The 1,153,433-nt window shown below is 39.8% G+C and overlaps 16 protein-coding genes and 2 long non-coding RNA genes across 45 annotated transcripts; 10 read left to right on the top strand and 8 right to left on the bottom strand.

The window, feature by feature from the left end:
* Nucleotides 1-33,332: 33,332 nt before the first annotated feature.
* LOC106090959 (scavenger receptor class B member 1) lies at nt 33,333-235,017 on the top strand. 5 transcript variants are annotated; one of them, XR_009396899.1, is made up of 10 exons: nt 33,333-34,190; nt 135,311-135,608; nt 190,174-190,265; nt 190,415-190,572; nt 211,642-211,780; nt 217,337-217,540; nt 217,618-217,873; nt 220,764-221,017; nt 221,090-221,883; nt 234,297-235,017. XR_009396899.1 is itself a non-coding variant. In XM_059361883.1 (10 exons), exons 3-10 carry the CDS (start codon nt 135,320-135,322, stop codon nt 221,588-221,590), a joined length of 1,893 nt encoding a protein of 630 aa, XP_059217866.1. In that variant the 5' UTR covers nt 33,333-33,497; nt 33,932-34,190; nt 135,311-135,319; the 3' UTR covers nt 221,591-230,883. The 5 variants fall into 5 exon arrangements, 4 of the variants coding, with proteins under 4 accessions (XP_059217866.1, XP_059217860.1, XP_059217871.1 ...); XM_059361883.1 differs by lacking the exon at nt 234,297-235,017 and having other exon boundaries at nt 33,333-33,497; nt 33,932-34,190; nt 221,090-230,883; XM_059361877.1 differs by lacking the exon at nt 234,297-235,017 and having other exon boundaries at nt 33,333-33,852; nt 33,932-34,190; nt 221,090-230,883.
* Nucleotides 235,018-281,030: 46,013 nt separating this feature from the next.
* LOC106090960 (uncharacterized) lies at nt 281,031-281,616 on the top strand. Its single transcript, XR_001221924.2, has 2 exons — nt 281,031-281,220; nt 281,270-281,616. It is a non-coding gene; the product is annotated as an uncharacterized LOC106090960 (long non-coding RNA).
* A 7,883-nt stretch (nt 281,617-289,499) lies between these two features.
* LOC106090956 (uncharacterized) lies at nt 289,500-296,545 on the bottom strand. 2 transcript variants are annotated; one of them, XR_009396544.1, is made up of 4 exons: nt 296,438-296,545; nt 296,039-296,378; nt 289,826-289,916; nt 289,500-289,754 (listed from the first exon to the last, which is right to left on the bottom strand). It is a non-coding gene; the product is annotated as an uncharacterized LOC106090956 (long non-coding RNA). The 2 variants fall into 2 exon arrangements; XR_009396545.1 differs by having other exon boundaries at nt 296,051-296,378.
* A 7,064-nt stretch (nt 296,546-303,609) lies between these two features.
* LOC106090955 (LHFPL tetraspan subfamily member 3 protein) lies at nt 303,610-363,844 on the bottom strand. 7 transcript variants are annotated; one of them, XM_059360765.1, is made up of 8 exons: nt 363,632-363,817; nt 362,253-362,470; nt 361,712-362,148; nt 322,704-322,871; nt 314,051-314,184; nt 313,823-313,949; nt 304,175-304,417; nt 303,610-304,113 (listed from the first exon to the last, which is right to left on the bottom strand). In XM_059360765.1, exons 4-8 carry the CDS (start codon nt 322,843-322,845, stop codon nt 303,929-303,931), a joined length of 831 nt encoding a protein of 276 aa, XP_059216748.1. In that variant the 5' UTR covers nt 322,846-322,871; nt 361,712-362,148; nt 362,253-362,470; nt 363,632-363,817; the 3' UTR covers nt 303,610-303,928. The 7 variants fall into 7 exon arrangements, with proteins under 7 accessions (XP_059216748.1, XP_059216746.1, XP_059216750.1 ...); XM_059360763.1 differs by having other exon boundaries at nt 361,712-362,470; nt 363,756-363,844; XM_059360767.1 differs by lacking the exon at nt 362,253-362,470 and having other exon boundaries at nt 363,756-363,844.
* A 10,801-nt stretch (nt 363,845-374,645) lies between these two features.
* LOC131997313 (uncharacterized) lies at nt 374,646-377,179 on the bottom strand. Its single transcript, XM_059368074.1, has 2 exons — nt 376,577-377,179; nt 374,646-376,481 (listed from the first exon to the last, which is right to left on the bottom strand). The coding sequence occupies exons 1-2, from the start codon at nt 377,177-377,179 to the stop codon at nt 374,646-374,648; spliced, it is 2,439 nt and encodes an 812-aa protein (XP_059224057.1).
* A 9,409-nt stretch (nt 377,180-386,588) lies between these two features.
* LOC106095379 (adenine phosphoribosyltransferase) lies at nt 386,589-387,904 on the top strand. 2 transcript variants are annotated; one of them, XM_013262612.2, is made up of 4 exons: nt 386,589-386,717; nt 386,785-387,074; nt 387,139-387,376; nt 387,432-387,904. In XM_013262612.2, the coding sequence occupies exons 2-4, from the start codon at nt 386,992-386,994 to the stop codon at nt 387,645-387,647; spliced, it is 537 nt and encodes a 178-aa protein (XP_013118066.1). In that variant the 5' UTR covers nt 386,589-386,717; nt 386,785-386,991; the 3' UTR covers nt 387,648-387,904. The 2 variants fall into 2 exon arrangements, with proteins under 2 accessions (XP_013118066.1, XP_059216753.1); XM_059360770.1 differs by having other exon boundaries at nt 386,589-387,074.
* A 9,434-nt stretch (nt 387,905-397,338) lies between these two features.
* Nucleotides 397,339-477,628, top strand: LOC106090825 (carbohydrate sulfotransferase 11). Of its 5 annotated transcripts, none has more exons than XM_013257157.2 (9): nt 397,340-397,910; nt 413,748-414,295; nt 449,809-449,937; nt 460,184-460,331; nt 469,777-469,843; nt 469,943-470,087; nt 470,394-470,549; nt 470,644-470,972; nt 474,450-477,628. In XM_013257157.2, exons 2-9 carry the CDS (start codon nt 414,164-414,166, stop codon nt 474,568-474,570), a joined length of 1,227 nt encoding a protein of 408 aa, XP_013112611.1. In that variant the 5' UTR covers nt 397,340-397,910; nt 413,748-414,163; the 3' UTR covers nt 474,571-477,628. The 5 variants fall into 5 exon arrangements, with proteins under 5 accessions (XP_013112613.1, XP_013112611.1, XP_013112610.1 ...); XM_013257156.2 differs by having other exon boundaries at nt 413,391-414,295; XM_059360762.1 differs by having other exon boundaries at nt 397,340-398,034.
* On the bottom strand, nt 419,742-420,417 carry LOC106090820 (large ribosomal subunit protein eL21-like). The gene has a single exon (XM_013257139.2). It carries the CDS (start codon nt 420,346-420,348, stop codon nt 419,869-419,871), a length of 480 nt encoding a protein of 159 aa, XP_013112593.2. The 5' UTR covers nt 420,349-420,417; the 3' UTR covers nt 419,742-419,868.
* Nucleotides 477,629-507,784: 30,156 nt separating the features above from the next.
* LOC106090822 (transcription initiation factor TFIID subunit 4) lies at nt 507,785-546,615 on the bottom strand. 7 transcript variants are annotated; one of them, XM_013257142.2, is made up of 12 exons: nt 542,787-542,870; nt 542,021-542,727; nt 536,345-537,234; nt 525,633-525,794; nt 525,088-525,258; nt 516,380-517,012; nt 513,474-513,587; nt 513,153-513,401; nt 512,103-513,080; nt 511,837-512,010; nt 508,865-508,990; nt 507,788-508,786 (listed from the first exon to the last, which is right to left on the bottom strand). In XM_013257142.2, exons 3-12 carry the CDS (start codon nt 536,762-536,764, stop codon nt 508,628-508,630), a joined length of 3,186 nt encoding a protein of 1,061 aa, XP_013112596.2. In that variant the 5' UTR covers nt 536,765-537,234; nt 542,021-542,727; nt 542,787-542,870; the 3' UTR covers nt 507,788-508,627. The 7 variants fall into 7 exon arrangements, with proteins under 7 accessions (XP_059220142.1, XP_013112596.2, XP_013112597.2 ...); XM_013257143.2 differs by having other exon boundaries at nt 542,021-542,310; nt 542,384-542,853; XM_013257144.2 differs by lacking the exons at nt 542,021-542,727; nt 542,787-542,870 and adding an exon at nt 546,121-546,615.
* Nucleotides 546,616-549,030: 2,415 nt separating this feature from the next.
* LOC106090821 (small ribosomal subunit protein uS5m) lies at nt 549,031-550,460 on the top strand. Its single transcript, XM_013257140.2, has one exon. It carries the CDS (start codon nt 549,078-549,080, stop codon nt 550,335-550,337), a length of 1,260 nt encoding a protein of 419 aa, XP_013112594.1. The 5' UTR covers nt 549,031-549,077; the 3' UTR covers nt 550,338-550,460.
* A 10,575-nt stretch (nt 550,461-561,035) lies between these two features.
* Nucleotides 561,036-1,133,491, bottom strand: LOC106090824 (sensory neuron membrane protein 2). 5 transcript variants are annotated; one of them, XM_059360182.1, is made up of 12 exons: nt 1,133,407-1,133,491; nt 1,057,741-1,057,769; nt 940,777-940,812; nt 668,407-668,564; nt 668,160-668,307; nt 659,206-659,338; nt 649,984-650,036; nt 649,272-649,532; nt 648,771-649,203; nt 569,298-569,416; nt 564,199-564,324; nt 561,036-561,619 (listed from the first exon to the last, which is right to left on the bottom strand). In XM_059360182.1, the coding sequence occupies exons 4-12, from the start codon at nt 668,463-668,465 to the stop codon at nt 561,431-561,433; spliced, it is 1,521 nt and encodes a 506-aa protein (XP_059216165.1). In that variant the 5' UTR covers nt 668,466-668,564; nt 940,777-940,812; nt 1,057,741-1,057,769; nt 1,133,407-1,133,491; the 3' UTR covers nt 561,036-561,430. The 5 variants fall into 5 exon arrangements, with proteins under 5 accessions (XP_059216165.1, XP_059216166.1, XP_013112605.2 ...); XM_059360183.1 differs by lacking the exon at nt 1,133,407-1,133,491 and adding an exon at nt 1,128,817-1,129,031; XM_013257151.2 differs by lacking the exons at nt 940,777-940,812; nt 1,057,741-1,057,769; nt 1,133,407-1,133,491 and adding an exon at nt 705,530-705,841.
* Nucleotides 608,511-614,641, bottom strand: LOC106090823 (uncharacterized). 2 transcript variants are annotated; one of them, XM_013257150.2, is made up of 2 exons: nt 613,531-613,650; nt 608,512-613,465 (listed from the first exon to the last, which is right to left on the bottom strand). In XM_013257150.2, the coding sequence occupies exons 1-2, from the start codon at nt 613,549-613,551 to the stop codon at nt 608,621-608,623; spliced, it is 4,866 nt and encodes a 1,621-aa protein (XP_013112604.2). In that variant the 5' UTR covers nt 613,552-613,650; the 3' UTR covers nt 608,512-608,620. The 2 variants fall into 2 exon arrangements, with proteins under 2 accessions (XP_013112603.2, XP_013112604.2); XM_013257149.2 differs by having other exon boundaries at nt 608,511-614,641.
* LOC131994048 (uncharacterized) lies at nt 757,231-765,429 on the top strand. Its single transcript, XM_059360185.1, has 3 exons — nt 757,231-757,253; nt 757,420-757,581; nt 764,258-765,429. Exon 3 carries the CDS (start codon nt 764,266-764,268, stop codon nt 765,211-765,213), a length of 948 nt encoding a protein of 315 aa, XP_059216168.1. The 5' UTR covers nt 757,231-757,253; nt 757,420-757,581; nt 764,258-764,265; the 3' UTR covers nt 765,214-765,429.
* Nucleotides 806,061-807,562, top strand: LOC106093926 (uncharacterized). Its single transcript, XM_013261091.2, has one exon. It carries the CDS (start codon nt 806,489-806,491, stop codon nt 807,251-807,253), a length of 765 nt encoding a protein of 254 aa, XP_013116545.1. The 5' UTR covers nt 806,061-806,488; the 3' UTR covers nt 807,254-807,562.
* Nucleotides 922,059-924,408, bottom strand: LOC106093645 (heat shock protein 27). Its single transcript, XM_059360186.1, has one exon. The coding sequence runs from the start codon at nt 924,404-924,406 to the stop codon at nt 923,942-923,944; it is 465 nt and encodes a 154-aa protein (XP_059216169.1). The 5' UTR covers nt 924,407-924,408; the 3' UTR covers nt 922,059-923,941.
* LOC106093646 (fibrillin-1) lies at nt 961,005-991,290 on the top strand. Its single transcript, XM_059368063.1, has 9 exons — nt 961,005-961,090; nt 961,562-961,694; nt 977,418-977,966; nt 978,038-978,511; nt 986,277-989,432; nt 989,502-990,337; nt 990,399-990,501; nt 990,561-990,808; nt 991,005-991,290. Exons 2-9 carry the CDS (start codon nt 961,649-961,651, stop codon nt 991,113-991,115), a joined length of 5,523 nt encoding a protein of 1,840 aa, XP_059224046.1. The 5' UTR covers nt 961,005-961,090; nt 961,562-961,648; the 3' UTR covers nt 991,116-991,290.
* On the top strand, nt 1,043,350-1,071,128 carry LOC106093644 (aquaporin AQPcic-like). Its single transcript, XM_013260752.2, has 3 exons — nt 1,043,350-1,044,120; nt 1,059,593-1,060,139; nt 1,070,321-1,071,128. Exons 1-3 carry the CDS (start codon nt 1,044,095-1,044,097, stop codon nt 1,070,528-1,070,530), a joined length of 783 nt encoding a protein of 260 aa, XP_013116206.2. The 5' UTR covers nt 1,043,350-1,044,094; the 3' UTR covers nt 1,070,531-1,071,128.
* Nucleotides 1,103,454-1,115,225, top strand: LOC106094857 (protein henna). The gene is made up of 6 exons (XM_013262095.2): nt 1,103,454-1,103,696; nt 1,107,795-1,108,228; nt 1,108,293-1,108,525; nt 1,114,141-1,114,403; nt 1,114,480-1,114,709; nt 1,114,777-1,115,225. The coding sequence occupies exons 1-6, from the start codon at nt 1,103,667-1,103,669 to the stop codon at nt 1,114,937-1,114,939; spliced, it is 1,353 nt and encodes a 450-aa protein (XP_013117549.1). The 5' UTR covers nt 1,103,454-1,103,666; the 3' UTR covers nt 1,114,940-1,115,225.
* Nucleotides 1,133,492-1,153,433: the final 19,942 nt, after the last annotated feature.

The following is a 1,153,433-nucleotide window of genomic DNA, read 5'->3' as shown; positions in this document are numbered from 1 at the left end:
TTCACAGCAGCAGGTTCTGGCTGAATAGTTTTTTTTTTATAATAATTCTCTTATTCACACTTGACAAATTTTTGGCTTTTTGTGCATTAATGCAAATGAGGCTATTAAATTTGTTTCATAAGGCGTGAGTAGCACGAGTCGGGGTCTTGTTTTTGTTTATGGCAAAACAAAAAATAATAAAAAATATCGGATGTTTCTAGAGATCAGCGAGCGATATCATCGCCAGTTAGCCAGTCATTCCGGGAACCTGTTCATGCACATAAGACATATCCACTGGATGCAAACACACAACCCCGATTCAAATCATCAGAAATTAGCATATGACAATCAGAAATTTACCAAATTTTTAACATTTCCTCACCACCACCAACGAAAATGAAACGATCTAGGCTTCCTTGTGCTTTATGTACTTTAAACTGAAATTTGGAATTTTTTCAAGATGACGGCCTGTTTTGGCAATTTCTTCGTTTTTTTTTTTTGTGTGTTGCAGCCTAGACCAGAGAAATTGCCAAGTCATTGTCAAAATAATACAGGTATTTGGACAAACAACTTTGATTTATCGTTACCAATAACAGCTTAGTATTCCTTCATTTGTTTGTGATGAAATTGGCTAACAGCACCGTTTAATTATATAATCGGGAATAAAAAGCTCGTTCCCATATTTACCCCTATGATATATGTAGTGGAAGGTTTTTTAATTGTTTCTCTGTTTTTTTTTGGGATTTTTTAGACAAAACAAGAAAATAGAATTTATAATTAATTTTTGCATGTGTGTTTTTTTTATATATATATATTCAATAAGCCATTATTGCCAATTTTAGTCAGCAGACATAAAATTATTAATAAAAATAAAAACAGACTATTTAACCACATTTTTGTTTTTAAATATCTCAACGAATAACAATGTCTTCTGATGCCTTCTTCAATGTTTTTGAGCAGCTAATGGTAAATGATAACACAAATATCAAGGACGTTTTGATGATTGTTTTTTGCTTAAAATCGGTAAGCTGTTTGAAAGTTTTTGTAGAGAAATGTTTGCCTTCTGTTGTCAGAAAAGCTAATTTAAAGCTTTAATTGCTCGACCATCTGGCAGGGAGTTTCATGCAATACCTGAAGTTAGTTTTTGCAAATTTGGTTTTTTCAGTTTCGAATACCTGTCTTGCTTGCCTGTATATCTGTATGTTCTAATCTTACTTTACTTTTGATTGGCTACGACAGAATATTTGCTCCACTAGCCGAACGTAGAATAGCGTTCCAAGCGCCTCAATCTTCTGCGCTCATTCTAAAATCTCTGACACCAAGTTTCGAGGTGTCTCCCACAACTTGATCTTTCCATCGGGCTTTTGGTCTTCCGTGTTTGCCTTCAAAAGACTTCTTTGCTGGATCTTCTTCTTCCATTCTGACAACATGACCTAGCCAGCGCAGCCGTAGTATTTTGATGCGTGTAACTATGCAATCGTCGTTATACAACTCGTGGTTCAAACGTCGCCTATATTCTCCATTAACGCGAACTGGTCCATATATTTTACGAAGAATCTTTCTCTCAAATACTCCAAGCACTGTCTCATCTGCTTTCACAAGTACCCATGTCTCAGAACCATATAACAGCACGGGTAGTATCAGTGTCTTGTATAGTGTAATCTTCGTCTGTCGAGAGGTGGCCATGTTTCTAAACTGCTTACTTAGTCCAAAGTAGCATCTGTTTGCCAGTATTATTCTTCGCTTTATCTCAAAACTGGTATCATTCGTTTCGGTTTCGGCGGTGCCGAGATAGATAAAGTTACTGACTATCTCAAAGTTGTGGTTCCCAGCTTTCTCCATTTTCTTTATCTGCTCGGTTGTGCAAGGCTTTCTGGGAGTTGAAACCATCCATTTCGTCTTATCTCCATTTACTGCCAGACCCATTTTTACTGACTCTCTTTCGATTCTTTCAAAGGCTGCAGTTACTACATCCGGTGATCGACCTATGATATCGATTTCGTCGGCATATACGAGTAGCATGTACTCTCTTGTGATTAGTGTGCCATATCTATTCACTTCTGCATCTCGTATAATATTCTCCAACAGGAGAAATCTCGGAAATCTCGTTTTGTGTTAAATGGTTCGGAGAGCTTCTGAGGAACGCGTAACGCAGTAAGTGTCATCCTGCAAAGTCTTATTAATTTTGCAGGGATACCAAACTCAGACATGGCTTGAAATACCTTTGAACGTAAAGGAGTATCGAAGGCGGCTTTGTAGTCAACAAAGAGGTGGTAGGTGTTGATTTGTCGTTCTCGGATCTTTTCCAGGATTTGGCGCAGTGTGAATATCTGGTCTAGGGTGGATTTACTAGGTCTAAATTTTAATCTTTCACACAGTATGCTCGAGAGTATCTTGTATGGGATGTAGTTGGCACATTCCGTCTTGTCTCCTTTCTTGTGTACATGACATAGTATGCTGAGGTTTCAATCATTGGGTAAGCGTTATTCTAGCCAGATTGCACAGAAAAGCTGATGCATTCGCCTTATCGGCTTGTCGCCTCCGGTCTTAAATATTTCAACGGGTAACCCGTCGGCTCCTGTTGCCTTGTTGTTCTTTAGTCGGGTCACTGCTACTTGGACCTCATTCTGACTAGGAGGTAAACATTCTATACCATCATCAGGGATTGGTTCTGCGGTATCCTCTTCGCCGCCAACATCGGACACTAGCAGTTGGGCAAAATGTTCTTTGCATATCCTCAGCATGTTATCTGTGTCAGTTACCAGATTTCCTGCTTTGTCTCTGCAGGCAGATGAGCCATCGGTTTGATGTTTAATTCTTTGGTAGAATTTCCGGACTTCATTCTGACTCCTGTACATCTCAATTCGCTCACACTCACGTCTTTCTATTTCCTTTTTCTTTCTGCGGAATAGACGTTTCTCCTCTCTCCTTTTCTCCCGATACCTCTCCTTCATCTGGCGCGTTGCTACTGATTGCAGGGTTGCTCTATGTGCCGCATTGTTGGCTTCAATAGCATCTCGACACTCTTGGTCGTACCATGGGTTTCTTGGAGGAGGCTTCCCGTATCCAAGTACGGATTTCGCGGGATTTTCCATAAAGTGGGCAATAGTTTGCCACAGTGCCATTATACCATCGGAACAAAGAGTGTTTTTATCAAGCAGTTGGGTCAGTCGAGTGGCCACTTGTTGTGTTTGCAGCTTTTCAATGTCCAGCTTCCGTGCAGTGTCGTATAGTACTTTTTGCGCCTTGCTCAGACGATAGTGATTCGAATCTATATTTGTTCCACAGAACGATCGTACATCTAACACGCTGGATGAATGCCTTCCATCTATCACAATGTGTGATCAATTTGGTTTCTCGTGTTTTCATCGGGTGACAGCCATGTGGCTTTGTGAATATTTTTATGTTGAAATCTGGTGCTACTAACTACCATGTTTTTTGCCGCGGCGAAATCTGTCAGCCTCAACCCTTTACTGGACGTTGTCTTGTGGAGGCTAAACTTTCCGACTGTTGGACCAAAAATGTCTTCATTCCCTATCTTCGCATTAAAATCTCCCAGAACGATTTTAATATCATGGGCGGGGCAGCGGTCATATTGATATGGTAGAAAATATCCTTGGTCTGCTTGGGCACAAAGGTCCGTTTTTACTATTCCTTTATTTCTCATAGTAGTTCCCAATTTTCCGGGGCGGGTTACTGGCCCAGCGCCCCAACCGCATGGGTTTTGTGGGATTGCACACGTATCCCTCGTTGTGGCGAGCCGCTTGCTCAAAGATCCGACGCTCGCCGCCAGCCGCCCCTAACCTAGGAACAGCCCCTGATGTTGGCCATTGGTTATTTGAAGGCGCCAATAACTCGCCTTGTCACCTCGAGTATCATTGGTACTCAGTATTTAATTAAGAGCCAGTGGCACCTGACTCCTCACTGAGACTCTTCTCTCGAAAATCCCTGACTGCCCGCATTTGTAGCTTCTCCGCATAAAACGGAGCTTTCCACCATCCGCAACCTGTGGACGCGGCCGGTAGCTTTCAGCTAAGCCTCCCGTGATAACGGTGGGCACCACACAGGTCGGAGCTCAAAGTTTCAGCCTGTGTGGTGCTGATAGTCATCCCGTATCGGCTGTCATCCCGGTATCTTGAGCCCTGACAAGCCGCAATTTTTGTCCCATTTGGCTAAAATTTTGCATATGGTACTCCATTATGATTTCCAACAAATGTGCCCAGAACGGTCCATATCGAGTTATGACCTCATTCAGCTCCCATATAAACCGATCTCCAGATTTGACTTCTTAAGCTCCTGTAAGCCGCAATTTTTTCCGATTTGATTGAAATTTTGCATGTGGTGTTTTGTTATGACTTTCAACAACTGTGCAAAATACGGTTCAAATCGGTCTATAACCAGATGTAGCTCCCATTTTAACCGATCTCTCGATCACCCTTGTTCGGTTCCTAAAATCTTTAATTTTTGCTGGTTTGACAGAAGTTTTTTGTATAAATTTTTAGCAGAATCCACGGTGGTGGGTTCGCAAGATTAGGCCCGGCCGAACTTAGCACGCTTTTACTTGTTACAGACTGTAGCGTTCTTACAACTGACGGACACACGGATGGACGGACAGACATACGGTTGGAAAGACAGATGGACGAACGGACATCGTTAAATCGTCTTAGAATTTTACGACGATCAGAAATATACATACTTTGTAGTGTCGGAAATGGATATTTTGATGTGTTTTGCAAACGGAATGACCAAATTAATATAACCCCTATCCTATGGTGGTGGGTTTGAAAATGTATATGTCAAATTTAAAGACGATCGGATGAAATTTGCGACCTGTAGTTTGTACACAAATTAACATGGACAGATGAACAGACAGACAGACGGACATATTTAAAACACATCATAAAGTGAGTCAGAGTCGATCGGTATGCTTATCAATGGGTCTACCCGTCTTCCTTCTGGGTGTTACAAACAAATGCACTAAGCTATAATACCCTGTACCGCAGTGATGGTGTATGGTATAAAAATTTATAGTCGAAAATCGCTGAAACCAGTGCTTCGACATGTGTTTCCTTCGCCGTATCTTGTCAGCACAATCTCTCTGAGTCCAAATGTCCTTTATTCCAATATTTGCATTTCGTATAACATCAACCTGATTCTCTATGTAAAACATATTTGGCTGCCAGCCACCTTTGTGCTATAGTTTGTTGAAAAGGCTTCACATTTACAATTCGTGTTTGGGAAAACCCCTAAGAAAACAATGCATAATAATCTTGGCCTTAATTAAACACTTTCTCTTTGATAATTGAAAAACTTGCACAGACAACACCAACTGAGAACATTTTTGAGCTCATTGAAGAGAATTTGTCGTCTCAAAGTTTTCAACTTCATTTCCATATAAATGAAATGTGTTAAGACATTGAAGACAACAGAGAAAAATAAGTAAAAGCGTGCTAAGTTCGGCCGGGCCGAATCTTATATACCCTCCACTATGGAGCGCATTTGTCAGTTCTTTTCCCGGCATCTCTTCTTAGGCAAAAAATGATATAACAAAAGATTAGCTCTGCTATTAGAGCGATATCAAGATATGATCCGGTTTAGACCACAATTAAATTATATGTTGGGGCCTCAAAAAGTAAAATAGAGAGATGGATTTATATGGGAGCTGTATCGGGCTATAGACCGATTCTGACCCTAATAAACACGTATGTTGAAGGTCATGAGAGGATCCGTCGTACACAATTTCAGGCAAATCGGATAAGAATTGCGCTCTCTAGAGGCCCAAGAAGTCAAGACCCAAGATCGGTTTTTATGGCAGCTACATCAGGTTATGAATCGATGTGAACCATACTTGGCACAGTTATTGGATATCATAGCAAAACACGTCGTGCAAAATTTCATCCCAATCGGATAAGAATTGCGCACTCTAGAGGCTCAAGAAGTCAAGACCCAAGATCTGTTTTTATGGCAGCTACATCAGGTTATGGACCGATGTGAACCATACTTGGCACAGTTATTGGATATCATAGCAAAACACGTCGTGCAAAATTTCATCCCAATCGGATAAGAATTGCGCACTCTAGAGGCTCAAGAAGTCAAGACCCAAGATCGGTTTATATGGTAGCTATATCAAAACATGGACCGATATGGCCCATTTACAATACCAACCGACCTACACTAATAAGAAGTATTTGTGCAAAATTTCAAGCGGCTAGCTGTACTCCTTCGGAAGTTAGCGTGCTTTCGACAGACAGACGGACGGACGGGCGGGCAGACGGACGGACATGGCTAGATCGACATAAGGTGTCGCGACGATCAAGAATATATACTTTATGGGGTCTCAGACGAATATTTCGAGTAGTTACAAACATAATGACGAAATTAGTATACCCCCCATCCTATGGTGGAGGGTATAAAAAAAAAACAACCCCAGCCAGATGTTGTGGTGTGATGGCAATGCAGCTGTTCCCAATTATTTCCACTGGAATGAAGTCAATGGAGTCCATAAAAATGTGTGGCTCTGTTGTTTCTTAATTTCACACTTCACAAGTCCAACAGATTTCCTAATTCTTAAAACAAGACCTTGGCTTGGTTTTGGCCTCGCATTGGGTTTATATGCAAGATGTCCTTGTAAACTCTAATGTTACAGAGACCACTTGGATAAGTGACCTATAATACTGCATGTGTACTTCATATTAGCTCGTATGTATAGAAATAACATATGTTCCATAGCTGACCATTGACCATTTTGCTTTTAGTTGTTTTGTTTTTTTTTTTACTATTCTCTGAATGGGTTATGAATTATGGGCTGTTATGTCGAATTTGTTTTGCGGGTTTCTCATTCATATTCGGGCCACAAATTTTATATGGCATTTATGCATTAGGGTTGATAGCACCATTATAGGGAGGTACAGCTTTAAGTGCCCACTAAAATGCTTTAAGTATCTATTTTGTACTTTTTTTGCTTGATTTTTTTGTTGTTAGCTTGGAACTTTGTACTAACTGCTGAATGAATTGTTGAAATAAATTTTTCAAATTTTTAAATAGTTTTCAATGATTATGCCTTCGTTGAAAAGTTAATCGAGTTTGTGTGAAATGCAAGAGTGAACCTCGATGAGGCAATTGCTTCAAATCTTCTGTTGGCATACGTATGCTGCTTAGTCGTAGCCAGTAGCATTGAAAGTAATAACTCTCGTTACTATTGGGTTGCCCAAAAAGTAATTCCGGATTTTTCATATAGGCGGCGTTGACAAATTTTTTCACAGCTTGTGACTCTGTAATTGCATTCTTTCTTCTGTCAGTTATCAGCTGTTACTTTTAGCTTGCTTTAGAAAAGTGTAAAAAAGTATATTTGATTAAAGTTCATTCTAAGTTTTATTAAAAATGCATTTACTTTCTTTTTTTTAAATCCGCAATTACTTTTTGGGCAACCCAATAGTTGGCTTCCCTATATATGGCACACGATTCAGAGATGCCGCCTTCAAGCCTTAAGTTGCTGATTGACGCCGCTTTTGCAGGGAAAAAAGCCTTTTTGTGGGAAGTGATTCCAATTCATATCACCAGATATGATGAAGTTAGGATATCAACGAAAGGTGTGAGCTGCTTATCGAATATATTATAAGTTGCAATCTGGCGATTTGTAAAAAAGAGAATAAACCCTACATTTATTGCCAGAAATAGGCAGGAGGCACTTCATATTACCTTTGTATGAGAAAATATCAGTGAAAGTATATGCGACTGGGAAGTGTTGGATGAACACAGCTTATCTGATCATCGTTATATTAGTTTAAGCCTTGGACAAAAGAAACTGCTGGAGGGGTCCCTCGGCTATAATGAATAAATACGGATTGGGATAAATTTCGGCACACATGCTTCACGACTTTCCCCTCTTAACCTGAAACAAGTAAAAGAGTGCTATGTTTAGGCGGGCCGAATCTTGGGGACCCACCACCATGTACCCTTATTAACCCAGTTTGAATTTGAATTAATTTGGTCTCATGAAGTCATAACGGGATATCGGTACTGAGGGGGCCTATATCAATATATTGAGCGATTCTGATAAAACTTGGCATGAATGTTGGAAGTCATAACTCAAGCCTTTGTATCAAACTTCAGCCAAATCTAATGAAAATTCAGGCTTTTAGGGGTTAAAAAAGTCAAATCACGAGATCCTTTTATGTGGGGGTTACATATGCTTATAGACCGATTCGGATCATACTTTGCAAGGATGTTGGATGTCATAACTCAAATCTTTGTTCCAAATTTCGCCTTTATCGGATGAAAATTGAGGCTTCTAAAGGCTCAACAAATCCGGGGATCAGTTTATATGGGGGCTATATTTGTTTATATATCGATTCGGATAATACTTGGCATGAATGTTGGAAGTCATGACTAGAGCCTTTGTTCCAAACTTCAGCCAAATCCAATGAAAATTCAGGCTTTAAGGGGCTCAAAAAGTTAAATCTCGAGATCGGTTTATATGGGCGCTAACGATTCGGATAATACTTGGCATGAATGTTGGAAGTCATAACTCAAGCCTTTGTTCCAAACTTCAGCCAAATCCAATGAAAATTCAGGCTTTTAGGGACTCAAGAAGTCAAATCACGAGATCCTTTTATGTGGGGGTTACATATGCTTATAGACCGATTCGGATCATACTTTGCAAGGATGTTGGATGTCATAACTCAAGTCTTTGTTCCAAATTTCGCCTTTATTGGATGAAAATTGGGACTTCTAAAGGCTCAAGAAGTCAAATCGGGAGATCGGCTTATATGGAAGCTATACCAGGTTAAAGATCGATTTGGACCGTATTAGGCAAAGTTGTTGGAAGTCATAACAGACCACTACATGCAAAATTTCTATCATATCGGTCAAAAGCGGCTTCCAGGGGCTCAAGAAGTCAAACCGGGAGATCGGTTATATGAAAGCAATACCAGGTTACAGACCGATTTTTACCGTACTAAGCACAGTTGTTGGAAGTCATAACAGAACACTACATGCAAAATTGCAGCCAAATCGATCAAAACTTTTCGACTTCCACGGGCTCAAGAAGTTAAAAAGGACGGGCTCGTTTTATATGGGAGCTACATCAAAATCTCAACCGATATGACCCTTTTCCAATCCCCAACGACCTATATCAAAAAGAAGCATCTCTGCAAAGCGGCTAGCTTTATGCGTTCAACCGCAGTCGTGATTTTGAAGGACGTACGGACGGACATGGATAGATCGACTCAGAATGTCGGGACATCCCAGAATATACATACTCTATGGAGTCGCAGATCAATAGTTCGAGGTGTTACATACATAATGACTGGATTAGTATACCCCCATCCTATGGTGGAGGATATAACAAATCTTTGTAGCGCTATTATTGAAAAACTCGATACTTCAGAAAACCCTACATACGACAGCGAAGTACGTTGCCCAAAGTGATCTATCCAAAAATTGGTCTAAGCCAAAAGTTTTTCTTCTCACAGGGGAGACACGGGAACCACGTTGGCCCCTGCCTCCTTGGAGGGAGGGATTGTTCCACTTTCTGAAAGCGCAAAATACCTGGGTGTTTTGCTGGACAGAAAACTAAAAATGAAACAAAAACCCAAACTAGGGCTTTATTGAATGAAGAAATAAGTCCCAAAAGCATTAATGAAATAAGGCCGCAACGAAATGAAAAAACACCCCAAACAAAAATAAAATAAGTCCCCAAAATTTCATATGAAAATAAACTCAAACTTTTAAAATAAAATAAAGCTCGATCAAACTAAATAAGCCCCAAATAAATTTGTTTAATGTATAAAAAATTGGGACCTTAATTCATTTTCCAACCACTCATTGTCTCCTCTACTTTGGAATACAGTCATAAACAATATATTTTTGGCTCTAGAAGAAAAGATTGTAAAAAGTGTGTATGCTGAGGACATGGCTGTGAAAGTTTCTCGCCACTTTTAGAGAAATACTTCAGAAAAACCCACGTAAGACAGGAAAGTGGCTTACCGTAAATCCGTGGTAAGCGTAAATCCCTGTAGGTTAGGTTAGGTTAAAAGGAGGTGTGGATATTAATCCGCCCCATGCCACTATGGCCACACAACAAAAACTAAAAACTTCCCTTGAAAAAGAAAATTTAAGTCAGTAATTCCCTGTTATTTACAAAATGCCTTATTGTTTTCCATACCAGGCCCCTAAGTTGATTCATGTCTGGTATTGTGTCCCCACGTAAGTGCCTATATCTGTTTGCCGCGAAAGCGGGGTAATGATATGGAAAATGCTCCAACGTCTCATCATCCTCCCCGCATGCCCTACGCATTCTATTACTTGCCGCACCGATTTTCCATAAGTGAGCCTTTAGTCGTAAATGTCCTGTTAGGACACCGAAAGCTATACAGGCAGTCCAAAAAGGAATCTCAGCCCCTGGGTTCTCAATGTAGTCCCCCAGGCCCATTTTATCTTCTAGCTTCATCCATATGTGTAGCATGAACTTCCAGATGGCTATACCAGAGTTCCGCCAATCCAAGACTGTGCTGCTGGCAACAGTGCCTCTCGCTCGACTTAAAGTTTCGTCTCAGATATCCGATCGGAAACCTCTTCCATTTCTTCTAGCTTCCTCTTGACGTCTCGGTTATATCGCGATGGTATGACCTGCTCCTATCCTCAATTTATTCTCCCTTTGCCTTAAGTGTCACAGCCGCAGTGTTCTTTGAACCTGTTGTCCACTTAAGGGTGGGTGTGTACTAATTTCTTCATTTCGTTTGTAACACATCCAAATATTGATCTGAGACCCAACAAAATATATATATTCTTGATCGTGTTGACATTCTTAGCCGATTAAGCCACGTCCGTTCAACTGTCCGTCCGTCCGTCTGTCTGCAGAAAGCACGCACGTAAAGCTAGGTGCTTGAAATTTTGCATAAATACTTCCTATCAGTGTGGGTCGGTTGGGATTGTAAATGGCCTAAATCGGTTCGTATTTTGGTAGAGCTTCCATATAAACCGGATCTTGACTTCTTGAGCCTCTAGAGAGCGCTGTTCTTATCCGATTTGGCTGAAATTTTGCATGAAGTGGTTTGATTTGACCATCAACAACTCTGCTAAGTATGTTCAAAATCGGTTCATCTTGACTTCTTGAGCCTCTAGAGAGCGCAGTTCTTATCCGATTTGGCTGAAATTTTGCATGAAGTGGTTTGATTTGACCATCAACAACTCTGCTAAGTATGTTCAAAATCGGTTCATAACCTGATACAGCTCCTATATAAACCGATCGCGGACTTCTTGAGCCTCTAGAGGGCACAATTATTATCTGATTTGGCTGAAATTTTGCACAATGAACTGCGCCGCCGGGGTAGCGCTTAGGCCGAGAGAACTCGGCATGCTGAAGGAGGATGGTTGCGGACACAGTTCGATTGTGGGTGTTGTGGATACAGAGGATAGACTGGAGAGGATCTCCGACTACCTGGCACCAGTGCCGACTGGAGTGAGGATATTTGCGATTCAATTTCCTGAGAGGGACGAATGGACAATAACAGTATGTCTCTGAGACTGCCAGACGAGTGTACGGTCTTTCAGCCAGAGGTCTGTACCATTGCAGTGGCCGCAAGAGAAATTCTGGTAAGGGGCTTACCGCGCTCGAAACTCAGAATTTATGCGGACAGTATGGCAGCGCTCAAGGCTTTGGGTCGAGCATCGTGAGTTCGAGATGCATGGCGGATTGTTTCGAATCCCTGGATAGGCTCCGGGCTCTCGATGTGACGTTAACATGGGTTCCTGGGCATGAGGGGATTTCAGGAAATGAGAGGGCGGACGAGTGCGCCAGGAGGGGTTCTTCTGCGCCGGGCGGACCAGTCATCGGTCTTGCTTACATGCCATTTGTAAAGCTACTGAACACAGTAAATGTGATGGCCTGGGCGGCGTCGGTGACGTGGTGGGACTCGGTAAATGGTTGCCGGACTGCGAAGGCGCTTTGGCCAGTCGTCAAACAGAGGAGGACGAGAGAGTTGCTGGCGTTCGATAAGAGGTCGATGAGTACCTTCACAGGGGTCATAAACGGACACTGTGCCATAGGCCGCATGGTGGCGCGCATGGGTATACAACACTTCTATAGGAGGTGCCTCGATGAGGATGAGAAGGATACTATTGAGCACTTGCCATGTTCCTGTCTGGGTCTGCTCTCCTTTCTGGGGAGCCGTTTCTTCTGTGATCTAAGTGAACTTGCGAACGTACCTCTGGTATGTCTCCTGAGGTTTGTTGAGGGAACAGGATGATTCCGACGGGGGGTGCCACAAGCTCCGGCGTAGGTAGATCCGTGCTTCCTTAGGGACGGGTTCTCCACTCCTACTGTCTTTCCTTTTATTCGTGTATAGCCTCTAGTCCGAGGTCTCACTTTTTCTTTCTCCTCCCTTTCTCTCTCTTGGATACCATAATGGGCCAAACTGACCTCCGAGTGAACTCACCTTTGGTGGGCAACCCATTCAACCTAGCCTAACCGTGCACAACGAATTCCATTTTGGTCACCTATAGCCAAACCAAGTACGGTCCCAATCGGTTCATAATGTGGTATAACTGAAATAACATAGACATTCTTATCCATTATCCTTTGTTTGTCTATAAAGATATATCAGCCAAAGAACTTGACAAATGTGACCCATGGTGGAGGGTATATAATATTCGGCCCGGACGAACTTAGAACGTTTTTAACTGTTTTATCCTTATATTGCACTTTTTTCTATGACATTCCATGAAACTTCTGGGGCTTAAGAAAGTATTGGTCTAATGACGTTCTACAGGAGCGTGGACTATCCTCGGATTCAGGCCTCATTTCGAACCTAACGCCCGTCTACATAGTGCTCATCATCTGTTAGCCTTCTCAAAAGGCTCCTGAATGTGAGACTTCCAATTCAGTTGCCTTAGCGCAGAGGCCACCGTAGCGCAGAGGTTAGCATGTCCGCCTATGACGCTTAACGCCTGGATTCCTTGCGAGAGCATCAGAAAAAATTTTCAACGGTGGTTTTCCCCTTCTGATGCTGGCAACATTTGTGAGGTACTGTGCCAAGAAAAATTTCTCTCCAAAGAGGTGTCGCACTGCGTCATGCCGTTCGGACTCGCCTATAAAAAAAATGTGCACCTGTTCTTTAGTGGAATGTTCATGAACAAAAAACATAGACAGATTTCAGTCTTGAGACCCCTTGATCTAGCCAAGTCGAATGCCATCTCCACGACACGTTCGGCTAATTTGCATAGCTAATTCGGATCCTTACTGCAAAGAAGTATTATAAAATCATCTAAAACGAATTAACATAGAAGAAGGTGAACAGTGGGGAGACTTCTACTAATTTATTCAAGTTTAAACTCATTGATAAAAAGCCTACTTTTTATTGACGAATCGAAAAAGCGTGCCGCAGAGCTACAGCAAAATTGAAAATCCAAACCTAATAGCCTTATTGAAATTTAAACCATAAAATTCACATCAACGCCACTGGATGTTAAATTTGGTTTAAAACCTCACAAAGGCAATTAAATTTTTTATTCAGGGTTAATACATCGCTTGTGTTGTAGCATTTTGGCTGTCATATGTGCTAATCGACATTACATTTTATGAAGTGTTAACTAAATCAAGTATGGTGATACCTTTTCACTTTATAAATGAGTTAACAAATTTAATTATATGGCAGGCACGCGATCGAAACAATCTAGTCAAGATCGCATCACGGTGAGAGATTTGCTCATACTTTTTGTTATTTTCTTACTCATCATAACATTGGTTTAATACGCTACAATCCGTTGATTAGCAATTAAATTGGCAAATTTTGTGGAAAACAATGACATTTTTAAAATTTTGGGGGTTTAACCCCCGCCCAGAGGTCTTTCTACGCTTATGGATACAGCCCCATATAGACCGATCTCCTGATTTATGGTTTTAAGCCAAAAAAAAAAAAAAAAAAATATATATACCCGATTTGACTGAAATATAGGGCAGTGAGGCATTATAAGAACCCAAAATAGAAAAAAAACTGTGTCTTCATTTTAAATAATGGAGTCAACGATATCGAACTAAGAGCACGTTTGCATTGAAGTTCTTATGATCTGCATTTTACTAAATCCAAATACAAATCCTGCCCGTTTACACTGCGTTTTTGCGGATTTAAGTGACATACACAAGCAAAAAACGTGTACATGAAGGTGTACATCACACACATCCATACGCAATTCTTGACAACAGTTGCATATGTTGGTACTTTTATCGATTATTCAGCCATGAAATCGGGTTTATTTGCGATTTAGAAATAAATCCAGCAAAAATGGGATTTATGGTTATTGTATGCCAAAACCTGCAAAAAACACAGGATTTAGTACTTAAATCTCGAAAAGGCCACAAATCCGGATTTAGTGGCCAATGCAAACGTACTTTAAGTTTATCGATATCCAATTTTCTAACTTATACAGGAAACATGATCTTTTGTGAAAAATATTTTACTTAGGATAAAATATTTTTTTCCCTAAATAAAAGTCTAAAAAGTCCACTTCTCGTCTTACCTTTAAAGACAAAAATCTTATAATGTAGGTCAAAATATGTTTGGAAATTGACCTTGGGACAAGAACGACAGTGCAGCTTAGTTAAAGATGCAGAAAAGCCTAACAACCAAGAGCAGCTTTAAATGTTAACATTTTAAAAGTCAAGAAGCCAGGTTCAAATATGTAAAAAGGCATTAAGTTCGGCCGCGCCAAACTTTGGTTACCCACCACCTCGGGTATATATGTAAACTCCATTTCATCAAAATCCGGTGAAAATTGGAATTGAAAATTCAGCACAGACATTGAGTGGTCTAATATATATGTCACAATTCAATTTTGTAGAACAAAATGTTGGTCTTTTTGGCAGATATATCCAATTATGAACCGATCTGAACCATATTATGGTCAGATATCGTGAGGCTCAGAAAAACTTACTGTTTCAAATTTCAGCGAAATCGGGTAATAAATAAAGCTTTTACTGGTTTCGGACCCCCTATCGGCAGATCGGTCTATATGGCAGCTATATCTAAATATAGTCCGATCGGAACCATCATTGGGCCAAATGTCGGGAGGCTTAAGATAACCCACTGTTTAAAATTTCAGCGAAATCGAGTAATAAATTAAGCTTTTATTGGCTTCAGACCCCTTTTTTACAGATCGGTGTATATGGCAACTATATCTAAATATAGTCCGATCAGAACCATATTTAGGTCAGATGTAGGGAGGTTTTAACCTACTCACTGTTTCAAATTGTAGCGAAATCGGTTGAAAAATAAAGCTTTTATGGGATTCAAACACTTTATCGGCAGATCGGTCTGTATGACGGTCTGTATAGTCAGATTAGAACTGTAATTAGGTCGGAGGTTGGGAAGTCTTAACCTACTCACTGTTTCAAATTTCGGCGATATCGGGTAATAAAAAAAGCTTTTATGGCCTTCAGATCCTTTATCGGTAGATCGGTCTATATAACAGCTATATCTTAATATAGTCCGTTCTGAACCATATTTTCGTCAGATGTCGGGAGGTTTAAAATAACCCATTCTTCTAAATATCAGCAAAATCGGGTAATAAATAAAGCTTTTATGGTCTTCAAACACTTTATCGGGAGATCGGTCTATATGGTAGCTATATCTAAATAAAATCCGATCTGAACCATATATGGGTCAGTTGTCGGGAAGCCTTAAACTACTCACTGTTTAAAATTTCATCAAAATCGGATGAAAAATAAAGTTTTTATGGGCATTAGACCCTCTATCGGAAAATCGGTCTTGTAGCAGCTATATCCAAATATGGTCCGATTGGGCCCGTTCAAGAACTTAACCAGCGTACATCCAAAAGACGTATCTGTGCCAAATTTCAGCTCAATATCTCAATATTTGAAGGCTCTCGAGTAATTACAACAGACGGATAGACGGACAGACCCACGGACATCGTTAAATCATCTTAAAATTTTACGACGATCCGAAATATATATACTTTGTAGGGTCGGAAATTGGTATTTCGATGTGTTGCAAACGGAATGAATATATGAATATACCCTCTATCCTACGGTGGTGGGTATAAAAATGGGCTTTTCAACAAAAGTGTATATATTAGGCCGGGTGTTCTGTTAAGACTTCCAAAAACTGTGCCAAGTACGGTCTAAATCGGTCTATAACCTTATATAGCTCCCATATAAACCGATCTCCCAATTTGAGTTCATGAGCCCCTGGAGTGCGCAATTTTTGTCCGTTTTGGGTAAAATTTTTCATATGATATTCCGTTATAACTTTCAACAATTGTGCCTAGTATGGTCTAAATTGAGTTATGACCTAATATAGCTCCCATATAAACCGATCTGGCGATTTGACTCTTGCTCCCTTACAAACAGCAATTTTTGTCCGATTTGGCTGAAATTTTGCATGTAGTGTTCTGTAAAATACTTTCAACAAGTATGGTCTAAGTCGGTGTATAAGTTAATATAGCTGCCATATAAACCGATCTCCCGATTTGACTTCTTGAGCCTCTGTTCCAAATACGGTTCAAATCGGTCAATAACCTGATATAGCTGCCATATAAACCGATCTTGGGTTTTGACTTCTTGAGCCACTAGAGAGCCCAATTCTTATCCGATTTGAATGAAATTTTGCACAAAGTACTTTGTTATAATATCCAATAACTGTGCCAAGTACGGTTTAAATCGGTTCATAACATAATATAGCTGTCAAAAAAATCGATCTGGGTACTTCACTTCTTGAGCTTCTAGAGGGTGCATTCTTATCCGATTGGAATGAAATTTTGCACGACGTGTTTCGCTATGACTTCCAACAACTGTGCTGAGTAAGGTTCAAATCGGTTCATAACCTGGTATAGCTGCCATATAAACCGATCTTGGATCTTGACTTCTTGAGCCTCTAGGGGTCGCAATTATTACCCGATTTGCCTGAAATTTTGTACGACGGATCCTCTCATGGCCATCAACATACGTGTTTATTATGGTCTGAATAGGTCTATAGCCTGATACAGCTCCCATATAAATCGATCTCTCTATTTTACTTCTTGAGCCCCCAAAGGGCGCAATTCTTATTCAAATTGGCTGACATTTTACACACGTCTCCAACGTATAATTGAATTGTGGTCCGTACCGGATCATATCATGATATCGCTCTAATAGCAGAGCAATTGTTTTACATTCCTTTTTTTGCCTAAGAAGAGATGCTGGGAAAAGAACTCAACAAATGCGCTCCATGCTGGAGGGTATGTAAGTTTCGGCCCGGCCGAACTTAGCACGCTCTTACTTGTTTATGTTTGTTTTCATCATTCACTTTGAATAAAATTCGAATTTTCTTTTGTTATTATTTACAGATATCCTGCAATGTTAAAAATAGGTAAGTCAAGTTTTATTCATCGTTAGTTTCGACATTGTGATGTTCACAATAATGTTTAACGTTGCACACTAGAGCTAGCAAAATATCTATGGCTTTCGATACCAACGATTTTTATACCCACCACCGTAATATAGGGGGTATATTCTTTTAGTCATCCCGTTTGCAACACATCGAAATATCAGTTTTCGACTCTACAAAGTATATATATTTCGAATCGTCGTAAAATTCTAAGACGATTTAACGATGTCCTTGTGTCTATCCGTCAGTTCGTTGAAATCACTCTACAGCCTTCAAAAATTGAGATATTGAGCTGAAATTTGGCACAGATACTTCTTTTTGATGCACGCTGGTTAAGTTCTTGAACGGGCCCAATCGGATCATATTTGGAATCTCACAATCCGGATCTCCCCATAGGATTTTTGCCGTCCGGCCGACCGTATCGCTGTTCCAAAGAGTTACATGCGTAAGCGTTCGTAGCCCACGCTCTTAACTCGGACTGCGTCGACCCCAAAGGCTTCGTATTAACCAAGTTCATTGACGGCAGTCCTCTGGCCTTCACTGCCAAATCATCTGTTTTTTCATTCGCCCTTACTCCGCTATGGCCCCGGCACCCAAACGATGCGGATCGTGCATTTTCAGAGAAAGCGTTTATCTACTTCTTACACTCCAAACCGTTCGTGACTTTAACGTCCTAGGTATTTGCATAAATAACACAAATGATGGTCGTACGTCAAAACGTTCCGAGTACGATTATGCTAGAAAATGTCAAACATTCCAATGTAAATGTTAGATTGCAACTGGCAACACTTGGTGTTGCATGGGCCTGAAACTTATGCGGCAGCCCTCGTAATGCTATGCAACCGTTCAGTAGTGTGTACAGTGTACGCTGTACACAAAGGTGTTGATACGATACCAGATTTGAAGCGACTAAAGGTCATTCATTGCAAAACGATAAAGAATTATCTGAGTATTACGGAGGTTCTGAAAAATTTTTTTCGATATTACTTTTCAACGTTTAGAAAGCACAACAAGCCTGATACTGGCGATGGCTCTGTTTAAATTCGTAACAACCACGCCATTTTCGGCCCATATAAACCCGCGACCCAATGTGACTTTCTAAAATAGATACAGTCCAGGGCTAAAATTATCCACTATTTACTATCCAATTGGTAAAAAATCAACATGTTTCGGTCTAACTGACCTTAAGCGTTTTTTTCTGGTTCTTTTAGAGGAAAACGTGTTGTGTTTAAAAATATATTTTGTAAACATTTAATAAACCAAAAAATAAGAAAATAAATAAAAAGGCGTTAAGTTCGGCCGGGCCGAACTTTGGATACCCACCACCTCGGGTATATATATAAACCACCTTTCATCAAAAACCGGTGAAAATTGCATACCTTATGTCCCATAGCAGTTATATAGAAATATGATCCGATTTGGACCAAATACTAATAAGTACAAGTCATTGTTCAAAATTGTATAACAAAATATTGGTCTTTGCGGAAAAAGTAATTGCGGATTTTTCATATAGTCGGCGTTGACAAATTTTTTCACAGCTTGTAACTCTGTTGTTGCATTCTTTCTTCTGTCAGTTATCAGCTGTTACTTTTAGCTTGCTTTAGAAAAAAAGTGTAAAAAAGCATATTTGATTAAAGTTCATTCTAAGTTTTATTAAAAATGCATTTACTTTTTTTTAAAAAATTCGCAATTACTTTTTGGGCAACCCAATATATCTAAAAATAAACCGATCTGTTCCATGTACAACATGTGTCAAATTTCAGTTAAATCGGATTATAAATGTGTCTTTTTTGGGGCCAAGACTTTAAATCGAGGTATCGGTCTATATGGCAGCTATATTCAAATCTTGATCGATCTGAGTGAAATTGAAGAAGGATGTCGAAGGGCCCAACACAACTCACTGTCCCAAATTGCGGCGACATCGGACAATAAATGCGCTTTTTCTGGCCCCAAAACCTAAAACCGAGAGATCGGTCTATATGGCAGCTATATCCAAATCTTGACCGATCTGTGCCATAATGCAGAACTATGTCATGGGGTTTAACTTAACACAATGTCCCAAATTTCGGCGACATCGGACAATAAATGCGCCTTTTATGGGCAAAAAACCTTAAATCGAGAGATCGGTCCATATGGCAGCTATATCCAAATCTGGACCGATCAGGACCAAATTGACGAAGGATGTCGAGGGGCCTTGCACAACTAACTGTCTTAAATTTCAGGTAAATCGGATAATAAATGTAGCTTTTATGGGCCTAAGACCTTAAATCGGAGGATCGGTCTATATGGCAGCTATATCCAAATCTGAACCGATCCGGGCCAAATTAGCGAAGGATGTCGAAGGGCCTAACACAACTCTCTGTCCCAAATTTCAGCAAAATCGGATAATAAATGTGGCTTTTATTGGCCTAAGACCCTAAATCGGCGGATCGGTCTATATGGGGGCTATATCAAGATATAGTCCGATGTAGCCCATCTTCGAACTTAAACTGCTTATGGACAAAAAAAGACTCTGTGCAAAATTTCAGCTCAATATCTTTATTTTTGAAGACTGTAGCGTGATTTCAACAGTCAGACGGACAGATGAAAGGACATGTCTAGATCGTTTTAGATTTTTACGCTGATCAAGAATATATATACTTTACAGCGTCGGAAATGGATATTTCGATGTGTTGCAAACGGAATGACAAAATGAATATACCCCCATCTTTCGGTGGTGGGTATAAAAACGCATCTACTAAAATGTATGTCTGACTCATTTACCCATAGACATCTTTTATTGTTTGATTTTTAACATAGGCACTTTAAAAACTGACCGCTGTTTTTCCTTCTCTCTGCCTTATCCATGTGTTCCAAACATAATTTGTTTTTTTTTTTGCCATATTTGGTTTGTGTGACTTTAAATTGTCTTAGAGTCATGGGCTACGCCCACGTTCTAAGTTCTAAATAATATGTGCGTCCTTGTACCTTCGCTTTAGCGCTACTTATGTGACATATTCAAGAATTTAAACTGCAAATATGGTAAAAGTTCATTGCACTTCCAATCAGAATTCACATTTTCATTCAAAATGAACTTCTACGGCATGCGTATGTGTGAACCGTTCTAGAGGAGAGAGAGAGAGACAAATTAAAATATGAACTTGGTAAAATTATGCACATATCTGGATTTTTCATAATCTAAAAAAAATAATGCTGTGACATTGGCATTGAGATTTGAGTAGTTTAACCTGTATTACTCTTGTGATTCAATGCCTGTTTGGCTATTCAACTTTGCAACTAGGCAGGCGCAAACAAATTAACGAAGAAAAAAAGTATCGATTATAGCTAAACGATTTCTGGATTGTCTCACCAATTTCCCCTCGCTGAACTAGTACGACACTAGCATTTCTGTATTCCCAATGTGTGATTAACTTAAATTAGATAAAGGCTTGAATGTTTTTAATAATCCTCTTTTTTTAAGCTATCCCTAATGCCAAAAAAAAGCTATGCATGCATTTGGCATAGAAACCACCAGACTTGTGCCATTAGAAATTGCATGTTAGGGGCTATTCATTTAATCAAAAATCGAAAGTCATTGCTGATACTTATGACTATCAGAAAAAAACCAGTAAGGAAAGGCAAAAGTCGGGCCGACTTTATAATACCCTACACCTACCCTATAAACGCGAAAGGCGGGGCTACATCTAATTCTGAACCAATATGAGAGCCTATATCTATATCCGAACCGATTTCTACGAAACTCAGTAATATCGAGAGTTATAAGAAAATCCTTCCTGCCAAATTTCGAGAGAATCGGTTAACAAATGACCATTTTATTGCATTATTACTGCAAATCAGACGAACAAATATATGGAAGCTATCCAAATCTGAACCGATTTTTTCCAATTTCAATAGGTTTCGTTTCTATGCCGATAAACATACCAAATTTGAAGACAATCGGATGAAAATTGCGACCTATAGTTTGTACACAAATTAACATGGACAGACGAACAGACAGACATACAGACGGACAGACAGACGGACAGACAGGCGGACACAGCTAAATCGAATCAAAAAGTAATTCTGAGTCGATCGGTATACTTATCAATGGGTCTATCTCTCTTCCTTTTGGGTGTTACAAATAAATGCACTAAGTCATAATACCCTGTACCACAGCAGTGGTGTAGAGTATAAAAAACATGGAGGGCACAGTGGGGTTGGTTTTACCAATTTTTGATAGTACAAAAATTCGATTAAGATCTCTTAGTTCAACCGACATAAATATTGAGTCCGACGCTAAATCTGTGAAGAACAATTGGCTGAACTTGAAAAACGTCTTCATCTTCGAAACAAATATAACTCTTAATTCACCGTTTCTGTGAGTCGGGCCACAGAAATATACCAGGAAGTGATATATCTTATATACAAAATTCAATTTGTGTTTGTTTGTATGTTTGTTTGTTTGTTCCGTATGTATAGACTCAAAAACGGCTGAGCCGATTACCTTGACATTTTCACAGATTGTGTAGGTTGGTCTAGAAGGAAACACAGGGTATATAATTTTTTGATATCGGAAGGGGGGCGGACCCTCCCCCTTACCCAAAAAGTACTACTCAAAAATAAAAGTGGACCGATCCGGACAATATTGTATTCAAATGAAAGGTATTCAAGAGTAGATTACGAATTTCATAACAAAAGTTGGGTCCAAGTAACTGTAGGGCCGCCCCAGCCCCAGAACTCCTTAAAATAGGTTATTTGACGATTATAACAGTTTTGGATTCAAATGAAAGGTATTTGGGAGTAGATTACGAATATTGTCACGAAGTTGGAATAGGCGTTATACTTTGTTGATAACGAAAGGTACGGACCCTCCCCCGTTACCAAAAAACACCACCCAAAATCAAGAGGGGACCGATAAGGACAATATGGGTACCAAATGAAAAGTATGCGGGAGTGGATAACGAATCTGGCATACAAATTCATGTCGAAGTGTAAGGGACCACCCCACCCAAAAAAAAAAAAATGGGCACATTACCCAATCACGGATATATGGCACTCGGTTTGTTTGTTCCGTATAGACTGAAAAACGGCAGCACCGATTTTCTCCATATTTTCGCATGTTTTGTAGGTTGGTCTGGAAGGAAACACAGGCTATATTATTTGTTGATTTCGGACGGGGGATGGACCCTCCTCCTTGTGCCAAAAACACAATCCAAAATCAAAAGTGGACCGATCGAGACAATATATGCATCAAATGAAAGGTATTAGAGAGTAAAATACGAATATGGTATTAACATTTGAGTCTAAGTACCCATCGGGCCGCCCCAACCCCAAAACTCCCCCAAACAGACGTATTGGACGTTCGTTTCAATATGGGGCTCAGATGAAAGCTATTCGGGAGTAGATTTCGAATCATTAGACCCATTATGACTATGTGATACTTGGCTGACCCAATTTTCATAGATTGTGTACGTTTGTCTGGAAGTAAACATAGGCTATTTAATTTTTAGATATCGTGTGGAGGAGGACCCTCCCCTTTACAACCAAAAACGCCACCCATATCCGAAAGTGGTCCGATGGGCACAACAAGGGTATAAAATGGTAAAGATATTGGAGACCAGAAAACCAAAATGATATTCAAATTTGGGTCCAAGTATCCAGCAGGCTCCCCCCAACCCCAAAACTCTTCTAAACAGATATATTCGAAGTTCATGTCAATATGGAACCCAAATGAAAAGTATTAGGCAGTAGATTACAATTATGGCATAAAATATTAGGTCCAAATACCCTCAAATATGCATATTAGCCGACCATGGCTATATGGGACTCAAATGAAAAGTATTTGGAATTATGTACGAATATGAGAGCGAATATGACATTAAAATCTAGGTGGCGCTTTTCCTCCTCAAGCTACGGCAAATGGATTATTTGACCCATTATGACAATATGGGACTCAAATGAAAGGTATTTGAGAGAAGAAAACGAATTTGATATCCAATATTGGAGTCAAGTCTTTTGGGGTACGCTCTAAAGCACCCCCTAAACTGAACTGGGAATACAAAACGAATTTGATATCTATTTTCGGTGCAAAGTGTCGTTGACCGCCCAAGCCCCAAAACACCCTTCAAACGTTTCATATTAACCGGCCAAGGCAATATGAGGCTCAAATTAAAGGGATTTGGAAGTGCAGCACGAATTTTATATGCATATTTGAGTCGAAATGTCTGAGGTGCCTACCCTCCCCTAAAAAGCGCTTCTCATTACCCTAGTTTTTAAAAACACCAGGAACCGAGCAGCGGTAAACTTCTCACACATCAATGAGTGCTTCCCGATTCAAGTATAAATGATAAGAGATCTTTTTTAATAGCCGAGTCCGAACGGCGTCCCGCAGTAAGTTAATGAGCGCTGTCCGTTTCACGTTTAGGCTGAATGATAGGGGGTCTTCATTTTATAGCCAAGTCCGAACGGCGTGCTGCAATGCGACACCACTTTTACATGGCTGCCATACCAAATGGTTAGAGATAGGTTTCTATCGCGTAAATACCTAATGCTTGGGTATTTATCGGGTAAATACCCAATCAATACCTTTTTGGGTATTTATTGGTTGCCCAAAAAGTAATTGCTGATTTTTCATATAGTCGACGTTGACAAATTTTAAGCAAATTTTAAGCATTAATCGAATTGGATCGTCATGTAACTGAGCGTGAGATAGGAGAGAAGTTAAATATACCAAAATCAACCGTTCATTATTACATAAAAAGTCTTGGACTGGTGAAAAAGCATGATAACATGTATTGAAAGAAATTCAGAAACCGAATCAACGCTTGTGATATGCACCTTAAACGCAATGAATTCGATCCGTTTTTAAAACGAATCATAACTGGAGATGAAAAATGGATTGTTTACAATAACGTTAGTCGAAAACGATCATGGTCCAAGCATGGTGAACCAGCTCAAACCACTTCAAAGGCTGATATCCACCAAAAGAAGGTTATGCTGTCTGTTTGGTGGGATTGGAAGGGTGTGGTATATTTTGAGCTGCTTTCAAGGAACCAAACGATTAATTCGGATGTTTACTGTCAACAATTGGACAAATTGAATACAGCCATCAAGGAGAAGCGACCAGAATTGGTCAATCGTAAAGGTGTCATATTCCACCAGGGCAACGCTAGACTACACACATCTTTGGTCACTCGCCAAAAACTGAGTGAGCTTGGCTGGGAACTTTTGATGCATCCACCCTGACCTTGCACCATCAGATTACCATTTATTTAGATCTTTGCAGAACTCCTTAAATGGTAAAACTTTCGGCAATGTTGAGGCTATAAAATCGCACTTGGTTCAGTTTTTTGCAGATAAAGGCCAGAAGTTCTATGAGCGTGGAATACTAAATTTGCCAGGAAGATGGCAAAAAGTTATCGAACAAAATAGCAATTATATATTTGATTAAAGTTCATTCAAAGTTTTATTAAAAATGCATTTACTTTCTTTTAAAAAATCCGCAATTACTTTTTAGGCAACCCATATTTGGGTTTTTATATTTTTCATATATATTGGGTATAAAAACATTTTCAAAACAATTTTTAATGCTTTCGAATTCTTCGTATATAAACCTAACCTTCTGATCTGAACCCTTGGATTTTAGTTATATATAGCAGCTATACCCTTTGGGGTATTTACTCATATCCCATCTCTACAAATAGAGGAGTACCTCACAAATATCGCCAGCAATAGGAGGGGATAACCACCGCTGAAAAATTTTTGTAGATGTTTTCGCTAGGATTTGAACCCACGCTATCTGTGTCTAGGCAGACATGCTCATCTCTGCGCCACGATGGCCTCCTGGTTAAGGGAACGGTTGCCGGGTCACTATCAATGCCGTTACGGTTGCTACCGATGATGGCACAAGCCCTACTTCAGTTGGGATTACAAACCGGTATCGATCCAGTATTATTTCTGGCCAATGACTGCTCCCCACCGCATATCATCGGTTACAACAAAAACAACCGACTATGGAATGTCTGCGCTACGGTAGCCTTTAGTGACACAAATACTCTCAATTTTGTTAGAATGTCAATAGGTTAGTACTTTTTTCCACCCTCCAATATGCAGCTGAATTAAATGCTAAATATTTTATGTGATAATATGTCACTGTGCGAGTCGACATCATTTTTGTATAGTCAAAGAGTCTAAAGTGTTCGTTTAAAAGAAATTAATTAATTAATATGCAAAAAAATTTCGATGATTTTGTTTTAAAATTTGCAAATCATTCACCAATGGGAATAATTCAATAAAGCTGTACTAACCAAAAATTTTATAGCTTCTTCAATCCGCTCTATAATTTGATACAAAGCATTTGTTTTTAAATACTTAAAGTACGAAAGAATTGTGAAATTAATTGGCCAACTAAAGATCAAAGTTAATGAAATGAAGCGAAGATATTTTGCAAGTAGAGTGCAGAATCCCAAGCAGCTAAGTGGACACAAGGGAATGTGTGTATGTGTGTGTGTGTGTGTAATGTACGTGTAACAACTCGAAATACTCGTCTCTCGTATGTGTGTGTGTAATGTAGGTGTAACAACTCCAAATACTCGTCTAAAACCCCATAAATAAAACCCAGATTAGTTTGTATGGCAGCTATATCAAGTTATGGACCGACATGGCCCATTTACAATCCCAATCGATCTACACTAAGTGGAAGTATTTGAGCTAATTTTCAAGCATCTAGCTTTACTCCTTCGAAAGTTGGCTTGTTTTGACAATCAGATAGATGGAAAGACGGACGGACATTGTTAAATCGACTTGGAATGTCAAGAAGATCAGGAATATAATTTCTTTTTTGGATCTCAGGTCAATATTTCGATGTATTACTAACAGAATGAAGAAATTAGTATACCCCCATTCAATGATGGAGGTTATAAAAAGTCATCATGTCGGTGAACCTACTATGTTTGACAACAGGTAAGGTTTTGTGCCATAGTGATTAAAATCAACTTTGAAAATCGATGGTCAGGCATTAATGGGTTAAAACTTAATCTGATCCAAAATTGTTGTGACCACTGTCGCACAGTGGGATGGGGAAAAATATGTGGAAATAAGTCTTCCATTTTGGAACGGATAGAGATATCTTCATGAAATTGTAGATGCTTATAGCTGAGATGTTATCCGGCCCCATCCAGTCCCAGTGGCCCATTCGTGGACCTTCAGAGTTGGTCACCTCGGTCCTACAAAATTTTGTTCGGCCTGTCAAAAGCGCATTTATGGTCCGATTTTCAATTTTCTATACCCAGCACCGTAGGATAGGGGGTATATTCACTTAGTCATTCCGTTTGCAACACATCGAAATATCAATTTACGACCCTACAAAGCATATATATTTTGGAACGTCGTAAAATTCTAACGATGTCCGTGGGTCTGTCCGTCCGTCCGTCTGTTGTAATCACTCTACAGGCTTCCAAAAATTGATATATTGAGCTGAAATTTGGCGCAGATACGTCTTTTTAATGCACACTGGTTAAGCTCTGGAACGGGCCAAATCGGAAATATTTGGATATAGCTGCTTTATATACCGATTTTTCGATAAAGGGTCTAATGAAATTTGAAACAGTGAGTAGTTTAAAGCTTCCCGACAACTGTCCCATATATGCTTCAGATCGGATTTTATTTAGATATAGCTACCATATAGACCGATCTCCCGATAAAGGGTCAGGAGACCATAAAAGCTTTATTTATTACCCGATTTCGCTGATATATAGAACAGTGGGTTATTTTAAGCCTCCCGACATCTAACCCAATTATGGCTCAGATCGGACTATATTTAGATATAGCTGCCATATAAAACGATCTCCCGATAAAGGGTCTGAAGGCTATAAAAGCTTTATTTATTACCCGATTTTGCTGATATTTAGAAGAGTGGGTTATTTTAAGCCTCCCGACATCTGACGTAAATATGGTTCAGATCGGACTTTATTAAGATATAGCTGTTATATAGACCGATCTACCGATAAAGGGTCTGAAGCCTATAAAAGCTTTATTTATTACCCGATATCGCTGAAATTTGAAACAGTGGGTTATCTGAAGCCTCCCGACATCTGACCCAAATATGGTTCAGATCGAACTATATTTAGATATAGCTGCCATATAGACCGATCTGCCGATAAAGGGTCTGAAGGCTATAAAAGCTTTATTTATTACCCGATTTTGCTGAAATTTAGAACAGTGAGTAATTTTTAGCCTCCTGACACTCGACCTTAATATGATTCAGATGAGACTTTATTTAGATATAGCTGCCATATAGACCGATCTGCCAAAAAGGGGTCTGAAGCCAATAAAAGCTTAATTTATTACTCGATTTCGCTGAAATTTTAAACAGTGGGTTATCTTAAGCCTCCCGACATTTGACCCAATGATGGTTCCGATCGGACTATATTTAGATATAGCTGCCATATAGACCGATCTGCCGATAAGGGGACTGAAGCCCTTAAAAGCTTTATTTATTACACGATTTCGCTGAAATTTGAAACAGTAAGTTTTTTTGAACCTCACGATATCCGACCTTAATATGGTTCAGGTCTGCCATTTCTGAACTAATAAAGATACCCAAACGATAAACTAAATGATTGTAGCTGAGGCGTTAGATTAGGTTAGGTTTAAGTGGCAGTCTGCCATCAGACTCACTTAGACGTTTTCGTCCATTGTGATACCACAGGAACAGAAGAAGGAAGATGCCTTCTACTTTCTACCGTTGAACCATCCAGATCGCTTTAAAAAGCCCAATAACTTGCGAATGTTTACATCCGCTAATCAGACAGGTTCTCAAAGAAATAAGAACCTAAAGTGGAACTCCTTCTAACTACTAGTGCGGGACACACACACTCAAAAGGTGTTCTATAGTATCTTCTTCCTCGATGTCCTCACAGCTTCTGCAAAAGTCTTTGCTGGCAACCTTCAGTCTGTCAGCACGTTTTCCGATTAGACATTGACCTGTAATGACGGACACAAGGACTGAGACGTCTGTTCTAGCCAATGACAGCAAAGCAGTAGACCTCTTCAAGTCTAGATGACACCACACAGTTTTGGAATGCTCACAGCAACCTCTTTGTGACCATCTATCATTCAATGTTCTTCGGGGCTGGTCCTAAAAACATAGCTTACATGTCGCTAGAGACATACCCACAGATTCCAGTATCCCTGGAGTGTGTAAGGTAGTTCCTAGTTTCGCAAGCTCGTCCGCTTTAAAATTCCCTGCAATATCTCTGAGGCCCGGTACCCAGAACAGATGAATTTTGAACTGTTCAGTCACCTCGTTGAGAGATCTACGACAGTCGAGAGCTGTTTTTGTTTTCAGGGATTTAATGGCTGCCTGGCTATCTGAGAAGATATTTATGCCCATCGTGCCCATCGATATAATGACATTATATCTTAGCCATTCCACCAACTGAAGCGTTAACCAGATTGGGAAATGGCAGGTCCAAGGATGATCCGGGGAACAATTGTTGTGGTTTTAAAATTGGTTACATCGATTCTACAAACTTTCGTTCGGGTCGCATAATGGTGCGATTTAAAAAAAAAGGTTTTGTGTGAGGCTATTGGGCGGTATACCAATCTAGTCATTCTGTTTTTAACACCTCGAAATATTGATCGGAGACCCTGTAAAGTATACAGATTATTGATGCATTAAGTTTCTGAGTCGATCAAGTCATTTTCGTCCGTCCGTCTTTCCGTCAGTCGAAATCACGATAGCGCATTTTTTATTTTGAGCCACTACAAGCCTCTACTTTCATCTGATTTGGCCGAAACATGATAAAATGATTTATATAATGAATTCCAACATCTGGACCAAGTCTATTCCGAATCGTTCTATAAACTCATATAGCCCCCATATAAACCGATCCATGGATTTGACTTCTTTAGCTCCTATAGGCCTCAATTTATAACCCATTTATCTGAAATTTTACACAATGATTTGTGACTCCCAACATATAAACCAAGTATGATCCGAATCGGTCTATAAACTTATATAGCCACTATACAAACCTATCTCTGCATTTGACAGCCTCAATTGTCATCCAATCATGCCTTTCAACACTCAAGCCAAATCCAAACTAGACAGCTCCATAAATATACCACCGTATCGATCGTGCGAGTGAATTGAAGCCATCAACTTGGTGAAACAGGCTGTTAAATATACACTGAAAAAAAGTTGACCCAAGATTTAAGATTTTTCCTTATTCGTAGGATTTTAGCAACGAAAACAAGCAAAAAAACTAACATTTTAAAATAAAGATGCTGTCTTTAAATTTAATTTCCTATTTGCTAACGGACATGACCATCCTTTTCAAATTTGGATCGCTGATTGATTCTTATTTTACTTCATAGATAACTGTCCAAGTATTTTTTTTTGAAAATTTCTTTTTTATACCCTCCACCATAGGATGGGGGTACACTAATCTCGTCATTCTATTTGTAACACCTCGAAATATGCATCTACGACCGCATAAGGTATATATATTCTTGATCATCATGACATTTTGTGTTGAACTAGCCTTGTCCGTCCGACCGTCTGTCTGTCGAAAGCACGCTAACTTTCGAAGCAGTAAAGCTAGCCACTTGAAATTTATTAGTGTAGGTCGGTTGGGATTGTAAATGGGCCAAATCGCTCCATGTTTTGATATAGCTGCCATATAAAACGACCTTGGGTATTGACTTCTTGAGCCGCTAGAGGGCGCACTTCTTATCCGATTTGGCTGTAATTTTGCTAGTGTTGTTTTGGTATCACTTCCAATAACTGTGCTCAGTATGGTTCAAATCGGTCTAAAACCTGGTATAGCTGTCACATAAACCGACCTTGGGTCTTGACTTCTTGAGCCGCTAGAGGGCGCTCTTCTTATCCGATTTGGCTGTAATTTTGCTCGTGGTGTTTTGGTATCACTTCCAATAACTGTGTTAAGTATGTTTCAAATCGGTCTAATACCTGGTATAGCTGTCACATAAACCGACCTTGGGTCTTGACTTCTTGAGCCTCTAGAGGGCGCAATTCTAGTCCGATGTGACTGAAATTAATATTTTGCTAAGCAGAGTTCAAATCGGTTCATAACCTGATATAGCTGCCATATAAACCGATCTTGGGTCTTGACCTCTTCAGCTTTTAGAGGGCGCAATTCTTATCTGATTTGTCTGTAATTTTGCTCGTGGTTTTTTGTTATGACTTCCAACAACTGTGGTAATATGGTGCAAATCGTTGCGTAACCTGATATAGTAGCTGCCATATAAAGGGATCTGGGATCTTGACTTCTGGAGCCTCTAGAGGGCGGAATTCTCATCCGATTTGTCTGAAATTTTGTAGAACGGCTTCTCCCATGACCTTCAACATACGTGTTCAATATGGTCTGAATCGATCTATAGCGTGATACAGCTCCCATGTAAACCGCTCTCCCGATTTTGCTTCTTGAGCCCCTACAGGGCGCAATTCTTATTCGAATGGACTCAAATATAACACCATAACTTCTACAATGTTCAGCATTCAATTATTTGCCTAAAGCATTTGTAACCTAAAAAGAGATACCGCGCAAAGAACTCGACAAATGCGATCCATGGTGGAGGGTGTATAAGTTTAGGCCGGGCCCAACTCAGCACGCTTTTACTTGTTTATACTTAGCATATTAACCAAGTAAGAAGACCACCTTGGGTATATGTGTAAACCACCTTTCGTGATGATTCGGTGAAAAGTGCATAATTTATGCCCCCATATGGCGCAGATATTGAGTGGCTTAAAAAGTACAACTTATTGTTCAATTTTGTAGAGTCTTTTTTGTAGCCATATCCAAATATAGACCGATCTGAACCATATACGACACGGATGTCGAAAAGCCTAACATAAGTCTCGGTGTCAAATTTCAGCGAAATCAGATTATAAATGTGTCTTTTATGGGACCAAGACTTTAAATCGAGAGATCGGTCTATATGGCAGCTATATCCAAATCTAAACCGATCTGGGCCGAATTGCAGAAATATGTTGAAGAACATAACCCCATTGTCCCAAATTTCGGCGAAATCGGACAATAAATTCGTCTTTTATGGGACAAAAACCTTAAATCGAAATTAGTCTATATGACAGCTATATCCAAATCTGGACCGATCTGGGCCAAATTGACGAAAAATGTCTAGTGGCCTAACGCAACTCACTGTCAAAAATTTTAGCAAAATCGGATAATAAATGTGACTTAGACCCTAAATCGGCGAATCGGTCCATATGACAGCTATTTCTAAATCTGGACCGATCTGGGTTCAATTCAAAAGGGATGTCGAAGGGCCTAACACAATCAGGTTTGGACCATACTTGTCGCACTTGTTAAAAATCATAACAGTATAACACATCCAAAATTTCAGTCAAATCCGTATAAACCGATTTTCCGATTTGATTTATTGAGCCCTTAAGCCGCAATTCTTGTCCGATTTTGCTGAAACATTTCTGTTATGATTTCCAATAACTGTGCCAAGTGCGGTTCATATCAGTCTATAACCTGATTAAGCTCCCATATAATGCACCCTCCGGAGGCTCAAGATGTTGATTCGGAAGTGAGGTTTATGTGGGAGCTATATCAGGTTTTAGACCGTTTTGGGCCACACTCTATTTTTTTTTTTTCTATATTGCACTCAAAAATACCTCTGTGCAAAATTGTAGAGCTCTATGCTAACTCTTACTATTTTTGTCCAACGAAAACATGAAAGCACTGCGCAACATCTGTCAGGTACTATGCCATGTTAAAACTTCTTTCCAAAGAGGTGTCGCAATGCGACACATCGTTCGGACTCGGCTTTCAAAAGGAGGCCCCTTATCACTGAGCTTTTTAAGTTTTAAGAGCGCACAACAAGCCGATTACTGGCTTAGGTGTCTATAGTGGCATGGGGCCGTTTAATATCTGCATCCTCTTCTCAACCTAACCTATCGCTAAGTTTAAATTTTGAATATATGAGAAGTTTGCGTCAGTTCCTTAGGGGCAAATTTGCATTTGCAGTCATGTAGTACTAGGACTGCCTACATAGTCGTCACCGTCTGCCTTGCCTCACTGCAGTGATTCAAAAGGAATCACTACATTGGGTCATATGTCTTGTAGCCTCTTTTTTGTGTATGAAAATTTGGTATGACATTGCCAATGACTTTACATTGTATTGCTTAAGCTTTTATTTCCCTACGCATAAGTCTATAGTTCACGGGAAATTTTTTCAGAATCGTCAACTATAACGTCAAAGCGCGCGCCATTGATAACTAGCATGGGAAAAATCCACATTACACATCTATCAAATGCAGGAAACTAGCATGTCACGATATACGTAGGTATTAGACGAGATCACTATCGTCATTAACATTAACATGGCATGTAGTCTGTCGGTGCGGTTACTGCTAGCCAGTGTACATCCCCTGTTTTCTACCGGAAAGCAACAGAAATTCACCACATTTGCCGGTGAGCGCTGAGAATGTTTTGTATGCCTCCATCGTTGCTGATATTCGACACTTGAATACAAGTTCGTGTCCTAAGTCTTTTGTTTGCCTACAAAACGAAGGCAAAACTTTTGAATAATCAATGAAATGTCAGTTTTTCTTTAGCTTGCGTTCACTTTCTTTGATACTGGGGCATTTTTATTTTACATTTTTGCTGCTTTGCAGTCTTTATGATGAGGGAATGTTTTGTTGGCCATTTGCTTGCTTGCTTGTTCATTGACAGTGTGGTGAATAAGCTCTAGTGTATGTGTGTGTGTGTGTGTGTTTGTGTGTACGATTGCTTGGCTGTTAGTTAACATGACTGAATGTAGTGGCCATGTTAAACCACTTGTTGTTGCCGACTGCTCGTTGTATCTTTCTTTGACGATTTTTAGTTCGGCTAACTTGGCTCAAAATCTAAAGCGCACACTGGGATTTGTAACAAAAACGTTGGGCATCTGTTGCGTTTTAAGCAAGCAAGCTTTTCATTTCGTTGTGATAACTCCGGGAAATAAGACACGTTAGTGCGCGCGCGCTCTCCCTAAGATTTAAAACCTATGTGCATACGATAAGAATTTTAGCAGAAACAATAAGAAAAAGAAAAAATAAATAAATGCAGCATATAAATACGAAAAAAGTCGTTGCTTGACACAGATCAAATTGAAGTTTTAAAAAATGTAAATAAAATGACAAATTTTACAGTTACTCACTTTGCAATTGAAGGGTGTTTTCAGAGGCAATAATAAAATGAAAAAGGCAAACCTTAAAATTGATGCTGTTTAAAAAAAAAACAGAAATTAAGATTTAATATAAACAAAAAAAAAAAAAAAACCAAATACCAAACAAAAAAAGTTTTTCGAATTGGGAATTTTTGAGAATTTAAAACAAAATTCGCAACAAGTTGTTGGTGTTTGTTGTCTGCAAAACAAAAAATCGAAAAATTCAGCTACAAATATTCTCTATGCCCATATCGTCCCGTCCGTTTATCAGTTTAAGGCACTCATAGACATCTTACAACTGTGTGTCCGGCCGGTTGGTTATGCGTGTGCTCTTTTCAGTTGATTTGTGTTTTGTTTTTCGTTTTGCAAAAATTTACCATTTTCAATTTTAGTGTATCTGCAACGAGATGTATTTAAAGCATATGTGTTAATCGAACAGTTTAAACGAAAAAAAAAATAAGTAATCAACACAGAGCTAAAATAAAGGCAACAACTAGAGCTGGTTGTTGAAACAAAACAAGTGCAAAACGATAATTAAAGCCTCACAAAATTTCTGTAGCATTTTTCTTTAAGAGCTGTTTCACCCTGTCACATTAACATTGTCATCAGTTGGATTACTTTTGATTGTTTGGGACACTTAATTGCCAAAAGGTAAGACTAAGGTGTTTAAAACCAAAAGAAAGGAAAATTTATAACTTAATTAAATTGAAACGAAACATTTTGAAAAATTGCTCATTAAAATTTTCTTTAGGTCTTAAACATAAGTGCCCCATGAACTTTAATAGTACAAAAGGTTCCCATCTAAATATGGTTATGCGCTCGGTGGCTGGCAGAAAAATAAAACTCAAATTTATAACTTGAGCTCATTATACCAAAGACAAATGCATTTCAATTGCATTTTAAGATAATCAAAAAAAAAAAAAAAAACTTTCCAATCGTAAAACTAAGAAATATTTTTATATGACAGTTAAAAAGCAAAAAAAAAAAAAAAAATTCTGCCAATATTGTTAAACATATCAACGTATGAAATTTTCACTAAATTTTCCATAAAAGCCAAAAATCAACTAAAATTGTGCACCAACCCAGTAATGAAAGGTAAAAGTCGGGCGGTGCCGACTGTATAATACCCTACATCTACCCCATAAGTACAATGTGGGAGCTATATACAATCCTGAGCCAATTTTGATTGGCCTCGGGATGGGTTATCAAACAATCCCTATCAAATTTCGAGCAAATATATTCAAACTATCATAAATACGGTTGACAAATCACAACATTATTCAGTTACCCAAAATCTGACGAACATGTATATGGGAGCTGCATCTAAAACTCAACCGATTTCGAACAAACTTCTTTGATATTGTGTTGGGTATCGAGGAAAGCGTTGTGCACACTAAATGCTCTTGCAGTAACCCTAGAAGTGAAAATCGGGCGATATACATATATGATTGCTATATAAATCTGAACCGATTTTTATGAAATTTACCAGTATTACTAAGAGTCAGAAGCAAATCCTTCCTGCCAAATTTCGAGCGAATCGGTTAACAAATGAACACTTTATTGCAATACTTCTCAAAATCAGACGAATATATATATAGGGGGCTATCTCTAAATCTGAACCGACTTTGACCAAACTTCTTAGATATTGTGGTAGTCGTCAAGCATAGCGTTGTGCAAAATGTTGGCAAGATTGGTTTATAAATGCGCTTGCATTGGCTCTTGGAGTGAAAATCGGGCGATATACATATATGGCAGCTATATCTAAATCTGAACCGATTTCCATGAAATTGACCAGTAATGTCGGGAGTCAAGAGAAAATCCTTCCTGCCAAATTTCGAGAGAATCGGTTAACAAATGAGCACTTTATTGTAATATTTCTCAAAATCGGACGAACATATATATGGGAGCTATATCTAAATTTTGTGGTAGTTGGTAGTTGTCAAGGAAAGCGTTGTGCAAAATTTTGGTAAGATTGGTCAATAAATGAGCTTGCAGTGGCTCTAGAATTGAAAATCGGGCGATATATATATATACTTTGTATATATATACTTTGTATATATGTACTTTGTATATATATATATATATATATATATATATATATATATATGACAGCTATATCTAAATCTGCACCGATTTCCATGAAATTCACCAGTAATGTCGAGAGTCAAGAGAAAATCCTTCTTGAAAAATTTCGAGAGTGTCGGTGAACAAATGACCATTTTATTACATTATTACTGCAAATCGGACGAACATATATATGGAAGCTATATCCAAATCTGACCCTATATCCAAGATTTGTCAATGAATGCCCTTGCAGTGGCTCTAGAAGTTAAAATCGGGCGATATATATATATGAGAGCTATATCTAAATCTGAACCGATTTCTCTTAAATTCACGAATAATGTCGACATTCATAAGAGAATCCTTTCTGCTAAATTTTAATAGAATCGGTCAACAAATGACCATTTTATGGAAGCTATTTCCAAATCTGAACTGATTTTTTCAAATTTCAATAGGCTTCGTCTCTAGGCCGAAAAACATGCCTTTGCCAAATTTTAAGACGATCGCATGAAAACTGCGACCTGTACTTTGTACACAAATTAACATGGACAGGCACACAGACGGACATAGCTAAATCGAAACAGAAAGTGATTCCGAGTCGATAGGTATACTTTTCAATGGGTCTATCCCACTTGCCTCTGGGTGTTACAAACAAAAAAATTTTTAGAAAATCCTATTTAAAAAAAAAGACAGTTAAAATTATATTTTCTATTAACTCAAACTTTCAATCAAAATTAAATTAGGCAAATCAAGTTTTGACAAGATTTCTTGAAAATTATAATTCTTTGACTAATCTTGACAAAATTTGCCAATGAAAAAGTTTCAAAAATATGCACCAGAGTTTTAATTTGTAAACCCTACACCACCACTGTGGTACAAGGTACTATAAGTTTGTGCATTTGTTTGCAACGCTAAGAAGGAGAAGATCTAGACCCATTGATAAGTATACCGATCGGCTTAGAATCACTTCCTGATTCGATTGAGCTGTGTCCGTCTGTTTGTCCATGTATTCTCGTGATCAAGGCACAGGTCGCATTTATTGTCTGATTGTCTTGAAATTTTGCACATGTCACTTCTTTGGCTCAAGGACGAACGCTATTGATTTTGAAAAATATCGGTTCAGATTTAGATATAGCTCCCATATATATCTTTCATCCGATATGGACTTTTAAGGCTGTAAAAGTCACATTTTTTTCCGATCTTAACAAAATTTGCATGTGGTGTTATATTCGTAATATATCATGTCTTATATATAAAAATCAATTTGTGTTTGTTTGTTTGTGTGTTCCTTATAGACTCAAAAACGGCTGAACCCATTTTCTTGAAATTTTCACAGATGGTGCATAATGATGATGATGGTACTAGATTTTTTGATATCTGAAGGGGGAGCGGACCCTCCCCCTTACCCTAATTTTTAGAAACGCCAGATTTCGGAGATGGGTTGTGCGATTGTAACGAAATTTTGTGTGCTCTCTTATAGTAGCCTAAAAACAAAAATTTGGTATCCAAATTTCGGATGGGGCACCTGGGGGGCCCCATCCCCAAAACCTACAAAATGTATATATAGACCAATCACGACAATATGGGACTCAAATGAATGGTATTTAAGATTAGAAAACGTATCTGATATCCAATTGGCGGACCAAGTGTTTGGTGGACCACCCCACCCCACCCAAAACAAATCTTATTAACATTCCATTGCAGGATGTTGGCCCTCTATAGACTATTTGGTCTATTCCTTTAAATTCAAAGAATAGCACAGCAAATAACTTTCAAAAGTAAGGCAAAATGTGTGATATTGCTAAAAACCATTTAGCCGGCCATGCGTATCGCGATTTCTGATTCGCCCAGAATCTCGACCAGAGGGATTTAATGAAAATTGTAGTTTTAAGCCGGCAACTATAAGAAAATATCCACAATTTGGCTTTTCCTATCTATGCTTTTTGGGAAACGGTATTTTCGTGTAAAATTATTTTATATGTTTTTGGTATAAGACAAATTTTAGCTGAACAAACTTTTAGTACGTAAAACCATTTTAAGTTCTTCCGGGCCGTATCTTATACACCCTCCACCAGGGATCGAATGGCATAAGTTATTTAAATGACTTTTTCAAATATATAGGAGCTCTATCAAGTAATGGACCGATATAGACCGTATGTGTTATGGCTATTAGAAGTCATAAACAAGTAAAAGTTCGGCCGGGGCGAAACTTGTATACCCTCCAACATGTATCGCATTTGTCAAGTTCTTTGCCCGGTATCTCTTTATGGGCAAACAAAGGATAACGGATAAAATGCGTCATGCTATTAAAGCTATATCAGGTTATGGACCCATTCAGGCCATACTTGTTTTGGATGTTGGAGACCATAGTGGAAGTCATTGAGCAAAATATCAGCTAAATCGGATAAGAATCGGGAGATCGCTGTATATGGGAGACCCAGAGGTCTCCATGTTAACCCAGAGAAGACGGAAATATGCCTGTTTGCGAGGAAGACGAAGGTGGTCCAATTTAAGGAACCATGTTTCCTCAATAAGACGATTTCGATATCTGACAAGGTCAAATATTTAGGTGTGATCTTGGACAGGAAACTGAATTGGAAGTGCCACATTTCAGGAACGTACTGAGAATGCTAACAGATGTTGGGCACTATATAGACGGGCCGTAGGCTCGAAATGGGGCCTGAATCCTTGAATAGCCCGCTAGCTCTACAGAAGCGTGATTAGGCCAATACTTACTTACGCCTCAGTAGTTTGGTGGACTGCTATGGAGAAAAAGTACAACATAAGGAACATACAACAGGTTCAGAGAACACCTTGTCTTGGCATAGGCGGAGCGATGAGGACCACGCCCACTAGAGCACTGGAGACTATTCTAGATATCCGACCCATTGATATACAGATTAAGTGTGAGGCAGCCACTGTGGTTATGAGACTTAGGGCGATGGGAGAATGGGTTGAGAATGGGAGCAGCTTATATCATCGCGGTATACTCGAGGCGACGATATGAAACGTGGAAGGAAGGGAAGAGATTTCCGATCGGATACCTGAGATGAACCTTGAAGTCGAGTGCGACGCACTGCTACCATCGGCACAGTCTTGGATTGACGGAACCCTAGTATTGCCATCTGGAAGATCATGTTACACTGATGGATCAAAGCTCGAGGACAGAGTGGGCCTGGGGGTCGACATTGAGAATCCAGGGACTGAGTTCTGTTTTAGGCTGCCTGACCATAAACGGTCCTGCAGGCGGAAATCCGGGCGATCATGGAATGTGTGAATTGGTATGTTGCTAACGCGCGAGAACGTCGAGTGTGAACATCTTTACCGACAGTAAAATTGCCATAAGGGCAATAATAACCAGGACGGTAAGGCAGCTATATCAGAACATGGACCAATATGGCTCTTTTACAATGCCAATCGTCTTACACTAGAAGGAAGTGTTTGTACAAAATTTCAAGTAGCTAGCTTTATTCCTCCGAAAGTTAATGTACAAGCAACATACGGATGGACCGAGGAATTTTCACTCCTAGAGCCACTGCAAGCTCATGTATTGACCATTTTTCTTAAAATTTGTACAACGCTTTACTGAACGACTACCACAATATCTGAGAAGTTTGTTCTAAATCGGTTCAGATTTAAATATAGCTCCCATATATATGTTCGTCCGATTTTAAGAAATATTACAATAAAGTGCTCATTTGTTAACCAATTCTCTCGAAATTTGGCAGGAATGATTTTCTCTTGACTCCCGAATTATTGGCAATTTCATGGAAATCGGGTCAGATTTAGATATAGCTACCATATATGTATATCGCCCGATTTTCACTCCAAGAGCCAATGCAAGCGCATTTATTGACCAATTTTCCAAAAATTTTGTATAACGCTTTCCTCGACGACTTTAAGAATGTTTATAAAGTTGGCTCGAAATCGGTTCAGATTTGGATATAGCTTCCATATATATGTTCGTCCGATTTGCAGTAATAATGCAATAAAATGGTCATTTGTTCGCCAATATTCTCGAAATTTGTCAGGAAGGATTTTCTCTTGACTCTCGACGTTACTGGTGATCGTTGATTCATGGAAATCGGTGCATATTTAGATATAGCTGTCATTTATATATATCGCCCGATTTTCACTTCTAGAGCCACTGCGAGCGCATTTATTGACCAATCTTACCAAAACTTTGTACAACGCTTTTCTCGACATCTTTCACAATATCTGAAAAGTTTGTTCTAAATCGGTTCAGATTTAGATATAGCTCCCGTATATATATTCGTCCGATTTGAGAAATATTGCAATAAAGTGCTCATTCGATTCTCTCGAAATTTGGCAGGAAGGATTTTCTTATGACTCTTAACATTACTGGTGAATTTCATAGAAATTGTTTCTGATTTAGATATAGCTCTCATTTTTATATATATCGCCGGATTTTCATTTCGAGAGCTTCTGCAAGCGCATTTTTTGACTAATCTTCCTAAAATTTTATACCATGCTTTCCTCGACGACTACCACAATATCTAAGAGTTTGCTCGAAATCGTTTCAGATTTATATATAGCTCCCACATATGTGTTCGTCAGATTTTGAGTAATTTGCAATAATTTTGTCATTTGTACGCCGTAGTTATTACAATTTGCACATATTTAGTTGACCGCCTCAGAAATTATTATTATTAACGTATAGAAACCAACAAAATCTGTTGGTATTACCTCTAAAAAAACCAAGAGTGGTCTGACCAACCTTTTTTTTATGATATCATGATGGGTGTCATTTAGCTTTTAATAGATGACGGGATAAAAAAAAAAACTATATTCATAACTATAGTGTGGGAATTGGACATATCATTTCTGTTTTTATTGGATTTTTATAAAATATTTCGATACAAAAAAAAAAGGTTTGCACAATTTTTCCGCAAATCATCTGCAACAGTGTGGTATTTATGCCAATGCAAGTTGCTAAAATATTACCATTCTCCTCAAGCGTCTAACCTTAAGCGGCAAGCGGTGAAATAGCAAGTGCTTGCTCTTACTTTTCAAAAATATCTTTCACGTTAACATTTGAACTTTAACGACAGGTTATGATAGGGGACCGCCATAAAGCAGAAACAGAGAAAAAGAAGCACACACACACACACACACACACACCACAATGAGATTGTTTTGGTTTCTTGAGTGCGGTTCATGCAGAGGGCATTTTGCAAGCCACCGCTATTTGTAATTAAATTGTTCATAATTTTTCGAATAAACAAAAATCCAACCAATGTGTTACTAATTTTGAAGTTTTTTTTTTCGTTTGGGGTTTCGTTTGCTGGTTTTGCCAAATATATTGGGCTATTTTGGATTTTTGTCGAACATTTTGTAGTGAACAGATGTAATGAAGCATCACCTTCGCCAATATAACCCCTAAGGGCATGAATCATGTTATTTGTATATCGGCACATAGTCGTTGTTCCGTCTGTGTTGAAAGGCATTTTTGGCAATTTTTTGCAATGTGTTTGGGGCTTTTGTTGCTATGTGATGAATGTTCAAGGAAGATGTTTCTTCCATATATTTCTGGTCTTTAGGCCTTTTAGTAAAGTCCCATTTATATGCATTGCCTTAGTGAGGGGTCTGCTAGACAAAACTCCAAAATACATTTATAATAATCAGCAAGTAAAGAAAGAAAAACAAACACGGAATGGGCCGTCTGTATAATGCCCTAGTAATACTACCATGTCTAGCTACTAGTTTTAAAACAAGTAAAAAGAGGTTAAGTTCGGCTGGGCCGAACTTTGGATTCCCCCCACCTCGGGTATATATGTAAACCACCTTTCATCATAATCCAGTGAAAAATGCATTAATTATGCGCTCATAGGAGCTATATCGAAATATGGTCTGATTTGGACCGAATTCGGCACGGACATCTAATAAGTAAAATACATTGTTCAATTTTGTAGAACAAAATATTGGTCTTTGTGGTAGCTATATCCAAATATAGACCTATCTGAACCATAGAAGGCACGGATGTCGAAAAGACTAACATACGTCACTGTGTCAAATTTCAGCGAAATCGGACAATAAATGCGACCTTTATGGGGCCAAGGCTTTAAATCGAGAGATCGGTCTATATGGCAGCTATATTCAAATCTGAACCGATCTAGGTCAAATTGCAAAAAGATGTCGAAGGACCTAACACAACTCACTGTCCCAAATTTCGGCGAAATCGGACAATAAATGCGTATTTTGAGGGGTCCAAGACCTTAAATCGAGAGATCGATCTGTATGGCAGCTGTATTCAAATCTGGACCGTTATGGACCAAATTGAATGAAAGATGTCGGGGGCCCAACACAGCTCATTGTCCCAAATTTCCGAGACATCGGACAATAAATGCACTTTTTATGGCCCGAAAACCTTAAATGGATAGATCGGTCTATATTGCAGCTATATCATGTTCTTGACCAATTTAGACCGTACTTTGTATAGTTGTTGGAAGCCATAACAGAACACCGCACTCAAAATGTCAGCCATATCGGATGAAAATTGAGGCTTCTAGGGACTCAAGAAGTCAAATCGGGAGATTGGTCTATATGGGAGCTGTATCAGATTCTTGACCGTTTCAAACCATACTTGGCACAGTTGTTGAAAGCCATAACGAAACACCACATGCAAATTTCAGCCAAATCGGATGATAATTGAGGCTTACAGGGGCTTAGGAACTCAAATCGGGAGGTCGGTTTATATGGGAGCTATATCAGGTTATAGACCGATTCGGACCGTACTTGGTTTAATTGTTGAAACTCATAGCAGAACACTATGTGCAAATTTTCAGCCATATCGGATGAAAATAGAGGGGGCTAGGGGCTTAAGAACTCATATCGGGAGGTCGGTTTATATGGGAGCTATATCAGGTTGTAGACCAATTCGGACCGTACTTGGCACAATTGTTGAAAGTCATAGCAGAACACTATGTGCAAAATTTCAGCCAAATCGGATGAAAATTGGGCCTTGTAGGGGCTCTAGAAGGCAAATCGGGAGATCGGTTTATATGGGAGCTGCATCAGGTTATTCACAACGTCTTTGGCAAAGTTGTTGGAAGTCATACCAGAACACTATGTGCACCATTTCGGTCAAATCGAACAAAAATTGCGGCTTCCAGGGGCTAAAAAGGTCAAATCGGGAGATCGGTTTATATGGGAGCTGTATCAGGTTCTTGACCGATTTTGGCCGTACTTGGCACAGTGTTTGGAAGTCACAACAGAACACTATGTTCAAAATTCCAATCAAATCGGATGAAAATTGGGTCTTTCAGGGGCTTAAGAACTCATATCGGGAGATCGGTTTATATGGGTGCTATACATGGCAGGTTATAGACTGATTCGGACTGTACTTGGCAAAATTGTTGGTTAACTGAACACTATGTACACCATTTCGGTCAAATCGGACAACAATTGCGGCTTCCAGGGGCTCAATAAGTCAAATCGGGAGATCGGTGTACATGGGAGCTATGTACAAATCTTAACCGATGTGACCCGTTTGCAATCTTCAACGACCCTACATCAATATTGAGAATCTGTGCAAAATTTTAGGCGGCTGGCCTTACGCGTTCGACCGCTATCGTGATTTCGACAGACACACGGACAGACATGGCTAGTTCGACTCAGAATGTTGAGACGATCAAGAATATATATACTTTATGGGGTCCTAGATCAATGTTTCGAGGTGTTACAAAGGGAAGTGTCTAGATTAGTATACCCCCATCCCATGGTGCGGGGTATACAAATATACAAATCTTAATTGTAACAGATTTTGACTTTTCATAAAAGCGCTTATCGGATGATATATGGGATCTACGGGTATATATTCATCTCATCCGATTTTTATGAAATTTGTCAGTTACGAGTTTTGTTGAGATGATGAACCAAACAGCTGTTTCATAATTTTAAAAAGGTGGGATTAAACCTGTAGCGTAGCTGGAAATGACATAAAAGCTTATATCGGATGAAAGATGGATGGATGGATGGGTGGAAGCATCTACACCTGAGTCCACTATTTTCAAACAGCGATTTCAAGAGGAGAGTCTCAATGGGGGTCAGGTGCCAACGACTCTTACTTGATGAATACTGAGTGGCAATAATACTCGAAATTACACGGCGAGTTTTTGGCGCCTTTAAATAACCAATAACCTGTTGCCAGGGTAGGAGTGTCTAAGAGCGGGTGTCGGATCTTGAAGCAAGCGTCTCGCGGCATCGAGAGATACATATGCGGCTCCAAATAAAGCATGCGGTTGGAGCGCTGAACCAATAACACGCACCCGGAAGAAAAAAAGATTGCTTTGAGAAACAAAAGCATAGTAAATAAGGAACCCCCTAACATTGATAACTAACTCAAACAAAACAAGTAGAAACCTGTTAAGTTCGGCCGTGCCTCAGGGGCTCGTCTCAATCATATTTTATTCAGGTCCCGAGAACTCTTGTACAAGTCACAGTTTCATCGAAATCGGGGAAGAAATCCGCTTTTTATGGGATTCAGATCCTTAATTAATAGATCGGTCTATATGGCAGCTATATCTAAATATAGTCCGATCTGAACCATATTTGGATCGGATGTCTGGAGGCTTAAAACACCTCACTATTTAAAATTTCAACGAAATTGGGTAATAAAGCTTTTATGGACTTCAGACCCTTAATCGGTCTATATGACAGATATATCTAAACATCGTGCGATCTATACAATATGTGGGTCAGATGGCGGGAGGCTTAAATCAACTCACAGATTCCCATTTTAAAGAAATCGGGCAATAAGCTTTTATGGACGTCAGATTCTTAATCGGCATATCGGTCTATATGACAGCTTTTACACCCTTTACCGACAGATCGGTCTATATGAATATTATATCGAAATAAAGTCCGATCTGAACCATAGATAGCATGTGTAGATCATGTGGGGAAGATGATGAGACGTTGGATCATTTCCTATGTCATTGCCCGGCTTTCGCGGCTAACAGTCACCGGTACTTAGGTGGGGACACGAAACCAAACATAAACCAACATAGGGGAGTGCTATGGAGAACAATTAAGGATTTTGTAATCAACACGGAATTCCTAACTTAAAATTTTCTTTTTCGAGGTTACTTTGTAGTTTTTTGGAGCACACAAAAGAGACCGCAAACACTTGTTGATGTGGCGAAGCACACCTGACCAGCTAGTTTCTTTATAAGCAAACAAGGGATAATGGATAAGAATTGCTGTGGTATTGGAGCTATATCAGGATATAGACCGATTCGGGCCTTACTTCATTTGGATGATGGAGACGAAATTTTGCAAAAAAATTCAGCCAAATCGGATGGGAATTGTGCTCCATAGGGGCTCAAATAGGCAGATCGGTTAAAAAGGGAGCAATTTTTTATTATGGATAGACTTAGACTGTATTTGGCACGTATGTTGTAGGTCATAAGGGAAATGGTTGTGCAAAATTTGAGCCAAGAACTGCTAGGGTAGTTTTGGTAAGAGTGGCAACCCTTTACAGACTCACTTAGACAATTTTAAGTCCATTGTGATACCACAGTAGCGACAGACCAAGGCTTCTGGCGGAAATGGAAACCACGAGCCCTGCACTGGTAATCCAAGCACACGCTGCCAACTCGGCTAACGGGGCGCCCAGAACTGCTAAGTTAGATTCAAATGCAGCTTTGTCCAAATATAGTCCAATCTTAACCATACTCGTTACGGCAGCTACAAGTACTAGGTCGCCTCCTATACAAACTCCATGTCTCCCATTGCCTATTCCATAAGGTAGTATAAGTCTTGGAAGTCTTAGTCCGGGAACTACGGCTCCCTTTAATCATGACTCATGAATAAGATCGACGTCATATGCTTCAGTCATCAGAAGAACCTCTACTGACTAAGCGGCTTTACTGCGATAAAGATTTATCTGTAGAAGCCCGACCGTATTTGGGTTCAGATTTTCCACCACGGTTGCGTTAGCCTCATCTCCTGTATCCGACACTAGTTCATGCCCAAGGACTCGCTCATACAAAACAAGTTGAGTTCAGTCTTGGTGCCTTTGCTTCTTCATTTGAACGATATAGAGGGATGACAGTTCCTCAAATAATTCATCACTATGTCGCCTCCTGAGACCACAGTTTTCAGTTTTTCAGTTTTCTATAGTTTTTGCGAAGGTTTCATAGCATTCAGATAAACGTTATTAGAACGGATTACCATAATGGCTTGAGTTAATGAAAGCAAAATGTGTTCCCATTTTTAGACCATAAAATGCCTTAAAACGTTTGCTTTAACCCAGAAAAATCAAAACAAAACTTTTGCTTTTGTAGCTGCCTACATATCCAACCATATTTGCCATTAAATCAAACATCTAACTAAAAGTTCAATCACCTACTGGATGACACCTTGTCTCGTTCGCCAACATCTGATTTGAATGGGAACACATCCTATATGGTATAAGCCATTAATATTTGGCATTTAATCACAGCTAGTGTATCTAGTGATTGTCTTGGACAGAGGCCTCGATTAGGCCTTGACCTATCTCAAGCTTTGTCCATAAACAGTTTTGAAAAATGAAAAAACCACAACTCATGCCAAATAAGAATTGATGAAGAAATTTACATGATTTTGCATACAAATTTGGTAACAGCTACTGGAGTCAAGGCCTAGAGTCATTGATCAATATCTTATGATATAGTTTCCTCACATCACATCAATTATCAGAGAGAAAGACTAAGGGACCCCTTAAAACGTTGTTTCAAAATGGTTTTAGGGCCTTTAATTAACACATTATTGATAACAAGCACTTAAATCGATCGTAATAAGCAAGTGGAAATTATTAAATGGGATGTCATTAAGGTGGAAATACGTCGACATATTGACGTCGCAAATGTTTTAATCTCATTTTGCTTTTCTAAGAATTTCTATTACAGAATATGCTGTTGTTTTGTTACGTTTCTATCTAATGGTTCATTAAGAACAAAGTGTGTTCTTAATTCTTTATTGGTACAATTAGCTGGCTTTACATGAGCTTAGTACATTCTGCCAAGGAAATAAACACAGTTCACTAGGGTCAAGTAAAATTCCCCTGATACATTTTTTTTATAATTGTTATTTACATCAGTGACGTAAATTATTCTAAGCAAAAACTCCATTCTATAAACGGGGAAACTTTGGTCATCAGCCTAATTGATCAACTCTTGTTCAATAAAAAAAATCTGCGCAGAGTGTTAGCTCCAGTATTGTTAAACTTCACTTAAACCAACTGTAAAAAGAAGATCATTAGTTATTGACCTAAACATAAATTGGCTATCTCACATAGATGTGATTGAAGTCTCACCTTTTATTCCCTTTTAATTGAATCTGAGTGAAAACAAGCCGAAATATAATAAAACAAGTAAAAATCGACGGGCTGAATGTTTCGGTTCTTAAAGCCATGAACGCCACATTTTCTATCCGATTTTGCTGTAATTTATAAAAGTGAGTTGAACCAGACCCCCTGATATCCGAACCGAATTTGATCTGGACTGGACCATGCTTGAATTTAGCTACCATATAGGCCGTTGGGCCTTAAGCACATAAAAGTCTTTTTCCAATTTCCCAGGAACGTGAGACAGACTGTGACTTGAATATGGTTTTTTGAACCTTAGTTTTGAACCTCAACAATAGTTAAAACAAACTAATTTTGAGCAGTATGGAACTTCAGATAGCGCTAAAGAATTGTATGGTCGTTATGAGTTAACAGCTACGCTATTTTTAACAGCTACGAATTTGTTTATACATAGAACAAGTTCACTTTAAACTCCTCACAAGTAAAATAGGAATTTACAAGCATTGAAACTGTAATGGAAGCAATTGAAACATAACGATTTTTCCGAACTCTTTGAAGAACCCAATCGGAGATTGGCAGACACGTCATTATTACGCAGCACATTTAATTCCGCATGTCTGCCACCCCATGCTTTCGATCGCCTAGCTACATTGAAGAAGAAGAACGATTTTTTATGAACATTGCCATTATATATTGAAACAACACTTTACCTTTTGCCGCAGTTGAGAGTTGAACCATCACACACTATTTTCTCCATTCAATATTCGCTAACAAAACAAAAAGCAAAACATTTTCTAACTCTTTTTCATCAAAGATGTTCATTTAATTTTTGTTTACGTTTGACATGTTCTATTTTTAGACTCAATGGCTCACCACTAGTTTATACATGCTTTAGTTTTGAAGCATGTTTTTGCTTCAAAACTAAAGCAGAAATGGATATTAAAATAACCATTTTAGTTATACTAAATACAATAAAAATACAAATTTCTTTACGTAGTTCATTTAGTAGATTTTAGTAAAGGTATCGTCAGCGAAGAAATGCTTTTACCCATGGTTAGTAAAATTCTCGCTTATTTCAAAAATAATTGTTTAAGGAAAATTACTAACTCTACTTGAGTTGTCAAATATTTTATCGATACTCATGAGTAGTTAATTTTATTTTTAAAAAGTTAATTTTCTAACGGTTTAGACATTTTTACTAACCTTCTTATATATAACAAGCAAAAACCTGTTAAGTGCGGCCGTGCCGAACTTTGGATATTCACCACCATGGATAAATTAACAATCCTTTTTTATAACAACTCCACTACCATGTCCATTGTGATATGCAACTCCGGGCAGGTCTGGATCATATTTAATCGAGGTCCTGAGAACTCTTATACAAGTTACAGTTTCAGCGAAGTGGGGCAACAGTTCCGCTTATATGGGATTAAGAACCTTAATTGGAAGATCAGTCTATATGAAAGCTATATCATAATATAATCTGATCTAGACCATATGCTGGCTGGATGACGGAACGCTTAATACAAGTCACTGCGTCCAATTCCAGCGAAATCGGGTTATAAATGCGGCTTTTATGGGCTTCAGACCCCTTATCGGCAGATCGGTCTATATGGCAGCTATAACTGAATATAGTCCGATCTCAAACATATTTAAGTCGGATGTCGGGAAGCCTAAAACTACTCACAGCTTAAAATTTCAGCGAAATCGGATAAAAAAATAAGCTCTTATGGGCTTTAGACCCGTTATCAGCAGATCGGTCTATATGGCAACTATATCTTAATATAATCCGATCTGAACCACATTTAGGCCGGATAATGGGAGACCTAAAACTACTCACTGCTTAAAATTTTAGCGAAATCGGATAAAAAAATAAGCTTTTATGAGCTTCAGACGTATGAGCAAATACGTATCTGTGCCTAATTTCAGCTCAATATCTCAATTTTTGTAAGCTCTAGTATGATTACAACAGAAGGACGGACAGAGTTACCCACGGACATCTTTAATTCGTCTTAAAATTTTACGACGATCCGAAATTGATATTTCGATGTATTGTAAACGGAATGACTAAACGAATTTACCCACTATCCTATGATGATGGGTATAAAAATCAATTTGTGTTTGTCGCTTAGTTCCATATTGACTCGAAAACGGCTGAGCTGATTATCGTAAAATTTTCACAGATTGTGCAGGTTTGTCTGGAAGAAAACATAGGCTATATAATTTTTTGATATCGGAAGGGGGAGGACCCTCCCCCTTACCCCAAATGTACTACCCAAAAATAAAAGTGTACCGATCGGGACAATATGCCACATTTATAATCTGATTTTGCTGAAATTTGGAACAGTGAGTTGTGTTAGGCCCTTCGACATCCCTTTCCAATTTAGCCCAGATCGGCGAAGATATGTATTGGGTTGCCCAAAAAGTAATTGCGGATTTTTTTTAAAAGAAAGTAAATGCATTTTTAATGAAACTTAGAATGAACTTTAATCAAATATACTTTTTTTACACTTTTTTTCTAAAGCAAGCTAAAAGTAACAGCTGATAACTGACAGAGGAAAGAATGCAATTACAGAGTCACAAGCTGTGAAAAAATTTGTCAATGCCGACTATATGCAAAATTCGCAATTACTTTTTGGGCAACCCAATATATAGCTGTCATATAGAGCGATCTCTGGATTTAAGGTCTGGAGCCCATAAAAGGGCATTTATTGTCCCACTTTGCTGAAATTTGGGACAGTGAGTTGTATAAGGCCCTACGACATATTTCTGCAATATGGCCCAGATCGTTTCTGAATTCGTTATTGCTGTCATATCGACCGATCTCTCGATTTAAGGTTTTACGCTCATAAAAGGCGCATTCATCGTTCGATTTTGCTAAAATTTGGGACAGTGAGTTGTGTTAGGCTTTTCGACATCCTTCAGATCGGTCCAGATTTGGATATAGCTGTCATATAGACCGATCTCTCGATTTAAGGTTTTGGGGCCATAAAAGGCGCATTTATTGTCAAATTTCTCTGAAATTTGGACAATGAGTTGTGTAAGGCCCTTGGACATCCTTCATCAATTTGGTCCAGATCGGTTAAGATATGGATATAGCTGCGATATGAACCGATCTCTCGATTTCGATGAAATTTGACACTGCGACTTATGTTAGGCTTTTCCACATCCGTGTGGTATATGGTTTAGAACGGTCAATATTTCGATATAGCTACTAAATAAACAATATTTTGCTTTACAAAATTGAACAATGACTTTTACTTATTAGACCGAACAATGTCCGTATCGAATTGGTCCAAATCGGACCATATTTCTATATAGCTGTTATGGTGGCATAAGTTATGCATTTTTCACCGGATTATGAGGAAAGGTAGTTTTACATATATATCCGAGATTCATATAATATACCCAAAGTTCGCCCTGACCGATCTTAACACCTTTTTACTTGTTTTCAATGTTCTAGCCAGAATTCGAACGCAGGCGATCAGCGTCATAGGCGGGCATGGGCTACAGTAACACAAATTCGAAATTCACGTTCAGTGCGAAGTGTCCCTACACTAAAAAGACATTAGAGGATTAAATAAGGCGCAGCAGAGCGGGCCCAGTTCGGCTAGTAGTGGATTAATACAATGAACTAAATTATATTATGTTATTAACTCATTATTAAGATAAGAATTTTTCTGACTGTATCATCCATATCCATACGTATTGTAAATAAAGTAGGGTTATAATAAAATAGGGTTAAAAATATGTATCCAAAGTTAAGCACGGCCGAAATTTATGCGTTCTTACTAGATTTTTTTTTTTGTGCTAAACATTTTTTTATTGCAATATTTTTAATTAAACAATTTAAAATGATGCTCGTATCTATAAAAAAAAGCATTCTAAACTATCTCCCCCTCATATGTAGATTTTTTAAGTGATTTTATTTTTAGCGCAAAAAATCGAAACAAAAAAACTTCCGTCCATCCATTGTAATCTTTTAAACTAAACTCATTTCAGCCTAAGAATTCTTAAGTTCTTAACAATTCAGCTACCCAGGCTTATGATATTTTAAAACAACATCACGTGCGCTACTTATTTCTTCAAGATATTTGGATAATGGCGTATCTGTTGAGTAGCAACCGATAGCTGGGCAATGTTGTATTGCGCGCTTTTATTGGCTTTGGCTTCTTTGCAATTTTCCAACAACAAGTTTCAGGTTTGTTGCAATGCGAAACGTGCATTATGTGTCGACTCGTCATTTCTTTGACGTTTCTCGCATTTTGTTTGCTGTTGTTTTTTCTTCTCTTCTCTTTTTTTTTTGTTTGGGTTTTGTTTTTGCTTTTCGCTTGACATTGACTTACATATTTTTGCTTTTGTATCCAGATTCACTTTCTTGAACTGCTTGATTAGCAACTTTTTCACTTGTCTGTTTTTGATTTTTTACTTTTGCGAAAAAAAACCCAAACAAAATGAAATTTTAACGAGCCAAATAAAGCCTTAAAGAAAGAAAATTAAAATAAAGAAAATACAAAACAAGACTCTTTCTTGTTTTGTGTGGCTGCGGCGGCTTTGCCAATGATAAAATAAAAGCCAGCCAAAGGAAAAGAGTTTGCAAAAGCCATAGCCGTCATCATGGCAAAAATTATGTAAATCAGCTGATAAATTGATGCTCATATCATATGAGGTAATCTGCAAAAAGCCAAAACCAAAACAAAACAATAACCCATAAAAGCTATGACCACATGGTTGGGACTAGTAGAAAAACAAAAACAAAAACAAAAATTTCGCTTATGGGCTGATGATTTGATGAGATAGATAGATGGCTACTTAAAGCTAAGTAGTTATAATTAATTTATTGATACTGAAATCTAAATGTGCATAATAAACACTTTGGCTATAATTAATTCTCCTTTTTTTTGTTGGTTTTATTTCTTCGTTATCATATACTTTTTCCTCCAATGCTGCGTCTGGCCAAGTGTTTGTTAAAACAAAAGACTTAAGACACAAACTTTGTATCTCAATAAATGTGCAAAATGATTTTTGGTCACTGCCAGCTACCCCATCATCGTAGTCGCCATTGTCGCTGTCAACGTCTAACATAGATTTGGTAATATTTCATTTTGTTGTTGTTGTTATTTATAAGTTTTTCTCCATGTCGTTAGCATATCTGTTTTGTTGTATGATTTGTTTAAAGTTTAACAAGAAGCCAATAATCATAGTTCTGTTTCGTTATGTTGTTGTTGTTATTGTTGTGCTTACTATTATTATTGTAAATTATGCTTAGTTGAGCCATAAAAACGTCGTCGTCGTACTCAACGACTTGCAGTGATGCGTAGACAACTTTAAAGTTTTGTTATTTTATTTTGAGTGTGTGTGTGTGTGTGTATGCACTCTGGTTGTTGTTGTCTTGCCATTTTAAATACTTATTACACTTTAGTTGCCTATATATCATTCGTTTAATACTTTGTTTTGTTTTTAATTTTTCTTCTGCTTTATTTTTACTCGTTATCGTGTAATCAGATATTTCATTACATTTTTGCTATGGCCCAATTTCTTTATTTTTTTTTTCAAAGGCCTTTGTGGTTGAAGTACACCAAATTTTAAATGGTTTTGAACCCAAATTAAGCGAAGTAGAAAAACAAATTAAAATCACCGTTTGATTGACCCCTCTGTGGAAGTACTTCAAATGACTTGGCTTGTTTCCTATAATTAAGTCATAACAACAAAGAAAATTAATCGCCATTCATATAGACTTTTAATCTGTTTATAGAAATACAATCGGAACTTTTTTTTTATTGCTTTCGTAATATGCGCTAAGAACATAGCACGTAACACTATTTGTTATATAGTGCTATGAAATGTAGTCATTAAGTCATAGGCTTGTAATTAGAAAATTTCTTAGTGGAGACTTCCCCTAGTTTCCGCGCAATATGCTCACAAAGGACATGAATAGTCTTAGTGAGACAATGAAAGTTGGATCAAGTCCAGAGGGAGCTTTTATTGGGAGAGAAATTGCCATGTTTAGTAATTCCGGTGAAGGCCAGAGGACTGCCGCTAATAAACTTGGTTCACCCCAAACCTTTCGCTTCGACGCAGTCCAAGGAAGTGGGCGACGAATGCTCATGTAACATTGTGGAACAGCGAAACAGTCGGTAGGACAGCGAAAATCCCATGGGTGTTCTGGATGGTGAGAGGACGAGGCTATTACTGAAAGGAAGTAAGAAGGAGGTCAGTATAGCTATTGGTTTTATAACTTGAGACATAGGACTACGAGCTCACTTGTGTAAAATCGGTGCGGCAAGTGATAGCATGTGTAGGGCATGCGGGTAAGATGATGAGACGTTGGAGCATTACCTTTGCCATTGCCCGGCTTTCACGACTAACAGATACCGGCACTTAGGTGGGGACACAATACTAGACATGAACCAACTTAGCTGAGTGGTATTGAAAACAATTAAGGATTTTGCTTCACAGATTGAGATATTGAGCTGAAATTTGGCACAGATACGTCTTTTTGATACACGCTGGTTAAGTTCTTGAACGGGCCAAATCGGACCATATTTGGATATAGCTGCTAGATAGACCGATTTTCCGATAAAAGGTCTACTGCAAATAAATGCTTTAATTTTTGTCCGATTTCGCTGAAATTTGAAGCAGTGAGTAGCCTAATGCTTCTCGACATTGTACTTAAATATGGTTTAGATCGGACTTTATTTAGATATAACTGTCATATAGACCGAACTCCCGATAAAAGGTTTGAAGCCCATAAAAGCTTTATTTTTCAACCGATTTGGCTGAAATTTAAAACGGTGAGTAGTTTTAGGCCTCCCAATATAGGACCACATTATGGTTCAGATCGGTCTATATTTAGATATAGCCGTCATATAGACCGATCTGCCGATAAAGGGTCTGAAGCCTAGCACGGAATTCCTTAAACTTAAAATTTTCTTTTTAGAGGTTATTTTATAGATTTTACAGCGCACAACAAACTGATTTAGGTGTATGTCCATAGTGTCATGGGGCGCATTAATATCTGCACCCTCCTTTCAACCTTACCTAGTAATTCCGAAATACATAAACCTCTATTCCCAATTTCCGGGTAAGAGACAGTTGCTGATCAGATGAAATAGAAACTAACGAAATCATGGGCAGACTACGAGGAGATGGTTTAATAGAGCCCATCGAACCTGTGAAAAGGGACCCCGATTAAATAAGAAACAAGTAAAAAGGCATCAAGTTCGGCCGAGTTGAACTTTGGATACCCACCACCTCGCGTATATGTGAAAACCCCCTTGCGTCACAATCCAGTGAAAATTGGATAACTTATGCACCCAAATTCGGCACGGACGTTGAGTGGTGTAATAAATATAAGTCACTGTTGAATGAAATGTATATCAAATTTCAACAAAATCGGGTAATAAATAAAACTTTTGTAAGGTTCAAACCTTTAATAGGCATATCGGTCTATATGGCAGCTATGTTTAAATACAGACCGACATCAACCATATTAAGGTCGGATATCAGGAGGCTCAAAACAACGCAATGTTTCAAATTTCAGCGAAATCGGGTAATAAATAAAGCTTTTATAGGCTTCAGACCCTTTATCGGCAGATCGGTCTACATGGCAGCTATATCTAAATATAGTCCGATCTGAACCATATTAAGGTCAGATATCGGGAGGCTTAAAATAACCCACTGTTTAAAATTTCAACAAAATCGAATAATAAACAAAGCTTTTATAAGCTTCAGACCCTTTATCGGCAGATCGGTTCATATGACGGCTATATCTAAATATAGTCCGACCTGAACCATATTGTGCTCCTATATTGGGAGGCCTAAAACTACTCGCCGTTTTAAATTTCAGCCAAATCGGTTGAAAAATAAAGCTTTTATAGGTTTCAGACCCTTTATCGGCAGATCTGTCTATATGGTAGCTATATCTAAATATAGTCCGATCTGAACCATATTAAGGTCAGATGTCGGAAGGCTTAGAATAACCCACTGTTTTAAATTTCAGCGAAATCGCGTAATAAATAAAGCTTTTATGGGCGTCAGACCCTTTATCGTCAGATCGGTCTATATGGTAGCTATATCTAAATATAGTCCGATCTGAACCATATTAAGGTCGGATATCAGGGGGCTCAAAACAACTCAATGTTTTAAATTTCAGCGAAATCGGGTAATAAATAAAGCTCTTATATCGGTCTATATGGCAGCTATATCTAAATATAGTCCGATCTGAACCATATTTGGGTCAGATGTCGGGAAACCTTAAGCTACTCATTGTTTCAAATTTCAGCGAAATCGGACAAAAATAAAGCATTTATTTGCATTAGACCCTTTATCGGGAGATCCGATTTGGCCCGTTCAAGAACTTAACCAGCGTGCATCAGAAAGTTTCTGTGCCAAATTTCAATATCTCAATCTGTGAAGGCTGTAGAGTGACTACAACAGACGGACGGACAGACACACGGACACCTTTAAATCGTCTTAGAATTTTACGACGATCCGAAATATACATACTTTGTAGGGTCGGAAATTGATAATTCGATGTGTTGCAAACGGAATGACTAAACGAATATTCCCATTATCCTTGGGAGATGGGTATAAAAATTTTGTTGAAGGGTATAAGTTTTGTAAGGACTCAAGTAGTCAAAGCTGTATAACGGTTTATATGGGAGCTATATTAGGTTATAGACCGATTTGGACCGTACTTGACAAAGTTGTTGGAAGTCATAGCAGAACACTATGTGCAAAGTTTAAGCCAAATCGGACAAAAAAGGTGGCTTGTAAGGGCTGAAGAAGTCAACTCGAGAGATCGGTTTATATGACTTAACGTACTTAGCATAGTTGTTGGAAGTCGTTACAGAATACTGCATATGAAATTTAAGCCAAATCGGACAACAATTTGTGCTTCCAGGGGCTCAAGAAGTCAAATCGGTTTATATGAGAGCTATATCAGGTTATAGACCGATTTAGATTGTACTGGGCACAGTTGTTGTAAGTCATACCAGAGCATCATGTGCAAGATTTAAGCCAAATCGGATAAACATTGTGGTTTCCAGGGGCTCAAGAAGTCAAATCGGGAGATCGGTTTATATGGGAGCTATATCAGTTTATAGACCGATTTAGACTGTACTTGGCACAATTGTTGGAAGTCATAACAAAACACTATATGCAAAATTTAAGCCAAATTGGATGGAAATTGTGGCTTCCATATGCTCAAGAAGTCAAATCGTGGGATCGGTTTATATGGGAGCTATGTAGAAATCTGAACCGATATGGCCCATTTGTAATCATCAATGACCTACATCAATGGTATGTATTTTTGCAAAATTTCAAGCGGCTCTCTTTACGAGTTCGACCGCTATCGTGATTTCGAATAAAAACTGCGCCCTCTAGAGGCTCAAGAAATCCAGATCCTCGAATAAGAACTGCGCCCTCTAGAGGCTCATGAAATCCAGATCCGAGATCGGTTCACGTTATTTACCGATTCTGACCATACTTAGCACAGTTGTTGGAAGTCATAACAGAAGACAATGTGCTAAGTTAGTCTTAGAAGTGCAGATCCGAGATCGCTTTATATGGGAGCTATATAAGGTTTGGAATTGATTTTGACCATACTTTGCACAGATGTTGAAAGTCACAACGAAACACATCATGCAAAGTTTTAGACAAATCGAATAAGAATTGCGCCTTCTAGCAGCTCTAGAAGTCAGGATCCGAGATCGGTTTATTTGGTAGCTATATCAGGTAATGAATGGATTTGAACCATACTTAGCACAGATTTTGAAAGTCAAAACAAACTTTCAACGGAATCCGGTAATACTTGCGCCCTCTAGTGGCTCAAGAAATCATTTATTATCTGTTTTCGAAATTTGGTACAGCGTTTGCATACGTTTAGTGAGTAGTTTTAAGCCCTTCGACATCCGTTTTCAATATGGCCTAGATCTATTTATATATGGATATAGTTTCCATATACACCGATCTCCCGATATATTTATGTTCTTGGGCCCACAAAAGGCTATTTCTCTGAAATTTGGCACAGTGAGATATGTTAAGTTTTTCGACATCCGTGCCCTACATATGGTTCAGATCGTTCTATATTTTGATATAGCTGCCGTGCAAAGCAATGTCCCAACTTTAGTTCTTGGGACCATAAAGGATGGGCGCATTTATTAACCCAATGCGCTGAAATTTGGTTCAATCAGGTGCATTAAACCCTTACAATCTCGTTTCGTACCCTAATATGGCTGAGATCTTATTATATTTAGATATAGCTGCCATATAGACCCATATTATATTTTGGCGTCTTGAACATTGAACTGTATTAGACCCCTAGACGTCCCTGGCGGGTTTGCTCCAGTTCAGGCAATATTTCGATATAGCAGCTTAGGTCTCGTAAATGGTGTATATGTCACCGGATTATGATGAAATTTGCTTAATATGTGTATCCGAGGTGGTGGGTATTCTAAGTTCGCCCGGCCGAATGCCTTTTTATAGCCTCCACCATAGGATGGGGGTATACTAATTTCGTCATTCCGTTTGTAACACCTCAAAATATGCATCTAGATCGTCATGACATCTAGCCATGTCCGTCCGTCTGTCAGTCCGTCTGTCCGTCCGTCCGTCCGTCTGTCGAAAGCACCCTAACTTTAGAAGGAGTAAAGCTAGCCGCTTGAAATTTTGCACAAATACTTTTTATTGGTGTAGATCGGTTGGGATTGTAAATGGGCCAAATCGGTTCATGTTTTGATATCGTTGCCATCTTGGGTCTTAACTTCTTGAGGTTCTAAAGGGCACAATTCTTATCCAATTTGGCTGAGATTATGCACGTCGTGTTTTGGTATCACTTCCAACAATTGCGCTATGTATTGTTCATATGACTGCCACATAAACCGATCTTGGGTCTTGACTTCTTGAGCCACTAGAGTTCGCAATTCTAATCCGATTTGGCTGAAATTTTGCACGAAGTGTTTTGTTGTGACTTTCAACAACTATGTTAAATATGGTTTAAATCGGTCTATTGCCTGATATAGCTGCCATATAAACCGATCTGGGATCTTGACTTCTTGAACCACTGGAGGTCGCAGTTCTTGTCCGATTTGGCTGAAATTTAGCTTGAAGTTATTAGTTATGACTTCGAACAACTGTGCCAAATATGGATCCAGTATATATGGATCCTATATAAACCGATCTTAGATCTTTACTTCTTGTACCACTAGAGGGCGCAGTTCTTATCCGATTTGTCTGAAATTTTGCATGAAGTATTTTGTTATGACTTCCATCAACTGCGATAAATATCGATTCAAATCGATACAAAACCTGATGTAGCTGCCATATAAACCGATCTGCGATCTTGACTTCTAAAGCCTCTAGAGGGCGCAATTCTTATCCAGTTTGGCTGAAGTTTTGTACAACGGCCTTCAACATACGTGTCCCATATGGCCTTAATCGATCTATAGCCTGATAAAGCTAAACCGATCTCCCGAATATGCTTCTTGTGCCCCTACAAGGCGCAATTCTTATCCGAATGGACTGAATTAATACTCAATGACCTCTACTATGGTCTTTAACATTCAATTTACTTATGGCCCGAATCGGACTATAACTTGTTAGTTGTTTGTTTGAACTCACCACCACTACTGTGGTGCAGGGCCTTATAACTTTGTGCATTTGTTTGCAGCGGTAAGAAAGAGAAGAGCAAGAGCTTAGTTCCAGATTCGATTTAGCTATATCCATCTGTCCGTCCGTCTGTCCATGTATTCTTGTAAACAAGGCACATGTCGCATTTATTGTTTGATTGTTTTCAAATTTTGAAATTTTGCAAAAGTCACTTTTTTTTTGGTTCAAGCGCGAACGCAAATAGGAATGGTGTCTGTTTGTCTTAAATCTCTGAATGTCATACCATTAACCAGAAGTCGATTCCATATACAAACGGTTCGGGCGAAAAAGAATTCTCTTTTTAATGCAGAGTCCCATCTGCTGGCCAATCAAATATGAACTGTTGCGAGTTTCTGGAAAGTCGAGAATTTCTGGCCAACATCGTTACATCAAGAATAAGAAGAGGCATATCAGATGAACACACACCATGAAAGTAGCGATAGAGTAGCGCCAGGCAACCCATATTATGCCAACGTTCAAGGGAGGCAGTCAAAGTTGGATACCCTGCTATCTCTTATCAACGGCATTGTTCTCTTCTGGACAGTTTTGAAGTCCCAGCCCATAAGTTCGAGTTGTATTACTTTTTCTGCCATATGAAAGTGGTTTAGATGTTAAAAAAGCACCGCTTAAGGAAACCTAAACACTTGAATGCTTCTTTTGATATTTCGAAGATGTGTTTAGCTCAACGGACATTACACTGAATCCTCATGGCCGGAACATCAAGACACTTTCGACACATCGAATACATGTTAAGCTCAACGGACATTTAACTGTATCCTCCTGGCCGGAACGTAAACAGCTTTTGATTGTTTGACCTATATATGGTTGATAGATAGAGATGATCGTGATCGTGTTAGAGAGAGATGATCGGGGGATCGGTTTATGTGGGAGCTATATCAGATTATAAATCGATTCGGAACGCACAGACGGAGGGACAGACGGAGGGACAGACGGACGGACAGACGGAGGGACAGACGGAGGGGCAGACGGAGGGAAAGACGGAGGGAAGGACAGACGTGCATGGCTAGTTTGACTTAGAATGTCAGATCGATCAGGAATATATATACTTTATGGAGTCCCAGATCAATTTTTCGAGGTGTTACATACGTAATGACTAGATCCTATGGTGGTGGGTAGAAAAATATTGGGTTGCCCAAAAAGTAATTGCGTTTTTTTTAAAAGAAAGTAAATGCATTTTTAATAAAACTTAGAATGAACTTTAATCAAATGTACTTTTTTTACACTTTTTTTCTAAAGCAAGCTAAAAGTAACAGCAGATAACTGACAGAAGAAAGAATGCAATTACAGAGTCACAAGCTGTGAAAAAATTTGTCAACGCCGACTATATGAAAAATTCGCAATTACTTTTTGGGCAACCATACCTTGCCATTTTACAAGGGAATTAAGCAAATTTTACCCAATTATGATAATTTTCGAATGGACACTATCATGAGTCAACACTTATTCAAGTAAGAAAGTGCTTCTAAGCTTAACTGTTTCCAGGTGCTATAAATAAATGCACTATGCAAATATAACAATACCATGTACCATAAATAATGTTGGTGTAGGTTATAAAAATTAAAAAAAAAAAATTTTCTTCCCTTACCTTTGTTTATAACAACCTTTTTTTCCTATAGACCTTTTTTTCAAAAGCAACCTATCTAACTCTTTGCAAACAATTACAGTCGACTGTAGTTATAAGTAAATAGTCACCAACGCTAGACCAATATCTTGACATCCACCGGATTGTTTTTCTTTTAACAATTATAGTTGCACACAGATACGCAAGAATAAATATAAATATTAAATGCTAAATATGCGAACTATACTAAATGACAAGCATTTAAAGTATTTTTCCACAATCAATTCTTCTATGAGAGCGCGACAATTAAGTGACAAGTGGGAATATCCAAGTGACGCTTAACGTAATTAATGTACAATTCATAAACAATTCAATTCGATTTGTATTTCATGAATAAACATGAGGTGAATTTCCTTACAACCCGTTTTAAATATAGTTTTTCAAGACTATTTATACCCTTCACCACTACTGTGGTACAGGGTATTATAACTTAGTGAATTAGTTTGTAACACCCAAAAGGAAGAGAGATAGGCTCATTGATAAGTATACCGATCGACTCAGAATCACTTTCTGATTCGATTTAGCTATGTCCGTCTGTCTGTCTGTCCGTCTGTCTGTCCGTCTGTCCTTGTTAATTTGTAAACAAACTATAGGTCGCACTTTTCATCTGATCGTCTTCAAATTTGGTATGGGCTTGTTTTTCGGCCTAGAGACAAAGCCGATTGAAATTGGAAAAATTCTGTTCAGATTTGGATATAGCTTCCATATATATGTTCGTCCAATTTGCTGTAATACTACAATAAAATGGTCATTTGTTAACCGATTTTCTCGAAATTTGGCAGGAAGGATTTTCTTATGACTCCCGACAAGTGAATTTCATAGAAATCGGTTCAGATTTTGATATAGCTCCCATATATATGTTCGTCCGATTTGCAGTAATAATACAATTAAATGGTCATTTGTTACCTGACTCTCTCGAAATTCTCTGGCAGGAGGGATTTTCTAATGACTCTCGACCTTACTGGTGAATTTCATGGAAATCGGTTGAGTATTAGTTATAGCTCCCATATATATGTTCGTCAGCTTTTGGTTAATTTGCAATAATGTTGTCATTTGTCAACCGTAGTTAAAACTGTAATTTGACATATTTTTGCTCACCGAGGTCCATCATAAATGGTTTAGAAATTGATATGGCTCCCACATTGTACTTAGAGGGTAGGTATAGGGTATTATACAGTCGGCACCCCCCGACTTTTGTCTTTGCTTACTATTTTTTATACCCACCACCGAAGGATGGGTGGGTATGGGTCCGTTTGCAACATATCGAAATATCCATTTCCGACCCTACAAAGTATATATATTCTTGATCAGCGTAAAAATCTAAGACGATCTAGACATGTCCGTCCGTCTGTCCGTCTGTCTGTTGAAATCACGCTACAGTCTTAAAAAATAGAGATATTGAGCTGGAATTTTGCTCAGATTCTTTTTTTGTCCATAAGCAGGTTAAGTTCGATGATGGGCTATATGGGACTATATCTTGATACAGCCCCCATATAGACCGATCCGCCGATTTAAGGTCTTAGGCCCATAAAAGCCACATTTATTATCCGATTTTGCTGAAATTTAGGACAGTGAGTTGTGCTAGGCCCTCCGACATCCTTCGTCAATTTGGCTCAGATCGGTCTACATTTGGATATAGCTGCCATATAGACCGATCCTCCGATTTAGGGTCTAAGGCCCATAAAAGCCACATTTATTATCCGATTTCACTGAAATTTAGGACAGTGAGTTGTGTTAGGCCCTTCGACTTCGTTCGTTAATTTGGCCAAGATCGGTTCAGATTTGGATAAAGCTGCCATATAGACCGATCCTCCGATTTAGGGTCTTAGGCCCACAAAAGCCACATTTATTATCCGATTTTGATGAAATTGGGGACAGTGAAATGTGTAAGGCCCATCGACATCCTTTGTTAATTTGGCTCAGATCGATCAAGTTTTGGATATAGCTGGCATATAGACCGGTCCTACGATTTATGGTGATAGGCCCATAAAAGCCATATTTATTATCCGATTTTGCTGAAATTTGGGACAGTGAGTTGTGTTAGTCCCTTCGACATCTTTCTTCTATTTGGTCCAGATCGGTTCAGATTTGGATATAGTTGCCATATAGACTGATTTTTTGATTTATGGTTTTGGGTCCATAAAATGCTCATTTATTGTCCGATGTCGTCGAAATTTGGGACAGTGAGTTAAGTTAAGCCCCTTGACATACTTTTGCAATATCGCACAGATCGGTCCGGATTTGGATATAACTGCCATATAGTCCGATATCTTGGTTTTAGGTTTTTGGGCCATAAAAGACGCATTTATTGTCCGATATCGCCGAAATTTGAGACAGTGGGTTTGGTTAGGTATTTCGACGTCCTTCTTCAATTTTGCCCAGATCGGTCCAGATTTGAATATAGCTGTCATATAGACCGATCTTTCGATTTAAGGTTTTGGTCCCATAAAAGAGGCGTTTATTGTCCGATTTCGCAATTTGGGACGAAATTTGGGACAGTGCTTTGTGTTATGCTCTTCGACATTTTTATGCAACTTGGCTCAAATCGGTCCAGATTTGGATATAACTGCCATGTAGACCGATATCTCGATTTAAAGTCTTGGTCTCATAAAAGCGCACTTACAATATAATCCGATTTCGCTGAAATTTGACACAGTGACTTATGTTACGCTTTTCGACATCCGTGTCGTATATAGTTCAGATCGGTATATTTTTAGATATAGCTAGTGTACTTATTAGTATTTGGTCCAAATCGGAACCTATTTTGATATAACTGATATGGGACATAAGGTATGCAATTTTCACCCAATTTTGATGAAAGGTGGTTTACATATATACCCGAGGTGGTGGGTATCCAAAGTTCGGCCCCGCCGAACTTAACGCCTTTTTACTTGTTTTTTTTTTTTATTTCATTAGAAGTTTTATTGAACTAGTAAAAGCTTGGTAAGTTCGGCCAGCCGAACCTTATATACTCTCCACCGTGGACCGCATTTGTTAAGTACTTTGCACGGCATCTCTTTTTAGTCAAGAATTTTGCTCTCTTGAGGCTCACGCACTTAGATCTGAGATCGGTTTATATGACAGCTATATAGGGTAAGAGTGAGAGAGAGAGAGAGATCTGTATTTTATGTGCAAGGCGACTAAGAATGTCCTTATATTGTGAAAAACAGGAACATGGCGAACCTTTTATTTCGGGCACTCGTCGTGTTTTCTATTGGTTACGAATACATCGCAGGTTCGGCGTTTAGGCACGTCAAGGCCCAAATCCGGTCGTTCTACGTTGTATACATTGAGAGGCCCAATTTTTATAGCCGAGTTCGAATAGTGCACAGTGGGATAGAACCAAAAAGACTAGTAACAAGTAAAAGTGTGCTAAGTTCGGCCGGGCCGAAACTTGGGAACCCACCACCATGGATTCTGCTTAAACATGGGAGCTATATCTAGTTATAGACCAAATTGAACCGTATTTGGCGCAGTTGTTGAGAGTCATAACAGAACACTATATGAAACCAGTAAGGAAAGGCAAAAGTCGGGCGGTGCCGACTATATAATACCCTACACCACCTATTGCATGTAGTACTTTTTATATGAAGAACTTATCTGGAAATCTAGTCAGACTTTAATTTAGATACCAATTATTGCTATTTTAATTGGTATCTAAATTTAGAATAAATTTAGAACCTTATAAGATTTTCCTACCATAGGACAAAAGATTTCGATTTCCAAATCTTTAAAAGGCCATATCGGATAAAAGATTATATGGGAGTTATATCGAAACCTGTGCCAATTTTAATGACACATAGTGGGACGTCAAATAGAGCATCTCACGCCCTAGATTGTAGAGATGTGACCAAAATTGTGGATTTTACTGCCTTAAAAGTCCATATCGGATGAAATATACACACTGGAGCTATATCTAAATTAGGACCGATTTTAATGAAATTTTGTGCACGTACTGGAACGTCAATTTAAACGTCTCATATGAATTCGGGCGATGAATCGGATGAAAGATAAAAATGGTGTCTACATCTAAATCTAAACCGATTTTTATGAAATTTTGTACACATATGTACCTCATGCAAATAAAGTACCTCATGCAAAATTTTGTAAAGATCAGACCAAAATTGTGGCTTCTACAGTCTTAAAAAGCCAAATCGGATGAAAGATATATATGGGAGCTATATCTAAATCTGAACCGATTTTTATGAAATATTCTAGATATATTAAGTGCAGTAACAAATTAGTCCGTGCACAATTTTGTGCAGATCGGTTGAAAATTGAAGCTACTACGGCCATTTAAGTGCAAATTGGGTGATACATATATATGGGAGCTATATCTAAATCTGAACCGATTTTTATGAAATTTTGCAAACATATGGAGACGTCAAATAAAACACCCCATGCCAAATTTTGTAACGATCGGTAAAAAATTGTGGCTTCTACAGCTTTGAAAGTCCATATCGGATGAAAGATATATATGGGAGCTATATCTAAATATGGACCGATTTTCATGAAATTTTCCAACCATATTAGGACGTCAAATAAAACACCTCGTGCAAAATATTTTAAAAATCGAACTAAAACTGTGGCTTCTACAGCCATAGAAGTCCATGTCGGATGAAAGATATATATGGGAGCTATATATAAATCTGAACCGATTTTTATGAAATTTTGCACTTATATGTAGACCTCAAATAAAATACCCAACGCCAAATTTTGTGAAGATCGGACGAAAATTATGGCTTCTATAGCCTTAAAAAGCCATATCGAATGAAAGATATATATGGGAGCTATATCTAAAACTGAACCGATTTTTTTTTCAAAATCAATAGTGTTTGTCCTTGGGGCAAAAACGTGATATGTGCAAAATTTTGTGACAATCGAGCAACAAATACGACCTGCATTTTGATTACAAGAATACATGGACTCACAGATGGACAGACGGACATGGCTAAATCGAATCAGAAAGTGATTCTGAGTCGATCGGTATACTTATTAGTGGGTCTAGCTCTTCTCTTTCTTAGCGTTGCAAACAAATGCCCAAATTTATAATACCCTGTACCACAGTGGTGGTACAACCAGGAAGGTAAGGTCACGAACAGTCTTGCAGTGTAAGAAGGAGATTAACGCCTTTTCTGGGGATGGCGCAATCTGCAACGTTTGGGTGCCAGGTGATAACGGAGTAAGGGAGAATGAAGAGCAGGCGATTTGGCAGTGAAGGCCATAGGACTGACGTCGATAAATTTGGTTATCGACGGCAATTAAGGATTATGAAAGTAATACGGAATTCCTAACTTAAAATTTTCTGTTTTGAGGTTAGGTTAGGTTTAAGTGGCAGTCTGCCATCAGACTCACTTAGACGTTTTCATCCAATGCGATTCAGAACCGAAGAAGGAAGATGCCTTCTAGTTCCTACCGTTGAACCATCCAGATCACTTTAAAAATCCCAATCACGAGCGAATGTTCACATCTGCTAAATCAGACAGGAAAGAAATGAGAACCTAAGGTGGAATTAATTCTAACACAGAAGGTGTTCTATAGCCTTTTCTTCTTCGATGTCCTCACAGCTTCTGCTAAAGTCGTTGCTGACAACCTGCAGTCTGTCAGCATGCTTTCCGATTAGACAGTAACCTGTCATGATGTACCCAATGACTGAGATATCAGTTCTAGCCAATGACAGCAAAGCAGTAGACTTCTTCAAGTCTAGAAGAGGCCACATAGTTTTGCAATGCTCACAGCCCCCTCTTTGTGACCATCTATTATTCTTTCTCCTTCGGGCCTGCTTCTGAAAACTTAGCTTACATGTCGCTAGAGGCATACCCATAGATTACAGGATCGCTGGAATGTGTAGAGTAGTTCTTAGTCTCGCAAGCTTATCCGCTTTACAATTCCCTGGGATATCTCTGCGGCCTGGCACCCAGAACAGGTGAATTGTGAACTGTTCAGTCATCCCGTTGAGAGATCTGCGAGATTCGAGGGCGGTTTTTGTGTTCAGAAATATGTTCTCCTGGGATTTTGTGGCTGCCTGGCTGTCTGAGAAGATATGGCAATCTTCGAAATGACTTTATATTTTAGCCATTCCACCACTTTCTTAATTGCAAGGATCTCTGTTTGATACCAACTGCAGTGGTCGGGTAACCTTTTCAATATGACCAGTTCTAGGTCTTAAGAGTACACGCCAAAGCCCATCTGGCCGTTTTGTTTGGAACTATCCGAATAGAAGTCTATTTAACTTCTATAACCAGGGATATCGTAGTTCCAATCGGTTCTATCAGAAATAGTGGTACAGTAATTTTCATCAAAAAGCGGCTCAAGTAGGGTGTAAGCCACACTGCCTGGAACATCGGATATTGTATCAAGGATAACACAGTGTCCGTAGTTGCCACATGATCAAAGAGAAAGCTCCCTTAACCTGACGGCAGTCACAATATCCAGAGGCATAAGATGTAGCATTAAATTCAGTGCATCAAATGGTGGCGTCCTCAGTGCGGCTGTGATGCACAAACAAGCCATGTTTTGGTTACGGTTAAGTATTGAGCAGTAGGTGGACTTTTGAAGCGCCGTCCACCCTAACACAACACCATATAGCATTATAGGTCTGACAACTACAGTTTATACCCGTATATGCACAAACAAGCCATGTTTTGGTTACGGCTAAGTATTGAGCAGTAGGTGGACTTTTAAAGCGCCGTCCACCCGACTACAACACCATATAGTATGATAGGTCTGACAACTGCAGCAATGCATGATCCTCGGTCTAAACCCCCAACTATTTTCCAATGGCTCGCGCAGATGTATAGGACAAGAGTGACCTTCCTTGCCCTTTCAGTTTTCTGTCCAGCAAAACACCCAGGTATTTTGCGCATTCTGCAAATGGAACATTCTCTCTTCCCATGGAGACATGTTCCACTGTAGGCAACTTGTAGCTCCTGCTGAAAAGAACAACTTCTGTCTAGCACGGATTTATGCCAAGACCACTTTCGGTAGCCCACTTTGCAGATGCACGTAGAGCTTCCTGAAGTATATCTCTTAGAGTGCTGGGAAACTTTCCCCTAACCACAATTGCCACATCAGCATACGCGATCACTTTTTCCCCATTTTCTTCCACAGACAAAAATATATTGTTAATGGTTATATGCCCAAGTAAAGAAGACAGTACACCTCCTTGAGGAGTTCCTCTGCTGAGCCATCTCTTTAGATCCACAGATCCCATGCCAAAGGTTAGTGCTTAATTTTTCGCACAACAAGCCGATTACTGGCTTAGGTGTACGTCCATAGTGGCATGGGGCGGAAGAATATCTGCACCCTCTTTTCAACCTTACCAAACCTACTCGTTTTTCTTAAAAGAGAAATATTACTTTTCATGTGTTTTCTGTCATTTTTATTTAGTTTATATTCAATTTTTTTTTTTAATTAAAATTAAAATTTTTAATCTCTTTTAATTTATTTCAAAAAAATTTTAGTTACCGATGGCTTTGGTACAAGATTGTTCAACTGTTGATTGTCTGTTTCGCAATGCAGCTGATTGATTTCTTCACTTTGCTGTCGGTTAGCCAATTTTAACCTTCATTTGCCGTTATATTTAACCCAAATACCAAAAAACACATTCTTTGCGGGAATACCACCAAAACATTTTTGTTAATAATAAAAACAAAAACCGAAACACAAAAGATTATCAAAGTACAAAAACTAAACAAAAAATCAATTTGCCAAAATCTAATATTTTTTTATGAAAATAAACAAGTGTTGTAATACCGTTTTGGGTTCAAAACAAAGACTGCAAAATCAAAGACCACAATATTGATTAGGTGTCTAAGATACATGACCAGATGATCCAAGACTTTGGATCAAACACATAAAGCGTTAGCTTACCCTAACAAGCCCATAAGACTATGAGCTCATTGCTCACACCGCAATTGTAATTACCTGCAAACCTTTGCAAAACAAAAACGTTTTTTTTCATTGGATTTCTTTGACATGAACATTGTTGCTTGTCTTTCCTAAAGGACCATTGGGGCCGTAAATTAAATGAACCATAAAAAAAACACCTGATTAAAACTCTTTTATCAAAAGTGATAAGGTTAATTATTGAAATGTTCGAAAAGCAACAAACGGCAAAAACAATCGCACCTAAAGCCATCACTCTTTTAATTGTTGCTGTCTGCTGCTAGCCAAAGCTTAGCTGGTTGATATGTATGAATAAAAAACAAAAAACCTTTAAGACTTGCGGCGACATTCTGTCTGCATTGTGAACGCTATGATTTCTGTGTCTAAATCCACAACACCCTACAACCGGTTAAAACTATGCTCCTCAATGGCACTTGAGCAAATGGTCTACACAATCTGTTAATAACTCAATAAAGACCCTCGGTTAGCGCCGTTGCCTGCTCACAATTATGATCATGAGAGAAAAAAACTATTGCGAATTTAAAAAAAAAAAAAAAATAAACAACCTCACACTTAACTCTTTCAGAAAATTTTATCTATGCAGCTATGAGTGCTAAGCCATCATGCCTTGATTAAGAACTTAGGTTCGCTCATATCTCAATCAATCCACGAGCTAGTTATTACTTTTTGATAGATGCAGCGTCATTGCGGGCATGTGTAGGCAAACGCTGCGTCAAGTACACTGAGAACATTTTCCACATTAATCCTCAGTCACCATAATCCTTAAGTGTAGGGTTTAATTACACCCTACCACTGTGGTACAGGGTATTACAACTTAGTACATTTGTTCGTAACACCCAGAAGGAAGAGAGATTGACCCTTTAGTAAGTATGCCGATTGACTCAGAATCAATTTCTGATATGATTTAGCTGTGTACGTCAGCCTTGTATTTCTCTAATACATCCGCCAGCGCGTATACTGCACCTTGTCTATAAAGAGTGCGGACATTCCAGATGCAGATCCGCAAATCATGGTCCTTTTTTCGTTTGCATGGGTTGTTAAAGTTTAGGGGGTCCGTTTTTACTATTGCTTTGTTTCTCATAGTAGTTCGCATAGTTTTCCGGGGGCGGGTTACTCGCCCAGCGCCCCAACAGCATGGGTTTTGTGGAATTGCACATGTATCTCTCGTTGTGGCGAGCCGCTTGCTCCAAGATCCGACGCTCTCCGCCAGCCGCCCCTAACCTGGGAACGGACGCTGATGTTGGCCATTGGTTATATGAAGGCGCCAATAACTCGCCTTGTCATCTCGAATATCATTGGCTCTCAGTATTGAATTAAGAGCCAATGCCACTTGACTCCTCACTGAGGCCCTCCTCTCGAAAATCGCCGACTGCCCGCGGCCGCATTTGCAGCTACTCCGCATAAAAACGGAGCTTTCCACAATCCGCAACCTGTGGACGAGCTTTCAGCTAAGCTTCCCCTGGTAAAAATGAACCCAACATAAGTCGGAGCTCAAATTTTCAGCCCGTGTGGTGGTCATAGTTATCTCGTGTCGGCCGTGAGATAATTGGGTCCTATCAATGCGGCTTTAGACCTGGTAAATCCACCCTGGACCAGATATTCACACTGCGCCAAATCCTGGAAAAGACCCGAGAAGGACAAATCAACACCTACCATCTCTTTGTTGACTACACAGCTGCCTTCGATACCTCTTTACGTTCAAAGGTATTTCAAACCATGTCTGAGTTTGGTATCCCTGCAAAATTAAGAAGAATCTGCAGGATGACAGTTGCTGATACGCGTTCCTCAGTAAGAATAGGAAAGAATCTCTACGAAACCATTTAATACCAAACGATGTTTCAGACAAGGAGGCAGCCTATCGGGTGATCTCTTCAATATCCTGCTGGAGAAGCTTATACGAGATGCAAATGTGAAGAGATATGGCACACTATTCACAAGAGAACACATGCTACTCTCCTATGCCGACGACATCGACATAATAGGTCGATTACCATAAGTAATAACTGCAGCATATGAAAGAGTCGAAAGAGGGTGAGTAAAAATGGGTCTGGCAGTAAATGGAGATAAGACGAAATGTATGGTTTCAACTCCCAAAACGCCTTGTACAACCGAGCAGATAAAGAAAATTGAGTAAGTTGGGAATCACAACTTTGAGATAGTCAGCAACTTTATCTACCTCGGCACCGTCGTAACCGCAACGAATGACACCAGTTTTGAGATTAAGTGAAGAATAATACTGGCAAACAGATGTCACTTTAGACTAAGTAAGCAGTTTAAAAACAAGTAAGGGTGTGCTAAGTTCGGCCGGGCCCTATCGTATATACCCTCCACCATGGATCGCATTTGTTGAGTTCAATGCACGGTATCTCCTTTTAGGCAAACAAAGAATATTGAATAAGAACTGTTATTGGAGCTATATCCAGTTATAGTCCGATTCGGATCATAAATGAATGCTGAGCATTGCAGAAGTCATTGTGTAATATTTCAGTTCATTCGGATAAGAATTGCGCCTTGTAAGGGCGCAAGATGCAAAATCGGAAGAAAGATTTATATGGGAGCTGTATCAAGCTATTGATCGATTCAGACCATATTAGACACGCATGTTGAAGGTCATGAGAGATGCCGTTGCCAGACCCATTTTCACTCTGCCAAATCGGATGAGAATGGCGCCCTCTAGAGGCTTAAGATGTCAAGATCCCAGATCGGTTTATGTGGCAGCTATATCAGGTTATGTACCGATTTGTGCCATACTTAGCACAGTTATTAGAAGTCATAACAAAACACCTCATGCAAAATTTCAGTCAAATCGGATGAAAATTGCGCCCTATAGAGGCTCAAGATGTCAAGACCCACGACCGGTTTATATGATAGCTATACCAGATTATGAACAGATTTGATCCATACTTAGCGCAGTTGTCGAAAGTCATACCGAATCACCACGCGCACAATTTCAGCCAAATCGGACGAGAATTGCGCCCTCTAGAGGCTTAAGAAGTCAAGATCCCAGATCGGTTTATGTGGCAGCTATATCAGGTTATGTACCGATTTGTGCCATACTTAGCACAGTTATTGGAAGTCATAACAAAACACCTCATGCAAAATTTCAGTCAAATCGGATGAAAATTGCGCCCTCTAGAGGCTCAAGATATCAAGACCCAAGATCGGTTTATATGACAGCTATTCCAGATTATGAACCGATTTGAATCATACTTAACACAGTTGTTAGAAGTGATACCAGAACACTACGTGCAAAATTTCAGTCAAATCGGAGAGAAGCCGTTGCCAGACCTATTTTCACTCTGCCAAATCGGATGAGAATTGCGCCCTTTAGAGGCTCAAGACGTCAAGACCCAACATCGGTTTATATGACTGCTATTCCAGATTATGAACCGATTTGAATCATACTTAGCGCAGTTGTCGAAAGTCATACCGAATCACCACGCGCACAATTTCAGCCAAATCAGACGAGAATTGCGCCCTCTAGAGGCTCAAGAAGTCAAGATCCCAGATCGGTTTATGTGGCAGCTATATCAGGTTATGTACCGATTTGTGCCATACTTAGCACAGTTATTGGAAGTCATAACAAAACACCTCATGCAAAATTTCAGTCAAATTGGATGAAAATTGCGCACTCTAGAGGCTCAAGATGTCAAGACCCAAGATCGGTTTATACGACGGCTGTACCAGATTATGAACCGATTTGAATCATACTTAACACAGTTGTTGGAAGTGATACCAGAACACTACGTGCAAAATTTCAGTCATATCGGAGAGAAGCTGTTGCCAGACCCATTTTCACTCTGCCAAATCGGATGAGAATTGCGCCCTTTAGAGGCTCAAGAAGTCAAGACCCAAGATCGGTTTAAATGGCAGCTATGTCAAAACATGAACCGATTTAAACCATACTTAGCGCATTTATTGGAAGTGATACCAAAACACTACGTGCAAAATTGCAATCAAATTGGACGAGAATTGCGCCCTCTAGAGGCTCAAGAAGTCAAGACCCAAGATCGGTTCGTATGGCAGCTATATCAAAACATGGACGGATTGGGCCCATTTGCAATCCCAACCGACCTTCATTAATAAGATATATTTGTGCAAAATTTCAAGCGGCTAGCTTTACTCCTTCGAAATTTAGCGTGCTTTCGACAGACATACGGACGGGCGGACGGACGGAAATGGCTAGATCGACTTAAAATGACATGACGATCAAGAATATATACTTTATGGGGTCTCTGACGCATATTTCGAGGTGTTACAAATAGAATGACGAAATTATGGTGGAGGGGGGTATACTAAGAGGAAGATTACACCAAACAAGACACTGATACTACTCGTGTTGTTATATGGTTTTGAGGCATGTACACTTGTGAAAGCAGATGAGGCAGCGCTTGGAGTATTTGAGAGAAAGACTCTTCGTTAGTGGAGAATATAGGCGACGTATGAACCACGAGCTAAATGAGCTGTATGACGACGATAGCATAGCTACTCGCATCAAATTACAACGGCTGCGTTTGCTAGATCATGTTGTCAGAACGGATGAAGAAGTTCCATCAAAGAAGTATTTTGAGGTCAAACACGGTGGTACACGCAAACCGGGAAGACCAAAAGCCCGATGGAAAGATCAAGTGGTGGGTGACACCTCGAAACTTGGTGTCAGAGATTTAAGAATGAGCGCAGAAGATCGAGGCGCTTGGAACGCTATTCTACGTTCGGCTAGTGGAACAAATGTTCTGGCATAGCCAATTAAAAGGAAAAATGGAATGTACGTCTGTCTGCTTGGCCGCTACTGGATATCGCCCGTAGCACAGCGTTGCATAAACGTTTCCAGTGTTTTATTTCCTCTATAGTTTCGATACTTATCCATGGTTTGAGATCGTCGAGCAATGCCTATGATAGAGGTGACCGTCTGCGTACATGCTACTGTTATATGGGTCCATGTATGCGTTTTATAGTGCAGCTGCTCCTTTAATGTTGCCTTGTATTCGCGCGCTGTTTCGGGGTATTTTAGGTTTAAAAGGTTGAATTTTGTGCTTTTTTTTGAGTCCTTTTCACGACGTCTGGGCGTAGACCATGATAAGTAGACCTCGACTGTTGGAGCGGCTGCTCCAGGCTCCACTAGCCGACAGACGACTGTTCGGTTCAAGTCTCAATGACAAGGCCGAACCTATTCTTTCTTCGCACGCCTATAATTTGCCAAGCCATCGGCCTTCCCCGGCAAACCAACACGCTCTTTAAGAGATTGGAACAATACAAGACGCATCGCCCTCAGGTTTATTGAGAGGCTTAGTGCGATCCTAAGACTCTCACTAATAGGGAGAGAGACCCCTTAATTGGTCTCGTGAATTTGCTGCACTGGCTTTCTCAAAGACTACATGTCTAGATTCAGAAACTGCACCGCAGACAGCCAAAAGGCTGCGGTCACCTGGAGGGCATCCCATGCCTAAAAGAACTAGGGCGAACAATTGTAAGATGGGTCCAAAAACCTTTGCTAATGTCGCTAGGGACATTTTGGTGACGGCAGTTGTCGACAAGGAAGATGAACAGGGCTGCATACCTAGGAGTGGAATTAGAGTGGAATAGTCAATGAACTGTCATCAGTATACTCCGATGGCCTTGCGGAATTTCCTGGGTCTCCTCCAATTTGTGAGGATGCAAGCTGATATCGAGGCCAATGCAGACTGATTGCCTTCGGGGGTCAACGCTCAATTGAAATGTATCGTTGTGCTCTAAAAAAGATTGGTGAGATCTGGCCAGGTGCAGCACTAGATTTAGTCAAGAAGGAAGATATTCCTTCTCGGCCAATGGTGCATGCTTGGATACCAAGGACTCCCTCAGATCCCGAATCGATACTTGGAAGACTAAGGAAATTGAATCCCAATCTTTCAACCACCGACTGGAGGATTGGTAGATAGGATGACGCTGATGGTGACTGGAGACATGCAGTATTCGTACTAAACTCCGGGTGTCTCTCAGACCTCAATAATTCTAAAGAGGTTGTATGCTACAGATTCAACAAGTTGAAACTGAAGGTCTATAAAAGCGGTGTGCTTGAGGAATCAGGAGACGACTTAGCAGTTGTTTCTGAATCCTTGCCTGAGGAACTATCGACCACATCGCTTAAGTTTGGCGGATTGCATGAGACTGAAAATCCCCCTGCCACGGTCGAGACAGGAGGGGATGGCATCGAAACGGGACCCGACAAGCCCTATGAGGGTGGGTCACAAAGTTGGACTGGGCTCAAGGTGTGCGCAAGCGGGGAAGCACGGAACTCAGAAGGTGCTTCGACAGCAGCAGCTGGAGAAGAAACTAAGGAGAATCGTCCACACCGCAAGGGTCTAGTGTCCTAAGGTAGAGTCGTTCCACAGCTTTCTCACCTGCCCCTGGATGCGTACTGAAGCTCATCATGACAAGTTCTAACGAATCTTGTGAATATTCTTAAAAGACCTAGAACTGGTCATATCGAAAAGGTTACACGACCACTGCAGTGCGTATCAAGTAGAGATCCTTGCAATTAAGGAAGTTGTGGAATGGCTAAGATATAATGTCATTACGACGATTGGCATAAATATCTTTTCAGTCAGCCAGCCAGGCATTAAATCCCTAGAGAACGTATTTCTGAACACAAAAACTGCCCTCGACTGTCGCAGATCTCTCAACGAGATGGCTGAACAGTTCAAAATTCACCAGTTCTGGGTGCCGGGCCGCAGAGATATTGCAGGGAACTCTAAAGCAGACGAGCTTGCGAGACTAGTACACATTCCAGCGATACTGGAATCTGTGGGTATGCCTCTAACGACATGTAAGCTAAGTTTTCAAGACCAGGCCCCAAGGATAACGAATGATAGATGGTCACAAAGAGGGGGCATTCCAAAACTATTTGACCTAATCTAGACTTGTAGAGATCTACCGCTATGCTGTCACTGGCTTGAACAGACATTTTAGTCATTGTATCCGTCATGACAGGCCACTGTCTAATCGGAAAACGTGCTGACAGACTGAAGGCTGCCACCAACGACTTTTGCAGAAGCTGAGGGCATCGAAGAAGAAGAGACTATAGAACATCTTCTGTGTTTGTGTCCCGCACTAGCAGTCAGAAGGAGTTACACTTTAGGTTATCATTTCTTTGAGAACCTGTCTGATTTAGCAGATGTGAACATTCGCAAGTTATTGGGCTTTTTAAAGCGATCTGGATGGTTCAACGGTAGGAACTAGAACAAATCTTACTTCTTCTGTTCCTGTGGTATCACAATGGTCTAATGGCAGACTGCCACTTAAACCTAACCTTACATAGAGAGGGATTTTATGAATCCAATAAAGAGCCGGTTTCTTGTACAGAAATCAACCAATCTCTCGCCATTGTCATTCCTGATATCGCCTAGTCCTTGCCTCCCTATGATTGATTGTAGATTATTGTTGTTATTATTGCCCACCGTGGCATTAAAATCTCCCATAACAAGTTTAATGCCTTTTTTTTAGTAGAGAGCGTTTCACTGAGTCGAGTTGGGAATAGAATTGATCCTTTGTTTCATCATCATCGGGTTCAGTTGGGGCGTAACATTGTACAATGGATATTTTGCGGCATTTTGAGTTTAATCTTCGCCGTCATAATGCATTCAGATATAACATTGTATGATAGAAGAGTTCCCTTTGCTTTCGGCGACAGTTAAAGACCGACCCCATTTATTTGGTGGATTAAATTGCCTAAAAAAATGAAGTGGTAGCCACCTTGAAGATCCATAGTTCTGGATTTCGGCCATTGTACTTCACTTAAACCGAGGATGTCTAGTTTGACATTTCGTTCTGGACTTGTCAAAGTCTCGATGCCTCTCAGAGAGTTCTGAAGTTCCAAATTGCAATCATAAGCCGTGTTCTGAATCCATAGGTCGTCATCGGGGTGTTGTCAGTTCCATTATTTCTTGTTGATGTGTCTGCAATCGTGACTTTTTATACAGATGACGGATTGATGACGGGTTTTTTTGATAGTGAATGTTCTGAAGACCTGCGGGGTTTGCCCCGCATATTTTATTTCTGCGGTACCCGGATGAGATTTCCCCAATCCACCACCCAAGAAGGCGACCGATTGGAGAAGTAGATGGAACTTCAAACGGAACGAAATTAGATAGGGATTTTTTAACAACCCATCTGAAAACATCCGCCAAGGTCCATCAAAATTGGTTCAGAACTAAAAAAGGCTCCCACTTTGTTCTTAAAGGGTAGGTGTAGGGTGTTATACAGTTGGCACCGCCCGACTTTTACCCTTCCTTACTGGGGTTTCTCTAATAGAAAATTGACTATTTTACAGTACACATTGCCCCCCGTTGAAGTTGACATCTCTTGTTAAATTATGTTTTAGTTTTGGCTTTTCTTTAAGTGCAGCTAGCAAACTAAGTCGTCCAGCCCGTCAAACCGACACGTTGCGGTTGTCAATCATTTTGATTGTTTCATTAGTGATTAGACAAATTTATGTGGCATTGTTGAGCAGATTGTTTTTTTTTTTTTGCAATTTGTCTGTATGTCTTTCTGTGTTGGATTTGTATTTGGCTTTCATTCATTATGGCTCATATTGACTGAGTAATTGATTTTTGTCTAGCCTACCTGTATCACATTTAGAGCTCATAATAAAGCCCTTAATGTCTTGTAATTAGTTAAATTACCATGTGAAATATGTACAAATTACTAGCTACTGGAAGTGAAAAGAGCATTGTTATATACTTAACAGAGCGGTTGAAGTCAATGAAACATGGACCATTTTGCATACTTAAATATGAAAATTATTCTAATTAATATTCCTATTAATTGATTTGCTAACGTAAAGCTGTGCGATGGAAGCTAACAAGAGAGTCTAGCCACCTTTCGAAACGGAAGTAGCTTCCTGCTGGAATTTTTTTTTAAATATTGGGTTTACGGTTATTTGTTTCCGTTTTAGGTGTATAGTGTACTCGGCAATATTACTGAAAAGACTGCGAGCAATATTACTGTTGAACATTTTAACCCTCAACCAACTAACTAAAGGGAACTTTTTGGTCCCTTTCCTAAAAAAGCGTTAAAAACTTTTTGAAAATAAATTTGTGGCTGATCAAAATATTCCACAAAAATGTCGGCCTGGATTTTCTAGTATAGGTCTCTGAATACACCTAAACCCAAAACTTTACCTGAATGCCAGAAATCATCAAAAATGTAAAGTACATTTAAGGGTTAAAGTATTACTTTTTTTCAACTTAGTGTCAAATTCGCCTATAAGAACTCATTTTAGAAGGATGCCATCAAAGAAAAAAATATTTCCCACCATATTTGACTATAAGTCAAGGAACAACAAAAATGCGTATATATGATAGATATTGTAAAAAAACTCGATATCAAATACAAAATTATTTACAATTTTTTTTGCTCGAATTTTTTTGGCACCTTTTTTGAGTTCGTGTAGGAAAGTATCATAAAACTTGACTTTAGGAGGATGGTGTTAAAAGAAGAAATGTTCTCCATAAAAGTTCACTGGAAGTTTCAAAATGAACCATATATGAAGTTGTTAAAAATTTAAGGAAAATTACAATATAAATTAATACATTTCAAACGAAAATTATTTGCTGACAACTTTAACAGTTATTTTAGCATGTTTTCAAATTCAGCCAAAATCTTCCACGAAATTCCTTTTTAAGCGCATAGTATTCCAGAAAGAAATATTCCACATCAAATTTGACTGTCACATGACTGTTGAGGATCCCTTGCAAGGCAGGGATACTGGATATGATGTTGAATTTGTGATATGAGTATGAATAATGCTATGTTAGTGAACAAGGAAATTTAGCCACCTTGCTGAAGACAACTATATTAAGAATCTGTTGATAAGGCAATTTATTGTCAGTAACTTTTCAATAATCAAATCTTTTTTTCTTTCTTTAATTGGCTATGACAGAACATTTGTTCCACTAGCCAAACGTAGAATAGCGCTCATTCTTAAATCTCTGACACCAAGTTTCGAGATGTCTCCCACCTCTTGATCTATCCATCGGGCGTTTGGTCTTCCCGGTTTGCGTGTACCACCGTGTTTGCCTTCAAAAGACTTCTTTGCTGGAGCTTCTTCATTCATTCTGACAACATGACCAAGCCAACGCAGCCGTTGTATTTTGATGTCAGTAGTATTCTTCGCTTTATCTCAAAACTGATGACATTCTTTTCAGTAACGGCGGTGCCGAGGAAGATGAAGTCAAATCAAATCTTTCCACTTAACATCATTTTCGTGGTAAATGAGCTCAATCTGCTAAAATATATCCGAAATCTATTTCAATGAGGTGAATTTTGGACTGGTCAGCCATCTCGTTGAGAGAGTTGGGTTCTTGCTTCCCTACAGGGTGCAATTATTATCCGATTTGGCTACATTTTTTATACACTCCACCATAGGATGGGGGTATACTAATTTCATCATTACGTTAGTAACTCCCCTAAGTATTCGTCTAAGACCCAGTTAAATATATATATTCTTGATCGTCATGACATTTTAAGTCGATCTGGCCATGTCCTTCCGTCTGTCTGTCGAAAGCAACTTCTGAAGAAGCAAAGCTAGCCGCTTGAAATCTTACAAAAATACTTTTTATAAGCGTAGGTCGTTTGGGATTGTAAATGGAGCCTATCGGTCCATGTTTTGATATAGCTGTCATATAAACCGATCTGGGATCTTGACTTCTTTAGCCTCTAGAGGGCGCAATTCTTATCCGATTTAGCTGAAATTTTGCATGACTTGTTTTGTTATGACCTCTAACAACTGTGCTAAGTATGTTTCAAATCGGTCCATAGCCTGATATAGATGTCATATAAACCGATATGGGGTCTTGATTTTTAAGCCTCTAGAGGGCGTAATTCTTATCCGATTTGGCAGAAATTTTGCTTGACGACCATATAAACCGATCTGGGATCTTGACTTCTTGGGCCTCTAGAGGGCGTAATTCTTATCCGATTTGGCAGAAATTTTGCTTGACGAGTTTTTTTATGACTTCCAACAACTGTGCTAAATATGTTTCAAATCGTTTCATAACCAGATATAGCTGCCATATAAACCGATCTGGGATCTTGACTTCTTGGTCCTCTAGATGGCGTAATTCTTATCCGATTTGGCAGAAATTTTGCGTGACGTGTTTTTTATGACTTCCAACAACTGTGCTTAGTATGGTTGAAATCGGTCCATAGCCTGTTATAACTGTCATTTAAACTGATCTGTCTTGTCTAAAAAGAATTACCGGGAAAAAAACTCGACATATGCGATCCAAGGTTTATTGTTGCTTTATTTTTGTATACCCACCACCGAAGGATGGGGGTATAGTCATTTTGTCATTACGTTTATAACACATCTAAATATCCATTTCCGACCATATAAAGTTTACTCTAGATCCTCGAAAAAATCTAAGACCATCTAGCCATATCCGTCCGTCTGTCTGTTCGTGTGTCTGTTGAAATCACGTTTCAGTCTTTAAAAATAGAGATTTTGAGCTGAAACTTTGCAGAGATTTTTTTTACATAGGCAGGTTAAGTTCGACGATGGGCTATATCAGACTATATCTTGATATAGCCCCCAAATAGATCGATCCGCCGATTTAGGATCTTAGGCCCATAAAAGCCACATTTATTATCCGATTTTGTTGAAATTTGGGACAGTGAGTAGTGTTAGGTCCTTCAATGTCCTTCTTCACTTTGGGTGAAGATTTGAATATAGCTGCCATATAGAACGATCTCTCGATTTAGGGTCTTAGGCCCATAAAAGGCGTATTTATTGTCCGATGTCGCCGAAATTTGGGTCAGTGAGTGGGGTTAGGCCCTTCGATGTCCTTCTTCAATTCGACCTAGGTCGGGCTAGATAGACCGATCTCTCGATTTAAGGTTTTGGGCCCATAAAAGGCGCATTTATTGTCCAATTTTGCTGAAATTTGGCCCAGATTAGTCAAGATTTTGATATAGCTGGCATATAGACCGATCTTTTGATTAAAGTTCTTGGGCCCATAAAAGCCGCATTTATTGTCCGATTATGCCAAAATTTAGGACAGTGCGTTCTGTAAGGCTCTTCGACATCCTCCTTCATTTAGATATAGCTGACATATAGACGGATCTATCGGTTTAAAGTTTTGGACCAATAAAGGCGTTTTCATTTCATTCATTTGTTGTTCAATATCGCCGAAATTTGGGACAGTGAGTTAAGTGAGGCCCCTCGACATCTTCCTGGAATTTGGCCCAGATCGGTTCAGATTTGGATGGAGCTGCTACATAGACCGATCTCTCGATTTAAAGTCTTGGCCCTATAAAAGGCACATTTATAAGCCGATTTCGCTAAAATTTGACACAGTGCCTTATGTTAGGCTTTTCGGCATCCCTGTCGTATAGGGTTCAGGTCGGTCCAATATTTTGTTCTACAAAATTGAACAATGACTTGTACTTATTTTACTTTTTAATTATATTTCAAACTGATTGCCACTACCTTCCCCATTATTATAAAAATTTTCCGCAATTTGTAGATAATTTTATAAATTATTTCACCGTTCTACTTGGTGCAAAAAAAAACCTGGGTAATTTCCAAACCCACACTTTGATTTTTTGTCTTGCTCTACTGGATGCTATGATAATCAGTTGAATACAAAATAAATTGTTTATTTAAAAAAAAGTGAGCCTCTTACAATGAAGCGTATCAACAAACATTGATAAATCTTCGCTTAAGTCTTTTGTTTCCTGCTGAAAGAAAACACATAAATGTCAATCCATCCATATCTATAAAATCGTAAAATAACACATCCATTCCGTTTCTGCACAGTTTTTTTTTGGAATTTTTTTAACCGGCTTCTAATTACACCACAAATTAAGATAATTTAGAACAGATCAGTTCAAACATGCATTTCAGTCTGGGGCGTCAAGTTGTTTTTTAATGACCATAAAGTGATGCAATAGTATCTATTAAATAGGACAAGTACAACTTGAATTCAAAATATTCCACAAACTTCTAAGTGTACTGGAAAGTTTTTGATTGTTTTGTTTGGTATTAGAACTCTAGAGTAATTTCCAGAAAATTCTGTAGCTCATTAACATTACACGCCATACCATACTTATTGATATTGAGGTTTGTTGCTTAAGTCTTTTGTTTTCCGAAAATGGAAAATGGAAAAAATCCATAAAATCGTACTTTTTTCAGTCTGGAAATCTTTTAAACGATTTTGAATTTTTTATTTAAACAATTAAAACATAATATCAAGACGTATTTATATTACTGGGTTGCCCAAAACGTAATTTTTTAAAAGAAAGTAAATGCATTTTTAATAAAACTTAGAATGAACTTTAATCAAATATACTTTTTTTACACTTTTTTTCTAAAGCAAGCTAAAAGTAACAGCTGATAACTGACAGAAGAAAGAAAGCAATTACAGAGTCACAAGCTTTGAAAAAATTTGTCAACGCCGACTATATGAAATTACGCAATTACCTTTTGGGCAACCAATATAACGATGATAACCTTCTTGAAGGTTTTGATATTGTTGGTCAATCTAGCCATACCCGTTAGCCCGTCCATTTACTGAAATCAGAATTGGTTGTAGTTGTAGCCACATTTTCATGTGGAGGTGGCAATCGTCGACAAGCGGGCTCGTTCCGCTCCAAAGACTCGTTCGCCTTGGAAACAAGTTGACCATTGGTTACTAAAAGGCGCCAATAACTCGCCTTGTTATATCGAGCATCATTGGCATTCAGTATTTGTGCAAGATCCGGTGCCGCCCGGCCTTTCACTGAGACACTCCGCTCGATACCGCTGATTGTCTGCATAGCATTCCACTATACGCAATCTGTAGCTAAGCTCCTCGTGACAGCAATGAATACCACACAGATCGGACCTCAATGTTCCAGCCTGTGTGTTGCTCACAGCTATCCCGTGCCGGGTTCATGATTGGTTTCTTGTGGTATTAGTTTAGTAAGGTTTGTTTCTTAAGTCTTTTGTTTTTCATTAAACAAATAGAAGCCATGTAAAAACTTCTTCGCTTAGAGGTATCGCCCTGTGGTACCTTGTTCGGACTCGCCTATAAAAAGGAGTTCCCTTAACGTGAGGTTAGGTTAGATTGAAAAGAGGGTGTACATATCAATCCGCCCATGCCATTATAGACGCACACCTAAGCCAGTAATCGGCTTGTTGTTAAACTTGAATCGGACAGCACTCATTGATATGTGAAAAGTTTGCCCCCATTTCTTAAGGGCATGTTCATAGGCAAATTTGCATTTGCAAACTCCAAAGAGTTTATTTATTTAGTTTTATGATGATAATTTCAACAAAATTCCAACAAGATATTTATTTTTATTTAATTATATATTTATTTATTATTTTTATTTTATTTATTTATTTTTTTTTTTTTTTTTTGAAACCATAGGAAAATTTTTAATGATTAAAAGATAAAATTTCCTGTTCAATATATTGCCATAATAAATTAATTTTTGTCTGTGGAGGATATTACCAAACTCTTTAAATGCCGGATCAGCCTTAATGCTATTATTATTGGTTTTTGCTCATTATGAAAATCATGTAAGTAGCAGTTATCATAATGTGCCATCGTAAGACATTGAGGCAAGTGAACCCATATCACGCGGCAATGTTAAGACAAATGTAAACACTTAAGGCACATCACACGAAGGTGGATGGTAGTGGACACCACCAACAAGTAAGCATCGAAGCAAATCGCCAACCGCCAATCACCAGCCGCTTCAGCAACGATGTCTACAAAACACAATATCCACGGACGATCGCAACAAAAGTGCTTTTAACTTTTTTTTTTGTTTTGCTTTGTTTGGGTTTGGTTTCGGGTTTTTCTTCTTCACTTATTAGTCGACAACTGCAACTGCATTTGCGGCAAAAGTTGCATCACACAATACAAACAAGATGCAGTGACCTTCGCACTACTTTTGTTTTCTTCCAAGTCATTTTTTTTCAGTTTTTTGCGTCAATGTGAGCGTTGCAGGAATTGTACCAGCCATGATGACGATGATTATACACCATGGTGGTAATCGTTTGATGTTGGATGGGTTCTGTTGCATTGAGGAGATGTTTTTTTTTTAATGGCAGGTTTACATTTTTAGTCCACCAAAAATCGATAATGCGTCAACAAAAATTAAGGGGAAATGAGATTTCAGAACCAATGAGTTTTTGAGATGTCATGACTGTTGGTGATATAGACATCAAATATAGATATTAAATAATTAAAATTCAACAAAAAAGAATAATAAATTCCTTTGTTGCCAAGGGCTTTCAAGTTGTGGTAGTGAAAAATACTCACCGGAAGTCGAGCGAAACCTTAAATACCAAATCCGGGACACAACGAAGTAGACAGAGGAGTATGCACCGGCAGCGCAATCGGGCGAAAGTGCAGGATGCTGAAAGGGATAGAACTGACATTCCAGGCACTTCTGCGGAAGCTGAAAAAAGAATTCTAGCTCCAGAAGAGCATAAAACTACTAACTCGCTGAAGAAGAACAAGTAAAAGGGTGCTAAGTTCGGCCGCGCCGAATCTTATATGCCCTCCACCATGGATCGCATTTGTCGAACTATTTTGCCGGCATCTCTTTTTAGGCATATAAAGAATAAAAGAAAACAAGTAAAAGCGTGCTAAGTTCGGCCGGGCCGAATCTTATATACCCTCCACCATGGATCGCATTTGTCGAGTTCTTTTCCCGGCATCTCTTCTTAGGCAAAAAAGGATATAAGAAAAGAGTTGCTCTGCTATTAAAACGATATCAAGATATGGTCCGGTTCGGACCACAATTAAATTATATGTTGGAGACCTGTGTAAAATTTCAGCCGATTCGTATAAGAATTGCGCCCATTGCTCACGAAGTAAAATAGAGAGAACGATTTATATGGGATCTGTATCGGGCTATAGACCGATTCAGACCATAATAAACACGTTTGTTGATGGTCATGAGAGGATCCGTCGTACAAAATTTCAGGCATATCGAATAATAATTGCGACTTCTAGGGGTCAAGAAGTCAAGATCCCAGATCGGTTTATATGGCAGCTATATCAGGTTATGAACCGATTTGAACCTCATTTGACACAGTTGTTGAAAGTAAAAATAAAATACGTCATGTAAAATTTCAGCCAAATCGGATAGGAATTGCGGCTTCTAGAAGCTCAAGAAGTCAAATCCCCAGATCTGTTTATATGACAGCTATATTGGGTTATGGACCGATTTAAACCATACATGGCACAGTTGTTGCGTATCATAACAAAACACGTCGTGCGAAATTCCATTCCATTCGGATAAGAATTGTGCCCTCTAGAGGCTCAAGAAGTCAAGACCCAAGATTGGTTTATATGGCAGCTATATCAGGTTAATAACCGATTTGAACCATACTTGGCACAGTTGTTGCATATCATAACAAAACACGTCGTGCAAAATTTCATTCTGATCGGATAAGAATTGCGCACGCTAGAGGCTCAAGAAGTCAAGACCCAAGATCGGTTTATATGGCAGCTATATCAGGTTATTGACCGATTTAAACCATACTTGGTACAGTTGTTGGATATCATAACAAAACATGTCGTGCAAAATTTCATTCCAATCGGATAAGAATTGCGCACTCTAGAGGCTCAAGAAGTCAAGACCCAAGATCGGTTTATATGGCAGCTATATCAGGTTATTGACCGATTTGAACCATACTTGGTACAGTTGTTGGATATCATAACAAAACATGTCGTGCAAAATTTCATTCCAATCGGATAAGAATTGCGCACTCTAGAGGCTCAAGAAGTCAAGACCCAAGATCGGTTTATATGGCAGCTATATCAAAACATGGACCGATATGGCCAATTTACAATACCAACCGACCTACACTAATAAAAAGTATTTGTGCAAAATTTCAAGCGGCTAGCTTTACTCCTTCGGAAGTTAGCGTGCTTTCGACAGACAGACGGACGGACGGACAGACGGACGGACATGGCTAGATCGACACAAAATTTCACGATCAAGAATATATATACTTTATAGGGTCTCAGACGAATATTTCGAGTAGTTACAAACAGAATGACGAAATTAGTATACCCCCCATCTTATGGTGGAGGGTATAAAAATTGCTATGCTATTGGAACTATATCAAGTCCGATTCGCACCATAATCGAATTGAGTGTTAGAGACCATAGAAGAAGTTATTGTGTAAAATTTCAGCCAAATCGAATAGGAATTTGCGCCCTAAGGGGCTCAACAAGTAAAATGGGAGAATGGTTTAAATGGGAGGTGTATCAGGCTATAACCGATTCAGACCATATTTGACACGTATGTTGAAGGTCATGGGTGAAGCCGTTGTACACAACTTCAGCCAAATCGAAAAATAATTGCGCCCTCTAGAGGCTGAAGAAGTCAAAATCCCAGTTTGGTTTATATGGCAGCTATATTAGGTTATAAGCCAATTAAAACCATATTTGGCACAACTCTTGGAAGTCGTAACAAAACTTTTCTTGCAAAATTTCAGCCAAATCGGATAAGATTTGCGCCCTCTAGTAGATCAAGATGTCAAGACCTCAGATAAGTTTATAGGGCAGTTCTATCAGTTTATGAACCGATTTCAACTATACTAAGCACAGTTGTTGGAAATCATAACAAAGCACGTCATGAAAAATTTCAGCAAAATCGGATAAGAATTGCGCCCTCTAGTGGCTCAAGAAGTCAATATTCCAGATCGGTTTATAGGGCAGCTCTATCAGGTTATGTATCGATTTGAACCTTATTCGGCACAGTTGTTGAAAGTCATAATAAAATACTTCGCGCAAAATTTCAGCCAAATCGAATAAGAATTGCGCCCTCTAGAAACTCAAGAGATCAAGTCCCAGATCGGTTTATATGACAGCTATATCAGGTTATGGACCGATTTGAACCATACTTGGCACAGTTGTTGGAAGTCATATCGAAACACGCCGTGCAAAATTTCATTCCAATCGGATAAGAATTGCGCCCTCTAATGGCTCAAGAAGTCAAGACCCAAGATCGGTTTATATGGCAGCTATATCAAAACATAGACCGATATGGCCCGTTTACAATCCCAACCGACCTACACTAATGAGAAGTATTTGTTCATAATTTCAAACAGCTAGCTTTACTCCTTCGAAAGTTAACGTGCTTTAAACAGACAGACGGAAAATTATTGCGCCCTCTAGAGGCTGAAGAAGTCAATATCCCAGTTTGGTTTATATGGCGGCTATATTAGGTTACGGACCGATTTGAACCGTATTTGGCACAGTTGTTAGAAGCCATAACAAAACAAGTTTTGCAAAATTTCAGCCAAACCGTATAAGATTTGCGCCCTCTAGTGACTCAAGAAGGCAAGATCCCAGATCAGTTGTTAGGGCAGCTCTATCAGGTTAAGGACCGATTTCAACTATACTAAGCACAGTTGTTGGAAATCAAAACAGAACACGTCATGCAAAACTTCAGGCAATTCAGATAAGAATTGCACCCTCTAGTGGCTCAAGAAGTCAAGATCCCAGATCAGTTTAAAGGGCAGCTCTATCAGGTTATGGACCGATTTGAACCATACTTAGCACAGTTATTGGAAGTCATAACGAAACAAGTTATACAAAATTTACACTAAATCAGATGGAATTGCGCCCTCTAGAGGCTCCAGAAGTTAAGCCCCCAGATCAGTGTCCAGGTTATGGACCGAACTTAGCACAGTATTTGGATGTCATACTGAAACGAAACGTGCAAAATTTCATCACAATCGGATAGAAATTGAGACCTCTAGAAGCTTAGGAAGTCAAGACCCAAGATCGGTTTATATGGCAGCTATATCAAAACATAGACCGATATGGCCCATTTACTATCCCAACCGACCTACACTAATGAGAAGTATTTGTTCATAATTTCAAACAGCTAGTTTTACTCCTTCGGAAGCTAGCGTGCTTTAAACAGACAGACGGAAAATTATTGCGCCCTCTAGAGGCTGAAGAAGTCAAAATCCCAGTTTGGTTTATATGGTGGATATATTAGGTTATGGACCGATTTGAACCGTATTTGGCACAGTTGTTAGAAGCCATAACAGAACAAGTTTTGCAAAATTTCAGCCAAACCGGATAAGATTTGGGCCCTCTAGTGGCTCAAGAAGACAAGATCCCAGATCAGTTAATAGGGCAGCTCTATCAGGTTATGGACCGATTTGAACCATACTTAGCACAGCTTTTTCGTCCATGTATACAAATAATGAGCTGCGAGTATAGAGTGGACAACGGAAGGCTGGCCTTTGCGTCAGCAGAATGTTTTGATAAAGTCAGAAAGCTCGTTGGAAGTATTCATACCACCTGGAAGACCTTGTGAGAAAGATGGACATCCCCCAGCTTAAAGAGTCGACGGTCTTCTTCTAGGGTGAGGGCGGTAAATTCGCAACGGAACGGTTGATGGCAATCTTAAACAAGCAAAACTAAGATTCGGTCGTATAGAAATGAGAGGTCTTCCACACGGAGGAGAAGGAGGAAAGAACTCTCTTTATGGTGGGCATTGATCAAGTTTCCGTGACATGTTTGGCTACGACCAAAGGCATGGCGCACTACGAGTCCAAGCCTGTCTTTTTGAAGATTGTCAAAACTAGGATAGTCAAAGATCCCCATATCAAGCCAACTGATGGTGCAGTGATAGGACACTCAATACCGTCTAACGAACTGGGGTTTGCGACGAGACACAAAGAGTCAGAAACGCGAAGGTCTCATTAAGGTTTTTTTTTTTGCTTCCATACTAATTGCCTCTTACCTTAGACCAATACTTCGAGGTGCTACAAAAGGAATGACGAATTTAATATACCCCCAACCCTGGGACGTAGCTAGAGGGTTGGCTTTCGGGCCCGAGTTACCCCCTCCCATATTCCTAGTTTTCCAATGTTAGCGCGTATACCTAGTTATTATTGTTTTGTAATTCTAATAACTTTTTGTCATTATTTGCATTGGAACAACAATTCGTTGTTGTCCATCCATGCCTTAGTATCTTTTGAAGGCAGCTGAAGCCAATAAAGATCACCATTGCTCGTTTAGCCCATGAGGCTGAGACTGAGGTTATTGATATGACAATTATCATCATCACTCATTGTAGACAACTTGACAACAAGAAAACAACAACAACAACGGCGTTTGCAAAGTTATTTGACTACATCTTCACATAAACACGACACGTTGAAGTGCAGCAACCAAGGCAAAAACAACAATCAAAACTTTGAGATGCACATAACACTAACCTACCGAAAAAGATAAATAAACGCTGCAAACGAAAGAAACAAAAACACAGTGCTACACTATAAGGCATATCATTGTGTACTGCATGATCTGACTGCCCAATTGTAGTCCCTCAATTGTATTTGCCATAATGTGAATGCACTTTTTGCAGTCATGCACAGTGGGAAGAAAAATTAGTTACACCAAAGGGGTTTTGGATCATATATTTGTTAAAAACAAATAAAATATGTTAACACATTTTTTTCAAAAACTTGCATTTTTTCTGAATATACCATTTTTATTTGTTAATTAAACCAAGTTTTATCTTTTTTTTTATTTTAGGTAAGTGGCACAACGGTGCGGAAACTTCTCTTTACTGATGGTAAGATTTTGGTGCTCTTTTTTATCTTAAAAGTAATTTTGACGAAATTTTTGATATCAAATTTTCAACCTTCATTAAATTTTTCTTTAGAAATTGCTACCAGTACTTTGCAGACAAGTTAACATGGACTATTTGAACCGTTGACTGGAGCGGACGTTTTGTTATTTCGCTCCGCAAGAATTTTCCTGTAACTCGTAGTAGGTCATTATTTTTGATGCTTGTGAGGCTTGTGAGTACTCAAGAAGTCAAATCGGGAGATTGGTTTATATGGCAGCTATATCAGGTTATAGACCTATTTGGACCGTATCTGGCACAGTTGTTGGAAGTCATAACAGAACACTACGCGCAAAATTTCAGCTGATTTGGACAAAAATTGCGGCTTGTTAGGCTTACTTAAATCTAACCTAACTTTTTATCATATTCCCCACATGCCCTACATATGCTATCACTTGCCGCACCGATTTTGCATAAGTGAGCTCGCAGTCCTATGTGTCTTGTTATGATACCGAAAGCTATACTGACCTCCTCTTTACTTTCTTTCAGCAATAGCCTTGTCTTCTCACAATCTGTATTTCCCCATAGGATTTTCGTCGCCCTACCGACCATTTCAATGTTCCACAGTGTTACATACCCACGCCCTTATCTCGGACTACGTCGACTCGTAAGGTTTTGGGTTAACCCAGTTTATTGACGCCTGTCCTCCGATCTAAACTGCCAATTTGCTTGCTTTTTCATGCCCGCTAGGGCCCGGTACCTAAACGTGCGGATCGTGCCTTCCTTAGATAAGGCATAATCCGCTTCTTACACTCCAAGACTGTTCGTGACCTTGCCGTCCTAGTTGTTATTGCCCCGAAGGCCAGTTTATTGACGCCGGTCCTACGATCTACACTGCCAATTTGCTTGCTTTCTCATGCCCCCTTACTCCGCTAGGGCCCGGCACCCAAACGATGCGGATCGTGCCTTCCTTAGAGAAGGCATAAATCCCCTTCTTACACTCCAAGACTGTTCGTGACCTTGCCGTCCTAGTTCTTATTGCCCCGAAGGCCAGTTTACTGTCCTTAAAGATGTTCACACTCGACGTCCTCGCGTAAGCACCACACCACCTCATGCATTCCAAGATCGTGCGGATCTTCGCCTGCAGGACCGTATTATGGTCAGCCAGTCTAAAATAGATCTCAGTGCCTGAGTTCCTAATGTAGACCCCCATGCTCACTCTGTCCTGAAGCTTTGATCCATATGTGTAGCACAATCTTCCAGATGATCCAAGACTGTGCCGCTGGCAACAGTGCCTCGCACTCTGCCACTCCTTCCAGGAGTCCTATCTTTGCCTCGATTAACTTGTTAAATCTCAGTGCACTGTGCTGCATCTCCTGGCATGCTAATATTAAGTTAAGCTACTACAAAAAAAAAAAAAACAGGTGCAGCAGTAGCATGCAAACATTTAAGTCTTTGCTTCGACAATATTCGCTGTGATAAGAAATAAAAGCAAAAACCGAAAAAAATCTCAGCAAACTAAACAAACCGATGTGAAATACCAGTTGCAAGTTTGTTTGTTTGTCGTTTTGTGTGAGCAAAGTTGTTGTTCTTTTCATTTTCCTTTGGCAACATCATTGAGACGAGTGAGACTTCTTGAGGCAGTTTCGTGTACAACAACTATGGTGGGTCTGGTGGCCACGTCAACCAACATCTTTCTTAGTAATGGTTACCATGTCCACATGGACATGGATTTGGTTGTTGGCTTCTAGTGGTTTACCTACCAACCTACTTTAATAGTTGGTTGTTTGTTTATTCGGCTAGTAGTAGCTAGACTCACATAACCACCATTTACCAACTACCAGTAACTATTCGTTCAAGCCGAAATGCATCCATTCAAAAGAGGAATGCACTCTAAGCTGCGCATAGGCTTGACGTCCAGGCGATATTAGCGCCGTGTTGGTGTCTTTGCTGATTTTTCTTTTTATTTTGTTATGATCGGTCAGCTGCTTTGCCATTTGGCTAGTCAACCGGCTGATTGGCGGTGGTTGTTTTTAGGCGTCTGGTATAGCAGCTTTCAGGTTTTTCAATTTTTCTCTCTGACCCAATTTACCTTTTACAGGCTCATACATACATTGGCTTACCATTTGCTTTTCGTAATTTCCCAAAAATAAAAATTGAAAGTGTTACCAATTTGCCGCATCAGCTGTTGTCTGGCATGGTAGTTTGGTTGGATTCATAGTGTGGTTATAACAAGATGATTGATATTAGGGTGGTTCAATGGTGTTCTAGCAAGGGTAGTTATCATTAGGCGGAATTGGAATTTTTTGCAATCGGAAGATCGTTGCGTATGATAACTATACCATTGCAGCCGATTTTGTCTACTGAATTGAACCCATGGAACCCTTCATCGGCCCCATGGAACCCTTCATGCCGCCTCAGTGTACGTGTTCGTCCTTTTTTCTTCATGGGAGAGGCCCATCCTGGAGTGCCTTCTCTGCACGCTTTAGGTCCGTACCAGGATAGAAGAGAACCCCGGACCCTGGTTCTGTTCGGTTTGCCAGAACCGCCTCCTTCATTGGTCGGTGTCGGTGGGGTGTAACCGGTGCTAGGAGTGAGTACATTTCCGATCTTGCTATTGCCTTAGATCACTACGGGTGTAAAGTCGCACTGAATATGAATATGCATGGTGTTGGGCATACATAGACGGGCCGTCGTTGCCTACGGCGTCCTCGTCGTCGGACTATGTGACCCGTCCGAATTTTCTTGTGCGGCAATAACCGCAACAGCAGCAACACAACCCCAAAATTGCTGGGCCAGTGAAGGGCAGTGTATCATTCTTGCAATTTAATGGCAATGGCCACCGAGGCAAGATCGACGAGATAGTATATTGGACATATTGGTTGCAGCAATCCAGGAGACAAAGCTGACCAACAGCTGCACCTTGCACAGTTGTCACATTTACAATGTGCTATGTAAGGATCGCTTAAGGAATGGAGGTGGGGATTGGCTTTCTTGATACACCACTCCGTGCAATATAGACCCATCTCGTCTACGCCTGGCGCTAGTGACCCCAACACAGAGTGCATGGGGATAGCAGTCAAGTCTGGTACAGCCGAGATCGAGTTATACGACGTGTTCATACAGCCGGTTGGTAGTTGTGTCCCAGATAATGGCCAAGCTTACAGACCTGACTTAAGTGGGCTACTGTCTGGCCATAATCGCCCGGTCCTAGTCCTTAATGCCCATCATGTTTTATGGCATTTTCCCCTAAGTAACGACCAGCGTGGCATAGATTTGGCAGAGCAGTTTGAAGGCTTCACGTTTTGCACGGTGTGTGAGGTTGCCCCCACTACGATTACGAGGAAATGCAACAGCTCGTCTCACATTTTCATGGCATCCCCTAATCACCTGAGTGACGTATTTTGGCAAGCCTTCATTCCTTTGGGATCAGACCACCTCCCCATTATTGTCACCATCGACCGACTACCCGACTTCATAACCTCTGAGCTCCGGACGTTTATCAATCAGAAGAAGGCCGATTGGGTCGGCTTCAGGGAGTAAACCAAACGCCGCTTCAGTGAGAAGACACCCTCTTAAATGTGCTAGTTGCCGAGAGGAAATTCCGAGATATCATTAACGCAGCAGCTGCTCGCTTTATACCAGTCGGTCCAGCACCCCATGTGCGGCGCAATTTCCCAGCGCAGGCAGTGGTCTTCGCAGACGAGCGTGATGGGATTCATTGCACGGAATCAGCGAGCTGAATCTGGAAATGAACAGAGAAGTCTGGAACACTTGGAGCAATGTACCTTAGGTACCTGTGTAGACAAGCTGTGGTCCCACTCGAACTCGGAAAGAAGGGATGGGGCAGGAGCTCAGTCACTTTTGGCGACGTAACTGGGACTGGCCCAAGGAGATGCGGCAGGATGTTCAACCGTCAATTTATTGAGAATCCCGAGAGTGACAAGGCAAAAAGAAAAGCCATTCGTCGTTTCCGTGGTCTCCGAACGGATGGACAACTACCAATTTACCGTGATTGAAGTTACAAATGTCATCCGTGGCGCCAAATCATTCAAGGCGTTGGGCCGCCACGGTGCTGCAGAGTCTGCACCTGCTTATTGTTGAGTACCATACAACTGTCCTCAACCTGTTTCTAAATACTCTTATAGTACCCGATGTCTAGAAGATGTGAAGAGTGATCCCTCACAGACCGATCTCCCTTCTTTCATCAGTAGCCAAGACGCTTGAGAGACTCGTTGGAGAATTTCCATTCGCCGACCATCAGCATGGATTTTGAAGACTGCACAGCACAACAATAGCCTTGTGTGCCATCAACGCACACAATTGTCGTGGTCGTGGCGGTCAGCCATGCCAATCTATTTGAGGACATAGCTAACACGTCCCACCAGCCAGGCCTGAAATGCTGGGTCACAAAATATCTGTTTGGTCAAGAAGTAAAATCGGGATGTCGGTTTATATGGAAGCTATATCAGGTTATAGACCAATTTAGACCATACTTGGCATATTTGTTGGAAGTCACAACAGAACAGTCACACAACTGTGTGTGACTGTTCTGGGCTCAAGAAATGAAATCGGGAGATCGGTTTATATGGGAGCTATATCAGGTTATTGACCGATTTGGTACAGTTGTTGGAAGTCATAACAATACTGTGTGCAAAATTTCACCCAAATCTGATGAATATTGTGCCTTCCAGGAAGTCAAATCGGCAGATCGGAAATCGGAGAAGTCAAATCGGGAGATTGGTTTATATGGGAGCTATATCAGGTTAAAGATTGATTTGGGCGGTACTTGGCATAGTTGTTGGAAAATTTCAGCCAGGGACTCAAAAAGTCAAATCCGGAGATCGGATTATATGGCAGCTACATCCAAATCTGAACCGATATGGCGCATTTGCAGCTCATACCGCGATGGTATGAGCTGCTCCCATCCTCAAGCCATCCTTATTCTCCCATCGCCTTGAGTCTCATAGCCGCAGTGGCTGGCTCACACTTAATCTGTATGTCAATGGGTCGGCTATCAAGAATAGTCTCCAGGTGCCCTAGTGGACGTGGTCCTCATCGCTCCGCCTATGCCAAGAAAACATATTGTCTGAACCCGTTGTATGGTCCTAATGTTGCACTTTTTCTCCATAGCAGTCCACCAAACTACTGAGGCGTAAGTAAGTAATGTTCTAATCACGCTCCTGTAGAGTCAGTGGACTATCCTAGGATTCAGGCCCCATTTCAAATCAATAGTGCCCAACATTTGTGAGCCTTCTCTGTACGCTCCTGAATGTGGCACTTCCAAAACAGTTTCCTGTCCAAAATCGCACCTATATGTCGCAGTCATATGCCATATGCATGACCCTTTCGGCCTTTCTCCATAGCTCGTTCGAATCTTTAACGCTTAGAAATATTATAACATCATCTGCGTAGCAGATGGGTTCCAATGCGTCCTCAGTCAGCATCCGTAATATGTCACTTATGGTGGTCATTCATAGGAGTGGCGATAAAATGCCCCCCTGTGGCGTGCCCTGTGCCACTTTCTCCCCTATATTTATGCTATGGGACACACAATTTATCCACCTGTGCCTTAGCATATGGTTTATTCAGTCTCTAAGGACTTTTTTTTTCAGATTTTTATGAAATTTTACTCACATATAAAGACGTGGACCAAAAAAGAGACTTGTGCGAAATTTCATGACAATCAATGCGGCCTGTAACTTGATTACAAGAATACATGGACAGACAGACGGACATAGCTAAAGCGAATCAAAAAGTGATTCTAAGCCGATCTGTATACTTATCAATGGGTCTAGCTCTTCTCCTTCTAAGCATTGCAAACAAATGCACAAAGTTATAATACCCTGTACCACAGTGGTGGTGTAGCTAAAACCCCCCCAGCAGGACAAATTTACCGATTGGGACAATATGGATATCAAATGAAAGCTATTTAAAGGTACAGTGCAATGCTGATATAAAAATTTATTACTTGGTATCTGAGGCGCCTCCCCACCCCCCCAAAACCCCTCAACAGGACATATTTACCGATTGAGACAATATGGGTATCAAACGAAAGATATTTGGAATTTGTTGTAAGAATTTGATCTAAGGTGTCTACGGGGCCTCCCCAACCCCAAAAACCCTCAAAACGGGCATTAATGTCCAACGTCATTAAATGGGTTTTGAGTGAAAGGTCTTTGGGAGCTGACTACGAATCGGGTATGAACAATTAAGACAGAGTCTGGGACCAGCCCACCCACTAAATACCCTTCATTAGGACGTGTAGTTTCATCGGGATAATATGTCAATTAAAAGAAAGGGTATGACAGTCTATTTCGAATCTAAGATCGGTATAAAGATTCAAGTATCTAGGTCACGTCCAACCGATCCGTAGGACAGTACATCGCGACATTAAAACACTCAAATTAATTGTCGTTTGGTTCTTAGTGTCGGGAGGACCGACCTTCTCCTCCTAATACATGCAACACCAAACTGTCATGTAGGATGATCGAGAATATATTGTACCTAAATGAAAGGAAGGAGAGCAATCCCTCTCCCCCTATCCTACCCCCCCAAAAAAAAGAATTAACAAGTAAGAGCGTGCTAAGTTCGGCCGGGCCGATCTTATAATCCCTCCACCATTGATCGCATTTGTCGAGTTCGATGCGCGGTATCTCTTTTTAGACAAACATAGAATATTGAATAAGAACTGTTATGCTATTGTAGCTATATCTAGTTATAGTCCGATACGGACCATAAATGAATGCTGAACATTGTGGAAGTCATTGTGTAATAATTCAGTTCATTCGGATAAGAATTGCGCCTTGTAGAAGCAAAATCGGAAGATAGGTTTATATGGAAGCTGTATCAAGCTATTGATCGATTCAGACTATATTAGAACCTATGAGAGAAGCCGTTGTACCAAATTTCAGCCAAATCGGATGAGAATTTCGCCCTCTAGAAGCTCAAGAAGTCAAGACCCAAAATCGGTTTATATGGCAGCTATATCAAAACATGGACCGATTAAAACCATACTACGCGTAGTTTGTTGGAAGTGATACCAAAACACTACGTGCAAAATTTCAATAAAATCGGATGAGAATTGCGCCCTCTAGAGGCTCAGGAAGTCAAGACCCAAGACCGCTTTATAGGCAGCTATTGTATATCAAAACATGGACTGATTTGGCCCGTTTACAATACCAACCAACCTACACTAATTAAAAGTATTTGTGCAAAATTTTGAGCGCCCAGTTTTACTCCTTCGAAAGTTTGCGTGCTTTCGACAGACAGACGGACATGGCTAGATCGACTTAAAATGACATCACGATCAGGAATATATATACTTTATGGGGTCTTAAACGCATATTTCGAGGTGTTACAAACAGAATGACGAAATTATTACACCCCCATCCTATGGTGGAGGGTATAAAAATAATTTATGAAGGCCGATCAGTATAGAAATAATAAAAAGTCTTTTGTAGTAGAGTACAATGTTTACCCTCAAATTGGAATGGACTCAGGAGAACCTGCGGATCTTTAAGAATGTGGTATCCCAAGTGGTCGCTTTGAAATATGATTTTGAGTGTAGATAACCAATACAAAAAAAAAAATGTAGCTCCAACGTGGTTCTTGGGAGTGGAGCATGAATCTGTTATCCACTTTTGGGGCAAAGAGTTTGGCTACTCGAATTCGTAAATCTAACATCCAAATTTTAATGGGCGGACGCCTTACCCTATTTTCAAAATGCCAGATCTCGGAGATGGGTGGGGCAATGTAAGCGAAATTTAGTTTGTTTATAATAACTTAAATACACAAATTTGAATCCCTATTTAGAGTGGGATACCTAAGAGGCCGTCCCACCTCCAAAGCCAGCCAAATGGGATATAAATCAAAAATGACAATATGGGGCTCAAATGAAAGGTATTTGAGACCAGAGCGCGAATCTGATATATGGGGATCCGCCTCACACCCAAAAACACTCCCATACCGGACATATTTACCGACCATAGCAATATAAGGCTCCAATGAAAGGTATTAGGGCGAAGAGCACCAATATAATATCCACATTGGCGAGAAATATCTGAAAGGCCGTACCAGCACCCCCAAACAGGAATTATTTCCTGACGTGACCGTATAGGGCACAAATTAAGAGAGTGAAAGAAGGCGCAGCGGAGCGGGCCCGGGTCAGCTAGTCTTATATATAAAAATGCTGAATTCTCCTAGACGTAACTTCAAGTCCTTTTTGTTGCAATAACAAAATATTGCATGCACAATTTCAGCAAACTAGGATATGGGTTTTGGAATTATATACAACAACATGCAATATGTCAACCAAGGCCTCTGAGGATCACACACTTCGAATGAACTCATTTGACCTCTTAACATTCCCAACCGACCTACATCGATTAAGAGTGGAAATCGTTATTATGGTTGCAAATCTAATGACGAGATTAATAAAACCTCCATTCTATGATGCAGAGTATACAAATAGACCGTAATAATACAACTTTTGTTTAGGTGAAATTTGGATTTTTCTGTTTTTACCAAACCCCCCTAATAAACAGGCTGGCACAGCAGTTGCGACAAAGAGGGTAGATATCATAGTGTACTTTGGTCACTTGTTTATTTATAATGAAGTTGCGGCAGAGAGTTTATTTCTATTTTTTCCCTGTGAGCATTAAAATCAAAGCCGCCGAGCGCACTCCATAGAAATTTACACTTTTATGCCGATTATTAAAAACAAACGTTGTTGATATCATGCAGCAATCTTGGAATTTTGCGTTTCTTTGCAACTTGATGCTATTAGTAGAGGCAGTTGTGGGGCCGATATCAAGTATCCAGACGATATTACCTGTTGCTCTTGCAGGTTGCTTCATTAGACATTTGGCATATATACACATGTATGGATGAATTGGAGACTTCAAGTCCCGTCTGTCCAGCTTTAGCTATGGTTGCGCAGCGAATTAAGTGAAATGTTTGGATATTTTGCAATTCGGCAGTTGCTGCAATATTTATTGGTTCTCTCTTTAGGTGTGGGGCGAGGCGGAGGGCGCTTCATGTGTCTGCAGATTGCTATGATTGGCGTGCTATTTCTAGCTGTGGTTCCAGTATTATTCCTGCTCTCCTGTGTTTCTTGTTTCTTTTTTTTTTTTTTTTTGTATCCCATGTAGTCTCTATACAAAGTGGTTGGACCACTCAGTTTAGCATTTTGCAATATCTGTTAGATGTTGTGTTTGTTTTCTTTTTTGTCTTCTTGATTTGCTACTATTTTTCAAATTTCATACTTTTGTTTATTTAAGATTTTCAGTTTGATGGTAGGTAGGTGTTTGCAAGAAAGAAAAACGTGAAAATTTAATATTCATTACAAAGCGTTTTAAAAATTAGCAGTTATTAGCTGGTTTAGCTATTGCCTCAGGTTTTGCCAAGAGGGGGCATAGCAAGGTGACAGAGTGAATATCTTTTAATATTAGCCACAGCGAAGATGGTTTTTTTTTGATTTTTTTGCCCATCACCTTAGGATGTGAGGTATACTAATCTAGTCATTCCGTTTGTAATCCCTCGAAATATTGATCTGAGACCCTATAAAGGGTGATTTTTTAAGAGCTATAGGAAAGTTCTCAAAAAAAAAAAAAAAACAAGTAAAAAAGCATTAAGTTCGGTCGGGCCGAACTTTGGACACCTACCACCTCGGGAATATATATAAACCACCTTTCTTCACAATCCGATGAAAATTAGATGACTTATGCGCCCAAATTCGGCACGAACATTGAGTGGTCAAATAAATATCATTGTTGAATTTTGTATTTCAACAAAATCGGGTAATAAATAAAGCTTTTATGACCTTCAGCCCCTTAACCGGCATATCGGTCTATATGACAGCTATATCTAAATACAGTCTGACCTTTACCATATTTGGGTCGGATAGCGTGTGGCCTAAAACTACTGTTTCAAATTTCAGCGAAATCGAATAAAAAATAAAACTTTTATGGGCTTTAGACCCTTTATCGCGAGATTGGTCTGTATGACAGCTATATCGAAATACATTCAGATCCGAACCATATTTGGGACGGATATTGGGAGACCTAATACCACCTACTGTTTCAAATTTCAGCGAAATCGAGTAATAAATAGAGCTTTTATGGGCTTCAGACCCCTTATCGGCAGTTCGGTCTAAATGACGGCTATAATTAAATATAGTCCGATCTGAACTATATTTGGGTCCTATATTGGGTTAAAAAATAAAGCTTTTATGGGCTTCAGAACCTTAATCGGGAGATTGGTCTGTATGGCAGCTATATCTAAATATATTCAGATCCGAACCATATTTGGGACGGATATTGGGAGACCTAATACCACCTACTGTTTCAAATTTCAGCGAAATCGGTTAAAAAATAAAGCTTTTATGGGCTTCAGACCCTAAATCGGGAGATCGTTCTATATGGCAGCTATATCTAAATATAGTCCGATCTGAACCATATTTGGGTCAGACGTCGGGAAGCCTTAAGCTACTCATTGTTTCAAATTTGTGCGAAATTGAATAAAAAAATAAAGAATTTATGGACATTAGACCCTTCATGGGCAGATCGGTCTATATAGCAGCTATAGCCAAATATGGTCCGACTTGACGTATCTGTGCCAAATTTCAGATCAACATCTCAAGTTTTGAAGGCTGTAGAGTGATTACAACGGACGGACGGACAGTCATACGGACATCGTTAAAGCGTCTTAGAATTTTAAGACGATCCGAAATATATATACTTTGTAGGGTCGGAAATTGATATTTTGATGTGTTGCAAACGGAATGATTAAATGAATATACCCCCTATCCTACGGTGGTGGGTATAAAAAAACACATGAAATTCAGAAAAATGCATGAAATCTTTATTTGTTTATAATTTTTATGCTTGAAGATTTTTTCACGCAAGTTTTGACCGTAATTGCGCCTCAAATGGTCCATCCGCTTAGTCCAATTTTGGCACATTCTTTCCAACATTTCGGCTGGTATCACACGAGCTTCTAAAGCTTTAATTGAAGCGGGCTTGTCTGTATAGACATGAGATTTAACATAGCCCCACAAAAAATAGTCTAAAGGTGATAAATCGCACAACCTAGGAGTTCAATTGATCGGTCGCAAACGTGAAATGTAATGTTCACCGAACTCGCCTCTCAATAAATTCATTGTTAAGCGTGCTTTGTAGCATCCGACACCATCAAGTGGAAACCACATGTCATGCAAATCAAGCTCCTGTCACACGCAAAAATAAAACGTTTGGGAAATGTTTACAACAAACAAAATACTTTTATCTCGAAGTTTTGCTTTTAGTGTAACCGAATAACGCTTCGTTTCAACATATCAAACGGTAGCCATAAACGTAGTATTATTAAACGTATCGAACTTTGTTTATTGTAAACCCTTTAGGAGCTTCGTCTACGGTAAAAGGACCTTTCCTATGTTGTAAAACCAAAAATTTTGTAATTGCGAAAGTGTTGCGACAGCCGGAGGCGATTTTCGTGCACCGTTCTAATAATTATTCTCTTGTTTCTCTCCTACCAGAGAAAAAGAGTGAGAATTTGAGCGTATAGACCAGTGGTTGGCAAAAATAATATTTGTACGTACAAAAGAAAATATTCCAAGCAGAACCATAAGCTTGCAAATAATTACACTTGTGTGCTCATAACTGGTATAGACAATTTCTCACACACAACATTTTTTCCTTTTTTGTTTTGACTGAGCAAAGAGCAGTCAGTATATAAAGCAGCTCGGACGAGTGCGGATTGTAAATTCGGGAAGTGTAAATTTTTAAAGTTTCGGTACAAAAATGCTGGTACGTCCAATGACAAAAATCGTTAGAGCAACACACAAATTACTGCCAGGTAAAAACATTTCTAAGGCACATACATTGTTGGGTAACGTTTACGCGATAAAAAAATATTCATCACAAAGTAGGTATTTAAATGTGCATAAAACAACAACAACATTTAGTTTGTTTTATTTATAGCATAACTGAGATCTGCTTATAATTCGTAAAAATTTGTGTTTGAAATATGTTACAACATTAAGTTTAACTTGGCATCCTTTTCGTTATGCGCAATCCATTTTAAACTTTTGACCTTAAATGTATTTATAAATAAAGAAAAACTAGTTGAAACTTCGACTAACGTGTTCAATATATCAAGAATAAAAGATATTGTCGAGGTAAAAAAATATTTTATTTGTCACAAATTCGTGGAAGAATTTATCACATACAACATGTACTTTTATCGTAAATAAAGTTCAATGTTTTTCAGAAAAGAAGTTTATTTGTCGAAAATTTCCATTTTGTCAAACGAATTATTTTTTTACGTGCATATGCGTGATCTACTTCCAAAACCCTTTAATTTGAAACCCATTTAACCATGATCGGCTACTAGTTTCATTTCAGGGGATTGGGTGATTTTTTGTGGTGGTAAGATCTCTAATTATAAGGCCCTAATTTTTAATTCCATATTCGTAATCTACTCACATTACATTATCGTTCAATATGCCTATTTGGGTAGTTTTGGAGTCGGGGTGGCCCCTAGGTAAATGCAAATTGGCCTATGAACATTCCATTAAGGATCTGGGACAAACTTCTCGCAAATCAATGAGTGCAATTTTAAGCTTAATGATAAGGGACTTCCTTTGTATAGCCGAGTCTGAACGGCGTGCCCCAGAGCGACACCTGGTTGTTGAGAATTGATTGAATGAAATACACCTTATGCTAAACACTTTGCTTTATTATATTACAAAGAATACACTGGGAACAATATCTCTACATTTTTGCAAGAAAATGGAACAAAATGTAGTAGCCAAACGAATAAATAGGACAATTATAGAGAGAGTAAGATGCATGTTAATTCATAGTGGTCTTGATCAACGTTTGTGGGCAGAAGCTGCTGCGACTGATTCGTACTTAATAAATAGAATACCTTGTCGTGGAGTCGAAAGATGTCCTGAGTAAATACGGTCTGGCCGAAAACTAAGTTTAAACTTTGGAAAGTTTTCGGATGTCCAGCACTAGTTCACGTACCGAAACCGAAAGAAGATCTTAGCTACATTCGAAGTCGTCAGAGTGTATCATGGTAGGATACAGCTTTGAAAGTAAAGCCTACCGTTTATTTGATCCAAGTGACAAAAACAAATAATAATAAGTCGTGACGTAGTATTTCTTGAGCATTCCAGAGTTACAATAATATGGAAAAAATCGTCGTCTACTTTGTACAATCTTGAATTATTTCAAATTCTAAATGAAATTGTGCCAGAGCAAAATTCGAATTCTGCGTCAACCACAGATGCACAACCAGATGAGACGACCATTAACGATGAGATGCAAACTGATTCGACCGAAGAATTTTTGGATGCAGACTGGCCATCGGGCTGTGATACTGTCGACGGAAGTGAGTTTTTTTTTTTGGAGCCTAGGCAATTTCAAATAAATCAAGTGCCAACATCTGATAATCTTAGACGGTCAGAAAGAATTGCAAACAGAAATCATTCATCAACTGTATTTTCTGCGATGGAATATGTTTCGTCAGACCCTCAAAACATGAAAGAAGCGATGTCGTCTGATTATGTTGAAAATTGGAAGGCTGCCATGCGCGAAGAAATGAATTCTCTGGTAGTTAATAATATGTGGGATTTGGTTGATCTTCCAATAGGATCTAAAGCAGTCGAATCAAAATGGGTTTTTAAGACGAAGAATGACTCAGATGGAAATCCGTTGCGATAAACGGCTAGATTAGTCGCGAAAGGTTTTACGCAGACTGAAGGAATAGACTATATGGAAACATTCTCTCCTGTTGTACAGTCAAGTTTGTTTGGCAGTCAAGCATGTTATGATGATTCACCAGATGGATGCAGTGAGCGCTTACTCAAACAGTTATGGAACGGAAGCCATATACAGGGTGGCTGATGAAAGCCGCTACCAAAAAAAAATGTAATAACTTTTTTTCTATTTAATAATAATAATTTAATAATTAATTTAATTAATTAATTAATTAATTTAATTAATAATAATTTAATAATTAATTTAATAATTTAATTTAACATGAATAAAAGAAAAATGTATTCCATACACCGAAAAAAAAATGTAGCAATATTCATCATTGTAGCAATATTCATCAGCCACCCTGTATGTACATGGAACAACCAGAAGGTTTAAGTGATGGTTCTAAGAAAGTTTGCAAACTCTACAAGGCAATCTACGGTTTAAAACAATCTGGGAGAGTATGGAATGAAACCATAATTTCAGTTCTAATTGATATGGGTTTTGTGCGAGGAGATGTTGATCAATGCGTTTACTCGAAGGCATCAGAAGACAAGAAAATTTATATTGCGATATTCGTAGATGACGTTCTCATATTTTCCAATGACGTAAACGAGATTAAGTCAGTCACAAACGTTCTTTCAAATATATTTCAAATGAAAGATATGGTAGAAATTTCAAATGTGCTTGGCATGAGAATATCTGGGAGCGAAGATGGAATCAAAATTGATCAATCGAAATATTTGGCCGGCATACTAATACGTTTTGGAATGAATGATTGTAATCCTTCATCAACACCCATGGACTACAATAAGAAATTAACGGAAACTATGTCCCCAAAAACAGAAGCTGAGAAGGAGAAAATGTCGAAAATTCCATACATGGAAGCAATTGGTTGCTTATTGTTTGCCGCGCAGGTAACACGTCATGACATATACTACACTGTGAATGTTCTGAGCCGCTACAGTACAAATACAGGTAGAGCACACTGGGAAGCAGTAAAGCGGATAATGAGATAATCTGAAAGGAATCATGAAAAAAGTGTTGATATAAAACAAACGAAGATGAAGATATAACCGGAAACTGTGATGCAGATTGGGCAGGAAATCTAGATTACCGTCATTCTACAACGGGCTACCTTTTTATACCCACCACCGAAGGATGGGGGTATATTCATTTTGTCATTCCGTTTGCAACACATCGAATTATCCATTTCCGACCCTATAAAGTATATATATTCTTGATCAGCGTAAAAATCTAAGACGATCTAGACATGTCCGTCCGTCTGTCTGTTGAAATCACGCTACAGCCTTTAAAAATAGAGATATTGAGCTGAAACTTTGCACAGATTCTTTTTTTGTCCATAAGCAGGTTAAGTTCGAAGATGGGCTATATCGGACTATATCTTGATATAGCCCCCATATAGACCGATCGGCCGATTTAGGGTCTTAGGCCCATAAAAGCCACATTTATTATCCGATTTTGCTGAAATTTTGGGACAGTGAGTTGTGTTAGGCCCTTCGACATCCTCCGTCAATTTGGCTAAGATCGGTCTAGATTTGGATATAGCTGCCATATAGACCGATCGGCCGATTTAGGGTCTAAGTCCCATAAAAGCCACATTTATTATCCGATTTCGCTGAAATTTGGGACAGTGAGTTGTGTTAGGCCCTTCGACATCCTCCGTGAATTTGGCTCAGATCGGTCCAGATTTGGATATAGCTGCCATATAGACCGATCATCCGATTTAGGGTCTAAGTCCCATAAAAGCCACATTTATTATCCGATTTCGCTGAAATTTGGGACAGTGAGTTGCGTTAGGCCCTTCGACATCCTCCGCCAATTTGGCTCAGATCGGTCAAGATTTGGATATAGCTGCCATATAGACCGATATGCCAATTTAGGGTCTTAGGCCCATAAAAGCCACATTTATTATCCGATTTTGCTGAAATTTGGGACAGTGAGTTATGTTAGGCCCTTCGACATCCCCCGTGAATTTGGCTCAGATCGGTCTAGATTTGGATATAGCTGACATATAGACCGATCATCCGATTTAGGGTCTAAGCCCCATAAAAGCCACATTTATTATCCGATCTTGCTGAAATTTGGGACAGTGAGTTGTGTTATGCCTTTCGACATCTTTCTTCAATTTGGCCCAGATCGGTTCAGATTTGGATATAGCTGCCATATAGACCGATTTCTTGATTTATGGTTTTGGGCCCATAAAATGCTTATATATTATCCGATGTCGCCAAAATTTGGGACAGTGAGTTAAGTTAAACCCCTTGACATACTTCTGCAATATCGCACAGATCGGTTCAGATTTGGATATAGCTGCCATATTGACCGATATCTACGTTTTAGGTTTTTGGGCCATAAAAGACGCATTTATTGTCCGATGTCGCTGAAATTTGAGACAGTGAGTTTGGTTAGGCTCTTCAAACTCCTTCTTCAATTTTGCCCAGATCGGTCGAGATTTGAATATAGCTGCCATATAGACCGATATCGCGATTTAAGGTCTTGGCCCCATAAAAGACGCTTTTAGAATCCGATTTCACTGAAATTTGGCACAGTGACTTATGTTAGGCTTTTCGACATCCATGTCGTATATGGTTCAGATCGGTTTATTTTTAGATATAGCTAGTGTACTTTTAGTATTTGGTCCAAATCGGAACATATTTTGATATAACTGATATGGGACATAAGGTATGAAATTTCCACCGAATTTTGATGAAAGGTGGTTTACATATATTCCCGAGGTGGTGGGTATCCAAAGTTCGGCCCGGCCGAACTTAACGCCTTTTTACTTGTTATTTTTCAATCTGCAGCAATTTCTTGGACCGCAAAAAGGCATAAAAAACAGTGGCACTATCTTCTGCCAACTGAAGCAGAGTTTATGGCTATCACACAAGCAATACAAGAGTTAGTTTGGCAAAAACGTCTCGAACGAGAACTTAATCCAAATTGTAATGTCAACATGATTTAGTACTGCGATAATAAAGTGGCTTCAAACTATAAGTATTCATTAAGGACAAAGCATGTGGTCATCAAAGTCAAATTCATCAAAGAGAAAATGGACAATCGCGAAATTTCCTTGAAGTATATTTCAACAAAAGAACAGATTGGTATTAAAACCAATACCATTTCGGTAATAAGGCTAGTACCAAACGGTACTTATCATTTTACATTTTATTGCTCTGCTAACATACGGTGTCGCTTAACTATCAATACCGTATAGCACAGAAATGAGCATGTTTGGTACTAAGTTTTCTCTGGGTGTTGGGAATGTAAACTGATCGCCCGATTTGACTTGTAGAGGGCGCCTCTCTGATCTGATTTGACTTAAATTTTGCACAAGGTGTTAAGTTTTGACTTTCAACAACTTTGCCAAGCGGCCCGGTCGAACTTATCGCTCATTGACTTGTTTTTATTTCTCATCATTAAAATAAACATCAAATAATTTTCCGCCGTTCAGTTGACGATTTTCTATTCATAAACCAAAGCAGCTGATTTTAACGATGTCAATTATCGTTAAAAATGGCCACAAAATACAAAAATCGTTAACTATGCCGTTATCGTTTTTTTAACTAAACAAGTTTTGTTGGACATAGTTGGTGAATCGCAAAATATAGAATGAGTTATATATATTTTTTTAACTTAAATACACTGAAACCAAAGATATGCAAGCTTAATTTAAAGATGATAAATTTTCTAACTTTTTGAGGAACATATCCCTGATGAAAGATCTTTTTCTTATTATTAGGGATTTTTTTATTTGCAATGGTTGGTTATAAATCCATAACTTTGCGTCTTGTAATAATTGGAACCCTAACTGTGAAGTAAAATAAGAATCAATCATCGATCGAAATTTGAGACTGATGGTCATGTCCGTTAGTAAATAGGAAACTGAATTCAAAGCTAGCATATTTATTTGAAAGTTTTGTTTCTTTGGCTCGTTTTCATTGCTAAAATCCGCTCCATGATATACACCCAAGCCAGTCATCGTCTTGTTGTGCACTCTTAATACTAAAAAAGTAACCTCAAAAACAGGCTGAACAGTTTACAATTCACCTGTTTTGGGTGCCGGGCCACAGGGATATCCCAAGGAATTGTAAAACGGACGAGCTTGCGAGGCTAGGATCTACCTCACACATTCCAGGGAAACTGGAATCTGTGCAACAGACATGTAAGCTAAGTTTTCAGGAGCAGGCCCGATGGACAACGAATCATAGATGGTCACAAAGAGGGGGCTGTGAGCATTCCTAAACTTTGTGGCCTAATCTAGACTTGTAGAGGTCTACCGCTTTGCTGTCACTGGCTAGAACAGACGTCTCAGTCATTGTGTCCGTTATGACAGGAAATTGTCTTTTCGGAAAAAAATGCCGGCAGACTGAAGGTTGTCAGCAACGACTTTTGCAGAAGCTGTGAGGACATCGACGAAGAAGAGACTATAGAACAACTTCTGTGTGCGTGTCCCGCACTAGCAGTCAGAAGGAGTTCCACTTTTGTTTATCAGTTCTTTGCGAATCTGTCTGATTTAACAGATATGAACATTCGCAAGTTGCTGGTTTTTTAAAGCGATCTGGATGGTTCAACGTCAGGAACTAGAAGGCATCCTCCTTCTTCTGTTCATGTGGTATCACAATGGACGAAAACGTCTGAGTGAGTCTGAATGCCACTTAAACCTAAACTAAAACTCAAAAAATAAAATCCAAGTAAGGACTTCCGTGGTTCTTAAAAAATCCTTAATTGTTTTCCATGCCACTCCCCTAAGATGGTTCGTTATGTCTGGTATTGTGTCCCCACCTAAGTGCGTGCCGGTATCTGTTAGACACGAAAGCCGAGCGATGACACAGGAAATGCTCCAACGTCTTATCATCTTCCCTGTATGCCTTACACATGCTACCACTTGCCGCACCAATTTTACATAAGTGAGTTCGTAGTCCTGTGGGTCCCGTTATGATACCGAAACCTATACTGACCTGCTTTTTACTTTTTTTTAAGTAAAAGCTTCGTCTTTTCACGATTTGTATCTTCCCATAGGATTTTTACCGTCCTATCGACCGTTATTCTGTTCCACAGGATTACATGCGCATTTGTCGACCACTCTCCGAAAGGCTTCGGGTCAACTCAGTTTATTGATGGCAGTCTTTTGACCTTCACTGCCAATTCATCTGCTCTTTCATTCCCAGTTACTCCGCCACCCAAACGATGCTGATAGTGCCATCCTCAGAGAAGGCGTTAATTTTCTTCTTACATACCAAGACTGTTTGTGATCTTACCGTCCTGGTTATTATTTTCCTGTTTACTGTCCGTAAAGATGTTCATAGTCAACGTATTTACGTTAACATCACACCACCTCACGCATTCTCTTATCGCCCGGATCACAGAATCCGCCTGCAGAACCGTATTTTATTTTTGTTGTATTTTTTACTGACTAAATCATATATACATTTTTATACCCACCACCGAATGATGGGGGTATATTCATGTTGTCATTCCGTTTGCAACACATCGAAATATCCATTTCCGACTCTATAAAGTATATGTATTCTTGATCAGCGTAAAAATCTAAGACGATCTAGCCATGTCCGTCCGCCTGTCCGTCTGTCTGTTGAAGTCATGCTACAGTCTTTAAAAATTAAGATATTGAGCTGAAACTTTGCACAGGTTCTTTTTTTTTTGTCCATAAGCACATAAAGTTCGAAGATGGGCCATATCAGACTATATCTTGGTATAGCCCCCATATAGACCGAACCGCCGATTTAAGGTCTTAGGCCCATAAAAGCCACACTTATTATCCAATTTTGCTGAAATTTAAGACAGTGATTTCTGTTAGGTCACTCGACATCCTTCATCAACTTTGCCCCGATCGGTCCAGATTTGGATATAGCTGCCTTAAAGACCGATCTCGCGATTTGGGGTCTTGGGCCCATAAAAGGCGTCTTTTTGTCCGCTGTTGCCGAAATTTGGGACAGTGAGTTGTGTTAGGCCCTTCAACATTCGACTTCAATTTGGCTCTGATCGGTCCAGATTTGGATATAGCTGCCATATAGACCGATCTCTCGGATTAAGGTCCCAAAAAAATGCGCCTTTTATGGGCCCAAGCATAAAAGGCGCATTTTTTTGGGACAGTGAGTTATGTGAGGCCCCTTGACAACTTTCTGCAATTTGGCCAAGATCGGTCAAGATTTGGATATAGCCGCCATATAGACCAAACTCTCGATTTATGGTTTTGGACCCATAAAAGGCGCTTTTACTGTCTGAAATTAAAATTTCAGACAGTGAGTTGTGTTTGGTTCTTCGACATATTTCTGCAATTGACCCAGATCAGTTCAGATTTGGATATAGTTGGTTGTGTTAGGTCAGTCGACATCCTTCTTTAATTTGACCCAGATCGGTTCAGATTTGGATATAGCTGCCATATAGACCATATCCTCGATTTAAGTTATTGCGCCCATAAAAGGTGCATTTATTGTCCGATGTCCCTGAACTTTTGGACAGTGAGTTGTGTTAGGCCTTTCGACATATTTCTTTAATTTGGCCTAGATCGGTCCAGATTTGGATAAAGCTGCCATGTAGACCGATCTCTCGGTTTAAGGTTTTGGGCCCATAAAAGACGCATTTCTAGACCGATGTCGACGGAATTTGGGACAGTGAGTTGTGTTAGGCTCTTCGACATTTTTCTGAAACTTGGCCCAAATCGGCCAAGATTTGGATATAGCTGCCATATAGACCGATCTCTCGATTTAAGGTTTTGAGCTCATAAAAGACGCATTTATTGTCCGATTTCGCCGAAATTTGGAACAGTGAGTTGTATTAGGCTCTTCGACATTTTCCTGCAACTATTCCCAAATCGGCCCAGATTTGAATGTAGCTGTCATATAGACCGATATCTCGATTTAAGGTCTTGGCCCCATAGAAGGCGCATTTATAATCCGATTTCACTGAAATTTGACACAGTGACATATGTTAGGCTTTTCGTCATCCGTGTCGTATATGGTTGTGATTGGTTTACTTTTGGATATAGCTACGGAAATGATCAATATTTTGTTATACACAATTGAACAATGACTTGTACAATACTTATTAGTATTTGGTCCAAATCGGAACATATTTCGATATAGCTGCTATCAGGACATAAATTATGAATACTTCATAGGAATATGACGAAAGGTGGTTTACATATATACCTATATATCCAAAGTTCAGCCCGGCCGAACTTAACGCCTTTTTACTTGTTTCAAAATGCATTATCAAACATTAAACCGATGTAGTTCCTCATTGCATATAAAAAAGTGTGCAAACGTTTTAAATGCGATAAATTCGATTATTAACAATAAACTAGGTTTTTTGTGTTTATCGATTAAACTTAAACTTTATTTTTACTGCCGCAAAACATGTTTCTAATCTTCTTAGCCGTCCCCCACTGAGAAATGCTGAGAAAACAATGACTAAGCTATGCAGTTTTTTCACCTCAACAAATATCACATCAAAACAAACCCCAGTTTCATTTTTAAAGGCCATGAAAAGAATCATTCAACTTTCAGTCACCTCCCTTTATTCTAATTGGCTAATCTACTTGAACTTATTTCATTCATTCTAAACCATTTACTAATAACCTACTCTTTTTTTCGACACATTCTTACCAGTTTTCTTTTTAAGGAAACTGAATAAAAAAAAAGATAGTAACATATGCAAATGTGGGCATGGGAATTCCCAAACACTTTAAAGCAATCGAAGAAGTTATGGTTGTTGAAGATACGCTGTGTATTTATCAAAGATTTTGATTTCCGTGTGGGCGTTGTGGCAAGCACATCGCACAAAGTTCAATATTCTATAGCAACTAGTATTCCCAGTTGCATTGACACATTGAGAATGGTTACTGTGAAAAATGTGATTTGCATAAGCTATTGACCTAGCGGGTCAAAAGCATAATTAAAAGTGATGATTACTAATGGATGAAGAGTAGGCTTGATGGCATTGGTGGAAATAGTAGCATCCTGAGTAGATAAAGAAGGGTGCTTTAATGCAGCTGTAGCTATTACAACTACATAACAAGTAAAAAGGCCGGGCCGAACTTTGGATACCCACCACCTTGGTTGTATATGTAAACCCCCTTTCGTCACAATCCGGTGAAAATTAGAAAAGTCGGGCGGTGCCGACTTTATAATACCCTACACCTACCCAATAGGTACAAAGTGGAAGCTATATCTAATTCTGAACCAATTTTGATGAACCCCCCGAATGTTTTCAGATGGGTTATTAAACAATCCGTATTACATTTCGAGCAACTATGTTCAGACTGTAATAACTACGGTCGACAAATGACAACACTATTGCAAATTACCCAAAATCTGACGAACATATATATGGGAGCTATATCTTATTCTGAACCAATTTCGAGCAAACTTCTTAGATAATGTGGTAGTCGTCGAGAGAGGCGTTGTGCAAAATTTTGGCTAGACTGGTAAAAAAGATCGGGCGATATACATATATGACAGCTATATCTAAATCTGGGATGATTTCTATGAAATCCACCAGCAATGTTGACAGTCATAAGAAAATCCTTCTTGCCAAATTTTAAGAGAATCGGTTAACAAATGAGCGCTTCATTGCAACATTTCTCAAAATTGGACGCTATATCTAAATCTAAACGGATTTTGACCAAACTTGTCTGATATTGTTGTAGTTGTCGAGGGAAGCGTTATACAAAGTTTTGGCAAGATTGGTCAATAAATGCGTTGGCAGTGGCTCTAGAAATGAAAATCGGGCGATATACATATATGGAAGCTATATCTAAATCTGGGCTGATTTCTATGAAATTCACCAGCAATGTTGACAGTCATAAGAAAATCCTTCTTGCCAAATTTCAAGAGAATCGGTTAACAAATGAGCACTTTATTGCAATATATAAAAAAATTGGACGAACATATCAATGGAAGCTATATCCAAATCTGAACCGATTGGGGCCAAATTGAAGAGACATGTCGAAGGGCCTAATACAACTCACTGTCTCAACTTTCGGCGAAATCGGACAATTAATGCGCCTTTAATGGGACCAAAACCTTAAATTGAGAGATCGTTCTATATGGCAGTTATATTCAAATCTGAACCGACCTAAGGAAAAATGCAGAAATATGTCGAAAGGCCTAACGCAACTCACTGTCCCAAATATCGGCGAAATCGGATAATAAATGCGTCTTTTATGGGCCTAAAACCTTAAATCGAAAGATCGGTCTATATAGCAGCTATATCCAAATCTGAACCGATCTAATGCAAAATGCAGAAGGTTGTCGAAGGCCCTAACGCAAAGCACTGTCCCAAATTTCGACGAAATCGGACTATTAATGCACCTTTTATGGGCCCAAAATCTTAAATCGAGAGATCGGTCTATATAACGGTTATATCCAAATCTAGACCGATCTGAGCCAAATTAAAGAAGAATGTCGAAGGGCCCAGCACAACTCACTGTCCCAAATTTTGGCGAAATCGGACAGTAAGTGCGCCTTTTATGGGCCCAAAACCTTAAATCGAGAGATCGGTCTGTATGGTAGCTATATCGAAATCTTAACCGATCTGAGCCAAATTGCAGAAAGTTGTTGAAGAACCTAACGCAACTCACTGTCCCAAATTTCGGAGAAATCGGACAATTAATTGCCCTTTTATGGGACCAAAACCTTAAATCGAGAGATCATTCTATATGGCAGTTATAACCAAATCTCGACCGATCTGAGCCAAATTATAGAAGAATATCGAAGGGATCAACAAAACCCACTGTCCCGAATTTCACCAAAATCGGATAATAAATGTGGCTTTTATGGCCAAAGTGTGGTCTATATGGCAGCTGTATCCAAATCTGGACCGATCTGGGAGAAGGATGTCGATTGGCCTAACACTACTGACTATCCCAAATTTCTGCGAAATCGGACAATAAATGTGTATTTTATGGGCCCAAAACCTTAAATCGAGAGATCGGTCTATATGACAGCTATATCGAAATCTCAACCAAATTGAGGAAGAATGTCGAAGGGCCTAACACAATTTACTGTCCCAAATTTCAGCAAATTCGGATAATAAATGAGGCTTTTATGGGCCTAAGGCCCTAAATCGGCGGATCGAAATTTTTGCCAAATCGAATGAGAATTGCGCCGTCTAGAGGCTCAAGAAGTTAAGATCCAAGATCGGTTTATATGGCAGCTATATCAGGTTATGTACCATATTGCGCCATACTTATCACAGTTATTGGAAGTCATAACAGAACACCTCATGCAAAATTTCAGCAAAATCGGATGAGAATTGCGTACTCTATTGGCTCAAGAAGTCAAGACCCATGATTGGTTTATATGGCAGCTATATCAAAACATGGACCGATTTTAACTACACTTAGCGCAATTGTTGGAAGTGATACCAAAACACAACGTGCAAAATTTCAATAAAATCGGACAAGATTTGCGCCCCCTAGAGTCTCAAGAACTCAAGACCCAAGATCGGGTTATATGACAGCTATATCAAAACATAGACCGATTCAAACCATACTTAGCTTAGTTGTTGGAAGTGCTACCAGAACACTACGTGCAAAATTTCGGTCAAATCGGACGAGAATTGCGCCCTCTAGAGGCTTAAGAAGTCAAGACTCAAGATAGGTTTATATGGCAGCTATATCAAAACATGGACCGATTTGGTCCATTTACAATCCCAATCGACCTACATTAATAAAAAGTTTTTGTGCAAAATTTCAAGCGCCTAGCTTTACTTTTTCGAAAGTTAGTGTGCTTTCGACAGACAGGCGGACGGACATGGCTAGATCGACATAAAATGTTACCTCGATCAAGAATATATATACTTTATGGGGTGTCATTCGAATATTTCGAGTAGTTACAAACAGAATGACGAAACTAGTATACCCCCTTCCTATGGTGGAGGGTAAAAAAGAAAATTTTAAGTTAGGAATTTTTTATTTAATTTAATTTTAATTTAATTTTAATTAGGAATATGGTGGAGGGTATAACAACACAAAATAGGTACAAAACTTTGGGGTCAAAAAACGATGGGGGACGCCCTACCCCAAAAATCACGCCAACGGACATTGGGACGGATTGGGACAATATGGGTATCAAATGAAAGTTATTTAAGGGTAGAGTATGAATTTGATTTAACAATTTGACTCCAAGTATAGGTGAACCTGTCCCACCCCTAAAATCCACCCCAAAAATCACATATTTACCGATTGGGACAATATGGGTATCAAAGAAAAGCTAATTGCAAGTTGAATTCGAAACTTATATACAAATTTTGGGGTTAAGTCCCAAAGGTGCCGCCTCATCCTCAAAAATCACCTCCAAACGGACATATAGGGTGATCGGGACAGTTAGGGATCTATTCCCAGGTGGGTCCCCCACCCAAAATTATGTACCAAATGTACATATGCACGGAACGGGACAAAATGCGACTCAAACGAAAGGTTTTTGAGAGTAAAATACGAAAATTATATACAAATTTGGGTCAATTCCCGAGAAATTGCCGTACCCCAAAATTATATGGCAAATGGACATGAATACCGAACGGGTCAAGGGGATTCCAATGAAAATTATTTAAGAGCTAAATAGAAATATGTGTTAGGTTAGGTTGAAAAGAGGATGCAGATATTAATTCGCCCCAAGCTACTATGGGCAAACACCCAAGCCAGTAATCGGCTGGTTGTGCGCTTTGCTGAGTGTGTTAAGGATTTCAATTGTATCATTTGTATGCTCTTCAAAAATTCATATATTATTTGGTTTACTAACATAATCTTTATGTCCAGTCTAAGGCCAAAACTTTTAGGAAGCCACATAGGCATAAGCTATAAAAGTTATTTGTCTTTAAGATAAACCTTCGAGGGATTCAGTTAATCAGGCTATGAGGTAACTACTGTTCAGCTAACACCATTTAATCAACATGCCATTAAATGTGACCTTAATATAAAATAGTTAATTGTTCTTTTGCTGTAAGTTTAAACAAAACAAGCACTCTGTAGTAGTTGCTTAGATTAAATATTAAAATATATTCAAACAACCTTTGATATAGACATATGCATACTCATACTCGTTTTAATGACTTATTACCTACCTACCTACCTGCCTGCTTGTACTAACGCATGCGACATTCGCTTACTAAGGCATTCATAATTTTATGGGCAAATACTTTGCCTTCGGAAGGCTTACTTACACACAGAGGGTATGAGTATGTAGCTTTTGTTATACAATACAGAAGATACAACGTAAATACATATTGTTTTATATTATACGACTACTAAAATATGTAAATCTTTTATGTTGTCAGTTTTTTTTCCATCACTTGCAGAAAACTTCATTGAGATATAAAGATGTAAAGATCAAAATGCAATCGTCTTAGATATAAGTCACGTGTACTGTCAACAACCAGAGTCAGTGTATGATTGTTGAATCGATAGCAAGCAGAGCGTTTAAATTCAGTAGGCAACAAAGTCAACGCAATGATATGATACGTAACAACCTTGTTCTGCATCATCTCTAATTAGTTGAAAATGGTTTAAACATTGTATAAGCCATACTGGGGTACATAACTACAAATATTGCAATTATAAATTCATTCATTTAAGACATTTTAAAACTACCAAAGAAAACCTAAACCTTGCCTAAGTTAAACTTTGCAGTCTGCTGTCAGTCACAAAAACATTTTAGTTGAGATTCCAAAGGAACGGGAGAACGAACTGGTTTCTAGTTCCTAGCGTAGAACCAGACAGATCGGTTTATAAAGCCTAATACCTTGCGAATGTTTACATCCACCAATTCTGACAAGCAAAGTCAAAGCAGATAGCAGTTGTTGCTTTGTTTCGTCTCACATGACATTGACACATCTTCTGAATAAATCGGTTCTTGCAACCTTTAACTTGTCAGCATGTTACGATTCGTACGATGAGAGAGTTTTGACGACATGCAAATCTGCAGAGTAGATCACAAGTTATAGTCCCTTGAACCTTGAAGGTTGGGAAAATGGAAAGTGGTCAAATTTGACACCTTATATCACACCCTCAAGACATAGACGCAATTTTTCTGAAAGCCAATGGGGCTGGGGCGGCCACCGGCAAGATATCAAATTCGGCTAGTATGTCTATTTAGGGGTATTTGAGGGTGGGGAGACCTCCCTTACTTGGACTTAATTTTTGATGCCATATTTGTAAGCTACTGCCAAATACTTTTCATTTGAGTCCCATATTGAAATGAACTTCGAATATATCTATTTAGAAGAGTTTTGGGTTTGAGGCGGCCCGATGGTTTCTTGGACCCAAATTTTAATACCATATTCGTTTTCTAGTCTCCCACACAACTTTTACCTTCGTACCCCTTTTGGTTAAGGGTAGCGTTTTTGGGGTAAGAGGCAGGGTCTGCCCTAATGCGATAAATAAAAATTATATACCCTATGTTTCCTTCCATACAAACCTACACAATCTCTGAAAATTTTAAGAAATTCGATTCAGCCGAGTCCCATATAGTCATCATGGATCTTATGCCCATTTGGAGCGTTTTTTGGATGTGGGGTGACCCCTTATACTTCGATCGGATTTTGTATGCCAGATTTATCTAATCTAATCCCGAAATCTAAATCCCGAATACCTTTCATTTGAGCCCCATATTGACATGAACGTCCAATATGTCTGTTTGGGGGAGTTTTGGTGTTGGGGCGGCACGATGGGTACTTAGACTCAAATACCATATTCGTATTCTACTCTCTCCAATACCTTTAATTTGATACCTTTACTGACGCGATGGGTCCACTTTTGATTTTGGGTGGTGTCTTTGGCGTAAGGGGGAAGGTCCGTCCCCCTTCCGATATCAAAAAATTGTATAGCCTGTTGTTTCCATCCAGACCATCATACACAACATGTGAACATTTCGAGAAAATCGGTTTGAGTCTATACGGAACAAACAAACCGAGTCCCATATAGCCGTGATTGGCTAAAGTGCCCATTTTAGCGTTTTTGGGAGGGTGCCCTATACTTCGACATGAATTTGTATGCCAGATTCGTTATCTACTCCCACATACTTTTCATTTAATATCCATATTGTCCTTATCGGTCTACTTTTGATTTTGGGCGGTGTTTTTTGGGGTAACGGGGGATAGTCCGCCCCCTTTTGATATCAATAAATTATAAAGCGTAACCTTCTTCCCGGCCATTTTCGTAATCTACTCCCCAATAACTTTTATTTGAGTCCCATATTTTCATGATCGTCAAATATACCTATTTTAAGGGGTATTAGGTCTGGGGCGGCCCCCAGGTATTTAGACCCAACTTTTATTATGAAATTTGTAGTCTACTCTTGAATACCTTTCATTTGAATCCCATCTTGTCGCGATCGGTCCACTTTTATTTTTGGGTAGTACTTTTGGGGTAAAGGGGAGGGTCCGTCCCCTCCCGATATCAAAAAATTATATAGCATATGTTTCCTTCCAGACCTACCTACACAATCTGTGAAAATTTCAAGGTAATCGGTTCAGCCGTTTTTGAGTCTATACGGAACAAACAAATACAAATTCATTCAGCTGTTGGAAGCCATAACGGAAGACCACATGCAAACTTTCAGCCAAATCGGACAAAAAATGCGGCTTACATTGACTCAAGAAGTCAATTCGGAAGATCGGTTTATATGTGAGCCATATCAGTCTATAGACCGTACTTGGCACGGTTGTTGGAAGTCATAACAGAACACCACATGCAACATTTTAGCCAAATCGGAGAAAAATTGTGGCTTCCATGGGCTCAAGAAGTCAAAACGGGAGATAGGTTTCCATGGGAGCTATATTGGGTTTTAGACCGATTTAGACCATACTTGGCACAGTTTTGGAAGTTATAACGGAATACCACGTGCGAAATTTCAGGCATATTGGAAAAAAATTGCGGCTTGTAAGGGCTCAAGAAGTCAAATCCGGAGATCGGTTTATATGGGAGCTATATATTAAAAACCGATCGTACTTGGCACAGTTGTTGGAAGTCAAAACAGATCACGTTGTGCAAATTTCAGCCTAATCGGACAAAAATCGCGGCTTGTAAGGGCTCGGTTATGGATTGATTTGAATCGTAATAGGTACAGTTGTTGAAAGTCTTAACAGAAAATTACGCGCAAAATTTCAGCCAAATCGGACAATAATTGCGGCTTGTAAGCGCTCAAGAAGTCATATCGGGAGATCAGTTTATATCGGACCTATATCAGGTTATAGACCGATTTGTGCCGTACTAGGCACTGATTTTAAATTTCAAGTGGCTAGCTATACGCGTTTGGCCGTTCTAGTGATTTCGACAGGCGGACGGATATGGCTAGATCGACTCAGAACATCGAGACGATCAAGAATATATACACTTTATGGGGTCTTAGACGATTATTTGGAGGTGTTACAAACGGAGTGACTAGATTAGTATATCCCCATTCTATGGTGGTGGCTATAAAAAATTAAATTGCAGTATTTACTTTGTTTTTCTGAAACATTTCCTTTGTCATTGCCCGGCTTTCGCGTCCAACAGATACCGGAACTTAGGTGGAAACACAATATCAGACATGAACCAACTTAGGGGAGTGGTATTGAACAAAATTAAAGATTTTGTAAGTAGCACGAAATTCCTAACTTAAAATTTTCTTTTTTACCCTCCACCATAGGAAGGGGGTATACTAATTTCGTCATTCTGTTTGTAACTACTCGAAATATTCGACTGACACCCCATAAAGTATATATATTCTTGATCGCCGTGACATTTTATGTCGATCTAGCCAAGTCCGTCCGTCTGTCTGTCGAAAGCACGCTAACTTTCGATGGAGTAAAGCTAGCCGCTTGAAATTTTGCTCAAATATTTCTTATTAGTGTAGGTCGGTTGGGATTGTAAATGGGCCATATCGGTCGATGTTTTGATATAGCTGCCATATAAACCGATCTTGGGTTTTCACTTCTTGAGCCTCTAGAGGGCGCAATTCTTAGGCGATTGGAATGGAATTTTTCACGACGTGTTTCGTTATGATATCCGACAACTGTGCCAAGTATGGTTCAAATGGGTCCATAGCCTGATATAGCTGTCATATAAATCGATGTTGGGTCTTGACTTCTTGAGCCTCTAGAGGGCGCAATTCTTAGGCGATTGAAATGAAATTTTGTACGACATGTTTCGTTATGATATCCAACAACTGTGCCAAGTATGGTTTAAATCAGTCCACAACCTGATATAGCTGTCATATAAACCGATCTTGGGTCTTGACTTCTTGAGCCTCTAGAGGGCGCAATTCTTATCCGATTGGTATAAAATTTTGCACGAGGTGTTTGGCTATGACTTCCAACAACTGTGCTAAGTGTGGTATAAATCGGTTCATAACTTGATATAGCTGCCATATAAACCGATCTGGGATCTTGACTTCTTGAGCCTCTAGAGGTCGTAATTATTATCCGATTTTAATGAAATTTTGTGCGACGGTTCCTCTCATAAACATCAACACATGTGTTTATTATGGTCTGAATCGGTCTATAGCCCGATACAGCTCCCATATAAATCGATCTCTCTATTTTACTTCTTGAGCCCCCAAGGGGCGCAATTCTTATTTGAATTGGCTGACATTTTACACAGGTCGTCAACATATAATTTAATTGTGGCCCGAACCGGACCATATCCTGATATCGCTCTAATAGCAGAGCAAATCTTTCTTTTATCCTTTTTTGCTCAAGAAGGATGCCGGGAAAAGAACTCGACAAATGCGATCCATGGTGGAGGGTATATAAGATGCGGCCCGGCCGAACTGAGCATGCTTTTACTTGTTAGAGATTACTTTATAGTTTTTAGAGCGCACAACAAGCCGATTACTGGCCTAGGTGTATGTTCATAGTGGCATGGGGCGGATTAATATCTGCACCCCCTTTTCAACCTAACCTATGTTGTTTTTGGCACACACTCATCATACCACCGCTTATACGAGAGGCTCATGAGAATAAGTATTTGCGGTGGTAGTTTTAACTCTGGCATTGCACGTTTGCTTCATAGCGCTACAAACACATACTCATCAATAAAAAAATATTTGTGTTTTTGTACATGCGGTTTGCGTTGATTAGAATTTAGTGTTTGCATTGCTTCATAAAGACAAGTGTTTATGCAGTGCACCGCAAATGCGATACACCGCTGCATATCGCAAGCGTTTTCTAACCAGCTTATGAGAGCCTTATGAGAAGAGTTTCTCTTTCGGTCTATAGTGGTTTATCGAACCTACGATTGGAAGGTCCAGTGGATAGAGAGCCCACAATACCAAAGCGATTGGAGTGATGTTTTAAGATCATTATTTAGAGCTGCTACAGAGTTGAGCTTGGCCGCCCCTGACCCTCCTAATGCTTGTGCCACCTGTGAGGTATTTACTTTAGACAATCAGGCTTGTTACCTTATCTACTTAATGGTTTCGCTTTGCGGCACGCTGTTCAAATTTGCAAATTTTACAGATGATATGGCAAAGTTAGTGTATCCCATATCCACTAATGGCGGTTATAAAATTATCATTTAAGTTTATCAATAAAATTTTGTTTCTTCATAAAGTTCGAGTTGAAATATAACAAACACTTTTTGAAAATAACTTTTCGTAAAACAAAAAACTTTTATAAGCCTTTTATATTTTGCTATGCAATCTAAATTTTTATCTTTCTTATCTTTCCAGGTAAGCTCATGCAAATATCCCGAGGACTGGTTTGTATAGATTTAAATAAATTGATTTTCTTTGTATTACAATAACAGCACGTTAGGGATAATTCGTTGCATGGCGAATTTCTAATTAAAAGATTGAATGCAATTCTGTAAATTTATTCACTTTTGTTCAATAATTTGTGCAAAGATTAGTATTTGGTCATTTTTATTTGGGTTTTTTTGTTTGCTTTGATATAAAGTTAAGTAGAGATGTATGAATGAATGAATCACCTGATGTGATTCGCCTAATTATTCTAAACATTCTAATTTTGGCATGGGAAGCAAAAATTTTATTTTTGTTTTTGTGAAACAAAATTAGACTTTATTCAACAATTGAATTAATAATGAATCCCATTAATTTATTTCGAAAGTTGGCAATAAAAATAATATATTTGCCACTTTTGGCTTATGTCCCATTGGTTACGATGACAAATAGATGACTGGTAATTTGGGAACCAGGGAGGCTATCAAACTGAATTGAGATGAAAGTGAGTTATTTCTATCAATTGCAGAAACAAGAAGCACAACTAATACCAAACTGACAATATAAAGTGGAATTCTTTGCCAGTGGGGGACAAGTACACAACAGATATTCTATATTGAGTTTCCGCAGCCTTAATGTCTTCGTAGAACAATCGTTAAATGACATTTTTAATCTATCAGCATGTTTTCCAATCGGCCAGTGAACTGTCATGACGAACATGCCACACGAATCTTCGTTTCTAGCAACAGCAAAGTGATAGACCTCTACATTGTGTCATAAAGGGTGATTTTTTTGAGGTTAGGATTTTCATGCATTAGTATTTGACAGATCACGTGGGATTTCAGACATGGTGTCAAAGAGAAAGATGCTCAGTATGCTTTGACATTTCATCATGAATAGACTTACTAACGAGCAACGCTTGCAAATCATTGAATTTTATTACCAAAATCAGTGTTCGGTTCGAAATGTGTTCAAATTTTGACAAATTTTGTTCAGCGATGAGGCTCATTTCTGGTTGAATGGCTACGTAAATAAGCAAAATTGCCGCATTTGGAGTGAAGAGCAACCAGAAGCCGTTCAAGAACTGCCCATGCATCCCGAAAAATGCACTGTTTGGTGTGGTTTGTACGCTGGTGGAATCATTGGACCGTATTTTTTCAAAGATGCTGTTGGACGCAACGTTACGGTGAATGAACACATTTCGAACCGAACACTGATTTTGGTAATAAAATTCAATGATTTGCAAGCGTTGCTCGTTAGTAAGTCTATTCATTATGAAATGTCAAAGCATACTGAGCATCTTTCTCTTTGACACCATGTCTGAAATCCCACGTGATCTGTCAAATACTAATGCATGAAAATCCTAACCTCAAAAAAATCACCCTTTATAACGTTTAGAGCGCACAATAAGCCGGTTATTGGCTTAGGTATATGTCCATAGTGGCATGGGGCCACCCACCAACTATCCTACGGTGGTGGGTATACAAAAGGGAATGGTAAAGAACGGAACCTTGTGGCACACCTGTGGTCAATGTATACTCATCGGATGAGAACCCATCTAAAACAACTCGCATAGTGCGATCTCTGAGAAAGGTCGATATAAATCGAAGGAAGCTATTACCGACTTCAAAAGCGTTTAGCTTTGATATAAGTGCACCGTACCAAATACTATCAAATGCCTTGGATATAGCCAAAGATACGACCTTACTCTCACCAAAATGGTGGATAGAGCGACATACAGGCAGAAATGTCATTATAGCGATTTCCCATAGAGCGATTTCTGCGCTAGCTGTCAGGAAGAGAAAAAGAGAGAAAGATGTTTGTGTAAAGTGCTTGCTCTCCAAGATGCGACACTCGCTTCCAGCAGCCCCTAACCTGAGGACAGACGCTGATGCTGGCCATTGGTTATTTTAAGGGGCCAATAACTCGCCTTGTCACTTCAACTATCATTGGCACTCAGTATTTGGATGAGAGTCAGTGCCACCTGAACCCTCATTGAGACGCTGCTCTTGAAATAACTGGACTTGTCAGTTCAATATCTGTCCTATGTCTATGAATTTGCAATTCATAAGGCAATGCATCCATAAGCTCAGATGCTACTTTTGGGTGTTGTTGCTTAAGTCTTTTGTTTAATTTTTTGTTATAGCTAAATATAGATGCAGTATCTCAATGTTACCGACTGCCTCCTACAATATATTGAAATATAATTTCAAACTTTTGATTGTTACATACGTTCCCATAGGTAACAAATTGACATCAATTGCATATTTGCGTTTATCATTTTCACATTTTATCAAAGGGCTTATCAAACAACAAAGCTGTAGTTTTTTTCTTGGAAAAAACTTTAGAAAAATTTGCCTTTGGAAACAAATCATTTTCAACTTTTGTTTAGTTATTTTTAAGCTCGATTTTTTTTATTTACTCTTCGTTAAAGTGTGATTTATGACCACTTTGTTTAAATAATTTCCAACTTACATTCAAATAGAATGCTTTTGATTGGAAATGTGAAATGTTGCACCTTTATTTTCTCTCGTCTCTCAAAGGTAATAAAAAACTGTCTGGTGTAATAGTTTTGTAAATATTACACTGAAAGTTTTCACAATTTTGCTGTATTTAAAAGAAAAAAAAAAGTAAAAAAACCACCTTTCGTCAAAATCCGGGGCAAAATGCATACCTTATGCCCCATAGCAGCTATATCGAAATATCGATTTGGACCAAGTTGCTGATAAATGTCAAAGGCAAAATCGGGCAATAAATAGGCCTTTTATGTCCCCAAAACCTTAAATCGAGAGATAGGTCTATATAGCAGCTATAACCAAATCTGGACCGATTTGGGCCAAATTGAACAAGTAAGAGCGTGCTAAGTTCGGCCAGGCCGAATCTTATATACCCTCCACCATGGATCGCATCTGTCGAGTTCTTTGCGCAGTATCTCTTTTTAGGTAAACAAAGAATAATGAATATGGACGGAGGATGCGAAGGAGCTATATCAAGTTATAGTCCGATTCGGGGCTCAAGAAGCAAAATCGGGAGATCGGTTTATATGGGAGCTGTATCAAGCTATAGATCGATTCAGACCATACTGGATACGTATGTTGAAGGCCATAGGAGAAGCCGTTGTACAAAATCTGTGCCAAATCGGATGAGAATTGGGCTCTCTAGAGGCTCAAGAATGCAAGATCCCAGATCGGTTTATATGGCAGCTATATCAGGGTATGGACCGATTTGGACCACACTTCGCATAAATGTTGAAAGTGATACCAAAACACCACGTGCAAAATTATAGTCCAATTGGATAGGAATTGCGCCTTCTAAAAGCTCAAGAAATCAAGACCCAAGATCGGTTTATATAGCAGCTATATCAGGTTATGAACCGATTTGCGCCGTACTTAGCACAGTTGTTAGAAGTGATATCAAAACACGTCGTGCAAAATTTCATTCCAATCGGATAAGAGTTGCGCACTCTAGAGGCTCAAGAATTCAAGACCCATGATCGGTTTATATGGCAGCTGTATCAGGTTATGAACCGATTTAAACCATACTTGGCACAGTTGTTCGATATCAACACGTCGTACAAAATTTCATTCCAATCAGATAAGAATTGCGCACTCTAGAGGCTCACGATTTCAAGACCCAAGATCGGTTTATATGGCAGCTATATCAGGTTATGAACCGATTTAAACCATACTTGGCACAGTTGTTGGATATCATAACAAAACACGTCGTGCAAAATTTCATTCATTCCAATCGAATAAGAATCGCGCACTCTAGAGGCCCAAGAAGTCAAGATCCAATACGGTTTATATGGCAGCTTTATCAAAACATCGACCGATATGGCACATTTACAGTACCAACTGACCTACACTAATAAGAAGTATTTGTGCAAACTTTTAAGCGGCTAGCTTTACTCCTTCGGAAGTTAGCGTGCTTTCGACAGATGGACGGACGGACATGGCTAGATCGACATAAAATGTCGCGACGATCAAGAATATATATATTGGGTTGCCCAAAAAGTAATTGCGGATTTTTCATATAGTCGGCGTTGACAAATTTTTTCACAGCTTGTGACTCTATAATTGCATTCTTTCTTCTGTCAGTTATCAGCTGTTACTTTTAGCTTGCTTTAGAAAAAAAAGTGTAAAAAAAGTATATTTGATTAAAGTTCATTCTAAGTTTTATTAAAAATGCATTTACTTTCTTTTGAAAAATCCGCAATTACTTTTTGGGCAACCTAATACTTTATGGGGTCTCAGACGCATATTTCGAGTAGTTACAAACAGAATGACGAAATTAGTATACCCCCCATCCTATGGTGGAGGGTATAAAAATCATATCGAAAATCAAATTTCGGCGACATCCGATAATAAATGTGGTTTTTTTGGACCCAAGACCCTAAATCGGCAGATGGGTCTATATGGCAGCTATATCCAAATCTGGACCGATCCGGGCCAAATTTCAGCAATATCGGATAAGAAATGTGGCTTTTATGGGCCTAAGACCCTAAATCGGCAGATCGGTCTATATGGCAGCTATATCCAAAACTGAACCGATCTGGACCAAATTGACGAAGGATGTCGAAGGGTCTAACATAACTTACAGTCCTAAATTTCAACAAAATCGGATAATAGATGTGGCTTTTATGGGCCTAAGACCCTAAATCGTCGGATCGGTCTATATGGGGGCTATATCAAGATATAGTCCGATTTAGCCCATCTTCGAACTTAACCTGGTTATGGACAAAAAAAGGGCTTGTCTGTATAGACATGAGCTTTAACATTGCCCCACAAAAATAGTCTAAAGGCGCTACATCGCACGATCTAGGCGGCCAATTACCGGTCCCCAAATGTGAAATAAAATGTTCACCAAACTCGTCTCTCAACAAGACCATTGTTACGCGTGATGTGTGGCATGTGGCACCGTCTTGATGAAACCATATGTCATGCAAGTCAGGCTCTTGCATTTTGGGCAAAAAGAATGGATATCATCTCACAGGAGCGCTCACCATTCACAGTTACGTTACGATTCACATCATTTTTTAAGAAGTACGGTCCAATGATGTCACCAGCCCATAAACCACACCAAACTGTGACTTTTTCTGCATGCATTGGTAGCTTTTGCAATGCTTCTGGCTGATCTACACACCAAAATCAACAATTCTCCTTATTTACGTACCCATTGAGCCAAAAATGGGCTTCGTCGCTAAACAGAAATTTTCGATGAAAAATTGGATCTGTGGCCAACTTTCCAAGAGCCCATTCACCAAAAATTCTGTGTTCGGCTTCAATTCTTGCGCCAGCTGTATTTTAAAAGGCTTCACACACAAATCCTTCCGCAAAATTTTCCACTTTGTTGAATAACAGAGGCCCAATTGCTGCAAACACTGGCCGATACAGCTGCGATATTTTCTTCAGTTCGAGCGTGTTTGTGGTTTAACATGTAACATTGTAAATTGGTGCGAAATTTAGTCACAATAGCCCAAATAGCCGCTTTAGTGGGTGGGTCGATTCACTGACCATAAATTGGAAGAAGCGCTCGTTGAACTTTCTTAACAGAGCACCCATAATGACGTCCAAAAAATGGCAAGCGTTGTTCGTTTGTTAGACGATTCATGGTCAAATTATAGACCAAACTGAAGATGTTTGACAGTGAAACAAAACAAGAAACGTGCGTGAGCGGTTTAAACCAGTGTTGCTAAAAAGGTAATAGCTTAAAAATCACCCTTTTCAAAGGATGACATTACAAACTTATATCTATGGCATTTCCACCATATTAACCAATGATCACTTTTCGCACCTTGTTCAGAAAATCTATAAAAATTATTTGTCTAACAATTTAAACAACAGTCTTAATATAGGATGGATTAACTATTTTGCTCCCAGCTGAGAAATGTTTATGCACATAGACGTGACGTAGATGAAGCTGTTAATCTTAATTTGTCACCATAGATATATGATAAATTTCGCAACTAGCAAAATGGGGATTTTTAACAAGAAATTTGGCGCACCTCCTATTTCTACAGAGACGGCACGTAGCAAATTCTACCTCAAAAAAAATTGACATTTATACACAGCCTAACGCTAGCTGTAGTTATGGCAAATAATCGCGAATCTTACAGGTCAATTAAAATATTTGCCACAGTGATATGGAAGATTTCTTATTTTCTTCATTTGGAATAAAGACTGTTCCAACAGTTCCCAACCATTGTGGGAATGTATCATTTAGATCTTTATTTCCCTGGCAAACGTTTTGATTGATTCACAGTGAAGTGTGAATTTCCATAAATTATCTGCAAATCAATGAATACAAATTGGCGGAATAAATTTAGATATTGCTGCCAGGTGTATGCTCGATGTCAGTCCGTCAACATGGAACATGTCCAAGTGATTTAATTTAATATAATTAGGTGTCAACTAGTATAATTAAAAGAAAATGAATGCATGCTAATATAGTCACTCAATATACTATAATGCAGTCAGATTATACTTGGTAATGGATTTATAAAGGAAACTGGGAAATTTCTCAGTTGAGGTAGGTTCTTCTTAATACTATTTAAGAGCCAGCCATAAATGTTACAACGTTCTAAAGAATTATTAATTATTTTTAGACAACGAATATTGAACCATTGCTGCTAGACCCCACAATATTCGGACACTTTTAACAAGTAACAAGGCATTAACTCTCCGACAGCTGAGCTCATCTTATACGAAGTACAAGGTCCTCAAAGACTTGTACATTGTACATTTCTTTTTTTGTGTATATATAATACCAGCTGGAACGGGCCTGCTCCGCTGCGCCTTCTTTCACTTTCTAATTTTTTCTGAGACCTATACTGGCACGGTTAGGAAATAAGCCCTGGTTGAGCGTGCTGGTATGGCCTTTCAGATCTTACGCCCCAATGTGGATATCATATTGGTGCTCTACTCCCAAATACCTTTCATTTGAGCCTTATATTGCTATGGTCGGTAAATATGTTCGGTATGGTGATATTTTTGGGGGTCAGGCGGACACTTATCAATCAGATTCGTTCTCTAGTCTCAAATACCTTTCATTTGAGACCCATATTGTCATTATTGGTCTATATTTCCATTTGGCGGGCTTTAGAGGTGAGACGGCGCCCTAGATATCCCACCCTTAATAAGGATACCAAATTTCGATTCTTAAAACATTATAAACAAACCAAATTCCCCTAAATCGCCTCACTCCGAGATCTGGCGTTTTTGAAAATAGGCTAAGGGGAGGGTCCGCCGATTAAAGTTTGGATGTTAGATCTACTTGATTCTATTGGTTTTGGTGGTGGATTGGAGTAGCCAAACTCTTTGCCCCGAATGTGGATATCAGATTCATACTCTACTCCCAATAACCACAATTGGAGTACACATTGATTTATACGGTATAAGAGTATATGTGTGGTTTAGGGGGAGTTTATGAGGTGAGGCGTCCCTGAAACACTTGGCCATAAAACAGATATCAGATTTGAGCCCCTATTTATCATAGTGCACAAATATGTCCAGTTTGAGGGGTATGTAGGGTGGGGAGGCACTGAAAAAATATCATCGTCGTGCTCTACTCTCAAATTTCTTTTTTTTTTGAGCCCCCATTGCCATTGGATTAGGAGTTGTTTATGGGGTGAGACGACCCCCAAACACTTGGCCTCAAAATTTAATATCAAATTCGCTCATTACTACCGATTACCCATGGCCGGTTTGAAGGGCACTTAGGGGGCGGATCCTGAAATAATACGAGGGTTGCCTTTTATATTACGGGATTGGACAACCTTTGTGTAGCAATGTGCCCACTGACAGCTTTATCGTACTCAGAACGTTTTGACATACGAGCGCTATTTGTGTTGTTTACAGTAAATTAAAAGACTCATATCGCCCAAAAAATGGAATTAAATCGTGGACATTTTTGTGTGATTTTGTTTTGTTGATCTAATCGGCGTGGATTAACTCAATAACAGTGCATCGATGAAGCTCCATCAAGTACCAGTGTTTATCGAAGGTATGGTTAAATCAACCGAGGTCGTAGTTCATTCCAAGGTCGTCAAACATCAGTTGTTGTTCCAAAAACCATTAATGCTGAGTGCCAACTGATATCGCAAGATTGTCATGTGACCTATCGTGAGATTGAGACAACTTTAGGCATTAGTGGGACCAGAATACATTCAATATTGCATGAACATTCGGCCGTCAAAAAAATTTGTTCGCGTTGGATCCCACACAATTTGTCAATCGCTCAAAAAAAAGGTTCATGTCGATTGGTCGAAAGAAATGCTCCAAAAAACGTTTTCGGTGCTTCGAATCACGTCTATGACATCGTGACAGGTGATGAATCGTGGATTTACGCGTATGAGCCCGAAAGTAAACAACAGTCGACTGTAGATGAGCCAAATCCAATAAAAGTTGCTCGCTCACGAAGCATTTCCAAGCAAATAATCGTCTTTTTTTCGAAAAAAAAACTGGACATGTCGCAATCGTACCACTAGAACAACGCAGAACAGTCAATTCAGTGTGGTACACAACCATTTGTTTGGCAGTTGTCTTTCAAGAAATCAGAAAACCAACCGCCGAAGACGGATCGCTCTTCACCACGACAATGCGAGCTCTCACACATCGGCTCAAACAACTGCATTTTTTAGCACTCAAAACATCGATTTGATGAGTAATCCCGAATTATAAAAGGCAACCCTCTTACTATCCGTGTTGTTATATAGTTCCGAGGTATGTGTACTTGTGAAAGCAGACGAGGTAGTTCTTGGAGTGTTTGAGAGAAAGATTCTTTGTAAAATGTATTGACCAGTTTGCATCGATGGAGAGTATCGGCATCGTATGAACCAAGAAATGCATGAGCTGTTCGACAACGTTTGCGTAGTAAAACGTATCAAAATGCAACGATTGCGCTGACTAGGTCATGTTGTCAGAATGAGTAAAGAAGCAACAGCGAAAAAGTCTTTTAAAGGCAACCAGGCAATTTGGTACACGCTAACCGGGGCAACCATAAGTCCGTTGGTTAGATCAAGTGGTGAAAGACATCTCGAATATTTATGACGTCGCAGGTCAATATTTCGAGATGTTACAAATGGAATGACTTGATTAGTATACCCTCATCTTAAGTGGGTGGGTATACAAAGTTGTAGGAGTTAATTGATATTCGCGTATTCGTTTTACAATGCTCATGCATTATAAAACATGTAAAAAAGGTGTTAAGTACGGCTGTGCTGAATAATGGATACCACCCCTTTGGGTAAATTAACCATCCTCTCCTATAACAACTCAACTACCATATCCATTGTGATATACTAATCCAGGCTGGTCTGGATCATATTTGTTTCAGGTCCTCAGAACTCTTATACAAGTCACAGTTTCAGCAAAATCAGGCAACAAATCCGCTTTTTATAGGATTAAGACCCTAAATTGGAAGATCGGTCTATATGGCAGCTATGTCATAATAAGCCTGATCTGGGCCGTGTGCTGGTCGGATGACGGGAGGCTTAAAACAAGCCACTGTGTCAAAATGCAGCGAAATCGGGCCTTTATGGTTTCAAGATCCTTAATCGACAGATCCGTCTATATGGCATCTATATCGAAATAAAGTCCGATCTGAACCATATTTGACTCGGATATCGGGAGGCTTAGAACAACTCACCATTTAAAATTTCAGTAAAATCGGATAATAAATGCGCCTGTTACGGGCTTAAGACCCCAAACCGGCATATAAGTCTATATGGCAACTATATGTAAATATGGTCTGATATGGGCCATATTCGGTTATAATATCGGGGCCCTTAGTACAACTTCCTTTTTCAAATTTCAGCGAAATAGGACTATATCTGCGGCTTTTAAGGACTTAAGATCCTAAATCGCCAGGTTGGTCTATATGGGAGCTATATCCAAATATATTCCTATTTGGCCCATTCAAGAACTTTACCTGCGTATGGAAGAAATACGAATATGTGAACATTTTCAGCTCAATGTCTAAATTTTTAAAGACTTGAGTGTGATTACAACTGACGGACACACGTACATCGTAAAATCGCCTTAGAATATTACAACGACCCGAAATATATATACTTTGTAGGATCGGAAATGGATATTTCGATGTGTTGCTAACGGAATGACTAAATGAATATTCCCCCTATCCTTTGGTGGAGGGTATAAAAATAGATCCCAGATCGGTTTATATGCCAGCTATATCAGGTAATGAATCGATTTCAACCATATTTAGCACAGTTATTGGAAGTGATAAAAAACGTGTAAAATTTCAGTCAAATCGAACGAGAATTGCGCCCTCTAGCGGTTCAACAAGTCAAAATCCAAGATCGGTTGACATGGCAGCTATACCAGGTTATGAACCGATTTTGACCATTTACAATCCCAACCGACCTACATTTGTAAGAAGTAGTTGTACAAGAATTCAAGAGCCTAGCTTTATTCCTTCAAATGTTAGCATGCTTTCAACAGACAGACAGACGGACGGACAGATGGGCGGGCTGGATTGTCTTAAAATGTCATGACGATCAAGAATATATATTCCTTATGGGGTCTTAGATGCATATTTCGAGGTGTTACAAACTAAGTGAAGAAATTGGTATACCCCCATCCTATGGTGGAGGGTATACAAATATCTTATTCTTATATATTAAAATTACTTCGTGTTTGTTTGTTGGTTTGTTTGTTCCGTATAGAGTCAAAAACGACTTTACCGATTTTCTGACAGGGCCAGATCTCGGAGATGGGTGATGCGATTTAAGCGAAATTTTGTTTGCCTTCTTATAGTAACCTAACAAATTTGGGATCCAAATTTCGGGTAGGATGCATAGGGGAGCCGCCCACCTCCAAAACCCACCAAATATATATATATATATTTAGACCAATCACGACAATATGGGACTCGATTAGAAAACTTATCTGATTTCTAATTGTCGGACAAGGTGTTTGGGGGACCACCCATTCCCCAAACAGGACTTATTTACTGACCATGACAATATGGGGCTCAAATGAAAGGCATTTGAGTATAGAATACGAATCTGATATCCAAATGTGGGACCAAGTGTTTGGGGGCCGCCCCTCCCCAAAAACACCTCCCAAAGAGTACAAATTTATGACCATAGCAGTGTGGGGCTCAAATGAAAGATCTTTGGGAGAAAAGCGTGAATAGGACGTATTTCCTGATCATTGCATTATGGAGCTCAAATAAGAGCTGTTTGAGAGTAGAACACGAATCTGATGTATGTTTTTAGAACTAAGACACTCCGCCACCCAAAACACCCGCCAAACCGGACATGTTTTCCGACTATGAAAAATATGGGGCTCAAATGAAAGGTATTTAAGTGTGGACCACTAATTTGATATCAACATTCGGTACCAACTGGCAAGGGATCGTCCCACCCCCATAACAACACCCAAATAGGACGTATTTGCTCACCATGACGGTTTGGGTCTTAAAGAGAGTGGAGCTCGATATTGAGAGTTTTTAGGGCCCATACACCAAACCGGACATATTTGCCGACATTTGCAATAAGAGGTTTGAATAAAAGGTATTTGAGATTAGAAAACGAATTTGATATCCAATTTTGAGGCTAATGGCAATATGGGGTTCAAATAAATGATATTTGAGAGTAGAGCACGATGTTGATTTATTTCAGGGCTTAGTGTTTGGGGGACCACCCCACTATCTAGAATATCCCTAAATCGAACATATTTACAGACCATGCCAATGTGGGGCTTAAATAAAAGGTATTGGGGGATAGAGCACGAAATTGATACCCACTTTCAGGACCAATTTCCCCAAGGCACCACACAAACTGCAATTATTTACTGACCATCACAATACGGGGCTTAAATAAAAGTATTTGAGAGTTGAGCACAAAATTCATACGCACTTTCGGGAGTCCACACTCGGGGATCACAATAACCCCTCAACCCACCAACCACCATCTTGGGGATCTTCCCGGGCTCAAAAAAAGTGTTTTTAGAATGGAGTACATCTAACATCCATTAGAATGGAGTACATCTAACATTAAATGACCTTAAACCCTTCGGCCGAATTCATAGACCAATGAAGATCATATGGGATACATATACTGTTTTCGTAGCATGGCATTTCACTCAAAGCTCTTTAATTCTAGAAAATAAATATTCAAAGGGTAATTTTGTTCGATATTAAGTAAAGTAAATTAAGTCGCAGTAGAGCCGGCCGGGTTCTGCTAGTTCTTGTTTTATTTTTTTATGAATTATCCTACAGACTTTTCAGTCTTTGTGTTACCAAACACCCTGACGGGTCAGTAAAAGGATATTGCCATCATATAAACCTTTGCTTCTATGAATCTTCTTGATACCCTAATTAATTAATTATGGCCTATTTTGATTTTTTTTTAAAATATTTCAAATGTAAACTGAGTTCATAAGCTTACATTTTTATAACCTCCACCATAGGATGGGGGTATACTAATTTCGTCATTCTGCTTGTAACTACTCGAAATATTCGTCTGAGACCCCATAAAGTATATATATTCTTGATCGTCGCGACATTTTATGTCGATCTATCCATGTCCGTCCGTCTGTCCGTCCGTCCGTCCGTCCGTCTGTCTGTCGAAAGCACGCTAACTTCCGAAGGAGTAAAGCTAGCCGCTTGAAATTTTGCACAAATACATCTTATTAGTGTAGGTCGGTTGGTATTGTAAATGGGCCATATCGGTCCATGTTTTGATATAGCTGCCATATAAACCGATCTAGGGTCTTGACTTCTTGAGCCTCTAAAATGCGCAATTCTTATCCGATTGAAACGAAATTTTGCACGACTTGTTTTGTTATGATGTCCAACATTTGTGCGAAGTATGGTTCAAATCGGTCCATAACCTGATATAGCTGCCATATAAACCGATCTTGGGTCTTGACTTCTTGAGCCTCTAGAGTGCGCAATTCTTATCCGATTTGGCTGAAATTTTGCATGAGGTGTTTTGTTATGATATCCATAACCTGATATAGCTGTCATATAAACAGATCTGGTGACTTGGCTTCTTGAGCTTATAGAGGGCGCAATTCCTATCCGATTTGGCTGAAATTTTGCAAGACGTATTTTATTCTTACTTTCAACAACTGTATCAAATAAGGTTCAAATCAGTTCATAACCTGATGTAGCTGCCATATAAACCGATCTCGGATCTTGACTTCTTGAGCCTCTAGAGGTCGCAATTATTATCCGATGTACCTGAAATTTTGTACGACGGATTCTCTCATGACCATCAACATACGCGTTTATTATGGTCTGAATCTGTCTATAGCCCGATACAGCTCCCATATAAATCGATCTCTCTATTTTACTTCTTGAGCCCCCAAAGGGCGCAATTCTTATTCGATTTGGCTGACATTTTACACAGGTCTCCAACACATAATTTAATTGTGGTCCAAACCGGACCATATCTTGATATTGCTCTAATAGCAGAGCAAATCTTTTCTTAAATCCTTTTTTTTGCCTAAGAAGAGATGCCGGGAAAAGTTCTCGACAAATGCGATCCATGGTGGAGGGTATATAAGATTCGGCCCGGCCGAACTTAGCACGCTTTTACTTGTTTTACATAATTTCTAGTAGTAGGTATCCAAGATTCGGTCCTACCGAATTCATCCCATTTTTACCATTTTTAATGGGTTAATATAATGTTTCGTTATGGAACTGAGGTTTCTTTTTATGTCTCCAATCACAAAGTAAGGCACATTTTTAATTTCCTTGTTTTGCTGTAATTACAAACGTTCTGAAAGTTTTGTTAACTTTTTGCCATAACATTTCCATCTATATTAGAATCTATCATTTCTGTTAACATTTTCTTAAAGTCATATCACTTAGTTTTGAGCACACTTATTGAAAAGTGCTACCTAAAAATTTTATAATAATTTAATTGTCTGCAAATGCGCACAATTAGTTTGCCCCTGTTCTATTAAGGAACAGGGGCAAACTTCTCTAATTGTTTTAATTTACTTTACTTTACTTTAATTGCCTATGACAGAATATTTGTTCCACTAGCCGAACTTAGAATAGCGTTCCATGCGCCTTGATCTTCTGCGCTCATTCCAAAATCTCTGACACCAAGCTTCGAGGTGTCTCCCACCACTTGATCTTTCCATCGGGCTTTTGGTCTTCCCGGTTTGCGTGTACCACCGTGTTTGCCTTCAAAAGACTTCTTTGCTGGAGCTTCTTCATCCATTCTGACAACATGACCTAGCCAACGCAGCCGTTGTATTTTGATGCGTGTAACTATGCTATCGTCGTCATACAGCTCGTGGTTCATACGTCGCTTATATTCTCCACTAATGCAAACTGGTCCATATATTTTACTAAGAATCTTTCTCTCAAAGCACTGCCTCATTTGCTTTCACAAGTACCCATGCTTCAGAACCACATAACAGCACGGGTGGTATCAGTGTCTTGTATAGTGTAATCTTCGTCTGTCGATAGGTTTTAATCTTTCACACAGTACGCTCGAGAGTATCTTGTATGCGATGGGGAGGAGACTTATTCCTCTGTAGTTGGCACATTCCGTCTTGTCTCCTTTCTTATGTACGGGACACAGTATGCTGAGGTTCCAATCATCGGGTATGCGTTCTTCTTGCCAGATTGCGCAGATAAGCTAGTCGTAATCCGACTAAAGAACAAGAAGGCAGCAGGAGCCGACGGGATTGCGCAGATAAGCTGATGCAAACGCCTTATCAGCATGTCGCCTCCAGTCTTAAATAGTTCAGCGGGTAACCCGTCGGCTCCTGCTGCCTTCTTGTTCTTTAGTCGGGTCACGACTATCATCTTATCTGCGCAATCTGGCAAGAAGAACGCATACCCAATGATTGGAACCTCAGCACACTGTGTCCCGTACACAAGAAAGGAGACAAGAAGGAATGTGCCAACGACTACTTTGACCTTATTCTGACTAGGAGGTAAACATTCTAATTGTCTTATCTTATTAATTATCAGTTAAACGCAACAACCTTTATTCGGAGTAATCCCTATGAAGTGTGAAAATCTAATAACTTTTAATAAGCTACGAGTATTAGAAATAATTTTTTTTAAATCCACAATTATAACATCATAGCTGTAAGGAGATTAACTAAGAGATATTAATTGGCTTCCATATTATAATTATTATTCCTGTGGTTCCGCTTTACTTACAGATTTAAATAATGGGCTTAAAAAAATACTATCTACGATATGGACGCTCGGCAAGAGATCGCATATTTCATTGTCTGGGCATTCCACCGCCTATGGCAAATGGCCACAATCGTGGTGTCATAACAGAATCCTTATATCCTGCCGAAATAACACCCACAATTGCAACATCCACAACGAGGACAACAAGCGAATCGGCGACACAACGCCGTCATTCAGAAACAACAAGCAGAGAGGTATTCACACGAAATCGTCCCACACCGTGGTCGATGCTTATATCTAAAGGAATCAAACTTAGCAATAGTAAGTACAGTTTTTATGGTGAAGTCATGAGATATTACAAATAACTAGAAAGCCTTGTGAACATTTTTTGTGAATTTATTGCGAAAAAAATGTTTCTTTCAATGCCAGAGGCTTCAAGAAGTCAAATTGAAAGATTGGTTTATATGGGAAAGATTGGTATATAAAGATATCAGAGGCCTACATAAATAAGAATTATTTGCTTTATTCGTTCGAAAGTTCGTTCATTGCTGGAACGACTTCAAGTGCAGAATAATGTACTACAAACGGAATGACTATATTGAAATGCAAATGGTGGTATAAGAAGAAGAATTTGGAAAGAATCGGCATCTCTTCAATAGTTACGGAATGTTTCAAAATATTGCACAGTCCATACAGTAAATTTTCAAGTTGCTGCTATGAAAGTAATTGGCAAGTTTATTAGCTTATAGCAGATGTCATTATATAGTGTTTGTTCGTCCATATTTTGTCACATTTTTTTATTAGCGGTTGTCAATATTAGTTCTACGTTGCTTAACTGTATTTAATTAGACATTATTATATTGCACATTTTATTATCTAGTATTTCTTAATCCCTTTCGGAATCCTCTACAGAAAGCTGGTTCTTTTTAAATATTTTAATTGCATATAATAAAACAATAAAATCATTCGAAGCTATTATTCACTTACAGCGCATCAAATTCAGCCGGAATGAATAGTTAAAAAGAAACATTTACGCAAGTTAGCTTAGTTGTTGTATTGTCTCTATATATCTTCAACATCTTTTGTGTAGGTATTGAAGGTCAAATGAATATTGAACCCAATGGAATAATACAATACTTGGGGTTTTCATAACCCCAGAAAGACAAATCGGAGTATCAGCTTGAATGAAAGAACTTCCTAAATATAAAGTCATATGATCCAGTTGAAATCCTCAGCCAATTGCCAAATCTTAGACTATCCGCTTTAAATTTTGCAGAGATATCACAGGTAGTAGAGTATTGGAACTGGTCCCTATCATTTCAAAGGGAACAACGGTCGCAAGTCGTTAACTTGAAGTTTCATTGACAAAATGACTAGATTTGTATGTCTTCATCCTCATACTAAACTCGACAGAAAATAGTATCTTCAAATTTTAAAGATGGTAGTTTTGCACCAGCTCCGAAATTACGTACGAGCAAAGATGACTAGATAATGAACATATGTAGATTATGGGATCGCATATCGATAGTTTTTGTTTTTTTTTTGTAAACTTAAACCTAAAAATCATGTAAAATATCGACTTATTTTAAGCATCAAAACATCGACTTAGTGTGGCGTTCGAGATTTGGATTTGAGATCAATATTTTGAATAAAAAAATTCCTTCCAGTGCAAAAGCGTTTAACAAATACAGCTATACCATAAAATATTTGTTTAATAATACAATATTGCCCTGTAATAGAATATCGCTGCACAACACTAGCTCGTTGATATTGTAGTTGGTTGCATGCCATACGTTAACAACAACATACTCACTCGTACAGCAAGAGAACAGCCGCAACAATATTGGCCCCTGTAACAGTAGCAAATGAATGGTGACTAGAAACAAATGTGATGGGGGCACAAAAAAAGAGTTAATATTATATTTGAGCATTGACGTAGGAGTGGCATTAAAGTGCCGTACACTTAAAATGTATTTCTTTAGAATCCTTTGAAAGGAGGAACAAATCGGCTAATATCCTATGGTATCTTAGCCGATAAATGTGGACTTGATTCTCACCACCATCTTTGAGATCTAGAGTTTTTGAAAATAAGAGTAATTAGGAGTGCTGTTTGGGGGTGAAATGACCCCTCACACATTTCGCCTTAAATATGGATATCGGATTCGTGTTCTACTCCCAATACTTTTCATTTAAGCCCTATATCGTCAGTAAATATGTATGGTTTTGGGATTGAGGCGGCCATCGCCACCATATTGCCCTGATTACTTGGACACAATTTTTAATATCAATATCGTACTCTACTCTCCGATTCCTTTCATTTGAATTTCACAATGTCCCGATCGGTCCACTTTATCTTTGAGTAATGCTTTGGGGTTAGAGGCAGGATTCGCTTCCCTTTCGATATCAACAAATTATATAGCATATTGCGCCATCCAGACCATTTTCGTAATATACTCCCGAATATTTTTAATTTGAATCCCAAATTGTGTTCTTCATCCAATATGCCTATTTAAGGCGGTTTTGGCGGTGGGATGGCTCACTATGGGCGGAAAAGGAAAACAGATTTTTGATGTTTCATATGTCAAAATTTTGTTTATGAAATTGCATTAAACGTATACTAAACTCTCGTATTCCAAAACATGTACCATATACAGTTAGGTGAAAAAAAATAATGACAGCGTACAGACATTTAAAAGGATTCCAAATCACTTAGAATGTGAGCTAGATTAATGGTTTACAGCATTTTTTTTTTAAATAATATATTCTGCAAAACAACTCGCGTTACGAATATATCAAATTAGTACTGATATTTCACAAGAAAGCACCTTTGCTACAAAAAGTCCAATCTAGGTTGTGCAAAGTACTAGGAACAGTAAAGTGCAAATGCAAATTTTGCCCAATGAACATTCCACTAGGGAACAGGGGCAAACTTCTCACATATCAATGAGTGCAGTCCGATTTAAGTTTTTTTAAGCTCAATGATAAGGGGTCTTCTTTTTATAGCCGAGTCCGAACGGCGTGCCGCAGTGCGATAGCTCTGTGAAGAGAAGTTTTACATGGCACAGTACCTCACAAATGTTGCCAGCATTAGGAGGGGAAAACCACCGGTGAACATTTTTTCTGGTGGTCTCGCCAGGATTCGAACCCAGGCGTTCAACCTCATAGGTGGACATGCTAACGTCTGGCCTTCAACAGTAAAGTAATTCGTATGAAAAATTTAGAAAATTCATTAAAAGCGTTTACTTAAAGTGAATAAAAAGCTGTTCTTCGTTCTTCGTAGAAATGTAAAAACAAGGTTTTAGGTCAAATATATTTTAGTAATTGAAGTTTTCCACTTACTAACCTAGGCTACTACTAGCTACTCAGCATGGTAAATTATTATCGGAAAGTGGCTTAATTGCTTACAGTTTCTAAAATGCTGTAAAATGCATACCCAGAAACCGATCCGAAAAAATTAATTTTTTCCTCGTCTAAACAAAAAAACTTTGGTAAATATCACAGCTTTAACTTCAATACTTCGAAGAACTTTAATATTTGAAAATTTATGAATAAATGTCTATCTGATCAAAACAGATTTTCATATTTCAAATTTCATTTAAAAATATGAATGAATATATGTATTTCATATTTTCATTTGGCTAAAAGAAAAATGGAGAAAAAAAAGCATTATTAATAGCCCAAATAGGGATGAGATCATCATAAAATTTCTACATAATTGTATTCTTACTGGACAATAGCATTAAGCACACGTCTTAATACAGACAATCTTGGTATAGCAGCAATACAATATCTGTTCTGGGGTGGACCCCAAAGTTTCCGAATCTATATTCGATTCAACATTTTTGAAACATCATTAAAACTCAAATAAGGGGAATACGTCAGTCCAGTACAGATGAATTTTTGTTACTCATTTAAGCTTCATAGGTAATTATTCCAGTTTCGGCTCGCCAGAACTGAATCGACACAATGCCTAGGGTGATCCAAGTCCCTATTAAGAACAAGAGATCATTAAGTTACTAAAAAGCTGTTAGAACACAATTTAACTGCAATTGTAACTCAAAACTTGTTTTCCTTTTTCTAATTTGGTAGTTTTTCGTTTAAAAACCAGAAGTGTCCCTATTACGTTAAATGTTGATAGTATGCTTAAAATACCAAACAAATTGAACAAACATCACATGCTTAACATTTTCGTAACGGAAGCTGTTTTGCAGTCTACATGCATTACAAATTGGTATAAACCACTGATCAACAATAGCTCTGCGCTTTAGAATCCTTTATTTGTACGTCTTTCCGATGTCCCTATTTTTTTTTTTTTTTTCATATAACCGTATATAGACGGTAAGTTTGGTTTATGCCTGTCCAAAACTCAACTTGAAAATTATCAAATTTGTATACCCACCACCATCCGATGGCGGTATACTAATCTAGTCATTCCGTTTGTAAAACCTCGAAATATTGATCTGCGACCCCATAATGTATATATATTCGTGGTCGTCTCGACCATCTGAGTCGATCTAGCCATGTTCGTCTGCCGAAATCACGATAGCGGTCGAAAGCGTAGAGCTAGCCGCTACAAATTATGCACAGATATTAAATATCAATGTTGGACGTTGGGGATAGCAAATGGGCCATATCGGATCAGATTTGGATACAGCTCCCATATAAACCGATCTCCCGATTTCCCTTTTTGAGCCCCTGGAAGACGCAATTTTTGTCCGATTTTGCTGAAATTTAGCATGTTGTGTTCTGTTATAACTTTCAAGAAATATGCCAAATACGATCCAAATCGGTCTATAACCTGATATAGCTTCCATATAAACCCACTCCCGATTTGACTTCTTTAGCCCTTACAAGCCACAATTTTTGACCGATTTGGCTGAAATTAAGCATGTAGTGTTTTGTTATGACTTCTAACAACTATGCTAAGTACGGCCCAAATCGGGTTTTAACGTGATATAGCTTCCATATAAACCCATCTCCCGATTTGACTTCTTTAGCCCTTACAAGCTGCAATTTTTGACTGATTTGGCATACCAACGCACGGCCCTCGAAGCCATCACACCTAATATGGTTGAAAAGTCTTCCAACCAAAGACGAAACGCATCCCATAGTGGTTGGTGTGTGTTGCTATCTTTGGCTTTTCTTTTGCATTTGCATCTCCGATCATTAAGCTCGTCTCGAAAGAGAAACAAATTAAAATTGTAGAATTTAATGATCTTCGCCCTAACAGGCAAAAAACTTGAAAAATTATACATTTATTTTGCATAAATTTTTTAGAAGAATCCATGGTGGTGTGTTTCTAAGATTCGGCCCGGCCGAACTTAGCACGCTTTTACCTGCTTTTATACCCTGCACCATAGGATGGGGGTATACCAATTTCGTCATTCTGTTTGTAACGCCTCGACATATGCGTCTAAGACCTAATAAAGTATATATATACTTGATCGTCATGACATTTTAAGTCGATTTAGCCATGTCCGTCTGTCCGTCCGTTTGTCGAAATCACGCTACTTTTTATTAGTGTAGGTTGATTATAAATGGGCCAAATCGGTCCATATTTTGATGTAGCTGCCTTATAAACCTATCATAGATCTTGACTTCTTAAACCTCTAGAGGGCGCAATTCTCTTCGATTTTGCACGTGGTGTTTTGGTATCACTTCCAACAACTGTGCTAAGTATTGTCAAAATCGGTGCATAACCTGATCTAGCTGCCATATGAACCCGATCATGGATCTTGACTTCTTCAGCTTTTAGAGTGCGCAATTCTTATCCGATTTGGCTGTAATGTTACACGAGGTGTTTTGGTATCACTTCCAAGAAATTGTGCTAAGTATGGTTTAAATCGGTTCATAAACTGATATAGAGTGCGCAATTCTTATCCGATTTGGCTGTAATGTTACACGAGGTGTTTTGGTATCACTTCCAAGAAATTGTGCTAAGTATGGTTTAAATCGGTTCATAAACTGATATAGCGGCCATATATAAAGCGATCTTCGATCTTGACTTCTTAAGCCTCTAGAGGGCGCAATTCTCATCAGATTTGGCAGAAACTTTGTACAACGACTTCTCTCATGACCTTTAACATACGTATCCAGTATGGTCTGAATCGATCTGTAGCTTGATACAGCTCCCATATAAACCGATCTCCCGATTTTGCTTCTTGAGCCCCTACAAGGCACAACGTTTATCCGAATGGACTGAAATATTACACAATGACTTCTACTATGGTCTTCAACATTCAATACATTTATGGTCCGAATCGGACTATAACTTGATAAAGCTAAAATAGCACAACAGTTCTTATTCATTGTCCTTTGTTTGCCTATAAAGAGATACCGCGCAAAGAACTCGACAAATGCTATCTATGGTGGAGGGTATATAAGTTTCGGCCCGGCCGAACTTAGCACGCTCTAACTTGTTTGTTCATAGGTAGAAAGAGTTCATAGATGGGCTATATGGGAATATATCTTGATATATACTCCCCTATAGACCGATCTGCCAATTTAAGTTCTTAGCCCCTTTAAAGCCACATTTATTATCTGATTTCGCTGCCGCAGTGACCTATGTCAGGCTTCTCGATCTTGTGTGGAGGGATTCCCATTTGCCACATTTCAACTACGCCTATGCATCGATTGCAATGTAACATAACCAGCAGGCTGCCTTCATAAGGCCGTTTTTAAGTATATGTCTCTCACTCTAACAGTCAGATTGCTTGTCTGTCTGTCCATACGTCCGCCCGAAAACTTCTTTTAGTATTTGTATTTAGCACTAATCACACACATTTAGACACGATATAAGCGAAATCGAGCCATAATATGGCCGAGGCAAGGGGGTGCTTTGTTTAGCTTGGCTAAAACAAAATACTAGTTAAACAGCATTTTCATGAAAATGCAGAATTTTAAAACAACTTAAAATATGGCCAATTGCGGTTGGAAAACATGTTTCCATAGATTTCTTGATGAGCAGCATTACAGTCAGGCAGGGTAAGAGATGTCTACTGGTGGTGTCATTCAGGCTATTGCCTAAATGCTTAAAACAACAACATGTTTATTTCGAGTATTTTTCTGAGGGGAGTGGGGAGTGTTTTGGCCAATATTCTGCCAAACCACCAAGCAATGCCAAAAAATTCCACCAATTCCGGTAGATGTCTTTAGAAGTCAAAATCAAATCAATTATTCGTTTAACCACCACACATGTCTGAAAGTGTGTTGTCTGTTTCCAAGCTAGGGGCCAGCGAAGAGGACGGATATGCAGAGGAGGGTTCTGGGGGCCCAGACTAATGGTGATGGCAACTATCCTCGTATTCGCACATACGTCGTGTGCCTAGTTGGTTGAACTTAAACTTCTTGTTTATTTTTCCGTTGACTGGTTAATGACCGACCACCGAGATTTCGACTATTGGCCAATCTATACGATGGGGTATATTTTAGCAAGTGGTTACAGAACAAGACTTTACTTAGTGCAGCTACCAGTTTCAATGGTTGTTGGTCATGTTGCGTAACTAATTTTTTGATTTTTGTTTTTCCTTGCAACATTTTATAAAAGTCTTGTAAGTTGATATTGACTTTCCGTTTTAATAATGCCTGTATCTTTGTTACATGGAAATGAAACTGTTGCAATGCTCTGAATGATAGACTTAATTAGATGTTTATTTGATTTGATCGCGAGAAACAATCATGCACAAAGTAGGTCAGCCATATAAGTCATGCTTCTTGAGAATCAGAATAGAAAAAAATAATAATAAATACTACGTATTTTTGTACCAAGCAAAATAGAATGTTCTATGTTTCTATACACCAGTAAATATAAGACATTCTAAATCTGTGTTTTAAATATTGCAACATAAATCTGTGGCTAGTGGGTAATTTTACACATACTAGCAAATTTTTCCTTCAAGAAAGTAAATTTATAGGCAACACTTTGTGTTATGTGAACTTAAACAGCTGCAATGCCATTTAAAAATTAAGTTTAAGGTAGTCTTGTTTTTAAATTTTTTAAGGCAAAATATCCTTAGAAGAAAGAATTTTTCGTTTGTTTCTCTTTCGAGACGAGCTCAATGATCGGAGAATGAAAAGGAAAGCCAGAGATTGCAACACACACCAACCACTATGAGACGCGATTCGTCTTTGGTTAGAAGACTTTTCAACCAAATAAGGTGTGATGGCTTCAAGGGCCGTGCGTTGGTATGTTGCATTTGAATCGAATTTATTGCGAAAACGCCTCTTTGATACAATTACCACGCTCGACAACCCTGTCTATTAGCTGTACTTTTTCCCAATGCATGTCTTTTTTGTGAATTGACAGACTTTTTTCTGCGACAATAACACTACTTCCGTGGTACACATGATTCTGTGCATCTGTTGGAAGTTGTATTGATGGCTTCGAACGCTAGCAACTGCTCTCGCTGTTGCTCAGTGTGTCCAGGTTTTTTGTATTTTATACCAAACAAACAATAAGGCATAAGGTTCGAACTTGAATTCCCACCACCTTGGGTATATATCAACAACATTTCATTAAAATCCGATCGAAGAATTCACATTTCTTAAGCTATAGTAGCTATAACGAAATGTGGTACGAACTGAAACAAACTCTTCACAAATCACTGTTCCGAATTTTAGCAAAATCTGATAATAGGTTAGGTTGAATGGGTTGCTTACCAAAGGTGAGTTCACTCGGAGGCCAGTTTGGCCCACTGTGGTACCCTAGAGCGAAAAAAGGGAAGAGAAAGAAAATGTGAGACCTCGTACTAGAGGTTATACACGAATAAAAGAAAAATACAGGAGCAGTGGAGAATCCGAGCGGGGGGTGAAGAACCGCCTGTCCCTACGCAAGCACGGATCTACCTACTCCGGAGCTTGTGGTATCCCCCCGTCGGAACCATCCTGTTCCCTCAGGAGACATACCAGAGGTACGTTTGCAAGTTCAGCCAGATAACAGAAGAAGAAACTTCTCCCCAGAAAGGAGAGCCTATTTTTCTGCAGACCCGGACAGGAACACAACAAGTGCTCAATAGTCTCCTCCTAATCCTCGTCGGGGCAACTCCTAAAGAAGTCATTGTGCGGTATCCTCATGCGCGGCGCCATGCGGCCTATGGCACAGTGTCCGGTTATGACCCCTGTCAACCTCTTATCAAAAGCCAGCAACTCCCTCGTCTTCCTCCGGTCGATGACCGGCCTTAGCGCCCTTGCAGTCCGGCAACCATCTACCGAGTCCCACCTCGCCACCGACGCCGCTCTGGCCATCCCATCTACTGTGTTGAGTAGCTCGACAAATGGCACGTAGGCAAGACCGATGACTGGTCCGCCCGGCGCAGACGAACCCCTCCCGGCGCACTCGTCGCCCTCTCATTTTCTGGAATCCCCACATGTCCAGGAACCCATGTCAGCGTCACATCGTGAGCCCGGAGCCTATCCAGGGATTCCAAACAATCCGCCACGCATCTCGACTTCACCATTCTCGACCCCAAAGCTCTGGGCGGTAAGATTCTTACCAGAATTTCTCTTGCGGCCACTGCAATGGCACAGACCTCTGCCTGAAAGACCGTACACTCGTCCGGCAGTCTCAGAGACATACTGATATCGAGTGCATCACAGTAGACCCCCAATCCAGTCCCTGACTCCATCTTGGAGCCATCTGTGTAGATCGAGGTCTCATTTTCCTTATGTAAACCATTTGCCCTCCATTCGTCCCTCGCGGAAAATCAAATAGCGAATGACCTGACTCCAGTCGGCACCGATGCCAGATAGTCGGAGATCCTCCTCAGTCTTCCCTCCGTATCCATAACACCCCGAATCGAACTGTGGCCGCAACCATCCTCCCTCAACATGCCGCGCTCCCTCAGTCTAAGCGCGACCCCGGTGGCGCAGTTCAAATATAGGGCCCAATGGGCTGCATAACCAGCATCGCCTCCAGATCAGCCTGCGGTACTGCTCTCAGTGCCCCTGTGATACCGACGCAGGCCAGTCTCTGGACCTTCTCGAACCCCTCACACGCGTCCTCTTTCCTACGGCATTCCACCATGCCAGTGCTCCATAGGCCAGTACTGGTTTCACGACGGCCGTATACGTCCAATAAATCATTCTGGGAGTCACCCCCCATTTCCTACCGAACATCCTCCTGCGGGAGTAAAAAGCCCGCAGTGCCTTACGGCTTCTTTCCTCGTTGTTCCTCTTCCAGGACAGTTTCGTATCGTGGACTATGCCTGGGTACTTCGCCTCCTTCGACAGCCGCAGTGTGACCCCTTCCAAGGACGGGTATCTGAACTCCGGTTTCTTATATCTACGCGTAAAGAGCACCAGCTCCGTCTTCCCTGGGTTGGTCCTCAACCCATTTCTGGTAGCCCATCGCGATAACTACGTAAGTGACCCTTCTATGATCGCGCTGATCGTCGACAGAAACTTACCTCGGATCAGCAACACGACGTCGTCCGCATAAGCGATAATCCTCGTGCCGTCCCCACTGATATCCATCCGGATTTCATTTATCACGAGGTTCCATAGAAGGAGGAGTGTTTCCTTGAGACATTCCTCTTGTCATCCGTTTTCTGACCACACTATCTCCCAGGTTCGCATTAATAATACTGCATATTATTAATGCATTGTCCATTGGGAGATTTAGGGGTGAATCCCCGTGCGGTCCAGTGTGGCGACTATCGCCCCAATCGCCATATCATTGAAAGCCTGAAAGCCTCCTCAATTTTCAAGACAGCCGCCAAAATGCAATCCATCTAATAATAAATGAGTCTTATATCGCACGAGGTCAAGTTCTAAATCGGGAGATCGCTATATATATATATATAGCAGCTTTATTCAAATATGATCCAATCTGCACAATATTCGAAAAGGATATGTAGGTGTTTAAGATCTCTCTTTACTTTATTTCAACAAATCGTCTAAAAAACACTATTTTTGGATGAAAGACCGTCAATCGGTAGATCGGTCTATATGGAGGCTATACCCAACAAAAAGACCTTTATAAACTATACTAAACACGGATATCAAAGTGACGAAAACAGCTGACTGCGAAAAATTTAAGCTAAAACGGGCAATAAATGCGGTTTTTATAGGTCTGAGACCTTACATCGGGAATCGGTCAATATGGAGGCTATATTGCGATATAGACCGATTTAAACTATGTGCGACACGAATTTCGATAATAGTCCCGGTAATGAGTCCAAACTCTTAAGATATAGACCGACCTGGACCATATTCAGCACGGATGTCGGGGATGTTAACACAAATCATTGCGCCCAATTCACTGAATTTGTGTTTGTTTGTTTGTCTGTCGGTTTGTTTGTTTTTTCCATATAGACTCAGCAACGGCCGAACCGATTACTTTGAAATTTTCACAGATTGTGTAGGTTTTTCTGGAAGGAAACAATGGCTATATAATTTTTTGATATCGGGAGGGGGCGGACGCTCCCCCTTACCACGAAAGTACAGCCCCAAAACACCTTTCAAACATTTCTTATTTACTGACCATGGCAATATGGGGATCGCATTAATTGGATTTGGGAGTGCATCACGAATTTGATATCCAAAATCACCAGATCTCGGAGATTGGTAATGCGATTCGTTCGAAATTTTTTTGCACTCTCAGTCGAAACAATACATGGATTCTATTGTTGGGGCCGGGTGCCTCAGGCGCCGTTCAAAACCCGCCAAATGGGTATATAGACCAATCACGACAATATAGAGCTCAAACGAAAGGTACTTGAGAGAAAAAAAACGAATTTGATATCCAATTGAAGAGCCAAGATATAGTCCGATATAGCCCATCTTCGAACTGAAACTGCTTAAGGACAATACAAGTAAAAATGTGTTAAGTTCGACCGTGGTGGATACCCACCAACTTGGATATATTAATCAATTTTTTTATACCAACCACCATAGGATGGGGGTATCCTAATCTAATCATTCCGTTTGTAACACCTCGAGATATTCGCCTTGCCCAAAAAGTAATTGCGGATTTTTTAAAAGAAAGTAAAGTAAAGCAAGCTAAAAGTAACAGCTGATAACTGACAGAAGAAAGAATGCAATTACAGAGTCACAAGCTGTGAAAAAATTTGTCAACGCCGACTATATGAAAAATTCGCAATTACTTTTTGGGCAACCCAATATATTCTTGATCGTCTGGACGTTCTGAGTCGATCTAGTCCGCCCGTCCGTCCGTCTTTCGAAATCATGTTAGCGATCGAACGCAGCCAGCCGCTTGAAATTTTGCACAGATACTAAGTATTGATATATTGTAGGTCCTTGAGGATTGCAAATGTACCATATCGGTTCAGATTTAGATATACCTCCCATAAAAACCGATCTCCCAAATTGACTACTTGAGCCCCTGAAAGCCGCAATTTTTGTCCGATTTGGCTGAACATTTTCCACATAGTGTTCTGTTATGACTTTCAACAACTCTGCCTAGTACGGTCCAAATTGGTCATTCACCTGATATAGCCATATAAACTGATCTCCCGATTTGACTTCATGAGGCCTTACAAGCCGCAATTTTTGTCCGATTTGGCCGATAAAGCTCCCATATAAACCGATGTCCCGGTTTGATTTCCCGAGCCCTTATAAGCCGCTATTTTTATCCGATTTGGTTGAAATTAAGCATGCAGTGTTTTTTTATGACTTTCAACAACTCTGTTTAGTACGGCCCAAGTCGGTCTATAACCTGATATAGCTCCCATATAAACCGATGTCCCGGTTTGGTTTCGTGAGCCCTTTTACTTCTTTTCTTGATTGTTTCGTTGATATTTAATTTTTTTTTTCGGATGTAATGTTGGTCAACGTTAAATTACAATGCATTTAGCGGAAGGTGCGTTTTGTTTATTTAAATCCGCCAGCTTGTCAAATAACACAGACCATTAGTAATTTTATACCAACAAAGCCAAATCAGGCAAAGTAATATGATCACCATTAAGGTGATATCCTCCCAGGCGTGCCGCATTTTGCACCACTGCATATTTATTTAAATTTATAATTCGCACTCTGAGAATGGGCGACTGGTTTAAACATTGTTTAAACTCTACTCACATCTACACTTAAGTGCAAGTGGAACAAATTTACAAGTTAATCTAAGCCAAGCCTATCTAATACCCCCATCAATAAAATAAAATAAAATGCAAAGAAAAAAAGTCAACAGTCTTCTAGTATACACTTGGCGTTAATGTAAACCGCACGACAACGGCATTGATGATCAACTGTAGCTTGAGGTTGCGCTAGTAATTGGCTGAACACAGTAGCCATTGCAGGATAAAGTCAACACTCAATATTAATTCAGTGATGTGTACGCTACCAGATGAGCAACACATATGTAAACTAGTTTATAAGGGTGTACCGCAAAAGTTGAGATTTTAAGAAATATTTGGTATTTGACAGAAAAAAAAGTAAAAGCGTGCTAAATTCGGCCGGGCCGAATCTTGACCCGAAAATTTATACGAAATAAATTTAGTTGAAGGGCATAATTTTATTCCACATTATGGGGGCTCGGGAGAAGTTTGTATGGGAGCTATATTAGGTTATAGAGCGATTTGAACCGTACTGAGCACAAGTGTTGAAAGTCAAAACATAACACATAACATGTTCATGTTCACATAACAAGTTCAGCCAAATCGGACCAAAATTGTGGCTTGTAAGAGTAAAATAATTCAAATCGGTGGATCGGTTAATATTTGAGCAATAACGATTTAGACCGTACTTCACACAGCAGTTGATAGTCATAACAGAACACAACGTGCAAAATTTCAGCCAAATCGGACGTAAATTGCGGCTTCCAGGGGCTCAAGAAATCAAATCGGAAGGTCGGTTTATATGGGAGCTATATCAGGTTATAGACTGATTCGGAACATACTTGACAATGTTGTTGGAATTCAAAATAGAGCACGACTTGCAAATATTCAGCCAAATCCGAGATCAATTTATATGGGAGCTATATCAGGTTATAGATCGATCCAGGCCATACTTAGCAATGTTGTTCAAAGTCATAACGGAACACAACGTGCAAAATTTCAGCCAAATCGGACGAAAACTGCGTCGACCAGGAGCTCAAGAAGTCAAATCGGGAGATCGGTTTATATGGGAGTTATATATCAGGTTAAACTGCGTCGACCAAGGGCTCAAGAAGTCAAATCGGGAGATCGGTTTATATGGGTGTTATATCAGGTAATAGACCCATTCTGACCATACTCAGCAATGTAGTTTGAAGTCATAACAGAACACAGCGTGAAAAATTTCAGGCAAATCGGATGAAACCTGCGGCTTATAGGGGCTCCAGAAGAAAAATCGGGAGATCGGTTTATATGAGAGCTATATTAGGTTTGAGACCGATTCGGACCATACTTGACAATGTTGTTGGAAGTCATAACAGAGCACGACATGCAAATATTCAGCCAAATCGGACCAAAATTTCTGCTTCCAGAGGCTCAAGAAGCCAAATCGGGGGATCGCTTTATATGGGAGCTATATCCAAATCTGAACCGATATGCCCCATTTGCAATCCCCAACGACCTACATCAATATTAAGTATCAGTGCAAAATTTTAAGCGACTAGCTTTACGCGTTCGACAGACGGACGGACGGACATGGCTAGGTCTACTCAGAATGTCGTGACGATCAAGAATATATACACTTTATAGGGTCCTAGATCAATCTTTCAAGGTGTTACAAGCGGAATGACTAGGTTAGTATAGCCCATCCTATGATGGTGGGTATAAAAATCGTTTTTTATACCCCCCCCACCGAAGAATGGGGGTATATTCATTTTGTCATTCCGTTTGCAACACATCGAAATATCCATTTTTGACTCTATAAAGTATATTTATTCTTGATTAGCGTGGAAATCTAAAATGATCCATGTCCGTCCGTCTGTCTGTTGAAATCACGCTACAGTCTTTAAAAATTGAGATATTTAGCTGAAATTTTGCACAGATTCTGTTTTTGTCCTAAAGGGTCATAGGCAAGTAAATGCCACTTTTATTATCCGATTTTGCTGGGACAGTAAGTTGTGTTAGGTTCCTTGAAATACTCCTTCAATTTGGCCCAGATCGGTTCAGATTTGGATATAGCTGCCATATAGGCCGATCTCTCGATTTAAGGTTTTGGGCCAATAAAAGGCGCATTTATTGTCCGATTTTGCTGAAATTTGGGACAGTGAGTTATGTTAAGACCTTCGACATCTTCTTCAATTTGGCTCAGATCGGTTCAGATTTGGATATAGCTGCCATATAGGCCGATCTCTCGATTTAGGGTCTTAGGCCCCATAAAAGCCACATTTAGTATCCTATTTTGCTGAAATTTGGGACAGTGAGTTGTCTTAGGCCCTTCGACATCTTTCTTCAATTTCGCCCAGATCGGTTCAAATTTAGATATAGCTGCCATATAGGCCGATCTCTCGATTTAGGATCTTAGGCCCATAAAAGCCACATTTAGTATCCTATTTTGCTGAAAATTGGGACAGTGGATTGTATTAGGCCCTTCGACGTCTTTCTTCAATTTTTTAGATCGGTTCAGATTTGGATATAGCTGTCATATAGGCCGATCTCTCGATTTAGGGTTTTGGGCCATAAAAGGCACATTTATTGTCTGAATTCGCCGAAATTTGGGACAGTGAGTTGTGTTAGGCCGTTCGACATTCCTCTTCAATTTGGCATAGATCGGTCCAGATTTGGATATAGCTGCCATAGGGGCCGATCTCTCATTTTAAGGTTTTGGGGCCATAAAAGGCGCATTTATTGTCCGATGTCGCCGAAATGTGGGACAGTGAGTTAGGTTAAGCATTTCGACATTCTTCTGCAATTTGGCTCAGATCGGTTCAGATTTGGATGTAGCTGCCATATAGACCGATCTCTCGATTTAAGGTTTTGGGGCCATAAAAGGCGCATTTATAGTCCGATTTCGCCGAAATTTTGGAACAGTGAGTTGTGTTAGGCTCTTCGACATTTTTCTGATACTTGGCCCTAATCGGTCCAGATTTGGATATAGCTGTCATATAAACCGATCTATCGATATAAGGTTTTGGGGCCATAAAAAGCGCATTCATAATCCGATTTTACTGAAATTTGACATTATGACTTATGTTAGGCTTTTCGACATCCGTGTCGTTTATGGTTCAGATCGGTCTATATTTGGATAAGGCTGCCACAAAGACCAATATTTTCTTCTACAGAATTGAACAGTGACTTGTACTTATTAGACCTCTCAATATCCGTGTCGAATTTGGTCCAAATCGTACCATATTTCGATAAAGCTGCTATAGGGGCATAAATTATGTATTTTGCAACGGATTATGACAAAAGTATACCCGAGGTGGTCGGTGTCCAAAGTTCAGCCCGGCCGAAATTAACGCCTTTTTACTTGTTTTTTAGTTGCTTAGTTCTCGTTGTATCCCAATGTATTTTGTCACATTTAAATCTCCGATAACTCGACTATACTATTAAGATAAATTCATTTTCACGATTGCCTTCATTTCACAAAGTGTTTTGACAGTGGGCTTTCATTAAATCACTTAATAATGAACTGAACAAAAATGTGGTCCAATTAAACAGTTTTTTATGTTGTAAATGGCAAACATGGGCGGATATCTCAAAAAAATCATCTCACATATCACGTTGGAATAAAAGTAAAATATTTTAATGAAAATTACAATGTTTTTATTTTTTGTTAAAATTTACATTGTTCTGAATTGAAAATTGAAGATATTGTCATGGCCAACTAATTAAGTCAGTAAATTATTTTTGAAATGTGGTACCTAAGTAGTAGATAACAATTGCGAACTTACACATGAACATTCCCATGAGGTGCAGCGGTTAGGTAAAATTCTCCCATATCAATGGGTACAATCCGATACAAGTGTAATCTCAACGATAAGGACCTTCGAGTCAGAATGGCTTACGGCAGAGCGACACCACTTAGTAGAGCATTTTACACGGCTGATTACCTAAAGTAATTATCTCACAAGTACTGGGAGGGAATAACCACCGCTGAAAAATTTTTCTCATGTCTTCGACAGCATACGAACCCAGGCGTTCACCGTCAAAGACAGACATGCAAAATTTTCCGCCACAGTGTAGTAGGTTAGGGTCTAAAATATTCCTCTGCTTACATTTTACATCTCAGTTTATCGATTTTATTACTGCCAATCAATAACAGAATTAAGAAATTTGTCTTCCAATATGGACATTTTCTTGCTGTTGTATACATGATTTTAATTTGCATTTTAACAATACCATTTACATAAATTGCTACTGCTTTTGCGGCGTTAAATTTAAATGTAACAAGTCGATCGTTAAAATGTTTAGATATAGCTTTCTTATGGAAATTAGATTGAGAGGCGTCATGTGTGAACACAGCATCCCAACTGCTTACAATGCCATGCGGATATTTCTTAACAATTTCCGATCGTATTTTGTTTGTCAGACCATTGTGTGAACAATAGCTCTAATGTGCCAGTGCCTTGTAAGTCATGCGACGTTGCTAGAATTCTCCCTTAGCCAGTTCACACCTTTAAAATCGGATTGTGGTGACACCAAACACAGCCATTCGTAAACGAGATGCTTGGAAATCATTTTTATACCCACCGCCATAGGCTAGAGGGTATATTCATTTAGTCATTCCGTTTGTAACACTCAAAATATTCGTCTAAGACCCCATAAAGTATATATATTTCTGATCGTGATCACGCTACAGTCTTTAAACAAATAAAAGCGGGCTAAGTTCGGCCGGGCCGAATCTTATATACCCTCCACCATGGATCGCATTTGTCGAGTTCTTTTCCCGGCATCTCTTCTTAGGCAAAATAGGATAAAACAAAATATTTGCTCTGCTATAAGGGCGATATCAAGATATTGTCCGGTTTGGACCACTTTTAAATTATATGTTGGCGACCTGCGTAAAATGACACCCAGTTCGAAGAAGAATAGCTCTCTTTGGGGGCTCAGGAAGTAAAATAGAGACATCGATTTATATGGGAGCTGTATCAGGCTATAGACCGATTCAAACCATAATAAACACGTATGTTTATGGTCGTAAAAGGATCAGTCGTACAAAATTTCAGGCAAATCGGATAATAATTGCGACCTCTAGAGGCTCAAGAAGTCAAGATCCAAGATCGGTTTATATGGCAGCTATAACAGGTTATGAACAGATTTGAACCTTATTTGGCACAGTTGTTGAAAGTCATAATAAAATACGTCATGCAAATTTTCAGCCAAACCGGATAGGAATTGCGCCCTCTAGAAGCTCAAGAAGTCAAGTCCACAGATCGGTTCATATGGCAGCTATATCAGGTTATGCACCGATTTGCGCCATACTTGGCACAGTTATTGGATATCATAACAAAACACGTGCCAAATTTCATTCCAATCGGATAAGTATTGCGCCCTCTAGAGGCTCAAGAAGTCAAGACCCAAGACCGGTTTATATGGCAACTATATCAAAACAACCGACCTACTCTAATAATAAGTATTTGTGCGAAATTTCAGGTGGCTAGCTTTACTCCTTCGAAAGTTAGCGTGCTTTCGACAGACTGACGGACGGACGGACATGGCTAGATGGACATTAAATGTAACGACGATCAAGAATATATATACTTTATGGGGTCTCAGACGAATATTTCGAGTAGCTACAAACAGAATGACGAAATTTGTATACCCCCATCCTATGGTGTAGGGTATAAAAATGAAATATTGAACTGAAATTTTGCACAGACACGCCTCTTTGCTGCACGCAGTTAAGGTTCCACAATGGGCCAAGTCGGACTATATTAGGATATAGCTCCCATATAGACCTATCTGGCGATTTAGGGTCTCAAGCCCGTAAAAGCCGCAATTTTTGTCCGATTCAGCTCAATTTTGAAACAGGAAATTGTACTAGAGGCCCTGGTATTCTAACCGAATATGGTCCACATCGGACCATATTTACAAATATCTGCCGTATAGACCAATATGCCGGTTTAGTGTCTTAAGCCCATAACAGGCGCCTTTAGTATTCGATTTCGCTGAAATTGGAAGCAGTTTGTTTTTTTTAAGCCTCCCAACATCCGACTTAAATATAGTTCAGATCGGACTATATTTAGATATAATTGCCATATAGACCAATATGCCGATTTAGGGTCTTAAGTCCATAAAAGCCGCAATTATTACCCGATTTCGCTGAAATTTGAAACAGTTAGTTGTTTTAAACCTCCCGATGGTGCAGCCTGGACTATATTTAGATATAGGTGCCATATAGAGCGAGCGATCAGCCGATTAAGGGTCTTAAGCCCATAGGTTAGGTTAGGTTATAAGAGTGTGCAGATATTAATCTGCCCCATGCCACTATAGACATACACCTAAACCAGTAATCGGCTTGTTGCAAGCTCTAAAAACTTAAAGTAACCTCGAAAAAGAAGATCTATGTTAGGAATTCGTGCTACTTACAAAATCCTTAATTGTTTTCCATGCCACTCCCCTAAGTTGGTTCATGTCTGATAATGTGTCTCTACCTGAATGCCGGTAGCTGTTAGACGCGAAAGCCGAGCAATGACAAAGGAAATGCTCCAACGTCCAATTATCTTCACCGCATGCCATACACACTTGCCGCATCGATTTTATATAAGTGAGCTCGTAGTCCTATGTGTCCCGTTATGATACCAATAACTATACTGACCACCTTCTTACTTCCTTTCAGTAATAGCCTCGTCTTCTCACGATCTGGATCCCCCCATTGGATTTTCGCCGTCCTACCGACCGTTTCGCTGTTCCACAGGGTTGCATACACATTTATCGCCCACGCTCTTAATTTGGACTGCAACGATCCGAAAGGCTTCGGGTTAACCAAGTTTATTGACTGCAGTCCTTGGGTCTTCATCGCCAAATCATCTGCCCTTTCATTCCTCCGTACTCTGTTATGGCCCGGCAAAAAAACGATACAGATTTTGCCATCCTCAGAGAATGCGTTAATCTCTTTCTTACACTCCAAGACTGTTCGTGAACTTACAGTAAAATTGCCATAAGGGCAAAATTGCCAAACTACTGAGCGTAAGAAAGTAGTGGTCTAATCACGCTCCTGTAGAACCGGTAAACTATCCTTGGTTTAAGGCCCCCTACAGCCCGTCTTCAAAGTGTCCAACATCTGTGAGCCTTATCAGTACGCTCCTGAATATGACACTTCCAATTCTGTACCCTGTCGAAGATCACGCCTAAGTATTTGACCTTGTCGGATATTGAAATCGTCTTATTGAGGAAACGTGGTGCGTTAAATTGGCCAACCTTCGGTGTGTTAACATTGATCCACCTGTTCCTTAGCATATGGTTTGTCCAGTCTCTAAGGACCGGTTCCACCCGGTACTGGTGTAAGGATTGGATCAGTGTGTCGGTCCGCACATGGTTCAAATCCCCCTCGACGTCAATGCATACCGCCTGGGTGTACGTTTTGGCATCGAAGGATTCTTCTCTTTTATTCACAACCTCGTGCGGGACAGTCTCCACTGACCTTCCCTTGACATAGGCATGGTGATTGTATTTGAGCAGTTCGCTGGATGTAATTCTCTTTATCATGGTGTCAACAATACGTTCCATGGTTTTGAGTAGAAAAGACCTAAGGCTTATGGGTCTGTAGGTCTTTGGTGTCGCATAACTTGCCTTGCCGGGCTTGGGTATAAACACCACCCTTGCCTCCTGCCAGGCTTTCGGAGGATATGCAAGTCCTAGGCACGCTGTGAAAATGTTGGCCAGATGAAGCGCCAGATAGTCTGCCTCTTTCTGTAGTAACGCCGGAAATATTTAATTAGGTCCGGGTGACTTAAATGGTTTGAAGCTCCACAAGGATTCCTTCACCATAAATTCCGTAATTATAAACCTTCGATCAACATCATTATTCCAAGATTCCGGCGTCTCGGTGAGTCCTTTCGTATCCTATGGAAATAGGTTTTTATCAAAAGCCTCAACATGTCCTCCATTGTTTCTGCTCTCCCTTCCATTTCCTCTACGAAAGTTTTATTTTGGACATGGGTTTTTGAGAGAAACTTTCTCATCTTGGCTGCGTCGTTAACGCTATCGACCTGTACGCAGAAAAGCTTCCAGGAGGCACGTTTTGCCGCTCTGGTTATTTTATTGTATTCCTTGAGCCGTGTGTAATAGACTTCCCAATAAACATCCGCTTTTTTACGTCTGCGGACCTCTTTTACAATATTGCGAATCTCCCCCTTCCCGAAGAGGACAACTTTCTTCGAAAGACCTCATTAGTGCAGTGGTAATTCTGTTGACATTTTCGTCAATACCTTCTATGCTTGAACAATCTAAATTATCTGCCATATAGACCGATCTTCCTATTTAGGGTCTTAATCCCATTCAAAGCGGATTTGTTGCCCGATTTCGCTGAAACTATGACTTGTATAAGAGTTCTGGGGACCTGAAACAAATATGATCCAGAGCAGCCCCGAACTGCATATCACAATGGATATGGTAGTGGAGTTTTTAAAAAAGAGAGTGTTTAGTTTATCCATGGTGGTGGGTATCCAAAGTTCGGCACGGCCGATTTAACGATGTCGGTGTGTCTCTCTGTCAGTGGTAATCACGCTACAGTCTTAAAAAATTGAGGTATTGAGTTGAAATTTTGCACAGACTCGTATTTTTTCTTTACAAAGGTTAAATTCTTTAATGAACCACATCGGAAATAAGGAGAAGTGAGTTGTATCAATAATCCCAGATTTCGCAGAATCAGTGAGTTTCCGTCGATATCAGAACCAAAAATAGTCTTATTCGGAACATATTTGGATATAGCCGCCATATAGACCGATCTGCCCATTTTGGGTCTTAGGCCTTTAACAGGCATATTTATTACTTGGAACAGTGAATTGTATTAAGAATCCCAACATCTGTACCGAAAATGGTCCAGACAAGGCTATATTTAGGATATAGCTGCCATAGAGACCAATCTTCAGCTTTAGGGCCTAAAGACCATAAAAAGCGCATTTATTCTCCGATTTTGCTGAAATTAGAAACAGTGTGCTGCTTTAAGGCTCCCGTCATCCAACCCAAATATGGTCCAGATCGGTCCATATTTAAATGTAGCTGTCATATAGATCGATCATGCGAATGAGGGCTTAATCACATGAAAGGCGCACTTATTACCCGATTTCGCTGAAACTTCACTTGTATAGAGCTTCTCGGCACCTGAACCAAATATGATTAAGATCTGACTTTATGGGGATATTTATATGATATTTATAAAATATTTTGGCAATAAATATGTCCATGGTGGTGGGTATTAAAAGTTCGTCATGGCCGAACTTAATGCATTTTTACTTGTTTACTACTATTTGGTATAGTCGGCGAGGAACAGTAGATTTGGTTGGAAAAATTTCTTTAGCAAATCTTTGGTGGAAAACAGTTTTTAGTAAATTTTTACTAGTAAATTTTCTTTGAAAAATTTTCTATTGGAAAAGTGTTTTTAAGTTTATATTTACCTGAAAATATTATTTAGTAAATTGGTAATGCAAAAATTTAGTAAATTTTTACTAAAAAAATATTCTTTAGTAAATTTATAATGAGAAAATTTCTTAAGTAAAGTTTTATTGTAACAAGTTTTATACCCTCCACCATAGGATGGGGGTATACTAATTGCGTCATTCTATTTGTGACTACTCGAAATATTTGTCTGAGACACCATAAAATATATATATTCTTGATCGGCGTGACATTTTATGTCGATCTAGCCATGTCCATCCGTCTGTCTGTCGAAAGCACGCTAACTTTCGAGAGAGTGAGAATAACTTCTTATTAGTGTAGGTTGCTTGGGATTGTAAATGGGCCATATCGCTCCATATTTTGATATAGCTGCCATATAAACTATCTTGGGTCTTGATTTCTTAAGCCTCTAGAGGGCGCAATTCTTATCCGATTGGAATGAAATTTTGCACGACGTGTTTTGTTATGATATCCAACCACTGTGCCAAGTATGGTTCAAACCTGATATATCTGCCATATAAACCGATCTTGGGTCTTGACGTCTTGAGCCTCTAGAGGGCGCAATTCTAATCCGATAGGAATTGAAATTTAGGTTGGTTGGGATTGTAAATGGGCCATATCGCTCCATGTTTTGATATAGCTGCCATATAAACCGATCTTGGTTCTTGACTTCTTGAGCCTCTAGAGGGCGCAATTCTTATCCGATTGGAATGAAATTTTGCACGACGTGTTTTGTTATGATATTCAACCACTGTGCCAAGTATGGTTCAAATCGGTCTATAACCTGATATAGCTGCTATATTAACCGTTCTTTGGTCTTGACTTCTAGAGCCTCTAGAGGGCGCAATTCTTATCCAGTTGGAATGAAATTTTGAACGACATATTTTGTTATGATATCCAATAACTGTGCAAAGTATGGTTTAAATCGGATGATAACCTGATATAGCTGCTATATAAACCGATCTTGAATCTTGACTTCTTGAGCCTCTAGAGGGCGCAATTCTTAGCCGATTTGAATGGAATTTTGCACGACGTGTTTCGCTATGACTTCCAACAACTGTGCTAAGTTAGGTTCAAATTGGTTCATAACCTGTTATAGCTACCATATAAACCGATCTTGAATCTTGACTTCTTGAGCCACTAGAGGGCGCAATTCTTAGCCGATTTGAATTAAATTTTGCACGAAGTATTTTATTATGATATCCAACAACTGTGCCAAATAGGGTTCAAATCGATTAATAACCTGATATAGCTACCATATAAACCGATCTGGGATCTTGACTTCTTGAGCCTCTAGAGGTCGCAATTATTATCCGATTTGCCTGAAATTGTGTGAAATGTGTGTGGAGGCCACCGTAGCGCAGAGGTTAGCATGTCTGCCTATGTCAGAAAAAATTTTCACCGGTGGTTTTCCCCTCCTAATGCTGGCGACATTTGTGAGGTACTATGCCATGTAAAACTTCTCTATAAAGAGGTGTCGCACTGCGGCTCGCCGTTCGGACTCGGCTATAAAAAGGAGGCCCCTTATCATTGAGCTTAAACTTGAATCGGACTGCACTCATTGATATGTGAGAAGTTTGCCCCTGTTCCTTAGTGGAATGTTCATGGGCAAAATTTGCAATTTTGTCTGAAATTGTGTACGATGGATCCTCTCATGACAATCAACATACGTGTTTATTATGGTCTGAACCGGTCTATAGGCTGATACAGCTCCTATTTAAATCGATCTCTCTATTTTACTTCTTTAGCCACCAATGGGCACAATTCTTATTCGAATTGGCTAACATTTTGCATAGGTCTCCAACATATAATTTAATTGTGGTCCGAACCGGACCATATCTTGATATCTAATGGCAGAGCTAATCTTTTTTTTTATCCCTTTTTTGCCTAAGAAGAGAATTGCTGCAAACAACTTCTTTAGTAAATTTTTGCTGCAAACAATTTCTTTAGTAAATTTTTGCTGCAAACAATTTCTTAAGTAAATTTTTGGTGCAAACAATTTCTTTAGTAAATTTTTGCTGCAAACAATTTCTTTAGTAAATTTTTGCTGCAAACAATTTCTTTAGTAAATTTTTGCTGCAAACAATTTCTTTAGTAAATTTTTGCTGCAAACAATTTCTTTAGTAAATTTTTGCTGCAAACAATTTCTTTAGTAAATTTTTGCTGCAAACAATTTCTTTAGTAAATTTTTGCCGCAAACAATTTCTTTAGTAAATTTTTGCTGCAAACAATTTCTTTAGTAAATTTTTGCTGCAAACAATTTCTTTAGTAAATTTTTGCTGCAAACAATTTCTTTAGTAAATTTTTGCTGCGAATAATTTTTTTTTGTAATTTTTTGCTGCAAAAAATTTCTTTAACAAATTCTTTAATTTAATTAATGATTTCCTTAATTTAATTTATTTAATAAATTCTTAAGTAATTTTTTTGGGAAAATTTTTTAGTATTTTTTTTTTTCGAAAATTTTTTTACTAAATTTTTATTTTTGGAAAAATTTCTTTACTAAATTTTTTTTGGAAACACTGTGCATTTACAATTGTCATTGCCGTGGCGTAGTAATTGTTATTGTGTTACCTACTCTGACATATGTGACAGACGCAGAACGTGCACAATGCAGAACAATACAAATTATAAATGCATGGACCACGTGCAACACGGTTTGAAGCGACATTTGGTTGCTTTCAACACCGGCAGTCCAGCGCAACTCTATGTAAAAAGTTTGTAAAAACGACATTAATAAACAAAAAGGCCATAATCGCATCACAATTCATCACGCGGCTTTTTAAATGACCTGCCATTGTGAGAAATACTATGCGGCAACTCTGAACTGAGAAAAATAAAAACCCACCATTGCTCAAAATACTTAAGTTTTCAAAATGTAATTGTTGTAATGAATGTCGTTTATATTCAATTAAAGCAAATTTCTATGAATATGCAAAATATGTATAAGAGTTTATAGCAGATCGGGAGCATGCGCATAGCTCAACCCGGAATTTAAGGAATATTGTTGCCTAATTCTCATATTCCGGGTTGAGGTTTGGTTGAAACACCGATAAGGGGTAATTATCAAAGGCACCTCTATATGTTTGTTCTAGTAAATATGCCGATCGTTAAGATGTCAATTATGGAGATTTTGGTGTATTGTGAAGCTTTTCACTAAGTTTGTTCTATTGGAAATAAGAAATTTTTCAATTACCTCAGCAACAAGATCCCAATTTGCGTTCTTATACTCTCTACAATGAAATGGGGGATACACTTTTTTGTCATTTTGTTTATAATATCTCAAAGTATCCTTTGCAACTCCATCTGGCATTCATGACAACAAACAAGTATATTAATTCATCACTAATGAATGAAATTCAATATTGATGTTGTCTGTAAATTAATCAATAACAATTACCTAAAAGGTTTTCAACAACTCCTTGAAGACCTTTGGCAGTCACCAACTGCAACAGTACAAAAAATATTTTAAACAAAAGTTCATGAATTACCACACGGTGTAAAAAAACAAAAAGGAAGAAGAGGTTGCTCTGAAAACTTGTTCACAAGGTTGTTAACTTGTTTTTCCTTTTCGACTTCATCGTGGCTATCGTCATAGTCCCAGAGCCTGTTTGTTCATTTCTCAGCTGACAGCGTGGAAAAGTCCCAAAAAAGAGCCCCGAAAAAAACCCACAGATATCACAACTGACATTTACACCGGTATTAACATCATCATAAAAATCAGCCTTAGCATCAATGCACTATTCGCAATGAATGTTCAGCAAATTTCCAATGGGATTACAGGTTCCAATATATTCACCGTGTTAACAATTTTGGGCATTTTTTTCAGAAAATTTTTATTTTCTTACTCATGGGTAATTACAGATTATTTATATACAAAAAAATTCTGTGGAATGTTTCCTGGGATTTTTGTTTTATGTACCAATTACATTCATTTCATTTTAGGTATTTCACAAAAATATGATAAAGATATTACATCCTGCATTGTTAAGATCATAGGCGCATGTATTATGACATTACTCATAGTACGGTCTTAGCTAGATACATATTCCACCTATCTGGCAATTTGTAGATTCCTTCCCAAAGGCAGAGGTTAATTTTCGAAACTATCAATGTTCTATAAAATTGTTATACCCTACACCACCACTGTGGTACAGGGTATTATATTTACCTTAATGCATTTGTTTTCAACACCCAAACGGAAGAGGGACCCATTGAAAAGTATACTGATCGACTCAGAATCACTTTCTGGTTCCGTCTGTCTGTCCATGTTAATTTGTGTACAAAGTACAGGTTGCAGTGTTTGTCCAAACTTCTTAAAATTTGATACAGGCTTATTTTTCGGCCTAGAAATTGGAAAAAATCGGTTCTGATTTGGATATTGATCCTATATATATGTTCGTTCGATTTGCAGTAATAATGCAATAAAATGTTCATTTGTGAACCGATTCTCTTGAAATATGTTAAGAAAAATTCTCTCTTGACTCTCGACATTAATTGTGAATTTCAAAGTAATTGATTCAGATTTAGATATAGCTGCTATATATGTATATCGCCCGATTTTCACCTATAGAGCCACTGCAAGCGCATTTTTTTGACGGATCTTGAAAAAATTTTGCACAACGCTTTCCTCGATGACTATCACAATATCTTATATATAAGATGTTTGCTCGAAATCGTTTCAGATTTCGATATATCTCCCATGATTGATTTTGGGTAATTTGCAATAATGTTGTCATTTGTCGAACGTAGTTATTACAGTTTGAACATATTAGCTCGAAATTTGACGCTGACTGTCAAATAACCCATCTGAAAACCTCCGCCTAGGTCCATCAAAATTGGTTCAGAATTAGATATAGCTCCCACTTCTAGATGTAGGGTATTATACATTCAGCCCCGCCCTACTTTTGCCTTTCCTTATTGGTTAATATTATATTCTGTAATGAAACTTACTCCTTGGTATGGTAAAACATAATGAACTGTTTTCAAATAGCATTTTTGAACATTTTTGGTTTCTAACGGTTTCTCGATTTAACCTTTCTGATCCATACAAAGTAGTGACCGAAGTTGATATTCTAGAGTTCTATACCCAACGAGTTGTTCTATTCAAAATAGGAAAAAAAAATTCCCGAAACAGCTGTTTTTTCTGCTGAAAATTGGAAAGCTGTAGTTTTAGCAAACTTCTAACTCTGCTAGTTTAACTGTCAAAGTCTGCGGTTCCGACAAAAGCGTTTTCCAATAGGGCCTGGTTAGTTAAGGTTAAGTGGGTTTCCCACCATAGGTTAGTTCACTCGGAGGCCAGTGAAAGAAAGAAAAGAAAGGGAAGAGCAAGGGGATGTGAGATCTCGGACTAGAGGTTAAACACGAATAAAAGAATAACAGAAGAAATAGAGTCCCGAGTGGGGGGTGAAGAACGCCCATACCCACGCAAGCACGGTTATAACTACACCAGAGTTTATGGCACCCGCCGTCGGAACTATCCTGTTCCGTCAACAAATCACAGGCGAACTACCAGGGTACGTTAGCAAGTTCACTCAGATCGCAGAAGAAACGGCTCCCCAGAAAGGAGAGCCTACGTCCCTGCTGCCCCTGACATGAACACAGCAAGTGCTCAGTAGTCTCCTCCTCATCCATATCGAGGCAACTCCTGCAGAAGTCATTGTGCGGTATTCCCATGCGCGCCGCCTATGGCACAGTGACCGGTTATGACCTCAGTTAAGGTACTCATCGACCTCTTATCAAACGCAAACAACTCCCTCCTTCTCCTTTGGTCTATGACAGGCCAGAGCGCCTTTGCAATCCGGCAACCATCTCGCCACCGATGTCGCTCTTGCTATCTCTTTTACCGTGCTCAGTAGCTCGACAAATGGTATGTAGTATGCGCAAATGAACCCCTCCGCCCTCTCATTTCCTGGAATCCCCACTGTCCAAGAACCCATGTCAGCGTCACATCGTGGACCCGGAGATTATTCAGGGATTTCAAATAATCCGCCACGCATCTCGACCTCACCATTCTCGACCCCAAGGCCTTGAGCGCCGCCATACTGTCCACATAAATTCTGAGTTTTGAAAACAGTAAATCCCTTACCAGAATTTATCTAGCGCACAGACCTCTGCCTGAAAGACCGTACACTCATCCGGCAGAGTAGGCCCCAATCCAGTTCTTGACTCCATCTTGGAGCCATCGATGTAGATCAAGGTTTCATCCTTTTCAAGTACAGCATTCGTTCTCCATTCATCCCTCCCAGGAAAACGAATCGCAAATGCCCACACCCCAGTAGTGCCAAATAGTCGAAGATCCTCCTCAGTCTGCCCTCCGCATCCATTGCATCCACAATAGAACTGTGACCGCAACCGTCCACCTTTAGCATGCCGAGCTCTCTCAGCTTAAAAGCGACCTTGGCGGCGCATTTCTGAATATAGGCCTCAATGAACTACATATCCAGCATCGCATCCAAGCCTGCCTGCGGTGTGGATCTCAGTGCCCCTGTGACCCCGACTCAGGCCGGTCTCTGGACTTTCTCGAACTCCCTCGTACGTGTCCACTTCTCCACGGCCATCCAATAAACTATCTTGGGGGTTACCTCCCACTTCCTACCGAACATCCTGCTGCAGGAGTAAAAAGCACACAATGCCTCACTGCTTCTTTCCTCGGTATTCCTCTACCAGGACAGTTTCGAATCGAGGACTATGCGAAAGTACTTCGCCTCCTTCGACAGCCGCAATGTGATCCCGCCCAAGGACGGAAGTCTGAACTCCGCTATCTTGTATCTACGCGTGAAGAGCACCACCTCCGTCTTCCTTGGATTGGTCCTCAACCCATATCTGGTAGCCCATCGCGACAATCTCCTCAGTGACCCTTCCATGATCTCGCTGATCGTCGACAGAAACCTGCTTCGGACAGAAACTAGCAGCACGATGTCCGCATAAGCGATTTTCTTTGTGCCATCTTCACTGAGATCCAATAGGATGTAATTAATCACAAGGTTCCATAAAATCGGCGAGAACACTTCTGTTGGGGAGACGTCTCAACCGACCTGCCTTGATGTATGCGTATGAAGTTTTCCAGTCCAGTCCTCCTCTCACCTTCAGGTCAATCAGTCTTTTCATTGTTTTCAGCAAAAACGATGACACACCAATAGGCCTACAATCATTCGTAGTACTGTGGTTTATTCTTCCCGCCTTTAGGATAAGAACTACCTTGACCTCCTTCCATACCCTTGGTATGTAGGACCATGCCAGACTCGCTCGGAAAATCCGATCAAGCCAGGGCAGGGTAACTCCAAGGGCCTCCTTCTTTAGTGCCAGGATAATTCCGTCAGTTCCGGCCGACTTAAATGGCTGGAAAGTGCGGACTGCCCACACTACCTTCTCCTCGTCAACGATGTCCCTGATGAGGTCATTCGTTAGGGTTGCATATGTAAGTATAGCCACATCTTCATCGCCGACCTCTTCCTGGGCAAACGAGAAATGCCCCTACATCAAAAGTTCCACCGTCTCCTGGCCACTCTCGGTGTAAGTCCCGTCCTCCCTCCTCAGTGAGCTAGGCATGATGGGATCCTACGAGAGCACTTTGCGCAACCAAGTTGCCCCACTATTGTCCCCACAGAACTTCGCCCAGGATCTTCTCTTCGCTTTCCTGGTCTTATTTTTGAACTTGCAAAGGGCGTCACGTTACTCGTCCCAGCCCTCTGGCGTGTTCTTCCACTTGGCCTTATTAAAAAGTCTTCTGCTCTCCCTCCTGGGCACCTTCAGCTAGGGTGACCACCAGGACTGACTGGTTTTACGTGGCGAAACTCGTTCGAGGCATGCCTTCAAAAAGTCCTCGTTCAGGCATCCCGTGACAAGATCTACTGCGGCCTCTAGTTCCTTTGCGTCTTCCAGAGGCCCCCTAGAGGGCCCCAGTTTCTGCATCTTCTCCCTGAACTTCTCCCAGTCGGTCCTCCTCGGGTTTCTGTATGGTATCCTCTTCCCCCTCTTGTGCTCGACCCGAAAACATATCCTGTAGTGATCCGAAAAGGGGCACTGGATGGAAACGTTCCAGTCCAAAACCTTCACCGAGTCATTATTCGTCATAAGCGATCCGATCCGATTGTAGAAAACAGGGGCGTTGCCCCTATTGCATGCAACCAGACCCGTGGACAAAATGTAATCAAAAAGTGGCTCACCTTTTACGTTGGTGTCCGTGCATTCCCCTAGACTTTGGTGTGCATTGGCTTCGCCCCCAGTACCCAACACAAGTTCATGCCCCTTTCTCCACGCACCAACTGACCACGACCCGGACTGTATCTTTAGGGGACTTGTCCACATCGAATGGTAGGTACATGGTGGCCAGGACCAATAATGGTTTGCGGGGTCCCTCCAAGTACACTAGCTTTAGGTCTTCATCGCTGAAACGAGAAATCAGAGTCAGGTTAAATCACTACTGGCTACGAAACAGCTTCTAATCTTACCGTCCGCTAGTGGGAAGATGAGATTCAGATTTCGTGATCTGAGTCCACGAACCTTGTTACCTCGTAATCACGGTTCCTGAACGAGGGCCACATAAGTGCCATCTCTCCCCTGACAACTTTGAATTTGATTTGTAAACGCACTCTTGCACTAATCATCGAGCTGTCACTGTCAATTTATTCAGTATAATCAACATTTTCATCATTGTAAAGTCCACAAACGAACTTCTGAAAACCATAAAAATTTACTTACGAAATTCAGAGTCTAACCGACTCTATTTTAGGAGCCAAAATCATCTTCATTGACGAAACTCATTTTTGGCTTAACGAGCTTTGTCGATAAGAAAACTTTGTGTATCCGAATCATCGAAAGTAGGGCTCAATATATTGACAGATCCAAACGTGCCTGCGGTGGCATGTTTTGATTATACTTCAAGCCGATAGTAAAGTTGTTGAAATATCTCAAATGGCGTTCGTTTTAGAAAATAGTTGTCAAACCCGACGCATAATCTGCTTAAAAAAACACTGAGCGCGAATTGCATTACAATTCCATAAGGAACAGGGTCAAACTTCTCACATATCAATGAGTGCTGTCCGATTCAAGTTTAAGCACAATGAAGCCTTTTTATGGCCAAGTCCGAACGGTGTGCCGCAGAGCGACACCTCTTTGGGGAGAAGCTTTTACATGGCAAAGTACCACACAAATGTCGCGAGTATTATGAGGGGATAACCAGCTGAAAATTTATTTTGATGTTCTCACCAGGCGTTCAGCGTCAAAGGCGGACATGCTAAATTCTGCGCTACGGTGGCATAGGTGATATAGGTTCCATATAAACATATAAATAAACTAAATAAATATATAAATGTACAAATTTCAAAAAAATCTTCTAGTCATCCGTTACATACCAAGATGTACCTGTATCCCAGATTTCAAAGCTGTTGCTCAGTCTGTAAATATAATACCATTATGTACGTTTTAGCACCAAAATGAAGGAATGTCAATAAGATCTACTAGTCGCCCGAGATGTACCTGTATCCCAAATTTCAGAGCTGTAGCGCAATCTTTAAAGAAAGTACCAATTACATCACTTAAGTACGTTATCTTCTACACCTGACTACGATCATTTTTACCAATTTACTTATTATTGGACGTTTCGGTTCACTGCAAAAGTAAATAAGGTATTTCGTACTATTTAGTACTTTTTGGTACCAAAATATACGATTTGTGAAAAAATCACTTAGTCAACATGTACTTCCTAGTTGAACCTACGTGCTTAATTTAAGTGCTCTATTCCAATCCGTAAAGATAGTACGAAATGGTACCAAAAACGGCACTAAACTTTCGTTTATCCCGTTTCCTGTACTAATTTTCATATATTTTCTATTTATCCCTTTTATTTCGCAACCAAAATCATTTAAGCCAAATTTCGAAATGCTCTACCCGTTCGTCCCATGCAAAGTTCACCTTTTTCGTAACTTTTTTGGCACTTTTATTACCTAAATGTACAAAAGTCCATAAACTCATTTGGCCTTCCAATTTAGGTGGTCGCACCAATTAGTACCAATTGCGGTACTAAACGTAAAAATTCTTCCACTTCCGGTACGATTTTGGGAAATTTTTGTCAACAAACGCTCTTTACGCTCTTTAATTTGAGCCCAAGAACATTCTCCTAGCCCCATCTGTTCGCCCTGGGCAAATAGTACCCGTTTTCGTACTATTTGGTACTATTTAGTACCTTAACGTACGAATATCACAAAACACGGCCTTCTTTCATGCTTACCACCCAAGAACAACATTCTTGCAAAATTTCATAATACCAGCTTTAGCCGTTTGGGCAGAGCAGTGATCAGACAGCCTGTCAGTCAATTACGCGACTCTTTCATACATAGAGAAGAAGAACTAGTTGAAAGCCCGAATTACATGTTCCATATATCAAGAATGAAAGGTATTGTCAGGGTAAAAAAAAACTTTAAATTTTTCAGTTTGTCAAGAATTTATCGCAAAAAATATGTATTTTTATAGTAAACAATGGCCAACGTTTTTGAGAAAAGAAGTTTACTTGGCAAAAATTTCCTTTATATCAAACGAATTATTTTTTAGGCACTCAGTATTGAAGCAAGAGCCGGTGCCGCCCGGCCTCTAACTGAGACATTCCATTCGCTACCGCTGATTGTCCGCGACTGTAGTTGCAGCTACCCTGTATACTAAGCATACCACAATCCGCAACCTGGGGACGCGCCCGGTAGCTCTCAACTGAGCTCTCAGCTGATAATTGCATATGACTACCAAACATATGTGTGGTGTTCATAGTTATGCCGCGCCGGGTGTAGAATTTCTCTCGATGTTGGGTAGTTTGCAACCTTTCTCTGTCGACCATTCGCTTCTTTAATATCCAGAATGGTATTGTGGCCGTATATAGGCCTCAATAGGTTGCATATACAGCAAGCTTTCAAACCTGTCTTGCATGTGGATCTGATCTCATTGCTCACGTGATTGCGACCCAGGTCAGTTTTGCTCCTCTGTGCGAGAGAAATGGTTAATTGGAAGTGCATTGCGGTATGTAAGCAGTGGAGATAAATAGGAAAGAACTGGCATTCCATGGGGCCTTTATTTTAAAGATATGCGGACTGCTTTGTTTTTCAATACTAAGATTTTTTGATATCAATGGAGGCAAATGGACATTGATTTTTAAACCCTCTAACAAAAATTGGGGCTAATCTTATCATTCCGTTTGTAATACCTCGAAATGTTGATCCATTTTTAGTGGATATAGTCATGTTATTTCATCTATCATAGAATCATAATACCGTCCGAGCGAATAAAGCTTTTGAAATATGGCGCCAAGTCGGTTCATACATTAGTCAATATAGATCTCGTTTTCATCCGATTTGGCTGTAATTTCCTACATAAAAAATAAACTTTGAACCTAAAACGGTCCAGATAAATCTACCATATAGAAAGGTAGTATACGTTAGAGGTAAAGAAAAAGTGTGAGTCGCCAAATCGAGTTTCCCCATTCACGGTCTTACACCTTACCAGTCTCCCATATGTCAGCACATATCTCACAATTGTCGTGTGCATATAGTAATATGGCATATGACTGGGCTAGACCTAGAGGTCTCAATGTCAACTCAAAATAAGACTGAAATATGCCTGTTCACGGTGGTCCAATTTAACGCACCACGTTTCGTCAATAAGACGATTTCGATATCTGAACTGGTCAAATACTTAGGTGTGATCTTGGACAGGAAACTGAATTGGAAGTGTCATATTCAGGAGCGTTCTGAGAAGGCTCACATATGTTGGGCATTATATAGACGCGCTGTAGGCTCTAAATGGGCCCTGATCCGATTATAGTCCACTAGCTCTACAGAAGTGTGATTGGACCAATACTTACATACGACTCAGTAGTTTGGTGGACTGCTATGGGTGGCCTCCACCACCCATAGAGGTTAGCATGTCCGCCTATGACGCTGAACGCCAGGGTTCGAATCCTAGCGAGACCATCAGAAAAAATTTTCAGCGGTGGTTTTCCCCTCCTAATGCTGACAACATTTGTGAGGTACTATGCCATGTAAAACTTCTCTCCAAAGAGGTGTCGCACTGCGGCTCGCCGTTCGGACTCGGCTATAAAAAGGAGGTCCCTTAAACTTGAATCGGACTGCACTCATTGATATGTGAGAAGTTTGCCCCTGTTCCTTAGTGGAATGTGCATGGGCAAAATTTGCATTTTTGATATGGAGAAAAAGTGCAACATAAGGAGCATACAACTGGTTCAGAGAACATATTGTCTTGGCTTAGAGGAGCGATGAAGACCACACCAACTAGGGCACTGAAGACTATTCTAAATATCCGACCCACTGACATACAGATTAAGTGTGAGGCAGTCACTGCTGCTAAGAGACTTAAGGCGATGGGAGAATGGATTGGGGATGGGAGCAGCTCATACCATCGCGGTATAATCGAGGCGACGATAGGAAACCTGAAAGAAAGGGAAGAGGTTTCCGATTGAATATCTGAGATGAAACTTGAGGTCGAGTGCGAGGCACTGCTGCCATCGGCACAGTCTTGAATTGACGGAACCCTAGCATTGCCATTTGGAAGAACATGTTACACGGATGGTTCAAAGCAAGAGGACAGAGTGGGCCTGGGGGTCTACATTGAGAACCCAGGAACTGCGATCTATTTTCGACTGCCTGACCATAATACGGTCCTGCAGGCAGAGATCCAGGCGCTCACGGAATGCGTGAGGTGGTGTGGTGCTAACGCGAGAACGTCGAGTGTGAACATCTTTACGGACAATAAAATGGTCGCAAGGGCAATAACAACAAGGACGGTAAGGTTACGAACAGTCTTGGAGTGTAAGAAAGAGATTAACACCTTCTCTGACGATGGCAAAATCCGTATCGTTTGGGGGCCGGGCCATAACGGAGTAAGTGGGGAATGAAAAGGCAGGCGATTTGGCGGTGAAGACCAGAGGACTGCCGTCAATAAACTTGGTTAACCCGAAGCCTTTCGAGTCGACGCAATCCGAGTTAAGGGCGTGCGCGACGAATGCTCATGAAACCCTGTGGAACAGTGAAACGGTCGATATCTAATGTAGAAGCGGTCGATATATAAGTTGCTGCCATTTTCAACTGGTGTTTGGATATTTACCAAAAATGTTTACACATTCCAAGGTGATACCCATTCCTAAACAGGGTAAAGATCTTAAATTAACGAATAGTTATCGGCCTATTAGTATGCTGAATTCATTAGATAAAATATTTGAAAAGAACTATTTTGAATAAAATTATTATTTACTCGTGTCCGTAAATTGGATATGTCGTGAGCTCGGATCTCAAGGGATTGCGAACATTCAGTCACGCACTTCGATTTAAATTTCCTCGAGTGCAATGCCTTAAGCGTCACTAAACTTTGCATATAAATACTAAAATTCAAATGCGGTATATCCCTTACCAAAATTTCACTTGCGGCTGTCGTAACGGCAAAGATATCCGTCTGAAAGATCTTAAACTCAACTTGCAATCTCAGGGCCATACCGATATCGAGGGCGTTGGAGAAATACCCCAATTCCGCTCACGACTCGATTTAGAAGTCTTTGTTTAAGAACCAGGCGTCACTGACAACAAAAGCAGCATCTACGTCCCAATTCTCTCTTTATGGGAAACGAATTTTGCAAATTTTATCTAGAATTTTTCTTGATGTTAAGTAGTCTGGGACTGAGAAAGGCCCAAATACTACTTAATTTCCCATGAAAATCTCATCAGGAAACAGGGGATACTTCTTTCATATTAATGTATGCAGTCCGATTAAGGTTTTATGTTGAGTCAAAACGGCGTGCCGCATAGCGACACCACTTGATAGAGAAGTTTTAACATGGCTGAATATCTCACAGATGTAGCCTGTATTAGTATGGGTGGTTATCCCCTCTGGCAATTTTTCTTTAGTCGACCCTCAGCTTCCTTAATATCCAAAATTATATTGTGGCCGTACCTTCAGCATGTCCAAATCCCTCAACCTGAGTGCAACTTTGGCGGAATAGTTCTGCAAAAGTAGTGCCTCAATAGGTTTCATATACGAGCACAACAACGCTTTCAAATCTATCTGGTGTGTGGATCTCAACGCTCACGTGATTCCAACCCAGCCAGGTTTTTGGCCTACTCACATTCTCTTGTACGAGTCTCCCAACTCATGTCCTTCCACCTTACCTGTCTTCCATATGTCAGTCCTAATCTCACAATTGTCGTGTGCATTTAGTAAATTATCTTATCTCACCACTTCCTACGGGAGTTGAAGGTGCACAATGCGTTTCGGGGTTTTCCTTCGTATTCCTTTTCGAATATCCAGTTTCGAATGGAGGGTTAATCCTGGAAACTTTGCCTTCTTCGACAATTTCAGAGTGATAACGTCCAAAGACGGGAGTTTAAAATATGTTATCTTACCAGTTCCCATCTCTTACTCATAACCCACTATGACAATCTCCTCAAAGTCCATAACTCCATGATCCCGCTGTTCGTTGACAGAAACGTGCCTCGGATAAGTAACACGACATCGCCTGCTTAATTACACGTCATATTATTGAGATCACGAGGTTGTAGAAAATATCGCTCGTATGGGCATCAGTGCTCTGATTACAATTTTAACCAAGTTTGCATTAATAATTCTGCCGCATAGCATATTTGGGAAATTTTCGAGTGGAGTAGACCCATCCGTCCATATGGGACACTATGAACTCTATGCCCACGTTGATATGTCGCCATGAAGTACTCCTAGTTTCGCAGGGACGTCGTGTAGAACTGTTGTCAGCCCCTGAAACTCTGTGATATCAGTCAATCCCTCATCTAAGGATCTAACAGTCTTTCCAGCCATCCGGCTGTATTATCCTTTGTGGCTCTGTAGTTTATTTTTCCGCCATTAGGCTTTGGTTTCTTCAAGCAAGTCGACACCAAACTTCTTATAAACCAAAAATTTGAAAACCAACAGGCAACTACTAATTCCGTTACTATGTACCAGTTCATTCAACCATTGTCAAATGAATTGTTGTGGTAATACGATATCGTCATTATTGCTCAAACCGGCTACGTGAACATACATCGAATAAACGGCAAAGAATATCATTTCATAATTTTGCAACAAATCCATCAAAAACTTCAAGTGTGTCATTTAATCAGCCCACTTTACTCATATATTACATTAAGTTTAGATGTGTGTGTGTGTGTGTTCGCGCGAGTTTGAGAGTGTGCTTATATTTTGACCTTGACCTGTATGTTTGCCAAAATCGATAATAATTTCACAGAGTCGATAACACATGGTCGACCACTGACATCTTCCTCAAAATGAAGAGAAAGTTGTTTTTTGTCTTTCAGAGATCAGAAAAAAAGTCTCAGTTGAACCCAAAAGCTTTATGGGCTATATTCAAGGTCAAGGGAAATAATACTCGTAGCAATGCAAACACAAAACAAAACCTAAACAATCACACGAATGCAGCAGCTACATATGTGTTGGTAACTACAACAACCCGTCTTCTGCGCTGGGCTGTGACTCACTCTTACAGAGCGCAACATATTTCCGCCCGTCTGAATGTTGGCTGATGTTGGCGCAACGCAGCACTGTGTCAATGCATCCAAGGGTAGAAAACAATGAGTCTCACTGTTCGCCTGCCTGCCTTCTCTCTCTCAACCACTTTGTATTATATTGCATGTTAGCTTAAAATCGTATATTTGGTATGAATACCATGAAATTTTCCAACAAATAAGAGAGAAAGAGTTTATTGCAAGCCAATTACATGTGCAGTGCGATATGTCAGCAGTAGAGATAAGTAGGAAAGAGCTGGCATTTCAAGGGGCCGTTATGTGAAGCCATAAGGCCTGCTTTGTTTTGGGATCATAGAGAAGACAAAGGGAATCTACCATTCTGTCCGTCCGTCCGTCTGTCTGTTGAGAGCACGCTAACTTCCGAAGGAGTGAAGCTAGCCGCTTGAAATTTTGCACATATACTTCTTATTAGTGTAGGTCGGTTGGTATTGTAAATGGGCCATATCGATCCATGTTTTGATATAGCTGCCATCTAAACCGATCTTGGGTCTTGACTTCTTGAGCCTCTAGAGTGCGCAATTCTTATCCGATTGGAATCAAATTTTGCACGACGTGTTTTATATTGATATCCAACCACTGTGCTAAGTATGATTCAAATCCGTACATAACCTGATATAGCTGTCATATAAACCGATCTTGGGTCTTGACTTCTTGAGCTTCTAGAGGGCGCAATTCTTATCCGATTTGATTGAAATTTTTTACGTAGTGTTTTGTTATGATATCCAATAACTGCGCCAAGTATGGTTCAAATCGGTCGACAACCAGATATAGCTGCCATATCAACCGATCTTGGGTCTAGACTTCTTGAGCCTCTAGAGTGCGCAATTCTTATCCGATTGGAATGAAATTTTGCACGAAGTGTTGTGTTATAAAATACAACAACTGTCCATAACCTGATATAGCTGTCATATAAACCGATCTTGGGTCTTGATTTCTTGAGCCTCTAGAGGCCGCAATTCTTATCCGATTAGAATGAATTTTTGCACGTAGTATTTTGTTACGATATCCAACAACTGTGCCAAGTATGGTTCATATCGGTTCATAACCTGATATAGCTGCCATATAAACCGATCTGAGATCTTGACTTCTCGAGGTCGCAATTATTATCCGATTTGGCTGAAATTTTGTAAGACGGATCCACTCATGAACATTAACATACATGTTTCTTATGGTCTGAATCGGTCTATAGCCCGATACAGCTCCCATATAAAACGATCGCTCTATTTTACTTATTGAGCCCCCAAAGGGCGCAATTCTTATTCGAATTGGCTGACATTTTACACAGGTTTCCAACATAAAATTTAATTGTGGTCCAAACCGGACCATATATTGATATCGCTCTAATAGCAGAGCAAATCTTTTCTCATATCCTTTCTTGCCTAAGAAGAGACGCCGGAAAAAGAACTCGACAAATGCGATCCATGGTGGAGGGTATATAAGATCCGGCCCGGCCGAACTTTTTTTTTTTTGTTTTTTTGAAACCCAACACCACTTCGGTTGTACAGGTTATTATAAGTTTGTGAGCTAGTTAGTGAATATATTCATTTTCTTTCTTCTATCATAGAATCATAAAGCGGATAAAGCTATACGCATGAAGTATGGGGCCATACCACTTCATACTTGAGGCAACATAGGTCTTGATGTCATCCGACTTTTTATATGGGAGCTATATCAGGTTATGAACCGATTCAGAACACATTTAACACGTATATTAAAGATCATACAAAAAGTCGTTGTACAAAATATCAGGCAAATCGGATAAGAACTGCTTCCTCTAGAAACTCAAGAAGTATAATCGGGTGATCGGTCTATATTGGATCGGTCTTAATTGTATTTAAACCATACATGGCGCATTTGTTGAAGTTAGAACAAAACACTGCATGCAAAATTTCAGCCAAATTGGATAATAATTGCGCACTCTATCGGTTCAAGAAGTCATGATCGGAGATCGGTTTCTATGGGAGCTATATCATGTTATGAACCGATTTGGACCATGCTTAGCACACTCGTTAGAAGTAATAACAACTCACCACATGCAAAATTTCAGCCAAACCGGATTATAATTGCTCCCTCTATCGGCTCAAAAAGTCAAGATCCGAAATCAGTTTATAGGGGAGCTATGTCAGGCTATGATCCGATTTTAGCCATACTTGGCACAATTTTTGGGGGTCAAACCAAAGCACTTCGTGCTAACTTTCAGACCAATCGGATAATAGCTGCACCCTCTAGCGGCTCAGGAAGTCAAGATCCGAGCTCGGTTTATATGGGAGCTATATCAGATTATAAACCAGTTTCGACCATACTTGCAAGTCACAATAAAACACTTGGTGCACAATTTCAGCCCAATCAGATAAGAATTGCGCTCTCCAAAGACTCAAGAAGTTAAGATGAGATATCGGTTTATATGGCAGCTATATCAAAACATGGACCGATTTGGCCCATGTACCATCCCAAGTGTTGATGCAAAATTTCAAGCACTTAGCTTTACTCCTTCGAAATTTAGCTTGGTTTCGACAGGCAGACAGACGGATGGACAACACGATCAGGAATATATATATATTGTTAGGTATCAGATCAATATTTCGATGTGTTGCAAACGGAATGACGAAATTAGTATACCCCCATCCTATGGTGGAGTATGTAAAAATATGCCCGATAGACGTAACTGTTTGAAGCGGATAAAGCTGAGGTGTTATCAGAATCGTATGCAAAATTTCAAGTCCCTAGGTCGCCTGGTGTCTCTTGGCGGGGCCATAAAGTTGGTCAACTCGGAAAGATTGTTCGGTCGAAAGATTGTTCGGTCTGCCAAATCTTCATTTGTGGTCCGATTTGCAAAATCCCTACAAAAAAGTATCAGAAAAAATGGGAATGGGCTCTTCGGCATTCCTCTTCAATTTGGCCTTGATGGGTTCAGACATAGCTGCCATGTAGACCGATCTCTCGATTTATGGTCTTGGGCCCATAAAAAGCGCATTTATTGTCCGATTTTGCCTAAATTTGGGACAGAGTGTTAAGTTAGGACCTTCAATACCCTTCTTCTATTTGACTCAGATCGGTCCGGATTTGGATATAGCTGCCATATAGACCGTTCTCTCGATTTAAGGCTTTGGGTCCATAAAAGGGGCATTTATTGTCCGATTTTGCTAAAATTTGTGTTAGGCCACTTGACATTCTTCTTTAATTTGGCTCCGATCTGTCCAGATTTGAATGCAGCTGCCGTATAGACCGATCTCTCGATTTAAATTAAAAAAAAAATTACTTGTACCTATTAGACCGCTCAATTTCCGTGCCGAATTTGATTCAAATTGGACCATATTTCGATATAGCTGCTATATGGACAAAAATTATGCATATTTCACCGGATTATGACGAAAGGTGGTTTACATATACACCCGAAGTGGTCGGTATCCAAAGTTCGGCCCGGCCGAGCTTAACGCCTTTTTACTTGAGGCCACCGTAGCGCAGAGATTAGCATGTCCGCCAATGACGCTGAACGCCTGGGTTCGAATCCTGGCAAGACCATGAGAAAAAAAATTTCAGCGGTGGATTTCCTCTCCTAATGCTGGCAACATTTGTGAGGTACTATGCCATGTAAAACTTCTCTCCAAAGAGGTATCGCTCTGCGGCACTCCGTCCGGACTCGGCAATAAAAAGGAGGCCCCTCATTATTGAGCTTAAACTTGAATCGGACTGGACTCATTGATATGTGAGAAGTTTGCCCCTGTTCCTTTGTGGATTGTTCATGGGGAAAAAAATATGGTGTCGTTTGCTCTCCCTATCGGTCTATTTTTGTACCGTCCCGTGAAAAATCCCTGTATAGGACCCTGGAGGCCATCGTAGCGCAGAGATTAGCATGTCCGTCTATGGCGCAGAACGCCTGGGTTCGTATCCTGGCGAGACCATCAGGAAAATTTTTCAGCGGTGTTGCTGGCAACATTTGTGAGGTATTGTGCCATGTAAAAACATTTCTCCAAAGCGGTGTCTTACTGCGGCACGACGTTCGGACTCTGCTATAAAGGAGAGGTCCCTTATCATTGAGCTTAAAATTGAATCGGACTGCACTCATTAATATGTGAGAAGTTTGCCCCTGTTCCATAGTAGAATGTTCATGGGCAAAATTTGCATAGGGCTCACAGGGCATTTCGGCTTGTTTCCTCCGTATTCCAATATTAAGATTAGGCCTAATTTTTTCGCCTCCTTCGACAAATACAGAGTGGTCCCGTCCAAACACGGTAGTAGACTACCGTGTTTTATAACTCTGAGTGAAGAGCAACAGTTCCATCTTACTTGGATTAGCCCTCAATCCGTTATCTTAATAGTCTCCTCAATGACCTTTCCATAATCTCGCTGATCCTCGGCAAAAACTTGCCTGGCATTTAAAGCACGACGTCTTCCTTATATGCAATTAGTTTTGCAAAATCCCTATTGATTTTCAATAGAACTTCGTTTACACTAGGTTCCGAATCGGCGGAACCACCCCTTCCTTCCTCTTATGAACCGCCGTCTCCACCGACCTACCCTCGAGGAATACGTTTTGGGCCCCACTGAAGTTTACCGGTGTCAGTCCATCACCTTCAGGTGGTACACGCAAACCGGGAAGACTAAAAGCCCGATGGAAAGATCAAGTGGTGGGAGACACCTCGAAACTTGGTGTCAGAGATTTTAGAATGAGCGCAGAAGATCGAGACGCTTGGAACGCTTTTCAACGTTCGGCTAGTGAACCAAATGTTCTGTCATAGCCAATTAAAGTAAGTATGTAAAGTAAAGGAGGCCACCGTAGCGCAGAGGTTAGCATGTCCGCCTATGACGCTGAACGCCTGGCTTCGAATCCTGGCGAGACCATCAGAAAAAAGTAAAGTAAAGGAGGCCACCGTAGCGCAGAGGTTAGCATGTCCGCCTATGACGCTAAACGCCTGGGTTCGAATCCTGGCGAGACCATCAGAAAAAATTTTCAGCGGTGGTTTTCCCTTCTAATGCTGGCAACATTTGCGAGGTACTATGCCATGTAGAACTTCTCTCCAAAAAGGTGTCGCACTGCGGCACGCCGTTCGGACTCGGCTATAAAAAGGAGGCCCCTTATCATTGAGCTTAAAACTTGAATCGGATTGCACTCATTGATATGTGAGAAGTTTTCCCCTGTTCCTTAGTGGAATGTTCATGGGCAAAATTTGCATTTGCAAGTAAAATAAGGCCTTTTCAATGCCGCTGCTGTTAATAAGTGATCAAACGCAATCTTGTTCATTAATTGCCGTTGCTGTTGCAAGTTAACAAACAAGTTGCAACATTTCTGTTGGTATTTTTGTGTTTTTTCATACTACTTACCTACAGACTTAGTTTTGGGCTCACACAAGTTTGTGCACCCATATATTTAAGCTTGTGAATCTGATCGTAAACACACTCCTGTATATGACGTGCTCCATTACAAATCGTATGATTCGTATAAATTCAATTAGGGCAATTATTTTTAATGTATGGATTCATATCCATATTGGGGAAGGTAATCACATTAAAATTGGGATGCACTTGTCTTTAAGGGAGTAGTCTTTTCATTAAGCCCTGTTTAATCAATCTAAATAGTAAGATGTAAACCGTCTTCGTGCTTTAGAAAATGCTGTTTAAATAAGTATATGGAAGTGAAGACCTTGACGCAACAAAATTTTTATTCGTTATATATTTAATTTTTTTTCTCTTGGTAAGCCAAGATATAATTTTGGTTTTTCTTTTAGTTTTAAGAAGCGTAGTGGCAGTTATTATTTTTACTTTTATATTTATATCTTTGCTTTAAAACTTCTAGAATTTGGGTTTGAAATAATCTAAATTCTGCAAATTTGAAAGCATAATAAAATGATTCGCATTATTGAAGTCACTTCAATACTAGCACATCTTGAAAATTGGACATTACTACGGCAATTTCCGGACATTCGTTTAAGTTGTGCTTAAATTCTACAACTAAAAGTTTTTGAAACTTATGGTCTAAAAATTTCATTTTCTCCTAGTGTATTAAGAAGTCTTCTTTATATTGGAAAACACAAAAGTTGACAAGTGTTTAAGCCTAATTTTTGTTTCTTTTTAATGCAAACCAATCAAGAAACCCAAAATATATCATTGCACAACGTTAATTCCAATGGTTTAAAGCCTATTTTAACCAATAAACGTTAAACTTTGTAGGAGGGGTGATTTTCACCTGCTCGCAAAGGTTTTTGAAGCATTACAATCGAAACAAGATTAATTTATAAAATTTATGAAAAGCCACACATAATTTACAATAAGCGAAAAAGTGGTGGCATTGCATTTTACAATTGTGAAGAAAATCCAAAGATTCAGCAATAAACGTTAAATAAATAAATAGCAATAAATTGTTAAAGTAGAAATTCAGCATTGCTAAAAGCTGAAAATGACACCCTACAGGTTTAGCTAACTTTTAATAAGAGCTACAGCTATTGAAAAAAATTTTGAAGTTTTCCAATAGTTGGAGCTTTTATAAATAAAGTGGACACAAATAAAACGTTTATAGGATAGGTAGAGTTGAAGAGAGGACATACACCTTAGCCAATAATCGGCTTGTTGTGCGCTCGTCCGGGCCGAATCTTGGGAATCCACCACCGTGGATTCTGATAAAATATGACAGCTATATCTGGTTATAGACCGATTTGGACCGTACTTAGCACAATTGAAAGCCAAAACAGAACACCAAATGCAAAATTTCAACCAAGTCGGATAAAAGTTGAGGCTTGCAGGAGCTCAAGAAGTCAAAGTTATTGAGAGTCATAACAGAACACTTACACTACTTTAATTGGCTACGACAGAATATTTGTTCCACTAGCCGAACGTAGAATAGCGTTCCAAGCGTCTCGCTCTTCTGCGCTCATTCTAAAATCTCCGACACCAAGCTTAGATGTGTTTGGTCTTCCATCGGGCTTTTGGTCTTCCTGGTTTGCGTTTACCATCGTGTTTGCCTTCAAAAGGCTTCATTGCTGGAGCTTCTTCATCCATTTTGACAAAATGAGCAAACTAAAGCAGCCGTTGTATTTTGATGCGTGTAACTATGCTATCGTCGTCATACAGCTTATACAGCTCGTGGTTCATACGTCGCCTATATTCTCCATTATCGCAAACTGATCCATATATTTTACTATGAATCCTTCTCTCAAATACTCCAAGCAATAACAGAACACTACGTGCAAAATTTCAGCCAAATCGGATGAGAATTGAGGCTTCCAGGGGCTCAAGAAGCCAAATCGGGAGTTCTGTTTATATGGGAGCTATTGTAAATCAGGTTCTTGACCGCTTTGAACCGTACTTTGCACAATTCTTAAAAGTCATAACAGAACACTATACGCAAAATTTTAGCCAAATCGGATAAAAATTGAGGCTTCCAAGGGCTCATGAAGTCAAATCGGGAGATCGGTTTATATGGGAGCTATATCCAAATCCGAACCGATATGTCGAGCCGATCAAGAATATATATACATTATTGGGTCCTAGATCAATATTTCGAGGTATTACAGACGGAATGGCTAGATTATTATACCCCCATCCTATGGTGGTGGGTATAAAACGTAACCTCGAAAATTGGCTTTTTGGACAGGAATTCTGTGGAAATAGCAAAATCCCATAATTGTTTTTCATACCATGTCTGGTATTGTGCCCCGCCTAAGTGTCAATGTCCGGTAGCCGCGAAAGACGGACAATGATATAGGATATGCTCCAACATCTCATCATCTTTTCCACATGCCCTTAACATGTTATCACTTGCCGCAGCGATTTTGCATAATTGAGCTTGTTATGATACCCAGAGCTATACTGACATCCTTCTTACTTCCTTTCAGTTATAGCCTAGTCTTCTAAATGTGGGCCAACCACAGTGAGGTTTTGCATGTAGTGGTCTGTTATGACTTCCAACAATCTTGCCAAGTACGGTCCAAATCGATCTATAACCTGATATAGCTCCCATATAAACCGATCTCCCGATTTGACCTCTTGAGCCCTTACAAGCCCCAATTTGTGGCTGATTTGGCTAAAATGTTGCGTGTGGTAATCCGTTATGACTTCCAACAACTGTGCCATGTACGATTCAAATCGGTCTATAATCTGTTATAGCTCCCATATAAACCAATCTCCTGATGTGACTTCTTGAGCCCCTGGAAGTCACAATTTTCGACCGCTTTGGCTGAAATTTTGCATGTGGTGTTCTGTTAAGATTTCTGTTAAGAACAACTATGTTCAGTACGGTATGAATCGGTCTATAACCGGATATAGGTCCCATATAAACCGATCTCGCGATGTGACTTCTGGAGTGCTTACAAGCCGCTACTGAAATTTTGCATATAGTTTTCTGTTATGGCTTTCAACAACTGTGCCAAGTAAGGTCCAAATCGGTGTATAACCAGATATAGCTCCCATATTTCAGAGGAATCCATGGTGGTGGGTTTCCAAGATTCGACCCGACCGAGCTTAGCACGCTTTTATCATAAGAAAATCTTACAAGGCTCTATTCAATATTTCAATAGTTATGCAAAATTAAAGTCTGACTAGACTTCAACATAGGTTCCATGTAGACGCGGTGGTGAAGGGTATTATATAGCCGGCCCCGTCCGACTTTTGCTTTTCCTTACTGGTTATATTATAGACTAGCCAAACCGGGCCCGCTCCGCTGCGCCTTCTTAAACTCTCTTATATTTTTTTAGGGTGGGGACACTTCGCCCTGATTGCGGATATCGGATTCGTGCCATTATAGCCTATGACGCCGAACGCGTTCGAATCCTGGCAAGAACATCGGATAAAGCGGTGTTTATCCCCTCTTAATGTTGGCGACATTTGCGAGGTAAAGGGTGATTTTTTTGAGGTTAGGATTTTCATGCATTAGTATTTGACAGATCACGTGGGATTTCAGACATGGTGTCAAAGAGAAAGATGCTCAGTATGCTTTGACATTTCATCATGAATAGACTTACTAACGAGCAACGCTTGCAAATCATTGAATTTTATTACCAAAATCAGTGTTCGGTTCGAAATGTGTTCATTCACCGTTCAGCGATGAGGCTCATTTCTGGTTGAATGGCTACGTAAATAAGCAAAATTGCCGCATTTGGAGTGAAGAGCAACCAGAAGCCGTTCAAGAACTGCCCATGCATCCCGAAAAATGCACTGTTTGGTGTGGTTTGTACGCTGGTGGAATCATTGGACCGTATTTTTTCAAAGATGCTGTTGGACGCAACGTTACGGTGAATGAACACATTTCGAACCGAACACTGATTTTGGTAATAAAATCCAATGATTTGCAAGCGTTGCTCGTTAGTAAGTCTATTCATGATGAAATGTCAAAGCATACTGAGCATCTTTCTCTTTGACACCATGTCTGAAATCCTACGTGATCTGTCAAATACTAATGCATGAAAATCCTAACCTCAAAAAAATCACCCTTTACAATGCCATGCATGGTCATTTAAAACATTTTCCGCACAGAGGTGCCGCACTGCGGGACGCCGTTCGGACTCGGCTATAAAAAACGGTTGAGTTTAAACTTGAATCGGAAAGCACTCATTGATGTGTGAGAATTTGCCCATTCTCGGTTTCTGGTGGTAATTTTCTTCCTTAGGGTAAGGTGCCATCCCTCCCCTAATGAGTCATTCGACTCAAATATGGATACCAAATTCCAAATCCCTTTAATTTGAGCCCCATATTGCCATGGTCGGTAAATATGAACCGTTTGGAGGGTGTTTTGGGGATGGGGCGGCCATCGGCATTTTGCACTGAAAATAGATATCAAATTCGTTCATTATTCCCAACGGAAATGAGGTTCAGTTTAGGAGATGCTTTAGGGCGTACCCCAAAACACGTGGCTCCAAAATTGGATATCAAATTCGTTTTCTACTCTCAAATACCTTTCATTTGAGTCCCATATTGTCATAATGGGTCAAAGAACCCATTTGACCTATCTTTAGGAGGAAAAGCGCCACCTAGACTTGAACGCAAATTTTAATGTCATATTCGTAATCTACTCCCTAATACCATTCATTCGAGTCCCATATAGCTATGGTCGACTAATATGCCCATTTGGGGGTATTTGGGGGTGGTCGACCTCCCATTACTTGGACCTAATGTTTTATGCCATATTTATAATCTACTGCCTAATACTTTTCATTAGAGTCTCATTTGGACATGAACTTCGAATATATCTGTTAAGGGGAGTTTTGGGGTTGGGGGCCCCGCTGGGTACTTGGACCCAAATTTTGATACCATATTCGTTTTCTGGTCTCCAATACCTTTCATTTGATACCCTTATTGTGCCCATCGGAACACTTTCGGATATGGGTGGCGTTTTTGGGGTAAGGGGGAGGGTCCGCCTCCGCCCGTTATCTAAAAATTATATAGCCTATGTTTCCTTCTAGACAAACGTACACAATCTATGAGAATTTTAAGAAAATCGGTTCAGCCAAGTATCATATAGTCATAATGGGTCTAATGGCGTTTTTTGAGGGGTGGCATGACCCCTATACTTCGATCTGATTTTGTATGCTAGATTCGAAGATTACTCCCTAATACATTTCATTTGAGCCCCATATTGAAATGAACGTCCAATATGTCTGTTTGGGGGAGTTTTGGGGTTGGGGCGACCCGATGGGTACATAGACTCAAATTTTAATACCATATTCATATTCTACTCTCCAAAACCTTTCATTTGATACCTGTATTGTCCCGATCGGTCCACTTTTGATTTTGGGTTGTGTTTTTGGAATAAGGGGGAGGGTCCGTCCCCCTTCCGATACCAAAAAATTATATAGTCTATGTTTCCTTCCGGTTTACTTGGACCCAACTTTTATTATGGAATTCGAACTCTACTCTTGAATACCCTTCATTTGAACCCCAAATTGTCCCGATCGGTCCCCTTTTATTTTTGGGTAGTACTTTTAAGGTAAGGGGGAGGGTCCGCCCCCTCCAGATGTAAAAAAGATTATAATAAAATAGCGCTATCTTTGTTTAAATTAAACGTCTCTAGTGAAATATTTTATGACTATCACATTTACTTCTCAACATAGGGCATTCGTTTGTTCACTATTACCTAGCACAAGACTAAAGTTCTTCGAATGCTTGCAAAGCAAACGTTGCTCCACTCAATTAAATGGTCTAAAGGCCAGTGTCGGTTTGGAAGTGTTTTGCAAATGGACGCTTTTAAAATAATTACACGGAAATTACATGTTTGAAGAAAATTCCGGCAAAATAATATCATAATCGCATATCGAATAGCATGTCGCCTTGTATAACGTGAATGTCAATATGTCAAGCAAGTGATAAATGTGATCTACGTGATTCAAATCGCCCATATGAATATCTCTGAAAAGTGTGTGCAAAATGTGTTAAATTGAAAATGTAAATGACAACTCGGTATTCTTTTGAAGAGAATGTATTTTTGTACTGCCACATCATCATATGAGCACTTAAAGGGAAATTTAAGTGTTCCCACAATGCGCTCATTTTTCAAATATCTTCTATGTGCCCCTATGAGACGGAAAGTTCGCAATGATTATACCGATCTATATTTGAGACAAATAATTTGCCCGGATATTTTCAATTGTCAGTTATGTGAAAAATCCCTTGGGCTATTGACAAACATTTCTGCAAAACGCCAAACCGTGACTATATGTTCCGATGGTAGGTTAATGACCAGCAAAGGCTTGTGTAATGTACTCAAGTTAAGCAAAAAAACACAACAATAAGTGATACAACCCTGTGACATGCGAAGTACACCTCTGCAAATATGGAAAAAGTATCTGAACAAGAAATTCCACGTTTCTAAAGCGAAAAAATGCTTAATGTGCTTTTTAAATGAGAAAATGCTTGGTGTGGTGTTTCTGTGTTAAAAAATTAGTGCAATGAACTCTAAGATGGATATGGAAACGGTAATGTTGGCTGAGTCGAATCTGATATACCCCCCACCCTTTGTCAAGTTCTTTGCTGCAAAATTCAAATCGATAGATAGGTTAATATGGAAGCCAATTTGGGCCAATTTTAACCATCCATAAATGTTAAGTATCCGTATCCAAAATGCCAACCAAATCTGATAAAATAAATAAAAAGGGATTAAGTTCGCCTTAGTCCACCTCGTTGGGTATATAATGGGTGATTTTTTGAGAAACAAACGGTCCATTCGCTTAGCCCATACATATGGCATACTCTTTCCTACATTTCGGCCGATATCTCACGAATAAATGTTGTCTCCCAATGCGTCAATTGGAACTGGCTTGTCTGTATAGACATGAGCTTTAACATAGCTTCACAAAAATAGTCCAAAGGCGTTAAATCGCACGATCTAGGCGGCCAATTGACCGGTCCCGAAGGTGAAATAAAATGTTCATCGAACTCGCCTCTCAATAAGTCAATTGTAACGCGCGCTGTGTAGCATGTGACACCGTCTTGTTGAAACCACATGTCATGCAAGTCAAACTCTTACATTTTGGGCAAAAAAAAAGATGGATATCATCTCACGGGAGCTCTTACCAATCATACAGTTGAGTTACGAGCTTGCATTTTGGGCAAAATAAAATTGAATATCATCTCACGGGAGCTCTCACCATTAACAGTTACGTTATGATTCGCATCATCTTTGAAGAAGTACGGTCCAATGATGCCACCAGCCCATGAATCGCACCAAACTGCGACTTTTTCTGGTTGCATTTGTAGCTCTTGCAATGCTTCTGGCTGATCTTCACTCCAAAATCGAAAATTCTGGTTATTTTCGTACCCATTGAGACAAAAATGGGCTTCATCGATGGATGGAAGAGGCGCGCGATGAACTTTCTTATGAGAGCACGCACTTTGATAATAAAATTCGATAATTTGCTAGCGTTGTTCGTTTGTAAGACGATTCATGCTTGAATTATAGACCAAACTGAAGATGTTTGACAGTGAAACAAAACACGAAACGTGCTTGAGCTGTTTAAACCAGTGTTGCCAAAAGGACAATTGCTAAAAATCACCCCATATTATAAACACTATTTTGTTAAAATATGGTGAACAAGTAAAAGCATGTTGAGTTCGGCTGGGCCGAATCTTATGGATCGCATTTGTCATTTTATTCGCCCGCTATCTCCTTATAGGCAAACAAAGGATAATGAACAATAATTGCTATACTATTGGACCTATATCAGTTTTTGTACCGATTCGGGCCATACTTGAATTGGATGTTGAAGAGTATGGTAAAAGTCAGTGTACCAAATTTCAGCCAAATCTGGTAGGAATTGCGCCTTCTAGAGGCTCAAGAAGTCTTATCGAGGGATGGGTTTATTTAAATGTTTATACCCACCACCGAAGGATGGGGGTATATTCATTTTGTCATTCCGTTTGCAACACATCGAAAAATCCATTTCTGACCTTATAAAGTATATATATTCTTGATCAACGCAAAAATCAAAGACGACCTAGAGATGTCCGTCCGTCTGTCTGTTGAAATCACTCTACAGCGTTTAAAAATGGAGATATTGAGCTGAAACTTTGCACAGATTCTTTTTTTTTTTTGAAATCACTCTACAGCGTTTAAAAATGGAGATATTGAGCTGAAACTTTGCACAGATTCTTTTTTTGTTAATAAGCACGTTAAGTTCGAAGATGGACTATATCGGACTATATCTTGATATAGCCCCCATATAGACCGATCCGCCGATTTAGGGTCTTAGGCCCATAAAAGCCACTTTTATAATCCGTTGTGCTAGGCAGTGAGTTGCGTTAGGCCCTTCGACATCCTTCTTCAATTTTGTCCAGATCGGTCCAGATTTGGATATAGCTGCCATACAGACTGATCTCTCGATTTAAGGTCTTGGGCCAATAAAAAGCACATTTGTTGTCTGATTTAGCCAAATTTTGGGACAGTGACATTTTCTCTAAAGATGAAGAAAAAAAATTTTTTTTCTAAGACAAAATTTCACAAATAATTACGACAGGCAAAATTTAAAAAAAAATAAAACGAACTTTCAATAAAATTTGTAATTAAAACAATATTCCAATAATTTTTTTTAAGAAAAACTTTCAATAAATTTTTTTGCTTAAGACACGATTTTTGTACAGCGCTTCTAATATAAAATTTGACAAAAATTAGCTAAAAATAAAATTTCGATCAAATTTTTCCAAGTCAAAATTTCCAAAAACAAAATCTCTGAAAACAAAATTTCAATGAATGTGTTTTTAAAGACAAAATTTCGTTTCGTCTTTGGTTAGAAGATTTTTCAACCATATTAGGTGTGATGGCTTCAAGGGCTGTGCATTGGTATGTTGTATTTGAATCGTAGTAATTGCAAAAAACGCATCTATGATACAATTACCACATTAACCACGCTCGACAACCCTGTCTATTAGCTGTACTTTTCCCAATGCATGTATTTTTGTGTAATGACAGACATTCTTTCTGTGACAAATTACACTTCTTCCGTACTACACATGATTTTTGTGCGTCTGTTGGAAGTTGCATTGATGGCTTCGATCGCTAGACAACGGCAACGGCTCTCGCTGTTGCTCCATGTGCCCAGGTTCGAATCCCGGCATGCTCTGCCGATTTTTTAATTTTTTTAGTTGTCTGCCTGTTAGGTCGAAGATCATTAAATTTTTACAATTCTTTGTTTGTTTCTCTTTCGAGACGAGCCCAACTTCCATTAAACTTTTTCTAGAGACAAACCTGTAATGACATTTATTCTTAATTTGTCATTTTTTATAGGCATAATTTTGATTAAAATATCTCGAAAGTATACATAACAGTGAAAAATTCTCTAAAGATAAAATTTGTCCCGGTCCACCCAATTTTTTTTTAAGACAAAACTTCAGTAATTTTTTCTTAATGTAAATGAAATGTTTTCTAAGTACAAAATTTTGCTCACGCTTGAGCCCCTTCAAAATTATTTTCCAACGACAACATTTTATACCAAAAGCAGACAATTAAGAAAAAAAAAAAACAAGTAAAAGTGTGCTAAGTTAAGTAATCTAGGGAACCCACCACCATGGATTCTGGTAAAAATGTATACAAAATAAATTAGGATGAAGGTCATAATTGTATTCTACTTACATTTTATTTTGTCAAACCAGCTAAAATTAAAGTTTGTAGGAACCGAACAAGGATGATCGAGAGACCGGTTAACATGGGAACTATAACATGGAAGTTATAGAACGATTTGGACCGCACTTAGAACAGTTGTTGAAAGTCATAAAGAAACACCGCATGCAAAATTTCAGCCATATCGGACAAAAAATGTGTCTTCCAGGGGCTTAAGAAGTCAAATCGGGAGATCGGTTTATATGGGAGCTATTTCAGGCTACAGACCGATTTGGACCGTACTTAGCACAGTTGTTGGAAGTCGTAACAAAACACATCGCGCTAAATTTCAGCCAAACCGGACAAAAATTGTGACTACCAGGGGATCAAGAAGTCAAATCGGGAGATCGGTTTATATAGGAGCTATATCAGATTATGGACCGATTTTGGCTGTACCTGACACAGTTGTTGGAAGTCGTAACAGAACACTTTTTACAAAATTTTAGTCAAATCAAACAAAAATTGTGTCTTCTAGGGGCTGAAGAAGTCAAATCGGGAGATCGGTTTATATGGGGGCTATATCTTTTTATTGACTGATTCAGATCATACTTGGCAAGGATATTGCAAGTTATAAAACAAGTCTTAATTCTAAATTTTAGCCAAATCGGATGAAAATTGAGGCTTATCAAGGCTCAAGAAGTCAAATACGAGGATCGGTTTATACAAGCGCTATATCTGTTTATTTTTCGATTCGGATCATACTTGGCACAGATTTTGGAAGTCATAACTCAAGCCTTTGTTCCAAATTTTAGCCAAATGGTATGAAAATTGAGGCTCTTAGGGGATCAAGAAGAAGCGCGGACCCTCCCACTTACCCTAATTGTCAAAAACGTCAGATCTCGAAGATGGGTGGTGCGATTCAAGCGAAATTTTGTGTGCTCTCATATAGTACCCTATAAATAAAAATTTGGTATCCAAATTTCGGATGGGGCATCTAGGAGGGCCGCCACCACCATCTAGGGTGGCCGCCCACCATACCAAACATATATTTAGACTAATCACGACAATATGAGATTCAAATGAAAGGTATTTAGGATAAGAAAACGTATCTGATATCCAATTGTTTCACCAAGTGTTAGCGGTACCACCTCAAAACATCCCTAAATGGGACATATTTACCGACAATGGCAATGTGGGACTCAAATGAAAGGTATTTGCGAAATTAGGCACGTATACTTAATATTGATGAAGGTCGTTGGGGATTGTAAATGGGCCATATCCGATTCCGATTCAGCTCCCCCGAATCCATGGTGATGGGTTCCCAAGGTTCGGCCCGGCCGAACTTGGCACGATTTTACTTGTTACATATGAGAAAGGAATTTGTGCATTCTATGTTCGCAATTTCGCTGTTTGTTGATTTGATGTATATATCAAAAATTTGTATATACAGGGTGGCTGATGAAAGCCGCTACCAAAAAAAAATGTAATAACTTTTTTTCTATTTAATAATAATAATTTAATAATTAATTTAATTAATTAATTAATTAATTTAATTAATAATAATTTAATAATTAATTTAATAATTTAATTTAACATGAATAAAAGAAAAATGTATTCCATACACCGAAAAAAAAATGTAGCAATATTCATCATTGTAGCAATATTCATCAGCCACCCTGTATGTATGTAAATGTTCAGTTTCATTGTTAAATTTTTAAAAAACTAAACAGTGATCTTCAATTAGTTTCAAATTGTTATTCATTATTTTAGATTTACTCCCTTTTATTTTGAAATTGTCAGACCCCCTCCAAAAATGGAGTTAATTTTTAAATTTACCGAATTTTTGCTAATTTCAGTTTTTACTTTTATTCTCTTTTCAGATAGACTAGCTGTGATAATTATCGGTATAATTACATTAATTTTAGGCATTTTATTAACCACAATACCGTGGCTGGACTACTTCATATTAAAGGTAAATGACCGTTTCAAATTATAAAAAAAAAACAAAATAAATAAAGATCAGCCAAGCATATAAACGAAATGTCATCATTTCATGAGCATTTTCCACTCGCTCTCTCTCACTCCACTAATGTGTTTTTGATTCTGTTTCTTTGTTCTTAGAATTTAAGGCTGTGGAATGATACGCTGAGCTATCATTATTGGCAGAGACCTGGCGTCATACGATTAACAAAGGTCTACATCTATAATGTCACGAATCCCGATGGTTTTCTGACTGGGGAAAAACCAAAGTTGCAAGAGGTTGGACCTTTTGTTTACAGGTAAGATTGTAGATACTTTTCGCTTGAATATTATTTTTGTTTTTTTGTGTTTTTTTGGTGGAGCGATAAGAATCGAACTTTTCCACTTTTTAAATTACGAAATAAATGTTTCTAGAAACATTTTTTCGTTATAATTACACTTTCGTACTATGTCGTTAAGTTTGTTTTTAGCAAATACCTAAGCTTTGAACATTCGGCTTGTTTGAGTAGCAATAAAATGTAATTTTGGGAACAAAATACTGTGTGTTCAAAGGCTAGCAGCCACAAAATACTTGGGAATCGCAAACATTTTTTATACCCTCCACCATGGGATGGGGGTATACTAATTTGGTCATTCTGTTCGTAACACCTCGAAATGTGCGTCTGAGACCCCATAAAGTATATAAATTCTTGATCGTTATGTCATTTTAAGTCGATCTAGCCATGTCCGTCCGTCTGTCTCTCGAAAGCACGCTAACTTTCGAAGGAGTAAAGGTAGCCGCTTGAAATTTTGCTCAAATACCTTTTTTTAGTGTAGGTCAATTGGGATTGTAAATGGCCCCATGTTTTGATATAGCTGCCGATCTTGGGTCTTGACTTCTTAAGCCTCTAGAGGGCGCAATTCTTATTCGATTTGAATGAAATTTTGCACGTGGTGTTTTGGTATCACTTCCAACAACTGCGCAAATGGCTAAAATTTTGCATTACGTGTTTTGTTATGACTTCCTAAAACTGTGTTAAGTATGGTTGAAATCGGTTCAAAACCTGATACAGCTCCCATATAAACCAATCTTGCCTCAAATATAAACCGATATGGCCCAAATTTTGTACAACGTCTCCTCCCATGGCTTTCAACATACGTGTGCAATATGGTCAGAATCGATCTATAGCTTGATACAGCTCCCATATAAACCGATCTCCCGATTTCGCTTCTTGATCCCCGAATCGGACTATAACTTGATATAGCTGCTCCTTCGTCCTTATTCATTATACTTTGTTCGCCTAAAAACAGATACTGCGCAAAGAACTCGACAGATGCGACCATGGTGGAGGGTATATAAGATTCGGCCCGGCCGAACTTAGCACGCTCTTACTTGCTTTAGGTCGGTTGGGATTGTAAATGGGCCAAATCGGTCCATGTTTTGATATAGCTGCCATATAAACCGAGCCTCTAGAGGGCGCAATTTTTTTCCGATTTGGCTGAAATTTTGCACGACGTGTTTTGTTATGACTTCCAACAACTGTGTTAAGTGTGGTTGAAATCGGTTCATAACCTGATATAGATGCCATATAAACCGATCTTGGATATTGAGTTCTTGAGCGTCTAGAAGGCGCAATTTTTTTTGCATGACGTGTTTTGTTATGACTTCCAACAACTGTGTTAAGTATGGTTGAAATCGGTTCATAACCTGATACAGCTGACATATAAACCGATCTGGGATCATGACTTTTTGAGCCTCTACAGGGCACAATTATTATCCGATTTGGCTGAAATATTGTACAATGGTTTCTTCTATGACCTTCAATATATGTGTAAAATATGGTCCGAATCGTTTTATAGCCTGATACAGCTCCCATATAAACCGATCTTCCTATTTTACTTCTTGAACCCCTATATAGCGCAATTCTTATTCGAATTGTAAATTGAAATTTTACACTACGACTTCTAGTATGGTCTCCCACATGCAATTCCTATCCGATTTGGCTAAAATTTCGCATGAATGTTCTGTTATGACTTCCAACCAATGTGCCAAGTATGGTTCAAATCGGTCTATGTTTTGATATAGCTTTCATATAAACCGATCTTGGATCTTGACTTCTTAGGCTCTAGAGGTAGCAATTTTTTTCCAATTTGGCTGAAATTTTGCCCGACGTGTTTTGTTATGACTTCCATCAACTGTGTTTAGTATGGTTGAAATCGGTTCATAACCTGATACAGTTGACATATAAACCGATCTGGGATCTTGACTTTTTGAGCCTCTAGAGGGCACAATTATTACCCGATTTGGCTGAAATATTGTACAATGGTTTCTTCTATGACCTTCAATATACGTGTAAAATATGGTCCGAATCGCCTTATAGCCTGATACAGCTCCCATATAAACCGATCTCCCTAATTTACTTCTTGAACCCCTATAAAGCGCAATTCTTATTCGAATTGTAAATTGAAATTTTACGCTATGACTTCTATTATGGTCCCCAACATTCAGTTCAATTATGGTCCGAATCGGCACATAACTTGATATAACTCCAATAGCATAGCAATTTGTTTCTGTTCAAAAGAATGGTGGAGGGTATATAAGAATCGGCCCGATCGAACTTAGCACGCTTTTACTTGTTTCCATTTGGTCCAGATCGGTAGAGATTTGGATATAGCTGCCACATAGCCCGGTCTTTCGATATCAGGTCTTGGGCTCATAAAAGTCCCATTTTTTTCGAATTCGCCGAAATTTGGGACATTGAGTTGAGTTAGGCCCTTTGACATCTTTCTTCAATTTGGCTCCAATCGGTGCAGATTTGGATATACCTGCCTTATAGTCCGATCTCTCGACATAAGGTCTTGGGCCCATAAAAGGCGCATTTAGGATAGTGAGTTGTATTAGGCCCCTCGATATTCTACTTGAAGATGCCTCAGATCGGTCCAGGTTTGGCCGGATGCATTTTTTCTTGTTTACTTTCTGCTTATAAAGAGTAACCATGCAAAGCTCTTTACAAATGCTACCCGAACGAACTTGACATGTTTTTACTTGTTTTAGCTTAAAGACAAAACTTTTTCAAATTGATAAAAATCAGTTCTCTAGTATGTCTTTCGATAACTATTTAACGGAAGCTTACTTTAAAGTTATCTCATATTAACTTAAATAGGAGGCCATCGTACCGCAGAGGTTAGCATGTCCGCCTATGACGCTGAACGCCTGGGTTCGAATCCTGGCGAGATCATCAGATCATCATTGATATGTGAGAAGTTTGGCCCCGTTCCTTAGTGGAATGTTCATGTGCAAAATATACAATTTTGCATATTTGCTCGATAATCTTAAATTTTAGTTCCAATATTCCAAAATAACTAGTTCGTATATTTACATACTTCTTATACCCTCCACCATAGGATGGGGGGTATACTAATTTTGTCATTCTGTTTGTAACTACTCGAAATATTCGTCTGAGACCCCATAAAGTATATATATTCTTGATCGTCGCGACATTTTATGTCGATCTAGCCATGTCCGTCCGTCCGTCTGTCCGTCCCTCCGTCCGTCTGTCTGTCTGTCTGTCCATCCGTCCGTCTGTCGCACGCTAACTTCCGAAAGAGTAAAGCTAGCCGCTTGAAATTTTGTACAAATACTTTTTATAAGTCGGTTGGTATTGTAAATGGACCATATCGGTCCATGTTTTGATATAGCTGCCATATAACCCGATCTTGGGTCTTGACTTCTTGAGCCTCGAGAGGGCGCAATTCTCATCCGATTGGAATGAAATTTTGCAGGACGTGTTTTGTTATGATATCCATCAACTGTGCCAAGTATTATTCAAATGGGTTCATAACTTATATAGCTGCCATATAAAACGATCTTGGGTCTTGACTTCTTGAGCCTCTAGAGAACGCAATTCTTATCCGATTGGAATGAAATTTTGCAGGACGTGTTTTGTTATGATATCCATCAACTGTGCCAAGTATTATTCAAATGGGTTCATAACTTATATAGCTGTCAAATAAACCGATCTGGGATCTTGACTTCTTGAGCCTCTAGAGGTCGCAATTATTATGCGATTTGCCTGAAATTTTGTACGACGGACCTCTCATGACCATCAACATACGTGTTTATTATGGTCTGAGTCGGTCTATAGCCCGATACAGCTCCCATATAAATCGATCTCTCTATTTTACTTCTTGAGCCCCCAAAGGGCGCTATTCTTATTCGAATTGGCTGACATTTTACACAGATCTCCAACATATAATTTAATAGTGGTCTAAACCGGATCATATCTTGATATCGCTCTAATAGCAGAGCAAATCTTTTCTTAAGAGAAGAGAAGAAGAGATGCCGGTAAAAGAACTCGACAAATGCGCTCCATGGTGGAGGATATATAAGATTCGGCCCGGCCGAACTTTGCACGCTTTTACTTGTTTTTATTGGAGCGGTTTAGAGGATGGAAAGCGCTCCGGCAGAAATAGGCCTGTTCCGCTCCACTCCGCTCTGAATCCCCGATTTTCTCTATCAGAGCCTGTGTTGCTGTTTTTGGTAGGTTCTTACCAAAATAGGTATGCTTGTAGAACATTTGGTAGGTTGGTCGGTTTTGGTAGGATTTTTCTTAAAATTTGGTAGGAAATATTTTTCTTGAGTGGCAACACTGATCAGAGCATGTGTAGCCATCTTGCTCCGGTGGAGGTTCATTTGGATGACCTCAATTATTTGTTATCCAGTAAATGGGCTTCTTGGGAGTGGGTGATGGTCTCATTTTCAGCCCCCTATTCGTTGGGCTGCTTTCTTAGTTACCACTTGTTAATGTTCAACTGTAGGTATATCTTCACAATGTTGTTTAGATTTTTGATCACTTCAGCCCATCTGATATTTCTGTACCAAAGGTGTGTAATAGTTATGCTATGGAGGTGAATTTTTTTAAGGTGTTCTCATTTAAATATTTAGCAAACATTACATCAGATTTGATTGTTGTTGTTATTTAATAACAATTGCACAATGGAAAAAGTAATTACTTTTCTATTTATATCAATAGGCAAACATGTGTTTGTTTTGTTTAATTAATAATAACGTTCACCAGACCCGAGAACAGTAGCTGTCTGTTTTTGTATCTTACTAAACGAATGTCCGTCCGCCCAACGTACATTTGTTTGTTTTAAAGGTGTAACGATGATTTCTACAAGCGTCCGTCCGTCCGTTCGTCCGTCCATCCTTTGACATTGGCACATGCCACAAAATTGATTTCTATTTACTGACGGATCAAACTAAATTGAAGTGGAGTTTTGTATATAGTTTTTTATACCCTCCACCATAAGATGGGGGGTATACTAATTTCGTCATTCTGTTTGTAACTACTCGAAATATTCGTCTGAGACCCCATAAAGTATATATATTCTTGATCGTCGTGAAATTTTATGTCGATCTAGCCATGTCCGTCCGTCTGTCCGTCCGTCCGTCCGTCCGTCCGTCCGTCTGTCTGTCGAAAGCACGCTAACTTCCGAAGGAGTAAAGCTAGCCGCTTGAAATTTTGCACAAATACTTCTTATTAGTGTAGGTCGGTTGGTATTGTAAATGGGCCATATCGGTCCATGTTTTGATATAGCTGCCATACAAACCGATCTTGGGTCTTGACTTCTTGAGCTTCTAGAGTGCGCAATTCTTATCCGATTGGGATGAAATTTTGCACGACGTGTTCTGTTATGATATCCAACAACTGTGCCAAGTATGGTTCAAATCGGTCCATAACCTGATATAGCTGCCATATAAACCGATCTAGGGTCTTGACTTCTTGAGCCTCTAGCGTGCGCAATTCTTATCCGATCAGAATGAAATTTTGCACGACGTGTTTTGTTGTGATATCCAACAACTGTGCCAAGTATGGTTCAAATCGGTCCATAACCTGATATAGCTGCCATATAAACCGATCTTGGGTCTTGACTTCTTGAGCCTCTAGAGTGCGCAATTCTTATCCGATTGAAATGAAATTTTGCACGACGTGTTTTGTTATGATATCCAACAACTGTGCCAAGTATGGCTTAAATCGGTCCATAACCTGATATAGCTGTCATATAAACCGATCTTGGGTCTTGAATTCTTGAGCCTCTAGAGGGCGCAATTCTTATCCGAATGGAATGGAATTTCGCACGACGTGTTTTGTTATGATACCCAACAACTGTGCCAAATATGGTTTAAATCGGTCCATAACCTGATATAGCTGCCATATAAACCGATCTGGGGATTTGACTTCTTGAGCTTCTAGAGGGCGCAATTCCTATCCGATTTGGCTGAAATTTTGCATGACGTATTTTATTTTTACTTTCAACTACATAGTGTCAAATAAGGTTCAAATCGGTTCATAACCTGATATAGCTGCCATATAAACCGATCTGGGATCTTGACTTCTTGACCCCTAGAGGTCGCAATTATTATCCGATATGCCTGAAATTTTGTGCGACGGATCCTCTCATGACCATCAACAAACGTGTTTATTATGGTCTGAATCGGTTTATAGCCCGATACAGATCCCATATAAATCGTTCTCTCTATTTTATTTCGTGAGCCCCAATGGGCGCAATTCTTATACGAATTGGCTGAAATTTTACACAGGTCTACAACATATAATTTAATTGTGGTCCGATCCGGACCATATCTTGATATCGTTTTAATAACAGAGAAACTCTTTTCTTACATCCTTTTTTGCATAAGAAGAGATGCCAGGAAAAGAACTCGACAAATGCGATCCATGGTGGAGGGTATATAAGATTCGGCCCGGCCGAACTTAGCACGCTTTTACTTGTTTTTATACCCTCCACCATAAGATGGGGGGTATACTAATTTCGTCATTCTGTTTGTAACTACTCGAAATATTCGTCTGAGACCCCATAAAGTATATATATTCTTGATCGTCGTGACATTTTATGTCGATCTAGCCATGTCCGTCCGTCTGTCCGTCCGTCCGTCCGTCCGTCCGTCCGTCCGTCCGTCCGTCCGTCCGTCCGTCCGTCCGTCTGTCTGTCGAGTAAAGCTAGCCGCTTGAAATTTTGCACAAATACTTCTTATTAGTGTAGGTCGGTTGGTATTGTAAATGGGCCATATCGGTCCATGTTTTGATATAGCTGCCATATAAACCGATCTTGGGTCTTGACTTCTTGAGCCTCTAGAGGGCACAATTCTTATCCGATTGGGATGAAATTTTGCATGACGTGTTTTGCTATGATATCCAACAACTGTGCCAAGTATGGTTCAAATCGGTCCATAACCTGATATAGCTGCCATATAAACCGATCGTGGGTCTTGACTTCTTGAGCCTCTAGCGTGCGCAATTCTTATCCGATCAGAATGAAATTTTGCACGACGTGTTTTGTTACGATATCCAACAACTGTGCCAAGTATGGTTCAAATCGGTTCATAACCTGATATAGTTGCCATATAAACCGATCTGGGGTCTTGAATTCTTGAGCCTCTAGAGTGCTCAATTCTTATCCGATTGAAATGAAATTTTACACGACGTGTTTTGTTATTATATCCAACAACAGTGCCAAGTATGGTTCAAATCGGTCCATAACCTGATATAGCTGCCATATAAACCGATCTTGGGTCTTGACTTCTTGACCCTCTGGAGGGCGCAATTCTTATCCGATTGGAATGGAATTTCGCACGACGTGTTTTGTTATGATACCCAACAACTGTGCCAAGTATGATTTAAATCGGTCCATAACGTGATATAGCTGCCATATAAACCGATCTTGGGTTTTGACTTCTTGAGCCTCTAGAGGGCACAATTCTTATCCGATTTGAATGAATTTTTGCACGAAGTATATTATGATATCCAACAACTGTGCCAAGTATGGTTGAAATCGGTTCATAACCTGATATAGCTGTCATATAAACAGATCTGGGGATTTGACTTCTTGAGCTTCTAGAGGGCGCAATTCCTATCCGATTTGGCTGAAATTTTGTACGACGGATCTTCTCATGACCATCAACAAACGTGTTTATTATGTTCTGAATCGGTCTATAGCCCGATACAGATCCCATATAAATCGTTCGCTCTATTTTACTTCGTGAGCCCCAATGGGCGCAATTCTTAAACGAATTGGCTGAAATTTTACACAGGTCTCCAACATATAATTTAATTGTGGTCCGAACCGGACCATATCTTGATATCGTTTTAATAGCAGAGCAACTCTTTTCTTATATCCTTTTTTGCCTAAGAAGAGATGCCGGGAAAAGAACTCGACAAATGCGATCCATGGTGGAGGGTATATAAGATTCGGCCCGGCCGAACTTAGCACGCTTTTACTTGTTTTCTATATTTTGTATTGTGTTTTTAACACTTATTAAAACGCCCAATTAGCCAATGCAGCATTTAGGCCAAATTACCTGTTGTTGTACTCGTATGTACTACAACTGCAATGAATTAGCAACAGCACAAAATTTTGTGCAAGCTCATCCGTTCATTGGCTACAACAATAGAAACCACTTGAACACTTGAAGGAGTGCACGCCTAAAACTCGAAATACCACAATGTCCAACCCCATTGGCACAGCAACTACATTTAATTTTGTTTTTTTCTTTCATAAAAAAAAAACTCTTCGGTTGTGCTAGTTTATGTCTTTGTTTTGAAACAAGCATTTAATTGGGCGTTTATCCATACAATTCTTGTGAATAAAAATTAGATCACTTTCAAATCCGGTATACCTTAATAGGCTCTGCACATGCCTAAAATTGTCCATAGTATGATCCCGTTGGATATTTTCGTATGATTGAGTCATTTGTTTGTTGACAAAAAGAAAGAGACAAGTTTTTGAATAATCAAATGGATTGGCCAAAACAAATTCTACTTGTGTTTAATTTGGTCTAAGTCTAATTGTAAGTCAATAATCAATCTTACTCTTGGTGGGGTCGCGACCCCAGGATATAACTCAGCAGTTGTTGCTGACTACATGTCTGCTGACTTCATGGCAAAGGTCTGTCAGATTGCTAGAATCGGGCAATCCCTTCAACTCGAACTCGTTAAGAAAAAAGGCTTTGAAGCAGGAACCCACAAGCTGTGAGTGAGTGGTTCAGTTGGTTGGATTAGGTTCAACATAGGCGCCGGCGGCTGTTTAGACAACAGCAACGTGGCTAGCACCTAAGGAGGAATCGATTGCCCCACTAGAGTCTGGCGCCCAAAAAAGGAATGGTAACAACTTTCTCAGCAGCTCCTGAAACAAAACTTGCCTTGACAAGTTCAAACACAGACAATGAGAATACAGCAATAGTGATGGAATATATAAACCTTGGATATATGTCACTAAGGAGTGTAGGATGACCTCAGTTTCTCTGATCATCATAACATAAGCTTTGCCTTTCTGAAAATACTGTAGAAGGAATCTCTCTGCAAAAAAGAAGAACGGCCCGAAATGGAAGTCAAATCTGTGGAGAACATTGACAACCAAAAGGTCCCTAAGCCTGCATGTCTTTGAATCGAACCAGGGCGAAAACTTCGATCGCCGTGGTGGTCCATAGGACTGTTTGGTCTAAGGAAAGGCTGCCGAAATCTCTTCAATAAGATAGAAACAACAAAAGAACCTCAGAATTTGGACATTTTTAAGGATACTTTAACAAAATTCGAGGGTGAGTTGACAAAATCCATGAACAAATTATGGAAGCAATATTGCAGATAAAAACCCGTAAGGTAAGGCCAAAGTCGGGCTGTGCCCACTTAATAATACCCTACACCTACCCTATAGATACAAAGTGGGAGTTGTATCTAATTCTGAACCATGGATTCTGATGGGTTATTAAACAATCCGTATCAAATTTCGAGCAAATATGTTTGCACTGTAATGAATACAGTTGACAAATGACAACATTATCGCAAATTACCCAAAATCTGACGAACGTGTATATGGGAGCTATATCTAGACGTAGACGTTCAACCTATCGCAGATGTCATCAATGGGTGGGGGGCCTGATGCCATGATCGTACAATCGTCCGCATATGATACGATCTCTATGCCGTCTGGAGGGGGTGGGATGGAGGATAGGTAGAGGTTAAACAGAGCCGGAGATATCACCCCACCTTGGGGAATATGGTGATTGGTTTATATGGGAGCTGTATCAAGCTATAGACCGCTTCAGACCATATTAACCACGTATGTTGAAGGTCATGGGAGAAGCTGTTGTACAAAATTTCAGATTTCAGAATTTGGTCCAAATAATAAATACAAGTCATTGTTTTTGTAAAACAAAATATTGATCTTTTTGGCAAATATATCCAAGTATAGACCGATCTGAACCAAACACAGATGTCGAAAAGCCTATCATTAGTCACTGTGTCAAATTTCAGCAAAATCAAAGAATTAATGCGTCTTTTATGGGTCCAAGACCTTAAATCGAGAGATCGGACTATATGACAGCTATATCCAAATCTGGACCGATCTATGCCAAATTGAAAATAGATGTCGAATTTTCTAACCCAATTCACTAGCCCAAATTTCGGCGAAATAGGACAAAAAAATGCACCTTTTATGGGCCCAAGACCTTAAATCGAGAGATCGGACGATATGGCAGCTATATCTAAAACTAGACCGATCTGAGCCAAATAAAAAACAAGTAAAAGCGTGCTAAGTTCGGCCGGGCCGAATCTTATATACCCTCCACCATGGATCGCATTTGTCGAGTTCTTTTCCTGGCATCTCTTCTTATGCAAAAAAGGATGTAAGAAAAGAATTTCTCTGTTATTAAAACGATATCAAGATATGGTCCGGATCGGACCACAATTAAATTATATGTTGTAGACCTGTGTAAAATTTCAGCCAATTCGTATAAGAATTGCGCCCATTGGGGCTCACGAAATAAAATAGAGAGAACGATTTATATGGGATCTGTATCGGGCTATAAACCGATTCAGACCATAATAAACACGTTTGTTGATGGTCATGAGAGGATCCGTCGCACAAAATTTCAGGCATATCGGATAATAATTGCGACCTCTAGGGGTCAAGAAGTCAAGATCCCAGATCGGTTTATATGGCAGCTATATCAGGTTATGAACCGATTTGAACCTTATTTGACACTATGTAGTTGAAAGTAAAAATAAAATACGTCATGCAAAATTTCAGCCAAATCGGATAGGAATTGCGCCCTCTAGAAGCTCAAGAAGTCAAATCCCCAGATCGGTTTATATGGCAGCTATATCAGGTTATGGACCGATTTAAACCATATTTGGCACAGTTGTTGGGTATCATAACAAAACACGTCGTGCGAAATTTCATTTCAATCGGATAAGAATTGCGCACTCTAGAGGCTCAAGAAGTCAAGACCCAAGATCGGTTTATATGGCAGCTATATCAGGTTATGGACCGATTTGAACCATACTTGGCACAGTTGTTGGATATCACAACAAAACACGTCGTGCAAAATTTCATTCTGATCGGATAAGAATTGCGCACGCTAGAGGCTCAAGAAGTCAAGACCCAAGATCGGTTTATATGGCAGCTATATCAGGTTATGGACCGATTTGAACCATACTTGGCACAGTTGTTGGATATCATAACAAAACACGTCGTGGTAAATTTCATCCCAATCGGATAAGAATTGCGCACTCTAGTGGCTCAAGAAGTCAAGACCCAAGATCGGTTTGTATGGCAGCTATATCAAAACATGGACCGATATGGCCCATTTACAATACCAACCGACCTACACTAATAAGAAGTATTTGTGCAAAATTTCAAGCTGCTAGCTTTACTCCTTCGGAAGTTAGCGTGCTTTCGACAGACAGACGGACAGACGGACGGACGGACGGACGGACGGACGGACAGACGGACGGACATGGCTAGATCGACATAAAATTTCACGACGATCAAGAATATATATACTTTATGGGGTCTCAGACGAATATTTCGAGTAGTTACAAACAGAATGACGAAATTAGTATACCCCCCATCTTATGGTGGAGGGTATAAAAATATATGTCGAAGGGCCTAACACAACTCACTATCCTAGATTTTATCGAAATCGGACAAAAATGCGCCCTTTGTGGCCCAAAACCTTAAATCGAGAGATCGTAGTATATGGCCACCATAGCGCAGAGGTTAGCATGTCCGCCTGTGACGCTGAACGCCTGGGTTCGAATCCTGGCGAGACCATCAGAAACAATTTTCAGCGGTGGTTTTCCCCTCCTAATTCTGGCAACATTTGTGAGGTACTATGCCATGTAAAACTTTTCTCCAAAGAGGTGTCGCACTGCGGTCCGCCGTTCGGACTCGGCTTTAAAAAGGAGACCCCTTATCATTGAGCTTAAACTTGAATCGGACTGCACTCATTGATATGTGAGAAGTTGCCCCTGTTCCTTAATGGGCAAAATTTGCAATTTTGAGTTGTGTTAGGCCCTGTGGCATTCTCCTTCAATTTGGCCCAGATCGGTCCAGATTTGGATATAGCTGCCATATAGACCGATCTCTCGTTTTAAGGATTTGGGTCCATAAAAGGGGGATTGATTGTCCGATTTCGCCGTAATTTGGGACAGTGATTTGTGTTAGGCCCTTCGACATTTTTCTTCAATTTGGCCCAGATCGTTCCAGATTATGATATAGCCGCCATATAGACCGATCTCTCGATTTAAGTTTTTGAGTCCATAAAAGGCGCATTTGTTGTCCGATTTCGCCGAAATTTGGGACAATGAGTTTTGTTGGGCCCTTAGACATTTTTCTTCAATTTGGCTCAGATCGATCCAGATTTGGTATAGCTGCCATATAGACCGATCCGCCGATTTAAGGTTTTGAGCCCATAAAAGTCGCATTTATTTTCCAATTTCGCCGAAATTTGGGACAGTGAGTAAGGCTAGGCTTTTCGAAAACTTTCTGCAATTTGCCCCAGATCGGTCCAGATTTGGATATAGCTGCCATATAGACCGAGCTGCTATGGGGGCATAAATTACGCATTTTTTACCGGATAATGACGAAAGGTGGTTAACATAAATACCCGAGGTAGTTCGGCCCAGCCGAACTTAGCACGTTTCTACTTGTTAATGTTAAAATCTGTTGCTGCTGCTAACATATATTTTGCGGCAGCGAAGTCTGTTAGCCTCAGTCCATTAGCGGACGAGATGTATAGGCAAAATTTTCCATCTTTCTATCTTGGCATTAAAGTCTCCTACAACGATTTTAATGTCATGCAGCATTTTCTGTAATTATCTACAATATTTATAACACAAAAATAAGTATTGAGTGATTCTACAAAAGAAAAACCAAAGATTTCTAAGTCTCCGTTGTATGTATTAAAAATTTATTACAGTTTCAATATGACATAGCAACACCTCACGATTAATTTCAAAACACTTTTAAGTACTTAATTAGCATTAAGATGAATTAATAGAATATATTTTTCCCATAACATTTAACTATCGTCAATTTCAATTGCAAACATTCTTTGTTCAATAAAAATTTTTTTATAGTTCGTCTTGTTCATAAATCGCTCATTTTTAATAGAGAAATTTCCCATTTCAATGGATAAGTTACATTCAATTTTGATATTAGTGTCCGCCTTGGTCGTATATAAAGATTCTAATTTAAGACTGCAAAATCTGAAAGGCAATTTTATGGCGTCAAATACTTGTATAATATATAGTTATACAGAGAGAAACTTTGAGTAAATTCCAAAGTCTATTATTATTAGACTCATCACTTAGGAAATGCAGGTTATGCCTCGAAATGTCAAACTGCTACCCTTTTTAGTAAAACGATCACTCGACTGCACTTATCCTACATCCTTGAAGACTTGTTGATTTTGCTTCAACATATTTTTAAACTTTGCAAAATTGCTTGTTTTTAGCTCCCCTACCATTACCACCTGGGCCAGATTTTAGATTTTGTTTCTTTTGTTACAAAACAATTATTTCCCAGGCCCACAGACATCCAAAAGCCAACATAGTTATTAACAAAAACGTAATAAATAATAAATAGGTAATAGAGTAAATTTCATGAATAGCCGCTGTTTGGGGTTGCGTCGATAAGATTAATGTGACATGTTGGCCATTAAATGTTTAAAACAATATTTACTTCAAGACAAAGGGTGTTAAATGCCCATAAACAAATGGCTAAGATGTGAGCTTACAAATATTATTGCATGGCTGTTTTTCTTTATTTTTCTTATAATGTTTGTTTTGCTTTTTTGTTGGTTAACATAAATTAGCCGCAAAAACCAGAGTACCAACAGCTTCAACTAAAAGCCCCCTTATGAAAAAAAAACCAAGTAATAACATACAAATGACACATAATAGTATGGTGGTTGGGCGGACAGACAAGTGTCTTAACTGGCTGGGCGTACCGCTGCCAATAACAGACAACATAAAATTGAATTATAAGCCACAAACGCTTAAAAGCCGCCCTGAGATAAACGGAATGAAAAACTTCAAAAACCAAAAATAAAGCGGTGCCAAAAGTCATAAAAATGTGAACAAACCTTCCGCCGTCGGGGCACTGACGACCAAAGTACTTCAGTGATTAACTACATCTCTATTAAGATATTCAGATTTTTTTATTTTTTTTCATTTATTAAGATGAGCATTTGCACAGGCGCATGTGAGTCAGAGACCCGGTATCACATAAAGCAACATTAAAACCACTAGCATAGTGACAGATATGTATATTGTTGGAATATGGTTGTTGACAAGGGGAGTGATTATGGTGACACATAAAACATTATACGGAATTAGATGGAATTTCTGTTTCAAGCTCTGAGAGATATTATTTTGCTGGGCGGGCCGATTTTTTTATCGTATAGCAAAAACGTAAACTACATGTAATTCTAAGAAACTTCTCCGAAGAACTCATTTACTAAAACAACAAGTAAAAGCGTGCTAAGTTCGGCCGGGCCGAATCTTATATACCCTCCACCATGGATTGCATTTGTCGAGTCCTTTTTCCGGCATCTCTTCTTAGGCAAAAAAGGATATAAGAAAAGAGTTACTCTGCTATTAAAACGATATCAAGATATGGTCCGGTTCGGACCACAATTAAATTATATGTTGGAGACCTGTGTAAAATTTCAGCCAATTCGTATAAGAATTGCGCCCATTGGGGCACACGAAGTAAAATAGAGAGAACGATTTATATGGGATCTGTATCGGGCTATAGACCGATTCAGACCATAAAAAACACGTTTGTTGATGGTCATGAGAGGATCCGTCGTACAAAATTTCAGGCATATCGGATAATAATTGCGACCTCTAGGGGTCAAGAAGTCAAGATCCCAGATCGGTTTATATGGCAGCTATATCAGGTTATGAGTTGTTGAAAGTAAAAATAAAATACGTCATGCAAAATTTCAGCCAAATCGGATAAGAATTGCGCCCTCTAGAAGCTCAAGAAGTCAAATCCCCAGATCTGTTTATATGACAGCTATATCAGGTTATGGACCGATTTCAACCATACTTGGCACATTCGTTGGATATCATAACCAAATACTTCGTGCAAAAATTCATTCAAATTGGATAAGAACTGTGCCCTCTAGAGGCTCAAGAAGTCAAGACCCAAGATCGGTTTATATGGCAGCTATATCAGGTTATGGACCGATTTGGACCATACTTGGCACACATGTTGGATATCATAACAAAACACGTCGTGCAAAATTTCATTCTGATCGGGTAAGAATTGCGCACTCTAGAGGCTCAAGAAGTCAAGACCCAAGATCGGTTTATATGGCAGCTATATCAGGTTATGGACGGATTTAAACCATACTTGGCACAGTTGTTGGCTATCATAACAAAACACGTCGTGCGAAATTCCATTCCAATCGGATAAGAATTGCGTCCTCTAGAGGCTCAAGAAGTCAAGACCCAAGATCGGTTTATATGGCAGCTATATCAGGTTATGGACCGATTAAAACCATACTTGGCACAGTTGTTGGATATCATAACAAAACACGTCGTGCAAAATTTCATTCTGATCGGGTAAGAATTGCGCACTCTAGAGGCTCAAGAAGTCAAGACCCAAGATCGGTTTATATGGCAGCTATATCAGGTTATGGACCGATTTGAACCATACTTAGCACAGTTGTTGGATATCATAACAAAACACGTCGTGCAAAATTTCATTCTGATCGGGTAAGAATTGCGCACTATAGAGGCTCAAGAAGTCAAGACCCAAGATCGGTTTATATGGCAGCTATATCAGGTTATGGACCGATTTGAACTATACTTGGCACAGTTGTTGGACATCATAGCAAAACACGTCGTGCAAAATTTCATTCCAATCGGATAAGAATTGCGCACTCTAGAGGCTCAAGAAGTCAAGACCCAAGATCGGTTTATATGGCAGCTATATCAAAACATGGACCGATATGGCCCATTTACAATACCAACCGACCTACACTAATAAGAAGTATTTGTGCAAAATTTCAAGCGGCTAGCTTTACTCCTTCGGAAGTTAGCGTGCTTTCGACAGACAGACGGACGGACGGACGGACGGACAGACGGACGGATCGCGACGATCAAGAATATATATACTTTATGGGGTCTCAGACGAATATTTCGAGTAGTTACAAACAGAATGACGAAATTAGTATACCCCCCATCTTATGGTGGAGGGTATAAAAATCCTAATCCGCGCCTCTCGGTTTAAAAATGTGTATGCCCGCCTTAGCCAAAAAAAAAATAAATAAATAAATGGTAGAAATAATTATTAGGATTTTTATAACCACCACCATAAGATGGGGGTATACTACTCTAGTCTCTCCGTTTGTAACATCTCGAAATAATGACCCAGGACCCCATAGAGTATATATATTCTTGATCGTCTCTAAATCCTGATTCGAACTAGTCATGTCCGTCCATCTGTCGAAATCACGATAGAGAGCAACCCAACTGAAATTTTGCAAATATACTTTATATTGATGTAGGTCATTGGGAATTGCAAATGGGCCATATCGGTTCAGATTTGGATATAGCTCTCATATAAACCCATCTCCCGATGTGACTTTTTGAGCCAATGGCGGAAATTTTGCACATAGTATTCTGTTATGACTTCCAACAACTGTTCCAAATACGTTCCAAATTTGTCAAGAACCTAATATAGCTCCTATATAATCCGATCTCCCGATTTGACTTCTTGAGCCAATGGAAGCCACAATTTGTATCTGATTTGGCTGAAATTTGGCACATAGTGTTCTGTAATAACTTCCAACAACTGTGCTAAGTACGATCGAAATCGGTCAAAAACCTTATATAGCTCTCATATAAACCAATCTCCCGATTTGACTTCATCCGATTTGGCTGAAATTTTGCACATAATATTCTGTTATGACTCTCGACAACTACGCCAAGTACGGTCCAATTGGGTCTACAACCAGATATAGCTCCCATATTTTAGCAGAATCCAGGTGGGATCCCAAGATTCGGCCCGGCCGAAATTAGCACGCTTTTACTGGTTTTTCTTAGAATTTCGTGTAGATTACGTTTTTGCTATAAGCTTTTTATACCCTCCACCATAGGATAGGGGTATACTAATTTCGTCATTCTGTTTGTAACTACTCGAAATATTCGTCTAAGACCCCATAAAGTATATATATTCTTGATCGTCGTGACAATTTATGTCGATCTAGCCATGTCCGTCCGTTTTTCTTTCCGTCTGTCTGTCGAAAGCACGCAAACTTTCGAAGGAGTAAAGTTAACCGCTTGAAAATTTTCACAAATACTTCTTACTAGTGTATGTCGGTTGGGATTGTAAATGGGACATATCGGTCCATGTTTTGATATAGCTGCAATATAAACCGATCTTGGGTCTTGACTTCTTGAGCCTCTAGAGGACGCAATTCTTATCCGATTGGAATGAAATTTTGTACGACGTGTTTTGCTATGACTTCCAACAACTGTGCCAAGTATGGTTCAAATCGGTCAATAACCTGATATAGCTGCCATATAAACCGATATTGGCTTTTGACTTCTTGAGCCTCTAGAGGGCGCAATTCTTATCCGATTGGAATAAAATTTTGCACGACGTGTTTTGTTATGATATCTAACAACTGTGCCAAATATGGTTCAAATCGATCCATAACCTGATATAGCGGCTATATAAACCGATATTGGGTCTTGACTTCGATACGACGGATCCCCTCATAACATCAACATACGTGTTTATTATGGTCTGCATCGGTCTATAGACTGATACAGCTCACATACAAATCGATCTCTTTTTTACTTCTTGAGCCCCCAAAAGGCGCAATTCTTATTCGAATTGGCTGACATTTTACACAGGTCTCCAACACATGATTAAATTGTGGCCGGAACCAGACTATATCTTGATATCGCTCTTATAACAGAGCAAATCTTTCTTTTAACCTTTTTTTTTTGCCTAAGAAGAGAAGCCGGGAAAAGAACTCGGCAAATGCGATCCATGGTAGAGGGTATATAAGATTCGGCCGGATTCCAGCCGCACTTAGCATGCTTTTACTTGTTATTTTATCCCTACAAATCAATCCGCCCTAGCATACAAAAATGTCTATTATGTGCCCTATTATGAAGAAATCAAATCGGGGAGCGAATGAATGTTATATTGTGAACATATGTAGAGTGTATTTGGTATGTGTACGAGTATTGAAGCGTGCAAGTGTACTCATGTTGACAAAAATTAGCCAACTTACATGGTAATTAAGGCTTTAAGGAGTTTAAGAAATTCAATCTGAGGAACTAAATTTTTATAAGATCCTGTATCGGACAATATTATAGCTTCAAACAAGCTATAGATCGATTCAGACCATATTGGACACGTATGTTGAAGGTCATGGAAGAAGCCGTTGTACAAAATGCCTGCCAAATCGGATAAGAATTGCGCCCTCTAAAAGCTGAAGAAGTCAAGACCTAAAATTGGTTTATGTGGCAGCTATATCACAACATGGACCGATTTGGCCCATTTAAAATTTCAACTGACCTAGACTTATAAAAAATATTTATGCAAAATTTCAAGAGCATAGCGGTCGGTTCGGAGGAGGTCGGTTTATTTGGGTGCTATATTAGGTTATAGACAGATTTGGACCGTACTTGACAGAGTTTTTGGAAGTCGTAACATAACATCGCATGCAAAATTTCAGCCAAATCAGACAAAAATTGCGGCTTGTAAGAGCTCAAGAAGTTAAATTAGGAGGTCAGCTTATATGGGAGCTTAATCAGGTTATTGACTGATTTGGAACGTACTTGGCTCAGATTTTGGATTCATAACGAAACACTATGTGTAAAATTTCACAAAAATCAGAGGAAAATTGATGTCAAGATCCCATATTTAGTTAATATGGCACCTATATCAGGCTATGTACGTATTTGGACCATATACTTAATATAGTTGTTGGAAGTTTACATAAACATCTCATGCAAAATTTCAGCCAAATCGAATAAGCATTGCGCCCTCTAGAGGCCTAAGAAGTCAAGATCTAGGATCGGTTTATATGGCAGCTATATCAGGTTATGAACCGATTTAAACCATACATAGCAAAGTTTTTAAAAGTAATAACGAAACTCTTTATGCAATTTTAGCCGAATTGGATGAGAATTGCGTCCTCTAGTGGCTCAAGAAGTCTAGATCCAAGATTGGTTTATATGGCAGCTATATCAGCTTATATACCGATTTGAACCGTCGTTGGCACAGTTGTTGGAAGTCATAACAAAACATCTCATGAAAGTTGTAACAAAACCTCTCATGTGAAATTTCAACCGAATCGGATGAGAATTGCGCCCTCTAGAAGCCTATGAATTCAAGATCCAGGATCGGTTTATATGGCATCAGGTTATGTACCGATTTGCGCCATACTTAGCACAGTAGTTGAAAGTCATAACAAAACACCTCATGTAAAATTTCAGCCTAACCGGATGAGAATTGCGCCCTCTATTGGCTCAAGAAGCCGAGATCCAAGATCGGTTTATATGGCAATTATATCAGTTCATACTACATTTCAAGCAAATCGGATAAGAATTGCGCTTAAGAAATCAAGATCCCAAATCTGTTTATATAGTAGCTATATCAGGTTATTGACCGATTTGAACCGTTGTTGGCTCTGTTATATTTCGATTTGAACCGTTGTTGGCAAAGTTGTTGAAAGTCATAACAAAACACTTCATGTAAAATTTCAGCCAAATCGGATGAGAATTGCGCCCTCTAGTGGCTCAAGAAGCAAATCGGATAAGAATTGCGCCCTCTATAGGCTAAAGAAGTCAAAATCCCAGATCGGTTTTATAGTAGCTATATCAGGTTATTTACCGATTCGAACCGTTGTTGGCCCAGTTGTTGGAAGTCATAAGGAAACACCTAGTACAAATTTTCATCCAAATCGCATGAAAATTGCCCATCTAGTGGCTTTAGAACTAAAGATCCAAGATCGGTTTATGTGGCAGCTATATCAGGTTAAGTACCGATTCAGACCATACTTAGCACAGTTGTTGGAAGTGATAACAGAACATGTCATATAAAATTTCAGCCGAAGCAGACGATAATTGTGCCCTCTAGTGGCTCAAGAAGTCAAGATTCATGATCGGTTTATATAGTAGCTATATCAGGTTATTTACCGATTTGAACCGTTCTTGGCCCAATTGTTGGAAGTCATAACAAAACACCTAATGCAAATGTTCAGCCAAATCGCATAAGAATTGCGATTCCAAGAGGCTTAAGAACTCAAGATCGAAGATCGGTTTATATGGCATTTATATCAAGACATGGCGCTTGAAATTTTTGCAAAATGGCGAAGTGATTATACCCTCATTCTTTGCTGGAGGGTATACAAATATTTGATTTCCTAGAAAAATGCTGTCAACATCTTGTTCTACAAATATTTTAGCACAATTTTGAGTTAAAAAAAAAAAAACAATCCTGAACAGCATGCGATTTTGCAGTTGAAACTCCTCTCTGTCATCATAGTGTGGCACCTAGTTTAAATGAAAACGAAAGTGTTAAAAATTCAAACATTGTTTAATCAGTTAACCGAGAGGCGGCTAAAATCAAGACGTTAAAACTCGACAGCGTAATGGGATTAAAGTGAACTTGACATTCGCACATGAACATCACACATAGCAATTCCAACCTGTGTCATTGTAACTTACACTGGCAGGTGACAATGATGGGTGATTTTGATTCGAAAAGGTCATGCTTAAATACATGCGCGTCGCAAAAGTCAAAATCAAGTCCAATTATGGAATTTGCGTATCTCTAGAGTTATTAAGAGGCATTAAATGGGTTCTCGGTGGGTTATCATTCAACACCGACAATGATGGGCTCGACGCTGTGCTTGGCTTTTTAGATTTTGATGGATAACATCTGAGTGGTTTCAGCTTACCTGCCTCCTTCCATATGAACAAAAACAAACTGAAACAAGTTTATAATTTTATTAATTGCTTTTTTATCTGTTTTTTTTTTTCTACTTACAGAGAAGATATGCAGAAGGTGAACGTTAAGTTTCATGACAATTTTACGGTGTCATATCAACACAAAAAAATCTTAGAATTTGTTCCTGAATTGAGTATAGACAAAAATACGCCAATTGTCACACCCAACATACCTCTGCTGGTAAGTAAACCTGCCTTCCCATCTATTTCGTTTCACTGGCCCGAAAGGCAATCAATTTTCGCTCCTGCCTTCGCTTATGATAGACGGGGGATTTTGCCATTTAGAAAAATAGGCGTATTTATTTAAATAAAAATAGTAAACCGCAATAAGAGTCATCACATTACGCATTGACAACTGCTGACAGCCGCAAGGTTATGATGAATAAATTTATTTTGTAAATTTTGCAAAATTTTACGCATGTAGTAACACATTTTCTGAGAATCACATAAATCTTCAATGACCTAGAGATCTTTAAAACCGACTGACTGACAGCTTCATCATCATCATGACAATTGTAGCCGACTTAAAGCTGGAATTCCCTGCTATAAGGCATTGAGGATATACAGATATTTGAGATTTTGTGGGAGATTTGCTAAGTATTTCAATGATTAACAAAGATAATGAAAAACAAGTAATAGTTCTATTAGGCAAACTTGGTTATGTCAAAATTCTTCTAACAGTAGTGGTAAATACTATAGCATTCAAATTACCAACATCCCAATATAAGATTTCATAATATTTATACAGCAAATTTTAACAGAAATCAACTTTTGGCAATCATTTTGCCTGGTGGTGGGATTATCGGTTTGGAAGATGAGAAGATCGGTGTCTAAGCTTCAGCGTAAGCCATCGTATGAGACATTGGAGTTCCTCATGTCCTCTCCTTGTTTTCTCCACACTAATGCAAGGCTAGAAAGACGATTGTCAGCATACATAGGTTAGGTTAGAGTTTTTTTTCCAACAGTCTCACTTTGACAATTTTAGTCCATTGTAATACCATAATAGCCACACACCTGACCCGGGTGAAAATCGAACTCCGAACACATTACAACTCGGCTATCGGACGCCCAATTCGGCATATTTTATCATGTCACTTTGGCAATTTAATTAAAACCTTTTAGTTGACTGGTGGAACGTCTTCAAGTTCTTCTAGATCCTAAAAGAGAAGAAAACCCAGTCTCATATATCTTCTACTACAAGTCATAGGCATAGAAAATCAAAAGTGTTCTCCCTAGAGTGTAAGTCATGACACCAGCGACAGGTGTCATGTGCGAGACATGTGTTTACTTAACAAATCATAGGCATAGAAAATCAAAAGTGTCCTCCCTAGAGTCTAAGTCATGACACCAGCGACAGGTGTCATCATGTGCGAGACATGTGTTTACTTAACTTATTGTGCCCTTTTATGATCACAATTTTCCATTTAAATGCATATTTCCCATTGACAATAACGTTCGGCCCACATAAACTTAGCTCGCATTCCACGAAAGTTTTGCGAAAAGTGAGGTTATACGACTATAGCTGTCACATATGAAAGGTTTGTTCCGGACTTTGCAAGAACATTGGCCTTCTAGTTCTCCTCGATATCCTCGATATGTTCTAGTTGATGCACCAGTAACTCCCGACAGCGTCGATATATCTGTTAATCCTAACACAGAAGGATGGGGATATATTCATTTCGTCATTCCGTTTGCAACACATCGAAATATCCATTTCCATCCCTCTAAAGTATATATATTCTTGATCAGCGTAAAAATCTAAGACGATCCAGACATGTCCGTCCGTCTGTCTGTTGAAATCACGCTACAGTCTTTAAAAATAAGGATATTGAGCTGAAACTTTTCACAGATTCTTTATTTGTCCATAAGCAAGTTCGAAGATGAGCTATATCGGACTATATCTTGATATAGCCCCCATATAGACCGATCCGCCGATTTAGGGTCTTAGGCCCACATTTATTATCCGATTTTGTTGAAATTTGAGACAGTGAGTTGTGTTAGGCCAGTCGACATCCTTCTTCAGTTTGGCTCAGATCGGTCCAGATTTGGATATAGCTGCCATATAGGCCGATCTTTCGATTTAAGGTTTTGGGCCCATAAAAGGCGCATATATTATCCGATGTCGCCGAAATAAGGGACTGTGGGTTAAGTTAAGCCCCTCGACATACTTATGCAATATGGCACAGATCGGTCCAGATTTGGATATAGCTGCCATATAGACCGATCGCTCGATTTAAGGTTTTGGGCCCATTAACGGCGCATTTATTGTCCAACGTCGCCGAAATTTGGGACAGTGAGTTAAGTTAGGCCCTTCGATATTTTTTTTTAATTTGGCCCCGATCGGTCCAGATTTGGATATAACTGCCATATAGACCGATCTCTCGATGTAAGGCCTTGGGCTCATAAAAGGCGTATTTATAAGCCGATTTTGCTGAAATTTGGGACAGAGAGTTGTGTTAGGCAACTCGACATCCTTCTTTTATTTGGCTTCGATCGGTCTAGATTTGGATTTAAGGTCTTGGGCCCATAAAAGGTGAATTTATCGTCCGATGTCGCCGAAATTTGGAACAGTGAGTTGTGTAAAGCTTTTTGACATCTCTCTGCAATTTGGTCCAGATTGGAATATAGCTGCCATATAGACCAATCTCTAGATTTAAAGTCTTGGCCTCATAAAATTTATAATCCGATTTCGCTGCAATTTCACTCAGTTAGCCTGAAGAGGCTAACTGCTGAAAAGTCTGTTGTTCGTTAAAAATGACTGCTGCTTAATTGATGATGGGTTTGTTAAGAGAAGATTTTTGGGGAGGAAAGTTAGGAAAAGGAAAGATTGCGTTCACACACTCACTCTGCGCATAAAAGGACGACCTTTTGTTGTTGTTTATTGCACACGCTCTTTGTAAAAGAGTTTTGAGCGCAGACATCACACATACGTTTAATGACATAGTAAAAATTTGTCATCATTATCGTAAACACTACACTGCATATATGCGTCATAATCATCAACAAGGTATGAAACACTTCTGCGGCATTTCCCAGTTTAAAATACCTCTGCACTGTTGTTCTACTTTTCTACCCACGAGAAATGGATAAAAGGCAAACCAAAGAAATGGGTTTCCACGCAGAAGCGGAAAATAAGAAGGGACAATACTTTATCATGCATAGCACACATACATAGGTAGACCAAACGCACAAAAAAATGTTGGCACAGCCAGATTTAAGGAAGATTTTGAATGAGATAGATATTGTCCATTAAGAAAATGTAGATGTGTGTCTCAGTGGCTGTTAACATTCCGTACGGCTTATTTTCATAAAATAACGATATAAGCAAAAATATTAGCATTAAACAAGAAGCTTGGACCAGAAACTGAACAGGTCGGACCGTAGGCTCGAAATGGATCCTGAATCCGAAGAAACTGGCTGGCTCTATAGGAGGATAATTGGCCCAATACTGGCTTACGCCTCAGTAAGCTACAATGGAGAAAAGGGCCAATATTAGCACAATTCGACAGGCTTAGAGAACATATTGTTTTGGCATAGGCGGGGCGATGAGAACCACGCCCGCTAAAGCACTGGAAACTATTCCAGATGCCCGACCCATAGACATACAGATTAAGCATGAGGCAGCCGCGGCTACGAGTCTTAAGACAATAGGAAACATGGAACGAATGGAAAAAGTTTCGGATCGGATATCTGAGACTACACTTGAGAGACATTTGTGCTAGCGCCGCAGTCTTGGATTGACGGATGTCTGGTATTAACATCGGGCAGTTCATGCTTTCTGGATAGTTCCAAGCTAGAGGACAGAGTAGGTCTTGAAGTCTACATTGAGGTCCCAGGTACTGTAATCTTTTTCGTCTGCCTGACCATAACACGGTTCTGCAGGTGGATATCTGGGCGATCTCAGAAGGTGTGAAGTGGTATGGCATTAAAGTAATGCTGTCAACCTTGTGAGAAGCCATGTAAAAACTTCTCGCCGAAGAGATGGCGCACTTCGGCACGTCTTTCGAACTCGGCTATAAAAGAAAGTCCTTTATCATTCAGCTTAAATTTGAGCCTGTTCCTTCATGGAATGGTCATGGGGAAACTTGCATTTTTTATGATATTGAAGCGAGGTTGTCGAACTTCGTAAACATCATTTCGGCAACAACAATCGGGACGGTGATATCACGGACAGTCTTGGAATGTAAGCAGATAAACGCCTTCTCTAAGGAAGATGCGATTCGCATCGTTTGAATGCACGGCCATAATGGGGAAGTAATGGGAAATGCTGCAGAAAATTCTATGGGCAGATTTGACAGCGAAGATCACAGTACAAGTTATGGGCGCAGGCAATAAACGCGCATGCAGCACTTTCGAACATTGAGACGATCAGTAAGACGACCAAGAAAATCCTTTTGGGAGATATGGATCGAAAGAAGAGGTTAACACTGGTAGTAGGAAGAAGGTCAGTATGGCTTTCGGTATCATTACGGGACATATAGGTCTACGGCCCCACATATGCAGAAAAGGTGCGGCAAGTGACAGCGTGTGTATGGCATTTGGGAAGGATAATAAGACGTTTGAAAAATGTCTGCGTCAATACACAGGCAATTCGGCCGTGCCGAATCTTGGGAGCCCACCACCATGGATTCTGCTAAAATATAGGAGATATATCTGGTTATAGTCCGATTTGGACCGTACTTGCCACATTTGTTAAGAGTAAGAAAAATTGCTCATGAAGTCAAATCGGGAGATCGGTTTACATGGGAGTTACGTCAGGTTACAGACCAATTTAGACTTGGCACAGTTGTTAGAAGTCCCAAAAGAACATTATGTGCAAAATTCCAGACAAATCGGATGAAAATTGAGGCCTTCAGGGGCTCAAGAAGTTAAATGGGGAGATCTGTTTATATGGAATCTATATCAGGTTATTGACTGATTTGAACCGAACTTGGCACAGTTGTTGGAACTCATAACCAAACACTATATACTAAATTTCAGCCAAATCGGACAGTGGGCTCTAGAAGTCAAATCGGGAGATTGGTTTATATGGTAGCTATATCAGGTTTGGACCGCACTTGACACAGTTGTTGGAAGTCACTATGTGCAAAATTTCAGCCAAATCGGAAAAAATTGCGGCTTCCAGGGGCTGAAGAAGTCAAATCGGGATATCAGTTCATATGGGAACTGTATCAGGTTATGGAACGATTTGGCCCGTACTTGGCACGGCTATTGGAATTCGTAAAAAAACACATCGCGTAACATTTCAACTAAATTGGTTGATGATTGCCGCTTCCAGGTGTGGAAGAATTAAAACCCGGGGATCGGTTTAAATGGGGGCTATATCTGTTTATCGATCTGTATGGGCGGTATTTGATTTGGCCAGTCAAGTCGGACTAAGATTTAGACTTCTGGGGTCTTAAGATGTGAATTCCCGGGATCGGTTTATATGGGTGATATTTCAGTTTATAGAACAATAGGATCGTACATAACACGGATGTTGAGAGTCAAAACAGGAGTCTATGTGCCAAATTTTAGACAAATCTGATGACAGTTGAGGCCTCTGGGACTCAAGAAATCAACACCGGAGTCAGTTGAGACGGGGGCTATATCCAAATGTGAACCGATATAACCCCCGACCTACATCAATAAGATGCAAAAATTCGTCCGTCTGTGAAAATCACAATGGCGAAAGATTTATAATCCACCATCTCATATTCCTATGTATTTTTAATATTTGAAAACATTTTTTTTACAGACCCTTACCAGCTTAAGCCCCAAATTGGGCTATGTTCTATCGAAAACAATATCCGTCATATTGACGGCAGCTCAATTTAAACCGTTCATAAATGTAACAGCCGAGCAGTTAGTATTTGGCTATGACGATCCACTGGTAACGTTGGCACATAAATTCTATCCAAAGCATCTGAGACCGGGCGAACGAATGGGTTTGCTAATTGCTGTAAGTATTATATATGCTGTTGCTAACCATAACAAATACCGTCAAATATTTTCTTTGTTTTTTTGTTTTTTTAATAGCGCAATGGAACATTGTCTGAGGTGCATTCCATCAAAACTGGCTATCAGGGTATGCATGATTTCGGTTACATTGATCGTTTGAATGGCATCGATCATTTTCCTCAATGGGATGAACAACCCTGTACCAGTATAACTGGTTCAGAAGGTTCATTCTTTCCACCGAGGGATATAACAAAATCTGATATGGTTTATGTCTACGATAAGGATTTGTGCCGCGTGATACCGTTGAAATATCACGAAAGTGTGGTCAAAGATGGTAGGTATAATGGAAAACATTATCATACAATAAATCAACCGATAGACATAGAAAGTTATGCCATAGCGATGTAGTAAAACATAGTGGTTGACTTTTTTTTTAATAGTAGTGTTTTTTAATGCAATATACCACCCAAATTTGTACCATACATTGAAAAATTTTATTGGAATCGATAAATTGGTCTTTCTCATTTACTTTTTAAAAAGTAACTTCATGTAAATATTGCCCGCAACTCCGGTTCAAAAGGGGCAGATGATGTCACCAGCCCATAAACAATACCAAACTGTCGTTTTTATACCCTTCACCATAGAATGGGGGTATACTAATTTCGTCATTCCGCTTGTAACACATCAAAATATTGATCTGAGACGGAACAAAGAGCTATAAGAAAGTTAAAAAAAAAAAACAAATAATTCCGAAAAATGCAGGAAATCCCTGTTTGAATCGATAGTACGGTCCATATGATTGAATGTTTGAAGATTGTTTCATGCAAATGTTGACCGTGACTGCGCCTCAAATTCTCCAGTCCAATTTTGGCATACTCTTTCCAACTTTTCGGCCGGTATCTCTCGAATATATGCTTTAATGTTGTCTTCCAATGCCTCAATTAAAGCGGGCTTGTCTGTATAGACATGAGCTTTAACATAGCCCCACAAAAAAATTTTCTAAAGGCGTTAAATCGCACGATCTGGGTGGCCAATTGACCGATCCCGAACGTGAAATCAAATGCTCACCGAACTCGGCTCTCAGTAAGTCCATTGTTACGCGTGGTGTGTTGCATGTGGCACCGTCTTGTTGAAACCACATGTCATGCAAGTCAAGATATTGCATTCTGGGTCAAAAAAATAGTTGGATAGCATTTCACGGTAGCGCTCACCATTCACAGTTACGTTACGATTCGCATCATCTTTGAAGAAGTACGGTCCAATGACGCAACCAGCCCATAAACCGCACCACACAGTGACTTTTTCTGGATGCATTAATAGCTCTTGCGATGCTTCTGGCTGATCTTCAATCCCAAATCGACAATTCTGCTTACCCATTAAGCCAAAAATGAGCTTCGTTGTTAAAATGGGAGCAGCGCGCGATGAACTTCTTTGACAGAGCACGCATTTTGATAATACAATTCAATAATTTGCAAGCGTTGTTTGTTTGAAAGACGATTCATGGTTAAATTATAAACAAAACGGAAGATGTTTGACACTGAAACAAAACACGAAATATACGTGAGCTGTTCAGATTAGTGTAGCCAAAAAGATAATAGCTAAAAAATCACCCTTTATATTCTTGATCTGTTTTGACATTATTAATCGGTGAAGCCATATGCCCCTGTCCGTCCGTCTGTCTGTCGAAAGCACGCTTACTTTCGAAGGAGTAAAGCTAGCCTCTTGAAATTTTGTGCAGGTCGGTTGGGATTGTAAATGGGCCAAATCGGTACATGTTTTGGTACAGCTGCCATATAAACCGATATCGGATTTTGACTTCTTGAGCTACTAGAGGACGCAATTCTTATCTGATCTGGCTGAATTTTTTGCGAGAAGTGTTTAGTTATGACTTTCAATAATTGTGCCAAGTATGGTCCAAATCGGTTCATAACCAGATATAGCTCCCATATAAACCGATCTCGGATCTTGATTCTTGAGCCGCTAGAGGGCGCAATTATTATCCTATTAGGCTGAAATTTTGGCATGAAGTGTTTTGGTTTAACCATCAACAACTGTACCATGTATGGCTCAAATCGGATCATAACCTGATATAACTCCCATATAACACGATATAGGACTTTGCTTTTTGAGCCTCTAGAGGGCGCAATTCGTATGCGATATATCTGAAATTTTGCCCGTAGTGTTCTGTTACGACTTCCAACAACTGTGCCGAGTACGGTCCAAATGGGTCTATAACCTGATATAGCTCGCATATAAACCCATCTCCCGATTTGACTTCTTGAGCACTTGGAAGCCACAATTTTCATTCAATATGGCTGAAATTTAGCACGTGGTGTTGCGTTATGACTTCTGTTGTGACTTCCAATAACTGTGCCAACTACGGTCCGAATCGGTCTATAAACTGATATAGCTCGCATATAAACCGATCTCTAGATTTGAATTCTTGAGCCCCTGAAAGCTGCAATTTTTGTCCGGTTTGGCTGAAATTTTGCCTGCGGTGTTCTGTTACGACTTCCAACAACTGTGTTAAGTACGATTCGAATCGGTCTATAAACTGATATAGCTCCCATATAAACGGATCTCCCGATTTGATTTCTGAAGCCCATGGAAGACACAATTTTTTCCGATTTCTCTGAAACTACGCATGTAGTATTTTCTAATGACTTTCAACAGCTGTGCCAAATTCGGTCCAAATCAGTCTCTAACCTGATATAGCTCCCATGTAAACCGGTCGCTCGATCATCCTTATTAGGTTCCTAGAAGCTTTAATTTTTTGCTGGTTTGACAGAAGTTTGGTATGTAGAAATAAATTAAAATCAACTAAATTTACTTTGTATACATTTTAAGCAGAATCCATGGTGGTGGGCTCCCAAGTTTCGGCCCGGCCGAATTTAGCACACTTTTTCTTATATACATTCATTTTGCTAGAAATGTGCCTCATCGGAAAATTTTTCCATAAATTGGTGGATTTCCATCAAGCAAAATAAATTTCAACGATATATACTCGATGCTCGTTAGTGAGTTTTACCATGATGAAATGGCAGAGTATACTGAACACTTTTCACGTTTACAAATGATATTTGGGTACCATTACAACCAGTAATGTCACCATAAAAAATCTCACTTTCGAAAATATAACCCTTTTTAATTGCAAGCAGAAGGGAATTGTGTTGAGTAAATTTTGCCATTATTCATGTCATTAATTTTCTATTTATCTCTTGCAGGAATCAATGCAGACCTTTTCAAACTAACGGAAAACTCCTATGGTGATGCTGTTAATAATCCAGAGAATAAATGCTATGACACCAAAGATTACCGCGCTGTAAAGGGTTTGCAAAATATCAGCCCCTGCCAGTATGGTGCTCCTGTATATCTTTCAAATCCCCATTTCTATCAAGCTGACCCCGAGCTATTGGACACAGTCGAAGGCTTAACACCCAATTCTGATAAACATGAGACCTACTTTAAAATTCAGCCGGTATAGAATAGGAAGTTTTCTATTGCTTAGAACGAGATTAATGTAATTTTCTTTTGTAAACATTTTGTGCAGAAACTTGGCGTACCCATGGAAGGCAAAGTTCGTATTCAATTGAATTTGCGTGTTACCCAGGCCAAACATATTTTCCCCGTTAAGGACTTTCGCAGTTTTGTCTTTCCCGTCATGTGGCTGGAGGAGGGCATATCCGATTTGACTCCCGCCATCAGACGTTGGATATATTTGGCCACCGTCTTTGCCCCCACCGTTGTACCCATTGGTTCATATCTTATGATAGCTGGTGGAGCCATTGCCATAATCTATGTCTTCTTGCGTGCCTATCAAAACTATGTCTTTGCCCATGATCCCACATTGGAAATACTGGAAATGGGCAGACGTTCACTGAGGCGCAGTAGCACCTTTATTGCCCATCATCAGCACAGGTTTATGCATCGTGATTCATATACCCTGCTTAAAAGTCCCAGTACCACAGAGGTGCAATCGGAGTTAACCACAACGGTGACGGAGATGGAGGATGTAATACCAATCATAAATAATAATGATCTAAGTTCATAGTAGAAAAATTGAAAAAATTCTGGTAAAAACTTGGCGTATATACTAGAAGCAGAGGGACCCCCTATGTGCGTTTGGTTTCTTTTCTAGGGTTTTAAGAGAGAAGCCTATAATTGTATGTAAAGTCTTACCAATTTTGTTTCAAGCAAACAAAAGACAACAACAACCATAAATTGTGATGTTATTGATATTTAAATGTATGTACATATGAATCCCTGCAGCACTATCACATCGAAATCAACAAAATAGTCCTATAATAGAACGGGGCCACCACAAAATCAACACTCAAAGACAAGGTTATTGTAAGTTATGAACAAATGCTTTTAATTTATTTTAAGTAGTTTAGCATGTCCAGGGGACAAGTTTTAGGTGAACATACACATTTTACAACGGCAAACATAGCTCTGCAATATTGAACTTTATAAAGATAGATTCTGGGGTTTCCTTATACTATAGAATGATTTTAAGGAAACCCTTTAACAAGTTTCAAAGTTGAAAGTCAGCGCAGCCGTGCCAAATGGTATTACTTTTATGAGAAAAAAAAATGTTTTTATTACAGCTAACTACAAAACTTAAAGACCAACAAATTTTAGACTTCCCTTGCAGAAACCTCCAACAATAATCACCGAATTCCGTATTTATAGACACAATAAGAGGTTTGTCATTTTTTATTATTAGTCATGTAAATTGAAACCCCGTTCACTAGCTTCCCACTAGGTGCCTAACAAGTTTGTAAGGAGTGGACTACTCCTATGACTAGTACAACCCATGACAGACCCAAGATATCAGTACATCTGTCAAATGAGAATAAAATACGGAACAAAAACCTCTCAAAGTAAATGACCGATTCTAAAACTAATCTTTTTCATTTGTCAATCGTTTCCCCAGATATGGAAAAATATTCCGAAAATTTAAACTTTGACGGAAAAATTCAAATATTTACTAAAAACAACTTAAAATTTCTGTATCTCCTCTTTTACAAAAAAAAAAAAAAATATAATTGTAATGTGTTTTTATGTCCATCATGCTGAAACATCATACTACCGATAAACTGCGGAATTTGAGTATTTATTTAGAGTCGGGGTTCTGGAGCCACAGCAAGCTTGCCCAACTCAAAACCGGTCCCTGACATCAGCTGAAAACCACCGCAGCCCTGATGCTAACTCAACAAATTATTACACCAACTTTTCGTATAGAAACACTGAGATTTGCAAATTTAAGCTATAAACATCCTTTACTTTAATTATCTATGACTGAACATTTGTCCCAGTAGTCGAACGTAGTCGAACGTAGCATAGCATTTCAAGCGGCTCGATCTTCTGTGCTCATTCTAAAATCCCTGACAAGTATCGAGGTGTCTCTCACTACTTGATCTTTCCATCAGGCTTCTGGTCGTCCCGGTTTGCGGTGGTACACGCGTGTTTGCCTTCAAAAGACTTCTTTGCTGGAGCTTCATCATCCACTCTGACAACATGACCTAGCCAACGCAGCCGTTATATTTTAATACGTGTAACTAGGCTATCGGCGTCATACAGCTCGTGGTTCATACGACGCTTATATTCTTCATTAACGCAAACTTGTTCATACATTTTACAAAAAAACTTTCTCTCAAACACTCCAAACACTGCCTCGTCTGCTTTCACAAGTACCCACGTCTCAGAACCAAATAACAACACGGGTAGTATCAGTGTCTTGTTTAGTGTAATCTTCGTCTGTCGAGAGTTGGCCTTGTTTCTAAACTGCTTGCTTTAATCTATAAGCACCCTGCTCAATGAGAAAATAGAAATTTCAGCTTTCGTTTATTTATCTTTCGTGACGAGCTTAGGTATGGTTAGGTTTGAGTGGCAGTCTGCCATCAGACTCACCTAGACATTTTCGTCCATTGTGATACCAGGAACATCAGAAGGAAGATGCTTTCTAGTTCCTACCGTTGAACCATCAAGATCACCTTAAAAAGCCCAACAACTCGTGAATGTTCACATCCTCTAAATCAGACAAGTTCTCAGAAATAAGAACCCTAAGTGGAACTCCTTCTGGCTGCCAGTGTGGAGCACGCACACAACAGATGTTCCATAGTTTCTCTGATTCTGCAAAAGTCGTTACTTGCAACTTTCAGTCTGTCGGCTTGTTCCGATCAGACAGTGACCTGTCATTATGGACACAATGGCTAAAACGTCTGTTCTAGCCGGAGACAGCAAAACGGTAGACCTCTTCAAGTCTAGATTGGGCCACATAATTTTGGAGTGTTCACAACCCCCCCTTTATGAACATCAGTCATTCGTTGACCTTCGGACCTGATCCTGAAGACTTAGCTTACATGTCGTTAGAGGCATATCGACAGATTCCAGTTCCCCTGTTATGTGTAGGTAGTCACGCAAGCTTGTCATCTCTACAATACCCGGGGATATCTCAGCACCCAAAACAGGTAAATTTTTAACTGTTCAGCCACCTCGTTGAGAGATCTGCGACGGTCAAGGGCGATTTTTGAATTCATAAATACATCCCCCAGGGGTTTAATGACTGAGAAGATATATGTGCCAATCGTCGTTGTGATGTTATATAGCCCTTCCACAACTTCTTTAATTGCAAGGATCTCCACTAGATATACACTGCAGTGGTCGGATAACCTTCTCTATATGACCAGTTCTAGTTCTTCAGGATACAGCCCATAGCACACCTGCTCGTCTAGTTCGAAACCATCCGCATAGAAGTCTATGTATCTTCCAATACCAGATATATTGTTGTTGTTGTAGCCACATTTTTATGTAGAGGAGGCGATCCTCGTCAAGCTCTTGAAGGTGAGCAAGCTCGTTCCGGTCCAAAGGAACGATCGACGCGGGAACAGCGTGGCCATTGGTTATTTAAAGCCAATAACTCTTCTTGTCATATCGAGCATCAGAGGCACTCAGTATTTGTGCAAGAGCCTGTGCCACTTGATTTCTCACTAAAACTCTCCGCTCGATAGCGCTGATTGTCCGCGACTGACGTTACAACTACTCGGTATGGAGCATTCCACTATTCGCTACTTGTGGACGCGCCCGGTAGCTCACAGCTAAGCTTCTCGGGACTGCAAAGAACACCACACAGTTCGGACCTCAAAGTTTCAGTTTGTGTGGCGCACACAGCCACACACAGCCTGTTTTGGAATAAAAAAAATACCTTTGTGTCCCTCCATCCCACAGGTATAGTACTCTGTTAAGCTTGCGATTCAACCTGTGATAAGTCATCAGGTCCTGGCTACTTAAAGTAGTCGAAACTGGCGACTTAAATTAGTCAAAACTTTTTATTGCGAATGTATACGCCACGGAGCTGCAGAATTCAACTTAGGATTTGTTGTGAACCTTTCTCAGCTCACCCTTGTAGTTTTTAAGCTCAACCTTATAGACGTCCCATGCATGTGATGCTATTGCGGCGTTCACCCAGTTGAAGAGTTTTCTCCAGTCCTTCCTTAGATCAACCAATTCTGGGGTCCACCAAGGCGGTCGCTGTTTGCCCCTTGCCTTGGCACTAGGACATGCTGAACCAAGCGAGTCATTCAGGGCCGTCGTGATCCGCTTGACCACTATTTCTATATTCTCCGTAGTTTACACTTTCTTTTCTGGTCTAGAAGGGATAGACGTGCAGAATTTGTGCCGAAATTTATCACAATTCATATTTCTTCTGTTTAGCCGTATTTTTTCCAAGGTTGAAACTAATAAAACGATTATCAGAGAAGCTGTGGTTATCCAACATTTCCCAGTAGTATATTTTTCCGTTTATATCTTCCAATACAAAGGCAAACCTGAGTACCTCCTTCCTGTCACAGGTAATAAAGCTCGGTTTATTCCCTTCATTACAAATAGCCAGATTGCCACTTATGATATCTTCGATGAGCAGTTTGCCCACATCTGATGATGTGCATTAGGCTCTCAGCCTCTGAGTCTCTTATTCCCCGTAGCCTTGACTAGTTTAAAATTCAGCAATTCTTAGTCCACAAACCCTTTTTCCAAACTTCCATGGTTCCTGGATAAGAAACACGTCAAATTCTTCTGCCATCAGAAGGAGCTTTAGTGCCGCCAAAGCGACCTTACATTGATGGAGATGTATCTGCAGCCGCCACTGCTAAGTCGTCTCCTGATTCCCCAACCCCATCGCTTCTATAGACCTTCAGTTTGTTGTTGAATACGTAGGAGGTGTGCAAGGCAGCCGTAGTTTAGTACCGGCCGCCATCAGCCTCATTCAATCTTCCAGTCATTGGTTAAAAGATTGGGATCAAAGTTCTTTAATCTCCTAAGTATGGATTCAGGATCTTAGGGCATCCTTGGCATCCAAGCCTCTGCTATTGGTCGAGAAGGAATATCTTCCTCCTTGACTAAATCCAGTGCTGCGCCTGGCCAGATCTCACCAATATTTGGTTATAGATGCCCTTAGACCGACCGCCCCATTTCCCGATATTTGATATTAGGGCATGAAAGTTAAATTGTTTACCCGAATTCGATGAAATTTGGCACAGTGTGTTCTGGTACACCCCTACCTATTCCTGTCAAATGTGGTCCAGATAGGACCACATTTGGATATAGCTGCCATATAGACCGATCTCCCAATATAGTGTCATGAGCCTATAAAAGGAGCATTTTTCATCCGATTTTGATGAAATTTGAAATAGAGCGTTTTGGTACCCTTCTAAACCTTTTGGTTGAATATGCAAATATGGTCCGATCTGGATGATATTCAAAAAGTTTAAGAGGGGTACCAAAACGCACTGTTTCAAATTTCATCAAAATCGGATGAAAAATGCTCCTTTTATGGGCTCAATACTCTATAGCGAGAGATCGGTCTATATGGCAGCTATATCCAAATATGGTCCGGTCTGGACCACATTTGACAGAAATGGGTAGTGGTCTACCAGAACACACTGTGCCAAATTTCATCGAATCGGGCGGTCGGTCAAAGGGCAACTATTGTATATCCAAATACAGTCCGATCTGAACCGCACTTCACAGAAATGGGTAGGAGTCTAACAGAACTCACTGTGCCAATTTTCATGGAATTCGGATGAAAAATAGCCTCAAGACTTTAAGTCTGGAGATCGGTCTATATAACGGCTATATATAACTAAAACCCGATTTTATGAGATCAGAAAATCAGTTTTATATTCAAAGAATACGAAATCATCAAAAATCGATTGGAAAATATTTTTATACCCAAGATATCTGCAAAATTATAAATACCCAGCATTTGGGTATAAATAAATACCTTTTAGGTATTTACCCATCGCCCATCTCTAACGATGAGACGATCAGCAATCCAATTCTCTGCACGTTCCCTGCATGAAGACATATCGACAGTCAATCTTCAACAAGTATTCATAAAATAATTCAATTGTTAGAACTTTGGTCAGTGGTGTAATAATAACTTTATTCTTTCTGATCTTTCGAAGTCTCATAAAAGAAACGATCACAGTTGATCTTGCTAACTTTAACCTCGGGTTCAACTCTAAGCGAAAAATGATCCACATAGCCAGTCAAATACCCTTACATCAACACACACGTGCCTAACTATTTTTTAAAGATCTTTACTATGTTCATCTTTAAATGAAAGCAATTAACTTGATGGTGTAATATCTTGATATCAAATTCCGTTAAGCGAAAGAGATGATGAAAAGTGTTTGGAAGCTCTAACTTTATGGTCTTGTTTAAGCATTGCCTAAGTGCTAACTAATATATTTCTAATTTCCCAAATAAATATTGTAAGTTTGTGAGAAGGTCTAAACAACATTCATGCACACACGGTAGCATATGCGGTAAATGGCTACCGGGTGAATGTAGTCCTTGGAGAACGATCGCCTCCCATTGCACCAGAAGAAATCGACCTCCCCCGTTTCGGCAGATGCAGCCGCCTCAATTCCTACAGAGCAAGGATTGATGCGGACGTGCAAAATGGATGGATTATGAGATGAGACGTCCCTGAAGCACTTGGCCATGAAACATTATTTTCAGAAACGCCAGATCTCGAAGATGGGCGGTGCGATTTAAGCGAAATTTTGTGTGCTCTCTTATAGTACCCTAAAAATAATAATTTGGTATCCAAATTTCGGATAGGGTACCGAGGTGGGACGCCCCAACCCTAAAACCTACCAAATAGTATATAGACCAATCACGACAATAGGGGAATCAAATGAAAGGTATTTAAGATTAGAAAACATAACTGATTGTCGAACCAAGTGTTTGGGGGACTACCCCAACCTGCAAAACACCCCTAAATCGGACATATATACCGACCATGGCAATATGGGACTCAAATGAAAGGTATTTGCGAGTAAAATTCGAATCTGATATCTAAATTTGGGAAAATGTTTCTGGGGGTCCACCCCTTCCCCAAAACACCCCCCAAACAGGTCTTATATACTTACCATGGCAATATGGGTCTTAAATAAAAGGTATTTGAGTGTAGAATATGAATCTGTTATCCAGATGCGGGACCAAGTGTTTGGGGGGCCGTCCATCTCCGAGAACATGCTCCAAAGAAGACAAATTTACGACCATATGGGACTCAAATGAAAGGTCTTTGGAAGTAAAGCACGAATCTGATATCAATATTCGGGAAAGGCGTCTATGGGGCTACCCCACCCCCATAACTGACCATTGCAATATAGGGCTCAAATAAGAAGTATTTTAGAGTGGAACACGAATCTGATATATATTTTCAAAGCCAAGTCACTAAATGGGCGCACCATCCCCCAAAAAACACCTAAATTGGGCATATTTAACGACCATGTCAATGTGGTGCTTAAATGAAAGCAATTTGAGGGGTAGAGCAAGAATTGATACCCACTTTCGGGACCAATTTCTGGGAGTCTACCATTTTCCCAAAATACAAACAGCAATTTTTTACTGTCCATCGAGAATATCGGCCTGAAATAAAGTATTTTAAGAATGGAGTACACCCTAAAAACACAAACTTAAATTCGTACACCAATAAAGATCACATGGGATCCAGATTACTTTACTTTAATTGGCTATTACAGAATATTTGTTCCACTAGCCGAACGTAGAATAGCGTTCGAAACGCCTCGATCTTCTCATTCTAAAATCTCTGACATCAAGTTTCAAGGTGTCTCCCACATCTTGATATTTCCATCGGGCTTTTGGTCTTCCCGGTTTGCGTGTACCACCGTGTTTGCCTTCAAAAGACTTCTTTGCTGGAGTTTCTTCATTCATTCTGACAACATGACCTAGCCAACGCAGCCGTTGTATTTTGATGCGTGTAACTGTGCTATCGTCGTCATACAGCTCGTGGTTCATACGCCTATATTCTCCATTAACGCAAACTGGCTCATATATATTTTACGAAGAATCTTTCTCTCAAATACTCCAAGCACTGCCTCATCTGCTTTCACAAGTACCCATGCTTCAGAACCATATAACAGCATGGGTAGTATTAGTGTCTTGTATAGTGGCCTTGTTTCTAAACTACTTACATAGTCCAACGTAGCATCTGCTTGCCAGTATTATTCTTCACTTAATCTCTAAACTGGTGTCATTCGTTTCGGTTACGGCGGTGCCGAGGTAGATAAAGTTGTTGACTATCTCATAGTTGTGGTTCGCAACTTTCTCCATTTTCTTTATCTGCGCGCTTGTGCAAGACTTTTTGGGAGTTGAAACCATCCATTTCGTCTTATCTCCATTTACTGCCAGACCCATTTTCACTGACTCTCTTTCGATTCTTTCAAAGGCTGTAGTTGCCGTTTGCGGTGATCGACCTATGATATCGATGTCGTCGGCATAGACGAGTAGCATGTGTTCTCTTGTGATTAGTGTATCATATCTATTCACATCTGCATCTCGTAGAATCTTCTCCAGCAGGATATTAAAGAGATCACGCGACAGGCTGTCTCCATGACTGGAAAACTCGTTTGGTATTTAATGGTTCGGAGAGATTCTTTCCTATTCTTACTGAGGAACGCGTAATGCAGCAAGTGTCATCCTGCAGAGTCTTACTAATTTTGCAGGGATACCAAACTCAGACATGGCTTGAAATACCTTTGAACGTAAAGGAGTATCGAAGACGGCTTTGTAGTCAACAAAGAGAGATGGTAGGTGTTGATTTGTCCTTCTCGGGTCTTTTCCAGGATTTGGCGCAGTGAGAATATCTGGTCTAGGGTGGATTTACCAAGTCTAAAGCCGCATTGATAGGGCTCAATTATCTCATTGACTTTAGGTTTTAATCATTCACACAGTATGTTCGAGAGTATCTTGTATGCGATGGGGAGGAGACTTATTCCTCTGTAGTTGGCACATTCCGTCTTGTGTTCTTTGTTGTGTACGGGACATAGTATGCTGAGGTTCCAATCATCGGGTATGCGTTCTTCTAGCCAGATGGCGCAGATAAGCTGATGCATACGCCTTATCAGCGTGTAGCCTCCGAACTTAAATAGTTACGGGGGTAACCCGTCGGCTCCTGCTGCCTTGTTGTTCTTTAGTCGGGACCTCATTCTGACTAGGAGGTAAACATTCTATACCATCATCAGGGATTGATTCTGCGGTATCCTCTTCGCCGCCAACGTCGGACACTGGCAGTTGGGTGAAATGTTCTCTCCATATCCTCAGCATGTTATCTGTGTCAGTTACCAGATTTCCTACTTTGTCTCTGCAGGTGGATGTGCCTGCACCAAAGCCATCGGTTTGATGTTTAATTCTTTGTTAGAATTTCCGAATCCAGATAAAATCACTTATATTGTTAAACTGTTTGTCAAGCGATATAACATTTTCGTAGCATGGTATTTCACTAAAAGCTCTTTAATTGTCGAAAACATGTATTCCAAGGAAACTGTTGCTCCATATAAAGTAAAAGAAGGCGCGGCGGAGCGGGCCTGGTTCAGCTAGTTGTAAATATTTGTCAGAGTATGAAACATCTTCAACTTGTTGATATTGTCTTTCAACTTTGAAACTTGATGAAAATCTCAAAATTGAAGTTCCTTCCTTTCTAATCATCATGTAGATATTGTTTGCCGTCATCTCTGCTGCTACTCGAATATTATTTATAATTAACAAGAAAACACTATATGATTGTGTTTGTTTTTAGTTTTTAGTTTTAACCATTCTTCTACCACACTTCCAAATGATTGTTAAGTTTTATCTGTTTTTTTTTTTTATTTTGTTTTTAAACTCATTAAAAATGTATTTAATGTTATTAAATAAGATCATATCATTTCATTTTCATGCCAAAAACCAAACAGCACTCAAAACAAAAGAAGTCAACAAAATCAAAACAACGAAAAACAAAGTGGAAAATAGCTTAGAATTGATTGAACATGGGTATGTTTCGTAGAATTAGTTTTTTTTTTTTTTTTGTTTAACTCAGGTCACCTTACCTTTTCCCATAACATCGAGCATTGAGCAAACAATTGAACATTCTCATCATTCCACTTAACTGTTGTCTCATTTGAAAGATCATCAGAACAGTTCAAAACAGTTTCTGGAAAACGGGTTTTTCTTATTTTATAAGCCTTAGGGTGTAGCATAAGTTGAATTCTACAAAGGAGTTTTGTTTTTGTAATGGGTTTTGAAGACATAGTTCCATTAAGTGGAAATTACTGTTCTAGTTTCGTTTTACTATAAAGAATATTATCTTAGGTTTATGATCCAAGTATACTTACAATTATTCCACAAATTACTTGCATTGTCTTTCTGAAGTATATCGAACCAACTTTTTGGTTTTTTTTCCTAAACTTAGAGGTTGGGTCCATTTTCAGGGAAATATAATAGTACAAGTATGTTGTTGGATTCTCTACAAAGCTTTAAAATATTGCCGTAGTATATCGAAAACCAATAGTAGCAAGCGCATCATTGAAATAAGAAAATCAATACTTAAGGCTAGTGAAATGAATTTTGAAGTGTATATACATATATCCAATACTTTTTACGCATGCAGTACTCGTACAGTTGTTTTCCACACTTACACCGGTATTCACAAAACTCAATGTAGATTTGAAATAGGTTTATATAACAGATTTCCTTAATGGAACTGTTAACTAAATCTATTGTAAGGCATTCATTAAGTTTTGTGAATATGGCCATAAAACTCTAATCAGCTCAATATAATAATAAACAAAAATCAGTACACTGAAAAAATGACTTCCAACATTCAGAAAATTTCATAAAACTTTAAAGATAATTTAAAATGTTGTTGTAAAACACAAATGACAATTCTAAAACGACAAACTGTTCTTAACTATAGAAATATGCTATCAAAAAGTTTAGTAGAGGCTTGCCTTTCTGAGAAGATATATCTGGCACTATACCTATACCCTAAAACAGCCATGCCCATAATGAAAATGTGACTGTATGTGTGAAATACTCTATATAAGTATTTTACTACCCACTACCATAGAATGGGACTATAATAATCTAGTCATTCCGTTTGTTACACCTCGAAATATTCATCTAAGACCGCATAAAGTATATAAATTCTTGATTGTCTCGACGTTCGGAGTCGATCTAGCCATGTCCGTCCGTCCGTCTGTCGATATCACGATAGCGTTCGAACGCTTAAAGCTAGCCGCTTGAGATTTTGCACATATTCATATTACTATTCTTGTAGATCATTAGGGATTGCAAATGGGTCATAACGGTTCAGATTTACGCATAGCTCCCATAGAAACCGATCTCCCGATTTGATTTCTTGAGGCCTTACAAGCCGCAATTTTTGGCCCGTTTCTTGTTTCTTTCAACATATAAAAAATCTGTTTTTGGACTGAATGTTTGGTGTTTTGAAAAAGTGAACATAAAACAAGTAAAAGGGTGCTAAGTTCGGCCGGGCCGAATCTTACATACCCTTCACCATGGATCGCAATTGCCGAGTTCTTCTCCCGGCTTCTCTTCTTAGGCAAAAAAGGATATAAGAAAAGATTTGCTCTGCTATTATTATATTATTACATGTTGGAGACCTGTGTAAAATGTCAGCCAATTCGAATAAGAATTGCACCCTTTGGGGGCTCAAGAAGTAAAATAGAGAGATCGATTTATATGGGAGCTGTATCGGGCTATAGACCGATTCAGATCATACGTATGTTGATGGTCATGAGAGAATCCGTAGTACATAATTTCAGGCAAATCGGATAATAATTGCGACCTCTAGAGGCTCAAGAAGTCAAGATCCCAGATCGGTTTATATGGCAGCTATATCAGGTTATGGACCGATACTATATATAGCTGCTATATAAACCGATACGATTGGCAATAGCTATGCTAAGTATGGTTTAAATCGGTTCATAACCTCATATAGCTGTCATATAAGGCGAGAGGGCGCAATTCTTATCAGATTTGGCTGATATTTAACATGACGTGTTTCGTTACAACTTCCAACAGCTGTGCCAAATATGGTTCAAATCGGTTCCTAAGCTGATATAGCTGTCATATAAACCGATCAGGGGTCTTGACTTCTTGAGCCTCTAGAGGGCGCAATTGTTTTTCGATTTGGCTAAAAATTTGCATAATGTGTTTCGTTATGTCTTTCAACAACTATGCTAAATATGGTTTAAATCGGTTCCTAAGCTGGTATAGCTGTCATATAAACCGATCTGGGATCTTAATTTCTTGAGCCTCTAGAGGGCGCATTTATTATCCGATTTGGCTAAAATTTTACATGACGTGTTTCGTTATGACTTCCAGCAACTGGTTTCCATGACTTCCATATTTGGTTTAAATCGGTTCATAACCTCATGTAGCTGTCATATAAACCGATATGGGGTCTTGATTTCTTGAGCCTCTAGAGGTCGCATTTATTATCCGATTTGGCTAAAATTTTACAAGACGTGTTTTTATATGACTTTCAACAACTATGCCAAATATGGTTCAAATTGGTTCATAACCTGATATAGCTGCCTATAGGGGTCTTGACTTCTTGAGCCTATAGAGGGCGCAATTGTTATCCGATTTGGCTAAAATTTTGCATGACGTGTTTCGTTATGAACAACAACTGTGCCAAATATGGTTCAAATCGGTTCATAAGCTGATATAGCTGTCATATAAACCGATCAGGGGTCTTGACTTCTTGAGCCTTTAGAGGGCGCAATTGTTATCGGATTTGGCTATAATTTTACATGACGTGTTTTTTTATGACTTCCAACAACTATGTCAAATATGGTTCAAACTGATTCATAACCTGATATAGCTGTCATATAAACCAATATAAGATTTGGACCGGCCGGCACTTGTGATTTTACTTGTTTACGCTTTTTACAATTTCGGTTACTCTTTTTGTTGGTAAATTGTTGCCATGACTGGGTATGATATACCATACCATAACTCCTAACCAAAGCAATCAGTTCGTTGCTTTAGCTTTATTTGGTTACATAGTTGAAGTACTTTATACTTACCACCTGCTAAAACAATCAATATGTTAAAAGATTTCCATGAATTGCTATAAGAGAAGAACATTAATTCGCGTATATGGTTCAAAAAAAAAATCAATTCTATAACCTTTTTCTTGGCAGCTTTTCAAAAAAAAAGTTTTGCAGCTATGAATTTTTGCACAATGAATTTTGGAAGTATATTTTTCAGTTTGTCTAACTTTTATGGTAAGCTCAAGATTTGTTAGAATTCATAACTTAAAAATTTATCTTTTTTTTTTTTCTTTGCTTTGCTCAAAATTTACACACAAAACCTATTTTTTATAAAAAAAATGTGTCCAAACTCCTAATGTTATAGATATTTTTCTTTTATTCTAGAAAAACAACATACACCAAATTTGAAAAATCACCTCAATTATGCACCGCATCATTCACAAAATAATAAACAAAAAAAAAATGATATAGTTTTATTTAATATTTATATGTTGAAAAATGTAGTTTAGACGAGACAAAAATAAAACCAAACATACTTTTATATAATCTTTGGGGATTTTTTGTAGGTTCATATCCCACTCTAGATTTATCTATGCCCTCTTTCCTGAATTTAATTTTTAAGAATTAAATATTGTTGGAAATTTATTTACGCTAGTCGTTTTTATACATAAAAATGAGAGTACATTGTATTATTTGAATAATATTAAACTACTATACATATATAAAAATTATTTTAAATTATTATTAATGCTAATTTAGACCAAACACGATGCATACGAAACAAAAAGTAAACAACGACAATGTTGCAATGCTGCTATAAGTAAAACAAAACCACAAAATCTCTTCCAGTTTATGTTTTGGGTAAATGGTTTACTTTACTGTTTATATTTTAGGAGAAAAAATTTAATATATATCAAAATTTTTGTAAATATGTATTTCGTTGTGGAAGAAAATTGTTTTTGTCACATGTCATTGTTTTTTTTTTTAATAAAATCATTTTATTATTTAGTCAATTTTAATTATTTGTAAAAGTTTAGCTATGTTTTTATACTTGTTTTAGTCACTAAGATATCCAATTGTATTTTAATGATATATTTTTTATACATACATAGGCATTTAGTTAGATATGAATTAAATAAATAAATAAACAAATTTCGAATACAGAAATGTTTGCAATATTTATTGGGATTTTTGGAATTTGAAAACAAAACAATGGAGCTTCTATTTTGTCTAATCGTAGAAGATTTTTGATAAATAAATAAAGTAAAAAAAATAGAAATTTAAATCTAGGAGCACAAAAAGGCATTTCAAGGAATCATTTAATATGGAGGCTATAGCTATATATGTAACCATCTGATGGTACATACTCTTTGAAAAAAACCCATTGCTCTATGAAGCTAAACATCTAGACTCCCAAAAACATTCCATTTCAATTACAGAAACCATTTATTTTGTATTATAAAGAAGCCTAATATCCATGATGATGAACAAAAACTCCATACTCACCTCAGTTGTACACATATAAGAAAATTGATTTTAATCAGAGCAAACTACATGTTTATACCTTTCAAATGACACCTTATTTGAAGCAATAGCTCTTATAGTTCAAAAGTTATAAGCGTTTTAAATGATTTTTAGATATTTTTGAAAATGGGAAATTTTGATTTTCAAAAATTAATTTTATCACTAGATGGCGTTGCCTTACCGCACATGGTAGGGCTACCAAGTCTGCTTGAAAACGCATACGATTTTAATGAAATGCAAATAACTGCTTGAGGAAATATTCAATTTCCAAGATTTAAAATAAAACTAATAGAGCTTAAACTGCCGTTTTTGAAACAGTTAGGAATTTTTCAAAAAATTTTTAATAAACTAAATTTATCAATAAGGGTTGCCCATAGACAAAAAGCAACTTGTTTACACTCATAGCCCCTAAATTAAAATGTTTAGCATACTTTTAGGAGGAACTCAGAATTGCTAAATCTGTACATATAAAAAGGAATTGTGTCTGTATGTATGTTGGTAAATTTGTTTGTTTCCTATAGACTCAAAAACGGCTGAACCTATTTTCTTGAAATTTTCACAGATTGTGTGGGTTGATTTGAAAGGAGCAATATGATATATAATTTGTATAGCCTACACCACCAATCGGTTCAGATTTGGATATAGCTCTCATATGTATGTACCGCCCGATTTTCACTCCTACAGCCACTGAAAGCGCATTTATTGACCAATCTCCCCAAAATTTTGTACAACGCTTTTCTCGACCACTACCACAATATCTAAGAAGTTTTGCTCGAAATCTGTTCATATTTAGATATAGCTCCTATATATATGTTCGCCCGATTTTGAGAAATATTGCAATAGAGTGCTCATTTGTTAACCGATTATATCAAAATTTAGCAGGAAGGATTTTCTTCTAGCTCTTAATATTTCTGGTGAATTTCATTGAAATCGGTCTAGTTCTAGATATAGCTGCCATGTAGGTATATATGTATTTTAATCAGAGCAAACTACATGCTTATACCTTTCAAATGACACCTTAGTTGAAGCATATAGTTGAAGCTTATAGTCCAAAAGTTATAAGCGTTTTAAATGATTTTTAGTTATTTTTGAAAATAGGAAAAACTGATTTTGAAAAAATTTATTTTATCACTAGATGGCGTTGCCTTACCGCACATGGTTGCCAAGGCTGCTTAAAAACACATACGATTTTAATTAGATGCAAATAATTGCTTTAGGAAATATTCAATTTTCAAGATTTAAAATGCATTAAATAGAGCTTAAATTGTAGTTTTTGAAACAATTTCATTATATTTCAAAAAAAATGTAATTGGCAAAATGTTTCAACAAGGATTGCCCGTAAACTAAAAGCATCTTTTTTACACTCAAAGCCTCTAAATACAAAATTATTAGCATACTTTTAGGAGGAACTCACAGAATTGATAAATCTGTACATAAAAAAATTGTGTATGTTGTATGTATGTTTATTTGTTTGTATGTTTGTAAATTTGTTTGTTCCCTATAGACTCAAAAACGGTTGAACCTATTTTCTTGAAATTTTCACAGATTGTGTGGGTTGGTTTGTAAGGAGCAATATGCTATATAATTTGTATACCCTACACCACCAATCGGTTCAGATTTGAATATAGCTCTCATACATATGTATATATCGCCCCATTTTCACTCCTACAGCCACTGCAAGCCCATTTTTTGACCAATCTTGCCAAAATTTAGCACAATGCTCCCCTCGACGACTACCACAATATCTAAAAAGTTGGGTCGCAATCGGTTCAGATTTAGATATAGCTCCTATATATATGTTCGTCCTACCGTGCTACATACGATCTAAAAAAAAATCTCGCAATTCTCTGTAGCTAAACATCTAGACTTCCAAAATCATTCCATTTCGATTTTATTTTGTTTGATAAAGAAGCTCTATATCTATGATATTGAACAAAAATTTCATATACACCTCAGTTGTAAACGTATAAGAAAATTTATTTTAATCAGAGCAAACTACATGTTCATACCTTTTAAATGACACCTTATTTGAAACAATAGCTCTTATAGTTCAAAAGTTATAAGCGTTTTGAATGATTTTAGGTTATTTTTGAAAATGGGAAAAAATGGATTTCCAAAAATAAATTTTATCATTAGATGGCGTTGCCTTTCCGCACATGGTAGGGTCGCCAAGTCTGCTTGAAACCCCAGACGATTTTAATAAAGTCTAAATAATTTTTAAAGGAAATATTCAATTTTCAAGATTTAAAATGCATCAAATAGAGCTTAAACTGAAGTTTTTAAAACAGTTAATAATTTCCAAAAAAATTGTTATTAGTAAAATTTATCAAGAAGGGTTGCCCATACACAAAAAGCGACTTATTAACACTCGTAGTTCCTAAATACTAAATCGTTAGCACACTTTTAGGAGGAACTCACATACTTGCAAAATCTATAAACATAAAAAAGATTTCATGTCAATTTTCATAACCACCACCGAAGGATGGGGGTATATTCGTTTTGTCATTTCATTTGCAACACATCGAAATATCCATTGCCGACCCTATGACGTATATATTCTTTATCGTCGTAAAAATTTAAGACTATCTAGCCTTGTCCGTCCGTCTGTATGTTAAAATCAAGCTACAGCCTTTAAAAATAAAGATAGTGAGATGAAACTTTGCACAGATGCTTGCTCTTTTTGTCCATATAGACCGATCCGCCAATTTAAGGTTAAAAGCTTTACTAAAAGCTTTATTTTTTATTCGATTTTGCTGAAATTTGGGACAATGAGTTGTGTTAGGCCACTCGAAATCTTTCTGCAATTTGGCCCAGATCGGTCCAGATTTGAATGTAGCTGCAATATAGACCTATCTCTCGATTTAAGGTCTTGGGCTCATTAGAGACGCATTTGTTGTCCGAATTTGGTGAAATTTGGGACAGTCAGTTGTGTAAGGTCCTTCGATATCCTTATTCAGTTTACTTCAGATGGGTCCAGATTTGAATATAGCTGCCATAGGACCGATATCTCGGCCCATAAAAGGCGCATTTATTTTCCGATTTCCACGAAATTTGGGACAGTGACACCCCTCTTCATTTTGGTCCAGATCGGATTAGATTTGGATATAGCTGCCATATAGACCGATCTTTCGATTGAAAGTCTTGGCCACATAAAAGGTACATTTATAATTCGATTTCGCTGAAATTTGACGCAGTGATTTATGTTGGGCTTTTCGACATACGTGTCGTATATGGTTTATATCGACCTATATTTAGATATAGTTTGCTAAAAGATCAATATTTTGTTCTACAAATTGAACAATGACTTGTACTTATTAGACCATTCAATGTCCGCTTCGACATCCTTCTTCAATTTGGCCCAGATCAGTCCAGATTTGGATATAGCTGCCATATAGACCGATCATCCAATTTAGGTTCTTAGGCCCATAAAAGCCACATTAATTGTCCGATTTTGCTAAAATTCGGGACAGTGAGTTAGGCGCTTCGACATCCTTCTTCAATTTGGCTAAGATCGGTCAAGATTTGGATATAGCCGTTATAAATACCGATCTCTCGATTTAAGGTTTTGGGCCCACAAAAGGCGCATTTATTGTCCGATGTCGCCGAAATTTGGGACAGTGAGTTGCATGAGACCCTTCGCCATTCTTCTGCAATTTGGCTTAGATTGGTGCTGATATGGATATAGCTATCATATAGACCGATCCGCCGATTTAGGATCTTAGGCCCATAAAAGCCACATTTATCATCCGATTTTGCTGAAATTTGGGAAAGCGAGTTATGTAAGGCCCTTCGTCATCATTCTGCAATTTGGCTTAGATCGGTCATGATTTGGATATAGCTGTCATATAGACTGTTCAGCCGATTTAGGTTCTTGTGCCCATAAAAGCCACATTTATTATCCGATTTTGCTGAAATTTGGGAAAGCTAGTTGTGTTTGGTCCTTCATCATTTTTCTGCAATTTGGCTTAGATCGGTTCAGATTTGGATATAGCTGCCATATAGACCGATCCGCCGATTTAGGGTCTTAGGCCCATAAAAGGCACATTTATTGTACGATGCCGCCGAAATTCGGGACAGTGAGTTACGTTAAGCCCTTCGACTTACTTCTGCAATATGGCACAGATCGGTCCAGATTTGAGTATAGCTGCCATATAGACCGATCTCACAATTTAAGGTTTTGAGCCCATAAAATGGGCATTTATTGTCCGATATCGCCGAAATTTGGCACAGTGAGGTGTGTTAGGCCCTTTGATATTCCTCTTCAATTTGGCCCAGATCGGTTCAGATTTGGATATAGCTGCCATATAGACCGATCTCTCGTTCTAAAGTTTTGGCCCTCTAAAAGCTCATTTATATTGTAATTAGATTTCGCTGAAATTTGACACAGTGACTTATGTTAGGCTTTTCGACATCCGCGTCGTATATGGTTCTGATCGGTCTATATTTGGACATGGCTACCAAAAAGACCAATATTTTGTTCTACAAAATTTGTTATACAAATTGAAATTGTCCATGCCGAATTTGTGCCAAATCGTACCATATTTCGATATAGCTGCTATGTGGGCATAAATTATGCAGTTTTCAGTGGATTATGACGAAAGGTGGCTTACATATATACCCGAGGTGGTGGGTATACAAAGTTCGGCCCGGCCGAACTTTCTATTCTGAACTATTTCCACATGATCATACGCTTACTAGGAAATACGAATACTCTCTTGCATATCAAAACTCAAGGTTGGGTACTTCAATGAATTTTTCCCGTATTTTAAAGAATGTGCCGCATAGTAAACTCGTTTTAAAACAAACTATGTGCGAATTTTAGTAAAACCAAATTGCTGAGTTTAGAGGACACATTGTTCATTTATTTTGCAAAATTATTAAAAAGTGTAACACATTGGTAATGGTATACAATATTCACTTGAAGACATATCATATCTCAACATTTGGTAAAACCGTCTTAACTTGCCAAACCCAATGCGATAAGCAACTCCGTAACAGTTCTTAATAAGGATCCAACTAAGACTACTATTCTGTTTACCAATTCGCCAACATTTGATCCCAATTGTCCATTAAGAAGGTTCTGGGGATTACTCAGAATTGTGCCTAGGCCGCCAAGGACTTTGGCTAAATCAGCTACTGCACCATTGAGATTTTGTACTAAATTATTCTGCTGTGCTTGAACGCCCCAAATACCCATAGCGGCAACTGCAGGAAAAAATATTGAAAAGTTCAGTTAAACTGTTTCCACACAAGTTTATAGGACAACGTTTGCAACAACCTGCTACGAAGACAACTGCAAAGATCTTCTTCGAAGCCATTTTAGTTGCTCTTCCGAATTGCTAATCTGAAAACTAATGTCGAGTGAAAATTCGAATTGAGCTTTTATAGCAGTCGATAAAGTCCAAATGGCACAAAATCTAACAACAACATCAAGCATTTCTATAAAGAAAATGATGCGGATATTAGGAGAATTTTTAGCTGCGTGTTATGCTAGATTACAAAACTGTGTGCATGCTGAATTAATTTCATACCCTTATATTTACAAAACACTTAAAAATATGCACCTTAGCACAGTGGTTTGGAATAGAAATCCATTGGCCTAAAGTCATTATGGAATGATTTATTATGAGCATTATTATGGTCCTTCGAAGCGGTATGTGTTTTCGTTTGTTAGCACTTCAGTTTGTTCAATTTCAGTTAAATCTGATTATAAATGCGCCTTTTTTGCGGTCAATACTTAAAATCGAGTTGTCGGTTTATATGACAGCTATATGCAAATCTTGATCGATCTAGACCAAATTGCAGAAACATGTGGAGGGGCTTAACTTAACTCTCTGCCCCAAATTTCGGCAACATCGGACAATAAATGAGTTGTTTATGGGCCCAAAACATTAAATCGAGAGATCGGTCTATATGGCACCTATATCCAAATCTGATCCGTTCACGGCCAAATTGAAGAAAGATGGCGAAGAGCCTAAGAGAACACACCGTCTTAAATTTCAGCAAAATCGGATAATATAAGTGGCTTTTATGGGCCTCAGACCCTAAATCGGAGGATCGGTCTATATGGCAGCTATATCCAAATCTGGACCGATTAGGGCGAAATTAACGAAGGATATCGAAAGGCCTAACACAACTCACTGTCCCAAATGTCAGTAAAATCGGATAATAAAAGTGGCTTTAGGGCCTAAGACTCTAAATCGGAGGATGGGTCTATATGGCAGCTATATCCAAATCTAGACCGATCTGATGCAAATTGACGAAGGATATCGAAGGGCCTAACACAACTCACCGTACTTAATTTCACCAAAATCCGATAATATATGTGGCTTTTATGGGCCTCAGACCCTAAATCAGAGGATAGGTCTATTTGGGGGCTATATCAAGATATAGTGCGATAGAGCCCATCTTCGAACTTAACCTGCTTATGGACAAAAAACTGTGCAAATTTTCAGCTCAATATCTATATTTTTAAAGACAGTAGCGTGATTTCAACAGACAGACGGACGGACATGTCTAGATCGTCTTAGATTTTTACGCGGATCAAGAATATATATACTTTATAGGGTCGGAAATGGATATTTCGATGTGTTGCAAACGGAATCACAAAATGAATATACCCCCATCCTTCGGTGGTGGGTATAAAAAGAATATTTTAAGTTAGGAATTTTGTGCTACATACAAAATCCTTAATTGTTTTCCATACCACTCCCCTAAGTTGGTTCATATCTGGTATTGTGTCACCACCTAAGTACCGGTGTCTTTTAGCCGCGAAAGTCGGGCAATGACATACGAAATGCTCCAACGTCTCATCATCTTCCCCACATTTCCTACACATGCTATCACTTGCCGCTTCGATGTTGCATAAGTGAGCTCGTAGTCCTAAGTGTCCTGTTATGATACCAAAAGCTATACTGACCTTCCTTTTGCTTCCTTTCATTAAAAGCCTCGTCCTCTCACGATCCGGATCACCTCATAGGATTTTCGCCGTCCTATCGACTGTTTCACAGTTCCACAGTGTAACATGCGCGTATGTCGCCCACGCTCTTAAGTTGGACTACGCCGGCCCAAAATGCTTCAGGTTAACCAAGTTTATTGGGCGTTAATCTCCTTCTTACATTCTAAGACTGTTCATGACCTTTCCGTCCTGGTTGTTATTGCCCTTATGGCCAGTTTACTTTCGTAAAGATGTTTACACTCAACGTCAACGTTCCATGATCGCCCGGATCTCCGCCTGCAGGACCGTATTATGGTCAGACAGTCTAAAACAGATCCTGCGTTCTCAATGTAGACCCCAGGCCCACTTTGTCCTCTAGCTTTTATCCATCCGTGTAACATAATCTTGCATATGGCAATACTAGGGTTCCGTCAGTCCTGTAAGACTGTACCGCTGGCAGCAGTGTCTCGCACTCGACCTCAAGTGTCATCTCAGGTATCCAATCGGAAACCTCTTCCCTTTTCCTCAATCCATTCTCCCATAGCCTCATAGCCGCAGTGGCAGCATAGCTGGTTCGGATCCTTTATCCAAATTTCCTTAGGAATTTTTTGTCGACAAATTTCGTGGGAGAGAAAAGAAAACTACGTAATGAGTTTCAACAATTTTTTAACACACTGTATTCAATGATATAGTTGATAAACTATTGGGTTGCCTAAAAAGTAATTGCGAATTTTTTAAAAGAAAGTAAATGCATTTTTAATAACACTTAGAATGAACTTTAATCAAATATATAATTGCCATTTTGTTCGATAACCTTTCGCCATCTTCCTGGCAAATTTAGTATTCCACGCTCATAGAACTTCTGGCCTTTATTTGTAAAAAACTGAACCAAGTGCGATTTTATAGCCTCATCATTGCCGAAAGTTTTACCATTTAAGGAGTTTTGCAAAGATCGAAATAAATGATAGTCTGATGGTGCAAGGTCAGGGCTATATGGTGGATGCATCAAAAGTTCCCAGCCAAGCTCACTCAGTTTTTGGCGAGTGACCAAAGATGTGTGCGGTCTAGCGTTGTCCTGGTGGAATATGACACCTTTACGATTGACCCAATTCTGGTCGCTTCTCCTTGATGGCTGTATTCAATTTGTCCAATTGTTGACAATAAACATCCGAATTAATCGTTTGGTTCCTTGGAAGCAGCTCAAAATATACCACACCCTTCCAATCCCACCAAACAGACAGCATAACCTTCTTTAGGTGGATATCAGCCTTTGAAGTGGTTTGAGCTGGTTCACCATGCTTGGACCATGATCGTTTTCGACTAGCGTTGTTGTAAACAATCCATTTTTCATCTCCAGTTATGATTCGTTTTAAAAACGGATCGAATTCATTGCGTTTAAGGTGCATATCACAAGCGTTGATTCAGTTTGTTAAATGAATTTCTTTCAATACATGTGGTACCCATATTAAAATTGACGCCAAACACACAAATGTAAACAAAATTCCGCGAACTTTTTTTCTAAAGCAAGCTAAAAGTAACAACTGATAACTGACAGAAGAAAGAATGCAATTACAGAGTCACAAGATGTTGAAAAATTTGCCAACGCCGACTATATAACTACTATATTACCGACAATTACTTTTTGGGCAACCCAATATATGGTTTTCAATGGCGTTAAGTCGTTCAAATTATATTTTCTCAAAGTGGCTTAGAATCAAACGAATTCGCAACACTTCTCACTAAAATCTAAGCTTGACTAGACTCGTGTCAACTATCATCGATAAAAATTATAAGAAAGTTCCCCTGCACTCTTAGAGATATACTTCAGGAAGCCCTATGCACGACAGCGAAGGGGCCTACGGAAAGTGGTCTAGGCGCAAATCCGGAAGTTGTTATTTTCAGTAGGAGATACAAGTTACCCACAGTGGCACCTGTCTGCTTGGGAGGAAAGAATGTTCCATTAACTGAAAGCGCAAACTACTTGGGTGTTTTGCTGAATAGGAAATCGAAGTTCGAATCAAACATCTTGGAAAGGTCAAGAAAGGCAGCTATTGTCCTATACACCTTTAAGAGAGCCAATGGCAATAGTTGGTGGGTTTAAGCCGCGTGTCATGCACAGGATGTATACTGCAGTTGTCAGACTCATAATGCAGTATGGTGTTCTGGTCTGGTGGAGGGCGCTTCAAAAGTCCACCAACTGAATGGCTTGCTTGTATTAGTATGATCTAGAACCAAACCAAAGAGCAAACAACAACCGCCATGGTGCACTGGTTGGTCTTAGGAAGACCTGCAGAAATCTCTTCAACAGGGCGAAAACATCATCAAGAGCATCACAACGATTGGAACTCCATAAGGCTGAGCCAAGAAATTATAAAGGCGAGCTGAGAAAGGCTCAGAACAAATCCTGGATGGAATTCTGCAACTCCGAGGAGGATACAACTTAGGCCTCCAGGCTTAGGAAGATCTTATCTTCGAGGCTATGGAAGATCCTATCCTCGAAACCTATTGCGGTGGGATTTATTCAGAGACGGAGAATCTCTGGACAATGTCTAGTGAGGAAACACTAGAACTAGTCGTTGATACATATTTCACGGCAAACTCTCCAACAGACAACGTGGTGTCAGAATAGATTGTGACTGATATGCATTTGTCGGAGATTATTGGAGAAATTATGTCTGAGGCGAAAATATTTTGGCAAAAAAAGGTTCGACTCCTTTAAGTCACCAGGTCGCTGCCTGTGACCGCATAGATTTAGTTTGTTTGTACATATATCGATTTAGGTTTAGAGTTAAGATGTAATTAGAAATAAAATGAGTTCTTCCCAAACCATAAACCACAGAGGTTGATCTTCAATTTGTTTCTTGACACACGCGTCGATGTGCAGCAGTAGCCGGCACATATTGAGTATGGTTAAGATCGGGCTATATTTAGATAAAGCTGCCCTATAAACCGATCTCCCGGTTTAAAAACTTGGAACAATAAAAGCACTTTTATTTCTCGATTTCGCTGAAATTTTGCACAGTGGGCTGAATTAGTTTCTTCAACATTCGTTCAGATCGGTCTACCCTTGGATATATCTGTCTACACTTGGCTAACGTGTACCGATCTCCCGTTTTGAGTTCTTAGGCCCTTTAAATGTGGATTTTTTAACCAATTAACTTGATACAATGAGTTGCGTTAGACCCTTACAGATCCTTGAGTTGCGTTAGACCCTTACAAGTCAGTTGGGATTGTTAATGGGCCATATCGCTCCATGTTGTGATATAGCTGCCATATAAACCGATGTCTTATCTTGACTTCTTGAGCCTCCCGGCCGGACTTAGCACACCTTTATTGTTTTTTTTTTTTTTTGTAATTTAATACGTGGAGTACATTCATGGCTTCTCAACACCAGGTAATATATTGGCCTATCAAAAGATAACACCCCCACCTAGAAATCGATCCCCCGTTTCGACTTTTTGACTAGTCCAGCTATAAACTGAATCAATATGTGTACATTTTAATTCAGCACGATTTTACCACAATATTTTGTATATTGGAAACACCATCGCCCCCATCATAATCATTGTTAATGTAATCCAATTTGCTGATTGGAAGCTTCGCCCTCTGCACACAATGTTTCTCTGTACTTCCGAGGAAAAAGCTTTGCCATGCAGTGTAATAACTCCTCACGTTTTTGTATCCACTTAGGCTAATGGCCTAAACTTCAGAAGTAAACGGGTAATTATAATTTAATTATAACTAATTTTCTATAATAAAGTTGGTAATATTCAATATTCGGCACCAAGTACAATTTCTAACATTCCAAACTATTGTTGTGTTTTTTTCGCATTTCAATTCTTATAAAACTTCTACATAAGCCAATATTTCCACATCAGTTTCTTGCGCCATCTATCAAAAGCATAACTGTAATGAGTTCGAAAAAGACCTTTGCATTTTTCTTTGTTGTAGGTAAATATATTATATGTGCATTTATATTTATAGATAATATGTTATATATAGAACGACAATTTTTATAAAAATAAAATTTTTGTTTTTTAAATTTAATCCTTTCGTAGCATGTTTTGTTGGAATACATGCACAGCAGAATAATTTTATCGAAAATCTTCGAACCGCAGTGGCTGATCTATCAAAAATTCAAAATGGTCTAAGAACCATTTTAAGCAATCCCCAGGCCCTCCTTAATGAACATTTAGCAGCAAAAACTGGCGAGTTCTTTGTTCTGGTTGGTGATTTGTTGATAACTATTAACGAATTACTGTCTTCACTGGGAGTAGCCAACTAAAACTAAATATCAACGAAATATAGTTTTAATAAATTGGTTATAATAACGATTATATTTAATTATATTTAAATCTGATCCGATCAGGGCCAATTAAAAGAAAGATGTGGAAGGGCCTAAGACAACTCACTGTCCCAAATTTCAGCAAAATCGAATAATAAATGTGGCTTTTATGTGCCTAAGACCCTAAATCGAGAGATCGGTCTATATGGTAGGTATATCTAAATCTGGACCGATCTGAGCCAAATTAACGAAGGATGTCGATGGGACTAACACATCTCATCATCATAAATTTCAGCAAAATCGGAAAAAAATGTGGCTTTTATGGGCCTAAGACCCTAAATCGGCCGATCGGTCTATATGGGGGCTATATCAAGATATAGTCCGATACAGCCCATCTTCAAACTTAACCTGCTTATGGACAAAAACGGAATCTGTGCAAAGTTTCAGCTCAATATCCCTATTTTTAAGGACTGTAGGGTGAATTCAACAGACAGACGGACGGACATGTCTAGATCGTCTTAGATTTTTACGCTGATCAAAAATATATATATCTCATAGGGTCGGAAATGGATATTTCGATGTGTTACAAACGGAATGACAAAATGAATATACCCCCATATGGTCCGAATATATCCAAATATGGTCCGATTTGGCCCGTTAAAGAACTTAACCTGCGTGCTGCTTTCGGAAGTCATAACGGAACGCTACGAGCATAATTTCAACCAAATCAAAAAAAATTGTGGCTCAAGAAGCCAAATCGGGAGATTGGTTTATACGGGAGCTACATCTGGTTCTTGACCGATTTGGACGGGATCTGGTACAGTTTTTGGAAGTCATAACGGAACGCTACGAGCAAAATTTCTGCCAAATCAGACAAAAATTGTGGCGTGCATGGGCTCAAGAAGTCAAATCGGGAGATCGGTTTATATGGGTGCTATATCAGGTTTTTGTTTATGGATTTAGACCGTACTTGACACAGTTGTTGGAATTCACAACAGAACACTATGTGCAAATCGCCACGGCCAAATCGGACAATAATTGTGGCTTGCATGGGCTCAAGAAATCAAATCGGTTGATCGGATTATATGGGTGCTATATCCGAATCTGACCCGTTATAGCCCATTTATAATCCCCAATGACCTACATTAATGTAAGGTATCTGTGCAAAATTTCAAGCGGCTAGCTTTACGCATTCGACCCCGATCGTGATTTTGACAGACGGACGGACGGACATGGCTAGTTCGAATCAGAATTTCGAGACGATCAAGAATATATATACTTTATGGGGTCCTAGTTCAATATTTCGAGGTATTACAAACGGAATAGCTAGATAAGTAGAACCTTCACCCTATGGTGGTGGGTATAAAAGGGAGGGGATATAGATATTCAACCCAAGCGGATCGCGAACAGCGACACTCATGGTGCACCACAGAACTAGTCGGTCTAAGGAGGGGTTGCAAAAAACTCTTCAACAGAGGGAAAGCCACAAGGGCACAACACGATTGGCATGTCTATAAGGCTGAGGTAAGAAAATTTAAGGTGAGCTGAGAAAGGCTCAAAACAAGTAATCTTAGGGCAGAGATCCCTGTAGATCGCCTTGATCTTCTGCCCTTAATTTGCAATCTCTGACACCAAGTTTCGAGGTGTCTCTCACCACTTGATCTTTCCAGCGGACTTTTAGCCGTCCCGGTTTGCGTGTACCACCGTGTTTGCCTTCAAAAGACTTATTTGCTGGAGCTTTTCCATCCATTCTGACAACATGACCTAGCCAACGCTAGGTTATACCTTAGACACGTTTTCACGTTATATTTGCCAAAAGTACGACCTACCAATGTATGGCCCTTGAAGCCTCCACAACTACATTGGCCGATGAGTTATTCTAACCGAATAACTTTCGTCGCCCACGAGCTAAACTCGGACTACGTCGTCTTTCCCATATTTGTCATGTGTTTAGCTTTGTAACAGCCGGTCATGGAAGTACATTTTTGTTTCATTGTTTTTTAAGTCGAGCTTAACGACCTAGCGAACACAACACCCAAAGGAGAGATTGTTAAGTGAGTCTTGAAGAAAAGAAATTACCAGTTCCTCAGATAAGGCAGGACCCATGTCACCCCACTAGTGGACGCGTTTCGATAATTGGGTTACTTTATCTCATCGGCAACATCGTGAACTATGTCCGTCCGTCTGACCGGCCTACTGTTCACAGCCTGTTGTTCGTAAAACTTATAGATTTCACAATCAGTGAAGGTAGAAGAATGCAATAAAAAACAAGTAAAAGCGTGCTGAGTTCGGCCGGGCCGAATCTTATATACCCTCCACCATGGATCGCATTTGTCGAGTTCTTTTCCCGGCATCTCTTCTTAGGCAAAAAAGGATATAAGAAAAGATTTGCTCTGCTATGAGAGCGATATGAAGAAAGGGTCCGGTTTGGACTACAATTAAATTATATGCTGGAGACCTGTGCAAAATGTCAGCCAATTAGAATAAGAATTGCCCCCTTTGGGGGCTCAAGAAGTAAAATAGAGAGATCGATTTATATGGGAGCTGTATCGGGCTATAGACCGATTCAGACCATAATAAACACGCATGTTGATGGTCAAGAGAGGATCCGTCGTACAAAATTTCATTCCAATCGGATAAGAATTGCGCACTCTAGAGACTCAAGAAGTCAAGACCCAAGATCGGTTTATATGACAGCTATATCAGGTTATGAATCGATTTAAACCTTATTTGACACAGTTGTTGAAAGAAAAAATAAAAAAAGTCATGCAAAATTTCAGCCAAATCAGATAGAAATTGCGCCCTCTAGAAGCTCAAGAAGTCAAGTCCCCAGATCTGCTTATAAAGGGTGATTTTTTTGGGGTTAGGATTTTCATGCATTAGTATTTGACAGATCACGTGGGATTTCAGACATGGTGTCAAAGAGAAAGATGCTCAGTATGCTTTGACATTTCATCATGAATAGACTTACTAACGAGCAACGCTTGCAAATCATTGAATTTTATTACCAAAATCAGTGTTCGGTTCGAAATGTGTTCATTCACCGTTCAGCGATGAGGCTAATTTCTGGTTGAATGGCTACGTAAATAAGCAAACTTGCCGCATTTGGAGTGAAGAGCAACCAGAAGCCGTTCAAGAACTGCCCATGCATCCCGAAAAATGCACTGTTTGGTGTGGTTTGTACGCTGGTGGAATCATTGGACAGTATTTTTTCAAAGATGCTGTTGGACGCAACGTTACGGCGAATGAACACATTTCGAACCGAACACTGATTTTGGTAATAAAATTCAATGATTTGCAAGCGTTGCTCGTTAGTAAGTCTATTCATGATGAAATGTCAAAGCATACTGAGCATCTTTCTCTTTGACACCATGTCTGAAATCCCACGTGATCTGTCAAATACTAATGCATGAAAATCCTAACCTCAAAAAAATCACCCTTTATATGACAGCTATATCAGGTTATAAACCGATTTGAACCATACTTGGCACACTTGTTGGATATCATAACAAAACACGCCGTGCAAAATTTCATTCCAATCGGATAAGAATTGCGCACTCTAGAGGCTCAAGAAGTCAAGACCCAAGATCGGTTTATATATGACAGCTATTTCAGGTTATAAACCGATTTGAACCATACTTGGCACACTTGTTGGAGATCATAACAAAGCACGTCGTGCAAAATTTCATCCCAATCGGATAGAATTGCCCACTCTAGAGGCTCAAGAAGTCAAGACCCAAGATCCGGTCTTGATCGGGTCTCAACCGAGCTACACTAATAAGAAGTATTTGTGCAAAATTTCAAGCGGCTAGCTTTACTCCTTCGGAAGTTGGCGTGCTTTCGACAGACAGACGGACGGAGATGGCTATATCGACATAAAATGTCACGACGATCAAGAATATATATACTTTATGGGGTCTTAGACGAATATTTCGAGTAGTTACAAACAGAATGACGAAATTAGTATACCCCCCATCCTATACTGGAGTATATAAAAACTTTCTATTAATTGCAAAACACCAAAGGTCTTCAAGTTGAACAACTTCACCAAAGTCAAGGTCTTGTAGGTCCGAGGACAACCAGATTTTATGGACTATTTCAAGTGATATGCCCACCCAAGTGAGTAAAAAATTACATTTCCAAATTGATGTTGTCCTTAAGGCGAATGCTGAAGAATAAGTTTTTGAAAAAAAATTTTATTGACTTAACAATGGGATGCAAAAGAGACCACATGCTGTCTAAAATCTGTTCAGCTTTTACCAACATAAGAGCTCTAGTGCCTATTCATCATAGTGATAAATGAAGAAATGTTGGAAAATAGAGAACAATTTACTCAGCCTTGGTGTACGTGGTCCAAGTCATGAGGTAGCACAAACCACAAACATGAAGTGTTTTTTTTTTTTTCATCATTTACAACACATTGTCGGTAGAATCATTCTAGCACTTCTATATGTTGTTAGAAGTACTAGAATGTGGTATGGTGTCGAAAAAAAAACCATTTACATAATTCGTCTGGTCCAGGAAATACATGTCTCTGGTCCAGATCTGCAAAAAGGGAATCTTAAAGTTTGATCATTTACTCGGTTTCCAACCATGCTTTGATATGCCTGCCATATAAACCGATCCTGGAATTTGACTTCTTGAGCCTCTAGAGGGCACAATTCTTATCCGATTTGGCTGCATATTTTCACCATTTATTTTTATTTTGGCTCCCAACAACTGTGCCAAGTATTATTCACAATCTATTTTGACTTCCAACAACTGTACCAAGTATGGTCTAAATTAGTTCATATCCTGATATAGCTCCCGTATAAACCGATCTCGGATCTTGAGTTTATGAGCCTCTAGAGGGCGCAATTATTATCCGATTTGACTGAAATTTTGGACACATCATGTTTTAGTTTGTTTCGCAACAACTATCATAGGTATGGCCGTCATTATGTTTGTTACACCTCGAAATATGCGTCTGAGACCCCATAAAGTATATATATTCTTGATCGTGATATCATTTTAAGTCGATCTATCCATGCCCGTCCGTCTGTCTGTCGAAAACACGCTAACTTTCGAAAGAGTAAAGCTAGCCGCTTGAAATTTTGCATAAATACTTTTTATTAGTGTAGGCCGGTTGGGATTGTATATGGGCCAAATCGGTCCATGTTTTGATATAGCTGCCATATAAACCGATCTTGGGTCTTGACTACTTGAGCTTCTAAAGGGCACAATTTTCTACCGATTTGACTGAAATTTTGCACGTAATGTTTTGGTATCACTTCCAACAACTGTTCTAAGCATGGTTTAAATCGGTCCATGTTTTGATATAGCTGCCATATAAACCGATCTGGGATCTTGACTTCTTGAGCCTCCAGAGCGCGCAATTTTCATCCGATTTGGCAGAAATTTGTACAACAGATCGGAAAACATGCTGATCGGAAAACATGCTGACAGACTGAAAGTTGCCAGTAACGATTTGCGACGATGCTGTGTGCGTGTCCCGCACTGGCTGTCAGAAGGTGTTCCACTTTAGGTTCTTATTTCTTTGAGATTTTGTCGGATTTAGCGGATGTGACATTTGCTAGTTGTTGAGCATTTTAAAGCTATCTGCATGGTTCAACGGAAGGAACCAGAAGGCATCAAATTTCAGCAAAATCGGTTAATAAAAGTGCCTCAGGGTCTTTAATCGGCGGATCGATCTAGATGGCGGGTACATCAATATATAGTCCAATATAGCCCATTTTCGAAAAAAAAGAATATGTGCAAAGTTTCAGCTCAATTTCTCTATTTTTAAAAACTGAAGCGTGATTTCATCAGACAGACGGACGGACATGGCTAGATCGTCTTAGATTTTTACGACGATCAAAAGTATATATATACTTTATAGGGTCGATAATGAATATTTTGATGTATTGCAAACGGAACGACAAAATAAATATACCCCCATCCTTCGGTGGTGAGTATAAAAATGTTTAAAAAAAGTAATAATTGATCACTGGGTTTTGTACCTGACCAAGGTCCTTAACTAATCTTTGAACTGTCTTATAGTCCTGTTGCGGACCAAAAAAAAATGCTCTTGCATTTTGGCAAAAAAAAAGTTGGATATCATCTCACGATAGTGCTCGCCATTCACAGTTACGTTACGATTCGCATCATCTTTGAAGAAGTACGGTCCAATGATGCCACCTGCCTGCAAACCGCACCAAACTGTAACTTTTTCTGGATGCATTGGTAGCACTTGCAATGCTTCTGACTGATCTTTATTCCACAACCGACAATTCTGATTATTTACGTACCCAATGCGTCAAAAATGAGCTTCGTCGCTCATGAACTTTTGTCGCGCGATGAACTTTCTGAACAGAGCACGCATTTTGATAATAAAATTCAATAATTTGCAGGAATTGTTCGCTTATAAGACAATTCATGGTGAAATTATAGACCAAACTGAAGATGTTTGACAGTGAAACAAAACATGAAACGTGCGTGAGCTGTTTAAACCAGTTTTGCCAAAAAGATAATAGTTAAAAAGTCCCCCTTTATATACATCAAAGAACTTAGATCGTTCCCGTGCCAAGACACAATTATATACTGCAAATCAAAATCTACTGGGCTGTTATTGCAGCAGCAGGAGAATGTGTTACAAAAGGCGCCCTCTAGAACAACCAACTTATGAGGCGGCTCTAAATAGCATTCACAAGTATATGGTAGCATAAGCGGTGAACAGTTACCGAATGAATTCTGTTCTTGGGAACCATCTGCCTCCCATTGTACCTGAAGATACTAACCTTCCCCAGCAGTTGAGCCAGAACCGTCATAGTTGTGGCCAGTGTTGCCACCCAAGAAAATTATTTCCTACCAAAATTTAAGAAAAATTCTACCAAACCCAACCAAAACCTACCAAATGTAATACAAGCCAAAAATGACGATATGTCCGACCGTCTGTTTGTTGAAATCACTCTATAGCCTTACATTCGAAGATGGCCTTTATCTTGATAAAGCACCGATCTATACCGATCTCCTGATTAGAAATCTTGAGTGAGATAGCTTTGGACGCACCCCACCCAACTTGTAGACTTCCTAGCTCTCCTCTCACACATTGAAGATTTTTAGGCCAACTTACGTAGAGAAATGTTAAATCATCTTGATTGACATTCTTTTTTTTTCTCCACGTACGAGTAGTTTGTTCCATGCAGTAGAGAGCATATTTCTTTGGTCTTTTAACAAAAAAGTGGTCAATATATTACTTCCAACAAAACGCAGTGAAATGTTCATAGCTTATGGGATTTAAAAAAATCAAAAGCTGACCTCTCTCTACAATCCACATAACAACATTTGGTCGACATATGCATGCATGCTCAGCCATCTATTACTTCTGGGCTTACATTCAAACAAATGCTTGTAAATTATGGAATTTCTTTTTGAGAAGAACAAATGTGATTGCTAAATTCATTTTCCTTTTTTTTTGTTTGGCTCACATTGCGATGCCTGCTTGCATTTGTTTTTCTCCATTAAACTTCAGCTTATTTTTTAACATTTATAAAATTTCAATTTCTGTTTCTGACATTCACTAAATGTGAAACCTTTAAGGCGTCTGTTGTTTGTTTTGTTGGCAATTCCGGCAATTCAAACAAAAGAACTGAAACCAAAAAAATACAATCTAAATCGTTGGATTGCTTGGTAGGTTGGAGCGTATGAGGGAAAGGAAATATTTTCCTTAATCTTCTTCTTCTATTATATAAACATGAAATTGTTGCGCTTTGTTTGTTAGTTTGTTTGTCTGATCCGTATAGACTTAACAACGGCTGAACCGATTTTCACAGAAATAGGGTACTAAATTTTTTGTTATCCGAAGGGGGGGCGGACCCTCCCCCTTACCAAAATTTTCAAAAATGCCAAATCTCGGAGATGGTTGCACCGATTTAAGTGAAAGTTTGTTTGCCACCTTATGGTACCCCAGAAACACGAAATTGGTATAAAATTTTAGGGTCATATAACCTGGGGGACGCCCTATTCCAAAACCCATCCGAACGGACATGTTTACCGATTGGGACAATATGGGTATCAAACGAAAGGTATTTAAAAGTAGAGTACGAACATGGTATACAAATTTCACCCTAAGGGGTCAGGAGGGTCCCTACCCCCAAAAATCTCACCAACTGGACACTTTTGGGCAATGTGGGTATCAAATGAAAGGTATTTAAAAGTAGAATACAAATCTGACATAAAAGTTTATTTTTTGGTGTCTAAGGCGTCCACCCCTCCCCACCCCCCAAACTCCCCATCTGGACATATTTACAGATGGGCACAATATGGGTATCAAATGAAAGGTATTTATGAGTAGAGTACGAACTTTGCATAAACATGGTATCCTATGTGTCGGGGGGTACCCCACCCCCCAAAAAACCACATAACAGGACCCTTTTACCGCAATATAGGTATCGAATGAAAGGTACGAACTTGACATAAAAATGGCACCCTATGTGTCGGGGGCGTACTCCATACCCAAAAACACCACCCAACGGCATACTTTTACCTTATTGGGCAATATGGGCATCAAGTGAGAGGCATTTAAGAGTAGAGTACGTACTTGGCAAAAATATTTCACCATAAGTGTCGGGGTCGTACCCCATACCCAAAAACACCACCCAACAGCACACTTTTATCTTATTGGGCAATATGGGCATCAAGTGAGAGGCATTTAAGAGTAGAGTACGTACTTGGCATAAAAATTTCACCATAAGTGTCGGGGTCGTACCCCATACCCAAAAACACCACCCAACAGCACACTTTTACTTTATTGGGCAATATGGGTATCAAGTGAGAGACATTTACGAGTAGAGTACGTACTTGACATAAAAATTTCACCATAAGTGTCGGGGTCGTAACCCATCCAAAAAACACCACCCAACAGGACACTTTCACCGCTTTGGGCAATATAGATATCAAATGAAATGTATTTAGAAGTAGAGTACAAACCATATGACATAAAAATGTATTCCTTGGTGTCTGAGGGGCCTCCGCATCCCCCAAAACTCCAGCAGAACATCTGAACCGATTGGGACAATATGGATATCAAAAAGAAGGTATTTAAAAGTATAGCAAAAGGCTAATATACAAATTTATTCCGTGGTTGTTTATGAGGCGCCCCCACCCCCCAAAAAAACCCTCAACCGGGCATACATACCGGTTGGTACAATATGGGAATTAAATGAATGGTGTTTGGAAGTTGAGTACACATCTGTTATAAGAATTTTGTCCAAGGTGTCTAAGGGGCCCTTTTTAACCCCAAAAACACCCAAAACGGGCATGAATGTCCAACGTCACACAATGGGTATAAAATGAAAATTCTTTGAGAGTTGACTACAAATCTGATATGCACATTTGGGATCGAGTCTGGGACCAGTCCACTTACTAAATAAACTTCAACAGGACGTGATGTTCCATCGGGATAATATAGGGAATTAACGAAATGTCTAAGACATTAGAGTTCAAATCTTATGTTGATATAATGATTCAAGAATCCAAATAACGTCCTGCCGTTCTGCCGGACATGTCGGCATTAAAGGACTCAAATAAAGCTATGGCCATGTTTATCTACTATGGCAATAAGGGGCTCCAATAATAGGTATTAGACAGTAGAAAACGAATTTGATATGCAATTTTGAGATCATGTGTTTAGGGGTAGTGTCACCCCATAAATTCCCCTAAACCAATAACAATTGCGGCCCAAATGAAAGGAATTTAATAGTAGGTTCCCATGCTGATATTTTTTCTAGTCTAAGTGCATTGGTGGCCTTCCAACCCTACATACCCATCAAACTGGACATATTTGTGGATTATGGCAAAAAGGGGCTCAAATCTGATATCTATTTTATGGCCAAGTGTTTCAGGACGACATATATACCGACTATAGTAATATGTAGCTCAAATGTGTTTCTTGGGAGTAGAGTATGAATCTGATATTCACTTTCGGGGCAAAGGATTTGGCTACTCTAATGCACCACCAAAACCAAAAGAATGAAGTAGATCTAACATCCAAACTTTAATGGGCGGACCTGATGGGTGGGACGATTTAAGCGAAATTTAGTATGTTTATATTGTAATATCTCGAAAATAGAAATTTGGTTTACAAATGGAAATATAGACTAATAACGATAATATTAGTCTCAAATGAAATGTATTTGAGACTAGAACACGAATCAGATACAGGCGGGGTCCACCTCCCCCCCAAAAAAACACCCTTATACCGTACATATTTACCGACCATAGCAATTTAAGACTCAAATGTAAGAAATTTGGGAGTAGAGCACCAATATGATATCCACATTGGGGCGAAATATCTGAAAAGCCGTACCAACACCACCAAATATGACTATTTTCCTGACCGTGCCAATATAAGGCTCAGATAAAATAAGAGAGTGAAAGAAGGCGCAGCGGAGCGGGCCTTGTCCAACTAGTCTTATATATAAAACGGAATTTGTGTTTGTCGGTTTGATTGTTTGTTCCGTATTGACTCAAAAACGGTTGTTCTGGAAGGAAACATAGGCTATATAATTTTTTGATATCGGAAGAGGGCGGATGCTCCCTCTTACCATGAATGTACTGTCCAAAAATAAAAGTGTACCGATCGGGACAATACGGGACCCGAATGAAAGGTATTCAGGAGTAGAGTACGAATTTCATATTCAAAATTGGGTCCAAGTACCCAGGAAGTCGCCCTATCCCCAAAACTCCTCCAAGCAGACAAATTGAAGTTTCATATCAATATGGGGCTCAAATGAGAGGTAATCGGGTGTAGATTACGAATCTGCTCTACAAAATCAGATTGAAGTATAGGGGATCACACCAATCCCCCAAAAACGCTCCAAATGGACATATTAACCAATTATGAGTATATGGGCTACACCAATTTTGTTCAAATTTTCACAGATTGTGTAGATTTTTGTGGAAGGAAACATTGGTTATACAATTTTTATACCCTTCACCATAGGATGGGAGTATACTAATTTCGTCATTCTGTTTGCAACACCTCGAAATATGCGTTTGAGACCCCATCAAGTATATATATTCTGGATCATCATGTCATTTAAGTCGATCTAGCTATGTCCGTTCGTCTGTCCTTCTGTCCGGCCGTCCGTCTGTTGAAAGCTCGCTAACTTTAGAAGGAGTAAAGCTAGCTGCTTGAAATTTTGCACATATACTTTTTTTTAGTGTACGTCAGTTGGGATTGTAAATGGACCAAATCGATCCATGTTTTGATATAGCTGCCATATAAACCGATCTGGGGTCTTAACTTCTTGAGTCACGTGGTGTTTTGGTATCACTTCCAACTACTGCACTATGTATGGGTCTTGACTTCTTGAGCCTCTAGAGGGCGCAATTCTGGTCCGATTTGACTGAAAGTTTCCACGTAGTGTTTGGCATAACATCCAACAACTGTGCTAAGAATGATTCAAATCAGTTCATAATCTGGTATAGCTGTCATTTAAACAAAATTTCTGCCAAATCGGATGAGAATTGCGCCCTTTAGAGGCTCAAGAAGTTAAGATCTCCGATCGGTTTATATGACAGCTATATAAGGTTATGTACCGATTTGCGCCATACTTAGCACAGTTATTGGAAGTCATAACAAAACACCACTGCTACAACAACAACAACAAAGCTTTTTCAATTCCCCTAGATTGCTTCTGGGACACGCAAGTCTTGGCAAATCATGTTGGTTCAACCTTTTTTTGTAGATAATCAACAAACACGCCATGATTAATCACCACAAAATTAAAATTTTAAATAAACGTTTTTAATTCTTTGCATAATTTTTCTGTAATAGGTATTGTAAATATTAGCTTCTCTTAAAAAAAAAGCCCTGAGAAACTCTCTTTATACACCTTTTGTTTACCTTTCATTCCTCTCCGACAATTAGCAAAACTACACACGGCGGTAACTCTGTTTCTTTTATTTCTTTAGTTTCCGTGTTTCTTTAACTTGTGTCGGTCGGTTTGCAAATCGCTGCAGTCTTCTCTTTAAATTTAATCTTTTAAAGTGCTCAATTTGTTTCAAATTTTGTGTTAAAATCTTGTTTATTTGTTAATTAAGTGGATAATATAAAAATATTTACAAAAACCAATCGGTAATATCATAAAAAATGTGTTGCAAGTTATTGCAAATTCCTTCAAGAAAACTATGTGTGTGCATCGTAATAACAGATCGTGGTGAACTTGTCAACCAACAAACACAAGTGTATGAGAATGCATGAGTGCGAATGAAAAGGAAAAAAACTAAAAGCACTAACAAATGCTTTGGTGAGCATAAATCCATATGCATGTGGAATTGAAAGGAAGAACTTAAAGCACTAACAATCGCTTTAGTGAGCATAAATCCATATGCATGTTGAATTGAAAGGAAAATTTGAGAACATTGAAATGACAGTTATTTGTGGCGTGAATTATAATAAAATGTTCAACTAATGTCAATGTTAAGTGATTTGGTAACAATGCAAATGATAAAGTGCACATTCAATTCTTTGAACGAATATGACATTAAAAAATAACAGCAATGAAGAAACTGTTGCGGTTGGAAAGGACTTACTTTTGTAATTAATTTGTTTCCCATAATTATTCCCATGGCACGGGACCAAATAATTAATGGTAAGTGAAAGTTTTACTAAATGTATGTCTTTGAGAGTTTCAAAATGAAAGCGCTTATAAGTTTAAGCCATTTGCGACGAATGGGAAGTAAAGTATCAACGAATAGAGTCATTTTAGAAAAATTGATAGCCGAGTTAGGTGAGAAGTTTGTCATATCGGGTTTCTTATAAAAGTAATGGATGAATGAAAGTAGTTCGTTAAAGTTATGCGAGAAAGGAAATCAGCCCAAGAAAAACCCTGGAAGACCGGGGAGATTCGCAACACCGCACTATGTTCTCAAATTCAAAATTTGCGGCAAAAATTATGTACAATCAAGTTAGCGTTTCCAAACTTTCTAAATTAGTGTGTCTTATCAAAATAAGTGTGTCTTATCAAGGGCAGTGTAATTTGTTACAGAAAGAATGTCTGTCATAACACAAAAATTCCTGCATTAGGAAAGTACAGCTAATAGACAGGGTTGTCGAGTATGGTTAATGTGGTAATTGTATCATAGATGCATTTTCGCTATTAATACGATTCAAATACAATATACCAACGCTCGGCCATCACACCTAATATGGTTGAAAAGTCTTCTAACCAAAGACGAAACGCGTGCCATAGTGGTTGGTGTGTGTTGCTATCTTTGGCTTTCCTTTTCCACTAGCATCACCGATCATTGAGCTCGTCTCGAAAGAGAATCAAACAAAAATTGTAAAATTTAATAATATCGCCCTTACAGGCAAAAAACTTGAAAAATGAAGAATGTTTAAAATCTTTTTATTAGCTTAGCTGTCCTAAACAACATTTTCCTAAAAGACAAAATTATACCCCATTACGCCTGATTCTGTTGTCCCATTTTGTGAAATTTTATCTCTATATATTAAATAGATGCGTGATTGACTGATTGGCTGACTGACTGATTAACGTCCAGCCCAAACGGCTAAAGCTATAGTCATGAATTTTGGCACGAATATGGGTCTTGGGTCAAAGGCGCGCGATAAGGCGGGGTTTTGTGAAATTCGTACGTTTAGGTACTAAGTAGTACGAGATGGTGACTTTTTACCCAGCGCAAACGGATGGGGCTAGAATTATGAATTGAAGAGCGTCTCAAAATTAAGATTTGGCGACAAAAATTTCCCAAAATGGTTCCGGAAGTGGGAAAAATGGTACATTAAGTACCGCAATTGGTACTTTTTGGTACCTTGTTTGATAATTGAGCTAGAGCTTTGAATTTTGGAATTTAAGTACACTATGCCAGCCTACTTTGAACGCCAAAAGAGTTTTTGGACATTTAGAAACAAAAAAGTATCAAAAATGGTTCGAAATAGGTGAACTTTGCATAGGACAAACGGGTAGAGCTAGAACTTCGAAGAAGAAGGCTAGAAGTTTTGTTAGGTATTCGCTCATTTTGGTACTTAAATCTACAAAGTGGTACTTTATTTACAGACTGAGCTACATCTGTGACATTAGAGATATAGGTACATCTTGGCAGTATGCAAGGGATGACTAGAAGATTGATTTGAATTTTCTACATTTAGGTACTAAAACGTACAAAATGGTACTTTTTTTACCGATTGAGCTAAAGATCTCAAAATTGCGATACAGTTACACCGACAGTTTTAATCGGCCGACTAGAGGTTTTTTTTTAATTCGTAAATTTAGGCACTAAAACTTTCGAAATGTTCTTTCTTTTCGGATAAGGCTAGAACTATTAAAATTGCGATACAGTTACATCTTGATATTGGGTATACCATCGGGGGCAGCGCAGCGACCGGGCATATGCTAGTATATTCAAAATTTAGAGAATCTAAATTGACGTAGCAATTTTTTCAAATATTTTGAATTTTACAAATTTTTGAGACAACAAGTAAGAGCGTGCTGTGTTCGGCCGGCCCGAATCTTATATACGCATACGTCGAGTTCTTTGCGCAGTATCTCTTTTTAGGCAAACAAAGAATAATGAATAAGGACGGAGGAGGAGCTATATCAAGTTATAGTCCGATTAAGGGCTCAAGAAGCAAAATCGGGAGATCGTTTTATATGGCAGCTATATCAAGCTAAAGATCGATTCAGACCATATTGCACACGTATATTGAAGGCCATGGGAGAAGCCGTTGTACAAAATTTGTGTCAAATCGGATAATAATTGCGACCTCTAATTGAACCGACTTGTACTTTATTTGACATAGTTGTTGAAAGTAACAATAACAAAACGTCTTGCGAAATTTCAGCCAAATCGGATAGGAATTGCGCCTTCTAGAAGCTCAAGAAGTCAAGTCCCCACATCTGTTTATATGACAGCTATATCAGGTAATGAACGGATTTGAACCATATTTGGCACAGTTGTTGGATATCATAACAAAATACTACGTGCCAAAATTCATTCAAATTGGATATTATTTGCCTGAAATTTTGTACGACAGATCCTCTCATGACTATCAACATACGTGTTTATTATGGTCTGAATCTGTCTATAGCCCGATACAGCTCCCATATAAATCGATCTCTCTATTTTACTTTTTGAGCCCACAAAGGGCGCAATTCTTATTCGAATTGGCTGACATTTTACACAGGTCTCCAACATATAATTTAATTGTGGTCCAAACCGGACCATATCTTGATATCGCTCTAATAGCAGAGCAAATCTTTTCTTATATCCTTTTTTTTTGCCTAAGAAGAGATGCCGGGAAAAGAACTCGACAAATGCGATCCATGGTGGAGGGTATATAAGATTCGGCCCGGCCGAACTTAGCACGCTTTTACTTGTTCTTAATAGTTTATGACCATTTAGCGAAGACAGCACGATTTAATGATTTTGGCATAAAATAGAACCTGCTACCAAAAGAAGTAGGATTATTCCCATAAATTTTTTTTTTATAGAAGCCATCAAATGCAATCAATTAAAACGGTTTCCAAAAATCTCACTTCTAAGAATTTTGAGAAATTTTTTCGTTTGATTTTTAGTATATGATCAATTGCTGACTTTTGACAAGCCAATTTTCGCCCAAAACAGTCGTCTAATTTCCCCAATTCAGTCGTCTAATTTACGCCAATCCAAATCTCATTACGATATCTCTTTCCTAACGCAAGCTAGAATGTTTCTAAGGCAGATCTATTCTTTGGTTATTTTTCGTCCGTAATGCGAACCTGGACATGCGGGCCAGCAGCAAGAACCATTGCCGTTGTATAATTTTCGAAGCCATTATACAACTTCCAAAAGATATTTGTACTGTGTTGGAAAGCAGTGTAAAATTCAGCTCTGACTTTAATATATTTTGACAATATTTGATTTTGAACAAATTTGGTGGCTCCCATATGCATCTTTCCTCCAATATGCCCTTTTTTGACCATTAAATAAACGTCACAGTATAAGCCCCAAACACAACTATAAAAACAAAAATGTATTGAGAATGTATACCACATTTTTAAAGTTCTCACCTCTACTATTAGAATCCATATAAAAAAGTTATTGAAATTCAAACTCCTTAACAGAAAATATAACCAACGAAATACTTGACATTTCAGCTCTGGTTGCTGCTGACCGTCTGTTTAAATTTTTGTAAACATTATCAGATGTTTGCTATCATCAGGGTTGCCAAATTTTATAATTACTTGTAATTCCTACTCTCCAGGGTTTTCTAAAGCAAATTCAATTATAACAATTAAAAAATCTCATTTTGAAGAATTGACTTTTGCCGCATTGTGCATTGTGAAAGTGGTCCGCAGACATTGTAACAGAGCACATCGTAAAAAAACGGAAGTATATTAGGTTGTGTATTACATACGGCTCTAGGAAAACAATATGATTACCAGAGCAGCAAAACGTACCTCCTGGAAGTTTTTTTGTGACCAGGTCGATAGCGTTAATGAGCCCGCAAAGATGGAAAAGTTTCTTTCAAAAACCCATGTCCAAACTGAAACGTTAGTAGACAACATGGGAGTGAGAGCAGAAACAAGGGAGGGCATTTTGGGGCTTTTGATGACAACGCATTTTCCACATGATACGAAGGTACTCACGGAGACACCGGAATCTTGGAATAATAAGCTTGATCGAAGGCTTATCAATATGGAAATTTTGGTAAAGGAAGCCTTGAGAAAATTCAAGTCATCCGACCTGCTGAATACATCCGGCGATACCGCAGAAGGATGCAGACTATCTGGCGCCCCATTTGGCCAATAATTTCACAGCTTCCCTAGGACTTGCATATATTTCGAAACATGGCGGCAGTCAAGGGTGGTATTATATCCAAGCCTGCAAAACAATTTATGCGACAACAAAGACCTACAGACTTATAAGACTTACGTTTAAGGTGGATACCATGATAAAGAGTAGGACATACATCGAACTAGTCAAATACAAACAGCATGCCTATGTCAAGGAAAGGTTGGTGGAGAATGCCCTGCACTAAAAGCGTTCAGTAGATCGACGAAAATCCTATGGGAAATCGTGAATAGACGAGGCTATTACTAAAAGGAAGTAAGAAGGAGGTCAGTATAGTTTTCGGTATCATAACGGGACACGTAGGACTACGAACTGACGCAAATATCGGTGCGGCAAGTGATAGTATGGGTAGGGCATGCGGGAAGATGATGAAACTTAAAGCATTTCCTATGTCATTGCCCGGCTTTTTGGTAAGTAGCACAGATTTCCTAACTTAGATTTTCTTTTTCGAGGTTAATTTTTTAGAGCGCACAACCAGCCGATTACTGGCTCTAGTATCTACCGTTACAGGTTTCGTGGATAGAATCTTCCTTAGCCTAGAGGCCTCAGATGCATCCTCCACGTAGAATTTCACCAAGGATTTGTTCTCAGCTTTTTTCTCAGCTCGCCTTGTTTTTTCTTAGCTCAGTCTTGTAGACGCTAGGACATGCTGCCATAAGCGAGTCATTCAGGGCCTTCGTCATCCACTTGACCATTATGTCTATGTCCTCTGCAGTTTCCACTTTCTTTTGCGGTCTAAGGGAACAGCAACAACACAGCGAAAAGCAATGTGTGCCGAAATGCATTATAATCCGCGTTCCTTCTGTTTACCAGAGGGACTAAAAAAAAATGCAAATTTTGCCCATGAACATTTCACTATGGAACAGGGCAAACTTTTCACACATCAATGAGTGCAGTCCGATTCAAATTTTAAGCTCAATGATAAGGGCCTCATTTTAAAGCCGAGTCCGAACAGCGTGCCGCAGTGCAACACCTCTTTTGGAGAGAAGTTTTACATGGCATAGTACCTCACAAATGTTGCCAGCATTAGGAGGAGAAAACCACCGCTGAAAATTTTTTCTGATGGTCTCGCCAGGATCGTACCCAGGCGTTCAGCGTCATAGGCGGACATGCTAACCTCTGCGCTACGGCGGCCCCGAGGGACCTATTCTTTAATATTTTCTCCAAAGCTTAAGATACTCAGAGGGATAGGAAAACATGAAAACATGTGAGGGATAGAAAACATGTTAGGAAAACAGCGCTTCAAAAGTGCATGATTCTACCATGGCACAGCTCCCTAATTAGTAAGTTTTATTTTTAGCATTTAATATTTTTTAGGGCTTATCGGACTGATGATGAAGCTTTGGTCAATTTTGAAATCACGATTTCCGTAGTATGCCTTAATGCCTTAACTTTTTTTAAAAAGTTTTTATTTTGCTATCTATTCTAAATAGAAGCAAAATCAAAACCAAATGGTTTCAGCTGGATAAATGTGGCACAAAAACAGTTCCTTCATAAACTTTAAGATACCGAATTGCTATACATCATACTGTCCCTCTTCCAATAACATTTCAATAACATAATGTCCATATTAACGATACCAATGAAAAGCCATTAGAACAATTTAATAAGAATAAAATAACCATCAATTCAATGCTTTTGCCAAACTTACCACCAGACGGTTTCTCGCTCAAACGCCATACACAAAATGTCCCCTACTCCACTCCCCCAACTCACTCCATGGACTTTGATTTCAAAAAGTCGTACAATATTCGAAAATGTTCATTGGCAACATATCAAATAACCATCGACAGCAAATGTACTTCATATAAAATAGCTACAACTACGGCAATAATTCTGTTGGACCACTGAAGTAACATCAAGAACAACAACAACAACACGACGAAAAGTAATAACAAACAAATTTCGAAGCAGTTTAGCGCCCAATTCCAAAGATGGCAATACTAATCGATAAGGACTACATGGATGATGGCAATGAGCATCAACCACCAAATTCAAATCAATAAAACGCAGCAATTTACAGATGCCAATAACAATTTAGACAATATTTAGCCAACGCCATGCCCAGCCACCCTAGTAAAACGCCTTGGTGGTATGAGGTGGGAGGTGAGGAGCAGTCGCAGCATTAGAAATATCCTTGCTTAAGATGTGAATCTTATGGCATGAACCACCATCACAGACAAAAGATAGCAAAAATGCAAAAGAAAAAGGAAACAAAGTTCGTTGGCAGAGGTATTCTTCTTATTCTCCTAGAGGGAAGCGCCACATGCTGCCGCAACATCAACAGACATCTCAATTCACTATAAAATGGGGAAAGAAATGTATGAAAATATTATTACCCCGTATTTGACAGTGTTGAACGGCTTAGGTTTTCAAAATGCCTTTATTTGGGGCCTTTGACATATGGTTTTGGCAAAACCTTATATTGCCTTATTCATATTGAAGTATTTATACCCTCCACCAACGAATGTGGATAATTTCGTCATTCCGTTTGTAACACCTCGAAATATGCGTCTAAGACCCCATGAAGTATATATATATTCTTGATTTTCATAACATTTTAAGTCAATCTAGCCATGTCCATCCGCCTGTCCGTCCGTCCGCCCTTCTGTCTGTCGAAAGCACGCATACTTTCGAAGGAGTACGGCTAGGCGCTTGCAATTTTTGCACAAATACTTCTTGAAAGTGTAGGTCGGTTGGGATTGTAAATGAGCCAAATCGGTCCATGTTTTTATATAGCTGCTATATAAACCGATCTTGGGTCTTGACTTCTTCAGCATTTAGAAGGCGCAGTTCTTATCCGATTTAGCCGAAATTTTCCATGAAGTGTTTAGTTTTAACCTTCAACAACTGTGCCAAGTATGGTTGAAATCGGTTCATTACCTGATACAGCTCCCATATAAACCGATCTCGGATCTTGATTTCTTGAGCCCTAACAAGCCGCAGTTTTTGTCCGATTTGGCTTAAATTTGGCATATAGTGTTTTGTTGTGACTTCCAACAAGTGTACCAAGCATGGTCTAAATCGGTTCATAACCTGATATAGCCCGATATAAACCGATCTTCCGATTAAACTTCTTGAGCCTATAAAATTAGCAATTCTTATTCGATTTTGCTGAAATTTTGCACAATGATTTCCACTTTGGTCTCCCATAGCCAAACCAAATCTGGTCCTAATCGGTTTATAACCTGGTATAGCTCCAATAGCATAGCATTTCTTATCCATTATCATATGTTTCCCTTTAAAGAGATATCGGGCAAAGAACTTGACAAATGCGATCTATGGCAGAGGGTATATAATATTCGGCCCGGCCGAACTTAGCACGCTTTTATTTTATTATACCCACCACCATAGGATGGGGGTATACTAATCTAATCATTCCGCTTGTAACACCTCGCCATATTGATCTAGGACCCCATAAAGTATATATTCTTGATCGTTTTTACATTCTGATTCGAACTAGCCATGTCCGTCCGTCCGTCTGTCGAAATCACGATAGCGGTCGAACGCGTAGAGCTAGCTGCTTGAAATTTTGCACAAATGCTTTATATTAAAGTAGGTCGTTGGGGATTTCAAATTGGCCATATCGGTAAAGATTTGGATATAGCTCCCATGTAAACCGATCTCCCGATTTCACTTCTTGAGCCCATGGAAGCCACAATTTTCATCCGATTTTACTGAAATTTTGCATGTGGTATTTTGTTATGACTTTCACCAACTCTGTTAAGTACCGTCCAAATTGGTATATAACCTCATATAGCTTCCATATAAACCGATTTCCGGAAAAGACTCATTGAGCTCTTGCAAGCCCCAATTGTCACCCGATTTTGCTGAAATTTTGTACATAGTGTTCTGTTATGACTTCCAAAAGCTGTGCCGAGTACGGTCCAAATCGGTCTATAATCTGATATAGCTCCCATACAATCCTATCTCCCGATTTAACTCCTTGAGCCTTTACAAGCCGCAATCTTTGTCCGATTGATCTGAAATTTTGCATGTAGTTTTCTATTATGACTTCCAACAACTGTGCTTCGTGTGGTCCAAATAGGTTTATAATCTGTTGTAGCTCCCATGTAAACCAATCTCCCGATTTGATTTGTTGAGCCCCTGGAAGCCGAAATTTTTTCCGATTTGGCTGAAATTGAGCCTGTAGTGGTCTGTTATGACTTTCAACACCTGTGCCAAGATATAGCTCCCATATAAACTGATCTTCCGTTTTTACATAGTGTACATAGTGTTCTGTTATGACTTCCAACAGCTGTGCCGAGTACGGTCCAAATCGGTCTATAATCTGATATAGCTCCCATACAATCCGATCTCCCGATTTAACTCCTTGAGCCTTTACAAGCCGCAATCTTTGTCCGATTGATCTGAAATTTTGCATGTAGTTTTCTATTATGACTTCCAACAACTGTGCTTCGTGTGGTCCAAATAGGTTTATAATCTGTTGTAGCTCCCATATAAACCAATCTCCCGATTTGATTTCTTGAGCCCCTGGAAGCCGAATTTTTTTCCGATTTGGCTGAAATTGAGCCTGTAGTGGTCTGTTATGACTTTCAACACCTGTGCCAAGATATAGCTCCCATATAAACTGATCTTCCGTTTTTACATCTTGAAGTCTTGCAAGCCGCAATTTTTGTCCGATTTGGCTGAAATTTAGCACTTAGTGTTCTGTTATGACTTGCAACAACTGCTTTAAGTACGGTCAAAAGCGGTTTATAACCTGGAATAGATCCCATATAAACCGGTATCTCGATTATCTTTATTCGATTCCTAGAAGCTTTAAATTTTGTTGTTTTGACAGAAGTTTGGTATGTAGGATAAAATTATGCCCTTCAACTAAATTTGTTTTGTATACATTTTTAACAGAATCCGTGTGGAGGGTTCCCAAGATTCGGCCCGGCCGAACGCTTTTACTTTTTTACTAGTTTTTTTTCGATTTTCTCTCGCTGTGCGTTACATTCTGTTTGTAAATTGCAAATTTTGCCAATGAACATTCCACTAAGGAACAGAGGCGAACTTCTCTCCTATCAATGAGTGCAGTCCGATTCAAGTTTTAAGCTCAATGATATGGGGCCACCTTTTTATAGCCGAGTCCGAACTGCGCGCCGCAATGCGACACCTCTTTGGAGCGATGTTTTACATGGCATATTACCTCATAAAGGTTGTCAGCATTAGGAGGGGAAAACCTCCCTTGAAATTTTTTCTGATGGTCTTGGCAGGATTCGAACTGTTCTGTTTGTGGAAACCAAGCAAACTTTCTATATGTTATTAATGTAGGTCGGCTGGGATTGAAAGTGGGCCAAATAGGTTAATTTTTCGATAAAACATCCATAAAAACCGATTTTCTGATTTCACTTTATAAGCCTCAAGAGGGAGAAGTTAGTATCCCGTCTGGCTGAATTTTTAACATAAATTTTTGTTTCTACTTCAACATCCAAGCTAAGTATGAACAAAATGGTTTAAAACTTGATGTAGCTTCCATATAAAAAGAACTCACAATATGAAATCTTGAGCCTCTAGAAGATGCAATTCTGATTTGGTTGGAATTTTTGCACATGGTGTATTGTTATAACTTCTAAAAATTGTGCCGAGTATTGTTCAAATCGATCTAGCTTCAATGTACACCGATTCGCCGATTTGACTTCTTGAGATCTAAAAAACTCACGTACTGTTGTTTTTTTGTTGTTTTTTTTGACAATTTCCAAGATCCAAGCTAAGTATTATCTAAATCAGTACATAACATAACATAAATCTCCCATAGAAACCGATCTCCCGATTTGACTGCTTAATCCTAAAGAAGGTAAATTTTTTATCCGATTTTGATTTATAATTTCTAGAAATGTTTGGTTACGTCTCTCTACAGAGATATCAAGAATGGTACAAATTGGCCCTTAGCTTGATATAGCTCCATGTACGCCGATTTGGCTTCTTCTTTGGTCTCTAGAGGGCGCAATGCAACTAGTTATTTGGTTGGAGAGCAACTTTTGAAAATGCCAAGGGCCTATATGATATAGTAAGTACGTCAATGCCATGTAGTCCTTGAAGCATCTTTACTTTTCTGCTAATGGTATACGGAACACAGGAATATATACAAATTTCTTTGAATGGTTTGTAACATTTCTGTACCCAACAACAAGGAATGGAGCGTGGTTAACATATTTTGCCATTACTTTTGGAACCCTTCGATTTGTATTTCTTTTGTAACTGCATTATTATTTAAAATAGAACTTCAAAGTTTTGGAGATGTTTTTTTTATTCATAAGACTATTAAATTAAAAGATTGAACTATATCGGACTAATTGAAGGCAGTTCAACAAAAGAATATTGAATTCAAAAACAAACTATCCTTTTCATTCCATTAATAACCAAAGGATCATTTGGTAATATAAATGTAACCATTTCCCGATGCTACCTTTCCAAGTATGTGTCATCGGATTGCATATGACAGTCTTTGAGAGCTCCTCTTTTAATCTGCTAGTATTTTCATTTTAATATTTCACCCATCTATTGAATGTAGGGTGTTTGGCAAAACTGTTTTTCCTTCCTTATCATCTTACCATCCATAATTGTTCCTCATGGCCAGGCCTTATTCCCCCTTCCCAGATATCGAATAATTCATAAGTTATTCTATCAACGCATTTATAATGCGTTAACATAATCTAAGTGGCCAACAAGCTGACGCCCAAATATTGGCATTTTTATATTGAATTGTCTCAAGGCAGCCAACAGCAGCTGAATGAACTAAGAAATCATCCCCCGCAGCAAAAATGCCAACACCACCACCATTAATTGTGGCAACCAAATCGACTTCAATGGCAGTCAACCAAAACTGAAAAAGGAAAAAAAAGTCGACACCATTACCAACAGCTGAGTTAAATATGCTGGAAAAGCTAACACTCTATTAGCTGAGAAAAAGAACAGGAGCCGAGGAAATAGCTTCAGGATGCTTGGTAGCTGTTTTACACTTCAGCTCCACAAAGTCATAGGAGTTCAATTGAGTTTCGTGGCAAAATTCATATTTGTAGAGTCAATAAAGAAAATGAATTGAGAATGAAAACCAGTAAGGAAAGGCTAGAGTCGGGCGGAGCCGACTATATAATACCCTACACCAACCCTACAATTATAAATTTTGTAAATTATGATAATAGATACATGTATATGAGAGCTAGATCTAAACATAAACCGACTTGTTTCGAACAGATCGTTAGAAAATTGTAGTTACTACGACCATATAAGTGCAAATCGGGCGACACATATATATGGGAGCTATATCTAAATCTGAACCGATTATGATGAAATCTTGCAAATGTGTTAAGACCAGTAACAAAACAATCCGTGTCAAATTTTGTGCAGATCAATTAAAAATTGTAGTTACTGCGACCACTATATATGAGAGCTATATCTAAATCTGAACCGATTTTGATTAAATCTTGCAGATATGTTTAGATTAGTAAACAATCCGTGCCAAATTTTGTGGAGATCGGTTGAAGATTGTAGTTATTATAGCCATATAAGTGAAAATCGGGCGTTACATATATAGGGAGCTATGTCTAAATCTGAACCGATTGAAATAAATGGTGTTTTCCTGTGCAAAATTTCGTGACGATTGCACAACAATTAAGGCTTGTACCTTGATAACAAGAATACATGGATTCACCGACGGACATGGCTAAATCGAATCAGAAAGTGATTCTGAGTCGATCGGTTTACTTATCAATGGGTCTAGCTTTTCTTTTCTTAGCGTTGCAAACAAACACACAAACTTATAATACCCTGTACCACAGTGGTGGTGTAGAGTATAATAATGGAGGAATTATAAAGATGTGCATTGATTTTTTTTTTTTTTTGAGTAGCACTCAAAAAGGTGATAGATACCCTCAATGTTGGGTACACCGATCTATTCAAATCATTTCCTGATTCGATTTAGTTGATAATCAAGCTGCGTGGTAAAAAGTTGGGCGCACGATCGATATGGCGATTTTGCTATATGAGTAGAAAGCTGAGTTTCATTGACGTGTTTGCCTTCAATGTACATTCGACAACACACACACAACACAACAACAAACTCGCACAACACGCACAACTCTTAAATTTTACATTTTTATACCCTCCACCATAGGATGGGGGTATACTAATTTCGTCATTCTGTTTGTAACTCCTCGAAATATTCGTCTAAGACCTCATAAATTATGTTTTCGTGATCGTCACGACATTTAAATCGATCTAGCCATGTTCGTCCGTCCGTCTGTCTGTCGAAACAAGCAAACTTTCGAAACAGTAGAGTTAGTCCTTTGAAATTTTGCACAAATACTTCTTCTTAATGTAGGTCGATTGGAATTGTAAATGGGCCTTATCAGTCCATGTTTTGATATAGCTGCGACATCTCGGTTCCGTTCTGAAACTTGACTTCTTAGGCGTCTAGAGGGCGCAATTCTTGTCCGATTTGGTGTTTCATTATGAGTTCCAACAACTGTGCCAAATGTGGTTTAAATCGGTCCATAACCTGCTATAGCTGTCATATAAACCGACTTTGAATCTTGACTTCTTGAGCCACTATAGGGCGCAATTCTTATTCGATTTGGCTGAAATTTTACGTGACGTGTTTTGTTGGACTTTCAACAACTGTGCTAAATATGGTTCAAATCGGACCATAACCTGAAAAAGCTGCCACATAAACCGATCTGGGGTCTTGACTTCTTGAGCATTTAGAGGGCGCAATCCTTATTGGATTAGGCTGAAATTTTGTACAACGGCTTCTCCCATGACCTTCAACATACGTTCTGAAGCCGACTTTAGCCTGATACAGCTCCTATATAAACCGATCTCCCTATCTTACTTCTTGAAACCCTAATGTGCGCAATTCTTATTCGAATTGGCTGAAATTTTACACAATGACTTATAAAGGGTGATTTTTTAAGAGCTATAGGGAAGTTCTTCAAAAAAAACACATCCAATTCAGAAAAATTCATGAAATCTTTATTTGAATCGATAGAATATAATTAAATGTTTGAAGATTATTTCATGCAAATATTGACCGTGACTGCGCCTCAAATGGTTCTAAGCGGATGGACCATTGTGGCATACTGTTTCCAACATTTCGACCGGTATCTCACGAATAAATGTTTCAATGTTGTTTTCCAATGCGTCAATTGCAGCGCATAACCCGACAAAAAATAGCCTAAAGGCGTTAAATCGCACGAACTAGGCGGCCAATTGACCGGTCCCGAACGTGAAAAAAAAACGATGATCTTATTCGCCTCTTAATAAGTTCATTGTTACGCGTGATGTGTGGCATGTGGCACCGTCTTATTGAAACCACATGTCATGCAATTCAAGCTCTTGTATCTTTGGCAAAAAAAAGTTGGATACCAACTCACGGTAGTGCTCACCATTCAAAGTTACGTTACGATTCGCAACATCTTTGAAGAAGTACGGTCCAATGATGCCACCGACCCACAAACCGCACCAAACTGTGACTTTTTCTGGATGCATTGGGAGCTCTTGCAATGCTTCTGGCGGATCTTCACTTCAAAATCAACAATTCTACTTATTTACGTACCCATTAAGCCAAAAACGAGCTTTTTCGCTAAACACCATGAAGTGCGCGAAAAGCTTTCTTAACAGAGCACGCATTTTGATAATAAAATTTTATAATTTGCGTTGCGTTGTTCGTTTGTAAGATTCATGGTTAAATTATAGACCAAACTGAAGATGTTTGACAGTGAAACAAAACATGAAACGTGCGTCAGCTGATTAAACCAGTGTTGCCAAAAAGATAATATCTAGAATAACCCTTTACTATGGTCTGCAACGTCCAATTCAATTATGGTCTGTATCGGACTATAACTTGATATAGCTCCAATAGCACAGCAATCCTTTTCTTTTATGCTTTGTTTGCCTAAAAAGAGATATCGGGAAAAGAATTCGACAAATGCGATCCATGGTGGAGGGTATATAAGATTCGGTCCGGCCGAACTTAGTACGCTTTTACTTGCTTGAATTTTAACCCTCTTAACTTTTGATTGAGAAATCGGATTTTAAAACATTATGCACAGTCGTGTCATGTACGGTCGCAAAGCTCCCTTATAAAACGATCTACCGATTTGAGATCATGAGCCCCTAGAAACCGCAATTGTTGTCGGTTTTGGCTGATGGATTTGGCGCATGGTGTTCTGTTACGACTTCCAATTACCGTGGCATGTACGGTCCAAATCTCTAGTTTCCATATAAACTGTGCAAAATTTCAGCCAAATCGGGCAAAAATTGCGGCTATCAGGTGCTCAAGAAGTCAAATCTGAAGATCGGTTTATATGGGAGCTATATCGAAATCTGAAGCGATATGGTTCATTTGCAATTCCCATCAATCTACATTTTAAGTATCTGTGCAAAATTTCAAGCAGCTAGCTTTACGTGTTCGACCTCTATTGTGATTTCGACAGACGGTCGGACGGACATGGCTAGATCGATTCAGAGCGACGAGTCGATCAGAAGAATATAAATACTTGGGGGCCTTAGATGAATATTTCGAGGTGTTACAAGCGGAATGGCTAGTACGATTATACCCACATCCTATGGTGCTGAGTATAAAAATATGGTTTTCAACTGTGAACATAGTACTAGCCATTTGAATATCGGATGTTGGATGGATTTACCAGGTCAATAGCCGCATTGATGGAGGCCGCCGTATCGCAGAGGTTAGCATGTCTACCTGTAACGCTGAACGCATAGGTTCGAATCCTAGCGATAAGATCAGAAAATTTTTCAGCAATGGTTATCCCCTCCTAATGCTGCCGACATTAGTGGGGTACTATGCCATATATAGAAGCCATGTAAAAGCTTCTCCCCAAGGAGATGTCGCATCTCCTTTTTTTAACCGTTCGGACTCGACTTTTAAAAGAAGTTCCCCTATATTTGAACTCAGACTTGAATCGGACGGCACTCATTGATGTGTGAGCAGTTTCCTTAATGGAAAGTTCCAAGGCAAATTTGCATTTGCGTAGCCGCATCAATAAGTCCCAATTTTTTCGTTGACTTTCGATTGAAATCTCTCACACAGTACGCTTGAAAGGGTTGTGTGTCCGACGGAAAGAGACGTATTTCTCTTTATAGTTGGCACATACCGTCTGGTCTTCTTTCAGCCTGCAACCCATTGGCTCTTGCTACTTTGACCTCACTGCGATTAAATGTTCTGCATTCTTTACCATCATCGGATATCAATTCTGTGCAGCAGTTGGGAAAAATTCCCTTCCATATCCTAAACCCATGATCTGTATCTGTTACCTGATTCTCTACTTTGTCTCTGGGGGAGCATGTGCCGGATTATGCAATCCACCGGTTTCACCGTTAATTATTTGGGAGATTTTCCACACTTAATGCCCACATCTCAATTCGTTTGCACTCACGTATTTTAATTTCTCTTTCTTCGGTATAGACTCATATCGACAATTCGCCATTCTTGGTCGTACCGTAGGTTCTCCTTTTGCATTTAAAACTCTGTTTCAAAAAAAAAAAATTGTTGATTTAAATTTCCAATTGTTTTAAAATAACTTAATGCCAAAATAATTTCTAGAAATACAAAAATGATAAAAATGTGTCAAAATTTGACAAGGGCGTTTATGAATCCAGAAAAAGATTGTCATATGATAAGTTGCAACCCTGGAGCTAAACACTTGAGCATCAATTCACAATATACAATAGGTGTATGGCAAAGAGAACAACTCAAAACACTATTATCGACTACATGTAAACAAACACTGCGTTATCGTATGGTTTGTTCGCAAAGAAGCAGTTTAAGCATTTCATTCCAAAATGTGGTTAAGGGTATTTGTGCAAAATTACATTACATTTTCAAAATTACAGTACGAGAGACATTAACAAGTTAGAGTGTGCAAAGTTCGGCAGGGCCGATTTTTATATGCCCTCCATCATGGATCTCATTTGTCGCATGAATTGAATATTGAAGACCATAGCAGAAGTCATTGGGTAATATTTCAGTCCAAATCGGATAACAATCGCGCCCTCTAGTGGCTCAAGAAGTCAGGATCCAAGATCGGTTTATATGACAGCTATATCAGGCTATGGACCAATTTGAATCATACTTAGAACAGTTGTTGGTAGTCGTGAAAAAACTCCTTATGCCAAATTTCAACCAAATCGGATGCGAATTGCGCCCTCTAGGGGCTCAAGAAGTTAAGATCCAAGATCGATTTATATGACAGCTGACCGATATGGCCCATTTACAAACCCAACCGACTTACACTGACAAAAAATATTTGTGCAATATTTCAAGCGATTAGCTTTACTCCTTCGGAAGTTAGCGTGCTTTCGACAGACGGACGGACGGACGGGCATGGCTAGATCGACTTAAACTGTCGTGATGACCATATATGTACTTTAAGTGGTTTTAGACGAATATTTCGAAGTGTTACAAACGGAATGACGAAATTTGTGTACCCCCTACCTATGGTGGAGGGTATATTAATCCATTTGAGAACGGATAGAGATATGCAAATTTGCCCATGAACATTCCATTAACAACAAAATCTTCTTACATTTCAATGCAGTCCGAGCCTAAAGCCGAGTCAGAACGGTGGGCCGCAGCGCGACAATTCATTGGAGAGAAGTTTTTACATGGCATAGTATCTCAATGTTGCCAGGGAAAACCACCTCTGAAAATTTTTTCTGATGGTCTCGCCAGTATTCGAACCCAGGCGGACATACAAACTCCGTACACAGATACGGAAACTTGAAATGGTTAGAGCTGATAAAAATTGTAGAAAAAATATTTAATTTTCTGCAAATGAAAATTGAGATTAGAAAAATGAGACAACTAAAAGCGTGCTAAGTTCAGCCGGGCTGAATCTTATTTACCTTCTAGCATGGATCGCATTTGTCAAGTTCATTGCCCGATATATCTTTATAGGCAAACAAAGGATAATGGATAAGAATGTCCATGCTATTGGAGCTAAACCAAGTTATGCACCGATTGGGGCCATAGTTGGTTTGGTTGTTGGAGACCAAAGACATTATGCAAAAATTCAACCAAATCGGATAAGAATTGCGGCCTCCAAAGGCAAAAAAAGTATATTCCGTAGATCGGTTTATATTGGAGGTGTATCAGGTTATGAACCGATTTGAGCCATACTTAGCATAGTTGTTGGAAATTAAAACATACCACCTCATGCTAAATTTCAGCCAAATCGGGTAATAATTGCAACCTCTAGCGGCTGAAGAACTTAAGATACAGGATCGGTTTATATGAAAGCTATATCAAAACATGAACCGATATAGTCCATTTACAATCCCAACCAACCTACACTAATAAGAAGTATTCGTTCAAAATTTCAAGCGCCTATCCTTACTCCTTCGGAAGTTAGCGTGCTTTCGAGAGACGGACGGACAGAGCTAAATCGACTTAGAATGTCAAGACGATCATGAATATGGGTCTCAGATCAATATCTCGATGTGTTACAAACGGAATGACGAAATTAGTATACCCCAAATCCTATGGTTGGTATAAATACATTTTCCGAATGGTGGATCTGGTCTTTGCGTTTTGAGATCTCAAGGGTTTTTCCAATTTTTTAATGAACAAGTAAAGGCGTTCTTAGTTCGACTGGGCCGAATCTTGGAAACCCACCACCATGGATTCTGCTAAAAATGTATAGAAAATAAATTTAGTTGAAGGTCGAAATTGTATTCTACATACCAAACTCCTGTCAAACCAGCAAAAATTAAAGCTTCTAGGAACCGAACAAGGATGATCGAGAGACTACATGGGAGCTATATCAGGTAAAAGACTGATTTGGACCGTACACAGTTGTTGTAAGCCATAACAAAACAAAAAAACAAAAAAACAAAAATTGCGGCTTGTAAGGGCTCAAGAAGTCAAATCGGGAGATCGGTTTATGGGGGGCTATACCGATTTGGACCATACTTGGCACAGTTGTTGAAAGTAGTGACAAAATACTACATGCTAAATTTCAGCCAAATCGGATAAAAATTGCGACTACCAGGGGCTCAAAAAGTCAAATTGGGAGACCATTTTATAGGGAGCTATATCGGGTTATGGACCGATTTGGACCGTACTTGGCACGGTTATTGGAAGATATAACAGAACACTTCATGCTAAATTTCACCCAAATCGGACAAAAATTGCGGCTTGTAAGGGCTCAAAAAGTCAAATCGGGAGATCGGTTTATGTGGGGCCCATAACAGGTTATAAATCGATTTGGACCGTACTCAACAATGTCATCCAAATCGGACAAAAATTGCGGCTTGAAGAAGTCAAATCGGGTAATCGGTATATATGGGAGCTATATCAGGTTAAAGACCGATATGGCTCGTACTTGGCACAGTTGTTGGAAGTCACAACGGAACATCAATTTGTAAGATCGGTTTATATGGGAGTTATATCTAAATCTCAACCGATATGGCCAATTTGCAATCCCCAACTACCTACGTCAATATTAAGTATCTGTGCAAAATTTTAAGATGCTGGCTTTTCGCTTTCGACCGCTATTGTGGTTTCGATAGACGGATGGACGGACGGACATGGCATGGACAAGAATATATACACTTTATGGGATCTTAGACGAATATTTCGAGGTTTTACAAACGGAATGACTAGATTAGTATACCCCCATCCTATGGTTGTGGGTATAAAAAACTGCCTATTTTGAAGTACATATAGCATCAAAACCAAAAATTTTCACTTTTTTGATTTCCAAACTGTATAACGTTTAATTAATTATCGGATGTTAACGCATACTGCATCAAAGCCATCGTCAAGTTGTTTTGTCACCAATGCTAATCATGCATCAGCATGAGTATCGAACCACAAATGCCTTCGTAAATCGCATAATACGATGCTTAGCTCGGCCCCAATTTCAATTAAATAAAAACAAGTAAAAGTGTGCTAAGTTGGGCCGCGCCAAATCTGATATACCCTCCACTATTGATAGCATTAGCATTAGTTCTTTAAATGGCTTTTTCAATACATAAGGGGTGATTTTTTAGCTATTATCTTTTTGGCAACACCGGTTTAAATAGCTCACTCACGTTTCGTGTTTTGTTTCACTGTCAAACATCTTCAGTTTGGCCTATTATTTAACCATGAATCGTCTTACAAATGAACAACGCTTGCAAATTATTGAATTTTATTATCAAAATAAAAGAAAGATCAAAAAGTTCATCATGTGTACAGCGACGAAGCTCATTTTTGGCTCAATGGGTATGTACATAAGCAGAATTGTGGATTTTGGAGTGAAGCATTGCAAGAGTTACCAATGCATCCAGAAAAACTCACAGTTTGGGTGGTTGATGGGTTGGTGGCATCATTGGACCGTACTTCTTCAAAGATGATGCGAATTGTATCGTAACTTTGAATGGTGAACGCTTTCGTGAGATGATATACAACTTTTTTTACCCAAACTGCAAGAGTTGGACTTGCATGACATGTGGTTTAAACAAGACGGTGCTACATGTCACACAGCACGCGTAACAATGGACTTATTGAGAGGCGAGTTCGGTGAACATTTTATTTCAGGTTCGGGACCGGTCAATTGGCCGCCTAGATCGTGCGATTTTTAAGCCGTTAGACTATTTTTTGTAAGGCTTTGTTAAAGCTCATGTCTATACAGAATCCCACTTCAATGGACGCATTGGAAGACAACATTGTAGCATTTATTCGTGAGATACCGGCCGAAATGTTGGAAAGAGTATGCCAAAATTTGACTAAGCAGATAGATCATTTGAGGCGCACTCAGGATCAATATTTGCATGAAATAATCTTCAAATATTAAACTATATGGACCGTACCATCGATTCAAATAAAGATTTCATGCATTTTTCTGAATTTTATGTGTTTTTTAAACTTTACTATAGCTCTAAAAAAATCACCCTCTATTTAGTTATCAATAAAACAAATATCATGTAGCTGTCATTTATTAACCAGTGATAACACAGATATACTAATGTTAACAATTCGTGTCAACTACCCTGTAATATGGGAAAGCTGGACATTGTTGCATTAAGTGTCCCAGTGTTTTGTTCCTCTCCCCGCAAGACCTACATTTTCTGTTAGAAGCCGCTCCTGTTTTTGTAAAGATAAAGTTGTGGCCCAACGTATGCCATAATAATGCTGAAGGTTGTTCTCGTCTAACTTTCCTCTGAGCATTAAATTCATTGTGGTGCATCAAAAAATCCAATATATGTTGCAATACCTGTAAAATATTGGTCAAAAAGCTGTAATTGTTTACAATTTTTTTACACCCTCCACCATAGTATGGGGGTATACTAATTTCGTCATTCTGTTTGTAACACATCGAAATATGTGTCTTAGACCCCATAAAGTATATATATTCATGATCGTCATATCATTTTAAGTCGATCTAGCTGTCCGTCCGTCCGTATGTCTGTCGAAAGCACGCTAAATTTCGAAGGAGTAAAGCTAGCCGCTTGAAATTTTGCACAAACACTTTTTATTAGTGTAGGTCTGTTGGGATTGTAAATGTGCTAAATCGGTCCATGTTTTGATACAGCGGCCATATAAACTGATCTTGGGTCTTGACTTCTTGAGCCATTAGAGGGCACAGTTCACGTCCGATTTTACTGAAATTTTACACATGGTGTTTTGGTATCACTTCCAACAACTGCGCTATGTTTGGTTCAAATCGGTCCATGTTTTGATATAGCTGCCATATAAACCGATCTTGGGTCTTGACTACTTGAGCCTCTAGAGGGCGCTATTCTCGTCCGATTTGACTGAAATTTTGCACGTGGTGTTTTTGTTCCAATCGGTTTATAATCTGGTAAAGCTGCCATATAAACCGATCTTGGGTCTTGACTTCTTCAGCCAATAGATCGCGCAATTCTCATCCGATTTGGCTGAAATTTTGCATGAAATGTTTTGTTATGACTTCCAATAACTGTGCAAATCGGTACATAATCTGATATAGCTGCCATATAAACCAATCTAGGATCTTGACTTCTTGAACCTCTAGAGGGCGCATTTCTCCTCCGATGTGGCAGACATTTTGTACGACGGCTTGTCCCATGACCTTCAACATACGTGTCGAATATAGTCTGAATCGATCAATAGATTGATACAGCACCCATATAAAACTATCTCCCGATTTTGCTTCTTGAGGCCCTACAAGGTGCAATTCTTATCCGAATGAACTGAAATATTACACAAAGACTTCTACAATATTCAGCATTCATTTATGGTCCGAATCGGACTATAACTTAATATAGCTCCAATCGCATTACAGTTCTTGTTCAATATTCTTTGTTTGCCTGAAAAGAGATACCGCGCATAGAATTCGACTAATGCGATCCATGGTGGAGGGTATATAAGATTCGGCCCGGCCGAACTTAGCACGGTCTAACTTGTTGGTTTTAACTTGGATATCGCCTTAAGTTTTACCCAGCACTATTGCACTCTTTAGTTAAGGGCGTAACAAATTCGCCGAGGTCTTTAGCATCCAATGAAAATTAAAATATCACAATTAGAAAATACAAATGTACTTGAAAAAGGGCCGCACAAATAGTGGAAAATTGCATTTGCACATCGGATTATCAGATTAATTACCCAAGCTTACACAATTAAGACGTTACCTATAAATGCTCACTTGGTCTTGAAGATTTTTATTTAGCGGCCAAATTTAAAAGCAACAAGACCATGTTTTCGAAAAAAATACTTGCAGTTTTCCTCATAACAGGTAATACAAATGGACACTACAGCCAAATCTAATTTCTATTGTCCCCCAGCTCTTATCGTGACTTTTGTTGAGGTCGAGGCCCAATTGGGGGGTTTGAAGGATGCAGTCGATCTTGCGTCGGACTCCGCCGGTTTAGCTGGCAAATTTGGGGAATTATTCTTGAATCCTGCTACTATTTTCTCCGAGGGGATACCTGAAACAACCAACGATCTGATGAATAGAACTGAAAATGTTCTTGGTGATATGCAAAGCGTGGCAAATGATGGTTTCAAAACTGTTGGGCTGGAGGATGAGTAGGACTACAACTAAACGAAATTTTTGGTTTTAAAGAAACATGTTGGACTGTAGGTCTATTAAATACAATGTAATTGGAATAAAACTTAAGCTTGTATGAAATTCAATGGATTTTAATACCTAACACCATATGATGGGGGTATACTAAGTTCGTCATTCCGTTTGTAACACCTCGAAATATTCATCTAAGAACCCATTATGTATATATATTCTTGATCGTCATGACATTTTAAGTCGATCTCGCCATGTCCATCCGTCTGTCGAAAAAGGAAAGCTGAGCCCTTGAAATTTTGCAATGTAGATCGTTTGGGATTGTAAATGGGCCATATCGGTCCATGCTTTAATATAGCTGCCATATAAACCGATCTTAGATCTTGGTTTCTTGAGCCACTTGGGGGCGTAATTCTCATCCGCTTTGGCTGCAATTTTGCAGGAAGTGTTTTCTTTTTACTTCCAAAAACTGTGCTAAGTATGGTTCAAATCGGTACATAACCAGATATAGCTGCCGTATAAACCGATCTGGGATCTTGACTTCTTAAGCCTCTAGAGGGCGCAATTCTTATCCGATTTGGCTGAAATTTTGTACAACGGCTTTTCCTAAGATCATCAACATACGTGGGCAATATGGTCTGAATCGATATATAGCATGATACAGCTCCCATTTAAACCGATCTCCCGATTACGCTTCTTGAGCCCCTACAAGACGCAATTCTTTTCCGAATGGACTGAAATATAACCCAATGACTGTTACTATGGTCTTCAACATTCAATTCATTTCTGGTCCGAATCGGACTATAACTTTATATAGCTCCAATAGCATAACAATTTTTGTCCATTATCCATCGACAAATGCGATTCGTGGTGGAAGGTATATAAGATTCGGCCTGGCCGAATGTAGCACGCCTTACTTGTTTCTTTTACTATTGATATAAGACCAAATGTCTCTTAACAAAAACAAAAACAAGTAAAAAGACGTTAAGTGCGGCCAGGCCGATCTTTGGTTACCCGAGAATATATGTAAACAACCTTTCGCCATAATCCGGTAAAAAATGCTTAATTTATGCCCCCATAGCAGCTATATCGGAATATGGTCCGATTTGGACCGAATTCGAGAAGGATATTGGGTTGCCTAATAAGTACATGTCATTGTTCAATTTTGTAGAACCAAATACTGGTCTTTTTGGTAGCCATATCCAAATATAGACCGACATCCGAGTCGTATATGGTTCAGATATGCGACACGGATGTCGAAAAGTCTAACATAAGTCACTGTGTCAAATTTGAATAAAATCGCATTAAGAATAGACTTTAAATCGAGAGATCGGTCTATATGGCAGCTTTATCCAAATCTGAACCGACCTGGGCTAAGAGCAAAATACAACTCACTGTCCCAAATCTCGGTGGAATCGGACAATAAATGCGCCTTTTATGGGCCCAAAACCTAAAATCGAGAGATCGGTCTATATGGCAGCTATATCCATACCTGGACCGGTCTGGGCCAAATTGCAGAAAGTTGTTAAAGGGCCTAACACAACTCACTGTCCCAAATCTCGGCGAAATCGGACAATAAATACGCTGTTTATTAGCCCAAAACCTTAAATCGAGAGATTAGTCTACATGGCAGTTATATGCAAATCTGGACCGATCTGAGTCAAATCGAAGATGAATGTCGAAGGGCCTAAAACAACACACTGTCCCAAATTTCGGCGAAATCGAACAATAAATGCGCCTTCTATGGGTCCAAGGCCTTAAATCGAAAGATCGGCCCATATGGCAGCTATATCCAAATCTGGACCGATCTGGACCAAATTGCAGAAAGTTGTTGAAGGGCCTAACGCACCTCACTGTCCCAAATCTCGCCGAAATCCGACAATAAATACGCTGTTTATCGGCCCAAAACCTTAAATCGAGAGATCAGTCTATATCGCAGCTATATTCAAATCTGGACCGATCTGAGCCAAATCGAAAAAGAATTTCGAGGGGCCTAAAACAACACACTGTCCTTAATTTCAACGAAATCCCACAATGAGTGCGCCTTTTATGGGCCCATGACCTTAAATCGAGAGATGGGTCTATATGGCAGCTATATACAAATCTGAACCGATCTGGGCCAAATTGAAGAAGTATGTCGACCGGCCTTACACAACTCACTGTCATAAATTTCAGCAAAATCGGATAGTAATTGTGGCTTTTATGGGCCTAAGACCCTAAATCGGCGGATCGGTCTATATGGGGGCTATATCAATATATAGTCCGATATAGCCCATCTTCGAACTTAACTTGCTTATGGACAAAAAAAGAATCTGTGCAAAGTTTCAGCAAAATTTTTCTAAAGTTGGATATGATCTCACGGTAGCGCTCACCATTAACAATTACATTACGATTCGCATCATCTTTAAAGAAGTACGGTCCAATGATGCCACCAGCCCATTAACAGCTATGCTAGCCACAATCCGCATAAAGGTCAAATTCTTCAACATCAGCCTTATTTTCGCCCTTGCCCCAACGGAATACAAAGACAAACACCCCAAGTATATTTTCTACGAGCTCCTATATAGAGAATAGGACCGCTCTGGGAGATTTTAGTGCGTAAATAGACAAGGAAAGTATCTTTGGCCCAAAACTTAGCTTACACGTAGAAACTTCTGATAAAGGATTGAGACTAATAACTTCGCTGCGGCAAAGAACAAGGCCGTTAGCAACATCAGATTCCAACACCGAAGAATACACTGCCACATGGCTGTCACCCGAACAAAACACGAGAAACCAAATAGACCATGTGTGATCAAATTCAACCAGCGTGTCGCCCCCAGGCTCGACGATCGAGCCGAGGGGCAAAAATCGATTCGGATATTACCTTGTTGCATCAAAGTTTCGCACCAGTTTAAGTGTGGCGAGTAAAGTACGATTTGACACTGCAAGAAAACTGGATATCGGAAAGTTCAAAACACAACAGCTGGCAACAACATATTCCACACCATAGCACAATTGCTCAATTTACTAGAAGAAAGCACTGCCTGTCCCGATAGTATAGCAGCACAATGGCAAACCATTGTCCACTGTATGGAAAGAGCCGCAACATCCATACTTGGTTACCAAAAGCCTCTCTCAAGGAACCCATTGATATGACCAGACGTTTCAAAAGGCTACTGAAGCCAAGAATGCGGCATACAGGGTAACTTTACAGTCAGTAGGAATGCGTTAGGCGAAGGAGAGGTTTTGGGAGAAAAGGAGAGAGGGGAAACGTCTCTAACACAAGATGAAGAAGGATATGGAAAGACGTGAGTGTGAGCGAATCGAGATGTAAAGGAGTCAGAATGAAGTCCGGAAATTTTATCAAAGAATCGATAAAAGGAATTCAAATAGTGTGCTTGGGAAATGGAAAGAACATTTTTCCCAGCTGCAAGTGGCGGCGAAGATGCTGCCACAAACCAATCCCTGATATTGGTATAGAAGGTTTACCTCCTAGTGAGAATGAGGTCTAAGTAACAGTGACCCAAATGAAGAGCAACAAGGCAGCAAGGGTCAATGGTTTGCCCGCTGAATTTTTTAAGAACAGAGACTACACGTTGATTAGGCCTTTGCATCAGTTCGTCTGCGCGATATGGCTTGAAGAACGCATACCCGATGATTGGAACCTCAGGATACTATGTTCCATACACAATAAAGGAGACAAGACGTAATATGTCAAATACAGGAGAATAAGTCTCCTGGCCATCGCATAAAAGAGACTTTCGAGCGTACTGTGTGGAAGGTTAAAAACTAATGTCAATTCGATTTTCGGGCTCTAACAATGGTGGTAAATCCACCATTGGACCAGTTATTCACACTACTCTAACTCCTGTAAAACACCTGAGAAGTACAGATCAACTCTTACCATCTCTTCGTTGACTACAAAGCCGCTTTTGACATCCCTTTGACGTTCAAAGGCTTTTCAAGCCATGTGTGAGTTTGGCATCCCTGCAAAATTTATCAGTAAGAATAGGAAAGAATGATGGAGAAGATAATACGAGATGCAGATGTGAATAGGTATGACACACCACTCTGAAGAAAACATATGCTACTCGCCTATACCGACGACATCAACATCATAGCTCGGTCACCGGAAGTAGTAACTGGAGCCTTTGAAAGAATCGAAAGAGAGTCAGTAAAAATGGGTCTGCCAGGAAATGGAGATAAAACGCAATGGATGGTTTCAACACCCAAAACGCTTTGTACAACTCAGCAGATAAAGGAAATGAAGAAAGTTGGGAACCACAACTTTGAGATAGTCAGCAAATTTATCCACCTCGACACTGTCGTGACCGAAACGAATGACGCTAGATTTGAAATAAAGCTAAGAACAGTACAGGCAAACAGATGCTACTTTGGATTAAGTAAGCAGTTTAGGAACAAGGCCACCTCTAGGCAGATGAAGATCACACTATACAAGGCACTGATACTACCTGTGTTGTTATATGGTTCCGAGGCATGAGTACTTGTGAAAGCAGACGAGGTAGTGCTTGAAGTGTTTGAGAGAAAGATTCTTCAAAAAATGTATGGTTTGCTTAGATGGAGAGTATCGGCATTGTAAGATCCACGAACTGTTGGCGACGTTAGCAAGTTATACGTATCATATTATGTTGGCTAGGCCATGTTGTCGGAATGAATGAAGAAGCTCCGGCGAAAAAATCTCTTGAAGGCGAGAATTGTGGTACATGCAAACCGGTACGACGAAAACTCCGATGGTGCCCCTATTTAGATAAAACTATTGACATGGAAGTGGATTTCTAATAAAATTGGATTATTAATATATTCATGGTGGTGGGTGTCCAAAGTTCGATTACAGGAAAGACAAATGAGAATAGAAATGGCACACTATTCAACAAATAAAACGCGCTACTGCCTGCATGGGCTATATAAACTTTGTAGTTCAACCTCACAGAGCAGTTACTGCCGCCTTTTTAAAAAAATTAGGAAACTATGACCTTATCTGCCCTTGTACCGAGAAATTTTCTATAAATTGCTTTGGAATCCTAGTTTCTAGCCTGGTTACTCATGTAAAAAGATAAGAACATGAACATTTAATTTTTTAAGGTTGGAGGTGGGGTGCTGACCTTCGTGATACACCCTAACATACCCCAATATGACCCTAACATGGAGCGCACGATGATAGCAGTCAAGTATGGTGTTGTCGAGATAGAGCTATACGACATGTACATACCGCCGGTTGGTAGTTGTGACCCAATCAATGGCCAAGCTTACAAGTCCGACATAAGTGGGCTACTGTCGGGCCATAATCGACTGTTTCTAGGAGATTTTAATGCGCATCACGTTTCATGGCATTCTCTCTTAGGTAACGACCAGCGGGGCATAGCTTTGGCTGAGCAGATTGAAAGCTTCGCGTTTTGCATGGTGAATAAGAATGGCCCCACTGGGATTACGATTGAGATTGTGTCCCCTGACCTCCTGAGTGACGTATCCTGGCAAGTCGTCACCTCCCCATAATTCTCACAAACGACCGACCACCCGACTTCTTAACCTCTGAGCGCCGGACGTTTATTAATCAGAAGAAGGTCGATTGGGCCAGCTTCAGAAAGTACACCAATCGCCGCTTCAGTGAACTGTCACTCCCCTCCATGGTAGTAATTGCCGAAAGGAAACTCGGAGCCATTAACGCAGCATCCGCTCGCTTTATACCAGCCGGCCGAGTACCCCAATTGCCTCAAAATTTCCCGGCGCAGGCAGTGGTACTCGCAGACGGGCGTAATGGGATTCGTTGTACGGACACCACTAACCTCAGAATCAGCGAGCCGAATCTGGGAATAAACAGGCTAGTCGACGAACTTCGAGCAATGTAACTTAGGTACAGGTTTAAGCCAGCTGGGGTCTACCGTTAAGTCACTCTCGAACCCCGGTAGACGGGATGACAGGACTTCAGTCACTTTTGGTGAAGTAACTGTGACTGATCCGAATAGATGCGCCTGGTTGTTCAACCTTCAATTTATTGTGCATCCCGAGAGTAAAAGGGCAAGAAGGAGAGCGATTCGTCGTATTCTCAATTACAATTTACCATGGTAGAAGTTACGAATGCCATCCGTGGCGCCAAATCTTGCAAGGCGTTGGGCCCCGGCGGAATCTCTACACTGATCCTGAAGAATCTGGATTTACCTGGAGTTGAGTTCCTTACTACTGTCCTCAACCTGTGTTCAGACACGCTTTCAGTTCCCGATGTCGGGAAGAGACCCAGAGTGATCCCTCTACTGTAGCCTGGAAAGGACCCGAGTTTGAGGGAGTCGTCTGTAGACCGATCTTCTCTCCTCTCTTCTCTCACCTGTAGCCAAGACGCTCGAGGCTCTACTCCTCCCCAGCCTCGTAGGAGAATTTCTATTTGTCGAGCATCAACATGGATTCCGCAGACTGCATAGCACAACAACTGTTTTGCATGCCATCAGCGCACACATTTGCCGTGGCCTCAATCAGCCCAGGACATGTGATAGGACGGTCATCGTGGCACTGGACCTATCGAAGGCATTCGACGTGGTCGTCAGCCAAGCCAAATTATTTGAGGACATCGCCAACACATCCCTCCAGCCAGGCTTGAAACGCTGGATCGCGAATTATCTGTGTGGTCGCCAGTCGTTTGTGGAATTTAGGGATAAGAAGTCGAAACACCGTAGAGTGAAATAGGGAGTTCCCCAAGGTGGGGTCGTCGTGTCGTGGTGTCCTCAACCTGTCTTCAAACACTCTTTCAGTTCCCGATGTCGGGAAGAGGGCCAGAGTGATCCCTCAACTGAAGCCCGATCATCAACATGGATTCCGCAGACTGCATAGCACAACAACAGCTTTGCATGCACACATTTGCCGTGACCTCAATCAGCCCAGGCCATGTGATGAGACGGCCCTCGTGGCACTGGACCTATCGAAGTCGGAACATAGAGTGAAACAGGAAGTTTCCAAGGCGGGGTGATATCTCCGCCACTGTTCAACCTCTGCTTATCCTTCATTCCACCCCCTCCTGACGACATAGAAATCGTATTATATGCGGACGATTATAAGATCATGGAATCAGGCCGCTGACGCTCTACCTCTACGAACTTGCCTCATATTTCGCTGCAAGAGATCTGAAGATATCTGCCACCAACCATCAGTTCACTACATATATGCGTAAGGTGAATGCCGAGCTGAAAGTGATGGTCGATGGTGAAATGATTCCGACCATCAAGTGTCCCAAAATACTTGGTGTCACATTTGACAACTCTTGCACATTCTCCCCACATGCCATTGCAATTTGCGATAAAGTCAAAAGTAGAAACAAGGTCCTTAAGTCACTTGCCGGCAGCACTTGGGGTGCTGACAAGAATGCCGCCCTTCGAACTGCGACGGGCTGTCTCCTAAGTTCTTAGGTGGACAACCTCCATCAGGAGACAAAGATCCTACCCTTGCAAAGACATAACTACATGCTGTCTGAGCAATAGCTTTTGGGCTGTTATCGCAGAGACCATCCAAATCATCATCTTGTGGATAGGTATCCACCGCCCAGAAGCCTTAAGGTAGATCTACATGATCTAGAGCATGAGGCTCAACTCTACAAGAGAGAACCTCTAGATCAAGCGGCATAGCAAGCGGGTCTAGACCGCTGCAGACACGGTAGCAGATGCGGTAAATAGCTACCGGGTGAATGTAGTCCTTGGAGAACGTCCGCCTCCCATTGTAACTGAAGAAATTGATCTCCCCCTGCAAACCAGAGTAGTTCTGGCTCAAGTACGATTCAGTAGATGCAGCCGCCTCAACTCCTATAGAGCAAGGATTGTGACTAGGGACCACACTACACACGTCACCTGTTTAACTACCCAGCCAGAGCCACTCGACTCAGACCCATATCCCTCTGGACGCATCCCAACTTAGTCGCAGAGTTCCTGGATCTGGATACTCAACAGAATCAGGCAGACGAAAGATAGAGCACAACAAACTGCTGCAACAACAGAGAGCAAACACTTGTCTGATTTTCATTATAAGACACTGATCGTTTATTTATTGTGTAAGCTTTTAAATAGTTAGGGTAATTTTTTCAGCAAAAAGTTCACATGTGAAACGTAGAGGATATACTATTTATCCCATAGCCGATGTAGGGTATACCTACTTTACTATTTATCCCATAGCCGATGTAATAGAACTGGCTACTCCTTCTAGACCACCAAAGAAATCCTTCGCTATACCTTGAGGCTTTGCTTCTACCCCAACATAAGCCATAATTAGGACTGGAAATGAATGGTATTTCGATAAGATTAGAATAAAGTTTTGTTAATCAGTATGGCAGTATCCAAATTACCTGCTATGAAAATAACTGTAAATATTGCCTTTAAACTCATGACCTCTTTCGCTCAAGCTCCTGCTGTCGAATGAATTTAAATATTTTCAATCTATGAAATATTTATAGAAATATATTAACAACTCTTTTGAAAGCTAAGAAATTGAGTTTTTCGCTTAACAAGTCGCGGTGATTAGCAAAATGTTTCACTTTGTCGGAACCCCTTGAAGTGCTTGATTTTCCTACTATAAAAAAATCGTAATTTTTGCATGACTTTAAAAATTTGTGTCGTTTTTCTTATAGCCCTAAATAATTAGAAAATATGTTAACAAGATTGTTTTAAATATCTGGTACACAGAAAGCAAAATTTATCCTGTTATTTCCGTCTTGTGGCTGGTACTAGGGCAAACTTCTCATATATTAATGAGTGCTGTACGACTCAAGTTTTTAGCTCAGTGATAAGGGGCTTCCTTTTTATAACCGAGTTCAAATGGCGTGTCACAGTGTGACACCTGTTCGGGGGAAGTTTTAATATGGCATAGTACCCCACAAATGTTGTTCTGCTGTTATTGCTGGGATTCGATCTTAGGCATTCAGAGTCATAGGCGGACATGCTAACCCCTGCTCTACGGTGGCCCCCAATATTTCTATATGGCAGCTTTATCCAAATATACATCGATCGGGGCCATATTGAACACGGATGTTGAAAAGCCTAGCATGGCTCAAACAAAAAACAAATTCTGTCCATGAACATTCCACTAAGGAACTGGGGCAAACTTCTCACATATCAATGAGTGCTGTCCGATTCAAGTTTAACCTCAATGATAAGGGGCCTCCTTTTTATAGCCGAGTCCGAACGGCGTGCCGCAGTGCGACACCTCTTTGGAGAGAAGTTTTACATGGCATAGTACCTCACAAATGTTGCCAGCATTAGGAGAGGAAACCACCGCTGAAAATTTTTTCTGATGGTCTCGCCAGGATTCGAACCCAGGCGTTCAGCGTCATAGGCGGACATGGTAACCTTTGCGCTACGGTGGCCTAGCCTAGCATGGCTCACTGTGTCAAATTCAGCGACATATCTTATGTCGCGACATTGGATAAAAATTGAAGGACTCAAAAAGTCGAAGAAACAATATATATGGGAGCTGTATCCAAATCTGAACCGATATGTCCTATTTGTAATCCACAACGACCTACATCAATAAGAATTATGTATGCAAAATTTTAATCGAATATCTTCATTCGTCCGACTGCTATGGTGATTTCCACACTATGCGCCTTAGTTTACGCACGTGGTGTTCTGTTGCAACTTCCAACGGTCGTATCAAGTATAGGTCAAATCGGTGTGTAACCTGATATAGCTCCCATATTAACCAATTCCCAGATTTTACTTCTTGTTTCCCTAGAAGCCGTAATTGTTGGCTGATTTGACTGAAATTTTGAATGTAGTGTTTCGTTATGGCTTCCAACATCCATGGTAAGTATTGTCCAAATTAGTCTTTCATCTCATATCCGATTAGCCTTCTACTGCTCCCAGAAGCTTCAATTTTCCCTAGTTTGGCAGGTCAGATCAAATCCCAGCGGATGTAGGTAATGTACGTACAGCGGAAGTTTATTGGGACGTGTAATACTCACGGATCAAGGAATACAATGTTGTTGTTGTAGCTGTAGCCAAATTTTCATGTGGAGATGACGATCCCCCTCAAGCTCCTGTAGATGAGCAAGCTCGTTTCGGTCCAGAGGTCCGATTGCTGCAGGAACATGGTGGCCATTGGTTATTTAAAGGCGCCAATAACTCGCCTTGTCATATCGAGCATCATAGGCACTCAGTATTTGTGCGAGAGCTGGTGCAGCCCGACCTCTCACTGAGACTCTCCGCTCGATGCCGCTGATTGTCCGCGGCTGCCATTGCAGCTACTCCGTATAGAGCATTCCACTATCCGCAACTTGTGGACGCGCCCGGTTGCTCGCAGCTAAGCCTCTCGTGACCTCAGGGAACACCACACAGATTGGACCTCAATATTCCAGCCTGTGTGGTGCTCACAGCTGGCCAGTGTCGGGAGAAATACAATAAGATTACCAAAGCAGAAGAAGGGGCCCTTCTGGAAGCAGGTCGATAGCGTTGACGACGCCGCCAAGATGAACAAGTAAAAAGGCGTTAAGTTCGGTCGGGCCGATCTTTGGATACCCACCACCTCGGGTATATATGTAAACCACCTTTCGTCATAATCCGGTGAAAAATGCATAATTTATGCCCCCATAGGAGCTATATCGAAATAGGGTCCGATATGGCACGGACATTGGGTGGTCTAATAAGTACAAGTCATTATTCAATTTTGTAGAACAAAATATTGGTATTTTTGGTAGCTATATCCAAATATATACCGATCTGGACCATATATATACAATACGGATGTCGAAAAGCCTAACATAACCCACTGTGTAAAATTTCAGCAAAATCGCACAATAAATGCGCTTTTTATGGGCCCAAGGCTTTAAATCGAGAGATCGGCCTATATAGCAGCTACATTCGAATCTGAACCGATCTGGGCCAAATTGAAGAAGGATGTCGAAAGTCCTAACACAACTCACTGTTCCAAATCTCCAGCGACATCGGACAATAAATGCGCTTTTTATTGGTCCCAAAACATTAAATCAAGAGGTCGGTCTATATGACAGCTATATCAAAATCTGAATTGATCTAGACCAAATTGCAGAAATATGTCGAGGCGTCTAACACAACTCACTGCCCCGAATTTCAGCGAAATCGGACAAACAAATGGGCCTTTTATGAGCCTAAGACCTTACATCGACAAATCGTTTTATATGGCGGCTATATCTAATTCTGGACCGATCTGGGCCAAATTGAAGAAGGATGTCGAAAGGCCTATCATAACTTACTGTCCCAAATTTTAGCAAAATCGGATAATAAATGTGGCTTTTATGGGACCAAGACCTTAAATCGGCGGATCGGTCTATATGGCAGCTATATCTTAATGTAGACCAATCTGATTTAAGAAGGATATCGAAGGGCCTAACACAACTCACTTTCCCAAATTTCAGCAAAATCGGATAATAAATGTGTCTTTTATGGGTTCAAGACTTTAAATTGGCGGGTCGGTCTATATGGGGGCTATATCAAGATATAGTTCGATGTATCCCATTCTCGTACTTAACCTGCTTATGGACAAAAAAGGGATCTGTGCCAAGTTTCAGATCAATATTTCTGTAGCGAGTAAAGACTGTAGCGTCATTTCAACAGACAGACGATCAGACGGACGGACATGGCTAGGTCGTCTTAGATTTTTACGACGATCAAGAATATATATACTTTATAGGATCGGAAATGGATATTTCGATGAGTTGCAAATGGAACGGCTAAATGTATATACCCCCATTCTTGGGTGGTGGATATAAGAAGTCTCTATAAAAAAACCCATGTCCAAACTGACGACATGGGAATGAGAGCAGAGCCAACGGAGCTTTTGATAAAAACGTATTTTCCACAGGAAACTACGGGAATCATGGAGACACCGGAATCTTGGAATAATCAGGTTGATCGAAGGCTTAAAATCACGGAATATATGGCATAGGAAGCCTTGAGCAGCTTCAAACTACGAGTATTTAAGTCACCCGGACCTGGAATATTTCTTACTAAGGAGGCCCACTATCTGGCGAGGCGCCAGATGGGACGTCTGGCTACTACTTTTACAACGTGCCTAGAAGTTGACGAAAGGCGAAAGCCTGGCAGGAGTCAAGGGTGGTATTCATACCTAAGCCTGGCAAGGCAAGTTGTGCGACACCAAATGCCTGCAGACCTATATGCCTTACATCCTTTCTACTCAAAACCAAGGAACGTATTGTGGATACCATGATAAAGAGTAGCAGCATATCCAGCGAACAGCTCAAATACAAACAGCATGCCTATGTCAAGGGAAGGTCGGTGGAGATTGCCCTGTACGAGGTTGTGCATAAAATAGAAGAATCCTTCGATGCCAAAACGAATACACTGGCGGTATGCAATGACTTCGAGGGGGCTTTTAATAGTGTGCGGACTGACACAATGATCCAATCCTTAGGCCAATACCGGGTGGACCAGGTCCTTAAATACTGGATAAACCATGTGCTAAGGAACAGGTGGATAAGTTGTGGGTCCCATGACATAAATATAAGAGAGAAAGTGTCACATGGCATGCCACAGGGGGGCATTTTATCGCTACTGCTATGCGTGACCACCATAAATAACCTATTACGGATGCTGACTGAGGAGGAATTTTAACCCGTCTGCTACGCAGACGATGTTATAATACTTTTAAGGGGTAAGGATCCGAACCAGATATGCAGAAGGACCGATAGGGTCCTGCAGATGGCATTTGACTGGGCTAGAATTAGGGGTCTCAATGTTTACCCAGAGAAAACAGAAATATGCCTGTTCACGAGGAAGACAAAGGTGGGCCAATTTGAAGCTGCATGTTTCCTCAATAGAATGACTTCGACATCTGACAAGGTCAAATATTTAGGAGTGATCTTGGACAAGAAACTTAATTGAAAGTACTATGTAGACGGGCCGATGACACAAAATGAGGCATGAATTCAAGGATAGTCCACTGGCTCTAAGGGAGCGTGATTAGACCAAAACTTACTTACTCCTCAGTAGTTTGGTGGACTGCGGTGAATAAGCAATGTATGGATAGTTCTCGTACAACTGGTTTAGAGTTCATGTTGTCTTGGCATAGACATAGGGCACTGGAGACTATTATAGATATCCGACCCCTTGACATACAGATTAAGTGTGAGGCAGACACTGTGGTTGTGAGACTTAAGGCGATGGGAGAATGGAGAATGGAATGGAGGCGAAAAAAGCAAACCTGGATGGAATAGATGAGGTTTCCGATCGAATATCTAAAATGACACTTGAGGTGGAGTGCGAAACACTGCTGCCATAGGCACAGCCATGGATTGACGGAACTCTGGTATTCCCTTTTGGGCGACCATGCCATACAGATGGATCAAGCTAGAGGACAGAGTGGGCCTGGGGGTCTACATTGAGAACCCAGGGACTGAGATCAGTTTTCGACAGCCTGAACATAAAACGATCCACTAGGCAGAGATCCGGGCGGTTACCGAATGCGTGGGGTGCTGTGGCATTCACGCGAGGACGTCGAGTAAGAATACCTTTGCAGACAGTAAACTGGCCATCAAAGCGATAACAACCAGGTCGATAAGATCACAAACACCCTTGAAGTGTAAAAAGAAGATAAGTGCATAAGAATTTTCTTAGTAGTACGGAATTCTTAACTTAGATTTTCTTTTTATAGGTTACATTTTAATATTAAGAGTACCCAACAAGCCGATGAAAAGAGTTTCAACGTGACCTAACCTAAGCTGGTATGTAAAGTAAAATTATGTCCTTATCTCAGTAAAGTTTGTGTTAATTTTTATCAAAATCCATGGTGATGGGATCCCAACATCCGGACACGACGAACTTAACACGTTGTCCTTCTCCTTGAATTTTTAATTAAAATTAAATAGTCCTTGAATTTTACTTCTTGTGGTACAGAAGCCCTAATTTTTATCCGTCTATGCAGGTCAACACCAAATTACTTAGTATAAGATAGACTGCCACTTTATAGTCTACCATCATACTCACATAGACGGTTTCGTCCTTTATGACACTACAGGAACAGGAAAAGGAAGATATCTTCTACCAGATCGCTTCATAAAGCTCAACAACATGCGAATGTTCACATCCGCTAAATCAGACAAGTTGTCATAGAAATGAGAACCTAAAGTGGAACTTCTTTTTGACTGCCAGTACGGGACACACGCACAGATGATGTTATATAGTCTCATCATCCTCAACGTCCTCACAGCTTCGGCAGAAGCAGTTACTGACAACCATCAGTCTGTCAGTATGTTTTCCGATCAGACAGTGACCTGTCATGACGGACACAACGACTGCAAATTCACGACAAACGTTCAACGGTGGATGGAAATGGTGCACAGTTACTATAGTATTTCAACAATAGTACAGATTTGTTTGTCGCAAAGATATTCCAAACTTTTTATTTTTTTGCGTCCAAGGAGACAGTTGCCACTTTGGACAACTTGAATCTCCTGAAGAACAACCACTTTCGGATTTACGCCTAGACCGAATTCGCTAGCACACTTTGCTGTCGCACGTTGAGCTTCCTGAACTATATCTCTAAGAGTGCTGGGAAACTTAGCCCTTACCACAATAGTCACCTCTTATACACCTTTTTCTTCCAGATACAATAACATATTGTTAAGAGAAAGAGGAGACTGTACACCTCCAAGAGGAGATCCTCTGCTGACCCATAGTTGAAGATTTACAGATCTCAAGCCTGCTGCAAATATTTTGTGTTTATATGTATATAAAATTTTAATGGAAAAGGCTTTACAAAAGAGTTTTATGAATTTTGTTTCAATTCAAATCGCCATCTTTAACCCAAAGCTGATGAAATGGAACTGGAGACATTTCTCAAGCCACCAAACAAATCACTCGCCATTCCTTGCGGCTTAGCATCGACACCAGCAAAAGCCAAGATAAGAGCTGTAAAAAAGTGTAAAAAATTGACTCAGTTTATTGCAGGACAAGTGTGTCCATATTACCTGCTACAAGGAAAGCTGCTATGATTGTCTTTGAAACCATGATTTATGTTGCGTTTGTCGTGCCTAACAAGTCAAACCGTAGAAGGGAGTCTGAGTATTTATATGAAAATATAAACATAAAAATTTTGAAAAATAACTAAACAAATTTGATAGGGTCATTTAATATTTAAGCTCGAAAAACTGTGGCTGCAATCAGAAGGCTCTGGGCATGGGCGTGCTTCAAGTTTTTAAATTTTCTGCTTTAATTTACCATGAATTCATACAATTTGATCGGTGATTTGGTCGGTTGTCTCATTTTCTTTGAAGTGAATTAAATTCAACAAAACGTGCGTATAGAATCTTGTAAATGAGGCATTCCAAGTTCTTGCATTAGAATACCTATTTTGAAATATGAAAAAAAAAAATACTTGAACAAGTAAAAAATATGCTTAGCCGTGCACAATTTTATGTTACTATCCACCTTCAATCGCATTTTCAAAGATAGAAACTGAGAGTGCATAATTGGAAGGTAAACAACGTTACAAAAAACAATTTTTATACCCACCCCCGAAGGATGGGGGTATATTGACTTTGTCATTCCGTTTGAAACACATCGAAATATCCATTTCCGACCCTATAAAGTACATATATTCTTGATCAGCGTAAAAATCTAAGATGATCTAGCCATGTCCGTCCGTCTGTCTGTTGAAATCACGCTACTGTCTTTAGAAATAGATATATTCAGCTGAAACTTTGCACAGATTCTTTTTTGTCCATAAGCAGGTTAATTTCGGAGATGGGCTATATCGGACTATATTTTGATATAGCCCCCATATAGACCGATCCTCCGATTTAGGGTCTTAGGCCAATAAAAGCCACACTTATTATCCGATTTTGCTGAAATTTAGGACAGTGAGTTGTGTCAGGCCCTTCGACATCCTTCATCAATTTAGCCCAGATCGGTCCAGATTTGCATATAGTTGCCATATAGACCGATCCTCCGACCGGCCAATTAAAGCCACACTTATTATCCTATTTTGCTGAAATTTGGGACAGTGAGTTGTGTTGGGCCCTTCGACATCCTTCGTCAATTTGGCCCAGATCGGTCCAGATTTGCATATAGCTGCCATATAGACCGATCCTCCGATTTAGGGCCGGTGAAAAACCGGATTTGGATGAAAGGTGTTTTACATATATACCCGAGGTTGTGGGTATCCAAAGTTCAGCCCGGCCGAACTTAACGCCTTTTTACTTGTTTGTTAAGTCGGATAAGAGTTACGGTGACCCACAATTAAAATTTGGAAAACTTTGTATACCCACCACCGTAGGAGGTATATTCAATTAGTCATTCCGTTTGCAACACATCTAGATCGCTCTGGGCCAAATTGAAGAAGGATACTGAGTGGCCTAACACAATTCACTGTTTTAAATTTTAGCAAAATCTGATAATAAATGTGGCTTTACTGGGACCTAGACTTTTAATCGGCGGGGGTTATATGGGGGCTATATCGAGATATAGTCCGATAAAGCCCATCGGCGAGCTTAACCTGCATATGGACAAAAAAAGAAACTGTGCAAAGTATATACTAATTTCGGGTATATTAATTTCGTCATTCTGTTTGTAACTACTCGAAATATTCGTCTGAAACCCCATAAAGTATATATATTCTTGATCGTCGCGACATTTTATGTCGATCTAGCCATGTCCGTCCGTCTGTCCGTTCGTACGTCCATCCGTCCGTCCGTCTGTCCGTCCGTCCGTCTGTCTGTCGAAAGCACGCTAACTTCCGAAGGAGTAAAGCTAGCCGCTTGAAATTTTGCACAAATACTTCTTATTAGTGTAGGTCGGTTGGTATTGTAAATGGGTCATATCGGTCCATGTTTTGATATAGCTGCCATATAAACCGATCTTGGGTCTTGACTTCTTGAGCCTCTAGAGTGCGCAATTCTTATCCGATTGGAATGAATTTTTCCACGAAGTATTTTGTTATGATATCCAATAAATGTGCCAAGTATGAAATTTTGCACGACGTGTTTTGTTATGATATCCAACAACTGTGCCAAATATGGTTCAAATCGGTCCATAACCTGATATAGCTGCCATATAAACCGATCTGGGATCTTGACTTCTTGAGCCTCTAGAGGTCGCAATTATTATCCGATTTGCCTGAAATTTTGTACGACCATCAACATACGTGTTTATTATGGTCTGAATCGGTCTACAGCCCGATACAGCTCCCATATAAATCGATCTCTCTATTTTACTTCTTGAACCCCCAAAGGGCGCAATTCTTATTCGAATTGGCTGACATTTTGCACAGGTCTCCAACATATAATTTAATTGTAGTCCAAACTGGACCCTATCTTCATATCGCACTCATAGCAGAGCAAATCTTTTCTTGTATCCTTTTTTGCCTAAGAAGAGATGCCGGGAAAAGAACTCGACAAATGTGATCCATGGTGGAGGGTATATAAGATTCGGCCCATCCGAACTTAGCACGCTTTTACTTGTTTTGTTTAAGATTGTAGAGTGATTTCAACAGACAGATGGACGGACATGGCTAGATCGTCTTAGATTTTTACGACGATCAAGAATATATATACTCTATAGGGTCGGAAATGGATATTTCAATGTATTGCAAACGGATTGACAAAATAAATATACCCCTATCCTTCGGTGGTGGGTATAATAAGCTATCCGACATCCTTTTACATACATTGCACCTATAGAGGGCGCAATTTCCATCGGGGGCAAAATTTTGTGCAATGATTTCTCTCACGACTTCCAACTCACTTTATTAAACTTGCTTTTATTCCGTCTGTGCATTGATTTTGTTTCCATATAAATCGATTTCCTGGTTTTTATACCCACCACAATAGGATGGGGGTATACTAATCTAGTCATTTCGTTTGTAACACCTCGAAACGACCTTGACCGTCTCGACATTCTGAGTCGATCTAGCCATGCCCATCCGTCCGTTCATCTGTCGAAATCACGATAGCGATCGAACGCTTAAAGCTAACCGCTTAAAATATTGCACAGAAACTAAATTTTGATGTAAGTCATTGGGGATTGCAAATAGGCCATATCGGATCAAATTTGGATATGGCTCCCATATAAACCAATCTCCCGATTTGACTTCTAGAGCACCTGGAAGCCATCATTTTTGTCCGATCTAGACAAAATTTTGCAGATAGTGTTCTGTTATGACGTCCAACAACTGTGCCAGATACGGTCCAAATCAGTCTATAACCTCAATCGTCTTGGCTAGTGGTGAGAGAAAGGAGATTGGTCTGCAAAACCCCTCTCTAGGTCTTTTCTAGGCTTCAGTAGCGAGATCACTCTGGCCCATCTTTCATATACGATACACATGTATAAGATTGCTCATAGACAGTTTGAGGACATTTGAAAGTTGAGGTAGAGATTCCGTCGGGGCCCAACGCCTTGGATGTCTTGGCGTCCCGGATGACATTCACAACTTCGCCCACGTGAAATTGAGATGGCTGTCTATCAGCTCGGAAATTAGGGATATGAGGAATGCACCCCTTCCTCTCCTTCTCTCTCTCTCTCTTCCTCTCTCTCTCGGAATGCTCAATAATTTGACCGTTGAACAATCTGGCGCATCTCTTCGGGTCAATCACAGTTATGGTACCAAAAGCGACTGTCATCCCTTCTACTGATCACATCTTGTCTACACCGGCAGCTAAGTAACATTCCTCTAAGTGTTCCAGCCCCAATTCCGCTTATGTTCGGCGACTACCCTGTTTATTTCCAGATTCAGTACGCTGATTCTGGGGTTAGTGGGGTCCGCGCAACCAATCCCATCACACTACTCTGCGAGTACCACTGCCTGTGCCGCGAAATTGGGCCGCACTTGGGGTATTCGAAAGGCTTGTATAAAGTGAGCGGCTACTGCGTAAATGATGTATTGGCGTTTCCTCTCAGTAACTAGCACACCGAGGCCACCGTAGCGCAGCCTATGACGCTGAACGCCTGGATTCGAATTCTGGCGAGACCATCAGAAAAAATTTTCAATTTCCTAATACCGGCAACATTTGTGAGGTAATATGCCATGTGAAACTTCTCTCCAAAGAGGTGTCGCACTGCGGCACGCCGTTCGGACTCGGCTATGAAAAGGAAGCCCCTTATCTTAAGCTTAAACTTGAATCGTACTGCAATCATTGATATGTGAAGTTGTGAAGTTTGCCCCTGTTCCTTAGTGGAATATTCATGGGCAAAATTTGCATTTACTAGCACATTTGAGGGGGGGTGTCATGTCAGCTCACTGAAGCGGTGATTGGAGTACTCTCTGAAGCCGACCCAATCATCTTTCTTGGAGAAGAGAAAAAAGTCGAGGAAAGGGTCAAAAGGGAACTGAATGCGCTCTTCTTCCATAGAAACTCGTTAGGAAGGAGGGGTCGGTGCACTGGATTTTTGTGACGGTCGTTAGGCCAATTCTCACCTATGGTTATCTGGTGTGGCATAAAGCTCTGGACAATTGTGCTCTTCGCAAGATGATCGAGAAGGTATTGGGTACAGTGGCAAAGTTAATGTCTGGGGTAAGAAAAAATGCCCCGAGAGAGGCGCTGAATGCCATTCTCGATCTTATGCCTTTGCGCCTATATGTTGGGTATGTGGCAACAAACATTGCAATCAGACTGCAGGAGTCAGGTACATGGCGCTCCTCTTATTTGTGCCATTCTTTTGTTCTGCGGGGGAATGGTGTTACCGCGTGGCGCCATGCTATATGCAATGCGACTGATTATGTACCAGGTGAGATCTTTCTTTTTGATGGCTTGGAAGTCGTTCTCCCGAAAAGGAATTTCTGGATTGAGGAGAACCCGCCCTTTGCGGAACCCTCTGTATACAAGGATGGGCACTGGAGCAGAGTGACTAAGAACATGAAGGCATGACTAAGAACTACTAATAGGAGTCCTGACTAATCATTGCAACGTCAGGTCTTTGACTTTGCACTGGGTGCAGGGAGAGGCAGACTTCCGCAGGGTGTGTGATGACGAGGAGGAGTTGGAAACGGTCGATCACCTGTTGTGTGCACTGGGTGCAGGGAGAGACAGAATTCTGCATCGTGTGTGATAACGAGAAGGAGTTAAAAACGATCGAGCACCTGTTGTGTCACTGTCCCGCAATTGCGAGAAGAAGACACAGAATAATGGATGAACACCTCTTTCCGAGCCTGGATTCCCCACAGGCTCTCAGCGCTCTTGTCATTCTTGAGTTCTGTAGAAAACTGAATTGGCTGAATGGATCATACTCTCGAAGGTGAGTATGATCAAAAACAAATAAAAGTGTGCATGGATCGCATGTGTCTTTGCCTGGTATCTCTTAATAAGAAAACAAAGGATAATGGATAAAAATTCGAAAGTTAGCATGCCTTCCACAGACAGACATACAGAAGGACGGAGCTGGCTAGATCGAAAAAAAAGCGATCAGGAATATATATACTTTGTGGTGTCTATGGCCAATATTTCGATGAGTTGCAAACTGAATGTCCATATTAGTGTACCCCATCCTATGGTGGAGGTAATGAAAACAAAAACAAGTAAAAGCGTACAAAGTTCGGCCGGGCTGAATCTTATGTACCCTCCACCATGGATCGCATTTGTCAAGTTCTTTGGCTGATATCTTTTTATAGGCAAACAAAGGATAATGGATAAGAATTGCTATGCTATTTCAGCTATACCATACTTGAATAGGCTGTTGGTGATCAAAATGGAATTTATTGTGCAATACAAAATCCAAATCGGATAAGAATTGCTCGGTTTATATTGGATCTATGTATATGTGAACCAATTTGAACCATACTTGGCGCAGTTGTTGATAATCAAACCAAAACACCTCATGCAAAATTCTGCGAAATCGGATAATAATTCTGCCCTCTAGAGACTCAAGAAATCGAATTCCGAGATCGGTTAATATGGGAGAAGAGTTGTTGAAGGTAAGGTATGGTCCAAACCGGTCCATAACCTGATATAGCTCCCATATAAACTGATCTTTGATCATGATTTCTTAAGTCTCTTGAGGGCACAATTTTTATCAGATTTGACTGCAATTTTTGTGCAACGGCTTCTTCCATGAACTTTAACATACGTGTCCAAAATGGTCTGCATCGATCTATAGCCTGATGGATATAAACCGATCTCTCGATTTTGCTTCTTGATCTCCTACAAGGTACAACATTTATCCGAATGGACTGAAATATTGCCCAATAACTTCTACTATGGTCTTCAACATTCAATTCATTTGTGGTCCGAATCGGACTATAACTTGATAAAGCTCCAACAGCATAACAATTCTTATCCATTATTCCTTTTTTGCCTAAAAAGAGATACCGCGCGAAGAACTCGACGAATGCGATCCATGGTGGAGGATTTATAAGATTCGGCCTGACTGAACTTAGCACGCTCTTACATGTTTTTTCTCCATATTGTTCTTTTATACTTTCTTCTGGAGTGAACACAATGGCCCTGAGGTCTCCGAGTGAAGCGGCTTGTTACAGTGATTGCTAGTCTCGTGTCCTCCAACCTAACTTAACCTAATAGACTTTCCTCTAGTTGATAAACGTACGGCTCTCAGAGGTTATAAAGTCGATGGTGAGTATAATGGGAAGGTGGTCTTATACCAAAGAAATGACGGCCTGCCAGGATATTTCAATCAGAATATCAGGAACTGCAATGGATATGTCTGAGGAGCTGCTGCCCTCTTCGTTATAGTAGTGGGGGCATCCTCATTGACTGTGCTGAACGTGGAGCCTTCAATCTGCTTTGCGAAAGCCATTAATGCCACCAAATGTGATACGCATTGAAGTCTCCTAGAACCAGGCGATTATGGCCAGACAGTAGGCCACTAATATAGACCCTGTAAATTTGCCCATTAACTGGGACACAACTACCAACTGGCGGTATATACACGTTGTATAGCTCTATCTGGCGTCAGGCGCAGGCGAGATGGGTCTATAGTGCACGGAACGGCATATCACGAAGGCCAATCCCCCACCTCCACTCCGTAGGCGATCCTTCTAACAATTCTGCTGTAATTGTACCTGAATACATAACATTACTTTATTCAAATCTGATTATTTTTTTTATATATATTTCTAAAATTGGTTCACATTTCAAAAAGAAAAAAAAAAATTAAATACAACTCATAAAATTTTAAATATTTTACAAACGAAAAAAAATCATACAGCTTTACTACAACTACTAGACATGTTTCATCCATAATAATAGTTTATAAATTAATAACAGTCAAGAGAATACATAAACACACAGAAAATTGTATATTCTATTACATAAGTACTTTACATACAAACATCTCTGTCAAATCACACATCAATGTAGGGGATTTACAATAGCTTTTTTTTTTTGTTTGTTTTGAATTAGCAAGATAGCGGCAGTTACACAAAATAAGGCTTAATTCTAGTTTGTCTCAAATATTACACACAAGTCGTCAGACAATGAATCTGAATCTGCTAACACTTTTACTGCTGTACACTAGAATTGATGCATTGAGTTGTGGTATTCCGGTCGATTGTATCGATGATTGGGTGTTCGACTTGAAAATTGCGAAATGGTATCATCTCCTGGTGGAGCAACCAGCAGGATGGGCTGCAGGTTGAGGTTTTTTCTGGAACCTGCTAAACTTACACCGTCTGTGATGTAGCTGTTGTTGATTTCACCTGTAATGGAATTTTCGTGAATTCTGTTAAGTCCCAAAATAAGTGACCGATATGGCCTTACCTTTAAACAAAGAATTTTGATACATTGGATCTGGTTGCAGCCGCACATGTCTGGTGGCCAATATAAAGGCCAGTGTTGACAGCACAACACCATCTATGCAACCGATAATGGCCAAAGGATATGCCCATCGAATGCCGCAAAGACCCAATTCAAAGCGATTGGCATCAGGACCACAGACCTTGCGAAAATCATCCGAATTCCAGCCGAATGGAAAGGCACCACAGGCCACAATCATACACAAGGCTGAATAAAAAGAAATAAGGAAAAAAAGACTTAATAAAAAGAATTAATAAAAAGAATTAAAACAAATAAAAACGCATTAAGTTTGGCCGGGTCGAACTGTGGGTACCCTCTACCTAGGATATTGTACATGTACATATTAACCTCATTACGAAGCGAAGAATAATACTGGCAAACAGATGCTAGAAGCATCTGTTTAGAAACAAGGACACCTCTCGACAGACGAAGACACCTCTCTATACAAGACACTGATACTACCCGTGCTGTTATATGGTTCTGAAGTATGGGTACTTGTGAAAGCAGATGAGGCAGAGCTTGGAGTATTTGAGAGAAAGATTCTTCGTAAAATATATGGACCAGTTTGCGTTAATGGAGAATATAGGCGACGTATGAACCACGAGCTGTATGAGCTGTATGACGACGACAGCATAGTTACACGCATCAAAATACAACGGCTGCGTTGGCTAGGTCATGTTGTTAGAATGGATGAAGAAGCTTCAGCAAAGAAGTCTTTTGAAGGCAAACACGGTGGTACACGCAAACCGGGAAGACCAATAGCCCGATGGAAAGATCAAGTGGTGGGAGACACCTCGAAACTTGGTGTCAGAGATTTTAGAATAAGCGCAGAAGATCGAGGCTCTTGGAACGCTATTCTATATTCGGCTTGTGGAGCAAATATTCTGTCATAGCCAATTAAAGTAAGTATTAATCTCATTACGTCAAGTCCGGTGAAAACTACACCATTTATGAAACTGTAGTAGCTCTATCGAAATATGGTCCGGATTGGACCTAACTCGCCAGTGATATCGAGGTATCTAACACAATTCATTATCATAAACAATAAAACGGAGATTAGACCGAAATAGGGAGATCGGTATATATGACAGTCATATCCATATAAAGGGTGATTTTTAGCCATTATCTTTTAGGCAACACTGGTTTAAACAGCTCATGCAAACTGAAGATGTTGGACAGTGACCAACATCATCTTCAGTTTGGTCTATAATTTTACCCATGAATCGTTTTACAAACGAACAACGCTTGCAAATTATAGAATTTTGTCATCAAAATGCGTGCTTTGTTAAGTAAGTTTAGCGCGCGCTTCCTTCATTGAGCGACGAAGCTCATTTTTAACTCAATGGGTATGTTAATAAGCAGAATTGTTAATTTTGGAGTGAGTTCTGCCAGAAGCATTGCAAGAGCTACCAATGCATCCAGAAAAAGTCACAGTTTGGTTCGGTCTATGGGCTGGTGGCATCATTGGACCGTACTTCTTCAAAGATGATGCGAATCGTAACGTAACAGTGAATGGTGAGGGCTATCGTGACATGATATCCAACTTTTTTTTTGCCCAAAATGCAAGAGCTTGACTTGCATGACATGTGGTTTCAACAAAACAGTGACACATGCCACACAGCAGGCGTAACAAATGACTTGTTGAGAGGTGAGTTTGGCGAACATTTTATTTTACGTTCGGGACCGATCAATTGGCCATCTAGATCGTGCGATTTAACGCCTTTAGACAACTTTTTGTGGGGCTATGTTAAAGCTCATATCTATACAGACAAGCCCGCTTCAATTGACGCGTTGAAGCATTTATTCGTGAGATATCGGCCGAAATGTTGGAAAGAGTATGCCAAAATTGAACGGATAGACCATTTGAGGCACAATCACGGTCAAAGATTTCATGGATTTCTTTTTTTAACTTCCCTACAGCTCTATAAACCGATTTGGATCATATAAGGCACACATATTGAATAGCATAACACAGTTCACCGTGTCAAAGGTCATATTAAACAGTAATGTTAAAGAGCCTAATACAGCTCATTGTGCCAAGTATCAGCGAAATCAGTTAACAAATGCGCCTTTTATGGGCCCAAAAACCTAATTCGGGAGATCGCTGAAAATGGTTACTATATCAAGATATAGTCCGATGTAGGCCATTTTTGCACTAATCCTGCCTATTACAAATAAGTAAAAGCGTGCTAAGTTCTGCCGGGCCGAATCTTATATACCTTCCACCATGGATCGCATTTGTTAAGTTCTTTGGCTGACTTTTTCAAAAATATATGAGCTATATCAAGTTATTAGAAAGTAGATATAAGATACCGGAGTTCAGAATGTCGTCCTTGGACGGGGTCACCCTGCGGCTGTCGAAGGAGTATAGGCATAGTCCTCGATTCGAAACTCTCCTACAAGAGGAACACCGATTAAAGAAGCAGTAAGGCAGTGTGCGCTGTTAACTCCTGCAGAAGGATTTATTGGATGTATACGGCCATCGGGAGACCAGTACTGGCCTATGGGGTACTGGTATGGTGGAATGCCGTAGGGAAGAGGGTGCGTGCTAGGGAGTTCGAAAAGGTCCAGACACTGGCCTGCGTCGGGATCACAGGGGTACTGAGATCGGCACCGCAGGCAGGCCTGGTGGCGATGCTGGATATGCAGCCCATTGGGGCCTATATTTGGAACAGCGCCGTTAAGGTTGCGCTTAGGCTGAGGGAGTTCGGCATGCTGAAGGAGGATGATTACGGCCACAGTTCGATTCTGGGTGTTATGGATACGGAGAATGAACTGAGGAGGATTTCCGACTACCTGGCACCAGTGCCGACTGGAGTAAGGGCATAAGCGATTCGATTTCCTGAGAAGGACGAATGGTGTACTTGAGGAGGGTGAGACTTCGATCTACACAGATGGCTCCAAGACGGAGTCAGGGACTGGATTGGGTCTCCACTCTGATGCACTCAATATCAGTATGTCTTTGAGACTGCCGGACGAGCGTGCGGTCTTCGGGCAGAGGTCTGTGCCATTGCAGTGGCCACAAGACAAATTCTGGTAATCCCTGTATAGACATTCCAATGCCCCTTATGCCCATGGGTTCCTGGGCTTAAGGGGGTTACCAGGAAATGAGAGGGCGGGCGAGTGCGCCAGGAAAGTCTTGCCTATGTGCCATTTGTCGAGCTACTGAACACAGTAGATGGGATGGCCAGGGCGGCGTAGTTGGCGAGATGGGACTCGGTGGATGGTTGCCGGACTGCGAAGGCGATATGGCCGGTCATCGACCAGAGGAGGACTAGGGAGTTGCTGGCGTTCGATAAGAGGTCGATGAGTACCTTGACAGGGCTGACAACCGGACACTGTGTCATTGGTCGCATAGCGGTGCGCATGGGGATACCGCACAATGGCTTTTGTAGGAGTTGCCTCGATGAGGATGGGGAGGAGACTATTGAGCACTTGTTTTCTTTTATTCTTGTATAATCTGTAGTCCGAGGTCTCACACTTTCTTTCTCTTCCCTTTCTCTCTAGCGTACCACAATGGGCCAAACTGGCCACCGAGTGAATTATCCTTTGGTCGGCCACCCAATAAACCTAACCTATATCAAGTTATCGATCGATGTGGACCGAACTTGTCATGCAGTACAAGTCTTAGAAAAATATCACCTCCAAAATTTCAGGCAAATCGAGTAATAGTTGCGCTCTTAAGAGGCTCAGAAAGTCTAATTGGGAGATCGGTTTATATCGCAGCTGTATCAGGTTATAAACCGATTTGGACCATATTTGGAACATTAGTTAACAGTCATACCAAAACGATTCAACCAAATTGGATAACAATTGCGCCCTCTAGAGGCTCAAGAAGTCAAGACCCAAGATCGGTTTATATGGCAGCTATATCAGATTATGGACTGATTTGCCCCATTTACAATCCCAACTAACCTAACACCTTGAAATATTCGTCTAAGACCTCATAAAATATATATATTCTTGATCGTCTCGACATTCTGAGTCGATCTAGCCATGTCCGTCCGTCTATCGAAATCTCGATACCGGTCGAAATCTTGCACAGATACTTATTATCGATGTAGGTCGTTGCAAATGGACCATATCGGTTCAAATTTAGATATAGCTCCCACATAAATCGATCCTCCGATTTGACTTCTTGAAACCCTGGAAACCACTGTTTTTGTCCGATTTGATTGAAATATAGCTCCCATATAAACCGATGTCCCGATTTAATTTCTTGAGCCCTTAAAAGCCGATTTTGCTGAAATTTTGCATGTAGTGTTCTGTTATGACTTCCAACGACTGTACCAAGTACGGTCTAAATTGGTATATACTGATATAGCTCCCATGTAAACCGGTCTCTCGATCATCCTTGTTCGGTTCGGTGCTGGTTTGACAGTCGAATAAAATTATGTTGAAGGGCATAAATATATTTGTATAAATTTTTAGCAGAATCCATGGTGGTGGGTCCCCAAGATTCGGTCCGGCCGAACATAGCACGCTTTTACTCGTTAATAATGATTTTTTTTTTTTTGGTAGGATGGGGGGAGGGTGATTGCCCTCTGACACACCTTTCGTTTTAGTACAATATATTCTTGGTCGTCCTACATGATAGTTTCGTGTTGTTTTAATGGGGAGGAGAGGATCGGTCCACCGACGCTAAGAACCAAAAGACAATTTATTTGAGTCCTTTATTGTCGGGCTCTTTATGTCCTGCTGAACGGCAGGACGTGATTCAGGTACTTGAACCCTTGTATCAACATTAGATTCGATCTCTACTGTTAAAGACCTTTCGTTTAATTCGCGTATTATCCCGATAGAGCTACACGTTCTGTTGAAGGGTATTAAGTGGGTGGGCCGGTCCTAGACTCTATCGTAAATGCGTCAAAAGACCTTTCATTTGATACCCATTTTGTGACTTAGGACAGTCATGCCTGTTTTGATGGTTTTTGGGTTGGGGGGGACCCGTAGAGGCACCACCTTGGAACAAATTCGTATAACGGATGTGTACTCAGCTTCCAAACACTTTTTTTTTTTGACACCCATATTGTCCCAATCGGTAAATTTGTTCTGTTGTGGATTTTTGGGGGTTGGAGGGAAGGCGAACGCCTCAGATACCAAGGAATGAATTTTTATATCAGCTTTTTACTCTAATCTTAAATACCTTTCATTTGATATCCATATTGTCCCAATCGGTAAATATGTCCTTCTGGTCGGTTTTGGGGGGTGGAGAGGCCCCTCAGACACCAAGGAACACATTTTTATGTCAAATTTGTACTCTGCTTTGAAATACCGTTCATTTGATACCCATATTGCTCAAACCGATAAAAGTGTCATGTTGGGTGGTGTTTTTGGGGGTGAGGGACCCCCCGACCCGTAGTGTGACATTTGTATGCCAAGTTCTTACTCTACTCTAAAAACTTTTCATTTAATACCCATATTGGCCCAATCGGTAAACAGGGCCGTTCGGGTGGGTCTTGGAATGGGGCACCCCCCTCCCCCCCCAGTTTATTTGACCCCAAAATTTTTATGCCAATTTCGTGTTCTTGGGGTACCATAAGGTGGAATACAAAATTTCGCTTAAATCGATGCACACCTCTCCGATATCTGGCTTTTTTTGTAATGGGGGTATGTCCACCTTCGGATATCAAAAAACTGTAGTACCCATATTCAACGGGGCCTGAAACTCTACCATCTGTGACAATTTCATGAAAATCGGTTCAGCCGTTTTTGAGTCTATACGGAATAGAGAAACAATCTAACAAAACAAAGCGCAACAATTTAATTTGTATAACCTTCACCATAGAATGGGGGCATACTAATTTCGTCATCCCGTTTGTAACATCTCGAAATATTCTCTGAGACCAGATAATGTATGTATATTCTTGATCTTCATGATATCTAAGTCGATCTAGCCATGTCCGTCCATCCGTCCGTTCGTCTATCGAAAGCACGCTAACTTTCGAAGGAGTAAATCTAGGCGCTTGAAATTTTCCACAAATACTTCTTATTGGTGTAGGTCGATTGGGATTGGTAATGTGCCATATAGGTCCATGTGTAATATAGCTGATCTTGGATCTTGACTTCTTCAGCCGCTAGAGGGCGCAATTATTATCTGATTTGGCTGAAATTTTGCATGAAATGTTTTGTTATGTTTTTCAACTATTGTGTCTGGTATGGTCCAAATCAGTTCATAACCTGATATAGCTCCCATATAAACCGATCTCGGGTCCTGACTTCTTCAGCCGCTAGAGGGCGCAATTATTATCTGACTTGGCTGAAATTTTGCATGAAGTGTTTTAGTTTGACCATCAACAACTATGACTAAAATGTTCAAATTGGTGCATTACCAATACATTATATACTTTATTGGTGCTCCACTATATAAACCCATCTCAGATCTTAAATTCTTGAACCGCTAGAGAGTGCAATTATTATCCGTTTTAGCTGAAAATTTGCGTAAAGTGTCTTGTTATGTTTCGGGTTCATTAACTGATATTGCTCTCATATAAACCGATCTTCCGAATATACTTCGTGAGCGTATAGAGGGAGCAATTCTTATCTGATTTTGGTGAAATTTTGCACAACGACTTCCACTTGTGACTCCCACATCCAAAACCAAGTATGTGCCCCAATCGATATATACAATAACTTGGTATAGCTCCAATAGCATAGCAATTCTTATCCATTATCCTTTGTTTGCCTATAAAGAGACATCGGCAAAGAACTTGACAAATGCGATCCATGGTGGAGGGTATATAGGATTAGACCTGGCCGAACTTAGCACGATTTTACTTGTTATATAATAGATTTTCATATACGTTTTCTGCAATGAAATGAAACCTGAAATTATTGTCATTTCTTTAAACCATCAATTCCACTGTGCGACCTCTATTTCCGCACTTCAGTGAAACGATCAAGTGAAGAACCTTCATTTGATGACAAACAGACAACCAACACAAAATGATTCAATCATCAAAAAGTTACAAACTATGTATGTTGGTAAGTATCTACAAATTGCATATGGACATGTCTATAGTTTATCATTTTGCTACGTGTCCAGAAATATAACACTAGCCAAACGTTACGACACTTCTTAAAAATATATTTATTTTTTTTTTCGACTATTGGTATTAAACGGATTTTGCTTTTACTGTCAAAATCAATTTTCTCTTCCGCAATGTTAAGGCGATAGCAGCACACATGTGAAAAAAACTTCGTATATATTAAGAAGAAAAGCAAATAATCAGAAAACCAAACAAATGAAATATCATCACAAAACAAGCGATGGCGAGGTATTATTGCCAATCAGGTATATTTCGATAATGGATAAAAGCAAAACGACCCAACTCATTTGGAAGCTGCAATAAATAATTGGTAAATTGTTTGCTGATTTTTTATACCCATCTCCATAGGATGGGGGTATACTAATTAAGTAATTTCGTTTGTAACACCTCGAAATATGCATTTAAGACCCCATAAAGTATATATTTTCTTGATCGTCTCGATGTTCTGAGTCGCTCTAGCCATGTCCATCCGTCCGTCAGTCGAAATCATGATAGCGGTCGAACGCGTAAATCTAGCCGCTTGAAATTTTGCACAGATACCTTATATTGATGCAGGTCGTTGGGGATTGCAAATGGGCCGTATCGGTTCAGATTTAGATATAGCCCTGGATGCCACAATTTGTGTCGCATTTGGAAGGCAGTATTCGGTTATGACTTTCAAAAGCTGTGCAAAGTACGGTTCAAAACGATCTATAACCTGAGAGCGCTGCCATATAAACTGATCTCCCGATTTGACTTCTTGAGCCCTTACAAGCACGTAGTGTTGTGTTTTCTATAACCTGATATAGCTGTCATATAAACCGATCTGGGGTCTTGACTTCTTCAGCCTTTATAGGGCGCAATTTTTATCCTAATTGGCTTAAATTTTGCACGAAGCGCTTTGTTATGGCTTCCAACAACTACGCTAAGTATGGTTCAAATCGGCCCATATCCTGATATAGCTGTCATATAAACCGATCTGTGGTCTTGACTTCTTCCACCTCTATAGGGCGCAATACTTATACAATTCGGCAGAAATTGTGCACAAAGTGTTTTGTTATGACTTCCAACAACTATTCTTAGTATGGTTCAAATCGGTCCATAACCTAATATAGTTGTCATATAAACCGATCTGGGGTCTTGACTTCTTCAGCCTCTATAGGGCGCAATTCTTATCCGATTCGGCTGAAATTTTGCAAGAAGTGTTTTGTTACGACTTTCAACTACTGTGTCAAATATGGTTTTAGTTGGTCCATAACCTAATATAGCTGCCATATAAACCGATCTGGGATCTTTACATCTTGAGACACTAGAGATTGCAATTCTTATCCGATTTGCCTAAAATTTTGTACAACGACGTTTCTCATGAACTTCAACATACGTGTCAATTCTAAATCGGTCTATAGCCTGATACAGCTCCCATATAAACCGATCTCCTTATTTCACTTCTTGATCTCCTTAAGGGCGCCATTTTTATTCGATTTGGGTGAAATTTTACACGACGACTTCTACTATGGTCTCCAACATTCAGTGGACGATAACTTGATATTACAGCTCGAATATCATAGCAATTCTTTTCTTTTGTCATATTATCAAAAGAGATACCGGGAAAATAACTCGACAAATGCGATCCATGGTGGAGGGTATATAAGGTTCGGCCAGGCCGAACTTTTACTTGTTTTGAATTTACGTTGCCAATTCGTGTGAAGCAATGTTAACTACAATGATGATAAAACGCCTCTATGATATAAATACCATATTAACCACGCTCGACAACCCAGTCTATTAGCTGTACTTTTCCCAATGCATACACTTGATCGCCATGACATTAGAAGTCTATCTAGTCATGCCCGTCTGTCTGTAGAAAGCACGCCAACTTTCGAAAGAATAAAGCTACTAAATTTCCCATGAACATTCCCTTAAGAAACAGGGGATACTTCTCTCATATCAATGAGTGCAGCCCGACTAATGTTTAAGCACAATGACGACTCCGAACGGCGTGCCGCATAGCGACACCACTTGGTAGAGAAGTTTAAACATGGCAGGATACCTCACAAATGTAGCCAGCATTAATAAAAAGGGAGGCAACAACCGCTGAAAAATTTTTTGATGTGCACGCCGGTATTTAAACCCAGGCTATCGGCGTCATATGCGGACATGTTAACCTATGCGCCACGGTGGCCTCAAGTACTTGTGAGGTACTATGCCTTATAAAACCCTCACTCCCCTCGTCCTGCGGCAAGCCATTCGGATTCGTCTATAGAAAGGAGGTTTTGTATCATTGCGGTTAAAACTGGAATCGGACAGCACTCATTGATATGTGAGAAATTTGGGATATTCCTAGGAAAGTTTGCATTACGAGTACATGTAGTTTCTAATTGCTCTCTATTAAAAACTTGAAATGTTAAAAACATAACGCATATCTTAGAAAAAAAAAAAGTTTAAAGGTCTAAATGCTTCCCCTGAACTCACTTTGGACATAAGATATTCTTCCATATACAACTTTATTAATACTTTGTTTGTATGTTAATAGCGGTATTCGTTCGATATTTCATCATCCATGAATAGCTGTCTCTCTACATACCTGATATGATTTGCAACCAACCGCAAATGTGAAAGACTCGTGTGGATTTCATAAATATTACAAATATTAAGAAACATATCGTCAATAAGGCCAAAGCGACTGCTGCTGCCATGAACAATGTTGCCAGCTGTTGAGAAATATATGAACAACAACGTCAGATTTATTGAATTTAAATTGCGCTAAGTAAATAAAATATTCCTAGAAGTGTGGCATTGGGAATCTTCTTACTTGAAATGAAAACGTTGGCACTTGTAGTATGTTCTCCCACTTGCGTTTACAATTATCAAAGATTTCATCCTTTTGGCACATTTGCCATAGACCCAAGCGACCAGCACTTTCGTTGTCGGGATCACCGATCCATTCTGAAAAGAGAAATTTAAAAAATAAACATTTGAAACAAATAAAACAAGACTAAAAAGTTCGGCTGGACCGAACCTTACATATCCTCCATCTTGGATCGCATTTGTCAAGTCAATAGATGAGGTTATAGGCGGATTTGGACCATAATTGGCTTGAATGTAAGAAGTCTAAACAGAAGTCAATATGCAAAATTTTCAACCTAATGGGGTAACAGTTGCGCACTCTTGAGGCTTAAGGTTTGGTACAGCCTTAGCCATTTGTTGCGATGAAAGTGCTAATATGATATCATATGGAAAGAATGAATTAAGTATATGTAAAGAACATATTTCAAAACTATTGCTATACGTTTGTGGCGGTGGGGAATATACCACCAAACAAATCCCACACAACGAAGGGTGTATACTGCACAGCCAAAGTGAGGTGGGAATGGCACTAACCCGGTCCAAGAATAATGAGACAGCAGAAGCTGGTGGATTGCCATGTAAGCTACTTAGGTTAGGTTGAAAAGAGGGTGCGGATATTAATCCACCCATGGCACTTTGGACATACACCTAAGCTAGTAATCGGCTTGCAGTGCGTTCAAAATACTAAACAAGTCCCATACAGTGGCACCTGTATCCTTGAGAGGAGAGAATGTTCCATTAACTGAAAGCGTTAAACACCTGGGTACTTTGCTAGACAGGATATTGAACTTTAACTCTACCATTTTGGAAAGGGCAAGAACGCTACCTTTGCCTTATATAACGCGTGTCTGTACTGCGTATATACTGCAGTTGTCACACCTATAAAAGTCTTCAAAAGTCCACCTACTACTCAATACTCAGCAGGATTAAAAGAATGGCTTGTTTGTGCATCAAAGCCATACTATACACGACGCCATCGGATGCACTGAATTTAATGCTACATATAATGTCTCTTGACATTGTGGCTAGACAAATTGCTGCGACCACTGCTGTCAAGCTCCGAGAGCTTTTCTTCGAGTAAAGTGTTATCTTTGAAACAATGCCCGATATTCCAGGCAATTTACATTGCACATGTCTGAGCAATTTTTGATAAAAACCAGGCCGAATCTTATATACCCTCCACCATGGATCGCATTTGTCGAGTTCTTTTCCCGGCATCTTTTCTTAGTCAAAATAAGTAAGAGCGTGCTAAGTTCGGCCGGGCCGAATCTTATCTACCCTCCACCATGGATCGCATTTGTCGAGTTCTTTGCGCGGTATCTCTTTTTAGGCAAACAAAGAATATTGAATATGAACTGTTATGCTATTGGAGCTATATCAGGTTATAGTCTGATTCGGACCATAAATGAATTGAATGCTGAACATGGTAGTAGTCATTGTGTAATATTTCAGTCAATTCGGATAAGAATTGCGCCTTGTAGGGGCTCAAAAAGCAAAATCGGGAGATCGGTTTATATGGGAGCTGTATCAAGCTATAGATCGATTCAGACCATATAAGACACGAATGTTGAAGGTCATGAGAGAAGCCGTTGCACAAAATGTCTGCCAAATCGGATAAGCATTGAGCCCTCTAGAGGTTCAAGAAGTCAAGATCCCAGATCAGTTTATATGGCAGCTATGTCAGGTTATGTACCGATTTGCGCCATACTTAGCACAGTTATTGGAAGTCATAACAAAACACTTCATGGAAAATTTCAGTCAAATCGGATGATAATTGCGCCCTCTAAAAGCTGAATATGTCAAGATCCCAGATCGGTTTATATGGCAGCTATATCAGGTTATGTATCGATTTGCGTCATACTTAGCACAGTTGTTGGAAATGATACCAAAACACCACGTGCAAAATTGCAGTCAAATCGAACATGAATGGCGCCCTCTAGATGCTCAAGAATTCAAGACCCAAAATCGTTCAGCTATATCAAGACATGGACCGATTTGGCCCATTAACAATCCCAACCGACCTACACCAATAAAAAGTATTTGTGCAAAATTTCAAGCGACTAACTTTACTCCTTCGAAAGTTAGCGTGCTGCAAACAGACGGACGGACGGACATGGCTAGATCGACATAAAATGACATGACGATCAAGAATATATATACTTTATGGGGTCTCAGACGCATATTTCGAGGTGTTACAAACAGAATGACGAAATTAATATACCCCCATCCTATGGTGAAGGGTATAAAAGTAACCTCGAAAAAGAAAATTTTAGGTTAGGAACTCGGTGCTACTTACAAAATAATTAATTGTTTTCCATACCACTCTCCTAACTTCGTTCATGTCTGGTATTGTGTCCCCACCTAAGTATCGGTGTCTTTTAGCCGCGAAAGCTGGGTAATGATATAGGAAATGCTCCAACGCCTCATCATCTTCCCCACATGCGCTGCACATGCTATCACTTGCCGCATTGTTTGGGTTAGATTAGGTTTAAGTGGCAGTCTGCCATCAGACTCACTTAGACGGTTTCGTCCATTGTGATACCACAGGAACAGAAGAAGGAAGATGCCTTCTAGTTCCCAACGTTGAACAATTCAGATCGCTTTAAAAAGCCCAATGACTTGCGAATGTTCACATTCACTAAATCAGACGGGTACTCAAAGAAATGAGAACCTAAAGTGGAACTTCTTCTGACTGCTAGTGCGGAAGGTGTTCTATAGTCTCTTCTTCTTCGATATCCTCACAGCTTCTGCAAAAGTCGTTGCTGGTAACCTTCAGTTTGTCAGCATGTTTTCCGACTAGACAGTGACCTGTCATGACGGACACAATGACTGAGACGTCTGTTCTAACCAATGACAGCAGAGCAATAGACCTCTTCAAGTCAAGATTAGACCACATAGTTTTGGAATGCTCACAGCCCCTCTTTGTGACCATCTATCATTCGTTGTTCTTCGGTCCTAGTCCTGAAAACTTAGCTTACATGTCGCTAGAAGCACATTCTGAATTAAGGCAATATGAATCTTGCCCTGCCCTTGCTGATTTTTTCCATCAGCCCGTGTGCAGCTATCTCGATCCGGTGGAGGTTTATCCGGATGACCTCAATCATTGATCCTCCTTTAAATGGGCTTCTTGGGAGTGGGTGATGGTCTCATCGCCTGCTCCCTGTTTAGTTTCCAGTCACTAAACTGCATGATGTTTTAATATAAGGATTTTTGCCTATTCTAGTCTTTCAAAACTTTGGAAAGTCGGGAATGGTTCCATCATCGGGTCTCTGTTCGTTAGGCTGTGTTGGGTCTCTCCCCTACACTGCCTGATGTTTTAGTACTAGGATCTTTGCTTATCCTAGTCTTTTCAATATCGACTTAATCCGTTAGGCGTTATTAAGGATATTTGCCTCTGTCTTCCCAATCTTGAAAAACACGGCCATGGCTCCGTAGTACACCAGGCCTTTAGTCTTAGCCGAACTTGTCAAGGAGACTTGATCAATGCCCACCACAATGAGAGTTCCCTCCTCCTTCTCCTCCCTGTGGAAAACCTCTCATTCTCCATGACCAAATCTTGGTTTTGCCTTTTTAAGACTTCCATCATGCGTTCCGTCGCGACTTCGCCCCCCACATCCTTGATGAAGACAGTCGCCTTTGTGAGGTGTGGGATGTCCATCTTTCTCACAAGGTCGAGTTTGCGCCCCAGGGAGTGTGGATACATGCAAGGAGCTTTTTGGCGGTATCCATGCATTCCGCTGACGCAAAGCGCAGCGTTAATAATTCGTGTTGGTGGACCCCCTCCATAGTTCAACACATATTCGATAGCCCGTTCGTTTACCAAATGCCTCACCTAGGACCGGCGATCTGGTGGAATCCTACCGGATGCACAGCAGATATCGATGACTACTTAAGTCATCTCATCTCTGTTGTGCTTCCTTGCCTTCCTTAGCGACCATCCTTTTGGAGACTCTGGCGCCGTGCGCACTTCCTTCGTTGCTGTGCTGACTTTATTTCCCTCCGCAGGGCACTGTCTGGAGTCTCTGTTGCTCTTTTTCTGAGCTCTTTTTCATCTTCAGCGTTTTGGCAGTGTTTTGCTCTTCGGGAGATCTGATTCTCTTTCCAGCTTCCAAAGAAGTGTGTGGAATGTCAGTTCTATCCCTTCCAGCATCCTGCGCTTTCGCCCGATTGCGCCGCCGGTACACACTTCTCGGTCTTCCTCGTCACCGGGTTGCCTTCACGGTCTGCCTGTGAGCTTACCAAAGCCATCGCTTCTACCGTCCTTCCGCTATCCTCATCTCTCGATTCGGCTGCGATGACTGTTTCATTGACACTGTCGCTGTCTGAATCTAAATCAGAAACACCACCTTTACTTAAAGGCTGGGGACGAACTGTGCATCTCTCTGGTTTATTCGTCTCTTCCTCATTTGTTTGTCCGACAACTAGGTACCTATTCCTTCAAGAGCGAAATAAAAACACGTCCCCTTAGAAGACTGAATTGTAAGAGGACGGTATCCCGAATTATGTGATGAGGAGGATGGACCATAGAATGTGGGACAACTTGGCTGTTCAATCAGTGCCCGAATATTGGCCACTTCCCTGCGGCATGGAAGGGGTCTAAAGAGACCGCAATAATAAAGCCAGGAAGGATCTAAATAGTTTATCGTCCTATAGGCCCATATCCCTGCTCTCAAGTCTGTGAAAGTTATTTGAGATTTTTATTTTGGAACGTATCAATGACACAATCAAGGAGAGGTATGTCCACGGAGGAAAACAGTTCGGTTTCCGTGGGCGCCCTTCCACGCCACATGCATTGATGGTATTGACGACGAAGGTATCCAATGGTTTTAGAAGTCGCCAGCCTAGATTTTGAGAGTGCGTTTGACACGGTGTGGCATAGGGGTCTTCGTATGAATTTGGAAGATTATGGCTTTGATCCTAATTTGAAGAGGATGGTTACAGGTTATATTCATGGTAGGAACTTTAGGATAGCGGTGGAAAGTTCTCTCTCTAGCCAAAGAGACGTTACGACAGGGGTCCCACAGGGCTCGGTATTGAGACCCGTGATCTACAACCTGTACTTGGCGAATATGCTTCTGCCACAGGAGGGGATTTGGTAATGGTTTACGGCGACGACATACTGATTGCGGTCACTTACCCTAGATCGGCGGTTGCTCAACGAAGACTTGAGGTGTACTTCGAGGTTTTGGTCCCATATTTTGGACGTTGGAGGCTCAGGCTCAACAAAAAAAAAAATGCAGATCCATCATATTTAAGGAAATGGAAATCTTTAGAAATATATGGCGATTCTCTCCATCAGTGAAGATCGGAGGTGCGGTCCTCACGAATTCTGAGAGCATCAGGTACCTGGGGGATATTTTTTTATAAAACGTGTTCGTTGTGAAGCGTGTTAGTGAGGCAATTAGGAAGAGCATGAGAATGAGAGGAGAATTGAGTGAGAAGGTCAGGTTGCTCCTGTACTCCCAGATAGTTAGACCGACGATTTCATATGCATTTCCGATTTCGTGCTTGGTGTCTTCTTGGCAGATTAAGCGTATTCGCAGATGGAAGAGGAGACTGTTTGTCCATTGCATGGGGCTTAAGAGAAGAGTCAATGGGTGAGGTCTTCGAACAGGACAGTTCGCTGCTATGCTGCTTGCGATGTTGATCGCATAGATACATATATGGCAAGGCAGGCGATTAGGTTTCTCCAGAAATGTAGGGATCATCCCAATGAGAAGGTAAGGGCATGCTGCATTTCTAGGGAGCAATATTCTAGGATAAGAGAGACTGATGATCATATGATGACCTGCCCCCTATACCTTTAGGAGGAGGTCCTGTGTTTTGATAGAGATAGGCATGTTATTTTCTACCATAGAAGGTTCCGGACTTACGATATGGATCACCCGGTTTACAGTATGGTTCAGTGATTTGTCATTAGGGATTATGGATTTTTGGTTTTATTCTGTAGTATGTGTATACCTTTTAATTTTTGGATTTGGATTTTGTTTTGTATGTTGAAAATATTGTAAATATTAGATGTAAGGAGAATAGCCTTAGATTAGGTAAAGGAATGATCTCGGTTTTGCTTGATTTTTCTGAGAAATTGATGAGATGTATCAGATGAATTTTATGAAATGAGACGAAAGGTAGGCTTTCGAAGAAACCTAATTTTAAGTATTCTAGAGATATATACTTAGAAAACATGTAGAAATGTTTGTTAAAAGTAGTATTATATAAATGAGATATGAAATGTAAAATTGACTATGAAGGAAATTGAATAAAGAGGAAATGACTCATAATACTATATGGTGTTTTTCAAAAGACGAACCAGGTATAAGGATTGCCTAGTCTATGCATCACAGACGCGATGAGGGCGACAGGATCTGATGAACTGAATAAAATCTTAATTGACCCTGGACAGCCATCCTTCGTCGAAACGACGACGTGCGAAATCTATTATTATTGCAAACAACAAAAGGATGACTTTTCAGGGTCAATGCCTCCGGACATTGTGGCATTGTGCTCTCTAGTCAATCACTGACACGGACACTGTTATTCTTGATATAATGCCTGATATTCCATGCAGCGAGAATTACTGATTATCTGACTCAAATAATCTGAGCCGCTATTTAACAAAAAGTTCCTAACCACTTTTCCACGTTGGTTTTATACGGATGGTTTCAATGGTCATTTTGACCATTGTCTGCTTTGTGATATACTCTTATCATCTAAGACAGGACATAATGGGAAAGTTACCTGATCACTGTAGTGTGTATCAAGCATAGATCGCTGCAATTAAAGAATTGGTAGAGGGTTTAAGATATAATGTCTTAACACATATATGTCAAGACATTAAATCTTTAGGGAATGCATTTCTGAAGTGAAAAACCATCCACAAATGTCGCAGATTTCTGAACATCATGGCTAAGCATTTGTGTGAACCACAAATATACCCGGGAAATTGCAAAACAGAGGAGCTTACAAGATTTGGAACTACATTAAACATTTCATTCGAACTGGAATCTGTGGGAAAACCTCTAGGCTAATTCTTTAAAATGGTTATAAATTATGGGGCCCAATTTAAACTATAAGAGGATATTGAAGAAGAGAAGAGTACAGTCCATCTGATATGTGCAAGTCCCACAGTGACAAGCAGTAAAAGTGGACTTTACTTTCTCATTTCATAAAAGATTCTTTTTAGGTTTGTAAAGCGATCTGGCTGGCTACAGGGAAGAAACTATTGGGTTGCCCAAAAAGTAATTGTCGGTAATATAGTAGTAATATAGTCGGCGTTGACAAATTTTTTCAACGGCTTTCGACTCTGTAATTGCATTCTTTCTTCTGTCAGTTATCAGCTGTTACTTTTAGCTTGCTTTAGAAAAAAAGTGCCCGAAATTTTGTTTACATTTGTTTGTTTGGCGTCAATTTTAATATGGGTACCGCATGTATTGAAAGAAATTCATTTAACAAACCGAATCAACGCTTGTGACATGCTCCATAAACGCAATGAATTCGATCCGTTTTTAAAACGAATCATAACTGGAGATGAAAAATGGATTGTATACAACAACGTTAGTCGAAAACGATCATGGTCCAAGCATGGTGATCCAGCTCAAACCACTTCAAAGGCTGATATCCACCAAAAGAAGGCTATGCTGTCTGTTTGGTGGGATTGGAAGGGGTGAGCTGCTTCCAAGGAACCAAACGATTAATTCGGATGTTTACTGTCAACAATTGGACAAATTGAATACAGCCATCAAGGAGAAGCGACCAGAATTGGTCAATCGTAAAGGTGTCATATTCCACCAGGACAACGCTAGACCGCACACATTTTTGATCACTCGCCAAAAACTGAGTGAGCTTGGCTGGGAACTTTTGATGCATCCACCATATAGCCCTGACCTTGCACCATCAGACTACCATTTATTTCGATCTTTGCAGAACTCCTTAAATGGTAAAACTTTCGGCAATGATGAGGCTATAAAATCGCACTTGGTTCAGTTTTTTGCAGATAAAGGCCAGAAGTTCTATGAGCGTGGAATACTAAATTTGCCAGGAAGATGGGAAAAGGTTATCGAACAAAATGGCAATTATATATTTGATTAAAGTTCATTCTAAGCTTTATTAAAAATGCATTTACTTTCTTTTAAAACATCCGCAATTACTTTTTAGGCAACCCAATAGTAAACATCTTCTTCTTCTTCTTCGGTTCCTATGGTTTCAGTATAGAATATGTCCAAGTGAGTCTAAAGCTGGCAACCACTATAACACGACCTAACCCCTTCTAAGATGCATTTGTTAACTTTTTCTTCTTCGCGAATATGAATTTTACATATCTTAAAACCTTGAATTTTTTTTTTTTAATTTTAATCTCTTTTGAGTTGACATCTTTAAAGCTTTCACTTAAACACTTCAAACTATAACACTGAAATTCTTAACCAAAACCATGCTAGAAATCAAACACAAAACGTGACAACGTGATAGTCATTTTCAAAGGCTAACTTTGAACTCAGATTAACAACATAGGAAAAAAAACTAAACTCAATTTTGCCAAATTCTCCACAGACAATTAGAAAGACTGCGGCAAAATTTGCTATCTAAGCCATAACTAAAATAACCGCACACTTCATTCTTACCTGGTGTCACAAATGCCACAATACCAATGATGGCATAACATATTGTGAATATGGCCCACAGAACAGCAATCGCTTTTGAATTCCGGATGTATTTGGTCGCATACAGATGCGTTGTGTCCACGTATTCGATCTTTGTGCCCATTTTGGTAGTGCTCCACTATGGCCGATCTAGAATGAAAACAAAACAAAAAAGAAAATAAGCTTATTTTAAAAGAAATGAAAAAAAAATACAACAACAAAGAGGTGGTTAAACAATTATTAAAAGAAAGATTCAGCTTTTTTTTTTGATAGCGGCAATTTTCCCACAGAAAAACATTTTTGAGTTGTAGTAAAAATCGTAGTGATCTGCTAAAGTTAGTGACCTTTAAGTAGTTTATTTTGCCGTTTTTTTTTTTTTTTTTTTTTTTTTTTTTAAATCACCTTAAGTGTTCAAAGTCAGCACAAACTGGTGATGAAATTCTTTATAGCACAAGTCTTTGACGTTTTTATATATTTTTACTTTATTCTGGAACAGGGTATTATATAACAATCCACTCGTTGGTAAATAATAGCAGGAAAAATAAAGGTTAAATTCAACCTGACTTCAGATATTGGGCATATAGCTGCTCCTAGACCCATTATCCACACGGCATTCGTCGCAGCAATTTGTCCAACCACAATGTCCAGAAACATTAGGTGTAGCATTAAATTCAAATGTGGATGTCTTCAATGCGGCTGTGATATATAGAAACAGCTATCCTACAGACCCGGCTGCAAATAGCTGTATTTGCCATCCACCAGACTACCTATTAGCCTTATAGATCTAACAACTTCAATATACAGGTGGTGGATCACGCGCATATTAAACCACCTACATTAGCCAATGGCCCTCTTGCAAAATGCTGCATTTGAAGTTCATTTACTATCCGCCAAGACACCGAGGTATTTTGCCTTCTTAGTTTAGGAGAATTCTCTTCTTCCAAGCAGACAAATCCCACTACGAGAACCTTCTATCAAGAACATCTTTTGTTTTAGGTTTAAGTGTCAGTCTACCATTAGACTCACTTAGACGTTTTCGTCCATTGTGATACCACAGGAACAGAAGAAGGAAGAGGCCTAATAGTTCCTACCGTTGAACCATCCAGATCGCTTTGAAATGCCCAATAACTTGCGAATATTCACATGTGCTAAATCAGACAAGTTCTCACAGAAATGAGAACCTAAAGTGGAACTCCTTCTGACTGCTAATGCGGGTCACACACACAGAAAATGTTCTATAGTCTCTTCTTCTTCGATGTCCTCACAGCTTCTGCAAAGTTCGTTGCTGGCAACCTTCAGTCTGTCAGCATGTTTTCCGATTAGACAGTGATCTGTCATGACGAACACAATGACTGAAACGTCTGCTCTAACCAATGACAAAGCAAAGCAAAGCGGTAGACCTCCTCAAGTCTTAATTAGCCCACAGCCCCCTATTTGTAACCATCTATCATTCGTAGTCCTTCGGGCCTGGTCCTGAAAACTTTGCTTACATGTCGCTAGAGGCATACGACACATTCCAGTATCCCTGGAAAGTGTAGTGTAGAACCTAGTCTCTCAAGCTTGTCCGCTTTACAATTCCCTGGGAATATCTATGTGACCCGGCACCCAGAACAGGTGAATATTGAACTGTTTAGCCATCTCGTTGAGAGATCTGCGACAGTCGAGGATGGTTTTTGAATTCAGAAATACGTTCTCCAGGAATTTAATGGCTGCCTGGCGAGAAGATATTTGTGCTGTTCGTCGTTATGCCATTATATCTTAGCCATTCCACCATTTCTTTAATTACAAGGATCTCCGCTTGATGCACACTAGAGTTGTCGTGTAGCTTTCTTAATTCTGACCAGTCTTACTTCATCTGAGTATACACCAAAGCCAACTGGCCGTCTTGTTAAAACCATCCAAAAAGAAGTGAACGTAACTTCTTTTGTCAGGGATGTCGTATTCCCAATCGGTTCGATCAAGAATAGAGGTACAGTACTTTCTATCAAAAAGCGGCTCAGGCAATGTGTAACCCACACTGCTGGAAACATCTTACACTTTATCAATCAACAAGCAATATGTCTAGCCACAATGTCCAGATGTATAAGGTGTAAAATTAAAATCAATGCATCAAATGGTGGCATCCTCAGTGCCGCTATGACGCACAAACAAGCCATCCTTTGGAGCCGTCTGAGTATTGAACAGTAGCAGGATTTTTGAAGGGCCGTCCACCATATCACAACACCATATGGCATTATAGGTCTAACAACTGCATTATATATCCAATACGTGAGACGCGGTTTAAACTCCCAACTTTTGCCAATGGCTCTCTTGCAGGTGTAAAGGGTAAAACTTACATTTCTTGCCCTTTCCAAAATGTTGGATTACCTGCCCAGCAAAACACCTAGGTATTTTGCGCTTTCAGTAAGTGGAACATTCTCTCCTCCCACGTTGACAGGTGCCATTGTGGGTAAATAGTATCTCCTGCTGAAAAGAACAACTTCTGTCTTCGACAAATTTACTCTCATACAACTTTCGGTAGCCCATTTCTTTGTCGCACTAAGAGGTTGCTGAAGTATATATCTAAGAGTGCTGGAAAACTGCCCTTACCAACAATAGCCACGTCATCTGCATACGCGACCACTTTTAAACCTTTTTCTACCACAGACAATTATATATTGTTAATGCCTATATTCTAAAGTAGAGGAGACAGTATACTTCCTTGAGGTGTTCCTCTGCTGATCCATCTTTTTAGAAACACAGATCCCAAGTCAGCCTTAATGCATCTCGGTTTTACATTAATGAAAGCACCTTCGATGTCAAGAAAAACCTACCATTGTATATTTCTAGACAGCGAGAGAACCCTCTTTGTAGCTGACTAGGATGTGAAGGGCTGTTTCAGTGAACTTGCCCTGAATCCTGATAGAGACAGACGGTCTTCAGGAATCTTTGCCCAAAGTTATGTTTCTATTCACCTCTCAAGAGTTTTCAGCATAAAGGATGACAAATTAATAGGTCGAAAATCGTTCGCCTTCGTGTGGTACGGTTTTTATGCTTTTGCAGTTAAAATGACCTTTGTGTCCCTCGAATCCAATAGGGAAGCCAGCTAGTGATAAGACTTATTAATTTCAAGGCTGGCTACTACTGAATATTCAGTGCTTAGCGACGGTAGAAGAAAATCCTCCTGTCATCAGAAAAACATTTATTGTCGTCGAATCTGCCTTAGAATGGTGGAGATTTATCTCTAAAAACCAGGCCATAGTCAGAATTCAGACTTTTCACCACTGTTTCGTTAGCCTCGTCATCTGAGTTTGCCAAGAGTTCATCCTCACGAGATTCCTTCGATCGTTTCGACGAGTTTCCTTACGCATCCACGGGCAGTTGAGAAAGCAGTGGAACCACTCTTCCTCAGGACATTAGACACTTGCGGTGTGGACGATTCCCCTTTAGGTGCTGCTGTCGAAGTACCTTTTGAGTTTCGTCTTTCCTCGGTGACTCACCTATAGAGGGCTTGTCAGGTCCCGTTTCTATTTTGATCGTGGCAGAGGGATTTTCAGTCTTCTGCAATCCACATGATTTTAGAGAAGTAGTTGATAGTTCACCAGACAAGTGTTCAGCAACAACTGTTGAGATATCTTCTGATTCCCGAACCCCATCGCTTCTATAGACCTTCAGCTTCAAATTGTTGAATCCGTATGATACAGCTCCTTCAGACCTGTTGAGGTCTGCAAGATAGCCAGAATTTTGTACGAATACTGCATGTCTCCGGTCACTAATCTTCCAGTCGATGGTTGAAAGATTGGGCTTACATTCCCTTAGTCCTCCAAGTATCAATTCAGGATGTGAGGGAATCCTTGGTATCCAAGCATGCGCCATAAGTCGAGAATGAATATCATCCTTCTTGACTAAATCTAGTGCAGCACCTGGCCATATCCGACCAATCGTTTTTAGCGCACAACATTTCAATTGAGCGTTGATCCCTGAAGGCAATTAGTTTGTATTGGCCCCGAAACCAGCCTGCATCGTCACAAACTGGAGGAGACTAAAGAAATTTCGCAAGAACATCGGAGTATACTGATGACAGTCCATTGACTATCCCACTCCAATTATTCCTAGGTATGCAGCCCTGTTCTTATCCCTTGTCGACAACTGCCATCACCAAACTGTCCCTAGCGACATTAGCAAAGGTTCTTGGATCCATTTTACTATTATTCGCTCCAGTTTTTTTAGGCATGGTATGCCCTCCAAGTGACCGCAACTTTGTGGCTGACTGCGGTGCAGTTTCCGAATCTAAACGTCTAATCTTTGGGGAAGCCTGTGCAGCAAATCCCCGAGCCCAATTTAGGGAATCTCTCTCCCTATTAGTGAGAGTCATTCGTATTCATATTCGCACCTAGCCTCTCAATAAACCTGAAAGCGATGCGCCTTCTATTATTCCCACCTCTTAAAGAGCGTGTTGGTTTGCCGGGAAAGGCCGGTGGCCTAGGCAAATTCTAGGCATGCGAAGAGAAAACAGGTTCAGTCTTGCCCTTATGACTCGACCAAGGTGCCTTCCTCAAAAAGCCCCTGCAAACCAGACTTTTGTCGGCTAGTGGAACCTGGTGCAGCTGCACCATCAATCGAGCTTTCAGTAGCAGACAATTTGCTATGGCCTGATACCACTACCGCAGCGGTTTGATCTTGAAGTCTAAGCCTACTCCCGGCCTCCATATCTGCCGCCTCAATGGAAAAAGACGCAACCACCTAATGAATAACACTATCGTAGCTATCCTTGAGTGACTATAAAGTTTTCCGAATATAAGTACCTATTACGAGATGTAAACAAAATCTTGCGGTGCGAAATAACGAAACGTCCACTCCACACAACGGCCTAAACTGGGAAATCATCTAGGACCTAAAAAAGTAATCATATTCTTAATTGTCTCGACATTTTAAGTTTATCAAACCATGTTCATTCGTTCGTCTGACCGTTTGCCGAAATCTCGAAAGCGTTTGAACCCATGAAGATAGCCGCTTGAGTTTTTGCACAGAGACTTCTTGTTCATGAAGGTCGTTGGGGATAACAAGTGGCCCATATTGGATCAGATTTACATATAGCTGCCATATAAGCCGATCTCCTGATATGACTTCTTGAACCCCAGAAGACGCAATTGTTGGCTGAATATTGCTCGGTGAGTTTTGGTATGGCTTCCAACAATCATGCCGAGTACGGCCTATATCGGTCTATAACCTGATATAGCTCCTATATAGTCCCATCTCCCGATTTGAAATCTTGAGCTCCTGGAAGATGCAATTCTTTCCCATTTTAACATTTTGCACGTGGCGTTTTATAATAACCTTATATAGTTTGCATATAAACGGATCTTTATATTATGGATCACTGTCAAAATCTAAGACGATCTAGCCATGTCCGTCCGTCTGTCTGTTGAAATCAGTCTACAGTCTTTAAAAATAGAGATATTGAGCTGAAACTTTGCACAGATTCTTTTTCTGTCCATAAGCAGATTAAATTCGAAGATGGGCTATATCGGACTATATCTTAAAATACCTACCATATAGACCGATCCGCCGATTTAGGGTCTTAGGCCCATAATAACCACATTTTTTATCCGATTTTGCCGAAATTTGGGACAGTGGGTTGTGTTGGGCCCTCCGACATTTTTCTTCAATTTGGCCCAGATCGGTTCGGATTTGATTTATAGACCGATCTCTCGATTTAAGGTTTTGGACCCATAAAAGGCATATTTATTGTCCGATGTCGCCGAAATTTGGGACAGTGAGTTAAGTTAAGCCCCTCGACATGTTTCTGCAATATGGCACAGATCGGTTCAGATTTCGATATAGCTGCCATATAGACCGATCTCTCGATTTAAAGTTTTGGACCCATAAAAGACGCATTTATTGTACGATTTCGCCGAAATTTGGGACAGTGAGTTGTGTTATGCCCTTCGCCATCCTTCTGCAATTTGGCCTCGATCGATCAAGATTTGGATATAGCTGCCATATAGACCGATCTCTCGATTTAAGGTCTTGGACTCATAAAAGGCGCATTAATTGCCCGATTTTGCCAAAATTTGGCACAGTGTGTTCTGTTAGGCCCTTCGACATCTTTCTTCAAATTGGCTCCGATCGGTCTAGATTTGGATATAGCTGCCATATGACCGATCTCTAGATTCAAGGTTTTGGGCCCATAAAAGGCGCATTTATTGTCCGATTTCGCCGATATTTGGGACAGTGAGTTGTGTTGGGCCCTTCGACATCCTTCTTCAATTTGGTTAAGATCGGTCCAGATTTTGATATAGCTGTCTTATAGACCGATCTCTCGGTTTAAGGTTTCGGGCCCATAAAAGGCGCATTTATTGTACGATTTCGCCGAAATTTGGGACAGTGAGTTGTGTTATGCCCTTCGCCATCCTTCTGCAATTTGGCCTCGATCGATCAAGATTTGGATATAGCTGCCATATAGACCGATCTCTCGATTTAAGGTCTTGGACTCATAAAAGGCGTATTAATTGCCCGATTTTGCCAAAATTTGGCACAGTGTGTTCTGTTAGGCCCTTCGACATCTTTCTTCAAATTGGCTCCGATCGGTCCAGATTTGGATATAGCTGCCATATGACCGATCTCTAGATTCAAGGTTTTGGGCCCATAAAAGGCGCATTTATTGTCCGATTTCGCCGATATTTGGGACAGTGAGTTGTGTTGGGCCCTTCGACATCCTTCTTCAATTTGGTTAAGATCGGTCCAGATTTTGATATAGCTGTCTTATAGACCGATCTCTCGGTTTAAGGTTTCGGGCCCATAAAAGGCGCATTTATTGTCCGATGTCGCCGAAATTTGGGATAGTGAGTTGTGTTAGGCTCTTCGACATCCTTCTTCAATTTGGCTCAAATCGGTCCAGATTTAGATATAGCTGCCATATAAACCGATATCTCGATTTAAAGTCCAATATTTTGTTATACACAATTGAACGATGACTTGTACTTATTAGTATTTGGCCCAAATCGGAACATATTTCAATATAGCTGCTATTTATGCATTTTTCACCAGATTTTGACGAAAGGTTGTAGGTACCCAAAGTTCGGTCCGGCCGAACTTAACGCCTTTTTACTTGTTCTTTTTACTTTCAGCATTCTATAGATGTTTTTGCTTGTATGTTTACCTTAAGAACCTGTTGAATTGGCTACATCACAAAGAATCCATCCATGTATCTATCATCCATCATCGATCGTCTTAGGATAGTTAATGATTCACACTCATTTTTGAATATATTGAATTTTTTTTATAACAATAAAACAAAACCAAAATCAAACTGGTTTGAGTGGTTATTGTTTATATCAATTGCCAAATACAATGGTGTCCATAGATGGAGAGATTAATGATAAATAAAATTACGCATAGAAGCAAATATTCTCGTTTTATCCAACGCAGCCGTCTATGAAGATGAACCATCAAGATGAAAATGATGACACCAATAATGATAAAGCCTACAATCAGAATTTGCAATTCCTACATAAATTTTATTATTATTTTTTTTTTTTAATTTTTTAAATTCTTTTGATCAATTATTAACATTTGTTTGACAGACTTCTAAAGAGTATTGAAAAATAACTTCCAAAAATATGTATAAACTATTACACTGTGGAACATTATAGGAGTCATGGTCTGGGGTGAAGTTGAACAAACCCTTCGCATAGAAATTTAACAGGAAATGTTTTTTAACTTGTACGCCTTTCTAGATTTGCAGAAAGGAATAAGAACAAGTAAAACAGTATTATGTTCGGCCGGTCTAAACTTTGGACTCCCACCTCCTCAGATATATGTATCTATTAACTACCGTTGCGTGGAGCGGACGAATTGTTATTTCACTCCGCAAGAATTTCTCTGTAACTCGTAATAGGTCATTATTTTTGGAAGAAAAATTTAAGTCACTCAAGGATAGCTAATCGATAGAGGTATCGATTAGGCGGTTGATGATCTGCGCCTGTTTCCAGTGGAGCGGCTCTTAAGAGATTGGTATAATAGAAGACGCATCGTTCTCAGGTTTATTGAGAGGTTTGGTGTGAATGATCCTGAGACTCTCACTGAAAGGGAGAGAGATTCCTTAAATTGGGCTCGGGAATTCGATGCACATGCTACCCCAAAGACTACACGTCTAGATTCGGAAACTGCACCGCAGTCAGCCAAAAGGCTGCGGTCACCTGGAGGGCATCCCATGCTTAAAAGAACTAGGGCGAACAACAGTAAGATGGGTCCAAGAACCTTTGTTAATGTCGCTAGGGATGGCAGTTGTCGATAAGGGAGAAGAACAGGGCTGCATCAATCCCATGGCAGCCGTTGTATGTACCGGATTGACCCGATGAATTCCTTCATCGGCAAGGGCTGCCGCCTCAGTGTACCACACACTGCTACTACTACAACAACAGGGCTGCATACCTAGGAATAATTGGAGTGAGATAGTCAATGGACTGTCATCAGTGTACTCCGATGTCCTTGCAGAATATCCTGGGTCTCATCCAGTTTGTGACGATGCAGGCTGGTATCGAGGCCGATACAAACTACAATAATTGCCTTTGGCTATCAACGCTCAACTGAAATGTATCGTTGTGCTCTAAAAAATATTGGTGAGATCTGGGCAGGTGCAGCACTAGATTTAATCAAGAAGGAAGATATTCCTTCTCGACCATGCTTGGATACCAACGATTCCCTCAGATCCTGAAGCGATGCCTGGAAGACTAAGGGAAAGTAATCCCAATCTTTCAACCACCGACTAGAAGATTGGATGAGGCTGATGGTGACCGGAGACATTCAGTATTCGTACTAAACTCCGGCAGTCCCCCATACCTCAACAGGTCTGAAGGGGTTGTATCACACGGATTCAACAATTTGTGTAAGGTTTTGGGCCCATAAACGGCGCATTTATTATCCGATTTCGCCAAAATTTTGGACAGCGAGTTGCACTAGGCTCTTCGACACCTTTTTGCAATTTGGCCTAGATTGGATCAGATTTGGATATAACTGCCATATAGACCAATCTCTAGATTTTAGGTTTTGGTCCCATAAAAAGCGCATTTATTGTCCAATTCCGCCGAAATTTGCGACAGTGAGTATGAGAAAGGCATCATCATGCATTTTTCACCGTATTGGAACGAAAGGTAGTTTACATATATACCCGTGGTGGTGGTTATCCAAAGTTCGCCCCTGCCGCCTTTTTACTTTTTTTTAAAATTAAAGTTAAGTTTATTTTTAAAGCCTGTAGCGTGACGGAAAGACAGTCGGATGGACATGGCTAGATCGTCTTAGATTTTTACGACGGTGAAAAATATCTACAGAGTCGGAAATGTATATTTGGATGTGATACAATTGGAATGACAAAATTAATATGTACCCTCCCTTTGGTGGTGGCTACACAGAAGTCGGGGGTTTATGGCTATATCATCGAAACCAAGTTATTATATGGGATGTTGAGTACGAGGGATGCTTTATAAGTTTCTGTCTTATGCAACATCAAGTGTTGCCAGGCTCAATCTAACATATTTATTGGAAAATTTGACAATTTCTACCATAATCGTAATCAGAACGTTTTGATGTGTGAAGGATCATTTGCAAAATCGCTTCGATGATATTGAATATTAAGCAGTTGAAAATTTCTCGTTGGTCTTGAGGGAACGTTAACATTAAGCCGGCTCAACAAAAATTCGGACTTCATATTCCCGTGTAAAACATTTGAGATGAAAGTAATGTTCAACATTTTCCTGCGGCTACTGAGAGTAGGGAGCTTTATTACATTTAACCTAACCGTATAGGAAGGAAGTTTTTTTTAATTCCAACCACGATTACGAAAGTAAAATAGCAGAAATTGTTGCTGTACTGACTTAATTTTATTTCTGTGAATGTGTAAACCGGATCCCAAATAACGAATCCATATTCAAGTATACTTCGGTCAAGAGAAATATATAAGTTCTTAGTAACTGAAGGATCTTCAAATTCTTTACTCCTAGAGAGCTAAAAATTTATTCACCATCATAGAAATATGTTGTCTAAAATTTAATTGACGATCTAAGAGAATGCCTAGATCCAGAAAAGTTTCTTCTATGTCAATTTCACGACCGTTAAGGTGATAACTTTTTGACAAGTGTTGCGTTCTATAGATAGACATTAATTTATATTTCGAGATATTTAGTTCGAGTTGTAACAAATCCTGCTCAGAAGGAACACAGAGCGATTGGAAAACTTTGACGTCATCAGCATACATTAAGATTGAAGAATTTTTAATAACAAAAAGCAAATTATTTTTAAGCAGATTAAAAAAAATTGGACCTAGATGACTGCCCTGTGAAACACCGGATTTTACAATAATTGACTTAGAACAAGTAAAAGCGTGCTAAGTTCGGCCGCGCCGAATCTTATATACCCTCTACCATGGATCGCATTTGTCGAGTTCTTTTCCCGGCATCTCTTCTTAGGCAAAAAAAGGATATAAGAAAAGATTTGCTCTGCTATTAGAGCGATATCAAGATATGGTCCGGTTCGGGCCACAATTAAATTATATGTTGGAGACCTGTGTAAAATGTCAGCCAATTCGAATAAGAATTGCGCTCTTTGTGGGCTCAAGAAGTAAAATAGAGAGATCGATTTATATGGGAGCTGTATCGGGCTATAGACCGATTCAGACCATAATAAACACGTATGTTAATGGTCATGAGAGAATCCGTCGTACAAAATTTCAGGCAAATCGGATAATAATTGCGACCTCTAGGGGCTCAAGAAGTCAAGATCCCAGATCGGTTTATATGGCAGCTAAATCAGGTTATGAACCGACTTGTACTTTATTTGACATAGTTGTTGGAAGTAACAATAAAAAAGGTCTTGCGAAATTTCAGCCAAATCGGATAGGAATTGCGCCCTTTAGAAGCTCAAGAAGTCAAGTCCCCAGATCTGTTTATATGACAGCTATATCAGTTTATGAAACGATTTGAACCATATTTGGCACAGTTGTTGGATATCATAACAAAATACTACGTGCCAAAATTCATTCAAATTGGATAAGAACTGCGCCCTCTAGAGGCTCAAGAAGTCAAGACCCAAGATCGGTTTATATGGCAGCTATATAAGGTTATGAACCGATTTGAACCATACTTCGCACAGTTATTGGATATCATAACAAAACACGTCGTGCAAAATTTCATCCCAATCGGATAAGAATTGCGCCCTCTAGAGGCTCAAGAAGTCAAGACCCAAGATCGGTTTATATGGCAGCTATATCAAAACATGGACCGATATGGCCCATTTACAATACCAACCGACCTACACTAATAAGAAGTATTTGTGCAATATTTCAAGCGGCTAGCTTTACTCCTTCGGAAGTTAGCGTACTTTCGACAGACAGAGACGGACACGGCTAGATCGACATAAAATTTCACGACGATCAAGAATATATATACTTTATAGGGTCTCAGACGCATATTTCGAGTAGTTACAATCAGAATGACGAAATTAGTATACCCCCCATCTTATGGTGGAGGGTATAAAAAGAATCGCCGAAGTGTACATTCTGAACACGTCCAGATAGGTAAGAACTAACCCAATTTAACAATTCAGGAGAAAACCCGATTTTACCGAACATACCCGATTTTGGCGATAAAGTCAATCATGGCCTACATTTGTAGTACTTTATCGAACGCCTTACTAAAGTCGGTATATATAGCATTAGTCTGTTTCCTCTGCCTATATCCATCATTGACAAGAGTAACTAACTGTTAAAATTTGTAACGGTTGAACGAGCTTTTTACGAAATCCGTGTTGCGCATCTGAATTGAAGAAAGTTAATGGGAGATGTTATCAGTCATAATCTTTTCAAGAAGTTTTGGTATAGTACTTAACTTTGCAATGCCTCTGCAATTTGATACATCGAACCTACTTCCAGATTTAAAAAGGGGAATAATACTGGATTTCTTCCATAGTTCAGGTATAAGGCCAAATTTACAGATCTATTGAAAATCACGGTTAAAGGAAATTTAAGATGATCAGGGCAAAATTTAAATACACTAGCGGATACCCTATCAGGGGCCTGGTTTAAAAGAGCATTTTAGAGATTTCAAGTTCTTAGAAACGGTATCAATAGTTATTCGAGGCATACTTATTAAAGAGGATTGAAGAATCTCGTACGGATATTTAGAGTTGATATCATACATTTTGCTAGAATATGTCGAGGCAAAAAAGTTTGCAAACATGTTACAACTTTCTTTATTGGCAATTAGTGAACTATGTATAAGGGTGTTAGGAAGAGTGCAACATCTTCGCTTCGAATTAAGAAATTTATAAAATTTTTTTGTATCTGATTTAACTCGTTGCTTCATGGAGCATAAATATTTACGGTATTATTTTCGGTATAATATTCCAACCTAGAAATTGAATACATGGAAAAATCCATAGAAGAACCAGACATTTGATATTTCTTAAGTTTGACAAGTTTAGGAGTATTCCAAGGAGGTCTAGTCAATGTCCGTTTTGAGATTTTGAGAACAGAACTAGAAAAACATGTAAATAGTGTATTATAAAAATTACGCAACACCTCAGTAAGATTATTAGATTTTAATACATCCTTCCAAGCGATATTGGATAAAAGACTATTCAATTTTACATAATCTGTTTAAGGAAAAAAATAGGCTCTATCGGCCTTGACCACTTGCCTCTTAGGTTTATGAAGAGATGCAATAAATATTTTTGTATAAATAGTTGGGTGAAAATTGTCTTTTGGTAACACTAGAGGATTACAAGAATTTATGCAAACATCAGGAGGCTGATTAACGAAAATGAGATCCAATAAATTGTTCTGAGTATTGAATATACGATTTACTTGAAACATACCATAATTAAGCAAAGGTTCAATTTTATCACTACTAACAACATTGGCTACAAAACCGCGTTCGAAACTCCTATACGTTCAAAGGTATTTCTAGCCATTTCTGAGTTTGGTATCCCTGCAAAATAAATAAGACTCTGCAGGATGACACTTGCTGATACGCGTTCCTCAGTAAGAATAGAAAAGAATCTCTCCGAACCATTTAATACCAAACGAGGTTTCAGACAGGGAGACAGCCTATCGTGTGATCTCTTTAATATCCTGTTGGAGAAGATTATACGAGATGCAGATGTGAATAGATATCACTAATCACAAGAGAACATATGCTACTCACCTATGCCAACGATATCGACATCATAGGTCGGCCACCGGAGGTAGTAACTGCTGCATTTGAAAGAATCGAAAGAGAGTCCGTGAAAATAGGTCTGGCAGTAAATGGACATAAGACGAAATGGATGGTTTCAACTCCCATAAAGCCTTGCACAACCGAGCAGATAAAGAAAATGGAGAAAGTTGGGAACCACAACTTTGATCACGGTGGTACACGCAAACCGGGAAGACCAAAAGCCCGATGGAAAATCAAGTGAAAGATCGGAACTTGGTGTCAGAGATTTAAGAGTGAGCGCAGAAGATCGAGGCGCTTGGAACGCTATTCTGCGTTCGGCTAGTGGAACAAATATTCTGTCATAGCCCATTAAAGTAAGTAAAGTTACAACATTAGCAAAAACAGGTGTGTGAACATTGCTGTCAATCTGTTGATACCACAAAGTTGATGGTAAATTGAAGTCGCCAAATGCAATTAAGAAATCAGAAGGTTTACATAACTTGAAAACAGATGTCATAGCAGATACATGACTATCATAAATAGTAGAAGAAGAATTTGGTGGGATGTAGGAGCATGTAGCAAATAAAAAGGAATTCTTTATACGTATTTTCACTGCTAAAAATTTAATATTATCAATATTAGAATTATTTCAGAAGTAAATTCTAAAGAAATTGCAAACAAAACTCCTTCCCAGTTTTTTTTTTTTGATTTACTATTACGGTCACATTGAAAAATTTGGTATTTTGAACATAAAATTTCAGAGTTGTTAACAATACATTTGAGCCAAGTTTCAGTAAAAATTATAATATCATAACAAAAACAAAAACTGTTAGTTTGCAAGGAAGATAATTTGGTGTTAAGCCCTCTAACATTCTGGTAAAGTACAGATAAAAAGTCTTTAGATGGAGTAATTAGTTTTTTGGAGCTTCAATTGAGGATGAAGGTAAAACTACAATATTAGATCTTGGGTTGACTGCACGAATCAAATGAAATTTTGATTACTTATTTTGAATTAGTCCACACACATAAAGTTACAAAATATACGATACGTTTCGGGCCAGGACGAATTCAATGCGATTTTACTTCTTAATTTTTTGGCCACTGTTTAGGGATTATTAACTTCTTTCGTAATTAGGATAAGTCTTCGATAATGAATAGGCAAATATTTTGTTCCGTTCAGTTTTGTCAGCCAATTAATAATATTTTTTCCTTATCTTAATACCACGACAATAACAAAATCAAAAGCTTATTAAGTAATTGTCATTCAGTTGTCACCACCACTGGGTCACAAGTCATAGCCAACCGCAAATAAAATTTATTTATTGAATTTATGCTTCGTGATCTCTATAGATGTGAAAGTGAGCTAAAAATGATTTCATGATCTTGTGTCATTCCATTCATTCATGAAGTTCGTATTTGTCATTGATTTATAAGACAATTGAAGTTGGATTTCATTGCTGTTTTAAAAGTCTTTTGTTTGGCCTTGTCGCTACCTCATTTTTTTACTATTATTAATTTTTAATTATATACATACATACATACGTCATTTTTAAAATGTTTGAAGAAATTAGTCTTAATTATAATAATCATAGAAGCAATGAAAGTGGTCTGAGCATAAATGCCTTTCTATTGCCTTAATTACAGGATATGATTGATTGCTTTGATTCGAATGACATACCACTGTGTCGTCGACTATCAGAGAAATGATTGCGCTTTTGGTTTTATTCATGACAAAACTTTCACATTCAATTCATTCAGATCAGAGTTGAGTCTCAAAAGTTTCGTTGACAATAACAATTATGCTGTTTCTGTTGTAGGCGACAAGAGATTGTCGAAAGGGGTATAAATATGTACCGCTGTCACAATTATGTCAGGTCAAAATTAGCATCAAGTATGGGTTAACAACCTTTGGCTTAGGGTTTCATGCGAGTTTTTAGGTCATATCAATGGTCTAGGCTAGATTTGATCATCATAATCAGTGAAATCATTTACAAAAAATGTGAACAAAAGCTGGAGATATGGTATTTCCTATTTCATCGACTTATGCTTCCGTAAGTTTAATGAAAGGAAGGTCTGACAAACCATGTTTTTCAAAAACATAAAAGCACTCGTCTTCTAAACGTTTTCAGCGTTTCAGTCTGTGTTTATGGTTAAAATAGACTCAAACAAAAGAATAAAGAACCTTCGAAAGAAATTCTAATCTTTTAAAGTATGCATTAACAACAAAAGTTATTTCCTATGCATTTAAAAACAAAACATCAACCGGGCGAAATACCCGTTAAACTGACATCAATCGCGAATGAAAACAGTTAACTCAAATAAATTAATTTCGTGATTTTTTTTTTGATTTTTTTAAAGAACAAAATAAAAGAGCGCAAACTGACTAATCAAATAAATTATAAAAAAATTTGCAATTAACATATTCTGCGAAACCGCATTCCTTGCCGGACACACCCACCCTGAGCAATTCAAAGCTAACCTTGAGATATGCATATCTTAATTAGAGAACAAGTAACAGCGTGCTAAGTTTGACCGGGCCGAATCTTGGGAACCCACCACCATTGAGTCTACTAAAAATGTATGCAAAATAATTTTAGTTGAAGAGCATAATTTTATTCTACATACCAAACTTCTGTCAAACCAGTAAAAATTAAAGCTTCTAGGAACCCAACAAGGATGATCGAGAGACCGGTTTACACGGAAGCTATATCAAATTGAAGACCGATTTGAACCGTATTTAGCACAGTTGTTGAAAGTCATAACAGAACACTACTAAAATTTCAGACAAATCAGACAAAAATTGTGACATGTAAGGGCTCAAGAAGGAAAATCGGGAGATCGGTTTACATAGGAGCTATATTGAGTCATAAACCGATTTAGACCGTATTTGTCACAGTTGTTGCAAGTCATAATAGAACACTATATGCAAAATTTCAACCAAATCGGATAAAAATTGCAGCTTGTAAGGGCTCAATAAGTCAAATCGGGAGATCGGTTTATATGGGAGCTATATCTAAATCTGAACCGATATAGCCCATTTGCAATCCCCAATGACCTACATCGATATTAAGTATCTGTGCAAAATTTCAAGCGCTTAGCTTTACGTGTTCAACCTCTATCGTGATTTCGACAGACGGCGGACGGACATGGCTAGATCGATTGAGAACGACGAAACGATCAAGAATATATATACTTTATGGGGTCTTAGATGAATATTTCGAGGTGTTACAAACGGAATGACTAGATTAGTATACCCTTATCCTATGGTGGTGGGTATAAAAAACAATAAAAAAAAGTGCCGGGTCGAATCTTGGGAAGCCACCATCATGGGTTCTAATAAAAATGTACACAAATTTAAGACATAAATATACTTAACGTACCAAATATCTGTTTCAGCCAAATCGGATAACAATTGCGGCTTCCAGGGACTCATGATTTCAAATCGGCAGATAGGTTTAAATGGGATCTTGAACCGTATTTGGCATGGTTGTTGAAAGTTGTAACAGAATGCAATGCAAATTTGGCCATGAACATCCCATTAAGGAACAGGGGGCAAACTCCTCATAACTGCTACCCGATTCAAATTTACTCAATGATAAGGACCTCCCTTTTTCACCGAGTCCGAATGTTGTGCCGTAGTACCACACTTCTTTGGGAAGAAGTTTTTGCATGTCATAGTACCTCACAAATTAGGAGGGCATAACCACCGCTGATAATTTTTTCTGATGTTCTCGCAAGGATTCGAACCCAAGCGTTTAATGTGTAGTTGGAGGCCTCTAAAGAATACTACTAAATACAACATTTCCCATAAACATTCCATTAAGGAACGGGGTATACATCTCTTATATCAAGTTTTAGCTCAATGATGAGAATCCTCTTTTTTATACCGAGTCCGAAAGGTATGCTGCATATCACTTTTTAGAGAAGTATTATCGCTCTGTAGAGAAGTTTTATCCCCAAAGTAGCCAGCATTAGTAAAGGGATTGGTAAGGTTATGTTAGGTTAAGTTGAATAGAGGGTGCAGATATTAATCCGCTCCATGCCACTATGGACATACACCTAAACCAGCTTGTTGTGCGCTCTAAAAACTATTAAGTAAAGATGTCCCCTCTATACTCTCAGCTCATCATTTGTATAGGTGGACCCTCTACAGAGTTCCACACATGTTCGAAAATCCAATCGTTAACCAGATCCTCCACTTGGGACCGATGATCTGGTGGAATCCTACCGGATGCACAGCCGATATTGATGACTACATTAGTCAGTTCATCTCTGTTATACTTCCTTGCCACGCTGGCGTAAGAGGGCGGCTCCTTACCATTCTCAGCGACCATCATCCCCCTCCGTGATGGCTGTGACCTCAGTTTGGAAGTCACAGTCCTTTATAAAGACTCAGGGGCCGTGCGCGCTTCCTTCGTTCCTGTTCCAACTTTGTCTACCTCCGCAGGACACTCTCTGGATCCTCCATTGCGGATAGGCTGGCTTGGTTTTCCCAGAGTACTTGAAAGCGGGGAGCTCTTTTTTTTCTTCGGCATTTTAGCAGTGTTATGCCCTTTGGGAGATCTAATTCTTTTTCCAGCTTCCGTAGAAGTGCTTGGAATGTCAGTCCTATCCCTTCCTGCATCTTTCACTTACACCCGATTGCGCTGCCTGTAAGGCTGCGATGACTGTTTCATTGGCACCGTCTGTCTGAATCCGAGTCAGAAACACCATTTTTACTTAAAGGCTGGGGACGAATTGTGCATTTCTCTGGTTTATCCATTCTTCAATCGCCTTAAGTCTCATAGCCACAATGGCTGCCTCACACTTATCTAGAATGGTCTCCAGTGCCCTAGTGGGCGTGGTCCTCATCCATAATTTGATAGAACTCTTATATATTTGAATACGTCATTCAAAGAACCTATCCAATGCGATCGATGGTATAAAAGATTCGACACGGCCAAACTTAATGCCCTTTTACTTGTTTTTTTGTTTCATTCGATCACTCAAAAATTATCGACCTCAGATTCACAATCACGATGGCAAATATCTATGAATTAAAGCTCGAATTGTTTTTCCACGTACCTTATTCACCAGATTTAGCTCCCGCAGCTTATAATTTGTTTCCAAACTTAAAAAAAAAACAGTCAGGAAAGGCAAAGGTAGGGCGGTGCCGATTGTATTCTACCCTACACCTACCCTTTAAGCACAAAATGGGAGCTATATCGAATTCTGAACCAATTTTGATGGAACTCGGCAGATGTTTTTAGAACGGTTATTAAAAAATCCGTATAAGATTTCGAGCAACTATGTTCAAACTGTAATAACTACAGTTAACAAATGACAACATTTTTGCAAATTATCGAAAATCTGACGAACATATATATGGGAGCTATATTTACATCTGAACCGATTTCGAGTTGTTAGATATTTGGTAGTCGTCGAGAAAAGCGTAGTGCAAAATTTTGGCAAGATTAGTCAATAAATACGCTTGCAGTGGCTCCAGAAGTAAAAATCGGGTAAAATACATATACGGCAGCTGTATCTAAATTTGAACCGATATCTATGAAATTCATCAGTAATATCAAGAGTTATAAGAAAATCCGTCCTGCAAAATTTCGAGATAATCGGGCACTTTATTGCAATATTAGTCCAAATCGAACGAACATTTATATATGGGAGTTATATCCAAATCCGAACCGATTTTTTTATAACCTCCACCATAGAATGGGGGTATACTAATTTCGTCATTCTGTTTGTAACACCTCGAAATATGCGTCGTGACATTTTAAGTCGAACTAGCCATGTCTGTCCGTCTGTCCGTCCGTCCGTCTGTCTGTCGAAAGCACGCTAACTTTGAAGGAGTAGAGTTAGCCGTTTGAAATTTTGCACAAATACTTCTTATTAGTTTAGGTCGGTTGGGATTGTAAATGGGCCAAATCAGTCCATGTTTTGATATAGCTGCCATATAAACCGATCTTGGGTCTTGACTTCTTGAGCCTCTAGAGGGCGCAGTTCTCGTCCGATTTGACTGAAATTTTGCACGTGGTATCATGTTTTGGTATCACTTCCAACAACTGTGCTAAGTATGGTTCAAATCGGTTCATAACCTGATATAGCTGCCATATAAACCCATCTTGGGTCTTGATTTCTTGAGCCTCTAGAGGGCGTAATTCTCATCCAATTTGACTGAAATTTTGCACATAGTGTTTCGATATCACTTCCAACAACTGTGCTAAGTATGGTTCAAATCGGTCCATAACCTGATATAGCTGCCATATAAACCGATCTTGGCTCTTGGCTTCTTGAGCTTTTAGAAGGCGTAATTCTTATCCGATTTAAGTGAAATTTTGCACATAGTGTTTTGATATCACTTCCAACAACTGTGCGAAGTATAATTCAAATCGGTCCATAACCTTATATAGCTGCGATAGAAACCGATCTTGGGTCTTGATTTCTTGAGCCTCTAGAGAACGCAATTCTCATCCAATTTGGCACAAATTTTGTACAACTGCTTCTCCCATGGCCTTCAACATACGTGTGCAAGACGATCGGATAAAAATTGCGACCTCAAGTTTGTATACAAATTAACATGGAAAAACGGACGCCCATAGCAAAATCCAATCAGAAAGTGATTCTTAGTTAATCGGTATAGATAGAGCGCACAACATGCCGATTACTGGCTTAGGTGTATGTCCATAATGGCATGGGGCGTATTAATATCTGCACCATCTTTTCAACCTAACCTAACCTAACATAGTCTATCGGTATACTTGTCAATGAGTCTATCTGTCCTGGGTTTTACAAACAAATGTATTAAGTTACAATACCCTGTACCACAGTGATGGTGTGGGGTATAATTAGACAAGATTTTACAACCACAATTGTTCTTTATATTCGTGTGTCTTGTTATGTCCGCCTCAAAGTATTATTTTTTTCCACACCTTGCAAAACATGATTTTTCAATAACGCAAAAACCGGAAAAGCATAGCTAAAATCAATTCATAAAACTCCAAAAATTATAACAACATGTTTTGGCAATTCAACAGCCAATTGCAAGTAAGCCTTCGGCAACATAAGGCCACAGAAGCCTTATGAGTCATGGTGGTTAATTTTCTGAGAAATTTCTGAGAAATCCACTAAAGAAAAATCATCAATGCAATAACAATTGTGCAAAATAATGGAAAATCCATCCGCATTTGTCTGTCCGTCCTTCTGTCTGGCTGACTCCACATGGAGATACAATATCTGGGCTCTATCTGATGATGTTAAATATGAATATAAAGAAAAATTGAGTTTCTTTTACAGCGAATAAAGTCAATATCGCAACTACAGAAACAATCGCACTCAAAGTGTTAGCCCAAAGAAACAGACTGCTAAACTGGCAGCCTTATATGGTGAGTTTTCTTTAAGCCTTGCATTAGCCCAAGCCTTGTTTGTAACTTCATATGAAGTTGTGGTTGAATTTTATTTATTTTTTGCTTCGTCGTCTTGGCAATTTGTGCCACATTTACAGATCGTCGCATACAAGTTGCCCCGCCGCAATGTGATCGATTATGGTGAAAGAAAACTGGACACACAACTTTAAATGGGCCTGGATATTTTTGTACTCACTTGAGAGCCAAAAATAAAATTTGAATGGGTAGACCCATTACAATCATAATTCCCAACGGCTTGTTGCTGTGGTGCTACACACATCTCATCAATTTTATGGCCGTTGTGGAATGGAAAGGCGACTTTCAGATTTACATTCATAACACATTGTTAGCGTGTTGGGAAGGCATGTGCCACGCCGTCTGTGTCGCAAAGACTAAAATATCCTGGGTTACACTTATACGCATTCTCATTACCATGGGAGGCAAGGGAGAAGGAACATACTACCTACTACTTTAGCTTATGAAGAAAATATTTCAATAAAAATTACATTTCGACATTTTACTTGAAAAAGCTATGCTATGACGCTTAACGCCTGGGTTTGAATACTGGCGAGAACTTCAGAAAAAAATTGTAGCCATCCCCTCCCAATACCGTCTACAGTTGTGGGGTACTATGCCATGTAAAAACTTCTATCCAAAGAGGTGTCGCACGCCATTTGGACTATAACAGGAGGCTCCTTATCATTGATCTAAAACTTGAATAAGACAGCACTCATTGATATGTAAGAAGTTTGACCAGTTCTTCAATGGAATCTTTATGGGCAAATTTACATTTATTTGAAAATGGGACCGGACTTCCCCCCATGCAATGCCAAACTATCTACAACATTACGAGCCTTTTGTGTAAAACTACTATAAATTGGCCTAATACATAGTCAGATGAGCAGACATTGCTTAATGAACTTAGAATGATGTTGCGGTAGACGTTTCCAGCGACCATTGCGTCACCATAGGACCAAGAGATAAAAGGAAAGCTTTACTTAAACAACCAAACTTTTTATACTTGAAATAACACGATAGCGGTCGAACGCGTGAAACTAGCCGCTTGAAGGTTTGCACAGAAACTTCTTATTGAGGTAGGTCATTGGGGAGTGCAAAGGTGTCATATCTATACAGATTTAGATATAGCCCCCATACAAAATGATCCCCTGATTAGACTCTTTGAGCCCCTAGAACCCTCAATTTTCATCCGATTTAGCTGAACAAAGACTTGAGTTACGACTTCCAACATCCATGCCAAGTATGATCAGAATCCTTCTATAAACAGATATAACCCCCATATAAACCGACCCCCGGATTTGATTTCTTGAGCCCTAAGAAGCCTCAACTTCATCCGATTTGGCTGAAATTTAAAACAAAGACTTCCAACACCCATGCCAAGTATGATCAGAATCGGTCCATTAACAGATATAGCCCCGATATAAACCGATCCCCGGATTTGACTTCTTGAGCCCCTAAGAAACCTCAATTTTCTGCCGATTTAGCTGAAATTTAGAACATGGACTTGAATTGCAACCTCCATCATCCATGCCATGTATGATCCGATTCGGTCTATAAACAGATATTGCCCCTATATAAACCGATCCACTCATTTGACTTACTGAGCCCCTAGAAGCCTCAATTTTCATCCGATTTGGCTGAAATTTGGAACAAAGACTTGTGTTATGATTTTCAATATCATTGTCAAGTATGATTCGAATCGATCCATAAACAGATATAGCCCCCATATAAACCGATCCCCGGATTTGACTTCTTGAGCCTTTGGATGCCTCAAATTCATCGGATTTTCCTGAATTTTCGAACAAAGAATTGAGTTACGACTTCCACATCCATGCCATTTATAATCCGCATTGGTCTATAATCAGATATAGTCCCCATATAAACCGATCCCCAGATTTGACTTCTTCTGCCCTTAGAAGCCGTATTTTTTACCTGGTTTGGCTCAAATTTGGCTCAACAACCTATCTTATGACTTACAACATCAGTGCCAAGTTTTATCCGAATCGGTCAATATGGTGATATAGGTCCCCCTATGTACCGATATCCCGATAGGACTTCTTGAGACTAATATAATTCAAATACGAGCTCAGTAAATAAGGGTAATTTTTTAGCGGAATACGGTCCATATTATTTAATGTTTGAAGATTATTTCATGCAAATGATGACCGTGACTGCGACTTAAATGGTCCATCCACTTAGTCCAATTTTGGCATACTCTATCCAATATTTTGGCCGGTATCTCACGAAAAAATGATTCAATGTTGTCTTCCAATGCGTCAATTACAGCGGGCTTTCCTGAGCTTTAACATAGCCGCCCAAAAAAATAGTCCAAAGGCGTGAAGTCGCATGATCTAGGCGGCCAAATTGACCTGTCCCGAACGTGAAATAAAATGTTCACCGAACTCGCCTCTCAATAAGTCCATTGTAACCATTCCCAGCTACGTTACGATTCGCATAATCTTTGAAGAAGTACGGTTCAATGACGCCACCAGCTCATAAACCGCACCAAACTGTGACTTTGTCTGGATGCATTGAGTGGAGCTCGATATTGATAGTTTTTAGGGCCCATACCCCAAACCGGGGTATGGGCATTTGCAATAAGCGTTTTAAATTAAAGGTATTTGAGATTAGAAAACGAATTTGATATCCAAATTTGAGGCCAATGGCAATATGGGGTTCAAATAAATGATATTTGAGAGTAGAGCACGATGTTAATATATTTTCAAGGGTCAGGGGGACCATCTAACTCCTTAAAATACCTTTAAATCGAACATATTTACCGACCATGTCAATGTAGGCCTCAAATAAAAAGTATTTGGGGAGTAGAGCACGAAATTGATACCCAATTTCGGGACCAATTCGCCCTAAAACACCCCACAAACAGCAATTCGTTACTGGCTATCACAATATGGGGCTTTAATAAAAGTACTTGGGAGTACAGCACGAAATGCATACCCACTTTCGAGAGTCCTCACTGGCGGTACACAACACCCCCTAAGCCCACCAACCCCCATCCAGGGGGCCTTCCTACTCCCAAAATCCCCATATCGGAATATCGGGCTCAAAAAAAAAAACTTTTTAGCATGGAATACATCTAACATCCAAACCTAAGTGACCCTAAACCTTCCAACCGGATTCATAGACCAATAAAGATAATATGGGATATCAGATAAAGGCATTTATATTGTTATACTGTTAGTCAGGAGCTTGACAAAAAGCTCTTTTATTGTCGAAAATAAATATTAATAGTATAACTTTTTTCGATATAATGTAAAAGAAGGCGCAGCGCAGCGGGCCTGGTTCAGCTAGTCCTTTCATAAAAAAGAGTTACATCTCTTCATGAAAAAGTTTTACATGGCTGAAGTTCTCACAAATGTGCTGGTATTATATAGCAAGTTATAGTCCGATTCGCGGAAATAAAATCGGGAGATCGGTTTATATGGGAGCTGTATCAAGCTATAGATCGATTCGGACCATATTGCACACGTATGTTGAAGGCCATGAGAGAAGCCGTTGTACAAAGTTTCAGCCAAATCGGATTATAATTGCTCTCTCTAGAGGCTCAAGAATTAAAGATCCCAGATCGGTTTATATGGCAGCTATATCAGGTTATGTACCGATTTGCGCCATACTCATCACAGTTTTTGAAAGTCATATCAAAGCACCTCATGCACAATTTTAGCCAATTCGGGTGCGAATTGCGCCCTCAAAAAGTCAAGATCCAAGATCGGTTTATATGGCACCTATACCAGGTTATGGATCGATTTGGACCATACTTCACACAAATGTTGGAAGTGATACCAAAACACTCTTTCAGTTAAATCGGATAAGAATTGCGCCTTATAAAAGCTCATGAAGTCAACACCCAAGATCGGTTTATATGGCAGCTATATCAGGTTATGAACCGATTTAAACCATACTTAGCACAGTTGTTGGAAGTGATTTCAAAACACAACGTGCAAAATTTCAGTGAAATCGGACCAGAATTGGACACTCTAGAGGCTCAAGAAATCAAGACCCAAGATCGGTTTATATGGCAGCTATATGAAAACATGGACCGATATGGCCTATTTTCAATCCCAACCGACCTATACTAATAACATGTATTTGTGCAAAATTTCAAGCGGCTAGCTTTACTCCTTCAAAAGTTAGCGTGCTTTCGACAGACAGACGGACATGGCTAGTTCGAATTAAAATGTCACGGCGATCAAGAATATATCTACTTTATGGGGTCTTATACGCACATTTCGAGGTGTTACAAACTGAATGACGAAATTAGTATACCCCCATCCTATGGTGGAGGGTATAAAAACATAACCACCGCTTGTTAAATCAAGGTGTTGATCAAAAGCCATGGTAAAACATGCCAACCTATTCCCACATTGATATTTATTACTGATAGTAAAACATTTCTCGTTGATTACCAGTAAGTAGCTTTTATGAGTTTCCAGTAAATATTCAAAAATTCCCCATAATCCCATTGCCTCCTTATGGAAATCCCTAAGTCTTGCATGAAACTAAATCTCAATAGTAAATACATCGATATTTTCAATATTTTTCATAATACACACAGCAATTATATGAAGACGATTGCGGTATGTAAGCCAGTTTTGTCAGTAGAAAGTAAAGTAAATCCCAAGATGGCCACAATCGCGCATACCTGGGCATAGCCGCATCAACTGCAAAGAATTATCGACATGACTCGACGGAAAGCCACAACAACCTCAACAGCCCCAAACAAACACAAATGTAAGAGAAAACGTGTTAAACTGCATTAAATGGAAATTGCTCTGGAGAAAGATAAGCCAGCAAGCAATCCTCTTCAATGGCACCACCTACCGCTAAACGAAGGCATCCGTCTATGGAGTCGAATCTGTCTGTTGGTGGTGGCGTTGGTCATTTACTTTTAATTTCTCTTCATATCGAACAACAACAGACACAATAGGCGATAAATTTACCAGTCGCTTTTGCGTCTGTCCATCTATCGGCATAGATGATTGTTGATCTGTCTGACATCCATTCATTCATCCATCTCAATTCAGCTCAACTCATCTAGCCAAGCATTTTGTGCTTGCATCTTTGAGACTCCCATTATGTTGGTTGTTTGTATGGAAGCTGGTCGAAATACTTGTTTTAACCAAACAAGAGTATTCCATCAATTCACACTTAATTGCAATCGTCGTCTCTGTGTAGTACAACCGCCTTTGGCCATACCGATGCTGAATTTGAGTTGTGCTTCAAAATGGATTTCATGACGGATTTGTTGCGTTATGGCAGTTGCCGTTTGCTTTGGCCGTCTTGGCCATAATCACTGCGAAAGGCCTAAAATAAAGTTGTATAACTTTTAATGGTCAGATCAAGTGATTGTAGACCAGCATATGGTCTTCTACTAGTGTGCACTTGGTTATGTGAAAGTTTCGTTACATTCCGACATTCTTATAACCCAAAATTCCAAGCTTTGCGCTTATTTTTAGACTCGGAAATTAATATTGAATTACAACATAAAGAATGAAACTGATATTGGTCTCGCTCTATTTATTCATGCGTTTGCCTACTTCTTCCAATTTTTATACTATCTACTTCTTTTTCTTCTTCTTGCTACGAACATTTTTAATTATCGTAATCGATAATGCCAGTGATAAATCCTATGACAATGAGATTAACAAGGTGACTTGTGGTTCCGCATATTTTTGGAATCTGACTCCAATGGTTGTTGTTAAAAGGTGAAGTGAGAAGGGTTGCACACATTAAGGTTAGGTTGAAAGTAGGGAGTGGACCACTTTCGGATATGGGTGGCGTTTTTTTGGGATAAAGGGGAGGGTCCGCCTCCACCAGATATCTAAATATTATATAGCCTATTTTTCCTTCCAGACAAACGTTCACAATCTACGAAAATGTTAAGAAAATCGGTTCAGCCAAGTATCATATAGCCAAGTATGCCAGATTCGAAATCTACTACCGAATACCGTTAATTTGAGCCCCATATTGAAATGAACTTCCAATATGTCTGTTTGGGGTTGGGGTGGCCTGATGGGTACTTAGGGTCAAATTTTAATACCATATTCGTTTTCTACTCTCCAATACCTTTCATTTGATACCTATATTGTCTCATTCGGTCCACTTTCAATTTTGGGTTGTGTTTTGGCGTAAGGGGGGAGGGTCCGTCCCCCTTGCGATACCGAAAAATTATATAGCCTATGTTTCCTTCCAGACCAACCTTCACAATATGCGAAAATTTCGAGAAAATCGGTTCTGCCGTTTTTCAGTCTATACGGAACAAACAAACCGTGTCCCATATATCCGTGATTGGCTAAGGTGCCCATTTTGCGCGTTTTTGTAGGGATGGGGTGACCCCCTATACTTTGACATGAATTTGTGTGCCAGATTTTATATCTACTCCCGCATACTTTTCTTTTGTCCTTATCTGTCTACTTTTGAATTTGGGTGGTGTTTTTGGGGTAACGGGGGGGGGGGGGGGGAGGGTCCGCCCCCTTCTGTTAACAATAAATTATAAAGGCTTTTCCTAATTCCTGACCATATTCGTAATCTACTCCCGAATACCTTTCATTTGAGTCCCATATTGTCATGATCGTCAAATAAACCTATTTTAAGGGGTTTTGGGGCTGGGGCGGCCCCCCAGTTACTTGGATCCAACTTTTATTATGAAGTTCGTACTCTACTCTTGAATACCTTTCATTTGAATCCCATATTGTCCCGATCGGTCCACTCTTATTTTTGGGTAGTACTTTTGGGTTAAGGGGTAGGGTCCGCCCCCCCTCCCGATACCAAAAAATTTTATAGCCCATGTTTCCTTCCAAACCACATTAAGGTTAGGTTGAAAATAGGGAGTGGATATTAATCCGCACAATGACATTGTGGATATACAACTTAGCCAGAAATCGCCTTTTTGTGCGCTCTATATACTAAAAGGTTACCTCCAACAAGATATAAGACCGGGCCGGACTTTGGATACCCACCACTTCGGATATATATATTAAAAACCATTCATCATAATACGGTGAAAAATTCGTCATTTATGATCCCATACAAGCTATATCTAAATATAGTCAGATCTCCAGCATTTTCAAGAAGGCTATATAAGGGTCTAACAGAACTTATTCCACCACATTCATCGGTTGAAAGATGACACAACCCATTGTGTCTAATTTCAGCAAAATCGGACAATGAATGCGCCTTTTATTTTATGGGCCTAAAACCTTATATCGGGCACTTGGTATATTTGGCATCTATATCCAAATCTGGACGGATCTGGGTCGTATTATACAAGGATATCCAGAGGCCTAACATAAATTGCTGTCCCAAATTTCAGCAAAATCGGAAAATAAATGCGCCTATTAGGGGCCTTAAACTTTAAATCGGGAGATCGGTATATATGGCAGCTATATCCAAATCTGGACCCATCTGCGGCGTATTGAACTAGGATGTCCAGAGGCCTAACATTACTTGCTGTCCCAAACTTCAGCGAAATCGGACATTAAATGCGCGTATTATGGGCCCTAGACCCCAAATCGAGAAACCGGTCTTTATGACAGCTATATCAAAATCCGAACCATTCTGGGTCAAATTAAACAAAGAGGCGTAATATAACTTACTGTCTCCAATTTCAGCAAAATCGGCCAATAAATGCGCCTTATATGGCCCCAAGACCCTAAATCGAGAGATCGGTCTATACGGCAGCTATATCTAAATCTGAACCGATCTGTCCCAAATTTCAGCGAAATCCGATAATAAATGTAGCTTTCATGAGCCTATGACCTTAAATCGGCAGACAGGGGTATATGGGGGCTTTATCAAGATATGGTCCGATATAGCCCATGTTTATACCCACCACCATAAAATGGGGGTATAAGAATCTAGGTATTCCGTTTGTAACACTTCAAAATATTCGTTTGAGACCCCATCATCCTTGTTCGGTTCCTAGAAGCTTCAATTTTTGCTGGTTTGACAGAAGTTTTATATGTAGAATAAAGAATAGAAAATTTAGTCATCGGGACTAAATTTATTTTGTATAAATTTTTGACAGCATCAATGGTGGCGGGTTCCCAAGATTCCGCTCGGCCGAATTAGCACGCTTCTGGTTGTTTTATTTTATTTTATTTTATTTTATTTTATTTTATTTTATTTTATTTTATTTTATTTTATTTTACTTTAATTATTTTTTTTGCTTATTTATATTTTTTTTAATTTTATTTATTATGTTTATTTTTATTTATTTTCTTTATTTTATATTATTTATTTTTTTCTTTATTTTAATTTTATTTTATTATATTTTATTTTATTTTATTTTATTTTATTTTATTTTATTTTATTTTATTTTATTTTATTTTATTTTATTTTATTTTATTTTATTTTATTTTATTTTATTTTATTTTATTTTATTTTATTTTATTTTATTTTATTATATTTTATTTTATTTTGTTATACCCTCTGCCATAGAATACAAACTTCATTCCATTTGTAAGACAACGAAGTATTGATCTGAGACCCAATAAAGTATAGACATTCTTGATAGTCTTGAAATTCTTAGTCGATTTAGCCATGTCCGTCCATCCGTCCGTCCGTCTGCCTGTCTGTCGAAAGAAGAAGTCAAGCTAGGTGCTTGAAATTTCGCCTAAATACCTCTTATTAGTGCAGGTCGGTTGGGATTGTAAATAGGCCAAATCGGTCCGTGTTTTGGTATAGCTGTCATATAAACCGATCTCGGATCTTGTCTTCTTGAGCCGCTAGAGGGCGCAATTATTATCCGATTTGGCTGCAATTCTGCATGAGGTGTTTGGTTTTAATTTCTAACAACTGTGCCAAGTACGGTTCAAATGGGTTCATAACCATATTAACGAATCTTGGATATTGACTACTTTCACCCAGCAGACAGTATTTGCTTTTATTAGTAAATTTTTTTCCATGAGTTGAAACTTTTTGAATTCAGCTTTGCTATTCTTGCAATGACCCAAGTAGAAGTATTCTATATAAACCCTTTATTCCAGTACCTCTTTGATCAATGTTTTGAATTGTTATTCTATGAACGTTTATCTGCTAATCTATATCTTTGGATCTGTTTTAAAAATCTGGGATCAACTTGTTTTTCTATGAATTCTCAAGCCATAAAAACTAATTTCCCTTGAAGATCACTTTTGTGAGTGCTTGGCCAAGATAACAATGAGTTGCATTTTCAGCCAAATTCATATTAAAATTTACCAAAATCTTCACACTGAGTCAACAAACTTTTGAAGAGAAAATTTCTTTCGTGGAAATTATCATGTCATTTCTCATCCCCATTGTGTTTTAAAGAGTTTCAGTTGTCAATGTTTGTACAACTTCATGATAAGTTTATTTGTTAATTTCGTATTAATTTTGAAACGAGTCAAGACAACGAATACAGTTGCGGCAACTGTTCCAAATGAAAAACGAGGGCTAGCTGCAGGTAAACCTTACTACAATAAAATGGTATGTGTCTTATCATTGTGGCCATAAAGTTTGGATTTTAATTTTGTATAATTACATAAACTTTACACTTCGTTGAGTTTTTGTAATGCTACTTAGAGAGTGACGTCGAATAATGTGCCCTACAACATGCAGGAAAAGAAATTGTACTTCAGTAACGGACAACTAGGAAAAGATACACTGCACTTACTATGGTTTTTGAAGCACCAATCGCAATGTATGTTCACTAACCTCAAAAAACATTTGAATTTTAAAATAAACGCGTGCTAAGTTCGGCCGGGCCCAATCTTGGGAACCCACCACCATGGATTCTTCTAAAAATTACAAAACAAGAATTAAAATAGAGAGATCGATTTATACGGGAGCTGTATCAGGCTATAGACCGATTCAGACCATAATAAACACGTATGTTGATGGTCATAAGAGGGTCCGTCGTACAAAATTTCAGGCAAACCGAATAATAATTGCGACCTCTAGAGGCTCAAGAGGTCAAGATCGCAGATCGGTTTATATGGCAACTATATCAAGTTATGGACCGATTTGAACCATACTTGGCACAGTGTTTAGATATCTTAACAAAATACTTCGTGCAAAATTTCATTCCAGTCGGATAAGAATTGCACCCTCTAGAGGCTCAAGAAGTCAAGACCCAAGATCGGTTTATATGGCAGCTATATCAGGTTATGGACCATTCTTGACACAGATGTTGGATATCATAACAATACAAGTCGTGCAAAATTTCATTCCAATCAGATAAGAACTGCGCCTTCTAGAGGCTGAAGAAGTCAAGACCCCAGATCGGTTTATATGGGACCTATATCAAAACATGGACCTATATGGCCCATTTACAATCCCAACCCAACCAACCAGAATGACGAAATTAGCATACCCCCATCCTATGGTGGAGGGTATAATAATCCTTTTTTATACGCACCACCGAAGGATGGGGATATATTAATTTTGTCATTCCGTTTGCAACACGTCGAATTATTCATTTCCGACCCTATAAAGTATATGCATTCTTGATCAACGAAAAATCTAAGATGGTCTAGCCATGTCGGTCCGTTTGTCTGTTGAAATCACGCCACTGTCTTTAAAAATAGATATATTGAGTTGAAACTTTGCACAGATTCTTTTTTTGTTCATAAGCAGGTTAAGTTCGAAGATGGGTATCGGATTTCGGACTATATCTTGATATAGTCCCCAGATATACCGATTTGGGGTCTTAGACCCATATAAGCCACATTTATTATCCGAATTTGCTGAAATGTTGCGATAGGGTTGCGATAGGCCCTTCGATATCTTCCTTCAATTTGGCCCAGATCGGTCCAGATTTGGATATAGCTGCAGTATAGACCGATCTCTCGATTTAAGGCTTTGGACCTATAAAATGCGCATTTACTGTCCGATGATGGCGAAATTTGGGACATTGAGTTATGTTGGGCCCTTCGACATTCTTCTTCAATTTGGCTCAGATCGGTCCAGATTTGGTTATAGCTGCCATATAGACCGATCTCTCGATTTAAGGTTTTGAACCCATAAAAGGCGCATTTATTGTCCGATGTCGCCGAAATTTGGGAAGGTGTGTCTTGTTAGGCCCCTAAATATTCTTCTTCAATTCGGCCCAGATCGGTCCAGATTTTGATATAGCTGCCGTATAGACCAATCTCTCGATTTAAGGCTTTGGACCTATAAAAGACGCATTTACTGTCCTATGGTGGCGAAATTTGGGACATTGAGTTGTGTTGGGCCCTTCGACATTCTTCTTCAATTTGGCTCAGATCGGTCCAGATTTGGATATAGCTGCCATATAGACCGATATCTCGATTTAAAGTATTGGCCTCATAAAAGGCGCATTTATAATTCGATTTCACTGAAATTTGACACAATGACTTATTTTAGGCTTTTCGACATCCGTCCGTATAGCTACTATAAAAGATCAATATTTTGTTATATACAATTGAACAATGACTTATACTTATTAGTATTTGGTCCAAATCGGAATATATTTCGATAAAGCTGCTATGGGGCATAAGGTATGAATTTTTCACCGGATTTTGATGAAAGGTGGTTTACGTATATATCCGAGGTGATGGGTATCCAAAGTTCGACCCGGCCGAATTTAACGCCTTTTTACTTGTTTTCTAATACTCTTATGTTAAATTCTTTTTTTTTTTCAAATGTACAGATCGCAACAATGGCAATTCATTGTTTCTACTGAAACTTGCATTCACTTCAATTCTATTGAGGTTTCCATTCATTTCCAGCCATTTAAAGTGTTTTTAAAGTCTGCGAAAACAACAATCCCCACAGCACCAAGAAAACATTTAGCCTCTATTTATTTGCGAAAAGCTCTCATAAAAAATATGTTAAGCGTGTGAATTAAACTACTTTCCAAATGGCCCAAACAAAGAAAGGGTGGTACTTTTATTTCCGCTAAGAAAATGTTTCCCTTCCCGCGCTTAAATACATTGTTACAACGTAGTTTTTTTAAGAGCTAGAAAAATTCATGAAATCTTTATATGAATCGATAGTACGGTTCATATAATTTAATGTTTGAAGATTACTTCATGCAAATGTTGATCGTGACTGCACTTCAAATGGTCCATCGGCTTAGTCCAATTTTGGCATACTCTGTCCCGGTATCTCACGAATATATGCTTCAATGTTGTCTTCTAATGCGTCAATTCAAGCGGACTTCTCTGTATAGACATGAGCTTTAACATTTTTAAAGCCAAAAAAAAACAGTAAGGAAAGGCAAAAGTCGGGCAGAGCCGACTATATAGTACCCTACACCACCTGGTGTACGTAGTACTTTTTATATGTAGAACTTATCTAGTCAGACTTTAATTTGGATACCTATTGAAATATCAAATAGAACCTTGTAAGATTTTCCTACGAAAGGACAACAAATTTGGATTTCTACATCCTCAAAAGGCCATATCGGATAAAAGATTATATGGGAGTTATATTAAAACCTAAGCCAATTTTGATGACACATACTGGGACGTCAAATAGAACATCTCACGCCCTAGATTATAGAGATGTGACCAATACTGTGGTTTTTAGTGCGTTAAAAGTTCATATAGGATGAGATATATGTTTGGAGCTATATCTAAATCTGGACCGATTTTAATGAAATTTTCAGCGCGTATTGGAACGTCAAATTAAACGTCTCATGCAAAATCGGACGAAAATTGTGGTTTCTACAGGTTTAAGTCTATTTCGGATGAAATATATATCGGAGACCTATATCTAAATCAAACCCGAATTTTATGAAATTTTGCACTCGTATTAAGACGTCAAATTAAACACCTCGTGCTGCATCTAGTTAAGATCGTACTAAAATAGTGGATTCTACAGCCTTAAAACTGCATATCGCATAAAAGGTATATATAGGTCCAATATCTAAATTTGAACCGATTTTTATGAAGTTTTGCAGTCGTATTGAGACTTTAAAGAAAACACTTAATGCAAAGTTTTGTAAAGATCGGACCAAAATTGTGACTGCTATAGCCATAAAATTCCATATCGGATGAAAGTTATAAAATGGGAGCTATATCTAAATCTGGACTAATTTTGACGAAATTTTGCGCACATAGGGGGACGTTGAATAAAATGCCTCATGCCAAATTTTGTAAAGATCGTGGCTGTTACAGCCTTAAAACTCCATATCGGTTAAAAGATATATACGGGGGCTATATATAAATAAGAACCGATTTTTATTAAATTTTGAACGCATATGAGGACATCAAATAAAACATCTCTTGTCTAATTTTGTAAAGATCGGACCAAAATTGTGGCTTCTACAGCCACAATCGGATGAAAGATATATATGGAAAAGATATATATATCGGATGAAGGATATATATGGGAGCTATATCTTAATCTGAACCGATTTTGTTCAAAAATTTCATGACAATAAATGCGACCTATAACTTGATCACAAGAATACATGGACGGACAGACGGACAGACGGACATAGCTAAATCGAATCAGGAAGTGATGCTAAGCCGATCGGTATACTTATCAATGGCCCTTCTCCTTCTAAGCGTAACCTGTACCACAGAGGTGGTATAGGATATAAATAGTCCAAAGGCGTTAAATCGCACGGCCAATTGGCCAAATGACCGGTCCCGAAATTTGAATCAAATGTTCACCGCACTCGCCTCTCAACAAGTCCATTGTTACGCGTTTCGTGTGGCATGTGGCACCGTCTTGTTGAAACCACATGTCATGCAAGTCAAGCTCTTGCCATCGCACGACAGAGCCCACCATTTACAGTTACGTTACAATTCACATCATCTTTAAAGAAGTACGGTCCAATGATGAATGTTTCTGGATACATTGGTAGCTCTTGCAATGCTTCTGGCTGATCTTCACTCCAAAATCAACAATTCTGCTTATTTGCGTATCCACTGAGCCAAAAATGAGCTTCGTCGGTGGAATGCAAAGCGCGCGAGAAACTTATTTGACAGAGCACGCATTTTGATAATAAAAACCAATAACTTGTTCGTTGCGTTGTTCGTTGGTAAGACCATTCATGGTTAAATTATAGACCAAACTGAAGATGTTTGACAGTGAAACAAAACACGAAACCTGCATGAGCTGCAAAGACCAGTGTTGAAAAAGATAATAGCTAAAAAATCACCCTTTATTATTTATGTTTCCTGGTTTTTGGCTGCGATTAGGCAATTTCTTCTCATTTTCTTAGAATCTACTTAAAAATCTATTTCATTTTCATGCACCCTCCACCATTGGGTGGGGGTATACTAGTTTCGTCATTCCGTTTGTAACACCTCGCAATATGCATCTAAGACCCCAAAAGTATATATATTCTTGATCGTCATGACATTTTAAGTCGATCTAGCCATGTCCGTTCGACTGTCGAAAGCACGCTAGCTTTCGAAAGAGTAAAGCTAGGCGCTAGCAGTTATGCACAAATATTTTTTATTAGTGAAGGTCGGTTGGAATTGTAAATGGGCCAAATTGGTTTAGGTTTTGCTATAGCTGCCATATAAACCGACATTGGGTCTTGACTTCTTGAGCTTCTAGAGGAAGCAATTCTTATCGAATTGGGCTGAAATTTTGTATGAAGTGTTCCGGCATAATAACTGTGCCAAGTATAGTCTGAATCAGTCCATAACCTGATATAGCCGCCATATAAACCGATCTCCCGATTAGACTTCTTAAGCCTCTAGAGGGCGTAACTCCTATTGGATTTGGCTGAAATTTTGCATGATGTGTTTCGTTATGACTTTCAACAACTTTGCTAAGTATGGTTGAAATCGGTTGATAAACTGAATTAGCTGCCATATAAACCGGTCTTGGGTCTTGACTTCTTGAGCTTCTAGAGGGCGCAATTTTTATCCGATGTGGCATAAAGTATTTTATTTTGATTTCCAACAACTTTGTCAAGTATGGTCTAAATCAGTCCATATCCTGATAAAGCCACCATATAAACCGATCTCCCGATTAAACTTCATGGGCTTCTAGAAGGCGCAATTCTCATCTGATTTGGCTGAAATTTTTGCACATAACTCTGAGGAATGGAATAAGTCCATAACCTGATATATGATATATTTTGGTATGACTGATATGATATATTTTGGTATGACTTCCGACAACTGTTCGAAGCATAATCTAAATCGGTATATAGCCTGATATAGCTGCTATATAAACAGACTTCCCAGTTTAACTTTTTAGGCCTCTGGAGGGCGCAATTATTACTCGATTTGCCTGAAATTTTGGTGGTGGTGTTTTTCTATGACTGGTGTTTTTCTATTTGAAAAAGTTATTAAAAAAACTTGACAAATACGATCCATGGTGAAGGGTATATAAGATTCGGCTCGTCCGCTTTTACTTGTTTTATTTTATTTTACTATCCCTCTGACAACCCCATCATACATATAAAATTCAATTTGTGTTTGTTTGTTTGTCGGTTTGTTCCATAAAGACGCAAAAAAGGCTGAACCGATTACCTTGACATTTTCATACATTTGTAGGTTGGTCTGGAAGGAAACATAGGCTATATAATTTTTTGATATCGGAAGGGGGCGGACGCTCCCCCTTACCCCAAAAGTACTACCCAAAAATAAAAGTGGCCCGATCGGGACTATATGGGAGTCAAATGAAAGGTATTCAAGAGTAGAGAACGAATTTCATAATGAAAGTTGAGTCGAAGTACCTGGGGGGCCGCCCCAGCCCCAAAACCCCTTAAAATACGTTTATATGTCGATCATGACAATATGGGACTCAAATGAAAGGGGCGGACCGTCCATCGTTACCCCATAAACACCACCAAAAATCAAAAGTGGACCGATAAGGACAATATGGGTATCAAATGAAAAGTATGCGGGAGTAGATATAAAATCTGGCATACAAATTCATGCCGAAGTATAGGGGGTCACCCCAACCCCACAAAAACGCCCAAAATGGGCACATTAGCCAATCACGGATATATGGGACTCGGTTTGTTTGTTCCGTATAGACTGAAAAACGGCAAAACCGATTTTCTCGAAATTTTCCCAAAACTCCCCCAAACAGACATATTGGACGTTCATTTCAATATGGGGCTCAAATGAAAGGTATTCAGGAGAAGATTTCGAATCGGGCATACAAAATCAGTTCGAAGTATATAATTATCGAAGATCACGCCACACCTCAAAAACGCCCTTAGACCCATTATGGCTATATGATACATGGCTGAACCGATTTTCTTCAAATTTTCATAGATTGTGTACGTTTGTCTGGAAGGAAACACAGCCCATATAATTTTTAGATATCGGGTGGAGGTGGATCCTCGCCCTTACCCCAAAAACGTCACCCATATCCGAAAGTGGGCACAATTAGGGTATCAAATAAAAGGTATTAGAGACCAGAAAAAAATATGGTATTAGAATTTGGGTTCAAGTACCCAGAAGCCACCCCCAACCCCATAACTTCCCTAAACAGATATATTCGAAGTTTTGTGTCAATGTGGGACTTAAAAGAAAAGTATTAGGAATAGAATTAGAAATATGGCATAAAACATTAGGTTCAAGTAATGCGAGGTCGCCCACCCCAAACACCCCCAAATGGGCATATTAGCCGACCATGGCTATACCGGACTCAAATTAAAGGTATTGTATTTGGAAGTAGATTACGAATATGACATTTTGTGTTCGAGTCTAGGTGGCGCTTTTTCTCCTAAAGATACTTCAAATGGTTGTTTTGGGGCTGGGGCGTCCAAATATCAAATTCGTTCTTTATTTCCAACAGAAATGAAGTTCAGTTCAAATACCTTTCATTTGAGAGTTGAAAACGAATTTGATATCCTATTTTGGAGCCAAGTGTTTTGGGGTACGCCCTAAATCACCCCCTAAACTGAACTTCATTTCCGTTGGGAATAAAGAACGAATTTAATATTTGGCCGCCCCAGCTCCAAAACACCCCCCAAGGTTCATATTTACCAGCCATGGCAATATGGGGCTCAAATTATAGAGATTTGGAAGTGCAGCACAAATTTGTTATCCATAACATTAACCTAAGGAAGAACATTACCACCAGGAACCGAAAAGGGGCAAATTCTCACACATCATTGAGTGTTTTCCGATTCAAGTTTAAACTCAATGATAAGGGACCTTTTTTTATAGCCGAGTCCGAACGGCGTCCCACAGTGCGACACCTCTTTGGGGAAATTTTTTTAAATGACCATGCATGACATTCTATTGGGTTGCCCAAAAAGTAATTGCGGATTTTTCATATAGTCGGCGTTGACAAATTTTTTCACAGCTTGTGACTCTGTAATGGCATTCATTCTTCCGTCAGTTATCAAATTTTACTTTTAGCTTGCTTTAGAAAAAAAGTATATTTGATTAAAGTTCATTCTAAGCTTTTTTAAAAATGCATTTACTTTCTTTTAAAAAATCCGCAATTACTTTTTGGGCAACCCAATACCTCACAAATGTCGCTAACATTAAGAGGGGATAAACACAGCTTTGTCAGATGTTCTCGCAAGGATTCAAACGCGTTCAGCGTCATAGGCTACAAAGGCACGAATTCGATATCAGCATTCAGGGCGAAGAGTCCCCACCTAAAAAAGATATTAGAGAGTTGAAGAAAGCGCAGCGGAGCGGGCCAGTTTCAGCTAGTCATTAATAAAACAGCAGCCATTTATAGCAAACGACAGACTTGCAAACATTGAGCAGCAGAACTACTGCTGAATTAAGAACAAAAACAACTTCTAACAGTCAGCAGATTGTGTTTGTTTTATATGAAAAGAATTTCTTCTATGATTGAACCCTTTTCAAAGATCTTTTATTTGAGCCCCATATTGTCGCGATCGGCCCACATGCCCGTTTAGGGGTTCTTTTGTAGGTTTGCCATACTTAAAGACATTTAGCGCTAAATTTGAATTTAAGAATCGTATTTTATTCCCAAACACCTTCTAATTGAGTCAAATATTGCCGCTATCGACCCACATGCCCGCTTAGAGGTTCTTATGGAGGCGGGACCCCTTGGCGCCAAATTTGAATTTTAGATTTGTTTTCTACCACCAAAGCCTTTTCATATCACACTCATACAATCATGACTGTGTGTGATGTCAAGTTGGGGGGTTTTAAGAATAAGCAGCAGTGACTTGATGTCAAACTTTTGTATCAAATTCGTATTTTTGCGTTACTATAAAGGAAGTTGGTTATTTTTCTCAAGGTACCTACTGGTTATTCGTAATCCAATTCAAACTTTCACCAAATTTATGTAGAGGAATATTATTCACCTACTTTGTTGTTGTTGTTCTGTACACATTCAGACACCACCACTTTTGGGTATTTTTTGGTTCTTTAGGAACCCTATTTTGTCTGCAGCTAATAGTTTCCTGTTTTATTTTGGCAATTGCACCATATGTTATTGAACTTCCGTTTAAAATGCATATAAACAAAAACAAATTTAACAGTTGACTTACCTAGTAAAAGTATCTCTAAAGTGTTCTCTGTCTCTCTCTCTCTCTCTCCTTTCTTTATTACTCTCTGGCCTTTGAGGCAAAGTTAATAAAACGGCAAACCGGCACAGATGAAAAACCAAAACTGCAGACCAAAAACCCTTCACAATAAAAACAGCCGAAAGTTATCCGGTTGAAAAGAGAAGAAAGACGAAGACGCAAACACCAAGAATATTCCGAATATGAATGTTTTGTGGTGTGGTGAGAAGCAACCAACAACAAAAAAACGTAAACAAGTCTTAATGTTATGTTGTTGCTGTTTTATTATTATTCGTTGAAGCCGCCGTTGTTGTTTGTGTGTGAATGGATATGGACGATTGCCCGATCGCCGTTGTTATGATATTTGAGGTCGTTACAAAGTCTGCTTTGTTTATTTTCTGCGTGTTTTGGAAATTATGAATCTTTTTATTTTTTAAAAATGGAAAAAAAATCAAAGCGATGATGTTTCTGTTTAGCAAAACTTTCTTTTTCTCTCGCTTAATGTTGTTTATATTTGGACATTTACTTTTCTTAGCTTTTTTTATTACTTCCTTGGCTTGATGCGTTAAGCGATACTTCTACACAACGTCGTTGTTATAATGAATTCCTTTTTTTTGGAGGTTTTTTTACAAACGAGATTTTTTGCTTGTTTTCTCTTGGCGAATGGCACATAAATAAATTTTGTTGTATTTTTTATGACATCCGTGAGATACAAGTTTTTCATTGAGTTGGGGGAGTTCGTGGCTGCAAAAATGCAAGATGAAATGCTATGGAACGAGAATGCTATGGAACCAGAAGTGCAACAATTTAGTCAAAACTATTGACTCATACGTTTTGACATTCAATGGGTGAAATCATTGAAACACAAAAAACTTGCAATAGTCTTAACTCATTGGCCATTCCAGTTACAAAGTCTCTTATTTATGTTTATTAGATCACGATTTTAGCAAATCTCATGCTACATAAATGCAAGCAAACATGCACAAACATGTACCCAACAAACACCTTCTCACATACTCCACGCTCTTTTGCAGTGTGCGAAATGCGGGTAACTAAAGTAATGGACCAGCAACACAAACTGCGATCTCGTTGTGGAGTCTAGGTTTTTTCATTGCCTGCTGATGCTTGTGGTGATGGTGACCGTAGTTTTACTACCAAACTTCGTGCAAAACTTAAAGTGAGACCAACCGACCGACTGACTACTGGCTGGTTGTACAACGCAAAGACCTCCGCCGCAGCCAACTGGTTAAGATGTAAGTAAGATTTTGCGAAGGTTGGTGGGTTTGTTGTTGTTTTTTTTTTCTTTTTTGTTAAGATGCGTTGTACTTATGCTGTTGTTGTTATTGTTGCTACTACAGCTTCTGCAGACTCCTCTCTTTATAGCAGTACTGAGAGCTATGTGAGTTTTTTTTTCTGTAGCCGATGATGTTACTAGACACAGTCTCTCCCCCTTAATCATAGCTCGTCAGGTATGGCTCTATGGGTTTTTGCTCTCTTCTTTTCTTGTCCAAGATAATAAGACTGGTTTTAACTTCTTGGTTGACTATTTATTTTTAGGTGTATTTCACAAAAATTTTCTATACATAAATTTCTATTTTAGCACATACACACTATGACAAAAAAAAAAACAAAAACAACCACAACCAGAGAAACTCTCATACTAAAATCTCTTCCACTTGGTCCAAACGAACGGCGGCTATAATTTGGGAATCATAACGTTTCGAATTTCTCACGTTATGTGTTTACAGTTAATAACCAAGTGACCTTTAGAATTTCAAGACTGGTTTTGCGAAAACTTTTCCATACAGATTAATTCATTTTATTAAAATGCCTTTTTTAAAATATTTTCACTTCATTCCAAGATATCAAAAATGGCCAAACCCTTTTTATTAAACAGTAACACACCAACAATATTCGATGCCAAAATTCTTTTCATACTAAAAATTCAGGTTTTAATATTCATAACTATGTTGTTTTGGTTTTTGATTAAACTTCTTTTTTGCTTGCCGCAATCTTTAGATGAATATACCAAAATTATTGTTATATCCGTTTTGACGTTTATGTTATACTACAATCACATTTCCGATCACCCTCCGCACAATATGACCGTTACTCAGGTAGTCTTGTTTAAAACTAAAGTTGATTTTATACTGCTAAGCCTCAAACTGGTGAGAGCGGAGAGCAAGCAACAGAGTGTCAAGTAAAGAGAGAGAATATTTCAGGTGTAAATGAAGCTTGGTATACGAGGCTGATTTAATAAGGTACGACAACATAGGTGATTAAATTAAAGAAGATGGAAGTAACAAGTTAAACATACTAAGTTCGAGCAAACCAAATATTGGAAACCCAGCATCATGAATTCTGCTAAAAATTTCCACAAATGAAACTAGTAAAAGGGCATATGTGTACTAATCGGGAGATCGGTTTATATGGGAGCTATATGTTTGTCGGTTTGTTTGTTTGTTCCGTATAGACTCAAAAACGGCTTAACCGATTACCTTGAAATTTTCACAGATTGTGTAGATTAGTCTGGAAGGAAACATAGACAATATAATTTTTTGATATCGTAAGGGGGCGGACCCTCCCCCTTACCCTAAAAGTACTACCCAAAAATAAAAGTGGACCGATCGGGACAATATGGGACTCAAATCCAAATTTAGCCAGACTTTAATTTTGCATACCTATTGAAATATTGAATAGAACCTTCTACGATTTTCTTACGATGGTACGAAAATTGTGACTTCTACAGCCTTAAAAGTCGAAACGCATAAAAGATATATATGGGAGTTTTATCTAAATCTGATTCGATATTGATTTTGCAGAAATGGGACCAAAATTTTAGCTTCTACAGCCTTAAAAGTCGAAACGACTAAAAGATATTTATGGCAACTTTACCTAAATCTGGTTCGGTTTTAATGACATTTTTTGCATGTAATGCGACGTCAAATTAAACATCTCCTGCAAAATTTTGTAAGGATGGGACCAAAATTGTGGCTACTACAGCTTTTAAAGGACATATCGGATGAAAGTTATATATGAGAGCTATATCTAAATTTGAACCGATTTCTATGAAATTTTGCACAAAGCTGCAACTTTAAAAGTGCACATCGGATGAAAGATATATATGGGAGCTATATCTAAATCTGGACCGATTTTTTTTTTCAAAATTATAAGCGTTCGTCCTTGGACCAAAAAAAGAGACTTATGCCAAATTTTGTGAAAATCGGACAATAAATGCGACCTGTACCTTGATTATAACAATACATGGGCAGACAGACAGACGGGCATAGCTAAATCGAATTAGGAAGTGATTCAAAGCCGATCCGTATACTTATCGATGGGTCTAGCTCTTCTCCTTCTTAGCGTTGCAAACAAATGCACAAATCTGTAATACCCTGTACCACAGCGGTGGTGTAGGGTATAAAAATTGGGTCCAAGTAACTGGGGGGCCGCCCCAACCCCATAACCCACTAAAATAGGGGTTTTATACGATCAAGACAATATGGAACTCAAATGAAAGGTATTCGGGAGTAAATTACGAATATGGTCTGAAAGGAGAAATAGGCTTTATAATTTCTGAAGGGGGCGGACCCTCCCCCTTTACCCAAAAACACCACCCAAAATCAAAAGTGGACCGATAAGGATAACATAGGTATCAAATGAAAAGTATGCGGGATTAGATAACGAATCTGGCATACAAATTCATTTCGAAGTATAGGGGGGTCACCCACCACCATAAAAACGCCCAAAATGGGCATATTAGCCAATCACGGATATATGGGGCTCGGTTTGTTTGTTCCGTATAAACTGAAAAACGGCAGAACCGATTTTCTCGAAATTTTCGCATATTGTGTAGGTTGGTCTGGAAAAAAAACAAAGGCTATATAATTTTTCAGTATCGGAAGGGGGACGGACCCCCTACCCCTTATGCCAAAAACACAACTCAAAATCAAAAGTGGACCGATCGGGACAATATAGGTATCAAATGAAAGGTATTGGAGAGTAGAATACGAATATGGTATTAAAATTTGAGTCTAAGTACCCATCTGGCCGCCCTAACCCCAAAACTCCCCCAAACAGACATATTGGACGTTATTTCAATATGGGACGATTTGAAATCTACTCCCGAATACGAAAGGTATTCGGAGTATAGGGCGTCACGCCACCCCTCAAAAACGCCATTGACTGTATGATACTTGGCTGAACCGATTTTCTTCAAAATTTTATAGATTGTGTACGTTTGTCTGGAAGGAAACATAGGCTATATAATTTTTAGATATCGGGTGGAGGTGAACCCTCGCCCTTACCCCAAAAACGCCACCCATATCCGAAAGTGATCCGACGGGCACAATCAGACTAGAAAACAAATATCGTATTAAAAATTGGGTCCAAGCACCCAGCGGGCCCCTTCAACCCCAAAACGTCTCTAAACAGATATATTCGAAGTTCATGTCAAGAAGGGCCTCAAATGAAAAGTATTCGACAGTAGATTTCAAATATGGCATACAATATTTGGTCCAAGTAATGAGAGGTCGCCCCACCTTCAAGTACCCCCAAATGGGCATATTAGCCGACCCTGTCTATATGGAACTCAAATGAAAGGTATTTGTGTGTAGATTTCGAATATGGCATTAAAAATTTGCGTCCAAGTCTAGGTGGTGCTTTTATTTCCAAAAATAAGTCAAATAGGTTGGTTGGCCCATTATGACAATATGGGACTCAAATGAGAGGTATTTGGGAGTAGAAAACGAATTTGATATCCAATTTTGGAGCCAAGAGTTTGGGGGTACACCCTAAAGCGCCCCCTAAACTAAATTTCATTTCCGATTATAGCAATATGAAGCTCAAATCAACGGTATTTGGGAGTAAAGAACGAATTTGATATTTTTTTAAGAGCAAAGTGCCGGTGGCTGCCCCTGCCCCAAAACTCCAAACTTTTCATATTTACTGACCATGGCAATATGGGGCTAACATTAAATGGATTTGGGAGTGCAGCACGAATTTAATATCCATATTTGAGTTGAAATGTCTGAGTAACATCCCTCCCCTAAAAAGCACTTCTCATTACCCCAATTTTCGAAACCACCAGATCTCGGAGATTGGTAATGCGGTTCGTTCAAAATTTTTTTTGCACTCTCACAGTCAAAACAAAACATGGTTTCTATAGTTGGGGTCGGGTGCCTCGGGGGCCGTCCAAAACCCGCCAAATGGGTATATAGACCAATCACGGCAATGTAGAGATCAAACGAAAGGTGCTTGAGAGAAAAACAAGTAAGAGCGTGATAAGTTCGGCCGCGCCGAATCTTATATACCCTCCACCATGGATCGCATTTGTCGAGTTCTTTGCGCAGTATCTTTTTTTAGGCAAACAAAGAATATTGAATAAGAATATGGTATTGTACAATATTTCAGTTCATTCCGATAAGAATTGCGCCTTGTAGGGGATCAGGAAGCAAAATCGTGAGAAAGGTTTATATGGAAGCTGTATCAAGCTGTTGATCGATTCAGACCATATTAAACACGTATGTTGAAGGTCATGAGGGATGCCGTTGAACAAAATTTCCTACAAATCGGATGAGAACTGCGCATCAAGTGGCTTTAGAATTAAAGATCCAAGATCGGTTTATATGGCAGCTATATCAGGTTATGTACCGATTCAGACCATACTTAGCACACTTATTGGAAGTCATAATAAAACACTTCATGCAAAATTTCAGCCAAATCGGATGAAATTGCGCGCTCTATTGGCTCAAGAAGTCAAAACCCAAGAACGGTTTATATGACAGCTGTACCAGATTATAAACCGATTTGAATCCGACTTAACTCTGTTATTGAAAATGATACCAAAACACTACGTGCAAAATTTCAGTCAAATCGGATGAGAATTGCCCAAGATCGGTTTATATGACAGCTATTTCAAAACATGGACCGATTTGAACCATACTTAACGCAGTTTTGGAAGTGATACCAAAACACCACGTGCAAAATTTGAGTCAAATCGGACGAGAATTGCGCCCTCCACAGGCTCAAGAAGTCAAGACCCAAGATCGGTTTATATGGCAGCTATATCAAAACATGGACCGTTTTGTCTCATTTACAATGCCAACCGACCTACACTTTTAAAAAGGATTTGTACAAAATTTCAAGCTGCTAGCTTAACTCCTTCGAAAGTTAGAGCGCTTTCGACAGACAAATGGAGGGACATGTCTAGATCGACAGACTAATGGGACGAAAATCTTTCGCCTTCGTGTGGTAGGGGTTTCCTGCTTTCGAAATGAATATGACCTTCTTGTCCCTCCATCCCACAGGTATTATATATGACATGCTGATACAAGCAGAGGATATCTCCTTAAGCCCAGGAACCAGTTTATCAGACAAAGCTTGTAATTCAACCGGTGATACTTAATAAGGGCCTGGCGACTTAAAGAAGTAGAAACTTCTTATCGCCCAAAGGATTTTCGGCTCAGCCACAATTTCCCGCCACGTTGTCCGTGGGAGAATTTCCCTGGAAATGTGTATCAACGAGAAGTTGTCCATACATTCTCTGACTTCTGACTATACCCCACCATAATAGAGATCTCGAGGACAGAATCTTCCTTAGCCTAAAGGCCTCAGATGTATCCTCCCCGGAGATGCAGAATTCCACACAGGATTTGTTCTGAGCCTTTCTCAGCTCGCCCTTAAATTTTCTTTGTTCACATGTCCCAATCGTATGGTGATCTTGTGGCTTTCGTCCTATTGAAGAGTTTTCTGCAGTCCTTCCTTAGACCAACCAGTTCAGGGGTCCATCATGGTGGTTGCTGTTTGCCCCCTTGACTTGGCACTAGTACATGCTGACACAAACGAGTGATTCTGGGCCTTCGTGATCTGCTTAAGCATTATGTCTATGTCCTCCGCAGTTGCCACTTCCTTTTCTGGTCTACAAGGAATAGACGTGCAGAATTTGTGCCGAGAATTATCCCAATGCACCTTTCTTCTGCTTAGCAGAGGGAGCGCTTCTGTAGTATTTTCTTCAAGGCTGAAACTACAATAATATAACGATGATCAGAGAAGCTGTGGTCATCCAACACTTCCCAGTCGTTGGATGACATCCAACACTTCCCAGATACAAAGGTAATATCTAGTGCCTCCTGCTTGTTCCCGGTAATATAGGTCGGTTTATTTTTCCAATTTTTTTTGCTCTGATCCTCTCCGCTTCCGCTCCTTTGCTTCTAAATTGACTATTTATTTTTAATTTTTCTTATACTGTGCCCTATATAGGGATATATTAATTTTGTCATTCCGTTCACAACATCAAGCAATATTCAACTCCGAATATATTGGGTTGCCCAAAAAGTAATTGCGGATTTTTTAAAAGAAAGTAAATGCATTTTTAATAAAACTTAGAATGAGCTTTAATCAAATATACTTTTTTTACACTTTTTTTCTAAAGCAAGCTAAAAGTAACAGCTGATAACTGACAGAAGAAAGAATGCAATTACAGAGTCACAAGCTGTGAAAAAATTTGTCAACGCCGACTTTATGAAAAATGAAAACTTTTTGGGCAACCCAATACCTATTCTTGATCGCCCATATCAGGCTATGTGCTTATAAAGCCCCCCAAAAAAATCGATCTCCTGAATTCATTTCTTGAGCCTTTAGAGGGAGCAATTTGACCGAAATTTTGCACAGTGATTACTCCTATAACCTCCCACATCCTTGCTCATATATAGGCAGATCATCCGACTTTACTTCTTAGGTATATACCAGAAGCAATTCCTAACCAAGTTAAAAAAAAAAGTAAAAACGCATTAAGTTCAGCCGTGCCGAACTTTGGATATCCACCACCATGGATATATTTATTATCATATTTTATTAAAAAGCTATTATGTCTATATCAATGTCCATGTTTAGGCCGACTTGGATCATATTCGCTTCAGGCATCAAGAAGAGCATATAAATCACATTTCAAAACTTCAAGGAAATCTGGTTATAAATGAGAATTTATGGCTTAATACCCCAAATCTGCAGATCGATTCATATGGCAGCTGTATCTTAACATGGTCTGATATGGACCATACGCGGTTCGCATATCGGGTGGCATAGTCCAATTCTATGTTTGAAATTTTTATCAAAATAAGCTCCGATTTGGGCCAAATTTGGTTTGGACAACAAGAAATCAGTCTTAATTTCAGCGAAATTTGAAAATGCGGCTTTTTATGGACTTAAGACCCTAAATCGGTAGATCGGTCTATACAGCAGCTATATCCATAATGTAAGTGAAATCTGGTAACAAACCGACCCTAAACCCATAAAAAGACCCTTAATGGGCAGATCGGTCCATATGGCAGCTATATCTTAATATAGTTCGATCAGGACCAAACTGGTTGCGGGTGTCGATAGGATGTCACAGTTCTAAATTTCAATAAAATCGGTTGACGCAGATCGAACGCAGATCGGTCTATATGACAGCTATATCTAAATATGATCCGATTTTGCTCGTTTAAGAGCTAAACCTGCGTATAGACAAAATACGAATCTGGGCCACACTTTAGCTCCATCTCTCAATTTTGGAAGGCTTTAGCGTGATTATAATAGACGGACAGACATCATTAAATTATCTTAGAGTTTTACGACGATCCAGTGTTTACTTTTTAGGTTCGGAAATGGTTCGAGGTGTTGCAAACGGAATGACTTAATGAATATACCTCCTTTCCTATGGTGGCGGATATAAAAATTTAAGGAGTTTCTTGCTTGATCCTTGTTAGTTTCTATGTGTCCCGTTATGATACCGAAAGCTATACTGACCCCCTTCTTACTTCCTTTCAGTAATATCCTGGTCTTCTCACAATCTCGATCTCCCCATAGGGGTTTCGCCGTCCCATCGACCGTTTCGCTGTTCCACAGGGTTACATGCGCATTCGTCGACCACGCCCTTAACTCAGACTGCGTCGAGTCGAAAGGCTTCGCAGGTTTGTTGACGGCAGTACTCTGGCATTCACTGCCAAATCGTCTGCACTTACAATTCACCCTTACTCCGTTATGGCCCGGCACCCAAACGATGCGGATCGTGCCATTCTCAGAGAAGGCCCTAATCTCCTTCTTATGCTGCAAGACTGTTCGTGACTTTAACCGCCTGGTTATTATTGTTCCGTAAAGATGTTCACACTCGACGTCCTCGCGTTAGCATTCCGCTGATCGCGCGGATCTCTGCCTGCAGAAACGTATTATGGTCCCTGGGTTCTCAATGTAGACCCCCAGTCCCACTCTGTCCTCTATCTTTGATCCATCCGTGTAACATGATCTTTCAGATGGCAATTCTAGGGTTCCTTCAATCCCGGACTGTGCTGCTGGCTGCAGAGCCTCGCACTCGACCTCAAGTGTCAACTCAGGTATCCCATCGAAAACCTCGTCTATTCCTTTTAGGCTTCCTATTGTCGCCTGGATTATACCGCAATGTATGAGCTACTCCTATCCTCAATCCATTCTACACTACGGATATCGCGATTTCGAAGCTGACCAAAGCTTCATCAGCAGTCTTCAAAATTTCTAACCAAAATTTCTACACTGCCCTCGTATCCCATCATATATGATAGACTTCATTCACCCCTCTCTCACACATGCTTTGCTACTCTCATACTCTCGCGCTCAACTTGTTACTCACCTTAACTCACTGTAAGAGCCCACAGTTCTTGCTTGCCATTTAACACCTGTCAGTTCTTTGAATCTATGCTAGATTTTGGCTGAGAGCATTCTGAGATTTGGCCGCAATGAGCTGCAAACCAAGATCATTATGTGTGTTCGTGTTCTTCATAAGCAATTAATAACAGATATGAGGCCAAATGAAAATAAACAAAAAAAAATGAAATGGCAACTGAAGTATAACGAAGTGACCAAATTGGTGTAGATCCGTAACCTTTTGCCGTTTTGAAGCCAATCTCACACAACACAACGCCGTAGGCCATAGTTTGGCTGTCAATATAATGATAACTGTTTGAATTGATCTCGGGTTATTAAATTATTAAGCAATTTTGTTCTTGTTTCTAAACCAAAAACATACAACTACGAGAATGAATTGAGACGTTTAATGGCTATTTCATGTAATATTCAATTCGATTAAACAAATTGGTGTGTGAATAAATTCTGTAGTAACTGAGATCATGAGATGGTGATGAAATAAATTCCGCTCAACTATGTCATAGTTAACTAAAGACAATTTAAAGATAAAATTTGCACATACAAAATACAGTGAATGACATAAGTATTCGCACAAAAACACATTCGCCGTATATGTAAGCTCCCCTAACTGCGAAAGTTAGGGAAATAGATGGACTGATTTGAGTCAATTTTAGCAACATGAATTTGACTAACCCCAAAACAATGGGGTGGGTAGTCCGGCTCACTCCAAAACCTACAAGAAGAACTACTTATAGATATATATATATATATATATATATATATATATATATATATATATATATATATATATATATATATATATATACTGTAGGACTGCCACAATTTAAATTTAAAGAATATTCTCCGAACTTCGTGTTTCAATCTTAACAATTTCAAACAAAACTGGAAATTTTATTTCAATACATAAAAAGTATTTTCTACAATAAATCCAAAGGCTCCTTAGACTATATTATTTTAAAAACTAACAAAGTAAAATACAGTACAAATATTGTGGAGATATAGTCACCACAGTACTCCCCCGCGGAAGAACGCTAGATGCGTTCTGGGATAATGATAACTCTTCCATAGCGCGTTCTTCTAACTGCAGGATTATGTGTAGGTACTTCTGCTGCTGGTGTTGAGTCAGGTTCATCATTCAATATAAATGCGGGCTTAAGTCGATCTATCGAACAACTCTCTAAATTCTTGTTTTTAAAAATAACAGGTTTGTTGTGATGTTTTGGTTCCGTCGATAGCATATTTCTAATAGCAGTTTTAATGTTATAAAGTTGGCTTGTAGGATCCACATTGGAATCTAATTTGAAGAAATCCCCAGGAAGTTGTATAGGTTCACCGTATAATATTTCTGCTGGACATGCTCCAATGTCTTCCTTCGTAACAGATGTGATTCCTAAGAGAACAGTGTTGAGAGTCTTAGTCCATTGAATGTTTTCAGCACATGTTAATCCTGTTTTTAAAACTCTGTGGAAACGCTCGACGAGACCGTTTGATTGTGGATGAAAGGACGTCGTAAAGTTATGTTTTATGCCTAATTTACTTGTTATTTCCTTAAACATGTGGGAAGTAAATTGGCTACCTCTATCAGTGATAATAGCATTTGGAAGTCCATATCGACAAATCCAGTTATTGTAAAAAGCATTGAAAACGGTTTCAGTTTTAATATCTTTCAAAGGAATCGCCTCTGGCCACCGACTGAAACGATCCAAGCAAGTTAGTAGATACATATATATATATATATATATATATATATATATATATATATATATATATATATATATATATATATATATATATATATATATATATATATATATATATATATATACTGTAGGACTGCCACAATTTAAATTTAAAGAATATTCTCCGAACTTCGTGTTTCAATCTTAACAATTTCAAACAAAACTGGAAATTTTATTTCAATACATAAAAAGTATTTTCTACAATAAATCCAAAGGCTCCTTAGACTATATTATTTTAAAAACTAACAAAGTAAAATACAGTACAAATATTGTGGAGATATAGTCACCACAGTACTCCCCCGCGGAAGAACGCTAGATGCGTTCTGGGATAATGATAACTCTTCCATAGCGCGTTCTTCTAACTGCAGGATTATGTGTAGGTACTTCTGCTGCTGGTGTTGAGTCAGGTTCATCATTCAATATAAATGCGGGCTTAAGTCGATCTATCGATCTATCGAACAACTCTCTAAATTCTTGTTTTTAAAAATAACAGGTTTGTTGTGATGTTTTGGTTCCGTCGATAGCATATTTCTAATAGCAGTTTTAATGTTATAAAGTTGGCTTGTAGGATCCACATTGGAATCTAATTTGAAGAAATCCCCAGGAAGTTGTATAGGTTCACCGTATAATATTTCTGCTGGACATGCTCCAATGTCTTCCTTCGTAACAGATGTGATTCCTAAGAGAACAGTGTTGAGAGTCTTAGTCCATTGAATGTTTTCAGCACATGTTAATCCTGTTTTTAAAACTCTGTGGAAACGCTCGACGAGACCGTTTGATTGTGGATGAAAGGACGTCGTAAAGTTATGTTTTATGCCTAATTTACTTGTTATTTCCTTAAACATGTGGGAAGTAAATTGGCTACCTCTATCAGTGATAATAGCATTTGGAAGTCCATATCGACAAATCCAGTTATTGTAAAAAGCATTGAAAACGGTTTCAGTTTTAATATCTTTCAAAGGAATCGCCTCTGGCCACCGACTGAAACGATCCAAGCAAGTTAGTAGATACACGTAATCTTCGGATGGAGGCAAAGGTCCGACAATATCCATATGTACCACAGCAAAACGCGAAGTAGTCGGTGGAAACTTACCAAATTCACTTTTTGTATGTTTGTTTACTTTGCAACGCTGGCATTCCAAACAACTTCGAGTCCATTCATTAATATCTTTGTTCATTGAAGTCCAATAAAATTTCTTTGTTATAAGCTTACGAGTTGCTCGTATTCCAGGATGTGAGAGACTATGAAGGTTATGAAATACCTGTTTGCCAAACTCCTTTGGAAGAATTGGACGGGAAACGCCTTTTGATACATCGCACCATATTCTTATATCCGTGTTTGGTATATTTACTGAAATTATGTTGTCGTTTTCGCGGATAATTTCTTTTAGTTCTGGATCTTCATCTTGAACCTTCGAAAGTTTTTCATAGTCCAATGGCCGTATTTTGATGGCTTCGATTCGTGATAAAGCATCTGCAGTTACGTTTTGAGAACCAGGGATCTACCTTATGTCAGTAGAAAATTGTGCTATAAAATCCAAATGATTTCTCTGCCTAGGAGATGCTTTCTCCAGCTTTTGTTTGAAAGCGAATGTAAGAGGCTTATGGTCAGTTAAAACGATGAATTTTCTTGCCTCCAATAGATAGCGGAAATGTTGCACGCTTTTGAAAATTGTTAAAAGCTCACGATCATAGGTACTATATTTCATTTGTGTAGGCGTTAGTTTTTTAGAGAAAAATCCAAGTGGTTGCCACGATCCATCTACGTATTGCTCCAAAACAGCTCCAATCGCATGGGTTGAAGCATCAACTTTTAGCACTAATGAAGCATTTGGAATGGGATGTGTAAGGAACGAGGCATTAGATAAACTTTCTCTGCATTTAATAAACGCTTGCTTCAACTCATCAGACCAATCAATTTCGCGTGTATCATTTTTCTTTGTCTGGCCTTTTAATAAATCGTTTAGAACAGATTGTAGCTGAGCGCCATGAGGAAGAAATTTGCGATAAAAATTTAGCATAGCCAAAAAACGTCGGAGTTCTTTGATTGTTTTGGGCAAGGGAAATGACTTAATAACATCCACTTTTTCTGTAAGAGGTTTAATGCCATCGGGAGTAACATGATGACCACGAAAATCTATTTCAGTTTGGCCAAATACACATTTTGAGGGATTTATAAAAATTCCGTATTTCTTGAAACGTTCAAATAATATTTTCAAATGTTCCAAATGCTCTTCCTCAGATTTTGAAAAAACACAAACGTCATCTATGTACACAAAAACAAAATGCAGGCCTCTACATACCTCATCAATGAAACGTTGGAAAGTCTGGGCAGCATTGCATAATCCAAATGGCATTCTCAAGAATTCAAATAAGCCAAAAGGAGTTATAACTGCCGTTTTCGGAATATTGTGTGGATGGACAGGGATTTGGTAGAACGCTTTCATTAAATCCAATTTTGAAAATATTCTTACTCCGTTAAGATGCATCTGAAAGTCGGTTAAATAAGGTACGGGATACTTATCTGGAACCGTAATTGTATTGAGAGCTCTGTGGAGATTACCACATGGTCTCCATTCGCCATTAGGCTTTTTGACCATATGCAGAGGATTTGCCCAGTTGCTTCTGGAAGGTTGTATGATTCCTTTGTTCAGCATATACTGGAACTCTTCTTTAGCTGCTTTAAGTTTTTCAGGATCTAGACGTCTACTTCTGCAGGAAACCGGTGGACCATGTGTTACAATGTGATGATAAATGCCGTGCTCAGAAGAAAAATTTTCGTTATGCATTATTATTTCAGGATATTCTCGAAAAAGCTGATGAAAACTAGTATCTCCAGAAACCATTTTTATACCTATAGAGCCTTCTTTACATAACGATCCACTTACTGCGAGCAGTGTTTGACCATCCACCAGTTTGCGGGTGTTGAGATCTGGCAAAAGATGAAATTGACGAAGGAAATCAGCTCCAATTATAGGACGAGAAACATCAGCTAGTATAAAGCTCCAAGAGAAAGGTCTGCGTAAACCCAAATCTAATGAAAGGTTTATTGAGCCAAACGTTTTGATTTCAGTTCCGTTTGCAGCATAAAGTGATAGTTTTTGGGGATTTTTGCGATTTTTGCTAGGATAAACCGATATTTCTGCACCAGTGTCGACTAAAAATTGTATTTTTGATTTCTTATCGGTTATAAAAAGGCGGCCAGAGCATGCACCATCGACACTTTCAGCCGAGATTGGGGTCGATGGAGGAATTAGTTTTTTGTTATACTGAAGCTGCATGGAGGAATACATTTGCGAGCGTTTTCCCCAAAACGAAGATGGTACCAGCACTTGTTTCTATTATTTGATTGCGTACGCGGTTTTGAATAAGAACGTGTTTTTTGTCTGGAACGGTTTTCCAAAGCATCAATTCGACCAATGAGTTCATCTACTTTTGTTGACAAATTGCTTGCTGCAACGTCCGGTTGAACCTCTGACACGAAGCATGTCGTAGAAGTCGAGAGTGTTTCCATGATTCTATCAGCTCGAATTCCCAAATGGTCTATTTCTTGAGAATCGCACACTGCTAATATGCTTCGGACTTTCTCTGGCAAACGCTCAATAAATAAAGTCTTTAAAACTTCATCAGAAATTTTGCCAGCTGACAAAGATTTTAAACGCTGTAGGCAATGTGACGGTTTCTGATCTCCCAATTCTAGACCGCTTAAAACACGTTTGATTTGATTTTCTGCCGATTCAGCGAAGGAATCTATTATACGTTTTTTCGTGGTTGCATACTTATTGTTATTTGCAGTGTCCATTAGTATATCTTTCACTAAAAACAGTACCGATGGATCCAAATTTGCCACTAGGTATTCATATTTGGTTGAGTCTTGGGTAATCCTATATAAACGAAATGTTGCTTCAACTTGCAAAAACCATATAGCTGGTTCTTCTTTCCAAAAAGGTGGAAGTTTCGCGATTCTTGCCGATTCAATTCCAATATCATTAGAGGGAGGCATATCGCTATTTGCTGGATTGTTTTCTGTTGACATCTTAAAAGGTTGAAAAATTCTTAATTTCGGGGCCACCAAATTGTAGGACTGCCACAATTTAAATTAAAAGAATATTCTCCGAACTTCGTGTTTCAACCTTAACAATTTCAAACAAAACTGGAAATTTTATTTCAATACATAAAAAGTATTTTCTACAATAAATCCAAAGGCTCCTTAGACTATATTATTTTAAAAACTAACAAAGTGAAATACAGTACAAATATTGTGGAGATATAGTCACCACAATACCTTAGGGGAAAGAGCAGAACTTAATTGACCACGAGAATCCATATCGTAAAAACAAAGGAGTTTTCTTGATAACATAGAAGGAAGGGCACAGACGAATTGATTACAGACAAATGACCCAATCCCGATCAAGACTATGTAGATCTCAAAAAAAAGGGTTGGGTAAAAATGTCCAAATATGTTTTCAAGTGACTAGGGACCGCTCCCAAACGGGCATAAACGCCAATCATTTATGTTTAAAACTCAAAGTTTGTCTGTCAGTTTGTTTGTTCCGCATAGACTCAAAACGGTTGAACCGATTTTGGAAGGAATAGTAAGCTAGAGTTTTTTACGTCGAAAGGGAGGGTCACCCTCTATACCAGAAATACCGCCAAAACTGAAATGTGGACCAAACTGGACAATATGGGATTCATATGAAAGTGTGCTGATAAGGTCAAATTAAATATATACGGAATTATAATACAATATTTAATTCCAAATTTGAGCTCTGAAGGGCCGCCTCACCCCAAAATTAAAACTTGGGTAGCCAAATGGACAGGTACACCTAACGGGGCAATATGGCAATCTCAAGCAAACTATTTGAGAGCAGAATACGAAAAAAAACTAATTTGGAGCAGGAATAAAAAAAAGAAGAAAAAGCGTACTAAGCTCGGCAGGGCCGAAACCATGGATTCTGCTAAAAATTTATACAAAACAAATTTAGTTGAAGGGCATAATTTTATTCTACATACAAATTTCTGTCAAACCAGCAAAAGTTAAAGCTTCTAAGAACCGAACAAGGATGATCGAAAGACCGGTTTACATGGGTGCTATAACAGGTTATGGACCGATTTACACAATACTTGGCACAGTTGTTGGAAGTCATAACAGAACATTACATGCTTAACTTCAGCCAAATCGGAAAACAAATGCGGCTCAATAAGTCAAATCGGGAGATAGGTTTATGTGGAAGCTATATCAGGTTATGGACTTATTTAGACAATACTTAGTAAAGTTGTTGGAAGTCATTCCTCAGAGTTTTGTGCAAAAATTTCAGCCAAATCGAATGAGAATTGCGCCCTTTAGAAGCTCAAGAAAATCTAATCGAGAGATAGGTTTATATGGCGGCTATATCAGGTTATGGACTGATTTTGATTATACTTAGCACAGTTGGTGAAAGTCTTTCCTCAGTAATATGTGCAAAATTGCATCCAAATCAGATAAGAATTGAGCCCTCTGGAAGCTCAAGAGGTCAAGACCCAAATTGCAAATTTTGCCCATGAACATTCCATTAAGGAGCAGGGGCAAACTTCTCACATATCAATGAGTGCAGTCCGATTAAAGTTTAAGCTCAATGATAAGGGACCTTCTTCTTATAACCGAGTCCGAACGGCGTGCCTCAGTGCGATACCTCTTTGGAGAGAAGTTTTACTTTTTTTTCTGATGGTCTCGCCAGGAACGGTTTATATGACAACTATATCAGGTTATAAACCGATTTGAACAGCACAGTTATTGGAAGTGATACTAAAACACTACATGAAAATTTTAAGACATATCATATACGAATTGCACCCTCTAGAGGGTCAAGTCCCAATATCGGTTTATATGGCAGCTATATCAAAACATGGACCTATTTGGCCCATTTACAATCCCAACCGATCTACACTAATAAGGCATATTTGTGCAAAATTTCAAGCGTCTAGCTTTACTCCTTCGAAATTTAGCGTGCTTTCGACGGACAGACGGACGGACATGGCTAGATCGACTTAATGGAGTCTTAGACGCATATTTCGAGGTGTTACAAACGGAATGACGAAATTAGTATACCCCCAATCCTATGCTGGAGAGTATAAAAATTCACTGCTCAAAACGGTTAAACCGAATATTGGTCTCTATGCCAGCTATATCTAAATATAGTCACATCTCCACCATTTTCGGGAAGGATATATAAGGGTCTATGGGTCAACTCATTGTACTAAATTTCACCGAACTTGGTTATTGGTCTAAGAGCTTAAATTGGGAGATCAGTAAATATGGTAACTATATCGAAATATAGACCGATCTCAACCATATATGGCACAGACATCGCAAAGCCTAACATAACTCACTGTGCCACATTTCAGCGAAATCGGATAATACATGCGCCTTATATGAGGCAAGACCGCAAATTTCGATGATCGGTATATATGACAGAAATATCCACATATAGTAAGATCTTGACCATACTCGGTACGAAACTCGATAAGTCTAAAGCAAGCCATTGTGCCAATTTTCATCGAAATCGGATAATAAATGTGACTTTTATGGATCCAAGACCTTAAATCGGAAGATCGGTACATATTCAACCAATCTGGGCCGTATTGAACAGGAAAGTCGAGTGGCCAAACACCACAAACTTTCCAAACTTCAACGATATCGTCTTAGAATTTTAGGAGGATCAAGAATATAAACACTTTAATGTAGATGCGAGAAGAACCAATGGCTCTGAAACTCTCTTTAGGAGTAGGTGTGAATCGGTCACCCAACTTTGTGATCATGTGGAGGAGGTGCGGCAACCCGCTAAAGGATATAAAAACCGATCATGACAACATTGACTGAAATGAAGGGAATTTGAGAATCATCTATCAAAAGGCTCCCTGTAGATGTTAACGTAGCATATACAATGGTACATGTCTGATTTTGAGACTATCTTGAATTAAGCAAAATCTACGTTAAGAATAATGGCACAGGAAACATTTATCCAGTCTGAAAACTAGGAAGACTGAGTTATAGACAGTCGAAGCTTGCAAATGCGAATATGCCCATGAACATTCTATTAAGGAACAAGGGAACACTTCTCACATATCCGATTCAAGTTTAAAAGCAATGATAAGGGGCCTCCATTTTATAGCCGAGTCAAACGGCGTGCCCCAGTGCCACACCTCCCTGTAGAGAAGTATTTGCATGGCTCCCATACCAAATGATACAGTACCTCACAAATGTCGCCAGCAACATGAGTGGATAACCACCGCTAACATGTTTTCTGATGCTCTCGCCAGGATTCGAACCCAGGCGTTCAGCGTCATAGGCGGACATGCTAAACTCTGTGCTACGCCCAAAATTCTTAGTTACCCTGTCCGATCTTCTGGTTGCCAAGCTTGAGGTCAGGACTCTTGAGCTACGGGATGGGGCCCAGGGGTGAATACTAGAAAGAACGAGTAAAAGAGTGCTAAGTTTGGCCGGGCCGAATCTTTGAAACCCTCCACCATGGATTCTGGGAAAAATTTACACAAAATAAAATACGTTGAAAGGCATAATTTTACTCTACGTACCAAATTTTTGCCAAACAAGACAAAAATGAAAGCTTCTAGAAACCGAGCAAGAATATTAGTTGTTGGACGTCGTAAAAGAACACATGAAAAATTTCAGCCCAATCGGATAACACTTACGACCCCGGCACGTGATAGCTGTGAGCACCACACAGGCTGGAATATTGAGGTCCGATCTGTATGGTGTTACGGGCGGCACCGGCTCTTGCACCAATACTGAGTGCCTATAATGCTTGATATAGCAAGGCGGGTTATTGGCGCCTTTAAATAACCAATCGCCACCTGTTCCCACCGCGATTGGTCGTATAGACCGAAACGAGCTTGTTCTCCTACAGGAACTTGACGAGGATCGCCTCCGAAGCCACGCATTCTTCGCCCCAAGATAAGCGAATTCCTGTTGCGCGAAATACTCGCCCACAGTTTTTCCTCCTCTGTGTAGTTCACACTTCGGCGTCCGCCCTAACAAGATGCTCGCACAGGTGAGAGCTCCTTGATGCCGGAGCAAGATCTGTGCTAATCAATAATCCATTCCTGTCCAGCTTACCGGCCGCTTCGTTCCCGCCATCTCTAGATGGCATGAGACCCAGCAAAGCCAGACAGCCTCTTCCTATTGTTATGAGAAGCTGTTTGCCTCTTCTCACCAGGTCTCAAACTCATCGGGCCGCTGCTCATCGAAATCGTCAGCAGTGCCTTTAGGACCGCAAAGACATCAGCCTGAAGGTGATACATTCATTGAATTCAATATTGACTGCTGCCCCTGTTTCCCAATCCATTAATATATAAAACAAGGTCCCGGAAAGGGCGGGATGCTACTGTATTCCCCAGCAAATCAGAAGAATGCCCAAAGTTTGAGAAGCGCCAAGTATCTGACTCAGTTAGTCCAAGCGCAATCTTCATTAACACACACCCAACATACAGGTGAAGAAGTCCTAGATCGAGAATGATTTTCAGCGCCTCTCTCGGACACTCCTCCTTGCTGCAGAGATCTGCACCTTTTTTATTATCCTGCTTAGGGCACAGTTGTCCAAAGCTCTGTGCCTCACTAGACCGCCGTTAACAACCCGTGCACAGTCTCTTTTTAACCTTTCCTCTACGTTTCTTCTCCAGCCAAGTTTGATCCAGAATCACATCCAAGTGCTTGACCACCGGAGAGAGCGTTAGACGTACCCCATCCAGAACAGGTCTCCTGAAAACACCCAGATTTCTCCTCCTCACATTCAACTCCTTATTCATCTCAGCTGATGATGGAGTTATCGCATATATCTTATCATTTCTGCCAGCCAAATAAACGGCAAGATCGGCAAGATAGTATTGTAGTTTAACCCAACGCACTTGTCATCAATAAGGGTACCCAAAGGCAGGATCGTACAATCGTCCGCATATGATACAATCACAGTGCCGTCCGGAGGATTTAAAATAGAGGAATGATAGACATTTAACAGCGTCGGAGATATCACCCGCCTTTGGGAGCTCCCTATTGTACTCTACGAGGCTTTGACTTAATATCTTTAAATGTCAACAAATACGACTAATGGCTGTCCTCTTTGCCTTATCCCTCTCGTGATGCTTAATAAATTGGCCGGAGCATCTCTTCGGATCAGTCACTACCAAAAGTGATTGAGCTCCTGTCATCCCTCTTGCGAAAGTGATGTAACAGTAGACCACAGCTTACCAATACCAGCGCATAAGTTACATTGCTTCAAATGCTCTACCCATAAATTCCGCTTATGTTCGTTGATCGAAAGCGACCACGGCTACGCTTGCAACGGCCCACTACTGAATAAATTTGCACAGAACCTTGCAAAGTAGTTGGTTGTTGTTGTTGTTGTAGCAGTTTATTGTGTACTATCTTTCGTCTGCTTGATTCTGTTGAGTGTCAAGACCCAGGAACTCCGCGACTAAGATGGGGTGCGTCCACAGGGATCTGGGTCTGAGTCGAGTGGGTCTGGCCGGGCAGTTAAACAGGTGACGTGTATCGTGCGGTCCCTGGTTACAGTCGGGACATACATCTTGCACGTCGGCATCAATCCTAGCTCTGTGGGAATTGAGGCGGCTGCATCTGCCGGAACGTAATTGAGCCAGAATCACTCTGGTTTGCCGGGGGAGGTCGATTTCTTCGGGTGCAATGGGTGGCGGTCGTACTCCAAGGACTACATTCACCCGGTAGCCAGTTAACGCGTCTGCTACCGTGTCTGCATGAATGTTGTTCAGACCCGCTTGATATGCCGCTTGATCTAGAGGTTCTCTCTTGTAGCGCTGGACCTCACGCTCTAGATCATGTAGATCTACCTTAAGGCTTCTGGGCGGTGGGTATCTATCCACAAGATGATGATTTGGATGATTTCTGCGATAACAGCCCAAAAGGTATTGCTTAGACAGCATGTAGTTATGTCTTCGCACTGGTAGGATCTTTGTCTCCTGGTGGAGGTGGTCCACATGAGAACTAAGGAGGCAGCCCGTCGCAGTTCGGAGGGCGGCATTCTGACAGATCTGAATATTATTCCACTGCGTGTCACAAAGCTGACGTGACCACACTGGCGCTGCATAACTTACCACAGACCGGCCAATTGCTTTGTACGTGGTCAACAAGGTTTCTTTGTCTGCACCCCAAGTGCTGCCAGCGAGTGACTTGAGGACCTTGTTTCTACTTTTGACTTTATTGCAGATTGCTGTGGCATGTGGGGAGAAAGTGTAGGAGCTGTCAAATGTGACGCCAAGTATTTTGGGACACTTGATGGTCGGAATCAATTCTCCATCGACCATCACAGTCAGCTCAGAATTCACCTCACGCGTATTTGTAGTGAACAGTGTGGCTGAAGATTTGGTGGCGGATATCTTCAGATTTCTTGCAGCGAAATATGAGGCAAGCTCGTTGAGGTAGACGTTCAACCTATCGCAGATGTCATCAATGGGTGGGGGGCCTGATGCCAAGATCGTACAGTCGTCCGCATATGATACGATCTCTATGCCGTCTGGAGGAGGTGGAATGGAGGAAAGGTAGAGGTTAAACAGAGCCGGAGATATCACCCCGCCTTGGGGAACTCCCTGTTTCACTCTACGGTGTTTTGACTTCTTATCCCTAAATTCCACAAATGACTGGCGGCCACACAGATAATTCGCGACCCAACGTTTAAGGCCTGGCTGGAGGGACGTGTTGGCGATGTCCTCAAATAATTTGGCATGGCTGACCGTGTCGAATGCCTTCGATAGGTCCAATGCCACGAGGACCGTCCTATCACATGGCCTGGGTTGATTGAAGCCACGGCAAATGTGTGTGGTGATGGCATGCAAAGCTGTTGTTGTGCTGTGCAGTCTCCGAAATCCGTGTTGATGCTCGGCGAATGGAAATTCTCCTACGAGGCTCGGGAGGAGTAATGCCTCAAGCGTCTTAGCCACTGGTGAGAGAAGGGAGATCGGTCTGTACGACTCCCCCAAACTCGGGTCTTTACCAGGCTTCAGTAGCGGGATCACTCTGCCCATTTTCCAGACATCGGGAACTATAAGAGTGTTCAATGACAGGTTAAGGACAGTGGTAAGGTACTCAACTCCAGGTAAATCCAGATTCTTCAGCATCAATGTAGAGATTCCGTCGGGGCCCAACGCCTTGGAAGATTTGGCGCCACGGATGACATTCGTAACTTCGCCCACGGTAAATTGTGATGGCTGTTCATCGGCTCGGAGACCACGAATACGGCGAATGGCTCTCCTCCTTGCCCTGTCTCTCTCGGGATGCACGATAAATTGACGGTTGAACAACCTGGCGCATCTCTTCGGATCAGTCACGGTTAACTCGCCAAAAGTGACTGAGGTCCTGTCGTCCCGTCTACCGGGGTTCGAGAGAGACTTAACAGTGGCCCACAATTTGCCTGCACCGGTGCCTAAGTTACATTGCTCCAAGTGTTCCAGCCACAAATTCCGCTTATGTTCGTTGACTACCCTGTTTATTTCCAGATTCAGCTCGCTGATTCTGGGGTTAGCGGGGTCCATAGCACGAATCCCATCACGCTCGTCTGCGAGTACCACTGCTTGCGCTGGGAAATTGGGTCGCACTTGCGGTATTCGACCGGCTGGAATAAAGCGAGCGGCTGCTGCGTTGATGATGTCTCGGAATTTCCTCTCGGCCACAAGCACATCAGAGGGGGGTGGCAGTTCATTGAAGCGGCGATTGGTATACTCTCTGAAGCCAGTCCAATTGGCCTTCTTATAGTTGATGAACGTTCGGCGCTCAGAGGTTATGAAGTCGGGTGGTCGGTCGATGGTGAGGATTATGGGGAGGTGGTCTGACCCCAAAGAGATGACGGCTTGCCAGGATACGTCACTCAGGAGATCAGGGGATGCGATTGAGATGTCTGGCGAGCTGCTGCACCTCCTCGTAATCCTAGTGGGGGCATCCTCATTCACCGTGCAAAACGTGGAGCTATCTATCTGCTCTGCCAAAGCTATGCCACGCTGGTCGTTGCCTAGGGGAGAATGCCATGACGAGTGATGTGCATTGAAATCCCCCAGAACCAGACGACTATGGCCAGATAGCAACCCACTTATGTCGGGGCTGTAGGCCTGGCCATTAATCGGGACACAGCTGCCAACCGGCGGTATATACACGTTGTATATCTCTATCTCGGCAGTACCAGACTTGACTGCTACCCCCATACATTCCATGTATGGGTCACTAGCGTCAAGCGCAGGCGAGATAGGTCTATACTGCACGGAATGGTGTATAACGAAGGCCAATCCCCCACCTCCATTCCTTGAGCGATCCTTACGTAGCACATTGTAGCCGTGACAACTGTGCAAGCTGCAGGTGTTAGTCAGCTTTGTCTCCTGGATCGCTGCGACCGATATGCTCTTCCGACTCATAAAATCCACAATCTCATCAATCTTGCCTCGCAGTCCATTGCAGTTTAACTGCAGGAACGATACATTTCCCGACACTGGCCTGGCAATAGTAGGGCTAGGGTGCTGTCTTTGCATAAATTGCCGTACGGGAGAGGTCGGGGGGGTCACATAGTCCGACGACGAGGACGCCGAAGGCGACGACGGCGACGCTTGTGACCCACTGCTGGCTGAGTTCGCACAGCACCTAGCGACATAGCCAGTATGACTATACTCCCGTAGCGAAGTTAGGCCAGAGCAAGAACGGAAATGTACCCACTCCAAGCACCTGTTACACCTCACTGACCGATGATGAAGGCGGTTCTGGCAAACGGAACAGAACCAGGGTCCGGGGTTCTTTTCAATCCCGGCACGGACCAAAAGCATACGGAGAAGGCACTCCGGGATGTGCCTCTCCCATGACGAAAAAAGACGAACACGTACACTGAGGCGGCAGCCCTTGCCGATGAAGATTCCATCGGGTCAATCCGGTACGTACAACCGGCTGCCATGGGATGGTAGTAGTTGGTATACTCCCGTACTGACATCAAGCCAGAGCACGAACGGAAGAAGTTCCACTACATGCACCGGTTACACGACACAGACACGAACCGATGATTACTGCGGTTCTGGCAAACCGAACAGAACCAAGATACGGGATTCTCTTCATAAGCGTACGGAGCGGGCGTTTTGGAATGTGCCTCTCCCATGGCAAAAAAGGGATGAAACACGTACACTGAGGCGGTAGCCCTTTGCCGGAGGTTATTCTACCGACTAAAACTTAAGTTCAATAGTAATGACCGTTAGTGTATTCTCATATATTCTAATCGCAAAATTTCATTCAACTTATTTCCACATGCGAAGACCCCTTTGAAAGCATTTGAAATAAAATTACAGTTTGAAAGTCATTGGTTTTGACAATTAGTACTATTTGAAAGCAGCTGTTGATAACAGCTGTTTTGAAACTACAAGCAGAACTCCAAGCCACATTTGTAACGTCTCTATTTCTGCAACATGTTTATAGTCTAATATTTCAGTTGTTTCCCTTATGAAATTTTTACACAACTAAATGTGCAATGACTGACAACTCCAGTTCATTCAACTTTTAACAGATTTATAATGGAATTAATGAGGTAGCCTTTAAATTAAAGAGTACTTTCTGGATCTTTGGGGCGACGGCTTAATACATATTTCTCGTAGGCGCCCCAACTAATTGTCAACGCCTCCACTGCCTTATCAGTAGGCAAAATAAAAACATTGCTGTGAATAAATTACCATTAAGACTATCTATAGAACGAAGTAAAGCAAGAAAGCTTGTACAAATAACAATCACTGCCCATTCATCCACCCAACCATCGATAGTCCAATTGGCCCCTGACCCCTTTATCGAAGCGATAGAACAAAAAGATGAACAATGAACAAAAATTAGAGTACATCAATCAACATATAGGCGTTTACCCTGATTTTCCTAAAAAGGGCATACTATTTCGGTAAGTGCTGGGAAGACACATGAATTTGTCTTGAGTATAGGTGCAACATTTTCGGAAATTTCAGTGATATCTTTGGCTCACTAACGGATCCAAAGTCTTGCCAATACATCAAGGATTTGCTGCTGGATCATGTGCGTGAAACTAATCCCGATGTGGATATTATCGTAGGCTTAGAATCTCGCGGATTCCTTTTCAACCTAATGTTGGCCTCTGAATTGGGTGTCGGTTGTGCTCCCATACGCAAGAAAGGAAAACTGCCGGGCGAATGTGTTTCTGTGGAGTACACTTTGGAATATGGAACGGTAAGTGTGAATAATGCGAAGGGTTTTTTAATTTTTTCTCAAACTTCTCCCATAGGACATCTTTGAAATGCAAACTAATGCCATTAAGCCCGGCCAAAAGGTTTTGATTGTTGATGACCTATTAGCCACTGGTGGTTCCTTGGAAGCTGCTGTGAAATTAGTGCGTAAAGCTGGAGGTGAAGTTGTTGAATGTTTGATTATTATGGAACTGGCATTCCTAGAAGGACGTAAAAAGGTGGACACAAATGTTCACTCTTTATTGAAATACTAACCACAAGATGTACGACATCTTTGGGATTCTTTTGTTGACAACCTACGGCACAATGTTGAACAATTGATGGTTGAAAATTCCAAAGAACGCTCTTGTTTTGGCAGCATTATATTAAGATCAAATTACCATAAAGCAATGGACGTTACCTGAGACAATGCATTTACATACATACTTGTAATGTTGTCATAATTTTGTATAAGTTTTAAATATGTAGCTATATTTTTAAAAATATACAAAATTTTACATTTTCACTATAACCACATTTTTGTTAAAGGTATCTACTACGCACCACCACCACCACCGAGGAGGCCATGTCGGCCTATGACGCCGAACGTCTGGGTTCGAATCCTGACGAGACCATCAGAAAAAATTTTTAGTCACGTACTATGCCATGTAAAACTTCTCTCCAAAGAGGTGTCGCACTGCGGCACGCCGTTCGGACTCGGCTATAAATAGGACGTCCCTTCTCATTGAGCTTAAACTTGAATCGGACTGCACTCATTCATATGTGAGAAGTTTGCTCCTGCTTCATAGCGGAATGTTCAAGGGCAAAATTTGCATTTGCATTTGTTGTTGTTGTTGTAGTAGCAGTGTGTGGTACACTGAGGCGGCAGGCCTTGCCGATGAAGGAATTCATCGGGTCAATCCGGTACATACAACCGGCTGCCATGGGATTGAACTACTACGCAAGTCAACGTTTATTTCAGTTCGTATTATTTGCGAGGCAGAAATGATGGAAGATATGTTAGTTTTATTATACCCTCCACCATAGGATGGGGGTATACTAATTTCATCATTCTGTTTGTAACACCTTGAAATATGCGTCTAAGACCCCATCGCCATGACATTTTAAGTCGATCTAGCCATGTCCGTCCGTTCGTCTGTCTGTCTTAAGCACGCTAACTTTCGAAGGAGTAAAGCTAGCCGCTTGAAATTTTGCACAAATACTTCTTATTAGTGCAGGTCGGATGGGATTTTAAATGGGCCAAATCGGTCCATGTTTTGATATAGCTGCCATATAAACCGATCTCGGGTCTTGACTTCTTCAGCTTTTATGGCGCGCAAATCTCATCAGCTTTGGCTGAAATTTTGAATGACGTGTTTTGTTATGACTTCCAACAACTGTGCTTAGTATAGCGAAAATCGATACGTAATCTGGTATAGCTGCCATATAAAACGAGCTGGGGTCTTGACATTTTCAGCTTTTAGAGGGCGCAATTCTTATCCGATATGGCTGTAAGTTTGCACGTAGTGTTTGGGTATCACTTTCAACAACTGTGCTGGTTATTATACAAATCGATTCATAACATGGTATCTGGGTTCTTGACTTCTTCAGGTTTTAGAGGGCATATCATATATACCTGTTTGAAAAACCATTTCACATGACAGCAAAAGATTTTCGCACTATTAGTCTGAATTCCTTTCTGCTATAGGATCAAAACTGGTTAATTGATACATATCATAAGGGGAGGGTTTCTAAGGATCGACTTTATGGAAAACAGCACTCCTATAGCACAATCTCAGCAATCCCATGGCAGCCGGTTGTACGCACCGGATTGACCCGATGGAATCCTCATCGGCAAGGGCTGCCGCCTCAGTGTACGTGTTCGTCTTTTTTCGTCATGGGAGAGGCACATCTCGGAGTGCCTTCTCCGTACGCTTCTGGTCCGTGCCGGGATTGAAAAGAACCCCGGACCCTGGTTCTGTTCGGTTTGCCAGAACCGCCTTCATCATCGGTCGGCGTCGGTGAGGTGTAACCGGTGCTTGGAGTGGGTACATTTCCGTTCTTGCTCTGGCCTAACTTCGCTACGGGAGTATAGTCATACTGCCTATGTCGCTAGGTGCTGTGCGAACATAGCCAGCAGTGGGTCACAAGCGTCGCCGTCGTCGCCTTCGGCGTCCTCGTCGTCGGACTATGTGACCCCCCGACCTCTCCCGTACGGCAATTTATGCAACGACAGCACCCTATCCGTACTATTGCCAGGCCAGTGCCGGGAAGTGTATCGTTCTTGCAGTTAAACTGCAACGGACTGCGTGGCAAGATTGATGAGATTGTAGATTTTATGAGTCGGAAGAGCATATCGGTCGCAGCGATCCAGGAGACAAAGCTGACTAACACCTGCAGCTTGCACAGTTGTCACGACTACAATGTGCTACGTAAGGATCGCTCAAGGAATGGAGGTGGGGGATTGGCCTTCGTTATACACCATTCCGTGCAGTATAGTCCTATCTCGCCTGCGCTTGACGCTAGGACCCATACATGGAATGTATGGGGGTGGCAGTCAGGTCTGGTACTGCCGAGATAGAGATATACAACGTATATATACCGCCGGTTGGTAGCTGTGTCCCGATTAATGGCCAGGCCTACAACCCCGACATAAGTGGGTTGCTATCTGGCCATAGTCGTCTGGTTCTGGGGGATTTTAATGCACATCACACGTCATGGCATTCTCCCCTAGGTAACGATCAGCGTGGCATAGCTTTGGCAGAGCAGATAGATAGCTACACGTTTTGCACGGTGAATGAGGATGTCCCCACTAGGATTACGAGGAGGTGCAGCAGCTCGCCAGACATCTCAATTGCATCCCCTGATCTCCTGAGTGACGTATCCTGGCAAGCCGTCATCTCTTTGGGGTCAGACCACCTCCCCATAATCCTCACCATCGACCGACCACCCGACTTCATAACCTCTGAGCGCCGGACGTTCATCAATTATAAGAAGGCCAATTGGACTGGCTTCAGAGAGTATACCAATCGCCGCTTCAATGAATTGAATTGAACGTCTACCTCAACGAGCTTGCCTCATATTTCGCTGCAAGAAATCTGAAGATATCCGCCACCAAATCTTCAGCCACACTGTTCACTACAAATACGCGTGAGGTGAATACTGAGCTGACTGTGATGGTCGATGGAGAAATGATTCCGACCATCAAGGGTCCCAAAATACTTGGCGTCACATTTGATAGCTCCTACGTTTTCTCCCCACATGCCACAGCAATCTGCTGTCTCCTCAGTTCTCATGTGGACCACCACCATCAAAAGACAAAGATCCTACCAGTGCGAAGACATAGATATAGCAGCCCTGTAAACCGATCTTGGATCTTGACTTCTTGAGTCGCTAGAGGGCGCATTTCTTATCCGATTTGGCTGAAATTTTGCATGAGGTGTTTTGACGATTTCCAACAACTGTGTTGAGTGTAGTTCAAATAGGTCCATAACCTGACATAGCTGTCATATAAACCGATCTGGGGTCTTGATTTCTTCAGCCTCTATAGGGCGCAATTCTTATCCGATTTGGCTGAAATTTTACATGAGGTGTTTTATTATGACTTCCAACAAGTATGCTAAGTATGGTTCAAATCGGTTCATATCCTGGTATAGCAGCCATTTAAATCGATCTTGAATCTTGACTTCTTGGGGCACTAGAGAGCGCAATTCTTATCTGATTTGGCTGAAATTTTGTTCAACGACTTCTCCCATGAACTTCAACACATGTGTCAATTATGGTCTGAATCGGTATGTAGCCTGATACAGCTCCCATGTAAACCAATCTCCCTATTTTACTTCTTGAGCCCCTTAAGGGCGAAATTTTTATTAGAATTGGCTAAAATTTTACACAACGACTTGATATTATAGCTCCAATAATATAGTAATTCTTTTCTTTTATCAAATGTTTGCCTAAAAAGAGATACCGGAAAATGAAATTGACAAATGCGATCCATGGCGGAGGGTATATAAGATTCGGACCGGCCGAACTTAGCACGCTTTTACTTGTTATATAATAGATTTTTTAAGATTCAATAAAAGAAATAATTGGATCAATAATTTTTTTTTTAATTGAAAATGACGAAAATTTTAATCACAATCGGAATTAAAATGACAGTTAAAATTCAATTAAATAAATGATTGATTCAATTAATTTTTTAAATGAAAATAACAAAAATTTCAATAACGAATGTAATTGAAAAATTCAGGTTCAATTAAAACAAGTAAAAAGGCATTAAGTTCGGCCGGGGCGAACTTTGGATACCCGTGGTGGGTATATATGTAAACTCCCTTTCGTCACAATCCGATGAAAATTGCATAACTTATGCACTCAAATTCGGCACGGACATTGAGTGATCTTATAAATATAAGTCACTGTTGAGTTTTGCATTTAAAATTTTAAGCTTTTATGAGCTTCAGACCCTTAACCGGCATATCGATCTTTTTGATAGCTATATCTAAATACAGTCCTATTTTTACCATATTGGGGTCGGATGGCGGCCGGCCTAAAACTACTCACTGTTTCAAATTTCAGTGAAATTCGATAAAAAAAATAATGCTTTTATGGGCTTCAGACCCTTTATCGGGAGATCGGTCTATATGGCAGCTACATCTAAAATTAGTCCGATCCAAACCATATTTGCGGCGGATATCGGGAGATCTAAATCTACCCACTGTTTCAAATTTCAGCGAAATCGAGTAATGAATAGGGTTTTTATGGGCTTGAGACCCTTTACCGGCAGATCGGTCTATATGGCAGCTATATCTGAATATAGTCCGATCTGAACAATATTAAGATTGGATGTCGGCAGGCTTAAAATAACCCATTGTCTCAAATTTCAGCGAAATAGGGCAATAAATAAAGCTTTAATGGGCTTCAGACCCTTTATCGGTAGATCGGTCTATATGGCAGCTATATCTAAATATAGTCCGATCTGAACCATATTTGGGTCAGATGATGGGAGGCTTGAAGCTACTCACTGTTTAAAATTTCAGCTAAATCGGATGAAAAATGAAGTTGTTATGGGCATTAGACCCTTTATCGGAAAATCGGTCTATATATGGTCCGATTTCGTCCGTTCAAGAACTTAACCAGCGTGCATCAAAACGACGTATCTGTGCCAAAATCAGCTTAATATCTCAATTTTTGAAGGCACTAGAGTGATAACAACAGACGGGCGGACAGAAGGTATGAACCAAGGAAGATCTGGACTTTGTCACCCATTATCATCTATTTGCTTAAAAATACCTAAAAAAAAAACCATGGAGAACAAACTTTTCGTGCATTTGTTCTAGTTGTTTATTAAATCAAACCCAAAACATCTCGAACCATTGATCAATAAAAAATAATACGATTCTATTTCTACGAAAACTTTAAATAATTTTTAATTGGTAACGAGACTGTGGGGTATCATCAATTTGTTCGTGTTCACTTGCGCCTCATTGAGATTTATGAGAACGAAATGGCATGGCAACATTTGTCTGATTGACTGATATAATGACCAAGAGGTTAAGAATTTTATTAACTAACACAAACTGATGTGAAAATATCATATCAGTTGACCCCTTGTATTGCCGTATTGCTCATGTAAGCCAACCTGTAAGACCTCCGTCTTTAGCAGGGTATTCTGTTCAGTTTTTCAAGCGGAATACTGTCAAACTCCATATAAGAAAAATTCGGCAAAACGTTGGAGGAAAATAGGCCAAATAGTAGTCCTCCGCTTATGTGAGAAAAATAGCAAAAGAAATTTCGGCCGGGCCGAATCTTATTTACCCTCCACCGTGGATCGTATTTGTCGAGTTCTTTTCCCGGCATCTCTTTTTTGGCAAACAAAGGATAAATGAAAAGAATAGTTATGCTATTAGAGCTATATCACGTTTGGTCCAATTCGGTCCATAATTGAATTGAAAGTTGGAGACCACAGCAGCAATTATTGTGTAAAATGTTAGCCAATTCGATTAAGAATTGCGCCATTTAGGGCCTCAAGAAGTAAAATAGGGAGATCGGTTTATATGGGAGCTGTATCAGGCTAAAGACCGAATCAGATCATATCTAACACTATGTTGAAGGTTATAAGAGAAGGCATTGTACAAAATTTCAGCCAAATTGGATAATAATTGCACCCCACAGAGGCTCAAGAAGTCAAGATCCCAGATCGGTTTATATGTCAGCTACAACAGGTTATGGACCGATTTAAAACATATTTGGTACAGTTGTTAAAAGCCGTAACAAAACACGTCATGAAAAATTTTATCCAAATCGGATAATAATTGCGCCATCTAGAGGCTCAAGAAGTTAAGACCTCAGATCGGTTTATATGACAGCTATATCAGGTTATGAACCGATTTCAACCATACCCAGCCCAGTTGTTGGAAGTGATACCAAAACACGTCATGCAAAATTTCAGCAAATCGGATAAGAATTGCACCCTCTAGAGGCTCAAGAAGTCAAGACCCCAGATCGGTTTATATGGCAGCTATATCAAAACATTGACCGATATGGCCCATTTACAATTCCAAGCAAAAATTTGCACAGTATTTGTGCAAATTTTCGCCTTCGAATGTTAGCGTGCTTTCGACAGACAGACGGACGGACATGGCTAGATCGTAAAATGTCATGACAATCAAGAATATATATACTTTATGGGGTCTTAGACGAATATTTCCAGGAGTTACAAACAAAATGACCCTCCACCATCCTATGGTGGAGGGTATACAAATTAAGTGGCAACGCTTGAAACCATTGTCGGCATCATTTTGGATTGTTTTATTGGTTTCAATGGCTCGTTTATATACCCACCACCATAGGATTATCCGATTTCGCTCAAATATGAAACGGTGAGTTGCTGTAAGCCTCCCGACATCTGACCTAAATATGGTACAGATCGGACTATATTTACATGTAACTGTCAAATAGACCGATCTGCCGATAAGGGGGTCTGGAGCCAATAAAAGCCTTATTTATTACCCGATTTCGCTGAAATTTGAAACCATGAGTAGCTTAAGGCCTCCCAACATCTGATCTAAATATGCTTCAGATCGGACTTTATTTGGATATAGCTGCCATATAAACCGATCGCCCAATAAAGGACCGGAAGAACATAAAAGCTTTATTTTTTATACGATTTCGCTGAAATTTGAAACAGTGAGTTGTAGAGACCAGCTCCTGTTAAGATATAACTAACATATTTGGTTATAGATGTCATATAGAACGATCTCTCGATTTAAAGTCTTGGCCCTATAAAAAGAGCATTTATTATCTGAGTTCGTTGAAATTTGACACAGTGACTTATGTTAGGCTTTTCGACAGATACCGGTTTACATGAGAGCTATATAAAGTTAAAGACTGATTTGGACCGTATTTGGCACATCTTGTTGGAAGTTGTAACAGAACACCGCATGCAAAATTTCAGTCAAATCGGACAAAAATTGCGGCTTGTAAAGCTTTATGAAGTCAAATCGGCAGATCGGTTTATATGGGAGCTATACCAGGATATAGGCCGATTTGGACCGTACTTAGCACTGTTCTTGGAAGTCATAACAGAGGCCTAGGGGCCCAAGAAGTCTAATTGGGACACCGGGTTATATAAGAGCTATATCAGGATATAGACCGATTTTAATCGTATTTGGCACAATTGTTGGAAGCCATAACAGAACACTACGTGCGAAATTTCAGCCAAATTAGATAAAAAATTGCGGCTTTCAGCGGCTCAAGAAGTCATATCGGGAGGTCGGTTTATATGGGACCTATATGTAAATCTGAACCGATTCAATTCCCAACGACCTTAATCAATGTTTAGTATCTGTGCAAAATTTCAAGTGGCTAGCTTTACGCGTTCGACCGCTATCGTGATTTCGGCAGACGAACGGACGGACGGACATGGCTAGTTCGACTCAGAACGCCGAGACATTATGGAACAGTTATCAAAGAAGTCGTAATACAACACTACGTGCAAAATGTCAGCCAAATTAGATAAAAATTACGGCTTCCAGGGACTCAAAAAGTCAAATAGGGAGGTCGGTTTATATGGGTGCTATATCAGGTTCTTGACCGATTTGGACCGTACTTGGCACAGTTGTTGGATGGTTAGGTTAGGTGGAGTGGGTTGGTGGCCCACCAAAGGTGAGCTCATTCGGAGGCCAGTTTGGCCCATTGTGGTACCCCAGAGAGAAAAAGGGAAGAAAAAAATGTGAGATTTCGTACTAGAGGTTATACGCAAATAAAAGAAAAAAAAATGACAGGAAGAGTGGAGAACCCCCAGCGGGGGTGAAGAACCGCCCGTCCCTACGCAAGCACGGATCTACCTACGCCCGAGCTTGTGGCACCCCTCCCGTCGGAACCATCCTGTTCCCTCAACAAACCTCAGTAGAGATACCAGAGTTACGTTCGAAAGTTCACCCAGATCACAGAAGAAATGGCTCCCCAGAAAGGAGAGCCTACGTCTCTGCAGACCCGGACAGGAACACAGCAAGTGCTCAATAGTCTCCTCCTCATCGAGGCAACTCCTGCAGAAGTCATTGTGCCGTATCCCCATGCGGCCTATGGTACAATGTCCGGTACCTCAGGGAGAGAAAGGGAAGAAGAAGAAAATGTGAGACGTCGTATTAGAGGTTATACACGAATTAAAAGAAAAAGGCAGGAGGAGTGGAGAAACCCGAGCGGGGGGTGAAGAACCACCCGTCCCTACGCAAGCACGGATCTACCTAAGCCGGAGCTTGTGGCACCCCCACGTCGGAACCGTCCTGTTCCCTCAACAAACCTCAGGAGAGATACCAGAGGTACGTTCGCAATTTCGCGCAGATCACAGAAGAAACGGCTCCCTAGAAAGGAGAGCCTACGTCTCTGCAGACCCGGACAGGAACACAGCAAGTGCTCAATAGTCTCCTCCTCATTCTCATCGAGCCAACCCCTACAGAAGTCATTGTGCGGTATCCCCACGTGCGCCGTCATGCGGCCTATGGCACAGCGTCCGGTTATGACCCCTATCAGAGTACTCATCGACCTCTTATCGAACGCCAGCAATGCTCTCGTCCTCCTTCGGTCGATGACCGGCCATAGCGCCTTCGCAGTCCGGCAACCATCTACCGAGTTCCACCTTGCCACCGACGCCGCCCTGGCCATCCCATCTACTGTGTTTAGTAGCTCGGCAAATGGCACGTAGGCAAGACCGATGACTGGTCTGCCAGGCGCAGACGAACCCCACCTGGCGCACTCGTTCGCCCTCTCATTTCCTAGAATCCCCTCATGCCCAGGAGACCATGTCAGCGTTAGAAGTCATAACATAACACCGCATGCAAAATTTCAGTCAAATCGAACGAGAATTGCGCCCTCTAGAGGTTCAAGAAGTCAAGACCCAAGATCGGTTTATATGGCAGCTGTATCAAAACATGTACCGATTGGGCTCATTTACTCCTTCGAAAGATAGTGTTCTTTCGACAGACAGACGGACGGACGGACATGGCTAGATCGACTTAAAATGACATGACGATCAAGAATATATATATACACCGCATATTTCGAGGTGTTACAAACAGAATGACGAAATTAGTAAACCCCTATCCTATGGTGGAGGGAATAAAAATGATTACTGTCAAATTTCGCTCGTAAAATAATTAAACATTTCAGCGACTATTCTGAAAGCAGAATAGAATTCCAACCGTATAAGGGAATTGAAAACGACGATCAAGAATAAAAATTGTTTAAAGGTTGAAAATATTTCAATTCAGAAAAACTCTAACTTTTAATAGTCTTCAACTTAAAGATCCTGATGGACCCCTTCAACTTAAACATTCTGCATGAATGACTTCGTTGAATTGCAATTACTGTTGACCATTTCATTTTAAATTCTTCCTCATTATGTTGTATGGTGCACATTTTACTGGCATTGGCAACCCCTATATCGACCACAAGTTATTGTTGTACTCAGCATAGGGAATTGTCACTAAATTTATTTGTTATTTCAAAACAAACCAACAATAGCCACAAAATTCTATTGTGTCCAATGCTCTCAGCATACTACAGTGAATGGAGCAAATAAATGTGCTAAGAGCCAAACCATACTCTTCACTCATCTATAACAATAACAAGGGCAAAACAGTTCCCCCCTCTGTTGATGGGCCCCGCAACTCATTCAAGAAGAACCCAGAGCGCCAAGAGAAATTAAACGCACAACAGAGAAAGCAAGAGAGTGTAAATGCATGCGAAAGCCCCCCAATGCACAAACACATTGGGCAAGAAGAGAAGGAATTTTCATCGACCGAGTCGACAACACTCGAAAACATTTCATTTCATTGTGAGTGAAAACGCGAAGCCAAACACACATGTGAAATGGACTCTCCTCGTTCTGCGTTAATAGCGAGCCCAATATAGGAAAAAAACAAAAAAAAAAAAAACCAAAAATAATTTCCCAAAAAAATTATAAAACAAAAGCAAGCAACATCGCTACATACCGCACAGATACTTATGCTGATTTTAACGATATGGCTCAGTGGAAAAACGTAATAAAAGAGCATTCATTTGAAAAATGAAAAACACACGCACAAAAAATCCATAACAATTGTATAAACAACCTGAAAATAAGAAAGGCAAATGCATGAAAATAAAAATCTAAGGAAACAAAATGTTAGTCAAACATTGTTGTAAAAAGTTCATAATGTGGTAAAAAGAGAGTCTATTGTGCTTTAGAAAAATGGTTTCCATATGAAAATACCAAGGTTTATCTGAACAAACATGTGAAAATGTGTCATACTTAATAAAAAAAAATTCTACAAATATATTGGCCAACATTTAAAAATACCCTAAAAATGTTTCATAAATTTTGGTCTTTCCTAAGAAAAAAGAACGGAAAAGAAAATCAATAACATGCCCTTATACAATGTTTCAACATTACTTCAGTTACACGACGAATAAACTCAGTCACACACACGCACACACTCATCCCCAGATGCCAAAATCAAATACAACTACTCTTCGTGCTTGAATGTTTATATTTCGTTCTACTATATAACTTTTTTCCTTTGAATTCAAAGTTCAAAACATTGACTCCTTTTTGTGCTTCCCACCCCGCAAACAACCACATGATGAGACAAATTCGATTGTTTATCGTGCATATACATACAGACAAACCCACACACGTGAGCGAGCGCAGACATCTCCACTCGAACACGGCGAAAGAAAACAACCACCCTGCCATCTAGCATTGGACCACTGTTGTTATCCCCTCTCACTCTGCTATCATTTTCCACCGCCTCCTTAGGCAAAAAAGTTGTTCAGTCGTTCTATACAATTTGACAATTTGTATACATGTTTATTCCAACAAATATTTGAGTAAATAGTATATACAAGCATGTTATTTGTTGGAGTTCCTCTAATACACTTCTTTCCGCTTCCTTTGCCAGTGTTACCATGACAGGGTAGTTTAACATATTTTGTTTATACAAAATAATAAATTTCTGCGAAAATTCGTGGTGGCGAAATTCGTCTTGAATTTTTCGAAATCAGCTGATATATGTAAAGAAACAACGGTAGAAAGACTAAACGAAACTATCTTAACCAAGTATTTACACTACTATTGTTGTGGCACTGGACCTATCGAAGGCATTCGACACGGCCAAAGGACATCGCCAACACGTCCCTCCAGCCAGGCCTGAAACGCTGGGTCGCGAATTATTTGCGTGGCCGCCAGTCATTTGTGAAATTTAGGGATAAGAAGTCGAAGCACCGTAGAGTGAAACAGGTAGTTCCCCAAGGTGGGGTGATATCTCCGGCACTGTATAACCTCTACCTATCCTCTATTCCACCCCCCTCAGACCACCACCCCCCCTTCAGCAAGGCATCAGGCCCCCACCAATTGTTCACATCTGTGATAAGTTGAAAGTCTACCTCAACGAACTTGCCTCATATTTCGCTGCAAGAAATCTGAAGATATCTGCCACCAAATTTTCAGCCACTTTGTTCACTAAAAATACGCGTGAGGCGAATACCGAGCTGACTGTGATGGTCGATGGAGAAATGATTCTGACCATCAAGTGTCCCAAAATACTTGACGTCACATTTGACAACTCTTACACATTCTCCCTACATGCCACCGCAATTTGCGAAAAAGTAGAAACAAGGTCCTCAAGTCACTTGCTGGCAGCACTGGTGGGGCAGACAAAGAAACCTAGTTGACCACGTACAAAGCAATTGGCCGGTCTGTGGTAAGTTATGCAGCGCCAGTGTGGTCCCGTCAACTTTGTGACACGCAGTGGAATAATATTCAGATCTGTCAGAATGCCGCCCTCCGAACTGCGACGGACTGTCTCCTCAGTTCTCATGTGGACTAACCTCCATCAGGAGACAAAGATCCTACCAGTGCGAAGACATAACTACATGCTGTCTAAGCAATACCTTTTGAAATGTTATCGCAGAGACCATTCAAATCATCATCTTGCGGATAGATATCCACCGCCCAGAAGCCTTAAGGTAGATATACATGATCTAGAGCGTGAGGTTCAGCGCTACAAGAGAGAAGCTCTAGATCAAGCGGCACATCAAGCGGGTCTAGACAACATTCCTGGAGACACGGTAGCAGATGCAGTAAATATTGAGAAAATTATATGTGGCCGACAAATCGTTTGTTCGATTCAAAATTTATTAACGTAATGACATAAAACAAAATGTAATTTTCTATTACATAAAATACAAATTCAAAAAATATAGTAATGAAATTTAACAAGTGAATGATAACAAAGTTTATTTCAATACTCCTCCTCATTCACTTTAAATTACATTTTTCGCAGATAGCAATATGTTTAGATGCTGTTAGTGGTTTGGTTAATATATCAGCTACCATCTCCTCCGTTGGACAATATATGCATGTTATTATTCCTTTCTTTACTAAGTCTTTTGTTAATTTATATTTTGTATCCATGTGCTTAGTACGAAAAGAAAACTTGTCGTCATTTACCAGACGTAAACAGCTTTGATTGTCATTGTAAATTACAGTTGGTTCGTTGGTAGGATGATGTATTTCTTCCAACAATTGCCTTAACCACTTTGCTTCTTTAGCCGCTTCTGATAAAGAAATGTACTCAGCCTCGCATGTTGAAGATGCTACAAGTGTTTGTTTCTGACAAGACCATCCAATTGTACCTCCATTATAAAGAAAAATTCTTCCGCTATTGGATTTTCTTTCAGTTCTTTCTTCTGCCCAATTTGCATCAGCATATCCAACGAGACTTTGTTCATTTTCTTCGTTGCTTAATTTTAACTTTATTTCTGATGTAGACTTAAGATACTTCAAAACTCTTTTACACTGAGACCAATCTTCCATTGTTGGTTTAGAAACCTTTTGAGCCAAGATACTTACAGAAGCTGAAATATCCGGTCTTGTATTTGTTGATATGTATAAAAAGTGTCCAATGATTTTCCGATACTTTGTATTTGACTCAAGAAATTTTGATCCTTCTGCTTTCCCGTAACTAACATCCATTGGCGTTCTTACAGGCTTTGAATTCTGCATACCATATTCATTTACAATTCTTTCTATGTACGATGACTGACATAGCTGAAAGTTTCCTTTAACATCTTTAGAAATTTCAATTCCCAGATAATGTTTAATTTCACCCAAGTTTGTGATAGTGAAATTCTTAGACAACGCATTTTCGACATACGTAATTTGTTTTGATGTGCGACATGCCACAATGATATCGTCGACATATACAAGAATATAGCTCAACGTTCCACATATATTTCCCCGGTAGAAACATACATCATTTACGCATTGTTTAAATCCCAATTTTTCAAGAGCTTCATGTAGAACCATATTCCAAGACCTAGCAGCCTGTTTCAGTCCATAAATACTTTTCTTTAGCAAACAAACCTGCTCATTGTCCTCTTGAAACCCTGGAGGTTGTTTCATATAAATGGTTTCAGAGAGCTTTCCATTTAAAAATGCAGTCTTCACATCAAAATGATTAACAGTCATTTTTTCCTTACCAGCAATTGACAGCAGGATTCGAAACGAGGTATGTGTCGCAACAGGTGCAAAAACTTCGTCATAATCGACACCGAATTTCTGTGAAAACCCTTGAGCGACTAGTCGTGCCTTGAATCTATTTATTTGACCATTAGCATCGCGTTTCACTTTAAATACCCATTTACTTCCAATTGCTGTTCTTCCTTCTGGAAGTGAAACGAGGTTCCAAGTCTGATTTGATTGAAGAGATTCTAACTCGTCTTGCATAGCTTCCATCCACTGTACACTTTCTGCACTGCTAATAGCTTCTTCATATGATTTCGGCTCTTTAATCTCATTTGCTGTCCATATTTCATCAATGAGTCTCCTTGCCGCAATGCCTTTAGTAGATCTGTTTGAAGTTCTAATCTCATTTTGCTGGTCAGAAATATTTACATCTTGTATTGAGCTGCTGTCCTCAGTTGGAATATTGATTGCATTTTCATCTGTATCATTTTCTTGTGCATCAATTTCTTCTGTTACGTTTTCTTCTGGTATCTCCTCCTCAATCAATAATCCATTATCTCTCGGATTTAATGAAATTGAGACATCATCATCTTTATTCTTTATAACATCTGTGAATATCACATCACGACTAATACAGACTTTCTTAGTATCCTGATTGTAGCAGCGAAAAGCCTTAGACTTCTCATCATAACCCAGAAACAACATTTCATGTGCTTTGTCATCTAGCTTACGTCTTTTTTCAGATGGAATGTGTACCAAACATCTTGAACCAAAAATGTGAAATTTCTCTAGACTTGGTTTGACTCCAAACCACAACTCGTATGGAGTAGAATTGGTCGTTCTGGTTAAAACTCTATTCTGTATGAAATTGGCGGTTGAAACTGCTTCTCCCCAAAACATGTGCGGTAAATTTGCATCTATTAACATACATCTTGCCATTTCAATCAAAGTTCTGTTCTTTCTTTCCGCTTTTCCATTTTGTTGTGGAGAATGCGGAGCAGTCAATTGGCTTTCAATGCCTTCAAACTTTAGAAAATCCTCAAATGCTTTTCCCGTGTACTCTCCACCCCTATCGGATCGAATTTTCTTTGGAATGTGTCCGAATTTAGTGCGGCACAATGTAACAAAATCCTTAAATGTCTGTAACACCTCAGATTTTTGCGATAACAATCTTATTATGGTAAAACCTGAGAAATCGTCTATAAATGTTACCATGAACCTTTTTCCAGACGGTGTAGTTGTTTGCATTGGCCCACATACGTCACTATGGATTAATTCTAAAGGAGCTGTAGATTTTGTCATTGACTGCTTTGGAAATGACATTCGAGTCATTTTACCCTTAACGCAAGATTCGCAAATTTCCTTTATTCCGCAGTCAACTATTTTCAAATTTTGAACCATGTTTTCTTTGCACATTTTCCGAATCGCTTCAGGATCACGATGTCCTAGCTTCCGATGCCATTGGTGAATGCAATTTTCATTATGTTGCAATACCGCATTAACAAAAACTGGTTGCCGTAAAATATACATTCCACTGTCAATATCTGCCATTCCGATATTTTTGTTACCAAAGTTTATGTAACAATTGCTGTCTTTAAATGATACGTTATATCCTGATTTTGTTAGCTGTCTGACTGAGAGAATGTTACCAACCAAACACGGAGCATACAATACTTCATTCAACTTCAATGTATGTTGGTCACCAAATTCATTGCATACAACAATCTCACCTGAACCAATGCCTTCAATAGCCACAGTCTGTCCATTTGCCAGTTCAATCGAGCTTTTGTAGCTTTCATTAAATTTCTTGAAAAAATTTCTTTCACTTACTGTATGTCGTGTAGCACCGGAATCGACAAGCCAAGAAAACTTCTTATTCTTGCAAAAATTGAACAAAAAATCTTCGCTCTTTGATGACTTGTTTACCTTTTCTTCAACCGAATTGACTTTATTAGCATTCCTTCCGGGATTTTGCTTACTTTTCCAGTTTTTATACTTGATGCAGGTCTTCTTTTGATGTCCTGACTTTTTACAGAAATAGCATACACTACTATTACCGGTCACTGCTTTCAAAACTGAATCACTTCCCTCATTGGTTGCGTGATGCCGTCTTTCGAATTCTGCAATAACTCTTTGTTGCACTAAAGCGAATGTTATCTCTTCTTCCTTGCGGGATTCAAGGGATGTAATAAGAGTGTCATATCCTTCGGGTAAGCTACTTAAAAGCATAGCAGCACTCCACTTATCCGACAAACTTTCTTCGCCAACATCCCGTAGTTTCGTAAATAAATCGTTCATTGCATTTATGTGAGCAACTGCATCACCTCCTTCTTGAAGTTTTAAACTACATATGGACCTCATCAAGTATACCTTATTTGTAAGTGTGTTTTTCTCATGATATTCTTTGAGTGCGTTCCAGGTGTCCTTAGCGGTCTTTGCATTTCGGATGTGTCCCAACTGGTCGTCCATTACAAGCAATCCAATCGTTCCTCGGGCTTCATCATCCTTTATGTCCCATTCTTCGATTTCCGACTTATTGGTAATTTCATTGTTCTGTCCAATTTTCGGCGGAGGACGAGATCCTTCAATGACACGCTTCCACAAATTATTCTTACGCAATAGCAATTCCATCTTGAATTTCCAGTAAGCATAATTTTCATTGCTTAGCTTCGCAAATTTAGATTTTGCATCCGACATTTTAGATTTTATTTTATTATTATTTTTTTTTTTTTTTTTTTTTTTCTTTTCTTTCCTTAGCGAATTCTTTAGCGTATCCTTATTGAATTCCTTTATTTAGTCCTTATTGTTTCTTTATTGCAATCCTTTTTTTATTTTCACAAAGGCCCATAACCTATTGAGAAAATTATATGTGGCCGACAAATCGTTTGTTCGATTCAAAATTTATTAACGTAATGACATAAAACAAAATGTAATTTTCTATTACATAAAATACAAATTCAAAAAATATAGTAATGAAATTTAACAAGTGAATGATAACAAAGTTTATTTCAATAGTAAATAGCTACCGGGTGAATGTAGTCCTTTAAGTACGACCGCCTTCCAAAAACCAGAGTAGTTCTGGCTCAATTACGTTTAGGCAGATGCAGCCACCTCAACTCATACAGAGCAAGGATTGATGCCGACGTGCAAGATCTATGTCCCGATAGGAACCACAGATGTATGTCCCGATAGGAACCACAGATGTATGTCCCGATTGGGACCACACGATACACGTCACCTGTTTAACTGTCCAGCCAGACCCACTCGACTCAGACACAGATCCCCATGGACGCATCCCATCTAAGACGCAGAGTTCCTGGGTCTTGACACTCAACAGAATCAATCGGACGAAAGGTAGAACACAAGATACTGCTGCAACAACAACAACACTACCGTTGTACATGCATGTGAATCAAAAACAATTCTCACCAAAGTCGAGAGTGTTTCTCGTTTTGGTTAAATAAAACGTTCAATGTACAAACATTTGATCCGTTGATCAATGTTAGGGGATTCATAATTCTCATTATACCCTCCACCATAGGATGCGGGTATACTAATTTCATCATTCTGTTTGTAACTCCTTGAAATATTCGTCTAACACCCCAAATGTCTTGACATTTTAAGTTGATCTAGCCATGTCCGTCCGTCCGTCTGTCCGTTCGTCCGTCTATCTGTCGAAAGCACGCTAACTTTTGAAGGAGTAAAGCTAGCTGTTTGAAATTTTGCACATTTGCACATTAGTGTAGGTCAATTGGGATTGCCATATGGGCCATATCGGCCCATGTTTTGATATATCTGCCATATAAACCGATCTTGGATCTTGACTTCTTGAGCCACCACGCAATTCTTATCCGATTTGGCTGAAATTTGGCATGAAGCGTTTTGTTACGATTTCCAACAACCATGCTAAGTATGATTGAAATCGGTTTAAACCTGATTGCAAATTTGCACATTTTGCCCATTAACATTCCGCTAAGGAACAGGGGCAAAACTTTTCATATATCAGTGAGTGCAGTCCGATTCAAGTTTAAGCTCAATGATAAGGGGCCTCCTTTTTATAGCAGAGTCCGAACGGCGTGCCGCAGTGCGACACCTCTTTGGAGAGGAGTTTTACATGGCATAGTACCTCACAAATGTTACCAGCATTAGGAGGGGAAAACCGCCGCTGAAAATTTTTTTCTGATGGTCTCGCCAGGATTCAAACCCAGGCGTTCAGCGGATATGCTAACCTCTGCGCTACGGTGGCCTCCAAACCTGATATAGCTGTCATATAAACCGATCTGGGGTCTTGACTTTTTGAGCCTTTAGAGGGCAGAGGGCGCAAATCCTATCAGATTTGGCTGAAATTTTGCATGAGGTGTATTTTATTGATTTCCAACAACTGTGCTGAGTAATGTTGAAATCGGTCCATAACCTGATATAGCTGTCATATAAACCGATTGGGGTCATGACTTCTTGAGCCCCTAGAGGGCGCAATTCCTATCCGATTTGGCTTTTTTGCACGACGTGTTTCGTTATGTCTTCCAACAACTGTACCAAGTATGGTTCAAATCGGTCCATAACGTGATATAGCTGCCATATAAACCGATCTTGGATCTTGACTTCTTGAGCCACCAGAGGGCGCAATTCTTATCAGATTTGGCTGAAATTTGGCATGAAGCGTTTTGTTACGATTTCCAACAACTATGCTAAGTATGGTTGCAATCGGTTTGAACCTGATATAGCTGTCATATAAACCGATCTGGGGTCTTGACTTCTTGAGCCCTTGGAGGGCGAAATTTAACATGAGGGGTTTTTTATGATTTCCAACAACTGCGCTAAGTAATGTTGAATTGAAAATGAAATCGGTCCATAACCTGATATAGCTGTCATATAAACCGATCTGGGGCCATGACTTCTTGAGCCTATAGAGGGCGCAAATCCTATCAGATTTCGCTGAAATTTTGTACTACGTGTTCCGTTATGTCTTTCAACAACTTTGCCAAGTATGGTTCAAATCGGTCCATAACTTGATGTAGCTCCAATAGCAGAGCAATTCTCTTCTTTTATCCTTTCCCTTCCTTTGTTTGCCTAAAAAGAGACACCGGGAAAAGAACTCGACAAATGCGATCCATGGTGGAGCGTATATAAGATTCGGCCGGCCGAACCTAGCACGCTTTTACTTGTTTTATTTCTATTTCGAGACGAGCTTAATGACCAAAGAATTTTTTACAATGAACAAATATGGGTGTTGATTTTGCGAGGGCTGTAATATAAATTTCTGACCTTATTATGCAAATGCAAATTTTTACCGTCAAAAAAGATTTTATTGTCTTTCAAAAACTTTTGCATGCGCCCAAACCATTTGACAGAGCACTTTTTCGTCTCAGACTAAGACACTCCCAAAAACATGGGAATTGAACGCTTCAACAGCATTTTCTGGGGACGAAAATCATTGACCACGCATTTGTATCTTAATGTGCGGGCTTAAAAATATGTCATGGATGTCAAGTCAGGGTTGTATAGGCGATTGACCCATAAATTCGACGTTTTAGTGGGTCAAAAAGTCCCAGGTTCGAGCCGGTATGTGAGAGCTCGCATTGTCGTGGTGAATAATGCTTCGTCTTCTCTTGGTCGTTTTTCGAATTTCTCCGAAGACTTCAAGCAATCAAATTATGATGTACCACTCAGAATTGACCTTCCCATATTGGTCAAGCGGAACAGTCATCTCATGACCAGTTTTGTCGAAGAAATAGGCGACCATTCTGTGGCATTCCAGACTACTTGTAAATTTAAAATAAAAAATTACAAGCACGACAGGATTCACTTAATAAGATTAAGCCAAGCGATCAGCCGACATAGAATTTTATTTTGTTTTTGGCAGTACTTGGCATTGAGGATGTCAACTTGTTCTCTTTTTACATTCATTCTTACTTTACTTTTTTATACCCACCACCGAAGGATGGAGGTATATTCATTTTGTCATTCCGTTTGCAACACATCGAAATATCCATTTCCGACCCTCTAAAGTATATATATTCTTGATCGTCGTTAAAATATAAGACAATGTAGCCATGTCCGTCCGTCTGTCTGTTGAAATCACGCTTTTTTCTGCAAATTTTGCCCATGAACATTCCACTAAGGAACAAGGGCAAACTTCTTACATATCAATGAGTGTAGTCCGATTCAAGTTTAAGCTCAATGATAAGGGGCCTATTTTTTATAGCCGAGTCCGAACGGCGTGCCGCAGTGCGACACCTATTTGGAGAGAAGTTTTACATGGCAAAGTACCTCACAAATGTTGCCAGCATTAGGAGGGAAAAACCACCGCTGAAAATTTTTTCTGTTAGTCTCGCCAAGATTCGAACCCAGGCGTTCAGCGTCGTAGGCGGACATGCTAGCCTCTGCGCTACGCCGGCCTCCACGCTACAGTCTTTAAAAATAGAGATATTGACCTGAAACTTTGCACATATTCTTTTTTAGTTCATAAGCAGGTTGGAAGATGGGCTATATCGGACTATATCTTGATATAGCCCCCATATAGACCTATCCGCCGATTTAAGGTCTTTGGGCCATAAAAGTCAAATTTATTTTCCGATTTTGCTGAAATTTGGGACAGCGAGTTATGTTAGACCGTTTGACATTCCTCTTCAATTTGGCCCAGATCGATCCAGATTTGGATATAGCTGCCATATAGACCGATCTCTCGATTTAAGGTCTTGGGCCCATAAAAGGCGCATTTATAGTCCGATTTTGCCAAAATGGGACAGTGAGTTGTGTTAGGCCCTTCGACATCCTTCTTCAATTTGGCTCAGATAGGTCGAGATTTGGATATATCTGCTGATCGATTTTGTGCGATTTCGCTAAAATTTGGACAGTAAATTGTGTTAAGCTCCTCGACATCTTTCTGCAATTTAGCCACGATCGGTATAGATTTGGATATAGCTGCCATATAGATCGATCTCTCGATTAAAGGTTTTGGAGCCCTAAAAGGCGCATTTATTGTATTTGGATATAGCTACCAAAAAGACCAATATTTTGTTCTACAAAATTGAACAATGTCTTGTATTGGGTTGCCTAAAAAGTAATTGCGGATTTTTTAAAAGAAAGAAAATACATTTTTAATAAAACTTAGAATGAACTTTAATCAAATATATAATTGCCATTTTGTTCGAAAACCTTTTGCCATCTTCCTGGCAAATTTAGTATTCCACGCTCATAGAACTTCTGGCTTTTATCTGCAAAAAACTGAACCAAGTGCGATTTTATAGCCTCATCATTGCCGAAAGTTTTACCATTTAAGGAGTTCTGCAAAGATCGAAATAAATGGTAGTCTAATGGTGCAAGGTCAGGGCTATATGATGGATGCATCAAAAGTTCCCAGCCAAGCTCACTCAGTTTTTGGCGAGTGACCAAAGATATGTGCGGTCTAGCGTTGTCCTGGTGGAATATGACACCTTTACGATTGACCAATTCAGGTCGCTTCTCCTTGATGGCTGTATTCAATTTGTCCAATTGTTGACAGTAAACATCCGAATTAATCGTTTTGTTCCTTGGAAGCAGCTCAAAATATACCACACCCTTCCAATCGCACCAAACAGACAGCATTACCTTCTTTTGGTGGATATCAGCCTTTGAAGTGGTTTGAGCTGGTTCACCATGCTTGGACCATGATCGTTTTCGACTAACGTTGTTGTAAACAATCCATTTTTCATCTCCAGTTATGATTCGTTTTAAAAACGTATCGAATTCATTGCGTTTAAGGTGCATATTACAAGCGTTGATTCGGTTTGTTAAATGAATTTCTTTCAATACATGTGGTACCCAAATATCAAGCTTTTTCACCAGTCCAAGACTTTTTATGTGATAATGAACGGTTGATTTTGGTATATTTAGCTTCTCTCCTATCTCACGCTCAGTTATCAGTTATCAACTTCATTTGGCCGACCTGAACGTGGCTCATCTTTAAGTGAAAAATCTCCAGAACGGAATTTGCGAAACCAATTTTGACACTGTTTTCCTTTTAAGGCTTTATCACCATACACATCTCGTAACTTTTTAGCAACCTGCTCCACGTTTTTTCCTTTACGGAAATAATAAAGTAAAATATGACGAAAATGCTCCTTTGTGGGCTCCATATTAAAATTGACGCCAAACAAACAAATGTAAACAAAATTTCGCGCACTTTTTTTCTAAAGCAAGCTAAAAGTAACAGCTGATAAATGACAGAAGAAAGAATGCAATTACAGAGTCACAAGCCGTTGAAAAATTTTTCAACGTCGACTATATTACTACTATATTACCGACAATTACTTTTTGGGCAACCTAATAGTAGAAGTGATTTTGTCTGCTGTTATTTAAATTCGTTCAAAAATTAGCAAATTATAGAAGATAGGACAAAATTTGACGTTATACGCTTAGAAAATTTAAAGTTAATATGGAATATAATTTTGTTTTTTTATTTAATGACATTTTCGACCTTTTTTGAAAACAGCAGAAAATGTTTGCTGTTTTAACAAAAAATGACTGCTGTCCAATTTTTGGCAGACTTCTGTTGTTAAAGCAAACATTTGTCTGATTGTAGGATTTTCAGTAGCCTAGAAACCTCAAATGTATCCCTTATGAAGCTACAGAATTCCAGATCATCTAAGGGCCTTCTGCAACTCTCGCTATTTGCTCTTGATTTGGTTTTGGGACATGCAGACTTATGGACATGCAGACTACAGGGCTTTCGTGATCCGCTTGATCATAATGTAAATGCCCTTCACAGTTTCTACCGCCTTTACAAGTTTACAAGGGATAGTCGTGCAGAATGTCTGTCAAAATTTATCCCCATCCGCCTTCCTTCTATTAAGCCGAGGGACCATCAAACCAACTTGGAATCGCCCAGCCCTCAGCTTGGCTGTTATACTGATATAGTTTTTATACCCACCATCGTAGGATAGGGGGTATATTCATTTAGTCATTCCGTTTGCAACACATCGAAATATCAATTTCCGACCCTACAAAGTATATATATTTCGGATCGTCGTAAAATTCTAAGACGATTTAACGAAGTTATCTATCCGTCCATCCGTTTTAATCACTCTTCGTCCTTCAAAAATTGAGATAATGAGCTGAAATTTGGCACAGATACTTTTTTTTGATGCACGCTGGTTAAGTTATTGAACGGGCCAAATCGGACCATATTTGGATATAGCTGCTATATAGACCGATTTTCCGTTAAAGGGTCTAATGCCCATAAATATCTTTATTTTTCATCCGATTTTGATGAAATTTAAAACAATGAGTAGTTTAAAGCTTCCCGACAACTTACCAAAATATGGTTCAGATCGGACTATATTTTGATATAGCTGTCATATAGACCGATCTCCCGATAAAGGGTCTGAAGACCATAAAAGCTTTATTTATTACCCGATTTTTCTGAAATTTGCAACAGTGGGTTATCTTAAGCCTCCCGACATCTGACCTTAATATTGATTAGCTGTCATATGACCGATATCCCGATAAAGGGTCTGAAGCCCATAAAAGCTTTATTTTTCAACCGATTTTGCTGAAATTTAAAACGGTGGGCTATTTTAAGCCTCCCGACATGTGACCTAAATATGGTTCAGATCGGACTATACTTAGATATAGCTGCCATATAGACCGATCTCCCGATAAAGGGTCTGAAGCTCATAAAAGCTTTATTTATTTCCCGATTTCGCTGAAATTTGAAACAGTGAGTAGTTTTAGGCCTCCTAACATAGGACCCGAATATGGATCAGATCGGACTATATTTCGATATAGCTGTCATATAGACCGATCTGCCGATAAAGGGTCTGAAGGCCATAAAAGCTTTATTTATTTCCCGATTTCGCTGAAAATTAAAACCATTGGGTTATTTTAAGCCTCCCGACATCTGACCTAAATTTGGTTCAGATTGGACTACATTTAGATATAGCTGTCATATAGACCGATCTGCCGATAAAGGGTCTGAAGCCCATAAAAGCTTTATTTTTTAACCGATTTCGCTGAAATTTAAAACAGAGTGTAGCTTTAGGCCTATCAACATCTGACCCAAATATGGTTCAGATCGGACTATATTTATTGTTGCCCAAAAAGTAATTGCGGATTTTTTAAAAGAAAGTAAATGCATTTTTAATAAAACCTCAAATGAACTTTAATCAAATATACTTTTTTTACACTTTTTTTCTAAAGCAAGCTAAAAGTAACAGCTGATAACTGACAGAAGAAAAAATGCAATTATAGAGTCACAAGCTGTGAACAAATTTGTCAACGCCGACTATATGAAAAATCCGCAATTACTTTTTGGGCAACCCAATAGATATAGCTGCCATATAGACCGTTCTGCCGGTAAAGGGTCGGAAGCCCATAAAAGCTTTAATTATTGCCCAATTTTGCTGAAACTTGAAACAGTTGGTTATTTTAAGCCTCCTGACACCCGACCTAAATATGGTTCAGATCGGAATATATTTAGATATAACTGTCATATAAACCGATCTCCCGATAGAGAGTCTGAAGCCCATAAAAGCTTTATTTTTCAACCTTTTTCGCTGAAATTGAAACCAGAGTATAGCTTTAGGTCTACCGACATCTGACCTAAATATGGATTATATCGGTCGATATTTAGATATAGCTGCCATATAGACCGATTTCCCGATAAAGGGTCTGAAGCTCATAAAAGCTTTATTTATTGCCCGATTTCGCTGAAATTTAAAACAGTGGGTTATTTTAAGCCTCCCAACATCTGACCCAAATATTGTTCAGATCGGACTATATTAGATATAGCTGTCATATAGACCGATCTGCCGATAAAGGGTCTGAAGCCCATAAAAGCTTCATTTTTTATCCGATTTCGCAGAAATTTGAAAAAGTGAGTAGTTTTAGGCCAGCCAACATTTGACTAAAATATGGTTCAGATCGGACTATATTTAGATATAGCCCTCATATAGACCAATCTGCCGATAAAGGGTCTGAAGCCCATAAAAGCCCTACTTATTTCCCTACATCGCTGAAATTTTAAACAGTGGGTAGTTCTAGGTCTCCCGACATGCGTCCCAAATGTGGTTTGGAGCGCCATCCCGACCCAAATTTGGTAAAATTAGGACTGTATTTAAATATAGCTGTCATATAGATCGATATGCCGGTTAAGGGTCTGAAGCTCATAAAAGCTTTATTTATTCCCCGATTTTGTTGAATTTGAAAAACAAAATTCAACAGTGACTTATATTTCTAAGACCACTCAATGTTAGTGCCGAATTCGGGTGCATAAGTTATCCAATTTTCATAGAATTGTGACGAAAGGGGGTTTATATATATATCCGAGGTGGTGGGTATCCAAAGTTCGGCCCGGCCGAAATTAATGCCTTTTAACTTTTTTTTTTGTAATTTCATCATTTAACTATTACTCAAGCCTACCTTATTTGAACTTTGCATTTCCTGTTGGTTCCCTGTAGTATACTTTATGTGTGCGTGCGCCACATAGGATTATTCATACGCTCCAAAGGCCATTGTGTATAAAAAGGAATATAGCTTCTGCATAAACCAAATCTGAACAAAGAAGCAGCCGAATTAAACCACATCATCATTAATTAAGAAAAGCTTTCATTAAGGGCATGTTTGTAGGGACAATAACATTTCATAGTAATTACTCTACTCTATGCTAATGACATGCAGGCTTCTCAGTCAGCAATAATGGTCAATGGTCGTAGTAGTGGTATACGCCTCCCACTTTATTTTATTTCACTTTGTGGTAAATAGGACGATTTAATGGAATTTCTGAATATCCGTGTGTGTGTGTGTGAGTATGCGTGTACAATTATTTTTGTGCCTATGAACTCTGTGGCGATGACACAGTTTGCAATGAATGTGCGCAAAATAAAATCCCACATTGCAATTATTTTTGGTTAAAAAACAGTATGAATGCAAAATTCAAGTGAAAATTAAAATCTTAACGAAAAAAGAGCTCCATTCAATTTAGATGCATGCTAATTTCAGTTTTTTTCTTATTATTATTATAATTCTATTGCAGTCACACATGACTATAGAAGAGGAAAATATCAACAACAGCAACACCAACAACTCTCGAGAATCTGTGCATTGCAATTGAGTGCAAAAATCTTTTAATCTCTCAACGTTAATTAATCGTTCGTTTGTGCGTCTGTCCGTCCGTCCGTCTGTCCGTTTGTCAGCCTGTCGCTGGTATTGTGTCCAATGAAAGAGGCAGTGAGTGGGTAAGGAGAACGGCTACGATAAGAGGCCGAAGAAGACACAGGAAAATAAAAGTACTTAAGACGCACACTCTCCCATCCCATTGCCTACACTCCGTCTCCTTCTTTCTCTTCCATGTCTCACATTCATGCTTTTGCATATTTGATACAAACAACAGAAGCAATAACGAAAAACAAAATCAACAACAGTTAAACATGTGCTCAGTGTGAATAGAAATCAAGGTGTAGAAAATTATTCCTTCATACATGCAACGTACGCCCAGACAAACTTACCGTCTTACCCAACATCAACCAACACTACACTTGCTATAGAATTCTAAGCGAAGAGTCGAAAAACACGAGCAAGAAGAAGAAGCAGAAGCAACAAAAGTGTTTTCCACCATAAGTGAGAGTGGGCGAGAGGCGGTGGTGTTGCAAGGCAACACAGCCAATACAGAAGCGACGTGTGCCGGTCGTGCCAGCGAGTGCGTTAGCGAGTTGGTGAGTGAGTGAGTGAGTGGCGGGCAGCCACAATCACAGCAACGTGAAAACTAAGCAGCAGAGTGCCGAAGTGCAAGGTGCCAAAATCACGTCAATGCGTCTGAACAAGACATACTGGCGCGCCATTAGGCGTTATTTTCTTGTCTTTACGGCCATTGCATTCTTGCCTTTGGCTCTGGTCTATCTGGTGCGCAATGAACAAATCTACAAAATCAAAGGTTATGAGGTAAGTCACATCTGTCTGTCTAGAGTTTAGCCCCTCAATCTCTTGTAATTTTGTGTTGTTTTAAGTTTGGCTTCTTGTGCTTCTTGTCCTTCATGCTTTCAATAAAGTAGCTGTTTGTACGCTAGACTAATTTAGCAGCATAGATTTAGAGAGTTTAGAGCAAGAGTAATACCATTTGTAATAGGTACCAAATTGAAAGAATTGAAAGCGTACTAAGTTCAGCCGGGCCGAATCTTGGGAGCCCATCACCATGGATTCTGCATAAAATTGATACAAACTAAATTTAGTTGAAGGGCATAATTTTATTCTACATACCAAACTTTTGTCAAAGCAGCAAAAATTAAAGATTCTAAGAACAAAGCAAGGATAATCGAAAGGCCGGTTTATATGGGAGCTATATCAGGCTATAGACTGATTTGCACCGTACTTGGTACAGTTGTTGAAAGTCGTTACAGAACACCGCATGGGTTGTAGGAAGTCAAATCGGGAGATCGGTTTATATTGGAGGCATATCAGGTTATAGACCGGTTTGGACCGTACTTGGCACAGTTGTTGGAGGTTATAACAGAACACTATGTGCAAAATTTTAGCTAACTCGGACAAAAATTGCTCAAGAAATCAAATCGGGAGATCGGTTTATGTGGGAGCTTTATCAGGTTATAGACCGATTTGAGCCGTACTTAGCACAGTTGTTGAAAGTCGTAACAGAACACTATGTGCAAAATTTCCGGCTTGCAAGGGCTCAAGGAGTCAAATCGGGAGATCGGTTTATATGGGAGCTATATCCAAATCTGAACCGATATAGCCTATTTGCAATCCCCAACGATTTACCCGGAGTTGAGTTCCGTACTACTGTACTCAACCTGTCTCCGATCACTCTTATAGTTCCCGATGTCTGGAAAATAGGCAGAGTGATTCCGCTACTGAAGCCTGGAAAGGACCCGCGTTTGGTGGAGTTATACAGACCGATCTCTCTTCTCTCACCAGTAGCAAAGACGCTTGAGGCATTACTCCTCCCGAGCCTCGTGGGAGAATTTCCATTTGCCGAGTATCAACATAGAATCCGAAGAAGATGCATAGCACAACAACTGCTTTGCATGCCATCACCGCACACATTTGGCGTGGCTTCAATCAGCCCAGGGCATGTGATAGGACGTTGCTCCTGGCAATGGACCTATCAAAGGCATTCGACACGGTCAGCCACGCCAAAGTGTGTGAGGACATCGCCAACATGTCCCTCCAGCCGGGCTTGAAATGCTGGGTCGCAAATTATCTGTGTGGTCGCCAGTCATTTGTGGAATTTGGGGATAAGAAGTCGAAACACCGTAGAGTGAAACAGGAAGTTCCACAAGACGGGGTGATATCTCCGGCACTATTTATCCTATCCTCCATTCCACCCCCTCCAGACGGCATAGAGATCGTATCATATGCGGACGGTTGTACGATCATGGCTTCAGGCCCTCACCCATTCTTGACATCTGCAATAGGTTGAACGCCTACCTCGACAAATTTGGTTCATATTTCGCTGCAAGAAATCTGAAGATATCTGCCACCAAATCTTCAGCCACAATGTTCACTACAAATACGCGTGAGGCGAATACTGAACTGACTGTGATGGTCGATGGAGAAATGATTCCGGCCATCAAGTGTCCCAAAATATTGGGTTGCCCAAAAAGTAATTGCGGATTTTTTAAAAGAAAGTGAATGCGTTTTTAATAAAACTTAGAATGAACTTTAATCAGATATACTTTTTTACACTTTTTTTCTAAAGCAAGCTAAAAGTAACAGCTGATAACTGACAGAAGAAAGAATGCAATTACAGAGTCACAAGCTGTAAAAAAATTTGTCAACGCCGACTATATGAAAAATCCGCAATTACTTTTTGGGCAACCCAATACTTGGCGTCACATTTGACAGCTCTTACACATTCTCCCCACATGCCACAGCAATTTGCGATAAAGTCAAAAGTAGAAATAAGGTCCTGAAGTCACTTGCTGGCTGCACTTGGGGTGCAGATAAAGAAACCTTGTTGACCACGTACAAAGCAATTGGCCGGTCTGTGGTAAGTTATGCAACGCCAGTGTGGTCTCTTCAGCTCTGTGACATGCAGTGGATAATATTTAGATCTGTCAGAATGCCGCCCTCCGAACTGCGACGAGCTGTCTCCTCAGTTCTCATCTGGACCACCTCCATCAGGAGACAAAGATCCTACCAGTGCGAAGTCATAACTAAATGCTGTCTAAGCAATACCTGTTGGGCTGTTATCGCAGAGACCATCGAAATCGTCATCTTGGATAGCTATCCACCGCCCAGAAGCCTTAAGGTAGATCTACATGATCTTGCAGACACCGTAGCAGATGCGGTAAATAGCTACCGGGTGAATGTAGTCCTTGGAGAACGACCGCCTCCCATTGCACCTAAAGAAATTGACCTCCCCTGATAAACCATAGTAGTTCTGGCTCAATTACGTTCCGGCAGATGTAGCCGCCTCAATTCCTACAGAGCAAGGATTGATGCACACGTGCAAGATGTATATCCCGATTGTGACCAGGGACCACACGACGCACGTCACCTGTTTATCTACCAACCCAGACCCACTTGACTCAGGACTCTGGACGCATCCCATCTTAGTCGCATAATTTCTGAATCTGGATGCTCAACAGAATTAAGCAGACGAAAGATTGAATACAACAAACTGCTACAACAACAAACTACATCAAAATTAAGTATCTGGGCAAAATTTCAAGCGGCTAGCTATACGCGTTCGACCGCTATCGTGATTTCGACAGACAGGCGGACGGACATGGCTAGATTGAATCAGAATGTCGCGACGATGCAGAATATATATATTTTATGAAGTCTTAGATCAATATTTCGTGGTGTAACAAACGGAATGTCTAGATTAGTAAACCCCCTTCCTATGGTGGTGGGTATAAAAAGCAATTTAAGGGTAAAGCGAAGCGCACCGGGCCAACTAGTACTCCCGTATAAAACAATCTCTTGATTTTACTTCTTAAGCCCCAAATACGCAGTTTTCCGATTTTGCTGAAATCCGACCCGGCCGAACTTAGCACGCTATAAACTAATTGATTTGTTAAGTATATTTGTTATATATAAAACCAGTTCTTTTATTGCGGCCTTTTTTGTTCCTAACGGCATAAATGTTCGGTTGATGTTTTTTTCTGTCCCAGTCACCTAGGTTTTTTCATGGGTTGGGCAGTCACCAATATATTTTCCTTGATATGGATATCAAATTCTTATTCTACTCCGCTAACATGTACGTTTGGGAGTCAGTCCCTCAGACACTTGCCAAAGACTTTTTCTTCGAGTCCCTTATTGTTGCGATATAAATGTCCTGTTAAAGAGCTTGGTCCCTAATATTAATCTCAAATACATACTTTACTATCAACGATTTTTCATTCAATCCAATTTCATTCTTCAATTTTATCCTATAGCCTTCTCCCTAAGACAGTTTATTTCATGTCTATTTTGTGTCAATGGACATATATATACCCGTATAGTTCCAAACGGTAAATAAGTCCTGTTGGGAGGTTGTTAGGAGTGGGGAGTCCACTCAGACACCTAGGTATAAATTTGTATATCAGATTTGTACTCAACTTTCAAATACCTTTCATTTGATACCCATATTGGCTAAGGCGTTAAACGGATTTTTTTGGGGGGATGGATGATGGGCTTTCGACACTTGGGGCAACTTTTGGTGCAAAGTTTGAACTTCACTCCTTAATATCTTTCATTTGATATCCACATTGTCCCAATCAGTAAACATGTCTGTTTGGGTGGGTTTTGTGGCGAGACATCCGCCCAGATTATTTGACCCCAAAGTTTTTTTTCAAATTTTATGTTTTTTAGTTACAATAAGGAGATGTGACAATTTTGCTTAATCTCACCCATCTCCGAGATCTAGGGTTTTTGAAAATTGGGGAAAGGGGAAAGATCCAGGGATCAGATTCGAACCTTACTGTCGAAGGCATTCCCTTTAAGTCCCATATTGACCCGATCGCCCTATATGTCCATTAAAGGGTATTTAGTTGGGCGGTCCCTAGACTCTTTGTTCTAAGATTGTACACCAGATTTATAGTCTACTCTTCCCACACAGCCAGGTAGCCATTAAATCCTTGGAGAACGTATTTGTGAATACAAAAACCGCCCTCGAATGTCGCAGATCTCTCAACGAGATGGCTAAACAGTTCAAAATTCACCTGTTCTGGGTGCCGGGCCGCAGAGATATCCCAGGGAATTGTAAAGCGGGCGAACTTGCGAGACTGTAGGTATGCCACTAGCGACATGTAAGCTAAGTTTTCAGGACCAGGCCCGAAGGACAACGAATGATAAATGGTCATAAAGAGGGGGCTGTAAGCATTTCCAAAACTATGTGGCCTAATCTAGACTTGAAGAGGTCAACCGCTTTGCTGTCATTGGCGTTTAGACGTTTAGTCATTTTGTCCGTCATGACAGGTCACAGTCTGATCAGAAAACATGCTGACAGACTGAAGGTTGCCAGTAACAACTTTTGCCAAAGCTGGTAGGACGTCGAGGAAGAACAGACTATTGAACACATTCTGCGTGTGTGTCCCGCACTGGCAGTCCGAAGGAGTTCCTTTTTAGATTCTCATTTCCTGTCTGGTTTAGCGGATGTGAACATTCGCAAGTTGTTGGGCTTTCTAAAGCGATCTGGGTGATTTAACGTTAGGAACTGGAAGGCATCTTCCTTATTCTGTTCCTGTGGTATCACAATGGACGAAAACGTCTAAGTGAGTCTGATGGCAGACTGCCACTTAAACCTTATCTAGCCTATGAGCATTACAAAGTCAATTAAGTTGAAGGGCATAATTTTATTCTAGAAACCGAACAAAGATGGTCGAGGGACCGTTTGACATGAGAGCTATATCAGGTTATAAACTGATTTGGACCCTATTAGGCACAGTTATCGGAAGTCGTAAAAGAACACCACATGCAGCCAAATCGGGTCCAAATTGCGGCAGATAGGTTTACATGGGAGTTACATCAGATTAAAGACCGTTTTGGACCGTACATGACACAGATGTTGAAAGTCTTAACAAAATACCACCTGCTCAATTTCAGCCAAATCTGACAAAAATTTTGGCTTTCAGGGGCTCAAGATGTCAAATCCGGAGATCGGTTTATATGGGAGCTATTTTAGGTTATAGACCCATTTGGACCGTACTTGGCACAGTTGTTGGGAGTTGTAACAGAACACTATGTGCAAAATTTCAGCCAAATCTGACAAAAATTTCGGCTTACAGAGGCTCAAGAAGTCAAATTCGGGAGGTCGGTTTATATGGAAGCTATATCTAAATCTGAACCGATATGGCCCATTTCCAATTCCCAATTAAGTATTTGTGCAAATTTTCAAGCTATTAGCTTTACGCGTAGAATATATATATATATATATATATTTCTTTCCTTTTAAAATAAATGTACAGGATAATTTTCATAGAAAAGCATCTCCGATCTACTACAACAGCATGTAAAAAATTACTTCAAACAAAACGCCTTCTTCCAACATCACCTTAAGATATGTTAAACATAACTTAGGCAATGAATTCGTAAGGAATGGGAGCCAATACAATGGGCTCCTCGATTTGTTTGACGAAATGAGCCTTTTTGGGTTGGGCAGGTTGACGTTTCAAGTTGGCCCAGGTACCCTTAGCCTTGGCATCCTTCAACAAACGTTCGTTCTCCTTAACACGACGCAAGAAATCTTCACGGCACTTGGAGTGGTGGGCATGTTCAATGCGGACATTGATGCGCTTGGGTAGGATCTTTCCGCGCACACGCTTGTTTACAATAACACCGACAGCATGAGGGGTGACATTGAAGACACGGCCAGTTTTACCGTGATAGGCCTTGTAGGGCATACCCTTTTGGACAGCACCATTGCCCTTGATGTCTACAATATCGCCGTTCTTGAAGACACGCATGTAGGTGGACAAGGGGATGACACCATGCTTGCGGAAGGGGCGAGAGAACATGTCTCTGGTACCGCGACGATAACCCTTAGAATTAGTCATGTTGTTGTGTGTAGTTCCCTTTTAGAAAATACCGTCCACGCGGTCTTATATTCAGAGAAAGAAAAAAAAAAAAAAAAAAAAAAAAAAAAAATATATATATATATATATATATATATATATATATATATATATATATATATATATTTTATGGGGCCATAGATGAATATTTTTACTTGTTACAAACGAAATGACTGGATTAGTATACTCCCATCTTAAGGTGGTGGATATAATGAGGTATATTTTAGCATTGGAAGGAGGAATAGCTAAATTTGAACCGATATCGACCAAACTCCTTAGATATTGTGGTAGTCGTAGAGGTCCAAAGGCCCGATCAATGCAGGAACATGGTGGCCATTGGTTATTTAAAGGCGCCAACTACTCACCCTGTCAAATCGCCCGGTCTCTCACTGAGACTCTACGCAGCTACTCCGTATGAAGCATTCCACTATCCGCAACATGTGCGGATAGTGGAATAGTGTTCACAACACAATAGTGGGGTAGGGTATTCCAAATGTTTCTAAGACTAACATTTGCTTGATTAATTTCTACGTATATTTTAAATGTTTTTTCATTGCCTTCTCTTAGCCAGAAAAACACCCCCTACACTGACCACACAATTCCCGTGGCGCACATTATTTTAATTGACCTGCGGGTCATAAAAGTTTCATTAATTCACTTGCAACGAGAGTGTGTGTCACCCGTGCATATCTGACGACAGCTTACAAGATTTTCACCATCACCTTGGCGCGATGGGTAAAGGGGGAGTGGAACCACTACAGAACGTACAGAGGAAACACTTAATAGCCAGCCACCTGAGATAATAGGATTTAAATGAATATAAAAAGGGTATAACTGGTCATTGTAAATCAGTTTAATAGAATGAAGTGCAATAACAACAGGGATAAGAATTGAATATGGTATTCACAGAGGAAAATCTGCAAACGTGTGGAATTATAGTGTTAAGGATACCAAAGGATCTCTGTCATTGGGATTATCCTGGATGTGATGGTTTCTTAAAATAGGAGAGTGTTTTGATGCTCGGCGTAATGGCGAAGGAACTGAACTACAAATGAAATTAGTTGAAACTATGGAATCTATTAGAATGTTAAGGATAATCAACACTTTTGCATACAGTTGCATGGATTCAATGGATAAATTCGTCCTGTATCTATATAATAGTTGCAGGAACTATTTTCTTTATTGAGATTTGTCTGGCTTAAGGTCATATGGGAAAAAAAGAAAAAGTTATCAAAAAGGGATTTAATTTAAATTGTTCCGAAATTTCGAGACAAGTCCCTGCAAAGGAAAGCCGGCGGTGATTATCCCCTCACTAATATTGGCGATATATGTGGGGCGTTAAGTCGTGTTAAACTTCTCTAGAAATGAATGTCTCTCTGCGGCATGCTTATTGAGCTAACACTTGAATCAGAGTATAAGAGAAATTTCCCCACTGTTACCTCATAGGGTGTTTGGGCGAAATTTTGCATTGGCATGATTCATTTAATTGCCATTTCCCAACAGAGGCTAATTGCTTCCATTTCCACTAATTATTTGTATTACTTTCCCATTCTATGCCATAATTAAATGTGATTGGCTTTTGCCATCTGTCATTTTTAATTGCCTTCTCTTTGCCATCACTTTTGGCTTTCCAAAGAATAGCACACACTGTATACAAATAACATATGCCAATTAACACCTTTTGTAATCGTTCGAAGGTTATTTTATCACTTGATCTTGATCTGGATGTGCTTTGAAGCAAATAAGCAAACACTTATTTGAATGTGTGTTCTATGAAAACATTTATTTTTAGCACGCTCAGATTTAAGAAGCCTGATATACTTTTCCTAAAATTACCCTCTAAATAAACAGCACTTTAAAATCCATAAATTATTTATACGATGGGCAGCACATCACATGAAACTGCTCATTGAATGCATCCAACACAGTACTGTTGAAGAAAATAGCATCAAAATATCACTTATATTAGACGGAGGTGAAAACTAATCGCTGTTTAAACCAAAAAAAAAGGCTCAGAAACATTTTCGCTTGGTTTAATACCCACTACCCGAGGATTGGGGTATATTCATTTTGTCATTCCGTTTGCAACACATCGAGATATTCATTTCCGACCCTATAAAGTACATATATTCTTGATCGTCGTAAAATCTTAGACGATCTAGCAATGCCCGTCCGTCGGTCTGTTGAAATCACGCTACAGTATTTAAAAACAAGTAAAAGCGTGCTAAGTTCGGTCGCGACGAATCTTATATACCCTCCACCATGGATCGCATTTGTCGAGTTCTTTTTCCGGCATCTCTTGTTAGGCAAAAAAAAGGATATAAGAAAAGATTTGCTCTGCTATTAGAGCGATATCAAGATATGGTCCGGTTTGGACCACAATTAAATTATATGTTGGAGACCTGTGTAAAATGTCAGCCAATTCGAATAAGAATTGCGCCCTTTGGGGGCTCAAGAAGCAAAATCGGGAGATAGGTTTATATGGGAGCTGTATCAAGCTATTGATCGATTCAGACCATATTAGACACCTATGTTGAAGGTCATGAGAAAAGCCATTGTACAAAATTTCAGCCAAATCGGATGAGAATTGCGCCCTCTAGAGGTTCAAGAAGTCAAGATCCCAGATCGGTTAATATGGCAGCTATACCAGATTATGAACCGATTTGAATCATACTTGGTACATTTGTTGGAAGTGCTACCAAAACACTACGTGCAAAATTTCAATTAAATCGGACGAGAATTGCGCCCTCTAGAGGTTCAAGAAGTCAAGACCCAAGATCGGTTTGTATGGCAACTATATCAAAACATAGACCGATTTAAACCATACTTGGCACAGTTGTTGGATATCATAACAAAACACGTCGTGCAAAATTTCATCCCAATCGGATAAGAATTGCGCACTCTAGAGGCTCCAGAATTCAAGACCCAAGATCTCTTTATATGGCAGCTATATCAAAACGTCGACCGATATGGACCATTTACAATAACAACCGACCTACACTAATAAAAAGTATTTGTGCAAAATTTCAAGCGGCTAGCTTTACTCCTTCGAAAGTTTGCGTGTTTTCGACAGACAGACGGACGGACAGACGGACGGACCTGGCTAGGTCCACTTAAAATGACATGATGATCAAGAATATACATATTTCATGGGGTCTTAGACGCATATTTCGAGGTGTTACAAACAGAATGACGAAATTAGTGTACCCCCATCCTATGGTGGAGGGTATAAAAATAAAGATATTGAGCTGACACTTTGCACAGGTTCTTTTTTGTCCATAAGCAGGTTAAGTTCGAAAATGGGCTATATCGGACTATATCTTGATATAGCCCCCATATAGACCGATCGGCCGATTTAGGGTCTTAGGCCCATAAAAGCCACATTTGTTATCCGAAATTTGTGACAGTCTTTCAATTTGGCACAGATCGATCCTGATTTGAATATAGCTGCCATATAGACCGATCTCTCGATTTAAGGTTTTGGGCCCACAAAAGACGTATTTTATGTCTGATTTTGTCAAAATTTTTGACAGTGAAATTTGTGGCAGTGAGTTGTGTAATGGCTTTCGGCATCCTTTTTCAATTTGGCACAGATCGATCCTGATTTGGATATAGCTGCCATATAGACCGATCTCTCGATTTAAGTTTTTGGGCCCATAAAAGGCGTATTTTATGTCTGATTTTGTCAAAATTTTGGACAGTGAGTTGAGACATCTTTCCTCAATAAGGCCGATATCGGTCCAGATTTGGATATAGCTGCCTTATAGACCGATCTCTCGATTTATGGTTTTGGGTCCATAAAAGGCGCATTTATAATCCGATTTCGCCGAAATTTGGAACAGCAAGTTGCGTTAAGCTCTTCGACATCTTTCTGCAATTTGGCTTAGATAGGTCTAGATGTAGATATAGCTGCCATATAGACCTATCTCTCGATATAAGGTTTTGGGCCCATAAAAGGAGCAGTTGGGCAGTTTAAAGCTGGGACAATGAGTTGTGTTAGGCTCTTCGACATCCTTCTACAATAAGGCCGATATCGGTCCAGATTTGGATGTAGCGGTCATATAGACCGATCTCTCGATATAAGGTTTTGGGGCCATAAAAGACGCATTTATTGTCCGATTTCGCTAAATTTGGGACAGTGAGTTGTGTTAGGCTATTCGATATATTTCTGCAATTTGTCCCAGATAGGTGTAGATATGGATATAGCTGCCATATAGACCGATCTCTCGATTAAATATCCCTTCAATATCCATCTTCAATTTGGGCCAGATCGGTCCAGATATGGATAAAGCTACCATACCTTGGTCTTTATCTTGGCCCCATAAAAGGCGCATTTATAATCCGATTTCGCTGATATTTGACACGATGACCTATGTTAGACTTTTCGACATCCGTGTCGTTTATGGTTCAGATCGGTATATATTTGGATATAGCTACCAAAAAAACCAATATTTTGTTCCTCAAAATTGAGCGCCTCTTTACTTGCTAGATTCTTAACCGTCAATTTCAATATTTCAACTCAATATTTGCCTTTTTTTCTGTGAATTAACTGCAGAACATTTGTTCCAGTAGCCGAGCGCAGAATAGCGTTCCAAGCGCCTAGATCTTCTGCGCCCATTTTATTATATCTGACTTCAAGTATCGAGGTGTCTCCCACCAACTTATCTTTCCATTGGACTTTTGGTCGTCCCGGTTTGCGTGTACCACCGTGTTTGCCTTCAAAAGACTTCTTTGCTGGAGCTTCTTCATCCATTCTGGACAACATGACCTAGCCAACGCAGCCATTGTATTTTGATGCGTGTAACTATACTATCGTCGTCATACAGCTCATAAAGCTCGTGGTTCATACGTCGCCTATATTCTCCGTTAACGCAAACTGGTCCATATATTTTACGAAGAATCTTTCTCTCAAATACTCCAAGCGATGCCTCGTCTGCTTTCACAAGTACCCATGCTTCAGAACCATATAACAGCACGGGTAGTATCAGTGTCTTGTAAAGTGTAGTCTTCGTCCGTCGAGAGGTGGCCTTGTTTCTAAACTGCTTACTTAGTCCAAAGTAGCATCTGTTTGCCAGTATTATTCTTCGCTTTATCTTAAAACTGGTGTCATTTGTTTCGGTTACGGCGGTGCCGAGGTAGATAAAGTTACTGACTATCTCAAAGTTGTGGTTCCCAACTTTCTCCATGTTCTTTATCTGCTCGGTTGTACAAGGCTTTTTGGGAGTGGAATCCATCCATTTCGTCTTATCTCCATTTACTGACAGACCCATTTTCACTGATTCTTTTTCGATTCTTTGAAAGGCTGCAGTTACTACTTCCGGTGACCGACCTATGATGTCGATGTCGTAGCATGTGTTCTCTTGTGATTAGTGTGCTATCTCTATTTACATCTACATCTCGTATAATCTTCTCCAGCAGGATATTTAAGAGATCACACGTTAAGTTTTCTCCTTGTATGAAACTTCGTTTGGCATTGAATTGTCAGGAGAGATGGTTTCCTATTCTTACTGAGGAACATGTATCAGCAAGTATCATTCTGCAAAGTATCAATCTTAGACATGGCTTGAAATAACTTTAAACGTATAGGGCTGTCGAAGGCGGTTTTGTACTCAACAAAGAGATGGTAGGTGTTGATTTGTCCTTCTCAGGTCTTTTTCAGGATTTGGCGCAGTGTGAATATCTGATCTATTGTGAGTTTACCAGGTCTAAAGCCGCATTGTTCGGGGGTCCCAATTATCTCATTGACTTTAGGTTTTAATCTTTCATTAGTACGCCCGAGAGTATCTTGTATGCCATGGGGAGGAGACTTATTCCTCCGTAGTTGGCATTGTTGTGTACGGGACATAGTATGCTGAGGTTTCAATCATCGGGTATGCGTGCCTCTAGCCAGATCGCGCTAACAAACTGATGCATATGCCTTATCAACGTGTCGCTTCCGGTCTTAAATAGTTTAGCGGGCAACCCGTGGGCTCCTTCTGCCTTGTTGTTTTGCAGTCGGGTTACAGCTTCTTGGACCTTATTCTGACAAGGAGGTAAACATTCTATACCATCATCAGAGATTGGTTCTGCGGTATCCTCTTCGCCGCCATCGTCGGACTCTAGCAGTTGGGTTAAATGTTCTTTCCATAAAATGTAAAATATTCTTCCAGCACACTATCTATATTAGTTACCAGATTTCTTCCTTTGTGTCTGCAGGAGGATGTGTAGAATTTCCGCACTAAATTCTGACTCCTGTACATCTCAATTCGATCACACTCACATCTTTCCATTTCCTTTCTCATTCAGCGGAATAGATGTTTCTCCTCTCTCCTTTTCTCCCGATACCTCTCTTTTATCGGTTGCGTTGCTACTGATTGCAGGGTTGTTCTGTATGCCGCATTCTTGGCGTCAGTAGCATCTCGCCACTCTTGGTCGTACCATGGATTTCTCGAGGGAGGCTTCCGGTACCCAAGTACGGATTTTGCGGCTTTTTCCATGGAGTGGGCAATGGATTGCCACTGCGCCATTATGTCTTTGGAACAAGGAGTGCTTTCATCATGCAGTTGGGTCAGTCGATTGGAGTATGCCGTTGCCAACTGTTGTGTTTGCAGCTTTTCAAGGTCCAGCTTCCGTGCAGTGTCAGATGGTACTTTTCTCGCCATGCTCGGTCGGGTGCGAACCTTTGCTGCAACAAGGTAATGATCCGAATCTATATTCGCTCCACGGATCGATCGTACATCTAGCACGCTGGATGAATGTCTTCCATCTATTACAACATGATCAATTTGGTTTCTTGTGTTTTGATCGTACGACAACCATGTGGCTTTGTGAATCCTTCGATGTTGAAATCTTTTACTGCTAACTACCATGTTCTTTGCTATTGCGAAATCTTAAAGCCTCAACCCATTATGGAAACTTTCTTCGTGTAGGCTAAATTTTCCGACAATTGGACCAAAGATATTTTCCTTCTCTATCTTTGCATTAAAATCTCCCAGAACGATTTTAATATCATGGGCGGGAGAGCGGTCGAATTCTTTCTCTAGGCGCTCATAGAAAATATCCTTGGTCTGCTCGTCCTTGTCTTCTGTCGGGGCATGGGCACAAATGAGGCTCATGTTGAAGAATTTGACTTTTATACGGATTGTGGCTAGCCTCTCATGAACCGGAGTAAAGCAGGAGACAAGATGTTTCAGTCTCCGACTAACCACAAATCCACAACCAAATGCATGCCTCGTGTCATGGCGGCTATAGTATAGTTTGTCACCATTTGGTGTTGTAGTGACGCCATTCCCGGTCCCTCGCACTACCTGTAAGGCGGTTATATATGTCTTGTACTTCTCCAAACCGCCAGTGCGTATACTACACTTTCTCTATAGAGATTGCGAACATTACGGACATTCCAGATGCAAATCATGGTCCTTTTTTCGTTTGCGTGGGTCGTAACGTAACGTTAGGGGGGTTCTTTTTTATACCCACCACCGTAGGATAGGAGGTATATTTATTTAGTCATTCCGTTTGCAACACATCGAAATATCAATTTTCGACCCTACAAAGTATATAAATTTCGGAACGTCATAAAATTCTAAGACGATTTAACGATGTCCGTGTGTCCGTCCATCTGTTGTAATCACTCAACGGCCTTCAAAAATTGAGATATTGTGCTGAAATTTTGCACAAATCCGTCTTTTTGATGCACTCTGTTTAAGTTCTTCAACGGACCAAATCGGACCATATTTGGATATAGCTGCTATATAGACCGATTTTCCGTTAAAGGGTCTAATGCCCATAAAAACTTTATTTTTCATTACACTTCCGATTTTGCTGAAATTTGCAACAGTGAGTAGTTTAAGGCTTCCCGACAACTGGCCCAAATATTGTTCAGATCGGACTATATTTAGATATAGCTACCATATAGACCGATCTCCTCATAAAGGGTCTGAAGAGCATAAAATCTTTATTTATTACCCGATTTTGCTGAAGCAACAGTAGGTTATTTAAAGCCTCCCGACATCTGACCTAAATATGGATTAGATCGGTCCATATATAGATATAGCTGCCATATAGACCGATCTTCCGATAAAGGGTCCGAAGGCCGAAAAAGCTTTATTTATTACCCAATTTCGCTGAAATTTAGAACAGTGTGTTATTTTAAGCCTCCCGCCATCTGACATAAATAAGGTTCAGATCAGACTATATTTAGATATAGCTGCCGTATAGATCGATCTCCCGATAAAGGGTCCGAAGGTCATAAAAGCTTTATTTTTTATCCGAATTCGCTAGATTTTGGAATAGTACGCAGTTCTTAGCCTCCCAACATCCGAATCAAATATGTTACAGATCGGACTATATTTAGATATAGTTCTGCCGATCTGCCGATAAAGGGTCTGAAGCCCATAAAAGCTTTATTTTTTAACCGATTTCGCTAAAATTTTAAACAATGAGTTATTTTTAGCCTCCTGACACCCGACCCAAATATGGTTCAGATCGGACTATATTTAGATATAGCTACCATATAGTCCGATCTGCCGATAAGGGGTCTGAGCCAATAAACACTTTATTTATTACTCGAATTCGCTAAAATTTGAAACAGTGTGTAGGTTAAGACCTCCCAACATGCGACCTAAATATGGTTCTAATCGGACTATATTTAGATATAGGTGCCATATAGACCGATCAGCCGGTAAGGGGACTGAAGCCCATTTAAGCTTTATTTATTACCTGATTTCGCTGAAATTTGAAACAGTGAGTTTTTCTGAGCCTCACGATATCCGACCTTTATATGATTCAGATCAGTTTATAATTGGATATATCTGCCAAAAAGACCAATATTTTGTTCTACAAAATCGAATAGTGCCATATATATTAGACCACTCAATGTCCGTGCCGAATTTGGGTGCATAAGTTATCCAATTTTCACTGGATTGTGACAAAAGGGGGTTTATATATATATACCCGAGGTGGTGGGTATCCAAAGTTCGGACCGCCTTTTTACTTGTTACTATTCCTTTGTTTCTCATAGTGATTCTCAAATTTTCCGGGGTCGGGTTACTGGCCCATCGTCCCAACCGCATGGGTTTTGTGGAATCGCGCATGTATCCCTCATTGTCGCGAGCCGCTCGCTCCAAGATCCGATGCTCGCCTCCAACCATCCCTAACCTGGGAACAGACGCTGATGTTGGCCATCGGTTATTTGAAGGCGCCAACAACTCGCCTAATCATCTCGAGTATCATTGACACTCAGTATTTAATTAAGAGCCAGTGCCATCTGACTCCTCACTGTGACTCTCCTCTCGAAAATCGCTGACTGCCGAGCGGCCGCATTTGCAGCTACGCCGTATAAAAACGGAGCTTTTAACCATCCGCAAAAAAGGACACCACACAAGTCGGAGCTCAAAGTTCCAGCTTGTGTGGTGCTCAAAGTTAATCCGTGTCGACCGGAATAAGAGAGTTTAATGTGTGCTTACAATTTCTAATTTTGCCCGCTTTCCCATTTCCGCCCATAGTGCCGCGTGCCGCAATGCTACACCTCTTTGGTGAGAAGTTTTTATATGGCATAACACCTCACATATGTCGCCAGAGTTAATTAATAACAACTTCACTAGTTGGTTGTCAGAACGGGAGTCGATTTCTTTATTCAAATTTTTTCACAAGTACCAATAACTTAACAATAGAAATTACAGAATAGCTTAGCTTAACAAAAAATGACTGTGAGAAAACTATTGCTAAAGATGCAGTTGAATGACTGTGTCAGCTTGTATGTATGTATGTAAAATGACTGTGAGAAAACTGTTGCAAAAAGATGCACCTGGATGACTGTGTGAGCTTTTACGTATGTATGTATGTTTGTGTGTTCTTAAATGTAGCAACCAGGTGTTGAAATGGAATGAAATGAAATGAAGTGACCTACATGTTCTTATATGAAATTTATTTGGAAATATTATAACGTAGGTGGATTAGGAAATGTTATTAAGGTTGGGATTGTGCTATCGTAACTCCTCCCTCCCTAAAATGAAGTGAGGGCCATAAGGGCTTGGGGCAATTTGTGGCCGGAACTTCATTAATTCGTTGCTCTAATGAATAAATAATTGAAGTTGATTTCTTCAAGATAATGATGATAACTAGTATGATAGTTAGAACAGTTAGTGAGCTGAATGCTGTATATGTCAATTTAAAATTTTTTGTAGAGCTTTTTTCCAAATTTTGTATTAATTCTGTGTTTTGAAATCTATATTCGTTTAATTTGGGAATTGTTATTTCTTCTTGTTTCGAAAGAATAACAATGTTGTTATTAAAGCTGGGTGGCATTTCAAATAGCTTGCCGTTGTCCCAGAAAATGTCGTTCTCATTGTTATACCATATATCATTGATGGCAATTTTACAATTTGTAAAATAGATTAATGATGAAGAATTTATTGTGTAGGTTTGAGTAGGGTTATTGCAATGTGTATATATTTGTTGTGTTGGGGGGTTTACAAGTATCAAATAATCATTCTCTGGACGTATAATGTCTATTTTTTGTCCTATATCTTTTAAATGGCATGATGCTGTTTGGTTTTTATACATGATATCCTTTATACAATTCGTATTTATATGTGATTTTAATGCGTTATTTTCATTACAGTAAAATTCCTTTTCTATTTCTTTACATCTAATTTTAATCATAACAAGTTCATTTTTATTTGCTAGTACATATTTTTCGCTTATGATTTCTAAAGTCTTATTAAATGGTATTGGTATAACATGGAAAAAATCAAAGACACTGTTGCACAAAATAGGGATTTTTATATTAAATATTATGTTCGTGTTGTTATAATACGCATTCAGTTCTAATAGTTCGTATAAGTGTTCTGAGGATTGTATATGTGTTGCATTGTATAAGGTCTTATAAATTGCAGTTAGCTCTAATGGGTCTAGAATCAATTTAGGAATAATATTTAACTTAGATAGTACTAGTGCTTCAGCCACATTGTTAAGGTGTTGAGTTAGTATGTCAATATTGTAGTTTAGTTGGTTTAGTTGTTGAATTTGCATTAGAGTATTTATTGTTGGGTTGAGGGAGTTTTGGGTCTGATCTTGAATATTTCTTATTGACTTTGTTATAGCTATTTGTTCATTGTTGATGTAATTAGTAATATTTTCGAATCTGGTTATCATGTTGGTGTTTAAAATTAGTTGTTGGGTAAGTGTGTTATTAATACGGTTATTACTTGTTAGTAAGTTGTCTATATCCTTGTTCAATCTCTCGGCATCTTCATTATCCATATTTCCCGTTATTACTTTAATAGCAGATCCCAAAACATTTACAAGTCCTCTTTTTTGCCTATATTTCGGTGTTAATATATGTAGTTTCGTTGATAATTCTTTTAATTTCAATTTAGTAGTTTTTAGTGCAGTTTCCGAAAATTTGGTTGTGTTAAAGTGATCTATTGTCTTCTCTAATTGTATTAAGTTATTAGCGTAGGCTTCCAGGTTTACTATATGTATTAAATGATTGTAGTCTGTTATAATTTTGCCTCTTCCCAGTTTCAGAGGAATGATGCCTTGTCCTTCTCCCACATTGACTATTCTTATATGAGCTTGCGTCCAAGTTAATCTAAAAAGAAAATTAGGTATAGTTTTTACGTTTCCTTTTTATTTTGGATTTATGTAACTTTTGATTATTGGAAGTAAGTAGGGTTACTTTTCCGTCCTGTTTTACTAAGCGTTTCGAGAACCTCGGGGTTATTTTATTGCGTCTACATTCTTTTCTGTAAATATTTTCGTCTTGAATAAAATTGTCAGGTGTGTCTCTATTGACGTTTAATTTGTCGATTCTTTTCTCTGTATCCTTTGACAACTTTTCTTTTACCATTGTGTATAGATGATTCTGAAAATCTTGTAACCTTCGTAGGTAATCGTGTTCGGTGTTATAAGTTAAATTCTTTTCGAAACTTTGAGTCCTACCATAAAATAGTTCAAAAGGGGTCAATTTAGTCGATGAGTGAATGGAGTTGTTATATGTCATTATGACTTCTGCTAGAATTTCGTCGTGGTCCAATGGGAGTTCGGAATTTTTATATTTCTGTAAGATGATCCTGTATGTTTCCGTTATTGTTGAATGCAGTCTTTCTACCGGGGAATTACCAGTGCTTTGTTGAAACGATGTATAATGAATTTCTATGTTGTTCATTTTGCAAAAATCTTTTATAATAGAGGCGCTGAATTCTGTGCCTTGATCGCAGATGATTTTTCGGGGTATGCCGTGCAGGCTAGTAAAGTGTTTTATACTCTTTAAAATGGATAGACTATTTCTTGAATCTAAGGAGTATGCTGCTGCGTATTTCGAAAACTTATCTATGAACGTCAAGATATTTCGCTTATTTATGCAGTAGACATCTATGTGGATTATATCCAAAGGGCTACTCGGAGTTTCGGGTTTTTCAAATTTCGGCTTCGGTGGTCTTCTATCATATTTAAGTGTTTGACAAGTCTCACAAAGGTTTATGTAACTTGCAATTTTGTTTTTCATATATGGGAAAAAGTATTCCCGTTTAAGGTGTTCGTATGATTCTTGTATGCCCCTATGGTTGTGATTGACGTGGTACTCACTAATAAGTCTATCCTGTTCGGCGATGTCTTTAATATCGGTTAGCATGACTTTACATCTCACTAGTTTGAAAAGTTTGTTATTGGAGAAAAATTTTGAATATGTGCTTTGAAGTATCCTAAAATTCTCGTCGTCAGACATTATAGCACATAGCTTCTTCGAAGGTATGTGTTGTCTGAAGATCTCTGTCATGGTAGTCTCGTTATATTCCGGTCTACTAATTGTCTTCCTCATCTTATTCTTGAATATAGTCTCCAGCACCATGGCAGGTGCCCTGTCACGTATTTGGAGTATAATTTGGATGTTGAACTCGTTAATGGGTCGCTCCGATATGGGGATCCCATCGTCAAAATTCTCGTCCGCAGAATGAATCGTTGATCCATCCGTAACATTTTCAAGTAAATTGATGCCAATTTCGCTGGTCTTCGAAATCTCACAATTGTCTATCTTGATGCGGCTCAACGCATCAGCGTTTGTATTAAGTTTCCCTTTCTTATATGCTATCTCATAATCAAATTCCTCTAGTTTCAACCTCCACCTAACTAGTTTCGAATTCGGCTCTTTCAGACTCATAATCCAGGTCAGTGGCCTGTGGTCTGTTATAATCTTGAATTTTCGGCCGAATAGGTAGGGCCGAAAATACTTCGTCGCCCAGACAATGGCCAACAGTTCCTTTTCTATAGTGGAATAGTTAAGTTCAGTGTCGGTCAATGTCCTGCTAGCATAGCATATCGGTTTGTCCGCCCCAATTGTTCCTTGGGAAAGAATCGCTCCAAGAGCAAAGTCGCTAGCATCCGTAGTGAGATTGAAAGGTTTTGAAAAATCTGGGTATTGAAGAATCGGGTCATTAGTTAAAAGGTCCTTGCAGGTCTCAAATGCTTTTACATACCGTTCGTCGAAACGTATTCTCCGACCTTTCTTCAGACATTCAGTAAAAGGTTTCGTAATATTCGAAAAATTCTGAATAAATTTCCGGTAGTATCCCAATAACCCTAAAAAGGACTTGATCTCCCTTTGTGTTTTGGGGATAGGAAATTTTCGTATAGCCTTAATTTTTTCGGGATTTGGCTTAATACCCTCTGTGGAAACAATATGTCCCAAAAATGCACACTCTTTGCATAGGAACTCGGATTTATCTAACTGAATTTTCAAGTTTGACTCTCTGAGTCGCTCGAAAACTTTCTTCAAATTCTCCGTGTGTTCTTGCAATGAGGTAGAGTAAACAATTATGTCGTCCAAGTAGACTAAGCAAACTGTTCCAATTAGGTCCTTCAAGACATTATCCATGACCCGTTGGAATGTTGATGGGGCATTTTTCAAGCCAAAGGGCATTCGTACGAATTCAAAATGACCTCCATCAACAGAAAATGCCGTTTTACAAACATCTCTTGGGTCCATTTCAATCTGGTGGAAGCCGCTTGCCAGGTCAAGTGTCGAAAAATACATGCTTCTTCCCAATTTATCCAATATATCCGTAATATTGGGTATTGGATATTTGTCGCATATAGTTTTTTCGTTTAACTTCCTATAATCGATCACAAGTCTCCATTTCTGGATGCCACTGGCGTCCTTCTTTTTAGGGACTATCCACACGGGAGCACTCCAGGGGGAGAAACTCGGTTTAATAATACCCTGTCGTAGCATCTTATCGATTTGACATCTTACTTCTTCCTTATGTATATAAGGATATCTATAAGATTTAGTGAATATTGGTATGTCATCCGACGTCTTTACTCGGTGTTTGATTTGGTTAGAGAAGGTAAGGGTTTCGCCTTCCTTGAAGAATATGTCTTCGAAATTTTTGCCGAGGTTTATTAAAGCCTTCCTTTCCTCAACATTTAGATGGTTCATCCGAATGGATTTCCATACGTTATTAGTGAGGTTCGGGGTTCCCGCATCTATATTGAAGTTGTTAACTTCAATGAAATCCGCCTTCGCATATGGGATTGTCTTTATCGGTTGTTCAATGCATAGAATTTTTTCCTTGTCCGAGTTGTTCACAATTTCGACGAAACTGTGCCATTCTCTCGAGAAGTAAATACCTTCAGAAATAAATAAGTCGGGTTCCAAAAACGTTTTTCTCATAAAAAAGTCGCCGTTTTTGGTATCTACTGGGCATTTAATGACAAGTTTCGAACATGGCGGAATATGGAATTTCCCTGATGAAAAGTTTGGTCTAAATTTAAATGGGATTTCGATAGAGTTGGTGATCAGGGATTTCCTACCAAAATCTACTTTAGCTTTCAACCTATTTAAAATATCTACTCCAATTAATCCATCGAAATAATTGTGAAATTTGAACACGTAAAATTCTATTTCACCTTCGGTTCTGAATTCTAAAAACATTGGTAATTTAATTTTCCTATCCAAGGTGTGACTGACGAGGGACGTTGTCATAATAATAGGAGCACAAGTCTCACATTCGTTTGGATTAACAATTTCTGGGTTTATGAATGATGCCGAAGCACCTGTATCGATTAAAAATTTTAATGGTCTATCGAAAGGAGAGGATATCTCAATGAAGGGTAAGGTCTGTCCGTGTACATTTACGTCTAAGTATCCAGTTGGTCCTGCGAGGCTCTCGACTGAAAATTTTCCGAGTCGTCAATCTCGTTGTCGAAATGACTTTCCTCAACGCTATGCCCTAAAGGTTCTATAGGTTCTTGACTATAGTCATTTCCCTGGATACAAGCAATGTCTTCTTGGTAGTAATCATCTAAATATGTGTACGGTGGGTTCGAAAAATTTATATTATGCAAATTCTGTGGCTGGGTCATATTTCTACGGACTTGTGTACTCGTAGGTCTTCTCAGGTGAGTGTAGCCCGAACTAATGTCCATGGGTTCCGGGGGTGGTAATATGTTTTGCCGATTTCTCTGAGTATTCAAGTTATTGGGGTTGTTGGAAGTCTGTATGTTCTGTCCGTCAGGAGAGTAATTCCGTTGGGCAAAGGGGATAGAGGGTCTATTTTGTCCGAAAATATTTGCCCTATTAGTTTGAGGATTCGGACTAAATCTTGGTTGATTCTGATTTCCAGGAATGCTAAATGTGAAAGGTGTCATGGGATAAGTCTGCCTTGCAACCTGTGGGATGAAACCATTTCTAAATCTTGAATTATATGGTTGTGTGGGGAAAAAATTTCTATTGTCCTGTCGTGGCAGAAAATTTGTGTAATTTGACTGTTTCTTTACATAGAACATATTCTGTTCGTTTATGCAAAATGAAAGTGCCTCTGCCATCGTATTAGGTCTCATGGATCTAATACTCGAACCTAAAGGCTCCTTTAGTCCTGACAGGAAGGTGTTTAAACACATTTCCGCAAATAGTTTCTGTTTCGCCTCTATCACACTTGAATTTGTCTCGTGAATCATAATATTATTGTTTATGGTTGATAGAATCTCTATGATTGAACTATAAAACTCCTGAACGGTTTGATTTGTCTGTCGTAGATTGTGCAAGTCTCGGATTAATGAAGTCTCATTTCGTTTATCGGAGTAGTGAAGTATTAGGTTGGATTTAATATTTTCCCATATTAATGGTGTGCCATAAATATTTAGTATCTCATTTGCTGGTCCCACTATCTTATTTCGAATTGCCCTAAGAATAATTTTGGCGTAGTTCGTACCGTCAATCTCGACAAGTAGGCCTAGAATTTCTTCAACATTAGTAAGAAATTCGTGTAAGCATCTTGGATTTCCATCAAAAACGGGGAGGTCTTTGACTATGTCTGGAATCTTCAGGGAATCAAGGATTAATGAGGGTCTTGTTTGTCCTGATGACTGAACATTGGTATTTTCAAGATGGTTAGTTGGGGGTAGGTTATTTAAGGACATTTCTACGTGTTCTGGTATTGGTACAAGGTGTCTGAATATTTTTGAATATGGTTTTGAACGGTTTGCTTTTCTCATATATTTAATATTTATTTATGTTTATGTGTGCTTAATAATTAGATTATATCTATTTACCCTATTATTACTAGAAGTAGTTCCATGTCCAGCGTTGTTGTTGATGTTGTAGTGGCTGTTTTGTTGTTCGAGTTGTTAAGGGTGCTGCTGCTCTGACTATTGGTACTTATGCTGTTATGCGAAGCGGAGATATGCGAGGGTGGTGTAGGTTCTATGGACTTCTTCAGATTCAAAGGTTGCAATTCGGGACGTTTATGATGTTCCGCCTTAAGGGAGGTAGACGAAATATTCAATTCGTTGATTTTAGCAGAGAAATTATTTGGGCGATCTTCCTAAGGAGATTTATTGTCACTGGTGACTCTCGAAGGAGAGGTAGTGGTGTTTTACTTGTGTTTTATTTGAATCACTGCTTGATTGTTAAAAAAAAATTTTTTGACAGTTTCTATAATTATTTTCCTTTGTTTTTATTTCTTTTCCTTTGTTGGTTATTGAGTAGTTTGATATTCTCGTTGTCTTTTCTTTTAATGTGTCACTTATAAGCTGGTTTTTTATAGATTGAATGTTTTTTAATACTTTACTATTCGTTTTGTCTTTTGTTTTATTTTTTCACTTATTAATTTTTTGATAAATATAGAATCTTTTTTTTTTTTGTTATTATAATTCACTTAGCACTAATATTTATTTTTCTATTATATTCCGTAATAGATTTGCTTCCTTCTATTATATGCTTTAATAGATTTTGAAAGCGGGAGCGAAGTTGATATGCACTCAACTTTTTTTTCGACTGCGCCAGTTAATTAATAACAACTTCACTAGTTGGTTGTCAGAACGGGAGTCGATTTCTTTATTCAAATTTTTTCACAAGTACCAATAACTTAACAATAGAAATTACAGAATAGCTTAGCTTAACAAAAAATGACTGTGAGAAAACTATTGCTAAAGATGCAGTTGAATGACTGTGTCAGCTTGTATGTATGTATGTAAAATGACTGTGAGAAAACTGTTGCAAAAAGATGCACCTGGATGACTGTGTGAGCTTTTACGTATGTATGTATGTTTGTGTGTTCTTAAATGTAGCAACCAGGTGTTGAAATGGAATGAAATGAAATGAAGTGACCTACATGTTCTTATATGAAATTTATTTGGAAATATTATAACGTAGGTGGATTAGGAAATGTTATTAAGGTTGGGATTGTGCTATCGTAACTCCAGCAATAGAAGGGGTTAACCACCGATGAAAATTTTGTCTCGCTAGGACTTCAACCTAGGCGTTCATCGTCATAGGCTGATATGCCAACCCCTACGCTACGGTAGCTTTCCTCTATCCTGGGATGTAGATTTAAAAATCACATTTGCATTTTGGATTGCGTGTAGCTCACCATTAACAATTTAAATATTCCTTACAATGGATTTCTCCACTTTAGTCGAGAACCCAGTAGCGTATAATGGCAGTGAGTAAATAACCTTGACATGACAACGCAAATAACAGTAGCATGTGTAGGGAGGTGCTGGGTATGACATGTGTGTAGTATACCAACTAACATGGCTTGTTGGCTAGCCAATCCCTCTAGGGATTTACTATGCCTCAGTTTATTTATGTAGTTGTGTGTGTGTGTGCGTGCGTGGAAAATCTTTTATCCTTTTGGTAACGACCAACATTCCCATAGCTGTAGGTCATTAGGAAAATAATGATTTCTTTTTATTACGATTTAATGCACATCAGTGCCGGCGAGCCCACAAGTCGGCTGCCGCTGGCTGGCAGGCTGATCGGGTGAGTTGGCCTTCTTTGCTTTGGTGTTTTGTTGTCTCAACAAATTGTCGTAAAAGGTAATCATCTAATCACTTCCGGCTGTCAGATGTCTTAGACTTTGAACTTTAATTGCCCAAAGTGTTGGAGGTGTAAGCGAGGCGTTAGAATCTATAGTAGGTGCAGTGGCAATTGTCGGCGTCATAGCCACCACTCAAATAATTGTTATTTATGATTGTCAAATATCCAGATCTAATTTGTGTTTTTCTTATGATTTGTTGGATTGGATTTGTCGACAAAAATTTAATTAATTGCATTGTTAATGACATCAAATTTTATTGTGGTGTTTTGTGCTTTGAATGACAGTTCTAATTGGGCTGTCGAATACTTGTTTTTGATAAACAGTAGTGATTAATTAGTGATTATTTTTATACCCTCCACCATAAGATGGGGGGTGTACTAATTTCGTCATTCTGTTTGTAACTACTCGAAATATTCGTCTGAGACCCAATAAAGTATATATATTCTTGATCGTCGTGACATTTTATGTCGATCTAGCCATGTCCGTCCGTCTGTCCGTCCGTCCGTCTGTCTGTCGAAAGCACGCTAACTTCCGAAGGAGTAAAGCTAGCCGCTTAAAATTTCGCACAAATACTTCTTATTAGTGTAGGTCGGTTGGTATTGTAAATGGGCCATATCGGTCCATGTTTTGATATAGCTGCCATATAAACCGATCTTGGGTCTTGACTTCTTGAGCCTCTAGAGTGCGCAATTCTTATCCGAATGAAATGAAATTTTGCACGATGTGTTTTGTTATGATATCCAACAACTGTGCCAAGTATGGTTCAAATCGGTTCATAACCTGATATAGCTGCCATATAAACCGATCTTGGGTCTTGACTTCTTGAGCCTCTAGAGTGCGCAATTCTTATCCGATTGAAATAAAATTTTGCACGACGTGTTTTGTTATTATATCCAACAACTGTGCCATGTATGGTTGAAATCGGTCCATAACCTGATATAGCTGTCATATAAACCGATCTGGGGTCTTGACTTCTCGAGCCTCTAGAGTGCTCAATTCTTATCCGATTGAAATGAAATTTTGCATGACGTGTTTTGTTATGATAGCCAACAACTGTGCCAAGTATAGTTCAAATCGGCCCATTACCTGATATAGCTGCCATATAAACCGATCTTGGGTCTTGACTTCTTGAGCCTCTAGAGTGCGCAATTCTTATCCGATTGGAATGAAATTTTGCACGACGTGTTTTGTTACGATATCCAACAACTGTGCCAAGTATGGTTCAAATCGGTCCATAACCTTATATAGCTGTCATATAAACCGATCTTGGGTCTTGACTTCTTGAGCCTCTAGAGGGCACAATTCTTATCCGATTTGAATGAATTTTTGCACGAAGTATTTCGTTATGATATCCAACAACTTTGCCAAGTATGGTTGAAATCGGTTCATAACCTGATATAGCTGTCATATAAACAGATCTGGGGATTTGACTTCTTGAGCTTCTAGAGGGCGCAATTCCTATCCGATTTGGCTGAAATTTAGCATGACGTATTTTATTTTTACTTTCAACAACTGTGTCAAATAAGGTTCAAATCGGTTCATAATCTGATATAGCTGCCATATAAACCGATCTGGGATCTTGACTTCTTGAGCCCCTAGAGGTCGCAATTATTATCCGATATGCCTGAAATTTTGTACGACGGATCCTCTCATGACCATCAACAAACGTGTTTATTATGATCTGAATCGATCTATAGCCCGATACAGATCCCATATAAATCGTTCTCTCTATTTTACTTCGTGAGCCCCAATGGGCGCAATTCTTATACGAATTGGCTGAAATTTTACACAGGTCTCCAACATATAATTTAATTGTAGTCCGAACCGGACCATATCTTGATATCGTTTTAATAGCAGAGCAACTCTTTTCTTATATCCTTTTTTGCCAAAGAAGAGATGCCGGGAAAAGAACTCGACAAATGCGATCCATGGTGAAGGGTATATAAGATTCGGCCCGGCCGAACTTAGCACGCTTTTACTTGTTTGTAAATACACCGCTGTTCGCTGGAAAAAGAGTAGGACATCCGGCGAACTGCTCAAATACAAGCAGCATACCTATGTCAAGGGAATGTCTGTGGATACTGCCCTGCACGTGGTTGTTCATAAAAAAGAAGAATTCTTCTATGACAAAACGTACACACTGGCGGTATGCATTGACATCGAGGGGACTTTTAACAATGTGTGGACCGACACATTGATTCAGTCCTTAGAACTGCATCGGGTGGACCCGGTCCTTAGAGACTGGATAAAGCATATGCTAAGGAACTGGTGGATAAATTGTGTGTCCCATGGCATTAATATAAGGGAGAAAGTGGCACGCCACAGGGGGGTATTTTATCGCCACTCCTATGGGTGACCACCATAAATGACCTACTACGGATGCTGACTGAGGAGGGATTTGAACCCGTCTGCTATGCAGACGATGTTATAATACTTCTAAGGGATTAAGATCCGAACGAGCTTTGCAGAAGGGCCGAAAGGGTCTTGCATATGGCATATGACTGAGCTAGACCCAGAGGTCTCAATGTTAACCCAGATAAGACTGAAATATGCCTGTTCACGAGGAAGACGAAGGTCTTCCACGTTTCCTCAATAAGACGATTTCGATATTTGACAAGGTCAAATACTGAGGTGTGATCTTGGACAGGAAACTGAATTGGAAATGTCACATTCAGTAGTGTACTGAGAAGGCTCACAGATGTTGGGCACTATGTAGACGGGCCGTTGGCTCTAAATGGGGCCTGAATCTGAGGATAGTCCACTGGCTCTACAGGAGCGTGATTAGACCAAAACTTACATACGCCTCAGTAGTTTGGTGGACTGCTATGGAGAAAAAGTGCAACATAAGGACCTTACAACAGATTCAGAGAACATGTTGTCTTGGCATAGGCGGATCGATCAGGACCACGCCCACTAGGGCACTGGAGACTATTCTAGATATTCGACCTATTGACCTACAGATTAAGTGTGTAGCAGCCACTGCGGCTATGAGACTTAAGGTAATGGGAGAATGGATTGAGAATGGGAGCAGCTAATATTGTCGTGGTATAATCGTTCCGACGATAGGAGACGTGGAAGGAAGGGAAGAGGTTTCCGATCGGATACCTGAGATGAAAATAGCCGAGTCCGAACGGTGTGCCGCAGTGCGACACCTCTTTGGGGAGAAATTTTACATGGCATAGTACCTTACAAATGTTGCCAGCATTAGGAGGGGAAAACCAACACTAAAAATTTTTTCTGTTGGTCTCGCCAGGATTCGAATCCAGGCGTTCAGCGTCATAGGCGGACATGCTATCCTCTGCGCTACGTTGGCCTCTAACATCTTTACCGACAGTAAAATTGCCATAAGGGCAATAACAACCAGGACGGTAAGGTCACGAACAGTCTTGCAGTATTAGAAGGAGATTAAAGCCTTCTCTGAGGATGGCATAACGGAGTAAGGGGAAATGAAAGGGCAGACGATTTGGCGGTAAAAGCCAGAGGACTGCCGTCAATAATATTAGTTAACCCGAAGCCTTTTGGGACGACACAGTCCGAGTTAAGGGAGTGGGCGACGAATGCGCATGCAACAATGTGGAAAAGCGAAACGGTCGGTAGGACGGCGAAAATCCTATGGGGGTATGGGGGGATCCAGAACGTGAGAAGACGAGGCTTTTACTGAAAGGAAGCAAGAAGGAGGTCAGTATAGCTATTGGTATCATAACGGGACATATAGGACTACGAGCTCACTTATGTAAAATCAGTGCGGCAAGTGATGTCATGTGTAGGGCATACGGGGAAGACGATGAGACGTCGGAGCATTTCCTTTGCCATTGCCCGGCTTTTGCGTCTAACAGATACCGTCACTTGGGTGGAGACACAATACCAGATTTGAACCAACTTAGGGGAGTGGTATTGAAAACAATTAAGGATTTTGAAAGTAGCACGGAATTCTTAACTTAAAATTTTCTTTTTAGAGGATGCTTTATAGTTTTTAGAGCGCACAACAAGTCGATTACTGGCTTAGATGTATATCCATAGTGGTATGGGGCGGATTAATACCTGCACCCTCTTTTCAACCTAACCAAACTTTGTACCGTTGCATAACAATTATTGCCGTGGGATAACAGTAATGGAATTTTTTTACCCTTTTGATAAACCATCCAGGTTGAGACTTCATAGGCTCCAGTCACCGACATAGCCATTCAAAAGGCAGTTTCTCAACTTTTATATATCTTTTAAACTCCAATGAAGTTAAAGACTTCGCACTATATTTTGCTTAATTTTTTAATGTTTAAGACAGAGCTGTTTAATTTGACACACATTTTTTTCTGTTACATTTAGGGTTTTTTATATTAAAAATGGGCCCTATGGCTCTACATTACATTGCAAATTGGCCCATGAACATTTCATTAAAGAACAGGTGCAAACTTCTCACATATCAATGAGTGCTGTCCTATTCAAGTTTAAGCTCAATGACAAGGACCCTCGTTTCCACAGCCAAGTCCGAAGGATGTGTCGCAGTTCGTCACCTATTTGGGGTGAAATTTGTATATGGTATAGTACCCCACAAATGTCGCCAGCATTAGAAGGGCATAAGCAACGCTGAAAATTTTTATACCCTCCAACATAGGATGAGAAGGGGGCTATACTACAATAATATCGTCATTCCGTTTGTAAATCATCAAAATATTGATTTGGGAGCCTATAAAGTATCTATATCCGTGATTGTGTCTACAATCTGAGTCGATCTAGCCATGTCCGTCTGCCAGTCCGTCTGTGGAAAGCACGCTAACTTTCGATGCGGTAAAGCTAGGCGCTTGAAATTTTGCACAAATACTTCCTATTAGTGTAGGTCGGTTGGGGTTTTAAATGGGCCATATCGGTCCATATGGACCCATATTTAAATATAGCTGGCATATAAACCGATTTTGGAGCTTGAATTCTTGAGCCTCTAAAGAGCGCAATTCTTATCCTATTTGAATGAAATTTTGTACTATGCCATTTACCAGATGTGGCAAGTATCGTTTTTAGAATGAGCGCAGAAGATCGAGGCGCTTGAAACGCAAAGCAAGTATGGTTTGAATCGGTCAAAACCCTGATATACCTCCCATATAAACCGATCTTCCGATTATACTTCTTAAGCCTCTAGACGGCGGACTTCCTACCCGATTAAGCTGTATCTGCTGAATCGCAATTGAGCCAGAACTATTCTGGTTTGGAGGGGGAAGTCAATTTTCCCAGGTACGATGATGGCGGTCGTTTTCTAAGGCAACAGTCTCCAACATCTGCTATCGCGTCCGTATGAATGTTTTTCAGACCAGCTTGATATGCCGCTTGATCTAGGATTCTCTCTTGTTGCACTGAGCCTCTCGTTCTACATGATGAAGATTCACCTTGAGGCTTCTGGGCGGTGGTCTCTGCGATAACCGTCCAAAAGGTATTGCATGTTGTTATGTCTTCGCACGGGTAGCATCTTTGTCTCCTGATGGAGGCAGTCCACGGAGGAGACACCCTGTCGCAGTTCGAAGAGTGACATTCTGACAAATATTTTTCCACTGCTTGTCACATAGCTGTCGAGACCACACTGGCGCTGCATAACTACCACTGACCGGCCAATTGCTTTATTCGTGGTCAACAAGGTTTCTTTGTTAGGCACCCCAAATGCTGCCGGCAAGTGACTTAAGGACTTTGTTTTTATTTCTGACCTCATCGCAAAATGCAGTGGCATGTGAGGAGAATATGTAGGAGCTATCTTATGTTACACCAAGTATTCCATAGGCTAGCACATTCAGCTCCTTACCCACCTCATGCGTGTATGTAGTGAACAATGTGACTGAAGTTTTAGTGGCAGATCTCTTGCAGCAAAATAAGCGGCAAGTTCATTGAGATACACGTTTAAACTATCGCAGATGTCAAGAATGGCTGGAGCCTGATGTATATCCTACACTATGCGTCCTAAAGGGAAATGGTCCTTTATTCGTGACTCCATGAACAAATTGACAAAATTTATCAAAAGTCCAATAATAATCGAAATTTCAGTTAGGAAACTTTGAAATGACTGGATCTCCTAAACTATGCGTCCCAGAGAAAATTGGGCCTTAATTCGTGACTCCATAAAAAAATTCATATAAAATCTACCCAAAATCGAAATTTCAGTTTGAAAATTTAAAATGGCTGTATCTCCTAAACTACGTCACTCCATCAAAAAATTAAAAATTTCAAAAAATTTTAAAATGGCTCTTTCGCCTAAACTATGCGTCCTAAAGGGAAATGGCCCTTAATTCAAGACTCCATCAAAAAAAATAAAGTTTCATCAAAAATCCACCCAAAATTTAAATTTGAGTTTGAAAACTTAAAAATGGTTATATCTCCTAAACTACACCTAGAGGGAGAGGGTCTTATTTCGTAACTCCATCAAAAAATTCAAAATTTCATCGAAAATCCGCCCAAAATCAAAATTTCAGTTTGAAAATTTAGAATGGTTGTATCTTCTAAACTATGCGTCCTAGCGAGATATGAGTCTTAATTCGTGCCGGAGATATTATCCCGTCTTGGAGAACTCCCTGTTTGACTCTACAGTATTTGACTTTTTATCCCTAAATTCCATAAATGACTGGCGACCGTGTCGAATGCTGCCAGTGCTACGAGGAACGTTCTATCCAATGGTCTGGGCCGATTGAAGGCACGGCAAATGTGTGCTGCGATGGCATGCAAAGCAGTTGTTGTACTGCACGGCCAATGCAAATTCTTCAGCTAGGCTCGGAACGAGTAGTCCCTCGTTATCTATTGGTGAGAGAAGGGAGATCGGTCTGTACGACCCCCTTACTCGGGTTCTTTCCAGACTTCAGAAGCGGGATCACTCCGCTCATCCTTTATATATATTTATAAGAGTGCTCCTAGACAGGTTGAGGATATTTGTAAGATACTCAACTCCAGGTGAATCCAAATTCTTCAGCACCAGTGTAGAGATGACATTCGTAACTTTGTTAAATTGTAATATCTGATACTCGGCTCGGAGACCACAGATACGCCAAATAGCTCTCGTTCTAGCCTAGTCACTCTCGGGATGCTCAATTAATTAAGGGTTTAACAACCAGGCGCATCTCTTCAGGTTCTTCACAGTTACATTACCTAAAGGAACTGAGAACCTGTTATCCCTTCTTCCGCGGTTCGAGAGTGACTTAACAGTTGAGCACAGCTTACGTAAACCGATACCTAAGATACATTGATCCAAGTGTTCCAGCCACAAATTCCGCCTCTTTATTTCCAGATTCAGCTCGCTGATACTGGGGTTAGTGGGGTCCATGCAACGAATCCCATCATGTTCGTCTGCGAGTACCACTGCTTGCGCCAGGAAATTGTGCCGCACTTCGGGTATTCGACTGGCTGGTATATTTGAGAGGGGTGTCACCTCACTGTAGCGACGATTATTGTACTCTAGAAGCCAAACCAATCGGCCTTCTTCACATTAATAAACGTCCGCCGCACAGGGTGGTCAGTCGATGGTGCGTATAATGGAGAGCTGGTTTGATTCCAAAGACATGACGACATGCCAGGATATGTCACTCAGCAGATCAGGGGATGCAACGGCATATCTGGAGAGCTACTGCAAAATTCTAAGGCGATCTAGTCATGTCCGTCCGTCCGTCTGTCCATCTGTCTGTTGAAATCACGCTACAGTCTTTAACAAGTAAAAGCGTACTAAGTTCGGCCGGGCCGAATCTTATATTCCCTCCACTGTGGATCGCATTTGTTGAACAGATTTTCCGGTACCTCTTTTTAGCCAAACAAAGGATAATAGAGAAGAATTCCTATGTTATTGGAACAATATCAAGTTATGGTTCTTTTCGGACCATAATTAAATTGAACATTGGAGACCATAGTATAAGTCATTGTGTAAAATTTCAGCCAAATCTAGTAAAATGTCAGCCAAATCTAACAACCCCCTTTAGGGATTGAAGAAGTAAAATAGGGTGATCGGTTTCTAGGAGAGCTGTATTAGGCTATAAACCGATTCAGACCATATTCAAAACGTATGTTGAAGGTCATGGGAGAAGCCGTTGTACAAAATTTCAGCCAAATCGGATAATAATTGCGCCCTCTAGAGGCTCAAAAAGTCAAGACCCCAGATGGGTTCATATGGCAACTATATCAGGTTATGGACCGATTTAAACCAATCTTGACACAGTTGTTGGAAATCGTAATAGAACACCACATGCAAAATTTCAGCTAAATCGGATAACAATTGGGCCCTCTAGTGGCTCAAGAAGTCAAGACCCAAGATCGGTTTATATGACAGCTATATCAGGTTATGAACCGATTTGAACCATACTTGGCACAGGTGTTGGATATCATAACAAAACACGTCGTGCAAAATTTCATTCCAATCGGATAAGAATTGCGCACTCTAGAGGCTCGAGAAGTCAAGACCCAAGATCGGTTTATATGGAAGCTATATCAGGTTATGAACCGATTTAAACCATACTTAGCACAGTTGTCGAAATTCATACTAAAACATCACGTGCAAAATTTCAGCCAAATAAGAAGTCAAGATCCAAGATCGGTTTATATGGCAGCTATATCAAAACATGGATCGATATGGCCCATTTACAAACCCAACTAACCTACACTTATAAGAAGTATTTGTGTAAAATTTCAAGCGGCTATCTTTACTCCTTGGAAAGTTAGCATGCTTTCGACAGACAGACGGACGGACATGGCTAGATCGACTTAGAATGACATGACGATCAAGAATATATATACTTTATGAGGTATTAGACGAATATTTCGTGTAGTTACAAACAGAATGTCGAAACTAGTATACCCCCATCCTATGGTGAAGGGTATAAAAATAGAGATATTGAGCACAGATTCGTTTTTTTGCAGGTTTAGTTCGAAGATGGGTTATATCCAACTAGATCTTGATATAAGTCCCATATATAACGATCCGCCGATTTAGAGGCATAGGCCAATAAAAGCCACATTTATTATCCGATTTTGATGAAATGTGAGTTCTGTTAGGCGTCCAGATTTGAACCTCGATTTAAAGTTTTTGGGCCCATAAAAGGTGCTTTTATTATCCAATTTTGCCGAAATATGGGACAGTGAGTTGTGTCAGACCCTTCTTTAATTTAATTTGGCAATTGAAAGTTTTGGGCCCATAAAAGACGCATTTATTGTCCGATGTGCTGAAATTTGGGACAGTGAGTTGCGTTAGGCCTTTCGACATTCTGCTTCAATTTGGCTCAGATCGGTCCAGATTTGGATGTAGCTGCCATATAGACCGATCTCTCAATTTTAGGTTTTAGGCGCGTTTATTGTCCGATTTCACCGAAATTTGGGACAGTGAGTTGTGTTAAGCCTTTCGGCATTCTTCTTCAATTTGGCTGAATTTGGTCCAGATTTGGATATAGCTGCCATATAGACCCATCTCTCAATTGAAGGCTTTGGGCCCATAAAAGACGCATTTATTGTCCGATGTCGCCGAAATATGGGACAGTGCATTGTGTTAGGCCTTTCGACATTCTTCTTCAATTTGGCTGAGATCGGTCCAGATTTGCATATAGCTGCCATATAGACCCATCTCTCAATTGAAAGTTTTGGGCCCATAAAAGACGCATTTATTGTCCGATTTCTCCCAAATTTGGGACAGTGAGTTGGGCCCTTTGACAACTTTCTGCAATTTGTCCAAGATCGGTCCAGATTTGGATATAGCTGCCATATAGGCCGATCTCTCGATTTAAAGTCTTGACACCCTAAAAGGCACATTTTTAATCCGATTTCGCCGAAATTTGGAACAGTGAGTTGCGTTGGGCCCTTCGGTCCAGATTTGTATATATCTGCCATATAGGCCGATCTCTCGATCTAAAGTCGATTTAACGTGTACCATAAAAGGCACATTTTTAATCCGATTTCGCTGAAATTTGACACAGTGACTTATGTTAGGCTTTTTGTCATCCATGTCGTAGGGGGTTCAGATCGGTCTATATTTGGATATGGCTGCCAAAATTACCAATAATTTGTTCTTCAAAATTGAACAATGGCTTGTACTTATTAGACCACTCAATATTCGTGTCGAATTTGGTCCAAATCGAACCATATTTCGATGTAGATGCTATGGCCAAAGTTCGGCCCGGCCTAACTTAAGGCCTTTTTACTTGTTTCAACACTGTTTTGTTCCACTTTTTATTTATTCTAACCTAGTTTCTTTATTGTGAACCTACTTAAGTCGGATGTATCATATTACAATAAAGCTACACTCTAATTACAAGATTATTATCTTGTTGGGTAGACAATAAATCCATTAATTAAAACATGAATCCATATAAAAACTATTTTTTTAAATCGCCTACTGGTCAACATATATTTCTAAAAAATATAAAATGTTTGAAAAATCTGTGCTAGGATTATGCACTAATGGATTAAAACTATTGTATCCGATACAGTATGTACTTCAACAACACATAATAGTAACAAATAATATAATGTAGATCCGAGAACTTTAAGGAAAACATTCAAATCGAAAAAGGTCTAGCGGTGCACACTGGGCCAGCTAGTGCATAATTATTGTTGGGTCTGATTTGCATGATTTGAAACTCGTTTGAAGACAATAAATAGGAAATATAATTATAAATCTCCTCTAAGAAATATATGATGCAATACACATACAATATAAACTCAAAATCATTGAACATTACTTTTTAAGGCAGCAGCAACATTTCCATAGCTTTTCAATTACCTGAGCTATAAGCACCCATTAAGCACTCCCTTGCACATTTATTTTGAAGTTATATCAAATATCACTTGTATCAGCAAATAGACTAAGCTTTCAGTAGTATTGTACTTTGTATAACATAACACCATTAATGCTAGTCCTTTCCTTTGTATTTATATTCCAAATTTGTTCTATCCAAGTATAAAGAAAAGAAAGTAGACGGCTTGGTAAAAAAAATTTAAATATATGGTTTAATTTCCAAAAAATTCCAAATTCTTACAGAAATGGCTGCTTTTATTGAAATTAATTTTGCTGGTATCTAGCTAAGCGTTCGTTCCTTCTTTTCACATTTGTTTTCCTTTAGCTATTAATATTTGATAAACAAACAACTGCATAACTTTTAGAAAAATTTGGAACTAAACAAAAATTAATTTTTAAAATTTTTAGGCCTCAAAAGTCAAGGACCATTTCACCGATCAGTCCTTTCGATATCCCGTCATGTTACTCGGTAAAAATAAGGATCTAACGATAGCGGCCACAGGGAACTCGAAAAAAAAGTTTTCCAAATACGATAAAGTAACTATGCCAAAAATCAATCTAAGTCAACCTTAACCTTCACTTGTGTTACCTATCCCACCACATCTTCTTAACTAACCAAAACTAATCGTTCACCAAAATAAAAGCCCAACACTTTATATCACATTTAATCTTATCTTACATCTCTATCTAAATCTTTGTCGTACCACCTGTTTTTTGTTTGTACTTCTGTATGGAAGAAAATTAAATCGTTTACTAACCACCAATTAATTGTAGAACAACAATTTATGTTTATATATTTAATGTTGGTGATTTATGTGTATGTGTTTAATAGATTTAACATAGACATTGGCTGCAATATTTTTATACAAGTGAAAATTTAATTTTTTCAATAAAGGTAAGGTCAAGTCTGCACAGTATTTAAAATGTTAAGCCATAAATGTTTGACCTTATAATTATAAATAAATATTGTATTTTGTAAGTATACTCTGCTCCATTGGACTGGGGTTTAAATGGTGTTAAAATGGTGTTGCTTTTAAACCCACCACTATAAGATGGGGGGTATACTAATCCTATAGTGGTGGGTTTGTAACACAAATATCCATTGAAGATCTCATAAAGTATACGATATATATTCTCAATCGTCTTGACTTCGAAAGTTGATCTAGCTATGTCCGTTCGTCTGTCCATCCGTCCCTCTGTCTCCCAAAAGTCTGTGGAAATATCGTTGGCGGTCGAACGAATAAATATTCCCGCTTAAAATTTTGCACAGATACTTCCTATTTACATAGAGCATTGTGGATTGTAAATGGGTCACATCGGCTCAGATTTGGATATAGCTCCCATATAAATGGGTACTTCGACTTGACTTCTTGAGCCCCTAGAAGCGGCAATCTTATATAAAAAATCAATTTGTGTTTGTTTGTTTGTTTGTATGTTTGTGTGTTCCTTATAGACTCAGAAACGGCTGAACCGATTTTCTTGAAATTTTCACAGATGTTGCATAATGATCCCGTGGTGAAAATAGGGTACTATTGGGTTGCCCAAAAAGTAATTGCGGATTTTTCATATAGTCGGCGTTGACAAATTTTTTCACAGCTTGTGACTCTGTAATTGCATTCTTTCTTCAGTCAGTTATCAGCTGTTACTTTTGGCTTGCTTTAGAAAAAAAGTGTAAAAAAAGTATATTTGATTAAAGTTCATTCTAAGTTTTATTAAAAACGCATTCACTTTCTTTTAAAAAAATCCGCTATTACTTTTTGGGCAACCCAATACATTTTTTGATATCTGAAGGGGGGGCGGACCCTCCCCCTTACCCTAATTTCCAGAAACGCCAGATCTCGGAGATGGGTGGTGCGATTAAAGCGAATTTTTGTGTGCTCTCATATAATACCCTAAAAAAAAAAATTTGGTATCCAAATTTCGGAAAGGGTACCTAGGGGGGCCGCTCCACCCTAAAACCTACTAAATATATATTTAGACCAATCACGACAATATGGAACTCAAATGAAAGGTATTTAGGATAGGAAAACGTATCTGATATCCATTCGTCGAACCAAGTGCTAGGGGGAGCACCCCAACCCCGAATCGGACATATTTACCGACCATGGCAATATGGGACCCAAATGAAAGGTATTTGCGAGTAGAATACGAATCTGATATCCACCCCTTCCCCAAAACAGGACTAATTTACTGACCATGGGAATATGGGGCTTAAATAAAAGGTATTTGAGTGTAGAATTACAATCTGATATCAAAATATGAGACCAAGTGGTTTGGGGGTCGCTTCTCCCCAAAAATCTCCCCCAAAGGGTACACATTTACGACCATAGCCACATGGGGATCAAATGAAAGGTCTTTGGGAGTAAAGCACAAATCTGATATCAATATTTGGGAAAAGTGTCTATGGGGCCACCCCACATCCACAACACCACCCAACCCACAAAACACCCCTAAATCGGACATATTTACCGATCATGGCAATATGGGACTCAAATGAAAGGTATTTGCAAGTAAAATACGAATCTGATATCCAAATGAGGGACCACGTTTCTGAGGGGTGGACCCCTTCCCCAAAACACCCCCCAAACAGGACTTATTTACTGACCATGGGAATATGGGGCTTAAATAAAAGGTATTTGAGTGAATTAGAATTAGAATCTGATATCCAAATATGGGACCAAGTGTTTGGGGGGCCGCTTCTCACCAAAAACATCCCCCAAAGCGGACAAAGTTACGACCATAGCAATATGGGGCTCAAATGAAAGGTCTTTGGGAGTAAAGCACGAATTTGGTATCAATATTCGGGAAAAGTGTCTATGGGGCCACCATACCCCCACAACACCACCCAAATAGTGAGTATTTGCTGACTTTTGCAATATGAGGCTCAAGTAAGAGGGTTTTTAGAGTGGAACACGAATCCGATAAATATTTTCAAGGCCAACTCACTGAGTGGCCGCCCATCCCCCAAAACACCCCCCCAAGTCGGTCACGTTTGCCGACTATGGAAATATGGAGCTCAAATTAAAGGTATATGGGAGTAGACCACGTATCTGATATCTACATTAGGGACCAACTGTTTAGGGGACGTCCCACCACCATAATAACCCCCAAATAGGACGTATTTGCTCACCAAGACAATTTGGGTCGTAAAAAGAGTGGAACTAAATATTTATAGTTTTTAGGGCCTGACTTTTGCAATAAGTAGTTTTAATGAGATTTGAAAACGAACTTGGTATCCAATTTTGAGGCCAATGACAATATAGGGTTCAAATAAATGATATATGAGAATAGAGCACGTTGCTGATATATTTTCCGGGCTTTGTGTTTGGGGGACCACCCCAATCCCCAAAAACACCCCTAAATCGGCCATGTATACCGACCATGTCAATGTGGAGCTTAAGTGAAAGGTATTAAGGGGTAGAGCAAGAATTGATACCCACTTTCGGGACCAATTTTTTAGTGACCATCGCAAAATGGGGCTCAAATAAAGGTATTTGGAAGTAGAATACGAATTTGATATCCAAATTTAGGACCATGTATTTAGAGAATCACCCCTTACCCAAAACACCTCGTAAACGGTAAAAATTTTGCGACCATGCCAATATGTAATATTTAAGACTAGAAAACGAATTTGATAACCTATTTTGGACGCCTCATCATGTAAACTCCCCTAAACCAATGGCAGAATGGGGTTTAAATAAATGGTTTTTGAAAGAAGAGCACGATGCTGATATTTTTTCAGGGCCAAGTGCCTGGGGGACCACCTCACCTCCGAAAACACCCCTAAATCAGATATCATTTGAGTAGCGGGCTGAAATAAAGTATTTTAAGAATGGAGTACACCTTACATCCAAACTTAAATTCGTATACCAATAAAGATCATATGGGATTCGGACAAAGGCACTTATATTGTTAAACAATTAGCCAAGCGATATACTTTTTTCGTAGCATGGTGTTTCACTAAAAGCTTTTTAATTGTCAAAAATAAATATTCCAAGGAAACTTTTGTTCCATATAAAGTAAAAGAAGGCGCAGCGGAGCGGGCTTGGGTCAGCTAGTCTATTATATAAAAATGAAATTGTTGCGCTTTGTTTGTTTCTAATAGACTCAAAAACGGCTGAACCGATTTTCATGAAATTTTCACAGATGGTAGAGTTTGAGCCCCCGGTACTACATTTATTGATATCCGAAGGGGGGCGGACCCATCCCATACCCCAATTTTCAAAAACGCCAGATCTCGGAGATGTGTGCACCGATTAAAGCGAAGCTTTGTATGCCACCTTATAGTATCCCAAAAACACGGAATAGTTGAAAACTGTTGGAGTTAAATAAACTGGGGGAACGCCCCATCCCAAAACCCACTCGAACGGCCATGTGTACCAATTGAGACAATATGGGTATCAAATGAAAGGTATTTAAGAGTAGAGTACGAACTTGGCATTAAAATTTTATCCTTAGTGTGGGGGGGGAGCACCCTCAACATAATCACCCAACAGCACACTTTAACCACTTTGAGAAATATGGGTATCAAATTTAAAAGTAGAATACACCCTCAAAAACACCAGTCAACCGGACACTTTTACCGCCTTGGACAAATGTCACCTTAAGTGTCGAGGGGGTTCCCCACCCTCCTTGGTGTCTGAGGCGCCTCCCCGCCCCCCAAAACCCCTCAACATGACATATTTGCCGATTGAGACAATATGGGTATCAAACGAAAGATAGTTGGAATTTGTTATAAGAATTTGGTGCAAGGTGTCTACGGGGCCTCCCCAACCCCAAAACGGGCATAAATGTCCAACGTCACAAAATGGCCGTACCAGCATCCCCGAACAGGACTTATTTCCTGACGTGACCGTATAGGGCTCAGATGAAATAAGAGAGCGAAAGAAAGCGCAGCGGAGCGGGCCCTATCCAGCTTAACTAGCTGGATATAGCTTATATAATTTAGCATTTTGTAGTTTTCTGCTATGGCAAAAACGTGCCAAGTATACAACCTTATATAGCTCCCATATAAACCAATTGGGCATCTTGAGCTTGAGCCATTTGGCTGAAGTTTTGCACGTTGTGTTCTTCTTTGACTTCCAACAACCGTGTCAGGTACGATCCAAATCGGTCTACATTTGTATATAGCTCCTTCATAAACCTCTCCATACCCCTTTTAGTCTTCCGGGGAACCAAGATGCTCAAATTTCTGATTTGGCAGAAATTTTGTGCGTAAAGTATATATGTATGAGATTTTCTCCGAAAAAATCCACCTAAACAAACCCTTAAATAAAGGCTTAAGTCGGTTGCAGCCGACTACATAATACCCAAAGCCACCAAGACTACCTACTACTTTTAATATATAGAACCTATGTCTAAATCTTGTCAGACTTTAATATTGTATACTTACTGAAATATCGAATAGAACAGCAAGATGTTTTAACAATAGGACCCAATTTCGTATGAAAGCTATATATGAGAGCTATATCTCAAACAAAAAACTTCATTTTATAAAGAACAGGCCAAAATTGTGACTTCTACAGCCTTAGTAGGTTATATCGGATGAAAGATATATACACAGATAAAAATAATTTTGAAAAACAACAACTTTGGTCAAAAAAATAACTACGAAATTTGTTAATTTTCCTGCAACAATTTATTTTGAATCTCAACGAAAGTACAAATTTTGAAATTCCAAAAGCACTCTTTGCAAGCCAACATATAACAACAACAACAATAGGACTGTTCGCGTACTACTCCATAAAAATTTGCAGGAGAGTAAGAGCCTCTCTATAAAAAGCTTGCAAGCAAAAATACGCGAACGACTTCCAGTGAAAATTTGCAGAACAACAGCTGATTTTTGTTTTGGTTGGTTTTTTATTTGCTTGCTTATGAATAATAATAATTTTTAAATAAAAATGCTGGCGATACTTGTAAGGTATTTTCCTTAGATAAACGTCAATTTATCGACCCGAGAGTGACAAGGGTAGAAGGGGAGCTATTCGTATTATCCGTGATCTCCGTGCCGCTAGACAGTCATCACAATTTACAGATCTACACTGATGCTGAAGAATCTGCATCTGCCCGGAGTCGAGTACCTTACAACTGTCCTCAGCCTGTCCGAACATTATAATAATGCCCGATGTTTGGAAGATTTTCAGTGTGATCCCGCTACTGAACCTGGAAAGGACACACGAGCAAGGGGAAGTCATACAGACCGACCTGTCTTCTTTCATCAGTAGCCAAGACGCATGAGGGACTAATTCATCTGATCCTCCCGTTGGAAAATTTCCATTCGCCGTTTTACATTTCCATACAACATGCCATCACCGTATACAAAAGTAGAAACAACGTTCTCAAGTCCCTTGTCGACAGCACTTGGTGTGCTGACAAAGGAACCTTGGACTAAACACCTAATGCTTCTGGTTATTGTGGCTTGACTAATTGCTGCGACCACTGTGTTTTCATTACATATATCTGTATCCGTTCACAATTGGCAGACTAATTGCACTAATTTTTTCCAATCCCAATGTGCGTTACTTTTATCTGCCCAGCCAGACCTACTAAATACCATGGCAGCATCTTCCCTCCTTAACAAATTCAAAGGATCGGTATTGGTTTCATTGTAGCTCTCTGATGGGGATGATTGCTCTTTTCTTTGTGTCTAGAAGGATACCAGGATTCACTAATAGAAAGTTAGGTCACTTGAGAAAACATAAAGTGGATAGGCCCCATGAACATCATTGAGGATGTCAAATCTACCGATTGAAAATGTCATCAAATAGGAGAAAACGTAAACAAAGAATGAATGTAAAAAGAGAACGAGTTGACATTCTCAATGCCAAGTACTACCAATAATTAAAACAAGTAAAAAGGCGTTAAGTTCGGCCGGGGCGAACTTTGGATACCCACCACCTCGGGTATATATGTAAATCACCTTTCATCAAAATCCGGTGAAAATTGCATACCTTATGTCCCATAGCAGTTATATCGAAATGTGTTCCGATTTGGACCAAATACTAATAAGTACAAGTCATTGTTCAATTGTGTGTAACAAAATATTGGTCTTTTTAGTAGCTATATCTAAAAATAAACCGATCTGAACCATATACAACATGAATCGGTGAACATTTTATTTCACGTTCGGAACCGGTCAATTGGTCACCTAGATCGTGCAATTTAACGCCTTTAGACTATTTTTCAATTGATGCATTGGAAGACAACATTGAAGCATTTATTCGTGAGATACCGGCCGAAATGTTGGAAAGAATATGCCAAAATTGGACTCAGCGGATGGACTTAAAAAATCACCCTTTTGTGTGACATACAACTCAGCCCAACTTTCTCAATGTTCGTTCGATTGCAATAATTTGTTTAACGATTCTCACGAAATTTTACACGAGGGATTCTCTTTTGATTCCCTATACTACTATATGAGTTTTTTAGATATCAGTTCAGATTTCGATATAGCTCTCGAGGTGTTATAAACTACTTCGAGGTGTTATAAACGGAATGACTAGACTAGTATACCCCCCATCCTATGGGGTACTACACTGTACCTAAAAGAGCTTATTTTAAATATAAAATCTTGGTAATATACGCTTCGCAGACTTCTGGATGATTCCAAATTCCCATTTGGGTATGCTCTGAAGAAGTAGGACTGGTTATATCAAAAAGGCTATATGGTCACTGTAGTATGCATCATGCGGAGTTTCTTGCAACAAGGGAAGTGGTGGAATGGAAAATATATAATGTGTTAATACAGGTTGACATAAAAATTTTCTCAGACAAGCAGGCAGCAATTAAATCTCTAGAGAACATATTCTGAATTCAAATACCAGCTACTCAACAATTCAAAATTCATCACACAAGCTTGCATGACCGGGAACTAACTTACGCATTGCAGGGAAACTGAAATATTCTTTTCGAGATAAGGCGCAAAGGGGCACAAATTTTTATGTGACCCAATCTAAACTTAAAGATATACTGTTTTGCTGACGCTGGCTAGAACAGAAGTCTCATTTATCGTGTCCGTCTATGCTAATCACTATATACTAATCTAGTCATTCCATTTGTCACACCTCGAAATATTGTTCAAGCGTCTAGCTTGAAATTTTGCACAAAAACTTAATATTGATGTAGGTCGTTGGGGATTGCAAATGGGCCATATCGGTTCAGATTTGGATATAGCTCCTATATAAACCGATCTCCCTATTTGACTACTTGAGCCTCTGAAAGCCGCAATTTTTGTCCGATTTGGCTGAAATTAAGCATGTGGTGTTCTATTATGACTTCCAACAATTGTGCCAAGTACGGATCAAATCGGTATATAACCTGATATGGCTCCCATATAAACCGATCTTCCGATTTGACTTCTTGAGCCCCTGCAAGCCTCAACTTTCAACCGATTTGGCTGAAATTTTGCACATAGTGTTCTGTTGTGACTTCCAACAACTGTGTCAAGTACTGCCTAAATCGGTTTATAACCGATCTCCCGATTTAACTTCTTGAGCCTCTGAAAGCCGCAATTTTTATCCGATTTGGCTGAAATTTTGCATGCGGTGTTCTGTAATGACTTGCAATAACTATGCTAAGTACTGTATAAATCGGTCTGTAACCTGATATAGCTGCTATATAAACCGATCTCCCGATTTAACTTCTTGAGCACCTGGACTTTCAACATCTATACCAAGTACCGTCCAAATTGATTAAGAACCTGATATAGCTTCTGTATAAACCGATCTCCCGATTTGACTTCCTGAGCCCCTGGATACCACAATTTTTATCCGATATGGCTGAAATTTTGCACATACTATGATTTCTAATAACTGTGCCAAGTGCGATTCATTTCGGCATATAACCTGATATAGCTCTCATATAAACCGGTCTGCCCATTTGACTTTTTGAGCCCCTGTGAGACGCAATTTTTGTCTGATTTGGTTGAAATTTTGCATGCGGTGTTCCGTTATGACTTCCAAAAACTGTGCCAACTGCGGTCCAAATCAGTCTTGAACCTGATAAGGCACCCTGTAAATCGGTCCCCCGATCATCCTTGTTCGGTTTATAGAAGCTTAAATTTTTGCTGGTTTGACAGAAGTTTTGGTATGTGAATGCCCTTCCACTAAATTTATTATGTATACATTTTTAGCAGAATCCATGGTGGTGGGTTCCCAAGATTCGGCCCGGCCGAACTTAGCACGTTTTTACCTGTATTCAAATGGTATAGTACTTGACAAATGTCACCAGCATTAGGAAGGGATAACCGACGCTGAAAATGTCGGCAGGATTCGAACCCAAGCGCTCAGCGTTATACGCGGACATGCTAAGCCCTGAGCTGCAGTGGCCTCCAATCACTGTAATGCAAATTTGCCTAGAACATTCCACTAAGGAACAATGGCAAACTTTTCACATATCAATGAGTGCTGTACGATTTAAGTGTAAGCTCAATTATAAAGGACCTCCTTTTTAAAGCCGAGTTCGAACGGAGTGCCACTGTGTAAAACCTCTTTGTGGAGAAGTTTTTACATGGCTGCCATACCAAATGTCGCCAGCAATAGGAGGGGATGTTTGATGTTGTCGCCAGGATTCGAACCCAGGGGCGTTCAGCGTCATAGGTCGACATGCTAAAACCCCGTTTACACTACTCTTTTAATGGCTCGATCATCTGTTTTCCCTTTAGAAAATCAGCTGACGAGAGCCTTAAATCCGTATTTAATGAACAGCGTAAACGGAGTTTAACCTCTGCGCTACGGTCGCCTCCAATATACAAATGCTACTCGTAATAGATAAAAGGTTGCCAGTAACGTAGAAGTCAAAAGGGGGAAGCTACGGGTCATCTGCTGTGTTTGTTTTCCGCTCTGGCAGGCAGTAAGAAATCTACTTTAGGCTCTTATTTCTTTGAAGACTTGTTTGTGTTAGCTGATGTAAACATTCGCAAATTATGAGACATTTTAAAGCGATGGTTAAACACAGTCATTTTTTCCTGTAGTACGAAGGCAGCACGAAATTTCTGAGTATAAATTTTCTCTTTCGAGGTTACTTTTTTAGTATTTTTAGAGCGCACAACAAGCCGATTACTGGCTTAGGTGTATGTCCATAGTGGCATGGGGCGGATTTATATCCGCACCCTCTTTTCAACTTAACCTAACCTACTATAAAAATAGTAATTCCCCAAAGATATTTAAAAGTTTTATTTTTTTGCGTGTATTTTCCATCAAAAACTCGCGAAATTTTTTGTAAGTGCATTTTGCAATATACAAATAAAGTACTGGCAAATAAACAATTCAAATGGCACATTGTCATTTGTTATGTCAATAAGCTCTGGAACACCTTTTCCCGACAATTGCCAAACGTTGATTGCAGTTTACGGATGTTCCTTTTATGGACATCTGATGTGTATTGGTTTCAGTGGACTCGAGGTTTTTGTTTTGCCTTCCATAGCAACATTTGGACGGTACACACGTTTGACTCCATGTTTCAGAGACCATAACACACCATGTTGACGTATCTGATGTTGTACGTATTGCATGTTCGTTGATTGTTGGTTGGTTGATGGCATTAAGTGGCGATATTAATTGATATTATGCCATTAATTCATTTGTTTTTCATTTCATTTTGGATGTTGTTCGTCATTCATTTGCCCCTCTGTCTGTGTCTCATGCATGGAACTAACAATTTCCAATACCCAATTCCCTCCCCATATGGTTTAATGGCGTTTATTAATCGAATCGAAATGTAATTAAATTTTCATTTTTATTTTCTTCTTTTCTTTCTGTCTGTCTCTTTATCTTCAAACGATTAGTACATCAATGAGACGCACTTACCTCTGATACCGGATGAAGCAATACAATCGCTGTCCGAAAGCGATATGCTCAAAGTCGAAAGACGCATGGAGAGAAGGCGCAAGTTTCTGGCGGAGAAATGTTCAGAAATGGGTCTAGATGTGGTGGGTAAGTACAACAACCTGAACAAGAAATTAAAAAAAAACATGGATTTGTAGATTCCGATATTTTCTTTTACAGTCTGCAATTTCCGTATAGTAATTAGCTGTAAAAACAATAAAAGAAATAATTTCCTTAAAAGATTATTGGCAAAAGTTTCTATGAAAAGTATTTAACTTAACTTAAATTTGCTATGACAGAACATTTGTTCTACTAGTCGAATGTAGAATAGCGTTACAAGCGCCTCGATCTGAAACCAAGTTTCGAGGTGTCTCACACCACTTGATCTTTCCATCGGGCTTTTGGTCTTCCCGGTTTGCGTGTAGCACCGTGTTTGCCTTCAAAAGACTTCTTTGCTGGAACTTCTTCAACCATTCTGACAACATGACCTAGCCAACGTAGCCGTTGGATTTTGACGCTTGTAACTGTGCTATCATTGTCATACAGCTCGTCGCAACGCAAACTGGTCCATATATTTTGCGAAGAATCTTTCTCTCAAATACTCCAAACACTCCCTCATCTGCTTTCACAAGTACCCATACTTCAGAACCATATAACAGCACGGGTAGTATAAGTGTCTTGTATAGTGTAATCTTCGTCTGTCGAAAGGTGGCCTTGTTTCTAAACAGCTTACTAAGTCCAAAGTAGCATATGTTTGGCAGTATTATTCTTAGCTTTTTCTCAAAACTGGGGTCATTCGTTTCCGTTACGGCGGTGCCGAGGTAGATAAAGTTACTGACTATCTCAAAGTTGTGGTTCCCAACTTCCTCCCTTTTCTTTATGTGCTCGGTTGAACAAGGTGTTTTGGGAGTTGAAAGCATCCATTTCGTCTTATCTCCATTTACTTCTAGACCCATTTTCACTGACTCTCTTTCGATTCTTTCAAAGACAGCAGTTGCTACTTCCGATGACCGACCTATGATGACGATATCGATATCGTTGGCATAGGCGAGTAGCATATGTTTTCTTGTGATTAGTGTGCCATATCTATTCACATCTGCATCTCGTATAATCTTCTCTAGCAGCATATTAAAGAGATCACACGACAGGATGTCTCCTTGTCTGAAACCTCGTTTGGTATTAAATGGTTCGCAGAGATTCTTTCCTATTCTTACTGAGGAACGCGTATCAGCAAGTCTCATTCTGCAGAGTCTTATTAATTTTGCAGGGATACCAAACCCAGACATGGCTTGAAATACCTTTGAACGTAAAGGGGTATCGAAAACGGCTTTGTAGTCAACAAAGAGATGGCAGGTGTTGATTTGTCCTTCTCGGATCTTTTCCAGGATTTGGCGCAGTGTGTATATCTGGTCTGGGGTGTATTTACCAGCTCTAAAGCCGCATTTATAGGGCCCAATTATCTCATAGGCTTTAGGTTTTAATCTTTCACACAGTACGTTCGAGAGTATCTTGTATGCGATGGGCAGGAGATTTATTCCCCTGTAGTTGGCACATTCCGTCCTGTCTCCTTTCTTGTGAACGGGACATAGTGTGCTGAGATTCCAATTATCGGGTATGCGTTCCTCTAACCAGATTGCGCAGATAAGCTGATTTATACTTCTTGTCTTCCGTCGAGGCATGGGCACCAATAAGGCTGATGTTGAAGAATTGGCTTTTATGTGGATGTTGGCTAGCCTCTCATCCACCGGAGTAAAGCTGGAGACAAGGTGTTTCAATCTCCGACTAACCACAAATCCACAGCCAAATTCATGCCTCGTGTTATGGCAGCTATAGTGTAGTTCGTCACCGTTTGGTGTTGTAGTGACATCATTCCCAGTCCATCGTACTTCCTGTAAGGCGGTAATATCTGCCTTGTACTTCTCTAATACATTCGCCACCGCTTGTACTGCACCTTCTTAATAAAGAGTGCGGACATTCCAGGTGCAGATCCGCAAATCATGGTCCTTTTTTTGTTTGCGTGGGTCGTCAACGTTGGGGTGGGGGTCCGTTTTCACTATTCCTTTGTTTCTCATAGTAGTTCACCAACCGCGAAATCGGATAATAAATGCGCCTTTTATGGGCCCAAGACCATTAATCGGGTAATCGGTATATAGGGCAGCTATGGGGTGGACGCCCTAGACATCCCTAAAATAAGTATACCAAATTTCGCGTAAATCGCCTCATCCATCTCCAAGATCTGGCGTTTTTGAAAAAAGGGTAAGGTGAGGGTCCGCCCATAAAAGTTTGGATGTTATATCTACTTCATTCCCTTGGTTTTGGGGGTGGATTGGAGTAAACAAACCCTTTACCCCGGAAGTGGATATCAGATTGTCCAGTTTGACGTGTATATAGGGTAGAGCGGCCACGCACGCACTTAGGTTAGGTTGAAAAGAGGGAGAAGGTATTAATCCGCCCAATGCCACTATGGATATACACCTAAGCCAGTAATCGGCTCGTTGTACGCTCTAAAAACTATAAAGTAACCTATAAAAAGAAAATTATACAATAAGTTAGGAATTCTATGCTACTTACAAAATCCTTAATTGTTTTCAATACCACTCCCCTAAGTTGGTTCATGTCTGGTATTGTGTCTCCACCTAAGTACCGGCATCTGTTGGTCGGGAAAACCGATCAATAACACAGGAAATGCTCCAACGTCTCATCATCTTCCCCGCATGCTCTACACATGCTATCATTTGCCGCAACGATTTTACATAAGTGAGCTCTTAGTCCTATATGTCCCGTTTTGACACCAATAACTATAGTGACCACCTCTTGCTTCCCCCCATAAGATTTTCGCCGTCCTACCGATCGTTTCGCTGTTCCACAATGTTACATGCGCATTCGTCGCCCACTCCCTTAACTCGGACTGCGTTGACCCGAAAGGCTTCGGGTTAACCAAGTTTATTGACGGCAGTCCTCTGGCCTACACCGCCAAATCGTCTGCCTTTTCATTTCCCCCTACTCCGTTATGGCCCGGCACCCAAACGATGCGGATTTTGACATCCTCAGAGAAGGCGTTAATCTCCTTCTTACACTGCAAAACTGTTCACGAAGATGTTCACATTCGATGTCCTCGCGTTTGCACCACACCACTTCACGCAACTCCGCCTGCAGGACCGTATTATGGTCAGGCAGTCTAAAACAGTTCTCAGTCCCTCGGTTCTCAATGTAAACCCCCAGCCGCACTCTGTCCTCTAGATTTGATCCATCGGTGTAGCATGATCTTCCAGATGGCAATACTAGGGTTCCTTCAATCCAAGACTGTGCCGATGGCAGCAGTGCCTCGAACTCGACTTCAAGGTTCATCTCAGGTATCCGTGGTCGTGGGCGTGGTCCTTATCGCTTCGCCTATGCCAAGACAACATGTTCTCTGAACCTATTGTATGGTCCTTATGTTGCACTTTTTCTCCATAGCAGTCCACCAAACTACTGAGGCGTAAGTAAGTATTGATCTAATCACGCTCCTGTCCTATCCTCGGATTCAGGCCCCATTTCGAGCCTACGGCCCGTAGGAAACGAGGTGCGTCAAATTGGCCTACCTTCGCCTTCCTCGTGAGCAGGCATATTTCAGTCTTCTTACCTTCTCCCTTACCCCAATTTTCAAAAACGCCAGATTTCGAAGATACGTGCACCGATTTATGCGAAATTTTGTATGCCACCTCATCGGTACCCTAAAAACACCAAATTGATATAAAATTTTCGGGTCAACTAACCTGGGAGGACAGGTTAGTTGAGAAGCCGTTGGACAAAATCGGATAAGAATTGCGCCTTCTAAAGGTTCAAGAAGTCAAGATCCCAGATCCGTTTATATGGCAGCTATATCAGGTTATGCACCAATTTGCACCATACTTAACACAGTTGTTGGAAGTCATAATACACCTCATTCAAAATTTCAGCCAAATCGGATGAGAATTGCGCTCTCTAGCTCTAGAAGTCAAAGAAATCAAGACCCAAGGTCGGCTTATATGGCAGCTATAACAGGTTTTAGACCTATTTGAACCATACTTAGCACAGTTATTGGAATTGATACCAAAACACCACGTGCAAAATAACAACCAAATCGGATAAGAAATGCGCCCTCAAAAAGCTGAAGAAGTCAGGAGCCAAAATCGGTTTATATCGCAGCTATATCAGGTTATGATCCGATTTGAACCATATTAAGCAAAGTTATTAGAAGTGATACCATCTGTGAAAATGTCATCAAAATCGGTTCAGCCGTTTTTGAGTCTATACGGAACAGACAAACAAACAAAGTGCAACAATTTAATTTTTATATAATAGGATGAAGAAGACCTTAAATTTGCAGATCGGTATATATGGGGGCTACATCAAGATAAAAAAAGAATATGTGTAAAGTTTCAGCTCAATATCTCTATTTTTAAATACTGTAACGTGCTTTCAACAGACAGACGGACAGACAAACGGACATCAGTAGATCGTCTTAGATTTTTACGATAATCAAGAATATATATATTGTACTTTATAGGGTCAGAAATGGATATTTCGATGTTTTGCATACCGAATGACAAAATTAAATTAAAACAAATAAGAGCGTGCTAAGTTCGCCCAGGCCGAATCTTATATAACCTCCACCATGGTTCGCAAATGTCGAGTTCTTTGCGCTGTATCTCTTTTTAGGCAAACAAAGAATATTGGATAAGATTTATTATGTTATTAGAGATATATCAAGTTATAGTCCGATTCTTACCATAAGTGAATTTAATGTTGAAGACCACAGTAGAAGTCATTGGTTTATATTTCAGTCCATTCGGTTAAGAATAGCGCCTTGTAGAGCCTCAAGATGCATAATCGGGAGATCGGCTGTATGAGGCTATAGATCGATTAAGACCATATTCGACATGTATGTTGAAGCTCATGGGAAAAGCCGTAGTACAAAATTTCAGCCAAATCGGATAATAATTGCGTCTTTTAGAGGCTCAAGAAGTCGTGATCCCAGATCGGTTTATATGGCAGCTATATCAGGTTATGGACCGATTTGAACCATATTTATGTCGAGTTCTTTGCGCTGTATCTCTTTTTAGGCAAACAAAGAATATTGGATAAGATTTGTTATGTTATTAGAGATATATCAAGTTATAGTCCGATTCTTACCATAAGTGAATTTAATGTTGAAGACCACAGTAGAAGTCATTGGTTTATATTTCAGTCCATTCGGTTAAGAATAGCGCCTTGTAGAGCCTCAAGATGCATAATCGGGAGATCGGCTGTATGAGGCTATAGATCGATTAAGACCATATTCGACATGTATGTTGAAGCTCATGGGAAAAGTCGTAGTACAAAATTTCAGCCAAATCTGATAATAATTGCGTCCTTTAGAGGCTCAAGAAGTCGTGAACCCAGATCGGTTTATATGGCAGCTATATCAGGTTATGGACCGATTTGAACCATATTTAGCACAGTTGTTGAAAGTCATAACAAAACACCTCATGCAAAAATTTCAGCTAAATCAGATAATAATTGCGCCTTCTAGTCGCTCAAGAAGTCAAGACCCCAGAGGGGTTTATATGGCGGCTATATCATATATGGACCGATATAAACCATTCTTAACACAGTTATTGGGAATCTAAACAAAACAAGTCCTGCAAAATTTCTGCTAAATCGGATAACAATTGCGCCCTCTAGTGGCTCAAGAAGTCAAGACCCCAGATGGGCTTATATGGCAGCTATACCAGCCTATAGACCAATTTGAACCATACTAACCACAGCTGTTGAAAGTCATAACAAAACACTTTATGTAAAATTTAAGCCAAAACGGATGAGAATTGCTGCCTCTAGTGGCTCAAGAAGTCAAGACCCAAGGTTGGTTTATATGGCAGCTATATCAAGTTATGAACCGATTTAAATCATACTCAGCACAGTTGTTGAAAGTTATACCAAAACACCACGTGCAAAATTTCAGCCAAATCGTATAGGAATTGCGCCTTCTAGATGTTCAAGAAGTCAAGACCCAAGATCGGCTTATATGACAGCTATATCAAAACATGGACCGATATGGCCCATTTACAATCCCAAACGACCTACACTAATGAAAAGTATTTGTGCAAAATTTCAAGCGGCTAGCTTTACTCCTTCGAAAGTTAGCGTGCTTTTGACAGACAGACGAACGGACGGGCCGACGGACGGACATGGCTAGTTCGACTTAAGATGTCATGACGATCAAGAGTATATGTACTTTATGGGGTCTTCGACGCATACTTCGAGATGTTACAAACGTACCATCCTATGGTGGAGGGTATAAAAAACATTCAGTTTAAAAAAAATCACATATGGATGTATAAATATTATTGCCACTAATTGTGCAACTTCAGTAGTGTTAAATCGAAAAATTTTTTATTTGATTTCACTTTCCCAGTTACCAAATTGAAAGCATTTTTCCGGAAGAAAACTTACAATTTTACCTTTATTTCCAATCCAGCGCATAATCGACATAAAAATAAAATACACCATACACCATACAAAAGCATATCATGCATATCCATGCTGCTGATTGCCCTAGATACATAACGTGCATTTCAAAATCAATTCACATCACCTGCACTCAGAAAACCTAATTACCTGCTACGGATGCAGCTCTGAAATATTTCAAAGCCTTAGGCCATTTAGCGAACACATAAACACCGGAACCTTGTATTTCATATCCCACCTCCTAATGGAGGGGGAGGGGCCAAAATCATTTAGCACAGTTTTGATATGTCAATAATACAGGATATTGAATTTGCAAACGAGTGACTTTGCCTCCACTTGACACATTCGTATTCATTTGCCTGCTCCCAATGCAGCCTTTTGCACTTGCCCTTTGCCTACGGATGGCTGCTATTACCGTTGGTTGGCATTTTTGAAAATATACTTGAACCTCTCCCTCTCTCTGCATCGTAAATCGATGGCACCGTTCGTTCTTCTGTTTACCTTATGCAAATATCATTTTGCATAGCATTCGCAGGAATATGGGACTAGGGTATGCGAACGTGCGGCAAGATTCATGGCTTTGTTGTAGGCATTGCCGCAAAGAAGTGTGACATATCACAAAACGGTTGGGGGTTAACTCAAATCCATAACTATGCTGTTATGAATTGTTGACCAAAATGCACTAGAAAAAATGCGAGTTAGTTGAAATAAATAATCGCCAAAATGTAGTCGTGTTACGCGTGAGTCACGTGATTCGTGAGTGAGATCCAAATCTAATCACGAAATCGTAACAGAACACTATCTACAACGTTTAAGCCAAATCGGACAAAAACTGCTGCTTCCAGGGGCTCAATAAGTCAAATCGGGAGATTGCTTTATATGGGAGCTATATCTAAATCTGAACCGATATTACCCATTTGCAATCCCCAATGACCTACATCAATATTAAGTATCTGTGCAAAATTTCATGCGGGTATCTTTACGCGTTCGAGCGCTATCGAGATTTCGATAGACGGACGGACAAGGCGAGATAGACTCAGAACGTTGAGATGATCCAGAATATATATACTTTATGGGGTCTAAGATGAATATTTCGAGGTGTTACAAACAGAATGACTAGTTTAGTATACCCCCATCCTATGGTGATGAGTATAAAAATGCCCGCCTTTGCCAACAAAATTTTACAAATTATAGCTTTTTCCAAGTCGAGAGCCGGGCATGAGTGTTGGATTTTAGATCCATGGTTTCTTTGAAGAATTTTCTTACAACTTAATGCCGATTACACTTTTGCAATTTTATACCCTCCACCATAGGATGGGGGTATACTAAATTCGTCATTCTGTTTGTAGCTCCTCGAAATGTTCGTCTAAGACCCCATAAAGTATTGGGTTGCCCAAAAAGTAATTGCGGATTTTTCATATAGTCGGCGTTGACAAATTTTTTCACAGCTTGTGACTCTGTAATTGCATTCTTTCTTCTGTCAGTTATCAGCTGTTACTTTTAGCTTGCTTTAGAAAAAAAGTGTAAAAAAAGTATATTTGATTAAAGTTCATTCTAAGTTTTATTAAAAATGCATTTACTTTCTTTTAAAAAAATCCGCAATTACTTTTTGGGCAACCCAATATATATATTCTTGATCGTCATGACATTTTATGTCGAACAAACCATGTCCGTCCGTCCTTCCGCCTGTCTGTCGAAAGCACGCTAACTTTCGAAGTAGTAAAGCTACCCGCTTGAAATTTTGCACAAATACTTCTTATAAGTGTACGCCGGTTGGGATTGTAGGCTATATCGGTTCACGTTTTGATATAGCTGTCATATAAAACGATCTGGGATCTTGACTTCTTGAGCCGCTAGAAGGCACAATTCTTATCCGATTTGACTGAAATTTTGCATGAGATGTTTTTTTATGACTTTCACAAACTGTGTTAAGAATGGTTCAAATCGGTCCATAACCTGATATAGTTGTCAAATAAACCGATCTGGGGTCTTGACTTCTTGAGCCTCTAGAGAACGCAATTATTATCCGATTTGGCTGAAATTTTGCAAGAGGTGTTTCGTTATGACTTTCAACAACTGTGATAAGAATAGTTCAAATCGGTCCATGACCTGATATAGCTGTCATATAAACCGATCTGGGGTCTTGAATTCTTGAGCCTCTAGAGGACGCAATTATTATCCGAGTTGGCTAAAATTTTGCATGAAGTGTTTTAATATGACTTCCAACAATTGTATTAAAAATGGTTCAAATCGGTCCATAACCTGATATAGCTGCCATATAAACCGATCTGGGGTTTTGACTTCTTGAGCCACAAGTGGGAGCAATTATTATCCGATTTGGCTGAAATTTTGCATGAGGTGTTTCGTTATGACTTTCAAAAACTGTGCTAAGAATAGTTCAAATCGGACCATAACCTGATATAGCTGCCTTATAAACCGATCTGGGGTTTTGACTTCTTGAGCCACAAGAGGGAGCAATTATTATCCGATTTGGTTGAAATTTTGTACAACGGCTTCTTTCATGACCTTAAACATACGTGTCGAAAATGGTATGAATCGGTTTATAGCCTAATGCAGCTCCCCTATAAACCCATCTCCCTATTTTAATTCTTCAGCCTTAAAGTGCGCAATTCTTACTAGATTTGGCTGAAATTTTACACTATGGCTTCTACTATGGTCTTCAGTTCAATTATGGTTCGAAATGAACCATAACTTGATATTGTTCCAATAACATAGCAATTATTTTCTTTGATCCTTTGTTTGCGGTATGCGCAAAGAACTCGACAAATGCGATGCATGGTGGAGGGTATATAAGATTCGGCCGGCCGAACTTGGCACGCTTTTACTTGTTATATTTTTTTTTATCATCCATACAAATCAACTCGCCCTCATATATATACTTTATGGGGTTGCATCCTATGGTGATGGGTATCAAAATTTAAATTCTTTCTTTGCTTCAAAAGAACCTATAGTCACATAATCTTTATAACGATTTTATAAATTTTGCCCAGTGTACTGTATAAGAACTCCTATGAATGTAAATAGGACAACAATATTAATATTTCACATTTCAATTTTATTGCAGGCAATGATTCATGGCACAAGCCCAATCCATGGGAATTTCTAGTCAATAAGAGACATCATATAATATGGTAAATATACGGCAAACAAACACATCCAGCGAAAAAGCACACCACACCAAGGATCGAGATTGACATTTTGATTTCTTTTTTTTTCAATTCACATTTCAGGTGTAATGTTTTTAAAGCTGCCTCGTCATCATGGATGTATAATTTTAATGTATTGGCGGGTTATTCGCCTGAGTTTTTGCGTAAGACCAAAGAAATATTTTTACACTTGGCGCGAGAGCGCTATCCTCGAGTGACACTCGATGAGGTAATTATGGTTTTGAAACATATAAATTGAAAAAATAGATGCTTTTTAGAGGTTTAGAACTAACTTACTTGTTGCACAATGTGTACCTCTAAAAAGCACGCTAAACCTTACCAGTAATTCATTTTTATATCCAAATGTTTATCTCTTGATTGCTTAACATTTTGTATGCTCTCAAAATGCTTACCATTCCACTAAGCAGAATGCACATCCAGATACAGCCATTTTTGCCATCTCTTATCTCTCATTTTATTGTCCGTTTTTTTTTCTAATTATGATTAATCTCATTTTATCTCCCGTCTGCTGCAGCTGCACGAGGCTCAAAACAATTCTGTGACATTTTTAATAGCGCGCCATCCATTCGAGAGGCTATTGAGCGCTTATCGCGATAAGTTCGTGTATGCCATACCCCATTCATTGCACGACAAGTTTGGCCGTAAAATTGTGCGCACTTATCGAAAAAAGGTAACGAGGGCAAGGGGCCAAGCCATTTGCTATCCTAATATTGGCAAAGTAAATGAGTTTTTGGCAAAATTTTGTTTGTTTTATTTCTTTGCAGAGTCAGCAACTGAGACCACCGAAATATCCCACATTTCAGGAATTCGTACGCTGGCTATTGGATCAAATAAAACATGACAATTATCTGGATATGCATTTTGTCTCATATACTAGATTTTGTACACCCTGCCTCATACATTTCGATGTTATATTGAAATTTGAGACGCTGGAGGAGGATCAGTTGTATCTGATTGAAAAGACTGGCTTGAAGCAAATCATAGCACCCGAATGGCAGAATCCGGGTAAAGGCAAGAATACTCTCGATCTGCTGCAGCAGTTCTACTCGAAGTTAACAAGAACGGAATTGGATGGACTGTATGATTATTATAGGTAATTAAATTGATATATACATGTATGCACAGTACAACATACCATCATTTTTTGCAAATGCATGCCGTCCAATAAGCAAATTACGAAATATCATAGCGATCGGTTAACGATAACCTGTGCCGACATGGCGTCCAAAGTTGGATGTACTGCTTTCTAAGGTATCCATTTGAATATTTTAGGTCCTAGCATGAAATTGGTAAACTTACAAAAACACAAAACTGTGCCCTGCACCACTACTGTGGCTGCAATAAAATGTAAAGTACGACTCAGAAATTACTTCTGAATCGGTTTAGCCATGCCCTTCTGTCCGCGTATCCTTTCTGTACAGCGTCGGTCATTTTTTATACCCACCACCATAAAATGGGGGTATACTAATCAAGTCATTCCGTTTGTAACACCTCGAAATATTGATCTTGGACACCATAAAGTACATATATTCTTGATCGTCTCGAAATTCTGATTCGAATTAGCCATGTCCGTCCGTCCGTCCGTCGAAATCACGATAGCGGTCAAACGCGTAGAGCTAGCAGCTTGAAATTTTGCACAGATGCCTTATATTGATGTAGGTCGTTGGGGATTATAAATGGGTCACATCGGTTCAGATTTGGATATAGCTCCTATATAAACCGATCTCCCCATTTGACATCTTGAGCCCATGGAAGCCACAATTTGTATCCAATTTTGCACATAGTGTTCTGTTATTACTTCCAACAACTTTGCCAAGTACGGTCCAAATCGGTCAAGTACCTGATATAGCTACCATATAAACCGAACTTCTGATTTGACTTCATGAGCCCCTGGAAGCCGCAATTTTTGTCCGATTTGGCTGAAATTTTACACATAGTGTTCTATTTTGACTTTCAACAACCAAGTGCCAAATACGGGTTAAATCTGTGTATAACCTGATATAGCTCCCATACAAACCGATATCCCGATTTGACTTCTTGAGCCCCTGAAAGCCGCAATTTTCATCTGATTTGAATTTCAAATTTTGTACATGGTGTTCTGTTAATACTCCCAACAACTGTGCCAATTACGTTTCAAATCGGTCAAGAACATGATATAGCTCCCATATAGACCGATCTCCCGATTTGACTTCTTGAGCCCTTACAAGCCGCAGTTTTTATCCGATTTGGCTGAAATTTTGCATATAGTGTTCTGCTATGACTCTCAACAACTGCGCCCAATTCGGTCTATAACCAGATGTAGCTCCCATATTTTATCAGAATCCATGGTGGTGGGTTCCTAAGATTCGGCAATCAATATAGAGTGTTGAGCCCATAAAAGGAGCATTTTTCTTTCACTTTTGACGAAATTTGGCACAGTGAGATCTGGTGGACCCCTACGCCTTTTTGATGAATCTTGTTCAGATTGGACCATATTTAGATATAGCTGCCATATATACCGATTTCCCGATATAGAGTGTTGAGTCCATATTTTCCATTTATGGACTAGCTATGTGGAAATATGGCCCGATTTGAACAAGTTTCAACAAAAAGGCATAAGGATCTATCAGAACTCACTGTGCCAAATTTCATCGAAATCGGTCGAAAATCGCTCCTCCTTATGGGCTCAATACTCCATATCGGGAATTCGGTCTATATGGCAGCTATATCCAAATATGATCCAATCCAATCTTATTACTTGATTTCGATTAATTTTGGCACAGTGAGTTTTGCTAGACCTCTGCACCTTTTTGTTGAATTTTGCCCAGATCGCACAATAATCGGCTATAACTTCCATCTGGATCAATCTCCCAAAATAGGTTACTGTACACGTAAAAGGTGCATTCCACTTGTTTATACCGACCACCGAAGAATGGGGGTGTATTTATTTTGTCATTCTGTTTGCAATACATCGAAATATCCATTTCCGACCCTGTAAAGTATATATATTCTTGATCGTCGTAAAAATCTAAGACGATCTAGCCATGTCCGTCCGTCTTTCGGTTGAAATCACGCTACAGTCTTCAAAAATAGAGATATTGAGCTGAAACTTTGCACAGATTCGATTTTTGTCCATAAGCAGAATAATTTCGAAGTTGGGCCATATAGGACTATATCTTGATTTAGCCCCCAAAAGACCAATCCGCCGATTTAGTGTATTAGGTCCATAAAAGACACATTCATTATCCGATTTTGCTGAAATTTGGTCATACAGACCGATCCGTTTATTTAGGGTCTTAGGCCAATAAAAGCCACATTTATTATCCGATTTGGATGAAATTTAGGACAGTGAGTTGTGTTAGGCCACTCGACATCTTTCTTCAATTTGGCCCAGAACAGTCCAGATTTAGATATAGCTGTCATATAGACCGATCTCTCGATTTAAGGCTTTTAGGCCATAAAAGCCACAAAAGGTCCGAATTTGGATATAGCTGCCATATAGACCGATATCTCGATTTAAGTTTTTGGGCCCATAAAAGGCACATTTATTGTCCGATGTCACCGAAATTTGGGACAGTGAGTTGTGTTAGGCCCTTCGACAACTTTCTGTAATTTGGCCCAGATCGGTTCAGATTTGGGTATAGCTGCCATATAGACCGATCTCTCGGTTTAAGGTCTTGGACCCATAAAAGGCGTATTTATTGTTCGATGTCGCCGAAATTTGAGACAGTGAGTTGTGATAGGCCAGTCGACATCTTTGTTCAATTTGGTCCAGATCGGGTCAGATTTGGATATAGCTGCCATATCGACCGATCTCTCGATTTAAGGTCTTAGGCCCTCCGACAACTTTCTGTAATTTGGCCCAGATCGGTTCAGATTTGGGTATAGTTGCCATATAGACCGATCTCTCGGTTTAAGGTCTTGGACCCATAAAAGGCGTATTTATTGTTCGATGTCGCCGAAATTTGAGACAGTGAGTTGTGATAGGCCAGTCGACATTCTTTGTTCAATTTGGTCCAGATCGGTTCAGATTTGGATATAGCTGCCATATAGACCGATCTCTCGATTTAAGGTCTTGGGCCTAAAAATAGCGCATTTATAATCCGATTTTTCTAAAATTTGGGACAGTGAGTTGTGATAGGCCCAGTTCATCAAATATGAATTGGTTTGGATGCCCGGCATTTCCTTAGCGTTCATCGTAACTAACCTCCTATATTACTTGAGGAGGTGGTTAAAAAAGAATCTTTTCGTTTAAACCTCGTTTGCACTACAACTTATTTTAATGGCTCAATTATCCTTTTTCCTTTATTCAATCAATTGACAAGAGCCTTAAGTCTATTTTAATGAACAGTGTAAACATGGTTTTATAGTAGTATTTCCATGTATTCCAAGGTTGCGTATGATTGCTGTAATTACATTAAAATAAGTATACGCTACCACGTACTTATTAAGGCAATTTCAATCATTATAGTGAATATAACCATATTTTAAAAATTTTATTTAAAATTTCTTTCACAATTTTTTCAAATAAATTCTTTGGTATTATATTCCCGCAGTATAAAAGCAGACACTTCTTTTTCTTTGTTTCCAGATACGACTTTGAACTGTTCAACTACAGTGCAACATCCTACTTTAATATAGCCAGATCGAATGAAATGGATATACCCGAAGAACAGCCTGTGATGTTATTGGGAAAACCACCAGCGCCTTGAATGCATTCATTAGACAAACAACTTCATTCATGCACACACACATATTCAACACCAATACATTTAGGTGAAACTCCCTCGCATCAGAACAACAAAAAAGACTTTAGAATACTCCTTCTTTAGAGCAGAACAATAACGCGCTTTCCTCAAGAACAACAACAACAGACACGTACACACAAACACAGATGAACACTTAGAAGTAATTGCGAGAATTGCTCTAGCAAAAATGTATTAGCCAATAACAGAACAACCAAGATGAAGTAAAAGTTGAATAATCGCTATCCCTCTCTCTCTCTGTATTTCGCTCTCTGTAATCATAAAACATAAACAAGAGGTTATTCACACTTGAAGAATGTTAGTTACATTCAAGACTAATTTTTCAGTTAAATAATTGCTTTTTGATATGCTGAAGTATCGTTAAGTGTGAAGGCCCCAACTAAAAGCGCTCTCGTCCATAGCAGTATCGTTATTTGATATGCATTTCTCTCTATATGTATATTTATACAAATGAAATTAAGCGAAAAAATTTTCATTTGCCAGATACCGTATACCAAACTAAAATTTTTAAGAAAAATTTAACGAAATTTAATATAAATTTTATTTTCCAGCATATTGATTTGCTTATAGTATTTTGGTCGAAATTAAATTTTACACCAAATTTTACCGAGTCATGATTTTTATATATTACAAATTCAAATTCGTGTTCTACCTTTCAGTCTCACATAGTACTGTTTGATCTATATGCCCTTGTAGGTGGTTGTTTGGGACGTGCCCCATAAGTACTTGACCCCAAATTTATATATGCGATTAGTGTTTTTGGGTTAGTATCTAGTAAAAACAAGAATTCGCATAAATCAGCTTAACCATATCAGATATATGTCGGATATACCAAACAAAACGGCCCTAAAAAAGTTGATCCTAAGAACTCTTAGCCTTTTTGGGATTTTTTCTACTGACCTGCTTCCATCACCCTGATATGAAATTTTTCAGCCCTAAAATTGGCTGTTGTTATTAGCACAAGTGGCTCGTGACATCGAGGGCTACATATGCGAACTCACATATTCCATGTGAAACACCTTGTCTCCAGCTTTACTCTGGCGGATGGGAGGCTAGCCAAAATCCGCATAAAAACCCAATTTTTCAACATCAGCATAATTTGTGCCCATGCCTCGACAGAAGACAAGGACGAGCAGACCAAGGATATTTTCTACGAGCGCCTAGAGAGTGAATACGACCGCTGCCTCGGCCATGTGTATTACCATGGCCGAGATTGTGAAAGATTTTAATGCAAAGATAGGGAAGGAAAATATATTTGATCCAAGCGTAGGAAAATTTAGCCTTCACGAGATAACGTCCGACAATGGATTGAGGCAAAAAGCATGGTTGTTAGCAGCACCAGATTTCAACATAAAAATATTCACAAAGGCATATGGCTGTCACCCGATCAAAACACGAGGAATCAAATTGATCACGTTGTGATAGATGGAAGGAGCAATCCGTGGAGCAAATATAGATTTGGATCACTACCTTGTTGCAGCAAAGGATCGCACTTGTTTGAGCAAAGCTGGAAATTGAAAAGCTGTAAACACAACAGATGGCAAGGGCATACTCCACTCGTCTGACCCTACTGCTTGATGATAACACCCCTTGTCCCGATGATATTACGGCGCAGTGGGATTTTATTTCCCACTCCATGCAAAATGTAGCGAAATCCGAACTTGGATACCTGAAGCCTCTCCCATGAATCCCATACAGAGCTAATGCAATTATTAGCCAGATAAAGGAGAGGTATCGGTAGAAGAGGACAAACGTCTATTCCGCAGAAAGAAAAAGGAAATGGAAAAACGTGGGTGCGAGCGATTTGAGATGTACGAATGAAATCGTATGACATCCGAAAATTTTGCCTAAGCATCAAACCGATGGCTTTGGTGCTGGCACATCCTTCTGCAGAGACAAAAAATGAAATCTGGTAACTGATACAGATAGTGTGCTGAGGATATGGAAATAACACTTTTCCCAACTGTTAGCGAACGGCGATGATGGCGAAAAGGATACCCCGAAACCAATCTCTGATGATGGTATAGAATATTTACTTCCTAATCAGAATGAAGTCCAAATAGCAGTGACCCAACTGAAGAGCAAAAAGCCAGCAGGAGCCGATGGGTTGCCGAACTATTTAAGACCGGAGGCGACACGCTGATAAGGCGTATGCATCAGCTCGTCCGCGCGACCTAGCTAGAAGAACGCATTCCCCATGATTGGGACCACAACATACTATGTCCCGTACACAAGAAAGGAGACAAGGCAATATGTGACAACAACAGAGCAATAAGTCTCTTCCCCATCTCATACAAGATACTATCGAGCATACTGTGTGAAAGATTAAAGTCTAAACTCAACGAAATAATTGGGTCCTATCAGTGTGGATTTTGACTTCGTAGACCAGATATTTTCATTGCGCCAAATCCTGGAAAAGACCCTAGATGGACAAATCAACTCCTACCATATTTTCGTTGATTACAAAACCGGAGGCCATCGTAGCGCAGAGGTTAACATGTCCGCCTATGACGCTGAGCGTCTGTGTTCGAAACCTGGCGAGACCATCAGAAAAAAGTTTCAGCGGTGGTTTTCCCCTCCTAATGCTGGCAATATTTGTGAGGTACTTTGCCATGTAAAACTTCTTTCCAAATAGGTGTCGCACTGCGGCACACCGTTCGAACTCGGCTATAAAAAGGAGGCCCCTTATTATTGAGCTTAAATTTGAATCGGACTGCACTCATTGATATGTGAAAAGTTTTCCCCTGTTCCTTCGTGGAATGTTCAAGGGAAAAATTTGCAATTATTTACAAAACCGCCTAATAGGTTCAAGGGTGTTTCAAGCCATGTCTGAATTTGGTGTTCCTGCAAAACTGATACGACTTTGCTGGATAACACTGAACCGTTCAATTCCAAACGAGGTGTCAGAGAAGGAGACAGATTATCGTGGTATCTCTTTAATACCCTGCTGGAGAAGATTACACGAGATGCAGATGTGAATAGATATGGCACACTACTCACACTCTCTCATGCCGACGATATCAATATCATGGGTCTCTCACCGGAAGTAGTTACTGCAGCTTTTGAAAGAATCGAAAGAGAATTAGTGAAAGTAGGTCTGGCAGTAAATGGAGGCAAATAAAATGGATGGTTTGTCTCCATAAAGAAATGGAGAATCTTGGGAACCACAACTTTGAGATAGTCAACAACTTTATCTACCTTGGCACAGCCGAAACCGAAACGAATGACACCAGTTCTGAAATTTAGCGAAGAATTATACTGGCTAACAGATGCTTCTATGGATGACGTAACCAGTTTAGAAACAAATACACCTTTCGATAGACAAAGGTTATACCATACAAGACACTGATACTACCAGTGTTACATGGTTCCGAGGCAAGGGTACTAGTGAAAGCAGACTAGGCAGTGCTTGGACTGTTTGAGAGAAAGATTCTTCGTTAAATTTACGGATGGAGAGTATCGGCGTCGTATGAACCATCTATGAGCTGTATGACGACATAGATGAACGTATCAAAATATCACAGTTGCATTGGCTAGGTCATGTTGTCAGAATGAATGAAGAAGCTCCAGCGAAGAGATCTTTTGATCTCTTCATCCATCCATCCATCCATTTTGTTTGCCGATCACGGACCAGAACGACCAACAGCCCAATGAAAACACCAAGGGTTAAAAACATGTCGAAACTTGGTTTCAGAGAATTTAGAAGAAGCACAGGAAATCAAGGCGCTTGGAACGCTATTCTAAGTTCGGTTATTGGGACAAATGTTCTGTCATACCTAATTAATATAGAAAGCAACACGAATGACGTCCGTTTTCTGTCGTCAATGTCAAAATATGTTTACTTTGCGGCGGAGCTCATTTGCTTACTTACATTTCATTTCAGAGTTGCATTTGTTCAAAACTTTAAGGTTTATGTGATTTTTTTTATTTTTTTTTTTTTTGGCAAAATCTACAACTTTAATACAAATCACAAATGCAAGACTAGCAACATATGTTAATTTACACAACATACAAAACAAATACAGGCCACAGCACAGCATGCCACAAGTTCTATGTGAGAGTTCTGTGTGGTTGTATATATCACTGGGGTGCGAACCCTGGTACTACTAATTGTGTTTATTTGGCAAATAGAAAATTTTTTCGCTGAGTGTAGTTAAAAATTTATTTTTCAAATTTACTGATGCGTAAGTTGAAGAAAATGCAAACACCCTCTAGAAATTGCAAATTAAACCACAACTGGCCATTAAAAATATAGTGACAAATATCTGAACTAATATAACGAATGTTCGTATAAAAGACAGAAATTGAAAAAGAAAAACAAAAAACAAATGGTTACAATAATATTTATTAAGCGTCAATAACGAAAATAAATTTGTAGAAATTCTAGTGTTAAGTAATCTTTATGGAATATCACGCATAGCGCTTTTTACTTACCTTAATTGAATTCAATTAATAATAATGTACCAAAAAAACGAAAAAAAACCAAATCGAAAAAAGCCCAGTTATATTTGTAATTATATCTAAAGTTAAATTTATCTATTTATTTATTTATTTATATTAGTAAAATTGGCGGCAACTCGAATGTAGAAGAATAAAACGACAAACTTTTTAAAAATTACAAAAATTCCTTTTGAAATGGCATGAGTTCTTTGAGGATTGGTAAGTTATGTTCAATTTCATCTGGGTTCCCCAGTCAGGTACTATTGTAATTCTACTTTTAATACCCACCGCCGAAGGATGGGGGTATATTCATGTTGTCATTCCGTTTGCAACACATCGAAATATGCATTTCCGAACCTATAAAGTTTATATATTCTTGATCGTCGTAAAAATCTAAGACGATCTAGTCATGCCCATTCGTTTGTCTGCTGAAATCACGCTACACTCTTTAAAAATACAGATATTGAGCTAAAATTTTGCACAGATTCTTTTTTTATCCATAAGTTGGTTAAGTTCGAAGATGACTATATCTTGATATAGCCCCCATATAGACCGATCCATCGATTTAGGGTCTTAGGCCTATAAAAGCCACATTTATTATCCGATTTTGCTGAAATTTGGGATAGTGAGTTGTGTTAGGCCCTTCGACATCTTTCTTTAATTTGGCCCAGATCGGTTCTGATAAGGATATAGCTGTCATATAAACCGATCTCTCGATTTAAGATTTTGGGCCCATAAAAGGCGCATTTATTGTCCGATGTCGCCGAAATTTGCGACAGTGGGTTGTGTTAGGCCCATTCTTTTTCAATTTCGCTCAGATCGTTTTAGATATGGATATAGCTGTCATATAGACCGATCTCTCGATTTAAGGTTTTGGGCCCATAAAAGGCGCATTTATTGTCCGATGTCGCCGAAATTTGGGACAGTGAGTTAAGTTAAGCTACTCGACATTCATCTTCAATTTGGCTCAGATCGGTTCAGATTTGGATATAGCTGTCTTATAGACCGATCTCTCGAATTAAGGTTTTGGGCCCATAAAAGGCGCATTTATTGACCGATGCCGCCGAAATTTGGGACAGTTAGTAAAGTTAAGCCCCTCGACATACTTCTGCACTATGACACAGATCGGTCTAGATTTGGATATAACTGCCATATAGACCGATCTCTCGAATTAAGGTTTTTGGTCCATAAAAGTCACATTTATTGTCCGATGTCGCCGAAATTTAGGACAGTTAGTAAAGATAAGCCTCTCGACATATTTCTGCAATTTGGCTTAGATCGATCAAGATTTGCATTTAGCTGCCATATAGACCGATCTCTCAATTTAAGGTTTTAGGCCAATAAAAAGCGCATTTATTGTCCGATGTCGCCGAAATGTGGTACAGTGGGTTATGATAGGCCCTTCGACATTCTTCTTCAATTTGGCTGAGATCAGTCCATATATGGATATAGCTGCCATATGGACCGATCTCTCGATTTAAGGTTTTTGGCCCATAAATGTCGCATATTTTGTCCGATTTCGCCGAAATTTGGGACAGAGATTTGTGTTAGGGTCTTCCACATTTTCCTGCAACTTGGTCCAAATCGATCCAAATTTGGATATGGCTGCCATATAAACCGATATCACGATTTAAAGTCTTGGCCCCATAAAAGGCGCATTTATAATCCGACTTCACTGAAATTTGACACAGTGACTTAGGTTTGGTTTTTCGACATCCGTGGAGTATATAGTTCAGATCGGTTTATTTTTAGATATAGCTACTGCAAGACCAATACACAATTGAACAATGACTTATATGACTTATAAGTATTTGGTCCATATTGGAATATATTTCGATAAAGTTGCTTTGGGGCATAAGTTATGCATTTTTCACCAGATTATGACGAAAGGTGGTTTACATATATACGCGATGTGGTGGGTATCCAAAGTTCGGCCCGGCATAACTTAGCGCCTTTTTACTTGTTCTCTTCTGTACAGAAAACAAACATTTCGACTCGACATGTTACATTTGACTTGTTGTGGTGATTACATTTTTTGGTGGTTTTGGCTCACGTTAGCACGTCCGCCTATGACGCTGAACGCCTGGGTTCGAATCCTGGCGAGACCATCAGAAAAAATTTTCAGCGGAATAGGATGCTGGCAACATTTGTGAGGTACTATGCCATGAAAAACTTCTCTCCAAAGAGGTGTCGCACTGCGGCACGCCGTTCGGACTCGGCTTTAAAAAGGAGGCCCCTTATCATTGAGCTTAAACTTGAATCGGACTGCACTCATTAATATGTGAGAAATTTGCCTCTGTTCCTTAGTTAGAATGTTCATGGGCAAAATTTGTTGTTGTTTTTTTTTTTGTTTGTTATCCTCTGTCCCTTTAGGGGAATGTTCATGGGAAATTAAGTAGTACTTCCTCTACTTTTCACAGATCTCTCAAGTCTTTACACCCGAATTTACGGGTCTTTTCTGGGCTTCATTTTCACATAAGATTAGGTAAGATTGAAAAGAATTTGCGGATATTTATCCACCCATGCCACTAAGTCATACACATACAGACAAACCAATGGCAGCTGGTTGTACACATAGACCCGGATCGACCCAATGGAGTCCTTCATCGGGCAGGGTTTGCCGTCGCAGTATACAACACTGCTACAACAACAACAACCTTAGCCAGTAATCGACTTGTTGTGGGCTCTTAATACCAAAAAGTAAACTCGAAAAGGAAAATCTAAGTCCGGAATTCCGTGCTCTCACAAAATCCCTTATGGTTTTCCATACATAAACATAGGAAAAGCTCCAACGCACAGTGGGATGAGAACAGAAATTAGTGGAAATAAATCTGCCATTTGTGCCTGAGACTCATTGTTGGACCTTCAAAGTTGGTCACCTCAGTCCTGCAATATTTTGTTCGGGCCCACGAATAGGTCCCAGACTTTCTAAGGCCCTGAATTTTTGCATATCGTCTAACAAACACCTCCGCTCTGTACATTTAAAATTTTCGAATAATATTTCAATTCATTCAAAAATGACATACTGATTTTTACTTCTTTAACTTTCACATCTTACATTAAACAAGTGAAATGTCATTAAGTTCGGCCAGGTCGAACTTTGGATACCCACCACCTCGGGTATATATGTAAACGACCTTTCGTCACAATCCGGTGAAAAATGCATTATTTATGCCCCTATAGCAGCTATATTGAAATATGGTCGATTTGGACCAAATTCGATACGGATATTGAGTGGTTTAATAAGTACAAGTCATTGCTCAATTTTGAAGAACAAAATATTGGTCTTTTTGGTAGCCATATCCAAATATAGACCGATCGGATACATATACGACACGGATGTCGAAAAGCCTAACATAAGTCACTATGTCAAATTTCAGGGAAATCTGATTATAAATGTGCCTTTTATGTGGCCTAGACTTTAAATCGAGAGATCGGTTTATATGGCAGCTATATCCAAATATGAACCGATCTGAGCCAAATTACAGAGGGATGTTATAGGGCCTAACATAACTCCCTGTACCAAATTTCGGTGAAATATACGCGCCTTCAAAGTTTCGGCGACATCGGACAATAAATGCGCCTTTTATGGATCCGAAACCTTAAATCGGGAGATCGGTACATATGGATCTAAACCAAATTAAAGAAGAATGTCGAAGACCCTAACAAAACTCTCTGTCCCAAGTTTTGACAAAATCGGACAATAAATGCGCCTTTTATGGACACAAGACCTTAAATCGAGAGATCGGTATATATGGCAGCTATATCCAAATTGGACCGGTCCAATAGGAACACCTTGTCTCCAGGCTTACTCCAATGGATGAGAGGCTAGTCACAATCCGCATAAAAACCAAATTCTTCAAAATCAGCCTTATTTATGCACATGCCCCGACGGAATACAAAGACAAACAGACCAAGAATATTTTCTACGAGCGCCTAGAAAGAGAATATGACCACTGTCTCGCCCATGATATTAAAATCGTTCTGGGAGATTATAATGCTCTAAAAGGGAAGGAAAATATTTTTGGTCCAACAGTCGCAAAATTTAACCTAACAGAAGAAACTTCTGATAATGGATTGAGGCTAATAGACGTCGCCGATGCAAAGAGTATGGTAGTAGAACATGGTAGAGGGAATCACACGATCACATGGCTGTCACCCGATCAAACAACGAGATACCAATTAGATCATGATAGACGGAAGGCATTCAATCAACGTGATCGATTGATCTGAAGGGGGAACATCGATTCGGATCATTACCTTTTTGCAGCAAAGGTTCGCACACGTCTTAGTGTGGTGAGAAACATACGAACTGACTCTGCTCGGAAGTTGGACGTCGGAAAGCTGCAAACACAACAAGTGGCAACTTACTTATCCACTCGGCTGACCCAATTGCTTGAAGAAAGCACTCCCTGTTCCGATAGTATAGCTGCACAATTTCAAACCATTGGCTATTCCATGGAAAATGACGGGATATTCGTACTTGGGTGCCAGAAGCCTGCCCAAAAAACACATGGTAAGACCAAAAATTTCGAAATGCCCATCTACATAGTGACCAACATATTTGAGCCTTCTCAGTTCGTTCCCGAATGTATGTTAAGTTTCCTATCCAAGATCACACCTAAGTATTTGACCCTGTCAGATATTGAAATTGTTCTATTGAGGAAACATGGTGCGTTAAATTGGCCCACCTTCGTCTTCCTAGTGAACAGCCATATTTCAGTCTTCTGGGTTAACACTGAGACCCCAGGGTCTACCTCAGCCATATGCAAGGCCCTTTCTTCCCTTCTGCATAGCTGGTTCGGATCTTTACTACTGGAAGTATTATCTGCGTAGCAGACGGGTCCAACTCCCCCCTCAGTGAGCATCCGTAATATGTCATTTATGGTGATCGCCCCAGGGAGTGTTGACAAAATTCCCCCTGTTCCCCCGGGCCCGCTCCGCTGCGCCTTCTTTAACCATCTAATATCTATTTAAGGTGGGGACACTTTGCCCTGAATGCGGGTATCGACTTCGTGCTATTGTAGCCTATGACGCTGAACGCGAATCATAGCGAGAACATCGGACAAAGCGGTGTTTATCCCCTCTTAATGTTGGCGACATTTGCGAGGAACAATGCCATGCATGTTCATTTAAAAATTTTTCCCCAAAGAGGTGTCGTACAACGGGAGGCCGTTCGGACTCGGCTAAAGAAAAAGGTCCCTTATCATTGAATTTCAACTTGAATCGGAAAGCACTCATTGATGTGTGAGAATTTGCCCCTTCCGGTAATGTTCTTCCTTAGGGTAATGTTCTCATTAGATGAGGAATGGCACCTCCGATATTTCGACTCAAATATGGATATCAAATTCGTGCTGCACTACCAAATCCGTTTATTTTGAGCCCCATATTGCCATGGCCGCTAAATATGAACCGTTTGGAGGATGTTTTAGGGTTGGGGCGGCCACCGGCACTTTGCACTGAAATTAGATATCAAATTCGTTCTTTATTCCCAACGGAAATGAAGTTCAGTTTAGGGGGTGCTTTAGGGCGTACCCCAAAACACTTGGCTCCAAAATTGAATATAAAATTCGTTTTCTACTCTCAAATACCTTTCATTTGAGTCCCATATTGTCATAATGGGTCAATCAACCTATTTGACTTATTTTTGGAAAGAAAAGCGCCACCTAGACTCGAACGCAAAATTTAATGTCATATTCGTAATCTACTCCCAAATACCTTTCATTTGAGTCCGATATAGCCATGGTCGGCTAATATGCCCATTTAGGGGTATTTGTGGGAGGACGACCTCCCATTACTTGGACGTAATGCTTTATGCCATATTTGTAATCTACTGCCTAATACTGTTCATTTGAGTCCCATATTGGCATAAACTTCGAATATATCTACTTAGAGGAGTTTTGGGGTTAGGGTCCCGCTGGGTACTTGGACCCAAATTTTAAAACCAAATTTGTTTTCTAGTCTCCAATACATTTCATTTGATACCCTTACTGTGCCCATTGCACCACTTTCGGATATGGGTGGTTATAAAAATTAAATAGCCTATGTTTCCTTCCAGACAAACGTACACAATCTATGAAAATTTAAAAAAAAAATCGGTTTAGCCAAATATCATATAGTCATAATGGGTCTAATGGCGTTTTGGAGGGGTGGCGTGACACCCTATACTTCGATCTGATTTTGTATGCCAAATTCGAAATCTACTCCCGAATGCCTTTCATTTGAGCCTCATATTGAAATGAACGTCCAATATGCCTGTTTGGGGGAGTTTTAGGGTTGGGTCGCCCCGATGAGTACTTAGACTCAAATTTGAATACCATATTCATATTGTACTCTCCAATACCATTCATTTGATACCTATATTGCCCCGATCGGTCCACTTTTGATTTTGGGTTATGTTTTTTGGCATAGGGGGAGGGTTCGTCCCCTGTCCGATATCAAAAAATTGTATAGCCTATGTTTCCGTCAAGACCAACCTACACACTATGCGAAAATTTCGAGAAAATCGGTTCTGATGTTATTCAGTCCATACGGAACAAACAAACCGAGTCCCATATATCCGTGATTGGCTAATGTGTCCATTTTGGTCGTTTTTGTGAAAGTGAAAATTTAGTGCCAGGCCACAGAGATATCCCAGGGAATTGTACAGAAGATGAGCTTGCGAGAACTACCTTACACATTCCAGAGGAACTGGAATCTGTGGGCATGGCTCTAAAATGTAAGCTATGTCTTCAGACCCTAAGCGCAACTAATGATAGGTGGTTACAATGGCGGGGTTGTAAGCATTCCGAAATTATGTGGCCTAATCTAATCAAGGAGCTCAACTGCTTTGATGTCACTGGCCAGAACGCACGTCTCAGTCCTTGTGTCCGTCATGACAGGTCAATGTGTACTCGGAGAACATGCTGACGGACTGAAGGTTTTAATTAAAACTTCTGAAGAGATTGATTGAACTTTGAGGAAGAAAAGACTATGGAATATCTGCTGTGTGTGTCCCGCACTGGGTTCTCATTTCTTTGAGAACTTGCCTCATTTAGGGGATGTGAACATTCGCCAGTTGTTGGGCTTTTTAAAGCGACCTGGATGGTTCAACGGTAAGGTTTAGAAGGCAACTTTCTTCCTTCTCCTGTTTCTGTGGTAGCACATTGGACGAAAACGTCAAAGTGGGTCATATGAGACTGCCACTTAAAACTAGCCTTACCATCTAAAAGATAATTTAGAATTCTACACATTTTTTTTTTTTAGTTTACATTTTATTTCTTTGTTTTCTCTTCTTTTTTTAGTTTTTTTTACATTTTTTTTTTTTTTTGTGAAATGTTTTATAAATGTCTTACACTGAGTTATTGTGGGTTGACTTCCTTGTATCATTAATTTCGGCTGCATAAATTATATAAAAAAACGATGGTTTTATCTTAAAACAAAAAATAAAAAGGATCATAAGTTAAAAGTAGAGGTTATTTTATTGCAAATATGGGAACATAAGGTAAGGAATTTAATATAGAAATTTTATAAACAATATAACATGTTTCATTATAGGGTTAGTGGATCGATACATTTTGCGGAAGGGGAGCTGGGCTTGTCTTTGTATTTTTGCCGGAAGAGGGGCTTTGTTAACATGTTCATTGCTTGTTTTTTTTTATTAGTATTTTGAGTTAGTTTTTATTTTTATTGTTTACAATTATTTGTAATTTTTGGAGTTTAATTTGTTGCTTTTTATTTAATAATTGTTTTGTTAAAATTTCCCTAGAAAATTGTTAAGATTTACATTTGCTTTTTGTGTTCTTTTAGATTCAATCTATTTTTTGTATTGTTTATGATGATTTTTCTTTTTCTCAAAAAGTTACAGTAACCATTTAGCTGTATTTGATCTCTTTTTTTAAATGATAGTAGCAGTTAAATAAACATATTTCCTGTGGCATGTATGCGTTGATTTGAAAAAAAACCTTCCTTTGGTATTTTTGGGTGTTTGTCTGTCTGGGGGTTTGTATATTGAAGCAAAGCTGAAAAATAACACCGACAAAGGACTAAGTCTTGGCATTCTAAATCGATTTAGTGATGGCCGTCCGACTATCGGTCCACTCGAAATGCCTACTTTCAAATAAGTACGTCGATGGGCCGATTTGGACTATCAATAGGCCTCGTCATATCTTTTTCAGATATAACTCTCACAAAGAAACTCACATCTAATAGAAACAAGTAAAAAGGCATTAAGTTCGGCCGGGCCGAACTTTGGATACCCACCACCTCGGGTATATATGTAAATCCCATTTCGTCACAATCCGGTGAAAATTGGATAACTTAAGCAACCAAACTTAGCACGGACATTGAGTGGCCTAATATATATGTCTCAATTCAATTTTGTAGAACAAAATATTGGTCTTTTTGGCAGATATATTCAATTATAAACCGATCTGAACCATATTAAGGTCGGATATCGGGAGGCTCAGAAAAACTCACTGTTTCAAATTTCAACGAAATCGGGTAATAAATAAAGCTTTTATGAGCTTCAGTCCCCTTATCGGCTGATCGGTCTATATGGTACCTATATCTAAATATAGTCCGATCTGAACCATATTTAGGTCAGATGTCGGGAGGCTTAAATTAACCCACTGTTTTACATTTCAGCGAAATCGGGTAATAAATAAAGCTTTTATGGGCTTCAGTCCTCTTATCGGCAGATCGGTCTATATCGCAGCTACATCTAAATATAGTCGGATCTTAACCCTATTTAGGTCAGATGTCGGGAGGCTTAAAATAACCCACTGTTTTACATTTCAGCGAAATCGGGTAATAAGTAAAGCTTTTATGGGCTTCAGTCCTCTTATCGGCAGATCGGTCTATATCGCAGCTATATCTGAATATAGTCCGATCTGAACCATATTTAGGTCAGATGTCGGAAGGCTTAAACAACCCCACTATTCCAAATCTTAGCGAAATCGGATAAAAAATTAAGCTTCTATGGCCTTCAGACCCTCTATCGTGAGATCGGTCTATATGGCAGATACATCTAAATATGGTCCGATCGGAACCATATTTGGGTCAGTTATCGGGAAGCCTTAAACTACTCACTGCTTTCAGCAAAATCGGATAAAAAGTATAGATTTTATGGGCATTAGACCCTTCATCGGAAAATCGGTCTATATAGCAGCTATATCCAAATATGGTCCGATTTGGCCCGTTCAAGAACTTAACCAGCGTGCATCAAAAAGGCGTATCAAGGCTCTAGAGTTATTACAACAGACGGACGGATAGACGGACAAGCACACGGACATCGTTAAATCGTCTTAGAATATTACGACGATTCAAAATATATATACTTTGTAGGGTCGGAAATTGATATTTCGTTGTGTTGCAAACGGAATGACTAAATGAATATACCCGCTATCCTACAGTGATGGGTATAAAAAGACGTTGCTTAGTTTTCGCTAGTGGTGTTATAAAAAAAAATTGAAAAACATCCGGTGTCAATTTTGTGAACACACGTGGTCATCACAAGCCATCCCTCATTCGGATGGCAGCAGTTGGGATTGAGCAAGGGCAGCCGCCTCAGTGTACAACACACTGCTACAACAACAACAACAAGTCATTCCTACACAAGTTTAAATGCCGGTTAAACAATAGGGCTTACAAAAATAATTGATAGTTATTAAATGACATTAAATAAATGAACAATGACATTAAATAAAGAAACTGAAGCTGGCCCAACTACATCCTATTTGGCTGAATGAGGCTGATGCGAACTACAGTATTCGTAGTATTGATTGTTTTGAAGAATTTGTATTCTATATATTCAACAACATGAGTGTAAAGGTGTGTAAGATTAAAGATTTCCGGAAGACTTGCCTAATGAACTATCTTGCACATCACTAATGTCTTTTGGATTGCTGAAAGAGGAGCAGAAGGCTCTGAAACGGAACCCGCCAAGGCCCGAGTAAATCTCCCATTCGGTTGGATTGGACTAGGAAGTCTTGGATGACGAAAGCTTCTTTGATCACTGTTACATTAACTTTGCTTAGCCTAGCTGAAAATAAAGGGTGAATTTTTAAGAGCTATAGGAAAGTTAAAAAAAAAACACATAAAATTCAGAAAAATGCTTGAAATCTTTATGATGGCCGTGACTGCGCCTCCAATGGTCCATCCACATTTGGACCGGTATCTCACGAATAAATGCTTCAATGTTGTCTTCCAATGCATCAATTGAAGCAGGCTTGGCTGTATAGACATGAGCTTTAACATAGCCCCACAAAAAATAGCCTAAAGGCGTTAAATCGCACGACGTAGGCGTCCAATTGACCGGTCTCGAACTTGAAATAATATTCACCGCACTCGCCTCTCAATGAGTTGATTGTTACGCGTACTGTGTGGCATGTGGCACCGTCTTGTTGAAACCAGATGTTATGCCAGTCAATCTCTTACAGTTTGGGCAAAAAAAGTTGGATATCATATCACGATAGCGTTGACCATTCACAGTTACGATTCGCATCATCTCTGAAGAAGTACGGTCCAATGATGCCACCAGACCAAAGCCACCGCTGAAAACTTTTTTCCTATGTTCACGCCGGGATTTGAGACCAGGCGTTCGGCGTCATTGGCGGCCTCCGTGGGGCAGAGGTATTGTAGTTTTTCGTACTTGAGTAATCTTCCGAATTTTTTCCAGTTGGCTCTCAACTTATTCCGGAAGCTTATCGGACCAAACTGTGACCTTTTCTGTGTGCATTGGTAGCTCTTGCAATGCTTCTGGCTGATCTTCACTCCAAAATCGACAATTCTGCTTATTTACGTACCCATTGCGCCAAAAAATAGTTTCGTCGCTCAATGGAAGAAACGCGCGATGAACTTTCTTAACAGAGCATGCATTTTGATAATAAAATTCAATAATTTGCAAGCGTTGTTCGTTTGTAAGACGATTCATGGTTAAATTATAAACAAAACTGAAGATGTTTGACAGTGAAAAAAACACGAAATGTGCGTGAGCTGTTTAAACTAGGGTTGCCAAAAAGATAACAAAAAAATAATCCTTTACTATAGACGTGGTTCATCCGCTGAATAAAAGGAAGACGGATTTCACCACAAGTTCTACGGAACTATCCCTAGTTGTCCTGAAAAGCTGGAGGACATTGATATGATGGCCAAACGGATAACAGTTTAAGTCTGAACAGGGAACCGACGATGAAACCATCGCCGACTCCCAAGAAGCCCACTTACTGGAGGACCAATGATTGAGGTCATCCAGATAAACCTCCACAGAAGCGAGACTACTATACACGCTCTGATGGGAAATCAGCAAGATTCATATTGCCTCAATTCAGGGGCGAAAGCCGTCCCACTTCGGAGCTGCGACCACTGAGAAAGGCAAAACAAATAGGAAATTAGGTAATAATAGGGTGCAATGCGAACTCTCACCACATTTCGTGGCGTAGTTGCAGCATTAATAAGCGAGAGGGTGCTACATCTACGATTTAGATTGTATAAGCATAGAAGACATTAACGACGATGTCCACAGGATCACTAATGTATAGCAGATCTTTCGAAGATAATTGTCCTCTTTGAGAAAGAAAATCAGCGCAAGAAAAACCTTCGATGGCCAGAGAGATTCACATTATTGGGAATGGGTCCGCAGATTTTATAGCAGATCACGTCGTAAAAAGGGCAAGTTTATTGGGGTGAGTATTAGTTACACACGGCTCAAGCAATACAATAAGAATATCAGAGCCGCAAAACGTGCCTTCCTGCGAACAGATCGATAGTGTTAATGACGCCGCCAAGATGAAAACCCATATCCAAACTGAAACGTTAGTAGACGTTTGTTTGATAAAAACGCAAACTCACAGAGACACAGGAATCTTGGAGTAATGAGGTTGATCGAAAGCTTATCATTACAGAATTTATGATAAAGAAACCCTTTCCAACCATTTAAGTCACCCGGAGCTGTTGAAATATTTCTGGCGTTACAACAGAAGGGGGTTGACTATCTAGCCGCGTGCCTAGGATTTGCATATACACCGACAGTCTGTCAGTTGGCAAGGTCGGCAAGGTAAGTTGTGCGACACCAAAGGCCTACAGACCTATAAACCTTAAGTCTTTTTTACTCAAAACCATGGAACGTATTGTGAATACCATAATGAAGTGTAGGACATCCAGCGAGAATACAAACAACATGCCTATATCTTCCTCAACAGAATGATTTCGACAGCTGACAAGGTCAAATACTTAGGTGTTATCTTGTTGGACAGGAAAATGAATTGGAAGTTTCACATTCAGGAGCATATCGATAAGGCTCTCAGATGTTTGGCACTATGTAGACGGGCCGTAGGCTCGAAATGGAGCCTGAATCCGAGAATAGTCTATTGGCTCTACAGGAGCGCGATTAGACCAATACTAACTTACACCTCAGTAGTTTGGTGGACTGCGGTGGGGAAAAAGTGCAACGTTAGGATAATACAATAAGATCATAGAACATGTTGTCTTGGCATATGCGAAGCGATGAGGACCACGACCACTAGGGCACTGGAGACTATTCTAGATATCCGATCATAGACATACAGATTAAGTGTGGCTATGAAACTTAAGGTGATATTGGGTCTATGAAACTTAAACTTAAACATAAACTTGGGGCTATGAAACTTAAGGCGATGGGAGAATGGATAGAGGATAGGATCAAGACATAGGTTAGGTTAGGTAGAAAAAATGGTTCGGATATTTGTTCGCGTTGGATCCCACACAATTTGTCAATCGCTCATAAAAAAGGCTCATGTCAATTTGTCGAAAGAAATGCTTCAAAAATACGATCGCGGTACTTCCAAAGACGTTCAGGTGATGAATCATGGATTTACGCGTATGAGCCCGAAAGTAAACCGCAGTGGATTGTATGGGTGTTTCAATATTAGCCAAATCCAACAATAGTTGCTCGCGCACGTGGACTTCTAAACAAATGATCGCCTTTTTTTCGGAAAAACTGGACATATCGCAATCGTACCACGAGAACAACGCAGAACAGTCAATTCTGAGTGGTACACAACCATTTGTTTGTCAGTTGTCTTCCAAGAAATCATGAAAACCAACCGCCAAAGACGGATCACTTTTCAGCACGTCAACGCGAGCTCTCACACAATTGGATTTTTGACCACTCAAAACATCAATTTGATGAGCCATCCGCCGTATAGTCCGGACTAGGCACCGAATGATTTCTTTTTATTCCCGTACGTAAAAAATAAAATGAGAGGTCAACGTTTTTCAACACCTGAAGAAGCGGTTGATGCATTCAGAATGCATGTTTTGGAGATACCTCAATCAGAGTGGCGAAAGTGATTCGACAATTTGTTCAAACGCATGCAAAAGTGTATAGATCTTAATGGGGAATATATTGAAAAATAGTAAAGCGTTGATGATTAATATTTGTTCTTGTGTTCTCTAATCTCGAAATATGAAAGGTAACCCTCGTATTGTTTCCTCTACTTTGCAGTATATGGTTATTTACTGTCTCTAGCAGTGGGCTGACGAAAGTGGTCTAGTGGTAAACTCGTCTAAAAAAGAAGTTTTTTCTTATCAGCTAGATATAAAAAGTACGTCTCTAATTGTGTACTTGAAAGGACCGAATGTTCTATTTATTGAAATCCCATATTAGCTACTTCAAAGCTAATATTTTTGAAACAGCGAAAAAAGTATCACTTCCTATACTTCTGAGGTGTTATCCAGTTTATATCCAAAATTTCAAGACCCTAGAAGTCTCAGGGGCCCATTGGTGGACCTTCAACGTTGGTCACCTCGGTCCTAAAAAATTTTATTCTGGCTGTCAAAAGCGCATTTGTGGTCCGTTTTTCAATTTCGAATGCAAAAAATGTATACAAAAGGTTAAATTATAGTCCTTTTATTTGGGTAAAACCCAAAATGAGGCCAAAAAATACACATTTGTGAATAATAAAATTCAAATTAAAAATATCATAACACCAAAACTACTAAAGATATCGTTCTTATTTAAAAAAAAATTAGTACAAAACACCCAAAATCCCCACACTGAGGAAAGATGTTTGCGAAATTGGCATTTTTTAGTAAATCCTTGGATGGCGCAAAATTTGTTTGCAAGCAATTAGTTATTACTTGGGGCAATAGAAACCTTTTTTTATATATAAAAATCAATTTGTGTTTGTTTGTCGATTTGTTTGTGTGTTCCTTATAGACTCAAAAACGGCTGAGCCGATTTTCTTGAAATTTTCACAGATTGTGCATAATGATCCTGTGGTGAAAATAGGGTACTAAATTTTTTTATATCTGTAGGGGGCGGGGGGGGGACCCTCCCCCTGAAAATAGGGTACTAAATTTTTTTTATATCTGTAGGGGGCGGGGGGGGGACCCTCCCCCTTACCCTAATTTTCAGAAACGCCAGATCTCGGTGATGGTTGGTGCGATTTAAGCGAAATTTTGTGTGTAACCTAAAAATAAAAATTTGGTATCCAAATTTCGGATGGGGTACCTAGGGGGGCAGCCCCACCTCAAAACCTACCAAATATATATATAGACCAATCATTACAATATGGGACTCAAATGAAAGGTATATAATAGTAAAAGACGTATCTGCTATCCAATTGTCGGACTAAGGTTTTGGGGGACCACCTCAACCCCCAAAACAACTCTAAATCGGACATATTTACCGACCTTGGAAATATAGGACTCAAATGAGATGTATTTGCGAGTAGAATACGAATTTGGGATATAAATGTGGGAGCAAGTGTCTGGGGGTGCAGCCCTTCCGCAAAACACCCCCCAAACAGAACTTATTTACTGACCATGGCAATATGGGGCTCAAATAAAAGGTATTTAAGTGTAGAATACGAATCTCCAAAAACGCCCCCTCCAAAAACAACCCCCAAAGAGGACAAATTTACTACAATAGCAATATGGGGCTTAAATGAAAGGTCTTTGGGAGTAAACCACGAATCTGATATCAATATTCGGGAAAAAGTGTGTATGGGGCCACCCCGACCCCATAACACCTCCCTTATAGGACATATTTGCTGACCATTCCGATATGGGGCTGTAATAAGAAGTATTTTAAAGTAGAACACGAATGTGATATATATTTTCAGGGCCAAGTCACTGAACGGCCGCCCCATCTCCCAAAACACCCCCGAAACCGGTCATGTTTGCCGACTATGGAAATATGGCGCTCAAATGAAAGGTATTTGGGAGGAAATCACCTCAGCTAAAACCATGTAAAATTTCATGAAGATATCTCTTTCCGTTCCAAAATGGCAGAGTTATTTCCATTTATAATTTTTTTTTATCCCACTGTGCGCCGTTCGACTATAAAAAGAAGACACCTTATCATTGAGCTTAAACTTGAATCGGAGAGCACTCATTGATATGTGAGAAGTTTGACACTGTGCCTTAATGGAATATTCATGGGCACACTTGCCCAGTGAGTCTGTAAAGGATTGGACCGATGGTTCAACGATGGAGCTAGTAGGCATCTATGTCAGTCCGATTACAAACTGCCACTTAAACCTAACGCAAACTAAAATAACCTATTTAAATCAACACCCATGATTGCTTTCGCTAACAGGAAACTCCGCAATTTTGATGAAAAGGCCATGTATGAAAGGAATATTATTAAGCCGCACCAACTTCATGGGAGTCATCTTTGAAGCTGAACATCTGCTCTAGGACAAGCCCTTCAGATTTGACTATAAATGGAAGGCCCCGAAACTTGAAATTAATATTTTGTACCATCTTCTTATTTTTTTTTTAAATTGCTAATGTTTCCGAAATTCGACTAAGATATAATTTTTAAACCGCTCTGCTTGGTAAAATTTTACCTGAAGGTGTTGATGTGTGTGTGTGTGTGTGTGTATGTATCTATTTTAAAACAAATATTGTTTAGTAAAAAGTTTCTTTTAACTTATGAAACATGATTTCATTTGTTTTGTTATTAGTTTTAACTATCTGTGTTCAACTTTGTATTCATTTTATTTTACTTATTATAAATAACTTAATATTAAGACTTAAAAATTCTAAATTTTTTAGTTGGTACCATACATTTCTTTCATATTTTTCCTCACTTAATTACAAAATTACTTCAATTTATGGTTTGTAATGTTTTTTTTTAAGTAAAATACTCTTTTAAGTCTTCTACATTTGTCAATTACATTTTTACAGTGGTATTACTTAATTTGGGGGTAATTTATCAAAATTTAAGAGTATTCACAAAACTTAATGTAGATTTGAAATAGGTTTATTTGGCATATTTCCTATAAAAAACTTTCAAATAAACCTTTTTTAAGAATTCATTAAGTTTTGTGAATAGGGCCGTTAATATATAGACAACGCCAAATGTAAAAAAGACCGTTACATTTAAAAAGCATTTTTGTTTAAATCAGACAATGTCTTAATTCCTTTACAAGGAGTACAAACTAACACCGGTTTTCACAAAACTGATTGAAGACTTGAAATAGGTTTACTTGAAAGATTTCCTTTAAAGAATACACAAATAAACCCATTTTAAGCCTGCATTTAGTTTTGTAAATATGGTCGTAAGAATGAAAAATGTAAAACTTGAAATTGTACTAAAAATTTACTTTTTGTGCCGAAAAATACTTCACCTACATCTACATAAAATGTCAAAAGTCAATTCAATAAAATTTCACTATAATTCAAAGTGATATAACCCAAATTGGAATCCACATACCCTCTAACGCGATTTTGATAGCCGGTAATGTAACTAACATTGGATTTGGAGGATTGGAATGCAGGCATTCAGCGTCACAAGCGCAAGTACTAATACTCTGCGCCAACTAATACTTACCAACCCTATGTCTCAATATCAATTGTTTCTTTGGTCAGATGGCTGGAAAATTTTGACTCCATGAGAGAACGTCCGACAATGAAATAAGCCCTATAGACCTTACCGTAACAAGAAACATGGTAGTTAGCAATACCGCACACTTAGAAAAATACTGTCTGCTGACTGTTAGTAGTTAATTTCGATGCTATTACAGCCGCAATTATGCTGTTACAACTGCAAGTTTGCTATTTCAGAACAGCAAACTAACTGCTGAAAAGTCTGTTGTTCGATTTATGGTGCGGATGTTAGAAGGAGAGTAAAAACATTTTTCAAGTTTTTAGACTGTTAGGGCGAGATTAATAAATTTTACAATTTTTGTTTGTTTCTCTTTCGAGACGAGCTGATCGGAGATGTAAATGGAAAAAGAAAGCCAAATATAGCAACACACACCAACCACTATGGGATGCGGTTCGTCTTTGGTTAGAAGACTTTTCAACCATATTAGGTGTGATGGCTTTAAGGGCCGTTCGTTGGTATGTTGTATTTGAATTGTATTAATAGCGAAAACGCATCTATGATACAATTAACACATTAACCAAGCTCGACAACCCTGCTTATTAGCTGTACTTTTCCCAATGCATGTATTTTTGTGTAATGACAATATGGGAGCTATATCTAGTTATAGACCGAATTGGAGTTATTGAGAGTCGTAACAGAACACTATATGCAAAATTTCAGCCAAATCGGATAAAAATCGCGGCTTTTAAGGGATCAAGAAGTCAAATCAGGAGATCGGTTTATATGGGAAATCTTGACCGATTTGAACCGTACTTGACACAGTTGTTGAAAGTTAAAACAGAACACCATGCACACAATTTCAGCCAAATCGTCCAGGGGCTCAAGAATTGAAATCGGGAGATCGATTTATATGGGATCTATATCAGTTTATAAACAGATTTAAACCGTACTTGGCACAGTTTGGTTTATACGGGAGCTATAACAGGTTATAAACCGATTTGGACCGTACTTGGCTCCGTTGTTGGAAGTCATAACACAATACTATGTGTAGAATATCAGACAAATCGGATGAAAATTGAGGCTTCCAGAGGCTTAAGAAGTTAAAATAGGTCGGAAGATCGGTTTATATGGGAGCTATATTCGGCTCTTGACCGATTTGGACCGTACTTGGCACAGTTGTTGGAACCCACCACTATGGATTCTGCTAAAATAGGGGAGCTATATCTAGTTATAGACCAAAATGGACCGTACTTGGCGCAGTTATTGAGAGTCATAACATAACACTTTGTGCAAAATTACAGCCAAATCTCATAAAAATCGAGGCTTGTAAGGCATCAAGAAGTCAAATCAGGAGATCGGTGTATATGGGAAATCTTGACGGATTTGAACCGTACTTGGCACAGTTGTTGAAAGTTAAACACCATGCATAAAATTTCAGTCAAATCGGATGTAAATTGCGGCTTCCAGGGGCTCAAGAATTGAAATCGGGAGATCGATTTATATGGGATCTATATCAGTTTATATACATATTTAAGCCGTACTATGCACAGTTGTTGAAAGTCATAACCGGAAACTAAGTGCAAAATTTCAGCCAAATCAGACAAAATTTGCGGCTTCCAGGGGCTCAGGAAGTCAAATCGGGAGTTCGGTTTATATGAGAGCTATATCAGGTTATAGACCGATTTAGACCGTACGTGACTCCGTTTTTAGCAGTCATAACACAATACTATGTGTAGAATATCAGACAAATCGGATTAAAATTGAGGCTTCCAGAGGCTTAAGAAGTCAAATCGGAAGATCGGTTTATATGGGAGCTATATCCGGCTCTTCACCGATTTGGACCGTATTTGGTTGGAAGTCATAACAGAACACTGTGTGCAAATTTTCAGCCAAATCGGGCAAAAATTCTGGCTTCCACGGACTCAAGAAGTCAAATCGGGAGATCGGTTTACATGGGAGCATTATCCAAATTTGAACCAATATGGACCATTTGCAATCCCCAACGACCTACATCAATATAAAGTATCTGTGCAAAATTTCAAGCAGTTAGCTCTACGCGTTCGACCGCTATAGTGATTTCGACAAACGGACGGGCGGCCTGGCTAGTTCGAATCAGAATTTCGAGACGATCAAGATATATATACTTTATGGCGTCCTAGATCAATAGTTCGAGGTGTTAAAAACGGAATGACTAGATTAGTATACCCCCTCCTATGGTGGTGGGTATAAAATTAAATAAATTAAAATCAAGTAAAGCAAAATAAAATAAAATAAAATAAAATAAAATAAAATAAAATAAAATAAAATAAAATAAAATAAAATAAAATAAAATAAAATAAAATAAAATAAAATAAAATAAAATAAAATAAAATAAAATAAAATAAAATAAAATAAAATAAAATAAAATAAAATAAAATAAAATAAAATAAAATAAAATAAAATAAAATAAAATAAAATAAAATAAAATAAAATAAAATAAAATAAAATAAAATAAAATAAAATAAAACAAAATAATATAAAATAAAATAAAATAAAATAAAATAAAATAAAATAAAATAAAATAAAATAAAATAAAATAAAATAAAATAAAATAAAATGAAATAAAATAAAGTAAAACACGAAAAATAAGATTACGTAAAGTACAAATAACAGTAAAACAGTTAATAAAATAAAAAGGGTGAATAAAACACTGCATCCGAAATTTAATGAAAATAAATAATCGCTATTAATGCAGCGCAATTTATGTACTATAGTAGCAACAATTTGTTCGTGTCTACCAGTAATACATTTTCAATACTTTAGCAGATTTTGTAGTTGAAACAGCAGATTTTGTTAGTTGATATAGCAATGTTTGCTAAAACAGCAGCCCATTGTTTGCTGAAACAACATTTTTAGCAGACAAAAACTGCTTTTTTTGCAAACTTTTTTGCTCTTTTGAATAACAAATTTCTTTGAGTGCATAAGCATTGTGATGTTCACAAGGATACATGGTCGACGCCTGATCAAGAAGTGAGTAACCAAATGAATCATGCTGTTGCAGCTGCATTTGTACATGGAGGTGGCGATCCTCGTCAAGCTCCTGTAGGTGAGCCAGCTAGTTCCGGTCCAAGAGGCCGATCGCCGCAGGAACATGGTGGCCTTTGGTTATTTAAAGGCGCCAATTACTCTCCCTGTCATATAGAGGGTCATAGGCACTCAGTATTTATGCAAGAGCCGATGCCGCCCGGTCTCTCACTGAGACGCTACGCTCGATACTGCTGATTGCCCGCGACTGCCGTTGCAGCTACTCCGTATGAAGCGGATAGCACCCGGTAGCTCGCAGCTAAGCTTCTCGTGACAGCTATGAGCACCACACATCTCGGACCTTAAAGTACCAGCCTGTGTGGTGCTCACGGCTATCCATGTATACAGCGTGTTGAACGTACGATCGCTTGGGGGAAGTGAAAATTGATTCGTGGCGAGATTCATTCGATCTCGCACTGCACCGAAGCTAGAAGTCGGCGCAATGGAAAACCATTGCCCACTTCATGGAAAACACCGTCAAATCTGTACTTGGGAAATAATAGCCTTTCCCTAAGAAAACCATTCTACATTCTGCAAATGATACTCAAGTCAGCATTCCGTAACAACGCGCCACGCGAAATGTATCGGGAGAAAAGGAGAGAAAAGATAAGTCTATTCCGCAGAAGAGCGATATGGAAAACTGTGAGAGTGAGCTAATTGAGATGTTCAGGAGTAAGAATGAAGTCCGGAAATATTAGCAAAGAATTACACAAAAAAAAAAACAATGGCTTTTGCACAGACACATTATTCTGCTGAGATAAAAAAGGATATCTAGTAACAGATGTTTATGCCATCGATTTTGGAGTGAAGATCAGCCAGAAGCATTGCAGGAGCTACTACTGTATCCAGAAAAAGTCCCAGTTTGGTGCGGTTTATGGGCTGGTGGCATCATTGGACCCTACTTCTTCAAGTTGATGCGAATCGTAACGTAACTGTGAATGGTAAACGCTACCGTGCGATGATGTCCAAATTTTTTTTTGGCCAAAATGCAAAAGCTTGACTTGCATGACATGTGGTTTCAACAAAACAGTGCCACATGCCCCACACCACTCGTTACAATGGACCTATTGAGAGGCGAGTTCGGTAAACAAAAAAAGCACATCAACCTTTATAATCGGGAGATCAGTTTGTATGGAAGCTCTATCAGCTTATAAATCGATTTAAACACGTGCAAATTTCAGCCAAATCCGGTTATAATTGCACCCTTTAGCAGCTCAAGAAGAAGATCCGAGATCGGCTTGTATGGGAGCTATATCAGGTAATAAAACGATTTAGACCAAACATGGCAGGATTATTGGGAGTTAAAACAAAAACACCTCATGCAAAATTTCTGCCAATTTGGGTAATAATTGCGCCCTCTGGCGGCTCAGGAAGTCAAGATCCGGAATCGGTTTTCGCATTTTTATACCCTCCACCATACGATGGGGGTATACTTATTTCGTCATTCTGTTTGTAACATCTCGAAATATGCAACATCATAAGGTATATATATTCTTGATCGTCATGACATTTTAAGTCGATCTAGCCATGTCTGTCCGTCCGTCTATCCGTCCGTCTGTCTGTCGAAAGCAGGTTAACTTTCGATGAAGTAAAGCTAAGCCCTTGAAATTTTGCACAAGTTCTTTTCATTAGTGTAGGTCGGTTGGGATTGTAAATGGGCCAAATCGGTCCATGTTTTGATATAGCTGCCATATAAATCGATCTTGGATCTTGACTTCTTGAGCCTCTAGAGGGCGCAATTCTCGTCCGATTTGACTGAAATTTTGCACGTGGTGTTTTGGTATCACTTCTAATAACGTTGCTAACTATGGTTCAAATCGGTTCATAACCTGATATAACTTCAATAAAACCGATCTGGGGTCTTGACTTCTTCAGCTTTTCAAGGGCGCACTTCTTATCCGATTTGACTGTAATTTTGCACGTGATGTTTTGGTATTACTACCAATAACTGTGCTAAGTATGTTTCAAATCGGTCTAAAACCTGGTATAGCTGCCACATAAACCGACCTCGGGTCTTGATTTCTTAAGCCGCTAAAGGGCGCAATTCTCATCCGATTTGGCTGAAATTTTGAATGAGGTGTTTTGATATGACTTCCAACAACTGTGTTAAGTATGGTGCATAGTCTGAAAGCTGCCATATAAACGGATCTGGGATCTTGACTTCTTGAACCTCTAGAGGGCGCAATTCTCATCCGATTTGGCTGAAATTTTTAACAACGGCTTCTCCCATGACATGTTGAAGGTCATGGGAGAAGCCGTTGTTCAAAATGGTCTGAATCGATCTATAGCTTGATACAGCTCCGATATAAACCGATCTCCCAATTTTGCTTCTTGAGCCCCTACAAAGCGCAATTCTTATCCGAATGGACTGAAATATAACACAATGATTTTTACAATGTTCAGCATTCAATTGTTTGCCTAAAGCATTGTTTACCTAAAAAGTGATACCGAGCAAAGAACTCGACAAATGCGATCCATGATGGAGGGTATATAAGATTCGGCCCGGCCGAACTTAGCACGCTCTTACTTGTTCTTTTCCTACTTCGGCTGGAGTATCAAAAGGGCAACAAATTAAGTAGAGTACCACTACACAATTATGGGTTTATCCTGGGCCGGTTCCCCGGCACGCGATAGCTGTGAGCACCACACGGTCTGGAACTTTGTGGTCCGATCTGAGTGGTGTTAATCTTTATCACGAATTGCGGATATTAGAGTGCTTCATGCTGAGTAGCTGCAACTGCAGTCGCGGACAATCAGCGGTATTGAGCGGAGAGTTTTGGTGAGAGGCCGGGCGGCACCGGCTCTTGCTTAAATACTGAGTGCCTATGATAATCGATATGACAAGGCGAGTTAATGACGCCTTTAAATAACCAATAGCCATCTTGCTCGCTTATAGGAGCTTGACGAAAATCGCTTCCTTAACATGTAAATAAGGCTACAACAACAACATCGGTTTCTAATTTTGTTTGCCCGTTAAGGCGAGAATCATTTTTCTATAATTTTTCTAAATGCTGAGTGTCTATAATAATCGACACGACAAGGCGAGTAATTGCCGCCTTTAAACAACCAATATCCATCATATTCCCGCTGCGATCAGTCTTATGGACCTGTACCGGCTTGCTCGCTTATAGGAGCTTGACGATAATCGCTGCCTCCACTTGTAAATGAGGCTACAACTACATCGGTTTCTAATTTGGTTGGCCCGTTAGGGCGACAATCATTTTTCTAATGATGTGTTAATTTTTCTTTCGAGATGAGCTTAATGATCGACTTCAATTGCCAAAAGTTGCCATTTGTAATACCAATTTTTATATGACTTGCTTGACAGCTAGCGACTTACCTGCAGATCAGTTGCTATCCACAAACGCTCCACTACTTCGATTGGCCATGATGATAGATTTTTTGGTCAAGCAGTATGCAAGGAAATCTGTCTTGTGGGGTCCGTTTCCTAAGAACCGGTCATTCTCCAGCTTGTTGTACATTCTTTGTTAGGTGAGCTATTTTTGGTAGCAGCTTGCAAATTTGCTATTATGGACTTATCGATGAGTGTTGTCTGACTCATGATTTTATATGCCATATTTTGTGAGGATCGTTTAACACTTTACAGCAATATTAGCCTAAATTGAAGTAATAATAACTACATCTGGGAGAAATATCTACACCTGATCACATAAGTCCTAATTTGGATAAGACTTGTCACTAGTCGACAAAAAGATGATTTTTTAATTTTAAGAAAATTGAAGCAAAATATGCTTTAGGAACTTTGTACATGGTCACCGTAGCGCAGAGGTTAGCATGTCCGCTTATGATCCTGAACGTTTCCAGGGATCGGTTTATATGGGAGCAATATCTAAATCTGAACCGATATGGCCCATTTGCAATCCACAACGGCCTACATCAAATGTAAGTATCTGTGCAAAATTTCAAGAGGCTAGCTTTACGTGTTCGACCGCTATCGACACACGAACGGACGGACATGGCGAGATCAACTCATAATGTCCAGACGATCAAGTATACATATACTATATGGGGTCTTAGACGAATATTTCGAGGTGTTACAAACGGAATGACTAGATTAGTATATCCCGATCCTATGGTGGTGGGTATAAAAATTGGTTCTCTTTGGTTTTTCCAGGATTTGGTGCAGCTTCGTCTATTGTTGATTTTTATATTTTATACCCTTCACCATAGGATGGGAGAATACTAATTTCGTCATTCCGTTTGTAACACCTCGAAATAGTTGTCTAAGACGCCATAAAGTATATATATTCCTGATCGTCATCCATGTCCGTCCGTCCGCCGGTCTGTCTGTCGAAAATGCGCTAACTTTCGGAGTAATTCTAGCCGCTTGAAATGTTTCACAAATACTTCCCATTAGTGTAGATCGGTTTGGATTGTAAATAGGCTAAGTCGGTCCATGTTTTGATATAGCTGTCATATAAACCGATCTTGGGTCTTGACTTTTTGAACTTCTAGAGGGCGCAATTCTTATCCGATTTGGCTGAAATTTTGCACATATCGTTTTGGTATGATATCCAACAACTGTGTCAAGTATGGTCTAAGTCAGTCCATAACCTGATGTAGCTGCTATATAAACCGATCTCCCGATTAGACTTCTTGAGCTTCTAGAGCTTCTATCCGATTTGGTTAAAACTTTTTCACATATCGTTTCGGTATGACTTCCAACAATTGTGTCTAGTATGGTTTAAATCAGTCCATATCTTGATATAGCTGCCATATAAACCGATCTCCCGATTAGATTTCTTGAGCCTCTATGGGACGCAATTTTTGCGACATTTTGAAATTTACATTTTTTTTTGCATGACCTCAGATGACTTTCTGGCTGGAGCAACTTCTTGTGTTCATTCAGATTCCAGTCAACGTAAGCTGATTATTTCTCAATTTTTCTAAAGGTAAAGAGGTTAAGGTAGGTACAAAGATTACATTAAAGGTCGTATGGTTATTTAGTACTGAATGTTTCGGAGTTTTTCTTCTCTTTTTTTTTGTACTGATGATCAAATGCCAGATAATGTCACCCTAAAAAGGTTGAAAATCGGTTTAGATGTATATATAACACCACATACATACATTACTCAACTTTCTGTTATAGAACCGTAACAAGCCAGTTTATTTAAAAAATTTTGCGAAAACTGGAGATCCTTTAATCCAGTTTTATCATTTTTTCACTTTGGTTAGGGTTTCTAGGAGTCACGATCAGTGTTGCCGTTTTGTTGGGTTCCTACTAAAATTGGTGGTAGAGTGATTTCAAGAAACAGACAGACGGACATGTCCAGATCGTCTATGAGTATAACGACGATGTTGTATGCATGCTTTGTAGGATTAAAAATGTATTATTTGATGTTTTGCAAATGGAATGACAAAATGGCCTACTGTCTAGGATTTTTTTTTTTAATTTTGGTAGGAAATAATTTTCCCGAGTGGCAACACTGGTCACGATCGCCCGACGTAGTTGTTTTTGCAAAATGTTACATAATCATTGTTGGGCAAAAAAAAACGACTTTTTGGTTCGATTTTTTTAAGAATAATCGATATTTTTTGTACGAGCTATTGAAATCCTCAACGGGCCTTTGATACTACCAAATAAAAAGGCCCGGCACGAGATAGCTGTAAGCACCACACAGGCTGCAACAATGAGGTCCGATCTGTGTGGTGTTCAGTGCTGTCACGCGAAGCTAAGCTCCAAGCTACCGGGTGCGCCCACAGATTGCGGATAGTGGAATGCTCCACACGGAGTAGCTGCAACAAGCAGGAGCTTGACGAGGATCCCCACCTCCACATGAAAAAAAGGACTTCTGACGAAACAAAAAAAAACACACCCTGAATGGATAACTTGCTTGCGGTGAACACCTGAACACCTGATTGGTACACACCTGAACACCTGATTGGTACATAAAAATCATCTTATCTTCTATACGAAAGAAAAAATCTCATAGTTTGTATACACAGAAAAAAAAAACCGAAAATTTTTCAATTAAAAATTTAATTGATTTGATTTTTTTTTCAATTAGATCGCGATTGACATTTTGAAGTTTTATTTATAAAATTAATTGATTCAATAATTTTTTTAATTGAAACTGAACTGTTTTCAATTACGATCGTGATTGAAATTTTTGTAATTTTCAATTAAAAGTTTAATTGATTCAATCATGTTTTTAATTGTATCGAAACTTTTTTTCCATTACGAAATTTTTGTCATTTTAAATCAAAAAAATTAATTGATTCAATAATGTTTTTTATTAGATTTTATAAATAAAATTTGTTTAAATTTTTTTTTTAATTAAAAAATTGATTCAATAATTTTTTTAACTCAATCTTAAAAAAATTATTATATAAAATGTAATTGAAAATTTTTTTTTTCAATTAAACAATAACGACCAAGACCCTTAATTGTTTTCTTTTTGTCAATCAATTCATTGAAAACAGCTGATTGTACAGACGGAAAACAGATGTTTTCATTGAATTGACGAAAGAATCGAATGAAAACAAGTAAAGCGTGCTAAGTTCGGCCGCGCCGAATCTTATATACCCTCTCCACCATGGATCGCATTGGTCAAGTTCTTTGAACTGTTTTTCAAATATAATGAGCTATATCAAGTAATTGACCGATATGGACCGTACTTGTCATGTCATACAAGTCATAGAAATATATCACCTCGAAAATTTCAGACAAAGCCAAATTGGGAGATCGGTTTTTACGACAGCTATATCGGGTTGTGAACCGATCATACTTGGCACAGTTGTTGGAAGTCATACCAAAACGACGTATGCAAAATTTCAGCCAAATTGGATAAGAATTGCGACGTTTAGGACTCAAGAAGTGAAATCAGGAGTTCGATTTATATGACAGCTATAACAGGATATGGAATGATTTAGAACATACTTCACATAGTTGGAATTCATACCAAAACGGTATGTGCAAAATTTCAACCACATTGGATAAGAATTGCGGCCTCTAGAAGATCAAGAATTCTAATCGGGAGATTGGTTTATATGGTAGCTATATGAGGTTATGGACTGATTTAGACCATACTTAGCATAGGTCATAAAGAAACACTTCACGCAAATTTTAGCTAAATCGGACTAGGATTTCGCCCTTTAAAAGCTCAAAAAGTGTTTATATGTCGGCTATAAATTAATTGGATATTTCGAAAATTTCAATAATTTTTTGAATTAATTAATTGTTATAAAAATGTATAAAAAATCAATTATTGTACCCACCACCGAAGGATGGGGGCATATTCATTTAGTCATTTCGTTTGCAACACATCGAAATGTCCATTTCCGAACCTATAAAGTATATATATTCTTGATCAGCGTAAAAATCTAAGACGATCTAGCCATGTCCGTACGTCTGACCGTCTGTCTGTTGAAATCACGCTACAGTCTTTGAAAATAGAGATATTGAGCTGAAACTTTGCACGTATTCTTTTTTTGTTCAAAGGTGGGCTACATCGGACTATATCTTGATAGGACCCATATAGACCGATCCGCCGATTTAAAGTCTTAGGCCCATAAAAGCCACATTTAATATCCGATTTTGCTGAAATTTGGGACAGTGAGTTGTATTAGGCCAGTCGACATTCTTCTTCAATTTGCCCCAGATCGGGCAAGATTTGTATATAAATAGCTGTCACAGATCGATCTCTCGATTAAGGGTCTTGGGTCCATAAAAGACACATGTATTGCCCGATTTTTGCCAAAATTTGGGACAGTGAGTTGTGTTAGACCCTTCCACATCCTTCTTCAATTTGGCTCAGATCGGTCCAGATTTGGATATAGCTGTCTTAAAGACCGGTCTCTCGATTTAAGGTCTTGGGCCCATAAAAGACGCCTTTATTGTCCGCTGTCGTCAAAATTTGGGACAGTGATTTGTGTTAGGACCTTCGACTTCCCTCTTCAATTTGGCCCGGATCGGTCCAGGTTTGGATATATCTGCCATATAGACCGATCTCTCGATTTAAAGTCTTGGCCCCTAAAAGGCGCATTTATAATTCGATTTCGCTGAAATTTGACATAGTGACTTATGTTAGACTTTTTGACATCCGTGTCGTATATATGGTTCAAATCGGTCTATATATTTGGATATGGCTACCAAAAAGACCAATATTTTGTTCTTCAAAATTCAAAACAATGTCTTGTACTTATAAGACCACTCAATATCCGTGTCGAATTTGGTGCAAATCGAACCATATTTGGATATAGCTGCTATGGGGGCATAAATTATGCATTTTTCACCGGATTATGACGAAAGGTGGTTTGCATATATATACCCGAGGTGGTGGGTATCCAAAGTTCGGCCAGGCCGATCTTAACACCTGTTTACTTGTTTTTAATTGAATATGCAATTTTTTGTAATTGAAAATTTATTCAATCACCTTTTAAGATTGATATTATCATTTTCGTGATTAAATTGGATCAATTAATGTTGTAACAGATTTTCATTTTTTTTCTGTGTAAGTTAAGCAAACGAAAGCAATCGTTTAAGTTACAAAGCCAGATTGTTGTCATAAATTCGAATAAAATTTATCGTTGCTACATGCCCCAATGGGCATCAATGGGCCAATCAATTCTTAACCCCAACCCAAATATCCCTGAAATCATTAGTGTTGGACAAATACAGTTTACATTTGGTGTTGTATAATATATTTTTCTCTTTTTTTTCTCAATATTTTTTCCCCAACAATTATATATGTATAAGAATTTTTAGGTTTGAAACCACAACTCTTTTTGTTTTCTTTTTTTTAAATGAAGTTTACATTTAATTTTAAAATTATGAGAAATAATGAAACTAAATGAAAAGTTATAAAAATCGCTGTTTTTAATTTACAAATATTTATAAATTTTACAAATCTAACATTATAAGGCCATATTTTACAAGAATTTAATATTTTTCAATTATTATTTTGTTTATTATTATTATTATTAATATAATTACTATTTTGTTTAGTTTGAAATCATTTGTTTGTTTGTTTGTTTGTTTGTGTGTGTGTGTGTTTTATTTAAGGTTTTATTAATAACAATATCGAAAAAAAATGAAGGTGTGTCAACGCTACTGCCTATGATACTACTAAGGAAGGATAGGGGAGACGAGAAACTAAAATCTAAAATTTATTAAAAAGACTTTTCAAAAGAAAGTCCTATTATGGAGGGGGGAAATGAAATAGAAAGGGCTAGTGAAACTAAAAGAAAAAATAAAAAAAAAATCCAATAATTAAAAAAAATATTGCTTTTACAAAATTAAAATTTTGTTTGCTTATATTGTTGCAGTTGTTTCGATATATAAAACAAAAAAAAATATATTTAATGAAACAAACAAAAACTTTACATATACATAGTATTCTTGTTACTGTTTGTTGTTGCAAATGGAAGCAATGATTGATTGATATTTGTTCATAATTTAAGAAAAAAAAAACGGAGAAAATGTGCAGCTTTATAAGATGGAAAAACAAACGTTTGGTTTTTTTTTGTTTTGATGAAAAAATAAAACAAATTTAACAAAATCAGGCGCTGATCTTTAAAGCAGAAAATAGTAGAAAATTATTTTATGTGTATGTATATAAGGTATGACAAGAACTGAAGATTGTATTATTGTTGTGTTATACGTTTAAAATATAAATAACAGTAGTAGTGGTAGTAGTAGAACATTATTTGCTTCTTTATACAGTGTATCCTAAAAATAATGCATCACTTAAGATATGCCTTATACAACATTTGGCTTCGACACGTCTCACGTTCTTGTTCCATAAAGAAAAGCATGTCACGTAAATTGACACGCTTGATACGTGGCCTTAATGGAGCCGGTGCTGTTCCCGACGGGCCTAAAACGTTCCCTGTACCAGAACCCTAAAATAGAGGCATAGCCATTAATTCACACCATCGCCCTTAGGCTGATCTTGATTTCAAAGTTGGAGCAAAACTTACCAAACCTGACCCCGTACCATCACCGTCTAGTTTTAGTTTTTTCCTAGGGCCAATAGCTTGTAAGGCAGTCATGTTGGCGTCTCTTTGTCTAAGTTCCTCCATTTCAGCACGTTGCATTTCCTTAGCCTTTAAAGAAAATGGCATAGAAAAAAATTATATAATAGCTGATAAAGAAATAAGTCGTTAAAATTTCTAAGAAAAAAAAATAATTTGGACATTGCTGATCTTCAATTTCTAAGAAATAAACAGAAATTCATTAAATTTGGATACCCCCTCCAACAAATACGTATGATTATTATCAAACCCACACATAGAGTATAATAGCTGACCGAAAATTACTTTTTGAAAATAGAGTGTTCTTTAAATATTTTGGAGCTGTTGCTTAGATAAAGACATTCATGGCCATGGGTCCTTGCTATTGTTGTTGCCACATTTTCACGTAGAGTTGGCGATCCTCGTCAAACTCCTGTAGGTGAGGAAGCTTGTTACGAAAGATAGAACACAATAAACTGCTACAACAACGTCGACATCAATCCTTGCTCTGTAGGAGTTGAGGCGGCAGCATCTGCCAGATCGTAATTGAGCTAGAACTACTCTGGTTTGCCGATGGAGGTCAATTTCTTCAGGTGCAACGGGAGACGGTCGTTCTCCAAGGACCTCATTCACCCGGTAGCTATTCACCGCATCTGCTACCGTGTCTGCATAAATGTTATCTGGACACGCTTGATCTAGAGGTTCTCTCTTGTAGCACTGAACATCACGCTCTAGATCATGTAGATCTACCTTAAGGCTTCTGGGCGGTGGATACCTATACACATCCAATGATGATATGGATGGTCTCTGAGATAACAGCCCAAAAGGTATTGCTTAGACAGCATGTAGTTACGTATTCGCACGGGTAGAATCTTTGTCTCCTGATGGAGGTGGTCCACATGAGAACTGAGGAGACAGACCGTCGCAGTTCGAAGGGCGGCATTCTGACAGATCTGAATATTATTCCACTGCGTATCACTGATCTGACGAGACCACACTTTTGATTTTATCGCAAATTGCTGTGGCATGTGGGGAGAAGAGCTGTGGGTAAGAGACGTCAAATGTGACGCCAAGTATTTTGTGACACTTGATGGCCAGGATCATTTCTCCATCGACCATCACTTTCAATATTCACCTCACGCGTATTTGTAGTGAACAATGTGGCTGAAGATTTGATGGTAGATATCTTCAGATCTCTTGCAGCGAAATATGAGGCAAATTCGTTGAGCTAGACGTTCAACCTATCGCAGATGTCATCAATGGGTCGGGGGCCTGATTGCATGATCGTACAATCGTCAGCATATGATACGATCTTAATGCCATCTGGGGGTGGAATGGAGGAAAGGTATTGCCCAGCCTTGGGAAACTACCGGCTTCACTCTACAGTGCTTCAACATTGCTGACCGTGTCGAATGCCTTCGATCGAATGCCTTCTGATTGAAGCCAAGTTAAATGTGTACGGTGATGGCATGCAAAGCAGTTGTTGTGCTATGCAGTCTTCCAAATCCACGCCGAAGCCCGGCGAATGGAAATGCTCCAACGAGGCTCGGGAGTAGTAGTGTCTCAAGCGTCTTGGGTATTGGTGAGAGAAGGGAGATCGGTCTGTACGACTCCCCCAAACTCGGGTCTTTTCCAGACTTCAGTAGCGGGATCACTCTGCCCATCTTCCAGACATCGGGAACTGTTCATAAGAGTGTTCCAAAGCAGATTGAGGACAGTAGTAAGGTACTCAACTGCAGGTAGATCCAGATTCTTCAGCATCAGTCTATCCGTCGGGGCCCAACGCCTTGGATGATTTGGCGCCACGGATGGCACTCGTAACTTCGCCCACGGTAAATTTGATGGCCGTCAATCGGCTCGGAGAACACGGAGATACGACGAATGCGATGCACAATAAATTGACGGTTGAACAACCTGGTGCATCTCTTCGGATCAGTCACAGTTTTATCGCCAAAAGTGGCTGAGATCCTGTCATCCCATTTACCGGGGTTCGAGAGTGACTTAATAGTAGACCCCAGCTTGACTAAACCGGTACCTAAGTTACATTGCTTTAAGTGTTCCAGCCACAAATTCCGATTATATTGGTGTACTCTTCGAACCCGGCCCAATCCGCCATCTTCTGATTGATAAACGTCCGGCGCTCAGAGGTTATGAAGTCGGGTGGTCGGTTGTTGTTGTTGTAGCCACATGCTCATGTGGAGGTGGCGATCCTCGTCAAGCTCCTGTAGATGAGCAAGCTCATTACGATTCAAAGGACCGATCGCTGCGGGAACACAGTAGCCATTGGTTATTTAAAGGCGTCAATAACTCGCCTAGTCATATCGAACATAATACACTCAGTGTTTGTGCAAGAGCCGTTGCCAACCGACTGATTGTCCGCGACTGCTGTTGCAGCTACTCCGTATGGAGCATTCCACTATCCGCAACCTTTGGACGCGCCCGGTAGCTCGCAGCTAAGCTTCTCGTGACAGATCGGACCTCAAAGTTCCAGTTTGTGTGGTGCACACAGGTATCCCATGTCCGGTGCACATAGCTATCCCGTGATGTCATCGAGTGTGACCTATTATGCACCATTTGTTTTTGTGGATATCGATTTTATTTGATTTACCGTGCTACTATTCCACGTAGGCGTCAACTATGTAGATAAGCTAGACTCAAAGCATAAGCCAGACTCTAAGGATAGGCTAGACTTCAGGGATTGGCCAGGCTCTGGGAATAGGCCATCACCGATGGCATCATGATTATGTTTTATGAAGAACGAATTTGGAAAGTACGAATTTGATTTTCGTCATAGTCATATCCAATTAGGCCAAATATGTATATACACACATACAAAATATAGTAGGTTTCTCACCCAAAAAAAAAAATGGTTTTCACCTTAAGCCTTCATCTCTTTCACTGAAATTTTTTTTAAATTAAGTTTTCCGTTGTATACTTACCCTCGCCTTCATTTTTGCTTGTTCGGGGTCTTCTATTTTCGAACGTGATTTTGCCGCACGCAACAACATTTCACGTTCCAGCTCTTCATGACGTTTTTGTTCAGCCTTATCTAATTCTTCTAAAAATTTTATTTGGCCCCGTACATCTTTTGTTACTTCATAGCGGGGATCCAACTAAAATGAAATTGAATGGGACAAACAAAGCAAATGAAGTAAAAAAAAACTTCTCAAATGGGTGTTCCCCCCCAGCTGTACCCCGTATGTACCTTAATAACATCAATTCGATGTTCCGCTATCACTGCAAGTTTTTCAACAATATTTTTCAGTCGCTCTTGACATGCATGAGATATTAGCACAGCTACATCTTGTGATGGTTCTTCGAGGCCTCGTTCCATTACCATGGCACGTATGCGTGCCTGTAGCGCGGGTAAATGGAGGAACACTTCATCTTTACACGAACGTATCTGTGTGCCGATGTTCTCGGTGCAGCCCAATATACGTTGCGTCTCTTCGGCCAAATTTACACCACCCATGGCGGCAACATCGTTGATGTCATCATCTCCATATGATGACATTGATATGGAAGGTTGTTGGAAAAATGAGGCAGCACTGGATGCCGCCGAAGTTGTATTGTTTAGCTTCGATTCATCGCGTTCCTTATCAGCTAGGTCTCTTTTCTTTTTCGCCGCTGCCTTGCTGGCGGAGGCATTGGATGTTTTGGCAGGAGCTTTGTTAGCTTGAGTGGGTGTTGACGGCGCCGCTATAATGGTGGTGATACCTCCACTGCTCTTCATATTCTCCGTTTTGATTTCGGTCTTTATGTGATCCAAGGACGACGACGCATTTGTGCTTATCAGAGAGTGCGTTGAGTTCAACTGTAATTGCTGTTGAGCCAACACGGCTGGTGGTAATTGCACGGTGGGTAGTGAGGGTATCGGTAGGCCAGACACACTGCATATCGAATTGCTAGCTACAGAGTTAATGGTGGAGAGGATCGACGCTGAAGATGATAGGTTCGACCCCGTTGGAACATTGTTGGAGATGGCAGCCAATGATGGTGGTTGTGATGAAATGGCAGGAGAAGACGATGATATCGCTTTGATTTGAGTTTGTCCCACTTTAACATGCGTTATACCAGGACTTGCTGTGGCAGTCGTTGTGTTTTTCGCTTTCGGTGCACGTATTTGAACTGTGGCGGGACGATTCATTTGCGTTGCTGTGGGAGCCCGTATTTGAACGATATTCTAATGGCATCGAACGAAAAGAGAGGAAAGTTACTTGGCAAACCCTAAATTCATATCTAAATTTAAACTTACCGCATGTGTGGATTGTGTTTGTAACTGCGCTGTGGTGGTTTGCTGTGACATGGGTCCTCGTATTTGAGTATTTATTAAACGCGGTCCATTTGCGGGTCCCTGTATACGTATACCACCGGCAGGCTGCTTCGTTATGGTCGTATGACCTATAGGTCTAGGAGCTGAGGCAGGTGATATCATACGCACTTGTGTCTGTCCAATGGTGGTTGTTTGATTTTGACTAATGGGACGGATCTGTGCTTGGATTTTCTTCAAGTAACAAAGGGGTGAAAAATTAAATTATCACAGGATTTTGTTAAATAATGATTATCTCAAACTTACCGGCAATTGTTGTTGTATAGTAATGCCGCCCACAACATGTTGCGGAGGTGGTTTAATGCCTTCTATAACCAATTCTTTAGTAAACAGCGCCTGCCGCAGCAATGGTAGACTTTTCTATAGGAAGGATCAAATAATAAATCATAGTAATGCCTTTCAGAAAATAGTTTCTGGATAAAATAAATAAAAATAAATAAAAATAATAAAAATAAAATAGATAAAAATGCTTCAAGTCCTTAAAAAACCGAGAGATTTTTTGACTTCATAGGAATAGCATTTATGCTGACGGGTCTTATATGAATGAAGGCCTAGAGCAGAAGTTTTTATAGAGTTCTTAGACATACCAGCTCCTGTGTTGTTGTTGTAGCAGTTGCAGTGCATTGTACACCGAGGCGGCAGCCCTTGCCGATGTAGGATTCCATCGGGTCAATCCGGTACGTACAACCGGCTGCCATGGGATTGAGCGTATCGGTACCCCGCTCCCATATAAACCGATCTCCCGATTTGACTTCTTGAGCCCCTGGAAGCCTAAATTTTCATCCGATTTGGCTGAAATTTTGCGCATACGGTCCAAATCGTTCCAGAACCTGATATAGCTCCCATATAAACCTATCTCCAGATTTGACTTTCTGAGCCCCTGGAAAACGCAATTTTTGTCCGATATGGTACGGTTCGAATCGGTCAAGAATATGATATAGCTCCCATATAAACCGATCTCCCGTTTTGACTTTTTGAGCCCTTACAAGGCGGGGTTTTTATCCGATTTGGCCGAAATTAGCATATAGTATTCTGCTATGACTCTCATCAACTGCGCAAAGTACAGTCCAATTCGGTCTATAACTAGATATAGCTCCAATATTTTAGCAGAATCCATTGTGGTGGGTTCCCAAGATTCGGCCCGGCCGAACTTAGCATGCTTTTACTTGTTTTCTTTAGGGCGATTTTCTTAGAGGAAAAACAACGCCATTGGGGATATTTGGGGAAATTTTTATGAAATTTTGGGGCTCTGTCTCAAAAATATCTGGCACCCGAGCATAGGTTAGCATGTCCGCCTATGACGGCCACCTATCATAGAGCTTAAAACTTTAATCGGAGTGCAATCATTAATATGAGAGAAGTATGCCCTGTTCCTTAATGGAATGTTCATGAGAAATTTAGTATTATCATTGAGAAGTCTACTTGCTGAGCAATTTTTTCTTGAAATACACTGGCGTGCACATACTTTCTGTATACTTTTGTACTTTCTTACTTTTCATGATCAACACGATAGAAGTTGCTAGAAATCGAAATTACTAGAAGCGTGCGCTTCAAGTCAACTCAAACTACCCTTTTCCGATATTGTAACAGTTTGATTGGCAGAGTCGTATTCCAGACAAAGCTCAATTTAGTATTCTAATTTTTCTGAAATGCCACCGAGAGCCTTCTTAAATAGTAAAACAGTAAGGAAGGACAAAAGTCGGGCGGTGCCGACTGTATAATACCCTACACCTACAATGTACACTAGTACAATGTGGGAGCTATATCCAATTCTGAACCAATTTTTATGAACCTCGGCGAGCAAATATGTTCAAACTGTAATAACTACGGTTGACAAATGACAACATTATTGCAAATTGCTCAAAATCTGACACGAACATACATATGGGAGCTATATCTAAATCTGAACCGATTTCGAGCAAACTTTTCAGATAATGTGGTAGTCGTCGAGGAAAGCGTTGTGCAAAATTTTGGCAAGATTAGTCAAACAATGTGCTTGCACTAGCTCTTGGGGTGAAAATCTTTCGATATACATATATAATATATATCTAAATCTGGGTCCAATTTCTATGAAATTCACCAGTAATATCGCGAGTCGTACGAAAATCCTTCCTGCAAAATTTCGAAAGAATCCATTTAAAACTGAGCACTTTCTTGCAATATTTCTCAAAATCGGACGAGGATATATATGGGAGCTATGCCTAAATCTGAAACGATTTCGAGCAAACTTCTCAGATACTGTGGCAGACGTCGAGGAAAGCGTTTTACAAAATTTTTGCAAGATGGATCAATAAATGCGCTTGCTGTGACTCCAGAAGATAAAATCGGGCGATATATATATATATATATGAGAGCTATATATAAATCTGAACTGATTTCCATGAAATTCACCAGTAATGTCGAGAGTCAGAAAAAAATCCTTCCTGCCAAATTTTTAAAGAATCGGTTTACAAAAGACCATTTTATTGCAATATTACTGTAAATCGAACGAACATATATATGGGAGCTACATCTAAATCTGAACTGATTTCGAGCAAACTTCTCACATACTGTGACAGTCGTCGAGCAAAGCGTTGTACGAAGTTTTGGGAAGATTGGTCAATAAATGCTTGCAGTGGCTCTAGGCCGATTTCCATGAAATTCACCAGTAATGTCGAGAGTCAAAAGAAAAATTTTTTTTTTTGACAAATTTTGAGAGAATCGGTTTACAAAAGACCATTTTATTGCAATATTACTGCAAAACGGACGAACTATATCTAAATCTGAACCGATTTTTTCCAATTTCAATAGGCTTCATCTCTAGGCCGAAAATCAAGCCTGTACCAAATTTTAAGACGATCGGATGAAAACTGCGACCCATTCTTTGTCCACAAATTAACGTGGACAGACAGACGGACATAGCTAAATCGAATCAGAAAGTGATTCTGAGTCGATCGATATACTTATCAATGGGTCTATCTCTCTTCCTTTTGGGTGTTACAAACAAATTCACTAAGTTATAATACCCTGTACCACAGTAGTGGTTTAGGGTATAAACACTTATCACAATTATCGCAATAATGCTTCAATTTTCAGCGCGCCTGAGAACATTAGTTACAGGACGATATCTACGGGAAACCTGAATACCATAGAAAAGATTTGATCTAACTTACCTTTAGAAATCCTATCAGACATGGCTGAGGGCTGGCATTCAGCAGTCTCTCAAGGCGATCACAAAACTCTTCCGGTTCCACATTTGCATTTACCAGCTCCTGTATTAGATTCCGAACATTTTTCTCCACCGGCTTGGGCTCTCGCGTCGACAGATCAATTAGGTTGGCTAAAAATTTTCGACATTTTTCTTTGGTATTACCCTGAGCCGCTGCACTTTGGGGCGTTGTGGTGGTTGTTGTCACAGATGTCGCTCCGCTGCTTACACTATTCGTACTATTGACGACATTGTTCATGGTCGAGTTGGTGTTACCATGTTGCTGATTCTGCGAATGCTGTTGCTGGAGGTGGCCTGATGTTGTCTGATGCGCTGGTATTGTCTGTATTTGAGTTATTTGAGGTTGACTTTGTAGATGTTGAGTCTGCGTATGGAATTGCTGTTGCTGTTGTGATTGTTGTTGGTGGTGTTGTTGCTGATGTTGCATAGATGTAACAACATTCGTCGTTGTTTGCTGCTGATGACTTTGCAGCGACGATATGTTCGCCTGCGACGTATACACATGAGTGGGCTGCGAATTGGAGTTTGCCACCGAATTGACCACAATATTGTTGGCGGTTGAGGTATTTGATATCGACTGCACAAAAAATAGAACATTTTAATGTAATCACAAACTGCTAAGCAGAGCGGCTTTGTTGCTTCAAACGATTTACGATGAATATGAATCCTTCTTATACGCAAAAAGGTACTACTACAAACATATGTACATACAGACGGAATATGCTCTATATATATATACATATGATTACAAAATAAAAATTGCATTGCTTGGCTTACATTCTCATTTTTTTGATATTTTTTATACAAGCATCATTAATTAATACAAAATTAAAATGTTTTTCTTTAAAAGCAACCCAAAAGCAATACTACAGCACAGCAAATATACATTGGCGTAATGCAAAACAGAAATAGAAATTATGTGTAATTTAAATGAAATTGGTAAACTATAGTCAATTTTACGCTGCAAAACAACAACTTTTTTTAAGAACAAAAAAAGTAAATTTCTAAAAGAATAAAATTAAAAACAACCATCTAAGTGAAACAGTTAAAACAAAATGTAAAAGTAATAAAAATTCAAAAACCGCTTTTGTTTTTTCAAAATGGAAATAAATCACATAAAAAGGCATAAAGCTAAACTTTAAGAGTATTTGTCGGAAAGAACTATCGAAATCGTCTAAAAAAATAAAGTCAAGGCAGTGGCACGCTACTTTTTAGCGTGCCCACTACCATAGGATGGGCTATATTGTACATAAGTTGGTCATTCCATTTGCAAAACTTTCCAACAGCATAACTTAGATGGTGGGCACTGTGTTACAATGAAATTATACCTCCATCTTCACGAACGACACCAAGATGAAGTAGTGAACTGGGGCCGAATTACCGCGGAAATGAATTATGTATTTCTTTATGGAACTAACGGGAATTTATACAAAAGTTGACAATAAAATCTGTATAAAACTGGTATAACATCCATTAAATACGAGATGAAATTGTATGCGGTACGAACTCGCTCTGGATCACTTATGCGTTAATTTGGTCCCTGATTTGGAGGTCTTTCTTTTATTATATCACAATGTCCTTGAGGCTTTTGAAAATATCCACGAACTTTCTGGCAGTGGCCGTAACCATGACCACAATCAAAATTCTGGAGAGAAATATTCCATTCTTGAAACTCATGAATAATGCGGGTAGCATGGCAACACTCCACATATTGAATTCATAGACAAAGAGTAGAGATGGGCTATGGGTAAATAGCCAAAAGGTATTTACCCGGTAAATTGGGTAGATACCCGGGCATTTACCCATTTATACCCAAAAGCTGGGTATATATCATGTTGCAGATATCATGGGTATAAAAACATTTTCCAAACAATTTTTGATGATTTCGTATTATTTGTATATAAACCTGATCTTTTGATCTCATAAAATCGGATTTTAGTTATATATAGCCGCTATATAGACCGATCGCCAGACTTGAAAGTCTTGAGGCAATAAATTGGCAATTTTTCATCCGATTTCGATGAAATTTGGCGCAGTGAGTTCTGGTAGTTTAGTTCATTTCTGTGAAGTGCGGTTCTGATCGGGCTATATTTGGATATAGCTTCCCTTAGACTGACCACCCCATCTCTCGATATAGGGTATTGTGGCCATAAAAGAAGATCCATTTATTATCCGAATTCGATGAAATTTGGCAGTGTGTTCTGCTAGACCCGTACCCATTCCTGTCAAATGTGGCACAGATCGGACCATATTTGAATATAGCTGCCACATATACCGATCTTCCGATATTGTATAATGAGCCAATAAAAGAGCATTTTTCACCCTATTTCGATGAAATTTGCTACACCGAGTTCCGGAACCCCTCTAAACCTTTTTGTTGAATATTGCCCAGATCGGACCATATTTGGATAAAGCTGCCATATAGACCGATCTCCCAAAATAGAGTATTGAGCTTATAAAACGAGCATTTTTCATCCGATTTTGATGAAATATGAAACAGTGCATTTTAGCACCCCTCTAAACCCTTTTGTTGAATATCGTCCAGATTGGGCCATATAGGGAATGTGGACCAGCCAATCTACACAATATTCTATACAATACTCCGTATTGGGAGAACCAAATATGGTCCGACCTGGACGATATTCAACAAACAAGTGTAGAGGTCTTTCAAATTGCACAGTTTCAAATTTCATCCAAACCGAAAGAAAAATGCTCCTTTTATGGGCTCAATACTCTATATCGGGAGATCGGTCTCTATGGCACCTATATCCAAATGTGTTTCGATGTGGACGATATTCAACAAACAGGTTTAAAGGTCTATCAAAACTCACTGTTTCAAATTTCATCAAAATTGGATAAAAAATGCTCCTTTTATGGGCTCGATATTCTATATCGGGAGATCGGTCTATATATATCAGCTATATCCAAATATGAACCGATCTGTACCACATTTGACAAGAATAGGTACGGATCTACCAGAACACACTGTGACAGATTTCATCGAATTCTGGTAATAAATGGATCGGCTATATAAAACTAAAATCCGACTTTATGAGATCAGAAGGTCAGGTTTATATACAAAGAGTACGCAATCATCAAAAATTGTTTCGAAAATATTTTATACCCACGATATCTGCAAAATTATAAATACCCCAAAAAAGGTTTTAATTGGGTATTTATCCAATAAATACCCAAGCGTTAGGAATTTATCCGTTAGAAACCCATCTCTAACAATGAGTTTAGAGTACATTGAATAATTGAAAAAGTTCAAAGCACATGACATAAAGCTGACATTGGTACCTGGACGAAACAATATTCCAGGAATGAGAAAATAGACGAATGCGCTTGGAAATGCTCAGTCTCGACTAGTGAATCACTTCTCAAATGCTTAATCGCGCCCCAAATTGGCCCTTCAAAAAGAAGTGTCGAAACATTTCGAATCTTAGGCCTGACTTCAACCAAAAGAGACTAACGAATTACTTCCAATCGATAAATCTCTGAGTACAGTTTAAGTACTCACAGCAGGACACTGAGTGATAGACCTTATAGAGAACCTCATAAAGATTACTGTGGAAGCCGCGTTCTTGATGAGGATGATACGACCAAGTACATGATTTCTTCAGGTGCCTGCCAAAGGCAAAAAACCTGCCTGTGAAAGCAACTTTTCTTTGATGCAGGAAGCTTCCTCAAATATATCGACAATACAGAATGATTAATACAGAGGGCACAGGCACAATCACGGAGTCGACACTTGTGTGGGTGCAGATCTATGCTCCTACGGTGAGGCATATCTATTATAGAGGCCCGTATAATGATTACTGTGAAAGCCGCTTTCTTGATGAGGATGATACGACCGTAACGATTTCTTCAGGTGCCTTCCAAAACTTAAAAAGTCTGCCTGTGAAAGCAATTCTTCTTTGATACAGGAAGCTTTCTCAAATATATCGACAATACAGAATGATTCCCACAGAGAGCGCAGGCACACTCACGGAGCCGACACATGTGTGGGTGCAGATCTATGCCCGTACGGGGAGGCATATCTATGCAGATAAATGTGCGCTCCCTAATGCTCATTTCTCTTCCCCTTATCTAGGGTATCACTAAGGACTAAAATTGACCTCCGAATATAATATTGTTAATATATTAGACCCGTCGATACCGATGTCAAATACGTCCATTTAACCTCTGTCAGTTGTACACAGACTTGTTCCAAAAAAATGCTTGTAGCGTTTTTTGGCTTTAAGATTTTTTGTCCAGGCTTGTTTACTTTGGGGCCTGATGTCACATACTGCCTGCTATGTTGCAAAGGGCATGATCAAGTGCCAATAGGACTCCTTGAGGTAATTTTCAGCAGCTGCGTTTTGATTGGTTTTCATCCAAAGCCTGCGCAATACCATTCATTTCTGATTTCAAGACACACTAACAATCATGGAGTATTTCAAGAACTGAACATTTCGTTTAAAAATACAACATTGTATGAGACAATTGAGAACTGAGTAACACAGATAAACAAAAGGCCTTTGGCTTTTATTCCAAAGCCGGGAAACTAAACCACTCCCACGGCCAATTAATATCTCGTCATTCATATTAAAGGCGAGAACATCAAAAAAAATGTTCAGCGGTGATCATCCTATCCTAGTGATGGCAACACTTGTAAGGTATTCACCTTAGGTAATCAGCCGTGTAAACTTCTCTTAACTTGTATCGTGCAGCAATCATTGATATGAGAGAATTATCCCTGCTGTTTTTCAATAGAATATTCATGGGCAATTTTCCATTTGTCTTAAAACCCCTGGACAGACTTCTTTTTTACTTTTTATTTATTAAGCGTCAGCCTGTTTGAACTAAGGGTGGGTAGGTTGACTTCGAGGATAAGAAACTTTATTTTGGTGGCCTTCTTCGACTGAGAAGGGGCTTTGAATAACATAAAGTTGGGAGGTAATTGCATACCTCTCTGGTGGACATGAGGATCCCTGATAAACTGAGTTGATACGATGCCGAAAGCCAGAATTATCAACGCACCGCCAGCGGAAGGCTCAATTAGGACAATTGTGACAAGTGGAACACCGCAAAGGTGGGTGATTTATGTCCCCTGACCATAAGTCGTTGTCTACGCGGATAACGTTGTCATCATGCTTTATGACCTATTTATCTATACCGTTACAGACCATGTTCAGGGGCATGGTGAGGAAACTGTCAGAATGGGGGAAGGTCAAATGGTTAAGTCGTTGTTTACGTGGATAACGTTGTCATCATGGTGAATGGCCAATTTATCTCTGCCATTACAGACCATGTTCAGGGGCATGGTGAGGAAGCTGTCAGAATGGCGGAAGGTCAGTGAGATAGGCATACGTCCAAAAAAAGACTGAACTGGTTCTTTTAAAAAGGGAAACGTAAGCTTGCCGTTTTCGGCGGACCTGTTCTGGATGGGGTTGTGTTGCCGCTTTCACCAAGACCAAGTACCTAAACGTATCTCTTGACAAAAAATTGATATGGAAAAGAAAGGGTCAGAAGAGCAATAAATGCGCTCTACTCCTATCGCAATGAGATAGGAAGGAGTTGGATGGTAAAATGCATGTTAACGGCGGTTGTGTGGTCGATTCTCACTGATAGCTGTTGTTCATCGTCAAGCTGCTATAGGTGAGCAAATTTGCTCCGGTCCATTGGATTGATCGCCGCGAAAATGTTATGGCCATTGGTTATTTAAAAGCACCAATCACTCGCCTTGCCATTTCCAGCATCATAGGCACTCAGTATTTAAGCAAGAGCCGGTGTCTCTCGGACTCGGTCGTTGTAACAGTGTATTGTTGTTGTTGTAGTAGTGTGTTATACACCGAGGCGGCAGCCCCTACCGATGAAGGATTCAATCGGGTCAATCCGGTACCTACAACCGGCTGCGTCCTCTCTCTGAGACTATCAATTCCGCTGTTTTTCCGCGACTGCAATTACAGTTATCCGCAATCTGTGATTTTTTGATTTAGTGTTTCCCAAACATCCCATTTCGGAACAAATTAGAAGGAAACGAACTTCTCACAATATCAACTGAGTGCTGCCCGATTCAAATTTAAACTCAATGATAAGGGGACCTCCTTTTTTATGCCGAGTCCGAACGTCGTGTCACTGAATAGTGACACCTCTTGGTGTCACTATTCAGCTGTCCATGGCAGCCGGTTGTGCGTACCGGATTGACCCGATGGAAATTTTCATCGGCAAGGGTTGCCGCCTCAGTGTACAATACACTGCTACAACAACAACCTCTTGGTTGAGAATTTGTACATGGCTGAAATACTCACAAATGTTGCCAGCATTTGATGAGGAGAAAACCACCGCTGAAAAACCCGGGTGTTTGGGCACGATATGGGGGCATGCTAACCTATGCACCACGGTGGCTCCCAACCCGCAAACTGTGAAAGCGCCCGGTAGCTTCCAGCTAAGCTTCTCGTGATAACGTTGAACACTACACAGATCGGAGCTCAAAGTCCCAGCCCGTGTGGTGCTCATAGTTATCTCGTACCGGATCACTGATGTTTATCTAGTATAGCATCAGGCTCTGAACAACTGTGTCTTCGCAGGAAGACTGAGAGCGTACTGGGTGCCATATTAGTGATAATCTCTGGAGCTAGAGACAGCGCACCGAGGAAAATGTCGAAGACCGTGCAAGGGTTATGGTAGTGTAGCATAGTCAACACCCTGCGACCGAGGGGACTTTCATCCTGGGGCCAAGAAAGCATAACCTTTTACTAGACAGCGCAACGTCAGATCTCTGACGCCGAGCTGGAACAGTGAGAGGCGGAGTGTTGCAATGGCTGTGATGACGAGCAGGATTTGAAGACGATCAAGCACCTCCCGTATAGTTGCCACGCAATTGCATGAAGTAGACATAAGATTATAGGTGAACATTTCTTTAGGGCCTGGATTTTCTCAATCGGGTGGATTTTTTCTGTTCTCCTGTTTGCCTTCGTTTTTGCCTTGTGCTTTGATTCCCATCCATTCTCTTTTTCGTTTTACAAATGAGCACTGGCTGATAAATCTTTGGCTTAAAATAAAAAGGGCCTAACTCGATTTTTTTTAAATTGCGTTTTTTGTTTATCTTGGAAGACCTTGCCTCCAAATTTCTGGTGGATACAATTGCAAATAACACATTTATAACAATTTCAAAAAAGGTCTAAGTCAAGTTTTTCCTTTTCATGTAAAGTACCAAAAAATCGAGTTAGGCTGTTTTTACATTAAGCCATTGATATTTAGATTAGGTACGGTTATGGTTACAGACTATTTTCTAAACAGAAACCAGAGTGATGACAAACCAGTCCTCTGGTGGGAATCAAATCCATGCCAACAGGGCTACCGGGCCCATTGATATTAAGATTAGGTACGGTTAGGGTGGCAGTCTATTTTCTAAACAGACTCACTTAGACTATTTTAGTTCATTATGAAACCATAATAACTACAAACCAGTCTTCTGGTGGGAATTGAATCCATGATCCCCGCTCTGTTAATCCATGCACATTACCAACTGGGCTACTAGGGCGACACCCTGGAAAAAAAAAGCTTGTCCCCAAAGAAGTGTCGCCTTGCTGCACGTCGTTAGAACTCCCCTATGAAAAGGAGGTCTCTCATAATTTTGCTTAAACTTGAATCAGACATGTCTCCTTGATACGGGAGAAGTTTCACCGCTGTTACCTAATGGAAAAACCTGATGTAGCTTCCATATAAACCGATCCGACTTCCTTAGTCCCTAGAAGGAGCAAATCTTATACGATTTAGCTGGAATTTGCATAATGAATTTATATTATGGTAGCTGATACAGTTCCCTTATTGAGAACGTAGAAATGACAACTCTTAACCGACTAACCAAAAAACTTGATAAATGCAATCTATGGTGGAATGTTTACATATATGAATCGGCCAATGCCGAACTTTGCTACAAAAGACTATTATTTCAAGCTATCTAAAAAAAAGCAAACGAAAAACCAAAAACACCAATTACTTCAGCGCCAATTTGGATATTTAAACCATCGTAAAGCCCAACAAATAAAAAAACAAATATCAAATTGTTCTCCTCTGTAATTCGTTAAACATTCCAAATCAAGTTTAAACAAAATAATTTAATGAGAGAAATCATTTTTTTTTTAATGAATTCATTGGAAACATTGGCAATTCGCATGAAAATGCATTCATTTAAGGCGCAAGTCTTTCTCTGAGAGCAACATAAGAAATGCACAAATGAAGGAAAACTAGGAAAACAATGCCATAACATTTTTGTTTAAAACAAACAAAATTCATTCATAGTAAACAACGAAATACATATGTAGATCTCAATAACTCGTATTCATTCCAAGGGAATTGAATACATTACGAGAGAGAGAGAGTGAGAGAGACTTATATAGATAGAGAGACAAAGAGAGAAACGGAATTATAGTCGGGTGAAAGGACAATTACATTTTGTTTAATCTGTTTCAACGTAGCCGATGCCTGTTGCTGATGTTGTTTTTTTACTTGTTGTTGTTGTTGCGGTTGCGATTGCTGTTGTTGTTGCTGTTGGTTTTGGTGGTGGTGATGGTGATGGGTGGTTGTTGTGGTAGTGGAGGTGGAGGTGGATGATCTTACAATCGTTTTACGTAGTGCTAAAGGTGGACCTGTGAATCTACTTACAGCAGCTGGAACAGTTTGCAAGCGTATTTGTGTTGGGTTTGTGGAATTAGTGCCAATTGTTTGTGTCACCGGGCCCGATGTAGCAGTCCCTACGCGCAACAATTGAAATCCATTCTCAGTTTTCAAAATGAGTGCAGGCGTTTGCCCCGGGGTTAGTGTACTTAATGTTATCTACGGAAAAAATTCACAAAAAAAAAATAGAAAAAAGTAGAAGAAATCAAAGGAGGGCATTTTTTTAGGATATATATATGATTTTCAGGATATATTTATATGTATGCATGTATGTAGATTAATCTCAAGAAATGCCATTAATAGAATTGGGAAATAATTCAAGTTTGAAATTCAAATGAAAACAATTTACCATTCATTCCGTATTTAGTAGTGGTTTAGGGTATTGGCTAATTATGAATTCTGGGAAAATTTTGTATTTTTTTTTTTTATTCTTATATGAAAGTTATTACGATGCATTGTAGAAATTTAAATACGCATTTTGGATTAGCACACATTTGCTCAGAGCACTCTTAGAAAACATTTTCTCTACTTACCGCTGGACTTTGTGGACGCGTCCCCACCATATGGGGTCCTCCAATGACCACTCTTCCCATTGTATTCCCTTGGACATTCTTTGGTTGTTGTTGAGAAGCAGGAGGACGCATACCGACTACTACACCAGCTGGTAGCATGGAATTAATTATAGGTTGACCACCCTATTTTTGGGAAATAATAATAAAATGGTTATCACAATGAGCTTTAAATTAAATTCTTAATATAAAAATTTTTGATGTAAGTAATTGTAATTGTAAATAATTATGATACTTTGCTAATGCTACTTTGGGATAGACACAATTCTACTACAGCAGCATGCAATAGGCTTTTTAATCATTTCATATGCTGTTCAAAAATTCCACCTTGCCGTAAAAATGATGAAAATTTAAAAAAATCACACTTGACACAATACTTTTAGTGAATATTCGCCTCATCTTAAAGAAAATGGAAATGCAAAACTAGCCAGAAGTATGAAATTAAAACGGTTGACATAACTGGTGTAGAATTTTGTGAAGTTTTGTAGAGTAGATGGATAATCATTTCAATCCAAAACAGCAATTCCACTACTTTACCAAAACAGGGTAATTCTCTGCTCCGAGAGAACTGAAATTGCTTTTCTAGGCAAACACCAAGGAGAATGTGGTGTCAATACACTGTTCACATTATATTGGGTTGTCCAAAAAGTAATTGCGGATTTTTCATATAGTCGGCGTTGGCAAATTTTTTCACAGCTTGTGACTCTGTATTTGCATTCTTTCTTCTGTCCGTTATCAGCTGTTACTTTTAGCTTGCTTTAGAAAAAAGTGTAAAAAAGTATATTTGATTAAAGTTCATTCTAAGTCTTATTAAAAATGCATTTACTTTCTTTTAAAAAATCCGCAATTACTTTTTGGGCAACCCAATATACATTAGCTTTCGCTCAATCGCGAGAAGCACGTCTGTCATTCTATATCTTACCGCAACCGATGAAAACCACCAAAGTGTTATGCGATCTGAGATGAGGACATCTTTCTGAAAGTTGATTTAATGAATAACATCGCGATGGAACACGAATATGTTGTGCGTGGGGCTTTTCTTGATAGGTTAAAACCGCAAGTGTTTCTCAGGCAAACACTTTTTGACCCGTAATTCGTTACATGTAGCCTCCACCGAAAAAGTTGAGGGTATGTGCTGTGAAATACGATTGGCAAAGTCTTCGTACAAGCGTACCGCTCTATATTTGGTATTTCGAATGTTTTAGCCTTTCTGAACAAATTTTCACTTTTTGTCATACTGTACCAGGAATTTCCTGCCAACAAAATTTTTCAATTTCGGACCAAGTTTTGGTATAGCCGCCAGGCCTTTTTTCTTTGTTGTGTTGAATGTAACTTGGCAATTCGGATTCTATAGAGCAGAAACCTTGGGTTCTCCGGCGATAGAAATTATTCACAGGGAATATACGGGACTACGATTGGCATAGCCTCCATACAACGATCTTCAGTCGCTGGTTTCCGCCTTAAAGTCGAACAAGGCACCTTGTGAATAAAGTACTGGCACACATCATCAACGAACTATTGTACATCAAATCAAAATTTTTCCTAGGTAACAAACACGCTTAACTATATCTCGAAAATATTCCTGAGCAAAGTCAAAGTATGGCCCAGTTTATGGAAAAAGGTATTTACTTCGCCATTGTAGCACAGAGGTTAGCATGTCCGTCTATGACGCTGAACGCCTGGATTAGGAGGGTTTTCCCCTCCTAATTCTGGCCACATTTGTGAGGCACTATGCCATGAAAAACTTCTCTCCAAAGAGGTGTCGCACTGCGGCACGCCGTTCGGACTCGGTTATAAAAAGGATGCCCCTTATCATTGATATGTGCGAAGTTTGCCCATGTTCCTTAGTGAAACATTCATGGGCAAAATTTGCAATTTTACTTCGCCCTAGGGTAACTGTATCCTCAAACTCAAAAAACAAGACAATTAGTGGGTCCAGTCGAATGCTAAGAAAATGCGAAATAGATATAAGGATTTATAATAGAACTTTCTGTTTTCTGCTCGCCATGGGTATCAAGAACTAAAATATAACTCAATGTTCAAAAGTTCGAATAAAACTCAGATTGACATTCTAATAAATGGAGTGATCAGTCTATATGGCAGCTATATCGAAACATTCGACACAAAAGCACGATGGACCCAATGACCAGTTTCAGGCGCAAAAAATCCATTTTTGAACTAGTCCATATTGAACCGAGGTGGCAACTCTGTATTTAGAAATCATCTGTTAAAGTTGTCGTTAGTGTGGTGTTTAATTGTTTGGTTTTTTTAACCAAATTATGGAAAATAAACATTTGGATGCCGAAACAAAGTTTAAAGTGTATTATAATGAAATATAAGAAAAAATTACAGAAATTTGCTAAATTGTTGTTGTAGACAACAATTTTGTGTGTTGGAGTATGTCGTCTTTGGTATGTAGTTTACGTAACCATTGGCCGCCTAGATCGTGCGATTTAAAGCCTTTAGAACTTTTTTGTGGGGCTATATTAAAGCTCATTTCTATGCAGACAAACGCGCTTCACTTGACGAGACAACATTGATGCACTTATTCGTGAGGTACCGGCCGAAATGTTGAAAAGAGTATGACAAAATTTGACTTAACGGATGGACCATTTGAGGCGCAGTCACGGTCAACATTTGCATGAAATAATCTTCAACAATTTTTGAAAAACTTTCCTATAGCTCTTAAAATGCAACCTTTATATATACTGTTTGAAAAGTTATTTTGTAAGCTTTAATGTTTCATGTTTTCATGTTTCAACTGCACTAATTTGTCGTTAATAGGAAAATTCGGTAAATATTTAGATATGCCTCTCGATCCGTGTGGATTTCTTGAGCTCCGACAGGGCGCAATTATTATTCGAATTGACTAAAATGACTGACTTCTCCTATGAGCGCCAACATTCACACAAAGTATGGTTCAAATCGGATTATAAACTGACACAGTTCCCATATAAACTAATCTCCCGATCACACTTCTTGAGCCTTTAGATGGCGAAATTCTTATTCATTTATTTATACGACGATTTCTGATATTACCTCAAGTATGGCCTGAACCGATCAATAACATGATATAGCTCCCATTTAAATCGATGCCGGATTTGACTTTAAGAAGTCAAAACGAGAGATACACCAAGTATGGTTCCAATCGTTCAATAACCTGACATAATTCCCATATAAATTAATTTCCTGATCACATATCTTGAGCCCCTAAATGGCGCATTTGTTATCCAACTTAGCTGAAATTTTGCACGACGATTTGTGATATTACCTCAAGCCAAGTATGGCGTAAATCGATCAATAACTTGATATAGCTTCCATATAAATCGATGCTGGATTTGACTACAAGAAGTCAAATCCATTATATAAGGAGCTACAATCCTTTGAGAAGCAATAAAATAAACAAATTTTCTCATATATGTGCACGTAGTTTTCCAGTTTTTAGGGAACACACCCCAGAGGCCTTTCTACGATTCAAATCACGGGGGAACTTTGCCACGCCGAAAACCTTCAAACTGGCACCTGACACGTGTCATGATAATATGGGTGTCAAATGAAAGGTCTTTGGTAGAGTACAATCTAATAACCCAAAGATGGGGAAAAGTTTCTGGGGGCCACCTCCTTCTCCAAAAAAACAAGTGGTTTGGTTTAATAGGAACAATATAAGGATCAAAACAGGATCAAATTTGAAGCGTATAAATAACGTGGAAACTTCCCCATGTCAAAAACCTTCAAACTGACATCTAACTCGTGTCACGATAATATGGCTCTCAATTGAAAGATCTTTGCTGGAGTACGATCCAAAAACAAAGATGGGGACAAGTTTCTGGGAGACGCTTCCATCCACCCAGACGGATATGTGGTTCGATCGGAAAAATATAAGGCTCAAAAGAAACGTCTTTGGAAGAAGAGTACTAGCCGGATAACATATGGGACCTGGGGTATGGGGGTCCCACCACTCCCAAAACAAACCCCAAAAAAAAACTTACTCGTTAGGGACAAAGTGAGGTTCAAATGAAAGTCTTTTGGTGTATAGTAGAAATCTAACATCCATACAGATTTAACTTTCAAACGTGGGGAAGAATAAAGAAATGTGTTCATAAAATGTTGCATCCAATATGGTCCTTTATAAGCTACTAGCCGAACCGGGCCCGCTCCGCTGAGCCTTCTTTAACTCTCACATATCTTTTTAGGGTGGCGCACTCCGCCTTGTGTGAGAAATTTGCTACTGCTCGGTTCCTGGTGTTTTTAAAAATTAGTGTAATGAGAACTGCTTTTAAGGGGAGGGATGGCACCTCAGACATTTCGACTTAAATATGAATATCAAATTAGTTTTCTACTCTCAAATACCCTTCATTTGAGTCCCATATTGTCATGATCGTCAAATAAACCTATTTTAAGGGCTTTTGGGGCTGGGGCGGCCCCCCAGGTAACTGGACCCAACTTTTATTATGAAATTCGTATTCTCCTCTTGAATACCTTTCATTTGAATTCCATATTTTCCCGATCGGTCCACTTTTATTTTTGGGTAGTACCTTTGGGGTATGGGGGAGGGTCCGCCCCCTCAACAAATTAAAACCCAACAAACAAACAAACACAAATTGAATTTGATATATAAGAAGATATTTGTAAGTGGATAAAAAATACGCTCATCAAATAAAATAAAATGGATCCGGGAAGGACGCATAGTCCTGAAAGTGTCGATCCAACTAAAATATTCCTTTTTTAAATGAAGTGAATTTAGGGTATAGCGAAGGGCACCGAGCCAGCCATTACTTTATATGTTGCTAACGAAATGTCAAAATAAAAATGCCACATCCTTCGTTGGGGGATATGTCCTATTCGACATAGTAAAGCACTTGAAATAAGGGCGATTAAATTGACTAGTAATGCTATGGGAATGGGGTGTTCCTATTAAAATGGTGAGGATGACTGCAAAAAGGGTGATTATATTAAATGATGGATATATCAAGATCAGTCAGAAACTGGGCTATTGGAAGAAATGTTTTGTTTGTATTGGTTTAGATTTCTGTTTTTTATTGATGCCGGCAAATTCATAGTACCAAATATAACAAAATCAAAAAAGTTATTCACGATATTGACTACAAATATAACAAACGTTATGGTCAATATAAAATCGGCTATGAAGTCTAAATAAACAAAATAAATTCAGGAATAGTCTAGCTACACTCGAAGTTATATTACCACCATCAATATTTGCAGAAAACAAAAGAACTTCACTTATAAAATCACAGGTGTCTATTAAATAAAGCATTGCACTGGAGGTATGTTACCAAGTTAAAACTTATAATACATGCTTAAAACTAAATTCTAATTTATATTTCTTCAACTTAAAAACTAATGCGCAAACAAATGTTAAGCAAGCAACAAGTCCAGCGGTGTTCTCTAAACACATCGTTTACAACCCTTCGTTACTATGGCCATGAAATTTCTTATAGAGAAAATCAAAAAAGGAACTACAAAAGAAAACAAAATTATTTATATATATATATTGGATATACATATGTGGTAAAAAAGAGGCAATTCATGTAGCTGTTTACTAGGCACATTAAATTTCATATAAAATAATGTAGTGTTCATACCCAGAAGTTGTTTGAAACAGGGTTTGAATTGCTTGAACCTTTTTCAATGAAAAGCAAAGTTATTTCTGTTTTGTCGCCCCTATTTTGAAGTCAGCAATTCAAATCCTGCTTTGAAACCGAATTCATATAACAAAGAACCGGCTTCGCACTACGGTTTGCACTACCTGTGTTAAGTTTTACTTGAAATTTAGGCGTGTTTTGAAAATTTAGATTTTATAGATTTACTGACAACCAAGAATAGAAAATATTTGAGATCTAGTTGTTCAAGCGTTAATTATTGTAGATAATGTATATGCAGTGTTATATATTTATGCACCATTTCTCTTTGGAGGTTTTATGGCTTACATTTTAAAGACTTTTATTTGAATTGGGTCGAATTGCCATTCTTCTGAATAAAAAGGTCAAAACCCAGAACACTACTCACATCTTTAATAATGAGTTATAATTAATAGAGGAATTTGCTTAGAATCGATTAGATAATTAAATCGATATACCAGCAAACGATTTTATTTCGTGGTTGTGTCTCCTTGTGTTGCCAACTGTTCTTGAGTTGCTAACCACAATCGACCCCAAAAATTAAATACATTGGAGCTATACAGGACAGAAAATTAAATTGGAAGTACTACATTTAGGAGTGTTCGCAAATGGTTCATAGATGTCGGCCACTACAAAAAAAGAGTCATTGGCGCAAAACGGGTACTACATTTCAAAATGGTTCATTAGCTCTACGAAAGTGTAGTCGGGTTGATTCTGGCATCAGCATCGGTATGATGGTGGGCCGCGTAACTCTAACAGACATGTTGTCTCTGCTGAAATGGTGCTTAGGAACCACATCGGCTAGGTTGTTAGAGACGATTTTAAACAATAGAAATACCGATTAAAAATAGATTTACGACGATGGGAATGAATTAAAGAATAGGAGTATGTCGCACCATTTTCGGATAATCGAGCTCACCACAGAGAGGAACAGATGAGGTTTCAGACCGGATATCTTAGACAACAGTTGAAGACCGAGGGCGAAACATACTAGAATAGATGGGAGGAACCCCAGACGAAAACAATAGAAATACCGATTAAAAAATAGGCAGAAATCATGGCTATGAGATTTACGACTATGGTAATACATTAAAGGTAGGAATATGTCGCACCATTTTCGGATAAACGAGCTCACCACGGAGAGGAACAGCAGAGGGTTCAGACCGGATATCTTAGATAACAGTTGAAGCCCGAGTGCCTAACATTTATACCATACATACAAGAATAGAAACCCCAGAACCCAGAAGAAAACGAATATGTGTGTCTCCCTTTTAGATCCAGACACCGAGCAATCCTATCGCTTGAGTGCTCGTAACAAAATCTTTCAGTAGGAGATCCGAACGATTAGACTATTAAACTGTTACAGAGCCAACAAGAGACATGCAATTGTGAATATGCTGAAGGATAGTTGACCGGCTATTAGGGGAATAACAGATAGGATGTTGTTATTGTAGCCACATTTTTATGTAGAGGTGGCAATCCTCGTCAAGCTCCTGTAAGTGAGCAAGCTCGTTCCGGTTCAAAGGATCGATCGCCGCGGGAAGAAGGTGGCCAATGGTTATTTAAAGGCACCAATAACTCGCCTTGTCATATTGAGCATCATAGGCACTCAGTATTTGTGCACGAGCCGGTGCCAGAGAGGATGGTTACCGGTTGTTGTTGTTGTTGTCAATCCAGTACGATTGTACCAATTGACTTCATCGGGTCAATCCAGTACGCATAACCGGCTGGTATGTTGTGTCCTCAACCTAAATGCGATTGCAAATGCAAACTTCTCCATTAACATTCCATTAAGAGATAGGGGCAAACTTCTCACAATAACAAAGTGGAACCCGATTCAAGCTCCCTTTTATATTCAACTCGATTCAAGCTCCCTTTTATAGTCGAATCCAAACGGCCTGCTGCCTTCCCTTTGGGAAGAATTTTTTTTAGATGTTGTGATACCTCGCAAGTGTCGCTAGTATTGGAAAGGTTGTGCCTAATATCCAGAACGATTGCTGGGTTCTGATTAATATCCACTAGGATTGGAAAGAGGCAAATGAGTACCAGTAGAATTGGTTGGGAAGATGAGCAGGTGCGTTCGTACGTTACACGCAGGAGGACGCCTGCAAGTTGCCATCAATTCTAGCCAAGAAGGAATTAAGGCGATCGCAACGACTGGCACGTAGATGAGTAAGAACTATTGTGTTGTTGTTGTTGTAGCCACATTTGCATGTGGGGGGTGCGATTCTCTTCAAGCTCTTACAAGCGAGCAAGTTTGTTCCGGTTTACAGGACCGATCGCCGCGGGAATATGATGGCCATTGGTTATTTAAAGGCGCCATAAACTCGCCTTGTCATATCGAGCATAATAGGCACTCAGAATTTAAGTAAGAACCGCTGCCTTTCGGCCTCCCACTGCGGCTTTCCACTCGATACCGCTGATTGTCCGCGACTGCAGTTGCAGCTACTCCGTATGGAGCATACCACTATCCGCAAAAGGCACCCGGTAGCTCCCAGCTAAGATTCTTGTGATAACGAAGAACCTCACACAGATTGGAGCTTAAAGTTCCAGCCTGTGTGATGCACTTAGTTATCCCGTGCCGGGCATATTATAGTATGCCGAGGAAGATATACCTCTTTAAATGCCTATAGATGATGGCTGGTTTACAAGAGCGACATTTATTTCGTAGATGTTCACCGCTTCCGCTACCACATCCAGGTGAATGCTATTTAGAACCGCCTGTTAAGCTAATTAATCTAGAGAACCTCTCTTTTATCTGGCGTCTCTGGAATTGAGGTGGCTGCATCGACTGGCACATAGATGAGTAAGAACTATTATTGTATGCCATGCCGAGGAAGATGTACCTCTTCATGTGCCTATAGGTGCTGGTTGGGCCACAAGAACGTCATTCACTTGGTAGCTCTTCACCGCATCCGCTACCACATCCTCGTGAATGCTATTCAGAACCGCCGGATACGCTATTGATCTAGAACTTCTATCTTTTAGCGCTGAACCTGTGGCCAATTAGATCCAAACGGGCGTCTCTGGACGAAAGATGGCTATCCACAAGATGATGATTACGATAGTCTCTGCAATCAAAGCTCGGACGATATTGTTTATATATCCTGTAGATTTTTTGTCAGCACCCCAAATGCTAGATTTACATGGGCGAAGAATCTTTAAAGACTGCCAAATGTAACACCAAGTATTTTGGGATATTTGGTTGTCAGAATTTTTATGCCATCGTTTCTCACATTCTTCTACACAACTCACATCCAGGACCCTTCTGGGCGATTAGCGTTTACGCTTTATATGGTGCGATACACATTGTTTGGCTGTCGAGCCACAAGGATGTAAGAGAAAATTAGAACCTGGAGAAACTTGGGACCAGAGTTTTAACGACGATGCGTCTACACGGGACACGTAGAACTAAAGACGCCCAAACGAAGGATAAGCGTGGCAAGCAAAACTTTGTACTGGGTCAAGGAACGGACGACGAGAAATTTGTTGACTTCCTATGGCAACGCTTCGGCTTTAGCGAGAGAAAGGTTCCAAAGATTTTGATCGGGCATAATACCATACTTGAACCTTATCAGGCCATAGAATCGAAGAGAATTAAGGGAAATAGCACCGAGCCCCTGTTCCTAAGTGGAATGTTCATGGGCAAAATTTGTATTTACCTGTAGGCCACCGGAGCGCATAGGTTAGCATGTCCGCCCATGACGCTGAACGCCTGTGTTCGAATCCTGGCTAGACAGTCAGAAAGAATGTCAGCATTGGTTTTCCCCTACTAATGCTGGCAACATTTGTGAGGTACTATGCCGTGTAAAAACTTCTCTCCAAAGAGGTGTCGCAATGCGGCACGCCGTTCGAACTCGGCTATATATACTTGAATCGAACGTCACTCATTGATATGTGAGAAGTTTGACCCTGTTCCTAAGTGAAAAAAATAAAAATAAAAAAGAGCACCGAATTCCTGACATACGTTATTCCAGATTTCTTTTGGAATTGAAGAAGTTCAACCGTAAGAGCTAAGGACCGTAAGGGCATAGGACCCTAAGGGTATAGGAACGTAAGAGCATAGGACCGTAAGAGCATAGGTCATTAAATTTTCTCTAATGGGTACCTCATATTTGGCACTCCGCTTTTAAACAATAGTCTGTACAACTCCTAATGAGATGAGCTCAGCGTTGCAGTAACGTTGCTGAAGAACAACATGGCAGCAGTAGCCGATAATTTACCAGCTGATCTACTTAACAACAAGCTTTACCGATGTTTTCAACCTCAAACTATGTCATGTAACCAAAAAGAGGCCAGACAGTATGTACCAACTACAGAGAAATAAGTCACCTTCTCATCGCATACAAGAGACCTTCGAGTATAGTGTAAGGTTTTAATAATTTTATTATAATTAGTCGAGACAAAAACCTCTAAAGGCCCCCAACAATTGAGATTATGATTTGATTTCCAAGAGGCAAAAACATTTTTTGAAAAAGTGTCCCCCATGGCCATATGGACAAAGACGGCCCTCCCAAATTTGGATAGCAGGTAGGTCTTGCATTGCTCTAGGACAAAGATTATCATTTATGGAAAAAATGCTCGTGGAGTGCAATGTGACAACAATGGCCACATGGAAAAAGAAGGCCCTTCCGAATTTGGTCAGCGGACAGGTCTCAAGACGCTCTATCCAGTCATGTGAGCATAGTTAGTCCCAAAAGATCTCCTAACGATGTCGAATATAGCCATTTGTAGAAAAAATTGATACTGGAGAGAAATATAGAACATAGAAAAAGATGGTCATTCCAAATTTGTTCAGAGGACAGATCTCAGGATGCTTTATCGAAAATGTCTAGATAATCGAAAAATTAAATATAATAACACTGCATCTACAACATTATTAGGAAAAGTTTACAAGTTGCAATATAATTAAAAAAAAGTTTAAACAAAACAAGAATACTATAATGGCTCTAGTACAGATATTTTTGTATAATTTTTTAGTTGCTAATTTAGATGCGGGCTCTGTTTGTTTTGGAAATTTTGTAAAACGGCCCATACCTGTTGTATGGTTTTGGTCATAGTTACTATTCCGGGTGCGCTTGAGACAATACCCGCCGGTAATGAGACGGCATGATTAGATTTAATAACTAAGGTTTGCGTTTGGGTGGCACCTACTGATTGCTGCTGTGTCTGAGAGCCACCAGCACCACCAACTGGATTGCCCTGTTGCTGACCTGCAGTTTGTAAGACCTGATGATGTTGAACCTGTACCTGTTGTGGTAACGAATGATGCTGCTGTTGTTGGCCGGCGGCACTGGATGTTATTGTTTTAATTGTCGTCGTATTGGGCAATTGTGATGTCGATATTATCGAACCGCCGTGAGCACCGCCAATATTGATTGTGCCATTGGGCAATTGTTGACTCGTAAACGTTATACGGTTGCCAGAAGCCGCCTGTGTTGGTTGGCTTGAATTCATTGCGCGTCAAACAAAACAGTATTGACTTATGAGAAGAATGACTCTAAGAAGATGACAACTTCTATGAGATCTCGCTGTTGTTGTTTGCTATTACTGCTGTGCTGAAGGATCCACCAAAAGCTTAAGTTGAACGAATCAACTTTTCGCTTATTCAGCAGCTTAAATTGTTAATTTTTAGAACCACCTAATTGTCGTCGTCTCATTTTTGTTGATGCCCTTTTTTACACTCACTCTCTAGAGAAACGAACACACACACACACACGCACTTGTGTCGTTTTAGAATAGATGTACTACTACTAATTCCACTGTTTCTGTTGCTGTCGTGTTATTTTCCTAAATCTTGTTTTATTTTTATTTTGGCGGTTAATTTTTTGTGGTCTTCCAGCTGGACTGTTGTTTGTTTGTTGTTGCTTTTTGTTTGTTCTTGCTGTAGTATGTTGGGATGTTGCTTTCTTATTGATGATGACGAGCTTTAAGTATATAAAATAAAACAAAAATGCATTAGTAATGAAGCATCGATAATTAAATAAATTGTTTATAGGTAAAAATATATGTTAGATAGGCACAAAGGTGGCCTATTCTAGACTTGAAGAGGTCCACCGCTTTGCTGTCTAGAACGGATGTCTCAGTCATTATGTCCGTCATGTCCGTCACTGTCAGTAACGACTTTTGCCGAAGCTGTGAGTGCAATGGCAGTCGCGGACAATCAGCGGTATCGAGCGGAGAGCCCCATTGAGAAACCGGGCGGCTCTTGCACAAACACTGAGTGCCTTTGATACTCGTTATAACAAGGCGAGTTACTGGCGCCTTTAAATAACCAATGACCACCTTGTTCCCGCAGCGATAGGTCCTTTGGACCGGAACAATCTTGCTCACACAAGAGCTTGACGAGGATTGCCACATCCGCATGAAAATGTGGCTACAACAACCGCAACGCCTAAGTGATCCCACGGCAGTCGGTTGTACGTACCAAATTGACCCGATGGAGTCCTTCCCATCGGCAAGGGCGGCCGCCTTAGTGTACAACGCGCTGCTACAACAACAACGTCTAAGTGAGTTAGCCCGGCAATGGGATAACTATGAGCACCACACGGATTGAACTCTCTGTTCCGATTTGTGTGGTGTTCATCGTCATTACAAGAAACTCAGCTGAGAGCTACCGAGCGTCCAAAGGTTGTGGATAGTACGATGCTCCATATTCGGAATAGCTGCAACTGCAGTCGCGGACAATCAGCGGCATCGAGTGGAGTCTCAGTCAGAGTCTCAGAGGCCGGCTTTTGCTTAAATACTGAGTGACAATGATACTCTTGGACTCTTTAAATAACCAATGGCCATAACATTCCCGCGGCGATCGGTCCTATGGGCCGGAACGAGCTTGCTCGCATATGGAGCTTGACGAAGATCGCCACCTCCACATACAACTACAATTCAACTTCTAAGTGAGTCTTATGTCTACTGCCATTTAAACCTATCCTAACCTAGGTAAAAACCTTAGAATTCGAAGGCTCATAAGTCATAAGCATCTCGTGAGTCGTTAGTTTACGTGAGTTGTAATTTTTCTCTTATGTCTACTGCCACTTAAACCTATCCTAACCTAGGTAAAAACCTTAGAATTTGAAGGCTCATAAGTCATAAGCATCTCGTGAGTCGTTAGTTTACGTGAGTTGTAATTTTTCTCGTGAGTCGTGGTGATTAGTGTCATAAGTATGATTTCACTTTCTCACGGTCACGCAAGAAGAATTTTAATACAATCACGGTCACATGATTTGGTTTGGATATTAATCATGAATCACGGGATTCACGCGTGCTTAGCCAACTCACAGCAACTAATCCCATGGCAGCCGGTTAAACGTACCATATTGATCCGATGGACTCTTTCATTGGCAAGGGCTGCCGCCTCAGTGTACAACGCAATGCTAAAACAACAACAAGGTTGACAACTCACGACGCACGGGCACACATCTAAAGGCCACAACAATAGAATGAACGCGTTGAGAAACGCTGCATTGAAAAATGCAACTCTGCAAACAAATGTCAAAAAAGCAAAAGGTGAATATCCTCCAACTAATGCTGGTGAATTTTGTGATTATTTCAGCCTGGTAAAACTTCTCTATAAAGAGACATGGTTCGATGGCATGCCTTTCGATCTCAACTTTAAGATGGAGGGTGCTTATCATTGAACTTAAACTTGAATCGGGGATCACTACCTAAGTATTATTCCTTATGGTAGTAATTTTGGGAAATTTTTGGAGCAAAAGGTTCCAAGTCATTTTATGCTTGCTTGCTGTGCCAATGAGGAGTGGGTTGGTGATTTGGGTTGCAGGTCAGGCTTAAGCTATGTGAGCAAAAAAGGAGTTCCTGCGGTTGAAAAAAATTACCTCAGACAGATAAGTTTATTGTAGGGTGTATCCAAGGAGCACTCCTCCTCGGACCATCCCCACATCAGATTTAGAAAAGAACGGCCAGCGCCGAATCCGATAAGCTTCCGTAATAAGGACAAAAAATCAGGACAAAAATCGGAAGACTTATCAGAAGAAGACTTGGGCAAAATAAGCTAGAGGAAACAGTGAACTCGGGGGATCACATTGAGAACCAGGGACTGAGATATATTTTAGACTGCCTGACCATAAAAAAACCTGCAAGCAGAAATCCGGGCGATCACGGAATGCGTGAAGTGGTGTAGTGTTTAGGCGAGAACGTCGAGTGTGAACATATTTACGGGCAGTAAACTGGGCAGCAGGGCCATAACAACTAGGGCGGTAAGGTCACGAACAGTCTTTTTTGGCTGCCGGGTCGTAGCGGAGTAAGGGGGAATGAAAGAGCAGACGACTTGACAGTGAAGACCGGAGGACTGCCATCAAAAACTTGTTAAACGCGAAGCCTTTCAGGTCGACGTAACCCGAGTTAAGGGCGAAGGCGTGTAACACTGTGGAACAGCGAAACGGTCGGTAGGACGACAAACATCGTATTGTGAAATCCAGATTGTGAGAGCACGAGGTTATTACTGAAAGAAAGTAAGTAGAACGTCAGTGTAGGTTTTGGTATCATAACAGGACAAAAAGGACTACGGGCTCATTAATGCAAAAGTGATAGCATGTGTAGGGCATGATGATTAGACGTTGGATCATTTCCTATGCAATTGCCCGGTTTTCGCGGCCAACAATACCAGCCATGAACCATCTGGGGCGCAGCATGGATTTAAGGATTTTGTAAGTAGCACGGAATGCCAATCTTACTTTTTCTTTTTTTGAGGTTACTTTGTAGTATTTAGAGCGCAAAACAAGCCGAATTCTAACTAAGGCGTATGTCCATAGTGGCATGGGGCGGATTAATATTCTCACCCTCTTTTCAACCTTACCTAACATATGTCGCGGATAATCAGAGGTATCGAGTAGAGTCTCGGTGAGAGGCCAGGCCGGTAACGGCTTAACTCAAAACTATGATGCGCCAAGCATCAGCATGGATTCCGAAGACTGCATATCACAACAACTGCTTTGCATGCCATCACCGCACACATTTGCCGTGGCTTCAATCAACCCAGGCCATGTAATGCCAAACTATTTGAGGTCCCTCGAGCCAGGCCTGGAACGCTGGATCGCGAATTATCTGTGTGGTCGCCAGTCATGTGTGGAACTTAGGGATAAGAAGTCGAAGCACCGTATAGTAAAACAGGTAGTTCCACTAGGCACGGTTAAATCTCCGGCACTGTTTAACATCTACCTATCCTCCATACCACCCTTCCAGACGCCAATGATCCTATCCGTGCGAATACATAACATGCTGTCTAAGCAATATCTTCTGGGTTGTTATAGCAGTGACAATCCAAATCATTATCTTGTGGATGCCTATCCAGGTAGATATACATTATCAAGAGCGTGAGGTTCAACGCTGCAAGAGAGAACCTCTAGATTAAGTGGCATATCAAGCGGGTCTAGACAACATTCATGCTGACATAGTAGCAGATGCGGTGAATAGCTACTGGGTGAATGTGGTCTTGGAAAACGACCGCCCCCCATTGCATTTGAAGAAATGGACCTCCCCCGCCACCGGAAGGTGAAGCAGAGTTTAACTGTACATCCAGAGAGTTTAAATGTCCATCCAGACCCACTCGACTCAGACCTTAATCCCTCCGGACGCATCACGTCTTAGTCGCAGAGTTCCTGGATCTGGATATTCAACAGAATCAAGCAGACACAACACACTGCTGCAGCAACAACAATAACCAAGCAGCAGAGTACCGGACTATATCCGATATATATTTCCCAAAACGGGATAACTATGGACAAAACAGGTTGGAACTTTGAGTTCCGATCTGTGTGGTGTTCGTCGCTATAATGTTAATGCGGATACTGGAAAGCTCCGCATTCAGAGTAGCTGTAGCGGATTTTCAGTAATAGGACGGACGGCACCGTCTTTTGCTTAGATATTGAGTGCGTATTAAGCGAGTTATTGGTGCCTTTTAATAACAAATGGCCTTCACTTTCCGCAGCGATGGGTCCTATAGACCGGAACGGGCTTGCTCACCTATAGGAGCTTTACGAGGATCGCAACCTCCATATGAAAATATGTGGTTACTACTACTACAACTACAACAACTATATCCACTCCTAAGAGCAGAAAGTAGACCTTGCGTTCGCCAATGGGAATACCGGGATCTTCGCCATCTACATAGGCACGCATAAAATGCTGGCCGCCACCGGATAACTTTCAGCACCACACAGGCTGGAACTTTCGAGTTGCGATCTGTGTTCATCGTTATCACGAGAAGCTGAGCTGGGAGCTACTGGACGCCTCCACAGGTTGCGCAAAGTGGAATGCTTCATACAGAATAGCTGTAACTGCAGTCGCAGACAATAAGCGGTATCAAGCGGAAAGTCTCAATGAGAGGGCGGACGGTAATGGCTCTTGCTTAAATACTGATTACCTTTGATGCTCGATATGACAAGGCGAGTCATTGGCGCCTTTTTACCTATGGCCATGACTCAAACTAAGTTGTTAAATAAAAGTTCAGATGTCAATATCATCAATTCAATGTAAAAAAAGGATGAGCCTTATATCAACTCATAAGGTTTGAGTCGTAATTGTGGTGCATGTGCATGGTTTTTCTTCCGAAAAAAAAATCCGCTCGTGAAACATATCCAAATAAATATATCCGTCGATGCGACGCATACCATGTACATTGAAGTGTTGTTGTATACGTGTACAACATTCATACATAAATACATACATCTTAAAGCTTTATTAATGAATATATACCGTTATGTTATTATTGCTGCTGCTACTGCTTCTACTGCCGAGTTAAAAGTTGTCAATGTCAAAATAGTTTGTTGTTGCTCCTTTTATACTGATGCTAACTGGCTGTAGTTGTTGTTGTTATTGCTTTTGCTTATTTCATCTGGTAAGCACTCAGTGCTTACATTGTAATAGTTGTTTACTTTTATCTGTGCTTCAACTGCTACATGGACTGTTGCTCATGGCAATTGACTGGTCCACTTTTGCAGCATGCCATACCCTCTGTCTCGCAACTTCGCAAAACATCATCATTGCTGTGTGGGGTAGGTAACAGATGTTTGAAGTTGTTGAACAACATAGGAATTAGTGTAAGCATATATTCCTCACCAAATCAAAGAGATATATATCTACAGCATCCATTAATTACTATTTTCACGATTTAAGGGTTGGCGGGAGGGGAAGCGTGAACAAATTTCCAACTGGCCTTTAAACATGAATGTCAATCTCTGTGTTGCAATGCTTGCTGGCTGTCGCTGTTACATCGGCGACGGACATTCCAATATCATCATTACCACTTTTGGAGAGCACATACAAAGGTAGTAGGTGGCCGAGCTATAAAATAATGGGCTATTCTTCTTCTTCACCTAAAGTGTGGTTGGTGTCTCTCGGTCGGATTATGGTTTCTTGAGCTTGTGACTTATAACAACACCTTGGCACAACACTCATACAAGCTAAAGTAGTTTCATCATTTAATTTGGCTATGAACTTTTTAGAGCACTCCGTTTTTTACATTATTCTTACAGATCCCATTACTAGAGTATTTGATTTCTCGAAATTACGTTTTTTGTGAGTAACTGCTGTTATTTAGAAAATTTTTGTAGTATCTAAATTGACAATGGGGAAATTCAATGAACTCAACAACGTCACTATCATCACAGGCAAAAGCAGAAGCAGCACTGGAAAATTTAACTTCGGTGCTTTATTTTGGTTTGGATGTAGAAAAAATTTGGCAGAAGAAGACAGCGACGCCGCCATTTTCCATTTAAATTGTAATAGAATAATGAAAGATTGACAAATGCAACACTGCTGCCATTGGAAGTGAACACGGTGTTGCCAAATGGCTCAAATGGATCAAATAATGCATATTAGCGTTTTTTTTTCTTTTTGGTCCTTCTTAATTGGTTAAGTCACATGGAAACAGGCCATTAATATTATAAATAAGTTAAACCCACATAATCCTCTTTTTGGAGTCGCAAAACGAAAGAATTTATTAGCATTACTTATTGCCTATCTTACCACGTCAATGCCGAACGAAAATTATCTATTGAACATCAAACCTTAAACAAAAGTAAGCAGAATTGTTTGCCCGGCACGGGATAGCTGGAAGCAACAAATAGGTTAGAACATTGAAGTCCGATCTGTGTGGTGTTCACGGCTGTCATGAGGTTGCAGATAGTGGAATGCTCGGAGTAGCTGCAACACCAGTCGCAGACAATCAGCGGTATCCAGCGGAGTCTCAGTGAGAGGCCGGGTGGTACCGGCTCTTGCTGAGTGCATATACTGAGTGCCTATGATGCTCGATATGTCAAGGCGAGTAATTGGCGCCTTTAAATAACCAATGCCCATCCTTTTCTCGCGGCGATCGGTCCTTTGGACCGGAACGAGCTTGCTCAACTACAGAAGCTTCGCAAGGATCCAAATAAAAATATGGCTGCAACAACAGAGTTGTTTGTGACCGAGTTCGTGAGCATTTTTAGTTACATTTGCTATTAATTGAAACGAATTTTACACTGACGCAGCGACATGTCGCTACTAATTTGTTCAGTACAATTTCTGAGGAATGGGATCGCATTTTCCTCGTCGCCAACGCCTTTTGACAGTTGTTCGAGCGAAAAGCCGAATTTAATACTAGGCTTTGAAACAAACTCTTCCAATTTTTACATAGTAAGATGATGTATAAACAGAATTCTTGGAAGATATAGACCATATATTTTATGGGGAATGATCTTGGTTGGCCGATTACTAGCAGACAGTCCGATAGCCTTTACAGAAAAAATTAAATGTTTTATTTCAATATTATTGAATGCCATCATAGCGCAGAGGTAAGCTTGTCCACTTATGACGCTGAACGCCTGGGTTGGGATCCTGGCCAGCACATCTGAAAAACTTTTCAGCGGTGTTATCCCATCATAAGAACTTCTCTCCAAAGAGGTGTCGCACAACGCGACGCCATTCGGACTAAGCTAAAAAAGGCTTCTTTATCATTGAGCTTAAACTCGAATCGGACAGCACCCATTGATATGTGAGAATTTTCCCCCTGTTGGAAAGGAATTTTCATAGACAAATTTTTATTTGCATTGCAATGTTTTAAAAATTTTTCCTAAGATTTTCTAAAAAAAAAATATTTTTTGTTTTCGCAAAACCCTTTTTTTTTAAATAGCATTCTTGAAATCAAAAGAAAATTTTAAAAATATGCATACCACCAGGAATTAGAACTGGCACAATATCGATGGCACTATCGATATTTTATTGTTTTCTGAATATCGTTTATCACTTTTTCTATCCATGCTATTTTTTGCAAAATTGAACAAAAATAAGCGATCCGAAATGAATGTACCCAATAAAATATATTGAGCCTATAGAGGACGCAATTGTTATCTGATTGGGCTAAAATTGTATACAATGATTTCTCTTATGGCTTCCATCTGACTTTTTAAATTTAGTTTTATTTAGTCTGTGCATTGATATTTGATAAATCGATCTCCTGGTTTCTACTTCTCATCTATGTTCGAAACATATATGTGATGAAACATTAACCATAGTTTCGATACTATCGATATTTATTATTAGAAGTATCGAAAATGTCGTATGTTGCGATTATCGATAGTTTGCCAGCTCTGCCGGGAATACGAATATGAAATAAAGTCGGTATTTGGGTCTGAGGGGCCCACAAAGCGCTCCACTTCCCTTAAAATGACGCCAAATATAAGCAAATTTTGCTTAAAACATGAATATGAAAAAGAAAATGTAAAAAAGTCTGACGCCTCACTAGGAAAAGTAGGACCTTCAGAAATTGGGGACCTATTCTGGAAAAAATATAAATATAAAAATATATAAAAAATAAAATAGAAAAAAAGACAACTTTATTAATGCAATTCGCAGATAACCCATTCACCTATCTAAGTTCAAAAGCGAAGAACATGAGCAATACGGTAATCAAAGGATTAATGGAAATAGTTCTTAGAACGCGAAATGGGTGAAATGAAACAGAAGTGAACACCTTCAGATATTTGAACCCAAATTTTTATTTTTGAATAAAAAACGGAAGAAATCATTAAATCATTTTATCAATATTTAAGAATACAGTTGTCTCCTGCGTCACATTTTTTTAAAGAGAAAATGCATTTTTTTTAATTTATTTTCGAACCACATTTCTATATTTTGATAGAAAAAAATACAATATCGGATATCGAATGCACCATAAAAAACGCATTATTGACATTATTACCATGAGCAAAATTGTCATTGAGAATTCCGTAATCTGGCAATACGAAAAATCTTCGCACAAACCTTTCCTATCCACCCATTTGAAAGAATGAGAAAGGTATAGCACAAAAGCGACACCTGGATAATTACACAAAAACAAGCATGACATTGCAACCAACAATATGAAACACTAACAAAACAACGAGTGAAAATTAGGTACAGAAACGGGCAAAAGCGAAAACGTCGATGTGGAAGAGAATACAAAAATGAAGAAAGAAATGAGACTACTACTACTGACTGGTTGAACAGGCAGGCAAGCAGGCGAGATAATAGAGGAGGCTTCGCATACATTGCTGATGATTCGTCGGGTCGAAACGGAACAAATACAATTGTTTTTGCGGACGAGTGCGAGGGAAGCCGAAAAAACATGATGGAAAAACGACTATCCGACGGCAAATGGAATACGACGACGGCTGGCTGGCGTATGGGCCACCAACCGCAGCACTTTAATCTGCTTTCTTTTCTTTCATCATTCCATTTACCAACAAACCCCTGCATACTTGCATATATACATGCAATTCCTTCTCCTTAATTAGCTAAAAGAAATTATTTACACCTTCCGAAGATGTTCAATTCACCTTTTATTTCCGTATTCCAATCAATCGATCTGCTAAATGCAGCAATGGGATTCACTTTTGCGCTTCTGTTTCGGTTTTTATTTCATACGAGAAAAATATGTATTTGCATTCCCCGATAATTCCAAAGCGGGCTTTTCTCCTATTAACAAAAATTTCACTTTACACCTTACACATACGATTTGTAATTTGTGTGGCACACTGTATTATATTTTTTTTTCTTCTTTCTTCCAAGAAATTATGCTTCTCATTCGGATTTTTTTCCTTCACTTATTTCGCAAACACACCGTCCCGTATCTTGGAGTGTAAAATTTCAACTACTTTTTTCACTCTATAAAACATAATTATTCATACAAAATTTATTGGATTCCTATTACAAGTAGATTACGATTATTTTCCATACAAATTTTGTTTAGATTTTCGTAATTTTGCCGTGATTTTATGATTTTCTTGTAAAATTTGTTTACGACTTCTTCTGCGACCCGCACTTTTTTCACTACAGCACCGTGCCGATCAACAGTTAGTGTCGGCGTTAATGCTAATTCTTTAGGGCAGCGACTTGAAACAGTTGATGTACGCGATGACAACGGCGTAGGTCTAACATTCATAACGACGTTAACTGGGAAATTTATAATGGGATGTTTACATCAACCGAAAAAAATGGGCAGCAAATTTTTCAGACTCAATTTTCTAGGCTATTACTGACCGTAAGCAAGCAGGAGGTCATAGCTTTCGGTAGCATAACAGGAAACATAGAACTGCGTGCTCAATTATGCAAAATTTGTAGGGCATGTGGAGAAGATGGTGAGACCTTCGAGCATTACTTGTTATTGCCCGGCTTTCGCGCCGAAAAGACACCAGCACTTAGGTGGGGACGCGATACCAGACATAAACCAACTAAGGCGCGTGGTATGGAAAACAATTAGGGATTTTGTATTCAGCACGGAATTCCTGGCTTAGATTTTCTTTTTCGAGGTTATTTTTTAGTATGTAGAGCGCACAACAAACCGATTACTGGCTTAGGCATATGTTTATAGTAGCATGGGGCGGATTAATATCTGCATCCGCTTTTCAACCTTAACTTATAAGGTTGAGGAAAGCAATCAACCGATTTTTTGGATTCTTAACTGTGCTATGCAGTGAGAAATGGCCGCATGGTACGAGGCAAATTTCTGACGGCTATCATCGAGATCATGAAGATGGGTATTGGTACGGTGGGTGGCCGAGGTCTCCACAAATGTATTCGGGGTACACTCCAAAAAACTCATTACCGGTAAGACCGCCGAACGAGTGTACGTTCTTTCAGGCAGAGGTATATGCCACAGCAATACATGCAAAAAAATAAAGGTAGAAAGGTAGGCGTTTGCCTCCGATTATCGTTTGCATGTGGACTTGCAAGGCAAAGCAAAACAGACAACACGTTCTTCCACATTTATGGTACGTTTACGAAAGCATAACCGAGTCTTCAGGAAGCTTTTTTATAAGTCTCCAACGGACAAGGCATCGTAAGAAGTGGTTGTCACAGGTATGCATTCATCGGAGAATATTAGAGAAATTGTATCTGAGTCGAAAAACCTTTGGGCGATTACATGTTATGACTGCTTTAAGTCGCCATGCCCTGATTATGTGTCGTTGGTTGAATTACAATCTGTGCCCGATTGTTGTACTCTTCGAGCCCAAGAAAACCCCGGGGAGATACGCAACGTTAAAAAAGAGGTACGCAGACTTTACAACAGAGCACATCATAAAAAAGCGGAAGTTTATTGGTATGTGTACAATACAAGGAATATAATAAGATCATCAGAGCGACAAAACGGGTCTTCTGGAAACTTTTCTGCGAACAGGTCGGTAGCGTTAATGAGGCCGCCAAGATGAAAAAGTTTCAGTTTTCAAAAACCTATGTATATCCAAACTGAAACGTTTAGCAAACGACATGGGAGTGAGAGCAGAAGGCTTTTGATGAAAACGAATTTCCACAGGATACGACGGGACTCACGGAGACAACGGAATCTTGGAATAATGAGCTTGTTTGAAGGCTTTTCATTATCATTATCATCATCATTAAAATTTTACCATTAGGAATGAGGGAACGATCGAGATCAGCAAGTTTTTTGCTTTAAAATCCATTATCTCAAAAAAGTTATCAGCGAAAAATATCGCGAAAAACTAATATAGTGCCAGCCTACTAAAAACAGTAAAAAGGCTGCTAAACAGGATTCACTAATAGAAGTTTAGGTCACTTGCGAAAACATAAAGTCGATAGGCCCCAGGAACATCATTAAGGATGTCAAATTTGCCGATTGAAAATGTTATCAAATGGGAGAAAACGTAAACAAAGAATGAATGTAAAACGAAAACAAGTTGACATTCCCAATGTACTGCGTTGACATCAAAAGTACTGCGAAAAACTAAAAAAATGTGTGTCGGTTGATCGCTTGGCTTAACCTTATTCAGTGAATCCTGGTTTCTAAAAATAATAATTGGTTTATGGAATGAATTACCACTTTAATTGGATTTTGAGCTCAACATAAATGTAAATTGCAAAATTGTTAATCAACGACACAAATTCCTTTATATGAACGATTTCACCATATTTTTAAATTGAATGTACAAATTGCATTATTGAACCTATTGTAGTTCTCATTTTTTTCTGTGTAGGTGTTTTGCTGGTCCATGCAAGAAAGGAGATACCAATAAAGAGAATGCAAATAAAAATCTGACATCTTAATACCGTCAGATCTGGCCGGCTGTTCGCGCGAGAAAACCATTAACTCGTTCAACCATGAAAGAACACCTTGTAAATAAGGATTTATTCATCTAAACGCCCCATTAACTCGGCCACAGCGACGGCGTTAATTATGAATAACTTAGCAGAAGACTGCTGCCGGATTTCATTAACCACATCGCCTTTTGGGTCATCATTCCCAACTGAATGAAATATAAAAACTAGAAGAAGCAAAATGGCAGCGAAATACATTGGGTTATTTAACAATTTTTACAAACATGCTGTCAATAATTGCATTGCAAGAGCTGCTATTGGAACTCCACAAGCTCTGCCCATACTGAATATTGTGCGGCACACAAGCTTCTTCAACAAATTGCCTGCAGAACATTTGTGGAAAGGTGTAACGGCGGTCAGTAATGCTGGTAAGAAGCGCGGCAGAGGCAAGGGCACTGGAAAAAAGGTTGCCAAAGATCTGAATAGGGGTCAGACTATTGGTTTTGGCAAGAAGAATGTAGTGTGGCCCGGCCTAAACTCTCCCATAATAAGGGGTAAGGAAATAGTTACCCAACAAACCCTTCCCGAGGATCCTGAAAGAGAAAAGAATATTCTCAAGCTGAGAGATTCTTTTGGAGGATTCCGTATGATCAAAGTAAACCCCATAGATCGTGGTTGGTCAGGATCAAAATTGCCCGGACGCAGCATTGGTCCTCCCGATGCCGAAGGAGAGGATACCTTTGAGGGATTCGATACTCGCGTCTTGGAAAATAAAATCGTTTTCATTATGAAGGGTAATATGGGAAGAACGAGAAGATTTTCGGTTATGAGTGTAACAGGAAATGGAAATGGTCTTGCTGGATTTGCCACAGCCAAAGCACCCGAAGCCCGCACAGCCTTGAGGAAATCCAAAAACAGAGCAGGACAAAAACTTATGAAATTCGAATTGTGTGACAACCGAACAGTATTCCATGACTTCTACTGCGCTTTTGGAAAGACGAAGATATTTGTTTCCAAGAAACCCGAAGGTTATGGTCTAGTATGTCATCGTGGCATTCAGACCATATGCAAAGTCTTGGGTATTCGTGATTTGCATGCCAAGGTTGTGGGTTCCACCAACATTCAGCATATCGTAAAGGCCTTCTTCATTGGTCTGCTCCAGCAAAGGACACACGATCAAATTGCCGAGGAAAAGAAACTGCATTTAGTGGAATTTTCCAATGAACAAGATGGTTTGCCCAAGGTGCGAGCTTTTGCAAAGGAATGCCGCAAACCAGAGGAGATAGCCAAAGATGAAGTCATGGACTTTACGCAATACGTGTTGGGCGATAAGATTGTATTGAAAAAGAAGAAACTAGCACCATTCTACACCAACACCATAGGCCACAATTTGTACCTCAAAAAGCGGGAGCCATTGAGAAATCATCAACAGGTAAAAATTGATATGTTGGTAAATGACAACAAGATTGGAAGTTTTTTAACCAATAAAGAGGCGAACTAGAATTATAATATTGTTACCCATATTCTTCCTGCTTTTTGTTAGACTAAGATTGTTTCAAAGTCGATTTACAACAACGATTTACCAAAAATATGTGAAACTAAATAAAAATCAGTACACAATATATATATGAGTATTTTGTCTAGCGCTTTTCAGAAAATTTCAATAAAATTTTGTCTTTAGAGGACATTTCATTGAAAGTATATCTTTAGAGAAAATTTCATTGAAATTTTGTCTTTAGAGAAAATTTTATTGAAATTTTGTCTTTAGAAAAAATTTCATTGAAATTTTTTCTTTATATATATATATATATATATGAGTATTTTGTCTAGCGCTTTTCAGAAAATTTCAATAAAATTTTGTCTTTAGAGGACATTTCATTGAAAGTATGTCTTTAGAGAAAATTTCATTGAAATTTTGTCTTTAGAGAAAATTTTATTGAAATTTTGTCTTTAGAAAAAATTTCATTGAAATTTTTTCTTTAGAGGACATTTCATTGAAAGTTTGTCTTTAGAGAAAATTTCATTGAAATTTTGTCTTTAGAGAAAATTTCATTGAAATTTTGTCTTTAGAGAAAATTTCATTGAAATTTTGTCTTTAGAGAAAATTTCATTGAAATTTTGTCTTTAGAGAAAATTTCATTGAAATTTTGTCTTTAGAGAAAATTTCATTGAAATTTTGTCTTTAGAGAAAATTTCATTGAAATTTTGTCTTTAGAGAAAATTTCATTGAAATTTTGTCTTTAGAGAAAATTTCATTGAAATTTTGTCTTTAGAGAAAATTTCATTGAAATTTTGTCTTTAGAGAAAATTTCATTGAAATTTTGTCTTTAGAGAAAATTTCATTGAAATTTTGTCTTTAGAGAAAATTTCATTGAAATTTTGTCTTTAGAGAAAATTTCATTGAAATTTTGTCTTTAGAGAAAATTTCATTGAAATTTTGTCTTTAGAGAAAATTTCATTGAAATTTTGTCTTTAGAAAAAATTTCATTGAAATTTTGTCTTTAGAAAAAATTTCATTGAAATTTTGTCGTTAGAAAAAATTTCATTGAAATTTTGTCTTTAGAAAAAATTTCATTGAAATTTTGTCTTTAGAAAAAATTTCATTGAATTTTTGTCTTTAGAAAAAATTTCATTGAGAGAATTTCATTGAAATTTTAGAGAGAATTTCATTGAAATTTTGTCTTTAGAGAAAATTTCATTGAAATTTTGTCTTTAGAGAAAATTTCATTGAAATTTTGTCTTTAGAGAAAATTTCATTGAAATTTTGTCTTTAGAGAAAATTTCATTGAAATTTTGTCTTTAGAGAAAATTTCATTGAAATTTTGTCTTTAGAGAAAATTTCATTGAAATTTTGTCTTTAGAGAAAATTTCATTGAAATTTTGTCTTTAGAGAAAATTTCATTGAAATTTTGTCTTTAGAGAAAATTTCATTGAAATTTTGTCTTTAGAGAAAATTTCATTGAAATTTTGTCTTTAGAGAAAATTTCATTGAAATTTTGTCTTTAGAGAAAATTTCATTGAAATTTTGTCTTTAGAGAAAATGTCATTGAAATTTTGTCTTTAGAGAAAATGTCATTGAAATTTTGTCTTTAGAGAAAATTTCATTGAAATTTTGTCTTTAGAGAAAATTTCATTGAAATTTTGTCTTTAGAGAAAATTTCATTGAATTTTGTCTTTAGAAAAAATTTCATTGAAATTTTGTCTTTAGAGAAAATTTCATTGAAATTTTGTCTTTAGAGAAAATTTCATTGAAATTTTGTCTTTAGAGAAAATTTCATTGAAATTTTGTCTTTAGAGAAAATTTCATTGAAATTTTGTCTTTAGAGAAAATTTCATTGAAATTTTGTCTTTAGAGAAAATTTCATTGAAATTTTGTCTTTAGAGAAAATTTCATTGAAATTTTGTCTTTAGAGAAAATTTCATTGAAATTTTGTCTTTAGAGAAAATTTCATTGAAATTTTGTCTTTAGAGAAAATTTCATTAAAATTTTGTCTTTAGAGAAAATTTCATTGAAATTTTGTCTTTAGAGAAAATTTCATTGAAATTTTGTCTTTAGAGAAAATTTCATTGAAATTTTGTCTTTAGAGAAAATTTCATTGAAATTTTGTCTTTAGAGAAAATTTCATTGAAATTTTGTCTTTAGAGAAAATTTTATTAAAATTTTGTCTTTAGAGAAAATTTTATTAAAATTTTGTCTTTAGAGAAAATTTCATTGAAATTTAGAGAAAAGATGTAGAGCTGAAACATTGCACACATTCTTGTTTTTTGTCCATAGGTAGGTTAAGTCCGATGATGGACCATATCAGACAGTATTTTGATATAGTTCTTCAGGGATTTAAAGGCTGCCTTGTTGTCTGAGAGGATATTTATATATATTTATTCCCCACTTGTTTAGTCGCAAGGATCTACGCTTGATACACACTTCAGTGGTCTGGTAACCTTCTCGATATGAGAAGGATACCCGAACACTGTAGTTCTTTAGAGTACACACCAAAGCCCACCTGGTCGTCTAGTTTGGAAGCATCAGTATAGAATGCAATGTTACTTCTAATAACAGGGACATTGGTGTGTCACTCGGTTGTTTCAGAAATAGTGCTACAGAGCCTGGATGTGGATAACACAAGACTCAGGCTGTGTGTAATCCATACTGCCTGGGACATCGGCCGTTGTATTAAGGATAACATAGTGTCCGTAGCTGCCGCATGACCAAAGAGACAGCTCCCTTAGCCTTTTAGCAGGGGTCGCAGCAATTTGTCTAGCCACGATGTCCAGAGGCAGCAGGTGTAGCATAAAATTCAGTGCATCAGATGGTGTCGCCCTGAGTGCTGCTGTGATGCACAAACAAGCCATCCTTTGGATCTGGTTGAGTATTGAGCAGTAGGTGGCCTTTTGAAGCGCCGTCCCCATATATCATTATAGGTCTGACATCTACAGTCAATACTCAGTGCATCAGGTGTATAGGGCAAGATTTGCCTTGCCAAAATGTTTGGGTTAAAGTTCAATTTCCTGTCCTGTGAGTTGTCTTAGGACCCTCGAAATCCAAAGCGAATATGGTTCAGATCAGTCAATATGTTGATATAGCCCCATATAGACCGATCTGCCTACGAAAGGTCTAAGGTCATAACAAGTAGCATTTATAACCCAAATTCGTTGAAATTTGGCACTGACAGCTGTGTTAGGCCTTTCGTCGTCCGTGTAGAGTATGGCTCAGATTGGACCATATTTGGATATAGCTGCAATATACACCGATCTTCCAATTTTTGGTCTTTCAACCATAAATGGCCTAATTATGGCCAGTTTGCGCTGAATTTTGGAACTGTGATTTACGTTAGACCTTCGACATTCGGGTTGGGTTTGGCCTAGATCAGACCATAATTCGACATAGCCGCTTCGGGTTTATAAAAGGTTAATTTTCACCGGATTTTGTCAAAATGTGGCTATTATATAGAGCTGAGGAGGGGGCTGACTATCTAAAGATCGCATTGTAAGCCTTTTGCGTAAACCCAAAAGGCTTCGGGTTATCCAAGTTTATTGACCGCAGTTCTCTGGCCTTCACTGCCAAATGGTCTTCCCTATCATTTCCCCTAACTCCGTTATCGCACGGCAACCAAAACGATGCGGATTGTGCCATCCTTAGAGGAGGCGTTAATCTCCTTCTTACACTGCAAGACTGTTCGTGACCTTACCTTCTTCGTTGTTATTGCCCTTGTGGGCATTTTACTGTCCGTAAAGATGTTCACAGTCGACGTCCTCGGGTTAGTACCACACCACCTCACGCATTCTGTGATCGCCCGGATCTCCGCCTGCAGGACTGTATTATGGTCAGTCAGTCTAAAACAGTTCTCAGTCCCGGGGTTCCCAATGTATACCCCCAATCCCACTCTGTCCTCTAGCTTTGATTCAACCGTGTAACATCATTTTCCAGATAGCAACACTAGGGTTCCATCAATCCAAAACTGTGCCGTCGGCAGCAATGCCTCGCACTCGACCTTAAGTTTCGTTTTCCGATCGGAAAACTCTTTCCTTCCTTCCAGGTTTCCTATCATTGCCTCGATTACACCGCGATGGTATGAGCTGCTCCCATCCTCAATACATTCTCCTTTCGGCTCATTCCATACATTCTCTAGTCTCATAGCAATTGCCTCACACTTAATCTGTATGTCAATGTGTCCGTATCTAGAATAGACTCCGGTGCCATAGTGGGCGTGGTCCTCATCGGGTCGCCTATACCAAGACAACATGTTCTCTGAATCCGCTGTATAGTCCTTATATTGCACCTTTTCTCCATAGCAGTCCACCAAACTACTGAGGCCTAAGTAAGTACTGGTCTAAATATTTTGAAGTGTATATGCCATGCAAAATTGCTATAAACCATCGATCAACTTCTCACTTTACGCGCTTTAGAATCCTTTAATTGTCTGTCTAAAATTGAAAACATAATAGAATTACTTTCGTTACTGCGGCTTTTCGTATTCTGTTTTGCTTAGTAGATTCTTTATGTCGTCCAAGGTTGAGGTAAGCGAAACGTGTGAGCAAGACTACAACTACAATCCAAACAAAACTGCAAGTTTATAACGGTTCAACATATGTCGATAATACTGTTGCATGTGCTTGTTGATTGTTGCCAATGGGCGCTAGGGGGACACACTCCCATGAGTAAATTGTGGCAACACTGTATTTTCATGGAAATATTGGTTAGCATTTAATTTGATTTTTAGAGCAAGGTTGGCATAGGTTTTAACGCATAGATGGACAGCATACACACACGCACAGTAATTCCTATGCCAGCGGGCATACACACGTACAGTGTAAACAACTTCGTGTTGCTTCGTTCGGATGACTCCATTTTAAAGCTATTTCCATGGCACAATTAAGAGGTAGTGTCATTAGGACAGCAACAAAAATTTACCCCCAACATAACTACCTTGAGTGGCAAATGCCATAAATTGAAATGTCAAAGTGGTTATAGAAATAAACTTTGTTTTACAACTTATCTTCTTCAAATGTGTTTTATAATTGTATTTTCATCATTATAACACTGTTTTGTTGTTCATGTGTGGAATATAGGATCAAATAGAATATCTCTCTAAGATTTTAGGAAAAAATCACAACTGTGTTATCAAGCCTTTAACATTTAGATTTACTACAAAATCAAAACAAAAATAAAAAAAGGACTCAGCTGTTCGCATGACCTCATTTTATGAGACATCAACATCAACTAAATTTCAAACAACAACATCAACTCTGCAAACAAAACCTACAAAATCACATCGCAAAAGTTAAACAATTTTTAACTTTGACGCCTAAAAACATTGCTTCATGTATGGCAATACAAAATGACGCTCGAGTTCAAGTGTCAAAGTCGAAAATTGTTTAACTTTTCAGCATCGCTTTTGTGAAATCACGCTACAGTCTTTAAAAATAGAGATATTGAGCTGAAACTTTGCACATATTCTTTTTTTGTCCATAAGCAGGTTAAGTTCGAAGATGGGCTGTATCGGACTATATCTTGATAAAGCCTTAATATAGACCGATCCAATTTGGCTTAGATTGGTCCAGATTTGTATTTAGCTGTCATATAGACCGATCTCTGGATAACAGGTCTTGGGCCCATAAAAGGCGTATTTATTGTCCGATTTTGCCAAAATTTGGAACAGTGAGTTGTGTTAGCCAGTCGACATTCTTTGATATAGTTGCCATACAGACCGATCTCTCGATATAAGGTTTTTGGCCCATAAACGGTGCATTTATAGTCCGATTTCTCTGAAATATAGGAGAGTAAGTTGCGTTAGGCTCTTCGACAACTTTCTGCAATTTGGCCCAGATCGGTCCAGATTTGGATAGCTGTCATATAGACCGATCTCTCGATTTATGGCCTTGGGCCCATAAAAGTCGCATTTGTTTTCCGATCTCGCCGAAATTTGACCCCGTGAGTTATGTTAGGTTCTTCGACACCCTTCTTTAATTTGGCCCAGATCGGTCCAGATTTGGATGTAGCTGCCATATAGACCGATCTCTCGATTTAAGGTCTTGGGCCCATAAAAGGCGCATTTATTGTTCGATTTTGCCAAAGTTTGGAACAGTGAGTAGTGCTAGGTCCATCGACATCCTTCTTCGAATTGGCCCAGATCGGCCCAGATTTGGATATAGCTGCCATATAGACTGATCTCTCGATCATCCCCACATGCCATACACATGCTATAACTTGCGGTGCCTATTTTGTATAAGTGAGGTCATATGTGTCCCTTTTGGATACCGAAATCTAAACTGACCTCCTTCTTAATTCCTTTCAGTAATTCCTTTCTTCTCACGATCCGGATCTCCGCATAGCATTTTTGTCGTGCTACCGACAGTTTCGCTGTTTAACTCGGACTGCGTCGACACGAAAGGCTTCGTTTATTGACGGCAATCCTCTGGCCTTCACTGCCAAATCATCTGCTCTTTCATTCTCCCTTATGGTCCCACACTCAAAGGATGCGGATCTCCTTCTTACACTCCACGTCTGTTCATGACCATTTTGCCTGATAGCCAGTTTACTGTCCGCAACCACCTTACGCATTCCGTGATCGCCCATCACAATATAGATATATCAAGAATAGTCTCTCCTCAACGCTCCGCCTATGCTAAGACGTATTATCTTAGCCTGTCTACATAGTGCCCAACATCTGTGAGCATTCTCGGTACGTTGTCCAAGACCAGTCCAAAAAATTAGACCTAGTCAGATATCGAAATCGTTCTATTTTGGAAACGTGGTGCGTCATATTGCCACACCTTCGTCTTCCTCATAAACAGGCAGGTTACCGTTTTCTCTGTGTTAATATTGAGAACCCTAGGCCTAGCACAGTCGTATGCCATCTGCAAGACCTTATGGGCACTTCTACATAGCTGGGTCGGATCCTTACCCCCTAGAAGTATTACGCAGATGGGTTCAAATCCCTTCTCAGTCAGCATCCGTAATATGTCATTTATGGTGGTCACACAAGGGAGTGGCGATAACATGCCCCCCTGTGGCATGCCCTGTGTCACTGTCTCCCTTATATTTATGTTATGGGACCCACAATTTATCCACCTTTTCAATAGCATATGGTTTATCTAAACTCTAAGAATGCGGTTCTCCCGGTACTGGTCTAAGGATTGGATCAGAGTGTCGGTCCGAACATTGTTTAATGTGTACGTTTTGGCATCGAAGGAATCTTCTATTTTATGCACAACCTTGTGCAGGGCAGTCTCCATCGACCTTCCCTTGACATAGGCATGCTGTTTGTATTTGAGCACTTCGCTGGATGTCCTACTCTTTATCATGGTATTCACAATACATTCCATGATTCATTTTGTTATGAAAAGCCTTCGATCAACCTCACTATTCCAAGGGTCCGGTATCTCCGTGAATGTCGTCGTATCCTGTGGAAAATGCGTTTTCATCAAAGCCGCATTTTTAAGGCGTGCTAAGTTATAAAGTCTGCGGGCCTTTCGCAATGTTGCGAGTCTCCCCAGTCATACGGGGATTTTTTTGGGCTGATTTTGTTTCTCGATGAGGAAAACTATCTTCGAAGGACCCCACTATTGCAGTCGTAATTCTGTTGTTATTGTCGTAAATGTTTTCTATGCTTCGACAATCTAAATTATCTTGACCAAGTCTTCTTCTGAGAAGTCTTCCAAAGATCTAGATGTCAGGAAATGTAACCGTAGTATATTCCCTAACACAAAAAGAGCGTTCTATGTAGACTAGGTCATGAGCTGTTGCCGTGGATTTGCCCATTGCTATAGGCAAAGTTGGTGCAAAGGTTCGAAATGAGGCGAAAATCGTACAAGTGAAAGTTAATGGCACACCGCGCAGCCAGCCAATTTTATCATTGCTGCCACTCTATATTTGGTCTGCCCATGCTCTGTGATTCAAAGTGTGAGAGCAGTGGAAATACCTAGTGGAGAGTTAGTTTAATGCTCACGCCGGCTTATTCAAATTGCAGACTGACTGCTGGCCGATGGTCGGAACCAGCAGAAGAAGAAGGGGGAGTTCAGTTACGGCAGCCGGCAAGAACAGGCACTCATAGAGCATAGTCGGAAGGCCTGCCACTTAGAACAGGTGAATTTTGAACTGTTCAGCCATCTCGTTGAGATATTTGCTGCAGTCGAGGGCGGGTTTGATTCAGAAATATGTTCCCCAGAGAATTCATGGCTGCCAGGCTGTCTGAGAAGATAATTATGCCAATCATCGTTATGACATTACATTTTAGCCAGTCCACCAGAAGTACGGTCCAATGGTGCCACCAGCCCATAAACCGTACCAAACTGTGACTTTTTCTAAATGTATTGGTAGCCCTTGCAATGCTTGTGGCTGATATCCATTCCAAAATCAACAATTCTGCAAATATACGTAAACATTGAGGCAAAAATGAGCTTCGTCGCTGAATACTGAATACAGCGTGCGATGAACTTTTTTAACAGAGCACGTATTTTGATAGTAAATTTCAATAATTTGCAAGCGTTGTTCGTTTGTAAGACGATCCATGGTTAAATTATAGACCAAACTGAAGATGTTTTACAGTGAAACTAAACACGAAACGTGCGTGACCAGTGTTGCCAAAAAGATAATAGCTAAAAAATCATCCATAAGATCGATCATCCGAATTAAGGCTTAATCACATGAACGACGCACTTATTACCCGATTTCGCTGAAATTTCGAACTGTTACTTGTATAGAGCTTCTCGGCACCTGCACCGAATATGATTCAGATCGGACTATAGTTGGATACTAATATAGATATAGTAGTGTTATAATCAATTCTTACTTGTTCGACACTTATTTTTGTACCCACCACCATAAGATGGGGGCTTAACTCATCTAGTCGTTCCGTTTGAAACACCTCGAAATATTGATTTGTTCTTGATCGTCTCGGCATTCTGAGTCGATCTAGCCAAGATCTAGCCAAGGCTTAACTCATCTAGTCGTTCCGTTTGAAACACCTCGAAATATTGATTTGTTCTTGATCGTCTCGGCATTCTGAGTCGATCTAGCCAAGATCTAGCCAAGGCTTAACTCATCTAGTCGTTCCGTTTGAAACACCTCGAAATATTGATTTGTTCTTGATCGTCTCGGCATTCTGAGTCGATCTAGCCAAGTCCGTCCGTCTGTCGAAATCACGATAGCGGTGTAACGTGTAGAGCTAGCCGGTTGAAATTTTGCACAGATACCTAACATTGATGTAGGTCATTGGGGATTGCAAATGGGCCATATCGGTTCAGATTTAGATATAGCTATTTTGTTTTCTGATAAGCATTTTGCATGCAGTGTTCTAATAAGACTTCCAACAACTACGCTAAGCACGGTTCGAATCGGTCTATAATCTGATATAGCTCCCATATATAATCCGATCTCCCGATCTGACTTCTTGATCCGCTGGAAGCCGCAATTTTTGTCAGATTGGCTTCTTGAGCCCTTACAAGCCACAATTTTTGTCCGATTTGGCTGAAATTTTGCATGCGGTGTTCAGTAATGACTTCCAACAACTGTGCCAAGTACGGTCCAAATCGGTCCATAAGCTGATATAGCTCCCATATAACCGATCTCCCGATCGGACTTCTTGACCCCCTACAAGCCGCAATTTTGTTTTCTGAAAAGCCTTCCAACAACTACGGTAAGCACGGTTCGAATCGGTCTATAATCTGATATAGCTCCCATATATTGGGTTGCCCAAAAAGTAATTGCGGATTTTTTAAAAGAAAGTAAATACATTTTTAATAAAACTTAGAATGAACTTTAATCAAATATACTTTTTTACACTTTTTTTCTAAAGCAAGCTAAGAGTAACAGCTGATAACTGACAGAAGAAAGAATGCAATTACAGAGTCACAAGCTGTGAAAAAATTTGTCAACGCGGACTATATGAAAAATCCGCAATTTCCAGGGCAAAAAGTCCCCTGAAAGCCGCAATTTTTGTCCGATTTAGCTAAAATTATGCACATAGTTTTCTGTTATGATTTCGACTAACTGCGTCAAATACGGTTCAAATTGGTCTATAACCTAATATAGCTCCCATATAAACCGATCTCCCTATTTGACTTCTTGAGCCCCTGGAAGCCGCAATTTTTGTCCAATATGGCTGAAAGTTTTGCATGTTGTATTACGACTTTCAACAACTGTGGCAAGTACGGTCCGAATCGGTTTTGTAACCTTATGTGTCTCCCATATAAACCGATCTCTTACCGATCACCCTTGTTCGTTTCCTAGAACATTTAATTTTTGCCTGGTTAGGTAGAAATGTGGTTAGTAGGGTTAAATTATGCCCTTCAACTTAATTTATTTTGTGTATTATTTTTGCAGAATCCATGGTGGTGGGTTCCCAAGATTCGGCCCAGCCGAACATATCACGTTTTACTCTTTTGGTATTTAGAGTGCACAACAAGCTTATTACTGGCTTAGTTGTATGTTGCACTCCCTTTTCAACCTAACCTAAACTATTTTTCCGGTTGTAGCTATTTAAAATATTTCTTCTTAGGTTGAATGCTTTCGAAAAAATCTTCACATAAAGCAATAAAACAAAATATGATTTATTTCTAATGAATTACAATAAATCACATCAAATATATTTGTGTAGTTTTGTATTTTATATAACATCACATTTAGTAGAGTAGTACAACAATAACAATATAAATTCTATTTTTATTATAAGATAAATAACAATATTCGGTATTCTATTCATTCACACAACAATTTAAGACATATTTGAAAATGCTTCCTTCTTGGTGTTGCGCTTGTTAACTTAAAACTCTTAACAAATAATTAAAAAATTCACATAATAACAACAAAAACAATCAAGAATATGATGGAGGAGAGCATGCCTAAGCTGCGAAAGTGTAGAATCATTGCAAAAAAAAACCATAATCGAAAACAAAGCCAGCAATTATTAACAATAATTAATAAAATACATTTTTAACAATATGTATCCCATGTATTATGCTAAGCATTAAAGTTTTGCGTTGTTTGCATGCATCCATCCTCTGTGCTCATCTCTAATTGACATGGCGGCAACGGCACCCATTCATTGAATAAATAAGCCATAGTAATAATTTCTTATTTTATCGAAGATTCTTCTTTTATTTTAATGGTGCTTCGGCTACTACTACTGCCGGTTGTCGCCGATGGACCACATAATAAATTAGACATATCGCTGCTACACCAAAGCCTCCCAGAAACGCAGCCCAGTGAACAATACTCAACGTTTGCAAGGTATTGATGAGACGTTTTTTGAAAAATGCCACCATTTCATCGTTCAGTTGAATGCCCTGTAACAAAAATGTAAGATAAATAGAATTTGTTAAAATCTCATAGTAATTTCCAATAGTGCATGCGCCAGATTTGCAAAAACTAAGTACAACCATAAACATTTTTCAATATTGGTGAAACAAAACAAGTAAAAAGGCATTAAGTTCGGCCGACCGAACTTTGGATACCCATCACCTCGGGTAAATGTGCAAACCCCCTGTCGTCACAATTCGGTGAAAACTGCATAACTTAAGCATCCAAAATCTGCATGCACATTGAGTGGTGTTATATATATAAGTCACTATTCAATTTTGTAGAACAAAATGTTGGTCTTTTTGGCAGATATATCCAAATATAAACGGATCTGAACCATATTAAGGTCGGATATCGGGAGGCTCAGAACAACTCACTGATTCAAATTTCAGCGACATCGGGAAATAAATAAAGCTTTAATGGGCTTCAGTCCTCTTATCGGCAGATCGGTCTATATGGCAGCTATATCTAAATATAGTCTGATCTGTACAATATTTGGGTCGGATGTTGGGAGGCTTAAAACAACCCGCTGTTCCAAATTTCAGCAAAATCGGATAAAAAACTAAGCATTTATGGGCATCAGACCCTTTAACGGGAGATCGGTCTATATGGCATCTATATCTAAATATAGTCCCACCGGAACCATATTTATGTCGGATGTTAGAAAGCCTTAAACGACTCACTGTTTCAAATTTCAGCAAAATCGGTTAAAAAATAAAGCTTTTATGGGCTTCAGACCCTTTATCGGCAGATCGGTCTATATGACAGCTATATCTAAATACAGTCTGATCTGTACCATATTTATGTCGGATGTTAGAAAGCCTAAAACGACTCACTGTTTCAAATTTCAGCGAAATCGGGTAAAAAATAAAACTTTTATGGGCTTCAGACCCTTTAATGGCAGATCGGACTATATGACAGTTATATCTAAATATAGTGCGATCTGTACCATATTCGGGTCCTATGTTGGGAAGCTTAAAACAACGCACTGTTCCAAATTTCAGCGAAAGCGGATAAAAAATAAAGCATTTATGGGCATTAGACTCTTTATCGGCAAATCGGTCTATATAGCAGCAATATCCAAATATGGTCCGATTTGGCCCGTTCAAGAACTTAACCAGCGTGCATCAAAAATACGTATCTGTGCCAAATTTCAGCTCAATATCTCAATTTTTGAAGGCTGTAGAGTGATTACAACAAACGGACGGACAGACAGACACACGGACATCATTAAATCGTCTTAGAATTTTACGACGATCCGAAGTATATATACTTTGTAGGGTCGGATATTGATATTTCAGATGTTGCAAACGGAATGACTAAATGAATAAACCCCCAATATAAAGCATTGGCAAAATCATTAAAATATATATAACCATATTTTTAATACCCACCACTGAAGGATGGGGGTATATTCATTTTGTCATGTCCGTCCGTCTGTCCGTTGAAATCACGCTACAGTCTTTAAAAATAGAGATATTGAGCTAAAACTTTGCACAGGTTCTTTTTTTGTCCATAAGCAGGTTAAGTTCGAAGATGGGCTATATCGGACTATATCTTGATATAGCCCCCATATAGACCGATCGGCCGATTTAGAGTCTTAGGCCCATAAAAGCCACATTTATTATCCAATTTTGCTGAAATTTGGGACAGTGAGTTGTGTTAGGCCCTTCGACATCCTTCGTTAATTTGGCTTATATCGGTCCAGATTTGGATATAGTTACCATATAGACCGATCCTCCGATTTAGGGTCTTAGGCCCATAAAAGCCACATTTATTATCCGATTTTGCAGAAATTTAAGACAGGGAGTTGTGTTAGGCTCTTCGACATCCTTCGCTGCCATATAGACCGATCTCTCGATTTAAGGTTTTGGGCCCATAAAAGGCGCATTTATTTTCCGATGTTGCCGAAATTTGGGACAGTGAGTTAAGTTAAGCCCCTTGACATACAGATCGGTAAGGCACAGGCCTTGGCACAGATCGGTAAGGATTTAGAAATACAATAGCTGCCATATAGACCGATCTCTCGGTTTTAGGTTTTGGGGCTATGAAAGGCGCATTTTTTGTCCGATGTCGCTGAAATTCTAGACAGTAAGTTGTGTTAGGCTCCTCGACGTTTTTCTTCAATTCGGCCTTGATCGGTCCAGATTTGGATATAGCTGCCATATAGACCGAAATCTCGATTTAAAATCTTGGCCCCATAAAAGGCGCATTTATTGTCCGATTTTGCAAATCGGAACATATTTTGATATAACTGCTATGGGACATAGGTATGCAATTGCACCGGATTTTGAAGAAAGGTGGTTTACATATATACCCGAGGTGGTGGGTATCCAAAGTTCAGCCCGGTCGTACTTAACGCCTTTTTACTTGTTTTATTATGTTTTAAATTAATTTTGTTAAAACATATTTTTTTGACTACTCTATATTTCCAATAAGCAGAAGGTATTGTATATGCCAATATTTTAATCAGCTTGAATTGTCGAATAATTAAATTTTCCCAATCTGGCATTTTAAATTTCAATTACTGGAAGATTGTAAACTATATGTTGTTTTTGTTTCTTACCTCATCAACCCAAATTGCGGGCATTAAAGCTGTGGTTAAGTTTTCCGTTATAGTTATACGGTTGATGCTTTTCAAGAACATGTTGAATTGAACACGTTTGCCTCCCTGCAGGGGGGTACCGGTCAACTGAAATACAAGATTTAAAAAATAGTTTGTTTTCATGAATAGTTATTATAAAGTACTAGCTGGCCCGGTGGCATCATTACACCCATACGTTTTTGCGATCCCCTTTTGACATGGTCCAAATTTGAAAATTATTTATATTCGAATTTAACTCTCTAATACCTTCCATTAGAATCGTATATTATCCCGTTTGATATACATGTCTATTTAGGGCATAATTTTGAGGTGGGGAGACCTCACGGTAATTGACCCAAATTTTTATTTAATTTTCGTATTCTACTTTCAAATATCTTTCGTTGGAAACCCACCTTGTCCTGTTCGGTGAACATGTCCATTTGGTGCATCATTTTGGGGTAAGCGGCTCCCCTGGGACTTGAAACCAAATTTTTTGTATAAGTTTCGTATGTTACTTTCAGTTACCTTTCATTTTATACCCATATTGCCCCCCTCACATGGGAAGTCGAATTGTTACATCAAATTCGTACTCTACTCTTAAATAGCTTTCATTTGATACCCATATTGTGCCAATCGGTAAACAGGTCCGTTTGGGTGGGTTTTAGGGTAGGGCGTCCCCCACGGTTATTTGACCCCAATGTTTTATACCAATTTCGTGTTTTTGGGGTACCATAAGTTGGCATACAAAATTTTTGATAATGGGGTTCAGGGGGAGGGTCCGCCCCACCCTTCGGATTTCAAAAAATTTAGTACTCTATTTTCACCGGGGTCTAAAGCTGTACCCTCTGTGTAAATTTCATGAAAATCGGTTCTGCCGTTTTTAAGTCTATACGGAACAGAAAAACAAACAAATAAACAGACCGAATCTAATATGCCCTTCACCATGAATTGCATTTGTCAAGTTCTTTGGCCGATATCGCTTTTTAGGCAAACAAAGGATAATGGATAAGAATTCCTTTGCTATTTCAGCAAAACCAAGTTATGAACCGATTGGGACCATACTTGGTTTGGCTGTTCGAATTCAGTGTGCAAAATTTCAGCCAAATCGGATAATAATTGCTCCCTCTAGGGGCTCAAGATGTATAGTCGGGAGATGGATTTATATTGGAGCTATATCAGATTGTGAACCGATTTAGCCCATACTTGGCGCAGTTGTTGGCGGTCAAACCAAAACACTTCATGCAAAATTTCAGCCAAATCGGATAATAAAAGCATTCTCTAGAGGCTCACGAATTCAAGATCCGAGATTGGATTATATGGTAGCTATATCAGGTTATGAATCGATTTGAATCATACTTTGTGCAAAATTTCAGCCAAATCGGATAATAAATGCGCCCTCTAGAGGCTAAAGAGGTCAAAATCCGAAATCGGTTCATATGAGGGCTATATCAGGTTATGAACCGATTTGAGCCATACGAATGTCAAGACGACCAAGAATATATGTACTTTGTTGGGTCTCAGATGAATATTTCGATGTGTTACAAACGGAATGACGATCTAAGTGTACCCCCATCCTATGGTTGGGGGCATATAATGTAATGTTTGAAGATTATTTCATGCAAATATTGACCGTGACTGCATCTCAAATGGTCCATTCGCTTAGTTTAATTTTGGCACGCCCTTCCAACATTTGGGCCGGTATCTCACGAATTGAAGCGGTTTTATCTGTATAGACATGAGCTTTAATATAGCCCCACAAAAAATAGTCTAAAGGCGTTAAATCGCACGATCTAGGCGGCCAAATAAAACGTTCACCGAACTCGCCTCTCAATAGGCCCATTCTTACGTGTGCTGTGTGGCATATGGCACCGTCTTGTTGAAACCACATGTCATGCAAGTCAAGCTCTTTCATTTTGGGCAAAATAAAAGTTGGATATCATCTCACGCTAGTGCTCACCATTCACAGTTACGTTACGATTCGCATCATCTATGAAGAAGTACCGTCCAATTTTTCCACCAGCCCATAAACCCAACCAAACTGTGACATTTTCTGGATGCATTGGTAGCTCTTGCAATGCTTCTGGCTGATCTTCACTCCAAAATCGACAATTCTGCTTATTTACGTAACCATTGAGCCAAAAATGAGCTTCGTCGCTTAACGGAAGAAGCACACGATGAACTTTCCTAACCGAGCACGCATTTTGATAATAAAATTCAATAGTTTGCAAGCCTTGCTCGTTTGTAAGATGATTCATGCTTAAATTATAGACCAAACTGAAGATGTTTGACAGTGAATCAAAACAAGATAATAGCTAAAAAATCATCCTTTATTTATTGGACGAGAATTTTAATACCTTCCACTATAGGATGGAAGGTACTAACTTCGTCATTCCGTTTGTAACTCATCGAAATGTTGATCTGAGACCCCACCAAGTATGTATATTAGAGTGTCCCAAAAAACAAGAAGTATTTTTTGAAACTCTATGTTTTTCCTGTTGATTCCAATGAGCAAAACACAAAATATTATGGCGTTACATGGCATAGTACCTCACAAATGTAGCCATAACATAGTACCTCACAAATGAATGAACTCAGGCGTTCAGCGTCATAGGCGGACATGCTAACCTCAGCGCTACGTTGGTCGCTTCCTTCACATGCAAATATGTGGGTTCTTCAACAACACCAATCACATTAGAGAAATATTCTCTCTTAATGGAATGTTCATGGCCAAATTTCTATCTCCAAATTTGAACCGATTTGGCCCATGTGACAATAACTAACGTTATTAAGAAGTTTCTGTGCAAAAAATTATGCGGATTGGTTTATTAGTTCCAATGCAATTTTGATATTCAACGATGATTAAGACGACGGAGGGACCTTGTTTCACTCATGGGGAAAGATTTCAAAGAATTTGCCAATAGTCTATGTGTGGGATTTGTTATACCCACCACCGAAGGATGGGGGTATATTCATTTTGTCATTCCGTTTGCAACACATCGAAATATCCATTTCCGACCCTATAAAGTATATATATTCTTGATCAGCGTAAAAATCTAAGACGATCTAGACATGTCCGTCCGTCTGTCTGTTGAAATCACGCTACAGTCTTTAAAAATTGAGATATTGAGCTGAAATTTTGCACAGATTCTTTTTTCGTCTATAAGCAGGTTAAGTTCGAAGATGGGCTATATCGGACTATATCTTGATATAGCCCCCATATAGACCGATCCGCCGATTTAGGGTCTAAGGCCCATAAAAGCCACATTTATTATCCGATTTTGCTGAAATTTGGGACAGTGAGTTGTGTTAGGCCCTTCAACATCCTTCTTCAATTTGGCTCAGATCGGTCCAAATTTGGATATAGCTGCCATATAGACCGATCCGCCGATTTAGGGTCTTAGGCCTATAAAAGCCACATTTATTATCCGATTTTGCTGAAATTTGGCACAGTGAGTTGTGTTAGGTCCTTCAACATTCTTCGTTAATTTGGCCCAGATCGGTTCAGATTTGAATATAGCTGCCATATAGACCGATCCTCAGATTTAGGGTCTTAGGCCCATAAAAGCCACATTTTATATCCGATTTGGATAAAATCTCGCACAGTGAGTTGTGTTAGGCCGTTCGACAACCTTCGTCAATTTGGCTCAGATCGGTCCAAATTTGGATATAGCTGCCATATAGACCGATCCGCCGATTTAGGGTCTTAGGCCTATAAAAGCCACATTTATTATCCGATTTTGCTGAAATTTGGGACAGTGAGCTGCGTTGAGCCCTTCGACAACCTTCGTCAATTTGGCCTAGATCGGTTCAAATTTGGATATAGCTGCCATATAGACCGATCCTCCGATTTATGGTCTTAGGCCCATTAAAGCCACATTTATTATCCAATTTTACTGAAATTTGGGACAGTGAGTTGCGTTGAGCCCTTCGACATTCTTCGTCAATTTGGTCCAGATCGGTCCAAATTTGGATATAGCTGCCATATAGACCGATCCGCCGATTTAGGGTCTTAGGCCCATAAAAGCCACATTTATTATCCGATTTTGCTGAAATTTCGCACAGTGAGTTGTGTTAGGCCCTTCAATATTCTTCGTCAATTTGGCCCAGATCGGTCAAGATTTGGATATAGCTGCCATATAGACCGATCCTCCGATTTATGGTCTTAGGCCCATAAAAGCCACATTTATTATCCGATTTTGCTGAAATTTGGCACAGTGAGCTGCGTTGAGCCCTTCAACAACCTTCGTCAATTTGGCCTAGATCGGTTCAAATTTGGATATAGCTGCCATATAGACCGATCCTCCGATTTAGGGTCTTAGTCCCATTAAAGCCACATTTATTATCCAATTTTACTGAAATTTGGGACAGTGAGTTGCGTTGAGCCCTTCGACATTCTTCGTCAATTTGGTCCAGATCGGTCCAAATTTGGATATAGCTGCCATATAGACCGATCCGCCGATTTAGGGTCTTAGGCCCATAAAAGCCACATTTCTTATGCGATTTTACTGAAATTTGGCACAGTGATTTGCCTTAGGCCCTTCGACATCTTTCTTCTATTTGGTCATGATCGGTTCAGATTTGGATATAGCTGCCATATAGAACGATCTCTCGATTTAAGGTTTTGGGCCCATAAAAGGCGCATTTATTGTTCGATGTCGCCGAAATTTGGGACAATGACTTGTGTTGGGCCCTTCGATATTTGTCTTCAATTTGGCTCAGATTGGTCCAGATTTGGATATAGCTGCCATATAGACCGATCTCTCGGCTGAAAAATGACTTGTATTTATAAGCATTTGGTCTAAATCGGATGATATCTATAGTGCTGCTATGGGGCATAAGGTATGCGTTTTTCACTGGATTTTGACGAAATGTGGTTCACATATATACCCGAGGTGGTGGGTATCCAAAGTTCGGCCCGGCCGAACTTAACGCCTTCTTACTTGTTATTTTTAACTATGATACATCAGGGACATGTCAATACTAATTTAAAGAGCTATGACAATCTATTTAAAATGGCAAGTTACGAGCCTTATCCAGAAAAGGTGTTAGGAATAAAATCATTCATAAGTTAGAATACATACATATTGCACATCGACGAATGTCTGGTGTATTTTGGCATCAGGTTTTAGACCTTTTATGGTTTTTGTGTATTCATTGGAGGCTCCCAGCATATGTGGTAAAGTCAAAATAACGGGTGCATCTGGAATAGAAAAAATTTTTTAAATTAATTAAAACAAGTTAAATAATAATAACTTTTTTGCAATATGGCTTTGTGTAAAAATAGAAGATGGCAGGTTGGCAGACAGGGGGGTTCGCTACACCTAACTGGAATTTTTGATTTAATTAAAAATACAACGATTTGATACTCAATAAAACGGTCATTTAAATGATTCTACAACAAAATAAAAGAAAAAACGTGATAAACAAATAAACCTTTAGTATAAATTTTACTACTTTCATTCAGCCATGCATTTATTCTTAAGAGAACAACTCTTACGAATAAATGCATGGCTGAATGCCATCAAAGAAATGAAAGTACAAGTAAATGCAATAACTTACTAAATTTGATGATGACGAAATCAAAGCAACAAAATGGTTCTGCAAAGCACAGATTTGTGATCTAAGAAAAATTGTGCACATTTTGAAGTTTATTTGGTCTTTTTATACCCGCCACCATAGGATGCGGGTACACTAAACTAGTCATTTCGTTTGTAACATCTCGAAAAATTCGTCCAAGACCCCATCTTATATATAACAAGTAAAAGCGTGCTATGTTCGGCCGGGCCGAATCTTATATACCCTCCCCCATAGATCGCATTTGTTGGAGACCTGTGTAAAATGTCAGCCAATACGAATAAGAATTGCGCCCTTTGGGGGCTTATATGGCAGCTATATCAGGTTATGAACCGATTTGAACCATACTCGGCACAGTTGTTGGATATCATAACAAAACACGTCGTGCAAAATTTCATTCCAATCGGATAAGAATTGCAAACTCTAGAGGCTCAAGAAGTCAAGACCCAAGATCGGTTTATATGGCACCTATATAAAAACATGGACCGATATAGCCCATTTACATTACCAACCGACCTACACTAATAAGAAGTATTTGTGCAATATTTCATGCGGATAGCTTTACTCTTTCGGAAGTTTGCGTGCTTTCGACAGAGAGACGGACGGACATGGCTCTATATATAAAGGGTGATTTTTTTGAGGTTAGGATTTTCATGCATTAGTATTTGACAGATCACGTGGGATTTCAGACATGGTGTCAAAGAGAAAGATGCTCAGTATGCTTTGACATTTCATCATGAATAGACTTACTAACGAGCAACGCTTGCAAATCATTGAATTTTATTACCAAAATCAGTGTTCGGTTCGAAATGTGTTCAAATTTTGACAAATTTTGTTCAGCGATGAGGCTCATTTCTGGTTGAATGGCTACGTAAATAAGCAAAATTGCCGCATTTGGAGTGAAGAGCAACCAGAAGCCGTTCAAGAACTGCCCATGCATCCCGAAAAATGCACTGTTTGGTGTGGTTTGTACGCTGGTGGAATCATTGGACCGTATTTTTTCAAAGATGCTGTTGGACGCAACGTTACGGTGAATGAACACATTTCGAACCGAACACTGATTTTGGTAATAAAATTCAATGATTTGCAAGCGTTGCTCGTTAGTAAGTCTATTCATGATGAAATGTCAAAGCATACTGAGCATCTTTCTCTTTGACACCATGTCTGAAATCCCACGTGATCTGTCAAATACTAATGCATGAAAATCCTAACCTCAAAAAAATCACCCTTTATATACTTAATGTGGTCTCAGACGAATATTTCGAGTAGTTACAAACAGAATGACGAAATTAGTATACCCCCCATCTTATGGTGGAGGGTATAAGAATCAATTTGTGTTTGGTTTTTGTTTGTTTGCGTGTTCCTTATAGACTCAGAAACGGCTAAACCGATTTTCTTGAAATTTTCACAGATGGTGCATAATGACCCCGTGGTGAAAATAGGGTCCTAATTTTTTTAATATCTGAAGGGGGGGCTGACCCTACCCCTTACCCTAATTTTCAGAAACGACTTTCAACGACTGTGTCAATTACGGTCCAAATCGGTAAAGAACCTGATATAGCTTCCATATAAACCGATCTCACGATTTGGCTTCTTGAGCCCCTGGAAGCCGCAATTTTTGTTCGATATGGCTGAAATGTTGTACGTAGTGTTCCGTTAGGACTTCCAACAACTGTGCCAAGTACGGTTTAAAACGGTCAAGAACCGGACATAGCTGCCATATAAACCGATCTCCAGATTTTACTTCCTGAGCTCCTGAAAGCCCCAATTTTCATCCGATTTGGCTGAAATTTCGCACATAGTTATGACTCCCAACAACAGAGCCAGGTACGATCGAAATCGGTTTATAACCTGATATAGCTTTCATATAAACCGATCTCTCGATTTGACTTCCTGGAAGCCGCAATTTTTGTCCGATTTGGCTGAAATTTTGCACACAGTGTTCTATTTCGATATCCACCAACTGCGCCCATTACGGTTTAAATCTGTAATATAGATCCCATATAAACCGATCTCCCGATTTGACTTCTTGAGCACCTGGAAGCCGCAATTTTCATCCGATTTGGCTGAAATTTACATGGTGTTCCGTTATGACTACTTTGGGTCACATAATTTTAGAGTGTTCACAACCGTCCCTTGTGAACTTTTCTAACCATACGTTGCTCTTCGGGCCTGATCCTCAAAACCTAGCTTACATGTCGCTAGAGGCATACCCACGGATTCCAGTTCCCCTGGATGTTTATGAAGTTCCTAGTCTCGCAAGCTCGTCCGCTTTACAGTGCCTTGGGATAGCTCTGTAAACCTGCACCGAGAACAGGTGAAAAGTGAACTGTGCGGCCATCTAGTTGAGAGATATGCAATAGTCTTGGGCAGTTATTGCGGCTCAAGCAATATTTAATCCACAATGCCTAGAACATTAGGCATTGTGTCAAGGATAACATAAGGCCCGCAGCCGCCACATGACCAAAAAGAGAGTTCCCTTAGCCTCACAGTAGTGGTCGCATCGATTTGTCTATCCACAATGTCCAGAGGCATTAGGTGTAGCATATAATTCAGTGCATCAGATGGTGTAGTCCTCAGTACGGCTGTGAAGCACAAACAAGCTATCCTTTGTTTCCGGCTAAGTATTGGACAGTAGGTGAATTTTTTAAGCGCCGTCCACCAGATTACAGATTATAGGTCTGACAACTGCAGTATATACCCAAAGCATGACGCGCGGTCTGAATCCCCAACTTTTGCCAATGTTCCTCTTGCAGGTGTATAGGGCAAAATTTGCTTTTTTGCCCTTTCCAAAATGTTGGATTTGAAGTTAAATTTTTGTCCAACAAATCACCCTGGTATTTTCCGCTTTCTGTAAATGGAACATTCTCTCCTACCAAGAAGATAGGTGCCACTGTAGGCAACTTGTATCCCCTGCTGGAAAGAACTACATCTGTCTTGCAAGGATTTATACCTAGACCACTTTCGGTAGCCCAGTTCGCTGTTGCACGTAGAGCTTCCTGAAGTATATCTCTTAGAGTGCTGTGGAAACTTTCCCCTAACCGCAATTGCCACGTCATCAGCATACGCGACCACTTTTACACCTTTTTCTTCCAGAGACAATAATATGTTGTTAATGGCTATATTACGTAGTAGAGGAGACAGTACACCTGCTTGAGGAGTTCCTCTGCTGACCCATCTTTTTAGATCCACAGATCCCAAGCCTGCCGTAATGCATCTTTTAGTAAGTAAGGTATTAATAAACTTTCTTACGGTAGAATTGATGCCTAGAAACTTCAACTCCTTCATGATTGAGGTCGGTTTTACGTTATTGAAAGCACCTTTAATGTCAAGAAATGCTACCATTGTATATTCCTTGACGGCGAGAGAACCCCCTATGTATCCGACTAGGCCGTGAAGAACTGTTTCATTGGATTTGCCTTTACTATATGCATGTTGCATGCCGCGACAGGCGATCTCCAGGGATCTTTGCCCTAAGATATGTTTCTGTCAACCTCTCAAGAGTCTTCTGCATAAAGGATGATAGACTAATAGGACAAGGTTTTCCTGCTTTCGGAATGAAAATGACCTTCGTGTCCCTCGTGACTGATACAAGCAGAGTGTATATCCCTAAGCAAAGGAACTAGTCTATCAAACAGCTTGTAATTGAAGCGGTGATACATCATCAGGGCTTGACGACTTAAAGGAGTCGAAACTTTTTATCACCCAAAGGATATTGGACTCAGACACAACCGGACGAATGTATACCTGTGACAAACTCTTCTGGCGCCACGTTATCCGTTGGAGAGTTTCCCGGGAAATGTGTAACAACGAGTAAAATTGCAAAACTTGCCCATGAACATTCGTCTAAGGAACAGGGCCAAACTTCTCACATATCAATGAGTGCAGTCTGATTGAAGTTTAAGCTCAATGATAAGGGCCTCCTTGTTATAGCCGAGTCCGAACAGAGTGCCGCAAAGCGCCACCTCTTGCGAAAGAAGTTTTTACATGGCATAGTACCTCACAAATATTACCAGCATTAGGAGGGGAAAACCTCCGCTGAAAATTTTTTCTGATGGTCTCGCCAAGATTCGAACCTGTTCTGGGCCCTTACATGCTGTTTGCGCCTTGGCTTGGCTCTAGGACATGCTGACACAACTGAGTCTTAGTGATCCGCTTGACCATTCCTTTCTTTACTGGTCTAGAAGGCATAGTCGTGCAGAATGTGTACCGAAATTTATCGCAATCTGCATTTCTTCTGTTTAGCGAGGGACCACTTCTACAGTCTTTTTGCAAAGGCTGAACCAAATATAACGGTGATCAGAAAAGCTGTGGTTATCCAACACTTTCCAGTCGCATATCCTTATCCGCTTATATCCTCCGATACAAAGGAATACGTGTTCTGTGTCTTCCATTCGCCGTTGTTATTTAAAGGCGCCAAAAAATCTCGCTTTGTCATATCGAGCATCATAGGCACTCAATATTTTTGCAAGTGCCGCATAACTCTCACTGAGACTCTGCACTCGACACCGCGGATTGTCCGTGAATGCAGTAGTAGCTATTCCATGTGCGAAGCCTCCCACTATTCGCAACTTGTGACTACCACACAGATCGAAACTCTTAGGTTCCAACCTTTGTGGTGTTCATAGTTATGCCGTGCCGGGTCTCATTCCCCGTACTCTTGAGTAGTTTAAATTCAGGAATACTTAGTCCACGAATTATTCCTCCACACACTCATGGTTCCTGGCCAGAAGGACATTTAGTGTTCACAAGACGGAGACCTTGTAAGGACATTTGTAGGGTGGACCCATGTTTTATTTGTACGAGTATACTGGTATTACATTGCACAAATCCAAAGCTGCAACATTTTTCAGGTTGTTCATTGCAGGTTGGACTAGGGAACAACAATTCCGGATTGACACGATGAAGTCCTTCATCGGCAAGGGCTGCCGCCTCAGTGTACAACACACTGCTATAACAACAGCTAGGTAACAACTTTCATTTTATTTTTTCTTATCTGGAGGCCACCGTGGCGCAGAGATAAGCATTTATGGTATGGGTGTAGTGGTGGTATGGTATAGTATGGGCGCATACCGCATACACACCATGGCATACTACACCCATACCATATCTGTTAGCATGTACGCCTAGAACAAATAAAGCCTAGGGTGCGAGAATATTAGAAAAATTCATTTAATGCTGGCGCCATTTGAGAGGTATTAAGCTATGTATAAACTTCTTTATAAAGAGGACTGGGCTATAGCAAGTAAAAACGTGCTAAGTTCGGCCGGTCCGAATTTTAGGAACCCATTACCAAATTACCAAATTTCTGCCAAATCAGCCAACATTTTAAGCTTCCAGGGGCTGTAGAAGGCTACTTGGATTCGGTTTACATGGGAGCCATACCAGGTTATAGACCGATAAGATACATTGCTTTTGGAAATTATGACAGAACCATATGTGCAAAATTTCAGGCAAATCGGTAAACAAGTGCGGCTTCCGGGGGCCAAGATGTGAAATAGGGCGATCGTTTTATATGGGAGGTTATCAGGTTATACACCGATTTGAACCATACTTGGCACGATTGTTAGAAGTCGTATTAAATCACTGTGTGAAAAATTTCAGACAAATCGGTAAACAACTGCGGCTTTCAGGTGCTCAAGATGTCAAATCGGGAGATCGGTTCATATGGGAGGTATATCAGGTTATAGACCGATTTCAACCATACTTGGCACGACTGTTGAAAGTCGCAAAAAAGCAATACCGCCAAAACTTCGGCTCAATTGTGACTCAAGAAGTCAAGTGAAGGGACTACTATATATGGGAGCAATATCCGTGTCTGAATCCACATGGTCCATTTGCAATACCCAACGTCTACATCAATAAGAAATATCTGTGCAAAATTTCGAGCTGCTAGTTTTACAGGTTCGACCGCTATCGTGGTTTGCACATTCAGACATACTGACGGACATGGCTTGATCGACTAAGACTATCAAGACAATCAGGAAAATATATATTTTATGGGCTTGCAGATCAATTTTTGAGGTGTTCGAAACGGAATGACTAGATTAGTTTACCCCCCCCATTCTATGTTGGTGGGTATGAAAAGGTGATTCCTTTCAAAGAGCTTAAGTGTGAATCGGATAGAATCCATGGATATGTGAGAAGTATCTTGTTCCTTAATGGAATGCTTGTAAGGAAATTTGCAGTTGCAAAATTTCTAATTTATGGTGTCTGTTTGAAGACCATATTGCCAAATAAGAAAAAAAAAATTAGCTAGCACACTTTTTTTTAATACATAAACATCTTTTTTGTGTGAATATTGGTTTTGCCAACGCATATTGGAATTTATTCTTCTTTTTTAAACTTTCCGCCACTTTTTTGTTATTTCACTTCAGTTGCACACGTAGGCATATTTCTATTGTCGGTAATAAAGTTATTTCCGCCTCAGAAACAACTTGAGAACTGTTCAAATATTTTTATCATTTGATCTAATGTTTAAACTGCGGTCATCTTATAATAATTCCAATTAATGTGTTGTTATTTCATTATTAATGTTTATTAGGAAGCTTGGTTATATGTTACCAAATATTTGTGAACCGCCAAAGAAAATGTATTTTTTCGGTAACATTCCTACAGACATTAATGGCTCGCGAAAAAAACCTGCTAGAGAAGTAGTTCGAAACCGAATAAACATTACCCTACACAACACATAGAGCAGGTTGTAAAACAAGTAACAAGTAAAAGCGTGCTAAGTTCGGCCGGGCCGAATCTTAGAGACCCTCCACCATGGATCGCATTTATCAAGTTATTTGAATGACTTTTTATACCCACCACTGCAAGATGGGGGTATATTCATTTTGTCATTCCGCTTGCAACACATCGAAATATCCATTTCCGACCCTATAAAGTATATTTTGTCTAGATCAGCGTAAAAATCTAATACGATCTAGCCATGTCCGTCCGTCTGTCTGTTGAAATCACGCTACAGTCTTTAAAAATAGCGATATTTAGCTGAAACTTTGGACAGATTTTTTTTGTCCATAAGCAGTTAAGTTCAAAGATGGGCTATATCGGACTATATATCGATATAGCCCCCATATAGACCGATCCGCCCATAAAAGCCACATTTATAATCTGATTTTGCTGAAATTTGGGACATTGAATTGTGTTAGGCCAGTCGACATCCTCCTTTAATTTGGTTCAGATCGGTTTAGATTTGGATATTGTTGCCATATAGACCGATCTTCCGATTTAAGGTCATGGGCCTATAAAAGGCGCATTTATTGTCCGATTTTGTCAAAATTATGATCAGTGAGTTGTGTTAGGCCCCTCGACATCTTTCTGCAATATGGCACAGATCGGTCCAGATTTGGATATAGCTGTCATATAGACCGATCTCTCGATTTAAGGTCTTGGGCCCATAAAAGTCGCATTTATTGCCCGATTTCGACGAAATTTGGCACAATGAGTTTTGTTAGGCCCATCGACATTCTTCTTCTTTAATTTGCCCAGATCGGTACTGATTTGGATATAGCTTAACAAAACTCGGCACGGACATTGAGTGGCCTAATAAATACAAGTCACTGTTCAATTTTGTAGAACAAAATATTTTTCTTGTTGGCAGCTATATCCGAATATAGACCGATCCGTACCATTTAGGATACGGATGTCGAAAAGCCTAACATAAGTCACTGTGTAAAATTTCAGCGAAATCGGTTAATAAATGCGTCTTTTATGGGCCAAGACTTTAAATCGAGAGATCGGCCTAATTGGCAGCTATATCCAAAACTGGACCGATATGGGTTAAATTAAAACTGTCCCAAATTTCGGCGAAATTGGCCAATAAAAGCGGTCATTTATATGCCCAAAATTTTAAATCGGCAGATCGGACAATAAATGCGCCTTTTATGGGCCCAAGACCTTAATTCGAGAGATCGGTCTACATGGCAATTATATCCAAATCTGGACCGGCCGGGGCCAAATTGAAGAAGGATGTTGAGTGGCCTAACACAACTCACTGTCTCAAATTTCAACAAAATCGGATATCAAATGTGTATTTTATGGGGCGAAGACCTTAGATCGGTTTATATGGGGCTATATCAAGATATAGTCCGATATAGCCCATTTTCGAACATAACCTGCCTGTGGGCAAAAAAAGAATCTATATCTCTTTTTTTAAAGAGTGTAGCATGATTTCAACAGACAGACGGACGGACATGGATAGATCGTCTTAGATTTTTACGATGATCAGGAATATATATACTTTATAGGGTTGCAAACAGATGTTTCGATGTGTTGCAAACGGAATGACAAAATGAATATACCCCCATCCTTCGGTGGTGAGTATAATTAAAACCGCAATAACGTGAAATATCTTCGTATTTCCGATTTTTATACCCACCACCATAGGATGGTGGTATACTTATCTAGTCATTCCGTTTGTAACACCTCGAAATATTGATCTGGGACCCCTTGAAGTATATATATTCTTGATCGTCTCGATGTTCTGAGTCGAACTGTTCATGTTTGTCCGTCTGTCGAAATCACGACATTGAACGTCTAGAGCGTTGAAATTTTGCACAGATATTTTATATTAGTGTAGGTCGTTGGGGATTGCAAATGGGCCATATTGGTCCAGATTCAGATATATCTCCCATATAAACTGATCTCCCGATTTGACTTCTTGAACACCTGGAAGCCGCAATTTTTGTCCGATTTGGCTGAAGTTTTGCACATAGTTGGTCTGTCATAACTTCGAACAACTGTGGCAAGTACGGTTCTTATCGGTCTCCTGATATAGCTATAACCTGATAAAGCTCCCACATAAAGCGATCTGATTTCTTGAGCTCCTGGAATCCTCAATTTTTATCCGATTTAGCTAAAATTTTACACATGGTGTTCTGTTATGGCTTCCAACAACTGTGCTCAGTACGGTACAAATCGGTCAAGAACATGATATAGCTCCCATATAAACCGATCTTCCGATATGACTTCTTGAGATTGAAAATTGGTCAATTGATCGACACATACAATAATTTTTGGAAATCATAAAACTAGTTTGAGAGCAAATTAAAAAGAGCGCAAAAGAAAAAATTTCATCAAAATACTGAAGCTGAAGGATTTGAAAGATTAGGATCGTACACAATTTGGCTCCGCCTTAATGGCCAAATGTTATCGCCGATGGATCAGTTCCTGCACTCAGTAGCGACCAAATTTTTCCAAAAAAAGATTTGAAGCATCTTTAACTATTCACAGTAACAGACGAATTTTGGCAATATTTCGATTTTGAAAAAATGTGGGGTGGGGCACCCCCCAAAATAAAATCCTGGCTACGTTCCTGGCTCCCATATACATCTTGAATCCCATATGGAATTTTTAAGGCAGTATATGCCACAGTTTTGGGCCGATCGTTACAGGTTTAAGTGTGAGGTGTTTTTTTTGATGTACCATTACGTGTGAAAAATTTCCCAAAAATCGGTTCAGATTTAGATATAGCTCCAATGTAAATCTTTCATCCGATATGGCCCTTTAAGGCTGTAGTAGCCACAATTTTGGACCGATCTTTATAAAATTTAGCACGAGTTGTTTTATTAGACACCGAAATACGTTTTCAAAATTTCATCAAAGGGTAATGATGCTGAATCTATCCGGAGTGCTTGAGAAATTTGCGTGTGAAATAAGCGCCTATTAAGCGGTGACGGAGCGAATAAGAAACACGTCCGCTCCACTTAACGGTTCGAATAGGTTGGCTTATTTTTAACCCACCACCGAAGGATGGGGGTATATTAATTTTGTCATTCCGTTTGCAACACATCGAAATATCCATTTCCGACCCCATAATGTATATAACATCTAAGACCATCTAGTCTTCAAAAATGGAGATATTGTGCTGAAACTTTGCACATATTCATTTTTTGTCCATAAGCAGGTTAAGTTCGAAGATGGGCTATATCGGACTATATCTTGATGGAGCCCCCAAATAGACCTATCCGCCGATTTAGGGTTTTAGGCCCATAAAAGCCTCATTTATTATTCGATTTTTCTAAAATTTGGCACAGTGAGTTCTGTTAGGCTCTTCGACATCCTTGTTCAATCGGTCCAGATTTGGACAGATCTCTGGATTTAAGGTCTTGGGTCCATAAACGGCGTATTATTGTCCGATTTTGCCAAAATTTGAGACAGTGAGTTGAGTTAAACCCTCGACATACTTTTGCAATATGGCACAGATTGGTCCACAGATTTGGCTATAGCTGTCATATAGGCCGATCTCTCGATTTAAGGTATTGGGCTCATAATAGGCACATTTATTGTCCGTTTTCGCCGACATTAGGCCTTTCAACATCCCTCTCCAATTGGGCCCAGATTGGTTCAGATTTGGATATAGCTGCCATATATACCGATCTCTCGATTTAAAGTCTTGGCCTTATAAAAGGCGCACTTTTTGTTAGATTTTGCCAAAATTTAGAACAGTGAGTTGTGTTAGGCCAGTCGACATTTTCTTCAATTTCGCACAGGTCGGTCCAGATTTGGATATAGCTGCCATATAGACCGATCTCTCGATTTAAGGTATTGGGCCCATAATAGGCGCATTTATTGTCCGTTTTCGCCGAAATTTGGGACAGTGAGTTGTGTTAGGCCTTTCAGCATCCCTCTTCAATTTGCATATAGATTTGGATATAGCTGCCATATAGACCGATCTCTCGATTTAAAGTCTTGGCCCTATAAAAGGCGCACTTTATGTTCGATTTTGCCAAAATTTAGGACAGTGAGTTGTGTAAGGCCAGTCGACATTCTTCTTCAATTTCGCCCAGATCGGTCCAGATTTGGATTTAGCTGCCATATAGACCATAAAAAGCGCATTTATTGTCCATTTTCGCCGAAATTTGGGACAGTGAGTTGTGTTAGGCCTTTCAACATCCCTCTTCAATTTGCATATAGATTTGGATATAGCTGCCATATAGACCGATCTCTCGATTTAAAGTCTTGGCCCTATAAAAGGCGCACTTTATGTTCGATTTTGCCAAAATTTAGGACAGTGAGTTGTGTTAGGCCAGTCGACATTCTTCTTCAATTTCGCCCAGATCGGTCCAGATTTGGATTTAGCTGCCATATAGACCATAAAAAGCGCATTTATTGTCCATTTTCGCCGAAATTTGGGACAGTGAGTTGTGTTAGGCCTTTCAACATCCCTCTTCAATTTGGCCCAGATTGGATCAGATTTGGATAAAGCTGCCACATAGACCGATCTCTCGATTTAAAGTCTTGGCCCTATAAAAGGCACATTTATAATCTGATATCGCTAAAATTTGACAGTGACTTATGTTAGGTCTTTTGACATCCGGGTCATATATGGTTCAGATCGGTCTATATTTGGATATGGCTACCAAAAAGACCAATATTTTGTTTTACAAAATTGGACAATGAATTGTATTTTTTAGACCTCTCAATATCCGTGTCGAGTTTGGTCCAAACCGGACCATATTTCGATAAAGCTGCTTTAGGGGCATAAATTATGCATTTTTCATCGGTTTATGACAAAAGGTGGTTTACATTTATACCCGAGGTGGTGGGTATCCAAAGTTCGGCCCGGTCGAACTTAACCCCTTTCTACTTGTTTTTGACAATTTCGCTTAAAAATAAAATAATGTGTTGTATTACAATTAGAGTTTAGATTTTTATTCAAAATTTAAAATTTGCGTTTAAAAAATGGGATGGTATTTTGCAATAAAATTTATTTTTGTCAGCAGATAATCAATCAATGGAGGACATCGAAAAGCTATATTTTGCTGCAAAATATCACTGAATTTGTCAAATATTGTACAAAGAAATTTCGAATTAGCAGACAATCCGAACCCTAATTGTGATCAATATTATTTTCCATGACTTTTAAATCGAATATTCGATTCAAACGCGCTAAAACAAACAAAAACATTACTCGTAATATCAGCTCACGTTGAACAATTAAAAGTAAATACTTTCAATTTCATTTTAACCAAACTTCGATTCTTTTTGTCTCAAAGTGCCAAAATGTTAATCAAATAGCCCCTCTTCTCCGTGAACGCCGACAATAATGTTAACAAATTCATTTATTTACACTCTCATTGGAGATGAAGAGAGAGGCAGGAAGACATGGTGGTCGTAATGCCATTGTGAGGCTGCGCCAAAGAATATAAAGAACAAACAATGCAAATGAAGCCCATCTTGCGCTTCGGGGAATCAGAGGTACGAGTACAACATAACCAAACTCAATACAAACAAAAACCGCCAACAATTGTAGCGTCTTTCATGTCTTGGCTCTATTTGGCTATGGCTCCAAGCTGGCTTCTCCATTAATGATTGATTGATGGTGTACACGTTCCAAACGTGTTTCTGATTGTTGCGTATCATCTATCTGTCCGTCTGTCTGTCTGCCCGCTCGTGTGACTACGGTCAGTCATCTCATTAAACCATGCCCGTCCAGAGGCTTGACTCACTATTCCACAGCTCTTGAGAATTGAATGTTTTATTTAAAGCAACTAAATGATGTTCCATGATGGATCACTTAAGTGGGTACTTATTGTTTTGGACCGACGAGTTATTGACCATAGATTCTCGTTTTGATTCTAAGTATCATCGCTATTGAATTGTAACACAAGATGCGAGGGTGTTCATACAGATCTCAAGTGTTGTGGGTGCACGTGCAGAAAATCATTTTAAGTGGGAATTAGCATTTTCGACTCGTGCAGAATAGCTGAAGTTAGAAGAGGTTACGATGAAAGCTAAACAAACCTAGTTCAAATGCAAATTTTCCCACGAATATCCCATTAAGGAAGAGTGTGGAAGACTTCTCTTACATCGATTAATGCTGTATGATTCAAGTTTTAGCTTAATAGTAAGGGATCACCTTCAAATAGGCGATATCGAATATCATTGTGCCACAACTCCTTTTAGAGAAGATTATTTAGTTAAGATTAATTGTAAGGGTCCCAACTCAGGAAGGTTATATAGACCCCAAAGTTTTAGGTATTCTTTTTTTCTCATATACGTATTTCGTACATGCAAATGCCATAAACTTCATGTATTACAATTTCGTTTTTATACCCCCCACTATAGGATGGGGGTATACTAATTTCGTCATTCTGTTTGTAACACCTCGAAGTATTCATCTAAGATCCCATAAAGTATATATATTCTTGATCGTCATAACATTTTAAGTCGGTCTCGCCATATCCGTCTCCCTGTCGAAAGCACGCTAACTTTCGAAGGAGTAAAGCTAGGCGCTTGAAATTTTGCACAAATACTTTTTATTGATGCAGGTCGGTTGGGAATGTAAATGAGCCAAATCGGTCCATGTTTTGATATAGCCGCCATATAAACCGATCTTGGGTCTTGACTTCTTGAGTCTTTAAAGGGCGCTATTGGTATCACTTCCAACAACTGTGCTAAGTATGCTTCAAATCGGTTCACAACCTGATATAGCTGCCATATAAACCGGTCTGGGATATTGACTTCTTGAGCCTCTAGAGGGCGCAATTCTCATCCGATTTGGCAGTGATTTTGTACAACGGCTTCTCCCATTACCTTCAACATGCATGCTCAATATGGTCTGAATCAATCTATAGCATGATACAGCTCCCATATAAACCGATCTCCCGATTTTTCTGTTTGAGCCCCTACATGGCGCAATTCCTACCCGAATGGACTGTAATATTACACAATGATTTCTTCAACGTTCAGCATTCAATTCATTTATGGTCCGAATCGGCCTATAACTTAAAAAAGCTCCAATAGCATAACAGTTCCTATTCCCTATTCTTTGTTTGCCTAAAAAAAGATACCGCGCAAATGCTATCTATGGTGGAGGGTATATAAGATTCGGTCCGGCCGAACTTAGCACGCTCTTACTTGGTTTTTAAATAGACTAAATCTAAATCGAATTATATACATTTATTTGTATAAGAAACTGTTTTATGGTGGGGAACTGTTCGTTCTTTGATAAAATTGATACATCGTTAATTCTATTTTTATTTCTTACTAGCTGGGCCCGCTCCCCTGCCCTTCTTTTACTTTATATGGACCAAACTTGTCCTTTGAAAATTTATTTTCGACAAGTAAAGAGCTTTGCTTTTATCTGAATCCTATATGATCTTTACTGGTCTATGAATTCGGTCGCTGTGTTTAGGGTCATTAACGTCCAGGTGGTAGATATACCCCATTATTAAAAGTCTTTATTTCAGCTCGATATTGTCATGATGTCCGATTTATGGGTGTTTTCGGGGGTAAGGTGGTCCCTTAGACTCTTGGCGCAGAAAAAATATCTGCATCGTGCACTTCTCTCAAATATCATTTATTTAAACCCCATATTGTCATTGGTTTAAGGGGAGTTTATGGGATGAGGCGTCCTCAAACATTTGGCCCCAAAACTTGTACTCTTTGGGGGGTGTTTTGGGAAAGGGGCAGTGCCCCAAATACATGGTCCCACATTTGGATATCAGATTCGTATTCTACTCCCAAATACCTTAATTTGAGCCCCATATTGCGATGGTCAGTAAATAATTGTTGCTTGTGGGGTGTTTTAGGGAAGGGATAGACCCCCAATACCTTTCATTTGAGCCCCACATTGACGTGGTTGATAAATATGCCCGATTTCGGGGTGTTTTGGGGAGTTTGGTGGTCCCCCAAAACACTTAGCCCTGAAAATATATCAGCAACGTGCTCTACTCTCAAATATCATTTATTTGGCCTCAAAATTGGATATCAAATTCGTTTTCTAATCTCAAATACCTTTCATTTAAACCCCTCAGCAAATATGTCCGGTTTAGGGTATGGGCCCTAAAAACTATCGAGATCCACTCCCTTTAAGACCAACAAAATTGCCATGGTGAGCAAATACGTTCTATTTATTACGGGGGTGGGACGTCTCCTCGGGAGTTGGTCCCGAATGTTGATATCAGATTCGTGGTCTACTCCCAAATACCTTTCATTTAAGCCCCATATTTCCGTAGTCGGTAAACGTGACCGGTTTTGGGGGAATGGGTCGGCCGTTCAGTGACTTGGCCCTGAAAATATATATATGATTCGTGTTCTACTCTAAAATACTTCTTATTCCGCCCCATATTGGAATGGTTTACCAAATACGTCCTATATGGTTGGTGTTATGGGGGTGGGTTGGCCCCATACACACCTTTTCCCGAATATTGATATCAGATTCGTGCTTTACTCCCAAAAACCTTTCATTTGAGCCCCGTATTGCTATTGTAGTAAACTCTTTGGGGGTTGTTTTTGGGAGGAGCGGCCCCCCATACACTTGGTCTCACATTTGGATATCAGATTTATATTCAACATTTAAATACCTTTTATTTGAGTCCCATATTGTCCCGATCAGTAAATAAGTCCTGTTTGGGGGGTATTTTGGGGAAGGGGTGGACCCCTAGAAATTTGGTCCCATATTTGGATATCAGATTAGTATTTTACTCGCAAATACCCTTCATTTGAGTCCCATATTGCCGTGGTCGATAAATATGTCCGATTTAGGGGTGTTTTGAGGGTTGGGGTGGTCCCCCAAACACTTAGTCCGACAATTGGATATCAGATACGTTTTCTAATCTAAAATACCTTTCATTTGAGTCCCATATTGTCGTGATTGGTGTATATATATTTTTGGTGGGTTTTGGGGGTTGGACGCCGCCCCTAGGTACCCCATCCGAAATTTGGATACCAAATTTTTGTTTGTAGGTTACCAAAAAAAAGCAAGCACGCCTATATCGCACCACCCATTTCCGAGATCTGGAGTTTTTGAAAGTTAGGTTAAGGGGGAGGGTCCGTGTGTCTGTCCGTCTATCCGTTTGTCCGTCTATCCGTCTGTTCGTCCGTCTGTTGTAATCACTTTGCAGGCTTAAAAAATTTAGATATTGAGCTGAAATTTGGCACAGATACGTCTTTTTGATGCACGCTGGTTAAGTTTTTGAACGGGCCAAATAGGACCATATTTGGATATTTAGACCGATTTTCCGATAGAGGGTCAAATGCCCGTAAAAATTTAGTTTTTCATCCGATTTTGCTGAAATTTTAAACATTAAGTATTTTTAAGTTTCCCGACATCTGACCGGAATATGGTTTAGATCGGACTATATTTAAATACATATAACTGCCATATAGACCAATCTGCCGATAAAGGGTCTGAAGCCCATAAAAGATTTATTTATTGCCCAATTTCGCTGAAATTTGAAAAAGTGGGTTATTTTAAGCCTACCGACATCTGACCCAAATATGGTTCAGATCGGACTATATTTAGATATAATTGCCCTATAGACCGATCTGCCCATAAAGGGTCTGAAGCCCATAAAAGATTTATTTATTGCCCAATTTCGCTGAAATTTGAAACAGTGGGTTTTTTTAAGCCTCCCGACATCTGACCTAAGTATGGTTCAGATCGGACTATATTTAGATATAACTGCCATATAGACCGATCTGCCGATAAAGGGTCTGAAGCCCATAAAAGATTTATTTATTGCCCAATTTCGCTGAAATTTGAAACAGTGAGTAGTTTTAGGCCTCTCAGCTTCGAACCTAAATATGGTTCAGATCGGACTATATTTAGATATAGCTGTCATATAGACCAATCTCCTGATAAAGGGTCTGAAGCCCATAAAAGCCCTATTTATTTCCTGATTTTTCAGAAATTTGAATCAGTGAGTAGTTTAAAGTTTCCCGACGTCCACCTCAAATATGGTTTGGATCGGACTATATTTAGATATAGTTTTAGGCCACCCGCTGTCCGACCCAAATTTAGATATAGTTGTCATATAGACCGATATGCTGGTTAAGGGTCTGGAGCTCATAAAAGCTTTATTTATTCCCCGATTTTGTTAAAATTTGAAATTCACACTTCAACAGTGATTTTTATTGACCACTCAATGTCCGTGCCGAATTTGGGTGCATAAGTTATCCAATTTTCATCGGATTGTGACGAAAGGGAGCTTACATATATACTCGGGGTGGTGGGTATCCAAAGTTCGGCCCGGCCTAACTTAATGCCTTTTTACTTGTTCTCAATAAGATATCTATGAAGATTAAGGTGGTTGAAGACCTCACAAATTTTGCCAGCATAAGTGATGGGATAGATTAGTACTTGGATCATTATTATCGATTGTGATGCCACAATAGAGACAGACTATAACCTCTCGTACGAACCCAATATCCCCGTATCTAAACCCAATACCAACTCATTTACGAAAACCGCCGCTTATCAATTTATCAGGATTGCAAACAGGCGTCAAAGCGGCACATAATCTATGCGCCAAGATAGAAATAATATTTCTTCAAATTATAAAAAATTTGATGAAATGTTCATAAAAATCAATTTTGGACATCATATGTTATTGGTAAAATTTTATATGAAAAAAAGTTTTTTTTAATGCTTTTCTGTAAACAAAATTGGTAATAACATTTCCATAGCAAATTCGACGAATTTTTCCATAAAAAATCAAGTCGAATCTAATAACCTAATAATCTATGACTTGTTTACTTAATAATTTGCTAATGATTTGTACTGGAACAAGAATGATATAGCATTTTCAAGTTTCTTAAAGGTACTGCCCGGTTGTGAGGTTAACAGTAAGCCCATTTTTTTTTTATTTAAAGCGCTAATATTTTAAAAGATAATCCTGTTCCAGTGAAATTGAATACAAAATAATGTGACTTTAATTATAAATTCTACGGATAATATTGCATATTCATTCCAAATTACCAGATGTTTTATGTTATTTCGACTTTTTTTTATACATAAATAAATGTTTATGCGTATCAATATCATAATTAACGAATTATATTCATATTAAAATTTGGTATATCTGGTTCTCATATTTTATTATAAAATAGGTTTCCCATGAAGGTAGTAAGCCAATGCCATAATGATCTTTCTATGCAAATTTTGTTACTGAAACATATGGAGGGATCCCAAGAATTTGTTGCTATTTGTTTTACGGTTTATTTGAGTTTTGATGTCTTCAAATGTGACAAATATTCAGTACAAGTTTGCGATTTACGAAAATTTGTTGATCAGTTCGGGTACTGCAAAACACATAGGTTAGGTTAGGTTGAAAAGAGATTGAGTATATTAATCCGCTATGGACATACATGCCGCTGGGAACATACACCTAAGCCAGTAATCGGCTTGTTGTGCGCTCTAAAACTAAAACGTAATTTTGAAAAAGAATATTTTATGTTAGGAATTCCGTGCTACTTACAAAATCCTTAATTGTTTTCCCTACCACTCCTCAAAGTTTATTCATGTCTGGTTTTATGTCCCCACGAAAGTACCGGTGTCTTTAAGCCGCGAAAGCCGGGAAATGACAAATGCTCGAACGTCTCATTATCTTCCCCACACTTACTGCATCGATTTTGCATAAATGAGTTCGTAGTCCTATGTGTTCCGTTACGATACCGAAAGCTATACTGACCTCCTTTTTACTTCCTATCGGTAATAGCCTCGTCCTTTCACGATCTGGATCACCGCCGATTTTCCGATTTTCGCCGTCCTACCGACTGTTTCGCTGATCCACAGTGTTACATGCTTTAACTCGGACTGCGTCGACCCGAAATGCTTCGGGTTAACCAAGTTTATTGACGGCAGTCCTCTGGCCTACACCGCCAAATCGTCTGCCCTTTCATTTACCCTTACTCCGTTATGGCCCGGCACCCAAACGATGCGGATTTTGCCATCCTCGGAGAAGGCGTTAATCTTCTTCTTACACTGCAAGACTGTTCCTGACCTTACCCCTTCTGGTTGTTATTGCTCGTCCTAGCGTTAGTGCAACACCACCTCACGCATTCCGTGATCGCTCTGATCTCCGCCTGCAGGAAAGTATTATCCGACAGTCTAAAACAGATCTCAGTCCTTGGGTTCTCAATGTAGATCCCCAGGCTCACTCCGTCCTCTAGCCTTGATCCATCCGTGTAACATGATCTTCCGGACGACAATAATAGGGTTCTGTCAGTCCAAGACTGTGCCGCTGGCAGCAGTGCCTCCGATCCGATCGGAAACCTCCTCCCTTCCTTCCAGGTTTCCTATCGTCGCCTCAATTATACCGCGATGGTATGAGCTGCTCCGATCCTCAATACATTCTCCCATCGCCTCAAGTCTCATAGCCGCAATGGCTGCCTCATACGGATATCTAGAATAGCCTCCAGTGCCCCAGTGGGCGTGGTACTCCTCGCTCCGCCTATGACACGACAACATCTTCTCTTCACCTGTTGTATTGTCCTTATGTTGCACTTTTTCTCCATAGCAGTCCACCAAAGTACTGAGGCGTATGTAAGAATTGGTTTAACCATGCTCCTGTAGAGCCATTAGACTATCCTCGGAGTCAGGCCCTATTTCGAGCCTACGTGCCGTGTGCATAGTGCCCAACATCTCAGTACGCTACTGAATGTGTGTCTATAGGTCTGTAGGCCTTTGGTGTCGCATAACTTGCCTTGACGGGATTGGGTGTAAATACCACCCCTGATTCTAGCTAGGCTTTCACATACGCAAAATCAGCCAAGTTCTCAAAGAAATGAGAACCTAAAGTGAAACTCCTTCTGACTGCCAGTGTGGAACACACACACAGCAACCGTTCTATAGTCTCCTCTTATTCGATGTTATGGCGTTACTGGCAACCTTCAGTCTGTCATGATATTTTCTTATCAGACAGTGACCTGTCATGACGGACACTACGACTGAGACGTCTGTTCTAGCCAACGACAGCAAAGTGATTGCCCTTCGCCTGATTCTACCGCTAAAGACATACCCACAGATTTCAGTTCCCCTAGAATGTGTAAGGTAGTTCATAGTCTCGCAAGCTAGTCCGCTCTACCATTTCCTTTGATATCTTTGTGGCCCGGCACCCAGAATAGCTGATTTTTAAACTGAATGCAAAACTTCCAATCAGTTTCCTGTTCAAGATCACTCCGAAGTATTTGACCTTGTCAGATATCGAAATCATTCTATTGAGGAAACGTGGTGCATTAAATTGGCCCACCTTTGTCTTCGTCGTGAAGAAGCAGATTTCAGTCTTTTCTGGGTTAACATTAAGACCCCTAGGTCTAGCCCAGTCGTATGTCATCTGCAGAAACCTTTCGGCGTTTCTGCATAACTTGTTCGGCTCCTTATCCCTAAGAAGTATTATAACATCGTCTGGGTAGCAGACGAGTTCAAATCCCTCCCCAGTTAGCATCCGTAATAGGTTATTTATGGTGGTCAGCCATAGGAGTGGCGATAAAAGGCCCCCATGTGGCGTGCCCTGTGGCACTTTCTCCCTTATACTTATGTCAATTGGCCCACAATTTATCTACTTGTTCTTTAGCATATGGTTTATCCAGTTTCTAAGGACCCGATCCATGGGGTAATAAATGCACCTTTTATGTTCTAAAGACTATTAATCTGCAGATCGGTCTATATGACACTTAAATTCAAATGTGTTCTGATATGGACCATACTCTGTTCTGGATGCTCTGGATATCGGGTGGCCTTGTTCAACTCACTCATCGAAATTTCAGAGAAATTGAGTGATAAGTACGGCTGTAATGCGCTTTTGAATCCGCAGATTGGTCTATATGGCAGCTATATCCAAATATGGTCCGATCTAAAAGATATTCCGGAGACATATCCGGTGCCCAACTGCAACTCACTGTTACAAATTTCTGTGAAATCGGGTAATAAATGAGACTTATGGGCTTAAGACCCTTAATCCGAGGATTGGTTTATATGGTACTTATATGTAAATATGACCCATATTCGGTTTAGATATCGGGGGCTCTAGTACAACTCACTGTTCAAAATTGCAGCGAAACCGGAAAATAAATGCGTCTTATATTAACTCAAGGCCCTAAATCAGAACATCGGTCTATATGGCAGCTATATGCAAATATTATCCGATTTGCCCCGTTCAGGAACTTAACCTGCGTATTACAGGAATACGGATCTGTGCAAAATTTCAACCCAATATCTCAATTTTTGTGGGCTATAGAGTGAACACAACAGACTGACAGCCACTCGGGCATAGTTAATTGGTCTTAGAATTTTACGACGACCCGAAATATACGTACTTTGTAAGGTCGGAAATAGTTATATCGAATTGTTGCAAACGGAATGACTAATTGAATATACCCCCTTTCCCATGGTGGGGGGTATAAAAAGAGCTAGGTATTTTGGGCTTACAGTTAATGGATTGAAGGAGACAGGAGTAACCAAAGGGATATTGTGTTGCCTACTGAAGCGAACAACTTCCGTCTAAGACGGATTTAGTCCCCGACCACTTCTACCCGCCAACTTCCATGGCGTAGGATCTTCCGGAAGATGTCTGTATAAGTGCCAGAACACCACTCGCGCAGTGGGATAAAATCGAAAAAAAAACTGGTAAAAAATATGCCGTGTGAGAACGGGTAAAGATATATCTTTGAAATTTAAAATGGTTAGAGATGAGAGTGTTAGCGAGATGGTGTGCAAGGCCCTAGGTTGCCTCCGATCCGCCGATTTAGGGTCTTAGGTCCATAAAAGCCACATTTATTATCCGATTTTGCTGAAATTAGGGACAGTGTGTTGTGATAGGCCAGTCGATATCCTTCTTAAATTTGGCCCCGATCGGTCCAGATTTGGATATAGCTGTCATATAGACCGATCTCTCGATTGAAGGTCTTGGGCCCATAAAAGGCGCATTTATTGTCCGATTTTGCTGAAATTTGGGACAGTGAATTGTGTTAGGCCCATCGACATTCTTCTTCAGTTTGGTCCAGATCGGTCTAGATTTGGATATAGCTGCTATATAGACCGATCTCCCAATTTAAGGTTTTGGGTCCTTAAAAGGTCCATTTGTTTTCCTATGTCGTCGAAATTTGGGACAGTGAGTTGTGTTAGACCCGTCGACATCTTTTTGCAATTTGGCCCAAATCGGTCCAGATTTGGATATAGCTGCCATATAGACCGATCTCTCGATTTAAGGTCTTGGACCCTACACCACTATTGTGCTACAGGTTATTATAACTTAGTGAATTTGTTTGTAACAGAGATAGACCCATTGATAAGTATACCGATCAACTCAGAATCACTTTCTGATTCGATTTAGCTATGTCCGTCTGTCCATGTTAATTTGTGTACAAAGTACATGTCGCAGTTTTCATTCGATCGTCTTCAAATTTGGTACAGGCATGTTTTTCGGTCCAGAGACAAAGCCTATTGAAATTGGAAAAAATCGGTTCAGATTTGGATATAGGTCTCATATATATGTTCGTCCGATTTTCAGTAATAATGCAATAAAATGATCATTTGTTAACCGATTCTCTCGAAATTTGGCAGGAAGGATTTTCTATGACTCTCGACATTAATGGTGAATTTCATAGAAATCGTTTCAGATTTAGATATAGCTCTCATATAGATATATCGCAGAATTTCCACTCCTAGAGCCACTGCAAGCGCATTTTTTGAGCAATCTTCCCAAAACTTCGCAACGCTTTCCTCGACGACTGTCACAGTATCTGAGAAGTTTGCTCGAAATCGGTTCAGATTTCGATATAGTTCCCATATATATGTTTGCCCGATTTTCAGTAATAATGCAATAAAATGGCCATTTGTTAACCGATTGTCTCGAAATTTGGCAGGAAGAATTTTTTTACGACTCTCGACATTACTGAATTTAGTGAATTTCATGGAAATCGGTTGAATTAGTGAATTTCATGGAAATCGGTTCAGATTTAGATATAGCTCTCATATATATAAATATCGCCCGATTTTTACTTCTAGAGTCACAGCAAGTGCATTTATTGACCCATCTTGCCAAAATTTTGAAAAAACACTTTTTTCGACGACTACCACAGTATCTGAGAAGTTTGATTGAAATCGGTTCAGATTTAGGTATAGCTCCTATATATATGTTCGTTCGATTTTGAGAAATATTGCAATAAAGTTTTCCTTTTTTTTTACCGATTTTCTCGAAATTTTGCAGGAAGGATTTTGGTATGACTCTCGATATTACTGATGAATTTCATAGAAATCGGCCCAGATTTAAATATAGCTGTCATATATGTATATCGCCATATTTTCACTCCAAGAGCCACTGCCAGCGCATTGTTTGACCAATCTTGTCAAAATTTTGCACAACGCTTTCTTCTACGTCTACCACATTATCTGAGAAGTTTGCTCAAAGTCGGTTCATAATTAGATATATAGCTCCCATATATATGACCGATAGATTTCGGGTAATTTGAAATAATGTTGTCGTTTGTCAACCGTAGTTATTACAGTTTGAACATATTTGCTCGCCGAGGTCCATCAAAATTGGTTCAGAATTGGATATAGTTCCCACATTGTACTTGAAGGGTAGGTATAGGGTATTATACAGTCAGCACCGCCCGACATTTGCCCTTCCTTACTGTTTTTTTTTATTCCATATGTCCCCCCAAACTATGCAAAAAAATGTTTGCACCTAACAATATTTGTTGCCTCCACAGCAAATTTACTAAAAAAAATTCCGATTTTGAAACCATCTTAGCCCGAAAGGGGTATTTTGGGGGTATTTTGTGGATTTTTGGGATTTTGCACACAATCTCGCTAAGACCTCAGTTCTAACCATTTGATATTTCATAGAGATATCTCTATCCGTGTTTCACACGGCATAGGTTTTACTTGTTTTTTTTCGATTTTCTCCCAGAGTGAGTCGGTGCCCTCAATGTCAAAAAAATGCTACCACTGTTTATTTCTTCACAGCAAGAGCCTTCTATGTGGCCGTTTAACTAGGGGCTGTTTCACTAGACATACCCGTGCTGTTGACGAAACATGCCATACATAGAAATCCTCGCCTGGGATATGTATCTATCAACCCCCCTTTAAATAAAGTATGGAAGGCCAATAGGATGAACATCTTTTGCTTTCGTGAGGTTAGGTTTTCCCGCTTTTCGAATGTAAATGACATTTGTATCCATTCAATAACATGCTGATATAAGTAAAGTAGTTCTACGCCAGAAGCCAGGCTATCGTACAAAGCTTTCATTGCATTGGCTATATATTGTAGTATCTGGGCCTGACAAGTTAAATGAGTCGAAATTTTTAATCGCCCTAGCACTCATGACTTATACACAACTTCCTTGGCAATCCTAGACGAAGACAATTTGTAGCAGAATCCATTCGGTTAAAGCGTAAATAATATTCGTCCCGCGGAGTTTGGCATATATACACGTGTTAAAATTAATTGTTTAACTTTCAATTTAAAAGATTTGTTATGGTTTTCCTATTGTTTGGTATAGTTCTTTGTAACCTATTGTGGGTTTGGCCGGCTCTATATGGTCCAAAATATGCCTAATATATAGTTTTCGGAGGGCGTTGTCTCATGTCACATATGTTAATGGGCCTCTCGTTTGGCCAAAAGTTGTTTTAATTTTTCATTCATTAAAATATGACAAAACATGGTATCCCCTATCTCTCCTTATTCCCATGACATTTTGGGCGAGACAAATTATATTCATTTGCATTCACAATAGATCATAAAAATTCATGATTTTCAAAGAGATAGGCGACTAACAAGTTAGCCACAGTGTCTCTGCGTTTTTGTTTTGCCTCCATGGCTCCTCCATTATTTTCGATCAACAATAACACATTGGCCGAAATTATATTCAAACTGGTTTTGCTTTTTCTCAAAGTCGGGTGAACAAAATCTATTGAAATTATCATAATTTTAGCCAGTTTAGGGGTTATTGAAATACGTCTGCGATCAAAGTGCTGAAAAAGAAGCGCAGATATATTTTTAAACAAATAATTGATGGAGATCTATGGCAACGCAGACAGTTAGATAGATGATGGTGAGATGTGTTCACAAATTCGGGTGACAACGACGGCATCGAGTGGCCACAACTAGCTTTCAACGTATTAGCAAGTGATTTTTTCTAAACGAAATTTCATCAATCACTACCAAGAAAATATGCAAACTATGTGGTCAAATATGCAGGTGATTATTGATAGCAATTGATTTCCGTTTTCCTGGAATTACTTTAAAAAATAATTCGTAAACGATTGTAGTCTAATTAGTACAGAATTTATTAGAAAGGTATTCCTTTTATCGACATTTTCTGATTCATTTGCCTTTTACCTGCCCAAGCAGGTGAATCATGTGCCTATCTGCTATTTGTTTTTTCTTCTAACATTTTTTTTTGCTTTTGTGGCAAATATCGTCCTCTTATTGGCTCATAGTTTAACTATAGGCAGTAATGGATTGAAGAATGACTCTGTGGATTTCTGAAGAAAAATTAACATATTTTGCCAATTTTAATTACCTTAAAACAAATGTTTGAAGGCACTAATGGCCGATTTATGCAAATAGCAGCATGGGCTTAGATCATATTTCCTTTATATAATAAGATAAACTATATTTCATTTGAAGTTTTTTTTAAATTCGTATGTTATATTTAAAACTAGGCGAACCGGGCCCGCTCCGCTGCGCCTGCGGGACACTTCGCCCTGAATGCGGATATCGAATTTGTGCCATTGTAGCCTATGACGCTGAACGCATTCGAATCCTGGCAAGAACATCGGACAAAGCGGTGTTTATCCCCTCTTAGTGTTGGCGACATTTGCGAGGTACAATGCCATGCATGCTCATTTTCCCCTAAGAGGTATCGCACTGCGGGACGCCGTTCGGACTCGACCATAAAAAAGGTCCCTTATCATTGAGTTTAAACTTGTTCTCATTAGGGGAGGGATGGCACCTGAGACATATCGACTCAAATATGGATATCAAATTCGTGCTGCGCTTCCAAATTCCTCTAATTTGAGCCCCATATTACCATGGCCGGTAAATATGAACCGTTTGGAGGGTGTTTTGGGGCTTTAGGGCGTACCCCAAAACATATGGCTCCAAAATTGGATATCAAATTCGTTTGTGCCCATCGGTCCACTTTCGGATATGGGTGGCATTTTTGGATAAGGGGGAGGGTCCGCCTCCACCCGATATCTAAAAATTATATAGCCTATGTTTCCTTCCAAACAAGCGTGCACAATCTATGATAAATTTTAAGAACATCGTTTCAGGCACGTATCATATAGTCATAATAGGCCTAATGGCGTTTTTGAGTGGTGGCGTGATCTGATTTTGTATGCCAGATTCGAAATCTACTCCCGAATACCTTTCATTTGAGCCCCATATTGAAATGAACGTCCAATATGTCTGTTTGGGGGAGTTTTGGGGTTGGGCGGGCCGATGGGTACTTACACACAAATTGTAATACCATATTCGTATTCTACTCCCCAATACCTTTCATTTGATACCTATATTGTCCCGATCGGTCCACTTTTGATTTTGGGTTGTGTTTTTGGCATAAGGGGGAGGGTCCACCCCCTTTCCGATACCGAAAAATTATATAGCTCATGTTTCCTTCTAGACCAAACACAATATGCGACAATTTCGAGAAAATCGGTTTTGCGGTTTTTCAGTCTATACGGAACAAACAAACCGAGTCCTATATATACGTGATTGAGCCCCATGTAGAAATGAACGTCCAATATGTCTGTTTGGGGGAGTTTTGGGGTTGGGGCGGGCGGATGGGTACTTAGACTCAAATTGTAATACCATATTCGTATATTACTCCCCAATACCTTTCATTTGATACCTATATTGTCCCGATCGGTGCACTTTTGATTTTGGGTTGTGTTTTTGGCATAAGGGGGAGGGTCCGTCCCCTTTCCGATACCGAAAAAGTATATAGCCTATGTTTCCTTCCAAACCAAACACAATATGCGACAATTTCAAGAAAATCGGTTCTGCAGCTTTTCAGTCTATACGGAACAAACAAACCGAGTCCTATATATTTGTGATTGGCTAATGTGCACATTTTGGGCGTTTTTGTGGGGGTGGGGTGACCCCCTATACTTCGGCATGAATTTGTATGACAGATTTGTTATCTACTCCCGCATACTTTTCATTTGATACCCATATTGTCCTTATCTGTCCACTTTTGATTTTGGATGGTGTTTTTGGGGTAACGGTGGAGGGTCCGCCCCCTTCCGTTATCAATAAATTATAAAGCCTATTCCTACTTCCTGATCATATTCGTTATCTACTCCCGAATACCTTTCATTTGAGTTCCATATTGTCATGATCGTCAAATAAACCTATTGTAAGGGGTTTTGGGGCTGGGTGGCCCCTCAGTTACTTGGACCCACATTTTATTATGAAACTCGTACTCTACTCTTGAATACCTTTCTTTTGTGTCCCATATTGTCCCGATCAGTCCACTTTTATTTTTGGGTAGTACTTTTGTGGTAAGGGGAGGGTCCGCCCCCCTCCCGATATCAGAAAAATTATAAAGCCTATGTTTCTTTCCAGACCAACCAACATAATCTGTGAAATGTTCGATGTAATCGGTTCAGCCGTTTTTGAGTCTATACGGAACAAACAAACAAACCGACAAACAAAATCGCTGAAAATCCAACCCTGGCGAGAATATCTGAAAACCAGTAAGAGCGTGCTAAGTTTGGCTGGGTCGAACTAAGCACTAATTTGTCGAGTTTTTTGAGCGGTATCTCTTTTTAGGCAAACAAAGAATAATCGATACGAATTATTATGCTATTGGACCTATATCAAGTTATAGTCCGGTTCGGACCATAAATGAATTGAATGTTGAAGACCATACTAAATAGAAGTCACTGGGTTATTTCAGTCCATTCGGATAAGAATTGCGCCTTGTAAGGGCTTAAGAAGCATAATCGAGAGATCGAATCCCAAGATCCCAGGTCGGTTTATATGGCAGCTATATCAGGTTATATACGGATTTGAACCATACATAGCACAGTTGTTGGAAGTGATACTAAAACGATATGTGCAAATTTTCAGCCAAATCGGATGAGAATTGCGCCCTCTAGCGGCTCAAGAAGTCAAAATTCAAGATTGGTTTATATGACAGCCATATTAGGTTATAGATCGATTTGAACCATACTTAGCACAGTTTTTGGAAGTCATAACAAAACACTTCGTTTAAAATTTCACCCTCTAGGGGCTTAAGAAGTAAAGATCCCAGATCGGATTATATGACAGCTGTATCAGGTTATGTACCTATTTGAACCATACATAGCACAATATTTGGAAGCCGTAGCAGATCACTTCGTGCAAAATTTCAGCCGACTTCCAACAACTGTGCCAAGTACGGTCCAATTCCGTCTTTAACTTGATATAGCTCCCATATAAACCGATCTCCCGATTTGATTTTGAGTTTTTACAAACCGCAATTTTTGAAATGTCGCTGAAATTTTTCATACGTTGTTCTGCAAGTCAGTCAATAACCTGATATACTTCCCATATAGAGCCCTCTCTCAATCATCCTTGTTCGGTTCCTAGGAACTTTAGTTTTTGCTAGCTTGACAGAAGTTTGGTATGTAGAATAAAATTATGCCTTTCAATAAATTTATTTTGTATAAATTTTTAGCAAATTCCATTGTGGTGGGGTTCCCACAAAGCCGGGCCAAACTTAGCTTTCATTTGGTTTTGCCTTGAAATAGGGTACTGTCTTTTTACCCACCAACGAAGGATGGGGGTATATTTATTTTGTCGCTCCGTTTGCAACACAGCGATGTATCCATTTCTAACCCATTTCGTTTGTTTCTCTTTCGAGATGAGCTCAATGATCTGAGATTGTTGCATTTTTGATCGTCGTAAAAATCTAAGACCATCTCGCCATGACCGTCTGTTGGTCCGTTTCTCTGTTGAGTGACGCTACAGTCTTTAAAAATAGAAATACTCGTATTGAGCTGTAACTTTGCATAGATTCTTTTTTTGTCCAAGGCAGGTTAAGTTCAAAGATGGGCTACATCGGACTATGTCTTGATATAGCATTTCTAAAGACCGATCTGCCAATTTAAGGTATTAAGCCCATTACAGCCACATTGAATATCCGATTTCGCTGAAATTTTATACAGTAAGTTGTATTAGGCCTCTCGACATCCTTGTTCAAAACGACCGAGATCGGTCCAGATTTAGATATAGTTCTCATATAGACCGATTTTTCGATTTAAGATCTTGGGCCCATAAGAGGCGCATTTATTGTCCGATTTCGCTGAAAATTGGTATAGCGAGTTGTGTTTAGCTCCTCGATATCCCTGTTAAATATGGCCCACATAGGTCAAAATTTGCATATAGTTGCTATATAGACCGATCTCTCAATTTAAGGTTTTAGGCCCATAAAAGGTGAATTTATTGTACGATTTCGCTAAAATTTGGGACATTTTTGTTTAATTTGTCTCAGAATGGTCCAGTTTAAGATATAAAGGGTGACTTTCATGCAAATGTTGACCGTGACTGCGCTTCAAATGGTCTTTCCGCTCGGTTCAATTTTGGCATAGTCTTTCCAACATTTCGGCCGGTATATCCCGAATAAATGCTTCAATGTTGACTTCCAATGCGTCAATTGAAGCGGGCTTGTCTGTATAGACATAAGCTTTAATATAGCTCCACAAAAAATAGCACGATCTAGGCGGCCAATTGATCGGTCTGGATCGTGAAATAAAATGTTCACCATACTCGCCTGTCAATAAGTCCATTATTACGCGTTCTGCGTGGCATGTGGCATCGTCTTGTTGAAACCACAAGTCATGCAAGTCAATCTCTTGCATTTTGGGCAAAACAAGTTGGATATCATCTCACAATAACGCTCACCATTCACAGTTCGCATCATCTTTGAAGAAGTACGGTCCAATGATGCCACCAGCCCATAAACCCCACCAAACTGTGACCTTTTCTGGAGGCATTGATAGCCCTTGCAAGGCTTCTGGCTCATCTTCACTCTAAAATCGACAATTCTGCTTATTTACGTACCCATTGAGCCAAAAATGAGCTTCGTGGTAAAATGGAAGAAGCGCGCGATGAACTTTCTTAACAGAGCATGCATTTTGATAATAAATTTCAATAATTTGCAAGCGTTGTTCATTTGTAAGACGATTCATGGTTAAATTATAGATCAAACTGAAAATGTTTGACAATAAAACAAAACAGGAAATGTGCGCGAGCCGTTTAAACAGTGTTGCCAAAAAGATAATAGCTAAAAACTCACCCTTTATGTGGGAGGTATATCTAAAACTGGACCGATTTTTTCCAAAATCAATAGCGTTCGTCTTATATTCCGTACTTGGCACAATTGTTGGAAACCGTAACCGTAAGAAAAATTTCGGCTTGTAACAGCTCAAAAAATCAAATCGGGATATCGGTTTATATGAGAGCTATATCAGACTATAGACCGATTTGGACTGTACAAGGCACAGTTGTTGAATGTCATAACAGAACACCACATGCAAAATTGGAATTGCGGACAAGAATTGCGGCTATCAGGGGCTCAAGAAGTCAAATCGGGAGATCGGTTTATATGGGAGCTATGTCAGGCTATAGCCCGATTTGAACCGTACTTGGCACAGTTGTTGATAGTCTTAACAGAACTCAACGTGTAAAATTTCAGCCGAATTGCGGCTTGTATGGGCTCAAGAAGTCAAATCGGGAGATTGGTTTATATGGTAGCTATATCTAAATCTGAACCGATATGGCCCATTTGCAATCCCAACTAACGTCAATATTAAGTATCTGTGCAAAATTTCAAGAGGCTAACTTTACATGTTCGACCGCTATCGTGATTTCGACAGACGGACGGACGCTCGGACGCACGGACGCTCGGACGGACATGGCTAGACCGATTAGGAACGTCGAGACGATTAAGAATATATATACTTTATGGGGTGTGAGAGGAATATTTCGAGGTGTGACAAACGAAATGACTAGATTAGTATACCCCCATTTTATGGTGGTGGGTATAAAAATGGTTCCAAATGGCTTATTAGTAGGAACCATCTAAGAAAACGGTTGTTTGTGGCAAGAACCCGATTTAGCAAAAACGCAAGAAATAGCCGTTTTTAAGAAACCGATTATTAAATTCAGCTCAAAAAACCGAAAACCCGGTTTTCAAGAACCGTACTGATCACTCTAGTGTAGGGTAGTTCTACTTATTAGAAATTCAATGAGAAACTATCAAAATTTGTCCTAAATTAGCTTGATTAGTGATTCGAGGTGTATAAAAACGCTTTTTATTTCTCTTCTGAAAAACTGTAAACTCATAAATTTTGGATGAGTTTGTTATACCCACCACCGTAGGATAGGGAAATATTCATTTAGTCATTCCGTTTGCAACACATCGAAATATCAATTTCCGACCCTACAAAGTATATATATTTCGGATCGTCGTAAAATTCTAAGACGATTTAACGATGTCCGTGTATCTATCCGTCCGTTTGTTGTAATCACTCTAGAGCATTCAAAAATTGAGATATTGAGCTGAAATTTGGCACTGATACGTCTTTTTGGTGCACGCTATTTAAGTTCGTGAACGGGCCAAATCGGACCATATTTGGATATAGCTGCAATATAGACCGATTTTCCGATAAAGGGTCTAATGCCCATAAAAACTTAATTTTTCATCCGATTTTGCTGACATTTTAAACAGTGAGTAGTTTTAGGCCTCCCGATATCTGACCCAAATATGGTTCAGATTGGATTATATTTAGATATAGCAGGCATATCTGCCGATCTGCCGCTAAAGGGTTTGAAGCCCATTAAAACTTTATTTATTGCCCAATTTCGCTGAAATTTGAAACAGTGGGTTATTTTAAGTCTCCCGAAATCTGACCTAAGTATGGTTCAGATCGGACTATACTTAGATATATTTAGCTGTCATATAGACCGATCTCCCGATAAAAGGTCTGAAGCCCATAAAAGCTTTATTTTTTAACCGATTTCGCTGAAATTTGAAACAACGAGTAGTTTCAGGCCTCTAAACATCGAACCTAAATATGGTTCAGATCGGACTATATTTAGATATAGCTGCCATATAGACCGATCTGCCGATAAAGGGTCTGAAATCCATAAACCCTATGTATTACCCGATTTCGCTGAAATTTGAAACAGTGGGTAGTTTTAGGAGTCTCTACATCCGCCCCAAATATGGTTTGGATCGGATTATATTTAGATATAGCTGCCATTTAGACCGGGAAGCCGATAAAGGGTCTGAAGCCTATGAAAGCTTTATTTTTTATCCGATTTCGCTGAAATTTATAACAGTGAGTAGTTTTAGGCCTGCCAACATCTGACCCAAATATGGTTCAGATCGGACTTTATTAAGATATAGCTGCCATATAGACCGATCTGCCGATAAAGGGTCTGATGCCCAATTTTGCTGAAATTTGAAACAGTGAGTAGTTTTAGGCCTGCCAACAGTGGGTAGTTTTAGGAGTCCCTACATCCACCCCAAATATGGTTTGGATCGGACTATATTTAGATATAGCTGCCATATATACCGATCTTCCGATAAAGGGTCTGAAGCCCATAAAAGCATTATTTTTTATCCAATTTCACTGAAATTTGAAACAGTGAGTAGTTTTAGGCCACCCGCCATCCGACCCAAATATGGTAAAAATAGATTTGTATTTAGATATAGCTGTCGTATACATCGAAATTTGAAATACAAAATTCAACAGTGACTTATATTTATAAGACCACTGAATGTCCGCGCCGAATTTGGGTGCATAAGTTATACAATTTTCATCGGATTGTGACGAATGGGGGTTTACATATATACCCGAGGTGGTGGGCATCCAAAGTTCGACCCGGCCGAACTTAATGCATTTTTACTTGTTTTTAAGTCGTACCACTATGCCGTAACACCTAAGAAGTCCAGATGTTGACCCCAAACGATTCTTAATTAACACCATTCTTAGGTTCTTTCAAACTTACGGATACAATATTCAAATTCAATACATTCACCAATTTCTGATCTGCATTTATAAATACGACAAATGCAAATTGAGGCAAAATTTATGAGGTTGTATTTCGGTCTAGGAAAAAGGTTTTATTTTAGGGACACATGTCTGAATAAAGCCTTCAGAAGACCGAACTATGTTGTCATTTTATTTAGCTTATAGCTTATTAACTTCAGTTATATATAGACTGTTTTAGAAGTCATCTCAGTTTATAAACAAATTTTATGGAAAAATTCAAAAATGTTTCAAACGTTTTCTACTGTATGAAAAGAAGGCAATGAAACAAACACCTTAAAATGCTTGCAAATACTTGTCGCAAAGAATTTTGCCCAGGTAAGCTGCCAAGACATGTGTTTTTAATGGCATTTTAAAAATGTCTGCCTTTGTTTTGAAAAACAGGCAACAATGAATTGATACGGTCCCAAATTGTGCCTTTCCGGTTTTCTAAGTAGAAGCCGGCTTCCAAACACTGGACAGACTATCGTCGTCGTCATTGTGATACACCAGAATAGAAGAACGGCTCATAATCAAATTTGCATATGAATCTGCATAAATCTGTTATAAGCCATACTAAATAATATTAATTTGCTATTTTCTACTAATAATTGCCAGCAGTACGTACGAGTATATTGCGTCTTCTGTTAATCCTCCTGCTGCTGTTTCAAAAACTAAGACATTAAACCGCCCATAAGTAGGCGTATATTCGTGAAGAGGTCAATATACCATTTGATAAACTCAAACAAAAAAAATAATTTGAATTAAACTTTAGCTAGCTTTACTCGTGAGAGTCACTTAAGAGTACAACCCCCTCGATCAAAGCAGGGCTTTTGTCCTTGGGCTATTTCTTGCTGTTTCGCAATGCGATACGTTGTGAATTTTGAGAAAAAACAAGTAAGAGCGTGCTAAGTTCGGCCGGGCCGAATCTTATGTACCCTCCACCATGGATTGCATTTGTCGAGTTCTCTTTTTAGGCAAACAAAGAATATTGAATAAGAACTGTTATGCTATTGGAGCTATATCAAGTTATAGTCCGATTCGGACCATAAATGAATGCTGAACATTGTAGAAGTCATTGTGTAAAATTTCAATTTTCTATAGATCGATTCAGGCCATAATAAACATGCATGTTCATGGTCATGAGAGGATGCGTCGTACAGAATTTCAGGCAAATCGGATAATAATTGCGACCTCTAGAGGCTCAAGAAGTCAAGATCCCAGATCGGTTTGTATGACAGCTATATCAGGTTATAGACCGATTTAAACCATACTTGGCACAGTTGTTGGATATCATAACGAAACACGTCGTGCAAAATTTCATTCCAATCAGATAAGAATTGCGCCCTCTAGAGGCTCACGAAGTCAAGACCTGAGATTGGTTTATATGGCAGCTATATCAGGTTATGAACCGATTTAAACCATACTTGGCACAGTTGTTGGATATCATAACAAAACATGTCGTGCAAAATTTCACTCAGAGAATAATTGCGCTCTCTAGAGGCTCAAGAAGTCAAGACCCAAGATCGGTTTATATGGCAGCTATATCAAAACATGGACCGATATGGCCCATTTACAATCCCAACCGACCTACACTAATAGGAAGTATTTGTGCAAAATTTCAAGCGGCTAACCTTACTGATTCGAAAGTTAGCGTGCTTTAGACATACAGACGGACGGACATGGCTAGATCGACATAAAATGTCACGATGATCAATAATATATATAATTTTTGGGGTCTCTGACGAATATTTCGAGTAGTTACAAACAGAATGACGAAATTAGTATACCCCCATCCTATGGTGGAGGGTATAAAAAACTGCGTTCGCCATAAGTGTCTGTGAGATTTCATTTTGTTGCCATTAAGTCGGACTTAAAGTGAAATCGCTCGAACTTGTTTTTTGTTTGCATTTGAAAGAAAGATTGGTACTAAATTAGATTCTTTAGTATGTTCTATCATTAAAGCTGTTTAATTGCTGGATTTAAATGTTAAGAGAATGTGCCAATCTCGTTTTTGTGTTAATAATATGAGCCAGCAGCAAGTTATGGCACGCGTTTGAAACCATAATGCTGTCTTCAGACATAAGCTGCAGTTTAACTACGGAGATTGAATAAATTTTAGATAGCTTCTCCTTTCTTGACCTGGTCCTTAACACTAATGAAAATTTTAAATTAAGCGGTGCACTTCAAAAGATGGAATTGCGATGTTTTATAAGCTTTCACGTTTCCCTACTCAAAAAAGTGGCATGAAAAAAGACATGTAAATTGATACACTTGGAAAAATAATATTTTGTAAAAACCTTAATACGCAGCTGAAGCTTGGATGGTGCAAAAAATTTTTTGTAAAAGTTTGGAGACCGTCTGTAGTAGAAACAAGTAAAATCGTGCTAAGTTCGGCCGGGCCGAATCTTGGGAACCCAAGAACGGAGACTTTAATCAGGTACCATGGGTGTCAGGAACCCCTGGCACTTCGGTTCCAGCCTGGAAATGGTGAGGCCCCAGTGGGGAGCAACGTGGGGGCTGTGGATTGTACCCAAATCGCGAGTAAAGCATAAGCTCGGTGTGGAATTGCGTTTTCAACCGGGTGTCATGACTCATAGATCGGAAGGAGTTTTAGGTAGTGCACCGCTCCTAACCAAGGAGGTGAACACGTCCAAATACTTGGGATCAAATTGATACTCATGTGTGGATTCCATATGTGGGGGCGTTGGTGGACGCATTGTATTAACCCTTGGGTCTCGCAGGTTTGGGCCGTGATGGCAGGCATCTGCGTTAAACACGACATTCGTGTACATACCACATATCTGTCAAACCAGCAAAAATGAAAGCCTCTAGGAACTGAACAAGTATGATCGAGAGACGGTCCAAATTGGTCTATAAGTACGGTCCAAATTGGTCTATAAGCTGATGTAGCTCCCATATAAACCGATCGCCCAATTTGGCTTTTTGAGCCCCTGGAAGCCACACTGTTTGTTCGATTTGGCTGACGTTTTGTTATTTGACTTCCAACAACTGTGCTAAGTATGGTTAACATCGGTTCACGACCTGATATAGATACCATATAAGCCAACCTTGGGTCTTGACTGCTTGAGCCACTAGAGGGCGCAATTCTCATCCGATTTGGCTGAGATTTTGCATGAAGTGTTTTGTTATAACAACATGTGCTAAGTATGGTTGAAATCGGTACATATCCTGATGTAGCTGCCATATACATCGATCTTGACTGCTTGAGACAATAGAGGGCGCAATTCTTATCCGATTTGGCTGAAATTTAGCATGAAGTTGTTTGTTATGACTTTCAACAACTGCGATAAATAAGGTTCAAATCGATAATTAATCTGATATAGCTGCCATATAAAACGATCTGGGATCTTGACTTCTAAAGCCTTTAGAGAGCGCAATTCCTTTCCGATTTGGCCGAAATTTTGTACAACGGCTTCTCCCATGAACTTCAACATATGTGTCCTATGTGGTCTTAATCAATCTATAGACTGATACATCTCCCATTTATACCGATCTCCCGAATATGCTTCTTGAGCCCCTACAAGGCGCAATTCTTATCCGAATGGAATGACTTCTTCTATTGTGTTCCACTTCCAATTTACTTATGGTCCGAATCGGACTATAACTCGATATATCTCGAATAGCATAACAATTATTTTCAATTATTCTTTGTTTGGCTAAAAAGAGCTACCGCGCAAAGAACTCGACAAATGCGATCCATGGTGGAGGGTATATAAGATTCGACCCGGCCGAACTTAGAACGCTCTTACTTGTTTTTGATTCTTTTCGACTTTTTCCTAAATAAACTCGACTTGAAACTAAATCCATTCCGACTTTTTTATACCCACTAGGGTTATACTAATCTAGTCATTCCGTGTGTAACACCTCGAAATATAGTACATATATCCTCGATCGTCTCGTCGTTCTGAATCGATCTAACCATGTCCCTCCGTCCGTCTATCGAAATCACGATGGAGGTCAGACGCGTAAAGCTAGCTGCTTGAAATTTTGCACAGATACTTAATATCGATGTGGGTCGTTGGGAATTGCAAAGGCGCCATATCGGTTCAGATTTAGATATAGCTCCCATATAAACCGATCTCCCGATTTGACTTCTTGATCTTCTGGAAGCCGCAATTTTTGTCAGATTTGGCTGAAATTTGGTACGTGGGGTTTTTTTATGACTTCTAACAACTGTGCGTCAAAATCGGTCTATAACCTGATATAGCTCCCATATAAACCGATCTCCTGATTGGACTTCTTGAGCCCTTACAAGCGGCAATTTCTGTCCGATTTCGCTGAATTTTTTTATGTAGTGTTTTGTTATGACTTCCAACAACTGCGACAAGTACGGTCCAAATCGGTCTATAACCTGATATAGCTCCCATATAAACCGATCTCCTGATTTGACTTCTTGAGCCTTTACTAGCTGCATTTTTTATCCGATTTGGCTGAAATTTAGCATGGGGTGTTTTGTTATGACTTCCAACAACTGCCACAAGTACGGTCCAAATCGGTCTTTAACCTATAACTTTTGCCAGATTTGGCTGAAATTTGGCACGTGGTGTTCTATTATGACTTCTAACAACTGTGCCAATTGCGGTCAAAATCGGTCTATAATCTGATATAGCTCCCATATAAACCGATCTACTGATTTGACTTCTTGAGCCCCTGGAAACTGCACTTATTGTCCGATTTGACTGAAATTTTGCATGTAGTGTTTCGTTATGACTTCCAACAATTGTGTCAAGTACGGTTTAAATCGGTCTAAAACCTGATTCTTGAGCCCCTAGAAGCCGCAATTTGTGGCCGATTTTGCTGAAATTTTGCGTATGGTGTTCTGTTATGACTTTTAACAACTGTGCCAAGTACGGTCTGAATCGGTCAATAACCCGATGTAGCTCCCATATAAATCGGTCTTTCGATCTTTTTTGTTCGGTTCCTAGAGGCTTTCATTTTGCTGGTTATATCTATATTGGCTAAAATCGGCAGAAAATATTTCGAGGTGTTACAAATAGAATGACTAGGTTAGTATACCTATGGTGGTTGGTATAGAAATTACCGCGTGTTCAAGCGGGTTGTCAGTCAGCATTTCACGTGCAACAAAATCACGTCCAATTTATGGGGATGATATTTGAGGTCTTGATGGAGAGAATTCGTTGAGCAGTGGTGTCAGAAATTCCCATAACAGCTGCGTGTTTGCGAGCCGAACGCCGGGGAGAACGCACAACTAACTGCCTCACTCGTTCGATATTTTCCAGTGTTCTGAAGTTCCGTTGAAATTCATTTCTGGGTTTAGCAACACTTCCACACTCCCGAAATGAGTTAACCCAATACAGAATCGAATAACAGCCAGCAGCGAGTCTCTGAGGAGAAATTTCAAAGCGAGCGCTGAAGGCGCGTTGCGTTGCGGAGCAACAAGTGAGCGACCGTTAGAATAGAAGCTCTCGACGGCGAAGGCCCACTGCCCCCAAGGCCAGGGCATGATGGCAACTGACTGGAGAGAGAAACAAACTTGGGAACTCCCCCCTCAAGGTGCGTACCTATCGACCCCCTCCGCTTCCCAACTCACCGCTCGGGGGTTTTTAAGTATGTAAGTTTCTGTCCGGACCAAACTTGTTGCTTCTTAGTTTAAAAGATTAAACTCGTAGATATTAATATTTAAATATTTTTTTATTGAAATTATATGGCATACAATTGTTTTACATATTACTATAAATAACATTTTTTTGTTGTAGACCCTTGTTTTTTTTTTCAAACATCTACTCAGCAGACCTAATATACTCGTAACTCGAAAAATTGTCTAAACTTATGATACTTAAGCTTAAATTTAGAAAAAAGAAGAGCAGTTTTATGGCAAGTCTTTTGACAAAATGGCATAACAAAATTCCAACAACAACTAAGTAAAAAACATAATAAAAAGAAGTAACAACTCTGTAGTAAATGTTGAATGAGTATTCCTTGTGGTATATGGCAAAGTATCGCGAGAGATAAACAAAAAATACACATGGTCCCTTTCAATGATCCCAATAATCCATGGAGCGCACAATTCTGATATTGCGCCTAATTCTTGCGTTTTTGATAGTTGAAAAGGTTACTTTCAAATATTTCCCGCTCCTGCTTGACTCGTTCGAAGAAAGGATGTTTGAAGAGATCATCGGACTTTCTGGTTGTCTGAGTATTTTGAGGTGCTTTTGTAGAGAATTTCGAGTTTGTAGTTTTGTTGTTTTGCCAGTTGCCGGACTGAGTTTGTGGTTTGCTGGTTGTTGTTGTTTTATACGATTGGCTTGTCTTGGCTGGTTGACCATTTTGCCAGTGTTGCCATGTCGTGTTTGTTGTTAGCTGAGAAGGCTTATTTGTAGTTTTAGAATTCCACGATGTGGTCGCCGAGGTATTGGAATATTTGGGCTGTTGCCAATTCCAGTTGGTGTTTGCTGAGGGACTTTTCGTTGTTGTTTGTGATCTAGGTGATGGCGTCACATTTAATGGTTTCCTAGTGGTGGTGGTGGTGGTAGTTGTAGTTCTCGCAGTCGCTTTCGATGCCAAAGGTTTTGTGGTTGTAGTGGACCAGTTCCAGTTGTTGCTCGATTTTGTGGGACTCAAAGATGGCCTGCGTGTGGTTGTGGTGGTGCGTGTGGTCGTTATGGTTTTGGGTGTGTTTGTGGTTTGCCTATTATTCCAATTCCATGTGGTTGTATTGCTGTAATTCTTTGTAGTACTTGTCTTCCGTGTTGTTGTAGTTTGTGTTGGTCGTTTTGTAGTTGTTGGGGATGTGGCTTTATACTGGCCACTACTATTCCAATTCCCTGCTATGGTTGAAGGTTTTCTTGTAGTTGTAGGATTTCCTCCTTTATATTGGCCATTGTTCCAATTCCAGGTGGCAGTAGTTGCTTTAGGAGTGTTCGTTGTGCGCAATGTAGTCGTGGGTTTACGGGTTGTTGTCCAAGATGTAGTTGGAGTCTTGCGGGTGGTTGGTGTTTGTCCATGATTCCAGCTCCATGTGGTGCTTGTAGGTTTCTTTGTAGTTGTGGTTGGTTTTTGGATTGCAGTCGTTTGTTTTAATTTGGCCGTTTGAGCATTGTTCCAGTTCCTTGTGGTGCTTGTAGGTTTCCTAGTAGTTGTTGTCCAAGATGTTGTGGGCGTCTTGCGTGTGGTTGGTCCATTGTTCCAGCTTCTTGTGGTGCTTGTTGGCTTCCTAGTAGTTGGAGTCGTAGTTGGTTTCCTCGTTGTAGTCGATTCTTTCAGTTGTGCACTTGAAATTCCCTTGGAAGATTTTGTTGTAGATGTCCACCATGTTGTGGGTTTGCTAGTTGTCGCCGAGGAAGATTTGGTGCTAGTCCATGATGTCGTTGAACGCTTAGTAGTTGTAGTTGTAGTTCTTTTAGTGGTTGTGGTTGGCTTTTTGGTTGTCGTTGTTCCTGTTACAGATAGCGGTCTATATTTGCCATCATTCCAATTTGATGCCCCCTTTGTTGTATTGATTGTTGACTTGCGAGTTGTTGTTGTTTTGGCCGTTGCAGTCGTTCTGGGCTTAGAAGTTGTGGTTGTTGGTCCTAAAGTTGTGGGTTTGTATGTTGTGGGCATTTTTGTAGTTATTCTGAAACTATTGCTATCAGAATACTTGGAAGGCTGTGATGTTAAACCATAGCTCTGTGGTTTATCCGAAGGCTTAGTCCTAAAGTCGTTGCTATTCACATATTTTGAGGGCTGACTGATGGAAGTAGTTGCATATTGTTGCTGATACGATGCCGATTGCAATGAAGAAGATGTGGTAGATTTGCTTGTGGTTGAAGTTTTAACAGTTGTTGGTGTAGTTTTGGGTAAACCATTCAAGAAGGGATTATTTTGGTAATTTTGTACCACCTCCTTTTGAGTGCTTGAGCTGCCCAAGGGCGAGGAAATGGACGAAGTCTTAATGGCTCCACTTAAGAAGGGATTATTTTTATAGTTGTTTGTATTTGGTATAACATTAACCTGAACTGCGGTAGCCACTTTCGCAGGAGCTTGGGCTGAGCTTGCTGAAACTTTTATATTTTGCAAAAATGGATTATGGCTATAATCTCCAGGTTTCTTTGTGGGTGCATTGTAATCAGAGGGCTGATATTTGTCGGCCTTGTTTTTCTCAAACAGTTGTATTTCATTGCTGCTGAAACATGATTGTACATCGCTGAATTGGCGATTGCGACAATGGGGCTTGTACACAGCCCAGGCATTAAACCCATCTCCAGAGATTTGTGTGTGCTCCTCATGAATGATTTTTATGCAACGCACATCGTCGGTTATATCCGAGTCCAAGAGTTTGTCACATGGTATGTTGCAGGCCTTGCCTCCATATGAATCGTGAGAACACCAGTAAAGATCGGATATCTGAAAGAGTCCGTGATCAGCTGAACCGTCGGCATTAAGGCGTCCTACAGCAGCAGTATTGAAACTGGATTCATGTTGGGCAATGCATACCCAAGTGGGTATTTGTTCCATTGGCATTTTATGCTTGGCATAAAGTTCTTGAGCCAACTCACATTTCTTGTAAATTTTTCCTTTTGCTGGCGCTTGCTTATTGCTAACTGCAGGTTTTAAGGCATTGCTAGAAATTGGTGTAATGGGTTTGATGCTATCTAAATCAGCAAGTTCGTTTTCCTTGAAACATTCTTTGATACGTTCCAACCCCTGATTACGACAATGAGGCTTGTAAACAGCCCAAGCATTAAAACCATCCCCTGAAATGCCGGTATGCTCTTCGTGAATCATTTTGATGCATTGAACATCGTCCGATATATCAGAGTCCAATAATCTATCGCAGGCGATATTGCATGCCTTTCCGCCATACTGATCATGGGTACACCAATAAAGATCAGATATTTGAAAGAGGCCATGATCCGCAGAACCATCAGTGTTGAGGCGTCCCACGGCTGCTGTGTTGTAGCTAGACTCGTGTTGGGCTATACAAACCCAGGTGGGTATCTGATCCATTGGTAGTCGATGTTTATGATACAGTTCCTGGGCCAATTCACATTTGTTGTACACCTTTCCTTTCTTGGTGGTAGCTGGGCTAGATTGAGGAATCAGAGAGTTGTCATATGGCCCGGTTATGGACTTTGTTGCGCTATCTTTAAGTTCTTCATCGGTAAAACACTCTTTTACGCGATCCAAACCTTGATTACGACAATGAGGCTTATACACAGCCCAAGCATTGAAGCCATCACCTGAGATGCGAGTATGTTCGTCATGTATGATTTTTATGCAGCGTATATCATCTGAAATATCTGAATCCAATAATCTATCGCATGGTATGTTGCATGCCTTTCCTCCATATTGATCATGGGTGCACCAATAGAGGTCGCTTATTTGAAATAAGCCATGATCTGCCGAGCCATCAGTATTCAGACGTCCCACGGCTGCTGTATTGTAACTGGACTCATGTTGGGCTATGCAAACCCAGGTGGGTATCTGATCCATGGGCATTCGATGTTTTTGGTACAATTCTTGAGCCAGTTCACATTTTTTATAGATTTTACCTTTCTTAGTGGCTGCAGATGATTGTTGAGGGACTATAGCATTGCTGCTGGGGGAATATGTACTCTTGGTGGGGATGTCCTTAAGTTCCTTCTCGGTGAAACACTCTTTGACACGATCCAAACCTTGGTTGCGACAATGGGGCTTATACACTGCCCAGGCATTGAAACCATCACCTGAAATTCTAGTATGCTCGTCGTGAATGATTTTTATGCAGCTTATATCGTCTGAAATGTCCGAATCCAATAATCTATCGCAGGGTATGTTGCATGCCTTTCCGCCATACTGATCATGGGTGCACCAATAGAGGTCGCTAATTTGAAACAGGCCATGATCGGCCGAGCCATCAGTGTTCAGACGTCCCACGGCTGCTGTATTGTAACTGGACTCGTGTTGGGCTATGCAAACCCAGGTGGGTATCTGCTCCATTGGCATGTGGTGTTTGTGATACAACTCCTTAGCCAATTCACATTTGTTGTAAATCTTTCCCTTCTTGCTGACTGCCGTTGAAGATGAAGAAGAAGTAAAAGAATTTTTATTTCCTGCACTCACTGTTTTCGTCTGACTATCCTTTAGATCCTTTTCGGAGAAACACTGTTTTACTCGCTCCAAGCCCTGATTAAGACAATGGGGTTTGTAGACCGCCCAAGCATTGAAACCATCTCCTGAAATTCGAGTGTGCTCCTCATGTATGATTTTAATACAGCGCACATCATCTGTGATATCTGAATCGAGCAATCTATCACATGGAATATTGCAGGCCTTACCACCATAACGATCATGGGAACACCAATAGAGGTCGCTAATCTGAAAGAGGCCATGATCCGCTGATCCATCCGCATTCAAACGTCCCACTGCTGAGGTGCGAAAATTCGATTCATGCTGAGCAATACATACCCAAGTGGCTATTTGGTCCATAGGCATTTGGTGTTTGTGGTACAACTCTTGGGCCAATTCGCACTTGTCATATACTTTACCCGGTTTGCTGACGGACACCACAGATGAAACCACTTCGTTAGAGCTGGTGCTGGGCAATGCGTTGATCTTATCCAAAACTTTGGCATCGAAACACTGACGTATCTGCTCAATATTCTGATTTTGACAGCTTCTGGAATAGACTGTCCAAGCATTGAAACCATTACCTGAAATTCGTGTATGCTCATCGTAAATGATGCGAATGCAGCGTACATCGTCCTGCAGATCTTCATCCGCTAACTTGTGGCAGGCAACATTACAGGCCTTGCCCTCCTCCGGCGTTGGGCCAGAGTAGCACCAGTAACGATCGCTGATCTGAAATAGGCCATAGTTAGCACTGCCATCACCATTCTGACGTCCCACTGCTGAGCTATCAAATGAAGATTGGTGTTCGGCGATACACACCCACGTAGCGATATCCTGCAGTGGAAATTTGTGTTTAGTATAGAGTTCTTGGGCTAGGGAACAACGTGTAAAGATTTTACCCTTGGGCGACTGGATAGCATTCACATGGCGTTGATTGTTGTTGCTGCTGCTGCTGTAGTAAGACTGAGCTGCTTGCGACTTCTGCGGGTGGGCATGCTTGAGCGCAGGCGAACTGTAGCCATTTCCTTGGGGTTTTATATTCTTAAGGAAGGGATTATTCTGATAATTGGGCGTCGCGGCAGTATAATGACAAGTTATTTGTGGTTTTGGTCGATTGGACTGAATATTGGAGAGGAAAGGATTCGATTGATATTTCCTAGAAACTTGAGGCGAGTCGTGTATAACGTTGGGTCCCGGTTTGGGATAGTCCTTGTGTGAATGCTGGCTGAAGCAACCGGCCACTTGATTGTAGTCCTGATGAAGGCAAAACGGTTGATAGGTGGTCCAGGCATTGAAACCATCTCCTGATAGGCGGGTATGTTCCTCATAAATGGTCTTAATGCAACGCACATCATTACTTATGTCGTTGTCCAGCAAATCGTTGCACCGCAGATTACAAGCCTTGCCCGCATAACCGCCATGGCTGCACCAGTAAAGGTCACTGATTTGAAAGAGTCCATGATCGGCCGACCCATCGCTGTTGAGCCTACCCACAGCGGCCGTATTGAATAGCGATTCGCGTTGGGCTATGCACACCCAAGTGGCAATCTGTTGCAGCGGCAAGTGATAGCCATAGTGCAGTTCACGCGCCAACTCACAACGATCATAGATTTTGGCCCGCACAAAAACGCAGCAAAAGCACGCGACGAATAGCCAAGCTAAGGCGACTGATTCACAGCTTAGCATAAAGTGGCCGCGAGGCATTAACATAATTTGTTAGCTTTTGTGAGCGCGATTCGTTTGACAAACAAATTGAATTTTATCACTTCTCAAGCACTTGTTGGTATTCAAAGACACCTTTTTTGGAAGTTATTATTTTTTTTATTCTTTATTTCTTTCTTTCTATGTTTGTTTCACACAAGTCCACAAAACAGAGACAAAATTAATTTACGGCTTTCTGCCTGCAAACCGGCAGGCAGTTGTGATTAGGAAAAAAGGTTCGTTTCTCACAAAGCTCGTCTGATTTCTGTTTAAGAAGTCTTGGAGCGTTTACTTCAAACTTTCTTCAGACATCCCGTCCGGCGATTTTGATGTGTTTAGCTTCGCGTCTACTCATTAACTGAACTTTTTTGGATCGGAATGTTGTGCTTATCTTCTCTTGGTTGCGTTTCATTTCCGTTTTATACACATGCTAATGCTAATCATAAATACTCGAACATCATTGGCGTCAACGTCAACGTCAGCGTTAACGTTGTCGTTGTCAGACCTGTTAAAGATGCGCTCTTAACTACGTTAACACCAATACTGACCAGCCTCATACGCATTGACAAAATCGGCACAGTGTTTGGCTTGCGAGAGTAAAATTATAGAAATACGGTATCGATGAGCCAATCAAATTTCAACAAGGCTTTCTATTGCCATCTGTAGATGTCTTAGATGGCAACAACATACGTCCACACATAAATTCCTATGCCCGCGAACATAGGGGAAACGAACAGTAGCACACGTACAGTGCAAGCAACTTCGTGGGGCTTCGTTCGGTTGACGCATTGTTATACCCTCCACCAAGGATGGGGGTATACTTATTTCCTTACATGCACTATTTACGAGGGTTGCCTTTTATTTTTCGGGATTGGACAACCCTTGTGTTGCAATCTGCCAACTGACAGCCCTATCGTAAAGCTTGACATTTTTGAGAACGTTTTGCCATACGAGCGCTATTTGTGTTGTTTACTGTAACTTGAGAGATTCGTCTCGCTCAAAAAATGTAATCGTGAATATTATCGTGCGATTATTTTTTTAAATTTTCGACGTGGATTAACTCAACAACAGTGCATCGATGAACTCAATTCAATTTTTGGCGATGAAGCTCCATCAATGACCAGTGTTTATCGATGGTATGGTGAATTCAACCGAGGTCGTAGTTCAATCCAAGACGAATTTCGTGAAGTCCATCCAATTCCAATTGTTGCTCCAAAAACCATTGATGCTGTGCGCCAACTGATATTGCAAGATCGTGATATTGAGACAACCTTAAGCATTAGTTGGCAGGCTTACATTCAATATTATATACATTTTACCGTTAAAACAATTAAAAGCGTGCTAAGTTCTGCCGGGCCGAATCATATATACTCTTCACCATGGATCGCATTTGTCAAGTTCTTTTACCGGTATCTCTTTTTAGAAACACAAAGGATAAAAGAAAATAATTGATATGCTATTGGAGCTATATCAAGTTATGATCCGATTCAGACTGTAATTGAATTGAATGCTAGAGAACATAGTAGAAGTCATTGTATAAAATTTCAGCCAATTCGATAAGAATTACGCCCTTAAGTGGCTCAAGAAGCAAAATCAGGAGATCGGTTTATACGGGAGCTGTATCAGACCATAGGCCGATTCAGATCATATTTGACACGTATGTTGAAGGTCATGGCAGAAGCCGTTGTACGAATGTTCAGCCAAATCGTATGGTAATTGCAATATCCCAAATCAGTTTATACAGCAGCTATATCAGGTTATGGACCGTTTTAAACTACATTTAGCACAGTTGTTGGAAGTCATAACAAAACACTTCATGGCAAATTTTAGCCAAATCGGATAAGACTTGCGCCCTTTAGTGGCTCAATACATGTAGATCCCCGATCTGTTTAAATGGCAGCTATATCGCGGTATAGACCGATTTGAACCATACTTAGCACAGTTTTTGGAAGTTATAACAAAACATTTGATGCATTTCAGCCAAATCGGATAAGAATTTCAACCTCTAGTGGCTCAAAAAGTCAAGATCCAAAATCGGTTTATATGGCAGCTATATCAAAACATGGACCGATATGGCCTATTTACAATCCCAACCGAGCTACACTAAAAATAAGTATTTGTGCAAAACTTCAAGCAGCTGGCTTTACTTCTTCGAGAGTTAACGTGCTTCCGACAGACAGACGGACGGACTTGGCTAGACCGACTAAAAATGTCATGACCATCAATGATATATATACTTTATGTTAGACGAATATTCCGAGGAGTTTCAAACATAATGATGAAATTAGTATACCCATCCTATGGTGTAGGGTATAAAAAAATTGTTCGCACAATTTGTCAAAAAAGGCTCGTGTCGATTGGTCGAAAGAAATGCTCCAAAAATACGATCGCGGTGCTTCGAAACACGACTATGATATCGTTACTGGTGATGAATCGTGGAGTTTCGCGTATGAGCCCGAAAATACAGTCGACTCTATAGCAGCAGTCGACTCTATAGGTGTTTCAAGATGAGCCAATTCCAACAAAAATTGCTCGCGCACGAACCACTTCCAAGCAAATGATGGCTTGTTTTTTTTCGGAAAAATTGAACATGTCGCAATCGTACCACTAGAACAACGCAGAACTGTAAATTCTGAGTGGTACACAACCATTTGTTTGCCAGTTGTCTTCCAAGAAATCAGGAAAATTCACCGAAGATGGATCACTCTTCTCTTGAAACGTTCAGAATGGAGATACCTCAATCAGAGTGGCAAAAGTGCTTCGTCAATTGCTTGCAAACGCATGCAAAAGTATATAGATCTTAAAGGGGAATATTTTGAAAAACTATAAACCGATTTTCGATGATTAATATTTAATAAGTAATATCCTTTACCACAGTAGTCGTATAGGGTATAAAAAGCTAAATCTAAAGAATGGTTTATATGGGAGATATATTTACCAAGTTATGGACTGATTTTTAAAACCACCACCATAGGATGCCATAGGATGGGGATATACAAATTTAGTTAATCCGCTTGTAACACCTCGAAATATTGATTTGGGACCCCATAAAGTATATATATTCTGGATCGTCTCGATATTCTGATTCGATCTAGCGTTGTCGGTCCGTCCGTCCGACTGTCAAAAACGCGATAGCGGATGAACGCGTAAGGCTAACCGCTTGAAATTTTGCACAGATGCTTACTAATGATGTAGGTCGTTGGGGATTACAAATGGGCCAATTCGGTACAGATTTAGATACAGCTCCCATATATACCGATCTCTCGATTTGACTTCTTGAACCTCAGGAGGCGCAATTTTTGTCCGATTTGTATGTAGTATTCTGTTATGACTTCCAACAACTGTTCCAAGTACGGTTTAAATCGGTCAAGAACCTGATATAGCTCCCATATAAACCGATCTCCCGATTTGACTTCTTGAGCCTTTACAAGCCGCAATTTTTGTCCGACATGCCTGAAATTTAGCATATAGTGTTTTGTGATGACTTTCAACAACTGTTCCAAATACGATCCAACTCGATCTATAACCTGATAAAGCTTCCACATAAACCGATCTCCCGATTTGACTTCCAGAGCCCTTACAAGCCGCAATTTGTGACCCATTTGGCTGAAATTTTGCATGTGGTGTTATGTTATGACATCCAACAACTGTGCTAAGTACGTTCTAAATCGGCCCATAGCCTGATATAGCTTCCATGTAAACCGGTCTCTCGATCATCCTTGTTCGGTTCCTAGAAGTGTGTAGAATAAAATAAAGTTATGCCCTTAAACTAAATTTATTTTGTATAAATTTATAGCAGAATCCATGGTGGTTGGTTCCCAAGATACGGCACGGTCGCTTTTACTTGTTAATACTAGGTTAGGTAAGGTTTAAGTGGCAGTTTACCGTCAGACTCATTTAGACATTTTCGTCCTTTGTGATACCACAGGAGCACGAATGTCGTGTTTAACGCAAATCCCTGCCATCAGGGCCCAAGGGTGAATACAATGCATCTACCAACGCCCCCACGTGTGGTAACCCACATGAATACCAATTTGATCCCAGGTATTTGGACGTGTTCAGCTCCTTGGTTAGGAGCGTAGCACTACCTAAAACTCCTTCCGATCTATGGTAGAAAACGCAATTCTACGCCGAGCTTATGGTCTACCCCCGATTTGGGTACAAACCACAGCCACCACATTGCTCCCTACTGGGGCCCCACCATTGGCAGGCTGGAACCGAAGTTCCAGGGGCTCCTGACACCCGTTGTACCAGATTAAAGTCTCCGGTCGGACTTCGTAGCCTTAAAAGACTACTACCAGTTGAACCCCAAACAGTTCCGCACTGGTCACCTGGAAGAAATGAATCGCCCTAATCCGATCATAAGCCAGCATACAAAAGTATGCACCAAAACAACGTACAACGGGACGATATACACAAATACAAACAGGACACGGCAGACCTCACGGGCTACGCCACACATATCTGCTTCAACATGGGACTCGGCCGCGACCGCCCTCACGGATGACCTAACACAACCACAAAAGCTACGGGAACTAACGATGGGCAAACGCCGCTGTATCAACATGGGCAAGGCAGGTGTCAGACCATATCATGCGCAGCACCAAATTACTCGGTCGCTCCAGTACAGCAACACCTCGTTATGGATAACTAGCGAGTATTCATCCCTCCACTAAGTCTTGTCCGTCTCCTAAGAAATGCTTCCCGGGAAAAGGTTGCCAGTCTGGCAACAGTCATCTCGTCTTCAAGGGCCATGGTCAGGTATAGCCTTCCAGATGCTATACCTGACCAGACATACCGTCCATACCACGTGACCACCCGCTTCTAAGCCGGCAAACACTGTCCACTATCTCGACCCTTTCCAGACTTGGAGGAGGTACGATCATCTCCACACTGAGAGCCTGTTCGTGCTCATCCGCATCGGGAAAGAACGTTCACATTAACACCCTAGCACACTCGTTCCAAGAAGTCAACACATTGTCTCCCACTTTAAAACCGCCCAGGTCACCCTGACTAGAACCCTGTTGCCCACCGCGCCGGCAAGCTTGGGGCAAGGTATACCGCACACGCGGACATGGATCATCTCTATTGTCCTGTACAAATCTCCTAAAGTGATCCGATTTTTACTGTTGAGAGAACTGCTTAATTGGTTTTTGTGTTCAGAAATACTTTCTGCAGGGATTGAATGACAGCTAGGCTATCTGAGAAGATATTTATGCCAATCGTCATTATGCCATTATATCTTTGCCATTCCACCACTTCCTTAATTGCAAGGATCTTCGCTTGATACACACCGCAGTGTAACCTTTTGGATGTAACCAGTCCTAGATCTTTAGAGTACACCCCAAAGCCCACCTGGTCGTTTAGTTTGGAACCATCCGTCTATGTAACTTTTATTATCTGGGATATCGTAGTTCCAATCGGTTCTACCAGGTGGTACAGTACTTTTTATCAAAAAGCGGTTCAGGTAGGGTGTAATCAACATTGCCTGAAACATCGGATATTGTATCAAATCATATGGCAAATCATATGATAATTGCATCCTCTAGAGGCTCAACAAGTACATAACAGAGATTGGTTTATACGACAGCTGTATCAGGTTATGAACCGATTTTGACCATACTGAGCACAGTTGTTGAAAGTCATAACAAAACACCTCCTGCAAAATTTCATACAAATCGCATTAGAATTGCGCCCTCTAGAAGCTTAAGAAGTCAAGATTCATGATTGGTTCATGTGGCAGCTATATCGAAACATGGACCGATATAGCCCATTTAAAATCCCAACTGAAACTCAAGAGCCCCTTTACAGCCCCAAGCGAAACTCAAAAGATATTTCAACGGATACGTTCCCCGCTGTTACGTCAGTAGGGTGATCTAACGGAATTGTTGCAATATTTGTGAATGATTTATTAAGACAATCTCAATCAACTTGAAGCCTTGGTTTCTGCAACACCAATCTCATGAATGACCCTCTACTTACTCTTAGAGACTAATGCAGAAGTAAATCGGGTGAAGTAATAATTTGCCTTTATTATATAACTGCGGCGTCCAATAACGTTTTCACCTATTATAAGCTCTACACAGAGAGAATTTTCCTTCATAAATATAATGATCGGGTTTCATAAACTTTTGTTCATAAATATTATGACAAGTTTCATTATATTAATGAAAAAAGACCGCCTGAGTTAGAGAATATATCCACTGATTTCGGGGGTATACGAGTTTTAATTGTTATTTGTTGAGTCCATACGTCTCTGGAATACCCTGCCAACTGATCTACAAAACAATCAGCAGCGTGTATACTTTTAAGAAAAGTTTTCATATATTTGTTCAAATTTGGAAACGGTCATACGACATATTTCCTTGTGTCCTTTTAAATTTTTTCACTTAATGCTAATATCTCAAGTAAGTTTAATCAAATTATTTCATTTTATGCTGAGGCACCCTATGCGCTGGGGTATTGACGACTTCCTTGAAGATATCGACTACGCGGATGATATATGCCTTGTTGCGCATCGCTTCAAGCACATAAAGGCAAAACTGGAACGACTGAATGAAAAAGTTGCCAAAGTAGGCCATAAGTAGGCCAAACATAGTAAAGACCAAATTGATGAGGATGGAATATCAAATCTGAAACCGCTCACTATAAATGGTAATGCCATTTAAGATGTTGAAAACTTCCCCCATCTTGGCAGCAAAATAGCAAAGGACGCAGGATCAGAGGCAGACATACGCGTACGTATCAACATGGCTAGAAGGGCTTACTTTAACTGAACAAAGTTTTGATATGTAGTGATATCTCACATAATACAAAAGTCAGGATCTTCAACAGTAGATCGAAGTCTATTTTATTATATGGTTGTACAACTTGGAGATTGACACAAGTGACTACCCGCAAAGTTCAAGTTTTCATAAAACACTGCTACGTATTTTAAATGAAGTTTTGCAAATAAGAACAAACACTTCCCCTGTCGATGTAGAAATCCGGAAGAAAAAATGGACTGGTTGGGTCATACCTTACGCCGACTGCGCGATTATATAGCAAGGAATGTACTAGACTGGAACCCTCAAGGACAGCGAAAGAGGGGACGCATTACAATTTTAGACACCGTACTAGTATTCTACTTCCGAAAACCTTTCATTTGGGTTCCGTATTGTCCCGATCGGTCCACTTTGATTTTTGGGGGTTCTTTTGGGGTAGTTTTGGGCCTGGGCGGCCTCTAAGTACCTGGACCCAATTTTTAATACTATATTCGTAGTTAACTCCCAAATACCTTTCATTTGCGTCCCATATTGTCTCAGTCAGTAAATATATCCTGCTAGGGGGTTTTGTGGTGGTGGGGAAGCCCCTCAGACACCAAGAAATAAATTTTTATGTCAGATTTGTACTCTAATTTTAAATACCTTACATTTGATATCCATATTGCCTAAAGCGGTGAAAGTGTCCTGTTGGGTGGTGTTTTTGGGTTGGGGACCCTCCGGCACTTAAAATGACATTTTTAAGGCTAGTTCGTACTCTATTCTTAAATACCTTTCGCTTGATACCCATATTGTCCCAGTCGGTAAACATGTCTGTTCGGTGGGTTTTGGGATGGGGCGTCCCCCAGGTTATTTGACCTAAAAATTTTATACCAATTTCGTGTTTTTGGGGTACCATAAGGTGCCATTAAAAATTTCGCTTAAATCGGGGCACCCATCTCCAAGATCTGGCGTTTTTGAAAATTGAGGTAGATATCCCTTCGGATATCAAAAAAGTAGTGCCCTATGTTCAATATTTAGAGCTTTTACATACGAAATGTTAGTATGCCCTTCTTGTATGGTGGACGCTATGAACATAGAATTGCACATTATTTGCAAACCCAACAATAAAGCCAATGGCTGGTATTGTTACAATTAATTATTTCCGCTAAAAAAAGTAAATTTTTCTTTGCTTTCCCAAATCGACTTTTTACTCAAACTACTGTGCAATTATAGTTGTTCGGCTAGTTTTAGGTTAAGCGCTCCCGTCATATGTTACGTCGAGGATAGATTCAAATACTTCTGAATTGAGTTAATCAATTGAGCACGAGTCACCCATCACCTATCAAACGTGTTATCTCTTCATCTATTACTAGCACCACTAACACCGCCACTAGTGCCGCCAACACCATCAACATTAGCTCATTAAGTACTACTACTCTTAGCGGGAAAATCTAAGGTAAGAGAGAAGAAGAGGAATTTTGCAAGACGATGATCATCTGATCATTAAATCAGCTGTTGTTTTACAAGATATTGTTCTGAGTCTTCTTCTTATTTCATTTGTTTTATTGATTTGTTTACCTTTTTGTGTGTAAAGGGTGCTTTAGTTTAAGTGTTTCATCGTAGTGCGTTGTAGAGATTGGCGTACCACATTCACGTCATACGAGAAGTGCTTGACCTGCGGCGATGTTGCGGTTCAAGTGGAGATTATTTTAATAATGCTTAGAATTGCCGCTTTGATCTTTGGTTTTCTCTTTTGTTGGTACTAAATTTATAAATTAAAAGTTTTACCCCTCACCGACAATATTGGGTAGGTGGGAGAGGGGCTTGAATTCTTCTTTTGATATCGTGCTCAAGCATAATTGATTAAAATAATGGTTTAAGTTCACTTGCACTTGATATCGAAGAGTCTCAAAAAAAGTTTAAGTTCAACGCAAAATCCCAGCAAAATACTTTGGGTGTAGGTGGTAAAGAATGCATCGAGTTCAAGAAATTTCATTGTAGACGTCATGATCAGTGTTGCCGTTTTTTGTAGGTTCCTATGAAAATTGGTAGGTTTTTATTCTCTTGGTAGTTCGGTAGGCTGAACTTTTTGGTTAATTACTACAAAAATCCCCGGGGATAACTTAACATTAATTCACTTTTCACCGTTTCTGTGTATTCATTAAGAGTGCAGAACAAACCCATGGATGACATGGGGCCCAATACTATTACAAAGTTCTGATACAGACTGTAACGAGTGTCATGGGATCTCTTCCGAATTTTGTAAATTCTGGGTATCCGTGTGTCTATCCGTCTATCCGACCGTGTGTCCGTCAGTTGTAATCACACTACAGTCTTTAAAAATTGAAACGTTGAGTTAAAATTTTGCATAGACTCGTATTTCTTCTAAACGCAGGATAAGTTCTTGAATAGGTCACATCGGACTATATTTGGATATACCCATATAGACCGATCTGGCGATTTAAAGTCTTTAACCTTTTACATTCGCATTTCTTATTCGATTTCCCTGAAATTGGGCATAGTGAGTTATAATAGGCCTGCCGATATCCGATCCAAAAATGATCCAGTTCGGATCATATTTGGATGTAACTGCCACATAAACCGATTTGCCGGTTTTGGGTCTTACGCCTATAACAGCCGCATTTATTACCCGACTTCGTTGGAATTTGGAACAGTGATTTGTATCAAGACTCCCAACATCTGTCCCGAATATGGTCCAGACCGGGCTATATTTAGATATAGCTGCCATAGAGACCAATCTTCAGCTTTAGAGCATAAAGACCTCAAAAAGCTCATTTATTCTCCGATTTTACTCAAATTCGAAACAGTGAGCCGCTTTAAGGCTCCCTACATCAAACCCAAATATGGTCCAGATCGAAAGATATTTAGATAAAGCTGTCATATAGATCGATTATCCGATTTAGGGCTTAATCACATGAACGGCGCACTTATTACCCGATTTCGTTGAAATTTCGAACTGTTACTTGTATAGAGCTTCTCGGCACCTGAACCAATTACGATTAAGATTGGACTATATTTGCATATAAATATGCTTATAGTAGTATTATAATAAATGTTGATAATAAATATATCCATGGTGGAGGGTGCTTGTTTAATTTGGCCCTGATCGGTCCAGATTTGGATAAAGCCGCCACAAAACCGATCCCTCGATTTAAATCCACCAAATGCCCTACAAACCAAAAATCGGTGTAAAACCCACCACTGAAAAGTTGGCCATTTTGTCATTCCATTTTAAAAACACCTAATTATCCATTTTCAAACCTAAAGTATACATACTAGACGTCGTGATATTCATAGACGATGTAGCCATGTCTATCCGTCTATCTGTTAAAATCACTTTACAGACTATAGCTCAAAGATGGCCTATATCTCGATATAGCACCCTTTATACCGATCTCCTAATAAGAATTCCGGAGTACATAAAAATCGTATTTTGCCCCGATTTCAATGAAAAACTGTGCTGAGTATGAATAAAATAAGATCTTGAGCCCATAAATGCCCATTTACCGCACATTTTCTCCGTTACGGTGAGTTGCATAGACCCCTCAACATATGTGTATGGACCAGATTTGACCATATTGGAATGTAGCTGCAATATAGCCCTATTTTCCGATTTAAGACATTGAACACATAAAAGCCGGATTTTAACTCAACGTTTCAATTTTTAAAGACTGTAGTGTGATTACAACTGACGGACACACGGTCGGATAGACGGATAGACACACGGACATCGTTAAATCGTCTTAGAATAAATGTGGCTTTTATGAACCTAACACCTTAAATCAGCAGATCGGTGTATATGGGGGCTATATCAAGATACAGTTCGATATAGCCCATTTTCTAATTTAACCACCCTGTGAACAAAAAAAGAATCTGTGCAAAGTTTCAACTCAATATCATTATTTTTAAAGACTGTAATATGGATGCTGACTGAGGAGTGATTTGAACCCGTCTGCTATGCAGGCGTTGTTAAAATACTTCTTAGGGGTAAGGATCCGAAGAGGGTCTTTCATATGGCATATGCCTGGGCTAGACTCAGGGGTCTTAGTGTTAAGCCAGAGAAGACTGAAATATGCCTATTCACGTGGAAGACTAAGGTGGGTCAGTTTGATTCTCCACGTTTCCTCAACAAAACGATTTCGATATCTGACAAAGTCAAATACTTAGGAGTGATCTGGGATAGAAAACTTAATTGAAAGTGTCACATTGAGGAGCGTACTGAGAAGGCTCACAGATGTTGGGCACTATATAGACGGGCCGTAGGCACGAAATGGGGCCTGAATCCGAGGATAGTCCACTGGCTCTTCAGAAATGTGATTAGACCAATACTTACTTAGGCCTGTTGGACTGCTATGGGGAAAAAGTGCAACATAAGGATCATACAATGGGTTCAGAGAACATTTTTCTTGACATAGGGGGAGCGATGAGGACTACGCCCCATCTAGGGCACTGGAGACTATTCTAGATATCCAACCCATTGACATGCAGATTAAGTGTGAGATACCAATCCGACGATGGGAGAATGGATTGAGGATGGGAGCAGCTCATACCATCGCGGTATAATCAAGGCGACTATAGGAAACCTGGAAACAAGGGAAGAGGTTTCCGATGGGATACCTGAGACGACACTTGAGGTCGAATGCGAGGCTCTGCTGCCAGCGGCACAGTTTTGTATTGACGGAATCCTAGTATTGCCATCTGGAAGATCATGTTTCACGGATAGATCAAAGCTAGAGGACAGAGTGGGCCTGAGAGTCTACATTGAGAATCCAAGGTCTGAGATCTGTCATATCTGTCGAGTGTGAACAGTTAAATGGCCATAAAGGCAATAACAACCAGGTCGGTAAGATCTAGAACAATCTTGGAATATAAGAAGGAGATGAAAGCCTTCTCTGAGGATGCCAAAATGCGTATCGTTTTGGTGCCGGGCCACAACGGAGTAAGGGGAATGAAAGGGCAGACGATTTGGCGGTACAGGCCAGAGGACTGCCGTCAATAAACTTGGTTAACCTGAAGCCTTTCGGGTCGACGTAGTCCAAGTTAAGGGTGTGGGCGACGAACACTGTCGAACAGCGAAACTGTCGGTAAGAAGGCGAAAATCCTATGGAGTGATCCGCATCGTGTGAGGACGAGGCTATCACTGAAAGGAACTAAGAAGGAGGTCAGTATAGCTTTTGGTATCATAACGAGACACATAAGACTACAAGCTCAATTATGAAAAATCGGTGCGGCAAGTGATAGCATGTGTAGGATATGTGGGGAAGATGATGAGAATTTGGAGCATTTGCTATGTAATTGCCAGGCTTTCGCGGCTAAAAGACACCGGTACTTAGGTGGAGACACAATACCAGATATAAACCAATTTAGGGGCGTGGCATGGAAAACAGTTGACGATTTTGTAAGTAGCACCGAATTCCTAACTAAGACAACAAGGCGACAACTGTAGTGCGATTTTAACAGGCAGACGGACTGACATAGCAAAATCGTCATAGATTTTTACGACTCTCAAGAATATTTGTACTTTATAGTATCGGAAATGGATATTTCGATATGTTGTAAACGGAATGAGAAAATGTTTGGTTTTTATACCCGCCATCGAAGGATGGGGGTATACTAATCTTGTCATTCCATTTGTAACACCTCGAAATATTGATCTAAGACCCCATAAAGTATATGCATTCTTGATCGTCTGGACATTCGTAGTCGATTTAGCCATGTGCGTTCGTCCGACCGACCGCCCGTCTGTCGAAATCACGATAGCGGTCGAACGGGGTATACTAATTTCGTCATACCGTTGTAACACATCGAAATATTGATCTGAGACGTAGCAAAGTATATATATTCTTGATCGTCTTGACTTTTTAGTCGATTTTGCCATGTCCGTCCTTTTGTTCGTCTGTCTGTCGAAAGCACTTTAACTTTCGAAGGAGTAAAGCTGGTTGCTTGAAATGTTGTATAAATATTTGTTATTAGTATAGTTCGGTTGGGCTTGTAAATGATCCAAACCGGTCCATGGTTTGGTATAGCTGCCATTTAAACCGATATCAATTCTTGCCTTCTTGAGCCTCTAGAGGGCGAAATTATTATCTGATTTGGTAGAAATTTTGCATGAAGCATTTTGTTCCAACTTTTAACATTTGCCCCAAATATGGTTCAAATGGGATCATAACCTGATATAGCTTCTATATAAACTGATCTCGGATCTTGACTTCGTGAGCCTCTAGAGGGCGCAATTATTATCCGATTTGTCTGAAATTTTGCATCAAGTGTTCTGATTTGACTGTCAACAACTGCACCAAGTATGGCCGGTTCACAACCCGATTTAGCTCCAATATAAACCGATTTCCCGATTAAACTTCTTGAGCCTCTAGAGGGAGCAATTTTTATCCGATTTAGCTGAAATTTTCCACAACGACTTTTTTGTGTGACCTTTGACATGCTTTTTATACAATACACCACCACTGTGGTAAGGGTATTATAGCTTTGTGCATTTGTTTGCAACGCTAAGAAGGAGAAGAGCTAGACCCATCGATAAGTAAACGGATCGGCTTGGAATCACTTCCTGATTCGATTTAGTTTTGTACGTCTGTCTGTCCATGTATCCTTGTAATCAAGGTACAGGTCGCATTTGTTGTCCGATTTTCACAAAATTTTGCACATGTATCTTTTCTGGTCCAAGGGTGAATTCTATTGATCGGTCCAGATCAAGCTCCCATATAAAGGGTGATTTTTTTGAGGTTAGGATTTTCATGCATTAGTATTTGACAGATCACGTGGGATTTCAGACATGGTGTCAAAGAGAAAGATGCTCAGTATGCTTTGACATTTCATCATGAATAGACTTACTAACAAGCAACGCTTGCAAATCATTGAATTTTATTACCAAAATCAGTGTTCGGTTCGAAATGTGTTCATTCACCGTAACGTTGCGTCCAACAGCATCTTTGAAAAAATACGGTCCAATGATTCCACCAGCGTACAAACCACACCAAACAGTGCATTTTTCGGGATGCATGGGCAGTTCTTGAACTACTTCTGGTTGCTCTTCACTCCTAATGCGGCAATTTTGCTTATTTACGTAGCCATTCAACCAGAAATGAGCCTCATCGCTGAACAAAATTTGTCAAAATTTGAACACATTTCGAACCGAACACTGATTTTGGTAATAAAATTCAATGATTTGCAAGCGTTGCTCGTTAGTAAGTCTATTCATGATGAAATGTCAAAGCATACTGAGCATCTTTCTCTTTGACACCATGTCTGAAATCCCACGTGATGTGTCAAATACTAATGCATGAAAATCCTAACCTCAAAAAAATCACCCTTTATATCTCTAAGCCGATATGGTCGTTTAAGGCTGTAGAAGGCACAATTTTAGTCCAATCTTTACCAAATTTGGCACGAAGGGCTTTTTTTAACGCCCTAGCATGTGTTCAAAATTTCATCAGAATCGGATCAGATTTATACATAGCTCCCATATATATATTTTATCCGATATACCCTTTTAAAGCTGTAGTAGCCACAATTTTGGTCCCATCCTTACAAATTTTTTTTTCATGAGATGTTTTAATTGAGCAATTAAAATCCCAATACGTTTGCAAAATTTGATCAAAATCGAATCAGATTTAGATAAAACTCCAATACATATCTTTTATGCCTTTCGACTTTTAAGGCTATAGAAGCCACAATTTTCGTACCATCGTGAGAAAATCGTAGAAGGTTCTATTGATATTTCAATAGATATCAAAAATAAAAGTCTGACTAGATTTGGATATAAGTGCTATATATTAAAAGTATTACGTAGACTCGGTGGTGTAGGGTGTTATATAGTCGGCTCCGTCCGACTTTTGGCTTTCCTTACTGGTTCAAATCGGTTCATAACCTGATATAGGTCCCATATAAACAGATCTCTCAATTTTATTTCTTGAGCCACTATAGGGCGCAATTCTTATGCAATTTGGCTGAAATTTTGTACAATCAATTCCACTCTGGTCTCCAACAGCTAAACCCAGTATGGTCCCAATTGGATCATAATTTGGTATAGCTGAAATAGCATAGCAATTCTTACCCATTATCCTGTGCGTGTCTATAAAGAGATATCGGCAAAAGAACTTGATACATGCGATCCATGGTGGAGGGTATATAAGATTCGGCTCGGCCGAACTTAGCACGCTTTTACTTGTTTTTTTGGGCACCATTTAAGATAATATGTCTTTTGTACTATTAGAATATACCCCAAGGTTATTATCGATTCACTTGAGGTTTCCTTTGGAGTTTTTTTTGCTCTCACACTCTTCTTATTTTGTAATATGTATTCTTTGTTGTTACCACAATATTTGTTTTTGTTTCTGTGTGTTGTTATCTTAAAATCCATTGAAGCTGCCTATTCAACCATTAATAAGCCATCTAATGGATGTTTGAGAAGATGACTGGTTGACGGTTTGACTATTCCGATAAATGACAAATGGGTAATTGTGACGTGTTAACTGTTACCTATCTGCTAGTGTTAGACTGTCTGTCTGGCAGCGTGGAATTAATGATCGTGGATAACTAAGCACTGTTATATGCTGGAAATGATTTACATTGATAGAATCGAGAAAAAACAAGTAAAAGCGTGCTAAGTTCGGCCGGGCCGAATCTTATATACCCTCCACCATGGATCGCATTTGTTGACTTCTTTTTCCGGCATCTCTTCTTAGGCAAAAAAGGATATAAGAAAAGATTTGCTCTGCTATTAGAGCGATATCAAGATATGGTCCCGTTTGGACCACAATTAAATTATAAGTTGGAGACCTGTGTAAAATGTCAGCCAATTCGAACAAGAATTGCGCTCTTTGTGGGCTCAAGAAGTAAAATAGAGAGATCGATTTATATGGGAGCTGTATCGGGCTATAGACCGATTCAGACCATAATAAACACGTATGTTAATGGTCATGAGAGAATCCGTCGTACAAAATTTCAGGCAAATCGTATAATAATTACGATCTCTAGAGGCTCAAGAAGTCAAGATCCCAGATCGGTTTATATGGCAGCTTAATCAGGTTGTGAACCGACTTGTACTTTATTTGACATAGTTGTTGAAAGTAACAATTAAAAACGTCTTCGGAAATTTCAGCCAAATCGGATAGGAATTGCGCCCTTAAAAGCTCAAGAAGTCAAGTCCCCAGATCTGTTTATATGACAGCTATATCAGGTTATGAACCGATTTGAACCATATTTGGCACAGTTGTTGGATATCATAACAAAATACTACGTGCCAAAATTCATTCAAATTGGATAAAAATTGCGCCCTCTAGAGGGTCAAGAAGTCAAGACCCAAGATCGGTTTCTATGACAGCTATATAAGGTTATGGACCGATTTGAACCATGCTTAACACAATTGTTAGACATAATAACGAAACACGTCGTGCAAAATTTCATTCAAATCGGATAAGAATTGCGCACTCTAGAGTCTCAAGAAGTCAAGACCCAAGATCGGTTTATATGGCAGCTATATCAGTTTATGGGCCGATTTGAATCATACTTGGCACAGTTGTTGGATATCATAACAAAACACGTCGTGCACAATTTCATTCTGATCGGATAAGAATTTCGCACTCTAGAGGCTCAAGAAGTCAAGACCCAAGATCGGTTTATATGACAGCTATATAAGGTTATGGACCGATTTGAACCATACCTGGCACAGTTTTTGGATATCATAACGAAACACGTCGTGCAAAATTTCATTCCAATCGGATAAGAATTGCGCACTCTAGAGGCTCAGTCAAGACCCAAGATCGGTTTATATGGCAGCTATTTCATCCCAAACGGATAAGAATTGCGCACTCTAGAGGCTCAAGAAATCAAGACCCAAGATCGGTTTATATGGCAGCTATATCAAAACATAGACCTTTATGACCCATTTACAATACCAACCGACCTACACTAATAAGAAGTATTTGTGCAAAATTTCAAGCGGCTTGCTTTACTCCTTCGGAAGTTAGCGTGCTTTCGACAGACAGACGGACGGACGGACGGACGGATGGACGGACGGACGGACGGACATGGCTAGATCGACATAAAATGTCACGACGATCCAGAATATATATACTTTATGGGGTCTCAGACGAATATTTCAAACAGAATGACGAAATTAGTATACCCCCCATCTTATGGTGGAGGGTATAATAAATACTCGTAACACAATACTACCAAATAAATAGTAAACCAAATATTTATGCTAAAAATGTCCATCTCACCAATTGTTAACTTTTAATTCTAAATGGAATTTTTTAACAACAATTAATGCTAAAAATTTCCAAAATTGAAATGTGAGTGGAATATTTTTGAAATTTTGTGTAATATTTAAAATGTAAACGCAGCACTATAGGCTGTAGGCATAGGCAAAATAGCCATTCTGCTTCTAATACCAGAGATTTAGAGAGGAGCGGAAAATAACTATTTTTGACTGAGCGGGAGCGACATTTTTTGAATTCGGAGCGGAGCAGTTTCCAATTTCAAAATCTGCTTTGTTTGTTTGTTTGTCGATTTGTTCCGTATAGACTCAAAAACGGCTGAACCGATTACATCGAAATTTTCCCAGATTGTGTAGGTTGGTCTGGAAGGAAACAAAGGCTATATATTTTTTGATATCGGGAGGGGGGCGGACCCTCCCCCTTTCCCCAAAAGAACTACCCAAAAATGATAGTGGACTGATCGGGACAAAACCAGCCCCAAAACCCCTTCAAATAGGTTTATTTGACGATCATGACAATATGGGACTCAAATGAAAGGTATTCGGGAGTAGATAACGAATATGGTCAGGAAGTAGGAATAGGCTTAATAATTTATTGATAACGGAAGGGGGCGGACCCTCCACCGTTACCCCAAAAACATCATCCAAAATCAGAAGTGGACAGATAAGGATAATATGGGTATCAAATGAAAAGTATGCGGGAGTAGATAACGAATTTGGCATACAAATGCATGTCGAAGTATAAAAAGTCACCCCACCCCCACAAAAACGCCTAAAATGGGCACATTAGCCAATCACTGATATAGTAGTAGTAGTAGTAGTAGTAGTATTTATTTTCATAATTCTTTATGTATACAATGTGTGGTAAGATTTTGTACAATATATAAATAAATACTTAATATTAATCTCTAAGACATGACATATTGTCGTTAGTCTGCATATGGGGTTTTGCTATTGTTATACATATATATACAGATAATATTCAGTTTAATAGTTGAATTCATTTATCAGATTTAGCCTGTATCTCATAGCCATTTTGGTGTATTTTGCAAGCCGTATCCATTCTACAACTGCGCCATCAAGAAGACTTATTACTTCGTTTTCTGTTAATATTTCCTTGTTAAAATATATTTTCCTAATTTCTTTTAACACCGGGCACCGGCCTATGAAGTGTTCCACGTTTTCTATCTCCATTGTGTTGCAGAGCGAACATATTTCGGATCCATTGTTCCTGTATATATTACCATTTAGAATCGTTGTTTCTGTTCTGATCTGTAGTATGCATCTTATGTCTTCGATCTTATATGATGTTTTTAAATAGTTTGCTCCTTGCATAGGATCTAAATTTCTGTATATCCTACTTGTGCTCTGCTTTCTCGACATATATATATTATAATTCTTTACTCTTAGTGCTTGTAGCAGTTTAGTTCCGTTTTCTTTCCAAGTTGTTTTGTTCAGATTGTTTATTGACCACTCAATATCATGTTCCGCTCCCATTTCATTTAGGCGTTTTACCCAGGATAATTTGTTCTGCAGTATTTTCTTTGAAAGAAGAAATGGTAGACGAGATTCGTCGTACTCAAATAGAGTTTTAAACACATATCTTATGTTTAAATCTAGTGTAAATATATGTCCATTTTCGATGGAAGTTTCTAGCATTATGGCGTATGTTGGTATGCAATCTGGGAGATTAAGCATTCTCTTGATGAAATATGTCTGCAGCTTGTCAACTTCCTCAAAGTGTTTGTAACCCCATACTTGCGCAGCGTATGATTGTATTGATCTGCTAACGGCTAGAAAGAGTTTCCACTTAGATTGAAGTGGTACATCCTGTTTTTTTAGAAAGTCGTTCCATGTGCTATTTATACTAGTTTTTGCTGCTTGATTCCTTTTTTCAACATGCTTGCTAAAGCTCATGGATGGTGTTAATGTTACTCCTAGATAACAATATTCCGATGTTATCGTCACAGGATTCGATTTAAATGTCCAGTTTTCATTTCTGGCTATTCTCCCACCTTTTCTAAATACCATAATTTTTGATTTATTTAAATTTACTTCGACTGTCCATAGTTTACAATACTCTTCCAAGTTGTAGATCATTTGTTGTAGCACATTTGGTTCATCGGCTAGTATTACGATGTCATCGGCATATAGAAGTAATCTTACATTTAATCCATTTAGGTTAACTCCGCCTTCTAGAGTGTCATGCAGGTCATTTAGGTACAGAGCAAATAATAGCGGTGAGAGTAGGCATCCTTGTTTGACACCTGACGAAGTATTGAAGTATTCCGACAATTCATTTCCGGTCCACACTGCTGATGTTGTGTCTTTATAAACGTTTTCGATAAATCTTACAGCTTTCGTTGACATGCCTATCGATTGCAGTTTGAATATGAGCGCTTTCCTTGAAATGTTATCGAACGCCGCCTTAAAGTCAACGAAAAAAGCATACGTTTTCTTTTTTTGGCTGAAATTCAAATGTACGATTGAGGATAGGTTATAAATATTGTCAGACGTGCTATAATTTTTGCGAAAACCTGCTTGATACTCATTTAGTATCTTATGTTTCTCCGACCATAGTGACAGTCTTTCATTAAGTATGCCCATCATTATTTTTGCAATACAATTCATAAATGCAATACCTCTATAGTTGCACGACAAGGTTCTATCCCCCTTTTTGAAAATTGGATAAATGATAGTCCTGAGTAATGATTCATCAACACAACCGGAGTCGTACAAGGTATTGAACGTATTCACAATTTCTGCCAATAGATCATTTGGTGCATTTTTAAAAAATTCGTATGGCACTCTATCCTCGCCAGGAGCCTTATGGTCTTTTGTTTTACTCAAAACTTTTTTGACTTCCGACAGTGTTATTGGCGTGTCCAGCTCGTGATAAAATTGCAAATTGTGTGCATATTGGATGTCTGATTGCTCTTGGTGAGGATTTAATAGATTTTTGAAGTGCGTTTGTAGATCTTCTGCAGAAGATTTAATTTCTTGATAGTAGTTCGTGTTTCTTATTTCTTTGGCAATTTTCCACCACTCTTTGCTATTTTGCACTCTTTCTAGGTTGCTTTCTATGATTTTATAGTAAGAGTCTTTAGCTTTTTGACAGATTTCCTTATATTTTTGCCTTTGATCCCGATACTCCAGTCTATTTTCCTCGCTACTGTTGGCCCTGTATTTCTTGAGTGTGGCCTGAACAAGTATTCTTGTTTTATGGCACGTTATATTAAACCATTTTTGTTTTGGAGTGAATTCTTGGCTTTTTACACTTACATCATAGTGAGCCTCTTTTATTATCTTTACTATGTCTCCGCAGGTAAACGATATTGTTGTTTGTTTTCTATCTTGTAAAACTGATGATACTTTGGATTGGTATTTTGCTAAACCTTTGGGGTTCCAATGCAATTTAGGTAAAAGTTTTGATTTGTTCTCTTTTGTAAGCATTTTCAGAGTCAGAATTATTGGAATCACTGATATATAGAACTCGGTTTGTTTGTTTCGTATAGACTGGAAAACTGTAGAACCGATTTTCTCGAAATTGTCACAAATTGTGGTTGGTCTGGAAGGAAATATAGGCTATATAATTTTTCGGTATCGGAAGGGGGACGGACCCTCCCCTTTATGGCAAAACACAACCCAAAATCAAAAGTGGACCGATCGGGACAATATAGGTATCAAATGAAAGGTATTGGGGAGTAGAATACGAATATTGTATTACAATTTGAGTCTAAGTACCCCTCGGCCCGCCCCAACCCCAAAACTTCCCCAAACAGACATATTGGACGTTCATTTCAATATGGGGCTCAAATGAAAGGTATTTGGGAGTAGATTTCGGATTTGGCATACAAAATCAGATCGAAGTATAAGGGGCACGCCAACCCTCAAAAACGCGGGACTGAAATGAAAGGTATTAGGGAGTAGATTACGAATATGATATTAAAATTTGAGTTCAAGTCTAGGTGGCGCTTTTCCTCCCAAAGATTCGTCAAATGGGTTATTTGACCCATTATGACAATATGGGACTCAAATGAATGGTATTTGAGAGTAGAAAACGAATTTGATATCCAATTTTGGAGCCATATGTTTTGGGGCTTTACCCCAAACGGTTCATATTTACCGGCCATGGCAATATGGGGCAAATTAAAGGGATTCGGAAATGCAGCACGCAATTGGTATCCATATTTGAGTCGAAATGGCTTAGGTGCCATCCCTCCCCTAATGAGAATATTACCCTAAGGAATAACAGGAATAGAGAAGGGGCAAATTCTCACACATCAATAAGTGCTTTCCGATTCAAGTTTAAACTCAATGTTAAGGGACCTTTTTTATGGTCGAGTACGAACGGCGTCTCGCAGTGCGACACCTCTTTGGGGAAAATGACCATGAATGGCATTGTACCTCGCAAAGGTTGTCAACATTAAGAGAGGATAAACACCGCTTTGTCCGATGTTCTCGCCAGGATTCGAACGCGTTCAGCGAAGTGTCCTTACCCTAAAAAGATATTAGAGATTTAAAGAAGGCGCAGCGGAGCGGACCCGGTTCGGCTAGTTTTTGTGTAAAGCTGCCAAATAGACCGATGCAGCGATTTTAGGTATTAAGCCTATAAAAGTGTTATTTATTATACGATTTAATTGAAATTCGGAACTGTGAGTTCTGTTAGATCCTTTGACATCCATGCCAAATATTCTCTTGATCGGACTATAATTAGATTTAATGTCATATAGACCGGCCTTAAAGCCACAACAGGTACATCTTTACATCTATTCAGATAAATCTGCCATTTACACCGATCTGGCAATTTAGGGGTCTTAGTCCCATAACAGGCGCAATTGAAACTGGGGCATGTATAAAGCTTCTCGGCATCTTATTCGAATATGATCCTATTCGGTCCATATTTGGATGCAGTTAAGGAGTTATAATAAATTTATCTATGGTTGTTGGCACCCAAACTTCAGCACGGCCAAACTTAAATAATTTAGTGACCAAGAGAAAACTCTAGAGTTCACTTTTATTAAATTGTTATCGAAATATTGTATGTTAAGGATCAGATTTCTACCAATTTTAAAAGATTTCATCTTAAAGTCAGGACTGGTAAAAACGTGCTAAATTCGGCCGAGCCGAATCTTATATGCCCTCCACCATGGGTCGCGTTTGTGAAGTTCTTTGGCCGATATCTCTTTATAGACAAACAAAGGACAATGATTAAGAATTGCTATGCTATTTCAGCTAAACCAAGTTATGAACCGATTGGGACCAGACCAAAGTGCAATTCATTGTGCAAAATTTCAGTCAAATGGGATAAGAATTGCGCCCTATAGTGGCTCAAGAAATAAAATTAGAAGATCTTTTTATATGGGAGCTATATCATATTATGGACCGAATCAGGAACATTTAACAAGTATATTAAAGGTCATACATGAAGTCTTTGAGCAAAATTTCAGACAAATCGGATAAGAACTGTTCCCACTAGAGGCTCAAGGAGTATAATCGTGAGATCGGTTTATATTGGAGCTATATCAGGTTGTGATCCGATTTGGGCCGTACTTGGTATGGTTGTTGATCGCCAAAGCAAAACACCTTATGCTAATTTTCAGCCAAATCGATAATAATTACGCCCTCTAGAGGCTCACGAAGTCACAAAGAAGATCCGAAATCGGTTTATTTGGGAGCTACATCGGGTTATGAACCAATTTGAGCCGTACTTGGCACAGTTGGCGATGGTCCAAATAACTTCGTGCAAAACTTTAGCCACATCGGATGATAATTGCGCTCTTTAGCGGCTCACTAAGTCAAGATTCGACATCGGTTTACATGGCAGCTAAATCAGGTTATGAACCGTGCTTACCACAGTAGTTGGGAGTTACAACGAAACACGTCATACAAAATTTTAGCCGAATTTGATAGGCATTGCGCCCTCTAGAGGCACAAGAAGTCAAGACCCAAGATCGGTTTATATGGCAGCTATATCAAAACATGGATCGATATGGCCGATTTGCAATCCCAACCGATCTGCACTAATAAGAAGTATTTGTGCAAAATTCCAAGCGGGAAGCTTTACTCCTTTAAAAGATAGCGTGCTTCCTGTCAAACATCTTCAGTTTGGTCTATAATTTAACTATGAATCATCTTACAAACGAACAACGCTTCTAATGATTGAATTTTATTATCAGAATTCATTCTCTGTTAAGAAAGTTCATCGCGCGCTTTTTCCACTTTGTGGTCAGAGCTCATTTTTGGCTCGATGGGTACGTAAATAAGCAGACTTGTCGATTTTGCACTGGATATCAGGCAGAAGCAATGCAAGAGCTACCAATGCATCCAGAGAAAGTCACCGTTTGGTGCGGTTTATGGTCTGTTGACATCATTGGACCGTACTTCTTCAAAAATGATGGGAATCGTTACGTAACTGTGAATGGTAAGCGCTATCGTGAGATAATATCCAACTTTTTTTGCCCTAAATACAAGAGCTTGACTTGCATAACATGTGGTTTCAACAAGACGGTGCCACATGCCACATGCCACACAGTACGCGTAACAATGGACTTGTTGGGAGGCGAGTTCGGTAAACATTTTATTTCATGTTCGGGACCGGTCAATTGGCCGCCTATATTGTGCGATTTAATGCCTTTAGACTATTGTTTGTGGAGCTATGTTAAAGCTCATGTCTATACAGACAAGCCCGCTTCAATTGACGCATTGTAAGACAACACTGAAGTATTTGCTCGTGAGATACCGGCCGAAATGTTGGGAAGAGTATGGCAAATTGAACTAACCTGATGGGCCATTTGAGGCGCAGTAACGGTCAACTGGACCGTAACATCGATTTACATAACGATTTTTTGCATTTTTCTGAACTTTTTATGTTTTGCTTTTGAGAACTTTTCTTATAGCTCTTAAAAAATCAATCAATGCTAAGGAAATTCTTCATAACAAGATCAACTGGAGTTTGTGATGATAAATTCCTGTGGGACATAGACGATAAGGCTTCTGTCGAATATATACTATTTATAATAGCGGTTAAAAACCCTGACTATGCTTCGTTTTTTGAAGATAAATCTCCACTACGGCAAATCCACTTTTTTTCTTCACATCAGTCAACCAAAAGTTTGCGGATGTAGCTGCCATATAACTGCCTATTTTGGGTTTTAGGCCTATAACAGGCGCATTTATTACCCGATTTCGTTGAAATTCAGAACAGTGAATTATATTGGGACTCCAAATATCTCTCCCGAAAATGGTCCAGATTGGGCTATATTAGAATAAATCTGCCATAGGTATCGATCTTCAGCTTTTGGGTCTAAAGACCATAAAAGTCGCATTTATTTTCCGATTTTGCTGAAATTTGATACAGTGAGCTGCTTTAAGACCCCCTTTAAAGCCATTGAGCTTAAGAAATAAAATGTAACATTTTTGACTTTTACGTTTTTTAATAGGGAGTTTGACAGATTTTCACACGGAAAGAGGAACAGAATACCAACCCTTAGACAAAAATTTCGAGGTTAAAAATTCTTCAATTGCCATCTAGTCAAGAGAAACATAATGGCTTAAAGACAACAGACAAACCGGTCCTTAAAGAAGCCAACTAGACGACAATGGAAAAGTCATAAACTATGGTAATGACAATTAAAACTACATTTTAATTGCACCATAAAACCAACACAGAACAACTACCTGGACTGGGCGTTGTTGTGAAGAGGGGGAAAAATTCCATTTAATTATCAATATTTTATAGAATTCTTAATAATACGCACGGGAATAAAAACACAAAACGGGATTTCTCATATAAAGCTTTTGTATATTGGCAATTTGTAATTTGCCACAGACGCTGATTGTTGGCATTAAGTTGGATCGTTATTATCTCAGATTGTTGTTAATTGAGTGGTTTAAAAATCATCATTCATGAATCATGAATAATAAAACACACAAAACAACAACAAGAATACATAGTTTTATTTATAATTAATTGATTTTCACTCATGTGTGTACATACATAAATGTACAAGACAAAAAAAAAGCCAGTAAGGAAAGGCAAAAGTCGGGCGGAGCCGACTATATAATACCCTACACCTACCCTACAATTATAAATTCGGACAATATATAAATATACTAGCTGACCGGGGCCCGCTCCGCTGCGCCTTCTTTTATTTTATATGGAACAAAAGTGTCCTTGGAATATTAATTTTCGAAGATCTTTTAGTGAAATACCATGCTAACTTGTCTAACAGTTTAACAATATAAGTGCCTTTATCTGAATCCCAAATGATCTTTATTGGTCTACGAATTTAAGTTTGGATGTAAGGTGTACTCCATTCTTAAAATATTTCATTTCAGCCCGATATTCTCATGATGTCTGATTCAGTGGTGTTTTCGGGGGGAGATGTGGTCCCCCAGATACTTAGCCCTGAAAAATATCAGCATCGTGATCTTCTCTTAAATACCATTTATTTAAACCCCACATTGCCATTGGCTTAAGAGGAGTTTACAGGATGAGGCGACCCCCAAACACATGGCCCCAAAATAGGTTATCAAATTCGTTTTCTAATCATTGAGCCACATATTGGCATGGTCGAAACATTTTTTCCCTTTGGGGGCGTTTTGGAAAAGTGGTGATGCCCTAAATACATGCTCCTACATTTGGATATCAAATTCGTATTCTACTCCCAAATACCTTTATTTTGGCCCCATATTGTGATGGTTAGGTAAAAATTGCTGTTTGTGGGGTATGTTGGGAAAGGGGTAGACCCCTAGAAAATTTGTCCCGAAAATGGGTATCAATTCTTGCTCTACCCCCCCCCCCCCCCCAAAACCTTTTATTTAAGCTCCACATTGACATGGTCGGTAAATATGCCCGATTTAGGGGTGTTTTGGGGATTGGGGTGGTCCCCCAACCACTAAGCCCGGAAAATATATCAGCAACATGCTCTATTCTCATATATCTATATATCCTTTATTTGAACCCCATATTGCAATTGGCCTCAAAATTGGATATAAAATTCGTTTTCTAATCTCATTTAAACTTCTTATTGCAAAAGTCAGCAAATATGTCTGGTTTGGAGTTTTGGGCCTAAAAACTTTGAATATTTAGTTCCACTCTCTTTAAGACCCAAATTGTCTTGGTGAGCAAATATGTCCTTTTTGGGGGTTGTTATGGTGGTGGGACACTTAGACACTTGGTTCCTAATGTTGATATCAGATACTTGGCCTATTCCCCAATACCTTTAATTTGAGCCCCATATTTCCGTAGTCGGAAAACATGACCGGTTTGGGGTGTGTTTTGGGGTATGGGCGGCCACTCAGTGAGTTGGTCTTGAAAATATATATCGGATTGGTATTCTACTCTAAAAAGAACCCTCTTATTTGAGCCTCATAATGCAACGGTCAGCAAATACTTCCTATATGGGTGGTGTTATGGGGGTAGGGTGGCCCCATAGACACTTACCCGGAATATTGATATCAGATTCGTGCTTTACTCCCAAATATCTTTCATTTGAGCCCCAAATATCTTTCATTTGCTATGGTCGTAAATTTTTCCCCTTTGGGAGATGTTTTCGGGGAGAGGCGGCCCGCGTAACACTTGGTCCCATATTTGGATATCAGATTCGTATTCTACATTCAAATACCTTTTATTTAAGCCCCATATTCTCATGGTCAGTAAATAAGTCCAGTTTGGGGGGTGTTTTGGGGATGGGGTGGTCCCCCAGAAACGTGGTCCCACATTTAGATATAAGATTCGTTTTCTTATCCTAAATTCCTTTAATTTGAGTTCCATATTGTCGTGATTTGTCTAAATATATGTTTGGTAGGTTTTAGGGTGGGGCAGCCCCCCTAGGTACCCCATCCGAAATTTGGATACCAAATTTTTATTTTTAGGGTACTATATGAGAGCACACAAAATTTCGCTTAAATCGCAACACCCATCTCCGAGATCTGGCGTTTCTGAAAATTAGGGTAAGGGGGAGGGTCCGATGTCCGATGAAAATTTGCAGATGTGTTAAAATCAGTAACAAAACAATCCAGACCCAATTTTATACAGATCAGTTGAAAATTATAGCTAATATGGCCATTTAAGTGCAAATCGGGCGATACATATATATGGGTACTATATCTAAATCCAAACCGATTTGGATGAAAATTTGCAGATATGTTAAACTCAGTAACAAACCAATCCATGCCCAATTTTGTGCAGATCGGTTGAAAATTGTAGCTACTACCATTTAAGTTCAAATCGGGCGATACATGTATATGGGAGCTATATCTAAATCTGAACCGATTTTTATGAAATTTTGCAAACATGTTAAAATCAGTAACGAAACAGTCCATGTCCAATTTTGTGCAGATCGGTTGAAAATTTTAACTAATACGCCTATTTAAGTGGAAATCGGGCGATACATATATATGGTAGCTATATCTTAATCTGAACCGATTTTTATCAAAATCAATAGCGTTCATCCTTGGGTCAAAAAAGTGATATGTGCGAAATTTCGTAATGATTGGACAACAAGAATACATGGACTCACAGACGGACATGGCTAAATCGAATCAGAAAGTCATTCTGAGTCGATCGGTATACTTATCAATGGGTCTAGCTCTTCTCCTTTTTAGCGTTCCAAACAAATGCACAAATCTACAATACCCTGTACCACAGTGGTGGTGTGGGGTATAAAAAACAAAACGCAACAACAAAATAAACTGTTAAGAAGCATTTGCATCCATACCGTACTGTTGAAGAGTCAATAGTTAATCATTGTATCACCTTAATGTTTGTTAATATTTAAATATTAAAAATTAAATTAAAAAAAGATTAGAAACAAAACGGTTGTATTTAGAAAGCATTTGTTTGGAAAAGAAGTTGTTCTTCGGAACGGCGATTATTAATTGCCAAAGTGAAATTGATGGTCGAAGGAATCACTTTGACATTTTTGACACCGCCTCAAATTGATTAGCAAGTTCATTAAGATAAGGTGAATGGATTTGAATAGTATTTCAAACATTAATGCGTTTATTTCTGCGGCTAATGTTTATGTGCGTGACTTAGAATTTGATGGTATTTTGACACATTAATTGATGTTTTCATTTTGTATCTTTGATGGAAAATCTTCAGTCAATAATTGGCGTGACAGCGATTATATTGTAGAATATGTGATGCTTTCGAAGCGTAACGAATGTGTTAATATAACGGCTTTTGGGAAAGGCACAAGATAATTAAATACAGTTTTGGTATACAAATTATTAAAGACGTCATTACGCTTTGCCGGAATAAAAATTTAATAGCCACAATTGTTAGTTTGAAGCTAAATTGAACTTACAATTAAACTGTACCAAAAGATGTTACAGACAAGACTGACTTACGAAGGACTTACAAATACTCTTTTTAACGATCTATTAAACGTTGGTCGGTGTCTGCCAATGATGTGGTATCAGTATCATTCTCCTACTTACGCTTTATTGGCTTAAGTGACAGTCTGCACACAGACTCTCTTAGATATTGCTTCCATAGTGATACCACAGCAACTGAAGAACGAAAATGTCTTCTTGTTTCATTTACCCAGATCGCTTTAAACAAGTAAATGCAAATTTTGCCCATGAACATTCCACTAAGGAACAGGGGCTAACTTCTCACATATCAATGAGTGCAGTCCGATTCAAGTTTAAGCTCAATGATAAGGGGCCTCCTTTTTATAACCGAGTCCGAACGGCGTGCCGTAGTGCGATACCTCTGTGGAGAGAAGTTTTACATGGCATAGTACCTGACAAATGTTGCCAGCAGTAGGAGGGGAAAACCACCGCTGAAAATGTTTTCTGATGGTCTCGCCAGGATTCGAACCCAGGTGTTCAGCGTCATAGGCGGACATGCTAACCTCTGCGCTATGTTGACTTTGGATACCCACCACCTAGGGTATATATGTAAACCAACTTTCATCAAAATCCGGTGAAAAGTGCATACCTTATGCCCCATAGCAGCTATATCGGAATATGTGCCGTTTTGGACCAAATTCTAATAAGTACAAGTCATTGTTCAATTGTGTATACGAAGCCGATATCGAAAAGCCAAACATAAGTTACTGTGTCAAATTTCAGTGAAATCGGATTATAAATGCCAAGACTTTAAATCGAGAGATCGGTCTATATGGCAGCTATATCCAAATCAGGCCGGATTTTGACCAAGTTGCAGAAAAATGTCGAAGAGCCTAACAGAACTCACTGTCCCAAATTTCGGCGCAATCGCGCAATAAATGCGACTTTTATGGGCCCAAAACCTTAAATTGAGATATCGGTCTATATGGCAGCTTTATCCAAATCTGGACCGATCTGAGCCAAATTCAAGAAGAATGTCTAAGAGTCTAACACAGCTCACTGCACCAAATTTCGGCGACATCGGACAATAAATGCACCTTTTATGGCCCCAAAAACCTTAAACCGAGAGATCGGTCTATATAGCAGCTATATCCAAATCCGGACCGATCTGAGCCAGATTGAAGAAGAATGTTGAAGGGCCTTACAGAACCCACTGTCCCAAATTTCTGTGAAATCGGACAATAAATGCGCCTTTTATGGGCCCAAAACCTTAAATCGAGAGACCGGTCTTTATGGCTGTACATCTAGTCCAGGGCCCATCTGTGCCAAATTGCAGAAGTATGTCGAAGGGCCTAACATAACTTACTATTCCAAATTTTGGCAACATCGGACAATAAATGCGCCTTTTACGGGCCCAAGACCTTAAATCCTGAGATCGGCCTATATGGCAGCTATATCCAAATCTGGACTGATCGGGGCCAAATTGAAGTAGGATATGGAAGGGCCTAACACAACTCACCCTCTCAAATTTTGGCAAAATTGGGTAATAAATGCGCCTTTTATGGGCCTAAGACCTTAAATCGGTGGTTCGGTCTAAATGAGTGCTATATCAAGATATAATCCCATCTTCGAACTTCTACCTGCGTAAAGATAAGAAAAGAATCTGTGCAAAGTTTCAGCTCAATATCTCTGTTTTTAAAGACTGTAATGTGAGTTCGACAGACGGACGGACATGGCTAGATGGTCTTAGAATTTTACGTAGATCAAGAATATATATATACTTTATAGGATCGGAAATGGATATTTCGATGTGTTGCAAACGGAATGACGCAATGAATATACCCCCATCCTTCGGTGGTGGTCTTTAGAGAAATCATTGTACAAAGTTTTAGACAAAAAAGTTCAGACAAAAAATAGAACATCGATAGTATCGATATTTTGACAGATTTATTGGGTTGCCTAAAAAGTAATTGCGGATTTTTCATATAGTCGGCGTTGACAATTTTTTTCAAAGCTTGTGACTCTGTAATTGCATTCTTTCTTCTGTCAATTACCAGCTGTTACTTTTAGCTTGCTTTAAAAAAAGTGTAAAAAAAGTATATTTGATTAAAGTTCATTCTAAGTTTTATTAAAAATGCATTTACTTTCTTTTAAAAAATCCGCAATTATTTTTCGGGCAACCCAATAGTAGGCATTAGGCTGGCAAACTATCGATACTTTAATTTTTTCGTCAATATCGATATATTTTAACATTATCGATGCTATCGGTAAAATTTAATTGTATGGTGAAATTTACCCTTTTTTATACCCAGCACCGAAGGACGGGGTTATACTAATTTTCTCGTTCCATATGTAACACATCGATATACCCATTTCCGGCCCTATAAAGGATATATATTCTTGATCGTCGTTAAAATCTAAGACAATATACCCATATCCATGTCTGTTCGTTACAATCGCGCTACAGTCTTTAAAAATAGATATATTGTCTAAAGGCATATCTTGATATAGCCCCCATAATGACTGATCTACCGATTTAAGATCTTAGCTCCATTTAAGCCACATTTATTATCCGATTTCGCTGAAATTTGGCACAGTGAGCTATGAAAGGCTTTTCGACATCCGTGGCCTGTATGGTTCAAATCGGGTTATATTTGGATATAACTGTCATATAAGCCGATCTCCGAACATAAGTTCTTGGGCCCATAAAAGGCGCATTTATTAACCGATTTCGCTGAAATTTGGTACAATGATTTGCATTGAACCTTTAGGTTGGGTTGAAAAGAATGGTGCGGACATTAAAACAGCCCATGGACAAACATCAAAGCCATTAATCGGCAACAATTCCATAATTCATATGCCATAGAAAATAGAAAACTTCCAAAGTAAGACAAATTTATTTTGTAAATAATAATCATCTCGTAAACTAAGCTAATAACACTGTGCAACGGTTTCTGGGTTTCTAGAGCGAATATCGATAGTTTGCCGGCTCTAGTAGGTATGCGAATATGAGTTAGGATCAGTCTTGTCCACAATACCGGTCTTGACCGTTATCTTTCTCAAAAGCTCCTACAGACCAATGGCCAATCGGTTTGTGGAGTCTACTCCTGGGAAGAGCTAGCATAATATCGATGGCGCTATCCATATTTTATTATACCCACCACCGAAGGATGGGGGTATATTCATTTTGTCATTACGTTTGCAACACATCGAAATATCCATTTCCGACCCTATAAAGTATATATATTCTTGATCAGCGTAAAAATCTAAGACGATCTAGACATGTCCGTCTGTCTGTTGAAATCACGCTACACGTCTTTAAAAAGAGAGATATTGAGCTGAAATTTTGCACAGATTCTTTTTTTGTCCATAAGCAGGTTAAGTTCGAAGATGGGCTATATCGGACTATATCCTGATATAGCCCCCATATAGACCGATCCGCCGATTTAGGGTGTTAGGCCCATAAAAGCCACATTTATCATCCGATTTTGCTGAAATTTGGGACAGTGAGTTGTGTAAGGCCCTTCGAAATCTTCCGTCAATATGGTCCAGATTTGGATATAGCTGCCATATTGACCGATCCTCCGATTTAGGGTCTAAGGCCTATAACAGCCACATTTATCATCCGATTTCGCTGAAATTTGGGACTGGGAGTTGTGTTAGGCACTTCGACTTCCTTCGTAAATTTGGTCCAGATCGAGTCAGATTTGGATATAGCTGCCATATAGACCGATCCTCCGATTTAGGGTTCTTAGGCCCACAAAAGCCACATTTATTATCCGATTTTGCTGAAATTTGGGACAGTGAATTGTCTTAGGTATTCCGACATCCTTCGTCAATTTGGCTTAGATCGGTCCAGATTTGGATATAGCTGCCATATAGACCGATATCTAGGTTTTAGGGTTTGGGGCCATAAAAGACGCATTTATTGTCCAATGTCGCTGAAATTTGAGAAAGTGAGTTCAGATAGGCTCTTCGACTTCCTTCTTCAATTTTGCCCAGATCGGTCCAGATTTGAATATAGCTGCCATATAGACCGATCTCTCGATTTAAGGTTTTGGGCCCATAAAAGAAGGCATTTATTGTCCGATTTCGCGGAAATTTGGGACAGTGTTTTGTGTTAGGCTCTTCGACATTTTTATGTAACTTGGCCCAAATCGGTCCAGATTTGGATATAGCTGCCATATAGACCGATAACTCGATTTAAAGTCTTGGCCCCATAAAAGGCGCATTTATAATCCGATTTCTGTGTCAAAACACAGTGACTTATGTTAGGCTTTTATACATCCGTGTCGTATATGGGTCAGATCGGTTTATTTTTAGATATAGCTACTGTACTTATAAGTATTTGGTCCAAATCGAAATTTATTTTGATACAACTGATATAGGCATAAGGTATGAAATTTTCACCGAATTTTGATGAAAGGCGGTTTACATATATACCCGAGGTGGTGGGTATCCAAAGTTCGGCCCGGCCGAACTTAATGCCTTTTTACTTGTTTTTTGTTAGAATATCGATTGATATTTTGCCTATCGAAATTTTTTTTTTGCAAAATTTAACTCTGAATGTATGCTTAAAGATACATTGCGCCTACAGAGGGCGCTTTTTTCATCTTATTGAGCTAAAATTACTTACTTTATTAAATTTGGATTTATTCGTTCTGTGCATTGGTATGGCTGCTATATAAATCGACCTCCACCATAGGATGGGCGCATACTAATTTCGTCATTCTGTTTGTAACACCATTAAAATATACGTCTAAGACCCCATAAAGTATATATATTTTTGATCGTCATATTTTAAGTCGATCTAGCCATGTCCGTCCGTCTGTCTGTCGAAAGGACGCTAACTTTCGAAGGAGTAAAACTAGGCGCTTGAAATTTTCCACAAATAGTATTTATTAGTGTAGATCGGTTGGGATTGTAAATGGGCTAAATCGGACCATGTTTGGTATAGCTACCATATAAACCAATCCTGGGTTTTGACTTCTTGAGCCTTTAGTGGGCGCAATTCTCGTCCGATTTGACTGAAATTTTGCACCTGGTGTTTTGGTATCACTTCCAACAACAGCTCCCATATAAACCGATCTCCCGATTTTGCTTCTTGAGCCCCTGCAAGGCGCAATTCTTATCCGAATGGACTGAAATATTACACAATAACTTCTGCAATGTTCGTCATTCTACTCATTTATGGTTCGAATTGGACTATAACTTGATATAGCTCCAATAGCATAAAGTTCTTATTCATTATTCTTTGTTTGCCTAAAAAGAGGTACCGCGCAAAGAACTCGACAAATGCGATCCATGGTGGAGGGTATATAAGATTCGGCCCAGCTCTACTCCTGGGCTCTAAATGTGCTGCTCCATTGGACTCAGATCATCAATCGGCTGATGGATAAAAGTATTGTAGCTATCCTTAGGTGACTGTACAATTTCTTTCGCTAATAAGTGCCTTTTACGAGATGCAGAGATATTCTTGCGGACGTGCCGCTCACTCAACTTATCGTAAACCAAGTTTTGAACAAAAGAGTTTTATTTTTCGGATATGTAATTTAAGGCTAATGAATTAGTTTTATTATCTTTACAGACGAATATGTTTTGCAATGGAAAAGGAAAGTCAGAAACCACAAAACATAAACCACTGCGAGACTCGTTTCGATCTTGGTTAGGGGACTTATTTAAACACAATAAGTATACAGTCTTCCAGGGCCAAAAATTGGTAGGTTGTACTTATATCGAATATACCGCTAAAACGTGTTTGCGATGATAGTACGACATTTACCAAATTTGCCACCTTTCACACTAGTCCTTCTTTTCCACCGCAGTGTTTTTCGTTGTTGTAATGGACATTTTTCCACACTACTACTATGCTGCATTGTTATACACATGTTATTTGTAAAATTTTTGCAATAGTATTAATGGCTTCGAATGCTAGACACAGGCAACGGCTCTCACTGTCCCTCCGTGTGTCCAGTTTCGAATCCCGGCTAAGCTTTGCCCAGTTTTTATTTTCAAGTTTTGTTGCCTATTAGGGCAAATATCATTTATTTCATCATATTTCATTTTTCCCTATTTGATAACTTCTTCTTAAATGTATCACTCCAAAATCGTGCATACTTTCTAATTATCTACTTACCCAAACAATTTGTCAAATCCATGGCCCCCGTATAGAGGCAACCATTTTTGCGTTTAATAACATTCGTCAATTTATCAACGCAAAAGCAATCGTTGTCATGTTCGGGGCCAATGTCGTTGATGAAATTCTCGCCGATTGAATAGCGAAAGCCGGGAATGCCCTTGTATTTGACTTCCTTCTGATAGAATAACTGTACAGAGCGACAGATATCCGCACTGAAAATGTACATGGAGTCGCCCTTCTTTCGGAAAGGAGGATATGAGGAAGCATCAGTGCCATTAATTTGATTGCACATCGATGACTCTACATTGTCGGTGGTATTCAACCAGACTTGCAAATGATGATTATCATCTAATTTTTGTATCTCCAGAACTCGCATGGCATCATCTTTGCCGGTATGGACTTCATAGACTTCACGACCAGTGCCATTTTTCTGTAAACATAGAAAAATACGTTGTCATTTATTTGAAAGGCTTTTTGTGGGAAATCTCAGTTCCTTACATGATTGAAAAATGAAAAGGCCAAACTTCCATCCTTTAGTTCTCTTATGGTCTTGGATCCACCTTCCTTGATTTGATTGCAAATGGCTTTGGCCAAACCCTGGGGATTAATGCAAAATCGAACTCCATCAAAGAGATATTCTTTGACGCTTGTGCTCACAAACATGGATTTGGGATCATTGAAAATGGCCTTTATGTTGGCATTGAGATGAACCAGAAGAATGGCCAGCCCGGGATCATTTTCTCCGATTTGCAACACCGACTAATGGGATAGGCGGAAGATAGATGGCAAAAACAACAGATGTTTGTAAATGTTCATTAGGTGGTAAGATTTAAGAATTAAGGCTTTTGGAATTCAAGGAGTCAAAATGTTGCAATATTTAGTAAAGGTCACACGTTGGATTTAAAATATGGCAAAGAATACCTCTCGGGAAATTTTATATATGCTTTGGCATTGATTTCGTAATATAATCTATAATTCGACCAACACTTTTTTACATTTTGATTTCTTTGAATTCTGTTTTGGTTTTCATAAGCGTTTATTTACAAGCATTCATAAGCGTTTCAATTGTTGTTTTTCAGAATTTAGCTAAAATTCACCTGGGTTAACATTTTGTCTATATACACATGCAATCGAATTTATTTCACCAATACCAATATTTACCAATTTTGTCTTAAGCATAATTGTTAAAAATAGTATCAACCGAACTTACTTTTGCACTATTAATAAGAGTTTCTACTATATTTTGTACCCAGCTAAAGGGTTCTAAAGAAAATTTACAAAAGTGGTTAATATGGAAGATTTTTCTTAGATCTTATTAAAAGAGGAATAGTAGAAAAAATTACTCTTACAGCTATGCCAGGTATTAATTATTTGAACATAATTTTTTGTACAAAATTTAAAATATATTTTTTTGTAGTTGTCTTGAATAAAGATTCCTTTTAATTGTGCTTATTGGCAGATAAAAAAATAAATGAAGATCAACAACATCCGTTGAAGATGAAAAATATGATATTTACAATGATTGTGGTAGGTGCAAAAATTTGGTTGCAATTCGCGTTTTTCATACCTTCCAAAAAAACAGTTTAGGTAAATTGTGTATAAATTAAACCAAGTAGTGACAACTCCGGGAATATTTTGTCAAAAATGCTTGGGTAAGGGGTTTTGTCTTTGTGTGTTTTGCTGATGCTAGATGTTCTTTTAGCAACACCATATTTTGCCTAAACTTTTTAAAGGGTTTCCAATTTGACTTTCTATTCTAAATGGAAACCAAAACAAAACTAATTGGTCAGAGCTGGACACAATTACTACAAAAAATCGAAATTTATTTCTTAAAGCGAGTAAAAGGGCGTTAAGTTCGAGTATATATGTCAACCACCTTTCATCATAATCCGGTGAAAAATACATAATTTATGCCCCCATAGCAACTTTATCGAAATGTGGTCCGTTTGGACCAAATTCAACACGGTTATTGAGACTTCTAATAAGTATAAATCACTGTTCGATTTTGTAGAACAAAATTGGTAGCCATATCCAAATATAGACCGATTTGAGACATATACGACACGGATGTCGAAAAGCCTAACATAAGTCAGTGTGACAAATTTGAGCCGATCTGTTATCAATGTGATAATCCCATTTCGCCTTTTGCGGCTTTTATGGGCCCAAAACCTACAATCGAGAGATCGGTCTATATGGCAGCTATATCCAAATTTGGACCGATCTGGGCCAAATTAAAGAATAATCTTGAAGGGCCTAACATAACTTACTGTCCCAAATATCGGCAAAATCGAACAATAAATGCGACTTTTATGGGCCCAGAACCTTAAATCGAGAGATCGGTCTATATGGCAGCTATATCCAAATCCGAACCGATCTGGGCCAAATTGAAGAAGGATGCCGAAGAGCCTTACACAACTCACTGTCCCAAATTTCGGCGAGGTCGGACAATAAATGCGCCTTTTATGGGCCCAAAACCTTAAATCGAAAGATCGGTCTATATGGCAGCTATATCCAAATCCCAACCGATCTGGGCCAAATTGAAGAAGGATGTCGAATAGCCTAACACAACCCACTATCCCAAATTTCGGCGACATCGGACAATAATGCGCCTTTTATGGGTCCAAAACCTTAAATCGAGAGAACGGTCTATATGGCAGCTATATTCCAATCTGAACCGATCAGGGCCAAACTAAAGATGGATGTTGAAGGGCCCAACATAACTCACGGTCTCATATTTCGGTGCGATCGAATTATAAATGTGCCTTTTATGGGGCCAAGACATTAAATCGGGAGATCGGTCTATATGGCAGCTATATCCAAATCTGAACCGATCTGGGTTAAATTGCAGAATGTTGTCGAAGAGCCTAACGCAACTCACTATTCCAAATTTCGTCGGCATCGGACAATAAATGCGCCTTTTATGGGCCGAAAACCTTAAATCGAGAGATCGGTCTATATGGCAGCTATATCTAAATCTGGACCGATCTGGGCTAAATTGAGGACCGATGCCGAAGGGCCTAACATAACTCACTGTCACAAATTTCAGCGAAATCGGACAATAAATGTGCCTTTTATGGGCCCAAGACTTTAAATCGACAGATCGGTTCATATCGCAGCTAAATTCGAATCTGGACCGATCTGGGCTAAATTGAAGTGGGATGTCGAAGTGCCTAACATAACTCACGGTCTCATATTTCGGCGAGATCGGATTATAAATGTGCCTTTTATGGGGCCAAGACTTTAAATCGAGAGATCGGTCTATATGGGGGCTATATCAAGTTCGATATAATATGTGTTGCAAACGGAATGACAAAATGAATATACCCCCATCCTTCGGTGATGGGTATAAAAACGAGTAAAAAATCTGCCGTTTAAAATCAAGTAGAGATAACTGTTTAAAATGTTGAATGGTTAGATCTGAGGTGTTAACGGGATCGTGTGCAAAATGTTAAGGTCCTAAGTGGTTCGGGCGCTCTTGGCAGGCCCCTAATGTTGGTCACTTCGGTATTTCGAAATTTTATTGGAGATTTGCTTATTTTGCTGGATAGTGCTTAAAATTTCTCAGAAAAAAGTCCACCTAAGGTCTACTTAATCTCTTCTGGTTTAGAGAATATTCAAATTTAATTTCTTTGCAAATTTTGGCCGAGACCGGTTTTCTATTTTGCGGTTTACGAAGAAGTTAGTGGGTCGATTTTAATTTTTTTGTTCGTTGTTTTCGTGGTAACAAAATTTCTCTATGTGGAGATGGCAATCCTCATCAAGCTCCAAACTGAGCAAGTTCCTTCCGGTCCATGGGGCCGATCGCTGCGGGAACGTAATGGCCATTGGTAATTAAAAGACCACAATAATCGAGTATTATAGTATTTAGGCAAGAGCCGGTGCCGCGCGACTTCTCACCGAGATTCTCCACTTGACACTTCCCGTGGCTGCAACTGCAACTACACCGTAAACATAAGCAACCTGTAGAGTCAGTCAGTAAGTGCACCATGTCCTTAACCACACCCCCGCAGGCAGGACAACCTGCAGTCGACGCCAGACCCCTCTTATGCAAAAATGCATTGAGAGAGCCATGTCCTGTCAATAAAAACCCAAGACTCAGGCCAAAGCCAAAATCGGGTCTGTCCACTACGAACGTCGCGTCCCCAATAAATTGGTAAGTAACCCGTCCATTGTCACTGTCAGTCCAACGTGTCCTCCACCTATCATAAAGGCACTCTAAAAGGTGTGCCTTAAGCCGCCTAACATTCCCATTCGCCAGATCCGGATCAGGAAGCCAATCCCTTTCAGCAACCGGTAGACCCCTCCTAGCCTTATACAAAACCGCGCGACGGATCATCTCCAAATCAAGGGGGGCAGCACCCAACAATACCTTCATCGCATTTGAGGAGACAGTTCTACATAAAGGCGCGCACACCAACATAGCCGACCTCTGGCAAGAAGTCACCTTCTCACGTCCATGAACAGTCATGACTGCTCGATACCATGGAGGCGCGCCATAAGTTGCACATGCAACAAATAGTCCCGCATATATAGTCCGTGCAGCATGCCTGCTCAGACCACGGTCACTCCTCAGAATGCGCCTAAACGTAACTGCCACCGCGGAAAGCCTTCCCTTTCCATGTTCCAAATGGGCCAGGAAACGCAACTTCCCCGACACAACCACACCAAGGTACTTGACCCGCGGTGAGTATCGCAACGATAACGGACCACCTCTAATGAGCGCAGGCCGGCTAGAAGCCTATCTGTCCTTAAGCAGCATCAAAACTGTCTTCTCAACAGCCACCTCAACACCCGCACGATCACCCCATTTGCGGACACAAGTGGACAGTCAGGCGGTGCTGAAGGCTCTTGTGTCGAGCTGCATGAGATCAAAACTGGTTAAAAGATGCAAAGGGAAAGACTGTCGGGCTCTGCCGGTTGGAAAATGCTGTTAGGTTCTGCTGGCTCCCAGTTCATAAAGGTGTGGCGGAGAACGAAATGGCTGTGTACTGCCCAGAAATGGATCGATGATTGACGCGTATCTTGCTATGGAACCAGTGAGCCCTCCACTGTGAGAGCTTCTTGGTAGGTTAGACGCCTTCTATGATGACTGCGCGAATAAGGCGTGGACTGTTGTTATAGGATGTCAAAGGCCCTGTGACTGAGTATTTTGTGAAAAGGACGTCGCTAATGCTGGGACTGGGAAAGAATGACTTAGCACTGCTAATAGGGGCATGACTGGTCTTTGCGACATCAGGTATTTGACGTCGCGTTGGAGGCAGGTAGAGGCAAACTTCTGCAGGATGTGCGATGACGAGGAGTAGCAGGAGACGGTCGAGCACCTGTTGTGTCACTGCCCCACAATTGCGAGGAGAAGACACATGCTAATGGACTGAACACCTTCTTTCAAGCCTGGATACCCTAAATGCTATTAGCCCTATTGTCACTTTGGAGTTCTGTAGAGGCCTGAATTGGCTGATTCGGTCATACTCTCCACGGTGAGTTTTTCCTTCTTGTCTTTTGCGTTGTTTTCGTTTTTCTGTCCTTTTTAATCCCCTTCACCATAGGATGGGAATATATTCACTTTCTTATTCCGTTTGCAATTCGTCGAAATATTAGTTTAAGACCCCATAAATTATATATTCTTGATCGTCATGCCATATTAAGTCGATCTAGCCATGTCCGTCCGCCTGTCTGTGGAAGCACGCTTACTTTCGAGGGAGTAAAGCTAGGCGCTTAAAATCTTTGCACAAATAATTCCTATTACACTAGATCGGTTGGGATTGGCAAATGAACCATATAGGTCTATAACCTGATATAGCTCCATATAACCCAATCTCGGATCTTGACTTTTTGAGCCTCTAGGGGCGCAATTCTCATCCTACTTGGTTGAAATTCTGACTGAAGTGCTTTGTTTTGATTTCCTGATATAGCACCCTTATTAAACAATCGCCCGATTATGCTTCTTGAGCCTCTAGAGGACAGATTCATTATAAGAAGTGTTTTGTTTTGACTTCCAATAACTATGCCATGTGTGGTCTAAATCGGATCATTACCTGAAATAGGGCCCATATAGCCCGATTTCGTATCTAATAGGGCTGACATTTTTTACGACGACTTCTTCTATGACCATTGATGTACGTGCTAAATATCATCGGATTCGCTACATAACCTGATATAGCTCCCATATTAACCGATCTCCTGATTTTACCTCTTGACCCCTTATAGGTCGTAATTTTCATCCGATTTGGCTGAAATTTTCCACAATGACTTCTACAAATATAAGTCAGAATCTGTCCATTACCTGATATAGATCCCATTCCTTATCCACTGTCATTTGACATTTTAAGTCGATGTAGCCATGTCCACCCGTCTGTCTGTCTGTCGAAAGGACTCTAGCTTCGAAATGCACTTGGAATTTCGTATAAATACTTCCTATTTGTGTAGGTCAGTTGGGATTGTAAATGGGCCATATCGGTCCTTGTTCTGATATATCTGCCGTAAAACCGATCTCGGAACTTGACATCATGAGCAATTATTTTCCGATTTGACAGGAATTTGGTGTTTTGTTTTAATTTTTATAGCTGCGATATAAACCGATATTTCAGCAAAATGGGATAATAATTGCACCCTCTGGAGGCTAAGAGATGTTAAATCGGAAGATCAGTTTATATGGTAGCTATTTCACGTTATAGCCCGCCATACCTGTGATAGTTGTTTAGACTCGTAACAGAAGTCATCATGCAAAATTTCAGACAAATCGGATAGTAATTGGGACCTGTGGAGGCTCAAGAAGTTAAATTGGTTTTAAAAGGGGGCTTTATAAGATTGTAGGCCGATTTGGATAATAGTTCACTCAAATATATCACTGTTCAAAATTTTACAGCTCTATTTTAACTCCAACTATAATTGTTCAACGAATATATAAAGAGGCAGCACTGTGCGACTTTTGTATAAACCGTGCTTACTTACATAAGGTAAGCAGAGGATCGAGGGTGGTGGGCAGTCAATGTTTGTCCCGCTTAAATATAATACCGTTATTGGTCAATAGAACGTCGTAACAGCAAACCCTATTGGATATAACGGTTTAAGTTTCGTTTTATTTTCATTACATCGGCTAATATTTCGTAATTGCTGTGAATAACAAACAGAATTCAATGGACCATAAAAATTGTGAGACAAATCTTGTTTAACCTCATTTATGATAGGACTTGGACATGCCCTGTGAACATTTGGGAGTCAATTGGCTATTTTATTTGTTTCATAATGTTAGTTTCGGCTTGTCTGTCTATCTGTCTTTCATCTGAAAACTTTACAGCCTGGTAGATTTATTAGGGAAACTGTCGATGGACCGTTTCAAAATGTTTTATTTGAACATAGATATGTCATAATTATGTGGTAACTTGAAATCAAATTGAATTCAATGGACCGGAAAAAGTGAGATGGTCTTGCGGGTACACAGAAAAAAATGTTTCAAAGGGGCATCTTTATGTATAAAACTCAAAGTGTGTTTGTCTCTCTGTTTGTTCAGAAAAGAACCGAAAACGGGTATACACAGAAAAAAAAGTTTTCAAAGGCGAATAGACTCAAAAACGGATAGGATGGTCTGGGACTCAAATGAAGGGTATTCCGGAGTAGATTACGAATATGCTCAGGAAATAGGAATAGGTTTTATAATTTGTTGATAACGGAAGGGGCGGACCCTCCACCGTTACCCCAAAAATACCACCCAAAATCAAAAGTGGACAGATATGGGCAATATGGGTAACAAATGAAAAGTTTGCGGGAGTAGATATAGATTCTGGCATACAAATTCATGTCGAAGTATAGGGGGTCACCCCACCGTTAATTAAACGCCCAAAATGGGCACATTATCCAATCAAGGATATATGGGAATCGGTTTGTTTATTCCGCATAGACTGAAAATCGGCAGAACCGTTTTTCTCGAAATTTTCGCATATTGTGTAGGTTTGTCTGCAAGGAAACATAGGCAGTATAATTTTTCGGTATCGCAAGGGGGACGGACGCCCCCCTAAAATCACAACCCAAAATCAAAAGTGGACCGATCGGGACAATATAGGTGTCAAATGAACGGTATCGGAGAGTAGAATATGAATATGGCATTAAAATTTGAGTCTAAGTACCCATTGGGACGCCCCATCCCCAAAACTTCCCCAAACAGACATAATGGACGTTCATTTCAATATGGGACTCAAATGAAAAGTATTCGGGAGTAGATTTCGAATCTGGCATACAAAATCAAATCGAAGCGTAGGGGGTGGCGTACCCCTCAAAAACATTCTGACTATATGATACTGGGTTGAACCGATTTTCTTAAAGTTTTCAAAGATTGTGTACGTTTGTCTGGAAGGAAATATAGGCTTTATAATTTTTAGATATCAAGTGGAGGCGGACCCTCCCCCTTACCCCAAAAACGCCACCCATGTCCAAAAGTGGTCCGATGGGAACAACAAAGGTATCAAATGAAAGGTATTGGAGACTAGAAAACGAACATGGTATTAAAATTTGGGTTCATGTACCCAGCGGGCCCTCCTAATCCCAAAGCTCCTCTAAACAGATGTATTCGTCATGTTCATGTCAATATGGGACTCAAATGAAGAGTATTAGGTAATAGATTACAAATATGGCATAAAACATTAGGTCCAAGTAATGGGAGGTCGCCCACCCCCAAATACCCCCAAAGGAGCATATTAGCCGACCATGACTATATGGGACTCAAATGAAATGCATCATTGGGAATAAGTCTAGGTGGCGTTTTTCCTCCTAAAGATATGTCAAATGGGTTATTTGACCCATTATGACAATATGGGACTCAAATGAAAGGCATTTGAGAGTAGAAAACGAATTTGATATTCAATTTTGGAGCCAAGTGTTTTGGGGTACGCCCTTAAGCACCCCCTAAACTGAACTTCATTTCCGTTGGGAATAAAGAACGAATTTGATTTCTATATTCAGTGCAAAGTGCCGGTAGCAGCCCAAGCGCTTAAACACCCTCCAAACGGTTCATATTTACCGGCTATGGCAATATGGGGTTCAAAGAAAAGGGATTTGGAATTGCAACACGAATTTGTTAACCATATTTGAGTTGAAATGTCTGGGGTGCCATCCCTCGCCTTAAAAGAACTTCTAATTACTCTAATTTTTAAAAACACCAGGAACCGAGCAGGGGCAAACTTCTCACACATCAAAGAGTGCTTTCCGCTTCAAGTTTAAAGTCAATGATAAGGAACGTTTTTTTATAGCCGAGTCCGAACGGAGTGCCGCAGTGCGACACCTCTTTGGGGAAGATTTTTTAAATGACCAGCCATGGCATTGCACCTCGCAAGTGTAGCCAACCACCGCTTTGTCCTATGTTCTCGCCAGGATTCGGACGCCTTCAGCGTCATAGGCTCCAATGACAGGGCGAAGTGTCCCCACCCTAAAAAGATATTAGAGAATTTAAGAAGGCGCAGCGGAGCGGGCCCGGTTCGGCTAGTATCATATAAAACAAGTAAAAACGGGTTAATTTCGTGCCAATTCTAAAATGGATCCCATATGATAAACGTAAGGACTATCCTATGGTGGAGGCTATAAAAATGGGATCATTGCTTAAAATATCTCTCGAGGGGCATATATACCATACTGTCCGACCGAAATCGTTTTTTTAAGTGTATATTTTTTCTCAGGCATCTCGATTGATTAAGAATAATTCGTTTAAGTTTCGTACATTTTGGTTGAACAAAGCTATGACGACATTTGGTTTCTTGTAGTATAATTTTTTGTGCTTTACGACTCTCTTTGTATTTCCTTAGACACCATTAAATGTTAGTATGGTTAGTTTATGAGCATTTTAAGTTGCATGTTTGTTTAGTCACATATTTACACGTTGTTCGTTGTTTTCGAATGGAGACATCTCAGCAAAACGAAAACAAACCAAACCCTTCATTAGTCAGCCAGCCACTGAGCCAAGCAAACAAACGACAGATGCAGCAAATCCCACTGTCAGTCAGTCTGCTGCCTCTGTGGGTGTTCCATACATATGGACGAACATGCCATTATTGTCACAATAAACAGTAGCTATGTTTAAGGTATCGATGGCAAATCGTCACGTCAGCCAATATTTATCCGAAACAGATGATAAATGTGTGTTAGAGTTCGCAATATTTCCCAAATAGGTTAATTATAGTTATTTTCTTATGTTGTTATGCTAATGCAAAATTAGTTGCTTTTTCCTTGGGTGGCAAAAAGAGTTGAAGCTTTTTTCTATTTTTGTTTAGAAATATTATGACAATAAACAACACAACACAAATCAAAACGGCAAGCAATCAATGTGAATGTGTGTGTGTGTGTGTGTGTGTGTGTGTATGTGAGTTAGGGAGTTATAGGGATTGATGATTGAATGGATGGATTGATAGATTGGTTGATTGATTGTAAATATAACAAATTACTTTACGTTTCCCACGTATGCGGTCCATTAAACGTTTCAAGACACGAACGCCCGGCGTTCGATTTAGTCGATGATTTATACGATTTGCAAAACCCTGCAAGATATCTGTGATTTCTCTTTCGAATACTTGTAAAAATGCCTAGAAAATTTATAATTTAAATTAATAGCATATCTTACAGAGCTAAACCTAGAAAAACATTAATCAGAACCAAGGGAGAGATTGCTGGGTTTGAAATTTAGAAAGGGTTGTTTTTTTTTTTTTACGCGAGGCGAAAATACTCTTCTGTGCACGTGTTTCATTGCAAAGAACAGAAAGCGTAAAGCGAAAATGGTTTTTTTCGCTTTACAAAAATGTTTTATGATTTCAATGGGATATTGTCCACATTGGCACTTGTTACTTCATCGAACTGTTGAGTGGAGTAGACGTATTTTTTTTTAATTCGATCGCAAGAATTTCTTTTCGCTTTGTAATACATATACTGATATAAAAACGAAGCACTATGGCGCAGATTGAGGAAACTGGTGGCAAAAATCAAAACTTTCATGTGCGCCTACGACGATTTCAAAACTGCTAATGTCCACAAAAATGTCCGATTTTTTGTTTAGGAGATACGGCCGTTCAAAGTTGACCTTTTATCGATTTAACAAAAAAAAAAAAAAAAACATTTTTAGGTGTTTTTGCCCGATTTCAAGTGTTATATCTCGAAATCTAGTTGAGGGATTACCATTTTTGTATTTTGTGTATGGAAGGACATACTTAATGAGGGTAGAATTATCAACAACAAGTAAATTGCAAATTTTGCCCATGAACATCCTACTAAGGAACAGGGGCAAACTTCTCACATATCAATGAGTGCTGTCCGATTCAAGTTCAAGCTCAATGATAAGGGGCCTCCTTTTTATAGCCGAGTCCGAACGGCGTGCCGCAGTGCGACACCTCTGTGGAGAGAAGTTTTACATTGCATAGTACCTCACAAATGTTGCCACCATTAGGAGGGGAAAACCACCGATGAAAATTTTATTCTCATGGTCTCGCCTGGTTTCGAACCCAGGTGTTCAGCGTCATAGGCGGACATGCTAACCTCTGCGCCACGGTGGCCAACAACAACTAAAAAGGCATTAAGTTCGGCCGGGCCGAACTTTGGATACCCACCACCTCGGGTGTATATGTAAACCCCCTTTCGCCACAATCTGGTGAAAATTGGGTAATTTATGCACCCAAATTCGGCACGGAAATTTGTATTTCAAATTTCAACAAAATCTTGTAAAAAAATAAAAGCTTCAAACCCTTAACCGGCATATCGGTGTATATGTCAGCTATATCTAAATACAATCCGGTCTTCACCATATTTGGGTCGAATGGAATGTGGCCTAAAACTACTCACTCTTTCAAATTTCAGCGAAATCGGATAAATATAAAGCTTTTATGGGCTTCAGACCCTTTCTCGGCAGATCGCTCTGTATGGAAGCTATATCTTACCATTAAGGAAAGGCAAAAGTCAGGCGGTGCCGACTATATAATACCCTATACCACCTAGTGCATGTAGTACTTTTTATATGTAGAACTTATCTCGAAATCTAGTCAGACTTTGACTTTGGATACCAATTGAAATAGCTATTTAGAACCTTGTAAGATTTTCCTACCATAGGACAAAAGATTTGGATTTCCACATATGTAAAAGGCCATATCGGATAAAAGATTATATGGGAGTTATATCGTAACCAGTGCCAATTTTAATGACATATACTGGGACATGAAATAGAACATCTCACGCCCTATTTTGTAGAGATGTGACCAAATTTGTGGATTTCGACATGGCCTTATTGGAGCTATATCTAAATTAGGAATGATTTTAATGAAATTTTGCGGCCGTTTTGGAACGTCAATTTAAACGTCTCATGCAAAATCGGACGAAAATTGTGGATTCTACAGTCTTAAAAGGCCATATCGGATGAAAGATATATATGGGAGATATATCTAAATCTGAACAGATTTTTATGAAATTTTGCACATACATTGAGACTACACAATAACGACTCCACGCCAAATTTGGTGAAGATCGGACCATAATTGTGGCTTCTACAGCCTTAATATATCAAATCGGATGAAAGATATATATGGGAGCTATATCGTAATCTGAATCAATTTTGATAAATTTTTCCAGATGTGTTAAAATCAGTATCAAAACAGTCCGTGCCAAATTTTGTGCAGATCGGTTGAAAATTGTAGCTACTAGGGCCATTTAAGTGCAAACCCGGCGATACATATATATGGGCACTATATCTAAATCGGAACCGATTTCTATCAAAATCTATAGCATTTGTCCTTGGGCCAAAAAAAGTGATATGTGCAAAATTTAGTGATGATTGGACAACAAGAATACATGGACTCACAGACGGACATGGCTAAATCGAATCAGAATGTTATTCCGAGTCGATCGGTATACTTATCAATGGGTCTAGCTCTAGGGCCATTTAAGTGCAAATCGGACTATGGGAGCTATATCTAAATCTGAACCGATTTTTATGAAATTTTGCACACATATAGAGACGTCAAATAAAACACTCCATGCATAATTTTGTAAAGATCGGTAAAAAATTGTGGCTTCTACAGCCTTAAACGGCCATATCGGATGAAAGATATATATGGGAGCTATATCTAAATCTGGACCGATTTTCATGAAATTTTGCACACATATGTAGACCTCAAATAAAATATCCAATTTTGAGGCATGTGGTAATATGGGGTTCAAATAAATGATATTTGAGAGTAGAGCACGATGCTGATATATTTTCGGAGCTAAGTGTTTGGGGCTACTCTACAAAACACCCTTAAATCGGCAATACTTACCGACCATGTCAATGTGGGGCTCAAATGAAAGGTATTGGGGAGTAAACCACGAAATTGATATCCACTTTCGGGACCAATTTTCTGGGGGTTTACCCCTTCCCCAAAAGACCACACAAACGGCAATTATTTACTGACATTTGCTATCTGGGGTTCAAATAAAGGTATTTGAGAGTAGAATACGAATCTGATGTCCAAATGTGGGACCATGTATTGGGGCACCGTCCATTCCCCAAAACAACCCCCAAAGAGTGAAAATTTACCAACCCTGTTCAGCTAGTACTGATATAAAAACGACGTTGAAAACTCATGTACTTATGGTGTAATCATCAGAAACAGATGCAGTTGAAAATATTGACAACATGTGACGTCGATATTGCTAACGTGTTGTCAACATCATCCCTAGACAATGTGATTTTAATGACTTTTAAAATATTAAATGTACACAGGAGTCTGTAGAACTTTCTGGTAAAATATAATCATGTGATGTATTAATACGTACAGGTTCGATTCATAGCATCAGGCAGGGTCGATCTCAAGCTACTATCGGGGTCGGCAGGTGGCTGATAGCTGAACGACTTATAGGTCAGCTGTGAAAAAAAACCGAGTACATGCTACAAAAAGGTATTTATACCTGACGACCTCTTCGCGACATGGCGAATGGTTGCCGCCAGTTGCCTACGTATCCACCCACAGGAGTGCTCTACAGATAGATGCAGTCTGAGGAGTGATGTCCCCTTGGATTTCCCAATCAAATGGACCTTGACCCGGTTGATCCCAAAGGAAAAGAAGAAGAAGAAGTAGCCTGTGTCACACCACAGATGTCGGCGACAGAAAAGAATTTCTTTTCAAAATGAGAAAATCGGAAGAGGATGCACTTGAAACGTGCAACAAGACGCTTCGCAAAATGCGACAAGCAGTGTCTAAATAAAACAAGTATAAACGTGCTAAGTTCGGCCGATCCGAATCTTACATACCCTTCACCATGGATCAAGTTCTTTGGCCGCTTTTTCTTTAAAGACAGATCAAGGATTATGGATAAAAATTGAAATGCTATGCAGGGCCAATACATGGGGCAAATCGAATAATAGTAGCTCCCTCTAGTGGCTGAAGAAGTCAAGGTGCGAGATCGGTTTTATGGGAGCTATATTAGGTTATGAACCGATTTGGACCAAACATGGCAGATTTATTGATGGTCAAACTAAAACACTTCACGCATAATTTCAGCCAAATCGAATAATAATTGCGCCCTCTAGCGGCTTACATACCCTTCACCATGGATCATATTCTTTGGCCGCTCTTTCTTTAAAGACAAACCAAGGATCATGGATAAGAATTGAAATGCTATTCAGGGACATACATGGGGCAAATCGAATAATAGTAGCGCCCTCTAGCGGCTGAAGAAGTCAAAGTGCGAGACCGGTTTTATGGGAGCTATATTAGGTTATGAACCGATTTGGACCAAACATGGCAGATTTATTGATGGTCAAACTAAAACACTTCACGCAAAATTTCAGCCAAATCGAATAATAATTGTGCCCTCTAGCGGCTCAAGAAGTCAAGTTCTGAGATTGGTTTATATGGGAGATATATCAGGTTATGAACCGATTTGGCCAATACTTGGAAGAGTTGTTAATGGTCAAACCAAAACACTTTGTGCAAAATTTTATCCAAATCGGATAAGAATTGTGCCCTCTAGAGGCTCAAGAAGTCAAGATCCGATATTGGCTTATATGTCAGCTATACCAAAACATGAATCGATATGGCCCATTTACAATCGCAACCGACTTGTACTAATAAGAAGTACATATGCACGGGATAGCTGTAAGCACCACACAGACTGCAACATTGAGCTCCAGTTTGTGTTGTGTTCAATGCTGTCATGAGAAGCTTAGCTGCGAGCTACCGGGCGTCCATAGGTTGCGGATGGTGAAATGCTCCATTCGCGGTCATTCAGCGGTATCGAGTAGAGAGTCTCAGTGAGAGGCCGGGCGGCACCGAATCTTGCACAAATACTGAGTGCCTATGATGCTCGATATAACAAGGCGAGTTATTGGTGCCTTTAAATACCGAATGGACACGAGGAACGAGCTTGTTTACCTACAGGAGCTTGACGAGGATCGTCACCTCCACACGAAAATGTGGCTACATCAACAACAACAACATATGCAAAATTGCAAGCACGTTGCTCTATTTCTTCGATAGGTAGCGTGCTTTCGACAGATAGACGGACTGATGGACAGACGGACGGACATGTATATCAAATCATCATATGCATACTTTGTTGGGTCTCAGATCAATATTCCGATGTGTTACAAACAGCATGACGGAATTAGTATTCCCCCTATCCTATGGTTGAGGGTATAAAAACATTTCCATGGACGTTAAAAATGGAATAGGTGAGCTCGAGGAACTCCTCGACTTAATTGCAGACTACCGCAGGAACAGGAAAAAGTCGGAGAAAGAAAGAGAAGCTACCAAAGCTGCCTCCCGGTTAACCAGCTAGCAGTGCAAGACAGGGCAACTGAGCGTGCAAACGGGTTGTAAACAGCCCCAGCTGAACCAAAAGCCGGTGGGGCAGAAAAATTTTGCATCAGTCGCTGCAAAAGGCCTATCAAGGGGGAAAAAAAGGGATCGAAACTCTTAAGATACAAGGCAACTTTCCAAAGAAGAAGTCGAAGAAGGCGAGTAAATCAAAACAAAGTGCCGAAGCAGTCACAATTAAACCTCTAGGAGGCCACAGTTACGCCGACAGTGTAGAAAATCAAAAAAACCCATTTAAGAACAGAGAGATATAGGTTAGGTTAGGAGGAAGATGCCTTCTAGTTCCTACCGTTGAACCATCCAGGTCGCTTTAAAAAGCCCAACAAGTTGCAAATGTTCACATCCGCTAAATCAGACAGGTTCTCAAAGATATGAGAACCTAAAGAGGAACTCCGTGTAACTGCTAGTGCGGGACACACACATACAGAAGGTGTTCTATAGTCTCTTCTTCTTCGATGTCCCCACAGCTTCTGCAAAAGTCGTTGCTGGCAACCTTCAGTTTGTCAGCATGTTTTACGATTAGACAGTGACCTGTCATGACGGACACAATGACTGAGACGTCTGTTCTAGCCAGTGACAGCAAAGCGGTAGACCTCTTCAAGTCTAGATTAGGCCACAACATAGTTTTGGAATGCTCACAGCCCTCTCTTTGTGGCCATCTATCGTTCGTTGAAAACGTAGCTTACATCTTCTCTTCATATTGTTTTGATATGACTTTCAACAATCCTGCCAAGTACGGTCTAAGTTGGTCTGTAACCTTATATAGCTCCCATATAAATCGGTTTCTCAATCATCCTTTTTGGGTTTCCAGAAATGAAGACCTCTATCTCTAACTCGATAAACAAGGAGGAAACACAGCGGCAATCTCTGTGTGATTGAATCAATCGCTTGGATTTAGCGGAAGGTGTGCTCTGGTCCCAGAAGAGGAATCTTATGTGGTGCTTTGACAATGACACTGGCGAAGGTTCTTAGGAGGAATCGTCCACACCGCGATTGTCTAGCATCTGGATGCGTAAGAAAACTCACAATAAGATCGAGCGAAACTATGGCAATAAATGGGGGTGTAAACTTCATGTCATGCAATTGCTATAAACTGCAGTTGTCACACCTGTAATCCAAATTTTAGGTTTTGAACACTTTAAGATTCTGTGTTCAATGTTTCGCTGATTTCTGCAGAACATTGTCGGTTATGAGAAAGCTGTAAGAAATCTGCTGCTACAAGCAGTAGGAGTTTAACTTGAGGTTATGATATCTTTGAATGCTTATCTGAATAAGAAGATGTGAGCATTCGCAATCTTTTAGGGTCTTTAAAGCGATCTAATTGATTCAATGGAAGGGACTAGAGGCAATTTTCCTTCTCTTGCTCCAGTGATATGAAAACAATTGATTTTTCTAAGTAGCTTTGATAGTAGACTGCCATTCTAGTATATCCTATACTACTCCAGGTAATAACAAAGGGAGGTCAGCGTTCATGGTGAAGTTGAGCAAGAATCGAAGTTTGTTCCGGACTTTGTCATGCTAAAAGAGAACCGTTTTTAATTTCCAAAAAAAGTTCCGAATTTCAACCAAAGAATTAACTATTAAACCAGTGACACATCCTTCCGCCAAGATTAAGAAGGGTATCTTCTTCTTCTTATATATAAAAATCAATTTGTGTTTGTTTGTAGATTTGTTTGTTTGTGTGTTCCTTATAGACTCATAAACGGCTGCACCGATTTTCTTACATTTTCTCAGATGTTGCATAATGATTCCGTGGTGAATATGGGGTACTACATTTATTGATATCTGAAGGGGGAGCGGACCCTCCCCCTTACCCTAATTTTCAGAAACGCCAGATCTCGGAGATTGGTGGTGCGATTTAAGCAAAATTTTGTGAGTTCTCATAGAGTACACTAAAAATAAAAATTTGATATCCAAATTCGGATGGGGTATCTAAAACCCACCAAACATATATTTAGACCAATCACGACAATATGGGACTCAAATGAAAGGTATTTAGGATAAGAAAACGTAACTGACATGCAATTGTCGGACCTAGTGTCAGGGGCACCAACCCAACCCCCAAAACACCCCTATATCGGACATATTTACCGACCATGGCAATATGGGACTCAAATGAAAGGTATTTGTGAGTAGAATACGAATCTAATATCCAAATGTGGACCCACATTTCTGGGGGTCCACCCTTCCCCAAAACACCCCCCAAACAGGACTTATTTACCGACCATGGGAATATGGGGCTTAAATAAAAGGTATTTGAGTGAAGAATTCGAATATGATATCCAAATATGGGACCAAGTATTTGGGGAGCCGCCTCTCCCAAAAACATCCCCCAAAGGGGACAAATTTACGACTTTAGCAATATGGGGTCAAATGAAAATTGTGTGGAAGTAAAGAACCAATCTGATATCAATATTCGGGAAAAGTGTCTATGGGGCCACCCCACCCCCACAACACCACCCAAATAGGAAGTATTTGCTGACTATTGCAATATGACTCTAATAAGAGGGTTTTTAGAGTAGAACACGAATCCGATATATATTTCCAAGGCCAAGTCATTGAGTGGCCGCCCATCCCCAAAAACACCCCCCAAACCGGTCATGTATGCCGACTATGGATATATAGGGCTCAAATGAAAGGTATTTGGGAGTAGACCACGTATCTGATATTACAATTAGTGGCCAACTGTCTAGGGGACGTCCCACCACCATAACAACCCCCAAATAGGACGTATTTGCTCACCAAAACAATCTGGGTCTTAAAGAGAGTGGAACTAATTTTGTATAGTTTTTAAGATAAGGACTTTTGCAATAAGGATTTTAAATGAGATCAGATAAAGAATTTTATATCCAATTTTGAGGCCAATTGCAATATGGGATTCAAATAAATGATATACAGATATATGAGAATAGAGCACGTTGCTGATATATTTTCCAGGGCTAGTGTTTGGGGGACCACCCCAATCCCCAAAACACCACTAAATAAGGCATATTTTTCGACCATGTCAATGTGGAGCTTAAATGAAAGGTATTTGGGGGTAGAGCAAGAATTGATACCCACATTCGAGACCAATTTTCTGGGGGTCTACTCCTTTCCCAAAATATCCCACAAACAACAATTTTTTACTGACCATCGCAATACGGGGCTCAAATAAAGGTATTTGGGAGTAGAATACGAATTTGATATCCAAATGTAGAACCATGTATTTAGGGCATCACCCCTTCACTAAAAGCTCTTTAATTGTCGAAAATAAATATTCCAAGGAAACTTTGGTTCCATAAAGTACAAGAAGACGCAGCGCAGCGGGTCCGGTACTGTTAGTGTTATATAAAATTTAGGTAATAGTTCCATTATGACATTTTCACATTTACAGATTAAATTATAATTTTTTTCGAAATCTCATCCAAAATCAAAACCATTTGCGGTTTTTAATTAGAAATTGGCCATTTAGATACCAATGTGTAAAGCCACCGCAACAAATTCAAATCACAGCAATCATCTCTCTTGGTTTTTATTATAAAAACGCCAATGCCCCTATTTCGCGGGCATTGACGCCTTGGACACTTACATTCATGTGCATATTTAAGGCCACAATATTATCACTTTCTCGGTATGGACTAGATGCTTCCTGATCGAATAGATATAATTGATCCTGGATAAATGAGATCTTAGAACCGTCTCGTGAGAAATGCTTAACGCGTTTCTTGCGATATTGCCTATTAGAATAAGGTTAATTGGTGGGTTGTACATCAAAGAATACAAACTTTCAATGGTTGTACGTCGGGGGGAGAGATTTCTTAGATTTCATTACTTACTTATAAACATAGGGACCCACTTCTTGAACTATGGGTATGGCACCTTGTTGCACCTTCATGGGATTGGTCACATTGAAAATGTAAACCTTAAAGGTCAACGGTTGGGGTAATTCAACAAAACGCTGATATTGCTCCGAACCATCGGTTATGACAACACTCTGAAAAAGAGAAGAGAAAAAATGTTAATGGAAAATTATATGGCTTATGGAACTATGCTCTGTATACCAAAATTAATAGTTTAACAATTAAATTGGGATTAAGTTCGGCCGGGCCAAACTTTGGATATCCACCACCTAGGGCATATATGTAAACCACATTTCGTCATAATCCAATAGCAGCTATATCGAAATATGGTCCGATTTGGACCAAATTCGTCGCGGACATTAAGTGGTCTAATAAGTACAAGTCATTGTTCAATTTTGTAGAGCAAAATATTGGTATCATTGGTAGCTATATTCAAACATAGACCGATCTGAACCATATACTACACGGCTGACGAAAAGACTAACATAAAACACTGTGTCAAATTTCAGCGAAATCGGATTATAAATGGGCCTTTTATGGGGTCGAATCGAGAGATTGGTCTATATGGCAGCTATATTCAAATCTGAACCGATCTCAGCCAAATTGAAGAAGAATGTCGACTGGCCCAACACAACTCACTGTTCTAAATTTCGGGGTAATCATACAATAAATGCGTCTTTTATGGGCCCAAGATCTTAAATCGAGAGATCGTTCTACATGGTAGATATATCCAAATCTGGACCTATCTGGGCCAAATTGCAGAAGAATGTCGAAGCGCCCAACACAACTCACTGTCCCCAATTTTGCCATATTCGGATAATAAATGTGGCTTTTATGGGCCAAAGACCTTAAACCTTAAAGAGTGTAGCGATATGGACGGACGGATGGGCGGATGGACGGACGGACGGACATGGCTAGATCGTCTTAGATTTTTACGACGATCAACAATATATATACTTGGGGTCGTAAAAGTATATTTCGATGTGTTGCAAAAGCCCTCGGTGATGGGTACAAAAAACCGGACCCCGTTTTTCAGGGCTATTGAAATTTAAACAAAAATCAAATCAATTGCAGAAAGATTAATTAATGTTACAACTTTTCGCTTTGTAATGGAGTATCCCATACATATGATTACACCATTGAAATTCAAATCAAAAGGCGTTGGTAAAGTATTTAATTTTTCAGAATTGCCATTAAAATAATATAAACAAATTTCAAGTTTTATATTCATATTGTATTATTTTTTATTATTGAATGTTTCAATTGTGGTTAGCGTACCCATATTTTCAGAATAGATATCTAATATCTTTGTGCAGAGTCTAAATTCCAAAAAGAACTTTGAACCTCTCAGCTCAAAAGTTTGATATATGTGTTTTAAATGATTTTTTCAATGAATTCAGAGATACGTACCTGTATGCATTCTTAACTTCTTAATTGCTATTGATTATAATAAATATAACATTGGTATAATGACATTTGAACAACAAATGACGTTCGGTTAAAATCAAAGTCCTTTGTTTTTTAATAAATGTGACAATAGACACATTTATTTAATGTCAACATGGAAATCAGTTATCTCTTGGCGCCGTAAGTATACTGAAGGATATACTAATTGAATCATTTCATTAGCAACATCTTGATATATGGCAATATAGTGGACTTCATCAGTTGGTGGAGATTAATGGTCGCTGAGGTGAACGAGATGAATCTAAGTAACACCTGCAGAAACCAAGGGGAAGTGGGAGTTGGGTTTTCTTGCGCCAGCGCCCTGGGGATAGAAATTGCGATGGATCAACCCACGAGAAAACACAAGAATTATGGGGATGTCAGCAGTTTGCCAAATCGGCCAGACTGTCATTTCATTGAAGGTACTCTTTCACCACCTTGGTGGTCACTCTGGCGCAGAGGTTAGCATGTCCACGTGTGGTGATAAATGCCTGGGCTTGAATCTTTCGTTGACATTAGTAAAAACAAGTAAAAAGGCGTTAAATTTGGCCGGGCGGAACTTTGGATACCCACAACCTCGGGTATATATGTAAACCACCTTTCCGATGAAAAATGCAAAATTTATGCCTCCACAGCATCTATATCGAAATATGGTCCGATTTGGACCAAATTCAACACCGAAATTGAGTGGTCTAGTGAGTACAAGTTATTGTTCGATTTTGTAGAACAAAATATTGTTTTTTTGGAAGCTATATCCAAAGGCCACCGAAGCGCAGAGGTTAGCATGTCCGCCTATAAGGCTGAACGCTTGGGTTCTAATCCTGGCAGAACCATCCGAAAATCTTTTCAGTGGTGGTTATCCCCTCCTAATGCTGGCGACATTTGTGAGGTACTTTGCCATGTACAAATTTCTAACCGAACTGAGGAATATACGACACGGATGTCGAAAAGCCTAACATAAGTCACTGTGTGAAATTTTAGGGAAATCAAATCGAAATCGGACAATAAAAGCGACTTTTATGGGCCCAAAACCTCAAATCGAGCGATCGGTCTATATGGCAGCTATATCCAAATCTGGACCGATTTGAGCCAAATTGCTGAAGGTTATCGAAGAGCCTAATGCAACTTACTGTCCCAAATTTCGGCGAAATCGGACAATAAATGCGCCTTTTATGGGTCCAAGACCTTAAATCGAGAGATCGGTCTATATGGCAGCTATATTCAAATCTGGATCGATCTAAGCCAAATTGAAGAGGGATGCCGAATGGCCTAACACAACCCACTCTACCAAATTTCGGCGAAATCGGACAATAAATGCGCTTTTATGGGCCCTAGATCTTAAATCGAGAGATCGGTCTATATGGCAGCTATATCCAATTTTGAACCGATCGGGGCCAAACCGAAGAAGAAAGTCGACTGGCCTAGCACAACTCACTGTCAGCAAAATCGAATAATTAATGTGACTTTTATGTGCCTAAGTCCCTAAATCGGCGAATCGGTCTATATAGGGGCTATATCAAGACATATTCCGATATAGCCCATCTTCAAGCTTAACCTGCTGATGAACAAAAAAAGAATCCGCGCAAAGTTTCAGCTCAATATCTCTATTTTAAAAGACTGTAGAGCGATTTCAACAGACAGACGGACGGACATGGCTAGATCGTCTTGAATTTTTACGCCCATCAATAATAATTGTACTCTACAGGTTCGGAAATGGATATTTCGATGTGTTGCAAACGGAACGACATAATGAATAGACCCCTATCCTTCGCTGGTGGGTATAAAAATAACCTCGAAAAAGAAAATCTAAGTAAGGAATTTCCTGCTACTTAAAAAATCCGTAATTGTATTCCATACCACAGTACCTATTCTGGTACTGTGTCTTCACCTAATTACCGGTGTCTTTTAGAGGCGAAAGCCGGGCAATGACAAAGGAAATGATCCAACGTCTTATCATTTTCACTGCATGCTCTACACATGCTACCATTTGCCGCACCGATTTTGCATAAGTGAGCTCGTAGTTCAATGGGTCCCGTTATGATACCAAAAGCTTTACGACCTCCTTCTCTCTTCTTTTCAGTAACAGCCTCGTCTTTCTACGATCCGGATCCCCCCATATAGGAATTTCGCCGTCCTACCGACCGCTTCGCTGTTCCATGGTGTTTCAAGCGCGTTCGTCGCCACGCCCTTAACCTGCACTCCGTCCACCAGAAAGGCTTCGGGTTAACCAAGTTTATTGACGGCAGTTCTCTGACCTTCATTGTCCCATCAGCTGCTCTCTCATTCCCCCCTACCCCGCTAGAACCCGGCATCCAAACGATGCGGATTGTGCCATCCTTAAAGAAGGCGTTAATCTCCTTCTTACACTGTAAGACTGTTCGTGACCTTACCGTCCTGGTTGTTTTTGCCCTGATGTCCAGTTTACTAACAGTAAGATATTCACACTCAACGTCCTCGCGTTAGCACCATACCAACTCACGCATTCCGTGATTGCCCACATCTCTGTCTGCAAGACCGTTTCAAAATCAGGTAGTTGAAAACTGATCTTAGTTCTTGGGTTCTCAATGTGAACTTTGAGGCCTACTCTGTCCTCAAGCTTTGATCCAACTATATAGCATAATCTCCCAGATTGGAATACCAGAATTCCGTAAACGCAAGACTGTGCCTCTGGCAGCAGCGCCTCGCACTCGATCTCAAGAGTCATCTTAGGTATCCTATCGGAAACCTAGGATATATCACGATGTCCGTCTGTCTGTTGAAATCACGCTTAGTCTTTAAAAATAGAGATAATGAGCTGAAACTTTGCACAGATTCTTTTTTATTGTCCATAAGCAGATGGGCTTTATCGGACTATATCTTGATATAGTCCCCGTATAGACCGATCCGCCGATTTAGGGTCTTAGGTCCATAAAACCACTTTTACTATCCGATTTTGCTGAAATTTGGGACGGTGAGTTGTGGTAGGCTGGTCGACATCCCTCTTCAATTTGGCCTAAATCGGTTCAGATTTGGATATAGCTGCCATATAGACCGATTTCCCGATTTAAAGACTTGGTCCTGTAAAAGGCACATTTATAATCCGATTTCGCTGAAATTTGACACAGTGACTTATGTTAGGCTTTTCGACATCCGTGTCGTATATGCTTCAGATCGGTCTATATTTGGAGATGACTATCCAAAAGAGCAATATTTTGTTCTTCAATATTGAACAATGGCTGGTACTTATTAGACCACTCAATATCCGTGTCGAATTTGGTTCAAATCGGACCATATTTCGATATAGCTGCTATGGGGCCATAAATTATGCATTTTGCACCGGATTATAATGGAAGGTGGTTTACACATATACCCGAGGTGGTGGGTATCCAAAGAACTTAAAGCCCCCCATACCCCAATTTTCAGAAACGCCAGTTCTCGGAGATACGTGCACCGATTAGGCGAAATTTTTTGTGCCACCTTATGGTTTCCCAAAAACACGAAATTGGTACATAATTTTTGGGTCAAAAAGTCTGGGGGACGCCCTACCCAAAACTCACCCGGGCGGACATGTGCACCGATTGGGATAATATGGGTATCAAATGAAAGGTATTACTCTTAAATACCGAACTTGGTATAAAATTTTCGCCCCAAGTGTACGGGGGAGGTCCCCCACCCCAAATAACCCTCTAAGAGAACTCTTTCGCCGCTTTGGACAATATGGGTATCAAATGAAATGTATTTAGAAGAAGAGTACAAATCTGACATAAAAATTTATTCCTTGGTGTCTGAGAGGCCCCAGAACCCCGCCGCAGGGCATATTTACCAATTGGGACAATATGGATATCAAATGAAATGTGTTTGAAAGTTGAGTGCAAACGTCACAAAATGGGTCTCAAATGAAAGCTCTTTGGGAATTGCCTACCAATCTGGTATACATATCTCGAATAGAGTCTGGGACCGGCCTACCCACTAAATACCCTTCAATAGAACGTGTAGTTCAAGCGGCATAATATGTTAATTAAAAGTATGGTCTATGTCAGTAGAGTTAGAATCTAATGTTGGTGTAAGGATTCAAGAATCTGGGTCACGTCCAGCCGTCCTGCCGTTCGGCAGGATATGCATAAATAAAATAAGAGAGTGAAAGATGGCACAGCGGAGCGGGCCCTGTCCAGCTAGTTTCGTATAAATGTAAATCTTTGTAAAGAAAAATCAAAACAAATCGGCAATAACATTTTCAAATACCGCTTCCCCACTCACAAGGCAAACGTTGAGAGGGCTCCTCCTACCCGCTATCAGTTTAATTACGAATTCACTAAATATAATTATTTGTAATTTGTTATAAACAATGCCGGCCGAATGTCATGCAACTTGAAAAAATAAAATAAATTTACCAACAAAATTAAAACATATGCATAAATCTAAGAGCAGCACAGCGATCATTAAACAAGAAGCAAAATCCAACCAAACAACCAAGGGAGAGTCAAGAGTTTGCTCTTGACGCCAATTAGGTTCAGTCATCCACACTAAAAAGAATTATGGGGTGTACAATCGCTTGCTGGTGTTGCACCCAGTCACCATTTCATGTCTGGGCTCAAGTGTCATTGTGGCATTCTAAATTAAGACATCCCAATAGGTGGAGCGTGAACTACGACAATCGTATTGACAAAGGGCTTCAGTGAGTCATGCAGGCAGACGTGGAGACAAGGAAAGAATCATTTGATCGTTTCGAAACAATTCAAATGCTGTTGCTGGCCTTTGTTTTCTGATTTCTTTTTGGGTCACCATGAAGTTGCCGGTTCTGCTGTTGTCCCAAATTCTCATTTACTTTGGCTATAAGGGGGTGGGGATCTCCTAAATGGCATCGTAAATTATCAAAATGTCACCAGGGAAATATTCAATTCCACTAATGGGCCATCGTGTGAGTTCCTAATGCTCGATGGAGAAAATTCCCGTTTTTCCTTTACTCCAAAAATTTTAACACAAGTTCAAAAATTCAAATTGCCTGAACTGAATGTGAATGATGTGAATATTCCATTTTCACTTTGTTTGATGATGTGATGAATGCAAGGCCTGGCAAGAAAGAAATATTTTTAGGGTATTGCAGCAAATTCTGGCTGCATATTTGTGCCTACAATAGAAAGCGGGTCAAAAGGGTGATTATGGTAATTTGATTTAGGCAAAACTATTTGAAACGTCTTGAAATACTTAGGAATTTTTATTTTTTTTTTTCTCTTTTATTTTTCTAATGAGCTCATATGCAAAGTTCTGTAAATAAAATTCATAAAAAATGTACATAATTAATTTGAATGATATATGGCTTCATATTTTAACATTTCTATTGTACATGGCTGTCTACACAAGGGTGGGAGGGCAACATTCCCGAATGTTCCTACATACCATGGCATTAGGTGTAATGTCCAATGTTAGTGTTACCGGAAATGTAGCAGCCATCGAACATATTATAAAAAAAGATATTATTTATGGGATCACACCACTTTGGAAATGTGTTCACAACCATCACGAAAATAAAATTAACATTTCCTATAGAGTGCAGATAAAATTAAAATATGTTAAAATTTATATAAAAAATATGTTAAAGATTTTATTGATAGGCAAATGGAATAATACAAATACTTCGTATATATATTACAATCTAGATTTATAGATCGTTAAAAGAATATTTATTTTTTTTGTCAAACTTTTATTTAACACTAGCCGAACCGGGCCCGATCCGCTGGGGACACTTCGCCCTGAATGCGGATATCTTATTCGTGCCATTGTAGCCTTTGACGCTGAACGCGGTCGAATCCTGGCGAGAACATCGGACAAAGCGGTGTTTATCCCCTCTTAATGTTGGCGACATTTGCGAGGTACAATGCCATACAGGGTGATTTAAAAAGTTTTTCCCAAAGAGGTGTCGCACAGCGGGACGCCGTTCGGACTCGGTTATAAAAAAAGGTGAATTTTCATTGAGTTAAAACTTGAATCGGAAAGCACTTATTGATGTGTGTGAATTTGCCCCTTCTCGATTCATGGTGGTAATGTTATTCCTTAGGGTACTGTTCTCATTAGAGAAGGGATGGCACCTCAGACATTTCAACTCAAATATGGATATCAAATTCGTGCTGCACTTCCAAATCCCTTTAATTTGAGCCCCATATTGCCATGGCCGGTAAATATGAACAGTTTGGAGGGTGTTTTGGGGCTGGGGCGGCCACCGGCACTTGCCCGAAAATAGATATCAAATTTGTTCTTCATTACCAACTGAAATGAAGTTTAGTTTAGGGGGTGCTTTAGGGCGTACCCCAAAACACTTGGCTCCGAAATTGGATATTAAATTCGTTTTCTACTCTCAAATACCTTTCATTTGAGTCCCATATTGTAATAATGGGTCAAAAAACCCATTTTACGTATGTTAAGGAGGAAAAGCTCCACCTTGACTTGAACGCAAATTTTAATGTCATATTCGTAATCTACTCTCTAATAACTTTCATTTGAGTCCCATATTGGCATCATCTTCGAATATATCTGTTTGGAGAAGTTTTGGAGTTGGGGGGGGGGGGACCCAAATTTTAATACCATATTCCTTTTGTGGTCTCCAATACCTTTCATTTGATATCCTTATTGTGCCCATCGGACCACTTTCGGATATGGGTGGCGTTTTTGGGGTAAGGGGGAGGGTCCGCCTCCACCCGATATCGAAAAATTATATAGCCTATATAGACAAACGTACACAATCTATGAAAATTGTAAGAAAATCGGTTCAGCCAAGTATCATATAGTCATAATGGGTCTAATGACCTTTTTGAGGGATGGCGTCACCCCCTATACTTCGATCTGATTTTGTATGCCAGATTCGAAATCTACTCCCGAATACCTTTCATTTGAGCCCCATATTGAAATGAAAGTCCAATATGTCTGTTAGGGGAAGTTTCGGGGTTGAGACGGCCTGATGGGTACTTAAACTCAAACTCATATTCGTATTCTACTCTCCAATACCTTTCATTTGATACCTATATTGGCCCGATCGGTCCACTTCTGATTTTGGGTTGTGTTTTTGGCATAAGGGGAAGGGTCCGTCCCCCTTGCGATACCGAAAAATTATATTGCCTATGTTTCCTTCCAGACCAACCTTCACAATATGCCAAAATTTCGAGAAAATCGGTTCAGCCGTTTTTTAATCTATACGGAACAAACAAGCCGAGTCCCATATATCAGTGATTGGCTAATGTGCCCATTTTGGGCGTTTTAGTGACGGTGGGGTGACCCGCTATACTTCGACATGAATTTAAATACCAGATACGTTATCTAGTCTCGCATCCTTTTCATTTGATTCCCATATTGTCTTTATCGGTCCACTAACGGTGGAGGGTCCGCCCCCTTCCGTTATCAACAAATTATAAAGCCTATTCCTACTTTCTGCCCATATTCGTAATCTATTCTCGAATACCTTTAATTTGAGTCCCATATTGTCATGATCGCCAAATAACCCTATTTTAAGGGGTTTTGGGGCTGGGGCGGCCTCCAAGTACTTGGGCACAACTTTATTATGAAATTCCTACTGTACTCTTGAATACCTTTTATTTGAATCCCATATTGTCCCGATCGGTTGGGTTGTACTTTTCGGATAAGGGGAGGGTCCGCCCCCCTCCCGATATGAAAAAGTTATATAGCCTATGTTTCCTTCCACATCAACCTACACAATCTGTGAAAATTTCAAGGTTATCGATTCAGCCGTTTTTGAGTCTATACGGAACAAACAAACACAGAAAATTGGTATCAATTCTTACTCTACCCCCCAACACTTTTCATTTAGGCTACACATTGTCATGGTCGGTAAATATGCTCGCTTTTGGGGTGTTTTGGGGAGTGGGGTGGTCCCCCAAATTCTAAGCCCTGAAAATATATCAGCAACATGCTCTATTCTCATATATCTATACATCATTTATTTGAATCCCATATTGGCATTGCTCTCAAAATTGGATATCAAATTCGTTTTTTAATCGCATTTAGACTCCTTATTGCAATAGTCAGCAAATATGTCCGGTTTGGGGTATTGGCCCTAGGTATTGGCGTTTAGGTACTAAAAAGTACGAAAGCATACATATTTGCCCTGCGCGAACGGAAACGGCTAGAATTATGTTCTTGGGCTCAAATTAAAGAGCGTCTCGAAAAAAAGTTTGGTAAAAAAATTGGGAAAATCGTACAGGAAGTGGAGGAAATAGTACGTTTAGTACCGCAATTGGTACTATTTGATACTTTCTTTGTAAATTGAACTAGAGCTCTGAATTTTGGCACTTAGGTAAACTATGAACCCCTTAATTGGGTGACTTTAAGAATTTTTGGACATTTTTACATTTAGGTATTAACAAGTACCAAAAAAGGTACGAAATGGGTGAACTTTGTACCGGGCGGATTGATAGAAGAAGAATTTTGAAAATTTACTGAAAAGACATCTGGCGGTAAAGGATGAGTGTGAAAAGAAGAAATGGAACAAGTAAAAGCGTGGTAAGCTTGGCAGGCCGAATATGGATTCTGCTAAAAATTTTGCAAAATCAAATTAGTTGAAGGACATCATTTTATTTTACATACTAAACTTCTGTCAAACCAGCAAAAATTAAAGATCTAGGAACCGAACAAGGATTATCGAGAGAGCGGTTTACACGGAAGCTATATCACGTTATAGACTGATTTGGACCATATTTGGCACAGTTGTTGGAAGTCATAACGCAACATCACTTCAACCAAAATATCAACCAAATTGAATAAAAATTGCGGCTTGTAAGGGCTCAAGAAACCACATCTGGGAATCGGTTTATATGGGAGCTATATAAGGTTATAGACCGATTGGGACCGTACTAAACATAGTTGTTGGTAGTCATAACAGAATACCGTATGCAATATTTCAGCCGAATTGGACAAAAATTGCGGCTTGTAAGGGCTCAAGGAGATCGGTTTATATTGAAGCTATATCAGATTAACGACTGATTTGGATCGTATTTGGCACAGTTTTTGGAAGTAATAACGGAACACTGAGTTAAAAATTTCAGCCAAATCGGAAAAAATTGCGGCTTGTAAGGGCCTGTTTATATGGGAGCTATATCTTAATCTGAACCGATATGCCCCATTTGCAACCCCCATCGACCTTCATCAATATTAAGTATCTGTGCCAGCAGTTAGCATTACGTGTTCGATCGCTATCGTGATTTCGACAGACGGACGGACATGGCTAGATCAACTCAGAATGTCGAGACGATCAACAATATATATACCTTATGGGGTCTTAGACGAATATTTCGAGGTGTTACAAACGGAATGACTAAATGAGCAGTTTAATCATACCCACTCACCCCATCCTTTGGCGGTGGGTATAAAAATTGTACTGGTAACGGGAGAAAATTTACTTTTAGTACCATTTGGTACTTGGCATGTAGGTACAAATTTGGCATGTAGATATAACTAGGAAATATATAATCGGTAACTATGATATTGTTACAATTCGTATATTTTGGTACCAAAATTAGTACTATTTGGTACTTTCTTTATAAATGGAGCTAGAGGTCGCAAATATGGAATGTAAGTACATGTATGACTAAATGATCTATTCAAAATCCCTATATTTTCATACCAAAATTGGAACCATTTTGTACTTTCTGTTCAGATGGAGCTTGAGGTCGGAAATTTGGCATGTAGGTACAGCTAAGAAATATATGATGGGTGACTAAATGTTCTATTAGAAATTCGTACATTTTGGTACCATATGGTATATTCTGTTCAGATGGATCCAGAGGTCTGAACTTTTGCATGTAGGTACAATTAAGAAATATATGATGGGTGGCTAAATGATCTATTTACCATTCGCACATTTTGGTACCAAAAATTGGTACCATTTGGTACTTTCTTAGGATATGGAGCTGGAGGTCTGAAATTTGGCATGCAGGTACAACTAGCAAAAAATCTGATGGGTGACACAACTCATACATTTTGGTACCATTTGGTAAATTCTTTTCAGGTGGAACTTGTGGTCTGAAATTTGGTATGTAGGCACAAGAAGGAAATATAGAATTGGTGACTAAATGATCCATTCAAAATTCGTACATTTTAAAGTGTAAAATAGTACGAAATAGCTTATCTGCGCCTACAGCGAACGGGGACTGCTAAAATTAAGCAATTCGATAAATATTTTCGTAGTCTTGACAATCTACGACATGTGGAAGAAAATGTACTAACTGTAATTGGCACCTTGAGAGAATATATATTGGGCAACAAGAAGATATTTTTTTAATTGTACAATATATTTAGGTACTCAAACGTACAATATGGTACTTTCTTAAAGGAGTGAGCTAAAGCTCTAAAAAGTGGATGGAAAATGAAATTTTGAATGACCAGAAGATTATTCAAAATCATGCATTTTGGTACTAAATCGTACAAAATGGTACAGAGTGATCTTAAGCTCTCAAAATTGGGATATGGGTACAACTTGACAATGAACATTGGGGGGTTAGAAGATTTGTTTCAAATTCGTGCATATTGGGCAAAAAAGAAGTACGGTCCAATGATACCACCAGTCCATAAACCTCACCAAACTGTGACTTTTTTTTGATGAACTTAACAGAGCACGCATTTTGATAATAAAATTCAATAATTTGCAAGCGTTGTTCGTTTGTAAGACGATTCATGGTTTATTTATAGACCAAACTGAAGATCTTTGACAGTGAAACAAAACACGAAACGAGCGTGAGCTATTTAAACCATTTTTTCAAAAAAAGATAATGGCCAAATAATCACCCGCTACTTCTTATGCCCTTAGAGGGCGCAATTGTTTTCCGATTTTGCTGAACTTTTGCATTATGAGTTCCCCTATGACCTCTCTAACAAACGTGTCATGTATGGTTCGAATCGGGTCAAAACCGATGGGCTGGAGCTTCAAAATCATCCTTGAAGCTACTGGACCGTGTACAGAGGAGAGCGATGGCGTTGATTGGGGACAGTGGGGTATCCAACTCTATTGCTTCCCTTCATCATCGTCGCAATGTGGGTAGTTTGGCGCTGTTCTATCGGTACTTTCATGGTGTGTGTTCGTCTGATATTAGTCTTCTTATTCCTGATGTAAGGATGTATGTCAGGGATACTAGACATTTTAGGAACTCACACCCGTTTGTAATTGATTGGCCAGCGGACCGCACAATGCATTACAGAGAGAATTCTTATTTCGCCCGATCCGTTCGTATGTGGAATCGACTTCCGGCTAATGTTTTTCCCACCCACTGTGACATCCAAAGATTTAAAACAAATGTCAATAAGCACTACATCCTTTTGCCCCCTTCCAATTCTCTCGCCAACGCCAACATATCCCTTGGCTGACAGAAAAAAAACCTGCTATAGCTCCCATATAAACCGATCTCCCGATTTTACTTCTTGAGTCTAGAGAGGGCGTAATTTTCATCTGATTCGGCTGACATTTTGCACAGCGCCGATTTAGACCATTGCTACCACAATTGATGGAATTCATAACAGAACACTATGTGCAAAATTCAACCAAATCGAATCCAAATTGAGGCTACAAATTGCTCAAGAAGTCAAATCGGGAGATCGGCTTGTATGGGAGCTATATCAGGTTCTTGATCGATTTGAACCGTACTTAGCACAGTTGTTGGAAGTCATAACAGAATACTACGTGCAAAATTTCAGCCAAATCGGAGAAAAATTGCGGCTTGTAAGGGCTCAAGAAGTCAAATCGGGAGATCGGTTTATATGGAAGCTATATCTAAACTTGAACCGATATGGTCCATTTGCAATCCCCAACGACCTACATCAATACTAAGTATCTATGCAAAATTTCCAGCGGCTAGCTTTACGCGTTCGACCGCTATCGTGATTTCGACAGACGGACGGACTAACTGACTTGGCTAGATCGACTCAGGATGTCGAGACGATCAAGAATATATATACTTTGTGGGGTCCTAGATCAATATTTCGAGATGTTACAAACGGAATGACTATACCCACCTCTCATCCTATGATGGTGGGTATAAAAAGGAAGTACCTTATCATTGAGCCTAAACATGAGTCGGACAGCACTCATTGTTATTTGAGAAGTTTGCCTTGTTCCTTAATGGAATATTCATAGGCAAATTTGCATTTCGACATCTTCCATGACTTCCAACGTGCGTGCCAAGTATAGTCTAAATCGGTTAATAACCAGATATAGCTTCCATATAAACCTATCACTCGATTGCATTTCTTGAGCCTCTAGAGGGCGCTGTTCTTGTCTGATTTGGCTGAAACGACGGCTTCTCCTATGACCTTCAACATACGTGCAAAATATGGTTCGAATCGGTCAATAACCTAATTTAGCTCCCATATAAACTGATATGCCGAATTTATTTCTTAAGCTACCTACTAGAGGGCGCAATTCTTATGCGATTTGGTTGAAGGAATGAGAACCTAAAGTGAAACTCCTCCTGACTGCTAGTGCGGGACACACACACATAAGGTGTTCTATAGTCTCTTTTTCTTCGATGTTTTCACAACTTCTGCAAAAGTCATTGCTGACAACCTTCAGTCTGCCAGCATGTTTTCCGAAAAGACAGTGATCTGTCATGACGGAAACAATGACCGAGACGTCTGTTCTAGCCAGTGACAGCAAAGCGGTAGATCTTACTCTAGATTAGGCCACATAGTTTAAAATGCTCACAGCCCCCTCTTGTGAGCATCTATCATTTGTTGCCCTTCGGGCCTAGTCCTGAAAACTTAGCTTACATATCCCTAGAGGCATACTAGGGTAGTTCCTAGACTCGCAAGCTCGTCTGCTTTAGAATTCTCAGGGATATCTCTGTGGCCCGGCACCCAGAACAGGTGAATTTTGAACAGTTCAGCCATCTCGTTGAGAGATCTGCGACAGTCGAGGGCGGTTTTTGTGTTCAGAAATACGTTCTCCAGGGATTTAATGACTGCCTGGCTGTCTGAGAAGATGATTATGTCAATAGCCGTAATGAGATTACGAGGTCGGGTAACCTTTTCGATATGATCAGTTTTAGATCTTTAGAGTACACCCCAAGGCCCATCTAGTCGTTTAGTTTGGAACCATCCGCAAAGAAGTCTACGTAAATTTTGTTACCAGGGATATCGTAGTTCCAATCTGTTCTTTCAGAAATAGAGGTACAGTGATTTTTATCAAAAAGCGGCTAAGGTAGGGTGTAATCCGCACCGCCTCGAACATCGGACATTGTATCAATGATAACACAGTGACTGTAGCCGCCACATGACCAAAGAGAAAGCTCCCTTAACCTCACGGCAGTGGTCGCAGCAATTTGTCTAGCCCCACTATCCAGAGGCATTAGATGTAGCATTAAACTGAGTGCATCAGATGGTGTTGTCCTCAGTGCGGTTGAGGAGCAGATAAAGAACATGGAGAAAGTTGGGAACCACAACTTTGAGATAGTCAGTAACTTTATCTACCTCGGCACCGCCGTAACCGAAACGAATGACACCAGTTTTGAGATAAAGCGAAGAATAATACTGGCAAACAGAAGCTACTTTGGACTAAGTAAGCATTTTTGAAATAAGGCCACCTCTCGACAGACGAAGATTACACTATACAATACACTGATACTACCCGTGCTGTCATATGGTTCTGAAGCATGGGTACTTGTGAAAGCAGATGAGGCAGTGCTTGGAGTATTTGAGAGAAAGATTCTTCGTACAAAATATGGACCAGTTTGCGTTAACGGAGAATATAGGCGACGTATGAACCACGAGCTGTATGACGACGATAGCATAGTTACACGCATCAAAATACAACGGCTGCGTTGGCAAGGTCATGTTGTCAGAATGGATGAAGAAGCTCCAGCAAAGAAGTCTTTTGAAGGCAAACACGGTGGTACACGCAAACCGGGAAGACCAAAAGCCCGATGGAAAGATCAATTCGTGGGAGACACCTCGAAACTTGGTGTTAGAGTTTTCAGAATGAGCGCAGAAGATCGGAGCGCTCTGAACGCTATTCTACGTTCGGCTAGTGGAAGAAATATTCTGTCATAGCCAATTAAACAAACAAACAATAATATATTGTTAATGGCTATATTCCAAAGTAGAGGAGTCAGTACACCTCCTATAGGTGTTCCTCTGCTGATCCATCTTTTAAGATCCACAGATCCCAAGCCTGTCATGATGCATCTGTTAGTAATTAAGTTACTAGTAAACTTTCTTACGGTAGAGTTGATGCCTAGAAAGTCCCACTCCTTCATGATTGAGGTCGGTTTTACATTATTGAAAGCACCTTCAATGTCAAGCAATGCTACCATTGTATATTCCTTGACTTGCCAACTAGGTAGTGATGGGCTGTTTCAGTGGATTTGTCTTTACTTTGGGTTGCCCAAAAAGTAATTGCGGTATATGCATGCTGCTATCAACCTCTCAAGAGTCTTCAGCATAAAGGATGACAGACATATCTTTCGCTTTCGTGTGGTGGGATTTTTCTTCTTTCGGAATGGAAATGACCTTGGAGTCCCTTCATCCCACAGTTATATATGACATGCTGATACAAGCAGAGTATATCTCCCTAAGCCAAAGAACCAGTCTATCAGACACAGCTTGTAATTGCACCGGTGATACATCATCAGGGCCTGGCGGCTTAAAGGAGTCGAAACATCTTATCGCCCTAAGGATTTGCGGCGCAGACCCAATTTCCCTAATAGCCTCCGACGAATGCATACCTGTGAATTATTTCGATTACATGTATATAAGTTTGGGGCCTTATTTCATACCTTCGCTCTAAGGCTGGGGAAACTTGGCTTGGCCCCTTCTGGAGGCCATGTGGATGCATGAGATAGGCTACCTTTTGCCGAGAACGATTCGGGAGAGGTTGTCCCATATTCGATTTCCAGGAAGAAGGAAGGTGGGAGGATGATGCTGCAGGATGGAGTCAGGGACGAGACTAGGTCAGTTAGACTGCCTGACGGTCTTTCAGGCAGAGGACTGTGCGGTGGCCGCAAAGGATATCCGCAGGATGGACCTGCCACCTTCGACACTCAGTAAGACGGCCCTCAAGGAATTCGAGGACGATGAGGTCAAAGTGCGGATATATTTATTCCATACTCCGAAATAATGTATAGAGGTCCAATCCCAATCCAGTAAATGCTGAGAATTTGGATGACAGTTTTTACTAATTTCAACATTTCTCAGAGTTTTCTTGTCTGAGAAATGTCGCCTGCAGTAAATACATAACGTTTATGAAAACTTGGAGTCATGCCTAAGTCTCATGTCATTGGATTTTCCTTCATAGCCAAACCTAAACTTCGACACACCATACATTGTTTTTGTTGTTTAAATGGTGTGGTGTAAACCTTATACTTACAATGCCTCCACCATTGCGAACAAAGGTAATATTAGTGTGAAAACCAATGACCACAATATGGTCATATTGACAATTGCCTGTATTTGTTTAATTTATTTTTTTATATATTCAACATAAAAAAATGACAGCCTAAGACATGAAAATATTTCTGAATTTAATTTTCAGAGAAGCAAGATTTAAATGTTTTTACACGTACTTATGGCCAATTCTCACCAATGGTCAACATCATTAGGCAAAAAACACGCATTGACACTTCTTCACCTGGCTGCCATCTAAGCTCACCAAGTATTGTTTTCACGGCCAAGACCCTTATGTAAACGCAGGTGAGGGAGTTGACTTCTACCCATGTCCGCAAGCATTGTTGGTTTTTTTTTTCTATTGACAGTTGACACTGACAGACAATAAACAAAACAAAGACATAATGTTGATTGTTTTGCTCTTGGAACGTGACTAACATTTTTTTTAATTTTTACAAAGCCAAATCCATAGCCAAAATACAAAAATTGTCAACCATTTTATGAGGCATAGAAACTCTGAAATAACCATCATAAGCCATGAAATGCAGCTAAAATTGCATTTGCCAAAAGACGCCCGCATTGATGGTCAATGCCAATTGATTATATCTCTGGCACCTGAAATGGCATGCTTAACTGGAATTTATTGTCATTAACGCATAGGCAGAGATTTGAAACATGCGTTTAAAATAAATTTCCAGCTTTTAAAAGGCAGCAATTCTTATCCGATAAGGCTGAAATTTTCCATGAGGTCTTTTGTTTTTACCAACAAAAACTTTGCCATGTATGGTCCAAATGCTTCCCCATACATGGCACAGGATTCAGAGATACCACCTTCAAACCTTAAGTTGCTGGTTGAAACCGTTTCTGTAGGAAAGAAGAGCCGCTATAAGCGCAAGAATATACGACTGGGAAGTGTTGGTTGACCACAGCTTCTCTGATGATCGTTATATTGGTTTCAGCCTTGGAGAAAATACTGCAGAAGTGGTACCTCGACTAAACACAAGAAAGGCGAATTGCGATAAATTTCGGCACAAATTCTGTACGTCTATCCCTTCTAGAGCAGAAAAGAAAGTAGCAACTGCGAAGGATATAGACATAATGGTCAAGCGGAACACCAAGACCCTGAATGGCTCGCTTGATTCAGCATGTCCTAGGGCCAAGCTAAGGGGCAAACAGCGACCGCCATGGTGGACCCCAGAGCTGGTTGGTCTAAGGAAAACTTTTCAACAGGGCAAAAGCCACAAGAGCTCCACACAATTGGGACATCTATAAGGCGAGCTGAGAAAGGCTCACAATAAATCTTGGGAAGAATTCTGCGGCTCCGTGGAGGATATATCTGAGGCCTCTAGGATAAGGAAGATTCTGTCCTCGAGACTTATTACGCTGGGTTATAATCAGAGAATGTATGGACAATGTCTAGTGAGGAAACACTCGGAACTACTCGTTGATACACATTTCCCGGAAAATTCTCCAACGGACAACGTGGCTCTAGTTGAGGTTGTCACTGGTATGCATTCGCCGGAGGTTATTAGGGAAATTGTGTCTGAGCCGAAAATCCTTTGGACGATAAGAAGTTTCGACTCCTTTAAGTCGCCCGGCCCAGATGATATATCACCGGTTGAATTATAAGCTGTGTCTGATAGATTGGTTCCTTGGCTTAGGGAGATATACTCTGCTTGTATCAACATGTCCAACAGGTATATGTGGGATGGAAGGACACGAAAATCATTTTCCTTCCGAAAGCTGGAAAACTTTACCACACGAAGGCGAGAGATTTTCGTCCTGCAGACTTTTGAGAGGTTGATAGAAACATATTTTAGGGCGCCAGCAGCATGCATATAGTAAAGGCAAATCCACTGTAGGTGTAAATCCCTGCAAGACAGAAGTAGTTCTATTCAGAAGGAGATACAAGTTGCCTACAGTGGCTCCTGTCTCCTTGGGAGGAGAGAACGTTCCATTTACAGAAAGCGCAAAATACCTGGGTGTTTTGCTGTGCAGGAAATTGAACTTCAAATCCAACTGAGAGCCATTGACAAAAGTTGGGGGTGTGGATCGTGCGTCAGGCATTGGGTATATACTGCAGTTGTCAGATCTCAAATGCTATATGGTGTTGTGGTCTGGTGGACGGCGCTTCAAAAGTCCACCTACTGCTCAATACTTAAATCCAAAGGATGGCTTGTTTGTGTATCACAGCCGCACTGCGGACGACACCTTCTGATGCAATGAACTAAATGCTACATCTTATGCCTCTAGACATTGTAGTTAGACAAATTGCTGCGACCACTGCCGTGAGACACTGTGTTGTCCTTGATACCATGTCCGATGTTCCAGGCAGTGTGAATTACACCCTACCTGAACCGCTTTTTGATAAAAAAAATACTGTGTCACTATTCCTGATAGAACCGATTGGAACGACGCTATCCCTGGTAAAAGAAGTTTTATAGACTTCCATGGTTCCGAACTAGATGACTAGGTGGGCTTTTGGGTTTATTTTAAAGATCTAGAACTGGTCATATTGAAAAGGTTGCCCTACCACTGCAGTGTGTAGCAAGAAATGGTGGAATGGCTAAGATATAAGGTTATATGACCATAGGCATAAATATCTTCTCAGACAGCCAGTCAGCCATTAAATCCCTGGATAACGTATTTTTGAACGTCAAACCCGCTTTTGATTGTCGCAAATCTCTCAACGATCTGGCAGAACAGTTCAAAATTCAGCAGTTCTAAGTGCGGGAACACAAAAATATCCCAGGGAAGTGTAAAGCGGACGAGCTTCCGAGACAAGGAACTACCCTGCAAATTCCAGGGAAACTGAAATCTGTGGGTATGCCTCTAGCGATATGTAAGCTAAGTTTTCAGGACAAAGCCAGAAGGACAACGAATGATAGATGGTCACAAAGAGGGGGCTGTGGGCATTTAAAAACTATGTGGCCTAATTTAGACTTGAAGAGGTCTACCGCTTTGCTGTCCAGACGTCTCGGTCATTATGTCCGGAATGACTGGTCACTGTCTAATCGGAAAACATGCTGACAGACTGAAGGTTGCCAGCAACTACTATTGCAGAAGCTGTGAGTACATCGAAGAAGAAGAGACTACAGAACACCTCTTGTGTGTGTGTCCCGCACTAGCAATCAAAGGGAGTTTCGCTTATGGTTCTCATTTCTTTGAGAACCTGTATGATTTAGGGGATGTGAACATTCGAAAGTTGTTTGGCTTTTTAAAGCTATCAGGATGGTTCAACTGTAGGAACTAGAAGGCATATTCCTTCTTTCGTTCCTGTGGTATCACAATGGACGAAAACATCGAAGTGAGTCTGATGGCAGACTGCCACTTAAACCTAACTTAACCCATTGTCCAATTCGGTTCATAGCCCGATATAGCTCCCATATAAATTAATCTCGGATCTTGACTTCTTGAGCCTCTAAAGGGCGCAGTTCTTATCCGATATGGCTGAAATTTAGCAAGAAGTGTTTAGTTTGACCATCAAAAACTACGCAAAGTATGGCCCAAACCTGTTCGCAACCTGATATAGCCCAAATATAAACCGATCTCCCGATTATACTTCTTGAGCCTCTAGGGGGAGCAATTCTTATCCGATTGGCGGAAATTTTGCACAACGACTTCCTGTGTGACCTTTAACATACGTGTAGAAATCGGTCCATAACCTTATATAGCTCCCATATAAACAGGTCTCCCAATTTTATTTCTTGAGCCACTAAAGAGCGCAATTCTCATCCGGTTTTGCTCAATAAATTCCACTTTGGTCACCAACAGCAAAACCAAGTATGGTGGGGTGGGGTATGGTCGGTCCATAATTTGGTATATCTGAAATAGCATAGCAATTCTTATCCATTATCCTTTGTTTATCAATAAAGAGAAATCGGCCATAGATCTTGACAAATGCGATCCACGGAGGATGGCCTCTGTGCGACAAATTTCAGCGAAATTGGGTACATAGCCTATCACAACTCGCGATACCAAATCATTATCAGCGAAATCGGACAATAAATGCGACTTATATGGACCCAAGACTATAAATCGAGGGATCGGTATATATAGCAGCTATATCCAAATTTTGACCGATCTGCGGCAAATAAGACAAGGACATTGAGGGGCCTAATATAACTCACCTTCCCAAATTTTAGCGAAATGGGACAGTAAATGCGCCTCTTATCGCCCCAAGGCCTTACAACCAGAGATCGGTCTATATGACAGCTATAACCAAGACCGAACCGATCTGGGCCGTATTGAATAAAGTTATTGAGAGCCCTTACACAACTCACTCTCCCAAATTTCATCGAAATCTGATAATTAATGTGGCTTTAATGGGTGTAAGATTTTGAATCGGCAGATCTTTCTCTATGGGGTCTATATCAAGGGGGTCAGGAAAATAATCTGTGCAAAGTTTCATCAAAATATCTCTATTTATAAAGTCTTTAGAGTGATTTCAACAGACAGACGGACGGACACTGCTAGATAGTCTTAGATTTTTACGACGATCAGGAATATATATTCTTTTTAGGGTCGGAAGTGGAAATTTCGATGGGTTGAATATGAATATACACCCATCCTCTGGTGGTGGGTAGAGATGTGCACGTGAGTGATTTTTCACTCACGCTCACGAGACAAAAACTTATTCACTCATGAGAGAAAAATTTTAAAAACTCACAAAAAAATCACGACTAACGAGAAAAACCATGACTCACGAAAAACTTGTGAATCACGGATCAAGAAATATTTTTCCATGAAGCGAATAATAATTTTTTTTGCAAACTTCTGCGAAAATTAGGAGAAAAATAGGCAAACATGTAGTACTCTGATTATGGTGAGGAAGATCGCAAATCAATAAATATGGTGGCAAACCTCAGACCATTATGGCTACCATTACCGGCATCATTTTTGTTAGTTTTATCGGTTTAAATGGTTAGTTTTTCGTTATTTCTTTTCGAAAAAATAAATTATATCAGGTTATAGACCGATTTGGACCGTACCAGGCAGAGTCGTTGAAAGTCAGCCAAATCGGACGAAAATTGCGGCTTGTAAGGACTCATGAAGTCAAATCAGGAGATCGGTGTATATGGGGGCTATATCAGGTTATGGACCGATTGGCACAGTTATTCGTAGTCTCAATAGAACACTACGTCCAGAATTTCAGCTAAATCGGCCAAAAATTGCTCCTTTCAGGAGCTCAAGTAGTCAAATCCGGAAACCGGTTTCAATAGGAGCTATATCAGGTTGTAGACTGATTTGGAGCGTACTTCGCACAGTTTTTGGAAGTCATAACAGAACAATATATGCAAAATTTCGGGCAAATCGGGCGAAAATTGTGGATTGTAAGGGCTCAAAAGTCAAATCGGGGGATCGGTTTACATGGAAGCTATGTCCGGTTATACGCGGATTAAAATCGTACTTGACACATCTCATAACAGATCACTACGCGCAAAATTTCAGCCTAAATGGACAAAAATTCCGGCTTTCCGAGGGTCTAGAAGTCAAATCGGTAGATCTGTTTATATGGGACCATTATCTATGTCTGATCCCCAACGACCTATAGGGTGATTTTTTTGAGGTTAGGATTTTCATGCATTAGTATTTGACAGATCACGTGGGATTTCAGACATGGTGTCAAAGAGAAAGATGCTCAGTATGCTTTGACATTTCATCATGAATAGACTTACTAACGAGCAACGCTTGCAAATCATTGAATTTTATTACCAAAATCAGTGTTCGGTTCGAAATGTGTTCATCCACCGTTCAGCGATGAGGCTCATTTCTGGTTGAATGGCTACGTAAATAAGCAAAATTGCCGCATTTGGAGTGAAGAGCAACCAGAAGCCGTTCAAGAACTGCCCATGCATCCCGAAAAATGCACTGTTTGGTGTGGTTTGTACGCTGGTGGAATCATTGGACCGTATTTTTTCAAAGATGCTGTTGGACGCAACGTTACGGTGAATGAACACATTTCGAACCGAACACTGATTTTGGTAATAAAATTCAATGATTTGCAAGCGTTGCTCGTTAGTAAGTCTATTCATGATGAAATGTCAAAGCATACTGAGCATCTTTCTCTTTGACACCATGTCTGAAATCCCACGTGATCTGTCAAATACTAATGCATGAAAATCCTAACCTCAAAAAAATCACCCTTTACATCGATAGTAAATATCAGTGCAAAATTTCAAGCGCCCAGCTTTATCCGTTCGACCTCTATCGTGATTTCGATAGACCGACAAACGGACATGGCTACTTCGACTCAGAACGTTGAGACGATCAAGAATATATATACTTTATAGGGTCTTAGACGAATATTTCGAGGTGTATACACCACTAGATTAGTATACCCCACTTTATGGCGGTTGGTATAACAAAGCTTGCAAATTATTGAATTTAAGTATCAAAATGCGTGCTCTGTTAAGAAAGTTTATCGCGGGCTCATTTTTGCTCCTTATACCACCATAGGATGGGGGTATACTTATTTCGTCCTGCCGTTTGTAACACCCATAAAGTAAATATCTTCTTGATCGTCATGTCATTTAAGTCGATCTAGCCATGTCCATCCGCCCGTTCGTCTATCGAAAGTACGATAACTTTCCAAGGAATAAAGCTAGGCGCTTGAAATTTTGCACAAATACTTTTTATTAGTTTAGGTTAGTTGAGACTGTAAATGGGCCAAATCGGTCTACGTTTTGACATAGCTGCCATATAAACGAACTTGGGTTTTTACTTCTTGAACCTCTAGAGGGCGCTGTTATTATCCAATTTGACTGAAATTGAGCATGTTGTGTTTTATAGTGACTAACTGTGCCAAGTACGGTCCAAATCGGTCTACAACCCGATACAGCTTCCATATAAACCGCTCTCAGGATTTTACTTTTTGAGTCCTTACAAGACGCAATTTTTGTCCGATTTGGCTGAAATTTTACAATCGTTTCGACTTTCACCATCTATGCCAAATACGGTCCAAATCGGTCTATAACCTTATATAGCTATTGATCATCCTTGTTCGGTTCCTAGAGCTTTAATTTTTGCTGGTTTGACAGAAGTTTGGTATATAGAATGAAATTATGCCCTTCAACTAAATTTGTTTTGTTTAAATTTTTAGCAGAATCCATGGTGGTTGGTTCCTATGATCCGGCCCGGCCGAACTTATGATGCTTTTTCTTGTTTTGTGATGTTCTCGCCCGGATTCGAACCAAGGCGTTCAGCGTCATAGAAGGACATGCTAACCTATGCGCTACAGTGGCCTCCTATGAACATCTTTACGGGCAGTAAACAGGCCATAAGGGCATTAACAACCAGGACGGCAAGATCACGAAAAGTCTTGGAGTGTAAGAATGAGGTTAATGCCTTCTTTGAGGATGGCACGATCTGCATCGTTTGGGTGCCGGACCATAGCGGAGTAAGGGGCAATGGAAAAGCAGACGAATTGGCAGTGAAGGCCAGAGAACTGTGCGACTTTTGTGAGGACGCATTCCGAGTTAAGGGCGTGGGTGACGAATGCGTATGAAACCCAGTAGAACAGCGAAACAGTCGGTAGGACGGCGAAAATTCTATGGGGTGATCCAGATCGTATGAAGACGAGGCTATTACTGAAAGGAAGTAAGAAGGAGGTCAGTATAGCTTTCTGTATCATAATGGGACACTTATGACTACGAGCTCACTTGTGCAAAATCGATAAGGCATGTGATAGCATATGTAGGGCATGTGGGGAAGAGATGGTGAGACGTTGGAACATTTTCTATGTCAATGTCCGGCTTTCGCGGCTATCAGATACCGGCATTTAGGTGGCGGGACAGTGAGTCCCGTTATGCAAATTTGCCCAAGAACATTTCACAAAGGAACTGGGGCAAACTTCTCACATGTTAATGAGTGCTGTCCGATTTAATGATAAAGTTCTGATTGGTCTGTATTCGAATATGGTTGCCATATATTGTAGATCAATATCCCGATTGCCGAATAGATAAAAATCTTTCATATGAGTTGAGGATTTTCCACATTTTGATGTTAAATAACTGAAGTGTCTGGTTAAACTTTGATGAACTTCATCTGTGGTAAAGGGCGGCTCTTTTACGCAAAAATTCGAAACTTCTTTTAAGCCAAAAGTGCTTCGTTTACAGCAAAAGATGACTTGTTACGCGAAATGATCATTCTTTTGGTTTATTTATATCTTGTGACACTTGGCTGGAAAGAGGAGAGGTGGCTCTTTTACGCAAAAATTCGAAACTTCTTTTAAGCCAAAAGTGCTTCGTTTACAGCAAAACATGACTTGTTACGCGAAATGATAATTCTTTTGGTTTATTTATATCTTGTGACACTTGGCTGGAGAGAACAAATATCCAGAAATATTCATCCTTTGTATTCATCATAAACTCTTGCAATTTGATCGTAAGCAAAGTCCCAACGTTTACTTGTCGAAGAGTTCGTTTATGGCCAATGAATGATTGTTTTGCGTGTAGAGTTCTAATCGACAAACATGTTCGTTTGGGAAGTTATTTGGGATTTGGACAGCCCCATCGAATGGTAATGATTTAAAAAGATTTTAAACAATTTGAGAGTGAATAGATCAGCGCATATCGAAATTTTGGAATCCTAGTTGCTTGTTGGCCCCTGTTCCTTAGTGGAATGTTCATGGGCAAAATTTGTATTTGTAGTTGCTTGTTGCGATTTGATTTCTCAAAAACCGGTCTTTGGGCCATTGGCAGTTGGGCTTCCATATATACCGGTCATTGGGCCATTGGCAATTGAGCTTCCATATATCCATTAGCCCATTATAAGGGCAATTTGGTTAATATACCATAAATTAATATTCAAATTTTCTATGACCAATTAAACCGTTTGAAAATAAGTTCAAAAGTTTTTAACACCTTCATTTATAACATTTTCCCATCGATGGTGCTAACAAATCGATTGATCGATCACTTTATCGAAATTCCTCTATTGGGCTTTCTCAGCACTACGTTGCTGTTTTCGTCATTATTTCTGATGTTTTTTGATTTGGTTTTGGCCAAATTACAAATGCTTGTTGACGCGCTTTGTATTGTTGTTGTATAGTCACACAAGCTTAGTCACTCGTTGGCTCACTCACTCACTGGTTCGCTATCGTATATTTAGTTGATTTTTGTGTTTATTGACCCTGAATTCATAGTGATTCCATTAAATTTTATTCAAGTGCAAATTTTTTGGTTGTCAGCATGGTGATTGTAGTTGTAGTAGTAGTAGATGTTGTTGTTGTTATTGCAATGTTATTGTCACCGATAGTGGTGTCTTTTGTGGCCCCTTCGATTGTTTTTGTTTTCATTGAGCGCCACTTTGAATGGGAATGACGATGCCAATTGAAGGGCAGGGTGGGGGTAACTAAACAAAAACAACGCCATGAATAAAGAGAACCGGCAAATTATACCTTTGTTGCTGCTGCTGTTGTAGTTCTCGTTGTTTGACATTGATATGAGAGCCTCAATGAGTGGTGAGAATCAAAGAAAATTACTGTACATTTAACAATGGCTCAGCTGTTTCAATTGCTTTGCGGAATATCTTTGAGGAAAATAGGTAGATGCATTTGAGATTTTACACCCTCTCTTTGCATAGGTTTGTTGAATTCTTTGATTGCTATGGTAAACTTTTTAAAATAGCAAAATAGGTTCAAAGCGCAATTTTCAAAGATTGTTGTTTGTTGTTGTTCAATCCCATGGCAGCCGTATGTACGCACCGGATTGACCCGATGGAATTCTTCATCGGCAAGGGATGCTGCCTGGAGTGCCTTCTCCGCACGCTTCTGATCCCTGCCGGGACTGAAAAGAACTCCAGATCTTGGTTCTGTTCGGTTTGCCAGAACCGCCTCCATTGTCGGTCGGTGTCGGTGAGGTAACCGGTGTGGTACATTTCCGATTTTGCTCTGACCTTACATCACTACGGGAGTATAGTCATACTGAATATATTGCAAGGTGCTGTGCGAACATAGACAGCAGTGGGTCCCAAGCGTCGTCGTCGTCGCCTTCTGCGTCCTCGTCGTTCGACTATGTGACCCCAACGACCTCTCCCGTGCGGCAATATACGCAACAACAGCAGCCCAGCCGCAATATTGCCGGGCCAGTGCCGGGAAGTGTATCGTTTTTGCAATTAAATTGCAACCGTCTCCATGGCAAGATCGATGAGATTGTGGATTTTATGTGTCGGAAGAACATATTGGTTGCAGCGATCCAGGAGACAAAGCTATCCGACAACTGCAGCTCGCAAAGTTGTCACGGATACAATGTGCTACGGAAGGATCGCTCTAGGAATGGAGGTGGGGGATTGGCCTTCGTGGTACACCATTTCGTGCAGTATAGACCCATCTCGCTTGCGCTTGTGACCTCTACATAGAGTGCATGGAGATAGCCGTCAGGTTCCGTACTGCTGAGATAGACCTATACAACGTGTACATACCGCCGGTTGGTAGCTGTGTCCCAATTAATGACCAAGTCTACAAACCCGACATAAGTGGGTTACTATTTGGCCATAAATGTCTGGTACTAGGGGACTGAGCATCACATTTCATGACATTCTCCCCTAGGTAACCACCAGCGGGGCATAGCTTTGACAGAGAAGATTGAAGGCTCGACGTTTTGCATGGAGAATGAGGATGCCCCCACTAGGATAACGAGGAGATGTAGCAGCTCGCCAGACATTTCCATTGTATCCCCTGATCTCCTGAGTGATGTATGCTGGCAAGCAGTCATCTCTTTGGGGTCAGACCACCTTCCCATAATTCTCACCATCGACCGACGTTTATCAAACAGAAGAAGGCCGATTGGCAGCTTCAGTGAACTGACACCTCCTCGGATGTGCTTGTTGCCGCGAGGAAATTCTGAGACATTATTAACCCAGCAGCCGCTCGTTTTTTTCCAGTCGGCCGAATACCCCAAGTGGGGCCCAATTTCCCGGCACAGGCAGTTGGACACGCAGACGAGCGTGATGGGATTAGTTGTACGGACCCCATTAACCCCAGAATCAGCGAGCGAGCTGAATCTTAAAATAAACATAAAATAGTTAACAAACATGAGCGGAATTTGTGGCTGGAACACCTGGACCAATAAAACATAGACACCGGTTTAGGCAAGCTGTGGTCTACTGTTATGACACTCTCGAATCCCGGTAGATGGAATGACAGGACCTCAGTCACTTTTGGCGACGAAACCGTGACTGATCCGAAGAGATGCGCCAGTTTGTTCAACCGTCAATTTATTGTGCATGCCAAGACTGACAGGGCAAGGAGGAGAACCATTCGCCGTATCCGTGGTCTCCGAGCCGATGGATAGCCATCACAATTTACCGTGGGCGAAGTTACGAATGTCATCCGTGGCGCCAAATCATCCAAGCCATTGGGCCCAACGGAATCTCTACACTGATGTTGAAGAGTCTGGATTTACCTGGAGTTGAGTACCTTATTACTGTCCTCAACCTGTCTTTGAATATTCTTGTAGTTCCCCATGTCTGGAAAATGGGCAGAGTAATGCTGCTACTGAAGCCTGGAAAGGGCACGAGTTTGAAAGAGTCGTACAGATCGATCTCCCTTCTCTCACCAGTAGCAAAGACGTTTGAGGAATTACTCTTCCCGAGCCTTGTTGGAGAATTTCCATTCGCCGTGCATCAACATGGATTTCGAAGACTGCACAGCACAACAACCACTTTGCATGCCATCACCGCACACATTTGACGTGGCTTCAATCAGCCTAGGCTATGTGATAGGATGGTCCTTGTGGCACTGGACCTATCGAAGGCATTCGACACGTCAGCCATGCCAAACTATTTGAGGACATCGCCAACACGTCTCTCCGGCCAGGTCTGAAACGCTGGGTTTCGAATTATCTGTGTGGTCGCCAGTCTTGTTTGGAATTTAGGGAAAAGGAGTCGAAGCACCGTAGAGTTAAACAGGGAGTTCCCCAAAGCGGGGTGATATCTCCGGTACTGTTTAACTTCTACCTTTTGAGCTGTTATCGCAGAGACCATCCAAATCATCATCTTAAGGTAGATCTACATGATCTAGGGCGTGAGGTTCAGCGCTACAAGAGAGAATTTCTAGATCTAGCGACATATTCAGCGGGTCTAGACAACATACATACAGGCACGGTAGCAGCTGCAGTAAATAGCTACCGGATGAATGTAGTCCTTGAAGAAAGACCGCCTCCAATTGCACGTGAAGAAATTGACCTCCCCCGGCAGATGCTGCCGCCTCAACTCTTACAGAGCAAGGATTGATGCCGACATGCAAGATGTATGTGCCGATTGTGAAGAGGGACACCACGTCACCTGTTTAACTGCCCAGCCAGACCCACTAGATTCAGACCCAGATCCCTCTGGACGCATCCCATCTTAGTCGCAGAGTTCCTGCTTCTGGACACTCAACAGAATCAAGCAGTCGAAAGATAGAACATAACAAACTGCTACAGCAACATCAGTGTTGTTTGAATTACATATTTGAATTTTCCATTATTTGTCATTTATAGGTGGCTAGGACGTTCTTCTGCCGACCACATTAACTCCCTGCGCATAATGATTGAACGGTTTGCAGAACTTAACGGTTGCTTTGACAGAGAAGATTGAAGGCTCGACGTTTTGCATGGAGAATGAGGATGCCCCCACTAGGATAACGAGGAGATGTAGCAGCTCGCCAGACATTTCCATTGTATCCCCTGATCTCCTGAGTGATGTATGCTGGCAAGCAGTCATCTCTTTGGGGTCAGACCACCTTCCCATAATTCTCACCATCGACCGACGTTTATCAAACAGAAGAAGGCCGATTGGCAGCTTCAGTGAACTGACACCTCCTCGGATGTGCTTGTTGCCGCGAGGAAATTCTGAGACATTATTAACCCAGCAGCCGCTCGTTTTTTTCCAGTCGGCCGAATACCCCAAGTGGGGCCCAATTTCCCGGCACAGGCAGTTGGACACGCAGACGAGCGTGATGGGATTAGTTGTACGGACCCCATTAACCCCAGAATCAGCGAGCGAGCTGAATCTTAAAATAAACATAAAATAGTTAACAAACATGAGCGGAATTTGTGGCTGGAACACCTGGACCAATAAAACATAGACACCGGTTTAGGCAAGCTGTGGTCTACTGTTATGACACTCTCGAATCCCGGTAGATGGAATGACAGGACCTCAGTCACTTTTGGCGACGAAACCGTGACTGATCCGAAGAGATGCGCCAGTTTGTTCAACCGTCAATTTATTGTGCATGCCAAGACTGACAGGGCAAGGAGGAGAACCATTCGCCGTATCCGTGGTCTCCGAGCCGATGGATAGCCATCACAATTTACCGTGGGCGAAGTTACGAATGTCATCCGTGGCGCCAAATCATCCAAGCCATTGGGCCCAACGGAATCTCTACACTGATGTTGAAGAGTCTGGATTTACCTGGAGTTGAGTACCTTATTACTGTCCTCAACCTGTCTTTGAATATTCTTGTAGTTCCCCATGTCTGGAAAATGGGCAGAGTAATGCTGCTACTGAAGCCTGGAAAGGGCACGAGTTTGAAAGAGTCGTACAGATCGATCTCCCTTCTCTCACCAGTAGCAAAGACGTTTGAGGAATTACTCTTCCCGAGCCTTGTTGGAGAATTTCCATTCGCCGTGCATCAACATGGATTTCGAAGACTGCACAGCACAACAACCACTTTGCATGCCATCACCGCACACATTTGACGTGGCTTCAATCAGCCTAGGCTATGTGATAGGATGGTCCTTGTGGCACTGGACCTATCGAAGGCATTCGACACGTCAGCCATGCCAAACTATTTGAGGACATCGCCAACACGTCTCTCCGGCCAGGTCTGAAACGCTGGGTTTCGAATTATCTGTGTGGTCGCCAGTCTTGTTTGGAATTTAGGGAAAAGGAGTCGAAGCACCGTAGAGTTAAACAGGGAGTTCCCCAAAGCGGGGTGATATCTCCGGTACTGTTTAACTTCTACCTTTTGAGCTGTTATCGCAGAGACCATCCAAATCATCATCTTAAGGTAGATCTACATGATCTAGGGCGTGAGGTTCAGCGCTACAAGAGAGAATTTCTAGATCTAGCGACATATTCAGCGGGTCTAGACAACATACATACAGGCACGGTAGCAGCTGCAGTAAATAGCTACCGGATGAATGTAGTCCTTGAAGAAAGACCGCCTCCAATTGCACGTGAAGAAATTGACCTCCCCCGGCAGATGCTGCCGCCTCAACTCTTACAGAGCAAGGATTGATGCCGACATGCAAGATGTATGTGCCGATTGTGAAGAGGGACACCACGTCACCTGTTTAACTGCCCAGCCAGACCCACTAGATTCAGACCCAGATCCCTCTGGACGCATCCCATCTTAGTCGCAGAGTTCCTGCTTCTGGACACTCAACAGAATCAAGCAGTCGAAAGATAGAACATAACAAACTGCTACAGCAACATCAGTGTTGTTTGAATTACATATTTGAATTTTCCATTATTTGTCATTTATAGGTGGCTAGGACGTTCTTCTGCCGACCACATTAACTCCCTGCGCATAATGATTGAACGGTTTGCAGAACTTAATACCACACCTTTTTCACAGTTTCGAGAAGTTCAATGTGGAGCACGCTGTTGAATAATGGCAGCCCTGAAAAAATCGTGACACTAATTAGGGAGCTGTATAGGAATGCTGCAGTTTCAGTCCGTTTCAATGGAAAAGAGCGCCGACCTTTCGGGTTTCAGGTTACTAACAAATCGGTTAGTAACCTGATAATGCTCCCATATAATATGATCTCGGACCTTGACTTCGTGAGCCGCTAGAGGGCACAATCATTATCCGATTTGTCTGAAATTTTGCATGAAGCGTTTTAGTTTGGCGATCAACAACTGCGGCAAGTATGGCCAAAACCTGATATAGCTCTAATATAAACTGATCTCCCGATTATACTTCTTGAGCCTCTAGGGGGAGCAATTCTTATCAGATTTGGCTAAACTTTTGCACAACGACTTCTTGTATGACGTTTAAAGTGTTAGATTTGGCCTAAATCGGTTCATAACCTGATATAGGAGGCCACCGTAGCGCAGAGGTTAGCATGTCCGCTTATCACGCTGAACGCCTGGGTTCGAATCCTGGCGAGACCATCAGAAAAAAAAAACAAAATTCAGCGGTAGTTTTCCCCTCCTAATGCTGGCAACATTTGCGAGGTACTATGCCAAGAAAAAACTTCTCCTCAAAAGAGGTGTCGCACTGCAGCACGCCGTTCGGACTCGGCTATAAAAAGGAGGCCCCTTATCATTGAGCTTAAAAATTGAATCGGACTGCACTCACTGATATGTGAGAAGTTGGCCCCTGTTCCTTAGTGGAATGTTCATGGGCAAAATTTGCATTTGCATAACAGAACACTACATGGAAAATTTCAGCCAAAAATAGCGGCTTCCAGGGGATCAAGAAGTTAAATCGGGAGTTCGATTTATATGGAAGCTATATCTAAATCTGAACCGATATGGCCCATTTGCAATTCCCAATGACCTACATCGATATTAAGTATCTTTTTAAAATTTCAAGCGTCTAGCTTTACGCGTTCGATCTCTATCGTGATTTCGACAGACGGACATGGCTAGATCGACTCCGAACGTGGAGACAATCAAGAATATATATACTTTATGTGGCCTTAGACAAATATTTCGAGGTGTTACAAACGGAATGACTAGATTAGTTTACCCCCATTCTATGGTGGTGGGTATAAAAACTAAAAATTTTGAAGACGCTCATTTTTCGAAGGCTTTTTTTGCGTCTCTTAGCTTAGTTACACTTTTGACTTGTCCCAAAGCCAATTTCCTAACTTTTAACGATATTTTGACCTTCACTTTAGAATATTTTCCTTACTAGCTTGTCATTTAAAATTAAACTCCTTATTATGAAGAAAAATATCTTTCACCACAGGAAATTATGTTTCGCTCAAATATTTAAAGTTGAGACAAACATTTCTTCACTGTAAAGAAAGATATCAGAAGTTGGAGAAGGAGCTCAGAAGATCAAGATGGTTGAAAATCTATACTGAGTTCGGCTAGTGAAACAAATGTTCTGTCATAGCCATTAGCAAAGCCTGTCCAGCTTTCTGGGGGAGGTGGGGCTAAAGAACTTTTAATAGCAATAAAATTAGCAAATTTTATCGAAAGCAATGGAATTTTTGAAATTCTGGAAGGTGCTTAATCTTTTTTGTGGGGTGCTTAGTAGCGCACCCCGCAGAAGTCTTTCTATGCTTATGGCCATAGCCAATTAAAGTAAGTAAGTAATATGGAAGATCCGAATGCAAATTTGCCCATGAACATTCCATTAAGAAGCAGCGGGAAGACATTTGACATATCAATGAGTGCAATTCGATAAATGCTTTTTAGGCTGTTTGATAAGGGACCCCCTTCCAACAATAGATAATTTTGGATAGGGGATTTCGAATTTTTGCAAAAATCCCTGTGCCAGAGTTGGGCCAATTTCGATAAATCGTCGATACTATATAAAGTTAAGTATCAATAAAATTAAATCACATTTGTAGTCATTGTCGAGTTTAACAGAACATCGATTAATTGAAATGAGACCATTAAATGCTTTAGCCTCGTATTTACAACTGTACAGGCCCTGAGCTAAAGCGTACGTGCCCATATGATTTAAGAATTTGAGGTTTTGCCAAAGTGTCACAAATGGTATTTATGCCAGGGCAGAATAACCAAAATGGAACATAAAAACTATTAAATATGCATCTGATGTAGCAGAAGCGTGTGGCAATTGTGCAAGAAATACTCAAAATTAGACAAGCAGTGAATGCTGAAAAAATAAATGAAAAAAAATTATCTGGCCCTCTATCTGCCCTTTAGAAAGGTCATAACGAAATTACAACAAAACAGTGCCTTTAAAACAAAATGATAAAAAAAGAACACGAAACGCTTCAAAACGGGTTAAGATACCAAATGACATTCTTTGATAATGACTTGCTGCAGGGAGTGACACCGAGAATAAATTGCCCAAAAGGGAGCCATAACAAAAGAGTCGACTAATGAGTGAATGGACTGCTGACAGCTTCACAATCTGCGAATAATGCCACATTTTGCCCGGCAACAATAAAGGCAAATTGTTTTGGGAATTCGACACAATCAAGACATGCAAGCGAAAATGTGTTGTTTCACTCCATGTTGGTTTAATGAATTTTTTCTGTTCTCGGGTTCGGAGGGTTGTTTGAAGTGAATTCTTGCTCAAATCATTATTAAATTGAATACATTTTTGGCAGCTTCATAAATTTTGAGTTAACATTTGAATAGAAGTTTTAAAGTGGGGGCATAACATTGCTTACACTGAAAAAAATTGCACCAAATTTTAAGATTTTTCCTTATTCGTAGAATTTAGGCAATGAAAAGAAGCCAAAGAAAGATGCTGCCTATAAATTTAATTTCCCATTTACTAACGGATATGGCCATCCATTTTAGATTGATTCCTATTTTACGTCATAGATGTCTGTCAAATTATAATTTTTTGAAGAATTATTTTTTTTTAAACATAGCATCTTAACTTAAAACAAGTAAAAGCGTACTAAGTTCAGCCGGGCCGTAGCTTGGAAACCCACCACCATGGCTTCTGTGAAAGTTTAGACAAAATAAATTTATTTCGAACCAGGATTATTTCCAGCCAGGATTCGAACCTGGACACACGGAGCAACAGCGAGGGCCATTGCCGTTGTCTTAGCGTTCGAAGGCATCAATACAACTTCCAACAGATGCACAAAATCATGTGTACTACGGAAGAAGTGTAATTTGTCACAGAAAGAATGTCTGTATTTACACACAAATACATGCATTAGGAAAAGTACAGCTAATAGACAGGGTTGTCGAGCGTGGTTAATGTGGTAATTGTATCTTAGATGCGTTTTCGAACAATGATGGTCGAGAGACCGCTTTACATGGGAGCTATATAAGGTTATAGACTGATTTTGACCGTATTTGGCACAGTTGTTGGAAGTCGTAACAGAACGCCGTATGCCAAATTTTGCCAAATAGGATGAAAATTGAGGTTTGTAAGGACTCAGAAAGTCAAATCGGAAGATCGGTTTATATCGGAGCTATATCAGGTTATAGACTGATTCGAACCATACTTGGCACAATTATTGGAAATCATAAAAAAAACACTACATTCTCAATTTTTCAAATTGCGGCTTTTAAAGGCTCAAGAAGTCAAACCGGGTGATTTATATGGGAGCTACATCAGGTTATACACCGATTTGGACCGCATTTGGTACAGTTGTTGCAAATCATAACATAATACTACATGCAAAATTTCAATTCAAAATTACGGCTTATTGGGGCTCAAGAAGACATTCGGAAGATCGGTTTATATGGGAGCTATATCAGGTTATGAACCCATTCGGACCGTACTTGGCGCAAATGCTGGAAGTCATAAATCGAATAAAAGTTGCGGCTTGTAAAAGATCAAGAAGTCAAATCGGAAGATCGGTTTATATGGGAGCTATATCAGGTTATGTACCGATTTAGAGCGCACTTTGCACAGTTGTTGCAAGTCATAACAGCACTCTACATGCTAAATTTCAGCCAAATTGGGGCAAAAATTATGGCTTATATGGGCTTAAGAAGTCAAATCGGGTGATCGGGTGATCGGTTTATATGGGAGCTATATCAGGTTATTCACCGATTTGGACCGCATTTGGTACAGTTGTTGCAAGTCATAACATAACACTACATGCTTAATTTCAGCCAAATCGGAAAAACATTGTGACATTCAACGGCTAAAGATATCATATCGGGAGTTCGGTTTATATAGGAGCTGTACTAGGTTATAGACCAATTTGGACCGTACTTTGCACAATTGTTGGAAGGCGTAACAGAACACTATGCGCAAAATTGTAGACAAATCGGACAAAAACTGAGGATTCGGTGATCGGAGATCCGTTTATATGGGAGCTATATGGGAGCCAAATATTTGGCTTAAATTTGGAACAAAGATATAAGTTATGATTACCAACATCCATGCCAAGTACGATCCGAATCAGTCTATAAACAGATATAGCCCCATATAAACCGATCTGCAATTTTGACTTCTTGAGCCTTTGGAAGGCTCAATTTTCTTCAGATTAGGCTAAAATTTGGCACAAAGACTTTTTATACCCACTACCCTTTTTCCGTTTGTTACACATCGAAATATTGATCTGGGACCTAACAAAGTATATATATATTCTTGATCAGCATGACATCCATCCGTCTGTCTGTCTATTTGTCGAACGCACGCTAACTTACGAAGGAGAAAAGCTAGGTGCTTGAAATTTTGCGTAAACACTTGTTATAAGTTTCAGGTCGGTTGGCGTTGTAAATGAGCCAAATCGGTCCATGTTTTGGTAGAGCTGCCATATCTTAGACGCCAGATCTTGACTTCTTGAGCCTCTAGAGGGCGCAATTCTTACCTAATTTGGCACCAAGTGTTTTTTATTTGCCTACCAACAACTATGCAAAGTATAGTCTAAATCGGTTTATAACCTGATATAGCTCCCTATAAACCTATTTTGGATCTTGACTTATTGAGCCGCTAGAGGGCGCACTTTTTATCAGATTTGGCTGGGTGAAATGTTGTGGTTTGACCATCAGCAACTGTGACAAGTATGGTTCAAATCGATTCATAACCTGATATAGCTCCCGTATTAACCGATCTTGGATCTTGACTTCTTGAGCCGCTAGAGGGCGAGATTATTATCCGATTTGGCTGAAAGTTTGCATGAAGTGTTTTGTTCTATTTAACTTCTAACATTTGCGCCAAGTATGGTTCAATACAGTTTGTAACCTGATAATGCTTCCATATGAATATTGATCATGGATTTTGACCTCTGAAGAAGCTAGAGGATTTAATTATTATCCGACTTAGATGAAATTTTGAATGATCTTGATTTCTTGAGCCGATAGATGGTGCAATTCTTATACGATTTTGCTGAAATTTTGCACTGAATGTTTTATTTTAACTTCTAGCATTTGCGATAAGCATGGTCCAAATCACTTCATAATCTTCCATATAAACTGTTGTCGGATTTTGATTTCTTGAGCCCCTAGAGGGCGCAATCTATTAAGAAATGTCGGCCAAAGAACTTGATAAATGCTACCCATGGAGGAGGGTATATGAGATACGGCCCGGCCGAACTTAGCACGATTTTACTTGAGTGTTTTGAAATTGTTTCTTATTTGCTTAAAAAGTTTCTGAGATTCCACGTTACTCGGGGGTAAAAGGAAACTCATTATGATTGAAGTTTTCTAGAACTCTAATTTTTACATTTAAAGTTTATACTTCTAAACTTACCTCTTCAACTCTTTTATGCACCATATCGGGGAACAGGAACCAGCCACAGTAAGCTCCCAAAATGGACAACAATATTCCAGCAAGTGACCCCAGCAGAGGCCAAGGTAAGGCGACTTTATACATTTTTTCGTAGTTTGGATTTAGCTGGAACAACCACGAACTATCACAATTTACAATCTGTGATGAGCAACGATCACAAAACGTTTACTCTTAAAACGAACCGAGGGAGAATAGATCATTGAATGGAATGAACGAATTGTGTAGACCTTGAATTTTTCTAGTTAATATTCTACGCTTTTCGAGAAGGATCAGATGTATCACAGCATAAAATATTTTGTCAAAACTTTGTTTTTAGCTAAGTTAGTGGGTTTGTGTTAAAAAATGCAAAAAATCTGAAAAATGAAAATAATAGCATTTGTTTTATTCCCTAATAAGACAAAAGCATGAACACTCGAAAGTTTTTCAGCATTTCAAAGTTAAAGCTGTCGAATTGAATGACGCTGGGCTGTTTGCGCCAAGATAAACAAGATCGCCGCTTAAAACAGCCACAGTAGCCTAAAAGCACGACACGGGCACAAGATCACCAAAGTGTGCAGCCAACTGGCTGGATGGCTCATTTGCCGACTGTTTGAGCGGTGGCAATGAAATTGGTCAATTGATGTAAAGAAGAAAACTACTTGGTCAAAACTTGTTTTGCTGAGTGTTGTTGTGTTTGTGTGTTTTGGGTATTTCTTTTTCTCTTCATTTATTGTTAAACGTTGATTTTGATCAAAAACTCTATATCCAGCTGAAATGACCGTACGACCTATCAACCGATAATCGTTTTGGTAAAGGGAGTTTATGCATTCAGGCCAAAATGGGATGGCATGGTATGTTGGATGTCGATGATGCTTTTCGTTTTTTGCCAATAGCTCAAAATTTGCTTTGATTTCCAAACAGTTTTCGATGACACCAAATATTCAACGCAATTGAATTTATTATTCAATGCTTGGAGTTCGAGTCAAGGTTAAACTCTTGTTTTTATTTTATAATTTGTTTTATTTTTTGAACATTTTCCATGTAAGGTTGGCCTTAGCCACGGCTAAATTATTACTGAATCGAGGCGTTGCAAGCCTTTGACCAAGCACTGACACTTTCTGGCACAGACACTGAGAACACTGAGCTCGGAGCTATGATGTATAACATGATGGACATGCATTGGCATTCAATTGTCATCAGATAAGAATCATCCTTTTTTTTACAATCATCTGCGGGGTAATTAAGAGCACGCGACTATTGAGGCTTGCAGAACACATTAAGAACACACAGTTACCGGCTAATTCCGCGATTGAATGCGTTATGCTTACGTTTCCCTTGTCAAAGGGAGAAGAGAAATAATTAATTGAATATTATTCTGTAGGGTAATGGGTGGGCCATCCAACTCTTTTGATTACCAGCACCAAACTACAGCCAAGGGTTTCACAATCAATGATGCCTTTGTTTGAAAAGGGAGATAAGACCCTTGGATACCTTGATTAGAAACAATTACACTTTGCTGGTGATTAATATACTTTTTTTTTTCTTTTGTATAACACTCAAATTTTATTAGATTTGTTGCTGTTGTTGTTGTTATTACATTTAACCCAATTTTCTGTTTCGTTTGCTGTCAACCGTTTTTGTTTTTTTTTTTGGTTGGGATTTCTGTGTTTGGGTGATGGTGATACTACTACGTGTGTTTCGTTTTGAGCTCCACTTAAGACTAAGACATTAAAGTTCATGCATTCAAGCCACCAATCAACCGCATGACCGACAGCCAAGTGCCACCACCTACCTCTCTTTTTTTTTTTTTTTGGTTGATCATAAGTGTTTTTTCTTCGTTTTCTTTTCAAGTCTCTTTTTCTCTTTTTGCCCACTAAAACAAAGTGTTTATATTTGATGGTGCTCATTTATATATATTACATTTCTTTGTACTGCATTTCGCCAAAAATTTAACCGCTTGGCCCTAAACATGGCCAAGAGCATAGTAAACAAAAATCCCAAAAACAAAAAATTTTGTTTTTGACAAAAAAAGCTTTTTTGTTGCCTTTGCAGTTACTTGAATATCGAGCTTTGTTGTGGTAGGTCACCATTCGGGGGTTTGTTTTGTGTTTTTTTATACCCTCCACCATAAGATGGGGGTATACTAATTTCGTCGTTCTGTTTGTAACTACTCGAAATATTCGCCTGAGATCCCATATATATTCTTGATCGTCGTGACATTTTATGTCGATCTAGCCATGTCCGTCCGTCTGTCTGTCGAACGCACACTAACTTTCGAAGGAGTAAAGCCAGCCGCTTGAAATTTTGCACTAATATTTCCAATAGGTGTAGGTCGGTTGGGATTGTAAATGGACCATATCGGTCTATGTTTTGATATAGCTGCCATATTAACCGATCGTGGGTCTTGACTTCTTGAGCCTCTAGAGGACGCAATTCCTATCCGATTTGGCTGAAATTTTGCACGACATGTTTCGTTATGACTTCCAACATTTGTGCTAAGTATGGTTCAAATCGGTCCATAACCTGGAATAGCTGTCATATAAACCGATTTGGGGTCTTGACTTTTAGAGGGCGCCTAGAGGGTGCTATGACTTTCAATAACTGTGCTAGGTATAGCGCAAATCGGTACATAACCTGATATAGCTGCCATATAAACCGATCTGGGATTTTGACTTCTTGAGCCTCTTGAGGGTCCAATTCTCATTCGATTTGACAGAAATTTTGTACAATGGCTTCTCTCATGATCTTCAACATACGTGTTCAATATGATCTGAATCGATCAACTGGACCAGTTGACGTTAATGTACGAAGGGTTTTTCTCTCAAACACTCCAAGCAGTGCCTCATCTTCTTTCGAATGTACCCATGGTTCGGAGCCATACAATAGCACGGCTAGTATCAGTGTCATATAAACCGATTTTGGGGTCTTGACTTCTTGAGCTTCTATTCGATTTGATTGAAATTTTGTACGTGGTGTTTTGGTATCACTTCCAACAACTGTGTTAAGAATGAATTCAATCTGTTCATAATCTGGTATAGCTGTCATATAAACCGATCTTGACTTCTTGAGCTAACAGAGCGCGCAATTCTCATCCAATTTGACTGAAATTTTGCACGTGGTGTTTTGTTATGACTTTCAAAAACTGTGCTAAGTACGTAAATCGGTATAGAACCTGATATAGCTGCCATATAAACCGATCTGGGATCTTGACTTCTTGAGCCTCTAGAGGGCGTATTTCCCATCCGATTTGGCAGAAATTTTGTACAATAGCTTCTCTCATGACCTTCAACAAATGGGTTCAATATGATCTAAATCGATCTATAGCTTGATACGGCTACCATATAAACCGATCTCCCGATTTTGCTTCTTGAGCCCCTACAAGGCGCAATTCTTATCCGAATTAACCGAAATATTTCACATTGACTTCTACAATGTTCAGCATTCAATTCATTTATGGTCCGAATCGGACTATAACTTGATATAGCTCCAATAGCATAACAGTTCTTATTCAATATTCTTTGTTTGCCAAAAAAGAGACACCGCTCATAGAACTCGACAAATGCGATCCATGGTGGAGAGTATATAAGATTCGGCCCGGCCAAACATTGCACGCTTTTACTTGTTTTCATTGCTTTCTTCTTCTCCTCTTCACCTATTGATTTTTGTTGCGATTTCTCTCTTCTCTTTGTATACTTAGGTGTCTTTGTTTATGTCATCGTTTTGCGATCTGTTTATGCCCTGCACGGTGGTGTAGGGTATACACAGAGGTACAGAGTTTCAAAACTATGTGATTGCTAAGAAGGAGAAGAGCTAGACCCATTGCTTGGTATACCGATCAGCTTGAAATCACTTCCTGATTCTATTTAGCTATGTTCTTCCGTCTCTATCTGTCCATGTATTCTTGTTATCAAGGTACAGGTAGCATTTGTTGTCCGATTGTTGCAAAATTTTGCACAAGTCACTTTTTTGGTCCAAGAACGAACGCTTTTTGAATAAGATCGGACCAAATTTAGATATAGCCCCACGACCGATATGGACTTTTTAGGCTCTAGAAGCCACAATTTTGATCCGATATTTACAAAATTTTGCGTGAGGTGCTTTATTTGAAGTCCTTATACTAGTGCAAAATACCATCAAAATCGATTCAGGTTCAAATATATCTCCCATATATATCTTTCATCCGATGTGGCCTTTGAAAGCTGCAGTAGCCAGAATTTTGATCCGATCAAAATTTTACAAAATTTTGCATAAGGTTTTTATACCCTCCGCCATAGGATGGGGGTATACTAATTTCGTCATTCTGTTTGTAACTCCTCGAAATATTCGTCTGAGACCCCATAAAGTCTGTCTGTAGAAGTACGCTAACTTTCGAAGAAGTAAAGCTAGGCGCTATAAATTTTGCACAAATACTTCTAATAGGTGTAGAAGTGTTTGGGCTAACGGCCCATGCCATATAAACCGATCTTGGGCCTTGACTTCTTAAGCCTCTAGAGGGCGCAATTCTCATCCGATTTGGCACAAGAAGTCAAATCGGCAGATCAGTTTGTATGATAGCTATATAAGATTTGGACCGTACTAAACATTGTGGAAAGTCGTAACAGAACATCATCTGCAAACTTTAAGCTTAATCAGACAAAAATTGTGGCTTTTAGGGGCTCAAGAAGTCAAATTGGGACATCGGTTTATATTTGAGCAATATCAGGTTATAGACCGTTTTGGACCATACTTGACACAGTTGTTGGAAGTTATAAACAAAACACGATGTGGGAAATTCCAAAGCCAAATCGAAAAAAATTGCGGCTTTTAGGGGCTCAAAAGTAAAATCGGGAGATCGGTTTATATGGGAGCTATACCATAGACCGCTTCGGGCCGTACTTGGCACTTTTAAAGTAGTCACAGAACACTACATACAAAATTTTAGCTAAATTGGACAAAAATTGCGGCTTCCAGGGAATCAAGAAGTCAAATCGAGAGATCGGTTTAAATGGAAGCTATATCAGGTTATAGACCGATTTTGACTGTACTTCTCATAGTTGATGGAAGTTATAACAGAAGACTATCTGCAAAATTTTAGCTTTATCCAAATCCGAAACGATAAGGCCTATTTGCATTTTCCTACGGCCTACATCAATAGGAAGTTTTTATGCAAAACTTCCAGCAGCTAGCTTTACGCGTTCGACGGCTATCGGCTATCGGACATGGCTAGATCGGCTCAGAATGTCGAGACGAACAACAGTATATATACTTTATGGGGTCTTAGATCAATATTTCTAGGTGTTACAAACGGAATGACTGGATTAGTATAGCCCCATCGTATGGCGGTGGGTATGCCAAAAACGGTTGTGGATATTGCTGTGAAAGTACGTTCGGTGCCTTTATGTATGGAACTTGATTTCTCTTGCACGGCTACCACGGGCAGGCTTGCAGAAGTTTAGACGCTGAACCCAATTTTCCACGGTTTTCAAGCATAAATCGGTTGATACTGCTGCAATTTCGGGTTCGACACTCATACGAATTTCATCAATCGTCATTGGCTTGTTGACATTGACCATAGACTTGGAAACCCCATAGGAAATAGTTAAACGGCATTGAATCGCACGAGCTAGGCGGCCAATGTTGGTTTCCAACAAATTGATTGTGACATTCGCTGTGTGGTTTGTGACGCCGTCCTGTTGGAACCACATGTCCTCCAATTGAGTTCATAAATATTCTGTTATCATTGAATGGTAGCGATTCCCATTCAAAGTAAGGTGCCGGTGTTGATCATCATGGAAGAAGTACGGCCCAATGATGCCGCCGGCCTATAAACCGCACCAAATTGAAATTTTTTCGCATTGCATCATGACTCATGGAGTATGTGTGGATTGCTGCATGAATAATAACTTATATTTTGCTTCTTGACGAAGCCATTCAGCCAGAAATGAGTCTTATAGCTAAAAATGATTTTTCGATGAAATCGATGAGGCCTCTGACTCCGAGTTTCGCTAGTAAATTTTAATTATGGCAAACTTTACTTCATGAAATGGTAAACCTTACCGAAGAGAAATGTCACAAGGGCGGCAAAAACTATGGTGTGGTTTGCTGTCCCTATCGGTCTTCTTTTGTAGCGTCCCTGAAAAAACACCCTGTATATCACATTCGGTCCTGTAAACTTTACATCAGTATTCAGTATACTTTTCCAAGGAGCGTGTCAACTCTTTAACCCTTCCAAATTCTGTAAATATACTCCAGTGTCGACTTATGAAATCATGTGGTTTAATGGAATTGCTTCCTTTTCTTTCATCGCTGCACAAAACTATCTTGAAATAGCTGAACATTTGAAAGATGAACAAGTAAAAGGTCATTAAGTTCGACCAGGCCGAACTTTGGATACCCACCACCTCGGGTATATATGTAAACCCCCTTTTGTCATCATCCGGTGAAAAATGCATAATTTATACCCCCATAGCAGCTTTATCGAAATATTGTCCGATTTGGACCAAATTCGACACGGACATTGAGAGGTCTAATAAGTTTAAGTCTTTGTTCAATTTTGTTGAACAAAATATTGGTCTTTTTGGCAGCCATATTCAAAAATAGACCGATCTGAACCATATACGACACGGATGTCGAAAAGCCTGACATCAGTCACTCAGTCAAATTACAGCGAAATGGGATTATAAATGATCGGTTTCTATGGCAGCTATATCCAAATCTAAAAAGATCTGGTCCAAATAAAATTTCGGCGAAATCGAACAATAAATGCTCTTTTTACTGGTCCAAAACCTTAAACCGAGAGATCGGTCTATGCGGTAGCTATACCCAAATCTGGGCCGATCTGAACAAAATTAAAGAAGAATGTTGAAGAGCATAACACACCTCACTGTCCCAAATTTCGGCGAGATCGAATAATAAATGCGCCTTTTATGGACCCAAAACCTTAAATCGGAGGATCGGTCTATAGGGCAGCTATATCCAAATCTTGCCCGATCTGGGCCAAATTAAAGAAGGATGTCGATTGGCCTTACATAACTCACTGTCCCAAATTTTAGCAAAATCGGACAATAAATGCGCCTTTTAAGAGCCAAAGACCTCAAATCGACTGATCGGTCTATATGGCAGCTATATCCCAATCTGGACCGATCAGAGCCAAATTAAAGAAGGATATCGAAGAGCCTAACTCACTGTCCCAAATTTCGGCGAGATTGGATAATAAATGCGCCTTTTATGGGCCAAAGAGTTTATATCGAGAGATCGGTCTATAGGGCAGCAATATCCAAATCTGAACCGATCTGGGCCAAATTAAAGAAGAATGTGGAAGAGTCTAACATAACTCACTGTCCCAAATTTCGGCGAGATCGAAGAATAAATGCGCTTTTTATGGACCAAAGACCTTAAATCGAAAGATCGGTCTATATGGCAGCTATATCCAAATCTGGACCGATCTGTGCCAAATTGAAGAAGGATATCGAAGGGCCTAACAGAACTCACTGTCCCGAATTTTAGCACAATCGGATATATGGGGGCTATATCAAGATATAGTCCGATATAGCCCATCTTCGAACTTATGGACAAAAAAAGAATATGTGCAAAGTTTCAGCTCAATATCTCTATTTTTAGACTGTAACGTGATTTCAAAAGACAGACGGACGGACATGGATAGATCGTCTTAGATTTTTACCCTGATCATTAATACATATACATTATAGGGTCGGCAATGGATATTTCGATGTGTTGCAAACGGAATGACAAAATAAATACACCCCCATCCTTCGGTGGTGGGTATAAAAATTTATTGTTATCGCCTCTCGCATAGAAATAGAGTGAAGCATTTTCGTAACACTTTATCATTATTTCTTTAAAATATTGACCGAAAATGGTATTCCATTATTGTCCGTGTTAATCTCACCCTGTTAATTTGACTTGTTCCTACTTTGTATTGAACGCAAATATCTTTCATTGAATAGATATCTATTTTCAAATGAAATATATGTTGCATTAGCTTCTGCTTCAGCCAAATCTATAAAAAAATGGATTTATATTTAAATTTGATAAATGTTTACAAATGGTGCTGTTTGTCTGGAGGCTTGGTGCAATCACTGCAGCACAACACCCATCTTTTGTTAGGACGCCTAGGAATGGAGAGACATATGACATGTAAGTGTATAAAATAAAGATATTTTAAAATCTTCAGAGTTTTTTTTAATGGTACAGCCGGTTTGACTCCCAGAAACTCTTCCTTAGATTATTAGGCTATGAACGTCTGAATGTTTATCTTTCATTACATCTATTTGCAGGTCTAGTTCGGAAAACACTGAGCTTGAACCAGATTTCAGCCCAAGAAAGTAGAATGTGAAGCTGTTAGGTGCTCAAGACGTAAAATCGGTAGATCGGATTATATGGGAATTTTATTTGATCATGCATAATGAACAGAAAAAGTAAAATCGTGCTTAGTTCGGCCAGGACGAATCTTATATACCCTCCACCCTGGATAGCATGTGTCAAGTTCTTTGCCCGGTATCTCTTTATCGGTAAACAAAGGATAATGAATAAGAATTGCTATTGGCTATAAACCGGTTCAAACCATATTTGTGGCAGAAATCATTGAGCAAAATTTTAGCCAAAACGGATTGGAATTGCGCCCTCTAAACGCTCAAGAAGTAAAATCATGGGATCGGTTTATATGGGAGCTATATCAGGTTATGAACCGATTTAGACCATATTTGGAACGTATGTGAAGGGTCATATAAAAAGTCACCGCGCAAAATTTCAAGCACCTCGGGTTGTTAATGCGCGTTGTAGAGGTTCAAGACCTCAAATCGATAGATTGGTTTATATGGCAGCTATATCAAGTTATAGACCGATTTTAAATATACCTGGCAAAAATTTTGGGAGTCGTAACAAAACGGAACGTAAAAATGAAAATTTTGCCCATGAACATTCCACTAAGGAACAGGGGCAAACTTCTCACATATCAATGAGTGCTGTCCGATTCAAGTTTAAGCTCAATGATAAAGGGCCTTCTTATTATAGCCGAGCCCGAATGGCTTGCCGCTGTGCGACACCTCTTTGGAGAGAAGTTTTACATGGCATAGTACCTCACAAAAGTTGCCAGCATTAGGAGGCGGAAAACCACCGCTGAAAATTTTTCTGATGGTCTCGCCAGGATTCGATCCCAGGATTTCAGCGTCATAGGCGCACATGCTAACCTATGCGCTAAGGTGGCCTCCAAATCCGTTAAAATTGCGCCATCTAGAAACTCATGAAGCCAAATCGGGTGATCGGTTTATATGCCAGCTATGTCAGGGTATGGGCTGATTTTGACCATATCTATCACAGCTTTCGGAAGTCCTACCAAAACACCATGTGCAAAATTTCAGGCAAATCGTATAAGAATTTCGCCCTCTAGAAGCTCAAGAAGCAAGAATTAAGAATCAAGATCGGTTTATATGGCAGCTATATCCACACCTAGACCAATTTGGTCGATTTAAAATCCCAGCCGATCCACATTAATAAGAAGTATTTGTTAAAAATTTCAAGCGCCTAGATTTACTTTACTTTAATTGGCTATGACAGAACATTTCTTCGACTAGCAGAACGTAGAACAACGTTCCAAGCGCCTCGATCTTCTGCGCTCCTTCTAAAATCTCGAACACCAAGTTTCGAGGTGTCTCCCACCACTTGATCTTTCCATCGGACTTTTGTCTTCCCGGTTTGCGTTTACCACCTTGTTTGCCTTCAAAAGACTGCTTTGTTGGAGCTTCTTCATACATTCTGACAACATGACCTAGCGGACGCAGCCGCATTTTAATACGTGTAACTACGCTATCGTCGTCATACAGCTCACAAAGTTCATGGTTCATACGACGCCTATATTCTCCCCAGGAGGCCACCGTAGCGCAAAGGTTAGCATGTCCGCCTTGGCGAGACCGTCAGAAAAAAATATATATAGCGGTGGTTTTCTGAGGCACTATGTCATGCAAAACTTCTCTCCAAAGAGGTGTCGCACTGCGGCACCCCGTTCGGACTCGGCTATAAAAAGGAGGCCGCCTATCATTGAGCTTAAACTTGAAACGGACTGCACTCATTGATAGGTGAGAAGTTTGCCCTTGTTTCTTAGTAGAATGTTCATAGGCAAAATTTGCATTTGTAATTTTCTCCATTAACGCAAACTGGTCCATATATTTTACGGAGAATCTTTGTGTCAAACACTCCAAGTACTACCTCGTTTGCTTTCACAAGTACCCATGCCTCAGAACCATATAACAGAGAGGATAGTATCAGCGTTGTATATATTGCAATCGTCGTCTATCGAGACGTGGCCTTGTTTCTAAACTGCCTACTTAGTCCAATGTAGCATCTGTTTGCCAGTATTATTTTTCGCTTTATCTCAAAATTGGTGTCATTCGTTTCGGTTACGGCAGTGCGGAGGTAGATAAAGCTGCTGTCTATCTCAAAGTTGTTGTTCCCGACATTCTCCATTTTCTTAATCTGCTCGGTTGTACAAGGCCTTTTGGGAGTTGGAACCATCCATTTCGTCTTATCTCCATTTACTGCCAGACCTATTTTCACAGACATTCTTTCGATTATTTCAAAGGCTGCAGTTACTACTTCCGGAGACCGACCTATGATGTCGATGTCGTCGGCATAGGCGTGTAGCAAGTGTTCTCTTGTGATTAGTGTGTCATATCTATTCACATCTGCATCTCGTATAATTTTCTCCAGCAGGATATTAAAGAGATCACACGATAGGCTGTCTCCTTGTCTGAATCCCCGTTTGGTATTGAATGGTTCGGAGACATTTTTTCCTATTCTTACTGAGGAACGCATATCAGCAAGTGTCATCCTGCAGAGTCTTATTAATTTTGTAAAGGAGTATCAAAAGCGGTTTTGTAGTCAACAAAGAGATGGTAGGAGTTGATTTGTCCTTCTCGGGTCTTTTCTAGGATTTGGCGCAGTGTGAATATCTGGTCCAGAATGGATTTACCATATCTAAAGCCGCATTAATAGGACCCAATTTTCTCATTTACTTTAGGTTTTAATCTTTCACACAGTACGCTCGAAAGTAGAGTATCTGGTATGCGATAGGGAGGAGACGTATTTCTCTGTAGTTGGCACATTCCGTCTTGTCTCCTTTCTTGTGTACTGCACATAGTATTCTGAGGTTCCAATCATCGGATATGCGTTCTTCTAGCCAGATTGCGCAGATAAGCTGTTGCATACGACTTATCAGCATGTCGCCTCCGGTCTTAAATAATTCAGCGGGTAATCCGTCGGCTCCTCCTGCCTTGTTGTTTTTCAGTCTGACTAGGAGGAAAACATTATATACCATCATCATTGATTGGTTCTGCGGTATCCTTTTCGCCACCAACTTCGGTCACTAGCAGTTGGGTAAAATGTTTTTTCCATATCCTCAGCATGCTATCATGTCAAAAATTGAATCCATGTACCTAAGGCGCCAACCCAAGCCCAAAACCGAACCATAAGTACCGTCCAAAATCAAAAGTCGACTGATCGGGGCAATATGGGACTCCAATGAAAAGTATTGGAGAGTAGAGTGCGAATACGACTTTTTGGCAGATACATCTTTTTGGCAGATACATCCAATTATAGACCAATCTGAACCATATTGAGGTCAGACATCGTGAAGTTCAGAAAAACTCACCGTTTAAAATTTCAGCGAAATCGGATAGTAACTAAAGCTGCAATGGGCTTCAGTCCTCTTATCGGCAGATCGGTTTATATGGCAGCTATATCTAAATATAGTCCGATCACAACCATATTTAGGTCGGATGTTGGGAGGCTAAAAATAAGTCACTATTTAAAATGTTAGCGAAATCGGTTAAAAATAAAATTTTTATGGGCCTCAGACCCTTTATCGGAAGATCGGTCTACATGACAGCTATATCTGAATATAGTCCGATCTATACCATATTTCAGTGCGATGTCGGGAGGCTTACAATAACACATTGTTTTAAACTTCAGCGAAATCGGAAAAAAATTAAAGCTTTTATGGCCTTCAGACCCTTTATCGGAAGATCGGTCCACATGGCAGCTATATCTAAATAAAGTCCGATCTGAACCATATTTAGGACAGATGTCGGGAGGCTAAAAATAACCTACTGTTTTAAATTTCGGCGAAATCGGGGAATAAATAAAGTTTTTATGGTCTTCAGACCTTTTATCGGGAGATCGGTCTATATGGTAGCTATATTTAAATATAGTTCGAGCTGAATTATATTTAGTTTAATTGTCGGGAAGCCTTAAACTACTCAGTGTTTCAAATTTCAGCAAAATCGGATGAAAAATAAAGTTTTTATGGGCATAAGACCCTTTATAGGAAAATCGGTCTATATTACAGATATATTCAAATATATTGGGCTATATGGGGTTTAATTAAAGGTATCTGGTAGCTAGCTTAGGTTAGGTTGAAAGAGGGTGCGGATATGAATCCTCTAAAAAGACAATTTTAAATTAGGAATTCTGTGCTACTTACAAAATCTTTAATTGCTTTCAATACCACTCCCCAAAGTTGGTTCATATCTGGTATTGTGTCTCCACCTAAATGCCGGTATCTGTTAGACGCCAAAGCCGAGGAATGGCAAGGAAATGCTCCAACATCTCATCATTTTCCCCGCATGCCCCACACATGCTATCACTTGCCGCACCGCTTTTACATAAGTGAGCACGTAGTCCTATGTGTCCCGTTATGATACCAATAGCTATACTGACCTCCTTCTTACTTCCTTTCAATAATAGGCTCGTCTTCTCACGATTATAATACCTCACAGGTATTTTTAGCGTCCGACCTAACGACATTTTCGCTGTTCCACAATGTTGCATGCCCATTCGTCGCCCATTCCTTTAACTCGGACTGCCCTTAACGCGAAAGTCTTCGGGTTAACCACGTTTATTGACGGCAGTCCTTTAGCCTTCATCGCCAAATCGTCTGCCCTTTCATTTCCCCTTACTCCGTTATGGCCCTGCACCGAAACGATGCGGATTTTGCCATCCTCAGAGAAGGCGTTAATCTCCTTCTTACACTCCAAGACTGTTCGTGACCTTACCGTTCTGGTTGTTATTGCCCTTATGGCTATTTTACTGTCGGTCAAGACACACCACTGCACGCATTCCGTGATCGCCCGGATCTCCGCCAGCAGGACCGTATTATGTTCAAGCAGTCTAGAACAGATCTCAGTCCCTGGGTTTTCAATGTAGCTCCTCTAGCTTTGATCCATCCGTGTAACATGATCTTTCAGATGGCAATACTAGGATTCCGCCAATCTAAGACAGTGCCGATGGCAGCAGTGACTTCAAGGTTCATCTCAGGTATCCGATCGGATTCCCCTTTCCTTCCTTCCAGGTTTCCTATCGTCGCCTCGATTATACCGCCATGGTATGAGCTGCTTCCATACTCAAACCTTTCTCTCATCGCCTTAAGTCTCATAGCCGCAGTGGCTGCTTCACGCTTTATCTGTATGTCAATGGGTCGGATATCTAGAATAGTCTTCAGTGCCCTAGTAGGCGTGGTCCTCACCGCTCCGCCTATGCCAAGACAACATGTTCACTGAACCTGTTGTATGGTCCTTATGTTGCACTTTTTCTGCAAAGCAGTCCACCAAACTACTGAGGCGTAAGTAAGTATTGGTCTAATCACGCTCCTGTAGAGCCAGTCTACTATCCTCGGATTCAGGCCCCATTTAGAGCCAACTGCCCGTCTACATACATCTGTGAGCCTTCTCAGTACGCTCCTGAATGTGACACTTCCAATTCAGTTTCCTCTCCAAGATCACACCAAAGTATTTGACCTTGTCAGATATCGAAATCGTCTTATTGTGGAAACTTGGTGCGTTAAATTGGCCCACCTTCGTCTCCCTCGTGAACAGCCATATTTCAGTCTTCTCTGGGTTAACATTGAGGCCTATGGGTCTAGCACAGTCAAATGCCATATGCAAGACCCTTTTGGCCCTTCTGGATAGCTCGTTCTGATCCTTATCGCTTAGAAGTAATGTAACATCGTCTGCGTAGCAGACGGGTTTAAATCCCTCTTCAGTCAGCATCCGTAATAGGTCATTTATGGTGGACACCCATGGGAGTGGCGATAAAATGCCCCCCTGTGGCGTGCCTTGTCCCACTTTCTCCCTTATATTTACGCCATGAGACACACAATTTATCCACCTGATCCTTAGAATAAGGTTTATCCAGTTTCTAAGGACTGGGTCCAATCGGTACTGATCTTAGGATTGGATCAGTGTATTGGCCCGCATATTGTTAAAAGCCCCCTGGATGTCAATGTATACCGCCAGGGTGTACGTTTTGGCATCGAAGGATTCTTCTATTTTATGCACAACCTCGTTCTGGGCAGTCTCCACCTACCTTCCCTTGACATGGGCATGCCGTTTGTATTTGAGCAGTTCGCTGGATGTCCTACTCTTTATCATGGTGTCCACAATGCGTTCCATGGTTTTGAGTAGAATGAACGTCAGGCTTATGGGTCTACAGGCCTTTGGTGTCGCATAACTTGCCTTGCCGGGCTTAGGTATAAAGACCACCCTTGCCTCCTGCCAGGCTTTCGGAGTATATAAAAGTCCTATGCACGCTGTGAAAATATTGGTCAGGTGGGGCGCCAGATGTTCAGCCTCCTTCTGTAATAACGCCGGAAATATTCCATCAGGTCCGGTTGACTTAAATGGTTTGAAGCTCCTCAAGGATTCCTTCACCATAAATTCTGTAATTATTAACCTTCGATCAACGTCATTATTCCAAGATTCCGTTGGTTGTAAGTAAGAAACTAATTTTTCGCGTGCTGCTAATGAGGGTGCAGCAGAGCGGGCCGGGAACTGCTAGTGTCGCTATATGAGAATCTTTGCCTATCCTAGTCTGCCCAATCTTGAAAAGAGGAAGGGTTTACTTTTGTCCTAGCAAAGAAGGAAAGGTGGATAAAAGGCAGATATACAAAACCAAATAATGAATCTAATTTTTATACCCTCCACCATAAGATGGGGGGTATACTAATTTCGTCATTCTGTTTGTAACTACTCGAAATATTCGTCTGAGACCCCATAAAGTATATATATTCTTGATCGTCGCGACATTTTATGTCGATCTAGCCATGTCCGTCCGTCTGTCCGTCCGTCCGTCCGTCCGTCCGTCTGTCTGTCGAAAGCACGCTAACTTCCGAAGGAGTAAAGCTAGCCGCTTGAAATTTTGCACAAATACTTCTTATTAGTGTAGGTCGGTTGGTATTGTAAATGGGCCATATCGGTCCATGTTTTGATATAGCTGCCATATAAACTGATCTTGGGTCTTGACTTCTTGAGCCTCTAGCGTGCGCAATTCTTATCCGATCGGAATGAAATTTTGCACGACGTGTTTTGTTATGATATCCAACAACTGTGCCAAGAATAGTTCAAATCGGTCCATAACCTAATATAGCTGCCATATAAACCGATCTTGGGTCTTGACTTCTTGAGCCTCTAGCGTGCGCAATTCTTATCCGATCAGAATGATCCGATCAGAATGAATTTTGCAAGACGTGTTTTGTTATGATATCCAACAACTGTGCCAAATATGGTTCAAATCGGTCCATAACCTGATATAGCTGCCATATAAACCGATCTTAGGTCTTGACTTCTTGAGCCTCTAGAGTGCGCAACTCTTATCCGATTGAAATGAAATTTTTCACGACGTGTTTTGTTATGATATCCAACAACTGTGCCAAGTATGGTTCAAATTGGTCCATAACCTGATATAGCTGCCATATAAACCGATCTTGGGTCTTGACTTCTTGAGCCTCTACAGTGCGCAATTCTTATCCGATTGGAATGGAATTTCGCACGAAGTATTTCGTTATGATATCCAACAACTGTGCCAAGTATGGTTCAAACCGGTCCATAACCTGATATAGCTGCCATATAAACCGATCTTGGGTCTTGACTTCTTGAGCCTCTAGAGGGCACAATTCTTATCCGATTTGAATGAATTTTTGCACGAAGTATTTCGTTATGATATCCAACAACTATGCCAAGTATGGTTGAAATCGGTCCATAACCTGATATTGCTGTCATATAAACAGATCTGAGGATTTGACTTCTTGAGCTTCTAGAGGGCGCAATTCCTATCCGATTTGGCTGAAATTTTGCATGACGTATTTTATTTTTACTTTCAACTACTGTGTCAAATAAGGTTCAAATCGGTTCATAACTTGATATAGCTGCCATATAAACCGATCTGGGATCTTGACTTCTTGACCCCTAGAGGTCGCAATTATTATCCGATATGCCTGAAATTTTGTACGACGGATCCTCTCATGACCATCAACAAACGTGTTTATTATGGTCTGAATCGGTCTATAGCCCGATACAGATCCCATATAAATCGTTCTCTCTATTTTACTTCGTGAACCCCAATGGGCGCAATTCTTATACGAGTTTGCGGAAATTTTACACAGGTCTCCTCTACATTTAATTGTGGTCCGAACCGGACCATATCTTGTTATCGTTTTAATAGCAGAGCAACTCTTTTCTTATATACTTTTTTGCCTAAGAAGAGATGCCGGGAAAAGAACTCGACAAATGCGATCCATGATGGAGGGTATATAAGATTCGGCCCGGCCGAACTTAGCACGCTTTTACTTGTTTACTTTGAAAAGGTTAACAGAGACGAGCTTATAGACTTTTTTCTTAAATTTGAGTTTGAATTCCCAACCAACGACTTGCCACTGGAAAATTAACCGCAATTTGCTTAAACAATAGAATTACAATTTCATAAAAAAAATCCCTTATTCTGCACAAAGAAAGGGTGAGCTCAATTAAATTTAAACACAAAACTATTTTTGTTTGTCTAAAAATGGCATTTCCTCCACAAATAACCAACGGCCAGCAATATAATGCCTCATTTTTGTATGCAGGCCAATGAACAGCTGTTAAATTTCTTTGTATGACATAAAAGCCTTTGGCTGGCACCATTATAAGGGAAAATTGATTGTACATGACCTAAAGTCAATTCGGAGCATACATTACAAAGTGCCTGCCCCTGGAGTAGAGCAGTTGTCATTGCCCTCTGCCAACGTACGATGATATCAAAATAATCACAGTCAGTTAGTCAGTCAGACAGACAGACACATATTCACTCCCACTTTCTCATTTGGCTGGCAGGATGGATGGCTGGCAGGCAAGTTGAGCCAAAAGCTTTAGCATTTCATCCTTCTGACCGACCGTGCATTGCCATGGATTGGCAAAAATGTAGAACAAAGAAACTCTCCAGCCCACACCTCCCTAGGCCCAACTGAAAATGCAAAAACCTAGTCTCGTACATGCAACGGATAGCGAGAACAGATATGAGTGAACGGGCAAAGTTTGTAGTAGCTGATCCAACCAGCTCAGGAATAGGAAATACAACTAGCTGGCAGCTACTAACATTGCAGTGATACCTAAGGGGGAGTGGCTTTGCAAATAAGAACAAGAACATAGCTTTTCAAAAGAGCAATAACATCGGATGAAACAACATCAACAATAAAACCGGACGGACGGACGGACGGACAAACGAGCAAACAAAATGATTTACTTGCATTGAATGAATGAACGAAAAAGCCGCCACTGATAAGCAGCCATTAGCACAAAATGCATTTGCAAAATGTGTATGGCCCAATCTAAATTTGTTCAGAAAGTGGGTGTTAGGAGGAGAGCAAGGGATTGAATGGGCTCTATATTATGCCAAAATAGATGGGGATACATAAATAGCAGATGTTTTGCAAAAAACTTCTGCAAGTTTGCACTTGACCCTGGGCCAGTTTAACAAATGTTACAGGCCATATTTGTTGGTTATTATGTTCTCTTTTATTGTGAACATAACGACCAATTTCAGCTTTCGGGCGTTATGACTTCCGAGGAGATAATCTCAAATATATAATAAGCCACAAAGCCCAAACTAGTTGGGGCTTCTTATATCTCTTCCAAATATTGTCTTTATGCTCCCCACTATAGGATGGGTTATGCAAGCGTGGTCATTCCATTTGTTGCACCACTAAATATTAGTCTAAGTTTCTCTAAAGTATATATTCTTGATCTTTATGACATTTTAGGTCGATCCTATAATATGTCCGCCCTTCCTTAGGTCAGTCTGTCCGCCCGTCCACTCATATCTGGAATGGTCCAAATCGCATATGCCAAGTATTGCTCCCCAAAACCGATTACCCGATGTAATTTCTTGAGCTTCTAGAGGGCGCTATTCTAATTCCTGTGTCCTAGAAGACCTAAATAACGTTTGGTCCGAATGGGTCATATACCAGGCTATGGACCGATTTGCACCATACCATATTGAATTTGTGTTTGCTTGTTTGTTTGTTCCGCAATCGGTTAAACCGATTGCTTTGAAACTTTCACAGATTGTGGAGGTTGGTCTGGAAGGAAACATAGGCTATATAATTTTTTGATATCGGAAGGGGGGCGGACCCTCCCCTTTACCCCAAAAATACTATCCAAAAATAAAAGTGGCCCGATCGGGACACTATGCGACTCAAATGAAAGGTGTTCAGGAGAAGAGTACGAATTTCATATTAAAAATTGAGTCCAAGCCCCAAAACCCCCTAAAATAGGGTTTTTGGACGAGCATGGTAATATGGGACTCAAATGAAAGGTATTCGGGAGTAGATTGCGAATATGGTCACGAAGGAGAAATAGGTTTTATAATTTGTTGATTTCGGAAGGGGGCTTACCTTCCCCCGTTACCCAAAAACACCACCCAAAATCAAAAATATGTACCCCTCCGGCCGACCCAACCCCAAAATTCCCCCAAACAGACATATTGGACGTTCATGTCAATATGGGCTTTAAATGAAAGGTATTCGGGAGTAGATTACGAATCTGGCATACAAAATCAGTCCCACAAATGCCTTAAATGGGCATATGACCCATTGTGATTATATGGGACCAGGTTTTTTTGTTTGTTCTGTAGAATCAAATAAGGTCGAAGCGATTTTCTTAAAATTTTCACAGATTGTATAAGTTTGTCTGGAAGGGAACATTAGATATCGGATGGGGCGGTCCCTCCCCCTTACCCCAAAAAACGCCACCCAAAACAAAAAGTGCACCGATGGGCACAATATGGTTAGCAAATCATAGGTATTGGAGACTAGAAAACGAATATCGTATTAAAATTTTGGTCCAAGTACCTAGCGGGCCGCCCCAGCCCTAAAACTCCTCTTAACAGATATATAGACCAATCACGACAATTCAGCGTCATAGGCGGACATATGCTACAATGGCGTGAATTCGATATTCATATTCAGGGCGAAGTGTCCCCACCCTAAAAAGATATTATAGAGTTAAAAAAGGCGCAGCGTAGTGGGCCCGGTTCGGCTAGTAAGCCATATAAACCGATCTTGGATCTTCAATTCTGGAGCCACTAGAAGGCTAAGTTCTCATGCTATTTGGCTGAAGTTTTGCATGATGTGTTTTGTTATAAACTTCCAACAGCCGTCTGTCGGTTTTGACGTATTTCCAATCCCAACCGACCTACACTGATAAGAAGTATTTGTACAAAATTTCAAGCGCCTAGCTTTACTCCTTCGAAAGTTAGCGTGCTTTCGACAGACAGACGAAAAGTTGTTGTTCGGGCTGCCAAAAGCGCATCTGTCGCAGATCTCTCATCTCTCACCTGTTCTTGGTGCCGTGCCACAAATATATCCCAGGGAATTCTAAAGCGGACGAGTTTGCGAGACTAGTAACTACCCTACACATTCCAGGGAAACTGGAATCTGTGGGTATGCCTCTAGCGACATGTAAGCTAAGTTTTCACGACCAGGCCCGAAGGACAACGAATGATAGATGGTCACTAAGAGAGGGCTGTGAGCATTCCAAAACTATGTGGCCTAATCTAGACTTGAAGATGTCTACCGCTTTGCTGTCACTGGAAAGAACAGTCTCAGTCACTGCGTTCGTCATGACAGGTCACTGTCTAATAGGAAAACATGCTGCCAGTCCAAAGGTTTCCAGTAACGACTTTTGCAGAAGCTGTGAGGACATGGAATGAGAAGAGACTATAGAACACCTTCTGTGCGTGTGTTCCGCACTAGCAGTCAAAAGGAGTTCCATTTTAGTTTCTCATTTCTTTGAGAGCCTGCCTGATTTAGCGGATGTTATTATGCAAAGACCTCGGCCTGAATGACGCTGCTCCCGTCTAAAAGCCTATATGATTCCCGGCTTCGGTGCTCTTATCCAATTTAGATACACCCGCCTATACAGAAGGTCCTGGAAAGTACGGGTTATCCCCAACCCAGAGTTCTATTTTTGGGAAACGACGTCCAACCCGTCAACAAGCAAAGGTTCCCTTGGTATAGAGGCAGTCGCGCAACACATTTCGTGCCACTAAGATGCATCTCCATCGCCCCGCAAAGCAGAATGCTCAAATTTTGAGGAGCGCCAGGTATCTGACACCCTCAGTCTTAGGACGATCTTTGTTGTCACACACCCAACATGCAGATACATTTATAACATTTAACACCTCTTTCGGGGCAATCAAAGCAAGGAGTTTAGAGATCAGCACCGCCGTGGTACTCATTACCTTCTCGATTAGTCTGCGAAGGGCACACAGTTGTCCAGAGCCCAATGGTGGATCACACATCCACAGGTGAGAATCGACCTAACAACTGCCGCACAATGGGGTTGAATCAGAAAAAAACTACTAAAATGTGGATAGAGACCAAAAACAAAAAAAAAAAAAAACAAGTAAGAGCGTGCTAAGTTCGGCCGGGCCGAATCTTATACACCCTCCACCGTGGACCGCATTTGTCGAGTTCTATGCGCGGAGTCTCTTTTTAGGCAAACAAAGAATATTGAATAAGAACTGTTATGCTATTGGAACTATTGTATATCAAGTTATAGTCCGATTCGGACCATAAATGAATGCTGAACATTGAAGAAGTCATTGTGTAATATTTCCGTTCATTCGGATAAGAATTGCGCCTTGTAGCGGCTAAAGAAGCAAAATCGGGAGATAGGTTTATATGGGAGCTGTATCAAGCTATAGATCGATTCAGACCAGTTTCCAGGGGCTCAAGAAGTCAAATCGGGAGATCGGTTTATATGGGAGCTAAATCCAAATCTGAACCGATATGGCCCATTTGCAATCCCCTACGACCTACATTAATTTTAAGTTTCTGTGCAAAATTTTGAGCGGCTAGCCTTACGTGTTAGACAGCTATCGTGATTTCGACAGACGGTCGGACACGGCATGTCAAGACTATCAAGAGTATATGTACTTTATGGTGTCGTAGATCAATATTTCGAGGTGTTACAAATGGAATGGCTAGGTTAGTATACCCCTATTCTATGGCGGTGGATATAAAAAGCATGTCCAGTGGTCTAACACAACTCACTGTTCCAAATATTTGGCGAAATCGGACAATAAATGCTCCTTTTATGGGTCAAAGACCTTAAATCAGGAGATCAGTCTATATGGCAACTATATCCAATTCTCGACCGATTGGGGCTAAATTGAAGAAGAATGTCGACTGACCTGACACAACTCACTGTCCCAAATTTCAGCAAATTCGTATACTAAATGGGGCTTTTATGTGCCTAAGACCTGAAATTGGCAGATCGGTCTATAATGGGGCTATATCAAAACATAGTCCGATATAGCCCATCTTCGAACCTAACATGCTTATGGATAAAGAATGAATCTGTGCAAAGTTTCGTTTCAATATCTCTATTTTTAAAGACTGTAGAGTGATTTCAACAGACAGACGGGCGCACATGGCTAGATCGTCTTAGATTTTTACGACGATCAAGAATATATTGGGTTGCCCAAAAAGTAATTGCGGATTTTTAATATAGTCGGCATTGACAAATTTTTTCATAGCTTGTGACTCTGTAATTGCATTCTTTCTTCTGTCAGTTATCAGCTGTTACTTTTAGCTTGCTTTAGAAAAAAAGTGCAAAAAAGTATATTTGATTAAAGTTAATTCTAAGATTTATTAAAAATGCATTTACTTTCTTTTAAAAAATCCGCAATTACTTTTTGGGCAACCCAATATATATACTTCAAAGGGTCAATGCAAATTTTGCCCATGAAAATTCCGCTAAGAAACAGGGGCAAACTTCTCACATATCAATGAGTGCAGTCCAATTCAAGTTTAAGCTCAATGATAAGGGGCCTCCTTTTTATAGCCGAGTCCGAACGGCGTGCCGCAGTGCGACACCTCTTTGGAGAGAAGTTTTATATGACATAGTACCTCACAAATGTTGCCAGCATTAGGAGGGGAACACAACCGCTGAAATATTTTTCTGATGGTCTCGCCAGGATTCGAACCCAGGCGTTCAGCGTCATAAAAAGAGTCGAAGGGTCGGAAGAGCATATTTCGTTGTGTTGCAAACGGAATGACAAAATTAATATATCCCCATCCTTCGGTGGTGGGTATAAAAATTGGAAATCGGGCGACAAAAAATCGGAATCGCGAAATCATTTCCGAAATGCCGACTACAGGAGGCTGAATCATCTAAGGTCTTGATATTTTGCACATGTTCTGGGTAACACCTTTCCCTCTAATCGTTGTCAAACGGCAGATATTTTACTAATTTTTTCGACTGTTTCCACTGTGAGACTAAGCTCCCAACATCTTCCTATCGAGTTGCAACAGAAGATGATTCAGTTTCATTTTGACATTTTTTTCGACGTTCCATCACCAGATTAGATTCTGGTCCAGAATCTTGTCGAAGTTCTTGGGCTCCGAAGAGAGCGATAGCTCTACCCCTTTATGGACTGATCCCCTTGTAATACCCAGTCTCTGCACCTGGCGAAATTTACCACCTCAGTCTTTCTGGGTTTTATACCAAGCCCTCGTTGGCCCTCGCCCATCCAGATAGCTTACTCAACGCCCCCCGAATGAGGTCCGTAATACAAGAGACGAAATGGCCATCCACCATGATAACGACCTTCATCATCATCTTCTTGAAAGATCTCAAAATTCCATTGATTATCAGAAGCCACAAAAGACAGGTTTTTTCTTTGCAAACAGTCTCTGGTCACAATCTTTCTAATAGACCTCTCCGAAAGTGGTACGTTGATAATCCGGGATTTCAACATCTTATTTACCTAATACACCAAAAAAGGGCGGAGGGGGGAGGTCCCCTTAAGTTCCCCAGAGAGTTATGCATGGCCGCCAAACTGAAGTCCCCCATATACAAGTTCCCCTCGATGTTCCCAGCCATATCATGAAGGACATGTCATCTGACTGACCCTCAGTTTAACGACGCTGATGGCAATACAGTCTCTCATCTTTCAAAAAGAAAGGTGAGAGACTGAATGGTATGTAGTTCTTGCCTTCGGGATGAAAACCATCTAAGCCTCCCAATAACCAGTCTTTACAAAGTCCTGCAAAGCGCAGCTCCTAAAAGTCATCCCAAGGAGTTGGTAAGGTCACAAAAAGTATTGGAATATAAGAAGGAGATTAACGCCTTCTTTGAGGACTATCCGCATCGTTTGTGTGCCGGGCCACAGCGGAGTAAGGGGAAATGAAGGAGCAGACGATTTGGCAGTGAAGTCCTCTGCACTCCCGTCAATAAACTTGGTTAACCCAAAGCCATGGGCTACGCATGCTCATGTAATAGTGTGGTATAACGAAACGGCCGGTAGAACGACGAAAGTCCTATGGGGAGATTCGGATTGAGAGGTCTGAACAGGATTCGGTATCATAACGGTATACATAGGACTACGAGCTTACTATGCAAAGTCGGTGCGGCAAGTGACAGCATGTGAAGGGCATGCAAGGAAGATAATGAGATGTTGGAGTATTTCCTACGATATTGCCCGGCTTTCGCGGCTAACAGACACCGGCACTTAGGTGGGGACACAATACCAGACATAAACCAACCAAAGGGCGTGGCATAAAAAACTATTAGGGATTTTGTCATTAGCACGGAATTCCTCACTTAAATTTTCTTTTTCAAGGTTACTTTTTATACCCTCCCCTCCACCATAGGATGGGGGTTTACTTATTTCGTCATTCTGTTTGTCAATACTCGAAATATTCGTCAGAGATCCCACAAAGTATATATATTCTTGATTGTCGTCACATTTTATGTCGATCTAGCCATGTCCGTCCGCCTGTCTGTCGAAGGCACGCTTAGCCGCTTGAAATTTTGCACATATACTTCTTATTAGTGTAGGTCAGTTGGGATTGTAAATGGGCCAAATCGGTCCATGTTTTAATATAGCTGCCATATAAACCGATCTTAGGTCTTGACTTCTTGAGCCTCTAGAGGGCGCAATTCTTATCTGATTGTAATGAATTTTGCACGACGTGATTAGTTATGATATCCAACTACTATGCCAAGTTTGGTTTGGTTTATAACCTGATATAGCTGTCATATAAACCTATCTGGGGACTTGACTTCTTGAGTTTCTAAAGGGCGCAATTCCCATCCTATTTGGATAAAATTTTGCGTGACGTATTTTATTATGACTTTCAACAACTATGCCAAATATAGTTCAAATCGGTTTATAACCTGATATAGCTGCCATATAAACCGATCTTGAATCTGGACTTCTTGAGCCACTAGAGGGCGCAATTCTTTTCCCATTTTGAATGAAGGCTTGCACGTGGTGTTTTGGTATCACTTCCAACAACTGTGTTAAATATGGTTCAAATTGGACCATGTTTTGACATAGCTGTCATATAAACCGATATTGGATCTTGACTTTTTGAGCCTCTAGAGGGCGCAATTTTCTACCGATTGGACTGAAATTTTGCACGTAGTGTTTTGGTATCACTTCCAACAACTGTACTAAGTATGATTTAAATCGGTTCATAATCTGGTATAGCTGTCATATAAACCGATCTGGGATCTTGACTTCTTGAGCCAATAAAGCGAGAAATTCTCATCCGATTTGGCTTAAATTTTGCATGAGCTGTTTTGTTAGGACTTCCAATAACTGTGCTAAGTATGGTGCAAATCGGCAGAAATTTTGTACAACGGCTTGTACAACGACCTTCAACATGCATGTCTAATATGATCTGAATCGATCAATAGCTTGATACAGCTCCCATATAAACCTATCTCCCGATTTTGCTTCTTGAGCCCCTACAAGGCGCAATTCTTATCCGAATGAACTGAAATATTACTTAATGACTTCTACAATGTTCAGCATTCATTTATGGTCCGAATCGGACTATAACTTGATATAGCTCCAATAGCATAACAGTTCTTATTCAATATTCTTTGTTTGCCCAAAAAGAGACAGCGCGCATAGAACTCGACAAATGCGATCCATGGTGGAGGGTATATAAGATTCGGCCCGGCCGAACTTAGCACGCTCTCACTTGTTTTGCCCAAGAAGAGATGCCGGGAAAAGAACTCGACAAATGCGATCCATGGTGGAGGGTATATAAGATTCGTCCTGGCCGAACTTACCACGGTTTTACTTGTTATTATTTAAAGCGCTCAACAAGCCAATTAATATCCGCACCCTGTTTATACCCTTCACCACCACTGTGGTACGGGGTATTATAAGTTTGTGCATTTCTTTGCAAAGCTAAGAAGGAGAAATGCTAGACCCATTGTTAAGTATACCGATTGGCTTAGAATCTCTTCCTGATTCGATTTAGCTATGTCCGTCTGTTCGTCTGTCCGTTTGTCTGCACATGCATTCTTGCGATCATGGTACAGATTGCATTTATTGTCATGAAATATTGCACATATTACTTCTTTGGACGAACGCTATTGATTTTGAAAAGAAAATCGGTTCAGATTTGGATATAGCTCCCATAGATATCTTTCATCCGATATGGCTTTTTAAGGCCGTAGAAGCCACAATTTTGTTTTAATGTTTACAAAACTTGTCATGGGGTCTTTTATTTGAGGTCTACATATGTGTTCAAAATCGGTTCAGATTTAAATATAGCTCCCATATATATCTTTCCTCCGATATGGAGTTTTAATTCTGTAGAAGCTACAATTTTGGTCCCATCTTAAAAAAATGTAGTACGAAGTGTTGTGTTTGTCGTTGTCATATGTGTGCAAAATTTCGTCATAGGTCCAGAATTAGATATAGCCCCCATACATATCTTTCATCAGATATGAAGTTTTTAGACTGTAGCAGCCACAATTTAGTTCTGATCTTTACAAAATTTTTCATGAGTCGTTTTATTTGGCGTCCCAACACGTGCGCAAAGTTTCATTAAAATCTGTCCTGATTTAGATGTATCTCACATATACATCTTTCATCTGATATCCACTTTTTTGGCTGTAGAAGCCTCAGTTTTGGTTCAATCTTTATATCTTAATGTTGTCCGAAAAATTGCATGCCAATAAAACCTCAGCTATTTTAAGTGGCATCAATGTATGTGCGTACACACCTGTATCATTGCATAGTATTAAATTCATTAATTCAAGAATAGTAGTGCTCGTACTTAACTCAATACGAACTGACTTGAACTTTTATCCAATGTTGTTCGTACCTAAATCCATTGAGCCAAATGCACACAACAACTAAGTTTAGATCAACCATTTGCACTTACATATCGAAAAATTGGGTTGAGAATTTGTTACTTTTGCACGGGTATGTGGTATAGGATGTACCAAAAAAAAAAATTAAATAACAGTTTATACAAAAATCTCTGCCTGAAATGCAAAAACATTAGGATGAGTTCTTTAGGGCTTGGAGTATTTTTTGAAATTAAATTTTCCAGTAATATATTACGTTTCACCCCAATAACCATTTACATGTCTTATGTCTTGTTTGTATTTGAAGACTAGAATGAATTTAAGTTTAACAAGTAAAAGCGTGCTAAGTTTGGCCGGGCCGAATCTTATATACCCTCCACCATTGATCGCATTTGTCGAGTTCTTTTCCCGGCATCTCTTCTTAGGCAAAAAAAGGATATAAGAAAAGATTTGCTCTACTATTAGAGCGATAACAAGATATGGCCCGGTTTGGACCACAATTAAATTATATGTTGGAGACCTGTGTAAAATGTCAGCCAATTCGAATAAGAATTGTACCCTATGGGGGCTCAAGAAGTAAAATAGAGAAATCGATTTATATGGGAGCTGTTTCGGGCTATAGACCGATTCAGACCATAGTAAACACGTATGTTGATGGTCATGAGAGGATCCGTCGTACAAAATTTCAGGCAAATCGGATAACAATTGCGACCTCTAGAGGCTCAAGAAGTCAAGACCCCAGATCGGTTTATATGACAGCTATATGAGGTTATGAGCCGATTTGAACTTTATTTGACACAGTTGTTGAAAGTAAGAATAAAATACGTCTTGCAAAATTTCAGGCAAATCGGATAGGAATTGCGCCCTCTAGAAGCTCAATAAGTCAAGTCCCCAGATCTGTCTATATGACAGCTATATCAGGTTATGAACCGATTTGAACCATACTTGGCACAGTTGTTGGATATCATAACAAAACTCGTCGTGCAAAATTTCATTCCAATCGGATAAGAATTGCGCCCTATAGAGGCTCAAGAAGTCAAGACCCAAGATCGGTTTATATGGCAGCTATATCAGGTTATGGACCGATTTGAACCATACTTGGCACAGTTGTGAGATATCATAACAAAACACGTCGTGCAAAATTTCATTCCAATCGGATAAGAATTGCGCCCTATAGAGGCTCAAGAAATCAAGACCCAAGATCGGTTTATATGGCAGCTATGTGAGGTTATGAACCTATTTGAACCTTATTTGACATAGTTGTTGAAAGTAAGAATAAAATACGTCTTGCAAAATTTCAGGCAAATCGGATAGGAATTGCGCCCTCTAGAAGCTCAATAAGTCAAGTCCCCAGATCTGTTTATATGACAGCTATATCAGGTTATGAACCGATTTGAACCATACTTGGCACAGTTGTTGGATATCATAACAAAACACTTTGTGCAAAATTTTATCCCAATCGGATAAGAATTGCGACCTCTAGAGGCTCAAGAAGTCAAGATCCCAGATCGGTTTATATGGCAGCTATATCAAAACATGGACCGATTTGGCCCATTTACAATACCAACCGACCTACTCTTATAAGAAGTATTTGTGGAAAATTTGAAGCGGATAGCTTTACTCCTTCGGAAGTTAGCGTGCTTTCGACAGACAGACGGACGGACGGACGGACGGACGGGCAGACGGACGGACGGACGGACATGGCTAGATCGACATAAAATGACGCGACGATCAAGAATATATATACTTTATGGGGTCTGAGACGAATATTTCGAGTAGTTACAAACAGAATGACGAAATTAGTATACCCCCCATCCCATGGTGGAGGGTATAAAAACGGTAGCTGTGTGTGTGAATATGGCTGAGTAGCTGGCAGTTAGCAGGTTGATTAGTAAAGATGGCATGTTCGGTGTATCATTGGTGGATATCCAATTTGAATAATTGTTCAAATGCTCTATACGAAAGTTCATCGTTTATTACTGAGTTTCTATTTTTGTGTTGCGATACGAAAGCAAAGGCACACACATTAGCTGCTGCATTTAGATGTACATAGATAGGTTTATTGCCTTTTCGATTTCATTACTGACTGACATAAGTGGCTCAAGGATGCATTTTAAATTGCAATACAATGCAATCGATGTAGAATGGCCATTTATAGAATTTTTGAAATTGGGAGTAATTTGATGATACAAAACCAATCGTTAGGGTAAGTGGAAAGGTATTAGGCCTGTTATTAATTTATATAGCCACCATCATAGGATGGGGGTATACTAATCTAGTCAGGGTGTTACAAACGGAAACATCCCGAAATAATGATCTAAGACCCCATAAAGTATATATATTCTTGATCGTCTCGACATTCTGATTCGATCTAGACATGTTCGTCCGTCCGTCTGTCGAAATCACGATAGCGGTCGAACGCGTAAAGCTAGCCGCTTGAAATTTTGCACAGGTACTAAATATGGATGAAGGTCTTTGGCCCATTTGCAAATGGGCCATATCGGTTCAGATTTAGATATAGCTCCCACATAAACCGATCTCCCGATTTGACTTCTTGAGCCCTTACAAGCCGCAACTTTTGTCCGATTTGGCTGAAATTTTGCACGTAGTGTACTGTTATGACTTCCAACAACTGTGTCAAGTATGGTACAAAGCGGTTTATCTCTTATATATAAAATTCAATTTGTGTTTGTTTGTTTGTTTGTCGGTTTGTTTGTTTGTTCCGTATAGACTCAAAAACGGTTAAACCAATTACCTTGGAATTTTCACAGATTTTGTAGGTTGGTCTGGAAGGAAACATAGGCTATATAATTTGTTGATATCGGGAGGGGGCGAACCCTACCCCTTACCACAAAAATGAACCGAGAAGGGGCAAATTCTCACACACCAATGAGTGCTTTCCGATTTAGTTTAAACACAATCATAAGGGACCTTTTTTTTATAACCGAGTCCGAACGGCGTCCCGCAGTGCGACACCTCTTTGAGGCAAATTTTTTAATTACCCTGCATGGCATTGTACCTCGCAAATGTTGCCAACATTAGGAGGGGATAAATACCGCTTTGTCCGATGTTCTCGCCAGGATTCGCGCTCGCGTTCAGCATCATAGGCTACAATGGCACGAATTCGATATCCGCATTCACGGCGAAGTGAAAATCGACTACTAGATCCGCCTTGAATGGACCAAAGATCTTAAATGAGTAGATCGGTAAACATGAAAGATATATCCAAAAGGAAACCAATCTGGATCATGTTCGACACTGATGTCGTAGGGTCCTATTCAACTCTCTGGATCAAGAATATGCTTTTTATGAGCCAAGACCTTAGGATAGGTTGAAATGGCAGCCATCAGATTCACCTAGACGTTTTCGTCCTTTGTAATTCCACAGGAACAGGAGAAGGAAGATGCCTTCTTGTTCCTATCGTTGCACCATCTAGTTCGCTTTAAAAAGCCCAACAACTTGCGAATGCTCACATGCCCTAAATAAGGCTAATTCTTAAAGGAATGAGAACCTAGAACCTCCTTCCGACTGCCAATGCGGGACACACACAGATGTTCTACAGTCTCCTCTTCTTCGACGTCCTCATAGCTTCGGTAAAAATTGTTAACTGCATCTTTCAGTCTGTCAGCATGTTTCCGATCAGACAATGACCTGTCATGACGGACGCTATGACTGAGACATCTGTTCTAGCCAGCGATAACAAAGCGGTAGACTTGGAATGAGTACAACCCTCCTTTGAGGCCATCTATCATTCGTTGCCCTTCTGGTCTGATATTGAAGATTTAGCTTACATGTCGCTAGAGGCATACCCACAAATTCCAGTTTCCCTGAAATGTGTAGGGTAGTTCCTAGTCTCGTAATCTCGTCCCTACCACCATTCTCTGGGATATCTCTGTGGCCCGGCACCCAGAACAGGTGAATGTTGAACTGTTCAGCCATCTCGTTGAGAGATCTGCGATAGCCGAGGGCGGTTTTTGAATTCAGAAAAACTTTATCCAGGGATTTAATGGCTGCCTGGCTTTCTAAGAAGTTATTTATGCCAGTCGTCGTTAAGACATTTCATCCTAGCCATTCCATCACTTCTTCAATTGCGAAGATCTCCGCTTGATGCATATAACAGTGGTCGTGTTAGCTTTTCGACACTGGCGACATTTGTGAGATTCTATGCCATATAAAAATTTCTCGCATTTTGGCACGCCGTTCGGACTCGGTGAGCTTAATCTTGAATCGGAGAGCACTCAATGATATGTGAGAAGTTTGCCTCTTTTCCTTATTGGAAAATTCATGAGTAAATTTGCAATTTTCAATAGATTTCAAGAATAGGAACCTCCTTGGCCTCTGATGTATCTTCCACGAATCGGCAAAATTCCACCCATGATGTGTTCTGATCCTTTTTCAGCTCGCCCTTGTACTTTCTTAGCTTCACCTTATAGACGTCCCAATCGTATGGTGCTCTTGTGGCTTCCGCCGTTTTGAACTATTCCCTTTGAGATATGCTCTGAAAAATTTGGACTGGGCATATCGTTAGGCAAGTTATTACTTTAATGTTTATAAAGCGGATATCATAGCAGGGACATAACGTCTCAAAGAAGGTTACGTAAAAATATACTTGCTCGCAAATGCTGCTTCGACGAGATGACAGTTCTTAGTTAACGGCTTCTGGAAGCCCAATTGCAGAAATATTATAGCCAAGATACATTTAAGGCAAGATACAGTAACTACCACAAACAATCCAGGCAAATCGGAATCTGTGGATATTCACTTTCAACACGCAATCGATAAGCAGTCGATGACAAACAACCACAAATTGGGGGCAATGCATGTCACGATTTCTGTAGATGTTGTAAGAAGATGGACGATGAAGAAACTAAAGAACATTTGCTGTGTGAATATTACGAACTGGCATACAGAAAGAGTTCTTTGAAGGCTTGAATATATTAGGAAATGTGAGCATTCTCAAGACCGGTCGACACGGGATAACTATGAGCACCACACATCGTTATCACGGGAAGCTTAGCTGAAAGCTACCGGGAGCGTCCACAGTTTGCGGATGGTGGAAAGCTCCGTTTTAATGTGGAGTAGCTGCAAATACGGCCGCGGGAAGTCACTGATTTTCCAGAGGAGAGTCTCAGTGAGGAGTCAGGTGGCACTGGCTCTTAATTAAATACTGAGTGCCAATGATACTCGAGGTGACAAGGCAAGTTATTGGCGCCTTCAAATAACCAATGGCCAACATTAGCGCCTGTTCCCAGGTTAGGGGCAGCTGGGGGCGAGCGTCGGATCTTGGAGCAAGCGGTTCGGTACAACGAGGGATACATGTGCAATCACACAGAATCCATGCGGTTGAGGAGCTGGGCCAGTAACCCGCCCCCGTAAAACTATGAGAAACAAAGGAATAGTAAAAACGGACCCCCCAATGTTGACAACCCACGCAAACTAAAAAAGGACCATGATTTGCGGATCTGCACCTGGAATGTCCGCACTCTTTATAGAGAAGGTGCAGTATACGCGCTGGCGGATGTATTAGAGAAGTACAAGGTAGATATTACCGCCTTAAAGGAAGTGCGATGGACTGGGAATGGCGTCACTACAACACCAAACGGTGACGAACTATACTAAAGCTGCCATAACACGAGGCATGAATTTGGCGGTTGATTTGTGGTCGGAGACTGAAACACCTTGTCTCCAACTTTACTCCGGTGGATGAGAGGCTAGCCACAATCCGCATAAAAGCCAAATTCTTTAACATCAGCCTTATTTGTGCCCATCCCCCGACGGAAGACAAAGACGAGCAGACCAAGGATATTTTCTACGAGCGCCTAGCGTGAGAGAATATGACCTCTGCCTCGCCCATGATATTAAAATCGATCTGGGAGATCTTAATGCGAAGATAGGGAAGGAAGACATTTTTGGTCCTACAGTACGAAAGTTTGACTCCACGAGATAACGTCCAGTAATGGGTTGAGGCTTATAGATTTCGCCGCGGTAAAAAACTTGGTAGTTAGTAGCACCAGATTTCAACATAAAAATATTCACAAAGCCACATGGCTGTCACCCGATCAAAACACGAGAAATCAAATTGATCACGTTGTGATAGATGGAAGGCATTCATCCAGCGTGTTAGATGTACGATCGATCCGTGGAGCGAATTTAGATTCGGATCATTACCTTGTTGCAGCAAAGGTTCGCACCTGTTTGAACGTGACGAGAAAAGTACGATCTGACACTGCGTGGAAGCTGAACATTGAAAAGCTGCAAACACAACAAATGGCAGCGGCATGCACGGACCCAACTGCTTGATGAAAGCACTCCTTGTTCCGATGATATAATGGCGCAGTGGCAAACTATTGCCCACTCCATGGAAAATGCCGCGAAATCCGTACTTGGGTACCGGAGCCTCCTCCAAGAAACCCATGGTACGACCAAGAGTGTCGAGATGCTACTGAAGCCAAGAATGCGGCATATAGAGCAACCCTGCAATCAGTAGCAGCGCGCCAGATGATGGAGAGGTATAGGGAGAAAAGGAGAGAGGAGAAACGTCTATTCTGCAGAAAGAAAAAGGCGTGAGTGTAAGTAAATTGAGTTGTACAGAAGTCGGAATGAAGTCTGGAAATTTTACCAAAGAATTAAACATCAAACTGATGGCTTTGGTACAGTCACATCCTCCTGCAGAGACAAAGAAGGAAATCTGATAACTGACACAGATAACATGCTGAGGATATGGGAAGAACATTTTACCCAACTGCTAGTGTCCAACGTTGGCGGCGAAGATGATACCGCAGAACCAATCCCTGATGATGTTGTAGAATGTTTACCTCCTAGTCAGAATGAGGTCCAAGTAACAGTAACCCGACTAAAGAACAATAAGGCAGCAGGAGCCGACGGGTAACCCGCTGAACTATTTAAGACCGGGGGCGACACGCTGATAAGACGTATGCATTAGCTTATCTGCGCAATCTGGCTAGAAGAACGCATATCCGATGATTGGAACCTCAGCATACTATGTACCGTACACAAGAAAGGAGACAAGACGCAATGTGCCAACTACAGAGGAATTAGTCCCCTCCCTATCGCATACAAGATACTCTCGAGCGTACTGTGTGAAAGATTAAAACCAAACGTCAATGAGATAATTGGGCCCTATCAATGCGACTTTAGACCTGGTAAATCCAATCTGGACCAGATATTCACACTGCGCCGAATCCTGGAAAAGACCCGAGAAGGACAAAACAGCATCTACCATCTCTTTGTTGACTACAAAACCGCCTTGGATACTCCTTTACGTTCAAAGGTATTTTAAGCCATATCTGAGTTTGGTATCCCTGAAAAATTTATAAGACTCTGCAGGATGACACTTGCTGTTGCGCGTTCCTCGGTAAGAATAGGTAAGAATTTCTCTGAACCATTGAATACAAAGCGAGGTTTAGGCAGGTTTCTCCTGTTGGAGATGATTATACGAGATGGAGATGTGAATAGATATGGCACACTAATCACAAGAGAACACATGCTACTCGCCTATGGCGAAGAAATCGATATCATAGGTCGGTCACCGGAAGTAGTAACTGCTGCCTTTGAAAGTATCGAAAGAGAGTCCGTGAAAATGGGTCTGGCAGTAAATGGAGATAAGACGAAATGGATGGTTTCAATTCCCAAAAAGCCTTGCACAAGCGAGCAGATAAAGAAAATGGAGAAAGTTGGGAACCACAACTTTGAGACAGTCCGTAACTTTATCTACCTCGGCACCGCCGTAACCGAAACGAATGACACTAGTTTTGAGATGAAGCGAAGAATAATACTGGCAAACAGAAGCTACTTTGGACTAAGTAAGCAGTTTAGAAACAAGGCCACCTCTCGGCAGACGAAGATTACACTATACAATACACTGATACTACTCGTGCTGTTTTATGGGCACTTGTGAAAGCAGATGAGACAGTGCTTGCAGTTTTTGAGAGAAAGATTTTTCGTAAGATATATGTACCAGTTTGCGTTAATGGAGAATACAGGCGACGTATGAATCACGAGCTGTATGACGACGATAGCATAGTTACACGCATCAAAATACAACGGCTGCGTTGGCTAGGTCATGTTGTCAGAATGGATGAAGAAACTCAAGCAAAGAAGTCTTTTGAAGGCAAACACGGTGGTACATGCAAACCGGGAAGACCAAGAGCCCGATGGAAAGATCAAGTGGTGGGAGACCTCTCGAAACATGTTGTCAAAGATTTTAGAATGAGCGCCGAAGATCGAGGCGCTTTAAAAGCTATTCTACGTTCAGCAAGTGGAAAAAATATTTTGTCATAGCCAATTTAAGTGAGTAAGAACATTGTCAAGATATGCTCATTCTCTGGTCTCTTTGGCAAGTCATTGTACTAAAATGCCCAAACTTATCCTAAGCAAATACAAACCAAATCTTTTGATAACTCCCACAAACATGCTTTTTAGTGCAAGAGTTAAACCTCCCCATAAAATGTGATTAAGCATTCTTACAATTGAAAAGCTAAAGATCAAAGTAAGACCGAATGCCCACTACATGGGTTCAATATTCATTTTAAATTGCCCATTTAATTAAAACTTTTTTTTATTTTAAAAATTAAAATGTCCATGTAGAGAATTTCATCTCACACACCCAGTGCATATCTGTGATGAAACATTCATAGTTTATCCATTTGCTTGTGCCAGTGAGAACCTTGTGCTGTGAAAAGCATGAATGGAAGCTATTCATGCAAATATCCTTGAATATTCCCCACAGACTGATTATGATTAGAAGCAAAAAACCGAAAAACATTCACCCAAGAACAGCATCATCTAAGGGTTTTGTGAAGATAGACAGGGCAGGGCGCCACCAGCAGCACAGCCGCCCACAAGGGGGGTTTGTTGCTTTGAGGTTTCTTGGTGCCATGCTGTTATGTGGTTTATACGAGCACTCAACGAAAAGGATATGAACGAAAGGAAGAAAATAAATGAAAAGAAACACAAAGTAAAAGGAGTCAAGGCCATACTTGAAGAACACAAACCGTTATCAGAAAGACAGAGAGATTGAGAGGGTGAGGCCGGTCACATAGTAAGCTTAAGAGAATGATTTGTAAGAATATCATATCGTGTATTCATTCAACGTGTATTGACCCTACACCTCCGCTCTCTGCCAGCAAACTCTTGCCAGCATTATTTTCTATTAACCGCCTTTTGTTTTCACTTCAAGGATATGCTTTATATTCTCTCTCTACAATGTGTCTCAAACTGATGCTAAAGAGTTTGCCAAAGACAAAGGCAACACACCAGAATCGTAGCAGCCGCATAGGCAACATAGGGTACGTGTATTGAACTAAGATGTCCTTTAACTCCTCAAAACGCCACCACAGTAATCTAGATTAATTATTTTTGTTTTTCAATCATACTCCTAATGGGACTGACAACCCCCTCGAGAGTTGGAGTTTAAGTATTTTTAAAAGACCCCGGACAATAGTGTCTGAAGTTCATCGTTGATGAAGCGATGTGTCAAAATCTTGTTGACGTTAGCGTTTTTTATTTCAATAAGCAGTCATAACCAACAGCGTTTGTTAAGCGTTTTACTGCTATCAAAGGGAATAGAAGTACCTTAAAAAGCTAATTTCTATCAAATCAATCAAAAGCTTCTGGTGGCCGCAGAAGGCTTAACGGGTAATCCGTTTAAGCGGGAGCTATACCAGGTTATAGATCGATTTGGACTTTACACTCAAAAATCGAGAGATGGGTTTATATGGCAGCTATATGAAAACAGACGAACGGACGGATGGGCTTGATCGACTTAGAATGTCCAGACGATCAAGAATATGTAACACCCATCCTATGGGGGGTCCATAGGCGGGTTAATTTGAAGATGGGCTATATCGACCGAAACCCTGCCGATTTAAGGTCCTAGATGCACAAAAGGTGCATTTATTATCGAATTTCTTGCTGAAATTTGGCAAAATGGGTTGTGTTAGGTCTCTCGAGATTCGTACTGAGTATGGTCAAGATCGGGCTACATTCGGATATAGCTGTCATATGGGTCTAGGGCCCATGAAAGACGCATTTATTATCCGATTTCGCTGAAATATGGCACAGTGTTAGGGAGGCCACCGTAGCGCCAAGGGGTAGCATGTTCACGTATTGCGCTGAATAAATAAATTTTCGGCGGTAGTCATCCCCTCCTAGTGCTGGCGACATTTGTGAGGTATTGTGCTATACAACTAAAAGTGTGCTGAGTTCGACCCGACCGATTCTTATATACCCTCCACCATGGAACACATGTGTCAAGTTCTTCGCCTGTTCTAAAGGCAAACAAAGGATAATAATACCCACCACCGAAGGATGGGTGTATATTCATTCTGTCATTCCGTTTGCAACACATCGAAATACCCATTACCGTTAAGTTCCAAGATATATCCCCCATATAGACCGAACCCACCGATTTAAGGTTTTATGCCCATAAAAGAAACATTTATTATCCGATTTTGCTGAAATTTTGGATAGTGAGTTTGGTTAGGCCACTCGACTTACTATTTCAATTTCGATGGGCTCAGATTTGGATATAGCTGCCATATAGACCGATCTCTCGATGACTTGTGCCCATAAAAGGTGCTTTTTTTTTGTCTGATGTCTTTTACAATTTGGCTGCGATCGGTCGAGATTTGGATATAGCTGCCATATAAACCGATCTCTCGATTTAAGGTCTTGGGCCCATGAAATGCGCATTTAATTTTCGATTTTGCCAAGATGTTTGACAGTGAGTTGTGTTAGGCCCATCGACATTCTTCTTCAATTTGGCCCAGATCGGTCCAGATTTGGATATAGCTGCCATATAGACAGATCTCTCGATTTAAGGTCTTGGGCCCATAAAAGGCCCATTTATTGTCCGATGCCGCCGAAATTTGGGACAGTGAGTTGTGTTAGGGCTTTCGACATCATTTTTGATTGTGTCCAGATCGGTCTAGATTTGGATATAGCTGCCATATAGACCGATCGCCCTTCGACGTACCTCTTCGATTTGGCCCTGATCGGTTCAGATTAGGATATAGCTGCTATATAGATCGACCTCTCGATTTAAAGTCTTGGCCCCATAAAAAGCGCATTTATAATCCGATTTTGCTGAAATTTGACACTATGGTTAATGTTAGGCTTTTCGACATCCGTGCCGAATTTGGTACAAATCGGACCATTTTTCGATATAACTGCAATGGGGGCATAAATTAGTCTCTTTTATCGGACAATGACGAAAGGTGGTTTACATATATACCCGAGGTGGTGTGTATCCAAAGTTAGGACCGGCCGAAATTAACGCATTTTTACTTGTTATACATACCACCGTAGGATAGGGAGTTATAGTAATTAATAATCATTCTATTAGCAAAACCTCGAAATATTAGCCTACGACCATTTCGGTTCATCTATTTGACCTGATAAATTCACAATTGTTATCCGATTTGGCTGACATTTTGCACGTGGTGTTTTGGTATAAAATCGGTTTATAACCTGATGTAGCTGCCATATGAATCGATATTCCGGTTAGATTTGAGCTTCTAGAGACCGAAATTCTTATCCGGTTTTTCTGAACTTTTGCACATTTAGTTTTAGTGTTACTTACAACAAATGTGCTACGTATGGTCTAAATCAATCTATAACCTGCTAAAGCCGCTATATAGACAAACCGAACGCCCGATTAGAATTTTTGGGCTTCTAGAGGGCGCAATTCTTATCCAACTTCTAACAACTGTTCTAAGTATGGTCTAAATCGGTATCGGATAAACCGATCTTTTTGAGCCTCTGGAATGCGGAATTATTCATCGATTTGGTCGATTTGGCTGAAATTTTGGAGGTGGTGTTTTTCTTTGACTTCTAACAATCATGACAAGTACGGTCTATATCGGTCAATAACTTGTTCAAGCTAATATATATTTGAAAAAACCTTTGAAAATCTTGACAAATGCGATCCTTCTTGGATGGTATACGAGGGTTGCCTTTTATATTTCGGGATTGGACAACTTTTATGTTGCAATCTGCCAACTGACAGCTCTATCGTAAAGCTTGACGTTTTTGAGGTTATACGTACTCAAAACGTTTTGACACACGAGCGCTATTTGTGTGTTTTACAGTACCTTAAAAAATTCATCATGCCCAACAAATGGAATTAAATCGTAAACATTTTCGTGCGATTATTATACCCACCACCGAAGGATGGGGGTATATTCATTTTGTCATTCCGTTTGCAACACATCGAAATATCCATTTCCGACCCTATAAAGTATATATATTCTTGCTCAGCGTAAAAATCTAAGACGATCTAGACATGTCCGTCCGTCTGTCCGCCTGTCTGTTGAAATCACGCTACAGTCTTTAAAAATAGAGATATTGAGCTGAAATTTTGCACAGATTCTTTTTTTGTCCATAAGCAGGTTAAGTTCGAAGATGGGCTATATCGGACTATATCTTGATATAGCCCCCATATAGACCGATCCTCCGATTTAGGGTCTTAGGTCCATAAAAGCCACATTTATTACCCGATTTTGCTGAAATTTCGAACAGAAAGTTATGTTAGGCCACTCGACATCCTTCCTTAATTTGGCCCAGATCGGTTCAGATTTCGATATAGCTGCCATATAGACCGATCCGCCGATTTGGGGTCTAAGGCCTATAAAAGCCACATTTATTATCCGATTTTGCTGAAATTTAGGACAGAGAGTTATCTTAGGCCACCCAACATCCTTCCTTAATTTGTCTCAGATCGGTTCTGATTTCGATATAGCTGCCATATAGACCGATCTGCCAATTTGGGGTCTAAGGCCCATAAAAACCACATTTATTATCCGATTTTGCTGAAATTTAGGACAGAGAGTTATGTTAGGCCACTCGACATCCTTCCTCAATTTGGCCCAGATCGGTTCAGATTTCGATATAGCTGCCATATAGACCGATCCGCCAATTTAGGGTCTAAGGCCCATAAAAGCCACATTTATTATCCGATTTTGCTGAAATTTGGGACAGAAAGTTATGTTAGGCCACTCGACATCTTTCCTCAATTTGGCTCAGATCGATTCAGATTTGGATACAGCTGCCATATACACCGATCTCTCGATTTAAGGTCTTGCGCCCATAAAAGGCGCATTTATTGTCCGATGTCGTCGAAATTTGGGACAGTGAGTTAAGTTAAGGCCCTTGACATACTTTTGCAATATGGCATAGATCGGTACAGATTTGGATATAGCTGCCATATAGACCGATCTCTCGATTTTAAATTTTGGGGCCATAAAAGGCGCATTTATTATCCCATGTCTCCGAAATTAGGGACAGTGAGTAGTGTTAGGACCTTCGACATCCTTCTTCAATTTGGCTCAGATCGGTCCAGATTTGAATATAGCTGCCTTATAGACCGATCTCTAGATTTAAGGTTTTGGTTCAATAAAAGGCGCATTGATTGTCCGATGTCGCCCAAATTTCGGACAGTGAGTTGTGTTGGGCCTTTCGACGTTCTTTTTCAACTTGGCCCAAAGCGGTGCAGATTTGGATTTAGCTGCCATATAGTCTTGGCCACATAAAAGGCGCATTTATAATCCGATTTAACACTGTGACTTATGTTAGGCTTTTCGACATCCGTGTCGTATATGGTTCAGATCGGTTTATTGAACAATGATTTGTACTTCCTAGTATTTGGTTCAAATCGGAACATATATCGATATAGCTGCTATGGGGCATAAGATATGCATTTTTCAACGAATTTTGACGAAAGGTGTTTTACATATATTCCCGAGGTGGTGGGTATCCAAAGTTCGGCCCGGCCGAACTTAACGCCTTTTTACTTGTTTTTTTTTACAACTTTCGACATGGATTTACTCATCAACAGTGTATCGATGAACTTAATTCAAGTTTTAGCGAGGAAGCTCCATTAAGGATTAGTGTTTATCTATGGTATGGTGAATTCAACCGAAGCCGTAGTTCACTCCAAGACGAATTTCGTGAAGGTCGGCCAAAATCAGTTATTGTTCCAAAAACCATTGATGCTATGCGCGTAACAGTGAGTGGTGTTAGGCCCTTCGACATCCTTCGTCAATTTGGCTCATATCGGTCCAGATTTGGATATAGCTGTCATATAGACCGATCCTCCGATTTAGGGTCTTAGGCCCATAAAAGCCACATTTACGGTCACGGTCCAGATTTGGATATAGCTGCCATGTAGACCGATATCTTGGTAAAAGGCGTATTTAAAATCCGATTTCACTGAAATTTGACAAAGTGACTTCTGTTAGGCTTTTCGACATCCGTGTCGTATATGGTTCAGATCGGTTTATTTTTAAATAAAGCTACTGTAATTATTAGTATTTGGTCCAAATCGGAACATATTTCGATATAACTGAGACTATGAGACATAAGGTATGCCGGATTTTGATGAAAGATGGTTTACATATATACCCGATGGTTTACATATATACCCGAGGGTATCCAAAGTTCGGCCCGGCCGAACTTAACGCCTTTTTACTTGTCGATGATTAATATTTGTTTTTGTGTTCTCTAATCCCGAAATACAAAAGGAGAAGGTATATATCGGAAGAAAAGGAGAAACGTCTCTTCCTCTACTAGAAGAAGATTTAAGGTCGGATATCGGAAAGCTATAAACAACTTACTGTTTTAAATTTAAGGGAAATCGGGTAATAAATAAAGCTTTATGGGCCTCAGACTCCTTATCGGCAGATTGTTCTATATGGTAGCTTTATCTTAATATAGTCCAATCAGAACCATGTTTACGTCAGATGTTGGAAAGCCTAACATTACTCACTGTTTCAAATTTCAGCGAAATCGGATAAAAAGTAAAGCTTTTATGGGCTTCAGACGTTTTATCGGAAGATCGGTCTATATGGCAGCTATATCTAAACATAGTCTGATCTAATCCATATTCAGGTCAGATATCGGGAGTTTTATAATAACCCACTGTTTCAAATTTCAGCGAAATTGGGTGATAAATAAATCTGTTATGGGCTTCAGACCCATAACATATATATCTAAATATCTATATCTAAATATACTTCGATCTGAACCATATTTAGGTCAGATTTCGGGAGGCCTGAAACTATTTAATATTTAAAATTTTAGTGAGGCCTAAGATTACTCACTGTTTCAAATTTCAGCGAAATCGGAAGAAAAATGAAGCATTTATGGGCATTAGACTCTATACCGGCAGATCGGTCTATATAGCAGCTGTATCCAAATATAGTCCGATCTGATTCACATTTTGGTCCTATATCGGGAGGCCTAAAACAACTCAATATTTTATATTTTAGCGAAATCGGTTAAAAAATTAAGCTTTTATTGGCTTCAGACCCCTTATCGGGAGATCGGTATATATGGCATCTATATTTAAATTTTGGTCCGATCTGAAGCATATTTAGGCCAGATGTTGGTAGGCCTAAGACTACTCACTGTTTTAAATTTCAGCGAAATCGGTTGAAAAATAAAGCATTAATGGGCATTAGACCCTTTACCGGCAGATCGGTCTATATCGCAGCTATATCCAAATATGGTCCGATTTGGCCCGTTCAAGAAGCGTGCATCACAAAGACGTATCTGTGCCAAATTTCAGCTCAAGAACTTAACTTTTGAAGGCTGTAGAGTGATTACAACAGAGAGTTGGACAGATGGACAGACGGACAGCCACATGGACATCGTTCATTCGTCTTAGAATTTTACGACGATCCGAAGTATGGGTAGGGTCGGAAATTGATATTTCGATGTGTTGCAAACGGAATGACTAAACGAACCCTTACCCCCCTTTCCACCACCGCCCACCCACCGCCGTAGTGGGTATAAAAATGTGAGCGAACCGAGTTGCTCAGGTGCCACAAGTTCAGCCCGGGCTGAATCTTATACGAGTATCGGCACAAAGAGTGCTGCAATTTGGTCAGCTGAGTGAAGTACGCCGTTGTCACCTGTTTTGTTTGTCGTTTTCCGACGTCTAACTTACGCGCAGCGTCAGATCGTGCGTTTCTTGATACACTAAAACGGGTGCGAACTTTTACTGCAACAAGGTAATGATCCGAATCGATGTTCGCCCTTGGGATCGATTTTACATCTAACTCGCTGGTTTAATGTCCTCTATCTATCACAACTTATCTATTGGGGTTCTTTTATTTTGAACGTGTGACAGCCATGTGCCCGTGTAAATCCTTCGATGTTGGAATCTTGTGCTGCTTACTTCCATGGTCTTCGTGTAGGTAAAATTTTCCGATTATTGGGCCAAATACGTTTTCCTTTCGTTTAAAATTTAGTTTCTTGCAATTTGATTTATGCCAATTTATGTATATAGCGCAAATTTAATAAAGCATTGTGTTTTAAGTATATGTGATATATGCAAAGTATAAACATGGCTTTCTGTAAGGATGCGTTTATGCACATACGCGTATGTGTGGGTGTGTGGCCCTGTTGTGTGCTTCACTGTTAATAATGTGCAACTCTTTTGGCTTAGTGACCTGAAAATGCAATGAAAACGAGTCCTAGTGGTCCTTTGTTGTATTTTAAATCTTCGTTACGTCTGTAACAATGAGGGTCTGTTAGATGTCGTTTCTCAACAACAGCAACACATGCTAGAACATGTAGCAAAGTACTTTTGCAAATTATTATGCGATATTGAGGTAAAAGAGACTATTTCTGTTAGTGTTTTATTAATGAGATTTTTTGGGAAAGAAAGTTTTGTGCTATGGATTCAAAAAGCTGAAGCTAAAGGCGTATAGAAGTGATGGGGTTGGGGACTCAGAAGATGGTTCAGCAGTTGTCGCTGAAGGCTTGTCTAAGAAACTATCATCGCTAAAGCCTGGTGGATTGGGGAAAACGGCCCCTAGTTCTGTCAAAAGAGGAGAAAAAGACTCCAAGACCAGACCATTCGGTTGGACTATTTTACTTCTTGAGCCCCCAAAGAGCGCAAATCTTATTCGAATTGGCTGACATTTTACACAGGTCTCCAAAATATAATTTAATTGCGGTTCGAAACCGACCATATCTTGATATCGCTCTAAAAGCAGAGCAAATCTTTTCTTTTATCCTGTTTTGCCTAAGAAGAGATGCCGGGAAAAGAATTCGACAAATGCAATCCATGGTGGAAGGTATTTAAAATTCGGCCCGCCAGACTTAGCACGCTTTTACTTGTTTAAATCTCCTTCTGTCGCATAGCATGGATTATGAAGTAGTAGCCAGCTTGGAGATAAGTAAATGCAAATTGGCCCATAAACATTCCATTAAGGAACAGGGGCAAACTTCTCACTTGTCCGATTCAAGTTAAAGCTCAATGATTTGGGGCCTGCCCTTTATAGCTGAGTCCGAATGGCGTGCCCCGGTGCGTTACCTTTTTTTGGGGAGAAGTTTTTACATGGCATAGTACCTCACAAATATCGCCAGCATTAGGAGGAGATTCGAACCCGGGCATTCAGCGTCATAGGCGGAGATGCTAACCTCTGCGCTACTGTGGCCTCCTTTGATATATGTAAAACCTATATATATCACACGATTTCGAGATGCTGCCATTGAACCCAAAGTTGTCGTTGGAAGTCGCTTCTGCAGGTGAGTTATGCTAATACTTCTCATCACAAAATATGGGGAAGTTCGGACGGTATTCCAAAAATACACCTACTGTTCAATACATAGCCGGATCCAAACGAAGAATTGTTTGTGCATTAAAGCCGCATTGACGATTATATCACCTGATGCACTGAGTAAAATGCTACACCCAATGCCTCTGGAGATTCCTGCCACTGTTAAGTTGGGGGAGCTTTCTCGGTTATCATGAAGTTAGAAACCAAGTGTTATTACAATGGACTAAAATCATTAACTGAGTCTGATTGAGGTCAGGTATCCTCAACTCAGCTAAAGTTTTAATCCTAAATCAACCTAAGTACTTTGACTTAAGTCACTTTGGCTTAGTATTGAAGCTATATCCTCATACCTACAAATACAAATACAAAATTTATGTTTGGCTGCTCTTAAGTTTAACATAGGCATCTTCACAAATAAATTGACACATTTACATATGAAACGCAACTACATTCGCAACGTAAGGGGACACAATGAAAGAGCTCTCCTGCGAAAGTAGGCATAAATTTCACTGTAATTACAAGGGAATTGAAAGTAAATCGGTTTTTATGTATGTCAGTAGGAAAACGTTGTAAATGGTATGTTTGAATATTGGTTAGTAAAAAGTCTTTGTTTATTTATTTGCTATTCCTGCACAACAAAACAAGAAGTCCTGTAATTTACAGTACAACATTTAATATTCAAATATATATGCGCCTTAATGTAGTACAAGATTCAAATTAAATTTAATTAAATGAAATGTAAAGATTGACAATTTAAAGCTTGCTAAGTTCGGCGGGGCCAAATTTTGGGAACCCACTACAAAATAAATTATGTTGTAGGGCATAATTTAATCTACATACCAAACTTCTGTTAAACCAGCAAAAATTAAAGCTGGCACAGTTCTTGGAAGTCATCCAAAATACCACATGCAAAATTTCAGTCAAATCGGACAAAAATTGCGCCCTCCAGAGGCTCAAGAAGTCAAAATTCGATATCGGTTTATATGGTAAAATTTCAGCCAATTCGAATAAGAATTGTGTTCCTTAGGGGCTCAAGAAGTAAAATAGGGAGAAAAGTTTATAAGGGAGCTGTATCTTCTTATACATAAAACTAGCTGGACAGGGCTCGTTTCGCTGCGCCTTCTTTAACTCTCTTATTTTATCTGAGCCCTATACAGACACAGGCAGGAAATAAGTCCTGTTTTGGAATGCTGGTACGACCTTTCAAATATTTCGCCCCAATGTGGATATCACTTTCGTGCTCGACTCCCAAATAGCTTTCATTTGAGCCTTATATTGCTGTGGTCGGTAAATATATCCGGTATGGGAAAACGGGGGTATTTTTTGGGGTGAAGTGGACGCCCATACATCAGATTCGTGATCTAGTCTCAAATACCTTTCGTTTGAGCCACATATTGTCATTGCAAATTGCAAATTTTGCCCATGACCATTCCATTAAGGAACAGGGGCAAACTTCTCACATATCAATGAGTGCAGTCTGATTCAAGTTTAAGCTCAATGATAAGGGACCTCCTTTTTATAGCCGAGTCTGAACGGCATGTCGCAGTGCGACCCCTCTTATGAGGAGAAGTTTTTACATGGCATAGTACCTCACAAATGTCGCCAGCATTGGGAGGGGATAACCACCGCTGAATATTTTTTCGCCAGGATTTGAACCCAGGCGTTCAGCGTCATAGGCGGACATGCTAACCTCTGCGCTACGGTGGCCTCCATATTGTCATTATTGGTTTATATTTCCATTTGGCAGGTATTGGAGGTGGCACGGCCCCCTAGATATCTCACCCTAAATAAGGATACCAAACTGCTGTTTTATAGGTGAGTCGTTCCTGAAACATTTGGCCATAAAACAGATACCAGATTTGAGCCCCTATTTCAAAATAATCCACAAATATGTCCAGTTTGAGGGGTATGTAGGGTAGGGCAGCGACCCTGAAAAAATATCAGCATCGTGCTCTACTCTCAAATTACTTTTTTTTGAGCCCCAATTGCTATTGGTTTAGGGGCAGTTTATGGGGTGAGACGACCCCCAAATACTTGGCCTCAAAATTGGATATCAAATTTTCTGCTATCAAAAAATTATTTGTGCCCCTTACTGCCATAGTTGGCAAACAATGCCGGTTTGAAGGGAGTTTAGGGAACGGACACTGAAATAATATCAGCACGATTTTGTTCGGCTCCATAATGTCAAGCATTTTGAATGTGGCTATCAAGATATTCAGGGCAACAGGTCTCGTACAGATCCACACTAATTATTATTTTGTTGTAGTTTTGGTTATCTACAATACATTCAAAATTATATTTCAAAGCTACCACTTGGGATACCACATTTTTATACCCTCCACCATAGGATGGGGGTATATTAATTTCGTCATTCTGTTTGTAGATATATTCTTGATCGTCGTGACATTTTATGCCGATCTAGCCATGTCCTTCCGTCCGTCCGTCCGTTTGTCTGTCTGTCGTTTGATATGACTGCCATATAAACCGATCTTGGGACTTGACTTCTTGAGCCTCTAGAGGTCGCAATTCTTATCCGATTGGAATGCAATTTTGCACGACGTGTTTCGCTATGCACTTTCAACAACTGTGCTAAGTATGGTTTAAATCGGTCCATAACCTGATATAGCTGCCATATAAACCGATCTTGGGACTTGACTTCTTGAGCTTCTAGAGGGCGCAATTCTTATTCGATTTGGCCGAAATTTTGCATGAAGTATTTTATTATGACTTTCAACAACTGTGCCGAATATAGTTCAAAACGGTTCATAACCTGCTATAGCTGCCATATAAACCGATCTGGAATCTTGACTTCTTGAGCCTCTAGAGGTTGCAATTATTATCCGATTGGCCTGAAATTTTGTACGACGGATCCTCGCATGACCATCAACATACGTGTTTATTATGGGCTGAATCGTTCTATAGCTTGATACAGCTCCCATATAAATCGATCTCTCTAACTCAATCTAAAGTATGCGGGAGTAGATAACGAATCTGGCATATAAATTCATGTCAAGGTATAGGGGGTCACCCCACCCCCACAAAAACGCCCAAAATGGGCACATTAGCCAATCACAGATATATGGGACTCGGTTTGTTTGTTCCGTATAAACTTAAAAACGGCAGAACCGATAGGTTGGTTTGGAAGGAAATATAGGCAATATAATTTTTCGGTATCGCAAGGGGGACGTACCCTCGCCCTCATGTCAAAAACACAACCCAAAGTCAAAAGTGGACTGAACGGGACAATATAGGTATCAAGTGAAAGGTATTGGAGAGTAGAGTACGAATATGGTATTAATATATGAGTCTAAGTACCCATCGGGCCGCTCTTACCCCAAAACTCCTCCAAACATACATATTGGACATTCATTTCAATATGGGGCTCAAATGAAAGGTATTCGGGAGTAGATTTCGAATCTGGCATACAATATCAGATCGAAGTATAGGGAGTCATGCCACCCCCAAAAACGCCATTACACCCTTGGCTGTAATGAAAGGTATTGGAGACCAGAAAACGAATATGGTATTCAAATTTGGGTTCAAGTACCCAGCGCCCACCCCAAAACTCCTCTAAACAGATATATTCGAAGTTCATGTCAATATGGGACTCAAATGAAAGGTATTGGCCAGTAGATTATAAATATGGCATAACACATTAGGTCCAAGTAATGGGAAGTGGCCCACCCCCAAATACCCCCCAATGGGTATATTAGCCGACCATGATTATATGGGACTCAAATGAAATGAAAAGTATAAGGGAGTAGATTACGAATATGACATTAAAATTTGCATTCAAGTCTAGGTGGCGCTTTTCCTCCTAAAGATACGTCAAATGGGTTATGTGATCCATTATGACAATATGGAACTCAAAAAAAAGGTATTTGAGAGTAGAAAACGAATATGATATCCAATTTTGGAGCCAATTGTTTAGGCGTACGCCCTAAAGCACCCCCTAAACTGAACTTCATTTCCGTTGGGAATAAAGTACGAATTTGATATCTATATTCAGTTAAAAGTGTCGCTGGCAGCCTCAGTCGAAATGGTTCATATTTACCGGCCATGGCAATATGGGGCTCAAATTAAAGGGATTGGGAAGTGCATCATGAATTTGATATCCATATTTGAGTCGAAATGTCTGAGGTGCCATCCCTCCCCTAATGAGAGCATTACCCTAAGGAAGAACATTACCACCAGCAACCGAACAGGGGCAAATTCTCACACATCAATGAGTGCTTTCCAATTCAAGTTTAAATTCAATGACAAGGCACCTTTTTTTTATAGCCGAGTCCGAACGGTGTCCCGCAGTGTGACACCTCTTAGAGAAAAATTTTTAAATTACCATGTATGGCATTGTACCCCGCAAATGTCGCCAACATTAAGAGGGGATAAACACCGCTTTGTTCGATGTTCTCGCCAGGATTCGAAAGCGTTCAGCGTCATAGGCTACAATGGCACGAATTCGATATCCTGCTGCCTTGTAGTTTTCCAGTCGCAACACTGCTGCTTGGACCACAGTCTGACTAGGCGGTAGACATTCTGCATAATCATCAGTTATTAGTTTTGGGGTATCCTCATCGCCGCCAACATCGCCCAATATGTGGCCAGCTGTCGTTCCATATGCTAAGCGCAATATCTGTATCTTTTGACAGACTTTCTGCTTTATCTCTTCAGGAGGATGTGCCTGTATCAAGGCCATCGGTTATGTGTTTGATTTTTTTCTAAAATTTCCTGTCTTCATTCTGACTTCTCTACTACTTGATTCGCTTACAATCACGTCATTCCATTTATATTAGGGTGGAACGGTTAGCATGAAAGGAAAGATCTTAATGGTCCTTTCGCCCATTAGCCACTAAACTTTTTAGCTACGGTGAAAATGAGCCGGACTTGCAGTTTATTCTTAGATCTTTGTCATGTTTTTATACCCACCACCGAAGGATGGTGGTATGTATATTCATTTTGTCATTCCGTTTGGAAATATCCATTTCCGACCCTATAAAGTATATATTGGGTTGCCCAAAATGTAATTGCGGATTTTTTAAAAGAATGTAAATGCATTTTTAATAAAACTTAGAATGAACTTTAATCAAATATACTTTTTTTACACTTTTTTTCTAAAGCAAGCTAAAAGTAACAGCTGATAACTGACAGAAGAAAGAATGCAATCACAGAGTCACAAGCTGTGAAAATATTTGTCAACGCCGACTATATGAAAAATCCGCAATTACTTTTTGGGCAACACAATATATTCCTGATCAGCGTAAAAATCCAAGACGATCTAGATATGTCCGTCCGTCTGTCTGTTGAAATCACGATATAGTCTTTAAAAATAGAGATATTGAGCTGAAACTTTGCACAGATTCTTTTTTTGTTCATAAGAAGGCCAAGTTCGAAGATCGGCTATATCTTGATATAGCCCCCATATAGACCGATCCGCCGATTTAGGGTCCTAGGCCAATAAAAGCCACATTTAGTATCCGAATTTGCTGAAATTTGGGACAGTGAGGTGTGTTAGATTTGATTATAGCTGCCATATAGACCGATCCGCCGATTTAGGGTCCTAGGCCAATAAAAGCCACATTTATTATCCGATTTCGCTGAAATTTGGGACAGTGAGTTGTGTTATGTCCCATAGCTGCCATACAGACCGATCCTCCGATTTAGGGTCTTAGGCCCATGAAAGTCACATTTATTATCCGATTTTGCAGAAATTTAAGACAGGGAGTTGTCTTAGGCTCTTCGGCATCCTTCGTCAATGTGGCCCACATCGGTCCAGATTTGGATATAGCTGCCATATAGACCGATTCTCCGATTTAGGGTCATAGACCCATGAAAGTCACATTTATTATCCGATTTTGGTGAAATTTGGGACAGCGAGTTATACTAAGCCCCTTGATATACTTCTGCAATATGGCACAGATCGGTTCAGATTTGGATATAGCTGCCGTATAGACCGATCTCCCGATTTGACTTCGTGAGCTCCTAGAAGCCACAGTTTTTGTCTGATTTGGCTACCATATAAACCGATCTTCCGATTTGACTTCTTGAGCCCTTACAAGCCGCATTTTTGGTCCGAGTTCTGCTATGACTTTCAATAAATGTGTCAAATGCGGTTCAAATCGGTTTATAACCTGATATAGCTCCCATATAAACCGATCTCCCGATTTGACTTCTTGAGCCCCTGGAAGCCGGAACTCTTGGCTATAAAAGCGATTTCCAACAACTATGCCAAGTACGGTCTAAATCGTGGTTTCCCAAGATTCGGCCCGGTCGAACTTAGCACGCTTTGTCATTCCGTTTGCAATACATCGAAATATCCATTTGAGACTCTATAAAGTAAATATATTCTTGATAGTCGTAAAAATCCAAGACGATCTAGCTACGCTCGTCCGTCCGTCTGTTCGTCTGCATGTCTGTTGAATTCATGCTACAGGCTTCATAAATGATGAATTTTTCTCCGGATCATGAAGAAAGGTGGTTAACATATATTCCCGAGGTGGTGGGTATCCAAAGTTCGGGCTGGCCGAATTTAATGCCTTTTTACTTGTTGGTTGTACAATTATTCATAGCATCATTTAATTTGTATACATTATGATAATGCTGTATTCCATAAATTCCATAAAGTTAATGCTGAACTTAAAGCTAAGATGACTAATACCCCATCAATCTCCCAAATTACTAATATCGGTTTGGCAATTTGCTAAAACAACACCTTTGCGTTGAATATCCTGTTAAGGACTTTTATTTGCAAAAATACAGACGCCATTCACACTCAATTTGAGATGATTTTTCCTTTGTGCACTCGACGAGAATTGCTTCGTTTGCAGTCTGATGGTGGTATTTCCTTTGCCATTTATTTCCACATTTTCAACACCATGTTCTGCAAACGTTTTAATGCTCAACTGTGTGTGTATGCGTGTCTCTGTGTGTGGCAAATGCCATCATTTCGTATTGTCGGTACGATTTTCAGTGCACAAAAGGAGATAAAACCCTTAAAGGGACATCCAACTTGTTATAGTCGTTGGTAGTCGGTGTGCTTTGCTTTTGCTCAGTAGACTTTAGAGGCTTATTGTTCGTCTTACCGCCAGCACTTTGTTGTTGTTATTGTTGTTTATTTTAGTTCTTTAAATGAGAAGACAGGAGAAGTAGAAGAAGCCAAAGAATGGATGCATTTAACATTTGCTGTCGTTACTCGACAATTGTTGGAAACGCACACAAAGCAAGCCACTCATACTAATATTGTGAGCACATTACATTGTGACCGCCTAATGTATAGAGTGGCATAGATTCCATGTGTAACAGTTGGGTCTTTTTAGAATGATAGAAATTTAAATCCAATAAGAGCGTGCTTAGTTCGGCCGGGCCGAATAATGAATAGGGACTGTTATGCTATTGGAGCTATATCAAGTTATAGTCCGATTCGGACCATAAATGAATTGAATGCCGAACATTGTAGAAGTCTGTTTTTGGACTAAGTAAGCTGTTTACATCCAAAACCCCTACATATTTTACGGTCAAACTACATTCCCAATTTGTTTATCGAAAATCCCCAGATAACCATAGTGGATTATTTACAATCTTGTTTTGACGTTTCATCAAATGACGTATTTTTTCGCCGCGATTAGTAACCCATCAAAATTGATATTTCCGCAAAAAATCTGAGGCCTTCTGTCTCATTCGCTGTTCATCTTCATACTGGTAAGACGTATTCCCCCTCAATAAAATCCAAGCATATTTGTTCAATCCTAACTCCACTGCTTTTTCTCATTCCTTTTGTTTTCATATGTTCACTGGGAACATATTCTCCAACCATTCTTACGAAGATGCAAAGCCATTAGTGAAGTGTTACTTCTGACTTTTGCAGTGGACTCAATCAATACACCATCTTCCCACAGATCGAAGTGCACTCCCGCACACATAAACATTTTGGTCCAATTCGAACCTGATACCTACGACCTCTTGGAGCAGGCACTCTCAGAAGTTTCAATTCCAGAAGTTCCAGTTCTTGTCATCCCGATAAAAACAGGTTAGTGTTACATTGCCTTTTGTGTTCTAGCTATTTGTTATTGAGGTGCTATAGAGTGAGGATTGACACAGAATAAGCTACAGTCAAAAGCGCATTTAACCACGTGTCAAATTTATAAATTGTGCTATAAGAAGAAAATAAATTAATTAGTCCGCATACAGAATTTATATAAGCCAAACTGGGAGATCATACATTTGTTTGGTCACTATGGAAAATACACTTATTAATGTGACAAAATAATCACCAAGACTTCGTTTACAAGCATTGCCTGAAATATTGGATTAATTGGACCATAAGGCATGGGCCCTTCATGGACAAAGCATTGGTGAGTCGTGTGTTTTTAAATCCAAAAATACAAACATTCCATAAATGAAGTAAAGAAAAAATTCTTTCAATATCCATGTGCATGAGGCAAAGTAAAATCGGTGGTGTATGTTCAGTGCGCGCTTCCTACTTTGCAGTTGATATACCCATGAATGCACAGTAGCCAAAGATGATATGGGATTTCATTGTGCTCTGTGGTTATTTCTCTTGCAGTGAATGTATGCTTATTTTGATTTTCAGCTATTTGTTGTTATTTGAGATCATCCAGTCATTTACGATATCTTCTGTTCATTCCCATTGTCCCTAAGTCAACTCTTTTTTTTCTAATTACCACTCCTATTCTCTATCACTCAAACCATTGCACTCTCTTACAAGTGATCTTTCCACATAGAAGCTTCATTTCATTTTGTCAGTGATCATAACTTGTCATACGATTGTATCATAGGGGTACAAACAAGTTATTTTATGACTACACTACTCCCATGCGCTGTGTACTAATAAGTTCGCTTGTGGGTACAATTTTCTCTTCTATGTTTGGAGCCAATCTGATTTTCATCACTGGTGCCTGTATTTATTGGAGTCTGCGCAGTGGTTGATTTCCTCTCTTGAGTTATAAATATTTCGGTTCTCCGTTCTCCATTCCTTCTTTCTTCTTTCGAGGTTATTGACCCCCAACAGTTTTGAATAAGGCTACAGCTGATTCATGACGTCACTAGTGCAGTTTAGCCTAGCGATGTATCTATGACTTATGTTTTTGAATCTCTGTTGGGATCCATTTGTGGTTGAATATTCTTTTTCTTGGTTTTTCAGTGTGACTAGATACTTTTGTGTTTCGAAGGTACATTTTACGCTTTGTTTGATTAACAGGAATTAATTCTATATTTTGTCTACGGGCGAAATCTGTTTGAATAGAGACTTCCTGTTAAGGAACAGAATTATTCGACCTAGTCGATTTTTGGTTTGCTGTGCATTTCACCACATTTTTTTTATCTACTGCCTTCCCACGGTGCTTTTGAGATTGTATAAAGGCAATCGAATGTAGATACGATCATGTCCTTGGATAAGTTCATCCGATTGTCTGACAGGCTTGTCGAATTTGAGGCACTCCTTAATGATAAGCATACCAAGTTGTCCTCATGTTATGCTGTTGAGACGCACAAGGAGGAAGTCAAGGAAATTTGGGATAGGCTGAAGCCAGTTTACGAGCAATGCCTTGGCGATTTGGAAGAGGGGGCAGTTGGGGATGAGATGCCTTTTGGGGGAAATGACGAGAAGGCTTCTGAGGTTGAAATGGTCAAGTCAAAGTTTAGAAGTGCTTTCTCAACTTATTGTCGATGCGTTGAACATTTAGGGGAGGTGCTTCAACAGCTCTCCCAACCCATTTCTACAACGGCTTCGAATCAACCTCAGGGATTTAAACTCCCACCATGTGAAATTCCTACATTCGGTGGCGATTATCCCACATGGCCCACATTCCGGGACATGTTTACGGCGGTCTGTATTCGGAATTCTCGTCTTAGTCCGGTGGAGAAGCTATTTCATCTGACTCAAAGGACGAAGGGAGAGGCCAATGAGATAGTGAGGAAATTCCCTTTGACTCAGGAGAATTTTGCCTTGGCTTGGAGAAGTCTTTGTTCACGGTACGAGAACAAACGGGTTCTTGTCAACACTCAACTGAAGGCACTTTTTAATATTTCTTCCATTCATTCAGAATCTGCCGGCGCACTTAAGTCTCTTCAGCGAGACATAAATGCTTGCATCTCCATGTTGAAGCTTTATGACATTGATGTTGACAGTTGGGACCCCATTTTCATTTATATATGCTCCAGTCGTCTTCCTGACGTGACCCTTACTTTATGGGAACAGACATTGGAGGACAAAACTTTAATTCCGAAATGGTCTGTCTTCGATACATTTCTGACAAATCGACATAGGACCTTAGAATCTGTGTCCGAAATCCGTAAAAAGGACACAATGTCGACTGGCTCTAATACGGGGCAGAGGTCATGCCCGAAGTCCGGGGGCAAGAACATAAGGGCTTTTCAGAATAAAGTTTCTGAGTCCAACTGCAAACTGTGCCCTAATGAGGTTCACGTTATTCGAAAGTGTCCTAAGTTTTTGCAAATGAGTGTGAATCAGAGGTTGGCGGAAATTAAGAGATTGAGTCTATGCCTAAATTGTTTTTCCAAATCCCATTCCGTGAGACACTGTTCGAGTAAGTTTTCTTGTCTGAAGTGCAACAAACGCCACAATTCTTTACTACACCGAGAACAGACGCCTTCGACCCAGGGCCAGCCCGATACGAACGCTCATACCACTTCCAGTTCTGTCACATCTCCGATACCAAATTCCTGTACTCTACAGTCCACTAATTCCGGAGGTGGTTTAATACAGACATGCTTTTCAAGTCATTCCAAAGGGGTTCTGTTGGGCACGGCTATGGTGAAGATTTGTCATAATGGTTTGGATTATCTGGCAAGAGCACTAGTTGATTCAGGTTCTGAGGGTACCTTCATTTCCGAGAAGTTGTTCAATCAGCTTAAATTGCCGTTCAAACGTATGAGTGCGAGTATTTCGGGGTTAAATAATACAATTTCCGCCTCCGTTCAGAAGGAATGCCGTTTCAAGTTAAATTCAATAGTGGATCCGAATTTTGAGGTCTGGGCTTCAGCACTGGTGGTACCACATTTGTCAGGAAGCCTGCCATCGAGAACCTTTCATCCGAACTCATTAGTCGATTTGCCCGACATTCCTTTTGCAGACCCCCGGTTTTATGAAAGTTCCAAAATTGATCTTCTTCTAGGTGGGGACATTCTTCCATTTATAATGCTCTCGGGCATTAGACGAGAAGTCTGTGGATCGTTGCTTGCACAGGAAACTGTATTTGGATGGATCCTTACAGGTCCAATTCCTTCTGAATCCATTCCTTCATCTCCTAGAGTTGTGTCTTATTTTTGTGAAGTTGCTCTAGAATCACTGATTTCCCGTTTTTGGGAGGTGGAAGACCTTCCAAGGAAGACGTTTTTATCTCGTTCAGATCAGTATTGTGAGGATTTGTATGCAGCGACTACTACAAGGGATAAAGAGGGCCGATATATGGTTTCACTTCCATTTAGGGAGGGTTTTCCGGAGGATGTTAACATCGGTCACTCTAGAAACTGTGCGATGGCACAGTTCATAAGGAATGAGGCACGTCTTCTCCGAAATCCAGTTTTCAAGTCCGAGTATGACAAAGTGCTTGAGGAATATACGTCCTTAAAGCACATGTCCAGGGTTTCTGCCCCTAAAGATGTACACTCTTGCGATTATTATTATTTACCCCATCACGCCGTTGTAAAGCCCGAGAGCACTACGACAAAAGTGAGGGTGGTATTCAATGCCTCTTCCCCCTCATCCAATGGTGTCAGTTTAAACGATGTTTTATATGCTGGCCCTGTTTTACAGAATGACCTTGTCGTGCTCATTCTTAGGTGGAGATTTTTCCGTTATGTATTCAACGGGGACATAACGAAAATGTATCGGCAGATACTAATACGTCCGGAACATAGAGTTTTCCAAAGAATTCTTCACCGTATAGACCCTAATGGAAGTATTTCTGACTACGAACTCGATACGGTGACTTTCGGAGTCAATTGTGCCCCCTTCCTTGCCATAAGGACTATCCTGCAGTTGGCTGACGATGTGAAAGAGTCATTTCCATTAGCAGCCCATATATTACGGGATTCGATGTATGTGGACGATGCTCTCGCAGGTGCCCACACAATTGAGGATGCGATTGAGTCGAGAAATCAGCTTATTAGAGCTTTGATGTCCGCTGGTTTTTCAATGAGGAAGTGGGCATCTAATTCCAAGATGGTCCTTTCCGACCTTTCTACTGACCAACTGCTTTCCGAGGACTTTTTGAATTTAGATGACCGAAGTACTGCTAAAACTTTAGGCATTCGCTGGAATGCATCTTCTGATTCATTTTACTTTTCTACTTCACCATTTCCCGACAATTGCAAATTTACGAAAAGGGAAATTTTATCGCAAATCTCCAAACTCTTTGACCCTGCCGGTTGGTTGGCCCCATGCATTGTTATAGCGAAAATGATTATGCAGACTATTTGGACCGAAGGTACAAAGTGGGACGAGGAAGTTTCCCCACAATCATTGTCTGGCTGGAGATGTTTTCAGTCTGCATATCCGTCAATAAATTCCATTGTCGTGCCAAGGTGGTTTGAGTATAGCCCAGATTGTGATATCCAGTTTCATGGTTTCAGTGACGCCTCAGAGAAGGCATACGCGGCTGCACTCTACGTTCGGGTCAGTAAGAGGGGGTCAACATCCGTCCATTTGGTTTCATGTAAGACTAAAGTTGCACCATTGAAGACACTTTCGATTCCACGATTGGAATTGTGTGGGGCAACTTTACTTGCTGAAATGCTTGACCACCTACTTCCTCAATTACATATCCAGGATTATTCAGTGTTTTGTTGGACGGACTCCACTATTGTCCTGTCTTGGCTTAGTAAACCTCCTTGTTTTTGGTCGACGTTCGTGGCCAATCGGGTATCAAGGATCACCCAGGTTATTGATGTTTCTAAATGGCATCATGTAAGGTCTGACTTTAATCCAGCTGATTTGGCCAGTCGGGGTATATATCCGACTGAACTTCTGAATAACAACCTATGGTGGCATGGACCATCGTGGCTAAGTAGCCCCAAGCATGCTTGGCCAAAGCTCAGCGAGTGTTCAAGCGAGCCTATTGAGCTTGAAAGGAAGACTGTGAAGGTCCATTTTTCCTATTTTCGTGATTTTGACGACATCCTGGAAAGGTTTTCCTCTTTTTCAAGAGCCATTCGGGTTATTGCATACATATATCGGTTTTTCCACAGCACGCATCCAAAATACCGATCTAAGCACCAGAGGCATAGGGCAACAATTTCACCATCAGAGGTTTTGATGGTGCAGAACCGCCTTCTCTCCATGACTCAGAAAGCTTACTTTCCCGACGAATATTTGGCACTGTCTGCGAAGAAAACTATTGCCTCCAAAAGCTCATTATTAAGTTTAAATCCATTCCTGGATGATGAAGGTGTTATGAGGATATGTGGGAGGCTGACATCATCTCCGGTCTTGTCGTATAATGAAAGACATCCGGTTATACTTCCGTATAGTAGCCAGTTATCTCGTCTCCTGGTTAAATTCACCCATGAGATTTCCATTCATGGTGGCAACCAACTGGTTCTCCGTTTGCTTCGTATGCAATTTTGGATAATCAAAGTTAAAAATTTGATTAAGACGATTATTAACAGATGTAAACCGTGCATCCTTTATAAGCAACGGTGTCAGCGACAAATGATGTCCGCACTGCCTCCAGAAAGAACTGAAATTTTCAGGCCTTTTACTCACACTGGTCTGGATTTCACTGGGCCATTCGATATAAAGAATTATTCCGGCCGGTGCTGTCGCATCACCAAAGGCTATGTATGTGTCTTTGTGTGTTTTGCGACCAAGGCCATTCATTTGGAACCCACATCAGATCTGTCCACCAACACGTTTTTGGCGGCTTTTACTAGATTTGCTTCACGGCGTGGATGTCCTCTCCATCTCTATTCCGACAATGGCACTAACTTCGTTGGTGCGTCCAAGGTCTTGGCAAGAGATTTCCTCCAATCATCCCAGCAGTTACTTGAGTCCAAATATGCTCACCAGGGTATAGCATGGCATTTTATCCCTCCTGGAGCCCCACATATGGGTGGGCTTTGGGAGGCAGGGGTAAAAAGTTTTAAGTCCCATTTCCGAAAGGTGGCGGCGAATTCCAAACACACCTTTGAAGAGTTTCAAACTTTACTGTCTAAAATTGAGGCTTGTTTGAACTCACGCCCACTTTGCCCTATATCTCAAGAATCATCCGATTTATCGGCCCTAACACCTGGTCATTTCTTGATTGGGGCTCCGATTTTAACGCCTATTGATCCAAATATGAAAAATGTCTCATTATCCCTCGTGAATCGATGGCAACGATTAAAAATTATGCACCAACATTTTTGTATTCGATGGAAGGACGAATACCTGAAAGAGCTCCACAAGCGCCACAAGTGGAAAAATCCCACTGCGAACTTGGAAGAAAATTCGTTGGTTGTAGTTCGAGAAGAAAATTTGCCCCCAAATTGTTGGCGATTGGGTAGAATCTCGAAAGTGTGTCCAGGCTCAGATGGTCGAGTCCGTGTCGCCGAGATTATTACCGAGAAAGGTAAAATAACAAGGCCGATCACAAAGTTAGTCGTTCTTCCTAACGAATCCACCTTTTAACACTTTAATCCTTTGATTAAAATCTAATTGGTACTAAAACTACATTCAATCCTAGCAAAAAAAATGCGTGGTAACCAAAAGGCCAGTAAACCAAATAGTAAGAAGCCCGGGCAATATGTATGCAGATTGTGTAGATGGACCCATCCACTCCGAAAATGTAAAAAGTTCTTGGAAATGGAACCTATTAGACGGCTTCAACTGGTAAACAAATTCGGCTACTGTAAGAACTGCTTGGCACATTCGCACTCCCAAGGTTCTTGTTTTACAACGACTGGTTGCCGGTACTGCCAAAAAAACCATCACAGCCTACTTCATATGCACAAGGCACAACAACAAACTCGGAGCCAAAAAGGACGGCCTCATTCTACACAACAAAAACAGTCCAAAAATAAATCCCGAAGCTCAAAAACTCCAAATTCACATCCAAAGCCAAACCCGAATCCAATACTAAATCCGGATTCAAATCCAAATTTGAAGCCAACTGCAAGGTCGAAATCGTGTGAAAATAAATCTTCCAATGCTTCTTTATCTGCTATCCTAAAGCAGAATACAGTTACGCTACTCCCAACCGTGGTTGTGGAAATCGAAGGTAACAAAGGAAAATGCAGAGTACGTTGTTTGCTTGATACTGGATCCCAATATAGCCGCATATCTTCAAGTTTAGTGCGCCAATTGGGACTTACAACGCTTACTCTAAACGAAGAGACAATTTGCCCAATTGTTTTGGCATCCGTGTACGATCCAGACATACGAATCGAGGTTACACTCCGCGTAACTAATAGAATTTCCGTGCGCACACCCGGCAAATTGCTTTCAAAATCCATAAAGGCCAAATACACCAATATAATGCTTGCAGACGCTTCATTCTACAAACCAGGCCCCATAGATGTAATACTTGGTATCGACATATACTCTTTAGTGATAAGAGAAGGCATTTCCAACCATTCTGGTCTGCCAACTGCCCAGAATACTATGTTTGGATGGACCATCTATGGCAGTTGCCCAATGTAGTTTTTACCTTGCACTTTGAATTATTACTCGCATCAACTGAAATCCAACAAAACTGAACTCACTCTAAATAGCAAACTGAACACTTAAGCAAATGTAACCTAACACCAACACTTCAATATACGTACATAATTTTAAAATTATTATAAAAATACAAATCTAGTTTCTATTTTCAATTGAAAATACAAAGAAGTATTTATAACCTTAAGAGTACAATGAATTACATAACTTTCCTAACCTAGCAAATTAATTTGAAAATTATTTGTAGAAATTATATTTTTTAATACTAAATTAACATGAATTGTAAACGGAAAATCAATTCTGATGTGGTACGAACTATTTGTTGCAGTAATACTGCAAGGGGGGCGGAATGTTTACATCCAAAACCCCTACATATTTTACGGTCAAACTACATTCCCAATTTGTTTATCGAAAATCCCCAGATAACCATAGTGGATTATTTACAATCTTGTTTTGACGTTTCATCAAATGACGTATTTTTTCGCCGCGATTAGTAACCCATCAAAATTGATATTTCCGCAAAAAATCTGAGGCCTACTGTCTCATTCGCTGTTCATCTTCATACTGGTAAGACGTATTCCCCCTCAATAAAATCCAAGCATATTTGTTCAATCCTAACTCCACTGCTTTTTCTCATTCCTTTTGTTTTCATATGTTCACTGGGAACATATTCTCCAACCATTCTTACGAAGATGCAAAGCCATTAGTGAAGTGTTACTTCTGACTTTTGCAGTGGACTCAATCAATACACCATCTTCCCACAGATCGAAGTGCACTCCCGCACACATAAACATAAGCAGTTAAGAAACAAGGCCACCTCTCGACAGACGAAGACTACACTTTACAAGACACTGATACTATCCGTGCTGTTATATGGTTCTGAAGCATGGGTACTTGTGAAAGCAGATGAGGCAGTGCTTGGAGTATTTGAGAGAAAGATTCTTCGTAAAATATATGGACCAGTTTGCGTTAACGGAAAATATAGGCGACGTATGAACCACGAGCAGTATGACGACGATAGCATAGTTACACGCATCAAAATACAACGGCTGCGTTGGCTAGGTCATGTAGTCAGAATGGATGAAGAAGCTCCAGCAAAGAAGTCTTTTGAAGGCAAACACGGTGGTACCCGCAAACCGGGAAGACCAAAAGCCCGATGGAAAGATCAAGTAGTGGGAGACACCTCGAAAGATTTTAGAATGAGCGCAGAAGATCGAGGCGCTTGGAACGCTAATCTACGTTCGGCTAGTGGAAGAAATGTCATAGCCAATTAAAGAAAAAAAAGAAACATTGTAGAAGTCATTGTGTAATATTTCAGTCCATACTCAATATCGAGAAATCGGTCTATATGGCAGCTATATCCAAATATGGTCCGCTGTAGACGATATTTAACAAACAGGTGTAGAGGTCTATCAAAACGCATTGTTTTAAATTTCATCCAAATCGGAAGAAAAATGTTCCTTTTATGGGCTCAATACTCTGTATCGGGAGATCGGTCTATATGGCAGCTATATCTAAATATGGCCCGAACTGGACCACATTTGACAGGAATGGCTAGGGGTCTAACAGAACAGACTGTGCCAAATTTCATCGAATTCGGGTAATAAATGGATCATTTATGGCCTCAATACCCTATATCAGGAGATCGCTCTATAGGGCAGCTATATCCAAATATACTCCGATCTGAATAGCACTTCACACAAATGGTCTACCAGAATTTACTGTGCCAAATTTCATCGAATTCGGATGAAAAATTACCAATTTATTGTCTCCAGACTTTAAGTCTGGAGATCGGTCTATATTTAACTAAAATCCGATTTCTATACCCACCACCGAAGGATGGGGGTATATTCATTTTGTCATTCCGTTTGCAACACATCGAAATATCCATTTTCGACCATATAAAGTATATGTATTCTTGATCAGCGTAAAAATCTAAGACGATTTAGACATGTCCGTCCGTGTGTACGTCTGTCTAATGAAATCACGCTACAGTCTAAAAAAATAGAGATATTGAGCTGAAACTTTGCACAGATTCTTTTTGGTTCACAAGCAGGTAAAGTCGAGGATGGGCTGTATCGGACTATATCTTGATATAGTCCCCATGTAGACCGATGCTCCGATTTAGGGTCTGAAATTTGGGACAGTGAGTTGTATTAGGCCCTTCGACATCCTTCGTCAATTTGGCGCTGATCGGTCCAGATTGGTAATAGCTGCCATATAGACCGATCCTCCGATTTAGGGTCTTAGGCCCATAACAGCCACATTTATTATCCGATTTCGCTGAAATTTGGGACAGTGAGTTGTGTTAAGCCCCTCGACATCCTTCGTTAATTTGGTCCGGATCGGTCCAGATCTCGTTATAGCTGTCATATAGACCCATCCGCCGATTTAAGGTCTTAGGCCCATCAAAGCCACATTTATTATCCGATTTCGCTGAAATTTGGGACAGTGAGTTGTGTTAGGCCCTTCGACATCCTTCGTTAATTTGGCCCTTATCGGTCCAGATTTGTATATAGCTGCCATATAGACCGATGCTCCGATTTAAGGTCTTAGGCCCACAAAAGCCACATTCATTATCCGATTTTGCTGAAATTTGAGACAGTGAGTTGCCTGAGGCCCTTAGCCACCTTTCTTCAATTTGGCCCTGATCGGTCCAGATTTGTATATATATAGATAGATAGATATAAACCGATCCTCCGATTTAGGGTCTTAGGCCCATAAACGCCACATTTATTATCAAATTTTGCTGAAATTTGGAACAGTTAGTTGTGTTAGGCTCTTCGGCATCCTTCGTCAATGTGGCCCTTATCGGTCCAGATTTGGATATAGCTGTCATATAGACCGATACTCCGATTTAGAGTCTTAGGCCTATAAAAGCCACATTTATTCTCCGATTTTACTGAAATTTGGGACAGTGAGTTGTCTTAGGCCCTTCGACTTCCTTTGTCAATTTGGCTCAGATCAGTCCAGATTTGCATATAGCTGTCATATAGGCCGATCTCTATATTTTGGGTTTTGGGGCCATAAAAAGCGCATTGATTGTTCGATGTCGCCGAAATTTCGGACAGTGAGTTGTGTTAGGCCCTTCGACATCCTTCTTCAATTTGGTTCAGATCAGTCCAGATTTGTATATAGCTGACATATAGACCGATATCTCGATTTAAAGTCTTGGGCCCATTAATAAATATCCCGGGTATTTACCCAATTTATCGGGTGGGTAAATGCCTTTTGGGTATTTACCCATCGTCCATCTCTACTCATGCAAAATGTTAGCCAAATCGGATGAGAATTATGCCCTCTAGCGGCTAAAGAAATCAAGATCCAATATCGGTTTATATGGCACCTATAACAGGTTATGGACCGATTTTGACCATACTTAGCATATAGGTTGGAAGTGATACCAAAACACCACGTGCATAATTGGATAAGAATTGCGCCTTCTAAAAGCTCAAGAAGTCATGACCCAAGATCGGTTTATATGGCAGCTATTACTTTATAGGGTCTCAAGCGCATATTTCGAGGTGTTACAAACAAAATGACAAAATTAGTATACTCCTATCCTTTGATTGAGGGTATAATTAGACAAGCTTATATGCAGGTGTTGATTTATTGAAACAGATCTACATATAGCCGATAATAGAACCATTTGTAGCATTATCGGTTGAAGCAGTAGTGTACTCATAGGTTTGTTGGGTTTGTAAATATGGTTCTATGTTTTGGTATAGTTCCCACATAAACCTATCTCGCGATTTGAATTCCTGAGTCACTTAGATCAGGTTAGGTTGAAAAGAGGGTGCATATATAAATCTGCCCTATGCCACTATGGACATATACCTAAGTGTTGTGCGCTCTAGGCAAGTCTTAGGCACGCTGTGAAAATGTTGGCCTCAACATGTCCTCCTTTATCTCTGCTCTCACTCCCATGTCGTCTACTAAAGTTTCAGTTTGGACATGGGTTTTTGAGAGAAACTTTTTTATCTTGGCGGCGTCATTAACGCTATCGACCTGTTTGCAGAAAAGCTTCCAGGAGACACGTATCGCCGCTCCGGTAATCTTATTGTATTCTTTGAGCCGTGTGTAATACACATTCCAATAAATATCCGCTTTTTTACGACGTGCTCTGTTAAAAAGTAAGCGGACCTCTTTCCCAATATTGCAAATCTCCCCGGTTATCCAGGGTTTTTCTTGGACTGATTTCCTTTTCCGAAGAGGACAACAATCTTCGAAGGACCCCACCAGTGCAGTCGAAATCCTGTTGACATTTTCCTCAATGTCTTCTATGCTTGGACAATCTAAATTATCTTGCCCAAGTCTTCATCTTCTGAATTTTGTCCAATTGGTTGTCAACTTATTCCAGAAGCTTATCGGATTCGGCGCTGGCCGTGCTATTCTAAACCTAATTGCTTGCCAGACTAGGAACTACCTTATATATTCCAGGGAAACTGGAATCTGTGGGTATGCCACTAGCGACATGTAAGCTAAGTTTTCAGTACCAGGTCCGAAGGACAACGAGCGATAGAAGGTCACAAAGAGGTTGCTGTGAGCATTCCAAAACTATGTGGCCTAATCTAGACGTGAAGAAGTCTACCGCTTTGCTGTCACTGGCTAAAACAGACGTCTCAGTCATTGTGTCCGTCATAGCAGGTCACTGTCTAATCGAACTGAAGGTTGCCAGTAACGACTTTTGCAGAAGCCGTGAGGACATCGATGAAGAAGACCTCGTGAATGTAGCGACGGCCAGAGAAAAAGTGTTCCATGGACCTCATCGATTAGATCCCGATCTAATTGTGAAACTCGTCGATTAGATCCTGATCTAATCGTGAACCTCATCGATTAGATTTTCCGAACATATCGTCACATCAAATACCTCTTTCGCAACCCTATTTACAAAGGTAACGGTTTTACCAATCTTAAGTGTTATTAGGTCGTTAGTATTCAAGAACTCTGCCAGGGCTGGGCCCTGCTTACTCCTGAGTCACTTACAAGTGCAATTACTATTCGATTTTGGTTGAAATTAGTGTCTTTGTGTCTTGTTATGACTTCCAAAATCTATGGCAAGTACGGTCCAAATTGGTCTGGCTCCTCGATCAACCGACCTCCCGATATGTAATTGAGCCTCCAGAAGGTGCAATTATCATTCGATTTGCAACCTTATATAGCTGATATATCATAGCCTATTTGTTTGACAAAAAGTAGTTCAAAGAATATGCCAACATTCCGTTCAGTCGAACTTAACGCGCATTTACTTCTTTGACTGACAAATTCGTCCAGTTTGGCACAATCCTTCTCTTTCCATCACTCTAAAATGTCCACACTTCATATACCGTCTTCGTTGGCACTGCATAGTTTCCTTGGTGGAGGGATCAGCAAGGACGTAACAGAGAAAAAACTGTGTCAAATATTGCTGCGAGAAAAAGATTTATTCGAAATAATTTGCTGTGGAAGCATTTCTTTTCTTTGTCCTGTTCACACTCCAATTTTAGTTATGCTGTCACTCACTGCACAGCAGGGCCAACTTATTTAAAAAAGAAAATTACTGGCTTGCCATAAAAACGAAGTCACAGAAGAGGGGTATTCACAGTAGATTTTGAGTTGGTTAGCTAAAAACATGTAAAAGCGTGCTAAGTTTCAATGAAAAAGTCATTCATATATAGCTATGAGCTATATAAAATTATTGACTAATTTGGTCCGTACTCGTTAACGCTGTTAGAAGTCGCAGAAAAATATCACCATCCAAAATTTCAGGCAAATCAAGTAATAATTGCGCCTTCCATTGGCATAGAAAGTCAAAATGGAATATTGGTTTATAGGGCATATTTCAGACAAATTGGATAAGAACTACGTCCTCTAGAGGCCCAAGAAGTCTAATCGGGAAATGGGGCTGTATGACAGCTTTACCAGGGTATCGACTGATTTATACCACACTTGGCACAGTTGTTGGAAGTCATACCAAAGGTTAGGTTAGATTTAAGTGGCAGTCTGCCATCAGACTCATTTAGACGTTTTCGTCCATTGTGATACCACAGGAACAGACGAAGTAAGTTGCCATCTAGTTCCTACCGTTGAACCCCAGATCGCTTTGAAAAGCCCAATAACATGCGAATGTTCACATTCGCTAAATCAGACAGGTTCTCAAAGATATGAGAACCTAAAGCGGAATTCCTTCTAACTGCAAGACACACACACAGAAGGTGTTCTATAGTCTCTTCTTCTTCGATGTCCCTACAGCTTCTGCAAAAGTCGTTGCTGGCAACCTTCAGTCTGTCAGCATGTTTTCCGATTAGACAGTGACCTGTCATGACGGACCAATGACTGAGACGTCTGTTTTAGCCAATGACAGCAAAGCAGTAGACCTCTTCAAGTCTAGATTAGGCCACATAGTTTTGGAATGCTCACAGCCCCCTCTTTGTGATCATCTCTCATTCGTTGTCCTTTGGATCTGGTCCAGAAAACTTAGCTTGTTTTCTGGACCATGTTGCTAGAGGCATACCCACAGATTCCAGTATCCCTGGAATGTGTGGAGTAGTTCCTAGTCTCGCAATCTCGTCCGCTTTAGAATTCCCTGAGATATCTCTGGGCATCCAAAACAGATGAAATTTCAACTGTTCAGCCATCTCGTTGAGAGATGGTGGTTTTTGTGTTCAGAAATACGTTCTCCAGGGATTTAATGACTCCCTGGGTGTCTGAGAAGATATTTATGTCAATAGTCTTAATGAGATTACGTGGTCGGGTAATCTTTTCGATATGACCAGTTATAGATCTTTAGAGTACACCCCATAGCCCACCTGGTCGTTTAGTTTGCAACCATCCGTATAGAAGACTATTTAACTTCTGTTACAAGGGAGATCATTGTTCCAATCGGTTCTATCAGGAATAGTACTTTTTATCAAAAAGCATTTCAGGTAGGGTGGTGCCTGGAACATCGGATATTGTATTAAGGATAACACAGTCTCGAAAGAGAGAAAGAAAGCTCCCTTATCCTCACGGCAGTGGTCGCTGAAATTTGTCTAGCCACAATGTCCAGAGGCATAAGATGTGGCATTAAATTCAGTGCATCAGATGGTCTCGTCCTCAGTGCGGCTGTGATGGCCAAAAAAGCCATCTTTTGGATCCGGTTATGTATTGAGAAGTAGGTGGACTTTTGAAGCGCCGTCCACCAGACCACAACACAAATCATACCCGGAAACGGCAATGTTTGTCCGATTTGGCTGCAATTTTGCACGTTGTGTTCTGTTATGACTTCCAACAATTGAGCCAAGTACGATCCAAATCGGTTTATAGCCTGACATAGCTCTCTTATATTTGTCTTCTAGAGCTCTTACAAGCCGCAATTTTTGTCCGATTTGGCAGAAATTTAGCATGAGGTTCGGGCGGGGCGAATCTTGGGAGCCCACCACCAGATATTTTGCTACAAATTTATAAAAATTAAATGTATTGGGTTGCCCAAAAAGTAATTGCGAATTTTTCATACAGTCGACGTTGACAAATTTTTTCACAGCTTGTGACTCTGTAATTGCATTCTTTCTTTTGTCAGTTATCAGCTGTTACTTTTAGCTTGCTTTAGAAAAAAAGTGTAAAAAAAGTATATTTGATTAAAGTTCATTCTAAGTTTTATTAAAAAAATCCGCAATTACTTTTTGGGCAACCCAATAGTTGGAGGGCATTATCTAATTCTACATACCAAACTTCTGCCGAACCAGCAAATATTAGAGCTACTAGGAACCGAACCGAACCGATGATCGAGAGATTCGTGCATTTGGGAGGTATGTCAGGTTATAAAGCGATTTGGACCGTATTTGGCACAGTTGTTGGAAGTCGTAACAGACCACCTCATGCAAAATTCCAAATTGGACAAAAATTGCGGCTTGCGGCGGTTTGTATGGGAGCTATATCAGGTTACAGACCGATTTAGACCGTACTTGATACAGTTGTTGGAAGTCATAACAGAACACTACATGCAAATCTTCAGCCAAATCGGATAAAAGTTGGGATTTGTAAGGGCTCTAGAAGTAAAATTGGAAGATCGGTTTATATAGAAGCTTTATCTAAAACTGAACCGATATGGCCCATTTGCAATCCCCAACGATCTTCATCAAGAAGAAGTATCTGTGCAAAACTTTAAGCGGCTAGCTTTACGCGTTCGACCGCTATCGTGATTTCGACAGACGGCTGGACATGGCTAGGTCGACTCAGAACGTCGAGACGATCAAGGATATCTATACTCTATTGGGTCTTAGACGAATATTTTGAGGTGTTGCAAACGGAATGACTGGATTGGTATACCCCCATCCTATGGTGGTGGTGGTGTCTAAACAAGAACGTCATCGTAGCGCAGTGGAAAGCCTGGGTTCAAGTGTCGAGAACATCAGAAAAAATTATCAACTGTGATTTTCCCATCCTTATGCTGGCAACATTCATGAGGTACTGTACCATTTGGTATGGTACTCATATAAAAACTGTTACTGCGGCACGCCCTTTGGACTCGTTAGTATTCTGCCAGGGTTTGGTGTTGGTATTACCCCACGAAATGTGGTGAGAGTTCGCATCGCCTCCTATTAGTTTCTCATTTTCTGTCTGTTTTGCTTTCCTCAGCTTTGCTTTGCAGCTCCGACAAAGGTGGCGGTGGCGGTGGCGTAGAGTCGAAAGAGCAGATAAAGTGGTACGCTCCACCGTCTCCCTGTCTCACCACTGTTGCATCCGACATTGATAACTCTGGGGAAAATACATAATTAAAATTTTTATGACAAATAACGCAGGTCCTCGGCCGAGTTCCAGTGTAAGTAAAGAATAATTGGTAGTTGATATGGATCAGTCCAGAAATTTTGTTCCGGGTCGTCCATGGCTCCTGAATTGAGGCAATATGAATCTGGCCCTTGCTGGTTTTCTCTATCAGACAGCGTGAGAAGCTGTCTCGCTCCGGTGGAGGTTTATCTAGATGACCAGCGAACTGCTCAAATTGGAACAGCATACTTATGTTAAGGAAAGGTCGGTGGAGACTGCCCGGCGTGAGGTTAGGCATAAAATAAAAGAATCCTTCGGTGCCAAGACGTACCCATTAGCGGTTTGCAACGAGGCGGAGTCTAACAATGTGGAGGCCGGCAAATTGATTCAATCCCTAGACAAGTACCGTGCGGACCGGTTGCTAAGAGACTGGATAAGCGATATGCTAAGGAACAGGTGGGTAGATTGCGGGTACCATGATATAAATTTTTTTTTTTTATTTATTATTATTTATTTTATTTATTTCATATTAGATACACAAATTGATATTAGATAAACAAATTTTACATTTCATTATAAATTACGTCCCACGAAGCATTAAATAGCTTGTTTGTGAGAATAAGTTAAGATCTGTGATGTTATTACGTAGGTTGGCCAAATTGCCTGTATACTTCATTGTTTTTGGTTAATTATTTAAGTAATATTCTTTGATTAATTTGGTTCTAATATTGTAATTTCTTTCCTTGGTTATATTTGTTGGAATTTCGTTGATGATAGTAGGTAGTGTCACAGATAGTGAGTATTTGCCATAATCGTTCTTGAATTTCGGCACCATATATTTGCCTTCGATTTTTCTTCGTGTATTTTGGTTGTGATTTATTTTCTTCGCTAAACTGCCATCATCCATGAATTCTCTAACTACAGTGATGCAATAGATTTCCTTTATATTTAGTATTCCCAGATTTTGAAAGATTGGCTTTATTGAGTTTGTATTGATTTGTTGTGTTTTGTTTTGCATTTTTTTGTTTATGAGTTTCACTATCCGGGTTTGCGCTGTTTGAATGAGCCTGCAACATCTCGCATTCCCCCATGCTGTGACCCCATGACGAAGATGTGACTCGACTAATGAAAAATAGGCCTGTTTTATCACATGATATGGAGCACAGTTACCGAGATGATATAGTGCGTAGGCTGATTGTCGTAGTTTCTTTTGCAGATGCTGTATATGTACTTTCCATTTAAAACCGTCGTCCAAATGTACTCCAAGGTATTTATAGGTTTCCACTAGCTCGAGTTCTGTACTGCATTTGCCATTGCACTTGTCATGTAAGCTAACTGCATTGCAATTTTTATGTAGACATTCTGTGTCGTGATATATGATTTAGAACATTTTCATTGAATTTTAGGGCAAAGTTTTCGGTTATATCTTTTAGAGATTCATCTTTAAAGTTTCTTTTTATTGTATCATTTAAGTTTTCCGTCTTCTTACCGGTGATTTTATTGATGATTTGCCAAGTACCTCGTATATTGTTTCGATTTATTAAAAATTGGCGATAATAATAATCATTTTTAGCTTTGGTTATTGTTTTATTTAGTTTATTATTGAAATTTTTGTATATTTTTTCGTTTATTTTGTTGTTTTTGTTTTTTGTCCATTTTTTATATAAATGGTTTTTTATACTACAACATTTTAATATATGCTCATTGAGCCAAGGGTGTGGCTTTCTTTTTTTATGTTTTGTTTGTTGGCTTGTTGAATTTGTATAGATATCATTGAATGTTTTGTAGATATTGTTGAACAGTTCATTTGTATTATTGGATGAAATGATTATGAAATGATTATTCGTTCCCAGTCTGTGTCATTTATTTGTTGGTTGACTTTGGAGATGTTAATCGTAGAAGTTTCGTTTGTCTGTCTGTCTTGTGTGTGATTCAATGACGATTTTGTTTCGTCAACGCTTCCAAATATTGCAAAATGATCCGATATATCTATTCTAATTATTGCTGCATAAGCTTGAACAAATTGTTTATCCCACCTTGCGAATAAATGGTCAATACATGTCATTGATTGATTGCTATTGTCTTCTCTGGTAACTTCGTTTATCACTGTAAGCCATAGGATGATAGGATATTTAAGTAGTTGCTTGTAGTATTATTGTTTTTCTTTATATCAAAAATGTAAGTGAGAAAGTGAAATCACCATAAATAAGCTACTACGGATGCTGACTGAGGATTGATTTGAACCCGCCTGCTATGCAGACGATGTTATAATACTTCATTGGGGTAAGGATCCGAACCAACTATGCAGAAGTGCCGAAAGGGTCTTGCATGGCATATATCTGGGCTAGACACAGGGGTCTCAATGTTAACCCAGAGAAGACAGAAATATGTCTGTTCACAAGGAAGACGAAGGTGGGTTAATTTGACACACCATGTTTCCTCAATGAAACGATTTCGATATCGTTTCATTGACAAATACTAAGGAGTGATCTTGGATAGGAAACCTAACTGGAAGTGGCATATTCAAGAGCGTACTGAGAAGGCTCACAGATGTTGGACACAATGTAGACGTGCCGTAGGATCGAAATGGGGCCCGAATCCGGGGATAGTTCACTGGCTCTGCAGGAGCGTAATTAGATTACGCCCCGGTTATTTGGTGGACTGCTATGGAGAAAAAGCGTAACATTAGGACCATACAACAGGTTTAGAGAACATATTGTCTTGGCACAGGCGGAGCTATGAGGACCACGCCCACTAGGGCGCTGGAGACTATTCTAGATATCCCACCCATTGACATACAATTTAAAAGTGAGGCTGCCACTGCAGCTATTAGACTTAAGACAATGGGAGAATGGATTTAGGATGGGAGCAGCTCATACCATCGCGGTATAATCGAGGCGACGATAGTAAGCCTGGAAGGAATGGAATAGGATTCCGATCGGATACCTATGATGGCACAGCCTTGGACTGACAGAATCCTAGTATTGCCGTCTGGAAGATCGTCCTTCACTGAGGATGGTACAATCCGCATCGTTTGGCTGCAGGGCCATAATGGAGTAAGGAGTAATGAAAGTTTAGACTATTTGGCAGTAAAGGCTAAAGGACTGCCTTCAATAAACTTGGTTAATCCGAAGCCTTTCCGGCCGACGCTGTCCGAGTAAGGAACGTGGGCTACGTATGCTCAGGTACCATTGTGGAATAGCGACACAGTCGGTAGGACGGCGAAAATCCTATGGGGTGATCCAGATAGTGAGAGAGCGATGTTATTACTGAAAGGAAATAAGAAGGAGGTCAATATAACTTTTGGTATCATAGCGAGACACACAGGACTACGAGCTCACTAATGTAAAATTGGTGGGGCAGGTGATATCATGTGTAGGGCATGTGGGGAAGATGATGGGACGTTGCAGCATTTTTTATGTCATTTCCTGGCATTTGCGGCTAAAAAGCACCGGTACTTAGGTGAGAACACAATACCAGACATGAACCAACTTAGGGGAGTGGCATGGAAAACAATTAAGGATTTTGAAAGTAGCACGGAATTCCTAACTTAAAATGTTCTTCTTCGAGGTTACGTTTTAGTTTATAGAGCACACAACAAACCGATTACTGGCTTAGGTGTATGTCCATAGTGGCGTGGGGCGGATTAATATCTGCACCCTCTTTTAACTTAACCTAATCTACTTGTTTTTTCTGCGAAATAGGCGGCACCTTCTGTGGGCAAAATTTGGACATTGCAGGTGCAGTTTCGCAAATCATGGTCTTTAATTTATCTTTGGGTGTTGCCTACATTACAGGTATGCTTTTATATCCACCCCCGAAGGATGAGGGTATATTCATTTTGTCATTCCGTTTGCAACACATCGGAATATCCATATCATGTCCAACCGTCTGTCTGTTGAAATCACACTACAGTCTTTGAAAATAGAGATGAAACTGAAACTTTGCACAGATTATTTTTTTTTGTCCTTAGGCAGGTTAAGTTCGAAGATGGGCTTTATCGGACTATATCGTAATATAGCCCTAATATACAGGGTGGCTGAATATTGCTACAATGATGAATATTGCTACATTTTTTTTTCGGTGTATGGAATACATTTTTCTTTTATTCATGTTAAATTAAATTATTAAATTAATTATTAAATTATTATTAATTAAATTAATTAATTAATTAATTAAATTAATTATTAAATTATTATTATTAAATAGAAAAAAAGTTATTACATTTTTTTTTGGTAGCGGCTTTCATCAGCCACCCTGTATATCCATCTGCCGACTTGAGGTCTTTGGCCCATAAAAGCCATATGTATTATCCGATTTCGCTGAAATTTGGCACAGCAAGTTGTGATAGACCTCTGGATATCCTTGTCTAATATGACCCATATCAGTTCAGATTTGGATATAGCTGCCACATATACCGATCTCTGGATTTAAAGTTTTCGGCCCTTAAAAGCTGCATTTACTTTCCGATTTAGTTGAGATTTGGGACAGTAAGTTATGTTAGGCCCCTCGACATCCTTGTTCAATTTGGCCCAGGTCGGTTCAGGTTTGGATATAGCTGCCATATAGACCGATCTATTGATTTTAAGGACTTGGGCCTATAATATGCGCATTTATTGTGTGATTTGGCTGAAATTTGGTAAAGCGAATTGTGCTAGCCTCGTTGACATCCATGTTCAATTTGTCCCAGATTGGTCCTGGTTTAGATGAAGCTGACATATATACCGACCGCCATCAAAGGTGAGTTTATTTACCGATTTCGCTGAAATATAGCACAATGAGTTCAGTTCAGCCTTCCGACATTCGCACCGAGTATGGTCAAGATTGGACTATGTTTGGATATAGCTGCCATATATACCTATCTCTCGATACAAGTTCTTGGGACCATAAAAGTACGTTTATTGCTCGATATCACTGAAATTTGACTCAGTGGGCTTTTTTAGGCTCTTTGACATACGTGTTCAATATGGCCCAGATTAGACTTTAGTTAGATATAGCTGCCATAGAGACTGATCTGCCGCTTTAAGATCTTGCAACTATGGAATGCGCAATTATTGTTCAATTTCATTTTGACACAGTGGGCCCTGCTTAGTTCTTCGACATCCGTGCTCTATAGAGTTCAGATTAGTCTATATTTGGATATAGCTGCCATATGCATATACCGATTTTCCGTTTAAAGTTTTTGGGCCCATAAAAGGTGCATTGTTTAACCGATGGATTTGGTACAATGAGTTGCGTGATGGTGGTTTCAACTCCCAAAACGCCTTGTACAACCGAGCAGATAAAGAAAAAGGAGAAAGTTGGGAACCACAACTTTGAGATAGTCAGTAACTTTATCTACCTCGCCACCGCCGTAACCAAAATGAATGACACCAGTTTTGAGATATAGCGAAGAAAAATACTGGCCAACAGATGCTGGTTTGGACTAAGTAGGCAGTTTAGAAACAAGGCCACCTCTGGACAGACGAAGATTACACTATACAAGACACTGACACTACCCGTGTTTTAATGTGGTTCTGAAGCATGAAAGCAGATCAGGCAGTGCTTGGAGTATTTGAGAGAGAGATTCTTCTTAAAATATATGGACCAGTTTGCGTTAACGGAGGCGACGTATGAATCACGAGCTGTATGAGCTGTATGACGACGATAGCATAGTTACACTTATCCAAATACAACGGCTACGTTGACTAGGTCATGTTGTCAGAATGGATGAAGAAACTCCAGCGCAGAGGTCTTTTGAAGGCAAACACGGTGGTACACGCAAACCGGGAAGACCAAAAGCCCGATGGAAAGATCAAGTTGTGGGAGGCATCTCGAAACTTGATTTCAGAGATCTTAGAATTACCGCCGAAGATCGAGGCGCTTGGAGCGCTATTCTACGTTCGGCTAGTGGAACAAATGTTCTGTCATAGCCAATTAAAGTAAAGTAAAGTAAGTACTATGGATTCATAAATGATGCAGTTTTCACCGTATTATCGTGTAAGGTGTTTGTTGCTATTCCTTTGACTCTTCAAAGTTCGTTACTGTCTTTAAGGACGGGTTTCCATCCAACGTCAGATTTAGTTGTTTGGGAACTATGGCAACATGTTGATTTCATGGCACATGTTAACTCGCTACTTTTAACGGATGTTAAGGGTAGATAACTCAGGTAGGTAAGATTAGCCCATACTTTGAAAAGTTAAAGCCATTATTAAGTATCCATTATCCCCTACGACGCCCCAATAAATTTATTAGCCCACCTATAAACCGACCCTCTATTTTCACTTTTCATTCTCTTAAAAACATAAATTTTAGCCTCATTCAGCTAACATTTTATATGTGAAGTATACTTATGGATATTAATAGTTAAAATAAACACCAACCCACTGTGCAGGGAGGCTTTGGCGAAAAATACAATTGTACTCACAAAAATTTCCTTTTGTTTCGACGAAGTACACTTGTCCATGTTCTCTGTGACCTGTCGACCGACAGTCCTCCCCTTCTTTGCTTGTATATAATTTTCATTTAATCACAGCTTTTGCACCTTTTTGTCTCTTTCTCTTTTTATATCAGCCTGAGTGTGTTTTACAATCGTCAAGTATTTAGCAAAGTAGTTATTGGTGTAGACAGTTGGAAGTGGAGTACATTGATTTTTATGTCTGCCACCACTATCGGAAGGTACAATGTACAGATTTGCATAGTCAACTATTGTAAGGACGCTTGATGGAATAGTTGTGTGTTAAGATGTTGAGAATACTCATGTTGTAGGTGTGTTCGGTCTCTAAAGGTTTAGCAATAAATTGCCAATCTGGCAAATGGTGAAAGTGTTGGGGTGCATAAATGTATTTTATTTTGCAACATTGCATATAAATTGGGCAAAAATTGAGGCTTCTAGAGGTTATGGAAGTAAAATCGGGGGAAAGGTTTATATGAGAGCTACATGAACCTATGTAAGTGGTATTCGGGATGGGAGGTTTAGCCCAATTGGTTAAAAATTGAGGCTCCTAGAGCCTATAGAAGTCAATGCGAGGGACAACATTATGGGAAGTATATTCATATGAAGACCACCGTGGCGGAGAGGTTAGCATGTCCATTTAGGACGCCAAGCGTCTAGGTTCAAACCCCGGCGTGAACATAAAAACAAGTAAAAGCGTGCTTAGTTCGGCCGGGCCGAATCTTGAGAACCCACTAAAATGGATTCTGCTAAAAATTTATACAAACATATTAAGTTGTAGGGCATAATTTTATTCTAAAATAGCCGAACCGGGCCCGCTCCGCTGCGTCTTCTTTAACTCTCTAATATCTTTTAAGGGTGGGTACACTTCGCCCGGAATGCGGTAATCGAATTCTTGCCACTGTAGCCTATGATGCTGAACGCGTTCGAATCCTTGCGAGAACAACTGACAAAGCGGTGTTTATCTCCTCTTAATGTTGGCGACATTTGCGAGGTACAATGCCCAAAAAGGTGTCGTACTGCGGGACGCCGTTCGCACTCGGCTCGGACTCGGACTTTAAACTTGAATTGGAAAGTACTCATTGATGTGTGAGAGTTTTCCCCTTCTCGGTTCCTGGTGATAATGTTCTTCCTTAGGGTAATGTTCTCATTACGGGAGCCATCCCTGTTTCAGACATTTCGACTCAATTATAGATATCCAATTAGTGCTGCACATCCAAATCCCTTTAATTTGAGCTCCATATTGCCATGGCCGGTAAATATGATCCGTTTGGAGGGTGGTTTGGGACTGTGGCGGCCACAGGCACTTTGCTTTGAAAACAGATATCAAATTCGTTCTTTATTCCCAACGGAAATGAAGTTCCGTTTAGGGGGGCTTTAGGGCGTACCCCCAAACATTTGGCTCCAAAATTGAATATCAAATTAGTTTTCAACTCTCAAATACCTTTCATTTGAGTTCCATAATGTCATAATGTGTCAAATAACCCATTTGACGTATCTTTAGGAGGTAAAGCGCCACCTAGACTTAAACTTGAACTTTAATGTCATATTCGTTATCTACTCCCAAATACCTTTCATTTGAGTCCCATATAGCCATGGTCGGCTGATATGCCCATTTGGGGGTATTTGGGGGTGGGCGACCTATTACTTGGACCTAATGTTTTATGCCATATTTGCAATCTATTGCCTAATACTGTTCATTTGAGTCTCATATTGACATGAGCTTCGAATATATCTGCTAAGAAGAGTTTTGGGGTTGGGGAGGCCCGCTGGGTACTTGGAGCCAAAATTTAATACTATATTCGTTTTCGGGTCTCCAATACCTTTCATTGGATCCCCTTATTGTGCCCATTGGACCACTTTCAAATATGGGTGGCGTTTTTGGGGTAAGGGGGAAGGTCCGTCTCCATCTAAAAATTATATAGCCTATGTTTCCTTCCAGACAATCGTATACAATCTATGAAAATTTTAAGAAAATCGGTTCAGCCAAGTATCATATAGTCCTAATTGGTCTGGGCGTTTTTGAGGGGTGGCGTGACCCCTAATACTTCGATCTGATTTTGTATGCCCGATTTGAAATCTACTCCCGAATACCTTTCATTTGAGCTCCATATTGAAATAAACGCCCAATATGTCTGCATGGGGGAGTTTTTGGGTTGGGGCGGCCCGATGGGTACTTAGACTCAAATTTTAATACCAAATTCGTATTCTACTCTCCAATACCTTTCATTTGATAACTATATTGTCCCGATCGGTCCACTTTTGATTTTGGGTTGTGTTTTGGGCGTAAGGGGGAAGGTCCGTCCCCCATGCGATACCGAAAAATTATATTGCCTATGATTCCTTCCAGACCAACCTACATAATATGCGAAAATTTGGAGTAAATCGGTTCTGCCGTTTTTCAGTCTATACGGAATAAACAAACCTAGTCCCATATATTCGTGATTGGCTAATGTGCCCATTTTGGGCGTTTTAGTGGCGGTGGGGTGACCCCCTATACTTTGACATGATTTTGTATGCCAGATTCGTTATGTACTCCCGCATACTTTTCATTTGAAACCCATATTGTCCTTATCGTTCCACTTTTGATTTTGGGTGGTGTTTTTGGGGTAACGGTGGAGGGTCCGCCCTCTTCCGTTATCAACAAATTATAATGCCTGTTCCTACTTCCTGACCATATTCGTAATCTACTTCCAAATACCTTTCATTTGAGTCCCATATTGTCATGATTGCCAAAAAACCCTATTTTAGGGGGTTTGGGGCTGGGGCGGCCCCCAAGTACTTGGACTCAACTATTATTATGAAATTCGTACTGTACTCTTGAATACCTTTCATTTGAATCCCATATTGTCCCGATTGGTCCAATTTTATTTTTCGGTAGTACTTTTGGGGTAAGGGGGAGGGTACATCCCAATATTCTATATCGATATCTTATACATAAAAATCAATTTGTGTTTGTTTGTATGTTTGTGTGTTCCTTATAGACTCAGAAACGGCTGAACCGATTTTCTTGAAATTTTCACAGATTATGCACAATGACCCCGTGGTGAAAATAGGGTACTACATTTTTTGATATCTGAAGGGGGGGCGGACCCTCCCCCTTAACCTAATTTTCAGAAACGCCAGATCTCTTAGATGGGTGGTGCGATTTAAGCGAAATTTTGTGTGCTCTCATATAGTACCCTAAAAATAAAAATTTGATATCCAAATTTCGGATGGGGTACCTAGGGGGGCTGCCCCACCCTAAAACCTACCAAACATATATTTAGACCAATCACGACAATATGTGACTCAAATGAAAGGTATTTAGGATAAGAAAACGTATCTGATATCCAATTGTCAGACCAAGTGCTAGGGGGACCACCCCAAGCCCCAAAACACCCCTAAATCGAACATATTTACCGACCATGGCAATATGGGACTCAAATTAAAGGTATTTGCGAGTAGAATACGAATCTGATATCCAAATGTTGGACCACGTTTCTGGGGGTCCACCCTTTCCCCAAAACACCCCACAAATTGGACTAATTTACTGACCATGGGAATATGGGGCTTAAATAAAAGGTATTTGAAATCAGTGTAGAATACGAATCTGATATCCAAATATGGGATCAAGTGTTTGGAGGGCCGCCTCTTCCCAAAAACATCCCCCAAAGGGGACAAATTTACGACCACAGCAATATGGGGCTCAAATGAAAGGTCTTTGGGAGTAAAGTACAATTCTGATATCAATATTCGGGAAAAGTGTCTATGGGGCCACCCCACCCCCACAACACCACCCAAATAGTAAGTATTTTCTGACTACTGCAATATGAGGCTCAAATAAGAGGGTTTTTAAAGTGGAACACGAATCCGATATCTATTTTCAAGGCCAACACACTGAGTGGCCGCCCATCCCCCAAAACACCCCCAAGCCGATCATGTTTGCCGACTATGGAAATATGGGGCTCAAATTAAAGGTATTTGGTAGTAGACCACGTATCTGATATCAAAATTAGGGGCCAACTGTCTAGCGGACGTCCCACCACCATAAAAACCCCCAAATAGGACGTATTTGCTCACCAAGACAATTTGGGTCTTAAAGAGAGTGGAACTAAATATTCATAGTTGTTAGGACCAATACCCCAAATCGGACATATTTGCTGAATTTTGCAATAAGAAGTTTAAATGAGATCAGATAACGAATTTGATATCCAATTTTGAGGGCAATGGCAATATGGGGTTCAAATAAATGATATATAGATATATGAGAATAGAGCACGTTGCTGATATATTTTCCGGGCTTAATGATTGGGCGACCACCCCAATCCCCAAAAAACCCATAAATCGGGCATATTTACCGACCATGGCAATGTGGAGCTTAAATGAAAGGTATTGGGGGGTAGAGCAAGAATTGATACCCGTTTTCGGGACCAATTTTCTGGGGGTCTACACCCTTTCCCAAAATACCCCACAAACAACAATTTTTTTGTGACCATCGCAATATGGGGCTCAAATAAAGGTATTTGGAAGTAGAATACGAATTTTATATCCAAATGTAGGACCATGTATTTAGGGCATTACCCCTTTCCCAAAACACTCCCAAAGGGAAAAAATTTTTCGACCATGCCAATATGTGGCTCAAATGAAAGGTATTTGAGATTAGAAAACGAATTTGATAAACTATTTTGGGGCCATGTGTTTGGGGGACGTCTCATCCTGTAAACTCCTCTTAAGCCAATGGCAATTTGGGGTTTATAAATGGTATTTGAGAGAAGAGCACCATGCTGATAATTTTTCAGGGCCAAGTATCTGGGAGACCACCTCTACCCCGAAAACACCACTAAATCAGACATCATGAGAATATCGGGCTGAAATGAAGTATTTTAAGAATGGAGTACACCTTACATCCAAACTTAAGTTCGTAGACCAATAAAGATCATATGGGATTCAGATAAAGGCACTTATATTGGTAAACTGTTAGTCAAATTAGCATGGTATTTCACTAAAAGATCTTTAATTGTCGAAAATAGCCATTCCAATGAGACTTTTGTTCCATATAAAGTAAAAGACGGCACAGCGGAGCGTGCCCGGGTCAGCTAGTTTAGTATATGTGCAAAATTTCAAACGTCTAGCTTTACGCGTTCGACCTCTATAGTGATTTCGACAGACGGACGGACATGGCTAGATCGATTCAGAACGACGAGACGATCACGAATAAATATTATTTATGGGATCTTAGACGAACATTTCGATGTGTTACAAACGGAATGAATCGATTAGTATACCCCCTCCCTGTGGGGGTGGGTATAAAAATTTCAGCAGTGGTTAACCACTTACTAATGCTGGCTTTATTTGTGAGTTATCCTGCCATCTTTAAACTTCTCTACCAAGCGGTGGCACTCATTGATATGAGAGAAATATCCTCTGTTCCTTAATGGAATGGTCATGGGAAATTTAGTTAGTAGTTGGTAAAGTCTTAATTCCTCACGAACTACCTCAGAAACAAATGTGAGTCAGTATACAATGCACAATGCACCACCAATAACGATTTCCCACATGTGGACTAGATTGTTTGTTGTCTTTTCGCATCAAAAAGGGGTTCCATTAACACATTTAATAAACCCCACTGCCCAATGCCGTTGGCTTTGTTGTGTCAATTGTACGTGCTTTTCCTTCCCCTCCATTGTTTACAAAACAGATATCACTCTATGCAGCCGCCTTTTATTCATGGGGACTCAAAGGAATATTATTTGCTGTTATTATCGTTCACATCATCTCCATCATCATTGTCATAATTGAGATCTAAAGCCACCTGAAATATTCATAAATTCCCAGACGTTTCTTCCTCCACTTCATCATCATAAACTAAATAACCAACTAAAATCCCCATTAAACATTTGCTCTCCCGCTCACATACACACAAAACTGGCTCCCGCACCTTCGCAAACACATTCAGTTGGAATCCCTTAGTACACATCAGTTTATCAGCTGACATGGTTGGGATTCACAAAATACCCCAGAGCAACGAGAATTGTGTGTGTGTGTGTGTATATGGTGAGGGTAGTTGGGTGGGAATTTGGACGGCTGTAGCAGATGCCATGAAAGCAAATTGGAAAAATACAACGCAAAAGAAGAAAAACTATCGAAGCCAAAGAAAAACCCATGAAGCATTGCGAATCATCATAATATGTCCTTCTACGCCACCTCCATAGTTCCCCCCTCCTCACGCACCTCGAATGTCAACTGTCGTCGTAGCTCATGTCAATCGTTATAAATTACCACCCAGAAGTGTTGAGGTGAAAAGAGTAGTGGTGTAGAGCTTAACAAGTTAGTTGGTGGGTTAAGTGGTAGGGGGCGGGTGGTGGGCAGATATGCTGTAGTTTCCAATTAATAATGCAAACCAGGAGTTTTGGTGCAGCAGCGTACAAAGGACTACCACAATTGCTGCAGTTAACTTTAGGATAACGAAACAAAACAAAAACGATTAACACAAAAGGGAACTTTGAGCACTCATCCAACCACGGCGTAGCAAAACGAAAATAGTCAAAAAGTAAATAGAGAACTTACTCACATCACGTGTTCGTGTGTGAGCTAGACAATTTTGTATTTTATTGTTTTGCAATCCCAGTCGCCAGTGAGAGTGGAGAGTAGGAAATGGCGCTGAACTGGAAGAGAGTAGTAGAGAGCTATTATGTTCTCATCTATTGGATGCTTTGAAAAAAGTCACACCGAAACCATATTCGGCGTTTCTGTTCGTTTAAAAGGAAAACAAGTAAAAAGGTGTTAGGTTCAGCGGGGCCGAACTTTAGATATCCACCACCTCGGGTATATATGTAAACCACATTTCGTCATAACCTGGTAAAAAATTCATTATTTATGCCCCCATAGCAGCTGTATCGAAACAAGGTTCGATTTGGACCATATTCGGCGCGGACATTGAGTGGTCTAATAAGTTGAAGTCATTGTTTAATTTTTGTAGAACAAAATATTGGTCTTCTTGGTAGCTCTACCCAAATATTGACCGATTCGAACCATATACGGCACGGATGTCAAAAAGTCTAACAAAAGTCAATGTGTCAAATTTCAGCGAAATCGGATTATTAATGAACGCATTTATGAGGCAAAGACTTTAAATCGGGAGATCGGCCAAATTGAAGAGGGGTGTCGAAGGGCCTAACACAACTCACTGTTCCAAATTTCAGTGACATCGGACAATAAATGCGTCTTTTATGGGGCCAAAACTTTAAATCGAGAGATCGGTCTATATGGCAGCTATATGCAAACCTGGACCGATCTTGAAGAACAATATCGTAAGCCATAACACAACTCACTGTCCCAAATTTCGGTGAAATCGGACAATAAAGGCGTATTTCATGGGCTCAAGAAGTCAAGATTTGAGATCGGTTTATATACACAGCAGCTGTATCAAAACATAGACCGATATGGCCTATTTACAATCACAACTGACCTACACTTATAAGAAGTATAGCTAAAAAAATTCAAGCGCCTTACCTTATTCCTTCGAAAGTTAACGTGCTTTTGAAAGACGAACAGACGGACGGACATGGCCAAATAGACTTAAAATATCAAAGACGATCAAGAATATACTTACACACCTTGTTGGGTCTCACATCAATATTTCGATGTGTTACAAAGGGAATGACGAAATTAGAATCCCACCATCCTATGGTGGAGGGTTGGAAAATCTGGTAACTTGACTATAGTTTCATTCAATGATGTTATCGTTTATAGGACCCCGTTGCGTATTAGTAATGATGTTTTTAAATTTTAAAACGTATACGCACCATGGGTAAATCCATAAAAATGTATGTTCCATATTAACACAAATGGCTAAATGGGACTCAAATGAAAGGTATTTGGGAGTAGAACCGTATTTGACAGTAAATTTTGTGCCCAAATATCGCAGGGCCGTCTTATCACAAAAAAACACTCCCCTATAGAACTGTACTTCCACCCACTATGCCCATATGGGATTCAAATGAGATGTATTTGGGAGTATGAGACTGGCACTCAGTTTCGGGAACAAGCGTCTGGGGCTGCCCCACACACCAAAACCGCACCAAATTAGACAAATACAAGGTAGCTGACACGAGGCGTTACCAATTCAAACAACCGCAGAGACAACGGAGGACATGTTGAGGCTTTTGATGAAAACGCATTTTCCACGGGATACGAAGGGACTCACGGATACACCGGAACCTCGGAATAATGACGATGACCGAAGGTTTATAATAACGGAATTTATGGTGAAGGAATCCTTGAGGAACTTCAAATCATTTAAGTCACCCCGACCTGATGGCATACTTCCGGCGTTACTACAAAAAGCGTGCCAAAGCGTGCCTAGGACTTTCACATACTCCGAAAGCGTGGCGGGACGCAAGGGTGGTGTTTATATCCAAGCCCGGCAAGGCAAGTTATGCGACACCAAAGGCCTACCGACCCATAAGCCTGACGTCCTCTCTACTCAAAACCATGGAACGTATTGTGGACACCATGATAAAGATTATAATATTGAGCGAACTGCTCAAATACAAACAGCATGCCTATGTCAAGGGAAGGTATGTGGAGACTGCCCTGCACGAGGTTGTGCATAAAATAGAAGAATCGTTCGATGCCAAAACGTACACACTGGCGGTATGCATTGACATCGAGGGGGCTTTTAACAATGTGCGGACCGACACACTGATCCAATCCTTAACCCATTACCGGGTGGAGCCGGTCCTTAGAGACTGGATAAACCATATGCTAAGGAACAGGTGGATAAATTGTGTGTGCCATGGCATAAATATAGGGGAGAAATTGGCACAAGGCACGCCACAGGGGGGCATTTTATCGCCACTCCACCATATATGACCTATTACGGATGCTGACTGAGGAGGGTTTTAAACCCGTCTGCTACGCAGAAGATGTTTCAATACTTCTAAGAGGTAAGGATCCGAACGAGCTACGCAGAAGAGCCGAAGGGGTCTTGCATATGGCATATGATTGGGCTAAACCCAGAGGTCTCAATGTTAACCCAAAGAAGACTGAAATATGGCTGTTCACGAGGAAGACGAAGGTGGGCCAATTTAACGCATCACGTTTCCTCAATAAGACGATTTCGATACCTTACAAGGTCAAATACTTAGGTGTGATCTTGGACAGGAAACTGAATTCGAAATGCCACATTCAGGAGCGTACTGACAAGGCTCACAGATGTTGGTCACAATGTAAGCGGAGCCGTAGGCTCGAAATGGAGCCTGAATCGTAGGATAGTCCACTGGCTCTATAGGAGCATGATTAGACCATTACTTACATACGCCTCAGTAGTTTGGTGGACTGCTATGGAGAAAAAGTGCAACATAAGGACCATACAACAGGTTCAGAGAACATGTTGTCTTGGCATAGGCGGAGTGATGAGTACCACGCCCACTAGGGCACTGGAGACTATTCAAGATATCCGTCCCATTGACATGCAGATAAAGTGTGAGGCAGCCACTGCGGCTATGAGACTTAAGGCGGTGGGAGAATGGATGAGGATGGGAGCAGCACATACCATCGCGGTATAATCGAGACGACGATAGGAAACTGGAATGAAGGGAAGAGGTTTCCGATCGGATACCTGAGATGAACCTTGTAGTCGAGTGCGAGGCACTGCTGCCATCGGCACAATCTTGGATTGACGGAACCCTAGTATTGCCATCTGGAAGATCATGTTACACGGATGGATCAAAGCTAGAGGACAGAGTGGGCCTGGGGGTTTACATTGAGAACCCAGGGACTGAGATCTGTTTTAGACTGCCTGACCATAATACGGTCCTGCAGGCGAAGATCCGAGCGATCACGGAAAGCGTGAGGAGGTGTAGTGCTAACGCGAGGACGTCGAGTGTGAACATCTTTACCAACAGTATAATTGCCATAAGGGCAATAACAACCACATCGGTAAGGTCGCGAACAGTTTTGCAGTGGAAGAAGGAGATTAACGCCTTCTCTGAGGATGGCAAGATCCGCATCGATTGGGTGCCGGGTCATAACGAAGTTAGGGGAAATGAAAGCGCAAACGATTTGGCGGGGAAAGTGAACCCGAAGCCTTTTGGGTATACGCAGTCCGTGTTAAAGGAGTGGGCGACGAATGCGTATGCAACATTGTGGAACAGTGAAACGGTCGGTAGGATGGCGAAATCCTATGGGGGGATCCAGATCGTGAGAAGACTAGGCTATTACTGAAGGGAAGCAAGAAGCAAGGATGTCAGTATAGCTACTGGTATCATAACGGGACACATAGGTCTACGAGCTCACTTATGTAAAATCGGTGCGGCAAGTGATGGCATGTGTGGGGCATGCGGGGAAAATGATGAGACGTTGGAGCATTTCCTTTGTCATTGCCCGGCTTTCGCGTCTAACAGATACCGGCACTTAGGTGGAGACACAATACCAAACATGAACCAACTTAGGTTAGTGGTGTATAAAACAATTAGGGATTTCTAAAGTAGCACGGAATTCCTAACTTAAAATTTTCTTTTTAGAGGTTACTTTATAGTTGTTTGAGCGCACAACAAGCCGATTACTAGCTTAGGTGTATGTCCATAGTGGCATGGGGCGGATTAATATCTGCACCCTCTTTTCAACCTAACCTAACCTAACCTACCCACCACCATATGATGGGTGGTATACTAAGTTAGTCATTCCGTTTGTAATACCTTGAAATATTGATCTACAAATGCAAATTTGCCCATGAACATTTCATTAACCAACAGGAGCAAACTTCCCAAATATCAATGAGCGCTGTCCGATTCAAGTATAAGCTCAGTGATAAGGGGCCTCCTTTTTATAGCTGAGTCCGAACGGCGTGCCGCAGTGAGCCACCACTTAATGGAGAAGTTTTTACATGGCTGCCATACCATATGATATTGTACCTTACAAATGTTGCCAGCATTAGGAGGGGATAACCACCGCTGAACAATTTTTCAGATGTTCTCGCCAGGATTCGATCCCAGGCGGTAAGCGTTATAGCGGACATGCGAACGTTTGCGCCACAATGGCCTCCAATATTGATGAGGAACCTTAAGTTGATCGAGCCATGTCCGTCCCACTGTCTGACTATATCTTCGCCTGTTGAAATCACTATAGTGCTCTAACGAAGGAGGATATTCGATTGAAACTTTGCAAAGATACATCCTATTAATATAGGTCTGTTGGTGTTGCCAATAGGCCATATTGTTTCCGATTTGGATATAGCTCCAATATAAACAGATCTCCCGATTTGACTTCTTGAGCCCGTTTTGTCCGATTTGGATAAAATGTTGCAGCGACTTGTTATGACTTGTAATATCTGTGCCTAGTATGGTCCAAATCGGTCTCTAACTTAATATAGCTCCCATATAAACCGATCTCCTGATTTGACATCTTGAACCCCTACAAGCTGGAATAGTTATCCGATTTGGCTGAAATTTTGCACGATGTGTTTTGTTAGGACTTCTAACATCTATGCCACGTATCGTCCAAAACGATCTATAGTCGAATATAGCTCTCATATAAACCGTTCCTTGATTTGACATCTTGAGCCGCTGGAAGTCACAATTGTCGTCAGATTTTCTTGGAATTTTTCATACGTTCCAAATAGGTCTATAACCTGACATAGGTTTATAAACAGATCTCCCGATTTGACATTTTGAGTTAATGGAAGCCGCAATTGATATCCGCCCCAGGAAGCTGCAATTTTCATATTTGGCTGATTTTATGCACGGAGTGCTATGACTTCCAAAAACTGCTTATTCTGACGCAAGTCGGTCCATAACTTGATAAAGTTTTCTTACAAATTTTGCACAAATACTTGTTATTAGTGTAGGTCGGCTGGGACTGTGAATTGGCCACATCGGTTCATGTTTTGATATGAAACCAGTAAGAGCGTGCTAAGTTCGGCCGAGCCGAATCTTATATACTGTAACGCCGTCTTTTCAAATCAAATAGTGTTTTCTTTTAGAAGGCAGGAAGTTATACCATAGTGCTACACACTTTTTTACTACAGTGTATAATTCCCATTGTTAATGTAATGTTACAAGAGCAGTATGTTAATCGATCATGTTTGATTATTAAGCAAGGCAGCGAGCCCGCTACAAAACTACATTACTCTCTCATTGACATTACATTGTTCGTGGCTTTTGATTGGGTGTTCTTTGATTGATTATTACTTTGTTTTGATTTCGCTTTTGTCAAATTCCCTATTCAGAACCAGTTTTTTAATCGTATTTTTGTTGTTGAGGAGACCACATTTATCTGACTACAAGTGATCTGTTTCGTTTTTGTCATATTTTCAGATGAGACAATTATTTGCAAAATTTCCAAGATAACAATTAGTTTGGAAGTCATATTGTGTTTTTTTTAAAGAATTTTCGCGATTAATTTCGACCCGAAGGTACGATAAATTTTATGACCGATAAACCAATTTGTACCAATTTGAAATTGTTAATCGATACGAATTAAGACAGCGTCCCAAGCTACTTGGTTTAGTTCTGGATACTTCGACTTCCTTTTCATGTTGGACTTCGAAGAGAAAACGTGGATTCAGTGGTGAATATCCATAGAAAAATTTAAAGTGCATATTTTAATCATAAGTTGTGGAAACAAATCTTTTTTTATTATCAAAGTGATCTACCTCCTTATTTTGGTGTTTTAAACCAAAAAGGAAACCTCAATAATTCCTACGATTTTCATCAAAGGTAATTCAACCCCAAAGAATTCAGTTAATTTCATGATATTTAAGTAAATAATTCCTATTAGGCATAGAACCAGACGGTTCCCTTGGAGCACGTGATTCTATTCATAAACCTCATAGACTTCACATTTTGGATCCGTGTCAATTTGGTGAAGGACAAATTTCGTCCAGAGAAGTCGTGTTTTACCCAGGTCGTGGCTACCCACAGGGCAGGACAGCTTGGGAAACTTTTTATTCCTCTTCAACTGCAAGAACGCACTTAAAATATCTAATGCATGGTTGATTTGATTTAAGTGGCGTGATATGACCATATTTTATAGAGGCCGACAAGCAAGATAAAGAATTTTCCCAAAAGTGATCCAATAGTCCAAGTGCGATACCAAGCCAATGGCTGTATAGTGTAGAAGGAGTACAGTGGTCAAATCGTCCCTTACATCCATAATCTTTAAGACCTCGGCTCACTGGACTAACCACTGTGAACCTGGCAATGGTGCCAGGTTTAAAATAAAGAGGACCTTATAACATCATTAAGGAATTAACGACAATCTATGCACCTGCCAGCCGTTACTATGAGCCAGACCCAAGCAGCCAAATCTTAAATGGAGAATTTTCTGTAGTTGTCAATTTAAATTAAAATTAGCACTTGAGTTCGTGAAACGTAACTATAAATAATGGCTTATAAATTTAAAGGTTTTCATTTTCCAACTTTATAATATTCACAAAACATTATTTTCCTATTCTCATAACGACCGCCATTTTTGCGGTATAAAGCTCAAATCAATGCAATATTTGTCATAATACGACCCTTTCATATAGCGCATCAACCAATCCAGCAACAACATCAACGACGGAGTGGAGGCCTTCATGCTGATCATCGATTTTGTTGGTGAGTTTTTAAGAACTATCATAAATAAGTGAGTACATGAACGAAAGTAAATATATAAGGAAAAAAAAATGTCTTCTTTCACCCAATGAATTGCATCGGTTTGCTTTACATACCTATTTTGTAGAGTGAGAAAATAAGTAAGATGATTATCATTATCAACCAGTAATGGAAATTATCTCGCTTTGTTTTGTTTTGTGATTCTTTTTTTATGCCAATAATTCTTAACAGTCTTTACATGATCCAAACGCTGTCAAATTTCATTTTTTCTTTGTTTTGTTTTGCTACTGGCAGGCAATATTAGATCTTTTCGTTGATCGATACAAACCTTATTGATTTTACATTAACAGATAGCTGTTTTCATAAAGATCATTTTTATTGGTTTTTTTTCTCATCATATAGACTAAAACGAATATCTATCTAGATTGAAATAAGATTTATATATGCAATTTGTCCATTTATAAGTTCATTCGTTTGAACACCGAAAAATTTGATTATTAACGTATAATACCCTAATTTAGTATTTAGTCTTAATGAAAAGTGTTTAAGGATTTTTCTGCGTTTAAAGAAAACATATCATGAACTTCATAAAAAAGAATGTCTTGAATAAATTTATTAAGAATATCAATATGATGTGTTAAACAGTTTTCTTGATGTTTTCATCTCACGAGATGTGGTCATAAAAAGAAGGAGTTAGGTAAATTTTGGGGTTCTTTGCTAAAATACCAGAATGGTCGTGCCCTGAAGAACATTGGTAGGTGTGGGTTGCGAGGCACTTTCCCCCAACAACATCTGGGAGTGTGTTTTATTAGTATAGTCGGAAAATATCCCCGAATTCATATTTTTCCTACCTTGTTTTTTTTCTACCAATAGCAAACCTATAGTTTGTCAATAGTCAAATCTTTCCAACTTTGTTTTTTTATTTTAACCCGAATGCATTGTCACAAGTTCCATTTTTTTTTTTGTAAAAAGGGAGTCTGAAATTAAATTAATTCGCGTAATGAAAACGAGGTTTAGAGAGGATAGGACCGAACCCCCCCCCACCCGACTAGTGCTAGCGAAAAAAGGCTCCCGCAGTCCTACGCCACTCTAGATTCTACGATGCACAAGCACAGATCTTTCTTAAAAAAATAGCATCGCGATATTAACCGTGTACATTACAGAATTTGGCGCCCAACGTGGGGCCCGAGAAGATCGCCGAATCTTTTTGAGCTCTAATTTTTAACTTTTTTCACTCCTGTAGATATCATTTATAGACAAGTCGCTGTAATTCCTTTGGATATTTGAATTTTTTCCTTCTAAATAATTATTGGATACTTTCTGGATACTTAACAATCTGATTGCTTTCGGATTCGTTAACCGCTTGTCGACGATAATCCTTTTAAAGGATCAAGGATAATAGATTGAAGAACTTTATGTGACTTGAAAGTTTTTGTAGAACATTTATTTTTGCTGTATGGAACTTAGAAATCAGTGTCTGTCTTAGTGGTTGGATGTCGCTGAATTTGCGAGATCGGAGCATTTTCGTGACCACTGCTTTGCAGAATTAGGTTGAGAATTTTTAAGCTGGTGTGTTTAGTTCAGCAGAGATTTGTGTTATACAACTGACTCCATAGACCTATTTGCTAACCCAGATATTTTCATAACTATACATTAAAACTCCTTTTTTTGACGCATCTAGAGAATGAAAACATCAACATATGATCTGGATTTTATTCAATAACTTTTTTATTCTAACTTAACAGTACATGTTGTCCCTTTTAGTTAGCTTAATTTTTAAACCATATCCAAAATTGTTATTTGTTTTCCTCGGTTTGATAGAGTTAAGAACATAGCTTTTGTAATGGCGCTACAGCATACGCCACCACCACCTTCTACTTCCACAGTTCCCACTGGCGAGGAATCTTCCACATGTAACCTTTGTAATTTGTTAATGGGATTAGGGCAAGATTGTCTTATAATTAGTGAATGCTTCCACCACTTCCATCGATCTTGCATCGAAGAACATTTAGCTACTGATTCCACTTGTCCCGTCTGTAAAAGGCCATGTCAACTCAGTGAGTTAAGGACGTTAAATGATTCTCAAGGGGCTTCGCACAATAGTAAGGGTGCTCAGAGAGGTAAAGGAAGGGGTGCCATGGCGGTAAAGTACAATACTCGTAGCGTAAGCCGCAATCTATTGCCAGAATGGTCACAGGGCACGAATACAAGCATACAGAACCCTAGAACCCCAATGCAAGAAGACCCTAGAACCCCTAGGGGTAACGATCCTAGGACTCCCATCCAAGGCGCTGTTCGACCCGTCAATTTTCCAAATAATAATAATGCTCCCAGGGTTGCTATAGATTATAACGAGATCAATCGAATGATCGAGTTAAATTTGTCTAGACTCCTTCAGAATATCAACTTGGTGCCGAATGCCAATGCGAATAGTGACCCAAATACATTTCGACCCTTGACACGGAATTTTAACGCTCTTCCGAATCCATCTATTGGGAATGATTTACCGAATCAAAATATTCATCCCCAACCGCCTCGGGGAAACCTTAGTCGCCATGATGTATCTCCTGACATATCCTCTGTGTCTCAGACTAGCCAAATGGTACCTGATAAGGCCACTTCAATCATTCAAAGTTGGGGTCTGAAATTCGACGGCTCGGCTAGTGGCCTCAATGTAGAGGAATTTTTATACAGAATTCGGTCGTTAACACGGGATAATTTTAACGGGGACTTTTCTATTATTTTGAGGAATTTAAATACCTTGCTGATTGGAAAGGCGAAGGATTGGTACTGGCGTTACCATAAGCAGACTCCCAGTCTGAATTGGGACGATTTTTGCCAGGCCATCCAAGCTCAGTACAGAGACTTTAAGACCTCATATGATATAAGGGAGGAACTACGGGGTCGTAAACAGCGATCCAGCGAATCTTTTGATGCATTTTTCGAGGCCATTTCGGGAATTATGGATCGCCTACCGGATCGCATGGCTGACGAGGAGTTGATTGAACTCTTAGTCAGAAATCTTAGACCGGAGATCCGCCAAGATTTATTGTACATCAGGATAAACTCCATTTCTCACCTACGGCAACTGGTCCGGACAAGGGAGCATTTTCTTAGCGACGAGTACGTTAGGAAGAACCTGTCCTCCCGTGGGGGTGTCGGTGGCAATGTCCCGAGGAAGTATGTCGCTGACATCGATGTTGAAGAGAAAGTCGAGGTTGAGGAGCATGATTTTCAGGGCGTAGACGCTATTCATAGGTCAGTAAATCCATCGAGATGTTGGAATTGCGACGGCATTGGTCACCATTGGCAGGACTGCCTTGAAGATAGGAATGTTTTTTGTTACGGATGTGGGGCCAAGAACGTCTACAGACCGAACTGCTCTGACTGTAGGAACAGGAGGACCGATGCTCCAAAAAACCCGAACCGGACGGGTCCACAAATGGATTAAGCAATCCTGTGGATCCAAAGGTTTCAAATGAGTCTGCGAGTAGTGATAAGATTAAACCCGAATGTGACACGAAGATTTTGCCCGGACCTGAACTGGAGACTGATCATGGCAGGATTACCATACTGAAGAGACCGCAATGTTTGAATATTTGTTCCGATGAGCGGAAATCGGATATACTTTATCCAAAACTGCCATACCACGTGCGATATGCACGTTATTTACAAAGACGAAACGAGATTTTTGAATTATCACCGATTTGTCAAACGATTACAAGGCGGCCTAAACGGTCGACACTCCGGCTGAGATTATTTCATAGGATGCGCAAGATGTGTAAAAGACTCTTGGTTTCGGCTATTGTATCCAACCCTAAGGATTTGCGCTACTATGCGAAAGTTTCATTTTTAGACTTCGAAGAATATGGACTTTTGGATACCGGGGCCAGTATAAGCTGTATTGGATCAGATTTAGCTGGCCACGATTTTACCAAATATCCATCATTTTCGAAATGCAAGGCTAGTGTCAGGACTGCCGACGGGCGTACACAACCTGTTTTGGGTTGGCTCGATATCAGGATATGCTTTAAGGGTCGATTTAGACAGATTAAGCTTTTTATCATACCGTCGATATTACAAAGGCTTATTCTGGGAATCGATTTCTGGAAGGAATTCGATTTAATTCCGGACATTGTTGGTTCTGTTGATTTTTTGGCATCCGATCATATTGACAAGTCTATTGCTGAACTTAGCATATCGTCGGGTAATGACAAGTTGGAGACTGAACCTAATCCAGAGGATGGGAGTTTATATTCTCTCTCTGTCGACGAAAGGAATCGATTAAGGACAATTATTGACTTATTTCCGAATTTTGAGACCCAGGGGTTAGGTAGAACCACATTGATCCGACATGTGATTGAGGTTGGGGATGCTCCTCCTATTAAGCAACGGTTCTATCCTGTTTCCCCTGCTGTCGAAAAATTAATGTTCGGGGAAATTGACAGAATGCTCCAGTTGGGGGTGATTGAACCTTCAACCTCAGCATGGAGTTCTCCAATGAGATTAGTGGTCAAACCGAACAAGGTCCGACTCTGCTTGGACGCCAGAAAATTGAACTCAGTCACGATAAAGGATGCTTATCCTTTGCCGAACATTGAGGGCATCTTCGCGCGACTGCCGAAGGCAAATCTGATTTCAAAGTTGGATTTGAAAGATGCCTTCTGGCAGATTAGCCTAGACGAGAAATCGAGGCATTTAACGGCATTTACGGTGCCCGGAAGACCATTATATCAGTTTGTTGTAATGCCTTTCGGGCTCTGTAATGCCCCGCAAACGATGTGTAGACTAATGGACGAGATCATCCCTCCCGATCTACGGCACTGCGTATTTGGATATTTGGATGATCTCGTCGTCGTGTCGGAAGACTTCCCCTCGCATATCGACGTATTGGCAAGGATAGCTTCCCAATTCCGGAAAGCTAACCTTACCTTGAATATATCGAAGAGCAGGTTTTGCGTGACAAAGGTGTGTTATCTAGGCTACGTCATTGGGCACGGTGGCATCACCACCGACCCAGAAAAAGTTCTGGCGATTACCAATTGGCCAGTTCCCAAAAACCTACGGCAAGTCCGAGGGTTTTTGGGAATTACAGGTTGGTATAGGCGTTTTGTCAGGGACTTTTCGACTGAGACATTCCCTATTACAGAGGTCCTTAAATGTAAGAAGAAATTTCAATGGACTCCGGAGGCCCAAATTGCTTTCGAAAAGTTGAAGAAGATCCTAACATCTGCTCCTGTTCTGTCGAATCCTGATTTCGCCAAAAAGTTCTATCTCCATTGCGATGCGAGCGACTATGGGATAGGGGCGGTTCTTGTGCAGTTAGACGAGGACGGTCAGGAAAGACCAATCGCTTTCATGAGCAAAAAGCTTACAACGGCCCAGCGCAACTACAGCGTGACAGAACGCGAATGCCTGGCTGTCGTTGAAGCTATCAAGAAGTTTAGGTGCTATCTTGAACTTCAGGAGTTCGAAGTAGTCACGGACCACTCAAGTCTCTTATGGCTGATGCGTCAATCGGACTTAAGTGGCAGATTGGCCCGCTGGGTCTTTAAACTCCAACCATATAGATTTAGCATCAGCCATAGGAGGGGAAAAGATCATGTGATTCCTGATGCTCTGTCCAGGATTCCATGTGAAGAAGTTGCAGGCATTGGTCCTATTTCCCCTGAGATTGATTTGGGTTCTCCATATTTTGAGGACATGGAGTATTTGGATCTGAGAGAGAAAGTTGAGAGGAACCAATCCAGTTTTCCAGACGTAAGAGTAGTGGATAAATATGTTTATTACAGAACGGACCACTATTCGGGTTCTGAGGAGCAGGAACAGCAGGCGTGGAAGCTCTGGATTCCATATCGCCTAAGACAGGATGTCACGTCTAGGGCACATGATTCTCCTGTTTCCGCCCATGGCGGTATGGCCAAGACACTGGATTTGGTAAGGAGACATTTCTATTGGCCGGGAATGGTACGTGATATAAGAGATTACGTCAGAAATTGTGAGATTTGCAGAACCACAAAATCGCCTAATGCGATTATGAAACCCCCAATGGTTAATCCAGTAGTCTCAATTCGACCATTCCAGCGCTTATACGTAGACCTATTGGGACCCTATCCGAGGAGTAAAGCGGGGTATATAGGGATACTGATAGTTCTCGACCACTTGAGTAAATTCCATTGGCTATGCCCCCTCCGGAAATTTACCTCTTCGGCAATCAGGGACTTCCTCCTATCTGACATTTTTCACACCTACGGTGTGCCTGAGACCATAGTAAGTGATAATGGTAGCCAGTTCAAGGCAAATGACCTGAATGCCTTTTTCACTAGCTATGGTATCAGACACATTTATACGGCCCTCTATTCCCCGCAGGCAAACGCCTCCGAACGGGTCAATCGGTCGCTCATTGCAGGGATCAGAGCTTTCCTTAAGGATGACCACAGAGAATGGGACAAGAATCTCAGTTCCATTAGCTGCGCTTTGCGTAACTCCATACACCAGTCAATTAGTTGTACACCATATCATGCCTTGTTCGGTTTTGATATGGTGACCCATGGTTCGGCTTATGAGTTACTTAGAAAATTGAATCTCCTGAATGAACCGACGTCTTCTTTGGGCCGTGACGATAGTCTGCAATTAATACGGACTGGCCTTCAGAGCAGGATTAGGGAGGCATTTAAAGTGAACCAACAACAGTATAACTTACGTACGAGACAACGGATTTTCGACGTGGGCCAGGAGATCTACCGGAGGAACTTTACCCAAAGTAGTTTTGAAAAAAACTATAATGCAAAACTGGCACCTCTTTTTGTGAAGGCAAAAGTGCGTGAGAAACTCGGTAGCCACTATTATCTCCTAGAGGATATGGATGGCAAAGTGGTTGGCACTTTCCATGCAAAAGACTTGAAGGGCTAGACGTCTTTTTCCTGTTTATTTACTTTCGATGAGACTTGTAAATAACCCGGTTTTGTAACGCCGTCTTTTCAAATCAAATAGTGTTTTCTTTTAGAAGGCAGGAAGTTATACCATAGTGCTACACACTTTTTTACTACAGTGTATAATTCCCATTGTTAATGTAATGTTACAAGAGCAGTATGTTAATCGATCATGTTTGATTATTAAGCAAGGCAGCGAGCCCGCTACAAAACTACATTACTCTCTCATTGACATTACATTGTTCGTAGCTTTTGATTGGGTGTTCTTTGATTGATTATTACTTTGTTTTGATTTCGCTTTTGTCAAATTCCCTATTCAGAACCAGTTTTTTAATCGTATTTTTGTTGTTGAGGAGACCACATTTATCTGACTACAAGTGATCTGTTTCGTTTTTGTCATATTTTCAGATGAGACAATTATTTGCAAAATTTCCAAGATAACAATTAGTTTGGAAGTCATATTGTGTTTTTTTTTAAAGAATTTTCGCGATTAATTTCGACCCGAAGGTACGATAAATTTTATGACCGATAAACCAATTTGTACCAATTTGAAATTGTTAATCGATACGAATTAAGACAGCGTCCCAAGCTACTTGGTTTAGTTCTGGATACTTCGACTTCCTTTTCATGTTGGACTTCGAAGAGAAAACGTGGATTCAGTGGTGAATATCCATAGAAAAATTTAAAGTGCATATTTTAATCATAAGTTGTGGAAACAAATCTTTTTTTATTATCAAAGTGATCTACCTCCTTATTTTGGTGTTTTAAACCAAAAAGGAAACCTCAATAATTCCTACGATTTTCATCAAAGGTAATTCAACCCCAAAGAATTCAGTTAATTTCATGATATTTAAGTAAAGAATTCCTATTAGGCATAGAACCAGACGGTTCCCTTGGAGCACGTGATTCTATTCATAAACCTCATAGACTTCACATTTTGGATCCGTGTCAATTTGGTGAAGGACAAATTTCGTCCAGAGAAGTCGTGTTTTACCCAGGTCGTGGCTACCCACAGGGCAGGACGGCTTGGGAAACTTTTTATTCCTCTTCAACTGCAAGAACGCACTTAAAATATCTAATGCATGGTTGATTTGATTTAAGTGGCGTGATATGACCATATTTTATAGAGGCCGACAAGCAAGATAAAGAATTTTCCCAAAAGTGATCCAATAGTCCAAGTGCGATACCAAGCCAATGGCTGTATAGTGTAGAAGGAGTACAGTGGTCAAATCGTCCCTTACATCCATAATCTTTAAGACCTCGGCTCACTGGACTAACCACTGTGAACCTGGCAATGGTGCCAGGTTTAAAATAAAGAGGACCTTATAACATCATTAAGGAATTAACGACAATCTATGCACCTGCCAGCCGTTACTATGAGCCAGACCCAAGCAGCCAAATCTTAAATGGAGAATTTTCTGTAGTTGTTAATTTAAATTAAAATTAGCACTTGAGTTCGTGAAACGTAACTATAAATAATGGCTTATAAATTTAAAGTTTTTCATTTTCCAACTTTATAATATTCACAAAACATTATTTTCCTATTCTCATAACGACCGCCATTTTTGCGGTATAAAGCTCAAATCAATGCAATATTTGTCATAATACGACCCTTTCATATAGCGCATCAACCAATCCAGCAACAACATCAACGACGGAGTGGAGGCCTTCATGCTGATCATCGATTTTGTTGGTGAGTTTTTAAGAACTATCATAAATAAGTGAGTACATGAACGAAAGTAAATATATAAGGAAAAAAAAAATGTCTTCTTTCACCCAATGAATTGCATCGGTTTGCTTTACATACCTATTTTGTAGAGTGAGAAAATAAGTAAGATGATTATCATTATCAACCAGTAATGGAAATTATCTCGCTTTGTTTTGTTTTGTGATTCTTTTTTTATGCCAATAATTCTTAACAGTCTTTACATGATCCAAACGCTGTCAAATTTCATTTTTTCTTTGTTTTGTTTTGCTACTGGCAGGCAATATTAGATCTTTTCGTTGATCGATACAAACCTTATTGATTTTACATTAACAGATAGCTGTTTTCATAAAGATCATTTTTATTGGTTTTTTTTCTCATCATATAGACTAAAACGAATATCTATCTAGATTGAAATAAGATTTATATATGCAATTTGTCCATTTATAAGTTCATTCGTTTGAACACCGAAAAATTTGATTATTAACGTATAATACCCTAATTTAGTATTTAGTCTTAATGAAAAGTGTTTAAGGATTTTTCTGCGTTTAAAGAAAACATATCATGAACTTCATAAAAAAGAATGTCTTGAATAAATTTATTAAGAATATCAATATGATGTGTTAAACAGTTTTCTTGATGTTTTCATCTCACGAGATGTGGTCATAAAAAGAAGGAGTTAGGTAAATTTTGGGGTTCTTTGCTAAAATACCAGAATGGTCGTGCCCTGAAGAACATTGGTAGGTGTGGGTTGCGAGGCACTTTCCCCCAACAACATCTGGGAGTGTGTTTTATTAGTATAGTCGGAAAATATCCCCGAATTCATATTTTTCCTACCTTGTTTTTTTTCTACCAATAGCAAACCTATAGTTTGTCAATAGTCAAATCTTTCCAACTTTGTTTTTTTATTTTAACCCGAATGCATTGTCACAAGTTCCATTTTTTTTTTTGTAAAAAGGGAGTCTGAAATTAAATTAATTCGCGTAATGAAAACGAGGTTTAGAGAGGATAGGACCGAACCCCCCCACCCGACTAGTGCTAGCGAAAAAAGGCTCCCGCAGTCCTACGCCACTCTAGATTCTACGACGCACAAGCACAGATCTTTCTTAAAAAAATAGCCTCGCGATATTAACCGTGTACATTACAATACCCTCCACCATTGATCGCATTTGTCGAGTTCTATGCGCGGTATATCTTTTTGGAATATTGAATAAGAACTGTTATGCTATTGGGACCATAAATGAATGATAACAGAACACCGTATGCAAAATTTTGAGCCAAATCGGATGAGAATTGCGCGCTCTATTGGCTCACGAAGTCAAGAACCAAGATCGGTTTATATAACAGCTATACCAGATAATGAATCGATTTGAATCATACTTAACACAGTTGTTGGAAGTGATACCAAAACACTACGTGCTGTTGAATCGGACGAGAATTGCGCCCTCTAGAGGCTCAAGAAGTCAACACCCAAGATCGGTGTATATGGCAGCTATATCAAAACATAGACCGATTTAAACCATACTTAGCGTAATTGTTGGAAGTGCTACTAAAACACTACCTGCAAAATTTCAGTTAAATCGGATAAGAATTGCGCCCTCTATAGGCTCAAGAAGTCAGGACCCATGATCAGTTTATATGGCAGCTATATCAAAACATGGACTGATTTGGCCCATTTACAATACCAACCGACCTACACTAATACAAAGTATTCGTGCAAAATTTCAAGCGGCTAGCTATACTCCTTCGAAAGTGTGCGTGCTTTCGACAGACAGACGGACGGACATTGCTAGACTGACTTAAAATGACATGACGATCAAGAATATATATATACTTAATGGAGTCTTAGAATGACGAAATTAGTATACCCCCATCCTATGGTTTAGGGTATAAAAATGCAAATTTTACCCATGAGCATTCCACTAAGGAACAGGGGCAAACTTCTCACATATCAATGAGTGCAGTCCGATTTAAGTTTAAGCTCAATGATAAGGGCCTCCTTTTTATATCCGAGTCCGAACGGAGTGCCGCAGTGCAACATTGCTTTGAGGAGAAGTTGTTACATTGCAAAGTACGTCACAAATGACGCCAGCATTAGGAGGGTATAAACACAGCTGAAAAATTGTTTCTGATGTTCACGCCAGGATTCGAAGCCAGGCGTTCTGCGTTACAGGCGGACATGCTAACCTCTGCGCTACAGTGGTCTCCGTTTGACGTTAAAATAGGTGTGCAAAATTTCGTCAAAGTCGGTTCAGATTTAGGCAAAGCTCCCATGTATCTTTCATCTGATATGGACTTGGAAAGAAAATAAGAAATCTTACAAGGTTCTACTCAATATTTCAAAGTACATGGTCTGACCAGATTTTAACATTGGTTTCATGTAAGTAATAGTATGTGCGTAGACTCGGTGGTGTAGGGTGTTATATAGTCAGCACGCCCAACTATTACTGTTTCTTACTGGTTTTATAATAGATTCGATAAGTAGCCCACATACTTCATTAACAACTGAACTTTCCAAATCTATTGAAATGGATTATCATCACTTCCCACAATGAGGTTTTTGCTCTACAGAAGTTGCCTTCTGCTGTAACTTTAGTTTTCAACAATCAAAAAGCAAGTTCCGCAAAATAATGTATCTTTACTTATAGAAGAGGCATGTGAGATACGTATCTGTATATCCGTGCTTTTTGATTTAAATTGAGCCAAACATATACTAAAATTTCAATATTCACAGTGGCAACATTTTTCATTTATTACATTTTTGTGTAACAGGCCCAACACTCGCTTTAAAACATAAACTAAAAGCAAGGGTTGCAACATGTCTACAGGTGTTTGAGTGTTAATGGCATCGGCCATTCTCAACATGACGATACCACTGGTCTGGTAACCCCAAGTGTGAGTGACAAAAGTATTAGAGTACATAAAAGTAGATGTGATGAGATGACACTAAGCAACATATGGATGAGAGTAAAACATGTAAAGAAAGAGAGAGCGTGAGAGAGAGAGAGAGGCCATGGCAGAGAGAACAAAAGTCTCAATGTGGAGAATGTAAACAAACTTGAAGTGTAAACAACAGTAACAACACTCGTTGATGCGGCAGATGGTCGGACAAAAACAGCAACGATGCGAATTTCTAGGAATGGATAATGCCGTATACACACACTGGGCCATTCGTGTAAATAACGGTAGTTTAAAAGTGAGTAAACCAAAACAAATGTGACTCTGTGTGTGTGTGTGTGTGTAAATATTATGAGTATGCTGTTTGTTTGCCTGTTACCTTCTGTTTTTAACATCGTGCGAAGTCGTCGATGGCCAAGAAAGTCTGCGTATTTCATCCGAGAGAGGATGAATGTATGTGGTATACCTAATGTCTGCTTGAGTGTGTGTGTGTGTGTGTATGTGCCGCCGCACTTACCCTTTTTTAGCAGGGAAAACTGAATGCAATTTTCAGTTCATAGAAAAACACCGAAGAGTTAAGAACGCGAGCGGCGCTCCTTCGCAATACAAGCGAGCAGGAATAACAAAAATATTTACACACACTGAGAATTTAGTGCAACTTTTCACACATAGAGTACAAGAAGAAGACTAAAGTCAAAGTTTGAGGTGTATGTCTGTCTTGGCCTGTACATAAAAAAAAGCAACTCGTTTAAAATTTCAAATTAAAGTGCTTTCAGAAAATTTCCAGCAAAGAAAGACCGTTAATTGTGTACAAGTAAAAAAAGGACTAAAGTAAAAAAAGGCTTTCAAAGTGTTGTCGTTTTGCAAAAGTGATTTTTGCCAAACGGGTTTTTCAACTGCTATCTACTCCTCTGAAGTGTTTTGAGAAAATCCCGTAAAAATTGGAGGAAATCCCAATTACAGACAAACCTTACAAAAGGAAACCATGTCAACGCTACCATTTCTCCTTAGCGTAGCCGATGAGCTGGACAACCTCAACTCACAATCGTACATGGACGATTTTGGTTTGGGCTTCCATCCGCATCGCCAATACTATCGCACGCCAACCATACAGCTATCGCTGCCGGCAGGCACCGAATGGATGCAGCCCGAGGGAAGGCATCATTCGCGTTACAGATCCACCTATCGCTATTATGGTGAACCGCAAAATAACCTTACCTCGCCGGCCGAGAATGACGAGGAGGACAATGAGGAGCCTTGTGATAGCTCCACCAAAGGTAGCCGCTCCAGCGAGCAGACAATGACAACAACAGCCACCACATCCGCTGCCCAGAAATATGTATCGGCCTTGAATTCTAACCGGCCCGAAGACAGCGATAGAATGGACAATTCGGTGAAGTTGTATAATTTGTCCAAGAAATGTGGCAAGAATTATTATCGCCATCCGGAGCCTAGCACCTCGTCAGCATCTTTGGGAACCCCACCACCACTTCCGCCACGTAGTTCCACCTCTGCGGCGACAGCAGCAGCGGCTGCGGCTGCTGCCAGTGCCCCCACCTCGACCAAGGAAAAACCCAGCATGGGCTATCGCCTGCATAGCAAATGCCTGGAGGGCAACAATTCGTCATCGGAGGAAAGTTTGCAGAAAGTCACCTCGTCCATAGAGTTTCTGACGTGTTTCCTGCTCAAGAAATCGCGTGTCAGCAGCAAAGCTTCATCGGCTGGGCCAGCGGAGAATAAAAAATCTTAGGACAATACACCGACGAAAACAACAACAAATTTAGCGTCAAAACGACGCAGCCATTGTTTTTAGTAAGCCACTATAGCAAACACAAGAACAACAACAATAGCAAAAGACAAAAAACAAAAAACATTCACAAAAAAAGCATTCACAAAAGTAGTGAACAACCAACAGCAACAGCAAAGAAAAAAAATCTAAAATTTAAGTGCATCGCCAAACAGCAACAACCAAAGCAACAACAGCAACAAATCTAGAAAATAGGACACAAAAAGGAACCTAGAATAACCCATACACACACACACGCAACAACTTAGAGTAGTAAGTAGAAATCGTAGTGGCAGTAGTAAAACTGGTACCAAAGTTTCATATCAAAACAAAAGCATAGAAGACAATCGCTTTTGCTATGTTGTTTTTGTTTTTTTTCTTTGTTGCTGTATCTCTTATCCTTGTTCTTTGTTCTCACTGCTGCTTGCCATTTTACCGAATTTGTGTACACTTCATGTGTGATACTTTAATTAAGTTTAATGTCTGCTGTAACCTCTTCCTCTGGCTTACCGCACCTTTGTATTCTTTTGTTTCCATCAGAAGAACAAAAAAAAGTCAATGACAATGCCTACAAAAACTTGGTCGTATGAGTAAGTGATTTTTGAAATTTGGAAATGTTGTGAAAATTCGAAGTCGAAACCGAAAATGCCTTCGACGAAAAGTTTGTAAGATATATAGGTCGATTCTTATCGACAATGTTGAATTTGGAGTAGACAAGACAACAGTCGTGCGGAGCCGACTTTAAAGCACCCTGCACCACCGAGTCTTCGTACTTACTTTACTCGAATTGGCCATTACAGAACATTTGGCCTCAGCAGGCAACCTATCGGCACCTACTGGCTTATTGTTTTTCAGCCGGTATAGTCAGTAGGAATTCCACGAAGCAGTAAGTACCTCGTCCTGACTATACCATCATCAGGGATTAGTTCTGCGGTATACTCATGGCCTCTTTACTATAATTGGCCACTATATTTGTTCCTCTAGCCAAACTTAGAATAGATTTCCAAGCGTCTCGATCTTCTGCGCTTCTTCTTTAATCTGACACACAGTTTCGAGATGTCTCTCTGCACTTGGCCAAATCTCCGATATGGTCTTCCGCTTTTGCGTGTTCTAATATGGTCGCCTTAAAGAGACTTCTTTGCTGGAGATCATTTATCCATGCTGACTACAGACCTTGCCAATGCAAATGTTGTACTATGCTATCGTTTAACAATGCTATCGTCGTCATACAGTGCGTGGTTCGTACGACGCTTTTATTCTCCATAAAGGTAGACTGGTCCATATATTTTAAGGACGATTTTTTCTCTCAAACACAACAGGTACCGTCTTGCCTGCTTTCCCAAATACCCATGCTTCGGAGCCATGCAACAGTATTAGTGTCTTGTTTAGTGTAATTTTTGTCTGTCGAGATTGAGTTTTGCTCCTGAACTGCTGGCTCCTTCGTTGTATCTAAAAATTGGTGTCATGTGTTTTGGGTTACGGCCAATGTAGATTAAGTTGCTGACTATCTCAAAGTTGTAGTTCTCCATTTTCATACCCACTACCGAAGGATAGGGGTATATTCATTTTGTCATTACGTTTGCAAGATACCTGGGTGTTTTGATGTACAGGAAATTGAACTTCAAATCCAACATTTTGGAAAGGGCAAGAAAGGCCACTCTTGCCCTAGACACCTGCAAGAGAGCCATTGGCAGAAGTTGGGGTTCAGACCGCGTGTCATGCATTTGGTATATACTGCAGTTGTCACACCTATAATACTATATGGTGTTGTGGTCTGGTGGACGGCGCCGGATCCAAAGGATGGCTTGTTTGTGCATAACTGAGGATGACATCATGTGATGCACTGAATTTAATGCTACATCTAATTGTGGCCAGTCAAATAGCTGCGACCACTACCGTGAGGCTAAGGGAGCTTTCTCTTTGGTCATATGGCGGCTACTGACACTGTGTTATCATTGATACAATGTCCGATGTTCGAGGCAGTGCGGATTACACCCTACCTGAGCCGCTTTTTGATAAAAATCACTGTACCTCTATTCCTGAAAGAACCGATTGAAACTACTATATCCCTGGTAGCAGAAGTTACATAGACTTCTATACGGATGGCTCCAAACTAGACGACCAGGTGGGCTTTGGGGTGTACTCCAAAGATCTAGAAGTGGTCATATCAAAAAGGTTACAGGACAGTGGTCGGCAGTGTGTATCAAGCAGAGATCCTTGCAACTAAGGAAGTGGTGGAATGGCCAAGATATAATGTCATTGCGACGATTGGCATAAATATCTTCTCAGATAGCCAGGCAGCAATTAAATCCCTGGAGAACGTATTTCCGAAAACAAAAACCGCCCTCGACTGTCGCAGATCTCTCAACCAGAGCTGAACAGTTCAAAATTCAATTCAAAAATTCAGAGAAATGCATAAAATTGTTATTTGAATCGATAGTACGGTGCATATAATTTAATGTTTGAAGATTATTTCATGCAAATGTTGAACGTGACTGCGCCTCAAATGGTCCATCCGCTTAGTCCAATTTTGGCATACTCTTTCCACCATTTCGGCCGGTACGGCACGAATAAATGCTTCAATGTTGTCTTGCAATACGCCAATTAAAGCGCGCCTGTCTGTATAGATATGAGCTTTAACATAGTCCCACAAAAGATAGTCTAAAGGAGTTAAATTGCACGATTTTGGCGGCCATTTGACCGGTCCCGAATATGAAATAATATGTTCACCGCTGGAACCGTCATGTTGAAACCACTTGTCATGCAAGCCAAGCTCTTGCATTTTGGGCAAACAAAAGTTGGATATCATCTCACGATAGCGCTCACCACTCACAGTTACGTAGCGATTTGCATCACCCTTGAGGGAGTACGATCCAATGATGCCGCCAGCCCATAAACCGCACCAAACTGTGAATTTTTCTGAATGCATTGGTTGCTCTTGCAATGCTTCTGGCTGAATTTCACTCCAAAATCGACAATACTGCTTATTTACGTATCCATTGAGCCAAAAATGAAATTCGTCGCTTTTTTAACAGAGCACGCATTTTGATAATAAAATTCAATAATTTGCAAGCCTTATTCGTTTGTAAAACGATTCATGAAGATGTTTGACAGTGGAACAAAACACGAAAGGTGAGTGAGCTGTTTAAATCAGTGTTGCCAAAAACATCATATCTAAAAAATCACCCTTTATATACTTTATCGCCTCGTTGTTCTGACCCGATCCAGCCATGTATGTCCGACCGTCCGTCCGTCTATCGAACTTACGATAACAGTCGAATGCGTAAAGGTATCTGCTTGAAATTTTGCACAGATACTTACTATTGATGTAGGTCATTGGGGATTGCAAATGGGTCATAACGGCTCAGATTTAGATATAGCTCCCATATAAGCCGATCTGCCGATTTGACTTGTTGAGCCCTTACAAACCGTAAATTTTATCCGATTATGCTGAAATTTTGCACATAATGTTCTGTTATGGCTTGCAACAACTATGCCAAGTACAGTCTAAATCGGTCTATAACCTGATATAGCTCCCATATAAACCGATCTCCAGATTTGACTTCTTGAGCCCTTACAAGCCGCAACTTTTGTTCGAATTGGCCGAAGTTTTGCACATAGTGTTCTGTTATTACTATAAACCGATCTCCCGATTTGACATTTTGATCACCTGAAAATCGCAATTTTCATCTGATTTCGCTGAAATTTTGCGCATAGTGTCTTGTTATGATTTCCAACATCTGTGTTTAGTACGGTCCAAATCGGTCGATAACCTGATATAGCTCCCATATAAACCGATTTCTTGAGCCCCTGGAAGCTGCTATATTTGTCCAATTTTGCTGAAATTTCGCATGCGGTGTTCTGCTCTGACTTTGAACAATAGTGCTTAGTACGGTCCAAATCGGTCTACAACCTGATATAGCTCCCATATGAACCCATCTTCCGATTTGATTTCTTGAGCCCTTACAATCCGCAATTTTTGTCCGATTTGGCTAAAATTTTGCATATAGTGTTCTGTTATGACTTGCAACAACTGTGCCAAGTACGATCCAAATTAGTTTATAACCAGATATAGCTCCCACATTTTAGCAGAATCCCTGGTGGTGGGTTCCCAAGATTCGGACCGGCCGAACTTAGCACGCTTTCACATGTTTATTGTAACTCTGCTATATCCAAATTATTATCCATATTTAGGCCGATCTTAATCATATTTGGCGCATATGCCGAGAAGCTTTATAAAATTAACAGTTCCAAATTTCAGCGAAATCGGATAATATATGCTGTTTTTAGGGGGTAAGCCCTTAATCGTCTTATCGATCTATATGACAGCTATATGTCAATATTGTCCGATCTGGATCAAATTTGCGTTGGATGAAGGCATTTTTAACGCAGCTCACTGCTTCAAATTTCAGCGAAATCAGATAATAAGTGGGGATTTAATAGTCTTTAGACCCTATAGTTGAAGATCGGTTTATATAAACAAAGCCTGGTCAGGACCATATTCGGGACAGATGTTGAGAGTTTTGATACAAATTACTGTTCCAAATTTATGGGAAAGACCCTGTATAAGACCATAGAAATGCATAGAGTAGAGTACGAAATGCATATCGGTTTATATGACAGCCAGGGACTTAGCTATGCAGGTGGCTGTCGGGCCCACGTAATGACCTCCCAATATCCTTTTGTAATTTCTGCCTATAAAGAGAAACCGTCCAAAAACTTCTTTTGCCTCTAAAGTGCTACCGGGCAAAGAACGTGACAAATGCTATCCATGGTGGAGAGTATATAAGGTTCGGCCTGGCCGAACTTAGCACGCTTTTTAAAAAGCGAGAACTAACCCATAATCATCAAAACCTGTACACTTTTTTGAACCATGGACACACTCTATAGATTTTATAAACAAGTAAAAAGGGTTAAATTCGGCCGGGCCTAACTTTGGATACCCACCCTCTCGGGTATATATGTTAACCTTTTGTCATAATCCGGTGAAAACTGCATAATTTATGCCACCATAGCAGCTTTATCGAATTATGGTCAGATTTGGACCAAATTCGACACGAATGTCTAATAAGTATAAGTCACTGATCAATTTTGTAGAATAAAATGTTGGTCTTTTTGGTAGCCGTATCCAAATATAGACCGTTATGAACCATATACGACACGGATGCCGAAAAGCCTATCATAAGTCACTGTGTCAAATTTCAGCGAAATCGGATTATAAATGTGTCTTATATGGCAGCTATATCCAAATCTGAACCGATCTGGGCCAAATTGAGCAGGGATGTCGAAGGACCTAACACAACTCACTTCCCAAATTTCGGTGAAATTGAACAATAAATGCGCCCTTTATGGGCCCAAGACCTCAAATCGAGAGATCGGGGCAGCTATATCCAAATCTGGACCGATATGGGCCAATTTGAAGAACGATGTCGAAGGGCCTATCTCAACTCACTCTTCTAAATTTTGGCAAAATCGGAAAATAAATGCGCCCTTTATGGGCCCAAGACCTCAAATCGAGAGATTGGTCTATATGGCAGCTATATCCAAATCTCGCTCGATCTAGGCCAAATTGACAAAGAATTTCGAAGGCCCAGACACAACTCACTGTCCCGAGTTTCAGCAAAATCGGATAATAAATGTGGCTTCTATGGGCCTAAGACCCTAAATCGGCGGATCGGTCTATATGGGTGCTATATCGAGATATAGTCCAAAATACCCCATCTTTGAACTTAACTCTATTTCGAAGACTGTAGCGTGATGTTTTCTATTCATTTACTTCCCTTCACAAACATTACCTTGGCACGTATTATAGAAGTGCAAAAAAACCCCAAATACTGACAAGGATAGATTTCTTAAAAATCACGACGCAATATCGAGAAAAGATGAAAAAATTTATGTTTCTTACTTCCAATGAAATACTAACACGAGTTTGGTTTTCATTTGTGTTTTCTCTTCTTCTCCTCTTACACTCCCTCCCCAAACACATATGTGTACATATCCTTGGTTTGCTGTGGGCAATTTGGATATGGTGGTGGATAATGGCGTTGGTGTGTTTTTGAATCATAGTGATTGGTGTGATATATGCGCATTTGGAAGTTGAAGGTTCCATCTCGTTGCCATCATCTCATAGTGTTCATGGTTATGGAGATGTGTTCTTGATCGCCATGGATTCACAGTGCGGTTTTAAAGCAAAGGTCAAGAGCAAATCAATTAGTCGTATACAACTGTGAAGGATTTAGAAAATGACTTAGTACACCAGTTTGAGCTTTTTTTTAACAATAATGTGCATTTGGAGGTCATATGGAGGAAAGTGAGGAACAAAAATGCATTGAGGAAAAGAGAATGGAATTCTTTGTCCTGTAACTTTCAGTTCAATGATATGTTGAATATAAAAACCGCATTTACCATACAATTTAGATGAATGATAAATCTGAGGTTTATATTAGATCACCTGACATCCTTCCTGAATATGATAAAATATTTCTCGCTTTAGCTGAACTTGGAATAGATTTCCAAGCGCGTCGATCTTCTGCGCTTCTTCTCAAATCACTGACACTAAGTTTCGTGATGTCTTTCGCCATTTGACCGTTCCATCGGAATTTTGGTCGGTTTGTCATTCATTCTGGCAACTTGACCTAGACAACACAACCATAGTGTTTTTGATACGTTTAACTATGCTTTGCTGTCGCTGGCTTGGACAGATGTTAAGACAGGTCACTGTCTAATCGGAAAACATGCTGACAGACTAAAGGTTGCCAGCAACGATTTTTGCAGAAGCTGTGACGATATCGAAAAAGAAGAGACAATAAAACACCTTCTGTGTGTGTGTCCCGCACTGGCAGTCAGAAGGAGTTCCACTTTAGGTTTTCATTTCTTTGAGAACCTGCCTGATCTATCGGAAGTTATTGCGCTTTTTAAAGCGATCTGGATGGTTCAACGGTAGGATGCATCTTCCTTTTTCTGTTCCTGTGGTATCACAATGGACGAAAACGTCTAGGTGAATCTGATGGTAGACTGCCACCTAAACATAACCTAACCTAACTATGCAAGCGTCGCACAGAGGGGTGGAAAACAAGTAAAAAAGGCGTTAAGTTCGGCCGGGCCGAACTTTGGATATCCACCACCTCGGGTATATATGCAAAACCACCTTTCGTCATAAACCGGTAAAATATGCATAATTTATGCCACCATAGCAGCTTTATCGAAATAGGGTCCGATTTGGATCAAATTCGGCACGGACATTGAGTCATTGTTCAATTTTGTAGAACAAAATATTGGCCTTTTTGGAAACTATATCCAAATATAGACAGATCTGAACCATAAACGACAAGGATGTCGAAAAGCCTAACATAAGTCACTGTGTCGAATTAAAGCGAAATCGGATTTTAAATGTGACTTTTATGGGCCCAAAACCTTAAATCGGGAGATCGGTCTATATGGCAGCTGTATCCAAATCTGGACCGATTTGGGCCAAGTTTCAGAAAAATGTCGAAGAGCTCAACACAGCTCAGTGTCCGAAATTTTGGCAAAATCGGACAATAAATGCGCCTTTTATGTCCCAAAACCCTTAAATCGAGAGATCTGTCTATATGGCAGCTATATCCAAATCTGGACCGATTCGGGCCAAGTTTCAGCAAAATGTCGAATAGCTCAACACAACTCACTGTCCCAATTTTCGGCAAAATCGGACAATAAATGCACCTTTTATTGCCCCAAAACCTTAAATCGAGAGATAGGTCTATAAGGCAGCTATATCCAAATCTGGACCGATTTGAGCCAAGTAGAAGAAAAATGTGGAAGGGGCAAACACAACTCACTATTTAAAATTTCAGCAAAATCGGATAATAAATGTGGCTTTTATGGCCCTAAGACCCTTAATCGGCGGATCGGTGGCTTAACACAACTCACTCTCCAAATTTCAGCAAAGTAGTAAAGGGCTGTCGAATGCGGCAAAATTTCAAACGCCTAGATTTCATTCTTCGAAAGTTAGCGCGCTTTCGACAGGCGGTCGGATAAACAAACGGATATGTCTAGATTGAGTGGGTTGCCCACCAAAGGTGAGTTCACTCGGAGACCAGTCTGGCCCATTGTGGTACCTTAGAAAGAAAGGGGAGAGAAAGAAGATGTGAGACCTCGGACTGGAGGTTATACACGAACAAAAGAAAGACAGAAGGAATGGAGAACCAGAGCGGTCGGTGAAGGCAATCCCCACGCAAGCACGGATGTACCTACGCCGGAGCTTATGGTTTCTTCAACAAATCTTACGAGACCTACCAGAGGTACTCTCGCAGATCACTGAAGAAGCGGCTCCCCAGAAAGCAGAGCCTATTTTCCTGCAGACCAGGCAAGTGTTCAATAGTCTCCTTTTCATCCTAATCGAGGCAACTTCTACAGAAGCTATTGTGCGGTATCCCCATGCGACCTCATCGATGACCGGCCATAGCACCTTCGCAGTCCGCCAACCATCCACTGAGTCCCACCTCGCCAACGACGCCGCCCTGGCCATCCCTTCTACTATGTTCAGTAGCTTGACAAATGGCACGTGGGCAAGACCGACGACTGGTCCGCCCGGCGCAGACGAAGCCCTCCTAGAATCCCCTCATGCTCAGGAATCCATGTCAGAGTCACATCGTGGGCTTGGAGCCTATCCAGGGACTCCAAACAATCCACCACTCATCTCGACCTCGCCATCCTCGATCCTAAGGCCTTGAGCGCCGCCATACTGTCTACATAAATTCTGAGTTTCGAGGGCGGTAAGTCCCTTACCAGAATTTATATTGCAGCCACTGCAATAGCACAGATCTCTGCCTGAAAAACCGTACACTCGTCCATCAGTCTCAGAGACATACTGAAAGCAGCAGTCTCAGAGACATACTTCTCAAGTACAGCATTGGCCCTTCATTCGTCCCTTTCAGGAAATCGAATCGCGAATTCCCTCACTACAGACGGCACTGGTGCCATTTAGTCGGAGATCTTCCTCAGTCTACCCTTCGTATCGCTAACTCCCAGATTTGAACTGTGGCCGCAACAATCCTGCTTCAGCATGCCGAGCTTAAGAGCTACCCAGCCTAAACGCGACACTGGCGGCACAGTTCCGTATATAAGCCTCAATGGGCTGCATATCCAGCATCGCCTCTACGCCTGCCTGCGGTGCGGATTTCAGTGCCCCTGTGACCCCAACGCAGGTCAGTCTTTGGACCTTCTCGAACTCCCTCTCATGCGCCCTTTTCCCTACGGTATTCGACCATACCAGTGCTCCATAGGCCTGACCTGGTCTCACGATGGCCGTATACATTCAATAAATCTCTTGGGAGTTACCCCCACTTCCCATCGAACATCCTCCTGCAGGAATAAAAAGCGCACAGTGCCTTACGGCTTCTTTTCTCGATGTTCCTCTTCCCGAACAGTTTCGAACCGAGGACTATGCCTAGGTACTTTGCCTCCTTCGAGAGCCGCAGGGTAACCCCGTCCAAGGCAGGGAGTCTGAACTCCTTTTTTTTATATCTATGGGTTAACAGCACCAGCTCCGTCTTCCCTGGGTTGGTCCTCAATCTATTTCTGGTGGCCCATCGCGACAACCTCCTCAGTGACCCTTCCATGATCTCGCTAATCGTAGACAAAATCTTGCCTCGGACCAGCATCACGACGTCGTCCGCATAAGCGATAATCCTCGTGCCGTTCCCACCGAGATCCATCAGGATTTCATTAATCACGAGGTTCCATAGAATCGGCAAGAACAACCCTGCTTGGGGCGTTCTTCTGGTCACCCGCCTTCTGACCACAATATCTCCCAGGTTCGCATTAATAATCCTGCCATAAAGCATATTATTGGTTCACTGGAAGATTATGGGGTGAATCCCCGTGCGACCCAGTGCGGCGACTATCACCCATATCTCCAAAATGTACTCCTTCTGTAGGAGAGACGTCTCGACCTCCTGTACCTGTACCTGCCTTTGAAGTATGCGTGTTGTGCCCTATTGAAGTTCTCCGGCATCAGTCCCTCTCTCATCCTCAGGTCAATCAGTCTTTCCAGTGTTTTCAGCAAAACCGATGACGGACTAATAGCCCTATAATCCTTTGTCGTATCTTGGTTTATTCTTCCCGCCTTGGGGATAAAGACCAACTTGACTTCCCTCCATGCCCTCGGTATATAAGACCATGCCAGGCTCGTTCGGAAGATCCGCTCAAGCCAGGGCAGGTTGACTCCAAGGCACTCCCTGCAGCAGTGCCGGGATAATTCCGACATAAATGGCCGGAAAGTGCTGACCGACTAATGGGGGTATACTAATCTAGTCATTCCTATTGTAACACCCCGAAATGTTGACCTCAGATCGCATAAAGTGTATATATTCTTGGTCGTCTCGACATCCTGAGTCGATCTAGCCATTTCCGCCCGTCCATTCATCCGTCCGTCTGTCTGTCTGTTGATGTAAATGGGCCAAGTCGGTCCATGTTTTGGTATAGCTGCCATATAAACCGATATCGGATCTTGATATCTTGAGTCTCTAGAGGGATGGGACCTGTACAGGTACAAGAGTGAGGCGAAATCGTCCAAGAGGTCGTCATGGATCTGTTTTTACGAGTCAGTAGAGGGAGCGAATGAGTCCTCCAGGTTCCGCAGATTGCTCTCCAAGGATTCGAAAACTCTAGGAAGCATTCTAACAGAGAAAGGAATCTGGAAGAATTCTATCTCTTAGACGCTCGAGCTGCTGGCACTTCTCTGAGTGCTCCAACATGGCCGGTAGGTTATTTAAGTCGATTGGTATTGATGTCGCCGTTGTTCGTGGTTACGGTCATGATAACGGAGGGGAAGATTGTCTGGGCGGTGAATCCATATGAACTTTAGAAGTCAACGGGACCGGATCGCTTAATGCGTGCTATGCTGCAATTGGCATGTCCGATTATCATACGACTCCTTGAGATGATTTTTAGGAGCTGCGTTTTGCTGGGCTTTGTACCCACTGAGTGGTGGAAGGGCGAAAGCGGGAAAATCGATCCATTCTCTACCTAAGGACTACAGGTCAATAAGCCTCTCATCCTTTATTTGTAAGACTTTGAAAAGACTCACTATACCCACCACCATAGAATGGGGGTACACTATTCTAGTCATTCCGTTTGTAACACCTCGAAATATTCGTCTAAGACGTCTAAGTATATATATATTCTTGATCGTCTCGACGTTCTGAGTCGATTTACCCATGTCCCTCCTTCCGTCTGTCGAAACCACGATTGCGGTCAAACGCGTAAAGCTAGCCGCTTGAAATTTTGCACAGATAATTAATATTGATGTAGGTCAATGGGGATTGCAAATGGGCCATATCGGTTTAGATTTGGATATAGCTCCCATATAAACCGATCTCCCGATTTGACTTCTTGGGTCCTTACAAAACGCAATTTTGGTCCAATTTGACTGAAATTTTGCATGCGGTGTTCTATTACGACTTACAGCAACTATCCAAGTAAGGTCTAAATCGGTCTATAACCTGATATAGCTCCCATATAAACCGATCTCCCGAATGGTCTATATCGGTTTAGATTTGGATATAGCAAATGGGCCATATCGGTTTAGATTTGGATATAGCTCCCATATAAACCGATCTCCCGATTTGACTTCTTGAGTCCTTACAAAACGCAATTTTTGTCCGATTCACCTGAAATTTTTGAATGCGTTGTTTTGTTTTAACAACCAATAACTGTGCCAAGTACGATCCGAATCGGTCTATAAACTGATATAGCTCCCATATAAACTGATCTCTCGTTTAGACTCCTGGTGGCCTTACAAGCCGCATATTTTCCGATTTGGCTGAAATTTTGCATGTGGTGTTCTGTTATGACTTCCACTAACTGTGCTAAATACGGTCCAAATCAGTCCATAACCTGATATAGCTCCCATAAAAGCCGGTCTCTCGATTATCCCTGTTCAGTTCCTAGAAGCTTAAATATTTGCTGGTTTGACAGAACGTTCCCAAGATTCGACCGAACTTAGCACGCTTTTACTTGTTGACATATATGTTGGGGACCTTTTTGACCCTCACTGGTATGCGGCTGTTAGCATGAGTACATTAAGGAACGGACAGTGAATTTGGGTGTGGGGGACTTCACTTTGGCGACCTCTTGGACTTTTAATAACCTGAAGTTGGAGTCCACACATGGCGCTCTTGTGGACATGAAGGTCCCCCTCTTTTAGTAAGTGATGAAAGGCCGGATTATGAACGCATTACTGGCAGAGGGCTGGATTAAGAAGATTGTGATCAGAGGAAGAAGGAGTTTTATCGCTTCTGTTGTGGCTTTTTTGATCAACGGAATTCTGAAATTTCATTTCGATAGGACGACGTCATCATCATGTCAGGTGGCTATTACTTTTTTTATTATTAAGGACTTCTTTCATCGAGCTTTAAGGAAGATGTCCGGATGGGCGAGAGCCAATGGATTTGGCATAAATCCCAGAAAGACTGAACTGGTCCTTTTCATCAGGAGGATGCTGGGTGTTTTTAGGGACCTGTACTGGAGCTCTCTTTGGAGGCTAAGTACTTGGCCGTGTGTCTTCACCAGAAACTAAGTTTTAGAAGAAACTTCGAAGAAAGATTCAAAAGAGAACTGAATGAGCTCTGTACCTGTCGCTACACGATAGGAAGGAGTGGGGGGTTAAAGCCAGAAACGTTGCATTTATTGTTTACGGCGGTCGTTCGGCCAATTCTCGCCTTTGGTTGTCTGGTGTGGCACAAAGCTCTGGACAATTGTGACCTTCGCAGAATGAAGGTGCAGGGTACTGCGGCAGTGCTAACCTCTGGGGGAAGGAGAAGTACTCCGAGAAAGGCATTGAATACCATTCTCCATCTTATTCCCTTATGTTGGGTGTGTGTCGACAAAGATCGCCATCAAACTGAGGGAGTCAGGTACAAGGCGCTCCTCTAACAAAGGCCATTCTTCTGTTGTGCGGGGGATGATGTTGCCGCGTGGTGCCATGCTATATGCAGCGTGACTGATTATATACCAGGGGAATTATTCTTTGTTGAATGCTTGAAAGTCGTTTTTCCGAAAAAGGGACCTCGGGGTTGGGGGCATCCCGCCTTTCCCGGGACCCTCTGTATACATGGATGGGTCTAAATTAGATTGGGGCACTGGAGCAAGAGTATTCAGAGAATCAGGGAATCTTATGGACTGGATGGGTGCAGCGATTTTCTTGACAGGGCGGATGCCTTTTACGATGACTGCGAGAATAAGGCGTGGACTAGTGCTGTAGGTAATAGTCAAAGACTCTGTGGCCAAGTTTTTCGTAAAACAGGACCTACTCATCTTCGGTCTGAGAGAGCATGACATTTCAACTTTAGGTATTTGACGTAGCGCTTGATTCAGGGCTACACAGACTTCAGCAAGATGTGCGATGACGATGACTACGCAATTGCGAGGAGAAGACAGAGGATAAAAGGTGAACACCTCTTTCAGAGCTTGGATTCTCTACAGGCTCTTGCGCCCTTGTTATTCGTGAGTTCTCTAGATGCCTGAATTGGCTGACTGGATCGTATTGTCGAAGGTGATTTTTTGTTATTTCTCCATCTTCTCTATTACTATCTTGGACCTAAGGTCTCCGAGTGAAGCGACTAGTAACCAAGGTTGGTAGTCAAACAACTGCACAAAATTATAAAGCGCTGCGCTAGTGAATAGAGAATTTATTATTCTCATTAAACGAGTTTGTTTTCTTTATTACACATTAGTGTTGTTCTCTTTTCTTCTGGTTGTTCAAATGATGGGTGATTTTAGAACACATTCGGTTAATATACGAGGGTATAGGGCGAATTTCTTTGCGGTGCATGCACATATTCATTTTCACCGTCCTAACATTCTAGCTCTTTGTAAGACCCAGGTGCGTGAGGATTTAGATCCACAGGATTTTCACATTCCTGGCTACCAGACTCTGTCTCTTTTTATTTTGTCCAGAGGCCTCGTGGTATGTGTACGTAATGATGTAGTGTTCCAAAGACGACAACACCTGGACTCACAGTATCCTGAATTTAACTCCCTTTGGGTTAAATTCGGGATTGGATCACATATACTGCACTTCGGATTTTTCTATAGAAGTCCAAACTCAGAAAGGGAGGCTTCCATGAACGGCTTTGGCGCCCTTTCAGATTCAATTACAAATATTTTGGGGGGTTTTCCGGGCAGTAAAATTGTTGTCGCTGGGGATTTCAATGTCCACAACTCCTCCTGGCTTTCCCATTCGAGACATACGACTCCTGAGGGCCAATACGTTGAGCTTTTCGCTGCGCACAATGGTTTGGCGCAACTAGTGAACGAACCGACACATATCGCACCAAAATAATACTCTTGAGCTTTTTTCTACCTTCAAACCCTAAAAAGTATGAAGTAAATACTCTTGCACCTCTTGGTAACTCCAATCACTGCATTGTTTCAGCATCTTTTTCGTATTCTGCTCTTCGTACTGCATCCTCCCCAGTCCCGAAGCGGTCAATATTTCTATACGAAAAGGCACGTTGAGCTGAGCTCAATGGATTCTTTTATTGGAAACTATGTTTTCTAGATGACGATATAAATGCTACTGCTGAAGTGATTGAGAAGATAATTTTAAATGGAATGAGAACTTTTATTCTAGTTAAGACTATAACGGCTAAATCAGAATACAAAAGTTGGTTTAACCAGACATGCAGAGATGCTTTCAGGAACTGGTGCTTGGATAAAAATGCCAATACTGAACTGCTGCGCCAGCAGGCAAGATCTTCGTGTGCCAATGTGCTTAGGCGCGAAAAATTTCTTTACAAACATCATCTGCGAGTGAAGGTTCTTGCTTCCACAGGAGGTAAGGAAGTAAGAGCTTTTGGTCGTTCGTGAAAAGAGTAAAGAGTAGTTCTTCATCTATTCCTACTCTTGTTAAGGATGATCCAACGTTCACTGACCCGGTTGATAAGGCTAACAGGTTAGGCTGATATATTTGCAGGGAACTCTTTTCAGCCGGATAGCAATCAACCACTCCCCTCCATCGAAAATGTATCTGGCGTCATGCCCCAAATATTTTTTCGAACTCGTGAAGTTAAAAAGGTTCTTGAGAATCTAGACGTAAATAAATCCCCGGGCTCGGATGGAATATCAACACAAGTGATCTTCGACGCTCGCTCGTCCATTATGCAACATTGCCTACCGTGCGGGAGTCGTCCCGGCGCGTTGGAAGGTTGCGAACGTTCAGCCAATACCCAAGAAAGGTGAGGCAAACAACGCTGCGAATTATCGGCCAATTGCGATATGCTCCGCTCTCTCTGAGGTCATGGAGAACATAGTGAATCATCATCTTGTGAGGTATTTAGAGTCTAATGGCCTTCTTAGTGACCAGTAGTATGGGTTTCGCAGAAATCGCTCTACAGGCGACCTCATGGCACTTCTGTCGGAACGTTGGAGTCGCTCAATCCACCTGTTTGATGAGAGTAAGGTTGTGGCTCTGGATATCTCCAAGGCATTTGATACGGTCTGGCACGATGCACTACTATCAAAGCTTGTCGCATTTGGTGTCGGTAAGGGCTTCGTTCGATTTATTTCGAGCTTTCTCAGAGATCGCACTATTCGAGTCGTTATGGATGGGTTCTCACTGACCCATTACGATCATCTTTGTCTATCAACGGTGTACATGTTGAGAGCTTCTGATTAGAAGCTCTTGATGTTCTGGGCATGAAAATACAAAGTGATATCCGTTGGGCTAAACATGTATTTGAAGTGTCGAAAGAATCATTCAAGTGTTTTGGCTTCCTTAAACTGTGTAAGAATTACTTTACTCCGTCTGATCTTCTTAACATCTGCATCACTTTCATAAGACCGAAAATGGAGTACAACTCACATGAATGGGCTGGAGTTTCAAAATCATCCCTGGAGCTACTGGACCGTGTACAGAGGAGAGCGATGGCGTTGATTGGGGACAGTGGGGTGTCCAACTCTATTGCCTCCCTTCATCATCGTCGCAATGTGGGTTGTTTGGCGCTGTTCTATCGGTACGTTCATGGTGTGTGTTCGTCTGATATTCGTCTTCTTATTCCGATATAAGGATGTATGTCAAGTATACTAGACATTCCAGGAACTCACACCCGTTTGTAATTGATTGGCCAGCGGACCGCACAATGCATTATAGAGAGAATTCTTATTTCGCCCGTTCGTATGTGGAATCGACTTCCGGCTAATGTCTTTCCTTCGCACTTTGACATCCAAAGATGTAAGACAAATGTCAATAAAACTACATCCTTTTCCCCCTCCAATTCCTAATTTCCTCTCGCCAACGCAATGCACTGCATTTATAAGGGACAACCCCTGCGTGTTGTCTGACAGAACAAAAAAAAAAAACAAATTTACCCTAACATTCGTGTTAGGTTTTAACGTCGTACACACTAGTCTGTAAAGCTCAACTTCTAATAGAAAATTGAAATAGTATTTTTTTGGCTTTACCTAGTTTCCATTCCCTCCCTGTGCTTCGAGTTGCTTCGTACTCACGTAAAATTGCAACAATTTCACTAATCGCACGTCATCAGTTATTCAAAAGCAACAAAATATACCGACTGCCATGAGGCATAATTGACACATGTCCGTTAAAATGGAAAGTATGCCAGTGGAGCACACGGATACATGTGAAACTTATTTAGTCCTACATGGCGGTACAATGCTCAAGCATCAGCTTTCAAGTATTTCTCTCTCTTTTTTTTTGGGGAATTTCTCAAGTGGCCTAAGTGGAATTGGCAAACAGTGACAATAACAACACGAAAAACGGCATCGTAATTTGAAATAAGTAAGAAATTATCAGCAGCAAAACCATGTATGGGAATTTTTCATAGTGGGGATTTATTTTTTGACTGGAAATAGGTTTTCAAATGTTAATGGTAGTATTGAATTGTAAGCTTTTTAAGCAGTTGCAATGGCCACGTAATATAGGACCACATTCGACATGTCAAGGATTTTACAGTTAAACTCTAACGAAGTTCAATCACATGCTTTTTAAGAAGGTTAATATGAACCTCTAATTTGAATGACATCAAAATCGGATTTACTTTTTATTTTTATACCCTCCACCATAGGATGGGGGTATACTAATTTCGTCATTCTGTTTGTAACACCTCGAAATATGCGTCTAAGACCCCATAAAGTATATAAATTCTTGATCGTCATGTCATTTTAAGTCGATCTAGCCATGTCCGTCCGTCCATCCGTCCGTCGGTCTGTCTGTCGAAAGCACGCTATCTTTCGAGGGAGTAAAGCTTGCCGCTTGAAATTTTGCACAAATGCTTTTTATTAGTGTAGGTCGGTTGGTATTGTAAATGGGCCAAATCGGTCCATGTTTTGATATAGCTGCCATATAAACCGATCTTGGATCTTGAAATCTTGAGGCTCTAGAGGGCACAATTCTTATCCGATTTTATTGAAATTTTGCACTTAGTGTTTTGGTAGCACTTCCAAGAACTACGCTAAATATGGTTTAAATCGGTTCATTTTTTGATATAATATGATTTCCAAAAACTGTGCTAAGAATGGTGTTAATCGGTATAGAATCTGATTTAGCTGTCATATAAACCGATCTGGGATCTTGACTTCTTGAACCTCTAAAGGGCTCAATTCTCATCCGATTTGGCTGAAATTTTGTACAAAGGCTTCTCTCACGACCTTCAACAAACGTGTCTAATGTGGACTGAATCGATCAATAGCTTGATACAGCTCCCATATAAACCTATCTCCCGATTTTGTTTCTTGATCCCCTTCAAGGCGCAATTCTTATCCGAATGAACTGAAATATTACACAATGACTTCTACAATGTTCAGCATTCATTTGTGGTCCGAATCGGACTATAACTTGATAAAGCTCCAATAGCATAATAGTTCTTATTCAATATTTTATGGTTGTCTAAAAAGAGATACCGCGCATAGACCTCGACAAATGCGATCAATGGTGGAGGGTATATAAGATTCGGCCCGGCCAAACTTACTTGTTCTACCCTACACCACTACTGTGATACATGGTATTATAACTTAGTGAATTAGTTTGTAACACCCAAAGGGAAGAAAGATAGACCCATTGATAAGTATACCGATCGACTCATAATCACTTTCTGATTCGATTTAGTTATGTCCGTCTGTCTGTCTGTCTGTCCGTCTGTCTGTCTGTCCCTCTCTCTCTCTCTGTCCGTCTGTCCATGTTATTTTGTGTACAAACTACAGGTCGCAATTTTCATCCGATCCGATCTTCAAATTTGGTATGGGCGTGTTTTTCGGCCTAGAGATGAAGCCTATTGAAATTGGAAAAAATCGATTCAGATTTAGATATAGCTTCCCTATATATGTACGTCCGATTTGCAGTAATAATGCAATAAAATGGTCATTTGTTAACCGATTTTTGCGAAATTTGGCAGAAAGGATTTTCTTATGACTCCCGACATTAAAGACGAATTTCATAGAAATCGGTTCAGATTTGGATATAGCTCTCATGTATATGTTCTTCCGATTTGCAGTAATAATGCAATAAAATGGTCATTTGTTGACCGATTCTCTTGAAATTTGGTTGAAAATATATTCCCTTGACTCTCAATATTACTGGTGAATTTCATAAAAATTGGTTCAGATTTGGATATAGCTGCCATATATATGTTCGTCCGATTTGGAGTAATAAAGCAATAAAATGGTCATTTGTTAACCGATTCACTCGCAATTTGACAGGAATAATTTTTTTATTGCCCTCGATATTAATGGTAAATACCATAGAAATCGGTTTAGATTTGGATATAGCTCCCATATATATGTTCGTCCGATTTGCAGTAATGCAGCAATCAAATGGTCCTTTGTTACCCGATTCTCCCGAAATTTGGCAGGAAGGATTTTCTTATGACTCTTAGTATTCCTGGTGAATTTCATAGAAATCGGTTCAGATTTAGCTATCATATATATATCACCCGATTTTCACTCCTAGACCCATTTTGCAGTGCTTTTATTGCACAATCTTCCCAACATTTTGTATAACGCTTTCCTTGACGAATTCCACAATATCCATAGAGTTTGGTCGCAAGCGGTTAAGGTTAAGATATAGCTTCCATATATATGTTCGTCAGATTTTGGATATTTTGTTGTCATTTGTCAACCGTAGTTATAACATTTTTAACATATTTGCTTTGCTCGAAATTTGATACAGGAATTTTAATAATCTATCTGGATGCATCCGCTGAGGTCCGTCAAAATTGGTTCCGAATTAGATGTAGCCCCCCCCCTTTTGTATTTATAGGATAGGTGTAGGGTATTATAAAGTCGGCACCACCCGATTTTTGCCTTTCCTTACCGGTTCGATAAAAAAAGTATCATACTTTTTTTCCGCATTTATGGCTTAAACCGTTTATACAAGCAAAACACTAACGCTGGTTCGACTGGAAAGAAGGCGGCCACAGAAGACAAATTATTGTACAGAAGTTAATATAAAGGGTGATGTTTTAAGAGCTTAAGGAAAGTTTTTCAAAAAAAAAAAAAAACATAAAAAAGCGTAAGTTCAGCCATGCCAAACTTTGGATACCCACCACCTCGGGTATATATGAAAACCAACTTTCGTCATAATTCGGGATGTCAAAGGGCCTGACACAACCCACTGTACTAAATTTCGGCGAAATCGGGCCTAAGACCCTAAATCGAGAGATCGGTCTATATGGCAGCTATATCCAAATCTGGACCGATATAGGCCAAATCGAAAAGGGATGTCGAAGGGCCTAACACAACCCACTGTACCAAATTTCGGCGAAATCGAACAATAAATGCGTTTTTTATGGGCCCAAGACCTTAAATCGAGAGATCAGTCTATATGGCAGCTATATTCAATTCTGCACCGATCTAAGCCAAATTGCAGAAATATGTCGAAGAGCCTAACACAATTCACGGTCCCAAATTTCGCTTATGGTCCCAAAACCTTAAATCGAGAGATCGGTCTATATGGCAGCTATATCCAAATCTGGACCGATCTGGACCAAATTGCAGAAATATATCGAGGAGCCTAACGCAACTCACTGCCTCAAGTTTCGGTGAATCGGACAAAAAATGGTCCCAAAACCATAAATCATGAGATCGGCCTATACGGGAGCTATATCCGAACCTGGAGCGATCGAGGCCAAATTCAAGAAGGATTTCGAGTAGCCTAACACAACTCACTGTCCCAAATTTCAGCAAAATCGGATAATAAATGTAGCTTTTATTGGCCTAAGACCGTAAATCGGCGGATCTGTCGATATGGGGGCTATATCAAGATATAGTCCGATATGGCCCATCTTCGAACTGAACTTGCCCAATGCAAAGTTTTAGATCAATGTCTCTATTTGAAGAGACAGCGGACACACAGACGGACAGACAGATTGACGGACTTGGCTAGATCGGGGGTGGGTATAAAAATACATAAAATTCAGAAATAAGCTTGACATTTTTTTTTTTTGAATCGATTGTTCTGTCCCTATAATTTAATGTTTGAAGATTATTTCACGCAAATGTTGACTGTCACAGCGCCTCAAATGGTCCATCCACTTAGTCTAATTCTGGCATACTCTTTCCAGCATTTTGGCCGAAATCCCACGAAAATTTGCCTTAATGTTGTCTTCGAATGAGCTTTAACATAGCCCCACAAAAAATAGTCTAAAGCCGTTAAATCGCACGATCCATGTGGTCAATTGACCAGTCCCGAACGTGAAATAAAATGATCACCGAACCAAAGTCCATTGGTACGCGTTCTGTACGGCATGTGGGACCGTCTTAGGTTTCAACAAGAGTTTCAAGAGTTTGCCGCTGGCAGCAATGCCTCGCACTCGACCTCAAGGTTCATCTCAGGTATCCGATCGGAAAACTCTTCCATTTCTTCCAGGCTTTCTATCGACGCCGCGATTATACCGCGATGGTATGAACTGCTCCCATCCTCAATCCATTCACCCATCGCTTTAAATCTCATAGCCGCAGTGGCTGCCTCGCATTTGATCTGTATGTCTAAGTGCCGGATATCTAGAATAGTCTGCAGTGCCCTAGTGGGCGTGGTCCTCACCGCCTATGCCAAGGCAACATGTTCTCTGAACTTGTTGTATGGTTCTAACGTTGCACTTTTTCTCCATAGCAGTCTGCCACCTTGTAGAGCCAGTGGATAATCACCGGATTTAAGCCCCATTTCGAGCCTACGGCCCGTCTACATAGTGCCCAACATCTGTGAGCCTTCTCAGTACGCTCCTGAATGTCACACTTCACATTGAGCTTCTTATCCAGGATTACATCTGAGTATTTGACCTTGTCAGATACCGAAATCGTTTCGTTGAGAAAACGTGGTGCGCTGAATTGGCCCACCTTCGTCTTCGTCGTGAACAGGCATATTTCAGTCATCTCTGGGTTAACATTGAGACCTCTGGGCCTACCCAAGTCATATGCCATATGTAAGACCCTTTCGGCCCTTCTGCATAACTCGTTCGGATCCTTATTCCTGGGAAGTATTATAACGTCGTCTGCATAGCAGACGGGTTCATATCCCTCCTCAGTCAGTTAGGTTAGATTAGGTTTAACTGGCAGTGTGTCATCAGACTCACTTTCGTCGTTTTCGTCCCATGTGATACCACAGGAACAGAAGAAGGAAGATTCCGTCTAGTTCCTACCGTTAAATCATCCACATCGCTTTAAGAAGCCTAACAACTTGCGAATGTTCACATCAGCTAAGTCAGACACTTTCTCAAAGAAAAGAGAACCTAAAGTGGAACTCCTTTTGACTGCCAGTGCGGGACCGTCTTGTTGAAACCACATGTCAAGTCAAGCTCTTGCATTTTGGGCAAAAAGTTGGATATCGTCTTACGATAGCGCTAACCATTCGCAGTTACGATTCGTATCATCTTTGAAAAAGTACGGTCCAATGATGCCACCAGCCCATGAACCGCACCAAACTGTGACTTTTTTATGCATTGGTAGCTCATGCAGTGGTTCTGGCAGATCTTCACTACAAAATCGACAATTCAGCTTATTTGCATACCCATTGAGCGAAAAATGAACTTTGTCGCTCAATGAAAGAAGCGCGCGATGCACTTTCATAACAGAGCACACATTTTGATAATAAAATTCATTAATTTGCAAGCGTTGTTCGTTTGTAAAAAAAGTTGGATGGTTCGACCAGGCCTAATCATGTGTACCCATCACTATTGATTCTAGGGCAATATCATCTATTGATTGACTTACCTGGCAAGGGGGCATAAAAACACCTTACGTACCAAACTTTGGGGAAATCGTAAAAAAATATGAGGCTAAGCTAAATGCTCAAGAAGTCAAATATGGGAACGGCTTAAATGGGGAGGCGAGTCTGGTCCTGTTTTATAAATCTGAGTGAAAGGTAGTGTGAGCGAAAGGACAGAACTTTGAGTCCCCAAGTCAAACCTAGAGACGAGATGGAGATATGAAGAAATATAATAAGAGAGTAGGGATCAAGTACCTAACCCACATGCCAATACGTAAATGGATCCTGAAGCACCAGCCCAAGATGCCTGAGTGTTAATTAAATGTATGCCAACCAGTGGTCCTGGGCGTCAACGCGTGCGCTTTTGAAACCATATCATCATATACTCGTATATGAGCAGACTTCCCAGAGACACATCTCCAAGATTGCCTAGTCGGAGGAAAGCCGGGCCCGATTGCGTGCACTCATTCGGAAGTCTTACCGATGTCGAGTGTCTTGGAGTAGATTCCTCATCCCGTGCCTATTGCCATCTTGGATAAATGTGTGAAGACGGAGGTCTTATCCTCTTCAAACACACCATTCACCTCCCACACCTCTGTCCGGGGAAAGCGAATCCCAAAGATCCTCTATCGAATTGGTCTCGGTGCCAAGAATCTGGAACCCTCCTCAGTCTACCCACCACATCCATAGGCTCCAGAATGGAATCGTGGCTGTATTACTTTCAGCATGTTAAGTTCCCTCAGCCTAAGTGCAACGCTCCAGTGATTCCGGAGCACGTCAGTCGTTGCGCCTTTGGAACTCCCTGTTGTAAGTCGACTTCTTCATATCCTTCCTCAATACCAATGCCTGATATGTCAGTGTATGTCCGTCTGTCTATTGAAATCACGCTACAGTCTTTAACAAGTAAAAGCGTGCTAAGTTCGGCCGGGCCAAATCTTATATACCCTCCACCATGTATCGCATTTGTCGAGTTCTTTTCCCGGCATCTCTTCTTAGACTAAAAAGGATATAAGAAAAGAGTTGCTCTGCTATTAAAACGATATCAAGATATGGTCCGGTTCGGACCACAAATAAATTATATGTTGGAGACCTGTGTAAAATTTCAGCCAATTCGTATAAGAATTGCGACCATTGGGGCTCACGAAGTAAAATAGAGAGAACGATTTATATGGGATCTGTATCGGGCTATAGACCGATTCAGACCATAATAAACACGTTTGTTGATGGTCATGAGAGGATCCATCGTACAAAATTTCAGGCATATCGGAAAATAATTGCGACCTCTAGGGGTCAAGAAGTCAAAATCCCAGATCGGTTTATATGGCAGCTATATCAGGTTATGAACCGATTTGAACCGTTGTTGAAAGTAAAAATAAAATACGTCATGCAAAATTTCAGCCAAATCGGATAGGAATTGCGCCCTCTAGAAGCTCAAGAAGTCAAATCCCCAGATCTGTTTATATGACAGCTATATCAGGTTATAAACCGATTTCAACCATACTTGGCACAGTTTTTGGATATCATAACAAAATACCTCGTGCAAAAACTCATTCAAATCGGATAAGAATTGTGCCCTCTAGAGGCTCAAGAAGTCAAGACCCAAGATCGGTTTATATGGCAGCTATATCAGGTTATGGACCGATTTAAACCATACTTGGCACAGTTGTTGAGTATCATAACAAAACACGTCGTGCGAAATTCCATTCCAATCGGATAACAATTGCGTACTCTAGAGGCTCAAGAAGTCAAGACCCAAGATCGGTTTATATGGCAGCTATATCAAGTTATGGACCGATTTCAACCATACTTGGCACAGTTGTTGGATATAATAACGAAACACGTCGTGCAAAATTTCATTCCAATCGGATAAGAATTGCGCACTCTAGAGGCTCAAGAAGTCAAGACCCCAGATCTGTTTATATGGCAGCTATATCAGGTTATGGACCGATTTGAACCATACTTGGCACAGTTGTTGGATACCATAAGAAAACACGTCGTGCAAAATTTCATTCAGATCGGATAAGAATTGCGCACGCTAGAGGCTCAAGAAGTCAAGACCCAAGATCGGTTTATATGGCAGCTATATCAGGTTATGGACCGATTTGAACCATACTTGGCACAGTTGGTGGATATCATAGCAAAACACGTCGTGCAAAATTTCATTCCAATCGGATAAGAATTGCGCACTCTAGAGGCTCAAGAAGTCAAGACCCAAGATCGGTTTATATGGCAGCTATGTCAAAACATGGACCGATATGGCCCATTTACAATACCAACCGACCTACACTAATAAGAAGTATTTGTGCGAAATTTCAAGCGGCTAGCTTTACTCCTTCGGAAGTTAGCGTGCTTTCGACAGACAGACGGACGGACGGACGGACGGACGGACGGACGGACGGACGGACGGACGGACGGACGGACGGACAGACGGACGGACATGGCTAGATCGACATAAAATGTCACGACGATCAAGAATATATATACTTTATGGGGTCTCAGACGAATATTTCGAGTAGTTACAAACAGAATGACGAAATTAGTATACCCCCCATCTTATGGTGGAGGGTATAAAAATAGAGATATTGAGCTGAAACTTTGCACAGATTCTTTTTTTTTTTGTTCATAAGCAGGTTAAGTTCGAAGATAGGCCATATCGGACTATATCTTGATATAGGCCCATATAGACCGATCCGCAGATTAAAGGTCCTTAGGTCCATAAAAGCCACATTTATTATCCGATTTTGCTGAAATTTAGGTCAGTGAGTTGTGTTAGGCTCTTCGACATTTTGCGTCAATTTTGCCCAAATCGGTCCAGATTTTGATATAGGTGCCATATTGATCGATCCGCCGATTTAGGGTCTTAGGCCCATAAAAGCCACATTTATTATCCGATTTTGCCAAAATATGGGTCAGTAAGTTGTGTTAGGTCAGTAAGTCCTTCTTCAATTTGTCCCAGATTGGTCCAGATTTGGACATACCTGACATATAGGCCGATCACTAGATTTATGGTTTTGGGCCCAAAAAGGCGCATTTATTGTCCGATGTTACCGAAATTTGGGACAGTGAGTTAAGTTAAGCCGCCCACATACTTTTGCAGTATGGTCGCCGAAATTTGGGACAGTGAGTTAGGTTAAGCCCCTCGACATATTTACGTAATTTGGCCTAGATCGATCAAGATTTGCATAGAGCTGTCATATAGACCGATCTCTCGATTTAAGGTTTTGGGCCCATTAAAGCCGCATTTATTGTCCGATATTGCCGAAATTTGGGACAGTGGGTTGTGTTAGGCCCTTTGACTTCCTACTTAAATTTGGCTCAGATCGGTCTAGATTTGGATATAGCTGCCATATACGGCGTATTTATTGTCCGATTTTGCCAAAATTTGGGTCAGTGAGTTGTGTTAGGCCCTTCGATATTCTTCTTTAATTTGGCTCAGATCGGTCCAGATTTGGATATAGCTTCCATATAGACCGAAATCTCGATCTAAGGTTTTGGGCCCATAAAAGGCGCATTTATAATCCGATTTCACTGAAATTTGACACAGTGACTTATGTTAGGCTTTTCGACATCCGGTTCGTATATGGTTCAGATCGGTTTATTTTTAGTTATAGCTTCTAAAAAGACCAATATTTTGTTAAACACAATTGAACAATGACTTGTACCGATATAACTGCTATGGGACATAAGGTATGCAATTTACACCGGATTTTGATGAAAGGATCGAAAGTTCGGCCCGGCTGAACTAAACGCTTTTTTACTTGTTACTTGTTCGCATTGACTTTTTGAGCCCCAAGAAGCCTCAATTTTGCTGAAGTTTTATCATGAAACTCGTAATGACCATATCTGTCCGTCCTTCTGAACGAACGATGATATCCTTTTCATATCAAAATCATGGCTGCAGAGTCGACCGGAGTTGAAGTTTTGAGGCTGGAGTCGAGGTCGGACTCTTGAGCCGTAGTCGGAGTTCGGTTCGAAGTTGAGCACGTTTCACTCGACTCCGAAGCACTATCCGACAATGGCTTAATTCATTCATTTAGTCATTCCGTTTGGAAATTGCAAATTTTCCAAATTTGGCCCATGATCCATTTCATTAAGGAATAGGGGCAAACATCTTATATATCAATGAGTGCTATACGATTCAAGTTTTAAGCTCAATGATAACGAACGGCGTGCAGTAGCGTGATGCCTCTTTGTGGAGAATTTCACATGGTTGCCATACATACATTACCTCACAAATGTCGCCAACATTTGGTGAGAGGATAACCACCGTTAAAAATGTTTTAAAGTGTTCTCCCCGGTGGGCGTTTGGGCACGCCTATCGGGACATGCTAACCTATGCTCTTTTTTCTAAACAGACTCAGACAAGTTTAATCTACTATGATACCACAGTAGCGATATGCCAGGCCTTAAGTGGAATTCGAACCCACGACCACCGCACTGGTAATTCGAGCACATTACCAACTCGGCTAGTGGGGTGATCGTCAAATGATAAGTATTTGAAATGTTCTGGTATTTCTTAAAACACAAATGACCATTTTGTTAATTCCACATGAAGACTCCTTTGTAACTAAGCACTTAATTTTTGAAAATCAAATAAAGTACCGCCAAAAATGTTTCACACCAAATGAAAAGGAAGGGCCTCTCTCTGTCATAGTACTTCCAACTTCTTTAAAAACCCATAGCTTAAGTCTTGCAGAGCATAATTCAATTACACACTGAAGCGATAAACCTTTTCAACTGTAAACTGGGTCATATAATCATGAATCATTCGCGCTTTCTTATTTGTATGCCCATCACCCTTTGGGAAGAGTCTTGAAAAATGAATTTGCACAACAACAGGGCCGTAGCCACAGGTTCTAGTTCCCTACAAATGTGAATGGTGATTTTTGGTAGTTCACAAAAATTAAAAATCAACAAAAATTGTATGTTGCCAAAATAAAGAATCAGATATACATATTAAAAATCAATTAATATTAGAACTTTGGCAAACAAACTAGGCAACAAAGCAAAAACAAACAAATAAAATAACAGTTTAGCAAGCAAACTGCTTCACTAAAGGATTATGTTATTTAAGATCCTGGTCCTTTTGTGTCATCCATTAAATTTAAATAAACATCAACACATACATCAACTTAGCTAAGTAAAATCACTGAAACCTCTTGTTTGCCTCCTAAAATACTGAGTCACACACAAACACACTCTCCCGCAATCCATCATAGCCACTATGACAGAAGCATACAACAGCTTGCTCGCAAATTCTGCCTACCCAAGCATTACGAACACTCACACACACTCACCAACACGCACACAATGAGTCACACCCTCACCAAGCCCAACCTGGGTTTGACAAACTTCAAGTGCATGCCACCCACCCGCCCACATCAGGCCTCAATTTCTTTCTTTATCCACATTTTGCAATGGGAGAGAGAGAGAGAGAGAGAGAGGGAAAGCAAAAAATGCGATTTTTTGTTTTTTGGTGGTATATGGCAACAGTTGTAAAGGATCAAGCAGCACATCAATAACCGAAAGACCCTGCAAATGACTGACCTTGTACCATTTCCACAAAATGTTTTTTTTTTGATTTTTTATTTTTTCAAAGACTCAACCGCATTATTTGTTTGCTTGCTATTTGCGTAGTACACAAAACCAGAGAAAGTAGTAAACACAACCGACAAAATAAACAGAGAATTTCCCCCTTTTTTAATGTGAACGAATTACATGGTAATCAAGTCCCAAAAAACACCAACAGAATTTCATAGAGGAAAAAAAAAACTAAAAATAAAACACAGTGTTCTAGTGTCAATACTTCATTACCACTAATATCCCATTAAGCAACAGGGCAAACTCCTTTAGTATGAATGAGTTTCCCCTCATCCTTTTAATAGCCGAATCCAAAGTCGTGTTTCTTAAAGACACCTGTTTTAAGAGAAATTTTGCAAATGCAAATTTGCCCCTGAACATGCCATTAAGAAACAGGGACAAACTTCTCACATATCAATGAGTGTTGACCGATTCAGGTTTAAGCTCACTTTTAAGAAACTTTCTTTTTATAGCCAAGTTCGAACGGCGTGGCGTGTTGTGCGACACCTTCTGGGAGAGAAGGTGTCGCACAACACTGTACCGCCACTGCGGTACAGGGTATTATAACTTAATGCATTTGTTTGTAACACCCAGAAGGAAGAGAGACGGACCCATTGATAAGTATACCGACTCACAATCACTTAGCTATGTCCGTATGTCTGCCTATTTGTCTGTCCATGTTGATTTCTGTACAAAGTACAGGTAGCAATTTTCATCCGATCGTCTTCAAATTTGATACAGGCATGTTTTTCGGCATATAGACGAAGCCTATTGAAATTGATAAAAATCTATTTAAATTAATCTCTTGCATTGTTCTTAGAAGTCATAACAAAATATCTCATAAAAAATGTCACCCAAATCGGATAATAATTGCGCCGTCTAATGGTTCAAGAAATCAAGATCCAAGATCGGTTTATATGGCAGCTATATCAAAACATGTATCGATATGGCCCATTTACAATCCCAACCGATCTACACTAGTAGGACGTATTGCCTAGCCTAGCCTAGCTTTACTCCGTCGAAAGTTAACGTGCTTTCGACAGACGGACATGGCTAAATCGACTCAGAATGTCAAGGCGACAAAGAATATAGTTTGTTGGGTCTCAGTTCATTATTTCGAAGTGTTACCAACGGAAAGACGAAATTAGTATACCTCCTTCCCTTGGGACCTAAATTCCGGTTTTGGGTATTGGCCCTAAAAACTATAAATATTTAGTTCCACTCTCTTGGTGTCCTGTCTTGTCTTGGTGAGCTAATACGTCCTATTTGGGGGTTGTTATGGTGGTGGGACGTCCCCTAAAAAGTTGGTCCCTAATGTTGATATCAGATGAGTGGTCTACTCCCAAATACCTTTAATTTGAGCCCAATATTTCCATAGTCGGCAAACGTGACTTTGACCGTGAGTTGGCCTTGAAAATATATATCGGATTCGTGTTCCACTCTAAAAACCCTTTTATTTGAGCTTCATATTGCAAAAGTCAGCAAATACTTACTATTTGGGAGAGGCGGCCCCCCAAAAACTTGGTCTCATATTTGGATATCAGATTCTAATTCTACACTCAAGTACCTTTTATTTAAGCCCCATATTCCCATAGTCAGTAAATAAGTCCTGTTTGGTGGCTATTTTGGACCCCCAGAAACGTGGTCGCACATTTGGATATCAGATTCGTATTCTACTCGCAAATACCTTTCATTTGAGTCCCATATTGCCATTGTCGGTAAATATGTCCGATTTAGGGGTGTTTTGGGGCTTGGGGTGGTCCCTCTAGCACTGGGTTCGACAAATGGATATCACATACGTTTTCTTATCCTAAATACCTTTCATTTGAGCCCCATATTGTCGTGATCGGTCTAAATATATGTTTGGTAGGTTTTAGGGTGGGGCGGCCCCCCTAGGTACCCCATCCGAAATTTGGATAACAAATTTGTATTTTTTTGGTACTATATGAGAGCCCACACAATTTCGCTTAAATCGCACCACCCATCTCCGAGATCTGGCGTTTCTGAAAATTAGGGTAAGGGGGGAGGGTCCGCCCCCCTTCAGATATCAAAAAATTTAGTACCCTATTTTCACCACGGGGTCATTATGCACCACCTGTGAAAAATTTAAAGAAAATCGGTTCAGCCGTTTCTGAGTCTATAAGGAACACACAAACATACAAACAAACAAACAAACCTACAAACAAGCACAAATTAATTTTTATATATAAGATAGGGTCGGAGATGGATATTGCGATGTGTTGCAAACGGAATGACTAAATTAATATACCCTTATCCTTAGGTGGTGGGTTATTGTAAATGTTTGTCTTCTCACATACCAATGAGTGCAGTCCGACTCAAGTTTAAGCCCAATGATTAGGGGCCTCCTTTTTATAGCCGAGTCCGAACGGCATGCCGTAGTGCAGCACCTCAAAAATGTTGCCAGCATTAGGAGGGGAAAACCGCCGCTGAACATTTTTTTCTGATGGTCTCGCCAGGATTCGAATCCAGGCGTTCAACATCATAGGCGGACATGCTAAACTCAGCGCTACGGTGACCTGACGGTGGTGGGTATAATAATAAAAATGGAAAAAAATTAACTCCACTCTCTCCCCCTTTGGGAGAAACATTAGGTTATTGTTTATTTAGTTTTTCAAAAATAAGATAAAAATTCGTCGAAAATCAGAATATTTGTTACTTATTGTGAAAAATGTTCTTCTCTATTCTTTGCAGAAATTAATCCCCATTAAGTTTGAATGCATATCCAAAGCTTCGGTTTCCAAGCACTGTGTCCTGCATTAAATCCCTGCAGGCTGGTCCACTGGAAGAAGGCGAGTTTTTCCTTTGGCGTATTACTTGTAGAGAAAGGCAAACCAGTAACCCAAAGGTATTCACAACATTAAAAGAAACCACAGTTTACAGTTTAGAGGTCAAGTAGAGAACTGTAATTGAAAACTATGATGATAAACTTGTTATTCTATGACCTAAATTAGATGATGATGAACGAATGTATGGTAGCTAATCAATTAGCTGAGAGATTACATTTTAATACGACATGGCTTTAGCTGTAGGGCCTAGTAAAAAATAAATTGAAAATAAAAAAAAAACGAAATAACTTTCCAAAAGTTAACAAAAACCAATTGAATGTGTTTTTTTTTTACATAGCATACCGCATTTTGAAGCAGCAAAAACGATTTTTTTTATATATATTGTAGTAAAAATGATACCAAAAACAAAGATTGTTAAACAAAACACAAAGAGAGAAAAACTAATAATATTTATGGCATTGTTATATAAATTTTAACGAAAGCAAATTTTATAAACCAAAAATAGCAAAAACTGTTGAAAAAAAAGGCAAAAAAGAACAAAACACATAGACGTAGGCGTAGCCCAGGTTAACAACCAACAAACCACGAATGGATGTAGTAATTTGTCACAACGATTAATCAAGATTACGAATAATTTTGTTGAATCTAAATACAACAAGAAACCAAGAGGAGAAAGAAAACATTGCCATTGTTGAGAAAATGAAAAAAAATGAAACCAAAACAAATAATTTCGTGGTAAATCTATTAAAAGGGAAAATTTTAGATTTTATCTTTGTACTCTTACCAAATTAACCAAATTCTGTGATACAAATTGTCATAAATTGCCATTGTTCAGATACAAATCATAATCTAGCATTATGTTCAAATGTGACCGAGGATTTCTGTAAACCAAAGAAATCCAGCTGAATTAACCAAAATAAAATTTGTCACCGCAACCAAATTGTTCGTTCGTTCAATGTAGAAATGTTTGATTAATCGATTAATGGCACCGTCTTGCGGGCATGGACAGCAAAATGCTGTGGCATAGAAAGATTTATCTAAATCGCTGTGCTAGGTAAGGATACGAATGTATGGCTTAGTTGTCTAATGTCTTAAAATAAAACTTAAAAACAAATATGTATTTAAAAATATGTATCAACTGGCACTTTTAATCAAGTAAAGCAAACGAACAACTTATTCATTCTTAGTATTAAATCAAGTAAAAGAAAAATTGAAAAAAAGAAAAATTATACTACAATGCAATGCAAAGCAGTAAATAATTACACAACAACAACACTTTCTAATTATTATATTCTATAAGTATATTTATATAAATATATATATATATCAACAGTAATAACAAAAGCAATGTTGTAATTTCCATACTTTTTTATTTTTAATATTTTTTCTAAAACCGAGTTAAAATAAACTCCAAATAAAGAATAAACCTTAAATGAAATATGTTTTTAAACAATCAAAACAACAACAATCTTGATGTTATTCTTTTTTCAGAAGCAGTAAGTAATGGGAAATGGTTGACATATGGACATACTCCTAAGGCAGTAATCGGCTTGTTGTGTGCTCTAAAAACTATAAAATAACCTCTAAAAAGAAAATTCTAAGTTAGGAATTCCGTGCTACTTTAAAAATCCTTAATTGTTTTCAATACCACTCCTCTAAGTTGGATCAAGTCTGATATTGTGTCTCCACCTAAGTGCCGGTATATGTTAGACGCAAAAGCCGGACAATGACAAAGGAAATGCTCCAAACGTCTCATCATCTTCCCCGCATGCCCTACACATGCTATCACTTGCCGCACCGATTTTACTTAAGTGAGCTCGCAGTCCTATTTGTCCCGTTATGACACCAATAGCTATACTGCTTCCTTTCAGCAATAGCCTCGTCTTCTCACGATCTGGAATATGATTTTCGCCGTGCTACCGTTTCGCTGTTCCACAATGTTGCATGCGCATTCGTCGCCCACTCCCTTAACTCGGACTGCGTTGACCCGAAAGGCTTCGGGTTAACCAAGTTTATTGATGGCAGTCCTCTGGCTTTCACCGCCAAATCGTCTACCCTCGTATGGTCCGCCACCCAAACGATGCGGATTTTGCCATTTTCAGAGAAGGCGTTACTCTCCTTCTTGACTGTTCGTGACCTTACCGTGCTGGTTGTTATTGCCCTTATGGCAATTTTACTGTCGGTCAAGATGTTCACACTCGACGTCCTCGCGTAAGCACCACACCATTTCAAGCATTCCGTGATTGCCCGGATCTTCGCCTGCAGGACCGCATTATGGTCAGGCAGTCTTAAACAGATGGCAGCAGTGATTCGCACCGACTTCAATGTTCATGTCAGGTATCCGATCGGAAACCTCTTCCCTTCCTTTCAGGTTTCCTATCGTCGCCTCGATTACACCGTGACGGCATGAATTGCTCCCATCCTCAATCCATTCTCCCATCGCCTTAAGTCTCATAGCCGCAAGCTTCGGGTTAACCAAGTTTAGTGATGGCAGTCCTCTGGCCTTCACCGCCAAATCGTGTGACCTTTCATTTCCCCTTACTCCGTTATGGCCCGGCACCCAAACGATGCGGATTTTGCCATCCTCAGAGAAGGCGTTACTCTCCTTCTTACACTCCAAGACTGTTCGTGACCTTACTGTCCTCGCTGTAAATGCCCTAATGGCAATGTTATTGTTGGTAAAGATGTTCACACTCGACGTCCTCGCGACCACACCACTTCACGCATTCTATGATTGCCCGGATCTTCGCCTGCAGGACCGCCTGACCATAGGCAGTCTTAAACAGATCGTAGCCCCCAGGCCCACTCTGTCCTCTAGCTTTGATTCATCCGTGTAACATGATCATCCAGATGGCAGTACTAGGGTTCCATCATTCCAAGACTGTGCCGATGGCAGCAGTGCCTCGCACTCGACTTAAACCTCTTCCCTTCTCTTCCTATCGTCGCCTCGATTATACCGCGTTGGCATGAGCTGCTCCCATCGCCTTAAATCTCATAGCAGCAGGGGCTGCCTCATACTTAATCTGTATGTCAATGGGTCGGATATCTAGAATAGTCTCCTGTGCCCTAGTGGGCGTGGTCCTCATCGCTCCGCTTATGCCAAGACAACATGTTCTCTGAACCTGTTGTATGGTCCTTATTTTGCACTTTTTCCCCATAGCTGTCCACCAAACTACTGAGGCGTAAGTAAGTATTGGAGTAATCGCGCTCATGTAGAGCGAGGATTCAGGTCCCATTTAGAGCCTACGGCCCATCTACATAGTGCCCAACATCTGTGAGCCTTCCCAGTACGCTTCCGAATGTGACACTCGCAATTCAGTTTACTGTCCAAGATCACACCTAAGTATTTGACCTTATCAGATATCGAAATCGTCTTATTGAGGAAACGTGGTGCGTTAAATTGGCCCACCTTCGTCTTCCTCGTGACGTGAGGTATATTTCAGTCTTCTCTGGGTTAACATTGAGACCTCTGGGTCTAGCTTAGTTATATGCCATATGCAAGACCCTTTCCTTACCCCTTAGAAGTATCGTAACATCGTCTGCGTAGCAGACGGTTTCGAATCCCTACTCAGTCAGCATCCGTCATAGGTCATTTATGGTGGTCACCCATAGGAGTGGCGATAAAATGCTCCCCTGTGTCGTGCCCTGGGCCACTTTCTCCCTTATATTTATGCCATGGGACATACAATTTATCCACCTCTTCCTTAGCATATGGTTTATCCAGTCTCTAAGAACCGGGTCCACCCGGTACTGGTATAAGGATTAGATCAGTGTGTCGGTCCGCACATTGTTAAAAGCCCCCTCGATGTCAATGCATACCGCCAGTGTGTACGTTTTGGCATCGAAGGATTCTTCCATTTTATGTACAACCTCGTGCAGGGCAGTCTCCACCGGCCTTACCTTGACGTAGGCATGCCGTTTGTATTTGAGCAGGTCGTTTGATGTCATACTCTTTGAGCAGAAAGGACATAAGGCTTATGGGTCTATAGGCCTTTGGTGTCGCATAACTTGCCTTGTCGGGCTTGGGTATAAACACCACCCTTGCCTCCTGCCAGGATATCGGAGTGTATGCAAGTCCTAGGCACGCTGTGAAATTTTGGCCAGACGAGGCGCCAGATAGTCTGCCTCTTTCTGTAGTAACGCCGGAAATATCCCATCAGGTCCGGGTGACTTAAATGGTTTGAAGCTCCTCAAGGATTCCTTCACCATAAATTCCGTTATTATAAGCCTTCGATCAACGTCATTATTTCAAGATTCCGGTGTCTCCGTGAGTCCCGTCGTATCCTGTGGAAAATGGGTTTTCATCAAAAGCCTCAACATGTCCTTCGTTGTCTCTGCTCTCACTCCCATGTCGTCTACTTAAGTTTCAGTTTGAACATAGATTATTAAAAGAATTTTTTTCATCTTGTCGGTGTCATTAACGCTATGGACCTGGTCGCAGAAAAGCTTCCAGGAGGCACGTTTTGCCGCTTTGGTAATCTTATTGTATTTCTTGAGCCATGTGTAATACACATCCCAATTAAACTCCGCTTTTTACGACGTGCTCTTTTAAAAATTCTGCGGACCTCTTTTCCAATATTGGGAATCTCCCCGGTCATTCAGGGTTTTTCTTGCGCTGATTTCCTTTCCCAAAGAGGACAACTATCTTCGAAGGACCCCACCAGTGCAGTCGTAATTCTGTTGACATTTTCGTGAATGTCTCCTATGCTTGGACTATCTAAATTATCTTTCCCAAGTCTTCTTCTGAGCAGCCTTCCGAATTTTGTCCAGCTGGTTTTCAATTAATTTCGGAAGCTTATCGGATTCGGCGCTGGCAGTGCCATTCTAAACCAAAGTGGCGATGGCCAGAAAAAGAGTGTTCCATGGAGACCCTTCAATCCTGAACCTCGTCGATTAGATTTTCCGAAAATATCGTCACATCTAATACCTCCTCCCTAATCCTATTCACAAAGGTAGCGGTGTTACCAATATTAAGTGTTATTAGGTCGTTAGTATTCAAGAACTCTGCCAGGGTTTGGCCCCGCTTATTAGAGTTGGTACTACCCCACGAAATGTGGTGAGAGTTTGCATCGCACTCTATTCGTACCTCGTTTCCTGTCTGTTTTGCTTTCCTCACCAGCCGTTGCAGCTGCGACGTAAGTGGCGGTGTCGGGGAGTCGAAAGGTAGATAAAGTGATGCCAGGTATGCTGCACCGTTTCCCTGTCTCACCCCTGTTGCATCCGACGTTGACAACCCTAGGGAAAATATATAATTAAAATTTTCATGACAAATGACGCAGGTCCACGGCCAACAACCAGAGTTAGCATAGAATACAGGTAATGTAAGATAAAAGTGGGGCGGCACACATTATTGCCAAATCAAAAAATCTTGAAAATGATTACGGAACTTTTGAACGTATAAATATATGTACACGATACCTTACATAGCAAATGTGGGGGATTTTTCCAATAAGTGTGCAAAGTGTGTGGTGGTGGTTTGGTCTTCAACTCATTTCTGGTAGCGATAACCTCTTCAGTGACCCTTCCATGATCTAGTCAATCGTCGACAGAAATTTGCCTCGGACATGCAACACAAGGCTCAGAACAAATCCTGTGTAGATTTCTGCAGCTCCGTGGTGGATACATCTGAAGCCTCTAGGCTAAGGAAGATTTTGTCCTCGAGACCTATTGCGGTTTGGTATATTCAGAAGTCAGAGAATGGATGGACAATGTCTAGTGGGGAAACACTAGAACTACTCGATGAAATTCTCCAACGGACTACGTGGCGCCAGAAGAGGTTGTCACTGATATGCATTCGCCGGAGGCTATTAGGAAAATTGTGTCTGAGTCGAAAATTCCTTGGGCGATAAGAAGTTTCGACGCCTTTAAGTCGCCAGGCCCTAATGATGTATCACCGGTTGTATTACAAGTTGTGGCTGATAGACTGGTTCCCTGGAGATATACTCTGCTTGTATCAGAATGTCTTATATACCTATGTGATGGAAGGACACGAAGGTCATTTTCATTCTGATAGCAGGAAAACCCTACCACACGAAGACGAAAGATTTTCGTCCTATTAGTCTGTCATCCTTTATGCTGAAGACTCTTAAGAGGTTGATAGAAACATATCTTAGTGCAAAGATCCTTGGAGATTGTTTGTCGCGGCAGCAGCATGTATATAGTAAAGGCAAATCCACTGAAACAGCTCTTCACGACCTAGTCGGCTACATAGAGGGTTCTTGCGCTGTCAAGGAATATACAATGGTAGCATTTCTTGACATTGAAAGTGCTTCCAATAATGTAAAACCTAGGCATCAGCTCTACCATAAGAAAGTTTATTAATAACTTACTTACTGTGTGAGATCTGTGGATCTAAAAAGATGGGTCAGCAGAGGAACACCTCAAGTGGGTGTACTGTCTCCTCTACTTTAGAATATAGCCATTAACAATATATAACTGTCTCTGGAAGGAAAAGGTGTAAAAATGGTCGCGTATGCTGATGACGTGGCAATTGCGGTTAGGGGAAAGTTTCCCAGATATAGTTCAGGAAGTTCTACGTGCAACAGCAAATTGGCCTACCGAAAGTGGTTTGGGTATAAATCCGTGCAAGACATAAGTAGTTTGTTTCAGCAGGAGATACAAGTTGGCTACAGTGGTATCTGTCTCCTTGGGTGGGGAGAAAGTTCCATTTCAGAAAGCTCAAAATACCTGGGTGTTTTGCTGGACAGGTAACTGAACTTCAAATCCACCATTTTGAAAAAGCCATGAAAGGCCACTCTTACCCTATACGCGTGCTAGAGAGCCATTGGCAAACGTTGGGGTTTAGACCGCGTGTAATGCATTGGGTATATAATGCAGTTGTCAGACCTATAATGATATATGGTGCTGTGGTCTGGTGGACGGCTCCTCAAAAGTCCACCTACTGCTTAATACTTAACCGGATCCAAAGGATGGCTTGTTTGTGCATCACAACCGCATGCTACATCTTATGCCTCTGGATAGTGTGGCTAGACAAATTGCTGCGACCACTGCCGTGAGGTTAAGGGAGCTTTCTCTTTGGTCATGTGGCGGCTACAGTCACTGTGTTATCCTTGATACAATATCTGATGTTCCAGGCATTGGATTACATCCTACTTGATCCGTTTTTTGATAAAAATTCCTGATAGAACCGATTGGAACTATGATATCCCTGGTAACAAAAGTTACATAGACTTCCATACGGATGGTTCCAAAATAAACGACCAGGTGGGCTATGTGGTGTACTCTAAAGATCTAGAACTGGTCATATCGAAAAGGTTACCTGACCACTGCAGTGTGTATCAAGCAGAGTTCCTTGCAATTAAGGAAGTGGCGAAATGGCTAAGATATAATGTAATTACGACGACTGACATTAATATCTTCTCAGACAGCAGGACAGCCATTAAATGCCTGGAGAACGTATTTCTGAACACAAAAACCGCCTTAGACTGTCGCAGATCTTGAACAGTTCAAAATTCACCTGTTCTGGTTGCTGGGCCACATAGATATCTCAGTCAATTGTACAGCGGATGAGCTTGCGAGACTAGGAACTACACTACACATTCCAGGAACACTGGAATCAGTGGGTATGCATCTAGCAACATGTAAGCTACGTTTTCAGGGCCAGGCCCGAAGGACAACGAATGATAGATGGTCACAAAGAGGGGACTGTGAGCATTTCAATACTATGTGGCCTAATCTAGACTTGAAAAGGTCCACTGCTTTGCTGCCATTGGCTAGAACAGACGTCTCAGTTTAGTGTCCGTCATGACAGGTCACTGTCTAATCGGAAAACATGCTGACAGACTGAAGGTTGCCAGCAACGACTTTTGCAGAAGCTGTAGGGACATCGAAGGAGAAGAGACTATAGAACACCTTCTGTGTGGAGTTCAGAAGGAGTTCTCCTCCTAAAAGAAAAAATTTCCGTATCTCGGAATAGGTACTACCTATTACGAAGAATTTTAAAGCTCGTTTTGGAGTAGGCTACAAATAGACTCCAAAGACCAAAGACTCCAAAACAGCTGCGCTGGTGGCGTCAGGCCGTAGCATGTTGTTCAAGAATGATACTTCAAGCGCACAACTAGTCGTCGGGCTAATATATGACGAAAACACGAATAAACCAGAGGGATGCACAGTTCGTATCCAGCCTTTAAGTAAAGGTGGCGTCTCTGACTCGGATTCAGACGGTGACAGTGCCAATGAAACAGTCATCGTAGCCGAATCAAGAGATGACAGCAAAAATGAGCGATGGCTTTGCTAAGCTCACAAGCAGACCGAGAAAGCGATCCGCGACACGACGAAGGAGAGAGAGGAGTATGTACCGGCAGAGCATCCTGGCAAAAGTTCAGTATGCTGGATGGGATGGAACTGACATTCCAGGCACTTCTACGGAAGCTGGAAAGAGAATAAGATCTCCCAAAGAGCATTACACTGCCAAAACGCTGAAGACGCCAGCCATCCCGTAGCCAGACTCCAGGGAGTGTCTTGCGCGCACGGCCGCCGTCTCTTCATGGAGAACTGTGACTTCCAAAACGAGCTCACAGCCATCACAGAAGGTGAAGATGGTCGCTGAGAATGGCAAGGAGCCGCCCTCTTACGCCAGAGTGGCAAGGAAGCCCAATATCGGCATATTGCATCCGGTAGTATTCCACCAGATCATCGGTCCCAAGTGGAGGATCTGGTTAACGAGCGGATTTTCGAGCACGGGTGGAACTTTGCAGATGGTCCACCCATACAAATGATGAGCTGCGAGTATAGAAGGGACATCTTTACACTGCGTTTTACATCAGCGGAATGTATTGATACCGTCAAATAGCTTGTCGAAGGTATCCACGCTCCCTGGGAGGGCGCAAAGCTAGACCTGGTGTGTATGATGGACTACCCCCAACTCACAAAGGCAACGATCTTCATCAAGGGATGGGGCAGTAAATTTGCGACGGAACGCATGTTGGGATTCCTGGGCAAGCAAAACCAAGGTTTGGTGACAGAAGTGGGTGGTCTTCCAAAGGGAGTATAAGAAGGAAGAAGCTCTCCACATTGATAATGCGCCTTTTATGGGCCCAAAACATAAAATGGAAAGATCGTCCTATATGGCATCTATATCCAAATCTGGACCGATCTGAGTCAAAACGAAGAAGGATGTCGAAGGGCCTAACACAACTCACTGTCCCAAATTTCAGCGACATCGGACAATAATGCGCTTTTTTTGGCCCCAAAACCTAAAACCGAGAGATCGGTCTATATGGCAGCTTTATCCAAATCTGGGCCGATCTGTGCCATATTGCAGAAGTATGTAAAGGGGCTTAACTTAAATCGCTGTCCCAAATTTCGGCTGCATCGGACAATAAATGCGCTTTTTATGGCCCTAAAACCTTAAATCGAGGGATCGGTCTAATGGCAGCTATATTCAAATTTGATCTAATCAGGGCCGAATTGAAGATAGGTGTCGAAGGACCTAACAAAATTCACTGTCCCAAATTTCAGCAAAATCTGATAATGAATGTGGCTTATATGGGACTAAGATCCTTAATCGGAGGATCGGTCTATATGGCAACTATATCCAAATCTGGACCGATCTGGGCCAAATTGACAAAGGATGTCGAAGGGCTTGACACAACTATCTGTCCCAAATTTCAGCAAAATTTGATGGGCTTAAGACCATAATTCGGAGCTATAACCAAATCTGAACCGATCTGGGCCAAATTGATAAAGGATGTCGAAGGGCTTAACACAATTCACTGTCCCAAATTTCAGCAAAATCTGATAATGAATGTGGCTTATATGGGACTAAGATCCTTAATCGGAGGATAGGTCTATATGGCAGGTATATCCAAAACTGAACCGATCTGAAGAAGGATGTCGAAGGGCCTAACACAACTCTCTGTCCCAAATTTCATCAAAATCGGATAATAAATGTGGCTTTTATGGGCTTAAGATCCTAAATCGAAGCTATAACCAAATCTGAACCGGTGCGGCCCAAATTAGCGAAGAATGTCGAAGGGCCTAACACAACATATTACGGCAAAATCAGATAATACATGTGGTTTTTATGGGCCTAAGACCCTAAATCGGCGGAGCGGTCTATATGGGGGCTATATCAAGATATAGTCCGATATAGCCCATCTTCGAACTTAACCTGCTTATGGACAAAACAGAATCTATGAAAAGTTTCAGCTCAATATCTCTATTTTTAATGACTGTAGCGTAATTTCAACAGACAGACGGATGGCCATGGCTCGTCTTAGACTTTTACGCTGATCAAGAATATATATACTTTGATAAGGATATTTCGATGTGTTGGAAAGGGAATGACAAAATAAATATACCCCCATCCATCGATGGTGTGTATAAAAATCAATCTTCAACTCTCACAAACGAGGTGGAAACAAAGTTTTTGTTTCCATCCCTGCCTTCATTTAAGATGTGATATATTGGTTGCCCAAAAAGTAATTGCGGATTTTTCATATAGTCGGCGTTGACAAATTTTTTCACAGCTTGTGACTCTGTAATTGCATTTTTTCTTCTGTCAGTTATCAGCTGTTACTTTTAGCTTGCTTTAGAAAAAAAGTGTAAAAAAAGTATATTTGATTAAAGTTCATTCTAAGTTTTATTAAAATGCATTTACTTTCTTTTAAAAAATCCGCAATTACGTTTTGGGCAACCCAATACATAAACCAATCAAATCTTTGAAAAGAACTAACGTTGAGTTAAAAACCTTACTCCTGTAAAGCTTTCATTTTATGTTCATCATTCAGGACTAACAAGACTCCAACAAAGAGGCAGACTTAGAAATAGCCACTCTGATATGTGACACTTACATATGACATTTCGCCTCTTCTTTATAATCCGACAACAAATATATACGACGATGGCCTTTAAGCGGACTTTTTCCTTGGCTTTGTTCGAGATATTACTGGAAGCGATGTTTTTGCATTCAAATTTATTAAACTCATTAGACTTTCAGCACGTTCCAATTTATTTACATTTATAGTTGGCTGGTATTTCAAAAACAAAACATAAGAGAGTGCAAAATGTACAAACACACTACCACTGTATATTGAACCACATGCATACAAATGTATGTATGTATGTGTGCAAAAACGGATGTTTGGCCACATTGGAGAATATGTTGCCAAGCTTTAGGGATGGCGCTGATGAATTGTGAATAAAATTTTGTAAATATGATATCTTGGGTAATGCTACAGAATTATAGTGAATTGGAAGCCAAAACTAAAATTCATTCAACTATTACACGGAATTTGTCTTGTCATGTCATACCATTCATGTCATGTACATCTGTTGGAGGTAGTGGTTCTGAAATCATTCAAATTGGATTTTTTGATAATTAAAATTTCCATGTTAAAGGTTATGAAGTCGGGTGCTTGGTCAATGGATAGAATTAAGGAGAAGTGATTGATCATAAGGTAATGACAAGTTGCCAAGAAACTTTGTTTAACAGATTTGTTATAGCTATGAAAATGTGTAGCAAATTGTTTAATAACCCATAATTCTGGTGGGACATTATTATTTACCTTACAAACGTCAAGCTATCAAACTGCTGTACCAAACGATGTACCTTTGGTCATTACCTAATAGTAGATGATGATTAGTAATGGGCATTGTAGTTTTGAGATGTGACAATATGTTCGGAAATTATAGTCGATGACGTTCTGGATTTGAGCGTCTCCATGCAGCATTCCTTCAGGGACCATCGCAACATTAGTTTTAGAATAGTATGTCACGACCGAATCTGATAAGCCACCGAAAAAAGGTGAAAATTAACTTACCAAAATTCGGAAGACTACTCAGAGGAAGACTTTGGCTGCATACTTTGGATTGCTTAAGCACAGAAGACATTGACGATAATGTAAACCAGTAAGGAAAGGGAAAAGTCGGACGGAGCCGACTATATAATACCCTACACCACCGAGTCAACATACATACTACTTTCAATATATGAATCCTATATTGATTGAAAAACTATATCGGATGAAAGATATATTGGAGCTATATCCAAATCTAGACCGACTTCAATTTAGCACACGTGCTAGGACTCTAAGCACCTCATGCTAAATTTTATAAAGATCGAACTAAAATTGTGGCGACTTCAGCCATAATAGGCCATATGGGATGAAAAATATGGAATCTATATCTGAATTTGAACCGATTTTCATAAAAACATAAATATCTAAGCCGATCGGTATACTTAACGATGGGTCTAACTCTTCTCCATTTTAGCGTTGCAAATAAATGCACAAAGTTATAATACCCTGTACCACAGTCGTTGTGTAGGATATAAAAAGGACTCCAACTAAAACAGCGTGATCTTCGTGGATGGTCGGGGACATTCGCAACATTGCGAAAAAGGCCAAAATCTCTATGACGTCGCACAGTAGGATAGATCAAAAAAAAAAAATTATTAAACCAGTAAAAGCTAAGTTCGGCCGGGCCGAATCTTATATACCCTCCACCAATGATCGCATTTGTCAAGTTCTATGTGCGGTATCTCTTTTTAGGCAAACAAAGAATATTGAATATGAACTGTTATGCTATTGGAGCTATATCAAGTAATAGTCCGATTCGGACCATAAATGGATGCTGAATATTGTAAAGTTCATTCAGATAAGAATTGCGCCTTGTAGGAGCTCAAGAAGCAAAATCGGGAGATAGGTTTATACGGGAGCTGTATCAAACTATTGATCGATTCAGACCATATTAGACACGTATGTTGAAGGTCATGAGAGAAGCCGTTGTACAAAATTTCAAAATTAAAAAATTGCCAAATCGGATGAGAATTGCGCCCTCTAGAGGTTCAAGAAGTCAAGACCCAAGATCGGTTTATATGGCAGCTATACCAGATTATGAACCGATTTGAATCATACTTGGCACAGTTGTTGGATATCATTACAAAACATGTCGTGCAAAATTTCATTCCAATCGGATAAGAATTGCGCACTCTAGAGGCTCAAGAAGTCAAGACCCAAGATCGGTTTATATGACAGCTATATCAGGTTATGGACCAATTTAAACCATACTTGGCACAATTGTTGGATATCATTACAAAACATGTCGTGCAAAATTTCTTCCCAAATGGATAAGAATTGCGCACTCTAGAGGCTCAAGAAGTCAAGACCCAAGATCGGTTTATATGGCAACTATATCAAAACATGGACCGATATGACCCATTTACAATACCAACTGACCTACACTAATAAGAAGTATTTGTGCAAAATTTCATGCGGCTAGCTTTACTCCTTCGGAAGTTAGAGTGCTTTCGACAGACAGACGGACGGACGGACATGGCTAGATCGACTTAAAATGACATGACGATCAAGAACATATATACTTTATGGGGTCTTAAACGCATATTTCGAGGTGTTACAAACAGAATGTCGAAATAAGTAAACCCCCATCCTTTGGTGGAGGGTATACAAATTTACCGTATGAAAACGGGTAGAGCTATGAATTTGGAATGTTTATAGAGCTAAGTTATAATGAGGTCATAAGCAACATTTCAACTCCCAAGTTTTTCCGGGGGCCTCTTGGCAGGCCCCTAAAGTTGATCACCTACGTCCGCTTAAAGTCTACAAAATCTCGACTTGTTTTGGGGATATTCCACTTTTATTTTTTTGGAATTCGGACCGATACTTTGTTTTTTTGCAATTTACGAAAGCATTTGGGGTTCGATTTTCATTTTTTTACCCACCACCGAAGGATGGATTGTCATTCCGTTTGCAACACATCGAAATATCCATTTCCAACCTTATAAGGTATGTATATACTAGATCAGCGTAAAAATCTAAGTCGATCTAGACATGTCCGTCCGTCTGTCTGTTGAAATCACGCTACAGTCTTTAAAGTAAAGATATTGAGCTGAAACTGTGCACAGATTGTTTTTTTGTCCATAAGCAGGTCAAGTTCGATGATGGGCTATATCGGACTATATCTTGTTATAGCCCCCATATAGACCACTCCTCCGATTTAGGGTCTTAGACCCATAAAAGCCACATTTATTATCTGATTTTGCTGAAATTTGTGTTCGGCCCAGTGAGTTGTGTTCGGCCCTTCAATATCCTTCGTCAATTTGTCTCAGATCGGTCCAGATTTGGATATAGCTGCCATATAGACCGATCCTCCGATTTAGGATCTTAGGCCCATAAAAGCCACATTTATTATCTGATTTTGAAATTCGGACGATTTAGGGTCTAAGGCCTATAAAAGCCACAATTATTATCCGATTTCTCTGTAATTTGGGACAGTGAGTTGCCGTAGGCCCTTCGAGATTCTTCTTCATTTTGACTCAGATCGGTCCAGATTTGGATATAGCTGCCATATAGACCGATCTCTCAGTTTTAGATTTTGGGGCCATAAATAGCGCATTTATTGTCCGATGTCGGCGAAATTTGGGATAGTAAGTTGCGTTAGGCCCTTTGACATTCTTCTTCATTTTGACTCAGATCGGTCCGGATTTGGATATAGCTGCCATATAGACCGATCTCTCGGTTTTAGGTTTTGGGCCCATAAAAAGCGCATTTATTGTCCGATGTTGCCGAAATTTGGGACAGATATCTCGATTGAAAGTCTTGGCCCCAAAAAAGGCGCATTTATAATCCGATTTCACTGAAATTTGACACACTGACTACGTTAGGCTTTTCGACATGCATGTTGCATATGGTTCAAATCGGTTTATTTTTCGATATAGCTACTAGAAAGGCCAATATTTTGTTATACACAATTGAACAATGACTTGTACTTATTAGTATTTGGTCTAAATCGGAACATATTTCGATATAACTGCTATGGGACATAAGGTCTGCATTTTCACCAGATTTTGACGAAAGGTGGTTTACATGTATACCCGAGGTGGTGGGTATCCAAAGTTCGGCCCGGCCGAACTTAACGCCTTTTTACTTGTTTTAAGTTCAGATTATGGCAGCCCTGGCTCAGCCGTTTTTATTATCGTTGCTGTAGCTGTTGTTGTTTGCGCCATAATGACCGCCAAAAGATACTTGACATCATAAGGCACTCACTTATGAAGCTCTTACAAACACACATACACTTACACCCATACGCTGAGGTAACGAGTGTCCTTTAACTTCACAACAGGCGCCCATGCCGCAGAAAAAAAACCATAACTGACAACACACCCATATACACATGCTTATGGACATATACATGAACGGATATTTACTGCGGCCATAGTAGACTCAATGACAACAGCTTTGAAAGGACATCTCATAAAGAGTCAGGTGGTTGTGAACAAACTATACTCGTATCCTTCCTTACCCATAAATATATACTCGTATGCATGTGAAGCACACATTTGCAAAAATAAATATGTATGAATTCGATGTAAGTGTGTGTGTGTGTGTGTGTGAGAGCGTTTTCGCATGAGTATGTTACATATGGAAATACTCGAAAAATAATAACATCACCCGTGGCAGTAACATCAACAACAACTACACAACAGAGCAATCTTGAACCACTACAAAAACAACAAAGAAACGGAAGAAGACGACTCATAAAAAACTTGTACCGGAGACTCGTGGTTGCCTTAAATGTTGTTTTCTGTTGTGTTGTTTTCTTTTGAGCTGTGCTTTGCTGTTATGACACAATATACATGTAATTAAAAAAATTTGGTCGAATATCCTTCAACGGTGGCCAAAAATTATTTCGTCTTGAAATATCGTCCAAGGTTCTATGAAAGGCAAAACCTTTATTTGCTCATGCCATTTTGGCCTCAGCACGAAAATATTAATTAGCCAAAGCTAGACGTAGACCATCATAGATTTCAGCCCTGGTTGGAGGTTACCGCAGACAATTGCCATGAATACATTATTATGAATAAATTGAAACAACTCTTCAGTTAGTGGGTCACCATCAACCATGTGCTTAGGGTTAATTTGTATGTAAGTATACATTAACATAGCAAGGATATGAATATGAAAATTCTAATTGGCATACATTAAACATATGCAGAAATCACTGGGGAGCTAGCTATTGTGTCAAAGTCATTGAAATTTATAACATATCTCAAATATCTACCTCATAGGAGGGTGAACCAACTTCGTCCTTCGGTGTGTAGCACTACAAAATCTTGATCTAAGAGCCTATAAAGTGTACAAAATTTTTGGTGGACGTGAAATTTGAAAACGATGTAGCTATGTCAGTCAAATTGTCTGTCGAATATATGCTAACTTTCTTAGGAGTGAAGCTAATTGCTTAAAATTATGCACAAATACTAAATCAATATCTCGGTTGGGATTGTAACTCGGCCATACCGGCCCATAACCGCTACAGTTAGTTTGATCCTCTAGCAGAACTGATTAAAGAATTCGGAGCACTTCGATCTTCAGCACTTTTTATTTACATTCTTTCAACAAGTTTCAACGTTCCTTTCTAAAATTTTGGTCTCTCAATCAAAGTTTTTGTCATTCATTCGAAACACATGACTTAGCCAACGTAAAAGTGGTATTAAGATATGCTTAACTATGACAATGTGGTAATAAAACTCGTGGTTCAAACGACGCCGATATTCTCCTTCAACTCAAATGCAATTTTATGATAGTGGATGCAGACGCAATTCCAGAGTGAGCTGATGGAATTCTGACACAGTGCACACTAGGATAAAATCGAAAAAGAGCGTAAGAGCGTGCTAAGTTCGGCCGGGCCGAATCTTATATATCTGCCACCACGGATCGCATTTGTCGAGTTCTATGCGCAGTATCTCTTTTTAGGCAAACAAAGAACCTTAAATAAGAAGTGTTATTGAAGTTATTGAAGCTATTGAAGCTATATCAAGTTATAGTACGATTCAGACAATAAATGAATGCTGAACATTGTAGAAGTCATTGTGTAATTTTTCAGTTCATTCGGATAAGAATTGCGTCTTGTAGGGGCTCAAGAAGCAAAATCGGGAGATAGGTTTATATGGGAGCTGTATCAAGCAATTGATCGATTAGACACATGTGTTGAAGATCATGAGAGAAGCCGTTGTACAAAATTTCAGGCAAATCGGATAATAATTGCGACCTCTAGAGGCTCAAGAAGTGAAGATCTCAGATCGGTTTATATGGCAGCTATATCAGGTTCTTGACCGATTTGCGCCATACTTAGCACAGTTATTGGAAGTCTTAACAAAACACCTCATACAAAATTTCAATCGAATCAGACGAGAATTGCGCCCTCTAGAGAGGCTCAAAAAGTCAAGGCCCAAGATCGGTTTATATGGCAGCTATATCAGGTTATGAACCGATTTGAACCATACTTAGCGCAGTTATTGGAAGTGATACCAAAACTCCACTTGCAAAATTTCATTAAAATAAGACGAGAATTGTGCCCTCTAGAGGTTCAAGAAGTCAAGACTTAAGATCGGTTTATATGGCAGCTATATCAGGTTATGAACCGATTTGAACCATACTTAGCGCAGTTATTGGAAGTGATACCAAAACACCACTTGCAAAATTTCATTAAAATCAGACGAGAATTGCGCCCTCTAGAGGTTCAAGAAGACAAGACCCAAGATCGGTTTATGTGGCAGCAATATCAAAGCATGGACCGATTTGGCCCATTTACAATCACGACCAACCTACACTAATAAAAAGTATTCGTGCAAAATTTCAAGCGGCTAGCTTTACACCTTCGAAATTTAGCGTGCTTTCGACAGACAGATGGACGGACGGATGGACATGGCTAGATCGACTTAAAATGACATGACGATCAAGAACATATATACTTTATGGGGACTCAGACCCATATTTCGAGGTGTTACAAACAGAATGACGGAATTAGTATACCCCCATACCATGGTGGAGGGTATAATATGCCATTTGATAACGGATAGAGATAACTCTTTGAAGTTTAAATACTTTGAGCTTAGGTGTTATCGAGATCATGTTCAAAATTTCAAGACCCTAGATGAAATTTGCGCAATGACTCCTACTAAGGTATCCAACATTCATACCAAGTATGGTGCGAATCCGTCCACTTGCGGATACAGCTCCAATAGCATAGAATAATTGCTAGAGGGCGTAGTTCTGAAATTTGGCTGTAATTTCGCCCAGTCACTGTTTTTATGACCTCTAACATTCGTGCCAGATATGGCCCAAATCGGTCCATAACCTGATATGGGTTCAATAGCAGGCAAAGAACTCCACCCGAACTTAGCACGCTTATATTTGTTATGCCCTGTACCAAAAGATGGGTTAAGACTAATATTGTTATTCCGTTTGTAACACTTCGATATAATCGTCTAAGACCTCATAAAGTGTATATATTCTTGATCGTTACGACATTTTAGGTCAATCTAGCCATGACCACCCGTCTGTCTGTCGAAAGCACGCTAACTTTCGAAGGAGTAAAACTAGGCGCTTGAAATTTTGCCCAAATACTTTATATTAGTGTAGGTCGATTGGGATTGTGGTTGGGCCAAATCCGCCCCATGATAGAGCTCCCATATAAACCGAACTCCCAATTTTGCTTCTTGAGCCCCGTATCGGAATATAACTTGATATAGCTCCTCCTCCTCCGTCCTTATTCGTTATTCTTTGTTTGCCTAAAAAGAGATACTGCGCAAAGAACTCGACAGATGCGATCCATAGTGAAGGGTATATAAGATTCGGCCCGGCCGAACTTATCACTCTCTTACTTGTTTTTCTTACAAATATTTGTGCCCTACACCACCGCTGTGGTACAGGGCATTATAACTTTTTACATTTGCTTGCAACGCTTAGAAGGTGAAGAACTAGAAAATTATACCGATCGGCTTAGAATCACTTCTTGATTCGATTTAGCCAAGTCTATCTGTCTGTCTGTTCATGCCTGATTGTCATGAAATTTTGCACATTTCACTTCTTTGGCCCAAGGACGAACGATTTTGAAAAAAATCGGCTCAGATTCAGATATAGCTCCCATGTATATCTTTCATCCGATATGGAGTTTTAAGGCTATAGCAGCCACAATTTTGGTCCGATCGTTACAAAATTTAGCATAAGGTTTGACATCCTAATATGTGTGCAAATTTCATAACATTTGGACCAGTTTTAGATATAGCCGACATCACCGTCGTAGCCAAGATTTCATTTCGGTGGAGGCCCACCGCACTGTGGTTCGAAAGCGAAAAATTTTCAAAATGCTTTTGTACTGCGAAATGGCTAAAAATATTGCAATTTTTTTGTGGGTAGTTTTAGTCGCTATTGGATCCAGGGAGAGATTTATCAGCGGTAACATTTTGTCATAAAACAAGAGCTAAACTTTGTATTGCTTGTCAAAACTTTGCAAATTTCGCCCCAACCCTCTTATAGTGTAACACTTTTACACCCACCACCATAGGGTGAGGTATACTAATTTAGTCACACTTGGAAATATTCGTCTAAGACCAAATAAAGTATCTACATTCTTAATCATCTCGACGTTCTGAGTCAATCTAGCCATGCCCGTCCGTCTGTGAAAATCACGATAGCGGTTGAACGCGTTAGGCTAGATGCTAGAAATATTGCACAGATACTAATTATTGATGTAGGTCGTTGATGATTGCAAATAGGATATAACAGTTTGGATTAAGATATAGCTCTTATATAAACCGATCCCTCGATTTGACTTCTTGAGCCCCTGAAAGCAATTTTAGTCCGATTTGGTTTAAATTAGTATTCTGTTATGACTTCCAACAACTAGGCCAAATACGGTTTAAATCGGTCAATAACCTGATATAGCTCCCATATAAACCGATCTGCCTATTTGACTTCTTGAGCCCTTCCCACAATTTTAGTCGGTTTTGCCTTATATTTGGCATGTGGTGTTCTGTTACAGCTTTCAACAATTGTACTAAGTAAAGTTCAAATTGATCTAGTACCTGGTTTAGCTGCCATATTGACTGCCATTTAGCTGCCGTTTGACTTCCTGAGTTTTCAGATTCTGCAACTTTGGTTGGTTTGGCTGGAATTTTGCATGCGTTATTCTGTTACGACTTCCAACAACTGTGCTTAGTGTGGTCCAAATCAGTCTCAAAAATGATATAACCCCTACATAAACCTGTCTCTCGATTATCCTTGTTCGGTTCCTTGAAGCTGTAATTTTTGCTGGTTTGACAGAACTTTGGCATGTAGAATAAAATTATGGACTTTCACTAAATAAAGTTGGTATACATTTTTAGCGGACTATATCTTTATATAGCCCCATATAGACCGATCCGCTCATTTAGGGTCTTAGGCCAATAAAAGCCACATTTATTATCCGATTTTGATGAAATTTGGGACGGAGAGTTGTGTTAGGCCCTTCGACATCCTTTGTCAATTTGGCCCATAACGGTTCAGATTTGGATATAGCTGCCTTATAGACCGATCCTCCGATTTAGAGTCTTAGGCCCATAAAAGCCACATGTATTATCCGATTTTGATGAAATTTGGGACAGTGAGTTGTGTTAGGCCGTTCGACAACCTTCGTTAATTTGGCCCGGATCGGTCAAGATTTAGTTAAAGCTGCCATATAGACCGATCCTCCGATTTGGGGTCTTAGGCCCATAGAAGGAGCATTTATTGTCCGATTGCGCTGAAAATTGGAACAGTGAGTCGTGTTAGACCCTTCGACATCCTTCGTCATTTTGGCCCTGATCGGTCCAGATTTGGATATAGCTGCCATATAGACCGATCCTCCGATTAAGCGTCTTAGTCCGATAAAAGCCACATTTATTATGCGATTTTGCTGAAATTTGCGACAGTGAGTTAAGTAAAGCCCCTTGACATACTTATGCAATATGGCACAGATCGATACAGATTTTTATATAGCTGCCATATAGACCGATCTCTCGGTTTTAGGTTTTAGGGCCATAAAAAGCGTATTTATTGTCCGATGTCGCCGAAATTTGGGACAGTGAGTTGCGTTAGGCCCTTCGACATCCGTCTTCAATTTGACTCAGATCGATCCAGATTTGGATATAACTGCCATATAGACCGATCTCTCGATTTAATGCTTTGGGCCCATAAAAGGTGCATTTATTGGCCGATGTTGCTGAAATTTGGGACAGAGAGTTAAGTTATGCCCCTCCACATAGTTCTGTAATTTGGTCTACATCGGTCCAGATTTGCATATAGCTACCATATAGACCGATATCTTGATTTAAAGCCTTCGCCCCCAAAAAGGCGCATTTATAATCCGATTTAACTGAAATTTGACACAGTGACTTATGTTAGGCTTTTCGACATTCATGTTATATATGGTTCAGTTCGGTTTATTTTTTGATATAGCTACTAAAGAGACCAATATTTTGTTATACACAATTGAACAATAACTTGTACTTACTAGTATTTGGTCCAAATCGGAACATATTTTTATATAACTGCTATGGGTATCCAAATCCCCTTTTTACTTGTTGTACTTCTGTCTGCTAACTGCTACTCTGACTGATTTCATTCCGAAAACGTGGCATACATTCTACGTCGTCACTAGGGATAGATTGTGGTATCCACGTTGCCGACACTATGGGATACTAGCAGCTGCGAAAAATTGTCCTTCCTTATCCTAAGGGTATTAATTGACTCTTTATACCCTACACCAACCACTACTGTGGTACAGGGTATTATAACTTAGTGAATTAGTTTGTAACACCCAGAAGGAAGAAAGATAAACCCATCGATAAGTATACCCATCGACTCAGAATAACTTTCTGATTCGATTTAGCTATCTCCGTCTGTCCGTCTGTTCATATTAATTTGTGTACAAACTACAGTCTGCAATTTTTATCCGATCGACTTCAAATTTGGTATGGGCATTGAAAAAAATCGGTTCAGATTAGGATATAGCTCCCATATATATGTTCGTCCGATTTGCAGTAATAATGCAATAAAATGGTCATTTGTTACCCGATTCTCTCGAAATTTGACAGGAAGGATTTTCTAATGACGCTCGACATTACTAGTGAATGGAAATCGGTTCAGATTTAGGTATAGGTGTCATATATGTATATCGCCCGATTTTCACTTCTAGAGCCACTGCAAGAGCATTTTGTTCACCAATCTTGCCAAAATTTTGCACAAAGCTTTTCTCGGCGAGTACCACATTATCAAATTTTGGGTAATTTTCCGAGTTCACTCTTTCTCCTGCATATCCCCATTCGTTTGCGCTTTTCCTTCCATTTCGTTCCTTTTTCCGCGAAATTGACTTTTCTTCTATCTCATTTTCTTTTGTTACATCTTCTTCTTCTAGGTGCAATTCCCATACCATTTGGCTAACATTTTGCATTATGACTTGTTGGATTTTAGTTTGAATTTATCCTAGGCATTATACGGCTGTTATTTAAACATTCCTTCGACCTGGCTACTTGGGCTACTTGAGGACCCGATTTTAATCTAGTTCTGCTTATAAATTTAAATCGTCCATGAACTTTGGCAAATGCTCACTAACAGAAGATTCCTATGAGAGGGTTTCCGAAAAGAAAATTCTTCGAAATATTAGCTTCTCTAGTTTTGTTCGTCTGTCGAAATCTCAACACCATTTGATTTTACTGGGAACATTTTCGTTTTTACCACCATCCTCTTAGAATAAAGGTTTTTTGGGAAATTTGCCACCAATTTTGACATAACACCATAGGATGGTGGAATAATAATTTCGTCATTCTGTTGGTAAGACCTCGAAATATGCGTCTAAGACCCCATAAAGTATATATATTCTTGATCGTCATGTCATGTCCGTCCGTCCGTCTGTCCGTCATTCCGTCCGTCTGTCTGTCGAAAGCACGCTAAATTTCGAAGGAGTAAAGCTAGCCGCTTGAAATGCTTCTTGTTAGTGTAGGTCAATTGGGATTGTAAATGGGCTATATCGGTCCACGTTTTGATATAGCTGCCATATAAACCAATCTGGGATCTTGACTTCTTGAGCCGCTAGAGGGCGCAATTCTTATCCGATTTGGCTGAAATTTTGCGTGAGATGTTTAATTATGACTTCAAATAACTGTGCTAAGTATGGCTGAAATCGATCTATAACCTGATATAGCTGTCTTATAAACCTATTTGTGGTCTTGACTTCTTGAGCCTCTACAGAGCGCAATTTCTATCCGATTTGACTGAAATTTTGCACGTCATGTTTTGTTATGACTTCCAACAACTGCGTTAAGAATGGTTCAAATCGGTCCATAACCTGATATAGCTGCCATATATACCGATCTGGGGTCTTGACTTCTTGAGCCACTGGAGGACGCAATTATTATCAGATTTGGCTGAAATTTCGCATGACGTGTTTTGTTATGACTTCCAACAACTGTATAAAGAATAGTTCAAATCGGTCCATAACCCGATATAGGTGCCATATAAACCGATCTGGGGTCTTGAGTTCATGAGCCTCTAGAGGGAGCAATTCCTAAACGATTTGGCTGAAATAATGTATGACGTGTTTCGTTATGACTTCCAACAACTGTGTTTATAATAGTTCAAATCGGTCCATAACCTGATATAGCTGCCATATAAACCAATCTGGGGTCTTAACTTCTTGAGCCACTAGAGGAAGCAATTATTATCCGATTTGGCTGAAATTTTGCATGAGGTGTTCTGTTATGACTTTCAACAACTGAGCTAAGAATAGTTCAAATCGGTCCATAACCTGATATAGCTGCCATATCGGTCCACATTTTGACATAGCTGCCATATAAACCGATCTGGGGTCTTGACTTCTTGAGCCCTAGAGGACGCAATTAATATGTGATTTAGCTGAAATTTTGGATGAGGTGTTCTGTTATGACTTTTAACAACTGTGCTAAGAATAGTTCAAATCGGTCCAAAACCTGATATAGCTGCCATATAAACCAATATGGGATCTTGACTTCTTGAGCCACTAGAGGGCGCAATTCTTATCCGATTTGGCTGAAATTTTGTACAACGGCTTCTCTCATGACCATTAACATACGTGTCGTATGGCATGAATCGGTTTATAGCCTAATACAGCTCCCCTATAAACCGATCTCCCTATTTTACTTCTTCAGCCCCTAAAGTGCGCAATCCTGACTAGATTTGGCTGAAATTTTACACAATGACTTCTACTATAGTCTCCAATATTCAGTTTAATTATGGTCCGAAATGAACCATAACATGATAGTGTTCCAATAACATAACAATTCTTATCTGTTATCCTTCGTTTGCCTAAAAAGAGATACCGTAGCAAAAGCTCAACAAATGCGATCCATGGTGGAGGGTATATAAGATTCGGCCCGGCGGAACTTAGCACGCTTTTACTTGTTAATGATACATTTTTAAGGACATTTTTTCTTGAGCTACAATACTTTTATCAGCACAAAATTAGAAGCCGCCTTTGCCATACCCCTTTTTAAAATCCGCAATATTTAGAAAATTCTACTTTGGTCTTGCGTCACACATAAACTTGAAATAAACGCGTCGTTTGAATGACGTTTTGGTTTGAACTTTTCATAAACTTCGCCAAATGGCTTAAAATAGAAGTTAATTAGATACGATAATATGTAGACGTTTGGCTTTATTACGTTGGCTTGTATGTAAAGTTGCAAATATAGATTAGCTTAGTGGTAAACTAAAAATAGCTATAGGGATGTCCTTATGGTTTGAGAAACTCAAGCTTTTTTGTACATTTTACTTTTGTGGGTATTTATTATAGAATATTTGTTTAGATGTGAAATTTCATGATAAAGCCGCTTTAAAAGTATACCAATAAAATACAGTAATTTTCTAGATATTGGGGATAGCCTTTTGCGCTCTTCCTCGAATATGAAATCGGATATATGCATTACACCCATCGTTTGGTGCCTTTAGTGCTAAGTGTTTGGTTGATTTAGCTGGAAAATGAATTTTCTATCCGTAGGATGTGTCGCATGTGCACTTAGCTAAGGGCGTGACAAGTTTTCAAAGGGCCTTTTAGTAAAATTTGTATGAATATTAAAATTTTAAAAACTCCTTGGTCAAAATAGTTGAAATGTTACTACTACAACCGTATATGGGACAAAATTTGTATTAACAACTAAAAGCGGGCTAAGTTCGGCCGGGCCGAATCTTGGGACCCCAAAACCATGGATTCTGCTATAAATTTATACAAAACAAGTAAAAAGACGTTAAGTTCGGCCGACCCGAACTTTGAATACCCACCACCTCGGGTATACATGTAAACCACCTTTCGTCAAAATCTGGTGAAAATGCAGACCTTATGCCCCACAGCAGCTATATCGAAATATGTTCCGATTTCGACCAAATTCTAATTAGTACAAGTCATTGTTCAATTGTGTATAACAAAATATTGGTCTTTTTAGTAGATATATCTAAAAAAACCGATCTGAAGCACACGGATGTCGAAAAGCTAGCATAAGACATTGTGACAAATTTCAGTGCAATCGGATTATAAATGCACATTTTATGGGGCCAAGACTTTAAATCGAGATATCGGTCTATATGGCAGCTATATCCAAATCTGAACCGATTGGACCAAGTAACAGAAACATGTCGCAGAGCCTAACAGAACTCAATGTCCCAAATTTCGGCTACATCGGACAATATATGCGTCATTTATGGCCCTAAAACCTTAAATAGAGAGATAGGTCTATATGGCAGCTATATGCAAATCTTGATCGATCTAAGCCAAATTGCAGAAATATGTCGAGGGGTTTAACTTAACTCACTGTCTCAAATTTCGGCGACATCTGACAAGAAACGGGCCTTTTATGGGCCAAAACCTTAGATCGAGAGATCGGCCTATATGGCAGCTATATCCAAATCTGGACCGATTTTGGCCAAGTAGCTGAAGGATGTCGAAGAGCCTAACGCAACTCACTGTCCCAAATTTCGGCGACATTGGGCAATAAATGCGCCTTTTATGGGCGCCAAACCTTAAATCGAGAGATCGGTCTATATAGCAACTATATTCAAATTTGGATCGATTTGGACCAAGTTGCAAAAGGATGTCGAAGAGCTTATCTCTATTCACTGTCCCAAATTTCGGCGACATCGGCCAATAAATGCGCCTTTTATGGGCGCAAGACCTTAAATCAAGAGATCGGTCTATACAGCAGCTATATCCAATCTGGACTGATTTGGGCAAAGGTGCTAAAAACACAACTAACACAACTCACTGTCTCATATTTCAGCAAAATCGTATAACAAATGTGGCTTTAATAAGACTAAGACCTTAAATCGGCGGATAGGTCTATATGGGGCTATATCGAGATATAGTCCGATATAGCCCATCTTTGTACTTAACCTGCTTATGGACAAAAAAATCTGTTCAAAGTTATAGCTCAATATATCTTCCTTAGAAGACTAGCGTGATTTCAACAGACAGACGGACGGACATGGCTAGATCGTCTTCGATTTTTACGCTGATCCAGAATACATATACTTTATAGGGTCAAGAGACCGGCTTAAATGGGAGCAATATCAGGTTATAGACTGATTTGAACCATAATTGGCGCAGTTATTGAAAGTCGTAGCAGAAAATGGAAAATGGAGATAGTTGGGAACCACAACTTTGAGGCAGTCAGTAACTTTATCTACCTCGGCACCGTCGTAACCGAAACGAATGACACCAGTTTTGACATAGAGGCGAAGAATAATACTGGCAAACAGATGCTACTTTGGACTAAGTAAGCAGTTCAGAAACAAGGCCACCTCTCGACAGACGAAGACTACACTTTGTCAGAATGCATGAAGAAGCTCCAGCAAAGAAGTCTTTTGAAGGCAAACACGGTGGTACACGCAAACCAAAGAAAAAGACAAAGACCACAAGCCCGATGGAAAGATCAAGTTCTGGGAGATACCTCGAAACTTGGTGTCAGAGATTTTAGAATGAGCGCAGGAGATCGAGGCGCTTGGAACGCTGTTCTACGTTCGGCTAGTGGAATATTCTGTCATAGCCAATTAAAGTAAAGTAAAGTGTATCAGAGTATACACCGATTTGGACGGTACTTGGCACTTGGAACACCGCATGTAAAATTTCATCCGAATAGGACAAAAAGTGGGGCTTGTATGGGCTCAAGAAGTCAAATCGGGCGATCAGTTTATATGTGAGCTATATCAGGTTATCGATTTGGACCGTACTTGGTACAATTGTCGGAAGTCAAATCGGGAGATCGGTCTATATGGGAGCTATATCTAAATCTGAACCGATATGGCCCATTTGCAATCTCTGTCGACCTATATCAATATTAAGTATCTCTGCAACATTTCAAGCGGCTAGCTTTACGGGTTCGGCCACTATCGTGATTTCGACAGACGGATGGACATGGCTAGATCGACTCAAAATGTCGAGACGATCAAGTATATAAAGAGTGATTTTTTTAGCTATTATTTTTTTGGCAACACTAGTTTAAACAGCTAACGCACGTTTCATGTTTTGTTTCGCTGTCAAACATCTTCAGTTTAACCATGAATTGTCTTACAAATGAACAACGCTTGCAAATTATTGAATTTTATTATCAAACTGCGTGCTCTATTAAGAAAGTTTATCGCGCGCTTATTCCTCGACGAAGTTCATTTTTGGTTAAATAAGTACTTAAAAAATTAAAATTGTCGATTTTGCAGTGAAGATCATCCTGAAACATTGCAATAGCTACCACTGCATCCTGAAAAAGTCACATTTTGGTGCGGTTTATGGGCTGGCATCATCATTGGACCGTACTTCTTCAAAGATGAGGCGAATCGTAATGTAACTGTGAATTGTGAGCACTATCGTGAGTAGTGTCCAACTTTTTTTTTGCCCAAAATGCAAAGTGGTTGACTTGCATGACGTGTGGTTTGTGGCGGTGCCACTTGCCACACAGCACGCATAACAATGGACTTATTGAGAGGCGAGTTTGGTGCATATTTTATTTCATGACCGCCTAGATCGTGCGATTTAACGCCTTTAGACTATTTTTTGTGGGGTTATACTAAAGTCCATGTTTATATCGCAGGCCCTCTTCAATTGTCGCATTGGAAGACAACATTTAAACATTTATTGGCGAGACATCGGGCGAAATGTTGGAAAGAGTATGCCAAAGAGAAAAGACTAATGGACCATTAAGGCGCAGTCACGGTCAACATTTGAAACAATCCTGAAATAATCTTCAATAATTAAATTATATGGACCGTACTATCGATTCAAATAAACATTTAATGAATTTTTCTGAATTTTATGTATTTTTTTTTTTTGGAAAAACTTTCCTATAGCTCTTAAAAATATAACCCTTTACAATAGGAACGTTTGATTTATGGCGGTGCCAAGGTGGATAAAAATGCTGACTTTCTTATAGTCTCAGTTGCTTTCAGAGAGTTTCGTGAAGAAGTTTTTTATGGCTGCCATACCATTTTTATACCCATCAGCATAGGATGGGGGTATACTAATCTAGTCATTCCGTTTGTAACACCTCGAAATAATCATCTAAGACCCCATAAAGTATATATTGGGTTGCCCAAAAAGTAATTGCGGATTTTTTAAAAGAAAGTAGATGCATTTTGAAACAGATCATATAGTGTTTTGTTATGACTTCCAATAACTGTGCTCAGTACGGTACAAATAGGTCTATAAGCTGATATTGCTCTCATATAAACCGATCTCCCGATTTGACTTTGTCCGATGTGGCTGAAATTGTACATGCGGTGTTCTGCTGCGACTTTCACCAAATGTACCAAATACGGTCCAAAGCGGTCTATAACCTGATATAGCTCCCATATAATGCTGTCTCTCGATCATCCTTGTTCGGTTCCTAGAAGCTTTAATTTTTGCTGGTTTGGCAGAAGTTGGTATGTAGATTAAATTATGCCCTTCAAGTATATTTATTTTGTATGCATTTTTATTGGAATCCAAGGTGGAGGGTTCCCAAGATTGGGCCCGGCCGAACTTAGCACGCGTTTACTTGTTTCAAATGACATAGTTCCTGACAAATGTCGCCTGTATTAGGAGGGGATAACCCCTGCTGAAATTTTGTTTCCTTACGTTCTCGCCAGGATTTGAACCCAGGGGTTCAGCGTCTCGGAGAACATGCTTACCTTTGCGCTACGGTGGCCCCCAACGAACTTCAACATGCGTGCTAAATATTGTCTAAATCTGTCCATAACCTGATATAGCTCCCATAAAAACCGATCTTCTGATATTGCTTCTTAAGCCCCTATGGGGCAAAATACTTATGAGCTTTGGCTGAAATTTTGCACAATGACTAGCACACAATTTTTACTTCTTTTCAATTTGCAACCCATTAAAAACCCTAAATTCTTTCATAGAAGATCAATGCGTTAACTGAAAAGAGATAATTTTGTTTGAAGTTATCATAGCTTCTGGACGGCCTTGGTAATGAAGGCCTTCCACATTGTGCTAGCGTCATGTGTATACACACACACGTATACAAGCGTTTGAATGTGATATCAACAATCATGCCCGTCATTCTGTCTGGCTTCAAACAATACTGACATTTGGTGTTTTTCCTCGTTGTCATCAAGAGGAGGACAAAAAAAGAGGTGTCTTGCGTCTATGATACGCTTATCGGTAAATCGTTGAATGCAAAGGATTATTGGATATGAATGAGGCAAAACTTGTGAATATTTGACAAGTTCAGCAGTGGCAATGAAGCGTGGGGTCCACCTTAGTGCATAAGTAAGAATATCCGCTTCAAAACCTTAAGATTACCCCAAAACACTTTATTTACAGCTAGGGCCATTCTTAAGGCCAGATATTGCTTGGCTGTAGGCATTGTGGAACATTGTTGAAAAACAGAACACAAACAAGTAAAAGCGTGCTAAGTTCGGACGGGCCGAATCTTATATACCCTCCACCATGGAGCGCATTTGTCGAGTTCTTTTCCTGGCATCTCTTCTTAAGCTAAAAAGGATATAAGAAAAGAATTGCTCTGCTATTAGAGCGATATCAATATATGGTCCGGTTTGGACCACAATTAAATTATAAGTTGGAGACCTGTGTAAAATGTCAGCCAATTCGAATAAGAATTGCGCCCTTTGGGGCTCAAGAAGTAAAATAGAGAGATCGATTTGTATGGGAGCTGTATAGGGCTATAGACCGATTCAGACCATAATAAACACGTATGTTGATGGTCATGAGAGGATCCGTCGTACAAAATTTCAGGCAAATCGGATAATAATTGCGACCTCTAGTGGCTCAAGAAGTCAAAATCCCAGATCGGTTTATACGGCAGCTATATCAGGTTATGAACCGATTTGAACCTTATTTGAGACAGTTGTTGAAAGTATGAATAAAATACGTCATGCAAAATTTCAGTCAAATCGGATAGGAATTGCGCCCTCTAGAAGCTCAAGAAGTCAAGTCCCCAGATCTGTTTATATGACAGCTATATCAGGTTATGGACCGATTTCCGATTTCCAATCGGATAAGAATTGCGCACTCTAGAGGCTCAAGAAGTCAAGACCCAAAATCGGTTCATATGGCAGCTATATCAGGTTATGAACCGATTTAAACCATACTTGGCACAATTGTTGGATATCATAACAAAACACGTCGTGCAAAACTTCATTCCAATCGGTTAAGAATTGCGCCCTCTAGAGGCCCAAGAAGTCAAGACCCAAGATCGGTTTATATGGCAGCTATATCAAAACATGGACCGATATAGCCCATTTACAATCCCTACCGACCTACACTAATAAGAAGTATTTGTGCAAAATTTCAAGCGGCTAGCTTTACTCCTTCGAAAGTTAGCGTGCTATGCTATCGTCTTCATACAGCTCGTGGTTCATATGACGCCTATATTCTCTATTAATGCAAACTGGTCCATTATATTTTACGAAAAATTTTTCTCGCAAATACTCCAAGCACTGCCTCATCTGCTTTCATCAGTACCCATGCCTCAGAACCATATAACCAAACGGGTAGTATCAGTGTCATGTATAGTGTAATCTTCGTCTGTCGGGAGGTGGCCTTGTTTCAAAACTACCCACTTAACCCAGTATTATTCTTCGCTTTTTTTCAAAACTGGTGTCATTCGTTTTGGTTACGGCGGTGACAAGGTAAATAAAGTTGCTGACTATCTCAAAGTTGTGGTTCCCAACTTTCTCCATTTTCTTTATCTGATCGGTTGAACAAGGCGTTTTTGGAGATGATACCATCCATTTTGTCTTATCTCCATTTACTGCCAGACCCATTTTGATTGATTCCCTTTCGATTACTTCTGGTGACCGACCTATTATATCGATGTCATCGGCAATGGCGAGTAATATTTGCATTTCTATTCACATCTGCATATAATCTTCCCCAGCAGGATATAAAAAAATCGATAGGCTGTATCCTTGTCTGACACCTGAATGGTTCGGAGAGATTCTTTCTTATTCTTACTGAGAAACGTGTTTCACCAAGTGTCACCCTGCATTTTGCAGGGATACCAAACGCAGACAAGGCTTGAACGAATAGGGCTTTCGAAAGCGGCATTGCAGTCAACAAAGAGATGGTAGGTGTTGATTTGTCTTCTTTTTTAGGATTTGGCACTGGTCTATGGTGAATTTACCAGGTTTAAAGCCGCATTGATAGGGCCCAATGATATCATTGACTTTAGTACGTTCGACAGTATCTTGTATGCGATGGGGAGGAGACTTATTCCTCTGTAGTTAGCACATTCCCTCTTGTCTCCTTTCTTGTGTTCGCTGTTGAGGTTTCAATCGTAGGGTATGTGTTCTTCTAGCTAGACTGCGCAGACAAGGTAATGCATATGCCTTATCAGCGTGTTGCTTCCGGTCTTAAATAGATTAGCCCGTAAAGCGTAGGCTCCTGCTGCCGTGTTGTTTTTCAGTCGGGTCACTGCTTCTTGAACCTCATTCGGACTAGGAGGTAAACATGCTATACCATCATCAGGAATTGGATCTGCGTTATCCTCTTCGCCGCCAACGTCGGACACTAGGAGCTGAGTAAAATGTTCTTTCCATATCCCCAGCACACTATCTGTGTCAGTTACCAGATTTTCTTCTTTGTCACTGCAGAAGGATGTGTCTGCACCAAAGCCATCGGTTTGATGTTTAATTCTTTGGCAGAATTTCCGGACTTCATTCTGACTTCTGTACATCTCTATTCGCTCACACTCACGTCTTTCCATTCCCTTTTTCTTTCTGCGGAATACACGTTTCACTTCTCTCCTTTTTTCCCGATACCTCTCCTTCATCTAGCGCATTGCAGGATTGCTCTATATGCCACATTCTTGGCTTCAGTATAATCTCGACACTCTTGGTCGTACCATGGGTTTCTGAGGAAAGGCTTCTGGTACCCTAGTACCAATTTCGCAGCATTTTCCATTGAGTGGTTAATAGTTTGCTACTGCGCCATTATATCATCGGAACGAGGAGTGCTTTCATCAAGCAGTTGGGTCAGTCGAGTGGAATATGCCGTTGCCATCTGTTGCGGTTGCAATTTTTCAATGTCCAGCTTTCGTGCAGTGTCAGATCGTACTTTCCTCGCCATGTTGAAACGGGTGCGAAACTTTGCTGCAACAAGGTAATCATTCGAATCTATATTTGCTCCACGAATCGATCGAATATCTATCTATCACAATACGATCACTTTGGTTCATCGTGTTTTGATCGGCTAACAGCCATGTGGCTGGTGCTGCTAACTACCATGTTTTTTGCTGCGGCGATATCTATTAGCCTCAACCCATTATCGAACGTTATTTCGTGGAAGCTAAACTTTCCGACTAAGGACCAAAGATGTCCTCGTTCCCAATTTTCGCATTAAAATCTCGATCGAAAAGGATTTTAGTATCATGGGCGGGGCAGCGGTTGTATTCTCTCTCTAGGCGCGCATAGAAAATATCTTTGGTCTGCTCGTTCTTGTCTTCCGTCGGAGCTTGGGCACAAATAAGGCTGATATTGAAGAATTTGGCTTTTATGCGGATTGTGGCTAGTCTCCCATCCACCGTAGTAAAGGTTGAGGCAAGGTATTTCAGTCTCCGACTAACCACAATTCCACAGGCAAATTCATCATTGTCTTATGGCATCTATAGTATAGTTCGCCACCGTTTGGTTTTGTTGTGACACCATTTCCAGTCCATCGCACTTTCTGAAAGGCGGTAATATCTGCCTTGTATTTCTCCCATACATACGCCAGCGCGTATACTGCACCTCCTCAATAGAGAGTCCCGAGACATCCCTTTTTCGTTTGCATAGTTCGTCGACGTGCGCTTTCACTTTTTATACACACCACCGAAGGATGGGGGTACATTCATTTTGTCATTCCGTTTGCAACACATCGAAATATCCATTTCCGACCCTATAAAGTATATATATTCTTGATCAGCGTAAAAATCTAAGACGATCTAGACATGTCCGTCTGTCTGTTGAAATCACTACAGCTACAGTCTTTAAAAATAGAGATATTGAGCTGAAATTTTGCACAGATTCTTTTTTTGTCCATAAGCAGGTTAAGTTCGAAGATGGGCTATATCGGACTATATCTTGATATAGCCCCCATATAGACCGATCCGCCGATTTAGGGTCTTAGGCCCATAAAAGCCACATTTATTATCCGATTTTGTTGAAATTTGGGGCAGTGAGTTGTGTTGGGCCCTTCGACATCCTTCGTCAATTTGGCTCAGATCGGTACAGATTTGGATATAGCTGCCATATAGACCGATCCTCCGATTTAGTGTCTAAGGCCCATAAAAGCCACATTTATTATCGGATTTCGCTGAAATTTGGGACAGTGAGTTGTCTTAGGCCCTTCGACTTCCTTCGTTAAATTGGCCCAGATCGGTTCAGATTTGGATATAGCTGCCATATAGACCGATCCTCCGGTTAAGGGTCTTAGACCCACAAAAGCCACATTTATTATCCGATTTTGATGAAATTCGGGACAGTGAACTGTGTAAGGCCCGTCGACATCCTTCGTTAATTTGGCTCAGATCGGTCCAGATTTGGATATAGCTGCCATATAGATCGATCCTCCGATTTATGGTGTAAGGTCCATAAAAGCCACATTCATTATCCGATTTTGCTGAAATTTGGGACAGTGTTAGGCCCTTTGACATATTTCTTCAATTTGGTCCAGATCGCTTCAGATTTGGATATAGCTGCCATATAGACCGATTTCTTAATTTAAAGTTTTGGGCCCATAAAAGGCGCATTTATTGTCCGTTTCGCCGAAATTTGGGACAGTGAGTTAAGTTAAGCCCCTTGACATACTTCTGCAATATCGCACAGATCGGTCCAGATTTGGATGTAGCTGCCATATAGACCGATATCTAGGTTTTAGGTTTTGGGGCGATAAAAGACGCATTTATTGTCCGATGTCGCTGAAATTTTTCACAGTGAGTTTGGTTAGGCTCTTCGACGTCTTTCTTAAATTTTGACCAGATCAGTCCAGATTTGCATATAGCTGCCATATAGACCGATCTCTCGATTTAAGGTTTAGGGCCCATAAAAGAGGCATTTATTGTCCGATATCGCCGAAATTTGGGACAGTGCTTTGTGTTAGGCTTTTCGACTTGTTTATGCAACTTGGCCCAAATCGTTTCAGATTTGGATATAGCTGCCATGTAGACCAATATCTCGATTTAAAGTCTTGGCCCCATAAAAGGCGCATTTATAATCCGATTTCACTGAAATTTGACACAGCGACTTATGTTCGGCTTTTCGACATCCGTGTCGTATATAGTTCAGATCGGTATGAGGTATATGAGTATAAGGTATGAAATTTTCACCGAATTTTGATGAAAGGTGGTTTACATATATACCCGAGGTGGTGGGTATCCAAAGTTCGGCCCGGCCGAACTTAACGCCTTTTTACTTGTTTTTTTTTTTTGTTTCTCAGAGTGATTCCTATAGTTTTTCGGGGCGGGTTACTGGCCCAGCATCCAAACCCATGGTTTTGTGGGATCGCACATCGCGAGCCGCTCCAAGATCCGTCGTTTGCCTCCAGCCGCCCCTAACCAGGGAACGGACGCTAATGTTGGCCATTAGTTCATTGAAGGCGCCAATAACTCACCTTGCCATCTCGAGTACCATTGGCACTCAGTATTTAATTAAGAGCCAGTACCATCTGACCCTCACTGCAATCGCATTTGCAGCTACTCCTCATAAAAACGAAGCTTTCCACTATCCGTAGCTTCCCGTGATAACGATGGACCACAAAAGTGAGAGCACAAAGTTCCAGTCTGTGTGGTGCTCACACAAATATCTATTGTATATAAATAAATATATTTTTGGTCGCCTAGACATTCCGAGTCGATCTAGTTATGTCAGACCGTCTGTCCGTCCGACCGACCGTCATCTGTGGAAATCTCGATAGTGGTCGAACGAATAGATACAACAACTTGAATTTTTTTGCACAGATAACTTCTATACCCTCCACCATAGGATGAGGGTATACTCATTTCGTCATTCCATTTGTAACACCTCGTAATATTAGTCTAAGACCCCGTAATGTATACATATTCGTGATCGTCATGACATTTTAAGTCGATCTTGCCATGTCCGCCGGTCCGTATGTCTGTCGAAAACATTCGAAGCAGTAAATCTAGGCGCATGAAATTTTGCACAAATACTTCACATTAGGGTAGGTTGGTTGGGGTTGTAAATGGGCCAAATTAGTCCATGTTTTGATATAGCTGCCATATAAACCGATCTTGGGTCTTGACTTCTTGAGCCGCTAGAGGGCGCAATTCCCATCGGATTTTGCTAAAATTTTGTATGAGGTGTTTTGTTATGACTTCCAATAACTGTGTTAAGTATGGTCGATATCAGTCTATAACCTGATATAGCTGCCATATTGGCTGAAATGTTGTGTGTGGTGCTTTGTTATAACTTCCAACATCTGTGCTAAGTATGATCTAAATCTCTCTATAATCAGATAAAATCTAAATCAGTCCGTATCTAGATATAGCTGCCATAAAAACCGATCTCCTGATTTGACTTCTTGAGTCCATATGTTAAATTTCAGCCAATTCTTATCCAATGTGACTGAAATTAAATATATTTCGTTTTGGTATGACTTCCAACAACTATGACAAGATGACCTAAATAGGTTCATAAACTGTTATTGCTGCCATATAAACCGATCTCCAATTGACTTTCTGAGCCTCTTGAAGGTCGTAGGGGTAAAATCGTTTTACCTGTTTTTTAGCAGTATCCATGGTGTTGAGTACCCTAGATAAGGCCCGGCCAAACTTAGCACGCTTTTACTTGTTTTACCTATTTCATAACCCTATGAAACAATGGCCAGGTATTTTTTTGTTCTTTCATTCATTTATATGAAATTTTTCGTTTGCACACACGTACCACTATGGTACAGAATTATGTCCGCATATATAGATAATTTCAACATATAACTGTGAAGTGACGTTTCGTTTTTTTCTTTTAATATTTTTTAGGAGCCAGAATGCCTGCAATGCAGTAATTGTGAGTTACAATGACCTTTTGCCAATGCACATTTAGGGATACTAACAACAGGATAGCAATTTGAAATGGTAATGACGCATAAATAGGAAAGGAAATAAAACTAAATGTCAACCAATGGACCATGGAAGCCAAAATCATGCAGAAAATTCATACAAGGAGTTGTGGTGAGTACAACCGTAACATGGTGTGTGCATAGAGTGCAACAAAATACTATGACACAATTTTAAATGCTAATGAATGAAAATAAAACCAACATTAGGGTTATGGTAGCAATTTGCAATCGAACTGATGGAGTCAATTGATAAATTCATATTTTGGATTAATTTGGGAGGCCACCGTGTCGCAGAGGTTAGCATGTTCGCCTATGACGTCAAACGCCTGATGTCCCGGCGTGAACATCCTTACAAAATGCTTGTTAGATATTCAGAGACGTTGAAACTTCTCTATCGGGCCGAATCGTATATACCCTCCACCACGGAAAGCACTTGTCGGTTTTTTGCGCGGAATCTCTTTTTAGACAAACAACGAATAATGAATTAGAACTGCTATGCATTTGGAGCTTATCAAGTTATAGTCCGATCCGGACCATAAATGAATTGAATGCTGAACATTGTTGATGTCATTGTGTAATATTTCAGACCATTCGGATAAGAATTGCGCCATGTAGGGGCACAACAAGCAAAATTGGAAGCTCTATCAAGCTCCAGATCGATTCAGACCCTATTGAACCCGTATGTTGAAGGTCATGGGAGAAGTCGTAGTACAAAATTTCTGCCAAATCGGTTAATATGGCGGCTGCATCAGGTTATGTACCGATTTGCGCCATACTTAGCACAATTATTGGAAGTCCTAACAAAACACCTCATACAAAATTCCAGCCAAATCCGATGAGAATTGCGCGCTCTATGGGCTCAAGAAGTCACGATCCAAAATCGGTTTATATGACAGCTATACCAGATTATGTACCGATTTGCGCCATACTAAGCACAGTTATTGGAAGTGATACCAAAGCACCACGAGCTAAACTTCTGTCAAATCGGACGAGAATTGCGGCCTCTAGAGGCTCAAGAAGTTAAGACCCAAGATCGGTTTATATGGCAGCTATATCAAAACATGGATCGATTTGAACCACACTCAGCGCAGTTGTTGGAAGTGATACCAAAACACCACGTGCTAAACTTCTGTCAAATCGGACGAGAATTGCGCCCTTTAGAGGCTCAAGAAGTCAAGACCCAAGATCGGTTTATATGACAGCTATATCAATACAAGGGCCGACTTGGCCCATCAACAAGCCTAACTGACCTACACTAATAAAAAGTATTTGTGCAAAATTGCAAATGCCTAGGTTTACTCCTTCGAAAGTTAGCGTTCTTTCGACGGACCGATATGGCTAGGACGTTTTTTAATGTCATGACGATAGAGAATATATATATATATATATATATATATATATATATATATATATATATATATATATATATATATATATATATATATATTATGAGGTCTTAGACCCATTTTTCAAGGACGACACAATCCTTTGGTGGAGGGTATAAAAACGTGTTCAGTCCTGCCGTGCGAACATTGGTTACCCACCACTAAGAATATAGTATTCATTCTATTTTATTAAAACTCCACTACTATATCCATTAATCCCATGGCAGCCGGTTATACGTACCGGAATGACCCGAAGGAGTTCTTCATCGGCAAGTGCTGCCGCCTCAGTGTATAACTGCTACAACAACAACTATATCCAAAGTCTATCTAAGTAGGTGCTGATCTCGATCATATTTTATTCAGGTTCCGAGAACTCATAAACAAGAGTTTCAGCGAAATTAGGCAAGAAATCCGCTTTTTATGGAATTAAGACCCAAATTTAAAAGATCGGTTTATATGGCAGCCTTATCTGTATAGTCTGATCTGATTCATATTTAAGTCGGATGTCATGAGGCTTAAAACAATTCACTGTTTCAAGTTTCAGCGAAATCAGGTAATAAATAAAGCTTTATGGAATTCAGACCTTTCATCGGAAGGTCGGTCTATATGGCAGCTATATCTAAATATCGTCCGATCTGAACCATATTTAGGTCGGATGTCAAAAGGCCTTAGACTACTCATTAGGCATTAAAGCATTTAGCTGCAGATCAGTCTATAGTGCAGCTATATTCAAATATGGTTCCATTTGGTTCGTGCAAGAACTTAACCAGCATGCATCAAAAAGACGTATCTATGCCAAATTTCAGCTCTATATCTTAATTTTGGAAGGCTGTGATTACAACAGACGGCCTGACAGATGGATAGACGGACAGACACACGGACATCGTTAAATCTTTTTAGAATTTTACGACGATCCTAAATATACAGCGGTCAAAAAAAGTATTCATCATTAGCAAAATTGATAATAAATTCACTTATTTTGGGTAATTGAAGAAAATTTAAAGTAAACAAATAATGCAGTTTTATGCAATAGTTTATTTTTCGTAATACGTTTTAAAATAAATTCAAAAAATAAATTTAATTAGCGCAAAAAATGCAATTTTATATAATAACACCAAAAACAGAACAAAAAAAGTATTCATCATTATATATATATACTTTATATACTTTATGGGTCGGAAATTTATATTTCGATGTGTATGGTGGTGGGTATAGCCAGTTAAAATGCAGTAAGTTCGGCCGGGTCTGAACTTTGGATTCCAACTACCACGGATATAAAAAGGATGTTTTTATACCTCCACCATAGGATAGGGGTAAACTAATTTCGTCATTCTGTTAGTAAGACCTCGAAATATGCGTCTAAGACCCCATAAAGTATATATATTCTTGATCGTCAGCTCATTATACCCACCGCCGAAGGATGGGGGTATATTCATTTTGTCATTCCGTTTGCAACACATCGAAATATCCATTTCCGACCCTATAAAGTATATATATTCTTGATCAGCGTAAAAATCTAAGACGATCTAGCCATGTCCGTCCGTCTCTCCGTCTGTCCGTCTGTCTGTTGAAATCACGCTACAGTCTTTAAAAATAGAGATATTGAGCTGAAATTTTGCACAGATTCTTTTTTTTTTGTCCATAAGCAGGTTAAGTTCGAAGATGGGGTATATCGGACTATATCTTGATGTAGCCCCCATATAGACCGATCCGCCGATTTAGGGTCTTTGGCCCATAAAAGCCACATTTATTATCCGATTTCGCTGAAATTTGGGACAGTGAGTTGTCCTAGGCCCTTCGACATCCTCCGTCAATTTGGTTCAGATCGGTCCAGATTTGGATATAGCTGCCATATAGACCGATCCTCCGAATTAGGGTGTGAGGCCCATAAAAGCCACATTTATTATCCGATTTTGCTGCAATTTGGGGCAGTGAGTTGTGTTAGGCCCTTCGACTTCCTTCGTTAATTTGGCTCAGATCGGTCCAGATTTGAATATAGCTGCCATATAGACCGATCGGCCGATTTAGGGTCTTAGGCCCATAAAAGCCACATTTATTATCCAGTTTTGCTGAAATTTGGGACAGTGAGTTGTGTTAGGCCTTTCGACATCCTTTGTCAATTTGGCCCAGATCGGTTCAGATTTGGATATAGCTGCGATATAGACCGATCCTCCGGTTAAGGGTTTTAGGCCCACAAAAGCCACATTTATTATCCGATTTTGATGAAATTTGGGACAGTGAATTATGTAAGGGCCATCGACATCCTTCGTTAATTTGGCTCAGATCGGTCCAGATTTGGATATAGCTGCCATATAGATCGATCTCTCGATTTAAGGTTTAGAGCCCATAAAAGAGGCATTGATTGTCCGATTTCGCCGAAATTTGGGACAGTGTTAGGCTTTTCGACATGTTTATGCAACTTGGACCAAATCGGTCCAGATTTGGATATAGCTGCCATGTAGACCGATATCTCGATTTAAAGTCTTGGCCCCATAAAAGGCGCATTTACAATCCGATTTCACTGAAATTTGACACAGTGACTTATGTTCGGCTTTTCGACATCCGTGTCGTATATAGTTCAGATCGGTATGAGGTATATGGGTATAAGGTATGAAATTTTCACCGAATTTTGATGAAAGATGGTTTACATATATACCCGAGGTGGTGGGTATCCAAAGTTCGGCCCGGCCGAACTTAACGCCTTTTTACTTGTTTTAAGTTGATCTAGCTATGTCCGTCCGTCTGTGTGTCGAAAGCACGCTAACTTTCGAAGGAGTAAAGCTAGCCGCTTGAAACTTTGCACAAATACTTTTAGTATAGGTCGGTTGGGATTGTAATTGGGCCAAATCGGATCATATTTTGATATAGCTGCTATATAAACCGATCTTGGGTCTTGACTTCTTGAGCTTCTAGAGGGCGCAATTCTTATCGAAATTTTGCACGTGGTGTTTTGGTAGCACTTCCAACAACTACGCTATGTACGGTTTAAATCGGTCCATGTTTTGATATAGCTGCCATATAAACCGATCTTGAAATTTTGCACCTTGTGTTTTGGTATCACTTCCAACAACTGTGCTAAGTATGATTAAAATCGGTTCATAATCTGTTGTAGCTGTCATATAAACCGATCTTGGATCTTGACTTCTTGAGCCAATATAGCGCGCAATTCTAATCCAATTTGACTGAAATTTTGCATGAGGTGTTTTTTTATGACTTCCAATAACTGTGCTAAGAATGGCGTTAATCAGTATATAACCTGATATAGCTGCCATATAAACCGATCTGGGTCTTGATTTCTTGAACCTCTTGAGGGCGCAATTCTCATCCGATTTGGCTGAAATTTTGTACAACGGTTTCTCTCATGACCTACAACATGCTTGTCTAAAATGGTGTCTGAATCGATCAATAGCTTGATACAGCTTCCATATAAATTTGCTGCCGATTTTGCTACAAGGCGCAATTCTTATCCGAATGAACTGAAATATTACACAATGACTTCTACAATGTTCAGCACTCATTTATGGTCCGAATCGGACTATATCAAGTTATAGTTATAGCTCCAATAGCATAACAGCTCTTATTCAATATTCTTTTTTTGTCTAAAAAGAGATACCGCGCATAGACAAATGCGATGCATGGTGGAGGGTATATAAGATTCGGCCAGGCCTAACTCAGCACGCTCTTACTGGTTTTATTTAGCTATTTTCATTCCTCCACACTATGCCAATGACCAGAGATAGAATTTTGCTACTTTTTTATCCATTCGGTGTTAATGGGTTAAACCAGTATTGAGTTTCTTTCAATAAGTCTTCAGGGTCTTTGGTTAGCTAAAAATTTCTCAAAATATTTGCATACTTTAAGGCATTGTCATAATGACAGTCAAGCCCCTGATGTACTCAATCGTGTTTTACTTAGTCTTACAATTAATCTCTTAAATCATTTAACTCTTAAGCAAATGACTCTTAACACATTTGGCAGCGCCACACTTAGCCAAAGGGATTAGAAGAAAGTCTTTTATTTGTTTATTGCGACTTCTTGGGTGACAATATTTAAAGAAGACAGAATGGAAAACAAACAAATTCACACATGCACATATTTTCATCATTTATTGGCCAATAAAAGAGCCCATTGATGACACATGGAAACGGCCGAATGGCCAAGCAAAAAACAAATAAAACTTTTTTTATGATTTTGTTGTCTCCTCCATGTGGTACTGTGGCGCAGGCAATTATTCGGCCACTCATGGCAAAGTAGCAACCGACAAATAACTGTGACATCGACGACACCTTTGAATTGTTACAAAATCTACGAGTGAAGAAAATCATAAAAATTATTAAAAATCTGATAAAATTTATTCCAAGAAAAACACAAAACAAACACTTTGTTGGGCCCTCCATTCCATCTGCAGCTGCAAAAGCGATATTGCAGACACGAAAAACTGTGATGTGGCACATAAATTTGATTTTATGAAAAAATGCTGCTAGTGACAGTAGATCTATTGGTCTGTTTTAGTGAAAGCAAACACAGCCAGCGACAGACCACACAAAGTCGTAAACTTGGCGGCGATGACAAAAGTTTGGGTGACAGGGCAGCCAACTTGCCAAAGGTCTTAAATGGTACTATGCGTCACATCCTAATCAAATGGAAAACTGAATACTGTGTCTAGTTGTAGGGAGAATATTTTTTTATTTCCCGAAAATAACATTCCAATATTTTTCCCAATTCTTAAATGTTTTAATTACCAACAGTTGAAGGGCTTAATTGTACTTTACGTTCCAAATTCTGTCAAACCAGACAAAAATTAGGCGCCGTAGAAGGCGCCTAAATTCGGTTAAATGATTTATACCGGTTAAATGATTTAATACCGGTTAAATGATTTAATACCGGTTTTATAGGTTTAAATGGGAAATGTATCAGGTTATAGACCGATTTGGACTGTACTTGGCACTATCGTTGCAAATCGTAACAAAACACTACGTGCAAATATTCATCCCAATCGGATAATTGTTTCGAGGGACTCAAGAAGTCAAGACGAAGGAATACTTTATATGATATGGAATATTTGCAATTTCCAACGATCTACATGAATAAGGAGTATCTGTGCTAATTTTAAAGCCGCTAGCTTACGCGATCGGCAACTACACAGACGGACCGACATGGCTAGATTAGCTTAGAATGCCAGGACGACTAATATTATATACTTTACTAGCAGGACAGGGCCCGCTTCGCTGCGCCTTCTTTAACTCCACATATGGCGCTGAACGCCTGCGTTCGAATCCTGTCGGATCTTCGGACAAAATTTAAAGCAGTGGTTATCCCCTTTTAATGCTGGCGACATTTGCGAGGCACAATACCATGCATGGTCATGTAACATATTTTCCCCAAAGAGATGTCGCACTGCGGCACACCGCAAGGCTTCGGGTCCCTTATCGTTGATAAACTCAATTTGAATCGGAAAGCACTCATTGACGTATGAAAAGTTTGCCCCCGCTCGGTTCCTGGGCAAATTTTTACTCTACTCCCAAATGTCTTTCTTTTGAGACCCATATTACTGCATTGGTAAATATTTCGGGTTTAGGGGGTATTTCGGGGATGGTCACTTGGCCATCAAAGTAAATATAAGATTCGCGCTCTATTTTCAGAAACATTTCGTATGAGTCCCATAATGTCATGATCGGTAAATAAGTTATGTTTGAAGTTGGGGTGGACTCCAGGGTCTTTGTCCCGAAAATGAACATAAAATTTCCCGAAAATCAATAAATACCCACCCCAAATAGTTTTTATATAATAGGGAGGTATTTTGGGGTGGGACGGCTCAAAAACCGTTGATTTGAGCTCCATATTGCTACAGTAGGAAATTTCAGTTCGAGGGTGATTTAGGGCGTACCCCTTAAATTGGATATCAAATTCGTTTTCTACTCTCAAATACCTTTCATTTGAGTCCCATATTGCCATAATGGGTCAATTAATCTTTTCGACGTATTTTTAGGAGGAAAAGAGCCACCTACTAATCTACTCCCAAATATCTTTCATTTAAATCCCATATAGCCATGGTCGGCTGATATGCACATTTGGGGGTGAGGAGACCTCCCATTACTTGGACCTAATTTTTTATGCCATATTTGTAATCTACTGCCGGATACTTTTCATTTGAGCCCCATATTGATAGCAATGTCGAATATTTCTGTTTAGAGGAGATTTTGGGTTGGGGCGACCTGCTGGGTACTTAGACCTAAAATTTAATATGATTGTCATTTTCTATACGGAACAAACAAACAAACCGACAAACAAAGAAACACAAATTAAATTTTATATATAAAATATGATTAGAGTGTAAAAAAAAACAAATTAAAAGGCGTTAAGTTTGGCCAGGCCGAACTTTGGATACCCACCAACCCAATACCTTAAATCGAGAGATGGGTCTATATGGCAGCTATATTCATCTCTAGTCCGATCTGAGCCAAATTGCGGAAGGATGTCGAAGGGCCTAAGTCAATTCACTGTCCCAAATTTCAGCAAAATCGGAAAATAAATGTGGCTTTTATGGGCAGCTATATCCAAATCTGGACCGATCTGTGTCATAATGCAGAAGTATGTCAAGGGTCTTAACTTAACTCACTGCCCCAAATTTCGGCGACATCGGACAATAAATGCGCCTTTTATGGGTCCAAAACCTTAAAGCAACTGATCGGTCTATATAGCAGCTATATCCAAATCCGATCCTATCACGGCCAAATTGAAGAAAGATGTCGAAGGGACTAACACAACTCACTAGTTTTAGCAAAATCGGATAATAAATGTGGCTTTTATTGGCCTAAGACCCTAAATCGGAGGATCGGTCTATATGGCAGCTACAATTGACGAGGAATGTCGAAGGGCCCAACACAACTCACTGTCCCAAATTTCAGCAAAATCGGATAATAAATATAGCTTTTATGGGCCGATGACCATAAATCGGCAGATTGGTCTATATGGGCGCTATATCAATGTATAGTCCGATATAGCCCATCTTCGCACTTAACCTGCTTATAAACAAACAAAGAATCTGTGCAAAGTTTCAGCTCAACATCTCTATTTTAATACTCTCCACCATAGGATGGGGGGTATACTCATTTCGTTATTCTGTTTGTAACTGCTCGAAATATTCGTCTGAGACCCCATAAAATATATATTCGTGATCGTCGCGACATTTATGTCGATCTAGCCATGTCCGTCCGTCTGTCTGTCAAAAGCACGCTAACTTCCGAAGAAGTAAAGCTAGCCCCTTGAAATTTTGCACAAATACTTCCTATTAGTGTAGGTCGGTTGGCATTGTGAATGGGCCATATCGGTCCACGTTTTGATATAGCTGCCATATAAACCGATCTTGGGTCTTGACTTCTTGAGCTTCTAGAGTGCGCAATTCTTATCCGATTGGAATGAATTTTTGCACGAAGTATTTTGTTATGATATCTAATAACTGTGCCAAGTATGGTTTAAATTGGTTCAAAACCTGATATAGCAGTCTTATAAACTGATCTGGGGACTTGACTTCTTGAGCCTCTTGAGTGCACAATTCTTATCCAATTAGAATGAAATTTTGCACGGCGTGTTTTGTTATGATGTCCAACAACTGTGCCACATAAGGTTCAAATCGGTTCATAACCTGATATAGCTGCCACATAGACCGATCTTGGGTCTTGACTTATTGAGCCTCTAGAGTGCGCAATTCTTATCCGATTGGAATGAATTTTTGCACGAAGTATTTTGTTATGATATCCAACAACTGTTCCAAGTATGGCTCAAATCGGTTGATAGCCTGATATAGCTGCCATATAAACTGATCTGGGGACTTGACTTTTTGAGCCTCTAGAGGTCGCAATTATTATCCGATTTGCCTGAAATTATGTACTACGGATCCTCTCCTGACCATGAACATACGTGTTTGTTATGATCTCAATCGGTCTATAGCCCGATACAGCTCCCATATAAATCGATCTCTCTATTTTACATCTTGAGCCCCCAAAGGGCGCAATTCTTATTCGAATTGGCTGACATTTTACACAGGTCTCAAACATATGTTAATTGTGGTCCAAACCGGACCATATCTTGATATCGCTCTAATAGCAGAGCAAATCTTTTCCTATATCCTTTTTTGCCTAAGAAGAGATGCCGGGAAAAGAACTCGGCCGAATTTAGCACGCTTTTACTTGTTAAAGACTGTAGCGTGATTTCAATAGACCGACGGAGAGACGGACGGATATGTCTAGATCGTCTTAGATTTTTACGCTGATCCAGGATATATATACTTTATAGGGTCGGAAATGGATATTTCGATGTGTTGCAAACGAAATGACAAAATGAGTATACCACCATCCATCGGTGGTGGCTATAAAAAAAAAGAAAGAATTTTCTTTGGAACCCATACCACCCATTTTTATACCCACCATCATAGGATAGGGGGTATATTCATTTAGTCATACCGTTTACAACAAATCGAAAAATCAATTTCTGACCCTACAAAGTATATATATTTCGGATCGTAGTAAAATTCTAAGACGCTTTAACGATGTCCGTGTGTCCGCTGTCCGCCTGTCTGTTGTAATCACTATACAGCCTTCAAAAATTGAGATATTGGGCTGAAATTTGGCACAGATACGTCTTTTTGATGCACGCTGGTTGAGTTCTTGAACGGGCCAAGTCGAACCATATTTGGGTATAGCTACTATATAGACCGATCTTCCGATAAGGGGTCTGAAGCCCATAAAAGCTATATTTTTTACCCGATTTCGCTGAAACTTGAAATAGTGAATTGTTTTAGCCTCCCTACATCCGCCCCAAATATGGGTCAGATCAGACTATGTAGATATAACTGTCATATAGACCGATCTTCCAATTTAGGGTCTAAATCAATTAAAAGCAGATTTATTGCCTGAAAATGTTACTTGTATATGAGTTTTAGGGACCTGAATAAAATGTGATCGAGACCATCACCTATAAAGATATAACTACGTATATAGTAGTGGAGTTATAATAAAATCGGACGATTACTATTGGGTTGCCCAAAAAGTAATTGCGGATTTTTCATATAGTCGGCGTTGACAAATTTTTTCACAGCTTGTGACTCTGTAATTGCATTCTTTCTTCTGTCAGTTATCAGCAGTTACTTTTAGCTTGCTTTAGAAAAAAAGAGTAAAAAAAGTATATTTGATTAAAGTTCATTCTAAGTTTAATAAAAATGCATTTACTTTCTTTTAAAAAATCCGCAATTACTTTTTGGGCAACCCAATATATCCTTATTTAATTTGGTGCACATCGGTCCAGATTTGGTTAAGAGTGCCATATAGAAAGAACTCTCGATTTAAAGTTTTGGCCCTATAAAAAGTGCACTTATCATTCGATTTCGTTGAAATTCGACGCAGTGACTTATATAAGGCTTTTCAACACCCATGTCTTTTATGGTTCAGATCGGTTTATATTTGGATATTGGCCCAGATCGGTCCAGATTTGGATATAGCTGCCATATAGACCGATCTCTCGATTCAAGGCCTTGGGCCTATAAAAGGCGCACTTATTGTTCGATTTTACCAAAATTTGGAACAGTGAGTTGTGTTTGGCCCTTCGACATCCTTCTTCAATTTGGCGCGATCGGTTTAGACTTGAATATAGCTGTCATATAGACCGATACGCCGATTTAAGGTCTTAGGCTCAAAAAAAAAAAAACACATTTATTATCCGGTTTTGCCGGTTTTGTGTTAGGCCTTTTGACATCACTCTTCAATATGACCCATATCGGTTCAGATTAGAATATATTAACTGCCCTCTATAGAGATCTCTCGATTTAAAGTCTTGGCCCCATAAAAGGCGCTGAAATTTGAAGCAGTGACTTATGTTAGGCTTTTCGACATCCGTGTCGTATATGTTTCGATATAGCTGCTATGTGGGCATAAATTATACATTTTTAAACCCCTGAGGTGGTTGTATCCAAAGTTCGGCCCGGCCGAACTTAACACATTTTTACTTGTTTTTAATTGCGTTCATAATTTCCTATAAGCATTCAAAATTTTGGATAAACAGCCCCTACCGCTGGTACAAAAAAAAAAAAGAAAAAACAAAACAAGTAAGAGCGTGCTAAGTTCGGCCGGGCCGAACTTTGGATACAACCACCTCAGGGGTTTAAAAATGTATAATTTATGCCCACATAGCAGCTATATCGAAACATATACGACACGGATGTCGAAAAGCCTAACATAAGTCACTGCTTCAAATTTCAGCGCCTTTTATGGGGCTAGGACTTTAAATCGAGAGATCTCTATAGAGGGCAGTTAATATATTCTAATCTGAACCGATATGGGTCATATTGAAGAGTGATGTCGAAAGGCCTAACACAAAACCGGCAAAACCGGATAATAAATGTGTTTTTTTTTTTTTTTGAGCCTTAGGCCTTAAATCGGCGTATCGGTCTATATGACAGCTATATCCAAGTCTAAACCGATCGAGCCAAATTGAAGAAGGATGTCGAAGGGCCAAACACAACTCACTGTTCCACCATTGATCCCATTTGTCGAGTTCTATGCGCGGTATCTCTTTTTAGACAAACATAGAATATTGAATAAAAACTGTTATCCTATTGAAGCTATATCAAGTTTTAGTCCGATTCGGACCATAAATGAATGCTGAACAATGTAAAAGTCATTGTGTAATATTTCAGTTCATTCGGATTTGAATTACGCCTAGTAGGGGCTCAAAAGACAAAATCGGGAGATTGGTTTATAAAGGAGCTGTACCAAGCTATTAATCGATTCAGACCATATTAGACACGATGTTGAAGGTCATGAGAGAAGCCGTTGTACGGTAATTTCAGCGAAATCGGATGAGAATTGCGCCCTATAGAGGTTCAAGAAGTCAAGATTCCAGATCGGTTTACATGGCAACTATATCAGGTAATATATCGATTTGCGCCATACTTAGCACAGTTATTGGAAGTAACATAACAAAACACATAATGCAAAATTTCAGCAAAATCGGATGAGAATTGCGCGCTCTATTGACTCAAGAAGTCAAGATCCAAGATCAGTTTATATGACAGCTATACCAGATTATGAACCGATTTGAATCCTACTTAGCATAGTTGTTGGAAGTGATACCAAAACACAAGGTGCAAAATTTCAGTTAAATCGGACGAGAATTGCGCCCTCTAGGGGCTCAAGAAGTCTAGACCCAAGATCGGTTTATATGGCAGCTATATCAAAACATGGACCGATTTAAACCATACTTAGTGTCCTTGTTGGAAGTGCTACCAAAACCATATGTGCAAATTTCAATAAAATGGGATAAGAATTGCGCCCTCTAGAGGCTCAAGAAGTCAAGACCCGAGATCGGTTTATATGGCAGCTATATTAAAATATGGACCGATTAAGACCATACTTAGTGTACTTGGTGGAAGTGCTACCAAAACCATACGTGCAAATTTCAATAAAATCGGATAAGAATTGCGCCCTCTAGAGGCTCAATAAGTCTAGACCCAAGTTCGGTTTATATGGCAGCTATATCAAAACCTGGACCGATTTTCCCATTTACAATCCCAACCGACCTACACTAATAAAAAATATTTTTGCAAAATTTCAAGCGGCTAGCTTTACTCCTTCGGAAGTTAGCGTGCTTTCGACAGACAGACGGACGGACGGACGGACGGATGGACGGACGGACGGACAGACGGACGGACATGGCTAGATCGACTCACAACGTCGAGACGATCAAGAATATATATACTTTATGGAGTCTCAGACGAACATTTCGAGGTGTTACAAACAGAATGACGAAATTAATATACCCCCATCCTATGGTGGAGGGTATAAAAACTGCAACAACAAGCACAACAATTAAATGTGGAAAATTTAAAAATTATAAAAAGTGTTTTGCATGAGACATTTTGACTTTTTGGCAAAGCGCCCATAAGTTTTGATATCAGAGTGTGTAGTGTGGTTATAGTTTTCCATTTGCTTTTTTGTTCACATGACAGTCACTCAGCCGGTCACAACAGAGCAACACACAATGAGCAATTTTTGTTTAAATTTCAGATCAAACGTCAACGTAGTGGGTTGGTGTATGACTATTGCTTGTGGAGAGGTTGTGGTGATTGTTTTCACATCATCCCAGGTTTCCTTCTGTTACATTTCGTATAGATTTATTGACATTATGACTTATTTGTGGTAAGCTTTCCCAAATGGAAAGCCAATTACAGCAAATAAAAAATAAGATCCTTAAATTTATTTTTCTTTGGAAAAAATTAAAAAAAAGAAATATTTTAAATTTAATACAAAATAACCTAAATCCTAATAACTTTTGCGGTTTTTGTTCCTTGTTTGACAATGCACTAGGAATTGGTATATGCTGGCGCCATTGAAATTTCTCAACGTCTAAATTTCCTAGAAGCTATTAGGCATTTTACTGATTGATGTGGCATTTCGGGCGAAAATCATCGCTGATAAGATACGCCCCACATTTTACTGTTTATACCACATATCATAAAGATTTTTGGCAATATGATTGCATTTTTGTGATGGGAGAACACCGATTATTTATTTCTAGACTTTTATTACCACCTGTTGTTGGAATCATTACTTGGAAAAACAAATGCAATTTCAATAAAAATAAGAAGTCGACAGCTTATTATTCATTGGTCGAATAAGTTAGATTTTTTTTTTTTTTGGCAAAAGGAGGCGTAACTTTGTAGATTGGTGATTTCCAATGGCAAATTTACCCATGGTGATTTCCACTAAGGAAAAGGGGCAAACTTCTCACATATCAAAGAGTGCTGTCCGATGCAAGTTTAAGCTCAATGATAAGGGGAATCCATTTTATAGCCTAGGCCGAACGGCGTGCGAAACCTCTTTGTGGAGAAGTCTTTACACAGCTGCCATATCAAATGGTACTGGGATTATGAGGGGATAACCGCCGATGAACATTTTTTCTGAAGTTCTCCCCAGGAGTCGAAACCAGGAATACAGCGTCATAGACAGACATGCTAACCACATGCACATTTAGTGAAGGGAAAATCTTAAAATGGAGTGACGTCTGCAGGTATGAGGAAACGCATCTTAGTGCCATCATCTGAGGATGTTAGTTGTTGGCAAGTAATGTTCCACCCTGGTGTTTACAGTTATCCCATGTATTCCATACGGAATAGCTGCAACTGCAGACAAGAACAATCAGCGGCTTTGAATTTCCGAGTGCCTGTGCTACTCGAATTGATGAGGACTTGTCTTGGCGTTTTTAAATAACCAATAGCCATCGTCAGGGTATTTTCCCTGATGAGGGGCGGCTGGAAGCAGGCGTATTATGTTTAGTATGCAATTCCATAAAACCCACATGTGTTTATTTTGAGGCGCTGGGATAGTTAACCGCACGAATAAAAAATTCCCAAGACTTTCGTAGAAACGAAGGAATGGAAACAAGTAAAAACGTGCTAAGTTCGGCCGGGCCGAATTTTTTATACCCTCCACCTTCTCTTTTTAGGCAAACAAGGAATAATGGATAATAATTGTTATGCTACTGGAGATATATCAAGTTATAGTCCTATTCGGACCATAAGTAAATTGAATGTTAAAGACTATAGTAGAAGTCATCGGGTAATATTTCAGTCCATTCGGATAAGAATTGCGCCTTGTAGGGGCTCAAGAAGCATAATCGGGAGATCGATTCATATGGGAGCTGTATCAGGCTATAGATCCAAGTCAGGAATTCCGTGCTACTTACGAAATTCCTAATTGTTTTCCATACCATGCCTCTAAGTTGGTTCATGTCTGGCATTGTGTCGGGATATGTTAGCCGCTTAATCCAGACAATTATATATGAAAATCTCCAAATCTCATCATACTTGTCACATGCCCTACATGTGACATCACTTGCCGCAGCGATTTTGCTTAAGTGAACTGGTAGTCCAATTGGCGTCAGCTCGGCTAATGGTATAAATGTTCAGTCATAGCCATTTACCCTAAAAAAGCGCTAATACATGACGTATTAGAAATCATGATCCACTAGCCGGTCAAAGTGTTTTGAATAATAACACACACACTCACTCAACTTTTATAAGTTCTTTGCTATGCCTTAAAAAGAAAGCATTGAATACGATTTCGAGCTAGAAGATTTTCGAAAAATCACGAAAATATACTGGCAATTGCAACATCTTTGAAAGGAAAATAACAAGTAAGAAGGCGTTAAGATCAGCCGGGCTGAACTTTGGATGCCAACCACCTCGGGTATATATGTAAACCACCTTTCGTAAAAATCCGGTGAAAATGCATACCTAATGCCCTATAGCAGCGATATCGAAATATGTTCCGATTTGGACCAAATACTGATAGGTACAAGTCATTATTCAATTGTGTATGACAAAATATTGATCTTTTTAGTAGCTATATCTTTAAATAAACCGATCTGAATCATATACAACATGGATGTTGAAAAGCCTAACATAAGTCACTGTGTCAAATTTCAGTTAAACCGGATTATAAATGCGCCTTTTTTGGGGCCAAGACTTTAAATCCAGATATCGGTCTATATGGAAGCTATATGCAAATCTTGATCGGTCTAGACCAAATTGCAGAAATATGTGGAGGGGCTTAACTTAACTCTCTGTCCCAAATTTCGGCAACATCAGACATTAAATGCGCCTTTTATGGACCCAAAACATTAAATCGAAAGATCGGTCTATGCGGCCGGTCTGAGTCAAATTAAAGAAGGATGTCGAAGCGCCTAACACAACTCACTGTCCCAAATTTCAGCGACATCGAAATATAAATGCGTTTTTTAAGGCCCCAATACCTAAAACCGAGATACGGGTCTATATGGCAGTTATATCTAAATCTGAACCGATCTGTGCCATATTACAGAAGTATGTCAAGGGGATTAATTTAACTCGCTGTCCCAAATTTCGGCAACATCGGAAAATAAATGCGCCTTTTATGGGCCCAAAACTTTAAATCGAGAGATCGGTCTATATGGCAGCTTTATCCAAATCTGATCCGATCAGAGCCAAAATGCGGAAGGATGTTGAAGAGCCTAAGACAACTCACTGTCCCAAATTTCATCAAAATCGGATAACAAATGTGGCTTTAATGGGCCTAAGACCCTAAGTTGGAGGATCGGTCTATATGGCAGCTATATCCAACTCTGGACCGATCTGGACCAAATTGAAGAAGGATGTTGAAGGGCCTAACACAATTCACTGTCCCAAATTTCAGTAAAATCGTATAATAAATGTGGCTTTTATGGGCCTAAGACCCTAAATCGGCGAATCGGTCAATATGGGGCTATATCAAGATATAGTCCAATATAGCCCATCTTCGAACTTAACCTGCTGATGGACAAAGTTTCAAAGTTTCAGCTCAATATCTCTACTTTTAAAGACAGTTGCGTGGTTTCAACAGACAGACGAGCGGACATGGCTAGATCGTCTTAGATTTTTACGCTGATCACGAATATATATATATAGGGTTGCCCAAAAAGTAATTGCGGATTTTTTAAAAGAAAGTAAATGCATTTTTAATAAAACTTAGAATGAACTTTAATCAAATATACTTTTTTACACTTTTTTTCTAAAGCAAGCTAAAAGTAACAGCTGATAACTGACAGAAGAAAGAATGCAATTGCAGAGTCACAAGCTGTGAACAAATTTGTCAACGCCGACTATATGAAAAATCCGCAATTACTTTTTGTGCAACCCAATACTTTATAGGGTCAGAAATGGATATTTCGATGTGTTGCAAATGGAATGAATAAATGAGTATACCCCTATCCTTCGGTGGTGCGTATAAAAATTGGACACAAAATTTCTATTTATACCCACCACCATAGATGGAGGTTTTACTAACCTAGTCATTCCGCTTGTAACACCTTGAAATATTAGTCTGCCACCCTATAAAGTACATAAATTCTTGATCGTCTGGACATTTTGAGTCGATCTGGCCATGTCCGGCCGTCTGTCGAAATCATAATAGCGGTCGAATGTTTAAAGCAGATCGCATAAAGCTAGCTGCTTGAAATTTTGCACAGATACACATTATTGATGTAGGTCATTGGGGATTGGAAATGCGCCATATCGGTTCAGATTTGGATATAGCTCCCATATAAACAGATCTCTCGATTTGACATATTTTGCCCCTAGAAGCCGCAATTGTTATCCGATTTGGCTGAAATATTGCATGTACAGTTTCGTTATGACGTCCAATAACCATATTAAGTACGGTTGAAAACGGCCGATGACCTGATATAGCTCCATTATAAACCGATCTCTCGATTTGACTTCTTGAGCCCCTGGAATGTTCTGTTATGACTTTAAATAACTGTGTCAAGTACGGTCCAAATAGGTCTATGACCTGATATAGCTCCCATATAAACCCATCTCCCGATTAAACTTCTTGAGCTCCTGGAAGACACAGTTGTTGTCCGATTGCGCTAAAATTGTGTACATAGCGTTCTGTTATTATTTTCAATAACTGTGCCAAGTACGGTTCTAATCGGTCTATAAACGAATATAGCTCCCATATAAACCGACCTCCCGATTTGACTTCTTGAGCCCCTGGAAGCCGTAATTTTTGTCCGATTTGGCTAAAATTTTGTACATAGTGTTTTATTATAACCTCCAACAACTGTGCCAAGTACAGTCCAAATAGGTTTTTAGCCCGCTATAGCTCCCATATGAACCGATCTGTCGATTTGACTTCTTGAGTCCTTACAAGCCACAATTTTTGTCCGATAAGTCTGAAATTTTGCATGTGATGTTCTGTAACGACTTCCAACAACTGTGCCAAATGCGACCAGATATCTCGATCATCCTTGTTCGGTTCCTAGAAGCTTTAATGTTTGCTGGTTGGCAAAAGTTTGGTATGTAGAATAAAATTTTGTTCTATAACTAAATTTAGTTTGTATGGATTTTTAGCAGAATTGTCGTTTCTCAAGATTCGGCCCGGCCGATCTAAGCACGTTTTTACTTGTTTTGCATAAATCTTTAGCAGAATCCATGGTGGTGGGTTCCCAAGATTCGGCCCGGCCGAACTAAGCACGATTTTACTTGTTTAATATAGAAACCATCAAATGCAACCAGACTCTACAACGTGCTATAGAAGTGCTATAGAAAATTTAAAAACAAGTAAAAGCGTGCTAGGTTCGGCCGGGCCGAATCTTATATACCCTCCACCATAGATCGCATTTGTCGTGTTCTTTTCCCGGCATCTCTTCTTAGGCAAAAAAAAGGATATAAGAAAAGATTTGCTCTGCTATTTGAGCGATATCAAGATATGGTTCGGTTTGGACCACAATAAAATTATATGTTGGAGACCTGTGTAAAATGTCAGCCAATTCGAATAAGAATTGCGCCCTTTGTGGGATCAAAAAGTAAAATAGAGAGATCGATTTATATGGGAACTGTATCGGGCTATAGACAGATTCAGACCATAATAAACACGTATGTTGATAGTCATGAGAGGATCTGTCGTACAAAATTTCAGGCAAATCGGATAATAATTGCGACCTCTAGAGGCTCAAGAAGTCAAGATCCCAAATCGGCTTATATGGCAGCTATATCAGGTTATGAACCGACTTGTACTTTATTTGACATAGTTGTTGAAAGTAGCAATAAAAAAAACGTCGTGCGAAATTTCAGCCAAATCGGATAGGAATTGCGCCCTCTAGAAGCTCAAGAAGTCAAGTCCCCACATCTGTTTATATGACAGCTATATCAGGTAATGAACGGATTTGAACCATATTTGGCACAGTTGTTGGATATCATAACAAAATACTACTTGTCATTCAAATTGGATAAGAATTGCGCCCTTTAGAGGCTCAAGAAGTCAAGACCCAAGATCGGTTTATATGGCAGCTATATCAGGTTATGTACCGATTTGAACCATACTTGGCACAGTTGTTGGATATAATAACAAAACACGTCGTGCAAAATTTCATTCGAATCGGATAAGAATTGCGCCCTCTAGAGGCTCAAGAAGTCAAGACCCCAGATCGGTTTATATGGCAGCTATATCAGGTTATTATCCGATTTGAACAATACTTGGCACAGTTGTTGGATATAATAACAAAACACATCGTGCAAAATTTCATTCCAATCGGGTAAGAATTGCGCACTCTAGAGGCTTAAGAAGTCAAGACCCAAGATCGGTTTATATGGCAGCTATATCAAAACATGGACCTATATGGCCCATTTACAATACCAACCGACCTACACTAATAAGAAGTATTTGTGCAAAATTTCAAGCAGCTAGCTTTACTCCTTCGGAGTAAAGCTTTCAACAGACAGACGGACGGACGGACGGAAATTGCTAGATCGACATAAAATTTCACGACGATCAAGAATATACATACTTTATGGGGTCTCAGACGAATATTTCGAGTAGTTACAATCAGAATGACGAAATTAGTATACCCCCCATCTTATGGTGGAGGGTATAAAAACACATAAAATTCAGAAACATGCATGAAATCTTTATTTGAATCGACAGTACAGTCCATATATAGTTTAATGCTTGAAGATTATTTAAGGCAAATGTTGACCGTGACTGCGCCTCAAATGGTCCATCCATCCCCTTTGTCCAATTTTGGCATACTCTTTCCAACATTTCGGCCGGTATCTCACTAATAAATGCTTCAATGTTGTCTTCCAACGCATCAATTGAAGCGCATTTGGCTGTTTGAGATGCGCTTTACCAAAGACCCACCAAAAATGTTCTAAAGGCGTTAAATCACAAAATCTAGAGGGCCAATGGATCGGTCCCGAACGTGAAATAAAATTTTCACCGAACTCGCCTCTCAATAAGTCTATTGTTACGCGTCATGCAAGTCTAGCTCTTACATTTTGGTAAAAAAAAGTTGGATATCATCACAAGATTGCGTTCACCATTCACATTTACGTTACATTTCGCATCATCTTTAAAGAAGTACGGTCCAATGATGCCACCAGCCTATAAACCGCACTAAACTGTGACTTTTTCTGAATGCATTGGCAGCTCTTGCAAAGCTTCTGGCTGATCTTCACTTAAAAATCGACAATTCTGCTTATTTAGGTACCCATTGAGTCAAAAACGAGCTTTGTCGTAAAATGGAAGAAGGGCGCGATGAACTTTCTTAATAGAATACGCATTTTAATATTAAAATTCAATATATGGCAAGAGTTGTTTGTTTGTTAGAAGATTCGTTGTTAAATTATAGCCCAACCGGAAGATGTTTGACAGTACAACAAAACACGAAACGTGCACGAGCTGTTTAAAACAGTGCTGCCAGAAAGATAATAGCGAAAAAATCACCCTTTATAAACCTATTCACAAAATGTTACCGCTTTAGTTCTCAATAAATGCAGTGATATTGAACCTCAACACTGTTGGTATGTGGTGCAAATTGTACATTATTTGTTGCTAAAGCCTGCCATATGATGCTCTCACTTACTTCATATGTATTTCAATCCAAAAATTGAAATATAAAGTTGATTTTTTTCATCTTAAGTAAATATCATAGATATATTGACAATTGCAGCGCCTTTAAAGAAAACTCTAAGAAGATCAAATTCTCAATAACATATCACCCCCGAATCCCTTGGCTTAAGTAATGACCAAACGAAAGAACCCAATGAAGAACTACAAACAATAAATATTTTCACCAATTTCAGAAACATAATGAAAAATATTCCAAATGAAATATGAAATCTACCACAAATTGGAACATATATCATTGTCTTTGGAAAAAAATTTTCCAATGGAGTGCGACAAGTAGAAAAATTAAAATTTAAGCTGTACGAAACGTGCACGCCCTAATTTCACTCAAACTAAATGACATATTAGTATGTTGTAATGAAACGGAATGGAGGACCAACATGAAATACGGGCATTTATGTATATAAAGTCGCATGTTGTCTTTTGTTTTATTTATATTGGGTTGCCCAAAAAGTAATTGCGGATTTTTCATGTAGTCGGCGTTGACAAATTTTTTCACAGCTTGTGACTCTGTAATTGCATTCTTTCTTCTGTCAGTTATCAGCTGTTACTATTAGCTTGCTTAAAAAAAATGTAAAAAAAGTATATTTGATTAAAGTTCATTCTAAGTCTTTTTAAAAATGCATTTACTTTCTTTTAAAAAATCCGCAATTACTTTTTGGGCAACCCAATAACTCACAAGTAAAAGCGTTCTAAGATCGGGCCGAATTTTGGCAGCCCACCACTATGGGTTCTGCCTAAAGGTTACACAAAATAAACTTACTTGAGCGGCATAGTTGTATACTAAGCAGGTAATAGTTCGAGCTTCTTGGGGCCGTAAAAGGCTATTCGAAAGATAAGCTTATATGGTTTTAGACAGATTTGGACAACACTTACTATGAATGTGAGAAATCATAACAAAACAGTACATGGAAAATTTCGGATAACAATTGCGATTTCCAGGGACTTAAGACGTTTCCTCGGGAGATACGTTTATTTGGGAGCTATATCACGAAGACCCCCGGGCCGAAGAATTAGCATGTCCGTCTATAACGCTGAACACCTGGGTTCGCATCCTTGCGAGAATATCAGAACAAATCGCTCGCTTCTTCCATCGAGCGACGGAGCTCATTTTTGGCTTAAAGGGTACATAAATAAGCAGAATTGTCGATTTTGGAGTGAAGATCAGCGAGAAGCATTGCAAGAATGCATCCAGAACAAGTAAAAAGGCGTTAAGTTTGACCTGTCCGAACTTTGGATACCCACTACCTCGTGTATATATGTAAACCACCTTTCGCCAAAATCCGGTGAAAAATGCATACCTTATGCCCAATAGCAGCTATATCGAAATATGTTCTGATTTAGACCAAATACCAATAAGTACAAATCATTGTTCAATTGAGTATAACAAAATATTGGTATTTTTAGTAGCTATATCTAAAAATAAACCGATCTGAACCATATACGACACGGATGTCGAAAAGCCTAACATAAGTCCCTGTGTCAAATTTCATTTAAATCGGATTATAAATGTGCCTTTTGTTGGGGCCAAGACTTTAAATCGAGAAATCGAGGTCTACATGGCAGCTATATTCAAGTCTGGACCGATCTGACCCAAATTAAAGAATAATGTTGGAGCGCCTAACAGAACTCACTGTCCCAAATTTCGGCGACATCGGACAATAAACACGCCTTTTATGGGCCCGAAACCTTAACTCGAGAGATCGGTCTTTATGGCAGCTATATCCAAATCTGGACCGATCTGTGCCATATTGCAGAAGAATATCGAGGGTCCTAACTTAACTTACTGTCCTAAATTTCGGCGACATTGGACAATAAATGCGTTATAGGCCCAAAACCTTATATGGAGAGATCGATCACAAAATCGGACAATAAAAGCGCCTTTTATGGGCCCAAAACCTTAAATCTAGAGATTGGCCTATAAGGCAGCTATATCCAAATCTGGTCCGATCTGGGCCAAATTGAAGAAGAATGTCGACTGACCTAACACATTTCACTGTCCCAAATTTCAGCAAAATCGGATAATAAATGTGGCTTTTAAGGGTCTAAGACCCTAAATCGGCGAATAGGTCTATATGTGGGCTATATCAAGATATAGTCCGATATAGTCCATCTTCGAACTTAACCTATTTATGGACAGAAAAAGAATCTGTGCAAAGTTATAGCTCAATATCTCTATTTTTAAAGACTATAGCGTGATTTCAACAGACAGGCGGACTGCCATGGCTACATCGTCTTAGATTTTTACGCTGATCAAGAATATATTGTATATAGTTTATAGGGTTGGAAATGGATATTTTGATGTGTTGCAAACGGAACCACCATCCTTCGGTGGTGGGTATAAAAAGCCACTGTTTGGTGCGGCTTATGGACTGGTGGCATCAGTGGAACGTACTTCTTCAAAGATGATGGGAATCGCAACGTAACTGTGAATGGTGAGCCCTACCGTGAGATGATATCCAACTTTTTTTGCCCAAAATGCAAGTGCTTGACTTGCACGACATGTGGTTTCAACAAGGCGATGTCACATGCGCACAGCACACCTAAAAATGAACTTATTAGGAGGCGAGTTCGGTGAACTATTTGTTTCACGTTCGGGACCGGTAAATTGGCCGCCTATATCGTGCGATTTAAAGCCTTTAGACTATTGTTTAATATGTAAAAGTTCGGCCAAAATGTTGGAAAGATTTATGCCTAAATTGGACTAAGCGGATGGACCATTTGAGGTGTAGTCACGGTCAACATTTGCATGAGATAAGCTTCAAACTTAAAATAACATGGATGGTATTATCGACTCAAATAAAGATTTCATGCATTTTTCAGAATTTTATGTGTTTTTTTCGAAAAACTTTACTATAAATCTTAAAAAATCACCCTTTATAATGAGATGCCGGGCAAATTACTAGACAAATGTGATCCATTGTGGAAGGTATATAAGATACGGCCCGGCTGAAGTTTGAAGAAAAAAAATCACCCTTTATTTTATGCACAACCTCGTGCAGGGCTGTCTTCACCGACCTTCCCTTGACATAGGCGTATTTGAGCAGTTTGTTGGATGTCCTCTCTTTATCATGGTGTTCACAATACGTTCCATGGTTTCGAGTAGAAAGGACGTCAGGCTTGTAGTTTTGTAGGTCCTTGCCGCCTGCTAGGCTTTTGGAGTATATTCAAGTCCTAGGCACGCTGTGAAAATATTGGCCAGGTGGGCGCCAGATAGTCGTACTCCTTCTGTAGTAACGCCGAAAATATTCCATTAGGTCCGGGTGGCTTAAATGGTTTGAAGCCCCTGAAGCATTTCTTCGCCATTAATTGTGTAGCGATAAGCCTTCGATCAACAACTTTAGGGCCCAGCCAAAAGACTCCCGGACCGCCTTGAAGTTTTGAACATGGCCTCGGTAGCACCTTAGTTCTAACCATTTAAAATTTCAAGGAGTTATCTTTATCCGTTCTCAAATAACATATGTCTTACTAGTTTTTTCCAATCTATTCCACTGTGCGACACTGTCGAACTCCTGAAGTAGTTACTGCACCCTTTGAAAGAATCGAAAGAGAATCAGTTAAAGTGGGTCTGGCAGTAAATGGAGATAAGACGATATGGATGGTTTCAAATCTCAAAAAGCCTTGCACAACAAAGCAGATAAAAAAATGAAGAAAGTTGGGAACCACAACTTTGAGATAGTCAGCAACTTTTACTACCTCAGCACCGCCGTAACAGAAACGCAAAACACCAGTTTTGAAAAAAAAGGTAAGAATAATACTGGCAAACTGATGCTACATTGGATTAAGTAAGCGGTTTAGAAATGAGCCCACCTCTCGACAGACGACTATTACATTGAAATAAGACACTGATACTACCCGTCTTGTTATATGGTTCTGAGGCATTGGTACTTGTGAAAGCTAATGAGGCAGTGCTTGGAGTATTTGAGAGAAATATTCGTCATAAAATAGAAGTGTGCACGTGACTCGTGAGCAGTCGTGTCACGCGTGAGTCAAGTGATTCATGAATGAGATCAAAACATAATCCCGTTATCGTGCGTGAGCGTGGTTGAATAAAAATTCTTCGTTTGTGAGAGTGAATCATGGTAACGCTTATCACACGAAACACGAAAAATCACGATCATCGAAATATCACGACGCTTAAGAAAATCACGACTTAGGATTGGCATTCTATTCTGCTTTCGGAAATGTCGCTAACATTTTTAATTATTTCGCGAGCGAAATTTGACAGCAACTAAATATCAAACCAAAAAATGTTATTTTGTGTGCACTTTTCGTTTTCTATATTTGATTTTTTTTCGAAAATAAACAAAAACATGTAAAAGCGTGCTAAGTTCGACCGGGCCGAATCTTAAATACCCTCCACCATGGGTCGCATTTGTCGAGTTCTTTTCCCGGTGTCTCTTTTTACCACCTATAAGGAGTATTTGTGCAACATTTCAAGCGGTTAGCTTTACTCCTCCGAATGTTAGTGTGCTTTCGACTGCCAGACGGACGGACGGGCATGGCTAGATCGACATAAATTGTCATGAAGATCAAGAATATATATACTTTACTAGCTGACCCGGGCCCGCTCCGCTGCGCCTTCATTTACTTTAAATGGAACAAAAGTTTCCTTGGAATATTTATATTCGACAATTAAAGAGCTTTTAGTGAAATACCATGCTACGAAAATAGTATTGGGTTGCCTAAAAAGTAATTGCGGATTTTTTAAAAGAAAGTAAATGCATTTTTAATAAAACTTAGAATGAGCTTTAATCAAATATATAATTGCCATTTTGTTCGATAACCTTTTGCCATCTTTCTGGCAGATTTAGTATTCCACGCTCATAGAACTTCTGGCCTTTATCTGCAAAAAACTGAACCAAGTGCGATTTTATAGCCTCATCATTGCCGAAAGTTTTACCATTTAAGGAGTTCTGCAAAGATCGAAATAAATGGTAGTCTGATGGTGCATGGTCAGGGCTATATGGTGGATGCATCAAAAGTTCCCAGCGAAGCTCACTCAGTTTTTGGCGAGTGACCAAAGATGTGTGCGGTCTAGCGTTGTCCTGGTGGAATATGACACCTTTACGATTGATCAATTCTGGTCGCTTCTCCTTGATGGCTGTATTCAATTTGTCCAATTGTTGACAGTAAACATCCGAATTAATCGTTTGGTTCCTTGGAAGCAGCTCAAAATATACCACACCCCTCCAATCCCACCAAACAGACAGCATAACCTTCTTTTGGTGGATATCAGCCTTTGAAGTGGTTTGAGCTGGTTCACCATGCTTGGACCATGATCGTTTTCGACTAACGTTGTTGTAAACAATCCATTTTTCATCTTCAGTTATGATTCGTTTTAAAAACGGATCGAAATCATTGAGTTTAAGGTGCATATCACAATCGTTGATTTGGTTTGTTAAATGAATTTCTTTCAATATATGTGGTACCCATGTTAAAATTGACGCCAAACAAACAAATGTAAACAAAATTTCGCGCACTTTTTTTCTAAAGCAAGCTAAAAGAAACAGCTGATAACTGACAGAAGAAAGAATGCACTTACAGAGTCACAAGCCGTTGAAAAAATTTGTCAACGCCGACTATATTACTACTATATTACCGACAATTACTTTTTGGGCAACCCAATATATCGCTTGACTAACAGTTTAACAATACAAGTGCCTTTGTCCGAATCCCATATGATCTTTATTGGTCTACGAATTTAAGTTTGGATGTAAGGTGTATTCCATTCTTAAAATACTTTATTTCAGCCCGCTACTCTCTGATATCTGATTTAGGGGTGTTTTCGGGGGTGAGGTAGTCCCCCAGGCACTTGGCCCTGAAAAAATATTAGCATCATGCTCTTCTTTCAAATACCATTAATATAAACCCCATATTGCCATTGGTTTAGGGGAGTTTACACGATGAGGCGTCCCCCAAACACATAGGGTTTATAAAATTCGTTTTCTAATCTTAAATATTACCTATGGGCATGGTCGAAAAATTTTTACACTTTGCGAGGTGTTTTGGGGAAGGGGTGATTCCCTAAATACTCCTACATTTGGATATAAAATTCGTATTCTACTCCCATATACCTTTATTTGAGCCCTATTTTGCGATGGTCTCTTACAAAATTGCTGTTTGTGGAGTATTTTTGGGAAAGGAGTTGACCCCCAGAAAATTGGTCCCGAAAGTGGGTATCAATTCTTGCTCTACCCCCCAATACCTTTCATTTAATCTCCACATTGACATGGTCGGTAAATATAGCCGATTTAGCGGTGTTTTGGTGATTGGGGTGGTCGCCCAAACACTAAGCCCGGAAAATACATCAGCAACGTGCTCATTCTCATATATCTATATATCATTTAATTGCACCCCATATACTGGGAAAGGGGTTGACCACCAGAAAATTGGTCCCGAAAGTGGGTATTGGGGTTTTGACATGGTCGGTATATATGGCCGGCTTAGGGGATGGGCGGCCACTCAGTGATTTGGCCTTGAAAATATATATCGGATTCGTGTTCCACTCTAACAACCCTCTCATTTGAGCCTCATATTGCAAAAGTCAGCAAATACTTACTATTTGCGTGGTGTTGTGGGGGTGGGGTGGCCCCATAGACACTTTTCCCAAATATTGATATCAGATTCGTGCTTTACTCCCACATACCTTTCATTTGAGCCCCATTTGGGGGATGTTTTTGGGGAGAGGCGGCCCCCCAAACACTTGGTCCCATATTTGGATATTAGATTCTAATTCTACACTCAAATACCTTTTATTTAAGCCCCATATTCCAATGGTCAGTAAATAAGTCCTGTTTGGGAGGTGTTTTGGGGAAGGGGTGGACACCCAGAAACGTGGTCCCACATTTGGATATCAGATTCGTATTCTACTCGCAAATACCTTTCATTTGAGTCCCATATTGCTATGGTCGGTAAATATGTCCGATTTAGTGGTAGTTTGGGGTTGGGATGGTCCCCCTAGCACTTGGTTCGACAAATGGATATTAGATACGTTTTCTTATCGTAAATACCTTTCATTTGAGTCCCATATATTCGTGATTGGTCTAAATATATGTTTGGTAGGTTTTAGGGTGGGGCGGCCCCCCTAGGTACCCCATCCGAAATTTGGATACCAAATTTTTATTTTTAGGGTACTATATGAGAGCACACAAAATTTCGCTTACGTCGCACCACCCATCTCCGAGATCTGGCGTTTCTGCAAATTAGGGTAAGGGGGAGGGTCCGCTCCCTCTTTAGATATCAAAAAATTTAGTACCCTATTTTCATAATGGGATCATTATGCACAATCTGTGAAAATTTCAAGAAAATCGGTTCAGCCGTTGCTGAATCTTTAAGGAACACACAAACATACAAACAAACAAACAAACAAACCTACAAACAAACACAAATTGATTTTTATGTATAAGATGGGGTCTGAGACGAATTTTTCGAGGAGTTACAAACAGAATGACGAAATTAGTATAACCCATCCTATGGTGGAGGTTATACGAATTATGCCGGCAATGGGAGCCGCAATGATTTCTAGGGTTGCTAAATATTTTTGTATGCCCTTTTCCTAACTATCAGAAGAGTACTTATTTTTCGCCTATTTTTTCCAACTCTTCGCCGACGTTGGCAAAAAAATTATTATTCGCTTCGCGGAAAAATGCATTTTTCAACCCTGATTCGCAAGCTTTTCGTGAGACGAAATTTTTATACCCACTACTGGGATGGGAGGTATATGCATTTAGTCATTCCGTTTGCAACACATCGAAATATCAATTTCTGACCCTAAAAAGTATATATGTTTCGGATCGTCGTAAAATTCTAAGAAGATTTAATGATGTCCGTGTGTCCGTCCGTCCGTCTGTTGTAATCACTCTACATGCTTCAAAAATTGAGATATTGAGCTGAAATTTGGCACAGATACGTCTTTTTGATGCATGCTAGTTAAGTTCTTGAACGGGTCAAATCGGACCATATTTGGATACAGCTGCTATATAGACCGATTTTCCGATAAAGAGTCTAATGCCCATAAAAACTTAATTTTTCATTCCGATTTTACTGAAATTTTAAACAGTAAGTAGTTGTAGGCCTGCGAACATCTGACCCAAATATGGTTTATATCGGACTATATTTAGATATAGCTGCCATATAGACCGATCTCCCGATAAAGGGTCTGGAGCCCATAAAAGCTTTAATTATTGCCCAATTTCGCTGAAATTTGAAACAGTGGGTTATTTTAAGCTTCCAAACATCTGACCTAACCCTGGTTTAGATAGGACAATATTCAGATATAGCTGCCATACAGACTGATCTCCCGATAAAGGATCTAAAGCCCATAAAAGCATTATTTTTAACCGAATTCACTGAAATTTGAAACAATGGGTAGTTTTAGGCCTCCTAACAAAGAACCCAAATATGGTTCATATCGGACTATATTTAGATATAGCTGCCATATAGACCGATCTCCCGATAAAGGGTCTGAAGCCCATAAAAGCATTATTTTTTATCCAATTTCATTGAAATTTGAAACAGTGAGTAGTTTTAGGCCACCCGCCATCGGACCAAGATATGGTAAAAAGAGGACTGTCATATAGACCAATATGCCGGTTAAGGGTTTACATATATACCCTAGGTGGTGGGTATCCAAAGTTAGGCCCAGCCGAACTTAATGCCTTTTTACTTCTTTGGTGTCTCGTGTTTTTTTGGCGAGTCATGCGTGAACGTGAGTCGACATAAAAAAGTGGTGCGTGAATAAATTTTTTTCTCGTGAGCGTGAGTGAAAAGTCACTTACGTGCACATCTTTAATGGAGAGTATTGGCTTTGTACGAACCACGAACTGTATGAGCTGTATGACGACGATAGCATAGTTACACGTATCAAAACACAACGGTTGCGTTGGCTAAGTCATGTTGTCAGAATGAGCGGAGAAGCTCCAGCAAAGAAGTCTTTTGAAGGCAAACACGCAAGCCGGGGCAACTAAAAGCTCGAGGGAAACATCAAGTGATGGGACACACCACGAAACTCGGTGTCATAGATTATAGAAGGAGCGCAGAAGATCGAGGCGCTTGGAACGCTATTTTAAGTTCGGGTAATGGAACAAAGGTTTTGTCATAGCCAATTAAAGGAAAGTAAAGTAAGCGATTTCTTATAATTTCCACTAACCGTGTTAAGTGTTGTCCAAATCGGTCAATAGCCTAATTTAGCCCCATATAATAACCGAACTCCCGATTGGTTTTCTACAGCCCCTTAATCTTAAATTTTGACCTGATTTGGCAGAAATTTGGTACGTTGAGTGCAAATAAATATGTCCTTCAACTAATTTCATTAGTGGAAATGTTAAGCAGAACTCATGGTGGTGGGTTCCCAAGATTCGGCCCGGTAGAACTTAGCACGTTTTTACTACAGTCGCTACAGTCTAATATTTACTACAGTTTAATATAGAATGTCTTAGGTTCTTAGTTTACGAATTCTCCACCAGTTGCTAATAAATTTCCAAAGATTGTTAAACTCTACATACATAGTTGAAATAGATTTTTCTTGAACAATTGATATGTTATGCATTTTTAAGAAAATCAATGGCAACGGATATGTAGGACAAGGAATATACGGAAACTGTCAGTAAGATGAGGTACCACCCACACATAGGGCCACAAATAATATTTGGACAAGCTATAAATTCAATACAAATGCTGCTCAAAACGAAATGAGAAACGGCAAACGCCAAACGTCAAACGATTGAAATGTCTTTTTAAACTCAATGAATAATGTCCCTATTGAAATAAGAAAGCAAATACAAATTGAATCATTTTTCATGTGGAGGAGAAAATGCTTAAAATAAAATGAAACATCAAACACAAATTGATCATATAGAGCATTCGTTTTGAAAAAGAATCTTTCAATGGAAAGTGACATTTTAGAAGATGAAATTTATTTTAAGATAAAGTGAGCACACAACCACAGCGGATTACACATGTGTTTGATTAGGTTTAAGTGGCAATCTGCCAACAGACTCACTTCCTCCTGTTCCTGTGGTATCATATTGGGCGTATCATGGAGTATCATCATATTGGGTGAAAACGTCTCCCAATATGATATCACAGGAACAGGAGAATGAAAATGCCTTCTGGTCTCTACCGCTGAGCCATCCAGATCGTTTCAAAAAGCCCAACAACACCTTAATATCATTCGCTTATTCAGAAAAGTCCCTAACGAAATGAGAATCTAAAGTTGTATTCCTTCTACTTTCCAGCGCGGTACACATAACCACAGCAGATTTTCTAGTCTTCTTCTTCCGTATGTCCTCACACCTTTCGCAGAAGTTATTACTTGCATCCTTAAGTTTATTAGCTTGTTTTCCGATAAGACAGTGATACACACACTGCAAATCCCAACCGGCCTACACTTATAGGAAGTATTTGTATAAAATTTCAAACGACTAGCTTTATTCCTTCAAATGTAAGCGTGCTTTCGACAGACAGACGGTTGGACGGACATCGCTAGATCGATTTAACATGACGATCAAGAATATATATACCTTAAGGGGGTCTTAGATATATATATAACGAGGTGATACAAACGGCATGACGAAATTAGTATACCCCCATTCTATGGTGGAGGGAATAAAAAGTAAAAGCTTGCTAATAGATAGCATTTGTCAAGTTCTTTGCCCGAAATCTCTTTGTAGACAAACAAAGGATAATGGATAAGAATTGCTATGCTATTGGAGCAATAGCGAGCTTTGAACCGTTTGGGGCCATTGTGCAAAATTTCAGCCAAATCGGATAGGAATGACGCCCTATGGTTCAAGAAACAAAATCGGGAAATCTGTTTATATTTGGAGCTGTATCAGGTAATGAACCGATTAAGACCATATTTAGCGCACTTGTTGCAATTCAAAATAAACCACTTCATGCAAAATTTCAGCCGAATCGGGCAATAATTGCGCCCTCCAGCGGCTCAAGAAGTCAAGATCCGAGATCAGTTTATATAGAAGTTAAATCAGGTAATGAACCGATAATAATTGCGCCTTCTAGCGGTTCAAGAAGTTAATATTCTAAATCGGTATTAATGGGAGCTATATCAGGTTATGAACCGCCAAATATTTATCCAAATATAGCACGATCCTGATATATGTCATCCGATATGGACTTTTGAGGCTGTAAATCCAAAATTTTTGTCCTATCCTAAGAACAACTTACAAGATTCTATTCGATATTTCAATTGGTATATACAATTGAAGTCCGACTATATTTGGAGATAAGATCTATTTATTAAAAGTAGTACTTAGACTCGGTAGTGTAGGGTATTATATGGTCAGCTCCGTCTGAACCGATTTTGATGAAATTTTGCAGATATTTTAAGATCAGGAACAAAACAATTTGTGCCAAATTTTGTGCATATTGGTTGAAAATTGTAGCTGCTACGGCCATTTAAGTGCAAATCGGGCGATACATATATATAGGAGTTATATCTAAATCTGAACCGATGGCGGCCACCGTAGCGCAGAGGTTAGCATGTCCACCTATGACGCTGAATGCCTGGGTTCGAATCCTGGCGAGACCATCAGAAAAAATTTCAGCGGTGGTTTTCCCCTCCTAATGCTGGAAACATTTGTGAGGTACTATGCCATGTAAAACTTCTCTCCCAAGAGGTGTCGCACTGTGACATGCCGTTTGGACCCGGCTATAAAAAGGAGGTCCCTCATCATTGAGCTTAAACTTGAATCGGACTGCACTCATTGATATGTGAGAAGTTTGCCCCTGTTCCTTAGTGGAAAGTTCATGGGCAAAATTTGCAAATTTGCAATTTGGAACCGATTTTTACCAAAATCAATAGCGTTCATCCTTGGGCCATAAAAGTGATATGTGTAAAATTTCGTGATCATTGGACAACAAATACGACCTGCACTTTGATTACGAGAATACATGGACTCACAGACGGACAGACGGACGAACGGACAGATGGACGGACGATCATGGCTTAATCGAATCCGAAAGTGATTCTGAGTCGATCGGTATTCTTATCAATGGGTCTAGCTCTTCTCCTTCTTATCGTTGCAAACAAATGCACAAACTTATAATACCCTGTACCATAGCAATGGTGTAGGCTTTACAAATTAAGGAGAAATTTTTATGAAAGCTTCCGTAATAAATTGAAAAAAAAAAACTGGCCAAAATTCGGAAGACTACTCAGAAGAAAACTTGGACATTCTAAATTAACTTCTAATTTAGAATGTCCAAGCTTAGAAGACATTGACGACAATGTCAACAAAATTAAGCACTAGTGGAGTCTTTCGAAGATAGTTGTCCTCTTCGAAAAAGGAAATCAGCCCAAGAAAGCCCTGGATGACCGGAGAGTTTCGCAACATTGGGAAAGGGGTCCGCAGACTTTTTAACAGAGCACGTCGTAAAAAAGAGGAAGTTTATTGGGATGTGTATTTTACATGGCTCAGGAATACAATACGATTACCAGAGCTGCAAAAGGTGCCTCCTGAAATCTTTTCTGCGACCAGGTCGATAGCGTTAATGATGCTTCCAAAATGAAAAAGTTTCTCCCTAAAACCCATGTCCAAACTGAAGCATTAGAAAGTGACATGGGAGTGAGGCTGAATCATCGGAGGATGAGACTTTTAATGAAAACCCATTACCATAGGATACGACGGGACTAACGGAAACACCGGAATCTTGAGATTCATTGAAGGTTTATCATAACTGAATTTATGGTCACGGAAGCCGTGAGAAGCTTCAAACCATTTATGTCACCCGGACCTGATGGAATATTTCCGGCTTTACTACGAGTGGAGGTTGACTATCTGGCTCCTCATCTGGCAACTATTTTCACAACGTGTATAGGACTTACATATACATCGAAAGCCTGGCAGCAAGCAAGGGTGGTGTTTATACCCAAGCCCGGCAAGGCAGGTATGTGACACCAAAGGCCTACAAACCTATAAGCCCTACGTCCTTTCTACTCAAAACCATGGAACACATTGTGGATACGATTATGAAGAGTTAAATATCCAGCGAACTGCTTAAATACAATACAAACAGCATGCCTATGTCAAGGGAAGATCCGTGCAGACCGCCCTGCAAGAGGTTATGCATAAAATAGAAACATTATTCGATGCAAAGACGTACACATTGGCGGTTTGCATTGACATCGAGGGTTCGTTTAATAATATACGGACAGACACATTAATCCAATCCTTAGACCAGTACCGGGTGAACCGGGTCTTTAGAGACTGAATAAACCATATGCTAAGGAGCAGATGGATGAATTGCGGGTCCCATGACATAAATATAAGGGAGAAAGTGGCACAGGGCACGCCTCAAAGGGGATTTTATCGCCACTCCTATGGGTGACCACCATAAGTGACCTATTACGGATGCTGACTGAGGAGGGATTTTAACCAGTCTGCTATGCAGACGATGTTTGAATACTTCTTATGGGTAACGATCTGAACCAACTATACAGAAGGGCCGAAAGGGTCATGCATATGGCTTATGACTGGGCTAGAACTAGGGGTCTCCATGTTAACCCAGAGAAGACAGAAATATGCCTCACGTCACGAGGACGACGAAGGTGGGCCATTATGACGTACTACGTATACTCAATAAAACGATTTCGATATCTAACAAGGTCAAATACTTAGGAAAGATCTTGGATAGGAAACTTAATTAGAAGTGTCACATTCAGGAGTGTACAGAGACGGCTCACAGATGTTGGACTCAATGTAGAAGGACCACAGGCTCGAAATGGGGCCTGAATCCCAGGATAGTCCACTGGCTCTACAGAAGCGTGATTAGATCTATACTTACTTGCGCCTCAGTAGTTTGGTGGACTGCGATGGAGAAAAAGTGCAATGTTAGGACCATACAACAAGTTCAGAGAACACGTTGTCTTGGCATAGACGGAGCGATGAGGACCACGCCCGCTGGGGCATTGGAAACTATTCTAGATATCCAACTCATTGACATACAGATTAAGTGTGAGGCAGCCACTGCGGCTGTGAGACTTAAGGCGATGGGAGAATGGACTGTATATTCGAGTCGACGATAGGAAACCAGCAAGGAATGAAAGAGATTTCCGATCGGATACCTGAGACGACACTTGAGGTCTTGTGCAAGGCACTGCTGCCAGCGGCACAGTCTTGGACTGACGGAACCCTAGTGTTGCCGTCCGGAAAATCATGTTACACAGATGGATCAAAGCTAGGGGACAGAGTGGGCCTGGGGGTTTACATTGAGAACCTAGGGACTGAGATCTATTTTAAACTGCCCGACCATAATACGGTGCTTGCAGGCAGATATCCGTGCAATCACGGAATGCGTGAGGTGGTGTGGTACTCGACGAGGACGTCGAGTGTGAACATCTTTACGGACAGTAAAATGACCATAAGGGCAATACCTGCCTGGGCGGTAAGGTCTCGAACAGTCTTGCAGTGTAAGAAGGACATTAATGCCTTCTCTGAGGATGGCACAATCCTTATCGTTTGGGTGCCATAACGGAGTAAGGGGGCCATAACGGAGTAAGGGGGAATGAATGGGCAGACGCTTAGGCGGTGAAGGCCAGAGAACTGCCGTCGATAAACTTGGTTAACCAGAAACCTTTCGGGTCGACGCAGTCCATTTTAAGGCCATGGGCGACAAACGCGCATGTAACACTGTGGAACAGCGAAACAGTCGGTAGGACGGCGAAAGTCCTATGGTGTGATATGAATCGTGAGAAGACGAGGCTATTAGTGAGGTCAGTATAGCTATTGGTGTCATAACGGAACACATAGGACTACGAGCTCACTAATGCAAAATCAGTGCGGCAAGTGATAGCATGTGTAGGGCATATGGGGAAGATGATGAGACGTTGGAGCATTTCCTATGTCATTGTCCGGCTTTCGAGGCTGACAGATACCGGTACTTAGGTGGGTACACGATACCAGACATGAACCAACTTAGGGGAGTGGTATGGAAAACAATTAAGAATTTTGTATGGATTTTGTAAGTTCTGAACTAAAAGGGATATTTATCGCAAAATGTGGTTAAGAATTAGCCTTTATTGGGAAACTTGTTTTTTTTGCCAAGAAACCCAAAAAATGACAATTTTCGAAAATCCGATTAGTATAGTTGGCCCAAAAAACCGAAAACTCAGTTTTCAAAAACCAAACTTTTAGCCTTAATTATGACTACCTTAACCTGATATAGCTCCTATGCAAACCGATCTCTCGATTAGTTTTATAGGGCCCCAAAAAGCTTATATTTATGATTGAATTGGCAGAAACTTTGTAAGTAAAACACACATGGGCGCTTCAACCAAGTTCGTTTGTCTAAATCGAGAGTCAAATCCATGGTGGTGAGTTTCTAAAATTCGAACCGGTTGAATTTGTAAAATTTTTACTTGTTTTAGTTCTGCCTTTTTAACTAAGCCTTGGTCGAGAGGTGTCCTTATGGCTTTCCCCTGTTCAGCAAAAAAAGGAGCCCAAATTAATTTGCCTACGAACATTCCATTAAGGTATATGGACAAACAGCTCAAATATATAAATGAGTGATGTCCGATACAAGGTTTAACCTTAATGATAAGGGACGTCATTTTGAAAGCCGAGTCCGAACGGCGCACAGTGGGATAAATTAAAAAAAAAAAAAAAAAAAAAAACTATTGAAAAATCTGGCGTTTGAGAATGGGATAGATCGTGGTCATGTGCAAAACTTAAAGGCCCTAGTCCGGGGGCTGTCTCTTGGCAGGCCCCTGAAGGTGTACACCACGGATTTCGAAAATTTGTTAGGGCTACCAAATGTTCTTTTGTGGTTCAATATGCCTTTTTTTTGTTGGATAGTGCTTATTTTTAGTTTGATTCACCAATTTCCCTCATCACTTATAGCTTCATTGGCTGTGGGTGTCTGCTACATTGCATTTCGATTGTTGTTGCGATATAAAAACTTGTAACTTTCTTTGGCGTTATGTGTGTAATGTATATGCTATTGTTTTTTTTTTTTTTTTTTGTTTGTAAAATCAAGATAAATTTTTAATGCATGTCATTTGCAATTAAAATAATTTTCCAGCCCACGTTTTTATCGAATGTGATTTATACCTTGTGGGTGGGTGTGTGCTCGCATGTGCACAAACACACAAAGTGTGCCCCTGAAAACATTCATTTCCGCATCAACATTTATTTTCTCGACATTTTTCTATCGCTGTTAACGTCGCTGCTGTTTTCGTTATTTTTTTTTTTATTTTTGTGACAATGTTATATTGAAAGTAATAACTTTCCAAATGGCTCTCCATCAATTTTGTATGTATGTGATTGGATTGTAATGTTGCTTAAATTGTTAAAAAATTTTAACATTGCCATTTAATGGGATGTTTTCATTCAAAAACTTCTGATTCATGCACACGTACAAGTAGTAAAATTCTACGATTTTTGAAATCTTAAAGAAATTGGATGAGGATGTGACGTAATCGTCTTCTTTCACTCGTATTGTATTAAAACAAGTAAAAGCTTGCTAAGTTCGGCCGGGCCGAATCTTGGGAACCCACCTCCATAGCTTCTGCTTATAATTTATACGAAAAAAAATTCAGTGGAAGGGGATAATTTTATTCTTAATACCAATCTCCTGTCCAACCAGCAAAAAGTAAGGTTTCTAGGAACAGAACAAGGATAATCGAGAGACCGCTTTATATGGGAGCCAAATCAGATTATAAACTGATTTGGACCGTATTTGGCACAGTTGTTGGAAGTCATAACACAACACAATGTGCAAAATTTTAGCTAAATCGGTCTAATTTGCTGCTTCCAGAAGCTAAAGATATCAAATCGGGAGATCGGTTCATATAGGACCTATATCAGGTTATAAACCGATTATGACCGTACTTGGTGCAGTGGTTGGAAGTCATAACAGAACACTATGTGCGCAATTTCCCCCATATCGGACAAAAATTGCAGCTCTCAGGGACTCAATAAGTCAAATCGGGAGATCTATTTATATGGGCGCTATATCAGGCTATAGACCGATTTGGACCGTAATAGAGACAGTTGATGGAAATCATAATAGAACACTTCATTCAAGATTTCAGTTAAATCGAACAACAATTGCGGTTTCCAGGGATCAAGAAGTCAAATCGAGAGATCGGTTTATGTGGGGGCTATATCCAAATCTAAACCGATATGGCACATTTGCAATCCCCAATGAACTACATCAATAAGAAGTATCTGAGCATAATTTCAAGCGGCTAGCTTTACGTGTTCGACCGCTATCGTGATTTCAACAGACGGACGGACATGACTAGATCGACTTAGAATGTCAAGACGACCAAAAATATGCATACTTTATATCGACCACCCGTGTTACAAACGGAATGACTAGATTAATATACCCCATCCTATGGTGGTGGGTATAATGAAATTGTTGCTCTTTGTTTGTTTGCCTGTTCTGTATAGACTCAAATTCTCACAGATGGTAGCGTTTGAGCCCCCGATGAAAATGTAGTACTAAATTTGTTGAAAACTGAAGGGGGAAGGACCCTCCCCTTACCACAAATTGTCAAAAACGCCAGACCTCGGAAATGGGTGGGCCGATTTAAGCGAAATTGTGTATTTTCAAATTTTGCCCATGAACATTCCATTTAGAAACAACAGGGGTAAATTTCACACATATAAAAGAGTGCTGTCCATGTCAAGTTTAAGATCAATGATAAGGAATGCCCTTTTGTTGGCCGAGTCCAACTTCCAACAACAGCGACAAGTAGGGTTAAAATTCTTGAACCCCTGGAAGCCGCAAATTTTGTCCGCTTTCGCTAAAAATTTGCACATAGTGTTCTGTTATGACATCCAACAACTGTGGCAAGTGCGGTTCAAATCGGTCTATAACCTGATATAGCTCCCATATAACCCGATTTCCCGATTTGACTTCTTGAGCCCTAACAAGCTGCAATTTTTGTCCGATTTGGCTGAAATTTTACATGTGGTCTTCTACTATGACTTTCAACAACTGCGCCAAGTACGGTTCAAATCGGTCTTTAACCTGATATAACTCCCATATAAACCGAACTCCCGATTTGACTTCTTGAGCTCCAAGCAAGCAAGGTTTGTCCGATTTGGCTGAAAGTTGGCACGTTGTGTTATGTTATGACTTCCAACAACTGTGCTTCTTGAGTCCTTACAAGGATCAATTTTTGTCCGATTGGGCTGAAATTTGCATGCGATATTCTGTTACGACTTCCAACAACTGTGCCATATACGGTCCAAGTCAGTCTATAACTTGATGTAGGTCCCATATTAACCAGACTCTCGATCATCCTTGTTCGGTTTCTAGAAGCTTTAATTTGATTATTTGTTTGTTAGTTTGTCTGAAACTTCTGATAGATTTCCATGAAATTTTCCTCCCTCCAACAGGACGTATTTTCCGATTGGGACAAAATGGGTATCAAATTAAAAGTTTTTGGAAGTTGAGTACACATCTGTTATAAGAATTTGGTCCAAGGTGTCTACGGGGCCTCGGGGGAACGATCCTTGCAAGAAAAATAACACCAAACTGTCACGTAGGACGACCGAGAACATATTGTGTGCAAATTTTTATACCCACCACCGAAGGATGGGGGTATATTCATTTTGTCATTCCGTTTGCAACACATCAAAATATCCATTTTCGACCCTATAAAGTATATATATTCTTGATCAGCGTAAAAATCTAAGACGATCTAGCCATGTCCGTCCGTCTGTCCGTCTATCCGTCTGTCTGTTGAAATTACGCTACAGTCTTTAAATAGAGATATTGAGCTGAAATTTTGCACAGATTCTTTTTTTGTCCATAAACAGGTTAAGTTCGAAGATAGACCGATCCGCCGATTTAGGGTGTTAGGCCCATAAAAGCCACATTTATCATCCGATTTTGCTGAAATTTGGAACAGAAAGTTATGTTAGGCCACTCGACATCCTTCCTTAATTTGGCCCAATTCGGTTCAGATTTCGATATAGCTGCCATATAGACCGATCCGCCAATTTAGGGTCTAAGGCCTATAAAAGCCACATTTATTATCCGATTTTGCTGAAATTTAGGACAGAGAGTTATCTTAGGTCACCCAACATCCTTCCTCAATTTGGCCCAGATCGGTTCAGATTTCGATATAGCTGCCATATAGACCGATCCGCCAATTTAGGGTCTAAGGCCCATAAAAGCCACATTTATTATCCGATTTTGCTGAAATTTGGGACAGAAAGTTATGTTAGGCCACTCGACATCCTTCCTCAATTTGGCCCAGATCGGTTCAGATTTGGATATAGCTGCCATATACACCGATCTCTCGATTTAAGGTCTTGCGCCCATAAAAGGCGCATTTATTGTCCGATGTTGTCGAAATTTGGGACAGTGAGTTAAGTTAAGGCCCTTGACATACTTCTGCAATATGGCATAGATCGGTACAGATTTGGATATAGCTTCCATATAGACCGATCTCTCGATTTTAAATTTTGGGGCCATAAAAGGCGCATTTATTATCCCATATCTCCGAAATTAGGGACAGTGAGTAGTGTTAGGACCTTCGACATCCTTTTCAATTTGGCTCAGATCGGTCCAGATTTGAATATAGCTGCCTTATAGACCGATCTCTAGATTTAAGGTTTTGGTTCAATAAAAGGCGCATTGATTGTCCGATGTCGCCCAAATTTCGGACAGTGAGTTGTGTTGGGCCCTTCGACGTTCTTTTTCAATTTGGCCCAAAGCGGTGCAGATTTGGATTTAGCTGCCATATAGTCTTGGCCACATAAAAGGCGCATTTATAATCCGATTTCACTGAAATTTAACACTGTGATTTATGTTAGGCTTTTAGACATCTGTGTCGTATATGGTTCAGATCGGTTTATTGAACAATGATTTGTACTTCCTAGCATTTGGTTCAAATCGGAACATATATCGATATAGCTGCTATGGGGCATAAGATATGCATTTTTCAACGAATTTTGACGAAAGGTGTTCTACATATATACCACCACCATAGGATGGGGGTATACTAATTTCGTCATTCTGTTTGTAACTCCTCAAAATTTTCGCCTAAGACCCCATAAAGTATATATATGCTTGATCGTCATGACATTTTAAGTCGATCTAGCCATGTCCGTCTGGCTGTCGAAAGCACTCTAACTTTCGCAGGAGTAAAGCCAGACTCTTGAAATTTTGCACAAGTACTCCTTGTTAGTGTAGGTCGGGATTGTAAATGGGCTATATCGGTCCACGTTTTGATATAGCTGCCATATCAACCGATCTGGGATCTTGACTTCTTGAGCCACTAGAGGGCATAATTCTTATCCGATTCCGCTTGCACAAGGTGTTTTATTATGACTTCCAACAACTGAGCTGAGTATGGTTTAAATAACCTGATACAGCTGTCATATAAACCTATCTGGGGTCTTGACTTTTTTAATGTCTAGGGTGCGCAATTCCTATCCGATATGGCTGAAATTTTGCATGACGTGTTTCTTTATGACTTCCAACAATTGTATTAAGATTGGTTAAAATTGGTCCATAACTTGATATAGGTGTCATATAATCCGATCTGGGGTCTTAACTCCTTGAGTCACTAGAGGACGAAATTACTATCCGATTTAGCTGAAATTTTGCATGAGGTGTTTTGTTATAACTTTCAACAACTGTGCTAAGAATATTTCAAATCGGTCCATAACATGATATAGATGCCATATAAACCAATATGGGATATTTTCTTCTTGAGCCTCTAAAGGGCGCAAGTATTATCCGATTTGGCTGAAATTTGGTACCACGGCTCCTCTCATGACCTTTAACATAGGTGTCGAATATGGTATGAATCGGTTTATAGCGTAATACAGCGCCCCTATAAACCGATCCCCCTATTTTATTTCTTCAGCCCCTAAGTGCCCAATTCTTACTAGATTTGGCTGAAATTTTATACAATGACTGCTACTATGGTCTCCAATATTCAGTTCAATTATGGTCCGAAATGAACCATAACTTGATATTATTCCAATAACATAGCAATTATTTTCTTTTATCCTTTGTCTGCCTAAAATGAGATACCGTGGCAAGAGCTCAACAAATGCGATCCATCGTGGAGGGTATACAAGATTCGGCTCGGCCGAACTTAGAAGACTTTTACTTATTATACCCTCCACCATAAGATGGGGGTATACTAATTTCGTCATTCTGATTGTATTCGTCTGAGACCCCATAAAGTATATATATTCTTGATCGTCGTGAAATTTTATGTCGATCTAGCCATGTCCGTCCGTCTGTCCGTCCGTCCGTCCGTCCGTCCGTCTGTCTGTCGAAAGCACGCTAACTTCCGAAGGAGTAAAGCTAGCCGCTTGCAATTTTGCAGAAATACTTCTTATTAGTGTACGTCGGTTGGCATTGTAAATGGGCCATATCGGTCCATGTTTTGATATAGCTGCCATATAAACCGATCTTGAGTCTTGACTTCTTGAGCCTCTAGAGTGCGCAATTCTTATCCGATTGGGATGAAATTTTGCACGACGTGTTTTGTTGTGATATCCAACAACTGTGCCAAGTACAGTTCAAATCGGTCCATAACCTGATATAGCTGCCATATAAACCGATCTTGGGTCTTGACTTCTTGAGCCTCTAGAGTGCGCAATTCTTATCCGATTGGAATGGAATTTTGCACAACGTGTTTCGCTATTATATTCAACAACTGTGCCAAGTATGGTTCAAATCGGTCCATAACCCGATATAGCTGCCATATAAACCGATCTGGGTCTTGACTTCTTGAGCCTCTTGAGTGCGCAATTCTTATCCGATTAGAATGAAATTTTGCACGACGTGTTTTGTTATGATATCCAACAACTGTGCCAAGTATGGTTCAAATCGGTTCATAACCTGATATAGCTGCCATATAAACCGATCTGGGTCTTGACTTCTTGAGCCTCTAGAGTGCGCAATTCGTATCCGATTGGGATGAAATTTTGCACGACGTGTTTTCTTATGATATCCAACAACTGTGCCAAGTACGGTTCAAATCCGTCCCTAACCTGATATAGCTGTCATATAAACCGATCTTGGGTCTTGACTTCTTGAGCCTCTAGAGTGCGCAATTCTTATCCGATTAGAATGAAATTTTGCACGACGTGTTTTGTTATGATATCCAACAACTGTGCCAAGTATGGTTCAAATCGGTTCATAACCTGATATAGCTGCCACATAAACCGATCTTGGGTCTTGACTTATTGAGCCTCTAGAGTGCGCAATTCTTATCCGATTGGAATGAATTTTTGCACGAAGTATTTTGTTATGACATCCAACAACTGTTCCAAGTATGGCTCAAATCGGTTCATAGCCTGATATAGCTGCCATATAATCGGATCTAGGACTTGACTTTTTGAGCCTCTAGAGGTCGCAATTATTATCCGATTTGCCTGAAATTTTGTACGACGGATTCTCTCATGACCATCAACATGTGTTTATTATGGTCAGAATCGGTCTATAGCCCGATCAGCTCCCATATAAATCGATCTCTCTATTTTACTTCTTGAGCCCACAAAGAGCGCAATTCTTATTCGAATTGGCTGACATTTTACACAGGTCTCCAACATAAACATAATTTAACTGTGGTCCAAACCGGACCATATCTTAATATCGCTCTAATAGCAGAGCAAATCTTTTCTTATATCCTTTTTTTTTGCCTAAGAAGAGATGCCGGGAAAAGAACTCGACAAATGCGATCCATGGTGGAGGGTGTATAAGATTCGGCCCGGCCGAACTTAGCACGCTTTTACTTGTTTTATTATACCCTCCACCATAAGATAGGGGGTATACTAATATCGTCATGCTGTTTGTAACTACTCGAAGTATTCGTCTAAGACCCCATAAAGTATATATATTCTTGATCGTCGCGACATTTTATTTCGATCTAGCCATGTCTGTCCGTCCGCCTGTCTGTCGAAAGCACGCTAACTTCCGAACGAGTAAAGCTAGCTGCTTGAAATTTTGCACAAATACTTCTTACTAGTGTAGGTCGGTTGGTATGTAAATGGGCCATATCGGTCCATGTTTTGATATAGCTGCCATATAAACCGATCTTGGGTCTTGATTTCTTGAGCCTCTAGAGTGCGCAATTCTTATCCGATTGGGATGAAATTTTGCACGACGTGTTTTGTTACGATATCCAACAACTGTGCCAAGTATGGTTCAAATCGGTTCATAACCTGATAGAGCTGCCATATCAACCGATCTTGGGTCTTGATTTCTTGAGCCTCGAGAGTGCGCAATTCTTATCCGATTGGGATGAAATTTTGCACGACGTGTTTTGTAATTATATCCCACAATTGTGCAAAGTTTGGTTCAAATCGGTCCATAAACTGATATAGCTGCCATATAAACCGATCTTGGGTCTTGACTTCTTGAGCCTCTAGAGTGCGCAATTCTTATCCGATTGGAATGAAATTTTGCGAGACGTGGTTTGTTATGATATCCAACAACTGTGCCAAGTATGGTTCAAATCGGTTCATAACCTGATATAGCTGCCATATCAACCGATCTGGGATCTTGACTTCTTGAGGCTCTAGAGCCTCTAGAGGTCGCAATTATTATTACTCTCCTGACCATCAACATACGTGTTTATTATGATCTCAATCGGTCCATAGCCCGATACAGCTCCTATATAAATCGATCTCTGTATTTTACTTCTTGAGCCCCCAAAGGACGCAATTCTTATTCGAATTGGCTGCCATTTTACACAGGTCTCCAACATGTAATAATATAATAATAGCAGAGCAAATCTTTTCTTATATCCTTTTTTGCCTAAGAAGAGATGCCGGGAGAAGAACTCGGCAAATGCGATCCATGGTGGAGGGTATGTAAGATTCGGCCCGGCCGAACTAAGCACGCTTTTACTTGTTTTTTTTTTATAAATTTTTGAAAAAATTGTAAATATTCCCTCTATAAAGTTAAGCACTATATAATTTTCGTCGACTGTAAAGACAAGTTAATTTACTTGAATTTTGTTTTTGCTTTTGTTTTGTTGAAATATCAACGAATATGGTAGGAAATGGGTAACCGACAAGTGTCGTCACATCATCGTATGTGGGCAGGTCAGGCACTCACCCAGTGTTCGTCGTCTTTATAAGTACGCCGCAATAAATGTAAACACATGGCTTACACAGTAGTTTACATATTGGAATGTACCATGCATAGCCTATTTAACTGCTGCCAATATCAAAGACTGCGGATAAGTTGTCTTTGTGACAAAGTAAGGCAAAATATTATGTAAACAAATAACAAAAGGCAATAATAAACCTGAATGATTGCACTTATACAAAATTAAGGGGCTGGTGGGTTAAAAATAAGATTAGCATGGAAACAAATTTAAATAATTAATCTTGTTTATTGAATAGTTGGGCATTTGTTTTTCCAATTTTTTGGGTAATTTGAAATAAGAGAAAATTTTTTTTCTGCAAAAAAACAAGTAAAAAGGCGTTAAGTTCGGCCGGGCCTCTCTTTGGATACCTACCACCTCGGGTATATATTGTAAACCACCTTTCGTCAACATCCGGTGAAAAATACATACCTTATGCCCCATAGCTGCCATTTCGAAATACGTTCCGATTTGGACCAAATGCTAATAAGTCCAAGTTTGAACCATCCCTGGCACAGTTATTGGATATCATAACAAAACACGTCGTGCGAAATTTCATTCAAATCGGATAAGAATTGCGCCCTCTAGTGGCTCAAGAAGTCAAGACCCAAGATCGGTTTATATCGCAGCTATATAAAAACATGGACCGATATATCCCATTTACAATCCCAACCGACCTACACTTATATAAAGTATTTGCGCAAAATTTCAATCGGCTAGCTTTACTCCTACGAAAGTTAGCATGCTTTTGACAGACAGACGGACGGACGGACAGGCGCACGGGCATGGCTAGATCAACATAAAATGTCACGACGAACAAGAATATATGTACTTTGTGGGGTCTCAGACGAATATTTCGAGTAGTTACAAACAGAATGACACCTCAGCTCTAATCAGTGTGAATTTCAAAAAGTTATCTCTATCCGTTCTCAAATGGCATATTTCATACTAGATTTTTGTTTTTTTTTTATACCCACCACCGAAGGATGGGGGTATATTCATTTTGTCATTCCGTTTGCAACACATCGAAATATCCATTTCCGACACTATTTGGGACAGTGAGTTGTGTTGGGCCCTTCGACAACCTTCATCAATTTGGCTCCGATCCGTCCAAATTTGGATATAGCTGCCATATAGACCGATCCTCCGATTTATGGTCTTAGGCCCATAAAAGCCACATTTATTATCCGATTTTGCTGAAATTTGGGACAGTGAGCTGCGTTGAGCCCTTCGACAACCTTCGTCAATTTGGCCTAGATCGGTTCAAATTTGGATATAGCTGCCATATAGACCGATCCTCCGATTTATGGTCTTAGGCCCATTAAAGCCACATTTGTTATCCAATTTTACTGAAATTTGGGACAGTGAGTTGCGATGAGCCCTTCGACATTCTTCGTCAATTTGGTCCAGATCGGTCCAAATTTGGAGATAGCTGCCATATAGACCGATCCGCCGATTTAGGGTCTTAGGCCCATAAAAGCCACATTTATTATCCGATTTTGCTGAAATTTGGCACAGTGAGTTGTGTTAGGCCTTTCAACATTCCTCGTCAATTTGGTCCAGATCGGTCCAGATTTGGAAATAGGTGCCATATAGACCGATCCTCAGATTTAGGGTCTTAGGCCCATAAAAGCCACATTTTATATCCGATTTGGATGAAATTTCGCACAGTGAGTTGTGTTAGGCCCTTTAACATTCTTCGTCAATTTGGCCCAGATCGGTCGGTTCAGATTTGGATATAGCTGCCATATAGATCGATCCTCGGATTTATGGTCTTAGGCCCATAAAATCCACATTTATTATCCGATTTTGCTGAAATTTGGGACAGTGAGTTGCGTTGAGCCCTTCGACAACCTTCGTCAATTTGGCCTAGATCGGTTCAAATTTGGATATAGCTGCCATATAGACCGATGCTCCGATTTACGGTCTTAGGCCCATAAAAGCCACATTTCTTATGCGATTTTACTGAAATTTGGCACAGTGATTTGCCTTAGGCCCTTCGACATCTTTCTTCTATTTGGTCATGATCGGTTCAGATTTGGATATAGCTGCCATATAGAACGATCTCTCGATTTAAGGTTTTGGGCCCATAAAAGGCGCATTTATTGTCCGATGTCGCCGAAATTTGGGACAATGACTTGTGTTGGGCCCTTCGATATTTGTCTTCAATTTGGCTCAGATCGGTCCAGATTTGGATATAGCTGCCATATAGACCGATCTCTCGGCTGAACAATGACTTGTATTTATAAGCATTTGGTCTAAATCGGATGATATATATAGTGCTGCTATGGGGCATAAGGTATGCATTTTTCACTGGATTTTGACGAAATGTGGTTCACATATATACCCGAGGTGGTGGGTATCCAAAGTTCGGCCCGGCCGAACTTAACGCCTTCTTACTTGTTTTTGATTCTATCCAACTGGGAAATGGATGAACGGTGTGTAAAGATGGTCGAGAATTTATATTTTTTATGAGGTCACAGATCAAAATGCAAGGTAATAAAGACGGAACGATTACTTTGGTATACCCCCATCCTATGATGGTGAGTATAAATACAGCACTACAGTTAATATTAACACTCGTTGAGTTGTATATCTGTGGCCACCTTGCCAGTTCTTGCATAAAAATATACACAAATTTCGTTATCCTACGTAGAAGATTTAAAAAGGTACATAAATCTGTTGCGATCTTAGTATAATGGCAAAGTGTTGTGACATCGAGTTCAAGAACCTGTTCAAAAATAACGATGATATCTTAAAATAATGCTGATCTTGTCCGTGAAGACAATAAAATGGGTCAACTGTATGAATCATTCAGGAAACACTAAAAATGCTCGACAGTGGTGTGCAAGAATAAAACAAATTAAAGCAAATTTATTTTGTATATCTTTTAAGAATAGTGACATATAAATCGTTTAACTCGGGGAACTACTTAATCCAATAAAAAGAGATTAAGTGGCATCCTCATTTATTTAGTTGACAAAACATGTTCTTCACTGACGTTTATGATTGTTTTTACTTTCCTTTCCATTCAATATCGGATATATTCAAATGCTGAAATGAGTCATCCCTTCGAAACATAAGTTTAGACACACACGAGCACAACAAATGTGGTATGTTTTTTGGTAAAAGTTCATAGTTTACCTAAATAAATTGTTTTTGTTATTTTGTAAAAAAATGTAGGTTAAGGAAAAATGTCCATGTGGCTGCCATGATGTCTGACATAAGCCAAGACACTGATAATGATACATGTGCTAGCATCAAAGGCATCCAATGCTTGCTTTTGGTAGCCATGGAGCAGTTGACAATGACCCAGGCGGAAAGAAAAGAAATAAAATTCTATACTAACATTGCCAACTATTGATGAAATGGCGAAATTTAGGGTAATGGATTAACTTTTGAATGGCTTGGAAACATATCATAAATGTCTCACTCATATGTTACTCATATAAATGAACAGTTCATGGTGGAAAATCACAAGTGTAAAATAAAATGACCAAAAGAAACTTATTAAAATTCCGTCCACATGACCTCAGCACCATATAGGATGATGATGACAATTGCAAGGTTGTCGAAGGGCTTAACTTAATTCACTGCCCCACATTTCGGCGACATCGGACAATAAATGCGCCTTTTATGGGCCCAAACCCTTAAATCGTGAGATCGGTCTATATGGCAGCTATATCCAAATCTGGACCGATCTGGGCCAAATTAAAGAAGGATGTCGAAGGGCCTAACACACCTCACTGTCTCAAATTTCAGCAAAATCGGATAATAAATGTGGCTTTTATGGGCCTAAGACCCTAAATCGGATGATCGGTCTATATGGCAGCTATATCCAAATCTGGAGTGATCTGGGCCAAATGGAAGAAGGATGTCGAAGGGCTTAATACAACTCAAAGTCCCAAATTTCAACAAAATCGGATAATAAATGTGGCTTTCAAGGTACTAAGACCTTAAATCGGCGGATCGGGCTATATGGGGGCTATATCAAGATATAGGTCATCTTCGAACTTAAACTGCTAATGGCAAAAAAGAATCTGTGCAAAATATCAGCTCAATATCTCAATTTTTAAGACTGTAGCGTGATTTCAACAGACAGACGGACAGACATGGCTAGATCGTCTTAGATTTTTACGGTCGGAAATGGATATTTCGATGTGTTGCAAACGGAATTACAAAATGAATATATCCGCATCTTGCGGTGGTGGGTATAAAGCACGCTTTGGTATTTTCCCCCATATGTGACATTCTGGTGCCGATTTCATTCATTCATTTTGATTTGACATTTTTTCATTATTTTTATTCAAAAACTAAAAATGTAATGGTTATTATTATGGAAATACAAACAAATACAATCAGTTTTCTTATATCAACGATATTATTTTTTGGTAATTATAGAGGAAATGTGTGCTAAAAGTTATTACAAAAAAAAAAAAAAATAAAATTGTTTTCATGATTTTGGCAAAAAAAAAAAAATCATTAAGGGCTAACTAAAAGAGAAAACACTTAAGGGCTAAACGATTCTTAGGAGGTTAATTCAAGATTGCACAATTAACAAGATTAACAATAAAACTGAACAACACTACTTGATGCTATGTTTGTTTCTACGGCAATTTTCCACACGTTCGTTCGTTCGCAGTAACCTTGAATAAGATATAATTTTTTTTTTTTTGTTTTTGGTAGTGGTGGTTGTTTTTTTATGATTTTTTTCTTATATTTTTAAATAATAAATTTGAACTTAATGCTTTAGACTCAGATAGGGCAGACCCATTTGTCGCACATAAACACTACGCTCTGTTGTCGAGCAGGGGGGACATCTGACTATGAGAATGCCATCGGAGCTTAGTTCCGCACGCACATCGTTGGGATAGTAGCCACGGGGCAAAATGAAACGCTTGACTATGTGGCGTCCCACAAAACTATCGCCATCACGTCGCTTCTCATGCTTGGCCTCCACAATGACAGTGTCAGCTGAAGTCTTCACTGTGATCTCGTAGGGCTTGAAGGGACCCACATCGATGTTGGCCTCAAAGCCATCCTTGCCCACCACCACACGGCTAAGATCGGGTGCTGAACCGACACGCTGCAATCTCTTGTAATAGGGCACATCCCAGTCCACAAGATCCCAATCACGCCACAAGCGGCGACGCTGATCCCAATAATCCCATTCGCTGAGGTTTGAGTTGGCAGGTACTAGGGCCATAATGCTTTCCTTTGGAACTTAAGCAACACTCGCTCGTTAGAACTCGACTCGTTTCGTTAGCGCGTTTGAGTGATTTCTTGTATGTTCACAAGTTTCGCGAATTTTTGCAAATAAACTGGCATCCAAATGTTGAATGGCTTTATATAGAACTTTTCTTCTGTAGAGCAATGGTGGCAGTGGCAAAGGCAGCCGCTGATATTAGAGGGGCACGGCATGGCGCCCAAACTCAAAAGCAAAAGCGTTTGTTTTGATTCAGCCCAACCATTCATGAGAGAGAACTACGCCGCGGCATAATCAGCGACCTAACAAATTGTCGACATTTGCGACGGATCGATCGATCGACTTGAATGATGCCATGATGAGTGTGGGTTCTTAAAATCTGCTTCTCTGCCGATGGACGGTCAATTGGCAGGCAAGCTTCGTTGATTTGTTGCCTTTTTTGTATTTTCCAGAGCAAACCAAAAGCGAATGTGAATTTCTTCCACACAGGAAGTCTTGTAAACTGAAAAAAAACAGAAAAAGTGTTTTTGAAAAGCCAAGATTTCTTGTTTGGCCAACCACATGGCATAAAGCTAAACTTGGCCAGAGCAACCCCAACAAGACCACAATGGCAGCAACAATGAAAGCAAAAATCTCAGCGGCCGACTTACTAATTTAGTAATACATACTTTGGTATTATTTTAATTAAAAGCTAATTTGTGCGTTTCACTTTATGCATAACGGAAATAAAACATTTCACATCAAATATGGTGAATTAGATTTGATTTGTTATATAAATAAACATTGAAATATTTGCATATCGCTTTGGAATATTTACATCAGAGCACAATAATACGACGCATAAAAGATTTCATTCAGTGAAATAATACCTAGAATTATATTTGTTCGACTTATGGAATCAAAGAGAACTTAGAGTTGACAAACTTTTACTTAAACAAGTAAGAGCGTGCTAAGTTCGGCCGGGCCGAATCTTATATACCCTCCACCATGGATCGCATTTGTCGAGTTCAAAGAATATTGAATAAGAACTGTTATGTATATTGGAGCTATATCAAGTTATAGTCCGATATCAAGCTATTGATCGATTCAGACCATATTGGACACGTATGTTGATGGTCATGAGAGAAGACGTTGTACAAAATTACTGCCAAATCGGATAAGAATTGCGCCTTCTAGAGGCTCAAGAAGTCATGATCCCTGATCGGTTTATATGGCAGCTATATCAGGTTGTATACCGATTTGCACCATACTTAGCACAGTTACTGAAAGTTATAACAAAACACCTCAGGCAAAATTTCAGGCAAATCGGATAAGAATCGCGCGCTCTAGAGGCTCAAGAAGTCAAGACCCAAGATCGGTTTATATGACAGCTATACCAGATTATAAACCGATTTCAATCATACTTAACACAGTTGATGAAAGTGACACCAAAACACTACGTGTAAAATTTCAGGCAAATCGGATAGGAATCGCGCGCTTTAGAGGCTCAAGAAGTCAAGACCCAAGATCGGTTTGTATGTCAGCTATATGATTTGGCCCATTCACAATCCCAATAGAAAGTATTTGTGCAAAATTTCAATTTCAATTTCGTCCGTCCGTCTATCTGACGGACGGACGGACCGACGTGGCTAGATCGATTTAAAATGTCATGACGATCAAGAATATATATACTTTATGGGGTCTCAGACGCATATTTTGAGGTGTTACAATCAGAATGACGAAATTAGTATACCCCCATCCTATGGTGCAAGGGATATAAAGACAATAAAATGCATAAAAGTTGTCATGCTATTGGAGTTATATCAATTTATGGACCGATTGGGACCATATAAGGTTTGGATGTTGGAAACCAGAGTAGGATAACAATTCTAATAGGGACTCAAGAAGTAAAATCGGAAGATCGGTTTATATGGGAGCTATATTAGGTTAAAGACCGATCTGGACCGAACTAAGTACAGTTGTTGAAAGTCAAAACAGAACACAATGTGCAAAATTGTAGCTAAATCGGAACAAATAAAAAGGCGTTAAATTCGGCCGGGCCGAACTTTGGATACCCACCACCTCGGATATATATGTAAAACTACTTTCATCAAAATCCGATGTAAATTGCATACCTTATGTCCCATAGCAGTTATATCAAAATATGATCCGATGTGGACCAAATACTTATAAGTACAAGTCATTGTTCAATTGTGTATAACAAAATACTGGTCTTTTTTGTAGCTATATCTAAAACTAAACCGATCTGAACCATATACAATATGGATGTCGGAAAACCTAACATAAGTCAATGTGTCGAATTTCAGTTAAATAGGATTATAAATACGCCTTTTACGGGGTCAAGACTTTAAATCGAGAGGTTAGTTTATATGGCAGCTATGTGCAAATCTTGATCGATCTAGACCAAATTGCAAAAATATGTGGAGGGACGTAACTTAACTCTCTGTCCCAAATTTCGGCGACATCGGACAATAAAGGCGCCTGTTATGGGCCTAAAACTTTAAATCGAGAAATCGGTTTATATGGCAGCTATTTACAAATCTGGACCGATCTGTCCCATAATGCAGAAGTATGTGAAGGGCCTTACACAACTCACTGTCCCAAATTTCTGCAAAATCGGACAATAAATGCGCTTTTTATGGCCCCAAAACCTAAAACCGAGAGATCGGTCTATATGGCAGCTATATCCAAATCTGGACCGATCTGTCCTATAATGCAGAATTATGTGAACGGCCTAACACAACTCACTGTCCCAAATTTCAGCATAATCGGATAATAAATGTGGCTTTTATGGGCCTAAGACCCTAAATCGGAGGATCGGTCCATATGGCTGATATATCCAAATCTGTAGCGCTCTGGGCCAAATTGACGAAGGATGTCGAAGGGCCTAACACAACTCAATGTCCCAAATTTCAGCAAAATCGGATGATTAATGTGGCTTTTGTGGGCCTAAGACCCCAGATCGGTCCAGATTTGAATATAGCTGTCATATAGCCCGATATCTCGGTTTTAGGTTTTGGGGCCATAAAAGACCCATTTATTGTCCGATGTCGATGAAGTTTGACCCTGTGAGTTTAGTTAGGCTCTTCGACGTCCTTCTTTAATTTGGCCCAGATCGGTGCAGATTTGATCGATCGATCTCTCGATTTAAGGTTTTGGGCCCATAAAAGGCGCATTTATTGTCCGATGTCGCCGAAATTTGGGACAGTGCCTTGTGTTAGACTCTTCGACATTTTTCTGCAACTTGGCTCAAATCGGTCCAGATTTGGATATAGCTGCCATGTAGACCGACATCTCGATTTAAAGTCTTGGCCCCATAAATGGCGCATTTATAATCCGATTTCACTGAAATTTGACACAGGAACTTATGTTAGGATTTCGACATCCGTGTCACATATGGTTCAGATTGGTTTATTTTTAGACGTAGCTACTGTACTTATTAGTATTTGGTCCAAATCGGAACATATTTTTATATAACTGCTATGGGACATAAGGTATGAAATTTTCACCGAATTTTGATGAAAGATGGTTTACATATATACCCGAGGTGGTGGGTATCCAAAGTTCGGCCAGGCCGAACTTAACGTCTTTTCACTTGTTGTAATGTTGGTTCAAATTTTTCTGCAATATGTACATATAAGCTAACAAATTTAATGTTAATAGGAAAAGTTTCAAATTTCTTAAGATTCCATGAAAACAGTAGACCAATTTGTACAATGATAAAAGCATGTCAGCTTCTCAATCTTCCCACAGCAACACCAAGTTTGTTTAAAGTAAAGGCATGAGGAGGTATTTGTAACAAAAAAAATATTTCAAAGTTTTAGATTGTTCTTGACATTGACACTGACAGCAACTGGAATTTATATATGTAAGCAAAAAAAAAAAAAAAAACAAGACAAACCCAAAAATATACTTGGATTCGCATTCACTGCAAGTAAAAAAAAAACGATAATTATAGATGAGAAAAATGTACAATATTACCATTTAAGATTATATCAAGCAGCAAAAAAGTATTCCAACGCCTGCGGCATTTTTTTAGAGAAATTGCTAAAAGTAAACAAAGAGAATTGTGTCCCGAATTGTTTTTGATGACAATAATAAGAGGTACCGCTTTTGCAGTTGAGGAAAATAAATAAATGTGTAAACGGAAATCGCCAAAAAACGCAATTTAAGAACAATTAAAAATCTCATGATGCTTGGCCGAACAAACCTCTAACAAAGTTATTGTAAATAGTAGTTGAGCAAATCCTAGGAATAATCGAGAAATTAGTAGCGATGTATAGACCCCATACACTTTCCACTACTTTCTACACAAAAACCATGGAGAGAATAGTGGTTACCATGATAAAGAGTAGGACATCCGGTAAATTGTTCTATACTTCACTTCACTTTACTTAAATTGGCTATGACAGAACATTTTTCCCACCAGCGTTCCAAGCGCTTCGGTCTTCTGTGTTCATTTTATAATCTCTGACACCAAGTTTCGCGATGTCTTCCACCACTTGATCCTTCCCTCGGGCTTTTAATTGTCCCGGTTTGCGTGTACCACCGTGTTTGCCTTCAAAAGACTTCTTTGTTGGAGCACCTCCATCCATTTTGACAACATGACCTAGCCAACGCAGCCGTTGTATTTGAATACTTGTAACTATGCTACCGTCGTCATACAACTCGTGATTCATACGACGCCTATATTCTCCATTAACGCAAACTGGTCCATATATTTTAAGAAGAATCTTTCTCTCAAACACTCCAAGCACTGCCTCGTCTGCTTTTACAAGTACCCATGCTTCATAACCATATAACAGCACGGGTAGTATCAGTGTCTTGTATAGTATAATCTTCGTCTGTTGAGAGGTGGTCTTGTTTCTAAACTACCTACTAAGTCCAAAGTAGCATCTGTTTGCCAGTATTATTCTTCGCTTAATCTCAAAACTGGTGTCATTTGTTTCGTGGTGGTGCCGAGGTAGATAAAGTTACTGTCTGTCTCAAAGTTGTGGTTTCCAACTTATTCCATTTTCTTTATCTGCTCGATTGTGCAAGGCTTTTTGGGAGTTGAAACCATCCATTTCGTCTTATCTCCATTTACTGCCAGACCCATTTTCACTGAATCTCTTTGGATTCTTTCAAAGGCTGCAGTTACTACTTCCGGTGACCGACCTATGATGTCGTTGTCTTCGGCATAGGCGAGTAGCAAGTGTTCTCTTGTGACTAGTGTTCCATATCTGTTCACATCTGCTTCTCGTATAATCTTCCCCAGCAGGATATTAAAGAGATCACACTATAAGCTGATTAAGTATTTGAGGAACGTGTATCAGCAAGTGTCATCCTGCAGTGTCTTATTAATTTTGCAGGGATACCAAACTCGGACATGGCTTGAATACCTTTGAACGTACACGGGTATCGAAAGCGGCTTTGTAGTCAACAAATATAAGGTAGGTGTTGATTTGTCCTTCTCGGGTCTTTTCCTGGATTTGGCACAGTGTGAATATGTATTCTATAGCGGATTTAACAGGTCTAAAACTGCATTGATAGGGCCCAATTATCTCATTGACCTTAGGTTTTAATCTTCACATAGTACGCTCGAGAGTACCTTTTATGCGATGGGGAGGAGACTTATTCCGCCTTACCTCTTTTCTTGAGCACGGCACATAGTATGCTGAGGTTCCAATCATTGGTTAATCGTTCTTCTAGCCAATTGGTTGGTACAGACAAGCTGATACATACGCCTTAATAGCGTGTCGCCTCCGCTCTTAAATAGTTCAGAGGGCAAACCATCGGTTCCTGCTGCCTTGTTGGTCTTCAGTCGGGTCACAGCTAATTGGACCTCAATCTGACTGGGAGGTAAGCATTCTATACCATCATCAGGGATTGGTTCAGCGGTATCCTCTTCGCCGCCATCATCGGACACTAGCAGCTTGGAATGGAATGTTCTTTCCACATTCTCAGCACAATATCTGTATTAGTTACCAGATTTCCTTCTTTGTCTCTGCAGGAGGATGTGCCTGTACCAAAGTTTGATGTTTGATTCGTTGATAGAATTTTCCGACTTCAATCCGGTTCGTGTACCGTTCAATTCGCCCACACACACGTCTTTCCGTTTCCTTCTTATTTCTGCAGAATAGGCGTTTCTCTTATCTCCTTTTCTCCCGATACCTCTCCCTTGCGTTGCTACTGATTGCAGGATTTCTCTGTATGCCGCATTCCGTACCATGGGTTTCATTGGGGAGGCTTCCGGTATTCAAGTACGGATTTCGCGGCATTATCCATGGAACGGTAGCTCTCAGCTAAGCTTCCCGTGATAACGATGAACACCACACAAGTCGGGGTTCAAAGTTCCAGCCAGTGTGGTGGTCATAGTTATCTCGTGTCGGTCGGGCTTGGGTCCATAAAAGCACGTTTATTACACCATTTCGCTGAAATATGACACAATGGGCAGTGTTTGGCTCTTTGATATTCGTGTTCAGTATGGCCAAGATTGGTCTACATTTAGATATAGCTGCCATATAGACCGATCTCCTGATTTATGGTCTTGAATCTATAATTCGTTGTAATATATAATAATTGTCCGTTATTGTTTAAATTTAGCACAGTGCCGTTTTTTCTGTTTTTTTTATACCCTCCACCAAAGGATAGGGGTATACTAATTCCGTCATTCTGTTTGTAACTTCTCGAAATATTCGTCTAAGATCCCATAAAGTATATATATTCTTGATCGTCATGACATTTTAAGTCGATCTAGCCATGTCCGTCCGTCTGTCTGTCCGTCTCTCCTTTCGTCCGTCTGTCCGTCCGTCTGTCTGTCGAAATCACGCTAATTTTCGAAGGAGTAAAGCTACCCGCTTGAAATTTGACAAAAATACTTCTTATTAGTGTAGGTCGGTTGGGATTTTAATGGGTCGAATCGGTCCATGTTTTGATATAGCTGCCATATAAACCAATCTTGGATCTTAACTTCTTGATCTTATCGGATTTGGTTTTATTTTTGTATGACTTTCAACAACTGTGCTGAGTACGGTTTAAATCGGTTCACAACCTGATATATTTAGCTGCCGTATAAGCCGATCTGGGATCTTGACTTGACCGATTTGATTGAAGTTTTGCATGAGATGTTTTGTTGTGACTTTTAACAAATGTGCTAAGTATGGTTCAAATCGGTTCATAACCTGATATAGCTGTCATATAAACCAATCTTGGATCTTAACTTCTTGAGGGCGCAATTCTTTCCCGATTTGCTTGAAGTGTTTTGTTATCATTTTCAACTACGGTTCTAAGTATGGTTCAAATCGGTATATAACCTGATATAGTAGTCGCTAGGGGGCGCATTTCTCATCCTATTTGGCTGGATTTTAGCATGAGATGTTTGTTATGACCTCCAACACCTGTACTTAGTATGGTTTAAATTGGTACATAACCTGATATAACTGCCATATAAACCAATCAGAGATCTTGATTTATTTAGCCTCTAGAGGGCGCAATTTTTACCCGATTTGGCTTAAAATTTGAAGATTTAAAAAGAAAAAACTAAATAACTTTAAAATCGCATTGATAACAAGTAAAAAGGCGTTTAGTTCGGCCACGCCGAACTTTGGATACCCACCACCTCGGGTATATGTTCAAAACACCTTTCGTCAAATTCGGGTGAAAAATGCATACCTTATGCCCTATATCAGCTATATCGAAATCTGATCCGATTTGGATCAAATACTTATAAGTTCAAGTCATTGTTCAAATGTGTATAAAAATTGTTGGTCGTTTTAGTAGCTTTATCTAAATATAAACTGATCTGAACCATATTCGACACGGATGTCGAAAAGCCCAACGTCAGTCACTGTGCCAAATTTTAGTGAAATCGGACTATAAATGCGCCTTTTATCTATGTGGTAGCTATATCCAAATCTAAACCGATTTGGGCCAAATTGAAGAAGAACGTCGAACGGGCTTACACAACCCACTGTCCCAAATTTCGGCGACATCGGGCAGTAAATGGGCATTTTATAGGCCCAAAACCTTAAACCGAGAGATCTGTCTATATGTCAGCTTTATCCAAATCTGGACCGATCTGTCCATTATGCAGAAAAATATCGAGGGGCTTAACTTAACTCCCTGTCCAAAATTTCGGCGACATCGAACAATAAAGGCGCCTTTTATGGGTCCAAAACCTTAAATCGAGAGATCGATCTATATGGCAGATATATATATATATATATATATAAATCTGGACCGATCGGGGCAAAATTGAGGAAGAATGTTGACTGGCCTAACACAACTCTCTGTCCCAAATTTTGGAAAAATCGGATACTAAATGTGGCTTTTATGGGCCTACGACTCTGAATCGGCGGATCGGTCTTTATGGGGGTATATCAAGATACAGTCCGATATAGCCCATCTTTGAACTTAGCCTGTTTATGGACAAAGAAAGAATCTGTGCAAAGTTTCAGCTCAATATCTCTAGTTTTAAAGACTACAGCGTGATTTCAACAGACAGACGGACAGAGGGACGGTCATGGCTAGATCGTCTTACTTTATACGGTCGGAAGTGGATATTTCGATGTGTTGCAAACGGAATTACAAAATGAATATACCCCCATCCTTCGGTGGTGGGTATAAAAAGAGTTTAACTGCTAAGTCTTACCTGTACCTAATCCAACCTAGTCTTTATTACCTTATCTTTCATCTAAATCACTTGGTGTATCACATGTGAATCCACAGTCTCGTTCTGCAAATCTAAAACACGTGCAGGTTATTCTCTTTAGCTAAGGCAGTACTCATTATTGCACCTATGTTACTTTTCTTGTAATCAAGATATATAATCACATTAAAGGCCTGACTAACTCTTGCTTACCTTAATACCTGTGTCAGTGACATAATTAATGGCATTGGTAGTAATTTTATGCCACAGACAAAATGGTGTCTTTGCCATAGACACAATGTTAAATTCGTATACACATGTAACCCAAGGTTGGGGTCAAAGGCATGCTAAGAAGCTTGCTTAATGCAACAAACTATTGACAGGTATTACTGGACAAGGTGAACAAGAGGTGTGCGCGTGAGTGAAATTTTTCGCACTCACGATTTAAAATTGCTAGTCACGCAAGGATTTTTTAATAGCAGTTTAACACCTTACAAAAGAGCTCACAACACCATGCAGAACACAACTGCCACAAATGACTCATTGTCATATTGTAAAGGGAAATAAAGAAAAAGTGCTTAATTGGAAATTTGATAATTTATTTCAATAGAGCAAATACTCAAAAGAGGCCCTAAGCAGAAAGCAAAGTGTCCCATATTTTAGAATATATTAGAAATGGACCGATTTATAGGATTTTTGTTTGTAGCTCATAATGAAATCAGATATTTAAATTCGGGGTTCAGTTGCTTAGGGGGAGCGCCCTACCCAAAAAACCCCCAAAACGGGCATATAGACCGTCCAGTACAGTATGGAACTTAACCAAAAAGTATTTAAGAGTAGAGTACAAATCTTTATATATAACAAGTAAAAGCATGCTAAGTTCGGCCGGTCCGAAACTTGAAAACCCACCACCATGGGTTCCGCTAAAACTTTATACAAAATAAATTTAGTTAGTGGTCATAATTTTATTCAACATACCAAACTTCCGTCAAACCAGCAAAAATTAAAGCTTCAGGAACCGAACAAGGATGATCGAGAGACTGGTTTACATGGGAGCTATATCAGGTTCTTGACCGATGTGGACCGTACTTAGCACAGTTGTTGAACGTCACACTAACGGAACACTATATGCAAAATTTCAGGCGAATCGGTTGAATATTGTGGCTTCCAAGGGCTTAATAATTCGAATGGGGAGAACGGGTTACATGGGGGCTATATCAGATTTTTGCCGATTCGGACCGTACTTGGCGCAATTATTGAAAAAACGAAACAGAACACTACGTTCAAAATTTTAGCCAAATCGGACAAAAATTGCGGCTTCCAGGGTCTCAAGAATTCAAAATGGCAGATCGGTTTATATGGGAGCTATATCCAAATCTGAACAGATATGGCCCATTTGCAACACCCAATAACCTACATCAATATTTAGTATCTTTGCAAAATTTCTAGCAGCTAGCTTTCGACAAATGGACGGACGGACATGGGTAGATCGACTCAGACTATTGAGTCCTAGATCAATATTTCGAGGTGTTGCAAACGGAATGACTACATAAGTGCACCACCATCCTATGGTGGTGGGTATAAAACAGTTGAACCGATTTTCTTGAAATGTTCACAGATTATATATGTTGGTCTGGAAGAATCAGTGTAATAATTTATTGATATCGGCCGGAAATGTACGACACCAAAATAAAAGTTGGTCGATCGGGATAATATGGGACTTAACTGAAAGGTATTCAGGAGTAGAGTACGATTTTAATATTAAAACTAGTAAGAAAGGGAAAAAGTCGGGCAGTGCCGACTATATAGTACCCTACACCTACCCTATAAGTACAATGTGGGAGATATATCCCATTCTGAACCAATTTTGAAGGACCTCGTCGGATGTTTTCAGTTGGGTTATTAAACAATTAGTATAAAATTTCGAGCCAAAATGTGCAAACTGTAATAACTTCGGTTGACAAATGACAAAGTCTGACAACATAATTACAAAGTCTGACAAACATATATATGGGAGCTTTAGCTAAATCTGAACCGATTTCGAGCAAACTTCACAGATAATGTGGTAATCGTCGAGGAAAGCGTTGTGAAAAATTTTGGCAAGATTGGTCAAACAATGCACTTGCAGTGGATCTTGGGGTGAAAATCTGGCGATATACTTATATGACAGCTATATCTTAATCTGGGCCGATTTCTATAAAATTCACCAGTAATATCGAGAGTCAAAAGAAAATCCTTCCTGCAAAATTTCGAAAGAATGGGTTAAAAAATAAGCACTTTCTTGCAATATTTCTCAGAATCGGACAAACATATATATGGGAGCTATACCTAAATCTGAACCGATTTCGAGCAAACTCCTCAGATACTGTGGCAGTCGTCGAGGAAAGCGTTTTGCAAAATTTTGGCAAGATGGGTCAATAAATGCGCTTGCTGTGACTCTAGAAGTTAAAATCGGACGATATATATATATATATATATATATATATATATATATATATATATATATATATATATATATATATGAGCTATATCAAAATCTGAACCGATTTCCATGAAATTCACCAGAAATGTCGAGAGTCAAGGGAAAATCCTGCCGGCCTAGTTTCGAGAGAATCGGTTAACAAAATACCTTTTTTTGCGCAATATTACTGCAAATCGAACGAGCTATATTTAAATCTGAACCGATTTCGAGCAAACTTCTCAGATACTGCGACAGTCGTCGAGGAAAGCGTTGTGCGAAGTTTTGGGAAATTTGGTCAATGAATGCGCTTGCAGTGACTCTAGAAGTTAAAAACGGACGATATATATACGAGAGCTATATCTAAATCTGAACCGATTTCCATGAAATTTACCAGTAATGTCGAGAGCTAAGAGAAAATCATTCCCGTCAAATTTCGAGAATATCGATTAACAAGTGACCATTTTATTGTATTATTACTGAAAATCGGACGAACTTATATATGTGAGCTATATCCAAATCTGAACCGATTTTTTTCAATTTCAATAGGATTTGTCTCTAGGCCGAAAAACATGTCCATATCAAATTTGAAGACGATGGGATGAAAACTGCAACCTGTAATGTGTACACAATTTAGCATGGACAGACGGACAGACAGACATAGCTAAATCGAATCAGAAAGTGATTCTGAGTCGATCGGTATACTTATCAATGGGTCTATCTCTCTTCCTTTTGGGTGTTACAAACAAATTCACCAAGTTATACCTTGTACCACCGTAGTGGTGTAGGGTATAAAAATTGGGTCCACGTTTCTTTCCAGGCCGCCCCGACCCCAAAACCCCCCAAATGGGTTTATTGTACGATAATGACAATGTGGGACTTGTGAATGTGAATGAAAGGTATTCGGGAGTTGATTACAAAAATGGTCAGGAAGGAGGGATGGGTTATATAATTTGTTGACATTGGAAGGGTGCGACGCTCCCCTGTTTCCCCAAAAACACCATCCAAAATATAAAGTGGACCGATAGGGACAATATGGGTATCAAATGAAAGGTATTGGAGAGTAAAATGTGAATATGGCATTTCAGATTGGGTTCAAGTATCCAAGGGGTCGGCCAACCCCAAACTCTTCTTCAAATAGACATATTGAACGTACATATCAATATAGGACTCAAATGACTACGGGCGTAGACTACGAATATGACATAATAAATGAAATCCAAATAATTGGGGGTCGCGCCACACCCAAAAAACCCCACAAATGGGAATAGTACGCGATCATAGCTAGATTAGACTCAAATAAATGCTATTTGAACGCAGATTACGAATATGACATTGATCTTTGTGTTCAAGGTGGTGCTTTACCTCCTAAAATCGCCTTCAATAGGTTATTTGACTCATTAAAATAATGGGGGATTAAGTGATTGATATTTTTGAGTGGAGTGCGTTATGCAAATTTGTGCTCAACTGGCAGATGGGGTGTGGTGCGAAACCCTCCTATAGACGCCCTCCATTAAATATGGGGTTATATTAAAGGTATAAGGGAGTGGACTGCGCATAACTAGAACATGATGATCAATGTTATAGGCGGTACGCCACTCCAAGCGAGTAGCACTAACATTTAAACTGGTGCCATCTTTTGGGGATTTCCAATTGGATCAACTGAATGGAGACGCCAACAGAGACAGGGGACAGAGTACCCAAAATTTATCATACACCATATATCTTTGTTATGACAACCTATCGGCCCTTCGAAGTAATTATAAGTAAAAGCGAGCTCAGTCGGGCCGAAACTTCGAAACACACCACCATGGATTCTGCGTTAAATTAACACAATATAAAATTAGTTGAATGGCATAATTCTACTCTATGTACCAAATTTCTATCAAACCGGGCAAAATCAAAGCTTCTAAGAACCGAACAAGTATGATCGAGAGATCGGTTTATCTGGCTCTATACCGATTTGGACCGTACTTGGGACAGTTTGCAAGTCATAACAGAACACTATGTGCATAATTTTATCCAAATGGGACACAAATTGTGGCTTCCAGGGGCTGAAGAAATCGAATGGGCATATAGGTTTATATGGGAACTATATAAGGTTATAGACAGATTTGAACCGTACTTGACACAGAACAGTTTCTGCACATTTTTAGCCAAAGTTGACAAAAACTGTGACTTCCATAGCCTCAAGACATCAAATCAGGAGATCGGTTTATATGGGATCTATATCAGGTTATAGAACGATTTGAACTGCATTTGGCACAGTTGTTGAAGGTCATAACGAAGCACTTAGCTATATTGGACAAAAAATGCAGTTTTCAGGGGATCAAGAAGTCAAATCCGTAGATCGGTTTATATAGGAGCGATATCAGTTTCTAGGCCGATTTGGACCGTACTTGGCACAGTGTTTTAAAGTTATAACGGAACATCACATGCAAAATTTCAGTCAAATGGGGAAAAAATTGTGATTTCCAGTGGTTCAAGAAGTTAAATCGGGAGATCGGCTTATATGGGAGCCATATCCAAATCTGAACCGATAAGCCCCATTTACAATCCGCAATGACCTACATCAATACTAAGTATCTCTGTGCAAAAGGCAACCTTGTTTTCTAATGGACATGCTTATGGACTTAATGACAATGGCCAAATTTTTATACCCTCCACCATAGGATGGGGGTATACTTATTTCGTTATTCTGATTGTAACTCCTCGAAATATGCGTCTAAGACCCAATAAAGTATATATATTCTTGATCGTAATTTTAAGTGATCTGGCCGTGTCCGTCCGTCTGTCGGTCCGTCCGTCCATCTGTCTGTCGAAAGCACGCTAACTTTCGAAGGAGTAAAGCTAGGCGCTTGAAATTTTGCACAAATACTTTTTATTAGTGTAGGTCGGCCCAATCGGTCCATGTTTTGATATAGCTCCCATATAAACCGATCTTGGGTCTTGACTTCTTGAGCCTCTAGAGGGCGCAATTCTCGTCCGATTTAACTGAAATTTTGCACGTAGTGTTTTGTTAGCACTTCCAACAACTACGATAAGTATGGTTTTAATCGGTCCATGGTTTAATAGCTGCCATATAAATCGATCTTGGATCTTGACTTCTTGAGCCAATAGAGCGTGTTGTTATGACTTCCAATAACTGTGCTAAGTATAGCGTAAATCGGTATAGAACCTGATATAGCTGCCATATAAACCGATATGGGATCTTGACTTCTTGAACCTTTAGAGGGCGCAATTCTCATCCGATTTGGCTGAAATTTTGTACAACGGCTTCTCTCATGACTTTCAGGCTAATATAGCCTGAATCGATCAATAGCTTGATACATATAAACCGATCTCCCGATTTTGCTTCTTGAGCCCCTACAAGGCGCAATTCTTATCCGAATGAACTGAAATACTACACAATGACTTTTACAATGTTCAGCATTCATTTATGGTCCGAATCGGACTATAACTTGATACAGCTCCAATAGCATAACAGTTCTCAATATTCAATATTCTATATTTGTCTAAAAAGAGATACCGCGCATAGAACTCGACAAATGCGATCAATGGTGGAGGGTGTATAATATTCGGCCCGGCCGAACTTAGCACGCTCTTACTTGTTTACCAAACAATCGTCATAATAACGTAAAATCATCACACCTGGCAGCCCTGCACCTTACCATCAGCTTAACTTTCAATTTCGCACCCCCAGTTTGACCTTTCGTAATTGTTATCAAAGGTTAGTGTCAAATTAAATGCGTGAAATAATGACAAAGTGTATCTAATAACAACTCGCATTGAAAGAAAAAACTTATTGTCACAGAGCATAATGTCCATGGAATCAGTGAAGTCTGATAATTTAAATCATTATTTATGTTATTACACTAGCAAATTAAATCGAAACATGAAGAAACAATGAAATTGATCATTAAAAAACACTGTCAACGTGTCGTCACCATCAGCTGGGAACCATTTCTATTTTCCATGCTTCCAAAGCCAAGACAACTAAACCATATATGGCGTAAACATGACAAAGAGTGTAAATAGATTTGAATTCTATAAATTCTTTAGACAACACCAGAAAACTATGGATGTATGGTCAGATGGTCTACGAGCTGCTCAACAACGTCATAATAACGACGCTGCCGAGTGAAATGTTACTGCAGCAAATTATCGTCTATTCAATTAAAATGCCAAACATAGAAAAGACGCTTGTCAAACAGCAGCAAGCGAATGGCGTTAACAAAACCCAAAACAGCTGAAACTACTCTAATCACTGAGGGGCAAGTCAACGACGGACGACGACCAAAACAAAGAGCAGATATGGTCGTCGGTCGTTGGCATGTAGGTGTGGATGAATGAATGGACGGATAAATGAATACCCCATTTCGAGTGTTCATTAAATGTAGGAATGAATAGGAATGGGTGGTAGTATCTCGGATCACTGTTGTTGTGGTTACAGTTGTTGTTGTTGTTGTTGTTGTTCACAAGTTATTTAATCGATTGCACATATTTGGAGAATTGGAAAATGGTCAGAGGGTAGATTAGAAAGACAACAAAACAATGAAAGCAATAGCAATGACAACAACAATCTCTCAACTTAATTGCAACTGCAGGTGTGGCCAATATGATATTGGATGAGGGGGCCGTATATATGATCCAAGTCCGTGGGCCATAGTGGTATATGCATCTCTACGAATATCTTATGAAATAACCCAAGACCCAACAATGAATGCTATAACCTTGCTTTGGGGGTACCTCAGTTTGCACACTTCAGCAATGAAGCAATCAATTAAGGCTCATTTCGAATAACACCCCTATTTATGGATGATTAAACGAATTAATTGCGCTTTGCATTTTTTGCTTCAATGTTCATATACGAGAGCCAACATCCATCAGTTGTTTGCAGCGTAAACGCATTTTAATATTCCAACTTGAATGATTTACCCCAAATTTCACGCCTTTGTTTAAATAAATAATTGCAAAGTCATTATTTGGAGATTTAATTTGAATATCAGCTGTTTTGATGATTATATAGCAAGATAATTGGATGTGATTTGAATCTCGGTTTTATTGTTTACACTCTTAGCAAAGACATTTCTTTGAACAGACTTTTTGGTATTGAAAAAAACTCAGTAGTTCAGAATAGAATGAATTCTACTCAACATATTTGAGTTGAATGTGGTTTATGAAACTCATTGATCAAATTTTCTATCTTGTTTATATTAAATATCAGCTTCTATGTAGCTAAATTCATTGTTTGTTATCATGAGATATCCTTTTGTAACTTACCAATGCAAAATTTTGAGTCTTTGTGGGGATTCAGCACTGAAAGACAATATTAAAGTAAAATTTTGGATTAATAATTTCATAAGAATTCAAAATAACATAAAAACATTGAAGTTGATCAAAATTAAATAAAATACTGAAAAGTCTTAATTTAACTTTACTTCTTAATTTAAATTTAAACTTGGAAATATGCATTTCCAACCCTATGAAGTATGAACATTAGGATGATGACCTTTTTTCTTAAAAATTATTTCGCGTTGCAGTAATGAATGAACTTTTGCCTATTAATGACTAAAATAACGTTTATTCCATTTAAAAATTAAACAAGTAAAAGCGTGCTAATTTCGGACGGACTGAATCTTATATGCCCTCCACCATGGATCGCCTTTGTCAAGTTTTTTGCCCGGAATCTCATTACAGGTAAAACAAGTTCTTTGCCCGGTATCTCATTATAGAAAAACAGAGGATAATGATAAGAATTGCATCCTATATGGGCTTAAGGAGAACAAGTAAGAGCGTGCAAAGTTCGGCCGGGCCGAATCTTATATACCCTCCACCATGGATCGCATTTGTCGAGTTCTGTGCTCGGTATCTCTTTTTAGACAAACAATACTTTTGGCAAACAATTGACTGCTGCACATTGTCAAAGACATTGTGTTATATTTCAGTCCATTCGGATAAGAATTGCGCCTAGTAGGGTTTCAAGAAGCAAAATCGGGAGATCGGTTTATATGGAAGCTGTAACAAGCTATAGATCAATTCAGACCATATTGGGCACGTATATTAAAGGTTGGGGGAGAAGCCGTTGTACAATATTTCAGCCAAATCGAATAAGAATTGTGCCCTCTAGATGCTCAAGAAATCAAGAACCTAGATCAGTTTATATGGCAACTATATCAGGTTATGCACCGATTTGCGCCATACTAATATATTGGAGTGATAGACCGATTTGAACCATACTTAGCACAGTGGTACAAAAGCACTACGTGCAAAATTAAGACCAAATCGGATATGAATTGCATCCTATAAAAGCTGAAGGAGTCAAGACAGGTTATGAACCGATTTGAACCATCCTTAGCAAAGTTATTGGAAATGTTACCAAAATATCACGTGCAAAACTTCAGTCAAATCACAAGAGAATTGCACCCTCTAGAGGCTCAAGAAATAAAGACCCAAGATCGGTTTATATGGCAGCTATATAAAAACATGAACCGATTTGGCTTATTTGCAATCCTAACCGACCTACACTAACAAAAAGTATTTGTACAAAATTTCAAGTGCGTAGCTTTACTTCTTCGAAAGTTAGCGTGCTTTCGACAGACAGACGGTTATGGGGTCTTAGATGCATATTTCGAGTTGTTACAAACAGAATGACAAAATTTGTATACCCTCATCCTATGGTGAAGGGTGTAAAAATCAGGAGGTGGGATTATATGGGAGCTGTATCAGGTTAAGAACCGCTTTGAACCATACCTAGAACAGTTATTGAAAGTCGTAATAAAATGCCTCATACAAAATTTTAGCCAAATCTGATAAGAATTTCGCTCTCTATAGGCTCAAAAGGCACAGACCCAGATCGGTTTATATGACAGCTATATAGAATTATAGACTGATTCAACCATACTTAGAACATGACAAATTTGGGCCAAATCAGATAAGAAGTGCGCCCTCTAGTGGCTTAAGAAGTCAAGATCCAATATCGGCTTATATGGCAGCTGTATCAAAACATGGACCGATATGGCCCATTTATAATCGCAACAAACCTACTCTAATAAGAAGTATTTGTGAACCATCGAAAGTTTGCATGACTTCGACACACAGACGGACGGACGGAAAGACGAGTGGACGGACGGACGACTTTAGATGTCATTACGATTAAGAATATATAATCTTGTTGGGGTCTTAGACGAATATTGCGAGGAGTTACAAACAGAACGACGAAATTAATGTTCCTCCATCCTATGGTGGAGGGTATAACAAATAAAACGGCATTATCCACACATGGATACCCACCACCTCGGGTATATATGTAAAGCCATTTTCGTCACAATCCGTTGAAAATTGGATATCTTATGCATCCAATTTCGGCACTGTAGGTCACTGTACACTCACTGTGGAACAAAATATTGGTCTTCTTGGCAGCTATATCCAAATATTAATCGATCTGAACCATAAAGGACATGGATGTCGAAAAGCCTATCATAAGTCACTGTGTCAAATTTTAACGAAATTGGATAACAAATGCGCTTTTTATAGGGCCAAAACTTTAAAAAGGCCACTGTACCGCAGAGGTTAGTATGTCCACCTATGACGCTGAACGCCTGGGTTCGAATCCTGGCGAGACCATCAGAAAAAATTTTCAGCGGTGGTTTTCTCCTCCTAATGCTGGCAACATTTGTGCGGTATTATGCCATGTAAAACTTCACTCCAAAGAGGTGTCGCACTGCAGCACGCCGTTCGGACGCGACAAAAAAAAAAAAGAGGCCCCTTATCATTGAGCTTAAACTTGAATCGGACTGCACTCATTGATAGGTGTTCCTTAGTGTAATGTTCATGGGCAAAATTTGCATTTGCAAGACTAAATCGAGGGATCGTTTTATATGACACCTATAACCAAATCTGGACCGATATGGACTAAATTAAACAAGGATATAATAATCAACTAATTTTATTATTATGACTCCACTACCATATCCGTAGTTATATCTTAACTAGCTGAAGGGCCCGCTCCGCTGCGCCTTATTTTACTTTATATTGAACAAAATTATCCTTTGAATATTTATTTTCGACAATTAAAGAGCTTTAAGTGAAATACCATGCGACGAAAATAATATATGTATATCGCAAAAGCATAACAATATGCCTTTATCTGAATCCCATATGCTCTTTACTGGTCTATGAATTCGCTCGGAGGGTTAAGGGTCATTAACGTTTGGGTGTTAGATACACTCCATTATTAAAAGTCTTTATTTCAGCTCGATATTGTCATGATATCCGATTAAGGGGTGTTTTCCGGAAAAAATATCAGCATCGTGCTCTTCCCTCAAATACCATTTATTTAAACCCCATATTGCCATTGGTATAAGTGGAGTTTATGGGACGGGGCATCCTCAAACATTTGACCCCAAAATTTGTACTCTTTGGGGGGTGTTTTGGGAAAGGGGCGGTGCCACAAATACATGGACCCATATTTGGATATCAAATTCGTATTCTACTCCCAAATACCTTTATTTGAGTCCCATATTGCGATGGTCAGTAAATAATTGTTGTTTGTAAGGTGTTTTAGAGAAGGGGTGTTTTGGGAAGTGGGTTGGTCCCTCAAAGATTTAGCCCTGAATATATATTAGCATCGTGCTCCACTCTCAAATATCATTTATTTCAACCTCATACATCCATTGGCCTCAAAATTGAATATCATATTCGCTTTCTAATCTCAAATACCTTTAATTTAAAACCCTTATTGCAAAAGTCAGCTAATATGTCCGGTTTAGGGTATGGGCCCTAAAAACTATCAATATCGAGATCCACTCTCTTTAAGACCCAAAATTGTCATGGTGAGCAAACACGTCCTATTTGGGCGTTGTTGTGGGGGTGGGACGTCCCCTACAGAGTTTGATCCCGAATGTTGATATCAGATTCGTGGTCTACTCCCAAATACCTTTCATTTGAGCCCCATATTTCCAAAGTCGGCAAACATGACCGGTTTCGAGGGTGTTTTGGGGGATGGGGCGGCCGATCAGTGACTTGGCCCTGAAAATATATATATGATTCGTGTTCTACTCTAAAATACTTCTAATTGCAGCCCCATATTGGAATGGTCAGCAAATACATCCTATATGGGTGTGGAGTGGCCCCGTACACACTTCTTCCCGAATATTGATATCAGATTCGTGCTTTACTCCCAAAGACCTTTCATTTGAGCCCCATATTGCTATGGCCTTAAATTTGTGCTCTTTAGGGGATATTTTTGGGGTGGGGCGGCTTCAAATTTCAACGAAATCGGGTAATAAATAAAGCCTTTATGAGCTTCAGACCCTTCATCGTCATATTGGTCTATATGACAGCTATATTTAAATACAGTCCGGTCTTTACCATATTTGTGTCATTGGAGGGTGGCTTTAAACAACTCACTGTTTCAAGTTTCAGCGAAATTGGGTAATTATGAGATGAAGACACTTAAATGTCAGATCGGTCTATATGACAGCTATATCTAAATATAGCTCGATCCGAAACATATTTGTAGAGGATGTCGGGAGGTTTCAAACAACTCAATGTTTCAAATTTCCGCGAAATCGGATAAAAAATAAAGCTTTTATGGATTTGAGACTCTTTATCGGTAGAACGGTCTATATGGCAGCTATAACTGAAGTCCGATCTAAACCATATTTAGGTCGCATGTCGGAAGGCTTAAAAAAATTAACTGCTTCCAATTTCGGCGAAATCGGGTAATAAATAAAGCTTTTATGGGCTTCAAACCTTTCATCGGCAGATCGGTCTATATGACAGGTATATCTAAATATAGTCCGATATTGGAAGGCTAAAACTGTTCACTCTTTTAAATTTCAGCGAAATCGGTTAAAAACAAAGCTTTTATGAGCTTCAGACTCCAAATCGAGAGATCGGTCTATATGGCAGCTATATCTAAATATAGCCCGATCTAAACCATGTTTAGGTCTGATATCGAGAGGCTTTAAATAACTCACTGTTTCAAATTTCAGCGAAATCGGGTAATAAATAAAGCATTTATGGGCTTCAAACCCTTTATCGGCAGATCGGTCTATATGGCAACTATATCCAAATATGATCCGATTTGGCCCGTTCAAGAACTTAACCAGCGTGAATCAAAAAGACGTATCTGTTGCACATTTCCGCAATATCGCAATTTTTTAAAGCTGTAGAGTGATTACAACAGACGGTTAAGTTCTAGAATGGGATATAGCTGCCGTATAGGCCGATCTGGCGATTTAGGGTCGATTTCTCTGAACTTTGGCATAGTGATTTTAATTAGACCTGCCGATATCCGTACTAAAAATATTCCAGATCGGATATAGCTGTCATACAGACCAATCTTCCGATTTTGGGTCATAGGCGTATAACAGGCACATTTATTAACCAACTCCGCTGAAATTTCGAACAGTGAGTTGTATTAAGACTCCCAACATCTGTCTTGAAAATGGTCTAGACCGGACTATATTGCACATATATTTGTACGTCAAAAAATCACTTTGTGACAAATTTGGTGAAGATCAGACCACAATTGTGGCTTCTCCAACTTTAAAAGCCTTATCGGATGAAAGATAAATATGACAGCTGTATCTAAATCTGTTCCGATTTTGGTGAAATTTCGTACATATATTGGGACGACACAAAACCTACTTCGTGTCAAATTTGGTAAAGATCGGACCGATTTGATTTCTTTGAAGCCGCAATTTTTGTCCGATTTTGGCTGATATTTTGCGAATAATGTTCTGTTATGACTTTCAACAACTGTGCCAAGTACGGTCCAAAACCGGTCTAAAACCAGATATAGCTCCCATATTTTAGCAGAATCCATGGTGGTGGGTTCCCAAGATTCGGTCCGGCTGAACTTAGCGCGCTTTTGCTTGTTATACGTAAAATTACCATGCATCTTATATATAAAAATCTATTTGTGTTTGTTTGTTTGTTTGTAAGTTTGTGTGTTCCTTATAGACTCAAAAACGGCTGAACCGATTTTCTTGAAATTTTCACAGATGGTGCATAATGATCTCGTGGTGAAAATAGGGTACTAAATTTTTTGATATCTGAAGGACTCGGACTCTCCCCCTTACCCTAATTTTCAAAAACGCCAGATCTCGGAGATGGGTGGTGAGATTTAAGCGAAATTTTGTGAGCCCTCATATAGTACCCTTAAAATAAAAATTTGGTATCCAAATTTCGGATGGGGTACCTAGGGGGGCTGCCCCATCCTAAAACCTACCAAACATATATTTAGACCAATCACGACAATATGGGACTCAAATGAAACGTATTTAGGATAAACAAGTAAAAGCGTGCTAAGTTCGGCCGGGCCGAATCTTATATACCCTCCACCATGGATCGCATTGGTCGAGTTCTTTTCCCGGCATCTCTTCTTAGGCGAAACAGGATATAAAAAAAGATTTGCTCTGCTATTAGAGCGATATCAAGATATCGTCCGGTTTGGACCACAACTAAATTATATGTTGGAGACCTGTGTAAAATGTCAGCCAATTCGAATAAGAATTGCGCCCTTTGGGGGCTCAAGAAGTAAAATAGAGAGATCGATTTATATGGGAGCTGTATCGGGCTATAGACAGATTCAGACCATCATAAATACGTATGATGATAGTCATGAGAGGATGCGTCGTACAAAATTTCAGTCAAATCGGATAATAATTGCGACCTCTAGAGGCTCAAGAAGTCAATATCCCAGATCGGTTTATATGACAGCTATATTAGGTTATGAACCGATTTGAACCATACTTGGCACAGTTATTGAATATCATAACGAAACAAGTCGTGCCAAAATTCATTCAAATCGGATAAGAATTGCGTCCTCTAGAGGCTTAAGAAGTCAAGACCCAAAATCGGTTTATATGACAGCTATATCAGCTTATAGACCGATTTAAACCATACTTAGCACAGTTGTTGGATATTATAACAAAACACGTCGTGCAAAATTTCATTCCAATCGGACAAGAATTGCACACGCTAGAGGCTCAGGAAGTCAAGACCCAAGATCGGTTTATATGGCAGCTATATCAGGTTATGGACCGATTTAAACTATACTTGGCACGGTTGTTGGATACCATAACAAAACACGTCGTGCAAAATTTCATTCCAATCGGATAAGAATTGCGCACTCCAGAGGCTCAAGAAGTCAAATCCCCAGATCTGTTTATATGACAGCTATATAAGGTTATGGACCGATTTCAACCATACTTGGCACAGTTGTTGGATATCATAACAAAACACGTCGTGCGGAATTTCATTCCAATCGGGTAAGAATTGCGCACTCTAGAGGCTCAAGAAGTCAAGACCCAAGATCGGTTTATATGGCAGCTATATCAAAACATGGATCGATATGGCCCATTTACAATACCAACCGACCTACACTAATAAGAAGTATTTGTGCGAAATTTCAAGCGGCTAGCTTTACTCCTTCGGAAGTTAGCGTGCTTTCGACAGACAGACGGACGGACGGACAGACGGACGGACATGGCTAGTTCGACATAAAATGTCACGACGATCAAGAATATATATACTTTATGGGGTCTCAGACGAATATTTCGAGTAGTTACAAACAGAATGACGATATTAGTATACCCCCCATCTTATGGTGGAGGGTATAAAAAAACGTATCTGATATCCAATTATCGGACCAAGTGCTAGGGGGACCACCCCAAGCCCCAAAACACCCCTAAATCGGACATATTTACCGACCATGGCAATATGGGATTCAATTGTAAGGTATTTGCGAGTAGAATACGAATCTGATATCCAAATGTGGGACCACGTTTCTGGGGGTCCACCCCTTCCCCAAAACACCCCCCGCCTTCCCCAAAAACCACCCCCAAAGGGGACAAATTTACGACCATAGCAATATGGGGGCCAAATGAGAGGTCTTTGGGAGTAAAGCACGAATTTGATATCAATATTCGGGAAAGTGTCTATGGGGCCAACCCACCCCCACAACCATACCCAAATAGGATGTATTTTCTGACTATTGCAATATGAGGCTCAACTAAGAGGGTTTTTAAAGTGGAACACGAATCCGATATATATTTTCAAGGCCAACTCACTGAGTGGCCGCCCATCCCCCAAAACACACCCCAAGCCGGTCATGTTTGCCGATTATGGAAATATGGGTCTCAAATTAAAGGTAAGTGGGAGTAGACCGCGTATCTCATATTAACATTAGGGACCAACTGTTTAGCGGACGTCCCATCACCATAACAACCCCCAAATAGGACGTATTTGCTCACCAAGACAATTTGGGTCGTTAAGAGAGTGGAACTAAATATTTATAGTTTTTAGGGCCAATACCCCAAACCGGACATATTTGCTGACTTTTGCAGTAAGGAGTTCAAATGAGATTAGAAAACGAATTTGATATCCAATTTTGAGGCCAATGGCAATATGGGGTTCAAATAAATGATATATAGAGAAAATAGAGCACGTTGCTGATATGTTTTCCGGGCTTACCGTTTTGGGGACCACCCCAATTCCCAAAACACCCCTAAATCGGGCATATTTACCGACTATGTCAATGTGGAGCTTAAATGAAAGGTATTGGGGGTAGAGCAAGAATTAATACCCATTTTCGGGACCAATTTTCGGGGGGTACCCCTTTCCCAAATTACCCCACAAACAGCAATTGTTTGGTAACCATCGCAATATGGGGCTTAAATTAAGGTATTTGGGAGTAGAATACGAATTTGATACCCAAACATAGGACCATGTATTTGGGGCATCAGCCCTTTCCCAAAACACCCCCAAATGGAAAACATTTTTCGACCATGCCAATATGTGGCTCAAATGAAAGGTATTTGAGATTAGAAAACGAATTTGATAACCTATTTTGGGGCCATGTGTTTGGGGAACGCCTCATCGTGTAAACTCCCCTAAACCAATGGCAATAGGGGGTTTAAATAAATGGTATTTGAAAGAAGAGCACGATGGTGATATTTTTTCAGGGCCAAGTGTCTGGGGGACTACCTCACCCCCGAAAACACCCCTAAATCAGACATCATGAGAATATCGGTCTGAAATGAAGTATTTTAAGAATGGAGTACATCTTACATCCAAACTTAAATTCGTAGACCAATAAAGATCATACGGGATTGAGATAAAGGTACTTAAGTAGTTAAACTGTTGGTCAAGTTAACATGGTATTTCACTAAAAGATCTTTAATTGTCAAAAATAAATATTCCAAGGTAACTTTTGTTCCATATAAAGTAAAAGATGGGCCGTAGGATGGGGTATACTAATTTCGTCATTCTTTTTGATATATATATATATATATATATATATATATATATATATATATATATATATATATATATATATATATATATATATATATATATATATATATATATATACATATATATTCGCATATATATTCGCATAAAGTCATTTTAAGTCGATCTTGCCATGTCCGTCCGTCCGTCTGTCTGTCGAAAGCATGCTAACTTTCGAAGGAGTAAAGCTAAGCGCTTGAAATTTTACACAAATACTTCTTATTAGTGTAGGTCGGTTAGAATTGTAAATGGGCCAAATCGTTTAATGTTTTGATATAGCTGTTATATAAACCGATCTTGGGTTTTGACTTCTTGAACCTCTAGAAGGCGCAACTCTCGTCCGATTTAACTGAAATTTGCCACGTATTGTTTTGGTATCATTTCCAACAACTGTTCTAAGTATGGTTCAAATCGGTTCATAACGTGATATAGCTGCCATATAAACACTTCTGGGGTCTTGACTACTTGAGCCAAGAAGGCGCAATTATTATCCGATTTGGCTGAAATTTTGTACCACGGCTTCTCTCATGACCTTTAACAACGAATATGGTATGAATCGGTTTATAGCCTAATACAGCTCCCCTATAAACCGGTCTACTTATTTTACTTCTTCAGCCCCTAAAGGGCGTAATTCTTACTAGATTTGGCTGAAATTTTAAACAATGACTTCTACTATGGTCTCCAATATTCAGTTCGATTATGGTTCGAAATGAGCCATAACTTGATATTGTTCCAATAACATAGTAATTCTTTTCTTTTATCCTTTGAGATATAGTGGAAAGATCTTAACAAATGCGATCCATGATGAAGGGTGTAATAAACTCGGCCCAGCGGAATTTAGCACGCTATTGTTGTTTTTCTAATATACAGTACAAGCCAGTGCGTAAACATTTCAGAGACATATTCGAAAATCATGGTCCATAAATTGTTAAGGCAGTCCGTTCGTGTGTTAGTTCACTTTTTTTAACGGATCCTTTCAGGTAACATGGCCTCATGGTCAGTGTCCACCGTGAGGGAGACGAAGGAGCAACCAATAGTGCCCTGTATCTGGTCAAGTCAAAGCGTCTCAGAACCACTCCAAACTAAGTTTTTGAGTGCAGTATTCGCGACCTCATTATTGTACCCGCATGCATAAACCTTGTGCGTAGGAAATAAAATTTAGATCATGTATTAAGGACAAATAATTTCACTTCGCTCTTGCTAGATTTTCTCTCTCCATTAGGAGGAAAGCTCACAAAGTGCTAATTTCTAGAAAGTGAAATTCTCTGTGTAAACCATGCCCACCAATTGCAAGAAAATTCACTGTCCATAACGAGAGGGATGATAAATGCAGCATGACGATCAACAGAATTGGGTGGGTAGTGTGAGCATTATGCGTACAGTTTACAAATGCGCGAATTGACAAATGGTTCGGCACAGAGGCGGTGTCCATAAACTTTGAAAGCGACATGATGCCACACTTAAATTTTGATCAGCAGTAAGTATATTTGAAGAATAAGCAGCGCGCTACACTTGTGGGGGCGTTCAGAGTGAAACTCATGAAAATTAGCATCAGCCAAAACTACCGATGCTAATGAAACACTTCCTTTATACCATCTCTTGTCAATGTTTTGCCATTGTTTTTCATTGTGGTGTTTGCTTTATTTTTATACCCTCCACCATAAGATGGGGGGTATACTAATTTCGTCATTCTGTTTGTAACTACTCGAAATATTCGTCTGAGACCCCATAAAGTATATATATTCTTGATCGTCGTGAAATTTTATGTCGATCTAGCCATGTCCGTCCGTCTGTCCGTCCGTCCGTCCGTCCGTCCGTCCGTCCGTCCGTCTGTCTGTCGAAAGCACGCTAACTTCCGAAGGAGTAAAGCTAGCCGCTTGAAATTTTGCACAAATACTTCTTATTAGTGTAGGTCGGTTGGTATTGTAAATGGGCCATATCGGTCCATGTTTTGATATAGCTGCCATATAAACCGATCTTGGGTCTTGACTTCTTGAGCCTCTAGAGTGCGCAATTCTTATCCGATTGGAATGAATTTTTGTACGACGTGTTTTGTTATGGTATCCAACAACTGTGCCAAGTATGGTTCAAATCGGTCCATAACCTGATATAGCTGCCATATAAACCGATCTTGGGTCTTGACTTCTTGAGCCTCTAGCGTGCGCAATTCTTACCCGATCAGAATGAAATTTTGCACGTCGTGTTTTGTTATTATATCCAACAACTGTGCCAAGTATGGTTCAAATCGGTTTATAACCTGATATAGCTGCCATATAAACCGATCTTGGGTCTTGACTTCTTGAGCCTCTAGAGTGCGCAATTCTTATCCGATAGGAATGAAATTTTGCACGACGTGTTTTGTTATGATATCCAACAACTGTGCCAAGTATGGTTTAAATCGGTTCATAACCTGATATAGCTGCCATATAAACCGATCTTGGGTCTTGACTTCTTGAGCCTCTAGCGTGCACAATTCTTATCCGATCAGAATGAAATTGAGCACGACGTGTTTTGTTATGATACCCAACAACTGTGCCAAGTATGGTTTAAATCGGTCCATAACCTTATATAGCTGCCATATAAACCGATCTTGGGTCTTGACTTCTTGAGCCTCTAGAGGGCACAATTCTTATCCGATTTGAATGAATTTTTGCACGAAGTATTTCGTTATAATATCCAACAACTGTGCCAAGTATGGTTGAAATCGGTCCATAACCTGATATAGCTGTCATATAAACTGATCTGGGGATTTGACTTCTTGAGCTTTTAGATGGCGCAATTCCTATCCGATTTGGCTGAAATTTTGCATGACGTATTTTATTTTTACTTTCAACAACTGTGTCAAATAAGGTTCAAATCGGTTCATAACCTGATATAGCTGCCATATAAACCGATCTGGGATCTTGACTTCTTGACCCCTAGAGGTCGCAATTATTATCCGATATGCCAGAAATTTTGTACGACGGATCCTCTCATGACCATCAGCAAACGTGTTTATAATGGTCTGAATCGTTCTATAGCCCGATACAGATCCCATATAAATCGTTCTCTCTATTTTACTTCGTGAGCCCCAATGGACGCAATTCTTATACGAATTGGCTTAAATTTTACACAGGTCTCCAACATATAATTTAATTGTGGTCCGAACCGGACCATATCTTGATATCGTTTTAATAGCAGAGCAACTCTTTTCTTATATCCTTTTTTGCCTAAGAAGAGATGCCAGGAAAGAACTCGACAAATGCGATCTATGGTGGAGGGTATATAAGATTCGGCCCGGCCGAACTTAGCACGTTTTTACTTGTTTCGTATTAGTTTGTGTAATTTTTCTTTTTCCACGTATGCCTGCTGCTGCTGTTGTTGTCGTCTTGAGAGTTGTGTCAAACATGTTAAAAATAGATAATGTCACATGGATATAAACAACAATCGTCGATCTTTGAGAAACAAACGCACATGAAAATATGAACAGTGTCATAAAATATATGCCGCTGAACAAAGTAGGCACGGTAACAAAAAATGAAACGAAAATCCAAACGCACCGCCATCCTAAGGCGTATGATGAAAAGAAAAACTGCCCTGACATTTTCCCCCTTTTTAAATCGTGCAATATTTTTTAAAGAGAGTGATTTGAATCTCATGGGATCTTCACAGCACAAAGGGGTGCGTGATTTAGGAATGCCGAATATTTAAGTGGGCAGTTAAGGACAAAATTTCATTGAGCTTCTATGATCATCGTTGCATTAGATTTAGACTAAAGAGAAAACATCGGATTGGGATAAGTTTCGGCATGCGTTCTACAGCCTTGTCTCTTGTAGGCCTGAGAAGAAAAACTGTGCAGCTCATTGATATGATGGTCAAGCAGATCACGAGCATGTCCCAGAACTAAATCTGAGGCAAACAATCAACGCCATGTTGGACCTCAGAACTGGTTAGTCTATGGAAGGGCTGCCGTAGGGCGAAAGTCACAAAGGTTGAGTTTAGAAAATACAAGTCCGAATTGATCAGGAGAAGTCCTCCACTTTGAAATAGAGCCATTAATAAGATATTAACTATTAAACAAAGACAAAAATCGGCCGACGCCGACTGTATAATACCCTACACCTACTCAATAAGTACAAACTGGGAGCTATATCTAGTTCTTAACCAATTTTAATATACCTCGGTGGATGTTTTCAGATAGATTATTAAACAATCCGTATCGAATTTCGAGCAAATATGTTCGACATCCCTGATAATAGAAGTTACAAAGACTTCTATACGGATGGTTTCAAACTAGACGACCAGGTTGGCTTTGGGGTGTACTCTATGGATCTAGAACTGGTCATATCGAAATGGTTACCCGACCACTGCAATGTGTATCAAGCAAACATCCTTGCAAGTAAGGTAGTGGTGGAATGGCTAAATTATAATGTCATTACGACGATTGGCAAAATATCTTCCCAGACAGCCAGGCAGCCATTAAATCCCTGGAGAACGTATTTCTAAACGGAAAAACCGCCCTCGACTGTAGCAGATCTCTCAACGTGATGGCTGAACAGTTCAAAATTCACCAGTTCTGGGTGCAGGGCCACAGAGATATCCCAGGGAATTCTAAAGCAGACGAGCTTGCGAGACCCGGAGCTAACTTACACATTCCAGGGAAACTGGAAACTGTTGGTATGCCTCTAGCGACATGAAAGCTAAGTTTTCAGGACCTGGCACGAAGGACAACGAAGAGATGGTCACAAAGAGGGAGTTGTGAGCATTCCAAAACTATGGGGCCTCATCTAGACTTGAAGAGGTCTACTACTTTGCTGTCATTGACTAGAACAGACAGTCAATCTCAGTCATGGTGTCCGTCATGACAGGTCACTGTCTAATAGGCAAACGAGCTGACAGCCTTCAGTCAGGTTGCCAGCAACGACTTTTGCAGAAGCTGTGAGGTCATCATCAGTCAAAAGCAGGACCACTTTAGGTTTTCATTTTTTTGAGAACCAGTCTGATTTAGCGGATGTGAACATAGGCAAGTTGTTGAACATTTTAAAGCGATCTGGTTGGTTGAACAGTAGGAACTGGAAGGCATCTTCTTTCTGCTGTTCCTGTGGTATCACAATGGACGAATACGTCTAAGTGAGCCTGATGGCAGACTGCCACTTAAACCTAACCTAAGCATGTTCAAACTATAATAACTACGTTTGACAAATGACAACATTATTGCAAATTATATAAAATCTGGCAAACATATAAATCTGAACCGATTTCGACTAAACTTCTTAGATACTGGAGATTGGTCAAAAAATGCGACTACAGTAGCTCTAGAAGTGAAAAGCGGGCGATATACTTATATGGTAGCTATATTTAAATCTGAACCGATTTTTATGAGATTCGCCGTTAATGTCGAGAGTTATAAGAATACTTCCTGCCAAATTTCGAGAGAATCGTTTAGGAAATGAGCACTTTATTGCAATAGTTATCAAAGTCGGACGATTATATATTTACATAGGAGCTATATGAAAATTTTTTCCAATTTCAATGGGCTTCGTCTCTAGTTCGAAAACATGTCTGTCCCAATTGTTTTGACGATCGAATGACAAGTAAAAGGGCATAAAGATCGGCCAGGCCGAACTTTGGATACCCACCATATCGGGTATATATGTAAACCACCTTTTGTCATAATCCGGTACAAAATGCATAATTAATGGCCCAATAGCAGCTTTATGGATATATGGTCCGATTTGGACGAAATTCGACACGCATATTGAGAGGTCTAATAAGTACAAGTCATTGTTAAAATTTGTAGAACAAAATATTGGTCTTTTTGGTAACCATATCCAAACATAAACCGATCTGAACCATAAACGACACGGATGTCAAAAAACCTAACATAAGTCACTGTGTAAAATTTCACCGAAATCGGATTATAAGTGTGCCTTTTATGGGGCCAAGACATAAAATCGAGAGATCGGTCTACATGGCAGCTATATCCAAATCTGAACCGATTTGTGTCAAATTGAAGAGCGACATCGATGGACCTAACACAACTCACTGTCCCAAATTTCGATGCAATCGAACAACAAATGCGCATTTTATGGGTCCAAAACCTTAAATCGAGAGATCGGTGTATATGGCAGCTATATCTAAATCTGAACCGATCTGAGCCAAATTGAAGAGGGCTATTGAAGGGTCTAACCCAACTCACTTTCCCAAATTTCGGCGAAATCGGACAATAAATGCGTCTTTTATGGGCCAAAAACTTTATATCAAGTGATCGGTCTATAGGCAGCTACATCCAAATCTGGACCGATCTGGGCCAAATTGACGAAAGATGTCGAAGGGCTTAACACAACTCACTGCTACAAATTTTGACAAAATCGGACAAAAAATGCGCCGTTTATGGGCCCAAGTTTCAAATTTCAGCAGAATCGGATAATAAATGTGATTTTTATGGGCCTAAAACCCTAAATCGGCCTATATGGCCGATATGAACTTAACCTTTTTATGGACAAAAAAGAATTTGTACAAAGTTTCAGCTCAATATCTCTTTTATTGAAGATTGTAGCGTGATTTCAACAGACAAAAGGATGGGCATAGCTAGATCGTTTTAGATTTTTACGCTGATCAAGAATATATATACTTTCTAGAGTCGAAAATGGATATTTTGAGTGTTGCAAACGGAATGACAAAATGAATATACCCCCATCGGTGGTGGGTATAAAACTTGCGACCTGCACTTTCTACACAAATAAATATGACCAGATGGACAGACATACAGACGGAAGGGCAGACAGTAGACAGACGGACATAACTAAATCGAATCAGAAAGTGATTCTGAGTATACTTATCTATGGCTCTGTCTCTTTCCTTCTGGGTGTTACGAACAAATGCACTAAGTTATAATACCCTGTACCACAGTGGTGGTGTAGGGTATAAATATACGGTTATCTCTTCAAGGAAAATGTGAAAAAGTGGCGCGTATGCTGATGACGTGTGTATTGCGGCTGCGGGAAAGTTTCCCTTTACGCTTAGATATATACTACAGGAAGCTTTACATACGACGGTAAAGAGGGCTACCGGAAGTGGACTAGGCTTAAATCCACCTAAGACGGAAGTTTTCTTTTTAAGCGGAGATACAAGTTACCCACAGTGACACCAAAATGCAAAAGAAACTGAAAGCGCAAAATACCTAGGTTTTTTGGTGGACGGCAAATTGAATTTCAAATCCAAGGCAACCCCTGTCCTTAGACTTGCAAGCCTTTTTCAAACCGAGTGTCATTCATTGGCTGTATACTGCATTTGTCAGACTTATACGAATAATGCTATTGATGACGTCACCATCTGATGCACTGTATTTAATGCTACACCTAATGCCTCAGTACATGGTGGTTGGACCAATTGCTGGGAGGCTAAGTGTGCTTTTTGTACCCACCTCCATGGGATGAGAGAATACAAATCCAGTGATTCCGTTTGTAACATCTCGAAATATTCGACTAAGACCCCATAAAGTATAGATATTCTTGATCGTCTCGACGTTCTGAGTCGATCTAGCCATGTCCGTCCGTCTGTCGAAATCACGATAGAGGTCAAACGCGTAAAGTAAGCCGCTTGAAATTTTGCACAGATGCTTAATATTATCGTAGGTCGTTGGCGATTGCAAATGGCCCATATTGGTTCAGATATGGATATAGATCCCATATAAACCGATCTCCCGATTTGACTTCTCGAGTCCTTGTACGGTTCTTAGAAGCTTTAACTTTTGCTGGTTTGACAAAAGTTTGGTTTGTAGAATAAAATTATGCCCTTCAACTAAATTTATTTTGTATAAATTTTTAGCTGAATCCATAGTGGTTGGTTCCCAAGATTAGGCCAGGACGAACTTAACACTTAGACTTTATTTTGACATAGCCCAATATAGACCAATCTGCCGACATAAGGTCTTAGACCCATAACAGGCAAATTTATTGTCTGATTTCGCTGATATTTGGGACAGTGAGTTGTGTTTGGCCTTTCGAGATTATTCTCCAATTTAACCCATATCGGTCCAGATTTGGATGTAGCTGACATATAGATCAATCTTTTGATTAAAGGTCTTGGGCCCGATTTCACCGAAATTCGGAATAGTGAGTTGTATAAGGCCCCTCGACATCCGTTCTCAATTTAGATCGGTTCGAGCGTGGTTAATGTGGTATTTGTAACATAGCGGCGTTTTCGCAATAAATTCGATACAAGTACAACATACCAATGTACGGCCGTTCAAGCCTTCACACATAATATGGTTGATGAGTAATTTTTAACCAAATAACGAAGCGCGTCCCATATTGGTTGATGTGTGTTGCGATGAGCTCGTCTCGAAAGAGAAACAAACAAAAATTGTAAAATTTAATGATCTTCGCCCCAACAGACAAAAAAACTTAAATATAAATACCCGATTGATTGATTTAAAAATAATTCAAACCCTATAAAGTACAGATATTCTTGATCGTCTTGATATTCTGAGTCCATCTAGATGTCTCATCAGCTGTCCGACTGTCGAAAAACCCAGTGGCGGTCGCTAGCCGCTTGAAATTTTGCACAGTTCATACTTATGGGCGCCTTATATGGCCAAAATTTTCAAAGCGTGCCTGGGACAGCCTGGCAGGAGGCAGGGGTGGTGTTCATACCCAAGCTCGGCAAGGCAAGTTATGCGATACCAAAGGCCTACAGACCCCTAAGCCTTACGTACTTTCTACTTAAAACCATGGAACGTATTGTGGACACCATGATAAAGAGAAGGACATCCAGCAAATTGCTCAAATACAAACAACATGCCTATGTAAAGGGAAGGTAGGTGGAAACTGCCCTGCACGAGGTTGTGCATAAAATAGAAGAATCCCTCAATGCCAAAACGTATACACTGGCTGAATGCATTGACATCGAGGGGGTTATTAACAATGTGCGGACCGACACATTGATTCAATCCGTAGACCAGTACCGGGTGGACCCGGTATTTAGAGACTGGATAAACCATATGCTAACGGATAGGTGAATAAATTGTGTGTCCCATGGCATAAATATAAGGGCGAAAGTGGCACTGGGCACGCCACAGGGGGGCATAAATGACCTATCCATAATAGGAGGAATTTGAACCAGTCTGCTACGCAGACGATGATATAATACTTCTAAGGAGTAAGGATCCGAACGAGCTATGCAGAAGGGCCGAAGGGGTCTTGCATTTGCCATATGACTGAGCTAGACCTAGAGGTCTCAATGTTAGCCCAGAGAAAACTGAAATATGCCTGTTCACGAGGGAGATGAAGGTGGGCCAATTTAACACACTACGTTTCCTCAATAAGAAGATTTCGATACCTGACAAGGTCAAATACTTACATGTGATCTTGGACAACAGGTTTAGAGAACACATAGGCGGAGCGATGAGGACCACGCCCACTCGGGCACTGGAGACTATTCTAGATATCCGACCCACTGACATACAGATTAAGTGTGAGGCAGCCACTGCGACTTTGAGACTTAAGGCGATGGGAGAATGGATTGAGGATGGGAGCAGCTCATACCATCGCAGTATAATCGAGGTGGCGATAGGAAACCTGGAAGGAAGTGGAGAGGCTTCCGATCGGACACCTGAGATGAACCTTGAAGTCGAGTGCGAGGCACTGCTGCCATCGGCACAGTCCTGGTTTGACGGAACCCTAGTATTGCCACCTGGAAGATCATGTTACACGGATGGATCATAGCTAGAGGACCGACGGGGCCTGGGGGTTTACATTGAGAACCCAGGGACTGAGAACTGTTTTAGACTGCCTGACCATAATACGATCCTGCAGGCGGAGGTTTGGGTGATCACTTAATGCGTGAAGTGGTGTGGTGCTAACGCGAGGACTTTGAGTGTGAACAACCAGGACGGTAAGGTCACGAATAGTCTTGCAGTGTAAGAAGGAGATTAACGCCTTCTCCGAGGATGGGGAAAATCCACATCGTTTAAGTGCCGGGCCATAACGGCGTAAGGGGAAATGAAAGGGCAGACGATTTGGCGGTGAAACCCAGAGGACTCCCGTCAATAAACTTGGTTAATCTGAAGCCTTTCGGGTCGACGCAGACCGGGTTAAAGGAATGGGCGACGAATGCGCATGCAACATTGTGGAACGGCGAAACGGTCGGTAGGACTGCGAAAATCCTATGGGGGGATCCAGATCGTAAAAAGACGAGGCTATTACTGAATGGAAGCAAAAAGGAGGTCAGTATAGCTATTGGTAGCATAACGCGATACATAGGACTACGAGTTCACTTATGTAAAATGCGGGGAAGATGATGAGATGTTGTAGTATTTCCTTTGTCATTGCCCGGCTTTCGCGTCCAACAGATACCGGCACTTAGGTGGATACACAATGCCAGACATGAACCAACTTAGGGGAGTGGTATGGAAAACAATTAAGGACTTTGTAAGTAGCACGGAATTCCTAACATAAAATTTTCTTTTTAGGGGTTACTTTATAGTTTTTAGAGCGCACAACAAGCTGATAACTGACTTAGGTGTATGTCCATAGTGGCATGGGGCGGATTAATATCTGCACCCTCTTTTCAAACTAACCTATCCTAATACTTATTGGTGCAGATGGTTGAGGATTGCAAGTGGACTATATCAGTTCGGGCTTGTATATAGCTTCCATATGAACCGATTTCCCGATTTGATTTCTTCAGCCCCTACAACTGTGCCAAGTACGGTTTAAATCGGTCTATGACCTGATATAGCTCCCATATACACCTTTCGGGTATCTAGGAGCTCGGTTTCAGGAGCTTTACTTTTAAGATTGGGTTGGCAGAAATTTAGTTTTCAGAGCAAAATTATGCTCTTCAACAAAATTTATTTTGTGTAAGTTTTTTACCAGAATCCATGGTTGCTAAGATTCGTACCCGTCCGTAATTAGCACATTTTTACTTGTTTGTTATTATTATTCTCATTTAAATCCCTGTATTCTATGTGCAATCTAATCTGCTGCTTCAAAAAAATTACACTTATCTTAAATACCTTAGTCACACCATAATGAATGACCCTTTCCTGCGTATCTAGTTTTAATTTTTTTTTTATTTCAAAAATTCTCAATAGCATGGCATACAAATTTCCTCCAGATTTTCCTCTATGAATGATTTTCATTTTAGTTTTGAAAAACTAAATGTGTGAATAATTTTGTAGAGCGCGTGTATTCGTGAGTGGGGGGTGCATAGATACGTTTGGTGAAGAGTGATCCTTCGTATGCTGGGACTTATCTGCGGTATCCCTCAGTCTTTTCTCGGCTCTCGTCTCGTGCGGTTGTGTACTAAGGTAACCCCCTCAAAAGAAGAAAATCGCTAAACGGAAAACTCAATGCGTTGATCTCGAAATAGGAGATGTTGTGGCGACAAGAAAAAAAAAAGAAAGGAAAAGTGAAATTAGTGGATGAATGGCTGTGTATTTAAAATTAGATTTCGTCTCCACTAAAACTAAATATAAATTAGACGAAATATCAAATTAAGTGGAAATTTTGTGATTAATGCTATAGAGTTGAAAAGGTGTCTATAGAAGAAACAAAAATAAATTTATGATCAGCCAGCATTTAAAGGAAGAATGAGGAATTAACAAAAAAAAATTAAGAAAGAAAAAAAAGAAGATATAAGAGATCAATTCTAAAATATGTGAAATGAAATCCTTTTAACCCAAATAAAATAAATATATTGAGAGAAAATTTTATATTTCAGTGTTACTATTTTTGTAATGAAATGTGTTTTTCTGTGCATTTATTTTTTATTTCCCTAGAAAAGGAAATGTTTTGAAAATTGTGTGTTTCGAGCATTTGAAGAAAGCCACAAATTGGAGTAAAAATCAACAAAATTTGCCTTAAAAATGGCACGCTTTCTGTTATATTTAGCTGCTGCAGCACTATTTGGAGGTTCGTATGGTGGCTAAGTGTATTTAATGAAAAACTAAATAAATATTGGGTTGCCCAAAAAGTAATTGCGGAGTTTTCATATAGTCGGTGTTGACAATTTTTTTCACAGCTTGTGACTCTGTAATTGCATTGTTTCTTCTGTCGGTTATCAGCTGTTACTTTTAGCTAGCTTTAGAAAAAAAGTGTAAAAAAAGTATATTTGATTAAAGTTCATTCTAAGTTTTATTAAAAATGGATTTACTTTCTTTTAAAAAATCCGCAATTACTTTTTGGGCAAACCAATAATATTTGAATAGTGTGACCGAATGGAATTCATATATGAATACAAAAACAAAAACCAATAATGCTGAAATAAAAGATCGAATAAAAAAAATTAACAAAAAACAAGGAGTAAAATAGAGAGATCGATTTATATGGGAACTGTATCGGGCTATAAAATACGTCATGCAAAATTTCAGCCAAATCGGATAGGAATTGCGCCCTCCAGAAGCTCAAGAAGTCAAGTCCCCAGATCTGTTTACATAACAGCTATATCAGGTTATGAACCGATTTAAACCATACTTGGCACAGTTGTTGGATATCATAACAAAATACTTCGTGCAAAAATTCATTCAAATCGGATAAGAATTGGGTCCTCTAGAGGCTCAAGAAGTCAAGACCCAAGATCGGTTTATATGACAGCTATATCAGGTTATGGACCAATTTGAACCATACTTGGCACAGTTGTTGGATACCATAACAAAACACGTCGTGCAAAATTTCATTCAAATCGGATAAGAATTGCGCACTCTAGAGGCTCAAGAATTCAAGATCCCACATCGGTTTATATGGCAGCTATATCAAAACGTGGACCGATATGGCCTATTTACAATACGAACCGACCTACACTAATAGGAAGTATTTGTGCAAAATTCAAGCGGCTAGCTTTACTCCTTCGGAAGTTAGCGTGCTTTCGACAGACGGACGGACATGGCTAGATCGATATGAAATGTTGCGAGATCAAGAATATATATACTTCATGGGGTCTCAGACGAATATTTCGAGTAGTTACAAACAGAATGACGAAATTGGTATACCCCCCATCCTATGGTGGAGGGTATTAAAACCTATTGTTATGGAATTTAAAAAAAAGATGTCGTAATTCGTTGTGAAAAATGTTTTCAGCGTAAATATGTTTTACACATTCTTGTGAAGTGAAGTGAAAATTTAAGCAAATTGGCTCAGAAATCATTGTTCACAAATATTTGATTGTGGAAAATGTTACAAAATCAATCAATTAAAACAAATAAAAAGTCACTGAGTTCGGCCGGGCCTAACTCGCGTATATATGCAAAACCCCCTTTTGTCACAATCCGGTGAAAATTGGTTAACTTCTGCACCCAAATTCGGCACGGACATTGAGTGGCCTAATAAATATAAGTCACTGTTGAATTTTGTTTTTCATATTTCAACAAAATTGAGTAATAAATACAGCTTTTATAACCTTCAGACCCTTAACTGGCATACCGATCCATGTGACAGCTGTATTTAAATACAGTCCGATCTTTAACATATTTCAGTCAGATTGCGGTTGGCTTCAAACAACGCACTGATTCAAATTTCAGCGAAATCGGGTGACAAATAAAGCTTTCATGGGCAGACCTGTATCGGCAAATCGGTATATAAGGCAGCTGCATATAAATAAAGTTCTATCTGAACGATATTTAGGTCAGATGTCGGGGAGCCTTAAACTACTCACTGTTTCAAATTTCAGCGAAATCGGATTACAAATAAAGCATTTATGGGCATTAGACCCTATACCGGCAAATTGGTCTATATAGCAGCTACTAGCTGACCCGGGCCCGCTCCGCTGCGCCTTCTTTTACTTTATATGGAACAAAATTTTCCTTGGAATATTTATTTTCATGTGGCTATGGTCGTAAATGTGTCCCCTTTGGGGAAGGTTTTTGGGAAAAGGCGGCCCCCCAAACACTTGATCTCATATTTGGATATCAGATTCTAATTCTACACTCAAATACCTTTTATTTAAGCCATATATTCCCATGGTCAGTAAATAAGTCCTGTTTGTGGGGTGTTTTGGGGAAGGGGTGGACCCCAAGAAACGTGGTCCCACATTTGGATATCAGATTCGTATTCTACTCGAAAATACCTTTCATTTGAGTCCCATATTGCCATGGTCGGTAAATATGTGCGATTTAGGGGTGTTTTGGGGCTTGGGGTGGTCCCCCTAGCACTTGGTCCGACAATTGGATATCAGATACGTTTTTTTTATCCTAAATACGTTTCATTTGAGTCCCATATTATCGTGATTGATCTAAATATATGTTTGGTAGGTTTTAGGGTGGGGCGGCCGCCCTAGGTACCCCATCCGAAATTTGGATATTAAATTTTTATTTTTAGGGTACTATATGAGAGCACACAAAATTTCGCTTAAATCGCACCATCCATCTCTGAGATCTGGCGTTTCTGCAAATAAGGGTAAGGGGGAGGGTCCGCCCTCTTTCAGATATCAAAAAATGTAGTACCCTATTTTCACCACGGGATCATAATGCACCATCTGGGAATATTTCAAAAATTTCAGAAAATCGGTTCAGCCGTTTTTGAGTCTATAAGGAACACACAAACATACAAACAAACAAACACACCTACAAACAAACACAAATTGATTTTTATATATAAGATAAATCACATTACTGGCTGGCTTTCCTATATATGGCACACGATTCATCTAATGTCCCTGGACATTGTGAAAAATTTATGTGATTGTGATGCCAAGTGAGCTTTCTCTTTAGTCATGTGGCGGCTACGGACACTGTGTTACATTACATACAATGACCGATGTTCCAATCAATGTGGATTATACCCTACCTGAGCCGCTTTTTGACAAAAGGTACTGTACCACTATTCCTGATAGAACCAACTGGAACTACGATATCCCTGGTAATAAAAGGTACTTAGACTTCTATACGGATTGTTCCAAACTAGACGACAAGGTGGGCTTTTGGGGAGAGTACACCCCAAAAGCCCACCTAGTCGTCTAGTTTGAAGTTTCTTTCAATAAGGTAGTGGAGGAATGGCTAAGATTTATTGTCATAACGACGAATGGCATAAATATCTTCTCAGACAACCAGGCAGCCACCAAATCCCTTAAGAACGTATTTCTGAACACAAAAACCGCCTTCAACTGCTGCAGATCACTGTCACTGTCTAATTGGAAAACATGATGACAGACTGAAGGTTGCCAGCAACGACTTTTGCAGAAGCTGTGAGGACATCGAAGAAGAGGAGACTATAGAACACCTTATGTGTGTGTGTCTCACACTAGCAGTCAGGAGAAGTTCAACTTTAGGTTCTCATTTCTTTGAGAACCTGTCTGATTTAGCGGACGTGAACATTCGCTGAACAGAGCTATACCCAGGGAAAAGTTGATACCAAACGTGATCATTTCAGTACCTTACGGTATTGATAGTAAAACAACACCGCATGGTACAAAAACAAAATCCAGTGATATGAATGAAACATAAAATGATTAGTACCGTTTGGTATTGGCCTTATTTCCGAACTGGTATTGGTTTTAATACCAACTTGTTATTAGTTTTAGCACCAGACCGTTATTAGTTTTAATACCAAACCGTTGTTGATTATACCACCCTCTAATGAACCAAAAAAACCATTGAAAATAATCTTTATCAAATTTTATCTCTATTATTTATGTTAATAATTACAATACCGTAATGTGACCAACCTCAATTCTGTGTATTCAGCAATGGATAGTTTGATTCCCAGAATTGGTTTTCATATGAATACACCAACATAGCATCGTTTTCCACACAAGAGACATGTTTTGATGTACAATGTCCTAAGAACTTGTACTATTTGCATTTTCACCGCTTTCGAGTATTTGAACAGGTTTTTAAGCACTCAAACTTTTTATTTATTTGATTAACAAATAAAGGGTGATTTTTTTGAGGTTAGGATTTTCATGCATTAGTATTTGACAGATCACGTGGGATTTCAGACATGGTGTCAAAGAGAAAGATGCTCAGTATGCTTTGACATTTCATCATGAATAGACTTACTAACGAGCAACGCTTGCAAATCATTGAATTTTATTACCAAAATCAGTGTTCGGTTCGAAATGTGTTCATTCACCGTAACGTTGCGTCCAACAGCATCTTTGAAAAAATACCGTCCAATGATTCCACCAGCGTACAAACCACACCAAACAGTGCATTTTTCGGGATGCATGGGCAGTTCTTGAACGGCTTCTGGTTGCTCTTCACTCCAAATGCGGCAATTTTGCTTATTTACGTAGCCATTCAACCAGAAATGAGCCTCATCGCTGAACAAAATTTGTCAAAATTTGAACACATTTCGAACCGAACACTGATTTTGGTAATAAAATTCAATGATTTGCAAGCGTTGCTCGTTAGTAAGTCTATTCATGATGAAATGTCAAAGCATACTGAGCATCTTTCTCTTTGACACCATGTCTGAAATCCCACGTGATCTGTCAAATACTAATGCATGAAAATCCTAACCTCAAAAAAATCACCCTTTATTTTATAATGGCATCAATAATTTAAGTACAAAGCTAAACAAAACTTCCGACGCGATGACAAGAATTCATATGTGACGCAGTTAATTCTTAATAGACTCTTTTGTCCGGTATTGAATTGATACCAAATGGTATTAAAATTGTTTGCCAATGACGCAAAATACCGTCATTTTTCTATCAGTGAAGGAAAGTTTATTTTAATCGATAGTACTGTCCATATAAGACTTTTTGAAGACTTTTTCATGCAAATGTTGACCGTGACTGCGCCTCAAATGGTCCGCTAAGTCCAACTTTGGCACACTTTTTCCAACATTTCGGCCGGTATCTCACGAATAAATTCTTCAATGTTCTCTACAATGCGTCAATTGTCTGTATAGACATCAGCTTTAACATAGCCCTATAAAAAATAATCTTAAGTCTTTAAATCGCACGATCTAGGCGACTGATTGACCGGTCCCAAACGTACAATAAAATGTTCACTGAACTCGCCTCTCCATAAGTCGATTGTAACTCGTGCTGTGTGGCATGTGGCACCGTCTTGTTGAAAGAACATGTCAAGTCAAGCTCTTGCATTTTGTTAAAAAATAAGTTGGGTATCATCTCACGGTAGATTCGCATTATCTACCAGCCTATTAACCACACCAAACTTTGACTTTTTCTGGATGCATTGGTAGCTCTTGCAATGCTTCTGGCTGATCCTCTCTCCAAAATCAACAATTCTGCTTACTTACATATCCACTCAGCCAATGACGAAGCTCGTCGTAAAATGGAAGAAGCGCGCGATGAACTTTCTTAACAGAGCACCCATTTTGACAATAAAATTCAATAACTTGCAAGCGTAGCTCGCTTGTAAGACTATTCATGGTTAAATCATAGACTAAACTGAAGATGTTTGACAGTGAAACAAAACACGAAACGTGCGTCAGCTTTTTAAACCAAAAAAATGCAAAATTTGCCCATGAACATTCCACTAAGGAACAGGGGCAAAATTCTCACATATCAATGAGTGCAGTCCGATTCAAATTTAAGCTCAATGATAAGGGGCCTCCTTTTTATAGCCGAGTCCGAACGGCGAGCCGCAGCGCGACACCTCTTTGGAGAGAAGTTTTACATGGCACAGTACCTCACAAATGTCGCCAGCATTAGGAGGGGAAAACCACCTGTGAATTTTTTTTCTGATGGTCTCGCCAGGATTCGAACCCAGGCGTTCAGCGTCATAGGCGGACATGCTAACCTCTGCGCTACGGTGGCCCCAGTGCTGCTAAAAAGATAAAAGCTAAAATATCACATTTTATATATATGACAGCTATATCTAAATCTGGACTTATTTTTATAGAATTCACCAGCTATATTGAGAGTAAAGAGAAAATCGTACCTGCCAAATTTCAATAGAATCGGTTAACAAATGACCATATTATTGCAAATTAGTCAAAATCGGACGAAGATATATACGGGAGCTATATATAAATCTGAACCGGCTTCGTCTCTATGCCCAAGAAAATGCTTGTGCCAAATTTGAAGACGATCAGATGAAAGTGGCTACCTGCACTTTGTATAAAAATTAACATTGACAGACGGACAGACAGACGAACATAGAAAAATCGAATCAGAAAATGATTCTGAGTCGATCGGTATACTTATCAATGGGTGTTTTAAACAAATTCTATAATACCCTGTTGTTGCAGCAGAGTATTGTACACTGAGGCGGCAGCCCTTGCCGATAAAGGACTTCATCGGGTCAATCCGGTGCGTACAACCGGCTGCCTTGGGATTGTATAATACCCTGTACCACAGTAGTGGTGGTACAGGGTATAAAAAATATACCCCTTAATACCCAGGCCATATTTTCAAAATACGCTCTTTGAATGCCCCTCAACATAATTCAAAAAAGTTTGGCTGCTCGTAATTGCCCCAATTATTTAAAGAGGCAAAATATGTAAGAAAGACTTGGTTCAAGAAATATTTGTTGATTATATCCCACAGTCGAAAAATTCTTGGAATAATTCTATAACATTTGAATGGATAATAATATCTACACGAATCTTGACATAGTGTATGTGCAGATGGTTTCTAATAATTATGCAAAGTTTGGAGATCCTAGTAGGTGCAGGGGCTGACATGGGGCGTGAATGTAGGTCACCGCAAGCATTTAAAATTTTGAAGTGGTGCCAAATACGCATCTATAGGCCGATGGTCATGATTCTTTTTGCAACGATAGAACTTGTGAAATCCTACAAAAAACACACTTCATGTGTGGTGTGGGAGTTATATCAATTTTTTCGTTTTGGAGATTTCGGGCAAGCTATCGTAGGCATTTTTGGAATTCTGGCACTATGTCTTTACCAAATGCAATTCAGAGTTCACCATTTGAAAGGCTACAAAATTCTACGTAAAATAAAACAAATAAAAAGGCGTTTAGTTCGCACGGGCCGAACGTTGGATACCCACCACCTCGAATATTCATGTAAACCGCCTATCATCAAAATCCGGTGAAAATGGCATACCTTATGCCATTAATTAATTTTCGTAGAACAAAATATTGGTATTTTTGGTAGCTATAACCAAATATAGACCGATCTGAACCAGCGAAATCGGATTATAAGTGCGCCTTTTATGGGGTCTAGACTTTAAATCGGGAGATCGGTCTATATAGCAGCTATATCCAAATCTGGACCGATCTTGGCCAAACTGAAGAAGGATGGCAAAGGGCCTAACACAACTTATTGTCTGAAATTTTGGCAAAATCGGAAAATAAACGTTTTATGTGTCTAAGAAATTAAATCGAGAGATCGGTCTATATGGCAGCTATGTCCAAATCTGGACCGATATGGGCCAAATTGCAGAGGGGCCTAACACAACTCACTGTCTCAAATTTCAGCGAAATCGCATAATAAATGTGGCTTTTAAGGGCCTAAGACACTAAATCGGTAGATCGGTCTATATGGGGCTATATCAACATATAGTCCGATATAGCCCATATTCGACCTTAATGGACAAAACAATTTATGGACAAAACAATTTATGGACAAAACAATTTAGCTCAATATCTCTATTTTTAAAGACTGTAGCATGATTTCAACAGACAGACGGACGGATATGGCTAAATCGTCTTAGATTTTTACGATGATCAAGAAAATATATCCTTTATTGGGTCGGAAATGGTGGTAGGAATAAAAAGTTTAGTAAAGATTGTCCTGTTCTACTAAAAGTTGAACGCTTCACAACTTAAAATTTCCGAAAAAAAACTAAATTACGAATTCTGATGAAAATTTTACAGAAAATTTAAAAAAATTATTTAAAACAAGTAAAAGCGTGCTATGTTCGGCCGTGCCGAATCTTATATACCCTCCACCACAGATAGCATTTCTCGAGTTTTTTTTCCGATATCTCCTTTTAGGCAAACAAAGGATAAAAGAAAATAATTGATTTAATATTGGAGTTATAGTCCGATTCGGACCATAATTGAATTGAATTGGCCATACATAGCACAGTTGTTGGGAGTCGTATCGAAACACGTTGTGAAAATTTTCAACCAAATCGGATAGCAATTGCGCGCTCTAGACGCTCAAGAAGTCAAGACGCCAGATAGGTTTATATGATAGCTATATCAGGTTATGGACCGATTTTAAACATACTCAGCACAGTTGTTGGACGTCATAATAAAGCACCTATTGCAAAATTGCAGCCCAATCGGATAAGAATTGTGCCCTCTAGTGGCTCAAGAAGTCAAGATCAAGATCGGTTTATATGGCAGATATATCAAAACAAGGAGCGATATAGCCAATTTACAATCCCAACTGTCCTACACTAATAGGAAGTATTTGTGCAAAACTTCAAGCGCCTAGCTTTACTCCTTCAAAAGTTAGCGTGCTTTCGAAAGACAGACAGACGGACGGACATGGCTAGTTCGACTTAAAATGTCATGACGATCAAGAATATATATATACTTTATGGGGTCTTAGATAAATATTTTGAGGAGTTGCAAATAGAATGACGAAATTAGTATACCCCCATCCTATAGTGGAGGGTATAAAAAGGATGTCGAAGGGCAAAACACAACTCAATGTTCCAAATTTCAGAGAAATTGGACAATATACAGGCAATTTTTTGGCCCAAGACATTAAATCGGCAGATCGGTCTATATGGCAGCTATATCCAACTGTGGACCGATCAGGGCCACATTGAAGAAAGATGTCGAAGGGCCTAACACAACTCACTGGCCGAAATTTTGGCAAAATTGGAAAATAAATGCGCATTTTATGGGCCCAAGAAATTAAATCGAGAGACCGGTTTATATGGCAGCTATATGTAAATCTGCACCGATATGGGCGAATTACACCAACACAACTCACTATCCCGAATTTCAGCAAAATCGGATAATAAATGTGTGTGGGCCTAAGACCCTAAATCGGCAAATAGGTCTGTATGGGGGCTATATCAAGATATAGTCCGATATAGCCCCGCTTATGGAAAAAAGAATCCTTGCAAAATTTCAGCACAATATCCCTATTTTTGAAGACTGTAGCGTGATTTCAACGGACAGACGGACGGACATGGCCAGATCGTCTTAGATTTTTACGACAAACAAGAATTTCGATATTTCGATGTGTTGCATCTTCGGTGATGGGTATAAAAAGTTTAATAAAAATTGTCCTTCTCTACTAAAAGATGAACGCTTCGCAACTTAACGTTTCCGAAATGAAAACTTAATTGCGAATTTTGACGAAAATTTTACAGAAAATTCAAAAAAATTTTTTGAAAAAAGACTTAGTTTAAATTGAAAATTTTTTTTTTAAAGGATTAAAACGGAGTAAAATAATTGAAAATTAAAAAGAAAATTACTCCACTTACAATTTTTCCACAAAGATTGACTTTGATGAGCTATAACTAAGCACCTGAAAGTCATAGCACCTTTTGCAAACATTCATAGGCTGAACACATCGTTATCGTATGCCGTTTAAATAATTCAATTATCTTATTTGGTTCAAAAGAAAATAATAAAAATTCAATTACCTTATTTGGTTAAACCGTGCCACTGTGCGACGTTATCCGTAACCGATCGTCATTATATTGCGTATTTCGCTTATTGGACTCAAAAGGAAAAAAATGAGGAATTTGTTTTTCTCTCCTTGCAAAAAAAGTCTCCCATATATTATGTTACATTTATTATGTTACAGACCGTTTATTATGTTACAGACCGATTTCAACCTTATTCGTCGCAGTTGTTGGAAACCATAACAAAACACTTCATGCAAAATTTCAGCCAAATCAGATAAGAATTGCGCCCTATAGTGACTCAAGAAGTCAAGATCGGTTTATATTGTAGCTATATATCGAAATATGGACCGATATGGCCCACTTACAATCCCAACTGACCTACACTAAGAAGTGTTTGTGCAAAATTTTAAGTGGGTAGCTTTTATCTTCGTAGGTAAGCGTGCTTCGACAGACAGACAGACAGACGCACGGATATTGGGGTCGTTGGGGATTGCAAATGGGCATATCGGTTTAGATTTGGATTTAGCTCCCATATAAACCGATGTCCCGATTTGACTTCTTGAGCTCATGGAAGCTACAATTTTTGTCCGATTTGACTGAAATTTCGCATATAGTGCTCTGCTACGACTCTCAATAACTGCGCCAAGTACTGTCCAATTCGGTCTATAACTAGCTCCCATATTTTTGCATTTTTTTTTTCGATTTTCTCCGACTGTGCGTCATGAAAATCAAGAATATACGTTATGGGGTCTTAAATTTAAATTTCGAGTTGTCACAAACGGAATGACGAAATTAGTACATCCCCATCCTACAGTGGAGGATATAACTAAGATATCCGCACAGTATGATCTAATCGGACCATAAATAATGTTTTGGCAAGCAATACAAAGTTATGCTCTTGTTTGAAGACAAATGTTACCGCCAAAGAGTCAACTCCTCGATTCAGGAATAGACCCAGTAGCGCCTAAAATTTTTCATAAAACAAACATAAAGAAGCCACATTTAGAACGGTCGTTAGAAGTCATAATTGAACACTATGCTCAAAATTTTATTTTAATCTGATAAAAATCACGACTTTTAGGGGTTAAAGATGTCAAATCTGGATATCGGTTTAGGTAGGAGGTATATCAGGTTATATACCGATTAGGACCATGCTAATCACGACTACTGAAAGTCATAACAGAACACTGTGTTTGCACACAATGCCATCCCAAGCGGAGAACATGTTGCAAGTCGTTAGGAAAGGTTGAAAAGAGGGTGCAGATATTAATCCGCCCCACGCCACCATGGACATACACCTAAGCCAGTAATCGGCTTGTTGTGCGCTCTAAAAACTATAAAGTAACCTCTAAAAAGAAAATTTTAAGTTAGGAATTCCGTGCTACTTAAGAAATCCTTAATTGGTTTCAATACCACTCCCATAAGTTGGTTCATGTCTGGTATTATATCTCCACCTAAGTGCCGGTATCGGTTAAACGCGAAAGCCGGACAGTGACAAAGGAAATGCTCCAACGTCTCATCACCTTCCCCGCATGCCCTACATATGCTATCACCTGCCGCACCGCTCGTAGTCCTATGTGTCCCGTTATGATACCAATAGCTATACTGAACTCCTTCTTACTTCCTTTCAGTAATAGCCTCGTCTTCTCACGATCCGGATCCGCCCATAGGATTTTCGCCGTCCTACCGACCGATTCGCTGTTCGACAATGTTGCATGCGCATTCGTCGCCCACTCATTTAACTCGGACTGCGTCGACCCGAAAAGCTTCTGGTTAACCAAGTTTATTGAAAACGCCAAATCGTCTGCCCTTTCATTTCCCCTTACTCCGTTATGGCCGGCACCCAAACGATGCGGATTTTCCCATCCTCAGAGATGGCGTTATTCTCCTTCTTACACTGAAAGATTGTTCGTGACCTTACCGTCCTGGTTGTTATTGTCCATATGGCAATTTTGCTGTCGGTAAAGATGTTCACACTCGACGTCCTCGCGTTAGCCTCACACCACTTCACGCATTCCGTTATCGCCCGGATCTCCGCCTGCAGGACCGTATTATGGTCAGGCAGTCTAAAACAGATCTCAGTCCCTGGGTTCTCAATGTAAACCCCCAGACCCACTCTATCCTCTAGCTTTGATTCATCCGTGTAACATGATCTTCCAAATGGCAATACTAAGGTTCCGTCAATCCAAGACTGTGCCGATGGCAGCAGTGCCTCGCAATCGACTTCAAGGTTCATCTCAGGTATTCGATCGGAAACCTCTTCCCTTCCTTTCAGATTTCCTATCGCCGTCTCGATTATACCGCGATGGTATGAGCTGCTCCCATCGCCTTAAATCTTATGGTAGGAGTGGCTGCCTCACACTTAATCTGTATGTCAATGGGTCGGATATCTAGAATATTCTCCAGTGCCCTAGTGGGCGTGGTCCTAATGGCTCCGCCTATGCCAAGACAACATGTTTTCTGAACCTATTGTATGGTCCTTATGATGCACTTTTTCTCCATAGCAGTCCACCAAACTACTGAGGCGTAATTAAGTATTGGTCTTATCACGCTCCTGTAGAGCCAGTGGACTATCCTCGGATTTAGGCCCCATTTCGAGCCTACGGCCCGTCTACATAGTGGCCAAGGCATTAAGTGTGGTTGTGCCATAGTTTGAATACCCGCCACCTCAGGTACATATATTAGCCGCATTTCCCAAAATCGGATAATCGAAATCGAGCATAGATCTTGGACCTTAGTTGATATAATTGCTAGCTATGTTCAAATATTGACCGATCCGAATCAAATTTGTCATGAGTATTGATTGAGTCCTAATAAAACTCTTTGTGCTGAATTTCAACCAAAACCAGCAATAACTGCAGCATTTATGAGTCTTAGGCCATTTATTTGGATATCAGTTCATATGGGGATATAGTGCGACATAGTCCATTTTCGAATTTACCTTAACTATGGACAAAAGAAAAAAACAAAAGAATATGAGCAAAGTTTTTGCTCAATATCTCTATTTTTTTAAGACTGCAGCGCGATTAAAAAAGATTGATGGACGGACATGGCTTTATATTTGGATAAAGCTCCCATAAAGATGTTCGTCCGACATGGACTAATATTGCAATAATGTGGTCTTTACTTTAGTGATTCACATGAATTTTGTCTGAAAGGGTTTTCTTATGAATCCAAATGCCAAGCATTGCTGTTGAATATCAAAGAAACCGCTTCATATTCGGATATAACTCCCATGTATCTGTATTAACTGATTTTTACTTATAGAGCTTTTATCAGCATATCTCTTATCAGATTTTCTCTAAATTTTTAGCAAAGTTTTTATATCATCATCATAGGATTCCGTTTGCAACACATCGAAATATCGATTTCCGACCTTACAAAGTATATAGATTTCTGATAGGCGTAAAATTCTAAGACGATTTTAAGATGGTTTCAAGAACCTTTGCTAATGTAGCTAGGAACAGTTTGATGATGGCAGTTGTCGACAAGGGAGAAGAACATCATTTTCATCATAAGGGAATTTGAGTTTCTAGACATCAACTCTACCGTAAGAAAGTTTGTTAGAAACTTACATACTAAAAAATGCATTACGGCAGGCTTGGGATTTGTGGATCTAAAAAGATGGGTCAAGGAGGTGTACTGTCTCCTGTACTGACTCCTGTACAGCCATTAACAATATATTATTGTCTCTGGAAGAAAAAGGTGTAAAAGTGGTAGCCTATACTGATGACATGGCAACTGCGGTTAGGGGAAAGTTTCCCAGCACTATAAGAGATATACTTCAGGAAGCTCTAAGACAGAAGTAGTTCTTTTCAGCAGAAGATACAAGCTGCCTACAGTGGCACCTGTCTCCTTGGGAGGAAGGAATGTCCTATTGACAGAAAGCGCAAAATACATGGGTGTTTTGCTGGTCAGGAAATTTAACTTCAAATCCAACATTTTGGGAAGGGCAAAAAACACCTGCAAGAGAGCCATTAGCAAAAGTTGGGGATTTAGACCGAGTGTCATATATTGGGTATATACTGCACTGTCAGACCCATAATGCTATATGATGTTATGGTCTGGTGGACGGCGCTTCAAAAGTCCACCTACTGTTCATTACTCAGACGGATCCAAAGGATGACTTGTTTGTTCATCACAGCCGCACTGAGGACAACATCATCTAATGCACTCAGTTTAATGCTACACCTACGGCCTGTAGACATTGTGGCTAGACAAATTGCAGCGACCACTGCCGTGAGGCTAAGGGAGCTTTCTCTTTGGTCATGTGGCAGCTGCGGACGGTGTTATCCTTGATACAATGTTCGATGTTCCAGGCAGTTTGGCTTATACCCTACCTGAGCCGCTTTTTGATAAAAAGTACTGTACCACTATTCCTGATAGAACCGATAAGAACTACTATAGCCCTGCTAAAAGAAGTTACAAAGACCTCTATGCGGATGGTTCCAAACTAGATGACTAGGTGGACTTTGGGGTGTACTCTAAAGATCTAGAACTGATCATATCGGAAAGGTTACCCGACCACTGCAGTGTGTAGCAAGGAAATGGTGAAATGGCTAAGATATAATGTCATTTCGACGATTGGCATAAATATCTTCTCAGACAGCCATTAAATCCCTGGAGAACGTATTTCTGAACACAAAAACCACCCTCGACTGTCGCAGATTTCTGAACGAGATGGCTGAACAGTTCCAAATTCAACTGTTCTGGGTGCCGGGCCACAGAGATTTCCCGGCGAATTGCACAGTAGACAAGCTTACGAGACTAGGAACTGCCCTACACATTCCAGGTGAACTGGATACTGTGGATATGCCTCTGGCAACATGAAAGCTAAGTTTTCAGGACCAGATCCGAAGGACAACGAATGATAGATTGTCACAAAGAGGGGGCAGTCAGCATTCCAAAACTATGTGGCCTAATCTAGACTTGAAGAGGTCTACCGTTTTGTTATCATTGGCTAGAACAGACGTCTCTGCCATTGTGTTTGTCATGACAGCAATGATTTTGCAGAAGCTGTGAGGACATCGAAGAGGAAGAGACTATAGAACTCCTTCTGTGTGTGTGCGCCGCACGAGCGGTCAGAAGGACTTCCACTTTAGGTTTTCATTTTTTCGTTCATTCGCAAGTTATTTGGCTTTTTAAAGCTATCTGGATGGTTCAACGGTAGGAACTAGAAGGCAACTTACTTCGTCTGTTCCTGTGGTATCACAATGGACTAAAACGCCTGAGTGATTCTGATGGTAGATTGCCACTTAAACCTAATTTAACCTAACGATGTCCGTGTGTCTGTCCGTCCATCAGTTGCAATCACGCTGAAAATTTGCACAGACTCGTATTTCTTTCATATGAAGGTTATATTCTTGAATGGACCATATCGAGTTATATTTGGATATAGCTGCCATAAGACCCGATTTAGTGTTCTCCATCAAAGCCGCAATTATTACCCTATTTCAATTAAATTTTAAATGGTGAGTTGTTCTAAGCCTTCCGACATCCGACCCAAATATAGTTCAGATCGGACTTTATTTAGATATAACTGCCATATAGACCGACATTCGACCGAAATATGGTTCAGATCAGAGTATATTTAGATATAGCTGCCATATCTTCCGATTAGGTGTCCGAAGCCCATAAATGCTGCATTTATTAGCCGATTTCGCTGGAAACTGACACAGTTACTTGTTTTAAGCCTCCCGTCGTCCGACCAGCAAATGGTCCAGATGCGACTATATTTAGATATTGCTGCCATAAAGACCGATCTTCCAATTTAGGGTCTTAATCCCATAAAAAGCGGATTTGTTGCCCAATTTCGCTGAAACTGTGCCTTGTATAAGAGTTCTCGGGACCTCAACCAAATATGATCCAGACCAAAAAGGATGGTTAATTTATCCATGGTAGTGGGTATACAAAGTTCGGCACGGCCGATTGATTTTATTTATGATTTCATCTTTTTAGGCCTTTGCTAACGCATTTATCAACCAATCTTCTCAAAATTTAGCACAACGAATTCTTCTATGACTCACATAATATGTTCGGATTTTGGCCAAAATTCTTCATTTTCGACGACTTTTGGCTTGGCCCGACTTGGGCCCATCCTTACTTCTGTTTCATTGACATGCATTTGTTTGCAATTAATTTCATTGCACAATCTCTTCCTTTTACAGCTTGTGCGGCAGTTTATGAAGACTGCGAGGTTCCCCCGCCAATCAAAAATGCCAATATTCAAATCAAGAGTGAGGAGGATGTTATTCGAGCCATCTATATATGCCAAAGTGGTTTCGAGTTACAAGGCCCTCAAGAGCTAGTCTGTGATTTGGATACTGACGAATGGAATAGTGATCCTCCAAGCTGTGTAAGAACGGCGGCTTCAAATGATGTGGACGATTCTGGGACGGAGGCTTCAAAACAAAAGCAACAACAAAAGCAAAATATACCCGAAGATCGAATGGTATCGCCAGCATTGGCCACTACCCTAGACATGAGCTGTGTTCAGGCCAAAGTTAAGGCACCAGAGATTCGTCATGGTATAGTTGAGAAATATGAAAGGCGCCGCAAGGGAGACAAGGTGTTTCTGGTGGCCTTGTACGCTTGCAATGATAACTTTGATTTTGAAGATCCAGATATCACCACCCTATACTGCAGCAATCGTGCCTGGGTAGGGGATTTACCCAATTGCATGGCCTTAAGTGAATACAGCGATGAGGAAGAGGATGGTAAGTAGAGTGTACATAGGCGTAAATTATAGGAAAACCCATATTGTTTTTCATTGGATATATGCATATAGGAAATTACGAATACGAAGAAGTTGAGGAAGAAGAAGAAGAGGATGTTGGAGGTGAAGAAGTGGACGAGGAAGAAGAAGTTGAACGCAGACGCATCAATTATGTTGCCCCTCCTCCTCCACCAGCACCTCCTTCTCAGCCACCCACCCAAACTCAGGGTGAAGATTTCCAAGAGTTAAGCAACGAAATTGAACCAGTCGCTGCTCAAAGACATGATCAAGAAATGGTGCGAAAAGTCGAAGTAAACGAGGCCGAAAGAGTTGCCAACTCGAATGATGTCAATAATGCTGTGGAGGAGGAAACAACCCCAGATCCTTATACACCACGCGTTTTGGATAACAACTGTGGCAGTGACAACGGTGGATGTGATCAGAAATGTGAACGCGTTATGTTTCCAGGAGAGAATCAGCCACGCATACAATGCTCTTGTGGTGAAGGTTTCAGCTTGGATCCTTATGACTACTCAACATGTCATGGTAAGTAGGAGCAAAAATGAAAGCTATAGACAAATTACCTAACCATTTGAGAATGGTGATGGTGATTTTGGATGAACTCTACTTTGAAAGAAGAAATTGAATCAATTTTTAAATGAGATTCCACGCAGGTTATTCGTCTATCAATTTTTAAATGGGATTCCAAGCAGGTTATTCGTCCAGCAATTTTTAAATGGGATTCCAAGCAGATTATTCGTTCAGCTATGGTTAGGTTGGATGAGAGTTGCAGTATATTTTCTAAACAGATTCGTACCATTTTAGTCCATTCCCACACTGGTGGAAATCGAACCCACGACTCCCGCACTGTGTTTAAGGGAAACATCTTCATCGTATTATCTAAAAACTAAGTCGGGCATTGTCAGCAGTCATGTTTCCGCCTTTTAGCCTTCTAAATGCAAGCCCTACATATCTATTCATTTGGTGTATCTTTTGACAAATGCCGAGGGTATGTTTCAGTGCCTCATCTAATTGCCGTATTTTAGGGATTCTTGGACCAATAAGTCAATACGACGAGACGTTTATCCCCGTTTATATGGGGAGGGTGTTGAATCATGACTCGTTGTATATATTAAATTCAAGGTGGCATGGCGCCCATATATATTTATCCTCCCATTTATCACGTACGCGTTTCTTCCACCTTTACAGCGAAAGAAAAATTAATGCCGTAAGGCATCAATGGAATTGGTAGTGATGCAATACCGTGAATTAATATCAAAACAATACCCTCTGCATTACCGTAATGCATTGCATCATCCATACAATACGGTATAGATTTGGAATAAGCTCACTATCAATGCCGTTAGAATTAATTTTTCGTTCTGTGCAGTCCAGGAAGGTTATCAATCTGGCCGTGCTAGATACAATGGTTTTTACAGCCACTGACTTTGACTTTCCTTGGCGGTCCGAAATCAAAATGGATAAGCAAAAAAAGTTTGCCAAGATCACTTACAAGAAAAGGTATTTCCCCTAATTGTCGTCCAGCAAATAGTCGAATTTGCAGAATTCCTTTATCCAATGCACAACCTTTTACAGTTCTTTTTCCACAGAGGGCCCATTGCTTACATCTCATCGATTCGCCGGATGTACTAGCCTTTATTGATAGAAAAATTGATACCAAACGTGGTTATTTCCAAGTCATAAGGTAATGATAGTGAAGCAATGAAAACAATACATCTTGGTTTGGATAAAATAGAAAACGATAAGTACCGTTTGGTTTTAGATTCATTACCACACAGGTATTGGCTTTTATACCAAGCTGAGATTGTTTTGATGCCAATCTCGTTATCACTTGAACATACCAACCCGCAATTAATTGAAAAAAATACCATAGAAAATAATTTGTGTTACCTTTCGCTTGTCTATGGTAAAATAATTACGAACAAGTAAAAATGTGCGAGGTTCGGCCGAGCCGAATATTATTTACCCTCCACCATGAACCGCATGTTACAATTTCTTTGAATAACTTTTTCAAATATATAAGAGCTAAATCAAGTTTTAAGTCTTAAAAAATACAACCTTAAAAATTTCAGCCAAAGCGGATAAGAATTGCGTCCACTATGAGCCTCTTGTGGACGCAATTCTTATCCGCTTTGGCTGAAATTTTTAAGGTTGTATTTTTTAAGAAGTAAAATCGAGAGATCGGTTACTATGGCAGCTATATCAGGTTATGGACTATATCATAACGAAATATAACGTGTACAATTTCATATAACTCGTATAACAAATACGTCCACTAGAGGCTCAAGAAATCGTATCGAGAGATTGTATTATATGACAGCTATGTCAGGTTATGAACCAAATTAGACCATACCCGTTGAAAGTCATAACGAAACATCTCGTGCACAATTTCAGCCCAATCGGATAAGAGTTGCGCCCACTAGACTCTCAAGAAGTGCAACTGGTAACAAAACACCACGTGCACATATTAGTACACTCAGATAAGAATTGCGTTCACTAGAGACTCAGGAAATCAAATCTGAAGATTAGTTTATATGGCGGGTATATCAGATTATAAACAGAAATATACCACACCTTGCAAGTCATAGCGAGACACCACGTGCACAATTTCAGCCCATTCGAATAAGAATTGCGCCCAATAGAGCCTCAAAAAGTACAATCGAGAGATCGGTTACTATGGCACCTATATTAGGTTAAAGACCAATTTACACCATAACTGCCACAGTTGTTGAAAGTTACAACATTATACTACGTGGCACATTTCAACTAATTTAAATGAGAATTGTGCTCTCTAGAGACTCAAGAAGACAAAACGGAAGATCGGTTTATATGACAGCTATATTAAAACATGGACCAATTTGAACGGTGGTTTTCCCCTCCTAATGCTGGCAACATTTGTGAGGTACTGTGCCATGTAAAACTTCTCTCCAAAGACGTGTCGCACTGCGGCACGCCGTTCGGACTCGGCTATAAAAAGGAGGCCCTTATCAATGAGCTTAAATTTGAATTGGACTGCACTCATTGATATGTGAGAAGTTTAATCCTGTTCCTTAGTGGATGTTCATGTTCCAACTGTCCAACAACAACACCAATACGAAGTATTTGTGAAGTTAAATTTGAAGCTTTACACCTTCGAAAGCAAGCCTTTACACGACTTTTAAAATTATACCCACAACAGAAGGATATGGGTATATTTTTTTTGTCATTCCATTTGCAATACATCGAAATATCCATTTCCGACCCTATAAGGTATATTTATTCTTAATCGTCGTAAAAATCTAAGACGACAAGCCATGGCCGTCCGTCCGTCTGTCTGTCCGTCTGCTGAAACCACGCTACAGTTTTAAAAATAAAGATATTGAGCTGAAACTGTGCACAGTTTTTTTTTGTCCATAGGTAGGTTAACTTCGAAGATGGGCTATAACTGACTTTATATCGATATAGCCCCCATATAGACCGATCCACCGATTTAGGGTCTTAGGCCCATAATAGCCACATTTACTATCCGTTTTTGCTGAAATATGAGACAGTGAGTTAGGTTATGCCAGTCGACATCCTTCTTCAATTTAGCCCAGATCGGTCCAGATTCGTATGTAGCTGCCATATAGACCGATCTCTCGCTTTAAGGTATTGGGCCCACAAAGGACGCATTTATTGTCCGATGTCGCCAAAATTCAGGCAAGTGAGTTGTGTTAGGCCCTTCAACATTCTTCTTCAATTAAGCTCAAATCGGCTCAGATTTGAATATAGCTGCCATATAGACCGGCCTCTCGACTTAAGCTTTTGGATCCATAAAAGAGGCATTTATTGTCTTATTTCGCCGAAATTTGGGACAGTGAGTTGTCCTAGACCTTTCCACATTCTTCTTTAATTTGGCTCAGATCGGTTTAGATTTGGATATAGCTGGCATACAGACCGATCTCTCGATTTAAGGTTTTGGGCCCGCAAAAGGCGCATTTATTGTTCGATGTCGCCGAAATTCAGGAGAGTGCGTTGTGTTAGGCCCTTTGATATTCTTCTTCAAGTTAGGTCAGATCGGTCCAGATTTGAATATAGCTGCCATATAGACCGATCTCTTGATTTAAGGTTTTCGGCCCATAAAAGGGGCATTTATTGTTCGATGTCGCCGAAATTCGACATCCCTCTTCAATTTGGCCCAGATCGGTTCAGATTTGGATATAGCTGCCATATAAACTGATTTCTCGATTTAAAGTCTTGGCCCCATAAACGGCACTTTAATAATCCGATTTCGCTGAAATTTTTATTTTTTTTTTTATGTAAGGCTTTTCGACATCCGCGTCGTGTATGGTTCAGATCGGCCTATATTTGGATATGGCTACCATAATTGAACAATGTCTTGTACGTATTAGACCACTAAATATCCGTGTCGAATTTCGTCCAAATCGGACCATATTTCTTTATAGCTGCTATGAGGGCATAAATTATCATTTTTCACCAGGTTATGACCCGAGGTGGTGGGTATCCAAGGTTCGGCCCGGTCGAACTTAACACCTTTTTACTTGTTTTCAATTTCAATAGGCTTAATCTCTAGGCCGAAAAACATGCATGTACCAAATTTTAAGACGATCGGATAATAACTGCGACCTGTAGTTTGTACACAAATTAACATGGACAGACAGACAGGCGGACATAGCTAAATCGAGTCAGTGATTCTGAGACGATCGGTATACTTATCAATGAGTCTATCTCTCTTCCTTCTGGGTGTTACAATTAAATGCACTATGTTATAATACCCTGTACCGCAGTTGTGGTGTAGGGTATAATTATGAAAGTTGGGAACTACAAGAACACCAACTTTATCTATCCGACACCGCCGTAAACGAAAGAAACAATAGAAGTTTTGATATAAAACGAAGGGTAGTATTGCCTAACAGATGCCTCATTGGATTGAGGAAACAGTTCAGGACCAAAGCTACCTGCCTACAGACGAAAGTCAAACAATGCAATACCCTAATACTACCCGTGCTGTTGTGGGGCTCCGAAAGGTGATGAAAAGCAAGTGATGTAGTACTTGGAGTATTTAAAAGAAAGATCCTTCGTAAAAATAATAATCAATCAGCGTTAATAGAGTATTAGGCGTGGCACAATGGGATGGACACGAAAAAACCAAAAATATGCCATTTGAGAACGGATAGAGACAACTTTTTGAAATGGTTAGAGCTGAAAAGTTATCATGTGCAATTAACATGTGCCCTAAGTGTTCTGGGTGCCTCCTGGCAAGGCCCTAAAGTTGGTCACTTCGGTTTGAAGAAACGTTTATGCTGCCAAATCTGCTTTTGTGGCCCGATGTCTAATTTTTTTTTTTGTGGATATTACCCAAAATTCCTACACTATAAAAAATCCGCCTAAGGTCTGCAATATCTCGTCTTGTTTTGTGAATATTCGAATTTATTTTTTGAAATTTTGGCGTAGATTGGCCTCGTATTTTGCAATTTACGAAGACTTCTGTGCTTCTATTCTCATTTTGATGCATGACTTGGATTGCTAGCACAACTTACCAGGACTTTGCTGCAGTATGCGTCAACATCCGATGATTCATTTAGAAGTTATACAGTTTGGAAGTCAAATAATGTGAAATAAGTAAAAGCCTGCTAGGTTCGGCCAGACGGAACTTTGGATATCCCCACCTCGGGTATATATGTAAACCACCTTTCGTCATAATCCGGTCAAAAATTCATAACGCCCCCATAGCAGCTTTATCGAAATATGGTCGGATTTGGACAGAATTCGACACGGATATTGAGTGGTCTAATGGGTACAAGTTATTGTTCAGTTTTGAAGTACCAAATATTGGTCTTTTTGGTAGCCATATATAAATATAGACTGATCTGAACCATATAGGACAAGAATGTCGAAAAGCCTAGCATAAACCTCTGTGTCAAATTTCAGCGAAATAGGAGTATAGATGTGTCTTTTATGGGAACAAAACTTTAAATAGGGAGATGGGTCTATATGGCGGCTATATACAAATCTGAGCCGATGTGGCCCAAATTGAAAAGGGATGTCGAAGGACCTAACACAACCCACTGTCCTTTTTTTGAGGAACAACGGGCAATAAATGCGTCTTTTATGAGTCCCAAAACTTTAATCCAGAGATCGGTCTATATGGTAGCTATATCCAAATGTGGACCGATTCAAGCCAAATTGCAAAAAGTTGTCGGAGGACTTAACGCAACTCACTGTCCCGAATTTCTGCGAAATCGTGAAATCAATGCGTCTTTTATGGGTTCAAGACCCTAAATCGACAGATCGGTCTATATGGCAGCTATAGCCGAATCTGAACCGATCGCAACCAAATTGAAGAAAAACGTCGAGAGGCCTAACACAATTCAGTGTCCCAAATTTGAGCAAAATCGGATAATAAATGTGGCTTTTATGGGCCCAAGATCCCAAATCGGCGGATCGGTCTATATGACAGCTATATCAAAATCGTCAGCGATCTGGGCCAAATAGAAGGAGGACATCAAAGGGCTTAACACAACTCACTGTTCCAAATATCGGCGAAATCGGACAATAAATGCGCCTTTTACGGGCCCAAAACATTAAATCGACAGATCGGTCTATATGGCTGCTATATCCAAATCTAACCGATCTGTGCCAAATTGAAGAAGAATGTCGAGTGACCTAACGCAACGTACTGTCCCAAATTTCTGCGAAATCGGACAATAAATGCTCTTTTTATGAGTCCAAAACCTTGAATCGAGAGATTAGTCTGTGTGGCAGCTATATCCAAATCTAAACCGATCTGGGCCAAATTCAAGAAGAATGTCAAGTGACCTAACGCAACTCACTGTTCCAAATTTTGGGTCCAAGGCCCTAAATCGACAGATCGGTCTATATGGCAGCTATATGCGAATCTTTATCGATCTCAGCGAAATTTAAGAAGAAGTTCGAAGGGCCTAACACAACTCACTGTCCCAAATTTCAGCAAAATCGGATAGTAAATGTGGCTTTTATGGGCCTAAGATCCTAAATCGGTGGATCGGTCTATATGGGGGCTATATCAAGATATAGATCGATATTGCCCATCTTCACATGATCACATGAAGGTTTGGAGGATCGTTGACATTCTTTAATGTCATTAACATCAAACAAAATTTTTGGGATCAATAGCTCAACTTAATTGGAAAACAATTAAAAAAATTTCGCCTCTACAATTTCGTCCCCTAAAATTTTTAAGAGATCACATCATTGGGGAAACTACCACCGAAGGATTTTTCAAATAAATGAACACATGACAAAAAAAAATTGGCAAAAGAAAACTTTTCCAGTACAACCTCTTAATGTTTCCGCGAATTGAACTCTAACTTCTCGAGAATTTCAATAAAAGATTTACAAAAACTTATTTCTTTGGATTCAAGTGCCAGATCAGAGGATATCAGTCCTATAAGACTCTCGGATGGGTGTCTCAGCCGTCATCATTTTTGGTGTGATCCAAAAGTCCCACACATTAATATACATCACTTCTCCCCTCTTCCTCTGCAGATATAAATGAATGCGAAATCAATAATGGTGGCTGTGAGCAATTTTGCCAAAACTTACCGGGCTCCTTTAAATGCAACTGCGCAAGTGGTCTACAGATCAATACGTTAACAGGCAATACATGTATTGGTATGTTTCGAAATCATCAACGTTTCCTTCATTTCCACTTATGGGCAAATTCTTATTCAGTTTTTTATTCTATTTTTTTTTTTTTTTTTTTTTGGTTGCCCGGCTGTATTATCCTTTAATGGTCCACATGTCCACACCATCATTATCACCCCTGCCATTATCACTGTCATCTCAACGCTAATTGCCCACAATTTGGTTAACAACTTGGCCATTTTGTGCCGTGTTGTCTTCGCGCCAATTAGACATTGACGAATGCCTTTTGCGTAATGGCCATGGTCCGTGTCAGGACACCTGCCACAATCTTTGGGCTGGCTATCGTTGCAGCTGTGACAATTTGCCCGGCACCCACTTATCGTCGGACAATCACACGTGCCTTGATGCCGGTGAATGTGCCTTTAGTAATGGCGGTTGTTCGCACATTTGCCTGTCTTCCATAGGCCGGATATTTTGTTTGTGTCCACCAGGACATCGTATGGCCGGAAATCTTAAAACTTGCGAAGGTTTGTAAGGTGGGGCAGTTTTTCGAATAAGGGAAATGGTTAAAATAAAAGAATGAGGGGGTGGCGCCATTAAATAGGAATTTTCATAGGGCATATAAGTTTGTTAAATAAAGTTTAAATTTTGAAGATTTTATTTTCCTTTTTCCAATTTTCTTCAGATATCAACGAATGCGAATTGCCCGAAGTGATGCAAGAATGCCAAAATGGCTGTGAAAATACCCCCGGTTCCTATCGCTGTGTAACACCGGGCAATATACTCGAGGAATCTGTGGAAGTGAATGTGGAACAGCAACCTGAAGCTGAGGTCGAAAGAACTTCTCCACCAACTTTGCAATGCGAACCTGGCTTTAGAGCCCTTAACGGCGAGTGCGTCGATGTGGACGAATGTGCCGAGGGCACAAGTGGTTGTCAGATGTGTGTTAACACTGAGGGCAGCTATGAGTGCACCTGCCCCACTGGCTACGATTTGGCTGAGGACGAAAGGAACTGCGTAGATGTGGATGAGTGCACCATAGTGTCCGAAGAGGAGGAGTATGGAGCTGCCTATAAAATATGCTCCCATTATTGTGAGAATACTCAGGGTTCATTCCGCTGCTATTGCCCTCCTCTGATGCATTTAACCGAAGATGGTCGCACCTGCGCTGCTGATACGTGTGCCGATTTGGAGAATCCTGCCTTGAATAAGACGCGCTGTTCGCACAAATGTGGCGATTTGTCAAGCGGAGGTTTTCAGTGCTCCTGCCCCGAGGGCCATGTCTTGGCCGATGCCTATACCTGTGTGCAAAGCCTCAGTGGTTGTCAGCGCAATAATGGAGCTGCCATTTGTGCTCCCGGTACTTGCGAGGAGGCTCAGAATGAATTTGGTTTTCGTTGCAACTGTCCCTTTGGTTATAGGGACGAGGGCAATCGTTGTGTGGATATAGACGAATGTTCGGAGGGAGAGCATAGTTGCTCTCATCAGTGTGAAAATTCAGAGGGAGGCTATCAATGTCAATGTCCCGACGGCTTTTTCCTACCCGATGGTGAGCAACACAATTGTGTGGATATCAATGAGTGTGAGGTGCAAAAGGAGATTTGTGGCATTCTACAGTGTGTCAACTATCCGGGAACCTTCAATTGCCTATGTGCCGATGGCGCTGAGCCCAATGCCGATGGCATTTGCTCTTCGGCGGAGCAAACTGATGCCTGCTATGAAAATCGTTGCTCCCATGAATGTATGCCTGTGGGAGAGAGCTTCCGTTGCGTATGTCCCAATGGGTTGGTCTTGGATGAGTCCCAATTGAATTGTGTGGAGTCCGACTTGTGTGCCATCAATAAGAACGGCTGCGATCACATTTGCAATGGCAATGGGGAGTGCACTTGCGAAGAGGGCTTCGTGCTGGATGCCAATGGCAAGTCTTGCCAGGACATCGATGAATGCCAGGTGAACAATGGCGGTTGCCATCAATTGTGTACCAATGTAGCAGGTGGGTTCAAGTGTTCATGTCATGCAGGCTTTGAGTTCCTCAATGGTCCTCTGCAGGACTATTGCTTCGACATTGATGAGTGTGCTCTCAACTTGCACAATTGTCAGCCGGAGATGACGTGCGAGAATCTCAATGGATCATTTACATGTCTGTGTCCCAAGGGTTATGCCCTGGGCATATCACTCAATATCATACCATTGCCGCCCATTGCCTCCAATGAGGTAGTCGAACAAATTCATGATCATCTGAGGTATAATACCACCACCACCGCCAACACAGACACATACTCATTTCCATCGCCATTGCCATCGTCATCATCATCATCATCATCCTCTTCGGAGTCATTGAGTCTGCAATCGTGCCTCGACATTGATGAGTGCTCCATAGAGAATGGAGGCTGCACCCATTTTTGCATGAATCTGCCGGGTTACTACGAATGCTCATGTCCCCCCGGATATCTGCTGTCTTCGGCTGATAATCGCACCTGCTTGCTGGTCGATCTTTGTCTGCGGGACAATGGCGGTTGTTCTCATGCCTGCCACTCGGCCAATGGCCTGGTGGAGTGTTCTTGTCCCCAAGGCTATCATCTGAATGCCGATGGCCAACAATGTCTGGACGACAATGAGTGCGGCCTCTCGAATGGCGGCTGCGAGCATGTGTGCGCGAACACCATGGGCAGTTATTCATGTTCATGTCACCAGGGTTTCATGCTTTCATCCAATGGTCATGCTTGCTTGGACATCGATGAGTGTCTCATCGATGGTTATGCGAATTGTAGTTTCATCTGTGTCAATCTTTTAGGTTCCTATGCCTGCGCCTGTGAGGCAGGCTTCGAACTGGCCGGCGATGAGAAGACCTGTCTGGATATCGACGAATGTGCAGTGGGTAAACATGATTGCTCCCATGACTGCATCAATGTGGATGGCAGCTACAGATGCTCCTGTCCCCATGGTTATTATTTGGGTGAAAGTCAATCGGCTTGTGTGGACTTTGATGAGTGCAATTCGGGAGACCATGGCTGCAGCCATGATTGTTACAACACCATGGGATCCTATTTGTGTGCCTGCCCGGAAGGCTTTAAACTGGCCCAAGATGAAAAGACTTGCCTCAGTTCTATGTGCTTTGAGAACAATGGTGGCTGCTCGCACTCCTGCGATGGCGAGCAGGGTTGCACCTGTCCCCCGGGTATGATTTTGGATCTGGATGGTAAGACTTGTGTGGATGTCAATGAGTGTTCGGTCAACAATGGAGGCTGTGCCTTCAAATGCCACAACCTGCCCGGTTCCTTTGAGTGTTTGTGCCATGATGGCTCCAAGCCTTTAAACGCTGGCGACCCCTGTCCCATTATTTGCCCAGCTGGTTTTACTTTTGGTCGCCAGGATCCCAGCCAGTGTGAGGATATCGATGAATGCTCCCTCCCGGGTGTATGTCAATACCAATGTCGCAACACCAATGGTTCCTACGAATGTTTGTGCCCCAAGGGCTATCGCCTGGAGAATGGCCGCGATTGTGCCGACATTGATGAATGTGCCCTAGATAATGGCGGCTGTATGGGTGGTGAGTGCATTAATCACAACGGCGGCTTCGAGTGTCGTTGCCCTGTGGGTCAGCGTCTTGCAGCCGACAGAAAAACCTGCCAGGTATTCCAGGAAATGCGTGACCATTGCCAGCCCTTGGAGGCTCCCACCAATGGAGCCATACACTGCACTAAATATCGCCACAAGAAGAAGCGTTTCTATAATACCCGCTGCAAGGTGTGGTGCAATCCCGGCTTTGAACTTCTGGGACCCTCTCATCGCCATTGCAATGCCTCCGGCCAATGGGACAATCATGAAAATCAGTGTCTGCGTAAGTATACTCCCCTTGTAAGATTGGTTGTTTATGGGTCTTCTCCATGATTGCACTTCTCAATTGCAGCAATGACATGTCCCCAAATGAGTTTGCCCCAACATGGTATCATCACACCCGCCTCTTGTACCTTTGGCAAAACGAGTGTGGGTGAGCAATGCCATCTCAAGTGCCATGCTGGCTATGTGCCAGTTGGAGCAGCCGAGACTGTCTGCACATCTCAAAAGCAATGGTCGTATAATGGCACATTTGATTGCCTGCCAATGGCGTCAGCTGCCGTTGAGCCGCGTTTGGGTGTATCAAATGGTTTAACACCTATGGGACTGCCAACAGTACCCACCTCCTCCTACCCGATGATGCCAGGCAGTGGCAAAGGTGTGCCTACAACAGCCTTTAATGCACGTCCTTTGCCTGATTTTGGTTACAAAGGCAAACCATATGGTGGTGGCATGGGTGCAGGTGGTGGCATGGGTGCTGGTAATGGCATGGGTGCTGGTAGTGGCATGGGTGTTGGTGTACAACGGCCTTTTATCAAATGTCCTCGCAATACCACGGTGTTTCTGGCACCCAACGAGCGCACCACACACATCATCCTGCAGAAGCCCATTACAAATTTGGATTATCGCTACATTGAATCATCGCCAGCCTGGACTAAGGATTTGCAGGCACATTTGGGTGCAGGCACCTATGTTGTGGTATTCCGTGGTCATGATCCCATGACGGGCAGAAAGGCCCGTTGTAAGACTGTCATTCATGTGCGACACGCCGATGGACCCACAGTCGATTTTTGTACGCCCTCGTTCGAGGTAACCATGGGAGAGAATCAAATGTATCGTTCAGTGGCCTGGGAGGAACCCCGATTCAGCAGCAAATATAGCCCCCTTAAAAAGGTCTACAAATCCAGGGTAGGTTTTAGGCCGATAGTTTATTTTTCTTAATTACTCATAACTTTACTAATTGGTTTAGCTGCCGGGAGAACTTTTTGGTTTGGGTGTTCATACCGTCTTCTATGAGGCCACCAATGACGATGGACTTTCGGCCAAATGTGAATTCAAAATCTATGTAAATGGTAAGTTTTTTGTTTCAAGTGTGAGAATTGATTATTACTTCTAACATGCTTTTAAACAGTTCCAGGCTCTCCTCCTTCCCTTGGCCCTCAAATGATTTCCAACAACATCGATAGTGGTGGTCATATGACTGCTGTTACCAAATCACCCGGCTATCGCCCAGTTCCAGGTCCGGTGTTTAGCGCCCCTATCTTAACACCTCCTCCCATGCCCAGGCCCAACCTCATCAGCGCCCCTCTATTGGCAGGCCACGAGTCCTTTATAGTTTGTCCTGGACGAGAGCCCGTCAAGGTGACCAGTGCCCAATCTGTAAGTTACTTTTGGCCCGAATGGCTGATCCGCATATACTACAAGCAAATGCAGCAGCAAAGCTTTAAATAAAAAGGAGACCTTAAACATTCCTACGCCTTGAAGTGACTCCAGCTTTAACTAATGCTTCTGCCAGATTCGCTTAACTTATGATTTTTTCCTACACTCATATTTCGTTGTTCCCTCTCTGTTCCAGATTGAGTTGCCACCGAATTGTATACTCAAGAATGTTCGCATTAATCCCTTCCGTCAATTTATGTCACAGCGTACCATGCCCAGATTATGGACCATGTATGGCAATTTTTAGGTTAGAGCCAAATTCGAATATAACCATGAAGTAACTCTGTATCTCTAAGATTTAAGTTTTATACGAGAATGTATTTTTTTTTGTTTTAATAATCATTTCTTTTGCATTTTGTATAATATAGGATTTAATAAAAAAAAATCGCTTTAATTTGTAATAAAATATTTGTAAATCGAAATTTTAAGTTACTGTTTTTTTTTTTGAACACCCAGGAAGGTGGTCCCGAAAGAAAGGTACCAATTTCTTGCTCCACTCCCAAATATTGTTCATGTGAACCCCATACTGTCTTGGTTGGTAAATATGTATGTCCGATTGAAGGGTGTTTTGTTGGGTGGGGCGGTCCCCCAGTCACTTAGCCCTAAACTCAAATTAAAACCCATATTTGTATTGATTTAAGGGGAGTTTAGGGGTGAGGTATCCCCCTGAAAATATATATCAGATTCGCGTTCTACCCTAAAATACCTTTTATCTGAGCCCCATATTACAACTGTCAGCAAATACGTTCAATATCATATACGTTTTCTAATCTTAAATACCTTTCATCTGGGTCCCATATTGCAGTGCTTGGTCTATATATATTTTGGGTGCCCAAAAAGTAATTGCGGATTTTTTAAAAGAAAGTAAATGCATTTTTAATAAAACTTAGAATGAATTTTAATCAAATATAAAGGGTGATTTCTTTGAGGTTAGGATTTTCACGCATTAGTATTTGACAGATCACGTGGGATTTCAGACATGGTGTCAAAGAGAAAGATGCTCAGTATGCTTTGACATTTCATCATGAATAGACTTACTAACGAGCAACGCTTGCAAATCATTGAATTTTATTACCAAAATCAGTGTTCGGTTCGAAATGTGTTCATTCACCGTAACGTTGCGTCCAACAGCATCTTTGAAAAAATACGGTCCAATGATTCCACCAGCGTACAAACCACACCAAACAGTGCATTTTTCGGGATGCATGGGCAGTTCTTGAACGGCTTCTGGTTGCTCTTCACTCCAAATGCGGCAATTTTGCTTATTTACGTAGCCATTCAACCAGAAATGAGCCTCATCGCTGAACAAAATTTGTCAAAATTTGAACACATTTCGAACCGAACACTGATTTTGGTAATAAAATTCAATGATTTGCAAGCGTTGCTCGTTAGTAAGTCTATTCATGATGAAATGTCAAAGCATACTGAGCATCTTTCTCTTTGACACCATGTCTGAAATCCCACGTGATCTGTCAAATACTAATGCATGAAAATCCTAACCTCAAAAAAATCACCCTTTACTTTTTTTACACTTTTTTCTAAAGCAAGCTAAAAGTAACAGCTGATAACTGACAGAAGAAAGAATGCAATTACAGAGTCACAAGCTGTGAAAAAATTTGTCAACGCCGACTATATGAAAAATCCGCAATTACTTTTTGGGCAACCCAATATATTTGGCAGGATTTGGGGGGTGGGGCGGCACCCCTAGGTACCCCATCGGAAATTTGGATACAAAATTTTTGTTTTTAAGTCACCATAAGAAAGCACACAAAATTTTGCCTAAATCGCATCACCCATTTACGACATCTGTCGCTTCTGAAAATTAGGGTAAGGGGGAGGACCCGCCTCCTCTTCAGATATCAAAAAATATAAAAAACTGCAAATTTTGTCCATGAACATTCCACTTAGGAACAGGGGCAAACTTCTCACATATCAATGGGTGCAGTCTGATTCAAATTTAAGCTCATTGATAAGGGCCTCCTTTTCATAGCTGAGTCCGAACGGTGTGCCGCAGTGCGACACCTATTTCAAGAGAAGTTTTACATGGCACAGTACCTCACAAATGTTGCCAGCATTAGGAGGGGAAACCACCGTTGAAGCCTTTTTTCTGATGGTCTCGCCAGGATTCGAACCCAGGCGTTCAGCATCATAGGCGGGCATGCTAACCTTTGCGCTACGGCGGCCTCCAAAATCAAAAAAATAGTAAACTATTTTCACCGCGGGATCTTTATGCATAATCTCTGAAAATTTCAAGAAAATCAGTTCAGCCGTTTTTGAGTCATAGACACAAAATGATTTTTATACCCTCCACCATAGTATAGGGGTATACTAATTTCGTCATTCCATTTGTAAGACCTTGAAATGTTCGTCTAAGACCATATTATGAGTATGACATTTTAAGTCGATCTAGCCATGTCCGTCCATCTGTAGAAATCACGCTAACCTTCGCTCGAAATTTTGAACAAATACTTCTTACCAATGTAGGTCGGTTGGGATTGCAAATGGGCCATATCGGTTCATGTTTTGATGTAGCTGCCATATAAACCGATCCTGGATCTTGACCTCTTGAGCCACTAGCGGGCGCAATTCTTTTCCGATTTGACTGAAATTTTGCATGAGATGTTTTATTATGACTTCCAAAAACTGTATTAAGAATGGTTCAAATCGGTCCATAACCTGATATAGCTGCCATATAAACCGATCTTGGATCTTGACTTCTTGAGCCAATAGAGTGTTCAATTATTATCCTATTCGGCTGAAGTTTTGCATGAAGTTTTGAAGTGTTTCAAAAACTGTGCTAACTATGGTTCCCATTAACTAGCATGCTAACTTTCGAATGAGTAAAACTAGGCGCTTGAAATTTTGAACAAATACTTCTTATCAATGTAGGTGGGTTGGGATGGTAAATTACCATTTCGGTCCATTTTTTGATATTGCTGCCATATATGAACCGATCTTGGGTCTTGACTTCTTGAGCCACTAGAGTCCGCAATTATACTCCGATTTGGCTGAAATTTTGCATGAAGTGTTTTGGATTGACTTTCAAAAATTATGCTAAGTATGATTCAAATCGGTTCATAACCTAATGTAGCTCCCATATGCACCGCTAGAGGGCGCAATTATTGTATTATCCAATATAACTGAAAATGTGCACGTTGTGTTTTGTTACGACTTCTATCTAATTCTGTCATATAAACCGATCTCCCGATTAGACTTCTTGAGTCTGTGGAGGGCGCATTTACTATCCGATTTGGTTGAAATTCTGCTTGACTCACAAAAACTGTGCTGGGTATGGCATAAATCTATTCATAACCTGATATAGCTGACATAGAAATCGATTTGACTTCTTTACCCCTTAAAGGCTGTAATAATTATCCGATTTGGCTGAAAATTTGCACGTAGGGTTTTGTTTTGACTTCCAAGAGTCATGGCATGTATGGTTGAAATCGGTGCATATCCTGATATAGCTCCCACATAAACCGACCTCGAATCTTGACTTCGAGGGCACAATTATTATCCGATTTAGCTGAAATTTTGCATAAAGTGTTTTGGTTTGACCATCAACATCAGCGCCAAGTATGGCCCAAATCGGTTCACAACCTCATAGCTCCAATGTTAACCGATTTCCCGATTTTACTTCTTAAACCTCCAGAGGGAGCAATTGTAATTCGACTTCATCTATGACAACGATTTTTTGTATAACATTAAATGTATTTTATTTCTTGTGTAACTGTAGGGCGCATTTCTTATCCAATGTGGCTGAAATATTGCACAATAAATTCCACTTTGGTCTCCAACAGCCAAACCAAGTATGGCCCCAATCGGTTCATAACTTGGTTAAGTTCCAAAAGTATGGCAATTCTTATCTATTATCCTTTGTTTGTATATAAAGAGATATCGGCCAAAGAACTTGGCAAATGCGATCCATGGTGAAAGGTTATGTAAGATTTGTCCAAGAGGAACTTAGCACGCGTTTACTTGTTGTTCAATGAGCACGCTCAAGCAAAGCCATACCATAACTGTTACACTCATTTTCTCATTTTTACCAATAGTTATATCAGTTTTGTTGACACTTGCAGTAACACTGGCACATCCTTTAATTCTATAACTAATACCTCTGGACATTGTGGCTAGACAAATTGCTTCGACCACCGCTGTGAGGTTAAGGGAAGTTTCTCTTTAGTCATGTGGCTGTTACAGACACTGTGTTATACTTGATACAAAAAGCCCGATGCTCCAGGCAGTGTGCATTACACATTGCCTGAATAGCTTTTCGATAAAAAGAACTGTACCAGTACTCCTCATAGAACCGATTGGTACTACGACAAACCCAGCAAAAAAGTTTCATAGACTCCTATGCTGGTGGCTCCAAACTAGACGACCAGGTGGGCATTGGGATGCACTCTGAAGAACTTGTACTGGTCATATCGAGAAGGTTATCTTACCACTGCAGTGCATATCAAGCAGAGATCCTTGCAATTAAAGAAGTGATGAAATGGCTAAGATATAATGTCATAACGATAGCTAGCATAAATATCTTCTCAGACAGCCAGGCAGCCATTAAATTCCTGGAGAACGTATTTCTGAACACAAAAACCGCCTTTGACTGTCGCAGATCTCTCAACGAGATGACTGAACAGTTCAAAATTCACCTGTTCTGGGTGTCGGGCCAGAGAGATATCTCAGGGAATTGCAGAGCAGACGAGGGAAACACATACCAGGGGAACTGGAATCTGTGGGTATGCTTCTTGCAACATGTAAACAAGGTCTTCAGTATCAGGCCCGAATGGCAATGAATAACAAATGGTCACAAAAGAGGGGTTGTGAACACTCTAAAATTATGTGGCCTAATCTAGACTTGAAGAAGTCAAACTTTTTGCTGTCGCTGGCTAAAAGAGTTATGGTGTTTGTTTGACAGACCGAAGGTTGGATGTAACGACTTTTGCAGAAGCTGTGCGAATGTCGAGGAAGAAGACGCCATTGAACTTCTGCCTTGTGTGTACCGGGCTGGCAGTCAGAAGAATAACCAATTTAGGTTCTTAGTTTTGGAGAACTTATCTGATTTAGCCGATGTGACCATTCGCAAGTTGTTGGGCTTTTTAAAACGATCTGGATGATTCAATGGTAGGAATTAGAAGTCGTCTTCCTTCATTTGTTTCTGTGGTATCACAATGGACGATAGCGTTTAGGTAAGCCTGATGGCAGTTTGTCACTTAAACCTAATCTAAACTTACCTAAGATTCGGCCCGGCCGTACTTAGCACTCTTTTACTAGCTTCTTCTTAATATCTAGATAAGTGTTGCCACTCAATAAGATTATTTTCTACCAAAAATTAAGCAAAATCCTACCAAACGCGACCAAAACCTACCAAATGTTCTACAAGCAAAAAATGCAACCTAGACCAAATCGTCTTAGTATTCATAGAGGATCTAGCCATGTTCCTCCGTCTGTCTGTTGAAATCACTGTACAGCCTATAAAAATATCGGTCATAGTTAAAGATGGAGATGGAAAGACGGAGGCCACCGTAGCGTAGAGGTTAGTATGTACGTCAATGACGCTGACGCTATGATGTCAGAGTTCGAATCCTGACGCGAACATTGGAAACATTTTTCATTTTTCAAGTTTTTTGCCTGTTAGGGCGAGATCATTAAATTTTCCAATTTTTGTTTGTTTCTCCTTCGAGAGAAGCTCAATGATCGGAAATTTTCCGTTGCAAATAGATAAGGAAAGCCAGAGATCGCAACATACCCCAAGCACTATGGGATGCGTTTCGTAATTTGGTTCAGAATTACTCATCAGGCATATTAGGTGTGAAGGCTTCAAGGGCAGTATGGTGGTATGTTGTACTTGTGGATTAAGCTATCTTTGGCTTTCCTTTTCCATTTGCATCTCCGATCATTGAGCTCGTCTCGAAAGAGAAACAAACAAACATTGGAAAAATTTTCAGCAGTGGTTATCCTCTCCTAATGCTGTCGACATATGTGAGGTACTGTACCATTTGGTATGACAGTCGTGTATAAACTTCTCCGCAAATATGTGTCGCACTGCGGCACGCCGTTCGGACTCAGTTTTAAAAAGGAAACCCCTTATCATAGAGCTTAAACTTGATTATGAGAAGTTTGCTCCTGTTCCTTAATGGAATGTTCATGGGCAAATTTGCATAGTTATAGATGACCTATATATGGATATATCACCCGATTTCCCGATAAGTATTCTTGAATTTATAAAAAAAGTATTTTGCCCGCTTTCCATGAAAAACAATGTCGGATAAAGCGGTCTTTGGTTTTACTACCCGTTTCCGCCGTTACAGTGAGTTGCATTGTATCCCTCAGCATCCAAGTATAGGCCAGATCTATCCACAATTGTATGAAGCTGGCATATAGCCTGATCTTCCGATAGAAGGTAATCGGAGGATAGACGAGTCAATATTAGAAATTATTCTTATTTTTCTGAAATGTGAAACCCCTTCAACAGAATTTGGCCCCCGACGCCCAAGCCGAGTACGTAAGAAGTATAGTCTAGATCCGGTCATTAAAGGCTTATAATAATTGTATCAGATGATTTTTTTTGAAACTTCAAACTCGAGGTTTAATGGTTTCATTCAGCATACACTGAAACGAAACAAAATGAAACAATTTTGAGTTATCCCCGGGGATTTTTTCAATAATTTGCTTGGTATTGATTAGTGGAAAAAACCTACTAAAATTTGAGGTCAGCCTACCAACCTGCCAAAAGGAGAAAAACCAACCAATTTTGGTAGGAACTACTAAAAAACGGCAGCACTTATCAAGATGTGTTGCAAAAGCAATGAAACTATGAATATAACTCCATACTTTGTAGTGGGTATAAAACTTAAAAACGGACGACACAAAAACAAGTGACACCGACACCGTCATATATGTACATATATGCCTCTTAACAATAATTATACCCTCCACCATAAGATGGGGGTATACTAATATCGTCATTTTGATTGTAACTACTCGAAATATTCAGTCATAAAGTATATATATTCTTGATCGTCGCGACATTTTATGTCGATCTAGCCATGTCCGTCCGTCTGTCCGTCCGTCCGTCCGTCCGCCTGTCCGTCTGTCGAAAGCACGCTAACTTCCGAAGGAGTAAAGCTAGCCGCTTGCAATTTTGCACAAATACTTCTTATTAGTGTAGGTCGGTTGGTATTGTAAATGGGCCATATCGGTCCATGTTTTGATATAGCTGCCATATAAACCGATCTTGGGTCTTGACTTCTTTAGCCTCTAGAGTGCGCAATTCTTATCCTATTGAAATGAAATTTTGCACGACGTGTTCTCTTATGATATCCAACAACTGTGCCAAGTATGGTTTAAATCGGTCCATAACCTGATATAGCTGTCAAATAAACCGATTTGGGGTCTTGTCTTCTTGAGCCTCTAGAGTGCGCAATTCTTATCCTATTGGAATGAAATTGTGCACGACGTGTTTTGTTATGATATCCAACAACTGTGCCAAGTATGGTTTAAATCGGTCCATAACCTGATATAGCTGCCATATAAACCGATCTTGGGTTTTGATTTCTTGAGCCTCTAGAGTGCGCAATTCTTATTTGATTTGAATGAAATTTAGCACGACGTATTTCGTTATGATATCCAATAACTGTGTCAAGTATGGTTCAAATCGGTCCATAACCTGATATAGCTGCCATATAAACCGATCCTGGGTCTTGAATTCTTGAGCCTCTAGAGTGCGCAATTCTTATCCGATTGGAATGAAATTTTGCACGACGTGTTTTGTTATGATATCCAACATCTGCGGCAAGTATGGTTCAAATCGGTCCATAATCTAATATAGCTGCCATATAAACCGATCTGGGATCTTGACTTCTTGAGCCTCTAGAGGTCGCAATTATTATCCGATTTTCCTGAAATTATGTACTACGGATCCTCTCATGACCATCAACATACGTGATTATTATGATCTGAATCGGTCTATAGCCCGATACAGCTCCCATATAAATCGATCTCTCTATTTTACTTCTTGAGCCCCCAAAGGGCGCAATTCTTATTCGCATTGGCTGACATTTTACACAGGTCTCCAACATGTAATAATATAATAATAGCAGAGCAAATCTTTTTTTATATCCTTTTTTGCCTAAGAAGAGATGCCGGGAGAAGAACTCGGCAAATGCGATCCATGGTGGAGGGTATGTAAGGTTCGGCCCGGCCGAACTTAGCACGCTTTTACTTGTTTTTTATTTAATTTTAATGATTTTTTTGTCGATGATAAAGGGGAATAATATAAAACTACACTATATCATTGTTGACTATTGTCAATGTCAATTTCATTGGTCATACATCATTGTGTCTGTTGTTAATTGATAATTGGATGTTAATGTTCCAAAGATATAGGAAACGGATAAATATAATAAATCAATGTACAATTTCTAAAACAAATGATCTATTGTTTACTAATTTATTTAAATTTCCTCAAAAAATAGTTTTACAAAAACATTGACTAATGTCTAGAGGTTGTTTGTTTGATTAAACAAAGAATGAGAAAATTTCAAGATGTTCTACGCTTCTAAGTTTAAATTAACGGTTTTTCCTACAAGCTTAATCCTCTTGGCATTGCAAGTCAGATTAGCCCTTTCCGACCTACTGTCCATCCATTAGTCAGTCTATCGAAGGAGTAAAGCTAGGCGCTTGAAATCTTGCTTCAAGTGCAGGTCAGTTGGGATTGTAAATGGGCCAATGGGTACATATTTATATATCAGAGAACTGCATAACACCCAATATTTGGCACTCCACAGACCCATATGAAAATCAGTAAGGAAAGGCAAAAGTCGGGCGGAGCGGACTATATAATACCCTACACCAACGAGTATACGTAATACCTTTAATATATAGCACTCATATCCAAATCTAGTCATACTTTAATTTTGCATACCCATTGAAATATCGAATAGAACCTTGTAGGATTTTCTTACGATGGTACGAAAATTGTGGCTTCTACAGCCTTAAATGTCGAAACGCATAAAGCATATATATGGGAGTTTTATAAAAATCTAATTCGATTTTGATGAAATTTTGCACACGTATGGGGATGTCAATTAAAACATCTCATGAAAAATTTTATAGAGATCGGACTAAAATTGTGCCTTCTACAGCCTTAAAAAAACTTATGGGATGAAAGATATATATGGGAGCTATATATAAATCTGAACCGATTCTGATAAAATTTCGCACATACATTGAGACGTTGAAAAACGCACCTCGTGCCAAATTTGGTAAAGATCGGACTAAAAAAATAAAATTTAAAAGGGCATATCGATCTAGCCCTGTCCGTCTGTCTGTCGAAATTACGCTAGCCGTGGAACGCATCAAGCTAGCCGCTTGAAATTTTGCACAGATACTTAACTAATTAATGCAGGTGACTATAGAAAGCAAATGGGCCATATCGGTTCAGATTTGGATATATTTCCCGTATAAGCAGATCTCCCGATTTGATTTCTTGAGCCCCTGGAAGCTGCAATTTTTGTCCGATTTGGCTGAAATTCCACATAGTATTCTGTTATGACTTCCAACAACTGTGCTAAGTGCGGTCCAAATCAGTCAAGAACCTTTTATAGCTCCCATATAAACCGATCTCCCGATTTGACTTCTTGAGCCCCTGGAGCCTCAATTTTCATCCGATTTAGTTAAAATTTCGCACGTAGTGTTCTGCTATGACTTCCAACGACTGTGTAAAGTACGGTCCAAATCGGTCAATAACCTGATGTAGTCCCTATATAAACCGATCTCCCGATTTGATTTCTTGAGCCCTTATATGCCGCAATTTTTGTTTGATTTGGCTGAAATTTTGCAACCAGTGTTCTGTTATGACTTTCAACAACTCTGCCTAGTACGGTCCAAATCGGTCATTAACCTGATATAGCTCTCATATAAAACGATCTCTCGATTTGACTTCTTGAGCCCTTACAAGCCGCCATTTTTGCCCAATTTGGCTGAAATTTTTCATGTAGTCTTCCAATATGACTTCAAATAACTGTGCCAAGCACGGTCCAAATCGGCCTATAACCTGATATAGCTCCCATGTCAACCGATATCCCGATTTGACTTCTTGATCCCTTACAAGCAGCAATTTGTGTCCGATTTGGCTGAAATTTTGCATGCGGTGTTCTGTTACGACTTCCAATAACTGTGCCAAATACGGTTCAAAACAGTCTAGTCCTTGTTTCGGGTTTCAGCAAGATCGGATGAAAATTGAGGCTTCTAAAGGCTCAAGAAGCCAAATCCGGGAAACGGTTTATAAGGGGGTAATATCTGTTTATACAATAGACCGATTCGGATCATACTTAGCATGGATGTTGAAATTTAAAACACAAGCTTTTGTTTCGAGTTTTACCAAAATCGGGTGGAAATTGAGGCTTTAGTGGGCTCAAGAATTCAAATCTGGGGATCAGTTTATAAGGGGGCTTTATCCAAATCTGAACCGATATGACCCATTTGCAATCCCCAATGAGCTACATGAATAAAAAGAATCTTTGCAAAATTTCAAATTGAGTATATGCTCATCTTTTGGTGGTGGGTGCACAAAATCATGGGATTTGTTGCTGGACATCTCATTATCGTGTTTATACACTCAACCATAAGATGGGGGTATATTAACTTCGCTATTCGAGTTTGTCGCCCACGCCCTTAATTAAGACGGCAGTCCTCTGGCCTTCACTGCCAAATCATCTGCCCTTCCATTACCCTTACTCCGTTATGGCCCGGCAACCAAACTATACGGATCGTGCCGTCCTTAGAGAAAGCATTAATCTCCTTCTTACATTCCAAGACTGTTCGTGACCTTGCCGTCCTGGTTATCGTCCTGATGGCCAGTTTATAGTCCGTAAAGATGTTCGCACTCGACGTCTTCGCGTTAACATCACATCACCCCACGTATTCCATAATCACCTACATCTCCGCCTGTAGGACCGTATTATGGTCAGGCAGTCTAAAACAGATCTCAGTCCCTGGGTTCTCAATGTAGACTACCAGGCCCAGACTGTGCTGCTGGCAGCAGCGCCTCGCACTCGACCTCAAGTGTTGTCTCAGGTATCCGATCGGAAACCTATGTCCTGCTCCTATCCTCAATCCATTCTCCCAACGCCTTAAGTCTCATAGCCACAGTGGTTGCCTCACACTTAGACTGTATGTCAATGGGTCGGATATCTAGAATAGTCTCCAGTGCCCTAGTGGGCGTGGTCCCCATCGCTCCACCTATGACAAGACAACATGTTCTCTAACCCTTTTGTATGGTTCCTATGTTGCACTTTTTCTCCATAGCAGTCCACCAAACTACTGAGGCTATAGTAAGTATTGGTCTTATCACGCTCCTGTAGAACCAGTGGACTATTCTCGGATTCAGGTTCCATTTCGAGCCTACGGCCCATCTACATAGTACCCAACATCTGTGAGCCTTCTCAGTAGGCTACTGAATGTGATAATTCCAATTCAGTTTCCTGTCCAAGATCCAAGATGTCAGATATCGAAATCGTTTTGTTGAGGAAACATTATGCGCCAAATATGCCGACCTTCGTGTTTCATGTAAACAGGCATATTTCAAACTTCTCAGGGTTAACATTGTGACCTCTGGGTCATATGCCATATGCCAGAGCTTTTCGGCCTTCTGCATAGCTGGTTCGGATCCTTACTCCTTAGAAGTATTAAAACATCGTCTGCATAGCAGGCGGGTTCAACTCCCTCCTCAGTCAGCATCCGTAATAGGTCATTTATGGTGGTCACCCAAAGGAGTTGCGATAAAATTCCCCCCTGTGGCGTACCCTATTTCACTTTCTCCCTTATATTTATGTCATGGGATCCTCAATTTATCCACCTGTTACTTGGAATATGGGTTATCCAGTCTCTAAGCACCCGGTACTGGACTAAGGATGGGATTAATGTGTCGGTCCACACAATGTGTTGGTCCGGACATTGTAACGAGCCTCTAGAGGGCGTAATTCTAATGCGACGTGTCGGTCCGCACAATGTGTTGGTCCGGACATTGTACCGAGCTTCTAGAGGGCGTAATTCTAATACGATGAGGCTAAACATTTATTCTATGAGGTATTCAATGACATTTAATGGATATATCAAGTATGGTTCGAATCGGTCTAAAACCTGATATAACTCCCATATAAACCGATCACCCGATTTTACTTCTTGAGCCTCTAAGCCTTGAGCCTGAGGGCGTAATTCTTATCCATTTTAACTGAAATATTGCACATTGAATTATACTTTGCCGTTTAATACACGTACCAAATGTGGTCTCAATCGGTTCATAACCTGATATAGCTCCCATGCAAACCAATCCCCCCATTTCTATACCCTCCACCATAGGATGGGTGTATACTAATTTCGTCATTCTGTTTGTAACACACCACACCATCGTTGTGACATTTTAAGTCGGACTAGTCATGTCCGTCCGTCTGTCTGTCTGTAGAAAGCACGCTAACTTTTGAATGAATAAAGCAACCCACTTGAAATTTTGCGTAAATACTTCTTATTACTGTAGGTTGATTAGGATAGTTAATAGGCCAAATCGGGTCATTTTTTGCTATAGCTGCCATATAAACCGATCTTGGGTCTAGACTTCTTGAGCCTCTAGAGGGCGCAATTCTTATCCGATTTGGCTGTAATTTTGAACGAAGTGTTTTAATATCACAACTGTGCTTAGTGTGGTTCAAATGGATTCTTAAGCTGATATAGCTGCCATATAAACCGATCTTGGGTCTTGATTTCTTGAGCCTCTAGAGGGCGCAATTCTTATCCGATTTGGCTGCAATTTTACACGTGGTGTTTTGGTATCACTTTCAACATTTGTGCGTAGTATGGTCCAAATCGGTTCATAACCTGATATAGCTGCCATATAAACCGATCTGGGATCTTGACTTGACTGAGCCTCTAGAGGAAGCAATTCTAATTCGTGTCCTTCGGCGTACGTGTCTAATATGGTCTGAATCGGTCTATAGCTCGATACAGCTCCCATATAAACCGATCTCTAGATTTTGCTTCTTGAGCCCCTACAAGGCGCAATTCTTATCCAAATGGACTGAAATATTACACAATGACTTCTACAACGTTCAGCACTCATTTATGGTCCAAATCGGACTATAACTTGATATAGCTCCAATAGCATAACAGTTCTTATTCAATATTCTTTGTTTGCCTAAAAATAGATACTACGCAAAAAACTTGACAAATGCGATCCATGGTGGAGGGTATAAAAGATTCGGCCCGGCCGAACTTAGCATGCTCTTACGTGTTCTTTTTAATTCGTTTTAGAGCACAAATCTTATCAGATAATGATCAAGTTTTACAAAATGAGATCTATTTTGCCTTAAACATCCAAACATGACATAGCTCCTTTAGCATAGCATTTCTTATCCATTATCCTTTGTTTGCCTATAAAGAGACACCGGGCAAAGAACTTAGCAAATGCGATCCATGGTGGAGGGTATATAAGATTCGGCCCGGCCGTACTTAGCACGCTTTTACTTAGAATGTGTTTTTCGTGAAATTACTAAAACGAATTGCCAAAATATAATTCCTCACCATCTCTCAAAGCTATTAAGATATGAAATCAGAAATTTCAATCAATTTTATTTAACTATCAAATGCTTGGAAATCATATCTGATGGCAAACTTTTTGGTTTAACCTTTAATGGGTTATTGTAAACAAATGTAAACAAATCGTATTTTATAAAAATCTAACACAATTACGTTCAATTTTTGTTATCTTCGACAATTCTTAATCGCTACTGGTCTTTGGATTATTGTTTTTTTTTTATGTTGGTCATGATTATTATGGCCAAGTTGGTGAAATAATTAAACTTCATATCAATGACCAATTATTGTGGGAATTTTTTTATTTGTGGCTATTTATTAAACACAACGCATGTTGGAATGCCGTTATCGGTAATAAAATTTAATTGATTCAAGTAGCCCACCCTGACATTTACCAATATCAGATGATAAAGTGCATAAAGGGAGAAACATATCAAAAAAAAAAAAATGCAACCCCAAAATTGTGCACTAGAGATTGTATATATTTCTCCTAAACTGTAATAAAATTGGATTAGGGTGGTTAAGTTAACGCATAAGACTTTTGAGTTAAAAGTTGTCTGCAATTTTCCCAAATTGACTTTTTGAGCCCTTACAAACCGCGATTTTTATCCCATTTGGCTGACATTTTGCATATAGAGTTATGTTATGACTCTCAACTACTGTGCCAAGTACGGTCCAAATCGGTCTATAACCAGATATAGCTCCCATATTTTAGCAGAATCCATGGTGGTGGGTTCCCGAGATACGGCCCGGCCGACCTTAGCAGGCTTTTACTTGTTTTTGTTGAGTCCGAACGGCGTGACCCAGTGCAACTCCTATTTGCAGAAAAATTTTTTAAGCCCTACACCACCACTGTGGTACAGGGTATTATATCTTTGTAACACCCAGAAGGAAGAGAGATAGACCTATTGATAAGTATACTGATCGACTCAGAATCTTTTCGTACCCAACACCAAAGGATGGGGGTATATTCATTTCGTCATTCGAAATATCCATTTCCGACCCTATGGAGTATATATATTCTTGATCACCATAACCATCGAACACCATCTAGCCATGTTCGTCCGGCTGTCTCTTGAAATCACGCTACAGTCTTTAAAAATTAAGATATTGAGCTGAAACTTTGCACAGATTATTTTTTTTTGTCCATAAGCGGGTTCGGTTTGACAATGGGCTATATCGGACTATATCTTGATATAGCCCTCATATAGACCGATCGCCGATTTAGGGTCTTAGGCCCATAAAAGCCACATTTACCATCCGATTTTGGTGAAATTCGGGACAGTGAATTGTGTTAGGCCAGTCGACATCCTCCTCAATTTGGCCCAGATCGGTCAAGATTTGGATATAGCTGCCATATAGACCGATCTCTCGATTTAAGGCCTTGGGCCAATAAAAGGAGCATTTATTTTTCGATCTCGCCAAAATTTGGGATAGAGAGTTGTGTTAGGCCCTTCGACATATTTCTGCAATTTGGTCCAGATCAGTTCAGATTTGGATATAGCTGCCATATAGACCGATCTCGCGACTAATTGTTTTGTACCCAATAAAGGCTCATTTATTGTCCGATGTCCCCAAAATTTGGGTCAGTGAGTTGTGTTAATGCTTTCGACAACTTTCTTCAATTTGTCCTAGATCGGTCGAGATTTAGATATATCGGTCATATAAACCGATCACTCGATTTAAGGTTTTGGACACAAAACAGGCACATTTATTGTCCGATTTTGGTACAGTGAGTAAGGTAAGGACCTTCGACATTCATCTTCAATTTGGCTCAGATCGGTTCAGATTTGGATATGACTGTCATATAGACCGATCTCTCGATTTAAAATCTTAGCCCCATAAAACGCACATTTATAATTCGATTTCGCTGATATTTGACACAGTGACTTATGTTTGGCTGAACCGTATAGACCGATCTGAACCATATGCGACACGGATGTCGAAAAGCCTAACATAAGGCACTGTGTCAAATTTCAGAGAAATCAAGTTATAAATACTCCTGTTATGGGGCCAAGATTTTAAATCGGGATAACGGTCTACATGACAGGTATATCCAAATCTCGCCGATTTGGGCCAAGTTGCAGACAAATGTCGAAGAGCCTAACACAACTCACTGTCACAAATTTGGGCTCAAAACCTTAAATCGAGAGTTTGGTCTATATGGCAGCTATATTCAAATCTGGACCGATCTGGGCCAAATTGAAGAAGGACGTCGAAGAGCCTCACACAACTCGCTGTCTGAAATTTCGGCGACTTCGGATAATAAATGCGCTTTAATGGCCCCAAAACGTGAAACCGAGAGATCGGTCTATATGGCAGCTATATCCAAATCCTTACCGGTCAGTACCATATTGCAGAAGTATGTCAAGGGACTTAACTTAACTCACTGTCCCGAATGTCGGCGACATAGGACAATAAATACGCCTTTTATGGGGCCAAAACTTTAAATCGAGAGATTTGTCTATATGGCAGATATATCCAAATCTGGACCGATCTGGATCTAAATGAAGAATGATATAGACTGGCCCTACACAACTCACTGTCCCCAATTTCATCATAATAGGATAATAAATGTGGCTTTTGTGGGCCTAAGACCCTAAACCTGCGGATCGGTCAATACAGGGCCTATATCAAGATATGGCCCGATATAGCCCATTCTCGAACTTAACCTGCTTAGCTCAATATCTCTTTTTTTATACCCTCCACCATAAGATGGGGGGTATACTAATTTCGTCATTCTGTTTGTAACTACTCGAAATATTCGTCTGAGACCCCATAAAGTATATATATTCTTGATCGTCGTGACATTTTATGTCGATCTAGCCATGTCCGTCTGTCTGTCCGTCCGTCCGTCCGTCTGTCTGTCGAAAGCACGCTAACTTCCGAAGGAGTAAAGCTAGCCGCTTGAAATTTTGCACAAATACTTCTTATTAGTGTAGGTCGGTTGGTATTGTAAATGGGCCATATCGGTCTATGTTTTGATATAGCTGCCATATAAACCGATCTTGGGTCTTGACTTCTTGAGCTTCTAGAGTGCGCAATTCTTATCCGATTGGAATGAAATTTTGCAGGACGTGTTTTGCTATGATATCTAACAACTGTGCCAAGTATGGTTCAAATCGGTTCATAACCTGATATAGCTGCCATATAAACCGATCTTGGATCTTGACTTCTTGAGCCTCTAGCGTGCGCAATTCTTATCCGATCAGAATGAAATTTTGCACGACCTGTTTTGTTATGATATCCAACAACTGTGGCAAGTATGGTTCAAATCGGTTCATAACCTGATATAGCTGTCATATAAACCGATCTTGGGTCTTGACTTCTTGAGCCTCTAGAGTGCGCAATTCTTATCCGATTGAAATGAAATTTTGCACGACGTGTTTTGTTATTATATCCAACAACTGTGGCAAGTATGGTTTAAATCGGTCCATAACCTGGTATAGCTGCCATATAAAACGATCTTGGGTCTTGACTTCTTGAGCTTCTAGAGTGCGCAATTCCTATCCGATTTGGCTGAAATTTTGCAAGACGTATTTTATTTTTACTTTCAACAACTGTGTCAAATAAGGTTCAAATCGGTTCATAACCTGATATAGCTGCCATATAAACCGATCTGGGATCTTGACTTCTTGACCCCTAGAGGTCGCAATTATTATCCGATATGCCTGAAATTTTATACGACGGATCCTCTCATGACCATCAACAAACGTGTTTATTATGGTCTGAATCGGTCTATAGCCCGATACAGATCCCATATAAATCGTTCTCTCTATTTTACTTCTTGAGTCCCAATGGGCGTAATTCTTATACGAATTGGCTGAAATTTCACACAGGTCTCCAACATATAATTTAATTGTGGTACGAACCGGACCATATCTTGATATCGTTTTAATAGCAGAGCAACTCTTTTCTTATATCCTTTTTTGCCTAAGAAGAGATGGCGGGAAAAGAACTCGATAAATGCGATCCATGGTGGAGGGTATATAAAATTCGGCCCGGCCGAACTTAGCATGCTTTTACTTGTTTTTTTTTTGCAATATGTGCACCTACACTCATCATCGTTTTCTTCATTTAGTGCTAGTTCCCATTTGACTATATTCGTCACAACCAGTTTATTCAAATTTGAGCATAATTTTTTTGTAAAAATTTATGCGATGATAATTTTATCTTCCAACTAGCTGGACAGGGCCCGCTCCACTGCGCCTTCTATTACTTTATATGGAACAAAATTTTCCTTGGAATATTTATTTTCGACAATTTAAGAGCTTTTAGTGAAATACCTAGCTACGAAAATAGTATATCGCTTGAAAAACAGTTTAGCAATATAAGTGCCTTTATCTGAATCCCATATGATCTTTATTGGTCTACGAATTTAAGTTTGGATTTAAAGTGTACTCCATTCTTAAAATACTTTATTTCAGCCCGATATTCGCATGATGTCTGATTTAGGGGTGTTTTCGGTGGTGAGGTGGTCCCCAGACATTTGGCCCAGAAAAAATATCAGCATCGTGCTTTTCTCTCAAATACCATTTACTTAAACCCCATATTGCCATTGGTTTTGAGAGGAGTTTACAGGATGAGGCGTCAGCCAAACACATCGCCCCAAAATTGGTTATCAAATTCGTTTTCTAATCTCAAATACATTTCATTTGAGCTACATATTTGCATAGTCGAATAATGTTTACCCTTTGGAGGGTGTTTTGGGGAAGGGGTGATGGCCCAAATATTTGGTTCAATATTTGCATATCAAATTCGTATTCTACTACCAAATACCTTTATTTAAGCCCCACATTGCGATGGTCAGTAAAAAATAGCTGTTTGTGGGGTAGAAAATTGGTCCCGCAAGTTGGTATCAATTCCTGCTCTACACCCAAATCCTGTCATTTAAGCCCCACATTGACTTGGTGGGTAAATATGCCCGATTTAGCGGTGTTTTGGGGAGTGGGGCAGCCCCACAATCACTAAGCCCTGAAAATGTATCAGCATTCTCTATTCTCATATATTTGAACTCCATATTGGATATCAAATTAGTTTTCTAATCTCAAATACCATTCACTTAAACTCCTTATTGAAAAAGCCAACATATATGTCCGGTATGGAGTATAGGCCTTAAAAACTATGAATATCGAGTTCCACTGTCTTGCAGACCCAAATTGTCTTGATGAGCTAATACGTCCTACTTGAGGGTTGTTATGGTGGTGGGACTTCCAATAGACAGTTGGTTTCGAATGTCGATATCAGATTCATGGTCTACTCCAAAATACCCTTCGGCAAACATGACCGGTTTGAGGGGTGGTTTGGAGGATGGGGCGGCCGTTCAGTGACTTGGCTTTGAAAATATATATCAGATTCGTGTTATACTCTAAATACCTCTCATTTGAGCCTCATATTGCAATGGTCGGCAAATACTTCCCCATAAACACTTTTCCCGAACATTGATATCAGATTCGTGCTTTACTTCCAAAGACCTTTCATTTGAGTCCCATATTGCTATGGTCGTAAATTTGTCTTCTTTGGGGGATGTTCTCGGGGATGGGCAGCCCTTCAAACACGTGGTCCTCCATCTGGATATCAGATTCGTATTCTACGCTCAAATACCTTTTATTTAAGCCTCATATTGCCATGGTTAGTAAATAAGTCCTGTTTGGGGGGTGTTTGCTTTGTCCTAAATTTGGATATCAGATTGGTATTTTACTCGCACATACCTTTCATTCGAGTCCCATATTGCCATGGTCGGTAAATATGTCCGATTGGATATCAGAGAGGTTTTCTAATCTTAAATACCTTTCATTTGAGTCCCATATTGTCGTGATTGATGTATATATATATTTTGTAGGTTTTGGGGTGGGACGCCCCCCTAGATACCCCATCCGAAATTTGGATACCACTTTTTTTTTTGTAGGTTGCTATAAGGGAGCACAAAAAATTTCGCTTGAATCGCACCACCCATATCCGAGATCTGGCGTTTCTGAAAATTAGGGTAAGAGGGAGAGTCCGCTCCTCCTTCAGATATCAATAAACGTAGTGAAAATTTCAAGAAAATCGGTTCAGCCGTTTCTGAGTCAATAAGGAACATACAAACAAACAAACCTACAAACAAACATAAATTGATTTTTAAATATAAGAAGATATGAGAGCTATATCTAAATGTGAACCGATTTCCATGATACTCCTCCATGATAATCCTTCCTCCCAAATTTTGAGAGAACCGGTTAACAAATGACCATTGTATTGCATTATTACTGCAAATGGGACCAACATATATATGGGAGCTATATCCAAATCTGAACCGATATGATATAACAAGAAAAGGCGTGCTAAGTTCGGCTGGGCCGAATCTTGGGAAGCCACCACCATGGATTCTGTTAAAAATGTATACATTTTACACAACATACCAAACTTCTGTAAAACCAGCAAAAATTAAGGCTTCTAGCATTACCAACAGACCGATTTATATGGAAGACACATCTGGTTGCAGAACGATTTAGACCGTACTTGGCACATTTTTTGGAAGTCGTAATAGAACACCTTCAAAATTTCAGCCAAATCGGACAAAAATTTTGGTTTGTAAGCACTCAAGAAGTCAAATCGGGAGATTGGTTGATATGGGAGCTATATCAAATTATAGACTTATTTGGGCCGTACTCGGGCACTGCGAGCTATATCCTAATCTGAGCCGGTATGGCCCATGTGCTTTCCCTAACGACCTACATCGATAGTTATTATCTACGCAAAATTTCAAGCGGCTACCTTTACGCCTTCGACCGCTATCGTGATTTCGACAGACGAACGGACGGACGGACATGGCTAGATCGACTTAGAATGTAGAGACCATAGAAAATATATATATACTTTATAGGGACGCAGATCAATATTTCGAGATGTTACATATATACTTGGTTGTCATGACATTTTAGGTCTAACTAGCAATGTCTGTTCGTCCGTCAATATAAACCGATCTTGAATCTTGACTTCTTGAGCCACTAGAGGGCGCAATTCCTATCCGATTTGGCTAAGATTTTGAATCTTGACTTTTTGAGTCTATAGAGGGCGCGATTCCTATGCGATTTGGCTGAAATTCAGCATGACCTGTTTTGTTATGGCTTCCAAAAACTGTGCTTAGTATGGTTCAAATCGGTACATAACCTGATATAGCTGTCATATAAACCGATCTGGTGTCTTGACTTATTGAGCCTCTAGAGGGCGCAATCCGAATGGACTGAAATATTGCCCAATAACTTATACTATGGTCTTCACCATTCAATTCATTTATGGTTCGATCCGGACTATAACTTGATGTAGCTCCAATAGCATTACAATTCTTATCCATTATTCTTTGTTTGCCTAAAAGGAGATACCGCGCAAAGAACTAGACAAATGCGATCTATGGTGGAGGGTATATAAGATTCGGCCCGGCCGAACATAGCACACACTTACTTGTTTTCAATAATTTCACCTTCAAGTTTCTATGCTCATTAGTTCATTTTTTACCTGGGGGAAGTTATAAGTGAACTAGTGCCATGTTAAAACAATTTCTTAGCAGTTATGAAATTATGGAACTTGTAGCGAGAATATAATTCTTTAGTGTTCAATATTTGCCAGTTTTTTTTCATTTTAACTATTGATGAGGTTCAACATTTTTTTACTGTGGGTATAAGCATAAATGTAAAATGTTTTACCCGATATCGACGAATTTCTGAATTGTTAGTAGTTTTGTCACCGTCGTTCCAAATCAATGACGAAATTTGGATAAAATGTGACGAAATTTGGATAAAATGTGTATCCAGTATTGTGGGTGTACATAGTTCTACAGAATTTTCACCCAAGCGTTTTGTTGAATAAGCAGGCAACTTTACCAAAGTACCGCGTTTTGTTTGAAGTCCTCGCTAAGCATGGTTTCAACATTCGAGAAACTTCCTCATCGTACATTGTGGATCAACATTTTTGTTTTGCAATATAACCGATAACGATGATACAGACCTAGGTGAACTAATTATTGAAGTTTATACAAGATTCTTATTTACACACTCCATATCATCCAGATATCTACAAAGTATACATTTAAAATCCACTTTTGGAGAGGACGCTGAAGAAAAGTCTAGAATATCAAAGTTTACCTTGTTACATTTCCAAAGCAATGAAAGCTATAGTGAACTAATTCATTATTGTCACATAAAGCTCACATAAATCAACAGATTTATCATTTTATGTGTAGCAACTCGTTCCGATGACGATCCAAAGTGAATGTTTAATCAACACAATTATTTACGCACTTCACTTTCATAAAGCAGCAATAAGTGTTTGCTTTAAAAGGTGAATTGTACTTCGAATTTGTCGTCTGGAAGATAATGCACATCGCGAAATACTTTTGCCTCAATATCTACAGGCATAAGCTCATTGATTGGTCTATGTTCCCTTAACCGCAATACTCCATGCCATAGACGCTTCGAAAAAATTGAACAAACAGTTTGACCCACTTGTACGACTTATAAATACATGGCCAGTTAATTTTGCTATGGAGAAAAAGTGCAACATAAGGACCATACAACAGGTTCAGAGAACATGTTGTCTTGGCATAGGCGGAACGATTACGACCACGCTCATTAGGGCACTGGAGACTATTCTAGATATCTGACCCATTGACATACAGATTAAATGTTAGGCAGCCACTGCGGCTATGAGACTTAAGGCGATGGGAGAATGGATTGAGGATGGGAGCAGCTCATACCACCGCGGTATAATCGAGGCGACGATAGGAAACTTGGAAGGAAGGGAAGTGGAGAGCTTTCCGATCAGATACCTAAGATGAACTTTGAAGTCGAGTGCGAGGCACTGCTGCCATCAGCACAGTCTTGGATTGACGGAACCCTAGTATTGCCATCTGGAAGATCATGTTACACGGATGGATCAAAGCTAGAGGACAGAGTGGGCCTGGGGGTTTTCATTGAGAACACAGGGACTGAGATCTGTTTTAGACTGCCTGACCATAATACTTAAAAGTGGGCCTGGGGGTTTACATTAAGAAACCAAGGACCTAGGATCTGTTTTAGGCTGCCTGACCATATTACGGTCCAGCGGGCGGAGATCCGGGCAATCATGAAATGCGTGAAGTGGTGTGGTCGCGAGAACATCGAGTGTGAACATCTTTACCGACAGTAAAATTGCCATAAGAGCAATAACAACCAGGACGGTAAGGTCACGAACAGTCTTGCAGTATAAGAAGGAGATTAACGTCTTCTCCGAGGATGGGAAAATCCGCATCGTTTGGGTGCCGGGCCATAACGGAGTAAGGGGAAATGAAAGGGCAGACGATTTGGCGGTGAAGGCCAGAGGACTGCCCTCAATAATCTTGGTTAACCCGAAGACTTTCGGGTCGACGCAGTCCGAGTTAAGAGAGTGGGCGACGAATGCGCATGCATCATTGTGGAATAGCGAAACGGTCGGTAGGACTGCGAAAGTCCTATGGGGGGATCCAGATCGTGAACAGACGAGGCAATTACTGAATGGAAGCAAAAGGGAGGTCAGTATAGCTATTGGTATCATAACGCGACACAAAGGACTACGAACTCACTTATGTAAAATCGGTGCGGCAAGTGATAGCATGTGTAGGGCATGCGGAGAAGATGATGAGACTTTGGAGCACTTTCTTGGTCATTGCCCGGCTTTCGCGTCTTTGGAGCGCACAGCAAGCCGAGGTGTATGTCCATAGTGGCATGGGGCAGACCAATATCTGCACCTTCTTCTCAACCTAACCTAACCTAATTTTGCAGAAAGATAAGAATGTTTGATAAAAAAAAGTGGTTCTTTATACCCACCTCCGAAGGATGAGGGTATATTCATTTTGTCATTTCGTTTGCAACACATCGAAATATCCATCACCGTAAAAATCTAAAACGATCTAGCCATGAACATCCGCCTGCCTGTTGAAATCACGCTACAGTCTTTAACAAGTAAAAGCGTGCCAAGCTCGGCCGGGCCGAATTTTATATACTCTCCACCATGGATCGCATTTGTCGAGCTCTTGCCACGGTATCTCTTTTTAGGCAAACAAAGGATAAAAGAAAAGAACTGCTTTGTTATTGGAATAATATCAAGAAATGGTTCATTTCGGACCATATTTGAATTGAATGTTGGAGACCATAGTAGAAGCCATTGCGTAAAATTTCAACCAAATCTAGTAAGAATTGCCCACTTTAGAGGCTGAAGAGGTAAATAGAGAGATCGGTTTATAGGGGAGCTGCATTAGGCTATAAGCCGATTCATTTTCGACGCGTACGTTAAAGGTCACAAGAGAAGCCGTTGTACAAAATTTCAGCTAAATCGGATAATAATTGCGCCCTCTAGTGGCTCAAGAAGTCAAGACCCCAGATCGGTTTATATGGCAGCTATATAAAAACGTGAACCGATTCAGCCCATTTACAATCCCAACCGACCTACACTAATGCGAAGTATTTGTGCAAAATTTCAAGCGACTAGCTTTACTCCTTCGAAAGTTAGCGTGCTTTCGACAGACAGACGGACGGACGGACATGGCTAGATCGACATAAAATGTCACGACGATCAATAATATATATACTTTGTGGAGTCTCAGACGAATATTTAGAGAAGTTACAAACAGAATGACCAAATTAGTATACCCCCATCCTACGGTGGAGGGTATAAAAATAGAGATATTGAGGTGAAACTTTGCACAGATTTTTTTTTTTTTGTCCATAAGCAGGTTAAGTTCGAAGATGGGCGATATCGGATTATATATTGATATAGCCCCCATATAGACCGAACCACCGATTCAGGGTCTAAGGCCCATAAAAGCCGCATTTATTATCCGATTTTGCTAAAATTTTGGACAGTGAGTGTTGTTAGGCCAGTCGACATCCTCCTTCAAATTTGGCCCTGATCGGTCGAGATTTTGATATAGCTGCCATATAGTCCGACCTCTCGATTTAAGGTCTTTGGCGCATAAAAGGCCCATTTATTATCCGATTTCGCTGATAATACGAATTTTTGTTGTATTAGGCCCTTCAACATTTTTCTTCAATTTGGCTCTAATCTGTCCAGATTTGGATATAGCTGAATATAAACCGATCTCTCGATATAAGGGTTTTGGGCCATGAAAGACGCATTTATTGTTCGTTTTCGCCGAAATTTGAGACAGTGAGTTGAGTTAGGCTCTTTGACAGCTTTCTGCAATTTGGCCTAGATCGGTCCAGATTTGGATATAGCTGCCATATAGACCGATCTTTCGATTTAAGGTTTTGGGCCCATAAAAGATGCATTTATTTCTTTATTATTTTTTTTCCTGTCAGCCAACATGCTGGGGATGTCCCCTATTAATGCAGTGCATCTTTGGATGTCAAAGTGGGTGGGAAAAAACCTTAGCCGGAAGTCGATTCCACATACGAACGGTTCGAGCGAAATAAGAATTCTCTCTGTAATGCATTGTGCTGTCCGCTGGCCAATCAATTACAAACGGGTGTGAGTTCCTGGAATGTCTAGTATCCCTGACATATATCCTTACATCGGAATAAGAAGAAGAATATCAGACGAACACACACCATGAACGTACCGATAGAACAGCGCCAAATAGCCCACATTGCGACGATGATGAAGGGAGGCTATAGAGTTGGATACCCCACTGTCCCCAATCAACGCCATCGCTCTCCTCTGTACACGGTCCAGTAGCTCCAGGGATGATTTGGAAGTTTCAGCCCATACTAATGAGCTGTACTCCATTTTCGGCCTTATGAGAGTGGTGTAGATGTTAAGAAGATCGGACGGAGTGAAGTAATTCCTACACCGTTTAAGGTAGCCTAAACGCTTGAATGCTTCTTCGACACTTCAAATACATATTTGGCCCAACGGACATCACTTTGTATTTTCATGCCCAGAACTTCAAGAGCTTCTGATTGCCCAACATCTACACTGTTGATAGACAAAGATTATAGTAATGGGTCACCGAATCGTTTTTGTGACAACAAGTAGCACTAAGTCTTCCGTGCATTAAAATCCACTCGATTCATTCGACCCCATTCAGAAATGGCCAGCAAATCCTGGCTGAGTGTATCGTCCATAACCCGGCTTTTGTCCTCAATCTCTCGAAGACTCGACCTATGGTCGAATGAGTACGAATGACAGAGATTACTGTCATCCGCAAATGAGTAGATCGGATTCGATGTCTGACCCAACAGATCGTTGATGAAAATAAGAAAAAGAGAAGAAGAAAGAACAGAGCCCTGGGGTACACCTGCGGTCAATTTGTGCCCATCTATAACGACTCGAATAATTCGATCTCTGAGAAAGCTCGAAATAAATCGAACGAATCCATTACCGACACCAAATGCGACAAACTTTGATAGTAGTGCACCGTTCCAGACCGTATCAAATGCCTTGGAGATATGCAGAGCCACAACCTTAGTCTCACCAAACTGGTGGATTGAGCGACTCCAACGTTCCGACAGAAGTGCCATGAGATCGCCCGCTGTTGGTCGCTAAGAAGGCCATTAGACTCTAAATACCTCTCAAGATGGTGATTAACCATGCTCTCAATGACCTTGGAGAGAGCGGAGCATATCACAATTGGCCGATAATTCGCAGAGTTGTTTGCCTTACCCTTCTTCGGTATTGGTTGTCCAATTTCACCGAAATTTAGTTTTGGGTCCATAAAAGGCGCATGTATTATCCGATTTCGCCGAAATTTGGGACAGTGAGATGTGTTAGTCCCTTCGACAACTCTCCTCAATTTGGCTCAGATCGGTTCAGATCAGTATTTAAAGCCTTGGCCCCACAAAACGCCCGTTTATAATCCGATTTCGTATATGGTTCAGATAGGTCTATATTTGGATATAGCTACCAAAAAGACAAATATTTTGTTCTACAAAATTGAACAACGTGACTTGTACTTATTAGACCAGTTAATATCCGTGTCGAATATGTCCCAAATGGGACCATATTTCGATAAAGCGGATTATGACTAAAGGTGGTTTACATATACACCTGAAGTGGTGCGTATCCAAAGTTCGGCCCGGCCGAACTTAACGTGCTTTTACTTGTTTTAATGCCGTCACCTGGAAAGACACGCCCTTTGCCATTAACATAAGTTTTAAAAAAACAAATAAGCCGATTAGTTTCACAAAAAGTTGGATAATTGGGCATCTTTCTATTTAGATTTGCTATGCTAGCACAACGATTTCTGTTGTTGAAAAAAAATTAGAACAATTAAGCAGAAATTGTTTTACAATCTCAAGTACCTAAATTTGGGGTTGTATGCTTTTTCTTCCTTTATGGACTTTATCATCTAATGTTCGAAAACAGGAGTTTAGGTCACTAGAACCAATTTAATTTTATTAGTGATAAAGGCACTCAAATATTCGTTGAGTTCAATTAATTAGTCACACTTAACAAAATTCTAGGAATAATTGACCATTGATATAATTTTAATCATTCCGCTATATAGGCCGTAATAAATATGGCTAATATAATAACATTAATCCAAAGATCTGTAGTGATAAGGACTACGCATGACCTAAAGCCCTCTCCGCGACCGGGTTTTTAATACCTCAAACGTTGTTTTTCTATGGGTCTCTTCTATTTTGAGTACAGATTAAGGCCATATATTATGATTAATATATGACTATGATTATCGTGATGCAAAATCCATGAATTTTTCTTCAATAATAAGGAGAAATATTTGCATAAAAAATCCAAATACAACTCCCTATTAACCACGTATCAACAACTTACGTATAAAGCACCATGCTACGGAAGTTAAGGAAGATAGTGAACAAATCCAAGTTATATGATCTAACCTAGCGCTCTTGTTTTCGGGTTGTCCTGGTCTACTGCCATTATGTTAAGTTAAGTTGAAGGGTCGCATAGTTCGTACACCTAAGATATATTAAATTCACACCATATCTCGTTGCAAGACTAAAGAAACGACAGAACAAGTAAAAGGGTGTTTAGTTCGGTCGGGCCAAATTTCATATATAACCTCCACCATGGGCCGAATCTTATATATCTTCCACAAAGGCTCGCATTTGTCAAGTTCTTTGCCCGGACTTCAAGGATAATGAATATGACTGCAATGATATTGAAGTGACATTAGGTTGATTTGGATGTTGGAGACCATAGTAAAAATTTCATCCAAATCGGACAAGAATTGCGCCCCTCATGGGCTCAAGAAGTAAAATTGGGAGTAAGGTTCATATGGGAACCATGTCAGGTTATGATCCGATTTTGACTATACTTAGCACATTTGTTTTAAGTTATAATAAAATACATTATGCAAATAAGCCGATTAGTTTCACAAAAAGTTGGATAATTGGGCATCTTTCTATTTAGATTTGCTATGCTAGCACAACAATTTCTGTTGTTGAAAAAAAATTAGAACAATTAAGCAGAAATTGTTTTACAATCTCAAGTACCTAAATTTGGGGTTGTATGCTTTTTCTTCCTTTATGGACTTTATCATCTAATGTTCGAAAACAGGAGTTTAGGTCACTAGAACCAATTTAATTTTATTAGTGATAAAGGCACTCAAATATTCGTTGAGTTCAATTAATTAGTCACAATTAACAAAATTCTAGGAATAATTGACCATTGATATAATTTTAATCATTCCGCTATATAGGCCGTAATAAATATGGCTAATATAATAACATTAATCCAAAGATCTGTAGTGATAAGGACTACGCATGACCTAAAGCCCTCTCCGCGACCGGGTTTTTAATACCTCAAACGTTGTTTTTCTATGGGTCTCTTCTATTTTGAGTACAGATTAAGGCCATATATTATGATTAATATATGACTATGATTATCGTGATGCAAAATCCATGAATTTTTCTTCAATAATAAGGAGAAATATTTGCATAAAAAATCCAAATACAACTCCCTATTAACCACGTATCAACAACTTACGTATAAAGCACCATGCTACGGAAGTTAAGGAAGATAGTGAACAAATCCAAGTTATATGATCTAACCTAGCGCTCTTGTTTTCGGGTTGTCCTGGTCTACTGCCATTATGTTAAGTTAAGTTGAAGGGTCGCATAGTTCGTACACCTAAGATATATTAAATTCACACCATATCTCGTTGCAAGACTAAAGAAACGACAGAACAAGTAAAAGGGTGTTTAGTTCGGTCGGGCCAAATTTCATATATAACCTCCACCATGGGCCGAATCTTATATATCTTCCACAAAGGCTCGCATTTGTCAAGTTCTTTGCCCGGACTTCAAGGATAATGAATATGACTGCAATGATATTGAAGTGACATTAGGTTGATTTGGATGTTGGAGACCATAGTAAAAATTTCATCCAAATCGGACAAGAATTGCGCCCCTCATGGGCTCAAGAAGTAAAATTGGGAGTAAGGTTCATATGGGAACCATGTCAGGTTATGATCCGATTTTGACTATACTTAGCACATTTGTTTTAAGTTATAATAAAATACATTATGCAAATAAGCCGATTAGTTTCACAAAAAGTTGGATAATTGGGCATCTTTCTATTTAGATTTGCTATGCTAGCACAACAATTTCTGTTGTTGAAAAAAAATTAGAACAATTAAGCAGAAATTGTTTTACAATCTCAAGTACCTAAATTTGGGGTTGTATGCTTTTTCTTCCTTTATGGACTTTATCATCTAATGTTCGAAAACAGGAGTTTAGGTCACTAGAACCAATTTAATTTTATTAGTGATAAAGGCACTCAAATATTCGTTGAGTTCAATTAATTAGTCACAATTAACAAAATTCTAGGAATAATTGACCATTGATATAATTTTAATCATTCCGCTATATAGGCCGTAATAAATATGGCTAATATAATAACATTAATCCAAAGATCTGTAGTGATAAGGACTACGCATGACCTAAAGCCCTCTCCGCGACCGGGTTTTTAATACCTCAAACGTTGTTTTTCTATGGGTCTCTTCTATTTTGAGTACAGATTAAGGTCATATATTATGATTAATATATGACTATGATTATCGTGATGCAAAATCCATGAATTTTTCTTCAATAATAAGGAGTAATATTTGCTTAAAAAATTCCAAATACAACTCCCTATTAACCACGTATCAACAACTTACGTATAAAGCACCATGCTACGGAAGTTAAGGAAGATAGTGAACAAATCCAAGTTATATGATCTAACCTAGCGCTCTTGTTTTCGGGTTGTCCTGGTCTACTGCCATTAAGTTAAGTTGAAGGGTCACGCGTTCAACAACCACGGTTCCTAACCGCATAGTTCGTACACCAAAGATATATTATATTCACACCATATCTCGTTGCAAAACTAAAGAAACGACAGAACAAGTAAAAGGGTGCTTAGTTCGGTCGGGCCAAATTTCATATATAACCTCCACCATGGGCCGAATCTTATATATCTTCCACAATGGCTCGCATTTGTCAAGTTCTTTGCCCGGACTTCAAGGATAATGAATATGACTGCAATGATATTGAAGTGACATTAGGTTATGAACAGATACTTGATTTGGATGTTGGAGACCATAGTAAAAATTTCATCCAAATCGGACAAGAATAGCGCCCCTCATGGGCTCAAGAAGTAAAATTGGGAGTAAGGTTTATATGGGAACCATGTCAGGTTATGATCCGATTTTGACCATACTTAGCACATTTGTTTTAAGTTATAATAAAATACATTATGCAAAATTTCAGCAAAATCGGATAAGAACTGCGCCCTCTAGCGGCGCATGAAATCAAGGATCCGAGAACGGTTTATATGGGAGCTATATCAGGTACTGAACCTATTTTGACCATACTTGGCACAAAGGTTGAAAGTTAAAAAAACGAAACACTTCAAGACAAATTTCCGCCAAAAAGGATAAAATTGCACAATCTAGAGGCTCAAGAAGTCAAGACCTGTAGTCTGTTTATATGGCAGCTATATCATATTATGACCCGTTTTGGATCATACTTAGCACAATTGTTAGAAGTCATCTAACAATTCGTACAAAATTTCAGCCAAAATTTTGCATAAATGAGCTCGTAGTCCTATGTGTCCCGTTATGAAACCAAAAGGTATACTGACCTCCTTCTTACCTCCTTTCAGCAATAGCGTAGTCCTTTCATGATCCGGATCACCCCATTGGATTTTCGCCGTCCTACCGACTATAGGCATGGGTGACGAACGCTTTCGTCGCACCATGTTTTCTGAATCTGTTGTATGGTCCTAATGTTTCATTTTTTCTCCATAGCAGCCCACCAAACTTCTGAGGCGTATGTAAGTATTGGTCTAATCACGCTCCTGTAGAGTCAGTAGACTATCCTAGGATGCAGGCCCCATTTCGAGCCAACAACCCGTCTACATGGTGCCCAACATCTGTGAGCCTTCTCAGTACGCTCATGAATGTGACACTTTCAATTAAGTTTCCTATCCAAGATCACTCCTAAGCATATGACCTGGTCAGATATCGAAATCGTTTTAGTGAGGAAACGTGGTGCGTCAAATTGGACCACCATCATCTTCCTTGAGAACAGGCATCTTAAGTCTTTTCTGGGTTAACATTGAGACCCCTGGGCCTAGTCCAGTCATATGCCATATGCAAGACCTTTTTGGCCCTTCTGCATAGGTCGTCCGGATCTTTACCCCTAAGAGGTATTATAACATTGTCTCAAAGCATCCGGTCATTTATGATGGCCACCCAAAGGAGTGGCGATAAAATGCCCCCCTGTGACAAGCCTTGTGCCACTTTCTCCCTTATATTTATGTCATGGGACCCGCAATTTATCCATCTGTTCCTTAGCATATGGAGTAGAAAGGACGTAAGGCTTATGGGTCTGTAGGCCTTTGGTGTCGCATAACTTGCCTTGCCGGGCTTGGGTATAGAAGTATAATAGGGAGATCGGTTTATATGGGAGCTGTATCACTATAGACCGACACGTATATTAAAGGTCATGGGAGAAGTCGTTGCACAAAATTTCAGCCAAATCGGATAATAATTGCACCCTCTAGAGGCTCAAGAAATCAAGGTCCCAGATCGGCAGCTACATTAGGTTATGGACCGATTTGAACCATATTTGACACAGTTGCTGAAAATCATAACAAAACATTTATGCTAAATTTCAGCCAGATCGGATAAGAATTATGCCATCTATTGGCTCAAGAAGTCACAATTCAAGATCGGTTTATACCGCAACTGTATCAGGTTATGGACTGATTTCTGAGGATCTGAAGCCCATAAAAGCTTTTTTTTATACCCACCACCGAAGGATAGGAGTATATTCATTTTTTCATTTCGTTTGCAACACATTGAAATATCCATTCCCGACCCTATAAAGTATTTATATATTCTTGATCAACGTAAAAATCGAAGACGATCTAGCCATGTCCGTCCGTCTGTCTGTTAAAATCAAGCTACAGTCTACAAAAATAGAGATATTGGGCTGAAATTTTCCACAGGTTCTCTTTTTGTTCATAAGCAGGTTAAGTTCGAAGATGGGCTATATCGGACTATATCTTGATATAGCCCCCATATAGACCGATCGGCCGATTTAGGGTCTTAGGCCCATAAAAGCCACATTTATTATCCGATTTTGCTGAAATTTTGGACAGTGAGTTGTGTTAGGCCCTTCGACATTCTTCGTTAAATTGGCCATGATCACTCTAGATTTGGATATAGCTGCCATATAGACCGATCCGCCAATTTAGGGTCTTAGGCCCATAAAAGCCACATTTATTATCCGATTTTGCTAAAATTTGGGACAGAGAGTTGTGTTAGGCCACAGACTTGGCCCAGATCGGTATTTGTATATAGCTGCCATATAGACCGATCTCTCGATTTAAGGCTTTTCGCCCATAAAAGGCCCATTTATAGTCCGAATTTGTCAAAGTTTGGGACAGTGAGTTGTGATAGGTCCCCCGACATCCTTCGTCAATTTGGCCTAGATATGTCCAGATTTGGATATAGCTGCCATATAGACCGATCTCTCGATTTAAGGCTTTGGGCCCATAAAAGGCGCATTTATTGCTCGATGTCGTCGAAATTTGGGACAGTGAGTTAAGTTAAGCCCCTCGACACACCTCTGCAATATGGCACAGATCGGTCCTGATTTGGATGTAGCTGCCATATAGACCGATCTTTCGATTTAAGGCTTTGGGCCCATTAAAGACGCATTTATTGTCCGATGTCGCCAAAATTTGAGACAGTGAGTTGTGTTGGGCCCTTCGACATTCCTCTTCTAGTTGGCTAAGATCGGTCCAGATTTGGATGCAGCTGCCATCTAGACCGATCTCTCGGTTTAAGGTCTTGGGCCCATAATAGGCGCATTTATTACCCGATTTTGCTGAAATTTAGGAAAGTAAGTTGTGTTAAGCCCTTCGACAGCTCTCTTCAACTTGGCCTAGATCTGTCCAGATTTCGATATAGCTGCCATATAGACCGATCTCTCGATTTAAGGTTTTGAGTCCATAGAGGGCGCATTTATTGTCCGATGTCGCCAAAATTTGAGACAGTGAGTTGTGTTGGGCCCTTCGACATTCCTCTTCTAGTTGGCTAAGATCGGTCCAGATTTGGATATAGCTGCCATATAGACCGGCCTCTAGATTTAAGGTTTTGTAATGTCCAAAAGGGGTTCGGATTGTGGTCACAAAGACGTTATAAGATTTCTACTACCCAGAAGGTCGCTAAAACTCGCCTTTCGACAAAATAGATTGTGGTGGAAGATGTTGACTTAATTTCCAATTATAATTCTATGCAAACAAAGAGGACTGGGAGCCATTAAAAAGGGCTAGCAAGACAGTCGGGTGGGGGGGTTCGGACCTCCTTTATTCACCTGATTTCCACAATCTCGGACACAAACAAAATATTATTTTAGACTCCCAGTAAACAAAAGCACTATGGATCTAGACTTTGAAAACTTAATGGACCAAACCAAATCAGAATGAAATTCCCCCATTAATTTGGTATTGTAATCTATAGTAAAGAAACATAGGCGACAAGCTAGTTCGATTCCCTGATGTTCTGGGAACCATGGCCTCCAAACCCTACCCTACCATGGCACCAGCGGCCTTAACAATTGCCAGTGCCCCAAACGCAATATCTACTCCATCTCTATATCACTACCAAGGAAAGGTAAAAGAATTTAGAAATCCATTTCAGATTATATATCTATATTTAAGAAAATTCATGAAGATGATGCCATATAAGCCAAAATCTTAATAACTAGTATTATATAAATAAAATATGAAATATTTGGAACGAACAACCAAAAGTTTATAATTCCAGTTCATATTTAACGATCTAAGGGTTAATCTCGTAATATTTAATTTAATCGGATAATTATTCAAACGCGTTCAAATTCTAAATATGTCAGCTCAGGGAAAACTCAACGGTCAAAAAAAAAATATATATTTATGCAAGCATGCAAACTGAGACGAAATAGTTCAAAAGGAAGGAAATGTAATAATTAATAGTTCATTGAATTTTCCTTGACATGACCCAAAATTGATTTCTTTTAAGTTTATAATTATAATGGACTAAAATTAACTTTTTACTACATTAACCTTTCATATGCAAAATTTAAATGAAAATTGATTTTTTTAACTCACTTTTGTTTTTAAGCCTTTTGGCTTTACTTTTTAACCATTTCCATTAGCCAGGTTAGCACGATGATCGCCGAGGCCTCGATGAGCATTTTACGCTGGACGTGGATTCTATTGGGCTTTTAGCTGTTTAGGAATGAGATAGGATGATAAACTTTGCATATGATAATAATTACACTTATCTGCTAATTTAATTTAATTAAAAATTATTCATCCTGGCCGGCTCGGGAATTGAACCGGAGACCTTAGATAACTGATGCGGTAAGTAGGTATCTGCTAGCTCACTCAGCCACTAGCCAGATACAATTGAGGGCGTCTTGTTGATGACGTTATTCGTGTGTGGAGTCTGTTATGCGGAGATGATTAAGCTGGGCTCCACGTTCCCATGCGTCTATTTATAGACTTAGCTCTGTCGTGTGTGGGTGTTGTAATTGGGTGAGCAAGAGGGGTTATGTCGATGAGTTGGCGCTGCTAATAAATGGGTGGCGGCAGTTCGCTGTCGACTTAGATAATAATGACCACAATTAAATAATGTCTTCAAAAAGGGGTAAGTCAGCACTTTATAGGCAAGGACAGCTTTGTATGGAACTTTCGTAATTTCTCCTCGAATTATGGTAAGTGTTTAGTCAAGCAACCAGACTGGCTGTAGTACCTCAAGCAATAGAAAACTACTCCGCTCCTTCAGGCCCCTTGGCTGAATTTTTTCACCAAAAGGTTTGCCCTTAACTCATGAAATTCTCACCAAACTCTAGCAAGGAGGTGGATCCACACGTTAACTCGCAACAAGGCCTATGATTTACCAGGATAAGACCTAGTATCACGGTTGGTTTTCGTCTTTTTTCTTGGGATTTCCCCCAAATTGCGAACAAGTTAAGAAAAAACTCCACCACAAATTCGAAGGAGTCAATATAGATTCCCTTATAACGACACTATAAGGGAATGATGGCAATTGCACCTAAATAAAACCCTTGATCAAAATAAAACTTCATTGGTTACCACGTATAAAATTCGTTACCTTTAGGGTTTGATACAAGATTCACTTTTATATCTCCTTAAATAAGGACTCCACTGCTTTAAAAGGCTCTGTTTGGCTGTCTGTACGCCTTTTCGACAATTTAGAAAAAAAAAAAAAAATACTTCACTTAAAAACTTTACCACAGGAGCGATGTGATTTAGATGATGTTCAAGATGGAAAGAATTAATAAAACTCGAAGTCTTGACACCATAACTGAAGCCAATGGAAAAAAGAAACTGACTCCAGCCAAAAAAACTTGACGAAAATGAGAGATACTGGAAGATCCAGTGCATAAACCGTTAAAAGAATCCGATTGGCTAATTAAATCCATGAACATCCATCGGGAGCCCAAACAAGTTCACCTTGAACAAGTCTAGCATATTACTTAAAAGCAACAAATATGCCAACGGTTGTTCATGGTCGATCTCTTTTCCGCACATAAAACAATTCCTTTTCATTAAACCATTTGTCTGTCGACGAACAGAAAAAAAAAACTCGAGAAAGGGAAAAAATCCAGAAAAATAATGGCCTTAACTGGGCTCGAACCTGAGTCCACTGGCTGGTAGTCCGCCGCAATCCCCACTGACCCATCGCCAGCCTGGCTTAAACGACAGCTATAATAGAGTTTCATCACTTGACACCTACACTTGGGAATGCATTCACGTAGATACATCTCAATAGACATGAGATAAGAGCAAAAAAAAAAAACAATTGTGTATAAGAGTTAGAATGATTACTAAAGCAGAACTTCCTTACCCAGCAAACATTCCTACACCAATGTAAGTAAGTCTCCACTGATTGTAGATCACGATATTCGAAACAATATTGGACAATCGTCCAGCACAAACCGGGTAATCTCGATCGTATCGGTCAGGAGATTACCAGGAATTATACTTAAGGACGCATATCTTTCGCGTGATACGTTCCGCTTGAATTACCATCTACATCTTGTAACACATAGTAATTAGTCCCAAGTTTGGATTTCACTACCGCCTTTACAAATACCGGTGCGAACTTCGCACTGTACTGCTTCTCTGCACTGCTCTGTGAAAAGTTCCTGCGGAAAACGGTTTGCCCTACAGAATAGGAAACAGGACGAGTTCTCAAGTTGTACCGATCTCGATTAGTGGCATGAGCCTTCGAAATATTCTCTCGCAAGTCTTTCCTCAGCAAAGCCAGCTGATCTTCCCTCTTCAATGTAGAATGAGATTCATCTAACATATGGACATTACGCAGTAATCGATAAGAATCGCCATGGGTCACCATATCGAAGCCAAAGGTGGCAAAATAAGGAGAGCATTTGATGGTGTGATGAACAGAGTTGCGTAAAGCACAACTTATGGAACTAAGGTGTTCATCCCACATTTTATGATCCTTCTTCAAAAATGCTCTGATTCCTGCAATCATAGACCTATTCACCCGTTCAGATGCATTGGCCTGAGGGGAATAAAGAGCCGTGTAGGTATGCTGAATGCCCAATTTAGTCAAAAATGCATTAAAGTCATTTGACCTAAACTGCGAACCATTATCGCTAACGATAACTTCGGGTACTCCATAGACATGGAATATGTCTGACAAAAGAAATTTTCCAATGACCTGCGCCGTGAACTTTTTCATTGGGCATAACCAATGAAACTTGGTCAAATGATCAAGTACTATTAAGAGCCCAATGTGGCCGCCTTTCGATCTTGGATAGGGGCCCAAGATATCGATATAAAATCGCTGAAAAGGTCGCGTCGTAATAACTTGTTTCCCCATTTCCGGTCGTAAAACAAAATTGGGGTGTTTCGTCCCTTTACAGATCTCGCACTTGCGAACAAAGTCCCTAGTATCGGAAACCATCCCTGGCCAATAAAAGTTCCGTCGTATAAGGTCGAGAGTCTTTGACATTCCTCCGTGTGCGGTAATAGCCGAGTCATGAAAACGTGATATGAGGGAATCTCTCAGATTCCGTGGAACCCAGAGCTTCCAGGAATTGGCCTCTTGATCCCCATTTCCGCTATAAAACTCAGTACGAATATAAACGTATCTATCCAAAACCCTCAGATCCGGGTATGCAGATTGGTCGTTGCCTATGCGGTCCCTCAATTCTCTGTAATCCTCGTCATCAAAACATCTCGAGTTCAAATCTATTTCGGGGTCCGACAGATCCAGGCCAGATATCTCATCAAAGTCCCTCCTGGATAAAGAGTCTGGAACGACATGGTCCCTTCCCTTACGGTGGCTAACAGAGAATTTGAATGCCTGCAATTTAAACACCCACCTAGCAAGCCTTCCTGACAAGTCCGGTTGACCCATTAACCAGACTAATGACGAGTGGTCGGTGACGATTTCGAACTCCTGCATCTCGAGGTAACATCGGAATCGCTTCACCGCCTCTACGGCAGCCAGACATTCCTTCTCCGTTACGCTATAGTTCCTTTGGGCAGTGTTTAGTTTTTTGGACATGTAGGCGACGGGTCGCTCTGATCCATTTTCGTCCAGTTGAACTAAAACTGCCCCTATACCGTAATCGGAGGCGTCACACTGCACAAAAAACTTCTTCGAGAAGTCAGGGTTTATGAGGACGGGCGCGGTAGTAAGGCGTTTCTTGACCAATTCAAAGGCTTCATCGGCCTCCGGGGTCCAATGGAATTTCCTTTTCGAAGACAGTGTCTCCGTTATAGGAAAGGTCAACGACGAAAAATTTTTAATGAACCGCCTATACCACCCTGCCAATCCTAAGAAACCACGCACTTGTCTGATGCTCCTAGGGGCGGGCCATCTCGTTATCGCATCTATCTTCTCGGGATCAGTTCTGATTCCACCATTTCCGATCATATACCCAAGGTATTTCACCTCTGTAACACAGAAGTGGCTTTTATCGACATTCAATGTCAGATTAGCTCTTCTAAATTCCTCTGCAATTCGGACCAACGCAGAAATATGGCTAGGAAAATCCTTGGAAACAATTATCAAGTCGTCCAAGTAACCAAAGACGCAGTGTCTTAGTTCCGGCGGAATCAACTGGTCCATAAGACGGCACATCGTCTGCGGTGCCGTGCATAGACCGAAAGGCATTACGACAAACTGGTATAAAGGACGCCCAGGTACATTAAAAGCCGTCAACGGCTTAGCCTCATCGCTTAACGCAATCTGCCAGTAGGCGTCCTTTAAGTCCAGCTTGGAAATAATGTTGGCCCTTGGCAACCGCGAAAAAATTCCCTCCATCGAAGGCAGAGGATATGCGTCCTTTTTCGTCACCTGGTTCACCTTGCGAGCATCCAAGCACAAGCGCACCTTATTAGGTTTCACCACGAGTCGCATGGGCGAACTCCATGGTGAAGATGAAGGCTCGATCACGCCCAGCGCTAACATTCGGTCAATCTCCTGGTACATCAGCTTCTCCACAGCGGGAGAAACCGGATAATAGCGCTGTTTAATCGGCCTTGAGCTGCCCACATCAATATCATGTGTCAATATTGTCGTCCTACCAAGACCCTGTTTGTGGAAATCCGGGAACAATGCAATTATAGTCCGCAACTGTTGACTTTGCTCTGGGGTTAATGGATATCTGTTCTCTAAAGTCCCAACAGACTCAGACCCCTGAACAGGTGAAATCTTCTCTACACCACTGACTCGTAAAAACCTATTCGTGTGTGGAAAATCACTAGGGGCAACAATAAGAGCCGAATCGAAAACATCCGATGCTAGTCCAAAAGCCTTCCAAAAATCGACGCCTAAGATCAGCCTTTGGGTGATAGAAGGGACGATCAATACCTTCAAACTCCTAGTTTGATTCCGAAAAACAACATCCACCATCAAATACCCATAAGTCCTTTGGAACTTGCCATCCGCCGTTCGCACGAAAGATTTCCCGGGAACATATTGGTCAAACTTCGAAAAGTCATAATCGGCTAAACTAGAGCCTATGCATGTGACATTTGCTCCAGTGTCAAGCAAACCAAATTCTCTAAATTCCAAAAAACGAACCTCTGCATAATACCTTCGGTCATCGGGGTTGTTGACAATAGCGGAAACAATATACTTATTTGAAGCTCTCCTTCTTTTAAAATAATCCCTAAGACGTAAAGTGGATCTCCTCCTCCTCATGGAATTCCGGTCAGAAATCGTATCTACCAAAAATATTTGGTTACGTCTCTGGATATAGTCAAAATATCGCTGGTGGTATGGACGAATTGGATGTAAAAGTCTAGGCCGGTTATCACTTTCAGAAGAATTTCTCCTGAGAATTGAAATTTTAGTTGTCAAATCAGGGTTGTGTGGAATACCTAAGTCAGCACCTAGGGATAATTGGTCTTTGGATTCGGGCGCTGGGAGTTTTTTGAAACAAGCACTTTCTTGGCGGCGCATTTCTCGCATTGGGGCTTATACACCCCCTTTGCCCCACAACCGTAGCAAAAGACTTTTCTCTCTCGAACACAGTCATCCCAAAAATGCCCCACCTCATCACAATTCCAACACTTATAAACTGTAGAGCTGTAGTTGATGGCATCCAGCATCTCACTGGTTGTCGACATATCCAAGTCCCTCTCTTCACAATCAACCTCAGCGACATTCCTACGGGCTGGTAACTGAGGAGTCATAGAAGTCTTTGAGGAAAGGCCTCTTCTAAAATTGTCATCGCTCAGAAGGCTCTCTCGCATTTGTACGAGCTTCCTCAATTGGGCAATGGAATAGATAGGGAAATACAGCAACTCGTGGCGGATGTCCGGACGTAAATTCCGTACCAGGATCTCGACCAGCTCCTCCTCCTCCATTGGATGCTCCAATCTATCCATGATTGAACATATCGAGTCATAGTATGAATCAAAGGATTCACCTGGTCGCATCTTCCTATTCCTGACCTCCTCCTTTCTGTCATATACGGACCGCATATCCTTGTATTGTGACTTCAACGCGCCACAAAATTCAGTCCACTCAATCTGGTCTACCTTCTTGTGGTAGCGCCAGAACCACTCGTGAGCCTTGCCCACTAAAAGAATATTCAGGTTCCTGCATATCATATCGAAATTACCCTCAAAATGCAAAGCTGTAAGAGATCTTATCCGATAGAGAAACTCGTCAACCGTGAGACCATCTTTGGAACCGTCGAACTTTACGTTCCAGTTCTGGATGATAGAAGTCACCTTTTCCGCATTTGGAATAGGCTGAGGACGAAGACTGGCCTGTCTACGATGTGTCCCTTGATCATAATGATTGGGATTTGAATTAGGAACTCTCAAAGAAGAAGGATCCAAACCCAAGGGAGACTGTCCAAGACCAGACTGCTGCACTGGTCCTGAAGATCGTGTAACACTCAAGTTCCGCATCATTCGAGAAAGTCTATCTTCAATCATCTGCCCGATCCAGTCATAATCCACCTCATGTCTGTTATTCACCATTGGCATGGGTGAACCCGAAGGTTCATCCAACTGATTCCGTCCCATACGATCTGAACCCTGGATATCATCACCCGGAGAATCACCATTGGTCATATCAGGCACACCGGAAGCACCAAGGCCCATGTTAGGAAATAAAGCCCTAGTTATACTTCGCGTACCCATGCGATTTCCTGCCACTCCCCTAGGCTTACCGCGACCTGCCGTCTTTTTCTTGACCGCCCCTGTCGAGTTCACTAATGCCTCAGGCCTCATAGGAAGATCCGTACCATACTTTCTCAAATCTGAAAGCTCACATGATAATTTGCATGCCGGACAGTTCGACGAAGTCGACAAAGTCGTCTCAATACAGACTCTATGAAAAATATGACCACATGTCGAAAGCTTATAGCATTCTTGAACTACAAAATTCATAAACTCCTCACATATAGAACATTTCAGCTCGGTCAGACTAGAATTTACCAAACCTGCCATTGCAGGGTCCTGTCGTGGTGGTGGACTACGAGCCGTCGCCATTACAAATCCGAAATTCGGAAATTTATACAGTTCTGGTTTAAATTCCGTCAACTACCTATCAATGTGTGTCTATTCTAACCAAATATTCGCTTAAAAGTAAAAAAAAAATAAAGCCTGACCTCGGAGCCAGATTAAAAACCGGTACAAAAAAAACAATATATGAGTTCAATAATATAATAATAACACATTCCTTGTTTCGGTAAGTGATTTCGAGAATGGAGTTGAAAAAAAAAAAAAACAATATCTTGTCGTCTAATAAAAAAAACAGGGCTATGGCGTGAAGTCGCCTTAGGTTCTATAGTAAAAGATAAGCAAACTAGCATACTTCTTAAACGTCACGAACTGTAATTCATGGACTTCAAAACGCCTGCAGCACCTTAAAGTATATCCTATAACCTACAGGATGCCAGAATCCAGCCACATCCTTTACCAAGAATATCAATAAGATCCTTCACCAGATATTATCAGCACCTTTCTATTCACACTAAAAACACACTGAAAGTGATAATAAGTTGATTCTCGGTCATAGGACTCGCAACAAGCAGATCTATGAAAATCCAGAGAGTCTTATTAAGTATTCGAGTGCAGTAAATCATCCAAATAAAACGGTGTCTCCAATACCTCTAAAACAAATGAACTCTAATCGTATAATTTATTTCTGATTAAGCAAATGGGCCTATATTCAGACTTAATAGAATTCCTCTGCCCTATTAAGCAAAATTTATTCTAAAAAGACAAAAACTTCGGCCCCACGTTGGGCGCCATTTATTTATGTAATGTCCAAAAGGGGTTCGGATTGTGGTCACAAAGACGTTATAAGATTTCTACTACCCAGAAGGTCGCTAAAACTCGCCTTTCGACAAAATAGATTGTGGTGGAAGATGTTGACTTAATTTCCAATTATAATTCTATGCAAACAAAGAGGACTGGGAGCCATTAAAAAGGGCTAGCAAGACAGTCGGGTGGGGGGGTTCGGACCTCCTTTATTCACCTGATTTCCACAATCTCGGACACAAACAAAATATTATTTTAGACTCCCAGTAAACAAAAGCACTATGGATCTAGACTTTGAAAACTTAATGGACCAAACCAAATCAGAATGAAATTCCCCCATTAATTTGGTATTGTAATCTATAGTAAAGAAACATAGGCGACAAGCTAGTTCGATTCCCTGATGTTCTGGGAACCATGGCCTCCAAACCCTACCCTACCATGGCACCAGCGGCCTTAACAATTGCCAGTGCCCCAAACGCAATATCTACTCCATCTCTATATCACTACCAAGGAAAGGTAAAAGAATTTAGAAATCCATTTCAGATTATATATCTATATTTAAGAAAATTCATGAAGATGATGCCATATAAGCCAAAATCTTAATAACTAGTATTATATAAATAAAATATGAAATATTTGGAACGAACAACCAAAAGTTTATAATTCCAGTTCATATTTAACGATCTAAGGGTTAATCTCGTAATATTTAATTTAATCGGATAATTATTCAAACGCGTTCAAATTCTAAATATGTCAGCTCAGGGAAAACTCAACGGTCAAAAAAAAATATATATTTATGCAAGCATGCAAACTGAGACGAAATAGTTCAAAAGGAAGGAAATGTAATAATTAATAGTTCATTGAATTTTCCTTGACATGACCCAAAATTGATTTCTTTTAAGTTTATAATTATAATGGACTAAAATTAACTTTTTACTACATTAACCTTTCATATGCAAAATTTAAATGAAAATTGATTTTTTTAACTCACTTTTGTTTTTAAGCCTTTTGGCTTTACTTTTTAACCATTTCCATTAGCCAGGTTAGCACGATGATCGCCGAGGCCTCGATGAGCATTTTACGCTGGACGTGGATTCTATTGGGCTTTTAGCTGTTTAGGAATGAGATAGGATGATAAACTTTGCATATGATAATAATTACACTTATCTGCTAATTTAATTTAATTAAAAATTATTCATCCTGGCCGGCTCGGGAATTGAACCGGAGACCTTAGATAACTGATGCGGTAAGTAGGTATCTGCTAGCTCACTCAGCCACTAGCCAGATACAATTGAGGGCGTCTTGTTGATGACGTTATTCGTGTGTGGAGTCTGTTATGCGGAGATGATTAAGCTGGGCTCCACGTTCCCATGCGTCTATTTATAGACTTAGCTCTGTCGTGTGTGGGTGTTGTAATTGGGTGAGCAAGAGGGGTTATGTCGATGAGTTGGCGCTGCTAATAAATGGGTGGCGGCAGTTCGCTGTCGACTTAGATAATAATGACCACAATTAAATAATGTCTTCAAAAAGGGGTAAGTCAGCACTTTATAGGCAAGGACAGCTTTGTATGGAACTTTCGTAATTTCTCCTCGAATTATGGTAAGTGTTTAGTCAAGCAACCAGACTGGCTGTAGTACCTCAAGCAATAGAAAACTACTCCGCTCCTTCAGGCCCCTTGGCTGAATTTTTTCACCAAAAGGTTTGCCCTTAACTCATGAAATTCTCACCAAACTCTAGCAAGGAGGTGGATCCACACGTTAACTCGCAACAAGGCCTATGATTTACCAGGATAAGACCTAGTATCACGGTTGGTTTTCGTCTTTTTTCTTGGGATTTCCCCCAAATTGCGAACAAGTTAAGAAAAAACTCCACCACAAATTCGAAGGAGTCAATATAGATTCCCTTATAACGACACTATAAGGGAATGATGGCAATTGCACCTAAATAAAACCCTTGATCAAAATAAAACTTCATTGGTTACCACGTATAAAATTCGTTACCTTTAGGGTTTGATACAAGATTCACTTTTATATCTCCTTAAATAAGGACTCCACTGCTTTAAAAGGCTCTGTTTGGCTGTCTGTACGCCTTTTCGACAATTTAGAAAAAAAAAAAAAATACTTCACTTAAAAACTTTACCACAGGAGCGATGTGATTTAGATGATGTTCAAGATGGAAAGAATTAATAAAACTCGAAGTCTTGACACCATAACTGAAGCCAATGGAAAAAAGAAACTGACTCCAGCCAAAAAAACTTGACGAAAATGAGAGATACTGGAAGATCCAGTGCATAAACCGTTAAAAGAATCCGATTGGCTAATTAAATCCATGAACATCCATCGGGAGCCCAAACAAGTTCACCTTGAACAAGTCTAGCATATTACTTAAAAGCAACAAATATGCCAACGGTTGTTCATGGTCGATCTCTTTTCCGCACATAAAACAATTCCTTTTCATTAAACCATTTGTCTGTCGACGAACAGAAAAAAAAAACTCGAGAAAGGGAAAAAATCCAGAAAAATAATGGCCTTAACTGGGCTCGAACCTGAGTCCACTGGCTGGTAGTCCGCCGCAATCCCCACTGACCCATCGCCAGCCTGGCTTAAACGACAGCTATAATAGAGTTTCATCACTTGACACCTACACTTGGGAATGCATTCACGTAGATACATCTCAATAGACATGAGATAAGAGCAAAAAAAAAAAACAATTGTGTATAAGAGTTAGAATGATTACTAAAGCAGAACTTCCTTACCCAGCAAACATTCCTACACCAATGTAAGTAAGTCTCCACTGATTGTAGATCACGATATTCGAAACAATATTGGACAATCGTCCAGCACAGTTTTGGGACCATAAAAGGCGCATTTACTGTCCGATTTCGCCGAAATTGGGGACAGTGACTTGTGTTAGGCAGTCTTTGAAACCTGCGTCGTATATGGTTCATATCGGTTTATTTTTAAATATAGCTTTTTAAAAGACCAATATTTTGTTACACACAATTAAACAATGACTTTTACTTATTAGTATTTGGTCCAAATCGGAACGTATTTCGATATGGCTTCTATGGGGCATAAGGTATGCATTTTTCACCGGAATTTGACGAAAGGTGGTTTACATATATCCAAAGTTTGGCCCGGCCGAACTTAACGCCTTTTTACTTATTTTTTATCAGATTTCGTTGAAATTTGAAGCAGTGAGTAGGTTTAGGACTCCCTACATCCAACCTAAATATGGTTCAGATCGGACTATATTTGGATATATTTAGTTGCCATATAAACCGATCTGCCAGTTAAGGGTCTAAGGCCCATAAAAACTGCATTTATTACCCTATTTCGCTGAAATTTGAAGCAGTGGTTTATTTTAAGCATCCCGACATCAGATCCAAATATGATTCAGATCGGACTATATTTAGATATAGGTACCAAAAATAAAATGTTTTTGTTATACAATATTGAACACTGACTTGTACTTATTAGACGACTAAATGTCCGTGCAGAATTGTTTCCAAATCGGACCCTGCAGGCCGAGGTGCTTGGATACCCAGCACCTCCGGTGTTGGACGTTTTAACGCTTTTTTACTTGTTTAATGGTGTAATCTAGTGCTGCTAACCTCCATTATCGGAGGTTTATCTCGTGGGCGCTTAATTCTCCGAAGATATTTTCATTCCCTATCTTCGCATTAACATCTCGCAGAATGATTTTAATATCATGGGCGGGGCAGCGGTCGTGTTCTCTGTCTTTTGGTGACGCAGATCTTTTGTATCAGAAATCTATGGGTCATATCTTAATGGGTTCCACTATCTTCTGCTTTGCATTAAACGCTTCCAGAAGTTTGTGTGCATATTAAATTTTTTACACTATGAAGAGAATCAAAAGAATGCCGGCAGTTTATCACAACCTGAACACACCTCAAAAAAGTTAATTGGATTAAATGTTATCACCATACAGCAAGCCTTCATTGCATTTATGGTCTATACATATATGAGATAGAAAAACGTGTTAGATTGGTTTATGACAGAATTTTCCATAATTGATTAAATACCGCAAACCGAAATTAACCAAAGAAAAAGAAAAAACAAAGCAAATATTAATTAAATGATATGCAAGGACTTTTTATTGTCAAAGATGCAAAATCGTACCTACGTCAGCGGCCAAATATGACGCATATTTAAGTGTGTTCAACAAAGAGCCTTAACGCTAAAGTTCGATTTAATTCGAATATAACCAAGTAAAAATGCGTTAAGTTCGGCCGGGCCGAACTTTGGATACCCACCATCTCGGGTATATATGTAAACCACCTTTCATCAAAATCCAGTGAAAATGGCAAACCTTATGTCTCATAGCAGTTATATCGAAATATGTTTCGATATAACTGCTATGAAAATAAACCGATCTGAACCATATACGACACGGATGTCGAAAGGCCTAACAGAAGTCACTGTGTCAAATTTCAGTGAAATCGGATTATAAATGCGCCTTTTACCAAGACTTTAAATCTAGATATCGGTCTACATAGCAGCTATATCCAAATCGGGACCGATTTGGCCCAAATTGCAGAAAACTTTCGAAGAGCCTAACACAAAGCACGGTCCGAAATTTCGGCGACATCGGAAAATAAAAACGCATTTTATGGCCCTAAAACCGAGAGATCGGTCTATATAGCAGCTATATCCAAATCTGGACCGATCTGTGCCAAATCGGACAATAAATGCGCCTTTTAAGGGCCCAAAACCATAAATCCAGAAATCGGTCTATATGGCAGCTATGTCCAAATCTGAACCGATCAGGGCCACATTAGAGAAAGATGTCGAGATTTGACTCACTTTACCAAGTTTCAGCAAAATCGGATAATAAATGCGGCTTTTATTGGCCTAAAACCCTAAATCAGAGGATCGGTCTATATTGCAGCTATAATCAAATCTGGACCGATCTGGGCCAAATTAATGACGAATGTCGAAGGGCCCAACATATTTTACCGTCCCAAATTTCACCAAAATCGGATAATAAATGTAGATTTTATGGACCTAAGACCCTAAATCGGAGGTTCGGTCTATATGGCAGCTATATCCAAATCTGGACAGATATGGGCCAAATTGACGAAACATGTTGAAGGGACATCCTCAACTGTTCCAAATTTCAGCAAAACCGGATAATAAATGTGGCTTTTATGAGCCTAAGACCCTAATTCGGAGGATCGGTCTATATGGGGGCTATATCAATACATAGTCCGATATAGCCCTTCTTCGAAATTAACCTGCTGCCGGACAAAAAAAGATTCTGTGCACAATTTCAGCTCAATATCTCCATTTTTAAAGCCTGCAGCGTTATTTCAACAGACATACGGACAGACGGACGGACATGTCTAGATCGTCTTAGATTTTTACGCTGATCAAGAATATATACACTTTATAGGGTCGGAAATGGATATTTCGATGTGTTGCAAACGGAATGACAAAATGAATATACCCCCATCCCTCGGTGGTGGGTATAAAAAGAACTTTTTTTAGTTGTAATTTATAAAAGGCCAGCGGCATTTACTAGTGCTTCATCATTGTAGAATATCTCTGCATCGATGTGATACTTAGCCTCGTGCGGGCACTCCGTTTGAGATCAACTTTATATGGAATGCCCCTTATCATTGTGATAACACTTGAAGCGTAATGCACTCAAAAATTTAGAGAAATCTTTCTGGTGTTGCTTAATGAGCTGTAATTGAGAAAATGCGCATTGAGATGTTGGCAATATTGAATGCAAACTATTCTACATTTATTACAAATCTTTTATATCAACCTCGTGCACTCCAAAGTTTCCCTTTCCGGTCTAACTTTTTTTTGTGTCAGATTTAGCTGGGCCAATTACAGTGAGATATATTTCAAATTCACGTTTTCATTGATCAGACTTAAATGCCAACAGTTAGTTGTTACTGACTTGCATAGTAATGGAAACTATCAATAGGTAATTATAAATAAATTGTTTATGCAAACCATTCATATGTCCATCACAAAACGAAAGTTCAATGTGAGTATTATGAACTCCCCGTATGAAGACACACGTCGATAGTCATGCAAGATATAAATGTTTGTACATTTTAAACAACATTGGTATCAAATGTGAGTAACAACAACAAAAAATAGATAAATTGTGGTTTATTATTCTTATCGCCGTTTATAGTTGTTGATAATATTTGCAAATCAAAATATTTATAAGCATTTTACTATGGGCAAATGACATTTTAAAAGAAATTAAGGCAAATGACGGCTCAATAAGAGGATTGTTAAAAGCAAAGACATTATCATTGGCAGACACCACGGGACTTGAAAAACGACAAGTGGAACGCCAAATATAATCACTAACATGAATACATTTCTAATATCAAAGAATATACTTGAATTCGAGAAGTTTTAAGTTTCACTTACGAAATTTCAGACAAATTGTGTAAAAACTACAGCCTCTAGTAGGTCAAGAAGTCAAATTCGGAAATCAGTTCATATGGCGGCCAGAGACGTAGCACAGTGGGAGAAAATCAAAAGAAAACATGTAAAATGGTGTTAAGTTCGGCCAGACCGAACTTTGGATGCCCCCACCTCGGATATATATGTAAACCAACTTTCCCGAATTTCGGCGACATCAGACAATAAATGCGCCTCTTAGGCGCCTACGACCTTAAATCGAGAGATCGGTTTATATAGCAGTTAAATCCAAATCTGAACCGACCGGTACCAAATTAAAGAAGGATGTCGAAGAGCATAACACAACTCACTGTCTCAAATTTGGGGTAAATCGAACAATAAATGCGCGTTTTATGGGCCCAAAACCATAAATCGAGAGATCGGTCTATATGGCAGCTATATCCAAATCTCGACCGATCTGGGCCAAATTGCAGAAAGTTGTCGAGGGGGCGAACACAATTCTCTAACCCAAAGTTAGGCAAAGTCGGACAATAAATGCGCCTTTTAATGGCCCAAGACCTTATATCGAAAGACCGGTCTATATGGCAGCTATATCCAAATCTGAGCCGGTCTTGGCGAAATTGAGAAATTGAAAAAAAATCTGTGCAAAATTTCAGCTCAATATCTCAATTTTTAAATATTGTAGCGTGATTTCAATAGACAGACGAACTGACATGGCTAGATCGTCTTAGATTTTTACGGTGATCAAGAATATATATACTTTATAGGGTCGGAAATGGATATTTCGATTTGTTGCAAACGGAATGTATATACCCCCATCCTTCGGTGGTGGGTATAAAAGGGAAAGGGATAGACGAGAGTGTAAGGTCGGAAATTCTTCCAAAGAATCATACTTCCACCGATGGCTTTGGTATAGGCACATCCTCCTGCAGAGACAAAAAAGGAATTCTGGTAACTGATACAGATAGTGTGCTGAAGATATGGAAAGAACATTTTGCCTAGCTGCTAGTGTCTGGCGATGGCGTCCAAGTGGATAGCGCACACCCAATTCCTGATGATGGTATAAAATGTATAACTGCTAGTCAGAATGAGATCCAAGTAGCAGTGACCTGACTAAACTATTTAAGACCGGAGGCGACACGCTGATAAGGCGTATGCATCAGCTTGTCTGCGCAATCTGGCTGGAAGAAGAAGAGACAGGACGGAATGTGCCAACTACAGAGGAATAAGTCTCCTCCCCATCGCATACAAGATACTCTCAAGCGTACTGTGTGAAAGATTAAAACCTAAAGTCAATGAGATAATTGGGCCCATTCAATGCGGCTTTAGACCTGGCAAATCCACCCTGGACCATATACTCACACTGCGCCAAATCCTGAAAAAGACCCGAGAGGCACAAATCAGCATCTACCATCTCTTTGCTTACTACAAAGCCGCCTTCGATAGTCCTATACGTTCGAAGGTATTTTAAGCCATGTCTGAGTTTGGTATCCCTGCAATATGAATAAGACTCTGATATGCGTTCCTCAGTAAGAATAGGAAAGAATTTCTCCGAACCATTTAATACCAAACGGGGTTTCATACAGATGTGAATAGATATGGCATACTACTCACAAGACAACACATGCTACTCGCCTAGACCGACGACTTCGATATCATAGGTCGGTCACCGGAAGTAGTAACTGCAGCCTTTGAAAGAATCGAAAGAGAGTCAGTGAAAATGGGTCTGGCAGTAAATGGAGATAAGACGAAATGGATGGTTTCAACTCCCAGAAACGCCTAGTACAACCGAGCAGATTAAAAAAAAAAACTGGAGAAAGTTGGGAACCACAATTAAGAGAACGTCAGCAACTTTATCCACCTAGGCACCGCCGTAACCGAAACGAATGACACCAATTTTGAGATTAAACGAAGAATAATACAGGCAAACAGATGCTACTTTGGACTAAGTAAGCAGTTTAGAAACAAGACCACCTCTAGACAGACGAAGACTACACTTTACACTGATACTACCCGTGCTGTTATATGGTTCTGAAGCATGGGTACTTGTGATGGCAGACGAGAAAGTGCTTGGAGTGTTTGAGAGAAAGATTCTTCGTAATATATGGACTAGTTTGCGTTAGTGGAGAATATATGCGTCGTATGAACAATGAGCTGTATGACGACGATAGCATAGTTACACGTATCAAAATACAAATGTTGGGTTGGTTAGGTGTTGTCAGAATGGATAAAGAATCTCCACCAAAGAAATCTTTTTAAGGAGATCACTGTGGTACACGCAAACCGGGACGATAGATCATGTGGTGGGAGAAACCTCGAAGCTTGGGTGTCAGCTATTTTAGAATGATCGCAGAAGATCGAGGCTTTAGGAACGCAATTTTACGTTCGGCTTACAGGACAAATGTTCTGGCATGGCCAATTAAAGTAAGCAAAGCTTCAGGAACGCTATTTTACCTTATAGGACAAATATTCTGGCATGGCCAATTAAAGTAAGCAAATTAACATTGACAATCAGACAGGCAAACGAAATTGCTAACTCTACTGAGAAAGTGGTTTTTTGGCGATCCGCATACTCATTAGTTGGTCAACCTCTTTTCGTTCCGGGTGTTATATCAGCAAAAATATTGAATTTTAAAAAATTCTATGTTTGAGTAAAATTTTCTGTTTCATAAAAGAAACAGTTCTAAATTGCGCTTTGTTTTTTTTTTTTGCAATATCTCAAAATCCACTGTGCACGCGCACTCAACAAGCCCACTTTGCATATAATTGAAAGCCTCAATTTGGTGTCAAATATTGGCACACATTTGTCACCATGATAATTCAATGAGCTTCAAACCAGAAACAAAAAAAAACTACATACGAATTGAATGAAGAATAAATAACAAAACATCATCAACTGTCAAAAACAAAATTTAACTGCGTTTATACTTGCGTCCTAAGCACATGCTCTCTCCAAAGTACATATGTATGTTCATACAGGTGTACAAACAAACAATAATAACAAGTGAAAGCGTACAAAGTTCGGCCGGGCCGAATCTTGGAAACCCACCACCATGGATTTTGATAAAATTGATACAAAATAAATTTAGTTGAATGGCATAATTTTATTCTATATACCAAACTTTTGCCAAACCAACAAAAATTTAAGCTTTTAGGAACCGAACAGGGATAATGGAGAGACCGCTTTATATGGGAACTACATCAGGTTATACACTGATTTGGACCGTACTTGGCACAGTTGTTGGAAATCTAAACAGAAAACTGCATGCAAAAATTCATTGGACAAAAACTGCGGCTTCCAGGGGCTCAGAAAGATAAATCGAGAGACCGCTTTATATGGGAGCTATATCAGGTTATAGACTGATTTGGACCGTACTTGTCACAGTTGTTGGAAGTCATAACGGAACACTACATGCAAAAATTCAGCCACTTCATACAAAAACCGCGGCTTGTAAAGTTTCAAGAAGTTAAATCTGAAGATCGTTTTATATGAGAGGCTATATCAGATTTTAGACCGATTTGGACCGTACTTGACACAGCTATTGCAAGTCATAACAGAACATTACGTGCAAATTTCAGCCAAATCGGACAAAAATTGCAGCTTGTAAGGGCTCAAAGGGCTATATCAGGTTATAGGCCGATTTGGACCGTACTTGAAAATCATAAGAGAACACTCTATGCAAAATTTCAGCCAATCTAAATCTGAATCCCCAACGACCTACACAATAGTAAGTATCTGCGCAAAAGTTCATGCTGCTAGCTTTACGTGTTCGACCGCTATTGTGATTTCGACATACGGACGGACATGGCAAGATCGACTCAGAACGTCAAGACGACCAAAAATAAAAAAAATATATAAACTTTATGGGGCCCTAAACGAATATTTCAATCTGTGTTACAAACGGAATGACTACTTTAGTATACCCCCTATCCTATGGTGGTGGGTATAAAAATAATAATAAACCATCCATATGTATATAAACATCAATCGAAAGAAAAAACGCTCACACCATTATTATTATTACCTCAATGATTTAACATCGTTCTGCTGTGGTTGCTGCGAGCCCATTGATACGAGTACCAAAACGCTATGGCCCACTCGAGATTGTTGCCCTAATCAGCACCAACCACCACCAGCTAGCTACCCTACCGCTTGTTTTGCTGCATTGGGGGCCAAGCATAGCAAGAGCGGCAGCAGCAGCAGCAGCTACTTTATGGCTCCACTCATTCCAAAAGCGCAATCCCAGACCGTAACGTCAAACACCATACCATCAACCTGACTGTTGTGTGTGGGAATCTCTTGAGTTTAGTTGCGAGTTCACCTGCCAACCTTTCGCATGCCATAGAAGACTCACGCTTTTGGAGGAGTCGACAACGCTTTACGAATCACCAACCCGGCCAATCGTTTGCAGGCTTTAGCCAGGGCACCCATAAATAAATGAATGGAACCGGCAAATGTCTACTCTCAGGAAGATACCCATTCATTGAAAAGATAAAAACAAGAAAAACGCGCAAAAAACTGATTCTTAACAATTGAAGAATAACGAACAAAAAAAAAGAGAATATAAAAGCACCTCTCCATTGTCATAAATATTAAATTGCCCAGCGAGTGCGAATCAAGGGAGAGAGAAAAAAAAATCCCCTACTATGAAATAAAAATCAACTAGACGCTGCTCATTGCCACTAAGGTTTAAACGTTGATTACATAGACGCGAAACGATACAGACTTCAGACATTCGCATTGCGCTTCATTAAAATCGCCTTCGCCGCCACTGAGTTTAAAAAATCTCTCGCAAGTGATAAAAGACCTCATTTTGAGATAGAATCCAGAATCGAGCTGGTGTTTTGTGAGTGACGTGATAGCAAAAAAACCAAAACCCAAATCGTATTATTACACAGTTCATATCAATAAAAAAAAAAGTAAAAATACACTCAAATCATAGAAAGCCACTTTAATAGGGACGTCAACATGAAATTTGCACTATGTTACAAAAGGTGAGTCGAATAGTGAATCAAAACCAAATCTAATCTCGCCATGATAAACCAAAAAAATGTTTAGAATTTGGCAAACATAAAGTGTAAAAACGAAACAGTTGATTAAAAGTAGATCCCCATAAGTTTAAACACTTAACGCCTATATTCAAATCCAAGTGGGTTTGAAGTTCTACTGAACTTTAAGCCAGCACGCCAGAATACTGTGCGAAAAATTTCCCATTTATTACGAAATTTGGAGGCCACCGTAGCGTTATTTCTTCTAAAGCATTTTCGCCCAAAACGAAAAATGTCACATCACCCAAATTATGGCACAAAGCCCAAAAACAGGGTTCCCAAATGTCAGCAAACCCAAATAAAAATCCAAATTCCAATTTTGGATGTGGATATTGTCAAATTTTAACATTCAAATATGCCATAATATCCAAAAATAACTGCGTCACAAAGTCCAACTTTATTTATGTCATACAATTCAAATCAAAAAAATGTCATAACATCCAACAAGTAAAAGCATGCTATGTTTGCCCGGGCCGAATCTTGGGAACCCACCACCATGGATTCTGCTAAAAATGTATACCAATCAGACTCAGTTGAACGGCATAATTTTATTCTACATGCCAAACTTCTGGCAAACCAGAAAAAATTAAAGCTTCTAGGAACCGAACAAGAATAATCGCGAGACCGGTTTATATGGGAGCTATATCAGATTATGGACTGATTTGGACAGTATTTGGCACAATTATTGAAAGTCGTAACTGAACACCGCATGCAAAATTTCAGCCAAATCGCACAAAAATTACCGCTTATTAAGGCTCAAGAAGTCAAATAGGGAGATCGGTTAATATTGAAGCTATAAGGTTATAGACCGATTTAGACCGTACCTCGCACAGTTGTTGAAAGTCATAACAGAACACTACGTGCAAACTTTCAGCCAAGATGTTGAAAGTCATAACAAAACACTATCAACAACATTTCAACCAAATCGGACAAAAATGGTGGCTCGCAGGGGCTCCAGAAGTAAAATCGGGAGATCACTTTTTATGGGAGCCATATCCAAAACTTAACCGATATGACCCATTTGCAATCCCCAACAACCTACATCAATAGTATTAATCTTTGCTAAATTTCAAGTAGCTGGCTTTACGTGCTCGACCGCTATCGCTATGATTTCGACAGACGGACGGAGGGATGGACGGACGGTCATGTCGAGACGATGCAAAATATATATAAAATTTATGGGGTCGCAATTCAATATTTCGAAATGTTGCAAATGGAATGACTAGTTTAGTATACCCCCATTCCATGATGGTGACTTAAAATATGTGCCATATGACCTAAATTATGTTAGGTTTAATGTCAATTATTCTACCCTCCACCATAAGAAAGGGGTATAATTATTTCGTCAATCTGTTTGTAACACCTCGAAATGTTCGTCTAAGACCCCATAAAGTATATATATTCTTGATCGTCATGACATTTTAAGTCGATCTAGCCATGTCCATCCGTTTGTACGTCCGTCCTTCCGTCTGTCTGTCGAATACACGCTGAGTTTTGAAGGAATAAAGCTAGGCGCTTGAAATTTTGCACAAATACTTTTTATTAGTGTAGGTCGGTTATGATTGTAAATGGGCCAAATCGGTCCATGGTTAGATATAGCTGCCATATAAACCGATCTTGGGTCTTGACTTCTTGAGCCTCTAGAGGGTGCAATTCTCGTCCGATTTGACTGACTGTGCTAAGTATGTGTCAAGTCGGTTAATAATCTGATATAGCTGCCAAATAAACCGATCTTGGGTCTTAACTTCTAAAATGTGGTCCAAATCGGTCCATAACCTTTTATAGCTGTCATATAAACTGATCTTGGATATGACTTCTTGAGCCGCTAGAGGGCGCAATTCTCACCCGATTTGGCTGAAATTTTGCATGAGGTGTTTTGTTATGACTTTCAACAGCTGTGCTAAATATGGCGCAAATCGGTACATAACCTGGTATAGCTGCCATATAAACCGATCTGGGATCCTAACTTCTTGGGCCTCTAGAGGGCGCATGAAATTAAGTACAACGAAGGTCTTATGACCTTCAACATACGTGCATAACATAACAGTTCTTATTCATTATTCTTTGTTTGGCTAAAACCAGACACAGCGCAAAGAACTCTACAAATGCGATCCATGGTGGAGGGAATAAAAGATTCGGCCCGGCCGAACTTAGCGTTGGGTCTTATGACACTACTATTTAACCTACCACCATAAAATGGGGGTATAGTACTCTAGTAATTCCGTTTGTAACATCTCGAATTATTGAATCACGATAGCGGTCGAACGCGTAAGGTTGGCCGCCTGAAATTTTGGGAAGATTCTTACTATTGATGTAGGTCGTTGGGGATTGCAAATGGGACATATCGGTTCAGATTTGGATATACCTCCCATATAAACTGGTGTTACTATTAGGGTCTTAAGCCCGTAACAGGCACATTTATTATTTCGCCGAATTTTATATCGTGAGTGATTGAAGCCTGCCGATATCCGATTCAATATGGTTTAGATCGGTCTTTAATCGGATATAGCTGTCATATAGACCGATCTGTCGATTAAGTTGACACAGTGACTTGTTTTAAGCCTGTGAAAATATGAATGCGTTATAAAATCGAATGGTAGTAATCCGTTCTCTGAAATAGTACCGGCCTTACCCTCAAAACTCGAACCATGTCTCTTCGTCAAAAGTGCTTCCATACCAGTCGTTTGGTATCTGTCACAGCAGCTCCACCAGTTGAGCAGGCAACATACTACGGCCTGATATTACCACAGCAGCTGTTGGATATTTGGAGTCAATTCTTAGCGTACTGCTGGTCTCTGGATATTCCGCTCGACGGGAACAGACGCAGATAGTAAACCTCCTGGTGGATAACACTATCGTAGCTGTCCTTGAGTGATTTAAAATTTTTTCCTTTAGAAAACTACCCATCACGACGTGCAGAATGTTCTTGAAGAGCTAAAGCGCAAAACGTCCGTTCGAGGATGTCATATAAGAAACATGCTGACAAAGGCTCCATAGGCGAAAATTATATGATGTATGTATATGGGAGCTTTATCTAACTCTGAATCGATTTCTTTGCAATTCAACAGCGACGCCGGCAGTCATAAAGGAATCCTTTGTAGCAAATTCGTAAGAATGGGTTTAGAAATGACTACATTATTGAAGAAATAGTTCAATCGGACGAACATATTCATGGGAGCTATATCCTTATCTGAACCGATTTCTTCAAATTTCAATAGAGTTCCTCTCTAGGCCAAATTTGAAAACGATCGGGTGAAAAATTGAGACCTGTATTTTTTCCACCAATTAAATGGACAAACGGAGCGACAGAAAGACGGACGTAGCTAAATCACGCTGTGGTTTAGAGTCGATCATCTAAATGTAACTGGTATGGTGCAATGCATAAGCATTCATTTTGGAAAGCTTAAAAAGAAACTTAAGAAATAAGTAAAATGTTCCAAATATTGCAAGAGTCTAAGACCTTTTAAATTTAACGAGCTTCATTCTATTCTTTATGAAAACTCCTTTAGTATATTTGCGGTCTCTGAAACATGGCTTACTTCGGATATTTCGGACCGCATGATCTCCATACCTGGATATAATATATATCGAAATGAGCGTCCAATTTCTGGTAGAAGAGAAGGTGTAGCGATCTACATAGCTAATGGGTAACGGTATAGAATTGCTTTTAAGTCGTCCGGTTTACGTTGTGAGTCACTATTTATTGAGTTAAGCTACTTCCTGGTGTTGCATACTTACCGGCAGGTGATTTCGACGACTTCGAGAGCTGTCATAAAGATCTTTTTTCTAAGTATGCAGGAGTTGTTGTCTTTGGAGACATAACTTAAGTTTGGATCACAAATCTAGACCTACTCATTTTGATTTAAGGTACCGGTCTACTGCTGTAATTGATTTCATGTTAGTTAGTAATCCTTCTTTATTCCCTTCATTCTTTTGTATTTGAATCTCTTCATAACAATTTTCAGCAGCCACCTGAGTTTTTTTAGGTTCGTGACTACGAAAATATTGATTGGGTTGGTTTGTTTGTCTCTTTGCAAGATTTCGACCGTTATCCTGTCTTCAACGCCAATGATGTTGATTAATGCTCACTACCCTGTGGCGGAATCACATATCGCTCCCAACATGCAGACATATAAATATATCTCTTTGAGTAGTCAATCGACCATCTGTCAAAACATCTCAAAATATGCATGCTGTAACATGTATTTTCGACTTTTTTTCCCTTGAGCGAAAATGCTATTACACCTACTCACACAACTCAACTCAAAATTCCTGTTTTAATATGCCTGCTTATCGGCTCCAAAAGATGCGGTACTCACTGTTCCTCCATTTCTTAAAATAGGGCAGTAAACTTGCGTCAATTTTAGCTCAAAATGATACAATGCACATTAATTTTAATATTCTCCTCTTCTCTATATATAAAAGCCACGCGTGATTTACTGACTGACTGATCACTGCCAAGCCTGAAAGCCTAAAGCATTAGGTCGTAGACGCAGAATAAGATTGGGTTCGGCGATATTCGTTCTTTAAGGTACTAAATAGTACCAATATAGTACGAAATGGTGCATATTTGTGCAGTGTGAGCGGAAAGTGCTGGGATTATCATATTGGATACAAATTAAAAAGCTCTTGAAAAAATAAGATTTTGTGTAAAAAATCTTCCAAAATAATACCGGAAGTGGGAGAAATAATACTTAACAGCTGCAATGGTACTTTCTTTGTAAATTGAGATAGGGCTCTTGATTTTGGATTAATTGGATGATTAGAAGAGTTTTTGGAAATTTTTACATTTAGGTATTAAAAAAGTACCAACAATTTACGAATTAAGAAATTTGTCGAAGAAGACCTCTGCTACAAAATTATGCGGTGAAAAAAAAAGCAACGTACGTTTTCTCCCATTACCAGTACTATTTGTACTGGTAATGGGAGAAAACGTACGTTTAGTCCCGCAATTGTTATCATTTGGTACTTTCTTTACAGATGGAGTTAGAGGTCTAACATTTGGCATGTAGGTATGACTAGGAAATGATGGTATGATGGGTGGCTACATGATCTATTCACAACTCGAAAATTTTGGTACCAAAATTGGTACTTTCTTTACAAATTGAGCAAGAGTTCTGACATATTGATGGCAGTCCTCTGCCCTTCACTGCCAAATCGTCTGCTTGTTTATTCCCCCTTAAGCCCCCGGTACCCATACGATGCGGATCGTGATGGGTGACAAAATGTTCTGTTCGTACATATTGGTGTCGAAAAGTGCTAAATAGTAAGAAATAGCTTCTCGACGCCTACAGCGAGAGAGGACAGCTAGAATTAAGCATCTTGATACGAATTATCAGTCTTAACAAAAATACAATATGTCGTAACAAATCGTACCAGAAGTGGAAGAAAATTTACTAATTGTGGCATATGTTGGGCGACTAGAAGACTTTTTTGAAAACCTAAACGTTCAAATTAGAAGATTTTTTGAAATTTGTTTATTTAATTTCTAAAACGTTGAAATGGACTCCTTTGCACCGTGGTCTAAAGCTCTGAAATTTGAGATGCAGTTACACCTTGACAGTATTTTGTGGACAACTAGAAGTTTTTTTTTAATTTTAACATTAAGGTACTAAAACGTACAAAATGACCTAAACTCTGCAGTTACACTATTAAGTTTTCAAAAAATGGGGTTTGAAATTTGTAGATTTAGACAAAGAAACAAATAAAAAAACAAGTAAAAAAGCGTTAAGTTCGGCCGGGCCGAACTTTGGATACCCACCACCTTGGGTATATGTGTAAACCACCTTTCATCAAAATTCGGTGAAAATGTCATACCTTATGTTCCAAAACTTTAAATCGAGATATCGGTCTACATGGCAGCTATATCCAAATCTGGACCGACTTGGGTCAAGTTGCAGAAAAATGTCGAAGAGCCTAACACAAAGCACTGTCCCAAATTTCGGCGAAATCGGACAATAAATACACCTTTTATGGGCCCAAAACCATAACTCGAGAGATCGGTCTATATGGCAGCTATATTCAAATCTGAACCGATCTGGGCCATATTGAAGAAGGACGTTGAAGAGCCTAACTAAGCTCACTGTCTTAAATTTCAGCGACATCGGACAATAAATGCGTCTTTTATGGCCCAAAATCTAAAACCTAGATATCGGTCTATATGGCAGCTATATCCAAATCTGCGCCGATTAGTGCGATACTGCAGTAGTACGTCAAGGGGCTTAAACAAACTCACTGTCCCAAATTTCGGCGACATCGGACAAAAAATGCGCATTTTATGGGCCCAAAACATTAAATTCAGAAATCGGTCCATATGGCCGCTATATCCAAATCTGAAATGATCTATGCCAAATCAAAGAAAGATATCGAAGAGCATAAGACAACTCACTGTCCCGAATTTCAGCTAAATCGGATAATAAATGTGGCTTTTATGGGCCTAAGACCCAAATCTGGACCGATCTGCGCCAACTTGACGAAGGATGTCGAAGGGCCCAACGCAACTCACTGTCCCAAATTGCAGCAAACTCGGCTAATAAATGTGGCTTTTATGGGCCTAAGACCCTAAATCGGAGGATCATTATATATGGGGGCTATATCAAGATATAGTCCGATATAGCCCATCTTCGAACTTAACCTGCTTATGGACAAAAAAAGAATCTGTGCAAACTTTCAGCTCAATATCTCAATTTTTAAAGACTGTAGCGTGATTTTAACAGATAGACGGACAGACGGACGGCATGTCTAGATCGTCTTAGATTTTTACGGTGATCAAGAATATATATACTCCATAGGGTCGGAAATGGATATTTCGATGTGTTGCAAACGATATGACAAAATTAATATACCCCCATCCTTCGGTGGATGGGTAGAACAAGCATAATGTTTGTTGTTTTCATGAATGTATTTATTTACAACTAGCATCCCGGCGGTCCGCTTCATCAAGGTATTGCTGTATCCCAATTTTGAGAACTTAAGATCTCTCTGTAAGGAAAGTACCATTAAATACGTTTTAGTACCTAAATGCACCAATTAAAAACAAATCTTCTCGCCGCCCTATATTTAATCTCAAAGTGTACCCGTTTCCAATTTTTGAGTGTTTTAGATCAATTCAGAGAAAAAGTAACATTTTGTAAGTCTTAGTACCTAAACCTAAATGATTTTGAAAAAAATCTTCTGAACGCCAAAAACTTGTCGTCAAGGTATAGATGTATCCCAATTTTGAGAGCTTTATCTTACTCCGTAATGTACGTTTGAATACCTAAATGTACGAATAAAAATATCTTTTAGTCGCCCAATATATGCATTCAAGGTACAAACTGCACCACAATTAGTACGTAAATATGGTATTTTGGTCATATTGTGGTAATGTTTGTCAAATTGCCTTATTCTAGCTGATCAATTTTTCTTCGTTGTATCTACATGCCAAATTCCAGACCTGAAGCTACGTCTGTATAGAAAGAACAACATGGTACCAATTTTGGTACCAAATTTTACGAATTTGTTATATTGGGTTGCCCAAAAAGTAATTGCGGATTTTTCATATAGTCGGCGTTGACAACTTTTTTCACAGCTTGTGACTCTGTAATTGCATTCTTTCATCTGTCAGTTATCAGCTGTTTCTTTTAGCTTGCTTTAGAAAAAAAGTGTAAAAGAAGTATATTTGATTAAAGTTCATTTGAGGTTTTATTAAAAATGCATTTACTTTCTTTTAAAAAATCCGCAATTACTTTTTGGGCAACCCAATAGATAATTTTGTCACCCATCATATTTTTCCTAGTTGTACCTACATGCCATGTTTCAGATCTGTACCTCCATTTATAGAGAAAATGCCAAATCGTATCAATTTTTATACCCTCCACCATAAGATTAGTATACCCCCCACTAATTTCGTCATTCTGTTTGTAACTACTCGAAATATTCGTCTGAGACCCCATAAAGTATATATATTCTTGATCGTCGTGAAATTTTATGTCGTCTGTCTGTCGAAAGCACGCTAACTTCCGAAGGAGTAAAGCTAGCCGCTTGAAATTTTGCACAAATACTTCTTATTAGTGTAGGTCGGTTGGAATTGTAAATGGGCCATATCGGTTCATGTTTTGATATAGCTGCCATATAAACCGATCTTGGGTCTTGACTTCTTGAGCCTCTAGAGTGCGCAATTCTTATCCGATTGGAATGAAATTTTGCACGACATGTTTTGTTATGATATTCAACAACCGTGGCAAGTATAGTTCAAATCGGTCCATAACCTGATATAGCTGCCATATAAACCGATCTTAGGTCTTGACTTCTTGAGCCTCTAGAGTGCGCAATTCTTATCCGAATGGAATGGAATTTCGCACGACGTGTTTTGTTATGATACCCAACAACCTTGCCAAGTATGGTTGAAATCGGTCCATAACCTGATATAGCTGCCATATAAACCGATCTTGGATCTTGACCTCTTGAGCCTCTAGAGTGCGCAATTCTTATCCGAATGGAATGGAATTTCGCACGAAGTATTTCGTTATGATATCCAACAACTGTGCCAAGTATGGTTGAAATCGGTCCATAACCTGATATAAGTCAGATCTGGGGATTTGACTTCTTGAGCTTCTAGAGGGCGCAATTCCTATCCGATTTGGCTGAAATTTTGCATGACATATTTTATTTTTACTTTCAACAACTGTGTCAAATAAGGTTCAAATCGGTTCATAACCTGATATAGCTGCCATATAATCCGATCTGGGATCTTGATTTCTTGACCCCTAGAGGTCGCAATTATTATCCGATATGCCTGAAATTTTGTACGACGGATCCTCTAATGACCATCAACAAACGTGTTTATTATGGTCTGAATCGGTCTATAGCCCGATACAGATCCCATATAAATCGTTCTCTCAATTTTATTTCGTGAGCCCCAATGGGCGCAATTCTTATACGAATTGGCTGACATTTTACACATATAATGTAATTGTGGTCCGAACCGAACCATATCTTGATATCGTTTTAATAGCAGAGCAAATCTTTTTTTATATCCTTTTTTGCCTAAGAAGAGATGCCGATAAAAGAACTCGACAAATGCGATCCATGGTGGAGGGTATATAAGATTCGGCCCGGCCGAACTTATCACGCTTTTACTTGTTGATACTTTTTTTAGTGCAGTATATAAAAGTTTTCAAAAACTCTTCTAGTCATTCAATTAAGATTGCCATGGTGAATCTAAGCTCCAAAATTCAAAGCTCTAGCTCAATTTACAAAGAAAGTACCAATTGTGGACTTTTTTTTGGAAAATTTTTGCTACCAAATCTTATTTTGTCGAGACGCTCTTTAATTTGAGCCCAAAAAACAACAATTTCGTACTTTTTGGTTCTTTTTAGTACCTAAACGTATGAATATCATCAAATCCCGTCTTATCCCGTGCCTATGACCTAATACCAACATTTGCGCAAAATTCTATGATTCTACCTCTAGCCGTTTGGGTTGGGCGACGATCAGTCTGTCAGTCACGCTACTGTTTTACATATTTTGATGAAAATTAATAAAAAAAAAACAAGCAAATAAAATATTAAAAAAGTGTAGAAATCGCTTTTAAACAATTAATGGGAAACACATAAAAAATCGCGCTAAATTTTCTAAAACTCCGTTAAAGAACAAAAAAAAAATAAACAGAAAAAAATTGCCGGCCTCAGGAATCGAACCTGGGTTTGCGGTTGAAAAGGAGTCGGATTGTACATGAGCATTTTTACCCTTGCCGTATTGCATGCACCTACGTCTGCCAGCAAACTGCAATGAAGGGGTATGTTTTCTGCTACAATTTTCTTGTTAAGTTAAGTAAACTTTTTAAAGTTCATTACATTAATTGTGTGGTGGCTGAGTTGGTAGAGTATGCGCTTTGCATTTGAAGGGACCTGAGTTCGAATCACGCTGGCAGCAAAAAATGGACATGAAAATAACAACTAACACGCCAAAAGATTGCCTAAATAAAAAAAAATATTTTTTTCTATTTTTTGGTCATACAAATATTCCACTTTTCGCGGTGCTGCAAAAACAGCTTTAACAGCAGGCCTTATAATTGGTGCTGTTGCAGGTCAGTCCAAAACACTGCTTTTGTAGGACTCATAAATTGACATATTTTGCAGGCCCTTCAGCAGACGTATATCGAGCAATGGGAAGTGCATGATATCGTGCCAATGACACACAATGTTATTTTGAAATTGTGTTTACATTTGTGTGGAAGTACTGGCAACCGCCTTTGCAGGAACATGCGTATGCATGTATTTCGCCTCTTTCCGCTACTGGGTAGTTTCCTCTCTCCTTGATAGTTTGTTCTCTTTTGTTCCTACAGTCAAGAGAAGGATACGTGGTTGTAATGACAAGTGGATGGAATCTAGGAACATTGTTCTTGCTAGGTCTCGGAGGGATTTGTCTTATTCTGCATTTCTATCTTGTAGATCAGATGAGAATTAGAAGCCGTATTGCCAGTATAGGAACAAGGCGAAGGCCATTATTCGTCGGATAAGACGCAACCATTTTTCTAAACGTTTTTGCTGTTGGTGATGCAGCTATTTCACCATTCATTCTATTTTGTAATGCAAATTTTGCCCATGAACATTCCACTAAGGAACAGGGGCAAACTTCTCATATATCAATGAGTGCAGTCCGATTCAAGCTTAAGCTCAATGATAAGGGGCCTCCTTTTTATAGCCGAGTCCGAACGGCGAGCCGCAGTGCGACACCTCTTTGGAGAGAAGTTTTACATAGCATAATACCTCACAAATGTCGCCAGCGTTAGGAGGGGAAACCCACCGGTGAACAATTTTTTTTTCTGATGGTCTCGCCAGGATTCGAACCCAGGCGTTCAGCGTCATAGGCGGACATGCTAACCTCTGCGCTACGGTGGCCTCCTCTATTTTGTAATACTAGTTCCAAAACACGTGAAATCAATTTATTCCATTTCCTAGCTGGATATTTCTCTGTTTGTTGTAGAAAAGCAATCAACTTCTTGCATATTTGCATATAGGAATTTTTCAAAAAAGGAAACAAAAATAGAAACATACGACAAGAGTTTTCGCTCTTAATGTTTCCATATAGTACTATTTTTGGTACCAATCACAAATATAGGGCAATAACCTCAATTTCAACATTGGTTGGCGCTACCGAACTGTTTATGAAACTTCGTAGTATGTGGAACACTCAGCATTCGGTTGGCAAAAAATTGGTTGAGGTAACGAATCTGTTTTTGGGTGTGTGTCGAGCGTTCTCAAACTTTCTGGATGTGTTGGTGATGATAACCTCAATGCTGATTTTGATGCGAACGAAGTTAATGAGTTTTTTGTTGAAGTTGATGGAACGCACGATGATAGGTCTTAATTTTCATATGATGGAAAGACTGCATCTTCCTTTTCGTTTTGCTGTGTGAATGAGGTTAAAATCATGGAAGCTATAAGCAGGGTGAAGTCTGGGTTATTTTATGTGGATGGTATTCCAATGCGTTTTACCAAGACCGTCTTTTTTATGTTTCCGATCCTATTCTGGATCTGGTTAATTTTATTCTGATGTCTTCTTCTTTTCCCTTGGCTTGGAGTATTGCTAGGGTTATACCGATTCCTAAAGCAAAGCATGTTGGAAGGGTTGATTATTTACGGCCTATTTCCATTTCCATAACTGTGCAAAATTTCAGCTCAATATCTCTATTTTTAAAGACCGTAACGTGATTTCAACAGCCAGACGGAAGGACATGGCTAGGTCGTCTTAGATTTTTAAGCTGATCAAGAATATATACACATTATGGGGTCGGAAGTAGATATTTCGATGTAGTGCAAACGGAATGACAAAACGAATTTACCCCCTTCCATCGGTGGTGGGTATAACAAGTAAAAGCGTGGTAAGTTCGGCCGGGCCGAATCTAATATACACTCTAACATGGATCGCATTTGTCAAGTTCTTTGAATTACATTTTGAAATATATATGAGCTACATTAAGCTATAAGCAGTGTTAGAAGGAGATTGACGTCTTCTCTGAGGATGGCAAAATCCTCATCGTTTGGGTGCCGGGCCATAACGGAGTAAGGGGAAATAAAAAGGCAGACGATTTGGTGGTGAAGGCGAGAGGACTGACGTTAAAAAAACTTGGTTAACCCGAAGCCTTTCGGGTCGACGCAGTCCGAGTTAAGGGAGTGGGCGACGAATGCACATGCAACATTGTGGAACAGCGAAACGGTCGGTAGGACGGCGAATATCCTATGGGGTGGGATCCAGATCGTGAGAAGACGAGGTTATTGCTGAAAGGAAGCAAGACGGGGGTGAGTATAGCTATTGGTATCATAACGGGACACATAGGACCACGAGCTCACTTATGTAAAATCGGTGCGGCAAGTGATAGCATGTGTAGGACATGCAGGGAAGATGATGAGACGTTGGAGCATTTCCTTTGTCATTGCCCGGCTTTCGCGTCTGACAGATACCGGCACTTAGGAGGAGACACAAAACCAGACATGAGCTACCCATGTTTCAAATTTCAGGGAAATTGGGTAATAAATAGAGCTTTTATGGGCTTCAGAACCTTTATGGGTAGATCGGTCCATATGACAGCTGGGTCCTGTGTTAGGAGGTTCAAAAATACTTATTGTTTCAAATTTCAGCGAAATCGGTTAAAAAATAAAGCTTTTATGGGCTTTAGACCCTTTATCTGGGTATCGGTCCATATGGCAGCTATACCTAAATATAGTCCGATTTGATCTATATTTAAATCAGATATCAAGAGGCTTAAGAAAACCCCTTTGCTTAAAATTTCAGCGAAATCGGGTGATAAATAAAGCTGTTATAGGCTTCAGACCCTTTTTCGAGAGATCGGTCTATATGGCAGCTCTATCTAAATATAGTCCGATCTGAACCATATTTGGGTCAGATGTCGGGAGACCTAAAACTACTTACTGTTTTAAATTTCAGCGAAATCGTACAAAGCATTTATGGGCATTAGACCCTTTACCGGCAGCATTTATGGGTATTAGACCCTTTACCGGAAAATCGGTCTATGTAGCAGCTATATCCAAATATGGTTCGATTTGGCCCGTTCAAGAACTTAACCAGCGTGCATCAAAATGACTTACCAGTGCCAAAGTTCAGCTCAATATCTCAATTTGTGAAGGCTCTAGAGTGATTACAACAAACGGACGGACAGACGGATAGACAGACACACGGACATCGTTAAATTCGATGCGTTGCAAACGGAATGACTAAATGAATATACCCCCTATCCTACGGTGGTGGGTACAAAAGCAATCATCAAAAAGTGAATGCATTTGAAAGCAACAGCATTACACGCTACTGTTAAATGAAGGCAAGTTAAAAGCAACGAAAATGACAGACGCACATTGCTAAATCGAGTCAAGTAGTAATTCTGAGTCGATCTGTTTACTTATCAATGGGTCTATCTCTCTTTTTTCTGGGTGTTTCAAACAAATGTTCTGAGTTATAATATGCGGCACCACAGTAGCGGTGTAGTGTATAAACAATCATTTGGTATAATGTTAAAAAACTTAAGAAATAAGTAAAATATTCCAAAAGTTATCATTTATTACTCACTTGCTTAAAGAGTAAATCTTCCGAAGCACCTGAAAAAATACAAGCATTCAAACATTACACATTAGGAAAAACAAACTTTAAAAATAGTATTAAATCTAAATATACCAAACTATTATGTTGCCCAAAAAGTAATTGCGGATTTTTCATATAGTCGGCGTTGACAAATTTTTTCACAGCTTGTGACTCTGTAATTGCATTCTTTCTTCTGTCAGTTATCAGCTGTTACTTTTAGCTTGCTTTAGAAAAAAGTGTAAAAAAAGTATATTTGATTAGAGTTCATTCTAAGTTTTATTAAAAATGCATTTACCTTCTTTTAAAAAATCCGCAATTACTTTTTGGGCAACCATATATTTTCAGGGTCAAACAAATGCAAAAGATGCTATGGAAAAACTAAGCAAAGAGTTTCTATCGATATCATAGACAAAGGAAAGACATAGAATTTGAAACTGAAAATTTTAATAAAACAAGTAAAAGAGTGCTAAGTTCGGCCGGGCCGAAGCTTATATACCCTCCACAATGGATCGCATTTGTCGAGTTCTTTTCCCGGCATCTCTTCTTAGGCAAAAACCGGATATCAGAAAAGATTTGCTCTGCTATAAGAGATCCGGTTTGGACCACAATTAAATTCTATGTTGGAGACCTGTGTAAAATGTCAGCCAATTCGAATAAGAATTGCGGCCTTTGGGGGCTCAAGAAGTAAAAAAAAGAGACCGATTTATATGGGAGCTGTATCGGACTATAGATAGATTCAGACCATAATTAACACGTATGTTGATGGTCATGAGAGGATCCGTCGTACAAAATTTCAGGCAAATCGGATAATAATTGTGGCCTCTAGAGGCTCAAGAAGTCAAGATCCCAGATCGGTTTATATGATAGCTATATCAGGTTATGAACCGATTTGAGCCTTATTTGAAACAGTTGTTGTCAAATACGTCATGCAAAATTTCAGCCAAATCGGATTGGAATTGCGCCCCCCAGAAGCTCAAGAAGTCAAGTCCCCAGATCTGTTTCTATGACAGCTATATCAGGTTATGAACCGATTTAAACCATAATTTGCACAGTTGTTGGATACCATAACAAAACACGTCGTGGGAAATTTCATTTCATTCGGATAAGAATTGCGCACTCTAGAGGCTCAAGAAGTCAAGACCCAAGATCGGTTTATATGACAACTACATCAGATTATGAACTGATTTGAACCATACTTGGCCCAATTGTTGGATATCAAAACAAAACACGTCGTGCAAAAATTCATTCCAATCGGATAAGAATTGCGCACTCTAGAGGCTCAAGAAGTCAAAACCCAAGATCGGTTTATATGACAGCTATATCAAAACGTGGACCGATATGGCCCATTTACAATACCAACAGACCTACACTAATAGGAAGAATTTGGGCAAAATTTCAAGCGACTAGCCGTACTCGTTCGGAAGTTAGCGTGCTTTCGACAGACGGACGGACGGACGGACATGGCTAGATCGACATAAAATGTCGCGACGATCAAGAATTTATATACTTTATGGGTTCTCAGATGAATATTTCGAGTAGTTACAAACAGAATGACGAAATTAGTATACCCCCCATCCTATGGTGGAGGGTGTAATAACTGAAAAGTCTCCGTTCCATGGCGCTTGGGTTCTTTGCGCACTCACATATAAACGACTGATAATTTGGTATTTCTCCCATCTGTTAGAGCTTTTTTGAACAAATTGTTATGAGTCTATACATTTCCTTTGTCTACGCCAAAAGTCTTTCAATCATTTTTTGAGCTTTTAAAATGTTTATATTCTTAGATTTTTTAACTTTTTTTTTTAAATAAGCCAAATGAGTTTTCTTTTTCCATTTTTAGTTCACCGGCGGGTAATACTCTATGGGATAAAACTTGCTGGTTTATAGCCGAATTTATAGGTACCGCAATGCTGATATTTCTGGGATGCATGGGGTGCATGGAATCCGATCTCTTTCCCAGCAATAATCTGACGCGTTCCCTTAACTTTGGTTTAGTGGTCATGATAGTGATTCAGTGTTTTGGCTGTTGTTCGGGAGCCCACCTTAATCCTGCTGTATCATTGGCCGCTTTCGTCTACAACCTACTATCACTTCCCATGACCTTGGCCTATATGGTGGCTCAAATACTAGGAGCATATTGCGGTTATGGTCTTTTGAAACTCTTCATGCCGGCCAATCTCATCCAAGTTCCAGGCAATAACAGTGGCCTATGTGTGACAGGAGTGAACTCAGAAATCGATGTTTGGCAGGGTTTGGGCATTGAGTTTTGCATAACAATGGCATTGGTGTTTGTATGCTGCGGTGTTTGGGATCCTCGCAATAAACATTCTCAGGACTCGGTAGCGCTACGCTTTGGTTTCGCTGTCGCATGTCTTTCCATTACGGCGGTAAGTTGAAATTTATTTTTGAAAGTATGTCGTTGTAAACAAATCAAAACAAAATATTTTGATTATTATTCCAACAATTTTAAAAATAAAAACCAAGTCTTGCGGTTATGCAAATGACAGCAAAAATTATAAATAATTTGCCCAAATTATAAAAAAGCGAAGAACTGGTTTGAAATGTTACGATTGAGGTGTTAAAATGAATTCCAGGAATAAGCAGTTAGGCATTTTGGTTGTATGACGCAATTATTGTAACACAACGTTATTCTAAAGGTCAAATAAAATCTTCGTAATCCTGGTAGCAACTTTGAAAACTCTGACAAAGCTTTGAGCGCTGTATATTAGGAATGCTGTGTGAATATGTAAATGCTCAATGAAGAGGTTAGTCCATATGTTCCAAATCTGAGATCATTCGAACTGAAATTAGCCTTGAGACAACAATTTCAAATCGGCAGATCGGACTATTAAGCCTGAAATGAATTTTTGTAATATGGCAACTATATACAATAAGACACTAAAACGGTAAAATAGGGTGCAGATATTATTACGCCCCACGCCACTATGGACATACATCTAAGCCAGTAATCGGCTTGTTGTGCGCTCTAAAAACAACAAAGTAACCTCTAAAAAGAAAATTTTAAGTTAGGAATTGCGTGCTACTTACAAAATCCTTAAGTGTTTTCAATACCACTCCCCTCAGTTGATTCATGTATGGTGTTGTGTCCCCACCTAAGTGCCGGTATCTGTTAGACGCGAAAGCCGGGCAATGACAAAGAAAATGCTCCAACGTCTCATCATCATCTTTCCCGCATGCCCTACACATGCTATCACTTGCCGCACCGATTTTACAAAGGTGAGCTCGTAGTCCGTAGCTATACTGACCTCCTCTTGCTTCCTTTCAGTAATAGCCTAGTCTTCTCACGATCTGGATCCCCCCATAAGATTTTCGCTGTCCTACCTACTGTTTCGCTGTTCCACAATGTTGCATGTACATTCATCGCCCTCTCCCTTAACTCGGACTGCGTCGACCCGAAAGGCTTCGGGTTAACGAAGTTTATTGACGGCAGTCTATTGGCCTTCGTGATCTTACCATCCTGGTTGTTATTGCCCTTATGGCAATTTTACTGTCAGTAATGATGTTCACAATCGACGTCCTCGCGTTAGCACCACACCACTTCACGCATTCCGTGATCACCCGGATCTCCGCCTGCAGGACCATACTATAGTCAGGCAGTCTAAAACAGATCTCAGTACCTGGGTTCTCAATGTAAACCCTCAGGCCCACTCTGTCCTCTAATTTGATCCATCCGTGTAACATGATCTTCCAGATGGCAATACTAGGGACCTTTTCGGTCCTTCTGCATAGCTCGTTCGGATCCTTATCCTTGGAAGTATTATATCAAATCCCTCCTCAGTCAGCACCCGTAATAGGTCATTTATGGTGGTCTTCCATAGGAGTGGCGATAAAATGCCCCCCTGTTACGTGCCCTGTGCCACTTTCTTCCTTATATTTATGCCATGGGACACACAATTTATCCACCTGTTCTTAGCATATGGTTTATCCAGTCTTTAAAGACCGGGCCCACTCGGTACTGGTTTTAGGATTGGATCAGTGTGTCTCTCCGCACATGGTTAAAAGCCCCCTCGATGTCAATGCATACCGCCAGTGTGTACGTTTTAGCATCGAATGATTATTCTATTTTATGCACAACCTTGTGCAGGGCAGTCTCCACCGACAGCAGTCTCCCTTGACATAGGCATGCTGTTTGTATTTGAGCAGTTCGCTGAATCTCAAACTCTTTATCATGGTGTCCACAATACGTTCCATGGTTTTGAGTAGAAAGGACGTAAGGCTTATGAATCTGTAGGCCTTTGGTGTCGCATAACTTGCCTCTCCGGGCTTGGGTATAAACACCACCCTTGCCTCCTGCCAGGCTTTCGGAGTATATGAAAGTCCTAAGCACGCTGTGAAAATTTTGGCCAGACGAGGCGGCAGATAGTCTGCCTCTTTCTGCACTAACGCCGGAAATATTCCATCAGGTCCGGGTGACTTAAATGGTTTGAAGCTCCGGAAAACTAACTTCCAAGAATTTTACTCATAACCTTAGGATGGGGTTATACTAGTCTTGTCATTCTGTTTGTAACACCTCGAAATATTTGTCTAAGACCCCATAAAGTATATATATTCTTGATCGTCTCGACGTTCTGATTCGAACTAGCCATGTCCGTCCGTTCGTCCGTCCATCTGTCGAAATCACGAAAGCGGTCGAACGCGTAAAGCTAGACGCTTGAAATTATGCGCAGACACTTAATATTGATGATGATCGTTGGAGATTGGGCCATATCGGTTCAGATATATGTATATATAGCTCCCATATAAAACAATCTCCCGATTTGACTTAATGAGCCGCTGGTGGCCTCCATTTCCATCCGATTTGGCTGAAGATTTGAACGTACTGATCTGTTATGACTTCCAATAACTGTGCCAAGTACGATCCAAATCGGTCAAGAACCTGATATAGCTACCATTTAAACCGATCTCCCGATTTGACATTTTTAGCCCCTGGAAGCCTCAATTTTTTCTGATTTGGCTGAATTTTTGCACATAGTGTTCTGTTGTGATTTCCAAGAACTGTATCAAATATGGTTTAAATCAGTCTATAACCTGATATAGCTCCCATAAAAACCGAACCCCCGATTTGTCTTCTTGAGCCCCTGAAATTGTGGATGTAGTTTTCTCTTATAACTTCCACCAACTGTGCTAAGTATGGTCCAAATTGGGCAAGAACATGATGTAGCTCCCATCTCCCGATTTGACTTCTTAAGCCCTTACAAGCCGCGATTTTTATCCGATTTGGCTGAAATTTTGCATATTGTGTTCTGTGCCAAGTACGGTCCAAATCGGTCTGTAACCCGATGTTGCTCCCATATTTTAGCAGAATCCATGGTTGTGGGTTACCAAGATTCGACCCGGCCGAACTTAGCACGCTTTTACTTGTTTTATTTGTCTACTTTACGCCGATCCTAACATGAACTAGTCTTTTTCTTCAGGTGTATTTTACTACCGATTCGGCGTAAACGGTTTAAGACGCTTAATCTTGAGATCGATCTATACGGCAACTCTATCCAAACATTGTGCGATTTTCACCATTTGAGAACAAAACCTAATAGTTCTGCCAAATTTCAATTCCATATTTTCTTCGCATTTTTACAACTGACAAATACATACAGTCTAAAAATAAAAGACCTTTACGAATATGTTTACTTTGTGGGCATTGAAATCGATAGTTTGATACGTTGTAAATGAAATGACAAAATAAATATTGCTTCCATCCTTTGATGGTGGGTCTAAACCAGAGATGGCCTGTCAGAAACAGTGACGTATATGACATACATTTCCGACGTATATTACATACGTCGAAAACGTCGTAAACCTAGCCAAAAAACTAGGTTTCTGACAGAAAAAAAAAATCAAACGAAAATATGTCGAATTTTCGATCTGATTAACTAAAAATTTTGGCATAAGTATTAACACTCCATGTACCGTTTCACTTGACACTTCCTCAGATGTCATGCATTTTTCACATATGTCGTTTACAACAGCTTTCAAAAAGCAAATTAAAACGGGAGAAGCAAATAATTTTGCAAAAGGATACAAAATAATTGCAATTTCTAAATATAATTGATAAAAACTAATAATTTATTGATTTTTTGCTTCACAAAAAAATCCTTAAACGTTACTTTATAAATTGACTTGAAATTTGCGTATATTTCCAATTTATTGTGTGAAAAATGTAAATGCAAAAATTTAAAAAAAAAAAACTTAATATTTCTTTTATTGCGAAATTTTTTTACATATAAACTCTTCTATATACAACAAATAAGTGACAATAATATTTGTTAAAAATCAAACTTTTACACTGAGTTATTAAGGTTTATGATGTTTGCGACTTTTTCTACGTTTTATACAAGTATACGACGTTTTCGACTTTTACAACTTTTTGACAGTCGGAAACCTAAAAAATCGTCTTACGGACCATCTCTGGTCTAAACAGATTTGATGAGGAACCGATGGAGTTGCCGTCATCCCAAACACCTAGCATTGCTCTCGTCCAATCATCAAATTAGACGATAAGTTTGCAGCAACACAATACTTTGAACTTCATGTTAAAGCAAACATTCCAAAGAATACTTTTAGGAACATTCATTTAGCTAACATGTAGATTAATTCAACTCCTAACAATATTGCATACCGAACTAATCAACATTTTATTCTATATAAGTGTGACTTATATAGAATCAGAAATAAAACCTAGTACTTAGTTTGACTTTGCGCCCAAACATATATCAATATGCACCAAAAAACCATGTTTGTGAAGACAATACAAGCCCGAGGCCCCACAAAATGATTTTATCAAATGAACAAGTAACAAGTAAAAAGGCGTTAAGTTCGGCCGGGCCGAACTTTAGATACCCACCACCTCGGGTATATATGTAAACCACCTTTCATCAAAATTCGGTGAAAATTTCATACCTTATGACCCATATCAGTTATATCAAAACATGTTCCGATTTGGACCAAATACTAATAAGTACAGTAGCTATATCTAAAAATTAACCGATCTGAACCATATACGACACGGATGTTGAAAAGCCTAACATAAGTTACTATGTAAAATTTCAGTGAAATTGGATTATAAATGCGCTTTTTATGGGGCAAAGACTTTAAATCGAGAGATCGGTCTACATGGCAGCTATATTCAAATCTGGATCGATCTGGGCAAAATTGAAGAAGGACGTCGAAGAGCCTAACTAAACTCACTGTCTCAAATTTCAGCGACATCGGACAATAAATGCGTCTTTATGGCCCCAAAACCTAAAACCTAGATATCGGTCTATATGGCAGCTATATCTAAATTTGGACCAATCTGTGCGATATTGCAGATGTATGTCAAGGAGCTTAACTTAACTCACTGTCCCAAATTTCGGCGACATGGACAATACATGAGCATTTTATGGGCCCAAAACCTTAAATCAAGAAATCGGTCTATATAGCAGCTATATCGAAATCTGAACCGATCTGGGCCAAATTGAAGAAAGATGTCGAGGGGCCTAACGCAACTCACTGTCCCAAATTTCAGCAAAATCGGGTAATAAATGTGGCTTTTATGGGCCTAACACCATAAATCGGAGGATCGGTCTATATGGCAGCTATATCCAAATCTGAACCGATCTGGGCCAAATTGACAAAGGATGTCGAAGGGCCTAACACAACTCACTGTCCCGAATTTCATTGGAATCGGATAAAAGATGTGGCTTTTATGGCCCTTAGACCCTAAATCGGAGGATCGGTCTATATGGCAGCTATATCCAAATCTGAACCGATCTGAGCCAAATTGACGAAGGATGTCGAAGGGCCTAACAAAACTCACTGTCCCAAATTTCAGCAAAATCGGGTAATAAATGTGGCTTTTATGGGCCTAACACCATAAATCGGAGGATCGGTCTATATGGCAGCTATATCCAAATCTGAACCGATCTGGGCCAAATTGACAAAGGATGTTGAAGGGCCTAACACAACTTACTGTCCCGAATTTCAGTGGAATCGGATAAAAGATGTGGCTTTTATGGCCCTTAGACCCTAAATCGGAGGGTCGGTCTATATGGCAGCTATATTCAAATCTGGACCGATCTGAGCCAAATTGACGAAGGATGTCGAAGGGCCTAACAAAACTCACTGTCCCAAATTTCAGCTCAATCGGATAATAAATGTGGCTTTTATGGGCCTAAGACCCTAAATCGGCGGATCGGTCTATATGGGGGCTATATGAAGATATAGTCCGATATAGCCCATCTTCGAACTTAACCTGCTTATGGACAAAAAAAGAATCTGTGCAAAATTTCAGCTCAATATCTCAATTTTTAAAGACTGTAGCGTGATTTCAACAGACAGACGGACGGACATGCCTAGATCGTCTTAGATTTTTACGCTGATCAAGAATATATATACTTTATAGGGTCGGAAATGGATATTTCGATGTGTTGCAAACGGAATGACAAAATGAATATACCCCCATCCTTCGGTGGTGGGTATAAAAATGCGTTAAGTTCGGCCGGGCCGAACTTTGAATACCCACCACCTCGGGTATATATGTAAACCACCTTTCGTCAAAATCCGGTGAAAAATGCATTACTTATGACCCATACCAGCTATATCGAAATATGTTCCGATTTGGACCAAATACTAATAAGTACAAGTCATTGTTCAATTGTGTATAACAAAATATTGAACTTTTTATACCCTCCACCATAGGATGGGCGGTATAATCATTTCGGTATTCTGTTTGTAACTGCTCGAAATATTCGTCTGAGACCCCATAAAATATATATTCGTGATCGTCCCGATATTTTATGTCGATCTAGCCATGTCCGTCCGTCTGTCTGTCGAAAGCACGCTAACTTCCGAACGAGTAAAGCTAGCCGCTTGAAATTTTGCACAAATACTTCTTATTAGTGTAGGTCGGTTGGTATTGTAAATGGACCATATGGGTTCATGTTTTGATATAGCTGAAATATAAACCGATCTTGGGTCTTGAATTCTTGAGCCTCTATAGGACGCAATTCTTATCCGATTGGGATGAAATTTTACACGACGTGTTTTCTTTTGATATCCAACAACTGTATGGTTTAAATCAGTCCATAACCTGATATCGCTGCCATATAAACCGATCTTGGGTCTTGACTTCTTGAGCCTCTAGAGTGCGCAATTCTTATCCGATTGGAATGAAATTTCGCACTTCGTATTTTGCTATGATATCCAACAACTCTGCCAAGTAAGGTTCAATTCGGTCCATAACCTGATATACCTGTCATATAAACCGATCTTGGGTCTTAAATTCTTGAGCCTCTAGAGTGCGCAATTCTTATCCGATTTGGCTGAAATTTTGCAAGACGTATATTATTCTTACCTTCAACAACTGTGTCAAATAAGGTTCAAATCAGTTCATAACCTGATATAGCTGCCATATAAACCGATCTGGGATCTTGACTTCTTGAGCCTTCAGAGGTCGCGATTATTATCCGATTTGCCTGAAATTTTGTACGACGGATTCTCTCATGACCATCAACATACGTGTTTATTATGGTCTGAATCGGTCTATAGCCCGATACAGCTCCCATATAAATCGATCCCTCTATTTTACTTCTTGAGCCCCCAAAGGGCTCTTCTTATTCGAATTGGCTGACATTTTAAACAGGACTCCAACATATAATTTAATTGTTGTCCAAACCGGACCATATTTGAAATCGCTCTGATAGCAGAGCAAATCTTTTCTTTTATCCTTTTTTTGCCTAAGAAGAGATGCCGGGAAAAGAACTCGACAAATACGATCCATGGTGGAGGGTATATAAGATTCGGCCCAGTCGAACTTAGCACGCTTTTACTTGTTAGTAGCTATATCTAAAAATTAACCGATCTGAACCATATACGATAGGGATGTCAAAAAACCTAACATAAGTCACTGTGTCAAAAATCAGTGAAATCAGATTATAAAACCGATTTTTCTGGGGCCAAGACCTTAAATTGAGACATTGGTCTATATGGCAGCTGTATCCAGCTGTGGCAGCTATGACCAAATCTGGACCGATCTATGCCATTTTGCTGAAATATGTCATTGTTCCAAATTTCGGCGACATCGGAAAATAAATGCGCATTTTATGGGCCCAAAACCTTAAATTGAGAGATCGGTCTATATGGCAGCTATATCGAAAATCTGAACCGATTTCAGCCAAATTGATGAAGAATCTCGAAGGGCCTTACACATCTCACTATCCCAAATTTCGGCGTCATCGGAAAATAAATGCGCCTTTTATGAACCCATAACCTTAAATTGAGAGATCGGTCTTTATGGCAGCTATATCCAAATCTAGACCGATCTGTGCCATATTCCAGAAGCATGTCGGGAGGGTTAACACAACTGACTATCCCAAATTTCGGCGGCATCGGAAAATAAATTGCGCCTTTTATGAGCCCATAACCTTAAATTGAGAGATCGGTCTATATGGCAGCTATATCCAAATCTAGACCGATCTGTGCCATATTGCAGAAGTATGTCGGGAGGGTTAACACAACTGACTATCCCAAATTTCGGCGACATTGAACAATAAATACGCCTTTTATGGGCCCAAAAGCTTAAATCGAGAGATCAGTCTATATGGCAGCTATATCCAGCTGTGGATCGATCTGTGCTATATCAAAAAAGAATGTTGAGGTGCCTAAGACAACTCATTGTACCAAATTTTGGCACAATCGAACAATAAATGCTCTTTTATGGGCCTAAGACCTTAAATTGAGAGATCGGCCTATATGGCAGCTATAACCAAATCTGGACCGATCTGTGCCATATTGCTGAAATATGTCGAGAGGCCTAATTTAACTCACTAACAAGGATCTCGAAGGGCCTAACACAACTCACTATCCCAAATTTCGGCGACATCGCGAAATAAATACGCCTTTTATGGGCTCAAAACCTTAAATTGAGAGATCGGTCTATATTGCAGCTATATCCAAATCTGCACCGATCTGTGCCATATTGCAGAAGTATATCGAGGAACTTAACTCACTATCCCATATTTCGGCGACATCGGACAATAAATGCGCCTTTTATGGGCCCAATACCTTAAATTAAGAGATCGGTCTATATGGCAGATATATCTAAATCTGAACCGATCTAGGCCAAATTGAAGAAGGACATCGAAGGGCCTAACACAACTCACTGTCCCACATATTTGCAAAATGGAACAAGAAATGCGCCTTTTATGGGCCCAAAACCTTTAATCGAGAGATCGAACTATATGGCAGCTATATCCAAATCTGGACCGATCTGTGCGATATTGCAGAAATATGTCAAAAGTCCTAATTCAACTTACTGTTCCAAATTTCGGCGACATCGGACAATAAATGCGTCTTCTATGGGCCCAAAACCTTAAATCGAGAGATCGGTCTATATGGCAAATTGCAAATTTTGCCCATGAACATTCCACTAAGGAACAGGGGCAAACTTCTCACATATCAATGAGTGCAGTCCGATTCAAGTTTAAGCTCAATGATAAGGGGCCTCCTTCTTGTAGCCGAGTCCGAACGACGAGCCGCAGTGCGACACCTCTTTATATAGAAGTTTTACATGGCATAGTACCTCACTAATGTCGCCAGCATTAGGAGGGGAAAACCACAGGTGAACATTTTTTTCTGATGGTCTCGCCAGGATTCGAACCCAGGCGTTCAGCGTCATAGGCGGACATGCTAACCTCTGCGCTACGGTGGCCTCCTATATCCTCTATATGGCAGCTATATCCAAATGTGGACTGATCTGTGCCATATTAAAGAAGAATGTTGAGGTGCCTAAGACAACTGTCCAAAATTTTGGCACAATCGCACAATAAATGCGCCTTCAATGATCGCAAGACCTTAAATCTGGAGATCGGTCTATATGGCAGCAATATCCAAATCTGGACCAATGTGGGCCAAATTGAAAAAGACGTCGAAGGGCATTGCAGGTGTGTCTCAATGTCAGGAAAATCGGATTATAAATGTGGCTTTTATGGGCCTAATACCCTAAATCGGCGGATCGGTCTATATGGGGGCTATATCAAGATGTAGTCCGATACAGCCTATCTTCGAACTTAACCTGCTTATGGAAAAAAAAAGATTTTGTGCAAAATTTCAGGTCAATATCTCTATTTTTAAAGACTGTAGCGTGATTTCAACAGACCGACGGACGGACGTGATCGTCTTAGATTTTTACGGGTCAGAATTGGATATAGCTTTCAAATTGTACTTATAGGGTAGGAATAGGGTATTATAAAGTCGGCACAGCCTGACTTTTGCCCTTCCTTACTGGTTTTAGTTGTAGAGCTGTGTACGCGTATGTCATGAAAGCCCTGATGTGAACATGAAAAATTATCTTCATCGGTAGCGACATTAGTGAGGAATCTAGACCCGCAAAACTTTTCTAGGAAGTGGTGCCGCGCAAACCGGCCCATCGATCGGACTGCGTTGTTTAATATGAATGTTCACGGAGAAATTTATTACTTTTATATATGTTGTCACCTTTTTAAGTCATGTTTAATTTCAAAATTTTGCATCACACAGCAATTCTATGAATTTGTTTATCCTTTTTTTCCAGGGTCCCATTACTGGTGCCAGCATGAATCCCGCACGCTCCCTAGGCCCCGCCATATGGAACAACGATTTTCGCAATCATTGGGTCTATTGGGTGGGTCCCTTAACAGCAGCCCTAGTTGCATCGACTCTCTACAAAATTGTATTTAGGCGTGAAGTTAAGGAGGTACTTGAAAACGGATCGCTAAAAATGAACGAAGTTCAGTGTACTTGAACCAAAGCACCAAAATCCAAAAGAAGAAAAAAAAAATTGTAAAATCTTTAACATTGCATTGTTGTTATTATAAGAAAATCTCATTTTTATATCTCTCACAGTTTATTATGTTCCACATTGTCATTGTCTTTAAGATATACGACGCTACCATAAAAAATTTAGAGTATTTGCGTATTTAAAGACGAGCATATAGTCTTAAGCGTAATCTGTTTATTTAGAATCTGTTTATTTAGAATTTAAGTCAACACTTGTACGAGTATGTTATAGCCTTTTTTGTTAAAATTAGATTTAAGAGTGAAATAAATTCCGTATTCGAAGGAAAGACGATACAGGCATATGTTTATTACCCCTACAACACAATTCTTGTCACATAACGTTTGTTATAAATCTCTAAGATAAGACCAACCGAGCAGAAATCATATAAAACATACACACACTATTGTTACCATTATGAAACTACTGTAAAAGCCAGTTGTAAATTTCCAAGTTCATTGGGCAACCTTTTGCTTAAAATATAGCTAAGTGTATATGTTTGAATAAATATTTGTAGAAATGTTTACAAATTTGGCAAAAATATAGAACAACACTTTATTCAATACACTTTGGGTGATCCTTTTTGTTTAATGCAACAATTTGTATCTATACCGGATGAGAAATGAGCCTTTTATTAGCTCAAAATAGCTTTTATACCCTCCACCATAGAATGGGGGTATACTAATTTCGTCATTCTGTTTGTAACACCTTGAAATGTGCGTCTAAGACCCCATAAAGTATGTATATTCTTGATCGCCATGTCATTTTAAGTCGATCTGGCCATGTCCGTCTGTCCGTCCGTCCGTCTGTCCGACTGTCCGTCTGTCTGTCGAAAGCACGCTAACTTTCGAAGGAGTAAAGCTAGCCGCTTGAAATTTTGCTCAAATACTTTTTATTAGTGTAGGTCAGTTGGTATTGTAAATGGACCAAATCGGTCTATGTTTTGATATAGGTGCCATATAAACCGATCTTGGGTCTTGACTTCTTGAGCCTCCAGAGGGCGCATTTCTCATCCGATTTAACTGAAATTTTGCACGTATTGTTTTGGTACTTCACTTCCAACAACTGTGCTAAGTATGATTCAAATCGGTCCATAATCTGGTATAGCTGTATTATAAAACGATCTTGGATCTTGACCCAATAGAATGCGCAGTTCTCATCCGATTTGACTGAAATGATTTTGCATGAGGTGTTTTGTTATGACTTCCAATAACTGTGCTAAGTATGGCGTAAGTTGGTGTAGAACCTGATATAGCTGCCATATAGACCGATCTTAGATCCTGACTTCTTGAACCTCTAGAGGGCGCAATTCTCATCCGATTTGACAGACATTTTGTACAACGGCTTCTCTCATGACTTTCAACATATGTGACTAATATGGTCTAAATCGATCGATATTTTGATACAGCTCCCATATAAACCTATCTCCCGATTTTGTGCCTTGAGCCCCTACAAGACGCAATTCTTATCCGAATGAACTGAAATATTACACAATGACTTCTACAATGTTCAGCATTAATTTATGGTCCGAATCGGACTATAACTTGATATAGCTCCAATAGCATAACAGTTCTTATTTAATATTCTTTGTTTGTCTAAAAAGAGATACCGCGCATAGAACTCGACAAATGCTATCAATGGTGGAGGGTATATAAGATTCGACCCGGCCGAACTTAGCTCTTATATGTTAAATATGTTGAAGCTGGTCTCCAGGGGATCAAGACGTTTAGGACAGCAAATTCTTTTCAGGTTCGTTGTTTACTTTTCGAGAGTGTAATAAATAAAGGTAGGTATTTGTGGGTATATTTTGCCTCGGTCATCCTTCATGTCGAGTTCAATATTGTTTAAGGTAGGTGGGCGGTCCTCCAACTTATTCGATTTTAATTTGAATACCCGATTCATACGGGGTTTGTCTATTTGGTCTTAGGTATATTTTGGGGGATCGAGCTGCCCCAGACCCTTGGCTCCTGAGAATCTTGGTCTTCCAGATCCTTAGCCTTGCAGATCCTTGGCCCCTCGGCCTCCAGATGCTTGGTGCTCAATTTTTTTTATCAAACTCATAATAAACTTATAAACACTGTGTGTGTGCTTTTTATTCGTTTTTCCTATGCCCGCCGGCTATGCTTCGAACCTACAAAAACCGATGCCCATAGTTGACTTGTCAAAAGCCTGGGGAGTACAACTCTTATCTAATGTAAATAAATGTTTAGTTCCAGCTTATAAATGTATGTAGTCCAAAGAACATAACAAATTCTTGGTAGTAAGTAAATGAGGTTTAATCAATTGAAGTCTGGTTCAAATATTCCAAATCAGATAATCTAGAAATCCGCATTTGAATTCTAGCATCAAATCTGATCGTTTAGAATCGACTAATGCTTTCGACCTATTTTTTCTACCCACCATCGAAGGATGGGGGTATATTCTTTTCGTCATGCCTCAACACATCGAATTATCCATTTCCGACCCTATAAGGTATATATATTCCTGATCACCGTAAAAATCTAAGACAATCTAGCCATGTCCGTCCGTCTGTCCGCTCGTCTGTTGAAATCACGCTACAGTCTTTAAAAATAGAGATATTGAGCTGAAACTTTACACAGATTCTTTTTTTTTTTTTTTGTCTATAAGCAGATTAAGTTCGAAGATGGGCTGTATCGGACTATATCTTGATATAGCCCCCATATAGACCGATCCGCCGATTTAGGGTCTTAGACCCATAAAAGCCACATTTACTCTCCAATTTTGCTAAAATTTGGGACAGTGAGTTGTGTTAGGCGAGTCGACATCTTTCTTCAATTTGGACCAAATCGGTCCAGATTTGGATATAGCTGCCATACAGACCGAACTCTCGATTTAAGGTTTTGGGCCCATAAAAGGCGTATTTATTGTACGATGTCGCCGAAATTTGGGATAGTGACTTGTATTAAACCCTTCGACATTCGTCTTCAGTTTGGCTGAGATCGGTTCAAATTTGGATATAGCTACCATATAGGCCGATCTCTAGATTTAAGGTTTTGGGCCCATAGAATGCGCATTTATTGTCCGATGTCGCCGAAATTTGGGATAGTGACTTGTGTTAGACCCTTCGACATTCGTCTTCAGTTTGGCTGAGATCGGTTCAGATTTGGATATAGCTGCCATATAGACCGATCTGTTGAGTTAAGGTTTTGGGCCAGTAAAAAGCGCATTTATTGTCAGATGTCGCCGAAATTTGGGATAGTGACTTGTGTTAGGCCCTTCGACATTCTTCTTCAGTTTGGCTGAGAACGGTTCAGATTTGGATATAGCTACCATATAGACCGATCTGTTGAGTTAAGGTTTTGGGCCAATAAAACGCGCATTTATTGTCCAATTTCGGCGAAATTTGGGTCAGTGAGGTGCGTTAGGCCCTTCGACAACTTTCTGCTATGTGGCGCAGATCGGTTCAGGTTTCGATATAGCTACCATATAGACCGATCTCTCGATCTCGATCTCGGTTCAGATTATGATATAGACAGATCTTTCGATTTAAGGTCATGCACCCATAAAAGGCGCATTTATTGTCCGATTTCGCCAAAATTTGGGACAGTGCGTTGTGCTATACACAATTATTTTGTTATACACAATTAAACAATGAAGGATCGGAACATATTTTTATTAAGCTGCTATGGGGCATAAGGTATGCATTTTTCACCGGATTTTGACGAAAGTTGGTTTACATATACACCCGAGGTTGTGGGTATCCAAAGTTCGACCCGGCCGAACTTAATGCCTTTTTACTTATTCCCAATGCATGTGATTGCGTGTAATGACAGACTTTTTTCTGCGACAATTACACTACTTTCATGTAGCACATGATTCTGTGCATCTGTTGGAAGTTGTATTGGTCGCTTCTAACGCCATAAAACGGCAACGACTCTCGCTGCTGCTCCGTGTGCCCAGGTTCGGATTCCGGCCGGGCTCTGCCGAATTTTTTTATTTTCAAGTTTTTTGCCAGTTAGGGCGAAGATCATCAAATTTATAACAAATTCTTGGTAGAGAGTAAATAAGGTTCAATCAATTGGGGAGCAGGAAATTGTATTATATAATAAATTAATCGACATCTTTCAGGAAGTTTAGTCCAAATATATCAGATAATATAGAAATTCGAATTTAGCATCAAATCTAATCGTTTAGATTCGACTAATGTTTTCGACTTTGACGCGCATTTTTCCTTTTAAATCGTTAGACACAAACCTCTGACCTTCTGATAATCAAAAAAGTAAAAACGTGCCAAGCAGAAACTATAGAAGTAGGCGGACATTTTGGAAACCTACCACCCTGGGGTAATATGTAAACCACCTTTTGTCATAATCCCATGAAAAATACATAATTTATGCACCCATAGCAGGCTACATCGAAATATGGTCCGATTGGGCCGCATTTGTTACGGACATTGAGTGGTCTAATAAATACAAGTCACTGTTCAATTTTGTTTCAATATTGGCAGCTATATCCAAAAATAGACCGATCTAAACCATATTGGACACGGATGTCAAAAAGCCAAACGAAGGTTAGGTTGAAAAGAGGATGCAGATTAATCCGCCCCATGTCACTATGGACATACACCTAAGCCAGTAATCGGCGTCTTGTGCGCTCTAAATTAAAAAAAAGTTACCTCGAAAAAGAAAAACTAAGTTAGAAATTCCGTGCTACTTACAAAATCCTTAATTGTTTTCCATGCCACTCCCCTAAGTTGGTTCATGTCTGGTATAGTGTCCCCATCTAAGTGCCAGTGCTTTTAGTCCCGAAAGCCGGGCAATGACAAACGAAATGCTCCAACGTCTCATCGTCTTCCCCGCATGTCCTACACATGCGATCACTTGCCGCATTGATTTAACATAAATGTTTTACATAAATGAGCTCGTAGTCCTAAGTGTCCCGTTATGATACCTATAGCTATACTGACCTCCTTCTTACTTCCTTTCAGTAATAGCCTCGTCTTTTTACGATCTGGATCCCCCCATAGGATTTTCGCAGTCCTACTGACCGTTTCGCTGTTCCACAATGTTGCATGCGCATTCCTCGGCCACTCCCTTAAATCAGACTGCGTCGACCCGAAAGGCTTCGGCCCCTTACTCCGTTATGGCCCAGCACCCAAACTATGCGGATTTTGCCATCCTCAGAGAAGGCGTTAATCTCCTTCTTACACTGCAAGACTGTTCGTGACCTTACCGTCCTGGTTGTTTTTGCCCTTATGACAGCAATTTTACTGTCACAATCGACGTCCTCGCATTAGCACCACACCACTTCACGCATTCCGTGATCACCTGGATCTCCGCCTGCAGGACCATATTATGGTCAGGCAGTCTAAAACAGATCTCAGTCCTTGGGTTCTCAGTGTAAACCCTCAGGCCCACTCTGTCGTCTAGCTTTGATTCATCCTTGTAACATGATCTTCCAGATGACAATACTATGATTCCGTCAATCCAAGACTGTGCCACTGGCAGCGGTGCCTCGCAATCGACCTCAAGGTTCATCTCACGTAGCCGATCGGAAACCTCTTCCGTTCCTTCCAGATTTCCTATCGTCGCCTCGATTATACCGCGATGGTATGAGCTGCTCCCTTAAGTCTCATATCCGTAGTGGCTTCCCCACACTTAATCTGTGTATCAATGGGTCGGATATCTAGAATAGTCTCCAGTACCCTAGTGCGCGTGGTCCTCATCGCTCCGCCTATCCCAAGAGAACTTGTTCTCTGAACCTGTTGTAAGGTCCTTATGTTGCACTTTTTCTCGATAGCAGTCCACCAAACTACTGAGGCGTAAGTAAGTATTGGTCTAATCACGCTCCTGTAGAGCCAGTGGACTATCCTTGGATTCAGGCCCCATTTCGAGCCAACGGCCCGTCTACATAGTACCCAACATCTGTGAGCCTTCTCAGTACGCTCCTGAATGTGACACTTCCAATTCAGTTTCCTGTCCAAGATCACACCTAAGTATTTGGCCTTGTCAGATATCAAAATCGTCTTATTGAGGAAACGTGGTGCGTTCGTTTGAGACTCCCGGGTCTAGCACAGTCACTGTGTCAAATTTCAGCGAGGTAGGATAATAAATACGCCTTTATGGGGCCAAACCTTAAATCGAAAGATCGGTTTATATGGGAGCTATATCAAGGTTTTAGACCGATTTAGACCGTACTTGGCACAGTTGTTGGGAATCATAACAAAATACTACGCGCAAAAATTGTGGTTGTAAGGGCTCGAGAAGTCAAATCGGGCGATCGGTTTATTGGGAGCTATATCAGGTTATAGACCTATTAAGACCGTACTGGTTGGAAGTCAAAAAAGAACACCACTTGCAAATTTCAGCCAAATCGGACAAAAATTGCGGCTTCCAGGGGCTGAGGCAGTCAAATCGGCAGATCGGTTTATATGATAGCTATATCAGGTTGTAAACCGATTCGGACCGTATTTAGCGCATTTATTGAAAGTCAGAACATAACAATACATGCTTAGTTACAGCAAAATCGGACAAACATTGCGGCTTGTAAGGGCTCAAGAAATCAAATCGGGAGATCGGTTTATGGGAACTATATCAGGTAATTGACTGATTTGGTCCGTATTTGGAAATCATAACGGAACACCAGATGCAAAATTTCAGCCAAATCGGACAAAAATTGCGCCCGTATGGACTAAAGAAGTGAAATTGGGTTTATATGATAGCTTTATCCGTTTATAGACCGATTCGCACCGTACTTGGTTATAATAAAACACTATACAAGGTCATAATAAAACACTATATTTTCAATTTCAGCAAAATCGGACAAACATTGCGGCTTGTAAGGGTTCAAGAAGTGAAATCGGGAGATCGGTTTATATGTGAGCTGTATCAGGTTATAGACTGATTTGGATCGTTGTTGGAAGTCAAAGCAGAATACTACTGTGGCTTTTAGGGGCTCAAGAATTCAAATCGGAAGATACTATTATATAGGAGCTATATCAGGTTACTATTCGATTAAGGCCGTACTTGGAACAGTTGTTGAAAGTCATGACTTAACACAACATGCAAAAATCAAATCGGGAGATCGGCTTATATGGGAACTATATCAGGCTATACACTAATATGAACCGTACTTGGCACAGTTGTTGAAAGTCAAACACACGCAAAATTTCGATGAAATCGGACAATTGTAAGGGCGCAAGAATTCAAATCGTGAGATCGGTTTGTATGGGAGCTATATCTAGATCTGAACCAATATGGCCCATTTGCAATCCCCAGCGACCTACATATGAAGTATCTATGAAAAATTAAAAGCGGCTAGCTTTATGCGTTCGACCGCTATCGTGATTTCGACTGACAGACGGAAGGACATGGCTAGATCGACTCACAACGTCGAGACGATCAAGAATATATATACTTTATGGGGTCTGAGACGAATATTTCGATGTGTTACAAACGGAATGACTAAATTAGTATACCCCCATTCTATGGTGGTGGGTATAAAAATTATCTTAAGAGATTATTATACCCACCACCGAAGGATGAGGGTATATTCATTTTGTCATTATGTTTGCAACACATCGAAATATCCATTTCCGACCCTTTTAAGTATATATATTCTTGATCAGCGTTACAATCTTAGACGATCTAGCCATGTCCGTCCGTCTGTCCGTTGAAATCACGCAACAGTCTTTAAAAATAGAGATATTGAGGTGAAACTTTGGACATAGCCCATCCTATATCGGACTAAATCTTGATATAGCCCCCATATAGACCGATCCGCGTTTTAGGGTCTTAGGCCCATAAAAACCACATTTATTATCCGATTTTGCTGAAATTTGGGACAGTGAGTTGTGTGAGGCCACTCGACATCCCTCTGCAATTTAGCTTAGATCGGTCCAGATTTGGATATAGCTGCCCATAAAAGGCGCAATTATTGTCCGATTTCGCCGAAATTTGGGACAGTGAGTTTGGCTAGACCCCTCGACATCTTTCTGCAATATGGCCCAGATCGGTAAATATTTCGATATAGCTTTCATATAGACCGATCTCTCGATTTAAGGTCTTGGGCCCATAAAAGGCGCAATTATTGTCCGATTTCGCCGAAATTTGGGACAGTGAATTGCGTTAGCCTGTTCGAGAACTTTCTGCAATTTGGCCCAGATCGGTTCAGATATAGATTTGGCTGCCATATAGACCGATCTCTCAATTTAATGTCTTGGCATTATAAAAAGCACATATATAATCCAATTTTGCAGAAATTTGACCCAGTGACTTATGTTAGGCTTTTCTACATCCATGTCGTATATGGTTCAGATCGGTCTATATTTGGATATGGCTACCAAAAAGACTTCTAGAAAATTGAACAATGGCTTGTGCTTTTTAGACCACTCAATATCCGTGTCGAATTTGGTCGAAATCGGACCACATTTCGATATAGCTGCAATGGGGGCATAAATTATGTATTTTTCACCGGATTCTGACGAAAGGTGGTTTACATATATACCCAGATGGTGAATATCCAAAGTTCGACCCGGCCGAACTTAAGGTTTTTTTACTTGTTTGCAATAAAATTTAGTCTTCTAATAAAATCTCATAGAAATTCTTCGGCAACCCTTTTCAGAAACTAATAAAAGGATACGCTGGACGGCTTTTGACTTCATCTAGGGGTTTTTGTAACGAATTTAAAAAGAAAACCATTTTATAGAAAAAATTACCGATTCAACCGTTTTTTTTTTTTTAATTTTAAAAACGAAAACCGTTTTTCTAACAAATTCCATGTTTCCATTAGTTCGAAATCAGGGTCAGGGAAAAAGCGGGTTTATTGATCGCCCTAATTTTGAAGTTCTTAATGTGATTATAACAGACTGAAATTTCCATTATTATCATGTGGGTAATAGTTGCTATCTAACGACACTGGTATTATCTTTAAGACCAGAAATTGAAGGAAAAGTCTTTTCAACTATCACCATTTGTATATAAGTCAGATGGGCTGGTTTTGGAATCGCTATTGTAGTACAATCGGTTAATGATACAAACATAATTTGTAGTTGTTGTCTTATTTGATTACTTTGATGTTTGTCTATATTTATTTTTTTTAACAATTGCTCTATCACTTCCCCTACGGTCGCCAACCAGAGATTAAACCTATCAAATCTCAATAAAATGTTCAATGCAAGTACTAACAAACTGCATCAATATTTGCGCTTATATAACCAACTAGTTGCATTTACCATTTGTTTGCTAAATGAACCGGCTATACCGATTACTGGCCCAGTGATTATATTGAACATGCTAATGGGGAATTCAAAACCTGAAACACGATTGGCAAAGTCAATGGCGCTGTTAACTTAAAATAACAACAGTTATAGATAGGCAAAATAAATTGAAATGTTAATTCACCATATAACTGATAAATGACATGGAGGCAATTTAGAAATAATGTGGAATATTAAATACAATAGTAGCGATTAGTGAATAATTTGTTGTTTTTTAGAGTGGGAGAGAGAGCGCCTGCCACAAATTCCCACTAGATATTTTTTTACAAAATTTTTAAGAAGATAGCATAGCAACTAAGAAAAATTTCTTTACCAGGCTGTAAAATGTATTCAGTTTCAGTTTTATACAGGCATAAAAACTTCATGGAAGATAATAAAAGCCATTTGGCTGTGTCTAAAACTGTTAAAGTAATTCACCCCAAAAAAAAAAAAAAACAAGTAAAAGCGTGCTAAGTTCGGCCGGGCCGAATCTTATATACCCTCCACCATGGATCGCATTAGTCGAGTTCTTTTCCCGGCATCTATTCTTAGGCAAAAAAAGGATATAAGAAAAGATTTGCTCTGCTATTAGAGCGATATCAAGATATGGTCCGGTTTGGACCACAATTAAATTATATGTTGGAGACCTGTGTAAAATGTCAGCCAATTCGAATAAGAATTGCGCCCTTTGTGGGCTCAAGAAGTAAAATAGAGAGATCGATTTATATGGGAGCTGTATCGGGCTATATACCGATTCAGACCATAATAAACACGTATGTCAATGGTCATGAGAGAATCCGTCGTACAAAATTTCAGGCAAATCGGATAATAATTGCGACCTCTAGAGGCTCAAGAAGTCAAGATCCCAGATCGGTTTATATGCCAGCTATATCAGGTTATGAACCGATTTGAACCATTTTTGGCACAGTTGTTGGATATCATAACAAAATACTACGTGCCAAAATTCATTCAAATTGGATAAGAATTACGCCCTTTAGAGGCTCAAAACTCAAGACCCAAGATCGGTTTATATGACAGCTATATAAGGTTATGGACTGATTTGAACCATACTTAGCACAGTTGTTGGATATCGTAACAAAACACGTCGTGCAAAATTTCATCCCAATCGGATAAGAATTGCGCACTCTAGAGGCTCAAGAAGTCAAGACCCCAGATCGGTTTATATGGCAGCTATATCAAAACATGGACCGATATGGCCCATTTACAATACCAACCGACCTACACTAATAAGAAGTATTTGTGCAACATTTCAAGCGGCTAGCTTTACTCCTTCGGAAGTTAGCGTGCTTTCGACAGACAGACGGACGGACGGACATGGCTAGATGGACATAAAATGTCACGACGAACAAGAATATATATACTTTATGGGGTCTCAGACGAATATTTCGAGTAGTTACAATCAGAATGACGAAATTAGTATACCCCCCATCTTATGGTGGAGGGTATAAAAAAACCAATAGATAGGTGGATCATTATCACATGGACGACAAAGATAGATATTGGAGAGAACGGTATGAATCGGAGAACAAAAATACATTTCAAGAGTTTGGCGGCTGTTCTACTCTCCATAGCCTTAGAGCAGGCATATAAATGAAGCAGGACAATTTGTTGCTCATAAAAGTATTGTGAATGAAGAGAACGAGTTTAATATCTATAATTGGTGTTAAGAGATTGAACGTCCTTACTAACTTAAATTGTCTATTTGTGTTTTAATGGACCTATAGCCGATACAATACAACAAAATTACAAGAATTTTAAACCAGGTCAACAATACCCTAACAGAGTTTAAATTGTCTATCACAAAACATTTGTCCTATTCGCCGAATGCAGAATAGCATTCAAAGTGCCTCGATATTATGTGCACCTTTCTTAAATCTCTGACACCAAGTTGCGAGGAGTCTGCCACAGCTTAATCTTTCCATCCAGCTCTTGGTTGTTCTGATTTGAGGGTACCACCGTTGTCGCCTTCAAAAGAATTCTGTGCTAGGGCCTCTTCATCCATTCTGACAATGTGATATAGCCAACCGTTGTAATTTATGGGTTTAACTATGCCATCGTCGCCATTCAGTTCGTGGTTCATACGACGCCTATATTCTCCATTAAAGCAAATTGGTTCATATATTTTACAAAGGATTTGTGTACCCTCCACCATAATTTTGTCATTCTGTTTGTAACACCTCGAAGTATGCGTCTAAGACCCCATAAAGTATATATATTCTTGATCGTCATGACATCTTAAGTTCATCAAGCCATGTACGGCCCGTCCGTCCGTCCGTCTGTCTGCCAAAAGCACGCTAACTTTCGAAAGACTAAAGCTAGGTGCATGAAATTTTGCACAAACACTTTCTATTAGTGTAGGTCGGCTGGGATTTTAAATGGGCCAAATCAGTCGATGTTTTGATATAGCTGCCATATAAACCGATCTTGGGTCTTGACTTCTTCAGCCTCTAGAGGGCGCAATTCTCATCCGATTTGAAGTTGAAATTTTGCACGCGGAATTTTGGTATCACTTCCAACAACTGTGCTAAGAATGCTTCACATCGGTTCATAACCTGGTATACCTGTAATATACCAGATCTTGGATCTTGACTTTTTGAGCCGCTAGAGGGCGCAATTCTTATCCGATTCTGCTGTACTTTTGCACGAGGTGTTCTGTTATGGCTTTCAACACTTGCGCTAAGAATGGTTCAAATCGGTTCATAACCTGGTATAGCTGGCATATAAACCGATCTTGGATCTTGACTTCATGAGCCGCTAGAGGGCACAATCCTTGTCCGAGTTGACTTAATTTCGCACGTGGAGTTTTTGTATCATTTCAAAAACTGGTATAGCTGTCATATAAACCGATCTGGGATATTGAGTTCTTGAGCGTCTAGAGGGCGCAATTCTCATCAGATTTGACAGAAACTTTGTACAACGTCATCTCTCATGACCTTCAACATACGTGTTCAATATGGTCTGAATCGATCTATAACTTGATACAGCTGCCATATAAACCGATCTCCCGATTTAGCTTCTTGGGCCCCTACAAGGCGCAATTCTTATCCGAATGGACTTAAATATTATATATAAAAATCAATTTGTGTTTGTTTGTATGTTTGTGTGTTCCTTATAGACTCAGAAACGGCTGAACCGTTTTTCTTGAAATTTTCACAGATGGTGCATAATGATCCCGTGGTGAAAATAGGGTACAATACATTTTTTGATATCTGAAGGGGGGCGGACCCTCCCCCTTACCCTAATTTCAGAAACGCCAGATCTCGGAGATGGGTGGTGCGAAATTTTGTGTGCTCTCATATAGTACCCTAAAAATAAAAAATTGGTATCCAAATTTCGGATGGGGTACCTAGGGGGGCTGCCCCACCCTAAAACCTACCAAACATACATTTAGACCAATCACGACTATATGGGACTCAAATGAAAGGCATTTAGGATAAGAAAACGTATCTGATATCTAATTGTCGGACCAAGTGCTAGGGGGACCACCCAAGCCCCAAAACACCGTTAATGGGACAAACACCCTCCAAACCGGTCACGTTTGCCGACTATGGATATATGAGGCTCAAATAAAAGGTATTTGGGAGTAGACCACGTATGTGATATCAACATTGGGGATCAACTGTCTAGGGGACGTCCCACCACCATAACAACCCCCAAATAGGACGTTTTTGCTCACCAAGACAATTAAGGTCGTAAAGAGAGTGGAACTAAATATTTATAGTTTTTAGGGCCAATACCCCAAACCGGACATATTTGCTGACTTTTGTAATACGAAGTTTAAATGAGATTTGAAAACGAATTTGATATCCAATTTTGAGGCCAATGGCAATATGGGGTTCAAATAAATGATATGTAGATATATGAGAATAGAGCACGTTGCTGATATATTTTCCGGGCTAAGTGTTTGGGCGACCACCCCAATCCCCAAAACACCCCTAAATCGGCCATATATACCGACCATGTCAATGTGGAGCTTAAATGAAAGGTATTGGGGGGTAGAGCGAGAACTGATACCCACTTTCGGGACCAATTTTCTGGGGGTCAACCTCTTTGCCAAAATATGGGGTTCAAATAAATGATATATGGATATATGAGAATAGAGCACGTTGCTGATATATTTTCCGGGCTTAGTGTTTGGGGGACCACCCCAATCCCCAAAACACCCCTAAATCGGCTATATTTACCGACCATGTCAATGTGGAGATTAAATGAAATGTATTGGGGGGTAGAGCAAGAATTGATACCCACTTTCGGGACCAATTTTCTAGGGGTTAACCCCTTTCCCAAAATACCCCACAAGCAGCAATTTTTTAGTGACCATCGCAAAATGGGGCTCAAATAAAGGTATGTGGGAGTAGAATACGAATTTGATATCCAAATTTAGGGAATCACCTCTTCCCAAAAACACCCCGCAAAGGGTAAAAAATTTTCGACCGTGCCAATATGTGGTATTTAAGATTATAAAACGAAATTGATAACCTATTTTGGGCCATGTGTTTGGGGGACGCCTCACAGTGTAAACTTCCCTAAACCAATGGCAATAGGGGGTTTAAATAAATGGCTTTTTAAAGAAGAGAACTATGCTGATATTTATTCAGGGCCAAGTGCCTGGGGGACCACCTTAACCCCTGAATTCACCACTAAATCAGATATCATGAGAGTAGCGGGCTGAAATAAAGTATTTTAAGAATGGAGTACACCTTACATCCAAACTTAAATTCGTAGACCAATAAAGATCATATGAAAATTGGACAAAGGCACTTATATTGTTAAACAATTAGTCAAGCGATATACTATTTTCGTAGCATGGTATTTCACTAAAAGCTTTTTAATTGTCGAAAATAAATATTCCAAGGAAACTTTTTTTCCATATAAAGTAAAAGAAGGCGCATCGGAGCGGGCCCGGGTCAGCTAGTATAACATAATGTTTAGCTTTCATTTATGGTCCGAATAGGACTATAACTTGATATAGCTCCAATAGCATAACAGTTTTTATTCATATTTCTTTGTTTGCCTAAAAAGTGATGCCGCGCAAAGAATTTGACAAATACTATCCATGGTGGAGTGTATATACACATTCTTCGGAGCCATACAACCGCACGGGTTGTATCAGTATCTTGTATAGTATAATTTTCGTCTGTTCGGAGGTGGCTTTGCTCCTCAGCTGCTTGTTCAATCCATTTTTATACCCATCGATCAAGCCATGTCCGTCTGTCCGTCCGTCCGTCTGTCGAAATCACGGTAACGGTCGAACGCGGAAAGCAAGCCACTTGAAATTTTGCACAGATACTTAATATTGATGTACGTCGTTGAGGATTGCAAATGGGCCATCTCGGTTCAGATTTAGATATAGCTTCCATATAAACCGATCTCCCGATTTGACTTCTTGAGCCCATGGAATCAGTAATTTTTCTCCGATTTGGCTGAAATTTTGCACGTAGTGGTTGTTATGACTTCCAACAACTGTGCCAAGTACGGTCCCAACCGGTCTATAACCTGATAAAGCTCCCATATAAACCGATCTTCCGATTTGACTTCTTGAGTCCCTGGAATCCGCAATTTTTCCGATTTGGCTCAAATTTTGCATGTGGTGCTCTCTTATAACTTCCAATAATTGTGTTAAGTACGGTTCAAATTGATCTATAAACTGATATAGCTCCCATACAAACCGATCTCCAGATTTGACTTCTTGAGCCCTTACAAGCTGCAAGTATCGTTCGATTTGGGTGAAATTTTGCATGCTGTGTTCTGTAAGAACAAACAACTTTTCTGAGTACGGTCCGAATCGGTCTTAAACCTGATATAGCTCCCATATAAACCGAACTCCCGATTTGACTTCTTGAGCCCTTGACAAGCCGCAATTTTTATCCGATTCGGCTGAAATTTTGCAAGCTGTCTTCTGTTAACTTCCAACAACTATGCCGACAACGGTTTAAATCGGTCTATAACCTGCCATATAAACCGGTCTTTCAATTATCCTTGTTCGGTTCCTAGAAGCTATAATAAGAAGAAGATAAAATTTTAGGCAGAATTCATGGGGTTGGGTTCCCAAGATGTGGCCCGTCGGAAGTTAGTACGCTTTTACTTGTTTTCGGTTACGGCGGTGCCGAAGTGGACAAAGTTGCTGACTATCTCAAAGTTGTAGTTCCAAACTTTCTCCATTTTCTTAATCTGCTCGGATGTACAGTTCTTTGTGCAAGTTGATATCATCCACTTTGTCTTTTCTCTATTTACTGACAATCCGATTTTCGTTGATTCTCTTTCGATACTTTCAAGGGACGCAATTGCTTCTTCTGGGGACCGATCCATAATATAGATGTCGACGGCATAGCCGAGTAGCATATGTTCTCTTGTGAGTGGTGTGTCATGCCTATTCACACGATAAGCTGTGTCTATGTCTGAAACCTTGTTTGGCACAGAATTTTTCGAAAAAGGAGCATGTATCAGCAAGCGTTATCCTGGAAAGTCGTATCAGTTGGCGCAGAGGATAGCATGTCCGCCTATGACGCTGAACGCCTGGGTTTGAATCCTGGCGAGACCATCAGAAAAAATGTTCAGAGGTGGTTTTCCCCTTCTAATGCTGCCAACACTTGTGAGGTACTATGCCATGTAAAACTTTTTTGAAGAGGTGTCACACTGCGGCACGCCGTTCGGACTCGGCTATAAAAAGGAGGCCCCTTATCATTGAGATTAAACTTGAATCGGACTGCACTCATTGATATGTGAGAAGTTTGCCCCTGTTCCTATGTGGATTGTTCATGGCCTTTATGCGGATTGTGACAAGTCTCTTATCCACCGAAGTAAATCTGGAGACAAGATGTTTTAGTCTCCGACTAACCACAAATCCATAGTTAAATGCATTCCTCGTTTCATGCCAGCTGTATTACAGGGCGTCACATCTCGGTGTTGTTGTGGAGCCCTTCGCGAGCCATCTCACTTTCTGTATGGCGGCAATGTCTGCCCTGTATTTCTCAAATACATCTGCCAGTGCATATACTGCACCCTCTCTGTTAGGAATGCGGACATTCCAGGTGCAGATACGCAAATCATGGCTCTTAAAACGTTCGTCAACTTAGGGGGATTCGTTCTTAATCTTCTGCGTTTTTATACCCACCACCGTAGGATGGAGATGTACTAATCTAGTCATTGCGTTTATAACACCGCGAAATATTCGTCTACGACCCCATCGTCGAGGATTGCAAATGGGTCCTATCGGTTCAGATTTGGATATAGCTCCCATATAAACCGATTTCCCGATTTGACTTCTTGAGCCCCTGGAAGCCGCAATTTTTGTCCAATTTGGCTGAAATTTTGCATGTAGTGTTCTGTTACTTCCTTCCAATAACTGTACCAAGTACGGTCCAAATCTATCTATAACCTTAATTGTTTTCCATACCACTCCCCCAAGTTGGTTCGTGTCTGGAATTGTGTCCCCCACCTAAGTACCGGTATCTCTTAGCCGCTAATGCCGGGTAATGACAAAGGAAATGCTCCAACATCTCATCATCGTCCCTACATGACCTACACACGCTATCACTTGCCGCACGGATTTTACATAAGTGAGCTCGTAGTCCTATGTGTTCCGTTATGATACCGAGAGCTATACTGACCTACTTCTTACTTCCTTTCAGCAATAGCCTCGTCTTCTCATGATCTGGATCTCTCCATAGTATTATCGCAATCCTACCGACCGTTTCGCTGTTCCACAACCGGTCTCTCGATTATTTTTGTTCGGTTCCTCAGGAGCCAAGACACCCAGGTTAAAGCCAACGCAAAAACGGATATAAGTTTCGACTGTTGGATTTGAATACAAATCTGTAATCGAAATTTGAATACCTATAATGAACCAGTAAGAAAAGACAAAAGTCGGGTGGTGCCGACTATATAATACCATCTAACAACCCTGTAAGTACCAATTGGCAGCTATATTCAGAATAATATTCTGAACAATTTTAATGGATCTCGGTGGAGGTTTTCAGTTGAGATATAGTATCCGTGTCGAATTTCGAGATGACAAGGTGTCTTCAAATAACCAATGGCGAACATCAGCGTCTTTTCCCAGGATAGGGGCGGCTGGAGGCGAGCGTCGGATCTTTGAGCAAGCGGCTTGCCACAACGAGGGATACATGTGCAATCCCGCAAAACCCATGCTGTTGGGGCGCTGGGCCAGTAACCCGCCCCTGTAAAACTATGAGAACTACTATGAGAAATAAAGGATAAGTAAAAACGGAACTCCAACGTTGACAACCCACGCAAGCGAAAAAATTACCATGATTTGTGCATCTGCACCTGGAATTTCCGCACCCTTTATAGTGAAGTATACGCGCTTACGGATGTATTAGAGAAGTACAAGGCAGATATTACCGCCTTACAGGAAATTCGATGGACACCAAACGGTTACGAACTATACTATTGCTCTCATAACACGAGGCATGAATTTACTGTGGGTTTGTGGTTAGTCGGAGACTGAAACAACTGCAGATTTACTCCAGTGGGGGAGAGGCTAGTCACAATTCGCATAAAAGCCAAATTCGTCAACATCAGCCTTATTTGTGCCCATGCCCCGACGGAAGACAAGGAAGAGTAGACCAAGGATATTTTCTACGAGCGCCTACAGAGAAAATATGACCGCTATTTATGGTATGGTATTTAAATAGTTCTGGGAGATTTTTATGCGAAGATAAAGAAGGAAGACATTTTTGGTCCAACAGTCAGAAAGTTTAGCCTCCATGAGAAACGTCCAATAATGGGTTGAGGCTGATAGATTTCGCCGCGGCAAAAAACAGTTAGTTAGTAGCACCAGATTTCAACATAAAAATATTCCCAAAGCCACATGGCTCTCACCCGATCAAAACACAAGGAACCAAATTGATCACGTTGTGATAGATCGAAGGCATTCATCCAGCGTGTTATATGTACGATCGATCCGTGAAGCGAATATAGATTCGGATCATAATGGTACGAGAGATATTGGGAGAAAAGGAGAGAGGAGGAAGATAATTCCGCAGGAAGAAAAAAGAAATGGAAAGTCGTGAGTGTGAGCGAATTGAGATGTACAGAAGTCAGAATGAAGTCCGAAAATTCTACCAAAGAATTAAACATCACACCGATGGCTTTGGTGCAGGCACATTCTTCTGCAGAGACAAAGAAGGAAATCTGGTAACTGAGACAGATATCATGCTGAGGATATGGAAACAATATGGAGGATACCGCAGAACCAATCAATGATGATGGTATAGAAAGTTTACCTCCTAGTCAGAGGTCTAAGTAGCAGCGACCCGACTAATGAAAAACAATTAAAAAAGCGTTAAGTTCGGCCGGGCCGAACTTTGGATACCCAACACCTCGGACATATATGTGAACAACCTTTCGTCAAAATCCAGTGAAAAATGCATACCTTATGCCCCATAGCAGCTATATAGAAATATCAAACGATTTAGACCAAATGCTTATAAGTACAAGTCATTGTTCAACCGAGAGATCGGTCAATATGACAGCTATATCCAAATCTGGTTCGATCTAAGCCAAATTGAAGACCAACATCGAAGAGCCCAACACACCTCACTGTCGCAAATTTCGGCGACATCGGACAATAAATGCGCCTTTTATGGGCCCAAAACCTATTGTAAAACCAAGAGATCGGTCTATATGGCAGCTATATCCAAATCTGAACCGATCAGTGCCAAATTGAAGAAAGATGTCAAAGGGCCTAAGGCAACTCACTGACCCAAATTTCAGCAAAATCGGATAATAAATGCGGCTTTAATGGGCCTAAGACCCTAAATCTGGGGATCGGTCTATATGGCAGCTATATCCAAATCTGGACCGATCTGGGCCAAAATGACGAAAGATTTCGAAGGACTCAACACAACTCACTGTCCTAAATTTCGGCAAAATCGAATAATAAATGTGGCTTTAATGGGCCTAAGTCCCTAAATCTGAGGATCGGTCTATATGGCAGCTATATCCAAATTTGCACCGATCTGGGCCTAATTGACGAAGGATATCGAAGGCTTTAACACAACTCACTGTCCTAAATTTCAGCAAAATCGAATAATAAATGCGGCTATAATGGGCCTAAGTCCCTAAATCTGGGGATCGGTCTATATGGCAGCTATATCCAAATCTGGACCGATCTGGGCCAAAATGACGAAAGATTTCGAAGGACTCAACACAACTCACTGTCCTAAATTTCGGCAAAATCGAATAATAAATGTGGCTTTAATGGGCCTAAGTCCCTAAATCTGAGGATCGGTCTATATGGCAGCTATATCCAAATCTGGACCGATCTGGGCCAAATTGACGAAGGATGTCGAAGGGCCTAACGCAACTCAAATTTCAAATTTCAGCAAAATCGGGTAATAAATGAGGCTATTATGGGCCTAAGACCCTAAATCGGCGGATCGGTCTATATGGGGGCTATATCAAGATATAGTCCGATATAGCCCAACTTCGAACTTAACCTGCTTATGGACAAAAAAAGAGTGTGCAAAATTTCAGCTCAATATCTCTATTTTTAAAGACTGTAGCGTGATTTCAACAGACAGACGGACAGACAGACAGACAGACGGACAGACGGACGGACATGTCTAGATCGTCTTTGATTTTTACGCTGATCAAGAATATATATACTTTATAGGGTCGGAAATGGATATTTCGATGTGTTGCAAACGGAATGACAAAATGAATATATCCCCATCCTTCGGTGGTGGGTATAACAAGGCAGCAGGAGCCGACGGGTTATCCGCTGAACTATTTAAGACCGGAGGCGACACGCTGATGAGGCGTATGCATCAGCTTATCTGCGCAATCTGGCTAGAAGAACGCATACCCAATGATTGGAACCTCAGCATACAATGTCCCATTCACAAGAAAGGCGACAAGACGGAATGTGCTAACTACAGAGGAATAAGTCTCCTCCAAGATACTCTCGAGCGTACTGTGTGAAGGATTAAAACCTGAAGTCTATGAGATAATTGGGCCCTATTAATGCGGGTTAAGACCTGGTAAATCCACCCTGGACCAGATATTCACACCGCGTCAAATCCTGGAAAGACCCGAGAAGGACAAATCAACAACTACCAACTTTTCATTGACTACAAAGACGCCTTCGACAACACTATACGTTCGAATGTATTTCAAGCCTTATTTGAGTTTGGTATCCCTGTGGATAGATATGGCACACTAATCACAAGAGAACACATGCTACACGCCTATGCAGAAGACATCGACATCATAGGTCGTACACCGGAAGTTGTAACTGCAGCCTTTGAAAAATCGTAAGAGAGTCAGTGAAAATGGGATATATGGAGATAAGACGAAATGGATGGTTTTACTCCCAAAACGCTTTGTACACCCGAGCACATAAAGAAAATGAAGAAAGTTGGGAGCCACAACGTTGAGTCGCTGTATGACGACGATAGCATAGTTACACGTATTAAATTACAACGGCTGCTTTAGCTAGGTCATGTTGTCAGAATGAATGAAGAAGCTCCAGCAAAGAAGTCTTTTGAAGGCAAACACGGTGGCACACGCAAACCGGGAACATCAAAAGGCCGATGGAAAGATTAAGTGGTGGGAGACACTTCGAAACTTGATGTCAGAGATTTTAGAATGAGCGCAGAAGATCGAGGCGCTTGGAAAGCTATTCTATGTTCGGCAAGTGGAACAAATATTCTGTCATAGCCAATTAAAGTAAAGTAAAGTAAAGTAAAGTAAAGTAAGTCAAATTTCGAGCAAATATGTAAAATATGTGGTAGCTACATAATTGTAACAACTAGAATTCTAAAAGTGCAAATATAGCGATGTATGTGGAAGTTACAGATCAGTCTTAACCGATTTTTATAAAATTTAACAAAAATATATATTCAAATTTTAGTGACAACCGATTGACAAAGACAACATTATTGCAAATTACTCAAAATCGGGCGAACATAGATATCTAAAGCTAAACCTATTTTTATCAAACTTCTTAGATGTTGTGGTAGTCACCTAGGAAAGCTTTGTGCATTTTTGGGGAGAATCAGAAAGTGATTCTGAGTACTTATAAATGGGTCTAGCTCTCTTCCGTCTGGGTGTTACAAGCAAATGAACTAAGTTATAATACCCTGTACCACAATAGTTGTTGTTGTTGTTGTTGTAGCAGTTTATTGTGTACTATCTTTCGTCTGCTTGATTCTGTTGAGTGTCAAGACCCAGGAACTCCGCGACTAAGATGGGGTGCGTCCACAGGGATCTGGGTCTGAGTCGAGTGGGTCTGGCCGGGCAGTTAAACAGGTGACGTGTATCGTGCGGTCCCTGGTGACAGTCGGGACATACATCTTGCACGTCGGCATCAATCCTAGCTCTGTGGGAATTGAGGCGGCTGCATCTGCCGGAACGTAATTGAGCCAGAATCACTCTGGTTTGCCGGGGGAGGTCGATTTCTTCGGGTGCAATGGGTGGCGGTCGTACTCCAAGGACTACATTCACCCGGTAGCCAGTTAACGCGTCTGCTACCGTGTCTGCATGAATGTTGTTCAGACCCGCTTGATATGCCGCTTGATCTAGAGGTTCTCTCTTGTAGCGCTGGACCTCACGCTCTAGATCATGTAGATCTACCTTAAGGCTTCTGGGCGGTGGGTATCTATCCACCAGATGATGATTTGGATGATTTCTGCGATAACAGCCCAAAAGGTATTGCTTAGACAGCATGTAGTTATGTCTTCGCACTGGTAGGATCTTTGTCTCCTGGTGGAGGTGGTCCACATGAGAACTAAGGAGGCAGCCCGTCGCAGTTCGGAGGGCGGCATTCTGACAGATCTGAATATTATTCCACTGCGTGTCACAAAGCTGACGTGACCACACTGGCGCTGCATAACTTACCACAGACCGGCCAATTGCTTTGTACGTGGTCAACAAGGTTTCTTTGTCTGCACCCCAAGTGCTGCCAGCGAGTGACTTGAGGACCTTGTTTCTACTTTTGACTTTATTGCAGATTGCTGTGGCATGTGGGGAGAAAGTGTAGGAGCTGTCAAATGTGACGCCAAGTATTTTGGGACACTTGATGGTCGGAATCAATTCTCCATCGACCATCACAGTCAGCTCAGAATTCACCTCACGCGTATTTGTAGTGAACAGTGTGGCTGAAGATTTGGTGGCGGATATCTTCAGATTTCTTGCAGCGAAATATGAGGCAAGCTCGTTGAGGTAGACGTTCAACCTATCGCAGATGTCATCAATGGGTGGGGGGCCTGATGCCAAGATCGTACAGTCGTCCGCATATGATACGATCTCTATGCCGTCTGGAGGAGGTGGGATGGAGGAAAGGTAGAGGTTAAACAGAGCCGGAGATATCACCCCGCCTTGGGGAACTCCCTGTTTCACTCTACGGTGTTTTGACTTCTTATCCCTAAATTCCACAAATGACTGGCGGCCACACAGATAATTCGCGACCCAACGTTTAAGGCCTGGCTGGAGGGACGTGTTGGCGATGTCCTCAAATAATTTGGAATGGCTGACCGTGTCGAATGCCTTCGATAGGTCCAATGCCACGAGGACCGTCCTATCACATGGCCTGGGTTGATTGAAGCCACGGCAAATGTGTGTGGTGATGGCATGCAAAGCTGTTGTTGTGCTGTGCAGTCTCCGAAATCCGTGTTGATGCTCGGCGAATGGAAATTCTCCTACGAGGCTCGGGAGGAGTAATGCCTCAAGCGTCTTAGCCACTGGTGAGAGAAGGGAGATCGGTCTGTACGACTCCCCCAAACTCGGGTCTTTACCAGGCTTCAGTAGCGGGATCACTCTGCCCATTTTCCAGACATCGGGAACTATAAGAGTGTTCAATGACAGGTTAAGGACAGTGGTAAGGTACTCAACTCCAGGTAAATCCAGATTCTTCAGCATCAATGTAGAGATTCCGTCGGGGCCCAACGCCTTGGAAGATTTGGCGCCACGGATGACATTCGTAACTTCGCCCACGGTAAATTGTGATGGCTGTTCATCGGCTCGGAGACCACGAATACGGCGAATGGCTCTCCTCCTTGCCCTGTCTCTCTCGGGATGCACGATAAATTGACGGTTGAACAACCTGGCGCATCTCTTCGGATCAGTCACGGTTAACTCGCCAAAAGTGACTGAGGTCCTGTCGTCCCGTCTACCGGGGTTCGAGAGAGACTTAACAGTGGCCCACAATTTGCCTGCACCGGTGCCTAAGTTACATTGCTCCAAGTGTTCCAGCCACAAATTCCGCTTATGTTCGTTGACTACCCTGTTTATTTCCAGATTCAGCTCGCTGATTCTGGGGTTAGCGGGGTCCATAGCACGAATCCCATCACGCTCGTCTGCGAGTACCACTGCTTGCGCCGGGAAATTGGGTCGCACTTGCGGTATTCGACCGGCTGGTATAAAGCGAGCGGCTGCTGCGTTGATGATGTCTCGGAATTTCCTCTCGGCCACAAGCACATCAGAGGGGGGTGGCAGTTCATTGAAGCGGCGATTGGTATACTCTCTGAAGCCAGTCCAATTGGCCTTCTTATAGTTGATGAACGTTCGGCGCTCAGAGGTTATGAAGTCGGGTGGTCGGTCGATGGTGAGGATTATGGGGAGGTGGTCTGACCCCAAAGAGATGACGGCTTGCCAGGATACGTCACTCAGGAGATCAGGGGATGCGATTGAGATGTCTGGCGAGCTGCTGCACCTCCTCGTAATCCTAGTGGGGGCATCCTCATTCACCGTGCAAAACGTGGAGCTATCTATCTGCTCTGCCAAAGCTATGCCACGCTGGTCGTTGCCTAGGGGAGAATGCCATGACGAGTGATGTGCATTGAAATCCCCCAGAACCAGACGACTATGGCCAGATAGCAACCCACTTATGTCGGGGCTGTAGGCCTGGCCATTAATCGGGACACAGCTGCCAACCGGCGGTATATACACGTTGTATATCTCTATCTCGGCAGTGCCAGACTTGACTGCTACCCCCATACATTCCATGTATGGGTCACTAGCGTCAAGCGCAGGCGAGATAGGTCTATACTGCACGGAATGGTGTATAACGAAGGCCAATCCCCCACCTCCATTCCTTGAGCGATCCTTACGTAGCACATTGTAGCCGTGACAACTGTGCAAGCTGCAGGTGTTAGTCAGCTTTGTCTCCTGGATCGCTGCGACCGATATGCTCTTCCGACTCATAAAATCCACAATCTCATCAATCTTGCCTCGCAGTCCATTGCAGTTTAACTGCAGGAACGATACATTTCCCGACACTGGCCTGGCAATAGTAGGGCTAGGGTGCTGTCTTTGCATAAATTGCCGTACGGGAGAGGTCGGGGGGGTCACATAGTCCGACGACGAGGACGCCGAAGGCGACGACGGCGACGCTTGTGACCCACTGCTGGCTGAGTTCGCACAGCACCTAGCGACATAGCCAGTATGACTATACTCCCGTAGACACCACAATAGTGGTGTAGGGTATAAAAATTAAAATCCAACGAGCACCACGAACGAAGACCTTAAATAGAATTTTTTGTACAAATCATAATCTCTCCCTCTCTCTTTTAAGAATTATGTATATTGGAACGTGCGAAAGAAATTTTAAGATTAATTTTATTTGACGTTATCTTATCTCATTGATGGATGCACACTGACAAATGTTTCCAAATATCAAAATGGACAAATTGTTCGTTAAACGTACATTGAACAACCGAAAAGGGTCATGTATTTTCTTCAAAAAGTCAACCAGAGAAATTCACAGCATATTTGTCTTGTGATAAGAGGACGTTGATGGACCATTTAATAATACATCCGATTCTTCTAAGGGTTATTAACCGTAAAACTCAATGTGTTCATACATGTGCATGTTCGAAAAATAAATAAAAAAGAAATGTGGAAGGACTATTTTTGGGAAGACTGCAATTCATGTTTCTTCAATTTGAAGGATAAAATATAAGAATTTTCAGCCATGGGAGTAGAAAAAGTGGAGCAAACTCAACTTTTGCAAACTCAACTGGCATTCTATGCAAATTCTTATATGCCCATGTCATCATCAGGATTGTATGTCTCCGAATCCATGCGTTGCAGATTTAAAAACAAGTATGGACGCACTAAAGTTGGCCAAAGCCAAACTTTTGGTACCCTACACCGCCTTAGGCATGTTGGCTAAGTCGTCGGAACTACAAAGGAAAATGCAAATTTGTCCCTGAACATTCCATTAAGGAACAGGGGCAAACTTCTTACTTATCAATGAGTATTGTCCGTTTCAAGTTTTAAGCTCAATGATAACAGGCCCTCCATTTTATAGCCGAGTCCTAACGGCATGCCGCAGTGCGACACCTCTTTATGGAGAAGTTTTTACATGGCTGCCATACCAAATGGTACAGTACCTCCCAAATGTCGCCAGCATTAGGAGGGGATAACCACCGCTGAAAATTTTCATGATGTTCTCGCCAGGATTCGAACCCAGGCGTTCAGCGTCATTGGCGGACATGCCAACCTCTGCGCTACGGTGTCGCTCCAAGTCGTCGGAACTGTGTGGTGTTCATTGCTTTCAAGCTTAGCTGCGAGCTACCGTCTACAGATTGCGGATAGTATAGGGTGATTTTTTTGAGGTTAGGATTTTCATGCATTAGTATTTGACAGATCACGTGGGATTTCAGACATGGTGTCAAAGAGAAAGATGCTCAGTATGCTTTGACATTTCATCATGAATAGACTTACTAACGAGCAACGCTTGCAAATCATTGAATTTTATTACCAAAATCAGTGTTCGGTTCGAAATGTGTTCATTCACCGTTCAGCGATGAGGCTCATTTCTGGTTGAATGGCTACGTAAATAAGCAAAATTGCCGCATTTGGAGTGAAGAGCAACCAGAAGCCGTTCAAGAACTGCCCATGCATCCCGAAAAATGCACTGTTTGGTGTGGTTTGTACGTTGGTGGAATCATTGGACCGTATTTTTTCAAAGATGCTGTTGGACGCAACGTTACGGTGAATGAACACATTTCGAACCGAACACTGATTTTGGTAATAAAATTCAATGATTTGCAAGCGTTGCTCGTTAGTAAGTCTATTCATGATGAAATGTCAAAGCATACTGAGCATCTTTCTCTTTGACACCATGTCTGAAATCCCACGTGATCTGTCAAATACTAATGCATGAAAATCCTAACCTCAAAAAAATCACCCTTTAGAATGCTCCATACGGAGTAGCTGCAATGGCAGTACCGGACAATCATCGATATCGAGCGGATAGTCTCAGTGAGAGGCGGGCGCTACCGGCTCTTGCACAAGTACTGTATAGTACACAAGTATAGGTCTGCCGACTGCAGTATATACCCAGTGTATGACACGCGGTCTAAACCTCCAACTTTTGCCAATGGCTCTCTTGCAGCTGTATAGGTTAAGAGTTGCCTTTCTTGCCCTTTCCAAAATGTTGAATATCTACATCTGAACCGATCTGGCCCAAATTAAAACGGGATGTCGAGGGCCCTAACACATCTCACTGTCCCAAATTTCGGCGAAATCGAAAAAAAATGCATTTTATGGCCCCAAAGCCTTAAATCGAGAGATCGGTCTATATGGCAGCTATATCCAAATCAGGAACGAGCTGGACCAAATTGAAGAAGGATGTCGACTTGTCTAACACAACTTATTGTCCCAAATTTCGGATAATAAATGTGGCTCTTTTGGACCTAAGACCCTAAATCGGCGGATCGGTCTATATGGGGGCTATATCAAAATATAGTCGAATATAGCCCATCTTCGAACTTAACCTGCTGCTGGACAAAAAAGGAAACTGTGCAAAGTTTCAGCTCAATATCTCCATTTTTAAAGACTGCAGCGGTTTTGACTGACTGATGGTTTTGATGATGGATGAATGTTGGTACTGGTTATTGAAGAATGATTAGTAATGAAGGGGCGGTAAGGAGTAAAGGACGGTAAGCTTTTTTCAAGTCGAGAGGCGTGGATTCAGATTTAATCTTAGGGCCATGGTTTCTTCGGAGAAATCTCTAAGAATTTCATGTAGATTACGTTATTTCTATACGATTTTTAACTTTTTATACCCACCACCATAGGATGGGGCTATACTAACCTAGTCATTACGTTTGTAACACCTCGAAATAATGATCTGCGACCACTTAAAGTATAAATTACCTGGATCGTCTCGACATTCTGATTCGATCTAGCCATGTCCGTCTGTCGAAATCACGATAGCGGTCGAACGCGTTAAACTAGCCGCTTGAAATTTTGCACAGATACTTAGTATGAATGTTGGTCGTTTGGGATTGCAAATGGGTCATATCGGTTTACATTTGGATGTAGCTCCCATATAAACCAATCTTCATATTTTTGAGCCTCTGGAAGCCGCAATTTTCATCAGGTTTGGCTAAAATTTTATATGTGGTGTTCCGTTATGGCTTTCAACAACTGTGCCAAGCATGGTATAAATCGGTATATAACCTAATATAGCTCCTACTGGAGGCCACCATAGCGCAGAGGTTAGCATATCCGCCTATGACGCTGAACGCCTGGGTTCGAATCCTGGCGGAACCATCAGAAGAAACTTTCAGCGCTGGTTTTCCCCTCCTAATGCTTTCAACATTTGTAAGATACTATGTCATGTAAAACTTCTCTCCAAAGAGGCGTCGCACTGCGGCACGCCGTTCGGAATCGGCTATAAAAAGGAGGCCCCTTATCATTGAGCTTAAACATGAATCGGACTGCACTCAATGATATGTGAGAAGTTTGCCCCTGTTCCTTTGTGAAATGTTCATGGGCAAAATTTGCATTTGCAGCTCCCACATAAACCGATCACCAGATTTGACTTTTTGAGCACTTACAACCCGCAATTTTCGTTGAATTTATCTTCAATTTGCACATAGTGTTTTCTTATGACTTCCAACAACTGTGCCAAGTACGGATAAAACCGGTCTATAACCTGATATAGAAACCGGTCTCCTGACTATCCTTGTTCGGTTCCGAAAAGCTTTGTTTTTTGCTGGTTTGACAGAGTTTGATATTTAGAATAAAATTATGCCCTTCAACTAAATTTAGTTTGTATAAATTTGTAGCAGAATCAATGATGGTGGGTTTCAAAATTCGGCCCGGCACGCTTTTACTTGTTTTTTTTTTTTATCCATACAAATCAACCCCCCCTAACATTCTACATCGTTGAACATTCTTGATCGTTGTAAACATTTAAGACGATAAAGCCTTGTCCGTCCGTCCATCTGTCTGTGAAAATCACGCTACATTCTATAAAAAAAAAAAACAAGTAAGAGCGTGCTAAGTACGGCCGGGCCGAATCTTATATACCCTCCACCATGGATCGCATTTTACGAGTTCTTTGTTCGGTAATGCTATTGGAGGTTTATCAAGACCGATTCGGACCATAAATGAATTGAATGTTAATCAACATAGAAAAAGTCATTGCCAAATTTCAGCCAAATCGGTTAAAAATTGCGCCCTCTAGAAGCATGAGCCCCTATAGCTCAAGGAGTAATATCGGGAGATCGTGTATATGGAAGCTGTATCAGGCTACAGAACGATTCAGACCATATTTGACACGAATGGTGAAGGTCATTGGAAAAGCCGTTGTATAACATTTCAGCCAAATCGGATAAGATTTACGCCCTCTAGAGGCTTAAGAAATCAAGTTCCCAGATCAATTTATATGGCAGCTATATCAGGTTATGGACCGATTTGAACCATACTTAATACACTTGTTGGAAGTCATAAAAAACTACTTCATGCAAATATTCAGCCAAATCGGATTAGAATTGTGCCCTCTAGTGCCTTAAGAAGTCTACATCCAATATCGGTTTATATGGCAGCTACATCAGGTTATAGGCCGATTTGAACCGTACTTACTACAATTGTTGGAAGTCGTAACAAAACAATTCATGCAAATATTCAGCCAAATCGGATTAGAATTCCGCTTTCCAGTGGCTCAAGAAGTCAAGATCCAAGATTTATATGGCAGCTATATCAGGTTAGGGGCCGATTTAAACTGTACTGAGCACAGCTTTTGGAAGTCGCAACAAAACACCTCGTGCAAATTTCATTTTAGCCAAATCGGATAAGAATTGTGCCCTCCAGAAGCTCAAGAATTCAAGACCCAAGATCGTTATATCAAAATATGGCCGATATATCAAAATACGGACCGATTTGGCCCATTTACAATCGCAACCGACCTGCTCTAATACAAATTATTTGTGCCAAATTTCAAGCGCCCAGCTTTTTTCCTTCAATAGATAAATACACCTCCATCCTATGGTGGTGGGTATAAAATTAAGATATATTGAGCTGAAACTTTGCACGAATTCTTTTTTGACCATAGACAGGTTAAGTCCGAAGATTGGCTATAGCGGACTATATCTTGATATAGCCCCCATTAAGACTGATCAGCCGATTAAAGTCCTAAGACCCATTGTTTCAAATTTATTATTCTTGGGAATTGAGGACAACGTGTTGTGCTAGGCCCCTTGATATCTCAGCTCAGATCGGTCATTTGTTCCTATCTCTCGATTTAAAGTCTCGACCCATAATAGACGCATTTATTGTCCGATTTCCCTTAAATTTAGCACATTGAGTTGTGTTAGGTCCCTCGACATTCCTGTTCAATACGGCCTTGATGGGATCAGATTTAGATATAGGTGTGATATAAACCGTTCTCGTGATTTAAGTTTTTACATTCATTAAAGGTTTATTCGTAAACCAATTTGGCTGAAATTTAGCACAATCAGTTGGGTGGTGCGATTTAAGCGAAATTGTGTGTGCTCTCATACAGTACCCTAAAAATAAAAAATTGGTATCCAAATTTCGAATGGGGTACCTAGGGGGGCCGCCCACCCTAAAACCTACCAAATATATATTTAAACCAATCACAACAATATGGGACTCAAATGAAAGGTATTTAGGATAAGAAAACGCATTTGATATCCAATTGTCGGACCAAGTGCTAGGGGGACCACCCCAAGCCCCAAAACACCCCTAAATCGGACATATTTACCGACAGTGGCAATATGGGACTCAAATGAAAGGTATTTGCGAGTTGAATACGAATCTGATATCCAAATGTGGGACCACGTTTCTGGGGGTCCACCCCTCCCCAAAACACCCTCCAAACAGGACTTATTTACTGACCATGGGAATATGGGGCTTATATAAAAGGTATTTGAGTGTAGAATTATAATCTGATATCCAAATATGAGACCAAGTGTTTGGGGGGCAGCCTCTCCCCAAAAACCTCCCCCAAAGGGGACACATTTACGACCATAGCCACATAGGGCTCAAATGAAAGGTCTTTGGGAGTAAAGCACAAATATCAATATTCGAGAAAAGTGTCTATGGGGCCACCACACCCCCACAGCACCACCCAACCCCCCAAAATACAACTAAATCGGACATATTTACCGGTCATGCCAATATGGGACCCAAATGAAAGGTATTTGCGAGAAGAATACGAACCTTATATCGAAATGTGGGACCTCGTTTCTGGGGATTGGACCCCTTGGACCCCTTTTGTTTCATATAAAGTAAAAGAAGGCGCAGCGGAGCGGGCCTGGGTCAGCTAGTTTATTCATATATATCCGTGGTAGTGGCTATACTAAATTCAATCCGGCCGAACTTAATGCCTTTTTATAAGTTTTTAAATAACCATGAACTTTTGAGCAATCCCTAATTTTCGAGCGAATTTTGCGACTTTGTTAGTCAATGCGAAGTACTGGGTGGAAAAAACTTTATTCATAAGTTCATTGTCTCCTAAACTTATAATTGTTTAAAACGGTTTATTTTCAAAACATTTTTTCATGTAGTTAACGCTTTGCATTTGTTTTTTTATACCCTCCACCATAAGATGGGGGGTATACTAATTTCGTCATTCTGTTTGTAACTACTCGAAATATTCGTCTGAGACCCCATAAAGTATATATATTCTTGATCGTCGTGACATTTTATGTCGATCTAGCCATGTCCGTCCGTCTGTCCGTCCGTCCGTCCGTCCGTCCGTCTGTCCGTCCGTCCGTCCGTCCGTCTGTCCGTCCGTCCGTCCGTCCGTCCGTCTGTCTGTCGAAAGCACGCTAACTTCCGAAGGAGTAAAGCTAGCCGCTTGAAATTTTGCACAAATACTTCTTATTAGTGTAGGTCGGTTGGTATTGTAAATGGGCCATATCGGTCCATGTTTTGATATAGCTGCCATATAAACCGATCTTGGGTCTTGACTTCTTGAGCCTCTAGAGTGCGCAGTTCTTATCCGATTGGAATGAAATTTTGCACGACGTGTTTTGTTATAATGTCCAACAACTGTGCCAAGTATGGTTCAAATCGGTCCATAACCTGATATAGCTGCCATATAAACCGATCTTGGGTATTGACTTCTTGAGCCTCTAGAGTGCGCAATTCTTATCCGAATGGAATGGAATTTCGCACGACGTGTTTTGTTATGATACCCAACAACTGTGCCAAGTATGGTTTAAATCGGCCCATAACCTGATATAGCTGCCATATAAACAGATCTGGAGATTTGACTTCTTGAGCTTTTACAGGGCGCAATTCCTATCCGATTTGGCTGAAATTTTGCATGACTTTTTTTATTTTTACTTTCAACAACTGTGTCAAATAAGGTTCAAATCGGTTCATAACCTGATATAGCTCCCATATAAACCGATCTGGGATCTTGACTTCTTGACCCCTAGAGGTCGCAATTATTATCCGATTTGCCTGAAATTTTGTACGACGGATCCTCTCATGACCATCAACAAACGTGTTTATTATGGTCTGAATCGGTCTATAGCCCGATACAGATCCCATATAAATCGTTCTCTCTATTTTACTTCGTGAGCCCCAATGGGCCCAATTCTTATACGAATTGGCTGAAATTTTACACAGGTCTCCAACATATAATTTAATTGTGGTCCGAACCGGACCATATCTTGATATCGATTTAATAGCAGAACAACTCTTTTCTTATATCCTTTTTTGCCTAAGAAGAGATGCCGGGAAAAGAACTCGACAAATGCGATCCATGGTGGAGGGTATATAAGATTCGGCCCGGCCGAACTTAGCACGCTTTTACTTGTTTTCTCCTGATGTCAAACTAGAAGTTGTTTATGTCAAAACGGCGTATATTGTCTATAATTTTTTTTAATATATTCTTTGAAATAATTTAAAAATCAAAACAAAATTCCACCAGCCAGCACCACCAAAGGGTGACTAGGGAGCGGTGGAGATAGATTCCATCATCTGGCTAACTGGCTGCAAGAGGCAGAAGGGGGTCCGCAATGTAGCGGCAAACTAACACGAAAAGACATGTGGACCGAAAACAAACCCCAGTGATAACCTCTGGGTACAGCTGCTGCGTTAACGTGGGCTACTATTGTTTAATCCACTTCCACTCTGTAGCTGCCACCACTGTACAAGCATACGAGGGCTCCGAGTGATATTCAATTATCAATTCTGGTTCAGATCAATGTGATCGTATGCGAGTGCCAAGAAAACACAGTGGCAGTACCAGTAGTAGCAGCAATTTGGTATATATTCTTTGTTTTTATAATTTTTTTTTTCAATACTACGTACTACGACGAGACGATCTATCTGTCAGTATTGAGTGCAAGCCATATACAAACACATTTTTATAATTACTTCAAGTGATCATTCATCGATGTTGGCTGTCTCTATTTAAATATATGCAGGCCTTCAATTTGATTTTAGTTGTTTCGGAACCAGTGACAAAATCTTGAGATTTTAACTCAAGACGGATTAAGTGAGCAAAGAAAAATTTACAACAATTCCTGTTAAAATTAAAGGCTTTTTGCCTCAAAAGTGAAAAAAAAAAAAACATTCTAAAACCTAAAAGCTTAACCAAAAAATAATTTAAAATCTGCCACCAAGATGATGCAACGTCAACAATCATTCGAAAAGGTTGGTGCAATATCTTGGCTAATTGCGAATTTTCGAAAGACGAAACAGTTAAGAAAAGTTACATAATCCAAGATTATATGATGCAATACATTCGAGTTTATTCATAAGTCATGCTTTGGTTAAAACATTAAAAACCCAAATTGCGAACTTTTTTGATAATAGTAAATATATGAGTAAAAATTGGAGTGAAATTGGTGTTTGCGGAAAAATTGTTGACTACACTATCCCTTATAGTACCCACACTAAAGAATGGATAAAAAAAATGTCTGTGAAGTGAAGAATAATTTAATGTTTGAAGAATATTTCATGTAAATGTTGATCGTGACTGCGTCTCAAATGGTTCATCCGCTTAGTCCAATTTTGGCATAATATTTCCAACATTTCGGCCTATAACTCACAAATAAATGCTTCAATGTTGTCTTCCAATGCGTCAATTGAAGCGGACTTGTCTGTATAGACATGGCGTTAAATCGCACGATCTAGGCAGCCAATTGACCGGTCCCGAATGTGAAATGAGATGTTCACCGAACTTGACTCTCAATAACTCCACTGTGTGGCCTGTGGTACCGTCTTGTTGAAACCACATGTCATGCAAGTCAAGGTCTTGCATTTTGGTCAAAAAAAAGTTGGATATCATCTCACGACAGCGTTTACCATTCACAATTATGTTACGATTCGCATCATTCTCGAAGAAGTACGGTCCTATGATGCCACCAGCCTATAAACCGAACCGGACTGTGACTTTTTCTGGATGCATTGGTAGCTCTTGCAATGCTTCTAGCTGATCTTCACTCCAAAATCGATTCTTCTTATATACGTACCCATTGCGCCGAAACTGAGTTTCGTTGTAAAATGGAAGAAGCGTACGATGAACTTTCTTAACAGGGCACGCATTTTGATAATAAAATTCAATAATTTGCAAGCGTTGTTCGTTTGTAAGAGATTTTCCCGAGAAACAAAATACTTTTACTACGAAGTTTTTCTTTTATTGTAACTATGTAACGTTTCGCCTCAAAATATCACACTGTAGCCATAAGCGTAGCATTATTGAATGTTGCTAACTTTATGTATTGTAAACCCTTTAGCAACTTCACCTACGGTAGGAGTACCTTTAATACGATATTCATTTTCTAGTCTCCAATACCTTTCATTTGATACCCATATTGTGCCCATCAGTCCTCTTTTGATTTAAGGTGGCGTTTTTGGTGTAAGGGGGAGGGTCCGCCACCATCCGATATCTAAAATTATATAACCTATTCGGGGTGTTATTGGGGGGTGGGATGACCCCCTATACTTCGATCTGATTTTGTATGCCAGATTCGTAATCTACTCGGAATACCTTTCATTTAAGCCCCATATTGATATGGACGACCAATTTGTCTGCTTTTAGACATTTTGGGGTTAGGGCGACTTCGTGGGTACTTGGACCCAATTTTTAAAACCATATTCGTATTCTACTCTTCAATACCTTCCATTTGATATTCATATTGTCCTTATCGGTCCACTTGTGATTTTGAGTGGGATTTCTGGGGTAACGGGGAGGGTCCGTGAACGGGCCAAATCGGACCATGTTTGGATACAGCTGCTATATAGACCGATTTTCCGATAAAGGGTCTAATGCCCATAAAATCTTTATTTTTCATCCAATTTTGCTGAAATTTGAAACAGCAACTAGTTTAAAGCTTCCCGACAACTGACCCAAATATGGTTCAGATAGGACTATATTTAGATATAGCTACCATATAGGCCGAACTCCCGATAAAGGGTCTGAAGACTAGAAAAGATTTATTTCGCTGATTTTGCAACAGTGGGTTATTTTAAGCCTCCCGACATATGACCCAAACTATATTCAGATATAGTTGTCATATAGACCGATCTGCCGATAAGGGGTCTGAAGGCCATAAAAGCTTTATTTTCTATCCGATTTCGCTGAAATTTGGAATTGTGTGCTCAACATCCGACCCAAATATAGTACAGATCGGACTATATTCAGATAAAGCTGACATATAGACCAATCTCCCGATAAGGGGTCTAAAGGCCATAAAAGCTATATTTTTTAACAGATTTCGTTGAAACTTGAAACGGTATTATATAGTCGGCCCCGCCCAACTTTTGCATTTCCTTACTGGTTTGTATACCCTCCACCATTGCATGGGGGCATACTAATTTCGTCATTCTGTTTGTAACTCCTCGAAATATTCGTCTAAGACCCCATAAAGTATATATATTCTTGATCGTCATGACATATTAAGTCGAACTAGCCATGTCCGTCGGTCTGTCTGCCGAAAGCACGCTAACTTTCGAAGGAGTAAAGCAAGCCCCTTGAAATTTTGCACAAATACTTCATATTAGTGTAGATCGGTTGGGATTGTAAATGGGCTATATCGGTCCACGTTTTGATATAGCTACCATATAAACCGATCTGGGATCCTGACTTCTTGAGCCTCTAAAGGGCGCAATTCTCATCCGATTGGAATGAAATTTTGTACGACACGTTTCGCTATGACTCCCAACAACTGGCCTAAGTTAGGTTCAAATCGGTCCATAACCTGATATAGCTACCATATAAACCGATCTTCGGTCTCAACTTCTTGAGCCTCTAGAGGGCGCAATTCTTATCCGATTAGAATGAAATTTTGTATGACACGTTTCGCTATGACTTCCAACAACTGTGCTAAGTTAGGTTCAAATCGATCAATAACCTGATATAGCTGCTGATATATTAACCGATCTTGGGTCTAGACTTCTTGAGCCTCTAAAGGGCGCAATTATTATCCGATTGGAATGAAATTTTACACGACGTGTTTTGTTATGATATCCAACACTATGCCAAGTGTGGTTCAAATCGGTCCATAACCTGATATAGCTGTCATATAAACCGATCTGGGGACTTGACTCCTTGAGCCTCAAGAGGACGCAATTCCATTCCGATTTGGCTGAAATTTTGCATTACGTATTTTATTATGACTTTCAACAACTATGCCGAATAGGGTTCAAATCGGTTCATAACCTGATATAGCTGCCTTAAAAACCAGTCGCAATTATTATCCGATTTGGTTGACATTTTTTACGACGGATCCTCTTATGACCATAAAAATACGTGTTTATTATGGTCTGAATCGGTCTATAGCTTGATATAGCTCCCATATAAATCGATCTCTCTATTTTACTTCTTGTTTTTGCCTATGAAGAAATGCCGGGAAAAGAACTCGACAAATGCGATCCATGGTGGAGGGAATATAAGATTCGGCCCTGCCGAACTTTTACTTGTTATTTCTATTTTGCTTGAATTGTGTTTTGAAAAAGATTCGAATTTACCGTCCGCTTAATCAGATCTATGTTTGTGGATTTTAATGTAATAGGAGGCTGCCCAGACCATTTGTAGGACAGATTAATCATAGATAGAGAGATAAGCAAACAGATTATGCAGACTTTAGACTATTATGGATTACTCAACATTATGGCAATATAGGTATTTTAAAGAATGACAAGCATTTTAAAGGCCGTGATCTTTTTCTTCGCGAGAAATGCATTAATATTATCATGTTATTTTTTATTACCTAAAAGAAAGAAAAAATAAACAGTAAACAAAATAATTAATAAACATTTAAAAAAACATTTTTTTTGCAAATCATATAAAATATTATGGGCCGGAATAAAGTAATGTCTTTTTAGTTGTTGAAAATCATGAACATATTGGGAAACACGTCAATTGGAAATAGAAATCGAGATCATCCCATTTCCTGATTGTTATCTGCATGAAGAAAAATACAAACATACCAAATGATGTGAACGTAGTATGAAATTCGCCTCGCATTCCCCTTTTCTCTACAATCAAACAAAAGAGGCGTGTCGTAGCGCCAAGATAATGGCAAATGGGAAGGGGTCGAGGCGACTCATATGACTCTCAAAGTCTAATAATCAAAATCTATGATTGCAAACACGTACAAAGAAAATGATAATTCAATTGCCCTTAAAGCAAAAACAAAAAGACGTAAATAATTTTAAAAATGATAAGACCTCGCTTGGTCGCACGGACAAATTGCCGATATAAGTAAATAAAAAAATAATATAAATTTTTTATCTTTTCTCTTGCAGCCCACTCGCATTGATGGCTCATCATACATTGTCGAGGGCATAGACGCCAAGGAGGCCCGCAATACTTGCCTGGTGTTCTCCACCAAAGAACAATCTAGCGGTTCTTTGGCCAATTCCTTGAAGATCTTCAAGAAACACAATGTCAATTTGGTTCATATTGAATCACGCTCCTCACTTCGTGTTCCCGGCTATGAATTTTTTGTGGAGTGTGATGCCAAATCTGATGGCTTGGGCAAAGCCATTGAGGAGTTGCGCGAGCTCTCAACCTATTTCAATGTGATTTCTCGCGATTACAAGGACAATGTCTCGGCTGTGCCATGGTTCCCTCGCAGAATTCGTGATTTGGATCGTTTTGCCAATCAAATTCTGAGTTATGGCGCTGAATTGGATTCAGATCATCCTGGTTTCACCGATCAAACATATCGTGCCAGAAGGTAGGACACTCTGTTCAATAAAAATGTTATTCATTGTTATTTCAATGTTGTATCATTATTTTAGAAAATATTTTGCTGATATTGCCTATAACTATAAACATGGCCAACCTCTGCCTCATGTTGACTACACAGCCGAGGAAACTGAAACCTGGGGCATAATGTTCAGACATTTGACAAAGCTGTACAAGACCCATGCCTGTAAGGAATACAATCATGTCTTCCCCTTGTTGGTGGACAATTGTGGATTCCGTGAGGATAACATTCCACAGTTGGAAGATGTTTCCAACTTCTTAAGAGGTAAGGTGGCATTCTCTTAAGTTTAGTTAGTTACAATATATTAAATTAACACAAGCTTCAAATATCCAGACGGACCGCTGTTTATATAAATCATTTATCATTCTTGACTCAATGACAATTTCCTCCAATACACCCACGAATGCATAACAGTAGTATCATCTTTTTTGGAGCCATCTTGTACGTTGGAGAGTTTTCGGGAAAGGATTTCTAATGTTGCCTCACAAGACATTATCCATACATTCTCGGAATTCTTAATAATCAATATCGTTATAAAAATCTTACGTGGCCTAGAGGCCTCGGATGTTTCTTCCATGGAGCTGCTGATATTCTACAAATTTTTACTTACTTTAATTAGCTATGACAGAATATTTGTTCCAATAGCCGAACGTGTCTCCCACCACTTGATCTTTCTATCGGGCTTTTGGTCTTTCCGGGTTGCGTGTACCACCGTGTTTGCCTTCAAAAAAATTCATTGCTGGAGCTTCTTCATCCATTCTGACAACATGACCTAGCCAACGCAGCCGTTGTATTTTGATGCGTGTAACTATGCTATCGTCGTCATACAGCTCGTACAGCTCATGGTTCATACGTCGCCTATATTCTCCATTAACGCAAACTGGTCCAAGCACTGCCTCCTCTGCTTTCATAAGTACCCATGCCTCAGAACCATATAACAATACGGGTAGTATCAGTGTATTGTATAGTGAAATCTTCGAGGTGGCCTTGTTTCTAAACATCTTACTTAATCCAAAGTAGCATCTGTTTGCCAGTATTATTCTTCGTTTTATCTCAAAACTGGTGTCATTCAATTCGATTACGGTGGTGCCGAGGAGGTAGATAAAGTTACTGACTGTCTCAATGTTGTGATTCCCAACTTTCTCCATTTTCTTTATCTGCTCGGTTGTGCAAGGCTTTTTGGGAGCTGAAACCATCCATTTCGTCTTATCTCCATTTACTGCCAAACCAACTTTCACTGACTCTGCTTCCGGTATACGACCTATGAAGTCAATGTCGTCGGCATAGGCGTGTTGCATGTGTTCACTGGTGATTAGTGTGCCATATCTATTCACATCTGCATCTAGTATAATCTTCTCCAGCAGGATATTAAAGAAACACACGATAGGCTGTCTACTTGTCTGAAACCTCGTTTGGCATTGAATGGTTCGGAGAGATTGTTTCTTATTCTTACTGAGAGAGGCGTATCAGCAAGTGTCATCCTGCAGAGTCTTATTAAGTTTACAGGGATACCAAACTCAAATAAGGCTTGAAATACCTTCGAACGTATAGGGCTGTCGAAGGCGTCTTTGTAGTCAATGAAAAGTTGGTAGTTGTTGATTTGTCCTTATCGGGCCTTTTCCAGGATTTGGCGCAGTGTGAATATCTGGTCCAGGGTGGATTTACCAGGTCTAAAGCCGCATTGATAGGGCCCAATTATCTCATTGACTTTAGGTTTTAATCCTTCATACAGTACGCTCGAGAGTATGTTGTATGCGATGGGAAGAGACTTATTCCTCTGTAGTTTGCACATTCCGTCTTGTCTCCTTTCTTGTGTACGGGACTCTATCAGCTAGTCGCCTCCGGTCTTCAATAGTTCAGCGGGTAACCCGTCGGCTCCAGTTGCCTTGTTGTTCTTTAGTCCGGTCACTGTTACTTGGACCTTATTCTGACTAGGAGGTAAACATTCTATACCATCATCATTGATTGATTCTGCGGTATCCTTTTCGCCGCCAACGTCGTTCACTAGCAGTTGGGTAAAATGTTCTTTCCATATCCATATATGGAGTATGCATGCTATCCTGTGTCATATCCTCAGCATGCTATCCTGTGCCTGCAACAAAGCAATCGGTTTGATATTTAATTCTTTGGTAGAATATCCGGACTTTATTCTGACTCCTGTACATATCAATTCGCTTACACTCACGTCTTTCCATTTCCTTTTACTTTCTGCGGAATAGACGTTTCTCCTCTCTCCTTTTCTCTCGATACCTCTCTTTCATCTGGCGCGTTGCTACTGATTGCAGGGTTGCTCTATATACCGCATTCTTGGCTTTAGTAGCATCTCGACACTATTGGTCGTACCATGGGTTTCTTGGAGGAGGCTTCCGGTACCCAAGCATGGAGTTCGCAGCATTTTCCATAAAATTGGCAATAGTTTGCCACTGCGCCATTATATCATCGGAACAAAGAGTACTTTCATCAAATAGTTGGGTCAGTCGAGTGGAATATGCCGCTGTGATCTGTTGTGTTTGCAGCTTTTTAGTGTCCAGCTTCCGTACAGAGTCCGTGTTTTGATCGGGTGACAGCCATGTGGCTTTATGAATATTTTTATATTGAAATCTGGCTACTAACTACCATTTTTTTTTTCCGCGGCGAAATCTATCAGCCTCAACCATTACTGGACGTTATCTGGTGAGGCTAAACTTTCCGACTGTTGGACTCAAAATGTCTTCCTTCCCTATCTTCGCATTAAAATCTCTCAGAACAATTTTAATAACATAGGCGGGGCAGCGGTCACATTCTCTCTCCAGGCGCTCGTAGAAAATATCCTTGGCCTTGGGGCATGGGCACAAATAAGACTGATGTTGATGAATTTGGCTTTTATGCGGATTGTGACTAGCCTCTTATCCACCGCAAATCCACAAATTCATGCCTCGTGTTATGACAGCTATAGTATAGTTCGTCACCGTTTGGTGTTGTAGAGACGCCATTCCCAGTCCATCGCATTTCCTGAAAGGCGGTAATATCTGCCTTGTACTTCTCTAATAATCACCCTTGTATTTTCTTAACTCGTCGAAATCGTTGTTGCTAGGAATTACAATGTCTACAACTCCTTCAGGCTTTCCCTTTCGAGCCATACGATTCCGCAACTAGTGAATGAACCACCACTTATTTCGTGTATCCAAGGGCCCAAAATATTATTCTTGACCTCTTCCTAACTTCGCCACCCCGATAAATATGAGATCAATAATCTGCTAACATTTCCTGAAGTTAACCGAGCTTGGAAAAACAAAAGTGGAGTTTATAACTCTGGCCTCCCTTGGGCCCAACCAGGACCTTGTTTACCAATTTCTCAAGGGATACAACACCAAACTGATTCTGTTGTTTTTCGGCGATTCTATGGTGGCCACGGAACAGTGGTCTATTGAAACTCTCTTTTACATCTCCGTCGGCCCTCAAATTCTCAAGAACAAAAGTTGAGGGCCGACGCACTCCATGATGGGTAACCAAATCTGGCTCCACGTCTCATTGGGATTTTCAGGACTGCGATCAGCCCCAGGCTGATTTCTTCCTCACGCGTTGCAGCTTTTTTGAACCTCACTAGAGTCGAAATTCGGCACAGGCGAACCCTTGTTGATAAGCACATGATCCATAAGAAATGCAAACAACTTAGATTAAACTCTTCACCATTCCACCATGGTGATGGTTGGCAAAGCACATTTCTTGTCAGGCAACCATCAGGTTCTTTTTAACGATTTCATTGAACAGCTTAGCGGAATGCAAATTGAAAATTTGCCCATAAACATTCCATTACTTCTCACATATGAATGAGTGTCAATTCGAGCAACTGTGTCAAGTATGGTTAAAAAAAAATTTAACCGATCTTCTGATTTGAGCCTCTAGAGGTAGCAATTATTGCTCGATTTGGCTGAAGCTATGAAATTTGGAAATGGTGTGTCGTTTTGATTCCCAACAACTCTACAAAACGTGGTTTAAGTCACTCCATAACATCATAAGCTCTCATATTAACCGATCTCCCGATTGGGCTTTTTGAGCCTCTAGAGGGCGCAACTATAATCCGATGAACCAAATCGGGCACAATTATGATTCTCCATAACCTCATATAGCTCCGTCTCCAGATTGGACTTCCTGAGCCTCTAGAGATAGCTATTATTATCCGATTTGTCTGAAAACTTTAGGGGTTTTATTTCGATGGTCTAAAAACAGTCTTCATTGGTTTGTAACCTGAATAGCTCCCATTTAAGCCGATCTCCCGATTGGACTTCTTGACTTCTTGAGCCAATAGAGCGCGCAATCCGATTTGACTGAAATTCTGCATGAGGTGTTTTGTTATGACTTCCAACAACTGTGCTAAGTATGGCGTAAATCGGTATATAACCTGATATAGCTGTCATATAAACCGATCTGGGTCTTAACTTCTTGAACCTATAGAGGGCGCAATTATCATCCGATATTGTTGAAATTTTGCACGTACAGCTCCATGCTCCACGCTAGATATGCGATTTATCGGTTCATTACTTGATAGAGTTCCAATATAAACGATTCGACAGAATTGTCCTCTTGAGCCTCAAGAGCGCAATTTTTATCCGATTTGGCTGACATTGTAAACCTGGTATTTTTATAGCCTCCACCATAGGATGGGCGTAAATTAATTTCATCATTCTGTTTGTAACACCTCGAAATATGCATCTAAGACCCCATAAAGTATATATATTCTTGATCGTCATGTCATTCTAAGTCGATCTAGCCATGTCCGTCCGTCTGTCCGTCCATTTACAATACCGCTTTGGTATTGTAAATGGGCCAAATCGGTCCATGATTTGATATAGCTGCCATGTAAACCGATCTTGGGTCTTGATTTCTTGAGCCTCTAGAGGGCGCAATTCTTAACCGATTTTATTGAAATTTTGCACGTAGTGTTTTGGTAGCACTTCCAACAACTTCGCTAAGTATGGTTTACCTCGGTCCATGTTTTGATATAGCTGCCATATAAACCGATCTTGGGTCTTGACTTCTTGAGCCTCTAGAGGGCGCAATTCTCTTCCTTTTTAACTGAAATTTTGCACGTAGTGTTTTGGTATTACTTTCAACAACTGTGCTAAGTATGATTCAAATCGGTTCATAATCTGGTATAGCTGTCATATAAACCGATCTGGGATCTTGACTTCTCGAGCCCATAGAACGGCAATTCTCAGCCTATTTGGCGGAAATTTTGCATGAGGTGTTTTGTTATGACTTCCCACAACTGTGCTAAGTATGGCGTAAATCGGTATTTAACCTGATATAGCTGCCATATAAACCGATCTGGGTCTTGACTTCTTGAACCTCTAGAGGGCGCAGTTCTCATCCGATTTGGCAGAAATTTTGTACAACGGCTTCTCTCATGACCTTCAACATACGATCAATAGCTTGATACATCTCCCATATAAACCTATATACCGAATTTGCTTCTTGAGCCCCTACAAGGCGCAATTCTTATCCGAATGAACTGAAATATTGCACAATGACATCTACAATGTTCAGCATTCATTTATAGTCCGAATCGGACTATAACTTGATATAGCTCCAATAGCATAACAGTTCATATTCAATATTCTTTGTTTGCCTAAAAAGAGAGATGGGATCAATGGTGGAGGGTATATAAGATTCGGCCCGGCCGAACTTAGCACACTTTTACTTGTTTTATGACTTCTAACAGCAAAGACAAATACATTCCATATCAGTCCATTTCTTATATTGGGAAAAGTCTTTCAAAGATTTTATCAAATGCGATCCATGGTGGAGGGTATATAAGCTTGGACCCGGCCGAATTTGGCGCGCTTTAACTTGTTTTATTGAATTTACACTTTTGTAAAGCTAATCATTTTTCTTTACAGATTGTACTGGTTTTACTCTACGCCCCGTTGCTGGTCTATTGTCTTCCCGCGATTTTCTGGCTGGCTTGGCTTTCCGTGTCTTCCACTCCACCCAGTATATTCGTCATCCCAGCAAACCAATGTACACTCCTGAACCCGATGTTTGTCATGAACTGATGGGTCATGTTCCTCTCTTTGCCGATCCTGACTTTGCTCAGTTCTGTCAAGAAATTGGTTTGGCCTCCTTGGGTGCCCCCGATGATTATGTGGAGAAATTGGCCACTGTAAGTAAAACGGTTCTTACAAAGATGTCTCTTAATCCTATATGATATAAATTTTTCAATTCTTCTTTTTTTCAAGATTTTCTGGTTTACTGTGGAGTTCGGTCTGTGCCGCCAGGAGGGTGAATTGAAAGCCTATGGTGCCGGTTTACTCTCCTCATATGGTGAATTGCAATACTGCCTAAGTGGCAAACCACAATTGAAGGATTTCGATCCCGAGGTAACAGGCATTACCAAGTACCCAATCACACAATTCCAGGAAGTCTACTATGTTGCGGATAGTTTTGAGAATGCCAAGGAGAAAACAATGTAAGTTTTAAGCAATTATATAATTCTGTTTATATTTATTGTGTGTTTTTTTTTTTTTTGCTTTTAGTAAATTTGCCAATTCCATTCCCCGTCCCTTTGGAGTGCGCTACAATGCCTACACCCAAAGTATTGAAGTTTTGGACTCCAAACATCAAATCTCGAATTTAATGAACAACATCAATTCGGAATTCCTAATATTGCAGAATGCCGTGCAAAAATTGAAGGTTTAATGATGCATCATACCTTGCTGCATATATTCCCACTGTTGCATTTTTAGTGTTTATGTCTTGTTTTACTATAGTTAAGCATTTTTATGAATTATTTAATATTTGTTAAACAAAAATAACAGAAAGTTTCATATATGAAAGCATACAAAATAAATAAAAATTGAGCTCGATTGAGTTAAATAAAAATTGAGTTTTAAGAGTAAGAAGTTGAACAATATCCACCAAACGAATTATTTCTACACTGAAAGAAAACAAATAAAGTCGAATCTTGTACACCCTCTACCATGGATCACATTTGTTCTTGAATGGATTTTTATACCCACCACCGAAGGATGGGGGTATATTCATTTTGTCATTCCGTTTGCAACACATCGAAATATCCATTTCCGACCCTATAAAGTATATATATTCTTGATCAGCGTAAAAATCTAAGACGATCTAAATATGTCCGTCCGTCCGTCTGTCTGTTGAAGTCACGCTACAGTCTTCAAAAATAGAGATATTCAGCTGAAACTTTGATTTTGTTGGTCCATAATCAGGTTAAGTTCGAAGATGGGCTATATCGGACTATATCTTGATATAGCCCCCATGTAGACCGATCCACAGATTTAGGGTCTTAGGCCCATAAAAGCCACATTTATTATCCGATCTTGCTGAAATTTGGGACAGTGAGTTGTGTTAGGCCCTTTAACATCCTTCGTTAGTTTGGCTCAGATCGGTTAAGATTTGGATATAGCTGCCATATAGACCGATCTCTCGATTTAAGGTTTTGGGGCCATAAAAAGCGCATTTATTATTCGATTTTGCTGAAATTAGGGACAGTGAGCTGTGTTAGGCCCTTCGATATCCTTCGTCAATTTGGCCCAGATTGGCCCAGATTTGCATAAAGCTGCCATATAGACCGGACAATATAGATATCAAAAGAAAGCTATTTAAAAGTAGAGTAAGAATCTTATATAAAATTATATTACTTGGTATCTGAGACGCCTGCAAAATGCTTGACATTATGGGGCCAAACAAAATCGTACTTTAGCATGATGATGATATTATTTCCGTGTCCGGCCCCTAAACTCTCTTAAAACCGGCCATGTTTGCCTACTATGGCAATAAGGCGCACAAATTATAGGTATTTGAAAGTAGAAACGAATTTGATATCCAATTTTGAGACCAAGTGATTGGGAGTCGTCTCACCCCATAAACTCTCCCTAAACCAATGGCAATTGGAACTTAAAAAAAATGCTGATATTTTTTCAGGGCTAAGTGCGTGGGTGGTCATCCCACCCTACATACCCCTCAAACTGGACATATTCGTGGATTATGGCAAAAAGGGGATCAAATCTGGTATCTGTTTTATGACCAAGTGTTTCCGGGACGTCTCACCTCATAAATTTCCCCTAAACCATACATATATACCGACTATAGCAATATGTAGCTTAAATGTGGTGTTTGTATCAAATATTCACTTTCGGGCCAAAGGGTTTGGCAACTCTAATCCACCATCAAAACCAAGAGAATGAAGTAGTTCTAACATCCAAACCTTAATGGGCGCTCCCTACATTTACCCTATTTTCAAAAATGTCAAATCTCGGAGATGAGTGGGGCGATTTATGCGGAATTTGGTTGGTTTATAATAACTCAAGAACAGAAATTCGGTACCCTTATTTAGGGTGGGATATCTAGGAGGGCCGCGCCAACTCCAAAACCCTCCAAATGGAAATATAAACCAATAATGACTATATGTGGCTGAAATGAAAGGCATTTGAGACTAGATCACGAATCTGATATATAGGCGTCCACTTCGCCCCCCAAAAAAACCCCCATACCGGATATATGTACTGGCCACAGCAATGTAAGGCTCAAATGAAAGGTATGTGGGAGTAGAGTACAAAAATGGTATCCACATTGGGGCGAAATAATTGATAGGCCGTACCAGGCCGTTTACTTTATTTATCTCTTGTGTCTCTCCCATTCGGGAGAGTACGAGTGAGTGAGTGTGTGCGAGAGGGGGTAGGAGGGTGTAAGCTCATTAGGCAAATTTTTGGGTTTTTATACCCTACACCACTACTGTAGTACAGGGTATTATAACTTAGTAAATTTATTTAAAATACCCACAAGGAAGGGAGATAGGCCCATTGATAAGTATACAGAGCGATCACTTTCGGTTTCGATTAATCTATGCCCATCTATCTGTCCATGTTAATTTGGTACGAAGTACAGGTCGCAATTTTTATCCGATCATCTTCAATTTTGACACGGGCATCTTTTTTGGTCCAGGGATGAAACGTATTGAAATTGGGAAAAATCGGTTCAGATTTGGATATGGCTCCCATTTATATGTTCCTCCGATTTTGACTTATATTGCAATGACATCGTAAATTGTTAACCGATTCTCAAAAATTTTCGTATGTAAATTTCTCACATAACTATCGATATATGGTTGATTTCATGGAAATCGGTTAAGATTTAGATATAGCACCCTTATATACTTATCGCCCGATTTTCACTTCTAGAGCCTTTGCAACCGCATATATCAACCGATCTTCCCAAAATTTTTCATAACCCTTTCTCCTGCAACTAAACGTTCGGATTTTGATCGAAATCTGTTCAGATTTGGATATATTGGGTTGCCCAAAAAGTAATTGCGGATTTTTTAAAAGAAAGTAAATGCATTTTTAATAAAACTTAGAATGAACTTTAATCAAATATACTTTTTTTACCATATTTTTTCTAAAGCAAGCTTAAAGTAATAGCTGATAACTGACAGAAGAAAGAATGCAATTACAGAGTCACAAGCTGTGAAAAAATTTGTCAACGCCGACTATATGAAAAATTACTTTTTGGGCAACCCAATAGCTCACATATAGATATATTCACAAGCGCCACTAGCCAGTCAATGTGCGAAGTTCAATTTCATTATCTATATATAATTTATCTATGTGGCCTGTCAGCCAGCACACAGTGTTGCCAGATAAAAAAGTAACAAGTAAAAGCGTGCTAAGTTCGGCCGGGCCGAATCTTACATACCCTCCACCATGGATCGCATTTGCCGAGTTCTTCTCCCGGCATCTCTTCTTTGGCAAAAAAGGATATAAGAAAAGATTTTCTCTGCTCCTGGAGATATATCAAATGAAGGTCCGATTCGGATAAGAAATACGCCCTCTAGTGGCTCATGAAGTCCAGATTCAAGATCGGTTTACATGCAGTTATATCAGGTTATGGACCGATTTAAACCATACTTAGCACAGTTGTTGGAAACGAAACACGTCATGCAAATTTCAGCCAAATCAAATAGGAATTGCGACCTCTAAAAACTTAAGAAAACAAGTAAAAAGGCGTTAAGTTCGGCCGGGCCGAACTTTGGATACCCACCACCTCGGGTATATGTGTAAACCACCTTTCATCAAAATTCGGTGAAAATTTCATACCTTATACTCATATATCTCATACCGATCTGAACTATATACGACACGAATGTCGAAAAGCCGAACATATGTCGCTGTGTCAAATTTCAGTGAAATCGGATTATAAATGCGCCTTTTATGGGGCCAAGACTTTAAATCGAGATATCGGTCTACATGGCAGCTATATCCAAATCTGAACCGATTTGGGTCAAGTTGCATAAACATGTCGAAAAGCCTAACACAAAGCACTGTCCCAAATTTCGGCGAAATCGGACAATAAATGCCTCTTTTATGGGCCCTAAACCTTAAATCGAGAGATCGGTCTATATGGCAGCTATATGCAAATCTGGACTGATCTGGGCAAAATTTAAGAAGGACGTCGAAGAACCTAACCAATCTCACTGTGTCAAATTTCAGCGACATCGGACAATAAATGCGTCTTTGATGGCCCCAAAACCTAAAACCTAGATATCGGTCTATATGGCAGCTATATCCAAATCTGGACCGATCTGTGCGATATTGCAGAAGTATGTCAAGGGGCTTAACTTAACTCACTGTTCCAAATTTCGGCGACATCGGACAATAAATGAGCATTTTATGGGCCCAAAACCATAAATCAAGAAATGGGTCTCAATGGCAGGTATATCTAAATCTGAACCGATCTGGACCAAATTGAAGAAATGTGTCAAAGGGCCTAACACAACTCACTGTCCCAAATTTCAGCAAAATCAGATAATGAATGTGGCTTTTATGGGCCTTACACCATAAATCGGAGGATCGATCTATATGGCAGCTATATCCAAATCTGGACCGATCTGAGCCAAATTAACGAAAGAAGTCGAAGGGCCTAAGACAACTCACTGCCCCAAATTTCAACAAAATCGGATAATAAATGTGGCTTTAATGGGCCTAAGACCCTAAATCTGAGGATCGGTCTATATGGCAGCTATATCCAAATCTGGACCGAACTGTGCCAAAATGACGAAAGATTTCGAAGGGCTCAACACAACTCACTGTCCTAAATTTCAGCAAAATCGAATAATAAATGTGGCTTTTATGGGCCTAAGACCCTAAATCGGAGGATCGGTATATATGGCAGCTATATCCAAATTTGCACCGATCTGGGCCAAATTGACGAAGGATATCGAAGGGTCTAACACAACTCACTGTCCAAAGTTTCAGCAAAATAAATTAGGCTTTTATGGCCTAAGACCCTAAATTGGAGGATCGGTCTATATGGCAGCTATATCCAAATCTGGACCGATCTGGGCCAAATTGACGAAGGATGTCGAAGGGCCTAACGCAACTCACTGTTTCAAATTTCAGCAAATCGGGTAATAAATGAGGCTATTATGGGCCTAAGACCCTAAATCGGCGGATCGGTCTATATGGGGGCTATATTAAGATATAGTCCGATATAGCCCAACTTCGAACTTAATGCTGCTGCTTATGGACAAAAAAAGAGTCTGTGCAAAATTTCAGCTCAATATCTCTATTTTTAAAGACTGTAGCGTGATTTCAACAGACAGACGGACAGACGGACGGACATGTCTAGATCGTCTTAGATTTTTACGCTGATCAAGAATATATATACTTTATAGGGACGGAAATGGATATTTCGATGTGTTGCAAACGGAATGACAAAATGAATATACCCCCATCCTTCGGTGGTGGGTATAACAACACCCCAGATCGGTATATATATATATCAGGTTATAAACCGATTTCAAATATACTTAACATAGTTGTTGAAAGTCGTAACGAAATACGTCATGCAAAATTTCAGCCAAATCAAATAGGAATTGTTACCTCTAGTGGCTCAAGAAGTCAAGATCACAGATCGCTTTATATGACAGCTACAATATATCGGGTTATGGACCGAATTCAACCATACTTAGCACAGCTGTTGGAAATCATAACAAAACACCTCATATGGAAAATTTCAGCCAAATCGAATAAGAATAGCGCCCTCTAGTGGCTCGAGAAGTAAATATCCAAGATCGGTTTATATAGCAGCTATATCAAAACATGGAGCGATATGGCCCATTAATAATCCCAACCGACCTGATTAATAAGAAGAAGTGCAAAATTTTAAGCGGCTAGCTTTACTCCATCGAAAGTTAGCGTGCTTTCGACAGACAGACGGATCGGACGGACATGGCTAGAACGACTTTAATTGTCATGACGATCAGGAATATAGACGAATATTTCGAGGAGTTACAAACATAATGACGAAATTAGTATTCCCCATTCCTATGGTGGAGGGTATACAAATCTTCAAAATATTGTAATTCTGGAACTGGTATGATTCTGGAAAAATTATGCCACAAAACTTAACATAGTCAATGTAGAGGTGTTATTCAAAAGGTATGCAAAATTTGGAAATGGTTAGGTTAGGTTAAGGTGGCAGTCTGCCATCAGACTCACACAGACATTTTCGTCCGTTATGATACCACAGGAACAGAAAAAGGAAGATGCCTTCTAGTTCCTAAAAAGCCCAAAAACTTGCGAACGTTTACACCCGCTAATTCAGACAGGTTCCCAAAAAAATGAAAACCTTAAGTGGAACTCCTTCTGACTGCTAGTACACACAGAAGGTGTTCTATAGCCTCTTCTTATTCGATGTCCTCACAGCTGCTGCAAAATTCGTTGCTGGCAACCTTCAGTCTGTCAGCTTGTTTTCCGATTACACAGTGACATGTCATAACGGACACAATGACTAAGACGTCTGTTCCAACAAGTGACAGCAAAGCAGTAGACCTTTTCAAGTCCAGATTAGGCTACATAGTTTTGGAATGCTCACAGCCCTCTCATTGTGACCATCTACTATTCGTTGCCCTTCGGGACTGATACTGAAAAGTTTTCAGCTTACATGTCGGTAGAGGCTAGAGGTAGAGTCTAGTCTCGCAAGCTCTTCCGCTTTACAATTCCCTGGGATATCTCTGTGGCCCGGGTTTTTTTTTATATTGTTGGCTAAGAATTGCGTCCTCCTGATGCTCAAAGAGTGTACTCGGGTGATCGGTTTTATGTGAGTTACATCAGGTTTTGGACCGATTCGAACCATACTTGGTACATCAAGAAGAGGTAATGGGAAAAGTCATTGTGCACAATTTCAGCCAAATCCGATAAGAATTGTATAAAATTCGAAAAGTATATTCGAGAGATCGGTTAATATGGGAGCTATATCGTGCTCCAGATCGATTTGATACATCTGTTGAAGACGTAGAAAAAGCCATCGTGCAAAATTTCATCCAAACCCATTTGGCCCAATTATAATCCCAACCGACTAATAAGTAGTTTTTTTTTTTGCAAATTTTCAACCGCCTAGAAAGTTTGCATGCTTTCGATGGACTGCCTGATAGACTGAGTTAATAAGGGTAAATTGTAGGGAGAATCTACGATGGTTGGTACCAAAGATTCGGCCGGAACTTAGCACGCTTTTGTTTCTTTAATATTTATTTTCACATGACCTCAAGGCTGACATCGCTATAAAAAACAGATATTTCACGTACAGTGTTGCCACTCAAGAAAATTATTTCCTACCAAAATTTAAAAAAAATCTCACCAAACCCTTCCAAACCAAATGTTCTAGAAGCTAAAAATGCGGCACACGTTTTTATACCCATCACCGAAGAGTTGGTCACTTTGCCATTTCATTTGAAACACATCAAATATGCGTTTAGATCGTCGTTATTCATAGAGAATCTAGACAAGCCCGACCATCTGTCTGTTGAAATGACTCAGCAGCCTTAAGTTCAAAGATAGCGTATATCTTGATATGGAATCAGTTTGATTCCCGGAAAAAATATTGAGTTCATAAAGACGTATTTTTAATGTACAACCGTGATGAGCTTGGATAAAGCGATCTCTCGATTTAACTGTTTGAGCCTATTTTCGCCGTTAAGGGTAGTATGCACCTCTGGCGAAATTTTCGTTACCATAAGAAATGCATTTACATATCTTAAGCGAAATATTCGTTACAGATACCGTTACCGAAAAATTCGCTTTCAGGTACGCAGCTCAAATTAAATTTTCGTTGCGTAACAGGGTGACATAATAGGCATTGGAGTATTTTTTCTTAGAATTACGAATGAAAATTATGTTTTGATAGGCCCATGCAACATAAAATTTAGTTTTTCGCAAATTGTTGCAAACCGAAATTTGCGCTAGAGGTGAATACCCAGCTTTACAGTGAGATGCATGGACCCTTCAACATCTGAGTACGAATTTGTATGCAGCTGCCATACTATTAACGGTATTGGATGCACAAAAGACGCATTTCCTACCCAGAATTTACGAAATTTGGAAGAGATCCCTTAACACTAGCACCAGTTAGAACTTAAGCCCTTTTTCCTGAAATTTGAGGCAGTAAGACTCTTTGTAACAGAATTTGGGCTTCAACATCCATGGTTTTATTCTGCGCTCTTAATGAATACCCAGAAACGACAATAGGAGAATTCATTTCGAGTCAGCCATGACAATACTTTCAAAAGTTGTTGTTTATGTGTCGAAAAAACCTACTAAATATTGAGGTCTGCCCACCAAGGGAATAAAATCCTACCAATTCTGGTAGGCACCTACCAAAAACGGCAGCACTGTTCAGGTATGAACTGCCACTTAAATTATTCCTCTTGTCAACACGCAATTGAAACTCCGAATACTTATATTTATAATAAGCCTTCAAACTTTCCCTAGACAACAACCCTCAATGGTAATAGTGTTTATGATTACACATTCCCATCCAACTCCAGAACCGTATTATCGTCTAGTGGTGAATTCACAGCTTATTTATGATATAAACCGTAGGAATAAATCGAACTATCCCTATGTCCCGATAGATGGCGCAGTTACTTATACAAAAATGTCTGGCATATTTATATTATTCCAAAACTGATGATGGCAGATCTCTCAACTAGATACTAGCAAAACTAGGTACTACCTTAAACTGGTACATTGCACATGAACTCGGAACGAAAAGTTCAAAAACATATTTTTAAAGGCAACAAGAAAAAGCGTGCTAAGTTCGGCCGGGCCGAATCATAGGAACCCACCACCATGGATTTTGCTAAAATTTATACAAAACAATAAATAATTTGTAGGGCATAATTTTATTCTACATAACAAACTTCTGTCCAACTAGCAAAAATTAAAGCTTCTAGGAACCTAATAAGGATAATCGATAGACCGGTTTACATGGGAGCTATATTAGGTTATAGACCGATTTGGACCGTAATTGGTCCAAAACACTTCAAGCAAAATTTTAGTCAAATCGGAGAAAAATTGCGGCCGCCAGGTCAAAAATTGCGGCTTATAAAGGCTAAGGATATCAAATCGTGCGATCATCTTATGTGGGAGCTATACTAGGTTATAAAACGATTAGAACCGTACTTGGCACAGTTGTTGGAAGTCATAAGAGAACACTATGTGCAAAATTTAAGCCAAATCGGACAAAAATTGCGGCTTCCAGGGGCTCAAGAAGAGATTGGTTTATATAGGAGCTATATACGGTTTTAGACCGATTTAGACCGTACTTGGCACAGTTGTTTGAAGTCATAACAGAACACTTAACACAAAATTTCAACCGAATCAGACTTCCAAGGCTCAAAAAGTCAAATGGTGAGATCGGTTTATATGGGAGCTATATCAGGTTATAGACCGATTTGGACCGTACTTGGCACAGCTGTTGGAAGTTGGAAGAACACTATATGCAAAATTTCAGTCAAATCTGACAAAAATTGCGGCTTCCAGATGCTCAAGAAGTCAAATCTGCAGATTGGTTTATATGGGAGCTCTAAGAAGTTAACGACTTATTTAGACTATACTTGGCACAGTTATTGAGAGTCATAACAGAACACTACATACAAAATTTCAGCCAAATCAGACAAAAATTGTGGCCTCCAGGGGCTCAAGAAGTCAAATCGAGAGATCGGTTAAAATCGCGGCTATATTAGGTTATGGATTGATTTACACTTTTCTTGACACATTTGTTGGAAGTCGTAGCAAAACATTACGTGCAAAATTTCAGCTAAATCGGATAAGAATTGCGCTCTCTAGAAGCTCAAGAAGTCAAATCGAGAGATCGGTTAAAATGGCGTCTATATCAGAATAGAACTGATTTAAACCATACTTAGCACAATTGTTGGAAGTGATCCCAAAACTCCACGTGCAAAATAAGCCAAATCGGATAAGAATTGCGCCCTCTAGAGGCTCAAAAAGTCAAGTCCAAAGATCTGTTTATATGACAGCTATATCAGGTTATGGACCGATTTGAACCATACTTGGCACAGTTGTTGGATATCATAACAAAACACGTCGTGCAAAATTTCATCCCAATCGGATAAGAATTGCGCACTCTAGAGGCTCAAGAAGTCAAGACCCAAGATCGGTTTATATGGCAGCTATATCGAAACATGGACCGATATGGCCCATTTACAATACCAACCGACCTACACTAATAAGAAGTATTTGTGCAAAATTTGAAGCGGCTAGCTATACTCCTTCGGAAGTTAGCGTGCTTTCGATAGACAGACGGACGGACGGATGGACGGACGGACAGACGGACATTCATGGCTAGATACATATAAAATTTCACGACGATCAAGAATATATATACTTTATGGGGTCTCAGACGAATATTTCGAGTAGTTACAATCAGAATGACGAAATTAGTATACCCCCCATCGTATGGTGGAGGGTATAAAAATTGAGGTCTGCCTACCAAGGGAATTAAATCCTACCAATTCTGATAGATACCTACCAAAAACGGCAGCACTGTTCAGGTATGAACTGCCACTTAAATTATTCCTCTTGTCAACACGCAATTGAAACTCCGAATACTTATATTCATAATAAGCCTTCAAACTTTCCCTAGACAGCAACCCTCGATGGTAATAGTGTTTATGATTACACATTCCCCATCCAACTCCAGAACCGTATTATCGTCTAGTGGTGAATTCACAGCTTATTTACGATATAAACCGTAAGAATAAATCGAACTATCTATGTCACGATAGATGGCGCAGTTACTTATACAAAAATGTCTGGCCTATTTATATTTTTCCAAAACTGATGACAGATCTCTCAACTAGATAGCAAATAGTTGAAAATTCAATAGTTCTGAGCGCCATTTCCTAGATACATATATCGAAGGGAATTGTAGAGCAAACGAACTAGCAAAACTAGGTACTACCTTAAATTGGTACATTGCACATGAATTCGGAACGAAAAGTTTAAAAACATATTTTTAAAGACAACAAGAAAAAGCGTGCTAAGTTTGGCCGGGCCGAATCATAGGAACCCACCACCATGGATTTTGCTAAAATTTATACAAAAAAAAAAAAAAAAAAAAAAAACTTTGTAGGGCATAATTTTATTCTACATAACAAACTACTGTCAAACTAGCACCTAGACCGTTTTGGACTGTTATTGGAAATCATGAAAAGCAAAATTTCAGCCAAATCGGAGAAAAATTGCGGCCGCCAGGGCCCAAATCGAACAAAAAATGCAGCTTATAAAGGCTCAGGATATCAAATCGGGCGATCGGTATATAAGGGAGCTATACCAGGTTATAAAACGATTAGAACCGTAGTTGGCACAGTTGTTGGAAGTCATAAGAGAACACTATTTGTAAAATTTTAGCTAAATCGGACAAAAATTGCTTCCAGGGGCTCAAGAAGAGATCGGTTAATATGGGAGCTATATCAGGTTATAGACCGATTTGGACCGTACTTGGCTCAGCTGTTGGAAGTCTTAACTGAACACTATATGCAAAATTTCAGCCAAATCTGACAAAACTTGCGGCCTCCAGATGCTCAAGAAGTCAAATCTGCATATTGGTTTATATGGGAGCTCTAAGAGGTTAACGACTTATTTAGACTATACTTGGCACAGTTATTGAGAGTCATAACAGAACACTACATACAAAATTTCAGCCAAATCAGACAAAAATTGTGGCCTCCAGGGGCTCAAGAAGTCAAATCGAGAGATCGGTTAAAATGGCGGCTATATCAGGTTATGGATTGATTTATACATTTCTTGACACATTTGTTGGAAGTCATAGCAAAACATTACGTGCAAAATTTCAGCTAAATGGGATAAGAATTGCGCTCTCTAGAAGCTCAAGAAGTCAAATCGAGAGATCGGTTAAAATGGCGTCTATATCAGAATAGAACTGATTTAAACCATACTTAGCACAATTGTTGGAAGTGATCCCAAAACTCCACGTGCAAAATAAGCCAAATCGGATAAGAATTGCGCCCTCTAGAGGCTCAATAAACTATGACCCAATATCGGTTTATATGTCAGCTGTATCAAAACATGGACCAATTTGGCCCATTTATACAAACTTCTCACATATCAATGAGTGCTGTCCGATTCAATTTTAAGCTCAATGATAAGGGACCTCCTTTTAATAGCCGAGTGCGGTCGGCGTGCCGTAGAGCAACACCTCTATGGGGAGAAGATTTCACATGGCAAAGTACCTCATAAATGTCGCCAGCATTAGGAGGGGATAACCACCGCTGAAAACTTTTCCGATGTTCCTGCCAGGATTCGAACCCAGGCGTTCAGCGTCATAGGCGGACATGCTAACCTCTGCGCTACGGTGGCTTTACCGCTTCGAAAGATAGCGTGCTTTCGACAGACATACAGACGGCCAGACATGGCTTAATCGACTTAGATTGGCAAGACAATCAAGAATATTGTTTGCTCTCAGTTCAATATTTCGATGTGTTGCAAACGGAATGACGGAATTGTTATACTTCCATTCTATGATGGAGGGTATACAAATATGAAAACCAAAACAAGTAAATGCGTGCTAAGTTCGGCCGGGCCGAATCTTATATACCCTCCACCATGGATCGAATTTGTCGACTTCTTTTCCCGGCATCTCTTCTTAGGCAAAAAAGGATATAAGAAAAGAGTTGCTCTGCTATTAAAACGATATCAAGATATGGTCCGGTTCGGACCACAATTAAATTATATGTTAGAGACCTGTGTAAAATTTCAGCCAATTCGTATAAGAATTGCGCCCATTGGGGCTCATGATGTAAAATAGAGAGAACGATTTATATGGGATCTGCATCGGGCTATAGACGGATTCAGACCATAATAAACACGTTTGTTGATGGACTCGAGAGGATCCATCGTACTAAATTTCAGGCATATCGGATAATAATTGCGACCTCTAGGGGTCAAGAAGTCAAGATCCCAGATCAGTTTATATGACAGCTATATCAGGTTATGAACCGATTTTAACCTTATTTGACACAGTTGTTGAAAGTAAAGATAAAATACGTCATGCAAAATTTCAGCCAAATCGGATAGGAATTGCGCCCTCTAGAAGCTCAAGAAGTCAAATCCCCAGATCTGTTTATATGACAGCTATATCAGGTTATGGACCAATTTCAACCATACTTGGCACAGTTGTTGGGTATCATAACAAAACACGTCGTGCGAAATTCCATTCCAATCGGATAAGAATTGCGCCCTCTAGAGGCTCAAGAAGTCAAGACCCAAGATCGGTTTATATGGCAGCTATATCAGGTTATGGACCGATGTGAACCATACTTGGCACAGTTGTTGGATATCATAACAAAATACTACCTGCCAAAATTCATTCTGATAGGATAAGAATTGCGCACTCTAGAGCCTCAAGAAGTCAAGACCCAAGATCGGTTTATATGGCAGCTATATCAGGTTATGGACCGATTTGAACCATACTTGGCACAATTGTTGGATATAATAACGAAACACGTCGTGCAAAATTTCATTCCAATCGGATAAGAATTGCGCACTCTAGAGGCTCAAGAAATAAAGACCCAAGAACGGCTTATATGGCAGCTATATCAGGTTATGAACCGATTTGAACCATACTTGGCACAGTTGTTTGATATTATAGCAAAACACGTCGCGCAAAATTTCATTCCAATCGGATAAGAATTGCGCACGCTAGAGGCTCAAGAAGTCAAGACCCCAGATCGGTTTATCAGGTTATGGACCGATTTAAACCATACTTAGCACAGTTGTTGGATATCATAGCAAAACACGTCGTGCAAAATTTCATTCCAATCGGATAAGAATTGCGCACTCTAGAGGCTCAAGAAATCAAGACCCAAGATCGGTTTATATGGCAGCTATATCAAAACATGGACCGATATGGCCCATTTACAATACCAACCGACCTACACTAATAAGAAGTATTTGTGCAAAATTGCTAGCGGCTAGCTTTACTCCTTCGGAAGTTAGCGTGCTTTCGACAGACAGACGGACGGACGGACGGACGGACGGACGGACGGACGGACGGACAGACGGACGGACATGGCTAGATCGACATAAAATGTCACGACGATCAAGAATATATATACTTTATGGGGTCTCAGACGAATATTTCGAGTAGTTACAAACAGAATGACGAAATTAGTATACCCCCCATCTTATGGTGGAGGGTATAATAAAATCAAGGGATTTATTGATACTGACCTCTTAGCTTATGTCATTGTTCTCGAAATACAGCAATGTTCATCTCAAAACAAGGTTTCCACACCGCACCATATATTCACCGCCAAGTCATTGAAGCAACGACACACTATAATACTAAAGCCTTTTTAAACGAATAACATACAGTGGTCTTTTTTATAGATTTTGTGATGTTATTAAGCGTCAGCTTTACATTCCCTACACCGATTAAACGATAATTGCAGTTTCATTCAAGACCATATTTTGACTCTTTAATCAACTACAGTAACTCGTCTTCGCTCTAACAGTTCTATGCTAAACACTCTCTCAACCACATACACTCTGTGCTTTTTGACTTGCAAAAACACTCTGCCAATAAGATGTTTCTTTTTAGTATACACCCAAAAAGATCTGTTCGTCAATGCAATGCAACAGTAGAGCAGCTTTTGTTGTTTGTATTTTTGTTTTTCCGTATACCTCTTGCACCCATTTGTCTTTCGCTAGCATTTGCCTGTTGCCAAGGGTCGCACACGAAAGCTTTGGTTATGTTAGGTGGGTTTTATACACTCATCGAGCACGAAACACGAAACGATGCCTACAACGACGACGACGTCAGCAGATCTGCCGGCAGAACTGTATGCACACGAAAACACGTAGATCCCAACTATGGTTGGAGGCATTTTTTAACTGTTTCATATTTTATGCCCGTCTGTTTTGGTTTTGAAAAGTCTTTTTTGTTGCTTTAACAAACGAATGACATACAGTTACCTTATATTACACGTAAAGAATTGGAAAAAAAACATTAGCTGCATTAGGTGTAGCACAAGTGTAAGATTTCTAGCATATAAGCAATATAATTATTGTATTGATTGTTGATTTTTAAATTTGAGCAAAACCCTCGATAACTACATCCAATTGTTTTCCACTTTATACAGAACATTTCAATCAAAAGATTTGTGAAAAACTTCTTTGTTTTTTTGCTTGCCATCAGTTATCGCAAAAACCGAACACATATTTAGCGGGCCGTAAGAGTTTTGTTCACGCTTCTTTGTTCTAACACACATAAAATCACGAAAAACACCGCGCGCCCGACACAGACACTTCAACGAACGGAATGAAAAATGTATGGCAAAATTTGTTTTTTATATTTTTAAACAAAATAAGTTTTCAAATAGGAATATCTAAAAGATTATAGTTATTTACTTGTTTTATTTTAACGAAGGACAAGTATTTAAAGAACCAAACCAAAAAAACTACACGATTACCGCCCGTCGATCGCTTGCAAAGAACTAAGGAGTTTGCAAGCAGTTCATTGATTTTAATGACATTTTCAAAGAGTTAAGAAAAGAAGCCCTTCTTTACATTTCCTTGCTAACATACTCATGCATTCTGCAAAATGTTAAATGGGGAATATTTGCTCGCGCAATCACGCTCTTTTCCGCTTCCACTTAATCAGTGGAAACGGAAAATACAGTGTTTTCGAAATAGCCACTGAGATGTGAGCTGCTCACATAACATTACGTTTACCATAACATGTCTGTTTCTCTCTCACTCTCTTTCCAGCACTTCTCTGTTGCACTCTAAAATGTTTCTTGCTGGACACTGAATGTCAAAGAAAGGCAGGGAGAATGGGTAGATTGTGTGTTCACTACATGGCCATAGAAGCGGGCCGTAAAAGTTTTTTTCAGGGTTCTTTGTACTAATACACATAAACTCACGAACACACCGCGCGCCCGGCACAGACACATCAATGAACGGAATGAAAAATGTATGGCAAAATTAGTTTTTTATATTTTTAAACAAAATAAGTTTTCAAATAGGAATATCTAAAAGTCAATAGTAATTAACATTTTTAATTCTAACGAAGGACAAGTATTTAAAGAACCAAACCGAAAAACTACACTACTGCAAAGAACTAAGGAGTTTGCAAGCAGTTCATTGATTTTATTGACATTTTCAAAGAGTTAAGAAAAGAAGAAGAAAAGAAGAACATTTTGCATTCTGCAAAATGTTAAAGAGGGCATCGTTGCTTACGCAATCATGCTCTTTTCCGCTCCCACTTAAACAGTGGAAACGGAAAAGAGAGTGTTTTCGAAATTGCCACTGATGTGTGAGCTGCTCACATAACATAACATTTAGCATAACATGTATCTTGCTCTCTTTGTCACTCTCTTGCTTACACTGCTCTGTTATACTCTAAAATGATTCTTAGTGAGCACTGAAAGCAGGGCTACCATATTTGACGATTTTTTTTTGGCACTTAGACAATTTTTTGCTTCAAATATATATATATATATATATATATATATATATATATATATATATATATATATATATATATATATATAGCACCTAGACCGTTTTGGGCCGTTATTGGAAGTCATGAAAAGCAAAATTTTAGCCAAATCGGAGAAAAATTTCGGCCGCCAGGGCTCAAATCGAACAAAAAATGCGGCTTATAAAGGCTCAGGATATCAAATCGGGCGATCGGTTTATAAGGGAGCTATACCAGGTTATAAAACGATTAGAACCGTAGTTGACACAGTTGTTGGAAGTCATAAGAGAACACTATGTGCCAAATTTATTGGCCAATCTTCCCAAAACTTCACACAACGTCTTCCTTGACGACTTCGGTTCAAATTTAGATATATATGTTCGTCCGATTTGCGGTAATAATGCAATAAAATGGTAATTTGTTAACCGATTCTCTCGAAATTTGGTAGGAGAGATTTTCTCTTTACTATCGACATAACTGGTGAATTTGATGAATATCTGTTCAAATTTAGATATAGCTTTCATATATATATGTCGCCCGATTTTCACTCCAAGAGCCACTGCAAGCGCATTGTGTGACCAATCTTGTCAAAATTGTGCACAACGCTTTCCTCGACGACTACCACTATATCTGAGAAGTTTGCTCTAAATTGGTTCAGAATTAGCTCCCATATATACGTTGGCCAGATTTTGATTTCTTAAGCCCCTAGAAGCCGCAATATTTTCCGATTTGGCTGAAATTCTGTAATGAAAATTCTAAATCGGTCTATAACCTGATATAGCTCCCATATCTTACGATTTGACTTTTTGAGCCCTTACAAGCCGCAGTTTCTGTCCGATTTGGCTGTAATTTTGCACGTAGTGCTCTGTCACGACTTCCTGTCACGACTGTGCCAAATACGGTCCAAATCAGTCTGTACCCTGATATAGCTTCCATTTAAACCGGTCTCTCAATCATCGGTGTTCGCTTCCTAGAAGCTTTAAGTTCTTCTGCTTTGACAGAAGTTGTGTATGTAGAATAAAATTATGCCCTTCCATGGTGGTGGGTTCCCAAACTTCGGCGCGGCCGAACTTTGCATGCTTTTACTTATTTGCTTTTTCGCAGTTGACACGGAATAACTGTGAGCATCACACTGGCTGAAACTTTGAGCTCCGACTTATCACGGGAAGCTTAACTGAAAGTTACCGGACCTATCCATTATCCACAGGTTGCGGATAGTGGATAGGTTTGTATTTATGCGAAAAAGCTGCAAATACGGCCTGGGGCAGTTTGCGATTTTGAGAAGAGATTATCAGTGAGGGGTTAGGTTAGGTGACACTGACATAAACACTGAGTACCAATGATACTTGAAATGACATGGGGTGTTATTGGCAAGTTCAAATAATCAATCGCCAACATTGGCGTCTGTTCCCAGGTTAGGGGCGGCTGAAGGCGAGCATGGTATCTTGAAGCAAGTAGTTTGCTTCATACATGTGCAATCCCACATAACCCATGCGGTTGGGGCTCTGGGCCAGTAATCCGCATCCGGAAAATTATAAGTGATTACTCTGAGAAACAAAATAATAGCGAAAACGGACTTCACCAAGTTTGACTACACCACAAACGATACCATTACAACAACACAAAACGATACCGAACTACACTTTCGCTGCTATGACACGAGGCATGAATTTGGCTGTGTATTTGTGGTAAGTGGGAGACTGAAACACCTTGTCTACAGCTTCATTCTGATGGATGAGAGGCTAGCCACTACCCATTTAAAGGTCAAATTCTGAGAGCTGTATCAAGCTATGGATTGATTCAGACCATATTTGACACGCATGTTGAGGGTCATGAGAGAAGCCGTTGTACAAAATTTCTGCCAAATCGGATGATAATTGCGCCCTCTAGAGGCTCAAGAAGTCAAGACCCAAGAACGGTTTTTGTGGCAGCTATATCAAAACATGGATCGATTTGATCCATTTACAATACCAACTGACCTACACTAATAAAAAGTATTTTTGCAAAATTTCAAGAGCCTAGCTTTAATCCTTCGAAAGTTGGCGTGCTTTCGACAGACGGACGAACGGATAGACGGACGGACATGGCTAGATCGACTTAAAATGGCATGACGATCAAGAATATATATACTTTATGGGGTCTTAGAGGCTTATTTCGAGGTGTTACAAACAGTATGACGTAATTTGTACACCCCCATCCTATGTAGGAGGTTATAAAAAGTGAATTTACTTACTCCCATCTCTCGGTGGTGGGTATAATAATTTAATAATAATAATAATAATTGTCATAAACAAAAATATGAGAACCAAAAGAAAGTCATTGCATTTATTGATACTGACCTCTTAGTCCATGTTGTTATCCTTGTGGAAGTCTCAAAGCAAGGTTTCCATACCGATCCATATATTCACCACCAAGTCTCCGAAGAAAGGACACATTTCAATACTTAAGTCTTGTTAGACGAATAACACACTGGTCTTTTATCTTTTACTTATTCAATTTGTAAGATCTTATGGGCGTACGCGCTTAATAAAACATTAGCTTAATATATGCCTACACTCATTTAACGTCAATTTCAGTTTCATTCATATTATACCACTGTAACTGTAACCAACCACAGTAACTCATCTGCGCTCTAACATATTTATGCTAAACACTCTCTCAACCTCTCTCTGCTTTTTGACTTCCAAAAACACTGCCAATAAGATGTTTCTTTTTAGTATACACACGAAAAGATCTGTACAATGCAATACAACAGTAGAGCAGCTTTTGTTGTTTGTGTTTTTGTTTTTGTTTTTCTGTTTCCTCTTACACCCATTTGTCTTTCGCTAGCATTTGCCTGTTGCCAAGGGTCGCACACAAAAGCTTTGGTTTAGTTAGGGGGGTTTTATACACTCATCGAGCACGAATCACGAAACGATGCCTACAACGATGGCGACGTCAGCAGTTCTGCCGGCAGAACTGTATGCACACGAACACACGTAGATCCCAACAATGGTGGCATTTTTTTAATTGTTTCATAATTTATACCCGTCTGTATTGGTTTTGAAAGTCTTATGTTTTGCTTTAACAAACGAATGACATACAGTTACCTTATATTACACGTAAAAAATTGGAAAAATTAACATGAGCTACATTAGGTGTAGCAAAAATGTATCCTTTCTAGCATATTAGCAATTGATTATTAACTTTAAGCAAACCTCCCTCGCTAACTACATCCAATTGTTTTCCACTTTATACAGAACATTTCAATCAAAAGATTTATGAAAAACTTCTTTGTTTTTTTGCTTGCCATCAATTATGGCAAAAACCGAACACATATTTAGCGGGCCGTAAGAGTTTTGTTCATGATTCTTTGTTCTAACACACATAAACTGACGAAAAACACCGCGCGCCTTACACAGGCACTTCAGCGAACGGAATGAAAAATGCATGGCAAACTTTGTTTTATTTTTTTAAACAAAATAAATTTTCAAATAGGAATATCTAAAACATTATAGTTATTTACTTGTTTTATTTTAACGAAGGACAAGTATTTAAAGAACCAAACCAAAAAAGTACACGATTACCGATTTCTAAATGTTCGCCCGTCGATCGTTTGCAAAGAACTAAGGAGTTTGCAAGCAGTTCATTGATTTTACTGACATTTTCAAAGAGTTAAGAAAAGAAGCCCTTCTTTACATTTCCTTGCTAACATACTCATGCATTCTGCAAAATGTTAAATGGGGTATATTTGCTCGCGCAATCACGCTCTTTTCCGCTTCCACTTAATCAGTGGAAACGGAAAATACAGTGTTTTCGAAATAGCCACTGAGATGTGAGCTGCTCACATAACATTACGTTTAAAATAACATGTCTGTTTCTCTCTCACTCTCTTTCCAGCACTTCTCTGTTGCACTCTAAAATGTTTCTTGCTGGACACTGAAAGTCAAAGAAAGGCAGGGAGAATGGGTAGATTGTGTGTTCACTACATATGGCCGTAGAAGTGGAACGGAAAAGAGAACGGAAAACTTAGGCACTAAATCCGCTTTTTGTAGGATTAAGACCATAAACTGCAACTTCGGTCTATATGGCAGCTATATCTACATAGTCTGACCTGGATCATGTTTGGATCGGAAATCGGGTTGGAAATAAAGCTAATATGGGCATCAGACCCTTAATCGGCAGATCGGTCTATATGGCTGACCCGGGCCCGCTCCGCTGCGCCTTCTTTTACTTTATATGGAACAAAAGTTTCCTTGTAATATTTATTTTCGACAATTAAAGATCTTTTAGTGAAATACGATGCTAACTTGACTAACAATATAAGTGAATCCCATATTATCTTTATTGGTCTACGAATTTAAGTTAGGATGTAAAGTGTACTCCATTCTTAAAATACTTTATTTCAGCTCGATATTCTCATGATGTCTGATTTAGTGGTGTTTTCGAGGGAGAGGTGGTCCCCCAAATACTTGGCACTGAAAAAATATCAGCATCAATATCAGCTCCTCTCAAATACCATTTATTTAAACCCCATACACCAGGATGAGACGTCCCCCAAACACTTGGCCCCAAAATAGGTTATCAAATTCGTTTTCTAGTCTAGAGCCACATATTGGCATGGTGGAAAAATTTTTTTCCCTTAGGGGGTGTTTTGGGAAAGGGGTGATGCCCTCAATACATGGTCCTACACTTGGATATCAAATTCGTATTCTACTCCCAAATACCTTTATTTGAGCCCCATATTGCGATGGTCACAAAAAAATTGCTGTTTGTGCGGTATTTTGGGAAAGGGTTGACCCCCAGAAAATTGGTCATGAAAATGGGTATCAATTCTTGCTCTACCCCCCCCAAAACCTTTCATTTAAGCTCCACATTGACATGGTCGGTAAACATGCCCGATTTAGGGGTGTTTTGGGGATGTGGGTGGTCCCCCAAACACTAAGCCCGGAAAATATATCAGCAACGTGCTCTATTCATTTAGTTCCCCACTCTTTAAGACCCAAATTGTCTTGGTGAGCAAATCGTCCTATTTGGTGGTTCTTATGGTGTTGGGACGTCCGCTAGACAATTGGTCGCTAATGTTGATACCAGATGCGTGGTCTACTCCACAAACCTTTAATTTGAGCCCCATATTTCCATAGTCGGTAAACATGACCGGCTTGGGGGCTGTTTTGGGGGATGGGCGGCCACTCAGTGAGTCGGCCTTGAAAATATATATCGGATTCGTGTTCCACTTTCAAAACCCTCTTATTTCAGCCTCATATTGCAATAGTCAGAAAATACTTACTATTTGGGTGGTGTTGTAGACACCGTAGACACTTTTCCCGAATATTGATATCATATTCGTGCTTTACTCCCAAAGACCTTTCATTTGAGCCCGATGTGGCTATGTTCGTAAATTTGCCCCTTTGGGGGATGTTTTTGGTGAGAGGCGGCCCGCCAAACACTTGGTCCCATATTTGGATATCAGATTCGTATTCTACATTCAAATACCTTTTATTTAAGCCCCATATTCCCATGGTCAGTAAATAAGTCCTGCTTCGGGGGTGTTTTGGGAAAGAGGTGGACCCCCAGAAACGTGGTCCCACATTTGGATATCAGATTCGTATTCTACTCGCAAATACCTTTCATTTGAGTCCCATATTGCCATGGTCGGTAAATATGTCCGATTTAAGGGTTGTGGGGCTTGAGGACTTGGTCCGACAATTGGATATCAGATACGTTTTCTTATCCTAAATACCTTTCATTTGAGTCCCATGTTGTCGTGATTGGTCTAAATATATGTTTGGTAGGTTTTAGGGTGGGGCAGCCCCCCTAGGTACCCCATCCGAAATTTAGATACCAAATTTTTATTTTTAGGGTACTATATGAGAGCACACAAAATTTCGCTTAAATCCCACCACACATCTCCGAGATCTGGCGTTTCTGAAAATTAGGGTAAAGGGGAGAGTCAATACGATCCGATCTGAACCATATTTGAGTCTGATGTCGGAAGGAACTCACTGTTTCAAATTTCAGCAAAATCGAGTAATAAATTCAAATGTCAGGAGGCCTAAAAATACTCAATGTTTCAAATTTCAGCGGAATCGGATAAAAAACAAGTAAAAGCGCGCAAAGTTCGGCCGGGCCGAATTTCAGCCAAATCGGACTTGTAAGGGCTCAAGAAGTCAAACCGGGTGATCGGTATATATGGGAGCTATATCATATTCTCGACAGATTTGAACCGTACTTAGGACAGGTGTTAGTGTCATAAGAGAACACCAGTACAAAATCGGACAAAAATTGCGGCTTCCAGGGGCTCAGGAAGTCAAATAGGGAAATCGGTTTATATGGGAGCTATATCAGGTTATAGACCGATTTAGACCGTACTTAGCACAGTTGTTGGAAGCCATAGCGGAACACTACGTGCAAAATTTCAGCCAAATCAGACAAAAATTGTGACATCCATGGGCTTAAAAAATCAAAATCGTGGAATCGGTTTATATGGGAGCTATATCTAAATCTGAACCGATATGGCCCATTTGCAATCCCCAACGAGCTACTTCAATGTAAAGTATCTGCGCGAAATTTTAAGTGACCGCTATCGTGATTTCGACCGACGAACGAACATGGCTAGGTCGAATCAGAATTTCGAGACGATCAAGAATATATACTTTACTAGCTAACCCGGGCCCGCTCCGCTGCGCCTTTTTTACTTTAAATGGGACAAAATTATCCTTTAAATATTGATTTTCGACAATTAATGAGCTTTTAGTGAAATACCATGCTACGAAAATAATATACGTATATCAGAGCTCCCAAAGAGCAGAGCTTAGCATGTCCGTATTTGACGCTGAACGCCTGGGTCCGAATCCTGGCGAGACAATCAGAAAAAATTTTCTGCGATGGTTTTCCCCTCCTAATGCTGGATACATTTGTGAGGTAGTTGGCCATGTATAACTTCGCTCCAAAGAGGTGTCGCACTGCGGCTCGCCGTTCGGACTCGGCTATAAAAAGGAGGCCCCTTATCATTGAGCTTAAACTTAAATCGGACTGCACTCATTGATATGTAAGAAGTTTACCCCTGTTCCTTAGTGGAATTTTCATGGGCAAAATTTGCAATTTGCAATATCGCAAAAGCATAGCAATATAAATGCCTTTACTGGTCTATGAATTCGCTCGCAGGGTTTAGGGTCATTTACGTTTGGGTATTAGATATTATTAAAAGTCTTTATTTCAGTTCGATATTATCATGATGTCCGATTTAGGGGTGCCATTGGTTTAAGGGAGTTTATGGGATGAGGCGTCCTCAAACATTTGGCCCCCAAATTTCTACTCTTTGGGGGGTGTTTTGAGAAAGGGGCGGTGCCCCAAATACATGGTCCCACATTTGGATATCAGATTCGTATTCTACTCCCAAATACCTTTATTTGAACCCAAATTTGCGATGGTCAGTAAATAATTGTTGTTTGGGGGGTCTTTTAGGGAAGGGGTAGGGGTAAATATGCCCGATTTAGAGGTGTTTTGGGGAGTGGGGTGGTCCCCCAAACACTTAGCCCTGAAAATATATCAGAATCGTGATCTACTCTCAATTATCATTTATTAGAACCCCATATTGCCTTTGGCCTCAAAATTGGATATCAAATTCGTTTTCTAATCTTAAATACCTTTCATTTAAACCTCTTATTGCAAAAGTCAATTGTCCGGTTTAGGGTATGTACCCTAAAAACTATTAATATCGAGATCCTATCCCTTTAAGACCCAAAATTGTCATGGTGAGCAAATACGTCCTATTTGGGCGTTAATATTGGGGTCGCGAATGTTGTTATCAGATTCGTGGTCTACTTCCAAATACCTTTCATACCTTTCATTTTAGATCCATATTTCCATAGTCGGCGAACAGGACTGGTTTCGGGGTGGTTTTGGAGGATGGGGCGGCCGTTCAGTGACTTGGCCCTGAAAATATATATCAGTTCGTGTTCTACCCTAAAATACTTCTTATTACAGCCCCATATTGGAATGGTCAGCGAAATACGTCCTATATGGGTGGACACACTTTTCCCGAATATTGATATCAGATTCGTGCTTTACTCCCAAAGATCTTTCATTTGAGCCCCATATTTCTATTGTAGTAAATTTGTCCCCTTAGGGTGTTGTTTTTGGAAGGGGCGGCCCCCATACACTTGATCCCATATCTGGATATCAATTTCGTATTCTACACTCAAATACCTTTTATTAAAGCCCCATATTGCGATGGTCAGTAAATAAGTCCTGTTTGGGGGCTTTTTAGGGAAGGGGTAGACCCCCAGAAACTTGGTCCCATATTTGGATATCAGATTCGTATTCTACTCGCAAATACCTTTCATTTGAGTCCCATATTGCCATGGTCGGTAAATATGTCCGATTTAGGGGTGTTTTGGGGGTTGGGGTGGTCCCCCTAGCACTTGGTCCGACAATTGGATATCAGATACGTTTTTTAATCTCAAATACCTTTCATTTGAGTCCCATATTGTCGTGATTGGTGTATATATATATATTTGATAGGTTTTGGGGGGGGGTGCCACCCTAGGTTGGTATAGGTAGGTTACTATAAAAGAGCACACAAAATTTCGCACCACCCATCTTCGAGATCTGGCGTTTCTGAAAATTGGGGAAGGGGTAGGGTCCGCCCTCCCTTCAGATATCAAAAAATGTAGTACCCTATTTGTACTGTACCATCTGTCAAAATTTCAAGCAAATCGGTTCAGCAGTTTTTGAGTGTATAGGGAACACACAAACAAAAAATCACAAATTGATTTTTATACACTCCACCGTAGGATGGGGGTATATTAACTTCGTCATTCTGTTTGTAACACCTCGAAATATGCGTCTAAGACCCCATAAAGTATATATATTCTTGATCGCCATGTCATTTTAGTCGATCCAGCCATGTCCGTCCGTCCGTCTGTCTATTGAAAGCACGCTAACTCTCGTAAAGCTAGCCGCTTGAAATTTTGCACAAATACTTTTTATTAGTGTAGGTCAGTTGGTATTCCCAAATCGGTATATGTTTTGATATAGCTGCCATACAAACCGATCTTGGGTCTTGACTTCTTGAGCCTCTAGAGCGCGCAATTCTCATCCGATTTTACTAAAATTTTGCACATAGTTTTTTGGTAGCACTTCCAACAATTACGCTAAGTTTGGTTTTAATCGGCCCATGTTTTGATATTGCTGGCATATAAACCGATTTTGGATCTTGACTTCTTGAGCCAATAGAGCGCGCAATTCTCATCCGATTTGGATGAAATTTTACATGAGGTGTTTTTTTATGTTACTTCCAATAACTGTGCTAAGTATGACGCAAGTCGGTATAGAACCTGATATAGCTGCCATATAAACCGATCTGGGATCTTGACTTCTTGTACCTCTAGAGGACGCAATTCTCATCCGATTTGGCAGAAATTTTGTACAACGACTTCTCTCATGACCTTCAATAGTCCGAATCGATCAATAGCTTGATACAGCTCCCATATAAACCGATCTCCCGAGTTTGCTTCTTGAGCCCTTACAAGGCGCAATTCTCATCCGAATGAACTGAAATATTACACAATGACTTCTACAATGTTCAGCATTCATTTATGGTCCTAATCGGACTATAACTTGATATAGCTCCAATAGCATAACAGTTCTTATTCAATATTCTATGTTTGTCTAAAAAGAGATACCGCGGATGGAACTCGACAAATGCTATCAATGATGGACTGTATATTAGATTTGGCCCGGTCGAACTTAGCACGCTCCTAGTTGTTATATATAAGATGGGGCCCTACTTCAATATTTCGAGGGGTTACAAACGGAATGACCCCATCGTGGTGGGTATAATAAAGCATTTATGGGCTTCAGACCCTCTATCAGCAGATCGGTCTGTATAGCAGCTATATCCAAATATTTTCCGATTTGTCCCATTCAAGAGTTTACCCAGAGTGCATCAAAAAGACGTATCTGTGCCAAATTTCGGCTCAATATCTCAATTTTTGAAGGCTGCAGAGTGATTACAACAGACGGACGGACAGATACACGGACATGGTTAAATCGTCTTAGAATTTTACTACGTTACGAAATATATATACTTTGTAGTGTCTGAAATTGATATTTCGATGTGTTGCAAACTATGGTGTTGGGTAGTAAAAATAGAATTCGCCACATATTTCGTCCGATTTTGAAACTACAAACCTATCATTTATCAATCAAGCAGACATGTCATAGACATTTTGATTTACTTTGTAACAAGTTTTTAGGATTTCGTTGTAGTAGCAAATCCCATCAAATTATCATCATTTAAGCTAAGGCCTAAACCAAACCATTCACCCCAACATTTCTGAAACTCAATAAATTACACGTTATTTAAATAAAGTGCAAAACAAAATAATGCTCCTGCCAAATGTAAATACATATGGCCTAAAATATTTTCCTTCGTCCCATCATAAATTTCAAAATAATCTAAAATATGGAAATTTAAATTTTCCGTATAATTTACAGTATACCCGTACACTTTGTAGTAAATTCGTCTGGGCATTTGCCTAGAAATGGCCATATTGGAGTTTACCATAAAATCACAACTTTCAAATATACTTCCTGTCATATTCCGGGTCCAGTGGCTTAAAAGTGTTTTGCAAGTCCAAAGTAAATAAATTCTTTGAATTTATTACGAAAATAAAGCCGTCCTTATAAATCAAAACAAGGACCATTTGCCAACAGCTTCTTACGGCTGGTTGTTGTGTTGAAATGCACAAAGTTATTGTTTAACATTCATTTGGTATGGGCAAGAGGGAGTGAGATAGAGTGATAGGGGGTGTGAGAAAGAAGGGACGAGAAATATATTCCAAACAATACTCAATGGGCCATCCTGAGCCTACCGATTTCTGTTATCATCTTCCACACGCCTGCCTTCCTTAGCTATTGCCTTTAGATTTGCATAAATGTATATATGAGCGGTAAACAAATGTGGTAACAAGTTAAGGCCATAATTTAAACACTAACGGTTTTGGGCTGTGTAAAGTCCAAAGAGGGGAAATGCCTGCTGCTCAACAGTTTTGATGTTGACAACCTGGCTCTTTTTTCTGGAGCATCTTCAACTTCTTTCCCAAACTGAAAATGAGGAAATTTGTTTTTGGAAACCGTCTAAACTAAATACAGAGAAAAAGTTTTAATAATTTAATTGTCATAAATCAGATGTTAACTTCACTCAGTGGAATAAATTGTGGCCTAAAAGACATTTAGGTGAATAAATAAAAAGTGCATTAAGACTGGTTGGGATAATGACTGCGTATACTTCACAGGTCAAGAAAAAGTATAACAAGGCAATCAATCAATGCCAATAATAATCACGAATTAACTTCAGTTTTGCTCTAGGACGCTTAGTTTAGGAGATATGGCCATTTTAAGTTTTCCAACAGAAAATCAAAATTTTCAGCCGAATTTCATCAAAACTCCCAATTATTGGAAGTGATCACGAATTAATCTTAGGTTTGCTATATGACGCTTAGTTTAGGAGATATGGCCATTTTAGGTTTTTCGACTGAAAATCGCCATTTTCAGCCGAATTTCAACAAAATTTCAAATTTTTGAAAGCGTTCACGAATTACCCTTAGTTTTGCTCTAGGACGCTCAGTTTAGGAGATATGGCCATTTTAAGTTTTCCAACTGAAAATAACCATTTTCACCAAAATTCCGAATTTTTGGAAGTGATCACGAATTAACCATAGTTTTGCTCTAGGACGCTTAGATTAGGAGATATGGCCATTTTAAGTTTTCCAACTGAAAATCACCATTTTCAGCCGATTTTCATCAAAATTCCCAATTTTGGAAGTGATCCCGAACCAGCCTTAGTTTTGCTCTGGGATCTTTGTTTTGGAGATATGGCCATTTTAAGTTTTCCAACTGAAAATCACCATTTTCAGCCGATTTTCATTAAAATTTCGAATTTTTGGAAGTGATCATGAACTAGTTTTGCTCTGGAACCCTTAGTTTTGCTCTGGAACCCTAGCTTTGGAGATATGGCCATTTTAAGTTTTCCAACTGAAAATAACCATTTTCAGCCGATTATTATCAAAATTCAGAATTTTTAGAGGTGATCACGAAATAACCTTAGTTTTGCTCTAGAACGCTTAGTTTAGGAGATATGGCCATTTTAAGTTTTCCAACTAAAAATCACCATTTTTAGCAAAATTCTGAATTTTTTGGAAGTGATCACGAGTTAACCTAAGTTTTGCTCTAGGAAGCTCAGTTTAGGAGATATCGCCGTTTAAAGTTTTCATTAAAATTCAGTGTGTTTTTAAGTGATCACGATTTAACCTTAGTTTTGCTCTATGGCCATTTGAAGTTTTCCAACTGTAAATCACCATTTTCAGCCGATTTTCTTAAAAATTCTGAATTTTTGCAAATGATCACGAATTATCCTTAGTCGATTTTCATCAAACCGATTTTCATCAAACTTCCGAATGGTTGGAACTGATCACAAATTAACCTAAGTTTTGTTCTAGGACTCTTAGATTAGGAGATATGGACATTTAGACATTTCCAAGGGTAAATAAAATTTTTTGGCCCATTTTTATACCCTCCACTATAGGATGGGGGGTATACTAATTTCGTCATTCTGTTTGTAACTACTCGAAATATTCGTCTGAGACCCCATAAAGTATTTATATTCTTGATCGTCGCGAAATTTTATGTCGATCTAGCCATGTCCGTCCGTCTGTCCGTCCGTCCGTCCGTCTGTCTGTCGACTTCTTGAACCTCTAGTAGGCGCAAATCTTATCCGATTGGAATGAAATTTTGCACGACGTAATTTGTTATGATATCCAACAATTGTGCCAAGTATGGTTCTAATCGGTCCATAACTTGATATAGCTGCCATATAAACCGACCTTGGGTCTTGACTTCTTGAGCCTCTAGAGTGCGCAATTCTTATCCGATTTGAATGAAATTTTGCACGACGTATTTTGTTATGATATCTAACAATTGTTCCAAGTATGGTTCAAATCGGTCCATAACCTGATATAGCTGCCATATAAACCGATCTTGGGTCTTGATTCTTGAGCCTCTAGAGTGCGCAATTCTTATCCGATTTGAATGAAATTTTGCAAGACGTATTTTGGTATGATACCCAACAACTGTGCCAAGTATGGTTTAAATCGGTCCATAATCTGGTATAGCTGTCATATAAACCGAACTTGGATCTTGACCCAATAGAACGCGCAGTTCTCATCCGATTTGACTGAAATGATTTTGCATTAGGTGTCTTGTTATGACTTCCAATAACTGTGCTAAGTATGGCGTAAGTTGGTGTAGAACCTGATATAGCTGCCATATAGACCGATCTTGGATCCTGACTTGTTGAACCTCTAGAGGGCGTAATTCTCATCCGATTTGGCTGAAATTTTGTACAAGGCCTTCTCTCATGACCTTCAACATACGTGTTTAGTGTGGTCTGAATCGATCAATAGCTTGATACAGCTCCCATATAAACCTATCTCCCAAATTTTGCTTCTTGAGCCCTTACAAGGCGCAATTCTTATCCGAATGAACTGAAATATTACACAATGACTTCTACAATGTCTATCAGCATTCAATTATAATCCGAATCGGACTATAACTTGATATAGCTCCAATAGGATAAGAGTTCTTATTCAATATTCTATGTTTGTATAAAAAGAGATACCGCGCATAGAACTCGACAAATGCGATCAATGGTGGAGGGTATATAAGATTCGGCCCGGCCGAACTTAGCACGCTCTTACTTGTTTTGTTTTTTTTTTTTTTTTTTTTTTTTTAATTTTTGAAGTGAATGCTTAGCTTAGAAGAAATAAAATACTTTGTTTTAACGCCTCGGTCTTCTGCGCTTCGTCCTCGAATCTCTGACTTTCTGCACTTTGTCACTGCTTCGTAGTTTTGGTATTCCTTTTTGCTGCGTTTTTTATGATTGCCTTCAAAAGGTTTCTTCGCTGGAGGATTTTCATTCATTCTGACAACATGACCTAGCCAACGCAAGTTATTTTACTATTAATTTTATTAATGGTCGTCTCATAAATGACCCTTTTAGTCATGTTTTCACAAACGCTTCACTATCTTCTTTTGTTGAAATGTTCTCAATTTCATTTAGTTATTAATGGAACTCCATGAAACTGCCGGAGTGCCACGCAAATACCTTAGATTTAAATAGGATATTAGAAAGACGGTCATTATTGTGAACTCCTTATGGTCATATGAATATTTAGAAGTTTGCAAGGCTAGCCCATTGGTGGTTAGAAAAAGGAATTGGCCAACAACTGAAAATAAATATGAGTTTTATACTAGGCAGTTGGAACGTGCTATTTGACAAACAAGTTAAGCCGTAAAATAATTGTCTGCCTGTCAATGTCCAACCATGTTTGTATCATAGAGCCATTGAATTTCGTTACTGCATTTAACTTCTCAAGTTTCAAGAAAATTCTAGGTGAAATGCCTTAAGTTAACTAATCTCATTTTATAAGATTGCATATACAAGCTAAGACATTATATGTTGTCTTGTGATAAGCCATAAGGCTTATTTTAATTAACGCCATTGTATTTAAAAGGGTCTATTGAAGTTATTCATTTTCTCCATATCATGACCATCTTTTGCACACACCACCCCCATCATAATTTTTACCACATATAAGTCGTAATTAGCATGATTAACAAATTTTTTATTTTCTTCTTGAATATAATCAAAGATAATCTCAAGTTTGAACAAAAGCGGAATAAGAAGCAAAACGTCTCCTATGCCCTTCGCTTGAGTTAATGTGAAACAGCTGATTAAGCTAATACTGTTTAATTAAAATATGCCTTTGATCCTTTTTTTCATGTCCTTCATACACCAAAAAAGGAAACACAAAATGCAAAAATTAAGTGATTGTTATAACAAGTAGAAGCGTGTTAAGTTCGGTTGGCCCAAATCTTGCATACCCTACAGCATGGATCGTATTTGTCAAGTTCTTTTGCCGGTTTCTCCTTATAGGCCGAAACTAAACAATTAAGAGTATTTAATTCAGCCGTGCCGTACTTTGGATACCCACCACCATGGATAAACTAACCGTCCTCATTTATTACTCCACTACCACATCCATAACAACATGCAAATGGGGGATGGTCTGGATCATATTTGATTCAGGTCCCGTGAACTTTTATACAAGTCACAGTTTCAGCGAAATTGGGCAACAAATTCGCTTTATATGGGATTAAGACCCCAAATTGGAAGATCGGTCTTTATGGCAGATATATCTAAATAGAGTCTGATCTGGACCATATTTGAGTAGGATGTCGGAAGCTTGAAACAACTCTCTATTTCATATCTTATCGAAATCGGATAATAACTGCCTTTTATGGGCTAAAAATCCTCAATCGACAGATCGGTCTATATGGCAGCTCATTCAAGTGTGATGACTGAAGGCTTAAAGCAACTCACTGTGACAAAATCCAGCGAAATCGGGTAATAAATGCAGTTTTTATGGACTTAAGACCCTTAATTGGCATATCGGTCTATATGACAGTTATATATGAATAAAGACCGATCTGAACTATATTTAAGTTGGATATTGATAGACTTCAATCAACTAACTGATTCAAATTTCAGCGAAATCGAATAATAAATGCAGCTTTTATGGGTTTCGGACCCTTAATGGGTAGATCGGTCTATATGGTAAGCTCTATCAAAATATGGTCCGATTTGGCCCGTTGAAGAACTTAACCTGCGTGCCGGAAAAGTACCAAAAGTGCAAAATTTCAGTTCAATATTTACATTTTTATACCCACCACCGTAGTTTAGGGGGTATATTGATTTAGTCATTCCGTTTGCAACACATCGAAATATCAATTTCCGACCCTACAAGGTATATATATTTCGGATCGCCGTAAAATTCTAAGACGATTTAACGATGTCCGTGTGTCTGTTGTAATCACTCTATAGCCTTCCAAAATGAGATATTGAGCTGAAATTTGGCACAGAAACGTCTTTTGATGCACACTGGTAAAGTTCATGAGCGGGTCAGATCGGACCATATTTGGATATAGTGCTATATAGATCGATTTTTCGATAAAAGGTCTAATGCGCATAAAAACTTTTTCATCCGATTTTGCTGAAATTTGAAATAGTGAGTAGTTTAAGGCTTCCCGACATCTGACCCAAATATGGTTCAGATAGGACTAATGAAGATATTGCTACCATATAGACCGATCTGTCGATAAAGGATCTGAAGACCATAAAAGCTTTATTTTTTATCCGATTTCGCTGAAATTTGCAATAGTGAGTTATTTTAAGCCTCCCGACAACTGACCTAAATATGGTTTAGATCGGTCCATATTTAGATATAGCTGCCATATAGACCGATCTTGCGATAAAGGGTCTGAAGCCCATAAAAGCTTTATTTTCTATCAGATTTCATTGAAATTTAGAATAGTGCGCAGTTTTAAGCCTCTCAACATCCGACCCAAATGTGGTACAAATCGGACTATATTTAGATATAGCTGCCATATGGACCGATCTGCCGATAAAGGGTCTGAAGTTGAGTTGAGTTTTTCTGAGCCTCACGATATCCGACATTAATATGGTTCAGATCGCTTTGTCATTGGATATGTCTGCCAAAAAGACCAATGTTTTGTTCTACAAAATTGAATTGTGACATATATATTAGACCACTCAATGTCCGTGCCGAATTTGGGTGCTTAAGTTATCCCGATTGTGACGAAATGGAATTTACACATATACCCGAGTTGGTGGGTATCCAAAGTTCGGCCCGGCCGAACTTAATGCCTTTTTATTTGTTATCCATTATTCTTTGTTTGCCCAAAAAAGAGATACCGGTCACAGAATCGACAATTGCGATCCATGGAGTGTGGTATATAAGATTCGGTCCGGCTGAACTTATCACGCTTTTACATGTTCTAATTCCCTATGACAGAACATTTGTTTCATTAGCCGAACTTAGAAGAGTGCTCAAAGCTCGATCGATCATCTACGCTCCTTTTAAAATATTTGACACCAAGTTTCGCGATTTCTTTCACCACTTGAACTTTCCATCGTACTTTTGGTCGTCGCGGCTTGAGTGTATCTCAGTGATCACTTTCAAGACTTCTTCATTTATTCCGACAACATGACCTAGCCAAAGCAGTCGTTGTATTTTGATACGTTTAACAATGCTGGCGTCGTCATGCAGCTCATAGAAATCGTGGTTCATGCGACGTCTGCTTTCAAAAGTACCCATGCCTCAGAGCCATATAAAAACATTGGTTGTATCAGTGTCTTGTATAGTATAATGCCGAGAGCTGATCTTGTTTCTTAAATGCTTCCTTAATCCAAATTAGCATCCGTTTGACAGCATTACTCTTTGCTTTATTTCAAAGCAGGTTTACTTTGTTTCGGTTACTGCGGTGCAGCGGTAATTAAAGTTTCTGACTATTTCAAACTTGTGATTAACTTTCTCCAACTTTCTCCCATTTTTTCATCTGTTCGATGGTATACGGCATTGTGGGAGTTGATACCAACCATTTCTTCTTATCTCCATTTACTGCCAGACCCACTTTCAATCTCTTTCGACTCTTTCAAAGGCTGCTTTAACCAAATCCGACGACCGACCCATGTTTTTTTTTGTGAGTAGTGTACCATATCTATTCACATCTGCATCTCGTAAAATCTCCTCCAGCAGAATATAAAAGAATTCACACGATAAGCTGTCTCCTTGTCCTATTCTTGCTGAGGAACGTGTATCAGCAAGTGCCAACCTGCGAAGTCTTATTAATGTTGCAGAGATACCAAACTCTGACATGTTTTGAAATACCTTTGAACGTTTAGGGCTGTCGAAAGTGGCTTTGTAGTCAATGAAAAGATGGTAGGCGTTGATCTTTCTTCTCGGGTCTTTTCCAGTATATGGCAAGGGTAAATATTTGGCTAAAGGTGGATTTATTAGGTCTTAAGCCGCACTGATAGGGCCTAAATATTTCATTGACTTTAGAGTTTAATATTTCATGTAGTACGCTCGATAGAATCTTGTTCCCTTTCTGCTGTACGAGACATAGTATGCTGAGGTTCAAGACATCGGGATGCGTTCTTCTAGCCAGATTGCGCATATAAGCTGATGCATACGCCTTATCAGCGTGTCATCTCCGGTCTTAAATAGTTCAACGGTCAACTCGTCAGCTTCTGCTGCCTTGTTGTTCTTTAATCGGGTCACTGCTACTTGGACCGTATTCTGACTAGGAGGTTAACATTCTATACCACCATCAGGGAGTGGTTTTGCGGTATCCTCTTCGCCGCCAACGTCGGACACTAGCAGTTGGATAAAATGCTCTTTCCATATCCTCAGCATGCTATCTGTGTCAGTTGCTCTGTATGCCGCATTTTTGGCTTCGGTAGCATTTCTACACTCTTGGTCGTACTTGGGGATGTCGGAAACCAAGCAACGGCTGTCACCCGAGCATGAGAAATCAAATACATAATGTTGTGATAGATCGAAGCATTCAACCAGCGTGTTAGATGTACGATTGATCCGAGGGGCGAACATCGATTCGAATCATTACCTTGTTGCAGCAAAGGTTCGCACCCGTCTTAGTGTTGCGAGAAACGTACGATCTGCCACTGCACTGAAGCTGGACATTAAATTTGGTTTAAGTGGCACTCTTCTATCAGACTCACTTAGACGTTTTCGTCCATTGTGATACCACAGGAACAGAAAAAGGAAGATGTCTTCTAGTTCCTACCGTTCAACCATCCGGATCGCTTTGAAAATTCCAACAACTTGCGAATGTTCACATCCGTTAAATCAGACAGGTTCTGCCAGTGCGGGGCACACACACAGAAGGCGTTCCATAGTCTCTTCTTCTTCGATGTCCTCTCAGCTTCTGCAAAAGTCGATGCTAGCAACCATCAATCTGTCAGCATGTTTTCCGATTAGACAGTGACCTGTCATGACGGGCACAATGACTGAGACGTCTGTTCTAGCCAATGACACAGTCCCCTCTTTGTGACCGTCTATCATTCGTTGTCCTTCGGGCCTGGCCTCTTCGGCGCCACCTTTGGACACTAGCAGCTGGGTAAAGAGTTTTTTCCATACCCCAAGCACACTATCTGTAGCAGTTATAGGATTTCCTTCTTTGTCTCTACAGAAAGATGTGCCTGCACCAAAGCCGTCTGCAGGAGGATGTGCCTGCACCAAAGCCATCGGTTGATGTTTGATACTTTGGCAGAATTTCCGGACTTCATTCTCACTCCTGACTCACGCCATTTCATTTCCGTTTTCTCTTTGCGGAATAGACGTTGAAAATGACGGCATTTTTGTATCCAAAGCGAGCTTGAACAAGTAAAAACGTCTTAAGATCGGCAGTGCCGAACTAGGGATATGCAAACGGGGGCTGGTCTGGATTATATTTGATAGAGGTCCCGAGAATTCTTATACAAGTCAAAGTTTCAGCGAAATCGGGAAACAAACCCGCTTTTCATGGGATTAAGACCCTTAATTGGAAGATCGGTCACTGTGTCAAATTCTAGCGAAATCGGGTTATAAACGTGGCTCAAGACTTAAATCGGCAGATCCGACTATATGGCAGCTATTTCGGAACATACTCCGATCTGAACCATATTTGAGTAGAATGTCGGGAGGCACTCACCATTCCTAATTTCAGCGAAATCGGATACTAATTGTGGCTTTTATGGGCTTAAGACCCTTAATCGGCAAATCGATCTATATGGCTGCTATATGTAAATATGGTCCGCTATGGGCCATATTCGGTTTGAATATCGGGGCACCTAGTAAAACTTTTAGTGTCAAATTTCAGCGAAATCGGACAAAAACTACGGCTTTTACGAGCTTAAGACCCTCAATTACAGGACCAATCTATATGGCAGCTTTATCCACATATAGTCCGATTTGACCCATTCAAGAACTTAACCTGAGTATTTAAGAAATACGAGTCTGTGTAAAATTTCAACTCAATATTTCAACTTTTACAACTGGCGGACACACGGGTAGACATACGGATGGACGGACAGACGGACATCATTAAAACGTCTTAGAATTTTACGACGATAAGAAATATATAAATATACTTTGTAGGGTCGGAAAAGGATATTTCGATGTGTTGCAAACGGAATGACTAATGAATATACCCCCTAACCTATGGTGGTGGATATAAAAATGTTCAGTTTCCGAGTTAACATACGCACTCGACAGAGTTGCTCAAAATACATACTGCTCTTTGCTCAGTCAAAAATGAGGAAAAAATGTGGTGTGGGTGCTAAGCCAGACACCTTTCTATGATTACGCTCCTGAGCCTCTAGAGAACCCAATTCTGACCTGATTTGGCTGAAACTTTACACAGAGACTTCTGCGATGACTTTCAACATACGTGTCAAACAATGGTGTAAATCGATCCATAACCTTATAGATCCATGTTAACCGATTTCGGATCTCTACTTTTTGAACCTCAAGAGGACTCAAGTCTTATCTGATTTAGTTGAAATTTTGCACAGTGACTTTTCTTATGACCTTCAACATACTTGTTAAATATGGTTTGAATCGATTCATAACATCATACAATTCCCATGAAACCGATCTCGGATCTTGACTTCTTGAGCCTCTTGATATTGCTCCCACATCAATCGATCTTACGATTTCACTACTTATCCGATTTGTAGTCTCCAACATTCAAGCCAATTATGGTCCGAATCGGTCCATAACCGATATCCAATTGCATACCAATTCCTATCCATAATCCTTTATTTGTATATAAAGGAATACCGAACAAAGAACTTGACAAATGCGATCCATGGTGGAGGGTATATAATATTTGGCACGCTGTTAATCGTTATGTTTCTTTTGTTTGCAAGATTCACCAAAAGCTTTTATAAAATGTCAAATTGGCAACCATGAGATTTAAAAACAAAACCCACAAAAAATTGCAATGTCTGAATACTCTCGCATTGAGTTTTAAAAACAAGTAAACAGGTGTTAAGTTAGGCCGGGCCGAACTTTGGATAACCACCACCTCGGGTATAAATGTAAACCACATTTTGCCAAAATCCGGTCAAAAATGCATAATTTATGCCCCCATAGCAGCTTTATTGAAATATGGCCCGATTTGGCCCAAATTCGACTGGGATATTGAGAGGTCTAATAAGTATAACTCACTGAAAAATTTTGTAGAACAAACAAGTAAAAAGGCATTAAGTTCGGCTGGGCCGAACTTTGGATACCACCCCCATCGGGTATATATGTAAACCCCCTTTCGTCACAATTGGATATCTTATGCATCCAAATTCGGCACGGACTTTGAATGGTCTTCTAATATTAGTCACTGTTGAATTTTGTATTTTAAATTTCAACAAAATCGGGGAATAAATAAAGCTTTTATGAGCTTCAGACCCTCAACCGGCATATTGGTCTATATGACAGCTATATCTAAATACTGTCCTCTTTTTACCATATTTTGTTTGGATGGTGGGTGGCCTAAAACTACTAACTGTTTCAAATTTCACTGAAATTCGATAAAAAAATAATGCTTTTATGAGCTTCAGACCCTTTATCGGGAGATCGGTCTATATGGCAGCTATACCTATGTATAGTCCGATCGAAATTATATTTGGGGCGGATGCGAGGAGACCTAAAACTACACACTGTTTAAAATTTCAGCGAAATCGGGTAATAAATAGGGCTTTTATGTGCTTCAGACTCTTTATCCCGAGATCGGTCTATATGGATAGCTGCCATATAGACCGATCTCGGTCTCTAATATAGTCCAAATATTAGATCTCTAAATATAGTCCAATCTGAACCATATTTGGTTCAGATGTTGTTAGGCCTCATTATAATTACTCACAATTTAAAATTTCAGCGAAATCGGAGAAAAAATAAAGCTTTTATAGGCTTCAGACCCTTTATCGACAGATTGGACTATATGACAGCTGTATCTAAATATAGTCCAATCTGAACCATATTTGGGTCTTTGTTAGGAGGCTTAAAACTACTCATTGTTTCAAATTTCAGCGAAATCGGTTAAAAAATAAAGCTTTTATGGGCTTATACCCTTTATCGGCAGATCGGTCTGTATGGCAGCAATATCTGAATATAGTCCTATCTGAACCATACTACAGTCAGATTTCGGGACGCTTAAAATAACCAACTGTTTAAAATTTCAGCGAAATTGGGTAATAATTAAAGCTTCTATGGGCTTCAGATCCTTTATCGGCAGATCGGTCTATGTGGCAGCTGTATCTAAATATAGTCCGATCTAAACCATATTTGGGTCATATGTCAGGAGGCCTAAAACTACTTACTGCATTAAACCCTTTATCAGAAAATCGGTCTATATATCAGCTATTTCCAAATATGGTCTGATTTGGCCCGTTCAAGAACTT

This window comes from Stomoxys calcitrans, chromosome 1 (assembly GCF_963082655.1).
Source record: "Stomoxys calcitrans chromosome 1, idStoCalc2.1, whole genome shotgun sequence".
Lineage (NCBI taxonomy): Eukaryota > Metazoa > Arthropoda > Insecta > Diptera > Muscidae > Stomoxys > Stomoxys calcitrans.
This window is presented reverse-complemented; position numbering and strand designations above follow the sequence as displayed.

What these genes read in the sequence shown, in the direction of transcription:
- LOC106095379 (XM_013262612.2), top strand. Translation starts at nt 386,992, where the DNA reads ATGAACAATGAACAAAAATTAGAGTACATCAATCAACATATAGGCGTT. An exon ending in AAAAAGGGCATACTATTTCG is followed by an intron (nt 387,075 to 387,138) that starts GTAAGTGCTGGG and finishes CGGAAATTTCAG; the next exon opens with TGATATCTTTGGCTCACTAA. An exon ending in ACACTTTGGAATATGGAACG is followed by an intron (nt 387,377 to 387,431) that starts GTAAGTGTGAAT and finishes CTTCTCCCATAG; the next exon opens with GACATCTTTGAAATGCAAAC.
- LOC106093646 (XM_059368063.1), top strand. Translation starts at nt 961,649, where the DNA reads ATGGCACGCTTTCTGTTATATTTAGCTGCTGCAGCACTATTTGGAG. An exon ending in CAGCGATGAGGAAGAGGATG is followed by an intron (nt 977,967 to 978,037) that starts GTAAGTAGAGTG and finishes ATATGCATATAG; the next exon opens with GAAATTACGAATACGAAGAA. An exon ending in ATTCAAAATCTATGTAAATG is followed by an intron (nt 990,502 to 990,560) that starts GTAAGTTTTTTG and finishes GCTTTTAAACAG; the next exon opens with TTCCAGGCTCTCCTCCTTCC.
- LOC106094857 (XM_013262095.2), top strand. Translation starts at nt 1,103,667, where the DNA reads ATGATGCAACGTCAACAATCATTCGAAAAG. An exon ending in CAAACATATCGTGCCAGAAG is followed by an intron (nt 1,108,229 to 1,108,292) that starts GTAGGACACTCT and finishes TCATTATTTTAG; the next exon opens with AAAATATTTTGCTGATATTG. An exon ending in AATGCCAAGGAGAAAACAAT is followed by an intron (nt 1,114,710 to 1,114,776) that starts GTAAGTTTTAAG and finishes TTTTGCTTTTAG; the next exon opens with TAAATTTGCCAATTCCATTC.
- LOC106090825 (XM_013257157.2), top strand. Translation starts at nt 414,164, where the DNA reads ATGCGTCTGAACAAGACATACTGGCGCGCCATTAGGCGTTATTTTCTT. An exon ending in AAGAGACATCATATAATATG is followed by an intron (nt 469,844 to 469,942) that starts GTAAATATACGG and finishes TTCACATTTCAG; the next exon opens with GTGTAATGTTTTTAAAGCTG. An exon ending in CTCGAGTGACACTCGATGAG is followed by an intron (nt 470,088 to 470,393) that starts GTAATTATGGTT and finishes CGTCTGCTGCAG; the next exon opens with CTGCACGAGGCTCAAAACAA.
- LOC131997313 (XM_059368074.1), bottom strand. Translation starts at nt 377,179, where the DNA reads ATGTCAACAGAAAACAATCCAGCAAATAGCGATATGCCTCCCTCTAAT. An exon ending in CAAGCAATTTGTCAACAAAA is followed by an intron (nt 376,482 to 376,576) that starts GTAGATGAACTC and finishes ATCAAATAATAG; the next exon opens with AAACAAGTGCTGGTACCATC.
- LOC106090820 (XM_013257139.2), bottom strand. Translation starts at nt 420,348, where the DNA reads ATGACTAATTCTAAGGGTTATCGTCGCGGTACCAGAGACATGTTCTCT.
- LOC106093645 (XM_059360186.1), bottom strand. Translation starts at nt 924,406, where the DNA reads ATGGCCCTAGTACCTGCCAACTCAAACCTCAGCGAATGGGATTATTGG.
- LOC106093926 (XM_013261091.2), top strand. Translation starts at nt 806,489, where the DNA reads ATGTCAACGCTACCATTTCTCCTTAGCGTAGCCGATGAGCTGGACAAC.
- LOC106090822 (XM_059364159.1), bottom strand. Translation starts at nt 536,764, where the DNA reads ATGAATTCAAGCCAACCAACACAGGCGGCTTCTGGCAACCGTATAACG. An exon ending in CTATACAACAACAATTGCCG is followed by an intron (nt 513,402 to 513,473) that starts GTAAGTTTGAGA and finishes TGTTACTTGAAG; the next exon opens with AAAATCCAAGCACAGATCCG. An exon ending in ATGGTACGGGGTCAGGTTTG is followed by an intron (nt 508,787 to 508,864) that starts GTAAGTTTTGCT and finishes CCTCTATTTTAG; the next exon opens with GGTTCTGGTACAGGGAACGT.
- LOC106090821 (XM_013257140.2), top strand. Translation starts at nt 549,078, where the DNA reads ATGGCAGCGAAATACATTGGGTTATTTAACAATTTTTACAAACATGCT.
- LOC131994048 (XM_059360185.1), top strand. Translation starts at nt 764,266, where the DNA reads ATGCGTGGTAACCAAAAGGCCAGTAAACCAAATAGTAAGAAGCCCGGG.
- LOC106090824 (XM_013257151.2), bottom strand. Translation starts at nt 705,652, where the DNA reads ATGTATAAAGTCGCCTTACCTTGGCCTCTGCTGGGGTCACTTGCTGGA. An exon ending in GTGGGTCCCTATGTTTATAA is followed by an intron (nt 668,308 to 668,406) that starts GTAAGTAATGAA and finishes TTATTCTAATAG; the next exon opens with GCAATATCGCAAGAAACGCG. An exon ending in GGATTTGACAAATTGTTTGG is followed by an intron (nt 569,417 to 648,770) that starts GTAAGTAGATAA and finishes TTTCTATTCCAG; the next exon opens with ATGCACCCGTTATTTTGACT.
- LOC106090959 (XM_059361883.1), top strand. Translation starts at nt 135,320, where the DNA reads ATGGGCTTAAAAAAATACTATCTACGATATGGACGCTCGGCAAGAGAT. An exon ending in CACCCAACATACCTCTGCTG is followed by an intron (nt 211,781 to 217,336) that starts GTAAGTAAACCT and finishes TTTTTTTTACAG; the next exon opens with ACCCTTACCAGCTTAAGCCC. An exon ending in GAATGGGTTTGCTAATTGCT is followed by an intron (nt 217,541 to 217,617) that starts GTAAGTATTATA and finishes TTTTTTTAATAG; the next exon opens with CGCAATGGAACATTGTCTGA.
- LOC106090955 (XM_059360763.1), bottom strand. Translation starts at nt 322,845, where the DNA reads ATGGGCACAAAGATCGAATACGTGGACACAACGCATCTGTATGCGACC. An exon ending in TGCCAACGTTTTCATTTCAA is followed by an intron (nt 313,950 to 314,050) that starts GTAAGAAGATTC and finishes ATTTCTCAACAG; the next exon opens with CTGGCAACATTGTTCATGGC. An exon ending in TTGGTTGCAAATCATATCAG is followed by an intron (nt 304,418 to 313,822) that starts GTATGTAGAGAG and finishes CTTTTTATTCAG; the next exon opens with CCTTGTGTATGATTGTGGCC.
- LOC106093644 (XM_013260752.2), top strand. Translation starts at nt 1,044,095, where the DNA reads ATGAAATTTGCACTATGTTACAAAAG. An exon ending in TTTGCACTATGTTACAAAAG is followed by an intron (nt 1,044,121 to 1,059,592) that starts GTGAGTCGAATA and finishes TTCCATTTTTAG; the next exon opens with TTCACCGGCGGGTAATACTC. An exon ending in CATGTCTTTCCATTACGGCG is followed by an intron (nt 1,060,140 to 1,070,320) that starts GTAAGTTGAAAT and finishes CTTTTTTTCCAG; the next exon opens with GGTCCCATTACTGGTGCCAG.
- LOC106090823 (XM_013257149.2), bottom strand. Translation starts at nt 614,341, where the DNA reads ATGTTAATGCCTCGCGGCCACTTTATGCTAAGCTGTGAATCAGTCGCC.